This window comes from Pogona vitticeps, chromosome 5, assembly GCF_051106095.1.
Source record: "Pogona vitticeps strain Pit_001003342236 chromosome 5, PviZW2.1, whole genome shotgun sequence".
In the NCBI taxonomy this organism is placed as follows: Eukaryota; Metazoa; Chordata; class Lepidosauria; order Squamata; family Agamidae; genus Pogona; species Pogona vitticeps.
Window position 1 is genome coordinate 12,883,119 of NC_135787.1, and position 1,038,259 is coordinate 13,921,377.

The following is a 1,038,259-nucleotide window of genomic DNA, read 5'->3' on the forward strand; positions in this document are numbered from 1 at the left end:
CTAAAGTCAAGCTAGACCAAATCTCATACATGTAGAAACAGAATTAATATTGTTAAGCAGATCAACAACAGTAATTTTATTTATTTATTTTCCCCATTAGTGCAACACACTATTCTGGGCACTTTACAACAGCGATGAATAAAACAAATACTATTAAACTGCAAATACACAACTAGAACGTTAAAAACACTAAACGGATGCCATAGTAACGTATTATTTAATCGATTAATAAATTATGAAATAATTGAGCAGCGGCAAATTAAACATGCTAACAATATCAAACCATACAGGATTCGAACCCAAGCCTTATTCGAAATTCCCGCGCTCGCGCCCTGGGTTCGACTGCGCAACCGCAACGAAACAAGACTTCGATCTCTTGCTTGGGTCACCACTGCTTTCTCCACCCCCCACCCCCCCAAATCCTCCTCCGCGGGCTTCGGTTCCTACTAGGAAAGGAAGGCGGGGCCAAACGCATCACACCAGGGGGCGTGGCCCGAGCGCTGAGCAGAGTCGGGCGCGAGAGGTGGTTGCTCAGAGGAGAACAGAGGAGAGCAGAGGAGGGGAGGGGAGCCTGGCGGGGGACAGCCGGCGCCCGAACGAGCGAAGAAGGCAACGATTGCTTTCCGGAATCTCCCGAAGTACAGCGCGAGCCCCTTTTCGCAGGGGGAAGGGGGAGGGGGAAAGGGGCGTGGGCGCCGCGGCGGCGGCTCGCGCGGGGTTGAAAAAGGCGGCTCTTGACGGATCCGGCGGCTCACCTGAAGGCGTTGCTGAGGCTCCGCCCCCTTGAACGAGGAGGGAGGGGAAGGAGGGCGAAAGAGGAAGGGCGCTTGGATAAGGACTGAGGGGGTCCCGTCTGTCGCTGTGGGGCGGTTTCGCTCCACGAGGTGAGAGGACGAGGCCAGAATAGGTAGCCTCTCCCTCGGGGAGGCGTGAGAGACCAGCTCCGTGTGGGAAGGGGGAGTTTCCTTAGGGGGGAGCGAACCCTCTTCCTGAGGGGGTGTGTGTGTGGGAATTAAGGGCAGATTTGAGGGATCCTGTGTGGGGTGGGAGGAGCAGGAAACCGCCTCTGAGGGAACCGGCTTGGAAGGGGGGGTCTACATTTTGGGAGGACTTAAGGAGCTGCTTTGTTTTTTTGGGGGGGGAAGAGGAGGAAGAACCCCCACGTGAGTGAGTCTCAGCAGTAGAGAGACCAGCACTGTTGTGTGGGTTTTTTTGGGGGGGGGGGGAAATACCTGCCCTATTTGCCAGAAGGAGGTTAGGATAGAGCCTTGCTTTTTGAGGAGAGAAGAAGATCTGGCCTGAAGCCCTTACATTTGTAAAGAGGGACGGGGCAGAGGAGGGCCTCTTTGGCTAGGGGGGGTGTCTTTCTGCAGGAGGCCTCTGTTTTGGAGTCCTTTTTAGCTATTGTAGGGACTTTGTGGACCTCTTTTGAAGGGGCTGCCCCTGAAATCATATTTCTGCAGAACCATTTCAAAGCAGATTTTTAATCCAGTTGTCATTTCTTTTTTTCTGGATTTTTTGGGGTGGGGTGGGGTGGGTAGGCTGTTTTTATTTTTATTTTTTGTCCAGATTGTTTTCATAGCTGTTAAGTGTCTCTCCAGGCAGCAGCCGGGGTGCAGGAAAGGTACCAGAGATGTAATCATTGAGATCAAATTCTGTGATCAGCTATATTGAAAGGCAGGCTTGGCCCCCTCCTGCCTGCATATACCCTTCTTCCTGCTCCTGTTTTATTGACCTTCGCGCCAGGAAAATGTCGGGGCTGAGGAGGCGAGGTGCAGAGGGAGACCATGAAGCCGAAAGCATCCTTAACAAGGTAAGATCTGAATGGACCTCTCTTTCCTAATACTGTACCTGCCTCCAGGTGTTGGGGGGCATGGAAGGTGCAAGGGCTGCCTGTGTGTTTTCTAGCTATTTCCTGCGCAGAGTCACCACCCCTTCTGCTCTGCATGTGATGTGTTGCTTCCTTGTAAGCAGTTCTTGCCCTTCGTTCTCAGGTTGGGGAAGAGAGAAATCGATTTGAGCCTCTCCATGTCTTCTGTTTCGCTTGGTTATAATTTCACCTCTCAAGATAATGCGTTTCAGTAATGAATTTGGGGCAGGCAGGTATTTCCTTTCTTTGCCTCTCTTGTAGGAAGTTCTTCCTGCTCTCTCACCTTTAGATGTGACAGTTTTTGCCCAGAAGAGGATATGAGAGAAAAGGAAATTCACACCCTCCACTTCTTAATTTTTTCTCTTTGTTTTACACATACAGTGGGAATTGGTAGACTTGAAATTGTGGCATCTGTGGCCCTCTCTAGCTCTGCAGTAAAGGCCATTCCTTCTTTACCTGCAGTCTGCGCTCAGCTCTCCATAGAAGGCTGTTCCTTACATCACCCACTCCTCCCCTTATTCACCATATTCACATACTGTTGGAAGGAAGTAAAACATAAACTGCTGGTTTTAATCTGCTTAGCTTGTCTTGACACTGGGATAGTGCAGATGTGTCCTTGTCTGCATTTGGTTTTATAACTGATTTGTATTTGGTTATGGGCTGGAACACGAGTAGCAATACAGTATTTTCTGAAGAAAATCTGTTTTTAAAATCTTTGCATTGGAATATATGTCTATGGCCCTAAAGCACAGGAGAGGGAATGATGTGTTATTTTGGCTGAGTGCCTTACATAATTGAGTAAATGTGATTTAAAAAAAAAACCAACTTTAGAGTTTCAAAAATAGATGCAACTCTGAGGCCTAAATATCAAAGCTGGCACTGTACATTGCCCATAATGGTATTAAATAATGCTAAGGGCTAAATTTGGTTGTTTGTTTCTGCTAGAGTAGACCCACTGAATCCATTAGACTTTGGTAGGTCACTGTTTATGTAAATTACATTAATCAAACGAGGTCCAATTCTAATGATTGGATTTAGTCCCACAGTTTTAGACATGTTCAGCATCTACAGTATATGCAAGCCTTACCAAGATTGCACTGTTGTTCTAAGGCTAGGAAAGCAAAAATGGATGATATTTTTATTCTTCAGCATTTTGATTTGAGCAACAAAATGAAGTGGGAGATTGAACAATTTACAATTTTTAGCCTCCTTTTAGTGTGAGCTAGATGGAAAAGAATTGATCATGGCAGTAACTCTCCCCCCCCCCCAATGCTTGGTGGTGAGTTTTTGTTTTTTGTTTTGTATTGTCAATAAACTGAACACATCGCATCTTAAACTTTGTATCTTTTTTTCTCTGTGTCTGTCTCTGTATATATACATTTATGTATTCCTGTAAGTGTATAAATCCTGTTGTTATGTGCCATCAAGTGAAAACTGACTTACAGCCATCCTAATAGGGTTTTCAATGTAAGTGAGGTAATTTAAGGAATGGCTTTACCACTCCCACCTCCCACTGAGTTTCCATGACAGAGCCAAGGAATCGAACCTAAATCTCCAGACTCCACTACTCTATGCACTCCACTCCACTGGGTGCCTATATAAATCCTAGCACATACAGAATTATTAAGGAGAAGGTTGGAGCCCAATCTTCAGTATCTAATGTGTGAAGTTTCTGAGTGCATAGATTAACATTTTTAAAGGAAAACAGGTTTGGGGATGTGTATTGTGGCTGGTAATCTGAAGTGGTAACATCTGAATTCACATTTATCATCTCATCTGCTGTTTATGGAATATAAATCTCAGTGTATGCACTAGGTAGGATTTTTGGTTCTTACCACTGAGGATACTGGAGTGGAAAATTTTAGGACATCAGTTAAACTGTCTTTCATCAAAGTTTGCTGGTTTTTTTGTTAATCTTCTCATTAATGGTCTGCTCAAAAGCTTCCATAGGATCCCAAGTTTCCTATAGAATAAGGTTTGGAACCTCTGGTTTAGGTTTGGGGACACAAAAACTGTGAAGGATTGTGGTGTAGGACTATTGTCCTTGTAGTTGGTTCTATTTTTTTAAAGTAACTTCTAATGAAGGCCGGGTAGGTGGGGCTCGTCAGCCATGGAAGGCAGCCCATCTAGGAGAAGGAAAACTCCGATTTCAAACCTCCACTGCCTTGTGGCTATATCCATTCATGGAAAAGGCTTCAGGAGTTAACCTAGAGGCAAAATCCGGAGCTGGAGTCCCGAAGGCAGTTCTTGTCGTTCTGCCAACTCTTGCGACGTTGCTGGAACCAGTTGTATTGGCTCTTGCCTTTCCATTGGACCATTTCAGCAACGTGGAGAGGGGGGATCTGCTGCTTGGGTAACAGCCTATCCTCCATATTACTTTACCCAGGCTTCATGCTCTGGAGGGGACACTCCTCAATTCAGAGCATGTTACCACAGTCTTTCGAGACTGAATGATGCCTATGATGAATGAAGGCAGTTAGATTTAAGTCTTCCCCAGTCTTGTGTCTTGCAGAGGTATTGGACTATAGCTTCAGTAATGATGGGACCATGGCTTTTGAAAGACTGCGGGCTGGATAAGACTGTATTAGATACTGATCTTATTCTTAGAAAATGGGTGTTGCACTAGCCTTCTTGAAGAAGGCTAAGAGAATTAATGCTACAATAAACTGGCTTTTGCTTTAGGTCTTATTCTATTTTTGCCATCTCCTGTGAACCAGTGTGAGTGAAAATCAATGATGTTTTAAAAATCAAATTGGATTAAATCACAATTTAATTTGAAAAAAATGATTTTTTTTGTTTAAATTATTAAAAAACCCACGATTTTTAAAATTTAAAGTTTAAGTCATATCCACCCTGCAAGCTAGTATTTCAGGAGAGATCCTTCTATGCAGCTGAAGTACTTTGTACAGATGAAAGAGCTGCTAATTCCTTCTTCCAGCTGAAGCAACTTGAACTTTCTTTCTTTCTTTCTTTCTTTCTTTCTTTCTTTCTTTCTTTCTTTCTTTCTTTCTTTCTTTCTTTCTTTCTTTCTTTCACTATTAAGATAATTAGATGGTTTTTGACTAGAGGGATGTTACTTCAGTAGTCTTATCTCAGCCATTTGCTAGATATTCTTTTGTACATATATTGGGGCATACATTACATTCATAGAAAATCTCATCTGAATCCAATTAGCCCTATTTTACTTGATTTTTCTTTGATCTTCGTTACCACTTTGAGGTTTATTATGTGACTTCCAGATGGTCCAGCTAGAGGCTTGTCTTGGTGGAAGACACACTTTCAGTACCCATGTATTTGGCAAGGTGTGTTCTTTTTGTTCTCCATAGGTTTAACATAACCTCTTCTGGTTTTATACTGTACAGTGGTGCCTCGCATAACGTTTGCTTTGTTTAACGTTTTTTTCGCTTAACGTTTATTTTTTCAGAGTCAGATTGTGCTTCGTATAACGTTTTTCCCTATGGGCGATTTTCGCATAGCGTTTTTGGGACCATGCTTCGCTTAACGTTTTTTGTTTTAGGTCCCCTGCTTCACTTAACGATGTTCATTTTTTCAATTACAAAAGTGTCTTAACATGTTGAAAAACAGTTTTAAATGCTTGGAATCATTAGTGCACCTTCTAAAATGTGTGCATACTTAATTTGGCGTTGATCTAACTTTTCATTAATTTTTTGTGAATTTTTGTTTTTTGGCCCATAGGAACCAATGGACCTGTCAAAATCTGACAGCTCCATGCTTTCCTATGGGGGAGAAAACAATTTACAAAAAATTAACGAAAGTTCAGATCAACGCCAAATCAGGTTTGCACACAACTTAGGGGGTCCTCTAACGAACCCAAGAATTTAGAACAGTTGCTGAGTCTTCATTAATTTTTTGTGAATTTTTTCTTCCCCCATAGGAAATAATGGAGCTGTCAGATTTTGACAGCTGTCAAAAGTTGGGGGAAAAAAATTCACCATTAATTAACGAAAAGTCAGATCAAAGCCAAATTAACTTTTGCATCCATTTTAGAGGGTGCAGAAGCTAATCCAAGCATTTAAAACCATTTTTGACCCTTTTATGACACACTTAATTTTGCAAAAATTGACTTCGCAAAGCCATTGAAATGTATTGAGTCAGCTACAATACATTCCAATGGAGGATACATTGTATCGTTTAACGATGTTTCCTATGGGTTTTTTCGCTTAAGGACGGCAATCCGTGCCTATTGGAACGGATTAACCGGTTTCCAATGCATCTCTATGGGAAATGGTGTTTCGCATAACGATGTTTCACATAACGTTTTTTTTTTGGAACCAATTAAAAACGTTATGCGAGGCACCACTGTATTTAGATTTTCAGATGCGTACAGAAAACTTTCCTTTGATTTTAGCTGTAGTGTACAGAGTTGATGTCCATAAAGTGGATGGATTTGGTGCTGTATTACCTTATTTTGTTCATTATTTGCTAGCACCTCTTGACATACTTCTGAAGCGGCAATGCCAGCCAAATAATAGACTTTTTCAGTGCACCCCAATCTGACCAGTGATTATATTCCTGGCAGAAACTTAATTTTTAGTGTTCAGACAGACCTTGGAATTGCAGTCCAAGAACACCTGTATTACTTAAAGTTGGAAACCACTTGTCTAAAGTGACACCTGAATATTTTGGGGCTGGGCAGTGTTCCAAAATCTTGCTGTCTCAGCTAACTCTGAACTTTCTTTTCAGTTTTGACTAATTTTTAATGTTGTGTGCTATCAAGATGTTTCCAACTTACAGCAGACCAAGAAATTAATAACCTTCATTTGAACTTTGTGCTGTTACTTTAGACCTGTGGGGAACTTTCAGACATTCTAATTAGTCTACAGTATAATTGGCAGGTTGTAGTTTAGGTTGGAGGTCATCAAAAAGAAAATTTTATGCATTGGATGGCTTTTATTTCATAGGACACATTAATAAATTCAGTACTTCCAGTGTCAGTTTGTATTTATAAGCATACTTCTCATGAGACTGTAGTAGCAGGAAATGTTCAGCTGAACTCTCCTGAATAAAGGGCCAACCTGCTCAGCTTGAGTAGATAAACATGGTGGTTTCTGCTAGACAGGCTTCATGCTTGTTTTTGTCTTTGGACACTTTAAAACAGCATGACTCATGATTTTGTACAGAAATAGAATTGTATCTGTCACCTGTTGTTCAGGATAGCATGAGCACATGGTTTTACATGGGCACATGTTTTCTTTCTTTTATGACTGTATAATAATTACCTAGAAGTAGTGATTTTCTTGTTGTTAGAAAAGCAATATGTAGAGTGTGTGCAGAGGGTTGAACTTGAAGTAGGTTTTTGTTAGGAGTAAGGATACTAAGGAGACTGTAGTAGGATTGAGCATTGAAAAGTTTGAAAAGGTTTTTTATTCCTAATTTAATTTTATATTCATTTTCAATAGGGATAGGATTTTGGGATGGGGGCTGGGGGAGTAGACATGGGTAGGGGAAGGGTAAAATTCCAGAGTGTGAGGGTACATTTACATCCACTTATACAATTCTACTAGAATTTTTTAAAAAAGAACAACTTAACAGGTTTTACCAGAATTACTATAGTTACTAATGTCTCTAGTCCCTGATTGGACTTTCGCATTCTTCTTTTATCTATGCTTTCCAGTCCATATTGTGAGTCCAACTATAAAATCATTCCAAATTTTTGCGTCCTTTTTAAGATAGCTGTGTTTCTGTTTTCTTCCAATGTTTCCCATATTATAGCTACAGTATTATGTGTATTATCAAAAGTTTCATTTCTTTATCTACAATCTCAGACATAATAATCAATTAGCAGAATTAAAGTTTAAATTATAATCTCACAAAATACATTTTTTAAAACATTTCAGCATTTCATATACTAATCTCCAATAATTTTCTGCTCCCCTATCTGTCCACCCAATATGGTTGAAAACACCCTCCTGTATTTTACATTTCCAACACTTACTAAAAACATTTCATAAAGTGGTTCTTGATTTTCATACTATAAGTTTTGAAGACAGATAGTGTCCTCTTTTAATTTCTATATTTGTTCGTAAATTATTTTACAGCTGATGTTAATCTGTTCAGCGGACCATCCTTTTGCTCCCTACATTGGGGGCCTCGAAACCGAGGGGTCCCGGTCAGTTTCAGGAGCTCTCCTGAAACCTAACTGGTCTGGCCATGACAAAACCCTGCCTCCTTGAAAAGGATGAAAAGGTTTGATCAGTTGGCTCCATCAAATATTTTTAAAGCATTAAAAGCATTTATTAGGCCACCAAATAAAACTAATGAACAACATTTTTAATACAGAAGCTAGTGAAATAAACCAGTTAACGTTACAGTGACTAACCTTTTAAAAATGTAGTGAATTATTAGAATAGGTAGTTGTGTTAAATGAGCTTGTCTGTTAGTATGAGTAGCTATGAGTAGCAGTTTTTTCTTTAAGTGCAGCCTACAGAAGCATTTTCTTTAAAAAAAAGAAGTTAATTAATATGGAAATATTTAATATGTAAATAAAACAAAATAACATCACAAGCAGGCAGCTGGGCAGATCACTTTTCTGATTTCTGCGTCAAATGAGAAATCCTAGGAAGTCCAAGGCATAGGCTGCTGCCATTGTTTGGAAGTTCCTTCAGTTAAGTGGGTGGTCACATGAGAATATTTACTGTATCTAATTGCTGCAGATCTAGGGATCAAGTGGACTGTACTACTGCCCTTGCTAACAGGTGACAATATGATGGAACAAAAATGGTAAATGTGACCTATATGATGGTGTTTCTGGCTACATGGAACGTATTTCCCATCACTACAGAACAGTTCAGTATCTCACACAATTTAACCAATGTAGCATCCCAATCCACTGGCAACTGCTACTGATCTTTTTGTTTCCCAACTCTAAACATATTTGGGTTTGAAGAATGAAGGTGCAATGTGTCCTTTGATTGATATAGTATTCCATGACTAGATGAGGAGGTAATTTTGTTTCTGTAAATTATAATACAGTCTGTGCATTACCTTATTTTGCAGATGTAGGTCAGTTTAAGTACAGTATGTAAATTTTAGTAAAACTGGCAGTGTGCAATTCTTGAAATTCTAAAAGTTGCAATAATGACAATAAAATCTGTCACTTCAGAAATTAATTATTGTGTTTTAAAATAATACTTTAAATGCATTTTTAAGCCTGACTGTAATTCAGTGCTTGCCAGCTGTTTGCTTGAAATAGAGATGAAAGGATTTATATAGGCATTAGGTAGGGAGGAAACCATGTTTTCTCTTTTTCTAAGTTTCATAAGCAGTTTCTAAAATCTGCTACAGTTGCTTTGAAAAAACACCAAACAAACACCAAAGGGCCTTCATTCATTGAAGATGAAGATGCATTGGATCCAAAGATGGAGATGAACATAGACCCTAAGAGAAAATCTGTGTATGGAAGATACTTTCTTATGTGAATATTTTGTACATACTTTGCAATTAAATAGAATAACTTGTTATGATTCTGAAGTAAGAACACATTATTGGCCAGGAGTTTTCCAGTGCTTTGTTTTATGTTAGATATTTCTTCAAAGTGAGTACTGCAAGTGAAGTGAACTGGTTTAAGTACTTATGTGGCCACATGGTTTTGGCATAGGGTTTGAATCCTTTCATGTTTAAGTAGTTTTGTGTTCAAGTAATTTAAAAGTATAATCTTTCCCCCTTGTTTCTCAATCTGGATTCAGTAACCACTTAATGGTTTTTAACAGTACTTTACTTGCTTTTGAGGTGGCACCTGTACTTTTGATCCTTTCAGTTTTCTGAAGCAGTCTCATCATGGAGTAGTTCAGGTGGCAATCTCTTGCATTCTTTTCTGAAAAGTAAACTGATTCAAACTTGCTAAAACTTTCTTTGAATAAACATGTACAGGATTGCACTGGACAATCGGATAACTACACTTGGAAAGGACATAAGTTAGGGAGAGGAAACATAAATCTCAGGATTTTGCTGGTCTACAGTTCCATTCACTCTTAGCTTGTCTTGGCTAAGCTGAGGCCTGGTGGGAGTCAATGTCCAGTGATATCTGCAGGGTCACAGATTTCTCAACTCTGTCATAAGTAATTGCTCCTAATAAATGCATTAGGGCTTATTTTCAGGGGATGTTTAATTATTTTCATGTACAACAGTCTACATTTATTTATTTATTTATTTAATTTATATGCCGCCCACACTACCCAAAGGTCTCTGGGCGGCTTACAACATTTAAAATACAATAAAAATTCAAAACAATTAAAATACAACTAAAATATACATAAAATTTGCCATCGGATCCACAGCTAATATTATTTCAATTAAAAGCCTTCTGAAACAGGAAGGTTTTGACCTGGCGCCGAAATGTCATGGGTGTCGGCGCCAGACGAATCTCAGTCGGGAGGGTATTCCATAGTCATTTATTCAAATACCAGTCGCATCATCATCTGGTTGCTGCACAGTGGTGGAGGGTGGGGTTTTACTTAACTGGGGCTTATTTTTGGGGTAGGGCTTATATTATGAGCATCCTGCAAAATCATACTAGGGCTTGTTTTTAGGTTAGGTCTTATTTTCAGGGAAACAGGGTACACAGGAATTATTAAGAAGTTAGAGATGTAGTTTGTTAGGCTTGGGTCACCTTTTAAAAATTACAGCTCTATTGGTTACATAAGCATTAACAGACTACATTCCATTTCATCAGATGTATGAATATCTAATTTGAAAGCGTTTATGTCCTGAAAAATTTGCTAGGTTTTAAGGAACTAGCACAGCTACTCCTCTGGAATAAGAAATTGCTTGATACATTAAACTAGGCCAGCTGCATTCAGAATCCAAAGTTCCTGTCTCTAGCTTGATGTGGGCAAGGAAGCTGGGAAGTGTCTAGGCACCAGAAAAAAAATGACTGCAGACAACCAAAGCTAAAACTAAAAGTGCTCAGTCATTTTTATTACAGAACTTGTATCTGATTTGATTATGAAAAACAGCCCTTTCCTTTTCAAAATGCTGTGACAGAGGTAGGCTTAAGTTGAGCTTTCTCTACCATGGTGCCTTTCAGATGCTTCAGGTTACCACTTTCAGATTTTCTGACCTTTGGCCTGATGAGAATTAAAAATACCTGGAAGGAACCAGGTTTGGAAAGGTGATTTAGACAATACAACACTTCACAAGAACTTCATGGATTTTAAAACTTTCTTTTTAAGATGTCAAAACATAGAAATCTAAAAGTTGAGTTTATGTAGCCAGACATAATAGTAGCCAGACACAAAATATTTTGTGAAGGAAAGAGTGTAGAGGAGGTTTGCTGCAGAGTGGATTTTATTTAAATCATTTAAAAAATTTTAATCATGATTTAAATCAATTTGCTTTTAAAAATCATTGCTTCTTATCCACCATGCTGACTTGATATAATGTTATCATTGACACACTGAATTTCGTATCTATATGAGGAAAAGTAATCATTTATTCATATTTATTGGGACAATGCTTAGGTGACTTATTGAAAAGAAACAGGAGAGAGAAAAGAAGAAGGAAAAATTAGATCTCTTTCATAAGGCTCCAGAAATCAGATACAGCTTTTTAAATCAAGATTAGGAATATGTAAAGATTAATGGGAAAGTATTTTATCTGATAAGGATAAAATAAACTAAAATGGAAACATAGTGAAAAACTACAGTACTGTATAAAGAAGAGATGCATGGATGACAGATTTTTATCAAAGAAGAATACAGTATTTCAATGAGGAGTCTGCAGTTTTAGAAGGTGAAGTGAAATATACTTTTAAATCACATGGTGGAAATAAACCAGTAGAATAAATGGGATGCAGAGACTGAGGCCATCAGAATTGTGATGCCCAAGATTTTACAACAAAGGCTTTTATGATATATGGAGCAAGAAATGCCGGCTGATTCAAGTGTATGCCAAAACTTGAATCGGAAAGCAATAGGCACTAGAGACTGTATTGCAAATATATGTTGACTACTGGCATGTACCAAACAATTTCAGAACATCAATTTGTGCTTTTCAGATTACAGAGGCCAGAATCCTGTTAGTATTTGTTCCATTGTAAGTGTGATGTTATAACTTGCAGTGACAAATTGCTGCTACTTCATGAATTACCACTCGTATTCCTTGTGGTGGGTGAAGTTGTGACTGGTGTATGACAAGAAATACAAGTGGTGATTTGTTAGCCAGCAGCAATTCATTGCTGCAATTTATGCTGTTGCATTTACTCCATCAGAGATAACTATTTTGACTGCCAGAAATGGGTGTACCACAATATTTGATCTGGTGCATAACTTTGGACAAGAGGCTACTTTTAGGACAGAATATGGAGGTATGGAATGGTTTCCTTTAGGCAATGGTGTCATACAAATGTGCATTTTAATCTCCCCATCCAGTTTGTATTTAGTGTATGTTGTTCACAGTGAAGAAATCATTACTGTAAGATTTTCTATACATACTTTGGTTTAGCCACTAATCCAAATGGAAACTGCAGCTAAGAAATCAGACGAAGACTGAAGCTTGGAAAGGCGGCTGTGGAAAGATTCTTGGGTGTAAGGAAGTGTTGCTGGAGACAAGATCATTCATACTGTGATATTCCCAATTAGTGTTCAAGGATGTAAAAGACGGACAGTGAAGAAAGCTGGTGGATAAAAAAGAGACTAATTTAGAATGTGTTGGAATTTTACAAATACTGTTGATTTTCAGAAGGGTGAACAAATGATGTCTAGATTAAATTAAGCCTGAACTATCAATAGATTAAATTAAGCCTGAACTCTCAGTAGAAGCTAAATTGAATAAACTGAAACTACTGTGCTTTGGCCATATCTTGAGAAGACACACTGAAGAAACAGCAATGCAGGAAAAAGTTGAAGACAGTAAGAAAAAGCAAGAGTGGTCACAAAATGTGTCGACTCAATAAAGGACGTCATGACCGCTCAGAAGTCATGAGTAGTGCTGTTTGTGACTGAATCTTTTGAAAGGCAGTAGTTCATGTTGTTGTTTAGTCATTAAGTCATGTCCGACTCTTCATGACCCCATGGACCAGAGCATGCCAGGCCCTCCTGTCTTCCACTGCCTCCCGGAGTTTGGTCAAAGTCATGTTGGTCGCTTCGATGACACTGTCCAACCATCTTCTGTCATCCCCTTCTCCTTTTGCCTTCAGATTTTCCCAACATCAGGGTCTTTTCCAGGGAGTCTTCTCATGAGATGGCCAAAGTACTGGAGCCTCAGCTTCAGGATCTGTCCTTCCAGTGAGCACTCAGAGTTGATTTCCTTCAAGATGGATAGGTTTGTTCTCTTTGCAGTCCAGGGGACTCTCAAGATCCTCCTCCAGCACCACAATTCAAAAGCAATTCAAAAGCTATGAAAAGTAATTCATAGGGATATCATAATTTGGAAACAACTTGTCAGCACATAGGAGCAGCAAATATATCTACCATTCGGCCTAAGTCTGTTAAAACAATTGTTGGGTTCAGGATGTAGTACAGTATTTATGTTTTGGAAGTGTAGTCCACAAAACAGTGTTTAATTCAGGTGTGAATATCTGCAAAAGCCACTTCACCTTGGGGATTTCAGGAGCATAAAAACTTATTTTTTTGCCTGATTTTATTTTTCCTGGTATAGGAGGGATCATATAGATATTCCCTGGGCCACACTTTGGCCACCCTCTGTTGGTCCTACTCTATTTCCTGCTGGATGCCTCCATGTAAAGCACTGTTATTTAGAACTTTAGAGAAACTCCAGGACTTTCCTGTGTTTGTGTGTGTGTGAAACCTTGAATACATATTTGAACTTACACAACCCTGTGCAGTGAGGCAGCTATCCCAGATGTTAAGATTGTGTAGCTTTTTCTGTTTCTCAAGATTTTGCTTCTGTCAGTATCCACAGCACTTAAAAAGTCACAGGAGATGCATGTGTATGCACTGAGACCTGAAACCCTAATTCTGTGTATCTTGCTATATTGAGACTAGTGAGCAGAGAAGCTTTTGGGATTGGTCTGAAAGGAAACACATCATATTTTATTATTTGGAAAGCTGATATTTTGTTTTGGTCTTTTCTTATCTGAAACCCATTTCTCAAGCCTAATAACCCCTGTCCTCCATTCCTGCTGTGTCCCACATCTTGTAATCACTGAATGTCTAGGTTGCTGCCTGGTTGTAACCTTCCTTTCTGCTTTGAGCTAATGTCCTGGTATATTTGTACTTGCATATTTAAGCACTGTTTCTTCCTCTTTTATTTCAGGATGTAGATGGAGAAGAAAGATTTGGAGAACTAGATCTAAGAAATTATTTAGATGCTTCTGAGGTTGTTCCTCCAACAGACAGAACTCCAGAAATTTTTAAAAAGGCCCTCTCTGGCTTATCTTCCAGGTATTGAGGAATAATAAAGTTAATGTATCTAGGTATTGCTGTAAAGTTTGTTTTTGCAGAAATAGACTGTATGGAAACAGACTTTGTTTTGAGATTCAGTTGTTTGGATAATAAGCTGTTTGCAATAAGTATTTTTTTTTCTAAAGCTCGGCCATAATTAATTTCCTTATACTATATATTCCATATATTGATCCCTGATCAAACTAAAGGGCTGTTTATTTATGCAAAACATTTCTGTGCAATTATTTAATTCAAAATTTCCAGGGTGTATTTTTGCTGATCCCAAATGCATTTCATGAGGAAATCTCTAAGCCTTAAACATATGCATATTTATTTTGAAGTAGATGTATGTGGACCCAGTGGAATTTATTTATGAATGAACTGACATGGGATTAGATTTTAGTTTAAAAATTCTGTCTGGAAATTGATTTTATTTTTTATATTAATGAAAAATATGGAAAATGATGGCTGGAATCCAGTAGCACAACTTACACAATGGAAGGCTGGTGATTTCATCAGCTGCAGATTTGTTTTTGTAAGTTAAACAGTTCCTGAGGCTACCTTGCATCCCCTTTCATTATGGGAAAGCTGCTGGGGGCTGCAAGACAGGAGAAGTCTAATTTCCTAATTTTACCACTGCTGTAAATCATCCCACCTGGAATGATTCTCAGAAATTAAATATCTTTCCCCCCATCCCATGGTCTAAATAAGGCTTTCACAGGACAGAAATAACTGGAGATTTCTGATTTGTGGAAAATTGCTACAGCTGATGATGTCATTAGCCTTATGCAGCATCATTTCCACTACTGGATTTCAGCCACAATAATAAAATAAAAATATTACATCGCCATTGGTATTGTTGCTTATATAGTAATTTCTGTCATTGAGTCAGTGTGGGTTAAGCATTAATTCAGACATCAGTTTCTCATTTCATGGGGAGGCAGATAATTCTAACTTTTAATATATTTTTTCCCTTTCCAGATGGAAGAATTGGTGGATTCGTGGGATTTTATCATTAGTTATGATTTCACTTTTTTCCCTGATCATATACATGGGATCATTTATGCTAATGTTGCTTGTAAGTATGTGAAACCATCAAATGTATTCACTTTGTTGGTCTAATACAAGGATAGGCAGATCTACTGGTATATCTCTGGGATTGTTTCAGTAGGATGGCAAGAATTTTTGATTCCAGCTGTTAAACTATAACACTAAAATTGTTCTGTCATATATTGGAACTGAAAAAAGTTTGGATTGTTTTAAAAAAACTTGCTGATATAAGTTTTTTCATTTTCAACGACCCAATGAAGCTGAATCGTAAGAAATTTAGGACAGATAAAAAGAAATATTTTACACAATGTGTACTCGAACTGTGAAATTTACTACCAGAAGACAGTGATGGCCACCAAGCTGGAATCTGTCAAAAGAGATCAGAGACATCTATGGTGACTGGGGACTTTAATGGCTGCTAGTGATGACCAGTGTATATGTGTGTGTGTATGTGTGTATATATATGGTGGTATTTGGTTTGCTTATATATAATATAAAAATTTCATTGCCTCTCCCCTTTATTTTAGGTCTTGACCATACAAGTAAAGTGTTTCCATGAAATTATCACTATAGGTTACCGAGTCTATCGTTCTTACGACTTGCCATGGTTTAGAACATTAAGCTGGTAAGTAAGATATACAAATTCTAGCCTTCTTTTACAGCTATTTCCTGTTACATTTCATAACGTAGCTTTTTAGGAAGGACAGATGCTGGAGTTAATTATCCTGTTTCTGGCAAATTGACATTTATTTTGCATTAATTTTGTACTTAAACTGAATGTTAATAAGACATGTGAGTTTCATTGAATTGATCAACTACTAGGATGAAACTGAACAGTTCAAATCTATTTAAATCTTCTCCATCCACTCCACTCCTCCTTGCTACAAAATTACTTTTTTTGCTTAAACAAGATTCCATTTGATTATGGTTTAAGAATACAGAATACTGTACTGAGAACTGAATGGAATGAGCTGTCTGATTTTAATCTTTTCATCTGCAGAGGTATTGTAGGATCCTGTTTCCAAGAGTAATGTAGCTATTGTGTACATTGTAGGTATTTTTTACTGTGTGTGAACTACTTTTTCTATGGAGAGACTGTAGCAGATTACTTTGCCACATTTGTTCAGAGACGAGAACAACTTCAGTTCCTCATTCGCTATCACCGATTTATATCTTTTGCACTTTATCTGGCAGGTAAGCTACTGTATCTTCTTAGTACTCCTTGTATTTTGTTGGCTAATGTTATGTACATCAGATTCTAATGTTTCTTTCCGATGAAGTTATTTGAGGCTTGACTTCATCAAAGGATTTGTTATAGCATTAACACAAACATTTCTGATACTGTGTAGGAAATAATCTTGTGGCATTTTAAAGGCTAACATATTTTATTTGGTGTAAAGTTATCAGAGTTGCAGCTCATTTCATCAGAATTAATATATGTGCCATCCTTGGAAACTGTACGTACACACAGATCATAGGGTATGGTGAGAATCTGCTAATGGCATCTTGGAAGTCTTACTTTATGGCCTCATCATTATTCTATGTATACTATATGAGATAATGTTGAAGCATAGTACAGGATGTTTCTAGAAGTCAGTTTTAATAAATTAAATCTTCTTTTAATTGGATTTGGGAGGAATTCAATTCCCAGAGTAATAGACTGTTATAAGACAACTCCAAACTCTGTGTTTGAAAACTTAGAGTAGTGTGGCAGACATTGACTGAAGTCCTGTTGATACAGCTATGCCACATAATGTGGCCGTTTCTGAGAAAGAAAGAATTTCCAGTTCCTTCTCTGAAGGTCCAGCGGGTCCCACAGAATCTCCTGAATTGTGGAAAGCTGTCAGGGGCTGTAGGACAGGCTGGAGAGGGTGTTTAACCTCTGAAAATAGCTGCAGGAATGATTTTACTGGTGGTGTAGATTTTTGGAAATTCAAGACTTCTCCCCCGTCCTGCAGCCCCAATGGCTTTCCTGTAATGAATGTGATTCATGGAGAGCCTGAAGAACTTCAGCATGGGAGGAATCAGAAATGTCCTATTTCCTAAAAAATCACCACAGCCTTACACAATGTAACATTTGGAACAGGATTTCAGCCAGTGTGGTAAAATGGGGGTGGGCTCCTGGGCATTAGTAGATCACTGGCCAACATCTGGGGAGCGCCTATTGCTTGTTATTTATACCCTTATGAATAAAATGTACCCAGGTTGGACTTAGTTTCATTCTGCAAACAACTTATGTCATCAAGTGAGAGAAAATGTGTAGCATAAGTTAGAATTGCTAAGCTGTAATACTTGAGAAATCAGTGTTCTTGCTTTGTAAATATAGTGAACCTTGGTGGATCATAGAGATTTTTTTAAAATTAGCAGATGGGGATAGACTGATAGTGGGCAATACTTGGTATAGATCAGATATGTTTTTGCAACTCTTCCAGAAAATTCTCTGGATTTGGCTGTCTGGAAAAAGAAATTTGCACAACTATTAGACAGTTGCAGAATCTGCCTTTTTATGTGCCTTTGCTTTCCAAATCTGCATGTGGGTCAGATTAATGAAAGGAGTGATGTTGGTTTATCTGAGAAATCGTATTCAGATCTGAGAGTGGCTATATAGCGGAGACTTATGCAAACCTGGCTGTTTATTAAGGGCTAGCATTGGTTTCCATTTGTGTGTCACTTCACCTCTGGACTTCACCCAGATCTTGAAATATACGAGTTACCTGTCTTCTGTTTCACAAAGTTAATCATACAGAGTGACTGGAACACACTGAGTAATAATCTGTTTGCAGAGTATGCTGTGCTAGATGCAGAGTGCACTACATTTAAACCTTCTGAGATCTGAAGATGAGGTTGTGATAGGGAGTTGTGTTCCGTGGATGCAGAAAGCAAGAAATGCAGAACACATTCCCATTCAAAGGTATACTTTCAATTACTGGAAGATGCTCCTTGGCTTCCTCTGTATATTGCTTTAGGTTGTCTCTGAAAGGACTTCTGTTCCATTAGGTATTTGGCACCAGAAGTTTTCAGCTGCTGGACTGTAATAGTGCTGATTATACAGTATAGGTTTCTGTCTGTTGTTCATGTTGGACCTGTTGTGATGAGATTGAATGTTGATTATTAATTGCTTCAGTATTTGTGTTGAAGGGCAAAAATATATGAGCAAAAAAAGCCCAGTCAGTGCAGACATAAATAAATAGCTTGTTGGCAACATGACCTATGGTTTGTCTGGATATCAAAGACTGTGCCTCAGCCAATGTCTGAACTCTGTGCGTGTTGAATCAGGAGATATAATGGACAAATTCTTAATCCGTAAGGAAAAGTCTAGTCATCTGGACTATATTATGTGGAGTTAAGACTGATTCAGTTGAAAACCAAAGGGTATTTTAATATACGAGTCTAGATGCTGGAATAATGTTGTAAAACTTGTGCCTATCTTATGTTCTGTTTATAGGTTTCTGTATGTTTGTGTTGAGTCTGGTGAAGAGGCATTATCGACTGCAGTTTTACATGGTATGTATCAATCCCTTAGCTGCTAAATATATTCTCAAAATCATCAACAGTATTAATAATTTCCTCTATTGGCATGTTGAAATCTATTTTGAAACCCTTGTAGATCTGTGTCAGTTCTTTGCCCCACACCATTAATAAAAATGTTAATTTGTCCTGTGGTAGAAATAACTTTGCCAAAGTGTAATCCTCGGTTTTGCTAAATAATACTGGTTTAAGGCCATTTAAGATTAACTGTATGTTGAAAAAGATGATATTAACTTTTCTAGGTGAAAACAGAAAATTAGATTGGTATTTAAATGTGAGCCTATCTGTGTTCACATATTTCAGTGGGTGAAATTTAACACAACAGCTGTTTGGGGGTACCTTCATGCAACACAGCTTTCTCATTGGGTGTAAAATTTACTCATAACTATCTTAGATGAGCAAATAAGATGAAATCTCAAAAGGTGCATCAGTACCATAAAGTATGCAGTTGAAAACTGTATTCCTTATGGTACTGATTTAGCCCTGAATAATCTTTTCACTGAAAATTATTACAGTGCATTAAGAAGTGTTAAAAATATATTTTTCATGCTGATATGATCATATAAACTGAAAATGAGTATATTTACCTTTTATACATGATGCATTGTTTGTATGATCTGTGCAAATTTGGGAATAACCACTTTGGGGTGGCAAGGAAGGTCATATATGGGTCATACCCCAAAATTACACTACCAGATAGTGGCTGTGTTAAAAATGCTTATTTGTAAAAGCATCACTGTAGAAAATGTGTTAGTATTTATCAATGAAGAACTCTTCTTTAGTGCTTTGCAGTTGTGAAGTCTTAAATGTTAGTCAGTAACTTGTAGGAACTAACATGTATTTTGATAAAAAAATTCTTAATTTTATGGCATGATTTCACCTTTGCTGCTAACATCTCCATGTTATAATTTTAAATTATGTCTCACTTGGGCACACAGAATACCCCATTGCATCCCATCTTCTTTCTGTTTCATTCACATCGAGATACATTTAAAAAGTTTTTAAATTAATGCATTTTAAAGTTGTAGGCAATTTAATAGAAATCTCTTTCCCCAACTGTCTTGTCTTGAGAATTAACACAGATTGTGATATACTGTCTCTGCACATTTCTCATTTCTTACAACGTCTGTCTCTCTCTTTCTGCTAAACTACCATTTTTATTTAGATGTATTGGTTTGTCACTAACTGTTGTGTTATTGCACTGTTAACAGTTCGCATGGACTCATGTCACTTTGCTGATCACTGTAACTCAATCCCATCTTGTCATCCAAAATCTGTTTGAAGGCATGATCTGGTAAGGGGACAATAATTCTTAGAAGTCTATATAAATATGTGTCTCACTCTTATATGAATGTGTTTCTAAGGCTGATCATGATTTTTCCGTTTTTTCCTCCCAAATTTTATATAGAAAACTAATTAGGCCTTGTGTTGGCTTTAAAATATTTCAAATCAATAAGAAAATAAGCCAAATAATAATTCAAAATTAAAATCTTTAACCTCTGTTCAACATGACATTGGTTTTATAATACAGATAATTAGTTTATAACAGCAACAACAAGATGCCATCAAGTCAACTCTGATTTATAATTCTGACTGTATAAGTATTCAGAAGTAGTTTACTGTTCACTTCTTCTGGGGCACTCTGGGACTTTACCCAACTCCAGGAGGCAGTGGAAGATAGGAGGGCCTGGTGTGCTCTGGTCCATGGGGTCACGAAGAGTCGGACACGACTAAACAACAACACATATTGGATCTTCTCTTGGGAAGCATAGTGAGGAGTTGAAATTTCGACCTCTAGGTCTGCAGCCAGATACCTAACTTACTAAGCTATTCAACCAGTTAATTGATTTATAGTTTAATATAATTTTCAAGGAGAATAAATGCATGCTGAGCTGTGTTTAGAGAAAATGAACTCCATGTCAGTTCTAAATTTTTTTGGCAATCCATTTGGTTACAGTGGGATTTGCTTCCTCTTATAACTATGGTTTGAGACCAGTATTTGCTAGAAGAAACATGGGTGGGCATATCACATCCAATTACACATGTTCTAGATTAATCACACTACCCTCAGAGCACTTCTGTGTGAGTGCTGCCCCATCAATTTCATTAGCTTTTTAGTTATCTCCTGGCTTAACCTTATTTCTGTTCAGGACAATAAGATTCTCTTGTGTTTTGGAAAACTGGTTTGTTTCATTATCACTTCAAATCATAGCCATGATGCAAAGAACTATGACAATAAAGCTATAACGAAAGGGATTATCTTAAGTCCTTGTTTTTGTTGAAAAGTCCTTCCCCTTCATGACAAATTTCTTTTGGAACAGAGGGAAATTTAAAAGGCAATTTATGATGCAGAATAATATCCTCACAGAATGTGGTCAGTTGTTCAAGGAATGGCGGTTGACAGTTTCACTGTATCCTATATTAGCTTAAACAACTCTTTGATTCCCTCTTTATTTGTCCAGCTCCTGCTTATGAAACTGGGTCTCCTCTACAAGGGAGAAAGCAGAATAACAGGACACTTTTAGGCATGATTTTGAAGCAAGAAGGTAGAGAAGGGTTACTGTGGTGAGCCGCCTGAGCTCATGTATTTGAATTTTACATCTGTAAAGTCATTCTTCAAACTCTTAAGATCAGTATTAATGTTATTTGCATAAAAACTAGCATCTCGTAGATGCTGTACAAAGATTTAAAAAATACTTTTCCTTACCCACATGTTCACAATGTAATAAACACAACAGGAAAGCTAAAAAGACTACGGAGAAAAAGAAAACTATTGGTGAATATCCAGTTGTGTTGCTCCACTGGTGTAGTCAGAATGATATCACCAGGAGTATCAGATTACTGCTAATTAACTCTCCTTGCTATGCTTTGGGGTTGAGCACAATGAGATAAAGTTACAGCAACCCGACATTGAAGCAAGGACTTTAATTAGGTACCAGCCAGTGGTAATATCATTCCTCCTGCATCAGTAAAAGTACACAACAGGATTTGGGCTTTTTTTAAAAATCTGAAGTGTAAAGGAATATAAATAACAACATCCTTTCCAGTCACATACCTAAAATGTATCTATCAGTCCAGTATAACATGTTTATCTCTTAAATACACCACAATCTCTTCTTTTTAGGCATCATTTCCCTGTCCTGTTTCACAACTTCTAAAATGTACAGTACGGTATAAATTTAAAATGTACACAACTCAGTTGCTTAACAATGCCGTGTCACAGTGATCATTCTATAATTGTTTTAAAAGTTTGTATCTAACTTCCTTATAACCTGTATTTTAGGTAATAATGCTAGAAGGGTTAATTTGTGTGACTTCCAAGTTGGTCAGAGATCTTCTAAAAGCCAAATGTTAATAATATCTGCTGCTTGAATTTAAATTATTTAACTTTTGCTTTTTAATACTCAGGTTTCTTGTTCCAATTTCAAGTGTTATTTGTAATGACATTGCTGCTTATATCTTTGGATTCTTCTTTGGGAGAACTCCATTAATTAAGGTACATAATTTGAGCACTAATCAATGTTTAAATGTATTATATACACTTTTAAGCATATTTAGATGGTTAGCACATTGTTGACATCTATTTTTTCTGTAAAGATTTATTGTTTTGTGGAAATGTAGCCATAATTGTGTCGTAATTGAGCATCTCTGCCTCACATTATGGCCAGTGTGGATGGCCTACTGTTTCCTGTTCAAGCAACCTTTGTGTCCTTACATGAGCTATCCTTAACTTTGACCAGTCAAAGTCTAGAGTTTTTGATGTATGGTTTGCTAGTTTTGCTTGTGTGCCAACACACATTTTTTTCTTAGTAATATTTCTCACTATTTTCTGAATTTCATAGTTTGTTAACTCTTATGCACCAGGATTATTTAAAAACAACACTGAAAGTTATGAGATGTTTTCTGATCCCATTAGAATCCCATAGTGCTGAAGGTTATTATTAGTGTTAAGAGATAAGGGTTGGGTTTTGCATAATTGTTTCGTGTTTCTTGAACCCACAGAGAATTCCCTTCCGCATTAACTCCTCTCCCTCATGCTTCCAACCTACTAAAAACCAGAGTACGTCATTTCTGCTCTCCAGCATCAGGATGTGTTGAAAAACATTGTTGGACACATTTTGTCCCAATATGTTATATTGGCTAGGACAAAAAGTACCCTAATGGCAAAACTCTTTAGATTTGCTGGGACTATTTTTGTTCTAACCACCTTTGTCTGTGAAAGAGTAAGCTGTACATGGCAAGCAGCGGCAGCTTGACAACAGTGTTTTGAACTGATCAGGTGATAATCCTACAGAATGCCAATCTAATTATGTATGGATTCAGCAAAAAAGTGACACTCCAGAGGACAAAGTGTCTTCTTTAAGTGCATGAAGGTTGATTTATAAAGTATTAACAGTGCTGTCACAGAGATGTGTTATCTTGCCTAGTGAATCCCATTTGATTGGCTGAAATCTTGTGGCTTAGTGTAGTAAGTGACCACTGGAGTAGGCCCATTGAATCAATGGAATGTATGGAGGAGTTGACTCATCAACTGCCCAGTGATTCATTGGACCTACTCTAGTTTCAATTTCTTATGTTAAGCAAACAGGATTTCAGCCATATTGTGTTGATGTTCTTCTATCTGATACTATGCCATTTGCAAAAGTATACAGTGGTGCCCCGCATGACGACGACCTCACAGAACAACAAAATCGCATGACGACTTTTTTGCGATCGCTATAGCAATTGCAAAACAATGTTTCCTATGGGGGATTTTGTTTGATGACGATTAGGTCCTTGCTTCGCGAACTGTTTGTTTGCAAAACGACAATTTTTCCGGCTCCGCAAAATGGCTGCCCTGTGTTTTCTGGACCCATGCTTCGCAGAGCAGCCATTTTAACAGGTGATCGGCATTTGGAAAATGGCTTCCCCTATGGGCGATCTTCATTGGATGATGAGGAAATTTCCCCATTGGAACACATTAAATGGGTTTCAATGCATTCCAATGGGGAATTGTTTTTCGCTGGACAATGTTTCACTTAACAGCGATTTCAGGGGAACGGATTGTTGTCGTGGTGCGGGGCACCACTGTATTTCTTCTAATTTGAAAATGTAAGGGGTTAGTAGGATTATCTGATAAATTAAGGTAGTGTTGAACCTTAGAATACAGATTTCTGATAATTGTTTTTTTAAGGGCTGCTTAGAAAGACATTTGAGCAACAAAGTTAAACTTTCCAGAATAGTGGCTGCGTTAGTCTTCTGTAGCACAAACAGCAACAAATCATGAGAAACCTGAATGTCAGAGTTATAATATCATTCATTTTTCTTATTGATCAGTTGTCTCCCAAAAAGACCTGGGAAGGCTTCATTGGTGGCTTCTTTACCACAGTGGTGTTTGGATTCATTGTAAGTAGATGTGCCCTTCTCATACTAATGTTGTGTTATTTGGCATTGGATTTGAAACTGGAACAAAGAACCCTGGAAATGTTGCCAGTCCCCTGTAGCATTCAAGCATTCGGCCTTTGTCAAGTTGAGGCCTGGAATAGCCTCTTGTTTTTGGGGCAGTCTGGCTTGTGACTGTAATTATAATGACCGGCGGTTTGCTGCAGAGGAAATGAGCAAAGATTACTGTGATACAGGATGACACAATTTGATTTTGCCCCCATAAGATTCAAATCCAGAACTGAAGTAATAAAGAGAATGTGTCCTAAAATCTAAGAGGCCAGCTCACCAATACACAACTATCTACAGATGATCTTTTGTAACTGATATTACGTAAGGGCAAGATAATCATTTTACAATATAAATATACCGGCTTTTCACAATATAGAAAATCAGATTGGTGGGTGGATGGTCTTGCCTTTGCCCTGACAGATGGTGTTGGTGATCTCAAGCATTACAGTTAATCTCGATATCCTGGCAGCAGAGGAGGACACTGGAGGACCAATGACTTTCACAGCAATGTTTCCCACTCCATCAGGTGTTTTCACTGGTGCTCACCAATAAGGGAGGCAGGATTGATGTTAATATAAAATAAAGTTTTCTTCTACCTTTCTCTTTATTCATATCAAAGTGTTGCAGGACATAATGAAATATAGGCAAAATAAAATAATGACTAAAATGTCAAGACAATCAGACTGTTTTTGACCAGAAGTGGTTAAAGCTTTAGATGTGTGCAAAAACTTTTCCTTGATTTCAGCTGTCATCCAATGGGGGTCTGCATCCATGAAGCGGATGGGTTGAATGCTGTTCCAGTGCAACTCTTCTGGAGTGAAAGGTTCACCAGCTGCACATTGTTGCACAGGGAACACCCAAGTGTACTCACAACGCTTTTCTACTCTTTGTGTGTGTATTTGGGTTATCTTTCTGTGTCCCCCTAAGCCTTCCTGGAACATGTAGATTTGCCCCAAAACATGCCTTGGTGGCATGTTTTAGGGTGACTGTACACGATTGTCAGATCCAAAATAAATTGCTGGTGTTTTACTTAGCAGTAAAAAACGCTTATCCTTTGTCTCCATCATATTGGAATACTTCAGTGCATGGGTGGATCTTATTTACTTTTGCAGCTTCTGTGCCTGTTACTGGGGGGGGGACCCACCTGAGATAGCATCAGACAAGCTTCTCATCTGTGTATTCCATACACAGGAGCTACAACCTCCCTTTCTGGTCACTATCAGCCTGACTTCTAATTGTGGGAAGACTTAAAATAGATCTTCATAGGAGAAACACCAAAGTATATACACTTGGAGCAGTTTGGGAGTATTGGTGGCACCAGCAACCCAATTGTTTCCAGTAATATTAGATACACCATAGGAAGAGAGAATCCTTGGTTTGTGTGCATGTGTTTTCTTTTTAGTTGGAAATGACTAACATGAAGTTGAAGCCTTCGTCTTATCACAGTCTCTTGATGGATTACAGGTTGCTTACCTTTTGGCTCAGTATCAGTATTTTGTGTGTCCTGTGGAATACAACAGTGAAACTAATAGATTTGTCACAGAGTGTGAACCATCAGAACTGTTTCAGTTACAGAAGTACTCCATACCAGCATTGCTACAGGTTGTGCTGGGAAGGGTAAGTAAAACTGAACCTTTAAAGAAAAGGAGAATCTGGGTTCCAAATATGTGATGTAAAGCTTTCTCTTTTTTAGCTAGCCTTGAGTATTTAGCATTCTGCAAGTCACACTAAGCAAAACAACAACAAAGGTTTCACACAGTCTCCCACAGTTATAAAAACCTGTTGCTCCTCCTCTTGTTATGACACGTCTTTTTGCATTCATGGAAGGATTGTGCCTGACTGGATGCACTCAGATCAGTGGAAGAAATAAATGTAGATATGGAATATGTAGAAATGTGCACAGTATATTTTGGGCTAGTAGGTGAAGAGGGCATCCATTCTACACATTGGAGTACATTGCCATCAGGATCTGAACTTGTCCAACTGACTGTTCTTTGGACTTGTGAATAAATGTGCTATATATACTGCCCAGTAGTGTGGTTTCCATTGGGTTACTATTTCTAGTAGCCCACATTTATAGACTCCTACCATTAATTAGACAGAATGCATTCTGGCCTCTGTTACCTTATTAGCTTCCTTAGGAGTAGATTCTGAGAGTTCCCCAACCTTGCTTGATTATGTTAACCTTTGAGGCGATACCATTGTCAGGGGTGGGCAAATGTCAGATGTGCCAGAATTATTTATTGGTTTTGACTAAGATCCAGTGCAAAGTCAGATAACTTGTGTGATCAATTGCAGTTCCAATCTGCTGATGGTCTAAGATTTTGAACTTTGACTCATCAAATTCCTTGATACACCAGTTTTTGTAGGTGGACAGTCCAGCAGAAGAAGCTCCTATCTGTGATGAGAAAAACCTTTGAGAATTAGCTTATACATACTGCCCCACAGAACTTAAAGCATTCTCTGGGTGGTTTACATTTTTAATTATGCAAGCTACACATTTCCCACCTCCTCCCCATGAGCTGGGTACTCGATTTACCAACCTCAGAAGGATGGAAGGCTAGTCAACTTTGAGCCAGCTACCTGAGCCTGTCCAGTCTGAATTTAGATTGTGAGCAGTGTCTTGATTGCAGTACAGTACTGCAATTTAACACCTCCAGCCATTAACCGTGGTGACATTCTGGCTATAGTCTATAAATTCTTTTGGAATGTGGCTTTTGATACACTGTAAGCCATAGTTTTCAGTAGAGCAGCAGAGTCTACAGGAAATGCAGCAAGATACAGGATGCAGAATACCGAGATTCCTAACTGCTGAAGATTGTTTGCTGAGATCCTTAAATGATCACATTTTCACCATTTAATATTCACTCTACTGGGCAGAACATTCAGTTTTCTTAGAGTGGCTTGCAATGACTCCTAATTCAAACAATATTCTCATTCACTGGTTCTCAATTTGGGATCCCCAGATGTTTTTAGACTAAAAATCCCAGAAGCCTTTATCTTTACCTATTCTGGCTAGGATTTCTGGGATTTGTAGTTCCAAGAAGATCTGGAGACCCAAGGTCGGGGACTACTGTATCTTTCTTTGTTCATAATGAAGCCATACTCCTCCAGGCATTTGATGATGGTTTGTAGATTTGTGAATATTCTAGGAGCCAATCGCAACCTGAGTAAAAAGTAGGGATTAATTTTTTTTTATTTTCTAGACCACAAATATCAAATTTCCATTACCTACCTTGCAGGCACTTGCAAAACACCTCGTTGCAATACATCTGGGAGAAAGGTTTAAATATAAGGTTTTGAGCCCTAGCTCTGGCAAAGTATCCTGTTCCTGCCTTGGCGTTAGCTGGGAACTTGGCTTACTTAAGCTTCACTGTTGATCAGTGGAACTAACTTCAGTTGGGATCATGTGGAGGGGTGCAGGCTAACCCCCCACCCCTCAAGCCCAAGAAATCCTGCTATTGAACGTGTCTCAATCCTAAAGTCACAAACATATGTGTCTCTACTTCAGAAACTGTAATTGCCTTTATACTGAAGAAGGAACAGAACTGATATACTTGTTCCCTACTTTCAGAGTCTAGTCACTGAATGTTCTTATTTTTGAGGCTTTGTTCTTATTTGTTTTGTATTAGGGTGTGGGAAGGGAGAAACTACCTTACATTACTGAATGCAAAGAGAACTGTATGATTATACTTTTTTTTCTTTTTTAGGAAACGGTGCATATGTACCCATTCCAGTTGCACAGCATTGCTTTGTCAACGTTTGCATCCCTAATTGGGCCATTTGGAGGCTTTTTTGCTAGTGGATTTAAAAGGGCTTTTAAAATCAAGGTGTGTAGCCATATTGGCATCTGAAAGTTTCCATTCTGAGCCTTGCATGTGCTCCTTGTACAGCCGTGCATTTGAAAAGTAAGACCTGCTGTTCCAGTTCTCTGAGAATATCTCCATTTTTTTTTTAAAAAAGGTGTTGATTGAATATTACACTTTCAACTGAAATGTAATACTAAAATAAGGGCAGATGTTACTTTTATTGGACCACTTTAAAAAAGGCTAGCTTTTGACCTAGCTTGATTAACACTAGTGTAGGTTAAAAGCTAGCTTTTTGTTTGTTGATTTTTAAAAAATGCTCTGGTAAAGATATCACCAGGACAAAATGGCTGGACAGGGTCACCGAAGCTACCAACATGAGTTTGACCGAACTCCGGGAGGCAGTGGAAGACAGGAGAGCCTGGTGTGCTCTGGTCCATGGGGTCACGAAGAGTCGGACGCGACATAACGGCTAAACAACAGCAAAAAGATATCACCTGCCCTTGCTTTTGTATTGTATAAGGACCACCGGGGATGCCAGTGTGGTGTAGTGGATAGAGTGACGGACTAGGACTCTAGAGACAGGGGGCCCCACTCAGCCATGGAAACTCACTGGGGGTGTGCCACTGGTAAACTCACTCCTTAAATATCTCTTACCTTAAAAACCCAGTTAGGGCTGCCATAAGTTGGTTTCAACTTGACAGCACATAGCAAAAAGACGGCCCACATGACCATAGAGTTTAAATTTAACTAACTGATTAATAGGATAAAGAGCAGGTGATAAACTTCAGTTTGACAATCCTAATGCCTATTTGCAGAAGATATTATCTTTACCTGTGTTTAAAAAGCAATGTGTGCAACGTTGTGCTTTTCCCCTAAAGGATTTTGCAGACACTATTCCTGGACATGGTGGAATAATGGACCGTTTCGACTGTCAGTACTTGATGGCTACTTTTGTTCATGTCTATATCACCAGCTTCATAAGGTATGTTCCCATAGGTATCCATTTAAGAATTCATTATTGGAGGACTGGCATGAGTTCACTAGTCTTCACTTTCACATGCTGCCGAGAGACCTAGATGTGACTGATTGCATTCAAAGGCAGTGCCTCTGAAAGAACTGCCAACTGGATGTGACAAAGGATGAACAAATTGGCAATTGAAAAAAACAGCCAGTCACTAGGACTCTTCAGAATATCAGAGGTTACATTCTGGATCTTTTGGCTGAAAGAATAACATCAAAATCAGTCTTCTACTTGGATGGCAGGAATGTAGCCAATCTTAGTACTGTTTAAATAAAGAATTAAGGAAAGAACTAAGAAATTACACTTGCTTTCTATCCCAAATAATCTAGTGGAAACTGTTTTTCAAGTGAAGTTTGTCAACCGAGTAGAATCACAAGTCTTGTCAAGAAAAAAAATCATTATAGGTTCTGAAGAGGGTGCCTCACCAGGCAAGAACTTCTTCTTTCACATTATAAGCAAATGTGTACAGGGTTGTGTCCCATTAAAGACTGTATCTTTGAAGTTTTGAAAGGCTTTGGAAAAGCTATCCCATGTTTCCATTTTCCTTTGGCTCCTGACGCTGCTAAAAACAGAAGTGACTACTGTTCCTTTATTCCTTAGCAATTTGACCTTAATGCCTGTTAGGCATCAGGAGCTCATCATCCTTAGTTCCTCACAGAATTTGAGTAAGTTGTCTGTATCTTGCCTTCTGCTGTGGTAAAGGAAAGAGTCACAGCTGTTGCTTTCTTGTTAACAGAAATCACTGTCTCAGTGTTGCTGGATACACAGAGGCAAAGATATGGTTGAGTAAGAAGTAATAGAACCACAAAGCATTAGTGATACAGGAGGCAGCCTTTCCTATTTCTGTTCATGTAGAACCAATTCTAGTGATAGTTATGGCATGCAAGATAACTCAGTTCTTGGCCTGGCTGCTGATCTTTTCTTCTTCTTCCCTGTGGTAGTGAATATCTGCATAGATTTTAATGATAGGTGTGATGTGATAGGTGGCTCATGACCAGAGCAGGAGAGAGGCCCCTCTTGTCTTGAAATAGTGGGTGTGAACAGTCCCTCCATAGACTACGAGTCTCTATCATGGGAGGTACAGTGGTACCTTGACTTACGAACTTAATCCGTATTGGAACGGCATTCATACGTCAAAATGTTTGCAAGTCGAGGCAAAATTTCCCATAGGAATGCATTGAAAACCATTTTATCTGTTCCGGCTGTTTTTCGTTCTTATGTCGAGGTGCTGTTCGCAAGTAGAGGCATTAATTCCCATAGGAACTAATGCAAAGCGAGTTAATCCATACTCTACCACTAGGGGGAGAACGTTTTAATTTTTTTTTCTTCTTTTGACCTAAGATGAACTTAGGTCAAAAAAAGGGCAGGAAAGTTTTTTTTTTGTTCATAAGTCGAGGCTCCGTTCGCAAGTCAAAGCAAAATTTTGCGAATGCAGCTGTTCGTAACTCTAAATGTTCGTGAGTAGGGACATTCGTAAGTCAAGGTACCACTGTATCTGCAGTAGAATCTGTTACGCTTGTTGAATGTCTGTCACCTGTTTTGCTTATTTCCTAATTCAAGGGAACTTTTGCTCATTAAAGTACTTTAGTGGTGCATTCTTGTCAAAAGGTACAATTTTTAAAATCAGACACTCCATTTGTATCAATTCTTTATTAGTAAGCCCCCAACCATGTAGGAAAGGACCTAAGGAGGAACAGGCTTGCTAATTGAAATGTGTTCTTGTTCAATTTATTTGTCAGAGGCCCCAATCCCAGCAAGCTACTGAAGCAGCTGTTGGTACTCCAGCCAGAACAGCAACTGAACATTTATAAAACTTTGAAATCGCACCTCACCGAAAAGGGGATCCTTCAGCTGCCACTCAGAGGATAGGAGGACTGGACTGCAGACTGCAAAGGGAAGCACAACTGGAAATACAGTGGGGCTTATTGTTCAGAGCAGAGCAGTTTGGATGGAAGCCAGAACTGTGTACTGAAGATATGAATGTCTGTTTACTGAAATTACTGTGAACACCCAAAATGCCATGCAAGATTTAAGTTCTTTTTAAACAATTGCATGTTTTTTTCTTACCTAGTTCTCTTTCTTGGGTTGGTGGAAGGAGATTTCACTCTCAGTTCCCAGCTTCATTTTTAAAAAAAACAAAATAGTAACTATCCATTTTAAATGGGGATCTGCACACACACAAAATAAAGGAATACTTGGGATGTGCAGTTGTATTATAAAAAACTCATTTTTAGTGCAGTAATATTAATGACTCCAGCTTATTTAATGACACTCTACAGTAATGTGTTGGTATCTCAGTTTTAGCAGTATGACCAAATAATAATCAAATGACAACAGAGGCTATTCTCTTCTGTTCTTTTACTCCAAAAAATAGGAAAGGACCCTTTAGAGGAGATTGGTCTCATGTATTCTCCCCCATAGGTTCACAGAGATCAATTTAAAGCCCACAGTCACTTAAGCTGTTGCCCTCTTTTCCAGCAAACTTTGGTCAGGATGTTTGGACCCAAAAATTGATGGCTCTTTGCTTATGTGTGCCTCAGTGTTCAGATGTGTTAAATGAAAACACTTTGTTCTGCGTTAGGGTAAGTGCCATACAAGGGGTAACTCGGCTGTCTTTTGTCCATTTTCATGAAAACGGGGTTAGCTTGGCCCTATGTAGGCTATGAGATGAATGTAATTCTACCATCACCAGCTACATCTTGGCCAGCAGCTTAAAACTCTGAAAAGCCTTGTTGTGGCTTCATAGGAATCCATGTTTTTAGATGTGCTGAATGTTACCCAGCTTTCTTTAAAAGTCCTTTCTAAGAGCGGCATAAAATCTCACCTTTCTGATAGTCATAGCATATGTTGCTTTCTTTTATCATGTCATACTTCAAAGCTCTATTTTTAAAGCAAATAATATAATAAAGTACATAGAAGGCAAAGACTTAGTAACTCATATTATAGGATTTAAGGCATTAGGACCAGAATCCTTCCAGAAGCTTGTTCTTTTGCAGATCTCATTGAAATGAAGGGGAGTCCTACCATATCATATCTTCGCTCTTCTGCACAGTTGCTGTTGATTTCAGTGTGATTTGTGCAAGTCAGTTCTGCCAAATAATTGTGCCGTACGAATGTTACTTTGGCGGTGAGCTGTTTTGAAGGGGTTAAAGCAATAGTACAATCCCTGCTTCGAACCATTTGACTAAACCCTGTACTAACCTGCAGATAGCAAAAATCAATATATATACAAACATAAAGAATAAAATCTGAACATTCTGGTAGATCAGAGTCTACCATTTCAGGTATACAGTACGTATGTCTCTACTGTAGTAGAGTAGCATTGCATGAGACTGAAACCTTGTTTTGTTCCTTTCCCTGGCAAAGTAACAGAAGTCATTCTAGAATAGCTAGGTTGCACATCACTGACATCTAAATATTAAGGGCCCTGTTTGTTTGGTGGAGTGGGAGCAGTGGTAGTGTTTATCCGGCATATGCTTCTTGAGTAATGGCAGGAGTTAGAAGAAACACAAGATGTGCTGATGGCCTCACTCTTTCTCATGACTGAAAAATGTTACCCTCCTATGAAGTGGAGCACCACTGCTGTGGGAAAAACTGAATTTTGAATTCCTGGTCATCTAATCTGGTACTTCTGCCATCACTGGAAAGGCCTGTGAAGTGTTTTTGCAGTTTAAAGATTTGTTATTAACATCAGAAAAAGGACACTGATACAGGATGCAGATTTTGTTTTTGTAGCCGCAAAAGGTCTTCTGCATTAACCAATGCTCTTGGAACTGGATTCTCCGAAGTCTGTTGCACAATGTGCTTAGGTGTCACCCTCTTCTTAGCAAACTGCAAAAGCCTTTCTGTTTGGTAGCCTGGGTTTAGTTTCTTCAGATGGCACAGCTATGTAAGGATCTTCTTTCCCCAGTGAAGGGTAGCTAGGACCACCTGACAGCCATGTGTTCATCTGGATATGTCGTCATATAGATCACTGACTTGTGTACAGCTTTATTTGTGTGAGTTTTAGATACAGAACAAGGTCGGGGATCATGTGTGCCTTTCTCCCGCATTGTTTGCGTTCACTATGAAACTGACTCTACAGTCCTTTGCCAACACCTACCTTTCATTCAGCACTTTTCTGGGGATGGGCAGTACCCTTAGATCCTTGAAGTGTTGTCAGCTTTCAAGTAAACAGAAGAGTGGCCTCACAGGCTTGCCTAAAACGGATGAAGTTCTCTAGCTAAATGAAAGGTAGTGACATTGGGTTCCGCTTTCAAGAGATTGGTAGCAATATTTGCACTGAAGTTAAATAGTCACTTTGTATGCCTCTGAAACGTAATGCTTAAATAGTTTCTGTGAGAAAATATTTTGATTTCTCTATCCAGAAGGCAACTCATAGAAAAGATATACAGCTTAATTTTATGTAAAACTGTAACTTTTCAATTATTTTTGGTGTAATTTTTTATTTTGGTGTCTTGAAACAAGATTGTATTTAAGCCATGGAATTTAAGAGAAGAGCTGGATCTCCCAGCTCTGTTTGCACTGTAGGACACAGTAAAATGCTGCTACTCTTTAAAAATGAAATGTGTTTGGATGTGCTTTTACCACTTTAGAATTGTTTTATCTTTAGAATGCAATTCGAAAGGGGATCTCAGGGTGCTTTTCAGTGATCACATAAGAATATTACAAGTAACGAAATGGGAGTGTACAGTTGGCATGTGCAAAACACCACATAATGGTAAATGTATATATGAAATAGTGCCAATAGCAACCCATTCGTCAAGCATGGCTGTTGTCGTACAGTCAATCTTAAAACAAACCTTTGTGCAAGCTGTGCTTGCTGAATGGCTCCTGACTTAGTAATTCTTAATGTGCTGGACTTTTTAAATAGAGGGAAATAGATGACTTGCTCTGTTAGCTAAATTTTCTTCACTACAAGCAAAAAATATTCTTCAGTCCCAAATACTGAAGTGGTTTGACCTTCTATTAATTTAAATATTATGATGAAAAGGACTCCCAAATATTTTTCTTTAATTGGCACTTTTCTTGGGTAAGATACTTCTGCCTTGTTTAGTAAAAACTGTAGAAAACTGTGTGTATATACTGTAAATTTTAAACATTAAAAACATGTTTTAGTTGAATTTTGTAGAGTTGGGCTGGGAATAATAAAGATCTTATCAAAGTCTCACTTCTGGCTTTTTAAAAACACCTTTTCTTTTTGTGGGCTGAAGTTCAGAGATAATTTCCACCCCTTCCACTTCTGCTGCACCAGTTTATTTCCCATCCGCTCTCCAAGTTCATATAGTTCCTCCCCCCCACACGTGTTTCCTTACAAGAGCCTTATGAGCCAAGTTAAACTAAAAAGAGGATGAGCACCCAAGCTGATCAACTACATATTGTTCATAGCCCAGTGGGGATTTCAACATGGATCTCGCCAGTCTTTGTCTAACATTTGCCCATTTTGTGCTTATCTTTGTCTTGATCCCTTGCTCTAGAGCAGGGGCCTCAAACTCAATTTTCCTGGGGGCCGCTGAAGGCAGTGTCTGGGTGAGGCTGGGCCACATCAGATTTTCTGCCAAGCTGAGCAAGAGCCCGAGGAAGCTGCCCAGGAGTTTCCTTAGCTCGGCTGGGGCTCCGAGGAACTGTCATGGGAGAGAGTCAGCGAGTGAGGCATGGCTTTTTTCGATTCTTGACAGCAGAGGCCACATAGGCGCTTCAGGGGAGGCAAGCAAGGCGGGGGCGACAAACTATCATCCAGCAGGCCGCAAATGGCGGCCCTGTTCTATAGTCATTCTATTCCTGACAAATGGGAAATAAGCAAGAAAAGTGAAATGTTGGATGCAGTGGAAGCCAGTAGGTTAGCAGATCAACGTGTGTGTGTGTGTGAGAGAGAGAGAGAAGGTTTAGGAGGACTCTCCTCATTCTCAAAACCTTAAGATCTTTCCGCTCCTGAGTAGTGGTCTCAAACCTTCCTTGTCATCATTCATGGAGACCTCATGGACTGTTAAAAAGCATAAAGCTACAGCAGGAAGATCTTCTATGCCAGAAGTGTTTTCATGTGCCCTATAGTAGGGAAAGTGACCAAGACAGTTATGAGATATGTGTTCTGCATCCATTTCTCTCCTGCACTAGTGATTGGCATGCTGGGGACAGGCTGCTTGTGCAGGGAGACAATTCTAGCTAAATTCGGTCATTTGCCTGATTGCAAATGATCCCTACAACCGATCCACTACCCATTTCTAAGGGTCTAAGTTTCAGGGGAAAGGAAAGAAGAGTCTAGTCTTCAGAACAGCAGTTTGCCCTGCCCTAATGGTTCTATGGACAGACTGGCGAGGTGGCACCAAACCTCCGCCTAAGATGCAACTATCAGACCCTGTCTGCCAGTCTTAAGAAACAGTTCAATTTTGAGGTATAAGAGTGCCTTTAGGGAGGCCTTGTCTTCTGGAGGAAGACTCCACTTAAAATATGTATCTAGTCTTCAGGAGTGAAAAGTCTCAAAAGTCAGAGTGCAGTAGTGGGTTTCAGTAACTTGCAACAGCCTTTGGTCTTAGCCCCCAACATTTCTCTGGGACCTTGTTTCACTTGTTTATTCATACATTTTCTTTGTGTGCTCAAGTACACACAAATACAAGTGACACTGACTGAACAACAAAAACTACCAATTTAAAACAATTTTGCAAAGATCAAAACAAAAAATGTGGTGGTAAATAGCAATTATTTATTTGAAATGAAAACAAAAAAAAATATTACCTGAACTATTGCATTTAATTGTGTATTGTAATTGTGTTACTCTACCTTTTTGCATTGGAGACAAATATACAATAAAACATTCAGATATCACAGATTGCACACTAGATAGTAATTCTTCAGGCCTTTTACATAACCACCAAAAAACAGATACTGGATTCTGCAATATAGTACAAAATGCCACCCCTCCAGTCATAGCCAGTTATCTCCACTTTACTCCTGCTGCTGTACAAATAAATGGCCATTTACTCTTGGGTTTACAAATTAGTAACAGGACAAAAATATACATTGTACTGACACAAAAAGTCAGTTGTGTTAAGTCATGCAACAAGTAACCAAACTTGCTGAAATTAAAAATATTTTCTAAAAACAGTTCTTTAACTGCATAAATATTTTTTATACACAGCTCATTTACCAAAACAAAAAGAGTCTTTCAAATGATACAAAGCAAAAAATAAGTTTCTACTGATTTTTATACATAAGAAAGTGCAAAATAATGTGCCTAAAGTGTTTTTGCTATTGGACAGATGGATGAAGGCAGCCACTCTCACCTGCCTAAGCATGAACACTACAGTAACACATTACAAACAAAGGTAGAGCACATGGATGTGTTCAGGAAGAATTACATCAAAGAACAAGGCAGGAGGAAAGATGCAGGACAGTGCAATGGGCTAGTGTGCTGCTTCTGGTCATCAAAACGTTCTGATGCTAAAACAGAAATTGGTGAGAACTGCTATTGAGCTGCTTGGCCCAGAACATGGATGCAAGTCCATGAGATGGTTAGAAACATTGGTTTTTGGGTTACAGCAGCAGCTGCCAGGGGACTGTCCACGCTTAACGGCACTAAGAATTTGTGGAGGTTGCCATTCCTTCATTCCAGTGGAGCTCATGGGAACTTCAAGACAGCTGCCAGTGGAATAAATGGAGGCTGTAGAACACCTATTTTTGGTATAGGTGAGTCTTTCCTCTCTAATCAACAGGACGTAGCCCCCTGTATCCACCTGTTGGATACAGAAATAAGTTCTGGAAGAAACTGTCACCCATCAAACAGCTGAGAAATTCAGCATACTGAACTTTAGATACACCTGTACACAACAGTCAGTCACAAAGATAAAATACCTTCTGTCTTGAGAAGAGTGTCAAATGTAAAAAGTGTAGAATAACACTGGTACAACATGTCTAATGTAGTTAAACACACTATTTTTTTTAAAAAATTAACACAATAAACATCTCTACACATCCTGTTGTCTTCTAATGACCCAGCATTAGTTGTATCTGTGGTATTAGTGCCATTTAGTGCCTAGAATTCTGCTTGAAGGAATTTATTGTGATTTAAATTCATCCCAAACTCTTCTCAAGCTAAAGACACAGACTTCATGTTAAGGTCTTCCAGGTTAAATTACACAGACATACAAGAAGAAACTAAAATGCAATGGAGTAAAGGTGCCTTTTGGATAATTTCAAATTTATTGAAACTGTTTGTAAAAGAAATAATGTTTGCCCTTTTAAAACAAGTATTACTACAGTGAGTTCAATAAACTGCTTAAGTGTATCTGTGCTTAAGTCTATATAATGAAATTAAATTCCAGCAAATGCTGCAACTGATTTGGCTTGGCAATTCTGCTATCAGCTGAATGAAACAATATACTGAGTAGGTGAATATGGAAACTTGTTTTCTTTGCAAGGGCAAGGCAGAAGAACAGCTGCTGGACTAGAACTGCTAATTTTGGAATAGATGAAATCCCCTTAAAAGACCTGTGTAATGATCGCATGGAATTATTCCTTTGAGGGCCTGAACTACACATATCAAATTACAAATTGATCGAATTCTTATAGTCCATTATAACTTAAGAATGTACATCTTCAAAATACAAAGGTTTCTACTGATCAGTGCATACACCACTCTCAAGAGGTTTAAGTGGACAAAACTTGCTGATTTCTATTCCAAAGAGAGCACAAAATCTCTAGGAGCCTGGGGGTGTGTGTGAGTGTGTGTCCATTGGACCTGTGCAAGCAACTCAAACCCTAATATATGCTTATTTTTTCCTAAGTGAACCACTATACCTTAGAATGTGTGTACACTGCTCCAGTGTTCTGCCACATACCTTTTTCACTCTATAGTGTGCCAGTGAGACTTTTTAAATTTCTTGCTGACCTCCACCTTTCCCATGTGCAACTACAGTATCTGTGAACATACTCAACACTTCCAAGGTTGATGAAAGTCATCATGACTCATTTAGGGAAAAAATATGCTTGATGCCGGGGTTGTAAAAAGCGAAAGAAAAACTGGTATTTCTCCAAGGTTTCGTTCTAAGGAGTCTACTCATGGCATTGCATTTGATCTGTCTTTTGCCTCTTGTATCGTTAATACCAATGTATGAAGCAGATATTCCTGTAATGAAAATTTAACTAACATCCCCCAAAGATACCGCAGAATGGTCAAGGTGGCCTATAAGGTGGGTGCAGTTTTGAGGGCAACTCCTGATGGGAATGACAAACTCCACCACAGTAAATGGAATATAGGTAACTCCTATGTATTTCCAAGGCATCTGTGCAACAGAACAGTCCCCCATAATCCAACCCAGGTTTGGTATCAGAAATATCCAGTTTAAACAACAGTAGTTATGTGTAGACAATACCTAAGGGGGAAAACAATGGTCCATTTTCTTCTCTAGGAAAAAAAATATTAAAAGGGCCTGGATTTACTACTGTCATTTACTACTGTCCTGGAAATAAAATCTAGTCTGCCTGTTTTTTTGTAATACCTAGAGTGAACAATGCAGCAGGTCCATATGGTATTAAAAAAAAAATCCTTAAACTCAATGACAGATTCTACACAAGCTTCTGTATTTAAAAAATGTAACCAAAAGATGCTCCTTATCTTACAGTTTACAACAAAATATTCTGAATCCTACTGCCCCAAAGAAATGGGATTGCGTTTGTTTTTTCTTTCCCCTTTTCAGAATTCTAAATAGCTTGGTTTAAGTTAGGATTATGCAAATAACTGAAAGAACAAACATGCAGTCTGGGTTGTAAAGAAAAAAATACAGATAATGCCTCTTAATGCTTTAAAAAATATTCATCTTTTAGTAAATAAATGAGCTAAAGATGAGATGCAAAGTATAGTGGTTGGTCTGTAGTCCTCTGTAACAGGCAGTTCAGTTCATACTTCAATAAAAAGGCCATTATACCTATTTACAATATCCACAGTTTGCTTGCAAAGAAGGCAGATTTACAACTATCATCTAAAAAGCCTCCTGCTTCCTGCAACCCAAATAAGGTGACTAACTACAAAATGAAGACTGCACAAGAGATGGTTAATTATGGATTTTCCTCTTAGCCATGTTAGTGGGAAGGGCTGGGTCTTGAGGGTTCCTACCGCAGTTGTGGCAACCGCTCATCGCCCACCCGATACTCGCTGGTCACATGAATGTTGTTCAGCCCCATCTCTGCAAATGTACAGGCAAGATAATTAATGATCCCTTTTGTTTGCAGTGCTTTAATGCACAGTACAAAGAAGTGTTAAGGGGCTAGCACTGCAATCCCTTCGAAATGCACTGCATGTTCTTGGAATTCGTTAAGCCACTGCGTTCTTTGCGTCCTAGCAGTGCAAAGCTGGGCGTCCGCGTTTTTGTCTTTTAACGTGCTAATTCCAGGATCCGTCCTCAGGGCCTCGTTCATGCTGCAGGTTGTAGTAGCAGTTCTGGCAAACCCGTACTGGGGAGGAGATTTTCAAACGCTTGATTTCAGACTGAAAACGACTACACCTGAAGAGGAGAACACAAATCAAGAATCAATGCACTTCTGGAGAAGAGAACAAAAATAGAAGAAGAAGAAGAATATAGATGGCGTAAGAGGAGGATTATTTCAAGAGGTCCCGACTACGGTGGCGGGAAATACAGTTAATTTGTATTTTGGTTTATGTTATAGTTAAATAATTTTTTTAAAAAAGAACACAAAAGGGTAAATTCGTAAGGCACCCACCTATTTGCTCAATATTCAGTTGTTTTAAAGATCTTGAGTGACACTCTGGCAACTTGGGGTAGAGTGAGGTGAGGGGAAACAACATTTAACGCACAAATGGATTAAGGAGTGGGCTCCATAGCAGACTTGAGTAGACGAAATGAAATCTGAGGTAATTGGTATTGATCTCAAAATGTAACCTCAGTTCCAAGTCCTTAGAGACTAATGGCCGTTTAAGTGTGCACAACCAAAACTCCTCAGCTCTATTTTACAGCCCCATTCAGTCTCTCTGAAGGCGTACAAATGATGTGACCTTTTTAAGAACCACAGTTACAGGTGCCGATCTTGGAACCATCAACCTCTTTCTGTCTCTCAATCAGGCTAATGTGGCTCCTTTTCTCCGAAGGGAGGGACCTGCTTTCCTGCATGTATCATCACAGGTTTGTGAATTTATAATGGCTTTTTATGCCAACAAACAACATTTATGCCATCTATGACAAAATAATGTCCATCCAAGTTCTAAGATAATTTATTGCACAGTCTCCTTTCCCCTCCCTTTTTTTTTTTTTTTGTTCAGGAAAATGTGTTTGATTTGCTACTGAGATAAAGTAAACTGCCTCCTGTTTGTTATTGCTATTGGGAAACCCTTATGTTTACCACCTCCATTCACCATCCTTTAATACATTTATAGGAAAGATCATGATGGTCTTTCTTACTTCTGACAGAAGAGTTGCCCGCAGTTCCTGCAGTGGTGACGCCTTTCAGTCAGGGAGAACCGGACCGAGCAGCTGGAGCAACTGTCCCCGCCTTCGTCTTTCACCCAGTGGTCAGCTGCAGAGCGGCCTGGCTGGTCACTGACAGACCAGCTGAAGACTCTGCCTCGGCTGTCACCTACCAGGATCCTGCTGTGATCCCTAGGGGAGGAAAGAAACCCACTTACAAACGATCTCGCGGTTGAAGTATGTCCGCTTAACCTCACTGGAGAGAAGCACCCTAAGGCAGTGCTCCCCAACCTTGGGCCTCCAGATGTTCGTGAACTACAACTCCTAGAAGCCTTCACCACCACCTCTGCTGGCCAGGATTTCTGGGAGTTGAAGTCCAAGAACATCTGGAGGACAAAGTTGGGGACCACTGCCCTAAGGGATGCGGAGGCCAACTTGACTCTCTCCTCTCTTCCACACCACGTTCATGGAGCAAATGTGGACATTCAACATACTGGATGAACCAAGCTAAGGCTCACCCCTTCAGACATTCCTGTCTCCAAAATGGAAACAAAATGAGGGAAGGTTGGTGGGAGGGCAAAAGATAACACGGTCATTGCATTCTAGTGAAGGAATTCTTCAAGGGCATTATAAATAAACCATAATGCAGATGATGATTATGATTATTGTTATTGTTGTTAATAATAAGTCAAACCATTATGAGTTGAAGACGCACAGGCTGGTCAGTCGAATTTCTTCTTTATTTTTTCAAAAATGTATAGTTCACCATTCAGGGCAAAGTCCTCACACAGATGATGAATTTAAACAGTCTTAAGTATAATCTCGTATTTCAAAGAGAGAACAAGAAAAAGCAGCCCTCTAAACCAGTAACAAGGCCAGGATATACTACTATAGATGAGCCAAAACTTACATTAAAGCAACAACGAACAAGCTTCAGGACCAGAAGAAACATGAATCATTCAAGAAAACAGAAATCTTTTTTTTTTTCGCAGCTTGGCACCAAACTGAGATCCAATCAAGGAGGAGTCAATTTTGCCAATGTCCCCCGCCTCTGCTGGTGCCCGAGTAACTTTCCAGGGTGTTTGGATAAAAGCCCACATTGTTCTTCCTATACCCTGGAGGTAAGTCTCCGCTGTAACACACTGGGCAGATTGCCATTTTATTAACCTTTCCTGTTTTCTGTCAGTACTGTTTTGGGGCTGGGCCTCACACTAGCTAATCAGCTGCTGTTGCAAATGCAGAAGCTGGACACAACAGCCATCTTTTTTGTCCAGTGACTGGACTGCCTGTCCAGTCACTGGACTGGACAGTAGAAAATGTTTCCTTAGCTATCATGGCTTCACGCTCAACTAGGTGTGATGGAAGTCTTACTTAATTTAAAGCTATTTTTAGTCAGTGGTCCCTTCTCTAGACCCAAAAGGAACCAATTATCATAGAACAACAGAGTTGGAAGAGACTATAAGGCCATCAAATCCAACCCCCCGCTCAAGGCAGGAATCCAAGTTAAAGTATATCTGACTCATGGCTGTCTCACTTTCTCTTGAATGCCTCCCTCCAATGCTGGAGAGCTCACCACTTCTCAAAATAATTGGTTCCATTGTCATAATGCTCTAACAGTTATGACGTTTTTCTTGATATTCAGCCGAAATCTGGCTTCCCTGTAACTTGAGCTCATTATTATGTGTCCTGCACTCTGGAATGTAAGAACAGATCCTGCCTCTCCTGTGTGTGACAACCTTTCAGATATTTGAAGAGTGCTCTCATATCTCCCTGCAGTCTTTTCTGAGGGCCATCCTTCCATTTTTGTTTCCACTCCCCTGATCATCCTTGTTGCCCTCCTCTGAACCTGTTCCATTTTGTTTGCAACCTTCTTAAAGTGCCATGTCTGGAACTCCAAATGAACTCCTAACAAATGCTGAATAGAGTGAAATTAGTATTTTGTGTGATTTGGAGACTATACTTCTTTTCATGTAGCTTAAAAGAGTGTTTGCTATTTAAAAATAGCATTGTGCCTTTTGTTTCAGATGAGCTCAAATCTCACAATACTTTCAGAGGGAACATGAGCACACGAACAAACCCATTACTCACTTGGAGATGCCTAATGCTGTGATCTCTGCAGGATGCGTGTTGTCTTTGCGATCAAAGGCTGTGTGCATAGTTAGCTTGCTCCTGAATACTAGCTGCCGCTCCCATCTGTAACCTATGGGATGAAAAAAGAGAGGTTACCTACCTGGAACCATGGTTCCTCTAGTGGTCCTCTCTGAATCCACACATCTCGCCCATCTTCCCTTCTGTCCATCACATTGTATTTTGATATAGGTCTTTGACTCTTACAGAAACTAAGGGGACCTTTGGAGGGTGGAGCATGCACTCCATGGGGGAATGTCCTACTAATCACATGTCTTTAAGCTCTAGAAACTTCCGAGACGTCCTGCACAGGCACAGAACAACCCAACTCTGTGCATTCACAGAGGCCACAAAGAAGGAGGATATGATACTAAGCACACACAGAAGATGAACAAGTACAGTGGTGTCTCGCTTGACGACGTTAATCCGTTCCAGTGAAATCACTGTACAGTGAAATCATCGTCAAGCGGGGAAAAACCCATTGAAACACATTGAAAACTGCTCAATGCGTTCCAATGGGCTAAATACCTAATCATCCAGCAAAGATCCTCCATAGGGTGGCCATTTCCCGGTACCTGTCTTGCGAAAAATCTGTCCTAAAAACAGCGGGCAGCCATTTTGAGAGCCGCTGATCAGCTGTTTTTAAACCATCGTTAAGCAAAAAATTGGTTCCCGAAGCAGAAAAGCAATTTTCTCCCATTAAAACATCGTTTTGTGATCGCTATAGCGATTGCAAAAACCTCATCGTCAAGTGGATTCGTCATTTAATGAGGTAATCGTTAAGTGAGGCACCACTGTGCCTAACCTACAATCCATGACATTTCTAAGAAGGCCAGCACTTTGAATAGGGATGGGGATACTCGATCTGCAGGCTCTGGAGAAGCAACAGGGTTTCTTGTTCTTTTAAATCTTCCAATGTACAAAGGAAGATAACAAGAATGCCTAATTGCAGAGTTACCCAGCTGAGCTGTAACATGCATAGGGATGGATAAATGGTTCCTATGCTTTTCTGAATGTGAAAGAAGAGTACATCTAATTGACCTTCTTCTCTCTGGAACTACAGTGTTTGAACCTGCCTTCTGGTTTTCAGAAGGAACAATACTCTCTTCAGGTTATGTTATTTGCAGTTTTAAAAACTGAATGTGCATGCAGTTCTTTCATGCTTCTAATGAAAATGTTGCAGCTTTCAAAGTTTTTGAGATGACTGAAAGGACGCAACAAAGGAAGGCACATTCATCATATCGTCCTGCTGCATTATGCCAACTGACAATTGTACACAATGCAAGGGGAACAAGACTCAGGATCTCCACTGTCAACCCATTTAGAACACTGCAAACCAGCAACCAAAACCCTGCCTAGATTACAGGACAAGAACAACAAGTTTTCCCTTTGTAATAATAAAGAAGGATCTTCACACCTGGCTTCAGCTTGCTGTAGTGCCGCAATTCTCCTGGATTTGGGTAGGGGTGATTCACCGGAGCATGGGGATATGGCTTTGTCTGCCCATCTGAATAGTTGACAAAGATGAACCCGTCCTTCTCATCCAGACTGAGCTGGTCAGACCATCTCCTCGAATCATCAGAGCTGTTATCCGCTGACCACACGGCTGTTGCACGGCCGGAGGATGACCGAGGCCTGTGGCTGATGCTGTTGGGCTGGCTCTGGCTCTCCTGCAACTTTGCATCATGGTTGAAACCCTGATCGTCTGTTTCAGAATCGCTGCTTTCTTCGTCTGGAGCTTCCTCCCCTATTATGTGCAGTATGGACACAAACAAGCTTATTATTCATCCCCTATACCACAGCACCCTGCCAAAAAACTAATCTAGGTCCAAATAATACATTCAACTCATTTTGGAATGTTTTTTAAAAAATCTTTGTTGCCTTGTGTGTGTGTGTTTTTTTTTTAAGCCTTACAGTGTTGCTCCAATCGCTAGGTTGACAGCCTACATGGACAGGCAGCTATTCACAAAGAAGGCATGGATGGTCAGCATGATGAAATGGCAGAATCGTGTCAGTCAAAAATGAGTGGTGTTTTTTTCAGTTGAGTTGGCAAGCAAGCCACTAGAAACCAAATCCACACACAAGAACAGCACTCCCAGCCTTCTCTATACCACCGAGAACCAATGCTTTTTAGGTCTTCCCAAGGAGAGTGGAGCCCCTTGTCCACTGAGTGTCAGACTTTTACCTAAGACTTGCCAGTCTCTGCCATGAAAGCCCAACCTCCCCTACCAGAGAGCAGGAGAAAACTCTTCCAAGGGAATCTAAACTGAGTTTAATTGGCTCCTACAAATGCTAGGTGACAGTGGATGACTCCCCCTTTCTCTTCTCCACATGGGTGGTGGTGGGGGGGGAGAGGAATAATTTTGCTGTCTAACCTGGTGCTCCCAGAAAATACCAGGTAACAGTGGCATCTCCTTCTCTGAATCAGAAGAGGGGTTTGGGAGGGAAACAAGGCAGCCTCAGAAAGTGCTTCCAGGGACTGTAGAAAGGGTGGCCTGAGAGCCATTTACTCTTCCTGCCTGGGAAGGAGGATGGGGTGGTGGTGCTGAGCTTGTTCCCTGGCTGAAGTGTCAAACTGACCAGCTGATGATGTCAGTGGGCATGGCTACTGCCTATGGCATCATCCAGCCTAAATAAGTCAGAGGAGAAGGACCCAGCCTGCTACCATAAACCACAGAAACAATTCCTTCCTCCCGAAAGCACACTTCCAGCCTAGTGCTTGGGCTCCAGCGGGTCAGAGGTTTTGGAATCCTCTACCTTGCTCTCTCCTTCAAAAGCTCAGGCCACTCTTTGAACACATATGAATCAGTTTGCTTCTTCAGCTACCCTCTGAATGTGAATTATACAGACAGAGTTATGTTATTAGTAATTCACAGATGAAGAGAAGAAATACAAAGCCAAAAACAGTACCTATTTGTGGTTCTGGACACTCTTCTTGCATCTCAAGGGTCTCTACAGGTTCAGGAGCTGGAGTTTCAGGGACCTGCAAAAACTCCATCCGCCAGAACTAGACAAAACATATATACAGCATGCAAATTTATCCCTTTGATATATGTCCTTCCATTACTATCACAGCAAAATTCCAGGCAGGATACCAAATGTATTGCAAAGTTAACAATGCATTTTAAAAACCCAGACAAAATAGTCTGAAACATTTAATTTAAGACAAACCCAGTTTTCCTAAAACATGCCCGAAAATGGGTTGTGGGGTGTTTATTTTCTCTCTAGAATGTGACAAATGAGGTCGACATCAAAATAATTATTGCCTTAGGTAAAAGGGGAAATACGTAGGAGCTGCAGTTTGGAACAGCGTCAGCCCCAGAGATAAAATAGTTTCGTTTCTGTTCACATCATTTGTGCATGCAACTGTTGACTAAATGCATGGTCATCTTTAATGGAATGTTCTTAAATTATAAAATTACTGATATACTAAATGAAGTTCTGTAACAATTATCTACAGACATATGCCTCCCATCCCATAATTTATCTCCTGGGACTTACCCGGACCACTCCGTCTGAGTGCCCGGTCACAATGACATTCTGAGTGTCCCACTCGTTCATCTCTGACATGCAGCAACAAAGGATCTGCTGGCTGCGCCCAGTGAAGGTGTTCACACTCACAATGGGGTTCCCATTAATGCTCCACACATGGATATAAGTGCCAGCACAAGACACAATGTCACCCTGAAAAGGAGGAGATTAAAATAACAAGGCATGCATAATTGCTGGCAGAAGATTTTTTTAACATTTAGTGGCATTCATTCCTAGAGTTAAAATACACCCACCCGCCCATGTAGAGGAAGAAGGGCAAAGCCTTACAGCTGCAGATTTCAGCCAGCCCCATTAGTCTCAGGATGCAAATGCAACCTAATGTGAGAAAAACTGAAGATCCACCATGGGAGACACATCCTTCCCGACATGGAGCAAGGCTCCTATCCATGGTGTGCCTGAATCATAGAATAGTGAAGTTGGAAGGGGCCTATAAAGCCATCAAATCCAAACCCCTGCTTAATGCAGGAATACAAATCAAAAGACATCTGCCCGGTTGTTGTCTAAGTCTCTCTTGAATGCCTCCTGTGTTGGAGCACTCACCACCTTTCGAGGTCATTGGCTCCACTGTCATCCAGTTGTGCATGAAGCATAACTGCAGTTCCTTTACAGGTACTATACCCAATTAACACCTGGACTCCCAGCTCAGCCAAATCTCATTTTGAGAATGATAAATACAAGTGCCTCTGCCTATGTGACAACAGGCAGCAGTGTAGGATGGAATATATAGTAGTATGACGACATTAAGTCTCTCTCCTTGTTTTTAACATCAGTACCTCCCCTGCCAGCTTCCTCTAGACTTAAAGAGGGAGCCATGAGAGAAAACGTGAGCAGTGGTTTTGGTATCCATAAATGCCAAATACAAACAAGCAAACAAAAAAACCTACAACCCTATTAGAAAGACTCTTCCCTAAAATACTGTATACACATGTTGGATTCATACCGTCAGCTCATTGATGCAGAGTGCTGAAACTGGGGCCCTGTGACCTCGAAGTTGAGTTAAAAATGAGAGTTTATTCAAATCCCAGATGATGCAGGTACGGTCACGAGACCCACTCACAATGATGTGATAAGCCAGGGAGGCGGTTAAGCATGTGACTGCTTCTGTATGGCCTAGCAGTGCCTAAAAGCCAAAGACAACAGAAAATGTAAGATATGCTGAACTACAGATATCACAGGAACAGTTTTCGTCTAGAAAATATGGGATAAAAAAAGTTGAAATAGCTTGTTATAGAAAAAATAGGTAAAAACTGCTGAAACACAGAGTCACGAGGCAATATGCTGAATCTCCATTGAAGCTCAGCTCACTGCAAGCAAAGTAGGCCCACTGAATCGGTGGGATTTGGTAAGTCAACTTCTGATTCATTGGGCCTGCTCTAACTGCAAAGCAGTATGCTAAGCAAAAAGATTTCAGCTAATATGGGATTGTGCCAATTATGCAAATATCACCATTGGACAAGTGGGGGCTGGATTTTCTTCATGGAAAACACTGCTTATGCAAAGACAATGCTATGCACATGGTTCTGCATTACTATTCTAGCAAGACTTTCTCCTCAGTGGAAACTCGACAGCATATTGGCCAGAGATAGAAATATTTTAGTTAGGCGTTGCAAATACACCAAGGCACTGCTGCTGAACAGTCATTTAACCAGGTCTTAAGTATTTTCTGTGCAAACCTTGGTAAGACTCTGTAGCAGCACTGCTTGGTGAACTGGGCCCAAGGAATGGTACAGCCAAAGAATGAAACAAGGACTCAATGCAGGCACTTTTGAACATCTCTCTGAAATTCTCCCTATTCATTGCTAAGAAAGGAGACTGCCATTGCTAGAGTGGTAGCATACAAAAACTGAGTTGTGCTTAGTTGATTTTAGCAATTTTCCAACAAGACACAAGCACCAAACTACGTGCAGAGTAGAAAGTGGACCTTCCTGGACCTTTGGCAGAACCCAAACTCGTTCCGCTCCTCAGCAAAAAAAATCTGCAAAGCAGCAAATAGGATGGGAAGGCAAAGCACTTCCTTGCCACACAATTGGCTGAATGTTCCATTTCATTACAGGAGCTACATTACAAACTTATTTTGTTATGCACCCATACCTGCTTAAGAGTAAGTGTTTTGGCTTTTTCCTTGGAAGTGCCCATCTCCCATACGCAGACAACTGTGCTGGTGCCTCCAGCGATGACTAACTTGGGATTCGGACAAATTGCACAGAGTACTTGTCCCCATTCTGATAAGCATTCATAAACAACCACGGCCTACAAAGTGTAGAAATCTGAATAGTAAGTCAGATCAACTTTACAGGCATATTTACTATCATTTAACTGTGCAATCCAAACACTGGCTTTCTCCTGTTACAAAGGTGGCTCTCAGATGCAGTTGATTTTCAGTACTCAGTCAGCAACCAAGCAGCTGATTTTGGGCTCGGATTCAGGGACCAGCTCCTTGTATGAGGTTAAAAGGCAAAGCAAATAAGAGGGAAGGAGTGGGCACAAGATAATAGGACAAGAAATGGCCAACATTCTCTCTTGTGGACATCTGTTCTCTGGGGGTGAAATTAAAAGAGGAGCCTTGAAATTCAGGAGGCAGACCACCATCAATGCTCGGTAGATACCTATTTTCCACACATGAGAACTATATTTTTGCCATTCTCAGCACCATTGTAACATTCTAGAAAGTTGCGTACAGCGATTCTACAGAAGTAGATCTGGCATATGAAGTTTCATAAGAACCATTCAAGAGAAATATCCCACTGATTTTGTGGTCAACAGAAATATTCTAGATGTTAAGCTGTTCTTGCTTTCTTTTTAGAGCCTTCTGAAATGTCATACTAGCAGTTCAAATTGTCTTTTAAAAAATTCAAGCATGCAGTTAAAAACCAAAATAAATGTGATATACAGACCTTGTCTGATTCATAGGCTCCTAGCCTGCAGCTGAGGTCTGCGTAACCCCAAGCAAATGTTTTATTCCAAGTTGGTGGAATTAACACTTTGTTCTGCTCCACTGCCAAGATCCCTTTGTCTGTGCACACTATCTGCCCTACAAGCTCCTTAAGCTCTGCTCCAAAAAAGAAGGAAAGAAAGGAAGGAAAAGGTAAGTAGCACTTGACTTGCTATTACAAATATGTTCTATGCTTGAGATTAGGTGAAAAGTCATCCCTAACTGCAATACAAACATCAGTACATTTCATAAGCACATTGGTATCTTCCTGAGAAAAAATTCCTCGCATTTCTGACAGCTCTGAAGAATTTTAACAGAGGTAAGTTGTGTTGTACTCTTCTCCACTTTCAGGACCCAGAACAACCAGAAACTGGATATGAAACTTTCAGGGGCATTTGACTATTGAGAAACCAACAGAAATTAGTTAATCCTTAATGAGATCTGTGATTGTAACACAACATGTGTTGAGAAGGACTTGGATCTTGGGAGCATGAATAAACCCATAATCACCCAATCACCTGAAAAGGACAAAAGGCTGATCCCACAGCTACAAAAACTCAACTACACTACACCAGAACACAGACAGAGCTCTAACTCCTGTCCTCTGAAGATGCCAGCCATAGAGACTGGCGAAAGATTAGGAAGAAAAACCTTCAGAACATGGCCAAACAGTCCAAAAACCTACAATAACCATCGGATCCCGGCTGTGAAAGCCTTTGAGAATACGAACCCTCTATTATGGAATTCATTGTGAGGAAAGGACTTTCAGACCTCCAGTTGCCACTGATAACATACATTTCGCTAACCAAAACAGATTAAAAAAGGCCAACAAGGAACTGCAGTGTAACAGAAGGTTGGTTTCTAATCCTGAAAGCATTTGCACAATCCCAGAATAAGTCATCAGATATGGAAGTAAATCAGAGTTTGTAGGTTAGATGTTTTGTCTGAGTATCAGTGGCACACAAAAAGCCCAGTTGCTGGCTTCTTACAGATGTATCCTTAAAGCTACAGTTAGATAGATACAGATGTAACTGTAAAGAGGTTGTGTATAAGGGGGAAATCAATTTCACTGCTGAGTTTTCCATTGGATGTAATCATAGAATCACAGAATCATGAAGTTGGAAGGGGCCTAGAAGGCTATCAAGTCCAACCCCCTGCTCAACGCAGGAATCCGTATCAAAGGATATCCCATACAGCGCTCCAGGGAAGTACAACCCAATGCAGGGGTTGGGCTTTACTTGCATTGGTTTGTATCACACAAATGGAAAAATGGATTATCCACACTCCATAATTTTGTAGGAGTATAACAACCTGTCTGAATGCAACATACAGAGCATAGCCACTGGCAGGGGAAAACTGTTTGAAAGTTCAAGGTGTATTTACATAGGATTCTAATCTATTAATTCTAATATACTGTCTAACCAAAGGAAGTTAGATTGTTTCACTTTCCTTTGGTTTCAATTCACTTTGTTTTGTTATAAAGAGATTTTGAAGGCCCTTTCTGGAGCTGGCTGGCATATACATTTTTCATAATACAAAGCAAAAAGCTCAGACTACAAACACAGTTGAAAGAACCTAGAGTAAGCAAAATAGTTTCATTTACCCTTCACAGGAGCAAGAGAAGGCCTGAGGTTGTCTAAATGATGAAAAAAGATCTTGTCGCTTGAAGCACCAGGTGGAACAGAAACTCCACTAATTTCTCCATTAATTCGGCTTCTCACTCGCTTTGGTGGATGAGGTTTCTTAAACAACTGCAGTATGAGAGAAGATAACAGGCTCAGAGGCAAGAGAGCCTGGGTAATTTTTAGCAACACTTTTCAATGTATGACAACACCATCCTCGAGACTCGGAAAGGCTTTATTATGCCATTTTTGCCACTGTTGTCAGATTATTGACAAGACAAATGGTGGTAAGGACTGCCCTGCATTTTGTAGCTCTGTTGCTTGCCAGAGATCAGCTTGTAGCAGATCAAGCACTTGAAGATTGCTTCCATTTGTTATCCTTTTTGCAGCTCACTCAATAGCATTGAAGGTAAGGATACCATAATACTACAGTCCTGAAAAGCCATTTTGTTAAATTAATTCTAATTTCCATAACCAATGGTGTCTATAAGAATATAAGAAAGGAAGCTGCACTTCCTATGGATTTTATGAAGAGAATTCAAGAAGTTATTTTGGTCAACTGGTAAAGATTGGATTCATTAAAACTTACTGCATCAACTTTATTTTAATCACAGCATCTGATTGTCCAAGGTTTCCTAAGAATAGCATTAACAGTCTGAGTAGGTGGGGAACTGGACTTCACCATCACATGGAACACACAAGCTGTTTTCAATCACTTCAGCTCACCATGTGACAATGAATCATCAAAATTCCAATGTTTACCACTTCCAGTGTCACTACATACACCCAAAGTCACATAAAGCAATTACAGGGGCCCCTTAAATGGCTCAGAGACTGGATGAAATTGGATGCTTCTCAAAACAGATGACAGCATTGAGAAGTCTGGGAAAAGGTACTCTCTCCATAATGACAAAAGCTTGGCAGATCAGATATATTTTAGCTTCTAGAAGGTGGGTAAAACATATCAGGGAGGGTTTGTGGAAGAAGGCTAACTGGTGTTCCTATGTTTTTGGTGGTTTTTTTTTTCTAATTTTGAGAAACTTCTTTTTAAAAATCTGTTAATCTTGATTCTGAGAACCCTCCTGAGAGTTCTGCAGAGCCACCTGGAATCCTATCAACAACAACATTTTGGCTATGTAGCATGCTAGCTTGAGTTTGTGTTTCTTTTTTTAAATCTTCAATTTACAGCCTCAGAACTCCTGTTGTTTTTCACTCCTGTAAAACATTATGGGCAAAATACATTAAAAAGATTATCCTAGGCTCTTGGAGTTATTTCCCGTTCATTTCCATGGGGAATCCATAGGAGGCATTTCAGTCCTATATATAACATGTAAAAACAAAGGGAAAGATGAGAATCTCTTTTTGATCTCTGAAGTAAGATCAGAAGAGTCAGTGGCCAGAATCTTATTGTGGATTTATGCCAGCATTGGGTGAAATTGTGTAAACTCTAGCAGTGAACTCCCACTGATTAACGAGTTGCTGTTCACACACCTAGCCATGCACCAAGCTGTGAAACTTGCATGTAAACAGAAATGCACGTGCCACTTGGTTAATTAGGAGAAATCTGCCACCACTATTGCACTTATGTTGGCATAAATCCTCAGTTAGTATACTAGCCATTTTTCTTTTTTTGGACTACAACTCTCAGCCACCATTCGGGTTGGGAAATTCTGCAAACTGTAGTCCAACTAAGTAATTTCTCCAAATTCTGCCTCTGATTCACACAGTTACCATTCAGTTATTCCTATTACAGTTATACTTTATAGAATCTAATATGCAATATCCCAAAGGCAAGCTCATATTAATGTGAATTAAAAGATTTTCCAGCTCCAGCCTTTTCCCCTCTCCTGCCATTTGGGGTGTTCCCATTCCAAAACATTTATCACACTGTTCATCTGAAGAATAATCTCCTAATTATCTAACTATAAAAATATACTAGGTCTAAGTATCAATGATTTGGATGGAAAACAAGAAGATCAAAAACCCTGGAAATTATATTCAAACTCCTGGCTTCTCTTTCCTCCCTTTACAATGATAGCGTCTAGAAATTGAGTCCTCTGGCACTGAAGAGCAGGAATTAAGAGATACAAAAGTACTAAGCAAAAAGATGGGTAAATGAACACGTCAGTATTGTAATTCTGGCAAATCCAAACCGAAACTTTTCTTGCACACATTACCTGTTTGGGAATCTGCCCGAAATTATTAATGAATCCTATGGTAGCTGTTTCTTTTAATGGATCATTTATGTTGTATATGTCCACTTGTCCCTCATAGAAGAGATGATGGAAGACATTTACAGCTTCCACTGCAGCAGGCCCTTGCTGTTTATAGCCAAAGATTAAATCAATCCACTCATGAAGGTGTGCACTCACAAAGTCACATTCCAAAGCCTGTATAATGCAAAATGTGCACATTAAATAAAGAATATGTTACCTGACTAAAGTGGGTGAAAACAGACTATCTATCCCATTGGGTGAAACAGGAGACATGCCACAGTCAGCTTTTTCTACCAACATGGTTACCAGAGAAAAATGCACAATTAATTTGTGGTCTATCTATCAAATATGTGCCAAGGAAACAAAGAACGAAGTATTAAAACAGGAAAAATGTTATTCCTCCCAAATAAAGATGCAAAAACTGAACAAAAGATTACAGTTTAGTTTTTTATTTTACAGCAATAGTATACTACCTCTCGATGTACTCTGATGAATTCGCGAGGATCCCCTTTGGCCCATGGAGGGAGTATTACATCCCCAAGTTTAGTGCCGTTCTGTTTGCAACCTATGAGACAACAGCAAATTTTTTTTTAGTAAAACAACTATTCAAGTACACTAGGACCAAAGCATCCAAGCCCCCCCCCCCGAAAAGCCCTGTAATAGAAACATAATATACAGGTTAGTCTCTGGTTCCCTCTAATGCCAGGTTCTGGTAATACACCTTGGAAATATGTATTTCTGAAGGGTTTTATTTAATACTTTCAGGCAAGTACTGATCCACCTGATATAGTGGTCCTACTGTAATTAAATGTTACAGCTTAATTTGCTTACCTAAAAAATACTCTTTATTTAAATATACTCCTTACTATTCACAGGCAGTTTAAATCACAATTCCATCTCTCAGTTTAGTATCAGAAGACAGACTTCAGGTTTGCTAGATGTACAATGTTTTTACTTTGTTTTATGGCTAGTCAACATCCACTCATCAGAGTTGGATGAGAAAAATAGACACACAATTAGAATTAAAGAATAGTACCTCTCAGTATCCACTGAATTTAGCCATCTGTTTTTAATATGAGAAATGTGTTAAGAGCACACCTCCTTCTGGTCACACCCCGGCTTTTGTCGTTAAAGCAGTATAGTTTAGGGCAGAGAGAGGATTTTAAAAAATAATAATAATTTTACTCCATCTTTCTTCTAAAAAAGGACCAAGGTGGCTTACGTCATTAAAAACACATTAAAAGCTAAAAACAGTAAATTATTCAAATATTAAGGAGGAATTAGTAACATTGTACTAAACATGTTATGTAAAAGCACTGCAAAAAACAAGTTTAGAAGCAAAAAAAGAAATAAATTTAAACCATCCCATTGATTGTCTCCTAGACAGTCAGCCACTAAAGAAAAGCCTGCCCAAAGAGAAAGATCTTTGCCTGTTTGCAGAAGGACAGCAAAGATGGGGCCAGCCTGGCCTCCTGTGGGAGGGAGTTCCAGAGTGTGGGAGCAGCAACAGCGAACGCCCTGCCCTCTGTCCCCACCAAGCAACAGCTACGAAGGAGGCTGGACTGAAAGAAAGGCCTCCCCCAATGATCTTAACACCCTGCCAGGCTCATAAAGAGTTGTTTTGGTGCTGCAAGTCAGAAAGGCTTGCCAAATGAATGCACACAAACCAGTGACCTACAGCAGATCTGCTTTGTGCTCAGCCCTGATATCAATCATATACCAGTTCTCTTACGCTTTCAGGCAAGGTCTTTATTTAGAACACGCCAGCCAGCCTGTCTTATGTTTATCTTTGAGCAGTGCCTACAAAAGGAAGGGGAATGTTATCAAAAGTTATTTATTTTCACCTAGATCAAAGTTGTTGGAATTGAGCAAAAACTCTGGGAGGTAGAAAAATTCGGGGATCAGCTCTTTGACGTCTGCCATGTTGTGCTTGGATGCAGAGTACCAGGCTTCTCTCACACTGTGGAACATTCTGTCAGCCAAGTCAAAGTGGCCGCCCTGTGGAAGGAAAGGGGGAATTTCATCATTCTAAGCTGCTATCACATTCTCTGCACTGGTCTTTTCAGCCCTGGAACAAAGAACGGAATACCCATACATTTTTAGTGGTTAGGGTTGACATGCGGATCAGAAAAGAAAGAGCTGATCATCTGCAGGTTAAGAAAATAATTTTGAATACATTACTGTGATGACTGTTACCATCCAGTCACAAATTAGTCAGAAAAATTGGGATGAACATTGTGATCCTATACAAGTCTACTCAGAGGTTCCCACAGAGTTCAGTGAGGTTTACTCCCAAGGTAGTGTGAACACTAGAGCAACATAGAATTGCTTTTAGAGAGCTAAAACTAGTTAATTCTATACAATAAATATGTCATATCAGAGCTTAGAATGGCAATTTTGGACTGCAGCTCCCATCATCCCCTACTTATGATGCCTGGGGGTTTCTGGGAGCAGTAGTCCAAGAAAGTTAACTTTTCCAAGCTCTACTGAATGTGATAATTAAAAAAACAAATAGATCCACAAATCTGGAAGTCTGCATACTAGATGTCAGATAATTCAGATATAGAACTAGATTCCATGAGTCTAAATGTATTTCCTCTTTTCTTTCCTTCATAAAAACTAATATGTGGTAGAAGAACTAGAGCGTGTGGGTATCCCCCCCCAAAAAATGCCAGTGGAGTAGCCATGATAGTCCCCTAGAATAAAAAAAAACATACACGCATCTGATGAAAAATCCCAAAAATGTATGCAAATAAAACTGTTATTCTTCAAAGTAACACTAGGCTTTGGTGTTTTGCCTAAAATTTTTACATTTTACCATGTTTTTTACTTAATTGGTATTATTCGGCCAAAACAAATTTGGAGTGATTTGCATGACACAGCAAATGCATCCACCAAGTAGTGCAAGTTTTTCATCCCACTTATTATCAAGAAATTGGTACTTTTAGGAACCTTGGTACTTTTTGGTATGCAAGAAAAGTTTTATCACGTCACTCACTCACTGAGAGGCGGCAAATGTAAGGCCATCCTTGAACATCTCACATATCCTGAAATGCCTATTACATACATACAGATCATGCCTGTCAGGTGGCAGAACAAAGCTATGAAGAATCCTAGAACTCTAGAGGGAGCCCAAGTGTCACTGAATCAACCGTCTTCCAAAGGAGAAAATCCATAGCGAGAGCATTTTTGGCTGGGGGCCATGTAATCTCTCTTTGGAAACCTCAAATGAACGAGTCCACCACCCTTTGAAGCAGCCGTACATAATACTGTATTTCTCAAATGAAAACAATAGGTTCTGACTCCTGTCCTCTGAAAATGCCGGCCACAGAGACTGGCAAAAGGTTAGGAAGAAAAACCTTAAGAACATGGCCAAATAGCCTGGAAAACCCTCAACAACCATCAGATCCTAGCCGTGAAAGCCTTCGAGAATACATTGATATATATATACCTGAAGCCTTAAGAAGATCTGTGTGAAGGGCTCCATTCGCACTAGGTATGAAGCTACTATCATTGCAGATGAATAGTGGGTACCATAATGATAAGCTGGAGTTTCTCCTGGAAAATATAAAATAAAAATAAGAAGTAAACAAAAGGAAATAAGAACAAAATGCCTATGAAAATGTGTCTGCACTAAACAAACAGGTTTCAAGTTACCGTGCTGTAATGACACCAGCCTCATTTGAAATGTGTATTTACCAAATTAAAACAGGAACATAATTCCGTATTTTGACAGTGATCTACTGAGGAAAACCTGCACGGCAACATTTTGCACTTAGCCATTTAAAAATGTTTTCATTTTTCATCTCTTTAATGTCTTCATCAAGTGATGTGATGGTGAAACACTTCTAAAAATTGATGAAACAGGCAGGATTTAACAGCTTGGATCAATATCAAGAGATGTTCCTCGAACCTACCATAGGAATTTTCCTAAACAAGGATGTCCTCAGTGCCCCAAACAGTAAAACAAAAAACACATGGCTGGATTTCTAGTTTTCAGAAAATCAGACCAAAGCATAAGCTATCCTAGGATAATAAATACTGAGCAGAACCTTGTTGGTGATTTATGCATGTGCCACTAATGAGGTAATGGTTGCATTACGAGACATACCCATGTTGTACAATCAGGTATGTGCCTCATTAGTGAGTCACGATTTGACACAAGAAATGACACAATTTAGCAGATGCATGCATAAATCACACATAGGAGTCTGACCACCAGTACTTCTCTCAGACATATGTGGAACAAACTAACAACCAGTATCACAGGTAGCATGAGAGAATAATATTTGAGGGAAAGCCTTTCATGGTTTGGAACCACACTACCTGGAATGTCTCTCCCCATGTCATCTGCCTAACCCACCAGATCCTCCCAGGCTTTGCTCCTCCGAGTGGCCACTTCAAAGGAAGCCCAGGAGTCGGGGTTTCTTTGCGATGGCATCAACTTTATGGAACTAGTTAGCTACACTTGCCCCCTCCCCTATTAATGTTTAGAAGGCAACTGTCTGATCTGTCAAGGAACAACCCCATTGAAGAAAATAGCAGTGGTTACCCAAACCTTGTTGCTGGCTGAGAAACGCCCTCCCCCCCATGACAGTTCAAGCTTCAGGGCCCCAAAAAATGTAGGTCCACCAATGATTAAAACAGCTCTCTTTTTGAAAAGTTTGCACAGAAAGCACGTACCATTAGGATCTTCCCAGTCTTTGTAACGTTTCTTATATTGAGCTAACCTCTCATCAGTCTGAGCCCCCATGGGTTTCGCCAAGTTTCTAAATGTCTTTGGGTTGGTTAAATCTAATTCCTTTAAAATTAAATGAGAAACTAGTATTATTTCAAATAAATGTATTTCGTCAACTAATGATGCAATTACATACAAAACGATCCTTAATTCCTCTAATAGATTTAGATCCTGGCTTTTAAATATATTGCCAATTATTCTGTCAATCAAAATGGTCCAAGAGGACAAAATTAAGAGATCCCCCCTTTTTTACACAGAGCAAATATTTCTTATCTTATTGCCAATATATAACTTGCAGCCTACTAAGTATCTCCTCTGAAACATTTATTCATGAATTATACACAGATGAACTTTAAAAATGTAATACTGTATTTGAGCAAGTACAGTAGGACCTCCTTATCTGCTAATTCACTTATCCATGGTCCGACAATATTAAAACTATTAAAACAATAATCCCAATATATATTTATTTTTAATAATAAAGTTACCAGAACTGGTTTCTCACTATTTTTTTCCAGTGACTAGAGGCATATTACGCAAACACAATGAAAAACACTTTGGAAAATCCACTAAAAGATTTTTTTTAAAAGACCTTTTTGGCGTGCGCCATGATCTCTGACTGTGAAGATTCTCAGTCATCCAGGTGAGGTTATCTGGAAGTTGAGTCATGGCAACTGGATTTCTTTCTTCAGGTTGAAGGATTTTTGGTAAACACCACAAACCCTTGCACTTCAAACCCACAAACGCACTAAGGCAGAGCCTCGTCCACCCAAAAGACAGGAAGAATATAGTATATGCGGTCCAATGCAAAGAGGAGTGTTCGGAGCTCTATGCTGGAGAAACCAAACAGTCACTATAAACAGGAGGGGCAATGGCTCAGGATCATAATCAGCGGTGTTCCTTCATAAAAATAAATAAATAAATACATTTGAAGGGCAAAGGACACTCATTTAATGACCAAGATGTATGCATGTTGGACCAAGAAGATCAGTGGTTTGAAACAGGGGTCAGGGAGACCATACACATGCATATAGAAAATCCCTCACTCAATTTAGATACAATCTGTCTCCTATTTCTTATGCTGCTCTTTCATCCATCCCTAGAAAGATCAGGACAATGCCCACCAGAAAGATCACTGTTAATGACCGTTAACGATCCATAACAATGAGTGGAGCATAGCAGAAGTGGGATTTTAACTCACTCCTAGTCCATCTAAGGAGACTATTCAGATCAGGGGGAAGTGAAACCAACATGGAGGATATATCAGGGATCTCCTCAGATTGAAGAAGCTTCTTGGATGAGTAGCGAAATGTTTCAACCTAATAAGAAAGAAGTCCAGTTGCCATGACTCAACTTCCACATGATCTCTGACATTCCCTGTGATGAGGCTCTCAGACCAAAAACAGTTCAGAAGGGACTCACAGGAAGACCCATACCTTGTTGAATTAAAAACACAAGTCACCTTGTATTTCAAGATAATTAATCAACAATCCCAGAAATTCCTGGTCACAAAATTCAGGACAGAATTGAACTACTGTTATAAATTCCTAAGTATCAGGTGAAATAGTAAGTTGGCAGATGGTGTCATGCTGTGATCTGGGATCTCTTTAAATGCAGGCTTCCAAAAACAGAACCCTGTCTTGTAAGATACAAAACTTTTTGATCTGGTCAAGTATCACATCGGAATATTTTGTTATTACCTCTGAATCATAGTCTGCAAGGATCCATGGGAAAACAGGATACTGCATGAGGTCATTATAGGAACGGCCAGCCAAAGTGTTCAAATGCATCAGGTACTGGAAATTGCTGATTTCACCTCTCTTTGAGAGAGAAAACACAAAATGCAATGTATTTGAACTCATTTCTCTATAACAAATATATAATTTTTCTACTCTTTCATAAAATACTGAAGTAAATTTTATAGAATAGATTTCAGAATGATATGCTCAAATATTTTGTATCAACCTACTATGAAGGAGAAAGTAAATAATGATTCATTCTTACCTCCCACCTTTGTGTCACAGATTTTTCTCCTACTAGGGTGCTTAGCAAGCCAGACCTAATGGAATCAGGAAAAAGCAATATTCTTGCATTCAGAAGCATGTTCTAAGAACAATATCAATGATTTCATATAACTAAAGTGCAATACAGTTGACTAACCTGATCTAATATCATTAAAGCATGAAGAATTCCCCAAAGCTGTGTCATATAGCTGTGGACTAGCAACCACATACTCATATCAATAGCCATCTAACAGAGAGTAATCTAACACATATCTGTTAAACTATCCACTTGATAGTTGGGCACATACAGAAGATCTGTACAAGATGAAATTTCCTCATTAACTTTAGTTAGAGCCAGTGTAATGTGGAAAACAGAATGCTCATATCCCTACTCTCACTGGAAGATTACAGTAGTTGAACCTGTTTTCAGAGTTGGTGGGAAGATCCAATGGGATAACTCTGCATAACCCCCTCTTGAGCTCATAGGGAAAAAAAGAGCAGGATACACATGTAGGAAATATACCATCAGCTTTGTGTTTCATTCAGTAGATGGTTTGTTTGTTTGTTTTAGTTTAGTAAAAGTTTTCAGTTTAGTTTTAGTTTATTGCAACCAATGTATAGAAAGAAACAAAATACAATATGACGAGAATAATCCTTCATATGTGAATGGCCCCTACCTCTTAGGAACACTGAACCCATCAAGAAGCTTTGAAAGAGAAACTGATTTCTTACGGGAAATGGGTTTTCCCCCAATACTACTTCAAAAAAATGAGTATCTATACCATTTTAGAAGGATTTCATTTTTCTTATTTTCTAAATTATATTTGCTAGCATACAGAGAAATGAAAACCAGATATAAGGACAGTAAAATGTGCTGAGTTCAACAATTTGAAATACTGGAACCAGAAGACACCTGCATCAGAATAAACACTGATTACATCCCAAAAATCACATTTTGGCTTAACAGCTTAATTACTGTTTTCTTTTTCTGAATTGCAATACTGTCACTAATGGTTTTAGAACAAGAAAGGCTACTGAGCCAACTTCAAACCACAGCTTCATAGCCTTGCTTGTTCTGAAGAGGACAAAAACAGTTTTCAGGTTCAGATGAACCAGGATACTAAAGTTAACTGCAAACTGCCCAGTTTACTTGCCATATTATGAAAAGAGGCTGCTGGCATTTCCATAAGACTCATTCAAACTTCAGCTCATCCAAATCTACTGCACAGAATTTTAAAAAATGCAAATTCTCACCCCTGCTCTACACTGGTGTTGGGTCGCTGTCCAGACACAGACTCCGAACTATCAGTTAAAGAAGGAACTACAGCCAGAAACCTTTTAAAAATTAAAAGGAGAAGACAATCAGCCAAGTACATAAACTCCAGTCAGCTCCATATGGTGGCTACTGACAGACTGTTATAGAATTCATAAGAGCAGTTTCTATTTACACACACACACACACACACACACACACACACACCCTAATAAAAAAGAAGCTACTAAAAACATACACCATATATTTCTGCAGAGAGATGGCAGAGACAAAAGGACAGCATAGTTAGTATTGGAATTCGGAAAGGAATTACTGTGTGCTTTTCAATGCAAATCAGAAACAATACAATTTAATTCCCAATTCAGTACTTCCAACTAACCTGAAACCTCTTAATTTCAATGGGTCTGCTCTAAACATTAGATTCCATCTCCTATCACGTCTTCATCTCATCTATGAAAAACTTTTGGAATACTTCCCAATCTGGCAAACCTTCATATGTGTCACAATAAAATTCTGATCATTGATATCAAACACGGCAGGCTGGAAATCATGGTAAGTATAGTTCAACAGAAACTTGGTATGCAGAAAAGCCTGCAAAGCTCTCAATAACTATAGATGTGCCAGGAAGACACATCTAGCAATGAGATGAATATAAGGCTCACACTAAGGTGAAATTTCCTTTACAAATCCTTCGTCAGCCTGGGACTTTATTTACTGCAGTATCTAAAGATTGTTCACTCTTTCTTTCCTTCTTTCTTTTTACTTATATCTCACCTACCTTCACAACAGCCTGCATACCTCATGGCCTTCAGAAAAATACATACTGAAAATTGCAAATTACAGGTTTCTAACGTCTAAAACTGCAAATATTTGTTAAAAGATGAAAAACAGTCCATAAAGAGAACAACAAAACAAAACAAAACAAAATGAAAAAAGAGAATACACTTGTTCTGTGAACTGGTAAATTAAGGATCAATTTGCAATACCTCTGGTAGACTTTATTTCTCACTCCTTTCTGGAAGGCAAGCAGGTAGTTGCGTCCGTCTCCTGAGAATACTTCAACAGCAATTGGCTGCAATGAAACAGCTGAGATTGAAAAACCTGCCAAGATGAAGGAAACTGCTGTGGGCCTTCGCAAGGCCTGACCCTGACCTGGCTTTGTTTTGTTTTTTACCCAGATGACAAAAGAAAGTGTGACCTTTTCTTTGCTTGTTTGTTCTTACATGCTGTCGGAACTGACTTATATCAACTCCTAACAGGGCTTTCAAGGTGAGATATTTAAGGACTGGTGTTATCAGCTCCAGTCCTCCAGTGAGTTCCCATGACACATCAGGAATTTGAACCCAGGCCTTCTGAGTCCTAGTCTGTCACTCTATCCACTACATCACACTGGGTATTGCTTGTTTAAGGGACTTACAATTATTCCTATTACTTCTTGCAATGTATACAATGTACTGAAGGTTTATTAAAATTTTTTGTCCTATCTGTAGGATCCTACGTACCAAATAAAGGAGATTCCACTACTTAATGAACTCTGTTTTCCCACAGTATAAGCAAAATGTACATCACCTGCAACAGGTATCTTCTTTTATGCACCTCCTTGATATCTTCATATGCAAAAATACTGCATGTCCTTTTGAGCTGACTTGGACCCTGCCGTGCTCCCCTGGGTATAATTGGTTCATGCATACTGTGAGAATTGAAAGGTGAGAATGATGAGTGAAACAGTAGGGATATATTGTGTCAGTAACTCTTACCTTTTCCACTCATTTTCTACTACCACATTTCATTACATTGCCTTTATGAGAACTATCAAAGATGTGATTGCACAACTAAGAGGACAAAAGGGTTTTACATTTCTGTTCAGGCACAACTGTGTTTTCCAAGTTGCACTTAACAATAGCAGTTGATTTTCCTAGTTACAGCCTTACACTTAAGATTTCTCACAAATCAAGTCAACATTTTTTTCTCTAAGATAAAAAAATATCCGGGTTAACTCACTTGGGAGGTAGTGTCTCGATATCTCGTATTTCTCTGGTAGCAGTCATAGTAAACCCATCAATCACATAGAAGTGCTCTTTACCAAAGAGGAGAAGACCCTCACTGGTGTCTAGACCTTGAACTCGAGCACAACGGTACATGTGTTGGATCTGTTAAAAAAGCCACATATTTAATTAAAACCAGATGAAAATAATGTTATGTGAGCATGCTCTATTTATATGTTTTATGTACCTCTGGGTAGTTTGGGCGGCATATAAATTGAATGAATAAATTTATATGTTTTATGTGCAGGAGAAACAGAACTACATCAATACTGACAAACGTAATCTGCTGTTTTAAAACTGCAGAATATTATGTATAAATACTTCAGTGCTATAATGCAGCATTTGACACTGAAGGAAGGAACGAAGGAAGGAAGGGAATTATAAAAGATCCCGGGAAGGATGTTGTTTTAAAGCAACAAAACAAAACAAGAAGTTTGAGGCATTGCTTTCAGTACAAAGAACTCTTTCTCAGTTGTGATTCTCCTTTGTCAGTAGTGCAAGGGAGCTCTGCTTTTTACACTCCCTGGGATGAATGGAAAGGCAACAAGTTACATTTTATTTATTTATTTATTTATTTATTTATTTATTTATTTATTTATTTATTTATTTATTTATTTATTTATTTATTTATTTATTTATTTATTTGTTTGTTTGTTTGTTTGTTTGTTTGTTTGTTTGTTTGTTTGATTTATACCCCTAGGCGGCCCATATAATAATCATGTAATAATCATATTACATGATTAATCTAACTTTCAGTAGGGAGTTTTTCAGCCAGTGTCATGCTGATTCCATGGAGTCTACAAGCAAAGCCTCACTAGGTCTTCATCTTCTATTAAAAGGAATTAGGAATAGATATTCATTATCTTTGATTAACTAACCTTCTACACTCTTGTCTTGCATGCTTCTTTAATGCTCAAGCATACAAGCAAATCGTATACAAAAGCATCACTTAACAATGATTTATAAACATTGGACAACGGATTGTGACAGTAAACCAATGAGCAATTCAGATGTTCCTGAAAATGGGAAAGATGCATGTTTTTTTCCATTAATGCAAGGGCTTCTATTAGTGAATCAGCAAAGTGAGTGGGGTGCTTCTCCTTTCTCCCTACCCCTCAAAAAAAATCCAAAAAACAAAACAACAGTGAATGGAACCCAATGGATTACAGAAAAATAAGTTCTAAAACATGAAAGCTAAACACCAGCTCAAACTATACCTACAACAGAGTCCAGTGTAAATATTTTGACCTACAGTGGTGCCTCGCAAGCCAATTGCCTTGCGGGACGATTAATCTGCAAGACGATTTGTTTCTGCGATCGCTCTGGCGCTTCGCAAGACAATGTTTTCTATGGACAATTTTCGCAAGACGCTGATTTTTCCCCATTGGAACGCTTTAAATAGATTTCAATGCATTCCAATGGGGAACTGCGTTTCGCAAGACGATGTTTTCTATGGACAATTTTCACAAGATGATTTTTTCTCTATTGGAACACATTAATTAGATTTCAATGCATTCCAATAGGGAACTGCATTTCGCAAGACAATGTTTTCACAAGACGACATTTTTCACGGAATGAATTAATATTGTCTTGCGAGGCACCACTGTATTACTAAAAGCAATGTCCAGGTCCTGCCTTCATGGACGTATGCATTCTGAATGTTCCCATCAGCACTTCAGTACCATAGTCATTATTTTTATACAACTGTCACTGAGTCTTAACTAAATATACAGCTAGCCGTTTATGGCGAAAAGATAGCCTTAAGGATCAATGAATTTGTGAACTCGTGACTTAACACAATTTGCTACAGGAAAGTATGATTATTAGATAGCTATAGAAAGATGTTAGCTTTCAAATATTAAATCTACTACTTTTCATAGATACTGTATATGAGTTTCCTGTTAGAAACAGTGTCCTAATGTAATGAACACTGTGGCATTTTTCCTGGGGATGATCCCCTTTTGTTAGGTACCTTGTTTCTTTTTGCTACATTAATTTGCTACTGGATGAATAAGCTTTTGGAATAAATGGAAAATGGCCTGAAAGAACGTTACCGTTAAGAAGCTGTAACATAGAAATCTCCTGTTTCAGAAAAACATTTCGAAGACAATCTGGGAATTCAGAGTTTGAGACGGCACCCTATGGTTACAAGTTTTATACCTTTTCCCCTTCCTCGAGCAGTCGAAGCAAAGTTGTGTTATCAGTTTTCTCCTCTTCATCTATAGAGCTATTCTCAGCTATCTGATCCTGCAGCTGCTCCTGATTCTCTTCATCTCCACCATCAGGTGCTGAACGCGATCTCTTCAAGGGTGGTTTAACAAGACCTGTATCAAGGAATCAGAATCGGTCAACACCAGGTTTATGAAAGTCAGTGAGGCATAAAGACAGGGCAGTCAATGCAGAGCTCAACTTCAATCATCATCATCATTCAAAACCAATTGCCTCTAGCTGAGCAATACCAAGGGAATTACAAATGCAAATACTAAGAAGTAGCCAAGAGTAGTAGTAGTCCATATGTGTGCCTGGAGCACCTTTGTGATAGGGTCCAGAATCCTGTTGAAGATTTATTCCAGCGTAGGTACAACTGCATACACTGTGGCAGAGATTTGCTCCAATAAATAATTTGCCTCTTGCATTCCACATCAAGTCAAGGAACCAGAACATAATCAGAAATGCAAGTGGCAGCAATTCATCACCATGATGTATACAATTACATGTCTACCAGCAGGACTACAGAAACAGAAGCACATTTCCCACTACAGTGGTGCCTCGCAAGACAAAAATACAGTGGTGCCTCGCTAGTGTTAATTCGTTCCATTGAAATAGCTGTCTTGTGAAAACATCATCTAGCGAAAAGCGTTTCCCCATTGGAATGCACTGAAACCCATTTAATGTGTTCCAATGGGGGGGAAATAGTCATTGTCCAGCAAAAATTACCCATAGGGAAGCCATTTTGCGAAGCGCTGATCAGCTGTTTAAATTGCTGTCTTGCGAAGCATCAGTCCCGAAAACATCCATTTTGCGAAGATCACCCATAGGGAAGCCATTTTGTGAAGACGCCAATCAGCTGTAAAAATCGTCGTCTTGTAAAAAACGGTCTGTGAAGCACAGACCAAATCATTGTCCAGCAAAATCCCCCATAGGAAAAACCTTTTTGCGAATTGCTATAGCGATCGCAAAAAGTCAACGTCTAGTGAAAAAACCATTTTGCGGGGTAATCGTCTTGCGAGGTACCACTGTAATTCGTTCCGCGAGTCCTGTCGTCTTGCGAAATTTTTATCTTGCGAGGCGTGTTTTCCCATAGGAATGCAGTGAATTTTAATTAATGTGTTCCTATGGGCCAAAAAAACTCTGAAAAAGACACTTACCAGGTAGGGAGCTGGGGAAGCACCATTGGAGGACTGGCAGGGGTCCCCCGCAACCACGATCGCCACTTTCAGAGGTCTCCCGGCAGTCCTCCAATGATGCAGGGGAAGCCTCTGAAGACTTCCCCAGCACCATTTTTGAATTTTCCACCCTTTTCCCCTGACTTTTTCCATTCGGAGGCTTGCTGAGCACCATCAGAGGCAAGCCTCCGAACGAAAAAAAGCAGGGGAAAAGGGTGGGAAATTAAAAAATGGTGCTGGGGAAGTCTTCAGAGGCTTCCAAAGTCAGCGATCATGGTTGTGGGCAACCCCCGCCAGTCCTCCGATGGTGCAGGGGAAGCCTTTGGAAGCTTGCCCAGCACCATCGGAGGACTGGTGGGGTTCCCCCACAACTGCGATTGCCAGCTTCAGAAGCTTCTGAAGATTTCCCCAGCACCATCGGAGGACTGCCAGGGGACCTCTGAAAGCGGTGACTGCAGTTGCGGGGGACCCTCGCCAGTCCTCCGATGGGGCTTCCCCAGCTCCCTACCTGGTAAGTGACTTTTTCAGAGTTTTTTGGCCCATAGGAAGGCATTAATTAAATTCAATGCATTCCTATGGGAAAACGCGCCTCGCAAAATGAAAAAATCTTCGTCTTGTGAGGCACCTACAAATTCAAAATTTATTTCAACTAGAACTAACTTAATCCATTCTTATCGAACATATATACCAGCCAGAATTTAACTTTAAACATCTTTACAGCATTGAAACAGTTTCGAACAGTTTCAAAGGCATCAAAATATAAAATTTGAAGATTAACCAAAATATGTTAAAATGTCAAGATACAGTGATGCCTTGCATAACGGGCACCCCATTTAACGACGAATCCTCATAGCGATGATGTTTTTGCAATTGCTTTTGCGATCGCATAACGATGTTTTCTATGGGGGAAAATCACTTTGCGATGATCAGTAAGCTGTTTCGCTTATTGATTTTCACATAACGATATTTTCCCCCAGCTGATTGGCAGTTCTAAAATGGCCACCGGGTAAAACAGGGACGGATTCCTCGCTTACCGGGCGCCCAAAATGGCTGCCGTATAGAGGCTTTTCGCTTAAAAGGTAAGTTTTAAGCCCATAGGAATGCATTGAAGGGGTTTCAATGCATTCCTATGGGCTTTTTAAATCTGCATAGCGACAAATCCGTATAGCAATGATTTTTGCTGCACGGATTATCGTCACTATGAGGGGAACCACTGTACATTAAATTTTTTAGGTAACTAAAGCACAGATTTTATATTTCCATGTATAGTTTTTTTTCCTGTAGATAAATGTACAAACAGGACAGAATAGACATGAATGAATTTATGTAATAATGACATGAACTGTAAGTACAATGATTTATCCATCCTTACTAACTAGAAAGGGGCATGAAACACAGAAGAGGAAGATGGTATAGCTGAGAAAGGACTCTTTCCTTAGGGTAACGGTTTTGGCCTCCTTAGGGAAACTCACACTTTTAAAGAATCAGATCCCCAAATACTAATACAGTGGTGCCTCGCTAGATGATGATAATCCGTTCCACTGAAATCGCTATTTAGCGAAATCATTATCTAGCGAAAAGCATTTCCCCATTGGAATGCATTGAAACCTGTTTAATTCATTCCAATGGGGAAGAATCATTGTTGTCTAGTGAAGATTGGCCATAGGAAAGCCGCTTTGCGAACTGCCGATCAGCTGTTTAAATAGCTGTCTTGCGAAGCATAGGTCCTGAAAACACCCGTTTTGCGAGTGCGGAGGGAGCTGTCAAAATCGTCGTCTAGCTAAAATCGATTTGTGACTCAGGGACCAAACATTGTCCAGCGGAATTCCCCCATAGGAATCAGTTTTGCGAATCATTTGATTGCAAAAAGTCAATGTCTAGCGAAAAAACTGTCATGCGGGGTGACTGTCTAGCGAGGCACCACTGTAGCTATACTCTCTCTCTCTCTCTCTCTCTCTCACACACACACACACACACACACACACACACACACACACACACAAGAAAAGCAGCCATTTATTTTTGCTTTGTCCTACATGGTCATGGAGGAATACAGATGGAATAAAGATCCCACCTTTAACTCTTGCAATAGTATCTTCACCGTGTTCTGGCTCCTGCTGAGCTGCTTCTCCTTCTGAACTCTCTTCAATAGCATCTTGAAACACAGCAGGGTTTCCAGAAGCCAGTCGCATATAATATTCTTTGCTATCATAGCTTATAGCTCTTCGGTAGCGTGCAGGTTTCTTAAAACAATAATTGAATTAAAATGTTCAGTAAAACCAAGTCATTCTTTAAGCTAATGTATCCTAGATTTAGCTCTATGCCTACAACCTCCCTATTGTCTAGTGTTACAGCTGGAGGCAGACCATTTCAAACTAATTACAGTTTTTATAGACAATCACATTTGGAATGAACTTATCATCACCAAAACAATGATCAAAATTAAATGCTGTTTGATGACTAGCATACAACGAAGAGGTGATCAAAAAGTGTTTAGCGCATATTGTGAATTGTCTGAAAAGGTCCAAAAATATTGTATCTATCTACTTCAAATGGCTTTTATATTCCATCATTTCCAACAATGCATCCAGCTCATTCATTAGTACTCCCTGAAACATTGGTTTATATTTAATTGTTTCCAGAACGTAAGGTTGTAAAGAAACCAATCAGATTCATTTTTGTTGTTGTTATGCACTGTCAAGTCGCTTCTGACTCATGGCGACCCTATGAATAAATGATTTCCAACATGCCCTGTTCTCAGTTGTCCTGCTCAGCTCTTGCAAACTCAAGGATGTGGCTTTCTTTAGTGATTCAGTTCATCTTTTATTTGGTCTTCCTCTTTTTCTGCTGCCTTCCACTTTTCCCCAGCATTATTGTCTTCTCCAGGGAATTCTGCTTTCTCATGATGTGCCCAAAGTATGACAGCCTCAGCTTCATCATTTTTGCCTCCTGAGATATTTCAGGCTTGATACTTCAGCAGCACACTTTTGATTTGATTTGGGACTATGTAACTTGCCCAAGGCCATACAGGTTGGCTTTACTCAAAGGAGGCACAGTGGGGAATTGAACCGCCAGCCAGATACCTAAGGTATGCAGCCAGCTTAGGTAAGTTTAGAACTATAACTCACACTACCTGGTATATTAAGAAATAAGTTCTAAATACAATCATTAAGCAGACTGGATGAGGCAAGTAGCCAAAATAATTTGTTCATAGGATATGGTATCCAAGACAGCGTTGTTTAGTGCTAAGTCACCCACGCTATATATACTGTCCAATATCCTGCAGTGATTTGAATCTCCAGCCACACAGCAGAAATGACATCATTATCAGTTGCCGACTGCTCGTAAATAATCTCTTTTTAGATTTCAGGGTGCACACAACTTTGTCTCACTGGACGTGGGTCATGTACACACTGAAATAAAAAAGGAACTCTTTCAGCAGCGGTAGTCCACTGCTGAGAATGACAACATTTCTGTGGCAGGATGCTGGCCAGGATATTTCTCTCCTAACATAATTTGGATATAATCCTAATCACAGCAGCAAGTGAACTAAGGATCAAGACCTTGTAATTAAAGCATCTTGTTGTCGTTGATTTAGGCATCCTTTTTGGCAGAAAGATGGTTTTTAAAGCTACCACATACCAAATGTCCAATTATACTTCAAATCTTGAAATCTAACTGTTAACGTTAGATGGTGAGTTTTTATGCCAGTGCTATAGATATAACAGAGCAATCTCCTAGAGTAAGTAAAAGTTGGTGAATAACTGAAGAGAAAAATACACCAGGAAAGGTAACAAAATGTCTTCATAATGCAATGCTTTCCAAAGATTAGTTGGACAAGAAGATCAAGATGAGTAAAGGCATATTGTACTTAGTGATGAGCAAACATTTATAAAACTGTTTGATATGGACATACTGACATTGTCTGACCCTAATAGGACAATTAGCTGAACTTGCAATTTAAAAAACACTGATCTTTCTCTTCTCAAACATCCCATATAACAGTAGAAAACATTTAACATATTTATTCATAAATGGCAATAAAAATTAAAATTGCTTCTTTAAAAGAGGAAATGAATAGAGAAAAAAAGAACCAAATAAATGGAAAAGAGCAGAACCAAAATGGCTTATACCAGCTCTTCCAATATCATTTTTTTCTGCAATGATCCCTTCCCATCTTTTTGCTTGGGATGTACAACAGGACTAGAAGGGGTCCAATGGGGTATTTTTACAGCTGTCAGCAGCCTGAGGGTCACATATCCAAAGGAGGGGTTCTGTTGCCAAAGAGGCAATTATTGAATTTTGTTTTAACATTGCAGCTATATATTTCAAAATTTACTACAATGGATTTTTGTTAACCCAAAAAATAGAATTAAATTTTAAAATCAGGTTTTCTTTTCAGTGAAAAGGCCCCATTATGCCCGCCAATTAACACTTTTTCCAAAGAAGAGGGGGCATTTGGGGCCTCACAGGATAGAAAAATTGCTCCTATACCTTACAGAGAGCACAAAGGGATTTTTTTTTAAAGTCAAGTTGTATGGAAGACACAGGGCAAGGACAGAGGATGTAAAGACACTCCAGAAGGGACGCGTGTGGCCCACAGACCACATGCACCCCACTTTTGATTTAAAGAGATGCACCTGAGGATGCATACCCCATTTTCCTGACAAAAAGCACGCTCCAAATGTGCACAAGAACAAGATCATTGACAACAATGATTACTGATCTCATCCAATTATTTGACTATGGTCTCAAATTAGCATTTGACACAACTGTACACTAAAAAGGTAACTTTATCAAATACATAAGAACACTCTATAAAGTTATCCAGATAGTTTCCTGACTGCATTTTAAACATTTGCCTCTCAAAAGTCTGTTCTCCTAAGGAAATCTTTAATATCTGTGTGGATGGAGTGCAGCCGCAGAAGGTGCCGTGATGATCTTGTAAGATGTCAGTTGTGTTTCCCAACACCACCACGAGACCAGCACCTTGTCAAGCCACCCCTGTGGCTTCTGCAGTTGGACCTTTGCACATGCATACATTTAGGACAGGATGTTGGCCATTATTATAGGGTTTTTCTATGTTTTATACCCAATTGATGCTTAATTGAAACTTAACCGAAAGCTTCCAAGTGTAGCTTCAGAGCATCTTTTTCTCTTCTAATTCACTGCTTCTCTACTAAGATGATGTTGAAATATACAAAGCAGACAACAATTTACTATTGGAACTTCTTTTCGGACTTTTTTGGTTTTGTGCCGAACTGAATAACTGAACTCTTCAGATGACCAGGAAACAATTATCTTGGAAATAACCTGGACTTTAGTGCTAAACTCGTCCCCTTGGAACAAAATGAGATAAGAAAAATCCATTCCAGTTGGGACAAACTGCGATGAGAAGTCTCAGATTTTGGTTGCTTCTTGTCACTGAAAATATTGAGACAAGCTTATGCTATGCAGATGATGGAAAGAAATACCAATATCAACCATGCGCAATTAGGAACTTTCCGGGAGGTGTGGAAATGCTCTATCCAGATGAACCCACATTGAAGGAAATGATTAGTCTAAGTATGTGAATGTTTGAAAAGCCCATCACTGAATACATCTTGATTTATTAGTTTTGATTCCAAGCCAGTACATGTTTTTACAGTGAGAACAGTGAAAGCGGAGCCCCGTTGCAGCCTGTTAGTGTGCAGCACAGACAGAAAGAGCTAGAGAGAGATGTCATAGTAGGTGAAGACTTGAAGAGAACACAGCCACATCCGCTGCAGTGTATTTACCGTGAATCATTAATCCTACAACAGAGTTACTGAAGAAGCACGTGAAAGCCAACCCTAGAAGCCTTTGTTAAGGTTGCCCAACATGCACAAAGAAGTTTGCATCCACTTTGCCAGCCGTGGATGGTTTTCTTTCTTTACCTTTTGAGGAATGGTATCATCAGATGTCTCAGGAGGCTTACTTGAGAATTCAGACTGAAAATAGGGTATTAAGTATAAAAGCATGAGGGGAACAAAATCACATGGAGGAAGAATGCATGATGATAGTACATTCACGCCACCAATTGTAAGAACATTAGCAGACAAAATACAATGAGTGATAAAGTAAAAGCTACATCTTTTGGCTAAGCCTTCAGAGTACAAGACTGAACTTTGATTTTTCTGCATCAAGGATGGCAAAGCAGTAATAGCAACAACATAACAGAGTGACATTTAAAATCTGTTAGAATTAGCATAACAATGTGCACCATTTAACTATAAACATTAGGCATATTCTGAAACAGTATCAACAGCAGTGAACACAATATTTTAGCAATTCTATCTTGCTGATTTTCAGTTTATCAAAATAACAGCTCACAACTTATTCATTCTGTAACTGCCTACATATACAATTTGCAAATGTGATGAACTTTTAAGAGCTGCCTTTGGGTTCCTCCCAGACAACATTGTGTTTGTCTCCTGTCCAAGTTAGCTTGTAGTTTTCTCATTGCTCAGATGTCTTTGATTAGACTAGCTCATCTTCCATAAGCTTACCTTATGCTGAGCTTGGTATCCACCAAGCTAAAAGCAACTCATCAGTCATGTCTGGCAACTCGCCATGAGCTCAATAAACTTCAAATATAGGAGGCACTTGTTAGAAATAAGCTGTAGCTCACTCTGTTTTGGCTACCTTCCAGTTGAGCGAACAGAGGTGGTGGTTAGAATACGGGAGCTGGGTTCAAACTGTCAACTTGGCATAAAACTCTCTGGGTGATCCTGACCTAATAGCATTCTCTAAGTGAATCTCACAGGGCTGGTGTGAGGAAAAAATGGGAAGAAAGGGAGCCATCTATGCCAAATTGAGCTAAAAGGTAGAAATCCAGTGTGTAGGTGTAACAAATAAATGCATAAATAGATGAAGTATTGAATCAACAGGGTGATGGACGAAGAAACTAAAAAAATACAAAGTAGCCATTCCATGTACTTGCTGGTAACACTTGATGTTGAACTATCTGTAAACTCATGGCTGAGAAGCGCAGAACTAATTTTAGATTTGTTACTGCTCAGTTGATATCTGTTGTAATGTATGCACAGGCATTCTCTTCAGTGATGCAAGGAATTAAGGCACTACGTTTATAACTGGTGAGACAACAAATAAACATGTATATAACTGCACTTACCAGCAGATTGGTCTCATGTTCAGTATCTGGCATGTAAGGATACTGAATATAAAACATGTCATTTCGCACCATCTTCTTCCTCATTCGACAGGGACCTTCTGTCATTTCCAGCATCCATTTGTCCAAGTGAGAGCCAATGGGAGGGCCCCAGAGGCCTCTCTCCCGTAGCAACTCATATTCAATTTGAGACCACTCTTCTGTTACGTATTTCAATGCATTCTGCTGACGCTGGAAAGCATACAATAGGTTGACTGCCACAGTGTGCTAAATAACATGTCATAAATAGTTGTGAAAGCCAATTAGCCATCCTGCACAGCAACTGTATTGACAACCTCGCGTGAGCCATGGCAGCAAAGCAAAAGGGGATGTCAGAAGCTCTTTCATTCAAAGTGCAAAGGTGCATCTTCCAGCTCCCCTCTTCATTCTTGAAGTTAACAGCCAGATTGCAAGCCTTCCCTGCAGCAGTCTTTATTATAATTATATATTTATGAAACATACCAGCCACAAAACTGGGTTATAGGAGCTGGCGTATTTACATCTGATGCACCTGTCTACAGACAACTCTCCGGCTAGGAACTGATGAAGGTGCTGTCCCCAAATATTTCCTATTCTAAGTAGCAGCAGCTGTCCAGGGCCTCAGTCATGTTCAGGTATATCAACTGCATACAGCTGAACATGCCAGAAATAATATCTGGGATCTTCTCTGTACATGAAACACACACCACAGAGTAGCAGGCTTTCCCCCTTCACTCTTGCCAGGGGTTTATATCTGGATGAAGTGCATCAACAAGAATGACCTTAGGGAAAGGAGAAAGACTTGTTTGCTTCCTACTCAAATAAGGCAATTCACCCTTCATTTATGATACTAACAAAGCAGCAAACTTTGTGAGGATTCACAAATCACATTTTACCGCCTGATCAACACATGAAAATATTATAAAAAGGAAGCAGCAGTTTCCAGCCTACTCTAGTTTCCACAGAAACGTGGAAAATCTAAAATACAGGTGGGCACTAACCACCAGTTCGGTGGCTCATGTTGGTTTGTACTTTGGGCGAACAAGTGTTTAGCTTTTCCCAGCCCCCTCTTCCTCCAGTGGGTGCTCAGTTAGAGGCAGTGGCTGGCGGAGGTGGGGCAAGAAAGTCAGGGCGCTCGTCAGAGGAGGAGGAGGTGCTGGCAAGCACCAAACACCTGTTTGCCCAAAGGACAAACCAGCACAAACCACCAAATAGGCAGTTTGTGCCCATCTCTAATCTAAAAAGATTGATGTTTTCAATAGGTCCGGTGATCAATTAGAAGCATTATTTAAAGGGAAATCTCTGTATAGTATCTCTGCTTGCAATGAACAACTAGCAGCCAATTTAAATACAATTTAACATCAACAAGGTATCATAAGAGTATTAGGTGGGATTACTTTTACCTCTTGATGTTCTTTATACTGCATATCTACCAGGTCTCGAACCACTGCTATGTGAGTAAACATCCACTGAGAGATCTCCTAGTAGCAAAAATATGAATATATTAAGACACACAAAAGAATTCTTCAATACACATGCATATAAAACATTTTTTTAAAAAATAGGAGTATTCATTATATGTAGAATTTCAGCAGACATATTTATACTGCAGTTTTAGAATATATAACTACTAATCTTAATCACGTAAGTGCAATCCAATGTATATCTAAAATGATGTTTTGAGAAGTAAACCTTACTGAATTTGATGGGGTTTACACCACAATTAGAGAATATAGGATTAGTCTTAGTCTTCTAATGATTTCTACTAGCTGAAAACAAAAGCACTGCTATGGTAAATTAAGATTGCTGTACTTTCAGAAAAGGAGAGGAAAATAATCAGCCCTCCAGATTTTGTTAACATTCCCCTCCCATAAGGATCGGCCAATATGGCTAATGGTCAGCAGTGATGGAGTTGCAATCCAAGCATGTGAGGTGTGCCACAGACTTTGAACCTGCTGTGAACAACCTGGCTGTTATCAAATATAGCAAAGGGGCCAGGATGTTAAATCATAGACTAGCTTGTTTTATGTATCAGAAATTATAAGGGGTTTCCCCCATAATATTTTCTTTTCCCTATGATCTACAAGATACCTGTGTGGATGGATTATGTTTGTTAAGCCCGCTTTCTTTTCGGTTTCTTCTTGATCCAGTTAGTTTGGAAAGGCCAAAGCCGCTGCTGACCCGTGAAAGCTTTGACTGGGTTGTTGGCACCAATGCTTCTCCTCTACTGATGCATTTCTTTTCATGGGCTAGAATACAAGCAGAGTTGTTGTTCTCTTTTTTAAAACACACTTACAAGACTCTTTTAATTCCTCTACCAACACAAGGTGGCGCCCAGCAAAGAAGTTTAAGCTACACTGTAGTGTTTTTCCTAATGCATTCCGGAAACCTTCTCTATTCTACATGCTTTCACAAACAGGTAGATGCTGTGTTCTTCAATCAGTCAGCTGAGATACAGAACATGCCACATCTGTGATCCACAGCCTATAGACAAGAGTTAACAATGAGGATTCAAGCCACCTTCTCTCTGATGGTTGTTGTGGATTTTTCGGGCTCTTTTGCTGTGTTCTGAAGGTTGTTCTTCCTAATGTTTCTCCAGTTTCTGTGGCCAGCATCTTCAGAGGACACAGAGACTGGCAAAACGTTAGGAATAACAACCTTCAGAACAGGGCAAAAGAGCCCAAAAAAACCCACAACAACCATCAGATCCCGGCCATGAAAGCCTTTGAGAATCACATTCTTTCTCTTGACATTCACAGTTCTCTCCTACCAATTGCCTGTACCTTTCACCGTTTATGCAATTCTCCCCTTTGTGTCTTTTCCCCTACCATGAGATTTCAGGTCAGTATTTCATGACCATCTTCTTTCAAATTCTGAAGATGAGATGGTAACACCTAAATCTTCATTGATCAAATTCTTCATTGATCAAATTCCTCTTTAAAATATGCAACATATTTTAGTGGTGCCTTGACTTACAAATGTCTTGACTTGCGACCAATTCAAGTTAACAACCAGCTCCGGTCACAACATTTTGCTTTGACTTGCAACCAGCACTTTGAGATACAACCGGAAAAAGGCCTCTTTTCCCCATTGTTTCCTCCCTCCCTCCTTTCCTGCCCTTTTTTTAACCTTAGAGGTCATCTTAGGTTTTTTTGTTTTTGTTTTTTAAAAAGTCTCCCCCACTGTACAGATTAACCGCTTTTGCATTAGTTCCTATGGGATACAACCTTTGTATATCTTTTGAAATACAACCACCGCCTTGAGATACAACCAAAAAACGGCCGGAATGGATTAATCGCTTTTCAAAGTATTCCTATGGGAAATGATGCTTTGAGTTACAACCAACTTGAGTTACAACCATCATCTGGAACGAATTAAGTTTGCAACTCAAGGCACCACTTATAGTTTGATGCTGCACTAAGATAAATTTATAACTATTCACATTTCCCCCTCCCATTATATTTTAATGTCCTCATTAAAAAGCCAGCACAAGCTATAAATAATACTTGTCTATTTTCAGGGTATAGACTAAATACTGTCACAGCCTCCAGGTGACACATTCAGGCTTTTAGAGGAAACAGACTGTTCTTCATAACTACACAGCTATCCTTGCATCAGCATCTGCTTCTAGAGTTGCACAGTGCTGCTGCCAGTGAGTCTACCTTTCCGTGGCATGGGCCCCAAAGCCCAATTAACTTCCTTGTTAGGTACAACAGTGATAACGTTACTGCCAGTACATACTATGGAATAAAGTGTTGTGTTAAAGGAAAAAGTATGGCTTTTAGGAAACATCCTTGTCAGATATAATTCTTACCACTAATGACAAATATGCCAATGTTAAGCATTCTGTTCCAATAATTAGGGATGTTTAAGGGTCCTATCACACACTCTCAGAACAGCTGATACAACAATTTTGCTAAGCTAAGCTCAGCAGCCGTGTGGGATACCAGTGTAGGACTTCTTTGTAAAGTGCCCTGAATTGCATGGTATCAGACAGGTGAGGTAGACAGATTTACTTACCCAAGTGATTCTGCCAACATTTTAAACTAGCCTCTTCAATAAGGGGCTTTGCAACTGCAATATCCACATGGCCTCTCTCATTGACAGGAAGGGATACTTTGAACACCTCTTCTAAAACCTGCTTTTTGCTGTAGATCAGTTCTGTCCATACACGATTTACAGCTTTCAAAAGGAGCTGGCGACCTAAATTTTGACAAGATATTATAACTATGAACAACCACTGAGCACATGACAGCTGCAAAATGGGTAAGAGAGATACATATATACCTTAACATATCTTTAGAATAAAGTATCACTGTGTATGTAGAAGAAGTTATGATCAAGTTTGGTCAGATCAGGGTTTGGTAATTAAGGCAACTCAACTCAGAAAAACTACTCATTCTTAATGGGTTTTTGTACCACAGAACTACATAAAATTAAAGGGCACATAACACAATGGCAGTGACTAACTGAAATGGCCCCTTTCCCCTGCACAGTTATTAATCATGATACAAATGGAAAAGAGGAGATAACAGAAATAATATTTCTACAGACGTATGACAATTAATGGTTTCTACTGAATACAATATGGAAATACTTGAAATATCTGCCAACCCTTCAGGGACAATTCTGGAAACGCCTGCTTTCTCATCTGGAAACTTCTTTTATTCTTCTTTTTTGCTCTCTTAGCTATATTTTAACTATTGATCCCAATGCTTTTCATAATAGATTTTTAAAAAACCTTGTTTATTCCTGGTATAGGATTGCAAGCCATTTCCCATGAGTACTGAAATTTACCAATTTCAATGATAGAAATTTTGTTTAAATCTAAATACAGTGGTGCCTCGCTTAGCGATGTTAATTCGTTCAGAAAAATCGCTGCTAAGCGATTTCATCGCTAAACGAAACGCGGTTTCCCATCGAAATGCATTGAAAACCAGATAATCCGTTCCAATAGGAACAAATTGCCGTCCTTAAGCGAAAATCGCCATAGGAAACATTGCTAAGCAAAACGTGGTTCCCCAATTGAAATGTTGAAACCTATTCAATGCATCTCAAGGGGGGGGGGGAAATACAACAACAAATTAAAAAAGAGTCAGAACAAAGTCACATTTGGTTAACAAAGGGTTTATTAAGTGCACTTTATGATTTCAAACATTTTAAACTGTAAACTTTAACTTTATAAATAACAGAAAAACATTTAAAAAACAGCAAACATGAGGCTGTTTAAACCATTGTTAAGCGAAACAGGGGACCCAAAATTTAATCGCTATGCGGAGCATGGTCCCAACCATCGCTAAGCGAAAATCGCGCATAGTGACCATCACTAAACAAAGCACAAAAATGCTCTGAAAAAGTCGTCGCTAAGCGATTTCATCGCTAAACGGAGCGCTTGTTAAGCGAGGCACCACTGTATTCCAGACTGCCGCTCAGTAAAATTTGCTTGCAATACACAAGTAGCCTGTAATCACTACAATTACTCATCTTATAACATTGTTCTCTGCTGTCAGTCAATCCTATCCTGGCCTATATTTTGCAAAAGAACCAATAGTCTTTAAATCAGCGGTCCCCAACCGTTTTCAGACTGCAGACCACTGGGGGGTGTGGGCTCCGTGCGCGGGGCGGGGCAGGGGCACCCCTGCGCTTGTGCGTGGGCGTGTCACACTCATGGGTGGGTGTGTCGTGCTTGCAGAGGGGCGTGTTGCTCGTGTGCGCATGCCTGCAAGCATGACATGCCCACCGAGCGCGACACACCCACCCCGTAAGCGTGACACGCCCCTCAACAAGCATGACATACCCATCGTGCAAGCGTGCGGGGGGCCGGAGATCCGTGTCCATGGCCCAGTTCAAGAAAGCCCAAGGGCTGGCATCGGGCTATGGACCGGGGGTTGGGGACCCCTGCTTTAGATGATTTGTTATGTTATTACCTTCACTAACATCTTGATTGTAGACTCCATCTGGCTCCATATCTGAAGGAATGGAAATGTGCCATGTGGTCATTCTGGCTTCTGCTTCCAGGCCAAACCCATCGACACTGCTGCAAATATTACCCAGCAACATTAGATATAAGCAAAGGAGAAATATTTGCTTTTGGAAAAAGGTGAAGTGGGAGGGGAGAAGAAAGAAAGAGTGGGGCCAGGGAAAACAGAAGACTTTAGGCATATTTTGATGACACTGCACACTTTCTAGGATTTTATGAAGCTTTCAGCCTCCAATATTGTAAACATTTATAACAAAGAGCTACCTAAAACTAGGGCAGGGCAAATATTCTTCAAGACACACCTAGTATTGGTATGCTACATATTACAAAACATAGCATGAATGATGGTGCATGGACACTTAGTAGGACATTTCATCATCACCAAACATCAAATTAAAAAAAAACTGGATACAATTTTTTTGTAACAATGAGGCAAGTAAGATCATCCTAAACCATCTGATGTAATTTTCAAAATACAGCACTGAATGTCTGAATGCCTCCACATATTTTTTTTTAAAATGTCCCTAGCTGGCTGGGTACCTCAATGAGTTTAATCCCAGCTGTGGAGTCAGGGGTTTATTTATTTATTTAGAACTGATTTATTTATTTAAAATATTTTACCCCACCTTTCTCTTTAAAAAGGACCCAAGGCAGTTTACATTACTTGAAAGACAGTATTTAAAGCTGAAAACAATGAGTATACACAATGGTAGTTTACATCATTAAAAGACAATATTTAAAGCTAAGAATAATGAGTATAGAGAGGTTGGGAGTTCAGTTCCTCCACTGTGCTTCCAGGGAGAAGAGTTAGCCTGCATAGTCCCAGGATGCCTCCAGAAGAAGAGAATAGTAAACCACTTCTGATTACTCTCTACCTAGAAAACCCTGAAAAGGGTTGTCATAAGTCAGAATTGACTTGATTGCACATAATTATTATTAGCATGTCAAAAGGAAAACAAGAGTAGATAATCTCCTGACATTTTTTATTAAATAGCACATTTTTATCCTAGCTTGGGTGTGGGACAGGAGCACTGGAGCAATCAATCGCCATCCACACTGAGGAGGCATGACAGTGTAGGAATCCAGACAAAAGAAAAGGGGCGGAGAAATATTGTAGCATTTTAAAAATTTTTAGTTTTTAACCATTTTTAATAGAGTGTCTGAAGAAGTAGACTTTGATTTACAAAAGTTCACACTGAAATAAATTCATCTTAAAAATTCAGGATGACTGAAATCCTGCAGCACAGTTCTGCGTGCACAATGGCAATGGTGTCACCCAACAGCAAATGGTTGCTGAATAAAGGCTTCCTTTGGTGATTTTGGGTTGCATGCAACTCACACACAGTGTAATCAGCAGCAATTTGCCACTGCTGATGACATCGTTTCTGTTGTGCACAGGAAGCTGCACAATGGGACATTAGCCACTGTTTTCTCTCTTCCTTTTGCCAGCATGCTGAGACAGACTAATACAGCTACATCTTTAGAAAGTACAGGAATACTAGCATGTGAAGACCAGTTTCACCAGACCTGCCTTCTTAAAAAGTATTTGCATATTTGTTTCTCAAGACAAGTCATTACAGTCATTCTTCTTGACATTAACCTGTCTGTACATGTGCCAGAGGGAAAGTGAGGAATATGCAATACGGCTCCTTCATGTATTTCTTGTCAGATTTTTTTTTTATCATACAGATACATTCAGTATTCACTGGCACGATTACAATGCTATTTCACTCAAGCCTGCTCATTTGCAAATGTGTAAGAAAGAGGTTAGACTGATGGCTAGTCCACTATTCAGACTGCGGATGTACCCCTGACATGTAAGATATGAAGATCAGTTCAGTTGGTATTTCTTTTCTTTACATCTTGCTTGCGTCTTTGTTCAAGTGGAGTTTTATTGCTACAAGGAACCAGTTTCCTCATCTTTGCTCTTTTGTTGATAAAGATAATGAAAATGTGAAGTTTTTTACATTTACAGCTCTGTAGCTATAAAACTAGAGGCAACATAACAATTTTAAAAAGAATATAATTACTAAATGAACTAGTGAAAGAAGACAGATCGTGAGAGACTTACCTCCCTGAATGCAGATTAATCAAGCAGTGAGCCAGGCAGCTGATAAACTCTTGATCGTGATTCCCAGGTCCCAGGATCAGATTTCGACTGACAGTGAGCATCCTTAGAGAATCAAGGAGGGCCACTTGCTGGGGAACTGTTTTGTGAGGCCTTGAGAACTGGTATAAGATGGTCCTGTTCAGACAATGGTAAATGGCATCCAATGATAATCCCTGAGATCTTCGTTTTCCCTTAAAAAAAAAAAAAAAAAAAAAAGCACATTTAACACGGAACTTCTACACCACCACAAGCATATCACTATATAAAAATACACAATTAGCATCAGCATAATTCATTCAAATCAGAATAATGTTCAAAAGCTACAGGATTTTTGATTAATGTATGCAGTAGGTATTTACATAGCAGAGATGTAAAATTGTTGGAAATGTTGAAGTCATGGCAAGACTTCTCATCCCTGGGGGAGAGGGAAACCGAAAATGGGAGGCAGGGATGAAAATAAGGAATATTTTTCCCCCAAGTGCTCTTGGGAATGCAAAGTCATTTCCAAAACAAAGTCCAGTTTCTTTCAAAAGATAAGAGCAATCTGAAGGAGAGGAGAAGCAAGAGGGGTGAAAGACTACATCATATAGGGGCCTTGCCACCATGTTGCAGAAAGGATGTGATTAGTAAATCTTGAGACTCTGGATAAAGTAATCAGAATATGTTTTGTGTTCTGCAAGATTCTGAAAAACTCCTTCCCACCATCAGGTCCTAAATGTACTGAAAAATCACCTGGGAAAACGAATGGCCAGGTAGCAATATATGATTACTTTTGTCTGGGGGGAAAAGGTATTAATCCTTCTAAAACATGAAGATTCATAAACCAAAGTACTTCTGGTCAAAGAGGAGTTATTTAAGGAAAAGAACACCAAGATTCCTAGTTTACTTTTCATTTTTTTCAGGCCTTCACATCTCTACTTGATAATGCATTAAAAGGAAAAAAAATTGGATATTGAATGGACTCTTAAAGCTGTTGAGTAAACAGATCGATATAATTAAAAGAAGACGTGGTGTGCATACCTGTGCAATTAACTGGATTATAAACTCTATAAGCAGCCTGGGTTCCTTGTTGAACATGCCTTGCCAAAGTTTATCCACCACACGCTGAGTGAAATAGAACACATTATTTACAAGCACCTGGTAGCTTCCTCCACTAGTAATAGGCAGAGATGCATCTTCACCTACAGAAGTAAAGAGATTTATTGTAAAAAGCACTTCCAGTTCACCTTTCAGTCCAGCGGATGCCACCCAAAAGAAAAGTAACAATAACACCTCACACAAATGAGTTCCTAACAGGTAGAAAAAACTCTATACTTCAGGAGCCAATTACAAAATTGACCAGAAGTGTTGGAGAAAACACCAAGTCTTTGAGAAGCAATGACAGGCAGGCAGTGAGTGAAGGCATTCCAAAATGTAGGCACCATGACCAAAAAGGCCCTCTGCCATTTGCACATCTATCACATCCTTGACAGTGGGAGACACAGCACTTCCTTATGCATTTTCCTTAATGCACGAAAAGCTGATCTCTGAAAGTACAATGAGAATGAACTTGTATAATTTCCTCTTTGTTTCTCTCCAGCTGCAGGTACATACTCTTAGTCCTAAACTGGAGATTTAGGTGGAGTTATAGAAACTGCATTCTATGTTTCCAGGAACTCAGTATATATGTCATTTTAAGGATACCTAAAAGGGGGCAGGGCATAAAAACCAAAGCAATTGATTATTACCCAATAAAACATCAGCAGCAAGGAGATGGTCCATCACACTGTCTAAAATATAAGTCTGGAATTCTTTTTGTTGTGCCCTTGTTGCTCTCTCTGGAACAGCCTGGAAAATGAAGTACAATGATAATAAAAAACAAAAGCTAACTTTAGATATGATGATCTGGCAACGTATCACAGGTATTTGAGACATCCACCTTTTATTCCTAACCACCTGTCTGGTTCACAAACTAGCTGGGGGAAACAGAGACAAAGGGGCAACCAAATCAGAAAACTCCACTGTACATTCCCCCTTGCCCTTTTCCATCTTTTAGAGCTGCTTCATGGTTTAAAAAAGACAAGAAGAAAGGCAGACCAAGCGATGAATGTGGAATAAAATTCTCTAAACCTCCTTCACTACTTTTCCTGAAGTTGGCTAGGAAATACAAAAGGTAAGACATGCTGAAGTTTGTTCTGTCCTCAGAAAGCGATCTTTCTGAGAACAAGGAGTGACCAGAAAGAGTGTGTGGCAAGTTAACGAGGAACAGTATATTGTCCAAGGACTATCTATTGCCAGCACCTACAATCAGAAATTCATATAAGCAACACTCATCAACAGCACAATGCCAGCAATTCGTTACAACAGCTCCTTCTGGTTTATGGGAAAAATAGCAATAGGCCAACTCTACCTCCAGGAGAAGGTCTATTAACGGAGTTTGCTTGCTAGCAGGTGTAAGGCAGAGATTATCAATTATCAGCACACGCATGAAGTCAAACACAAACTTCTTAGCAGGATGGCTGGTCAAATAGGTCTTGGATCCAACATTGCAATATTCAGACTGGCTCCGGTTCATTCCTGTGTCAGAGGCAAATGCTTTGAACTCTTCTGCTGGAGATCCAGCTTCATCATCCAAATCAGTAACCTATTTTTAAGGGGGGAAATTCAAGTTCAATAGCTTCTCTCAACTCAGCCTACCTTTGGCACTTGGAGTTAAGTATTTATTTGATTGTTATTTTTCTGTAAGCTAAACTCAGTCCTTAGTCCCAATTAAAGGAGGACCATTTCCTGAATCTAATTGGTAGTCCCAACTAGAACAGACCCTCTAAATCAATGGGATTAAATAACTGTTGACTAACAAATCCAGTTCATTTAATTGCCACCCTACATGGAATTCAGCAAGACTTTTGTATGTTTTACATAAAGGTCTGTAAAGGAATTTGCAAGGGCATTCTGTCTGTGATTGGGAAACCTGATAAAGCAGTGTTATCAAGTTGATTATAAACTTTCCCTACCAACCAATTAGCCTTAAATTGGTTAGATTTTGGTGGAAAGCTTGAAAAGAGCTATGGGGATGTAATTCACATTTCTATCCTACCCTTTCTTTCTATTTCTATTTCTGTTCCCTCGAGGCCTTCATCCTGTTTTAGTTTGCTTCAGAAGATTGATAACTAAATTGCTCAAACAATTAACTGTGAGCAGAAATTTCAACCCATATTTTCCTACATAAATATCATATTTTAAACAAAATCCAAATGGACTTGACTGATGCACTGTTAATAGAAATTGCAACCAAAATTAGCAGGTGTTACCATATAGTTATAAAACACTAGGGAGTTTCACAATCAGCACTGCATATAAAATATCATTAATAGGAAGATTTTAAAAAAATATGAACTGGAGATTAATAGCATGGATGACAAAATTATTCCATTTGGAGTCATTAGTAAGAAGGCAGTTTCTTGTGAAACTTTTACAAGTAAATCAACTAACTAAAATCCAAAACACACCAATGTCATTACCACAACAGCTGAGCTTCCAAGTTGCTGCTCATGAACTGTATACCTGAAATTTTTCAACAATCCACTCAGCATGATTTCTGTTACAATGATCAAAATCCAATTGCTTAGCACAGTAAATTGCACTAGAATAGGCCCACTGAATCAATGGGGATTTAGTAAGTCAACTTCTTTGTAAGTTCCATCAATTCAAGCCGGCCTATTCTAACTGTGGCTTACTTAAGCTCCACTTAAAGTAGCTCTATTTGAATCAACAGAACTTATGGAGGAGTTGATTCACTAAATCCCCATTGATTCAAGTTGGCCTACTCTACTGTAGTTTACTGTGCTAAGCAACTGGATTTTTGCCAATAAAAGCATAAGGGTGAGTAAACATGTTCTGCATGTGGTGGCACAGAGAACAGGGAGTGTGGCAGACACAGCCCTATCCTCCAACCCCTCACTGGATCCCCCTGCAGCTCAGCACCCGAAGTGGCTGCCACTATTCCCTTAGGACATGGTCTAGAGGGGCGGGGTAAAAATCAAATAAATAAATAAATAAAATAAATATCAGAAAATATGGCAGGATCCTTGTGTTTATTTTTCTCCATCAGCTTTGAGGAAAGTTACATTAGGTCCAATGGATATTTATTATCCTGGTCCTTTGGAGTGCTATGAAAGCAACTTTAAAACCATGGCTCATAACGAACTCTTAGTAGTCAGAAGACTACAGCAGAACTGGACATAGCTATGGGGAAAAAAACCTTGCCGGAGTAGCTGGAGTAGGAGGTGATGCTGAGCTAGCTTAGACTGGCCAGCTATAGTCCCCAAGAAAGCAATGGAACAGGAAATAGTGGTTGCAATATGCCTGATTTCAGGTTTGGAGCAATGTCTCATTCTCCAACACAGGTTACATTTTGGATTGTCTCACCCTAGGGTTTCTGAAATACAAATATTCAGAAGTGGTTTACCTGTGCCACTTTCTGCACCACACTAACAAGAATCGGCCTGGATGTCACTGTTACTGCCTATGAAAAATCCTCTGCCAGTGTCACCTCCTACTTCTGCCCTTCAAGAGTTTCTCTCCTCCCATCACCTGTGCTATCAGCTCTCTTCTGCTGGTAAAAACAAGCATTTCTGATGAGGAATTGATGCACCTTAGTTCACATTTGATTATCTACTTTGGGTGACCCTTTTAATAGTTTAGACTCATAATTAAGTCTAGCCTTCCAAGGTTATCGCTTTCAGCTTTCCTGACACATTCAAGCCACCTCATCACATTAAGGTGGGCATTTGACAGAGCATTTAAACTAGTTACTAGACTTTGAATTATCTGGAATTTCCCTTACACCAAGACTTATTATTTTCAGTAGCAGTGGCTCTCAGTAGTAAATCCCTACTTAGATATTTGAACTTCTACTACATCCTACTTATTTGTGCTACCTAAACAATTTACACAGAATCCAATATAAGGGGCATGATTGCAGTGAGAATCGAAAAGATGATGTGAACACCACTTTGTGTTTAGTCTTTTGTTTCTTTTGTTTTTGTCTCCTACCATTTCTGAGTATGGTCGGATGTTGAAAGGAAACACAGTGGCTGCCAATGCACAAAGAAATTCTGGGCTCATCCACATGGAAGCCAAATCAGGAACATTGTGATACAAATAACGAAAGAACTGCATCAAAGTGACTGGATATTCCCGAAGCCAAGAACCTTCTTCCTCTGACTGCCAAGGCTGCAATGAAATCCAAAGATAAAAGGTTAAGCTAACAATGATGCATTTGAAACTATCCCCCACCCTCCCGTTAAGACACTGTTTATAACCAGCACTTGAACTCGCCTCTCAGAAGCAGTCCTGGCACAGACATCTCCTATGAATTGTTGGGACTCTTATTTATAGCTGTTCTGCACTATTCATAAAATATTGGTGCAAAGCCTGAGGAAGTGGATTCTACTGACAAAAGCTCACTGTTCAGTGTTTTAGTGGCTTAATAAATGTTTCATCTACTCTTGCATTTGTGTAATCCGAAGGACACAGTTTTTTTTCCCTTGTTTGTTTTCTGAATTATGTGCTACTTTTTCTACTTTTAAAAAACACACATCTCTGTACTAACAAAATGAATTAAGGAATCAATTCTATTTTATTACTATGTTTATGCACTTTGAAAGAAAGTAAACAGGTTTACTATTTTACTGGTTGCCTTAATTGTTGTGGGATAAGTTTAGAGGGACAATAATGGATGAGTGGAAGGTTTCATGATCGACTAAGTTCTCCCATCTACATAGCCCAGCTCTTTAAATATTGCCATCACAGTTTTTTCTACTACTGTACTGTAGTGTAACTATAATAAATCATTTCTCTTTTCATATAAGAAACAAAGGAAGACTTTTCCCCCAAAAGAGATATTTGATTTGTTAATGTTCATTGCACACATAGAAGCAATGCTTATTTTAGTTTCTGCATTAAAACTACTTCAACATCTAGCAAAGCCTTTATTAATGCTGGCAATAATTCAGTCTAAGAAATACACCAGGGTGTCATATGGTTACAGTGTGTTGAGAAAGCTGTTCAATAAAAATTGCAAAATTGTTAATATTAAACTCAGCATGATGAAATAAAGGGAAGAACACAGGGTGGAGAGAAGGCAAAAAGGCATATATTAAAATCGGATGAAGCTATCTGTTATTTTTAGAAGTTTAAAGGTAAGCTACTTTGAGGACAGAACTGTATTTTAGCAGTTAACTAATGACATCTTAGAAGCAAAAACTAACTATAAGAATTAACATAACGTAACTAAGCAGCCTCCAGTATCTGGAAGAGACAGGTGTTCAGAGTCTCAAACACCCTTCTCTGAGGTTTTAAAAGCAAAGCATAATATTTAATAAAAAGGTAATCTCCCTATTTCCTTTTCAGAACCCAGGAGGATTTCAAACTTACTGAATTCAACATGGTCCTAAGCATTCCCAGTAATAAAAATGCAGCTTCTGTGCAAACATTGTGAATAGAAGCAACCACAGTGCCACTGGATGCAGGAACACCAAATATAAATGTCCAAATTGAATCCAGGTCGAACTATTGAACAAAGGAAAAAGTTGAAATCAGAAATTGGTGAGGGAGGTATAAGAGGCAAGAACTAACAAAGACACACCACTCCATTTTAAAGCAACCCTTTGCTATCTGTAGGTTCACTTCATAAGCATTCCGTATATAAATAAAGCTTGACATTCAGCTCCTCAGCATTTTGGCAGCATTATGTAATCTACAATGATCACCTGAAACCTAGGTTCACTCTCTGAGTCTGTCAGATCCTTGCAAGGCAGCAACACTCAGCTCATACTAATTATTATTTATTAAGTCCAAAAGCATATACTACACACTGTGCAACCACAGGTGCCCCCCCCCACTAAATAGGATCATTGGTTGAAAAACCAAACATTATATTCAAAACACAAGATTGAGAAAGTATAATATATCAGGGTTTCACTGAAGGTTACACAGAAAAGCAACATGAGCAAGAGCAAATGCTTGGTGTAATTGTGCTTTGTTCTTCAGTAGAGGGGAAGGTTTCCATTCAGTGCTGAAATATTCATAATGTTCCTGTTTAGTGCTCATATGCCATCCAACAGATGGACAGGTTGCTTATATGTAACTGTAATTCTTCGAGTGGTCATCTATGAATTCACACATTTGAGTTTGTTCTGCGCAAACATCCTCAGAATCTAAGAGACACACCACATTCACCATGCATGCACCTTGAGGACTGTCCTCAGTTCCCTCAGTCTGCAGTTGACACCGAAGGAATAGGAGTTATGTAACAGACTGAGGAGATGATGGATGGATGGGTTGAACTCACAGATGGCCACTTGAACTACAGTTACAAGTAAGCAATCTGTCCTTCATAGTCTCCATGAAATCACACATGTGGGTGACAGAAGAAGCTCATTTACTCTCTGGTGGGATGTCGCACCAATGCAGAGGAGATCACCACTCTACCAAACAGTGCCCAGCCTAGCCCAGTCATCCCATCTGCATTGTCTGATGAACATCAAGAACTGTGACCAGGTTGCTGCTTTGTAAATGTCTCTTCCTATGCAAGCGAATGGCACCTGAACCTCAAGGAAGATGGCAAAGTAGGTCGATCTGGTGGATGCTTCGTTTCAGGGTCGTATCAGTTTAGCCATCTCAGCATTCATGGCGAACAGGGTGTCTTAACACTTTATTTACAGTCTCTGGAAGATTCTGAGGATTTTCACGAGGCTGTAGAACAAACTCCTGCGACATCGCTGGAACCAGTTGTATTGGCTCTTGCTTTTCCATTGGACCATTTCAGCGACGTGAAGAGAGGGGATTTGTTGCTTGGATAACAGCCTATCCTCCACATTATTTTACCCAGGCTTCGTGCTCTGGAGAAGACAGTCCAGCTTTGCATACAGTGTCGAAGCAAAATCTGGGAGCTGGACAGGGGACCGATTGTATTTGTCTTCAGTGTGGAAGGGATTGTCACTCTCGAATTGGCCTTCTCAGCCACACTAGACGCTGTTCAACGTCCTCCATACAAAGCACGTTACCATAGTCTCTCGAGACTGAAGGATGCCTACACAACAAACTCAGATGTGTGCATTCACAGATACCACAAAGAAGAATGAACACCTTCTTTGTATGTTCACATGAACAATGTAGGCATTCCATGTGACTTGGAATGTATTGATACTTCAGTTTCAAAAATAGCATCAGTGGTAATGAACATTATGTTATGTGCTGTCACCGTATGATCAGAAGCACTGTATTTTTGAAAAACATGACAATTATTCTGTATGGCGGGCAACTGCTGCCATTTTCTTTTGGACCCACAAACACTGTTGTTATCCTTCAGAAATGTAGAAATGAAGTATTTTTGCCATGAAGCTAGCTTCCCCCGTTACCCTCCCCACCCACCTCCATCCAGTATCACACTTAATGAAGTTGACATCTTACTAGATATTCCTACCTGGCCACCCTGATTACATCGGCTGGTGATGACAGGTGCACTGACCTGCAGGTTTTCAGGCAGTTCAGTGACTGGCTGCTGCAGGAAAAGCGCCATGAGAAGAAAATAGAGTGCAGGCACATTTGTGTGCTTAGGAAGAAAAGACTGAAGAACCGGAAAGCCCAGGAAATGACAAGCATCCCGGTTAATTTCCCTGACAGTTGATCTGCCACCAGCGCTTCTGCCAACATTAAATCCTAAAGAGATATAAAAAGCCAAAGCAAAACCCTCAGTTGAGTTCTATTTATACTGTCATCATATATACTGTCACCAGAAAGCAAGCTTCTTAAATAATGTTTTGTTTTAGTACCTATGAAAATTCATGGGGTAAGGTCTCATATTAAAGCCACCAGTTATTAAAACAAACAATAAAACATTAATTATATTGGAAAATGCAGAAACTATTGAACCTTTTTCTGCTATGGTATTTTACTGGGCTGCTACCTATTGTGTTTTGATGCAACAAAGATCACTAAGGAAAGGAATTCTTTATTTCTTTTAAAACATACTGTTTTCTACATTCCACAAAGTCCTGGCACTCTATACTCCAACTGATTTCACCCAAGGTTGAATCCTATACTCTTCCCTTTCTATCATCATAAAAAATGACTGGACCCTTTTTCCTAGGAAGCTGGGCTGAGGGTGAAGGCCAGGTATGTTTGCTGAGGGTTTTTTTTCTGGGCTTCCTCCTCACCACATGGCCTGGGGGTGGGGCCTAGGGGGTGGGACTTTCTGCTTTAAAAGAGTGTGTCCCAGGACCCAGGACCCTAACGGCACGCGAAATTCTCAAATTCTATGTCTGGCCTTAATATGGTAAATAGGAAAGCCAATTAGATTTGCATAAGCCTAGGAGGCAGGAAAGTTTAAAGGGTCTGATCATACTTTCGCACTATTAAAGAGCAGGCCGGGTAGGTGGGGCTCGTCAGCCATGGAAGGCAGCCCATCTAGGAGAAGGGAAACTCCGATTTCAAACCTCCACTGCCTTGTGGCTATATCCACTCATGGAAAAGGCTTTAGGAGTAAACCTCGAGGCAAAATCCGGAGCTGGAGTCCCGAAGGCAGCATGTGTCGTTCTGCCAACTCCTGCGACGTTGCTGGAACCAGTTGTATTGGCTCTTGCCTTTCCATTGGACCATTTCAGCAACGTGGAGAGGGGGGATCTGCTGCTTGGGTAACAGCTTATCCTCCATATTACTTTACCCAGGCTTCATGCTCTGGAGAGGACACTCCTCAATTCAGAGCATGTTACCATAGTCTCTTGAGACTGAAGGATGCCCCTATATATACACATACAACATTCTGCTATATACTTGGGATCTAATGTTTTGGAGTGAGAGTTCTCGCTCAAAGAAGTTACAAGGGTACAGCAGCTTCTCCACCACCATTCACACAGTCTTGATTCTGTGATTAAAGAGATGGCAGAGGGGTGAGGTTTATATCCCCCCCCCCATATTTGTGTGGCTCCACATAGTTAAAACCATGACTAAATAGGGCTTTTATTATGCAAATGTATGCATATTTTGTGTATATTTTATAAACATTACATTATTCATCTGTATTTGTACTAGTTGCAGTTGATTTTTTTTGCTTATTAGAATGTGTTTTACTATGTTTGTGTTTTATACATTCTTATCTTCTATAGTTTATTGTTCCTACATTGTACAGACATTTATTGGCAAATCCGTTTTCAAAGATAAAAATAGTAATACTGAACTAAAGACACTGCTGATATAGATCATTTTCATATGAGCCACACAACATTCAAACAATGTATTTTTTTAAAGGTACAAACACAAGGGTAGTGCTTTTAAAGATTCATACCAAGCACTGTCCCAATCTTATTAGTCAACACGGAATCGGTCTGCTCTAGCCAGCCCCCACCAGTGAGGCCTTCCTTGAATTTGATGAGAATAGTTAGATTGCTTAGCAAGACCACCAGAATTCTCATGGCTGCTGTCACCGTCGTAGGGTGCAGATGTTCCTCCATAAACAGCATAATCCAGTCAAAACCCAGGGTCCGGACAAGTTCTTCACAAGCCCTGTATAACGATAGGGGAAAAGCTATAGAAGCACTAGTGTTCAAGACAAACAAAATGGATCTTAAAGTGTAACATTTTTTACATGTTTTGTAAGATAATGGCTTTCTAGTTTTGATATGTATGTTGGCTCAATGAATGACACTATGCAAGGTTGGACATCTGATGGATCCTCTGCCAGATCCCATTCAGAGTAACTGAAGAATCTTCCAAAGAAAAAGATGGCAGATTTATAGAGCAATCCAATATACCTCTACCTAGATGAAAGCCAGTGAATTCAACTGGGCTTACTCCCAAGTATATATATATAGGATTTCTGCCATAATCGGAAATATGTGTCACATACTCTATTCACATATTTAGGATGCATAAATGTAAAAGCCCATGATGGATAGGTGTCCATTCATTTTTCTGTATAATGTACACAATCTCTGCCCTCCCCATCATATCAGTCCTGAACAGCTGTAAAGGGGTAGATCCTCCCAGAAATGTACAGTATTTGCCAATTTTTTGTGAAGCCTACTTTTCTGTTTTAATGCACACACCCTCCTTGAGCATTCTTGTTTGCTAAGATCAAACATCTTCTCACTCCTGCCATATTGGCCTGGGAGTTCATTGTAATTCCACTGGTACTAAATATAACCATCACCATGATTGTGCCTGCAACACCCCCATGCTGAGAAAAAATTGTGTCATGTAATGTACATGAGTTTATTAGAGAAAGCTAAAGACAATTATGAGACTTACAGGCAGACATTGTCTTTTCATGCATTCATGCAGCCTTCCTCAATTGGGTGTGTTCCAGACATGTTGAATGATAACTCCTACTTGGCCACAATCAGTAAAGCCAAGGATTAGGGACGGTGAGAATTATTGTACAGAACAGCTAAAATGCACTCAGTTTCAGTAATCTAGGTTCATGCCATAAGCTTATCTTCTACCAAAACCTAGGATTCTTATACTCACGGCAAGTTAACACTTGTTTTTTCTTTCGATGTATACATAAGCTTAAGCAGGATGTCCAGCAGCCTATTCCTCAGAAGAATCAGATTTGCAGAAACGAGACCTCCAAAGTCCTCCTCTGTCCCTAAACACAAAATACATAGCTAATTCATTTAGAAGCACACAAATACTATACTTTCTAAAATAATCACAGCTGCAGTTATTCTTTATATAGTGCATACATTGGGGTGGGAAACCTCACCTAGCAGGGGCAGTAACGGGTGTGAGGGGATATACTACGCAACCCAAGGGTTGTACAGAGAGGCAGAATGCTAAAAGATGAGAGAACATGAGCCCGTTTGATTTCTAAAAACCTTTTTGCTCTTTTCCTTTTCCCAGAGGAGTACATCTTCCCACTTATTTATTATTATATTTAAAGCTTAATAGAAAAATAAGCCTTGCTGCATTTAAAGTATATGTAGAAAACTATTTACACCTGACTTTATTGCAATTTGTAGTTCAAAACAATCAGAGAGCCCTGTTCCCTGCAGGCCACCTGCAACCTCATTACTTTTCTTGGTAGGCTACATATTTCAAAGGTGCCAAGGTAAATATTGCTTCCACTTCATTTCCATTCAAATGACCTGAATTTCCAATTAAATTTATCCTCTTTACATGAAAAGCAAAGCAAAATCAAAAGAGACTTTCAACTGTATGTGGTCAATTGCCCTGACAGGATTTCAACATCCAGACATAGGGAATACATAGTTAATGAAAAAAAGCAACTTGGAGGAGATTAAAAATTACAGCAACATGCAATCAGATTCTTCCTCACACTTCTTTTTTAATAAATGAAACTTGTTTTGCATAGGCCTACATTTTTATGATACAAGCCAAAGTCAGGGGCTGTGAACAGGAATTTCTTGGGACCACTGTATCATTTTAGAAAATAAATTCAAAATGGTTTCCTTACTTTAAAAAAAAATTCAAAAAGGAAAAATGAATGGAGTCAACTTTTTCTTACTATTCTAGTATACAAAACAGCTAAAGAAATTTTGAGAAAGTTACATGTAAAAGGACTCAGTGGAGTTCAATTGGATGTGTCCTCTTTGACCACAATTACCTGGACACTTTTGTTGATGTTACTTACAGTATTTATAAATTGTCTTTCTGCTCTACCTGGGCCCTTAGAGCGTGAGCTACCTTTGAATTTACTGTTGCAACATCCCAGATTCCCAACATTGAAAAATATTAAAATTCTAATAGAGCCAGAAACATTTTTATTGCTGCTAGAAAATAAGCAGGGGTACAACCAAGTAACCTCATTAGGGAGGCAGTTCCAAAACTGGAGTGTGCTGCAGCAAATGCTGTGCTTCAGGTTCTCACCAAACTAATCTCTCTTTGACAGATCCCCAAAGAAGATCTTAAATTATAGTCACGTTCTTATGGGTAGAAATGGCTTCACACCACATACAGCTGTGTAGGTAAAAACATGTATTTGTACTGGACTCTGGACAAATTAAAACATAGTGCAATTCATTAAAGTGTACAGCAGAAAGCAATCTGTCTGCAGCATTTTTCACGAGCTGTAACTGCCAAGCAAAGCAAGTTGCAATAATCTAAACAAATGCTTAAGGCAAGGATCACTGTGGCTGAATTAATCTGTTCCAGGAAGAGACACAAAACTAGGCATTGTAAATCTCCTCTCATCTTCAAGCGCAAGATTGAGCAATTGCATAAGTTTTCTTGCAAAATGGCGAAATATTGTATGAACTCATACAAGGAGCAAACTGCACAAATTACTCAAAACTACAATTCCTGCTGCTTTGTTGTGTGGACTTCCAAGATTCAAAAGCATTGGTTGGGCTGTTCATATCTTTTTTTAAAACAGTGAGCCCGTCCTTCTGTGCATGTGCTTTGCTTGTTGATGGGAAAAGACAATAATTTATGCAGGAGGTTGCAGAGACACTGGCTGGAATCCTGTTCACACAGCTCCTCATGGCTGATGACATCATCAGCTATAGACTTTGTTAATTAAAAAAATCCTATACTCCTCTCTCAGGTGATGAGGCTCCCTAGGCATGTACTGTATTTGAACTTCAGATGCCTTTGCGAGCCTTGAGATGGATGGGAGCCTTTCGTATCCGAAAATTTCCATAGCTGACCATGATTTTCAGACATGAATGGCTCTCTCGCACACACAGAAACATTTAACTGTCCAAGGTTCCCAAAGGCTTCCCCAGGTCAAAAGGGAGCCTCATAATCTGGGAATTGGGGTAGAAGGTTTTTAATTAAAGTTTAAAGTCCTTACTCCTGATGACATCATCAGCCTTACTCTGCAGAACTGCGGAAACACGATTCCAGCCACTGTGTGCGAACTGCAGAAATCTTGACATCATAAATACACACTCCTTCTTTCACCCCTGCCTCACACCTGGAGGCAAAGAAATATGTGGAGCTTGGGCACAGTGGTGTATCCTATGGTATGAAGATAGCCTAAATAAACATGATTTCTGCACCATTCATGAAGGGGATATGCTTAGAGCCTGAGAAAGTGAATTTCATCCATAAAAGCTTGCTATTTGTTTTATTTTTTTAGTGGTTGAATAAAAGATATCACCTACTCTTAAATTTGTGTAATCTTTGGGACCACACCTACCCTTTCCATTTTTGTTCTGGGAATTTAGTAAGTATTCTTCATATCAGTGAAAAAAGTTAAGCTAAAGCACTGCTATTCACAGCTGTCAACGGGGTCATCGAGGAGCAGTGCTAGACCCCAAAATATCCAAGGCTGCTAACATATGTAACAGAACTACCTCCACAGGGCTGTGTCCTTAAGATCTCCTTACAAAAGGTGCAGCCCATCTAAAATCATGCCGGCTTTGACTTTCATTCAGTGGGACACAAAAGCCAGGCTGTTCAAATCAAGTAGGAGAGGAAAGGTGGGAGGACTGTCTGTCAGGTTGAATGGAAGTGAAAGGACTATTTGTGCACTTTTTATCAATCACAATTCAAGTTGTAAATGCACATTTATTTTTTAAATAATAAATTCAAACTTAGGCATCACAAGACTACAGCAAAGGATATTTTCCATGCGAATGAGAGAACATGTCTCAGCTGAGTTCTTCCACCGTTTCCCCGATAACCTGGAACTACTTACCCGTATCAAGCTTTTCTTCATTGTTCATCTCCATGACTACAAATTTCTCACAGACTGCAAATGTAGGCAAAGTAGAAGAGACGAACTGTCCAAACCTTGATGGATAGAGGGGGAAATACCATGCACTTGTGTGACAGATGGAGTTTAATTTGTCGTTAATTAGCATTAGCTGCAGAGTTAAAAATACTACTAAAATACTATTGAAAAAAAATCAGATTCTGATATTTACAAAGCAGCTTCAGATTTGCATATTTTGAAATGGGCATACATATGTAAAACTGGCTATGCTGGCTAACAAAAATGTTTATAGATACTATAAAACATATATAAATATAATAATTATGACACTTTAAGTAAGAGGGAGGAACTGATAGTGTACATCCTAACTGAAATTAATTCTAGCAAGTTAGAAGTTATAGTCACTGTAACTGACAATTACAGCATCCAGAAATAAAAATTAAACTGGCAATGTTTGTCTTTTCCTGGCTAGTAGATTCTAAAAATTGCTTTTTATGGCAAACTTCTTTCATACAAAAACTATATCACAATGCAAGGGAAATAATAAAACACCAGGAAAGAAAATTTGCCCTTACACAGAGACATGCAAGTACTCTCTCTCATTTATGCAGGAAGAAAAGCTCGGAGTAGATCTCCATGGTACCTGAGTAGGTCATTGCTGCTTGGAAATCCCTGAAGCAAATAGCTCAATACATTGCTAATAGCAGCAATTGTTGGTTGAGACAAAGACATATCTCTAAGAGTCAGCAAGAGCTTGGGGATTAACTGGAACTCTCTCATCAATTTTGCATTCTTTGCTGCTTCACTGGAAAAAAAAAGACATAATAAAAAAAAGCCTAAGAAATTCTCACTGATTTTAGCTATCCTTAGTACTACAGCTTTTGTTGACAAATATTTGGGCTGCAATTCTTTTGTTTAATGTAGTAAGTCACATTAGAATAGGTCCACTGAACCAGTGGGGATTTAGTGAATCATCTTCTCCGTAAGTTCCATTAATTCAAAAGATCTTAATTTAGTCCTGACTTGCTTTAGTAAATCATCATTAGAGTAGCCCATTTGAATCTGTGCAAATTACACCGAAGTGGACTTAACAAATTCCAATTGATGCTATGGACCTAGTCTAGTGTGACTTAGTATGCTGAGCAAAAAGATTTCAGCCCCTGAATCAGTTTTAAAGAGCATATCAACCTCAAAATTCACTGCATAGTACAGTACACAGACAGATATAAGAAATCTCGTTGTTTAAGATCATACCATGTAACAAGAATACAGTATCAAAAGTGAAATCATATTTGTTTGAATTAATTCCCTCCCTACTGGGCCTTTTCTGTGGACAATACTGAAAGACCGCTTACAAAGATGCAAGGCAATACAGATTATAATACGGCCTTCTAACCTTTTGTTTACAATATCAACTTTATCATGTATTACCTGGATTCAGTAAGAAGTTCAATGAAATGTTCAAACAATGAAAGATGAAGTTCATAGGGCGCGTGCAGCCAAACCTGTAATGTGAAATATACAACTGAAGTATATTTGTCATAAACCATTTGCTTTAGCCAAATTGCTGCAGACTAGAAGTATCAGGGGCATTAGCTAGAATCCAACTGGCAATTTACACTTGTATAAGTGAAATGGTTTAAGTTACAGAAGCAAATTATTACTAATTAACAGTGTACTGGTAGCTAAGTGACATTATCATAATATTTGAGTCATTACCAGATCACAGTTGTCAGATCACTAATCAAGCAATGAAAACCCCAGAGAACTAACATTAAAGAACGATCTTCCAGCTCAATACCAGCTAGAAGTCAACAAGATTTACTTTTCATTATCCAGTTATATAAAAAAAATTACTGTGACTGTCCACGTGAAGATTAATGCTACAGCCTCAGCCAACGCTGTTATCTGCAAGTTGTCAATATTACTCAAATTTTGCTTAATTATGAGATAAATCTGTAGTGTTATTAAGACAGAAGCAACAAAAGAATAGACAAAAAAGTAAATCCTATGTAAAGCCGATACAAATTCAATTCACAGGATGAATCTCTCCTGCCAAAGCAAGCCCTACATCTAATACGGCATGCACTCCAAAACCTTTATGCAGATTGCAATGGGGCCTTAGATAGAAAATTTAAAAGAAATCAAGCAAAGATTATCTGATCTAGTGCTGGCTAAAGGAGAGTTGCAGGGAGACCAGCTATGTGGGTAGAGTTGTCTTCACAGGTAGCTCAGGACCAAAGCAGGGGAGATCCCACATCCCAAAATGGTGAAGTAACATATCCTCTCCACTAAGGCCAGAAGTCACTGGTAGTAGTTCTGCACAGAAGCAGGCTTGAGCAGGTTAGGTGACACTCCTTGACCCTATGAAATTTCCAGACCAGGGTGGCTTTCTGAAATGAGTAAATCAGTTGTTTACCACTGCCACCTCCCACACATTTCCATGGTCAAGCAAGGATTTGAAGCCAAGCCTCCTGAGTTGTAGCAGAGAATTCTGTCTTCTACAACATACTGGTCATCACAAACAAGTTGTTCCTGTTCTTTGCAGGTGAACATATGCCTTGTTCTCTTTTTGGGCTTTTGCCTCATCTTGGCCTTAATAGAAGTCAAATCTGACACTCAATCTTCCATTTAAAAAATGTCAGTTTTTAAGCGCAGGATAAAGCTTTTCACATTGTACTTCCATAAAAGAATAGCAACAATGTGTTTTGCTGTAGGAAAGCTTTTATTCTGTGGTTCATCTTGTGTTATTTCAAAGAAGATTTTTCTGTCAGATTCTTGAGCTAAGCTCACAACCAACCAACCCCTAAACAACCTCCTTCACACACACAAAAAATAATGCAATGTTTTTTTTAGCAGCTCACATTATAATCAATCACTATGGCTGGTACATTAGTGTCTCTCTGTAAGACAGGTGCACAAAATACTCTGCACTGCACATGAAATATTAGATGCCTCAAGGCAATCTTTTTGTGTAGTGTACTTTGTCTCTCAAGAAACCCAGCTGTCCACAGTTTGCTATCAATCCAAATAACTTCGAACATTTAGCGATGCCCTACATACCTCGAAGTCGCAAAGCAGATCCTGGAAAGCAGTTGAATTTGGGATAATGGATGTTTCATGCCCACTGTCAACAGTCCCCACCAAGGAAAAGGTCAAATGCAGAATGTGACTATTCAGAAGGGAACGCTTCTTCTTTAACAACATTGCCAATAACTGAAATAATACGTGGCAACACATGATTACTTAGTGACAAGGTTTTCATCTTTCACAATCCTCAAAGTATTTTCCAGACAAAGGAAATATCAACTTCATCCAAGCATAATAAAACATTATCATATAGCATGGCAGAACTATTCATATAGCCAGGCTTCCTTGAGTTCAAAGACCAAGTATATATATTCTTTTGTGATAAATTTAATACAAGCATTACAATGAAAAAGGAGAATGAGATGAAATTGACAGTAACTCCAAGTAGCAGGCAGTCTGAAGGTAAAAAAGAATGTTCTCTGATTTTTGCTAGTGATTAGTTCTGCACAGAAGCCATACTTCTCAAAAGGAAAAAAAAACACCTCAGTGGTTGAAAAAGAAATTCAGCCGTGAGAGTCTTAATGTTTGGTCATTCACGAGGATGTAATAGGGAGCTGAAGAAGGAGCAGGCAGCTGCATTTTGAAATACACATTTACCAGAATTTCTAAATCCATTACATTAAGGTTTTAAAATGTTTACTTGGCTTTTTAAAAAAAAAAAAAAAAATTGTTACAGGATGGAAGAAATAATAGTTTGCAAAGCCTGTACTCGTGCCCTGAGAGTTTTAATGCACTTCTACATATGTAAATGAAAGATTTGCCTTACAGACCTTGCCAAATCCTATTTTAAAAGTTTTCAGCCAGCAATAATTTTTGGTACTTATTGAATGCCAGGGCGAGCAATGAAGTGGACTCACAGCACGATCCAAGTCTCTGCTCTACTGCTGATTACAATTCATAATGGCAATCTCTTATTTTTTTAGTCCATTTGCGACACATAAAAATGGGCCAACTGCGCAAAAAATCCTCTTTCTACATTATATGTTACAGACAATAGCATCACTATAGCACAACTGATCTTGGTTTTGTTTCAAATTAGCGACTCCTCTCCCAAGACGGAAAGTCATTCCCATCCAGTAGGAAGAGACTCTTTTATTTGGCCAATACAATTAGTATGTTTTTAAATAACAGGCAAATTAACTCCACCCCTGTGTTGGCTACAAATGTCCTTCAGCAGGGACAGATGGTGCTGCGCCCTTGATTACGCCAACAACAATAGAAGTTCCTTTTCATTTATTTCTCTTCAGGCTCCTGTGTGTTTTTTCCTTTGATTTGACAGCTGATAAGAGTCTCTGCTGAGCTAGCAGATGTCACAGATTTGACCCTCACCGAGCTTCACTTTAACCACAAAGCTGTCACTATCCGAAAATCTTACAGTACACACACATCTACACCGCGCAACTGATTTTAAATAATGCATTATGGATATTTTTAAGTATCAATGCCTGCAGAACAAAGTAATTTACAAATTCAATCCGTAGGAGCTGCTCTGTTTCACTTCACACGCACCTGGTAACCTTTGATCCTTTCCATTTCTTTGCTAGCCAGAGGATTGCTTTTCACCACACACACGAGGGCCTTCACAGCAGCATAAAGTCCTTCTACATCTGATGCCATGGCTACCAGGCCAAGAATGGCGGCTGCTCCACCAATATACTGTAGAGTAGTGGCAACTGGCTTAGGGACAAATGTTCTTACTCCTGAGCATAAGGGATGAAATCCATAAAAGAAATTTAATACATAAAATTACATTACAAAAATCATTTTGAAAAAGAAAGACTACTAACATCTCAGTTTCTCTCAGTTTTCATCTCTGCTTCTCCAAAGAAAAACCCTTAATGAGCAATTAGTAAATATGTTCAATACTTATGGAAAAATACTATATTTCTATTATACCTTAAAGGAAGAATCACAATATTTCTCTTTTCAGTACCACTGGCAAACAAGAAATGAAAAAAAAATCAGTTCAGAAGTGAGAAACCCATGGCCCTACAGATACTGTTGAACTGTAATTCCTGTCAGTCCAAGGCAGCACAGTAAGTGGTGAGGGATTTGGGAGATATAGCAAAGCAATGTCTGTGGGATCAACATATTCCCCATCTCTGCTTTAACAAAAAGCAGGAAGAGGTGATCATTCGACTCAGCAGCCATGTGGGGAGACTCATCCTCCCACCCCTGCCTGGAGCGGCCAGCTGAGTAGGAAGAGAGTAGAGCTCCTGGTGCCATTTGTGGGAAGAGCAGGACCTTTGTGGTCCTGGGACACATGAGTGGACAGGCGGGTCCTGGAGGCGGGACCCTCATTAGGTCCAGCTGGAACGGAATATTCATATTAGTTTACGAATACAAATATTCCCATCTCTACTTTTATTCTGTAGAAGAAGCCAACATCATAGGGGCAAGCTAAAAGGTATGATGATTCAATGCCCCAAGTGTTCATGGTATCTGAGAACATATACAGACAAGAGTTCACCTACTCAAATAAAAAAAGAAATGTATACGGATCTGAGAACTTGGAAGCCTGCAAACCAGCCTCTGGATCACAGTTGAAATGTATTTAAAATTGTACTAAACCATTAAATGAAACATGTGGAAAAGATGCACCTCATCTTACCTAAGTATCCTATCAGAGCTGCACCAATTGTACGTGCAGGTCCGTTCAAATGTCCTGCTGAATTGTGGAGCAGTTTCACTGGAGTGGCATTCTCATGAGATGAAACAACCAACTAATCAAAATTGAGAAAACATGTGTTACTCAATTTAATGAAATGGCAGAACATTACTCAGCACTAACGGAGAGTAAACCAGCCAGATCAAATTTTGAATACATTCATAATATTACCCTGAATTTCCTATATTGAATGATTTCTGGAAGCTAAATAGGATCATCTGGTTAATATTTGGATGGGAGATTATCAGCAAATACCAAGGCTAAGGCTGAGAGTCACATTACTATTGGTCATATTTGACAATTCTGGACTTAATAGACCAATAGTGTGACCCAAGAAGAGAACTTCAAGAATTAATGTAGTCAAAGTTCTGAGCTAACAGAACTATGAAAAGACAAACAACATTTTCTCTGGAACCTTTCAATAAATGATTAGCGAACATGGTTCAATTTGTCTCCATTTACAGAGTTAAGGTACCTCTTTAAATGCATTTCATGGCTGCTCAGAATAAGCTTTGTCTAACCTATAATTATATCTTCAAAAAGAAACAATAGCATTTGTAGAAACAAGAACTAATCCAAGTCTAGAGCAACTCCCAAATTCTAGTATGCTCAGATCAGTCATCATTCTGCAATATGCAAGAGGTTATGAGAACATGTTTAGGCATTAACTACTAATGGACAATCTGTAGTTTATTTACAGCCAAGTTACTAAACAACTAAATACATCAGAACCCGAAGCACGTCGGTACCAAACTAGCAGTACCAGAATACATGTGTGGGTTCCATGTATACACAAATAGACCAGCATAACTGTGCTTGCCCACACATTCCTGAGCATTCACTCATAATGAAAAGCAGTGTCTGCTGATGTGTCGTGTTCAGTTCTGCCCACAGCTATATATCACACCAGTTCTTCAATTAATAAAAACCAGCCATTCCACATCTTGGATGTTTTCAAACTTACCTGCTTGGCTATAGCCTTACTATCCAATTTGTTATAAACTTTTCTAATCTTTGCCACTGTCAGTGAGGAAACAGAGAGTGCATAAAGCCCCAAAGAAACTTTCTCCTCTGGTACCAAGGATACTGGAGAAGGAGCTGCTCCTTCTGGCTTTGAATCTTTACCTTCAGAGAAAGAGAAATACATTTTCTTGTGAGCTGCTGTAGGGTAGGGGGTGAGAAGGAAAGTTGTGATCTGAGCAGTTTTCAACTCAAATCTAGCCTTTAGGTGGCTCGTCTGAAACCTTCATCTTTCAGCATTTCTCTTTTATGTACACACATAGGAAGAGCAAAAACAATAGATGACATATATTGGCCAGAATCCAACTGAATAATTAAACTGGCAAATAACCACTAATTGAAGAGTCTGTGAATGAATGCCTAGTTGTGCACCAGTTACATGACTCAGCTCACGACTAAAAATTCAGTCAAAAGACTTTTTAATAAGCAGCTCTTCACTATTACAAGTTACACTACTGCATTTAGGCTAACACAAATATTCATTTGGATTCTGGGCATTTATGTGCATGTGCATGTGGAGATATGGTGTGCTTGAAAATATATACCCCAGACTTTTAATCAAAACATCTGAAGGCAGTTGCAACAAGAAGCATTTCAGAGCAATTTAGACCACTTAAAATCAGATACTAATAAATGAACTCATTAATCAATTCAAGTCATATCCTTAAACTCATGAAGAACCATATTTTAGCTTGGCACTGAAATAATGCCACTGTTGGCAATGATCAAGCCTTCAAGATGACATAGTAATTCTTAATTCTTATATTTTTTGCCTCAAAACAGAAATCTGATCTAATGATTACTTTCAAAAAGTTAACTTTTCCAGCCAGTACACAGAGAAGAAAAAGTGTGTGTAATTTATTACTTATTTTATATTTATTATAAAATTATAATAAATATAAATTTATTACAAACTACCCCTTTATTATATTTATTATAATAAATATAAATTTAATTTAAATATAAATTATTATAAGTTAATAATTAATTATTAATTTTTATGTATATTACACACACACACACAAAATTTCTATTTTTGTCTGTTATTTTTTAATCTATACAGAACCAAGCCTGCTCATATTTAATGAAAATTATGTTCATAATTTCACACACTAATAGATCCACCATTAAGAACTTTTCAAAATAACGTTGGATATACATATCGCTTTTTAAAGTTTACCACATCACGAAACTGGGGAGGGGGGAAAAACAGAACAAAATTTTGCTTACATGGCATATACACAGCTTGAAAGCTTCCAACATAATTTGGTCCCAGTTCATAGATGGTGCTAATGCTTGATTGAGGCAAGACTTCTTCTAAGAAATAAGTAGGTCCCAATCTCCAAACAAGAGTAGAGAGCTGGCGCTGGGCAGGTGGTGTGCCGATATAGGCGTAAACGGTGCTAACTACTGGTGGATTAGCACAACTTGAACCTCCAGGGCTGCTGTGAATATAGTGAAGCTGTAAAATAGAGACCACTTCTGTGAGAAATATTATCATTTATATTGTATCCTTTATCGCATTAACACAAGAATACTATCACACCAATTGTCCAGAAGTAGTAGTTGCACATCCTGCCCCTGTTTCAACTGGATTAGCTGATGACAAAGTATTTCAACATTTCATGCAGAGTACAATTCTCTACTTAAACTGGCATATATACCAGTCAAAATGCACCAGTCAAAATAGATACAATATGCTAATTTTTCTTAATGCTACATAAAATTACTTTTAATGACTGTGATTTGTTATTAGTGCTGCAGCCCCAAAATAAAACCTTAATCAATTACAAACAGCTTTTCAATCTGATTAAATCAGCATATAATTTACATGTAGGTTACGAACAAAAATATCAGCATACAATTTCCTTGTATTTTTAGGTATGTTTGAAAGGAGGAAATACTGGTTTTAAACACAGCAACAAAGAGAAAGAGAGGGAGAGGGGGGATTTAAAATTTTCAGCTTCATTTTGCAATCACCCTTAATAATTTAAGGCTGCAATCCAGTGCACACTTATCTAAGAGAAAGCTTGCAGAAAAATAAATTCTGAATACATAGGAATGTATTGCACTTCTGAATCTCGGGTGAGAAGCCATTCATTTATAAGTGTATAATTCCTTTGTTCAAATATGCAGTAAATGAATAAATCAGTGTCTTGGCAAGAAATTCCACACTATTAAGTACTGTTACTGTATTTTACATTGGGGGAAAATGCAACAAAGATTTCTGTTTTCTGAACTAGAAGCTACTGTTAGGACAAAGTATGGAGAACAGAACAGTCTCTCTTGGACAAAAGTATCAGACAAGGGTCCACTTTATCTTCCTATTTGTTCAACCATATGCAAAATAAGTACCATTTAAAAATCTGGATTAGAGTCAGATGCTGGAGGAGTGAATTATCAGTGGGCAAAACATTAACAATTGAAGATATTACTAGCAGAATTACACCATATTAGTGCAGGAAAAAGAAATCACTTGCAACAACTCCCTGATGAAGGTTAAAGAAGAAACTTCAAAAGCAGGATTACAGTTGAACATTAAGAAAAACCATGGCTACAAAAGAATTATGTAACTTGACAATGAAAAAACTGAACTTCTTAAACATTTTCTACACTTCGGTTTAATAATCAATTCAGAAGGAGACTGCAGCCAAGAAATCAGAAGAAGATAGACTTGGAAAAGTAGTTTTGAAAGAACTAGTAAAGTTATTTAAATGTAAGGATGAGTTGCTGGAAACAGAGGCCAGGACCATCCATATCATGATGTTTCCAGCTGCAATGTATGGATATGAAAGCCAGACAGCTGATGGGAAAAACCTGATTCAATGGAAATGTGGCACTGGGGACAGTTGTATCAATATCACAAGCAGCCAGAAAGAGAAATAAGTGGGTTCTAGATCAAATGAAGGTTAAATTCTCGCTAGTCACTAACATTGCTAAAGGACATGTGATGAGAAGACAAGACTCAGTGGAAAAGACAATAATGCTAGGAAAAGCGAAAGCAGTAGGAAAAGAGCAAGATGTACCCTGAGATGAACTGACTGAACAAAATAATCCACAGTCTTGAGTTGAAAGACCTGAGCAGGGATGCTAATGACAGGACTTTTTGGAGGTCATTAATTGATGACCTCCAAAACCAAAAATGGAAGTATTAATCTGAAAGAAAGGCATCGACACAATTTCTTATTGTCTGCACAAGCAAAGACTCGTGTGGGTCATCTTTCAATTCAGGGGTGCTGCATTCCCCCCACATCCAGCCAGCTTCTTGCAAGAATGAAAAAGAAATGCTGCCGTTGTATCCCACAAAAGACTGTACATAAAGCAGTTACAGTTTAAGGAGCAGTTGGTAACGAAACGACAGAAGCCTCTGAAGACATAAAGCATTCAACATAGGAGAAAGGCTTTTTGGGAGGAGGTTTTCAAGACTTCTCTCACAATACGCAATAAATCCTGAAGCAACTTTGCCATCTGTTAAAAATATAGCTGTGAAACAGAATTTGTGGTTTATTTTAGCAGCACCTTTGACAAGCAATATCTGCTTCTCCTTCCAGCAGTAAAAGCAGATTTAACCCTCCATCTGTTAGTCTGTGTGGGTATGCATTTTCCCCTTTTAATGTAGTGAATGACTGCCATTCTTGTTTAAGGGGAAAAAATTACACCTAGGAACACCACCTGCCTCTTACTTGGAGGAAGGCTTCTACTTGGAGGAAGGTCACTGCATACAATCCTCTCGTGCTTTTTTCCTCTCTTGCTTAAGATAACTGCAGTCATTTTGCTAGTTCAAAAATAATATTCTCTAAAATTTAAAGCTACTTATAAATTTGTGGCACATGATTAACTGCTTGAAAGGGGTTTGTTGTGTATTCCATCTTTTTAAGGGTGACTTAAAGATAGCTAAAACATGCCCATTTAATAACATACAAGTTATTACAGATATGTCAAATTCAGAAACTAAAGAAGCGCTTGCACTGTTCTTAAAGGTGGCACAAAAAGTTACGACACAATGAAATCAGGAACAATAGAGAAGAGGGGAACAAGCAAAAATTCACAGGCGACTGACTGCTCAGTTCAATAAATCAAACTCCCGGCAACACTGAAATGGCAACAGGCTCATCTTCTGTAAGACCCTCACACACTGCCTGTACACATTTCAGCAAAATATTCTTTTGTTTTACTTTTTTGCTTGTTGGGTGGTATTGAAGAGTGACAGCATCACAAAATAAGCTGTCATGTATATTAGAAAGGCTCTGCTACAAGAAAGAAGGTTTGTGTACTAAAATAAATGAAAAGGAAATCAAGCAAAACTACCAGAGTGCTGATTTACCTATATAATCTATACACTACCTAGGATATATAAGTAGTTGAGAATAAGAAGGCTGCTAAACATCAATTCTCTGTTGCCACTACTAGAAACCAATGTACTTGGAAATATTATGGTAAGGTCTCAGCTGAGAAAGTGCAAACATGCTTCACTATCAGCAGCTGAAAGGGACACGAGAAATTTTTCTTGTTACTTCAGCCAACCAAACCAAAGTCTGTAATGTTTAGCACACTTCAGAAAGAACCCCCCCCCCCTCAATTTTAGTATAAAAATGATGAATGCTTAAGTAGCCCATGACTTGGCCAAAAACACACATTTCTTCCGGGGGGAAAATACAAGCACAGGCCAATAGCACTGAGTGGTCATGTTGCTGCTCTGACAGCTCTTAATAAAGTGGGGAATATTTTATTTAAAACAGAAGAGATGCTGCATACACAAAAACCAACCTGAAGTTTGCTACTGCAGATTTAAATAATGTGGATTATATACTGCTGGGAAATGAACATTCTTTTTCTTATGTTTTCCTGGGTTTTCTTACAGCTTCGCAACCCAGGTACAGAACTGGGTCTTTGGTTCTCGATGACTCATTGTTTGTATGATTGAGGATGACAGCTTCTCTTCCTGCTAACCAGCTATTCTGTATGCCATACAATGTTAGAAGAGATTCCCTGAGGAGAAATTAATATATCCACAGGCCTTTAAGAAGATAGAAGCTAATATGGTCAACTCTGTGTTTCAAGAACACCTGGGTAGGTAAAAATAGTTCTAGTAGTGGCAGCAGTCAACCTGTTTTGACCTCCATTCAGGGATCCTGTGGGGAGACTCAAAACAGGCATGCCAGTCATAGCGGAAGTTAATTGTAAACTGACCTTTATTCTATTCATTTTATTCTAAGCATTAAATTGCAAGTACAGTATGTGCAACATTCTAGGCAATAACAACGAAGGAGGAATTCTGTCATTTCATATGTTAATCTCAGGTTTTAATCCTACATATCAGACCTGGCTTTTTGACAGCTAATTTCCTTTGACTCTATAGCTTGTACAGACTTTGAAGCACGAAGAACTGAACAGTGACTTAACTGCTTAACACATACCTTCAATGTCAAGCCAGTTCTGCTTCTGATACTGTAGTTGGGATTGTACGAATGGGAATAAAGGGCTATGTGTGCTGCAAAGGTTGCATCGGGAATGGGAAGCACATGGCCCTCTAGAAATCTGTGGACTGTAATTTCTATTATATGTCACCACTGACTATGGGTGATTGGAATAGCAGTCCAACAATATCTCAAGGCCTACAACCAGTCTAACTGTGGCATAGCTGATTCCATGCAACCAAAAAAAGCATTAGATTTTTTTGGCATGCATCTAGAACACTGCTGCCACATTGCAAACCACCCCTGAACCAGAAAAGAAAACACAATTTCAAAAGCAGTTTCTGCACTGTCCTGTACCACTGACTATATTATTATTATTATTTATTTTATTTATATCCCACCTATCTGGTCGGGTCAGGACCACTCTAGGAGGCTCTATATTGGCTAGAATGATGGGAGTTGTAGTCCAAGAGCATCTGGAGGGCAACATTCTCCCCATCTGTGGGTTTGACTGAAGAGAAGGAGGCATGGTCAACTATTTCCGATATGGTCAAGTCACACCACTTACCCATAATAGCAAGTCTCCATGTCATAAGAATAGTATTCATAATCTCCAAGTCCCTATTGTAAAACAAATTTAAGGCAACTACCAGTGAACCTGGATTGCATTCTGGCTAAAAACACAAAGTAACTCATGCAGGTCACACTGTGCTTCAAAGGTCATAGCATGTAAGAGAGTTTGCAGTACCTCACACACATTATTTCCAAAAGGATAAGAACGCTGCGGCACTTTACTTACTTTCACAGTGTTTATCAGCTGTCCATCAATGTAAAGTGCAGCAGTGCTGTTTTTTAGCATGCCTTTGCTCATCACAAGAACAATATGATGCCACTGGCCTTCCACTATGTGATCACCACAACGAAAACGAGCACAGCAAGGGAGAATCTCGTAGCAGGAGGACTCTTCACTGAAGTCATCAACTGAAGAGAAACAACTTTTGTTCTTTTTCAATGGCATAAAAAAGGTGTGTCTGCCCCCCACCCAATGATTATATTTAACACATCAAAATACTGTAGCTGTATATCAGGCTAACTCTAATTTGTGTATATTAAGGTTACAATTAGTGAAACTTTAAACTGACTCATTAGTGCACATTAGACTGACTCATGGGTGTACACTAAGGTTATAATTTAGCAGCATATACTGTATGCATCATACTCTGGACACACTGTAAGAAGGCGGGACTTACTGGAAAAGACAAGAATGCTAGAAAAAGTGAAAGGAGGGAAGACTTAACATGAGATGCATTGGCTCAATAAAAGAAGCCACAGCATTTAGTTTGCAAGACTTGATCAGGGCTGCTAATGGAGGTCATTAATGCACAGCATCACCACAAAGTCTAACATGCCCTGAGAGCACACATAACAACATGCATGAACCAACTTTAAGATTCTCTGCATAATTAGGATTGCAATTTTGCAATCTTACTTTGTAGACAGCCCATAAATCAGAGTTGCTCAAACTCATCACCTTTTTCTCACTGCAACAAACCACCGTTTATCAGTTACATTAATACACACAGGTAGGCAAGAGTCAGGATGTTTCTCACCATAGTTCTGAAGAAGCTCTTCTTTAGTAGATACAATCAATGAACGGTCTTTTACAGAGAGGACAATAGCAAGGCATATGTAATGCTGCTCAGAACTGTTTGCTCGCCTTACAACCGTAAGCAGTCTAACTGGATGATGATTTGGGGTTGTGCTAAAATGTTCTACACAAAACCAACATGAATAGCTCAGACCAGACGGTGGTGGGAATAGCCTTTCTCCTGTAGACAAAAAAAAAAAAGTATTTAATTAGAACTGATGGGGAATAGCACAAAAATATTATATCCATTGTCCCTTCACAGTTCTGAACAAGCTTTCCCACATTTAATATTCATGAAGATGCTTAAGATGGAACTCTTTAAGGAGTTTCTTCCCCCAAGATAGTTGTGGGAGTTGGTTTCATACTATGCTGCCATCATTTGGTATTTAGTTTGGATTTTAATTTAATTTTGATACTTATTATTGTGTATTCTGGGGCTTTGTTTGGCATTGGGGGTGGTTTGGGTGCAATTTATATATTGTTTACTGCCCTGAGTAATATGTGTCATTAAGTCAGGCAGTATAAAAATGACTAAAATAAATACACAGTTGTTCACATACAAGTATGCCATAAGCGACAACTAAATAAATTTATACTATTTACCATTGCAATATGTATAATTTAACTTAAAATTCTATTTCTATAACAATAGGGTTTTTTTTAAAAAGATGGTACAATGCTTTCTATTTTCAGTACATGCAAAAAGATTTACTTTAAACTTCTGAAAATAAATGTTAACATTAGTGGAAGTAAACTGTATATCAAAAAGCTGGAGAAAGCACCAAAACCACCCAACACGATCACAGCCAAGGATGTACCTGTTCCAATTCCACTGACTACGGTGCCATCAATAAGACCTGTTGTTACCACATTGTTGGTTGGTGCATTGTGAGGTGCCAAACTTGGCAGGAATAGACAACTGTTAAATAAAAAAACAACGAGTTAGGACTATCACAAGATCCTGAACATAAATGTTCAGGGTAAATGAGAACGGTCTTGTGTCACTATCATTTACATAAGGGCATGAAATAAAATAAGCCACAGGCATTCACTACATTTCACAATAAGCTGCACATGACCTAAGCTTTTGGCTTCCAAGTAAAGTAATACAATAGTCCTTAGAAGTTGGAATGGTCCTGTACAGGTACTACCTGTCTTTTACCTATTTTTCAACTGACACATTACTTTCTTTGCATTACAAACAAACATACATGCACATGCTTCCTTGATCTCAAAAGTTACGTTTTGAGCTTCTCCATAAGTTATGTAAACCATAGTTAATATACATTAAATGTTATCACTGCATTCATGGTAAATGCATGGTAAATATGACGTCTAGAAAACTGATACAAAACAGTAGGTAAGAGGGAGAGAAGACTCAAATTCCACAGCACAGCCTCAGTCTTGTAATGACTGAGCTACCACTACATCTTAGCAGAATTGCTCATTTCCTCCAGGCAGGAATAAGAATTAATTTTAAGGAGATAATTCTTCACATAATCATTTCAAATAAGAGCATTAAGACTGTCATAATGTGACATTATGACAATTAACTTTTAGAAATTAAACCTCTTTATAGATCAAAACAACACAAAATCTAAGTAACTTAGACCAGGATTTCAAAAACAGCTAAGCTGTATATTCAAGTCTACATATCTGATTAAGGTAATCAAATATGCTGTTTCATGATCACTAAACTGACTTTCTAAAGCAACTGTTTGAGAAAAGAATTCTCCACATCTGCTTCTTTTTATCAAGTGGAAACCAGTGCCACCTCTTAATAAGAAGTGTGGTGGATGAGATGTAAAAGAGGCCAAAGGCTTTTGCATGGGGGGCTTCAAAAAGGTGAAAACATGCCAGCTGCTAAGCACCAATCTGGCAGGCATAAAAATTTATCCTCCTTGGCCTCCAAAGGCAATCAACATATGCTAGGCGCATCGATGCAATAAAAGGGTGGGTGGCTCATGCTGCCTGCTCAGTGGAGAGAGTCCAAGCAAAGGAGGAAGAGAATCTCTCAAGATGCCAGGATCTCATGAGATTCTGACTCAACTATTTCACCACAGAAGTGTAGCAACATGTGGGCTCTTCTCAAGAAGCTTTGAGGCAACAATTGCCTCGTCACAGGACTGCCATCTCCCCAGCTCTCTGCAACCCACCCCCAGGAAGCCACCTGGGGAGGGGTGTTTTTAACCATGCATTAAATATATATTAAATCTACACATGTTTATTTTGGGGGATGATTTTTATTCCAAATTCAATAGGTACAGAAGATGCATTAAATGGGAGTTAGCCTTCCATAGCATAAATCATAGGTTCAAATACGAACACCTTTTAAAACAAACATATCATTTTTAAAGAGAAAAGAATGAAACACAAGCTTTCATAAAATCTTACCCAAATCCTTCAAGAGATGTGTCAAATTCAACAAATGCAGGAGTAACTGATGATCCATGAAGTCTAATATCATGTGGAGTTGTCATGGAAACCAAACATTTCACCCTCGTCAGGGGTACTGTGCTTCCTTCTGCTGGTTTTAGAAGACTTTTACTTATCCTGTAGTGGTTATCTTCATGTAAACTGAACACACAGTCAGTACCCAGACCTTCCATTGAGGTAACCATACTATCTACAGTAGAAGTTGAAAAACAAAACATTTTTTTCCTTCATTATGAGAATTCATTTCAGTTCCCTTGGCCAAACTGACAACAAATGACAAAAATAAAATTAAATAAATAAGGGAGGGAAGGGAAGTGAGACAAATGGGAGGGGTGAAAAATACGTTTTATATCTTGCTATAAAGTCAGCTCAGTAGTTGTCATACAACATTCAACATGGCGAAGCCACTTTGGCTGGCTGTACATAAAGCTGAACCCATATTTATAAGCAGATGCCTGCAAAACGAGGACTCAGAACGGTAATGAAAATTTCATTTAAAGAAATACAAGGTTACAAACACAGACTAATATATCTCAATGCAACCTATGCAAGTGAAAGTATTAAAATGCAATTAATTGAGCATAATGCAAGCATTATAGAGTAAAACAAAAGGAAAAGGAAAAGTTAAAAAGAAAAAAGACCAAAAGATATATCCTTCTCTTATATCTAATAAAAGGGACTTTTCCACAAAAGCTCATATTAAAAACAAACATAAGTTGGTCTTCAATCTGCCACCACATTTTTTTCACTTTTTATTTTTATTTTTTTACCTATTATGAATTCCAAGAAAGTCAATGAATAAAGTGAAAAAAAGACTCAAACTGAATTGTAAATTGCACTGAAGGTTTGTTGTTTTACTCCTTCCAGTTATACACAGTGACATGTGATTTATTGCTAATCTATGAAAGAGAGCAGACCTGCTGGATCAATCACTGAATGTAAGTCAGCACCTGTTTAATACTTACTGAGTCAATGGGTCTACTCGATTTGGGACAACCAAGAGGATATTGAAAGAGAAAACAGTGAAAGGGCTTTTTTTAAAAACTGGATTAATGAAATTTCAACAGTTCAAGACTGTGAGCTAGAACAGATCTATACCATCTGTCATGGTTAAGAGATCAGGGACATCAGCAGGACTGGATGCTCCTATTTTAACCCCAGCCTATATTCAGTACTATTTACTCCATAATTAACCATAATTACAGGGGATCTCAGAACAATGCATTATTAAAGGATAATGTAATCAAACATTCCTAGAGTATCTAAGATTTGTAACCAGGATCTGAAGGTTGTTTCAGATCCTCTGTCCTAGAGAACCCTAGTTAGCTTGTGACTACAATACATCTTGCTGGAAAAAGTTAGTCACAGTGAGCTCTGGTTGAGAAAATGCTTGTTCCAGAAGAAGATCTGAAAGGGAGAAAGCATGCAGTCCTGTGGTTAAGCCCATATTAGATCTGAACCAGCCTTTGCTGTTACTTTAATAGACTTTTCAAAAGACACACTAACTTCAATGAATTTTCACTTGCCTATGCTCTGAAACACTGCTAAAACATGACTGGATAATAGAACTACTGTACCCCAAATATATTTCAAATGTTTGCACACTTACTTCGCATTTCTGGCTCATAACTGAGTGAGCTTGGCTTATGTACACGATATCGCTTCAACAATTTTTTGTCCCAGGCTCCACAATTCAGTGGATTTCCCAAACGTAAAAATTCCCTAAGGAAAAATGAAGAGGGAAGAGGATCAGTTTAAGACATTAAAGTTTGCTTCTATTTGACAGATGTAAAGGCTTCTTTTCTATACTGTATTTTACCTTCCAAGTATTACAGAATTGCACCATAAACACAAAATAGTGTTTTAACAGTGCAAATAGCCTATAGACCTCTAGCTATCATATTTCTGAAGAAAGTCACTAGTATATACAACAGTTGCTGAAACACCGGGCAAGCTGAAGGGGTTTTCCTATAAAGGTACCGTGTGTATAGATTTTAAAATCTTGTTGTTGGGAGCATGACAATGTGCATCATCTCAAAGCCTAGGAAAATTTGGACTTTACATTTACACTTCTAGGTATCTGTTGGAACATCTGGGAACCAACAAAAGATAGCAGATGCAATATTATAAACTGGCTAGACTAGGTTTTCTTTATTTCTATGTTTCTTTACATGCTTTATATTGTGCATTTCTTCCAAGACAAGAATTCAAGAAGGCACACAAGATGATTAAAAAAGCAGATAAAACTGAACCATAGATAAAACTGAACCAGTATATTGAAATACTGAAACGCAGGTAAACAGAATATTGTATTAGAGCAACACGAATAAAAGAACAATTTTAAAACAGGACAGTAAAAAAAATACACGTACACCAGTTCAAACTATTTTCTAAGCAGCCAGACAGCTTCCAAAAACCTGCTTTAAAAAATCCATGCTGAACAAAAGATAAGAAGGAAGGAGCCCTATTATGTCCAGCCAACTGCAGGAAATACAGCAAGCTTACATTTTTTTTCCCTTCTAAAACAAATGAGAAGTGAAAGAGAGGCTACAAGCATATCTCCATTCTACAGAACCTATATGTGAAATGGGAAAACATGTGCAGAACCTTCACATGAAATTCCTCCCATCCAGATGGGGTTAAGCATGCATGTGGCACGCTCTTCCCTTACCAGCACCAATTGGCAATTCACAAGGCCACATCTACTAAAAGATGGGTTTCTGCTCATAGTAGTTCAGTCACTCCAAGAAATCTACAAAGCTTGTTCTTAGACAACAGCTAGACTCCTAGTGCTGTTAGCAGAATGGCCACTTGCCATGCCTAACTAAGGAGGTGCTAGGGTGCTATGTGCCTGGCCATGCAACTGAGACACACCCCACCACTTCAACAATTAGCTACAACTGACTGGTCACAGCAAATTACACAGTCTTTTTGTGAGTACCCATAAGATTCTGGTCAGTACTTTTCTAGCTTATTCTTCCTTCCCATACTAAAGGATAAACAATAAAACACAGATCTGAGAGTGACTGTAAGACATTACACTGTTTCACAGATCACCAACTTTGCTATTTACAGCATAACAAGCAGCTCTAAAGTATGGAGATTATCCCACTGAAGATAGAAAATGTTATGTGTAACCAGTCTTCAGCACTGAGCTATCTTAAAACATTCTGGCTTGTGAGACAGAACCATCTCATTCCTTCATCACCATGAAAATCAAGGAAAAAGTCACATTATTCTTGTTCACATGTTTTATGCCAAGCAATTTTACTATTTTATTTCTATGAGAGTTCATAATTCCCAAACTCTTAAAATCTCGTCATTATGTGAATAATGAAGGTCTGAATTAAAGTAATCCTTCCCATTTACCTCAGCACCATCGGCTCCAATGCCTGTGAGGCCAGCCTTTCAAACATCCTCTGGAGTGGAGGATGTAAAGGGTGGTCTTCATCAGCAAGAGCAGCACTACATCTCTGCAGAAGTCGTGCATGGAGTCCAGCCTCACACATGACTTGCTGATTTCTTTCCATATGCACTAGAGATTGCAAGATGTTGACAACGGCAAGCTGAAGATCAAGGGTGTGCTATAAATTGTACATGTACATAAATAATATGAAAAAAAATATGTTAGAAAATTCTGAAGTAAAAAAAATGAATTAAGACAATTGCAACCTTTTCTGAACACTTAAAACAGGCATTGGAACTCTGGCTGTTACATTCAGATCAGCTTAATTTTACAACTAATTCTATATACAGAATATTTATGACATTATATCTGCTTTGTAAATTGAAAGAAAGAACCATGAACTGGAAGTCTGCAAGGACCGACGGGTTACTCACCTGTAATTGTAGTTCTTCGAGTGGACCTCTGTGATTCACACCCTGGGTGATCCACGCCTGCGCAGAGCCTCATCGGAAAGTTCTAGAGCTTCTGCGGTAGCAAAAAACACATTAGAATAAGGCCCCTCCCCCTCGTATAAGTACCTTGGTGCCAAGCATCTGCTTTCAGTTTTGTCAACTGCCGCTTAATAGTAAGCAAACAATGGCGTGATGGGGGGGGGGAGGACGGGTGGGATGTGTGAATCACAGAGGTCTACTCGAAGAACTACAATTACAGGTGGGTAACCTGTTGTTCTTCTTTGTGGCCTCTGTAAATCACACCTTGGGTGACTAAAAAGCTGTCTGATATGGAGGCAGGGTGTCACGCCAAGGTAGAGGCTAGAACAGCACGTCCAAAGCCCTCATCAGACTTCTGCCGGAGATCAAGTCTATAATGACAGATGAAAGTGGATGGCTGTGCCCAGGTGACAGGGGCGCAGATGTCTGGAAGAGGTACGCCATGTAGGAATGCTGTAGAGGTCGCCACTGCTCTGGTGGAATGAGGGCGAATCACCTTCAGGACTGGTTTGTGTGCCAGCTGATATGCGAGGTGAATGGTTGAAGTGACCCATATAGTTTGATATATCACCTGGCAACCTTTAGTAGGTGGTTGGTGACTTATGAAAAGTTGAGGTGAACGCCTGAAAGGTTGGGTGCATTGGACGTAAAAGGCAAGGGCTCGCCCAACGTCTAACGTATGGAGGATTCTTTCTTGAGTTGTGGATGGTGATGGGAAGAAAGAAGGATAAACGACTGAGAGAGGAAGGCTTATTTGATTGATGGAGGATATTCATTAGTGAGGCGGAATCCTCCAGCTGCCAAGTGCAGAACAGGTAAGTCTGGGTGGAGTACTTGGGCGTTGTTCTGCATGAGGAGGTGGGGCAGGTGAGGGAGGTGGTGAATGTCTGATGAGAGATTGTGAAGGACTGTAAACCAGGGTTGTCTCGGCCACCAAGGGGCTATAACAATGGCATTGGGTTCGTCTTGTTGTAGGCGAACCACAACGTTGTGGAGAAACGGGAACGGGGGAAAAAAGGTAAGTGAGGGCCTTAGGCCATCTGCCGATAGGTTGAGTGTCACAGTATTGATGTTTGTGGCTCGGTGTTGAGGAGCTGGCATGTCCATGGGCATTTGTTGGTGTTGAGGATTTTTGATACAGAGATATGTCATCTGAGTGTCCATGGACGTTGTTTGATATGGTTGCATATTGGTGTCGAACTCGGGGTCATAGAGATGTCGAGTTCAATAGCTTGGTTCTATCGGGTAACGGAAATTGCGTGTCAACAGAAGGACAGAACAAGTGTCCATAGACCAGGATGGATATCGAAGATCATCGATATCAGAGCCTGTCTCGGTGATGTTGAAACGGAGGTTGCTGACGAGCTGACGAGTAAAGCAGTGGAGTATATAGACAGTGGAGATGCCGAGCGAGAGGAATGATTTCCCTCGTCTGGATTAGTGGAAAAATATTGGGAGGCTGAAGCTGTAAAAGCCTCGCGTGTAGAAGAAAATTGCTCGACCGTCCTGGATCTTTTAGGTGCCAGGTAGGAAGAAGGTTGGAGACCATGTGGGTCATGGTGATATGGCCTTTTCGACACTGATGGCTGTCGAGATCGAGGCCCGCCATGAGAAAGTACGGCCGAGCTGGATAGAGCAGCTGGCCAATTGGCGGTCACAGTTTGTCCGGTTGAGCACTGGTCAGGGCAAATGGCAACCCGATGAGAGTGCTAAACGCAGGTCTGAGCCACATGTGATGAAATAGACGGCTCCTGGGACTGTTGGAGCTGATGTCTCTGAGGTGGTCATGGTGGACGATCAGATGTTACCGAATAAGGTAAGGTCTCTAATTGTTGTTCGGAGTCGACCCTGTTAGGTGAAGCAACGACAGAAGAGTTGCTCGAAAGAACAGAGTGTTGAGGACTAGGAGGAGAAGATGTTAATAGACTCTGTCATTCCATTCTGGTGATTGGGAGCAGGATTGATGAGAGGGGGTTCCGTCATCATCAGAAGATGAACCAATAGAAATTGATTCGGCCGTTTGTTGAGGTTGCTGAGAGATGACTGCAGCTTTAGATTTATGCTGTTTAGGTCTTTTAGGCGGAGAAGGCTCCGGGACTGAAGAGGCTTCGGTGGACATTTGACATTTAGTGGAGGGCTTCAATATCAAGGATTTCAGTATCAAGCGCTTCGATTTATGGGTTTGGGAAGTTTTGGAAGAATTGGATGGAGCATTGGACTGGGATGGTGTGGTCGATGGACATTGTTTTGAGGCCTCAGAAAAAGCCTTTTCCATTGCTTTGGTTTGTGAGGTGGCCTTACAAGGAGGTTGCACCATTTTGATTGGTTGAAGGGATTGTTCCCAAAGACAGAGTTTTAATCTGGATAAGTGAGAATGGAGGACTCCGCCCTTGAAGTTCTTACAATGTTGGCAGGATGATGTCTGGTGTGCCTCTCCCAAGCAAAAAAGACACTTCACATGGCCGTCGGAGAGTGGTATTTTGTTACTTTTGTTAAACATACCACACAGTGTTTAAACGGGCCCAAAGGGGCCATGAATAGGAGAAAAATAATTTGAGGAGAAAAAGCAATGATTGGAAGGGGGGTTTGCTGTGGCCGGAGGCAGAGTGAAGCAGAAAGGAAAAAAAATCTCTGATTGATAATGAATTTGATCTAAAAGTTTAAAGGAAAAAAGATTGATAACAGGAAGGAATCAAAAATAAACTCTCTCTTTTACTCACAGAAGCAGAACTATGAGGGTCTCAAAATGGCAGCTGAAAGAAACTGAAAGGGGAGCCTTGGCGCCAAGGTACTTATACGAGGGGGGAGGGGCCTTATTCTAATGTGTTTTTGCCACCACAGAAGCTCTAGAAGTTTCCGATGAGGCTCCGCACAAGCGCAGATCACCCAGGGTGTGATTCACAGAGGCCACGAAGAAAAACGTCTAGTCGAATCCTCTAGCAATCTAGGAATCTACAGCTGAAGCCATTATGAACAGGAAGTCGGAATCTCCTTTCTCATAATTTCACATCCTTGTTCACATCCTACTATTTGCAGCCACAAAAACCAAGCATGCCTCATTTTTTGTGTGGCAGCCTTTGAGATACTGGAAGAAGGCTATCATATCATCTCTTAGTCTTCTTCTGCCCCAGTTAAATACGCTCATCTTCCTCAACTGTTTCTTATAGGACTTGGTTTCCAAAGCCTCCAACATTTTAGTTGCCTTACTCTGGATACACTCCAGGTTGCTGATATCTGTAATGAAACTGGAATTCCCAAAATTCAAGACAATATTCCAGATAAAATCTAAATAAGCAGAATAGAATAGTACAATTTTGGCCCTTATCTGGAAACGAAAACTCTGTTGTTACAACCTACAATTGCACCACTCTTTTGCTGCTATATGACACAATAGACTTACATTTAGTTCATACTTTGACAAACTAAATACTTTCAACACTGCTCTCAATCTGGTATCATCTATCCTAACTCTACATTTATTCCTATTGAAATTCATTTTGGTGTTGTTAAGGTTTGGGGTTTTTTTTGTAAACACTCTAATCTGTAAAGGTCATCTTTAATACTGATGGAACATTCTGTGTTAACAGTTATCTTTCTCACTTCAGTGTATATATTCATAGAAATCATAGAAAAGTGAAGTTGGAAGGGGCTAACAAGGCCATCAAGTCCAACCCCCTGCTCAGTGCAGAAATACAATCAAAGCATATCTGCCAGCTGATTATCTAAGTTTTTGTCAAATGCCTCCAGTGTTGGAGCGCTCACCAAGTCCCGAGGAAACTGGTTCCACTGTACTGCTCTAACAGTTAGGAAGCTTTTCCTGATATTCAACCAAAATCTGGCTTCTTTTAACTTGAGCCCGTTGTTGCATGCCCTGCACTCTGTATGACAGCCTTTCAAATATTTGAAAAGTGCTATCATATCACACCTCAGTCTTCTTTTCTCAAGGCTAATCATGCACAATTATTTCAGCCTTTCCTCATAAGGCTTGGTTTCCAGCCCCCTGATCATCCCTGTCACCCTCCTCTGAACTTGTTCCAATATGTCAGCAACCTTCTTGAAGTGTGGTGTCCAGATCTGGACACAATTCTCAAGGTGAGGCCTAACTGGTGCTGAATAGAGGGGGACTAGCACCTCCCGGGATTTGGAAACTATCCTTCTATTAAATAAAATAGCATTTGCTTTTTCTGTAGCCACATCTACGACAATTCCAAGATCCTTCTTACTCGTACTTTTGCTGAGCCAGGTAGCCCCCATCTTGTAACTGTGCAACTTTGAACTCATTCAAGGTGGTAAGGTATTTCTTGACTATTTGTTTATCTATCTCCAGCTGCAATCCTGTTCCCCCGCCCCTACTTGCACTTCCAATTTGTTTGGAAGTTCATAATCTGTTTCATGGGAAAAGACTGAACTAAAATAGGAATTGAGCACCTCTGCCTTTTCTCTGTCTTCTGCTATGATTTTACCATCTCCATTCCAGAGTTGTGCCACTATGACTTTTGTTTGTCTTTTGCTACTCACATACCTGAAGAATGCTTTTTTATTGCTTTTAGTGTCTCTAGCTAACCTCAGCTTATCCTCAGCTTTTGCCCTCCTGCATTTTCTTGCGACTTGTCTGTACTCATCCTTGGTGCCCTGGTCTTCTTTCCATTTCCTGTACATGTCTTTTTTGGGTTTTTTTTAATTTGGTTCTAAGCTATTAGCTACCTCTTCAGCTTTGGTGTTTATTCTATTTGTTCATGCATTTCTAACAGTGTTGAACATCATCAGATTGACAACAATATTCCGTGGCACCCCACTTGTTACTTCTCCACAGGATGACAACGAAGGGTGGGTGAGAATTTTTTAGCAAACAGTATACCAACCAATTACAAATCCACCCAAGATCCAACTCACTTATTTTTATACCAAATGGTAAACTACTGCTACTGTTACCTCTTCTAACCTGGGTACAAGCAAATCTTAAATCATGGGCATATCTACAGTAAACAAACAGGTTCTATGTCTCCACTAACTTTGTGTCTATATCTGAATCTATGTCAATATCTATAAAATATTTGGAATCCAATAATATCTATATAATAATTGGAATTCAATTCAATTCCATGTTAGGAATGTGCAACACCTACTACAATTATTGATGCTTTCTTCAAGCAGTAGGCCTATTCTGTCACATAGTAAACTGTATTGGAAACTCCTACCATTTTTAAACTGGGAACCTCCATATTAAAAACTGACCAAAACGTTCAAAGCAACTTTTCCTTCATCTCTTGTTTACTTAATTATGTAGTTATGCCAGAGATGTGCACCTCATGGCCTTACCAATATTGCTGGATTGCAATTTGCACAAGGAAAAAACAGCACAGCAATTAGCGAAGAGTGATAAGTGTTATCATCTGGATGGCCACATATTTCCTAGCCAAACTGAGGAAGTGGCCAATCACTTTACATACCCCAACATTCCATTTCAGCTTAGGTTTAAAAGCTGATTATCTCTTTCATTTCTTTTCCTGTAAAACTTAGTCCTACAGTCCCAGGAGACATATTAGATGGTGGTCTTACTTCTGGCTGTGTAGTCGATTCAACAGAGACTAAGAGGTCCAACATGGAAAGCATAGCGCCAGGATGGATGATGACAGCATCCGAGCTTTGCAGAGGCACTGTTCCTTTGTGTGGCTTCAAATCACTAGTGTTTTTAGGAGGGAATACTGGAGGCGTTGAAGTAGAATGATATGCATGCCTAAAGGCAAGGAGAAATATAGCAATTAGCTCACACACAACATTAAGCTTGACTTTTAATAGTGTAACTCAGCGTAAGTATGTTTTGACTAAGCATCTAAGTATATACCATGTTTCCCCAAAAATGAACCCTAACTTGAAAATAAGTCCTAGTATGATTTTTCAAGATGATTGTAATATAAGCCCTAGTTAAGTGAAACCCCGCCCTCCACCAGGGACTCACCAGGATCCTCCAAGCCTGAGAGAGAGAGAGAGAGAGAGAGGGAGAGGGAGAGGGAGAGGGAGAGACTTAAAACTTCTTCCCGTCCTCTCCCCCTTCCGCCGCTCGCGGAGGGGCTGGACGGAAGGAGCTGCGTGCCACCAGGAACTTGCTCCTTGGCGTCTTAGTTCCCAACAGCTCACGCCTCTGCAGTGTGTGCACTTCCCCCTTCTCCTGTGTGCTCCCAGGCAAAGCTAACAAAGCACAAGGTTGGAGGGGGGAGGCGATTTTGGAGCTCCGGCCCCCGCCAGCCAGCCAGGCCCATGCCCCGCCTTTATTTCCTCCTTCCCCTCTTTCCCCTACCATAAGCCTTTTAACCCTCCTCTCATTCTTCCGTGCTGCCAGCAGGGCCACGTCATGTTGAAGCAGCCACTGCCTCCGCCCTCTCCTCAACTGGGCTTGCCGTCTTCGGGCCACCACCACCCTCTAGACCCTAGGAGCTTTGCCTCCACACCAATGGGGCCCCCCTCCTCCACCACCACCACCACTGCTGCCAACACTGCCGCCGTTTCCCGCAACCCAGCCCAAGCACCGCCACCAGAAGAACCTGAGCATGGCACCGCTGGCAGCGGAGCCGGTGGCATCCCTGGAGGAAGTGTCACCAGGTACATTGAAAGAAGGGGAAGGAGAATGGGAATAAATTAATAATAAATAAATAAAATAAATGATTGTATTTGAATAAATGTAGATTGTTGTACTTGGAAAAAAAATAAAACATTCCCTGAAAATAAGCCCTAATGCGTTTTTCTGAGCAAAAATTAATATAAGATTTCGTCTTATTTTCAGGGAAACACGGTAGTTCTGTTTTTATCTACAATCAAACCAGTTAGATCTTCTGACTTGACACCAGTGTTAGTTTTCTATAATATATTCTTGGAATCATAGCAATATTCTGGCCCTGGACAGAAAGATGATTCCTAGTAGTTTATCATGGACTAGTAGCCATAAATCCCTGGAATGTACATTTACAGAGATGACACTGAAGTCATTTTGATAAGTTTTCTGCAGAAACCAAGCACAAAACGTATTCTAAAGCAAATGATCTAGAGGTGCTGCTTAGGCCAGCTCAATTGTACGCTCCATTTGCAATACATAGTGCATTGTCTTACATACTTGTCTTTTATCTAATTGTGGACCTAACAAATGTAAAATACTTGACCATGCACAGGATCTGGACTGAAATGAAATCTGACATAAAGGGGCTGCTGTGGCTTTCTCGTTTCATTTGCCAACCTATTCACCGAATGAAATGTTCATTTTCCACATGACCTTTCTTTCAGCACATTTTATTTACCCTTGTCAATGGAAAATCTGTGGGCACTCTGGGATTGTCTGATTTTACTATGGATACATTGGGCAAACATGGAATGCCTTCACAAAGAGAACTGCCAGTCAAATCACCAATTCAAATGATTGATCGCTGCAATGGAAAACCAACTGCAACCTGTAAAAAATGCAATAAAGCACTGCATGCCACCTGCACCTTACATTATGTGTTCTATGCCTAACAGAACTTTTTATTTGAAAATCAGAATACCAGAACTATTTAGGGAGGGCAAAGATAACTGACTCCTTCCCTGTTTTGCAATTAACATATTAGATTATTCTTTAAGTCTTAAATCTACTTAAAACCATTGTAAGGTGCAAGAAAAGAGGACACCAGTATTTTTAAAGGAACTTTTGCAGTTTTTATCTTGAACACATTAGGTCTTTGAACTCTTTTACCTCTTTCTCTGAAGTTACTTTGCCTTTTCGCATTGAAACCTTGAATGGTAGGCTTGTGACAGATTACTGACTGAATCAGCACAAAGAACTGTGCCTTGTGCTGTTACAGAAGCAACATTATGTCCATTAGATCAGTTTTAGCCTAGTATCTAGGAGTTTAAAATAATTGAAATTAAGAAAATGCAAGTGACATTTCACCGGTGCAAGATACAAGCTAGGCTACATTATTTGTCCATCTAGCTCACATTTGTCTTATCTGACCGATGTGAGTTTTCCAGGTGGGTCTCAGGCAGGCAGCTGTTTCTCCGTCACTTCTTATCTACTCTTTTTAGCTGGACATGCCACAGGTGACACCTAGGATGTTCTACATGCAAATCATATTCTTTACGAATAAGGTTTTACCTCCCTTTAAAGAGTCACCTTATGACTTTTAAATTACAGGAAAATTTGAATGTGCACCTTTCGGCAGCACTCACTAGGTCAATTCTATCTGTAATAGTAATAAGAACAGCTCAGTACATCGTACTTCAGAATTATCAACATTTGTTCTTTTAAATAAACGTAGCACAATTCATATTCAAGTATATCCCTCCCAATATCACAATCTGTTTCTCAATCCTGTATTTGGACATTTTCTCTGTCACTAGGATGATTAGGCACAGCTCATTCCTGGGGATAAAACCACACAAAGCTTTGGAGAAAAAGATGGATCATGATGCCTTGGTTCTAACACAAGAATCCTGTTGATTAAAACCACCCATACAAGTGCTAAACAGAGGTGGACGTGCACGGTTGTAAATAAAAACTGCTCTGTACTTTTTCTATGGTCTCAAATTGCTCTAACAAGCAAGAAAGGGCCTACAAAATAAAAGTGTCTTTTTCCACACCCATCCCACCCCACTTCACCTCACTCTTCTCCCAGTGTGTTTCCATGCTTCACCAAAAGTTAAGAAATGTTGGGGTAAGAAAAGAAATTTTAGGACACAGGGAACAGGTTTGCAAAGGAAGTCTCTTGCTCTAGAAAATAAATTCTGACATATCTGGGGCAGATCCCATCGCCATCGCAAGAACAATTGACAACCATAAATGGGATAGTTACAGACCTTGAAAGAAGTGTTTCTAACACTTTTCAAGGTTTTCTCAGCTGTTGTTTTCTATCTATTTCCCCAAATCTTAATTAACATCTCCAAACAATTATTTTGTTGCCTCAGCTCCCGCAGGAATTCTGTCTCCACCTTTCAATAATGCTGGCAATGCTTTAGAATTCATTAAAAATGTACTACTGTACTGGTTTTTGCACACAGAGCAGCTACAAGGATACAAAGAAACTTTTTCATGAACAAGACATGAAATGTGCTTCCAAACACAGAGCAGCAGTTTCATAGGATGGTTTTCGAATAATCTGTCATTCCATTCTGGTCTGGATTTAACCCAGTATGATTTATGTACCAAAGCTGTTTGTATTTAGGTAAGTACAATCCCTCCCACACACACCATAAATCTTTGCTTCCTTACATACATACTTAGGCAGATGAGGTATAAAAACATGATAGTGTTAGCAGATTATGCAATGATCTTCATGAAGTAGATTCCCACAATACAGAAAGTTAGCAGGATTTAAAACCAATGTTTTTCTCCTTTGCTTAACAAATTCCACATCTACTAACTGATTTTATAGGTTTCTACTTATTTTACTGTTTTAAAAATTAGTATCCTGCCCTTACGTTTTCCTGTTTTTGCTTTTAAAATACCAATTGAGACTTTTTACATTTAATGCAAAAATCACTCAGAAGAAATGTCATTTTAAAGCTTCACCAGGTAAGTAGGTACTGTATTATGTAAGTGAAACAAACAAACAAAAGCATATCACAGAAGTTCAAATCCAGTTTGTTATTATAAGGATTAGAAGAAAAGATTCAACACTTGATCTCTCTAGTCCAAATTGGCACAGTCTATTCTACCTACAATGGGTTCTAACACATCCTCTGACACATTTAGAGTCTCTACCTTAAAGATGTCTCAAAAGCAGTATTTCAACATTTGGCCATGAGAGCAACATAGCTGTGCATCAATACAATTTGTTCACAATTCAGAAGTAGACCTTTCGTCTTTCTCATTTCTGGGCCAAAATCTAACACCACAAAGGAAATAATTTGTAGTATGTATTTGTCCAGATATTTCAAAATGGTGTTCAAGTAGGTATAAATTTGTTAATTGTCCAGCAAGTTAACAATTCTTGAAGCACAAAGAAAGAAAGGTTACTTACCTGTAACGATGGTTCTTCAAGTGGTCATTCTGTGAATTCACACAAAGGGTTAATACCAGCGCCAGCGTTGGGCCTCTCGGAACGTTTTCTAGCTGCAAGAGAAAAGTAACAATGTTTAGGACTACCCCTACTGCGCACGCCCAGCCTAACCGTCCCTCAGTTCCATTTGTCCGCCATAGGCCCTCGAGTCAGAGAGATGCCAGTGACAGACAGACAGAGGGGAGGCCGGGCGGGATTGTGTGAATTCACAGAATGACCACTTGAAGAACCATCGTTACAGGTAAGTAACCTTTCTTTCTTCATCGTGGTCTTCTGTGAATGCACACAAAGGGTGATTAGCACGCTTACTAACCGGATGGTGGGCTGTCACTGAAGAGCCGATGCTAGCACTGCCCTCCCGAATTTGGTCTCCTCTTTTGCCCTCACGTCCAATCTGTAGTGGGTTATGAAGGTAGAGGCATTAGACCACGTAGCGGACCGGCAGATGTCGGGCAGGTCGACGCCACGAAGTAAGGCAGTGGAGGAGGCAACAGCCCGGGTGGAATGGGCTTTAAGTCCCTGTGGAGGATCTCTGTGGTTGAGCTCGTAGGCAAGGGCGATGGTAGACACGAGCCACCGAGAGAGCGTGGACGGCGAGGCCGGGCAACCCTTCTTAGGGCCAAAGTGGCAAAGGAAGAGTCTGTTGGCCAGGCGAAAGTCTTTGGTCCTGGATACGTAAAAAGCTAAGGACCGTCGAACATCGAGCATGTGGAGCATGCGTTCAACATCAGTCGTCGGAGACGGAAACAAAGTCGGCAGAATAAGTGGCTGGTTGACGTGGAAGTCGGAGACCACCTTAGGAAGAAAGGAGACGTCCAGGTAAAGCATAACCTTGTCCTTAAAGAACTGAAGAAAAGGTTGGTCATGGCGGAGAGCTGCCAACTCGCTAGCTCGACGAGCAGAGGTGATAGCCACTAGGAATAGCGTTTTTAAAGAGAGCATTTTGAGGTCACAGGTAGCCATAGGTTCAAATGGGGGTCTGGATAGGGCATGCAGAACCAAATGGAGGGACCACTGAGGGAGTGGAGGACGAACGGGAGGTCGGAGGTTAGAGAGACCCCTCAAAAACATCCTGACGGTAGGATGGGAGAAAAAGCGGGATGAGGGAGAAGCTCTGGGCTGAAAGAAGACAACCGCAGCCAGGTACACCTTGATAGTAGAGATAGACAGGTGGAAATCAAACAGGTAACGGAGATACTGCAGAAGTGTGGAAAGAGACACAGGTGAGGAGGTGAGATCCCTCTGCTGGGTAAATCTCAGAAAGCTGTTCCATTTGTAGGCATACAAGCGAGACGTGGAGGGTTTGATGGCATTGGTCAAGACCTCCTGAATTTCTGGACGATCCTCCACGCCGTCAGATGGAGCGTGTCGAGGTCGGGGTGAAGGACTTTGCCTGCTTCCTGGGTCAGTAGGTCTGGCCACATCGGAAGGGTTACTGAGTCCACAGCCATGCTGACTAGAGTGGGAAACCACACTTGGCGAGGCCAAAAGGGTGCGATGAAGATGGCCGGAGTCATCGAGCGTCGGAGTTTGATCAAGGATCTCTGTATTAACGGGATCGGTGGAAACATGTACAAGAGACCCTGGTTCCATGGAATCATGAATGCGTCGCCGAGCGAGTGGTGACCGAGACCTGCCCGGGAGGCATAGCGGGAGCATTTTGCGTTGTGAGGGGATGCGAACACGTCCAGCACTGGGGTCCCCCACTGGTTGCAAAGGTCCTGGAAGACCAGAGGGTTCAACTCCCATTCGTGAGTCTGATAGTGAAGCCTGCTCAGAGTGTCGGCAAGTGTGTTGTCCTCCGTGGCTACATGGATGGCCACCGGGTAGATATGATGACGGTAACACCATTCCCAAAGGAGGATGGAGAGATACAGGAGTGAATGAGAGCGGGTTCCTCCCTGCTTGTTGACATAGTGCATTGTGGTAGTGTTGTCCGTCACTAGCTGAACTCCGCGGCCGCGGAGGAGAGGGAGGAAGGACTTGAAGGCCTTGATAACCGCCAGCAGTTCCAGGTAATTGATGTGGAACATGGCTTCTTGAGGCGTCCAGAGGGCGTGAATGGTGCGGCGCCCGCAGTGCGCCCCCCAGCCGGACGGACTGGCGTCCGTTGTAACTTGAACGGTGAGACGGAGTGGACGAAAGGGCCGGCCAACCGTGAGATGGGGTGTGTACATCCACCACTGGAGTTGTCTGGTGAGCTCCGGGGTGACACGAAGGCGTTTCCTTTGACTGTCGATCATGGGGTCGAAAAGGGTGAGAAACCAAGATTGGAGCGACCGGAGTTTGAGGCGAGCGTGCGCTAGCGCCGGCGTCGTAGAAGACATCAGGCCGAGGAGGTGCTGGGCATGGTGGGCTGTCACCCGAGCACCGGGGAAAAATTTCCTGATGGCTCGTCGAATCTTGTGTATTCTTTCCGGGGGAAGAAAGACTCGACCCTTTACAGCGTCCAAGCAGACCCCTATGTATTGAACTGTCTTGGAGGGAATGAGCCGGGATTTCTGATTGTTGACAGTGAGACCGAGATTGGAAAGAAGATACAGAATGAATCTTGTGTCTTTCAGGGATTGCCTTCTCGAGGTGGAGACTACGAGCCAATCGTCCAGGTAAGGGTAAACGTGAATGCCCCTGAGACGAAGGTAAGCCGCCACCGGAGCCATAACCTTGGTGAAGGTCCGGGGAGCTGTGGACAGACCGAATGGCAGGGCCTGGAATTCGTAGACCGTGTCCTGAAAGATGAACCGAAGGAACCTGCGGTGGTCGGGGTGAATAGTGACGTGAAAGTATGCGTCCTTTAGATCTATAAGGACGAACCAGTTGCTCTTTTTCAGCAAGTGCATGATGGACTCTAAGGTAAGCATCCGAAACCGTCTGGGTCGCAGGTAAGTATTGAGGAGTCTTAGATCGAGGATGGGTCTTATGCCTCCTCCGCTTTTTGAGACGGCGAAGTAGCGGGAGTAAAACCCGCATTGTACGTCGTGAGGTGGTACTGTAGAGATGGCTTCTTTTTCTAAGAGAGATGATATTTCTTCCTCTAGCGAGGAGTCGAAGGGAGAATGAGTAATGAAACCCAGCGGAGGAGATCTTATAAACTCCAGCTGGTAACCGTGCTGAATAATTTTTAGAGCCCAAGTGTCGTTTGTGATGACAGACCAGTTGTGAAGAAACGGTTGAAGGCGGGTGGTAGGTGGTGAGTGGGTGAAAACGGGGGGCCGAAAGTCAAAGATACTGTTTTTGTTTTCTGCCAGGTGGCTTAAAAGGTTGGCGGCGATGGGGCGGACGAGGGCGGTATCCCTGATAGCCCTGGACAGAAGAAGAGGACTGGCCAGAGCGCTGCTGAGGAAGGTGTTTGTAAGGACGGTATTGTTGGGAAGATTGATACTGTCCATAAGATTTACGCCATTGAGGGCGTCGCTGTCTAGATTGAGTCTGAACAGAATAAGACTTAGCAGTTCTCTTAGCCTTATGAAGGTCCTCCAAATGGGAGTCGGTCTTTTCGTTGAACAGCCCGGTAGCGTCGAAGGCGAGGCTTTCAACTTTTGATTTGACGTCCTCCATTATGTCCGCAGAACGGAGCCAAGCATGGCGCCGGATAGAGATGGCAGACATGAGGACTCTGGCAGAGATTTCTGCTGCATGTCTGATGGAAAGACGTTCATACTTGGATACCGTCTGAGCTTCCTCATATGAGTTAAGAAAAGCTTGCCTGGTGTCTTCAGGTATCATTTTCAACCCAGGCAAAAGTTTGAGCCACAATTGTTTGTGATAAGCTCCCAAAACAGTTTGATAATTTATGACTCGAAGTAGCAAGGTGACAAGGGAGTAGATTTTCCTGCCGATGAGTTCCAGCTTTTTACCCTCCTTGTCGACTGGAGTAACATGAGCTTTGGCCGAAGGCCTTGAACAGCTTGTTTCAACAATGAGTGAGTTTGGAATGGGATGCTTGAGCAGAAAATGAGTATCGGCCCCATGAATCTTGTAGAAGTGTTCTGTGCGACGAGGGACATTAGGTGTAGCCGCAGGCTGAGCCCAGAATTCCTTGATGGCCTCCATAACTACAGGCACAAAGGCTATACTGGGGGGAGCGGTACTGTCTCGTTTTATGTCTCCAAAGAACAAGTCCTCTCCCGGAGGGGAAGGGAGATTCAAGTCCAATTTAAGCGTCTTGGCAAGCCTGGACATCATCTGAGAGTAAGAAGAAAAATCCTCAGATGGAGAAGGAGCGTGAGTATCGCCAGTATCGGAAAGCACCAGATCACCCGGAGGTAAATCATGCGGTGGTAAGGGTGGGGGTGGCTCCTGATCGGAGTCAGAAGACCGCTCCGTGGACACCTCATCTGGATCAGAGGAGAAGACGTCCCTCTTCTTCCTTGGAGGGGGCTTCTCGACGTCGACCTGCGTTGTCGGGGGTCGAACGGGGACCACGGTCGGTGCCGAGGTGGGAGGGGCCGGTTGCGGTGGAGGGGCAACCGGTACCGGAAGAGGGTGGTCTTTGGCTCGAATGGCCCGGCGTCGGCGTCGAGGTCGGGTCGACTCCGAAGAAGAAGAGACATATATGTACCGGATCTTTTTGCGGTACCGGTCTCGAGAGGCGGATGTCGACGACGAAGGAGGAGACCGCGAACGGCCGCGTCGACGTCGATGGTGCTTACGACGCTTAGGGCGGTCGGAATCCGCCGAACGGGAAGAAGAGGACCGACGTCGGTGCTTGGTACGACGTCGATGAGAATGGTGCTTCTTCTTAGAGCGTTTACGCTTAGAGGATTTCGAGTCCGAGCGATCGCTAGAGTCGGACTGAGTGGAAGCTCGATGCCTCTTCTTCGATCGTTTCTGTCGAGGAGACTTCGACCTCGAGCGGCCGGAGGACGGGGACCGACTCGGGGAGCCATGCTTCTCCGTGCGAGAACGTTTGCCTCGAGGAGATTTAGACCTCGAGCGCACAGGTGATCGAGGTATCTTCTCTCGAGGAGATCTCGAGTCCGAGTGTACGGACGAGATCGACACGGGAGGCGACCCCTGGCCCGCAGGAAAAGGGCTATGTGGGGCAGAAGCGAGGCCAGTAGTGACGGCGACTAACTGGCTCGGCGTCGGGGAAGACCTTCCCGAAGGCGGTATCACTTCAGTACGTCGAGCAGGAGGAGGTGCGGGTGCCTCGGCCGAGGCCCCGAAGCGCCTCGACAACTCCTCAAGAATTGGCGATGGGATGGAACCCGAGCTCGGAGAAAGTGGAATAGATGTCATTTTAAGCTGGGCGGCCGCCTTAGCTTTGGACGATTTCGACGGCTTAGCTTTCGGAGCCGGAGGCTCGGGTGAAGCAGGAGCGGCCGATTTCGACGACGCGGATTTCTTCGACATTTTGGAAACTTTGGAGACGACTGAGTGAACAGGAGCTGCTCGAGAAGTGGAAGCCATTTCCCCCTCAGAGGGCGCCGTGGAAGACAACGTTGACTCCCACAGATGAAGTTTAAGGCGCTGTTGGCGAGCCTTGAGAGCGGCCTTAGTGAAGGCTTTGCAGTGTGGGCAAGCTTTGGGATTGTGCGACTCGCCCAAACAATACAGGCAAGTATCGTGGCCGTCTTGATGGGGGATTTTGCGGTCGCACACCACACACCTGCTGAACGGCCCTGAAGGGGACATAGGGTAGTAAGGAAACCGAAACGACAAGTCCAAGGATAAGGCAGAGCAGTCCAAACACAGTCCGAGTAAGCCAGAATATACACCGGGTCGTCAAGTTGAAGGGAAAAAGCGCTAGGGTAGTCCGTGAGCGAAGCAAAGGTCAAAGCCAAAAATCAGATAGATCGCAATAACGCAGCAATAAACGCAGCTAAGACGAGAGGCTCCAAACCGCTAGGCGGAAAAATGGAACTGAGGGACGGTTAGGCTGGGCGTGCGCAGTAGGGGTAGTCCTAAACATTGTTACTTTTCTCTTGCAGCTAGAAAACGTTCCGAGAGGCCCAACGCTGGCGCTGGTATTAACCCTTTGTGTGCATTCACAGAAGACCACGATGAAGAAAGGCCAGAATTCTGCTGCCTTCATCCACTTACACAAGGCTGCCACTGCAAGAACAGTGCGGCTTCTTTGGAGCTTACACAAGGAAGTATTTAGTACCGCTCTGCACAAACATAAACTCTATTGAAAGCAACAGGGAGTTCTCTACCTGGTGCAATGGCAAGCTGGAGATCGCAGGAAGTGACAGAAAAGTGTTACGCTCTGCACACAGTGCAAGAGGATTCTAGCCAAGGACTACAACAGATTTCACTTTGAAGAAGATAACAAAATAAAGCAGTAGAAAGCACGTCTCTTCAAAAGGTTCAGTACCTTTTCCTGGACAAGGCTGGTGTGCCCCAAGGAGAGGGGAGAGAAGACTCACTTGTCAGGCAAGGAGGGATCTGCTCAGCACGACTACAGACAAAACAGACATAGAGGGGATAGAGAGGTTAAGCAAGAAAATAAGAGGTTGGAAGCTTTGTTAGTTTTACTAACAGAAACACATTTTGTAGAATTAGCCAGAAAAGGACATAAAAGAGAACACATGAAGTAAGAACAAATACATGCAAAGCAGGCCATGTTTAAGGTTCTTTTATTTTTGATTTTTATAAAATACCCTTGCCGTGGGGTGGGGGAGTCCTTAAGTTTCCATTATACAACATTGTTTCTATACAGCCTGACATCTTGACATGAACCTTGGATGCATAAGCAGATCTGGGGTTGAGAAATGGGGCCAGTTTTGAGTACCTACAATATAGTGAGTATGGATAACATTTTCAGCAGAACTAAGACAATATTCTTAGCAAGCCAGAGGTTTAAAGTAAAGAAAGGAGGATGGGGAGACAAGGAAATATGGGAAGAAAAAAAAAAGATTAGAAATATTTAAGGAAGAAAGTAAATCCCAATCCCTTAAATTCTAGTATTAGTATCAGAGAGTAGGGTACTAGCCAATTCAATCAGCTAGAAATTTGAAAATATTAGTGATCTGAGGAGGGAGAGATCACACTAAAATGTGTCTTCTGAAGCAATGCAAAAATTTGCAAGAAATAATTAAACAAATACACACACAACTAGGAACATCAAAAGGCTGAGTTTCAAAATGTGTGAAATTTGAATGAAAACTCAAGGTATGTTTGCAAATTCTACTTAATACAAGGTATAATGCTCCTTGTTGTGTTATTCTTCCCAAAATGACAGAACTGCAGAACAGCCTAACCAAACAGCCTCAATATTCAATGACTTGTTATCTTCTAGGAACGAAACAGCAATAAATAAATAAATAAATAAATAAATTGATAGACAGACAGACAGACAGACAGACAGATAATTGCAAAAAAGGTTGGTTGTAGCAGAGTATGTATTTGGTTTCCGATCCTAATATTAACATTAAAAAGGAAAAAAAAGTCTTGTACTGACTTTAAGGCAAATAGTTTTATTTTAGCATGACTTTTTGTGGATTTCTTCAGATGCATGAGTACAGTATTCAAGAATCAGGTACCCATACACTGTAGTTATGACTCTGGGGATGGAATTAGAATGAAATAGGATACAGAAAATGACAGCTGCATGTTAACACTGATCATATACTTTCAAAGGGATGACTAACAAAAACATTGTGGCAGTTAACTAATATAGTAAGGTAGTTAATTAATGAAGTTCTGTCAATTAATAACACAAATTCACTTGGTTGGAAGGCTGTTAATTACCTCTGAACTGCTAAAGCAATGGGCTCTGTCAGAGTGCCTTGCTGCATCTCACTGCCCTTTCTGAAGAAAAAAAGTTGTTGAACATAAAACCTTTGTAAAAATCCAGTCCATTAATATTTGAAGTAAGGAGCCACTGATCATTGGACTGTGCATTTATTTTTGAGGCATATTATACCCATTCATTAGACAAAGCATATTTTAGTCCACAAAGTGCATGCCAAAATAAAGCTATTAGTCTGACAGCTACAACAAGATTCTTTTTCTCTATCTTTTTCTATGCTGAAAAAAAATAATATAGGTATAAGTTTAAAAATCCTAACATTAATAGTCATTAAACTTATAGCACCAGAAGTCAGCTACTCCTGAATATTTCAGAACATAAATGTTCTTCAAACTTTATTATTTATTGTTTAAATCATAACATTTAGAATATGGATTGAAAAAGAAATATTTTAGAATGGGTTAAAAGAATCAGATGTTGATTTGTGCTACACAAATCCTAAAATTAATAGTCTAGGAAAACTCTCTTCTAAATTAAGAACCCTAAAGTTAATATATGTCCCATTCCATGAATTCCTAAATGGCATGAATAACAGGCAGTATCGTATGTCAATGTAGAAGGAGTAGGGCTCTCATGTCTTTAAGAACTGTTTGAAGGTAGAAATTAGTAGACGTGATTTCTGTTCAACTTGACAAAATTCCCCTTTCTATTGAAAATACTGAAACCTGTTGTTTATTCACAAAGAACAGGTAAGGCTGTTTACTTGAAATTAGATCTTCTTCTCCAATATCATCTTTTCTCTCCATTGTGTTTTGCACATACATTGTTCTAAATGTGGGAGGAAAAAGCCACTGGCTCTGAACTACTTGGGAGTTTTTTTAAAATAAAGATTGGCTATTATCAATCTCAGGAGAAAATAAGAATTAATAACATAGTACAGAAATACTAGAGTGCACAAAAGTTATATCCAAATACCTGTATACTCAGGAATCTGCCCAAAACCTCACAAATCCTACCTGTCGAAGGAATCTGTAGCTACTTTGTAGAGGTATATAAAGAGTTTGCTGCAATGCCTTAAAGTAGGTGACACAGAATCCATGTAGATGAGGTCATCTTCCAAAAGTCTTTGAAATGGTTGGGTATTGGAGGGAAAGATGTTCAAAGGACTTAATTTCTTGGAGTCTGAGAAGCAGCCAAGTAACCTCACAGCATCAGCCAGCTTTTCATACTGGATTTCTGTTCTGAAGAAGTGCGAGTTGGCTGGCTCATAACGCATTGCTGCAGTCAAGGTGCAGAGAACCGTGTGGAGCAGCTCAAACACCTGGTTTTGGTTCACTTTCTCCCAGCCATTCTTAGGTGGCGAACACAAGGATTTTTCCATGGCAACAAGTAACGATGTGACATATACAAATCCACCAACTTTTCGGAAAACGGTTCTTGTGCGATGACTCTCTTTCAGCACAGACAGCAGGGCCTACATGGATATTTAAACAAAGCAAAATGAACAGGACACCACATGGACTAACTAGGCACACGTTGCAACACTGGGGGATTTCTAAGCTTTACCTGAAGCATCTGGACCCAGACATTAGAAACATTACCCCCAAAAAAGTCATGTGATTAAAAGTCACTCCTCCTTTATTGATATAAAGACCATTTTAGTTACCAACTTATCCTATTAATTCTATGAATTCTGCTCTATGATTTACCAGACATGCAAAATGTGAATTTCTCTCATACATAACTGTGTATCTCTGCTTAGGGGAAACTATTCAAAATCAAATGCTACAAGGAACCATTTATGTCACATAAATCTCTACATAAACATAAAATCCAAGTTTATTTATTTATTTAACTTATATGCCACCCACACTACTCAAAGGTCTCTGGGCGGCTTACAACAATTAAAGTTTAAGGATTTATGTAGAGCTCCATGACATACCCTTTAAAATGGAAAACAAGATAGAATGTAAGACGTGTGTTAGATCAGAGCAACAGTCAATGCAGGAAGCATAATGTTCCCCGAGTGCCCAATCATATGCCCGAAGGAAACCCAAAAGCAGGACAAGAGGGCAGGCTCCTTTTTGTGTTTCCCAGTAACAGGAACTGAGAGTCATACTGCCTCTGATGTAGGAGGGTCATATAAATGCATTATGACTAGTACTCCCTGACAGCCATGGATTTGACTTATGCTCTTTTAAAGCCAACCATGCTATCTAGTATTCTGTAGTAGTACATGGCATAATTTAATTATATGCTGTGTGAAGAAATGGTTTGCTTCCCCCCCCCCAATTACGAATCTTCTACTACTCAGCTCCATTCCATGTCCCCAAATTCTATTTTTATCCACAACTTGCATAACTGGACATACCTTTACCTCTCTTTTATCTAAGCTCCAGACTAGATAACATTGTAACCCTTTCGTGCAGGAGAGTTGCTTCAGCCCCTTGATCATTGGTCTTGCATTTTTCTGCACTTTCCCCAACTCTTTTGGATGTGCTAATCAATTTTCCAAATGTGGCCACACCACAATTTTCTGTTGAATTTTTATACATCATAAAATTGGTGGTTTAATTTATCCTGTTACCCCTAAAAATAAGCCCTAGTATGATTTTTCAGGATACTCATAAGATAAGCCTGACCCAAAAATAAGCCCCAGTTAAGTGAAACCCCAGCCTCCGCTATTGTGCAGCAGCCAGATGACATGACTGCATTTGGATAAATGTAGATGGTTTACATGAAAAGAATAAACATCCCCTGAAAATAAGCCCTAATGCATTTTTGAGCAAAAATTAATGTAAGACTCTGCATTCGCGAAGGCTTTCACAGCCGGGATCTGAAGGTTGTGTCAGGAAGAACAACCTTCAGAACACGGCCAAATAGCCCGAAAAACCCACAACAACCAATATAAGACTCTTTGTTACTTTCAGGGAAATACAGCATAATTTATTTCCTAATTATCCCCCAAGGAGAAACTGTGCTTTTCACAATTGTTGGACACTGAAATCAGCATTTTCAACTCCATGTCAATGTCCAGTGGAGATCCTAACCTACTTGCCTGGCAACAGTCTCAGATAGCTCTTTTAAAGGTTAGCACAGGGTGTGTTTCTCTGCAGAAGTCATGATTTCCATTAATCTACCCAATGTTCAGCTAGCCAGTAAACCTATAAATTTTCTGGATCTCTTTTTCACACCTGTTTGTTCCAATGGCCACTTTACTCTCCTCTAGTACAGAAGACCATAAACTGGTTGAGCAGAGGTCCTATGGTGCTTTTTAAAGGTATCATCTCCCTTCCCCCTGGCAAATTTCAGCAATAGGACCACTTCCACCATGTCAGGTCCAGTGTGTGTTAGGCAGAAGAAAAATACAGTGGTGCCTCACTAAACAATGATAATCCGTTCCACTGAAATCGCTGTTTAGCAAAATCATCGTCTAGCGAAAAGCATTTCCCCATTGGAACGCATTGAAACCTGTTTAATGTGTTCCAATGGGGAAGAATCGTCGTTGTCTAGCGAAGATCGGCCATAGGAAAGCCGCTTTGCGAACCACCGATCAGCTGTTTAAATCGCTGTCTTGCGAAGCTTAGGTCCCAAAAACACCCGTTTTGCGAGCGCGGAGGGAGCTGTAAAAATCGTTGTCTAGCTAAAATTGGTTTGCGAAGCAGGGACCCAACATTGTCCAGCAAAATTCCCCCATATGAATCAGTTTTGCGAATCGCTATAGCGATCGCAAAAAGTCAATGTCTAGCAAAAAAACCTGTCATGCGGAGTGACTGTTTAGCGAGGCACCACTGTAATCTTTAATTTATGCTATGTGCTGAATAGTGGGTATAAGTATTAAAAATGAGTGCTAATGTCCTATCCCTTCCCCTGCAGACAAATCCTCTCCCTGCTTTAAACAGCTAGGAATTTAAATTTATAGTCCGCTATATAACAGTCACATTGAACAAATACTGAACAATGATTGCAGGTAACTTTCAGGATTTGAGTCAAAAAGCACAATACAATGCAATGCAAATCTACAATGGTGAAATTCCCTTGTCGTGTAAATTCTAGTTTAAAAAGGTAGGAACAAATCTCTGTGAAATGATAACCAGGAAGTAAGTTTTTCATATTTTGTCTTTCACAATGTCTACCTTGTATCTAAATTTCTCTATATTCTTTCATTAAAATAAAATTAAAAATAGTATCAGTTCTGAAAAATTTAAGTTGTAGAATCAAAAAAGATGCAGTATAGAAAATATCCAGAATAATAATAATAATAAATAGTTGCAGGCCATTTCTGATGTATGTTAGAAAATACATCGTAAACAGGAAATCATTCAGGCAAAAAACAGGTTTTCTATGCATACTGTAGAAACTTCAATCTGAATTATAGTTTCCAGAGAAGTCTTAAGATTTCAATTTCCTGTCTCAAGAATTTATTTCAGTTCACAAGAGGCACATGTCAATTTCAGATTAAGATATTAATTTTATTTATGTAAATTTTCTAGCCTGCTTTTAAGCGTAAAACCCCACAAGCAGAAAAGACATGAATTAATATATAATAACTGTGACTGAAACAGAGACATCATTAGAAGTTTTAATGCAGCTATAAATTCTGCAATACTGAACTTACCCTTAATATGTCTGTTTTCAGCTGCAATTCTGTAGGTGGAGCAGAGTGCATCAATCCTAAGAGAGTCCCCATGTCATCATCACCACTTGATGATAACACCAACTGTTGGATTATCATCAGTGCCTGCTGTCTGCATTGTGGGTATTTGACTATGTTATGTACACATCTTGCTCCACCAAACTCTCTGAAGATACCTGCAAAGAAAACAAATTCAAAAGCACTAACTACACTACCCTCATGTCAACCTAGACACATTACCAGCTGGAGCACAGTTATGCAAATGCCTGTCCTAGCTGTCAACTCAGACATAATAGTTAATCTTTAGAATCAAGCTCTAGAATACAAATTAAACTAAACAAGCAGTTACACCAAACAAGTAAAATCATGTAAATAATTGACACCACAAGTCATTACAGAAGGTAAGAGGACTAAGAGATCAGGAAGTTCACAGATGTCTCACTGTCCTGTCTCTCCTCTGGCTTGCCCAAGCCCCTCTGCCTGTCACAACTACAATGGGAACATTTGCCCTTCCTGATCAAATCTTCATAATTCAGTTCACTAACAATACTAAAACCAGAATGTTCTATTTGTATGATACATAAAGAGCTGGTTTTGAGCCAGAGCTTTTTAATTATTCTTGGATTTGTCTTCCAGTGCTCAATGCTAGCTATGAGTATTGCAATAATTGACAGTGTTGCTGTAAATTATGTGTCTCCAAACTACGGCCTACCTTGCCATTTTATCTGTCCCATTCCCTTAACCCTGTGAGCGCATGCGGGGGTGTGTGTGTGCATGCATGTGTACGTTCCTGTTCCTTCAGCCCTCTAAGACCTTGAAAGTATCCGGTATGGCCCTCGGGGTAAAAAGTTTGGGGACCCCTGCTATAAATCAACAAATAAATACAAGACAACTTTACTTGCTGCTCTTTAAAAGTATTTGAAACTTGTAGGAAAACACTTAACATGTGTAATTTTAAATATTATGGAGGCAAAGTACAGCTTCTCAAAATGCACTTTTCTTTTTCAATTAACTCATTCTTAAACTATACATTTAAATATTTTAATGGGATTGTGCTATAAATAAGTTCACCTCCTGCAATAGGCTGCAATCAATATGTCACAAAAGAAAATGATTATTTTGACAAAGGAAAATAAAGAAATCTAATATTCTGCTCTTATTACATCCTTCCCCTTCAAGGTTAAAAAAAATTCACAATGAATTCCCATATTTCTGAAGATCAGATAAAACCAAGTCTATAGAACTAAAAGCATTCAAGGGTGAGGATGATCAATGTAAGAGGGAAAACTCTGCTCATTTTATCAGTCCTATGTCAAATACCTGCATTTGTATTTGATCCTTGGAGCAATACTGTCAAGGTCTCCATAACCAACAAGGCGAGTTGCTTTTGGTCTTCAAATGTACTGTTGTTTCTTGAGTCCCCTAGAAAAATTTGAAATGCTACAATGATATATCACACAGTCATGATTACATGTCTTCTGCTCTTATCTTTCCTCTCATTAATGTTGTATCTCTCTCCAATATTATATATGAAGCCTCAAGTACAACCATTCTAAAAATGAATGCCTAATAGCAGGTGGTGTATTCTGCTTTTGAGGGCTAAACTGTTTCAAATCTGAAGACAGTGTGCCTTGTGATATTCTGAAATAAACTGCTCATCTAAGGAGAAGCTCAAAAGTGGCTTTGTAAGTAGGTCTGAAATTATATGTATTTGTGAAAAGAACCATCTGATTTTAGGGAGTAATGGAATACATATGTACCGTGTTTTCCCAAAAATAAGACAGGGTCTTATATTAATTTTTTGCTTCAAAAATGTATTAGAGCTTATTTTCAGGGGTTTTTTTAAAATGTACAACAATCTACATTTATTCAAATACAGTCTTCTTCCGGTTCCCTCACAATGGTGGAGGGCAGGGTTTCACTTAACTGGGCTTATTTTGGGGGTATTACGAGTATCGTGAAAAATCATACTAGGACATATTTTCAGGTTAGGTCTTATTTTTGGGGAAACAGGGGTACTTCCTCTACAAGAAAAAAGAAGTAGTGGAGACTGGAAAAGAGCTATGCAAAGCAGAATTCAAAATAAAGGAGAAAACTATATACCTTGATCATTCAGAGCCTGTGTTGGATCTTTCAAAAGAGCTGCATACTTATGTAAAAGATTCACCATCACCTCCAGAAGTCCAACCTCCCTGAATACATCTTTAAAGATGTAGTCATGCCGTGTGAACTTAAGCAAAGTCTTCATTGCAAGGATGCTACACTGGTAAGAGCTGCTGGATTTTAAGAGAATGCTGACACTAATAAGTTCTTTGCAAGGTATGTAATTCAAACTAAAGACAACAAATTCAAGCATCTCAAAGTATTTGGCCTGTACTTCTGGAAGCCTAGAAATTTTCTCTGCAAATTGGGACAAAGTGTGCTGGGATTCCAGGATGAAATAGTTGGCATTGTCAGCAATGTATATATTTAAGATGGCATCAAGGATAATTTGTGCAAGGAAGCTGGTTTTTGCTTTCAGAAAAGCATTCTGTAGAACAGAGAAGGCCTGGATATTTCTCACATTGTGACCTATAACAGAAAAACATAAAAATCAGGAACTTTTGCAGGCAGATCACTATTTACGCATACCAGGGAAGGCATATAATTCATGGAAGCTGAATTAAAGTCCTTGGGTACAAATATATGCCTATGAATTGAGCCTACAAAGCAAGGGTAGGGAACTTGTGTAAGTTCACATCTCTTACAAAAACAAAAAGGAGCGGATTTAGATAGGCATACTTTGGATTAGAATGTCTAAAAATTCTACATAATAATTCAAAATCTGAAGCAACCTAAATTTCAGTTACAGATTCCCTTACAACACAAATGTAAGAATGTAGTAAAAAAATCCAAGATGTTCAAACAACTTTAAAAGAATGAGATTTAGAAATGTTTATGAAGATACCCAGGTGTATACACCTGAGAGTGAGAGTACTGGGAATATTTCAATTTTCAAACCAAACCAAGGACACATACAACTAATTTCACATATCATTTTGCATAAATGAGTTTTTTTTAAATGATGTTTCACCTTTGCCAGCAGGTTGAGGGACAGCAAATCCAGGCAACAGAAAGGGTGCTCCTGTTGTAACACCAGCCGGTTTTAATTCATTGACACCATATGTTGTTAGTGAGGTTATCAGATTAACCAAGTCCTTCAAAGCATCTTTAGATTCTGCTTCTTTTGCTTGTTCTAACCTGCAAGGGGAATGTGGGGACAGAAAAATGGCATTCATTTGAACAACTATTTAGACTATTTTTAAAAGAAAATAATCACAGCTGATTTTTTTAAAGGACAGTTCTTGTTACTTAGTGTTCCAAATTATGGTCAGGGTTGATTATAGCCCATACATTCAGACAAGTGGTAAAAATAATTGCCTTCTGGGTACCACAAATCCTTTTCAATGGCCTTGACTGGCTCTGATTACAACTGCCTAGCTGCAGGATGAAAACCGCCACACCAACTAGACTAGCACCCAGGAAGCACTCTCAAGAGAGCCATAACTAGGTGTATCATCCTTGTAACACTTGTCCCTAAAAGAAGTCAAAAACACCCATCCGCTTGCAAACATGCAACTGAAAAAAACAGAATTCAGTACATCTGCTATTCGAGTCTGTCAGAACAGTTGGAATTAATCTTCAACAATTAAATCACAAAATTAAATGTGATATCAATTTAATAAACACCCACTCTTGCAATAATGGGCATTTTTAATGCAAGAAATTTGAATACGGGATTTTCTTCCTAGGCAAGATGCAGGATGGAGAAACCAGTATTGTTTGATTCAGCTGGTAGATTAAGAGTAGCAGTGTAAAAGTGAATGTATTCGCGAAGGCTTTCACGGCCGGGATCTATAGGTTGTTGTGGGTTTTTTGGGCTCTTGGGTTGTGTTTTGAAGGTTGTTCTTCCTGATGTTTCACCAGTCTCTGTGGCCAGCATCTTCAGAGGACTAGAGGAGCATGGACGGAGTTCCTACTCCAGTCCTCTGAAGATGCCACAGAGACTGGCGAAACGTCAGGAAGAACAACTTTCAGAACACAGCCAAAGAGCCCAAAAAACTCACAACAACCAGTGTAAAAGTGAATTTAAAAAACGTGACAGTTGAAACTGCCATATCATACAGATTTTTTCTAGTTATTAACGTATGTAAATATCCTCAAAGAAGAAATATCACCCAGAAATTCTCTAGGTTTTTTAACCGCTAATTATCATCCTCCCATTCCACCTCTATTAATACAGTAATAGGTAAAGGTAAAGGTTCCCCTTGACAATTTGTCCAGTCGTGTCCGACTCTGGGGGCAGTGCTCATCCCGTTTCGAACCCATAGAGCTAGCATTTGTCCGAAGACAATCTTCCGTGGTCACGTGGCCAACACGACTACACACGGAACACCGTTACCTTCCCACCGTGGTGGTACCTATTTATCTACTTGCATTTTGCATGCTTTCAAACCGCTAGGTTGGTGGGAATTGGGACAAATGACAGGGGCTCACTCCGTCATGTGGAGTCGATCTTACGACTGCAGGTTTTCTGAACTTGCAGCACAGAGGCTTCTGCAGTTTAATCCACAGCACCACCATGTCCCTTACAGTCCCAGCTATTTAAATTCAAAACTAACTAAAGGGCTATTATGCTTCATAGGGAAGGAAAATATAATGTTCACCAATCATCTTGCCAGTTCTTCCACTCTCCATCCTTCTTTACAGATGATAAGGGAGGCTACAATTTCCAGTTTTACCACAATTGTGCAAAAAGAAAATGGTAATAAATCATGTAACCTCTCTGAACGGAAACCAACAACAAAATCACATCACTGAAACAGCTGATTTTTCATGAGCCCAAAACCCAAGACAGTTTTCTAATACAACACCAAATCAACAACATTAATAACTCCACATATCCCTTTGTTTTAGCCAACATCCAGCTACAGAAAAGATTTGCTCTGTACAAGCACTTATATTTACAAAATCTGATATAAAACTAGCTAACAAACCAAAGGAAATCAAATGTTATTTGCTAATGCTATACAAACTGTCCAGCATCCTGTTGTATAGTGGCATCACTAGCACCAGCAGATTGCCCCTAAGACTTCTTTCTGCAATTTCAGGGTACAAGCACCTTTTATGCAATTATAGGAAATTATGCACTCTCTGAAATCCAGAAAGGAACTCTTTAATCAACAGCAACCTGCCTCTTCCAGCGACATCACTCCTGTTGTGAAGACAGCAATCCACAAGAGGACACTGGTAATTACATTTTAGGAACACTGCAGATTTAATTGTTTCAAAAACCAAGGCTGGAATTAGAATTTTTAAAAAATAGATCAAGCCACCTGCAGAAAGTAGTTAAACCAGTTAGCTCCCTATATGACTTGTCCTTCAAAATTATCCAAGCATCCGTCAGCCATGACACCCAAGTTTGCATTTTGACATGGACTTTTTAAATCATGCCCCTATATCACACTGCTGTGGAACAAAATTAAACGGCAGCTCTGCTATGAGATGGTCTAATTTCTTTATAGATCCAGCTAGAACCGTATTCATTTTAAGAAGTGGAAAATTTTCAATAATTTAACCAAATCTATGGTTTCATAAGCTGAGAGAAAGAAAAACATTTAAAGAAGAAAATAAAAACTGCCTTGCATACCTGAGTAAGAGATCAAAGAGGAAGTTGTATCCTTGCCATATCCTAAAATCATCTAATAATGTTTGAGAGACATCACTGGAATCTTTGAGGAAGCAAGAAAGGCCAGCAAACATCTCTACTATTTCTAAGGGAGAAAGGTCATCTGATTGCTGCATGTTCTGAATACATGTTGACAGGCATTCTTTTTCTGCAAATATATTAAATAAGAATTTATTTATTTATTTGATTTATATCCCGCCCATCTGGTATATTCTACCACTCTGGGAGGTAGGATTTCACCCCAAAATCTTACATACAATTAGAACAAAATAACAGTCATTCTCAACATTATGATGAATGTTTTGGTAAATTCAGATGAATATGCACAGACTTGGTATCATGAAACTTTCAAGCATCATCTAAGTTTCAAAAATAAATGTTTTGTCATCAATTAATAAAATAACTACATTGACTTTTAGCATCAATTTACACAGTATGAAACAGAAGAGAGAGAAAAAGAAAAGCGCCGTATTTTTCTGTGTATAAAAAGACACTTTTTCCTAAAATAATTAGAGGGGAAATTGAGAGTCATTTTATACATGGTACAGTGGGGTCTTGACTTGAGAACTTAATCCGTATTGGAAGGCGGTTCTCAAGTCAAAACGTTCTTAGGTCAAATCTGCATTTCCCATAGGAATGCCTTGAAAACCATTTGATCCGTATCTGCTCTTTTCCGTCCATAGAAACTAATGGGAAGCTGCTATTCCGCCTTCGACCACTAGAGGGGGATATTTTGTTTCTTTTTTTCATAGGTCAAGAAAGGTCCAGGGAAGGCAGGGAAAATACAGTCCAGGCAGTACAGTACCAGGCAGTCCGAAGACTGTCTCCCAATCCACTCTCTAAACGCTGGGAGGAGTGAGGAAGCAGACAGGCACCCTTTTCACTGGCCAACAGTTAACTGAAAGTTCACATTTTGCACTTTCCCTGCCTCCCACGTGGTTTTTTTCAGTTCTTAACTCAAATCTAAGTACTTAAGTCAAGTCAATATTTTCCTATGAGAGCGGTTCTTAAGTCAAAATGTTCTTAACTCAAGCCGTTCTTAAGTCAAGACCCCACTGTAGTAAGGAGGGGGGAGGGATCAAAGTGCTTTGATCCCTGCCTTCCCGCTCCACTTTTTGCAAAGAAAGTGGAGGGGGAAAGCAGCTTTTTGCAAAGAAAGTAGAAGGGGAAAGCACTTTCCTCGCAAGAGGGTGGAGGAGGAAAGCAATTCCTTCTTTCCCTCTCCACTTTCTTTTCAGAAAGCTGCTTTCTCCCTCCACTTTTTGTGAGGGGGAAAGCAGCTTTCTGCAAAGAAAGTGGAAGGGAAAAACACTTTTTTCCCAAGAAAGTGGAGGGGGAAAGCAGTAATCAAAGCACTTTGATCCCTGCCTTCCGCCTCCACTTTCTTGCGAAGAAATAAATTCTGGGTTAGAAAAGTTATACATGGGTTATATATGGAAAAATATGGTAGATGCCTAAAACAGCCAGATTTCTGTTTATCGATTCCTGGTGTGTACAAAAAGGGGAAATTGGAAATATATTCTGATTTCGCACACATCTGTAACATCCGCCATTTACAAGCGACATAAATACTGTTGACCTCTTCATGTGTTACCTGGAAGCATAAATCACCAAGACATTCACTTCTTTCAGCACTTACAATGTGCAAAACAGATTTCAAACAAAAATCCCACTCCCTTTCAATAAGGTTCCTTCTTCTCTTTTCCATTGTGAAATTCCTATGAGCCTGCTCAAATGTGTATATTAACAATTCTGCATAAAACATGTGCTATGTTTGTGCACAGAAGTCCTACATTCTGTTCTCCATTAAGCCATGCACCTCAGCAAGTCACTTTCTCTCTCAATGGAGCCTACCTCAAAGATACCCTATCCATGTAATACGAAAATGTTCAGTTATCATAAAACTGGCTGACAAAACAGACAAAATGTTCTAAGTACTCTGTTCAGCCTTTTGAAGCAACACACAAAACCTAGATATAAACATGTTTTTGTTTTAAGTATGGACAATGGAAGCTCAAACTGCTAACAGAAAAATAAGAAAGTAAGCTTGCAAACTACACAAAAGTGCAACCAAGTCATATACAGTGGTGCCTCGCATTATAACGTTAATTCGTTCCAGCGAAATCGCTGTAGAATGAAAACGTCGTAAAGCGAAAATAAAAAAGCCATTGAAATGCATTAAAACCTGGTTAATGTGTTCCAATCGGCTAAGAACTCACCGTCCAGTGAAGATCCTCCATGGGGCGGCCATTTTCGGGTGCCTGTGCAGCAAAAAATGGCTCCTAAACACAATGGGGAGCCATTTTGAGCACCCGGTGGCCATTTTGAAACCCCAACAATCAGCTGTTTTGATCGTCGGGAAGCGAAAGTCGGTTCCCGAAACAGGGAACCGATCATTGCACAGCGAAATTCCCCCATCCAAAACGTCATTTTGCGATTGCTTTTGCGATCGCAAAAACCTTGTCGTAATGCGGATTTGTCATTAAACGGAGTGCCCGTCTTACGAGGCACCACTGTACATAATGTTTACTTTGGGCTTTACTAATAAAAGCAATTCTGATCAAAGAGCAGATCAGTATTTGAACTTCCGCACAGTAATCCTATTGCATACATTCCACCTGTGCAAGTGTGATGGCATAACCTGCAGGGGAAGATTTTCAGTAATTAAAGAGTTCATCCTTCTGCCCCACAGTTTGTGTGACTTAGCATAATCAGTTTCACTGCATGTAAACCACGGGAACCTGAGAACAGGAAGAGGAACTCTTCAAATATTGAAAAATTCCCATACTGCTACTGGCAGGAAGAGATGTTCAGTTAACAAAGACATGTTCCATATCAGGGCTTCCACAGCTTGCATACAATGAAACTGAATACACATGTGTCAACCAAACACTGGGACAGAAGGAGGAGTTTAATTACCAAAACTCTCCTGCTGCCAGTAAAATCTGAAGAAGTAATTTATGCAGCAGGATTTTGGCTATGATTTCAGATTATACTGTTTATTAGAAGACAGCTGCATAAAGCACAAGCAGCTTCGAACACATTTATTTTCAAGAAACAGATCCTTACTCAACACATGAAAATAAACAGGTGTTTCTATGTTACAGAAGACTTACATTGTTGGAGCTTACTTCAAAGACAATAAGAGGAGATGTACTTGAACAGGACCAGAATATTTATCCTTAATAATTATTTGACCTGTACTACTAACTTACAAGCAAATTTTCTCAGGCACTATGTGTGGCATGCTCAGAAATTGGAATGGCAAATAGCATTGATTTAATTTATTTCCATCTCCCAAAATTTTTTAAAAAATAGTTGCGAAGGAGTGGAACAGAAGCAACAAATAAGGACCTAATGCTTTATCAAGCATAAACAAGAAACAGGAACCATACTTGGGTGATTTCAACATCATTTGGAGTTACAAAACCACAAACATTCATGTGAGAAACTACTGTGCAGAGTGTTCTGGAACTTTAGGAATTTGGGAGCCCTGCTGAGATACACAAATTACACCCCCATTGTCTCTGTTATGGCATCATTATTACTAATTCAGAACAGGCCTGTCAAATTGATTGTTCCCTGGCTGAACATACTTGAGTAGCCAGTTTAAAAACATAACTATACTGTGACATGCCAGATTCCTCGCACTGCACCATCAATTTTTGTCACCCTAGTCAGAAAACAGATATAGGAGAGTTTATGAAGTATATGGCACACCATAAAGTGATATGTAGCATGTTTGACTATCACGACTCAAAGTTATAACTCATCCTTTCTTCACTGGACCCAGGAACTGAAATATTCTCCCTCTCCAATATCCACATCAATATTACTGTTTCACAAAGGAGAAACAGAACCTTTGCATCATGATTGGCCCACAGCCACTCATATGAACTCTAATCCTGCAATGAAATTTCAGAAATTGAGGTCATCATTCAAACATCTCTAAAATATAAATGCTTTAGAACAGGGGTGATTGATGTCACCAAGATTGGGGACCCGAATTCTTATCCCCAGAATCCACAGCAGGCTTTACTGGGTCCAGAAATTCCAGAAATGTATTGTTTTAAAAAGTCAGAAGTGTCCAAAGAGACATGTACAGTTTCTACCTGCATTTTGTTTAGAGGTGGGCAGTCTTAGGGAATTCCCCCTGACCTCTAAACTAAAAACCATAATCACTTAATGCTTCCAGGAGCTGAAATGGCTTTTTCTGGCCAAACATGGGATTTACTGGGGGCCACAAAAATGTTCCTGGGAGCACTTTGTTTTTGGCTGTTTGGTGTCTGAGAAGTTCCAACTAAGAAATGCTGAAAAGGATTAATCATAAAAATTATAAAATACTAGCTGAGATCCTGTTTGTCTTCATGTAACATGAAGTTACACTTATATAAACCTACTGAACATTATATCCAAGCAGTCAAGATTGCACAGTAAGATTGAACTACCAACCCCAAGATTCTTCCATTTAGCCTTTTGCATGGCATGCATATAGAAGTGCTTTGTGAATAGCTTTGGCCTTGCCATGATTTTTGGGACCAGCGCCACAGCTTTGCACATGCGAACACCATATGCTGAAATCAGAGAATACTAGATGCTGAACAGCAGTAACAAATATTGGATATTCTTCAAGTACAGTATTCTATGATTTGTTGAATAATCATCAGAATTATGGTAAGTGGAAGGAAAACTCTGCTTCCTGTCTTTAGTCCAGCAAGCCAGCAACCTCATTTCAATGTTACATACCCATATAATATTCTTTCAATCTCTTCCCATCTCACCCACCCCCTTCATTAGAAAAGTATGCAAGTACTCCTTATTTATGTATTGCACAACAAGATAAGCAGGCAGTTTGACAGAAATACATTTTACAACATAAGAATATTCTACTAAGTTTACAAAAAATATACCAACCGTGAATGTATTTCACTACATTGACACTAAGGCCATGACGTGATATGGTCATAAGTACTTCCCCTGCACTCTTCCTCCAAGGCAGATTATAAGGAGGGCACCATGAGGTTATTGCACTGAATAAAAGCTGAAGATCATCCTTCTGGGCAAGCTCTTCTGCTGGGGACACAAAGCTGCACAGTTTCACTAAGATCTGAAACAAAGGGAAACAGAACCATATTAAAAGAAAAAGAAAACAACTCAAACAAACCAGTACCATACATAATTCTGTTTACTGGAGTTGTTATTTAAACTGAAGACAAAACAAATCCTTGGAATACCTACAGTTCCGCTAGAAAATTCCATATGCCACCATGCAATTGTGGAAGATTCTGCTATTAGTGTCTAGCTAGTTTGGAGGACTAAGTGGGCCTTGGAAAGCATGGCTAACAACAAGGCCAGTGAAGGTGATGGCATTCCACTTGAACTATTTAAAATCTTAAAAGATGGCGCTGTTAAGGTGCTACATTCAATATGCCAGCAAGTCTGGAAAACTCAGCAGTGGCCAGAGGACTGGAAAAGATCGGTTTACATCCCAATCCCAAAGAAGGGCAGCTCCAAAGAATGCTCCAACTACCATACAATTGCACTCATTTCACACACTACCAAGGTTATGCTCAAAATCCTACAAGGTAGGTTGGCTTCAGCAGTATGTGGACTGAGAACTTCCAGAAGTACAAGCTGGATTTCGAAGGGGCAGAGGAACTAGAGACCAAATTGCTAACATGCGCTGGATTATAGAGAAAGCCAGAAAGTTCCAGAAAAACATCTACTTCTGCTTCATTGACTATGCAAAAGCCTTTGACTGTGTGGACCACAACAAACTATGGCAAGTTCTTAGAGAAATGGGAGCCCCTGACCACCTTATCTATCTCCTGAGAAATCTGTAGGTGAGACACGAAGCAGCAGTTGGAACTGGATATGGAACAACTGACTGGTTCAAAATTGGGAAAGGAGTACGACAAGGCTGTATACTGTCCCCCAGCTTATTTAACTTATATGCAGAATACATCATGCGAAAGGCTGGACTGGAGGAATCCCAAACTGGAATTAAGATTGCCGGAAGAAATATCAACAACCTCAGATATGCAGGTGATACCACTCTGATGGCAGAAAGTGAGGAGGAATTAAAGAACCTCTTAATGAGGGTGACAGAGGAGAGTGCAAAAAATGGTCTGAAGCTCAACATAAAAAAAATTAAGATCATGGCCACTGACCCCGTCACCTCCTGGAAAATAGAAGGGGAAGATATGGACACAGTGACAGATTTTAACTTTTTGGGCTCCATGATCACTGCAGATGGTGACAGCAGCCATGAAATTAAAAGACACCTGCTTCTTGGGAGGAAAGCGATGACAAACCTAGATAGCATCTTAAAAAGCAGAGACATCACCTTGCAGACAAAAGTCTGCATAGTCAAAGCTATGGTTTTTCCAGTAGTGATGTATGGAAGTGAGAGCTAGACCATAAAAAAGGCTGCTGACCGCCGAAGAATTGATGCTTTTAAATTGTGGTGCTGGAGGAGACTCTTGAGAGTCCCCTGGACTGCAAGAAGATCAAACTATAAATTCTGAAGGAAATCAACCCTGAGCACTCACTGGAAGGACAGATCCTGAAGCTGAGGCTCCACTACTCTAGCCATCTCATGAGAAGAGAAGACGACCATGATCTGGTCCATGGGGTCACGAAAAGTCGGACATGACTTAACGACTAAACAACAAGTTTGGAGGAAGAATATGTACCACAGGAAATCTATTTTAGTGGATCTTAAAACACTCTTCAAATTCCTTCCTTTTCAACCTAGCCTTACAAAGGGAACTGCACTTGAAATGTATTACTTGTGGTCACAATTCATTTACCTGCACAAACACTTTTTGCAATAGCGCTCTACGCTCTGCTAGAGGCAACTCATTCTGGGCTCCTCCAGCTGCCTCAGGCACATGTGGAAGGTCAAAGAACAGATAGAGACATTTCACAAGCGTGGAAGGCACTGACATAGTTGTCATGCAGTCCACTGTTTTCTGTAGAAGAAACAAACAATAATGAAAAAACGTTCATGTATTCTCGAAGGCTTTCACAGCCGCTGGTTGCTGATGGTTGCTGTCGGTTTTCTGGGCTAAACAGCCCATAAAACCCACAACAACAACAAAACTTTAACTTTAACCCCAGAACATAGCCAAACAGCCCAAAAAAATCTACAACAAGAAAACTTTAATGTTGCTCTTCATTAGCTGAAATCCTACTGGTGTTCTTGTTTGGTTTTCATAACCTATCACAGCTAACTGTGGCTAACTGACAAGGTGCTGTGGTGCATCTTCATTGATCACTCAGGCATGTGACCAAGAACACATCTAAGACACACACCAACACCTTGCTATTAGCTAAAATCAGCTGCTACAAGTTATGCAATCGTTATGTGAATACCCACAGGATTCAAGCCATTACATTTTTTTCTGAACTCAATGTATTCTGTCAGTAAGGATTCAATGACATAACTCCTAACATATTTCTGTGGGCATCAGAGGTACTATGTGTGAAACCAGCAACTTCAAAAGGCTCTGCCAAGCTTTCTTATTTCATGTCTGAACATCCACAGAATAGGCTACGCTTACACATATTTCACTGCCACATACACTTCAGCAAAAAAAAAAAAAAACTACCTAAGAGTACTTCACAAAAATCAACAGTTTCCATTTAAACCTTTGTTCCTAGACACATGGCAAAAAATATAATTGCTGTATCTTTTGTTTTTACAATTCCATATATTTTAAACAACAACACATTTGAAAAGCTAACAACATACTTTTAAAAAGATTTTACAGGAAACAGATGCTGCAAATTCTAAGACTCTGCTCATAAAGAACTAACCTGTCCAGATGATGCTAGCAGGTTAATTGTAGTAAGCAACATCCAACCTCTACTGGCTTCTTCACTCTGATTGATCTCCAGGAACTGGACTATGGCACGACTTGCAGCCTCTATGAGTTTTTTTTTAAGTAAAAAGCAAAAATACAAAATAAAAATAGCTAGGTTCACGTTAGACAGAGTGAAATATTTATTCTATGACACCTTTGTACCTCACTAATTCATTACAGAATAAGCTTCCATGCACAAAGAACACCTTCATCAGGTGCACAAAATGTCATATCAAACAAGCAGATTTACACACACATACTTAGACTGCATGGGCGGCACACAATGAGCTCAGACGGAACTGGCATACAATGCACATCTCTCTATATACCCTTCCTGTTCTGGAACAGAAAGGCCTGCAGGGAAAGGACTGCCACTTTGGACTTGCAGGACCTGTGTATTTCCCCAGTCTTTCACTCAGTTCTAAAGCTGGGAAGGGGACAGATACTTAAGGTACAACAGTTGCAAATTTAAACCTAGAGGCAAACATGCTAAAAGGTAGATATAGTTTTGTTTCTGCATTCTTCAAAATCAGGAACTGATGTCCTTCAATAAGCCTTCTAGTATTTGTTGAACCCAGGTAAGAACAATTCACTAACTTCAGTGGGTCAATATCACAAATATATTCTCGAAGGCTTTCATGGCTGGGATCCGATGGTTGTTGTAGGTTTTTCAGGTTGTTCTAACTCTTGTTCTCTGAAGATGCCAGCCACAAAGACTGGGGAAATGTTAGGAAGACCTCCAGGACATGACCGAACAGCCCGAAAAACTACAACCACCAAATATCACAAATATTTAGCTGCCGTTTGAATTAATCCCCTGAGGATGCTGATCAAATTGACATGCATTTTTGCTTGCCCTAGCATTAATTGCCAGAACTGTATTAATTGCATAGCTGAAGGAAAGCACATTCTGATCCCATCAACCGGCCAGGGAAATGGGGCTGCTGGTACATACAGATGTATATGCATGATTTTAACCACTGGAAGCCACATGGAAGATTATTATTACAGTTAAAAAGCAGGATATAACCCTTTAAAAACATACATACAGTAAACTGTTGATCCATGACTTACCTGTAGATTTATTGGAGGCCCTCCGACGAATTTCAGTCACCATTAATCGTGACACCTGTGTTGTAAACTGAAGAAGATCTGAAAACTTTTCCATCATTGTACTTGGAGGAGCATTTCCAAATACCTGTAAATAAACAACCAAGCAAACTTGTTACTCATGCTAAGAAAACAGCAGCTAGAAAATGTGTACATGGAGACATACAGTTCCTGTCATATATTTATGCAGGCATATCAGACTTTCTGGGTGCAAATGCATTTGACATAAATATCAGTGTTCAATAAAATTAAGTTTTGCCATTATTACTCAAACAGCTCAGTTAGCAAATGTAGCTGGTTCTACCACGTTCTTTTGTAAACCCATGGTTGATGTTCTAAAAACTCAGCTGGTCTACTTGTAGTCTCTCAAATGGCTTGAATCCTGGTGCTTGTTCTTTTTGTGGTGGACTGTGGTTAAAGGAGCAAAAGTATAGCACAAGATTGGTTTGCCACCACTATTCATTCCACTAGCATTTCTAGTGTTGTTGCTGTTTTCTCTGTATTGGGTTCAGGTGACCTCAATGCACATAGTAGGTATTTAAAAGCCTACCACATGGCAATTCAAGGGTATAAATTCTGCTGCTTCTCTTCTCTCCCAGCAGGAGAAGAGGAAAAATCTATTCTTCTCATTCTGACCTTTCCCTGCTGAAAGATCACTCAGAAATCTCATCCAGCACAGTACCGTATATGCCGGCGTACAGGACGAGTTTTGGGCCCCCCAAAACATGCCTCCAATTGGGGGGCGCATCTTGTACGCTGGGTGCCAGGAGGGAGCCGCCGCTGCTGCCGCCGTCGCCGCCAGAGTGGTGCTGGCCGGGGAGGAAGGGATGGAGGAAGGGAAGCGGCGCACGTTCGCTGGCCCGCCACCCACGTTTCCCCTTTTCCTCCTCTTCCTCCTCCTCTTCCTCCTGCCGCCGGGAGGGAGGGAGCCGCCGCCGCGAGAGTGATGCGGGGCCGCGCTGGCCGGGGAGGAAGGGATGGAGGAAGGGAAGTGGCGCGCGTTCACTCGCCAGCCTGCCACCCGCGTTTCCCCTCTTCCTCCTCTTCTTCCTCCTGCCGCCGGGAGGGAGGGAGCCGCCGCCGCCGCCGCGAGAGTGATGCGAGGCCGCACTGGCCGGGGAGGAAGGGATGGAGGAAGGGAAGCGGCGCGTGTTTGCTCGCCCGCCCGCCACCCGCGTTTCCCCTCTTCCTCCTCCTCCTCCTGCCGCCGACCCCCCCCAAGCCTCTTCCCGGTGCCGAATTTTGGGGGGGGTGTCGTCTAATATGGCCCGTCGCCCAATACGGCGGCATATACGGTATATTACTATACAGTGGTGCCTCGCACAGCGAGGTTAATCCGTTCCGGATTAACCCTCGCTGTGTGAAACATCGCACTACGGAAAGTAAAAAGCCATTGGAACGCATTAAACATGGTTTAATGCATTCCAATTTGGCCGAATACTCACCGTTGTGCGATGTTCCGGTATAGCCGGCAGCCATTAGCTGCGATCAGCTGTCCGGCGGGTCCAAAATGGTCGCCGGAACAGCCGAAATGGCGGGGCGCAGCGTTTTCGCGCCCTTGGTAAGCAAGGGGAGTGCGCGAAAACGCTGCCGGAAGCCCCAAAATGGTTGCGTGCAGCCATTTCGGGGCTTCCGCAGCGTTTTCGCGCGCTCCCCTTGCTTACCAAGGGCGCGAAAACGCTGCACCCCGGCCCCTTTCGGCTGTTCCGGCGGCCATTTTGAAGCCGTGGAACAGCGGATCGGCGGGTCGCAAAGCGAAGGTCGGTAAGCGAACCGCTTACCGACCTTCGCTCTGTGAATTTTCCCCTATGTAGGTGCCGTTTTGCGATCGCATTTGCGATCGCAAAAACGGCATCGTTGCGCGGATTCGTCGCTCTACGGAGTGACCGTTGTGCGAGGCACCACTGTATAAGTATGTATGGATGCATGAGAGTATGTGCATGTCTGCATGCAAATCCACTCCCAAATTCTACAATCCAAGGTTTGTAGACCTCTACCCAGCCACAAGGACCGGGGATCACTACACACGGAAGACCAGCTAATGACACCCATCAATCACAGTGACAGATAATCTCTCCTCATCATCACAACAATACACCCACAACAAGACACACTAATCACCCATCTACTGAATAGGACAAAAGCCTATCTCACAGCCATAAATACTCCACTACCAAGCAAACTACACCAGAGCACAGAGTGCTGTCCTCTGAAGATGCCTGCCACAGAGACTGGCAAAATGTTAGGAAGAACAACCTTCAGAAAATGGCCAAAGAGCCCGAAAAACCCACAGCAACCATCAAATCTGGAGGCAGCTGACTGCATCCCACTAAGAAATCCCAGAGGAAAGATAAAACAAAAATTGATGGGAATGAAGGGGGGGGGGGGAATCAGGTACTCATCACTTCCTTAGCAGCTACTGTTGTGTGGAGGGGGCACTGGTGTTGCCTGCATCTGTGAACCACAGAGAGCCACACTATGTGCAGTATCAAGGGGGAAACAACAACCTCTATAACCCAAACTCTCCTTGTTGAGACTTCTGAAAGTTCTCCTGGAGAAAGACAACAAATGCTGCAGGGAACGGAAAACAAATGAAGGAAAGGAAAAACTGCTGACTGACCTTCTCCTTCCTGTGGTTACCTTTGTTCCAAAGCTACATTCTCTTTGTACTCCTTTTGTTAAATTTCTGGCCAAAAGCTGAACTCAGCTACATGTGGCCACTTCTACTGTGATAAGGGTAACATGCAGGCAGGTGTCACAACTCACTTTTCCAGTTTTCCATGTATCTAAGAAAAGGCAGTAGCGCTGATACTGACAGCACACCCAGAAATAGCTAGAAGAATTACCTATTTACCCTGCTCTCTTAAAATTATTGATCTCGTTCCACCAAGGCACATTTACTACCCCTGTCTTAAAATCAAATTAAATATATAAACTGCAGAAGCCTAGTGCTTAGGCACACTCAGTGTTTGTGGCTATAGGACACATTTTAGAGATGTGTGAACAGAGTATGAGCAACACTTTCTACAGAAATAAAAAATTAAGTCATTGACCAACACACTGTTTCAAGTACCATGCATGGCATGGAAGTATCCACAGTAATTTGAAGAGGCGCCTGTCACATGTATGGTCATACAAGAAGTACATCTTCAAATAGCCAGAGCAGCAGCCACTTTGACAACTCTAATTCTACAGATTAGTCCAAATAGGGTACCAGCCCTTATGTTGTAAGCTCTGACCTTTGATCATGCTCCTAATGTCCACTGAAACACATAGACTAGCTGCAAATTTTTTAAAAAAAAATTATTTCAACTCTACAGTGTAAACATTTTGGGGGGAAATTAGCAAAGTCAGTCACTTAGACTGATGTAAAAGATGAACATTAGTGGGGCTGTGAAAGGCTCTTCCCCCACCCCTTTTGCACAGCTTGAAAGATACTCTGGTGGAAAGGCATACTTATTTTGCATATTACTTCATACTGATCTTCTCTGACATTACATCAACAGCACTTTGTTCTTTTACCGTAGGAGCTACGACAAATCGGTAACATATATTCCAAGCTAATCAGTTAGGAAATGTTGAGGCTTTTATTTTTCTTTTACAAAACACAAGACTATCATTTAGGACCCATGTATTCAGTCATATCACTCTAGGAATGCTAAAATGCATCATTAAGTAGTGTATGTAATCAAGCAAGGGCAAGAAAGCACAATGTGATATGAAAGATGCCTTGTTTACTGGCTAAGACCTTTTCAGAACAATGTCCACATTTTATGCATTTTTAAAAATCCTTCTGTTTTAGTTCATTGCTATTCAATGAAAAAGGGAGAATCAACCCACACAGCACCAGAATATATGGTCGGTTTATGGAGAGGATCACATGCACACACAATTTAATCACAGACTGCGAAACTATCAAATTTTGTCCACTTCTCAAAAAGTATGATTTCGAAGGGGCTGGTTCAGTGAGAGTATAAAACAGGACTACTTTGCAAAAGATATATCAATAGGAATATTTCACAAAAAGTCTCTTGAGATACAGTGGTGCCTCGATTTACGACCATAATCTGTTCCAGAAGATGGATGTAACTCAAATGCCCATAAGTCGAAGCACCATTTCCCATTGAAAGGCACTGCAATTAATCCATTTTGGCCAAAGAAAAAAATCACACATATACACACAAAATCACTGCAAGATTCATTGGAAATGCAATTAATCCCTTCTAGCCGAGGGGGGGGGGCAAAGAAAAGCAATCAAATGTGCAAGACCCATTGGAAATGCACAGAAAACAAACGGAGCAGATCGGAAATGCACAGAGAACAATGGGGGCAGTCGGAAATGCAAAGAAAACAAAGGAAAAAGCAAGGGAAGCATGCAGGACCCATTGGAAATGGGGGGAAACCCAAAAGCAACCAACCCCCCAAAACCCATCGGAAATGGGGGCAGCCAAAAAAACTAACACCCCAAGACCCATTGGAAATGGGGAGGAACCCCACAAAAGCAACCAACTCCCCCAAGACCCATTGGAAATGGGGGGAAACAACCAACAAACAAAAACCCCCAAGACCCATCGGAAATGGGAAAAAACACTCCAAAAAGCAACTACCCCCCCAAGAACCATCAGAAATGGGGGGGAACAAAAAAAACCCTAAGACCCATCACAGCACAGAAACATAACCCCCCAAGCCCAAAACCACGCTGCAAAAACACCCAGAACAGTTTTTTAAAAAGCAGAAAAGCACCTTACCTTACCAGGCAGCCTGAAGCCTCCCTGCAAACACACACACACACATACACACACACACACACACACACACACACACACAGAAGCAAAAGTGAGGCAGTCCAAAGCCTCCTCCGAATGCACACTCTCTAACTGCTGGGGCAAAAGAGCTACAAAAAAGCAGCCTCGTCGCCACATACAGTTAGAAATTTGAATTTCCCACCTTTTTCCCCTGCCTTTTTCTGTTTGTAACTGGAAGCTCCGGTCACAAGTAGAAACAAAATTTTGCAGCCGGAGCTGGTCATAACTTGAAAAGTAGGAGCATTTGTAAGTCGAGGCACCACTGTATTTCAAAACATTATGCACCACCAAACTCTAGAGTAACATTTGGCAAGCACACCACAAGCAGTGGCTGCCATTCCCAGATACTGCTAAGGGTCTCTCGTCAAAATATACAAGTTTTCAAAGAAGTATTAACCATCTGACATTAACTTGCACCCCACTGTACATTATTTTACTTGAATTATCTTGCAACCTCCAACACATTAACTATACAAAACTGTTAAAGCTGTTTTATCACCGATTTGAGAACCTCTGGTCCAAGCTATTTGGGGCGATACAAAAAGATCTAAGTGCCAATTACAGCTGTTTTTTTTGAAACGGATCACTGAAAACTAAGGATCTATTAGCCACATCAGAACTCTGAAAAAGGTAAGTGGGATGTTATACTGCACAGTAATGAAAGGGATGGGATACAGCTTGTACATTTCACCCCATAATCCTTGGTTCAGTATGCATAGTTTTACTTATCCACAGTCTGAAAATATTATAAATATTAAAGGTAAAAAATTCAGAAAAAAACTATTTTCACATGTATTGCCAGAACCAATATTTCACATGTATTTCAAGTTCACCTTATTCAGGAGAAAAACTCATTTCTTTTTTTAAAAATATTTTGTTTATAAACTAAACATTATAAAATAGTACAACAATAAATAGAAAGGGGAAAAAGGAAAAAATATACTAACCAAATTAAAATCAACACAAAACAACATATCTTATATCCAGTGCACCCCTCCACCCTTGGGAATTATCCATTTTTAAAATTTAATTAATTAATTAGTTTGTTTGTTTATTTTAATTTCTTTCTAATTAACATATCCCATTTCTCTCCAAAAACATAACAACTCTTGTCCTGGAGTATAATCTTTACATTTTCCAAACACATATTTTAAAAATAAACTTCATATATCCATAAAATAATGCATTTTCTCATTTTCAGTTTACACATTAATGTATCATTAATAGCAATGTTCCGCATTTCTTTATACCATTCCTCCATATTAAACAAATAATTACTCTTCCAATTTCTGGCTAATATCAGTTTTGACACAATTACAATAATAATAATTAATTCCTCCCCCCATTCTATTTGGATATTTCTACACATATTTAACAAGGTATCATTGGCCACTTTTGTATATTTATACCCATAATATCTTTATCTCATTAAATATCATTGTCCAATCTTTCTGCATCATTTCATATGCCCACCATATATAAAAATGTGTACTCAATCCTTTCTTATATCTCCACAAGATAGTTAGTACTTCATTATTCAATAAATTCAATTTCACCAGAGTTAAATACCATCTCCAGATTACTTTATAAAAATTCTCCTTAACCCTTATAGACACACTCTTCAATATTCTTTTATCCCACATCTTCTTCCAATCTTCAGCACTAATTTCTTCATGTAAATTTCCCTGCCCAGGGAGATTTAATTTATTTTCTGCTTGAAAAACTCATTTCCAAAAGATAATTGTATCTATTACTGATCTCAAATCCATCGCTGATGTCATATTTATCTCATAGCTCTATTATTTTGTATGATTTTTATTCCTCAAAAAAGCATTAAAAGATTAGTCAAGAGACAAGCCTTTGAAGATATCAAGTATGTACAAAAGCATGATCAGCCGGTAAAAATTTAGGCTTGCTTCCCAGATTATTTTCACATTCACTGCTTAATGCCATTCTCATGCCCAAAACTGGAATAAGAATGGTTTATACACATGTCCACTTATTAAAAAATAAACCACACAAGTGATGACTGTATAAGCACTTCAGAATAAATAACCATATATAACACAGACAAACATGGAACTAAATCACAAAATATTATTTTTGCCCTGGAACTTACTTCTATCAAGATCAAACTGGGAAGCGGCCAGTGAGGAATGCAGTTCAAGGCACTGTCATAAAACCTTATTTTGATCATGGAAGCAGGCAACATTCCCACTGTGACAATCTTAAACTGCACTGACCATTAAAAAAAACATGAAAACTAGTATAAAGATATTCAGCTTTTAAATCCAATCTCTCTACCTCCAAGCCAGTCACAACATTCCACCTAAAAAGAAGAAAACACTAGGCTTACCCTATTAAAAACTGGCAGCATCATATAAAGTTTCTCTTCCTGTTCTTTTTGGGTCATGTGCCGAGGAGGATGACACAATTCTGTAAAAAGCCGACGCAGGTGCATCAATCCTAAAGCATTATCTTGAGGGCTACACTCCTCTTGACGGGGTCGACCCATTATCCTTTTCACCATATTCATCTTTGCTGGTTTCCGAAAGACTCCTTTGATCCTGTTCAGGAAGAAGTAAAACAACATTGAAAAAAACACAAGCACACACCCCAGACCTCAGCTATAGACAGTTTATACATGAACAAAGAAGCCATTTATTTTCATCAGTACTAAAGCACCCCTTCTACATGCTCACATAGACATAATAATGCAAAGTTCTCCAAACCGTGTACGGTATAATTCTGAGCCATAATTGCAATTGTCTAGTTTCAAAACAAATAGTAAAATGAAATACAGCATACAGCACATTCTTTATTCATTAGCTAACATTTCTCATCATCACAGCTTTAAATCATTAAGCTGAATCACGGGGCAATGTGGATCTCATTGTGAACTTTCCAAACACATATCTCAGTCCATGAGGATCTACCCGGATCACCCATGCGAGCCAGGAGGTGAGGCTGAGGAGCCTGACACCGAGGGAGGCCCGGAAGGAAAAGACACAAAACCGGGCTTTCTCGGCGGTGGCTCCTCGCCTCTGGAACCATCTCCCTCCTGAGATTCGCGCGGCCCCCACTCTGGCACTTTTAAAAGTCAATTAAAAACATGGCTATACATTCAGGCCTTCCCTCCAGCTAACGCCTGATTTTTCTGTTTATTCTCCCTTTATTAATTTTTTTTACTCTATTTTTGTATTGTGTGTGTTATAATATGATTTACTGCTAAGTGGGGTGAGGAGACATCAACATATTTTCCCCACCCTGTCCGCCCTGCACTGGCTACCTGTTCATTTCCATGCCAGCTTCAAGGTAATGGTGTTAAAATACAAAGCCCTAAATGGTTTGGGACCTCATTATTTGGCAGAACACCTCCTTCTGACCAGATCTGCCTGTCTAGTAAGATCTTCCCAGGCTGGGCAGTTGAGGGTTCTGACCCCAAGAGAGGCTCAGAAATCAATGACTAGAAACCGGGCCTTCTCACTGGTAGCCCCGCGATTGTGGCATACTCTCCCGCTTGAAACTTGTCTCGCATCCTCACTGGGAATCTTCAAGAGATTATTAAAAACATTATCCTTTAGACAGGCCTTCCAGGACTCTACTTTATTTTGATTTAACAGTTATTGTTCAACCTCACCATCTTTTTTCCTCTTCCTCTTTCACGTTGATGTTCATTGATATTGTTTTTATTTGTTTAATTTTGTATTAATTTATACTTTGCCCTGTTATTGTATTGTCCTTTTATATTCTGTTTTATTATACCATGTAAACCATCCAGAGTGGCTTGGGTTGCCAAATGGGCAGTACATAAATCTAATAAATAAATAAATACCAGGGCGGTAAACACTCTATGCCAGTTGGACATAGCTGTCATAGGAGTGCTACAAATTATTTCTGGGACAAAGGTCAGAGTCTGTCAACTTTTTTACCCATATTGCAGAAAGCTAGTTTATTAATATATGTAGTGTGGTTAAAAACCTTGATATTTATTTAGACCCACAGAGATCTAGTGGAACTTGTTATAGCCAAATTCTTCTGTCTCCCACTCAAGTCATATTTTAATTCCATTTTTAACAGCTACATTGAGATGCAAAGCTGAGTGTCCTGGAAGGTTGACATTTCTGAAACTGATTCCTTCTGATATCACAATTCTGACACCAAGTATGGCTAGGCATCCTTCAGTCTACAGAGACTATGGTAACGTGCTCTGAATGGAACAGCATCTAGTGTGGCTGAGAAGGCCAATTCAAGAGTGACAATCTCTTCCACACTGAAGACAAATATAATCTGTCCCCTGTCCAGCTCCCTGATTTGGCTGGTTTCAGGATTGCCTCTTTGCCTTGGCCTGCTGATCAAGGGTCTCTTCAAATTGGGAGGGGCCGTGATGCACCGCCTGCCTCCAGGCTGAACGCTCAGAGGTCAAGGTTTCCTATCTGTTAAGGCCCATTCCTAAGGCCTTCAGATCCCACTTGCAGATATCCTTTTATCGCAGACGTGGTCTCCCTTCTGGGGCGCTTTCCCTGCACTAATTCTCCATACAGGAGATCTTTTTTAATCTGACCATCAACGATTCTCACGACATGCCCAAGCCAACGTAGATGTCGCTGTTTCAGTAACATATACATGCTAAAATTCCAACTCATTCTAGGACTACTCTATTTGGAACTTTGTCCTGCCAGGTGATACCAAAAACCCGTCAGAGGCAACGCATAATGTAAGGTATTCAGCTTCCTCTCCGCCATGGACAAAGGGTCCAGGACTCACTGCAGTACAGGAGTGTACTCAGGACACAGACTCTATAGACCTGAATCTTGTTATATGCCGTCAGCTTCTTATTAAGCCATCAAGAATGACAAGACAGAGAAATACAAGTGGCTATAGCAAACTGCAGATCGTTTGCCATAAGTTGGGACTGACTCAAAGGTACATAATTATTATATAAAAAATAAGAAAAACTGTAACAACTATACAGGAAAAAGGATACTACTTGCAACCAGGGAGAACATTTGTTCTGCTTCTGCTCAAGGGCCAGATACTAAGAAGCCACAGAGGAGTGACCTGACATACACATTACAGGATATAAGCTACATTCCTGTCAAGTCTGCTCAGCTCTAGAATGTTCTGACAGTAAACAAAGATTACATAAAAATCCAGATAACTAAAGCTGAGTACAACCAGAGCATCTTTTATTCCATATTGTCTTTTTTTTTCTTTCTGATATCCTGATCTGAAGTTCAATAAATGCAGATTGGAACTTCGTCCCTCAGAAAAGATCTCAAATACCTACCTGTCTAGAACTCTAAATGTAGACCAGTTGTCATTTATACTATAAAACGAAAAGGTTCAACAGATTTGCCCAGCAGTTCATTTTGATAAATTATCCCCAGCCTATATTAGATACAAATGTGCAATACAGATACAAACAAGACTGTGATAGATTCATATCCATTCATTGTGAATCAGTAAAATTATGATAATTTAGGGATTAAATAATATCATAGATTTCAAAACATTAGTGAAAAACAAAAATGACTGGGCAGTTACGAAGCAATACACATTGTATTTAGTTTAACAATAGCTATTATCGGGCTATACAAAGTATTTGTTGCTTCCAAAGGGTGTTATTTTACTAAAGAAATTGATATTTATCTAAACATTCATCAGGAGACCTTCCTGAGCTATTTAAGCAGGCATACTAAAAAGCAAACAAAACACACACCTATTTAACAAGACATAAGAAATATGCTGAAATGTATTTCTTTTGCCTTTATGATAACATGGACGGGAGTGAACAATCATTTCTACTACTGCTCTAATATTAATAATTATGTGCTGTCAAATCAGTTCTGACTTATAGCAAGATATAAAGGACTCCACACTAGCTTACAAATCCTATATTCTAGTGGCACTCTGCGATCATGCAGCTTACTCACAAGGGCACCTAACCCTACAAGCAACACATGATCTTGGCTGGCCCTTCATCCAGGAGGCATAGTGGAGAGTCATGCTCCTAGGCCCAGGCTCCACAACCCAGGTGTTCCTCCAACCCACTGACTTCATACTGGCAACGAAAAACTGCCCTCTTAACAGAAATTCAAACTTCAACTGAGAAAACAGTTCCTGTATTAGGCATCATGTCAGACCTCCGTTGGTCTACATTACTGCTGAAATCCTATTGCCCAGTATAGCAAGTCACAACTAGAATAGGCCAATTGAATCAACGGAATTTACAGATACAGTGGGGTCTTGACTTGAGAACTTAATCCGTATTGGAAGGCGGTTCTCAAGTCAAAAAGTTCTCAGGTCAAATCTGCATTTCCCATAGGAATGCATTGAAAACCACTTGATCCATATCTGCTCTTTTCCGTCCATAGAAACTAATGGGAAGCTGCTATTCCGCCTTCGACCACTAGAGGGGGATATTTTGTTTCTTTTTTTCTTAGGTCAAGAAAGGTTCAGGGAAGGCAGGGAAAATACAGTCCAGGCAGGACAGTACCAGGCAGTCTGAAGACTGTCTCCCAATCCACTCTCTAAACGCTGGGAGGAGTGAGGAAGCAGACAGGCACCCTTTTCACTGGCCAACAGTTAACTGAAAGTTCAAATTTTGCACTTTCCCTGCCTCCCACGTGGTTTTTTTCAGTTCTCAACTCAAATCTAAGTATGTAAGTCAAGTCAATATTTTCCTATGAGAGTGGTTCTTAAGTCAAAATGTTCTTAACTCAAGCCGTTCTTAAGTCAAGACCCCACTGTATTGTGGTTAGAGCAGCTTGACTCTTTAACCTAGTGTCAAATAGTCCAAGAGGAATGAGAGAGACAAGACTTTAAGCAAGAAAGAAAGGCCAGCTGTTGGGTTCCATCTTTCATCTTCAAAGTCTGAACTGTAGCCCATAATCATTTAAAGTAAATAAAAAAACACAGATACAAAGCAAAACATACTACTTATATACCAATGCATAGTGCTTAAAACATTGTCTGGGCAGTTTACAAATTAATTATGCAGGCTACACATTTCCCCCACCTCAGCAAGCTGGGTACTCAATTTACCAACCTCAGAAAGAGGGAAGGCTGACTGAACCCAGCTCGTGAGCAGAGTTTGACCACTGCATCATGAGGCTCCTGTATTACACATTCCCTGCTATTGCTTTAAAATACCCTTAGGTCTCTGTTAGGCAATAATATTCCAGAAACAAAAAATTAGAAATCTACCAAGATCATCTACTATATCACTTTGCTTTAAAACACCTTAAATACTGCAAAAGAAAACTAAGCTTACTAAGTCTGCTTCTCTTTCAATGTTTTAAAGATGTGTTCCCTAACATTTTTTTCAATAAGAAGATCAATATAAATCTATGATAACATTACAGTACCACCAGAACCAAGATGGCTTCCACAGTAAATACCAAACCCATGCTTTTCCAGCTGTTTCTATTACAATGCTTATATTCACAGAAAAATGTGAGACTTACAAATGGATAAACACAAAACACTAAATCAAAAAAAAAATCCCACCTATGATTAAAAAGAGGAATATCAAACAAATATAGAAAGCTACTTGTTCTGTATAATTGCTTCAACTGTTTTAAACCTATTTTCACCATAACAAAGCAAGAACATATTAATAATATTGTTAGTTGAAATATCCAAAGTCATTCACATTATCGCTTGCCTCGGTGTAATTTTTTGAGGACAAGACAACCATCATTTGTAAGCACTGCAATGAATCACTGGTTCAAGTATAAAACATTTAGCTGAAAGATACTAGGTAAAATAGAATTTTATCTACCAAATTTTATTTTAGTCATTTATTAGCATATGCTCGATATACGTATTAAATCGCAGTTAAAAACACAGCAGTGCTAAGCTTCTCAGTGACCCAATTTTCATCTTCTATACTAAAACAGGAGAGAGAGAAACCTTGACAACACATTAATCCCATTTCCATAGCAATGAAAATAAACACTAACCATGTTATTCAGCACAAGATCAACAGAAAGAACAAAAGTATCTTAGAGTATAAAATGACTGCTTCAACAAAACAAAAATAACTGTTCACAAATTTTTCTCCACATAAAATGTTTGTCAGGCTATACACACTGTATCTGTTCTACTGTGTCAAATTGATGGAAAAATCCTACATTGATTTAAATTTTTTTAGCATAGTGAACATTTGACATTCAAGTTCCATAAAGCTTCCACACCAAAGAGAAACAAAACAGTTATCCTACCTGCTACTTTTTGAGTTCCCTGCTGGCATCTTAAAACCTAAATCTTCTCTTTCCACAGAACAGGAACTTCTTATGCCTTCTGACTACCTATTATTGCCAATGCACTTAAGTTTGGGTGTTTTTTTAAACATCCTTTTAGACAATCCAGGAAGAATTCAGAACTGCGAACAGGAATCTCCAGGAGCCTGCTGTACCAAGCTTGTACCAGTGTACAAGCTGGCTTGACAATAGAAGCACAGGACTGCTGTTCTAACAACTACTGTTGCTGGACTCATTCATCATATGACTAGAAATAAGGGATGAATCCATTTCACTACAAGCAAGCCGTCCCCCCTCCCCCCTCGCTTGTGTCAACTAAAATGTGCTGATTAATGAAGCCTTTAGAAAGAACAGGAAAAACAAAGGAGTAGGATGTGAAAATCCACTCAAACTGATTTTAAACAGAAGTCTGGTTTTATCCATTCATTGCTTAGCATTTCAACCCATTCTTGCACATTGCCAAAATATTGTAAACAAATTCTCAGAAGTTACTAATAGTCTGCCAAAAAAAAAAAGACAAAAAAACCAAAAAACTAGCTTTCTGGGAGCCAGTAGAAAAAAAAGGCAGAAAGCTGCATTCCTGTGTCTGGAGATGGACAAAGAGGCTTCCCACCAGAGTAGCTTGCATGGTTTCTACACTGAACACAGAGGAAGGACAAGAATATACAACTGCTGTATTTTTATGATTCTAAACGGCACCTTCAGTTTTTACATAGATGAAGATACTAAGTGCTATGGTAAAATTAAAGTATCAGAGGTACTTGCATGAGACCAAATGCATTGTTCATTCTACCTCCAGCAGACCCAATGAAATCAATGGGAATTATGTTTCCCACCACAAACAAATCCTATTAATTTCCATGAGTCCAGCAGTAAGAATAAAACTAAGACTAGACTTAGCCAATATTCTTTGATTTTATTATTTAAGGATAGTTCTCTTGAAGGCTGAGGTTGCTTACCTTATATCATTCTGCGAACTGCAGTTTCCAGCTTCATGAAGGTGAGGCCCATTCCTCTCCTAAGGGTTTCTTCATGAGAATACTTCCTCTGGTTATACACTACAAAAAAGCAGTGATGGGCATATTAGTAATCACAGAACCTTATCACCTGGACAAATTAGCGTGCAGATGACAGTTTACACCATCAGAAAAGATAGGCTATACAAAGGGTCCTATGTGATCAAGATATATCAAACAAGCTTGAGAAGGTCATGGCAATGGAACTATTTAATTACTAAATAAAGAGAGAAGCCACATTTCATGACTTCTAGGCTCCTCCGGGCAGAAACAGAGGTGGCAGGGGCTTAAAAAATAGAGCATTTATTAGTGTTTTTCAGAAATAATTCTCAAACTAAACAAAAAGTTATGGTTGCATGAAAAGTCATGTCAGGGGGTGAAGTGTGATAATAAGTACTAGTTTTCATATGGTAGGGATGAAGAGTGAGGGATGAAAAAAGAATCTGCATAAAGACACTGTGATATCATCCACTGCTCTATTGCTACATAATTTTTAAAATGTTATTTTTTTCCATATTAATTCTACCTTGAATTTTGTTTTCGTGTTCTCTACCAATCCAGTCTCCCAGCTCTGAGCGACTTCCCCATTTATACCACAACATTCTGTCAAGATTATTGTAACTTTAAGGACTGAAGTACAGTGGACCCTCGACTTACAGACGGCTCGACTTACAGACTTTTCGAGTTACAGACTTCTCTGGCTGCAAAATTTAGATTCAACTTGCTGCCGGAGAATCGACTTACAGACCAGAAAAAAACCAAAATGGAACAAAAATAGAATAAAAACCGCTGGTTATGGGATTAATCGGTTTTCAATGCATTCTGGGTCAATGGAGATTCGACCTACAGACTTTTCGACTTGCAGCCACCATTCCAATACGGATTAATTCCTTAAATAGAGGGTCCACTGTATAGCAAAACACCCATTGTAACATCAGGGCTCAAATTACAAAGAAAACAGCTAGAGAAATCTCAGATACAAACAACTGGCTCAAAGGACACACAGTTCTTTGAAGTAATGAAAAGTTGTAACATTTCAGGTTTGTTCTTTTCTCTCAATGAAATTGTAACAGAATGGAAGCTCAGTTAAGCACATCTAAAACCAGTGTTTTAGTGAGAAAATCACTCTTGCAATAACAAATGCAGGGAAAGCCATGTGACCATATGATCATTTTCAGAATCTATGTTTCAATTATACCTTTTTTGGGCCAACTAAAAAGACACATGGATGTTATCACAATACAGCTCCTTTAGTCAAAAGATTTAGCTTGCAAAATGAAAGGAACAAATTTTTCATTAGCAGAGCAAGGATAAAAATGAAGAGGTTATTTCCCAAAACCATTGTGACTATGATTAATGAGGGGTCTTAGACATTCAATGAAACAACTCCCTTTTTATGTAGTTTTTTTTTAAAAAAATATATGTACAACAGCTGCTACAAACATCACTCAGCGTTACGTTTGTAAGTATTAGTGTGCATGGGTGACTGGCACTTGAGGGCAGCAACAGGCACATCCTGCACCATGAGTATCACAGTATTATGCAGCAGGAAGCTTCCTCCTCTTACTCCATCAATTCCTTCTTTTAGTGGTGAAGATACTATTCCCTCAGTGGGATAACACTTTCGGTACAACTGTGTTTCCTGGACTCTCAGCTATCTTCATACACTCTCACACAGAGCACAAGCGAATTAGCACCAGGATGGACTTGAATGTTTCCTTCCTTTCCCTCCCCTACACCTTTTGCTATTTCAAAGCATTCTTAGATCTGAAAACCTCCTTCTCTTCTCTATATAAAATTTTCTTATCCCATTCTTTTCTTTCCCACTTCTCATTTCCATTTTCCTACAACTCTTTCTTCTTTGTATTCATATCCCCATCATCCACATCTCAAATCTGAAAGGAAAGTAGGATTTAATTGAAATCGGAAATCCCCAGAGCATTGTAATAGAATTCAATACCGGAACTGAGATGAGGAAGACATAAAGTAGTTGTATTAACAATAACTGAGGGTGTGCTCCTATGTGGCATTTTCCTTTGCACACCGAATAGCCACAATAACCAACGAGAACTCTGAAATCCCTATTAAATATTTCTTACAGATCTGCTCAGACATGTGATCTTCACATTCACCCACAGTCTTTGTTTGTTTTTACTGGCATCACCCTGGCATCTTGACTAACGTTTCCATTTTGTTCCCAAAAAAGTGTGAAAAGAAGGAGCCGTGAACGCAGCCAGGAACTCTAGGGGAGTTATTACCTCACTGACCTATAAGAGTTCTATACTAATGAGATTTCTGAAAAGATTTGTTCCCATATAAATGAAGGATAAATACATTCTTCTTTCCCAGTGCAGGCAATGGTGTGGGGTACTAGGGGACATGGCCCAACTACCTCTGGAACATGAGGCTGTGAATTCCTGGGCATCCCTATCCATTTTCCACCAGCATTCTCAGTTAGAGAGGGAGAGGAAGGAAGGAAGAGGAGTGAGTAAAAAATGATATGGTGCAGAAAAAGCAGCAACATGACCATGAGGTCCCTATAAATTACTGTAAGCTCGCTGCAGAAAAAAAAAATGGTTTCCCAACACTGGTTAAAACAATAGTCATCCAATTTACAGAATATGTAAGCAGCACATCATATTGGTTACTCATGTTTGTGTATCAAATAAAACTGAACATTTTCTCAAATTAAAAATTAAAATTATTCAACTGTCATCAATTGATAAGGCAAAAATGCATTAACTTAGCAAGGCAAGAAGGTTCACTTTCATTTATGGGAGCTGAAACAGCAACAGTGTGATTCAGAATGTCCCCAATTCAAATTAAATTCAAACGCAAGCATGTAGGTTTCATTAGGCAGGGTTTTATCTCAAGCCTCAGTCCCAAAACCCGCTATATGGGTATAAAAAATAAATAATAAAACAGCAACATGGTAGTTATATGGGGCTGCTCTCTGGATTATAAAGTGTTTTGAAGAAACGGAAAATACAGTGCTAAATGCTTACTGACATATAGTGACAACTTGTAGATTGAGATTTAATACCATACCAAAATAACTAGCAAACAGAACAAACATATCTCTGAAGCACAATACATGCTGGTACTGCTAGGTAAATTATTAATAATGGCTCTTCAGTTCTCCACATGCTGTGAGGTTGATAACACTGTCATCATAAAAGCTGCCAATATGAAACAAAAAGTACTACTAACCCTTTATTAGATTTAGCAAGCCACAGTAGGTAAAACATTTTCATCTACCAAAGCCATTTATAAATTTGACAAGGACACTGCTTCATTTGAAGGCATCTGGCTGTTCTTGAAAACCAAAACTGCAAGGTAAATGCTGGGTGCGTGTTTTTTTTTTTTTTTTTAATTTAGGGCTATAGTACTTCCATTCCCATGAAAATAAATAAAGGTTGGTCCAAAATTTCTATATATTCTGGTTATCAGTGTTGTAAAGATCAATTTCAAGAGCCTGAGGCAACAAGAAGTTTTCCGTTTAAAGAAAAGTGGCAATGGAATCCATATTGTTTATTATAATAATTCCATGTGGGTGATGCAAATCCATTTTAATTCCTTAACACTAATCACAATTAAGAGATTGCCAAATACATCTTAAGGAACACTCACTGACTTGCAACTTTTCCCCCACTAGGATACTGCACAGTTATTAAGCCTCCAAGAAAGCTCACAAGGAACAAGGAAACACATGTGCAACAGGGAGGAACTTCAGAAGTGAAGAATTCCTCTATAGGGAACTCCTGTTTGTCCACCTCTTACTGAATATCCTTAATCACATGTACACATGAAATCACAAGCACACAGACATTTCCTGAGCAAGTCCAGAAATACAGGGACCCTTTTAAAAAGCAGTACACCCATGATAAATATCATGCTGAACACCATACTTCATCATCTGAGAAAGTCACCCCACTGACACAGTCCAAGAGTAAACAACAACATTATCAAAGATAACTGATAATTACTCAAAGAAGAAAACTTCATTGGTGGGCTGACACTCTGGCACTGGTCCAGCTAACCAGTTTTAATAATAGTGGCAGAAGAAGACGACAACGATGACAATGAAGAATAGAGACACCAAAGAATAAGATGAAGAACAATGGGCAAAGACAAAGAGCAAGCTTATCAAATAGAGAGTGGGAAAGGGACCAGAGAAATGGCAATGGAGAACTTTCCCCCTAACAACTTGTAGCAAGACATACATTATGCAGCACCTCCACCATCAACTTGCACATTCACCAATAGGATGGCAAGAGGTGCTACTGATGGCATTTTTAAACACCCCTTGGAGAAAAGAATACCCTCCAACTCTGAATATCTTGCCAGCTGATGCTAAGCATGTGCCAGTGCTGTTCTGTTCTTATCTTCCCCCCAAAATGCTTTAACTTCAACTTTTCCTGACTGATATTTTGATATTTTAACCCTTTAACATTTCCCTATTTCTAGTGTTCACTACTCAGGAATTTCTTAGATATAGAGTGGTTTACAAACAATAAAAACAAACAATCCAACATTAGATAAACAGGCAGCTGTACATCTGCACCAAGCCAGGAAATGGAAAGGAAGAACATGAATTTCCACATCTGGTTCCCAAATTTGCATTGAACAGAGTTACAGGCATATCAGGGTGTGAAGGAGAAAAGAGGAGTGCGCCGTCCTCCATGGGCACCCGTACAGTAGAAGAGGCTGAATGCGCGGTGGGAGTGCTGATTGATATTGAACAAACGGAAGTAGTGCCAGAAAGGGCCACGGAGGTGTGCTTGGTGGAGGAAGGAGGGGAGGAGCTAGACTTGATAGTGTGGGAAGAGATAAAAGGGGAGGACAACGCGCGGGCTTTTAGAATTTGTACGGACACGAATGTAGAACGGAGCAAGAGCCGAGGGGTTCAGACGGAGCCCATGCTGGGATTCGAGACTCCCGTGGGTGTAGCAGCCGGCTTCCCTAATCTGGCAACCGGAGGAGGTCTGCTGCCGGACCCGAACTTTCCTAGAGGGCCTGAGAAGCTGTACGAACCCCTAGAATGGCTGGTAACGGTCCTTCATCGCAATTACCCTGGTGGGAGGAGAGTAATACGCCCTGGGCCAGAGTATCAGAAGAAGCCCCTGGAGGGGGACTGGGCGAGGCACCCTTGTTGCGGAACGGTTTGTGCCGTTCGGAGTGCCCCCCTCCGCCAGATGACCGATCGAGAGAAGTTCGGGCCGGCCCCCTATTAGGTGTTCCGGGTAAACCCTCTGATGTGCGCGCGAAGAGGTACCACTTGTTAGACGACTGTTTATTACTGGATCCGTTTGATCCCAAGGAATTGAGTTTTGTGAACAATAAACTTTCCCATGTTGGATTGTATGATGAGCCTCCGACTCTTTTTCCCGCCTATAACACCAGTGCCCCCCCGGCCAGAGAAGAACTTCCTTACACTGGCGCCCAACGTGGGGCCGGGGCGGCGGAAAAGGCGGGAAATGAAGAGTGGCGTAGATTGCAGGAAACCATGGACAGACAGGCGAAGCTTATAGAGAATCTAACAGAACAACAAACCCTGATGGCCAGACAATTAAGGACGCACGGACGAGAGGAAGACAGCAACCCCAGGGGGGCTGCGAGTGTCCGGGGAAGCTTGGTGGCCGGGCCGGCACCTATCCGGATGCAAAAGATGTCCAATACTGATGATCCGGAGGCATATCTGCATACTTTCGAGAGAGTGGCACTGGCGGCGGGGTGGCCGAGGGATCAGTGGACTCTAATTTTGATCCCTTGTCTTACGGGACTATTGCAGGAGGTAGTGGATACCCTCAGCACACAGGAGGCCGCCCAGTACGAAACAGTGAAGAACGCGATTCTGCGCACGCTAAACCTGACCGAAGAAACGTATAGGAAGAGGTTAAGGGACCTAAAATGGAGACCAGGCTCCCATCCTCGCACAGTGGCCCAGCGGATGCGAGCCAACGCTCTTAGATGGTTGAAGCCTGGAGAAAGAAGTGGCGAGCAGGTCGTGGACATGATTGTGTTGGAACAACTGGTGCAATCCCTGGGAGCAGGCGCGAAGACGTGGATCCAACGTAATAACCCGAAGACGCTGGAGAAAGCCATCTCCCTATTGGAAGACTACAGCCTCACCGAGGAAGCAACGAAAGAGGGGCACGCCTCCTGGGCGGAGAAGACCAAACCGCGTGGCGGAGATGCTCCGCTTTCGGTTTCCAATTCGGCTGCGCGATCAGGTGCGGAGATGAGCGGACCTTCCAAGCCAAAGGGGAAACCTTTTGAACCGTTTGGCCCCAAACCAGTGAGGCCCATCACAGTTGACCAGCGCATCTACGCACCCGGGACTGGTTGGCGTGAGGGCAAAGACGGACGGCCCATCTACAACCCGGGAACAGGGGTACGCGAAGGTAGAGAGGGGCGCCCCATTTGCTTCGGATGTGGGGTCCCCGGCCACGTAAAAAGGAATTGCCCAGGGGCTGATTGCTCCTGGGTGGGACAGGGAGAGAAGTCTGTACCCACGACCACAGTATCGTCCGAACGGTGGGAGGTGGACGCGTGGGTTAATGGAGACAGAAAGAGAGCGTTAATCGATACCGGTTGTGCTAAGACTCTTGTGAGAGACTTGCAGGGCGAAAAGAAGGATGAGGGACTAACTGTGCGTTGCATTCACGGAGATTTGAAGAACTACCAAACGATCTGGGCAGATGTTAGAGTGGGAAAGGAAGAAAGAAGGATGAATGTGGGTGTGGTTCCGGGACTTTCGCGAGAAATGTTGTTGGGGAGGGATTGGGTTGGCACGCGAGACGTTAGTAAGATTAAAGAAGGGTTGCAAGGGGAAAACGCCCAGGCTGAAGATCAGTCCGATTTCTTTCAGCGAACCACGCGCGAGCAAGTAAGGACAATGCAGCAGGACGACGCGTCTCTGAGGGAACCGCTACTGGCAGCTCAACCGGTGGGCCATGTTGTAAAGGGACAAAAGGGTTGGGAGCTGGATCGTGGGCTATTGTATTGGGTAGATAAGGAGGGAGATCGGAAGCTTGTGGTACCCCAGAAATGGAGAAATAAGGTGATGGAGCTGGCACATGATATTCCTTTGGCAGGTCATTTGGCTGAAGAAAAAATGAGGGCCCGCGTCCAGCAAAGATTTTGGTGGCCAGAGATAGACAAAGAAATCAAGGAGTACTGTGCTTCTTGCCCACAATGTCAAAAAACACAAAGGAAGCCACCCAAAGGGGCTGAGATGATACCTATGCCGTTGATGGACCATCCCTTCCAGAGGATTGGTCTAGATATTGTGGGACCATTGATTAAGTCTGCAGGTGGCCATACACATATACTGGTCCTGATAGATTATGCCACCAGGTACCCCGAGGCCATACCCTTAAGGTCCACCACAGCTAAGGTGATTGCTAGGGAGCTGATGCAAGTGTTTGCTCGGCTGGGATTCCCAAAGGAGATCCTCACTGATCAGGGATCTAATTTTATGAGTCTCACCCTCAAGGAAATGTGGCGTCTGCTAGAAATTCAACCAATCCACACCGCGGTCTATCATCCACAAACCAATGGATTGGTGGAGCGTTTTAATAAAACACTGAAGGGGATGTTGAGGAAGCTGGTAATGGAAAAACCTAAGAGATGGCATTTATTAGTGGCCCCTCTAATGTTCGCCATTCGGGAAGTACCACAGGCTTCTACGGGTTTCTCACCATTTGAGCTAATGTATGGTTGGAACCCTAGGGGCATCCTGGATTTGGTAAAAGATAAGTGGGAGGAGGGACCAGATGAAGCTCAACTTACGGTGCAACACGTAATTGAAATGCGGGAACACTTACGAACAGTGTTGGGTATTGCTAAAGACAACCTAGGGGGTGTTCAGGCCGGGCAAAAGAGAAGATATGATAAACAGGTTAGAGCCAGGGAGTTTCTGCCGGGACAAAAGGTGTTACTGTTGTTGCACTCAGAGCATGCCAAGCTCTTCGCTACTTGGCAAGGACCCTATGAAGTGGTAAGGAAGGTAGGCCCGGTAGACTATGAAATATACATGCATGACAAGTCAAAGAAAAGGGGCATTTTCCACGTAAATTTACTCAAAGAATGGAAAGAACGAGAGGCACTGTGGGGGGAAGTGGAAGATGAATTCGGCCCAGATGTCCGCGTATGCTTAAGAGATGACCTGAGATTAGATATTGATGAGTCCCTCGACTGCCACCAACAACGGGACCTCAGGGCCTTAGAACACGAGTTCGCTCATGTATTCTCGGGGAGGCCAGGGGAGACTAGCTTGGTTCAGCATGAAATACACACCACCCCAGGCGCCGTGGCCCGGATGGGAGATAGAACTTGGCCATACCACCTGAAGGAGTCGATTAATAAGGAGGTAGAGGAAATGTTAAAGTTGGGGGTGATTGAGCCCTCGCGTAGCCCTTGGAGGAGCTACCCAGTTTTAGTGCCCAAGCCAGACGGTCAGGTGAGGGTGTGCATTGACTTTAGGAAATTAAATGATATTTCGAAGTTCGATGCCTATCCCATGCCTAGGGTTGATGATTTGTTGGAAAAGCTGGGCGGGTCAGTCTATCTGACCTCACTAGACCTCACTAAAGGTTACTGGCAGATTCCCTTAAGGGCAGAAGACAAAGAAAAAACTGCATTCGTCACACCCAAGGGGCTGTTCCAGTTTAAAAAAATGCCATTCGGGCTGCATGGGGCAGCTGCCACTTTCCAGAGGTTAATGGACCAAGTATTGGAACCATTGACAGACTTCGCGGGGGCTTACATAGACGACATCTTGATTTATAGCAAGACCTGGGAAGAGCATGTCTACCACTTGCGAAGAGTCTTAACGGAAATAGGAAAAGCAGGGTTGAAGATTAACCCCTCTAAGTGCAAAGTGGCGCGGAAGGGAGTGAAATTCTTGGGTTTTCGGGTAGAAGAAGGAAAAATCCAACCAGTGACGGATAAGGTAGACAAAGTGGTTTCTTGGACCACTCCTAGGAGTAAAAAGGAGATACAGCAGTTCTTGGGCCTGGCAGGTTACTACCGGCAGTTCGTGCCGCATTTTTCAGAAGTAGCAGCCCCTCTCACTGATTTGACCAGGAAGAGGAAAACCAATCGCCTGAGTTGGGGTCCCGAAGAACAAAAATCTTTTGATACATTGAAGGAAATATTGTCAGCCTTACCCAGTAGATATGTCCCTGACTTCAGTGTCCCATTCATCCTCCAGACGGATGCGTCAGACCGAGGGATAGGCGCGGTTTTGTCCCAAAAGAAAGGAGAGCTAGAATACCCGATAATGTATCTTAGCAAAAAGTTAAGTGAGAGGGAGAGAAAATACGCTACAATAGAAAAAGAAGCCTTGGCAGTTAAGTGGGCCATGCAGACGCTGAGGTACTATTTGCTAGGGGCTCCTTTTACTCTCGTTACTGACCATGCCCCACTGCAATGGCTGAACCAAATGAAAGATACCAATCCGCGGTTGACTCGATGGTATCTTAGTCTACAGCCCTATTCTTTTCAGGTACAATACAAGAAGGGCATAGCCCATTCTAACGCAGACTATTTCTCTCGGCAGGAAAGAGAGGAGACTGAGATGGAAGAGAGGACGGCCCACTTGGAAAGGGGGGCGTGTGAAGGAGAAAAGAGGAGTGCGCCGTCCTCCATGGGCACCCGTACAGTAGAAGAGGCTGAATGCGCGGTGGGAGTGCTGATTGATATTGAACAAACGGAAGTAGTGCCAGAAAGGGCCACGGAGGTGTGCTTGGTGGAGGAAGGAGGGGAGGAGCTAGACTTGATAGTGTGGGAAGAGATAAAAGGGGAGGACAACGCGCGGGCTTTTAGAATTTGTACGGACACGAATGTAGAACGGAGCAAGAGCCGAGGGGTTCAGACGGAGCCCATGCTGGGATTCGAGACTCCCGTGGGTGTAGCAGCCGGCTTCCCTAATCTGGCAACCGGAGGAGGTCTGCTGCCGGACCCGAACTTTCCTAGAGGGCCTGAGAAGCTGTACGAACCCCTAGAATGGCTGGTAACGGTCCTTCATCGCAATTACCCTGGTGGGAGGAGAGTAATACGCCCTGGGCCAGAGTATCAGAAGAAGCCCCTGGAGGGGGACTGGGCGAGGCACCCTTGTTGCGGAACGGTTTGTGCCGTTCGGAGTGCCCCCCTCCGCCAGATGACCGATCGAGAGAAGTTCGGGCCGGCCCCCTATTAGGTGTTCCGGGTAAACCCTCTGATGTGCGCGCGAAGAGGTACCACTTGTTAGACGACTGTTTATTACTGGATCCGTTTGATCCCAAGGAATTGAGTTTTGTGAACAATAAACTTTCCCATGTTGGATTGTATGATGAGCCTCCGACTCTTTTTCCCGCCTATAACACCAGTGCCCCCCCGGCCAGAGAAGAACTTCCTTACACAGGGCTATACCATGTATCTTTTTATATTCAGTTTTTCCATTTATTTCTACAATGAAATCTCAACACAATATGTATCTATATGCTGGGATAAAGACTGCTGAACATACTATATACTGTGTAGTTGTGCATAAGCAGCAAAATGAATACATGGTAACCAAATAGTCTCAAATCATCCCAGTTTTTCTTTATCTCCTCTCTACTCTTCTACTATAAGGCAAATAGCTGCCTAGAGTAATCTAAATTGATTAGATAGGCGGGATAGAAATCAAATAAATAAATAAATAAATAAATACCTAGATATGGCAGTGAAAGGCCGGCTCTTGGCCTTTTAAAATCCATGTAAAATTGAGAAATGTAAGCTGATAAGAACGGTACTACATTAGACAGGAAATGGAAAACAGAAGAGACTGCTGATTTTTTAATTGCATGTTTTGAATGACACTGTCCACTACACCAATAATGTGCCACATCCTTCTGATATTGCGAACATACACTGTATAACAGCTGGATATATGACCATCACTGCATATATTCACATTTACCTTCTAATTACTAAAAGATAATAGTAAATAGTAGTATGTCTGTTTCATTGCAACATTTCAGTGTTAGTGAAGATAAATATGCTTTTTAACCTTTGAAATCAGACTGGGACTAGAACACTGCACAACAGCAGGGTCCTGTGTGAACCCCCCCAGTCTCTAAAACCTTATTTGGAAGTCAGGATCCAAGTACAATGGCCCAGGTGTTCTCGGTTGCTCATATGTTAGATGCCACTAATCACTGTCAAAGAACCATTGCCCTACAATTTCTTCTGAGAAGGACATGTACACATTTACAGAGATTTTTATTACATTTATCTTTTCTGGTAAAAATAAAAATAAACAAGAGTAAATATAAACAAAGCTGGAGTAAAAATAAACAAGACTGATGTTTCTATTAGTAATAAAAATAATAATGTTACTGAGTGTAAGTTTTAATGTTGTGACAATTGCAACAGAACCTTACTGGCTATTTACTCACAAAAGTGTGATGGTGTAATTCTCACTAATTAACAAATCATTGCTTGTATCCCTTATCATGCACTAGTTGTGTGAATCCATGAACAAGAGATGCAAGTGGCAGCTTACTGTTGTTGTTTTGTCGTTAAGTCGTGTCCGACTCTTCATGAGCCCATGGACCAGAGCACGCCAGGCCGTCCTGTCTTCCACTGCCTCCCAGAGTTGGGTCAAATTCATGTTGATGGCTTCGAAGACACCGTCCAAACATCTCGTCCTCTGTTGTCCCCCTTCTCCTCTTACCTTCACATTTTCCCAACATCAGTATCTTTTCCAGGGAGTCTTCTCATGAGATGGGCAAAGTATTGGAGCCTCAGCTTCACGGTCTTTCCTTCCAGTGAGCACTCAGGGTTGATTTCCTTCAGAATTGATAGGTTTGTTCTCCTTGCAATCCAGGGGACTCTCAAGAACCTCCTCCAGCACAAGAATTCAAAAGCGTCAATTCTTCAGCAGTCAGCCTTCTTTATGGTCCAGCTCTCACTTCCATACACCCTTTCCCACTCTTTTGTTGACTATGAGGGCTACTCCATTTCTTCTACAGGATTCTTGCTTATTAACTAGTAGCAATTCACCACTGCAATTCATATCACTGCATTATTGTAATCTACATCTCTGCACACGGAGAGTCAGCTACAGGGGATGGAATTAAACTGCATCTGTATTTGTTTTTATGAGCCATCAAGTCACTTCTGACTTAAGGCAACTCTAATAAATGACCGCCAGAATCTCATGTCATGAACAGTTCTTTTTAGTCTGAAGCAAACTAAATGTCTACTCTACTGAGACAGTCCATCTCAGGTTACGTCTTCCTACTGTCTCTACTCTTCTTAGCATTATTGTCTTTTCCAGTAAGTCTCATCTTCTCATGATATGTCCAAAATATGGTAATTTTAGTTTAGTCGTTTTAATTTCTCATGAGAATTCAGTTTTGATTTGACCAAGAACTCATTTATTTGTCTTTCTCGTTGCCCATGGTAGCTGCACAGTTGTCCTTCAGTACCAGATTTCAAATTTATAAATTTTCTTTCAGCCAGCTTTCTTCATTTCCCAGCTGTCATGTCCGTATGATGTCCTCAGAAATACCACAGTATGAATTATGTTGGCTTTGGTATCCAGTGACATAGTCTTACAATGAGGATCTTTTTCTTCAAAGCTATTCTTCCAGCTTTTATCTCTTCTTTTCAGATCTTGGTTATAGTATTCATTTTGAATAACTGTTGAACCAAGATACAGAAAACTTTTAACCATTTTCATTTGAATCACCGTCATAACTGAAGTTACGTAGGTTTTTGGCAGTCATGATTTTTTCCTTTTTAATGTTCAATTGTAACTCTCCTTTTAAATTTCTTCTTTCATTTAATCAGCAGTTTTTCCTCTCACTGCTAGTTTTCCCAAGACTATGGTATCATCTGCATATCTTAAATTACTGACATTTCTTGCATCAATTCTCACTCCTCCTTCATCCTTCCTCTCAGTATCATCCTGTTATTCATTGAATATGTTCTACATATAGATTAAAAAAATAAAAAGATAAAATACACCCTAGTCTAACACCTTTGTCAACTGGAAACTGTTTTATTTCTCTATATTGTCCTAATAACAGCCTCTTATCCATCTGCCCTTCTGTATCCAGCTTGAATATCTAACATTTTTCAGCTCCACATACGATAAAAGTCTTTACTATAGAATCGTATGTTGCATTATTGCAATGGTATTATTAGGAGTACATGGCAATGCTATAACTAAATCAAAGACAAACAATAATACCAAAATTTCATTTTATGAAGACTCTTCACACTTCTGTATTCTATTCGTGGTTTGAACTTTTCAGTAGGAATTATTGCTCCAGGCAACTCTAGGTAATTCAGCACTAAATGCGGCTACGGCCTTTTCTGTTATAGAGCTTTATTTTGGAATTCATTCTACAAAATGTATTTAAACAACATCAACACTGCTATTCTTCAAGTTGAATGTATTTTACATTTTTATTTTCTGAGGCAACAGTAGGTTGTTCTGTTCCTGTGAACTGATTTTAACCACTTGTAATTACTTATTTTCCTCCAATGAAATTTTAATTAAAATGGTCTTCCACCTAATTTGTTCTTCCTACAAGTGAATTCTAAATAGGAAAGTAGGATATAATGACCAAAACGCTTATACATGCATGTAGGGTGACATCATCATCCCACAAAGGATGACATCATCATCTGACAAATATTTAATTTAAATTCATTGAAAGCTTTTTATATTCCCCTTTTCATGGACCAAGGTCCCCCAGGGCTTCCTTTTGCTCTGTGGATCCTTAGGGAGCCTTGGGATGGGAAGGAAAAGCCTTTAATAGTTTAAAAAAATTGCAGCTGGATCATTGTTGATTGTGATCCCAATCCCTCAAAATACATTTTGCTTCAGTTTTGCTGCAGACACAAAGAATATGGGCCAAATCTTAATACTACTACATATAATCATTATATATTATCATTTCTGAATTTCTGACTTACATGCTGCATCAATGAAGATAATTATAGTATAACTGCTGAAAAAGAGAAGAGCATAGCATGGGCTGACAAGAGAAGGGGGAAAAATCAGGTTTATGATTCTCAAACATTCCGCCAGTTTATACAAATATCCATTCTCTTGTTTTCTGCTAGTTATGACTTAGACAACAACCTTTATTTCTAGACCATAAGGTTATGCACCAATCTATATGATTTGGGCATGTAACCCATTGCCGACTTTGCCAAACATGGAGAAACTTGCAGTACTTCATGACGTGCATGACAAAATAGCTTCTTTTATAAACCAGCCCATAAACCCAAATAAAATTCCCCAGTAAAATCAGTGTAACATTAATGTTACTTTGTAGGACTGAGAAAAAATGTGTTGCATTTACCAGATGGCACATTACCTGTTACAAATACATTGTGCAGATTTTCAGCCAAACTGTCCCTACATTGTTCTATTTTAGTTGTTGTGCTCTCCATTTAATTATAAGGTTTTATCACATTTTTATGTTGCATTTTAGTGTCCTTACCTTACAGCATTTAAAAAAAGACTTTGTGAATTGTTGCAAGTCTGGAGGATGGTATTAATGTTCTTAGACTGAGATCTTAGCTGTGGAAGCTGGGGTTGTACTTTGCCTGATCTGTTACTCTTATTATGCAGTGCCTTCCTTTCATCCCACACCATGCTTTTGGTCATATCTCAACAAGCCAGCCGGAGTCTCAGGAAACTGCTATGCTTTTTCAGGTCTCCAGGCAGGGAGACAAATCCTAGGATGAGGAGCACTAGAAGAGGAAAAAAGCTGATGTTTGTGTGAAGTGTCTTCAGAGCCTTGGTACCTATGTCTACCTATCTCCAGCAGGCACCAGGCTTCACAAGCCCAAAGCAAAGTTGGTTTCATGGGTGTCGTGCCTGCATACCAATGTCAGCATACCAAAAAGCAAAGGACTGAGAGGAAAAGAAAGCTTTTGGGTCCATGCAATACCAACCATGGCATTTAGAGGAAAGAATTGTGTGCCTTTAATGCAACTGATGAGCTCTCTTGTTACAAAGAACCTGTCAGCAGCAGAAGAGAGCCTGGGAAAAGATCTCCTTGAACTGGAAGTAGACCTTTTTACAATCCAAGGAGAAAAGAGTATGTTAAGACATCAAACTTTCCTGGCAAGCCTCATCAGCAATTCACAGCCTTGGAAAAACTCTACATGTATCTGTGTGCTGTAGATAAGTGGGCACAACATACAAGTCCTAGTGGGACTAGCAGCAACCACTGCAACTTTGGGACAATTTTCCCACCAAGCCAAAAATAATGTCATTTTTCCCCTTCCTCTGGGTTGCCATATTACCTGGTTAACTAGATTCAGACCTGTTTCCAACATCCCCCATGTCGCTACCTGACCAAGTTCTCCTTAGAGAAAGCAAGGGTGATCTGCTCAATTGGAGGAAACCAGAGCCAAAGAAGAACTTGAAGCCCTACCTGGCATCCTCAAGTGATTGAGCATTGCCTGGCCCTGTCAAAAAACAGCCCATTCCCTCAGAGAGATGACAACAGCTTGATGGATGAAGGACCTCTCAGCTCTAGAAAACAACCACAACTTAGGGAAAAAAGAAAACAAGGAAGGCAGCAGGCGGTGTGGTTGTTCTCAAGCCCAGTTTGTGCAGTAAATAACTAAATGAGGATAAATGAAGAACCAAAGGTACAAGGGCAAAAATATAACCAAGCTTAGCCAAAAGCAGACCTGGTTGCATTATGTTACTTTCCAGTTCTGTTTATTGATTTGAACTGTAGATGACATTATCTCATTTGCTCCCTCTTGGCCCTGTCCAGCTGACTATGTACTGCCTTTAAGTTCTGGCTCTGCTCTTACACACTCCTTGAAACTCACTTCTGTTTACTCACTGTTTGAATTAGCTGTGGACTTGCTCTCATCCCCATTATAGTCACCTAGAGCATCTTAGTGTGCCGAACTGGCCCCAAAGCAATACTGCTCCTCTTCATACCCTACTTCTGTAAGATAACAAAGACTGTCCCATGACACCAAAGGCCTTTCCCTCAGGCCATGGCCCAAAAATCTTAAAGAACAAGATACTACTGACCTGGCAAGCCCATTTTGTCCATTTATCTGCTCTGCTTATGTTTCATTACTGCAAGATTTTTTAAAAGTAGCTCTAAGGCTCATTCATCATCCATGCTATATTTGAACCTCCTCACATTGTGTTTGCTCAGCCACACCTACTTTATAGCCATCACCTTGACTCAACACAGTGCCTGCCTCTGATTTCCCACCCATCTCTCTGAGTCACAAATGATAAACATATGTAGGATTCTTCTAGCTCATTTTATTCATTATCTTCAGAACACCAGTGGTATGCTGGCATAAGATTCTTGGGCAATATATTGCCTCCAGCAGCCAAAATTCAGTGAGATTTCTTCCTAACTAGCATTTCTAAACTCTCCAATACAGTTAGAGCTCATTCTTCAAAGCATGTGAATACGATTCTTTTCAGTCTTCACAGGCTTCCAACATGTTTCCAAAATCATTCATTAAATACCCTAAATTTTCTAGACTTAAAAGAGAGTGTTTTTTTCATCAATGTCCTGCTGCTCATTAAGGATATAAATGCAGGTACTACTGTGTCCCCCAGCTGGCAGAAGCACTGTCTCAGATTAATTAAAAAGAGCTGATTGTGTTTGATTGGAACTGCCATTAAAGCTTCTTAGAAGTTGTTTAACTCACTTCTCTTAGAGCAGTATAATGTATCCTGTTGTACAATTTAACTGATAATATTTGATGCCAATTAACAAATGTAAACTTTAAACGAGTAGAAAAAGTGATCATCATATTACTCGAAAGGCAAACAAAGATGTTAGCTTTTTAAAGAATTCTGATTAACTTATTAAAATATATTGGGCGAATGGGATAGTTGATATGCAAAGAGAGAATACAGAATTAAAGTCAACATTTTTCAAGGCCAAGGAGTAAGTTGAGAACTCTAAGAGTTAACTGCCAAGGGTAAAGTGGTCTGAACAGTGGTAGAATGCAAAGCTAAAGCAAATGTGTAATTCTTTACCCAACTTTAGAATCCAAGAAGAAAATGTGAAAACACCCAACTTTTTTGTTAAAAGGCCATTATATAGCGCTAGAGTGCCTAGAAAGATCTGTGTAAGAAGTGTCCTCTCTGAGTGAGGAGTTACTTTTTCAAATTAATGTAACTTGGAATACTATGTTTTATTTCTGTTTTAATCTCAGCAAAATTGTTTAGAAGTCTGTAACCTCAAAGATGTACAGGTAGTTGATACTAATGCTGAAGTACTTTATTATTTAACTGTATAAATATGATCTTTCTTTGGAATAAAGACACTTCTATCTTCTCGTCTTCTTATGTATGTGAATTCAAAATGCTGTTTTTTAAATTAAAGCCCTAAATTGCCTGGATCCAAGCTATCTCAAAGAGTGTATCAATAAAACTACCCCCACAATGAAAGAATTAAGGATCATATCCAATGTTGTTCAAGGAAGGAAGGTGACACAGTAGATCCTTCCCTCCTCCTGCATCTCCCAAAAGACCTAACACACACACCATAGGCCATGTCTTTTGAGACTGCAACAGGAGAGTCCTGAAAGCAAGCAGAAGAATCTTGCACTGTTCATGTAAGGTTCCCTGTTTCACCAATACTCCCGTTCAACTGCAACAACACTGTAAGGCACAGTTCACAATGTTCTATAGCAGTGGTTCTTAACCTTGGGCTACTTTGGTGTTTTTGAACTGCAACTCCCAGAAACCCCAGCCAGCACAGCTGGTGGTGAAGGCTTCTGGGAGTTGCAGTCCAAAAACACCTGAGTAACCCAAGGTTAAGAACCACTGTACAGGTCTCCCAAACTTCTGAAGATGCCTTTCATGCACAGATATGGGAGAAGGTCCACTATATGGTTCACCCACCACTAACAGTGGGTATCCTCCTTGGCCTTCAGCTAACAATTTCACAGGAGTAGATGAATGCAAAAAGGCATGTCAGTGTTAAAGTGAATATGCTGCATGAATCCAAAAACATAATGATTAATTCTTATAGCAACCAGTGAACAGAATACATTTAATGTATACAAATTATTCTAATGAGAATATGCTACACTGCTGTGGACTTTGAAACAGTTTAATTGGCAAAGGTCACAGGTATTGTAAAGACAGGGTGTAATATAGATAAGGGAATCCTGGAGAGGCAAGAAAAGAGCCATACTTTTAAACATGATTATTAATTTTATATATTCAAAATCTAAATGACTAAAGAAGTACACAAGGAGATCAGTATGTACAATAAAATGATAAAAAGCATCATTCAACGCTATACATATTTAGGCCTACCCAATCAATCTATGCATTTTGAAAAAGCTGTGGTCCCAAGCACACACAGATATCTGAAGCTAAATCACAGGTATAACAAAATATTGGAATTTCTTACTTAAAAAGGAGAAAATATACAATGCAAGTGGGAAATGTTTTCATCTGTGTATATGATGCAAAAAACATTACTATTCCAAGATGTACAAGTAGCAAAATCATGGGGCGTAGCTCCTGATTTTACTTAGAATCTTGCACACAAGACAGCTGCAAAGCTGAAAGAAAGTGCTACTAAAAACCCGCCTCCCTATATTATCCCTTTCCAGAAGCATAAGTTTCATTTTATTTATTTATTTATTTATTCGATTTTGACTAATACAGGGCTAGCAAATATTTAATTTTTCCCAGAGTTTGACATCAATCATTCAGTAGAAACTGCATCTTATAATTTTCCTATTACGGTGGTGCCTCGCAAGACGATATTAATTCGTTCCGTGAAAAACACTGTCTTGCGAAAACATCGTCTTGCGAAATGCGGTTCCCCATTGGAATGCACTGAAATCTACTTAATGCGTTCCAATGGGGAAAAATCGTCGTCTTGCAAAAATCGTCCATAGGAAACCATCGTCTTGCGAAGTGCAACAGCGATCCCAAAAACTAATTGTTTTGCGGATTAATCATCCCGCGCGGCAACCGTCTTGCGAGGCACCACTGTATTCTGTTCAGATCTAAAATTGGTCCTGATATATCCAGCAGGAGGAAAAAGAAACAACCATCCCACAAACATTTCTAAAACTTCATTTATTTACTTAAAATATTTATACCCAACCATCCTTCCTAACATTTGTTTCTGATGCTAGCAATATAAAGTAGCAAGATACAGTGGTGCCTCACTAGATGATGATATTCCGTTCCACTGAAATTGCTGTTTAGTGAAATCACTGTCTAGCGAAAAGCATTTCCCCATTGGAATACATCGAAACCTGTTTAATGCGTTGCAATGGGGAAGAATTGTCGTTGTCTAGCGAAGATGGGACATAGGAAAGCCACTTTGCGAACCGCCGATCAGCTGTTTAAGTCACTATCTTGCAAAGCTTAGGTCCCGAAAACACCTGTTTTGCAAGCGCGGAGGAAGCTGTCAAAATTGTTGTCTAGCGAAAATTGGTTTGCGAAGCAGGGACCAAACATTGTCCAGTGAAATTCCCCCATAGGGAATCACTGTTTTGCGAATCGCTATAGCGATCACAAAAAGTCGATGTCTAGCAAAAAAAACTGTCATGCAGGGTAACTGTCTAGTGAGGCACCACTGTACAGTGAACCACATAAAAAAAAAGATTAAAAACAGAACAGTCAGGAAAAAATTTAAGGAGTAGAAATATTTTTAAAGATTTGGAATGTAATAGTTTCACCTGGTAACTGAATGGAACTCTGTTGGTGCTGAGTAAGCCTTCTTGTGAAGGTCACTCCATAGAGAGGTTATCAAGTCCAAGTTATGTGGTTGTGAGACAGCTGGTATTTGAGACATTTTCTGTTCTGATGAATAATATTCAGGCTTGTAGAATCTCCCAAATGCACTTGAAAGAAAAGTAAAGCCCATAACAAACATAAGATGCACTATTATTTGGACAAGGGTGCAAGGCCCAGAATAAGGAAAAGTCATGTTTACGTACTTATAGACCTTCCCAATTCACATGAAAATCACTTCCTAAACCCGAAGCCCATTCCTCATTGCTTCTGCTTATAAAAAATGAAGGGGTTTACATCTAATTGGGCACAATGTTGATATGAACCAGTTACATAAGGTAATCTGTAGGATCAATACAAAGGCACTGCTGATGTATTACTTATATTACTTATTTACAAATATTTATAAATCACTCCTACTGAAACTTTCAAAACCATGTACAAGGCTAATCAAAGCATGAAACAAAAGACAGAATCAAGAAAAATCTTTATTCATAAAAACAGATGGATTATACATTGCAAGGGCTTAGAAAAAAAATAGGTAAGCCTTCAGTTAACACTTAAAAATAAAAATACATCATTTCCTTATTACCATTTTTCTGTGATTTAAGAAGCCCAGCAATATTTCTACTCTTTATTATTAATAGTTCAACTGAACTATTATCCTTTCACCTCAGACACAGCTCTCCCCATAGAATAAAGTAGAGGTGATCAATAAAGAAACTTGCCATATTTTAACATTTCATTCTTCCAGAAAAGACATGATACATGTCAGGACAAACCCAAAGCTTTTTATTCTCTTGTCAAAAAGAACGGTGCATTCACAAGATGAACTGAAAACCAAAACATGATCACTCCCTTTAGTGATCATGATATCCTGGAGACATATTTAATGAATCACTCTGTCACTGAAATATAGAAGCATGAGGAGTTTTCCAATGGACAGTTAGTAAATGCATACATCTTTCAATAAATTAGGAATGTTCTTTTAATCCCAACTTGGCTCACAAAATTAACAGAGTAGCCCAGGGGTTTGAGACAAACCTCCTACCATATAACTCCCACGCTAACAAGTGGTGGAGAAAACATTCTAAGTAATGTATACTGCACCATTCTGAATTTTCCCATCCATTTAAAAAGTCACTTATTTGGACACAACAGATTGACTGTACTTTTCCTCCCAATTTATATTCTTCTAAAACATAACTTCATACTCTGTTCCCTCTACAAACTCATCCACGAGATGTCTACACTTACTTCTTAATCATGGCTTTTACCAGTCAATCAAGATGTAACAATATAGTAATAAAATGATTTAAATGTTTTAATGAAATGAAGATGCACCTTTCCTTTTGATCATAACTGCAAATATTATTTTGGACTTAGAACAGGCAGTACATTTTAAACAATTACTAATACATGGAGCAAACAACAATTCTTAACCTTAAAGGCCAAAGCAATCCAGATACAGCCATCCTTCTCCTTTGGAACAACTATGTGTCATTCATAAAAATCAATTACACAGAAAGAAAGGCATTCATCATATTAGCACAGCACCTTTTAAAAGAAGCTAGAATAGCAGATGATAGATTACTGCTATTACCATTTAAGTGAACTGGCCCTAAAGGAGAATGACAGAAATTTTAAACAACAGTAAATATTTTATACACACACTACTAGAGGAGGCATATTACAAACTAATCATTTTTACACTGTTTAAAAATCACTATAGTATTTCACATTGAAATTACTTCCCCTCTCCTTTTAGTAGCGCTGAAGAAGTTAGCAATGAACAGTTAACACATTTTGTTCATAACACACTTGTATTTCTTGACCAAGTTGACAGTTTATCCAATATTTGCTTAAATAAATCCAGTTTATCAATGTTTGTCAAGAGTTCCTGCCACAGAGACACTAAAACAGTAGTGGGCAATCTTTTTTCTGTCAACATCACATTGTAAACAGGGCTAAAGAGCCAACAACCACCTAGAGTGGTGGTATTGACCAGATAGGCGGGGTACAAATAGAATAAACAAACAAACAAACAAACAAACAACAGGTGAGCCAACCCCTTTTGGTCTTCTGATTCTGTCACAGTCTTGTTTAAAATCTCTACAACCCTCTTGGTGGGGACGTGGTGGCACTGTGGGCTAAACCGCAGAAGCCTTTGTATGCTGCAGGGTCAGAAGACCAGCAGTCGTAAGATCGAATCCACTCGACAGAGTGAGCTCCCGTTGCTTGTCCCAGCCCCTGCCAACCTAGCAGTTCGAAAGCATGTAAATGCGAGTAGATAAATAGGTACCATCTCGGTGGGAAGGTAAACAGCGTTCCGAATCTAAGTCGCACTGGCCATGTGACAACGGAAACTGTCTTCGGACAAGTGCTGGCTCTATGGCTTGGAAACGGGGATGAGCACCGCCCCCTAGAGTGGAACACGACTGACTAAATGTCAAGGGGAACCTTTATCTTTTTACCTTACAACCCTCTTGTGCACCATCTCCTTCCTACCTACCAAGTGCCAGGGGAAAAGGCTCCAGACTCCATGCAAAAGCCTGAATTTATACATTTAAAAGAGCTTCTGATATCAGTATGAGAGCCAGCCACAGGTCATCTAGACCTACTCTAAAAGCATCTCATGTTGTTTCTATCCCTCACATTAAGCTCTATTAAGTTCAACAGACTTACTCAGAGTTACATGATTATTGCTTTGCACTCTGTTGTTCCTGTCATGTGCTATCAAGTCACCTCCAACTTATGGCAACGCTATGATTGAGAGATCTCCAAACTGTCCTGTTCAGACACTTCACTTTCGCCTAAATAGCTATTCTCCTTAGGTAGCTGTCCAAACAGCAAATCTCTTGCTATTACCAAGAGGACAGATGAAATGTAACATCCTGCTGACATTCAGTTTAAATGTAAATCCGAAGCAGAGTATAATAAACATATATCAAAATTACCTTAACTCATGGCTGAAATCTTGCTGCTTAGTGTAGTAAATAACAACTACAGTAGGCCTAGTATATCAATGAAACTTGAGGAGCTGACAACAAATCACCACTGATTCAATGGTCTAAATCTAGATTTACTACACTAAGCAACAGGATTTCAGCTGACATGTCCTTCTGTAATAGGAATATAAAATATTTCCTAACATGCTGTTCTAGTAACACTTAAACAGGGCACTAAACATTCTCATGTCCCTCCCACCCTTATGTTTCCACCACAAAATAAGCCTGTTTTTCTTAAATTTGTGCCTTTACCAGCTTGATGTGTAACAATTATCCAATTAAGGTTCTGAAGGCATAAGGATAAACTGTACTGCCAGCGAATAGCTGCTGCTCAAGCCCTTATTAATGGCATGGCTACAGATTTTGGTTGAACAACTGGCAACTGCAATCTTAATCCTGCCCCATTTATATTATTCCAGCACTGAGCAAATAATCTACGAAAGCAAGTAATTTGCTAGCCACTGTTTTCCTAACTGAATATAAATACAAAAATACAGCATATTTATCTACCTTACTTGCCTTATAGCTTTTTAGATATATCCAAAAATAGGATCTCTCCTTATTCGCCTAATGACACCTTTCTGACTCACTTCCCCGCCACCACCATATTCGCTTCCTTCCTTCACTCTAACCAGTAACAAATCAAGCACTACTGTATTATTATTTCTGAAAATCTTTTGTCAACTTCAGAATCCAACATTTCCATCTTACTACCATCAAGAATTATTCTGGATTTTTAATTCATTTGCCAACACAGAAAGTCTTTTTTTATATTTTGGAAGCAATACATCTGGATCAAGATTTTAAAGTATCAAAAAACATTTTATTCAGAAGGAAATACAAATTTTATTAATACAGAAGAAAGGCATCGAGGTGAATTAAAGATAAAGATTATTTTTCTCCAAGCCGAATGAAATATTTCAGCTGATCTGACACAACCCTTATTTATCTGGAATCTCTAACAATGAGTGAGGTAAGCATTCTAGAGAAATTACAAAGAAAGAGATTTCTGCATATTCCATAGTCTTACACCTCAATACAAGGAGGCATACTATTTTTGTTCTGATTGTATCAGTCAGATATATTCTTCTCTCAAAAAGTTATCTCATAATAGGAACAGATTTTCTAAAAGAAATAACACAAACAAGCTGTTCACCAAGACCACCCTTTACACTATTTTACTCTCGGGTTTTTAAAAGTAGCACACAAAGCTATTTAAGTGCTGACTCACTTACATGCTAAATTTGGGACATAAGTAACTTTCAGCAAATTGCTGGAAGTTTCGTAATTAAATAATGGCTGCTTAACACACAGTTAGATCACTGTAGTTCCTCCTCTCTGTGCTACTTAAAGACAAAACAAAAGTTAATATTTTAAACTGGTGATTAATTGAACTGGGGGAATTTAATAACTAACCAATGCTATCCAAATTCAGATATGCTGAGCATAGCGGATTTAAAATGGGTAGAAGCCAGTTGTGCCACCACTATTGCCCCTGTGCTAACTAGTATCAGATTTCTTAGTCCAAATGGTCTAGTGACAAAACTGCTATGCTGTCGGACAGCAGCTGGTGTTGAGACTAAAAAATGTCTAAGGCAAGGAAGAACTAAGCTCCAGACTCTAGATTCTTAGCCACCATGCTGACACAAAGGTAGGTCAGGATACTCCTAAACAGGGTAGATGTGATTTAAATCAAGTCGGTTTAAATCACAATTTAAATCATGATTTAAATCACTAGTCAGTAAGACTCAATTTAAATCATGGTTTTTAAATGTACTGTAAAAAACTCAATCTTGCTGGTAGTCATGAGGGGGTGCTGATAAGTATTGAGCCTTTCCTAGAAAAAAATTGAGCTAGGAAGCTATACATTGCAGGGTGTATGGGCCAATCTGTCTGTATTCAATGGTGCAAAAATCAATTACCTATGATTTTAACTTATCTTTCATGGTCAGATCCAAAGTGAACATGGCAGCAGCTCCAGAAAAGCTCAATGTGGAACAGCATAGGACCATAATCAAATTCCTGTTTCTCCAAGGGAAAGGTGCAAAGCAGATCTATGATGAAATGTCACAAACTATGGGTGACAGTAGCCCTTCATATGCAATAGTTAAACGTTGGGTTGTCAATTTTCAAACTAGCCTCGACTTCAAAGTGTTGATGCTTATGTACAAAGCCCTAAACGGTTTAGGGCCTCGATACTTGGCGGAACGTCTACTCCCACCATGATCTACCCGTGTCACTCGTGCGAGCCAGGAGGTGAGGCTGAGGAGCCTAACGCCAAGGGAAGCCCTGAAGGAAAAGACAAGAAATCGGGCCTTCTTGGCGGTGGCTTCCTTGCCTCTGGAACAACATACAGTGGGGTCTTGACTTGCTAACTTTTTGAGTTGCATACATCTCTGTCCGCAAAAATCCATTTTGACTTGCGGATGGAGACTTGAGGTACGTACCAAAAAGTTTAGGGGAAAAAACCCGGGAAATTCGCAAGTCAAGACCCCACTGGTTGGCAGGCAGCCCGGACGCTCCTCGGCAGCCCCAGCCGGGCTCCTGCCTCCTTGCTCCCGTGCCGGAACAGAGCTCAGCTGCGCTTGCCGCCGCCACTCCTGCTCCCCGCCGCCGCCTTCCGAGGGCCACCCTGCTGGACGGCCGGCCGGTCGCTGGGGAGAAGCCGGGAGTGAGGCAGGAGGTCGCCGCTCGGCCCACGCGAGGAAGGGCGGCGATCCTGCTTGGCAAAGGGTGCCCGGAGGAGCTGGCCCTTGCCCTCCCAGGAGCGGCGAGGAAGGATCCCCGCAGTATCCGCCCAGGCCCCGGGGGCTCCCGGCTTCCGGTGCCTCTGCCGGCCGAGCTCTGTTCTGGCGCGGGAGCAAGGAGGCGGGAGCCCCAGCTGCGGCTGCCGAGGAGTGTCCGGGGCGCAGGGCCCGGGAGAGCACTGGCAGGCTCCACGCCATGCACGACCTGCCCTTGCGCCGAGGTCCGGGCTGCCCGCCAACCCGCCCCCTGCCCGCTTTCCTTCGGGGCTGCTGAGGGCCACGGGAGTGGGAGCAGCTCAGCTTCCCCGTGCGAGGGCGGATGCTCTCCAGTGCCTCCCCTTCTCCTCCCGCCAAGGGAGGAGAAGGTCCTCCCCACCGCCGGGACCTGTGGGCTGCCGCCGGGACCTGAGGTAATGAATGCCCTGACTGACGGCACCCCTTCCCTTCCCTTCCTCAGGGTCCCGCGCCGCCCTATGGAGAGCGGATACGTATCAAATGGTTTTCAATGCATTCCTATGGGAATGCAGATTTTGACCTGCAAACTTTTTGACTTGCGAACTGCCTTCCAATACAGATTAAGTTCGCAAGTCAAGACCCCACTGTACCTCCTGAGATTTGTGCGGCTCCCTCGCTGGGTATCTTTAAAAATCAATTAAAAACATGGATGTTTCGGCAGGCCTTCCCTCCAGTCAATTCCTGATGTCCTCTTCTCTCTTTTTTCTACCATTAGCTCCCTTCTTGTTTAAATGTTTTTATTATGTAAAAATTGAATTATCTATATTTTATTGTGTTATTTTATGCTGTTAGCAGCCTAGAGTGGTCTTAACCGACCAGATAGGCAGGATATTAAATAAATAAATAAATAAATAAATAGACAGACAGACAGACAGACAGACAGACAGACAGACAGACAGACAGACAGACAGACAGACAGATAGATAGACAGACAGACAGACAGACAGATAGACAGATAGATAGATAGATAGATAGATAGACAGATAGACAGATAGACAGATAGATAGATAGATAGATAGATAGATAGATAGATAGATAGATAGATAGATAGATAGATAGATAGATAGATAGATAGATAGATAGATAGATAGATAGATAGATAGATAGATAGATAGATAGATAGATAGATAGATAGATAGATAGCCATTCCGGTGTTGAAAGTGAGAAACCTAGTGCAAGGCCTGTGTATGTCTACGTGCCTGCAAATGTGAAAGCCATTCATGACATGATCATGGAGGACCACCGAGTATCAGCCAAAAGTATTGCTATATGTCTGAGAATATCACATGAGAAAGTTGGTGCCATTGTCCACAATGACTTAGAAATGAGAAAGCTGGCAGGAAAGTGGATCCCCAAACTTCTGACAACCAAACAAAAGAGGAAATGTGTGGAGTCATCGGTGGCTGTTTTGGAACATTTTGCAAGAAAAGAATCAGATTTCCTGGGCAAACTGGTAACTGGTGATGAGACGTGGATCTACTGTTATGATCCTAAGACAAAGGAACAGTCTAAGGAATGGAGGCACAGTGGTTCCCCCAGGCCAAAGAAGTTCCAAGTGCAAAGGTCAGTGCAGAAGCAAATTGCAACAGTTTTTTTGGAATAAGAAGGGAGTTCTGCTGATGGACTACCACCAACAGGGTTCAACCATCAATGCAAAAAATTACTATGCTTTATTGATGAAGTGGAGGCAAAACATCAAGGGAAAACGTTGAGGAAAGCTCTCCAAAGGTGTCATCCTGTTGCATGACAACACCTCGTCACACACTGCAGGTGAAACAATGGCAAAACTGACATCCTTCGGCTTTCAAGTGATGCCCATCCACCCTATTCTCCTGACCTGGCTCCTTCTGACTATTATCTGTTCCCCAAACTCAAAAAAACACCTAAAGGGGCAATGATTTGGGAGTGTTCTGGAGGCAACTAATGCTGAAAATGAGTGGCTACACCAGCAGTTGGAAGAATTTTATTTGCAGGGATTTAAGAAGATGTCGCAAGTGCACTGATTTCCTGGGAGAATATGTAGAATAGTGTGGCAGTTACAGCTTCCTAGCTCAATTTTTTTCTGGGAAAGGCTCAATACTTATCAGCACCCCCTCGTATATATTTGCAACCAGATGAAGATTTCATATTTACAATAACAACTTGTCAGATTAGTAAAACAGCTAAATCAGAAGAGATTTTCATTTAATAGGTTAATCAGTAGAGCAGACCTGGGCAAAGCGCGGCCCGAGGGCCACATATGGCCCGCGAGCCGCCCCTGTCCAGCCCACCAGTCATCACTCCAGTTCGGTGTTCAAGCACTTGTTCAAGCCCAAGACAGACTGGATTTCTCTCACTGAACAAGTTGAACATCAAAACCATGTATAGCTTTTTGTCTAAAGTTGATCAGTTGCTTATCGTTAACATACCACAAAAAAAACTCTTTAGTATTTGTGAAGATTAACAAGTTTAAAATAAAAACAATCATAACATCACTGTTCCATTTTATTTTTAAGTAAAGTTGGTTCGGCCCCCGAACACAGTTCAGATTTTTCATGTGGCCCCCTTATTGAAATTAATTGCTCACCCCTGCAGTAGAAATTAGGGTATTCGTTTCCAAATATTAATACCCCCACACAGCTGGACTTAACAAGTATCCGGCCACTGAGGCTGGACCATCCACTCATGTGTACGGCAGTGGCAGCATCCTCAGTCAGCCTTCCAATCGTTCCCGAAGCACAGCTCTCTTTCTGCTCATCTAGCCATTCAGTAGCTGTGCAGGGAGACTCTTCCTCCCCCACCCCACTGTCTGGAATTGGCTAGATGAGCAGAAAGAGAGCGGCACTCTGGAAGCGATTGGAAGGCTGACCGAGGCTGCTGCCACCGCCAAACACATGAGTGGATGGTCCAGCCCAGGGGCAGGACCCTTGTTAAGTCCAGCGGGGGTATTTGTATTCATATACCGAATACCCCTAACTCTACTAATCACTCATATTTGGAGAACTACTTAAACTGTTTTATTTAACTAAAGCACTATCTTCAAACTATTTTCCAAACAATCTTCAAACCTATCATTTTAGGTACAATAGGAACTCTCCTATCCACAGGTTCAGAATCTGATGATTCATTTATCTGCTGCCTGAAAATACTAAATTCCCTTCCATCCCCCACCCCATGTATTTATATGCATTTCCAGAGTGTATTTACCAGAACTGGCCACTAGGGGGATCAAGAGTCCATGCAATGTATAGTGTTTGCTACATCCAATTTTTTTTCAACCCACAGGGAGGCTTGGAACTGAAAAAAAAATTCCTCCAAAAGCCTTTCATTAAAATAAATCTAATTTAAAATTTTAAAATCCAATTTAAATTTTTAAAATCCAATTTTTGATCTTTAAAAACCCATATATTTTAATCCACTCTGCAATTTAAGCAATCTTAAGCAATTTCCAACCTCTTCAATGCTGGGAGCACAAGCTTGTTCAGCACAGCTTAGCTGGCTTTGTATCAATTCACGCAATCCTCAGTCACCTCAGCTAATTATGATTGTGCCCTTACCCTTAAAAAAAAAATCAAAATCTCATTAAAATTATTTTTAAATCTTGTTTATTTATTTTATTTTATTTATTTTATTTATATCCCGCCTATCTAGTCAATTAAGACCACTCTAGGCGGCTTACAACAGAGTATAACAATATACATAGTTAAAAGCAATTCTATGTAAAAAAGGGAAATTTTAGACAAGGTGGGAGAAACATTAGGAAGAGGGGAGAGAGGGGAGATCGGAAGTTAGTGATTGTTTGCTTTATTTTTAGCACTCTGATTAGGATAACAAGAACAGGCTGAACAAATTAATATATTAAATAACGGTGTGCTCTTTCAACTTTACATTTTGGTATTTTTCCTCATTAGCTTACTTACAACGGCCAGCCTCCATTGTTCTTCTGAGAATATTTCTCATTTATTTTATTCTACTTTATTAATATTACTGGTGACTTAGAAAATCATAATAAACTACATGTGTAATATTAAAATAGAAGATATACAGAACTCTCATTATTGAATAGGAAGGCAATACAGTGGGGTCTTGACTTGAGAACTTAATCCGTATTGGAAGGCGGTTCTCAAGTCAAAAAGTCTGTAAGTCAAGTCTCCATTGACCTACAGTGCACTGAAAACCGATTAATCCCGTAACAGGCCGTTTTTGTTCCATTTTGGTTTTTTTCTGCTCTGTAAGTCAAATCTCAGTCTGCAAATCAAACCTAAATTTTGCAGCCAGAGAAGTCTGTAACTCAAAAAGTCTGTAAGTCAAGCCGTCTGTAAGTCAAGGGTCCACTGTACTGTAACATGATAAAACAGCTTGATTATAACATATACTAACCAAGAGCACTCCAGAGAGTGTTAAACCAGACATATGTTTAGGGAATGCAGACTTTGATAAGGTTGATTTTCTACCACAAAAATAGGAAGAATAATAATCATAACCCAATATATTGCAATACAGCTCAATTTACTAGATAATTTACTTTAATCCACATTTCTAGTTCCACGTGAGGGGCTAGTTTAAGAAAATTGCAAAAAAGAGCTTGACAATGTTCCAATTACAGTAGCTGTCTTTTTCTCTCTTCACAGAACTAAGACAGACAAGAATAAGACAGTCATGTATATGTGTATACATGCAAATAGGTCCTGCTAGAGCAGTGGTTCCCAATCTTGGGTCTCCAGATGTTCTTGGATTTCATTTCCCAGAAATCCTGGCCAGCATAACTAGTGGTGAAGGCTTCTGAGAGTTTTAGTCCAAGAACATCCAGTGACCCAAGATTGCAAATCATTGTACTATAGCAATCCAACAAAGCGAAAAACATTAACTCAGTAATCCTCAAATTTGGGAGCTCAGGCATTCTTAGATTAGAATTCTAAAAAAAAACATTGACCATTAGCTGTGCTGGATAGTGCTTTTGAGGCTTGTAGTACAACAATTTCTATGACCCCAAGTTTGGCAACCATCATGCCTACCTATGTTGAACTTGTATAACTTGTTTTTTATAAAAGGTTATATACTCATCAAGATAGGAATAAGAGGCCAAAACCCATTGCTACAAGCTATATGATCAGCTATACATGACCCCATTTCATCCCCTCAGATAGATGCAGCTTGTGAAAGCTTGTATTTTAGAATGTGATTCCTAATCTATCTTTTTTAAAAAATGATACCCACAATTCAAATGGCCCTTTAGAAATGCTATGTTCCCATTTTTACAATGGGACTTCTTAAATAGCAATGATAGTGATTAAGCCACACTGGAAATACTTCCAAAATTTCTACATAACCCTGGAGAGAAACACTGCTTACAGCTACTAAGCTCCAAGCAGACGGTGCTTGTCTTTTTCTCTTTGGTCATATAATACATCATTTCTATGTTTATATGAACAAACAAAAAATAGAAAAACAGCCAGGGGAGGAGATGAATTTATTATGGCACAAGTGCCACCAGATTAATCCTGCTTATATTTATCTTCTGCTACAAATGCCTTCACTTAACAGCTTTTAAACAGGGGTTGGATGGCAATACACACATATATACACATACTGTACACATATACATACACATAAGTATGTATGTATGTATGCATGCATGCATGTATGCATGTATGTATGTATATATGTATGTAAACAATCTGATATGAAATACTAATATGTTACAGGAACTAAAATTAGGAGATGTGTATCTCTCTTCTTCCTGCACATTTATTTTTTTCCACACAATACAATGAAATCTGCTCACAGATTTCAAAATATGGATCTCAAATTACCCACAGCTCCTACCAGATTTATCAGCAGCAAGTTTTTATCAAAGCACAGTTCCTAAAATGCCAGTCTCTATTGAGGAAAAGTCTGAGTATCTGACATAGAGTAACTAGTAACAAAGACATTTCATAAACATTTCTAATTTAATTGGTATTTGAATTATGTACTATGTCAATTGTGTTTTTTCTTATTTTAAAATTATTATTCAAATTTTTTATTTTTACATTACACAGTAAACCATCCTGGAATATTACGAATAGCAGTGTTAAAAAAAACCCTAAAACAAAAGAAACTCTGATGATGGCTTCCACAGTCTGTTCCCATGGAATTTAGAATTTCATCATGTGAATAAAGCCATAAGCATCATACATGTCTGTAAACTATGCCAAGACATCTCAAAGGAACAGGACCCGAAAAACGCACAACAACCAAAATACCCTTTATTACTAAAAATGGCAACTACTGGAACCAACAGGTTAATCTAAATAGCACTGCCAAAGCATAAATATCTCCCATGCTATCTTTAATGCTACATTTTTTCTTCTACAGACAAGAGTTGTCAATGTTACCATTCTTATCTAAAGAATTAACCAGGGGAGAGGCAGGCAGTAGGCAGGTGCTAAATTATAAGAATGAAGAAAACACTGAAAGCCTTGTGACAATCCATTCATCTTCCTATATACATGTTAATCTGTATCAAGTTGTATCTTTACATTTACAGGAATGCAAACCACTATTTCACACACCACAATGCAGTGTCATGGATTAGAAACAGAGCAGGGAACAGACATTCAAAAAGTCAAAGGCAATAGTCTTCAAGAGACTCAAAGGAATTTTGTTGAAAACAAAGAAATTGACAAGTTTTCAGCATATACTGAAGCTCTGCAAGAACTAAACCAAAGTTATTTACAAAGTAAATCCCACTGAATTCCATAAAATCTACCTATGTACATTAATATCTTAAAATTGGCTGTGAAGGAAACAATTCTACTGAATTGAGCAGACTGACCCTTTAAGTAGACATGCTTAAGACTAAGGTTTAAACTTGTACTCCTGGAAAGAGATGATGAAAAGAGATGATGCACAAGGATGCACCTGAATGCAATACCGATTTAGACATATCCAAGAAAAACTAGCATTCTCAGAACTAATTTACAAAGACAGAAATTAATGGATGTAGGTTGATACCTACATGAACCCATTCATAATCAACAGTAGCAGCCTTAGGAGATATTTAAATTAATATTACCAATATGCCCACAACATATATTCGTTGATAAATATTTGTGCTATCTACTAAGCCATATTTACTTATATCAGTAATGTGTTTCTCAAAGAAATAAGAAGGAGAAAAAAATGCTTTTTACAGTATAGCTTTTGTGCCAGGTCAAGTAACCGAAGGATATTCTCACTCAACCCAGGTGATCATATGAGTGGTTATTTACCATAACATCAGTCTAGTCATTAGCATGTGAAAAACCACTCCTGATATTTCAGAAAACAGGTCACAAAGAAGTACCCTTATTTCATAAATATTCAGCTGATCAAAACACTGAATATTGTACTGAAACAACTGTCCCAAAATTAAAAGATATGAGTTGCAGTTTCCAGGTTTCATCAGCAACGGGGCTAATGACAAGCACATGCACATTAACTCTACTCTTGCAACTACTCGCAAATCTCAAGGGAAGCATCTGCAATTGCCCCTCCAAAAAGCCAATATAGTATAAGAGGTGGAAGGAAAGCATTGCAATTGCCCCTCCAAAAAGTTGCTGCAATTGTTTCTCACTCATGTATTCTTTTAACACATCAAATAAAAAGCATCTGCACTCTAAACAGACTGCTGACAGTACTGTTTTTCAATTAGGTGCAAGGGCCATATCTCAATGGTAAAAAAGTGTTTTGCATGCAAAAGGTTCAAGCATTGACTACTGGCATCTTCAAAGCTTTCAGATTAAAATGTCCAAGGCTTGAAAAAGATATTTTAGGAATATATAGAAGATTAGACAGATAGATGAGTTAGATGAACCAGTAATCTGATTTATAGTGTAGATAAAATCACAATCAATTTCTTCCAAACAAAATTAAGAAAATGAGTTTTAATCTAAATTTCATTTCTCTCTCTGCAACTTTGTGTACACATAACCAAGTCTTTACCTCTCTGGTCCTTAAAATACTGAAATGTCAATGAATGAAGGACTGCTAGAGATAAAATCTCTCTACCCAAGGAAATTATGAAAAATATGTATTGTACACATGGGTGCATGTTTTCATGTGAAAAAAGTCACATGATTAATCTATATGAGTAATTATTTAAACTGTGATTTAAATCAAATTTACTCTGCTGAGTGTATAATACAGCTCATGGCCAATCTGAATCTCAAGTTTGGTACTTCATTTCCAAACTTTTTTACATTTACAGCATGGAAATTACTTTCTGGATTACAATTCTAAGAATCCCCTAGCTAGAATAGCACAATCCATAATGGATTGTCAAAGTCTAAAATTAAATCATGATATTTCAAAGAACTAGAAAAACTGTTAAAATATTCCACACATAAGGGAAACATTAGCTTTACCTTCCATTTCATCTTAAGAGTGCTTAACACACATAAGGGTTCTGAAGGCATCACTTCAGATGACATTCATCCATCTGCAAACTTTCTCCATTCAACATAAGCAACTGCACTAATTTTACTACCATTTATTTTATTTATTTATTTATTTGATTTTTACCCCGCCCCTCTAGACCATGTCTACTCGGGGCGGCTGAGTACCATGTGACTGCATCTATTTATCACATTTATTGATTGATTGATTGATTGATTGGACTTATATACCGCCCCATAGCGCTACAAGCACTCTCCGGGCGGTTTACAATTTTTAATTATACAGGCTACACATTGCCCCCCCCCCAGCAAGCTGGGTACTCATTTTACCGACCTCGGAAGGATGGAAGGCTGAGTCAACCTTGAGCCGGCTACCTGGGATTTGAACCCCAGGTCGTGAGCACAGTTTAGCTGCAGTACAGCGTTTTAACCACTGTGCCACGAGGCTCTTATTGCTCTGAGCAACACAACAAAGCAGGCTTTGGGTTCTCAAGACACGTTCTTGCTGAAACAGGTATTAGTATTCATATAATAGTAAACTGCATGGCACAAGTGCTTCCTTCTAAAGGTAAAGGTAAAGGTTCCCCTTGACAATTTTTGTCCAGTCGTGTCCGACTCTAGGGGGCGGCGCTCATCCCGCTCTTCAAGCCATAGAGCCAGCGTTTGTCCGAAGAAAATCTTTCCGTGGTCACATGGCCAGTGTGATTTAGACACGGAACACTGTTTACCTTCCCACCGAGATGGTACCTATTTATCTACTCGCATTTGCATGCTTTCGAACCGCTAGGTTGGCGGGAGCTGGGACAAGCAACGGGCGCTCACTCCGTCGCGTGGATTCGATCTTACGACTGCTTGGTCTTCTGACCCTGCAGCACAGGCTTCTGCAGTTTAGCCCACAGCGCCACCACGTCCCTTGCTTCCTTCTACCTACACTGAAAAGCTTATCAACAATGGTCAATTACTATATGTGAAACAGTCTTAATCCTAAACATACTACAACTACAAAACATGAAAATTACAGAAGTTCACTGTCAGCTATTTCAAAACATCCGTTGGTAATTTGTTTCTTCCTTAAATATACATCATGCACACTTCCTGACATTTCACCAAAACTTTCCTTCTTAACATAACCAAGCATGTTCAGTAGTAGCTGTAAGGAAAGTGGGGGTTCCCGTGCTTTGATTTTTAAAAAATCACCAATACACCTGTGATGGTAGATTACTATTATAACTAAACTGTCTCTCTCTTTTTTTTGTCAATGAGTTTTAAAAAAATTCTGAGTGATGAAGGATTCAGAATTATATTAATATTATTGTGGAGATAGCTGATGTTCAATGGCATAGAGAGGGACAGGGATCTTGAAGTCATCTCCAAACAAACTGAATTCTGATCACTAGAAGAAAATACTTACTTGGATTTTTCACACATTAAACTGAGAACCTACTAAACTGTACACATCTTCCTTGTGGGTAATATCCATGGCATAATTTCCATTGGGTTGACTAGCTATATAAATTTAAAAATTAATCAAATCATGTTTAAAAGCTGGGAAGAAGGCACAGCGGGACATTTTTTCAACAATGAACACAACTCCCAAAGTTCAGGAAACCTATCTCCAAATAATTGGCAGTTGGTTGCATTGCACAAGTCCTAAAAGGCCATCATGGAAGATCTCTCAAGAAATCGCCTTACACTTCCTTTAACACTATGATTCCGAAAGCCTCCAACTAACTAGTCACCCAATTTTGGAAACCACTGACTTTCTTATCACAGTCCCCAGTTCTAACAGTTTAGTGTAGCCAATACATTTGTTATCTCCACATGAGCAACTCATGTTCTGAAATATTTATTTCTATAAAAGAATGCCACTGCCTCAAAGAGATGGGGAATATTATAAACTATGTAAAACTGTTTCCTTTCACCTTTAGGAATATTTTTAATGGAAAAGCAGGAGGGACTTATACAACAGGTCAGAAAGTAAAAATGGAATTCAGCCACAATTTTTATACAGAATCTTGCATCTTGGTCACTGCAATATACAAGAGAATTAAGATAGTTTGACTAATTTATGGTGTATATACTGCAGAACAAACATGCAGAAGAAGTGGCAGTAAGGATGCATTTACCATATTTAATCAATAGCCACAGAGAATGTAATGCAAGACATGGATCTTTTAAAACTGAAAGAGGAACCCTTGAAATCAATAGAACAGAGCTCTGTTTACAAGAATGGTTACAAGATTAGCAGCTAAAAATGTACAAGGTTCTCTAGCACCACCTCTCTCAACATGCTGTCCTCCAGATATTCTGGAGTACAGTTTCCATAATCTCTGGCATTCATGGCAGGTACAGTGCAATGTATCTAGCAGTCACTATGTTTGGGAATGCTTGCTCTAAAAGCACAGAGTATTATAGCTCAACCCTGTACTAAAAAAAAAAAAAAGAAGCCATCTCAGACCTAATGACTAGTCACTTTTCTTGCACCTCAGACACAGGCAGAAGAATATTCAATACTCTTCTGCACCACTTTCCACAGCCTTTCAAACCAACACATTTTCATCCATCCGCTACAGACCTGTAATATCTTTACACAAACCAAATTATCTTCACACCATCCCTAGTCCACAGGGATTGGACACCTTTTTTATTTTTCCTTTTCTCCTACTGCAGGCTTGGATGGAAAGGGCAGGAATTGGTTTATTTTAGTTATTTATTTTAAAGCTTCTATTTCTGCTTCTTTCTCCTTCTCTCTGGCCACTGACCCACCGACCCACCTTCCTTCTGTCTGGAAAAGAACAAAACCCTCAGTTTCTCAAAAGGGAAAGCCAGCAGGTCTGAGCAGGGAGTTGAAAAGGCCAACAAGGCTGCAGGGCCAGGAAGAAGAGAGAGAGAGAGAGGGTCAGGCTTTCTTGTCTTCTCTCTTCCAGCAAGGAGAGGAAGTTTCCACAAAACCAGGAACACTGTAACCTGCAGGGAGAACTAAAACACAAAAAAACCCGGCTTGCTTCGTTTCCTTTCTCTTTCTTTCCTCTTAAGTCGTTTTGCTGGCAAATCCGGGTCCACAAAGCCAACGTAGGGTATAAAAGTCAAGAGGCTAAAGCAAATGCACGATATATCATACATAATAATAATAATAATAATTCCCAAAGCTGGTTCTGGGTGTCCTTTTTTCTCTCCCCCCCCCCATCCCTTTTCCAGAACCTCCTCATGCTTACAATCTACAAGCAATGCGGGTAAAGGGGAAAAGAGATGCAGCCCAGCTCCAGGAATGGAGGGGAGGGGGGAGAGCGCGAGCAGGAAACGGCTCCTGCCGCAGCATCCCCGGGAAGAAAGCGAAGGAAAGCCCGGCGTCGCCGTCGCGGCCTAGGAAAGGGTGGGAAGGGGACCGGGGTGAGGCGGGGGGGGGAGGCGCCGTCCCCTAACCCCCTACCCCACCCCCGGCCACCCCAGCCGACCGACCCCGGGTCGAGGGAAAGAAAAGCGAGATTTCCACGACCACCACCAACCCCCCTCCGGAAGAAACCGGGCGCGGGACCCGAGGCAAAGGAGGCAGCCCTTCTTGTACTCACCGAGGGGCGCCCCCCAAGAGACGGACGAAGGCGGCGGGCTCCACCGTCGCGTCCTCCCCCCTTCCAGCTGAGGGGGGAGAAAAAAAGGGGGCCGTGAGGATGGCCCCCCCTAAGATCCGCCCCCGCCCCCTGAGAGGGCTTATGTGTCCCTTTGGGTATCAATAATAAATTTATTATTTTTAAAAAATGAGAGAAAAGGGTTTCAGTTTTTTTGAAATTCTGAAAAAAAGCTGAGGCGATGATAATAATAATAATAATAATGATGATGAGAGAAGAGCGCCGGTTGTCCAGAAGGGCCTGGGAGGGGCGGCTCTCCGCCTCCCTTTCTCTCTCTCTCTCTCTCTCTCCCCTTCCTTTCCTTTCCTACGGCGAGGCTGCAGCCCCGAGGAAGGTGGCTTTCCAGCGGCCGCCCGCAGTCGGACTCCCCTCAGCTGGCGGGTCCCGGCGTCGCCTCTTCCCCATCAATCAAGGCCCGGCCTGGCGGAGCGGACCCTCCCGGGAGGCGAGAAGGCGGCGCTTTCGCTCCTCTCCCAGCTCCACTTCCAGCCGCTCCTGCCCTCAACGCCGCCGCCGCCGCCGTGGCTCCCGCCGCAGCTGCTGGTGGCCATTTTAACTCGCCTGCTCCGTCCTCCTCCTCCTTCCTCTGGGGGCTGCTGGCGGCCGCCGCCACCACCACCACCACTCCCACCGCCGCGGCTCCCTTTTCCCCGGCGCTTCTCTCCTCTCTGCCTGCCTCCCTCCTTCGTTTCCCGTCCTTCCTTCCTTCCCCGGTTGCCAGAGTCGGCCTCCCTTCGGCCCGCCTCTCCAGTTCCCTCCCAGAGCCGCCCCTGACGGAGTGAGCGGTGGCGGACGGGCTCCCTCTCAGCTATTGCTGGCTGGACAAGACTGAAGCTGAGGGCTCTCCTTCTTCATCATCCCCCTCGTTCAGCTTGGGCTTGGTTGCCTCTCGTCTGCCTTTTCTCCCCCTCCGCCACCCTACAACATGACGTCTCCCCCAAATACCAGCCTTCTAAACTTTTAACTTAGCTCGAGGATTTGGGGACTTGACCCCCCAGATTACATATTGGGGTTCGATATGGGTCTTTCATCGACCTCCTTTAAAATGAGATCTAACTCGTCCCTCTTCATATCTAGTGGATCCTAAAAGAGCCTAATGGCTATCACCTAAATAATAATAATAATAATAATAATAATAATAATAATAATAATAATAATAATAATAATAATAATAATAATAATAATAATAATAATAATAATAATAATAATAATAATAATAATAATAATAATAATAAAGAACAGGGAAACCTATAGAAATTTTTTAAAAAAACCAAAAATAAGCATGCATTCATGCACCAAAATCAAGAGCAAATCTAATGTTCAGTGGCAGATCATTTTGTGTACAGTCACCAATATGAGGCAGGCAAAAGAAAATACATGTTTATATAGTCTGTAATTGTGGGATGCACTTTGACAAGGTAATAATACTGGCCGCCAACCTGGATATCTTTCAGGAAAAGGTGTATTTATGGTAGTTAACTCTGTCAATGACTACTCATCATGATGACTGTATTGCCTCCAATATTGGTGATACTTCATAGCAGTTGTGTGCAGAGTTGAGATAGGATGCAACTGTACTCAGGAGCTAGCAATTAGAAGTATATTTTACATTTATACCCCACTTTTCCTCTAGTGAAGTTAGGGCAACATACAACACACATCTCTTCCTCCCTTTATCTTCTCAACAACCCCACTAGGTAGGTCAGACTGGAAGACTTCTGGTTCATAATGGAGAAGCTGCCAGCATACAGGACTCCTCCCTTCTCCAGACTTTCTTACATGTTGAAAGTAATGACAGATGAGGTGTGTGGTAGTGTGCTGCTCTCAATATGTGTGGGGCCTTACAAGATAACAACTAAATTGGGCTATTATCATACATGGCTGTAGGGCAGTGCTCCTTCCATCTCAACATTATTTATTATTTTAAAGTACACATACATTGTGTGTTGTAATGCATCATACACTATGCATACAAATGATTTATTGCTAACATCACAATGCAGTCACACACATACACAAAATGTTTCTGTGGAAGCTGTTGGAAAGTCTGATTAGTAGAGGTGTTTCTGGGGGGAGGGAAATAGAAAGAGGAACCCTCAGACTAGTTATTGTCCAGTCAGCCATGTGATTTCCATGGCTTACGGGATTTCCATGGGCAAATTTAGCTACCCTTTTTAGGGAAAAATACAGGATTAGATAATTCTTCAGCATAGCAATCATAAAGATTTCACAAAGAAAATAACTGCTATATTCAATTGTAGTGTAACGCCTTGGTTCAATGAGTTTGGCCCCCTCAGGAAATCTCAGTCAAGGAAGAGCTGAACCTTCCTTTCTAATTCTTCATTTGTGAAGGGATTTCTGAAGTCAGTTTTTAATTTTCCTAAATATATGGCCATTTACTTATACAGGCAAAAAATTGCACCCAACCATAGCCATGCAGAGCTCACGTTCATGGTAGCAATTATGTAGCCACCTTTGTACACTATGCAGTTCCTTTTCCCCTCTGTGTCCCCTTTGCCTTTGATGTTGTGTCTTCTGAGCTTGTAAACCCAAAAGCAGAGGCTGCTTTTTAAAAAGCAATGTGTAAACCACTCTGAGAGACTTTCCAATTGTACAGTGGAGCATAAATGTAATAAATCAATAACTTTGTCCTTATACAAACTCTTCTTGTTTAGTCGAGTTTTACTTTGCTGTTAACAATTACAAGATTACATGTTTTCTCTGTATTTATTTGTTTATTCATTCATTACATTTATATTCCACCCATCTAGTATGATCTATTTATGATACTTCTTAGGTTTACATTGTTTGAAGCACAGTGATATACAGTAACCCTTTTAAAAAAAATAAAGTTGTTGAATCAAAGCAGGCAGGTACACTATTATCTATATTGAGAGGGTCATTCAGGGCAACCCATTCTGGTCCTTAGAATCCAAAAGAATACAACTGTGCATAGTTATTACAATAATTTCTCAATTCACTTTTTTCATGTGGTATATTTTATGTTTTCATCCATGCCTCTCAGAATCTTACAATAGATTATGTATGATTAATATGTTTCAGGTTAGAGTTTTTCCCCTGCTTCTTTCAAAAAAAATTTGGGCAGAGCTACTGCAGAGGGGAAAGAAATGTCAATAATGTCATCTTTTCATTCCTATACACACACTGTGCTTTATGAGAATTCCTGCATCATATAGTGCTACAAATTTCACCTAAGTCACTGAAAATGACTGCTTTATGCAAGTGACTGTAGGGCCTTAGTTCAGTATTTCTTCTTTGCAAGGTTTCTATACAATGCCACATTACCCATGTCCCACTGTGCTCATTGGAGTTCCTCCCATTTAAAAACAGTGCTTGGTGGGTGGCAAAAAATGATATCCTATTTGTTGTTTAGTCGTTAAGTCGCGTCCGACTCTTCGTGACCTCATGGACCAGAGCATACCAGGCCCTCCTGTCTTCCACTGACTCCCAGAGTTTGGTCAGATTCATGTTGGTAGTTTTGATGACACTGTCCAACCATCTCGTCCTCTGTTGTCCCCTTCTCCTCCTGCCTTCACACTTTCCCAACATCAGGGTCTTTTCCAGGGAGTCTTCTCTTCTCATGAGATGGCCAAAGTATTGAAGCCTCAGCTTCAGGATCTGTCCTTCCAGTGAGCACCCAGGGTTGATTTCCTTTAGAATGGATAGGTTTGTTCTCCTTGCAGTCCAGGGAACTCTTAAGAGTCTCCTCCAGCACCGCAATTCAAGAGCATCAATTCTTCAGTGGTCAAACTTCTTTATGGTTTGGCTCTCACTTCCATACATCACTACTGGAAAAATTGTAGCTTCGGCTATGCGGACTTTTGTCGGCAAGGTGATGTCTCTGCTTTTTAAGATGCTGTCTAGGTTTGTCATCACTTTCCTCCCCAGAAGCAGGCGTCTTTTAATTTCGTGGCTGCTGTCTCCATCTGCAGTGATCATGGAGCCCAAGAAAGTAAAGTCTGTCACTGCCTCCATATCTTCCCCTTTATTTGCCAGGAGGTGATGGGACCAGTTTTTTTTTTTTTTTTTTTTTTTTTGGATGCTGAGCTTCAGACCATTTTTTGCACTCTCCTCTTTCATCCTCATTAATAGGCTCTTTAATTCCTCCTCACTTTCTGCCATCAGAGTGGTATCATCTGATATCCTATAGGCTTCCCCATTGCTGTCAACTGGGTGGGGAGAGGAATCCTCGCTCAGTGAGGTTATGTTATAACATCCCTTCCTTACCATTAATCAACTTGCTTGCTTAGCCTTCATCAAATGGACGTCCAATTGAGAAATTTAATGTCAATTTGCCCCTCCTTGAAAGAGATCAGTCAGCATAAAGCATCCATGATAAGACGTGAGATAAACATTTAAAAAATTGTTCCCAAGCTGTTATAATTTGTTGAACTGTGTTTGTGTAGGTTGATTTAAAATAACAGAATCATAACACTGGAGTGGCAGAAAAGACCCAAGGGTCATCAGCCCTGCCAAAACAGGAAACTGAGAGCAAAAGCAGTCCTGGCAGATAACAATCCACTCACAGTTTTAAAATCTCCCATGAAAGAGAAAGTCACCTTCCAAGGTAGACCATTCAGAGAAACTCATATTTTATTGTCTAGACATTTATATGGTTTTCTCTTGTTATAAGAGGTTAAAGGCAGAGGCCTCAGGATATGACAGCTAGGTACAGTGGACTCATCCTTCAAAACAGCAAGGCAGGAAAGCATCTCTCAGGATTCTACCCTTGCTGCAGAGAAACCCGCCTTTGCTGGGCCTTGCCCACCTCACTTTGTTGGTACTCCTTTGCCCTCCCTATGCAAGCACTTCTTATGAGTCATTATTCTTAGATAGAAATGTCAAAGGTCATAGGTCTCTAATGGGAAAAGCAACTTGCCCACCTTTAGGTTTCCTGGTGTTTGGCTGGACACCTTTGAAACAAAATGTTTATTTGCATTGGGCAGTCAAATTGACTAACACCTCACCTACACATCCGGCCATGTATTTTGGAATCTTTATGTTTTTTTTCTACACCAATCCAAGTTCTGTAATGCCCAGTCTGAAAAAGACTCATTCGGAGTTGAAAGCTAGCTTCTGTTTTTGATATTTTCACAGTCTAATAAAAGTATGACCCAGCCTTGTCCTTAGATTGTGTACAAGGATTAGGTGGCTTTTCCTCCTTTTTTTGTTTTGTTTGTTTGTTCAGATAACACTGGGTGACAAACCTGTAGCACTCCATATTGGGCATATTTAAAGCTTGCTTTTCAAAAAAAGGGAAAGAAAAAGGGTAAAGCAGTTTGTGGTCTGGACAAGAATTGGTCTGTACATTCACTCCCCAGCAGAATCCAGCCATTCCACTTTGACATGAACCTCATAGAATTTGGTCCAAATCAGGCCAAGTTGGCTAACTGTCGAAAATTCAGCTGAATTTGGAACATAGACCTAGTTATAACCATTTCATACCATTTTAGCTATCATGGCTCCATCCTAAAGAAGCCTGGGATCTGGTATTTTCTGCTGTAGTTGAGAATTCTATCTAGCAAATAATTCTAACCAAACTACAAAATGCCAGGATTTTGTAGGGTGGCGTTTAAAGTGGTATTAAACTGATATAACAGTGCAGTGTAGATACCCCATGACTGATGCTGAATTTCACGGCTGTACCAATTCTATTAGAGAAGAGTAAAGAGGGGAACAAAGGGAAAGGGGTAGCACTGTGGATCTCTTATTTTGTACTGTAACAATTGTTCCTCAGGTGAAAACCAATTCCTTCTCATGTTTATAAACCTTTCTCACTGAACCCACTTTTCTCTGCAGGTAGATGGACTTCCCAGTATCAATTGCCCCCCGTTGTTGCAAGCAAACTTCCTTTGAAGCTTGCAGTTGCCCAAATGAGTAAGCTACCTTAAATAGTTGTTTAGGTAAGTCTGTGATGTTACAATGATCCAGTGGCACAAACTACCAAGGTAGCATAAACCTCATGAATGAACTGAGCTCTAGTGCTCTCAACAATCCTTAGAAAGGATCTTCAACTTTCCTTAGCCTTCTGTAGGACTTCGCTCTACATATGCGATGACACATGGACAACACATGGACCAAAACAAGGAAGAAGTAACAAGCAAAACTAAGCAGGTTGTGAAAGCAAATTCCAACATGTATACTATGTATTAGTGAAGGCAGTAAACTGCCCCTAAAGGCACTGTCTTGGCTTTTGTTTTTCTCTGCTTGTTTCTCTTTATCTCCAGGTATTGGCATTGAGATAAGGGGATGCCAGCAGTCTGCCAAGGTTTAGATCACCCAGTGTAATGCAGAAAACATATTTGATCACCTCCATATGCATCAGGGAGGTGGTGGCACTGCGAGTTAAACCGCAGAAGCCTTTGTGTGCTGCAGGGTCAGAAGACCAGCAGTCATAAGATCGAATCCACGCAACGGAGTGAGCTCCCATTGCTTGTCCCAGCTCCTGCCAACCTAGCAGTTCAAGAAATAATTACAAGAAATAATTTGTAGCAGAATTACAAAGATTCCTCATCTTACTGTATATTTTCTATTTTTAAAAATACTCCTATTTATTATGTCACACATCACTTCCATGGATCTAAATGAATGTCTGTTATAGGTATCTGGCTGTGGAGCCAGAGATTGGGTGTTAGATTCCCCACTTTGCCTCCTTGACAGAGGCCAGATGCGATGATCCATAGGGTCCCTTCCAGCTCTGCAGATAAACAGGGAATCCATGCATGAGTGGTTCAGTTACACTTGTTTAAAGTTACTGATAGTTCACATTGAGATGGGCAGTCTTGATGGATTTAGGGGACCCATTTTGTTTCCTTCTGCCTTGGTCTAAGTTAGGCTGACTCAGTTAAGGTGCAGTCTTTTTTTCTCAGCGATACTGCCTGGGAGGAAGGAAGCAGATGAGAAAGCTGCCAGCCAAGATAGTTAATAACCAGAGCTTGGAAATGTTACCATTAAAACTACAAGTCCCAGATCTCCCCCACAACTAACCCGTTCTAGCACCCATACTGGCTAGAGGTTCTAGAAATCTAGGTTCTAATCACCCTGCTCAACCAAACAGTTGTTTCACTCTAATGGAAGATGTCACGTACCTCTTCCACGTTGTACAATTTTTGCTTTTTTTAAAAAAAATGCTATATGCTTGTTAGTGTATAATCGTCCATGCATATTTTTAAAAGAGTACAAAATAGTACAAAAAATAAGGTCAAATGTGACATCAGTGGATTTAAACCAACTTATATCTCCATCTAAACTGGTTTGTTGATTGGAGAGGAAATCAGAATAGACAACTCCTTAGAGATAGGCCCCCCTGAAGCACTGCCAAAAATAAATTGCATGTATCTTTCAAAGAGATCCTTCTTTTAAATAGCTGCATATGGTTTGCTTTGAAGGTCTTGTTAGCTTTCAGTTCAGAAGAGCCTAAAGCAGTGAAAACCATAAGCCTACTACAGACCACCCTTGGGAGCATACTGCAGATTCCTACCCTTGTAAGTAGGAACCTTCTCACTAAGAATGCCTGCCAGCATCCTTACTTTCATTCTATTGAGCTGGCAGGAAGAGAAATTGGCCCTCATTCAGCAGAATAGGCAAGCCAATGGCTTAGTCTCTCATACAGAATCTAACTCGGTCACCAAGGATTTAACAATACAGTACTTGCCTCTGTTCAAAAAGCAAAGGCATAAAAAAGCCACTTACAATTAAGTTGTTTACAATTATGCTTTCTTATTTTCAGATAGCTGCTCTGCACGACACATGCATGAACCTGTGTATGTAATTTGTCTTACCGTAATTTAGGTTGAAGATCAATAGAAGATGCCTAGCCATCAAAAGAATGGCCTTCTGTAACACCCTCCCTCCTGTCTAGGAAAAAAAATCCTCTAATTAACACTGCTATCAGATATAAGTAGCACTGGATTTTGTTGAATATATTCCTTGTACACAGACACAACTCTCTGTGCCTCAGTACGGATTAATTCCACACTCTCCTCCCTTTTGGGAGGACATCAGGGATGCCTGCAAGTAGACAAAGTGAGAAACTGGTGATGATGTCAAGGAAGAGGAAGGACAGGGAAGAATTTAGCACCATCAGTGGGCATGACATTTGAGGGCAAGCAGATAGGTCCCTGCCCCAAGGAATTTACAAACTGCCCCAGTTCAATACAGCAGACACAGAGGAGAGTGGGAGCGAAGTGATCATGGTGAACATAAAAAGCATATAGTGTTGATTCAGTGGCATGTGTTTAGGTCCAGAGACAGTTGTAGCTATGGTACAGTGTTAATAAATTTTCATTTTAGACGACCTAAGAGAGGAAGAGTGCTAATCAGAGAGCATTTGTTCTTGAGCCCTTAAGACTTGACTTTATCCAGCTTTATTCCAGGTCACTGCTGAGCAGAAGATGATTTATCCAGCAGCTGGCCCATTGAATCAACTCTGGAAACATATGGGAAATAATACAAAGCATATTCAGAAGAGCTAACAGACAGCTTCTTATTTGGGAACCAGATTCCACCCCACTGGATATGGTGTAAGGTGAGGAAGAAAGGATGCTGGAATGGGAGCATTCTGGGATGTGTAGTTCCTTGCTTGGACTACACATCCCAAAATGGCCCAATTAGCATAATCAGTGAGAGTTCTGGAATGAAAACGAAACCTTCCCAAGCTCTGATTTTGCTTTGGAAGAGCTGACCACTAAGTAAGCAGGAAGATCTTGGTTAAAGACCTGCAGATGTAACTGAATGGACAGGAGAGGACATTTCTGTTGCAGATTTGTGATTAAATTCCTACAGCTGTGCTGAAGAAGTGCAGGACTTCACAGAACAGAATGTTGCCAAGATGAGCCCATCTTTTTCCTCATTAACTGGCACTTACAGTCTCAGCAACTCATTCTGAAACAGTAGAAAGATTTTAATTTTTTTTTCTTTACTTACATTTTTGAACACATCAGCAAACTGACAAACATGACTGCTTTCAACAACGGACAAAAGAGAGGGAAACACTCTGGGCAGAAAGGTGGAGCTCTCTTTGAATTCAGAGGCAGGGAAGAAACAATTGATTAACGCTGGACAGACTGCAGTCATCCTGACCCAGAAAAGTCCCTGCCCAGCCAAACAAGGCAGCACTCAAGGTTGCAAAAACTCCAACAATTTCTTCTTTAATCCTTCTCACTGAATCAGTGTCTGTTGTTGGCCAGATTGTGACTTTACATTCACATAGCCAGTGGCCAGGGATGTTGACAAATCTTAGGGTCTAAGTCCCAAGTCCAAGTCTGGCACCAAGTCCTGAGTCCCAAGTCCCAAGTCCCTATTTGTAAGCAAGCTTTTTAACCCAGAAGAAAAAGGGAGATGTGGGTGGGTTCTGAGTCAAGTCCAAGTCATGGAGGGGGATGGAGAGAAACTTGTGTCAAGTCACAGGTGTGACTTAAATCCAACTTGACAGCGAATCCCACAACTTGAGCCCCATCCTTGCTAGTGGCTATACTGGCCGGGGGATTCTGGAAAATATAGACCCAAAACGTAACTCCCCAAGTTCTGATTTATTTTATAAGTATATGATTAGAATCCAGTTTTCACCCTACAAACCACGTTGTTGTTGTTGTTGGTGGTGGTGGTGGTGCTGCTGCTGCTGCTGTGCTGCTACTGTTGCTATTATCCTTTCGTTTCCACAATGGAGCCACCAGATGGCTCGCAGTACCTGTAAGAGAAATTACTAAAACTAAATATAGTTCATCCACAGAAGAGCAGGAACATTAAAAGAAGCAAAGAGAGAAAGGGAGCGGACTCTGACATTGTGAGTTCAGAATTGTATCAAAGTAATTACTCAAAGATACACTTAAACCAAGAGAGAGGGAGGGAGAGGGAGAGAGAGGTATAACTAACAAATTGCAAGATTTCTGAGTAGTCTGTTAAGAATATTCTTAATGGTCTATTAAAGGTATAGACTGCTCCTGTATTTGTATTGTTTCCACGTTCATGCAGCCTATTTCTGATTTTTCCTGAGCTGGAAGATACCATAGAATGGCCGATCAGGACATCAACTGAAGGTCAACGTGAGTTCTTGAACTCTTGAAACCAAACAAAGAAATCATGCTAAAGAAATCATCCACCAGGTAAAACTGTTTATTTGGCTTTCTACTTGACCTAACTTTGGTTTCTGGTGATTTAACTGAAGTCCTTATCCCAGTTCTATTAGAGGCAGATCATGTTCCTAGGTGTTCTTTCATCCCCTAGCCAAAAATAAATTAATTTGAGTTTTAAAAAGGCAGGGAAGGGGGAGTGGGGCAGTCTGCCTGGTTGTCCTCTGTTTTAAGAGATGGGCCACAAATTCCTAACTGCTAGTTTGTAAGCAACTTGCATACTACACTATCTCCACCTAGGAAGTGAACCTGGCTTCAGCATCATCAGCCATGTTACATCAATAGCAGCATATAAGTTGGAACTACTCATAAGACCTTGATGCACAGCCTTGAAGATGTTTTATCGTCAAAAGCTTGCTATTCTTTTTGTTTGTTTTCTGGGTGGTTTTTTGCTTTGTTTTATATTCTTAATTAAAGGTTTGACCTGTTCCTGTATTTGTAATGACTTAGAGTAAAACAGAAGTGACAAACCTTTGGCCCTCCATTGTTGTTGAACTACAGTTCCCATCAGCGCTAGCCAGTGTAGCTAGTGGTGACATATGGTGGGAGAAGCACTCCAGGATCATCTGGAAGACTGCCTTTTGCCCACCTCTGGTGCAGAGAGCAGAATTGTGGGAGTTGCAGTCCAGAACATGCAGAAGGTCAAAGGTTCCTCGTCCCTCCAGTAAAGCAATTCATGACCTGAGCACCAGTGACACCTCTGAACTCTGTGGGATGTGAAGCAGACTTGTCTCCCTTGAAGATCAAAATGTGCTGTCAGGTTCATATAAAGAGAAGTGTTATTTTAGATGGAAATCTTGAAAGAAATCAACCCTGAGTGCTCACTGAAAGGACAGATCCTGAAGCTGAGGCTCCAATACTTTGGCCATCTCATGAGAAGAGAAGACTCCCTAGAAAAGACCCTGATGTGTGAAGGCAAGAGGAGAAGGGGATGACAGAGGATGAGGTGGTTGGACAGTGTCACCAAAGCTCCCAACATGAATTTGACCAAACTCTGGGAGGCAGAGGAAGACAGGAGGGCCTGGCATGCTCTGGTCCATGGGGTCATGAAGAGTTGGACACAACTTAACAATTCGACAACAACAATTCATAGCTCTTTGCCTTCCTGGGGTAAGTTAAGCAGGAGAGTTCTCAGATACGTATCTAATCTCTTGCCTCCACTTTCTTTCTCCATGAGGAATAGCTTTTCTCTCCGTAACAGCAAAGACATAATCTTGGGCCCAGACTTTTTTGTAATAGGCCATATGTTCAGAGGTTTATATTTGCATATTCAACTTGTAAATCACAACAGCCCCAAGAGTATACCCCCCCAACTCCACTCTGTTGTATTTCACAAATGTAACCTATCATGCAGATTAGGCACTCCAGCAGACAATGCACAATCCTTTACCAGGGATTGACCCAAACAAAAGGTGATGTAATGCATGTGTGGTTTCATCAGTCTAAATGTCAATTTCAAACATGGAATGTTAGCAGAGAATAGTTCAGGTTAACTGTGAGGCTCCTGGAAGCCAGAAGTGAACATATTATTTATGCTGTAGCACGCAGGTGTGTCATTGCTTTTCCTATCTGTCCCCTGAGCATATGCATATTAGACATTAGTACAGCTGTGAATGATAGGACCTTTTGGAGATAATTAATCCATAGGACCCCCGGAATTTGTAAGTGATAGCCAGGGATGTTGGGACGTCTTTGGGTCAGAGTCAGAGTCTTTGATACCAAGTCCTGAGTCCCAATCCCCAAATCTAAGTCCCTATTAAAAACAAGATTTTTCCCCCAGAAAAAAAGGAGGGAGGGGTGGATTTCAAGACACAAATTGAGTTCAAGACATTAAAAAAAACACCAAGTTGAGTCCATGTTGAGTCACTGTTCAACTGAAGTCCAACGTGACAGCCAGTCCTACGACTTGAATTCCGATTTCTGCTGACAGCATATAACAACAACAACTTGACCAAAAATTGAAGTACTTTTTAAAAAAGTTTTTAAAAAAGAGTCAGAGGTGTCATTTTAAGAAGATGAACTTCCTCTGCATGTTAATTGTATGAAGGGCTCTCCATAAAATATCTGGGAAGGAGGAGGATGCTCCCAATGGCGCAGACATCTGCGCTGAGGATCTGTTGATCTCTCGGTTGTATTTTGATTGTATTTCTCAGAACTCCAAAGCATCCTTAGCCTGACCACATTCTGTATAGATTTATAATGCTGTTTTCAATTCTGCATGTAAGAAAATTCACATTTTGCTACACACATATGCTAATACTGTATAGGCATTTTTCTTCAGCGACGCTTTTGTGTTAATTGATGGTTTTGGACCAGCTGGAACCCCCAAAAGCTTCTCCTCTTTGAATCCTGATGAAGATAGGAAACCACTGGTGTCTTAGATCAGTGGTTCTCAACCTTGGGTAACCCAGGTGTTCTTGGACTACAACTCCCAGAAGCTTTTGCCACTAACTGTGCTGGCTGGGATTTCTGGGAGTTGCAGTCCAAGAACACCTGGGTTATCCAAGGTTAAGAATCTTAGATGGTTTATTGTTTGGAGGGATGGCATGGATGCAGCATGGCACAAGAAAGCAATATACCAACCACATAGATGCCCTCATAAGCCAGGATCTCCTCCCTTCCCAGTCCTGCTGGGCATGTTTCCTACTGAGGGATGGAGCTGTAGGCATGAGCATTCCCATTCTCTTATGACAGAAGTCCTACTATGAACTGGGCATTCCAAAACGTTTTTGTTTCCTAGAATAAAAGTGACAGCGAGGAATGGTTCTGCTTCTTCCCACACCTCTGAGGGAGGCAGAACTGTTATGTGCTGGATGGCACAAACTCATGCTCTGTCTCCATCAACAGGAAATCACCTTGATACAATAAGCCACTCTTAGTAAGTTTGTAAGTACAGGGTGCAACCCGCAGCTTCTACTTTTTAGATAGTGGATGGACTGAGAAGACATCTAAGCACACTTCCTGTATGTATAGATGTGTACAGAGTTTCAACTGACTTTAAAAACTTAAATGGCCTGCAAGTGGGTGTGATAGGCAGCAGTGGCATTTACTCTCTCTTGAGCTGTACCTGGCACGGCCCTCAAAATGGTATGAGAAGAGGTTAAAGAATGGAGATATCATAATTAGAAGAAAAGACACGGGGGTCGTTGTAGCTTGGGGTTGAGACACACACATACAGAGAGAGGATGGGAAGTTGACCATGTATCTTCTTATGGACACAAAATTCTACAGGACTGCATTTCTTGGACCGTCAGTTGGAAGGCAACACTTCCAAGGAACAATCTGGGTGACAGGCCATCCTTAGAGCATTTCCACATGGAAGTCTCCTCATGCTAGCAATTGTTTTGGACAATCTAGGGAGGAGAGCAAAGACAGAAGAGCTGCAACTTTTCTGCTTGTCTAATCTTTCACAGAGTTTCTGCAGAAAAGATGAAATAAGAAGTGGAAGAACAAGGAAGACGGATGAGTCAAGGATTGTGTCCTCTTAAAGCAGGTTTCCAAAATAAGTAGTCCCTCAGAGGTCTGTTTGTCACAACACATGATTTTCTTTGCCTGTGTCTCTTGTATTTAGCGTGTTCTGATTTGTGATTGGCCAATAGTAAATAAATATGGGTTTAATTTGCAAGGCTGGTTGCAAAGCCTTGAGGAAATCCCATTGTTGCAGAGAATATACATTCTCCTTGACACCAGTGACTCAGAAGTAGTTTGGATGAAGATTCACCATGAGCAGGATAAGCAGTATTATACGAACTGTAATCTTTTACCCACAGTCATGCATTGTCAGTCTTAAAGGTGAAAGACAATTGCATTCAGATAGAATGTCTGCTTATTTTGGGAGTTGGCAGTGTGTGACAGCATCTCTCATCAGTCCTAGCCAACAGAGCCAATGGTGGAGAAAGCCTGGAGATGCAGTTCGGTGGTATTTTCCTCCCCCAACCCAATCCCAGTTTATTTATTCAGGTCACTGTTAAAGACAATCTGTCCCTCCTTTGACATGGCATCTGGAAGGCTACTCATTCTCAGTCCCTGGGTTAGATCATCTCTATACTTCAAACTCTTACTTCACAATAAAGTTTTAGGGAAGGTACACCAATGTAACTGTTTTGACTTGTGGACATCAAGAATTGTATGTTTCCTTTAAATGAAGACATAACTTCCAGCAGAGAAGGCAAATATAATTACATTTGACAGCACCTTGCCTACAAGCGAATTACCCAACTGCAAGCTTTTACTGCTATTCTTAGCTTTGTCATAAGAATCATATTTTAAAAGAGCAAAAGCTTGTGGATGCCTTTGGCAGCCCTCTGAACTGAAAATTACTTTTGAGGAGCATCCCCTTTGGGGGATGGATGCTCCTGAAAGGCCATTTTGATTCCTCCTGAATATTAAGACTTCATGCTTTTTCCTTATTCTCTGCACAAACACACACACACACACACATACACACCTCTTCCCATTCCACTTTCTGGCAGGCATCTAACACAAGAAAGGCAGGGAGAAGTTTAACAGGTGATGCATTTATCTTCACTGAATCTGTCTGGGAAAACAATACGTAGCTGCTGGATGTCCAACTGTAGGAGACTCATTAGAAAACTGAAGGAGCAGCTCAATGCAAACTCAGGACATTCTTGTTGATTTAAAGCACATCCTCCCCAGACCTCAGAAAGATCTATTTACAGACAGAGATGGGCGCAAACGACGGGTTCAAAGGTTCGGTGTGGTTTCTTTTCCCAGCCAAACAGTTGATCTGCCGTTCAGCACCACCGCCCCCCCCCAGTGGGCACCCACTCGGTGGCAGCACCCCACCCTGCCTCCTCTGGGTGCTGCCTCTGAATGGGCGTCCATTGAAGGGGACAGGGTGCTGAACTGCGGTTCAGCCGTTCGGTCAGGAAACGAACCACGTCGAACCAGCAGTTCGTGCCCATCTCTAGTTACAGATAAGAAACCACTTGTAGTCAGACCCTTGTCCCAATAATGGAGCGATAACTATGAGCATAACACAAATAATGGCTTTACCCCTTTGCAGTGTCCTGTCAGTTCTTTAAACAATTAGTGTTTCTATGCTTTTAATTGTATTTAATTGCATTAGAATTTTATCCTCACTGCACTTTATGATTTTCGATTTCCCCCCTATGAATTAATGTTACTATTTTGTTACTTTGTTGTTTTGGTTATTTGTGGTAAACCGTCCAGCATGGCCTTGGCTGCAAGATCGATCAATCAATCAATCAATCGATCAATCGATCGATCGATCGATCGATCAATCAATCAATCAATCAATCAATCAATCAATCAACTAAATAAATTATTTAATTTGATCATGCAGAATAAAAAATTATTAAAGCAAACAATAAAGAAAACGGTGGCTAAAGCACTACATGAGGTCAGTTGCAAGCAGCATCTTGCGTCAATGTATATATGAGTTTCAACATAGAACAGAAAGAGCCAGTCATGTTGACAGTTTTCCAATTCTGTTCTTGTTTTTCCTCCTTTTCAGCTGAGTTTCATTTCTCTCTTCAAGCTATTTGCTGTTGTTAGAAGTCCTGCAGCCAGAATTTTCTCTTTTGTATCAATGGGGTGCACTGTGAAGTTTCATTGTTGGAGAACATAATGATGTGAGTCCCTGTGTCTGTAAAGTTGTAAATATTTTAAACAGAACAGTAAGTAAATACTTTAGCCATCTTTGAGAAATAGAAAAATTAAGTGTTCCTTTAAAAAAAACTAACTTTATTATGGTAATTAATTTTCTCTGTGTGGCCTTGGAATTATAACTTTAACTAATTGCAAAACAACTTTTTAGGCTCCAATGTTCTCTTTACCTTATACTGGTATTAAATAAGCAAGAACAGTTTATTTTATCATAAATGTCAACTAGGGATTGCAGGACATGGAGGATAACAATTTCTCGGTAGGGTTTTAGGGTTCCAGTAACTACAGACAGGGCCTGATAGCTCTTCTGGAATACTGGAAAGAGCATCCTTCCTTTCAAATGTAGAGTCTGTTGTCTTCTGCTGTCATCCAAATCAAAACCAAACCAAACCAAACCAGCCTAGGTGACCCATTCACAGAACTGCTTTGCAGTAGCTTTTATGCTCATAAGAGGGACATGGTGGCACTGCGGGTTAAACCGCAGAAGCCTCTGTGCTGCAAGGTCAGAAGACCAACAGTCATAAGATCGAATCCACGTGATGGAGTGAGTGCCCGTCGCTTGTCCCAGCTCCTGCCAACCTAGCAATCCGAAAGCATATAAAAATGTGAATAGATAAATAGGCACCACCTTGGTGGAAGGTAGTGGCGTTCTATGTCTAGTCGCGCTGGCCACGTGACCACATAAACTGTCTTCGGACAAATGCTGGCTCTATGGCTTGGAAACGGGGATGAGCACCACCCCCTAGAGTCGAACATGACTGGACAAATTGTCAAGGGGAACCTTTACCGTATGCTCATAAATTAGAGTTAACTAGGCAGCCTTCACACCATTATTTCAGGAGCTAAGCTTTGAAAAAATTCTTTTTGGACTATGGTTCATCTTGCTGAGTATTGTCTCCACTTTTGGGGAGCAGCTTGCCAGGCATTTCCCTCAGTCTTATTCTAGGGTCTAGCGGTGAATTTTGAAGTGTGGGCACTTATCCTGACAGACTGCATAACCGTGCCCTTAAGGAGAACTTCAAAATGCAGGCAGCTGGGTTATTCCATATCAATAAACCAATTTGAGCAATTTTCAGTTCCGCCAGAAGCAGAGCCTTTTGAAAATAGAAATGATTTTAATTGTCCAGTCAAGACCAACCCATCTCCAAATGTTTTACATCACAACAGGGATAACATATTCTCTCCCTTCTTTGTTGTTTTTGTTTAGTCATTAAGTTGTGTCCAACTCTTTGTGACCCCATGGACCAGATCATGCCAGGCCCTCCTTTCACTGCCTCCCGGAGTTGGGTCAAGTTCATATTGGTAGCTTTGGTGACATCTCCCTTCTTTACCATTTACCAAGACAACAGCAGCTACCTGGGGTGGGCAAATGATGTAATCCTCTGGGCTAAACAAACAAACAAATGCAAAACAACCATGGCACTTGCCAACCCTATGAATCCTGACTTCACAACACCTCTGATCATGCTTAGCAGTGATGGGGGGGGGGGAATGACCATGGGAACTTTGGCATGCAAAAGATGTGCTCCGCCTGTCATGTCCCACCTGGCAGAACTTTCGTCAGAGGATGACGACCAGGAGAGAGCAATAGAAGCAAAAGAAGAACTTGGGGTCTTAGCTGGCTGTTCCCCTCCCAGAGGAAAAGGGGGTCAGCGCCTAACTGGTCCAGAGAGGACCCATTCCTTCCAGATGATGGGATAGACTCTGAAGAGGAAAGTCTCCCCCTACCCAAATCCTAGAGCAGTGGTTTCCAACCTTGGGTTCCCAGGTATTCTTGGACTAAAACTCCCAGAAACCTTCATCACCAGCTGTTCTGGCCAGGATTTCTGGCAGTTGTAGTCCAAGAACGTCTGGGGGTCCAAGGCTGGGGAACAACTGTCCCAGAGAATGCTGATACAGTGGTGCCTCGCTAGACAATAACCCCACATGACAGTTTTTTCACTAGACATTGACTTTTTGCAATTGCTATAGCGATTCCCAAAACAGTGATTCCTATGGGGGAATTTCGCTGGACAATGTTTGGTCCCTGCTTTGCAAACCGATTTTCGCTAGACAACGATTTTGACAGCTCCTTCCGCGCTCGCAAAACAGGTGTTTTTGGGACCTAAGCTTCACAAGACAGCAATTTAAACAGCTGATCAGCGGTTCGCAAAGCGGCTTTCCTATGCCGGATCTTTGCTAGACAACTACAATTCTTCCCCATTGGAACGCATTAAATAGGTTTCAATGCATTCCAATGGGGAAATGCTTTTCGCTAGATAATGATTTAGCTAAACAGTGATTTCAGTGGAATGGATTATCATCATCAAGCAAGGCACCACTGTATCTCAAAGTACAGGAGAGCAGAGCAGAGTTGAAAGGAGGTGCTTGTCTCCATCAAGGACAACCCAGCTGTGGAAAACAACTGAGTAGGTGTAGCCGGAGCTGCACACATCACATCCAGATTAATACGGAGCACAAACCCCAACCAGGTTGCTGAGACCAATGTTCTTATCTCATCTACCTCTTGTCCTTGCCAAACCACTTCTCGCTTTGCCTGGTTCTCCCATTGACCCGATCTGGATTGCTCATTGACTCTGTTCGTGGCTACTCCCAATCTGGATTCTCAGCCTAGTATGTTATGGATTGACTCTGGCTTTGGACTGTGGTTATTTTGTCCTTCTTCCCTTATGGTGTCTCTTCTGTTCAGTGACGCAAACTACACCTCAGTCTTCCCTCAATGAGCTTATCAGTTTGCCAGCTCCTGGACCATGATTTGTCTCCTGTCAAATTAATGTTGACACATGTGTTGACTTGCTCTTCAGTAGCTCATCTAAAGGTTCTGCTCTAGGTGGACCATAAAGGTGGAGTTAAACTAAAATCTCTGGAGTCCCCTGGCAAAACCAGAATTTGGAAGGAAAAGCTGAGCTTTTTAAAAGAGCACAACTCAAAAAAAAAAACCCGTGGTCATGCTGACTGGAGAATTATGGGAGTTTTTTATTTTATTTTTATCTTTATGAGAACTTTTCCTAAGTTCAGGTAAAACCACTTCCCACTTTCTAGGACTCTGGAGACAAGGACTTGTCATTCCCCATTAATCCCCTTGAAGACTGTAGTGTAATCTATTTCTAAATTTTCACTTTGGAAGCTAATCAGGAATGTCGTAAACACAACCTTTATTAATGACAATAAGTTTCTGCTGAGGTCATGTGTAATTAAAAATGGTTCCAAGTCAGGCAGTGCTATTGTCTCCCTGGTAAACACCAAATTGGAAAATAATTTGTATTAATAACATATGGTACAGGAGGTGGGGTGAGCAGAGGGAGAATGCAAGGTACTCACGGTTTATGTGGCAGCCTGTTTAATAAACAGTGAGAGTTAATTACATTCTAAATTACACCCTGTGGTTAAGCAGTACAGAGGAACATATATTCTGGCATTTTTAAATAATGAAGAAATTATTTCCGTTTCTAAAATGCGTGGCTTTGGGAAGAAATCTGCGTGGAGAGCTGCTGATATGAGCCGAGGACAAAAATAAGAGCTGTTCTGATGGCTGGGAAGGGTACCAGGTTGGGGAATGATAACCTTGCATAGCGAGGTTAATCCGTTCCAGATTAACCGTCGCTATGGGGAAACATCACTATACGGAACCGAAAATGCCATAGAAATGCATTAAACCTAGTTTAATGCGTTCCTATGGCTCCTAAACTCACCGTTGTGCGAAGTTTCCCCATAGCGCCGCCATTTTCACGCCCTCAGTAAGCGAGGGCAGGGCACGAAAACAGTGCGCACGGCCATTTTGGGCGTTCGGTGGCCATTTTGGAATCGCCAATCAGCTGTTTTTTAAAAATCGCTATGCGAAAATTGGTAAGCGAAACGCTTACCGATCGTCGCAAAGCGATTTTTTCCCTATCTAAACATCGCAATGCGATCGCTTTTGCGATTGCAATTGCGACGTCGCTATGCAGATTCATCGTTAAACGGCGCGCTCGTTAAGCGAGGCACCACTGTAATCCTATGGGAAGATACATTGTGATGCCAATGTCACCGGAGTCGGCCGATTGCCAGTACAACTGCATGGATATTCCAAGTCTATTGTGTGCGATGCATTTCTGCAGGAGCAGTCACTGCAACAGAGGACACTTTCCTAAACAGAACCCACTTCCCGATCAACATTCCCTCTAATTTCCACCCCCCCCCCCATGTGTGAATCTCTCCCTTCCCCATGTGGAATTGCTATGTGACTGGAATGAAAGGAGCTGGAAACAATCACTGTGGCTGCTCAGGGAAGGATGAAAGCTGTCCAGAGATGGGGCCAAGTCAAGCATGCTTGCACAGCAACACATCTTGTTTAGACAGGCAGGCAGGCAGGCAAGCAGACAGACAGACAGACTGACAGACACCTTCTGTTGCAGTTCCAAAGGTGTGCTTCAGCATGACAGCAAAAAAGATCCCAAACAGGGTTGGCGCAAGGACACAGACTTTTCCGCTCTGCTTCGGATGTCAAAGGGATCTGATGTTGAGCCAACAAAAACTACAGTGCCCTTCATTTCCTCATGAAAGGACCTGATGATGTTAAGGAGTCAAGGTAGACATCCAATCTTGGGAAGTATTTTTTAAAAGGCTGTCCCTGCCAAACAAATCAAAGGCCATTGTGAGATCTATGAAGGCCACAAAGAGTGGCTGTCATTGTTCCCTACATTTCTCCTGCAACTGTCTAAGGGAAAATACCATGTCAATGGTGGATCTATTAGCTTGAGATCCACACTATGATTCTGGATAGACTCTGTCTGCAAGCACCTGGAGCCTCTTCAGCACAATATGGGCAAGCAGCTTCCCTACAATGCTGAGAAGAGAGATGCCATGGTAGTTATTGCAGTTGCCCCTGTCTCCTTTGTTCCTGTTAGCGCAAATCGCGGTTTAGCAGAGTAATTCACAGTCCAGGCAGTCCAGAAATAACTCACCCACACTCCAGCAGCGTTTCCTCCACCAACATGTATTTACAAAGTATTTACAGCTTTCTGGCCTCATAACGTGTAGCAATCATCACCAAGCAGGAAGAAGATGCATGGACTGTTCAACTTATACATATATACACTTACAGGTCCAATCAGATTAAAGGCTGCATCATCCCTGAGTTGCATCATCAATGACTCAGCATTGCTGAGTCATCATGACTCAGTTTTAACACATCTGTTCAATATGGCTTCTCATTAATACACTCCATTCTGCTCAGGCCTGTAATTTTCCTTGACAGTTCCTTTGTTCTTCTACAACGTGATGATGTTTGCATCCTTCATATCCTGTGGTACTCCACCTTCTTTCCAGCAAAGACAAAAGATTTCATACAGCTCAGTGATGTATGAGTTGAAATAAAGCACTTCAGCAGGGATGTTATCCTTCCCAGGTGCCTTGCCAGAGGCAAGGGAATCCAAGGCCGCTTTTATTTCTGCTAAAGCTGGTTTGCTGTCCAACTCTTCCAAGACAGGCAGGCACTTGATGTTATTTAGTGCCTCTTCAGTTACTACATTCTCTCTGGAATATAGCTCAGAGTGGTGCTGCACCCAGCGTTCCATCTGCTGTGCTCAGTCCTGGATGATCACACCTGCAGCAGACTTCAAGGGAGCATATTTCTTCTGTATTGGACCTAAAGCCTGCTTGATACCGTTATACATTCCCTTGATGTTACCTGTGTCCACTGCTATCTGTATCTGAGAGCAGAGCTGAAGCCAATAATCGATGGAACATCTCCTGGCAGTCTGTTGGACTTGACTACGAGCAGCTCGAAGAGCCTGCAAGTTGTACTCACTAGGACAGGTTTTGTCTGCTGCTAGAGCAGTCCTCTTATCCTCGATGGCTAGCATCAGCTCCTCCGAATGGGCTTCAAACCAGTCTGCCGTCTTTTTGGTCTTCTTGCCAAATGTGGACAGAGAGGTGTTATAAACAGCGTTCTTGAAATGTTCCCATCGTTCAGGTGTATTTGCACCAGCCGGACCTGGAAGGGTTTCCTCAAGCGCTTGGGCATATTCCTCCACTTCTCTTTGATCGCGAGTCTTGCTGATGTCAATAGGTGGTCTTACTTCCTTTTTCGTGTGACACAATCTCTTTGTTCACAGAATGTAGGCCAAAGTGCTGAATGACTCTCAAACCAGTTTAAACGTGCTATCTTGTGCATGTCGATCTGTTTGAGCATAGGCCACATTGAATGCCACAGAACATACTCCTGAGTAAGCACACACAAGCTTGGATGTACTTCTGGTGTAAACATGCTTGAGTACTGGAGTACCGCAGGCAGCTCCTCAGATAGCGTCAGGAGAAGCCAGAGTGCATTTTGTCCTTTCCTCTCCGAGACAACAGAGCCAGACCAACTATGGCGCATGGCCATGCCCCTCCCATAACACTTTCGTTCTGGAAGGGAGACCAACCCTATGAAGATTTCAGCTTGGCTATTCTCTCCCCGGCAGCTGGCAAGGCGCCAAGCGCTGAATTGTGCACAATGGCTCCTCTTCGGGCACGCACTTATTCCCGTTATAACGGCGCGCATGGTTTCTTAGGAATATTTAACAAGTAATCGAGGATCAAAGACTCGAGATTTATACTCTCTGATCTTTCAGCTGTGCTATTCCAGCTGAGTTTTCAAAATCCATATTGAAGCACCTGGGGCAAGAGAAGCGAAGGAACGCCACCAGAAAACTCTCCCACCCCCTTCCTGTAACTATGAAGGTTTGCATTTTAATAACATTTTTTTTGGCTGCAAAGCTTCTGGCGTCTGGGTACCAGAATTTCCGTGAAGAATGCGCACAGCTTGGGGCACGAAGCTGAATGAAAAGAATGAAAAGGAAATTAGCATAAAAATGAAAACATATGGAGATGGGGGGGAGGCAAGAGGTAGCTGAAAAGCTAAACCTAATCCTTTCTGTGCTATATTCTTTCTTTCTTTGGGATAAAAATAAGATGTCAAGTATTCTTAGTCCTGCCCCCTCCTTTCCTCTTTTCCTCTGCCTGCAATAAATCCCCATGAAGTTCACCATTACTGAGATTAAACGCAGCTATTTATCACTTTTAAGCAACTTTCTTCATGCAATCTGCTTGGTGTAACCTTCTCCTAATTAGTCTTCATAACACGTTTCGTAGGTAGACCATTTGTCATACTCAGTGCTCGAGATATTTTCCTTCTGGACTACAACCTCCAGAATCCTCTAGAGGACTAGGGAGAATGGTAGCCTAAAGTACTTTTCTGTGCTCTGGTCATCAATGACATTGGGAAAGGTCCAGAAAGTGATGACCAATGATCCATTTTCATGGGGCAGATGCATTTGCTGCAATTTCACTGGTGCTTCATGCATGCATGCATGCATGCATGCATGTGGTGTGTGTGTGTATGTGTGTTCCAATATTTACTCTGTCAAAGAAATACTTTATTGAAGAAATCCACCATGATGGAAATACATCCCACCTTATTCAGGAAGACAATACAGTGGTGCCTCGCAAGACAAATGCCTCGCAGGACAAAAACCTCGCAAGACAAATGGTTTTGGCAATGGGGTTGATGACTCGCAAGACGAATGTTCCTATGGCCGTGCTTCGCAAGACAAATGTTTTCTGTTTTTTATTCCTGCCTCATGTTCGTTGATTTTAAAATGTTTTTCTATGATCTTTAAAAGGTTAAAGTTTTTAATTGACATTTTTGAAATTATCTGCACAATATGTATGGCTTTAAAGAGCACTTAATAAACCCTTTGTAAACCAAATGTTCTGCCTTTTTTGCCCATAGGAATGCATTAATTAGATTTCAGTGCATTCCTATGGGAAAATGCGTTTAGCAAGACGAATTTTTTGCAAGACATTAACCGCAGAATGAATTAAATTCATCTTGTGAGGCATCACTGTATGTTGTTATTCTTATCATTTATGGTATTGTCTATAGACATTAACAATTGCAGTACAGTACAGTCGTAGTACAATCAGTTCCAAGCCCCCACAGTGGATACTGAAAACTGCAGAAGTACTGAACACTATACATTGCATGGTCTCTGGCTTTCTCTCGTGGTAAATACACTCTGGAAATACATATAAATGCATATTTCTGGGGTGTGTGTGTCTTATTTAGTATTTTCAGGCAGCAGTTACATGAATCAGCTGATCCTGATCCTGTGGATAGGAGGGCCCTACTGTAATATTATTAGAAATAAACATAAACAAGGAAAAACAATAGTGTCAGTCACAGTCAAAAATTATAGTGATATCATGCTAGGGGGTTAGCAATGGTGCCTTAAAGCAAAGATGGAGAACCTTGGGCCCCTTTGGATGTTTTGGGCTTTAAATCCCAGAAGCTCCAACCAGCATGAGGAATGGAAATGGAATCTTGGAGTTGTAGTTCCAAGCATTTGGAAGTTCGTCTGTGCCTCAGAAAAGGTTCTTCCAGGCCAAGCATTTGTTCAACCCCTGCTTTCTATTGCTTGGTGCCAAAAGAGCACGGGACTTACTGGGATTCACATCCACACTTTGCTTTAAAGCTTATTTCTCTTATCTTTAAGAAATCTACCTCATTTTAAGAATCTTTAAGAAACTGACTTCTCTGCTGGTTTTTTTTTTTTTTTTTTTTTTTTTGTGGTGGGAGAATCACTAATCGGCTGGATTCCTGTCGACTCAACTCCATGCAGGGAAGGCTGATGATGTCATCAGCCATGGACTTGACTCTAATTAAAAGTTTCCGATTCATCCTTCCTGTCTCTGGTTCAGGGGCTCCCTAGGAATTCATTTTGACCTGAAGAAACCTTTTGGAGCCTTGGGTTGGGGCCAGGGGGAACAATGGCAGAAAATGGATTCTGCTGGTCCCACTCTTGGGACGGATAGTGGATATTTTCAGGCATTAAAGACTTCATCCCCATTCAGAGCCCCTCAAAGGCTTTTCCAGGTTAAATGGGATTCCCTAGGTCAGTGGTGTCGAACTGTGGCCCTCCAGATGTTCTTGGCCTTCAACTCCCAGAAATCCTGGCCAGCAGAGGTGGTGGTGAAGGCTTCTGGGAGTTGAAGTCCAAGAACATCTGGAGGGCCACAGTTCGACACCACTGCCCTAGGTAATCTCAGAAGCTAAGGAGGGGAGGAAGACAGAATTTTTATTTAAATATTCATGCCCATGACTGATTACATCTTCAGCCTTACATATGTGGAGCCAGGATTCCAGACAGTGACTGGTAGTTGAAAGCTTCTGATTAGAAGCTTTTGTCACAAACATCAACTGCCAAATGCTAAATGTCACCCTATGTATGAAGCCATACTATAAATAAATGGTGCTTTCAGGATGAAATCATGGGTTGAATGCACTATACACTTGGCAAGAAAAATACCAGTGCAGCATCCATTAGATTCAAGAGAGGGGGAGAACTCAGTGTGGAAACGCTCGGTGTGATGATAGGGCATGCAGATGGCCTCAGTAATTTACAGGACCCTCTTATCCACGGGATCAGTATCTGCTGATTCACTTATGCGTGGTCTGAAAATATTAAAAGAAAAATCCTAGAAATACATAACTCTAAAGAGGAAGTTACCGGAAGTGGCCACTAGAGGGAGCCAGAGACCAAGCTGTGTATAACTTTCACGAGAGAAATAAATTTCCACAATGTCCTTACCGGAACTGGACGCTAGCCAAAGACCTTGCTATGTTTAGTGTCCACTATTAAGATAGCATTTGCTATAAACTGCACTTTTCAGCATCCGCGAGGATAGGTTTGGAACTGATCCCTCACAGTGTAGTGAGGAACTGGTTCTACCCTCAAATGTCTCAAATGGTGCTCAGCGTAACGCACCCAGCATTCTCTCAAGCTCTAGACCATTCTCTTTGTCCTTTCCAATCACTCTTTCAGTCCAGTTGCTTTTGTTTCTGAGCACGATGACGCTGCTCTAAATGCTGTCCAAGTTAAACCGAGACCTATAGTGACAGTTTCTGGTTCTGGCTCTTACTCATTTTTGGAATCCTATTTTCTGCTTCCCTCACTGAGGCTTTGCCTGATCAAGGCACGAGGTGACACAATTTACAGAATTACATCTTACTTTACCTCAGGTTAACGTCTCTGCTCACGGCAATGGACTACAGTGCGAAAATAGGATTTGATTTCCGTTTTTGAAAGGTAGACGTAGGTGGGTGGGGGACTCTCTTTAGATTCTGATACCTCCTAGCTTCAAAAAAGTTTAGTAAAATACATTAATTTAATAGAAATAAGGTACAAAAGATTTCTTCATGTTTTGTTTATTTCGCGACTGTATGGCTTGCTTCCCTCCCTTTATAGTCACATTACTGCTTTTTTTTACCTGCTGTTTCTCTCCCCCACCCCAATCATATTGTTTCCCCTCTAATCCTTTTTGGGGATGATGAAACCAGGGCTTAAAGAATTGTTAGTAGTAAGGGATGCATGTGGATCTCCTTGGGGTTATTTCCAGATAAGTGCCTGCTTCTTGTAATGGACAAAGGACCTACAGAGACCTTCACACTGCTAATTGGAACACCCTTTGTACATTCGCCTATTATCTTGGACAGAAGATGAACTAAACAAATAAACCAAGATGTAATCTGTTAAAATGGCCAAGGTCTGCATGTGTGCGTTGGCGTGCGTGTGGCGTTCACACAATGTAGTTCGGAATTACTTACCAAGAATAAATAGGAGGCGCTCCTAAGGAGATTCTCCACAAAGACCTAATTAACGGTCTCCTGGATACTATACTTAAGAGGACTGCAGTGTTGGAAGGTTCCTGATTAGTGTCCCCTGCATATATTTTAGCCAGCTGCCCTATTATTTACAATATATTACCCAGTAGACACTGTAGCACTCACTCGCCGAAGCTCTCTGGGTAGTTCACAAAATAGAATGCTAGAGAAATTGAGCCATCTGGCTCCGCTCCCTAGAGGCTTGATTAAAATCGGTACCTCCTATGATATCCCTTTATAGCAATCCCTTTATATCCATCCCTTTATATTAATCATGCCCTCCATCTCATCCTAAGCTTTCCTTAACCCATCAATCTTTTCGTAAAGATCCATTTGGCTAAATGCATGCCGATCTGCTAATGTGACCATTTGACTTAACAGGCAACCTAGGTTTTGTTTTCCCATACGATAAATTTGGTCTCAAAATGGAACTGTGATCTCTTTGTTAATTGATGTCAATCCATTTATTTTTCTTCTGGCACCACTTTACCTTTTTGTCTTGTTAAAATGGAGAGAGAGAGAGAGAGAGAGGGAGAGGGAGAGAGAGAGAGAGAGAGAGAGAGAGAGAGAGAGAGAGAGAGAGAGAGAGAGAGAGAGAGAGAGAAATTTCAGTTTGTTGGGAAAAAAAACAGCCTTTAAATCTGTCTAATTGAAGACTAGCAGAGGAAAATACATTACTGAAAGAACCGAAGTAGAAATGACTGGTCCACATGTACAATAGAACACTTACAGGAGGGGGGATAGCTGGCTCAGAAATACTGTGAGCAAGAAGGATCTTGGAATCATTGTAGATCTCAAGCTGGACATGAGCCAACAGTGTGACACAGCTACAAAAAAGGCAAATGCTATTTTAGACTGCGTTAATAGAAATATAGTCTCCAAATCCTGCAAGGTACTTCTTCCCCTCTATTCGGCACTGGTTAGGCCTCATGGACAGAGGATGAGATGGTTGGACAGTGTCATCAAAGCTACCAACATGAATTTGATCCAACTCCGGGAGGCAGTGGAAGACAGGAGGGCCTGGCATGCTCTGGTCCATGGGGTCACGAAGAGTCAGACAAGACTTTACGACTAAACAACAACAACAACAACAACAACAACAACAACAACAACAACAACAACAACAACAACAACAACAACAACAACAGAGTACTATGCCCAGTTCTGGATACCACACTTCAAGAAGCATGCTGACAAATTGGAATAAGTTCAGAGGAGGGCAACAAGGATGATCAGGGAGCTGGAAACCAGACTAAAAGAACTGGGTATGTTTAGCCTTGAGAAAAGAAGAATAAGGGGAGATTGAAAGGCTGTCAGACAGAGGAGGGGCAGGATCTGTTTTAAATCGGCCCAGAGTGCGGGACATGCAACAAATTACAGGAAGCCAGATATCAGGAAAAACTTCCTAATTGTTAGAGCAGTATGGCAATGGAACCAATCACTTTGAGAGGTGGTGAGTGATCCCAAACCGGAGTCATTCAAGAGAAATTTAGACAGCTACCTGGCAGATATCCTCTGATTTGTACTCCTGCTGGGGATTGGACTTGATGGCCTTACAGGCCCCTTCCAACTTCATGATTCTATGGTTCTATGATTTTATTAAGTTTTAAAGGTAAAAGGAGGACCCATGGCTCCTGATATCTCCAGCTTAGCTAGAACAATTTTCTGTAAGTGTAATAAACACAAGCTTTCCTATTTTTTTTTTTAAAAGCACAATCATGCTCTGAGTTTCAAATTGCTGAACCCATAAGTTAATGTTGTTCCCATGCTTGCTTGTTCTCCAGTATGGATGCTGGTACTGGAGCAGCTGCCTCAGAGTGATGCATGCTGATCCTGAGGCACTGTAGAGGCCTCAGTATTCAACTGTTTGCACACTTCATGCAGGACTCCCGGTAGGACATTCCTCTCATTCAACAGAAGCCAACCTCTTCACTTTAGAACAGCCATGCAGTGCTAAAATTTCCGAGTGTGGATACTAAGATGAATTGGTTAGCAGTGGGAGAAAACAATGTGATCTGAAAAGTGTGCTCAAATTCAAGAGTATGAGGAAGAAGATGCACAGCAACCTTTGTGCATTGCATTTAGGAAAGCCTGGAAAAAATAAGGGGGAAATCATATTTGTATACCATTTTCTCAGAATGCTTCACATGTGTACCTTCTTCACACACACACACACACACACACACACACACACACACACACACACACACACACACACACACACACACAACCTCTCTCTCTCACACACACACACAGAGATTCTGTCACTTAGGAAAAACAGTGGGAAGCCGAATTTAGCACCATAAAGAGGTTGAATGGGGACAGTTTTAAAACTGTTTTGAAATAGTTTTGAAACAAAACATTTAATGTCTAAGCATTCTGATTCTGAAATTCTCTGTGGTGCCAAATCAGAGTCCCAGCTGCTTCATGTTGAACAGCAGGTATGCCATGGACCCCTCTGTGCCAGGAATAGCAGTTAACATGATGGGTAACATGTCTGAAGATTTTGTTTCTGACAAAACCTTTCTGATAAAAACCAAACAAAGTTTACAGATTTATTTGTATACAGCATGGAAAGAACTTGAGGGTATTTTTAAAAAACTGAATATGGGAGAAAGCTGAACTGATCCTAGACCCTGGAATAATTCCCTTTTTGAAGTAGAGCTCATGGAATTCCCCTGCCAGCACGGCCCTTCACAATGCTGGATGGCTGATTCTGGGAGTTGTACTCCAAATGGGTAAGCCTTCAAAACTCTGATCCATTTCTGTGACACAATATTGAAGCATATTCTCCCCCATGACCAAATTACTCCTGTTCAGAGTTCAAGTCAGCTATTCACTCAAAAGAAGGAATTCCACTTCTACCTCCTTGGTTTCACTTTATCAGTTTACAGCTGTGGTTTCTGGCAATTCTCAGTCACCACTCATCTGTCAAAGTCTGTTTGCCAAACTCTGGATCAAATATCTCCCCATTCAGATATCATCTTCCTATTTTCCTCCAGTTCTTTAGACCTTCGTTACCTCAGGGCCACATCATCATCAGAAGGAATTCCCAAAGTTCTGGACACATCTGATTGTCACAGCCAGGGCTTTCCACACCTCCTGTACTTTGCTGAGGAACTTGCTTTGTTTTGTGATTGGTCTTCTGGAGGTGAGGGTGGGATTTGTGTACAAGCATGTGCTCAGTCAAGAAGGCCCATCTGCCTAAGTCACATTTCTGAAAAATAAGCAGATTTCAACTTTTAACAATGGGTGGTATGTAATATTTAGTCTGGCTCTCCGTCTGCTGTTAAAGGAAGTTTGCGATTAATAGAGCCCTGTCAGATCAGACCGTCTAGTCCACTGCCCTCCTGTCTCAAACAGATGCCTGTGAGGTGCCCTTAAACTGTTGAGCATATGCTTGTACATTTAATTTTGACAAAACCAGCTGGGTTCCACTCTTTCCAAAAGCCATAGTGGTTTCCGATGTCAGTGAAATGGATATATGGTGGCTGTTTTTAAAAGAAATATCAATACTCACCAAAAGCTGAAATCAAATGCATCGGCATTGCAGACCCCTTCTTTAATGGATCCAGTCTGCTAATTTTGACAGCTCCAGACTTCCTACCTATGTAGTTTTTTTTATTCAAAGAAACAGTTTTCTGCACTTCGAAGAAAAGACCTGTCTCTAGTAACTGATGTTTAGCAATTCTGATCCTTTAGTGCCTCTGGTGGCCATTGCACGACATGATGGCCAAGGCAATAGTTTCTTTTCCTCAGATGATTTTTTTTTCTGTGCCATTTCTACCTTAAGATAACACAAGTCAGTTAGTTATCCCCAACCTTTCTTTTGATTAGAAATACTCAGCTACTGGGTTTAGGTGGAAAGTGAGAACAATTTCCTATGTAAAACATGGGTTCATAGATTGACTTTTGAAAATGACTCTGGGGAGAGGGAAATATAACTTGGAGATGGGCGGGACATACCAGACCTTCCCACCTGGATCTGCGAATATCACATACTCACTGTCACATACATATCTGCATGTATATAACTGTGAAAATGCAGACATTCATACAATCATTGTACAAGGATGGGCAAAGTTGGGTGGTAGAAGACTGGGAATGCTTTGGTTCCTTCTTAACTCTTTGCGATTAGAGGATTGGCGGGGGGTTGCTTGGTTGTTAACTTTTTTCTTTAAAACAGTTTTGTAATTTTCCTTCCTTCCTTCCTTCCTTCCTTCCTTCCTTCCTTCCTTCCTTCCTTCCTTCCTTCCTTCCTTCCTTCCTTCCTTCCTTCCCTCCTATTTGTAATGCCTCCCACGAAACAGTGCCACTAAAAGAAATCTAGATGGGAAAGAGAAGATGTCTGTTTCATGGCAAAAATCTGTGTCTATTTAGGAGAGATGCTTTTGGTTGTGTTTCATGAGTAAAGGTAAAACTAGACAAGACACTGATCCTGTTGTAGAGAAGCAGTGCTCCCTCAAGTGGCAAAAGGCATCTGATTGCAAAAGCACAATTGGAAGGAGGTTCAATTGCTGAGATATATATAGCAAAGGAAATTGCCTTGCTGGACAGATAACACCTCAAGAGCAGGAAATACACATTTTTGTGAATATTTATTTTAATTCTAACAATGTAATTCTATACATGGGTACCCAGACAGGACCAAATAACTGGATATAGAAATATAGACGTTGATTGGTGTCCAAAACTTAATGATCACTTATTGAGATGTTGTACCATATAGTAGAGGGGACGTGGTGGCGCAGCGGGTTAAACTGCAGAAGCCTCTGTGCTGCAAAGTCGGAAGACCAGCAGTCGTAAGATCGAATCCACACGATGGAGGGAGCTCCCGTCGCTTGTCCCAGCTCCTGCCAACCTAGCAGTTCAAAAGCATGCAAATGGGAGTAGATAAATAGGTACCACCATGGTGGAAGGTAACAGCGCTCTGTGTCTAGTTGCGCTGGCCACGTGACCATGGAAACTGTCTTCAAACGTTGGCTCTACGGCTTGGAAACGGGGATGAGCACCGCGCCCTAGAGTCGGACATGACTGGACTAAATGTCAAGGGGAACCTTTACCTTTACCATATAGTAACTCAGTGGGAATTGTTTCACTTCATCATTTCTTCATCATTTCTCTTCAGTTGTTGATATCCTTCTTCTTTGGTGCCTCATTATTGCACTACTATTTTAATTCAAATACTACTGGAGGAAATGTACATAATCTGTTGTAGTGGCCAGACTAACTCAGAGGTGATGTCTTGCTCCACTCTGTCATTGGTCAAAAAAAGGTACAGATACTCTCATTTGGTCCTTTTTGCAATCTTTATCCAGAGACAGTGCCCATCATGAGTATATTCCCTATGACCAATACATTTCACTTTGAACAGCAATATTTCTTCAGAGATACATGCCTCGGTTATTAGACTTGCATCTTAAACTCTTGAGCAGGCTGGATAACTCAGTGCACTGGGTACCTGTCTGTGGAGCCAGAGGTGAGTCCAATTCTCCACTGGGCTTGCTGGCAGAAAGAGCTAGCCTGCGTGGGTCTTAAGCAAGCTGCACAACCTCAGAGTGTCACTATACACCCTAAATACTTAATATGTAGATGAGGTAAACAAACAGACATATATTTTGTCAATCAGAGAAGCACACACGTTTTGCCTTATACCTCATAATATGTTTTTGGTGGGCAATTCTATCTTAATCCCACTTACTGTGAACAGTGCAGATTAGCTCAGAAGGAAAAGATACCTCTGTGCGTAGAATCATAGAAGTTGGAAGGAGCCTACAAGGCCATCAAGTCCAACCCCCTGCTCAATGCAGGAATACAATCAAAGCATATCTGCCAGGTGATTATCTAAATTTCTCTTGAATGCTTCCAGTGTTGGAGCACTCACCAAGGCCCAAGATAACTGGTTCCACTGTCGGTTGGTGTTGGTGGCAGATAACTCCATCGTACCTGCTAACAGCATCATGCCAGCACAATTGGTTGAACTGCAACTCTAGAACAGGGTGGACACTCTGTTTCCCTCTGGATGTGGATGGATTGCAACTCCCCTCAGCCCTAGTCAGCATAGCCAATGGCAAGGAATGCTGGGAGTTGCAGTCCAACAATGTAACAAATTAATTTAATGTAGTCTGATTGTTTTTATGCTTATCAATTGCTAGTGAATCACCCAGAGCGGCCATTGGTCGATGGGTGGTGTAAATAAACGAACGAACGAACGAACGAACGAACGAACGAACGAACAAACAAACAAACAAACAAACAAACAAACAAACAAACAAACGAACGAACGAACGAACGAACGAACGAACGAACGAACGAACGAACGAACGAACGAACGAACGAATGAACGAATGAATGAATAACAACCCTTGAAGGGCATACAGTGGTACCTCAACTTACGAATTTAATCCGTATCGGAACGGTGTTCGTACGTTGAAAAGTTTGTAAGTTGAGGCAAAATTTCCCATAGGAATGCATTGAAAACCATTTAATCCATACCGGCTGTTTTTCATTCTTATGTCGAGATGCAGTTTGTAAGTAGAGGCATTAGTTCCCATAGGAACTAATGCAAAGCCGGTTAATCCGTACTCTACCTATAGGGGGAGAATTTTTTATTATTTTTTCTTCTTTTGACCTAAGATGAACTTATGTCAAAAAAAGGGCAGGGAAGGTTTTTTTCCCATTCATAAGTCGAAGCTCCATTCACAAGTCAAAGCAACATTTTGCAAATGGAGCCATTCGTAACTTGAAATATTTGTAAGTGGAAACGTTCGTAAATTGAAGTACCACTGTACTTTGCTTTTTGCCCTAATACATCAAAGCTGCTACATGGACACAGACATATGGACACAACACAGACAAATCGTGGCACAGTGGTTAAATTGCTGTACTGCAGCCCAAACTGTGCTCACGACCTGGGGTTCAATCCCAGGTAGCCGGCTCAAGGTTGACTCAGCCTTCTATCCTTCCGAGGTTGGTGAAATGAATACCCAGCTTGCGGGGTGTGTGTGTGCAATGTGTAGCCTGCATAATTAACTTATAAACTGCCCAGAGAGTGCTCAAAGGGCTATGGGGTGGTATATGAGCAGCATGCTTTGCTTTTTGCTTTTCCTTCTCTACTGAAACCTGGTCTCCCCTGGCCTGCCAGTCACAGCTTGGTCTAGCTAGGAATATGGGTAATGATGATCTCTATTATTCGTGGTCCAGCACAGCACACATGGCTACCAGGGATGAACATTTCTCAGGTCCTGTTCTCTTTTTAAAAAAAATGTTTTTAAAAATACTACACTGTTGTTTTCTAGTATACTTTTGATTTCCTCAGTCTGTAAGAAAACATTACTAACTTGTTTTTAAAAAATATACCTGAATACATTCACACATCCAGTGGAAGATACAAATTTAGAATTTAGTTTTAAAATGTTTTAAATGAGATAGTTTTAAAAAAATCTCAGCCCAATTGTACTCCATGAAAGACCAACTTTCTCTGCATTGATGTAATGACCGAAATAACGTCCAGTGAAGCTTATTTCCATGGCAACCTGCAAAACAAAGTTGAGTGGAGAACAACGAAGGCTTCTTTTTGAAATAAAAAGCAATGGAGCTTGCTAGCAATTCCAAGCTGCTTCAAATTTATTTGAGAAAGGAGATTTATTTCAGAAAAGAGATTTCATAGTGCTAAGGGAGCAGACTCCCGGGTTTTGCTCACACTTCAGATATTAAGAGATTACTAAATGGACCAAGATTGAGCAGTGTTCTTGTGGCCACTTCTGAACTCTCACTGTTTATCTGTTATTGGAGTTTCAGTAAAATAAATTAGGAATTCAATTCCCCAGCACCTACTGTGACTCAGGCTTTGGGTTTGTCCTTTTCTTTAATTTCCATCCCAGACAGATTTCCCAGGTGGTCCAACCAGAACAGATCTGTAAGTAGCCTAGTCTGTTCCCCGTGAGATGCAAAATCCTCTAAAAGCACTCATCACTGCAAACATAACAAGAAATAGGGCATTTTTTTCAGGGCTTCTTCCTACCTCAAGATTAATTTGCTATTTTCTTGTTGCTATTTTTGTTGTTGTTGTTGTTGTTGCTGTTGTTGTTCATCCTTAAGGAGATTGTAATGGAATATAAAACCTAAACTGGCCAGAATCCTAATAGACGTTGTGAATCCATTTTCTGCACCATCAAGGTAGAACCAACATATAGAACCTAATAAAGCTTTCAAAGTGAGATATTTTCGGGAATGGTTTTGCCAGTTCCACACCTGCAGTCAGTTTCCATGGCTGACGACGAGGGATTCAGACCTTGTTCACCAGAGTCCTAGTCCATCATTCTGTCCAGTACACTACACTGGGAATCGATAGTACACATTACAAGCATTAAAATAAGTACAGTAATGCTGTGTTTAAAGCACCCAATGGGCGTGGGGGTGGGATAGACCTATAGGTTGCAAGAAATGCTTATCTTTACAGTATCTACTAACTGATTACTTTCGCCTTAGTTCACTCTCATCATCATCATTTATTAAAAAGCTTGTTCTTTTCTCTCTCTCTCTCTTTGGCTGCAATGAGTGGGTTCTTCCATGCTAACTTTCAGCATTCCTTTGCACGTGGAAGCCAGCTCGAGTGGCTTCTGTACTCAATCCTAGGTCTTCTTTTATCATGAATAGATTTCTTGGATTAATTAAGGTTTTCATTCTGCCTTACATGAGCATCCCAAGTCATTACTGCTAATTTATAGCTGCATGTTCACCTTATTAGCATTCAAGGAACATAATTGCCACTAATTCCTACAACAGGCCTCCTTCTGTAGTTCATGTTAAGAACCATGCTTCACAGAAGGACTTAGAGTTTGAAGGAGATTTAAAAATCACATTTGAAAGAGAAACTTGATGCCTATTCCACCCTGTGCATATTTAGCTGAAAACTGCCTTTATTAATACAACAGAATTAACTTTACAGAGGTATACATAGCTTAAGCAAGGGGTGGAATGCATCCCATTCTCTCTTTCTCCTTCATTTGAAGTTTTTCCCCCCTGTTATCAAGTCTTTTCTATCCCTAATATGAAGAAACCAGGGTATTTTGTTAAAGTTTTTAAAAAATGAACCGAAAGTAAATCCCATCTCCCTATCCGCGCCAACCAAATCAAACAGGTAAAGCTACTTTTGACATGGAGAGGATGACATACCGCCCTACCATAAAGGTGTTAAAAGATGGTGAGCCTCTTAGAATTAAAGAGGTGGCAATTTTAATTCATCCCCCATATGTCTGAATCCATAGGGGCTGAACAACACATGTTTAAGAAGCAAACCCACAGTGGTATAAGAAACAATGTAAGACTCTAGATACTACCCTAGCTCTGCTCAGAATATTTTTTTTATCACAATGAAGTATTCTCAGGTACAAGAATGACCCCTTCCACGTTGGCTAGTCACTGGCTTCCTGGACAGGAAGAACGATAAAAGACTTCCATTTTGGCATACGTTTTATTTTATTTTTTAATAAAGGACACACTCAATTCTTCAGACATGCTGCCCCAAGAGGAAGTTCGTATCCTGAATATAGAAAACCCTGCTTTTGTGTGGCTCTTAGATCCATGGCTTTTATGTATATGTAATGCCATGATACTCCATGAGAGTTGTAACAGAAGCAGTAGCTCTGTGGAGGACGTACATACATCATCAGCTCTTTACAAGCCCGTGGAACACTTTATCTAGCATCAGAGATATTCCAGTTTTGTATCTTTCTGTGGCTTCTTAGAAGAGGTGTGATGATTCCAGTTTCCCTCTCTAGGCGCTGATCCTTTTTTCTCTCTCCTACTTCTTCATCATGGAGGAGTCGATATGAAAAATCTCATGGTCTCTGAGATGCCCAAATGTGGCCCCTATTAAGCAGAAAAACAAAATTATGCTTGAAGCTTTTATCTTCTGGGGTGGTGGGTCTTCCCTTGGTTCTAACCTTAGCAAATTGATTTAAAGGACTTAAACGACTGCTCCAGACCCAGCCATTGAAACAGACCCATTGAAAGAGTTGCTAAGTGGTACATAAACGTGTACATATAAATCCCCTTGATTCAATGAGTCAAAGTTAGCTGAAATGACAAATGGGATTCACGCCAAGGTCTAGTGCAATGTTACAACAAATATCTAGAAGAAGATTGCTTGTAATGTGGAAAGTGGTATTACTTAATGTCCCATGCATAATTAAAGTCCAATTTACTTGTAAATACGTAAACAAATAGTTCAAGCAAGCGAGCCAAGCTATATATGTCTGGGGAAAAATTAAAACTGATCACAGTGTTTAGAGTGTCCCTTCAGAGTTTATAAATATGTTATCGTAAACCTATTATAAAGAAAGTTATATTAGCCTGAAAATTCACTTTCAACAAGGTCACCATACTTATTTGTCCCTGAACAATAATAAAAATCTAAAGTGTACATTAAATTTGCTCTGCCACTAGCCCTGTGGGTTGGATAAAACCTTTCATGCAACCCAGTAGCAAACTAAAATAGATAAATATTGTGGGAAAGCAGAAAATTCACCCGGAACCGTTTCAGCTCTGAAGAATGAATGTTTTCACATATTGATGTTACCCATGGAAGATGTTTCAGAGAAAGCCCATTGCAAGCTGTCGCCTTCTTTTAAAGAAGAAAAGGACTCATTTTTGAACTTGTAAGTCAAAATTCTGAAGGGCATCTGGGAAGGAAGAACTGAATGAATATAAAGCAAGATACACAATCTTCAGTGACCACAATTAAATTCCTTTCCAGATGTGTATAAAATGCAGATCTATAAGTCTCTCATTGTTGTTTAGTCATTAAGTTGTGTCCACTTCTTTGTGACCCCATGGTCCAGAGCATGCCAGGCCCTCCTGTCTTCCACTGCCTCCCAGAGTTTGGTCAAATTCATGTTGATAGCTTCGATGACACTGTCCAACCATCTCATCTATCTGTCATCCCTTCTCCTCTTGCCTTCACACTTTCCTAACATCAGGGTCTTTTCCAGGGAGCCTTCTCTTCTCATGAGATGGCCAAAGTCTTGGAGCCCCAGCTTCAGGATCTGTCCTTCCAGTGAGCACTCAGGGTTCATTTCCTTCAGAATGGACAGGTTTTTTTCTCCTTGCAGTCCAGGGGACTCTCAAGAGTCTCCTCCAGCACCACAATTCAAAAGTCTCTCATAGGGATTCAGTAAAACAGGGGGCCTGTGAAGGCACTCAGATAGTCCCCCGTGGAATCTGACAATGTGTGGAACTGAAATGCCACTGTCTTACTTTTATTTACACATATGTCTATATAGCCTGGAAATAAGAAATGTGTTCTCATGGTTCTTTAGCATTAAACTGGCTTCAAACTCTATAATCTCTATTGGAGTTTTATTTGCAACTCTGCATGCTGTCTGTGGTTTGTGTGACTAGGAGGGGCTTTCCTAGGCTGGGGTGATTGCCTATCCAGCAGTAACCAATTGTTTCTTCCAGCCTTTGAATTCAAAGAGAGCCCCACCCCTCTGTTGAGTGTTCTCTTCCCTTTCTTTTCCCTCTCTTTTGGGGTAAATCCTGAAAAGGGTCTCCATACATCAGAATTGATTTAATGGCACATGACTTTCCTGAGCTTCCTATGGAGCTCAACCCCACTGAGGCTGTATCTACTAGGGGAATGCATGAAACAAATATAATTAATATAGCATTTTGCACTATAAGAATGAATGACTTGGAATTCCTTCTCTAGCAGCTGACCCCTTTCTCTTTGTATAGCATGTAAAACTGATAGGGCTCAGTGGTTTCGGATGCTTGCAGAGCCAGGGGGTCAGAAATTTGAATTCCCTCTCTGCCTCCTGAAAAAGGGTCCAGATGAGATCACCCTGCATGTGTATGGTATTCTGTGCCCTGCCACTTGTGTGGACTTATGCAAGCTGCGAGTTCCCAACGTTCCGCTGGAAGAAGGCGGAGAGTGGTAATATTTTTTCAGAATATTTTTGATCTAGAGAAATCTGGGAAGAATCACAGATGACTTTATGGTGCATAATTAATTATGAAATTTGTCCCTTCAGGCAACTGATAAAATTGGTCCTCCCTCCCAACGAGAGGCAGCGTGATTAGTGAGTTGTGTTGTCATTTGGGAGATTCAGGTGCTAATCCCTGTTGAACCCTAAGACTTTCCTGGGTGACTTTAGGGTGGTTTGTCTCTCTCAGACTGGCTCACCTCACAGGCTGGTTGTGAGCAAGAAGTAGAGATAAAGAGAACACTGAATGCCTGCTACTTTCCTCAGCGAAGGAAAGGCAGATATAAATGGAACCAACTAACCAAATATTTCACAGTCTACACGACAGAATAATAACCCTCAAAGGCATTGGCCACACTGACATTTGCCAAATGTGGCTACTCTCTTGCTTATTACACCCTATTGTTTCCTATTTTCTATCTGCCTCACAAGGATAACAGAAGACATGTGAGCCACAACAACCTTTTGAGGTGACCTTTGTGTTTTTGAGAGTGATTAGCTCTCTTGAAGCTGTAGTCACAGTCATCAATTTCACATCACATAACTTGTGTTCTGGTTGAAGCATTTCCTATTACCAAGCCAAATTAATCATTGGTGCTTATAGCAAGAGAGGCCTCCATTAATTACCATAAATGGAGAACGTGTTTTGGGGTCATGACCTCCAGGTTCCCATCCCAGCTTGCTTAGCAAGTATAAACACAGAGCAGCCAGTACAGGTACAAAACCAGCCCTGTCAGATATCAGGAAATATAATATATTATTTCCCTTCCATTCCAGAGTAATACGAATCCAGTTTCTGAACATCAGTAATAGAACTACAGTCCTGTTATTAAGTCTGCTACCAAAAGCAGTGGCGTAGTTGCGGGAGTCACATCCCATAAAGCTGATGAGCGAGTCATCAGCCCCAGTCCTCCCCACACCATGGTTTCCTCTATTGCCTCCTCCACTGCCCACACATTGGTGGAATGATTGACATGGGGGTCACCTAGACTTGTCACTCATAGGGAGAGCCTGCGCATAGCGAATAGATTTCATCTCTTCAGGCTGCATAGCATCTAGATGGCAAATCGGCAAGACCAACAGGACTCTTTTTTACCACGCGCTCTCCAATCGCTTCTGACGGAACATTGACTATGAATTAATGAACTCTAAAAGGTCTTACCCTTGCTTAAGGATTGCAAACTAAAGACTATGGTTTCTTTTATTGAGTCAGACTACCTCATGTGCAGTCTTCCTCGTTTCCTATTGTCTTCCTCTTTTTCTAGAAGCATTATTTTTTCCAATGAATTTTGTCAACCCCTGATATGTCCAAAATACCACAGATGCTGTTTAGTCATTTTAGATCCAAATGAGAATTCAGGCTTTATTTGATCTAGAAAATACTTACTTGCTTCTCTGGTGTTTCTTTGGTAACCAAAAAGCCCATTCCAAATGAGTCAGTGTTTTTTTTTTGCCCCCTACCAGCTTTCTCCACTGTCTACAATTCACATACAGAGTAATCATGAAAACTTGCCTTTACATAAAAATGGAAAGCCTACCCTGTTTCCCTGAAAACAAGGCTTAACCTGAAAATAAGCCCTAACATGATTTTTCAGGATGCTCGTAATATAAGCCCTACCCCAAAAATAAGCCCGTTAAGTGAAACTTTCCCTCCACCCTCGTGCAGCAACCAGAAGAAGATGACATGACTGTACTGTATTTGAATAAATGTAGATTGTTGTATATGAAAATAAATAAATAAAACATCCCCTGAAAATAAGCCCTAGTGGGTTTTTTGGAGCAAAAATTAATATAAGACCCTGTCTTATTTTTGGGGAAACACGATATATGTATTGATGCAGTAAATCAATTCATAGATTCTGCAGGAATAAAATCCATAGAGCAGAGGGCACTGAGAAGTGACTTCCATGGCTGGAGATATGCTGGTACCTAGAGATGGGCATGAACTTGAAAAATTGTGGTTCGTGATGGTTCATGAACCCCCCATGAACCAATTGTAAAACCAAACTGGTTTGCAATTTGGTTTTTGATTTGTACCCACTAGGGGGCCGCCTACCTGCTCCTGTCACAATGCCACTGTTGCACCATCTCTTCCTCTTCCACCTCCCCAGATGCCAGGCTCTGAATCATTGACCTCCTGGTCAGCTAGGAGGCAGGAGCAGGCTCACAGCAGCCACTGGCTTCCATGCAAGAAGTTTGGTCATTGCCTTGGAGCATGGCACACAAGGAGGAGCTGGCAGCGACAGTGCATCAGTGGCATGGTGGCAGGAGCAGGTAGGCCAACGCAGTGGGGGGCTGTGGGAAGGGGGTGGGCGGGCAATCCTCGTTTACTGAAGCAAACGAGAAGCCAAGGAGAAAAAAGTTTGCCCTTTCCCCAAACCAGCCTTGTTTGTCTGTTTTTCTGGCTTGCAATTCCATTTGTGCCCATCTCTATATGTACCGTAGGTAACCATGATGGAAGAGAGTCTACTTATGGATACATCAGTCTCATAAAGAGGAAGAGGAGCAACAGCGCACCAGCTTGTAAGAAGAGGGGAAAAATAAACAATTTACCCATCACTAAACGGTTGCTCACAAAAGATAAGGGAGAATAAGATGGCCAACTCATCTTAACTATCTGTTTATCCCCCTCTTCCCCCATTTTAATTACCCTGTTTCCCTGAAAATAAGACATAACCTGAGAATAAGCCCTAGCAGGATTTTTCAGGATGCTCGTAATATTAGCCCTACACCGAAAATAAGCCCTAGTTAAGTGAAACTCCACCCTCCACCCTTGTGCAGCAACCAGAATATGACATGACTGTATTTAAATAGATGTAGATTGTTGTACATGGAAAAAATCCCCTGAAAATAAGCCCTACTGCATTTTTTTGAGCAAAAATTAATATGACTCTGTCTTATTTTCAGGGAAACATGGTACTAGCTACATGAATGGATGCTTCCTTACTCCTGACAACAACACCATTATTATTGCTTTATGTTCAACTAGTGAGAAATGTTTTGGGCCCGGTTCCACTTTCTCATTCCTCTTTTCTCAAAAAGAGAAGCCTTCCTCAGAAATGCGCACATTCTGCCGGGGTCCTCTGCTGCTGTTCTTTTGGACAAAAGATGTTTTTGGACAGATGAAATTTCAATTTAAGCTTGGTCTGGCTTCTTTTTAGCACTAAACGCCAGAGCCAAAGGCTTGTAACATGTTAGTTTGAATTCTGCCCAAGTCAGCAATCACTTTCCCACCATCCGGCTCAGTTTTACGGCACCTCGAAATCCAAATGGCAGTTGGATGATGTCTATATAACAAGCACGAAAGCTGGAAGTCTGTATTGGCAGAAAGGTCAAAATGCTCAATAGCCAAAACGCAACATGACACGGGGGATTGGAGAAAGCGGATGCTTTTTGCTATGTATATTTGCAGAAAAGCAGTAAAATGCACTGTTTTCGGACATCCTGAACTTTAGAACTCCACATGGAAATGGTCTCTGAAGATGGAATGTAACTGGTGGCTTAGATTATCTTTCAAACACTCTACCTTGAAGAAATATTTTTCTGTCGACACACTGAAGAAATGCAGAAAGCAGCTTGTAAATGAGCTCAACTGCTACCACCTGATTTGGGCAGAAGTTTTAAAAGTTACATTTTTTGTTCACAGCTCCCACAAACCTCCATCTAGTGTGGCCTTGCTGGTTAAGGAATTCTGGGATAGGTGGTACATTATTATTCCCCCCCCCAAAAAAAAACCCTCATTTTGCCTTCCTTGCCTTCTGCATTTGTGCTTTTGTTTGGTAAATAATGGGATCCTTCGCTGCACAACCAGCAGAGCTTGGAGAAGAGATTTTGTTGGAGTGCGTGTATGCGTGCGCTGGGTGGAATGTGGGAGAGAGAGAGAGAGAGAGAGAGAGAGAGCTGCCCGGGTAAACAGAATTGCTAGTCCCATCTCTGTGTGGTGAAGCCAATGATCAGCTTGAATTGGTGGGATGTCTTCAGCTTTTATCTTGCTCAACACATTACCTAAGATCAGAGCTGCAATTGGTCCTTCAGCCCAGAGAGCTGAAGACTCTCATTTTTAGTGTTGGTGGCTCATGAGTCATGACAGATGGTAGCATATGTCAAGCACAATAAGGCCTCCTCTGAGTGCTGCTCAGGATGGGAGCCATGTCTAGAACTATATACTGGATCAGGGCTGCATTCATACCCCAGGAACAGGCATGGCAGCAAAAATCAAATTTACAGCGAGTCACTGGCTACCTGGCTACCTGGCAACATAATATAAGAACATAAGAAGGGCCCTGCTGGATCAGGCAAATGGCCCATCTAGTCCAGCTTCCTGTATCTCACAGTGGCCCCACCAGATGCCTCTGGGAGCACACAAGACAAGATACCTGTCTCCTGACACCCCTCCCCTGCATCTGGCGTTTTGAAGTACCTTCCTTTTAAGCCTGAACATTATACATCCCCATCCTGGCTTGTAACCTGCAATGGACCTTTCCTCCAGGAATCTCCTAAAGACTCTCATTACTACTTTAATCAGGCTTTCCAAAATTCCCTTTTAAAGGCATCTAGGCCAGATGCCATCACCACATCCTGTGGCAAGGAGTTCCACAGACTAACAACATGGTGGGTAAAGAAATATTTTCTCACTCTCCCAACACTCAATTTGAGTGGATGTCCTCTGGATCTTAGTCAGCCCAGCTCTTAGGGTCTGATGTATTGGCTGCTTCAACACCCTTAACATGGACCTCTCCCTTGCTCCACTAGACAGCACCTTATTTTTTTGCCAGTATATGAGCTAATTTTTGCTTGGAGGTACAAAAGAGAATGAGGAAAACTGGTCACAAATCGAACATGGAAAATCAGAGCCAGTGAAATTTCTTCCCTAGGTTTAGCTGCCTTTCCACCTTCTCCAGTTTTTCCTGTCTGTTTCTTGGAAAAATAATGAGAATTTTGAACAGCTATAACCCGGCTCTTGCTTTAGATAAACAACGTTTTAGAGAGTGACATTTTCCCCAACTCCTTAATAAAAACTCAGTCTTCGAAAGCCATTGTGTGCTCTAATTGGGAATGTCATGGTGATGATCATAAAGCCGATTAAAACCTTGATTTCAGCAAGCAAAACGTGCCATGTTTATTGACAAAATATTAAAGCTGTGGAGAGGGATACATATTAAATATTTTTTCTACCCTCCACAGCTGGGCTTCCAGCAGCTAATTTAGATTATTGTTTGAATTACAAAGCTAATTTTAGAGTTGACAGAGTCTGATGTGGTAGGTGGGGAGCATTTTGAAAGAAGCCACCGCTGCTGCAGGGGAATTTTTTTTGCCTGATTAATTGAAAGAGTACTTTCATATATTATCAGATCTTTGTTTTATTGGTCTAACCTTGGAAGCTTGAGGGCTGCTGTTAGGATGATTTATACAGAATCTTTTTGGGCATCACAGCGTTGCACAGAAATGAGTCAAGGGAACAATGGCCATTAGACCAAAACATTTTCCCCCCTAGCAATCTGTCCTTAGAGTAGAAAAGGCCTGGGAACATGAGATTCATGCTAACCTCAACAATCTGTCCATCTAGTCCTTACCAACAGTAACAGTGTTCCCCCACCCCACCCCACCTGGAGGTGCTAGATGTTCATCCTGGATCCTCTTGCTTGCAAAAGCTGTCATCTTCCACTGAGCTCCAGCACATCATCCCAGACCATTGGTCATCTGGGCAGATGCCGATGGGAATCTCTGTACAATAACGTTTGAAGCAGAGATAGGAAAACCTGTTACTCTCCTAAGAAATGGGAATATTTTATTTATTTATTTATTTATTTATTTATTTGACTTATATACCGCCCCATAGCGCTACAAGCACTCTCCGGGCAGTTTACAATTTAATTATACAGGCTACACATTGCCCCCCCCCAGCAAGCTGGGTACTCATTTTACCGACCTCGGAAGGATGGAAGGCTGAGTCAACCTTGAGCCGGCTACCTGGGATTTGAACCCCAGGTTGTGAGCACAGTTTTAGCTGCAGTACAGCGTTTTAACCACTGCGCCACGAGACTCTTACAGAGAGAAAGAATGTGTGAGAGATTGTGTTTCTGGAATACTGCATTACAAGTATTCCATTACATTCAACGGACACTATTCATGGAATGGATTTCCACAGTGGCATGCTCCCTAAATCTGCTCCGAAGCTACAGCGATCGAAGGGGAAGTCTTGTTGCATGAACAAAAGTCTTCTCCCAGTATTTGACATACAACCCAACGGGATTGCTAGCAAAGGCCAACATGAACCAAACCAAACACATAAAATTATTACAGTGTGGGAGGGATGACCATCAGAAGACCCGGCTTCTAACCATACCATGAGGCAATACTTGGAAGCAGCAAACGTCCTGTTATTTAAATTTTTATTCAAATTTGTAGCATCGTTCAGCTTGCCATTCACCTTCCACAATTCTCAAAATTCCATTCTGTGTGGGTAGGAGAGAAATGCAGTTGTTGTTGTTTAGTTGTTTAGTCATGTCCAACTCTTTGTGACCCCATGGACCAGAGCACGCCAGGCCCTCCTGTCTTCCACGGCCTCCCGGAGTTGGGTCAAATTCATGTTGGTAGCTTCGGTGGCACTTTCCAATGCAGTACCAGCTGCTAATTTGGCAGTAATCCCTGTACTCTGCACAGAGAGAGCTGCTGGTGGTTGTTCTTTGTAATGGGGGTGGTAAAGGTAAAAGGTAAAGGTAAAGTGTGGGAGGTGCCCACACTTCAAAATTCACCGCTAGACTCTAGAATAAGACTGAGGGAAGCGCCTGGCAAGCTGCTCCCCAAAAGTGGAGACAATACTCAGCAAGATGAACCATAGTCCAAAAAGAATTTTTTCAAAGCTTAGCTCCTGAAATAATGGTGTGAAGGCTGCCTAGTTAACTCTAATTTATGAGCATATGGTAAAGGTTCCCCTTGACAATTTTTGTCCAGTCGTGTTCGACTCTAGGGGGCGGTGCTCATTCCCGTTTCCAAACCATAGAGCCAGCGTTTGTCCGAAGACAATCTTCCATGGTCACATGGCCAGTGCAACTTAAGACACGGAACGCTGTTACCTTCCCACCGAGGTGGTCCCTATTTATCTACTTGCATTTGCATGCTTTCAAACCGCTAGGATGGCGGGAGCTGGGACAAGCGACGGGCGCTCACTTCGTTGCGTGGATTCGATCTTACGACTGCTGGTCTTCTGACCCTGCAGCACAGGCTTCTGCGGTTTAGCCTGCAGCGCCACCACATCCCTTTTAATGGGGGTGGTAACGTAGTGAATTAAGCAGCATCACTTCCCCCAGGTGGATCAGGTGTAATGTCCTACAGGGAGAAAACCTGGGACTTCTTAATGGAAAGCACCTGATCGACTACTGAACCGGGTAGGACATGAGCCCTTATTTGTACCATCCTTGCACATGAGGACAAGGAGAATAACAAGGGATTGTACCATTCTCTCCTTGCTGGTGAGGAATTTCCTGGTGCGTTGGAGCATGTTCTCACATTAACAAGAAAGAGTTTTTGTGCAAAGCGTGTTTGTTTTATGTGCAAAAGCTGCCAGATTTGGGTATCACATTGCACTGTTCTGGCAACTTTGCAGATGGCATGAATGGCTCCCAAGCACAATGACTTTAATAATGTTGAAACCCTGGGTAGATGCTTTGCTTATGTCTTTGTGATCAGCCGTCCCATCGGTGCTTGCAGTGAGTGGGTGTTCTTTCATTCACAAAGGAAAGAAATGCTGGAACCATTTTGTACGCTGGAGACCATGAGGAAATGAAATAAGTTTTTGTTAGGATCTTGACAGATTCAGTGTCTGTGGCTTGAAAGTCCGATCTGTATCCCGTCGTCCCCTGGTGATTTATTTCTTCCAAGTGCTTTCAGAGCAGCTTTTACTTTACTTTCCAAAACTGCAAGTTCCTCATCATAGGATTCCTCTTCAAAGGAGTCTGTCACCCTTTTATCTCTTCTGTATAGGTCTTCAATAAACTGTTTACGCTTTTTCTTTATTTTCTCAGATAGTGTGTTTCACTGTTAATCATCCACCATTCCTAGTCCAGGGTTAAATTTCCCTTCGATTTCTCTGATTGTCTGGAAGAGGTCTTTGTTTTTCCCTTTCTATTGTTCTCTTTTTCTTTATATGGGTTGTTGTCATCGTTGTTTTACGTGACAGTCACTGAAAAATTACATTCAGGGTTCTGATTCTGTTGCTGTCACCTTTGCTTCTCATGTCTCCTTTGCAATTTTAAATGTTTCTTCTGTCATCCATCTAGGTTCTTTTCATTTCCCTATAGGAATGATCTTTTTGCATTTTTTTCATAATAATATCTCTAATTTCAATCCATAGTTCTTCTGCTTCGTGGTTAATTGAGTTTAGTAATGCAAGTCTATTTCTTATGTTGACTTTAAAGTAATCAGGGATGTTGTTTGAATTATATTTACAATTCTTTTATTGCTCTTATTCAGCTTTACTCTTGGATATTCATGATCAGTTCCACAACCTGTTCCTGATCTTGTTTTGGCGGAGGGAATACAGCTTCTCTTTCTCTTGCTTCCTATTACATAGCCTATTTGGTTTCTATATTGGCCATCTGGTGATGTCCATGTGTACAGCTGCCTGTTTGATTGTTTGAAGCACATATTTGCAATATATAGATTGTTGGCTTTGCAGAACTTTATGACTTATTCTCCTCCTTCATTTCTTTTCCCCTACGCCAAATTTTCCAGTAACATTTGGTTTTCCTGCTTTTGTGTTCCGATCCCCTGTGATCAGCATGCCTTGTTGAGGTGTGTGAGCAATTTCTTCTTGGATGCTTGTGTAAAAGCTTTCAGTTCCATCTTTTTCAGCATTGGTAGTGCATAGACTAGATCATGGTTATTTTGATAGTTTTCCAATGGAGTCTGATTGATATTATTTGGTCAGATTTACATTATAGGCCCTAACTGCCTGTGCTACATCTTGCCTCAGTATTAGAGCTACTCCATTGCTTCTGAGTGTGTGGTTTCCAAAGTAAAACACTTGGTAGCTCTCTGACTGAAAATACTGTTACATTCAGAGATTTAAGGTAAAATCTCTTTTTTTGTTCTGCAACTGCATTTTGCAACAGAGCCACGAGAGGGCACTGTTCTATTAGCCAAAGTAGCAATGTCCCGGAATTGAAATACCTGTATTTTACTGTTGTAGTGAAACTATACAATAACAATCGCTTACGGTGGCAGAAACCTGAACCTAGAAATGAAAAGAAGGTGGGTCCCATAGATCACAGGCAACCTTTCCAGGGAGACAGCTTATACTTCTCTATTATTGGGAAAGGTGTTTCTTGGGTGGTGGTGGTGGTTGTTGTTGTTTGACTGCAAGTTACTTGATTTGACTTCTGAGTGCAAGGTGCAAGAAAAGACTCTGCCATGCCCTGTTCAGAACATGGAAAAGTTAGGTATTTTGGGACCACAGGTCCCAGAATCCCCCCAGGTAGCTACAGTAACTCACATGTGTTCTATCAAATAAGCAGCTGGGTCATGACCAGGCAGGTAGGGAACCCCTTAAATTTGGGAGGTACCCCCTCATCCCAGTCACAAGTCATCCTTGCTTCCACAGCGACCTACAATCTGATAAGAATAAATGCTAGATGATGATGATGATGATGAAATACACCAACAACCATTATGGTTCTTTCCCTCAGCAGCTCTCCGCACCACCTCCTTTTCCTCCCTATAATTATTATTTTTCACTGCACAGAGTCTACTGTGATGAGGCAAAACCAACGAAGAAGCTTTTGGCTTCTTAAAAACTAACAACCTTTATGTCCTATATGTTTTTGTGGGGTGGTGCCCACTTCTCAAGAATGCCTTTGAAGAGAGGTGGGTTGCCATTGGCTTCAACCCTTGGTTTGATTGCTTCAAATTGTACATTGACACATCTCTCTTTCCCAGGAATTGCTCTAAGGACACCGGCCTGACACTTTCGGTGTTTGCTTTTAGAGCACGGAAAACTGGCGGGCTCCTAAAATGCCACACTCAACGTCTTTCCTTCTTTCTCAGTATTGTTTTGCCTGAACATCCAATCTAAAGAAGAACTCTGGAGAAGTCAAAAGTTTGCTCACTAGTCTGTGATGTTTTGGTTAGCCCCATTTATGCAGTGGTGGGATTCAGCAGGCCAACAAACGGTTCTGCAGAACCAATAATACATTAGCTACTGGTTCTGTAGAACTGGTGCGAACCTGCTGAATCCCACCACTGGTCAGGATCAGTGGTGGGATTCAGCAGGCCAACAAACGGTTCTGCAGAACCAATAATACATTAGCTACCGGTTCTGTAGAACTGGTGCGAACCTGCTGAATCCCACCACTGCATTTATGGTATTAATCTGCTTTGGCTTTCCTATTTCACCCTTTCTCCCCTGAGGAAAATAAACAGTGTATAATCCACAAGCACCAGCAGAACTTCAACAAAAAAGAGGAAAGTGTGAAGCTCAACAAAACTTGGCTCCCAGCTCTCAAAAATAGAGCGTGCAAAAGGTCAATGAACTCAACCCAGCCACAAGGACAGGGGATCGCTACACACAAAAGACCAGCTCATGACACCCATCAACCACAGGGACAGATAATCTCTTCTCCTTAGCACACCAATACACCCACAACAAGACACACTAATCACCCTTCTACAGGAAAAGACAAAAGCCTATCTCACAGCCATAAATACTGCACTCCTAAGCCAACTACACCAGGACACAGAGTGCTGTCCTCTGAAGATGCCGGCCACAGAGACTGGTGAAATGTTAGGAAGAACAACTTTCAGAACATGGCCAAAGAGCCCGAAAAACCCACAACAACCATTAGATCCCGGCCGTGAAAGCCTTCGTGAATACAATGAACAGTATACTTAATACTTGAGGTGGACAGATTTGTGTTATTTAGAGTACAGTTCCCAGAATTCCTCAGGCAGCTATTCAGTTTCAGGAATTCTGGGAATTGTAGTCTAACACCCCCCACATCTGCAAATCCAGATTAAACTAGATTAATACTATTAACCTAACCAAACCCAGTTTAAACTCCCAAACCAGACAAGAATCAGGGTAGAACAAACCATTTTAAAAGGGTTTATGTCAAATCAGACTTACACCCTTGAAATATTTTTTTTTTGGGGGGGGGATTCAATGCATGTGTTATCTTCCCTTATAACTCTGTGTGGTATATCAGCTCCCACCATGCCTATACCTGTTGATTTCAAAATGCATGCATACATTTGCCATTTCCAGTTTGTGCTGGTGGCTCCATATAATAACAGTTAATAACTGAGATTAATTCTAATTTATATTGAATACATTGTAGGACTTAATTTAGAATACTATTAAAATGAAAAACACATTGAAAATTGTAGTGTTTTTGCAGAGAAAGGAAAAAGAGATTTCCAATAAAGAACTAAACATTTTCCATATGAAAGTCTGCCTGTTTTGATGCAGGTCTTTCTCTTCTTTCTCAAATCCATGCTGAGTTTCTCTGGAAATAATTAATTCCACTTCTGCTTTATGAAAGCAATATAAACTCACTTATATTTCGAGGAGTTTGTCCACAATGGAGGGGCCCATTATTTATTTACAAAATGCTGACAGCTCTGTTCAGCAGGGCTGTTTTTTGAGCAGCTTCCAATGAAGGAATAACAATACTAAGGTAAGTCTACAATCACAAATCATATTTAAACCGCCCCACACCCCCAATATTTAAAATCAGGCATTTGCAGAAACACCAAAGCATGGATAATCAGACTCAAGATGAGGCCTAACCAGTCCCACATAGAGGGAGCCTAGTTCTTCACGGGTTTTTGGAGACTATACTTTTTGTAATGCAGGCTGAAACAGCATTGGCCTTTTTTGCAGCCACATCACACTGTTGGCTTATATTCAACTTGTGATCTAAAACAATTCCAAGATCCTTCTTGCTTGTAGTATTACCGTGCATTTGGTTAGTTATCACTGCATTGTTTCCAAGGTGCTTGCAGAGTGTCCGTTTATTATCTGCTCCAGAATTTTCTCTGGGATTGATGTCAGGTTGACTGGTCTGTAATTCCCAGGTTTCTTCTTTTTTTTGTCCATTTTGAAGACAGGGACAACATTAGCCCTCCTCCAATCCTTGGGCACTTCTCCCATCCTCTAAGATTTCAAGAAAATAAAAGACATGGTTCTGAGTGTTCTTCAACCAGTTCCTTCACTACTCTTGGCTGTAGTTCATCTGGCCCTGCAAATTTGAACTCATTTAGATTAATACAGTATTCCTTGACTATTTATTTATCAATCTTGTGGAAATCCTGTCCCCTCCACTTCTACTTGACATTTGCTGGGAGGGTAACAGACTGTCTTGGGAAAAGACCAAGCTAAAGTAGGAACTGAACACTTTCGTCTTTTGTTTGTTTTCTGTTACTACATCCTCACTGAGTAGTTGAGCCACTGTTTCTTTTTTCTGTCTTTTACTATGCATGTAGCTGAAAAATGGGACGTGGTGGTGCTGTGGGTTAAACCACAGAAGCCTCTGTGCTGCAAGGTCAGAAGACCAGCAGTCGTAAGATCGAATCCATGCGACGGAGTGAGCTCCTGTCACTTGTCCCAGCTTCTGCTAACCTAGAGGTTCGAAAGCATGTAAAAATGCAAGTAGATAAATAGGTACCACCACAGTGTTCTGTGTCTAGTCGCACTGGCCATGTGACCATGGAAACTGTCTTCGGACAAACACTGGCTCTACGGCTTGGAAATGGGGATGAGCACCGCCCCCTAGAGTCGGACACGACTGGACATTTGTCAAGGGGAAGCTTTACCTTTCCCCTTACCTGAAAAATGCTTTTTTTGTTGTTGCTTTTAGCATCTCTTGATAACCTCAATCCATTCTCATCTTTTGCCTTTCTAACGCCATCCGTGCAATGCTCTGGTACATATCTGTACTCTTCCTTTTTGTCTTGACTTTCCTTCAACTTCCTACATGTGTCCTTTCTTGTTTTCCGGTCCTCTCTGACCTTTTGGGGAAGCCAGTTTGGTCTTTTTGGCTGCCTTCCACATTTTTTTTCCTTGTTGCTTGTTTATACACCTTTACTTGAAAAATTTGTGCAAAACCAGAGCTAGGAAAAAGTTACTTTTTTGCATTGCATGTCCATGAATCCCCCAGCTAGTTCAACCACAGGCCATGTTGGCCAGAAGATTCTGGGATTTGTACCATTTAAAACAGAATCCTTTCAATCTCTTCTAAAAAGCCAACACCATTCATCTGCATTTCATTAGCCTCTCTTTTCAAACATAACCTTACGTTTACACTTAAATCTTCCCCCCCCCCTCGAGTTATTAGAGATCAAATACATGGAAAATATAATCCAAAATTCACATTCATGGCTGTTCATGACTTAATGCTTTGCTTTAGAGCTTTCCAGAGATGTTTGATTGGCCACTGTAGGACACAGAATGTTGTCCAGATGGGCCTCTGATATGATCCAGTAGGATCTGTCTTATGTTGAATGCTCTAAAGACCACCTTCTGGAGGTTCAAGTTTCCTCACCTTTTTTGCATCTCTGATCAGTGTATCCTACATTGCTCACATTTAAAAGCATGTTTGCTATTGTCCTTCCTTATGGGGGCTTATTTATGAGACAGAACGACAAGGCCATATTCCATATTTCATTTTCCAGATTCGATTTGCATTTTAATATACCATTTGAGTTTAGCTCAAAAGACCAAAATAAAATAAAATAAATGGTGGGACACTGTTAGCTTTTTCCAGACTTTCCTAGAATATGCTACACATTTATATTGTGACAGTGTAGCAAATGTCTGTTTACAAAATCAAGGCAGTATGAGAGTGGGCTTTTTTGCTTCCCATGTCCCATCATGTTTCCCTTTTGAGAACACCCAGCCTGCTGTTGGTGCGAATAATGGCTGTAACTTAGTGGTAATTAACACACACTGCTTGCAAAGAAAGATTACAACAGATCATCAATTCCTGCAAATGTGGTGCTGTCTATTTCCAGGGAAGAAAAGAAAATGAGGCTCTGAGTTCACATAAAACTCATTAATCCCAGCTTCAGTTATGCTCCAGTAGGACTCTACAAATCAGTCCCACACTAATCCAGCCTGAGACTTGTCAATGAGATTTGCAGAAGGGCATCCACAGATTGGAATCAGAACACCGTTTCTTCCACCAAAATACCTAGAATGCACACACTGTTGGACAATTTTACCCACATTTGTTATGAAGGACAAATTTAAAGCCCTCATCTATAGTAGATGTTGCCAGGGTTCTCGTGAGGCAGAGACCCGTTATACCAATCTTTAGCATCAGGTTGATGGATCGCAATGACTCATAGCCCAATACTTGACCGTAAAGGAGTCTGTTCCATCACCATCATTATTGCTGTCATTGTCCTATTTATTGTCATTGTTATTAATATGTTACTTACCACGTAGCATTCTAAATAACTGGGGGCATGATCCATGACCAGGAAGAGGATTTATCTACCTTTGCCCCCTTCTCTCATCTAGACTTATTTAAAGGGGCCAGATTATAGGATGGAATCTTATTATGAGCATCAATGGCTACCACTTAGCAATTCCTCATGAACACCCCACTCCAGGCACTCCCAATTCGTGGTGCACAGACTGACATGGGCCACACAGTCTGTCCTGGGCTAGCTGGATGTCTTTAGAGGTAATGGAGGGTACTCTCCCTTTGCTAGTATTGATGCAAGGGTTGAATTTCCAGTCCACTGTACTTCTTCTTTATACAGAAGAGATGTCATCTTATCTATTGCCTTAGGTAGCAAAATGTTTTGGCACAGCCCTGACAGAGGAACCTTACTAGGTCCAGTGAACTTATAAGACAGACCCTGAAAGGATGGAAAGAAGATGAAGGATCTGGCCAGACTCCTCGAGTGTGATCCGTTTGAGTCCAAGGATTGCTGAAGCCTTACTTGTTACCAAAATCCTCCAAAAAGAGGATAAAAGAAATATTATCTTCATAAAATTGCATGTTCTTATTCGTATGTGCAGATGCAAATTAGAAACGATTGTTATAATTTAAGCAGAACTATAATACATGTTGTTCAACTGGCAAAAGCTGTGACAGCATGTCCGCAGAGTCTTGTGCCTAGGTGCTCACTTTGGGTGGGCAACTTCAAAGTGTTTGGTCACCTTCCATATGCTTCCTTATCATGGAAACAGATTTTGACTGGACAATCCTTCCCATAGAAGATAAGTATAAAAGGTCTGTCTTCTGAAAAGCCTTCCAAAAGAGGTCAGTCATCACCAAAAGAAGACATGTGGAAAGCTTGTCATGGCTTTGGTGACCCCAGAACACTCTCTGCATGAGTCCTTCTTGGCTTCTCAGCAGAATCAACTGCTGCAGACTTGTTCCAATCAAATAATCTGCCTCGTCCTACCCCATGCACTGGATATGCCAAGACTGGCTACAACTCAGATAGAAAATTGCCTTGCTTGGATTTGCATGCATTAGAAGGGCCTACATCGTGGCTCAATTAGTTTAGGAGAACAATGGTATGGCTACTTTTGGCATGGGCACAAGCCTAGAGGTTCAGAGATGGGCTGGATCCAAGTATGGATGATAAATGTGTTTGAGACCCAGGAGAAAAGAATAAAAAAGGATCATTCATAAAGGTCTCTCTAAAACCAACCTTCTATTTATCACCATGGCCAACTAGATGCCTTCAGGAAGTCCACAAGTAGGATATGGAATAACTTTATTGTGTATTTTCCGCATGATACTGCAAAATTTCCCATCAGGGAATGGATCAGGTCCTGTGTTTGTATGCCATAGAACAACAAAGCATTTTAAAATGATACTAACTTGATTAATAATCTTAGGATAAAATGATGCAGTGTTTTTCTGTAGCCAATATATATTTTTTAAAATAACCACCCATAGATTCTTTGAAATATTTTAGCTTGGTGAGTTGACTGTCATTTGCTATTTCCAGACCCTAAATAAACAAGCAATCAAAACCATTGCATGCGTACATTTAAATGTGCACCTGCTTTTTCTCTTGAGCTACTTCTGATTAATCCTTTCCCCTTCCCTTGCACTTGCAATTTTAAAATACCATGGAAACGTTTAGTTTTTGTTGCTGTTTAGTCATTAAGTCGTGTCCGACTCTTCGTGACCCCATGAACCAGAGCACGCCAGGCCCTCCTGTCTTCCACTGCCTCCCGGAGTTTGGTCAAATTCATGTTGGGAGCTTCGAGGGAACCTTTATTGCTTTTGCTATAGTAAATGTAGCACAGAACCCCTCCTTTGATATAGCTTTATATTTTCTCTTTACAGTTATATCAGAATGAGATGTAAACAAAAAATAGAGGAAGATACTAGAGGAGCAGCTCTCCTTGACTTGATTCTAACCAATAGAGATGACTTTATGGAAGGACTTAATACTCAGATGAATTATTGCTGCACAAGGGGGCAGCAATAGGTATTGTGCAGCACAGCAAATCAGCATTCATTAAGGCATTTGTAAAAATGGGGGCACCACAAACAAAATTTGTAATGTTGAAACTGAATCTGGTTTCAAATTCTTCAGGCTGCACACTTTGGCCTTTCCCCAGGCTTTGTCCCTCCATGCCCCCTTCCTCCTCTCACCAGGGCTGTTGATGTGTCTCACTCCCCCACAGGGCGACAAAAAAACAATCAGTTGCTCTCCTCTGCCAACAGCATTTTCTTTCTCTCTTCTCGCTAAAGCCACTGATCTGTTAGAAACAAAACCCCAGGCATGTTCTACCTCTCCCAATTCCAACTCAAGAGAAGCCAACTGGTTACCATGCATGCCTGCAGAAAGCCAACCCCCCCATTCCCACGACATGTTTGTTTTTTCTTTCTACTGTCCTCTCTTCCTCGAAATTTTGTCTTTTTTCAAAAAGTTCTGCTCAGATCTTCCAAATTAACAACTGTGGCCTTCTCTATTGAACCAGAGCTTGGGAATTTGATTTCCTACTGTGCCTCTCTGAAAGGGTCTGGACTGGATGATACGTAGGGGTTCTTCCAGCTCTGCAGTTCTAAAATGATTCGATTCAACAGCTATAAAGGCCCATGCCTGATTGCACTGGAAAGGGTGGCTTTAACAGTAGCAATCTCCCTGAAAGTGACCTTTCTGTCTGCTGAGGAATCACTCCTGTCCAACCTTCAAAAGGAGAAACCCTATAGATGGATCAAGAAGGTCCAGCTGGAACACAGATTGGGGACCTGCAGTGTACATCCCATGCCTGATGTGGATACCAGGAAATAGATGACATTGCACGGCTCCACAGGTGATCCAAATTGTCCTCTGTCTCCTCCATGTGATTGCACCCAAAGTTGCATGCTCTGAAATGTCATCCTTACAGACTCTGATTTCTCTGCTGTCTGAAAGAGCCTGTCCCGAACTCATTTATATTCTACATGGATCATGATTCATTACTTCTCCTTTAATGGCAACCCAGCCCTTTTCTTCCAGCCCCGTCACTTGCTGTTTAATATATAGGCATGCACCGACGATTGTATTTATTTCTAAGAGCAGCAGGACGATGAATAGCAATTGGCCGCAGTTGATGGCCAAAACGTATGAGAATCTGATTGCGTTCTACTCTCCCCTTTGCTTTCTTCGATGCAAATGTAGGAATGGCCATAAAACAGCCCAGTCTGCTTTACAAATCCAGTCACGGTCTTTGGCTCCTTGACACGAGCACCAGGAGCCTCTGGGAGCCGTGGATGATTATTAAGAGGCCACCAAGAAGAGAGATATTGCTTTGTAATTTGTGGTGCTTCATCCATTCGGGAGGGCCTGGAGTAATTGACAATTCTAAAAAACATAATTGACAATTCAATTACATGGCTCTCAATGCAGACAATATTAATTTTGTCATCCCCCAGTGCTCTTCCTTTCTCGGAGCACAGCGAGCCATCTCTGCTCCTCACCCAGCCTTCCCCCCCCTCGTTGGCTCAGGATAGCAATTAGTTGTTCCATGATGGGTGTTGCAAATAACAACAGGGAGATGTACTCATACTGTTTGATGCTGTAACCCTGGGATGTTTTGAACTCTTTCAATTAATATAAACACAACAGCCACTCTTTGAGTGGCCAGGTTGCTTTTGTTTATTGGGACTTTTATGCCTCCTACGTCATGTGACATCATAAAATGCAGCCAGCAAAAGGAGAAGAGGATCTACAGTGTATAGATATAGAGACAGAGATATCTCGTATGTAACAGTGTGTATCTGAAATATGATGAATGATATTTGTATGTGAATTGTTCTTGACATTTTGAGACAAACGCTGTGCATGTCTGAAACACTGTTGGGAAAAATCCATGCCTGTTTCTCATAAATATCATGCCGGTGTGCATAGGCAGAAAAGAATTTCATTGGGCTTAAGATTCCTAGTGCATCTGAAGAAGTGGGCGACAACCCAAGAAAGGTTAGCTCAAATAAAACTTGTCAATGTTTAAGTCGCTGCAAGATTCATTCTTGGTTTGGCCGCAACAAGCTAACATTGATACCCTCTCCCTTGGAAACAATCCGTTTTGCACTTCCTGAGATCAGCTGCAAGAAAAGGCACACCTTGTCTTCAGATCTGAATGTCTGCAGGGTTTGCAAGGCATTTCGGAGAAGTATAAACCAGGACCACTGTATCTGCTAATTCGCGTATCCATGGTCTGACAATATTAAAAATATTAAAAGAAAAATCTTGGAAAGACATATCTCGAAAAATGAAGCGATCAGAACCTGCCACTAGAGGGAGCCAGAGACCATGCAGCTATAGTATCTGCTAGAGATTGTGGGTGTATGTGTGTTTCCTATTGTACACAGAATCATGCATACAGTGGGGTCTTGACTTGAGAACTTAATCCGTATTGGAAGGCGGTTCTCAAGTGAAAAAGTCTGTAGGTCAAGTCTCCATTGACCTACAGTGCATTGAAAACCGATTAATCCCGTAACAGGCCGTTTTTGTTCCATTTTGGTTTTTTTCTGGTCTGTAAGTCAAATCTCAGTCTGCAAGTCAAACCTAAATTTTGCGGCCAGAGAAGTCTGTAACTCAAAAAGTCTGTAAGTCAAGCCGTCTGTAAGTCAAGGGTCCGCTGTACATTTTAAAAGCAGGAAGAGCTGCGTCTGTCTACACTTTTTTTTTAAAAAAAGTACAAGCACTCCTCACTTGTTTGGAAAAATGTGTTTAAAATTAAGCACCCCAAGAAAAATGCCAAAGTGTGAGTGGCACAGGGCATGTTTAGGCTGAGTATCATCTCATATCTGAGGAATTTTGCTTTAGACAAAACAGGCAAGAGAAGAGCAACAGTTCCAAGCTCGGAGAGATCCACAGTTTCAAGAGGACAATCTGTGGAAGACAAAGTCTTCATGGCGCACTCCATCTTAGGTGTAGAATCTTTAACCTCTAATTAACTTCTAAAAATTAGGATCGCTAATACTAAAAGCAACTCTAAGAAAAAAAAATAAATACAAAATATAATAATCATAGGTGACAGACAACAGCAAGTTCAGAGGAAGAAGAGAGAAAGAATGAATTAATTAAAAACCATGTTTTCCAGGCCTTCTACCTGCATGGGTAGATCTGTCCATGTCTCTCACATCCATGTTTTTGACATCTCTTTTTATTATTCCTGAATGTATAAAGGAAGTTGAAAAATTCAGAACATTCTCATTTTTAAAAATAAGCCACATGGAATTTTCAACCAAAATTCTTACCCTGATGCATAGATTTCTGTTGTGTTTTATGTGTTTAAAATCTGTGTAATCAGCTGCTACCTTTGAACTGATTAATTTCATATTAAAGTTCATACCTAGGGATGTGGTGGTGCTGTGGGTTAAACTGCAGAAGCCTCTGTGCTATAAGGTCAGAAGACCAGCAGTCGTAAGATCGAATCGACGTGGCGGAGTGAGCTCCCATCGCTTTGTCCCAGCTCCTGCCAACCTAGCAGTTCAAAAGCATGTAAAATGTGAGTAGATAAATAGGTACCACCTCAGCAGGAAGGTAACGGCGTTCTGTGTCTAGTCGCGCTGGCCACGTGACCATGGAAACTGTCTACGGACAAACACTGGCTCTGTGGCTTGGTGATGGGGATGAGCATTGTGCCCTAGAGTCGGACACGAGTGGACTAAATGTCAAGGGTAGGTAACCTTTACCTTAAGTTCACATCGCAGTTTGTAAGTATCTGTTTCAAATCAGCTAATTTCCCAAATATGATCACTGCATGTAGTTTGGATTCCTGTGTGATAAATAAATAAATAAATAAATAAATAAATAAATAAATAAATAAATAAATAAATAAATACCTACCTACCTACCTACCTACCTACCTACCTACCTACATACATACATACATACATACATACATACATACATACAGTGGTGCCTTGCTTAACGAGTGCCCCGTTTAATGACGAAACTGCTTAGCGACGAAGAATTTGCGATCGAAAAAGCAATTGCATTGCGATGTTTTAAATAGGAAAAAATCGCTTTGCGATCACCGGTAAGCTGTTTCGCTTACCGATTATTGCATAGCAATCTTTTTCCTACAGCTGATCGGTGGTTCCAAAATGGCAGCCAGAAAAAAACATGGCCACCTACTATGTTTTCGGATGGATTCCTCGCATACCAGGCAGCGAAAATGGCCGCTGTATGTTTTCGCTTAAAGGTGAGTTTTTTGCCCATAGGAACGCATTGAAGGGGTTTCAATGCATTCCTATGGGCTTTTAAAAATGGCTTAGCGATGTTTTCGGTTAGCAGCGATTTTTGCTGCACGGATTAACATCGCTAAGCGAGGCACCACTGTACCTACATACGTACATGCATGCATGCATGCATACATACATACATACATACATACATACATACATACATACATACATACATACATACATACATACATACATACATGTGCAAAAGTATTGGCATGAGTTACTGGGATAAAGATGATAACGCACACTATTGTCATGATCAAAAGATCCCATATATGTCAATGGGGGTTGATTCTAATTCCATAGAGACAAGGCTTCTGCCATGGGTTTTAGTCCAAACATGACAAGAGGTTTTTGAGGTGCTGAGGTTTAACCCGCAGCGCCACCATGCCCCTTTCCATGTAGTCACACTCTAAGCTTGTTTAGTGCCATGGGATGCTAGCTGGTTTGCAGGGAGGGACATGGAAAATTCGGGGAGGGCTGAGTGCAAATAGCTCCATTCCAAAACACATGTTTTGAAATTTTAGCTGGTTCTACTTATTTTAAGAAATTGATCCCGTGTTGTAGTTTCTTCTTCCTTCACTTGCATTTTTCTGGAGGTCTCTTTTTTTCAAACTTTTCCCCTACTAGAATGTTCACTTTTTTGTGTGTTCTTTCATACAAGGTTATTTCCGACAGAAATAATGTGGTTTGCATAGGCATATACAGGTGCATTGATTTTGCTTCCTAATGATGTATCTGTTCTACTTAAAACATTCATATGATCTCATCAGAATTCATCTTGTATGCAAGGTAATGAGCAGATAACCAGAAGATTATTGAAGGATTGCTTCATTTTCAAAAGTAGTTCAGAATCAAATATTAGCATGCTGGTTTCCTACTCGTTCCGCACACCTAAAATTCAAGGGGAGAGGAATGAAAGAGGACTGGGGGAGGGGAGAGTGTTGGAAAGGTATGTTTAATAAATGCAGGCAAAACCCATTTCTCTCCTGGGATTTTTCAACTCAAGGTAACTTTGATTTCCAATCAGATGCATGAAACGTGTTGCAAATATTTTTTTAAAGAAGTCAAGGAGTGTGAATTCCACAGCCTGGAGGGGATGCAATCAGAGTGGCAAGCTGTAGGTTAGAAAAACTGGAAGTTGCCATAAGCAGGGAGCTCACTAATCATAGCTTCTCTTACTAGCCAGGGTTTCTTTGATGTTGCCACCAAACCTCTGCCCCCAGCAGAAGAGGACTGGGGACTGAGGCAAAGTCTTCTTCCACTTGGCAAGACATGGAGGAGGCTGGACTGACCCAAGAAGATTAGCTGCTTGCAATGAAAGACGTGTTGCCCTCCCTTACCAATGCAGGATTCAGAATCCCCCCTTCCCCCATAGAAGGCAACTGGGTTTCAGTCAAGGTTAACTTCATTGTTGGTGCCATCAAGTTGATTTTAACTTGGGGTGACTCTTTCCAGGGTTTTCAAGGTATAATCAGACATCACTCACCATTCCTTTCTTCTGAGGGACTGTGCAGCTAGATCAAGGCTACACAGGCTGGCTCTTCTCCTGGAAGGCACAGTGGAGAATCAAATGGCCAACCTTTGGTTCGGCAGCCAGGTACCCAACTCCCTGAGCTATCTGGGGTAACACAGCATCTTCCATCATACTATTACAGTAGTAACATACGACTCTGGAACAATCTCCCTCCGGAGATTCGCGCGGCCCCTATGCTGGGCATATTTAAAACCCAATTAAAAACATGGTTGTTTATTCAGGCCTTCCCTCCAGCCAATTCTTGACTTTCTTTCTATTCTTTATTTCATTGTAGTAGTTGTTATATTATTATATAGTTGTTTGTGTTTTATAGTCTGATTTTATATTGGAAGCTGCCTAGAGTGGTCCGGTGGACCAGATAGGCGGGGTATAAATTAAATAAATAATAAATAAATAAATAAATAAATAAACACAGAAGGGAACATACAGCTTAGCATTGTCCTCCAATGGATGGAGTTGGTCAGGGGCTGCCATCTCTGTCCCCTACACCAATGGTCCCCAACCTTGGAGGACTACATCTCCCAGAAGCCTTCATTACCACCCCTGCTGGCCAGGATTTCTGGGAGTTGAAGTCCAAGAACATCTGGAGGCCAAAGATTGGGGAACACTGCCCTACGCAATGTTTCAAGGTAGGACCAATCCATGGAAGGAGGTAAGGACGGAATACTTAACCTTACTAGCCAGAAGAGATATCTGCTGTTTTCTACCTGCTCAAAATCTTGCCATAGGAACAAGACTTCATTGATAAGGGTTTCTGCCATACCACATGTGGGATGGAGGCAAAGATTCGGAATGTTACCTCATTTGGACTAGAACCCTCATGCTGGGTGTTTGTGTGATTCTGCACATTTTAGTCCAAAACAAGCAACTTATTCAAGCTCTGGGTAGAGGGTTGTAGCACTGCAGTGAACAGAGTTGTCCATATGTACTCCATTGGTCTACCTAGTCTAGTGTTGTCCAACATGATGGGTCATCACTCTTGCTCTCTAAGAACCTCCCTTCATGGCAAAGTCTAATATGGTTCATGTTAGTAGGGGTGTTCATGGGACCTTGAAGGGTACACACCCTATCCCATAAGCCCCAGTTTCCATAAACATTCTTAAAAACAAACAACAACAAAAACTTTAAAAGTGCTTTTTAAAGAGTCCAAGGAGGCCCAAATGTGGCAAAAATGCCCCCACACCCCAAGACAACATAAGAGAACATGTCCCCATATGTGTTGTATTGCCTACATCGGTATTATTGTGTTGCTCTTGTTTTGAAGTTCGGAGAATAAATTCTTAATGGAGTTAAATGGTTAATTTTCAGTCCCAGTGCTTTTATTTATTTTATTTTTTGCAACATTCCATCAATTTCTGTCTTTGGTGCACCAACCTGTCCCCATGCTGCTTTAATCCTAAATATGTGGACAGGAGATTAGTGCACTGGGCTGTCAAAAATGCGTGACAGACATTTGCGCAGCATTGATAAATGCATCATAATGAGTGGAATGTGGCAAAGGGGTTGTAAGTATGAGGGGGGTAAGGCACACCAGACGGGTATCAAATACTTCTCACCGTTTGATCCCTTGACGTGCAACCAGCCTTGACATCATAATCGGACGACAAAACATTAGTGCAGATCACGCCCTACACAGAGAGCAGGTCGGATCATTTCCTTTGACTGTAGCAGCCTGCACTGTCAACAAATGGGGAAAAAATGATACTGGCCCTATCCATAGGATGATTGGAAAAGTTAGCAATCATGGCTAGGAGAACAGTAGCAGTTGCCATAATGTGGTTTTGGGGTGTGCGCTGTTTGCTTGTTCTTCAAGATAGAGAAGCTACACCTTGGAACTCTATTTTCTAAAAGAATCATTTTGAGTTACACTTTACTTTGTGGCAGGTCCCTCATTGTTCTGTTTACTAAAGCAATTTGTTATGTCTCACACCCTGCCCCCCCTTTGTGGTCATTTCTCATAGTGCACATTGAAAATACTTGAAAAAATACAACAAAACAATACTTCCTTTGCCACTTAGGATGGCCATGAGAATAGCAAAAATTCTTGTCATCTGGCTTCTAAAAATGCCCTAAGTGCTCGTTAAAACATTGCTCTGAAAGTGACCAGGAAACATTTCTCATGCCACGGATTGGCAGCTTTGGTGGCTCTCCAGCCACCATATTTTGCCACCAGGATTCTCCACAGGCTGCCCTCATCCCCCCCCCAAAAGGAAAGGACTGTCACAGTCTTGAAATGGTGGTATTTGGATGTGTGTATTCTTTCAGGAATAGCGGGATCTGAAGACCTTAGGAATGGACTTCAACAGATTGGAAGCCTTGACATCTGAGCGTTCAGCCTGGAGCGTTCAGCATCATGGCCTCTCCCAATTTGAAGAGACCCTTGTCCAGCAGGCTGAGGCAAAGAGGCTATCCCCAAACCAGCAAAGTCAGGGAGCTGGACAGGGGTCAGATTGTATTTGTCTTTAGTGTGGAAGGGATTGTCACTCTCGAATTGGCCTCCTCAGCCACACTAGATGCTGTTCCAAGTCCTCCATACAGAGCACATTACCATAGTCCCTTGATGTTAGTGGATTGATGTTAGTGGTTGCTGCCCTGTATCTGCCATTTGAACTATTCATTTTCAGTTAAATGTCTTGTATTGATGGGATCTTATTGGCCATTGCTTTTAATGTTGTTAGCCAACCTGAAGTTTTTAAAAATTGGACAGGTGTACACCTTGAAATGTAAAACAACAACAATAATGGTTCTTTAAAACTGGGATGGGCAGAGGGCAGACATCCAGATGTTGTTGAGTTGTTGTTGCCAGTGTTCCTCACCATTGATTTTGCTAGTTAAGGCTCATTGTAGAGGTAGTCCAATGATACCTGGGAGGCTTTACTTTACCCTACCAGTCTGCTGTCTTTTTGGTCTTCTTGCCAAATGTGGACAGGGTGGCGTTACAAACAGCTTTCTTTAAATGTTCCCATCGTTCAGGTGCATTTGCATCAGCCAGGCCTAGAAGGGTTTCCTCAAGCACTTGGGCAAATTCCCCCACTTTTCTTTGATCGCGAGTCTTGCTGTGTTGAAGCTTCGTATTAAAGAATGTGTTGCTGACACAAAGACCATAATAACAGCAAAACTCCAACAAGCGTTGGCCATTTTCATTCATCTTCCCAGTGCCAAAACATCCTAGACAAGTGGGCCAAGAATTGTGATCAGCACCAACTCCAGCATTAAAGTTTTTGAGAATGAACAGTGGTTCTCTCTCAGGGATTTTTTTAATAGTAGCTGCCAGATCGTCATAGAATTTGTCTTTGACTTCTGTTGTGGATGACAGTTTTGGTGCATATGCACTAATGAGGGTGACTGGTCCCGCTGATGAATGGAGCTGCAGAGACAGGATTCTTTCACTCCCCGCAGTAGGTGGAACAATGGATCTCAGCAGAATATTTCTGACTGCAAAGCCAACACCATGTTCCCTGGTCTCATTCAATGGTTTTCCCTGCCACAAGAAGTTTTTTTCTTTGACAGATCCCATGTCTAGCAATCTCATCTCTTGCAGGGCAACAATGTCCATCTGCAGCCTACTCGGGTTCCATGTTGATGACAGCTGTTTGCACACATTGTCTGTTTCCTGCAGGTCGTCAGAAAAGCCAGGGCTCATTGTCCAAACATTCCAGGTGCCCAACTTTAGGGCAGAAGTTTTCTTATGATTGTTGCATAGTGCAGGGTTATCAATCTGCTTGTTGGCTTTCACCCTAAACCCCACGCACCCGGTGAGGTTAACAGACTGTGGCGAGGTAGCATCTTACTGGCTGAGGATTGCCCAGCTTAGGGTGGGTGGTAGCTACCTAGTGAGGTGCAATGACCTCTCCCACCATCAGAAGTAGCCCCTGGTGTCATGCTCTATGCCAGTTGAGCAAAGACTTATAACTGGTAACTTTTACTTCCCGTGTTGTTTCAACACTGTATGCAAAGCTGGAGTGTCCTCTCCAGAGCACGAAGCCTGGGTAAGATAATATGGAGGATAGGCTGTTATCCAAGTAGCAAATCCCCCCCCTCTCAACGTTGCTGAAATAGTCCAATGGAGAGGCAAGAGCCAATAGAACTGGTTCCAGCAATGTCGCAGGAGTTGCCAGAACAACACAAACTGCCTCTGGGACTCTGGCTCTTGCCTCAAGGTTAACTCCTTTTCCATGAGTGGATATAGCCACAAGGCAGTGGAGGTTTGAAATTGGAGTTCTCCTTCTCCTAGACGGGCTGCCTTCCAAGGCTGCCAAGCCCCACCTATCCGGCCTGTTCCCTAAGAGTGCGGAGATTAGAACACAGGCCTCCGGCTGCTGGGCCTTGTCTTCGAAGAGCACCAACAACTAACACATAGAATATTTCTACACAGGCACCTCATTGGCAAGAAAACAAACATGCCACAGGTGTTACAAGTGCAACAGATACTGCACTCTCCATCTTGACTAATTGGTCGGTGAATTAGAGGGAGGAAATCTGATCCTACCCCTAAAATTTTCCTGGCCCCAGGTGTATGCAATGCTATTTGGCTTTCCTATTTACCAGATTAGAGTCAAAAACAGAATCAGATAATTCTGTGTGCCATTAGGCACACACTTCTCCCAGCCCACATTTAAAGGGAAAACCCTGCCCCCTCAGACCATGCAGCCAGGGAGAACAAAGGTCAGCCTAGAAGAAAATACTTCACCAAATAAAATGTCCTCCCAAACACAGCTCACCTCCTGCCTCAGCTCCCCTTCAGGAAAAAAATGCTTCTCTACACCTTGTCATTTAGCAGCAATTAGTAATGGCAAGTTATGCAAAACTTATTTGAGCACCATTATCCTTTATGTTGTAAGCCGCCTAGAGTGGTCGAAATGACTAGATAGGCGGGGTATAAATACAATAAATAAATAAAATAAATAAATTTGGATTTTTGCCATTATCTTTCATTTAACCATATGACAATTATCCTTTGTTTCAAAATCTGCCAGCTCCACATGTCTGGCTGAACAATGTTGATCTGGAAACTCTTTACAGCTTTTGTACTTTCATCAATATGCACGAAGAAGTCTCTCGCTGTATATCCACTGCCTTTCTGAGTCAACCTATGAACGCATGAACTGTCTTTCCAAGTTAGTCTTCCTAAATCAGTGAATTAGTCCTCCATATTTGTTATAGAGACCAGGCTTTTAAAGTTGTTGAAGCTTTGACCTTGAGGTGTGTAAATTCCATCTGATGGAGATTAAGCTTGATTTTCTCCTGCTTCCTTCATTGCGCATCAGTGTGTTTTAGAGCCTTCAGTAACCGTGTTTGCACACATCTTAATGTTTCTGAGGGCATAACTGAGGAAGTACTGTGGAGTAACAGTAACACGCCTTTCCCCAGGGATCTTCAAAGCAAAGTTAATAGGGCATCTGTAATTTTTTGCAACTGAAGAGAAGAGCTCTTTGTTTGCCCATCCACTCCTGAAAGCATCTATCTATCTATCTATCTATCTATCTATCTATCTATCTATCTATCTATCTATCTATCTATCTATCTATCTATCTATCTATCTATCTATCTATCTATCTATCTATCTATCTATCTATCTATCTATCTATCTATCTATCTATCTATCCATCCATCCATCCATCCATCCATCCATCCATCCATCCATCCATCCATCCATCCATCCATCCATCCATCCATCCATCCATCCATCCATACCCCATGTTTTTCTTTAAAAAGGATCCAGGGGGGCTTATGTCATTAAAAGACAATATTTAAATCTAAGAACAGTCAGTATACATGTACTAAAAAGGATCAAACAAATACCACTCTGAAAAATGGTAAACAAAAGCAACATCAAAAACGCATTCAAAGCATTAAGGCATAAGAATCCATTTTAAAATCCCACCCAGGCAGCCAGTCACTGAGAGAAAGCTCATGTGAAGAGAAAGGTCTTTGCCTGCTTGCGGAAGGACAGCAAAGATGGGGCCAGTCTGGCCTCCTGTGGGAAGGGGTTCCAGAGTCTGGGAGCATCCACAGAGAAGGCCCTCTCCCGTGTCCCCACCAAATACACCTGTGAAGGTAGTGGGACTGAAAGAAAAGCCTCTCCCACTCAAGCAGCCTCATAATGGGAGATACGGTCTTCAAGATAGCTTGAACACTGGTCATTTAGGCTTTATAGGCTGAAAATCAGTACTTTGAATTGTGCCCAGAAATTGATCGGCAGCCAGTAGAACTGCTGTAATGGGGGGGGGGTATGTGACCCCTGTAACCAGCCCCAGTTAGCACAATATGCTGCAGTTTTGACCTGCTGAAACTTCCTGACACTTTCCAGAGGCAGCCCCATGTAGAGCATGGGAAAGTAATCCAGTTACACAAACATCCTGGTTCAAATGTCCATCAGCCTCACCATTCAAATGCATGGGATGTGTAGGAGTATTTCATAAAATGAATGCAAATTCTGGGCACATTTATAGAAGAACAGACAGTCCTTGAGACACGGTGCGCACATGGCATTTGAAGCCTTATGGGTACTAATCGACACATTGAACTGGGACACAAAGTGCAAACTGAAGCAGGTATTTTATCTCACATTCTTATACATCTGCAAAACATAAAATCATACGGCAGTTCACTTTTGCAAGAACAAGAGTCTTATGGGACTATAAAAGTTATTCGGGTTTTTTTTTTGCATAAATCTTCATGGATTGTATCCCACTTCATCAGATGCCACCTGGTTCCTGTATTTTGCACTAGTGGTGGATCTCAGGTTTTTCAAGAGAAGACCAACATAGAAATTCCAACCCAGCCTTGATATTCATTGGATCACCTTGGGCCAGTGGAAGACTTAATTCCAGAACTGCAGAGCTGGAAGGGATCCTATGGATCATCGACTCCAGCCCCCATCAAGGAGGCTTCGTGGGGAATCAAACTCCCAACCTTTGGTTCCGCAGCCAGATGCCTAAGCCACTGAACTATCCAGCAGTTCATCTATTTTACCCAAGAGCCACCTGGAGGGACCTATGAAGGAAGATCTGAAAGGGACTCAAGTATATTTGTAGCTGAACTAAACTATTCCCTGGCTCAGCCCTACGTCCCTGCACTTTCAACTTTACAAGAATTTTCCAGCTTATAAGGGACCTGATCTATCCCGTTTGTTCCCGTTACCCTTTGTGAGGACAGTCTTGTATAAAAAAGGGGCCAAGGTGTTGCAAGGAGTTCTGTTAAAAGTGATTCTCTTACCCTTTACAGCTGCTGTTACTTACACAGCTGTGGCTGTTATTCCCAAGACCTGTTCGGGCAGCCCCAAGCTGAGAAAAAGGAATGCTTGAAAGGGATGGAGAGCAATTAAAACAAAGGCACTCATATTTATGCATGGAGCTTTTGTGTGAACCTTCAGTCAATGGCCCAGGTGTTGGCCTGTTACCTTTGGCTGCCCTTCCAAGCTGTGCTTCTTCTTTCAAGTCTTGCCTGTTCCTTTTTCCGGGCTGGGAGGGGGGGGGAAATCTGTCATTCTCAGTGACTGGCAAAACCCCACTTCAGAGAACTATTGATCAGGATGGAGATTATTTCCTTCATAGCAATCTTACATTGTTCAGGGATCACGAATTTTTGTCTGCCAAATTCCACTCTTTTTCTCTGGCTCTTCTCTGAGATCAATACTAGAAGTGCTTTCCTGCTAAGAAAAGTATATGTAGGGTGTGATCAAACAGGTGTTTAGCCCAGTGTTTGGACTGCTGCAAGGATGGGTTGGTTTGCTCTTTTTGACAGCAGTCACATGACATAATAGCTGGCATGAACCAACCCATCTCAGATGGCCCCTACCAATACTAGTCTGTTCCCTGTCAGGAGACTTCTATTTTTCTGATGCATGCAGGATCACTCTGATTTGGTCCATTCCCACCATGTGAGATCACTGGGAATGAGCCAAAAGTGGCCTGTTTTCTTGAAGTCACTGTTTTATACCATTATACCTCTCACTCTCTCCAGTTCCCCAATTGCTTAACCTCAGCAATCAAACATACAATGCTTCTGATTATGGAAGCTTCTCTTGCCTTGATCCACACTACAGAGTTAACAGAATTTAATACTGCTTGAATTAAAGGTAAAGGTAAAGGTTCCCCCTGACAATTTTTTGTCCAGTCGTGTTCGACTCTAGGGGGCGGTGCTCATCCCTGTTTCCAAGCCATAGAGCCAGTGTTTTGTCCGAAGACAATCTTCCGTGGTCACATGGCCAGTGCGACTTAGACACGGACGCTGTTACCTTCCCACCGAGGTGGTCCCTATTTATCTACTTGCATTTGCATGCTTTCGAACCGCTAGGTTGGCGGGAGCTGGGACAAGTGATGGGCGCTCACTCCGTCACGTGGATTCGATCTTACGACTGCTTGGTCTTCTGACCCTGCAGCACAGGCTTCTGCGGTTTAGCCCGCAGTGCCACCACGTCCCTTCAACTGCTTGAATTACCACGGTTGTATTGTATGGAGTCCTTGGAAATGTCTTTTGGTGAAGTACTTAAGAATTGTCTGCCAGAGAGTGCAGCTGGCCTCTCTGAAGTACAGCAGAGAAAACAAACTACATTTGCTGAATTCTCAAAATGCTCCACGCTCAGTGGAGGATGGTCACAGGCTGCAGTCCCCCTTGCAGCAGCGTGTTTAGCAGCAGCACGATCACTGTCATGATGAGCAGAGAGGAAATATTGTCTGTTTTTGTATCTGGAAGTTTGGTCTCCTACTTCTTGCCCATGAAGCCTCTGCAAGAGGCATGAGAGCAGAAACCATCTGAAAAGTTGGCACCTGGCACACTCACTTCCCTGGGAGTAGATCCCATTGAAATAGGCAGGATTGACCTTGCATGAAGATGTCAGATTAATAGTTCATTTAGATCTACCTTTTTACCAGGTCTCTGTCAGACTGCCTTTAGTCCAATTAATTCAAGCAGCTGCATCATCAAAGAACAGGGGGGAAAAAACACCAAATTTGTTCTTTCTCTGTGTTTTTTTAAAAATGGAATCCAGTTTAAGCTCCATCAAAAAGAGTTCCTTTAATCTCGCTCTCCAACATAGCTGCTTAATTTTCTTTGGGGGGGGTTTGTAAACCTGATCCCCCAAGGTTGTTTCCAGCCCATGAAGACATAAACTCCACGAAGACATGGAATTTAATAGGGCGAAGGAACCTGTAGCCTCAGACCTCTTGCAGGTGAGGGGGCTTTCCAGTGTTGATGGTTTGATACGAACCTAGTGTCACAGTCAAACAGCTAAACCAGAGGAACGATGGGTGGAGTAAATCTGTTTATTAAATCCTTTGTGATGCAGACTTTGGAAATTGCTACACCGTCTTTGAAGAATTAAAATATATATGAGGCAGTGGCTTTAGTGTATTCCAGCCAGACCATCAGAGGGCATGACTACCAACTTTAGTGGTTCGAACTTCACTGTATTGGTTAAGCCTGGGTTATGTGCATTTCACATATACTTTGGCTTGCATTCCTGACAACCATATTCATTTTGTCCTGAGCCTTTCCCTATTGCTCTGGTTCCCAACCTTGAGTCCCCAGATGTTCTTGGACTAAAACTCCCAGAAGCCTTCACCATTAGTGCTGGTCAGGGTTTCTGGGGATTGCAGTTCAAGAACATCTGGGAACCCAAGATTGGGAACCAGTGCTCTCCCATGTTTCCTTCTTCCTGGGGAAGAACAATTGGAAAGGATATAAACAGAGTGGGCATGTTTGCACCCTTCTAGCAGCAAATACTAACAGGCAACCATTGCTCCCTTCTGATAGCAATTTTTTGTGCTCTAAATTCTTGGTAAACATGCTGGTTCCCCTAGCATAGTTACAGCTCTGAGAAGTTAGAAGTTATGTCGTTACTAGACATGAGATATTCGTCTTTGTCTCCTGAGGAATACGAATACAAATATCTCCTCCACAGGTGCCAATGGAAACTGAACCCTCCCCCCAGAACCTGCTGGTCCACTTACCACTCTCTGTGCAGTGCGCATGGCTGTCATCAGTAGCATAGCGCCAATCGCCAAAGTAGCCCAGCTGGAGCTGCCCTGCCTCTCCTCACGGCCGACCACTCAGCACCTGAGTGGGGAGACACATTTTCCCACCTCCTTGCCAGATGTCTAGTCATTACCTACAGCTATGGTGTGGAGTTTTTACATTCATGAAATAAAATGTTTTGTTGGCTGAGAAGAAGAATGAGAGTCCATTCTGTTTATTTCATGTGAAAATGTTATGGGGGGGGGACACACCCATGAATTGTTTCCAACACTGATAACAAGAAAGTGCCCCCAATCATATATTTGATGAGGGAGACAACAGGCTGCTTGGCATCAGCCTCCTCCAATAGCTTGGTGCTGCTCCCTGACCCTAACCCTAACCCTAAGGCTTCACTCTTCCTAATAGTAGGCCAATGGTAATGTTAATTTTGGGGATGGAACAGGGCTTGCATTGTGGTAAATGAATCTGGGAAAGTCAACTCAAAATGCTGTGCTTCTAAATTACGTTTGCACCATCCATTCATGCCTAGAGGTCAGTCAAAAAACGTTAATTTTGAGGATCAGAAAAGGGTGCTACAAAGGTCGTTGTTGATAGCCACCCATGAAGGATTGCACACTGCTGTAGAGACACCAATGCCAAACTTTGGAGCCCCCTGCTCTCCTTTTCCTCTTTATTCGTTATTCCCTCTTCCCCCCTATGCAAATGCACACGCACAGACAAACTTTCCTATATGCAATGATGGAAGATATAGTGCCTTCTCCACATCTCAGGCATAGAAGCCGACTGAATTGGTAGGTAATCTCAGAGTTTGGGTTGGCATGCTGATTTCTGAAACATGGGTTTGTGTGATGCTGCTCCTCCCCTCCCACTTTTCTGAAATAACATTGGTCCTTTAATGTCTGGTATCAGATTGGGCTGGGCCGGGGGGGTCAACTTTAATCATAACCAGCCACATCTGATTGAGGGGAAAATAATAATATTGTCTTCATGGGCAACTTTATGGGTGGCTTCAAACAGCTGCAGATTTTTGCATCAAAGTGATTAACCTCTGAAAAATAGAGGTTATCATAATAGAAGTGCTGACACACTTCATCATGAAGGTCATGAGCAGTTATCATTGTAAAAGCAATGCTCTCTACCTACGAATCCTGTCCAAAGGGTCCTTATGATGGTTTAGTTCATTTAAAAAAAGAGATTAAATAGAATTTAGCATTCATGGAAGTTTTTGATTAACTGCTCTGGAAGTCAATGTATTCCTGGCAAACCTGTGGGGATGTGGAGACTGAACACCATAAATGCCTCAGCATGACTTTTTCCCACTACCTGTGAATAGTGAAGAAGTACCTTACTCTTTAGCTGCTTTATAATTTTTTTTTTTAAAAATAAACCTTTGCAAAGAGCTGTTGGCTGAATATATAAGCAACATTCCCTTTGTCATGGGATGTTGATATGGCATGTCTCAAATCCATCTTCATGTTTTTTACTGAAGTAACAAGTGCCGGTTTTCTGACTGAATCATCCTGATTTGGATTGGCTTTTGCGAGGTCCAGATTGAAGCAGAATGGTCAGATCCAGTTCTGGAGTGAAACAAAGTGCAGTTAAACAATTGGATTGTGTCCACAGCATACATCAAATTGGAGGTGACTCTAACAGATTCAGGTTTCCCCCCCAAAAAACAAACTTTAAAAGTGTACCATGCACAAATTGCTGAAATTTGGAAAGTTGATGATATATGTTCAAATTTCACATACATCAATTCAACAACAAAAAATATACAACTGTTCTAGTTTTCCAGTGCAAGTCAATAGCAGCCTCAAAACTGATATGGATCCAGGGTGCAGATTGCTCTGGAGATGATAATGGGATATATTCAAAAGCCTGAAATGGGTTCCCAGATTAGATCAGAGGACCTGTATCTAGCCCTAACTGATGTATTCTGGCTTCCATGTTTTAAATAGTTTCATGGTGTTACCAGGAACTATGTTCTTTCAAATTGTGAGTGACGGAAACCTATATTTGAATGTTCTGCTCTTTGAAAAGGAAAGCAATGGCAATGATAGAGAAATAAATGACAAAGGAAGGGTAGCTACCCCCATATGCTGATCTTCTGTTTGAAAAGACTCCAAAGATCTGAAAATCTACTGTCTAGATAAAAAATTATGGTGTAACGCCCCTGTGTGTGTTCATTGGATTGCAGATTTGTACCTCCAGAAGTAATGAGTTACACGTAACACAGTTGCCTGTAACTACTTAAAATTCTGGAGTCCAATGCAACGTACCCTTCTAATTTTCAGCCCTGCGCTCCAGCTCTCTCTCTCTCATGCAACTTCAGCCCTGTGTGTGTGTTTGCCACCCACTGACATGCAGGATTCTGTCACGACTGGAACCAAAGGAGTTAAATGCGATCTATTGCTGCATGGATGAGGGAGAGAGCTGCGCATAGGGAGGTGGAGTTTTGTGCTCCTGCGCATGTGCCCAGCTTAGAGGGAACCTTGATCCAATGAAATTATATTTCAACAGTAACATACTGAGCAGGATCAGAGTTACTTACTGGTGTAATGAGTAGTGTTCTCCAATTTCGTTCAAAGGTTACTTTTCAAAATTCAAGATTTGTAGCAAATCTCATTATGATAAACAGACATCTTTTACCACTTTGTGGACCACCTTTGTAAAAAAAAACCCAACAACATCTCTCAGAGACACTGAAAATACTGGCTGAAATCCAGCAGTAAGTTGCAGCTAAAGCAGACCCACTGAATCAGTGGAGATTTGATGATTAGCTCCATTGGTAAGTTCCATGGATTCAATCGGCCTACTCTAGTTACAACTTATTACTCAATTTCAGCCATTGTCTAGTTTGACCCTGATGACTAAGTCCTAAAAAGATGTACAAGAATGTGGAAGCACCATTGATAAGTGTAAAGACATACCTTGCTGAAGTAAACTCACATACACTGGAAGGAACTATTGTTACCTTTTTAAGCAAATGCAGCAATTACCATCATTTTACTGAACAATAAGAAGAATGGATATCCTAAATGATGGCATGATCACTGGCAGTGGTACTTATATTTTTTTAAAAAAGCTATCAGGGAATAAATATGAGATAATTTCATCCAAAATAAAGGAATAGCATTTTTAAAAAATAACTATTTATGGTGTTTTTTTAAAAAAAGAATAGATGGCAGGTGTTGAAGGCATTCAGATGAAAGTGGTGATATCCCCTGAATATTTATGAAACATATTTTTTAGCTTCAGAAAATGTCAGACCACCAAGATTTATACAAAGATACACATCCTAGATGACACCCAAAGATCTCCCAGGGAGTTTGAATGGCAGGAGATAAATAAATCATTCATCCCAGAACTCTTTGATCTGCCTATGCTTAACCCTTCCCCTGTAAATATCTTATAATAACTGAATCAAATATCGAGTTTTTAATAGTGTCAAATTTCAGAAAACCCAGTTTTGTGGTGGCTGGCCAGCTATGGAAAGTAGAATTAACACCTCTTTTCATTTCTGAAAAAAGGAAGCCAATTTTTGTGCTGTTTGTTCATTCATTACATATGTATTCTATCTTGCTTGAACTGGAAGACAAGGTAGCATGGAAGCACTAACCAGATTCAGAGGTGCTTAGCTTTACCAAAATGGTGGCAACTTATACTGTGAGACTGTGTGCCTAGTTTCATAATGTATTGATTACACCACAGAACATTTTTATCTTGCTTTTGCTTCTAAGAGTTCAGATCAGCAGACACGATTCCTCTGCCCTTTTAAAATTACAACAGTCCTGTGAGGAAGTTTAGATGAAAAATTCATGCTTAGCAGCACACAGTAAATACCTATTTTTGAGGCACAGGAGAGACACACAAAAGTAAACAAAGAATAACACATGAGAAATAGAAATTAGTAAATAACAGCAAATACAAAAAAAATGTTCTGATCTTTTAAGATTCCATAAATATTCAGAACTGAGCTGTTTAAATGGCAGATTTTTAACTAGCAGCCAAAATGTTTTATACCCAACTCTAGATGTAGACAAATTACATCTATATAAAGGAAAAACTTAATAAGAATATATTACCTAAATCATAAAAATATGAATTCATCACCAACTTTTAAAAGTGTCTATTAAATATCTGAGGAAAAAAAATATCCCGTCTTATTATTTGAGAGATGAGGGATAGAACCAGAGACACTCCATAGATAAAGAATGAGCTGTACCACAGAGCGATAACTTCTTTCCAGTTTGTTTCATAATTGCCACCAGTGCTGGTGGACATTAATGTTGTGCTAAATCTGTTCTGCAAGGGTCATAATAATCTATCAAAGAGTGGCTTCCTCAAAGCTAATTTCTTATAGGGCCAACGTTGCTGAGGTTTTCCTGAGCACTTCCCTCCCTATATGCTTGGTATTATGTAGTAATGATGATCTTTTAAAATCTGAATTCTCACAGGCTGGTGAGAAAAGATCACCACAGCTCTTCCCAGGCATTCTCTCCTGTTCATTTTATCTGTCATCCTCCCTTAACGGGAGTTGAAATTGGGGTCCAGAGTTGGCCCAATGCACTAAGGGGAAGACGGGCAAACAATAAGCAAACTGGGAACAATTACTTTATCTTCTTCTTGATGAATCTAAAGCAAACTACTGTATTTATCCATCCTTACATGCCTCTTTGACACTAGCGTTCAGGTTAGGATGACCAGCTAAAAAGGCAGATGGGGATCCAACCTCCTTAACAGTTGCATAGAAGGGGCAATTTTATTTCTTACTGTTTTCCCATAGTTTAGTTTTGGGATTCATGCATTGGTCACAGAGAAGCCCTGCTTTAACCTCCCATCTCTTCTGTCAGAGCATGGAAAAAAATTGTCTCTAAAACCCTAGAGAGCCACTGCTAGCCACTGTAGAGACAATACTGATCTGGATACGCTAATTATGGGCAGATGGTTTAAAATATGATGGGTATCGCTTATAGGTCACTAGGCCAGATCACAAATGTGTGAGATCTATTGCTAGAGAAAATTCTGTCTTCCCACCCTGAGCATGGAAAAATGTTTATCAAGGGTCCAAATGAGACGTTTATCTTTCAAATTGTGACAATGTCTACCATACGTTGAAATGGAGGCTGTTCTATTTGAACACACATTGTGACAAGACAGATTATCTGGGAAAGGCAATAATACTGGTAAAGGCTGAGATGAGGAAGACTAAAAATGAGATGGATTGCTCATCAGGACAGTTGAATACAGGACATTTTGGTGATCCCTCATTGATAGGATCACCATAGGTCAGAGGCAACTTGACAGCACATAACAACAGCTACTGTACTATAGTAGTGCAGCCTCTTGATCATCAGCTGCAGAAACAACCCCCACAAAAGATGTGAAGTGCATTCAAGCTCAATAAGACATGTTGTGGTGATGGTGATGGGGGAGAGCCTTGTAGTGGCTGCAATGTTCTAATCAAGCAAGAGTTATGATGTTCTGGAGCAGCAGAAAGCCACCACCAGGTGACCTGAGTGGTCTAGGAGAAGAAAGCAGGCAAGACAGGATTCCCAAAGTAGGAAAAGGTATGGAGCTGAAACGGGACAAAGGTTGGCTAGGGCTAGAAAGTTGAAAGTTGAACTTCTCCAAAGTGAGGAGCTGAGAAGTGGCAAAGAGGGTTGGACACAAGAGAAATAAATACATGGGAAAGGAAATAAAAAAAATGAAGGTTTGGTTGTAAACCCCATTTGCTTCAGAAGGTTTCAGGAAATAACGGTACAGGATCGGTACCAGACAACGATGATGATGATGCAAGTAACGAAGCCAAACCTCTGTATGTGTTGGCAGGAAGAGTCCCAGCCAGCAAAAGAAATGAGTAAATGGCCAGGCTTGCACCCAATCCCAGCTGCATTAAGACTCTGGATTTTTCCACTGATGTCCAAGGATAGTTGTCTTTTTTTACTTTGGTGACACAAAAATTATTTCTCAACGTAATGAGGAAATGGACCCATCCATTCTTCTATCTAGACAATGAAGTTCCTTGTAGCTCGTTATCTCCTTTCTTTGACATCCTTTTCTACTACTACATTCCTTTCTCTTCGCAATTGGTTTCCAGGTTTTGCTGTAGTTTTAGTTGCAATCTCACATGCTACCTGCAGTTTGTGTGACTGGGAAAGACTTTTCTGGCCTGGGGAGATTACCAGCACTAAACAGTCGTCTCTTCCCTTCTTTGATTTCAAAGAGAGCCCCACCTCTCAGGTGAGTGTTTTTCCCCCTCTCTTTCATCTGTTGGAAGCAATTCTTGTCTGCTGTTGATCTCTTCAGTTGGTTGCTAAGTATGTGTGCAGTAAAGAAAGCAGCATACACAAGTTGGTAACTCTAAGCAACTGCAGGTTAAGAAATGTTTTTATTCTTTCTACTACAAATCTCTTCGAATGAGTTCTTGAGACTTTAAGTGCCAGTTAATGAGAAAGGGGAAGAATATATGGGGAACTTTTAGCTATTCTCCTCTGTGAATCTCTGCAATTCTACAGTGTAGCAAAAGGAATTTCACCAGAAATTAAAAACTCTGCAATAGTTCCACCTTTTCAACAGCTAGTTGGCATCGTGTAGAGACTGAACATTCACATTGACCCATTTCTCTCCTCTCCCCTGGGGCTTTCTCCTTTAACTTTATTTTTACACACATTTTATATCTCCTTTTTGTCTTCCATGGGCTTAAGGCACGTATCTCCTCATACTTTATCTCCACAACATCTCTGTTAGATAGATCAGTCGAAAGGAGTGTGACTGACCCAAGATCACCCAGTGATCTTCATGGTGAAGTAGAGGTTTGAACCCAGGACTAGTCCCTGGTGAAGGTTCTCCTTCTGTGAACTCTTGGGGTTACAGTGATTGCTCTGCTGGAAACCTCCCTCTCCTACACGGTTGTGCTGCTTACCCAATATAACTGATTCTAAGAACTAAACCAAAGTTAGGGTATAGGATTAATATGTTCCTCCCATTTGCAACTGTCCTGTGAGGTAGGTCTGGCTGAGATACTGTAAGAGAGAGACCACAAGAGAGAGTGATAGCCTAGTGGTGTCCAGTGAATTCGGTGGCTGAGTGGAAATTCAAAACAGGGTCCCTGCAAGGTCCCATCTGGCCTTATAATGCTTTAAGCACTATATATTAGGCTGCCATTTCTAATCTACAAGAAGTCACTTTCTACAAACAGTAAAACAATTCATACAGAAAGCATAGCAACCAGCTTGCATAGCTAGGGGCTGAAAAATACTGACATAAATGTATGTGGACTTTTTTTTTAAAGAAACCTTTTATTGATTTCTTGGGCTTGTGGTAACCTAAATCCAAGGAGCCCAATTGTTCTTTGTTCAGCAAAAGCAGAGAGAGAGAGAGAGAGAGAGAGAGAGAGAGAGAGAGAGAGACTGGCAGCGCTGGATGGTCATCTGAGAAAATAAAAGGAGGAGGGAAGGAAGCCTAAAAAAAATAAAGAAGTAATGTAGTCTCCATATTAAGGGAGGCAGAGAGAGAGAGAGAGAGAGAGAGAGAGAGAGAGAGTCTTCTTGAGAGCGGCTGCCAGGTGAAAGGAATTGGACTAAATTACAAGCTGTGGGGTTGTAATATGAAATCTATCTGAGAAATGGCAGGAGGGGTTAGAGGTCAACAGACTCATTTCATTGAGGGCATATTTATGCAGGCCCTTTGAATGACAGGGTCATGGTAAAGAAAGAAGTCAGCCAATTACACCTAGATCTTGATTTTAGAAGGTGGGGAGCTGCTTCCAGTGTTCTCTGTGGACTTGCCTGGTCATCATGTGGAAAATTAGGAAACCTTTGGACTTTGGTATCAGATATGCAGCTACAAAATGTCTGAGATGCTCTTTCTTGTGGAGGAGCCAGATCTCATGTTGCTGGCTGAAGCTTGAAGAGATTTCTATGCTTCCTTGAGTGTGGGTCATGGGTGGGAGGGAGACAAATCACCTACTGAGCGGTGCTGAAGGAGTAGAACATTTGATGTCATGCACAAGGTGGCTTAGAAGTTTGGATAACCGTCTCCATCCATTCCAAGTCATTCCATGTCCTGACTCACAGATGTCAGTCCAGATGTTGACATGTGTGTTCTGCATGTGCAGTGTCCATGCATTCAAAAGCCTGGAAGAAAGGGAGCCACATGCTCTTGGGCCAATCATATTTTCTGATGCAAGGCAGGGACTGGAGCACTTTGTACCTTTTTTCACAGTCAACTAACCTCGGAACAGGTAGAGCTGTTCACTCAACTCTTGGCTGCCAACAGGTGTTCCTGTGACATACCAAGACCTCTCCTTCTCTCTCTCTGGTTCTGAATTTTGGCACTCACAGGAAGGGATGCTGAGAACTTGGCCGCCCTGCTTCTAAATTGTTAGCCGAAAACATGAATTACCAAGGAGCTCTGCTTTTCCATCTACCCACATACAAGACTTTGTCTAAGAAGACAGAAAGCATATGGAGGCATTTATCATAATCCCACATTGTGGAAAATTCCACCGGTATCTCATCTCTGGAGACTACCACATATTTGTGGTTCCCATTAGATGTTGTTAAAGCCAGACATAGAACTTTCTTGCAAAAATGAGGGCTTGTCTCCGCACATAAAATGAATGTGTTCCATCCTCAGCCATTTGGACAGCCTTGCAATCTGGGCCATCCCCATCTTTAAATAGATCCTCCTTTTTTTAAAAAGAAAAAAAGAAAAAATTCAAATCATACGTAAATTTGAAGCATTTTTCATATATGCACCTTTTTAATCATGTGCAGTTTATTTGAAAAACCCTCACAAAAACCCACTTTGGTCCATAGGGGAAATGCATTAAACAGTGTACTTTAGGAAAAGCATGTTCATACGAGAGGCATGCCTTGGCATTTGGGGAGAGTCTTGCAATCCAATAAGGAGCTTGGAATGGATGTGAATGCTGACAGAGCTCTGAGAAATGTAACAGAAACGGAAGGGACAGGTTTTCACATGCTCTGCCATTATTTACCGTTGAGAGCTGGTTTATTTTGAAAAGGTTAAAACTAAAATAGTTCACAAACTGTGTAGGACAGGATGTTGCCACGGTGAATATTTTGTTTCCTTCTCAGTACAGCCAAGTTTTAATGTGACAAGGATAAAATATTCATTTCATAAAAGCCTCATTCATCGTGGAATCGTAAACAACTCATCAGGGAATCCAGGCCCCCCCAGAACTGATTTGATTTTGTTGTTGTCTCCTGTTGCCTTGAAAATAGAAAACCTCTTTTAAAACTTCAAGAGAAGATTATTTTTTTATCTCCCCAAGAGTGTTACAGTTGTATAAGAAGCTAAGGAGAAAAGTTAACATAGGGAAGGGAGCCAAAGACTTCTTTAGGTATACCCAAAGCTGTGAGCATGCCCAGTGGGATTTGCAGGGGAGGGGAACGGCTATTTTCAGTTGAAGAGCAGCTTCCAATAACATCTCTCTATTTACTGTTCCAAATTCTCCCATATTCAGGAAAAGTGGTTGACTACAGGAGCGCTGCTTGTGCAGGCTAGCTTGCCTGCTTGGGCATAGAATTAATTGTATGTTTTGAAAATATATCCAAGCATAGAGTAATTAATTCCAAAACAGGGGACTAATCCCAGACAAGATAACTTTAAAAACTATAAAAATTTTAATAAATTTCAGATTGATGGATATCAAATAGCAGCCTATAACTACAAGGAAGTTGCTAACTAAGGAGAATCTCTCATTTTACTGTGTGGTTTTAATGGCTGCTTTTATGGGCTTTAGATTTGCTGCTTTAGCCCTTTGTGATGCAGTTTGCAGGCCATTGTCCTTCCTTCCTTCCTTCCTTCCTTCCTTCCTTCCTTCCTTCCTTCCTTCCTTCCTTCCTTCCTTCCTTCCTTCCTTCCTTCCTTCCTTCCTTCCTTCCTTCCTTCCTTCCACTGCTTCATTAGCATAATGCACTATTCTGGGCTGTTTACAGCATGATAAAATAAACGACATTGAAATGCGATTAATCCGTTAACAAACAAACAGCAACAACAACAAAACATATAGCAAGCCCCATCAGAAGGTGCTGGGGCTTTAAAAAAAAATTAAAGCACACAGCAACACACACACACAAAATCACAGCACAGAAACATAACCCCCCAGCCCAAACCCACCCTGCAAAACCCTGTAAATGTACTTACTCAGAACCAGAAAGCAACACCAGGCAGTCCGAAGCCTCCTCCAATGCACACACTCTAACCGTTGGGGCGAAAGAGCTACAAAGAATCTCTTCACTGACCAATGGTTAGCCCTCTAATTTATTTATTTATTTATTTATTTATTTATTTATTTATTTATTTATTTATTTATTTATTTATTTATTTATTTATTTATTGCATTTATATGCCGCCCATCTAGACATAGTCTACTCTGGGCAGCTCACAACTTAGATATGAATTCTTCACTCTTTTCCCCCGCCTCTTTTGATCACAACTTGAAGCTCCAGCTGCAAGTCGAAACAAAATTTTGTAGCCAGAGCTGGTCGCAATACGAAATTGTCATGTCGGGACATCGTTAAGTCGAGGCACCACTGTATTATGTTCATGGATAGACTTGCTATGCTTCATGGTGAACATGAATAGGAACCTCTGCCAATGCGTTGTCTTCCATCTGTAGAAAGCAGCAATGAAGAAGAGGGAGCCATCATGCTCTCCTTGAACCATGCTGGGTCTACCCCGGAAGGTAACTCCTGACGAGGGATGATAGCCCTATTTGGGCATTCTCTTCTACACAAATGAATGTTAACCGCTAAAAGTCTGAGCATATGATGGTACTGTATATTCAACCACCTTAATACATAATAAGGATGAAAAGAACTTGAAATTTTTCAAAACACATTGTGGAAGTAAGAGAAACAGACAGATTTCCTCACCCCTAAGATATACTCTCCAAACTGAACCTGAAGCTACTTGAATTTGATTTATTTAAAAACAAAAACAAAAACAACTTATCCCTTCCCCCATTCCCCACCAGCCATTTAGAAAAAACTGTTGTCTTAATTATGCCGTGGCCTTTATGATATCATTAACATGTGTTGTAAGTGTCAAAATACGGCTGATTAGTGGTGGATGAATCATTTATAGTAGTTAATTTATGCCTTGAGAGTGAGCAGTTTGGGCCCTGTGCCACTAATAAATTGTCAGTAACAAGCATTTTCATGAATGTGTTAATCTGAAATAATTTCAATGTTGTGTTGTTTTATTATGTTGAAGTATCATTTGTAGGTTGATATATTAGCTGTGTGAATGGGACAGAGAAGCTTCATTAGGTTGGATGAATTTCTGCTCTTTCATTGTCCAAGCTATTAAATGTTTATTATAGCAAGATAATGAAGAAATACCTTCAGCAGGAGTAACAGAGCGTCCACAATTCAGTGAGTGTGCTCTTGAGTTACAGGACTTCCTCAGAGAGAAAGCAATGAACAAAGATGAGTGGATCTACATGACACAGATCATTTTAACTGTCATGGCTCCATCATGGCTCTGTCCAGTTTGGTGAGTGTGGTGTCTGCCCAGGTCATAAATATTAATATGATATCTGCATAGACCAATGGGAGTGATGGAGGGGAGGAGTCACGAGATATAAGAGACTCAGCACGAGGAGGGAGAGTTAGGGAGTTGAGGAGTCAAGGAGATTGAGAGTTTAGAGAGAGTTGAAGAGTTTTGGAAATTTGGGCAGGAGAGTGGTGGTGAAGAGTGGATGATGAAGGATTTTGTTTAAGACTTAACAACATTGCTTTATCTATCTGTAACAATAAACAATTTCTAGTTGGTTCTTTTAAAATGACACATGGCCTGGACCCCGATAATTAATAACAGATAATGTTGATATCACCTGGTGGCAGCTGAAAAACACATAGTGTGAGGTCTTAGTTTGGTGGAACAAACAGAGACCACATGGTGATTGTGACAGTGAGGTACTTAGAATTTTGTGCAAGAGAGCTCTGATACACTCCCCTGAACTAAAGGAGAGAATTCTAAATATGTCACCCAACCATGAATGCCATAGTTTTGAAGGATGACACCATAAAAGTTAAAAGGCTATTAAATTATTCTGATAATATACTGTAGATGGACAGGCCAGGGCTAGCCTGTAGCTGCTGTGATCTATAAGTCTCGCTGCTGACAGGTTCTCCGATTTCCCTTTATATTATGTCTTCTTCTCCAGGAGCTGCCATTTTAGTTTCTCATGTAGATAAACAACACTGCTGCTATATTGGAAGCATAAAATGGTGGCTCACAGAGCTAGACAGCAAGTGGACCCTGCTGTAGTTCCTCAGTGCTGCTTGTGCAAATAGCTAATTGTACTGTTATTCACTCAGTTACAAGAGGACCCACAAAAGCCGAGGAACTCTCAGAAAGTGAGTTAGCCCTGTTGAGGTCAGAGGAGCCTTCTCCAATATGGTGGCCAGAACTTCAAGGCGTTCCTTTTCTCAACTACAACATTGCCATTTTTAAGGCTAAGGAATATATTTCTGTGTGAAGTTTCATGGATTACAATTCACTTCTTCAGGCATATAGTTGGATTGCAGGATCAAGAATCCTGGCTGGGAGATTTTGAGAATTGTAGTCCAGAAGCAGAACTTTTCTGAGCTCAGATGGTGACTTCCAGATTTTTTATTTATTTATTTCAGGTCCCACATTCCTTGATGATTTGATATGTTTATTTGTTTGTTTGTTACATTAGTATCCCACCCATCTAGTGGCAAACCACTGCTCTGGCCGCTAACAAGAACATTAAATCATTCATTCACTCAATTTTTATACTGTCAGTCCAGCAAATTGTTATTCAGGGCAGTGTACAGAAAGTAATCCAAATATCATCAAACACATTCTGGAACAGAAAGAAACACATACCCACCCACCAAACAAAAAGCATACAAATAATAACAACAATTGGTGAAAAAGAGATAAAACTCCCAGAAGCAATGGCAAACAAAATTCAGATTCAAGCACATGGATTGTTGAGAGTGTCTTAGGTGGAGGATATTGACCGAGCTGATGGGAATTATGGTCCAGATAAGCAGGAGAAGGCCACATTGTGAAGTGGCTAGACCCAAGTTCAAATCCTGACCCAGCCATGAAGCTTATTAAATCACCCTTAACCAGACACTTTCTCAAACCCAGGGTTGTTATGAAGCCAAAAAACTCAGGAATAACTCTATAGTGCCTTGAACCTCCTTGCAATAAAGGGGGATAGGAAAGTAGAGAGGAGGCGAATAAACAAACAAACAAGTATATGTTGCTTGTTTCCAGATGGGTTCAATGTTAATAAGAATATTGTACAGACTAAAGCTGCACTAACATGATTATGTGACGTCAAATAGATTCTGGCTTATGGTGACCCTTCTCAGAATATTCTAGGTATTAAATACTCAGACAAAGATTACCATTTCCGTCTTCTGATGGTGATGTGGACCTGTGCAGCTTGCATAAACTGGTTCTTCTCTCAGGAGACACTGTGGAGAAACAACTCTTAACTTATGTCCCCCCCCCATATACTGTAACCCACTGAACTATCCAGCCAGCTATATCCATATTAAAGACAATAATCAATTCCTTTTTGGGTGGGGGGAGTGGGGTACTCTATGAAGCCAGTAATGGGGTACTCTATGAAGCCAGTAATCTCTTAGTACAGTGTATTTCACTATTTCAAACCTTTCACATATTTAGGGGGAAACCATAACAATTATATATTGTATGATACCAACTGTATAAGGTGTGTTCTGTTCAACAGCTGGAACTGTTTTCAAATCTGAAAATATTTCAAATTAGGAAAAAAAAATATTTTGGGGAGGATGGAGGCAGAAGAAAGAACCTTTTCAGTTCACATAACCGTTCACTTGCATTCAGAAAGACTGGATTCAGATTCAGATAGCTCATGTTGCTAGGCTGCAACTCAGAGATTCCTCATGCTACAGAAACAGAAGACAAGGCAACTGTAGAATCTCTGCTTCATTTACCCAGTCTTCTTTATCAGACTTCCATATCCTACTGTAATGAACAGAATTTTATGTCCAGGCAGGGTAAACAAGGAGTGTGAAATGACAGAATGTGGGGCCATGATCCCCAGTCAGGAATGCTTCAGGGTCATATCTGCTTTGTGTTTGAAGCAAATCAACATGATTTGCAGTTCTTGTCTTAGTAGGCCAAGAATCCAATTATCCTTCAGGTTTTGCACTTCTCCAAATGTTCTGATATAATCTGCAGCTCAAAACATACATGGAGAAACAAGTGTGGAAGTTAGGGACATCAGTGGCCATGGGTCATGACGGCTCTCGTGGTGCAGTGGTTAAATCACTGTACTGCAGCTAAAACTGTGCTCAAGACCTGGGGTTCAAATCCCAGGTAGCCGGCTCAAGGTTGACTCAGCCTTCTATCCTTCCGAGGTCGGTAAAATGAGTACCCAGCTCGCTGGGGGGGGGGGCAATGTGTAGCCTGCATAATTAAATTGTAAACCGCCCAGAGAGTGCTTGAAGCTTGCTTTGCTTTGCTCTGTATCATTTCCAGCTTCAGAGGCACTAATCCCTGATGTTTCAATTGCTAAGGGACATGAGATGAGGGTGGAGTTGTACCCATGTCCTGCTGGTGGGCACCCCAGGCTTTTGACCTGATCCAGCATAGGCTCATTTTAAGTTCTCAGTCTACATTTGACTGAACATCTGGACAGGATCTTTGGAGAGTTTGCTGGACCCTTGCCCTTCCTGGCTTATAAAGGTAACCAGAGGTGGGGGTGGCTGAGTGAGTTAGGGCAGTGGTAAATGGGTCCTTGCAATCTAACATATGTGGTGACATTACACCATGGATGTCTTGCCTTTTCCTGGTTCATCCCCACATACCTTCTTCTCAGCCCAGAGCCATGGCTCGCTGATTCAGGAGAGAAAATTCTCTAATCTCTGTTTCCCGGATTTGGTGAAAAGTAGGTGACTTAGTTTGATTAGTACGTAAAGTATCTGGGACAGCTGCCACTGACATACAGTTTCAGATAAACACTCAAGGCATGTGTTTAAAAATTCAGAATGCAGTCATAACTGCAACATTTCACCCTCTTCATTTCTGCAAGGGAAGTCTTAGTAAGAGTTGCTTATATTTTCAGTCTAAACCAACCGAGAGTTAACTATTTCCCCCTCATTCTCCTATTTTGCAAATTTATGATCCATGTTTATAAGAACATTCTCACAAACAGCTTGCAATAATATATATATAGCAATAAAATGATAAACAGTAGCACCAAAAGACAGAGAAGACAGCACAGCCTCAAGAACATTAAAATAGTTCAACATTTTAAAAAAAAGCTAATCATAAAAAGGCTTTTCTGAATAAACACAATCTGTATTTTATTTTTTAAACAAAAGATTATTCATCTCATTTTTAATTAGTCTCAAATAAAATTCTTTATCTTGTTTTAAAGAAAACAAAGGCAGGTTACAAAAAATTTGTAAAAATATAATATATTGTAATAGCTTTAGCAACTCATAGGCAGAAATTCTGCTGCACAGCTCTGCATGTGCAACGGCTATGATGTCATCAGTAGTGGCAAATTTCCTTTGGCAATTTTGGGGTGCTGATGACATCCTTCCTGTGGCACACACAGAGCTACAGAAGAGGATTCCAGCCATAAAATATGAATAAAAAACAAAAACACATCTTCATAGAGCTCAATAAATTTCTAGCATCACATATCAAAAGTTTATTTCTGAATGAAGGCAGAGAGTGTCAATGCAGTGTTTATGGGTATGGAATGGATCACAAAAACAATTAAATAATTATGGGGAGACACACTAAACAGTTATTTTTGACAGAAAAGAAATGTTTAAATATACTGCAAAATATGTTTTCAAACACATTGAGAAGTTGCTGTTCCTCAATTGCAGATTAATGTGGAAGTGAATGGAATAAACCTCTGGGTAAAATCGCATTGACATAGACTATACACAGACAAATTTATTCATCTCTACCTGAGACTCTGTAAGGGGTAACATGAGACATACTGTAATTATATAAATTGATGTCATGCACTGAACTATCCAGCGATATGCATTTTCTTGGATAAGATGAGAATTTTTTTTTCCATGTTGAGCTTTTTCACACCAGACGTATTCATATTGCCCTCTGGAAACTGTTAAGCACAGAGCATACATATTTTCCCTTTCTGATTATATATATTCTTTGTTCTAAATTAGAGGTGAACATTTTGTTGGGACTGCTGATCAAAGTTTTTACTCCAGAACACCCTACAAGCTGCACCAGGCCAGGAAATGGCAAGAAATGGCCAAAGGGGTCAGCAGCGGGCAGGCGTTAAAACAGGATGTAACTGCAAATCAATTTTTTATTTAATTTTTTTTTAAAAAATGGAGGATTGGGGGGTTGAAAGATCAAGAAGCTAACTTTCTACCTCTGGAATGCTCTGTGGCGCAGAGTTAGCCAAAAGACCCCCAAACCACCAAAATGAAACAGGAAGTGGCTAGACGTTTACACCTGTTTTGAAAAATTGGTAAATTTAGGTGTTAAATTGTGCAGGGGAAAGAGATAGAGACCTATCTAAAAGATAAATTGTTACACAGAAGATTCTAAAGCAATGCAAAGTATGCTGCTTCTATACTGTCCCAGAGCACTTAAAGCATCCCCTCTGGGCAGTTTACAATTTAATTATGCAGGATATATATCCCTGCCCTGCCCCCAAAGCTAGATACTCGGTTTACCAACTCTGGAAAGATGGAAGGGTGAATGAACATTGAGCCAGCAACCTGAGCCCTATAGGACTGCACTGAGGTCGTGAATGTAGTCTTGACTGCAAGACTGCGGTGTAACCACGGCACCACGAGACTCTAAACTTCTAAGAGTGGCAGTTCACTTTTTGCTGCATAAAAAGGACCAGGACAACACAAGCACTCTTGAGATCCATATGCAGTCCGAATGTCCTACTTTGCCCACCCCGCTCCCAGAAGAACCTCAATAATGCGGTCACCGTCCAAGATATCCCAGGCAGCCTCTCACCAGGGGCAAGGACACCAGGACCCAATCTACCACGCAGGGTGTAAAGTCCAAAGACACTCACTACATAAGTGGAGGTGGGAGCAAAGAGCTGGAACAAGGTGCCGAGACGCAGGAGGTCAGCAGAAGTGACGGAACCACTCTATACCACGCTAGCGAGGCCATACTTGGAGTGCTGTGTCCAGTTCTGGTCACCACAATACAAAAAAGTCACTGAGGCCCTGGAAGGGATGCAAAGAAGAGCAACAAAGATGATAAGGGGACTGGAGGCTAAATCCTATGAAGAACGAATAAAGGAACTAGGCATGTTTCGCTTAAAAGATGTGGTGGCGCTGCGGGTGAAACCGCAGAGGCCTCTGTGCTTCAAGGTCAGAAGACCAGCCGTCGTAAGATCGAAGCCACGTGACGGAGTGAGCTCCCATCGCTTGTCCCAGCTCCTGCCAACCTAGCAGTTCGAAAGCATGTAAATGCGAGTAGATAAATAGGTACCACCTCGGTGGGAAGGTAACAGCGTTCCGTGTCTAGTTGTGCTGGCCATGTGACCACAGAGGATTGTCTGTGGACAAACGCTAGCTCTATGGTTTGGAAACGGGGATGAGCACCGCCCCCTAGAGTCAGACACGACTGGACTAAATGTCAAGGGCAACCTTTACCTTTACTTATGTTTTGCATAATGGAGAGAAGACTGAGGGGAGACATGATAGCAGTCTTCCCGTATCTTAAGGGTTGTCACAGGGAAGAGGGCATCGATTTATTCACCATTGCGCCTGAAGGCAGGACAAGACCCATGGGTGGAAACTCATCATAGGGAGATCCAACCTGGAAATAAGGAGGAATTTCCTGACAGTGAGAACCATTAAACAGTGGAACAGCTTGCCTCCTGATGTTGTGGGTGGTGCTGGAGGTTTTCAAGAAAAGATTTGATACCCATCTGTCTGGCATGGTATGAGGTCTCCTGCCTTGGGCAGGGGGTTGGACTAGAAGACCTCTAAAGTCCCTTCCAACCCTACAACAATTCTATGAAGTAAGCAGGAAGCAAGGCAGGGGCTAAGTCTGGAACACAGGGACTCCAGAACTCAGGCACAAGAAAGCACTAGGAACAATAACTACAGCCAAAGACCTTTATTGCTGAGGCAGGTTCTGGGAGGGAGAACTACTCCTTAAATAGATCTTCCCTCCAGGTTTCCGGGTGAGCCTCATGAGTAGCCCAGCAGCTGCTACACAGGTCAGGGCCTGAGCCTGCAAAAACCAGGCCATTCCTGGTCAGGCTGGTCCTGATCCTGCAGCTGCCAGGGTAAAGGTAAAGGTTCCCCTTGACAATTTTTGTCCAGTCGTGTTCGACTCTAGGGGGCGGTGCTCATCCCCGTTTCCAAGCCATAGAGCCAGCGTTTGTCTGAAGACAATCTTCCGTGGTCACATGGCCAGTGCAACTTAGACACGGAACGCTGTTACCTTCCCACCAAAGTGGTCCCTATTTATCTACTTGCATTTGCATGCTTTTGAGCCGCTAGGTTGGCGGGAGGTGGGACAAGCGACCGGCGCTCACTCCATCGCGTCGATTCGCTCTTATGACTGCTTGGTCTTCTGACCCTGCAGCACAGGCTTCTGCGGTTTAGCCCGCAGCGCCACCACGTGGTGCAGGCCATATCCTGACAAATGCTATACCTGGGTATAGTGAGTAAGATGCTATTGCAATCAACCAATTAGTCAATTCCAGGTTTGGGAAAATGCAGGTAAGGTCAGAAGGTGTCAATCTGAAAAGGAACATTTTATGCCTCATGTTGAACTGAGCAGCAGTCCACAAAATGGATGGGGACATCTAAATTTTTGCCTTGAGTCTCTTGGCATGGTTTTTCCCCAGGAACATTTAAGAACAGGTAAATCAATGAAGGCAATTCCAGAGTAAAAGAGTAATGTGGGTCTTCTTCAAAACAGCTGTACCAGATAACAAATGAGAAATATAACTTTAATCCATGTATTTGTTTAATTGATTAAAAAGTTACAGAAGTTAATTAATCAAATAGATGAGTAACTAATTTAGTGGAAAATCAGGAAGCAACATCCATCTAAATCACATGAAAATGTGACCTGTTCTTTCCAATGTTAATGGCTTAATGGGTCATTAAAATCTAACATTGATGCCATGATAATTTTGCTCTTTCAAATGCAGGAGAAAGCATTCATTCATCCCACATCATAGTGAATGTTTCACAATTTGTCTTGCGATCACATGGATCAGGAAAAGAACTACAGTGGTGCCTCAACAATTGCCTCATTAAACGAAGAAACCGCTATACGATGACTGTTTTGTGATCGCTTTTGCGATCGCAAAACAATGTTTTAATAGGCAAAATTTGCTTCCCAACGATCAGTTCCCTGCTTCAGGAACCGATTCTTTGCTAGACGATGTTTTTAAAACAGCTGATCGGCAGCTTCAAAATGGCCACCCGCTGTGTAAAATGGCTCCCCGCTGTGTTTTTGGACGGATTCCTCACTTTACAGGCACCGAAAATGGCCGCCCCTACGGAGGATCTTCGCTGGACGATGAGTTATTCAGCCCATTGGAACACATTGAATGGGTTTTCAATGTGTTTCAATGGGATTTTTTATTTCGCTTAACGAGGATTTCACTCTACAGCGATTTTGCTGGAACGGATTATCCTTGTTAAGCGAGGCACCACTGTATTTGGGAATGTTTCCACTGTGAGAACTTAGTTTGCTTCATTTTTTTTTCCACACAAAGTTACTGAAATTCAAAGAGTCTTCATAAATGTGAGGGAAGAAACTTAAGAATTTTAAGAAAAAAATAATATAGGAGAAAGCAAATTCTATATATTGATCCATCACCTCACATGGGACAATATGTAAAACAGACAGGGCCAAAAATTCTTTGACTTTACATTTTGATAAATATTTACCAAAGTCAAAAATTTACAAATGTCTTCCTATTCAGGAGGAAAAGAACTTAAAGTGGGGGGGGAGATATAGTGTGAGAAACCAAATCTGAAAGCAGGGCTTTTAGTATTTGCACATTGGGATTGCTGTGGCTTAAATCCTGTTGCCTTTTTATGGAGGTGGAAGACATAAGCCATAGCACGCAGGCCTGCTGGTTTGGTGTATACTAGAGAATTGCAACAGAGACTCATCAACTGCCAGCTTGGGAAAAGTGTATGTTATGCCTTATGCCGTCCACCTGTGTAAAAAATCAGCAGGATTTTGGCCACTGTTTTCAACCAAGTCTGTTGTGCTGAACTGGGTGAAGGGGAAGAGAGACAGGCAGGCAGGTACACCATGACCTTAATATGGAGAACAGCTTTGTTACTGTTGGCCAATCTCAATTAGAGATGGGGTTTTTCATATATGAATATCCCCATGCAGCTGGAGTTAATGAGGGTCCAGCCCCTATGGCCAGACCACCCACTCACACATCTGACAGCGGCAGACCCACACATTCATCCAGTTGCTCCTGAGCACCATTCACTTCCTGGTTGGCTAGCCACTCCTGGCAGAGGGAGGGAGGATGCGTCTCCTTGCAAGGCTGCTGATTGGCTAGCTGAGTGGAGCTTCGGAGTGATTGGGCGGAAGAGAGGGGGCCACCCGCAGATGCGTCAGTGGACTGTCCGGCCCCAGGGGCCGGACCCTCATGAACTCCAGCTGCATGGGGGATATTTGTATTCATACACGAATATGAAAAACCCCATATCTAATCCCAATTATTAGTGACCTCTGAAAGTGTTCCGCTCAGGCTTTGCATTCTGAAGACTGTGGCTTCCTTTATCGTATCAATCCATCTCACAATTATTCTTCCTCTTTTCCGGCTGCCTTCAACTTTTCTTAGTATTGGGGAACTGCTTTTTACCTATTGAATTTGTATAGGTGGCTGAGGTGGGTTTTTTCCCCCACCTGCTTTGCTTTTTAATAAGCAAAATTTGATTTTTAACCAAATTTTGCAGACTTCCTCCTAAAGAGAGTGGAAAGGCCAAGAGATTTAAAACATTCTAACACAGAAGGAAGCCTGGCGGATGGATCCACCCCACAATGCTTGAAATCAATGGAGAAAATGAAGCATAAGTTGAAAGCTGTGGATAAAATGCATTTAGAAATGAAGAGCTTTCAAAACCTTTTGTATTGACCACGTAATAAATCATCATCATCATCTTAGAAACTGTAGAGCTGGAAGGGACCCTATGGATCTCAGGCCCTGTCAAGGAGGCACAGCAGGGAATTTGCAGAAAGTACAAATATCTTTAGGGGAAAAAAATTGAATGGGAACCTCAAAACAGCCTAATGATGAGTGAGCATGCTCAGAGACTGCTGAATATAAGGCTGGCAGAAAAACAGGAAGGTAGGGACTGGAATGAGCGTTTAAAATCTTAAACAGAGAGCCTGCCACATCGCAACCTTTAAAACTGTATGATTACTAGGATTTCTTTGTTTTTCAAAGAAACGTTCTATTTTCTTGCATAACTGAAACAACAGATTCCTCCCTTCTCTCTACAGAACAGAGAATCCCATTGTTTCAGAGAATGGATAGTGCAATGCATGTGCAATATAAAACAAGAAAGGACAAGTGAAGGGGGGGCAACCTAATCCAGAGCCAAGAAATGTATCTTATTAAACTCTAACTTTCCAGAGGTAAGGTTCACGCTTCAGAGTACAAAGAAGCAGGCAAATCCTGTTTACTAATAACTTTTTACAGTGGTGCCTGGCATTACGATGTTAATATGTTCCAGCGAAATCGCTATAGAATGAAAACATCGTAAAGCGATATTAAAAAGCCTATAGAAACGCATTAAAACCCGATTAATGCGTTCCTATGGGCTTGAAACTCACCATCCAGCGAAGATCCTCCATAGCGTGGCCATTTTTGCTGCCCGTGGAGCGAGGAATCCGTCCCAGAAAACAGCGGGCAGCCATTTTTTTTACCCGGCGGACATTTTGAAACCGCCGATCAGCTGTAGGAAAATCGTTGTTTTGCGAGAATTGGTTCCTGAAGCAGGGAACCAATAATCGCAAAGTGAAATTCCCCCATAGGAAACATCATTTTGCGATCGCTTTTGCAATCGCAAAAACTTCATCGTTATGCGATTTCATCGTAAAACGGAGCGCTCGACTTGCGAGGCACCACTGTTTATGTTTGAAAGCACTGGAACTATGTCTTAAGGACGCTTGCCCCTCTGAACCATTACAGCTGGATTTTGAAAGAAGAAAATACTGGTTATTTGAAAAACCAAATAAACTTTATCTTTCTATTGATCTGGATCAGGTTATATGGGAAGTCTGATGTTAATCACCCAATGTAAAATATCAGTGCATGAACATGGCCTTTCCTCCTGCTTGATGATGGGGCTTTTGGTAAAATGATCATGGTATTTCTTCATTGCACAACCAGTTTTTAGAGTGACCTTGTCAATACAATATTTGGGGCATTGAACTGGGCTTTCCTGCAAGCGTCAAGGCTCACAAGGCACTGCTGTGTCCACAGAGACTATTCTGGCGTCAGCTTGCTCAACTGTTTCCTATTGCACTTTCCTCCTTTGCTTGCGCACATCTGGGGTATACTGTGTTATCTATATTTCTAGACGCAGTGAGAAAGAACAGCATTTATAACTGGAGCACAATGAAGGTGACAAGAACATATGTCTTTGACTGTCTTTCAAGGTCATTTTCATTATCATATAAGGTTCTGACAAAGTTATCCTTTCCTACAGAAAGGATAACAGAAATAATAACAGTGAAAGATAAAAATTTTTAACAGCTTTTAAAGGTCAATTCTTAGACTGGACTAGAAAGGGAGTTCCTTTTGCATGGCAAGAAATGGGATAAAATTCATTGGTAATAGTTTCACCAATATGTGCTGTCAAAAAGGAATATTTAGCAGGCAAGTCAAACTACAGATTAGCATGTGGTCATTTATCTGGGATGGATGCTGCCCATTCCCCTGGGAATGACCCACAGTGTATCATTTTTTTTTGTCCAATAATGTCTCATGTTTCTCTTTCTAGCATATTGTCATTTAGTTTTTTATTTCCCTTGAGATATACACAGTCAGTAACTGTGACTCGTCAGGAAATATCCTGGTATCTTTCCTCCAGTGCGGTTGAAATTTTAAAAAAATGGTGAAAATTACAGTAATGTTACACTGTATGTCAATTATCCATAGAACCCTATTGCATTATGGCATCTCTTAAGACCAGTCACACAAGCAATAATTGTTATTCACACCTTCTCCTCCTCCACTGGTTACACAATTGAACACTAAACCAAGGATATGACTCGCAACCAGCAAACCAAGAAAAATGACAGCACAATTACCCTTGTGTACATGTTTTTTTTCTCTGTAAACCTTTGGCTGCAGTGACCATTCACAAAGCAGTGTTGACAATAAAAACATTCCAGCATTTATACTTTAATTAACATATGAAGCAGGACCAAAACCCATGATCTTGATCCAGGCAACAGGTAGAACAACTGAACGTCCTGCTAGATTGCTATCTATGTTTCTACTTATTCTTGGAAAACACTGGAATGGACTGAACACAGATTGCTCTCATTGGAACTTCCTTGATTCTATGCCTTTCCAGCTTTCAAAGGGTGACCAACTAGCCAGAAGAAGAAGGAAAAAAACTAGCTTTCTTCTATGTCCTTTAAGGGTGGCTCAATCTGCATCAATCAACAAGTGAATATTTTCACAATATGGCAGCATGCAATGCTATCACCCTCTATAGTTCAGTAAATAAAACTGCTGAGGAAGCTGCAGGAGAAAAAAGGCTTTAAGATAGCAAGTGATCCTGACCGTAGCTTGCTGAGGGCTGCACAATATCCCTCTTTGTGGGGTGCCAGCCAGCCAGAGAGGGTGTCACCTTTTGCGAAGCCATAACATAGATCTCCTGGGCTGTGTTCATCCATCTGTCATCCTGGCCGACTCTCATGCGACTGCACAGACTCTCTGCTTCTCAGACGCCATCCCTCACCCCTTCCCGCTCTGCCGGTCTTCTGCACTCTGGCGCAACTGACAACGTGAGTGGCTATGTCAGGAGCACAGGTGGCACAATGATCCATTAGTCCCCCCCCCATACGGAACACCTGCTGCAATTTCCTTTGTAGTTAAAACTCGGCGACAGCTGGTCTCCTAAACATTTCCCTCGGTGGAGGAGAGATGCCTGGAATGCCACTGAAATAAAAATGGATGTGTCTGTCAAGCCTTCGATTGAGTTGTCCTCTCTCTCCCCCCCTCCCTCAGGAGGCCCAGCATTCAAAGGCCTTTGCAAAAGTTGGTGCAAAGTTGCAGCCACTTAAGCCCCTTTTGAAGGTCGAGCTGAAGAGCCAAGGATTTTGTATACCCATAGCTCTGAGCCAGGGACGGATTAAAACATGCTGAGGCCCTAAGCAACGTCCAATTGAAGAGGCCCCATAGTGTTATTAAAAATGAGATTATTCTGATGGGCATGCCAATGGAGGAAGAAATCATAATGGTGTGTCTCTGTACCCATACCAGGGCAAGGCCTCATAAAGAATTAAACTCTTCTTCTTTCAGATGAACATGAAAAGAAGAAGCAACAAGCAGTTGGAGACTGATGAGGTAGAAGAGAAAAAAAAAAGGCTCTGAGAGAATTTGAAGATGATTAGCTTTCGGCAGAAGAAACAGAACTGAGGGAATGTTTCAGGGCCCTGAGGCATGCATGCTGCCTAGGGGCCAGGCCCAGACATCGATCTATTTACCCTCTAGAAGGTTCCGAAGTGTTTGCGCAGGCATGAAGTAACAACACCCTACATGTGATTTCACAGAAACCGCAAGGAAGAACTATCAATTCTTTAAGTAACAGATCATTGGGGTTACTGAATTTTTTTTTCTTTTAGAAAGGATGGTCATCCAATGAAAGGACTTACGATGCAGGACAGGCTATACATTTTAAAAAGAAATTGCAATTCTTAGCATTTACTGATTGACACGATTGGTGTTTTCTCTTTCTCTCTTTCCTCCCAATAAATTGAACAAAATCTTCTGCATTGGGGGTGTTTTTTGTTGCATTGTTTAAAACAGATTAAAATGTTGGTCTATAGCGACAATTCTGAATTATTGTTGTAATAAATAATTCAAAACTGCGCTGTGGAAAGGCAAATCATGAAACCCAGCTGTTGGGAGAAGTTAGTCTGGTGCTTGTTATTCAATTTTGTGTAGGAAAAAAACCCTCCTATTGCATTGTTATCAAGCAATACATTGTAGGAGCAGCATATGGAAACGTAAGAGGCTACCTCATGGAACAATTGTAACAGTGCTTGGGTTAAGAAGCATGCTTCAGTGCTGCAGGAATAGCTTCACATTTCAGAATGTGAAAAATCAAGCAAAATGAAACTATGGCTTTAAATCTGACAGAGCTTGGCAATTTCCTTTTTTACAATTAACAAGTTACAATTGTAAGCCAGTATCTTGTTCAAGTGGGACGTGGAGGCGCTGCGGGTTAAACCGCAGAAGCCTCTGGGCTGCAAGGTCAGAAGACCAGCCATCATAAGATCAAATCCACGCGACGGAGCGAGCTCCCATCGCTTGTCCCAGCTCCCGCCAACCTAGCAGTTCAAAAGCATGTACGTAAATGCCAGTAGATAAATAGGTATCACTCGGGGGAAGGTAACGGTGTTCCGTGTCTAATCATGCTGGCCGCATGACCACTGAAACTGTATACGGACAAACGCTGGCTCTACGGCTTGGAAACGGGGATGAGCACCGCGCCCTAGAGTTGGACACGACTGGACTAAATGTCAAGGGGAACCTTTACCTTTACCTATCTTGTCCAATATTTATGTACTCAAATCTCTAACTGTGGAAGCTGTCACAACAATCAGATGAAATTCTAGGTGCATCCTATGAGTAAAATAAAGATGGCAGTCCCCTTGCGTGATGGTGTGTTTTCTTCTTGAAGCCCCAACAAATCTCCGACCTCAACACCTTCTAGGGAATGGATGTGCCACATACTTTTTTAACCCCACAAATGGCCCCACCTCCATTTTTTTCACTAAATAAGGGAGAACACGACTTCCAAAAGCATTTGAGAACCGTGATCGCTCTCTAAAATGAAACACATGAACACTGGTGACCTGTTTTTGTCACAAATTAGGTTCTATGAAATTGGAATTGACTTCTGGCTATTTCCGGTTTAGTTTCTGGAGGGAAGAAGCTCCTGAGGAAGCAAAATGGGTCTCTGGACTTGCCATCCCACCCAGCTAGGCCACAGCTCCCAAACTGCAAAGTTAGGGTAGCACTAAGTCCCAAACAGGTGTGCACAGTGACCTTTACTACTTCAAATGACTGTCAGAGCAATAATGGCCTTTCTCTGTAGTTTCCCCCCCCCCCCACTGTAGTATGTTTGCTTCTGCTGGAGGGTGTTACTGTAGCGCTGAGGAGGAATGTGGACCCCCTCAAACAAAAAGCTCCTGGTGCTCTTTATTAGCTCTGATCCTTCCCAGAGGTTTGCTTTTCCATCCACTCATAAAGAGACCCAATATTTACATGTCTCTTTTCATCACTAGGAACATCAGCTGCTGCTCTGCCATCAAACGTAGACTGTTTCTACGGTAACTTTTGGACTGCACCATCACAAACCTCTGTCCTTTCATTAAGGTACATGTTCTATTGAAATCAAAAGCCGAGCTGTGCGGCATTCAAAAAGGATCTTTTAAATTCCCACTGAGCACCTTACTAATATACAGGGTTCTGCTAGTCTTGCTCCTCACTTCAAAATATTACTCACCGTTGAAAACCTCATCCATAAATTCATTAAACTGTAGTATCGGAAAGGATGCCTAGCGAGGTTTTAAGATTCTTCGGACAGGGGTTTCTCTTTGACCCGCTGTCCCTGGTGGAAGTGGCATTCCTCGTGGCTGTTTCTCAGCCCGTGGAGCCCTGTGCTTCAGGATGATGGTGAGAGCTTTCAGACATGGCTTTCCTGCCATGACAATTCTTCTTCAGACAGGCTTTGTGGTTTTAAGTTGAGTTAGTTTTTTTTTTAATTTGGTGTTTTATCCCTGTTTGGTTATTATCAGTCTCCTTCAGCAATATTTGCAGCAGAATGGTGGAATATACATGCAAGAAATAAATGAATCTTTCCTTCACAACATCCGAAGCCTTTGCTCAGGGCTTCATTGCTATCATTTTCCCTTCTGGTTTATCGTTAAGCTTGTGTTATCCTCACTTTGATATATATAAAATTCGCTCTTAAGTATGCATTGTTGCAGAAACATAGGGTACCAGTATTGCAATGATACTAACTTCCATAACAGCCTTCCAGCTTCCCCTCTTTCTGTTCCCATGATCTCGGATGCTGTCAGCCAGCCAGCCTGTCAATCATTCAGCAGAGGAAATAACATTCCACAAATAATAAAAGGAAGAAAATTCAGTTAAGCAAATGTTTTACTGAAATGTGTTCATATTTTATGCACATAATCTTACTATTTGTAACCCAAATCAGCTAGCAATGTAATGACATCCCAGAGATTTGATTTGGTAGGCGGAATGTCCGGGATTACGTTAGCGAGAAGCATGTTAGATCTTTCTATTAGTTAAGTGACAAGACCTGGAAAAAAGTGATAACTAGATTAGGAAGGAATTTTCTAATAAATTTCTTTTGATAATATCCTCTCAATGTCATTACTGCAAAGCATGAAGATCACCTACATTATTAAACAGCTTCTTCTCTTTTTTTCCCCATCAATGGAAAAAGATTTGCATATTACTGTGTGGCCTGGCAGAATTTGCCACACCACTTTCCTGTGGCCATGATTTTCATCTGCACCTCCTTGAGGAAAAGTAAAGGTTCCCCTTGACAATTTGTTTTTGTCCAATCGTGTTCGACTCTAGGGGGCGGTGCTCATCCCCGTTTCCAAGCCATAGAGCCAGCGTTTGTCCGAAGACAATCTTCCGTGGTCACATGGCCAATGCGACTTAGACACTGTTACCTTCCCACCGAGGTGGTCCCTATTTATCTACTTGCATTTGCATGCTTTTGAACCGCTAGGTTGGCGGGAGCTGGGACAAGCGCCGGGCGTTCACTCCGTCGCGTGGATTCGATCTTACGACTGCTTGGTCTTCTGACCCTGCAGCACAGGCTTCTGCGGTTTAGCCCACAGCGCCACCACGTCCCTTCCTTGAGGTGAGAGTTATAAGTTAAATCCCTTACATCAGTGGTTCCTAACCTTGGGTAACCCAGGTGTTTCTGGATTTCAATTCCAAGGTGAAGCTGACACCTCCAGATAGGTGACCTGGGCATTTTAGAAACTGTGGAGGGGGTCCTATCCAGCAACAAGAGTCACACAGGAGGACTACCAGCTGTGGAGACCAGGATCCTGCTGGAGGGCTGAGCAGTGCCAGTATTGATGGAGAGCAGGACAAAGCTCTATTTCAACTCCCCCCCCCCCCGTGTCATTCTTTTCTAGCACTATCCCAGATAGCAAGAATTAATTTTTTAAAAATTATTAAAAATACCATGACAGCAGCAAGTGGCTGTGTAAGGCAGCCAGCAGAAGGACTTGTTAGAAATCAGCACCAATGGAGGCATTCACGTATGGTGAATCAATTTAATTTAAATTGATTTGACAATAAACAATAAAATACCTCACTTGGTTTTAAAAACACAATTTCCTGACAAAACAGCCTGTGCTTCCACATGCTTTTGCATAGTCACCTTTTTAAACATCAATTTAAAACATCCGAAACCCATAGCAGTTCGAAAGCATGTAAATGCGAGTAGATAAATAGGTACCACCATGGTGGGAAGGTAACAGCGTTCCATGTTTAGTTGTGCTAGCCATGCGACCATGGAAACTTTCTTTGGAAAAACGCTGGCTCTATGGGTTGGAAACGGGGATGAGCACCGCACTCTAGAGTCGTACAGAACTGGACTAAATGTCAAGGAGAACCTTCACCTTTACCTAAACCCAATGCAAAACCAAAGTGTTCTTTTACTAATGTAACCGCACTCTTAGAAAAGTTAGCTTTTGTGATTAGAAGTGCCAGAATCTCCCAGTCAATGTTGGCACATGGATGTGTCCTTCTTTCTTTAAAGCAAATATCCTGGGTGTAAATGCTGATGCATCAAAGCCCTTGTTTCATTCCAATTGTTGCACTCCACTGATGATGTGCTATAGAGAGAGGGGAATGTTTAGTGGAACTGTGCTATAGTGTTTACTTTCAGTGAAAATGAAAGTACAAGAAAAGTGTATCAGTGTCCAATATTTTGAGCAGTATGTGTGTGTGTGTGTGTGTGTGTGTGTGTGTGTGTGTTTACAAGTGATCTCAATTCCTTTCTTCCAGAAGCACAGCTTCAATCATATCTTATTGCATTAAACCAAAGGTGATAGTTGTTGTGTGTATTTTCTCCTCTCTGGAGAATTACATAGAATTTCTTTCAGCTGCAGGTTTTAAAAAGCCATTGTTACATAACGCTGATGCATTCCAGTCTTTTTTTTTTAAATCAAAGATACTTGTTTTGCTCTCATATCATTCAACAGAGATGCGCTGAATGTTTTGAACGTTGGAATATAGATTTGATAGAATCATCATCTTCTAGATGTGGATGTAGAAAAACAATAGTTTTTTACAGACCCAGCTGAGATACCTGTGTTTATAATAAAGCACTCACTAACTTTTGATCTCACTAACCTTTTTCTGCAGTAATGTAAACTTTTAAAAATGAATGGCATGTCTGAATTTTAATTAAGTATGGTGATTCCTGCCAACCTAGCAGTTCGAAACCATGTAAAATGCAAGTAGATAAATAGGTACCACCACACTGGGAAGGTAACGGCATTCCGTGTCTAGTCGCGCTGGCCATGTGACCACAGAAACTGTCTTCGGACAAACGCTGGCTTTATGGCTTGGAGACAGGGATGAGCACCGTGCCCGAGAGTCGGACACGACTGGACTAAATGTCAAGGGGACCCTATACCTATGGTGATATATGGTCTATTTTAGAATGCTTGATCATTTCTTGGTAATGCTTCAAAACTGGTGCTAAAAGCCATTGTCCTGTTGTTTCTTCTGGATAATGGACCAACATGGCTACCTCTGTTTGTTTTTTTAAAGCTTTGGCATTGCTTCTGATATTCATAAGACGTGACACTGAAGCATCTGTTACTAGATCTTGCCCTGTTTTCTAAAAGTTTAATAGCTTTAGGGATGGGAATCTTTGGTTCCAGGGCTGCAAAACAGGGGGGAATGGAAGGAGAGGGGTTTATTTTTCCCCTGTTTCCCTCATTCCAGGTGAGATTACTCTCTTACTTGCTTTTTTTGGGTACAAATGCACAGAGTGCATAGTACGACTCTTCTATGTCCTTCTATGTCCAAGGTAAAAAAACAAAATATAATAAAATCGTCATTTTGAAAGACATCAATTATATGCACTTTTTAAAAAAATACACTATCCCATAAATGTATAGGCTAATTTAAACCAATCTGCCATGTTTCATGGATGTCTCATAAATTAATAGCTTTATGCTGAGAATATTAGGTTGTGGACAATACATAGCCTAGAAACTGCAGACGTCCTGCCATGCATTTTCAGAAGTGCCATCAGATGCAGTGCTGCTGAAATTTGATGGGAAACTGCAAAAATGTGAAGAACAAAATGCTAATAGTCATTAAAACAAGCAGTAAATGCTATCTTTGAGTGGCTTGTCACCATTTGCTGCTAAAGTTTGTTGGCAAATTGGGAACCTCCATCAAGCCAAGCTTTTCCTCTAGTTTCTAAAATGTGGCAGAGGATGGAGGGATACGGTTAAAAGATATTGAGACTCCGATTTGTATGTCAGAGGAAGAAAGCTCAAATGCTTTATACCAGTGTTCCCCAACCTTGGGCCTCCAGATGTTCTTAGACTACAACTCTCAGAAGCCTTCACCACCACCTCCACTGGCCAGGATTTCTGGGAGATGAAGTCCAAGAACATCTGTAGGCCCAAGGTTGGGGACCACTGCTTTATACAGTATCAGGCTGGGGTTTTCTACTTCTGATTTTCTGAAAACCTTTTCCTGGAACCCTGCAAGTGACATCATCAGTGGTTTTGCTGAGATTTGGAGACTTACTGGACTGTCTCTCACAATCACTGAGGTCAGGAATTTGGGTTTCTTTATAATCAGCCTTTGCACTGAGAGAGCAGATTGTTGGGTGATCCACCAAGAGCTACATAATGATTTGGGGTCAAAATTACCGAGAGCACATCATTAGAAGATGGAATCCCTTAAGTCAGTGGTTCCCAATCTTGGGTAACCCAAGTGTTCTCAGACTGCAACTCCCAGAAACCTTCACCACTAGCTGTGCCGGCTGGGGTTTCTGGGAGTTGCAGTCCAAGAACACCTGGGTGACTCAAGGTTGGGAAGTACTGTCTTAACCGCTGAAAATTTCCTATTGTCAACCCAGTAGCTTTTCATGCCTCTTGCATTTTTCAAATTATCTTACCTTGTTGTGTGATTGCACCTCTGCAAGTCTGATTTCACAGACACCAAGGCACCACATTGATAGGCTGCTGTGATGTGTAGCAAGCTATGCAAACCTTAAGCAAACACCAACAGGATTCTGGCCATAGATGATAATTCTTAAATCCGGGATGCATTTTAATATAAAGCTACATGGATTTAGTATGTCACAGGACATTCATGCCCCAGACACTGTTGGACGATACCTCCCATTTTTCCTCTTCTTTGGCTTCACCAGGTAGGTTGATAAGAACAGGACTCCGGGAGTGTCTAAATCCCCTTCCCTCTGTTGCCCACTCCAATTTAAACATTTAAGCTCATGCTGGCTTGGGTATAACTGTGTGTAGAGCTGAAGTTGCAAAGGGGCCACAGCTGTTTGCTGAGCTGCTGGTTGCACAGTCAAGACCTTTCCAAATAGCTGCAGCCACTAAGATGATTTTAGCTCCACTCACAGTAAAACCCAAGTGGGTCCTGGCAGTCACAGGCCATAGCCAAATGGTTAGCTGGAGTTAAGTCCTGCTGAAATTAACAGAAAACATGAGTGATCTATTTACTCCTCTTGACCTGAACAGAACTTTATATGGTGTCAAGCCCAGCATTGCTAAGATATATGTTGCAGAACAACTGATTTCATTTTGATAGGCAGAATGATTCTGTACGGACTGCAGTTAAAGAAGCCTAAGTTCTTTTTTTAAAAAATTACAACCCCCAGCTAACTACTGAGGATGATTTCAGCTGTGTTCTCATGAGAGCATCTCCTCTTAACCTTGGTTGTGCAATTGATGCCTCATACAGTGTGGGAATGCCACAGCTGTAATGGGCTAATTAAATCTGCCTCGGTTGCTCAGGATAATGGGCATTTGAAAAAAAACAATAACATAAATCCTTCTTGCTATCTCTTGTTTCTGAAGTTAGCTTTGGTATTTTATGTCTACTGCTTGTTGTTCTGTTATTTTGTTCCTGGTTCTCCTTCCGTAAGAGACTTTGCTACATATAGGATAGGACTTTAGCTGTACTTTGTTATTTTCTACTAATACCCCATTTCCCAGCTGTTCTCTGTTTACTTGCACTGTGGTAAACTTCCTTCCTTGTTTGTTTACTCAATTTAGCCTTAATACTAAATCTACTGTCGTGTTGGCCTCTGGGATCTTCACTTCCAGCAAAGATTTTTACCTTTGCTCAATAGTGTCACATACCTGCAACTTGGGAAACAGTAGCTGACAGTTCAGTGAGTTAGTCATCTTACTGTGGAGGAGTAAGGAGGTCGGGAGTTCAATCCTCCACTCTGCCTCCTGAGAGAAGAGCCAGCTTCTGTGCCCTTGGGCAAGCTGCACAGTCTCAGGGTGCTCAAGTGGAAAAGAATGGTAACCCATTTCTGAGTAATAGGTAAAGGTTTCCCTTGACAATTTTTGTCCAGTCGTGTTCGACTCTAGGGGGCGGTGCTCATCCCCGTTTCCAAGCCATAGAGCCAGCGTTTTGTCCCAAGACAATCTTCCGTGGTCACATGGCCAGTGTGACTTAGACACGGAACGCTGTTACCTTCCCACCGAAGTGGTCCCTATTTATCTACTTGCATTTGCATGCTTTCGAACCGCTAGGTTGGCGGGAGTTGGGACAAAGCAATGGGAGCTCACTCCGTTGCGTGGATTCGATCTTATGACTGCTTGGTCTTCTGACCCTGCAGCACAGGCTTCTGCGGTTTAGCCTGCAGCGCCACCACATCAGAGTACTATCTACCTATAAAATCCTGAAAAGGATTGTTGTTGGTGTTGTTTAGTCGTTTAGTCATGTCCGACTCTTTGTGACCCCATGGACCAGAGCACGCCCGGCCCTCCTGTCTTCCACTGCCTCCCGGAGTTGGGTCAAATTCATGTTGGTAGCTTCAATGACACTGTCCAACCATCTCATTCTGAAAAGAGTTACCATAAGTCAGAATTGACGATGATGCATGGAATGCAGTGAGATGAATTTGCAGCATTCTTTCCAATGAGTCTCAAGAACATCCTGTAGAGTCTGGGAGTTCTCTCAGCCTGATTGAGAACCCATCTGCACTGAACATTTGTTGAACTCTCCTTGCACTCATGATATTGTTATTGCACACTAGTATCCACACAGCACAGGGCTGAAATTAGTGTCAACAGAATCAAAATGGGTTTTTGTGGCAGTGCATTTTTGTTCTGCTTCGCTTCGAGTTGCTCCAGTGCAGGGTCTGCTCATCTGGACTTAAGCACTGCATTGTTCTGTGCTGCTGATCCATGCACTTTGTGGGTATGTGTCATTTGGTGATGCTTCCTTATGTCCCTTTTTCTGCTTGCTAGTCTCAACCTTTCCACACCCCATGGACCAGTGAAGCAAAGAAGGGCGGGAGGAGAGAGTCAAAAAGGTGGGAAGAGGACCAAGAAAATTGGCAAAGAGTGGGGAGGTGTTGGAAGTGAGAGGCCAGGGAGCAATTCCAGGTAGGCATGTGGACATTCAGTGCCACAAGGACTCCATTGATCCCAGTACATCCAGCAACAAATATCTTGCCCATGAATGGATACAAATGCAAGGATGATCTATTAAGATCTGCAACACACACACACACACACCATACCAGACTAACCTAGAATAAACTTGCAACAACTAGAGATAACACTATTGTGGGGACAGGCCTTGAGTTGTGTGGATGAGGTGGCGGCAGAGATTTAACCCTTGCAAGGTTGGTGTTTGATTCCAGAGCCCAGTTTTGTGATGGATGGGGTTGGTAACTGGAAGCAGTGATGATTGAGTGACTTGGTCTGATCTTTGAGTTTCCCCTTTCCCAGGATCTTTGACAGCTACGGTTTTACAGGTGAATTTTTCTTCCCATCACATTGTTCTGGAAAATTTCAGGGTAATCATTAAATCCTGCTGAGTTGTGAAATATCTACAGAGCAGTCACAAGCACACAGAGAAATGGGCTCACTGTCATTGGAGTATTATGAGGAAATGAACAAATAGCTACTATAATGTGAATAACAAATCAGAAAAGCAAGATCTGTTTATGTATATTAAGGAAATTAGTTGGAGATAAAAGGTAGCTGCAGAAGAGTCATATGTATTCATAGATGTCTTTTGTTTTATTAAGATTTATTTCATTGGTGTGCAAGAAAGGAAATAAATAGAATTTTTATCAGGTTGAAAAGTATATGCAGACTGAATTGCAGCAGCAGCAATAACAACATAAATTTTAGTGCTCAGTAACTGGATGATTGAGGGGTGTGGTGGCACTGTAGGTTAAACCGCAGAAGCCTCTGTACTACAAGGACAGAAGACCAGCAGTCATAAGATCAAATCCACGCGATGTAGTGAGCTCCCATCGCTTGTCCCAGCTCCTGCCAACCTAGAAGTTCAAAAGCATGCAAATGCAAATAGATAAATAGGTACCACCTCGGTGGGAAGGTAACGGTGTTCTGTGTCTAGTCGCGCTGGCCACATGACAACGGAAACTGTCTACAGACAAAAATGCTGGCTCTATGGCTTGGAAACGGGGATGAGTTCTGTGTCCTCAAGTCGGACACGACTGGACTAAATTTCAAGGGGAACCTTTACCTTTACCTGAATGATGAATATTCTTTCCTTGTACAACAAACATTTTTATACTCCAGTAAGGCCATTTTGTATTTTTCTCATCTCTAGATAAAGTCTGTCCTGCTGCACATTGGCAGACATTTGTCCCATCAGATGTTTTGGTCTTCAACTTACAGCAAAGCCAGTAGCAAGGGATTTTGAGATTTGTTGTCAAAAACATCTGCCAGGACAAAGGCTCCCTCATCCTGTCCTTAAGGTTCCAGAATTATTAGGGAGACACACTCTATTGTTCCATCCAGCTGGTGCAAGGCAGCTTTACCTAATCTTGGTAATTCAATGGTTAATGGAAGCATGCATACTGGCCATATAGGGAAGTTTTAGCCCAGAACATCTGGAGGGCAGTAGGTTGGGAAGGCTGGTCCAAAGGCATCTACTTAGTGGCTAGCAATGGCTATCAAACATTATTCAACTTGGTATCGTACAAAGCCAATGTTGATATCACAACAACATGCATATCACCCTATCTCCTGAAAAGGACAAAAGCTGTTCCCACAGCTATAAATACTCAACTATCCAACAAACAGCAAGAGCATGGACAGAGTTCCTACTCCAGTCCTCTGAAGATGCCGGCCACAGAGACTGGCAAAACATCAGAAAGAACAACCTTCAGAACACGACCAAAGACCCCGAAAAACCCACAACAACCAAAGTTGATACTTTTACCTCTTGTCCAACCACCTATTGTCTTTATTCCAGGAATAGAAATCTAAAGGCTAATGTTAAAATACTGTATCCTCATTCATTTTGGCACTCTTGACATGACCAGACACTTCTGTAAGGAATTCAACAGCAAAGCAAGATAAAGTTGTATTCACAAAGTCTTTCACGGCTGGGAGCAGATAGTTGATGTAGGTTTTTCAGGTTGTTTAGCCTTGTTCTTGGGGTTTTTCTTCCTAATGTTTCACCAGTCTCTGTGGCCAGCATCTTCTGAGGACAGGAGTTAGAACTCTGTCTGTGTTCTGGTATAGTGTGTGGGATAGTTGAATATTTGTAGCCATGGGATCAGCTTTTTGTCCTTTCCAGGAAAGTGGGTGATTATGGTGATCAGGGTGTTTTTTGTTATGGGTGCATTGTTGTGATAAGGGGGGGGGAATGATCTGTCACTGTGATTGAAGGGTGTCGTTAGCTAGTCTTTTGTGCGCAGTGATCACCGGTCCTTGTGGCTGGGTAGAGTTCGTTGATGTTTTTGCAGGCTGTATTTTTCAGTGCTGGGAACATGCCCTGAAACAAGCTAGATATGAAATCCTATTTCCATACACAGTACTGGACAACACCAGCAATCATTATGTTAGACTACACAGAGAAGCTATTGAAATCCACAAATATCAGCAAAGTTTCAACAAAAAAGAAGGAAGTCTAAAACTCAACACAGTCTGGCTCCCAGCCTGAAAAACCTATAACAACCAGAAGATAAAGTTCCTTACGTTTTGCTCAGAGCAAGACCAAGAGGTTTTGTTTTCCTCCTTGAAGCTCTTGACATTCCACTCTGAATCCTTTTAACTTGAAAAGCGAAGCAAGCACGGTGGACTATATAATAGATGTAAGCAACTCAGTTCAAGGGTCTTAACTCAGTATGATCATAAAATGAAAGTGTGTTTCCCTCAACTTTGCACAATTTTGACCCAAACTGCTAGGTTTGGAGTGATTGTGAGGACAATTGAAGAGAAGCAGGACATCTCAACTCACTCCCACAGATGAGGAGAAGAATATGGTGATTCATGGTCTCTTACTCTTGAGGGCAAGATCGCAGAGGAATCATTCTCCTGCCTTGGAACAAGGTTGTACCACAAGATGAATAGGCTTTTTTCCTATCTGAGCTGGCTTTGTTTCTACTCACATTCAATTAAACATTTCTCACAGGTAGACCATTCCATCACAGAGGCTCCTTATGCTCCATGTTTTTCCATACAAACTGTGCTAAGGGAGACTTCATAACTAATGTGTGATGTTTTTTAATGAAAGGAAGGAGAAAGGAGAAAAAAGGAGAAAAAAACCTTTTTGAATATGGTTAATGCTGTTAATATTTGTTGGAGAGTCTTTCCTTAATGTCATTTGCCCAACCCACAAGATCCTGAGGGAGGCTCATAAATCCTCTACCTTCTTCACAGTGGTTCCAAACCAGCTTTGTCTAGCCTCCCTCTCTGTTGACATTCAGGAAGCAATTAAAGACTTTGCTTTTCCGGGAGACTTTCCACACCAACCCTGGCTGACCACCTCCCCCCTTCCCCCCCTTGTCTTCTCCCTCCCTCTTTCCTCCGTCCACTCTGGGTTTATATGATTAGTCCGTGCCCTCTTTTCTTAGGGTTATTACTGGTGCTTTTAATGTTTTTACATTTATTTTTGCTTTATATTATATATGTTGTAACTGCTATTCCAGTAGTGCCTTGACACTAATGGGAGTGGGATACAAATTGAATAAATAAATAAATGAATAAATAAATGAATATAGAATAATGCAACATAAAATGCAAGAAATTGCCAATATTAATTTGAGCAATAGCCTCTGTTTAATTCAGATAATCTGCTGGCTGTTCTTCTGAACATAGGTGGGTTCTGTAAGGTGCCTTATCCCACACCCAGCTGTTGCTATTAATATGGAAATTTGGGCACTTAAGCTCTTCAATATCCCTCTGAAGATATTGCTTTGATCTTGTTGCAAACAGTTGAAGTGATGAGTACCAACAATTTGTTGCAAAGTTTTTGATTTCTGGTAAAAGTCCTTTTTGCTATAGATCAGAAGTATAGAAATCTACAGAGGAAAATAGTGACAGGCTCCCCAGAATTCACCCCTTTCTTATTAAGTGGCACTTAAAGTTTCAATAAATCCCTCTGAGGCATTTGTAGGAGAAAAAATAAACACAATTTTTTAACTTACGGTGGGTCGAAAATACAGACTCATACGGTATATGGTGCTTTCTTTACTGCACTCATATTAGCACTGAACTGAACAGATCAACAGCAAACAACCCTAACATCCTGAAGACCTCTCTTTCCATGTGATGGAGAACCTGAGTTTTGCATGGTTATGGAACCCATGGACAACCTCCCCACACTGTGGATGAGGTTAGTTTGCTTCCCTCTTCATGCGTTTATTCCCTCTCACACGCCCTTTGAATGCTTAATAGGCCTTGTATTGCATTGCTACAAGGACCTTGATGCCTAGTTCCATCTGCATTTCGTTTGTCACAGTCCTGTGGCTGTGTGGCTTAGTTATATCTTTGTGACAATAAAACGTGACCTATCAAAAATTATTCATCTCGGCGTCATACAGCTAAGTAACACTAATTCCCGCAACTGCAACAAAACAGGCACTGTGCTTCTCTCCCCCACCCCTTTTATTGAGGGATGAGTAGATAGCTGAATAGCGGCCCTCTGCACAGTATCTTCAGACAAATGAGCTAAAGGCTTGGGTATTCTCAAGGAGAGATTTGATGACTCTTCTAAAATATAACTTCATTATGCGGGCATCCTTTGAATTCTACATCTGTCAACACCACCATATTAAAAATCCATCAAACTGAAGCATTTATTCCCATAGTAAAAATTATTATGGAGATTTTTCTCTCTCTCTCTTTCCTTCTTCTTTTTCTACCTTTCAGTTTATTACTATTTTGTGAGGTGGATGTTCTTACTTTTCCATGCGTTACAGTAAGGGCTCGTCAGAGGATACTCTCAACAGTTTTCTAAAACATGAAATTTCAGTGATTTTCAGACTGTAGCCAGACTTGCTTCACAAAACTACAACAGGAGGGGGAAAAAACTCCTGAGTAAGGTGGCTTCAAAGCCTGAGTGCCCTCGTCTGTCCATTACCAGCTTGCACCAAGGCTCGCTGGTTCAGTGCAAAGCGGTTTGTATGTGTCTTGTGCCTCAGCAATGTTAACACCCTCAAGAAACAGGTGAGTGACAATGGGGGCATACCTTTGTGCCCATCATGTTTTTTAGAGCAAAGCCAGAAGTGGGAGACAAGCATCAGAACCTGTGAGCCTTCTTGCTTACACAAATCTTTTCAGAAGTGTTGTTTTCAGTGGCACTCTTTGCTGGTTGTGGGCCCTCAGCAGGTGCCCTGGTTGGCCCTTCTCAAGCATCATACCAGGCACCATCTTCCATGTTTTTTGGGGGGGGGCATGCTGGACTTGGTCAAGCGTTAGACACCAGTTTCCAGATTCTGAGGCAATCTAATAACACTGAAAACCAGTTTGTTGGGGAGCTACAGAAGGAACTGCCCTATTGTCTTCACACTGTGTTTGTGATTGGCCGCAATGATGGTGGAAATATATATTTTTTACTCCCTGTGACCTGAAAAGGGGAAGGGGAAGGCAGTAATGGGCCTCTGCCAGGACCACCACCAAGCTTGTCCACCATTGAGGAATGTAGCACGACACAACTGTTTCTTTAATAGACGGACTTAGATTCTAATAGCAACTCTCTCTCCTTTAGGAATGAGTGTCCTTTTCTTTAGAGATCCAGCTAGAGCTGGTTGGGAGATGTTAGTATGTTTGTATAGCACGTCCAAACTCTCATCCTTCTTTCCAGTAATGTTACGCTTTGTTATGCATTAGAGAAGGTTTCCAGTACTGTTTACTGTTCATCTCTGGCCTTATAGTGGGCTAGTCTGCAAGAGGCTACCATGTTTCCCTGAAAATAAGAAAGGGTCTTATATTAATTTTTGATGCAAAAAACCCCCCACTAGAGCTTATTTTCAGGTAATGTTTTAATTTTTTTTCATGTACAACAATCTACATTTATTCAAAGACAGCCATGTCATCTTCTTCCAGTTGCTGTACAATGGTGTAGGGCAGGGTTTCACTTCAATGGGGCTTATTTTTGGGATAAGGCTTATATTACGAGCAACCTGAAAAACCATACTACGGCTTATTTTCAGGTCTTATTTTCGGGGAAACAGGGTACATACAGTAAGTATTTTCTGCCATATCCAATGAAAGTAGAAAGTAAACAGTGCAAGAATGACCTTCACACTGGCAGCCTCCCCTTCCGGGCGGGGGGAGAGGCCTAGGTCGATTCTTGACCCTTTGTCCCACCTCAGAGGGGTGTAAAGGTAAAAGTAAAGGTTCCCCTTGACAATTTTTGTCCAGTCGTGTTCGACTCATCCCTGTTTCCAAGCCATAGAGCCAGTGTTTGTCCGAAGACAATCTTCCGTGGTCACATGGCCAGTGCGACTTAGACATGGAACGCTGTTACCTTCCCACCGTGGTGGTACCTATTTATTTACTCGTATTTGCATGCTTTCCAACCGCTAGGTTGGCGGGAGCTGGGACAAGCGATGGGCGCTCACTCAGTTACGTGGATTCGATCTTACGACTGCTGGTCTTCTGACCCTGCAGCACAGGCTTCTGCGGTTTAGCCCACAGCGCCACCACGTCCCTTCAGAGGGATGTGGCACATGTCAAAAATGAGTTTGATGAAAGCTAGCCCCCTCTACTACTAACAGCCTCATTTAGAAATGCACATTGCCCACTAACCTGTTGTGTAAATTCACAGAGATTGGTGCCTGCCCTGTGCCTATTTGAAGACACTGTGGACAAGTGTTTCCGGATCTCGGGGGGGGGGGATGAGTATTCTTGTGAATGGGGAAACACAAGCAATCGGGTAGAGTGCCATCAGAATTATTTCTGGAAGAATTACTCGCCCTTTTCCAGGATAGAGAACACAAGCAAAAGAGAAGCAGGAAACAGGCATTATGAACTTGGGCGGCATCGCTAACACACCAGCAAGAAAAGAGAAATCAAAGAGGAAGGGGAGGATAATCTGCAGTGAACCAAAATCCATATGGGAATGCATGCATACCTTGCCTTAGTACTGTAACAAAGTTTCTGGAAGGAAGGAAGGGCATTTTGAAGTGCAAAACCTGGCTATGCCTATGGAATTCTCATCACTGCAGCTACAAAAGAAAAAAGTGGGAATAATAGATACTATAGCCTCATGACCTCCCTCAGAGACCCTCAGTGACTGAAGTGCACAGGAGAAGCCTCTGGTTTCAATGGAGACCGAAGCTGTCAGTTGTCTTTGGTGTGGTCTCAGAGTCTTCCTTATAAGGCATTGATACTTCTGATTCCATTATTCCACCTCTTAATATCACTGTATCTTTATTACTCTAACATTTTTTACTCCACTTGGGCCAGACATACCATGAGGGAACTGCGGGGGGGTTCTGCTGTACCCGTTGGATGCTTATTTGCTCTACTCTGTGATTTCCATAGAATGCAAAACTCTGCTTGCAATATAGTCTTGGCTATATTGCAAGAAATACTGGCAGCCATTCTAAATAGAAGGAAGGGCCAAAGGTTAATGAGAAAACAGAACAAAACAAGAATGAACTCAGATTGTCCATCTGAGAACTCCAAGGGCTGTTAATCCCAGGGCTGTGTTTTAGTCATGCTAATAGTTTACAGCTTAGGGACAGAAAGGAAGTTTTAAAAGGTTTTAACTAACTACTTCCAATAACTGTTGTTTTTTTTAAAAAAAAATACTTCAAAAAAAAAATCACAGACACGCATGCATGCACACATTTATAACTGTCTAGTTTATACACCTCTGGCACCATATTCTAGCTGGAACAGAGTTACTGAGGTAAAATTTTGATGTGAAGGTCAAAGAACTCAAATGATCCAACTGAGGGCACTTCCATAATTGGAACACTAGAGCAGTTTGGTTTATTATAATATCTAGTTTACAACTCCTGGTAATTAGGTTGAATTTCCAGAAACAGCAGAGTATTTGAAGAGTTCAATAGAGGCTTTAATGTGGACTGCCTGTGACAGAGCCTTTCACCATTTTGCAGACATATGGGAAGAAAGTCACCCTGAGGAAAGCAATACATTCTTTGTTAATCAGACAAGAAAACCTGTGCTTTTCCGGCAGAGTTGTGTGCGAATGTAACAATGCAGTATTAAAATCAAGGCATACACAAAATCCGTAACTTCGTTTATTTTGAAATTATTTCTGAAATATATACACTCTGATTGTTAACCCTCTTATTCCTGAAGAGTGCTCTGGGAGAGAAAGACCTATAAGGATTTTAGAGTAGCCCAATGATTAAGATTTGATTTTGAGTCAGTTGCTATCTCTCAACCAAGCCTACTACCCACAGGATGATTCTGAGGCTTGAGCTGTATGGAAAAAGGGCCAGATTGAAGTGTAACGACAACGGCAAAGACTGTGGACGTATTACTGGACTCCCTGAATCAAATGTCACAAAGGTATGATAAATACATTAGCTGAAGTCACCATCTTTCAGCTGCTGCCTTCTGTCTATCCACCTTGCTAATATCAGAATTTTCTTTTCTTTCCCCAAGTGTCTGCTGTCAGACATAACAAATTTTGCTGCATTAGAATCTCAGCATAAGGGCTCAGCATGTATTTAAATTTAGGGGTTTCCAAGGTGTCACCGTGTAGTGCTGCTGGGTGGGGTGAAAATCAGCACCCACCAAAATTCTCCTGCTTGTGTGACCATTAGAAGGAAGTGTTGTACTTGTATTTTACAAAACAAAAATGCTCCTTGTTGAGAAAGGAATGCGGGAATAAATGCCATGGGTTGTGTATTTCCCCCACCCCCATGACTCACCATGCCAATGGAAGGAGCAGCACAAGAAATTCGAAAGAAAGCTGTGACTCTGGAAAAACACCAAGATGACATTCAGAGCAGGGTTGTTGCTTTCAATTCAGAGCTGATCTGGAAAATGAAGTAGCCGCAACTTCGCCCGCTCAGTTCATCCCAGTCCTCTGACAGTTGCCTTCACCCTGCCAAGAGTGTCATTTAGGAAGGGAAGACCCTCCCCATTTCAGACACTCCTCAAGAGCATCTATTTTTAAAAATTATTATTGCGCAGTCATAAAAAAAATATATCCCACTGCAACACTCTTAAAATAAACGGGTTCTTATTAACATTTTACTGAAGAGTTGGAAAGAGCATACTAATCATTCAAAATATCTGCCTTCCCTCTCCCCCATGTGTCCTGTTGTCTCCCTCCGAGGTATGCTGTCAAATGATAACATTTTTGCACTCAGATAATAAGACCAGATATAATCACATCAAATGGTAACATCATATAGATTACTAACAATGAACTATGGCCATGGTAAGAGGTAGCCAAGAACACTGTTGTCAAATTTTCCATCCTCACATTGAAATCAACGTGTCCCATGTGCCAGAAACATAAAAGGGCACCCCTGTTCTCTGTAATAGTGGCTGGAGTCTTTACCGTCTAGTAAGGTCCACATTTCCATGGTTGGAATCAGGGATGCCCAATGGCCTCGCACTGCAGTCCATGCCCAAACAAGAGTGGGCAGGTTGATTTCCAACCCACCCAGTGTCCTTTTGAAGAGATTCCTACTCAATTGTTCAGCATGTCGTGCCAGCATTTGTGCATTTAAGGGGTGCTGTGAATGGGGAAATGCAAATAGCAATGGTGTAACTATACAAAGTTGTAGCATTTCAGAGAGTCTGAGATGCAGGCAGCGCAGAAGGGTCTCTGGCTAGGGCAATGGCAATCTGTATACTTTGTGCTCCGTTTTCTTCGCCCATTCCCACCCACTCCCAGCTACAATAGGCAAAGTCAGATCTCTTAAATGAGCAGAGTAAGTTTCTAAGGCAGCCACAAGGATGGGAGTGAGAGGAACTTTAAAAAGGCAGTGGGCACAGTCCTCCTTAAAGGGATGTGGTGGTGCTGCGGGCTAAACCTCAGAAGCCTGTGCTGCAGGGTCAGAAGACCAGCAGTCATAAGATCGAATCCACGCGACAGAATGAGCTCGTATCGCTTGTCCCAGCTCCTGCCAACCTAGCAGTTCGAAAGCATGTAAAAATGCAAGTAGATAAGTAGGTACCACCTCGGTGGGAATGTAAAATGACGTTCCCTAGTCACGCTGGCCACGTGACCACAGAAACTGTCTTCGGACAAACGCTGGCTCTACAGCTTGAAAAACGGGATGAGCACCGCTGCCTAGAGTCAGACACGACTGGACCAAAAAAAAAAAAATGTCAAGGGCAACCTACGGTCCTCCTTCATTCTTAAAAAGGCAGTGTGGGAAGCCTGCTCTTTCTTCACACCAGCTAGATATTCACCTCACCTTCCTCTATTTCATAGCCCCCTCTTCTCTTATCCATCAGCCACAGATGAGTTGTGATGGGGTTGTGTGTCCCTATTTGAGCTTCCTCTCCACTGGCACAGCAAGTAGGTTTATTAATGAAAGAAAACAACAGGACATTTTTTTTTCCAGATGAGAAAGGTGAAAACATTCTTCCAGATCGACCTCTACACTTTCCATCCCCCTGCCCACTTTTCCTCTTTTTCCTTCCCTATTGAGATAGTTTTTTTCACATGATCCAGCCTCCTCCCCCACCAAAAAAAGGGGGGGAAGGATAACGTTAGTGCATCTCCATCAATATATTTCGGTTCTGCATGCTTTAAAATGCATCTTGTGTAGAAGTCTATCTATTAGGGATGGGATGTTTAGATTTTTTGGATTCCACTTCCAGAATTTACCTGGAATTCCCAAGGCAGAATACAGGGAAGGAGAAGCCTCAAAACAGAAGGCTTTCAAGCAGCTCTCTCTGCCTCCATAGTGTATCTGTCCATGTGCTTTGGGGCTCTTCTGAAAAGCAAGGAAACTATCTCAATGAACCTTGGGATTTGCAATCCTACCTGGAATTCACGAAGGTTCATGGGAGGGGGAGTACCATGGGAGGTGCTCTGTATACAGAGTAATAGGCATTGAGGCCACTCAACCCATGAACCCTTGGAAATCCCAAGTAGCATTGTAAATCCAAGGGTGATCTGGGGCAGTGGTTCTTAACCTTTGTTACTCAGGTGTTTTTGAACTGCAACTCCCAGAAACCCCAGCCAGCAGAGCTGATGGTGAAGGCTTCAGGGAGTTGCAGTCCAAAAACATCTGAGTAACAAAGGTTAAGAACCAGTGATCTGGGGCACTTTCCTTCTTTTTCAAGGGAACTCCAAAGCATTTGGATAGGAACGCTATGGAAGCTGCTTTGAAGCCTGCTGTTTGTGACCTCCCATTCCTAGAATTCTGCCTTATGGATTCTGGATAGGATTTTTTTTAAAAAAAAAAAAATCTGAAAGTCCTACTTCTGCTATGACCTTTTAAACTACAATGTGCTCATATCTCATTTAAAGGTAGGTAAAAGAATTCTGGGTTGTGATTTATCTAACTTAAATCCTAGGATAAAGCACATTAAACAAAAGCACTGGTGTAAGACCACATGTATTTCTTCGTACTAACTTCCCGTCCCTTTATCTGCCTTTGCATATTGTGCTATTCTCTTTGATTCTTTTTTTGTTCTTTTTTCTTTCTGCAGGTTATGAATATAGAATGCTGATTGTGGAAGAATGTAAGTCCCTGAAACCGCTACATCACATTGATGAGATTTCTGTGCTAGATAAAAAAGAAAGGCACAATATATTTTTTTAAAAGGCATGTAAGACAACAAATAGAAACAATGAAGATAGAAAAATAACAGCAAACATGAATTAAATGCTTCTTTGTTGAATCCATTAAATTACAGTCTTTCTCAAACACACACACAGAAACTCAGCACATCCAAATTACAATTTGCAAAGTCCAATTTTGCCTTGTGTTGGAGAAACCAGGGCAGTATGCAAACATTTTGGAGAACATCTCCTGCTCAGAATCGCTTGTAGAAATGGTCCAACTCAAAAGAAAGGATTGCCTTTGAGGCATAAAATGTGAACATGGGGTAAAGGTTGGTAGCCGACTTGCCTTTCTTTCTTGGACATGTTGTATAAAATTGAAGTACAGAAGAAAACAAACACAAAACAGAAAATGCATTCATCTGATGGGACACAAAGTTTGTGGCAGATGGGTGAACAGGGAGATGAAGGTCAACTAATCTAATACCCTAGTTCCTATTGGATCTGATTATTGTAACTAACACATCCTTAACTGGTAATTTCAGTGTCTGCATAAGAAGTACTTCCAATAAAGAAAAATCTACACCCTCTCATAGCAATTCAAAAAAGAATGTATCTGCCCTAAAAAGAAACATCTTAGAGCAGTGGTCCCCAACCTTGGGCCTCCAGATGTTCTTGGACTTCAACTCCCAGAAATCCTGGCCAGCAGAGATGGTGGTGAAGGCTTCTGGGAGCTGCAGTTCAAGAACATCTGGAGGCCCAAGATTGGGGACCACTGTCTTAGAGCATTCCTGTTTCATGCCTGCATAGAATTTAAAACCAAGGTTTAAGAGTTGCTTAACAACCCAGGTTAACATTTAATCACAATTAAATTTAGGGCAGTTGCATGAAAACAGTCCATAGGGCCCTTGTTTTTTTTAGCAGTTGTGTGGAAGAAGGCATTCCAGCAGCTAGGATGCCCTCTTCCTCATGCTTACTAAAGGGTGGGTATTACTGTCTCCTTCTTCCTCTGGCTCTCTTCCTGAAGGTTAGTGCCAAGATATTCTTTAAATGCAGGTATACAAAAGGGGACATTGATTCTGGAGGAAAGGCCGTATTCCTATAGCAACTTAAGTCTCTTCGTCACAGTGAAGAGTTGGAATTGGTTTATTTCTGTACAAAGGTTGTGCTGTCAAATTATACGGATGTATTTTTGTTGGGTTTTTTTGGTGTACAAATACAATCATTCTCCATTCTGGGAGTTTTAGCGACCTTGCAGGCACTTTACAAACCCCTCAATGGGATGCACCTGGAATGAAGGCCTAAATCAGAAGGTGTTGAGGCTTAGCCAGGCCACCAACCTCCCAGCTAGCATTGGTGCAGGAAGAGAAAGTTTGGCCCAGCTAAAAGCCTCAGAACCTTAGTCCTAAGTGCATCACATTGAGGCATTGTAAAGATGCCTGCAAGGTGGGTGTAATTCCAAGGACAAAGAATCATGGTATATGCAGTCCAGATAATCTGAAATGCCATCCTTATTAGATGGATCTATAGAAGTATGAAGCTATCTTATTTTGAGCCAGACTATGGGACTATCTAGAAGGGACGTGGTGGCGCTGTGGGCTAAACCGCAGAAGCCTGTGCTGCAGGATCAGAAGACCAGCAGTCGTAAGTTTGAATCCACGCAACGGAGTGAGCACCCGTCGCTTGTCCCAGCTCCCGCCAACCTAGCGGTTCGAAAGCATGCAAAGGTGAGTAGATAAATAGGGACCACTTCGGTGGGAAGGTAACAGCGTTCCGTGTCTAATTCGCACTGGCCATGTGACCACGGAAGATTGTCTTGGGACAAAACGCTGGCTCTATGGCTTGGAAACAGGGATGAGCGCCGCCCCCTAGAGTCGAACACGACTGGACAAAAATTGTCAAGGGGAACCTTTACCTTTACCTTATGGGACTATCTACAGTAGCTCCTCTTGTCTACTCTGCAGCTCTGCAAGGCTTTAGGGAGAGGCCCTTTACTTCCTCTGTGACCCTTGTTGGTTTAAAACATAAGATGCTGCAGAGTAGGTATGTAGATTTGTTTTTTGGACTACAACTTCCAGAAGGCTGCAGGTAGTGCAACTCTGAATACAGTTCTTTAGTAGAATTGAAATCACATTCATTTCCCAGAAGGCACGGTTCAAACTTTGTGTCTGAGAAATCAGACTTGCCAATACTTATATTCTGAAGATTATTTGCAAGCCTCACCACTCCCAAAAAACCCCGTCTAACAAATAGAAGGGGAAGATATGGAGGCAGTGACAGATTTTATTTTCTTGGGCTCCATGATCACTGCAGATGGTGACAGCAGCCACGAAATTAAAAGATGCGTGCTTCTTGTGAGGAAAGAGATGACAAATATAGACAGCATCTTAAAAAGCAGAGACATCACCTTGCCAACAAAAGTCTGCATAGTCAAAGCTATGGTTTTTCCTGTAGTGATGTATGGAAGTGAGAGCTGGACCATAAAGAAGGCTGACCACCGAAGAATTGATGCTTTTGAATTGTGCTGGAGGAGGCTCTTGAGAGTCCCCTGGACTGCAAGGAGGACAAACCTATCCATTCTGAAGGAAATCAACCCTGAGTGCTCACTGGAAGGACAGATCCTGAAGCTGAGACTCCAATACTTTGGCCAACTCATGAGAAGAGAAGACTCCCTGGAAAAGACCCTGATTTTAGGAAAGTGTGAAGGCAAGAGGAGAAGGGGATGACAGAGGACGAGATGGTGGGACAGTGTCATCAAAGTTACCAACATGAATTTGACCCAACTCCAGGAGGCAGTGGAAGACAGGAGGGCCTGGCATGCTCTGGTCCATGGGGTCACGAAGAGTCAGACATGACTAAATGACTAAACAACAACAACATACAAACTGCAGGTGATGAAGAAATCTGTTTGTTTCTCTCCCACCCTCCTTTCTAAGAGGACAATCGCTGCCACCTCCTCGCTCATGGTCGTCTCCAGCTGTAGCTTGTTCTCATTGCTGGACAACTGGATGAGCGAGCAACACCTGTTGATGACATGGATGCTTGGCACCTCCATGCTCAGTCCCTGTGACTGAGTCTTTGTTGGCAGGTGCCATGATCAACTTTCAGTGGCTCCCTACAACACATCTGCATCCAGTGCCTATTGCCCTACTACACTTCTTTTGTTCTCCCTCTCTATTGTCTTGACTGGCTTTGGTAAGAATGAGGAATCTCATTAAGCTGTGTTTCATATTTATGTTTAAAAGAGAAAAAAAACAGAACAGGTGAACTCAATCTTTTGGGTAGAGTTGGTTTCTTAAAATGAACATTGAGTTCTCAGTGGATTTCCAACTGGGGGAAACTACAGTGGTAATAAATAAATTCTGGCAGTGCAGACCAGACCACTCTCAAGGAAAGTATGTCAGCTGGAAGGGGGACAAGTTGGCAGGTGCAGAAATGAGCAAAGGGAGAGACAGAATCGCTGTTGCCGTACATAATATTTCAGTGGTCCAGAAGCTGTGTAAACAAATTGCATCTGATGCAAAATTTACTCTATGTTGCTTTTCTGTCTCCCCAGTTGGTCCCACTCTTCTATAGCTATAATGAAATATTTCTACCAGGTCTTTTTGTTTATAAACAGAGAAATCCCCTCAGTGTAATGCTTAGTCCCAGTTATTCCATTACTGTCACTATGTTGATGAACTGGTGAAACAACTAGAATTTTGTCAGCTTAATCAGTGGCTGATATAAATGGAAGAGAAGGGTGTATAATGGTCAGTAATGGGTTCTAGCTAGAATCAGCATGGATAGAATTTGCAACATGGGCAGGGTTTGAAGCTAGGCTGAAATTCGGTAAAGAGTTCACCACTTCTGCCTCAAGATTACCTTGTTTTAGACTCCTTTTTATGAACAGTCCCCCTAAAATTGACTGATGAATGGTTAATGTTGGATGCCCAGCATGGTCTAGTGCAGTGGTTCCCAACCTTTTCTGACCCATGGACTTGTTTGGGGTGCAGGATCCATGGGGGGGACCCCCTGCGCTCATGGGTGTGTGTGCTCATGCGCATGGCACGAGGTGCACTCGCAGGGCACGAGGCACACTCATGTGCATGCACAGATGGCACGGGACACGCTTGCGGGGGCAGGGTGCGCATGTGCAAATGGCATGGGGGCACTCACAGGGGCGGGGCACACTCGTGTGAATACGTGGGTGCTGCAGGGTGCACTCATGGGGTTGGGGCACTGTGCGTGCGTGCATGCGGACCGTGTGTGCATGGGGATGTGTGTGGGGTGTGTGTGTGGGAGATCTGTATCCTCGGCCCGGTCCTGAGAAGGCCACGGACCAGTCCCGGTCCGTGGACCAGGGGTTGGGGACCCCTGGTCTTGTGGATAGAGTGTCAGAGGAGACCTGGATTCAAATCCAGGAGGCCTGGATTCAAAACCTTGCTAAGCCATGGAAACTCACTGGAGGTGCAGAACTGGTAACATCACTCCTTAAATAACTCACTTACCCTGAAAGCCCTATCAGAGTTGCTATAAATTCATTCTGACTTAAGGGCACATCAGAACATGCTTAGTAGTGGCTGCTGCTGATTTGATAGCCACTTTAACAGTCCCGTACGAGTTAAGGATTAGAGGATATTTTAGGGTATAAATGCTGACATATGTAAATACGTTTACATCTTAACAGGTTATGGGCTTACCCAGAAGCTAGTGCCATGATAGATCTATTAGTTTTCAAAGTTCTACAAAAACTCCAAATGTAAGAGACCAATCAGTACAGCATAATGTCTGGATGCTCTGCTTTTTAATATATTTTTTGCTCTTCTTTGAAATATATTTATGACATCACACAAAATTTTCATATATGATTACGCCTGGCATAATGGTTTGCTTGCTTATTCACATCCCAACCTAACCTGTCCATTCCCACATTAACACCAGTGAGACACTGAACTCATCATCTTCACTCACCCCACCACCACGACCACCATCAACAGTCCCTACTTATGTCTGTAAACATGCCAGTAAAATTGGCCTGCTGAATAAGGGATGTTCCCTGTTTGCTCATTTCTCCCCTGGGGATGGAGGTTCTATTCTATGATCCCTCCACTTTCTTCCTCTTCTTCATCGTATTCTGTTTTTCTTATCTAGGAAGTTCATGCAGTTTCTCTCCCCACAACTCCTCTTTCCTGTCTATGTAATTGGAATACTCCCTGGGGCTGTATTCCATTTAAGCAGCAATTTCTGATCGTTTTGAAACAAGATGCTCGTGTATATTCATGGGGCTGTCTTGCTCATGCAGACTCAAGAGAATATCAGGGGAGGGAAGGACAAGAAAATGAGTTGTTTTCTGCATGCTGCCAATTGCCACCATCCATAAACTAAAGGTGTCCCTGAGTACTAGCACCTCATCAGAAAGCTGACTTGCTCCTTGTTGCTGGAGGTCTTCTCAACCCACCAAAATATGTTTTCTATTAGTTGTGTCGTTCTGGCATAGCCTCCCAGGGAGATGGCGTTTGGCAGGAAACCAAGCCTCAGGCAAGCAGAGGCATCCCGCTGTGATTTGCACAGGATCCCTCCCAATTAAACAAGTATACATGTTCTCTTTCTCTCTCTGTCTCGTCAAAACAGTCATATAATACCGTATTTCCCTGAAAATAAGACAGGGACTTATATTAATTTTTGCTCCAAAATGGGCTTATTTTCAGGGCATGCTTTATTTTACAGTCATATTATCTTCTTCTGGCTGCTACACAATGGTGGAGGGCGGGATTTCACTTAACTGGGGCTTATTTTGGGGGTAGGGCTTATATCACGAGCATCCTGAAAAATCATACTAGGACTTATTTTCAGGTTACATCTTATTTTCAGGGAAACAGGGCAATGTACTTCCTAGGTGATAACTATTCACTTTATGCTCTATTTCATTCATTTACTAGCTGGTAAGCATATCTTCATCAGCTTTTTTCTTTGGTGTTGTCTAAGCATCAAATGCTGGGAAAGGTTGACAGCAGCAGGAAAAGAGAAAGACCCAAATACAAGATGGATTGACTCTCTAAGGAATTCATAGGCTTGGGTTTGCAAGAGCTGAGCAGGGATGTTGAGGACAGGACATTTTGGAATTCATAGGGTAGCTGTACGTTGGAGGTGACTCAGCGGCACATAACAAGAATCATCAAACTGACCCTTAAGGAGAATCGAGTCACCCAGATAGGCGGGATATAAATCTGGCCATCCTAGCCAGATGGGCGGTAGACAAGCCAAATAAATAAATAAATAAATAAATAAATAAATAAATAAATAAATAGATGATGATGATGATGATGATGATGATGATGATGATGATGATGATGATGATGATGATGAACTGTGTCTGGGTCCCAGTTCTGGCAATAACAACAACAACAACAACAACAACAACAACAACAACAATAATCTACATTTCCTTCTGTTGTGATGTTTTTCCACCAGGGGTTCTGGTTCCTTCAAAACAAAATTTGATTTGTGCACGAAGCCTGGGTTTACTCCCAGACAACCAATGGCAAAACCAAACCACAGAAATGGACAAAATATACAGTGAAACTAATTCATCCTAGGACACTGAGGTGACTTCTAGCATTTCAGGAAGTTCTGCTTTGAACTGCGTCCTCATAATATCATGCTGTTTGGGCCTTGGGCGTAGATTCATGTGTTAAACTTGTGCCTGGCCTACTCCAGTCCAGAAAACAGTACAAGCTCAAAATATGAACCCAAAATTTCCAGGGGGTTCCCAATTTGTTCTTTTGGTCTCTTTCTTCTAGTGAAAGCAATTGGGAGAATAAATACCTGTGCAGATGTACATCCATTGAAAATGTAGGGGAAAGATGGATAATAAGCTTTGGAGGTAAGGCGGGAGAGGAGTTTAGAAATAATCAGGTATCTCCACAGATTTTTCCACTGCTCTGCGAGGTGTCATTAGAAGTCCTAAATACGGGGACAGAAAGGAGTATATCCTTCCCGCTCTATGATTTGCCAGAAAGTGCCAAGCGTGCTTTAAAAGAACACTGCTGTGATCAAGGTCTCTTTGATAAAAGAGAGGGAGAGTTGCAAATTTTTTTAAGGACCCAACAACGGATTACATCATCTTCCACCCGTGGAGTCAGGAGGCAGACTATAGCTTTGCCTTTACATTCTTTTGTTTTGATTTAAACAGTATAGCCAAAACCAAACCAAACCAACACACTCACACACAAAACACAAACTGAAATTGATCCTGAGAGGGGCTTTATAAACAAATGAGCTGCAAGCATATTTCCTGAGTATCTGAAGTAGCAAGCAAAATTCTAATCTTTTAGCCTTGCCTTTTTAATCAGCAGCTGGCTGGAAAGCTCACTGAGTTTGGAGCTAGATTCCTCATTGTGTCTTGTGGGACAAGATCCAGCCGGTGTAAACTTGAACACACTTTCCCAGAAGATGGGAATGGTAAACCTCCTTTGGCTTGTGGTCACACTGGCAATTTGAACAAATTTCTGTTCAGACTTTTAAAAACTCAGGTTCAATTCATGTGGCATTAAAACCGGTAACTGTTCCGGACCTGCTGAAATTTCCGGTTCGATCTCAAGGGCAACCCCACTTAGAGCACATTGCAGGAATCTATCCTTGAGATTACCAAAGCATGGACTAATGAGGCGAGACACCTGCAGTCAAGACAGGGATGCAGCTGTACAATCTGCCTGAGGTGGAAATAGGCTGACCAGATGACAGACATTATCTGGGATTCCATCAACATCACTGGGTCCAGAGGAAGGCCCAGACTGTGAACTTCATCCTTAGCAGAGAAAGTGCCACCCTAAAGGTAACGGAGTCACCCAATCCATGGACTGCACAAAGCTACCCACCCACCCAGAGAACATCCACCTTGTCTAGATTCAATTGCATCCGGTTCACCCCCCCCATCCACTCTAGTACTGTAGTTAAGCAGTGCTCAAACAGCAGAAGGATGGAAGGAGAATTAGAGCTGGTTATCATCAGCATACTGAGGACATGATCCTCCAAATCTCTGGATGACCTCCCTCAGCTGTCTCGTGTAGATCAGTAGTCCCCAACTAGTTTGGGACCACGGACTGGTTGGGGGTGTGTGGACTCCATGCATGGGGGGTGCACCCCTGCACTCATGGGTGGGCATGTAGTGCTTGCATAGGGACATGTCACACAAGCACGCAAGCATGACACACCCCTCTGCAAGTGCAACACACCCACTGTGTGTGCATGCATGCGGGGGGGGGGCAGAGATCCATCTCTGCGGCCCAGTTCCAGGAAGCCCACAGACCAGCACCAGGCCACGGACCGGGGTTGAGGACTCCTAATGTAGATGTTAAACAGCAGATGTTAAATTGAATTGTTTTAATCAGCAGCTTTAAAAGGAGGCCCATCTCTGTTTTATCCATTGGTTGGAGGGAACAGCACTCTGAATATGTTTAAGAAGACTTAAAAAAAAAACTCCAATGGTTATGGGAAGCTATTTCATATTGGTTGGACCGTGTCATCGAAGTGACCAACATGAATTTATTTGACCAAACTCCAGGAGGGAGTGGAAGACAGGAGGGCCTGGCGTGCTCTGGTCCATGGGGTCATGAGGAGTTGGACACGACTTAACAAGTAAACAACAAATTTTACGTTGTGTCAGAACATTGGTTCACCTAGACCAGTATTGTTGCTTATGGCTGGCAGCAGCTCTCCAAGGTTTGAGATATAATTCTTTCCTAGCCCTATCTGAAGAACCCTGAGTAGTCCGTGTCCATTCAAGTACTAACCAGGCTTGGACCTGCTTAATACCTAAAATCAGATGAAATCAGAGTGTATGGTGAAAATACAATTTAGCCCCCTTTAAAAAGCATGACTCTCTTTAAAAAACACGGAAATCAAGAACTCTATGGGTTTAAACATATTTAAGTGCTAAGCACTAGTGAGAGCTTGGAAAAATTACTTTTATAAATTACATTTTCCAGCCTCGATTCCTGACAGAACTCCTCCTCCTGAGGAGATCTGCCCGACCTACTTCATCTTCTCAGGCAGGGCAGTTGAGGTTATTGACACTGAGAGAGGCCCCAGAAAAAAGAACATTGAAAGCTGAGCCTTCTCTGTCGTTGCCCCTCATCTCTGGAACAATCTCCTGCCTGAAATCCGTCTGGCCTCTCCACTGGGAAATTCCAAAGGATCTTTGAAGACATGGCTCTTTAGGCAGGCTTTTCCGGAGTTTACCTCAGAACAACATAGTTGCACTTTCTAGTGTTTATTTCTGCTCCACCATCTTGCTTTTTTAAACAGTTATTTATGTTCACAGTATATTGATTTTATTTACTTTCTATGTTGTAATTTTGTTTCAGATTTTAGATGTGGTGTTTGTATAGAAATATGTTGATTTTGTATAGAATTACTGTATGTTCTATATCTATTCCTGAATGTTGGAATGGTTGATCAGATTTGTTGGATGATGTTTTATATTTTAGGTGTCCTTGCTCCCTTGAGTGTCAATTGCCCAGAGTGGCCTCCTAGCCAGATGGGCGGTAGAGAAGCCAAATAAATAAATAAATAAATAAATAAATAAATAAATAAATAAATAAATAAATAAATAAATAAATAAATAAATAAATAAATTCCATGTCTCTCTCCAGAATTTTTGTTTCTGATTTGTTTCTTGTTTTAGATGTTGTTTTTGTATAGAATTATGTTGATTTTGTATAGAATTATGTTCTATATCTATTCCTGAATGTCAGAATGGTTGATCTGACTTGTTGGACGATGTTTTATATTTTAGGTGTCCTTGCTCCCTTGAGTGTCAATTGCCCAGAGTGGCCTCCTAGCCAGATGGGAGGCAGAGAAGCCCAACTAACAAATAAATAGAAACTTTTTGGCTGGAGGTAATTAAATGGATAGAAACACTGACTAATCAAAAAATAGAGATTAATGAAACATTATTGTTATTTTCATTATTCACGGGGGGGGAAATGAGAAACTACAATATAAAGAATTAATTGCAAATCTCATAGGCACCGCAAGATCTGAAATAGCTAAAAATTGGAAAAAAGCCCAAGATCTCTCACTGCAAGCATTCACAAGTAAAATATGGCATACATTGTTGATGGAAAAAATGACGAATAAAGTTAGAGTACATAGAGGCGAAATAAGCCATAGTGAATTCACGGAAAACTGGAAGCCATTATTAAAATATGCCGATAAAATGGAGACATGTGGTTTGAAAAGAGACTTAGATTGTTGGTCAATTTTTTTAAAAAGGTGATGGGTAAAGGTATATATGTGTGATTTGGAGAAAAGTGGGGAATAGTTTCGTATTTAATATTTGTAAAAGGTTCGATTGTCTTTTCATTCTTTAGAAATGAATAAAGAAAAAAAAGGAAAAAAAAAGGATGATGTTTTATATTTTAGGTGTCATTGCTCTGTTGAGTGTCAGTTGCCCAGAGTGGCCTCCTAGCCAGATGGGCGGTAGAGAAGCCAAATAAATCAATAAATCAATAAATCAATAAATCAATAAATCAATAAATCAATAAATCAATAAATCAATAAATCAATCAATTCCATGTCTCTCTCCAGAATTTTTGTTTCTGATTTGTTTCTTGTTTTAGATGTTGTTTTTGTATAGAATTATGTTGATTTTGTATAGAATTATGTTCTATATCTATTCCTGAATGTCAGAATGGTTGATCTGACTTGTTGGACGATGTTTTATATTTTAGGTGTCCTTGCTCCCTTGAGTGTCAATTGCCCAGAGTGGCCTCCTAGCCAGATGGGAGGCAGAGAAGCCCAACTAACAAATAAATAAATAATAAATCGATCCCATCCGGAGCCTTCCTAGAGTTGTAGCCTCTCAAAGTCGCTCTTCCAGATCTCATCCATGAACCCTGCCTAGGTTTCACTACAGAGAGCATGGGTTCAAAAATTCCCCCAAATTCCTGTTCTTTTTCTCCTCACGGAATCCTGTCTGAGGAATGCCTGAGGTCTAGGAAATGAAGCCGTTCCTGAAGCAACGAAAGTAGGCCGTTGAGTGTTACATAACAGCACTGATGTTACCTGTCTGTCATGGGTTTGGAGGGAAAGTTCCATCCTATGGGGAGTGGAAGGCGGGACATCAGGAGGAGGGGCTGTACTGTATAAATATGTGAAGCGTGTGTGGAGATGCAAGAAGACGCTGAGAGACACTGGGATGTGACGAAGCAGCAGCTGGGAAGAAGAAGCTGTTGTGGGAGTCTGTGTGTCAGACAGGGTACTACTGTGTGTCAGAGTACCAACCTGATAGGTTCAGGTGTCTGTGGGTTAGCCAGAACTGATAGGTTCAGGGTCTGTGCTACAAGTTAAGGGTTCTGTGTGAACCAAACTGTATGTTTGTATGAGTGAGAATAAGCCACGTTACTTTATTTTATTCACCTGATTGTTTATTTTTCCCTGTGTGTATTTAAAATAAACCTTATTCTTTTTATTGTTTAAAAATCCATCCCTGGTCTGTGTGACTTCTTACAGGGAATGGTTGGTGGCAGCTTAGTGTAACTGTGTGACATATCCCAGTAGGTCTGGGTTTGTCACATTGATTGGTGTCCAGCGTGTGGGATACGACTGGTCCAGTTGTCCAGTGGTCCAGCAAAGCCTTGGCAAGTGTGCCCAGAGCAAGGGGGGTCTAGTCAGGGACAGTCTGAGGCGCGTAGGTAATCTTCTAGGTGTACCTCACGGGGAGGTGCGCTAGTAGAAGAACGTGCCAACTGGGGAGACTTAGATTAAGGTGCTCTGAGGCAGCCTAGTTTTGGCGGGAAAAAGCTGAGGCAAAACTGCGTAGTAACAGTGATCTAGCTTGCCAGCTGAGAGGCCCAGCAGAGGGGGGTAGGCTCTGACTCGATACTGTTGCAAGTTTAGTGCTGAAGAACAGCAGCAATCTCTGGGGAGAGCTGGTTCTGAGGCAAGAAGGAAAAAAGTGGTCGTTTTATTTTGAGGCTTGACTTTTAAAGCAGCCTGTTCTGAGGGGGGATTATGCCCTTGACTCGAAGCCAAGTAGCAGACATGAGTGAAGTGAAAGACCCCCAGATTGACCAAGGTTCTGAGGATGAATTTGGCTCAGTGCAGGGTGACAGCACAGGAGAGCAGAACCCAGAACTCAGAAAAATACTCCTAGCCCAACAGCATGAACTGAGGGTGAGGGAAATGGAGGAAAGATTAGAGAGAGAGAAAATGGCATTTGAATTAGAGAGAGAGAGAGAGAGAATGGAGAGAGAAGAAAGAATGGAGAGAGAGAAAATTGCTCTGGAAAAAGAAAGAATGGCGTTTGAATTAAGAAAACTGGAACTGATGAACCAGAACAATAATAATAGGGATTCTGAGGGAGGCCAACTGTCTAAAGCTGACCTGAAGAAATTCCCTGTGTACCACAAGGGAGATTGTCCTGAGGTGTTCTTTTCCTTAGTGGAAAGAGCGTTTGTGGACTTCTCAGTGAGGGAAACTGAGAAGATGACCATCATGCGTTCTTTAATCAGTGGTAGCCTGGCTGAGGTTTATGCCGAGATGCCTGAGGAACTGATGAAAGATTTTGCAGAGTTTAAAAAACTGGTGTTTGCAAGACATGGGATAAATGCAGAGCAGCTGAGACAAAGATTCAGGTCCCTCACCAAAAAACCAGAACAGACTTTTACCCAAGTGGGGGCCCAATTGGTGAGGCTGCTTGAGAAATGGCTATCGCAGGAAGGGACAGAGACCTATGAGCAGCTTAAAGACTTGATAGCACTGGAACAGTTCTATTCAGTCCTGCATGGGGAATTGAAGTTCCAGGTGAGGGAAAGGAAACCGAAATCTGTGGCAGCAGCCGCAGAGATCGCAGATTTTATTTCCCAAATAAGAAAGCCCTTGGGTGAGGGGAAATCTGTAGGTAAACCCAAAGAAACCTACAGCAAGTACTCTCAGGGACCAGGGAAAAGCCAGCAAGGGGGAGGGGCCCATGGTGAAGGGAAGCCCTCAGACATGAAACTAAGACCTCAGATTTTGGAGGGAAAACCAAAACAAGATGAGAGAGAATCAAAATACACCAGAAAATGTTATTTCTGTCAGGGAAAGGGTCATCTAATCTCAGAGTGTGAGAAATTAAAGCAGCTAAAAGGAATGGTGCCTCAGGAGTCTAGTGGGACCAAGCCAAAAGCTGTGTTCTGTGTCCAGAAAGAGCAAGGCTCAGTGTCACTGAGGGAGCCTGTTGCCATGGCTACTCAGTCTGGAACAGCTACCTCTGCTGATCAGGCTGAGGAAAATGGTCCTCTTATAGAGGTAAAGCGCTGCTTGCTGATAAAAACAGATTCTCAGTTGTTTGAGACAGCAGGGGTGGACGTAGGAATACTTGACCGTCAGTATAGGGGGCTGCGGGACACTTGTTCCCAGGTAACCCTGTGCCGTCCGGATATTATTCCTAGGGAGTTTATAATCCCAAATGAGAGCATAAAGGTGGCAGGGATTGAGGGGCAGGTAATCTCTCTGCCAGTAGCAGAGGTACCTGTCAACTTTCAAGGCTGGAGGGGAGATTGGCGGCTAGCGATTTCATCGACTCTGCCAGCAGCCGTGCTCGTGGGAAATGACCTGGCTGAACATGTGAAACGGGTGCTAGTGATTACACGCTCACAAGCCACCACAGGGACAGTTCAGGGGGGTAATGATGAGCCAGAGACGGAAGCAGAGGGGAGTTCAGAAGCTGTGGTGGAAACCTTAACCACAGACAGCAGATTTGGACAGGAGCAAAAGGCAAACGCCACTCTCCAAAAGTGTTTTGAACAGGTGACTGACGCCCAGCTAACACCCGAAACCCCAGTGAGATTTCTGGAGAAAAAGGGGATTTTATATAGAGAAACCCTGAGGAATATCTCAAAAGGGGGAGATGGGATCAGAAGTCAGCTAGTGGTACCTGAAACGTATCGCCCCATGATCTTACAAAGGGGTCACTCTGACATGTTTGCTGCACACTTAGGGGTGAAAGGGCCCCTTGATTTGATCAAGCAAGATTGGGAGCAGATCACCCAGGATGACCCACAAGACGTTGTGACATACATAGACACCTTGATGAATGACCTAAGGAGAAATCTAGAGCTGGCAGCAGAAAACCTGCAAGCTCAGAAGGTCAGACAGAAAACATGGTATGACCACAAAGCTAGAGAGAGGCACTTTGACCCAGGGGAGGAAGTGCTTTGGCTTAGGCCCTGCAGAGAGAACAAACTGCAGCTCAAATGGGCAGGACCATATAGGGTCATTTCCAAGATGTCAGACCTGAACTACCTAATAGAGCAGGAGGAGAACCAGGCAAGGAGGGTGGTTCATGTGAATGCCCTAAAACCCTACTACAGAGGGGAACAGAGGGTTTTATTCGCGATAAAAGCAGCTGAGAGTGAGGAAGCTGAATTACCCTTCTGGGAGGGTAGAGGGGAAGTAAAATACAACCCAGAGGAGGTAAAGATCAGTCCTGCACTCACCCAAGACCAGCAGCAAGAACTAAAAATGCTGCTTAGTAAATATCAACAGGTGTTTTCCAACAAGCCGGGGATAGTGAAGGGAGTGATGCATCGGATCCACACAGGGGATGCACCCCCGCAGGCAGTATCCCCATACCGAGTAACGGGACCCTATAGGGACAAGGTGCGGAAGGAGCTGGACGAGATGCTGAGGGAGAACATAATCGTCCCCTCTTCTAGTCCTTGGTCCTCTCCGATAGTCCTTGTGGACAAGCCTGATGGGAGCATTAGGTTTTGTGTTGATTACAGGAAATTAAACCGTGTAACCACTCCTGATGCCTACCCAATGCCCAGGCTAGACAACCTGATTGAAACCATAGGGGGTTGTCGGTTCATCTCATCATTGGACCTGGTAAAGGGATATTGGCAATTAAGAATTGATCCCAGGGATCAAGAAAAGACTGCCTTTTGCAGCCCTTTTGGTCTCTATGAGTTTCGAGTCCTGAGCTTTGGTCTCAGAAATGCACCAGCCACATTCCAAAGGCTGATGGACCAGACCTTGGCAGGGCTCAGTGACTTTACAGTGGCCTACATTGACGACATAGGGATCTTCAGTAATACCTGGGAAGATCACCTGATACACCTGGAGTTAGTGCTGCAGAGGTTAAGTGCAGCAGAGCTAACAGTAAAGGCCAGCAAGTGTCAGCTGGGTAGCCCAGAAATAAAATACTTGGGTCACATGGTAGGGGGAGGAGTGATAAAACCCCTGGAGGCCAAAATAGAAGCTGTTCGTGATTGGCCTAGACCCAACACCAAGAAAAAAGTCAAATCATTTCTTGGGTTGGTGGGCTACTACAGAAAGTTCATCCCGAGGTTTAGCGAGATTGCGGCTCCGCTGACCGATCTGACGAGGAAGACGGCTGATGACCGCATCCCGTGGACCAGCGACTGTGAGGCGGCGTTCCAGAGGTTGAAGGAGGCGTTAATCAACTATCCTGTCCTGCGTGCTCCAGACTTCGACCGGGAGTTCATCATCTACACCGATGCGTCTAACAGCGGGGTAGGAGCAGTTCTGTGCCAGGAGGATGAGAATGGTGACCAGCATCCAGTGTCCTACCTGAGTAGGAAACTTCAAAAAGGTGAGAGACATTTGGCAACCGTGGAGAAGGAGTGTTTGGCCATAGTCTACGCGATCCAGAAGGCCAAGCCTTACATCTGGGGAAGACATTTTGTTTTGTGCACTGACCATTCACCACTGCAATGGTTAAAGACAATGAAAACCCACAATAGCAAACTTATGAGGTGGGCTTTAAACCTACAGGACTATGACTTTGAAGTGAAGGTGGTCAGAGGGTCAGTGAACTGTGTTGCTGACGCCTTATCAAGAAGACCTGAAGAATGAAGACGGCGAAAGAACATGGACTATGTGTATATAATGATGACAAAAAGTAAAATGTACCTGGTTTTGATTTGGTTTGTATGAATAAAGGTAAATTGATGTAATGTATATGGTAAATGTTTAAATGCCTATTTGCTATGTTTAACTTAGAATGTAAGTATGAGTAAGTATAATATGGTATGTATAACTGTTGTTGTGTGTTTTATTCAGGTTGTTTTTTGGTGAAAAGCACGTTAGCTTTCCCCCTACAAAACAACTTATAAAGAGGGGAGGTGTTACATAACAGCACTGATGTTACCTGTCTGTCATGGGTTTGGAGGGAAAGTTCCATCCTATGGGGAGTGGAAGGCGGGACATCAGGAGGAGGGGCTGTACTGTATAAATATGTGAAGCGTGTGTGGAGATGCAAGAAGACGCTGAGAGACACTGGGATGTGACGAAGCAGCAGCTGGGAAGAAGAAGCTGTTGTGGGAGTCTGTGTGTCAGACAGGGTACTACTGTGTGTCAGAGTACCAACCTGATAGGTTCAGGTGTCTGTGGGTTAGCCAGAACTGATAGGTTCAGGGTCTGTGCTACAAGTTAAGGGTTCTGTGTGAACCAAACTGTATGTTTGTATGAGTGAGAATAAGCCACGTTACTTTATTTTATTCACCTGATTGTTTATTTTTCCCTGTGTGTATTTAAAATAAACCTTATTCTTTTTATTGTTTAAAAATCCATCCCTGGTCTGTGTGACTTCTTACAGGGAATGGTTGGTGGCAGCTTAGTGTAACTGTGTGACATATCCCAGTAGGTCTGGGTTTGTCACATTGAGCACCCAGAGACTTGGGAAGTTTTTTTCTTTAGCGTTTGAGGAATTCCCCAGAGAGAGGGGGGGGGGGAGAGAACAAATGGAGCAGAAACGAGCGAAGCGCAGCCCTGGAGACCTCAGCAAGCAGGACAAGCGTGGCACAGCTGAGGGTGCCCAGCCGCCCGGGGCTGCCAGAGATGTCTGAGGAGTGAGCTGTCGGACTAAGAAGGTCACCCTCTCTCTCTCTCCTCGGAGCCCCAGCCACACAGGCTGCGTGTTGCAAAGCGACCAGCTGCTGAGTGAAACCCGAAACCGGCTCGCGCTGCTGCTGATGGGCCGGCCTTGGGCGCTTCCCGCAGCCGCTGGGGCTTCTTTTATTTACTGCCTGCTCCAAATTCTACGTTTTCAGCGGCGGTGAAGGGCGATCCACCGGCGGTCCTGCCATAACGGTAGCCGTTCATCGCCCTTCGCGATTTCCCACCCTCCCGCGCGTCCGCGTTCCTGGCTTTGGAGCGAGCGGCAACTTTGCGCAGCAGCGGCGGCGGCTTAAGTTTGGGTCCCTCTTGGGTTTCGAAAACCGCAGCATCGGAGCGGCGGGGAACTTTGCAGCCGCCTGTTTTTATGATCTATCCCGGTGGAAGTCCTCTTGTCTTCTTGAACACTCTCTCTCTTATTAACGGACGTGCCAGTTGGAACCTATTGCCCGTATGGATCAGCACCCCAGCAGAGAACAGGGTAGGTGGCATTAAAATAGTCCCGCCGGCAGAACCATGGCTCCAGGGCATGAGTTTCTTGACAGGTCGATCTCTACAAAAATGGCAAATGCCCTTACCTCGTAAGGCAGGTTTCCCCCCCCTCCCCCGGGGAAAAGCAGATTAAAGGATTCTTCTTCTGTGAGGTGGGTTTTAATGAGGAACTTCGGAGCAACGCACCCCTTTGCCTTCTCCAGAGGTTAAAAATAGAATTCACATTTACACTTCTCCGACGGAGGAGGTAGAGAAAGATCGATACATTTTGTGTTAGTCCTGAAGTCCCCCATGTTAACTGTCTGTGTCGGATCGCTAATAGCTGCTTTAGCACATTTTTATTCAACGGTCTGAAGTAAGGTTTTCCGACATAAATAGAGATCTGTGCACTAGCTTTTCTAATAACCCCTTTGATTATAATCACAGAAGTCGTGAAGAATCTTAACTGGCTCTGTTTTTCGGCATGAGAATTACCACATTAATGACTTTTCCTCTTAAATCTCGAAAGTATCTGCCCTACAACACAGATCATAGATTCCTTATCCTTTTTTTTTTAAAGAAGGGATTTTCTTTATAAGGTGATTATTCTGAAATCGAGTCAGATAGTAAATATCTGATGCTATCCTGGCAGGGGATTCTTTTCAAATAAATGGGGGGAAAAGTCTCTTTGGAGAAATTTGCTCTTGGGTTTCATGATTCTACTTCAATCAACTTTAGGTGTCCTAACGGTGTAGTCTTATACCAGCCTACTCTGAAGGACGTCCTATTACATGTAATGGCTCTTACTCTCAAGTAATCATGAATAGGATTGCAGTCTTAATCTTTTTGTGTCATGTTGCAAATGTGGCTTTTAGCTGAATTTCTCCACTTTCAAGGAGAATTAGACAAACATACTAAATGAGGGTATGGGTGTTTATTGATGAAGGGGGTGCTTTTTATGAAATATATTATTTGGAATCCTGAGGTATGTGGAGGTAAGCAGGTTGCCTAAATGGAAAGGGAAATTTCAGTTTTCCATTCTTCTGAGGTTTCATGCTCCTGGTTGTTTGCTGCATACTTTCTATCAGGGATGTGTGAATCTGTCAAGCTCACACTTGTCAAAGTTCCTCAGTTTTCACCACCCAGCTCATTAGGATTAAGGAGCTGACAAACATATTGGCTTGTGAGCCTTTGCTGATATGAAATTTTGTATGTAATTCCACACATACAATAAACATTTTGGTGCATTCCCCCCCCCCCCCGATGCAATATTTCTCTCAGAACACGGTTCTTTCTGACTTTCCTTCAGAGTTTCCCTCTTCCTGTGGATGTTTCAGACAGCTTTGGGGAAGACAGGATCAGCCACAATTTTATTGGACTGATTCCCCAGCATCCCGAATCAGGGATGCTATAGTACAATGGTCCTCAACTTTGGGCCTCCAGATGTTATTGAACTACAACTCCCAGAAGCCTTTGCCACCACCTCTGCTGGCCAGGATTTCTGGGAGTTGAAGTCCAAGAACATCTGGAGGCCCAAGGTTGGGGACCACTGCTATAGTAGATCAGATTATGACTCAGGACGGAGACTTGGGTTCAGCTTGCTGCTGGGATATAGAAACATTTGCGTGGCAGAGGAGAGGGATCGTAAACTATTTGCTGAACATCTCACGTACTTCAGTAACTGTGCTGTGGTCAGAAACAACTTGATGGCACAAAGCAACAACACAAGTACTGTATGACGTAAGATGGGAAAAGTTTGTACTATGGAGTTTTGAGAGAGATAGTCTAAAAATGTAACCTTTCCCATTTTTGAGTATGAGACCATGTCACAGGGCATGCCAAAAAAGGCACTTTGTCTATAGGCCACTGAGATAGGTGTGAGCTTTAGCCAAACATGGCAAGAGTAAGGTAGAAATACTATATGACCCTGCTCACCAGTATGGGGGCAACATCCTGTTATGAGCCATGTGAAGGTTTTTAAAGTTGAGACTACAGCTTTAAGAAAGAGCTAAATTCCTCCTGTCTCAGACCATAATATCAGTCCTGACCAGCCATCACATCTGCAGGTGTTAAAAACTTAACGTGCCCTGCTAAGCATGTAATGGGTATTTTGGCCCTTATGGACAACCTCAAGATCCAATAGCATTTGGTAGCCCATCTTGGCACAGAATCCTAACCTGTTTTCTGAGTTATAGCTGTAAAATCTCCCATTGTCTAGCCTTTACATACTGGCTCATCATTGAGACAGTGCTCCACACCCAAGACATAGCTTCCATATATATTGCACAAAACTCCCAGTTATCACCAGAAACAAGGCTTCCCAGGATTTGGTGTCGGAAAAATCTGAGAGAAGATTGTTGCAAATTCTGATAGGGAAAACTTTCCTCCTCTTCCTCCTCCATAAGACTTTCAAGGATTGTAAGCAATTCATTTAAATGCAAATATAGATAAATAAAAATGCTCTCAGACTAAATAAGAGGTCTGAAATTTAAGAAATCAATCAAAGAGAATGAAAAAGTGGGGGGGAGAGGGAAGAAGGGCATTCTGTGGCTAAAGTAAACACAACTCTTTTATGACTGGGTGGGTATGAGATGAGAAGTAAAAAGCAGGTGGAGTCACATGCTCAGGATTCTAATAGTATTGGGTGTGGTGGTGGGGTAAGGAAAGATATAACTCTTCACACACACACACACACACACACACACACACACACACACACCCCAATCCAAACTAGACATTCCATCCTTACTATTCGTGTTGTAAGACATACAAACAAGAAAAAAATAAATACAAACAATATACAAATGCAAATCGTTAGACAAATTAGTCAATAAAACCCTAGTCTAGCTAACCTATCCTTTAAATAAATGAACAATTTAAGACAATATTGGACATCCCAAGTACGATAAAAGGCAGCTTTAAGCAGTTCAGTTTTTACTGCCTTCTAAAAGGCTGCGAGGGAAGGGGGCTGGCAAACCTCTGCTGGCAGTTTATTCCACAGCTGTGGGGCCACAACTTGTTTCTGTTGTTTGCTCTTTTGGCCTCCCTGTGTTATTGTTTTTAATATCCTGGACAGCAAAGAGCTGTTGGGATAGGGAGATATTTTCGAGGAGAGACATTCTGACATTTCTGCTGCTTGTGTGTGTGTGTTATGAGCTGTCAAGTCAGAACCAACTTATAGCATCCCTAACGGGACTTTCAAGGTAAGTGATAGCTAAGGAGTGGTTTGACCAGTTCCACTTCCCCAGTGAGTTTCCCCGGCTGAGCAGGGAATTGAACTGTGTTCTCCAGAGTGCTAGCCCACCACTCTATCCACTACACCACATTGGGAATCCTCTATTGCTCATATAGTGGATATAAAAGTGTCAATTTGGATTGAGATCACAACGAGAAAGGGAAGATCCACCATCGCACCGCCCTCTAATCTATATAAGTCCATCAGTGCATGACTAATTACTTACAAACCAGTTCCCCTCATTGTTACTGATTGCATCGATAAGGTGTTATCTACATTGGTTCTGAGGAGGAACAGCTGAGGAAAACTGTGGGAGAGGAATACTTCAACTTTTCTTTGAAGGAAAAAGAAAAAAAATGCCCTAAAACTGTAGCTGTAGATAGATGTAGAATATGAGCAAACTCTACGACATCTCTCTCTCTCTCTCTCTCTCTCTCTCTCTCTCTCTCTCTCTCTCTCTGTGTGTGTGTGTGTGTGTGTGTGTGTGTGTTCTGTTTAGTGCAATGCAGTGCTGTGATGCTAAACTGAAAGGGGGAAAGTTGAGAGAAAAAGGGGAAGTGATTCTAACAGGTGCCACGAGATGATTTGCATTCTGTGACTGCAGTGTTCTTTGGGTTAGTTTGTTTGGAACAGTTCATCATGAAGCCAACTTTTTCTCCCCGTTTAGACTGACATGTGGTCCTTTGAAGGACCTTTTCTCTCCAGAGCTAGCGATAACTTTTTATGGGCCATCCCCATCTCCAGGATATAAGTGAGAAAACACTGTAGGTCTTAACACATCTGGCATACATATACTAGCTTGTCACAGATCTTGAAAAAGTTGTTGTACTGGACTGTAAGCCCCAGAATCCTACCCAGGCCATGGTTGGGGGAATTCTGCAAGGTGCTTTCAACACAAAACATTTTTGAGGTCTGGCTTGACTTTCAAATGCCTGAAACTCCTTCTGACTCTCCATCCTGGTTGACCTTTAAATATTTTCCCAACTGTGTTGAGTCTTCTCATTGAAAGGTACCTCCTACGTAGGTGAGAGAACCTTTTAAGAGTAAACTTGTGTAACCTTCATTCTTAGATTAGAGAATTAAGTTTACCACCACCTTCTCTCCTCCCTGTACTTTCTGTTTCATTGATCTCTAGGTCAGGATCATTCTGTACATGGCACAGGATTTCTTCCTAGTAAAATATCATGTGCCCTGGTTAGAATAGGGTGACCAATGCTTTTCTCGGCCCTTAGAAACCATGGAGGCATTTTAGCAACATCTACGTTGATTACAGAGGTCTGTTCTTGAGAAAAGCAGGAAATGGAAAAGACAACAGTAGTATATCTGTCCAATGATATTTAACTAGCTGCCAAAGAATTACTGTATTTATCCTAGTCGATACTTTGGCATTCACTACATGGACTCTTCCAGTTATGTCGCTTGAATGATATTGGTATGTGAGTGGATGTTTAACTGAAGGAGATGCTACTTGTGCACTGGAATAAAGTAGCTTCAATATCTTTTTAGGAAAGTCTCAACAGGCAGCTCTCAGGATGTTAGTAAAGGTTAGAAAGGTACGAACAGAATCTGTTGGGAAGATCTGTAAAATGAACAGAAAGTTTCCCATATGAAACCATGTTACATTGGCTTAAACCATTGATCCATCTAGAACGGTGGTTCCCAACCTTGGGTAGCCCAGGTGCTCTTGGACTGCAACTACCAGAAACCCCAGCTAACACAGCTAGTGATGAAGATTTGTGGGAGTTGCAGTCCAAGAACACCTGGGTTACCAAGGGTTGGGATCCATTGATCTAGAACCAGGGAAGGGATGGCCCGGAGGTGAATTTACCCCTCTTGTAACTGCAGTTGGCCCTTGGATCTTGCCCCTTTTCGTACGTGTGCTCTCCCTCCCAGAGCCCTAAGGGCTGAGGAGTTCTCCGGCAAAAATTCCATGGGTTCCAGCCTGGTTTTGTCACTCATGGCAGCTTTTATTAACAGCACAGAATCAGCCCCAATTGCCCCTTCCACTGTGTTCAGGACTGGGGGAACATGCCTCCACATTTCTTTCTTCTTTCCCATCCCCCTCCAATAGATATTTTAAAATTTCTTACATATCTATGATTGCCCTGTCACCTTATTGCTCATTTTTATTTCCTGCATTTTTGCCCCATAAATGGAACAGTGGAGGTGGGAGCAGAGAAGGAAGGAAGGATCAGCAGAGGTGGGACCAGAGGTCCAAAGGAAGGAAGGAAAGAATGGGGTCTGTGGAATATGAATCACATCTCATCCAGTATGAATGGTAAACTAAATCCACAATTCCTGTGGGAGCACTGATTGCAATTTCAGATGTAATACAGGCTGGGGATCAAATCACAGCTAAACCAGATGATTCTGATTTGGTTTTCCAATGTCACACACAAATTTGCTTAGAGAGGTGTTCATACTTGCTGAGGGATTCTGGGTACTGTAGTCCAAAAAGAAACTTTCCTAGGCTCTGGGTCCCCCTTCTAAAAGTTGAAGCTTGAGAAATCTTTGTGTGTTGATTACACATATATCCTGTTTTCTGATGAAGCTCAAGGTCATATAATCATCACGTGCGGCAGAGTCAATTGTGATTTATGGCAATCTTTTTCAGGGTTTTCCAAGCACAGAGTACAGCCTATGCTATAATAGTGTCCCAGCTGGCATTGGTACCAGGAATTGGTGGTACTTCTATAAAGCCAGGTAGAGACAGCTGAGAGTGTTATTTCAGTTTGTTTTTCAGATACACCACCCATTAGGTTTGTTATTGTTGCTGTTTTAAATTCAGGATGGAAAGAATGTGAGATTTAAAAACCCTGAATTTCGGAGGTAACCAATCTGGCTCGTTTGTCCACTCAAAATCTGTTTGGTTTTGATAGATTTATTTCTAAATTACTTTCAATTGAATCACAGTACAGCATTATACTTAGTAAAATATCATTTCAATGTAGCCTTTTATATGCCACTATCTGCACATGTTTTTTTTTAAAACAAAATGTTATTATTGAAGTGTTTTTATTTGTATTTATTGTAAACCAGCTTTGAACTGTGTCTGGGTCCCAGTTCTGGCAATCATCATCATCATCATCATCATCATCATCATCATCATCATCATCATCATCATCATCATCATCATCATCATCATGTCTCATCAAGCCAATCTCCATCTTCAGGATATGTGTGTGAAAACACTGTAGGTCTTAACACATCTGGCATACATATACTAGCTTGTCACAGATCCTGAAAAAGGATTAGTGACTTATGGCAACCCTTTTCAGGGATTCCCAGGTAAAGAATACTTAGAAGTGGTTTACCATTTCCTTCTTCTGGGATGTATCATGTGACTGTGCGGCTTGCCCAAGGCCACACAGGATGGCTCCCCTCCCCCCCGAGGCACACTGGAGATTCAAACTCCCAACCTCTGGCTCTGCAGCCAGATACCTAAAGAGTGATCCAGCCAGCTAGCTGGTATAAAAAGGAGTCTGCAATTGGCTTCCTATCCACCTATTTAGTAGACCTGCAGGACGGCACCATACATATTGTCAGATGATGCCCTATGGCCCATATTTTTGTTTTCCAAGCAGCTGGAATCATTATTTGCTCTTGTAAAGGTTGCATTTACATGATGCATGCCTTGCCTTTCAAGCATACGTGAGTCTTTTTTTTAACATGTAAATTCCCAAGCAAATTGATGCAAATTCCAGGCAAATTGATTGTTTCAGTCAGAATTCAGGAGTCAGCTACCTTACATACCCATTCTGAAAAGTTCAAGTTGATTTTGTCAGTGAGCACATTTTGCCAACCAAAGGCCAACAGAACAGCTGCCTTTCGTCTTCTGATGATTGTAGACCAGGTGTGCATAAGAGAAGACCAAAGTCTTGTGTTGTTCTGGATTTTAAATAGTAATAGAACTTTCAGGAGCAAAGAAGTTCACCATGGAGTACACTTAGATATTTCAAGCTGTTATTCCTACTGTGAGTTGTGATGAATGATCCTGGTTATTGCAGCTTCTCTTAACCTCTTTTTTCCCCAGTCTTAAGCTCATTTCATTTTCAGTTCATTCCATCACAGATATTTCTGTTCTTCCAAACCTAAACACAATTCATCCCGCAAATAGTCTCAGACCTTTGGACGGCCTGCTACATGGTTAGTCAATATGTGCCAATCTCACCAATCTGATGGGTCTGCGCGAACTGGGACTAGCCATGGGAGTCAACCTGCATTGTCAAGATCCTGACAGATGGGAAACACACATGGTACAAAAGTTACTTTTCTGGCCCGAAGTCCCAGAATCCTTAAGCCGGTATGGCATGTATCTATCCTATCCTAGGAATTCTGGGCGTTGTAAGATCTGTGTTCTTAGGCTGCAACTACAATGGCAAACTGAATAGGAGCGATCTGGCTTTGCAGCATCTTGAGTCACAGCCCATTTTGTACTTCTATTGCCAAAGTTATTTGTAACAAACACAGACACACATCCGACAGAGACATAGTAGTATGCTGTAATTCATCAGAGTTCTTTCTATTTCATATCAATTTTTATCTTTGTTGTTGTTCATGCATAGGTGATCTAGAATTGAACTCAGTAGTTTGTTTAATTAAAAAAAATACCTTGGGTCAACTAGGGAGAAGGACTGCAGCTCGTGGGTGTTCCTACTATCCAAAACATCCCATCCAGCTTAGTATGCCACCAGAATACCACCCACAATCATGCCCTCCCCCGTCTTTTTGGAGAACAAAACAACTGATCACATGGGGAAAGCACCATTTGAATTCCTCCAGGTTAAAAAAATATAGAAGCTCCCAGCAGAAAGGAACAGAACTCTGGTTTGTAAGCCAAAAAAGGTTGGGCTGATTTGCATTAGCCTTTGCATCATGTGACCAGCTAAAAAAAAAATTGAATACATCTGTTTTACTTCTGCAGCAAATCCCATCCTATTTACCCATGTAATCTATCCATTAGAGAATTCCACCTTTAGACCTGAAATTCCCTGTACAAAGACAGAGGCTTTAAGGTGGGGCTTATATATGTAACCCTGCTTTCTCCCTCTCTCCTTCTCTTTCTCTCTCCCTTAAATATTAGAAGCCAGACAGCAAGGAAGTATTCTATTTAAAAGCCATAGATATTTTTTTCCGCCTTTCCAAAAATCTTGGCTGTAGGATGACCCATCTTTTGGGAAACAGCCTTCAGAACAGTTGATCGACAGTGTAGATAGTTAAGAGCCAAATGGCATGGATATACAACTGGTGGGAAAAAATGGATTAAGACAAACGTCTATTCTTGCCAGGGAGTTGTTCTCAGCCTTCCAAAAAGAGCAGACTAACCATGACGTGACATCAGTGTTGGACTGCAATATGTTGGCACCCCTTTCTGTGCTTGCTGTAAACAGCAACATGTGCCAAGGAGCTCCTTGTTGGTGGGAGGATGACTATGCCAGAGAAAAATATGCCATTATTTGAACTTGTTTGTTGGCTTCAGGTATGGAAGATCTGTGGACTGGTTTCAGAGAAGTTTTGCATGATTTTAAGCAGAACTTTGGAAGGTTTCAACTCCCAGAAATCTCTCAAACCATGTTAGGTGCAGGATATTGTGAATGATGGTCCAAAGACAGACACTTTCCCAAACTGTAACTTGTAAAAATGCTTCATCAAGATGGCCCACAGGTGCTTTGTCTAAACAGAAGCCTTTATGTTTGACTTGTGTTCTACTTTTGGTGAAAGTCAGTGACCACCACCATTTCTGGTGCAAACATCCTTTAAGGCAGTGGTCCCCAACCTTGGGCCTCCAGATGTTCTTGGACTTCAACTCCCAGAAATCCTAGCCAGCAGAGATGGTGGTGAAGGCTTCTGGGAGTTGTAGTCCAAGAACATCTGGAGGCCCAAGGTTGAGGACCACTGCTTTAAGGCACTTGATGTATGTATGGTATGCATTCAGAGGGATTTTTGCTAAAACCTGTGATAAATGTTCATATAAATGGGAAGCTTACATTGGCCAAGAAGGTCACTGGCAAAACAAATGAGCCTCTCGTTGTTGTTGTTTAGTCGTTAAGTCATTTCCGACTCTTCGTGACCCCATGGACCAGAACACTCCAGGCCCTCCTGTCTTCCACTGCCTCCCGGAGTTGGGTCAAATTCATATTGGTAGCTTCGATGACACTGTTCAACCATCTCGTCCTCTGTCATGCCCTTCTGTTCTTGCCTTCATAATTTCCCAACATCAGGGTCTTCTCCAGGGAGTCTTCTCATGAGATGGCCAAAGTCTTGGAGCCTCAGCTTCAGGATCTGTCCTTCCAGTGAGCATTCAGGGTTGATTTCCTTCAGAATGGATCAGTTTGTTCTCCTTGCAGTCCAGGGGATTCTCAAGAGTCTCCTCCAGCACCACAATTCAAAAGCATCAATTCTTCGACAGTCAGCCTTCTTTATGGTTCAGCTCTCACTTCCATACATCACTACTGGAAAAACCATAGCTTTGACTATGCAGACCTTTGTCGGCAAGGTGATGTCTCTGCTTTTTAAAGACGCTGTCTAGATTTGTCATCACTTTCCTCCCAAGAAGCAGGCATCCTCTTAATTTCGTGGCTGCTGTCACCCTCTGCAATGATCATGGAGCCCAAGAAAGTAAAATCTGTCACTTCCTCCATATCTTCCCCTTCTATTTCCCAGGAGGTGATAGGACCACTGGCCATGATCTTAGTTTTTTTTATGTTGAGCTTCAGACCATTTTTTTTGCACTCTCACCTTCATTAAGAGGTTCTTTAATTCCTCCTCGCTTTCTGCCATCAGAGTGGTATCATCTGCATATCAGAGGTTGTTTAGATTTCTTCCGGCAATCTTAATTCCAGTTTGGGATTCCTCCAATCGCATGATGTATACTACATATAAGTTAAATAAGCCGGGGGACAATATAAATCCTTGTCGTACTCCTTTCCCAGTTTTGAACCAATCAAGTTGTTCCATATCCAGTTCTAACTGTTGCTTCCTGTCCCACTTCCTGTCCCACTCAAATATAGATTGGGCCTCTTACATGCATTGAAGTTCTCCATGTGAAGAAAATGCATCCACTGACCTGCACTTAGGCTCACATAAAGGCTTTCTAATCAATGAAGTGCACATAATACTTCCCCACTTAATTAGTCTTAGCAACAAAATGCCTGTTTTATATCCAGAACAGACTGCACCAGTGATGTCAGCATGCTAGTGCAAGGCCCCTTTCACCAGTGATCATACATTTTCAGAGTTACTGCAAAGGTGGTAACCAGTGCTGGCATGCACCATAACAGGGGACACCAGTTGCTGTGCCACCTCTTGTACAACTGGATGCTCAGCCAGCCGCACAGTAGCATGTGTGTGGGGAGGAATTTTCAGACAACTATAATTTTCTTGGATTTTAGCCGAAGTTCCATATTCCATCCTTGGCATCTCCAGATAGAACCAGTTAAGCCTCCTATCCGGAAAGCTGCTGCTCATCAATGTAAAACCAACTTTCTCTAACGGACTCCTCTCCAAATCTCCACACACTGTTTGGACTTAAACTCCCGTCCTGTCTAGCTAGCACAGTTAATAGGCATGCTGGCTTGGGGTGATGGAGATTTGTAATCTAACACATGTGAAAGTCGCCCTTTTGGGGAAGGCTGGTGTGTAAGGTACAGAGGTAGCTGGACCACTCTTGCTGTGCTTGAGTCACTTCTGTGACATTTTCTGCAACAAATCACTACTGTTCTGTTTTTGTTCTCTCTTTCACAGAGATCTTTGGCACTGCTGGGAATGCAATTGCTTTATTAGACACTCATTATCCAGAGGGGCAAAGATAGAAAATTTCATTTCCAGGAAAGAGAATTGCAAATATGTGCTGCATCTCTAATAGCGACAAAATGGCCAAGACTTCATTTTTTTTTAAATAGTGTCCAGTACATTTGCAACAAAGGGAAATGAGACCATTATTATTTTTAATGGAAGGGCGACTTCCTCCTCCTTCTGCCTGTTTCTGTCTGATTACAGATAAATACACATATTGGCAGAACTCAGTCTGTTCCCATTTTCAGGAGCCGAGTGTTGGTCCTTATATTGCCATCGATGCACAAAATAATGGTAGCAGCAAGCTTAGCAAAATCCCCCCAGTGTGCACCAAACAAACTTTAGGGTACAAAATAATGGGGATGGAGGCAACACTCAGAAATTGGCTCAATGAGAGCTGAACATGGTTGGTAGGCATGGAAGCTTGACTGTTGGGAGAACTGGCTGAAAACCAGGAGTGGATTAGATTGGAGTGTCCAGGGGAAGGGACTTGCTGACCGAGGGCTTGGTTACACGTGGGGGAAATGATTTTAAATTGGGTTTAGTATGCTTGAAATCAGTTTTTAAAAGTCTGACACAACACACATGGGTTTTTTTTTTGCTCAGGAAACATACTTATTGGTTGCAAAGTATTCTACTTGGCCATGAGAGGATTGTTGATTTTAAACCACTTGTGAAATCAATTTATTCTGAATCGTTCTGGTGTATTTGAATGCCTCAGTCAGTGCAAATTGTGTCTGTGGGGGTTTGTGAAGTAATGGATGGGTTTGAGGCTGCAGGAAAACCAGGCAGTCCAAGCTGAAGAGAGCCAGCAGAGAGAAAGATTGGGTGGGAAATAGTGCTCCATCCTTGCAAAGCCTAGAAGCTGCCAATCTTGTCAATTTCGTCAGTTTCATTTTGCCATGCACTGGTGTGCCTACCCTCTTGCCAGTTCCGGCTGCTAGTTCCATGGCTCCCTATCCTTCCCCAACCTGTCTGTCTGTCTCCATGTGTGTGCATCAGGCTGCAAGGAAAGTTTGCAGTCCAATCCATTTTAATTTTCCCCCTTATCTGTCATACTGAAGTCGTACTATGCCAGATTGCAAGAAATAAAACAAAACATTAAAAAACTAATTAAAAATAATGCCACAGTAGTGGTGGCTTATGGCTTTGAGAAGCAGCCAGCTTGAGGGCAAGTGGGTGCAGTCCAAAGCCTCAAACGTTGTGATTCTAAAAGTCCTTGTATCCCTCTCGACCAATACACAATGCAATTTAAAAATGGATTAAAAGTTTTCCCCATAGGATGCACACACCAATCCAAAAACCATGTGACTACCTTGTGACTTTAAACCGACTTCAAAACCCCTAATCCATATCCCGATTCAATTCCACCCTGACTGAGAAAAAACAGAACAGTATTTTTATTGTGTAACTCCACCCCACCCCTTTGTGCCATCTACTCTGTTTCCCTGAAAATAAGACCTAACCTGAAAATAAGCCCTAGTATGATTTTTCAGAATCCTCGTAATATAAGCCATACCCCAAAAATAAACCCTAGTTAAGTGAAACTCCGCCCTTCACCACTGTGCAGCAACCAGAAGAAGATGAGATGACTGTAAAATAAAACATCCCCTGAAAATAAGCCCTAATACATTTTTGGAGCAAAAATTAATATAAGACCCTGTCTTATTTTTGGGGAAACACAGTAAAATGTACTTGGGGAAGCATCAGTTTCTGTGTTGTAAGTGTACAGTGATATCTTATTGTGCCGCATCTGGTAATTATAAGCTCCTCAACGGAACGTTTTTGTTGCTCCGCTGAAAAACAAACTGAGCAGCTCAAGAAGAAGTATATTTGCTCTGAGGAGAACTATATCCCAAAGGGTGGAATCCCAGATCCAACGAGGCAGGCTGCTACTTTCTTACTCCCTTTGTCTTTCTTTGAATGAATGTGATTTAAGGTTTCACCTCCTTTTCCGCGAACAAGATCAGAACTGTAACTTGCGTGCACCAACAACCGCCGGGTTATCCATTGAAAAGTGGATTTGATTGCTTCCCTCCCTCTGTTCCTTTTAAATTTTTGTTCACCCAGAAAGAACTGGACTCCGAAAAGACACTTCTCATTGGCAGCCGACAATATTTGTGCAGCTGTTGCCTTAGGTCTGCCTCTGCATATATTTTTTTTCACCCTCTTCAAAAGCCAAGAGTACCTTTGACAGCCATGTCTAGAGGAGGAGGTGTGTGCTTCCTTCCAGGGCTGGCAGGATCTGATGCAGAAGAAGGAGTAAGCCTCTGCTAAAGTTAGATAGCAACGAGCTGCATCCCATGTGTGCCGTATGCCTGTTTAGGCTTGCATCATTTCTGTTCTGATTCCCATTATTTTGAGTGGGACTGAGTGAGGAATGTGAAGAAAATAATAAAGTAAGTTATTCTTATTTCAAAGTGCAGAGAAAAGCAGGGTGGCTTTCCACCATACAATATTAAATACTTTTGCTTGTTAATCTCTAGCTGAATCTTTCTCTCTCGCTGTCTGTTGCAAATTATAGGCAGTATTTTAAGAAAGCCCTATGCAAAGTTTAGAGATAAGCTGTTGAGGATTTATTATGTTTTCCAAGAGCTGAATATGGGGCAGGGCAGTGGGGTGCCCCCAATACTGAGGGATGAGGTGTCCTCATCCAGGTCCACAGTCCATCCTGGGGACTTTTCTGCTCCATAATCATTGGAGCCAATTCACTTGTGCACATTAGTGACAATTAGGGCAAAGATGGAAGGTTCCATTTGATTCATCTTGACATGGTTCACAAGAAACATTTTCTCTCTGCTGCAAGATGGTAGGCTTTGCTGTTTTTATCTGTAGATAAAATGTATGCATTTATGGGTCATTTTTTGCACATTTGGTCAATTTGGCAGTGTTGTAGAATTCAGCGGTTCAAAGCCAGACTTTTAGGCACTCAAAGGATGAATCTACTACAACTCTATCTATTAGTTACACTTTCCTCCGTGTTCTGCTTTCTATCCTCAACAGGAAGAAAGGTGCACATTTGGGGAAATCTGTACCAACAGCAAAATGTTGCTGTTGGTACAGATTTCCCCAAATTTGTTCACACAGTCTGACCATGTTCACACAACCTGACCATGGAGCTGCCTGATCTTGCCACTCCTGCGCTTTACTCGTTCACCTTCCCTCTGAAAATGACCAACTGGTGGCAAGAGGCAGGAGACAGAAAGGCAGCTTTCCTCTTTCTCTGGATGATGGATCAGGCCCAGAGAGAGAGGACAGCAGTGGTGAAGAGGGAGGGAGGAGTCAAGGACACACTGAAATGTGTGCAGCCACATGTTGGAAGCAGGTACTGAGCGAAGGAAGGAAGGAAGGAAGGAAGGAAGGAAGGAAGGAAGGAAGGAAGGAAGGAAGGAAGGAAGGAAGGAAGGAAGGAAGGAAGGAAGGTAACTGTTGCATCTTTCGTGCGCATAAACGTGGAGCCTTCCTTGTTCATTTGTCCTAGAGATTCCCTTCTCCTACCTGCAGGGACTGTGGAATTGAGATTATAAACTAAGCTGCCTCGTCCTTAGAAAGTATGAAGCGAAACGCACTTTGCCTCGTGTTAAATTGTCTAGTTTTTCTACCAGTCAGCGTCCTCCTTCCTCTCTTCATGCCACTCCAATAGGCAAGAGTCGTGGGAATGCGCCTGGCATTCAGCAGAAGGAGCGGGGAGGTGCGCTGTTCCTTCCTGCCAGAGCGGGGGAAAGAATCCCAGATCCATGCCAAGGCCCTGGAAACGAAAGGGTGAGTCCGGAGGGAGCGTCCTTTCGTCGGCCACAAGGGGAACGCCTAGGAGGCAGAGGGGGCTCCGGAGCAGCAAAGCCTGGTTCGAATCCTGCTCCCTAATACTCGAGTTCTCCCCGGCGGTGACATTTGAGAGCCTCTTTTATTGGGCTGCTTTTTGAGAGTCTGCTTCTGCTCTCAAAGTTTTGGGCGAAGAGCCTGGCAGGGGAAGGGAGAGAAGTGCCGGCTACGAGCTCGACTTGAGACAGTCAAGCCAGCCCAAGAGTTGCTCCGGGGGCTGTGCCTTGTTGTTGTCGCATTGTTCGCCGCCGCCGGCCCTCTTTTGTTCTGCCTCGGTGCCGAATTCCCACGTGCAGGCGCTTGTCTCTCCTCTTGCTTGTCTCCCCGCGCGTGGAAAACCGGGCGCGCGCCCGCAGGTGCGTGTGCGCGCGTGTGTATACATGCATGCATGCATGTACGTATGAACTGCACGGCTCTTCGCAGACACCGGTGTAGGGTTGGGAGCAGCAGGCTGAAAGGGCGCCACCTGGCCACAGATGGCCCGAGGCGATTTGTCGTGTAATGAGATTAAGCCTTTGGCGCACCCGGTGCTTCTTGCGTGCAAGGCGGCAGTGGGTGGCCCCAGCCGGTTGATTAACAGCTAATTGGCCAAAGTAGATCGCGGCTGAGTTTGGTCCGAGCTGGTCGCTCCCGTGTGTGGGAAAAGCCGGGATCCTAAATGCTGCCGCTCCATGCCGACGTGGTGTTTGATGCTGCCGGTCGCGGGACCCCTCTTGTGAAAACCATCATCCTTGATTGACTGGAAAAAAAAGGGAAAAAAAGCTGCAGGCTGTGAGTTTTGTTTTCTCTTATTTATTTGGCGAGGGAGGAAAAAAAAAAGGGGAACGAAGGCCAAAAATACCGGGGAGAAGGACTCAATACTTCCCTAGCCTTCGCAGAGGGAAGATGCTTGCGGAGGCTGCTTCAGTTGTGGTTATTGTATGTCACCTACCTTCCTGCCTGGCAAGCTCATCCCCCTGCCACCCAGTGCCTGGGGGTGAGGTGAAATTATGGTGTAATACCTGTCAGGCGGCCCTAGTCAATGGCATTCATTTGCAACCGGTGCCCTCATTTTCCTCCCCTCCAGTGCCAGATGAATGAGGAGCCATGGGAAACAATAGAACGAAAGGTAACATCACAGGAGTGAGATGGATGTGTGATGATTGCGGCAGAGAGAAATTGTTCACACCGGGGCAGCTCTGTTGCGAGGAGGCTCACTTTTCTTGCTTCCTCAGCAATGAGACAGGACAGAGGGGGCTTAGTAAGGTGATGCTCTTGTCCGTCAATGACAAGAGAAGTAGCTTAGAGCATCGATGCTCCTGCCGGCGCTGCTGCGCTGTGTCGCCGGAGTTCTTCTCCAGATTGTAGGTACTGGGGGTCCGCCTGGAGCATTGCTGGAAGCTCGCTTTCGCTTTTTCTACTCAAAAGAGCAGGATGTATCTATATTCTGGACTGGCAGCCCGCTTGAAGGACACCCTACGTTTTCCATTCTTCCCTGCAACCTATTCTTGATGCATACCTGTCTACCAGCCTCAGTAGTGCTTTCTTCTCTCCCCTACACCTTTTTTCTTTTTCTAGATAAAACCACCCTTTGGAAAAAAACAACAACATCCCTGCCTGTCTTGTCTGCTGACAAGTTGAGCACTTGCTGCTTTTACCCCCTTCCTTTAAAACTTGTAACCATTTCCTCAATGCCAGGCTTTGATCTCTTCGGAAACTGGAGTGTCTCTGCATTTGAAAGTATTTTGAGCTATGTATTTCAGAGAGCACAGTTGCCTTTCCAGCTGGTCTGTAGAATTCCAGAGTGGGAGGGTTTTGCTCCTTAAAACGGATGCCCAGTCTTCAGCATCCAGTGCTCCTATCCAAAGGTGGGCACAACCCTAAAGGCTTAGGGACATGATCCAGATGGGCGCTGACTTGCAGATGTTGGCATAAGCAGCATTTAGCACTTCCGTAACAGGTTTCTGGTGCTAAAAACAATGTCCTGTCTCAGTAATCCTTATTTCCAGTTTTATAGGGGCTGCAAATACAAGTCTTCCAAGGGAAGGCCTTGAGTCTCCTAATTGTTGTCCTCCTAGTTTGGTGGCCTTCAATAGACTTAATTAGCGGTGATGGGCAGCAACTGTCTTGGGATCTTCTAAATGGTTTGGATCCACAATTTCAGCTGCTTGCAATGTATCGAATTGGGGAGGGGTGTTGCGAGAAGTTAATATGGTGGCTCCGAGATACCCAGAACTAGAGGTCCAGGGCAGCAGGATGGGATTCAGATTGTTATGCGCCAGCGCAATTGCAGACAGTTGTTTCAGGAATTTTGGTGCAGATGGCAGGGTGATTCCATTAGCTCCATCTCAAAGAAAGCCAGTGTACTGTAGTGAACAGAGTGTTAAATTAGGACTTAGGAGATCTGGGTTCAATTGCAAGCTTGGTTATGGAAACTCATTGGTGGGTGGAAATGTTAAGCCCCATCTTGAACATCTTATGGAAGTGACAAAACTAGAAGCGACCATTGGTTCTTGGACTGCAGCTTCCAGAAAGCCTGGCCAGCACAGCTGGTCCAAAAACATCTGTGGACCCAAGGTTGGGAATCACTGATCTAGATCACACACGACAACAGCTGCTTACAGATAGGAAGAGCTGAGGCTAAGAAAACAGGCTCATTGAAATTGGATGTTAATCTCCAAGAACCAGAGAGCTCTGAGCTTGTGCACCACATCACACTGCATGTTGGGTTTTTGACATGTAGCAAATGCTAAGCTGCATTTAGTGTGCATGCTACATGTCAGAGACATCTAGAGCCTTTTCCAGGTATTAACTGCTGGATGTTTCAGTGGTTTAGATATCCGGCTGCAGAGCCAGAGGTTGGGAGTTTGATTCCCCACTGTGTCTCCATGATAGAGGCTGGACTTGATGATCCATAGGGTCTCTTCTAGTCCTGCAGTTCTAAGACGATGATTACTTGCCAGCTGGATCAAACAGGCAAAGAGGGTAGAGCCTTCCTCTGCTGCTGGCACTGCTTTCTTTATGTGGACACTAGTGAGTCTGAGGAGAGGAAGTTAGGGTTCTTGCTGATGCAGAACAGAAATCTGTACCCTTCGGACTCATTGCTTTCCACCAGGAGAAAATTATGATGAAGGGGGTGAGGTTAGGAGCTTTCCTTTCTATCTACTGAATCCAGTTGGGTAAGTAATCAATAGGGCTCACAAGTCTTCTTTCTGCTCTGCAGGGTCAGAGGAAGTATCCCTAACCCTTCTTATCTTGCTTGACACCCCCATATTCACCATGAGAAGTATACAGTATAGCCAAATCATGTACAGCTATTTACTTGATCAGTGTGTTGGTCCACTAAAGGTTTTAAAAACATCTAAGGTCTGGAACTTGTTTCTCTGCAACTTCAGAAGCTCTCTCTCTCTCTCTCTCTCTCTCTCTCTCTCTCTCTCTCTCTCTCTCTCTCTCTCTCTGTGTGTGTGTGTGTGTGGCTAGAATATGAGAGATAAAAACATGTGAGTGTATGTAGGTACTGGTTGCATTGATATGGGTGGATCATGGGTCTTGCTGATATGTTTCAATTAAATGAATGTCTAGGAGGAGAATGACTGCCAACATTAAGAACCATACTGACTTCAAAGTTCTGACGCTTACGTTTAAAGCCCTAAATGGTTTAGGGCCTCACTACTTGGCGGAACGCTTACTCCCACCCAGTTCTACCTGTGTCACCCGAGCGAGTCAGGAGGTGAGGCTGAGGAGCCTGACGCCGAGGGAGGCCCGAAAGGAAAAAACAAGAAACCGGGCCTTCTTGGCGGTGGCTCCTCGCCTCTGGAACAACTTACCTCCTGACATTCGCGCAGCTCCCTCGCTGGGTATTTTTAAGAAACAACTGAAAACATGGATGTTCAGGCAGGCCTTCCCCCTTTCCACCTAATACCTAATTATTATTTTTTCTGTTATAATATATCCTGTTTCTCGCCATCTTTGGGGAAAAAAAATTATTCTATCTTTTAATTTATGTAAATTATTTTTTGTGATGAGGTTTGTTATATGTTTATTTTTTAAGTGTATGTTGTAAGCCACCTAGAGTGGTCACAATTGACTAGATAGGCGGGGTATAAATGAAATAAATAAAAATAAAAATAAAAATAAAATAATAAAAATGTCCATTATCCCAATTCTTCTGTATTAATCTATGGTAAAGTCATATCTAGAATACTGTGGACAGTTGTGGTGGCCTCATTTCAAAGTAAGATACGCCTGGATCCCAATTTGAAGAGACCCTTGTTTAGCAGGCTGAGGCAGAGAGGCAGTCCCGAAAGCAGCAAAATTAGGGAGCTGGATAGGGGACAGATTGTATTTGTCTTCTGTGTGGAAGGGACGGTCACTCTCGAATTGGCCTTCTCAACCACACTAGACTGTTCCAAGTCCTCCATACAGAGCACGTTACCAGAGACTGAAGGATGCCTAACAACACCTGGAAGAAAAGAGCAGCTAAAATTATTGAGGTGCTGTTCACTTTTCAGTATTGAAGACAACCTTTACCTTGTTATTCGGTTGTAAATGATAGTTATTTCTTCATTTTTTAAAAAAACCCTGTGACTCTTTGGTTCCCCGCATTTATGTTCTAACTTTGTTTCCTCTTTAACAGTTGCTGCCATCTGTTGTGGGGGTCTGTAATGGGTCCTCTATTGGCATATTGTGGCCTTGTGTGGCATCGTTTCCAGGGGTGGTCACAGATTAAAAACAAGGGAGAATTTCATCTTAGTTTGTTTTTTAAAGAACAATTTTTTTCAAATATTCACAAATGCCTTCCTACTCAAATTGAAATAACTAGAAATGTTAAAAATCTTAAATTAAAAAAACTTTCAAAACAGAAGAAACTGAAGCTCAAAGATTCTTAGGATCAGAGAAATGAGTGCTTAACTTCAGAAGGTCTGGTTTTGAATGATTTCAATAGGCTGGTGCTTAATTGGGATTGCCACCTGTCAATTTCCTCCTCTTTAACCCCTATATGGCAGTTGGGTGTAACATAGGCTTATCCAGCCTGGGAGAAGTAACGGCACCTTTAATTTGGCCTGTGTACACAGAAAGGGAATGGGTTTCCATTCATTCTTACCAATACTGGCACATCAGAGATTTTCAGTCAGAAATAACTTGATTTTTTTCTTTTAAGTCAAGTCAAGGGTGAAGTGAAAGTCACAGTCTTTTTACATCCTTTGTGCAGATGGAATGTAGTGTTACCTCGAAAATAACACAGGGTCTTATATTAATTTTTGCTCCAAAAAAACCCGTTAGCAAAGCTGCTTAATTAGGGCTTATTTTCAGGGTATGTTTTATTTTTTTCATGTACAGCAATCTACATTTATTCAAATATAGTCATGTCATCTTATTCTGGTTGCTGCACAAGGGTGGAGGGTGGGGTTTCACTTAACTAGAGCTTGTTTTTGGGGTAGGGCTTATATGACGAGCATCCAGAAAAAAAAATCATACTAGGGCTTATTGTCAGCTTAGGTCTTTTTTCGGGGAAACAGGGTAACAGTGCTACTGGTCTGTTGCTCATTGTATCTGGCCCAGAAAATAAGAATCCTGAATTGCACAGGTTCCATTCAGTTCAGCTTTTGATTTTTTCTAATGGAAGGAGACTGTTCACCCCATCCTGCAGCATCCTGCTCAAAGTCCCTGGAGGACTAGGCAGAGGCTCATTAAAACACAGCCAAAATAAACAACTTCCAGGTATGTTGCAAGCCCTTGGAATGCTGTTATTCTTACAGAATGCAGAACGGAGCAAGTCCCATCACCTTTTTGTAGCACAACCCAGGTAAACAACAAGCCCAACGGTTACATCTACTTTTGCATTCATTTTTCACCCAGGGTGCTGCTGACAACTGCGTGTTATTTGCATATTCAGATTGCACAGTTAGCAGTTAGGTCTCACTTAGTACTGAAAAATACTACTATTATTTTTTAAAGGAGACCAGTTCGGGATCAGAGAATACAAGAAACTGAAGTTATAAATCTTTCTCTTCATTTTTGCTTCAAAAATGAAGCAGGAATTTATCCTAACTAGAGTCATTACTGTATTTTATTAGCTCAAAATATTTCACCTTTATATCATCATCATCATCATCATCATTGATCAAATTGAGCATCAGCTCGATTTGATCCTCACTAGATGCTCTAGCCTTCATAGTATTGTATTACGATCACATGCAGTTACCAGAGTGCTGATTGCGATACTGATCACTCCCTGGTGTGTAGTAGAGTATCACACAAAGAGATTGTGTCACATGAAAAAGGAAGGAAGACCATGTATTGACATCAGCAAGACTTGCTGATGTCAATACGCAAGTTCAATCAAAGAAAAGTGGAGGAATTTGCCCAAGCGCTTGAGGAAACCCTTCCAGGCCCTACTGATGCAAATGCACCTGAACGATGGGATCATTTCAGGAGCACTGTTTATAACACCGCCATGTCCACATTTGGCAAGAAGACCAAAAGGATGGCAGACTAGTTTGAAACCCACTCTGAAAACCTTCAACAACTCATGAATTGCTTTAGCAAGGCCTGCCAAGACTTTAGATTAACAATCAGCCTGAAGAAAACACAAGTCATGGGCCAGGGCGTTGACGCACCTCCCTCTATTACCATCTCCACACAAGAATTGGAGGTTGTTCATGACTTTGTGTACCTTGGCTCAACAATCTCTGACACTCTCTCCCTAGATGTTGAGCTGGATAAACGCATCAGCAAAGCAGCTACTACGTTCTCTTGACTCACAAAGAGAGTATGGCTTAATAAGAAGCTGACGATATATACCAAGATCCAGGTCTACAGGTCCTGTGTCCTGAGTACACTCCTGTACTGCAGTGAGTCCTGGACCCTTTGTGCACGGCAGGAGAGGAAGCTGAACACCTTCCATATGCATTGTCTCTGACATATTTTTGGTATCACCTGGCAAGAAAAAGTTCCAAATAGAGCAGTCCTAAAACAAGCTGGAATTTTTAGCATATTTACATTACCGAAACAGCGACATCTACACTGGCTCGGGCATGTTGTGAGAATGGCTGAAGGTCAGATTCCAAAAGATTTCCTGTATGAAGAATTAGTGCAGGGAGATCGCCCCAGAGGGAGACCACAGCTGCAATACAAGGATATCAGCAAGCAGGATCTGAAGCCCTTTGGAATGGACCTCAACAGATGGGAAACCTTGACATCTGAACGTTTAGCCTGGAGGCAGGTGGTGCATCACGGCCTCTCCCAATTTGAAGAGAACCTTGTCCAGCAGGCGGAGGCAAAGAGGCAGTCCCGAAACCAGCAGAGAGCTGGACAGGGGACAGATTGTATTTGTCTTCAGTGTGGAGGATGCCTAATCTAATTTATTATTATTACTATAAAACACCAGGAACAGTCAAAATTGACTGGTATATAAAAACATTGACTGTTATTATATAACAGATAAAAGTTTTAACCAAAAAGTATCTGTTAAATATCAGTGTAGTATGTATGCTGTTCCTAATATTGCCAGGTTTTGTAGCTCTGATGTTGTTGTTAAAAATCCAGACACCAACAGTAAGTGCAGGTCATAAATCAAGCACATTTAGTCAACAGTGCAGAAGTGAGTAAATGTAGCGCTTCTTGGCTGCAACTCTCATGATCTCTCACCTTTGGCTGTGTGGTCTGGGGCTGAAGGGAGTTGTAGTCTAGACAACTAGAGGACCACATTAGTCCATGTACAACCTGTTCATTGAACCTAGACATCCATACAGTACATTTATTCCTTGCCTCTTTGGGTAAAGGGTTTGTTAGATAGCAGAACTGGGCAGGGCTTTCTCCTGGCACGCTTAGGTGCTTGGTACCAGTTATGGTAGATCATGCTAGATTAAACAGACCAAGGGACAGATTCTGTATAAGGGAGTTTCATAAGCTCATAATAAATCAATGCCATTCTCCTTTTTTCAGTCCGTTTTGCAAATACAGCTCAGATATACAAGAATGGCTAAAATCCTTCTTTGTAGCAGAGGGCGAAGTGTAACTTTCCAGCTGTTCTTCCCTGACAAACCAAGTGTCAATGACATGATTCTTGAGTGAAAACAAAATAAAAAAAAGACAGAAACAGAATGGCACCTTAAATACTAACTTATATATTTTTTTAATGTGAGATTTCATGGACTTGCACAGACTAACATGTCTACCCTTTCTAAAACTGTGATTCCTGGGGGGTCCAGATGTGCATGCGTCGAGCCAGAATGTGCACATCCCCTTAAGAATTGTGGCAGTGGTGCTTTGTTCACCAGGCAGGAAGAGACAGAAAATTGTGCTTGGGTGTGCGCTACGAACAGGATTTCAGCTATTGTCTATTTAACAAGCAGAAGCTAGTCTAAGCAAAATTTCAAAACAACAATAACAAAGCACTCTGAGTTGGTTACTGGGTACATTCTTTCCTATTCCAGATCTGTGATGTTTCCTTAGCTTGCTCTGTCCAGCCATTACAGTACATGAGCAGCCTGGCTTGCAAAAATGACAACCAGATCTGAACTGTGGACTTGAAATGTTGACCTGCCTTGGCTTAGAACAGTAGGCTAAACAAGGAGTAAGACATCTGCATGGTTCAGTCGTCTGAATGTTGCACTAGAATTGGAGCGATTCAGGTTCAAATTCCCACTAGGCTGCTTAGTTCACTGGGCCACTTTGCACCAGTTGTGGTCTCTCTCAGGCTAATCCATCTTTTATTGTTTTGAGAATAAAAACGGAGAGAGGGACCACAGATATCTTCATTTTTGCTTCTGGATGAAATATGAAAGATAAACAAGGTCCAATCTCAGGACACTAGGATGCCTGAGAAACATCAAGTGTTCATCCTTCCTAATCCTTACATCTAGAGAAAATGAGAAATATATAAAGTCTACATCTTCCTACACATTCGTCAAGCATTAATACACATAATTAAGATCATAATGAACCTCTAGCAAGATGAACACATTATTCAAACAAACGAATCAACTCAGCCTAGAAGAGAAAGCCAAAAATACTTCCATTTCTGAGCCTGTGGAAGACGATGGAAATTAAACTATCATTCATTTATACCCCAAGTTAGGAAGGAAACTGTAGTACAATTTATAGGGAGGTAATTTACCCAGCGTGTTTCATCTCAGCTCTCAAACGGTAGTTTCCTTTTGTTAAGATCAGCTTTCTTTTAAGTTGCATCCTTTGTTCCCCTCTGTGAGTTTTTAAAATTATTCTAACAAGTTAGTTTATGTCCCTGTGCTGACAGAAAGGGAGCCAAGAAAAATGGAAGCACAGAGAAATATGATCATGTTTGGACATGGCATCATCATGTCAGAGCTTAGAAAAAGTTGCCTTTTCAATCTTTTAATTCCCTGAATCCTGCACCCACAACAGCAATTGTAGCTCCGGGAGCTGCAGTTTAAAAGTATGTTTTCCTGTCAGGGTGTGCTTTTACAACCCATGGGGTGGGGGACAAGAAAAGTTCAGCCACTGTTCAGTAAAATGACACAGTGAGGAGAAAGCAGGCACAGTGCTTTCCAGAGAATATGCAATGCTGGGGGTGGGGGATGGATGAGGGAAAAAAATCAGTGAGCTTTGTGGTGCGTCTTAGGTAAAGGTAAAGGTAAAGGTTCCCCTTGACAATTTTTGTCCAGTCGTGTTCGACTCTAGGGGGCGGTGCTCATCCCCGTTTCCAGGCCATAGAGCCAGCGTTTGTCCGAAGACAATCTTCCATGGTCACATGGCCAGTGCGACTTAGACACGGAACGCTGTTACCTTCCCACCGAAGTGGTCCCTATTTATCTACTTGCATTTGCATGCTTTCGAACCGCTAGGTTGGCGGGAGCTGGGACAAGCGACGGGAGCTCACTCCGTTGCGTGGATTCAGTCTTATGACTGCTTGGTCTTCTGACCCTGCAGTACAGGCTTCTGCGGTTTAGCCCGCAGCACCACCACGTCTTACAGCTTGCCAAAAACAGACGGATGAAAACTTGAACAGAATCATTTCTGTCATTTGCTGTCACAAAATTTTCTTTCTGCTCCCAATTGCGTGGTGTCAAGTGGCACCTGACTTATAGCGATGCTGTAAGGTGTGTGATTCCCTAGAGAGTTTCCACTATGAAGCAGAGATCTGAATCCAGGTCTCGTGCCTCTTCCTCTGACACTCTGTCTTAATGCACCACATTCGCTTTCTTCCAGACAAAGCTAATATAATCATCCTGGCACCCGCACACAGATTCCTCATGACTGCACTGGCAGTTGTTACTCAGACCTGAAGCCCATCCTGCTGCCAAGGGTAGCTTGGAGCCATCATATTAACTTGTGACAGTACCCCACAGTGGCCGTCAACTAGGCTCTTGGGGCTCCCCCCACACTGCCAGAATTGCTCACTATTTGAACCAGGTTTTCTGCTCCTTGATTTAGGGTGTCCACATATGTTTTGACTTCAAGCGATCCATCCCACAGTGGTAGGGCTACAGCTTTGTGTGTCTGTGGGCAGGCTCCTGCATGAGTGTGTGAATTAGCCTGCTCTATAGCCCATGCAGATGTTTAGTCCACACCAAAATAGAGCTGTAGATAGTCTTATCTGAGGTGACAATCCTGTGACACATTTTGTGGGCTGTGGCATGGAAAGGGACAATGGAGAACCCTCATAAAAAGGTAAAGGTAAAGGTTCCCCTTGACAATTTTTGTCCAGTCGTGTTCGACTCTACGGGGCGGTGCTCATCCCGGTTTCCAAGCCATAGAGCCAGAACCCTCATACTTCGTTTTAATCTATTCTACCATTTTTACATTTTTAAAAATATATTTTCTCATTTGGACAGCATTATTCTAGATAAATGAGAGAAATTGGCTGTATTATGTATACCGTGCTAGGTGGATGCACTGCCGCTTTGCTGTGTCATACAAATAAAGCTGCCACGAACGCACATAAAAACACATTCCAGACAATGCCATCTGTTATGACTAAACATTTAAAACTTCAGGATACTATGTTTATCAAAAACCTTTCTACAGAAAAATGACATAGAAAGATGGTTGTTGTAGGTTTTTCTGGCTCTTTGGCCATGTTCTGGAAGTTTTTCTTCTTAAAGTTTTGCCAGTCTCTGTGGCTGGCATCTTCAGAGGACAGGAGTCAGAACTCTGTCTGTGTTCTGGTGTAGTGTGTGGGATAGTTTTTATAGCTGTGGGATCAGCGTTTTGTCCTTTTCAGGAGATTGGGTGATTATGGTGATCAGGGTTTTTTTTTTTTTGGTTATAAGTGTATTGTTGTGATAAGGGGGAGATGATCTGTCACTGTGATTGATGGGTGTTCTGAGCTAGTTAGCTACAATTGACTAGCTTACAACACCCATCAAGCAGCCATCATCACCAATTCATTCCCTTTCCCCCTTACTTTCAAGTAATAAATGGAGGAATCACCTCATCTCTGGTCACATATATGGTTTTAATCTATTGACATGCTAAATGTTTAGCTTAAGTCCAGTTCCAGATCTTTCAGTTAAGTAATTCCCAGCACTAAGTTCCTTCTTCACCACAAAGGGACCTTTCCACATTATTTGGAGCTTAGGGCCAATGCTTGCTCCCCCACATGGAAATAATGACGCCTTGCTTTTGCATCATGGTAAGGTTTTTGTTGCATTGCACATCTTCCAAGCTTTATCTAGCCACTTCTTGAACATATTTCAGCTTCTGGTGTAGTTGACAAAGTGATGGGACTTTTAGCTGTCTTTCTGTCTGTTTATTTAACAACAACAAAAGGAAATTCACTGAGGCCTCCTGAATGACAGCCATGGGAAAAGGCAGGGCAGGAAGGGGAGTGTCATTAATCAGAGGTGGACAGGTTGGGGCGATCCAAAGACCTCCTACCACCCTTCTCACAGGAGAAAAAAACTTTGTTCAGGGTGAACAGAAGAATCACTCAATTGAGAAATAAAATAGATCGCATTAAAGATGAGAACCTTTTAAGCACGAACCCGCTTGCTCCAACCCATCTGGTTGTGCCCTTTATTAAGACTGGCAAAAATCCGTACCTCCTTATCTATAGCTCTAGTTTTCCCTTTATTTCAATGAAATGCAAGTGTATCTCGTCTGAATTTTTAAAGAGAAAGTTCCGATTGAACCTGTTTCAAATTTTAAATCTCTAGGCCTGCGACACAGAATTGGACAGAGTGCCTTCTGAGTTCAGTGAAGTTTATTTCCAAATTGGGTTCAGCTGTAAATGGCAGTAGCACCTCCCAAAGGGTGGGTAGTTAATCACAAATAGAGAAATGACTGTGGGAGTTGAGGAAGAGAGTCCAGTGGAACTGCTAGCCCATTTTTTTTCATCTGTCATCCCACAATACTGGCCGAAGGTGTGTCTGCCTCCTGCTCCCCCCCTCCAAAAGGTAGATACTATTAAGTCCTTCAAATGTTAGTGGTAGGGTATATACCATTATTGTTTTAAGTATTTCTTTTCCCTGAACGTTTGCTATTCCTTCTCTTGGCACAATAGGCTTTTAAAGTCTTTAGTTCTTTAATGATCTGCGCAGCATGCTCTCCTTGGCACCCCGATTCTCATGCATAGAAGAAAGATACTCCTTTATCTTATTTTGATCCAATTCGGCCCTGAACGAAATCCTGAGATTAAAAGGTAGTTGAGGCACCTAAACTGTTTTATCTTTGAAGGCTGATGTTCTCACGACTGCTCATTATTTCTCGCTTTTATTAAAGCTCCTTCTAGCTTCCTATGATAGTGACAGGGGGAGGGGAGGAAATAAAGAAATAAGGGGTGGGAGGTGGGGAGGAAAAAAAACCCAAAATAGCGGAATTCTAGTATCTATCTGAATAAGGGCTTTGATTTGCACATTTGCAGTAATCTGGGTGTCTTTGGGGTCTGTGAAACTGATATGCCAAGCAGGGTACCAGGAATCTTAATAAAAATTTCTTTCTACCCATTTTTTTTAGTGCACTTCATATGTGACTCAAAGCTTTTTTCTGGATTAGCACAGAGACCGTTACCTTCTTGATGGTGGTTTTAAAGTTGCAACATGGGTCACTTTGATGTGTGTGTGTGTGTGTTTTTTCAACCTGCCACCAGCTTTCGTCTTTGCTTCCATTTCAAGTACTTCTCTTTCCAGTCAAATGAGCAAAGTCTGCTTCGGTTTTTTGAAGCTCACTGCTTGGTGCTGGAAAAGGTCTTCTTATCCCTAAACCTATTGAACTGGCAGTTCATGGCCCAAAGGAAGTTTTGCTACGTTCCTAGCAACCTAATCAGGTTTGCAATAAAATATCTAAAACAAATTTATGGCTCCTTCACTAGTGAGGGAAAATAAATATAATCCCAGTAGCTTTCAGTGGCATGGAAAGTGCTCTTATTTAGGATATGTTACCTCGAGATTGTAATTTCCCCATGGAAAGGGCAAATGATGAAATTCCCCACTGGTACTGATGAAATTTGGGAATCTGATAAATTGTAAAAGGGGAGGAAACCTGCAGAATTTCAGAAAACTGGTTTCAGGGCACCATTGAAATTTGCTCTTTTTTTCCTAAACAGAAATGAAAAGAATCAGGCTGAAGTGATCTGTGACCCATCCACTTTGATAGGCGTTCTTAACAGTGATTGACTGATCAACAGTGATTGATCGGTCCATTTGCTTCTTTTCTTGCTCGAACTGAGCTGACCATCTTGCATTCAACTGAACCTCATATACAAATTGTTCTGAATGAGGTTGATTCCATGCAAAATTTGGGATTTCCCTGAATCTGGTAAGGTAAAGATAAAGGTTTTCCTTGGCATTTAGTCCAGTCGTGTCCGACTCTAGGGTGTGGTGCTCATCCTCATTTCTAAGCCGTAGAGTCAACGTTTGTCCAAAGACAGTTTCCGTGGTCATGTGTACAGCACGACTAGACACAGAACGCCATTACCTTCCCACCATGGTGGTCCCTATTTATCTACTTGTATTTTTATATGCTTTCAAACTGCTAGGTTGGCAGGAGCTGGGACAAGCGAGGGGAGCTCACTCCGTCACATGGATTCGATCTTACGACTGCTGGTCTTCCGACTTTGCAGCACAGAGGTTTAACACGCAGTGCCACCACGTCCCTGAATCTGGTGCACAGCCTTAAATGTGTACTGGCCAATAAATTGGTCACATATGTTTCTGTAGTCTACTCAAAGTCTGCAACATTCTGCCAGAGTCTATTGCTTTTCACAGAATCAAAGAATAACTGAGTTGGAAGGAGCCTATATGGCCATCGAGTACATCTTCCTGCTCAGTACAGGAATCCAAATCAAAGCACATCTGACGGATCGTGACTCAATTTTTTCTAGATTCCCTCCAGCATCGGAGCACTCACCACCTCATGAGATCATTGCTTCCATTGCTGTGCTACTCTAACAGCTAAGGATTTTTTCTTTATATTCAGCCAAAATCTGGATTCCTTTAACTTGAACCCATTATTATGTGTCCTGAACTCTGGGATGATTGACAACAGATCATTATTATGTGCTTCTCCTCTGTATAACAACTTTGCAAGGATTTGAATAGTGCCATCATATATCCTCTCAGTCTTCTTTTCTCAAGGCTAAACATCCCCAGTTCTTTCAGCCTTTCCTCATAGGGCTTTCCCCATCCCCCCTGATCATCTTTATGGCCCTCCTTTGAACTTGCTCCTGTTTGTTGGCATCCTTAAAAAGTGCAGTATCCATAACTTTTATTCCTTTCAACTTGCCCGAATTCCACCATAGAATCAAGGCTTTGAATGGGACTATAGCTCCTTTTCTAAGCTTATGTTTGGAACAGAGTTGGAGGAATCCCAGGACTTAGCCTTGGACAACCTAGCAGGAGCGCATGGTCTGTACATGGATACAGAGGAGAGAACAGAAAGCCATGACTTGTGTTTCACTTGATGCATTATGTGGATCCACCGGAAGCTTTGTGTGTGTGTAATACGTACCTCATTATTTTTTTATTAGGCAGATTGGTTAAAAACTGTCATCCTTATCGTTGTGGGTATGGCTGGATTGACGAGTACTATTGCTTTGCTATGACATTGCAAAGTGTCAGAGAAGACACATGATATTCTAGCCTGGAGGTGTTGGACTGTCTGACAGGCATAAAAGGCTTTCGCTCAATTTACGGACAATGCGGAGCCTGTCTTTTCTTTGACATGAACTGTAGGGGGAAAAAAAATCCTGCAGATGAAGGGAAAGGTAGAATTTGTGCAATTATTAATCACTGCTACAGCACCTTTCACTGTACAAAGGGATGTTCGGGTCGTATCTCATTTAATCACAAAAATTCCAATGAGGTTGGTGAGAGTGAAAGATACTGACAACTCAAGGCTACCCATTGAGCTTCTTAGCCAAGCAAGAAATAGAATCTTGGGACTACGCATCCCAATGTTCTACTTTATCAACGGTGTTACAGTGGACCAGCAAGTTGCACAGTGAAAACCTAGCTGCAGCATTAATGCCCAATCTATGTTGTGAATGTGTAACAACTGACATTGGTACCAGGAATTTGTGGCACTCCTAGAGGGTGAGGTGGAGATGGTTGATAGTGTCATTTCAGTTTGTTCTTCAGATGCATCATCCATAAGGTTTTTTAAAAAATTATTCAGGATGGAAATAATGTAATCTTTTTTTAAAAAAACAACTGAATGTTGGAGGTAACCAAATTGGTGTCTATGTCCATCCAGGCCCCATTTTATTTTGATAGATTTATTTCTAAGTTATTTCTGATTGAATCATAATTCATATTATCCTTATTAAAATATCATTTCACTATACCATTTTATATACTATCTGCACCAGATTTTTTTTTTTTAAAAAAAAACACAAATGTTTATTTTTAAAGTGGTTTTATCTGTATGTATTGTAAAGTGGCTCTGAGCTGTGTTGGGTCCCAGTTCTGGGAGAAATAAAAATAATCATGTTCTGTCAAGTCAATTCTGACCTATGGCAACCATTTTCCAGCTTTCCAGGTACAGAATATTTAGAAGTGGTTTACCATTCCCTTCTGCTGGGGGTATCTTGGGACTGTTCAGCTTGCCCAAGGCCACACAGGCTGGCTCTTCTCTCTGAAGGCACAGCAGAGAATCAAACTCCAAATTATGGCTACTGAGACAGGCCATAAGGCTCTATCTCCACAGCCAGATACCTAAACCAATGAGTTATCCAGCCAGCTAGTTGGTATAAAAGAAGTCTACAAATGGCTAGAGAATACTCAGGAGTTATTTATCATTCCCTTCTTCTGGGGACATCCTGGGACTGTGTAGCTTGCCAAAGGTGAAGGAGTAGAGTCTGATTAATACAGGAGGACCTACAGATGTAGTCCACTGTTGTTGTCCTATTTGCTGGCATTTTTTTAAAAAAATAAAGTGGTGATTATGGAGGTTGTGAAATTGATTGTGGCAGTAATGCAACTAGTTAAAGGCGCAAGATTGTGAAAGGAGGCAGGAAGAAAACTGAGTGTTTCAGGCACAGATTATCTTAATTCCAGGTTGACCTAGTGATGGAAACCAGGTCCCACTGAAGAATAAATGGAAGGGTGAACCAATGTGGTGTAGTGGGTAGAGCATGGGACTAGGACTCAGGAGAAATAGGTTCCAAATCCCCCACAGCCATGGAAACTCACTGAAGGGTTGCAATGGTAAACCAACCCTTGAGCATCTCACAGACCTCAAAAAGCCTGTTTCAGTAGCCATAATTTGGAAATGACTTGGCAGCACATAACAACAGACCTAGTATAAAAAGATCTCAAGTGTCCAGATCTGCTCACGAGCTGAGCCCAGGTCTTCCTGATGCTCAGCAACAAGATGTACAAGGAATGACAAGTCTGTTCTCTGAAATCACGTCTGCATGTACTGCATATATCTATTCACTATGAAACAGTCCTGCAGGGATCTACATGTACATGTGCCTTTGAGTCCCCCCCTTTCCGACATATGCAAAAGAAAGTGCATTGGTAGGGAAAAAAAAAAGATCTTTAGAGACTACAGACTTTTAGGTTTATGTTTTGCATTTGAACAAGCCCTGTCTTGCCTTAAGGCAGCTAAGCTCGACCTGATTCCAGACCTGGAATGTTCATTTTTCAGGCCAGGATCCTTGCAGTAGATCTTTGGAGCTGCATATATGACTTTTGACTTGTAGCCAAAATAAGGAATAAGTGTTTTGGCTTCCCATGTAGTTAAAATATCTAATTAACACTGGAGAGACAGGTTTATGTTTCCACTAGGCCCTGTAGCTCACATCTATGACAAGTCATTGTCTCTACAGATGTCGTGGAAAAAAATTAAAAGGAAAAGGGGGAAATGACATTCATTTGATATCCAATAAGGGGCTGTTGAGCATATTCAAGCTAAAATCTAGTTTCCTTGTTCTTCAGGGCTGATCAGGCCAGAGGGTCCCATGGTGCCAGTCAACTATATTCCTCTGAAACATTCCCTGCTCTTTTATTTTGGAGTCATATTGTGGTGAACAGTGGTCACAGTAAAGCAAGACCACAGCTTGATGGCCATCTTCTCTTAACAGTTCATTGACAAGTAGGTATGGTGAAGCCAGAGGTGATGGTTAGTCAGGCAGGGTTCAGCTGGATTTGCAGGACCTTGGATAGCTCCAAAGAGACAATTTGCTGAGACAACATCTGGAGCCAGGTCCAGAGGTGAGGGGTTTAGGGATACAAAGATTGCTAGCTCCATTCCTTATCTCTTTGGATCACCTCAGCTTAATGAGATCCTTCGCATTCTGTGCCAAACTATTGTCTTTTCCCTTTGGGGAGCAAAGCACCCATGCAAATACAGCAAACATGGAAAGACAGAGCAATTATTCTTAAGGATGGAAACAGCTCAACGTGTGCTTCTAAAACATCCATGGAGGAAAACTGTAGCTGTTGTACTGTAGCTCTATGCAGTTCTGCTTTGTTGTTCAGTCATTAATTCATGTCCGACTCTTCGTGACCCCAGTTCTGCAGTTGCAGGCAAATTGCGCAAAAATATTTTTCTTGCTAATGTAAGAACTATCTAATGGCTAGCACCAGGACATACCTTTCTTGCTGGTGAGAAGCATGTTGGTTATCCTTGTTCTCATCAGACAACTGAGGATTTACATCCCTACTCAATTTGTACAAATTTACTCTGGCTCAATTTTGACCTGGATCTGAGTTCTAACATCTCCATGGCCTGTAGCACTGGTATTTCTCAGCCACATGGCTGCTCCTTCCCTATCACCTACTCCATGTCAGATGCCTGCCATTTTGCTTCTTAAAAGAATAATGAGTTGGCTTTTAGATTACTCTACCAAGACAGTATTGAACAAAACAGAAAACTCACATAATATTTTAAATATATATAATATAATAATTATATGCAATAAAAGGCATCAATAATTCACAGCTGAAACCAAATGGCATTGTGTATATTAAAATACTTAACAGGTAATTGTTAAAAGTTAAATCCAGTTGCACCAAATCCTAATTCAGTTATAAGCCAGAGTAAACCAAGGATCCTTTAGGACAGAAGTCCCCAACCCCTGGTCCGCAGCCCAGTGCTGTTCCATGGCCTGAGCCAGACCGGGCCGCGGCGACCTCCCCCCACCCCCGCATGAGCACTGCACCACCCTTTGCGCATGTGCACGAGCACACCTACCCACATGAGCGCTGCACCGCCCTTTGCATATGCGTGCACGTGAGAGAACACTCCTTCATGCATGCACAGAAGTGCAGGGGGGGGCACCACCTTCCCTATATTCCATGGGGCTAAAAAGATTGGGGACAGTTGCTTTAGGACACTCTTGAATGCCTGCAATGGGGTGTGGCTGGTAAAAATCAATTACAACAGAGTTCCATATGTGAAGGAGGGGGCTACTGAAAAAGTTCAGTCTCTCATGTTCTGCCACTTTAGGACTACTTAGAATCAGAGTCAAAATAGTGATACAGGTTCAGTTCTTGCGTCACCAGCTTTAAAAGGAATTGGATAGTAGGTAATGACAAATAGTTCTGCCAGAGTCCCCAGAGCACCATGGCTAGCCAGAGGAGACCATAAACTTGATTGACACTAGTAGAATGTCATCCTTGCACCCAGTTGCCAAAGTTTAGCAATGTTATTTTGGGGGCTACAATTTCCAAAATTCCCCAAATGTTTAACCTGGAAATTTAACTTGACCAAGATCAGCAAAAAGCACGAGAGCAGTCTGGGTGATGCTGTTTGCGTTACACAAGGAATGATTTTATGAGTCTCTTTCTTAAGTCCTTTGATTCGTTCTTCAGATTGTTCATTGTGTGATGCCCCTTTGAGTCATGGGATTTTTTTTGGCTCACATTTGGGGTGAAGAATTTCATCTCAGTTCTTTGTAAAGCACACTTTCTCCTGCAGAACTTTATTCTTCTGATACAGAGTGTATCTCGACTACACAGTTATAGCAGTTTGATACCACTTCAAGTGCCATGGGTCTGTCCTATAGAATCCTGGGATCTGTAGTTTGGTGAGATCCTTAAAATTCTCCGCAACAGCATTCTAGTGCTATACATTCGAACTGCAGGGACCCATGTTCATTTTGTGATGTGTTGGAGAGCCAGGAACTTAGCATGTTTGCCTTTCTGGACAGATCGACTTTTGCATTGACTCAGACACTCCAGTAATTGATTGAATGCCAAGATGTGTGGTGCGCAAAACAGAAAGACATGTATGAAACCTTTGATGAAAGCATCTCTTGTAATAGCTTCACAAAGCCCCCATCCAAACTAGACGTTGCTTTATTTTTCAATATGAAGGAAGCAGAATATTCCATGGTTGTTGTGGGTTTTTCAGGCTCTTTGGGGTGACACAGCATTCGGCAGTAGCTGAACATGCCCTAAAGCAAGCTGGACATGAAATTCTATTTCAAAACACTGAAATACTGGACAACACCAGCAATCATTATGTTAGACTGCATAGGGAAGTCATTGAAATCCACAAACACCAGCAGAGCTTCAATACAAAAGAAAAAAGTTTAAAATTCAACAAAGCCTTGCTCCCAGCACTGAAAAATACAGCCTGCAAAATGTCAACAAACTCTACCCAGCCACAAGGACTGGTGATCACCGCACACAAAAGACCAGCTAACGACACCCATCAACCACAGTGACAGATAATCTCTCCCCCATGCCACAATAATACACCACCACCACAACAAAAAAAACATGCTGATCACCATAATCACCCATCTCCTGAAAAGGACAAAAGCTGGTCCCACAGCTATAAATACTCAACTATCCAAACAAACTGCACTAGAGCACAGCCAGAGTTCTGACTCCTATCCTCTGAAGATGCCAGCCACAGACACTGGTGAAACATTAGGAAGAACATGGCCAAAGAGCCCCAAAAACCCGCAACAACCATCAGATCTGGCCGTGAAAGCCTTTGAGAATACAGAATATTCCATGTTTCAGGGAAAGTTGGATCATATTTTAAATAGATCACAAAGATGAAAACTGCAGTTGAGGACAAAAACATTTTACTCTGAGTTCTAGTCCGATATTTTCAGCCCAGTAAACCAGCAATATTTTAAAGTTCCTCACCCAAATAGCAAGAATAATGTAAATTAAGTGGGGAATTTCAGGATCTGTAAGGAACAACGTTCAGGGAACAAAACAGGAAGTCACAGGAGGTAGATGCTTCCTTACTGCTCGCATGCAGCCAGCCTGATAAAAAGCTACTTTGAGTCCCTAGGCTCAAACTGAGGTCTTCTAGAAGCAAAGAGGATATGAAATTTTTGATGTGCCCATGCTACTTGATGGATTCCGACAGAGGTAATCGTAAGAAGTAACTCCAGTTCAGATTTTGTGGATGAACCTTTGTGCCTTTTCTCCCTCCCTCTCTTATAACTCCACCTTTGTACAATTCAGTAACATTTATTCAAATGTGCCCGTTTCACTGCACGTACTATACATTGACATTTTGGAGTTGGTTTCCTTTCCTTTGTAAAGAAAATAGATTGTGGCAGGAAAATTGTGGAGCTGTGTGGGATGGTTCATAGTTTCCAGGCATTGAGGAGGAGCAGATAGTAGCATTTATTAAAGACACTGTGCATATGTTTCCAAAGGAGGGGAGGGGAAACCCCTGTCTGTTCTTTACATCTCTCAGAGATGGAAATGAAACTCTTAATTCTTATAAGAATAAAGATGGCAGGAATCCAAAATCTGAACCACATGCCAAATTCTGTATAGAAACGACAGAAGACGGCCAGCTGTGACAACCATTGCTGTTAGAGGTACTATCAGCTCTTCTGATGCGAGCTAGTTTATTTGCATTTCTGTTACCTGGAGAGAAGCATTTTGAGAAAGTCAGCTATTTCTTCACAGACTGAGATAGTTTTGCAAGTGATGTTCGGGCCACATTGAGTTTTATTCAGTTGCAAAAAAAGGGGATTGACAGCCACAGCTACATAACGAAGGAGCTGCGTAGATTATAGGACGTATATATTTGTATTGTATCATGGCCACATTAGAGTAATAGGTTTAGATGGATTTATAAAGACATGTAATGTGTATTAGGCTGGGATGTGGTGGTGCTGTGGGTTAAACCACAGAAGCCTCTGTGCTGCAAGGTCAAAACCAGCACTCGTAAGATCGAATCCATGCGACGGAATGAGCTCCCGTCACTTGTCCCAGCTCCTGCCAACCTAGCAGTTCAAAAGCATGTAAAATGCAGGTAGATAAGTAGGTACCACCATGGTGGGAAGATCATGGCATTCCAGGTCTAGTCGCGCTGGCTACGTGACCATGGAAACTATCTTCGGACAATTGCTGGCTCTACGGCTTGTAGACAGGGATGAGCACCGTGCCCTAGAGTTGGACATGACTGGACTAAATGTCAAGGGGAACCTTTACCTTTACCTAATGGGTATTCACAGGAAGCTTTTAGATAAAGGTTGTTAATCTAGAGATCATAAATGTTCCTTGTGCCTACAGCTTCCAGAATCCCACAGGAATATAGGAAGTTGCAGCCTGTCTACCCACCTCCTCAGCATTTTCCGTCTCTCAGGTGGTATGAGGATGATCCACTGTTTCCAGCAACAAACATCCTCCCTATGTGTGAACTGCAATGGTAGTCAAATCTACAACTAAAATACTTGAATGACCCACACTTCAGTCCTAATATGGTGCAGAAGGTGAAATTAAGTGATTCTTAGTAAAAAGCATACTGCTTATATACCGCCCCATAGTGCTTAAAACATCTCCGGGCCATTTACAATTTAATTATGCAGGCTATACAATCTCCCGCCCCAAGAAAACTGGGTGACCTTGGAAGGCCTCAGAAGGATGGCAGGCTGAGTCAACCTTGAGCCGGCTGCCACAATCTGCTGGGTTTGAATGCTGACTGCAAGCAGAGTTTAGACTGCAATACTGCAGTTTAACTATTGTGCCACGAGACTCCTCATATATTGCTGACGCTGACTGGCAGCTGCTCTTCAGAGATTCTGGTGGGAGTTTCTCTAGCATTGTCTGGAGATGCCAGGGACAGAATCTGGGGTGTACAGTGGGTATTCTGCCACTGTGTAGGTGTACGTGAATGATTTCGCCCCTCCCTTCCTGTGCTGGAAGGCTCTCTCTCTCTCTCTCTCTCCTTCCTGTTACATAAGGCACACTGCTTTCTTTCAGTGATTGCTCTCTTCCCCCTGAAAGGTGTTGAGATTCTGCACAGTATAACTATGGTGGAGGAGGAATCAGTGGTGTTTTGGGGAAAAGAGAAATGGCACCTGCTGTAGAGTTGGCCAGCCCAGTGCTAAATGCATGGAATACTTGTGTGTTGTGTGTTTGAGGTTTTTTTAAAAAATGGTATGAACCCAACTGAGCCCTAAGGAACCTAAGGTCAGAGAAACATTACTCTGCTCTCCTCTGACTTCCAGAATCCCTAAGCTGGTATGGCCAGTGGGATTCTGGGAATTTATTCTCTGAAAGCATCTTTTTCTAGCCTTCGGTGCTGAAAGCCAAGCTCTGCGTTGGAAAAATCCACAGTATTTTCTTGCTGTTGGAGGCAATGCAAAGATGAGTTTTAAATGCTGCTAGTGAAAGTGAAAAAAACAGGGGATTCATTGGGAAAGGCAGAATTAAATTAGGCAGTCATAATTCTGGACAGTTTTGAAGACAAATTGATTATGAGACAAGGGGCCAGCTGGAGTGAGACTCTTTATCTTAAATTTGAATGTCACGCCTTTCCTTCCCTTTTCTCCAGAATGATGAGCAAACACTTTGAGACTTGTTTACTGGAAATCATACAAAAGCTGGGCTTTCCTCCACTAATACTCCTGCTTTCTTGACTAGTGCAGCTTTTTCTAAAAGACATAAAGAGCAGCCTGTTATGAAAACCCACTTCTACAACACTTTGGTTTGTGAGACTGGCAGAGCACGTGGCTCCTTTTAAGCCACCAATGTACCACAAATGTCTCATAGAGATAGAAGTCTAGCAGACAGGGCAGTAAAATATTTTTGTGGTCTAGTAACTTTTTGGTGCTCATTGCTTCTGCAAGACCAGATTTAAGGCTGCACTATAAGTAGTGGGTGTTTTTTTTTTAGAAAAAACATATTATTTCTCTCCCCACAAGTGGATTGAGTACAGCAATATTTCCCTTCCTTTTATTTTGTTCTTATAAAATGTAATGGAGGCTGTTCAAAAAAGCCCCTCAGAAATCCCTTGTCTTCTTTCCATTGCATAATATAAATTATCCTGTGCATGTTTGCTTGGAAGTAAGTTCTATTGTTTCTAATGGGTCTTATTCCCATTTATTTAGGATTGCTTCCTTCATCTGTCATATGAAAGGAAGATGGGATCATTATGTTATCACAGTGCATGCTAATTCTTTCTACATGTCTTTTTTTTAAAGTTAACCACCGTCAAAAGTCCTATTATAATTTCATACAATAAACTGGTGCATTCAAGTTGAAGTAACAATCTGGTACTATCATCATCCCAGCTTCTTTTATATGGGATCTGGGTTGCTAAGTCAAAAAAAATATCCTTTTCCTGTGGCAAAGAATATGACGGCAGTGGTTCTCTTTTCAATTTTCTTTTGCTATAATTTATTTATGAAGGCATTGGAAGTCCTGGGAAAGAATGTACTGAATTCACTCTTTCATGTAGCTCTATTAACTTCCATGCCCTTATTAAATAAATGAATTCACATAATTTGTTACTTACTACACAGCAGAACATTTTATGACTACATCTCAGATTCATTGTATAATTTGTCTGCCTGAAAACCAGATGCAAAATCCTGGCTGATCCAGAGTGAGAAGCAAAGTTGCCTTAGAAATTATTTTGTGCAGCATGGCTGACTAAACTGTTATCAAAATATAGCTCTCGATTGATGATAGAACACTGTCACAATCTATGTTAATAACTGGACAGTCCCATGCTTGTGTTATCGAACCACTGTCACTTGGTCTATTATCTTCATTCTCGCTTGGCCATGACTTTCACCACTAAGGGGACATGTATAAATACAGAGGACAGATATTTGCACTCATTGTGTCTGAAGAATTGGATTTTGATCCAGGAAAGCTCACAATGACATAAATGTATCAGTCTTTAAAGTGCCGCAATATATTGCCTTATTCTCCCTCTCTTTTCTTTTTCCCCTTTCATTTTGCCAGCACCTGAATATAGACAGGTATACCTGTGTGTGAGAGTAACATAGTCTGAGGCATGAGGAGGTGTCTGTCAGAGGCAGCATATGCCTATCAGACCTTGAAGGTAGAACTCATCCCTGTGCTCCCAGCGTCCATTTTTCTTTCTTAAAAAAGGTCTCTCATCTCCCCTAGTGCCTAATGTTTTTAATTACAGAAATTATCTGAAGAGAACTTCTTCTCTGAAGAAATTCTCTGGAGGAGATGGCTCTCCCAAAACAGGACAATCCCCTCCCCCAGTTCACACAAGAATGATTATTATAGATTATTAGATACATTTCTAACTTACATTTTGGGGTGCAAGGGTGGCCTCTGAAACCTGCATTTGACTGGACCCGCTAACTAACAAACTTGAGGAGAGAAAGGTGCCTTTTCTGTGGCTCCCAGGCTATGGAATGCATTCTCTTTCAAGTTGAGATTGGTTTCTACTCTGACTGCTTTTGAGAAGGGAATAAACTCCCATCTTTTTAGACTGGCATTTAATGTTTCATCTTGACCTGTGCTGTTGTTTTTAAACGGTATCCCTTGTAATTGTACAGTGGTGCCTCGATTTACGAACTTAATCCATTTCAGAAGATGGTCATAACTTGAAATGGTCGTAAATTGAAGCACCATTTCCCATAGGAATGCATTGAAACGCAATTAATCCATTCCGGGCGGAAAAAAAATCACTAAAAATCCCCACAACACTGCAAGACCCATCGGAAACGTGATTAATCCATTCCGGCCGAAGGAAGAAAAAAAACAAACCAAAAAAGCAAACAAACCCTGCAAGACCCATTGGAAATACAAAAAAAGGCAAACAAACCGTGCAAGACCCATTGTAAATGGGCAAAAAAATCCCAAAAAGCAAACAAACCCTTCAAGACCCACCGGAAATGCAAAAAATAATTTAAAAACCCAAAAGCAAACAAACCTTGCAAGACCCATTGGAAATACCAAACAATAATAAAAAAATTAAAAAACCCAAAAAGCAAACAAACCCTGCAAGACCCATCAGAAATGGGGGGAAAACACCAAAAAGCAAACAAACCCTGCAAGACCCATCAGAAATGTGAAAAAAAAACCCAAAAATAAAGACTGGAAGACCCCTCACAGCGCAGAAACATAACCTCCCCAGCCCAAACCCACGCTGCAAAACCCACCCAAAACAGGCAGTTTTTAAAAAGTAGAAAGCAGCACCTTACCAGGCAGTCTGAAGCTTCCTCCGATCGCACACTCTCTAACCGCTGGGGTGAAAGAGCTACAAAGAAGAGCTACAAAGAAGCAGCCTCTTCGCCACCAACGGTTAGAAATTTGAATTCCCTACCCTTTTCCCTGCTTTTTTTTCCAATCGTAACTCGAAGCTCCAGTCGCAAGTCAAAACAAAATTTTGCTAAGGACATCCGTAAGTTGAGGCACCACTGTAATGGTTTCCACTGTAACGGTTTCTTAACAAACTTTGATTTTTATGATTTTTTTTAAAATAGAGTAGTGAGTTAATATGATTTTATTAAGGTTTGAGCTGGGGGTTTATTTGTTTTTCTTTTAAAACTTTGTAAGCTGCCTTGAGTGCTCTCTTTTAGTGGAAAGATGGAGTATACATTTAATAAAAAAAACTTAGGAAACTGTTCATTAACCCTCCTTGTAAGCCGTCACTGTATAGCTATTGACGGAGCTGGGAGCTACTGGCAACGCTTTTGGGAGAACAATCTATCATGTTGAGCTGGAGGATTCTGGAGAACTGAAGTCCAGGAAGTAATTTTTTAAAGCTCTGGGCCAGAGAGATGCTATTATAGCTTGCCAATGACCACGCCAGCGAATATTTGCAAGGCTAGGATAAAGATAATCCTTCTATATCTTCTCTGGCCGCACAGAAATAGTGGAGGGAGCTGCTGTGGTTATTCAACTTGCATCTAATCCTGGCTCTACATTTTGCGGCTGTTCCCAAGAGAAGTAGACCCTGGAAGAAAGGGGAAGTGACATCGTTTTCTCATGTACCTGTGTTGTAGCTGGAGGCGGCAAGTCATTTCACTGCCTCCCCCTGTTATTATTTTTGAATTAACGGGCAGGCAGTGTCTGAATTAAATGTCAGGATCTGTGAGACGGATCTCTCTCTGCTCATGAAAGGCAGGCACCCATGAATAATAATGGAACAGTCCAATAATGAAGTAATTGCCAGAATCCTATAGGACAGTAGTTCCCAGCCTTGGGTCCCCAGATGTTCTTGGACTAAAACTCCCAGAAGCCTTCATCACTAGCTGTGTTGGCCAGGATTTCTGGGAGTTGTAGCCCAAGAACCTCTCAGTTCTCAAGGTTAGGAACCACTGTTGTAAGGGATTTACACTGGCATAATTGTGGAAATCACAATTGTAAATTGCTACTCGTTAACACATTGTTTTCCACATATCTGTTCATGTGCCAGTTTGACATCTTGGCATGTGGCCAGGAATAGGAGTGCCGACTTCTTGATTAGTGGCAGTTTTGCCAGCACAGTGTACCCAACTGCCCTTATGCTGGTATGAATCCTCAGCAGGATTCTGGCCAATAGTAAAATGTCTGCCATTATAATTGAGAGAGTGACTGCTCACTACAAGGAAGTGTTAATGTGTCTCTTTTTTTTTTTGGCTTGCTAGGGATGGTAATTTTAGGTATACCTTGTAATCTAACTGCCGTGGCCGCTGGTCATAATGGTGATTTACCATCTTCAGGATTAAAGGCTGCATACCACAGAGTAATATCTGCTAGGGATTAACAGCCGTTGGGTGCTTTGCCTTCATATTCTGCATTGAACAAGGAGTAGCCTGGATATGAGACTCACCTTCCTGTTGCTGTCAATCCCTGGGTTTTGTTCACTGTACTTGGTTTCTTCTCTTCCTTCCCTCTTCCTTTTTGCGAGGCTGTGGGACAATGCAAGCCACTGCACTGCCTATTTTGCTGTGGGGCTTCCAGAGGCGACTGGATGTACACAGTGAGACACAGGATGTTAAACTAGAGAGCCCTCTGGCTGATCCAGCAGGTCTCTTCTTGTCTTCATAATTGCGCCAGCATTTAGATCTACATTCCAGAGCTTGGGGCACTGTTTTTTAAAAGAAATAATTTGTTACTGATTATGTGTTTAATTTTGAACCTCCCTCATAAATGTTGCCCATTAAACGTTGCTTTATAAGTAATGTGTTGGCAAGGGTTGTTTTGTTAGTATTTAAAAATAACAAGACTGCGAGGAAGTCAGCAGAGTTGCCTCCAGCGAGCTCTTGAGGGTCCCAGGAGAATGCTATGCCTGCCTTGCTGGAGACGTTTGTGCAAAGTGGGCCCCGCCTTAAGGATGCTGCAACACAAATTGAGGCAACTGAATAAGCCCCAGTGATTGCACATGACCAGAGAAGGGCACAAACCACTAGTTTGGAAGTTTATAATGGTTTGTACTTTGTCCAAACAGATGTTCAGCACTTCTTAGCTCCATCTCCTCCAGCAGGCACCCACTTCCACAGCAGCACCCTGGGTTTTCTGCCTCGCCTCTGAATGGCAGCAAAATTTGAACTGTCTCTACCTATGACCCCATCCTTTGGGTGGGAGCAGCCCTTGGACCTACATCAGTATTTCCTGGGCTGAATGCCCTCTAGAGGAGGAGAAGGGGAAGAGGGGTCTCTAGGGCTAGGTATAAGAGGAGGTGGACAGACTTAAAGGAGCTACAGCAGACTTAGTGGTGATGGAGGAAGAGGGGTCCTGGGGAGATGTCCAGGAGGAGTCAAGAGAGGACTTCCAGGCCAAGGAAGTTGAGAAAGAGCAAGCAAGTTACATCATAAAGGAGGATCCTTGGAGGCGGAAGCTGGATGAACTGAGAGTTCCCAAACTTGAAGGAGCCAAACATGTCCGTCTCCTTGTCCACACTACTAGGATGAGAATCTTCTCAGAAAGCTGGAGAAGGGGAGCCAGCTCCTACCTAGCTGTGATGCTGGAGGCGACAGGGCCAGATGGCCCATCTGAGTCATTGCCAGAAACAGCCAGAGGTGTTGCAATAACCTCAGTGAGGTCCCTGATACTTCACAAACCATGCCTTCATTGCAGCCATTTGGGCCCTTGCTTTTGTGGGCCTTGAGTTTCAGAGGAACATGGCGCTCACTGCTGAGGTAAACTTTGGACACCAACCGCTAGTGCAGCTAACTTGGGGGAACGGAGAGAAAGAGGCTGACCCAGTCTGGCTTTTAACAGTACAGATGGTGAAAATAGCTTGTCACCTCATCAAATCAGCTCAGTACTGCACTCTGGAGATATAAGTAAGGAGGACTCAGAATGTTTTTTGGGCCCAAGCACTGTTGATGTATGTATACAGGCATGCTATTTAGGTATGGTCCTTCCTCTCTCGTCCATCACTGCTTCCATATTTACTCCTTACAGGAAGAGGTGTTTTAAAACAGGCCTCTGAAATACGTGTCCCATCAAGCTAAAGACAATGGGGCAGCCTCTTTCTATGCATCTTCTCCAGAGGTCCCATAAATTACTGAGTTTTGCAGCCTCTTGGACAGGACAAAGAGGAGTATGTCAACCATTGTTATACACTTGATGGTTCATAATAGATACAGGAAGGTGTGTATGTCTTTGAGCAGTGGTTCCCAACCTTGGATCCCTGGATGTTCTTGGACTGCAATTCCAGAAGGTTGAGAACCACAGAAAATACCTTCCTGAGCTATGTTCATGTAGCTCCCTGAGAAAGGCTTTTACACTCTTGAAAATTAAAAAAAAAATGTATACAGAAATGCTACCCATAGAACTACATTTTAATACTCTGAATAGGAAGCCTCATTTTGTATACGTAGCACCTGCTTGAGTTCATAAATTTTTGGTCAAGGATAGACTTTTGCAGGAATGATTAATCTGTGGATCATTATTGGTTTCACAAAGCACAGAAAATATGTTTTGTGGTTATTTTTAATTGGAGGGCAGTAAAACAATAGCAACATTCCATAAACTGTATCTAAGGTTCTCAACCATTTTGAAGGCCATGCTTTTATGTATTGACAAAGCATAAAGATAATTTGCCTGCAAAGTTTTTAATATTTGATTTTCAAATGTTTATACGAACTATAATGTGACTGGTTGAGATAATAAAAATTTTATAACTCCAACTCATCTAATACAAGCAGAAGTGTTTTTTTCCCAGCATAGTATCCTAGAAACTGCAGACAGCTATTTGATGAAAGCATTGGTATCTAAGAAGAGGGGCCAAGTCAGGCAAGCAAGCCAGGTTCTAATGACCAGACAGGAATGAGTTATCAACCCATAGCTCTAGAGCACTGGTTCTTAACCTTGGGTTACTCAGGAGTTTTGGACTGCAACTCCCAGAAGCCTTCACCACCAGCTGTGCTGACTGGGGTTTTGGGAGTTGCAATTCAAAAGCATCTGAGTAACAAAGGTTAAGAACCACTGCTCTAGAGTCTGAAAAACCCAATCCAATTACTATCTAGATTTGCAAAATGTTTATTTGTTAAATTGGTGCTAAAGGCATCAAACAGCAATTATACAAATACAGTAGAATTCAAAGTATGAAACATAAAATAAAGCATGCAACACATTGTTGTTGTTGTTTAGTCATTGTTATATCTGACTCTTCATGACTCCATGGACCAGAGCACACCAGGCCCTCCTGTCTTCTACTGTGTCCTGGAGTTGGGTTAAATTCATGTTGGTAGCTTCGGTGACCCTGTCCAGCCATCTTGTCCTCTGACGTCCCCTTCTCCTCTTGCCTTCACACTTTCCCAACACATACATAAAATAAAATGAATTAAACCAACCAGTTAAAACCAGTTGCAACATAATTAGAAGTCCAGGTTAAAAACCTTTCTAAGGAAATAATGTTTTCCTCTGCCACCAAAAAGTCATTGGAGGAAGCAAAGCAAACTCTAGGCAGAGCCAGAATCAGCTTTACTACTGATGTAGGATCAAGCAATACAGCCCAATGGGAAACTTGATCCTTTACACCTTTAACCAATCAGAATGAAGATAGCAGGCAGACCACACGATGGGGTGGGCAGATATGAAGAAATGTGGTTGAATGTAGTTGTGCTTATTGGAAGTCATAGTCATATTGAAATCTCTAAGAGCATCTGATTTGCCTACTTCTAGTTTAATCTCAACAGACTGCAAAATTATCCATATGACCCTTGAAGACTGTTCAATAATCTGATGATATATGAAAGTTCCTTCCAGTGAGTGATTCGTGGAAAAGATGCTAAGAAACACAATAGCAGACAAATGTACAGTATATGTACAAAGGCAAATTGTACCTAGGTGAAGGATTAGAGGGGGGTTCCTGTCAGTTATCAAAGGTCGAATATCAATAAAACCCATGATCTAACTGACTGTATTTGAAAAATGGCTGCATTACTCTTTATTTCTAGAAGATTTTACAAATTTCTTTCTTACTGTATGCTCAGCATGTAAACTACTAGTTGTTTCAGATGTAGCAAACATTGTTTACCGGTGCCATTGTGCAACAGATCTTTATCCCTTCCCAATACGAAAACTCACACTGAAACTGCATCTATACAGTGCGGGGAATGTGAAGTTGCACCAAGGAATTCAGGTTTCCCTCCTCATATTAACAGGCAGCACTGAGAGAAAAGAGGGGAGCCTTGTTTTTAGCTCTGTTGTAAAAGGTTAAGGTTCCCCTTGACCTTTAGTCCAGTCATGTCCAACTCTAGGGGGCGGTGCTCATCCCCGTTTCCAAGCTGTAGAGCCAGCGTTTGTCCGTAGACAGTTTCTGTGGTCACATGGCCAGCGCGACTAGACACGGAACGCCGTGACCTTCCCACCATGGTGGTACCAATTTATCTACTTGCATTTTTACATGCTTTCAAACTGCTAGGTTGGCAGGAGCTGGGATGAGCGAAGGGAGCTCACTCCATCACATGGATTCGATCTTATAACAGCTGGTCTTCTGATCTTACAGCACAGAGGCTTCTGCGGTTTAACGTCATTCTGTGTCTAATCGCGCAGGCCACGTGACCATGGAAACTGTCTATGGACAAATGTTGGCTCTACGGCTTGGAGATGGGAATGAGCACCGCATCCTAGAGTCGGAGACGACTGGACTAAATGTCAAGGGGAACCTTTACTTTATATATAGCTCAATCAGGAAACACTGGTGCAGGAATTAGGCCTCAGACAGTGGAGGGAAGGAGGAGGCCCAGAGCAAGTAAGATAAGCGCTGAGGCCCATGAAGGGGGTTGTGGGGTGGGAACCTATGAAACTCAGCTTACACAGGGAGCCACCCTTCATTTAGAGATGGGTCCGAACCGAACAAACCATAAACTGATTTGTCTCTTAGCCATGGTTTGTGGACACTGACAAACCATGAACCACCCTTGTGCTGCTTTGTACCCATCTCGACTCCACTCTCATTCTTTTTTGCCTTGTGTGGTTAACTGGAAGAAAATCCAGGACCATTTCCAACTTCTTTTTACCACGGTTGGATACAAAGTTGACGATATAAGTCTCTTGAATTGAGTTAGTATGAATGTGATTACAGAAGTGGCCTCCAGCGATGGGTAGTGGAACTCAGGATATGTTAACAATCTGCCCAGAAATGAGGATCAATTATTTGGGAAGTCACCTAACGTTCTAACATTTACACTCCCAGGTGCCCACCCCACATTTTTGTTTTTGCATGTCAAATGCTTTGTTTCCATTTCAGATAGCAAGAATTTAGAAACGAGCACCAAACAAATAGTTTGGTTTTTGTGAATAATTCATTGAATTCTGCTGTATATTCCTGCTGAAGAAATGCCCGTGTACAAATTGCAATTTTAACACATCCATTATTCAGCTAGCTTGGATGAAATATTCATGACATTTGTAAGTAGTATGGGTAGCTAGTCTTTTTGGGGGCACTATAGAGATTCAGAGTACTTTGCTGTAAGGACTCTTATAGCTGAACTGATTTAGGACATCTGGTAAATCAAAAGGTTGCAGGTTCGGTGGATCTATGGGATACAGAAGATGTTCTAATTACGACTGTTCTGGTTCATGCGCTCGTCCCTGTGGTTGGGGAGTTGGTCCGAGCTTAGTGACAGAGCATATGGTCTATGTGGAAAAGGTCCCAGGTTAATAATCTCAGCCATCTCTCATTAAAAAAAAGGGAAAAAAAAGAAAGGAAGGAAGGAAGGAAGGAAAGAAAAGAAAAGAAACAACAAAAATCAAATTCGGAAGAAAGAGTAAGTGGGGCTTTGCTTCAGGGCACCAAAATTTAGATGGCGGTAGAATCTAGTAAGTACATATCAGTAAGTGTTGGGAAATCTGCTGTATCTACTAGTAAAGTATTAGAAAAATGAATGATAACACTTCGAAACCTCTTTTTCTGAAAGCATGATCTTTATTTTTCTCTGTGGGGGGGCAACCTCATAACTCTTCTTTTTTTCATGGGGGGGTGAACATGTCTCTAGACGCCTAGAGTGGTCTTGTAGTCCAGATGGGCAGGGTATGAATGAATGAATGAATGAATGAATGAATGAATGAATGAATAAATGAATAAATAAATGAATGAATGAATGAATGAATGAATGAATGAATGAATGAATGAATGAATGAATAAATAAATAAATAAATAAATAAATAAATAAATGAATGAATGAATGAATGAATGAATGAATGAATGAATGAATGAATAAATAAATAAATAAATAAATAAATAAATAAATAAATAAATAAATAAATAAAAGTTGGAGTGGGAAGGAAACCGTGCCATTTGCCCTCCTGGGCCAAACTGACTAGCAGCATCTCTGCAGATACCATGTGATGGCAAAGACGTCTTCCTGTAGTGCTGAACAGCTATGGATTTTCCCCCCCTTTTTTGCCGGTGTGGGGGGATAACTACACCTCCCAGATTGGCCCAGCCAGTGACAATGCTGGCTGGCAGATTTTAGGTGTTTTGGGGAAAAAAATAACATTTTCAAGTTCTGATCCTATAAACAGATAGCAAGGGTATGTGGATGAGCGATAGTAGGCGTGCGCACGCAAAGCTGCATAGTGATATGTGGGTACAGTTCATGGTCAGAGTGTGCACTCCTGCAACACAGTATTGTGTTTAAAACAATGAATAAATGTAAAATCGGGGGACTGCTAGAAAGGCAAAGAAGTGATTCCTAGAGCAAATCAATTTATTTATTTTATTTATATGTCACCCCATGAATGCAAGCACTCTTCTGAGTGGTTTACAGGTTGAACGGAAAACCCCACTTAATCAAACTTGAACTGTCAAGACTGAGGCTGTCTTACTTTGGCCACATCATGAGAAGGCAAGATTCGCTGGAAAAGAACAACATTGCTGGGAAAGGTTGGAGGCAGCAGGAAAAGAGGAAGACCAAATATGAGATGGATTGGCTCCCTAACGGAAGCCACAGGCTTGAGTTTTAAATTGCTGAGTAGGGTTGCTGAGGACAGGATATTTTGGGGGCCACAGGTCAGATGCAATGTGATGGCACCTAATAGCAAGAACAAAATTGGGGGACCCCTTTACTTTCCTTTATGGACGCCCAGTATTCTCAGCAAAGATAAGGCAGGGAATTCCTTATTCTTATTAAATTATTAAATCTGGGAACATTTTACATTTCATCCTACGTACAACATCATGTGGCATGCAGCTGTTTGATCCCTTAATTTCTCACCCTCAGAATGGGGCAGCTCCAATAAAATATTTTTTCCTCCAAAAGTTACTTAAAAGGTTTTTAGGCAGAAACCCAAAGCACACATTAATGTACTTTAAAGGTGTATCTAGCAGCTAGATCTTTTTCCTCTCCTTAGTCTAAAATTATTGAATGGGCCTGATCAGAACTGGGGTTGCTATGCATGAAGGGGGGGGATTTCAATTCCCCCCACAGGATCTGCCCCGTTTGTCTGCATCCAGATAGTGATATATCAACATTAATGGATTTTAAATAGCACCAGGACTGGGGAGATGCAAAATGCTGCCTTACACTGAGCCAGACTTTTGTACTACCTAGCCCAATATTGTTGCCAGTGTTTGGGAGGGGTTTACACAGGATTCAGGTACTGGCAGCTGATAAACTCCAACTTCAGTGGGTTCTAGGAGTCCACTCTTGTTTTTAAACTCCTGGACCCTATCATCAGATTAGGTGCATCAACTTCTATAGTTCTTGTATACCGTAATCTAAAACCTGGAGTGGATTTGCAACATCCCTAGAACTGGAGTCAACAGCCACCAGTGTTTCCAGGTTGGAGTTTTTCCACCCATACCTGGTGACTCCAGGCTTTGGAACTGAGATGCCCCATATTCACCACCTTTGCTCTCCCAGTAAGCTGTCACCTCAAGGAGCAACTTGGACAAAGGCTTTCCCCACCAGCCATATCTCAAATTCCTTCCCCAAAGTAATTTTTTCCTCAAGGCAGTAGGTGGGGTACTGGATGTCAGTAGATACTGGGGCACAAACATGATCAGGGTGGGCTACCCATTTATAAGTAAGGTAAGGGTTCCCCTTGACATTTAGTCCAGTCGTGTCCGACTCTATGGTGCGGTGCTCATCCCCGTCTCCAAGCCGTAGAGCCAGCGTTTTGTCCGTAGACCGTTTCTGTGGTCACATGGCCAGCATGACTAGACATGGAACACTGTGACCTTCCCACCATCTTGGTACCTAATTATCTACTCGTATTTACATGCTTTCAAACTGCTAGGTTGGCAGGAGCTGGGACAAGCGACAGGAGCTCACTCCGTCCCATGGATTCGATCTTACGACGGCTGATCTTCTGACCTTGCAGCACAGAGGCTTCTGCGGTTTAACCCGTAGCGCCACCACATCCCCTAATTTACAGGACAGTGTAACCCTATTCAGTTTTCCTCAGTATGTGAGGAGGTGAACACTTTGCCCCACCCTTCTTCTTCATGTGCCAACCGACAGGTTTGAAAAGAGAGGTTTCTGTTTGTATGGAGACCGTCTCAACCAGCAAGAACTCAAATTTTCCAAAGTTCTTGCTTGTGTGCAGCAGAATCTTCCCATGTGAAGAAGCTCTCTGCTTCAGACTTATAAAGAAAATGACAATGACATGGAGTGGAGGGACAGGGTTAAGTACTTCCCTTCTTGTATGTTTTGACACATTTCTCTGGGAAATAGACCCCGGCTCCTGAGTAATTCTGGCAGAGCCCTCTGTGAAAAGATCCCCTCATTTTTCTGTCAGAAAAAGCCCATTTCCACTTCTGGAGGCCTCCAAAAGCAGTAGGTTTGAACTTAACAGCTTGGAGGTGGTCACCAAAGCCTCCCACTCCCACACCCCAAAGGAAGTGCCCTTTCTAGGCATCTCATAGTTTTAATAGCTATTTCTGGCCTGGTATGGTCCATGCTGGGGTTTAGAGGCAGGAATGGGGGCACCCTAGTGCTCACACCTGAATAGGGCTTATACAGTGGTACCTCGACTTACGAACATCCCTACTTGCAAATGATTTGAGTTACAAACTGCTCTGTTCGCAAAAATTCGCTTCGACCTGCGAACGGAGCCTTGACTTACGAACCAAAAAACAGAGAAGAAAAATTCCCTGCCCTTTTTTTGACCTAAGTTCACCTTAGGTCAAAAGAAGAAGAAAAAAGGCGCCATAGTGATAGAGTACGGATTAACCGGCTTTGCATTAGTTCCTATGGGAACTAATGCATCCACCTACGAACAGTGCCTTGACATATGGACAGAAAACAGCAGATACGGATTAAATAGTTTTCAGTGCATTCCTATGGGAAATCTTGCCTCGACTTATGAACTTTTTGACGTACGAACTTAATTCCAATACGGATTAAGTTCGTAAGTCGAGGTACCACCGTATCCTGTTCAGTTCCGCTCACAAACATTTCAGCAGGCATACTCACTTCAGACATAACGACTGAAGTCTTGCCTGATTCTTAGCAAAGCTTCCAAAATCTCCGTCTGTTCCCTAGAAGGATCTGCAAGTATGTGGAGGAAGGACTCTACACATGGATAGCCCTTTTAGGCAAACAAGATCCAAAGCGGTCCAGCAGTCAGATACAACTTCTCCAGTTAATTAACTGTTGAGCAAGAAACACTCGTCCCACTGTATCCTTTTATGCCAGCTGGCTCTTCAAAATGCAGGAATAGGAGCAGTAAAATGCCTGGCAACCCTACAGCTGATTCCTGAAGCCAGAATTATTTAGAAGCAAACTGAGCCGGCCTCCTGAATTAATTTTAAAATATTGCAGAACGTTTCTCTGGAAGGTTCTAATTAAACATTATAATTTCCTAATTGTGGGAGTTTAGTGGATTATGAGTAAGCCAGACTGTAGTGGTATAGCTGCTCATTTGCTAGGATAATTCAGCACTACGGTAACTGGAGAAAATACTGGTATGAAGCTTCAAATACAGCCAGGGTTCTGCTAAGTAGCTGGCATTGCTTTGAAATAAAGAATTTGTGTGCATAGCAGGCTTGATACAAGTCTCCAGGGACCTATGTGGAATATTTGTAGTCCGTATTGTGTGGGTTTTTTTAAAAGCAATGTTTTTATTTATGCTGTGTCCCTAGTGGGAAAAGAGGTGGAAGGCTGACAGAGTGAAACACTGACACATGAAGAAGAGCAGTAAGAAATACGAACTTGAAGAAATGGAACTGGACTATGAAATAAAAAGCATAAAACTAGGTTGTCGTACACACGTTGAAGTGATGAGCAGGGACAAAAGTTCGAAACATTACTTTTTTGGACTACAATTCAAGAGCTCCTCAGGCAGCTGGACTAGAGATGGGCACGGAGCAGAAAAATAATGGTTTGTGGTGGTTTCTGGTTCATGGGGACTCAAACCATGGACTACAAACTTTCTGACCTTTTTAAAAACAAACAAACAAACAAACCACAAACCAGTTCATTAAAAAAAGTTTGTGCATCGGGGGAGGGGAAACGAATCCCCCAGCCCCCAATGCCACCCACTTGCCCCCTTCCAACTCCCCTCATCATCTCTCTACCTGGTCCTGCCATCTCCTCCTCCATAGTTGATCTGGCTGCAGCTGGAAGCAAATGGGCTGCAGGGATCAATAGCGCTGCACGGATCAACAGTGAAAGTTGATCTCCCTGATCAACTGGGATCCTCACGCATGCACAGAGGTAATAGGCCCGGCCCACAGAAGCCAGGCCACACCCGCACCTGTTAGCATGCGCAGAGGCAGTAGGTCCGGCTTGTGGAAGGGAAGCCAGGCCACTGTCTCTGAAGATGGTGGAGGAGGAGAAAGAGGACGACACATCAGCACAAGGCAGGGTGATGGTAGCAGTGATAAGGGTGGGGGGCACACTGGGGGGTGGAATGAAATGAACCAGGAAGTTTGTTAAATCGCTTTAAAAGTTTGTTGTTTTGATTTGTTCTGGTTTGTCAGTTTTGATGAACCCGAAGGAATGAACCAGAAATTTTAGATGAACTTCCTGGTTCTTTTTTTTTTTTTTTTTGCTTGTTTGTGTTCATCTCTAAACAGAACCAAAAATAATTCTCTGATTAGAATTGAACAATTTTTCCAAAATGTAGGGACGCTAAATATCGCACCTACCTTGCAGACTTCTTCCACCAACACAGCCTGGAGGGTCAGAGTTTAAAGGCAATTAAGAAGATGGCTAGAGAGCAGATGGAGAAAAGCTCCCTGAGAATAAAACTTGGCCGAAGCCAGGGAGATGCCTGGCAAATACTGTAATTTAAGGTGCCAAAAAGAGGCTGCAACAACAAACTAATTCATGAGGCCTCCAACCAATAGGTGGAGCTCTTTCTAGTTGTATGCAGCCTTACAAACACTGGACAGATGCAAACATTACAACCAAGTATAGAGAATGGCAACCGATGGCCGTTGATGAAGTTAGACTCCCCTTGAAGGATTGAGTCCACAGCTTGAGGGTACTCTTGGACACAACTCAAATTTCACATATGGTCAAGAGTGCCTCTTATCAACTCTGGCTGATTCCCCAGTTGTCCCTCTAGCTAGTTCCTGCATTGGAAATCTCAAAAACTCAAGACCTGGCTCTTTTGGCAAGCCTTCCCTCCTGTCAATATCTAAACTATTTTCAGTTGTATTTATGTTGTTGTTTTATTTTTATTTTTTAATTCTTGAGTGTTGTTAGCCACCCAGATTAGACTTCAGTTTAGATGGGTGAGATATAAATTAAATTGTGTGTGTGTTTAGTCGTTTAGTCGTGTCCGACTCTTCGTGACCCCATGGACCAGAGCACGCCAGGCCCTCCTGTCTTCTACTGCCTCCCGGAGTTGTGTCAGGTTCATGTTGGTTGCTTCGCAGACACTGTCCAGCCATCTCATCCTTGGTCGTCCCCTTCTCCTCTTGCCATCACACCTTCCTAACATCAAGGTTTTTTCCAAGGACTCTTTTCTTCTCATGAGATGGCCAAAGTACTGGAGCCTCAGCTTCAGGATCTGTCCTTCAAGTGAGCATTCAGGGTTGATTTCCTTTAGAACTGATAGGTTTGTTCTCCTTGCAGTCCAGGGGATTCTCAAGAGCCTCCTCCAGCACCACAATTCAAAGGCATCAATTCTTCGGCGGTCTGCTTTCTTTATGGTCCAGCTCTCACTTCCATACATCACGACAGGAAAAACCATAGCTTTGACTATTCGGACTTTTGTTGGCAAGGTGATGTCTCTGCTTTTCAAGATGCTGTCAAGATTTGTCATCGCTTTCCTCCCAAGAAGAAGGCGCCTTTTAATTTCAGGGCTGCTGTCTCCATCATGGAGCCCAGGAAGATAAAATTTGACACTGCCTCCATATCTTCCCCTTCTATTTCCCAGGAGGTGATGGGACCAGTGGCCATGATCTTAGTTTTTTTGATGTTGAGTTTCAGACCGTTTTTTGCACTCTCCTCTTTCACTCTCATTACAAGGTTCTTTAATTCCTCCTCACTTTCTGCCATCAGAGTGGTATCATCTGCATATCGGAGGTTGTTGATATTTCTTCCGGCAATCTTAATTCCGGCTTGGGTTTCTTCCAGTCCAGCCTTCCGCATGATGTATTCTGCATATAAGTTAAATAAGCTGGGGGACAATATACAGCCTTGCCGTACTCCTTTCCCAATTTTGAACCACTCAGTTGTTCCATGACCAGTTCTAACTGTTGCTTCCTGTCCCACATATAGGTTTCTCAGGAGACAGATAAAGTGGTCAGGCACTCCCATTTCTTTAAGAACTTGCCATAGTTTGCTGTGGTCCACACAGTCAAAGGCTTTCGCATAGTCAATGAAGCAGAAGTAGATATTTTTCTGGAACTCTCTGGCTTTCTCCATAATCCAGCGCAAGTTAGCAATTTGGTCTCGAGTTCCTCTGCCTCTTTAATACTAATAAATACTAATACTAATGATGATGATGATAACAACAACAACAGTTTAGAACCTTGATCCTTGTTGGAACTTCTCTCTCAAAAATCACCTACAGTACCTATTTCACACGTTCCTCTCAGGCTACATACAGATAGCATTTGGTCCCAGGGCCCTGATAGCAAGTAGCTACATCAGGTCTAGATCTTCGACTTCAGCCCACAACATCTGGGCAGAGTTTTCTGTGCCATTGCTCTGCTGTTCTGTTTCCTACCCCCCCCCCACACACACTTGTTTGGCTCCTAATGGTGGGAAGAGCTGGAGAAATCATATGTGTGGCAATCTGGGCTGTTTTGCAAGACAGGAGGTGGGGTAAAAGGCTCCATATAAGCCATACCTGGACAAAAAATCCCAGGTGTAGTTAAGTGTGGAGTCCTGTGGAAACAGGTTAACAGTACAGTTCTGTGCATGACTACTTTTGTAGCAGAAAGCACTTAGAGGATGATAGCTGGGGTGGGAGTAATGCTAGAGTAGATGCAAGTGATGTACAGTAGCGGTGAAGGCAGAGTCCCTTGAGAATCGTAGATTGCTTTCTATTAGAGCCTGGCATTTGTCTTGTTGGTGGCTATGTGGAATACCCTTAGTTCTCTTGTGGCTATCCTTGCAGTATTCATGAGGATTAAATGACCCTTTTATAATATAGGTACTGGTCTTATTTTCTGCACAGAAGTGATCTCAGTGCTGAAAAAAAAAAGAGAGAACGGGTAGCTTCATTAAATTCTAATTCTAAATGAGTTAATATGATTACTGCACAGAGAAGGAGCCCTTGTCTAGAACAGAAGCTGGCAGCTGGGACCTTCCTAACTACGTGGCTGCAGCAGAAATGGTCCAGTGTGTGGCCGGATGACTCAGACTGTATTTGAATCTCTGATCAGTCAGGACCTTGGAATATAGCCCTGGACCTACAGTATGTCTATCAGTCCTTTGCTTTTTGCTGAGGCCAGCGAAACCTCTACAGAAAATTTCCAGATCATCATCATCATCATCATCATCATCATCATCATCATCATCATCATCATCATCATCATCATCATCATCATCATCATCATCATGTGCTGTCAAATCACTTTTGACTTATGGCAACTTTTCCAAGGATTTTCTAGGTAGAGAATCCTCAGGCGCAGTTTATCCTTCCGTTCTTCTTTTAGGGGCGTTCGAGGCATGTGCAACTTGCCCAGGGCCACACAGGCTCACTCTACTCACAGGAGGCACAGTAAATACAGTGGTGCCTCGCTTAACGAGCGCACCGTAGAATGACGAATTCGCATAGCGATGAGGTATTTGTGATCGCAAATGCGATCGCATACCGATGGCCCCTATGGGCAAAATTCGCTTTGCGATGATCGGTAAGCGTTTCACTTACTGATCTTCGCAAAGCAATGCCTGCGGATCAGCTGTTTGGTGGCTCCAAAATGGCTGGCGGAAGCCCCAAAATGGCCGCGCGCAGCGTTTTTGCGCCCTGCCCTTGCTTACCGAGGGCGCGAAAATGGCTGCCGGACCCTGGAAGCATCGCTGAATGGTGAGTTTTTTGCCCATTTGGAACGCATTAAACGATGTTTAATGCATTCCAGTGGGCTTCCCCGTTCCGTACAGCGATGTTTTCACATAGCGAGGGTTAATCCGGAACGGATTAACCTCGCTATGCGAGGCACCACTTGTATTCTGCAAATACTCTGCAGTATTTGTCCTGGAAGAGCAAGAGCTTGGAAAGGTGAATGATTGTCCTTACTCCCTTTAAAAGTTGTGAAAGTAACTCGCTACATTACTTGTATCACTCATTTTTTTTTCCTATTACTTTTTAGAATAAACCCTTAGGATTAATGATATAATGACATAAAAATGGAAAAAAATCCCTGCCAAAAACGCTACAAATGTCTAAAAGTGCCCCTTACAATGCAACTTCAAACATAACTAGAAAGCATTATTCACTATTCCAGTCATTAACTTCATTCCCATTCATTCAGTTCCTTTTCAAAGTATCTGAAATATGCTCCTTTTTAGGGGGGTGGGAACCCCCACAACATTGTGCAGGTGACTCCATTATTTGTAGCACATTCTTTCCCATTGTAGTTGTAGAAGGGGTAGCCTTGTTAGTCTGTGCAAGCATTACAGTAAAAATAAAATAAAAATAAAAAGTCAAAAAGAGGACAAAAACGTAGTGGCATCTTAAAGACTCACTTCTATATTTTTTTAATGTGAGCTTTCATGGACAAGTCCACTTCATCAGACATAAAAGAAAGAGATTTTATGGCATGACAAATATTTATATATGGCATCAAACTACAGCATATATATATTTTAATATATTGATATCTCTGTTTTGATGCCATGTATACATATTTGCCATGTTAAATCTCTTTCTCTATGCCTGATGAAGTGGGCTTGTCCTCGAAAGCTCACATCAAAAAAATATAGATGTTAGCCTTTAAGGCGCCACTGTCTTCTTCTTTTTTTAAACATATTTTTATTTTGTTTTCACTTATATTTCTTTCCAATGTCAGTGTAAGTCATAAATCTTATAAATAATGAAGTAGTATATTGCTAGAGGTATTAATTATTAATTGGCTTCAAATAAGCAACAAAAAGGGAGAATATATTGATCTGTTAGCATTTAAACTTGAGAACAATGTGCACTTTGGTGTTTCAAGTGGAAATGAGAAGAGTGGAATAGATCAAATCAACTTGGCCTTCTTGTGACCAGCTGAATATAACATCTCAGGAGAGCATCTGGCTAAAGATTTGTATACACTTTCATCAATTCTGTCTGAACTTGGAGCCCTCTGAGCCCAAAGCATGGTTGATTAACTCAAGATCTAGAGGACCCCTTTGGCCTGTTGTTCTGAAAATAGCATTCGCCAGCCTGGTTGGCCTACAATAATCCCAGCCAAGATTGGCAGGGAAGGATTTAAATGCTGTAGGCTGATCTGTAGTTCCACTGAAATATGCATATGTGGCCCTGAGGTTCTTTTGCATTCCTGTCGCCTTTGCTCTTGGCGTTTCTTGATCCTTCCTTTTGGTCATGGAGGAGATCTTGGAAGTGTCAGACAGGAGACAGGAGCTATGACGGGGATGCCGGGAGGTTTGGCCTATGAAAATGCCAGAGACAGGAAGACTGTCATTGCTCAAGCAGAGAGTTCTAGTGTAAAGAGGAAGCCCATTTTAGCCCTTCCTGACTAGATTTGCCCAGTAACACGCCTTGGAGCCAGTCAAGAGACTAAGAATATACATCACTGCTAGGAAGATATTTCAAACCACAGTCCTGGTGACTCATTATTTGGGCAGCTGCAAATCAGGCAGTTTCGGAGGTAGACCAATCTTTTGCTCTTAGAACATGGCCCTGCAACATGGCCTTATGGCAATCTTCTGTAAGCTGGCACAGATATATGGTGCTGGCCATTTCCCCCAGGAAAATGATAATGAGCGACCACTGCTACTGTTCGTCAAGGCTGGCAAGGCAGATGCTTTGGGTTCCAAAGAGGCAGTTACCAGCACCATCCTCACCAAGGGAACCCAGCGAGGCAGGTGCTCAAGTTGCACTGACTGGCAGGAAGGCATGAGCTCATTGAAGTTGTGAAGAAGGGACTCGGGTGACACAAGAACGTTGAGCAGGTGATGAGACAGGTGGCTTATAACAGGGCCAGCTCAGATTTACCAGCCATTAATCTCTGGACATCTCAGGAGAGTGTGTCTGAATAGAGGGTGAGAAATGGAAAGAGAGAGAGAGAGAGACTAGAAAATATATCAACGTTCAGAACCAATTGCTGGTTATTTGTGCTTCAGTAAAGATGAGATACATGATTCCATTTTAGAATTCCAGACGTTGCCTCGGATTCAAGTGTGTGTATCTGATTTGTGTGTTTTGTTTCTCTTCTCTGAAGTGTAGCTTGGATTTCCATCGAAAGAAAAAAGTCAGATGGGTAAATTGCACAGAAAACCGATTTAATTTGGAAGAGCTTTGTTTTGAGGGGGGGAAACACACATTAATTCCTTATGTTTTGACATCTGTTTAATCATATTATGACATGGCATGAAATTGCAGTTGTTACCTTGGCAAAAAAATCTCTAAGATGAAGAAAGATTAATGCTGGTTAAGTGCGGAGACACTTCTTGGGGCTGTTGATATTGGTGCTTGCATCTCTTTTCTGGACACGCTGTCACACGTGCCTGTGATTTAGGGCCTCTTAAACTGCCTGAAAGAAAAACCCTCAAGAGGAATAAAATGATGGCGGGTGGAGAAAGCTGTAGGAGGAGAGCATTAACTCAACAACTATGTGAATTATGTGTGGGCTGGAATGTGTGGCCGGGAGTTGTATACATATAAATACGCAGAATAGCAGAGATGGCATCGATGAGTATGAAATGACTGCCAACTGGCTCTTTCTGCATCATTATAGACAGTTATTTTCTTGATTGGATCCTTTCCATTTGCCTCTGTCAGCAAAAAAAAAAAAAAAAAGCAAGAGGGGAACAAACATGTTTAGGACAGAAGAAATAATATGCTCTTCAGGAAAACTAGCCACTGAAACATCTGTTTGATCTGATAGGGTTTAAAAAGAATTAGGGAGGAATTGTACGCATTTTGAGTACAGTGGACCCTCGACTTACAGACGGCTCGACTTACAGACTTTTCGAGTTACAGACTTCTCTGGCTGCAAAATTTAGATTCGACTTGCAGCCAGAGAATCGACTTACAGACCAGAAAAAAACCAAAATGGAATAAAAATAGAATAAAAACCACTGGTTATGGGATTAATCGGTTTTCAGTGCATTGTAGGTCAATGGAGATTCGATTTACAGACTTTTCGACTTGCAGCCACCATTCCAATATGGATTAATTCCTTAAGTAGAGGGTCCACTGTACAGGAGGCAAAGCTACATTTTTCCAGCCCCCTTGCCTATTTCCCTTGCTACCAAGTCTTAACTTTCCTACTGAGGCCCCAACTGATTTGCCCTTGGCTTGTTTTGGCTGCTCCCCCTTACCCCTCCTCTAAAGAGAAAAAAAACCCCTCTGGGCCAAACTACACATTACAGAAAGCTCATAATTAGAAACTGACATCACCTTAGTATTCTAGAGTTGCTGTTTCAGCAGATCTATGTACCTGCGCCATCACACTTGCAAACCTTCTGTTTTTCTCCCAATGATCTATCACAAGACAAGGCAAGTTAGTGTGCAGTGGGAGGCATAAGAAGTTTGTGTTGCGAGAATCAGACGTCTTTAAGCACTTAAGGAATTCCATCTTTTAGTGATGTGTTATCTGTAACACATAGTTTGACCCCAAAGACTGGGGTCAAACTATGGGTTCAGAAATGAAAATTTAAACAAAGCATATGGACTCAGGGTTGCAGTCTTAAACTGTAGCTTTAGAGGGACCATCCTAGGATTCTTGTTCATTCACAGCTGCTGTGCGATAATAGGAGTGGTGTGTTAGAGAGCCTGAGAGTGATTCATGTGAAAAGGTTTTTTTGGGGAAAAAAAAACACCTGTTCAGGGTCTCATATTTGGTCCTGAGCAGGTCAGAGGTAAAGCAAGAGCCTTGAGAACATGGTGGAGAGATTACAACTAAGTGTGACGGGCTTCATATTTAATTCATTTAGTAGAGCAGGATCATAAAGAGGAAGAAATGTCAAACGTCATGATTGCTATAGCAACCATCAATTTGCTGCTGTGTGGATTTATTGTCCGTGTCTTACCTTTTACTCAGCCCCCCCCCCCCCCAGTCTTCAAAAATAATGTGTGAGGCCTTAGATCACTGTGATTTTTCATTTACCCTTCAGGCATTTCCCAGCTACAGTGAGAATTTTTCTATTTTCTAAATCACTTATCACAGAATCAGTAACTCAATTTCTTTATGATATGCATGGGCATGTAAATGTTTGCTGTTTGCCCACTGTTAAGATGGCCAGCCAGTTGCCAAAGGTCAAACCATATCCCACAGGTTTTCCTCATAACCAGAATGTTTAAATTGGCAGTAAAGTTGACCAAAATCTTACAGTTCTATTCATTCTCCCCTTCTTCTTCTTCTTCTTCTTCTTCTTCTTCTTCTTCTTCTTCTTCTTCTTCTTCTTCTTCTTCTTCTTCTTCTTCTTCTTCTTCTTCTTCTTCTTCTTCTTCTTCTTCTTCTTCTTCTTCTTCTTCTTCAGAATACTGCTATTACTACTTCATTGATCACTAAATATCACCTGCACGAAGCGTGTCCTGGATAACCTGTGGCTGACCTCCAAAAAGTATTCTGAATCACATTGTTCATGCTCCTAATCCTACATAGTATCCGTTCTCTCATGGCAAATATTTTTATAAAGAAAAGTCAGTCTCTTCCCACATGGGCTTGCTGGAAATACGTAGTCTTTACTCAATGTCTTTTACCAAGGGCCCCAAACCACAAACTGGTGGAAGAGCCTTTTCAGTAGCAGCCTGGACTGGCTCTTTCATGAGGTATAGTGAAGCAGAGTTCTTGAGTAGCAGGTTTTGGGTGTCCTGCAAAGGCTGTAAATTAGTTACTTAATTTGTTGTTGTTGTTGTTGTTGTTGTTGTTGTTTAACTATTAGAATTCAGAGCAGAAGCTTGTGGGACTTTAAGCCTCACGGGCTAAACCAGCCTGGCTATATTTGAGTTATATGCACCTTGACAGGGAGGGGGTGAAACACCATTTTCTGTTAACTTGAACTGGCTGAGGTGATAAATCTAAGATGAGTGCCCCAGACCTACTTGAGGTCTCAAACGATATTGGCAAGGTCTTTTCTAATTTTTTTTCAGGCCTTAAAATCTATTCTAGTGTTAATCCAATCTGATTTTAAACTGAGTTCATATTTTGCAGTTGTTTATTTGTCTGTTGCCTACCTTTATGTCCCACTTTTACTTCAGTTGGCCCATGGTTGTTTACGTGGCTCTTTTCCTGCCCCCATTTTATCCTCATAACAACCCTGTAAGGCAGGTCATGCTAAGAGAGGGGATAAATGATCCAAGATCACCCTACAAGGTTCATCTGTCACTAAGAACTTGAACATCGATGACTTCAATCCCAGTCCAATTTTTTGCCTTCACACTTTCAGGGTCTTTTCCAGGGAGTCTTCTCTTCTCATGAGATGGCCAAAGTATTGGAGCCTCAGCTTCAGGATCTGTCCTTCCGGTGAGCACTCAGGGTTGATTTCCTTTAGAATGGATAGATTTGTTCTCTTTGCAGTCCAGGGGACTCTCAAGAGTCCCCTCCAGCACCACAATTCAAAAGCATGTTGGATGCCTTCCGATCTGAGGGGCTCATCTTCCACCATCCTATCTTTTAGCCTTTTGTTTCTGTTCATGGAGTTTTCTTGGCAAAGATACTGGAGTGGCATTGCCAATTCCTGCTCCAGGTGGATCGCATTTAGTCGGAACTCTCCACCATGACCTGTCCATCTTGGGTGTCCCTGCACGGCATAGCCCAGAGCTTCTCTGAATTACGCAAGCCCCTTCGCCATGACAAGGCAGCAATCCGTGAAGGGGTTCTCTGTACAGCAACTCACATATATTTGTAAACATGTTTCTTTCTGTGAATCATTGAACCACCAGCTTGTTGCTGGCATGGAAGATTGTCTTCTGCTCATGGCAACACTGGCTGAAATCCTTTGCTTAGCCTGGTAAATTGCAGCTGCAGTGAGTGAGCCCTCTGACTTACTGGGGATTTGGTGATTTAACTCTTCCATGGGTTCTATTAAGAATGGCGAATTCTGGTTGCCACTTCCTATATTAAGCAACAAGATTTCAACGAGTGTTTCACACTATATGCTGCAGCATTGATGATGGTGCTGTTTTGGAAAACAGTTCTCTTTTTTTCCAGGTTGAGGAGGTTGTGCCAGAATGTTTTAGAAAATCCAGCGTCTTTCTTCTTTTCTTGCTAGAGCTTGCACTGAACCATCATCTGTCAACAAGAACATGTAAACACTTCTGTTAGCATGTGCATAAAAATACTGGTTGTTTTCATTCTAACAAAGAGACATATGTATTGCAATGACCCCATTCATTCTTTATAGTCATAATTTGCAAACCTATCAATACAGAAAAGACAACAGGAAGACATTCTACAATAATTGCACAATAGTTCAATTTAATTTGTGGCTGAAACATATTCTGCTTTTCTCTGTCTCATCCATTGGCATTTGTTCAGTATTCTAGCTTAAGTAAGAAATAAAGCTTTGGCTGGGTCTACATGGGGTATTCATAAATGTGAGTATACAGCAAGTTGATAAAGAGGAACTATAGAGAATATGCTTTTGATAGTGCTCTTTTTAAGATGGCTTAATTATATTGGGAAGGATGTTTGGTTACAGCATGACCATGTCCATTTCCACAGTTCTTTCTTTAGAAGTCTCCTTTCCAGATAAACATGCTTTGACTTACAGATGAGAGGGCAGATTTGCTTGTGTTATACCCAAATTAATCCCAGCCCCCCCCCCCGTCAGCTGGATGTGTTTAACTGTTCTCTTTCAGAGCAGATTAGTCATAGGAAATGAGCACTTTAAATTTCTCAGAAGAAACAGAATTAGACTAAAGGAAAGAGGGCTTGGGTTTGTCAAGAAAGAAGTATTGGTGTTTCAAGAAAGATTTGTCTCCATCCTGATGTTTTAAGCTCATAGGTTATTGTTTTCGGTTTGCCCACTTGAACTACCCCCTTTCCAAGCTAGCTCTAGCAAACTGGAAGAAGCCAGGCTTTTTCTCTTAATCAAAAGTGATATTTTGCTACACTTTCACATATAGATTGATATCTTTCCATGTGTTCTAAAGGGGACAAAGTTACGACATTTGTTGGTCTTCCATTGGTCTCAATATTCCAAGTACCGCTTCATAGTCTTATATCTTACATTTGAACAATCATGTCATTGAAGAATTGGCTTTGACTAAAAATGACATAAAAGCCCACATTTTCCAAAAAGGATGTTTCTGTATTGATCGATACTCTGATATCTAGATTTATCAGTTACAGTACATTTTATGGGTATTAAAAATAACTATAGTATTGCCATCACATGTAGTTGAAATAAACACAAACAAAGAGTAACTCCATTAGTAGAATGAATAATGGTTCCATTAGATAATTTGCAGATGCATGTAGTATTGAGGGACAGCAAATTCTTACAAAATCTTGCATCCCGTCTCCATATATTGTTTCAGCATCCTCCTAGTGGCATTCCCCCCTCCTGCCGCCTCCTCTGTGCTGTCCCTAAGCTGCTTAACAATGTTGAGAAAGGGGAAGCTTCCTTTTCCTTGAAAGAGAAATAAGATTGGTCTTGATCGTGCCAAACAGGGCCAGTTACGGTGTGATGTGGCTGATCTTTGCATGTGGATACAGGGATTGCCCCAGATGACATGCTGCACATCAAGGTGATCCCTTAGCACACTGGTTCTTAACCTTGGGTTACTCAGGAGTTTTGGACTGCAAATCCCAGAAGCCTTCACCACCAGCTGTGCTGACTGGGGTTTCTGGGAGTTGCAGTTCAAAAGCATCTGAGTAACAAAGGTTAAGAACCACTGCCTTAGCACAATCTGGATGCAGGCTGGAGTAATCCAGCCATCTAGTTACACCTAAAGACAACCAGATATCAAAGCCAACATTCTACATGAGAGGGCCCACTCACAACAGACCGTCCTGCCTCCAAACTGCAGCTCCATGATGGTACCCGAGATTGCTATTTTCGGTTATCTTTCTGCCTTCTGTTCTTCTCTCTAGGGGCTGAAGCTCCATTACTACCCGCTGCCTCCCTCCAGCCCCTCCCTCCCCTTTTCCTACTTAGACAAAGGGATGTTTGGGAACATCTGAACCTCATATAGATAAACATAAATATATGTTATACATAATGCAGCATGTAAGATACAGTAGGGGGGGAATGCTCCAGGGCTCAAAATATTAAAGTTTATACATCACATTGATATATAAACTTTCAATGAACTTTGCATGTAACAGCTCTGTATAAACAACGTGAGCTTTGTCTAAAAAACAAGGAGCTTCCGTCAATGCAATTGATGAAAGTTTTGTGAAAATTTCCGGTGTTAAAAAAAAAAAAGAAAGAAAAGTCGTATGCAGAAGAGACTGTGGAAGTGTAGGAAAGCATTGAATAGCTCAGACCACTAACTGTTGTGACCAAAGAATTGAGGCTCTCGGAGAATTGAAGCAATGACTGTCTACACCAGTGGTGTCGAACTGTGGCCCTCCAGATGTTCTTGGACTTCAACTCCCAGAAGCCTTCACCACCACCTCTGCTGGCCAGGATTTCTGGGAGTTGAAGGCCAAGAACATCTGGAGGGCCACAGTTCGACACCACTGGTCTACACTATCTGATATTCAGTCAGCCCATTTGTTCAGCTGCTGATGTACTAAGTCAAAATGGAATGTCCAATGCAGGGACATGGAGAGCTGCCTTCTGTGGAGTCAAACTATTTGTCCGTATAGCTCAGAGGTGTCATCTCTGACAGGCAGCATCCCTGTGGGTAGGATTCTTTCCTTGGTTTGTCTGGAGATAGGTTTGTTCTCCTTGCAGTCCAGGGGACTCTCAAGAGTCTTCTCCAGCACCACAATTCAAACAAACATATAGTTCTCACTATATGATAGAAATGTAAAAACTTGTTTCTCAGGTGTTTGTTATATCCTATTTTTTCTTTCATTCCTTTCAATTATAACCTGCCTTTCCTCCAAGTCGCTGAAAGATTAATCTTCCAGATGTCAACATTTCTATGCCCTCCAACTACATCGGATAAAGTTCCAAAAACAGTGGCTATACTGGCTTGGGTTAATAAGGGTTGAGGTCCAGCACATCTGGAGGATATCACGTTGGAAGGGATTGGCATGTTTCTTCTGCCCTCCCCTTTAAGAGACAAAGCAATGCATTAAGAGTACTCAGTTAACTTCGTGGCTGGACCACGGGATTTGAACCTGGGTCTCTTCAGTCCTACTCTGACCACCAAACCACAGTATCACACTGGCTAATGTTGTTATGGGCTGTCAAGTCACCTGCAACTTATGATGACCCTGTTATTGAGTGACCTCCAGAATGTCCCACCAACAGCCCTGTTTCATCATTGCAAACTCCAGCCTGTGACTTCCTTGATGAAAGAATCCATCTCATTCTTGGTCTTCATCATTTCCTGCTCCCTTCAACTTTTACTAGCCTTATTGTCTTTTCTAGCAGGTCTTGTCTTCTCATTCATGTTGTGCCTAAAGTATGACAGCCTCAGTTTCATCTTTTTTGTTTCTAGAGAGAGTTCAGACTTAAATTGACTCACTTGTTTAGCATTTTTGGCACCATATTTCATCACCCCACTTTAAAAAAAAATAGGCGTTTGGAAGGTGGCTCTCTTTCACATTCATTCTTGTTCTTTCTCTCTGCGAGAAGTGGCCTGTGCACAGTAGCTGGAACCTACCTGATTATTAGCCACAGCTCACCAGCTGTAACATTGTGAGCTAATCCAGAGATGGCCAACTATTTATTTATTTTATTTATTTTAATCATTTTTAACTTGGCTTTCTCCTTTAAAAAGACCCAAGGTGGCTTACAACAATTAAAATACAGTATTTAAATTATTTAGTAAGGTAAAAGGTAAAGGTTCCCTTTGACAATTTTTGTCCAGTCATGTTCGACTCTAGGGGGCGGTGCTCATCCCCGTTTCCAAGCCATAGAGCCAGCGTTTTTGTCCGAAGACAATATTCTGTGGTCACATGGCCAGTGCGACTTAGACACGGAACGCTGTTACCTTCCCACCGAGGTGGTCCCTATTTATCTACTTGCATTTGCATGCTTTCGAACCGCTAGGTTGGCGGGAGCTGGGACAAGCGACGGGAGCTCACTCCGTTACATGGATTCAATCTTACGACTGCTGGTCTTCTGACCCTGCAGCACAGGCTTCTGCGGTTTAGCCCGCAGCGCCACCATGTCCCATTATTTAGTATACAATACTAAAAAGATCAGTGAATACCATATTTAAAAAAACATGAACAATACCAAAACACGTTTAGGTAAGGTACAACAATCCATTTTTAAAACTCCGACTGGCAGCCGTTCACTCAGGGAAAGTTGCCTGGAGAGAAAGGCATTCGCTTGCTTGTGGAATGACAGCAAAGACAGGGCTAGTGTGGCCTCCTGTGGGAAAGAATTCCAGAGCAACAGAGAAAGGCCTCTCCTGATGATCTTAACAGTTGAGCAAGTTCATAAAGGGAGATGTGGTCCTTGAGATAAACTAGGTAAGTCTAGCAGCTAGACAGAGCCCCTACTATCTTCCACCATCAGCAATATTTAGGCACAGTCTAGCATTTACTGAGGACTTGGCAATCCAGGAATTCCAAAGGGGTCTGTGGCTGCCAAGTCAGAGCACTCTACCGCATCAAATAGTAACAGTGGGAACAAAAACGCTTTCTCATCGCGACACACACACTGATTCTCTTGGATTTCCAGGCAGGGACTCAAGCAACGCTGGGCTGAAATGAGCCCAAGAGAAACTGTAGTTACACTAATAAGACAGGCGAACGAAGATGACAAATTGCTTTGCCAAAGATGCTCACAGATTCTGCACTGTAAATTATTAGTTAAATAAAAAGTTGGCTCAGTAATACCGATGGGGTTACATTAGACATATTCTTCACACTGTTTTGTTCATTTAATTATTTTATGTCAGCGGCGAGGCCTCCAGCTGTCAAAGTGGGGAATTTGCATTCCGAGTATACATAGCCCACTGTGTGTCGCGCTCACTGTGGGTTGAACGAGCTGCATGGATTAAGGATGTAAGAAGTTTTTTTTTCACCCTAGGAAAAAAGAATCTGGCTTCCCAAGGATGACAAATGGAAGTCTTTCTGAGTTAAGGCCGAACCTGCTTTACATTAAGTTTCTTTGGCTTATATGACAAATTTTTCATCTAGCAGGCAGTAATGTGAGTCAGATTAGCCGTGCGGGTGAATTGAAAGGAAAGGCAGGCATGATCTGAAGACTAGTTGCTGGAGAAGAATGGCACGAAGGTAAATTTTCAAAAACTGGACCTTGGTGTTCATTCACACATTCACAACCTCACAGTCTTTGTATCCCACAGTGCAAAATCTGAAGTCATATGCAAAGTGTTTGAAATTTTCTGTTGTCTCAATTGCATAACAGGGCAATTAAGGATTTCTAAATGGTAATTTGAGAAGGTCACACAACAAATCCCAAGGGACATATTCACACTAGTGAAGTGATGATCTGTCTAGAGGGGGATACATCAGTCTGATTCCTGTGGGGAGAGTCAGTGTGATGTAGGACGGAAGAATGTTATATTTGGATTCAGGTGACCTGGGTTCAAATCCACACTTGGTCATTGAAATTGGCTGAGGGGTGGCACTGGTAAAAACGCTCCTTAAATATCTCAAATACTTTAGAAAACTCCCTAATGTCACCAATAAATTGGGATTGACTTGATGGCACATAACAATAACCACCTCATCTTTTGTTGTTGTTTCTTAGTCGTTTAGTCATGTCCGACTCTTCGTGACCCCATGGACCAAAGCACGCCAGGCCCTCCTGTCTTGCACCGCCTCCTGGAGTTGGGTCAAATTCATGTTGGTAGCTTCGATGACACTGTCCCACCATCTCATCCTCTGTCGTCTCCTTCTCCTCTTGCCTTCACACTTTCCCAACATCAGGGTCTTTTTCTCCTCATCTAATGGGACGAGCCTTATATCAGCAATAGAGCACATTTAGAAGATTTCTGATTCGATTCCTAGCATCTCCAGGCAGGACTGGAAAAACCTCTCCTAAAAGTCCAGTAGAGACACTACTGATCAGCATTAACAACACTGGGGTAGGTGGGCCAAAGGAATGGGTCAACCCATTTAAACTGGTCCTGCTCATTTGCTCCTCCAGTGTGTCTACAGTTTAATATACCAGCATTTGTAAGTTCATTTTGTGTCAAATGATAACTAAAAATGCTTGAGCAGCTACATTCTTTTTGAGTTATTTCTAAACGTTGACCTAAGGACTCCTCAAGCATACCAGGTTTTACCCTTAGTTCAATAGTAGTAGTTGTTTCTGCCTTTTAACCTAGTTAAGAAACCAGTGAGCCTGGTAATGTCTAACCAGAGGAGGCTGACGTGCACCAACACCACACAAGATCTTTTATTGCTGGGGAACTGAAGAGCAGGGAATTATTGTATTCTTAACCTGCTCATTTGCGTCTTGCAGGCACCAGATTACTGTAGGAACAGATGCCGGGGGACTAGATGCCACTTTAATCTGACCAAGGTTGGATCTTCTTATGTTCTTTAGAGCATACATTCACATTCTAAGTTGTTTTGTCCTTCTGCAGATGATCTTTTAAATTCCTTTCTCATTCTCCTTTTTGTCCAGAAATGATTTTGGCACAGCTCTGCACCCACTTGGAGTTAGTTTTCCAGCTGAAAATCAGCAGACCACAAGATCCGCTCTGTACCTGTCTAGCTTTGTGTGGGCATTCTGCCTGAGAAGGAAATCAGAATCTTTGCAGAGGGCATAGGCTGGTGACCCCAGTGTCTGAATGCAAGCTTCTGCCAAGTCCTCTCTTCTTGATAAAGCAGAAACCCCATTTGCTAGCCCCTTTCCTATTGATAATTCCCTGGAGCATGGCTATGAATAGAAAAATGGCTGGTCTCTAAGTGAGTTCAAATGTTCCAGACATGATATTGGAATATGGCTTCTATGGTTAGAGTTAACTACAAAAGTGTATCTTAGTTTTTAAAAAAGTGTTAGGATTCTTTCTCCCAGCGACTTGCAAAGTGCAGCAGCTTAATGCTGATCTTACGATTCTGAAGAAAACGAATAAATAAGGAAAAAAAGAAAAGGTACTGTTTATTGCATTCAAAGAAATCTGTTTCAGGGCAATTTAGAGCAAAAAGGATAACCAAAACATGGTTAGAAAAGCCCTTGAAGCTAACCTCTGTGTATGGGAGGCTGCTAGCCAATTCTCACTGGAGGAGCAACTAAAACAGGAAGTGACCTCAGAGAGATTTTAAAAAAAAAGACAAAGGGGGAAAATACAATTGTTGATTACCTCCTCACTAGTTTCAGATCAACTGCTACATGAATTGTTACTCTGTCCTGATGAAGAAAAGGGCAGATGTGAGAGGGTTTTTTGGACTCAGCACTACAGATATGCCAAAATCCATACTCAGACAACAGAAGTTGGGAACAGGATGGCTGGTATATAACACCAGGGCTCAGGGAATGGATAAAGCAGAGCTGAGAAGAAGATTGTGGGAAAAGTTGGCTGGAGAGATGGAAACAGCTCATACGCTAGTGTCTGAATTCATCAATTCTGATGGACATTTAGGGAGCCCCATGCTTATTTGTTTGGGTTTTTGTTGTTTGCTTGTTTGGTTTTTTGCTTTGCACAGATGTTCTTTGAAAGGTACGGCTTCACAACTGGACATGATTAAAGCCCTCTTGCTGCATTCGGTAAAATGTCTGTGATATTCAGTTCAAGGCTTTTCATGGGAGTCCAACTTTGAGTTGAACTGTTCTCTGGAGGGGAAGGAAGTGCATGCATGGAAAAAATCTGAGAGCTGCTCCTCCCGGACCACATTTATAGCAATTAGCTCTGGGGTGTTGTGCCTCATGCAGTGTTTTGGCTACTCCACTGCTGAAATGTTAAAGTTCAGGAAACACAATTGTTTCTTTCAGAATCCAAAGTACAGGCTAAAAGAAACAACTCTTTTGCCATATGTTATGGATGAAGCCTACAAAAATGTGCAATGGACTTGAAGCAAGGGTGTGTGTGCACGAAACAGAACTTTTTGCCCTCACAGGACACTCAAAGATTTTTTCCCTCCAGGAGAACACCAAAACACTCGCACAAGACCGAATGAGCTGGATAATTCTTGCTGCCTGATATGCTACATAGCGTGGAAGCAGATCATCATAAACTCTTATGTAGTTTAAGACAGCTCCTAACCAATTAGTATAGTGATTCCCAACCTTGGGTCCCCATATGTTCCTTGACCAAAACTCCCAGTTTTAAGCTGGGACACACGCACGACTCCACCTCCCTCTGCACCACTCTCTTCATCTTCCATGCAGAGATCGCGTTTGGTTCTGCTCATGATGGAACCCTGCACGTGCACGGGGTTGAGGCATGTGTGCATGTAGCGGTGAGGTCTTGTGTGTGAGAGAGAGACAGAGCCCTGCCCAGCAGGGCTGAAAATTAGAGGGTGCATTGCTCCCAGAAGCCTCCACCATTAGCTGTGCTGGCTGAGCTTTCTGGGTGTTGCATTTCAATAACATCTGAGGACCCAAGGTTGAGAACCACTCGTCTAGACTGTGTTGTGATTTGTGCAGCCTGTCATCATGAATAGACGATGTTCCTCTGCAAAAGGAATTTAGAAGCACAGCATTTGGGGTTGACTTTTGCCAGTTCCTAACTAATTAGTCCAGTGGTTCCTACCTTGGGCCCCCAAATGTTTATGGACTAAAACTCCCTGAAGCTTTCGCCTCTAGCTGTGCTGGCCAGGATTTCTGGGAGCCAAAGTCCAAGAACATCTGGGGACCCAAGGTTGGAAACCCTTTAATTAGTATAAAAACGTAACCTTCTACAGCCCTAGTGTTTCTCACCCACTCTCCCATACAAAAGGAATAGACTACTGATGCAATATGACGAAACGTCTTTAGCAAAGGTGGACTTGGATTATATTTCTTTATTGTCCCAGTGACATCACTGAAGTTGCCCATGTTTCTCTTTTCTTTCAGTCTTATGGTAAACCCAGAAAATGGTGCATTTAAAGATTGTCATATTTGGAGTGCGATACCAGATTATCTATTTGCTTGCTTGCATAATTACTTTATTTATTTATTCAGAGTAACTAAAGGGTTAGATGAGCACTAAGTGAGGACATTTTCACTCAGATAATTATAAAGCATTTTGCTCTGGAAATGGCACACTGAGAAGAAATATGGCTCTAATAATATAGCACAAGCAGTTGGGGTCTATGAAGAAAAATCTGATCAAATAATATCAGACTTCACAGAAAGCTTGTCAGCATAAACATATTCAAGTCTATGCTGTAGCTACAGATGTTGAAGAAGAAGACATTGAAATTTATATAGCTGCCCAACAGGAAACTGATTGCACTCCAAAACAGGATGTGCCAATAGCCACAGATGACTAGAGTACAAAAGTAGCAAATGAAGCAGAACCAAACATCAGCTAAAAGCCTCTTGTTTATAATAATAAGTAGCAATCAGGGTAGACCCTTTTGGAGGTCCTTAATTCATAGGGTCACCATATAAGGCAAAGCAACTTGATGATCACCATATAAGGTCACCATATAAGGCAAAGAACAACAGTGTGCTGTGGCTACAAAATACACAAATACTATTTTAGGCTGAATTAACAGAAGTATAGTATAATCCTGCAAGATGGAAGTCCCCCTCTATTTGTTGCTGGTTAGGCCTCACCTTAGATATCGTGTCCAGTTCTGGACACTGCACTTTGAGAAGGATGCTGACAAATTGGAATAAGTTCAGAGGAAGGCAACAAGGCTGATCAGGGGTCTGGAAACCAAACCCTATGAAGAAAGACTGAAAGAACTGGGTATGTTTAGCCTTGAGAAAAGAAGACTGAGGGGAAATATGTTAGCACTTTCAAATACTTGAAACTCTGTCATACAGAGAAAAGGCATGATCTGTTCTCAATCATCCCAGAGTACAGGACAAATAACAATAGGCCCAAGTTACAGGAAGCCAGACTTCTATTGAATATCAGTGAAAACCCCCTAGCTGTTAGAGCAGTAAGAGAGTGGAACCAGTTACCTTGGGAGTTGGTGAGTGCTGGAGGCATTCAAGAAAAACTTAGATAATCACCTGGCAGATATCCTTTGATTTGTATTCCTGCAGGGGTTGGACTTGATGGCCTTATGGATGCCCAGTTATATCAATGCTGTCATGCTGAAGCAGGCCTTTGGAACTGCAACAGAAGGTGTCTACCTCTGGACTAGATCAGATGGAAAGCTCTTTAATCTCTCTAGATTGAGAGCAAAGACCAAAGTCCAACTGAAATGCATGCGGGACTTCCTCTTCACTGATGATGCAGCCATTGTTGCCCACTCTGCTGAAGACCTCCAACAAATCATGAATCGTTTTAGCAAGGCCTGCCAAGACTTTGGACTAACAATCAGGCTGAAGAAAACACAAGTCATGGGCCAGGGTATGGACTCACCTCCCTCTATTACTATCTCCACGTAAGAATTGGAGGTTGTTCATGACTTTGTGTAACTTGGCTCAACGATCTCTGACAGTCTATCCCTAGATGTCGAGCTGGATAAATGCATTGGCAAGGCAGCTACCATGTTCTCTAGACTCACAAAGAGAGTATGGCTTCATAAGAAGCTGATGGCATATACAGTACCAAGATCCAGGTCTATAGAGCCTGTGTCCTGAGTACACTCCTGTACTGCAGTGAGTCCTGGACCCTTTGTGCACGGCAGGAGAGGAAGCTGAACACGTTCCATATGTGTTGTCTCCGACGTATTTTTGGTATCACCTGGCAGGACAAAGTCCCAAATAGAGTAGTCCCAGAATGAGCTGGAATTTTTAGCATGTATACATTACTGAAACAGCAATGTCTACATTGGCTTGGGCATGTTATGAAAATGGCTGATGGTCGAATTCCAAAAGATCTTCTGTATGGAGAATTAGTGCAGGGAAATCACCCCAGAGGGAGACCACAGCTGCGATACAAGGACATCTGCAAGCGGGATCTGAAGGCCTTAGGAATGGACCTCAATAGATGGGAAACCTTGACATCTGAGCGTTCAGCCTGGAGGCAGGCGGTGCATCAGGCCTCTCCCAATTTGAAGAGACACTTGCCCAGCAGGCTGAGGCAAAGAGGCAGTCAAGAAACCAGCAAAATCAGGGAGCTGGACAGGGGACAGATTATTTTTTCTTCCGTGTGGAAGGGATTGTCACTCTCGAATTGGCCTTCTCAGGCACACTAGATGCTGTTCCAAGACCTTCATACAGAGCACGATACCATAGTCTCTCGAGACTGAAGGATGCCTACATCTTGATATCAATCCATCAACTGTTTTTCAGAGCCCAGCCATGAAAGGAGATCCAAGAGGAAACTCCATGGGGTGAAATCTGATGATCTCTGTGATGAATAGGTACCTACAGGTTCCATCATCTCCAGCATATATTGTCAATGGGACTTGCATTCATTTAGGAAAAGCTGGTGAACACAATACAAAAACATGCCATAAGACTTAATGGCGCTGTAAGTTTATGAGTGAACTTTCAAGGAAATTTTGTTATTTTTAAGGGATTATGTGAGGTGACACAATAAATATTCACATTCCCTTCTTCTGAATGTAGAAGTGACAGTTTGTGTGGCTTGTGTTTCTTTGTTGTGTGTCATTGCCAGGAAACTCAGTGATCATGTCTTCATAGGAATTAGACTCAAATGTCAGCTACAAAGCAATTGCACTTACCAGCTGGGTTCCTCCAAGGAAAGACCCATATTTGCTTTTGAGGGCTTTGGGTTGACTCCCAAATGCTAGGGGAAAGAAAATTAATTATATATATGTGCCAATATGGTTTATGACTCTATTGAGTGCTGGCCGTAACAGTCTTCTGCAGCTTGTTTCTGAAGATAAAAAAGTTACAGATTTTTATTCAAAGATTAGCATATTTTATGGACCTTAAAAATGTGTCTCTTGGTAGGCTGCTGCTGACATTTTTAGCAGTCAAAGCTACCTGTGGGAGGATGGGACTAAGCTCTTAGTTACAGGTTATTTTTCAATTATTATTATTTTTTTCAAAGAGAGAAACTAGGGACCCAGCGGTGATATTAATCAGCAACCGAGTCTCCGTCTCTCTCAGTCACAACTCACTCCACATCCTAATCTCCCCTGATTTATTGTATTGCTGCTGAATTGCTTTGTGTAGAAAATATGCATTTTACACAAAAGTGCCTAAGGTGTTATTTTTTTCATAATTGAACAATCTGTGAACTGTGGGAATTGCCCCCAAATTAGGATGGTTGTTGTTTTAATGCACCTTTCTTAATATTCATTTGGTCCTTCTGTGTTCCCCCCCCCCATCTCTGTTTTTGTGCACGCTGCTCAAAAGAAAAGGACACTAGAAACATTTCCCATAAATTGCAGAGACTTAGACAGACACAAAAAGTTCTTTATCCAACTCCTCTCTGGAGGTGAGAAAGGTTGTGGGTCCTTAAATGTTTTGTCGAAGTATCTTGTGTCAATTTGAGGCAGCTGCAGTGGAAGAGACTAAGGAATTTAGTAAGAATTCCTTTAAGCTGCAGCAAGGCCAAAATCCTGCTGATCCTATGAGCGTAAGTATGCGGTCATGTAAGTGAGCCTAGCCAACTAGCCCTGCTTGCTAGCTGACACATTTCCTCAGTTGCCTCAGGACAGAAGTTGTTGCCGCAAATTCCCTATGATGAGTTCTGCATTGCAATGTGTTGGGTTGCCTTCATTTATCCTTTATAACAACAAGGACACAATCTGCCCTTCCCAGATGAAGACAGAGGTAGAGAATTTGGATTTTTTTTCCCTAGCCAATTTTGGAAGAAGCCAGGAGAAAGACTAGCCCTTTGGGCTGTTGCCCTGTCTTGAGCATCAGCTGTAGTCCTCTCCTAACTTTGACTCTGCAGTTGTTGAGATCATGCCCTAGAACCAATTAGTAGTCCCAATTAGAGAAGGTGCGTTGAATCAATGGGAACTTGCTGAATCAACAGGTAGGCAAATTCCATTAATTCATTGGATCTGTTTAAAGATGTTAATTAGACCTAATTAGATCTACTCTACCAATTGGACTTATTCTCTTCTCCAAAGTATGGTACAGGGCACATATACCAAAAGAAGCCAGTGTGGATGGGCTTCTTATGAGAAATGCATCGAACTGAAAAGATTGGCTGTCATTCTTGTATGTAAGCAAACTCTGTGCATTGATGTTTTAAAGAAGTGATGAACTGATAAAACTACAGGGACTGATTCTTGTGATGTGCACGCGCTTCATCCTACTTTGCCAGATTTCTTCTACAATTGATGCCATTATAGGTATGACCTCTGGAAAGTCTATTGCCCATGTTAGATAATTGAAGCTTTCCAGTATTCTCAGGAGTGTGATTTTGCCAAGAGTTGTGCTTATCATAAGGATGACACTAATTTGGCACTTAATGTAGAGAACAAGATCCATCCACTTCTGTTCATCACCAAACAGCCTTGCAGAATGAATTTTCACTTTGATTTTTTTAAACAGGCCTGTTGCTTCAAGAGTGCCATAATATATCATCCTCTCCCTCCTGCACTTAAAATAAGAAAATACTGGGAAATATTCTCTATTTGCTTTTGAAAGTGGTAGTTCTTATAGGGTAGCAAGGTGGTTGTTTTATGAACAGCAGTGGTGGAGAAGGATGACTTTTAGGGTGGAGGTCAAGTTCAAATTTCTTCTCTGTGCCATCGGTTGGATCACTCTGCCTCCCTATTCTTCTTTTTTTTTAAAGGCTACTATTGCATAAGAATGCAATTTTCACTTGTCTCATTCTTAGGTGTGACAATGATGCTACATTTTTTTCACCTTCTCTTGTGAGTTGGTGAGGTATTTTTTATCAGTGTCAGTGAGAGTTCCTGTACATTTAATAGGCATGCAGTTTGTTGCAGTTTTGAGCAATTCGCACAATTTTGAACAGTTTGCATAATTTTAAACAATTTGCACAATTTTGATCAATTTGCAACATTTGTGCAATATGACAATCATTGCATGGATTCCAACCCCACCCACCCCATTTATTAGTTTTGAATGGAATGTTTACATCATTTTGATAAATTAGCCAGCAAATTTCTCAACAAACAGTTTTAAATAGAGAATGAGTTTTATTTTACTGTACTGTCATGTATACAGGGAACTTGATAGCACCATGAAAAAAGCAAGATTGCTACCTAGAAGAATCTAGAAGCCAAAGGGCAGAGGGAAAGAAAATAATACTGAGAAGGGTATAATAGAGCTTGGAAAAGTTACATTTTTGAGCTAGAATAAGTAGCACCAGGAGGCCCTGATGTCACATATTCTGAAAAAGGAACATTTTTGAATCTCTGGAGAGCTGGAAGGGAAGTGATGAGAAAAAGATGAATAAAATCTTGTGCAGTCAGATGGACTAACCTTTTACGAATGTCTTAAGTGTAGCAATAAAAATATGTGGATAAGGTGTGGCATCAGATCAGTAGAAGTCTCCAAGCTTCATAGGTTAATTTTAGCTTGTGAAAATAACCTGCATATGTGTAAGTGAACCTAGGTAAAGGTAAAGGTAAAGGTTCCCCTTGACAATTTTTGTCCAGTCGTGTTCGACTCTAGGGGGCGGTGCTCATCCCCGTTTCCAAGCCATAGAGCCAGTGTTTGTCTGAAGACAATCTTCCGTGGTCACATGGGCAGTGCGACTTAGATACGGAACGCTGTTACCTTCCCACCGAAGTCGTCTCTATTTATTTACTCGTATTTGCATGCTTTCGAACTGCTAGGTTGGCGGGAGCTGGGACAAGTGATGGGCGCTCAGTCCATCACATGGATTCAATCTTACAGCTGAAGATCTACAGACCTTACAGCACAGAGGCTTCTGTGGTTTTAACCCACAGCACCACCACGTCCCTGTAAGTGAACCTAAATAGACTTAATTCAGCTATGGAAGCCAATGTACACAGCTGATGGCACTCACTCCCCGGCGGGGAGCGTCCTCCTGTGCCGCCGCCGCATGCCTCATCCACGAAGGAGCTTCTCCCACCCCCGCGCCGCAGCCCAACACTTTTGGCTGTCCTTACTCATAAGTAGACCCATGTATTTGGTCGTCCTTACTTGTGGGTAGACCCACGCTGCTGGGGGCCTTACTCATGAGTAGACCCGCACCAGGGATGGGCAGGGAGTGCACCGGCTTCCTGCACCCGGCAGTGATCTGGAGCTGCCCCGCCTCTTCTTCCTTCTCCTGCCCTGCAGGAGTAAAAAAGTTCCCTTACCCCCTGCTCTAACCATTGGGGCGAGAGAGCTACAAAGAAGCAGCCTCTTTGCCACCAACGGTTTGAATTTCCCACCCTTTCCCCCCTGCCTTTTTCTGTTCTTAAGTCAAAGCTCCGGCCGCAAGTTCAAGCAAACTTTTGCGGCCGGAGCTTTTCGTAACTCGAAATTTTCGTAGGTAGGGGCGTTCGTAAGTCGAGGCACCACTGTATGTAGAGTTTATGCCATGATCTACTGTTTATTTTCTGGCATTTATTGATCATCCATGGAAATCACATCTGAAAGAGGAACATATTTACTGTTCCTTATTTGTTCACTACGTATGTGGGAGTTTCTTAGGTGAATATATTTGTTAACACAGAATCTTTTAGATACATGTCACATACAATATTTACAAGCACGGAACTCCAACTACAGTAGCTGTCATAGTTATCTGAAGAAGTGCCAGTCATGTGCCTGTTTGTGTGTGACCAGAAGCAGCAGCTTCTGTAGTTGAACAGCTGATTGTACAAGACTCTTGTTCATCGTTCTTAAACAAGGGTCTTCTGTAGGTACAAGCAAATATGGCTACAGCAGATTGTGTTTTGAATTGTGGAACAACAGAAAAGCGCATACCAGTAAAAGAATCAGGGAGTCCATCCCCCAATGAGCTGCAGGCCGGGTAGCCATCAACATGAACGCGTAATAGTTAACTGCATTTTATGCTATCTTTCTATTTAGTTTAATTTGATTGATGTTTATTTGATTTCCTGTATTGTTATTATTTTGTTATTATCTTTGTGGTTATTATTTAATGTGTTGTTCTGTTCTGTTGTGAACTGCTCAGAGTGGCCTTGGTAGCCGAATGGCTGGTATATAAACAAAATAAAATAAATAGGATTCTGCTATTTGTATGACAGTATTCCCATGATATTTTGCACATTTACATTTGTTGTGGCAAGTGTTGTATCACTCTCTGGAAAGCAGAGAAATTTGGAAATTCTATATGGGAGCAACTGAGTGCATCCGAAGACTCCCAAACTGTGTAGTGATCTTCCCCACCCCACAACACCTGTCATTTTAAAGGTTGAAATCCTGCAAGTCGCAACGAGGGTAGGCCCATTGAATCCATGGAACCTATGGAGGAGTTGACTCCCCACCGATTCAATGGTCCTACCCTAATTGTTACTGGATATCAGCCAAGGAGTTCTGAGTAGTTCCTGAACTTTGTGCAGTTACACTGCATGACACTCAAGACAAGAGACCAATTTGAGTGTTGGGAGAGGAGAACAAACAAAAGAAAATATTTATTTACCCAGCATGTTGTTAGTCTGTGGAACTCCTTGCTACAGGATGTGGTGACGCCATCTGGCCTAGATGCCTTTAAAAGGGGATTGGACAGATTTCTGGAGGAAAAATCAATTGCAGGTTACAAGCCAGGATGGAGATGTATATTCTCCAGCTTAAAAGGAAGGTACTTCAAAATGCCAGATGCAGGGGAGGGGTATCAGGAGACAGAAATCTAGTTATCTCGTGTGCTCCCAGAGACATCTGATGGGGCCACTGTGAGATACAGGAAGCTGGACTAGATGGGCCCTTGACCTGATCCAGCACAGCTCTTCTTATGTTCCTTGTTAATTGCAATTTTGGCTTAATGATCAATGCTGGACAAAGGTTTGTGGAATCCAAGTTCTGCATTACACACCCAAAGAAGCAGGGAGAGAAAGTTGGGGTTTTTTTTGGGGGGGGGGTGTTGTTGAAAATTTCATCCCATAAACTGGCTAGCTGAGCATTGCTACAGCTTTGGCTAAAGCTGAATTTAAATTGCTCTGTTGGAGCAAGACTTTGATGTCTTGGAAACATCATTTTGATCCTACCCGTCGACTTTTCCCAACTCCAATAAAAATCACTAAATAGATGTCTTTCCATGGTGACATATTTTCCTCTTTATGAAAAAAGCCCCCAGAGTACTGCTACATAAAGAAGTCAGTATAAGTAACTTTGCATGTATTTTTAAACCCTTTCATTCGTGATGCAGAATAATGAAGAAAGAATTCCAAGATGAAAAGGCAGCTTTTGTTTGAAGCGGGCTACATAAACAAGTGGCTGCTATAAACAGAAAGGAAGTTGTGTATGGCAACTTTCTTTCTTACTGCTTTTAACAGAAAGAAATTGTGAAAATAGGGCTGGAACCAAAGAACCATGACAGGAGCCCTTCTAGGTAATACAGCTGCTCACACAGGCATGGGGAATCACAGTTTGGAAAAATTATTTTTTTTTTTAAGCCAAAAGACTCCAGCCAACGTGGCCAGTGGCTAGTGGATTTGGGGCATTGTATGACAAAAAGGGAATTGTTCCAGGCTTTGGTGGTGAAGCTGTACTCCATCAAAAATGTCAAGACGGTGACTCCCATCATGAGAACATACGATGCTGCCTTAATCTGAGTCAGAACATTGTGTAGCTGTTTCTGTTGGTGGTTCCTCTCCTACTTGAGGATCCCTGCTTGTATCCTTGAGGTCCTGTGGTCATCTTTCATCCACTTACTAGCCAGGCCTGACCCTGTTTATCTTCTGAAATCAGATCAGTTATGTTTGATAAAAAGGTAAAGGTTCCCCTTGACATTTAGTCCAGTCATGTCTGACTCTAGGGAGCGGTGCTCTTCCCCGTTTCCAAGCCGTAGAGCCAGCGTTTGTCCGAAGACAGTTTCCGTGGTCACGTGGCCAGTGCGACTAGACACAGAACGTCGTTACCTCCTCACCGTGGTGGTACCTATTTATCTACTTGCATTTACATGCTTTCGAACTGCTAGGTTGACAGGAGCTGGGACAAGCGACGGGAGCTCACTCCGTCGCGTGGATTCGATGTTACGATCTGCTGGTCTTCTGACCCTACAGCACAGAGGCTTCTGCGGTTTAACCCACAGCGCCACCACGTCCCTTGTTTGATACCACTATGTTTATTATAGATCCGATTACTAGCATCTTGGCTGGACCTGCTGAGTTAGAATTCAGCATGTTCTACACCCAGGTCAGTGGAAGGCACAAAGATCTGGATTCCTTAATCAAAGTTCAGATTTGACCTTGAGTGTAATTGTACTAGGCAAACCAGGCTAGTTTCAAGGTCTGACCCAAATCTTGTGGTCCTACTTTAGGACTTTCAGATTAACACAGGTTGGAAGGGGTCCAAGGAAATCCTGAGACAGGACTTCTTAATAGCTACCAAAAGGCTTATCTATCTGCTGAGTTTCATTGTGCCCCTTTCATGACCACCATTTCAGTATCAGGCAATGGGGATACCCTCTCTGAGCAAAAACAAACATTCTATTGATAGTCTAGGACTAGAGTTGAAGTACTGTATGTTAATGTTGGAGAGACATAACTGAGGCAGACTTTCATGTTTGAGAAATCAGACTTCAAAGGAACGCCATACTTAATTCCATACCTGAAATCTAATCTCAAAACTAAGCAAGCTAATTGCAATCGATATGAACGGACTTCAGTAGTAGGACTTTGATGTCCATCATATGCTGAGTTTAGCAGAACACAATTGATAGCAAGCCACCTTGTAGAGTCTTGGACTGAAAAGTAGAGCAAAAATCTTCTATTGAATGAATGTGAGTACATGCAGTCAAATATATGGAGGGCAAAATCTGTCATAGTTTTGCTTTTTCCTACTTCACATTTATTAAGATCGAAGCTCTTTCCAGAACAAATATGAAGAAATTTGCAAATGTTCATAAACTGTTACTGGAAGCTGAAGCAAATAAATTTCTCTTTCATCTGCACCAGTCAAATTCAATATGTACCCTAATTCCAAGACTGTGTTATACATGCCTGGTATATAGCTATTAAAGAAGAGGACCTTTTGATTGGGGGGGGGGGAAGGCGGCAACCCTAATTCAGCACTACCACGGTTGAGTGAATCCTAAGCCTGGATTTGGTTTCTGTTGCTGTTTTTACTTTTAACTTCCTATTCCCCGATTCTTTCTATCTCAGATATGAAGAATTGTTCAAATTCTGATAAATTGTTTTTTAAAAAAGTAGAAATCATTTTTCCATAGATAAACATGGTAGCATTTCTCATGCTTATGCTTGTGCATGGCATAGTGCAATCTCATGCACGGAAAGAAAGTCCCTCTTGAGATTTGTTTTTGCTGGTCTCATGGGAACATTCTAGCATGAAGTATGAAACAGCCCTTGCCATCCAATGGGTTTAAATCAGGGGCTTAACTTGCGTTAGAACATTATTTATTGTGAAAACTGATGCTAGCATACATATATAAATAGTTTCAAAGAATGCATTAGCATTTTTCTTATTGGGAAGATTATCTTGTGGTTTATCCTTTCAAAGATGCAATTAAAGTTCTTAGGAGAAAAAAAAAACCCTGGATCTTCGTTATGTTATTTGAGGAGCCAAACTTTCAATATTGCTTTGCGGTACATCAAAGAAGTACGACACAGTGTCATAGACCCAGCTCATACTAAAAACATGAGTTAGTGAGCATGTGGTGATAGGTTTTGCACACAGCTCAGGAGAGCTTTGTAAAAGGAATATTGCCGAGGAGGATCATTTGGAATAACCACAACACAATAATAGTAAAAATAATGAAACCAGATTAACTAGACCAGTGGGGAAAACAATGGAATGAGTTCTGCGAAGCAGACAATGTTAAATTAGATTAATGATACCATCAAGTTTTAAGTGTGTGTAAGTATGTATGTTGACCAAGAGTGTTCCCCGCAGGGCTTCCTTTCAGCATCAGGTTGCCAAAAGAAGTTTGTAACGTTCCAATTTCAGTGACAGCTTTGGAAAGCAGCTTTGGATCACAACTCACAGAAGCCTTTAATAGCAATCGTGTGCCGCCACGTCAGTTCTAACTTATGGCAATCCTTACCAGGATTTTTTAGATAGAGAATAAATCATTCCCAGGGATGTTGGCAAGCCTTGGAGTCCGAGTTCTGAGTCCAAGTCTTGGGGTCTGAGTCCCGAGTCCCAAGCCTCAAGTCCCTACCTGGGGCATTCTGGGAGATGTAGTCAATGTAGCCACCATCTTGGACTTGTGTGTCCTCCTGCACCTACCGTAGAGGCCTCCCGAACACATGCATCTGGGTGAAGGGCCCTTGCACAAGAGTTAGGAGGTGCTTCGGAGCAAGGAAAGAGACTGTGGGAGTGCATTCTTCTCTGTCCTTCCCACCACCTCCTCCACAAGTATTGCTTCTTGAGGGTGTGTAGGCTTAGGGGCTCAACAATATGACTTGGAAAAATGGGTCCGAGTCGCAAGTCAACTCTGAGTCATTTCAAAAAAGGCCCAAGTTGAGTCAACTTGCACATGTGACTTCAGACTTGACTGCAAGTCACGAGCTGCGAGTCACCATCTCTGACCCTTCTTCTGGGGGCATTCTGGGACTCTGCAGCTGGCCCAGGGCCACACAGCCTGGCTTTTCCCCCAGAAGGCACAGCAGGGAATTGAACTCCCAACCTCTGTCTCTGCAGCCAGATGCTCAAAACATTGAGCTAGAATTCTGGGGGCTATGATCGCCAAAAGGTAACTTTTTGAAGCGTTTGAACTGAAGAGGCATTTCCTCTGGCTCTTTTGCAGAGGGGTAGAATTGCTCATGGATGAGTCGGAGAAAAGGATTCTGTTGATGTATCTAAGGTAGCTAAGGGGCTGTTTTGGCTACTTATTGTTTAAAGCACCCTGTGTGCATTTTTAATCTCAAACCTCTTCATTCCAGCAGATCCAAGTGACGCCACTCCCTTTCTTCAGTCCCATGGGAAACCACTTTTGAGATTCTCTCCTCTCTACTACAAACAGATGAAAACAAGAAAATGGAAGTATTTGGTGTAGAACTAGATCACAGAGACACTTTTAGGGACACAGCAGGCAACTGAGACGAGAAGGTTTAGTGTGTTGTTAAAACTGTGTTCTGTGGTGTTAAAACAATGTTTTAAAATATTTGTATGTTACAGGTTTAAAATTTCAACTAGTGTCTTTTTAGCTATTTGTGATTTTTAAAATTCTTTTAATAAGCTAGCTTGGGTCCCTGCAAGGGAAAATGGTGGGATATAAATTTTATAAAATAATATTTTAAAAAATAATATTATTTATTTACTTATTTATTTATTCCTTAGATTTATGTACCACCCCATTAGTGTGATGTACTATTCTGGGCGGTTTACAACACAGACAATCAACTACAAATACCCGAATACACAGCTAAAAAGTTCAAACAGTAAATAGGACACAGTGCGCCAATGGTAGGTTCACAAGAAAACAGGACAGGAGATGCAAAGTTAGGTGGAGTCAGCGTGGAACTCTGAAAAGCAGAGTTTTAAGTTGCTTTCTAAAAGTTAATAGGGAAGGGTCCGGGCTTAGCTCCACAGTGAACTGGTTCCATAAAGTCGGTGCCACTGTGAAGAAGGTCCTACCATATGTGGGTGACCTATGGGCCTTCTTTGGAGGGGTTACTCAGAGGAGCATGGGTGGGTCAGGATGATGACATTGGAGAGATGTTCCGAAAGGTAACATGGTCCCAAACTATGAAGGGCTTTGTACACGAGCATGAAAAATTAATTAATTAAAAATAAATAACTAAATAAATGGACGGATGGTACTGCTGGAGACTAGGGATGGAGATGACTCACCATTTTGGCTAGTCGTCCTGCTTCGTGAGTCATCAAAAGTTGACAACTTATGAACCACAAAGTTGCCCCCATGAAGTGATGAATAATGAAGTTATTTGTCAATTCATGGGGGGTTATTTTAAAAAACCCACCCCCTTAGCCTGCCTTAAGGGAATCTAGGCTGCCATTTGCAATGATGGAACCTGCAGCTTCCTTACCCTAAATGAAGCAGCAGCTGCCATCTCTGCAAAGGGCAGCCCGTCTCCCTTTTTACATGCTGTGCCTGGGAGGTCAGGGTGGAGACCTTGGCAGCAGCAATTAAGGTAAGGGGTTGTCAGTATGAGCAGGTTGGGGACTAAGGTAGGGAGAGGAAGGGGTGGGTTGTGGGGATAGCTGGCTGTGGGGTGGGTGGCTGCTTATCAGCCCCCGATCAGCTAATCAGCGGCAGGTAGGCAGAATGGTGATGTGTGTGTGTGTGTGTGTTGCTTTTTTGTAATACGAAGGACGAATAAAAGCGAATAAACATTCATCCTTTCGTATTCGTGGGGGTCTCTGGAACCCACAAATATGAAGGGACAAATATTTAACAAATCAGCTATTTTTGTCAAAAAAGCTGATCCGTTTTTATATTCATCCCTATCTCTACTGGAGACCTGTATTTGATAACCCATTTTCATTAGATATTTTTCATATACATTACAGGAAAGCATTACATTTTATTTTTGTTTTGATGGGCATTATTGCATTTTTGTGTACATTTTGCCAACTGCACACGGTTAATCTACAATCACTACTACCTTGTTTTATGGACTTGTCAAAGTTAGAAGTCTTGGATGGGTTGGTTGCATCTTCTCATTCAATAAGTCAGTTCTTCTGTGCTGGCTCAATACCTGCCCCTCCCTGTCTCTGTGCTTTGCTTCACAAAGGGAGAGCACCCTGTTTTTGTGCAGAGATGTTTTGCTCAAATTGAAAAAAAGCACTTGTTTATCTTGGTCTTGTGCTGGAAGGCCAGAAATCTTGCCAAGTGCAACAGACTGTATCTCTGAAAGAACTGGTGATTTAGCTGGATTTTTTCCCCACATCTCTACTACTTTCCTTATGATTTTGTGATAGTAATAGCCTTGACTTTGGCAAAGAGGCTATCTGCCTATAGTTAGTTATGTACTGTTAAGTTGGAACTGGCTTATAGTGGCCCTAATAGGGCTTTCAAGTTAGTGAGATATTTAAGAAGTGGTTTTACCAGTTCCATTCCCCCAGTGAATTTCCCTGGCTGAGTAGGGAGTTGAACAGAGTAGGGATCAGACCTCCGGAGTCCTAGTCCATCACTCTATACACTACATTACACTGTTTACTTTCTGCTGATAACATACACTAAAATAGGGAGATGTCAGGGTTTAAATTTACATATAGCTCATCTTCTGTACTTTCTATGTGGAGAAAATCAGTCAGTGTCTGAAACCTATTGGTATACATCCTGGTCTGTCTGTCTATCTTTCTTTGCTTTGGGTTCAAGTAAATGAGGATTAAGTAATTTTATTAGTTCAGAACAAATACAATTTTAAGGGTCACGATCAGCACCAAGCCACTTTTTCTTGGTGAACATCTGGGTGACCATAGACCAGATACATAGTGGTCACAATGTAAAAGTAGCTGAGGTAATTTATATGTCTGGACACTTTGAATTCTGATGCAAGTCTTTTTCCGCAACCCAACTTATGTCTAGTTTCATTTCCACCTCCAGCCCCTTAATTTAGTTCATCTTGCAGTAAGACTTCCTATGCTCGAAAAAATAGAAAAGAGATGTACAAGCATTTGCTGTGTTCTCCCAATAGTTGCTCCTCTCCTCAGTGAAAGCCCTCCAAAAGTAACAGGAATCTCCTATGCATTGACCCACAACAGGTCGTCCCTTTCCTCAGGTATAGGCTTTTAGACTTATCCTTTCAAATCTCTTGAAAAATCTGATGGGAACAGTTATTATGGGCCCTTATTTTCCTATAGCAATGCTAAGCTTTGGAAAAGTAGCATCAGAATTCTGTAAAATGCAATTTGCTCCATAACCCTCCACTGCATTAGAGTTTTGAAAGGCAGTATATATATACCAGAGTGGTCTCAGTCATGACTTGCTTCATATTACTGGTGACTGATTTCTGAATAGGAATGTGTGAGAAATTCATTTCATTGTTTTTTAATGAATTGACCCAGTTCTGTATCTTTCAGACTCAGCCACAGTTTGCAGCTGGAAATCTGTATATTTCTGGTGTTGCAAGACATGTTGCGAAAGAAAAGGAAAAGTGTTCAACAACATGGACACTTTTGAAAAATGTGCAAAATATACTGTATGCAACGCACAATCCAGTTGTTAACCCCGGTTGTAGTAGACCCATTGAATCAGTGTTGGCTTAACAAGGCACATTCATTCAGAAGCCAAAATCTTATTTGATTAGGTCTGTGTGCACACCAGGAATGATGTTTAAAGGCTTCCGTTTGCGATTTGAGGTTTGTATGCTTTGTATGCTGTTCTGCTTCATGAATGCCTCTGGCTCTTTGCTCTACCCCACAGAAAAGGCACAAATCACCTCGAATTCAGTTTGTTCTTAACTCTTTGTCTGAAGAAAAAGCACATCCTTTTCTGCATGCATGGTCAGTGAGGCAGCCATATGTCTCTCTTTGAAGGGTTACCAGAAGAGATGGGCATGAACTGCCAATTCAGCACAGTTCATTTACTAGCCACACAGCTGATCTGTGGTTCTGCCCTCTCCAATGGGCACCCACTTGGAGGCAGCAACACAGCTTCTCTGCCTCCCCTGGGCACTGCCTCCAAGTGGGCAGGCATCAGAGGTGGCGGAGCACCAAACTGCAGATCAGCTATGGAGCCTGTAAACGAAACATGCCAAACTGCCAAACCAGTAGTTCATGCCCATCTGTAATCACCAGAGAGCAGTCTTCTCTTTGAAGGCATCCTCCATTGGAGGAACTGTCCAGTCCAACTCTGATAATCAGAGAGGCCTTTCTCTTGGCCCCACCACATTCACAGGTACCTTTGGTGGGTACACAGGAGAGGGCCTTCTTTTTCACTGCTGGACTCTGGAACTCTCTCCCACAGGAGGCCAGGCTGGCACCATCTTTGCTGTCCTTCTGCAAGCAGGCAATGACCTTTCTCTTTAGGCAGGCTTTCCTGTACAATTGGCTGACAGGGGATTTTTTAAAGGGAGTATTTTGTGTTTTACTTGTATTTTTAATATTGTTCTTATTATGAGTTTTAATGTGATATTAGTTTAATGCTTTTTAAAATATTGTAATAATTTATTATTTGGCTTTTAACTTTGTCTCTTTAATACTGTAAGCCACCTTGAATCCTTCAGGAGAAAGGTAAAGGTAAAGGTAAAGGTTCCCCTTGACAATTTTTGTCCAGTCGTGTTCGACTCTAGGGGGCGGTGCTCATCCCTGTTTCCAAGCCATAGATCCAGCGTTTTGTCCGAAGACAATCTTCCGTGGTCACATGGCCAGTGCGACTTAGACACAGAACGCTGTTACCTTCCCACCGAGGTGGTCCCTATTCATCTACTTGCATTTGCTTGCTTTCGAACCGCTAGGTTGGCGGGAGCTGGGACAAGTGACAGGTGCTCACTCCGTCACATGATTCGATCTTACGACTGCTTGGTCTTCTGACCCTGCAGCACAGGCTTCTGCAGTTTAGCCCGCAGCGCCACCATATATTTTGAATAAATACTGTACATGAAAATATATAAGATTAGCGATCTTGAACTTGGCCACCCAGAATTAACAGCACCTGGACAGCAGATTCCGCAGGTGTGTACCTCTTCCCTACCTGAATGAGATGTACAGCAATTCTGTTTAAATTACAGTGGTGCCTCGCAAGTGGAAAGTAATTCATTCCACGAGTAGTACTGTCTTGCAAAATTTTTGTCTTGCGAAAAGCAGTTTCCCATAGGAATGCATTGCAATACATTCCTATGAGAAATCTCGCAAGATGAATGAATTATTTTCATCTTGCGAGGCATCAGTCTTGCGAAAAAATTGTCTTGTAAAGCACGACCGTAGAAGCCATCTTGCGAGTCACCAACACGATCGCAAAACGCTTTCGTCTTGCGAGTTTTTTGTTCAGTGAGGTGTTCATCTTGCGAGGTACCACTGAACATAAATCAAGTTCTACTTTTGTCTGTGCAAAATTTATGCCAACCTGTTTCCTCGTCCTCTTCCAGAGGATCAATTTCTCTCCCCCCCGCCTTTTTTTAATAAGATATATATAGGTACCCTTGGCCAAGCACTGAAGCATCGAGTATATACAGCCAGCTAAAGCTTTATTGACTGCCCAGTCCTCCTGTTCTAATGATCTGCCATTAATTGGGTGGCATTGTTGCACAGTGAAGATCAAAGTAAGAGTTCACTCAGCCCAAGAGATGCCACAGATGGGAAAGAGAATACACCCCATTTGTCTGTGCTGCTAGAGTTCCCTATTCAAGTCCCTTCATGCCTTGTATTCAAACGGGGCACATCCTCAGATAGGTTCCCCCAGTTTGTGATTTGCTATACCTTGCTTAAATGACTTTTGGAAGAGTTCCCGGGAAGACATGGAAAAGTCACTCTTTTGAATTGCAGCTCCCATAATGCCTGAAGTCAACATGGTCCTTCTAGAAGTTCTAGTTCTAAAAGTAACTTTTCTAGCATGATTTCTAGGACATGGGAAAACAACACCTGGGTGTGTAAAAACTAGCCACGTGGGTATTTTCTATATACACAAGGTACACATCCGAGTAGTCCAGGTCATGCTTATTTTTGTGTTTCCCCTGAGAATGATGGGCTGCTATAATCTGCAAAAACATACTAAAAGGGCTTCTCTCCCACTCCCTTCCTTTGTAACCAGGAGAGTCTGCTGGCCTCATTATGGAAGAGCACAATGGCTCTGCAGAGAGTCCCCAGATGAGCCAAGGACGGCATGTTGCCATTAAGTGTGGGTGGCTAAGGAAGCAAGGAGGCTTTGTGAAGACTTGGCACACACGCTGGTTCGTTCTTAAGGGGGAGCAGCTCTATTATTTCAAGGACGAGGACGAGACCAAACCCTTGGTAAGTAACAAAAGAACAAGGTGCAAGGGAAAAAGGGGGCGAAGGGGAGGGAGAAGAATGCTGGGGGGGGGGGGGAAGCAAAGGTGGTCTCGCCAAACAGCTCAGCTGGAGTAAAGTCCCATCTTTTTGGCAAGCTTATATTTCTGGCAGAATCTGCTGTAATTCAAGCACAAGGATGGCTACTAACGTCATTGTGGTTTTCCAAATCTGAAAGAATTTAACTGTATAAGTGAGATAAAGTTGCCCCCTTGCTTTCTCTTTTGTTTAGAGGGAATTTATTGTGTCAAGTATATTTTATGACCACCCATGGAAGGAAATCTGAAGTTAAGTTTTGGACTACATTTCCAGAATTCAAAGTTAATTTTTGGATTACATTTCCAGAATTCTGCCTCCCCGCTCCCGATGAACACACTGGCCAGGACAGTTCTGGGAGTTGTAGTCCAAGAAAATATCTTTTTTTCAAATTCTGATCAGGGTTTTGTAAGAGAAGGACTATAGGAGGGTGTACAGCCCCAGTGGCACATGAAATATAGAGATGACAACAGAGCGCAAAACTTAAAACTAAATCTTGACATTTGCAAGAACTCAAAATTCCAATTTGTTGTGTTGTATTCTTTTTAAAGTTTAAGTTTCTTTTCCAATTAATTTTTTTTACATTCATTGATTTCTACAAATGTTGGATGAAAACTGACAACAATGAGGTACCATAAATGTGTAAAATGAAATTCTCAATTTATGCTTCTTTTTTTTTTTTTTGCTGATCACTACTTCTTCTTGCAGTTTTTATGAGTCTTTATGTCTCTGTAACACAGACTGACTTTGATTTGGAATACTTTTGGTATGTAATGTGCTTATTAGAACAGTGGACATTACAGTTACCTGCTTTAAAACAGCTTTCTCTTTCAAATCTTCATTAAAGAAAATGTAATACATGAGTTTCCAACTCAGTTGTCAATTTAAAAAAAAAACACACACATCTCTTTGCTCTCCATAAAACTGAGTCTGCTGTGGAATATTTTTTGCCCCAATATCTCATTCATGATTTGATTTTTTATAAGCATAAGAGTGGTAGGCAATCATGTGAAAACTCTACTTGCCAAAATCAATATTTGTGTACCTTTTGTATACAGTTCATTATCTTTTCTATCTTTGTAAGTCAGACAGGAGGGCCTGGCGCGCTCTGGTCCATAGGGTCACGAAGAGTCAGACACGACTTAACGACTAAACAACAAGAACAGATCTGTCCAATAATGCAGCCATTGTTTGAAATTTCCCAGTTACTGCTTTATTTTTGACCGAGATCAACTTTTTTTTCAGCATTTCCAGCCAGGGAGTCTTCTCCTGATTTTAAAGGCTGAAAGCTGGAGGATAGTATCGGCCAGAGCCATATGCAATGCATTATTGTGGAGAGGTCAGCTGTTACAACATCTGGAAGCTAGAAACTTAGACAGAGGTTGTAAGTTAATTGCATTTTGATATCACTTTGCTTCACAGCTCCAGCCTGTGGACTCTTTTGTAGTTTGCTTTGGTGCTACTTAGAATTCTCTGCAGCAGTTCAGGGGAAAGCCCTTGCATGCTCTAGAACAGTGGTCCCCAACCTTGGGCCTCCAGATGTTCTTGGACTACAACTCCCAGAAGCCTTCACCACCATCTCTGCTTGCCAGGATTTCTGGGAGTTGAAGTCCAAGAACATCTGGAGGCCCAAGGTTGGGGACCACTGCTCTAGAACAGCATTTTGAGTACTTCTTCAAGCTACAAACCTCAGGCTTCTGCTGGATGGGAGCACAACAATGAAAGCGGTATCCAGTCTTTAAAACTGTGCAGTGTAGATGGAGTTGAGAGAAGAATACTGCAAACAAACACTGCAAAACCATGGATAAATCTAAAGTAGAAAAGGCTCATGCATGTGTATTATTTCTCATCTGAACAAAGGGGTTCATGCAGTGAGCACAATGTGAGCACATTGTGAACTTTTCTTGACTATCACAATTGCAGAATTAAAGAAACGCAAAAGTAGGTGGTACCTTTTATTGAACCACTAAAAAAACAATCCTTCATGGATTGCTGCCTTGTCGTGGCGAAGGGGCTTGAGTAACTCAGAGAAGCTATGGGCTATGCCGTGCAGGGACACCCAAGACGGACAGGACATAGTGGAGAGTTCCGACTAAATGCAATCCACCTGGAGTAGGAAATGGCAAGCCACTCCAGTATCTTTGCCAAGAACGCCCCATGATCAGAAACAAAAGGCTAAAAGATATGACGCTGGAAGATGGGCCCCTCAGGTCGGAAGGCGTCCAACATGCTACTGAGGAAGAGTGGAGGACAAGTACAAGTAGCTCCAGAGCTAATGAAGTGGTTGGGCCAAAGCCGAAAGGACGCTCAGCTGTGGACGTGCCTGGAAGTGAAAGGAAAGTCCAATGCTGTAAAGAAAAATACTGCATAGGAACCTGGAATGTAAGATCTATGAACCTTGGGAAGCTGGAGGTGGTCAAACAGGAGATGGCAAGAATAAACATCGACATCCTGGGCATCAGTGAACTAAAATGGACAGGAATGGGCGAATTCAGCTCAGATGATTATCATATCTACTACTGTGGGCAAGAATCCCGTAGAAGGAATGGAGTAGCCCTCATAGTCAACAAAAGAGTGGGAAAAGCTGTAATGGGATACAATCTCAAAAATGATAGAATGATGTCAATACGAATCCAAGGCAGACCATTCAACATCACAATAATCCAAGTTTATGCACCAACCAGCATTGCTGAGGAGACTGAAATTGAACAATTCTATGAAGATTTACAACACCTTCTGGAACTGACACCAAAGAAAGATGTTCTTCTCATTCTAGGGGACTGGAATGCTAAAGTAGGGAGCCAAGAGACAAAAGGAACAACAGGGAAGTATGGCCTTGGAGTTCAGAACGAAGCAGGACAAAGGCTAATAGAGTTTTGTCAAGAGAATAAGCTGGTCATCACAAACACTCTTTTCCAACAACACAAGAGGCGACTCTATACATGGAAATCACCAGATGGGCAATATCGAAATCAGATTGATTATATTCTCTGCAGCCAAAGATGGAGAAGCTCTATACAGTCAGCAAAAACAAGACCTGGAGCTGACTGCGGTTCTGATCATCAGCTTCTCATAGCAAAATTCAAGCTTAGACTGAAGAGAGTAGGAAAAACCACTGGGCCACTCAGGTATAATCTAAACCAAATCCCTTATGAATACACAGTGGAAGTAAAGAACAGATTTAAGGAACTACATTTGGTGGACAGAGTGCCTGAAGAACTTTGGATAGAGGCTCGTAACATTGTCCAGGAGACAGCAACGAAAACCATCCCAAAGAAAAGGAAATGCAAGAAAGCAAAGTGGCTGTCCAACGAGGCCTTAGAAATAGCAGAGAGGAGAAGGGAAGCAAAATGCAAGGGAGATAGGGAAAGTTACAGAAAATTGAATGCAGACTTCCAAAGAATAGCAAGGAGAGACAAGAGGGCCTTCTTAAATGAACAATGCAAAGAAATAGAGGAAGATAACAGAAAGGGAAAGACCAGAGATCTGTTCAGGAAAATTGGAGATATTAAAGGAACATTTTGCACAAAGATGAACATAATAAAAGACAAAAATGGGAGGGACCTAACAGAAGCAGAAGACATCAAGAAGAGGTGGCAAGAATACACAGAGGAATTATATCAGAAAGATTTGGATATCCCAGACAACCCAGACAATGTAGTTGCTGACCTTGAGCCAGACATCCTGGAGAGCGAAGTCAAGTGGGCCTTAGAAAGCCTGGCTAACAACAAGGCCAGTGGAGGTGATGGCATTCCAGTTGAACTATTTAAAATCTTGAAAGATGATGCTGTTAAGGTGCTACATTCAATATGCCAGCAAATCTGGAAAACTCAACAGTGGCCAGAGGATTGGAAAAGATCAGTCTACATCCCAATCCCAAAGAAAGGCAGTGCGAAAGAATGCTCCAACTACCGTACAATTGCACTCATTTCACACGCTAGCAAGGTTATGCTCAAAATCCTGCAAGGTAGGCTTCAGCAGTATGTGGACCGAGAACTCCCAGAAGTACAAGCTGGATTCCGAAGAGGCAGAGGAACTCGAGACCAAATTGCTAACTTGCGCTGGATTATGGAGAAAGCCAGAGAGTTCCAGAAAAATATCTACTTCTGCTTCATCGACTATGCGAAAGCCTTTGACTGTGTGGACCACAGCAAACTATGGCAAGTTCTTAAAGAAATGGGAGTGCCTGACCACTTTATCTGTCTCCTGAGAAACCTATATGTGGGACAGGAGGCAACAGTTAGAACTGGTCATGGAACAACTGAGTGGTTCAAAATTGGGAAAGGAGTACGGCAAGGCTGTATATTGTCCCCCAGCTTATTTAACTTATATGCAGAATACATCATGCGGAAGGCTGGACTGGAAGAAACCCAAGCCGGAATTAAGATTGCCGGAAGAAATATCAACAACCTCCGATATGCAGATGATACCACTCTGATGGCAGAAAGTGAGGAGGAATTAAAGAACCTTGTAATGAGAGTGAAAGAGGAGAGTGCAAAAACGGTCTGAAACTCAACATCAAAAAAACTAAGATCATGGCTACTGGTCCCATCACCTCCTGGGAAATAGAAGGGGAAGATATGGAGGCAGTGTCAAATTTTATCTTCCTGGGCTCCATGATCACTGCAGATGGAGACAGCAGCCCTGAAATTAAAAGGCGCCTTCTTCTTGGGAGGAAAGCGATGACAAATCTTGACAGCATCTGAAAAGCAGAGACATCACCTTGCCAACAAAAGTCCGAATAGTCAAAGCTATGGTTTTTCCTGTCGTGATGTATGGAAGTGAGAGCTGGACCATAAAGAAAGCAGACCGCCGAAGAATTGATGCCTTTGAATTGTGGTGCTGGAGGAGGCTCTTGAGAATCCCCTGGACTGCAAGGAGAACAAACCTATCAGTTCTAAAGGAAATCAACCCTGAGTGCTCACTGGAAGGACAGATCCTGAAGCTGAGGCTCCAGTACTTTGGCCATCTCATGAGAAGAAAAGAGTCCTTGGAAAAAACCTTGATGTTAGGAAGGTGTGATGGCAAGAGGAGAAAGGGACGACCGAGGATGAGATGGCTGGACAGTGTCTGCGAAGCAACCAACATGAACCTCACACAACTCCGGGAGGCAGTAGAAGACAGGAGGGCCTGGCGTGCTCTGGTCCATGGGGTCACGAAGAGTCGGACACGACTAAACGACTAAACACACACACACACAAAAAAACAAAAAACAAATAGCAAGCTTTTGTAGAGGAAATCCGGAGGCTCTAAGCACAACTTTTTCATGGATGGTGCAGAAAAATGGTCCAGAAATTGATTTGCATACCTGGGAGAGATGATCGGTTCTTCTCTTACTGTCTCTGTAGCAAGGTTTCGAATTTCAAGACCCTGGTTGTAAAAATTACCCTGTTGGTTTCCGTAGCCATTCCAGACCCCAGGAGTCAGAGAATCAGGGCCTTGATACACATCATATTCACCTGGCAGTAGTTTTAAAAACTCTAGAGGCTTAAGCTCAGATGTGCAAGAAAATTCAGAGCAATCATGTTACAGGACATTCTGTTCCAAATAGCTGTGATCTTTATGGCACTTAAGTCATACACTGAAATCTTGCATGGATGGCTTGAGCTTACTGTTGATTAAAGCACATGGGCTGCTCCTGAAATTAATCTGCAGTTCACCAGATGTCCATATGTGAGAAGCTTGTTTTTTGGGTACAAAGCAGGTTTTACAAGCCCCTCATTTTGACCAAAGATATACTTTCCCTTCTAATCTAGTTGGCATAAAAAATTCATTAGCTGGCAAGTCCATTTAAGACATCTGTTTGGAGTTAATGGGGAATAGCCACCAGAGTTCACCTGAGTTTTAATTAAAATAATTGAAAACTTCTAATGGATCTGTTAAGTAGAAATTAATGTGATAATTACATAAATTACATGAGTGAAAATGGAGCAGGATACTTGGGGGAAGCCGTTGCAGTTATTATACAAGGGCAAAGAAAATATGATTCTCTGCAACCAGCCACGTTGTGAACATTGATTGAGAGAAGTAAGACCCACGGTGCAGAAGGGGATTACTGTCAGGTGAGTGTACTTAGGAGTGGAGCCGAAGGACTCAATTAGTCATGATGCAGGAGACTTTTAATTATAATGCTCGGCAGTCTGTGTTTAAAAAAAACACACACAAAAAACCTAGTAGCCCTAGGGAGGCAAATTGGTTGAGCTGTACATATTGGGGAGAAAACGTACTGTAATATCATTTTGCTCAATTAAAATTCCACACACACCCCAGGAAACTTGGGATGGGAAAGCATTTAACAACAACAACAACAACAACAACAACAACAACAACAACAACAACAACAACAACAACAACAACAACAACAACAACAGAACTGCAGAGCTGGAAGAGATCCTGGGGATCAAGTCCAGCCCCTGACAAGGAAGCATAGCAGGGAACCAAACTCCCAACCTCTAGCTTCACAGTCAGATACAGTGGGGTCTTGACTTGAGAACTTAATCCCTATTGGAAGGCGGTTCTCAAGTCAAAAAGTCTGTAGGTCAAGTCTCCATTGACCTACAGTGCATTGAAAACCGATTAATCCCGTAACAGGCCGTTTTTGTTCCATTTTGGGTTTTTTCTGGTCTGTAAGTCAATTCTCAGGCTGCAAGTTAAACCTAAATTTTGCGGCCAGAGAAGTCTGTAACTCAAAAAGTCTGTAAGTCAAGCCGTCTGTAAGTCAAGGGTCCACTGTACTTAAAACATTGAGCTATCCAGCAGTGGTTTCACTTCAATCAGCTCATTCATTCATTCATTCATTCATTCATTCATTCATTCATTCATTCATTCATTCATTCATTCATTCATTCATTCATTCAGCTCACCTTTCAACAGAACTTATCAAATATGTACCTCCCAACTTGAAACTGTGAACTAGAAGAGAGCTCTAGTTTTGTGTTCATGCTTCTTAGGATTTCGTAATGTAATTTTCCAGCAGTTCCCTAGCAGCCCATCTAAGAAAAGTATGTAACAAAGAAATGTGAATCTGAAAATGAAGGTCTTCACAAAACTTGTGACACAAGGAAAAACTGCTATGCCAAAAAGAAGAAAAAAAAGGAAGGAAAAATGTAGATATAGTAAGAAAATGTCATGGGAAAATGTGTCTAGTTGGAGAAATAAGAAGAGAAGGAAAGATTTTTTGCAGGTGTTTTAAAAAAGAAATGTCTTGGATGTTGAATTGGGATACATTTTCAGTTTTATGTGTATGTTAAAAACCTACCTGTTTATGCAGGGCTTCCCTATAAAGTGCAACAACATCTGTTATGTAGATTGCCTCATTATTGGGGCTAGGATCTTCCTTCTTTTTACTCATAAGGAAGTGAAGTCCCAAAAGCTTCCATGCCCAATTGAACAAGTACTAGTTGCAGAATGGTTGTGTGCCGGCTGTATGACTAGGTGCACAACTGGATACATCAGTGGTTCTTAACCTTGGGTTACTCAGGTGTTTTTGGACTGCAGCTCCCAGAAGTCTTCACCACCAGCAGTGCTGGCTGGGGTTTCTGGGAGTTGCAGTTCAAAAGCACCTGAGTAACCCAAGGTTAAGAACCACTGGGATACATCACCATCGTGATATTGGCACTTTACCAATTATCCATACTGGATTCCACCAGCTCCTCTTCCATACACGTGCAAATTCCAGCTAGTGTGCATCTGTGTCTTTTCTAACACCTGTGTATATTGTACATAGTCTAAGGTTTATTACTGTTGTGTACAGTTTTGAACTTTTGCATTTAGGCAGTTTAATGAGAATTAAAATAGCAATAACAATATCAGAGAATGAAGTAATAGTTTGGTAGAATAAATAGCAGAGGCTGCAAATGATCAGTTTGCTGCAAGTCACAAATGGAACTCATTGCCTGCAGTAGTAAATCCCCTGGTGCCGTTTTCTTATTCTAGTCACTTCTCCCCTTTGAATGTTTATCTTGTAATCCATCCCCCCCCTCCCCCAAGCCTTTTGACTCTGAGCATAAAAGTGGTTGAAGGGGGCTGCATTGCTCTCTAAAAGTGCAAGGTCAAGTTCAACATACAGCAGGCAAGCCAGAAGCCTGTTTCAGATTTAGATCATCTATCCCTTCTTGAAAGTTAGTTCCTATTTCTGGAACCATTCTGAATCAGAAGATCAGAGGGGAGGTGGGGAAGTCATTTTTTTCTACGTTGTATTGTTCCGCTTTGACATTTTTTTAAAGGAACACAATATGTTTCAAATAAGAGAGATTATTATTTTTACTCACACTCCATTCGTATTTGGAATGGAAACAGATGTGCTTGAAGGCCAATGAACTCACCAGGTGTATATGTTGAGCTATAGCAAAAGGTCCACATTCTATCTGGCCTCACAAAGAAACAGATGTGTGATTGTGCCCTCATCCAGGAGGCTCAGGGTTCAAGCTCTCTCCCTTCATGGTGTGATGTAGAAATTTTCCAAATGTATTGGGCTGGGAAAGGCATGATTATTCCTGGGCAGAATAAGTAGGAGAAGTGGCATGTGGCGCCAGCAATCATGACTTAGAGATATCTTGTGGATTTGCAGATACGACTCAGGATAGTAGTTGAAAAAAGATATTGACTGCTGTTCTATTGATGCCAATGTAAGGTACAGTCACTTTTTGCTAGTGGTGGTTATCTCCATCCCTTCCAAACTCATTTTCTTCCCCATTCCATCTCCACTCCTTCCAAACTCCTTTCCTTTCCACATTCCATATGCGTTGTCTCTGACACATTTTTGGTATCACCTGGCAGGACAAAGTTCCAAATAGAGTAGTCCTAAAATGAGCTGGGATTTTAGCATGTATACATTACTGAAACAGCAATGTCTACATTGGCTTTGGCATGTCGTGAAAATGGCTGATGGCCGGATTCCAAAAGATCTCCTATATGGAGAATTAGTGCAAGGAAATCGCCCCAGAGGGAGACCACAGCTGCGATACAAGGATATCTGCAAGCGGGATCAGAAGGCCTTAGGAATGGACCTCAACAGATGGGAAACGTTGACATCTGAGCGCTCAGCCTGGAGGCAGGCGGTGCATCATGATGCATGGCCATGGTCTCTCCCAGTTTGAAGAGACACTTGTTCAGCAAAGAGACAGTCCGTAAACTAGCCAAATCAGGGAGCTGGACAGGGGACCAATTGTATTTGTCTTCAGTGTGGAAGGGATTGTCAAAAACTCTCGAATTGGCCTTCTCAGCCACACTAGACACTGTCCCAAGTCCTCTATTCAGAGCATATTACCATAGTCTCTCAAGACTGAAGGATGCTTACTGGTTGTCCAAGATTTGAGGCAGGATTCCTTCCTGGCCCTATCAGGCACCCCCTGGTATTCTCTGGCAGTTTCTCATCTAAATACTAACCAGTCTCATCTAAATACTAACCAGGCCACATTCAAGATGATATGGTGGACAGGCTGTCACCTGCAAAGCACTACATAACCTTTGACCAGCATAAATCTAGTCTGAAGCTTGAAACCAGGTCTCAGGACTTTCCCTTCTTAGTTCTTAAAAAGCTCGGTTTAAATTGTTGGGAGGTTATTTGCTGAACCAGGGCTTCCACATTTCTCTTTACAGTAGCTCCCATTCTTGAACTTTTTTTCCCCTCATCTAAACAAGCCTACTGTAAAAGGAGGGCTTCCTAGACGAAACCTCTTCTTCTTTGTGTTCAGAAGCTGGACTCTGGGGACCTTCAGTGAAGTTAAGTGGGTCTCCAAGCTGGCTAGTGGTGGCCAAGGGTTTATAGACTATAATTCATCCCTATGAGACTGGAGAAAAAGGCAGGGGGAAAGGATGATGTACCACTAATAAAAGCTGTTCTGAACCAAGAAGCTGAGTTGGAGCCCAGGAAGTTATTGCTGGGGGATCCTACTTTTGCTGGAGGAGGTACTGCCTGGGGTGCACACCAAGGGCCACTGGAGAAGTGATAATCAACAATAATATTCTCAAGGTCTGTTCAAGGGAATGCAGTCTTCAGCAAAAAAATAAAATAAAAAAAGCCAGACCAGCATCTTCTCCACTTTTTGCTGTATAGGCTATAATGGCAAGCATGCGGTGATCAAGAGTCAAATGATGTCCTTCTCCTAAGCTGGTCAAAGAATTCTAGCTAGGATGGAGAATAGGTGTATTTGATGGATAGCTCTTAAAAGAGACTTTATGCGCAGAGCAAATGAGCTTTGCAATAAAAGAAATAACAGGGCAAGCCTTTTCATGCCTTTTGGTGTTCAGTCGTAGAAGAGATGTTGCATATTAATGTCACCTCCTTGAAGCAATCTTTTCATTCACAGAAGGTAAAGTCGAGGAAGTCATAATAATAAATCTTCTCTCCAGCGCTTTGTCAGGATTAGGTTATCACCTTCTTAATATCATAAGGAAGTAGTGCTTAAAGGGATTGCAGTGTGGGGGTGCGTTTATAAGGGACAGGAGGAGAGAGCCTGAGCTGGAAATGAACAATGGCCCAAGAGGTTTCCTAGAGAAGAAAATAACATTTTTTGAAGAAAGTGTGAAGACTGAGCAAGACTGTTTCTGGAACATAAAACAGGGCTCTTTGCGGTGAGTGTCAAATGTTAATCTGTGTACGGCAGGCCATGAATGAATTGCTCCAATCAACGTTCTCTCTAAGCTGTGCAGGCATGCAGCGCTGCATTGGGGCCGCACAGCCAAGCTGGTTTTGCTGCCCATTTGCTTCAGGTCATGGGCTGGGTTTCCTGCCCCATGCTAGCAGAAAATTAGAGGGAACATTGGCACCAATCATAGGCAGTCCTTATTGTTCAGTTTGTAATAGCAAGAATACACACATACACCCGTGTATCTATAGTGAAGCACAGGTTACTATGCTATGAATAAAGATTGCCACATCATGTTCTCTGGCTGAGTTTTCCTGTTCTTGCTGCTAGAGAGTGAAGCAAAGCACCTGCACTTTCTTCTGCTCTAATTAATCATAAATGAACCTATTTTCTTGTGCTAAGCAATAGGATTTTAGCCAGAGGAAGGCAATGCATAGATGAGTTACAAAATAGCATCGGCAGTCAGTGGAAGGTTAAGAATAGGTTCTGGGGATTTGGGATTCTGTGGCACACATATACATTACATCTCCTGTTTGCTGTTAACTATACTTATGCTTTCTGAGCAGTTGTAATTAGAGATGGGATATTTGTATTTGTATACGAATATGAATATCTTGGATGCATGTGGCTTAGATCCCCAGTACTGCCCCCCTAACCTGACGTGTCCACTTATGGGCTGCCACGGAGCATGCGTGGTTGGCACCCTGCTTATTGCACCAATGGGCATTGCTCTGCCTTCCTGCTCTTTTGGCCACTCCAGCCAGTGGGCAGGATGATAAGTCTTCCCACTCAGCTGCTGTCACCAGCTTTTTGTAACACCAGCTTGAGCCATGACCATGATCTCGTCCAAATGGAGCATCCTTGATTCTGAATCACCGATCCTCCGGCAAGGATTTATGGCAACATCATTCCCTCCTTCAGATTCTTCCTTCCGCTGTAGTTTGGGGGAAAGTAAACATTCCAAAAAACAGTAAATGATTTTATAATGTAGGGGTGCAAAGGGTACTTTTCTCCTGGTTTATTAATACCAGATGTTTTTGGGCCCCAAAATAAAGGGGTACCTTTGATGAGAAGCTCTACTAGGTCTGTCCCTGGGGTAGATGGGCTAGACTGTCATATGATGCAGCAAAACCATCAAAGAGTGTTGTCGCACGTTAAAGTCTAGCATGTTTTTCTGACCTGCAGCCCATCATCACATCTAAGAAGTGGGCTGCAATCGACTTAAACTTGTTGCCGATGAAGCTGGTTACTCTTTGAGGTTCTTTGTTCATTTGCTACACCAGATTTTGTCTCCAATGATTCATACAAGAGTTCAGCATAATTCATTCTGATACGAATCAGGAAGCGCAGAATGTCTTTTCTAAGGCTCAAGGGCCAAGCTCTCAACCACTGCTGTCTTGAAAAGTGATGGGCAAGTGCTGATAGAAATCTTCTTCTTGGAAAGACATAATTGATTCAGACCTGTTTATTGACTCTTTTTTAATCTGCAGGCAGCATCCACTCAGGCAGGGATATTTTTTTTCACCTAATAGAGCCATGTTAATTATTAGTACTGACAATGTAAATCTTTGCAAATTCCATTCTTCCAAATGAGAATGGAACATTTCAAAACATTTTTCCCTTCTGGGGGAGATCACAAGAGTTTTAGTACTTTTGTGTGTGTGTGTGTGTGTGTGTGTGTGTGTGTGCAAAAAACTTTGTATTTTAAGCAAAACACAGGAGTAAAACTTTTTCGTGTGTCAAATATTTTTTAAAAGCTTATTTCTTATTTCTCTTCTGGTGATGGTGGTGGTGAAAGAAAGAAGTCTTTTCAGATGGGGAAAAATGATGGGGAAAATATATATCAATGGCTGACAAGTTTTTTGACAAACTTTCTCAATGCATTGGGAAACCCCTTTTTTAAAAAAATCAAGGATGAGAAAAGCTGAAGTTATTCATTACATAGTAAGTCTTCAATGGATGCCATATACAGTGGTGCCTCGCTTAGGAATTGCCTCATTTAACGATGTATTCGCTTAGCGATGAGGTTTTTGGAGCGATTTTGCGCTCCGTTTAGCAATGTTCCCTATGGGGAAATTTCGCATAGCGATGTTCGGGACCTTGCCTCGCTTAGCGATGACAGTTTTAGGTCCCCTGTTTCGCTTAGCGATGTTCCGTTTTCACTATTTTTAAAGTTCCTTAAAAGGTTCAAAAACGGTTTTAAACGCTTGGGATCGTTAGTGCACCTTCTAAAACCTCTGCAAACTTAATTTGGGTTTGTTCTGACTCTTTGTTAATTTTTGGTGAATTTTTGGTGAATTTTTTCTCCCCCATTTGAAAGCATTTAAGGTACACTTAAAATTGCAAAAACGGACATCGCAAAACCATTGGAATGCATTGAATAGGGTTCAATGCGTTCCAATGGGGGAAACATTGTATCGCTTAGCGATGTTTCCTATGGGGATTTTCGCTTAAGGACAGTAATCCGTTCCCATTGGAGCGGATTACCGTTCCCATTGGAACGGATCCCATTGGAACGGATTAACCGGTTTTCAATGCATTCCTATGGGAAATAGTGTTTCGCTTAGCGATGTTTTCCCACAGTGATGTTTTTTTGGGAACCAATTAACATCATTAAGCGAGGCACCACTGTATCGGCTTATTCTGTGCCATTCTATAAGGATTACTAGAGGGTGGTAAAATGAGCAACAGTTGAAACTAATCTCTGAAATGTTATTTAAGAAAATTTGGTATTACATCTTTTCAGAAGGTCAACAACAACAACATATTAAGGGCTAAACTGAATTTTTGTTCCTGCTAGATCAGCCCTATGGAATTGATGGGGCTTACACAAATGGGTCTACTCTAGTTGGGATTAACAAATTGAGTTAGCCCACCACCACCACCCCCAATCTTTGCTTCATTGCCTTGGACAGAACTGGCTCAGTATTAGGTGTGTCCATCTCCATAAAGGTTGACAAATCAGAGTGACAAGCCATTAGTAGTGTTTTTCAGGGGAACTTAGTTTTCTGACTGATAGAAACCTGTGACATTTGATCAGCCTCTAAATTGCAGGACTCTTACTATTTTCTTTCCATCAGGAGTGGAGAATCAAGTGGCATGTACAAAGAGGTAAGGACAGAAGTATAACTAACTTGCAGCTAGCCAGCCAAACATAACTACTTGTAGAAGAACTATGGTTAAACTGTGGAATACATATGGATATACTTAATAGTCTTATAGAGAAAAAATAATTGTGTTTTAATCAAGGATGGAAGGAACAGTTGCTAAATTCCTCTTGCCTATCAATTTTGGGTATCTTGACACAAAGAGACATCTCAGTGCAGTATTTTAAAACCCTGTAGGAGCCTTCACTTCCAGCCAAATCTGAGACAAAGCACTTTCTCCTTCCCCTTAAAGTCTATGTAATTTGTATGAAATAATTTTAATGTCCTTTCCCTTTAAGAAACAGGATGGACTTGATGGAAGCTCTTGTTCCACAGATGTAAGTTCAGTAGCTTGTAAGTTTAAGACAATATTCTCCGTGCACTTTTTATGTTCATAAGTGCTGCACATTGAATTATCATAGAAGTCAAGTATTGGCATTATATAACAAACCATTAACAGTTATATAAGCTTCCAGTACAGGTACAGGAATTGATCAGCTTTTTTGCGGTCCACCTCTTGATGCTGAAAAGTTAATGGACAGTTTTTTGACTCGGTCTGCTGGGTGCAAGATCTACAGATTCTGATCTACAGAAAATGTTTGTGGTTCTTATTAATCACTGTACTGGTCCTTGTACTAATATTCTTCTGACATTTGCTTTGGAGACAAAGGGCTTTAAGTATACTCAAGAGTGCTGCATATATTCATTAGATCCATCCAAGATATGGAGTTGTACACAGTGATGGAACAATGTAGTGCCAGTTGGTGCAATGAGTACCATCCAGTTGCATTAGTTTACTCTGTAGTTTATGTTAAAAGCACACATGCATGTACAGACACAGATTTACACAGACGCAATAAGCGTAGTGACCAGTCTAGTGCCTTAAGTTGTTTAAATTCAGCAACAGTCATCTTCATTGTGGGCAATGCACACATTTTGTACAATTGAGAAATTTTGCACAAAAAGGCAATTTTCTCTAATTGGAGCAATTTTGCACAAAACTGGTAAAAAGTTTTGCTTCCCAATGAAAGAACTCTTGTAAGAATTCTGGAAAATGTATCATCGTCCAAACCATCAAGAAGAATAATGTGGTGATTCCTTACCCTTTTCTTCTAGGTTAGAATAAGCACATAGTGATATCTCTATTGTAGGGATACACTCAGGCAGCATGATGCAATAGTGGGTGGATGGGTGACCTGCAAAAGCCACCTATTTTTCCACCTGGCTCTCTCCCTCCGCCTTATGCAATGTAGTGGAGCACGGCCAACATGGTTTGGACTGAAGGTTCATTTCTTAAATATATATTGCAGACGAAGACCTATGGCGGGCATTAAAGACTTCTTGGTACAGTGGGGTCTTGACTTGAGAACTTAATCCGTATTGGAAGGCGGTTCTCAAGTCAAAAAGTTCTCAGGTCAAATCTGCATTTCCCATAGGAATGCATTGAAAACCATTTGATCAGTATCTGCTCTTTTCCGTCCATAGAAACTAATGGGAAGCTGCTATTCTGCCTTTGACCACTAGAGGGGGATATTTTGTTTCTTTTTTCTTAGGTCAAGAAAGGTTCAGGGAAGCCAGGGAAAATACAGTCCAGGCAGTCTGAAGACTGTCTCCCAATCCACTCTCTAAACGCTGGGAGGAGTGAGGAAGCAGACAGGCACCCTTTTCACTGGCCAACAGTTAACTGAGAGTTCAAATTTTGCACTTTCCCTGCCTCCCACGAGGGTTTTTTTCAGTTCTTAACTCAAATCTAAGTACTTAAGTCAAGTCAATATTTTCCTATGAGAGCGGTTCTTAAGTCAAAATGTTCTTAACTCAAGCCGTTCTTAAGTCAAGACCCCACTGTATACAGAAGAGACCGGGCAACCTTGTCAGCTCTGGGGGATAGTTTTCCAGTACCTGCCAGGGGCCCTATGATGCACATTAGCACCTTTCCACTGAAATTCATACTAATCATGGTGCAGAATTTGGATGGCAAAACGCTTACTTTAAATAAGATATTCCCAATTGACTGGCAGTGAACCACTACAAGCTATTTAAAGTAAGCAAAATGTTTACTATCAGGTTTCATAGTTTGCTGACAAAATTCAGTGACTTGCCTTGGTACTATATTTAGCAGTTCATTGGGGAGGGGTTTGCAGGTGGGGCTGGACTCTTGGCACTTCTCTTATAGATAAAGTAACACTGCTAGAGAAGGGATGGAGAGAACAATCTTATTTCCCTTCTTCTTTTCCACAGTCCAGAAACCACAACCGACCAGATAAACAAGGAGGCAAGATGGAAGCAGGCAGGCAGGAAAACACATTGGAGAGTTGCCAGAGGCAGAGGAGGAACCTGACACTGTCACACTCCTGGTGACACTGTTGGTGTGGGAAGATTTGTGTTAATTTATTTATTATTTATTTATTTATTTATTTATTTTATTTCTATCCCGCCTATCTGATCATATTAGACCACTCTAGGCGGCTTACAGTAAAAACAACAATGTAATTTTAAGACTTTACAGCAGAAACGTAAATAAAAAAAATAAAGAACAGAATAAGAAAAAAAAAAAGATCGTCAAGGGTTTTCTGTTGGGAAGGCCCACCTATACATCAATGTTTTTAGTTGTTTCTTAAAAATGCCCAGCGAGGGAGCCGCGCGAATCTCAGGGGGCAAGTTGTTCCAAAGGCGAGGAGCCACCGCCGAGAAGGCCCGGATTCTGGTCTTTTCCTTTCGGGCCTCTCTCGGCGTTAGGCTCCTCAACCTCACCTCCTGGCTCGCGTGAGTGACACGGGTAGTAAGCACGTTCCCAAGTTCTGGGAAACACTCATGAAAGAGTATTTTATATTGCACAGCTCTTAAGAATACAGTTGCCTAGAAAGAAGTCCTTGAAACCTGTTGAGTTCATTGATGCATGAATCTAGTCCTTGTTCAGAACATTAAGGTGAGGCCTCTTTTCTTAACTGCCTCTCTCCAAAAGTCTGAGGATTTATGACTTCTCTCCTTTCCGGAGGAAGTACAAGCGACAGTTGGAAGCTGCACCACAGCTCCTACCTCACAGCTTGCTGTGCTTTGGTTCTTCTGAAAGAGAAGTGAGTACCAGCCATTTGAGTGAGAGGGACTTGATTCTCCTCTTGCTAGAAACTTTCAGAGTGCGACAGTTAGGAACATGTTAACTGTCGATCCACCAGTGTTGGGCTTATGCACAATCTAAATAAACTACACGTTAGGACCTTTGATTATAAGTGGCATCTAAGTAGAACAACATGCATATTACAACCTTCCAGAATCCCCCAGCCAGCATTTTTAGCTTACCATAACATTGCAAAGTGGACAAAGGTCCTACCTTTGACTTTTCCACGCTTATTTTTATATATCTCTTCATCACTCTGCAGCTTCCCTGACTCCCCACACTTCCTGATCTGCAAATCCTTATGAGATGAGTGAGCTTATATTGTCTGCCCTGGACCTTAACTGTGGGTGGGGAGCTGGGGAGACTGCCAGCTGCCACAGAGGTTGGTGTACCACAAAAGACGGGACATTCAGTGGCACTACTGAGCAGCTTCATAAACAAGGAAAACCTCTGTCTTTTTTAGCATATAACCAAAATAACTTTCTATTATCTCTTTCACAAAAAACTTCCTTATTTTCCACCAGACATTTATTTACTTCACAATGATACCTTTCTTAATTCTTATTTTATATCCATATTAATAATCTGCTTTACTTTCTTTTTACTTCTGTTGAGAGCAGTTCTGTGTCTAATTTAAATCTAAGTCACTTGACACAGTTTTGGGATCTTTCTTCCATTTCTCTCACTTTTCTTTCCCCCATTGAGATTCGTGCTCCATTCTACTCTTTCCTTTCAATGAGTCTGTTAGTTTGTCCATTAATATTAGTTCCTGTAATTTTATTAAACAGTCCTCCACCAAAGGTTCCTCCTTGTCTTTCCATTGTTTTGCTACTTGAATTCTGGCTGCACCTAATATGTATGAACACTTTTTTGTCTCTTGTCTCAAGTTTATAAGCAACACACTGCTAGATGAATTGGACCTCTCTCCAACTCCAAAATCAGAACAGGAAGTAGGTATCAAAATTCTTATAGTTTTGATTAAAAAAAGAGAAAGAAAATAAAAATCTTTCAGGTCCTGATGCAGCCCCACAAGGGTGATGGCGCTGAAATAGCCCCCCCCCCCAAGCCCACCTACGTTGTCCCTGTTGGACTATAAAACAGCTGCCCATGTCCTTTAACAAAGCAAGCATCATGCTGGAAGTGGCATGCAAAGACATCTTCAGTGGCTGTCAGTGTGACTTCTGAAACACTGCTCTGTGTTATTCATCTGCAGATCCCTTCAAGAAACTGAAAGGATGTGACCTCCTCTTTCAGACTGCCAACCTTCACAGCCAGTCTTAAAACTATGAACTGAACAAAGAGCCATGTAAGGGTCTGACTTCAGCTGTCTACCTCCTCATTCAACCAGGGCATAAACTACACGTGATAGCAGCAAGGGGCTGCCTTGTGCTAAAATGGGGCTTGTGTGAGAGAGCTCCTCCCTCTCCTTGAACCAAGAGCTACTGGTGCATTTTGTAATAATACGTAATTTGAATTTTAGTGAACGGGATGACATTATTCAGCATTATTCAGATGACTGTTCAGCATTATTACTCAGAGAAAAGTCTTGTGGAGTTCAGTGTCCGGTGTGAGTCTACAGGACTGAAGCCTGACAGGACATAATCCTGTGCATACTTGTTTAAAAGGACAGCACATCGTTTAGTGGTGCTTCTCATGTAGTGTGCATAGAACTATGGCCAGATGGTATGGAGGAGTGGATGGCCTCTGACCACCCTGGACCCTCAGAGAGAGGTGCAGAATCCCTCCTGAAGAGACAGAGAATCCAAAGCTGGAGTCATAGGAATGGGGGGGGGGCTTGCTGTGAACCCAACAAATTGGCAGAAAATGAAGAGGAGAGCTAGGCTACAAGTGACTTAGTGAGGTGTCCCTTTGCAAGAGAGACTTTCTTGAGAGTAGGGGTACTCACAGTAGTACTGGTTTTCCTAGAAAGGAAAGACCCTCCTGGGACAGGGGACTTGGGGCCTCAGATTTTCCTGGACTATAGCTCCCAAAAACCCCGACCATTAGCTACAGTAACTAGAGCTTTGGGGAACTCTAGTCCAAGAACAGTAGGTACCCAATTTGTTGATTGCTTGCTCTTTCTTGGATTGGTAGACTGAGTTGTTTACTACACCAGTGGTCTTACTTGACTTGGAATATGGTTAAGCAGGAATCACTTCCTTCTCTCCTTTAACAGAAGCTTTCTCCCCAATGAAATGGCATCTTTGGATCCTGCCCAAATGTTCCAACCTAATGCCTGACTTACCGGCAGGCAAGCTGTGTGCCTGGTTTTGATGCTTACTATTTGTGGGATTGGCAAGGGCTCATTGGCCCAAGCCCATCCCACCCATGGGATGACACTGATCACGTGGAGCCAGCCCATTAATTGGGACCAAATTGTGTGGTTCACCTGTGAGAAGCATCTGGGGAACCTCAGGGGTGGCAAGGGTAGGGAGGTTGGATAAAGAGGGCCCAGCCAATGACAGTGGGGAGACTTGGGCCAACACTGTCAACTGGACCACCTGCCAGACAGAAGAAATGTCTCCAGCCCCCAACCCCCCAGCAAAGGCTGGGAAGCCGTGTGGAGACACGACTCCTGGAGAAGGGAGTGAGTGCCCTTGCATTTCCTCCCATAGGAGACTGCCCAACTTCAAAGGGATGGTGTGTGGTGACACAAAGCCCACTGGCTGAAGAACCAGAGACAGGCCAGTCACAGGGAGCAACAGGGCCAAGAGCTGACCGGTAGATTGGCTGGGCATTCGGAGGGGCTGCCTCCTGGGCCTACACATGCCCTGCCTCCTTCACACAACCATGCAGGAGTGAACTGCATGGACCTGGCCTTTATGGTGGAGGACATAATGGCCTTCCAAGCACATGAGGCTGTGAGCCCGCAGAATTACACTGGGCACAGGCATACTGGCTATGGAGATAGGTTACTGTTCCATTCTGCATCCCTACAGTGGAATCCCCTGCCTGCTACATCTGCACAGGATTCTGGACCTGGTGAAAGAAAAGGGTTTCTACTGTACCAACTTGCCTGCAACCAGCCGTAAGGATCATTAAGTACAGGCACTTGGAGGACTAAGTTTGGACAGAGTTGGGGCCAAGTTTGGGCAAAGTTGAAAAGAAGGAGCACCTGTTAGAGGTGGCTAAGGGCTAGCCCATTGGCCAAGTCCTTTTTTCAGTTCACGCTAAAATAAAACATTTCAGTTGATCAGCAGCTACCTGTGGTCTTGTCATGGAGGAGGTCACTCAAACTGTTGCTCAGAGAGAGAGGAACAGAAAACATCCCAGTGGTGGAGGTGGGTGGAAATTCCTTGTTAATGATCTGTGGTTCTGAATATTTCTATAAATATGGGTTCTGTGGCTATTGTTTTTAAAATTCTTTTTGGTACACATGCAGCCCAAATATCTATTGTGCATATTTAATACAAAATTCACATTTCACAATGCTGCTCTGCAATATGTTTACCTCTCTCTCTGTTTAGTTTGGCTGTTTCCATTACTAAGGCACATTTGGTTCTCTCCCCACCCAACCACAACATGTTCTGTAGTGCCACAAGGGTGCTGAATGGAGAATTATGAATGTTTTAGAACTACAGGAGTTAAAATGAAATTTTGCTTTCTCTTGCGAGACAACAGATGTTGTGGCAACTTTAATTACCCCAGGTACAGTTTCATTTGTTTAGCATACATTACATTCATTTTGAGGATACCTCTGTCTTCCTTGAATAGCAATCCATATTCTTCACCCTCCCATCCCTTTTATTTTTGGCCTCCTGTGCTTGAAAAACAACCAACAATGTATGAATTAGGACTGGAAGTGCCAGTGCCATTTATTGCTTAATATCACCACTGCAGATTAAAAATCAGAGTTCTTATTTATCAGCACCAGCCATCTGGACTTTCTTGATACCCTAATGAAAGCTGAACATCCCTCTTACTGCTGATATACCGAGTTACACTGAATATAGCTGCCCTGGGAATAAGAAGATGCAGACAACTGTCTTAGATCCAAAATGCTTGGCCATCTAGATCTGTTGCCTATTGTTTAAGACTGGGAGCAGCCTTTTAAAGACTTAGGTGGACCTGTTCCAGTATCCTGCTGGTCATTGCTATAAAGCCCTTATACAGCTTGAATCCAGGCTAGCTAAAGCAGTGGTCCCCAACTTTGGGCCTCCAGATGTTCTTAGACTACAGAAGTCTTCACCACCACCTCTGCTGGCCAGGATTTCTGGAAGTTGAAGCCCAGAGCATCTGGAGGTACAAGGTTGAGCTAAAGGACTGTATCTCCCCATATGAGCCTCCTCGGCATTTATGATGATCAGAGTCCTACACTTTTACCTGGCTTTCCCCCCCCCCTCTAATTTGAGCTGTCTTAATTTTTTCATTAAAAACCATCTTATTAAGTTTGGGCTCCACCAGGGTTTATGGCCTGCCACTTCTTAAGAAATGGCAGCATTGGCTAGGGGCGAAGAAATATGTCTACTCCACTTTCTGCAGAAATGAGAGCTCTCACATCCCAAATGTCTGACTTGCAATTTTTAGCAAAGTCTCCGAAAGCAAACTGAAATGAAGCTTTTCCCCCTGTTGCACCAGCCAACTATTCTTCAGATGGAAAGAAGCATGATATTCTCCTAAGTCCTTGTTTTGGGATGCAGTGCACAAAGCATTGAGCTAGGACTCAGAAGAACTTGTCTCAAATTTCCGTTCAACCATAGATACTCCCTGGGAGATGACGCTGATAAAAGCACTCCTTTTCAAACAATTTTTAAAAGATTTCTTTGAAAGGTAGTGCTGGAGGATGGCACTGCGGATATCTTGGACTGCCAGAGAGACAAACAGGTGGTTCCTAGAGCATGTCTCTAAAGGTAAACATGTTGAAACAGAGGATGTCCTCCATTGGGTACATCTTGAGAAGGCAGGATTCCCTGGAAAAGACAATAATGTGGGGAAAGGTTGAAGGCAGCAGGAAAAGAGGAAGACCACCCAGTGTGGTGCAGCAGATAGACTAGAACTCTGGAGAACAGGGTTCAAATCTCCACTCAGCCATAGAAATTCACTAGTAGGGTGGAACTGGCAAAACCTTAAATATCTCACATATCTTAAAAGCCCTGTTAGGGTTGCTATAATTTGGTTCTGACTTGACAGCACAGAGCACACACACACACAAATATGAGATGGATTGACGCCCTAAAGAAGTTACAACCTTGAGTTTACAAAGCTGTTGAGGAAGCACATTATGGAGATCAGTCATTCATAGGGTTAGAGATGGAAAATGTTTGTTTTCTGGATTCCATCTCCAAGAAACTAAAGCCTCCACAGCCTAGCTCACTGTTTGAATCTCGAAGGGGGTATCTGAAAAACAAACACTTCACACTCTGCCCTACATGCTAGTATTAAAAGTAAGCCATTCTCAGACTTACTAAAATACAGTATTTCATAGAACTACAACTGTGTATTAATTTATAGCACACAGATGTACTAAGAGTAATCACATTTTCAGCCATAAGAGAGATTTTTGTGTGTTCATGGAACTGTGACAGGGGGTGGGGGAAGATTCTGTTTTCTCTAGTTTACAGGTTTTTGTTGTGTTTCAAAACCTGCAACACCTATTTAGTCAGAGTGAAACCATTGCGGAAGAAAAGAATGGAATGTTTACTCCTTAGACAATAATGGCTGCAGCCTGTCACATTCAATTCTCTCAAGCTCTTATCTGTTTCCAGCCTCTAAGAATGTCTGTATTCCATAAAACTTATCCTGACAGTTCCTGCTTGCAGATAGAAGCATCTAAGAATTGATCGTTAATAGCTTTGTTTAGCCACTGTCTACAGAAAACACCCTCTGGAGACAGTACATGTAGTTTTCAGGACATAACATTCATTTTAAGCATCTTGACATAACACTTGGCTGTAATTATGTTATTGATGTGGTGTATACACTGGTTGGGAGCTGCTCTCCAGGAAACCAGGAAGTTGCTGATATATTTTGGGTTATTTTTATTCCAAGCACTTTGAATTCTATTTGTGTGAAGCAATGGGATGAAGAAGAAAAGGATACGGTTTTATTTTAGGTGTAAGGAACAAGAGTTGGCTCTTTGAATGTATATGTGCTTATTTGAATAAAATTGTTGTAGCGTGGAGTGTTCGTATTTTGGGTTCTAGCTGGCTAGCCTTGCTTTTTCCTAGGATAAGATTTCTATCAAAATGCCTCTAAAGTGTTTTAAAAATGTCTTTTTGAGAATCACTATGTATGATCCGTTATACATAAGCAATTGAAGTTATGGGTTACAACTAAAAACTACCTTTGTACCTATTAGTTGCGCTACTTGTCACACAAAAACTAAATAGTTATAAATACCTACTACTAATACAGTGGTGATAATCAGTTCCACTGAAATCACTGTTTAGCAAAATCATGGTCTAGCGAAAAGCATTTCCCCATTGGAATGTATTGAAACCTGTTTAATGCGTTCCAATGGAGAAGAATCATCGTTGTCTAGTGAAGATCAGCCATAGGAAAGCTGCTTTGCGAACCGCCAATCAGCTGTTTAAATTGCTGTCTTGCGAAGCTTAGGTCCCGAAAACACCTGTTTTGTGAGCGCGGAGGAAGCTGTCAAAATCGTCGTCTAGCGAAAATCGGTTTGCGAAGCAAGGACCAAACATTGTTCAGCGAAATTCCCCCATAGGAATCACTGTTTTGCGAATCGCTATAGCAATCGCGAAAAGTCAATGTCTAGCGAAAAAACTGTCATGCGGGGTAACTGTCTAGCGAGGCACCACTGTAATTGTGTACCATCAGGTTGATTCCAATTCATGGGGAAAATTTTTATACATATAGAATTCATAGAAATGGTTTACCAGTCTCTTCTTCTGGTGGCACCCTGGGACTGGTGAAAAGTATCATTCTTTTTGCCTCTCCTGTTGTGGGATGACTAACCATGGCAATTCGTATTGAAAAGAGAGGCAGTTAGCACAGCTAACAGTCTCAGCCTGGAAAGAGAAAGTGGGCTCAGATTTTTCAACAAAACTTAAATCCCCTTTCCTCAATTCAGAGCCAGTTGAGTCATTTCTTTTTCTTAATGATTTTATCAGTTAGTGTGGATCATAATGTAACTTAATCCCCAGTCTTCTAACCCCTCCCCAACACTCCTCCTCTTCCTTTTCTCTCTGCCCTCATCTTTGTTCAGGCCTGTTGTCTGTTTTCTGTCTCCTGCAGGATAGTTTACAACAGTACCCAGTAACGCCATGGGCCATGGGTTACTGCATGTCAATGTACCACACACCCAAGGGCTAATGAATGTTCTGCTTGTTAAACCGATATTTCATTCAATGTTTCATTCTTTTTCCATATATCTGATGAAGTAGACGTGTCCACGAAAGCTTACACTAAAATAAAAATAGTTAATCTTTAAGGTGCCACATGTTTTTGTCTTGTTTAGTCTCTTTGGATTTTGCCTAACGTTACCTGACAATCTGCTCAGCCTTTCCTGTTCCTGCCAAGTTTGTTTGCAATCCTCACATCAATTGTATGGGAGGAGATGGATTTTTTCCCCAGCAACAATACAGTGTTGTGAGCTACGTGAAGTATTTTGGTTCATTTCATCTTGAATGAGCAGTTGAGATATGTTAAGTTTTTTTAAACAACAACAACAGACCTGCTTCTGCTGAAGATGAAAATAGCTAGGCTTGATTTATGGCCATGAATCAATGCAGCCGCCTGGATTTTTGGATGCTCCATGTGGGCGGGGGCTCTCTGTGGTTAATATCATGATGAGTGCCTTTGCTTTAAAATTTAACACTACACCACAATGTGAGGCCGTGACATGTCAGAGGAATGAGCATGAGCTGCTGCTCCCATACATTCTATGGGCCTTCGTATAAGCTCACCAGCCGTGTCTGACTATCAGGGAGAAATTGGGAGCCAGTCTGTGACTTTAATGCCTAAGGAGGGGGCTACTGAATTCCATGGAAAATAATATTTACAGCTGGCTAGCATTGCCACTCAAGGCATTAGTAAGGCTAGAGAGACAAAAGACCTCATGGCTCATGATGATGAGCATCCATCGGTGCCTGCGGTGTGCTGCCATCTCAACCATGTCATTTTGCCCCAACTCCTATCTGTTGTGCAGGGTTGATCATCTGGAAATGTAGGTGATCCAGAAAAAAATCCACACATGAGCCTGTCATTCTGGGAGTTGCTCAGGTGCTGCCGGCGACAGCTGCTATTTCTTATTCGCCATCCCAGAAATAATTATCCCAACAGCTAATTTTCTTCTGCCGTCTGCCACCCATTCTGTAGCCTTTACCTGGTTGAGTAATAGGATAAAGCTATCACTATCTCTGATCTCAAGCTGGATCTCAGATCACCTAAATGACAGCATTCTGTGGGATGAATGGAGTACTTCTTGGATTCTTATGTTAAATTGTTTTATTTTATTTTTATTTTATTAATCATAGGTGCATTTGTTGCTCGTTTATTTGGTGAATTTTAATGGGATTTTTGCAGGTAATGAACTTTACACGAACAATGATTATGCATGTGTGATCATAGGTTCTCCAATACAGGAAGAGACAAGAAAACTGAAACATTTTTCTCTTATTATTTTGTGCCTAATCTTATCATTGTCCACCATTATTGCCATCTGATTTAATGAGTTCTGGGGAGGTGGGGACAATAGACAAGAGGAAAAGTTAAGAGATACAACAGCCACCTCACTTTTATATAAGCGGACAGGGAAGTTCCTGTTACCATTTGGTGACTTAACCTCTGCATATGAGCTAGCTTTCAGGGACTTTCTGAACAAAGCCACAGATCTCTAAATAACCACATGGCAACTTTATGCTAGAGATAGTAGCATTGTTAGTGGAGGAAAATGTCACAACGGAAGAGATTTTCCCATGAATCAGCTTGTCACAGAATCCCCTTCAGGGATTATCAAAAATTCACAAACTCAAGATGCCACATAATATTCTTTCCTTCTGTTTGTGGCTTTCACACATACATGCATAAAACTAGGGTAATTGTATTTGTGAAAAGGACGGGCTGATGGATGTCAAAGATGCCAGCAACACATCCAGTGCTACTCCTTTGTAGTTCATGCAGGTTGTCACATTTTCCATTTCTGAAAAATTCATTGAAAATGTTCCCGAAAATGTTCCTAGTTTCTCTGAGACCAACCGAAAAGAAATCTCACTGCTTTGTGCCAAGAACTTTTTTAGTAGTCTTGTTTACTGTAGAAAGCTTAATAGAGCTATAGCTTACAAGTCAAAGCTTCGGGACTTTGTGAGTATCAGGGGCTATGGTATTATCTGCCATTCCTCAGGTTTTCCTGATCTCTCCAAGCTTAGCTACAATTGTGATAGTAACTGGGGAAGAAATGGGTGTTTCCAGGAGCAGTACGTTATTGCAAGCTGAGAAGTATTTGAGGATGTTGAGAAGTCTTTGAGGATGTTTTGATCTTAAACAGGCAATTAAGAGCCACTAGCTTTACAAAAGGCCCACTCCTTGTTGGTAAGGACGGATTCAGCAACCCATGTTTTTAGACTCTCCTTGGAGTTAGGGCTGACATGAACACTTTCCAGTGTACTAAACACTACAGAGAATGACAAATAAAATCCAGATTGTGTCTACTCCTCAGAATTGGTAAATCAACCAAGCAGCTTTAATGGCTTCTCACAGCTACCTCTAAGTGAAGCCTGCTTTCTCTTTTGAGGAAACGCTTGGGGAGGACAGATACAGAATCCAGGTTTCCCCATCCCTATCATTCAAACATTTCAGCAACAGAGGGTGGCCACAATCTGAGTCTGATGAAGCAACCCCCTCAGTGTTGACTGACCTACTTGAGCACTCAACTTTCACAACTGGCAATTAATTGACCAGAAATGCTACAGGTTTTTATTCTTATTATTTAAATAAAGAAATCACTCAGTGCTTATTTCTTCATGTGTAAAATTCACCCACTAGCTTCAGAGGGGACAAATGAAATCTCATTAAAAGTCATAATTGTGAATTATACACCACTTTTAATAAATTCACTGCCCCCATTAACACTGTGGGCAAGAAATATATGCTAACCTGTTCTTTAATATGCAAACAAGGTGCAATGTGTTCTTTAACAAGCTAATACTCCCCTTTGTTAAGGGCCATTGATGCCTTCTGTTCAGCAATGGATCTTCACCTTCTATTAGCAGTTGGATTGTAAACTGAAATGAATAATGTTGGACTAACTCTTCATATGTGACTGCCCAAAAAAGCGTAACCTGAGAATGAAACTGAAAATTTATGATGCCTTCAAATATATTTCTGGGGTATTCTCATAAGTGTAAAGAGAGTGGCTGGATAGGGTATAGATTTTTCCCTACTTCTGCGTCAGTTAATCATCGTCATCATCATCGACGACGACGACGACAACGACAATAATAATAATAATAATAATAATAATAATAATAATAATAATAATAATAATAATAATAATAATAATAATAATAATAATAATAATAATAATAATAATAATAATAGCATATTCTTGGTACATATACATGTTAAAATTAGTCTGAATTTTCATACCCATTGTTCCTCCATATGTACATTTTTGCATTTCTGGCCCTAATCTTAGGCAGGGGGAGGCAGCTGCTTTAGGTGATATAAGTAACCACCGTAGCCACCTGATGGTTTTTCATGAACATGTTACATGCTCCACTTTCTTTGCAGGACAACTCTGTCTGCACCACATTGCCTGCACTCATGGTCTAAACTGTTCTGCTGTTCCCAGATTTGATGGAGAATTATGGACCCTGTCCACCCTGCCTGGGTTGATGGGTGTCCCCTCCTCCGTTTACTGATCCAAGTACTTATCAACAGAGTTTAAACAAAGAAAGGTTCATCAAAATTTGGAAGGGGAGTTTAACAAAGTCTCAAACAGGCATTGTACTGGAATCATTAACCAAGGGACTTGTGGGTGATGCTAGGCCCATCCCTTTCTTTGTCTGCTCCACATGCTAAGTTAACGGCACTGAGGTGGGGAAGTCTCTAACTTGTCCTCCTGTCAACCGCGCCACAAGGCACGGACTCTGGATGCCTTGAGGAGTGAAGGCCCGTATGCCCACATGGAGGGCAAGGGGCAGTGCTTACCTGCCTCCCTGTATGGGCACAGGTCTGGGAATGGGTTTGCTTGATGGTTGCTGTTGCTGTAGGCATCGCTAGCATTCTTTCTGCCACTTCCTCCTCCAGCGTCATAGGTGCATTGGGTTTCTTTCCCCGGTACCTGGCCCATGCTGGAGGCATTGGCATATGTTCTCCCCAATACTTCAGATGGTGAGGAACTGTGGCTTGTTGGGGCCATTTTCCTTCTCTCTTGGAGAAGGTTGCTCAAGACCCCAGTCCAAGGGTCCTCCTTGATTATGTAGTCCAACTCACCCTCAGTTGGCCTGAAGGCCCTTTTTTAGTACAGTATTGTTGTTGTTTAGTTGATAAGTCATGTTGATTGTTCATGACTCCATAGACCAGAGCACGTCAGGTCCTCTTGTCTTCCACTGCCTCCCGGAGTTTGGTCGAATTCATGTTGGTAGCTTAGTATTGTAGGTTTCCTCAAATTCCTCCTAGCCATCACCTCAGGCTCTTTCTTCCTCCCATTCTAAAGGTCCTTCTTTCACCTGCATGGTCTCCTATCCTGACTACTTCCTCCAGTGATCTTTTTACAGCCTCCATGTCTAAACTAACTTTCCCCCTACAGGTCCTTTTTTTCTCCCCACCTCCTTCAAGGTCTTCCATTTTGGGGCTGAGTATCCTGGCCTCTGCTCTTCTCAACCCCCTAGGCACCTGGGTTCTTGACTGTACCATGCACCTCTGTGGGTGGTTGGGGCAGATAGCCTGCTAAGAACACCTTCGCTGGTGACCCCCTCACAAGAAGGCTATCTCATTACTGAATAAATATTTAACTAGCAGTCAAGTCAACTTCTGTATGGAAAATTGGGGGAAAGTGTCATCTTTTCCTTCACTTCTTACAACAACATGTCTTGAGTTAGACTTAATTCTCACCTTCAGCCTCTGTATACGTTCTGCAGTTTTTTCAGTTTTGTGTACATTTTCACTTGTTCTGAAATATTGTTAATATTTAATGTTAGAAGAATATAAGAGGAAGACTCCAACTGTAGTGCTTAGGACTGATGGAAATCTTTTCCTTTCCTAAAATATATATACCAGTAATGGACTTCACCTTGTTATCAGCTCTGACTGCCAATCAAAACAGGACTTCTGTTTTCTTAGTAGGACTTGAAAGTATACTTAGCTTCGCTTTGATATCTCAGACAGCTAAGGAACATCAGGTGGAGTTGTAACTGAGTCAAGTAAAGCCTCCAGCTATTACTGGTAGTTATGTGAGCACTCTGGCAGAGTGTGAGGCTACTTCTGTGTCATCTTAATTAGCTGCAGTTACAAGCCACAGAAAGATTTGTTTATTTTATCCATTCGACTTGTATGCCACGACATCTCTGCAAGATGGAGTGAGATGTAGCTGACATCCTGGTTTTTCAAACTAAGCTGGGTTTAAAGGTATTATAACTAGCTATTCAAATAGTTTCCAATGATAATGGATCCTATGGCCACTAGGAATATAATATCAATGACAATTTGCTTTATTTTTTTCATTAACATCATTCTAAATTTTGCATGGATTTTTTTCATGCATGGAAGAAAAAGCAAAGTGTGCTGCTTATACATTGCCCCACAACACTTAAAAAACTCCCTGGGCAGTTTACAATTTAATTATGCAGGGTACACATTGCCCCCCAATCCCAGAAGGAGGGAAGACCGAGTAAGTAGACTGTCTACCTGGGATTGAACCTGGGCCAGAGCAGAGTTTTCACTCCAGTACTGCAGTTTAATCACTGCATCACGAGGCTCCATGAATAGAACTCGAGGCAATGATGATCAAAATGATAATGTCATTAATGATGATTATGTGAGAAAAAAAATGAATGATTAGATTTGCTCAACCAGAGACTTGACTTCTGAATGTTCTGTAGATCTGGATCTTGTGTTTGTGATGCTATGCCATGTCTGCCATGAATCGGACTTGGAGGGAGCGGCCTTCCAACCTGCTCCTGCTGCTGCCACCATCATCCTCAGAGGTAGCAGGTCCAACTTTCACGAGCCAGCTGCTGCCTCTGCCCACACATAATAGGCTGGTGCATGCACAGAGGTAGTGGCTGGCTCCAGGAATGGAATTCAGCCTGCTGTCTCTGCACATGCATTGGCCTATTAGCTGGGTGGCGCATGCGCAGTCTGAGTCTTTGGGTCCAAGACTTGCCAACATCCCCAGTTCATTGTGGGTCAACCCCGTTACAAAAGTACCTAGCCATTAGTCAACTTTTTTAAAAAAATATACCTGTTCTCTCCCAATTCCACCCATCTTATACTAACAAACATGAAGCATAAAAAGCTCATGTTCAAAAGTTTTTTTTTTTTCCCAAAGACTTTTGAATCCAGGTCAGTCAGGAATGGAAATGCAGGTTGAATTATTTATAGAACAGGAAAGCACAAGAATATCTCTACAGTAATTTTCTTCCGAAATTCATTTTGATCTGGAGAAAACGATGAAGAGCCCAAGAGTACAAATCCCTGGCATTTTCTTCAACCGAAGCCCTGTAGATTACTTTCTCCGCAGTGCCTCCTCTCGAGGCGAAAGGATTCAGCCACTGACTTTGCTTCCCCACTTCAGGCTTCCATGTCATTAATGCATGAGGAAGAAGTTCACATGCCAGCTGACTCTGTGAAAGAAGTTGGTAATAAACAGGTGTCCTATTTCCAAGCAAGCTTCTCTCAGGACTTGGCAGGGTGAAGCAGCCCTCCTTGCAGAGTCCTAAATTGGGGTCAAGAGTCAAAGTAGGGATCTAGCAAACGAAGTCTTACCGGAGGGTCAGGAAGCCAGATAACGAAGGTCCGAAGCTGAAATCCAAGAACAATCCATGGTCAAGCTATTGTAGTAGTCATGGCAAAGAAACAAGGGGAATTCAAGAAGCCTAGTCAATTGAGTCCAAAGCCATATGCGGCCATAGAATCAACAACAAACATCACCCCACACAGCAGGCACAGTGACACCCCAGAAGGGGTGTAGTTGCCTATAAACTCATAGCATCAGGCTGAAGTTTATAAACCTCAGCTGTAGAATTCCCACCCAGAGCTCAGCTGCATGCATTTAGCCCTCTGGGCTCTCTGGGAGGAAATGTTTTCCTTGGAAAATATCCCAACTACTTCACCTGAGGTGTTCCAGATGGGCTCACATTTTCCTTCTTTGCTTTTCTTCTGGGCTGGAGGGGGTCCAGCCACATCCTCTGGCTTAAGTACGGAGCTGTCTTTATCTGGGGAGCTTCTTGAACCCTCAAAGTCCAGCGACTCTGGGACTCATCTGTTTGTCGTGCTTGTCATTTGAGGGAATTCTCGCTCATCCTCAATAGGGATATTAGCATTTTCAACCACATTCATTGCATTTAGTGGAATCCCAGTAGAGTTCTTGTTCTAGTCTGGTTTTTGTATTGGCCTGCTTTTTCTTTTTCCTTATGGAAATCCATGCATGTTTTCCTGCATATTTTTTAAAAATAAATCTGCACAGTTCTGTCCACATTTTTCTGGACACATGTTTTCTAATATATGCTTTCTGCAAGTCCCTTTCTACTGACTAAATATTGTTTCTGCGCATTGTTCAAACACGCACATTCAAAGTTGCACACACTTTAAAAAACGTGGATAGTTTGCCATTTACGTCCATATAGATAGAATATGAATTTAACCAATTTATTTTCTTTCCCTATGAGTGCTGTTTTTTCTTAGCTCTCTGAGTGATTTTGTATATTTTAGTACTTGAGCAGCTTTAGTGAGCACATCAGTCACTCACTGAAAACATTCTAAGTATCAGAAAATATATATATATATTTTAAAATCTTGAGATAATTCTATCAAATCACTCAGCTCTTTGTAGTGTAATAGGTTTTAGCTGAGTGGCACGTTACTATAAATAAAAGAAATGATAATGACATTTTAAAAATTAACAAGAAATGAGGCTTTCAGGACTCCCTCCCCCGTCTGAGAATGAGGAAATTGTACATTTCCTCTAAAAGCAAGATTTCATTTTCTGTTATTCAGTTAAACATAGTGGTATCAGTAGGGATTCATCTTGGATCCCATGTAAGCCCTGCATTGCTGATTCATGTAGGAAAGCTGAAGGTCTCAGAAAGTTTTCAGTAATCTCAGACTGTAGAGAGAAAGAGAGAGATAGAAATCAAATTCTTTTGTCTATTACCTCTCAAGGGACTCCTCTGTCCATTACATCTGAGGGAAAAGCAGTATTTTCAGCTGAATAAGCAGGCAGAAGAACGGGCGCGACTTGTTGCTGTGGGCTGAGATTTTATTGGTTGTTTCCTGCCAAATACATTGGCTAGTGAGGAAAAAAAAATTGAATGAGCCTCAACCTGGACTGCTAAAAAATATCCTCCAGCATTTAATCCCCAAGCCTTAACACATTTCTCTATACTACTGCATTTGTAATATGATGAATCATATTTATTTCTATGTCCATCCCTACCTTTACAGACATGTATAAAGGGGTTTTATAGGAATAAAACCAGAAATTTATTTATAAAGGGACACCCCTTATCTGATTTTAGGGGAAAGTGTCATTTTATAAACGGAAAAATATGGTAACTGAGTTGGGAGGGGCCTGCTCAGTGCAGGAACACAAATCAAAGCAGATCCGATAAAAGGTGGTCCAATTTTATCTTGAATGCCTCCAGAGTTGGAGCGCTCATCACCTCTTATTCCTGTTCTGAAAAATAGTGTATGGTCTTCATGGCTGTAATTGTTGTCTTCATTAGACAACTCTTATAGTCTGTCATCCTCATCACTTTTTTTCTTTTCCGGGCTACATAAATTCCATTTTTTCATGGCTCATTCTCTGTACCTCATCATTTTTATTGCTGTAGAGTCTTATGAGTTATTACTTTCCAAAGAGAAAAATTAGAAACAAAGGCAAAGGTCAAGCCAGTAGATGGAAATATCTTCTCTGTCTTCTACAGATGATGTCTCTTTTGAATTGCATTATGCTGTAAATAATCAAATCATCAACTGCAATTAAATTATCTAAATAACTAATTGCCAGACAGAGATGTAGTATTTTAGTGGTTGATTTTCTTTTGTCCTTACTAAAAAAAAAAAGGACAAGAAAAATAAACAGGATACAATTTGGGAAGTCTGCAGTGACATGGGAGAGGTGGTCTTCTCTGTCAATGCATCTAAACTCTGGAACTCCCTCCCACAGGAGGCCAGTCTGGCCCCATCTTTGCTCTCCTTCTGCAATCAGGCGGAAATCTTTCTCTTCAGACTGGCTTTCCCTTAGTGACTGGCAATCTGAGAGGGGTTTTAAATTGAATGTTGTGCCTTGTTGCTTTGAATCTGTTTGATCTTATTCACCTTATTTAGTGAGGTATTTGTTTAATTGTTTTAAATATTTGCATGCTTACTGATTCTAAATTTTCAATATTGCCTTTTAATGATGTCAGCTGCCTTGGGTCCTCTTTAAAGAGAAAGGCAGGGTAAAAGTATTATGAATGAATGAATAAATGAATAAACACTGCTCCTGGTACAAAATGATACCAAAAATAAACCAAGGTTTCAAGAGGAACAAAAAGAAGCAGAAAATCAAGGCAGACTAAGGGAATCCAGGCTGCCCTTTGCAAAGATGGCAGCTGCAGCTTTCCTACCCTAAATGAAGCCGTAGCCACCATCTTTGCAAAGGGCAGCCAGTCTCACTTTTTACACGCCGTAGCTGCGGAGGCCTGATGGAGACCTCGGTAGCAGTGGCAATGATTACAGTAAGGGGGTGTCAGTGGAGTGGAGGTGTGGGGGGCCAAGGTAGGAAGAGAAAGGGGGTGGAGGTAGACTGTGGGGTTGGATGGCTGTGGGGGTATGTGGCTGCCTATTGGCCCACTGATCAGCTGATCGGCAGACTGGTAGGCAGAATTTAAAAGCCATTGAATAGCTTTTTTTTTCTTTGTATGGAGGACAAATAAAAATAAATAAAAATGGGGAAATATTCATCCCTTCATATTCATGGGGGTCTCTGGATCCCACGAATATGAAGGGATGAATATTTAATGAATCACCAAATATAGTCAAATATCTTGATTCGCCTTTTTAATTCATCCCCATGTCTAGTCATAATTATAGGTTAGGAACACTGAAGACACATAGAAAACAAGCTGAATGTCAAAGAGATAGAACCCACTAAGTCAAATCGAAAGGCAAGCTCCAGGGTGGTTTGACACATGCACACTAGTATTGATTCTCAAGTATAATTAATGTTTCTAGTTTTAGAAAGTCATCTGTTTCACCTTTGCATTTGTCTCATAAGGTAAAGCTTGTTGGAATAGCCATGAACATGAACTTTTATCTTTGAAACTTATGAGATAAGAGCAACACGTTGATTGATTTCTAGTTTTTTAAAAAGTAACATACACAAATGTCTGGAGATCTTCCTATAAAAAGAAGAAATAATTAGCTTTCTATCATCAATCAATGGCTGTTTATAGTTGTTGTGGTATCCAAATCGCAGGCCATTTAGTGCTTTACATTTAGGGATGGGGAACTCATTTAATTGTTTCCCACATTCAGGTTCTCTCAAGTCCCAAAATGTACAATCTGCAGATTTATTAAAAACCAATTAAAATTAAATTCTCACCCAACCTATTTACAATAAACAGACACAACTCCTTATCTTATTCCATAGTGTTTTACCTGATTAGTGTAATTCCACATGTTATATGGCTTTGTCATGCAGTATAAGCTTTGTTCTGAATATATAGTGAGTATGTTTATAAGCATGGCTGGATCACTGTGGTCCAGCTAAAAATTGCACAAGTGGTAGTGAAAATCGCACCACGGGAGAAGTCATATGCAAGAAGCAGTTCTGCAGGTATGTTGTACAACTAGTTGCACTGTGAATTGCACAGTCAGTTACATGGAGCAGACCTCCCCGGGCACAGTGGCCTACAAACTTCTACAAACTTTACAGTACTCCAAGGGCCGTAGGAATTTGGCCAGTGTCTGCAAATAACTACTCCAATTACTTCCTTTGCTTTATCGGTTCTCATTTCTCTGTCAGTATCAAAAGGCTAGGTTGGTTTGAAGACATCTAATAAGATGCCACCGTGGAAATAAAGAGTTCAATGTGTGCTTAATTGATAATAATTTTTAAATGGGTGATAGCATCTTTATGGTCTTCATTGATTAATGTGACAGTTTGCACGGCAGCCTTGACTCTGATGAGCTAGCTGTTTTGTCTCACTGTCTCAATCTCGGCATAAATATTTTAAAAATGAAAGACATAATAAATCTGTCTGCTGCATGTACACGGTTGGGCTGCCAAACACGCCACCTGTTTAGGATTTTAATGAACAGCTCTAGATTTGGGAGGCGGGTTGGGGAAAGGAGAAAGAACCCAGTCAAATTGATGTTGTCATTTTCCTTTCCTGCTTGCTCTTTCTTTCTTGGGACCTTCTGGGAAATAATTCCTCCCAAATCTGGTAAAAAAATAAGAGGCAACCTTATTTTAATTAGACTTGTGGGGTGGAGGGGCAGGCTGCTGCTCCTTTCTACTTATCTGGTTGGACCAGTTGGTCCATGAACAAGAACATTCCCTGTTAATACTCGAATGGCCTTGTATGAGCTTTATCAGGATGCTGATGAGGTCAGAAGCGACACTAAAAAAATGGCATGACTTTCTGGACCTCAGTTAATATAGTGAAAGATAACATCCAAAGCAAAAAGTAAAACAAAGTTATATACTGCCCCATAGTGCTTAAAGCACTCACTGGCCAGTTTACTATATGTATTTGAGTTACATATATAATATAATATGCTGGCTACACATTGCCCCCAAGTGAGCTGGCTACTCAATTTACTGACCCTTGAAAGGATGAAAGGCTGTGTCAATCTCAAGCCAACTATCTGCATCTGAGCAGAGTTTTGACTGCAGTAGTGCATTTTAACCATTGTGCCACATTGAATGGGTTTCTTTATTGTTTTTAATGGTTTGCAGAAGAATAGTCACATTCACTTGATGCAGTGGAACCAACAGAAAGATCTTGTGGTACTTTAAAGATTAAGCCCCCAAAACTTTTACTAGTTGCAGCTAGATTAAACTCATTCAATCAGTTGCTAGACAGCGAGTCTACATTTATGGAACTCCCATTGATTCAGTGGGTCTACCCTAGTTGCAAATACCAGTTGAGTTCAGTCCCAACAAATTGATTGGCTGAGATCCCGTTGATAAGCGCTGCATGTGCAGTGGGAATGATGTCATATTAGTAGCAACTCACTGCTGATTAAAGACTCCCTTGGCAATTCTGGGGTGCACTGACTTTGTTACATTGTGAATAAGTCACGTGAAATACCCATTAAGCAGCAGTGATTTGCTTTTAATCAGCAACAATTTGCCATTATTGAAAATATCATCTCTGCTGTGCATGAAGAACTGCGCAACAGGATTTCAGGTATGTATGTATGTATGTATGTATGTATGTATGTATGTATGTATGTATGTATGTATGTATGTATGTATGTATGTATGTATGTATGTATGTATGTATGTATGTATGTATGTATGTATGTGTGTATGTGTGTATGTGTGTGTGTGTGTATGTGTGTGTGTGTATGTATGTATGTGTGTGTGTGTGTATGTATGTATGTATGTATGTATGTATGTATGTATGTATGTATGTATGTATGTGTGTATGTGTGTATGTGTGTGTGTGTGTATGTATGTATGTATGTATGTATGTATGTATGTATGTATGTATGTATGTATGTATGTATGTATGTATGTATGTATGTATGTATGTATGTATGTATGTATGTTAGCTCTTGTAAACCAAGTCTGTAGTTCCTTTAGGGAGTCAATACATCTCATATTTTGTCTTCCTCTTTTCCTGCCGCCTTAAACCTTTCCCAGCATCATTGTCTTTTACAGTAAATTTTTGTCTTCTCATGATTTGCTCAAAGTAGGACATCCTCAGTTTCATCATTTTTGCCTCCAGAGATAGTTCAGCCTTGATTTGCTCTAGGACTCACTCATTTATTTTTCTGGCCATCCTGGGTATCTGCGAAGCACCATATTTTGAACAGATCCGAGTTTTTTTACTGTCAGTTTTTCTTCAGTATCCAGCTTTCATATCCATACATGGTGATTAGGAATACAATGATTATCTTGGCCTTGGTATCCAGTGAGAATGATAAATGTGGGGAAAGGGGTTGCCAGGCAAGACTGTTATTTTATTTTTAATTTTTACGGGCTATACAAAATTGTGTGTTATGGTGAATAGTGTGTTGATATTATGTACACAGACCTGGATTCAAATCCCTTCTAGTTCATTATGTCAATCCTTAGCAAATGTAGACCTCTGGTGGATCAGGTCACTCTCATCCAATTTGGTGCCTCTGAGCATGGAAATATTATTTTGGACCACAGCTCTAAGAATTCTCCAGTAAAGGCCAAGTATACGTTTATTCTGCTTGCCTACAAGTAGGGCATGTACATAAGTTTGCATTGCTGTTTCTCGTCCCAACTACTATCTACTAGCATACTGCCTCTGTGTTGGAATGTTCCATAACTCAGACCCATTGGTGGTCATCATGCCGCACAACACTGTTGTGAGGTATAGTTGTTGGGAACAAATCAAGTGTGCCAGGAGTTGTATATGTTCACAGGAAGTCAATTCTGTTTAGTTTTGTTTTTGCACAAGCGAAGACCCAAAATAATCTTGCAAAAAAAACAAAACCCAACAATAACCCAAAACTCATTATAGTCTTTCTAGGTCAAGGGAGAGATTGGCCACGGTGACAAGGGTCATTCTAGAGCCAAAGGACCATATACTGTGATGCTGAGGATCCATATTAGTATTCTAAGGTGGCGTCACCATCACTACTCTGCTGTCCTTTGTGAGCTGGGGGATATGAGGCATGGACACTGAAATATTTTCCATCCTCTGCAAGACCGGGGTTCCCTCCATTGCCACAATTTGCTATGCAAAGTAAATTACATTGTAATTTAAGTCACAGTGGCACATTACATAGGGAAGCTTATATCAGACCTGATTCTATTGCCAGCGCTACTAACATAGTCTAATCATAGATTTGAAGAGTTAAGAGAATAGCCAAGAATCATCAACATCAATCCTATCTGCTAATGAAAGAAGATACAGTGAAATCATCTCAGACAGATGACCACCTGATCTCTGTTTGAGAACTTGTTATAAAGGGGAGTCTACCTCCTTCCAAACTGCAGTCAGGCGATGGCATCCATGAGATCATTACCCATGGTTTCAGTTATCCACTACCTGAAAATATTACATAAAAAACCCCCCAAAATATGCCTTTCCAGGATACATTAGAGGGAACTAGAGACTAGGTGGTATGTTGGGTTTCTGATATTCATGTTTTTTGGCATTCATGGGGGTGGAACTCAGTTCCGTGATGATACTGCAGTCTGCACTCCCAGGCACCTACCAAATAGTTCATTGTAAGGTTTAGCTGGAATCTCCTTTCTTATAATTTGAGTCTATGGCTTTCTTGTTAAGTCACCGAGGGTAGTTTCAAAAGTTCTGGCTTGCTTTATTGTCATGGAGTCTGGAAGCAAACCAGCTGGGTGTTCTGGGACTTGTATCGCAATTCATTTTCTTTGCCTCCACTCTCTTTGTCTTTCAATTTTCTCATCTTTGTGTGTGTTCTAATAATCGCCAGAGTGTGTTATTATTGCTCAGAAAAACACACTTTGCTGGCATTCATCTTTCCATTCAATGGCTTAATCTGGAACACTGTATAAATTACATGGGCTATCACGGAGCAGCCTCTGCCGATCTGCTCAGCTGATGTTTTTCATTCCAAAGAAGGCGCATCATTGCATTTTAATTGTGTGTAGAATTGAAACATTCATCAGAATCTCAGGCAGGTGCAAAATAATTTCCACACCCTTCCCACTTCTCAACATGTTGTTTGTTCTAACTTCCAAATTATTCTTCTTTCTTTGTGAATCTGCTCTGCATAGTAGTACTTAACGGTTATCTTTGTTTCACTTGCCATGAAGGATTTTAGAGAGAAGTAGGAAAAGATGCAACTTCCCAGCCACCAAAGTTCAAACCATAGGGAGATGTAGCTTGTCATCCTAAGCATACCTGGCTATGTCTAATTTTGGAAGCTAAGCAGGTATAGGCTTGGTTAATATTTGAATGGGACACTAGACTGGAAACAACAGGTGATCTATTGTTCATAGCTTAGTGCTGGGCTGAATGCTGTATGTCCCATGTTAAATGTTTAGCATATCCAGATAAACCTAGGAAAGAAACCTGTTTGAAGCAGTGGAGAGCAATCATCCTTCAAAGTCATCTGTGCTAGGCCAGATGGACCAGCAGTCTGGTTCAGTGTAGTAGAGCAACACTCTTATCTACAGCAGCTTCTATGCATATTTTTTCTTTGAAGTCCACCAAAACTTACATTGACATCTCCCAAATATGATACAATATGTTCCTGTTGAACACATCTGGATTGGAAAGCAAGGAATCTGTGGTGCCATTTCAGAATGCCAGCAGTGTATTGCATGTTCAGTTATTCTAACACATTACAACTTTTGGCAATCAGGAATCTTGGTAAGTATGTAGAGGGACTGGACTTTCCACCCTCGGTGCTCCCCAGTGTGCTTGTTTTATATATGCCAGATCACTTTTTAATGTGGAAGAGCATTCAAATATGTGATAGCTCTGCTTGAATTCTGAAGTAGTTTAGTTCCAAAAACAGCTGGCTGGATAGATCAGTTTATGCATCTGGCTGCAGAACCAGAGGCTGAGAGTTCAATTTCCCACTATGCCTCCTGTGAATAGAGCCAGCCTATGTAGCCTTGAGGAAGCTGCACAATCCCAGGGCTCTCCTCAGAGGAAGGGAATGGTAAACCACTTCTGAGTCCTCTTAGGTTTTGAAAGCCCTGAAAAGAGTCGCCATGAATCAGAATGGAGTTGATGGCACATGATTATTATTTATTTTTATTTCCAAAAGGACAATGCCACATGTTTTTTTCTTGACTTGTAGGTGGCAAGTCAACTCTAGATCTTTGTTCCATTGATGATAACGGAACAAGGGTCTAGAGGAGCAGAACATGTTTTACACAATCCCTTTAATCTTTAATTGGTTTAATTTCTCCCATTTGAAGGTCTGGGGGATTGGTCTAGTTATAAATCCAGGTAAATTATAGATAATCTGCACATGGAATAACCCAATATCTGCTGAGTTGTGCCAAGTCTTTTCTTTCAAAATGGCTTTTCAAGTGTTCGCCTCTATAGTTGACACAGGCTGTCTTTAATAAGTAACTTAATTTACCCTGCAATTGTTTATTGTCTCTACCTCCTCTGCCAAAAGCCAAGTACTTAACTTTTCTCCCCAGAATATTTCGTAATAATCTTTCCCACGAAGATAGACTATTTCAGATGCTAACTATGCGTGAAATACATCAATAGCATTATCTTAGAAATGAAGGGAATGAAGTGGGAGAGGCTTTATGGAGAGGCAAAAAGGTTTAATACAGCAGCTGTCCTTTTATTTTTCTTGCAGCACAATCTTAAGCATGTCGATTTAGAAATGTCCCATTGAGTTTTATGACATTTACCCTCCAGTAAACAGATTAAGGATTACAGATTTAGGAACTCTCCTCTTAAGCTGTATTTTTCCTGAGGCGGTATCTTCATGCCTGTTTTGTACCATTTCAGACTGAAGGTGGCACCTAGGTGGTAAGATACTTCCTCATAAAAGAAATATCACCTGCTGTTGACAAGTATTTGTATATACCAGGCATGAATGACCTGCAGCCTGAAGACCGTATGTGTGCCTCCATCGGGCTCCTGCAAGATTGGTTGGTCCAGTTCCTTGAAGCTCTCTAGACAGTAAGATGGCAGAGAGAGGAGAGAAGGGAGAAGGAAAGGAAATCACAGAATCATAGAATAATTTCATTGGAAGGGGGCTATAAGGCCATCGAGTCCAACCACCTGCTTGATGCAGGAATCCATATAAAAGCTGAGCTGACAGATGATTGTCCAGTTGTCTTTTGAATGCCTCCAGCGTTGGAGTGCTCACCAGCTCCTGAGGTAAATAGTTCCATTGCTGTACTGCTCTAACAGTTAAGAAGTTTTTCCTGATATTCAGCCTAAATCTGTCATCCTGTACTTGAACCTGTAATTACATGTCTTGCACTCGGGGATGGTAGAGATCAGATTCTGTCCCTCATCTATATGAGGACCTTTCAAGTATTTGAAAAATGCTCTCATATCTCCCCTCAGTCTTCTTTTCACCAGGCTAAACCTGCCCAGGTCTTCCAGTCTTTCTTCACAGGTTTCCAGTTCCCTGATCATCCTCCTTGCCCTCCTCTGAACTTGCTCCAGTTTGTTGGCATCCTTCTTAAAGTGTAGTGTCCAGAACTGGATATGGTACTCTAGATGAGGCCTAGCCAGTGCTGAATAGGGGAGAGCTAGGACCTCCCATGAAGGGAAGGGAAGTGTGGGGTGTTTTTGCTGTGACCCAATTTGTCACCAATTTCAGACTTGCTCACCATTGGCATAGTGAGAAAACGTGCCACTTGAAAGAAAAGAGGTGCCTTCTCCTAGTTGACCATGAGTACAACAATTCAAGGTTGCCCAATGCAGCATGAAGACGTTCCAAGTGTGACCAGAAGACCTGAGAGGAAAGATAGAATGGTGAAGGAGGCAAGAAGATAAACCAGAACTCGGTTTTATAACTATCTGTTGTCTCTCTGAAAAAGTGGAAGTGGCCCATCCTCACCCCAGTAATGATAGCAGTAGGTGAAGGACTTCCTTATCTTCCTCTCTCCTTCCCCCTTTGTTTTGTCTCCTTGGCTGAAAAGAGGAGGAAGTGCTTGAGAAATGTGCAGAGCATTGGAAGTTGCTTTTCAAAAAGTAATTCATGTCCATGATTAAATGCAGTAGAATGTTAAAAAACAGTGTTTGGAAGTAGACTGTGATTTCTGGGAATTCTGGGAGTTGTAGTCCAGAAAAAATAACATTTCCAACCTCATTCAAAAATGACACTTGCTAAATTTCCTGTTGCACTGATTTTCTGTTGCTTTCCATTACTTCAGGGGTGGAACTGAGGATTGATATACCTTTATTACTATTACCGTTCCAAGTAACTGTAGCAGTTACATGTAATTGCAGAGCTGCCCACATGTTACTTCCAAGCTAGGAGAACATGGCAACTTGGCTGTTTCCAGGCACTTTCCTGAGGCAAAGTGGCTTATATGGTGACTTGTTTATTTTGTTTCATTGGGGACTTTTCTTGAGGAAATGTTGCAACATCTCCAGTCAAAAGTGGGCTTTCCATCAACATGGAAGTTTCGGCAGATTCCCAACTGTGTAATATACTGACCTGAAGCCTGTTAATCTTAGCATTCAAAGTGCAGCACTTTCAGGAATGGTTCCCTCTACTTTAGCAACAAATAACTTATCTGCCATTTATTTTAGTTAAATATCTCCCTTGTCAAGTTAAGAGGGTGTTAGTCTTGTCTCAATTTATTCAGTGCCTTTTCCCTTGACTTTCCTGAACTTTTTGTCCCTAGTCGGAGGAGGTTTACTTTTTTTGCTTTGTCCCTGAGCAAAATAGTTGGATACTATTGTTTGATGTTGGTCTAGTGAGAGCCTCTTGGTAAGAAGCATTCAACAAAACAGAAAAGAAAACAGGGGGTGCGGGAGAGACACCATCCAGAAGAGAAACTCCACCAGAAAAGTGAATGTGTTCAAATGTCTAAGGAGAAGTGTCTCCTTTAAGAGAAGACAAGTGCTTTTTAAACAGAAACCCAAAGAAATGGATCTGGATTATTTGCTTCGTATGGAAGAGTCCAACACTGGGTTTTTTGTTTGTTTGTAGGAAGAAGACGAAATATGGCCATGCAACCCATGTGCAAAACCCAAAATCAAAATTGGGCAATATTTTAATTGGACCACTGAAACTTTATATGGTGACCTTTAAAACCCTGCAGGACGTTTCACCAGGGTGGGCATTGTAGAGCTTGGGGTGGAGACTGGAAAGAGTAATGAAGAAGTCCAAGCATCATCCTGGCTAGACGCTGAAGTTGTGGGATCTGTAATTAAAGTTCCCAGATGGTGACTGCAAACTTGAAGAGCTAGCTTGAGCATGTGCTAAAAGGCTTTACCTCAGGTGAGGTAGAATCAGTTGTCTTTTCCCCATTTCAATAGGTAACCGTAAAGGATTACTAGGTGCTCAGAGAATTCTCCATTGCTTTTAATGGAGCTCTTTTCAGCCGGGAGGAGAACCACCCCAAACTGGGCAACATCCATATCAGAAAATCTGGAAATTAAATATAGCTGAAATTTGATACCATGCCTCCATTTTGGATGTTGCAGCTTCAGCAGCTACCCAGGATTATTTTTTGTGTCTATGTTTTGTATCTCTGTTTCTTCTCTCCCCCGAGCAAGCTTTACAATGCCTCAGGAAGAGCCCTGCAGGACTCAAAGGCTCATGTTTTTTATGATGCTTTAGTGTTCCAACAAAGGTATGACCCACCTTGAGCTCAGCTTTTATATATTGAATATTCTTCCTCAGCCTTGGTTTTCTATTTGTTGTTTACAAGTTGTACTAGGAATACTGCATTCTGTTTTTCTGGTGGCAGTCCAATATTTTTAATTATTTTTGTGCCCACGCACAAAATGCTTGGTGGGCGATGGAAGCTGCCAAGGTGAGGAGGAATAAAAATATTTCCTGTTGAAAGAAAGGCTTTTGTAGATGCCAAGAGAAAGTTGTTACTGGAAGGACTTTTCTCCCGTATTCCCCAGTTGCCAAGAGCGACTGTGATACAACTGAACAAAGGGAGCAGAAGAACCAGTGGGGGTTCATTGGGGATCGATGATACAAAGCAGAAGTCAAAACAATGCATGCAGAATATTTTAAAAATTTTGAACATTGACATATAAATGTTAAGTAATGAGAGTAATGATGATAACATAGCTGTAATCACTAATACTTCACTCAATGCCCTAATAAATGTCATGGGTTTATCAAGCGAAAGGTCTGCTCTCATCAACCTATATTTTGTTTCTGGGGAACAGGGAAAGAGACTCGTGAGAGATGGAAACAATGCTGCAGTTCTCTTCTTGCTGCCTGGGCAACAGTGGTTGGTTTGGTATCACAGAGTTGCTGGTTCTGGTCCAGTGAAACCCAAAGTGAATGGCTCTCTCTCTCTCTCTCTCTCACTCACTCACTCACTCACTCACTCACTCACTCACTCACTCACTCACACACACACACACACACACACACACACACACACACACCCCTCCACTTTTTAGATCTGGGGAGAAGGCTTAGAGCATTCCTCCCTAATGCAGCATCTTGCCTGTTTGTATAGAGCAGTGGTCCCCAACCTTGGGCTCCAGATGTTCTTGGACTTCAACTCCCGGAAATCCTGGCCAGCCAAAGTGGTGGTGAAGGCTTCTGGGAGTGGTAGTCCAAGAACATCTGGAGGCCCAAGGTTGAGGACCACTACTATAGAGTCTACCTAGTGACTGTGTAACAATCGCCTATGGAGGAGCTGGGAGCACCAAACAGTACAGAGGCAGGCTTGAATTCACAGCCTGATTTTATGCCTACAACAATGGATGTGAAACACTTTTCTTGCCATTTTGTTTGTCAAAAAACAAAGGAGTTACCTCTTTCCCCACTCTTACGACAAGCAGGTTACCTGCTAAGAATCGCAACTGAATACCTAGTGATTTTTCTCCTAGGTGGTCTGTTTCAGCCATGAGTTGGCTGGAATTACATAGAGGCTTCCCCAAAGGCCACACCTCATACAGTAAGTCCTCTTTCAATTTTAGACACTCCTGTAACCATTTGTGATTGAAAGAATAACAAACAGATCTTCCACACCTGCCTTGAAGATTGTTCATGAGAAAGGAATGGCTGCTTGTCTGCCAGCAGGGGGAGATACACAGCCCATTCCCTAGTGGGTTGAGCATGGTGGGTTGAACATGGTGACAACAGAGGTATTGGTAGGCTATGTCAAAGGGTGAGAAGGTTCCAATCCTTCCAGGGTGTAAGAGTATAAAAAGGAAAATCCCAGCCTGGGGAGAATGAAGTTGTAGTAGAGGAAGAAGTTGAACAAGAGGCAGAAGTGTGGAGCAATGTCTTGGATGGGGCCATCAACCTGTGGCATGCTCAGATCCTCTCCTTCTTCAGCCACATGGTATTCACCCTCCATTGCTCCACCTCAGAACCCAAGCCCTAGAGATGAGGCCTGGGTCATTGGCTGTTGGGCCTGCCTGAAGAGGAACCTGCACTCAGTCCCCCTAAGCTACCACTGCTAATGCTCTTTCTGACACCACCCCAGCTACACTGTCAGCAGAGGCAGTGTCAGTTTCAGTGGCTCCACCAGCTGGGGGAAAAACAACAACCCTGCATGCTCAAGAGATTCAGAAAAAAGAACAATTAAGATGGCGACGCTGATTTGGCATCTGCTCATGGACTGTCCCTGCTCAACAGACCAGAGGGTGAAGGAAACCACCCTGTCCAGACAAGAGGTCCTGCAGGAGTTCAATGTCCCAGCAACATACTATAGCCTACAGATTTCTTATGATGACGCCCTCTGGCCCCTTTGGTGTCCCCCTACCCATGGAGAGCCTGAGGCTCCACACACCATTGTAGAAGGTTTCCTTCCCTCTTGTAATGAAGATGATAAGGGGGATAATACTGCAGGATACGGTTGTTGTTGAGTGCTGTGAAATCATTTCTGATCTATGACAGCTTTGGCATTAATGGCTTCCAAAAGGCCCTGTCATTAACAATCCTGCTTAGCTTTTGTGGCCTAAAGGCTGTGGTTTCCTTTACTGGAGCAATCTATTTTGTGTTAGCTCTTCCACTTTCTTATCATTTGTAACTTCTCGTACCATTAATTCCCCCCCCCTTAGTCTTGCATTATCCAGTGACTCTTTTAATTTATTCATTTGAAGGCAGTTTTTGATGGCCGGGGAAGATAAAGTTCGGTGGATCCCCATGCCTGCAAATAAATATGAAATATTAGAATATTAAGAGCTATGTAAATAGGGATAAAATAAAAATGTTATTGGTTGATATAGAATTGGTACCTAACTTGAGCAAAAGGTAATCAACTAGATGATAATTGTTCTAAGATGTGGTGGAGAGAGTGATAGAAAACAGGCACTTATTCTCATATGCGGGAATATGAGTACACATACACACATACAGAATATATACAGTATATAAATGTAGCTAGGTAAAGGTAAAGGTAAAGGTTGCCCTTGACAATTTTTGTCCAGTCGTGTTCGACTCTATGGGGCAGTGCTCATCCCCGTTTCCAAGCCATAGAGCCAGCATTTGTCCGAAGACAATCTTCCGTGGTCACATGGCCAGTGCGACTTAGACACGGAACGCTGTTAACTTCCCACTGAAGTGGTCCCTATTTATCTACTTGCATTTGCATGCTTTCGAACCGCTAGGTTGGCGGGAGCTGGGACAAGCGACGGGAGCTCACTCCGTGGCGTGGATTCGATCATACGACTGCTTGGTCTTCTGACCCTGCAGCACAGGCTTCTGCGGTTTAGCCCGCAGCGCCACCACGTCCCATATAAATGTAGCTATATGTCCTAAAATAGCACTTTCATCATTATTTGGAAGGAAGACAGATACATGGATGAGGAAAAAACTAGTTTCTAATTTATTAACAGCAGCATGACTGATTTGCTAGGAAATCAACTCATGATATATTGTTACATGAATGGTACAGAGAAGTTTGGGATATAGCAATTCATGATAAATCTGTATGTGATATTAAAGTTAAGAAGAGGATAATTAGGAAATATGAGTTTGCAGATATATGGGGAGAGTGTATTGATTTTTGTACTGATAAAAGGGAAAGGACAAAGTGGTACATATGAGTCTATCCCGTTTTGGAAGGGTAAATTGTTCAAGCAATTGGTCCTAGCTGTGAGGTGTGCTATGTATAGGTTTGTCTCTATTTAAAGTTTGTTTATTAAAAAATATAACTGAATCAGTTCCTTGATGTCCTCTCTTCTCCTTCCCATTTCATCTCTCTAGCTTGATTGCTAAGTCCTGCCCTTCAACTTCTGCATTTCCATCACACCTCCATTTTCTTTTTTTGCTAGCTAGACACTTCTCTGTTCTCTGCTGTCTTCTCTCTTCTCCCTTCCACATCTGCTCTCTTGCACTTGATGATGTAAATGTGCTGGTTTATGGCACCAGCTGGGGCCAACTCCCCATTTCTGCTTGTCATAAATGTGGTTTTTGGACACGGGAAGTGGAAAGATATCAGCCGGTATTGGCATGGTTGTTAAACTGGGAGGTTGTGAATTCAGCCATCATAAGTTGAGTGTGACAAGATGGGATCAAATGTTTTATGTAGAAAAGATAGCAGAAAGATTCATTTAAGGTACTACTAAAAAAATCGGAATGTATTTACAACACAGCTATGGGCCAAAGAAAGCTGTTTTTAGTAAGCTGGAGGCTAAATGTCAGGTCTGTTCTGTTAGCTGCAATTACTGCCTCAAAGCACTTGGATATGAGTAAGTACTTCCAATATTTGCCACTCTGAGACTGAACTGGAAGACAATTGAGGGGAGCAAGGCGTGCGCACGGGTGGAAGGTTGTGTATTAGCGATGGGTATGAACTAAACTACGAACTGGAAAAAGCCACAAACCGGACTGGTTCATGGTTTGGTTTTGTGCAACCCGCTTTGGCGAAAAAAAAATGTAGCACTGAGCTTTTCTTTTTTCCCACTCGGTGCTTTGTTTTGCTTTGGCAAAATAGATGACCATCCACCTCCTTCTAGCTGCCCTTATTGCATCCGTACCTGGTCCCGCCGCTGCCGCCACCTCCTCCTCCACGGCCACTGCCATCTTCAGAGACAGCAGCTTGTCTTCCCTTCCTGGAGCTGGGCCTGCTCTCTCTGTCCATGCATCCGCCTATCAGCTGATCGGGGCAACCAGCTGGGGTTGGCTGCATGTGCACAGGCAGTGCCCGGGTCCTGGAAAGCTGCATGGCTGTACCACTGCCACGTTCGCCGCAGCATCAGTGCAACAGGAGACAGTAGCCATCCCACCAGGCATGAACGAAAAAACAAGCAGGGAACCAGTTCATTTTTGTGGTTCGTGGCTAACCATAAACCATCACGAACCACCATTTTTCAGGTTCATGTCCATCTTTAGTGTGTATATATACTATAAAAGAGATCCTGGGAGACTGAAAGAGCTTGAGTTGGGATACTGAGAATGGAAAAATATTTCATCGAGGCATCTTTAAATGCATCTTCTGAAGGCAGGGTTCCCATGGGTTTCCAGTGGAAGGAGGCGATTAATGATGCCAAAATGAGATTTTACATTCCGTAAGCCCCAGGGCTGTAGGTGGCGGCAAAACTAGAAGTCTCAGATCGATTTGCAAAGAACAAGATGGATAGCCATTTTCAGTTTCAGCTGTATTTAGGGAGCAGCATAATGACTGCAGAGCTGTAGTTTGTGTTGACCTATAAAGGTCTCAACTTCAGCTAGACCCATTTCTTTGAAAAGCCTGTTGCACAGAGTTGTTCTGTAACATCTGAAACACTGGGCAAATTAAATAACCTTTTTTAAAAAATTAATTTTTAATTTATTTAATATTAAAACTAAAATACACATTTTGGATGAGTAGTAAAATACACAATAATAACTAAATAACTAAAATACACAATAATGGCTACTTTCAATGCACATTGGACTTTCCCCACCTGTGCTACCTTCACCGTTGGGACTAGGTGACCAGTAATATCAATTTATGTCCCTTTTCACCCCATACCTCTCCAAAAAATACATCAATTCTTTTGCTGGCATATAGCCTTTCCCCTTTGAAAAGACATGCCCCAAATATGAATTCCGTACATCTTTGAAATCAATTGGACTTTATCATTCCTCTTCTTATTTTCATTTCACATGTTAACATTCCATTAATTGCTAAGCTCCACATTTCTTTATACCAGTCTTCAAGATTAATCTGTTTGTCACTTTTCTAATTCTTTGCACATATTATTAGTCTTGCTACTGTAACCGTTATATCAACTAACTCTTTCTGATCTTTTTTTAAGATGGTCATTCTTAATTATATTTAGGAAGGCAATAATTGGTGATATCTGAATATTGTATCCAATAATTTCTCTAATTTCCTTAAAAACCAATTCCCATTCTTTCTTTCTTATTTCACAGTGTCCACCACATATGTATATAGGTCCCCTTTTTCCTTTTTTAAATACAATAATCATTAACTGTGTTCCTTATCCAGGTCTATGTTTTAGGACTGTTTTGAGTAACAAAATCCTGGTTCAGTGTTCGCCACATCCCAGGATATACAACCATGCATTGAAGTAGATTTTAAAACCATGGATTGCCCTAATCTTATTTAAGTATTATATCCACTGAGCAAACCATGGTTAATACAGTTTTTGCACCTCTGTTTCTTTGGCCCAAAGCAGGACTTACTTGCTTTGTACAGGAATTAGATCAGGGCAGGCAACATGTGGCTTTCCAGCTGTTAGTGGCCTACAGCTTTCATTAGCCTGAGCCAACACAATAAAGGGCAACGGGTTTTGGGAGTTGTAGTCCCTAAACAGTTGGAGGGGCACAGTTGTCCATTCCTGATTGTAAGATCAGAAAGTCAGGAATTTCCCATGCTGGTGTGTTGCAGCAAAAGCAACAGAGCATAGATAGAGTTTTATCTGGCACTGTATTTTATGGACTACAACAATAAAAGTTTATGCAGCTGATGAGGTGGGCTGCAATCCAAAAAACGTACTCCAGATAAAACATATTACTCTTTAAGCTTATCCATAGTTTCAGTATATACTTGGCGGAGAGCTTTTATAATCAAGGCCAAAGCAGCAAAAAACTACCAATGCATAATTATTTATCCAAACAAACTGCACGAGAGCACAGACAGAGTTCTGACTCCTGTCCTCTGAAAATGCCGGTCACGGAGACTGGTGAAACATTAGGAAGAACACCCTTCAGAACACGGCCAAAGAGCCCGAAAAGCCCACAACAACCACCATAATTATAGTGCTTATAGTGTTGTACCTGCAGCTGACCTATTAGTGGCTATGAATGCCCTCCTAATTGTGTCAAGAATATTTGAGGTGTGAGAGGTGGATTCTTGATAGCTGGAGGGTTACCAAAGTCAGAGCTTAAGTTACTTCCGTCAGAAATATAATATAAATGAGCCTCGTGGCGCAGTGGTTAAAACGCTGTACTGCAGCTAAAACTGTGCTCACGACCTGGGGTTCAAATCCCAGGTAGCCGGCTCAAGGTTGACTCAGCCTTCTATCCTTCCGAGGTCGGTAAAATGAGTACCCAGCTTGCGGGGGGGGGCAATGTGTAGCCTGTATAATTAAACTGGAAACCGCCCGGAGAGTGCTTGTAGCACTATGGGCAGTATATAAGTCCAATAAATAAATAAATAAATAAATAAATAAACATATGCTAGGATGTGATCGCCAGGACTGATAATGGCATTGAGCAGGTTTTATGTGAAATATACAATTTAAATTTTAAGCTGCCCATTGTTTTTATCTGAAAGTTTCATATTTGCCTTCTTTTTATTTAAGGGCACCATATTCTTGCCAGGTAACCGTGTGATTGAACATCCTTGTAATGATGAAAGTCCAGGGAAGTTCCTCTTCGAAATTGTTCCAGGTAGGTTGTTTTCTTGTCTATAAATACGTTGTGACGTCGCAGTGACTGGCTAATGGCCAATTTTACTCAGTTATAACAGATGCTGGAGGTGATTAATGATTCAATTTAGGAGGAGGAAGAAGAAACTGTTATTTTTTATATAAAGCTTATTTACAGATGTCCTCCTTACCCTCCACCTCTGTGCACTCATTTGGGGTCTTCCAAAGAAAATGGCAGGGTATTGTTTTGGATTTGCTTGAAATGTGGCATAGCCACATTATACATAGGTTGGGTTTAAGTCTTGAAGCACTTGGTTTTGAAAGAAACAGAACGCTTGAAGGAGTTGATATGACAACATTAGACACTAACAAGGGAAGCGCACAGCTGGAAACAGTGCCAAGCTTTAGCATTAAGGAGGTTATACTCTGAGGCAAATGAGAAAGAGTAGGATCAAGAGGCTAGAAGTCAACAGACTGTAGGGCCTGGCATTTTGGAGGCAAGCGGTGAGAAATTTTGTCAGGGAAGGGGGTGAGCAGTCAAGTTGGTGAGCAAAAATAGGGAAAGACTGAGAACAGCTCCATCTGCAAACCTCATGAGAAAACCCACTGATTCCGTGTCTAGAAGACTTCTCTCTTAAGAGGAAAACAATGTCTGATTGTTCTAACAGAAGCTTACCTCCACCCTCACTTGGCCAATTAGCCTGCTTTTGATTTGCACTCGAGGAACTGGTTGAGAGCACAACATTATTTGTATGACCAATGCCTCAGGGAGGCAACACTGAAAATTTTTCATTGTCTTGATGATAAAGTCAGAGGAGAAAATAAGCTTTTCCTTTATCTTGTGATTTGACCTTGTACCTCAGTGAGAAATATCTGATCTGCGCTGTGCTAATAGTCACAATGATGCCTCTTGACATGGAAAATCTCACTCTTGATTTTGTGGCATTTCTCTGAATCCTTCCCATCTTGTTTTGTATTGCAAGCTTTTGTTTTTACTTTCCTTGTTGAAATCCTTTCATTTTTGGGTGTGGGTGTACATTTCCCCTAACGTGCACATTTCTGTACACATCTTACCGAACATGCACATTTCTTTATGCATCTCAAATCTCCGTTCTTCGCAAGAAGGAGAGAGATCAAACTTCTTTGGTACTAGAACACTGACACCCACGCTTTCTGGCTGTTGATTTGGTTGCTGTGTAAAATAGCTGCTGCACGCAGATGGTGGAGGAGGGAAAATGAGAATTGAAGAGGCTTTCCCCTCCCTAGTTTGAAACTTTTGACATTCCACACTTGAAAATGCTTTCTGCAGAACAATAAGGGCAGATGTGGGCTGGTCCACAGGCAGAATCCATAGCTAAATGTTAATTGATGCAGCTGAAGGACACTAAAGTTAGTCAGATGCATTTAATTATCATTTCCCTCAAGAACATTTGTGGGAAAGATTCAAATAGTACCCCCCTTTTTTTAAAAAAAAATACTGTATCTTCCTCTAACCTCAGCCATGTTGGCATACGAAGACAGAATTTCAGTGGGAACCATATTCCAGATTAATCTGTGAAGATTCTCAGTCATCCAAGTGTGGTTATCCGGAAATGGAATCATGGCAACTGGAGTTATATCTTGTTAGGTTGAAATGTTTCACTACTCATCCAAGAAGCTTCACTTCGATGAGTAGCGAAAACATTTTAATGTAACAAGAAAGAAGTCATGTTGCCATGACACATATTCCAGATTAAGCTGCTTTGTATCAGTGACAGAGGCAAAACAAATGCTAACGGTTGGCATGATTTAGGCTGGTATTTTTTGACGTTGATTTTGGGGAACATGATTTACTATTGCAGACAGTGAGTTAGTTCAAAAGGTACAGTATGTAGTGACTATGTTACTCATTTTCAGCTGTGGATTTGTTTGGTAATCTCGGGACATAATTCAGCGTGACTACCTTATTGTGTTGACTAGAGATGGGCACAAAATGAACCATGAAGCAACCCTCCCCCCTCAAATCAAGCCATTTTGTGGTTCATTTTGGAGTGCTTTGGGAAAACATGGCTGCCCAGAATAAAACGAAATGCCAAACTATTATCAGCGTTGGCAATTTGTACGTGGACTATAACTTGGACATCCCAAATCCACTCTTCTCCAGACTTGGAGGGGATGAGAAGGAGAGTCAGCTGAAGACACTCTGCAAGTTTGACATCTATAAATCATGTTCTTCCACTCCCAGAAGTCCCAAATCACAATACCACAAAATGGTCCATTTCATTGGAAAGTTTATAAAAGTTTGTGGTTCATGAACAGCAACAAACCACAGGCCATCATGAACTGCCGTTTTCCCAGTTTGTGCACATCTCTAGTGTTGATGTCTTCCTCTTCTGTACCATGGAATAATAGTCATATATGAGAAGATACCATGACTTTGTGGGCTTCCCCATCCCCACGGCATGCCACTGGCTGCTGTTTTGCCGGACTGAGACAAATATAGGATATAACAATCTCAAAAGCTGGCTCTACAGCTTGGAGACGGGGATGAGCACTGTGCCCTAGAGTCAGACACGGCTGGCCTAAATGTCAAGGGGAACTTTTACCTTTACCTTACTGATAAGAGTATGCAATTTCTGCTTCACAACAATATGATTCAATGGGGAAAAAACAGTTATTTTATTTTATTTTGGTCCAAATCCATTATTACAGTAACTCAAGCCAAAAATTAACCCTGTGGCAAAATGCAGTCAATTTTCTGGGCATGGTTTTTTACTATTTTATAGTCAATTTTTGACTATTTTATAAACTATTTTGGGGTGTTTAAATCAAAAGCAAAATACAAAATATCTGTAAGTGACAGAGATGTGGCCTTCAACTCATCAGGTCACGAGTGTATCAAGACTACACCGTTATAGTAGCTGGGTAATATTTTAACTACTATGTCTTCACCCTAGGGAATCGTGGGATTTGTAGTTTGGTGAGGTACTTCCTGTTCATTGGAGTGCCTTTGTCAGGTCAGGGATTCTGGTGCCAAAACATCTCCTTAAGAGTCCTAGAGAACTTTATAGATCTCTAGGGAAGCCATTCTCAACCTTTTTTCTGCCATGGCCTTTTTAGGATCTCTTCTCAGGTTCTAAGGCCACCTGTCAAACAAGGATACAGCTAAGCAGATGAACAGAAAAACAGAATATATATTTTTCTACCTGTGGCCCCCTTTAAATAATAGAATCATAGAATAACTGAGTTGGAAGGGGCCTAGAAGGCCATCAGATCCAACCCCCTGCTCAATGAAGGAATCTGAATCAAAGCAGATCTGAAAGATGGAGGTCCAGTTTTCTCTTGAATGCCTCCGGTGTTAGAGCACTCACTAAATATTCCAGGGCCTCTCAGGGTACCATATGGTTACTGTTGAGAATGGCCCATGGGGTGTGTGTCAGATATCTATTTGTCACAGCTGGCATTTATCCCAGTTAAGAGTTAATTCCAGAATGAAATCACACACCCCTTTTTTCCAGTCATATCAAAATTGATCTGTTTATCAAGGTATCATGGTCTTTTCATTCATTCATTCATTCATTCATTCATTCATTCATTCATTCATTCATTCATTCATTGATTGATTGATTGATTGATTGATTGATTGATTGATTGATTGATTGATTGATACCCCGCCTATCTGGACTACTAGACCACTCTTCATTGTTGCATGATTCCAGGCAACATCAGCTTGTCTAATTCTATAAGCTTTATTTCTACATTGCTTCTGTATTCCATATCTTCCTAAAGATTGCAAGGCTAACTGTAACATTCTTACAGCTGTGGGGAAAAAACTGTAGCTACAAATGTTTAAACAATATGAAAACTAAGCTCAAGTTGCAGGCAAATACTTGGTTCAGAATCCATATATACTTCAAGAGTGAAAAAGAGCAATGAGAATGTTTCATCTATAGTCTTACAATGCAGGAGTTTATAGCATAAAAGACGCAATGAAAAAGGAAAAGGCAGAGAATGCAACTATAAAGTTGTTAACATTAAAAAGAAATGAAAGTAAAATGTACTGCTTAACCTTTTAACATATCTAGAATCACATGAAAATTATTTTCAGTGTTCACCCAGCCAGGCCAATTAGATCTATGGAGGAAAATCCATGCTGTCTTTTTTAGCTGCTGTTGTTTCTGTTGCACGATTGTTGTTGTTACCTGTGGTGTGTGGTGTGGTGTGTTGCCTTGCTGTGTTGATGAGTTAAATGTTGATGTGTGTGTCTCCTGTCTCTCCATAATTATAATTCTTTCAGATGTTTATTCTTCCCTTCCAATAGTAAACAATTTCTTTTTTTAGGTCTTGCAAATTATGGGGGGTCTGATGCACTGAGGACAAAAATTAATAGGAACCACTATTATCATTTCATCCACTGTAACTCCAAGGGCATATAACTCAGAAACTGGCAAGTTGTCACTATGATGAGAAACATCATTTTTTGTGACTAAAATTTCCAAAGCTTGGAGGAATAAAGGTCTGTAACATAAAGATCTGGTACACCAAGATACTATAAAATCAGAGTATAATAATTGCAAAGAGGACCTGCAAATGCAACCACTGGTGATTTTAACACATGGCAACATTCTATTTATTTCAATTCTTTCAGCTCTCTATGGGTGTGAGTACTACTGGTAATTAAAATAACTCCTTTTGCAAAGCAGTGTTTATGAATGGTGACCTTGCTCAGTTGGAGAGCTGACTAATTGCTTTGAAATGACTTTCGTAAAGTGTTGTTCACGCTTCATTTTAAAAAGTACTTTCATTTTTAAGGCTGTTGTTTTCTGCAACACCTTTTAAATTTTTTAACACTGTCCTTAGAAAATTACCCATCTTGAGACCTGAAGAGTTTTCTAGCAGATAATTCAAAGTATCTCATGAAACTGCAGATCACTTCCCACCCTTTAATCTAGTGGAGAAATGTTCAGAGTCACAGAAAGCCGACATTGTAAGTACAGTGGTGCCTCGCCTGACGAGGATAATCCGTTCCAGCAAAATCGCTGTAGAACAAAATCGTCATCAAGTGAAAGTAAAAAACCCATTAGAATGCATTAAAAACCAGTTAATGCATTCTAATGGGTGAAATACCTCACCATCCAGCGAAGATCCTCCATAGGGCGGCTATTTTCTGGTGCCTGTAATGTGAGGAATCCGTCCTTAACACAGCGGGGAGCCATTTTGAAACCCAACGATCAGCTGTTTTCTTATCGTCATTAAGTGAAAAATCGGTTCCCAAAGCAGGTAACCGATTATCATAAAGTGCAAAACCAATCACAAAAACTTCATCGTTAAGCAATTTCCTCATCTAACGAGGTAATCGTCAAGCAGGTCACCAAAGCAAGTTTATTTGTGTATACGTAGCTGTAGCCATTACAAACCTTGTAGATCTAGAACCGTGTGGATCTTTGAACAAAATGTGACTCTGGGGACAAAAATGACATCTGTTAGTGCATGAGGGTTAATCTCCCTACTGAAAACAATGATTTCTATAGCTGCTTTCCTAAATGAGAACAAGCAATAAAATGCTTAGCTTCCATCTCATAGCAGCTTGATTCCTTTTAACCAGAATTGAAATTACATTTGCAGCCACTGCGCCATTTCTCATGCACTTTTCATCATAGTTTGTAATGCCGGGCTACTGCATCAATCAACATCAACCCATTTCTGTGCATGCAGAACCTCTTAGGTATACAGACCAGAAATGTTTTCTGCTTTGTGTAGCTACAGTGATTTCTGGTAATGTTGACAAATATAAAAGGCTTTCACAACAAACTCGGATGCTTGAATATAGCATAGCAGTAATGGTTCATGTATGCATAAACAACATTGATTATCAAGAGAGGGTTAGCAGCATCTGAAAGCACAAAATGCTACCATAAAAACAACACAAAATATTATTAGTCATGCAACTTCACAAACCAGTATTGGATTCCCCTTTCCCAGCAGTGCCAAATTGTTAAGATAGCTACTGGTCTATTCTTCCTAAATCTGTTTGCCTTTGAAAGCAACACATAACACCTTGATTATTCCTAGCTTTAATAGATTTCTCTTAGCTTAAGAAGATTAAGTGTGCTTTTAGGGGTTTAATATTAGACAGATATGGAGAATATATCATAATCTGATTTAGAAATAACCTGTTGCAGGCTGCAATTCTGTGTACATTTACTTGGAAGTAAGTCCCCTTGGTCTGCATAGGACTTATTTATTTATAGTGATATATATAGGGTTTTCGTGCATGCCCTACCAAGAGATGCACACTCCTCATGAACAAAAATGACAGCCTTCACCATCTATCCCTGAAAGGGAAAAGGTGGGTGGACCTGTTTCAGGTCAGAAAGAGCCTCCACCAGAAACATGGAATACACATGGATGGTCACACTGAGCACCTTCCATTTGCAGTTGTTTGGGCCACCTTTTGCTTACCCTAGCCTGAGATATGTCAAGTCTGATACACCCAACAACAATTATCTGTCATCAGGTCAACCCTTTCCAGGATTTTCTTGGTATACTCAGTAGTGGTTTAGCATTCCCTTCCTCTGGGAACACTTTGCACAACTTTCCCAAGGCCATAGAGTTAGGTTCTCTCTGCTTCCACCATCAGATACCCAACTCACTAAGCTATCCAGCCAGCCAGAGGCCCCATAGCGTTACCTCAAAAGTGTATTATTTCTAACTGTTATGTAAACTCAGCTTCTGGGGTAGGGCCTTCCAAGAGGCTGGCTTATTTCTTCAACTTTTTATTCTTTCCATTGTTTATTTACAAGTTAACTGTTATATGTTTGTTTATTTTTATTATGCTATAAACTGCCCAGAATAGTGCATCACACTAATATGGTGGCATATAAATAAATAAATAAATAAATAAACAAACAAACAAACAAACAAACAAACAAACGTTGAAATTTAGATTTTAAAAAATTATACCTGGATGCCTTTCCTAATTTGGGACTCTGAGCTGTTGCATACTTACTCTGTATCTAAATTTGGCACTAGCTGAAACCCTGTTCCACGACTTGATGAGGTCTTCAGCAAAGATGATTTTTAGACATTTCCTACTTCTGCCTTAAGCCTCCCACAGCTCCTGTGTAAACCCTTTCATTGTCGGGAAGCCTTGGGAACCATGGAATGGGAGGAGGAAGTCTTTAATTACCAAAAATCACCACCACCAACAAGACTTTCCTGGTGCTGCTAAAGGAATAAGTGATCTTCATGAAACTTTAGGAATGCCATAATTTTCCTGTGCTCCTGATTTGCTGCTACTATGGCCTCAAATGGTGGCAGAGAGAGAGGTCTTTCTCCCTTTGTGAAATTGAAGAAGTGAGGAATGGAAAAAGGCATAGTTCAAGAGGAAAGGAAATCCCAAAATCTCACTGAGGGTTTGGAAGTCCTCAAACATAGCTGAATTTGAACTAGAAATTGTTTGCATGTGCTTTTTAAAGAACAGAATGAGCATTATAATGTAATATATTATAAGTGCTGAGTCCTGAAAACTGTTCCCTTCTTTTCCTAGCCTGATATTCCTTAGTATGCATGCAATTAAGAATGTGATTGTCGTAATCATTTCAACTGCAACTAGGAACAACCTTCTGTCTGTTATGTCAGATCTGTGGGCAGCTTCATAATGGTTCCCTCTACTTATTATTTCTTTGTTGGCAACACATGTAAATTATTCTAAGAATGCAAGTGGGTGTTTGTTGTTAGATAGTATTTGAATTCTGTATCGGAGGGTGAAAAAGAGAAAACAATAGACTGGTGACAATGAATATATTCATTCTGTTGCATTGAAATAAATGCATAACATGGAAATGAGTTTGCATTTTTAAATGCCTTTTTAATTTATGTTTTATTCCTTCCTATGTTTAAGGATTCTGTTCTTGGCACCATTTAATAAAAACATGTTAACATTACAGTGCTACTCATAAGTAACTCCCATCAGGTTCAAAACGGACTTACTCCCCTATACAGAGTTGCCAGCTACATGTATCTGCCATGTCCATAATAAATTTTGTATGTTTTTATTGATTTTTCAAATGTTATTTTTTGCATGTTATTGACCTTCAAAGCATTCATGATTTTAAAACTATTTGGCATGGCGGTTCTGGGAGCTGCAGACCGAAAAAACGGACATTCTTGAGCTCTAGCTATGATATTCCTCCACATGCTCTTTTCCTTTGATTATGGCGCAGCTTCTGGTGCAGTATGGATTCTTTGCTAAATTAATTCTTCAGTGTAGTTACATATCTAATGCTAGCTAGATCTTGTGCTTGGAACCTCTCTCCTGGTCAATAAGATCACAAAGCTTACTTACCTTGCTGCTGTTGGTGTGTGTCATCAGGTCATTTACCTACTGTAAAATCATCTCTTGCAGTACAAATCAGTTAATGTAAGAATTCTGAAATCCATCAAAACGGATAAAGCATCCCTGCCATTCACCCACTGTTAAAAACATTTGACACTACTGCCATGTAAGAATCCTCAGGAATAATGACCAAATGGGCTTTGACTGGCATTTTTCTTCCTAATCTTTTAACCCCTTCAGTCACAGTCTGGTAATAAATTGTGATCTTTCCACTGTGCAGTGTCTTTCTATGTCTTCAGACTAGTAGCGCCTTTCTTCCTAGATGCTCTATCTCCTTTCGAAATTTCAATTTCACTGGAAAGGTTCAACTAGTTTTCTCATCTCCAAGAAAACAAATAACCCTTTTTTTTTGTTTGTTTGTATTGTAAGCACTCTGCAAAATGGTGAACAGCCAGGACCAGATCTGTATGTGGCGTGGTTACGTTATACTGAAACAGAAGGGGTTTGCTATTGATGCCATTATGGTTTAGAGCTTCTTCATGTAAATAAGAAACTTTCTGGAAACGTTTAGCTGAGAAAACTGAATTGATGATGATGGACCTTGATTATTTAGATGTATAAATAAGGAGGTTTATTACTTAATTTTCCATTCTGGATTTTTAAAATGGCAGTCATATAGACAACTGGTAGGTAGTTCATGGCCCTTCAGATGGTGTTGAACTGCAACTCCCCTCCTTCTTAACCAGCATGACCAGTGATGAGAAATGCTGGGAGCTCAGCTAGTAAGGAGGGCTGCACTTAGCTCTTCCCTGGTACACTATTCATTTCCGTCTAAGATGTGTTAAAATCAAATGGCTTGCACGTAATGGCCATGACCTTACTTATTTGGTCTTTGCGTGCCCTCTTTCCCACGTTGTTGTTGTTTAGTCATTTAGCCGTGTCCAACTCTTCGTGACCCCATGGACCAGAGCACGCCAGGCCCTCCTGTCTTCCACTGCCTCCCGAATTTGGGTCAAATTCATGTTGGTTGCTTCGCAGACACTGTCCAACCATCTCATCCTCTGTCGTCCCCTTCTCCTCTTGCCTTCACACTTTCCCAACATTAAGGTCTTTTCTAAGGAGTCTTCTCTTCTCATGAGATGGCCAAAGTATTGGAGCCTCAGCCTCAGGATCTGTCCTTCCAGTGAGCACTCAGGGTTGATTCCCACCTTAGGCTCTTGTTTATGATTCTGGTAGTGAAATCAGACACCTGACTGTTCATCCTGAACCAGCTCACGGACCAGGACAGGGGATCTCCTCCAAAATTTCAGGAGAAGGGGCCCCTCCTGTCACGTCACCCTCTGTTCATTCAAAGGGGAGCCCATAGGAGGGACAAAACTGCTACATGGTCGTGTTTTCACGCACACAGTTTTGGTCCTGCTGCGTATTTCCCATTGATCTCAACTCAGTAAGTGAGTGAGTTATGTGCCATCAAATTGAAACCAACAGAGACCCTAATAGGGCTTTCAAGGTAAGTAAAGTATTTAAGGAGTGGTTTTACCCATTATACCTCCCCCAGTGAGTTCCATAACTGAGTGAGATTTTGAACCCTGGTCTCCAGAGTCCTAGTCTGTCACGCTATCCACTTTTATTAATACTCCAGAATAATGTTGAGTCTTTATCTACTAGGAAGTAAATCTCGCTGAATTTGTTGGAGTTTTGTCTGAGAATACATACATCGGATTTGATTGCAAGTTCTATCCATTTCTGAGAGATTGAAAGAAACCTGACTTTTTCTGGACTGAATCCAGTGTCTGCTTAGGAGTGACATGCCAAGGTAGAATCAGAGCAGAAGGTTGTGTGATTGACAAAACATATGGTTCCAGAATGACAGCTAATTGCAGGATATGCAAAACACAGCAATCTGTCCTGCGGAATAGGGATATGATGTGTCAGAATATTTTGGAGAAGCTTTCCAGGCACAGAGTCTTTTCATTTCTGCTGAGCTCAAAAAGTAAGAAAGGAAAAGACGGGCCATTTTTGGCACAAAAGGTTTAATGAGTAATTACCAGATGTGATGGTCTGTTAGTTTTTAAAATAAAATCCTCCTTAGAGTGCTTCAATATGGCCAGCAACACAGGATGATTTTCACGAGGCTTATGCTTGAGATCTTGTTTCTTGGGGAATGGATTCTTGCTCTGCCTGAACAATGTGCCTGTAATGCACCACAGGAATAAGAAAACTCCAGATGTTTGGAGACCGCAGTGCCTGTAAGTTGAAACCACAGTGATCAGGCACTATGAGAGCTGCATTCCAAAGCATCTAAAGGATACCAGCTTATCAAGTGCCTTAATGTAATAATATGATATATAACTTTTGCTTGTCACTTCCTTACATGTGGGAAAAATAAGCCTAAAAGGTCAAGATTGTCCTTGTGGGATATATTCTGTTCTCACATCCCATGTGAGGAGAGGTAATCAGAAAGCTATTAAAAATTGTCTGTCTTTGTTTAGGCACTCTATGGTGCATAAGATTATTGGGGGGGCCCTTTCCATGTTTTGGAGGGGCTCCTGCAAGGTGCTTCACGTGTGCGCAGAAAGTTGTTCTGCAGAAATGCTTCATGAGAAGGATTTATTTTATTTATTTTATTTATTAAATTTATATCCCACCCCTCTAGACCATGTCTACTCGGGGCGGCTTACAACATAAGGATATGTGAACTTCTGCATTGAACCTCCATACATTTCAACAAACTACAGTAGGACCCCCATATCTGAGGGATCTGTATCCACAGTTTCACTTATCCACAGTCTGAAAATATTAACAATATTTTTTTAAAAAAACACCCAGAAATACATATTTGCATGATGTAGTTACCAGAACTGGCCACTAGAGGAAACCAGAGACTATGCTATATAGCAGCAGTCCCCAACCTTTTTAGCCCCATGGACTGGCTGAGGAAGGCAGGACACCCCCTGTGCTTGTGCACATGCACGAAGGAACACACTCTCTCGCATTTGTGCTCTCTCTCATATGCATGTGCAAAGGGCGGCACAGTTCTCATGTGGGCACACATGCACACATGCAAAGAGCGGCACAGTGCTTGTGTGGGCGTGCTTGCACTCATGCGCATGTGTAAAGGGCGGTGCAATGCTCATGCGGGGCACATATGCGCTCATGCACAGGTGCAAACAGTCTGTGCTGGGGGAGTCCGTGCAGGGGAGGAGGTCTCTTTCTGTGGCCTGGTCTGGCTCTGGTCACAGAGTGGCACCGGGCTGCAGACTGGGGGTTGGGGACTCCTGTAATATAGAGAGTTTGCTATTACTGTATTTGTGGTTTTCAGCATCCACAAGGGCCAGGTTTGGAACTGCTATCCCTTGGATACTGTAAACCTACCATAAACCTAAATTAGGTCTAAATTAACTAGATAGAATGATTCTGTGAACATTATTTTGTAATCTACATATTTAGTTGAAGTGTCCAATGGCTCTCCAACGCTGCCTGGGTTGGGGAGCCAGAGCACATGGATTGGGGCCTGATCCACTTTGTGTCCTTTTAGACACACTCTGACCTGATCCTTGTCTGTGTTTTTGCTGTTATTTGTTCATTTCTCTAGATCTTTGTGAAAAAAACAACATTCCCCCAAAATGGGGAAACACAAACATCTCTGACATGGAGGGGAGGTTATATGCCACCCAGAGACCTTTGGGTAGAGTGGGCGGCATATGTTAAATAAATAAATAAATAAATAAATAAATAAATAAATAAATAAATAAATAAATAAATAAATAAATAAATAAATACAGTGTCCTCAGAATTATTTGGAGCTGAGCCTTCCAGTGAAATAGTAGCCTTTGGTTTGAGACTTTATTGGAAGATAAAGGAACAGCGATAACCTGGGAGAGATCAAAATTGATAATTTTGAAATTGTACTTATTTTTCCTATGCTCTGTCTTCTGTTGTTTTTTCACTGTGGATCCAACATCCACAGTTTGCAGAACACATTCTTTTCCAGCCCCAGCAAGGAGTATCTGCAGAAAGGGGTATAATCTGAATATATTATACATGTGTAGTGGTCTAGCCCCTCAATACAGATTGGAGCCCAGCTCACCCTGTCTGTTTCTATGTGGAATCCATGTCCATGTCTGTGTGCCTTTCTGGCTTTCTTTGAATAAACCTGAGTCTCACAGATGAAGAAACACATGTGGGACCAGCATCCATAGCCTACTGTAAAACCATCTCTTGCAGTCTCAGCTGGAATGCTGAGCAAGAACATCCCATTCTGCCAACTTCTGCCTGCTCTCCTTATTCAACAAAAACAGTAGTGTGGGAGGGCCATCCCCAAGGTTGCTAAGCCGTTGTCTGCTCTTCAGTGTAGAGCAAACTCTCCTGGATATGATGCAGCTGTTTCTGAGGGGAAAAGGCGTGGCTAGCCATTCTTCCTCTTTCTCATAGAGATAGAGAGGTAACTTCAACGCCTTTCTTTGGGCCAATCCTAATTGGCATGATGTAACCATTGTCCTATAAGGGACGTGGTGGCGCTGCGGGCTAAACCGCAGAAGCCTGTGCTGCAGGGTCAGAAGACCAAGCAGTTGTAAGATCGAATCCGTGCGACGGAGTGAGTGCCCATCGTTTGTCCCAGCTCCTGCCAACCTAGCGGTTCGAAAGCATGCAAATGCGAGTAGATAAATAGGGACCACCTCGGTGGGAAGGTAACAGCGTTCTGTGTCTAAGTCGCACTGGCCATGTGACCACGGAAGATTGTCTTCTGACAAACGCTGGCTCTATGGCTTGGAAACGGGGTTGAGCACCGCCCCCTAGAGTCGAACACGACTGGACAAAAATTGTCAAGGGGAACCTTTACCTTAACCTTTACCTTTACCTTTAACCATTGTCCTATCTGAACTCTGTCAATTTTCTGAATACTGTCAACTATCTGTATACTATCAACGATCTGTAAAGTTAATAAAAGGGAGTCCACCTGGCGCCGTTGCCCAGAATAGTAGGCATTGAGGACTCTGCTGGCAGACATCTCTCTGTGTGACTGACTTCTTTAACTTCTCTAATTGCTGTCTTAATTACTTGTGATCACTTAAACTATCAGCCTTCTCATTTGTGAGCACAACACAGTAGTACTTCGATGGCTTTTAGCTGGGGTACAGGGGTAATACAAAGTCTGTTGGGCTCTGGAGCATGATGTCTCGTAAGAACCTCCCTGACCCAAAATGAACCTTCAGAGGTGCTAAAGTGTTTGGAGGATTCTTTGCTCTGTTTGAGGCTGAGGGACAGATGAGTAGTCTCCAGGTCCTTTGTGCCAACTTCATACCTAGGGGGATCCAACACAGAGGTTGTGGCACAGGCCAGATCTTTTGTGATCTTTCCAGGGCTTGCCAAAGTTATTTCATTGCATAAGGAACAGATAAAATAAATTTTGCTGCTGCTGGGTTGGTAATGAAACCGTCCTGACTTTACCGCTGTTAACATTGATTAATCAATGGACTGGGTTTTATTATTGTGTCAGAAGCTCTTTTTTCTGCCTCTTTCTCTGGGTTATATATGGGCCAACCCTTTTCCCTCCAGGAGCCTGTGTGTTTATCTGTTTAGGAAATGTATTAGCTACCCTTCAGTATAACCTCCAGAGCAGCATAAAGCCGAAAGAACAATACAATCAAATACAATAATCAGACCAATAAAAGCTCTGAGAAACTGCAGCAAGAGTCAATAAAATCCAGCTGTAGCACAAAACGCTGATTAAAATCAGCTTGCAAGAGGCTAGAATACTTTGGCGGATAAAGTCTTCACCTGTCAAAGCTGGCTCTCAGCAAGTTTCTATGGAGAGGATATTCCAATCTCATGCTGGAAGAAGTCATTCTGGTCACGATATGTTTAATATCAACAGTGGTGGAATGAATGCAAAGGAGGGTGCCTTATGAAGAATATAAAGTTAAGGATGATTCATTTGTCAATTCGTCTGGTAGCAAAGTCTCATTTTCCTTAGAGATTTCTTATTCATAGGCTGAAATCCTGTTGCTTAGCATGGTAAGTCACAATAGAGTAGTACCATTGACTCCATGGGGACTTGGTGGGCCAACGCCTTCTCAAGTTCCATTAACCAAGTGGGCCTTCTCTAACTGTGACTTGCTTTAGCATAGCAACGTGGTGGCGCTGTGGGCTAAACCGCAGAAGCCTGTGCTGCAGGGTCAGAAGACCAGCAGTCGTAAGATCGAATCCATGCGACGGAGTGAGCTCCCGTCGCTTGTCCCAGCTCCCGCCAACCTAGCAGTTCGAAAGCATGCAAATGCAAATAGATCAATAGGGACCACCTCGGTGGGAAGGTAACAGCGTTCCGTGTCTAAGTCGCACTGGCCATGTGACCACGGAAGATTGTCTTCGGACAAAACGCTGGCTCTATGGCTTGGAAACGGGAATGAGCACCGCCCCCTAGAGTCGAACACGACTGGACAAAAATTGTCAAGGGGAACCTTTACCTTTACCTTAGCATAGCAAACCACATGATAGTAGTTCCACTTGAATCACTGGAACATATGGAGGAGTTAACTCACCAAATCCCCACTGATTTAATGGGATTACTTCAGTAGGACTTGCTATGCTAAGCAACAGGATTTTAGCCAGTGTCTAGAAATTGGATTGTTGTGCTAATTGTTTCAGAAGGGTGAATTCTTGTCACCACAAGGGACAAAATCCGATTTATTTTTACTGCCTGTGCCTGTTGCACATGTGGTTCTCTTTCCCCCCACCCCTTGGGACTTGTACATGGTACTATTCACTACACCACACATGTAGAAGCCCTGTTGCAGAAAGGCTGATGATCTCCAGCTTGTGTAATTGCAAGCTGGAGAGCAAGGGCTGAATGCATGCCAACTCCCCCCACCCTGAGCTGTCACGCTCCCCTTTTGCTAACTGGATTCTGCCCAAGACATTCAAGGTTAGCATAGCCAGCCATTACAGCCTACAGATGGAAAGAAAGTTTGTCAGATGCAGAGTTTCAGTGAAAATTGAATTTTCTGTACCACCTACCAAGACTTATGACAGTAACAAGATTTACAGGGTGTTTCGGAGGGGAAAATGGACATATAATGATATGCACATCTTGAAATGTGCATAATTGAAAAATATATATGAGCACATGTCAATTGATAGAGAAATATTGGGTAAATTAGATAAAATGTACAAATAAATGCACACATTAGAATAAATGTGTGATAAAGAGTGCATAAATTTCAGTGCAAGAAGAAAATGTTGGTTGAAATCCCATTGAACTTGACATTGTGCTTGCGGTAGCTATAATTGCACCAAGGCAAAAGTGCTATTCAAAAAGCACTTCCACTGGCACTGGTGGTCAGTGGAAGAATGCAGCCATCCTGCACACTCCTTTTTTGCTGGGGCATAATGCAGGGAACAACAACAGCCACTCTTAGTGGCCTTCATAGACCTTACAAAAGCATTTGACTTGGTTAGCAGGGATGGCCTTTTCAAAATACTTCCCAAGATTGGATGTCCACCTCGTCTCCTTAACATCATCAGGTCCTTCCACGATGGAATGAAAGGCACTGTAGTTTTTGACGGCTCAACATCAGATCCCTTTGACATCCGAAGCGGAGTGAAACAGGGCTGTGTCCTCGCACCAACACTTTTTGGGATCTTTTTTGCTGTCATGCTGAAGCATGCCTTTGGAACTGCAACCGAGGGTGTCTATCTCCGGACTAGATCAGATGGAAAGCTCTTTAATCTCTCTAGATTGAGAGCAAAGACCAAAGTCCAGCTGAAATGCATGAGGGACTTCCTCTTTGCAGACGATGCAGCCATTGTTGCCCACTCTGCTGAAGACCTCCAACAACTCATGAACCGTTTCAGCAAGGCCTGCCAAGACTTTGGACTAACAATCAGCCTGAAGAAAACACAAGTCATGGGCCAGGGTGTGGACTCACCTCCCTCTATTACCATCTCCACACAAGAATTGGAGGTTGTTCATGACTTTGTGTACCTTGGCTCAACCATCTCTGACACCCTCTCTCTAGATGTCGAGCTGGATAAACGCATTGGGAAAGCAGCCACCATGTTCTCTAGACTCACAAAGAGAGTATGGCTCAATAAGAAACTGACAACACATACCAAGATCCAGGTCTATAGAGCCTGTGTCCTGAGCACACTCCTGTACTGCAGCGAGTCCTGGACCCTTTGTGCACGGCAGGAGAGGAAGCTGAACACCTTCCATATGCGTTGCCTACGACGGATTTTTGGTATCACCTGGCAGGACAGAGTTCCAAATAGAGTAGTCCTAGAACGAGCTGGAATTTTCAGCATGCATACATTACTGAAACAGCGACGTCTACGCTGGCTTGGGCACGTTGTGAGAATGGCTGATGGTCGGATTCCAAAGGATCTCCTATATGGAGAATTAGTGCAGGGAAATCGCCCCAGAGGGAGACCACAGCTGCGATACAAGGATATCTGCAAGCGGGATCTGAAGGCCTTAGGAATAGACCTCAACAGATGGGAAACTCTGACATCTGATCGTTCAGCCTGGAGGCAGGCAGTGCATCACGGCCTCTCCCAATTTGAAGAGACCCTTGTCCAGCAGGCTGAGGCAAAGACGAAGTCACAAAGGAAGCAAAACCAGGGAGCTGGACAGGGGACAGATTGGATTTGTCTCCAGTGTGGAAGGGATTGTCACTCTCGAATTGGCCTCCTCAGCCACACTAGACGCTGTTCCAAGTCCTCCATACAGAGCACGATACCATAGTCTTTCGAGACTGAAGGATGCCTACTAAAAAAATGCCCAGCACTTTATGCCAGTGTAACATTGCAGCCAAAGTCATCCATGTGATTGTATTCCCAGTGCAGTTTTTGTACACTATGTATGGGTAAGGAAGCTGGACAGTGAAGAAAGCTGACGGGGGAAAAATGATTCATTTGAAATATGGTGCTAGAGGAGCGTTTTGAGGACGCTCTGGAGCAAATCAAGTCTGAACCATCTCTGGAGGCAAAATTGAGGAAACTGAGGCTGTCCTCCTTAGGACACATCATGAGAAGGCAAGATTTGCTGGAGAAGACAATAAGGCTGGAAAAGGTTTAAGGCAGCAGGAAAAGAGGAAGTCCAAATACAAGGTGGGTCAACTCCCTAAGGGAATGCACAGGCTCAAATTTACAAGAGTTGTCCAGGACATGATGGAGATTGCTCATTCACAGGGTCACCATAAGTTGGAGGTGACTTAACGACACGTAACAATGACAATGTTAGGGTATACCTTGCCAAACTGGATTCCAGATGTAGTCTGGTAATCTGGGGTAAAATAAGGATGGAATGAAAATGCAGGTTGGAATCAAAGGAACATAGTGAAATCAAAACTGAGAAGTTTTCGTGTATTCTTATCCCATTCACAGACGCATTCACATGCTCTTTAACTGGATATACTCTGTACATGTAGAGGGGAATACTCTTAGCCCCTCTGTTTTTTCTTTCATAATGCTTCTCTATTTGGGGGTGGATGAGTTTAAAGTTGAAACCCTCTGCTATCTATGGGGAGCTCCCTCTGTAAGTCAGGACTCTGAAAAAATAGGGTCCTGAATCACATGGAGAGACCCTATGGTAATAGACCAACTCAGGCTCATCATTCTTCATGTGTAGGAGACCAATGAAGCCAGAAATGGAGAGGAGGCAGAGCTAGAGCACTTCTGTCTGCATCGAATGAGTCTATGGCCTTGCAGAACATCTGAATAGGAGCCTTGTGGTGCAGTAGGTAAACTGCAGTACAGCATCCCAAACTCTGCTCACACCCCAGGTAGATGGCCCAAGGTTCACTCAGCCTTCCATCCTTCAAGGTCAGTAAATATATACCCAGTTTGTGGGGGCAGGGGGACAGACAATGTGTAGCCAGCATAATTAAATTGTAATCCACCCAGAGAGTGCTTTAGGTGCTGTGGGGCAGTTTATAAGCAGCCTACTTTGCTTTGAATAGACCCAACATGCTGAACAAACATCTAGCAGTAGTGTTTGAACAGTCAAGTTATGACCAGCAGTGCTCACTGGGTATTGGCTATTCATTATACAAATGTATCGGATTCTCTTGCTTCACTTGTTCTAGGAGCTATAAAGGTGTACAAAAGCTTATTGCGATATCATAGATGTTTATCCTCCGGTGTCGCCAACCCTGAAAGGAAAACAAAGGCGGGGGCTTTAACTCCTTCCAAGCGCATCATGCTCAGAGAGCCGAATGGATTTAATTGCTTCTGCCACAAAGATGAATGCCTCCTACCCCACTGCCTGACAGTCAGCAGTGCCTCTTCATTAGTCGTCAGGAGCACAAAACCTCAAGGGCATTGGTGATACTTCAGTTGAACTAATTTTGCCTGTGATGTCTGCATACAGTGAGCACAGGGTTATTTATTGCCCAGCAATGGGAAGTTTCATTGTATTATGGCCTCAAGCACTCTTAAACTTTTGTAGAGAAAATGCTGTGATTCTATCATCGGTTCCTCATTTTATTATTTGTATCACTGCCGCCTGAATACCAAAACGTAAGGAAAGGTGTTATTCTTCTTAGTATACCCTATATCTACAAAAGTGTCCTTTGGCTATTCTTTCAAGCTACATATGTTAAAAATCATTGGGGGAGAGCATGTGACCACAAGAGGTATAGAAGATCCCCCCCTTCAAGAAAATCACCCTCCACATGTAATAAGAATATTAATAATAGTGTGCTGTCAAATTGGTTCCGACTTAGGGTGACTCCTTCAAGAGCTTCCACACAGAACTATGTGAATCTGTAAGTCTTGTTTTTATTATATATTTCAGAATCTCATGAGCATTTTCATGTTGTCCCTATTATTGTATCAGCTTACAAGATGTTTTCCCCTTTCTGCATGGAAATTCATGCATATTTTTCTACATATACGTTCTTTCTCAAATGTACACTTCTTTTACAGTAGTTTTTCCTATTGACTAAAGATTGGTTATGTCCATTTTTTCTAACACAACTCATGAACATTTTCCCAATGTGTGTAAGGTTTTGTACACATATACAGAAAAGAGCAAGCTAGCTCTGCCCACCTAGTTCTGTCTCTGAAACAAGAGCTCTATGTTTCTGTGCAACACCCTTATGGGTACATGAAATCTGATTTTTCAGCGTTTATGAATGTGTAGAGCGTCTGCATGGGTTGAGACAACTCTCTTGTTCATATTTACCTCACCACACACCAAGGGTTAAGTGTAAAGGTTTATCCTACCCTTTCCTCTACTCATGTGTTTAGATTAGAAGTGCGCAGAGTTGTGGTTTTGGACTACAACTCTTAGAATTCCACCCAGGGAATTCTAGGAGGTTTAGTCCAAAAGCAGAAATCTGTACATTACTAGTACAAATTAATACTTTTCTCAGTGCCTGAATAGGGCTGTTACATTCACTATTTTTCCCTGGCAAGTTAATCACATAGTGCTAACATCTCTGGTGATCAGCTTCTCCATATGGCTTTCCTCTTCAGATTTAGTCCTCTTCCTTGTGGAGAAATGAGGCAGGAGGGGACTAAGGCTGGCATGTTCCTTCCCACATCATTTTATTTAAACCTCTTCACAGAATGTCTGGAAGAGACCCATTGCTGCGATGGCACCGTTTGGTATTCTCCACATTGCCCTGAGCATTGTGTAATTCTGGAATGGGATAAAAGAGAAGAAAATACTGAGAGACAATTTGGTCAAGTGGCCTTCTTTTTCTGAGGTGGGGCAGAAATTTCTCAGAAATTTTCTCAGAAAAATGTCTTTCTCAGAAAAATGTCTTCCAAAGACATTCTGCTCAACATGAGTTGCTTTTCCCTGCTAATGATGCAGGGAGGGTGTCTTGACTGCAAATCCACATGTAGAAGTAAGTTGGTGATGCCCTCTACCTTCACCTGTGGGGAAAAAAGGCATGAATACTTTCAGCATGTGTTCATATGAGTATTGATTGAATTAAAAAAAAAACCATTACAAGGCAAAAGGAAAGGCAGCATGTACTGGAGTTTTATTAAGGACTGTGAAAGCGTAACCAACTAAACGTTCTTTATTTTGTGAGGAAGGTCAAAGTGAATTAAGATGTACCTTCTTTATTATCCATCCCTATCATTTCTGGGGAGGCAGCAACAGAAATGCCAACCTTTATGGTGTGAGATTATTTCGGAGGAGATAATTTGCCTACTAGGATTCCTCTGGAGTTTCAATCTGGTTTTAGAAGGATTGGCCCTGACAGGTGCTGTGCCCTCCCGTTCATTAGCAGGCAAATGCCTTATTTTCTTTCCTTCAGTCCCTTTCTCATCTCTATATGCTATTTTTGGGGAGGGGAGGAGGAACGGATCTTGGATATATTACCTCAATCTCCTTGTTGTGTGGAGCAAGTTGTAACGAATGCTAGGCAACCTACTGAGCAAATGCACACAGATCAATTAGTGTTGTCTTACACAAAAGCTTGAAGGGCTAAACTGGAATTTTTCAACATTCGTTAACTAAAATTAATGTCACATGTCAATATTGTTTAAACTTGTAGGGTTGCTCACCTATGCAGAGAACTCTCTCAGACACAGACAGACAGACACACAAACACACAGAGAGACTATTCTCAGTGGTGCCTGGAAATGGCAAGGGTTCATGGGAGTCTTGAAAATTCAATTTGCTCCTCTTTCACACTAACATAGAATCTACTTCCTGAGGTAGCTATCTCTGCTCACTCTCACAGGTCGGAGCTCAACATACTAGCTTATTTTAGATCCAGTTCTGATGGAACTCTCCCAGAGTTCCAGATTCTCGATGGATTTGTTTCCCTGTGGAAACGGATTTGGGTTTGCATTGTAATGAAAATGGAGGATTGGTAGGGTGAACCCCTCTCCCCCCCCCCCCAATAATTTCTAAAAGTAAGAAAACTTTAATAGTTTTCAAAGGCTGGAAAAACATGATTGGCAGTGGCTCCACATTCTTATTAAACCATAGATTTACCATGAAGACCCATGATTTTTCAACAGTGCAGGCGGTCCCTCCAGTGCATCTATTATTGACTACAGTATTATTATGTTCACAGTTATAAAACTAATTGATCGCCCGGTGGCTAATCTTGTCACGAGCCTCTTAGCTAAGTTGGTCCTCAAATAGCAATCTGTAACCAAGGTGGTACTTGACAATTTACAAAGTTCTTGCGCTCCAGCAGCATAACCTTCAGTAGCACAGGTTTGACTCCACACTGTGAGGAGGTGGCAGAGTACAACTCTACGTAGGAAACATAGGTTTGCAGCAGTTTGAAAATAACAGCCCCGCAGCCATCTCTCCCCCCCCCACCCCATGATATTCTGTCATGTTGTGGTGGCATTATTTTAAGGGGTACACTAGGGGACTGCAGATACCCAGGCAATCGAGCTGCTGATGTGATACTGGAACTATGTTTAGGAAAGAAAAAAAGGGGAAAGCTGTTGCCTCTTTTCCATAAAACTCCTGTATCAAAAAATTATAATTTCTAATAATAATAATTAGCATTTATCGCAAGGCCACGATTAAAAGCCTTAATCTTTTCCTTCTTATTACATGCTGTAGTAAACGAATTGGGTGTATTTAATCAAATCTACATTTGAGTTAAAGACAATAGTTCTGAAGGGTCGGAAACCCTCCTTCTTGGTATTCAGATGGCGATGTATTCAGATCACAACAGACATGATTAGAAGCAGCATTCTCTCTTGTGTAAGAGAGAATTGCTTTTTTAAAAAGAATATATTTGTCATTTGTAATTTTTATAAGTACTTGTGTTTGAAATCATTTTTCCCACATTAATATATCACTATATCAATCAGGAAAATGCCTTTTTAGACTGTTAGGTTTAGACTGTTAGATAACGTTTGTTATCTCAGTAATTTCCCAATATGCATTTGGAAGGATCTTAGGCAGTGTTTTTTTGTTAAGACTAGAAGGGAAAAAATGAATGAAATTAGTTATTGTATCCCCCTAGTGTCATTGTACTGATCAATCTGGAAAGTAGTTAGAAATGCAGAATTTCAGAACCCAGCACAAATATTCATAATCCAATACAGTCATCCGTGTGTGCCAAAGTCTGCTCCAATCAACCTTGCACTAGTGTGGCCCTTCTCTAGTTTTAATGACTTAGTTGAGCCTGCCGCCTCTGAAAATGAAAGAGGGCAACTTTTTAAAACTAAAAGCATAGAATGGAAGACATTTCTGGGAACCTTTTAGGAGTAATTGGAGCCCTCCTGGCTTTGGAGGGCCTGCAAAACTGGCAACTTTTAGTTTAAAAAGGAACACTTTACTCCCTACGAGTGGGAGCTATTGATTTTAGACAGATGTCTGCTGCTCCCGTGATCTGTAATTGTAAGAGCTTCATAGTTACTGAAGCAGCTCCCCCCCCCGGTTCGTCCTTCGTTTGTGGCCAAAAGGAGAGCCTGATCCTTAAAAACTCCTCTCTAGGGGTAATTATGAAAAATGCCACAGACTCTTCAGCCCAGGTGCGGGCGGCTGCCTAAATTAGAGAGCAGAGAAAGCAAATCACCCAGGGAGGCTGATCTTTGTAGCTTGCCAACTGCAGTGCAATGACTACAGGATTGTGTGTTGCCATCTGCTGCTATCTGGCATAACTTCTCCACAGGAGAACAGAGCTTGCTATTGTCCTCGACCTTGGCTGAGGACGTTGGCTCTCAGCCCTCAAGTCTGCTGTCATCGAAGAGAGATAGGAGAAAGAGGAAGAGGCGAGGCGGTGTCAAAATGACAGGAACGCCTCCCCCCCGTAGCCTTTCCACCTGCAGAAATTCAATAATGGGAGGAAACAATGTATTGCCTCAGAAGTACCGAGAGCCAACGTGGTGTAGCAGTTAGAATGTTGGACTAGGAGGACTCAGGAAACATGGGTTCAAATCCCTGCTGGGCCATGAAAACTCATGAGGGAATGATGCCAACGGTAACCTCCCTCAATGTTTATTTATTTATTTATTTATTTATTGGACTTATATACCGCCCCATAGCGCTACAAGCACTCTCCGGGCGGTTTACAATTTTTAATTATACAGGCTACACATTGCCCCCCCCCCCAGCAAGCTGGGTACTCATTTTACCGACCTCGGAAGGATGGAAGGCTGAGTCAGCCTTGAGCCAGCTACCTGGGATTTGAACCCCAGGTCGTGTTTCACATTCCTTGGAAAGTCCATAAATTGAGAATGACTTGATGATGCATCTCAACAACAGTAGTTATATCTGGTGCTGTCAAGAAATAGTAGACACCCGGATATTTCTGGTATGAAGAAATACTAGAGTGAACCAACTGAGGAGCAGGTGTGTTTTGAGGAACCCATTTTCTTTCTCTGAGATCATCTGCAGATGCCAGCAGAGCCCTAAAAGCAAAGCTCCAGAATGTTGTGGAATATATACCGTGGAGTGAGTAAAAATGATTCTTTTGATGCAATTGGAGTTTCATTCCTATGATCTCTAGGTCAACTAGTTCTGTAGGGAGCTGCAGTCCAAAGTCATTGGGAGACCCACAGTTGCCATCTTGCCATATACTAAAGAATGAAATAATTCCTCTGGAAAAATCACTGTGATGGAGACTAAAAGCAGACCCCCCTCTAAGAAAGGCTATTTATACCTTCTGTTTTTCTTTTATTATTGTTTCCCAATAGAAGTTCCACGGGATTTACTGGGACTCACATCCTGACCGTTGACCACCACACTGCTTCTTTGTTTCAGCATTGTGCTTGCTCTGTACATGCCAGCATCTGGCAAGCATCCACTATTGTTTGTTAAAGTTCATTTGTCCTCTGTCTTGAGATTTTGATTGAAAATGCTGAATTTCTGAAAAGACGAGTGTTGAAATTCTTGAGAAGTGCTACAATGCTGAACTTCTCACTCACACGCATTCATTCACAGACACACATCCATAGAAAAGCTGAACAAACAACACACCAAGGATTTCAGGTCTCTGGGTTCTTACACTGGTAGTTTGAGGAACAGTTATCTTTTGTCATCCACCCTGAAGATAAAGGCATGACAAAGGGTTGCTGAATAGTCACCAGCAAATAATCATGAAAATTGCAATCCAGTCGCATCTGTAGGGCTACAGTTACTCTCCTTGTCGGTGTGTGCACACACGCATGTGTATGTTGTACAGTGTGGCAAATACTTATGAAGACTCTGTTGGTGTTAATGCAGAAGGGGGACAGCAAATTGACACTTAGTAAGTACTTAAGGAGACAATCCTATGAAAAGAACCCTGGCGAAAAGTCCCACTGAACTTTCTGAGACTTACTTTTCAGCAGCATTGCCTTGGATTATATTGTAAATGCCCATATGATCGCTGTACTCTTTCCTGGTCTGTATAGATAACATACACAACAACACTGCCCTCTGCAGCTTCCATCCAGCACCAGCCTATAGAGAGCTTTGCTTTCCCAGGTGGTGATTCTCTTTCTAAACATTTTAGATATGCCATTCCTTAACTGATGGCTCTCCATTAACATATCTTTCTTCCAGCAGCCTCTCATTCATGAGAATACATTCCAAGAAAAATTGACTGCATTTCGAAAATGGGTATTACATGTTCTAAGCTTTTAAAATGGCTTGAATGTCATGTAACCAAATAAGCTTTCACTTGTATTAATGATGCTTGAAGTAAGAGCCAGCCCTACCGTTGGGCAGCTTGGAGCATCTGCCTCAGCCACCACATCATGAGGGGCACAAAGTAGACAGACCTGTGTATGCCATGTAACTTTCTCATGGCTCCCAAAGCTAGGAAATTTTGACAAATGGATTTGACATTGTTGTTTAATTGTTAAGTCATTTCCGACTCTTCGTGACTCCACGGACCAGAGCACGCCAGGCCCTCCTGTCTTCCACTGCCTCCCGGAGTTGGGTCAAAGTCATGTTGGTAACTTCAGTGACACTGTCCAACCACCTCATCCTCTGTCGTCCCCTTCTCCTCTTGCCTTCACACTTTCCCAACATCAGGGTCTTTTCCAGGGAGTCTTCTCTTCTCATGAGATGGCCAAAGTATTGGAGCCTCAGCTTCAGGATCTGTCCTTCCAGTGAGCACTCAGGGTTGATTTCCTACAAAATGGATAGGTTTGATTTCCTTGCAGTCCAGGGGACTCTCAAGAGTCTCCTCCAGCACCACCATTCAAAAACATCAATTCTTTGGCGGTCAGCCTTCTTTATGGTCCAGCTCTCACTGGACCATTTGATATACCCAACCTGAATTCATTCTATAAACCCTATTTTGTTTCATCCCTTTTAAAAAGAGTAAGAACATAAAAATTGCTCTCTTGGTCTGGATCAGGCCAAAGGCTTATCTCTTCCAGTGTCCTCTTCCCCACAGCAGCAAACAGAGGTACAAATCGAAAGCAGGTCATGAGGATGGTAGACTTTTCTTGCTGTTGTTCCCCATGTTGTTTTTGTATGTAACTTAGAACTGCAGAGCTGGGAGGGATTTTATGGATTATCAAGCCCATCCCCTGTGAAGGAGGCATAGTGGGGAATCGAACTCCCAACCTCCAGCTCCACAGCCAGATTGTTAAATGATTCAGCTATCCAGCAGTTCCAACTAACTGCTATTGCTAATAGTGGTCGCTGATAGCTTTTTCCTCCATGAATCTGCATGATCCTCCCTAAAAGTCCTGTGATATGGTACCTTTCACTCTTCTTGTTATAGCAAGTTCCATATTTCATGCACTGCATGAAGAATTACTTCCTTTTCTCTTATTGTTCAGTTTCGCTGGACGACCTTGATTTACACTATTGTGGGGGAAAAGGAAATACATCTGTTTATCCTCTTCTCCAAACACTGCATAATTTTGTTTATAAACCTTGGTTTTACCTCTCGGGATCTTAACTTACCTTGTTTTTTCTGACATAAAATGGGTCAAAGGTTGTAACCTTTCCTTCTAAGGCTGTTAGTTTGCACCCTGTGGTCATTTTGTTTACCATTCCTGACCCTTTTTTTAGCTTTATGTGGCAACAAGGCTTTGCACAGTATTGCAACTATTGTTATACTTCAAGTTACTTTATTAGACTACAACTCTCAGAACCCCCAACAAAATGACTGGATAGTTCAGTAGTTTAGGTGTCCACCTGCAGAGCCAGTGGTTGGAAATTTAATTCCCTACTTTATGTCCTCGACAAGGGCTGGACTTGCTGATTCCAGCTCTGCATTTCCAATATGATGATGATAATTAGTAGATATGACGGCTGGAGGATTCTGGGAACTTTCTTAGGTTCTTGATCATAAACCTATAAAAGCATCAGAATATCAACAGTCTTTTTTTCTAAAATGACTTCTTTTCTAATAATGAACTTTGCTTAGAATCCACTTTTTTCACTGCTACATGTTGCTATCACTGATTTTACTTTGCTATGCACCTTGATCCCATGGTTCCTTTGTTACTCAGACACTGCTGGATTGCACCCCATCTGTATGTATGTGAGGTTAGGTTTATTTGCACCAATATGTATTAATCTATAGAATTCCACTCACGTGGAACTTTGCCTGCAATTTGCTTGCTCTTAGATATTAGGTGATCATATAGCTAGCAAAACAGGGTGCAATAGGCTCTAGCAAATAGTATTATTAGACTAAATTTTTGTGCTCTGCTCTGGGAATGCTGGCTTTTTCTGTCCATGCAGTTAATCTATGCAAATCCAGTATAAAAGTGACCAGTGACACAAGTTGTGTCTGGATCTCCCCGGCTTAAATCCTCCTGCTTGATGCAGTAAGTCACAACTGGAGTAGGCCCCACTGAATCAATGGAGGAGCTGACTCAAGAAATCTCTGCTAATTCAATAGGCCTACTCTACTAATTATGCTTAACAATGAGATGACAGCCATTGGCATAGAGCAAGCATGGTAACAGACTAAATTCAGATTAATTACTAGAAGGATAAATCAGGCATTTTTGTGACACAGTCAAATTTGTGTTTTTATTACAATTAAATGTGGGTGGGTTGTTGTTTTTTTTGATAGTGTCAGTTTTTACTACCATTATCTGTAAAGCATTTTTTGCATTTATTTATGCATATATTGTATTTGTTAAACGTCTCCTAAATTTCCCTGTGTATTGCAGAGTTCAGTTTAAAATACCTTACCAAATGCTGCTAGATGTTTTTGATGGGAGAGGCCAGGAATTGAATTTGGGACTTTTTAGAGCTTGGAATGATATTTTCTCATTGGTTGCTCGTTTTCCTTTCAGCAGCCATATCGTTTTTGCCACTGCCACTATCTGCAATGAATTCATTGCTCTATGTGTTATCAAGGTGCTTCACTTGGGAAGATGGACGGCCCAGGAATGTACAGACAAATGTTCTTTGGTTCCCTCTACCAGTTGATTCTGATATTGCAAATTGCTGCAAAAAGACAAAACCAAAGAATAATTTCCCCTGCCATTCAGTGTAAAGAGGAAAATAGCTTTAAAAGCATTTTTTGAAAGCAAATACAAAATATTATTCATTATACCTCCAAGTTACTTATTGTCTGGAATCCACTTACTTCAGTATGTGAAATGTGCAAGTTCTTGAGGTGTGCAAAAGTTGATGTCTACAGACATTTGTTAACTTAAGGTAATTCACTTCAAAAGCTATGCCTTTTCCATAACTAAGCAAGCAGATTTAATTCTGTTACTTTTATTGTAACTTTGTATCTATTTGGTAACTAGCCAAAATTAACTTCATGTTGTTGTTTCAACTTATACACCACCCCTTACTGCTAAAGTTCTCTGACCAGTTTACAACATAATTGTGCAAACAACAGCTAGCCCTCCAGCAAACTGGAAACTCAATTCCAGAAGGATGGAAGGCTGAGTCAACTTTGAGCTGGCTACTTGACTCCACTTGAGATCAAACACAGGATGTGAGCAGAGGCTTGACTGCAGTACTGCAGTTTAACCAGTATGCCATGGGGCTACTACTTTCTCCCGTGTTCTGTCTTCTTTTGAGCTATTTTTTGATTTTATTGTGCTGGGGCCTGTATTATATGTCTTTTCAAGATATAGTTCATCTGAAAATGTTACTCTTTGAGACCAGAGAAAAAGAAATCCCTGTGGGTCAGGGAAGTAAATAGTCACTGCCATTTGCATTTAGATGAGAAGCTCTGTTGTGAAATCAGGAGTTGCTGATCTGTGCAGACACCCGGGTGTTATAAAAATGTCAAAGCTTGAAATTAGGTCTCATTATGGCGATGACTTTTCCCAATCTAAATTATTTATAAAAATATTTCCTATTAATTTGGAGGTATCCATTAACAGCCACTTATTTGTAACATTTTGCCATGGGTCTTTGCTGAAAATCAGAAAGAGTGGTTAAGTGTGCGGCGATGATATTTCAGGCCCATTAGAGCCGCGGAGGGAGCCTCTTTACTCAAAAGCATTGGACAGGGTGCTGTAATCAGCTCTTCGGAAAAACAAGTCAAGCAAAGCTCTGGAGCAATTACATAATTTAAGTGGTCAGCAAGCACTCAGAGGGGAACTGCATTATAAAGAAACATTTTGGCAACCTTCAGAACAGCCTTTGTGTGAGGCAAAACATTACTTCTGTTTTTTTATCCCCCTTCTGTTGGTCCCACACAATGACGGATGGCTAATTTTATAAAATCGCAGTCTGGATCTATGTTGTAAAGACAGCTGTACAATATGCCACACTGCCTGCAGCGGTAGAAAAAGCCATCTCCTGCTCCACACTATCTTTTTGAGCGTTACAGGTGGGGTGACAGCACAAACAGTGTGGCCTCTTTCTGTTTTGGACTCATAGGGGGATTCAGAACTGTGGGTCTTCAGATATTTTAGCAACACCTCCCACAATGTTTAATCATCGGCCATACTGGTAGGCCTGATGGAAGAGAGTCAAAACTTATGGAGGGCCCAGTGGCCCTCTCTGTGAAAGGTTCCTTCTTCAGAAGAAGACACTGTGGGTGCGGTGGCTACTGAGACTGTGCTCCCCACACAAAGCCACGTAGGTAGAGTCAAAATAGACTACACAGCTTAACACATTTTTAGAAGAGCTCCCGTCAGTCGGCGAAAGAGCTCCGTTTATTGCAGCTTGTGATTTTCCCTAACTGCATTTTATGTTCTGCGTGCCTTGTTTTGTGGTTGGAAGATAGATATGTGCTGAATCTTCAAGTCACATTTTCAAAGCCCATATTATAAAACCATAGAATCATATAATAATGAAGTTGGAAGGGGCTTATAGGGCTATCAAGTCCAACCCCCTGCAGGAATATTGTACAAATCAAAGGATATCTGCCAGGTGGTTGTCTAAATTTTTCTTATGTATGTATGTATGTATGTATGTATGTATGTATGTATGTATGTATGTATGTATGTATGTATGTATGTATGTATGTATGTATGTATGTATGTATGTATGTATGTATGTATGTATGTATGTATTCTTTATTTATTTATTTATTTATTTATTTATTTATTTATTTATTTATTTATTTATTTATTTATTTATTTATTTATACCCCGCCTATCTGGCCCACCGGACCACTCTAGGCGGCTTCCAAATATAAAATCAAATAATAAAACATAGACAAATACATAATAATCAAACAAGAACAGCAGTAAAGATAAAAAGGAAAAGTAAGAAAAAATCAAGAGTTGGCTGGAGGGAAGGCCTGAATAAACAGCCATGTTTTTAATTGGGTTTTATCTAGATTTCTACCCCACCCATCTAGACCAAAGTTCTACTCTGGTTGGCACTCTTGAATGCCTCCAATGTCGGAGCATTCACCACCTCTTGAGGTAGTTGGTTCTGTTGTCATACTGCTCTAACAGGCATTTTTTTCTGATATTCAACCAAAATATGATTTCCTGTGACTTGAGCCCATTGTTGTGTGTCGTGCACTCTGGGATGATCGAGAAAAGATCCTGCTCCTCCTCTATATGGCAGCCTTTCAAGTATTTGAAAAGTGTTGTCATAACTCTCCTCAGCCTTCTTTTCTCATGGCTATCCATGCCCAATTCTTTCAGCCTTTCCTCATAGAGCATGGTTTCCAGTCCCCTGATCATTATTGTTGTCCTCCTCTGAACTGTGGAAATCCCATTGCAGGAGGGTTAATGAGTCAATCTGTTTACCCATTTGCTTTAATATCTTGTTTGACCCTTAGTCCTCATGGCCCCCTCACCCACAACACTTTGCTGTGAGGAAAGACTCATCATAACAAAGAATTGGGCAAGTGGGGATTTTAGAGAAGTAATTCAAAGTTTTTCCAAGGGTTCAGTGTGCACACAGAAATATATTTCACCTCGCTGAAAGATACTTCTCATTCAGGATTTGGCCACTGGGAGGAGGAACTAGCATCGGCGTTAACTGCAACTATGCCTCCAGACTCAGTACATCACATCACTGTAGCAGTGAATGGCAGTCTTTCGCTCACATCGGAGCATGTTAGGATATTTACAGTTCCTGTGATTGTCCTGTTGGCTTTCCTTGGTGTCCTTTTGCTAGTTTCCATTTTTCTTTACAAGTTATTCTTATTCTTAGAACTCCAGAGATAAAAGGGACCCCATGGATTGTTGAGTCCAGACCTTGTCAACAAGGCACAGTGGAGAATCAAACTCCGAACCTTTGTCTCTGCAGCCAGATGCCTAAATAACTGAGCTATCCAGCAGTGCTTGACCTAAGCACTATGCTAAATTTTTGTCCTCCAGTTTCCCCAAAGTTTTATTCTCCCATGAAAAGGCTTCCCATTTCTTTGCCTTTATAACCTTTTTAATAAATTCTTTTGATGGAGTCTTCCAGCTTACCGTAACATCGCTGTATTGTAGAGTCCATGAATTTCTGTTATTAAGTCTATCTCTCTCTATTGCTCTTCAACTTCTCTAGCTGATCATTTCCCCCGATCTGAAAAAAGGCCCAACAGGCGGTATTAACCTCATGAAATTTTCCCCTGGGTTTGAAGTGAAGAGTGGGAAGCTGGAGATTGCTAGAAAGATTATTTAGAATGAAGGAATTCACACATACCCATCAGCTTCCTCGCACTAAGATAAGCAACAAGAAATTCACATGCTACCCATGAGAATTTTATGAAATTTCACTCCTCCTTTGAAAAATGAATTCAAAAGCAATTTCTTTTCCTTCAGGTAATATAAAAATGGTTTACAAAGTGGAATTATGTTTCAGCATGTTCTTTTAAAGCACTTGCAAGAGATTACAAAAAGTGGATGCATTAATTTATCAGTGTCCAGGTAGGCGATTGGACCAGCTAGTGGTTAAAGTCTAGTCTAAGTTGAGACACATTGATAGCAATATTAAATATGATCATAATGGTGACAGTTATAGCAACGCCTGGAGTGATTAAAAGACCATCTGTATGCACCTATTCAAATTCTAAGATCCATGATGTATTCGTGTGCATACTATCAATAAACTAGCAAATTGATAATCAATACAAGCAAAAATTTTAGAACAAATAATTAAAAACACATATAAAAATAGATCAGCAAAAAAAGTGAATGTTAGAGCAACACATCTTAATTTCTGAATGGGCCGAATTCTTTTTGCTTTGTAGAGTGCCAACATGCCAGTTCAGAATATTTTGTATATAATGTTGTGAAGTGGCCTGATTCAGTCCTTATGGCTGTTGAAGAGAAAAGTAATCATTCAGGAAGGTGGTGTTCAGTGAAAAGAAAAAACAAATGTATTGTTTACTGTATTCAAAACACATCCACTTATGAATAGCATGGGGAGATTTTTAAACTTTGTTACAGAAGCCCCTAGAGCTTCTAAGTCCTCTTCTTAGCAAGAAGTAATAGAAAATGTCCACAAAAAGAGAAGAAAGAAAGAAAAGAAGACTAAGAGTAGTTATCTACATATAGATATAGAAAAGATAAGGGGTGGATGCATCTGACTGTCTATGTACCTTTCCTACTGATGTAAATCATTTGTTGCACACGTTGGTGTTCTATCACAAGAGCTGGACTATTTAAGCCAACCTGTGTCATCTTCAGGAGTCATCTCAGGGGGTTATTCTTCTTTAAAATGAAGAAAGTAAAGGAGCATAACTCTTGGACAGAGTTCTGTCTTTGATGCAATCTCATCTGGGATTATTGACCTTCTTGGCAGTTGGTACCAATGAAAGGCACAGTTGTGAATTCTGTATAGGATGTGAAAATGTTTGTGAGGCTGATGGATTTTTGTATTGCCATGATGGTTGTGATTCTGTAAGCATGTCTTCATTTACAGGCAAATGAGAGCCATATTTAAGTAGTACTCCTCTCTAACGAGAGCTTCAGGGAAAAGGACTGATTAGAAATGTGCCCACAAAAATGCATATTTAAATGTTCTCCATCTTCAGCATTGGGTCATATGCTAGAATTTCCACAAGCATTTCCTGAGATATACGCTCCTCCGTAGATATTTCGGCTCATTTTAATTAAAAATATGTTAGCCTCCTTGCAGGGACGGGCAGCTTGGTGGGTAATAAGAGGTATGTTAGAAAGAGGTGGCTCACATTAAATTAAGGTTAGATGGCTAACATTAAATTTCCATATGTCATTTATCATGCATATATGTTATTTGCATAAACAAGGCTGATACCAGATGCACCACACTATAATCTTTTTCTGAACTGGGTACAATCAAGTGTAGAAAAACTTTAGCAAGTCTTTGGGGAAGAAAGGGATAGGCGCATGGAGAAAGCATTGATACATGACTTGGCTACTAATGAGCATGGGGGAAAACAATTAATTAGGGCTTCTCCTGCTACCTTGTTTATCAGCTTTTGTACTTGCAGCACCATATTTTAAAACCTATCACTCTGTCAAGAAATATATGCTCATTTTAGCATCTGAAAACTTGACTGCTCTTGGAATATTAAGATATATTAACCAGAAGTCTATTGAGAATTTGCGCCAGAATAAATGTCATTGCATAAGCTGTGGTGGCAAATTGCTGATAATTGATGAACTGCCACTCTCACTCCTAGTTGCATGCCAGCCACATGCCTTGTTATTCCACCAGAAATGCAAGTAAAGGTAAAGGTTCCCCTTGACATTTAGTCCAGTCGTGTCCGACTCTAGGGCGTGGTGCTCATCCCTGTCTCCAAGCTGTAGAGCCAGCGTTTGTCTGTAGACAGTTTCTGTGGTCACGTGGCCAGCGCAACCAGACACACAACGCCGTGACCTTCCCACCGTGGTGGTACCTATTTATCTACTCACATTTTTACATGCTTTCAAACTGCTAGGTTGGCAGGAGCTGGGACAAGCGATGGGAGCTCACTCTGTCACGTGGATTCGATCTTATGACTGCTGGTCTTCTGACCCTGCAGCACAGAGGCTTCTGCGGTTTAACCCACAGTGCCACCATGTCCCTTGAAATGCAAATAGTGACTCATTAATTGGCAACAACTCACTGCCATGATTTATGCAATCCTACACTTACTCTGTATGATACTGGCCATCCAGATGAATCCACGGCCATGCATCTGTTTCCAATGAACTGCAAAAAACTCTGTGTATGGTTCACGAGCTGCACAGTGGCAGAGAAAAAGGCAATTCAAAGGGTGATTAAGATGGCCCAAAACATCATTGGCTGTTCACTCCCCTCTTTGGAAGAATTGTATAAGAACAGATGTAAGAGGAAGATATCTAACATACTGAAATACTCCTCTCATCCGGGACATCAGCTCTTTAAATTATTACCATCAGGAAGGAGATTCAGGGTATTGAAAGCAAGGACAAGCAGATTCAAGAACAGTTTTTACCCAAGTGCAGTATTGAGTTTAAATGCGGGGCCATAGGTTTTTGGTGGAATTTTAATTGCTGAGAGAAAACGGGGTATCTATATTTGGATGGTGAAAGTTGTGTATATTTTAACTTTTTTTTGTAGTGTTGTCCAGTTTTACCTTGGGGAAGAGCACCTCATTTCGTTGCACCCACTTGTGAGCGCAATGACAAATAAATTTCTTATGTCTTATGTCTTATGTCTTAAAAACACTTTCCTTATGTAACTACCTCCCCAAGTGGGTGTTTCTGTGCATGCCAGGCCCTAGGGTCAATCACAGATGAGAGTATAGTTCATGAAATTTGAGTTAAGACAAAGAAGCATGGAGACACGCTGAACAGAGCATTGGCAGGATGATGCTCTGGTCCCCATACAGAAATGCCATCACTGCTATGTTAAAGGTTGCTTCAGCATGTAATGACATTCATTCTTCTTAAATGTTATGATCCATGCCGTATGGAACAACAGTTAACAAACAGATGCCAAGGTAAGTGGTGGAGGGTTCCTAGTGTGGTAGCAGAGACCATAGATCGCAGTGACATGAACAGAATTGTGTGGAATAAATTTAACAGATTGCCACCAGATGCATGGTTGTGAGAAAGCACTCTTGTCACCTCAGACACTGGGACTATCAGAGACATGTTTGATCCCCTTCCAAATAGTATTCTCAAGCACACTGTTATATAAGCGAATGGCTTTTGTATAAGCCGATGGCTGCTAGTCATCCCTAAGTGCAAAAGTAAAGGACCTCATCTAGTCATTTTGGATTTATTTGTTTTTTATGTGTTGCCTTGTATTAAATATTCAAGACATACAGTATGTATTAAATATTCAGGACCTATGCAAGCATGGATAGCTCCAGTCAAATATTAGCTATTTAGAATAACAAGAGGAAAAACCACATACATGATATACATTGAATGCAGCACTCCATTCTAATAATAATAATAAAATTCAAGGCCTCTCACTTGCTTTCACTGAGTTCCAGTAACACCAAACAGGATGCCAACCAAGAGTCATGTCATGGGAAGTGTGACTCTTTAAGAAATCCAATTGATAATCCCTACTACATGAGCCCTATTGAATGAATGGCAGTCATGAAGCCAACACCAAAGTATTTATTTATTTATTTATTTATTTATTTATTTATTTATTTATTTATTTATTTATTTATTTCCCGCCTATCTGGTCGAAACGAAGTACGTAAATCTCACTGATTCAGGGCTATGCTAGCTATACTAGCAACTGGATTTAGCCCTCTTTGTTGAGACTGTTCAGAGATAAAAGTCCACAGATATATAGACAGCAATCCTTGAAATGCACCCACTCCACTCCTCTGTGTTGTAATTTACCAGCTATAGTGAAAAGAGTAGAATTAAGTGAAGCTCATTAAACCAATTGAGCTAAATAAATAAACAAAGATAGCTTTTAAAAAAAGAATTCAGTTTAAGACCCAATACAATATAAGCTAATGGTGGTCAGAATCCTTTTGAGGAAATGTGGAGAGAAGAGCTATGGCGGTCCTTTTCTATACCAAATGATGTAGGGTGTGTAAGGGACAGCCTTTGGGGAAAGGGAATCGCCTGCAGAATTGCTGTTGTGTATGCAGAAATGCTCAGTTTCTCTGGCCTAGACATAGGCAAGCAGAGAAGCTTTAAATTCATCTGCTTGACTGAGAGAGAGCGATGCATTAAAACAGTGAGACATTGCAAACATTAAACCCTTGGAAATCACCTATCATGGTGGTTTGCCAGGAAACATAAAACAAGCTATCCACACCTTGAGCTTTCGTAAGTAAGGATGGATCTCATTGTGTAGTGTCGAGAGTGGACCATTTCTACAAACTGATGTCTTCAACAGATCAACATATGTTTATCCTGCACAGTTTCATATTTCACTTCTGAACTGAAAAAAAAAAGTAAAATATTAATAAAACATGTTCTTTGCTCCTCCAGAAGGGGAACACCAATCGATTTCTACCCATCTCAGAAGGCCATGTATTTCCTAGAACTTTGTGTCTGCTGCAGTGGCTCACCCTCTGCTATGCTCATCCACTGATATAATTAGAACATTCTCCTAATAACAGGAAGCTGACTCAAAGCAAGCAAGCATTTCTGTATACCACATTTCCCCCTCCTCAAGTTCACACCTTCTACTGTTTTTTAGCAAAATGATTAAGTAGTAGCTGTTTAATGACCTCAAATACCACTAAAATAAACAGCTGTTCCATTGCCTGCTAGACGATAAAGCCTATTAGCTCAACGAGTCATGGCAAAGTGATTAGATTCACTTGAGCACTAATGGAATAACTGGGAAAGCAGTCAGACACAGTTGTGAAGTGACCCAGGCATGCGTAAATATATAGGTGGGAATTACTTTTCCATTGCAGTAGGCTCAGATCAACACCTGCAAGGAGGTATGTCATATTACAGAAGCCTTGATGAGCTGAAAATGTGTGTGCATGACCTCTCACTCCTGAAGGAGGTCTGTGGAGCTCAACAATTGCACACTTTCTGAGATAAAATCTGGTTTGATTTTACAGAAGTGTTTGGGGAGTGCTTGGGCTAGAGATCTTGTTCTTTGTTCATGTCAGAAACAATCCAAGAGCCCTTCTTGAGTTGAAGGATCAACCAAAAGTGGGGGAGACTGTGAAGGGTAACCTGCGGGCTTTATCCTTCTTGCACTGTTCTTCCTTAGCAAGATATGCAGCCTATGATCTTAGTTGTCCTTGACTAGTAGCCCTGGGTGGCTTAATTCTTCATATCTTGTTCAAATCTCTTTTCAGTGCTTCAACGTTTTCAAAGCAGGTGGCCTCATGACTTAATTTCTGGCAAGCTTCCTGGTTTAACTGTGTGGTATATGGAAAATACTTCCTGTTTTCTGATCCCAATCTTCCATCAATTGGCTTTATTTCTAGTATTGCACAAAACCTCAATGTAATGGTTGAAATCCAGCAGTAAGTCACAACTAGAGTAGGCCTGTTGAATTGGTGGAAAGTGGGTGAGTCAAGTCCTCAGTAGGTTCCATTTATCCAATGGACCTTTTCTAGTAGCTCACTACTGGATTTCAACCAATGTGTACAAATAACATATTTACCTCCACCAAGTTACCCTTTAAGGGAGAAATGCAAGTACATTTCAAAAGTGGTGCATTGTGTACAAATTAATTTTCTTTAGTGATCTTAGTGAATAATGTTTTCTGGTTAGTTCCCCACCCAGGGCATTCTGACAGCAATTTTTCACAGTTTATGTCATTTCCATCCATCCTAATGATGAGTAATGAAACAAGTCATGCAACAAATTACTTTTCAAATAGCGTAACACATATTCATAACAAATTATTGGTCAAATATTATGAGTAACAACAACATCTTGCTTTTTAAAAGTAGCCTTTCAAGCACTGGTATTATGAGAGACGCAGAGAAATGCACCTCTGTGTCTACTTTCTCCAAACCTTGCATACTTTTATAAATTATTGTAATATCTTCTCCATGTATTAAACATTTCTGTACATGAAAGAGGTTTTCTTCTCTCTCTTTTCACTCTGTCACATGTACAACATCAATGTCTGTGTGATCAAAATACTGTGATGTTGGCTTCTTCTGCATGTTTTGTTTACCTACATTGTGGCCAAGGAAGGCTTCTGTTGTTGTTGCTTTACATGATGTGTGTGCAGCATTGAAAGATACACAGGAACTCATAAAAGGAGAATGTACACAATCAATAGAATGCTTTCCCAGGCAATGGTGTTGTGATTGATCTGAAGTAATTTGATGCTGACCTTTTTCATCTTACACTGAGCTCACCCTTACTGGTACCATTTACCAGAAGTAGCAGTCATTTGAAGCTATGCTTTTAACAGCTGACATAGTGTTGAGAGAGAAGAGCTGTTAGCATCAAACTGTTTATGCCATCAAAACTGTTTTCTTTTCTTGTTTTAGTAATGATCTTTAGTCACTGATAAAACTACTAATCCTATTATTGTGAAGTTACATATGCAAAGGTTGATGACATCATCAGCTGGTGCTGATTAAATTACATTGAAATCAACTAAAACAGGGGTCCCAAACCCCCGGTCCATGGCTCAGTACTGGGCCGTGGCCTTGGCATGACCAGGCCGCCGAGACAGATCTCCCGCCTCCCCCGCTAACCCATAGTTTGAAAAAGGTTTGGACCACTGAACTAGAAACTTCTTATCCCTCTGTTTTCTGATTCTGAGGTTCCCTAGGTCTCTCTTTTGCCTTGGAGAAACCTTTGAGAGACATGAGATTGAAGAGGGGGGCATTTTAATAGACATAAATTGCCAGCGGATGGCCAGCAGTGGTCCTGATCTCAGCAGCAGGAACTTTTGCTTTCAGTATTTCATGAAGCATTGTAAGGGATGTTGAGTCTGATTTTCTTGTTTCTCGCCGTCTCCTCTCCAATGCGGTCTCTCTTTCTCTTTTTCACACATGGAGGGAGCTCAGAGCCATCGAAGGGAGCAGCAGTCATTAAGACCAACACAAAATGACAAATTGATGTTGTATGTGCCAAGTCACTTGAGTTGTGACAAGCCAGATAAACATGAGGAAGCTTTCCAAAAATTGGGGTGAAAGAAGCCAACAGATTTCTTTCTTTCTTTCTTTCTTTCTTTCTTTCTTTCTTTCTTTCTTTCTTTCTTTCTTTCTTTCTTTCTTTCTTTCTTTCTTTCTTTCTTTCTTTCTTTCTTTCTTTCTTTCTTTCTTCCTTTTTTCCTTCCTTCCTTCCTTCCTTCCTTCCTTCCTTCCTTCCTACCTACCTACCTACCTACCTACCTACCTACCTACCTACCTACCTACCTACCTACCTACCTACCTATATATATAGTGAAATCATGCACAGGGAGTATTTGCGACAGGTTGGTTTTGTTAAGAGCAAGGCAATGAGGGTAACATTTAATTTTGATTTGGTTTCCTGGGCAAATCTTGCAAGAAAAACATGAAAAGTTTCTATTTAAGTTAATTAACTCTGGCAGCTGTGATTGTGGATACTCAAACAATATTTTTCCCAGCAGTTGCTGACAAAAATAATTTGGGACTTGATGGTATTAGCCGCTAGCTAAAATATTGCTGCCTACCCCATCTTATGCCTTTGTAACAAGAAGACGATCAAGATTCTCATCATCTCAACTTAAAGATTGATTACCCAACAAATAAACAGTGCAGTCCGTGGGAACATGTGCAGCTCTTTTCCGTTTCTGTCTGATCAGCATCCCAATTGGATAAAGAAGCTTATTGTTTGAATCCCCAAGAATTAGGGAATTAGAGAACTGTAATGTACTCCACATGAGGTTTTGAAAAGGATCCATAAACTTGCCTTGGTGCAAAATGCAGCAGGTGGGCTGAAGCTTAACCATTCCTAAGTGGCAAATCCGAATGCTAAGAACATAAGAGCCATGATGGATGAGACCAAAGGCCTTTCTAGACCAGCATTCTGTTCACGCAGGAGCTAACCAGTTGATTAAAAATTGTGCTTTGCTAGATTTGTGCACCTTTCTGAGTAACCATGTGCTCCTTGGATGCCAGTGCCCCCTGAATCTGATGCACTTGCAAGCACTTTTTCTTTACTTTGTGCATTTATATACCACTTTCCAATAAATTGGCTAGCCTACTAGTGGTTCTAGACTACAGTATAAAGATAGAATTCAGTCTTAGAAGAATTGTTTCTACCAATCAGTGCTAACACAGTAACTGGCTGCTGCTGTTGTGGAAAAATCCTGAATAAATGGGGATGGCAGTAGAATACATGCAATGTATGTGAGTTTAATGCTGACTATAATGTTGACATATAGTGATGGTGGTAGTAGAACATTCTGGAAATCTGTTCTTAGTGGTGTGTCAACTGCAAAATCACTCCTGTGTTTGTTTTACAATTTAGCTAGCACAGTGTGAATTCTGATGTGAAGTTGGAAGTCAGGCCAAGTTCCACGTTCTGAGCTAAGGCTTCCACTACTTCCCTCCAGAGAATGTAGATCCCTCCTTTCTTTTCCAAACTTATGCAGATGTTGAGCAGCTCTGTGAGAGCAGGTGTGTGCATGCAGTTGCATGTTGAGATTCTTCATATAGAGTTCTTGGCTTTGCATTCCTCCCCAGAGTGCCCTTTTTATCTGAGAGGTAGGCTCTTGTTATCCATGTGTAGCAGATGTTTGGATTGGGATTCCTCTACGAGAATGTGTAGGAAGCCTTGAATTGCTTTTATGCTTGAAAATTTGGATATGCTCACTGTTCTGTTTGGCTCATATCTGGAAAAGCATTTTCTTCCAGTAAATGAAGGGAAAGTGTTGTTTTTGCTGCTGGGTTGGGAAACTATATCTGGAAGTCATTTTTGCAAAATTGTGCGTGTACCAGATCAGATATGATTATCAGTAATCACTCAAATGCACAATTCAATGATGAATTTTTCAAACCTGTGTCACTGTGAAAAGAATTAAGAGCCAGATATACAGCCGGGTAAACTGAACTATGAAGACCTGGATTGGATTATACTTTTTCCTTGGTCTTCTCCCTATACACAATGGTGAAGTGGCATCAATCTTCCAACAGACATACGAACTTGGTCAATTTCAGTGCATCTTCATTCCCTCTCCCTCGCCCCTCTCTTATAAGACCTTAGCCTGGGACTTTATATGCATTATTGTGCTTATTTCTCTTGAAATGAACACTCTGTTGCAAATTTCCCTTGATGCACATGTTTGTGCAAGCACCATCCCCTTATATGGTGCCCTCTGTGCATTGAGTTCACTAAAATGCATGAACACATGCATTCATACAAATGTATTTGCATGCCTCTTTGGTCACCAAATTTCTGTAAACAATCTTTTTGGTGTTTCCATCAAGTTTGCACAGCTTGATGAAGCTAAATGACAGGGTTGTTGGGCAAATCATTTTTCTGCAATTGGACACGTGAGCATGCATCAATTGGATACATGATCTTATCACTTATTTCCATTTACTCATGTAAAAATACACGAATCGTACATGAACACCAGTGATTCTGATGCTGAAGGAAAACTGTGGCAAAAGCATGCATATTAAAAGAAAATTACTCAATCAATGTTACACCAACGGCTGTATAGCCTCACCAGTGTTAGAGGTGCTATGCTCTATATAAGTTCCTGAGGAGTCCAAGAAAGAGGATAAAATCTGAGTCATATCTTATTGAGTGGTTTCCCACTGGCAATGGATTGGTATCTCTGTGAACAGGACAACAGACTTAGATAAGCTCCTGGTCTAATCCAGTGTTGCTTTTATGTTATTACAGTGCCCAGAAGACAAGGAGATAGGTCTTTTGTCTGCCTTCATACTGAAGCCATATATGATCATGCCGTACTTGGTTCTCTCTGACATGCTTAGAGGGGAGCTCCTAGCTCTTATCCATTCCAGTCATCACTTTGTCCATGATGAGAGTAATGTATCTGCACAAGGGAGGCTCCTGCTCATATGCAGGTTTCCCATGAAAGCAAAAACCTTGGAACGACAGAGCACTAGCTCAGGTGGAGAGTCTACACATGAGCAGAAACCTCTCCCTATAGACCCATGTCTCTCCATGTAAAAAGCAACGATAGAGAGGCGAAGTGCCAAGTAACCTCTATAAAAGTCTACAGACAGGAAACAATCCTAGTCATAGATGTACAAATGGATTTGCTATGCTAAACTTCAAGAAAGGTAAAACAATGTGTTTTCCAGAGTAGAGGCCAAGAAACTATTTGAAATCCTACCAGCTAGGATGTCGGAGTAATTATGGAATATGAGAAGTGATATAATTTACAGCTCACATGAGATCTGTGAATCTCTGAAAACCGTGGGCAGGTTGAATAATATAATTATCTGCAGTGTTGGCTGTGCCAGGAAAAAAAAAGGGGGGGGAGGGAGGAAAAGCTCACCCAAAGAGAAAAGCCATTGCTTGGTTTCGCCTCCCCCACCCATTTTATTTGGAAAACACATGTTCCAGTCTCAGCAAAAGGGCAATCATTTCTGACAAACTGGCAGTTAAAATCAACCTTTGAAGAACCCAGCAGATCATACTAAATAAACATCATCACTTCTGCAATGGAAAGAAGTGTAACCTGTGTGGTTCAAAAGACTAGGAAAAGCCAAGAACCTTGGGTGAGTGCAACACAGCTAAGCTTCATTTTAGCTTTCTTAGAAGTCATTAACTTTCATGAAAATTATGCCCCCCAAAAATGCTCCCACTGTTCCTTTCTGAATGTGATCAGATTGTAAAGCAATCTCATTAGAAAATTCTAACGGTTAGTTAAAATATAACCCAGACCTGCTCCTCTACTGTGTAGCTGTAGCTGATCCATCATTAGCAGAACATGATGTCCAACGTAACATTCACGGCATTTGCCACGTTCGTTAGAATCTCAGCTTGTTGGCTTTTTTTTTTTTAAAAGATGTGTTCCTAATTTTTACGGCCTCAGGGCAGCCGAAAAATGCAACATCAAATTTCAGTCCCTTTCCCACAGCAATTGTGTTTAGGTACTGTATTAAGCCTTTAAAAAAAAAATCCATTCATTTAAATTCTACAAATGAACGTTGAAGATGATTGGGATTGACATGTGCTCCATTAAATGTTACTAGCAAGATGGCCATCAAATGATTGGAATGTGTGTGGAAACTAGTGATGAGCAAATGCCCTGTGGGGAAATAGAAGCTGGAGAGCCAATTACAAACACCCCTGTCAGAAAATTATGGGGTGGGGGAGGGGAGGAGAGGAGACTTTTTTAAAAAATAGAGTTCTGCAGTGGCTCATAATTTTCCCCCTGCATATATGTTTTTGCACGGCTGCTTGGGTGGGAATTGTTGCCTGGCCTACTGAGGGACACTCCCTGCCTTTCCCTCAAAGTTGTGAGCCACAATGCCCTGCCCTGTGTAACTTATCTTCCAATTTACAAGACATTTAACTCCACTGCAGCAATTGGAACAGCTTCACTGAGTCCAGTAAGGTGGTAATTAACTTCTTAGCATGTGCCAAAATTGGTTAGGCCCTGAGCCACCGCCTATGCTGAGCGTGAACTGTGTAGGAACAAATGCAGCACCAGAGGAAGAAATAAATCTTATTTCTCGTTGCAACTAAAAGTAAACAATTCAGAATGAAATGACTTGCCACACAATTGAATGAGGATTGTGAAAAGGGGAATATTTTTACCAAATGCACGGTGGTTGCTAGATCACAGTTGGGCAACTCTGAAGGGCCTATGAGATCCCTCCCACAAAATCTCCAGCTCTGTCATATACCCAGCTTTAAAAAAAAAACAAAAAACACTCTTTTCTGTCCACAGTATATGCGTGTGTGGACTGAAAATAGCATTTAAAGGGAGTGTGGCTGCTGGTGACCAGATTTGCCAATTATAGGGCCAGTTCCTGTAGTGGTGGTGGGCTCTGGGGGCCACGTTAAGTTCTTGTCAGGCCACAAGTGCCACAGGCCACACAATTCCCAGCTCAGAACTAAAATGTCAGACTCGTGTCAGAGAGAATCCTACTTCAGAATCTCCATTCAGTTACAACAAGCTGTGTAAGTTGTGTGCTCTTTCTCTTTCTCAGGGTGGGACTACACATCGAGAAAAACACAAGTTCACCCACTGTGAAGTTGCACCTTGGAAGTCAGGTTTTCCTGGGTCCATTCACGTTAACTGGCCACACAGGAAGAGAGGAGGAAATGGACAAAACACCTTGTTTTCGGCTTGTTAACATTGCTCTTCGGTAGCCCTTGTGATCTGAAGGTGGCATGGCTACAAAAGAATTATCTTTATACGCTGGAAACAAGGACTGGGTGGAAATTTCCTTCCCTCTCTCTCCCTCTCTCTCTCTCTCTCCCTCCCTTCTTTCTTTCTTTCTTTCTTTCTTTCTTTCTTTCTTTCTTTCTTTCTTTCTTTCTTTCTTTCTTTCTTTCTTTCTTTCTTTCTTTCTTTCTTTCTTTCTCCCTCCCTCCCTCCCTCCCTCCCTCCCTCCCTTCCTTCCTTCCTTCCTTCCTTCCTTCCTTCCTTCCTTCCTTCCTTCCTTCCTTCCTTCCTTCCTTCCTTCCTTCCTTCCTTCCTTCCTTCCTTCCTTCCTTCCTTCCTTCCATGCTTTGGTGTCTAAGTGCCCTAGCTCAATAGCCTTTCCAAAAAAGAGAAAAGAAGTGGCATTATTTGCAAAGATTCTGCCCTCATTATGTTATAACACATCCCCCTGCCACATTTCCATTGCACCAATCACTAGTACCCTTGCATGCACTTTTCTGCGTCAGTTCAAGTGATTACACCACCTGAACTGATGCAAATGGATTTGTTGTCAAAAAAAAGTAGAAACCAGTGGTGGAGGAAAATACTGTGGATAGGAGGGGTTGGAGCTGATTCTCCCTCCCCCCCCTCTCTCTCTCTCACACACACACTTATTGGATGCTTGCTTCATCTGCTTTCTAGTTGCTAACTCTTGATGTGCAACTTCAAGCCATATCCTCTCTCTTTTCACAATTCTTTGTCTGTAAGTCCAGCTAGAATTGGGTAGCCTTCAGGTAAAGGACTGCCCTCTGACCACCCTTCAAGCAGACATCTGTCTGTTGTAAAGCAGGACACATGGCTACCCTGTGCTCAGAGTTCACACCATACATGTTGCTAGATGTTACATAGGGAGTTGAATTAGGCTGCCTGTTTCAGTGGTTATTCCATAGCAGGGGCTGCTAACAAGATTCGTAACTGTAAAAGATATGCATCCTGCAAGCAAGAGGTGGCAGCTGTGAAACCATGCCTTAGTCCATTCCCCGCACAGTCGTACCCACTTTTGCCTGGAACTGATGCTCTTGTAAAAGCCCAATAAAGTGCATATCCAAATTAGCAATATTTGCAACTGTCTTGCATTCCTCTAATTTATTTATAGCAAAAAAAAAAAAATCCTTTTAGTTCTTTTCCCCTTAAAGTCATGGGAGAATGTATGTTGGCTGAGCCCTAGGAGGAAGAAGAAATGGGTTATTTCCCCAATGGCTCCTCAGTGTTTAAAATAAATAGTAACTACAGTGGCTTAGCTCCAACTGCTTTTTTAAAAAAGGAAAGAAGAAAGGATTCCTATGCTCAAGCTCCTCAGTTGAGCACATCTAGCAATTTCATTTGAGCTAAATGGGGATGTTTAGGTAAGCAAGACTCGACACTGAGGAAATATCTGTGAAGAGGCTGTCAGAACCATTAATGTCAAGGTACCTTTATTTTATTTCTTTATTAACTGTTAATAACTCTGTGGCTGGGTTGCGTTCTACTGCTGTTTTCCACATCTCTTCCCCTCTTTCAGGAAAAACTGCTCTAAACAAAGGGAATGTATTTTAGCTTCACAGTAAGAAAGAGACCTTCCTGTAAAGGCATTAATTTTGTTGTTGTGTTAAAAGAATATGTATTAATGTTGGTTTTTAGCAACAGAGAAGGAAATAAGAAAATGAGTCAAACTCCTGGTGAAGGAAATTTATTCTAGAGTTTACTAGAGAAAGGGGAGAACAGAGCTGTATGAATTAAGTGCTGTGAGAACATCTTGTACTGTCTTGACACCGTGATGCACCATATTGAAGATTCTCGAGTCTCCATGAGAGTTCTTGTCTCTAGTGCAAAAACAAGAAAACAACCACATTTTTGTGTCATGTTTTCTGGACTTTGTGCTGTAAACCCGTGCTTCTCCTTGTGAAACCAAGACCATGTGGAGAAGGACAAATTGATGGATCAGAGAGAAACAAACAACCCATCCAGTGTGATTACACTTTCTAGCTAATTCACGAAGGCAACACCTATCACATTTTTTATCATTTGGTTTTCACATAAATGTACAAATTACATCCAAGACTGTAAAAAAAAAGTCTCACATAATTTTTTTTTAAAAAGGTGTGTGTTTTCAGGGTGGACAAAAATCAATAATTTCCCCCAGAAAATAATTAAATTTTGATTTGAATAAAAAGAATCATTTTTTAAAAATTTAAATTGTCAAAAATCTCATTTTTAAAAAATAAATAAATGGAGATTTAAATCAAATCCACCCTGTATGTGTTTATGAATGTTTGCCTGTCTATGTATGTGCAACATTTTCTTTGTTGCACAACTATGAAATCAAAGTTCATAGTTGTTAAACCTGGACCTGTGAATGAAAAACGATGGCTGCCAAATGTTTCCATAGGTATATGAACTGCTTGCTATGTTAAGTCCTTAACAGTATGCATTACAGCTGCCCTTTATGTCATGCATAGCCTGAGTCTCTGTTAAGGAGATGTGCTTGAGAGATGATGATACAGGAATGCTAATTTGGAAAGCTGCTTCTGGCCCTCACTGCAGTTTTTCAGCATCTTGGAGTAGGGTTGCTTTGCTCCTGTTCCTTCTGTTCAGCCGGTTGTTAAGATTTCTTTTTTGAAAAAAAACTGATTTTCATAAAGTAAAGGAGGATCCTCAGAACTGGCAACCTTGCTTCAGAATAGGTCTGGCTGCAACTCTGAAATAATTTATAATCCAAATTTGTATACAGTTTTTCTTGCATTCCCTGGGTCTATTTTTGTACCCCCTACTCCAAAGCTGACCACTGAAGAATTGATGCTTTTGAATTGTGATGCTGGAGGAGGCTCTTAATAGTCCCCTGGACTGCAAGGAGAACAAACCTATCCATTCTAAAGGAAATCAACCCTGAGTGCTCACTGGAAGGACAGATCATGAGGCTAAGGCTCCAATACTTTGGCCATCTCATGAGAAGACTCCCTGGAAAAGACCTGGATGTTGGGAAAGTGTGAAGAAAAGAGGAGAAGGGGATGACAGAGGACGAGATGGATGGACAGTGTCATTGAAGCTACCAACATGACTTTGACCCAACTGCAGGAGGCAGTGGAAGACAGGAGGGCCTGGCATGCTCTGGTCCATGGTGTCACGAAGAGTCGGACATGACTAAACAACAACAACTCCTCCAGAGTGCCGTGTCCCCACTCATTAAAAAAAATCTTCAGCAAATGTTGGTCTGTGTGACCTTCATTGGGTCCCGGCAGAAGAAAACTGACCCTTGGAAATGTGAAAGCTGCTTACATCTGCTTTAATCTAATAACACTAATAAATGACACTAATGAGTGTCATTCAGCATCATGAGATATGTACTACATAAGCTTGCAGGACTGCCATGTAAACTTCCAAGCATCAGGTTGTTAATTTGGCTGGGTGAATTTGGCCAGCAGGATGTTTCCTACCTGTAACTCAATAGCATGCCATTGTGCCTCCTCTTTCTGGCAGTTCACCTTCCTGTGTATTGCAATCCATTTGTCCAAATAACCAATTCCCACTGGATTGCACATGCCCAATATTTTCTTATTCAAAATCAGGGAGAAGAACGGGATAGTGTTGGTGAGAAGTTGTCATTTGTTTCAGAGGTGCACATAAAGTGCTCGGTCACCCAAGGGAATGTGTGGTCCAGGCAGTGTGCGACTTAACATTACCAGATGTGGCTCGTTAAACCCTCACTCTTATTCCAAGACATCCATTGTCGGTATCATTCCATGAACAAATCTACTTGATACATTTGGAACGAACCATATGTAAGCATGGGTAACAACCCACAGAAGCATGTTTAGGAAAACAGATACTGTATTCTCGAAGGTTTTCAAGGACCGATGATCACTGCCCACAAAAGACTAGCTAACAACACCCATCAATCACAGAGACAGGTCATCTCTCCCCTTATCATAACAATACACCCATAATAAAAAACACCCTGATAATCTTAATCACCCAATCTCCTGAAAAAGACAAAAAGTTGATCCCACAGCTACAAATATTCAACTATCCCACGCACTACACCAGAACACTGACAGAGTTCTAACTCCTGTCCTCTGAAGATGCTGGCCACAGAGACTGGCAAAACGTTAAGAAGAAAAATCTCCTCCAAAACGTGGCCAAACAGCCCGAAAAACCTATAACAACCAAAATAGATACTGCTGGTCATCCAGGAATATGAAAGCTAAACAGGGCATCTGTTAAGCTCTATAGTGTGAAATAGTGGCTGTTTTAAAATTCTGTAACACAGAATTATTCTCTGTAGGACAACATTGCAAAACTATTTCATTGAATTTCCTGTTTTTCTTGGATTTGGGTGGCAGTCCTTTAAAAAAGGTGTGGCGAATCTTTTATGCTCCAGAGGTTGATGGACTGCTTCTTCCATTATCCCTCACAACTAGCCGGGTCAGATAGAGATGATGGAATTTGGTGTTCAACAAAATTTGGAAGGCTGTGGGTTCACCAGCTGTGTTTTAAGGGGCATTTGTGCACATAAAGTATCACAACAGCCTTATGCCCTGGACAGTATAAATTGCATACATGCGTTTAGTCAGAAGGAGAGGGCCTCTCTGTTGCTGCTCCTAGACTCTGGAACTCCTTCCCACAGTAGGAAGTCAACCCCATCTTTGCTGTTCTTCTGCAAACAGTCAAAGATCTTTCTCTTCAGGTGGGCTTTTCCTTAGTGACTGGCCGTCTGAGAGGGGGTTTTGAGTGCATTGTTATGTTCTGTTGCTTTTATATGTTTTTTAGTATTGATTTTAATTACCATTTTTAATATAATATTTATTTATTTTATTTATATCCTGCCTATCTAGTCGGTTAAGACCACTCTAGGCAGCTACTTGTTTAATTCTTTTTAAATATTTGTATACTTACTGTTTTTAGCTTTTAAATAGTGTCTTTTAAATGATGTAAGTCGCCTTGGATCTTGAAGGCTTTCACAGCCGGGATCTGATGGTTGTTGTGGGTTTTTTGGGCTCTTTGGCCGTGTTCTGAAGGTTGTTCTTCCTGACGTTTCACCAGTCTCTGTGGCTGGCATCTTCAGAGGACTGGAGTAGGAACTCTGTGCATGTTCTGTTGCAGTTTGTTGGATAGTTGAGTATTTATAGCTGTGGGAACAGCTTTTGTCCTATTCAGGAGATAGGGTAGTGATGGTGATCAGCGTGTTTTTGTTGTGGATGTATTGTTGTGATAAGCAGGAGAGATGCCAGCCACAGAGACTGGCGAAATGTCAGGAAAAATAACCTTCAGAACACAGCCAAAGAGCCCAAAAAAACCCACAACAACCACAGCCTTGGATCCTTTTAAAGAGAAAGGCAGGATAAAAATATTTTAAATAAATAATAAGTTAAATAATAAGTTTAAAGCTACATGTGGCAATTACTTAAACACAGATGTATTCCCAGGGTGCACTCAGCAGTTATACGGTAGATAGCTGTAATGTGGTTTGTTAAGGAGCACATTTCTGTTTTTGCCATATCCTTTCTCAGCTTCATGGAACTATCAGTAAAGCTCTGCTTACCTTATTATGAATAATCTTTAGCACCTCAGTTCATGTCTGGGGAGGGGGAAGTAGCCCTTGGCTGCCCATTTCTTCCTGGTTTATCTTTTAACATTGTTAGAGCTGAAAATGAGGGAAGCGGGTGCCTTTAGAGCAAGTAGAGAGCAATGGCACATGCACTTATGGAATCCATGCCTCAATGAGCCACCGGCAAAGCAGTCATTAACAATACTGTTTTCTCCTGGACTCCTGTTCTATCAGGCAAGCAAAATGTTGAAGGTGAGGATTTACTTGTCAGGATTTTGGTAGCATCCCTTCTGTTTTCTTGAAAATAGTCTAATGGTATCCTGGCATATATCTTTTTGCACAAAATGAAGTGTGATCTACCCTTTCAGAAAAGACAGGGGCCTGAAAGGAGCCAGCGGCAGAGTCATGTCCTTGTCAGACTGTGAGCACAGAGGAGACATTTCAGAGGTAGATAAAAGTACCAGCAGACTTTCTTATCAGACAGAAAGCCCACCTAGACAGTAATTGTATAAATGGCAATCAATGTGCAGGTTTTTTTTAAAAAAATGTACATAGCCATTGTACAGGAGCTTAAGCAGCATTACCTGTGTATGTGATGGAAAGGGAAAGATTTAACCTTTCACCTCTCCTTTTCATCATTTGCAGCCATCTGTGTCTTCAGCAGTAGAGCAACGAAAAGGGCCCCTCCTTGCACCAATACAGGCTGTGTTAAATTCCACAGTGGTTGGTATCCAGAAGCATGCTGCTTCCGATACTGGTGGTCATATATTGCCATCCCTATGACCTCCTGATCATTATACAACTGGAAAAAACACAAGGTTCCCATTTGGAGTTGCTCGTTTTCCTCCTCCCTTCCTGTAGACACTCCCACACACACAGGACATTGCTGTTGTTGTTGTTGTTTAGTCGTTAAGTCATGTCTGACTCTTCGTGACCCCATGGACCAGAGCACGCCCGGCCCTCCTGTCTTCCACTGCCTCACGGAGTTTGGTCAAAGTCATGTTGGTAGCTTCAATGGCACTGTCCAACCATCTCGTCCTCTGTCGTCCCCTTCTCCTCTTGCCACTTGAAGAAATGCTAAGTCCAAGGTTGGCTTTTGCTGTGCTGCCCCACGATGGATTGTCTTGTAGACAGATGCTTGTCTACAAGTCAATTCCAATCTGTTTGCTTATGGATTTGGCTGAAATGGTGGGCAGTTGGGGGGGAATCCCTTTAGGAATGTGCCTTTTACATGGGAATATATCCAGTGGCATGAATGGAAATTACTTCCATGCAATGTGTCAGTAATGCTCTTAGAATGCATCTAGGATCAGGTTGTGGAGAATTACATTTCCACCTGGAACAGCAACTTGTGTCCATCTGGAGCTTGGCTCCGATTCCTCCATGTTGGCCATTTTTCCTCCTCTGAAATTCATTTACTGTCTTTTCTTTTCTTTCTCAGCCTATTATAGAGTCCATTTGCACACAGAAAGACAGCTGTGCCCTTTCAGTAATAGTTAAAGGGGAATGTTTCTATGAATGCTACTCACTGTGTCTCAGTTTGTGGGCTGGCGAGCAACCGGCACCCCATATGGGAAGAATTGAAATGGTCTGAGAGCACCGAGCAATGAAACTACTGTAAAATGGAATTTTCACACACTGCAGTAATTCCCACACTTTTCACGGCTGCAAGCTGTTGCTTGTGATAGAAAATAAAGAAAATGACATGGGAGCTACAGAACTTTATGCTGCCTCTCTGAACATGCAATTCAGACACGAGAGCTGCTTGCTAACTAACTGATTCAGGTGAAAAGTGGCACGGGAGGAGAGGTTTGCTGATACCCTGGATTGCCAGAAAGACGAACAAGGGGGTCCTAGATCAAATAAAGCCTGAACTATCTCTGGAGGATTAAATGTTGAAACTGAGGCTGTCCTACTTTGGGCACAGCATGAGAAGGCAAAAATCTCTGGAAAAGACAATAACACTGGGTAAAGTCAAAGGCAGCATTAAAAAAAAAGGAAGATCAAATATGAAAGGGCTGACTTCCTATAGGAAGCCACAGGCTTGAGTCTGCAGGAACTGAGCAGGGCATTTGAGTAGAGCTGTGGTCCCCAACCTTGGGCATCTAGATGTTCTTTGACTACAACTCCCAGAAGCCTTCACCACCACCTCTGCTGGCCAGGATTTCTGGGAGTTGAAGTCCAATAATATCTGGAGGCCCAAGGTTGGAGACCACTGGAGTACAGGACATTTTGGAGACTGTTCGTTCATAAGGTCACAATAAGTCAGAGGCAACCCTTACAGCACATAACAACAAATAACTAACAGATATGCTTCTGTTTCCTTGGTTGAAATGGGCTCGTATATTAAGTCATTATTTTGCACCCACCAAGCCTATCTGTCTGTCTGTGTCTCTTTGTCTGTCTGTCTTTTTTAGTTCTATACTGCCCATCTGGCTTCCAAGGCTACTCTAGGTCACTGGTTCTTAACCTTGGGTTACTCAGGAGTTTTGGACTGCAACTCCCAGAAGCCTTCACCACCAGCTGTCCTGACTGGGGTTTCTGGGAGTTGCAGTTCAAAAGCATCCGAGTAACAAAGGTTAAGAACCACTGCTCTAGGTGACTCACAACTGAAAACAGAACAATGAACAACAACAATAAATTAAAATAAAATAATGTCAAATAATATGGAAGAATAGACATACAGTAAGCATTACAAATCAATTACAAGAATTATGAACTTAAAAATACAACACAAAAAAACCCAACAATTAATTTGTTTATGTCCTTCTGGTTTTTTTAATTAATGTTTGTCCAAAAGCAGCAAAGAGTTGGTTAAAACAAGGGCCATAGATCAACCATCAATGAAAAACAACAGAATGATGCAGTCAGGGAAATAGGTACAAAAGAGGGCTTTCTCAAGCTGAAAACAAGCTTCAAATGGACAGATGTCAATCCAATAAGAAACAATGAAAAAGACATGTGTAGGTGAGTTGGACAAAAGACAGTACAAAAAAAAGACTTCAGTTCAAATAAGAGTGGTCCTTTAGAAAACAAATATGATGTATTCTCAGATGTAGTCCAAAATATGTCTTCTGCATCAGGTATTTTTTGATACGCACTCAGCACAGGACATCAGTTGATTCGGGTTGTCGTAGATAGTTGTAGAGAAAGCCTTCTCATCATGAAAAGATAAATTAAGATCTGAGAAAAATCAAGCTTGAATTTCATGCTAAACATGAAGACAAGGCCATTAAAAACACACCGAATATAAACTACAAATCTGTTTTTGGCTTTGAATTCCACAGGGAATTTATAACTTGTTCTTGCACTATTAGTCTCATGTCTTAATTAGTAATCTCTCATATTTTCCTTTTCTCATCTCTGAGCCCTCATAATCTTTCTTCTACTGACTTTCAAAAAATCATTTCAAAACAGTCTGTTTAGTGTTCACGCAGTGGGTGTATCTGATTTGTAAAAGCAAAAATAAAGGCCATGGAAGCAAAAAAAAAAAAAAAATCCACCCTTCAGTCTCTAACATGCCTCCCTTGTAGTTTTTACAACATGATTCAGTGAATACCGATAGCTGATTTGGGGGCTGATTTTCTGTCAAAAGGAAGGGCAATGGGAAACAGCCTTTTAAAACAGTATGCAAGACAATGTTTGGCCAGTGCCCCATGGAAGAAAAGCGCTCTTAATCTACCTAGTCTGAGGAGGTTTCTCTGCTTTCTTCCTCTGACTCTGAAGAGCCTGTGTGCAAATCCTAGGCCAAGTAGAAGACTCTACCTCTTGCCAGAGGTAATACCTGAAGAATCAAACATGACTCCTTTAAATAGTGGCAACTTGTCCAGAGGGAACAAAGCTAGAAACACTGACATTTTATAGCCTCTTTGAGACTTTAGTTGTACTTCAGACTTTTCTGCAATAATATGTGAGGGTCAAGTTCAATGATGCACTTAGCAAATATTTAGAAGTAGTGCTCCTTTAAGTGGAGAAATACATCTGTTTGTCATGGCCTGTATTTTCCCTTACCTTCATACTTGCACTTAGCTGTGCTTTGTTTTGTATTGGTCATTAAAAAGTGCCCACGAACTATTTCTCAAGAAATTTGGGTCACACATTGCTCAAGAAATCTCACTGCAGGAGGATAAAAGGGGTAACCACAGGGAACATGCTTTTCCCTGAACCTCTAATTTGACCATGTTTGTTAAGGTTCAGACTGAATTCTCCTATCCATAGGAGCTGTCCATGGTCCTGCCTTTTTGCCTGAAATTTTACCAGGTTTTTCTGTTTCTGCCTGTGGACCTCTCTTGATACTGGGTAATTAAAAACCCAATGTGTGTGTATTTGTGACCTGGGGAATTCTATGGGTTGTTGTCCGAAAACACAAATAAGTAGATCTCTAATAAAAATGTAATTCCTTTGGTCCTTACAGCGCAGGATGGGCAGAATTGACTCTGGGGTTGCAAGGTAATCTGCAAGAAGGAAAAATCTATTCTACGGCCAGATCATTCGATATAGATGCCTAAAAACTGCACCTATTGCAGTTGTTCCCCTGAAAAAAATCACCAAGGGGGAAAGTGCCTTTTAAATTGTGCAATTGTACATTTCCATAATAGGGATTATAACTTTTGAATACAAGGGACCCTATAACATATGGCTCACACGATAAGCCCCACTCTTACAGCTACATATTCCGATATGATGCCATGCCCCCTCCTAGCCTCCAGATGATTCTTGCATCCACTGTAACCAGCACTGTTAACTGCTACATTTATATCATGGAGTAAATCCACAATGCAAAAGAGGTTGGAAGGCGAAAGGACAATGCATCGCAGGTTGGAGGGGGCATGAATTGCCCAGCAAGCAATAAAGAAATGAGAGGAGTCTGAAGGAGAAGAGAGAAGAGGATGGAGGGGGTACCCAGCAAGCAAACTTGAGAATGGATGAATGAGAAAGAAGCAATGAGACAGAGGAGGTCAAAGAGGAGCATGTGCCAGGCAAATAAGAGCAAGAAATTAGAAGACAAGCAAGTTTTCATTTATAAAATACTATGAAAATTCTCCCAAGAACCAAGCTCTTATTTTAGCGCTGAGGCCAATGGGAAAATGGACCTCAAATTTCTTAGTTAATTAGATCCATTTACACCCAACTTTCCTGTAATCTTTTTATTTCCTGTTGGAAGTTATTCAATGGTGTTTATAGAATGGAAGGATCAACCAAGAATCATTGCCCAAGAGAATGCCTGAAAGATCCACAGTCCTCACATTTTATGGGAAGGCTCCTTCTGTGTCCCCCTTTCCTGCAAGTAACCAGATTTTCCTCCTACCTCTTTTATACTCAAAACAACCCTGTGAAGTAGGTCAGGCTAGGAGAGTATCGTGAGATTAACCAATGAGTTTCATGCCTCACTGGGGGTACGAACTTGCAGCACGCTTTGCTTTTTTTTTTTTTTTTTTTTTGCATTGCTGAAAGCCCAGCCTAACTACTATATGACACTTGCTCTCAAAGTTCTCTCCCACTCATCATCATCATCATCATCAAACTACAGAGCTGGAAGGCACCCTGTTTGAAATCATTTTGTCTCGGTACACAAGAGTGGGTGCTGTGGCACTTATGTCTTGATGGTAGGCTTCTGAGAGGCAACTGATTGGCCACCAACTGAACAGAATGCTAGACTAGATCAGGATTTGGTGTAATCCAGCGCGGCTCTTCTGATCTTATGTCTGCATCCTGATCTGAAAGGTAGTTTGGGAGGGTTCCATTTTTACTGTGGGAAGAGGAAGCGTTTTCCTTCTAACTTGTCTCTGTGCTGCATATTAACTTAATCTCATTTTCTGGTTGACCGGATTCATTGTCTGCAAACAACAACTATGGAAATCCAGACCTCTGTGTTTTTCTCAGTCTCTTCCCCCCACCCATACTTCATGGGTGTTTTGTTGGTCTTTGTATTTGTTTGCCATCTGCCTGAATTGCATGTCAAATTCCAGCTTAAAGTCAAGTTGCTGTTGCCCTCATGGCTAATTGGACATTCATAGGTAGATAAAAGATGCAACTTATTTGCATCCAACTTTATTAGCATCCTACTGTTCAGTTCTCTCTTCTCAGGAGGCAAAAGCTATTTGTCAATGCCTGTTTTCTTATATTTGGACATTCTCCAATTGCTGTTTCTTTACAAGAATTTGAATTGGATAGTTCTGCTGCTATGGTTTTTGCTGGCTTTTACATAGCTAAAATTTATGTCCAGGAGAAAAGCCAAAGACCTTTCCCCTTAAGGCTACAGTGATGTAAATTTTAATTAGTCAGAAGGCCCATCAGAAAGCAGCCAGCCAAAGGACAACTCTCTCTCTCTCTTTTCCTTTCCAGTCTTTATGTCTTTGCTGGTCTTAAGAGAAGTAGCATTCAGTATTTGCCTGGTTGCTTAGGATGGAAACAACAATTTTTCCTCCTTGGTGATTTTTTTCAAATTGTCAAATAAAGGGAAGATAAGGACCTTGGGCATGGATGGTCTTGCCTGGTGACAGAAGAATGGAGAGGAGGTGTCAAGGTTCCAGTGCAGAAGCAGAACAAATTGTAGTGCCATGGACTAGGAATCAAAATAAAGAAATAAATAATAGAGCATTTGAAATCCATCCATCCATCCATCCATCCATCCATCCATCTATCCATCCATTCATTTGAATATTTATTTGGCCAGAATCTTATTGCATAAAAGGAATAAGTTTTATGGTGAATTATTGCAGGTTAAGAGGTCAGGGCAGACATTTCTGATCACATATTGACTCATATGTTCAATGTACAGCTTCAGTTTACAGCTGACAGTTACACTACTGATGTTGCACCAGTGGACATAACCAACGGGATTTCAACCAAAATATTTCTGACTGTAGACAGGTATGCTAACAATTGATCCACGATCAAACATGAAGAAAGCCAGGCATTGCAGAGGCAGTTTCTATCACTGCTGATAAGAAATATCAAAGTAGCTGCTTATACGCCACCCCATAGTCCTTAAAGCACTCTTTGGGAGATTTACAGTTTAATTATGCAGTCTACACATGGCTCCCTCAGTGAGCTGGGTACTCAATTTCCTGACCTTTGAAGGATGGAAAACCAAGTCAACCTTGAACCAGCTATCTGAGCATGTTGGAACTAAACTCAAGTTGGAAGCAAAGTCTTTGCTTCAGTACTGCAGTTTAACCATGATTCCAAAGGGCTCTATCATCCAAGTTCCAGCTTTGTACTCCCATCTGCACTTCTTAAATTCCAGTTGATATTCTATTAGTATACATGTTCCACCCCCACCCACCTCCACCATTTAGGCAGAGTGGTGGTTTGAGATGGGGTAAAAAGCAGTGATGTGGTATTGGAGAAGGTAAAGAGGTTTTCCATGTTGCCTCCATATTGACACAACATGCAGTGAAAAATGCTGTCCAGTTGGGTAAGATGTAACTATTAAGGGTCATTATTTAAATTATCTTCTTTCATATAGAAATTGGAAGATATGCCTTTTTTTATTTTGACTTGTGCAGCAAAATGTCTCTAGCCATCTGTGCCAAATGCTTCACCAAATGCCTTTCATTTGTCTGTCCAGCATAATTGTTTCAACTTTAGTATGTTTAGATTTGAGGGATTTAGATTTCAGAATGGGGTAGATGGGATTCCTAACGGTAGGGCTGAACCTAGAAAGTTTTGCATGTAGAAGTCCAAGACAAAAGCCCAATGACAAATGGCTACCTAGGTAGTATTATCGTTATTTCTTAGAAAGTTGTATGAGCAATTAGAAACAATAATAATTTAGGATTACATGAAAGCAGAGTGAATGTGTTAAGCAAAAGATGGTCATAGAATATCTGCTGATATTCTCAGATATGGAAAAAGTTCCGGTCTTATCTCAAGAACTGTAAAATTATGCTTCAGGCATTTGTGAGGTTGAGATATATTCTATCATTGTTAAGAATTCAGAACCTTTTTTGTGCAAATTGAGCAACTGCTCAAAGGTATGGCTGCAGTTGAATTGTTGCAAAGACTTTTTAAAAATCAGCATACGGGTTGTTTCCATCTTCTCTAACATATTGACCATATGTTCTATGGCTACTTCTCCAAGGGAAAGACATTTATTTTGCAGAGAGATACTTTCCACAACTGCAGGTGGAGTATGCATCAACACCCACAAAGGTATGGCTCCACTGTGTGAAATACTGGTATGTGTGGTTTAATGCAATACTTAGAGTACTTTGTTGTAGTTCAAGAGAGTGCACAAATATTCTCCACTAGAATATTATAAGTACCTTGCCAAATTACAAACTCCATGATTCCATGGCTTGTTGGAAGGTGTTTTGAGTGGCCATTTGATGGGAAAGTTCTATAACCACCTAAAATGCAAAAACAAACATGGAAATAGCTGCATGAATACAATAGGATTTTTAAGTCTCACATCTACAAAAGGGACTCCATCTTTTGTCTACTGGGAAGTATATAGTATAAGCAGCAAGAACAAACTCTACAGTGCATCATTTTAAGAAACTGGTAGCTCCTGCTTATTTCCTCTCCTTCCCTTAAACCAACTTCTTTTTTTTTTGCCTGATCTCAACAGCAGTTTTTGCATTTAAGAAAATTTTTGCAAACAAACTGCCCAAGTTGTTTAAATCGTGCAACACTTAATGAGTATTGAACATCTCATTATGTCAAAGTGGCCTGTTTCAATGAGAATGAGAGAGTTAATTATTTTGTGTATTTTCCACTGCGCCACGGGGCCCAGGGAGTACTATCATTATAGGGAAGTTTATAGGATCATGGAAATGGCCGAGGGGAGCCGGTTACAGATTTGAAGAGCTTATACTGACCAATCTGTTGCTAAGGCTAAATAGAACAAACTGTTGCTAACAGCACTTTGGCTGTTTTAAAATGGTCGCCGTGTCTTTTGAGGATATAGTTAACATATGTGCCATTTCAACACCTCCTCTACCCTCATTAGAATTGCTCTGCACATGATTATTTTGTTTTTAGAAATCTTTTGTGGTGTATGAATCAAAACCTCTCCTATATAGACCATTCCCTAGTGGGTGAAAGTTGCCCTTTTTCATACAGAAGTGATAGTTTGCCAGAAGCTGTGTAAAAAAAAATCACATTTTCATGCCCATCTCTGTAATAAATTTCTAGGATTTATTTAACTGTCTTGTGTTTATCAACATGACATATCATCTTGCAAAGTTGTAGCCTGAAAAAAATAATGCCTTAACACATATTAATAGAATGCAAATCTGCATCATCCATCTGAAGACACTTCCCAGCATTCACACACACACACACGCTTCAGAATAGTGCTGTGCCTATGACCAGGATAGATAGATAGATAGATAGATAGATAGATAGATAGATAGATAGATAGATAGATAGATAGATAGATAGATAGATAGATAGATAGATAGATAGCCATTTTATGTTTTTAAAAGACCTTTCTAATTGTGTTAGTTAAAGCAGGAACAAGGACCATGTGGATCATGAGACACTAACTTCAATCAGCCCCAGTTAGCACAATCAATACCTAAGCAATATGGGACTTGTAGTCCAAAAGCATCTGGGACATCTTGGTCTAATATTAAAATAATGAATTTCCATGTGCAACAGGGACAAGATCTCAGAAAAGAGGTTATGGTTTGGATTAACTCCACAATGGACACGCAACATCTGATTGAAACAGATATAGAAAAGGCATATTTCCTGGGAAATCCAAGCAGTCTCAGAATCAGACCAGTGGTTGTGAAGTTTTTGAATTATGCAAAGAAAGAACAATTTTTGAAAGTAATTAAACAAAAAACAAGACCAGCTGGTTTATCGGGACAGAAAAATTCAGAAAGAAAAAATTGCCAGCTGAAATTTTCTCACAATATCGGTCTGTGTGATCTCAGTGGCTTTGGTAATTATAACAACCCAAGGTTCATGAGGTCATTGGACACAAAATTAAAATGAATGGAAGACAAAATCCCAACAGAAATACTAATTGTGTACTACGAATATGCATTGTTTCCAAATGTTACCTCACTTTAGAATGTTGTATTATTAAAGATTAGCTTCCTTTCCTTTTTAATCCAGCTTTTTTAGTTATTTGCACACATTTGAATAAAGCACAACACACTGGATCCAGATAAGCTAGCTGTATTTGGGTTCTGTTGAAACCAGTGGGGCAAATCAGTGGTTAGTCAAATTAAGTCCCAAGAGGAACTAAGTGTATATCCATGGTATCTGTATATTCATTGTATATTCATGGCATCAACAAAATATTGTCGTTAATCTTCACCTCGTGTTCAGTGAACCAGGCAGCCCTATGGTGTCATTCTGCATCAGAGTATAAGCTATAAGAGACTTGAGCATAATGTTCTTATACTTCTTCCAGTGTTCTAGTTTTGACTTCAAACTAACAACAAACCCGCCATGCCCACTGGGTAGGCCAAGTCTTTGCTGGGCAAATGTTTGGTGGGCGGTTGGGAAAATTTCCTCACCGGAGTGTTTATTTAAAAGAAATCCTTTCACAAAGCTCAGAGTCTCTCCGAGCATGTTGTTACCTACTGTGGCCTAAGAGAAAAGTTTTACTCTTTCACCTTGGGATAAGGAGCCCTCCCTGCTGAGAGATCACCCATCTCCCACTTACATCACCTCTTATTTCCCAAGAAGAGGGGCATTTTGGCTAAAGTCCTATCCTATATTTGTTGCCTACATTTCCCATTAGAGGAAATAAATTGTCACAGAGGCCATGCATATACAGTGGCAAACACATATTTGAGAGAAAGAGGCCTTGGCTATAACTTGATGAGCAGCTTCTTCCAAATTCGTTTTCCAACTTTTCTCTTAAAAGTTTATTTCATGAAACAAGATAAAATGGATGAGGTGATTATCACAGCAGGGTGGAGAAAATGGGCTTTAGTCAAGGCACACACAGAAACATATGGTTCCCTTAATTCACATCAGCTTTAATTACTTTTTGATTATATTGCATATGTTAACCAAAAAAACAACAACTGTACAGTAGGGCCCAGTGAGTACGATTTTTCCACAAAAGGAACCATGACCTCCACATCAAAAATGGAATAGCTGAGCAACTTGATATTCTGACCCTGAGTCTCTTCACTTTGATGATTAAATTAAAATCAGCAGTACTAGACTGTTCCCATATTAAATGCTACATGTTTGAGACGGAGCCAAAATATTTGAAATTGTTTTCCCTATCAGCCAGAAGCTTACACCATTTATCCCATTAATAAAATACTAACAAAATGGAAGATAGGATGTGTGTTCTTTATGGACATACATTCTCTTTATTAATCCATTTTCCTTATTAAAGCAGTTCCTTCCATGTTGTTTCGTTTCATACACCAGTATAAAACTACCAGTGTGCTAGTGTGAAAGAGAATCTGCAGAATTAAGGCAGCGATAGGGGATTTTTGCTCTTACAGATGTTGTTTGACTAAAACTATCAGTATCTCTGGTCACTGATGATGTTGGCTGGAGCTCATATGGGCTGGAAAGTACCAAACCAGGCAGATCATATGTTCTGCCATAAGGCATGCTTTCAGATATGATTGTACTGTTATGGTGTTCATCAGTTTACTTTTTTTTTCTTTTACATAGATCCTTTGGCAACATTTTATAAGATATTTTCTTGGTGAGCATTTTCGAGGCAACGCTTTAAAGACTTTTTCTTCTAGGCCAGTCTGTCACTCATGGCTTGTTAACTGGAAAATGCCCTGTCATTTGGAAAGTCAGTTAACTGGCATTTTATAGGCATGGAAGCAAATTGTGTAGCTGTAAAGGTGGAAAACAGGTAGGTAGACAATATGTGGGGCTTCAAGCACTTTTGGGGCACTCTACCCAAAACATTTTGCTATGTTTTGAAGGCCTCCCAGTAGAGATGGGGATGAATACAAAAATTGATCGGCTATTTTGAAGAAAATGGCCAATTCATTAAATATCCATACCTTCATATTTGTGGGTTCCAGAGACCCCCCCCAAATACAAAGGGATGAATACTTACCCATTTTTATTTATCCGTCATATTACCCCCCCCCCAAAAAAATTCTGTCAACCGACCGCCAATCAGTTGATTGGCAGCCAATAGGCAGCCAGCCACCCCCACAGCCAGCCACCTCCACTGCCTACCCCACCCCTTCCTCTCCCTACCTTAGCCCCCACACCAGCCCCACCAACATCCCCCTTACCTTAATCACTGCTGCTGAGGTTTCCATTTGGCCTCCCAGGCACAGCATGTAAAAAGGGAGACTGGCTGCCCTTTCCAAAGATGGCAGCTGCAGCTTCATTTAGGGTAGAGAAGCTGCAGCTGACATCTGTGTGAAGGGCAGCCTGGGTGCAGCGCAGCAATGGGTGCTGGTGGCAGCGGGGGGCAGGGGCAGTGGGGGTGGGGTGGGGGTGTTTTTTTAAATACCTCCCCATGAATTGATGAATAACTTCGTTATTCATTGCTTCATGGGGCAACTTTGTGCTTCGTGAGTCATCAGCTTTTAACAACTCACGAAGTGGGAAGTCAAAATGGTGAGTCGTCCCCATCTCTATCTCCCAGTAATATATTGGCCACTAGGGGGTGAAATGGGTCTCTCCAGTTTTAACAAATATTTTGCAGGAAGATTTTTGGGGGATGGGCCATGGGAATGGATGTGGCCCTCCATGGTTTGTGGGCCCTGAGGTTGCCCACCTCTGCTGTAAAGAAGCCTAAGAGAGTATCATTCTAAATAATGAATGAAACAAGATAAAGAACTCAACAGAGTCTCCAAGGCACAAACTTCCTCATAGCTTTTGTCTAAGGATTGTTTCTGCTCGGTGAATGGCTTATCTCAACATGATTTGCAGACAATTAGAATGACAAGCCAGAAGATATCCATAATGGCATGTAACCTTTTAAAATCCGTGGTCATCAAACTGTGGCCTAGGAGAAAAGGACAGTCAAGGACTGCTGTTTTGATATGGTGTGTTTTTTTCCCCTTCAAATTCCCAGCTAATAAAGTCCATGCCAAAGTTACTAAAAATACCAAATATTTCTTCTCCATGTTAACATTTATTCTAGTTGCCACAGCAATTGTAAATTGTCCCAGACAAAAAATGAATGGGTCCAGCTACACATGACTATGTGGAAAATTATGTATCTTAGATTGTGCATTTATTACAAATCTATCCCTTATAGAAATCTGAAGATAACAGGCCCCAGAGTCTTAGCAGCTGGGCTGGTCCTACCATTAGGCAAATTAAAGCATCCACCTCAGGCCGGAAAGAATGGAACGTTACTGTGGTAACACAACTTTGTTGGCCTTGTTGTCTCCTTTACATCCCTAAGCCAGACAGCTCCCGTCTTATGTGCTGGAGGATATTTTCTGGTCTTGCTAGAAAAGGTCACCATAAGTCAGAATTGACTTGACAGCATAAATTTATTGTTTATATTATTATTCAGAACGGAAATAAGAGTTAATTGCCAGACTAATTGCCCTTCAATACATGGAAAATAGGGAGCATTGCTACACGGTCCTTCACCTCAGGCTGCAAAATGAGGTACTTCCAAAAACTAACGTAGCTGTTAAAAGGGATTTTTAAAAATCTTTGTTTTTGTGGAATGAAGTTATTGTTAATGCTACACCTTAACAAGCAAGGAAATTACGGTTTAAGATGGATGTAACAATGTACTAGTGTTTGGGGTAAAGAGGATCTATAGTCTGAACTGTCTTGCTTTTTTAGAGTATGACTTCAATTATAACTGGTTGTTGCAGGTTTTTCGGGCTGTTTGGCCATGTTCTGAAGGTTTTCCCACCTAACGTTTTGGCAGTATCTGTGGCCAGGTATCCCACAAAGTGCACCAGAGCACAGAGTTCTGACTCCTGTTCTCTGAAGATGCCGGCCACAGAGACTGGCAAAACGTTAGGAAGAAAAACCTTCAGAACACGGCCAAACAGCCTGAAAAACCTGCAAATACTAAGGCTGTGAAAACCTTAGAGAATCAATTATAACTCTTTACTTTAAATAAAAAAGTTTTCTTTTCCTCTTTCAAGTTTTATTTGCCTTCTGCAACATTAAATACATATAGGCATCCATTTTTACTGAACAAGCTAAGAGGAGAAAAATGTGACTGTATAAATAAATAAACCGAACAGCCAACAGCAACATGTGCTGTTAAAAAAAAAAGCAGACCAGTTTCTCCTAACATGGGAACTGGATCCATTCACAAAGGACATGTAGTTGTAGTCTTGTGTACTGTAAGGTGTTACTCATAAATGTGCCCTTCATGGACTGTTAGTGTGCTGCTCAAAGATTGCCCCCCGGGAAGCTCAATGCAGGATCAGATGTGTTCCACCAAAAACTAATCCTCTCCTGAGGGGAAGGATAGAAAGCCAAAATTTTCAAATGATAATTGGCACTTTATATTGACCACTCCCCTTTCAACTGTCACCATATGGCTAATTTTTTCTTTTTCTTTTGGTCTGTCTTTGATATGATTTTCTTTTTTGTCAACATTGATTCTTTTGCTGTGAGCAGGGTTTGCTTGTTTTATTATGTACACTGCCTGGAGTGGTGTTTGTCACTTATTGGGTGGTATAGAAATCCAATCAATCAATCAATTAAAAAAAATAAAATAAAAGCAGATCCTGAAACATCTTAATGACTATTGGGCAGATTATCACCACACACACACACACACACGATTGCAGGTGGGGATTATTGATAATGAGTTCAGACAGAAATCAAAGTCAGAAAGTAAAGACTGTAACAATTACGTTATTAACACTGAATGCTCACAAAACTTTTGCTGATAACACAAACATGCTGGCACTGGGTAAGCCAATTAACACATTCATTATGATAAGAAACCTTCATCCCAGCTCAGATATCAGATGACAGACTGGAACTTTCTGATGTATAAGAACAGAACAGTCTTTTACACTAATCTCCCTTTAAAGTTTCTTTGCTGGACGGTGGAGACTTCAAGGTTAGTGACGGAAAGTTATTGCCAGTACTTTTTGAGAAAGAAAGAAAAACAGCTCCTGGAATCATATTTTTCAGTTTAGGAAAAGCATCTATTCTCCACCTCTGCAAAAGGTCTAGAATTGCATGTCCCTATATCATCCATTTTATATATGCCCTTGTAAAAAGATGAATGTTCAGAGGTCATATACTGTAGTTTCTATGGACGGAAAAGAGCAGATACGGATTAAATGGTTTTCAATGCATTCCTATGGGAAATGCAGATTCAACATAAGAACTTTTCAACTTGAGAACCACCTTCCAATACGGATTAAGTTCTTAAGTAGAGACCCCACTGTACCCTTTTAGTCATTTTTTTTTAAAAAAAGACACACAAAACACTTTATTTTATTTGTTAATGACAGCATGTAGTAGTCTGTTCATGACCAGGTAAAATCCACAGACAGGGCCTTTTCATTCATGACACCCTGTGTTTAAATTCCCCACTGAGGATTTTTTTTTCTGTTCTACTGATATACTGTATAGTATGATCCCCATATCCGTAGGATTAATATCTTTGGTTTCACTTTTCAGCTGTCTGAAAATATTAAAAATATTAAAAGAAAAAAAAACCCAGATATAGGTACAGTATTTCCATGATGTAATTACTGGAACTGGCCACTAGAGGGGATCAGGGACAATGCTAAAGATAAGGTTTGCTATTATCCACAGGTTTTCAGCATTCACATGGAGGTTTGGAAGTGATCCCCTGCAGATACGAGGGCCCTACCGTATATGCAAAATGGCTAAATCCAATAACCTGGTTTTAATACCAAAATGTCTAAGGAAGTAATCATCAGAATCCTGTTGGAGATTTATGTTTACACAGGGAAGATTGCATTAATCAAGGACAAAAAATGCAACTCATTAATGAGGTGGTGGTTGAGTTCCTGGCTGTGGGTGCTCAGGAATACAACCAGCACCTGTTTTCTTGATAAGTAGCAATTTGTCATCAAGGCTTACACAGTTTCCTGTCTACAAGTGTAAATTGCAAACAGGATTCTTGCCAACAATTTCTTAATTTTTTAGCCTGAGGATTAAAGCCATGATCTTTATTATTGTCTCTTCTTAAATTAGTTCCAGTTTTCTCGCTCTGATCTGGAAGAATGGATTGATCACTTTAATTTCTATTTTGAAGGTGATTTTTTTTCTCCTCCTCCTAAAACTGCAGTTTTTAAAAATAATAATTAAAAAGAACCCTCACACATTGATCTTATAAACATGGCATGTTACAAAGTGCTTGATTAATTCTTTGCTGGGTTAAACCTGGTTGTTTATGACTGAGTTAGAGGTCTGTAAATAAAAACCCCTAACAGATTCAGAGGAAATCTTTACACACTTTAATTGCATGGACAGGTTCAATCTGCTGGAAGGCCAAGAGGGAAATGAACTGGTAATTTTAATGCAAAATCAATTAGGATTATCGTTACCAAATGTGCTGAAGCAGCTCCTTTTTTGGGTAAATGTGATAGGCAAGTATCCTAATGAATTATATTCCTACTGGGTTTTTCCTTTCCTCAATATTCAATATTTCCAAAGAGAATATAAGCATACTAGGTGTTTTAGTGACTTATCCTGTCATTTATTAAAATGAACTTTTAAATGAACATTTATTTCAGAACAAGTTTGTGAGCTGCTGAAACTAGACATCTGGGTAGGTTTATTTATTCTATTGTGCTGTATCAGGGGGAAAAAGTTCCATTTGTGCTTAGTCCTGCCCATGGCAGGCAGGGAGTAGACCATGATTTCCCCTTGCTCTGTGTTGTTCAAAATGGCAGCCATTTTGCAGAAGCATTCTGCAAGAGCCAAAATAAAGAGCTGGAAAACATAATATATGAAATGAAGTGGCTTTTTTTTTACTAGGCACATGCATGCAAGCTCATTGAAGTCCAGAATGGGAAGCAGATTATATAAAAGGCATAGCTTTGATTTCAGGGGGAGGGAAAGGGACTGTTTTACTAGTGTTGATAATATTGCTATAGTTACTATGAAGAGAGGTACAAGATTGACCACAGAAATGCTCTTAAAACACAGAACTATTTGACTTCAGTCTTGAATATATCAAAAAAATAAGCATTTGAGCCTTTCTAGGATTGCTCAAATGGAAACACGAGCACAAAAACTTCCCTGACCCCACGGAGATCTCAAGCAGTGCTTCAGATATATTCAAATTTGTCTTGTTCAATGACCCCAGAAAGTTAGCAAATGCAGGGAAAAAATACTATAGGTGTTATGGATGACTGACTTCAAGATTTGACCAAAGAAGCCTCAGACTTTCCATCTGAATTAGAATTTGTTATATAAATCAATAAAAGCTGCCCAGCATTATCAGAAACCATGTGCTGTGAAGGTGTGTGGTCTGATCCAGATAAGTGTGCAAAGAACACTTATTAAATTCTTTGTTCTTGGCTATGTATGTTTGCTGTCTTGACTTGACAAGACCTTCTGATGAGGATTTTTCATACCCTATGTGAAAATTGCTGGCTCTTGGCAGGAATAATAGAAGCAGCACTTTAAAAAAAAACACACACACACAATAATGGTGTTTTGGACAAATCTTCTCTGCACAGAACCCATGTTCTTTCCTGTTGGGTTCAGGCAATGAGCAGGCTGATGAGCTTTGTGGTGATCACCAGATAATAGAATAGTGAAGAGTCTCTTAGCAATAGATTAAGGAAGTCAGCCACACATACAAATGGATGTCTGCCAGCAGTACTCTTCGTGGGTGACTCATTAAGGAAGCAGAATGACGAGTCTTCTTCTGGCACCTGCCCCCAGGAGACTGTCCTTTTATTAACATTACAAGGTCCCAGGTAGTGACAGCATTACAGATAGTAGACAGGGTTCAGATAGGACAATGGTTACATCATGTTATTAGGGTTGGTCTGGAGAAAGGCAAATAATCAAGCCCTCTGATTGGCCTAAGGAAAGGCCTCTATGCCAAGCTCTCTATGATAATGAGAAAGAGGAGGAATGGTGGCAGCCCCTCCTATCAGAAGCAGCCACAGGATGCTAGGAGAGTTTTCCCTACACTACAACACCCATGTGGCTTAGCAACCTTGGGAATGGTACCCCCACACTTTCCCGTTTGAAGGAAAGCACACATAAACAGCAAGTGGAGAATGACCTGGTTGTTTAAAAAGATGCGAAAAGTACTTCTGTTTCTGGTTCTTTAAAGGCTACGGAACAAAAATGTTCTCATTTTCTTGTTAAGAGCACCACAAAATGCCCCACCTTTTCATGGGACAAGGAGAATAATTTTGTGGTCTATATCAGGATGGGAACAAGCAATACATTTTATATTTTTCCCACCCATCTCCATCCTCTGATCCTGCTCACCTACATTTCAGTCAGTGTATACCTGGAGCCTGGACTTACATGTTGGGAGCACAATAACATCATCCGCCACAGCCCTCAGGTTTCCTTGTTGTTTTTAATCTGAGCTGCAGTTCTTACAGCAGTGGGAGGTAAGATGGATTTCCTCACCAGCAATACACTGCTGTGAGATATATACAATATATTGCTGCCGCAATGCAAAATATCTAGGGAGAATTTGGAACCAAACACGCAGTTATGGCCAGCTGGCTTTACAGTCAACCGAGAGGTGCAGAAAACAGCCAGAACCACAAACAGCTATCTAAGTTTTTTGGGATTTTCCTTGGCAGCAGCTCTGGGAAGACTATCACGATGAGCTCCTGCATTTCAGAATTTGGCAGCTGACCTTAATACAATACTTTCTAGTTTGATCAACTAGTTACCTGTGCCGTCTAAATTTGGCATCTGTATCAAAGCCAGCCTCATAAACCATGCTATTCAGCATGATTGTTCCTGATTTGATAACCTGTTTCATAGAGATTGTTTTGTTTATTTATTTAAATTGTCCAATAAAGTAACTTCTCTGGGCAACATACAAAATATTTAAAAATATAAACAATAAAACAACAACTATTGGCTGCAGCTAACAGAACTAAAATAGAAGCATCAACAAAGAAAAAAATACAGTAGAAAAAAAAACAGAGCTTGCAAATAACTTCAGTAGGTACTTTTGGAATAATGAGGGTAAAACTAAATTTCATTTCAAATGTAATATAAAGATTACTTAATAAAGTTACTTTTGCTATAATGAGCAAAATTTTAGTTGCTTTTCAAATTTCTCTAGTTATTTTTAGTCATTCAAAGGCATTTTCAGAGATATGCTGACAAGAATTTCCAAATTATATACCACTGTGTTATCAAAATGAAGTGGCTTTTGAATTTTTGCATTTTCAAGGCACATTATCAGAACTGGCCACAAAAGTGAAACAGAACATATTTCCTTCTATTTTTCTTGCTTGCCGATAAGGGCAACACAATGCATAAAAAAGAAGGGATGCGATAAAATTATGTTCTGAAAAACAACAATAGCAGCAATCATTTGACCACATTAAGTAACAAACGATGCAACAAGTCCCTTTTTTAAAAAGACAATATTCCAGGCTCTGGATAAAATAAGAGGACAAGCAGAATCGGCAACAAAGTAAAAAAAGGGGTGCCATGCAAAATCAAAATAGAAGAATTCTTTAAGAAGAAAGTTGCCTGATGCCAAAAAGAGCATAATGTAGGTGTCAGGTAAGCCTTTCTGGAGAAGGAAATTAATTTCCAGCTTTGGAATCTGTGATTTATTAAACTAGGGATTAAAAGATGGCTGGACAGCTCAGTGTGTTGGACAATGAGAATTTGATTGTCCATCGTGTCTCCCAAGAGAAGACCCAGCACGTGTAGCTATATACTGCAGCACCCCTTGAAGAATGGAATGGTAAGCCACTTCTGACAAAGCTTTACCTAGGTAACCCTGGCAAGGATTGCCGCAGGGCAGGATCAATTTGATGGCACATCGTTATTATCACTACTGAATAAAGATGTAGGAAAAATGGAAGGGCAATGAAGGAGTATTTGGACATAGATCTAATTTCTAGGTACCTAAAAAGTTGTTTAAAAGGGATGCGGTGGCACTGCGAATTAAACCGCAGGAGCCTCTGTGCTGCAAGGTCGGAGGACCAGCAGTCGTAAGATCGAATCCACATGACGGAGTGAGCTCCTGTCGCTTGTCCCAGCTCCTCGCGATCCTAGCAGTTCGAAAGCATATAAAAATGTGAGTAGATAAATAGGTATCACCTAAGTGGGAAGGTAAGAGCGTTTCGTGTTTAGTCGCACTGGCCACATGACCACGGAAACCGTACAAATGCTGGCTCTATGGCTTGGAAACAGGGATGAGCACTACACCCTAGAGTCGGACACGACTGGACTAAATATCAAGGGGAACCTTTACCTTTACCTTAAAAAGTTGTTTATTAGGCCAAGATTCTCAGGTCCTAACTTTGTTTTTCAGGACTTCATGAGTCTTCTGATAACATAATTTGCAACAGCAAATGCAAGGTATATTAATAATTCTATAAAGAGAGAGGACCTAAACTGGAAAGGGCAGATTAAAAGGGGGGAACTACATTTTTCACAGTTGTAAATTTGTCTGTAACATTGAAAAGGCCACTCTCAACTCTTTGCACAAATTACTTCTGGATAATGCCGTTGAATGCCACCCTCTTTTAAAATGAAAAATAAATGTTGCTTTCTCCGCATCCACAGTGGCTTTCTGTATGGCAAAGGCCACTCCCACATGTTTTCTCTGAATTTATATGAAATTGAGTTTGTTTATTTTCCATTCCCAAAAGGAGAAAGTGGAGCTATATGTCAAGTGCTCCCATTCAGGTGTGGAAGAGCTTGGAGATTTCATGCAGCCAATGACATTTAAGTGGTATGTCACATATTGTACCAAATAGTCCTGTCAAAATTGGGAGCCTACAAATCTCATGGAGACAATGTATCTTTCACCTTTGGTTTCTTGCAATACATAATCTCATTTTCTATCCAATAGAAAAGCCAAGGGAGTTTAGGAAAAAGCCTAGGGAAAATTTGCATACTGCAAATGATGATGGATTGGATCCAGAGTTCCCATAAGTGAACCCAGCTTGTGGGACACTCCTGCATAAGTAATTTTCATCAGCTCCTCTTTCCTCTTGCAACCTCCCCTAATCCTCACATAGCTGTCACAGCCACTATTTTGCAGTCTGCACCTCTTGTTGAGTCCTTAGTTTCTAGTAAAAGTAACAAAACAAGGTGACCCTGAATAAATTGAGGTCTGGCCGTATCTGATCAGGAATCAAGTATGCTGATGGTTTTTCCACCAGCCGTTATAGCCAATTTCCTAAATGCAGTTGCTGTTTACATCTGGAATACACCCAGTGAAAAATGTGTAAGTCAAAGCTTACAGAAGCTCCCCTGATTCAGCAGGTCAACTCTAGCTGGGACTAACAATTGGATTCAGCCCAATAGTTACTGATAGATAGATAAAATGTTATTATGGTCAAAAGACCAGCCACAAATAAAACATTTAAAATATATAAATGTACTGAAATATACAAAAATATTGGGATCAAATACAATGCAATAGTTAGTTCTAAGGTAAACAACAGTGTCAATATAGTTACTGATAACTCTGTTTTACACCTGCTCTGCTCTAGATCAGAAACTTCTAGTCGGACTTGAATCTAAACTTTCTCTAGACCAAATTCATATTGCTAGAGTAGAGCTGTGGAACTTCAAGATTCTTCTTCTTGCTGATTAAGTCAGTGGGGAATTTTTGGGTGTTTTTCGCAGAGTTCTCACTCTGGCAAGAAAAAATGTTTTGTACAGAATTGCCCATTTCGTGCAAAGTTATCCAGTTATGTAAATTGTGCATGTTGCCCAAATGTAGGATGACTGCTGTGTTTAACAATCTGAAGCAATGGATGGTTTGTTTGTGTCTTTTTTTAACACCTAGCCTGCCCTTCTGTGTTTTGCTTTGCTTTGCTCTGCTTCTCAAAGGGAGAGGGCACTAGAAACATTTTGTGCAAATTACAGATGCCATGGGCTTTTTTTTAAATCACTGATGGTTGGAGGTGAGAATTCTCACAGGACTTGCAAATTTCTTGTCTTAGTGTCTTCTCAAGTCAAGAGAGTCTACAGTGATGAAAAGTAGGAATTTAGTGAGTAGTCTTTTTATCTATATCCTAGGCTAACACTATTGGCTGAGTAAGAGTTTTATCAAACTGTTATATCTCAATGGGCTGAGTACCTCATGTTGATAAGCAACATTTGGCAACATTCCCTCTAAAGTGCGTGCATGCACGCATGCAGAGCTCCATCATTGCTGCGCAGTAGCAGCTGGTTTTGATGCCTGTTTACTTCCAGGTTTCGGATGAAACCCCATGCATAGATGTGCAAGGCTCCCTCACAGCAAGGAGGAAAATTAGAGAGAATATTGATCCTCAGTGTTACTCCTTAAGCTGGTGTGACTTTCCCATTCCACAATATGTTGAGTGCAAAAAGGCCATTTATTTGATTCATCTCCCCAACTCCTAAATAAATTGTTCACTGCTGTGTTTTTTTCACCTGTGTTAATAAAGAGAAAAGTGGCTAGTAGATGATTTGTGTTCTGAAGGGCATATTACTATTTGCACAATAGGTTGGAAAATGTATAGGGAATGTCTAGGAAATGTATTTCCTAAAGTTGGTGGTTGTATCCTGCGCACACACCCCTCCACTGTGACCTTTGTCTACTGCAGTACAATGCTTGTTTTGTTAGATTTTGAAGAGGGGTTATCATGGTTAAGCCCTGAAGGACCACAACACAAATGGTTTATTGATTACGATCCAATGCCGCTTTTATGAACCAGAGCATCCATCCGAGTGCTTTGATAAAGCAGGAAATGGCAGGAGGTTATCTAAGGAAAGGGTTGAATGACTACCTCCAGCTATCTGTTGAAGATCAACAAATGGAATGCTGTGAGCATCATAGAGTATATAGTCCACTTATTCTTCACTTCAGTTACAGAATGCTTTTCTATATCTATCTGCCTATTTATTTTGAGGAACTCGCTGAATTAATTTGAGATTAGGCAGGAGATGGATAAAGTTGATAGAGGGGCACTCTTTTCCCTCTCATGAAGTACCAGAACCAGAGGACATCCACTCAAATTGAGTGTTGAGAGGGTGAGAACAGACAAAAGAAAATATTTCTTTACCTGGCATGTTGTTAGTCTGCGGAACTCCTTGCCACAGGATGTGGTGATGGCATCTGGCCTAGATGCCTTTAAAAGAGGACTGGACAGATTTCTAGAGGAAAAGTCCATCACAGGTTACAAGCCATGATGGGGATGTACAATCTTCAGGCTTAAAAGGAAGGCACCTCAAAATGCCAGATACGGGGGGGGGGGGTATCAGGAGACAGGTCTCTAGTTGTCTCGTGTGCTCCCAGAGGCATCTGGTGGGGCCACTGTGAGATACAGGAAGCTGTGACTAGTTGGGCCCTTGGCCTCATCCAGCAGGGCTCTTCTTATGTTCTTATGGGATTATGTTACCACGTGAATGCCAATATTCACTAATTTTGGGGCATTTTGTCTCCCAAATAGACAAGCTGTAGTGGTCCAACTTTTGGGGGAAAATCTCCTAATAATCCATTGGGGATCTTCTTTTCCATCTAAGGCAGATTTTATATATTTGGTATAGTAATTGTTTCAAATGTGCTCAGTGTTTACATTCACCTATCAATGTTGACAATCCTAAAAGAAATACATGAACAGTCAAATGCAGGCAGAGGGACATAAACAAAAGTGCACTATTTTCAGACTGGAGTATGTGAATACTGACAATCATTTAACTGATCATGGGTGCCTCTGTTGAGTTTTTTGTTGTTCCTATCTTGGATTATCACCATTAAGATATAGAAGCAGCAGTGCCCGTTCCAAATAGTTCACATCTCTTGCCTTTTTGTCCTCTGGATGATTCATCCTGTCTGCTGGGTCTGCTAGAGGCAACAGTCCTGAGATTGTATTGCCTTTGACTTGTCTGATGGGGGTCACCAAGAATACCCATCAGGAACATTCAATTGACCTGCTGCAGGAGCAACAGCAAAAGTCTATTCCTGTGCTTGAAATCACATGTACTCTCTTCTCATGCCCTAGGAAGGCTGAGGCGTGATAACCTTGCACCAGCAAATTGTAAATCAGGCGATCAGGCTGCTGACACATGTAAAACAAGTTCATCCATTGCTGTTTCAAGCATGACAGTCAGATGGGATAGGGGAATGTTTTTGAGAGCATAGAAGTTTAGGAGTGTGTATATGGGCCTCACCGAATTTCAAGGAGGTGTGTGTATGCATATGTGTTTAGAAACTGCAACACTGTGTAATCAGTCCTAGATCTGTGTGAATTCTGTTCACTTGATTTTTTTTTTCATAAAATGTAAAGAACTTCCTTTCTCATGACACTAACTACAATACTGGTCCTTTTGACTGTTTGCGTCAGGCTGGTGAGCCTTCTTGTACCGCAGAGACTCCTGCTTCAAAGGAAGAAAGCACATCATTACCCTAAAGCCAAGTTTGTTCTTAAATGTGGTACTACAGATGTCCTGGCTTTAAAAGCTCTCTCGAACAAAGTCAGACATCATAAGCTCGGGAAGACCTTTTGAAACAAATAAGTATTCACCTTTCCTCTGCAGGAACGGTGCCAGGAGCTTCTGCAGGAAAAGTGTTTCATAATGTACCCATGGCCCCCACTGAGAAAGACCTTCTCAACATCCCCATCAGTTTCATCAATGCAGATAAGGAAAGCAGGACCTTCATATTATAGGAGCACGTTTCAAGTTCTCTGCTTTGCTAACAAATTTAATCGACTTTGCAGACAAACTTCTAGCCCTTCTTTTTGAAAGAGTGCTTCAAAAATATACACAGAGAGAGATTTCTCAGGAGAGCAGCATCTTGGTCTCTGTGGAACACAAACTATGGTTGCTTCTTTTGATTAGATCTTGGTTCCTTCCAGCAACTAAAAGCCATTCAGTCCTTCTCACGTGGTTCATTTATCTTGTTAGAGGGCTTGAGAGGGTCTGCAGCTGTAGGTCTTCTTGAGCGATGTATATGTAGCTCATTGTCTTGCTTGAAAATCACTCTACAAACATTAAGTTCAGACTAGAGATAAGGGTATTTGTATACAAATACGAATATCCCCACACCGATGGCGTTAACGAGGGTCCAGCCCCATGGGGCCAGATGGTTCACTCACCGATCTGCCATGGATGGGGACGGTGCGATTCTACCAATGGCTCCGCAGTGCGCAATCCGCTCACCACTCCTGGCAGGAGGTGAGAAGACAAGCCTTGTTGCAAAGTCGGAGAGTGGATCGCACACAGCGGATTGCACGCTGCACAGCCATTGGCAGAATCATGCTGTTCATGTCCACGGTGGGTCGTTGAGTGGACCATCCAGCCCCATGGGACTAGACACTTGTTAATGCCATCTGTGTGGGGAAGAATCTGAGAGGGATGACTAAAAAAGAGACGTGTGTGTGTGTGTGTGTGTGTGTGTGTGTGTGTGTGTGTGTGTGTGTGTGTGTGTGTGTGTGTGTGTGTGTGTGTGTGTGTGTGTGTGTGAGAGAGAGAGAGAGAGAGAGAGAGAGAGAGAGAGAGAGAGAGAGAGAGAGAGAGGATGACTGAATATTGCAATTAGTTGTTAACATCTTTCCTGATGAGAAGATGTGAAAAACTTGAACGTTTGTTTGTTATTCCTTGTTCTGTTGAGCTAGTATGGGTATTATTTAAAATACTAGTACGGTATATGTTTGCACTGAGGAAGCTAATCTGGCATGCAGAATAAATTCAGCACTGCATGAATTCAGCACTCCATTGTTGCATCCTATGACAACACAGGAACATATTAAAGGCTAGTCCGGATCAGATCCAAAGCCCATGAATTCTACCATTCTATTTACACCAAAGCCAACCAGTGGCCTCACAGATGCTGTGAAGCAGGACATGAATGCAACAGCACCATATCACTTATATTCTCCAAATAATGGTATAAAAAGGCATGCTGAAATGTTGATAAAAGGCATGCTAATGTATTTTGCTACAGCTAAAATTAATGTGCATTCATCCTTACTATTCTTGCTTACATTTATTTCAGCACTAACAGGAGTTTGTGAAGCATGGAGATGGGACTTCTTGTCTTACAGCTTGCAGAATCCACTAGGGAATTCTGGGGCTTGTAGGCTGAAACACAAATTTTTCCAGGCTTGTGAGGCCTTGGGCAAGCAGCAAGGCATGACCCAGAAGAAGGGAATGGTAGCCTTTAGTGAGGAACCGTGCCAAACACCTTCTGAAAATCCAGATAGACAATATCCACTGGTTCGCCCCATCCACATGCCTGTTGACCTTTTCAAAGAATTCTAAAAGGTTTGTGAGGCAAGAATCAGCCTTAAAGAAGCCATGCTTCTTGGGAGAGGGAATGGCTGTCTAGAACATTGCATTCCATGGCATTTTGTTGCAAGTAATGAAATGCCCATCATTGGACTCAGTGTACGTACGCATATGCTCGTGTCTGTGTTTCTGTGTGTAAGAGCAGGCCTTCTCCACAAAGTGTGTTTTCTAGAGAGGCTTACGGTGTAATTCTAACCAAGAAATGGTCAAGGTGGCTGAGGATCAGGTTTACTGAGACTGTACAATGGAAGCTGTGATGAAATCAAACCATTCTCTGCCCAAGAAGGTTGAAAATTACTTAGGAGTGCCCTCACCTTGGCCTAAGTTTGGCCTGGGATACTGACCATCTGTCTTCCTGGATTGGAAAAGATGGAAGTCTAGTGTAACCCAGTATTGCCCTCGCTCCTCCTCCTCCTCCTCTGTGTCTTTCTTGGCTCTCTGATGGCCGGTCTTTAGCTAGAACAGCAGTTGTGCTGGCAAAGCTCTTTGCTGACAAATTTCCAAAATCAGCTGGAACCGTGGTTTGTGAACCGACCAGGAAACCAGAATGGTTTTTGGTTCGGTTTTTGGTTTGTGTCTGGGGTATATGGCTACCTTCTCCTGTTGCACTGACACCATTGTTGTGACATTATCACCATGGTGCCACGACTGGCACCAACATTGTTGTGCCACTGCTGTTGCAGCAGTGATGACAACAACATGCAGGCACATGTGCAGGGACAGCAGGCCCAGCTCTTGGAAGGGAAGCTAGGCTGCTGTCTCCTGAAGAGGGCAGTGGCTGTGATGGAAGAGGAGGAGGAAGAGGAGGAGGCAGGACCAGGTAGAGAGGCAACTGGAAAGGGGTGGGCAGTCCTGAGTGGAAAAAAAAGTTTGGCACTTTATTTCATTTTGACAAAATGGGTTGCACAACTCAAACCACAAACCAGCTCGGTTCAGGTTTTTTCCCCCTCGTTCACAGTTTAGTTTCTGCTCATCTCTAGTTCCCAACCTAGGTTAATGCAGGTGTTCTTGGAGTGCAGTTGTCAGAAGCCTTCACCACCAATTCTGCTGGTTGGAATTTCAGGGAGATGCAGTTCGAGAACACCTGAGTTACTCAAAGTGAGGATCCACTGATCTGGAAGATATGGGTTCCATCAGCACAGGGACTGGTTTGGCCGTGCAAGAGATTTCTGCCCATTCCACACCCACTACAGTCAGTGAATCTTTGTGTTAGGGAGTGCGTTTCAATCAATCAATTAATTAATTATCCCACATTTTCATTATAGATCTGGCTCAAGGCAGCTAATAGGATCAAATTCAGAATTATGATTTAAGCTAAGAATCAGGTCCATTACGATTGCTTTGCTTATCTGATATATTCAACTAGGTGTCCTGATTCAGCCCGCTTGCGAGTTGGTGGCACTGTTTCAGCTGTAAGAGTTACTACTCAGAAAATTAATGTACTGTTAGGATAGGGAGTTTTCAGCATGAATCCACTGGGCTTTCCCAGCCAAAACAGTTAAAGGATTTGGCCACAAATGATGGTGTCCTGTTGCTGAAGAACAGTTGATTGCAATCAAGCCAGTTTCAAAAGAATGAAGAGGGAAACTTTAGGGGGGGGGGGGAACAGAAGGTACCGCTAGTTCCTAAAATGCATTCTAAACACTCTCTCATTAATAGCAACTAGTGGTCCCCGCACACAGGATGGTGATAACAGATGGCTTCACAAAGCGAAACAGGGGCTCGGCTGTAGTCCTAATAAATTATGCAGACAGAAATTGGCGTGCTGTTCATACCCCATCTCAGGCAAGAGAGGAACAACAGCAAGACTGTACTGTCTCTCAGACATCCTTAAGTGTCAATGAGAACATGTCGCCTTTCATGGTCAGTGGAGACTGGACAGGTCAAGCAACGGCTTGAGACTCCAGTGCCAAGGAAGGGCTGTGTTTGCAAAAGCTTTGACAATTATTAACCACACACACACGCACAAGACTGAGAATACTGGAGAGAACCGATCCTACATTTAGCAGCCCAAATGAATAAATAATGACTTCCTACATTGCTTGGCTCTCTGAGGTAAAAGTAAACACAACTGTTATTTAAAAAGGGGTATTTCTTCCCTTCCTTTGTTGCCAGAAATATGGAACTATTTTTAAAACTGCCTGGTTGAGGTTTTCATGACAACCTCTAGCCTGATTCGCAACCCAAACTTGGATGTTTTTCAAACTAGTCAAAGGGAAACATTTCAGAGCCTGGAAAAATTAGTGTTTCCGCCTACAAGGCCCAGAATTCCCTCGTGGGTTGTGCAAGCTGTTAAGACAAGAAGTCACATTTCCATGCTTCACAAACTCCTGTTAGTGCTGAAATAAATGTATTATTTCCTCTCCAACCTGCATCACCATCAAATTCCACTTGAGATTTTGCTGCGCAGTATAGGGCTTTTGATATTTTTGCATACTGGTGTTTACTGGGAGTGCTATTCACCGTCATGTGGGAACCAACTTTGGCAAGTGAGATATTTGATATCTCACTTAGCTGTGGGCTAAACCGCAGAAGCCTGTGTGCTGCAGGGTCTGAAGACCAGCAGTTGTAAGATCGAATCCACGCAACGGAGTGAGCTCCCGCCGCTTTGTCCCAGCTCCTCGCCAACCTAGCAGTTCGAAAGCATGCAAATGCAAGTAGATAAATAGCTACCACCTTGCTGGGAAGGTAAAACGGCGTTCCCTAGTCATGCTGGCCACGTGACCACGGAAACTGTCTTTGGACAAGCGCTGGCTCTGCGGCTTGAAAACGGGATGAGCACCACCCCCTAAAGTCGGACACGACTGGACTGAAAATGTCAAGGGGAACCTTTACCTTTACCAGTTTCATTCCCACCCCCTTGTGTGTTTCCATGGCCAAGTGAGGTTTCAGACTCAGGTCTCCTGAGTCTTAGTCGATCACTTCATCCACTATACCACATTGGGTATCTATTCGTATTTGCTAATGAGTGTGTATGACATTTGCTTTCAGTTTCTGTTTGGTTTCACCAATGCATGGTTGGAAGTTGTTCTCTTCTACCATTTGGTCCTTCAGATAACCAAACGTAATTTGTATTTGACTGCCCTCCTTGAGTCTCTGGTTTATTTTATTTTGAGTACCAGATGAGGAGGCATTGGGGAAATCCACATAAATCTTATTTAGGTATGGAATGACTGCTACAATCTTCTTGGGAAGAATTTTGGAGGAAAAATCCAATCGTGGGGCTTGGAAGGGCTATTTAGCTGCTGAAGCATGACAAGAACAAGCATTCATGTCACCTGAAGGGACAGGTAGGTGGCAGGCAATGGTGACAGAACTCATTCTGGGTTGGTGTTGAAAGGATAGCATTAAATGCTAGGTCTGCTATTGATAGTGTTATTCAAGCCAAGCTGTGTTATTTGGAGAAAAAGAGATTTTTGTGTTTGCTTTCCATGTCATTTGTCAGAGTATAAATCTTTCTCTGATATACCTACTCTTTTTCCTTCCCCAGTATAAAAGTGCCAGCTTCTTGAACCATGAATGAGCATTGCTTCATTCCTCTTATTGTATGTATTGTTTTTCTCTGCTCTACTGCATCTTTTCTGAGATAGGCTAACCCAATCTGAATGTCTTAGCCATAGTCCACACAGAAAATAACTTGTATACTTGGGTCCTGGGGTCCTTTAAGGAGAAAGGCAGATGTAAAAATATTTTAAATAAATAAAATAATATAAATATATACTTCCATTGGCTCGGGTGCACCACAGATCTGTGTGTAATGACATTTTGACACTTATTTGTAGCCCTTTGCTTAATTATTCCCCTTAATTTTGCATTTCCCATTCTCTTCCCCCCACCCCAAAATCGAGTGAATAACCATTAAGATCAATTGGACTAAGACTAAGCCTAGCTGAAGCAGTGTATCGACTTCTAAGTCAGCATATAGGCAACTGGGATAACTTCATCATCATCTTATAACTGCAGAGTTTGAAGGGACCCTATGGATCATCGAAGCCAGGCCTTATCATGGAGGCACAGTGGGGAATCAAACACTCAAACTCTAGCTCCTCTAGCCAGATACATTCAAATACAACTGTTCGGCCTTTCTGGATTTCAGATCTCACTTCATTCTTGCTCCCTTGCTCCCTTACCCATGTTTATCAATTAGTTTGCTGCCCACTAGACCGCAGTATTTATTGCTATACAATAAAATAATTAAAAATAACTTTAAAATGGAATAAAAGGAAGCCACTTTTAAAAACCAAACAGCAGAAAGCATAATAAAGTATTGAATGTTTGCTGGAAGCTCCTCTTCAGTCGAGATGTTATTATAACTCTGTATCATTTCACTTCGGAATCCTAGCTGTGTCTTTGTGCACAACCTGGAATGGAATCTGGCTCTCTTTCCCAATTGTTGGCTTTGAAGTCCTAACAGGTGTTAAAACTAATAAAAACTTTGTGACTCAGCTGAGCACATATGTCACACAAAGCAAACAGCTATCCATCCAGTGTGGCAAACGGATGGCTTGCCACCAAGATGAAGCAAAAGAGAAAAATGCAAGATAATGCTGCCTCTTTTTTTTTTTTTTTTTTTTGCTTGCTTTAAAAGTGAACAGGGTCTAGCAGTTTTCTCCCCCACAAGCCCTGAAGGAGAAGATCAGAATGCATCCATGCACCGTGTCTACACCGTCCGTTTTATTCACAAAATCCATTTTGCAAACAAAACCCTGAGATGCATCCAGAGCGTCCACAAGAATTTTTCCTGAATGGAAATAAAATTGCACAGTGGTGTTTTAATGTACTTTATCAGCATAGCATGCATGACCACAACACAGAGCAACTATCTTTAAGCATTAAAATGTTAAATTTAGGATCCTGGGATGGGGACAAGCACCTGCACGTCCCATAGTAGACGATGTCCATGATGTTGTTTGTATTAACGGCCCGATTAAAATTCCTTTAGCTTTGCCAGTGTAAACTTCAGTGAAAACAAGCCTTTGATTTTCATACATGGGAAACCTTAAACCCTGAATCATAATCCCTTTTGCTGAGAAAGCCCCAATATTACATACACTGCTAGGAAAACTATATCGGGATTGAACTCATATCTATTAGCTAATGAGCAGTAGTTATAAAGTGGAAACCGACCAGTGTTTTGGTGTAGTAGAGAAAGGTGCTTAGCTAGTGAGGACCCCTTTCCACTGGGTTTATTCTTGGTGCACCATGCTAAGTACAAATACAGGAAGAGGTCATACCTTTATCGGACCATTAAGAAAATTAAATATATAATTTTGGAGCTACCCATGAGAACTTGGTGCACAACCTGAGGAAGACGCATTATCACTGAAAGCTCACTTTATTTTTTTCCCTTTATTTTCTTAATGGCCCCATAAAAATATCAACTGTTCCTGCATTTCTATTGTATTGAGAACCATGAGACCCTGTCCATATTTTTTTCTGAACTAAAGTCTCTTTCCCTGCTACCTCTCCATCAAAGCACTGGTCAATGTCCATGTTGTAACCATTGCAAGCATTGGTGGAACGTCAGCATGGCCATACTGCACAGTTCTCCTAATGAACTGTCACTGCTTTCGACAGAGGAACATTGCAACTCATGATGTAAGGGAAAAGCCAGCAACTCAGTGGCAGAGCACAGGCATTGCATATACAAAGTTCAGTTTTGGATATATTTTTTCCAGCTCAAAGGAGATTAGGCAGCAGACAATAGGAACATGCATTCTCTGCTGCCAGCCAGAGTAGGCAATATTGGGCTGGATGGACAAACAGTTTGATTAGACATAAGACACTTTTATGTTCCTATTGTTCTATGGGACCAAATGGGCTCATAGGAATTTTTCAAGAAGCTGCATAGGGCCCTTTGGCATAGACCGTGCACATAGTAAACACCACCAAAACACATGTTGGTGGTTCTAATTAGTGGTTCTAATGGAGGCAGGGCATCCAGTCAAAGCCCTGGGATCTTCTGTGTAGCAGGACTATGACATCATCTGACACTCCATTCCCCAGGCCTCTCTGTTCCCTTTGAGGTTAGCTGCAATCTTCACAGTAGCTGGAGAGAAATTGATTTCCCCAGAAACAGTATGTTATTGCAAGCTGTCTCTGCTGCAATGCAAAGTGGTTGACACTGGTTTAGTTTTGAAAGGCACTTAAGAGCCATAAACGTTTTAAAGGACCCCTTCCTCATTTATTGATAAGGACCAATTTGCTAATCTGTATTTCCTAGTGGAGGGTGCTGGCTGTGGTGACTGTCATCCTGGGGGTCTCCACTTCCATGTTTATACAACTACACTACTGGGTACATTAAATAAATATGTTTAGGATTCTTAGGAGGAAAATGCTCCCCCCCCCCACAAACTCCTAATGTGTATGCCTGTGTGTGGAACCAGAGTCTGGAAAAATTATTTTTCTGGGCTACAAAAATTTTCTGCCATAATGGCCACTGGCAATGTTGGCTGGAGGATTTGGGGGAAGTTGCAGTCAAAAAAGGTGATGTTTCCACATTTTTCTAGGGACCCTAATAAATCGTGGTCATGATCTTCTAGACAAGCGGAATTCTCAAACTAGTTTGATTGGGGATGAGGTGGAAGCCAGGGTGCATCATGAGAATAAATGAGCCATAGGTAGTTTGCAGCTCTGTAGATGTTGCCGGATAACAGCTCCCATAATCCTCTGACACTGCCAATACTTCCTAAGGCTGATGGGAGCTGCAGTACATGACACCTGGAAGGGCATTAATTAGCCATCTGGATTAGTCACGGGCACTTCGAATCCGTATCCCCAGAGTACGAATATGAAGTGCCTATGTCTAATCTGGTTCTTCAGCATGAAAAGGAGCTGAGTGTTAATTGCCGTTTTCTGCTTTCCTGGGTGACCCTCAGTTCATCTGTTTTTGCTTTAATCTCGGGTCCCTTCTTCCCTTCCCTGCTTCCACGGAACACAGTAGGAGTGTTCAGGATTCTTTTTTTTCAACCAAGTCCTGGATAGCAGCACTTCAGTCTCGCTCATTGCTTGCTGATAGTTAGCTAGCAAGCTTGGTCACATGGCGTTGAGCCCAGCAGTGACTTAGCCAAGTGCTCAAATAAAAAAAAAGCCCAAGACTATTTTTAGTTCCTACACAATAAACTGCTTGATTTTCAAGCTGGGGAGGGGAGCTGAGGCTTCTCCTGTATTGAAAGGACCCCTAAGGCTTTTCAAAAAGACCACTAAGCTAAAGGCAAAAAAATATACAAACACAAACCATCTTGACCACGCAGAAATAATGCAGCATTCCCCCCCACCTTGCAATTGTGCTTTTCCTCATACTTTAAGTGTGTCAGGCAGGTAAGGACCTATATCTAATTGCTAGATCCAAGTGGAGTAAACCCATTGAATCAATGGCATTTACACAAGTGTTGACTTCCCATTCAGCAATTGATTCAATGAGCAGCAAAATCCAGTTGCTGCTAGGAGTTAGGTTGACTCTAGCTCATAGCAGCAACCGGATTTAATCCTAAATCCTCTTCTATTAAGCCTTACTCATAGCTATATTTATGATATATTTGTACTCTGACTCACAGGAGGCAAAATCCGCTGGGTTCAGTTTCCCGTCCATGCCTCCCCAAAATGAACCGACCCTGTATCCTGTGTCTCAGAAAGAATTATGAGTAAGTTTAGTACACAGCCGCTGCTCCTATCTGATTAAGACTTTGAGGGTTTCATTCCACAGATTCCTTTCACAAGTATGAGCTTTTTTTCCCCTCTTCCTTCCAGCTTCCTTGGTTAGGATCCCTTCTTTTGCATGGACTGAGTCAAGACCCCAAACAAGTATAAAGAGAGAGAGAGAGAGAGGGAGAAATCCAAAATATTTTTTTATTTGGGGGGGGAGAGCTATGTGAGATCTGTGGATGAGTCTGCTGGGGGTACGAAGGATTAGAGCCATTTGGAATAATTGCTTCTAAATAGTGGGTTGGGGCTCTTCTATTATATCTTCTATTTAACAGTGTTAAAAAAAAAATGAAGTGGTCTCTACTCTGTCTCCCCATCACTTTTTCCCTCCCCTCTCCCTGCTCAAAATTGAATGGATCCATGCCAGGACTGTCCCGCGGGTGAGATAACAAATCCCCTAGCCTGAAATATACTTCTTTTTTTCAGGGGTTTGTTTACGACTGGGACGCAGAGGGGGGGGGTGTCTTATGTCTGGCTCAGAATCAGTCCCTCCCTGCTGTCCTCTCCCCCCCCCCCCCCGCTTTCAGATGCTCTGATTCACTCCTGACCTCCGCTTTGTCTCCTGCTGTGATTTATATACCGCTCAGCGCGTCTCTCCCAAGGAGTGAAAGGAGGAGGGGAAGGAAGCCGCTTGCTGACTTCTCGTGGGGGGGGGGGGGTGCCGGCGGTTCACCTTGCGCTGCCCTTGTGTTACCTCCCTACCTGGCTTCCACAGCACTCCGACTGCGTCTTTGTGAGTGTGTGTGTGTGTGCGCGCCAGCCAGCCAGCCAGCGCACCGGCGTTAGACGGGGAGAAGAAGTTGCTGCCATTCTTGCGCGATGGAGTCATGGGAGAAACTGCCGGGAGCGCACAGATAGCGGGGAGCGCAAGCAAGCAAGCAAGCAAAGCAAAGCAAAGCAAAGCAAAGCAAAGCAAAGCAAAGCAAAGCAAAGCATCCAGGCTGGCTGAGCTCAGTAGCCACCGCGGGAGGAGGAGGCGGCACGCTTTGGGCTGGCAGAGCTGGAGGTGTCCCTGCCCAGTGGTAGCTGGTTCTTCTACCCCTGGAGGAAGGTGAGAGGGAGAGGAGAGCGCTCAGACGTGATTTGGGTTCCTTGCATCTTTCCAGCTACAGGGCAGGAGAGAAGGGCTTTTCCCTTTCCTCTTGGTCTTCTACATCCCTCCATCTGTTCCTAAGCCTGGTGGGAACCCAAGCCTTGGCTATGGGAATTTCCTGACAAAATGTTTGTGCGTCCTAATCCTCTTTAGGATATGATGTGCAGGATAGGATGCTTGTGTTTGAAACTCCAGGATCCTCAGGTGATAGGTCTGGGTTTCTTGTTTTGTTGAAGGGGCTGTTTCAAGTGAAAATTGACTCACCATGGCTGGAAATAATTCTTTGTACCTAGTTTATCTTTACAAAACCTAGCTGATAGGCGAGTGAACTTTGCAATAACTTTACTTTGGGGGTGTATTGTCATTAGGATCACCCGCAATGTTTATTCTTGTTTCAGCATTCAAAGGAGAGGTCACACACTTGTGGTATTCTCACTTTATCTTATTCAGAGTTTGTTGTAATAATTAACCTGGTCTCTAGTAAAATCAGGTCCTGTAAACAGATGAACTGGGTTATAGTAGGCATTTAGTAATCCAATAGCCGTTTCTTATTGCTTGAGGTTATGGGCTTATGTAAACCTATCCTACAATCTGGAAAGATGTATTTTTTTAATTACAACTCTCAGAATCCCTGGGTGATTTTTTTAAGAAAAACATTCCAGTCCATTTTAATATATTTGGTGTGGTTTTATTTGTACATTGACAAGAAAATTAGCTGAAAAAACTCCAGTTCCATATGTCATATTTTTACTGCAATTATTAAAATATACATCTGGTGTGATATACTCAATATCTTTTTTAAAAAAATAATGGTAATATTACATAATAAACAAACACTAGTGAATTGTATGTATTACAGTGGCAGCATGGCCTAGAACTCTGTGTGTGCACCACAGAGCTATTTAATTTTGTCAATGGAAAATGAATGAACTTTGTAAATGTGCAAAACTTACATGCAATTTCATTACCGGCCCACTGAAATAAAAAGTGGTGGATCAGATTCGTCACACCCCCTCTAGGAGTTGTTTCACATATTCTCCTATCTTGCAATCAGCGAGGCTGATGTACTGAGGAATGTATCCAACAGGCATATGAAGTTGTAGGAGAGAGCAGGAGAAATTGGAGAGTGGTGGAAAACTTTTCCTGATAAAGAAGGGCCATGTTCTCCAACTGGCACAAAAATCCATACTCATAGCATCAATTTTCTCCACCCTCCCTCCCTCCCTGTCTCTCTCTTGAGTGTGACCCCCTTCCCCCATTTCTACTTATACTAGAAAAATGCTTGTTAAGAATGGTGGGAGAGGAATGTGTGAAGGGAAGGTCTGCATAATGTAAAGAGTGTTGTTGTGCAGTACATAAATGTATGCTCAATACATTCAAACAGGCATAACATCCTTTTGGCATTGCCATGAATGGTAAATGTTGACTCATACAAGAGACCATAAAAAGTGTATTTGAGAATATCAGTGAGGCATGAGCTGCTAAACTTACTAATGTTTCCTGCTTTTGGGAAACTAGGTGGATCACCATGTTTGGGGTTCAGAAGTAATAGTTTAGGAGATTGGGAGCTCAATGGTTTAGGAGGTTAGAAGTTCAATTCTCTACTGTGCCTTCTTGACAGGGATTGGACTTGATGATCCATAGGGTCCCTTCCATCGTGCAGTTCTGAGATGGTTATGATGATGATTCAAAAATAGCAGACTCGGTTAATCAAAATGTTTAAATCATTGACTGGTACTATATAACAGATATGTTACAGTGAATTAGAGTGAAGCTGCTTTAAGAAGTTGTATTCATTTATTTATCTTGGCATGAGACTTTTCAGGTCCACAATTTGCAAACTGGCTTTCTTTTCATTCTGGGGTTGATCATCTGGAGAAAAGCACAGTCCAATAGTGTAAGACATGGCAGCTTTGAAGAATTGTGTGTTTGAAGACAGAAAGTTTATTTACTTCCTAATTGTGAAGCTATTTCACCTAATGAGAACAGATTTCTAATATGCTGCTAGACCAGTTATTCTTTTGTCATTTGCCTATGTCTCACATGGTGTCAGACCTTGTTGATAAGCCATCTCTCTCTGGATGATTTCAGGAAGGATCTGGGTGAATATTTTATTTCTAGATTTTATCAAAAGAGTGGATTGGATTAGATGTGAACATGGCCTGTGATCTGATCAGAGAACATGGAGAGGGAGTCTCCCTTACTTGGATCATGAGCCGTCCAATCTCTCTGATTCCATGTTTCCTTTCAGGACTAGATCCACTTTAAAGCATCTGAAAAGAAGCTGTGAAAAAGCAGAGTTTGGAAATTTTCTCCTTTCTTGGATGACAGTTCCCAGAATCATCCAGCCAGATGTACAGCTGGGGGAATGTGGGCATTATAAACATTTTTTAATATATCCAAGGTCTTGGTCTCTGTTGGCCAAGTCAACTGGGGTGGACAGAAATTGTAGTCCAAGCTAACTGGAGAGCACTAGGTTGGGGGGGGGGAGAATGAGATAGGACATGTTGTCTCCATCCTGAGTGGGGGGTTGTCGTTGTGGGAAGAGTAGACTTCGGTCTAAATGGGCGGGATATAAATTAAATAAATAATTAATTGTTTCCCCACTCAGAAACCATAATTGTATAACTTTAGGAGACTGATACACTATGAGAATTCTGCCTGAGCTCAACTCCATGTTGCTTCTGATTTTCCCTCTTAATGTCCAGTAGTAGTAGCAGCAGCAGCAGCAGCAACAACAACAACAACAAGAACAAGAACAGCAACAACAACAACAACAACAAACTTTGAACTGCAGAGTTGGAAGGGACCCCATGGATCATTGAGTCCAGTTCTTCTCCAAGAGGCATAGTGGGGAATTGAACTCCCAGCCTCAGGCTCCTCAGCCAGACACCTAAACCACTGAACTACTATCCAGAAGTTCTGTGATCTATTCTCCGTTTGACCTGCCTGTGCTAGGCTTGATCATGCCAAGCCTCTTGTCTAGACCATTTTCTGAAACAAGTCTGGACTGGCTCCCATTAAGTCTACCCATAACTTGGGCCAGCTGGCTTCACCCTTAAAAGAAGATTCCAGAATAATGAGGCTTGGCTGTGTGAAGCTCTGTGGGATTTCATTCCCTGTGCCGCTAAAGCAATATATTATACCCACCTCTTTGACAAATCTCATGAATGCTTGAAAGAGATTACCGTTATATACCCTACACTACACAAACACAACTGAAACAATTCAGGAAAATAAAACCCAGTAAGAAGTTGAGAAGGTTAATTAGAATTGCCAAGGCCCAAATGCCCCATCCCATTATGCACTGCCTAGTTACTGTAAATGTTTTCAGCCTTATTTATGTGCATGAATGATGCTTGGTGCTTCGTTTAAGAAGTATTAATCTCAAAGGGCATGTTTGCCCATTTCCCACTAATAAAAGCTGCAGTAGTTCCACTGCTTGTATCTTTGTTTGGAAAGCAAGAAAGGGTCTCCTGCCGTTTGTCACAGTTCTGATCACGCTTTTGTGTTGGTCTTGCTACAGCGAATGAATTTAGAGCATCCACTGAGGGTGACTTTGGACAGCTAACCCTTTCACTCTTTGGAAAGTCAGCTCCAAAGGGAAATAAAAGTGAATCCCTCAAGCGATGGGCAACTGCTAAGCTTTCATTTTAAGGGCTTGGTCACTGACTGGTCTTGCCTGGAAGGCAGGCAAAAGCAGTCCTTTCTATAAAAGGCTCAAGGGTGTAAAAGCATCATTAAATGCTTGTACCTTATTTGTTTCTGGTGCTGCTCCTTCATAATGTGAGGCCACAGGGGCTGAGGAAATATGTTCTCCTTAAGTAGGCAGCATCATGGAGAAATCCCACATATCCCTTCTTATGTGCAGTCTTTGCTAACTCCTGTTGCACACTTTGGAAGGAAACAACATTTGACAGCTTACCTCCGAGTCAGACCTATCTGAAATGTGATTTCCAGAATGTTCTGAAATTAAACACTGCCTTGAAAATGTGAGGAATCATCTTTTATACCTGTGGATGTCCAGAAATGTTATCGGATTACATATAATGAACAATGAATCTGCTTATAGAAAGGAAGTACAAAGGTTGATACTTTGGTGTAAAGAAAATCATCTCACACTTAACATCAAAAAAACTAAAGAACTCATAATTGATTTGAGGAGGAAGAGAAATGTACATTTACCACAGTACATAAACGGTGAGGAAGTGGAGAGAGTTGGTAGTTTTAAATTTCTGGGTACTTACATCTCAGAGGACCTCTCATGGACTATAAATGCCAACATGCTAATGAAGAAGGCACAGAAGAGGCTGTATTTCCTGAGAATGCTTGGCAAGTTAAATTTATCTCAGCATTTACTTCTGTCATACTATCGTAGCACCATTGAGAGTGTCCTAACCTATGGCATTCTGGCATGGTTTGGGAGTAGCTCTGTAGCGAACAAAAAAGCTCTACAGAGAACCATTAAAATTGCCCAGAATATCATCGGGCTCCAGCTACCAACCCTGGATGACATCTTCACATCCCGCTGTCTAAGGAAATCACATAGCATCCTGAGAGACTCTTCCCATCCTGCTTATAACTTTTTTGAACTGTTACCATCTGGCAGAAGATATAGAACAATTAAGACTCGGACCACACGTTTTCTCAATAGTTTTTATCCCAGAGCTATAATTGCAATTAATAATGAGCTTAAAGACCACCAGTAGTGAATAATTAGTTGGACTGTGTTACTTGGCCTGCGGTGCAGATGTTTGTATTTTTAGTGGAGGACTTTTAGTGGGTGGGGAGTGTTTGGGGAATTTTATGTGTGTGCATGTGTCTGGTCTCTGGGTGTCTGTGAATTTCGTTGTATGTGTATATACTTACAATGACAATAAATTATTATTATTATTATTAGTAGTAGTAGTAGTAGTAGTAGTAGTAGTATTAGTATTAGTATTAGTATTTATTATTATTATTATGTTTATGTTTATGTTTATGTTTATGTTTATGTTTATGTTTATGTTTATGATGTTTATTATGTTTATTATGTTTATTATTATTATGTTTATGTTTATGTTTATGTTTATGTTTGTTTGTTTGTTTATTTATTTATTTATTTATTTATTTATTTAACATTCAAGGGTTCCAAAACGGAGGTGTGTTTTTTTTAAAGGCAGATATGAGAAAAGAGATAGTTTTGAAAAGAACCTGATGGCTTAGGAAAAAAGATTTAGGGCATCCAGAGTGAGATAGCCCTTTGAAATATTTATTGTTAAAAGCTGGGAGGTATATTTATATACCTATATGTACTTTTGGCTGGCTGCCTATCTCAGTTAGGTATCTGGCTGAGGAAGCAGAGGGTGGGAGTTCAAATCCCCACAGGGCATCTCAGGAGAACCTGTCTCTGTAGCCTTGGGCAAGCTGCGCAGTCCTTGATTGTCACTAGAAGAAGGGAGTGATGAACCGATACTCTGAGTACTCTCTACCTAGAAAAACCTGGAAAGGGTTGCCATAAGTCAGAATTGACTTGACAGCATTCAACAACAACAAATATTTGCTCTCTTTTTTTAAAGTCCTATGCCAATTTGAGGAGGAAATCATAGCAGTGAACACATTTTTCAGAATCGCACAATGTACAGTACATAAAAATAAACAGCCCAATGAGAATGGTGATATAACCACAATAGAAACATAATAAACAGTGATAACATTTTCTGATGACAGTCAATACTAAGTGACAGAGGTGCTGCGTTACCAGACTACGCCAGGGGGCGTGATGGTGAAGTGGACTGCCCAGAGATTAAACCAAACAGACACTGTTGTAGTGTTGAAAGTATTATTTACAATAAAGTCCATATATACAGGGTAAATACAGCTTCTCTTGGTCTTTATACAGTCCTGGTCATTCACAGTAGTTCTTCAGTTAGCAATGGTAAATTACAGTTTCAGTAACCAAATATTGTTACCAATGTAAATAGTCCAGCATCCACGAAGTCTTCTCCTCTCACCACAGAGATAGTCTTCCTCCAGGATCTTCTCCTTGCAATATGGCAAGTCTTCATCCAACGATGCAGTAAATACAGCTCTCAGCAACACGATCACCAGCAACACAACAACCAAACACTACCCAAACTATCCAACAGCCCAACTACCCAAACTACCCAACAGTTTGTCTCTGCAAGCTTGGCTAGTTTTATTCTTGGATGTACCAATCAAATTGGTTGTCACACAGCTGTCTCCATTAACTCAGCTGTGCTCCTTTGTTACATGTTGCTTGACTAAATCTGATCCTGTAACAACTTATACACTGAATTGCGATGAACAATTCCCTAGGTTGACTTTGAGACCTGTCAATCTCCTCCAATTGTTTATAGCAATTCTGTAACATACATTGTACATTGCTTTGAACATATACAGAGTTCTTTTTACATTCACATACATTATATCATTCCCAACATTTCACATGCTTTTGTTATGTTTAGTTGGCCCCAATACTTTTGTTAAACAATCAGCTTTATTATTTTCTGTTCCACAGTATACCAATTCAATTAACCCATTCTCTATACTTTGCTTTACATTTTGGTACCTGATATCTGTGTGTTTAGATCTGCTTCTTACATTTGGTGAGTTTGCCATCTGTATGACAGCTTGATTATCTTTAAAAACCTTTATTTGTGTTTTTATATTCATTCCCAGATCTTGTGCCAATTGTTTATAAAATACTAGATCTGTACACAATTCAGATAATGCTGCATACTCAGATTCGGCAGAAGACAACGATATAAATTTCTGTCTAGCTGTCTTCCAGCTTATCAAACTTTCTCCCAAATGTACAGTCATGCCTGATGTTGATCTTCTGGTTGTCAAATCACTACCATAATTTGCATCGGCATAAGCAGTAATATACAGTTCTCCCACTGGTTCTAAATTTAGCTTTTTATTTTGTGCCTCCTTTAAATACCTAAGTACTCTTTTTGCTGATTGCCAGTGCCTTTCATTCGGCTTGCTCACATTCCTTGATAGCAAGTTTACAGCTATAGAGATGTCTGGCCTTGACCATCTGCTCAAATATAGTAAGCTGCCTACCAGTGATCTATATACTTCAATATCACATTCCGGGCCATTCATATCTTCTTTCTCAAACTCTATATTCATAGGAGTTGCTGCACCTTTACAATCCTCCATTTTATATTGTTTTAGGAGTTTTAATATTTTGTTCTTCTGGGCTATTTTAAATCCTTTCTTACTTTTTTCTATCTCTACTCCCAAGTAGTTACTTATTTCTCCTAAATCTCTCAACTTGTAGTGTCTCTTTAACATTTGGATTGTTACTTCAGCCTCTTTCTTATCTTTGGTAAATATGGCTAAATCATCCACAAATACTAACACTATAGCTTGTGTTCTCTCATTTATAAATAAACAAGGGTCAGCCTTTCCTTGCACAAAACCATTATCTTTTAAAGTTTTGGTTAAATGTTGGTTCCATTCATGGCCACTTTGTCTGAGACCATATAGACTTTTTTTCAATATCCAGCATTTACCTTCACTTTCAATACCTGGTGGAATTTCCATATAAATTGTGTGTTTCAGGTCAGCATATAAATAGGCTGTTTCTATATCAACATGCCTGGTCATGAGATTATGCTTGGCTGCATAGGTTAAAGCAAATCTCAATGTTTCTGGTCTTAGAGCCGGTGCAAAAACTTGATCATAGTCGTTTGAAGTTTGTGCATATCCTTTTGCCACTAGCCTTGCTCTATACCTCACATTACCATCGGCATCCACCTTCCTTTTAAATACCCATCTGGAACCAATTACTTTTGATTTTTCAGGCAGTTTCACCTCCTCATAAACCTTCAGTTGTTTTAATGAATTTAACTCCTTATCCATTGCCTCTTTCCATTTTATTTGTTCCTTCTCAGGCATATTACATATGTCATTATATGTCTCTGGTTCAGCCACATTGAGACAGTAATAGGTCTCAGGCTTGTACCTGTCTGGAGTTTTTCTCTCTCTGCTAGACCTCCTAGGTAATTCCCTGTCCTCCTCGTGAGTTTCCCTCCTTTCTGAGTTGGATGGAATTTCTTTATCAGTTTGCATTTCCTCAGGTTCTAACTCTCTTTTAATTTCTTGCTCTGTTTGAGAGTCACTTTCATCTTCACTATCCTCACTACTTTCATTCCTTTCAGACAATTTAATTATTGTTTCTGGGGGTTTACATATTTTGTCCCAGTTACTGTGTTCGTTAAATGAAGCACTGCTACTTATTACAAGTTTGTTGGTATTTGGCAACCCAAACCTAAATGCTCTCCTATTTTGTTGGTATCCAAGGAAATACATCAACCTGGCTTTCTTCTCTCCTTTTCTCCTTATTTCTTTTGGGATGTGAACCCATGCAGGAGATCCAAATACGTGTAAAAATTTTAAATTTGGTTTTCTCCCAGTCCAAACTGTGTAGGGTATGTTGTTTATTCCACTGTGCCAAAGGATATTAATATAAAAATTCGCACAAAGTGTAGCTTCACCCCAATATTTTTCTGATAGATTACTCCCCCTAATCATTGCCTCAGCCATGTTCTGCAGAGTTTGGCCCCTTCTTTCAATAAAGGCATTCTGAGTAGGTGTATAGGGAGCGGCTCTCCTGTGAGTAATACCATTTTTCGTTAATATTGCTTGAAATTTGGCATTGGTAAACTCTGTTCCATTGTCAGTTTGCACCACCTTAACCTTTTTCCCTGTTTTGCGCTCTACAAATTTGAGCCATTTTTCAAACTCTACATGCACTGTACTTTTATCTTTCATGAGATAGCAATATCCAAACCTGGACTTTTGGTCTTGGATAGAGAGAATGTATCTGGCTCCTCCTAATGATGCACTTTTGGGTCCAATTACATCAACTGACACCAAATCTAATATATTTTTCACTTGTACATCACTATGTTTCATTATAGGAGCTTTCTTACTCTTGGCTAATTGGCAAGCTTGACAATTCACATATTCATTGCATTGCTTTAAATTAACTCCTACTGAGTTTTCAATTGTTTTTCTCAATGTTTTGTAGTTTGCATGTCCTAGCCTTTGATGCCATAAATGAATACAATCTTTGTGTATACATTTGTTTTCATAGACATTGTTAGCCTTAGTACAGTTTAGTCTATATAAATTGTTTCTAGCATAGCAATTCAATTTTTCATTGTTCTTGCTAGTTATTACACATTTCTCATCATAGAAAGTGCTAACAAACCCATTCTTTGCCAATGAACTCACAGAAAGTAAATTATGCTTCAAATTTGGAATATGTAAAACATCTATTGGTCTAGCAATATAAGGCAATTTCACTTTACCTTTTCCCAGTACCTTAGCACTAACACCATTTGCTAAGCATACTTGTTGGTTGGATACAGGTTGGTAGTTAAATATTAGCTGTTTGTTCTTACACATGCTGGCAGTTGCTCCAGAGTCGACAATCCACTCTTCTCCCTGTTCAGAGTTATAAATTTCCTCAGTCAGGCTTAGTGTTTCTCTCTTGCGTCTGGTTTGTTTTTCTTTTCCTTTCTTAAATTTACAGTCTTTCATCAGATGTTTTCTTGAGCCACAGGAAAAACAGCGTTTTCCAGAATGAATGCTTGCAGCTGTGTCCCCCTCCTCCTCACTTTCTTTCAGCTTATCACGGTGATTAGTGAGTTTGGAGTCTCGGAGCTGTTTGTTATCTTTTCTCTTTTGTTCTTCTTCCAACAGTTTGCTCGTTATATTAATTACTGTTAGCTCTGCTTGAGGAAGAATTTCTAAATTGGTCACCAGCTGATCATATGACTCATCTAATGAAGACAGGATAATAAATGCTTCTTGTATTTCTGTAAATGTGATGTTCTTTTCTCTTAAGTCCATCAACATTGACTTTATTGCCTCTAAATGTTGAAGCATACACCCTCCAGCTTGCAGTCTAGTTCGAAAAAGTTTTCTGGCAATTTGAATCTGGCTTCCAACGTTATCTCTTACGAAGAGTCTCCTTAAATCCTCCCATGCCTTCTTTGCTGAGTTTTGGCCTCTCAGGTGGATAAGAAGACGGTCTTCTAGAGTTAACCCAATAATAGCCAGAGCTTTTGCATTTAGTTTCTTTTTCCTCTCATTTAGGACTGCTGGGGGATTTTCTACAATGTCCCATAATGCTTCCTTTTGTAATAGCAACTGTACCTTCTGCTGCCAAGTTGCATAATTCTCCCCATTCAACTTTTTTATGCACAGTCCAGCCATAGACATTTCGTTGGCCATCTTTACCACAGACTGTAGCCACACTACTTGGCTCTCTCTGTTCAGCAGTTTCTTCAATAACTTCTTAAATTTATACCTGGATGCAGTCTGGTGCGCTGTCTGGGCCCATAACCAATTGACAGAGGTGCTGCGTTACCAGACTACGCCAGGGGGCGTGATGGTGAAGTGAACTGCCCAGAGATTAAACCAAACAGACACTGTTGTAGTGTTGAAAGTATTATTTACAATAAAGTCCATATATACAGGGTAAATACAGCTTCTCTTGGTCTTTATACAGTCCTGGTCATTCACAGTAGTTCTTCAGTTAGCAATGGTAAATTACAGTTTCAGTAACCAAATATTGTTACCAATGTAAATAGTCCAGCATCCACGAAGTCTTCTCCTCTCACCACAGAGATAGTCTTCCTCCAGGATCTTCTCCTTGCAATATGGCAAGTCTTCATCCAACGATGCAGTAAATACAGCTCTCAGCAACACGATCACCAGCAACACAACAACCAAACACTACCCAAACTATCCAACAGCCCAACTACCCAAACTACCCAACAGTTTGTCTCTGCAAGCTTGGCTAGTTTTATTCTTGGATGTACCAATCAAATTGGTTGTCACACAGCTGTCTCCATTAACTCAGCTGTGCTCCTTTGTTACATGTTGCTTGACTAAATCTGATCCTGTAACAACTTATACACTGAATTGCGATGAACAATTCCCTAGGTTGACTTTGAGACCTGTCAATAAGCGTTAAAAATAAACCAGGAGAATATTACGCCAAAGGATATTTTTAAAAACTGTCTTTATTCCAGCCACCTAAAAATAACTTTCGACAGAAACAGACAAGATGGCGTCTTTGCAAATAGCATGTAAGAAAACATTATTAGCCCAGAGATGCATTTTTTACTGGTGCCATGTTTCCAAATTGACATGCAAGCGGAGCTTGGTGTTTGCTTCCAAGATGACCACTCTGTGAAGAAAAAGCAAGCTAATTTGCAACTTGCAAAGTTTCAAAACAACATTGGGAAGTAACCAGATGTCCTTTAGTTCTTAAGCCAGCCTCACTTAAATTACTAAACTGCTCTCTCATCTGTTTCTGCCTGTAACTAGCTGGCAGGGCATTCCACAGGTTAAGTGCCACTTCATTCAAGAAAGTGAATACAAGGCTCTAGTTTGGAAATTTATCATGTAGACAAATTGGAACAACTGATACTAACTACATTTTCTTAACTGTTCAGGGAATTATCATTTTCCCCAGCCCTTTCTAGTTATTACTTGTGTGGAAGAATAAACAAATGACGAGGAAGAAACACACTAGTTCTCTTGGCTCGTCACTGTTTCTATGGCCTTCTACAAGCAGAAAGTTACTTTTTAAAGAGGAGAGCCTCTCATATATCTAGAGCTGTGATTCTCAACCCTGGTTCCCCAGGTGGTCTTGGACTAAAACTCCCAGAAGCCTTCAGCATAGCTGGGCTGGCCAGGATTTCTGGCAGTTATAGTCCAAAAAGATCTGGGGGCCCAAAGTTGTGAACCACTGGCCTAGAGATTTTGAACATGATTTGTAAACTTGATTTTCCAGGATTCCAAAATATATGAAGAGCTTCGACAGATAGAGAGGCCCCCTCAGTTTCAGAAAATTGGCTTCCACATTGGGAGGGGTTACATCATCCCACTGTGAATGCTTTTATTCTGTGCCTAAAAGAAATGTGTAAAAGGAATGTCTGTGATGGGGTGTATTCCTCCATTTTTATATCCTCAGCATCCATTCCTGTGTTGTCTCACCACCATTAAGTCAGTTTTCTAATTTCAGCCCCAGTGGGAGGGGGCAGTGGAGGTGGTACTTTACGTGAGTGCATATCTATTAGAATTTTAAATTTTAAATGAAGGCCATGTTGTTCGGCAGTAAAGTGGGATGATAATGTGCACAGTCTTCAAAATTCAATCCCCCACTTCTCTGTTAGTAAATACTAGGAAAGATGTCCGGCCAGATTCAGTGGACGGAGAGGACAACACAGAGCTAAGCAGACCAGTTGCTGGACTAAAATAGCTTTCTGAAGACGAATTGTTTCAGTATTTAGAACATTTCTTATGTTTGCTTTGTTTCTTATCTCTGTGACTTTGGAATGTTTTGCGCACTTCTGTTCTACCTTCCCTTGAAAGTCCGTGCAATGCATGTTTACAAACCGTGAGAAATCTTAATAACACAAGAAGGGAGGTGCTGTGGCACGCTATATGCCTTATCACCTCTTCACCCCTTTATTCAATTCACAGATTTCATGCATGGCTGCAGGACCTTTTAACAAACGTGCAACAAATCTGGCCCTTCAAGGGAGTAATTTTAGTCATGTAAAAGTAAACCTTGAGTTAACTTTGCTCAGAACTAGGAAACCTTACTTCTTTACTGCAAGCCCCTGAAACTCACAGGCACAGAATGTGGGGACTCTGGGAATTACAGTCTAGAGAAGTAATTTTCCCATGTTCTGCACTAGCTGTTTCTCAATTATTCTTGCTCTCAAGTACCGTAATTACAGGTTATCTTGTGTGTGGTTTTTTTTTATTGTGTGTTACAAATGCTATTTCAATCTTCGGGTATGCTGAATGATTTCAGTATCTGGATTTTCTCAAAGAACTTTTAGGTAACAATTAATTGAACTACTCAGTCCCTCAATCAGCTTCTATGGATACTGGCCTCTTGATCCATGTTGAATGGCACTGGATCAAGCCTGTACTGGATATATGAAGCTGAGGTTAGTGCTTCAGAATCACAGTTGATGAACTTCAGAAAAACAGGACTGGGGAGGAGATTCTGTCTGAACCTCAAATAACTAGAAACAATGCCCCGTGCTAGCCAAGTTGGACAATGATGGGTAATATGAGGAAAAAGTTGTTTAGATGTTCAGAACAGAGAGAGTTATATGCACTGTTTATATAAATAATAACAACCTGCATTATGAAGCTGCTATGAGGAAGAAGACGAGAATGGTGTTCATTTATATTTTTATACCACTTTTCCAGGTTTTTTTTTAAGTGCTCAAGGTTTAAAAGGATTTTTGGATACATTTAATTTGGACATAAAAACACAATGCACTTCTGTTTCATAGGTAAGGTGTTGAGTAGAGATGGGAATGAATTTAAAAATGAATCACCAAATTCATTCAAAAATTACTAATTTGTTGATTCGTATTGGTGCAAATCAGTGCCCCGAGAAATACAAATCAGTGAAGGTTTACCTGGTTTTGATTCATTGATTTGTTTGGCTATAAAATGCCCCCCCTGCACCTAGAGAGACAATCACTGCAGGGAAGCTTCCTCTCACCCCCCCCACAACCCACCAAGTTTGGGTTTCCGACATCCAAGTTATACCCCCACAAACAGCCTCCAAGAAAATTCCCCCAGGCACCCAGATAAAACATATTTGCAAAGAAACTTCCCCTGGTTCTTCTCTACACTCTCTCCAAATTTGGTAAAGATTGGGTTTCAGATGTCCGAGTTACACACCCACAAAGAGGTCCCCCTGGCACCTAGAGATACCAAAGTTACAGAGAAGCTTCCCTGATTCTCGTCTACACTCCCTTCAAATTTGATCAAGATTGGATTTCCCCAAGCCAGCTGCTAAATGGCACTTTTCTAGGGAACCCACAAAGTGTATAGCTTTGATGTATGAAACCCAGTCTTCACCAAACCTGGAAGTATTGTAGAAGAGAGTCATGGGAAGCTTATTTGTCATTTTTTGTCTCTAGGTGCCTGGGGGAAACTTTCCTGTAGGGATCAACTTGTGGGTATATAACTCAAACATTCAAAACCCAAACTTGTAGAGCTTGTACAGAAGAGTCAGGGGAAGCTTCCCTGTGAATTGGTGTCTTTCGGTGCTTTGCAGGGCTATTTTATAGGTTTTAAAGTAAAAAATGAATTCATGAATTGATCATCAATTTCTCAGAAAAAAATCATAAATTTATAATTTGTGATTTGTCTACCTTGATGAGTCACGAATCAAAACAAATCACAATTTTTTCTGATTTGTGCCCATCTCTAGTGTTGAATTTAAAGGATCTGCTACCTGATCACTATGTGGCAGGATGGGTGTAAGGTGTTATTTTGCTTCCTACAACTTTCAGATAAATAATCTAGGTTTAAACATAGATGGCATCAAAGAGGAGGAGGATGCTTAGAACTCTGAGTATAAATGACTCTATTTCTGAATCTTTCTGGGTGAAGACTTTTCTTTTTCGTATAGCTTATTTCTCTCTGTACTTTATTTGTAATGGTAGCATCTTCACCAGTATGTCTTGTAAAGGATTTGAAGAGGGTTGCATGCAGATCTTGGAAAAATAACTTTTTGTACTAGAAATATCCAACTCTCCAATACCTGAGGGATTCTGGGAACTGAAGTCAAAAAGGTGTTTTTGACTACAGTTGTGTGTGATTGTGGCCTGTGATATGGTATTTTATTTGGCACTTATTTCATCCATCAGAATGTGCGGTTTCACAGCCTCTAATAATGGGGTTATGGGCAGTTCATGGTATGAACAAACAGGAGAACAGTTTATGACATACTGCCTTAAATGAATGCAGACCATGTTACCTGGCTTTGAAAGCTAAAGAGGAATGGACTTGGTATAGCTCAGTAAGTTGGAGCACATGGCTACAGACCCAGGGGCTAGGATTTTAAATCCCCTCTGTGCCTCCTGGGAAAGATGCTAGCTGAAATCACCTGGAGCATGTGTGGATGACATGTCTTGGAACCTGTAAAGCTTTGGACAAGCTGCACAGTCAGAGAGCACCTGCAGAAGGAGGAATGGATAAATGATTTCTGAGACTTTTATACCTAGCAAACGTATGAGGTTTGCCCTAAATCAGATATGGATTGATGGCATATAATTATTGCTATGAAGCAGAGTTGGGCCTCATTAGCATTTGGATGGAAGACCACCAGCTATTACATCTGGGGCTTATCAGGGTTGTGGTCTCAAACAATCTGGAAGGAAAGTAGACTAAGGTGGGCCAATGGCTTGATTCAATAGGAGGCAACTCCCTTATATCCTCATTGATTTCTATGAGGCTTCCTCAGGGCTTGTTAACTGTGTCCTTTAGTATTGGCACTTCAAGTGGCTGGATAGAACTCAGTGAATTCAGGAGTTCAATTCCCCATTGCATCTCTTTGGAGAAAAGTCAGCTTGCATAGCCTTGGGCAAGCAGCTCACTTCCAGAGGGCAACCAGAAGAATTGAATGGTACAGCACTTTTTATTACTTTATATGCAGAAAACCCTCAAGAACAGTTATCGTTAGAGATGGGGACGAATATAAAAACAGATTGGCTTTTTTGACTAAAATAGCTGATTCGTTAAATATTCATCGATCCGTATTTGTCAGATTTTAAGTCCCGATAAATACAGATCGATGAATTATTTTCCCGTTTTTATTCATTCTTCATAATAATAAAAAAACCCATTCTGCCTACTGGCCACAAATCAGCTGATCAGCAGGCCAATAGGCAGCCACCCACCCCCACAAACACCCACCCCACAGCCTACCCACAGCCCCTTCCTCTCCCTATGTTAGCCCCCCCCCACCGACACCCCCTTACAATAATTGTTGCTGCCGCTGCCAAGGTCTCCTTCAGGCCTCTGCAGCCACAGCCTTTAAAAAGTGAAACTGGCTGCCCTTTGCAAAGATGATGCTGCGGCTTCATTTAAACTTTAAAGTAATAAAATCCCACAAATCGATGAATAACTTTGTTGTTTATCACTTTGTGGGGACAACTATCTCTAGTTATCATAAATAAAACTTCATGGTATGTAGATGTTGTTGTTTTTGTTGTTGATAATAGTAATATTAGTAGTAGAGTTGTGGATATTAGTGCATCAGAATGAAAAAAGATACAATTCATTTGGCTTTCACTGGTTGTACCCTTTCTATCTCCTGTCACTTTAATCTCTGTACCAGTGTGAAATAAAACAAAAAGATGGTTGTTTGTGCTTAGATGTCCTGTCAGTCTTTAGAGATAAAAGTACAGATCAGAAGACAGGAATTCTGCCACACACACCCCCCAAAAAGACTCCAAGATGAAAAGATACCTAAAAGGTAACTGTAGCCTTACATGGTTGTTAGTAGTAATACTTATTAAATAACAGGGATATGTAAAACTGCTATTTTCTCTACTAAGCCTCATGAGAAGCAAAAGTACCAATGCTTTCACGAGATATAGCTGTGCCCAAAAGTCATGAGTGATATTAACTGGGCTGTAAGTTTGATTTCTCTCTCTGCTCTGCCCTTGCTTGCCCCGCAAACATCTCCTCTTCTTGTTGGTTTGTAAAATTTAAGGCGCCGTGAACCAGTGTGTAGATTGGCGATGAAACTTATATTGCTCCTGACAGTTACTGTCATTGAATCTGTGCTCTTGAGGCCACTGTGATGTTACGGCTTTGGGAAATGAGCAAGTAATCTACTTTAACAGTTCTTCTCAGCTGTGGCAGCTAGTGGGCAAACTCAGAGCAAAAACTTCACTGTCCCACATAATTCACGTACAGCAGCAAAGCAGAACTGGGCACAGTTGATATGCCAAGGACAACCTCTATCCCTAAGTCCACATTTTAAAAGGTAACTAAAATGGCAGCCGACTTGTTTCACCTCTAGAGAATCTAGATGGCAGCATAAGTGAGGCTGCAGGATAGCATGATGCAACCTTAGGGGCCATTAGCATTTGCTGTTCAGTGCAGGTGCTTCATGCCACCGGGAGGTCTTGGGGTGAATAAATTCTAGATCCACATCCCATACTCATAGTAATCGTAGAACTGCAGAACTGGAAGGGACACTATGGTTCATCAAGTCCAGCATGTCAAGGAGACACCATGGGGAACTAACTTCCCAGAGACCAAAACCATTGACCTGTCCAGCAGTTCAACATGGCATAAAGAAAAGAAAAGTTGTAGCTGTGTGCATTTGTTAGTGAAGAAATAATGTTTCTGTCGAGGGAGCTAGGAAATTCTCAAGAATGGGGGGGCCTCCATATATGGGATGCATGGTGACATTGCGCTGTGGTAACCAGGAGCAAGGTGTGTGTCAGATATCTACTAAGAGTATACAGATGAGCCACGTTCAAGCTTGTCAAGATTTGATTTCCACCTTAAAGTCTGTCCTGATTTGGATGTGCATTGGATTGTACAAGGTGGTGTGTGTTTTTTTTTAACTTTGCATGGGAATTTGGACATATTTCCATGCACATTTTTCTTGATATATGCATTTTTGGTGCACAGTTGTGAAATGTACACTCCCACACACACACACACATTATTTTGTTTGTGTGCTCTCCTTGTGTGTGTATTTTATTTGAGAATATTTACAAAATAGCTATTTTGGCACAGAAATCTGACGACAAATTCATAAAAATGCATGAGTCCACATTTGGTTGTACTAAATCTCCCAACAGAAACACACAACTCTTGTTCAAGACCCAAAGGAAACACACACACACACACACACACACACACAGAGAGAGAGAGAGAGAGAGAGAGAGAGAGAGAGAGCATGTGGCACCAAATACTATTCTATTTTAATGTGAGCTTTCATGGATTTTGTTCTTTTTTCCTTTGGATTTTGCCCAATATGCTTACATATCTGACAAAGTTACCTCTTCTAAAACTAAAACATTTGTGGTGCAAGTTCCCACCGTTCGAACTGGGTAGGGATAGGTTGCTAAGGAGATGGTAAATAAATATATTTTTATATTGTTTTGTTTTATTTTGTAAGCCGCCCCGAGTAGACATGGTCTAGAGGGGCGGGGTAAAAATCAAATAAATAAATAAATAAATAAATAAATAAATGCTTACAGAGACTAACATTTCTTCTTCTCCTCCTCCTTCATGCGTGAGTGCAAGCTTGTGCCCCTAAGAGGCTAATCAGTAGCCGTGCCTGTTAGGGTCTTTTCCAGCTCACAACATGTCCACGTAGTCGACTATGTGGCTGTGAGCCACACAATGGAGTAGAGGGCATGGTTGCCCTGTCCTTGTCTGCCCACCACAGGGCATACACAGTCTGTCTGGTTAGCTGTCCCCATTTTATAGATGGTTGTGGATAAAATCCTGTTGCTCAGTTATACTCAGCATTACACTAAAAGTATAATATTTGGAGTCAAATCGCCTCCAGGTCGATCACCATAGACATTGTCTGCTGTGCACTGTCTCATCAGGATCTTTGAATAGAGCTATTCCATCTGATTGCAGGAAGAAGAGCTTCGGGGGGGGGGGGGGTTGAAATACTCCAGAAAGAATGTAAGCTGTTCAGGACTCTGTAAGATAAGAACCACAGGAACTTTGGACTATCCTTTTGGAAACATGTCTTCTTTTCCCTGAATTACCTGCTTCCCTGGCATTCCTGCCATTATCCTGAATATGCTCTCAGTCTAACTCAAGATTTTATTAACTATATTTTCAGTCTTGTTAGTGAAGCCTGCCTTGGCTCCTTAAATCTCACATCTGGGTCTTGATAGCATCAAGAAGAAGGGATTACTCAGAGAGCATCAATACAGAGAATCATGTGCTCTCTCTCTTGCTCTCTCTCTCTCTCTCACTCACTCATTCACACACACACACACACACACACACATCCCACACTAAACCTAACAATACAGAGGAGACGGGGCCCTTCACCAAGAATGTAATGCATGTTGCGATATATATCAAGAAACCAATTTATTGCCATAAAGATAAATGAAAGCTTTATAAAATATGAGGCGAAGCCATTGGGTATCTTGCTAGATAAGCACTAAATATATTACAAGGCATGGTTTGGTCGATATGTAAGAGATTAATTTTCAGCCTCCTAAATTACAGCTATTACAACAAGACATATATTAACTGTGCTGTCTTTTGCCCAACAGGCTAGAGATTTTTGTGTGTCTGCATGTTGTGCTAAACAGCAGTCTGCCTCAAGGCATGCCGTCATCATAATTTAGAAAAGGAACACAAGAAGGAAGCTATTTTTTGATTGAGTCACTGTTAGGCTGCTCTTGTTTGAATCGCTTTTTAACTTTCTGTCAGACTAAACATTTGTTGGGTATTTCAGAAATGTGAACATGAGGTTAAACCCTTTCACACACTGTTTCCAAAAGGACTTTAACTAATGGACGGGGAATCTGAGTTTTTCTTACACTTTTTCTCAGCTCTAATTTATGTTCCTGCCACTGAGGGCCAGTCCTCTTGACGTTTCTGCACTGGGAACATCTAAGCCCGGGGTGGGAAATCTTTGACCCTCTAGATTCTGGGGAGTACAGCTCTATCTGTATGAATTAGAGGTCAATGGAACCAATATCCTAAATATCTGAAGATGCCAAGGTTCATTGTCCTTGATTCAACCCAAAGCTTAAAAACATTGATCTTCTTTTTGGACTGAAACTTCCATGATACTACAGCTCACACTGAGAACCTCATCTCTGTTCCATTCCATGTTGGTTGCACTAATGTAGCCATCAGCAACAACGTATGATGAGAAATATGGTTTCAACATACATACAACATTGGAGGCGCCATTTCATCTCTGCGATCACAAACACTCTTTTTAAAAAGGGGTACTCGTAAATGTGGTTTCATCTACATTTTTAAGCAAAATGAGGACCTGGATTGTATAAATAGATGAATAGGAATGCAGATTTTATCCCATTTTTGCCCTTGTTTAGATTTTGCAAAATAGCTTGTGACTCAAAAAGTCATGCCATCAGCTCTTGAGTTGATACATGACACTGTGATATTGTCCTGCGAGTTATGTGATCTCTAATTGGCTGGAATCCTATAGCCAGTAAGAGGCTGGGTGCTGTCAAGATGAGCAGTGAACCATTCTAAACAAAGAAAGCTTGGATGGATTTTGCAGTTTGACATTTTTGATGCATAGGTTTTGTGTAGGAGGCAGCATAGAATTCCCTCCTGCCTTCAAACTTTATTGGCTCAATATTTGTTTCCTACCAATCTTGTCAGCTTGTCAGCTTCATACATCGCTGTATGAACCCAAACTGGGCTGATAGTTTGCTGGTTACTCCATCTCTGTCCAAAAAGACTTCATTAATTCCTTAACCACATTAAGACAAGCTTTGCATCTTATCTTTGACCTTGTGTCTTTCTTTTGCTTCCTCTGGGAATTCGAGCATTGCGAATTAGATGCTTTTTTTTTTTTTTTGCTCGCTGCTTCCTGTTGCTTTAAAAAGGCACAAGTACCACGTTACCAAGCAGGGCTGCTTGGAGGCAGTAATTTATACTAACCATACAAGCAGCAGCCTATTTATGAAATCTATGCATTTACAATTTTGAACCAAGGAATTGTTTTTCCCATAAAGCTGGTAATTTTTCAGATCCCAGGAGAGACACAAATGCTGACTAAACCATTAATAAAATAAATGGGTTTCTGTGAATCTGCGTGTGGAAGAGAACTGCTTGTGGACAAGTTAGCTTGTGTAAAAACGTGCACCTGGAAACCTGAAGCAGCAATTTAGGGTGGAAAAACGGGTGGTCAAAAGACAACGAATTATCCTGCAGCATTTTTTTCTTGGGGACACTCTTGCTATCTCATCTTTAACCTGGATATGATTGGCTGGTACAACATGGCCTTCTTTGCTAACAATCACAGGAATGACAGGACAGTACTGCGATCTAAAAAACTGTATTTTGCACAATGTCCAATGGCTTGTGTCATTCTGATGATGAAAATAAACCAGAAGAATCTGAAGAAAGCATAGTGAATTACTTTTTTAAATAAAAACTAACTACTTTGGAATTTCTTTATATGTAATCACTATAGCTAATTAGTTTTAAAGTATCTTTCTAAAAATTTATTTAATTTTTTTTTAAAAACCCAGCTTTTTGTTTGTGATATCTAAAGCAGCCAGGTATTTAGTAAGAAAGACCAGGTAATAATATTTTTAAGCTTCAGTACCTATATTATAAAGCACCTTTCAAAGATCATTATGTCTGAGGGGACAAAATGAAGCTGATCTGTGAGATGAGAAGCTACAGATTGGTTTTAATTTTTAATGCTAGATCGTGTGATGAGATACATGTTGTGCCAGATGGAAAAAAGAAAAATTGCAGAAATGTGCAGTTCTATATCAAATGGGAACACTGATTTTTTTTTTGCCCCTCAAAAAATTCAAAGGCAAGAGCTAGCCTTAAAACTTCTTCAGATTTTAAGTGAACAAGTTGCAAAAAATAAATTACAGGACAAGGTAATATTTATGGGAAATGGAAGTGAATGTTAAGGGCAAGCTGAAATATAGTCAACCACAGAGGCATTATGAAATATAGGCTAGAAGGGGCCAGGGAACGAAGGAACAATATATTACAATAAAAAACCCTGGGATTTACAATTACTGTCTCTCCTAAGAACAACTAATAACATCCTAGAAGTTTTCCTACTTGAGGCATCTCTGTGTCCCATCATAAAGCATGACCTGTCTAAAGCATGACTTTTGTGTCTAAGAACACTTTATTAACTTTTTGCTAAATTAAAAGAAATCTAGAAGATAATCTGGAAATTTTGTTTACATTTACGCCATAGAAAGGGACATGGTGGCGCTGAGAGTTAAACCGCAGAAGCCTTTGTGTGCTGCAAGGTCAGAAGACCAGCAGTCGTAAGATCGAATCCACACAACGGAGTGAGCTCCCATTGCTTGTCCCAGGTCCTGCCAACCTAGCAGTTCGAAAGCATGTAAATGCAAGTAGATAAATAGGTACCACCATGGTGGGAAGGTCACGGCATTCCATGTCTAGTCACGCTGGCCACGTGACCACAGAAACTGTCTTCGGACAAATGCTGACTCTACGGCTTGGAAACAGTGATGAGCACCACGCCCTATAGTCGGACACGACTGGACTAAATGTCAAGGGGAACCTTTACCTTTTATGCCATAGAAACATGTCGGTCATCATCAAAAGTTTGCACCGCGGTAATTTTGCAGCTTGTCAATCACCACCAATTTTGATGGATACTGAGCCCCAACTCCTGTGGTCATGAGATACATGTGGTTTGGAGTTATCCCACATGTCATTGCACTGCTAAAGGCATGCCAAATCTTAACTGTACACTTGAGCTGTGTGAGATTTTTGAGAAATAAAATAACTTTGCAACCTAGTTAACCCAATGTACTTGGTTTTGAGCCATTGGGACTTCAACTGGCTTAAATCTTTAGCTTAACTTTGTGGATCAAACTTTCTGCCAACAAGCTCTGAGAAATATACGTCAAAGGAAGAACAAAAGAACCAGTTTAAAGCAGCTGGGGTAGAAGCAGTTTGACTTTTCTCCTGGAGGGATAACATTATACAGTAAATGATTATTTTTCAAAAATTTGCTGTTATGATGCTCAGAGGCTGCACATAGGAGGAATATTTTAGAACCGAGAGCTTTATTTTCTGAATGCATCTTTCCGTTACATCTGGAGCTGCCCAAGAAATTTCACAGAACCATGGCATGGCTATGTAGGAAGTGCTCATTCTGTAGAATTGCAGAAAGCCAGAATGTGCTACTGGCAGCAGAAAAACAACAACACAAAAGTAGACCAATCAAGCCTGTTTACTTAGGGGTCACACAGAATTAAATGAGGGGCCTTTGCTCATTGATAGAGCCTGATATGTACTTCCTCACTTGTTTTGTCCTTAAAGGCAAAGACAAAAAAGTAAAACATTTCTTCACCAAAATAGTTGACAAGGAATTCCCTTACACTCTAGACTTGTATTGGTGAAGATAGTGCCATGCACAAGAAACCCCAAATTTTCTTTATTATTGCCCTCTTTTTGTCCAAAATTCAAAGAACTGAAAGCTACTGTATGTTGTCTACTGCTTTTTTTAAAACAACCTGAAGCACTGCTCTTTCTTAACAATTTCTCAATCTTTCTCAGCTTGCTTATGTTTGTGAAAGGACAATAGATACATTTTCTGCAAACTGCAGAGACGTTGAAGGGGAAAAATATCTATTTGTGTCACACTCAGCAGAACGTGAAGAATCTTGTAGGGCTTTAACATCCCTCAGTGAGATATTCCTATTCTATCAAGACAGTCTAAATGGATGGGAACAAGAAATGTAATGTGTAGTCTTTATATTCCTAGGTATAGCACATATTTTACATACAAAAAGGCCCTGTTTCAATCTCTGGTATCATCCTACTTAAAAAGTTGAGGTAGCAGATGACAGAAAAGACCTGGCCTGGGTGTCAAACTAGAAAATATGCTTAGCCATTTCCTTAGGTGACGTAAAACATCTGTGATTTTCCTCAGTTACGTATCTTGTGTTTAATATGCTATCTCTTGCATTCAGCACAGATTTAATTTGGAAGTCTGAATGTCAAGACATGTATCCCTAAGGAAATCCCACTATGGAAGGGATCCCACTGTAGAAGTTAGATGAAGTACACCTTTTCCTTAATATTGAGTTTGCCTGTTTCTGGTGAATGGCAGTCAATTGTAATAGTTAATACTTGACTATTTGGACTGGTGATCTGGTGATCTGTCATACACCAAGATCTAGGTCTATAGAGCCTGTGTCCTGAGCACACTCCTGTACTGCAGTGAGTCCTGGACCCTTTGTGCACGGCAGGGGAGGAAGCTGAATACCTTCCATATGCGTTGCCTCCGACGGATTTTTTGTATCACCTGGCAGGACAAAGTTCCAAACAGAGTAGTTCTAGAACAAGCTGGAATTTTCAGCATGAATACATTACTGAAACAGCGACGTCTACGTTGGCTTGGGCACGTCGTGAGAATGGCTGATGGTGGGATTCCAAAGGATCTCCTGTATGGAGAATTAGTGCAGGGAAATCGCCCCAGAGGAAGACCACAACTGCAATACAAGGATATCTGCAAGCGGGATCTGAAGGCCTTAGGAATGGACCTCAACAGATGGGAAACTTTGGCATCTGAAGAGACACTTGTTCAGCAGGCCGATGCAAAGAGGCAGTCCCAAAACCAGCAAAACCAGGGAGTTGGACAGGGGACAGTTTGTATTTGTCTTCAATGTGGAAGGGATTTTCACTCTCAAATTGGCCTTCTCAGCCACACTAGACACTGTTCCAAGACCTCTATTCAGAGCACATTACCATAGTCTCTCGAGACTGAACCCTATCAGAAGCCTTCACCACTATCTGTATTGGCCAATATTTCTGATAGTTGTAGTCCAAGAACACCTGGGTTACTCAAGGTTGGGAATCACTGCTCTAGTTAGAGGCTATTGCTGGCAGTCACATAGCCATTCCCCTCTTCTCTTTCTTCTCCATCCTGACATTTTCTTTATGTGGAGTGACTGAAGAGAAATATATCAGTTTTTTAGAGATTACACTGCCTTAGTCTTTGTGTTCTCGGGAAACCAGATTGATAATAGGTCTTCAGGAGTGTTCAGAGAAGTTTGGACTGTTATGGAGAAGTCTTGCTTCAGTACAGTCATTTCCCATTCTCAAGTATTTTGCATAGACTTGCTGCCGAAAACTCTCAGCCTTTTCTTTTTAATTTTTGCAAACATGTGCTACAAAATGTCTGAGCATTGCCTGGTCAAATCTCATAAACCAGAAAGGTTGCAGGGTAAGATTTATAGTGCCAGGGAAGTTCAGAGGTAAGGTCTACATGTCTCTGCACAGTAATTTGTCCCCACTATGACCAGGGGAAGCAGAATATATTGTGGGAAACATCAGAGGTGCAGAATAAATTATGCAAAATAAATGAGAAGGAGAGAAAATATAGCTATGTTTGCAAAAATTATACTGGCTACAGATTCCAGTTTTGTTTTTATTTTGTAGTTCGTAGGTTATCTGAGGGCAAAGTTTTGATTTTATTATTTTGCATCAAGGACGTCCTACAGTGCCTATGTATATTACTGTAATCTTGTGACAAATTGGTCCAATTCCCTGAATATTCCACCAGAATAAGGTTTACTTGTGAACAATGAATGTTATCCTACAATCTATACCTATTTGATGCCTAAAATAGATTTAATGTATAGAATCAAATTTAATGTATAGCATCAAGGGGTGCTCATACATGTGGATGAGGAATTCGCTACAAGTTTGAAAACACTTGTCAAGGAGGCAGTTGATTGTTAGGCTGATGTGAGATGGTTTTGATTATACATTAGTACACTTAATGATGTGCAAATTGCCCTGACATTGCTGCATGCAAACAATATAAAGAAAGAAGATTACTATCTCTCTTCTTTTGTTAAAAGCTTGATGGCTGATAGATCTTGATGGAAACTTGATGAATTTGATAGATAAGTTGATAATTCCCAAAATCTGGAATGCAGATCACATGTGTTTGCAGGTTAGGTGCAAAAGCTATGTCCTCTTTTAGTACAGGAAGCAAGAGAAGATGTTTGAAGGTGGATGCCAAAGGAGAAATAGTCAAAATGACTTACAGTAGCTACCTAATTAGAAGTAGCTTTAGCAGTCTCTGCATCCTGTTGTCTTTGTTAATACATTAGGAATTGCAAGTGGGACCTGGAGTTCAAGGTATTGTCTTCCTTAATAGAAGTACTCCTATTCAGAGCTTCATCCAACCATGGCCTACTACAGAATCTGATGAGCTAAGAACCTCTCAGTCAAGGCATTCCAGAGGGTCACCATAATAATCACAACACATAGAAGGTGAGAAATATAGCAACTGAGAAATTGTTCCTCATAAAAAGTGTGGTTGGAGCTAGAGATGGGCACAAATCAGAAAAATTGTGATTTATTTTGAATCATGATTTGTCACGGTCGATGAATTACAAATTCATACAATTACAAATTTATGATTTTTTCTGATGAATCAATAAATCAATTAGTCAATTCATTTTTTAATTTAAAAAACTAATAAATGTCCCCCACAAGCACCTAGAGACTCCAAATTCACAGGAAAGCTTCCCTTAAGTCTTCTTTACAAGCCCTGCAAGATTGGTGAAGATTGGGCTTCTGACTTTTATTATACAACCACAAAGTGCCCCCCAGGAAAGTGCCCTTTAGCAGCTGGCTAGGGGAAACTCAAAAGGGATGTGGCGGTGCTGCAGTTTAAACCGCAGAAGCCTCTGTGCTGTGAGGTCAGAAGACCAGCAGTCATAAGATCGAATCCACATGACAGAGTGAGCTTCCGTCACTTGTCCCAGCTCCTGTCAACCTTGCAGTTTGAAAGCATGCAAATGCGAGTAGATAAATAGGGACCACCTCGGTGGGAAGATAACTGTGTTCCGTGTCTAGTCGCGCTGGTCACATGACCATGGAAACTGTCTACAAACACATGCCGGTTCTACGGCTTGGAAACAGGGATGAGCACCGTGCCCTAGAGTTGGACACGACTGGACTAAATCTCAAGGGGAACCTTTACCTTTACAGGGCAATCCAATCTTCACCAAACCTGGGGGGATTGTAGAGTCATGGGAAGCTTTTCTGTGATTTTGGTGTCTCTAGGTGTTGGGGGGCTTTCCTTTGGGGGTTCCTCTTTGTGGGTGTATAACTCATCTGAAATCCAATATTCACAAACCTGATTGTAGAGGATAGTCAGAAGAATCTTCCCTGCAATGTTGGTGTCTCTAGGTGCCTTGGAGGGCATTTAATAGCCAAACAAATCAGCAAATCAAATATCACTATAATTCATTGATTTGTATTTGTCAGGGGCATTGATTCAAACAAATACAAATTGATGAATTAGCAATTTTGAATGAATTTGGTGATTTGTCTTTAATTCGTGCCCATCTCCAGTTGGAATTACATTTTTTACTTTACCATTCTAACCTTTAGCACCTATTGACTGAAATCCAGTAGTTAGACACAACTAGAGTAGGCTCATTAATTAGTGACCATTGATTTAATTGGCCTCCTCTACTTGAAACTTACTACTGGATTTGAGCCAAGGTATAATAATAAAGGAGACAGGGAATGTGTCTAAGAGATATACATACGAAGGGGGGGGGGAGACTTAGGGATATGCCTCTTGGGTTATTTGTGTTTTTTAAAAATGCATTGCATTTAATTTATATCTGTCTGTAGCCTGCAGTGCCAAATGGATACTAAATTCCATAAAGGGATGGGATAGAATAGAATTCCGTGTTATTAGCTTTCATGGTAAATTCTGCTTTAGCTTTATATTGTTTCCTCACTGTTTCTGGTCTGCCTGTTTTTCAGTGTCTTGTGTAGAGATGAGCATGAACCTGAAAAACCACTATGAACCAACCAGAAACCCGAAATGATTTGTGGTTTGTTTGTTTGCTTTATTCATGCCTGGTAAAGGGAGGGCTACCTGCTCCTGTTGTGCCACTGCTGCCACCGCATAACTGCTGGCTTTTCACCACTACTGCTTCACTACTGCACATGATCAGCTGGGAGGTGGGCGAATGTGCAGAAGGCAGCAACTGGCTTCTCTTCCAGGAGCCTGGGCACTCTGCACATGCCCAGAGCCAGCAGGCTTGGCTCCTGGAAGGGATGCCGGCCCACTGTCTCTGATGATGGCAGAAGTGGGAGCGGAAGTGGCAGGATCAAGTAGGGAAGGAAGGGGGGCAGTGGGAGGGGCACAAGCGGGCATCCATTTGGCAAAAGCAAAACAAAGCATTGAAGGGGGGGGAAGTTCAGTGCTTCATTTTGTTTCAGCAACACAGGATCCCCAAACTGGTTTGTGAACTGAGCCATGAATCAGCCTATTTCCTCAGTTTTTCTGGTTTGTAGTTCAGTCCATGCCCATCTCTAGCCTTATGTAGAGATGGGAGCTTCATATTCGTATCCCACAGATGCCACAGAGGTCCATTCCCTCCCCCCAGAACCAGCCCGGTCCACTCACCAGGCTCCACCCAGCTTATACATCCATTGACGGCAACATCTCCCCAATTGTGGAAGGAGCCCAACCAGCTCTGCCCTGCCTTCCAGAACAGCCGACTGCTGAACAGCTGGGCAGGGAGACTTGTCATCCCTTTTTCTCACTGGAGTGGTTGGCTGCTTGGAGAGGCAGGTCAGAGCCGGTCTGGCTTTAGATCCAGAGACTGGGAGCTCGGTTCCCTACTGTGTCTCTTTGACAGGGCTAAACTCTATGATCCTTAGGGCAGCGGTCTCCAACCTTGGGCCTCCAGATGTTCTTGGACTTCAACTCCCAGAAATCCTGGCCAGCAGAGGTGGTGGTGAAGGCTTCTGGGAGTTGTAGTCCAAGAACATCTGGAGGCCCAGGGTTGGGGACCACTGCCTTAGGGTCTCTTCCAGCTTTGCAGTTCTAAGATCTCAGAAAGGGCAACTATGAGAGAAGATTCAAGCTCTAGACACTCTTGTAGCAAACATGTCTTTTTCTAGGCTGGAAAACACACCACCCCTCAACAAATGCTACTCTCCTGTTCTTCTGACTTCTAAAAGTCTGATACATCAATCACAAAGACACTTGAATGGCCTTGAATGCAGGTGTTAATGTTTAGACTGCCATTTACAGAAGTAGTGACAGTAAAAATACTGCAGTTCAAAGTCAACCTTTTCATCACTTTAATCTGCTCATTGTAGGGAATGCTTTGTTATCGAAGGACTGACTCCTATGATTTTTTTTTTAAAGCAAAAAGTTGTCCTGCAATAAAGTTTCTGTCCCTTCTCTAGTCAAGCTATATATGCTAAAAAGAAGGATTTTATTCTATTATGTCATCTTAGATCCTAGAATCTTAAACACCAAAAAGGGGTGTGTGAATTTGTAGTAAAGGCATCCCTGCATTTTGTTCACCTTTTCCCACCTCACTTTTATGAATATGCTACTTTATTGTGGTGTGGAATGTTAGAAGCTCCTCTTGCAGGCTTTTCATCAGGTTAAAGGTGGCCTACAAATGAGAGGGAATACATTTATTTGGGTCATTATTTCTAAATCCACACATGTACATCTAGATTAGCAAATGCACATTTAGTGCAAATCTGTGTCCTCTTTTATTCAGGTTTTTTTTTATAGTGCAGTAGCCACCCGAAATAGTAACCCCAAAATACTGAAATGATGTGCTAGGTTCGTAGTCAATAATGTAAGGGGTCCGATACGTCCCCCACAAATGAATAGCTCTGCCAACAAAGCCATTAGAAATATGAAATATATATAACATGTTGGTTACACCAACAGAATGATGGCATCAAGATAAAGCCAACACAGAGCAAAATTAACTTCTTTGGGTAACTTTTATATTGGGGTCCAGTGGATCCTTGTAGTGTCCTGTAATGTTTTTGTTCTGTTTTTCCTGGCTCACAGAGGAAAGTATGTACAGTGGTGCCTCACTTAATGGGCGTCCTGTTTAACGATGAATCCGCATATTGATTAAGTTTTTGCAATCGCAAAAGCAATTGCATTGCGATGATTTAGATAGTAAAAAATTGCTTTGCGATGATCGGTAAGCTGTTTCGCTTACCAATTTTCGCATAGCGATGTTTTTCTAACAGCTGATCGGCAGTTCTAAAATGGCCGCTGGGTAAAAAAATGGCCGCCCGCTGTGTTTTTGCACTGATTCCTCGCTTACCGGGCAGCGAAAATGGCGGCGTTATGGAGGATTTTCGCATAACGGTGAGTTTTTTGCCCATAGGAACGCATTAAATGGGTTTTAATGCATTCCTATGGGCTTTTTTAATTTCGCATAGCGACGAATCCACATAGCGATGATTTTTCTGGTGCACCACTGTATACATATTTTTTCAGAAAAACAATGCAAAAAATATGCTGTACTGGAGCCATAGTGGCATAAGCATTATGTAAGATAATTATTGTGTGGTATCAAGCCAAGTTTGACTCATGGCAATCCATTGCCATTTGACTGCCCAGAGTAGACCTTTGGTCTAGATGGGTGGGATAGAAATCAATCAATCAATCAATCAATCAAATAAATAAATAAATAAATAAATAAATCCAAGTATAAAATACTCAAAAATAGTTTATCAGTCTCTCCTTTGGACGTGGATGTGGGTGTGTGACTGAGCACTTTGCCCAGGACTGTACAAGCTGGGTGGTACAGTGCAGAATTGAGTTCCTGACTCCTCAGGTATCCAGCTCACCGAGCTATCCAGTCAGTTGGCATGCACCTAGCTAGAAGGAGGGGATGGGAACCATGATACAGGAAAAGTCTATCTTATTGCCCCAAACCTATTTTGAGAATGTGGGCATAGAATAGTACGCTTGGCAATACACATAGAATCATGGGACTGTGGAGCTGGAAGGGCCTATTAAGACTCATCCCCACCCATTCCAGTAGGGCTAAATAAGACACCACCACCACCTCTGAATAGCTTGCTGCATTAAATACAACATGAAGGTTGCAGTATTAACCAAAGGAATCTTTCCTAAAATAATGAGCCAATTGTCCAGTTGTCCAGTACACTTTGTCAGGTAGGATTGGGAGGAGGGGAGGAAAACTGGACAGGGAGGCTGTGTTTTAAAAAGAAAAGTGGGAGGAGGCTGTAGAACAGATATACAAATTGGGCTACACCAAGTAATGAGATGGTTTCAGGTTTTAGCTGAGATTCTCCGAAGAGCTGCTGAGAAGAAATAGACAGTGGTTGATTTTCCCATTTTTAAAAATATAAAGTTGAACTGTTACTCAGAACTTCCTCTATCCCTCTACACACATGACCCTTCATTGAAGGAAACAGTAGCAAAAAATAATCATTTTTTTAGATTAACAATGCTGGATACAATTCTGCTAGATAAAAAGAAACCAGTACGTGAAATAGAGTAGTTTGCCTAATAGCTGGAGAATACAGACCTAATCTTAAGGCGGGATAAAATTTTGGAAATTTGATGTTGAATGAATAGTGTCCAAGAAAGAATAGAGTATGAAACACCTCAGCTCACTTACCCCATAGCTGCTGAGAAATATATAGTATATGAAATGACTGAGATTTGCTTAACCACAAAACTTGGGTTAATATTTTAAATGGCGTTTTGCAGTTTTATTATTGTAAAGAATAAATGTGAAATTGTTCACTGTCATCAATTTAGCTCTCTCTGCTTGATAAGATGTCACAACAAAGGATTTTCAGAACTCATGACACTTCTTGTCTCTAGGTGAGAACAATGCATTGCCGTCTAGATAATTTATGCAAACTGTTTCTGTGCAAATTTGGTGACTTTTAACATTGGGAAGTGAAGTGCACATGTAGCAGGCACACAAGTATGGCTGATCATTGCAAAAAGGTACAGATACTCTCTCAGGTGTTTCTAGTCTTTAGGAGTCCATGGAACACTGCAGCTGCCATCTCTCTGCACAAATCCTTATATGTGCAATTTTGATGAATTTGCACAAAAATTGATGTGCAAAAAGAAAATAAGTGACATTTTACACCTCTAGCTCAGGAGCATTAAAAATGGTTTTGAAAAGTATGTGCTTATTGTAATTGCCCGATGAAAGCTTACTATTCACTTTTAACATCCTTTTTCTACTCACCAGTACAAGAGTAGAATAGAATAGAATTTGTGTATTACAGTCGGGTGACCAGCTCATAAAACATATTTATGGCTAAAATATACAAAATGCAGTTTAAAATGCAGTACAAGAATATTTTTTCCTACTTCCTTGTGATTTTACTTTTAAAAAAAGGTTCAGGAACAGCCCTGTCATTAAGCAGAATGGGGTGACTGCCTCTGGCAACCTATATGGGATGTCATGAAATGGCAAGAATTAGTTGGATATTTTACCTTGCTATTACTATGATTTCACTGCCAGGGATTATAGTAGATGCCTATAGGAGTTCCTGTTCCTCGTAATGAAATAACCTGGCTGGCTTTGGATATTGTATGCTGTGACTTGCAAGTGAATGGCTGCGCCATTTGCTGTCCTGCCTATGGAAGCAATAAGTTGCGAGGTCAAACTACACAAAGTGGACAGCTCTACATTTAGAAGCAGTGCTCCCTGAAATGATAAAAGACATTTGATTGCCCTGGCACAATCCTTTCTTGTACTGCCATTTTGCAAATTACCTTGTTTTGTTTTATGTTTGGTCATTGAAAAATAAACATGCATTTCAGTTTCAAACCTGATGACTCAGACATGAATCACTGTCCTGCACAGAAAACTGGGCTATTAGATTCTAATTAGGAGCTCACTGTCTGGGCTTGTCTAGTCTGTACAGATTGATAAGGTAGCCCATGAGATAAAAGCTAAAAGAGTCCACATGCCTATACCCTGTGATCTTGTTTTTCGGTTTTGCTGTTGAATAAATTGCTTTCTTTTTATCAGCTACAAAATTTGGCAAACTCCATGTCTATAAAATTACGCACATCTATTTATGTAAATTTGTCTATATCAAATCCAGACATTAAGTATTCAAAAATAAGTTGATCAGTGCGTGTGTATGTGACACTACTTCAACACAAAATAATTTGGACTGATCTAAATTTTGAGCTTCATGACTCTGCTTTCTTCATTACAATGTTAATTTACAGTGAACATATTTGCATTCTTTTAGCATTTAATTCAATTCATGATGTAAATTTATCTTCACAGTCTCCATTAGCCTTTTTTCACCAAGCCAATTCTGCTGAATTATAGATCTCATGTGTGCATCAGGAGTTACATTATCTTCAATAAATGCAGTCATCATCGTTTATTAATAATTTGCTTGTCCTCGTAATGGTCAGAAATGCAGAGAGATATTTAGGGGAAATTAATTTGAAGACAACATGACAGTCATTCTGTTTTATGACACTGTGGCACTTCTATTAGTATCCAGATTTGGTAGTTATTAACTAATTTCCCATTCAAAAGACACTTTGGGGGCCCATGTTAGAAACTGAACAGATAGACCAGGAAAACTAGTGAATGAATTCAATTAATAATAGCTTACTGATTTTATATAAAAAGTTGCATTAATGCTTTAGAATTGTTTAGTTAACTTCAGTCACATAAATTCTGGGTGTGGTCAACTTCTCTTGTGAATAATATTGTGTATCATAGTCTACCATTTTCAACATGTTTTTTTAGGATTAGATGAGTGAGCCATTACCTAAACATGCATCAGAGTATCATTCAGACCATTCGCCTTATAAAAATCACTGCCCACAATGCTATTGGATAGTTATATCAGTTGTGTATCAGTCATAACTGATGCATAAAAAGGGATACAGCTGGCAACTTGTTGGTTAACAGTTACGAGCAGTTTATGCCACTACACTTACCTTGGTGTAACTAACCATTAGGATTCTGCACATTAAAAAAATAATCTTACAAAGAAGGCAGACCAGCTATGTTTGTGGGTCATTCTGCTTTGTAATTCAGAGAATGTTAAAGTGCTTTACTAGAGTAATGCTCAATGGAGATTTCTTCTCCATTAGATAAATAATCAAAGGCTGAAGACTTAGTCTTGCTTGTTCAAAGTCAGTAAGTTCAATTTCTGCTCACTTTCAATCTGCTTTATTTAAAAACTGTAGCTGTGTGAACATAAGAAGAGCCATGTCGCATCAGACCAAAGGCCTGTCTATTCCACCATCTTGTTTTCTAATTCCTACAGTTAGATGGAGAGCTATGGGAAGCCTGTAGGCCAAATTTGCCAGGCATAAAGCCGTTCATGATCCCTAGAAACCCTCTTATTAATGCTTGAGCATAGAACTGTTATGACCAGTAGTCCTAATATCTCATATGAGTGTAATCGTCTGCATGGTTGTTCTTGGCATATTCAGATGTCTGTGTAACTATACCTGTGTAGTTACCTCTACGGTGATACTCCATGCCTTTGAGAAAATGAAATTTAATCCATGAAAGCTTCTGATCTCATGAATCTGTTAGTCCGTTAATCTGTTAGTCTTCAAAGCACTTTATTGCTTTGCTGCAACAGATTAACATAGAACAGATATCCCTCTCAAAACAGGATTGCATTTTCTCATAACTGTGCCGTTGAGTGTCTTGAACATTGGGTGGAGTACTATGTAGAATCGGATGAAATATTTGAAATCGAATCTACTACGTGTTGGGGTTAGGGAGCTCTCTAATTTATCTCAATGCTTAAATGAAATCTGCCCTCTCCTAATTAAAAAAATCTTGTGACTCCTTCTTTAGAGTACTTTGAAAGAGGCCAAAGATTGTTATAGGTACACAGTGTCTTTTTTGCAAGCCCCTGAATAGATATATCTCCCATCAAATCATTTCCAATGCTGTGATCCGTCACTTCTAAAGACTTAATATTATGCCATTCGTAGAAATAAATTTCTATCCGCCGGAGTATTATTACTTTCACTGAGAAAAGCAGTAAAACATGATCTTTGTGAGTGTTTTAGGGAAGGGGGAATGTGTGTGTGTGTGTGTGTGTGTGTGTGTGTGTCTGTCTGTGTGTGTCTGTGTGTGTCTGTGTCTGTCTGTCTGTCTGTGTGTGTGTGTGTGTGTGTGTGTGTGTGTGTGTGTGTGTGTGTGTGTGAAATCCAACATTAGAATAGAATTATCAAAACGAATGTGATTTGTTAGTTCATTTCAAGGGCTCTGCTATAGGTGTGACTAAGGCTGAAGTGTCCTTTGTTATCTACTTCAACTGCTGCTACAGATTTCTTATGGATTTCCTCTCCCCTCACACACACACTTTTTAAGGAATTACTTGGGTCTAATCAAGGACATGTGGGAAATGTCCTTCTGTATAAAAGTGGTTGTCCAATGTGCAACTTGTTTATATTGTGTTTTTAAAAAACCCTTAATATCAACCAAAACTCTCCTGAATATCTGAACCAGTTAAAGTATGCAGAAGATGACTTCACAGGTGGGGGATGGGACACCTATTTGTCTCATTTTCCTTTTGTGATGGCTTAGTATTGCCCTTATAAGATACTGATCATTCCTCTTTCCTTGCTATTTACCACTCTTTGTCTTTTTTTTATTTTAACATTCTTAACTACACAAATGCTAGATTGAACATGAGGGATCTGTACACGCAGAGCTACTTGTTCTAGCCCATGGTTGCCTCAGGAAAGCACAGATTGCTCTGTTCTAATCTGCATTTGTACATTTGTCTAAAGATGGTGCACATCTCTGGAATATAATAGGGATCAAATCTCTCTCTCTCTCTCTCTATTTATTTTCCCCTTCCTTTCTCCAAAGAAAGGGTCCCTAGGAGCGCACATAATTGAAACACAATATTAAAGCTAAAAATAGTAAATTATTCCACTATGAAATTAATAAATAACATTTTATTAAGAATGTTAGGTAAAGTATTACTAAAACAGATTTAAAAGCAATTATATGCAAACTATCTCATTTTAAAAACCTCTCCTAGGCAGCGTGTTGCTAAGGAGAAACTTGACTGAGAAAGGTATTTACCTGCTGTTACGTGTTCTGTGTGTTTTTATGTGTGTGAGAGAGAACACACACACATTTAATTTACTTTTATTGGATCATTTCCAATAAAAGTGTATGACAAAACCGATGAGCTGAGAATGTAAGACAGGTGAAGGTATTCCGAATTTGGTGGAGTGAATAGGCAGTGGCTTTGCAAGCTTATTGAAAACAGAACTCAAACCAAATTTGGGAGTTCCTCCCTAGCAAGACCTATACGTTCTTTCAAAGGAAATAATAGACTTAATTCCGGTACTGTACTAAACAGTGGCTAAGGAAGCTTGTAATTGCCATTTGGCATGATGTTTGAACAGATGGACCGTGGTTTGCACTCAGGAAGAAACGTCATCAGAAACCATTATCTGTGCTATGATTTATTATGATGCCCTAATTAATATACCAAAATTAAGGATTCACTTGCACCTTCAGAGGTTTCAACACCATAGAGATAGCATGAACCAATAAACTTGGGTGCTGAAAGTGAGAGCAGACAATCATGGTTTCCCTGTAGTGGATTTAGAATCTCTGTACCAAGACTGAGATTCCTAATCATGGTCATTGTAAATCATAGTTTAGTTAAATATCTGAAGAAAACTGAAATGTAGTGGTGCCTTGCTAGACGATTGCCTCGGGGACAATTAATATGCTAGACGATCAGTTTTTGCGATTGCTGTTGTGCTTCGCAAGACAATTATTTCCTATGGGCGATTTTCGCTAGATGACGATTTTTTCCCCATTGGAACACTTTGAATAGATTTCAGTGCATTCCAGTGGGGGACAGCATTTCGCAAAATGATGTTTTCGCAAGACAGCGATTTTCACAGAACGGATTAACATCGTCTAGTGAAGCACCACTGTAATGGTGAATATTCTCACACATTTCTTCTATCCCAATGTAGTTATCAGATGTTATCTAAAGTGAAATTCAGGTTTGTTCTTCAGGTGAAACCATAAAAGAAATTTAATGGAAGCAGATAAGTGTTTCAGTTAACAGTCCAAACATTTTGAGGGACAGTGTGTAATTGTATTGTTGCTAAGCCATTCTGGGGAGTTTTGTATGGGCTGGTAATCTTGACCTAAATTACAAGCTAGACTTTCAAGTCTACAGAATTACTATGGATTTGGCACAGATCTGTTCCACCCTCTCTTCAAGGCTCCCATTTGGCAGAGGTGAAAACCCGGCATTACAAAAGCAAGACGTCAAAAACAAATTATTTAATCACAAAAGAGTTACTTATGTTTCACCTTGTGTTTGAGCAACTGAACAGGCCTGTTGGACAGAGTACTCTACACATTTAACAGCCGTGAATTTACTGCTAGCAGCTTTGCTTTTCTGACTTAGGAGATAACTCCTTTATCAACAAAGGCATTCCTATTTTAAAATAAGTTAAATGACCTTCTGGCTAATCAGGTAGCCATCCTGGGAATTAGAACTGGCGCTGTTTTGCTTTGACTCCTACCAAGGTCAAACTTGTTTTTATATTGCATTGGCTCAAAGAGGCAGAGTTTGAGGCTGATATGCTTGTTGTATAATTGATTCTGTGCAACTCCTTCCTAAACACCCACAGAGTTATTCACTTGCATCTTGACAAACCCTTAAGCAGCAAAAGAAGATAATTGGGAATCAGACTATAATGTTACAAAAATCCAACTTTCGAGGGAGAAGTTATAATCAAAATACTCTGAAAATGCATTATACCCAAATGCTTGTTTTCTGCACCCGCCCCCCAAGAGCAGATACCTTGAACATAACAAACCAGACATAGTAGTCTAGAGTGGTCTTATAGACCAGATGGGCGGGGTATAAATCAAATAAATAAATAGTAATAGAATGAAGAAATATCTGGATCACTGACATTGCAATTCCAGGGGATGTCAGAGTTGAAAATAAAGAACTGGAAAAACAAACAAAGTGCAGAGACCTGGCAATCGAAACATCTCACCTCTGGAAGAAATACACTTCAGTGGTCCCGTAGTCATTGGGGCTTTGGGAACAATATCAAGAAATTCTCAGAAACTACACCATCAGAGCTACAAAAAATGACAATACATACAGCATACATACAGGGTCAATATTTAACAGGTACTGAGGTTTTTGGTTAAAACTTGTATCTGTTATATAATACTAGTCACTGTTTTTATAATTTGGACTGTGCCTGGAGTTTAATAATAATAATAATAATAATAATAATAATAATAATAATAATAATAATAATAATAATAATAATAATAATAATAATAATAATAATAATAATAATAATCGTCGTCGTCGTCGTCGTCGTCATCATCATCAAGTCAATTCCAACTTATGATGGCCCTTTTCAGAAGTGGTCTAGCATTCCATTCTGGAGGTACCCAGGGGCTGTGCAATTTGCCCAAGGCTACACAGGTTGTCTCTACTCAGAGAAGGCACAGTAGGAAATTGAGCTTCTAGCCTTTGGCTCAGCAGCTAGATACCGAAACCTGTCCAACTAGGAAATAATCAGCCTATGAAAAAATGTGCTGCCTCAGTTTTATAGTGTTTCTCCGCATTGCACCTGTGTTCCTGTCCCATCTTTTGTTCTGAAGAAGCTGTAGGAATCTGCTTTCCCTTCTGTCACGGAAATGTATACACTTGTTGGCATGCATGTACAGTTTAAAAATGCATGCTTGTTTGTATGTATGAAATAAGCTACAAGAGTCGCAGAAGTGGGCACTTACAAGCCACGCTGCATTTTATCTGTTACTGTAATGGGCCTTGTGCAGTGTAAAACAGATCATTATGGTGAGACTCTGGAGGCCACTTGAGACCGTAGCTGCATATCAGTCTGTCACTTTCCTGCCCTTTGGCTTTCCGTATGCAGCAAGATGTCTCAAGAAAACCTCAAAGTGGGGCATTCAAGTAGACACCCTGCAGTTGAAGGCCCTCAGGGTCACAAATTCCTCAAACTCTTTTGCTCCAAATTATACACCCTCTGAGTGTGGATCTTCTGTAATGGTTAATAGCTAAGTGATTTAGCTCTCTTTTGTCCACTGATGCAATTATTTTAAAAAAAATCTTGTGGCATTGAATTCCACTGTGGGGAAAAAAATCTTTTTCTTCTTGCTTCTCCTGATGCTATTATGGATCTATTTCTGTGGCTACTCCCACATCCCAGTGTAAAGAGAGCCAGTTGTCCTAACCAAAGTCTCTTAGCAAAGCTAGGAAAAAGTTATTTTGGGGGCTACGCTCCCAGAATCCCAGTGGTTCCCAGTGGCCATAGCTGGGAATTTCGGAAAAGTGATCTTCCTGACTTTTCTCTTGTGATATTGGCTAAACAAATGCCAGATATTCCCCAACGTAATAATACAAGATGGTCAAACCACACCAAATGTGAAGAGAATGCAAATAAGCTTTTTGTCATGTGTGTGGAGGTCTTTTTTTTTGCCACATCGGATTAATTTCAAATACCTCAGCCTTTAAAGCTTCTTTACGTTGTTCTCTACAGACATACCTGAATGCGGCAATTCTTGTCAGATATGATTTGTCAGGTGAATCACTCCGATATCAGTTTGGTTGCTTTCTTGCAAACAGAGAGTGCTGAAATCATGGCCTCATGACCATGCATCTAAGTAATATATTTAGTCTATATGCTGAATTTTTAAGCACCATCTGTTTCATTTATTACCCGCTCACAGTTTTGCTGACATAAGACTGGGATTTGGTAAGCTGACGCAGCTGTTCATTGAGAGTCTGCTTCCTCCAGACGAAGCAAGATAAATTCTCCTCAGAAATTTGTAATGGTGGAGCCACAAGGATTTGACAAGAGAAAGAATTTTGCGGACAAAGAAGTAGGTCAGGAGGGAGTAAGGTGGCCACTTACGCATCGCCACAAGAGACATTGTGCATTACCGGAAAGGGAAGACAGAAGAAGACATCATTTTTTCACAAAGCTTTTTTTTTTTGTGTGCTATTAATGTGTCTACATGCGTTCTTGGAGGTAATGACTAGAATTTATTTATTTATTTACTTATTCATTCATTTCACTTCTATAGCACCCCATTTATACAAACACTAGTTCACAACACATCAAGTCATAATTACAATCAAAATCACAATAAATACAATAAAAACCTGTCAGTAGCGAAATAAGCCTGTATTTAAATAGAACTAAAAATGTAAACATATTTGACTATCTTAGGACAATGGTTAGAGACTAATAAAATGTAGCTTTATATAATTCCATTTTTATTAATTTCCTAAAAAATAATAATATACATAGATATGAGTAGAAATGAAGTATATATCACCAGGACATGGTGACGCTGTGGGTTAAACCACAGAAGCCTCTGTGCTGCAAGGTCAGAAGACCAGCTGTCGTAAGATCGAATTCATGCAATGGAGTGAGCTCCTGTCGCTTGTCCCAGCTCCTGCCAACCCAGCGGTTCGAAAGCATACAAATGTGAGTAGATAAATAGGTACCACCATGGGAAGGAAATGGTGTTCCATGTCTAGTCCCACTGGCCATGTGACCACGGAAATTATATACGGACAAATGCTGGCTCTATGGCTTGGAGATGGGGATGAGCACCATGCCCAAGAGTCGGACACAAGTGGACTAAATGTCAAGGGGAACCTTTAACCTTTACCTATATATCACCATAGTAGAGAAGATTGTAGCCAGGTAACCTGTGTAACTAACTTATTCAGACTTTTCTCCTGATAATACGAACAAACAACATCAAAGTCCTTGCTCTATGTTAGGGATATAACAAGCACTTGAATTATAACAATTCTGCACAACTTGGCATTACTTCAAAAAGAAAAGGGTCAGAAAACCTCTTAAGAAATCTTGTGGAATTCCGTCCTAGATTTCCTGGGGGGTAAAGTCTCATGCAGGGAAATGTTACTCGTTGCAAGGAGAAAACAGAAATTTTTGCTTAGTTTCACTATCAGACTGAGAGGCCACAAAAGTCACATCCTTACATCTCTCTGGCTGAAATCTTATTGCTAAACATAGTAAGGTACACTAGAGGAGACCCACTGAATCAATGAAGATTTGGTGATTCAACTCCTTTGAAAGTTCCATTAATTCAAAGGACCTACAGTAGTTGGGGCTTGCTATGCTAAAGGATAAACTATTTGCCCAGCCTCCATCTTCTGTAAACCAACCATGTAGTTGAGCACATTTATCTAGGAAATATGTATCTTGTGAGTTTGCTTTAAAACTCATTTCTGACATACAGTATTTAAAGTGCTGGTCATGACTTTTCAAGCCCTTTCCTTGTACAGAAAGGTCTTTCAGATAATCTGGACTTATGCTGCCCAGACTATCTGGAAGACCTTCCTGTACAAGTCCCTACATTAACCATCATCCTTATCTTAGAACTGCAGAGCTTGAAGGAATCTTATAGATGATCAAGTTCCATCCTATGTCAAGGAGGCACAATGGGGAATCAAACTCCTAACCTCTGGCTTCGGAGCTAGATGCTTAAACCACTGAGCTATTCAGCAGAGGAGTACCTTTACTTGATTACAACATTTTCACATGCATGTCTGGTATACCTGAGAAACATCACTTTTTCCCCCTGTAGCTGCTTCCAGATTATGGAACTCCCTCCCTTGAGTGGTGTGGATTTAGCCCCTTATATTTTTTTCCCTTCTGATGGCAGCAGAAAATATTCCTATTTAGAGAGGCATTTGGAGAGTCAGCAGGCAATTGAGATGGGGGGGTATTTTAAAATGTGTACAAATAATGTTTCAAAATAGGTATAGCATAGTTTTACATTTTAATTAGTTTGTTTTAATTAATTGTTGATTCTAATTGTTTTGTACTCCACCTTGGATCCCCCACCAGAGGAGAAAAGTGGAATTAAAATAAAATAAAATAAAACATGTAAGTGAAAAAACGAAGGACCAGACCCTTCAATATCCTGTTATGTTTAGAAACTCTAGGTAGTAAAAATCTGGATTCATAATAAGCATTGAAAATGCAACTTTCATTGTTCTGTAGTTCCTGCAGTCTCTTAAGACAATAGTCTAACTATCCTAGGAAAAGTCAGAAAACTTCTGCTAATTGATGGTGTCTTGGCTCTAACCTCTTTCTGTATCATGGAGGAAGATAAGCAGTTCCTAAATACTGATTAGGCACGTTCAAAGCAAAGATTTTTGGTAAGGAGAGTGTTAGAAAGGGCTCATGGTCAGATGCGATTAAAATTAGGCTGCAGTCCTATGTACACTAGCTTTATCAGCCACAGCTGGCAAATTCAGTGTGACTGAAAAGTAAACATTTTTGGGATTAAGTGGCAAATTTTTGTGTTTGCTGAGCTGGTTTAAAACAACTTCCTATGTTCCTACAGAGCCTTAAACAATGAACAAAATGTTCAGTTGGCAACATGTTGTGCCACAGTTCAGAAAGTTCAAGGTAAAAACCAAGCTTTTGGAGAGCTTAATTAGAGAGACACAAAACTCTGCCCAAAGAAATTAATGATACCTCAGGAGCAGTTACTGCTTCTAACCTGCTGTAACGTTTTTGTTTGGCTTTGCAAGGTTTTCTGTGTCTTCATACATTCTTTGTACACAATGGAACATCTGCCTTCCATGTTCCCATTTCCTGCCTTTTTGTGAGACTTGGGAGTAGAGCAGAAAGCCTCAGAGATTCATCCTGAGTAGACATAAAAGAACTTCCTAACTGAAAGTGTGCCACCAGCTTCTTATGTCTAGACATTGGATAAGGAATATTCTGTCCATTCTTGGACAGAAGTGATATAAGCTGAGTCGGAGTTGTGCACAGAATAAGCGCAAAACATCTCGCTTCAAGGAAAGCATGATTTCAACTCTTGCTCTCTGTGGCGAGCTTCTTTGAAGAGATGAAGAAATCCATAATTTCAGAAGAGCTTGGCTGGTCCTTCTTAACTTCCAAGAGAGAGACAAAGGATGGATACAGATTATGAGTGGGTGGAGGTTGTTTGCATTCTTTTGGTTAGCCTTCAGGGACCAGCCTGCAACCACACCATCAGGGTTCATCAGAAAGCCCACCATTCAAAATAAGACCTTTCAGTGATGGTAGCCTATCTCAAGGTTGCCAGATCTCAGAGCTGCACTCTGAGAGACATGCCATACTTATCTAGATCTCCGGAGAGAGAGACAGATCTCAGGGCATGGCTCTTGACCATTTCCCAGATGTCACACCAGCTCTCAGGCTCGAAGCAAAGCTATTTTGTGCTTATGCAATGATGGCACACACAAAAACTTTTTGGACCTTTTTGTTGTGCAAACCTTGGCAGCAGCAGGGGGGAAAAAACCTCCTTGTGGACTGATGGTGAGATCCCCACAAGTCCCACCAGCACTACCGAAAAACTCTACTTGTGCCATGCATGTTCTAGAAACAGTAGTGTGAGCTGTGTACCTTGTGAAGATGGGAATAGCCTTTGCAACTATTTCATGCATCTTGCAGCTGACTGGGCTCAGCTTTTCCCATTGGTCCTAGGTTGCCATTTTGTTTGGTTGGCTGGGTTTTACCCAGATTACTCTTGTGACTAGAGATGGGGGTATTCATATTCATGAATATGAATACCCCCACATAGGTGGACATAATGAGGGTCCAGCCCCATGGGGCTGAACTGTCCACTCACCTTCTGCTGTTTCCATGGGCTCTGGGATACCTTCCTATTACTCCGCAGCCTGCAGTCTGTGAGCCACTCTTCGACTTTGCAGCAAGACTCATCCTCCCACTTCCTGCCAGGAGTGGCTTGCAGACTGTGAGCTCCGGAGCAATAGGAAGGGAGCATGGAGCCCCTGGCAACAGCAGAAGGTGAGTGGACGGTCCAGCTAATGATTGCATCAGCTGACGAAAGAGAGGTGAATCACTTAGCTATTAACCATTACAGGAGATCATTATGTCCACCTGTGTATGGGTATTAGTATACGAATACAAATACCCTCATATCTACTTGTAACATTTCCATAATCAAGTGGCCCAGAGCAAATTCTGCTCCCTCCTAGCTCTTGATTGCTCCATCTGTATGACATAAAAATGCCACATCCTGTGCCCCTTCGTGTTAGCCTTTGGCCCTAAAATCTGAAAGCATTGGATGCTGATGACCCGACAATACTACCTTTGGAAGTCTTTGGTCCATCTTTGAACCCAAGATGGTTTCAAAAGCTTTCAAAACAAAACCTTATTGGTTCCAGTCTGTGTTTTACTAAAAGTATGGTGGACTACTTATAGTTTGTAATTTGATTGTTTTTCCTAATATATAATTTTGTTTAAAACACTGTTTCAAGGGCAATACCATATTGATCTGTTTTCAGCAAATCAGCAAAGATTCTCATAGGACTTTAATCAATTTTTTTTTGATTAACTACATTTTTTGTCATAAACTTTTATTGAATGCAGTCCACTTCATCAAAGACTCTGCATCGAATCAAGTCAGCTGCTGTACATGAAAACACATGCCAATTAAAACTTGTTCGTAAGGTACAAAAGCTGTAAGTCTTTAAGGAGTCTGTTTTTGTTTTACTTAAGTTTATAAGTTGCCTTACGAAGGCTTGGCCCTAAAAGGCAGAACATCAATTTTGAAAATAAATAAAGTGCCAGCATTGATCAGCCAAAGCCATTACAGTTGCAAAAACAGCAACATCCAATTCTATCATTTTTATGTTATGTCTTTATCAAGATTATGTTTCAAAACTGTGTTTCAATATTGTTAGCTGCTACAGGCATCTTTTCTGGAGGAGGCCATGGTAGAAGTTAATAAAATAGATGAAGAAAACTAGAAGGCTGCTCCTCAGTGCAATCAATATGACAACAGCAAGGTAGCTGCCCTTATTTTGTGTGATGCTCCTAAAAACCACAATGGTGCCTCCTCCCAACAGTATTCTTCTGTGGCAGATTTGCAAACAGTGAATTCCCATCTTGTGATTCTGTTTGTTATGCTGCCATCATGATCCACTAGGACAGAGGCCCCCAACTGTTTTGGGGCCACGGACTGGCTGGGTGGAGCAAGCTCCATGCGCGGGGGGGGCACCTCTGCACAAGCATGACATGCCTTCCCATGGGCATATGGGGGTGGCGATCCATATCTGCGGCCCAGTTCCGGCAAGCCCACAGACCGGCACTGGGCCACGGACCAGGGGTTGACGACCCCTGCACTAGAGTATGACTAAAAACCAGTGGGTACATGGAAGTTTGGTATTTGTTGAAAATGTACACAGATGTACATGGCAGATACTCTGAACTGTGGAGAGCGGGGGGGGGAGGCCAATAGTTAATTCAGGTGTATTTTCCCCATGGTCTTTTCTAGAACTATATGCGGCTTGGTACTCTTAGGTTTTCCCTCTCATGCTTTCTCTGAGATCATTTCCAGTAATGGAGTGCTAGATAGCTCAGTGGTTTGGGTATGGAAGTTTGATTGCCTTCTATGCCTCCTTCATAGGGGCTGTGCTAAATAATCCACAGGGTCCCTTCTAGCTTTACAGTTCTAAGATGATGACGATGACGAAAACAACAATTATGACTTCTTGCTCCTCCACCATTGGTACAGCAATTATTACCAGACTTGTACAACTAGAAGCTGGGTCTAGCGGTTTCTGTAGCCAAGTTTAGAAATCTTTTTCCTCCTGTCATACTGTTAAATGGTGGTATAAAACACAATGTAAGTTCATAGTGCATAGAACTTTATTACAGCAAGTTGCAAAAGCCGTGTAAGCAGACAGACCTCAAGAGGGCACTTCCAGTGCAGTGTAGCACACCAGCCATACCTGCAGTATTCCTTAACTGGAGTTACTGAGTTAATAAGAGTGTGTTTTCTTTTTTCCTTCCCTAACCAGTCTTCACAGTTATTACTTGTATCTAGTAATTATAAGCTCAGGACTAGGCCCCTGCCGTCTGCTGGTATAAATGTTGAATAATCCTAAGATTATTTACCTGGACTCTCTTTTTAGGGACTCCTGGTAGCCATTCCAGTTTTTTCTCTAGCTTTGAGAGGGTTGATGGCTATATATAGGGCAGATGGGGTAACTCCACCTTGGTGGAATATTTGCTGAATGCGATTTTGGCAAGTTAATGCACTTCCAGCGTTGGCCTGAAACACTGATTAACTGTGTCACTGAATGATCGCTTTTCACATCATCTGCCTCCTTAAAAAAGAAACACAGCTCAGAGGAATCACAACTACCAAGGGCATCACGTAACTTTTCTCTCATCCAGTTTGAGTTAAACTCTAGTGGTGGGACTAGATTTCTTCCCCTCAGGTTGCTCTGTGGTGGGAAGAGGATATGGGAAGCAGCTTGGGAACCTAGAGGGTTCACAAAAGCCATTTGTGATAGACATCAGAGCCAAACGGGTTTTGTGAAAAATCAGACTAGATATGGATAAGTGCTTGAGAATGCCGAAAGTGCTTACTTGGCTCAAGTCATGGATTTTAAGACGTCAATTGTTCCTGATTGTTGACTGTTAACCTGCAATCTGATATTCTCCTGGACATTGAAAGAGCGTGGATACAAACCCTGTGATGGTTGTTAGGCTTTGCAGGTACTGTTCTAGTGCAGTGGGGTATCCATCTCTTGTTATGGTTTACTGCTCCTGTGATCCCCAACCACTGACTATGCGGCCTGGGGCTAATGGGAGTTGATGTTCAAAACATTTGGAGGGCACCAGAATGAGGAGTGCTGTTACTATTTCCTCAAGAAGCTGATTTTAGTGTTGTGAATGGTTGCTGTTTCACTTTCATGTCTACTGTGGATTATTCATCTCCTGATGTGGCCAACTTCTGATGATAAGCCTTTCCAAATTTAGATGGGTGATTCTTGGATGATAGAGATATGGCCTTCCACCAAGACCATACCTGAAGCTTTACTGGTCCTGGTAGAACCTTCCAGAAATTATGTCCTTCTGTCTTTTTACCTCCAAGAGCCAAAGGCCACCTCCATGTAGCAATGAGACAGTGAACTAAGATGTGATGGACAGTATCTATATGTTATAAAAAGGGAATCATAAGAAAATCCTTGGTTCCATACTCATTTTCCATCTAGTCTAGTTTCCTAGTCTCACTTTATTTACCACATAATGGCCAGACAGACACTAGCAGAAGCCCACAAGTAGGCCATGGATGTAACAACCCTTGTCTATGGTTTAAGGTTGCTTCCCCATTTGATGTACTAGCACGATGTTGCCTTACAACAATTTTATCAATTGATTTTAAATACAAAACTGACTTAATTGTCATGGCTGAGTACTAACATTGTAAGAAATTACTGAAGCCAGGAGGAACTTTTGATCTTGCAGTTAAGGAAAAAAAAATAAGTCTTCTGGGAATCGCAAGGGATTGACCTTGATCCTGCTGACTTTCCACATATGACTGTGTATTCAGGTGAAAACTTTCATGGGGAATGGTTATTACAGTTGTTTGTTTCCATTTATATCTGACTCTTCATTAAACAATATCATAGGACTGGCAATTAAAGAGAAGAAGAGACTTTCGGCAGGGCTGGGGGGACTGAAACATTCAAGAAGAATGGCAGGAAACTGTGAGGAGTCCCCAGGTTTTTCTACTACTGTTCTTTCCCTGACCTTCATATCTCTTGATAAATGAGAATATTAAAACATCCAAGAGAAGGGATAAACAAACCCATCAGTTAATTAATCAGTAGGAAGTTGCCCTGTCTTAAATGCCATCTTTCTTTACAAGGCTCAAAGGTTTAAAAACTTTATATTCCCTGTACTAACATACATCTGCTATCCTCTTTTATTTTTATTTCTATATTTCCTCCCCGTATTCCCCTCCTTGGGTTTTTGACAGATATCACCAACCTCTTCTCCTCCCTGTTTTGCTCTTGCCTGGTTATCTGCTTTCTCTCTCCTGAGGGAATGTTTACAGTAGAACCTAACTCCAAACATAGGGCATAAATTACTGCATGTGAGAGGTAACCACACAAACCCAACCTTCTTAAAACCAATGAATGTTTTGAATATTTCAGTTGTGACTTCTGTACAATTTCATTCTGCATCTCATTCCCCCCCCCCATATGTCTAAAGAAGTGGACATGATCCATGAAAGCTCACATTAAAGAATAATTGTTAGTTTTTAAGGCACCATGTTTTTGCCTCTTGTGTTTTTTTTCGTTTCTTTGGATTTTTCCTGATATGCTTGCACAGGCTAACAGAGCTGTGCAAGCATATCTTTTAAAACCTGAACATCTCAGGTACCATAAAAACCCTATTAGGATGTCCATGTTGCAAACAACTGTCATAACGATATTAAACAACTCCATTAAGTCAGAAACACACAACAGTAACAAATAGTCGTAGTCTGGTACCAAGATAATGCTGAGACCAGGTGAACCTCTGAGCAGTGGGCATTTGAAACAGGGTTACACCACAAACTCCTGCCAACTTAGCAGTTCGAAAGCATGTAAAAATGTGAGTAGATAAATAGGTATCACCTCGGTGGGAAGGTAATGGCATTCTGTGTCGAGTCGCACTGGCCATGTGACCACAGAAACTGTCTTCGGACAAACGCTGGCTCTATGGCTTGGAGACGGGGATGAGCACCATGCTCTAGAGTCGCACACGACTGGACTAAATGTCAAGGGGAACCTTTACCCTTTACCTTACACCACAAAGAAGGCCTTACTTTGCATCACCACTCAAATGTCCTTTCCCAAACAATGGGACACAGGGATTGGCCTCCTCAACAAACACCTGTGTGCAGGCAGGGTGATTCAGGGAGATTCCAGACTCTATGAATGCGAATTGTATGAGCTGGCCTTAACAATGTATACTCAAAATACAAAGCCACAGTTCTCTGATGACCATAATTTTTTTATTCTGATGGCACATCTAGTTTATCACTCACCTTCTTCTGTAAGGTGTGGTAGAACTTACCTGAGTACCAATGTGATGGTGTGTTGTATGCAGAGTGAACCAAAGTGTGCATATACCTTTTGCAATCATGGATACTGGAAAAAGTGGAGAATACATGTCACCATAAAATAAGATGTAAATGACTGAGGGCAAAGCAACTTGAGTGTCTGTTCAGTTTGCTGTCCTGGTGACATTCAGGAAGAACATCAAGACCTCCCACTATCCCTCCTTGCAAGACCTCCCGCTATCCCTCATATTCATTCATTCATTCATTCATTCATTCATTCATTCATTCATTCATTCATTCATTCATTGCATTTATACCCCGCCCATTTAGTCAATCGACTACTCAAGTAGCACTTGTACTAGACTCTTTAGAAAGTGCTCTGAAGAAAGAGGACTATCCTCAAAGTATGACTTATGCCCATCCTACAAAATAAAGCAAATCAAACAAAATCCATCTTAATGTATTCTTGAAGGCTTGCTTGAAGGAGTTCTAACTCCTGTCCTCTGAAGATGCCAGGCACAGAGACTGGTGAAACGTTAGGAAGAAGAAAAACCTTCAGAACACTGCCAAACCGCCCAAAAAACCTACAACACCCATAAAATCTAACTTCGTGCGAAAGGATCAGGATTATTGTTATTTTCCAAGATAAATTTGGAGTTTCAAGATGGTTGTATAAATCTGTAAAATCTACAGTGTTGGAAAATGTACTAAGTAATATGGAGAAGGCAAGTAGATCTTAAGATAGCCTATATGTGCCTTTCTTCTTGTAGTCACATACTCATAATTGCAATTACAAGTTTAAAAGTGTGAGCCAGTTCTGTATATTCTAAAGACCAAACCACAGTTCTGAATGGCCAGGCTAAATGTGTCTCTAACCAGAAGTCTAATTTACATTTCCTCTTCTGTAACATATGGTAGAACTTACCTGGGCACTGATATGATGGCATTCTGTATCTTTGGACCCCATGCCACACCATTATCTTCCCATGGCAAAAGTTAAGGAGATGCAACTCGACGATTAAGTTCTACTTTAAAGGGTGAGAGTGTGAAACTAGATATTGCACCATTTGCAAAATATGGCTGGTATTTCACACCTATTATTCTAAAAGGTTTGCTGGCTGGATAGCCGAGTGGTTTATGTAACTGGCTATGGAGCCATAGGTTGGCAGCTAGATTCCCTACTGTGCCTCCTGTGAGAAGAGCCAACCTGTGCCGCCTTGGGCAAGCTGCACAGTCCCAGGGCACCCTGAGAAAACGGGCAAGGGAAACCACTCCTTCAGAGTCCTCTCTACCTAGAAAACCCTGGAAAGGGTTACTATAAATCAGAATTGATGTGACGGCACAGAATAATTTTATCCTAAAAAGTGTTGCATCTAAACAATAATGTGCAATAGAAACTTAGACAGAACCTTTTAAAAAAAAATCTCAGAAATGCAAAAAGGAGAGATGTAAGATCAAGTGCATACTCAGCCTTGAGTAGCCTTGAAATTGGTTTGGAAAGAATTTATCTCTGTTCTGGGCCCTCTTACAAGCGCTCCTGTTCATACTTGACATTCCTGCAAACTTCCCAAGCGGTTCACAGACACTTGCTTTTACATCAGCTAGGCTTGGTGACTATGAATCTGGCTACAAATATTTCTTTCAGCTCTTTTTGGTGAGTGTAACTGATACAAATTTGCTATGCATGGCTTTGCATTCACTGGCATTGGGGGAAAAAAAGCAGATCCTGTTTTCTTAAAGAGAGTGTTTACCTTTTAACATCAAATAGATATCAGCTGGCATAACACAAGCTTAACTAAGAGAGGCAGGCCTGTTGGTGCATGAACTCCAGTTGTCTAAAGTGATGTGCATTATTTTCCAAGATTAAAAATAGAGACATTCTCAAAGTAAGCGATTTGCATACCAGAAAAGCTGAACTGAGGCATGAGGGCAGTAAAAAACAGAGGCTGCTAGAACAGAAAAGCATAAAATTATTCAGTCATAGTATTATTATTCAAAAATACCAGGCACAGTCAATTAAAATTGTGAAAACATTGATGATGATGATGATGATGATGATGATGATGATGATGATGATGATGATGATGATGATGATGATGATGATGATGATGATGATGATAAAACACAAGGCACAGTCAATCAAAATTATAAAAACATTGACTGGTGTTATATAACAGATATAAGTTTTAACCAAAAATCAACGTATTTGTTAAACATTGGCGTAGTATTATGCTGTTCCTAATATTGCTGTTTTTGTAGCTCGGATGGTGTGATCTCTGAGATCTGCAACTGCTTATAGTACTGTGTGAAATTTCTTGATATTGTTCCCAAAGCCCCAGTGACTATGGGGACCACTGAAGTGTGTTTCTTGCAGAGGCAAGACGTTTCGATTGCCATGTCTCTGTATTTTGTTAATTTTTCCAATTCTTTGTTTTCAAGTTTGGCATCCCTGGGAATTGCAATGTCAATGATTCAGACATTTCTTCGTTCTATTACTACTGTGTCTGGTGTGTTATGTTCAAGGTGTCTGTCCATTTGGATCTGGAAACACCACAAATTCTTGATTTCCTCATTTTCTGACACCTTCTCTACCTGATGTTCCCATGGATTTTTGGAGGCTGGCAAGTTACATTTTTTGCATAATGACTAATGCACTAACTTTGCCACTCTATAATGTCTGATTTTGTAATCTCTTTATGCAGTCTTTGGACATTCACAGATAAGGTGTGACACAGTTTCATTTTTTTCTTGGCAGAGTCAACATTTTTTGTTTGCACTAATTTGTTGGATCTTAGATTTCATGATGATGATGATGATGCTTTGCTCTCCTTGTGAGTAGAGAAAAAGCAGAAATTGATTTGGGTCACATTTTAATTCAGAGGCATAATGCATAAACCTGGGAAATGTGTTTTAATTTTTGTGTAGATCACCATGCAAACACAAATTGTTATGTACACTCTAAAAATCCAAAGTGGTGTGAAAATGAGACAGAGCAAACCTTTAAAAAATTTGCAGAAAGCAAAACAGACAGATTCATCCACTTTATTTATTTGGAGAGCCTGAAGTTCTTTGGGAATACGGAGGGTGGGTTAAGGAAGAAATATGGATCCATTTATTTATTTAAAATATTTCCATTTAACTTTTCAAGGCAAAGTATCTCCAGTGCAATTCATGGGGTAAAAGATTAAACAATATAATATACAATACAATTAATCCTAACAGCATTATACGTTTAAAACAGTAATAATCACAGGATAAAAGATGGCCTTTCATGCAGTTAAAAGCAGCATGGAACAACCAAGGTCTTTAAGTACTGTTAAAAATACTCAGCCTTTCATGGAAGAGCCGTAGAACTCAAAAAAAAAAAATCCATCTGTGAATAGGGCTATGGCTGCAAATCACCTTCACACACAGCAAAGGAATGCTAATCTGGAATAGTTAGATGAGATATCTCCACATGATCTGACTGTTAAGCAATTAATCTTGCTAACCTGGACTTTCTTAAGTATTCTGAATGGGGCCCACAAATAACTTCACAGCACCACTTCCAAGTAAGGATGAGGCAACACAGGGGTCTGTGTATGAAGACAAACAATTAAAACTACTGTGCGTATTGAGAAGAGAGAACATGCTAGCAGAGAAACTTGAAGGGGAGCAGACACTAACAGGATTTGGAGGTGCTGCCTGCGTCTTTGAAAGTCTAATGTGGCACAGTGGATTCCACTCTCTGTTGCTGTCTTAAACTGTGCCTTTCCTAATGCTGAGCACCATAATCCTATGGCCAATGACTTCCAAAGGAAATTAAAGTGCTGTGTCCCTGGAATTTCTCAACCCCTCTGAGAAATGGGATACAAAATATTCTTAGGATGTAATATAATTGTGCTAAAAGGCCACTTGGATGTGAGGTTTTGATCCATCTAGCCCCGTGGTTGCCAACTCTGAGTCCAAAGATATTCTTGGACTGAAACTCCCAGAAGCTTTCACCACTAGCCAGGATTTCCAGGTGTTGTCGTTCAAGCACATATTGGGACCTAAGTTTAGGGGCTTGCTGATCAAGACCAAATTACCTGTTGGTAGCAAACATTAAACTGCATGTTTTCTATGCCATGCGCTGGAGAAGGAGTTGGGGAAATCTGCCATAAGAATCTGCCAATATTTATATTTGGTTACCTATGGCAGCTTCAGCATTATGGTTTCCTTTAGGATGTTGACATGTAAGAGATGATTAACTAGAAGAGGAAAGAAAAAAATATTTTAGATCATAGCTTCCATGATCCCTCAGCCAGCATACTGGGGGTTAACAGTCTAAAATGTCCAAGTTCTGCTAACTGGCACAAGTGGAGAAAGCCGTAGATGTTCATCTGGGTTATGACCTTTGTGGAATTGGATGTGAGACAAAGTTAAAGAACAAAGGTTCACCTCTTGGTCAGAAGAATTATTTCAGAACTCAAGGAAACTGTCATGTAAGTCGCCATTTCAATTTGTATCCTCCTCTCCTTTGAGTCAAAGCTGCCTGAACTAAATCAAGTACAAGCTGCTAAGACATCCCATCATTGCAACCTTGGTCACTGAAGATCCCATGTCAGCTTTTTGCAGGATGGAGAGCAACTGTTGATTCTACGGGCAAATTCTGTCTTGGGTAATTGGATTCTACCTATCTAAATTTGTCAGCCCCTTTTGGCTGAGTGAATTGGCCTTCCGTCAATCTCTGTTGTAAGCAGTTGTATTTAATTGACAGTTCAAGTGTCTGAGGATCTTACATTGTAACTGTATTCAGATATCTGTCTATCTATGGCGTAGCTCAGTGGTTTGGAACACCTGTCTGCGGAACTGGTGGCAAGAGTTCAGCTTACAATTGTGTGTCCCAAGGAGGTGGCCAGCCAAGATCACCTTGAGCCTATGTGTGACTAGTGAGGTTACCTAGAACAGTGGTCCCCAACCTTGGGCCACCAGATGTTTGTGGACTTCAGCTCCCAGAAATCCTGGCCAGCAGAGGTGGTGCTGAAGACTTCTGGGAGTTGTAGTCCAAGAACATCTGGAGGCCCAAGATTGGGGATCATTGCCCTAGAAAACCCTCAGGAGGTTGCCATAAGCCTCAAGAGCTGTTTAAAAAAGTGGGATACCTATTGTGTACATATTAGCAGTTGATTTTGCTTGGAAATGAGTTGCACCTTTAGCAGTTCAAAAGCATGCAAATATGAGTAGATGAATAGGTACCACATTGGTGAGAAGGTAGTCGCTCTCCATATCTAGTCATGCCAGCCACTTGACCACGGAAAGTGTCTACAGACACACCCTGGCTCTTTGGCTTACACACGGGGGTGTCCATAGAGTCAGACACGACTAGACTTAAATTGTCACAGGAAACCTTTACTGTACCTTATTTAAGATCCAGGAATTAAATTGTCAGTTTAACAAACAGGAACAACAACAAATCCCCACTTGTCATGCGGAGATAATAACAAAAAAACACGAGAGCAAGCAAGCGGAAACAATTAATAGAGCTCCATCAGATTATAGCTGGCACTGGTTTGTTGCTTGCTAAATGGAAGGAAGTAAACCCACAATCTTGCTGTCATTTGCATTTTGCTCCTTCAGCAGACAGCTTTCACTAGAATATGGCTGTTAGCTTTTTAAAAAACTTGCGTAGCTACCTATCTCTTTTTTTAAACTTCTTTTAGGCAATATATGGCTGAACTGGTGAGGTACAGAAATTCAGCTGCATGTAGAGTGTTTCATATTAATGAACCACCGATAACTTAATGAGAATTTGTTGATAATGGAGATTATAGGCAGCCCCTAACTGCCTGCCGTCTTAGACGTGGCATTTATTGTAGGTCACCCAGGGGCAAAAGAAAAGTCTTTCTCTTCAAGAGGCTTAGCTTGCTGGTCAGGCTAATGAGACGGCTGAAGTTCGTTTAACAGTGGGTAGTAGGGAATAAAATGATTTTGGTCTCCTTGACAAAGTTCAGCCATTTGAAAAGATTACTGTATTGTACTTTGGAAAGAAAGAGCATTTACTTACCTTTTGTCTTTAGCGATTCTCTCCACCATGTGACATACAATGCAAATATGAGCTGGATAGATGACATTTTAAGCTAATCCATTTAAATTAGATCCTGCACTGAAGTGCAAGGCAAAGTACATTTGCTATGGTAATAAGAACATGATGGTTGTTTTGGGAAAATTGGGTAGAGTTTTCAAATTTCCGTTCTCCAGAAAAGATGGTTCCATCACGATGGGAGTAGCGTAATTACAGAAATAGCTACTAGGAGATAGCCTATATGTTGTGATATAGCAATGTTCAGTTTCCTGTTGCCGATCAGCTATCCAGCAAAACTAATTATGTCCAATGTGTGTCAGTTAAGAATAACACAATTGTTCTTAAATTCCTGCATTTCTCAGTGAAAGTCAGGTGAGAATGAGTCCTAATTAGGGAACAGGAGAAATTTTCAACATTGATAAAAACTTACCTCATATTTGAGGTAGAAGGGACTTAAGAAACCAAACGTGACAGCTGTATCCACCCAGCCTACAGATTAATTCTTAAAACTCCATCACCAAATGCTTCTGTATTTAACTATTTTACGGCTGGATTACGGTTGCCACTTCTTTTTTCCGAAAGTCCATATCTTTATGACAGGAGATATGGGCATCTCCAGTCTGGAAATAGCTGCACCTGTTGAATTAGATGGTGCAACCAGTGGAGAAATGTACTTCAGTACTTTCATAAAGAATTTACAGAAGCCTATGCATTTTGTCATATTTGAGAGGGAAAGTGTTTAAGGCTGTAAAATATAACGTAAGAGAAAGCAAAACTAACAGATATGTCCATTCTTCTTCCTAATCACATCTGCAAAGATTTGAATGTACTTGCATAGTTCTTTGTTTACATATGTTTTGTGCACCAGAATTTATGCCAAATATAAAGCAGTATTGGCTCATGAGAATGTCTCTCTGGAAGTCCTTGGTGTCCATAGCTGAGTTAGCTGAGAAGATAGATTTGGTTGACCTTAAAACCAGCTCTGTATCTTTATCTCCTTCTGTCAGGGGTTTTGAATCTTCAACAACGAAGGGATTGCCATAACTAGAGTTCCAGGGATGCAGAGGTTGTGGGGGGGGGGTCCACTCTCTTAGTGCAGTGGCCAACGGACCAAGCAACAGGGGCACAGCCTCTTCTCAGAGAAGGTCATCCCAGAGGGTATTCCCCGGCTGATCCACTGTTTCCCAGACCTTCTCAACTCCTCTATCTTCATCGCCAGAACTCTCCATTCACTTCTCTTCTGGCTCTCCTTCTCAACACTTTCCCTCTCCTCTCTGAGCTTCTTCCTCCACTCCTTTGCCTCAGTTTCCCCCCAGTAAGAAGGTTGAATGGGAATAGCAGACCTCCTCTGATAGTCAGCCTCCTCCCAGGATACTTTGATCCTTTCCCATTTATCAGTCCAGGGATCCTTGGTCTATATCCTCTCCCGACCCGGAGGCAAGGGATCATCCCTCCTTACAACTTCCACTTGCCCCGCCCCCTCTCTCTGCCCTTTTCCTTATTGGTTCCCACCTTTTTTTGTTTCTCCCTCATTTATCCTCATCCCCCAGGTCAATGTCTCTGGTTCTTTCCCCTTAGGGTGTTTATTCTGTGCCCTGTCTGGACAATTTGAGATTCGCCTTTCTCCTCAGGCCTATTTTCTGGGTGGAGGATGGACGGCGCTCCAGCGAGTGATGTCTCTGACTCGCCTCCTATCTCACAAATGGCCCTCATGTGTCTCCCTGTAAGGGTTGCCATGTTGCTGTTCTCCAAATGTGTGCAGCTTAATTTGCATATTATACAAACAGGCAGCCTTATTGGCATGCTGTGCAAATTTGCATGGTACACACATCGAAACTGATTTTCCATATTATGCAAATTAAACACATTAGTTGCTGCATTGTTTTTCTGCTAGCATATTTCAGCCTTGGCATTATTTATATAATAACCGCTGATCAGAGAGAGCAGATGTGGTGTGATGGTGAAATGTCAAGTCCTGGAACAGTGAGACGTATGTTCAAATCACTGCTGAAACAGTGGTATCCTAGGCTGATCGGTACGTCTCAATCAACCTGACTTTATAGAACAAAATGGAGAGAGAAGAACCATGTGAGGGAACCATGAACATTCAGGGTTTTTAAAAATTTGTTTTTTATTGGTGAATAAATCCTCTGCTCTGAAACTTTTAGGTCCATGACATGTAGGCATCCTTCAGTCTCAAGAGACTATGGAAACATGCTCTGAACAGAGGTCTTGGAACAGCATCTAGTGTGGCTGAGAAGGCCAATTCGAGGGTGACCATCCCTTCCACACAAGACAAATACAATCTTCATGATCCATGACAATTGCTCAGGAATCCACCATGCCTTACACATCGACATCTGATTTGCAGGAGGGAAATACAGAGGACACTGAGAGCAACCTGGGAGGGGGAAATAAGGTGTAATTTCCTTCAAAGATACTTGATCCCATATTTTATTGTACCTGTAAAGTATCCTGGCTTAACTTCTCTGTTTTTTGGTCCAGTTTGACATTTGTATAATGTGTATAATGTTAAATGCTTGCACGCATGTGCACGCATGCGCATGCGCGCACGCACACACACTCAAATGCCCATCCAGTGTTGCACCAGTCCTAAATCTCCACCCCATTAGCTGCTTATTTTTTCACTACTGTGTGTTATATAGTAACAGGGTGTGGGATTCATAGCAGAGCTTGAAATTTTGCTTTTTGGACCACTCCATGTAGAATCCTTCAGCCATAGCAGCTCCTGACCATATTGGCTGAGTGATTCTTTGAGCTGTATTTTTAGAAAATAATTTCTCCTTCTCTGCTTCCTGATAAGTACAGACTTATCTATTCACTCTGCACATTTAATGAGGTACTTATTTTTGCCAACTCTTCCACAGGGCAGAAACTATCGAAAGTCCTGGGTAAGCTCCTAAAGATCAGACAAAGGTAAAATGGCACTTGATGAGTCTGGAAAGCCAAAGAATCACAAACTCGTGGAATCATAAAATTGTAGAGTTAGACAGGATCACCGCTGTCATGAAATCCGAAGGTTGAAGAAATGCAGCACTGTACTGTCAGAGCTCAGCAAGGTTTTCTTTTCTTTTGAACTACAGTTCCCATCACACAATGAGCAACACTCATTGCTATGGGTTAACTTCTTTCTGTGGACTGTAGCTGCTTTGTTGTTGTTGTTTAGTCATGAAGTCATGTCCGACTCTTCGTAACCCCATGGACCAGAGCACGGCAGGCCCTCCTGTCTTCCTCCTGTAGGTGCTTTAGCAAGGGCCAACATCCCTACAATCACAACATCTACTTAGAATTGTTTGTTTACTCATCCATGAGTTCTTAAATGGTGGGTTGGTCACGCCTTGTGCCTTATATCTGTCATTTTATAAGGTCTGTCTCTAGAGACATACTTCTGCTTTTTTTAAAAAATCAAACCTTTGACTCCAAGCCAGCTGATGGTCTCTAATTGGGCACCAGCTGGCACATCTAAAATCCAAGTAAAGATCAGCCAACCAGGTAATATTGCAGCCCTATGCCAACTTCTCCAGCAAAATGTGTTTGTTATTTCAGCTTTTCATAAAATGCTCTGTTGTACATATAGTTTGATTGCTGAATCCGTTCCTAATATTTTATTTTTTCACATTGTGCAAATGAAGGGCCATTTTGTCATCTGCACAGCAACAAAACTAGATCTGCTGCAGAGAGTATATTTAACATGGAACCGCAGCTAATTTTGGTTCCATATAGTATGCACTGGTATGATAACACAATGATTTTAAACATCTATTTATCACATTCCCCATTAACATTTTAGGTCCGACTTTATTTAATTTTCTCTGTTGATTGGCAGATCTAAACCCCCCTCCTTTTATGAAAAGCACACAAAGCAGCTTGCATAAAACCTGCCAAGATAAATAAAAACACAACACAGGATAGAGAGACAGACTAAACAAGCAAAGTCAAACAGTTGAAAAGAACCCTAACCAGCATTATTAGTGTCTACTGTGTCTTTCATGTGGTTTTTAAATAAAATATGATTCCACCCACCGATGCAGTCCAAAATGCCTCTTTTGTATCAGAATGGTATTGATTTTATTTTGATGTTCTCCTCAGCAATGCTAAAGCCTGCTTAGGAATTTCTCATTTTTTATTTATACATCTCAATGGCTGCTGCTTTCCTTTGTTGCTGTTCTCTTTTTCGTGATGAACTATGATGTAATGCGATGCCCTCTAGGGACTGAACCGAAATTACCTGCATCCCCCCCCTCCTGTCCTGGTCCATTAAGGCACTTAGGCAAGGCTGCAGCCTTCTGGTTTTCAAAGCTGGCCGTTCCATCAAATGAACGCATTTCTAAGCCTTCCTATTTGGAAGGAGCGGCACAAAAGACACAGGTTAGATGCCTGGAATCTAAGCTGCAAAAGCTAGCATCATGGCAAACAAAGAAAACAAAATCTTTTTTTCTGAGTATTAGTACTGGCAGTGTCAGCTAATCTCGCTTTGTCCTGCATCTTTCAGACAGTTCGTCTTTTGGGTCATTTCCCCATTGCTGGCACATCAGCCGGTGATGCGTTTGCAGGGGGGGAAAAAAAACGTAAACTCAGGCTCTTTCTTTTCTCCTTTTGATAAACAGCCACTTTGAGATCAAAATAAATACTTGCATAATTGGTATATGTAGTTATGCAACTGATTCCGCAATCATGTGCTGTGTTAGCAAGCCAAACATCACAGAAACGCTGCAGGTGACCTATTACCCTCCACCCCATGCTAACAAGATACTCGCTCTTTTGTCTTAATGAGCTACCAATGGGTGACTACATCACTGAACTGTAGTATAGATGCCTTGCTAGAGTCATAGACGTTTAGGTCAGACTTCTTTTCTTCTGCTTTCTGCTGTCAAGAATTGTCAAGATCAAGTGCGAGTGAAAATATGTATAGCTCACTTTTCAATGAAGCCTTTCCGAAAAGTACAAAATTCTTCATAAATGATATGGAAGGAACTTCAGTTTGTTTGTTTTAAACTGAATGAAGGAGAAAGCAGAACTAATTTGCTCCTCTAGGAATCTGATGGCTTTGAATGCTTAGTTCTTTAAAAATCTGGCTTTAAATTCCTATGTGTTCAGATATGTTTGTGGTGCTCAATTAAGTTGCCGGTTCTTTTTCCCCTTACAAGCTGTTCATTTTTAATAGCTATGTGGGTGACAATTAAACCACAATCTTTCCACGATGAGCATATCTTTATCTATTGGATTTCACCAGCGCAAGTGGCGGAAAATTTATTTTCATCTCCACAATTCACACATCTCTTTGTAAATTTGAAGGAATCAGTGTGAACGTTTAAAAAAATGAATTGGAAAAGTGAAATTGACAGAAAGTGACACTGATGGATTTAACCCTTTCAGATTCAGCAGAGCTAGAATTCTCTTCCCCTCCCAGTAGCTTGATGGATACTTCCGACTTCACGGCGAGTAATTGCACACTGAATGTTACAAAGCTATTTTGTGGCATTCTCTGTTGTCTTGTGTGTGGCAGCACTCTGTTGTAAAACCTTAACAGTTGCCTGAGAAGTAACACAATGATTCAGATTGTTATAACCACCATGGCAAACTGTGTACCTGTCTCAGCTCAATACATTTATCTGTCATCAGGGGATTTGGATACGGTTCACTGTAATGGATCTCAAAATAACTAGCTCGCTTTGAAACCCATTTTGTAAATAATACCAGCCACACAAGTGAAAGTGGTGTTGTGACAGCTTGCTGATTCTGCACCAGTCTCTCAACACTGTTCTCTCAACTGACCAACAAGAGGGCATTTCATTTACTACCCCATGTTATTTCATAGGTATATATTGTTATTTCTTTATATTTAAAAAAACCACTTTTTAAAATAAAGGCATGGTTATACAGTACTATAAAGTGGAAATAAAGGCATCTTTACACATGAATTCAACTTGTGCTCCCACAGCATCAGTTTATTCTAAGCTGTCAAATAAGAATCTAGATATTTGTTAAAGGTATTTGAAACACCGAGGTGCACTGATTCTGTTGTTTTTAGCTTGTCCTGCAAAACAGTTCAGTCTCACAGCCTTTATTGCACAGAAGGATCCCATTCAAAACACACACACACACACACACACACACACACACACACACACACACACACGGGGGGGGGAACACCCATGAGTGTGGATAGTTCTTGTTGACCCATGGAAAGAAAGCATTCAGTGAAAACAGCTTTGAACAGTTGACAGTAGCCAGTCTGATCTATGGCTTGAATGCGGAAGTGATGAAAGAACTAGTCTGGCGTAATGAACGATAGATTAGACGAGACAAGGGAGGGATGAGAAATGTGTTTAGTTTGCATTTTAATACAAATAGACCGAATTCACATTTCATGAACGAATATAGAAAATGACACACAATTATCTTTCCATTTCTGCATTTCTCTGAATTGTCGAATACCACCGTCTGATCAAAAACTGCATACAAAAATCCATACTTTCATGATAGTTGTGTTTTAAAAGGCGTATGAGGAAAAATGGTTGTGCAAAATGTATTGGGGAAAAATACCTATGAAAACATATATGAAATGTAAGCATTCCCTTAAAATTGAAAATGCACATAATAAGGTAGACGAAACCTGTGCTTCCTCAAAAATGGGAGGACTTTAGGAAGCAAAGCAGATGTTAATAAGATTCTGTGTGCTCTTGCTGAAAGGAGAAGCTTTTCCCATTCTGAGTTTCACATTAATAGTTGCAATCGCAAAAACATTGTTGTGAAGTGGATTTGTCATTATATGGGGTAATCGTTAAGTGGGGCACGACTGTATTTTTTACTAATAATAATAATAATAATGTGCCATCAAATCAGTTTTGACTTAAGGTGGCCCTTTTCAGTTCCAGGTAGAGAATACTCAGAATTGGTTTGTCATTCCTTTCTTCTGGGGATGTCATGTAATCCCACCAAAAAAACGGTCCTGCAATTAACTATTTCCACCAAAGTTACAAACAGTTTACTGCAAGTAACACCTTTGGTGGCAAAACATTAACTTTTTATTGAGCAATTCATTGGTTGTCTCCATATACAGTGGGGTCTTGACTTGAGAACTTAATCCGTATTGGAAGGCGGTTCTCAAGTCAAAAAGTCTGTAGGTCAAGTCTCCATTGACCTACAGTGCATTGAAAACTGATTAATCCCGTAACAGGCCGTTTTTGTTCCATTTTGGTTTTTTTCTGGTCTGTAAGTCAATTCTCAGGCTGCAAGTCAAACCTAAATTTTGCGGCCAGAGAAGTCTGTAACTCAAAAAGTCTGTAAGTCAAGCCGTCTGTAAGTCAAGGGTCCACTGTATCTGCTGTGAAATAAGTACTGTGCCTTTGCTTCAGTGCTCCATTAAGCCTTTGGGGGGGGAAACTTCTGTTTCCCTTTTAGAACCTACTTCAGTTTATATTTATATACCCAGGTCAGGATAAGTGGTTTAAAGGAACCCTGTAAAGATTTCCTGTCATAAATTTGTAGATTAATACTCTTTGCAAAACACAGGGGACATGTACAGTTTTGACTCATCCCAGTAATGTTGCCTAAATCTTATTCTATGTTAGGGAACATCGGACCCTCCACACCTCATGCACTGTGATTTCCATCTGGAGCAAGGCCTGAACAGCTGTTTCTGAAAAAAAAAGACTGTGTCCCCATGGTTAAGCATGTTTTGAAGAAGACAAACTTAATTTGGTATCTAGCATGCCCCTGCAAGAAGGGGGAAGGAAGGAAGAGCAAAGCAGTGATGAGCTCACATCTGTCACATTTTGGAGAGTAGGAGCTTAGTTATAGAGCATGTGCTTTATGTAGACAACATCCCATATTTAATCTCTAGGGGGCAAAGTTTGGAACTTCCTGATGAGCAGGAAGTACCATATTTTCCATGTATAAGACTATACTTTTGTCTAAAATCTTTAGACTAAAAATTGAGGGTCGTCTTATACACAGAAGTAAGCTGATGAAAGAAAAAAACAAGTGGAGGAGAAAGCAGGGATCAAAGTGATCCTGCAGTGCTTTGATCCTTTTCCCCCTACACTTGCTAAGCCCCACTTAGATTTCTTAATTTTCGGTTAGAAAAGTGGGGGGCATTGTATACATGGGGGTGTCTTATACATGGAAAAATACAGTATATAATCATCCACCATCCACCTCAGGTTTCCTTGTTTCTCTCACAGACACTGGAAGAGAAATGGATTTCAGTAAGCTTTCCCTGCTACAATGTATTTATGGGTGGTTTCGTCATGAATGATCAATTAAAAGCCATTTAATTTTACAAAAGACTGCTCTTCACTGGTTAATATGGAGTGATCTAGTGTCTGCACTTATAGGAATTTCCTTGTGTAGCTTTACATGATAAGCACTTGCCATTCAAAATTTATCATGACCTCAGTTTTCCATGATCTGCTTTTTGTGTCCAGCAGCTCACCGAATGCAATTTGTCCACCATGTAGTTTAGCACTGGGACACTTTGTTGTTAAGATACAAGTCCAGGTAAATCCATTACCAAACAACAACAAAAAAGATGTGAAAGTTACTAGATAATGTATCATCTGAAAGACCTCTCTGTGTCTTTAGAAGAGAACAACTGTTCAAACACTTAAAATATCAAAGAGATTTGAGCTATCACAGAATTAGCCACAAGTCAAAAGTGATTAGTGGAGACTTTTAGCTAATTAGCAGGTATATTAGTGAAATCTACATTATCTTAGCAAACAACAAAAAGAAGAGGATTAACTGCATTATGAATTATCTTACCAGCTTGGCTTCCCTGGGGACCCACAAATGTGTGTGCATGAACACACAGCCACAGCTGGTATTCTTATGACCCTGTGTGTTTTACAGAATTAAGCTCCGGAAAAAAAAGATCAAAAGGAAATAGAAAGCTAACCTGGGCAAAATGTGATCTGAATTTAGAATAATTTAAATATGGGGAAATTTCGTAGTCTTCAACTTCTAATACTCTTCCAGTTCTGAAGTCCTTAGTTTGTTTTATATTTCTTAGGACATAATAGCTCATTTTGTTACCATAATCCTGTTTTATTTGTTTGATAGTTTGTTATTTGCTATTAGGAGCATGTCAATAATCAAAATACATTTCAGCCAGACTTAGAATAATAGTAAAAATCAGTAAAATTTTAAAATACGGTACCATCATAGGGGTTTTGGCCATGATACAGTGGGGTCTTGACTTGAGAACTTAATCCGTATTGGAAGGCGGTTCTCAAGTCAAAAAGTTCTCAGGTCAAATCTGCATTTCCCATAGGAATCCATTGAAAACCATTTGATCCGTATCTGCTCTTTTCCGTCCATAGAAACTAATGGGAAGCTGCTATTCCTCCTTCGACCACTAGAGAGGGATATTTTGTTTCTTTTTTTCTTAGGTCAAGAAAGGTTCAGGGAAGGCAGGGAAAATACAGTCCAGGCAGTACCAGGCAGTCCGAAGACTGTCTCCCAATCCACTCTCTAAACGCTGGGAGGAGTGAGGAAGCAGACAGGCACCCTTTTCACTGGCCAACAGTTAACTGAAAGTTCACATTTTGCACTTTCCCTGCCTCCCACGTGGGTTTTTTTCAGTTCTTAACTCAAATCTAAGTATGTAAGTCAAGTCAATATTTTCCTATGAGAGTGGTTCTTAAGTCAAAATGTTCTTAACTCAAGCCATTCTTAAGTCAAGACCCCACTGTATGTTCTCACACATATTTTGTTATAAGCCGATAATATTACAGTGGAAGATATTTTTTTTGTGGAGGTGGAATGTGCACAAATCAAGACATACAACAGAAGGTTTCTGAGTTCCTCTGACTCTGCAGATTTCAGATTTCTCCTTCTATGAAATACTATTATTTTTCATCAAGCTTCCAAAACAGCCCCAGCTATTCATGGATACAGTACTTGTTATTGTTTCCACTGCCTTTTGTAATGGCCATGTTATTGGAATTTGAGTTCATGTTGAGTCTGTGGGATTTTTCTGAAATATATTTTGCATCCTTCATTTCCATAACATTTCAGTGCTCTTTTGAGAATTGATATATGTAGTATGGATCACTGTCTTAGCTCCCTGTTCAGGAAGTAGCTTGTTTTCTTCTTCCTGGTGGCAGGAATCCTACCATCAGGAAGACAAATATCTAACATCCAAATATTTGCATGATGGTCAATGCTTGTGAATCCAGACATTTGGAGTCTTGATTCTGTTATCAGGGAGGAGAAGGTTTACTAGATTAATAGGAAGTACATGTTCTTGGGATATGGGCAAGAGAAGGGTCAGGGTAAACAATATTTCCAACACATACACACCCACAAACTCTTAAATTTTGTGGGATTGTTCATTCCTTCTAAAAGAGGATGCAAAATCTGGGAACTCGTACAAGTCCATTGGGGGGAGCTATTTTTAAATACAAGATGGCAATGGAGTTTTGTTTCTTTGAATTATATTTAAAAAGGAGCCGGAAAGCAGTTTCAAGCCATTACTCAACTGCTCAAGACAGCCCTCAACCTCAACTTCCCATGTCTGCACCATCAACCTGGGGAGACGGTAGCTCTCAGAAAGCTTCAGCAGACATCAGGTGATCCCAGCCAGGAAGAACCTGCACTGCCAGCCAATCCAATGCTAGAAAGGTCAGGGCAGAGCATCTGGAGACAGTGGCACCTGGTGGATAAAGAGCAGCAAAAGCAAAAGCGGTGCAGAATCGGGTTGTTTCAAACACAGAGGAAACACACATACACAAAGGAAAGGAAAATGAGAGCAGGATCTTGTTCTAATAAGAAGCAAGAAAATCTTGGTTACTATAAGGGGATATCTTGACAGGGACAGGTAATCTCAGCATGGTGAGACTCATCTCTGCAAAATCAGGATTTTTGTATTTCTCATATTCCTAATATAGTTGAAAAGTCACATTGCAGCCTAAAGTTCATGGTCTCCCTATCCCCCTTCTCTATCTTCTCCTGTTGGAAGGTGGTTCTCAGATAGACTTTGGGCACAACCGTGTTTTGTTGTGTTTTGCTTTCTCATTAAGTGACTACAGTATTCTAGATTTTTGTATTTTATGTAGGGTTGGATTCAATGGCCTTATAGGCCCCTTCCAACTGCATTATTCTATGATTCTATTAGTTTCAAGGTTTCTTTTTGCTCTTTAGTCTTTCATCTTAACATTTCTTTGTTGGTCACCCTTGCAATCCAAGAAATTTTTCGCATCTAGTGATACTAATCTCCTGAGCAATTTAATATCCCCATGGTGTTAGATCATAGACTTATAGAATAATTGAGTTGAAAGGGGCCTATAAGGCCATCAAATCCAACCTTTCAATGCAGGAATCCAAGTCAAAGCAGATTTGATAGACGGATTTCCAATTTTCTCTTAAAAGTTGTTCTCACTGCAACCCGTGCTGTTGCTAATGTTTTGTTGCTTGTAGTGACCAGTGATTCTTAACAAATGAATCTGATTCACAGAATGTTATTCTCTTAAAACCACTTAAAGAGGTGGTTTCGGCATACACAAAGCAAAGATTAAATTAAATACCTCAGCACTGTTGTTATTTTGTAGCATAAACAGACAAGATAGTTGGGTAAAAAGAGGATTTTAAAGAATGTATCCTGAAAATACTGAATTAGTATTGCAGGTGGAATCAAAGACAGAACGAGTAATAAATTAATTGTGTTTACTTTTTCTTATGAGATCACCCAATTCCTACCTTCTAGAAATGAATGCAGACCTGAATGAAATGTTGCGATAATAGGCTGTATATTTCTAAGCTTCTAATTTGCCCAACAAAAACTGTGTGTGAAAAAAGTGTATATTTTAAAACATGCACATAAACAAAAAGTATCCAGTAGGACTGTGGTATCCCTGGGGGAATCAGGTCCAAGATGCAGAGCTTTTTAAATGTTGTGTAAAGATGCAGAGTTTTAAACTACAATTCCCAGAATCCCACAGTGGCCGTGCTATCTGGAAGATTTTGAGAACTATGGTCCAAAAATCATCCAGAATAAAATGTGTGTGTGCTCATGTGCAAAATGCATATACACATTTATCCACTCTCTTACAATTTGTCATAAATCAAGATTTTTTCCCTGTGTATATCTCTCAGATCCATAAGTCAAAACCATGAAATGTGGCATGCAAGCAGTCCCCTTAGCATGAATTACTTTGTTCCCCTAACATGTTCATGAGAGCTGGACCATAAAGAAGGCTGACTGCCAAAGAATTGATGCTTTTGAATTGTGGTGCTGGAGGAGGCTCTTGAGAGTCCCCTGGACTGCAAAGAGAACAAACCTGTCCATTTTGAAAGAAATCAACCCCGAGTACTCACTGGAAGGACAGATCCTGAAGCTGAGGCTCCAGTACTTTGGCCATCTGATGAGAAGAGAAGACCTGATGTTGGGAAAATGTGAAGGCAAGAGGAGAAGGGGACGACAGAGGACGAAATGGTTGGATAGTGTCATTGACCCTGGAGTTGGGACAACATGAATTTGTCCCAACTCCTGGAGGCAGTGGAAGACAGGAGGGCCTGGCGTGCTCTGGTCCATGGAGTCACGAAGAGTCAGACACAACTTAAGGACTAAACAACAACAAGCATGCTAATTAGTTTGAATTAATTAGAATGTATCTGTGCTTGAAGCCTGCAGTATCCATTTCAGGCAATAAGTGGCAGACTTTCCTAATTAATGCATAGTTCTTGTGGTTGATATTGTTGGAAGTCAGGGAAAGTAATCTAATGCAAGACACAGAATTCAATAGCTGCTCCCTTTCACATAAATCGGATGGAAACTTCCCTCAGGGGCTACTGGGGTGTATCATTGCAAGCGCTATGCTGGGAAGTTCCAGCACCTAGCTGTGAATTTCCTCAGACAGACTGGTTGAAATGTGTCCAACGCCAATAGCTATATAGCTATGTTGATCTGATTGGAATCTTTATTGAATGAAATTAATAGTTAGTGCAAATGATGAAAAACTGAGAGTATGTGGCTGACCCTGTTTGTCTGTTTATCTGTATGTCTGTCCTGTGTTTTTAATTTCATCTCTGTCACTTTGTTGGTGGTTTTCTCTCCCTCGCACCCTACTTTCTGTATAGACAACCTAATTACATTTCTCTCAGACAGAAAAGAATCAAAGCTGTAACATTCTGTGTCTGGAAAAAAAAAGGAGGTGACCAGATATATTTCTTTGGAAGGTCTTGTTCATCGCAGGTTATGGCTTGAGGGTCAGAACAGGAAAAGGCTTGAAAAATGAACTATGAATTCTTGCTGCAACTGTCGCTGATGTGATTTCAAGAAAAATTAATTGTAGGCTCACACTGCAGTGTTAGAGCCTTGTTATTCTATTGGGAAAATAACATTCCTGGAAAGCAGAAGGGCATATAGAATGAAGAAGTATTACATGTTTCCCTTGAATTGTACAGATCTGAGCAGCACAGTTTTGGCTATACATGGTTTTCCCCAATAAATGGAATATTTCAATAAATAAAAAAATGTTACACAACACTGTGCTAGTATTCATTTCCAGCAAGTGGGCTGAGAAAGGTGGGTGTTGGGCTTACCTAGGGCTCTGTTGTCAGCAGTGTGGTGTAATGGTGGCAGCCTACCCCTCTTGTTATGGCAGCTCCATGTGGCAGCCATGTGCTGGGTCATGCCAGAAAGCTAACATGGGTCAGAGGAAGTGTGTGTGTGTGTATTAGTTAATCAACTGGTTATGCTTTATAGTTACATTTGTGGGGGGTGGGAATAAGAATTATACATAGATTTTGAACTACAAAATCCAGCGCCTGTAACCCAACATTGTTGAAGGGAGAAGTGTATATATCCTGTATAGGGACTATTTCTGCGGGATTGTGCAACAAAGGACGTGGACATATCGGCATAAGAGACTTTCCCCTCCTTAATCCATGGCGTACTGTTTGTTTTATTTTGTGGCTTCCAGATCAACCCTTTCATCTAGGAATGCCCAAGGTGGCCAACATCAAATCAAAAACCATGTCTGTGTCAAATCCAACTGATCAAAAGACAACATTAAAATGTGTCATCCATGAAGTGATGAGAAGCGGTGAGAACAGGGGGGACCAAATGCCATCTCTGATTAACCAGACCTGCTGGAACAAATGTGTGCTCAACAGAAGTGAAAGATCTTTAAGGAACTCTCTATATTGAAACTCAATCTTTTGTAAAATGGGCAAATTGTAGCTGAGGGCCACATAGCAGCCTCCCGGCATCAATCAACTTCCTGTACCACCCACCACCACCCAGATTTCAAACTGCGTCCAAAAGCCTGTCATTTAGCAAAGTAAATTGCAGTGGAATAGACCTGTTGAATCAGCAGGGATTTGGTGAGTAAACTCCTCCAGTAAGGTTGATTGATTTAAATGGGCCAAAGTGGTGTAGTGGATTGAGCCCTAGGTTCGAATTCCAATTTGGCCATAGAAACTCACTGGGGATGTGGAACTAGTAAAGCCACTCCTTAAACATAGGGCTTGTATTAGGAGCATCCTGAAAATCACACTAGGGCTTATTCTCAGGTTAGGTCTTATTTTCAGGGAAACAGGGTATGACTTACCTTGAAAGCTCTGTTAGGGTGGCTATAATTTGGTTATGATTCGACAGCACCAACAAAACCAAACTACTATGTGCAATTTATTTTAGTATCGTAAATCACAGTTAGGGTAGGGCCATTTGAATCAATCGAAGCAAAGTGTGCTGCATATAAAGTGTGTTGCTTACAGAGGAGTTGACTCACTATATCCCCACTAATTCAATGAACCTACTCTTGTGTGATTTGCTATGCAAAGCAATGGGATTTTGGTAATTAGGCTTAAAAGCCCTGCACATTCTCCAGGGAGTTAGAAGTAGACAATTTAAAACTGTTTAACATTTGAACATTTTTGCCCAAACCAAAAGAGAACAAAGCATTCTGTGAAAAGTAGAGACCTTGGGTTTCAAATGACTTGCGGACATGATATATGTAAATGGTTGCAACACCTTGGTTTTGACACCGTGCTTCTTTTCTACAAAGGGGATTACATGGAACTGGGATAGCTGGCAAGAATTTAAAAAGCGTGCTGCTTACATATGCCTTATAGCACTTAAAGCAGTCACTAGGCAGTTTAAATTATGCATACTACATATTGCCGCTGCGCCCGCCCCCCCCCAGTAAGCTGAGTACTCATTTTACTGACCTTCAGACGATGGAAGGCTGGATGAACCTTGAATCAGCTCCCTGGGATTGAACTCCTGGTAATGAGCACAGTTTTGGCAGCGGTACAGCAGTTTAATCCTTCTCCTTCTGACAGCACTGTCCCAAAAATCTCCTCCAAAGATTTTTGTACTAGTTCCAGCCACATTATTATTATTATTATTATTATTATTATTATTATTATTATTATTATTATTATTATTATTATTATTATTATTATTATTATTATTATTATTATTATTATTATTATTATTATTATTATTATTATTATTATTATTATTATTATTATTTTGCCACTCAAGCTTTTTAACAGTTGTGTTGTGGAGGGTGTTTCAGAAATTGTAGCTTGCATTAAAAGCGACACCTTCTGCAATTTTGTTATCTAGTAAAGGGATTTGCTGGACTCCAAATACCAACATTTTCCATTTTGGAGTTCTGTCGATGTTGCAGGCATCTTTCAAACAGCTCAGTGTGGAACACCTGGGAGATGTTGGAGTTTTAACAACTTCCCATGCTGTCTGGAGGTGGCCGGGAGGGACCTGCCTGGGCTGGGGTGACTATCAATCCATCCAACACTAACCAATAGTTCCCTCCTGCCTCTCAATTCAAAGAGAGCTCCACCTCTTTACTTTGAGTTTGTTCCCTCTCTCATTGAATCTGTTACAGTCTGTTGCTAAAAACAGACAAGAGAAAGGGCTGAATTAGAAGCCTTGGAGGCTTAACTAGCTTTGGCCAAGCTTCTTTCCCAGAAAGAAAGCTCCCAGCTGGTCCATTGCTGGTTTACATATGTGAAGTGATCCTTTGACCTTCTTGCAATATTGAACTTAGAGCTGTGCCCTTAGTCTAAGGATGGCCTGTCCAAAACCTTTGCTGGGAAGGTGCTTTCCTGCTTTGGTCACAGGCCACATGTGGCTTAGAACAGTGGTCCCCAACCTTGGGCCTCCAGATGCTCTTGAACTACAACTCCCAGAAGCCTTCACCACCACCTCTGCTGGCCAGGATTTCTGGGAGTGGAAGTCCAAGAGCATCTGGAGGCCCAAGGTTGGGGACCACTGGCTTAGAATGTCGAGTTCATGGTAAAAGTGGCCTCCCTGTGTCAAGAACTCAGATTTTTTTTAAAGAGTTATTGTTGGGCTTGCAAACAAAGAGGAGTAATTCCTCTTCAGAGTTCGTGCAGCCATGGGGTAACATTCAGCAACAAGAGGGGGTGAGTTTAGGCATTCCCCTCTGAATATATTGGGAGCTCCAGTTTGAGTAAAGCCCAAATAGGAGGAGCGCCATTACTACTCCTGCGGCTTAAGTCCATTGCTATTCTATACTTTTGAGCTTTATATGTTCTATAATGCTGCATAATATTTACATTCTGATGAGCCGTGTTCTTGTGGGTGCGTACATATTTGTAGAGAATATCATTTAATGCAGGTGACAAAGTGGGTTCTATGCCGTAATCAGGTGAGAATTCAATACACACTTATCTGGGGATAAGTCTATTGAACTTAATAGGATGTGTTTCTGGATGAATAGATATGTGTAGGATTACATTACCAAAAGCCCTGTGTGTGTGTGTGTGTGTGTGTGTGTGTGAGTGAGAGAGAGAGAGAGAGAGAGAGAGAGAGAGAGAGCGATATCAAAACATATGCAAACTTGTTTCCTTCCGGGCAGATAAAATCCCATTTTGTTCTTTAGATAACAGTTTACTTACCCCCCCCCCCCCAATGCTGAAACAGCAGGGCTGAAATGCAAGGAAGCCATTGAGGCCTGACCATTCTGGAAGCCCGCCCCATCTCATCTCAACAAGCACCTCTTGTTCTAAACAAGACTCAGTCGGTGTATTAGGGCACAATGTTGTGAAATCAGGCAAAACCCTGTCCAATTCTCTGCAGCAGCTCACCTATGAAATCACATCTCCCTAATCTCAATCGCTGTGTTTTTCCATGTGCTGGGCACGGTTCCTATTTTTTTTATTTTTTATTTTTTGCTCACATCTTAGCAGTGCCAGTTGGATGCACAAAACTGCGCCCAGCATGAGGTGGAGTGGCCGGAGGCGGCCTTCATCAAGAAGTATACAGACTCTCCATTTACTGTTTGCTAAACTACTGAAGTGCATCTGAGTTGGCAAGAGAAGGGACAAGCAAGTGGAATGAGTTACTTATAAACCATTTTGTACACTCTACAGCTGGGGCAGAAAGAGAGTGGGAATCTGGCCTTTCTCAAGCAGTAGAGAATTAGAAAGCAGGGCATTTACACCCTTTTACAGTTATAAGGTGCTATAACTCTCTGGACAGTATACAAAATGTGGCTTAAAGTTAAATGCAAATAGTAATGTCCCCTGTTTTCTATTGGACCTGTTTGCTCTGGACAGTAAAGATAGGCAAGGCTTTAAATTCAACAGAAGTCTGAGCAGGGAACTTTAAGGATAAGCTGCTAATAATGCCAAACTAGCATTCAGATGAACACATTGCAGAAAAAGCCTCCTTTGATATGCATAGTACTGAAGGACCAAAACTTGGATATGTTATTTTTGGACTATGAATCCCACAATCTCCAACTAGATGGAGGATTTGGGGATTTGTACTCCCCCCTCCAAACTCTGGGAATTTTCTCCCTGCCACTCAAGCTCTGCAAAGTACGTACACGGTGTTACCAAAATTCTTCCCATGTGTCTTGTACAACTGCACACACAGAACTATAACCACACCTCCTATGCTGTTCCATCTGCAGTAAATCCATGAATTGAGTTGGCTTGTAGTGGGTGGAAGGGGAAAACTTTAAAGTGTCCTGATAGAGATTCAGAAACACTGCATTTTCTGTCTAGATTAAAGATCTGTATGGTATTATGTCTACCATACAGCATTCAACCAAATGAACATCAAAGAATTGGACGCTTGCTCTATTCAGGAAGCTAAAGTGCCGACTAAAAGGAGTCATTTACTGGCCAGTAGTACTTATTGGCTGTTTTCACCTCTGTCAGGAATACATTGAAGCAGTGACCATTTGGAGTCAGTGCTGGCTGAAGTTACTGGCAGGGCTGTACGATGATGGTGCAGGATGTTGCTGTATAATCTGTAAATCATGCTCCAACCTTTAACATTTCATTCATCCCTGGGAATGGCATTTGTTTACTCATCTTGTGCAGTGCTTCATAGCAAGTCTGAAGATGAACCTGAAAACTCATTTCCTATGTAGTAAGTATTAGGCTGAGACTTCGGTTGAGACAACAGATCATAGAATCATAGAATCGTCATAGGGTTGGAAGGAACCTTAGAGGTCTTCTAGTTCAACCCCCTGCTCAAGGCAGGAGGTCTCATGCCATCCTGGACAGATGGCTGTCCAATCTTTTCTTGAAATCCTCCAGTGATGGGGCACTACCCACAACATCAGGAGGCAAGCTGTTCTACTGCTTGATGGTTCTCATCATCAGGAAATTCCTCCTTATTTCCAGTTTGGATCTCCCTGTGATGTGTTTCCCCCTATTGGTTCTTGTCCTGCCCTCAGGCGCAATGGAGAATAAATCTATGCCCTCTTCCCTGTGGCAACCCTTCAGATATTGAAAGACTGCTATCATGTCTCCCCCTCAGTCTTCTCTTCATTAAGCAAAACATACTTAGTTCCTTTAGCCGTTCTTCACAGGATTTAGCCTCCAGTCCCCTTATCATCTTTGTTGCTCTTCTCTGCACCCCTTCCAGGACCTCAGCGTCTTCTTTGTATTGTGGTGACCAGAACTGGACATAGCATTCCAAGCACACCTCACCAGCATGGTATAGAGTGGTACTTTGAACAGCTGGAAGATCTTCCACTTTGAGAGAGAGAGCTTTGTTCTTAAAGTTGTGACCTTTTCCTCTTGCAGGAGGAGACAGAGAGCGAATGACAGCAAACCATGAGACATACCTCCTTATGGCCAGCACTCAGAATGACATGGAGGACTGGGTGAAGTCTATCCGCAGGGTTATATGGGCACCTTTTGGAGGAGGTGAGTACGTCTCAAAAGGTTGGAAGAAGAGAGTCGAGACTTATCTTATGTGTGGCTTACTCTGTTTTGACTTAAAACCTTAGTTTACTTGTTAATTAAATGAATCAATGTGCATTGCATATTTTTATGTTTAACAGAGGAAACTGGATGTATTTTGTTTGATTTTTTTGTGCACAAAAAGTTCATTGAAGTAACATTAGGAAGCCACTTTACTTGAGATTTTATTAGTGTACTAGATGTTCCTTGAAAGAACTTCAAATCTGGTTGTTGCTGTTGTTGTTTGTTTATTTGTTTGTTTGTTTGTTTTGCAACCTGGAAAACCAACCATGTCTTTCTTGATGACTGCATTCATGGGAGATCTGTTGCCATAACAGCAGTACCTTTTTAATTCTAAAGCAAGAATGGAATCCAATGTTGGTTATGCTTGCACAGTTGGTTGTGCAAACTGTTGTACAATTGTTAGTGTGACAGTGAAGTCTGGTGCGACTATGCTGGTGGGATTTTCATTTCTCTAACATTACATTGGACACATGTGGTAGGCCTAGTGGGTCCTCGTGTGAATGTTATGTACTTGCCATGTTATTTTCAGTGTTGGCAACGGAGAAAGGTGATGTTCTCTATCCTAAAAATTAAAATAAAAGTGTCACATTTAAGCAGCATACTCTTGAACTAATTCCATTGAAGTCAGGACAAGCTTCAGAAGAAAGAAGTTTAATAAGAGAAAATGCAAGTGAAGTCATTTAAAGTGGTTCTCTGATTAACTAGCTTGTTTTCCAGTATCAAGATTCATCTCATTTCTCCATATTTCTGTTCAGGAGAGAATGATTCCCACTTGCATGCTGGGCTTCCACTAGACTACAAAGAATACAGAATTTCTGGCTTACTCCCAGTAATGTTTGACTGTGAAAATAAATGTCTGACAGTTCAGTAGCAATGCTTGTGTTCTTTTTAGTAACAAGGGAGAACAGCGTTGCAGCTGAAGAACTATGTTTACTTTTGCAAAATCACCCTCTCCACTGATAGGGGAGCTGAAGAAAGTTATCATGGTTAACGGATCCTCCAGAGAGGGATACACAACATGCATGCTCCCTGTCTAGTATTTAAGACTGGGAGGTTTTGTTTAAAAAGAGAATTTCACTCCATGACTGGTGGTCCTATCCTATGCCACTGTTTCAACTAGAATCTTGCCCCGACTACCTTTGGGTGTATCTGCAGCTGTGTATTGGATGTTCTTGGTAGAGGGAGGGGGTATACCAGCTGAAGGAAGTCCAAGACACATCTGAAATTTATTCTATGTCAACTAAGAATCTGGTGTCTGTGCAAAATAAAATCCCAAGGCAGCCCACCTCCCCTGAGTTTTTAAATGTGGCTATGATGACCTACAGCTGAGAGTTTAATCATTTCATTTCTCTCCAGAAGGTCAGATTCTTGCAGTCCTTCTCGTTGGTTCTCTGTAATACAGTACTCATTTTCTGTTTTAGTATGTGACACGTCTCACGGGTTGATGTGTATCCTATTAACAGCTCATTTATTGCAGTTTGTTGGCTCAGGAAAACCCTGCATTGGTTTTCCAGCCCAAAGAGAGTAGAAGAAATTTCACTTCAAACCTTGTCTTCCATTTTTATCCCTTGATTTCACCAAGTAGCTTCAGGCAGGGAATTGATGACCCTGGGCTAGTTTACTCAATACCACGGGGTGCCAAATCTCAAAGTGCTGGCTGAAATCTCAGGGGATTGCTGTACTTCTTCAAGCAGAGAGACAAACCTCAGGAGGAAGAGCAAGAAAGTCTGTATACTTGCTTGTGAAGGGTCCCTAACAAGACATCCTTCTCTATCCATTGCCAGCTGTTGCCAAGGCTCACTGGCTCAGTGCAAAGTTGTTTGCACATCTGTTGTGCTTGTTTAAGGGACGTGGTGGCGCTGCGGGTTAAACCACAGAAACCTCTGTGCTGCAAGGTCAGAAGACCAGCAGTCGTAAGATCGAATCCATGCAATGGAGTGAGCTCCCGTCACTTGTCCCAGCTCCTGCCAACCTAGCCATTTGAAAGCATGCAAATGTGAGTAGATAAATAGGTACCATCTCGGTGGGAAGGTAATGGAGTTCCGTGTCTAGTTGTGCTGGCCATGTGACCATGGAAACTGTCTTCGGAAAAACACTGGCTCTATGCATTGGAAACAGGGATGAGCATCGACCCCTAGAGTCAGACACGACTGGACTAAATGTCAAGGATAACCTTTACCTTACAATCTTGTAGATAGGTGAAGTTAACAATATGGCACCTTTAGGCTTCATAACCAAGCAGCAGTGGCATTACCAAGTTACAGCCGCAAGGCAATGTAGTCGTGTCATTGTTTTGTTAATGCCCTAAACAGCTCCTTTGCATTTTTGTACAGATTTACCAAAACTTGCAAATTTTGTTAAATGGAAGAATTTGAGATTTTTTTTAAAAAAAACTGAAAATAACTGCTCCCTCCATCTGGGCTCAGAGATTCAAATGCATCACTCTTAGAATCTTGGTTTGAATCCCTGCGTATTCAACCATATTGCTGATAGATTAAGATTTTCACTTTAGGCTCCTCGTTTTCAGCACCTATATAGCAAGTCACAACATAATCCTCCCTTGGATGAGAATAGATGCATCTATTGAATGTGGTCAGTGCAAACGAAAGGGAATTTTGCTTCACTCTGTTTTTGAAGAATTCATCAAAATTCACAGATTTCTTCATATTTGAAACAGAAAGAGCTTAAGATGTTTTATTTTAAAAAAACTTAAACATGGGAGAAAGTGAAATCTAACAGATTTTTTTTCTTATGTTCCACGGATGAGTATTTGTTGAGCTCTAGAATAATAACTTAAAAAGATATATATGTTGTTTGAATTATGCCAGACACTTGTAAATGCAGTTTTAATGCCCAGATCTATTTCAGCAAGTCACTGTGAGTCACCATCCTGGAGATACAGGGAAAGAAGCCACTGACTGACATCAGTACAAATGCTGGTACTGAATAAGAAGGCTCTTAGTGGTTTTAGATTTGTATTATAATGGATATACAGTATTTTGGCAGAAGGCCTAACGTTCATCAGGAATATTAAAATGTATCCTGGTGCAGACAAGAAGGAAATGTGATTAAAGTGTTTGTGGGGGGGGTGATCAGAAGAGGTCACATGATGCACATGCTCGTCTCTGGACCATGGAAGGCCCATTTGCTCCTGTGCTGCTCTATTTCTTTTCCTCACAAAAATATATTGTTTTGTTTTTACTAAAGAAAGCCCCTTTGTGCCCTCTAGTGGCCAATAAAAATTATTTTATTATTTGTTTCATTCAAAAATAAGTTGAGGAGTGTTGAATGCCCCTCACAGCAATTGCTTCTTCTGCCCCCTAGCAGACACAATGAGACTCTTTGACGCATTTCCCCCCACAAAAAGTTTTAAATTTTGAGGAGGGATTGTGGGGATATTGAGGGGTCTTGGAAGTGTGGGAGGGCACATTTGGCCCCTAAGGCTAAATTAGGCTCTTGAAAACGATATGTTAGCCACACGTGGATTAAAGTATTTGTTTATATTATATCGTGTAGCTTCCCCCCCCCCCCGTTGAACATGGACATGTTTACAGCTGAGCTGAAGTAAAATTTCATGTGGTTATCACATGTCAAACATCATTCTCCAATTCAGTTGATTTCAGTGCTTGTGGTTTCTATTGGTACAACTTTTCTTCTTCATCTTTTACCCTGCCACTCTTTGGTCTCATCTGCCTGTTCTTATGTTTAATATTATTGGCTGTAGTGAGCTTTGTGGTTTCATCAGTGATGTCACAGCCTGTTCTGATGCTGTCGTACATAAAATCACACTCTTTTTTTTTTTTTTTTTTTTGGTGCTAGTGCCATATTAAATGATAATGTGATCCAGTGCTGTTTCTGTCGAGCAGAGGTCAGACAAGTAGAAAACGGTCATTTCTAAACAGCAGTTACCACATTGGTTCTTAACCTTTCAACCTATGATTCTCCGTTTACAGAAGTCATAGACTGCATGCTCAGTGGTGAGGGATTCTGGGAGCTGAAGGTAAAAATGTCTGAATGGCCAAAGGTGGAGAATGATTGAATTTGGGGAAGGAAAAGGAAATACATATAGGGATGGGACTTTCCGATATCAAGGACTTCCTGTCCCATGATTCACCTGGAGTCCTTCAGGCAGAAATCTGGGACTAGGAGAGGAGAAACCAGAAGATAAGAAGATAGATCCTTCTATCTCCATTTTCTGCTTATCTCTCCTGAACTTGGAAGAAGGAAGGGATACTCCTCAGTCTCACTGCTTCCTGGAAGGTACCCAGTGGTCTATGGAGAAGGTACTTCAGTGAGAGACTCCCCCTATAGAGTCTAGTGGGTAGTGAGAATACCCTCTCTAATGAGTACCGGAGCAATTCCTAGAAAGCTGTGAGATTGAGGAGGTCTTGCCTTTTTTTTCATAGTTGATACATATGGAGAAAAGCAAGAAAAGGTGGAAAGGCATCTCTTTTTTTGCCTTCTGGTTTCTCCTCTTACAGTTCCAGAATCCAGCTTGTGGAAGTCTAGGCAAAATTCTGGAAATGGATGTACTTCACCTCCAAATGACTCAAGCTTGGCAAACAACAGTAACATGGATGTTCACGTCGTTTGGAAGGGAGAGCTTGATAGCTTGTTCCAGTGCATCAAATGGGCTTGTTTTGAAGCAAGTGCTGAAGGTAGAGAACAATCCATAACTAATTTCTGATACAAAATTTCTGATTAGTAAAATTTGGAAACTATTATTATTACTCTGGAGAGGTTATTGCCAATGTAACAATGGGCTAAATCTGTTTTAGTCTCATTGGGATTTGGTAAGGCAACACTAGGATAAATCCAAATAATTTAAAGTCTACTCTGTTTTGGACTCACAACTGCATTTAGCTCCATGCAGTTGCTATTTTAAGAACCATGTGGCTACCGCTACCACAAATGGGGACATCTTAAAACAGCATCTTTCTGGCAAATGTACAATGTGGCATCGGTAATAGAGTCCTGTAGGGTAGAGTGAAGCCTTCTTGTTCACTTTCTTTGCCTATATGTGGCTTATCTGCATTTGATCTTCGGGCATTCCTGATAGCAGCACCATGAAAACTGACCATGTAGTGAGGGTAAGATTCTCTCTGTTATTGGATGAGCAAGGATTTATTCCGAATCTCAGTCTTCTAAGTTCATCGCCTCATTATCCATTGTACAAGGATATTTTGCAGTTCTGTCTTGGCTCTATTGTTACTATATTTTGATTGCATGACCATGAGTCAACAATATAGTGGAGCCAGCTTGGCATATGAACCAGGACTGATCAGACCCTGCTCGCTCAACCAGTCACCTTGGTCAAATATCCAAAGCTGCTTCTTACATTGTAGCCCTTTTATGCCAAATGTGCATTAGAGCAGAAAAGGAAATCTTGTTCCAGATCTCATAAAATAAAAATTCAGAGTCCTTGAATTCCGCTGACTAAGTTGCAGCTAAAAGAATAGTAGTAGTTCTTCATGCAACACATGTTAAATATGTGGAGATAGCTACTAGTAGATCATGCATTTCAGGCAGTATTTTAGACAGCTTTTTTAAAAGGATGGAAAAGATTTTGGACTATACATGTAGCCCTTTTCTGACCTTGTAACCTGTAAGTATGGAAGGTTCTAATTATGGTGGGCTTGGGGCATCTTGAGACCTTCTTCAATAGGGCTTTCATTACTCACGCAAGCTATATGGAACCTGCATTTACAAATGCAGTATGCTTTTGAACACCATGTTTTGAATACAAGCAATGTTTAAGGTCATTGGTGCTGTGCCTTCTTTATGAATGCCTAGAAGCATCTGTCTGCTTCTGTTAGAAAGTTAGGGCCAGTCTTAAGTTCCTGTATGCACCAAGATTTTTGGAGACTGACTGCAATAGCAAAAGGCATGCGGTTAGAGCTGTAATGAATCTCCAGTGTTGTCACCATTGGGAAAACACTAATAGGGGAGTCTTTCACACATCAAGATACTCTATCAAAAGTAGTCAACCATGCTGAGACTTTTGGCTCCTGCACAAAAGCCAAAAGACAGCACCTGTAATAATACATTTAGTACTGCAGAGGTGGAAGAGTCCAGACCTTGTCAAGGAGGCACAGTTGGGAATCGAACTCTCAGCCTCTGCTGATACTTAAACCACTGAGCTACCCAGCATTAGTAGCAGCATTAGTTAACTCCCCTCCCCCCAGTTTTGTTTTGTGTGCGCACCTGTGCACAATACCTCGCATTTGTATTCTATGTCAAAATATAAGCTTTTTGCAAAAACACCCTCTTCAGAACTTGCAAAAAAAAAAGTACTGCAATGAAAACGAGGTTCAAAAATTCCTTTTTCCAACAGTGGGGACAAAATTTTTGAATTTTTTTAATTCCTCACCTGAGAGAATAAAAGAAAGGAAGATTATATCCCTGCATGAAACCCATGCTGAGGTTTCAAACCACAGTAGCTCCAGTGGAAATATCTGATGTAATAGGAAAGCGCTGCCTGAGTCTGAATCTCTGGAGAACAGCTGCCAGTCCTTATAGACTAGATGGATTAATGGTCTGACCCAGTGTTGTCCTAGTTTAAGGCAGCTTCTTGTTCAAGAAGAAGAGTAATTTTAGAAATGTTGTGGCACTCGTAACCTAGGCCTGTGGCTAGGTCTCCCAGTTCCTTTCAGAGGGCAATTCAGAATTTTGCAAAGGAACTTAATTTGGGCTGGAATGATTTCGGCCCAATTTAATTCAGTTTGCGCCTTGGATTCGAATCCATTTGTAAATTTGTTGGGCTGTGCTCAGGAATTGAAGCTGGCTGCTCTGCTTCAATGCAGACGTCACCTAAACTGATCCACATCAGGCTGATTTTGTTCATAATTCAGGCTTTGGCTGGTTTGCAGCCCTATTTTGAGCTATTTGTTGTAGGAAGAACTACCTGAATAGGATTTGCTTTTCTTTTTTTTTAAAAAAAAGGTTCCACCTCCGTACATTTAAAGTGGTGCTCTGAATTTGACCTATTAAGCCTCCTTCTTGCATTTTTGCAGTCCTAGGTAAGCCTAAAAATAAGATTTTTTTTCTGAAGCCTTAGATGGACTCCCATCCATAAGCCACCTAGAGTGGTCTATCGACTAGATAGGCGGGATATAAATAAAATAAATAAATAAATAAATAACCAGTTGGTGGACAGTGGTTTGATGAGCCGTGAATTTTGCAAGCCTGTTACAAAATTCGCTTTACAGTGGAAGTGTTGGAAGGACAGCTGGAAGAAAATCTACCAATGCAGACACAGTTACTAACCAGCCTTTGTTTATGCATCTACCCCATCTTCTTGGAATGGAGAATATGTTTATGTTTCCAAAGGATTAGATCTGAGAGCAAAGGTGTGTGACCTTCTGTGAACTTCTAATAATGGAGGTTGACCTTCTGGAGAGACTAGTGGCACGGCAGAGATCACAGAGCAGGCAGCTCTGCAAATTATTAACCGGTTTATTAAACTGTGCTGTTAACATGTACCAGCAAGAAAGGGAGGGGAGGAGAAAAACCAGCTGGGAACCTATTGCTTGTGAGCAGGGAAAATAGGAAAAGCAGCGTGAACAGCCTTAACAAAACAAAAAGGCAAATCCAATATCCTCAATATTTGTCTGTGCGTTAAATTCTTTCCCTGATTAGATTTATAAGGTGACATATTTCTGTTGGTACTCGTGATAAGAGGGAAGCAAGCTTTGATTACACAGCGTGAAAGGAAAAATAACATGAAACTAGAAGGAGCAAGAAAGATTAATGGGAGCCGGACACTCATGTGAGAGGCAAAGGGGCTCTTAAGCTGCCACACGTGATGGTTGTTTGAAGTCAACTCAAAGTCAACATTAAAAAAAAGAAAGAATCAACATTGTAGAAGCTGTACCAGCTTGCTTTGCCTCTTTTGCTTTGTTTTGCCTGCACCTGCCGCATGCATGAGCTGGACTTGAGCAGAAGGAAAGAGCAGTAGTATAGTAGAAGCAGAAGAAGCCGCCGCCACTGCCTTTGAAACCTTGCCACTGAGACTAGTTGGGCAGGGAGAATAGTGGCACCGGTGTCGTCGTGCGTGAGATGTGTATTCTTCAGGCGATTTTCAAGGAACTTTGTGGCGATGCTGAGCAGCTGATCCCATTGGGACCGACGTCTTTGCTACACGAGTCAGGGACAGCAGGAAGACAGCAAATCATCCAGACTATCTAAAGAAGGAGGCGTTTGCTTGCATAATAATTAAGGGGGAAGAGAACAAGCCTTTCGAAAAGCATCCATCATGGACACATGGTAGCCTTTTGGGAGATGCTGTCATGATTTTTGTCCCCCGTTCGCGGAGATAAAAAGGGAGTTAGCAAGAAGCGTCCAAGGCAAACCTTTGGGGGGGGGTCATTGTTCCGTTTTTCTGTTCATCCTTGCTATTTCTCTGATGGAATTTGTGCTCCCCTCCCTCCCCACTGGCTCCACCCGGTATAGTTTCAGCTGAGAAGAAACACACGTCCTCACAAATCTTGCCACAGAGACGCCCCCCACAAGCAACCTTTGATGGAAGATGTACCTTTCCATTGACATTCTTTTGTCATGACGAAAGAATGCCATTGTCGCCACGCAACAGGAACAGAAATCAAGGAGGACGAACAAGACGTATGCATTAGCAAAGGAAGGATGATAGCAATTTTATTCCCTGTAAAGAGCCAAGTTCTGCTGAGGTTGAGAAGATCCGCAGCTTGAGAAGCTCAAGGGAGGAAACACTACTAAAATAGTCGAAAATAAGAATGGTGGATTACCGCGTGCAGTCTAGAAAGGGGCTGTAACACATGCTTGGGGGTTGCAACTATTCTTCACACCTGCATGATGCCTGAGGACAGGAATACAGGGGTCCGTGCCTCAGGTGCCCTGGCATCATCCCCCTTCGTCCCCAAAACTACCTACAGGAGAATTAAACGATGTTTTAGCTTCCGCAAAGGTAGGTGCTGTTTAACACTGACATTGTGCTGTCTTCTGTTACTTTCGGAGCCCTTTCTTCTATAAGATTGGGGGAGGAGGCGTGAGCGTGAAGAGCTGTTGGGTTTTGAATAGAAATGGTGAAACAATGGGCAAAGAAGAATAAAAAGCGCGCAAGCTTGCTAGGCTGATTTTATTTGTCCTTGATTTATTGGCACAAAGGTGACCATTATTGTGAAAAAAAATTGCTATGCAACTGAGACTTGAACATAAAAGAAGTGCCGAAAGTGGTTCCCCCCCCCCTAAAAAATAAATTGATGTGAATCATAGCTGGCTGAATGTCAGACATCAAGGACGATAAACCAAGAACTTTAAGTGTAGATGGTAGTCATCAGACATGGATCTCTGAGTAAGGGAGCAGAGCTAGCAGTGCATCCTTTTGGATTGAAATATTCCTGGTGAGCTCACCAAAGCTTCCCATACACACCACATCCTCCTTTCCTTGCTAATATTTTTTTTCCTTGCCGTGTGCTTTTCTTTGCCAGCTTTTCATCTGCAGCTCATATATTTGTTTCACTTGCTGCAGAAAAGGTTTTTCCAACTTGTTCTGCTCCCTCATCTCTGGTAGAATCCAGTGCCTCTACTTAACATGGAGGAGCTCACCCTGGACAAGGGTGTCCTGCTCAGTTGGAGATGATGGAAGCTGGAAATGTTGAAAGGAATAGATGCTGGCTGCCAAGGATAAGAAAAAGAAGGCAGGTCCTACTGCATCAGACCAGCATGTGAAGCTCACAGAAAGGGGTGTAAAGGCAATAGCCTTCCTACACTTATTGTCGGCAGCACCTGGTATTTAAGCAGCATGCCTTTACATATGAGGGTCCATTTTGTCACCATGCTAAGGAAACTTCATGTTTAGAGGCAATATAGTGCACAGAACTGTGGAATATTTATATGCATGAATTCCAATAAAGACGTATTTTCTCTAAGGATGAGGTGAACTATATAATAGATACTGCCTTGAGTGAAAAGTGGCTTAGTAACCTCTTTACCTCTCTGTAAAGAGATATATATCTCTGTTATTTAGTTTATTGCCATTGGGGATCTTTAAATAAAGGAGAGTGTAAATCAGTGATTGCAAACCAGTTTGATGTGCCTATCCCACATTTGACAGAAGTGCCTTTGTGGTTGGGGGAAAACAGGTTGTACTATATGTTGCACCATGTATGGCAGTCGTTTGTTAGAAAGAAACAAATCTGATGTTTTCCATTGCTATAAAATTTCTGGGTGTTACTGTCGAGTATTGCAGTTGTAGGTTTCCTAAAGACTATTCAAGCAGGCCTCTTTGTGGCAAGCAGAGCTTGGAAAAGTTACTGTTGTAAACTATAAACTCTCAGAATCTCCCAGAAAACCCACCTGGCTGGAGGATTCTGGGAGTTGTAATCCAAAAAAGGAACTTTTCTAAGCCCTAATCGTAGGAGAAATTAATCAAACATATGTAAGAGACCAGAGAGATGGAATGAGTCTTCTCCAAATTCCTTGATTTCCTTTGATATCCCTTCTTTTCCTTTCACATTTGCTTCAAATTTTGAAATCCGACCCCCCCCCCCTCAGAAATGTTGGACAAAAATTGTCAAGGGGAACCTTTACCTTTACCTTCATCTACAAAAATAAAATAAACTCACTTTCCTTGAACTTGTGTTAGAGGTTTTTCTGAGCCAATACTCTCCACATTCATCACAAATGCTCTTTCATGTGGTGTTTTGTGTGTGTCACGTAAACAGAGGGGTTCAGAGCATCTGCTTGTCATGTTTCTGTGGATAATTTTTATTTGATGTTAGCTGGGCACATGTACACTATTTTTGGAAATAAGCGGCCAAGCTCATGGTTTTTCGGTCCGTCCCAAAGTAAGGGCCCAAAGTCACCCTTTAGGTTGCTGAGCACAAGCTATACAGTCCTTAGAGATGAGGCATCATGCCAAGATTTATACCATAGGAGGATGTGATCTCAGGTTTATCTGGGACGAAGTTGCTGCCGGCACCATGAGCTGGACTAAGCCCAGCAATGGAACCAAGATGCTCAAATGGAGCCTGAGAGACCGCCCCAAACGTTACAGAGCCTAAGGTGGCCTTGAAGGCCACAGGCATGCTCTGGGAGAGTCAAGTCACATGCACCATGCCTTGTCCACCCCTTGCTCCACTGGAAGGCCAGTCAATCCATCTGACCTGTGTAATCAAGAAGCGGGTGACTGCTGGAATTTTGCTATGGTTGCTCCCGAAGCCTGGAGCTGGCCCTGGCAAGCAGCACTGATGCTCAACTGAAGCAGAAGTGTGAAGTGACACAGCAGCATGGGAAATGTGGGATCCCATTTCTCATATAAATACATGGGAACAGGAAGAACGGTGATGACATTGTTAGAGGAAAGTCAATCTCTATAGAGAAGGTGTATGTGAAAAATGTCAAGCGGATACATTGCAAATATCAAAGGGGAGGCTTGTTTACTACACATCCAGTAGTTGAAAACATGTGACAAGGTCTTTGCCAGCATTGATTTTTCACCTCCTTCCACATTTGTCTCTGACACACATTTTGGCAGAAGCTGCTTTCCCTCAGGTATCTACTTCCTCCCCCCCCCCCCGGGTATCTAGCTCCAAGAAATTTCATAGTTGTGAGAAGAGGCTGACCTCTCATTCTGCAGAAATCGCTAGACAGTGGTCAGTTTAAGAACAGTGGTTGTAGAATGAAGCCATAAACTAGGGTTCTGCACATTTTCTTCTCTTAAACCACAAACCCTTTCTAACAATTCAGTGAATACATGAAGGAGGCTTTTAAATTCCCCTGTACATTCAAAGATCTTAGTGATGAATTACGGTTGGCAGCTTTATTCCCCAAGAAGCTCCTTGTCTTTACCATCTATGTGGTTGTGAGGGGGTCACTTCAGGCACCCCTGGCAGGCCATCTGCCCTCACCCCGTGCCCCCTGGAGGACCTATTAGAGTCATCAAATGCTGGGCCTCAGGCAGGCGTAGAAGTGGGTTGGCCAAGCTGGACTGGGGAGGAGATGGCTTTGGATGGGAGCCACCTGTGTAAGATGGTGGGGCTGGGTCTGAACCACTAGCTAGGGGCAGGAACAGAGGGAGGCATGGGAGAGAACCGCCAAGGAGAAGAAGGAATTGCTAGACACAGACAGGAAAATGGAGGCCAACAAATGAGAGTTCACTGCTTCTGAGGGGGAAGCAGGCTGAGGAGATGTGCTTGATGAACCTGAGGAATCCCTGAGCACCAAGGAGGTGGTAGTTTCTCCTCATGCTGTTCAGCTTCCACATGGGAGGAATCAAAGAGTGGGCTGCTAGTTTCCTGCCAACCAGACCCATCTGCTCCTGTCTGGCAGTGGGGGGGAGGAACCAGCCCCCACACCTACCCAGAGGTGGAACTGGAGGTGCAAGAGGCAGAAGGCATGCCAGCAGTGCCTCCAGCACTAGGAGCTGCCACCACAAGCCATGACTGTGGCCAAGCTCCAAAAGCTCTCCCTGCATAGAGTCCCCTGGCTAGGCTGGTACTTTAAGCCAGCAGTTCCCCAACCTTTTTAACACTGGAGACCGGTTGGGAAAAGCGTGGCATCCCCCTTGCGCACATGTGTGAAGGGGTGTGTGTGTGCTTGTGCACATGTGTGAAGGATGGGGCACTTGCACGGGCACACTCATGTGCATGCACCAAGGGTGGGGGTGCTTGCGCACATGTGTGAAGGAGTGGGGGTCCTTGCATGGGTGTGTACACATTCACATGCATGCACAGAGGGGCTGTGCAGGGGGGAGTGCATGTGGGGGGGTGGGAGGTCTATCTCCATGGCCCGGTCCGGCCCAGGCCACGGACTGACAACGGGTCACGGAACCAGGGGTTGGGGATCCCTGGTTTAAACCATGCAAATACAGATTTTAGACTCATCGATCGCAGTGATGCCAACTTGGCAATTGGAGTGGATTGAACTCCCAGGGATGGGGGAATTGTATCAGGAACTCAGGTCCCTGATGGACAGACAAGTGGGGAGTGGATTCTTTTTCTTACCTTTATTGTACAGCATTTCCTCAGCTCAATAAACACCAGTTTGGACTATTCTTGACCTTGAGCTTATGGAGACTGGGATATAAGATGTTTGGGCTGTCACCTCCACTCTAAGTAAATAGTAGGAACATTGTCGTAACCTATTGAGGAACAGCAGTGCATGTTAAAAGTAGTGGGGCAAAAGTGGGAGAATTTCATTTCATTTTGGAAGAATTTATTAAAATAATTGGGTTTTTTGCTTCTTCTTCCTCTTTGTCCACTCACACTGAAGGCCAGATGACATTGTGGCTCTTCTAGTTTCTAAATGATGTTGCTGTGTTGCATTTTTTTAAACACGCCTACACTTCGTCTCCCCATTTAAGTTCACAAATCACAAATTTGGGCCATGAGGAACTTGGGATTTTCAAAATTTAACTGAGGGAGCAAGCAGAATTGATGGACATTCCTACCCACTCTCTGGCAAGGCACATTTGTTTACCTCGGAAACAAGACTAGAACAGTTGTTTTGAAATATGCAACATCTTCTTATTCCTACCGAGTTCCCAGGGAGATGTAGGAAGGAACGCCCCACCTGTCTGCTAGCTTGAGAGACTTGTGTATTAGGATGACAGCTGCTCAAATCCACAATGGGCAAGGCCATGTCTTGTGCTTGCTGGGAGATTCTGGACATTGTAGTCCAAAGAAAGCATTTTCCCCAAGCTGTGCTACCACACATGTGTAATGAAACAAAAGAACTCTGTTGCACGGTCGCCACTGACCAGATGATGATAGGGTAGTGGTTTGAACTGCTAGATAGCTCAGTGGTTTAGGTATCTGTGGAGCCGGAGGTTGGGAGTTTGATTCCCCACTGTGCCTCCTTGACAGAGGTTAGAATCGATCATCCAGAGGGTCCCTTCCAGCTCTGCAGTTCTACGATGATGATGATGATGATGATGATGATGATGATGATGATGATGATGATGATGATGATGATGATGATGATTCAAAAATGTCAGGCACAGGCAATCCAAATTATAAAAACATTGACTGCCATTATATAGCAGATACAAGTTTTAACCAAAAACCTAAGTATCTATTGTTATTCTTGTTGACAACAACTCTGTTGCACATCTGGGCAGAATGCCCACTGGCACAGTTATGGTTTCACTCCACCTGGCAGGAGATGAGGACACCCACTGGGTGTCCATAACCACAGAGAGCTGCAGGGTTTTTTTTCTGGATCATGTGTGATGCCGTTGAGTGTTTTTGTTTTATTTCATTCCAGCTGAACGGAAGTCATAACAGTGTCGGTGAGCTCTCTGCCCAGCTGTTGGACAGTTACCTACCATCACCTGGCCACTAGTATGAGAGCCACTGTGAACGTACCCATGTCAAGAACAGCTTGTGCTGTGGTCTCACATCTGGCCTGCTCTCGGCTTCTGTTACGCTCCAGTCGTAACTATTCCTGGAATGTTCAGAACCTGGGAAAAAGATTAACTGATTAATTTGCAGACCAAGGCCTCTGCGCTTGCCCCTGCTTTTTAATATCACTGCTCCAGACTTTTCATAAGGAAATGAGACAGTCAGCTGTTTTCTCCACCCCTGCATAGTTTGACATGCAATGACTTTCTGTTCTGGAAGCTGTTGGTAGGGAATGAGAGCAGCAGAAGAACCCTTGGGGGTTTCTTCCATGTCTTTGTACAAGTGGAAGGTCAAGAGCAGAATCGATGCATCCATCCCCTTCAGTACTCAACTGCTCCTGAGATCACCTCCATCAAAGAGGACCAAACCATAATTAATTCCACTTAATGGTAAAATTGATTTAATAAACTAAATGTGGACACCCTATCAGACTCAGAATGCTCAATGTAAGTTGAAAACTATGAAGAGAAGAAAATGCCTTGACTTTAAGGTTGGCCATTTGTTTCAGAGCCTAAAACGTTGATTACCATGCTACTTTTATGGCTTCGTCTGTGAGTCTGTATTACAGAGATTTGGCTGGATGAATCTGAAATGGGGGATAATGGTCTTTCTGCTCTGCCCCCTGGATTCTCTGTACAGCAGCAGTTGAGACCTGGAGGGTGGAGATATGGAGTTGCAGTGGTCTACTGTGATTCTGTCTACCTCATAGGTATCACATCCCATAGTTCAATGCATTTGAGCATGGGTCTGCCTGGGAAGGAACTGGGATTCTGTTGGTATATCACCCACCCTACTGCACAACAATCTCCTTCCGTGAGCTGATTGAGTTGGCTTTTTTACTCTGCTGGGGACTTCGACACCCATGTTAGGACAGCCTTGTCAAGAGTGTTATGTCTTCAATGACAACCATAGGTTAAGTGGTATCTTGCTCCATTTATCTTGCAGGGCACACTGTGGATCTAGGCTTCTGTGCTCAGCAAGGTGTAGAACAATTCTATGTAGTTCTGTTGTCATGGTCGAATCATTACGTGGTGGGTTTTAGATTCACTGGAACTCAGAGTCCCTCCAGGGGTGGGAATCAGAATGAAATGCTCCATCCCAGGAAGATGATGGATCTGAATGGTTATTTGATGCCCCATGGGTAAATTGCCTAGCATGTTGTCAGGTGATCCTGTTGAAGTCTTAGTTGACCTCTAGAATGAGGAAGTAGCTATTGGACTGAACACAAATGCTGCTAATCATTGCATCCCAAATCATTGAGTCACATTTGCCCCCAGGGAACAAGTGGCAGAAAAAGCAAATGGGAAGGAGAACAGAGAGAAAATAATGAAGAATTTGGAGCAGGTTGACCTGACCATGGGCTAGAAGCCTATTCTGTGCCAGTGAAGAAGCAATTCTTTTCAGCTAGCATTGCATCTGAACAGTTGTTTTGAGAAATTTAGGGCTTATTAAACTGAAGACCAGCAAGAAGTGAACATGGACCACTTGACAGACAGCTCTGTAGAATTGACTTGTATCCACTCCGACATGGATTCTGTAGTTGGCACTGCAGTTCCTGTGGATGTAACTGTGTCTCCTGCTTTTCCTTATGAATGGATATGTTTCGTTTTGAGTATGCTGCACTGCTGCCCTTCCTGGTTCCTAAAAGCAGCTCAGTTGGGGACTGGCTGAGTGGGTAAGAGGAGTGGAGATTGTCCTTCTAAGGACAAGACAGGCCTCCAGCCTGCTCAAAAGAGATAATAAGAAGATCATTGTTGGGAAAGTATTCCCTGAACCCCAATGTACGTTACGGGTTAGTCTTAAATATTCCATTCTTGAGTAAGGTTCTGGAGTGAATGGTAGTTTTTCAGCTCTAGAAATTCCTGGCTGAGACAGATTATTTAGATCCGTTTTATTCTGGTTTCAGTTGTGGTCATGGGAGAGAGTTTTAGATGCCTTGGTGAACAATCTGTTTTAGGGACTGAAGAGGAGAGTGTGTCCCCATCAGTTCTACTGGATCTTCCAGTGGTTTTTAATTCCATCAACAATGGTATTCTTCTGGGTCTCTTTGGAATGGGACTTGGAAACTCAGTTTTGCAAGTCTCTCCCTTTTCTGGTCTCTCCTAGAGAGGAAAGATCAGAAGGTAGAGTCTTAACACCCTCTTGCCCTGTGAAGTGCTTCAGGGTTCTGTTTGTGCTATTTAACATATATATGAGGCAACAGGCATTCTGTGCTAACATGAAACAGATGACAACCTTCTTTCCTTCTGCTTCCATCCAATCCCACAGCAGTAGTTTAGTGTCTAAACCAGTGTCAGTAACGGGGTGGGTGAAGGTGAGAAAACTATCCAGAGAAGATGGAGGTGCTTCTGATCACTTGAAAGGAAGATCAGGGAATAGGGATTCAACCTGTTCTGGTTGGGGCTACACAAGCCCTGAAAACTCAGGTTGACAGCTTAGGTGTATTCCTGAATTCATCCCTGAACCTGGATACATGTTTTGCAGCAGTGGTTAGCGGTGCATTTCCAAAGAAGCCCCCCCACACACACACACACAAATCAGCAAGACAGTTGCTGTTGTTTGTTTTAGAGAAAACATGCATGCATATGCGACTAAATTTTGCACAGTTGCATGAAACTGAAAACTGTCATAACTGCTGTCTCACCTTTATACAGGCTTTTTAGAAAAAAACAGAAACATTAAATGAGTTTGTGAGCCACCGGCTTGTCCTTTTGGGCTTGCAGTGTGCATGTATATGCTGAACTTTGGAAATGGGTGGGGAAAGCTGGAGGCATTTGCACAAATTGCCAGGACCACGGCGAAAGAGAGAGGAAAGTATCTGGTGTCTTGTTCTCATGCTGCAAGGAAGATTTTTTTTGTGAGGGCTTCAAAATCTTCAACAAGCTTTTTCAGCCATGTTGAATCAGTGTCTCTTTATCAGAAATCAGATATTGGCAAGATTTCTTCTCATTCCTAGGCCCCTATCCTACAGCAGCGTCTAACAGCAGCTGTGCACATCCCTCAGGTCATCAGGCCATCTTCTCACTCCCATCTTCTCACTCTTCCCACTTTGGGACTACATAGAAAAACTGCTATCCTAGATCGATGTTCCGCACTTAGAGATGAGCATGGTTCATTTCCCAGTCGAACAGCTGATCCATGGGGTTCAAGTGTGCCCAACTCCTTCCAGCCAACACCCGCTCAGCAGCAGCACCTGGAGGAGGTGGGGCAGGGTGCTGTTGCCAAGTGGATGCCCGCTGGAGGGGGCAGAGGGCCGGACTGCAGACCAGCTGTTCAGCCAGGAAACGAACTGCACCAAACTGCTGAGCCAGCAGTTTCTGCCCTTTATCTGTTCCATACAAGTCGTTACCCTCTTCCGACAATGACCAAAGACCTGGGGTGCCCCTTCCTGTTATTTGATAATTACAAGTGCTTTGCCTCTGGAAAAAAAATGGGGATTCAGTTTTGCTAGCATGACTAGTATTCACCAGTACAGCGATCTTCTGTGTATCTGCCACTTCTTTTTGAAAAGTCATTTATGCTGGTGGCCATAGCAACGACCTTGGAAAATCAGTTCTGCTGATCGATTGTGCTTTCCGTGAAAAAGCACTTCCTTTTGTTTGTGTCCCACATGCTTCCTATCAGTTCAGGTGAATCATGTTATGACTTGTTTTGCATCCGTATTTTTATTCAGAGTTTATTTGTTCTCAAAGTGTTGATAATCTTCCTTTGTCTTCTGAGATAAAAAAATATATATATCCCCTCAATTCATGTTCTGAATGTTGTTACCTGGCTTGTTTCTGACTCAGAGGACAGCTACTGTATATGTTGTTCAGTATCCATATGGAAAGGACCTAGAAAGATACTGTGTTCCTGTTCCTCCCTAGGACAGGCTGCAGAAGATGATGGAAATCCATAGTGTCCATCAGAAATCACTCTAAAAGCAGGGATCTCTAAAAATGGAAAGCAAAATTGAAAATTGAACCACAGTAGATTCTTTGGGACACACATTCCTACAAATGTTGCTAGAGAATAATATTTTGTCCTCTTTTTGGAAGTATCATTATCTTTTCAGCCATATAAGCCTGCCTGCACTGTGCGAGTAGCCTGAGAAGTCCTTCTCATAGGTCCACCAGTGGATCAGAGTGGATGCAGGCATAACTGTGGGTCAGCAATGGACCCACAGTTCAGGAATTCTTTCCCAGATGGGGTACAATTGACCCGTTCTTTGCAAGCTTACATGTAGTAGGGTGGTCATGTGTCCTCTTATGGAAGATTGTATTAGGTTTGAAGGACTGCCAGAGAACAATCCCCTTTTGGAAGAACTGTCGAAACCAGGAACTTGAAGCTGTGAAATCACAGTAGGCAACCTTACTTACCAAGTCACTTCCATGCGAAGGAGGCACCCTGCAAGTCTGTTTAAAACCTTTTATAATTCTGCATCTATAAATTCGCATGTACAATTTTATACAGAATTGTGTCTTCATTTGTCCTCTTTTTAAATAATGCGTATCTTCTGTTTTGATGAAGTACGCTTTCCACCATTTAAGCAAGTAGTGAAAACTAACCAGTGTCATTTGGCTTTTTCTAAACAAAACCTGTGATCCTATTGATTTTTTAAAAACAAATCTAATGGCTATTTTTCATGCTGGTTAGCACTGTTATACTGATAGATCTGTTTAATTTGTATAGTTATATATTATTATATATATTTGAGTCAATTATAGTTTTTCTTGTTCTTGGCAATTCTTACATTTAAAAAGAAAAGAAAAGAACTTGATGCATAGTTATGTTCTAATTTTTGGAATATGAAAACAAACAGCTATAACTGTTTTCAGTCAATAAACAGTAACATGTTTATCCAGAGCCTGAGAAGTCTAATTCAGTTTAACTAATCACTGGCTCAAATCCTAAAATTAAGAACATGCATAGTTGGTTGTTGTATGTTCTCTGTTATGAAAAGACTATGGTCTTACGGAAGTTGTTCAGACCTCTGTTTTTCATGTGATAACACTGAATATGTTCAGGAAGGAGGTACAGACTAAAGAAAATATATTCTCTTCTACTGTACAGAAACAGTGCTAACACTAATATTTCTTCCAGTTTTCCTTTCTTCTGTTGGTCTTGTAGAAAGAAAGTTACACAGTGGTATCATTTATTGGATGAACGGGAATGTCATATATCTTTGGAAAACCCAGAGGGTTTTACATTTCCTACGGAAGAAGATATAAAAACTCATACCGAAGTTTTACTTGATTAACTCATAGATCTCTAATGTTCTTCTAACCATTTCCTCTAAAGAACTGTAAAACCTTTTCAAGAGACATATTATAGGGTAATGTTTTATGATGGTGCTGACAGGGTATAAACTACATAATATATTGGTTATTCTTGCTCTCTCTGTCTCTGTCTCTGTCTCTCTCTCTCTCTCTCTCACTCACACACACACACACATTCACATGCGGTAAATTCAAGTGAGAAATTGTAAATTGACCAAAGATCATCCATATCAGGCAAAATCAAAAGAAACAAAACAAAACAAGACAAAAACATGTGGCACCATTATATTTTAATTTTAATATAATTTTTGTGCAATTGAGATGGGGAGGTGTGGGGGGATTTTAAAATCTGTTTCATAGTTCTGTGGGGTGTGTATGTGTGTTGCATGTCCAAGTTTCAAAGTTTAATTAGTGTATTTTTAATTATTTATGGATTTTAAAGCATATTTTTGTAAGTCATGTTGAGTCCGCACAAAGAAAGAAAGAAAGAAAGAAAGAAAGAAAGAAAGAAAGAAAGAAAGAAAGAAAGAAAGAAAGAAAGAAAGAAAGAAAAGCACAATTAGTTGGGCTTCCCTACTGTTGACTTTTGTGCCTGTTTTATGCTACCAGTCCTAATGGGACAAATTGCTACTGTAGTCATAATGTAGTCACTGTTACTATCTAGGTAAGATCCAATATATTTTTCAATACTAATTGTGGGAGAACTTCAGTGGGTTGGTGTTATAGGCATCACATCCTGTTTGTGGGCTTCTCATATCTCCACTGTAGGAGATAAGCCCTGGGATAGATAAGCCTTTTGGTCTGCTTCAGAAGAGTGCGGAACTGAATAGGCCTTTGGTCTGACTCCTTTATGTTCACCTGGCACTTTCCTCTCACGTGCACACATGGTAAGGCGGAGTTACCGAACGCAACTCCACAATGAACAATAGACAAGGTTTCTGCGGTGTAAAAGATTTATCCTGCAGGAAGGAGCTGTGACCTAGGCAAGCCTTCATGCGTCCTTTCTGAGGGATGAATGGTGCGTTCACCTTTAGAGATAAGTTTCTCTCTGAAACGGTCAGTCTGCCACTGTGGTTTCCTTGGGGAATTGGGAGAACAATGCCATGCTTTGTAGCCGACAGTCTTTCATCTTGCTTAGGTAAGCAAAGAATCCAATCTCCTAAGCTCGTAGCAGTCACAGTTAGTTGCAAGCCATTGTCTTGCCCTTATAGGTTCTTCCTGGGAATTTTGAAAGTCTCCTCCTAAAGAAGAGGAGAGGCTGGGCTTTATTCCTTTTTATACCTATATAATGGGAGTTCTAAGTTTAGATATTGCCATGGGAGCTGTGCTCCGAAGTATCATCATGTGAGAGAGCCATTAGATACACCCTGAAGAGGTGAGGCTTCCTGTGGGAACCAAGCCATCGCTAAAAGTAACCATGGCTTCTGTCCTGAGGGAAAAGTATGAGAAGGAGCAGACAGAGAATTAGAGTTGTTAAAATAAAGCTAAAAAATTATTTGGAAAATAGTCTGTTTCTTTAAGGTGCAATTGTGAAACAAAAAGGTCACATGCAGAAGGATGACCAGTCAGTAACAACTACAAAATAGTGGCTTTGAAGTGAGACTGAAGGAGCCCAAGGCAAAATTTTGGTGTAAGGAGTGGTACTAATTATGGACTGCTCCGCATGAGCCACACACTAGGATAGGCTTCATGTTCAGAAACGCATCCACAGTGGAAAGGAAAACATTTTTCTTGCTGCTGTTGTGAAGTGGGTAGAAATCAAGACAGCAATCTACTGCAAATTACACAATGATTTACCAGGAAATTTGTTATACGACCTTCTGTCCAGCCTCATAGAGGCTAGACCCATCATCCTGTAGTTGTGTACTTCAGAGGAAGACTGCAAGAAGCTAGAGAAACTTCGAACATATTTTCTGTCTTTCTCACTGAGAATCCTTATCTTGAAAATAATCACATCCTTATAGAAAACTGGTGCTCTAGATCAATCATTTGGGAAAAACAGCTAAATCAGAATTGGTACTGCCCACTTACTACATATTAACCATTTTGGTTCTAGGTACAAAACATTGATTAAAGTATAGCAAGTCATTGACTAATTTGCATCGACTGCTCTTGAATTTATGCCTGCACAGTATAGAAATGACTGGGTGGTTAAGTTTTTTTTCTTTCTCCATAGACCCCCATAGTTTCCAGAATTACTTGACTGGTAGTACTGAATGAGGGTACACTTTTAGAAAACTGTTCCATGGATTGCCAGGAAAATGTAGTATGACACTTTTAAGTTGTTAGCCAGACATAATGGCTAAATACATGAAATTTCCCCTAATTTGTAAGAAGATTAATCACAATTAAATCAGAATCTCTCCAGAACGAGAGATGTAAAGAAACATTCCTACCTTTATAGTAAGAAAAGTTTTCGGTTAATAAGTCAGTATTCAGTATTTTTTCTTAATCATGTGGCTGTACCAGTCTGGTCTTCTAAGAGGCATTAGGTTAATTAATAGACTTGATGAGAGATGGAATTTCCAGAAGATAAGGGAATAGCAACTTCTGATGAATAAATCATATCATTCACTTGATAACTTCTGTCCATTAAACATGCACAGAAAATGAACATACTGTACTTAATATTTATTTATTTATTAGATTTTTACCCCGCCCCTCTAGACTATGTCTAAGGAACATTTGAATATAGGGAAATACCTTGTCTTTGTTCCTTCTATGTGGTGTATTTAAGAACAGGTTATTTCCCCCTTAGGTTAAAATTCTAACACAGTTTGGTTACATGAAGGGATCTATTGTATGTTCCTTGGTTTGTTAGATAACCAAATTCTATAAGGATATTATAGTAACTGCAAATTCCCAGCATAGGAAGGGAAAAACATAATCTCGTAAATTCATATCCTGCTTGATTTTATTTCCATTTTTATTCATGATGATATGATTTCTGGAATAGCTATTCAGCAGGCATTCCCTTTCTGACAGAAAGGTAAAGTGAAATGATTTTAGTAGATAGACTAAGCTTTATATTTTATATTGTTATTGTTTTGTACATTTTGCTTAGAAGTTGCTTGGATTTGGTTTTTGTTTAAGGAAAGGTGTGCTTAAAACATCAATGTCGTCATTGTCATCATCATCTCCATCTTTATACCAGTGGTACTACTTTGTAAATAATAATAATTGTGTGCTGTTGGATCAACTGTGACTTATGGCAACCCTTTTATGGGTTTTCTAAGTATACTCAGAAGTGGTTTATTCTTGCCTTCTACTGGGACAATACAACTTGCCCAAGGTCACACAAGTTGACTCTTCTGCGATGCACAGTGTGGAACTGAACTCATAACCTCTGGCTTTCACTGAGCTATCCAGTTTTTAAAAATCAGTGAGGCTATTGAAGTCACAGGGTGGAAACTGCTGAAGATATTCCTGACGGATCACAGCGGAGGGTGTTTCTATGGTAGAGTGCTTAACCAAGCAAAAGTGTTTTGTTTTAACAAGTTCTTTGGATTTGTTTTGTTGTGGTGAATGACATTATGAGAAAGGGAGTAAAAGAAAGAAAGAAACAGGTGTATTTTTTTTAAAAAAATGGAGTGGATTGTCCTTGAGTCCTTGCCAAAGAGATGAAAGGGGAAAAAATGGTTACAATACAACACAGTCAAAGCGGTTGTTAATATCAACCTACCGGGGAGAAAGGAAGGGTACCTTTCACTAAGGAATTAGCAAACTGTGCACAAATGAATGCTCAGCAGAATGTAAGGTAGGTGACAAGCCTGCAGCTCTTAACTCTGTGCTCTTGTGTCTTAGATTCTCTAAGCAAAAAAAGATATTGAAAGAGAAGCAGAAAGAAAGAAAGCAAAGGGCTGCAAAAATGAAATTCAGTGAGACATACTCTCAGAAAGAACCCAACTTCACTTATGTGTCATTTTATTTTTGCATTTAAATCCGATGCATTTTTTTAAAAGCTTTTAATTAACTAACTGGAATAACTGCTGGATAGCCCAGTAGTTTAGATCTCTCACTGTGGAGCCAGAGGTTGGGATTTCCCTACTGTGCCTCCTTGACAAGGGTTGGACTTGAGGATCCATTGGGTCCCCCTCAGCTTTGCCGTTCTAAGAAAGAGGAAGGTCTGCTAAACTCTGTGGACCCAGGAAAGGTAAAGGTAAAGGTAGGTAAAGGTACCCCTTGACAATTTTTGTCCAGTCGTGTTCAACTCTAGGGGGCGGTGCTTATCCCCGTTTCCAAGCCATAGAGCCAGCGTTTTTGTCCGAAGACAATCTTCCATGGTCACATGGCGAGTGCGACTTAGACACGGAATGCTGTTACCTTCCCACCAAGGTGGTCCCTATTTATCAACTTGCATTTGCATGCTTTCGAACCACTAGGTTGGCGGGAGCTGGGACAAGTGATGGGAGCTCACTCCGTCACATGGATTCAATCTTACAACTGCTGGTCTTCTGACCCTGCAGCACAGGCTTCTGCAGTTTACCCCACAGTGCCACCACGTCCCTGTGGACCCAGGAAGGTTATTCATATTTTGCTCAGGATTGAACGTTGAAATCTTAAAATTAAGAAAACCATAGTCCTAAAGTATCTCTGAAAAGCTTATTTTAATTTTCATTCTCACCCCTGCATTCAAGAATAAAACATTATATGCTATAAAAAAAATTAATGCCAAACAAAATTCCCAGGAAAATTAAATGTGGCCCTTGAAATGTCATCTATGCATTTGTGATAGTCCTGCCTCTGTATCAGAACTGGAAATCTTGAATAAGTAATTGATTGATTGATTGGTAATGAAAAGTATGTGTCACTTTTTAAAGACAGGCTTTTAAATAGATTAACAAATTATAAAATTACAGCAAGACACTAAAAAGATAATTGCTTCACCTTCTTCATGCATATTTTGATTGCGTCTGATGCTTTCAAATGAACAAACTGCAGGTTCATGGTTTATGATCCTATAATTTATTGAAACACCTGAACATTATGGGTAACAAAATGAGTTCAGCCAAATGAAAAAACATCATGTTCTTTAATTCCTCCTCACTTTCTGCCACCAAAGTGGTATCATCTGCATGTCTGAGGTTGCTGATATTTCTTCTGCCAATCTTAATTCTGGTTTGGGATTCCTCCAGTCCGGCCTATTTTCATGATGTTTTCTGCATATAAGTTAAATAAGCAGGGGGACAATATACAGCCTTGCCGTACTCCTTTCCCAATTTTGAACCAATCAGTTGTTCCATATCCAGTTCTAACTGTTGCTTCCTGTCCCACATATAGATTTCTCAGGAGATAGATAAGGTGGTCAGGCACTCCCATTTCTTTAAGAACTTTCCATAATTTGCTGTGGTCCACACAGTGAAAGGCTTTTGCATAGTCAATGAAGCAGAAGTAGATGTTTTTCTGGAACTCTCTGGCTTTCTCCATAATCCAGCGCAAGTTAGCAATTTGGTCTCTACTTCCTCTGCCCCTTCGAAATCCAGCTTGTACTTCTGGGAGTTCTCGGTCCACAAAGTGCTGAAACCTACCTTGTAGGATTTTGAGCATAACCTCGCTGGCGTGTGAAATGAGTGCAATTGTACAGTAGTTGGAGCATTCTTTAGCACTGCCCTTCTTTGGGATTGGGATGTAGACTGATCAACCTTAATTTTCCTTAAACTATTGGATCCATATTTAGCTGCAGCCTTTAATATCCTTGCCTGGGAATGTGCCCTTTTTGTTTCAAAGGTTTTTGAGTCTGATAAATATGTACAAAATGTCACTCGGGTGGGACAAACTTACCAGCTGCAGGCGGAAGACTGAAGGACAGAGGAATGGACTTATCTAGGTGGAGGGGGGGAATGGGGATGAATTAAATGTTCACTCTCTATTTGCCTTTTCTGTTTTTTTAAAAAATTAATTGCTGCCCATTAGCTTCAAAGGAAGAAATTAATCTACAAACTCTAGGCAAGAAAGCTGATACTGCCTATACATTAGGAAGAACTTTTGTATACCATGAACAAGCTACATAGTCTCAGAGTGCATCCAGAAGAAGGGAATGCTAACCTCTTCTGAGCATTCTGCAACTGTGGAAAAAGCTGCCATGAATCAGAATTGACAGCACACAATTACCATTGTTCTTGATAGTAAGAGCTGTTTCACTATCACACAAACTCCCTCAGAAGGTTAGATGGCCACCTGCCAGGGATGCTTAGCTGTAAATTTCCTACTTCAGCAAGTAGGGTGGACACCTTCATCCTTGTGGTCCCTTCCACCTTTTCAGTTTTATGAGTCTATACATTGCTGGTTTGGGAACACTCTGAGAAGTTGCTTACACCAGAGGAGCATCGGCCATGGAGGTTTCTGTGATGGCCCTGAAGTGTGTTCTCAGGTTAGGTCTCCCCCTCTGAGAGTAGGTCTCTCCCATCATCCTTGGAACAGGAGAGCTGACATATTTTTGAGGTGCCTGGTTGTGTGTCCTGGCACCTATGAGAACACAGTCTTAGTTTAGTAGACTTGTTGTTACATGCTGTCAAGTTGGACCCAACTTCTAGGACCCCCTACAGGACTTTCAAGGAGTGGTTTTACTAGTCCCACTCCCCCAGTGAGAACCCTGTCCTCCAGAGTCATACTCCTTCACTCTAGCCACCAAACCACACTGTTAGTAGCCTTAGTTCCTATTTAAATCTAAGAGATAGGTCATACTAAACCCGCTCCATTAATGTAAATGGAACCATACGTTCAACTAATGTAGGCTGGATCTCAACCACCACATTAAATAAGTTTCCTTCATAATTTCAGAGCCCAGAATTCTCTTGCAAATACTGTTTTCATAAGTGCAGTTGTGCACATGGGTTCCATGTGTTGACAGCTGCTTCAGGCAAGTAACCAAGTGCACAACCCAGGCATATTCATTCATTCATTCATCCATCCATCCATTCATTCATTCATTCATTCATTCATTCATTCATTCATTCATTCATTCATTCATTCATTCATTCATTCATTTAACTTATATGCCACCCACTTCATTTAACTTATATGCCACCCACTTTACCCAAAGGTCTCTGAGCAGCTTACAACAATTAAAATTCAATTAAAATAAAAGATAAAATAATTAAAATACAATTAAAATTGCCATCAGGACTTTTAATTGTTATTTCAATTAAAAGCCTTCTGAGAGTATTGCTGGATAGCTGGCTGGATTGTACTCAGCACTGACATGATTGCAGATTTATTATGCTCTGTGATTCCTGCAGGATTCTGGCCAGGACCTTTCGGCGTTCTTACTGTTGAACTATCCTGGTCCTGTAAAATGAAGTGATAGTAGGTCATAGTTTGAAACATGTCTACGTAATTCTGCTTTTGCCCATAGTCATGCCATGTGCAGCTTGAGTGAGAAACAAATGGGGGGAAAAATGAAAACCCAGGAGAACTCATTTGAGTTCAAAATGTTCTACTGAACGTGTATAAGATAACTAAATATATTAGTCTCTCAATACTTAAAATGTTGGCATAACATTGCACTGATATACTATAATCATCATCATCATTATCATAATCTTAGAACTGCAGAGCTGGAAGAGACTATATGAACCATCAAATCCAGCCCCCATCAACGAGACACAGTGGGAAATGGAACTTCCAATGTCTGGCTGGGCAGCCAAATACTGTACCTAAACCCGAGAGCTATCCAGCAGTTAATTCTCTTGGTCCTCCAGATTCACTTCCCAGAAGCCCCAGCCAGTGTCATTAGTGGTCAGGGATTCAGGGAGTTGAAATCTATAATATCTGGAGAAGCAAAGGTTTAGAAACACAGGTGTAGTACAAAGAGTGGTGATCTCAGTCCAGGAAGTTATAAAGGTCACTGGATGCTCTTCAGTCAGCCATCCTTTCTCCCTCTGATTTATCTCACAGGGTTATTGGAAGTTTAAAACTAAATGCTCCCATATATACACCTCCAAGTTCCTTGAACACAATGCTGCATATAAACTAAGATAGTTAAATTTTCAGTGAAAGACGGAGCGATTTGAAGAAGTGATCGGATTTTTGCTCAGTGCCAATTATTAAATATCCAGAAAACTTCTGGAAATACATCCGCTCCCTCTGCATAAATTTATCTGTTATTTAAAACAGCTGCATGGCCAAGGAACATGGGAATGAAGAGAGGAAGTATGTTTTCAATATTAAAAGGAACTATCAGGAATGTCCAAATGTTTCTAGCTGGGGATACAGCACTTCCCTTGAATTCACCCGCCACTTCTGTTGTTACAAACAGGGATTTTTGGGCAAAAGCTGGAAGACACCATCCGCTACGAGAAAAGATATGGAAACCATCTGGCTCCCATGTTGGTCGAACAATGCGTGGATTTTATTCGGCTGCGCGGACTGAAGGAGGAAGGGCTTTTCCGACTCCCCGGCCAGGCGAACCTCGTCAAAGAATTACAGGATGCCTTCGATTGTGGGGAGAAGCCATTGTTCGACAGGTAAGGTAGCAAACATTTCTCCTTCATGGCGGGATGTCGAGCTTTCCAGAAACATTTGGATGGGGATTTCTAAAAGGTGACCCTGGACTCAACAGACCCTTGGTCTGGTCGAGCAGGCGGGTAGTAACGTATGTTCACAGTTCAATAATTGGTAGTATAGACCACCAGCTGAAGTGACTTGTGACTATTTTCCTGTCAAATATGAGAGGCATACAAATAATGCCAGTCCCTTGCTCTTCCATGGACTGTTGTGAGTTTTCATTTATTATATACACACAAAAGGTGTGTGTGTGTGTGTGTGTGTGTGTGTGTGTGAGAGAGAGAGAGAGAGAGAGAGAGAGAGAGAGAGAGAGAGAGAGAGAGGGAGAGGGAGAGAGAGAGAGATTTTCTTTAATAAATGGCCTTGCCCTCCCACCTCTGCTGCAGTGCTTTTGTGTTGTAATCACATTTAGCCACTGCAATTTATTCAGTGGAGCCTGTGAGGTGTGGGGAAATTGCCACTGTTGAGCTTCTGGCGGCCTATTTTCTGCTGGCCTCAGCAGCTGCATTTCCTGCCTTGCAGTGAAGGCAGTTCAGCAAGATGAGACCACACAGGATAGATAATAGTGTGCTGTAATGGCCTTTGTAGGTCCAGCCTTCTTCCCCATTTACAGGCCTGAGGGCATAATGCACTTACTCAGCAACGTTTTCTGTGCATTTTCATAGTGAGACATTTCTTAGGCAAATAGCAAGGGCATTTGACTTGATAACTTTGTGTTTTCCCGATAATATAGCAGCCAAGCAAAACCTCTCACAAATGTTTATGAATACGCCAGATAGTTTGCTCCCTTTTTTTGTGATTTCTCAGGACCATATGCAACATCTTTGTGTAGTTGTGAACTGCTGGATAGCTCAGTGGCGAACCCAGAGTTTGGGAGTCAAATCCCCACTGTGCTTCCTTGACAGGGGCTGGACATGATCATCCAGACGGTCGATTTGTTGATTCATCAAAGAATATTTGTATTCATTGATCCATTAACCTTGACGAATAACAGATCAAAACAAATCGCCATTTTTTTTATTTGTCCTCATCTGGAATTATGATGCTATAGCTGTTTATGTTGTAATACTTGATTAGTTGGGGTCACTTATTAAGAAGGAGAAAAAGCAAACTAGAAAAATCTGGAGCCTGCACTCTAAAAAGGCAGATATTTGCACATGCCATGTCTGGTGTGATTTGCATGCTAAGAGAGCTGTGTTACAAAATCTAAACAATATGGGAACAAACCACAAGAGGGCACCAGTTGCAGCAAAAAGACAGTAAGAACATTGGGCTTTTGGTGAGTTTCTAGAAGAAAGCAGTATATTACTATTGTACGAGAGACAGACACAAACATTTCCTTGGTTTGGATGGAAAGAAGCCCCTGAAATACCAAAGAAGCGGAACTAGAATATTGGGAAATCAAACAAACTGGAAGGGTTGAGTGGCAAGGGCAATAAGTGGAACTTGACTTTGTTATCTGCTCAGTGAAGAACTCTTTGTATGATGAGAATTTATTACAAGAAGAAAATGTGAGTTGTTTGCTGTCAAATTTCCCTCCAGCCACAACTGTGCATTAAGAAAGCAGAGCACTGGATTGCATTAATTGTACCACGAAGGGAGAAGAATGTTGAAACATTATAAGATGCCTCTGCTCATCAATGAAATTACTTTTAAGCACTTTATTATTTTATTGTCCTTCTATGGGTTCCTTTCATTTTCACTTGAGTGGGTTAAAGGTGGTTTAATTGTGGCTTCTTAATGGGAGTTGAACAAGATATGGGATTACTTTCACACAGATCTGGATCATGTTGGAATGTCCTGCTTTTCAACTAAACTGCTGTGATGTTTATATGGCCAAGATATAAGGTTTTCAACATGTGAAGAAAGGATTCTTCAGGAAGCAGTGATAGCACTAATCCTCCAACCAATTTATCTAAAGTTGTCCCCCTGATAATAATCAATCAGTGTTGGAAATATGCTTTTACGATGGTCTCAGAAGGGTCTTTAGAAGTGCATATAAACATTAGTCCCTCCTCTTCCTCTTCCTCTTCTCTTCTTCCTGGTAGTATCACTTAGAATCGGAGATGGCAACCCCAGATTTCAAAAATGGGTTGTCAGTCAATGGGCAAGAGGGAGTGAAAGAGTTAGTAGAATCTTCACAGATGAATTTATGGGAGTGGTGGAACAATAGAGCTTTATTTACACGTTGAGCAGGGGGTTGGACTCTATGGCCACCTAGGCCCCTTCCAACTTCATGATTCTATGATTCTGTGGAGGACAAAATGGGTGGTAGGCGAGTGGGCACACATGCAAATCCTATGTCCCCAACTTTTCCCGCATGCTTGGAAGTCACTTAGACTTCACTCTCCATACCTATTGAGGATCGTGTAAGCAAGTTCATGATCTGTGGTGAAGTTGGACTCCCAGCCTAGAAGGCCTGCAGTCCCATTCAGATGAATACACTTCAGATTCCTTTGCAGTGACTGGCAGCTCTGCGGAGATACATTGAGGACAATGAGTCTACATGGATGTTCCTATCAAGACCATCTATTTAGCCCTCATTGAATGCAGGGAAATGCCTGCACGGGGTTTAGCTCTATTCAGATGTTCAGAAAGGGGGTTGACCTGAACAGAGGGACAATGTTGATCCCACAGCTTACTGTTATCTGAAGAGGAAAGCCTCTATCTTGTATAGAGACTCTCCGTGTAGTTAGGAAGACTTGGATAGAATAAAAGCTGCCACTGCTATTGCTGCTGCTGCTTCTACTTAACCTTCCCTTACCCCAAGGATACTTTTAAAAAGTTCAGAGAAGCCGAGGTTCCAATAATTCTGTTGCTCCTTGTAAATCCGATTTTGGATTTACCCTGGTATCAAAGTAATTGTGTAAAGTTCACCCAATGAATTGTCACTAATTAACAAGTTGCGACTCACAGACAGGCACAAGACTGGGAATGAGAGCAATGACTTATTAACTAGTAACAAAATACCACCATAGGTTATGCCATTATTCATACCCTGGCATAAATCCACAATAGGATTCTGGCCACTAGCAAGTAATTTTCCAGTGCCCAGCATAATCAGATTGCAGTTTTTGTGAAAAGCTAACTGCATAAATCACTTATTCATAAGCTACATATTGTCACTAAGATGTCCTCTGACTGCTTACCCCACCTGACCAACTTGATTGTTTATTGGTTCTAATGTGGAGCAATAAGCCTGGAGTATAGCTGCTGTCCAGGGTCCTGAGAGATGTTATGACCTTTCTTTTGCTCCTTGTACGTGATTTTGGCAGGAGAATTGAGCAAATGAATTGTGCCACTTTGCATGCTAAATCAGAAGCAACCTGGAAAATCTGACATACCAGGCGAGCTGCAGGCTTAAGGTACTCCCATTCTCAGCTCAGTTGATGGTGTGCTTCTCAGCTATGACTGTTAATTATAATGTTGCCTGCACTTGCTTTGCAGCCAAATCTATCACAATGTCTCAAAGCAATTTGCAGGCATTAATAAATAAAACCTCCCCATTGTCATATGAGGCAGTATTATAATCTCTCATTTTATGAAAGGAACACTCAGCCATAAATAGGTAGGAATCTATGCTCTTGTCTGAAGTGACAAGTCTGATAAGGGACTAGCTCCACTTTATTCTGCCTTAGGCCTCATCTGGAATATTTTGGGCACTAAGAAGGATATTGGACAGAGAGTACAAAGGAGGACAATGCAGGAGGTCGGTAATATGGGCTACAAATTCCATGACAAAAGACGGAATAAACTGTTTCAGCCTTGATATAGGAAACCCACATGGGATCACAACAGCACTCCTCAAATATCTGAAGCTTAGTCTCTGATAGAATAGAGGAACACTTTGTTCTCCGATGCATCAGAAAGCAGGGCTAATTATCTGAATTGTTTTAGTTATAGACATGTAGATTTCCACTGCACATTGGGAGAAAGTGTTTAACAAAAGCAGTTTCAGAATAGAACCAATTATCTAGGGGTGTGTGTGATAAGTTCTCCTTCACTATAGGTCTTCAGGCACACTGTAGAGAGCCATCTATGGGGAATGTTCTCAGTCTTAATTGTTTGTCTCAATTAGAGCAGTGCCTCCCAACCGTGGGTCCCCAGATGTTCTTGGACTACAATGTCCAGAAATCCTGGCACTAGCACAGCTAGTGGCGAAAGCTTTTGGGAGTTCTAGTCCATGAACATCTGGGGACCGAAGGTTGGGACCCACTGAGTAAAAGGATTAGGATTTTTCCAAAAAGTTATAACAATTCACTCATCCCCAAGCCTCACGTTCTCCTACAGCTGTGACATGCCATCTGTTGCTTACCCTACATTGCATGGATCATCCACCTTTAGGATACATGTAAAAACTTTGCGGAAAGATTCATTTTTTCTACTACTCCCCTGTTCTCCCAGTCCATCAACTTAGCATTGGTGGTCAATATACATGCATAATGCCTTTAAACATATAGATAACCACCCAGAGTAGACCCTTGGTCTAGATGGGCAAGATAAAAATTGAATAAATAAATAAATAACTAAAATAGATGTCCTTTTTGAGAAAAATGGTTTTTTGTATCATGGTATGATTTGGGATTTTTTCTTGTGCCTATTTGGACTCCAGGAGTGGAACATGGAGAGCTACTGGGATGGATGACCTGCACATTTCCTTCCTGTGACATAATTTATGCAAACTGACTTGATTCGTGATAAGAATCACCCAACTTGGAAAGAGAGAAAGAGACAGAAATAGAGACTAAGGCTGTCCAAGAGCTTCACAGGCAATTATATAGTAATCCTGCAAACATATTTGTAATATTATTGTCTCCGGATGGCTTGATGGCTCAGTGAGTTGGGTACTGGGCTGCAGAGGTGCGGAGTTTGAATGCCCACTTTGTCGACTGTGCGTAAAGTCAGCCTGTGAAGCCTTGGGCAAGATGCACAGCAACAGAGTGTCCCCAGAAGAAGGAAATGGTAAACCACTTCTGAGTACTCTATTCTAAGAGAACCTTGGAAGGGGCTGTCATAAGTCAGAATCTACTTGACTGCACACTATTGGTATTATCATCTCCATATTACAGATGGTTAGGGCCTGGAGATGACAGACAGAGGCTTGTCCCCTCTTCAATTTATTTTAAGATTTGACTGGGCACTTCCTTCCTTCTTTCTCACTTTTTGTCAATACACAAACATTACAATGCAAGAACTACTGAAATAAAAAGAACATTTGGCCCCCTAGAGACCACGTCCATCAGGAAGTGTGGCATTTCTACCAATTTCTTTATCAACACAAACCTCCTTGATTCATATTGACTGCGCACTTCAGCCAAGGATTTCCTAAGAAACTAATGAGGGAGTCTGAGAAACTGACTAGATTAAGATCACACCATGTGCCACCATCTGCAGATTTGAACCTAAGTTTCTTAAGTGCATACATCTGATATTGTCAGAACTACATCACACCGGGACAGTGCCTTTCCCAAGAACAGACCTGCAATATATGATTAATAACTTCCATATTCATGAAAGCCATTCAAAACTTAGGAGTTCAGAACTGTATTTATTCAAAGAACAAGCCCACTGTGGGTTTTCTCCGCATGATAGATTGGATGGCTGCTTCCCAAACATTTCACTCGCTATGATTTTGTTTGAATAGTCATTGAAATTATATATTCAGCTTTGATTACACTTTAGGAACACATGATCTTTTTAACCCCGATTACACAGATAAACAAAAAAAATTAAATGAAAACTGGAGATCTTTTGAAATAATGTTTAAATGAGCAAAACCAAATTGGATTTCTTTCCCATTTTTTTGCAAAGTAAATTATTGTTTGCTTACCACCATTACTGGAAGATCAGGGAGATATGATAGACTAGGAAGATATTTTATCTGTCACAGATAGATATTAATATTTATCTGTGAACATTTTTCTGGTCAATTTCCAAAGATAAACAAAGTCTAGCATTTTAAAAGCAGGCCAGCTCTAGTGACCTGCCCAATTTAGAGGGTACAGTATTATTACTGTGCATATATCACGTGAATTAATACCTAGCATGATCTTGTGTATTATTGTCTAAACTGGTGCAACCCAACCTCCAGATCTTCTTGGGCTACACCCAAAAATCCTGCCCAGCACAGCTGGTGGTTAAGGCTTCTGAGTTTTAGTCCAAGAACATCTGGGGATCTGAGGCTGAGAACCATTGGTTTAAACACTCAAAAACTGTGAGCTTTTCCTGCACTAAGATAGTATTTTAAACAATTGTGTGTAAGGTAAATGTAAAGGTTCCCCTTGACAATTTGTCCAGTCATGTCTAACTTTAGGGGGCAGTGCTCATCCCCGTCTCCAAGCCGTAGAGCCAGCATTTGTCCGAAGACAATCTTCCATGGTCATGTGGCCAGTGCGACTAGACATGGAACACTGTTACCTTCCCACCATGGTGGTACCTATTTATCTACTCGCATTTTTCATTTTGCATGCTTTCGAACCGCTAGGTTGGCGAGAGCTGGGACAAGCGACCGGGGGGGGGGTCACTCCATCGTGTGGATTCGATCTTACGACTGCAAGTCTTCTGACCTCGCAGCACAGAGGCTTCTGCGGTTTAACCTGCAGTGCCACCACATTATTTGATTTCCAAGAGCTGTTTGTGGACTGTGGAATTATTTTTAATATTTAACCCCACTGATCACCCAGATGCAAATGCAAAGATTGCTTCAACTTTCTGTGATTTCAGTGCAACAAAACTAATGGAATCTAAGGAATAGGAGCTGGAAAATGTTCCTCTGTGATTTCACTGTGGAGTTGCCAATTGTGTTAAAAGATGCAGGGCATCATAAAGCCCAATGTGTAAGAAAGCTGGACACTTTTAAAAATTGGAAAAGAAATGCCACTCATGCTTGATACACAGTAATGTAGAAAAAAAAACCAACAACCTAAAAACATATAAACCATATTATATCCCAGTTTTCCTCCAAGCTTCTCATAGTACAGTGGTGCCTCGCAAGACGAGCACTGTTTTGCGACGAAATCGCATTACGACGAAGTTTTTGCGATCGCAAAAGCGATCGCAAAACGATGTTTCCTGTGGGGGAATTTCACTTTGCGATGATCGGTTCCCTGCTTCGGGAACCCATTCTCACAAAATGACGATTTTCCTACAGCTGATTGGTGGTTTCAAAATGGCTGCCGGGTTTAAAAAATGGCTCCCCGCTCTTTTCTGGGATGGATTCCTCGCTGCATGGGCAGCGAAAACAGCCGCGCTATGGAGGATCTTCACTGGACTGTGAGTTTCAAGCCCATAGGAACGCATTAATCGGGTTTTAATGTGTTTCTATGGGCTTTTTTATTTCGCTTTACGATGTTTTCATTATACAGCAATTTTGCTGGAACAAATTAATATTGTTATGCGAGGCACCACTGTATAACAGTAACTTGTTGTATTTTCACAACAGCACTAGGAGATAGGTATTATGCTGAGAGATAATTTGCAGGAAACAAAATAATAGGCTCAAGCTACAGGAAGCCAGATTTAGGCTGAATTTCAGGAAATACTTCTTAACTGTTAAAACACTACAACAATGGAACCTATTATCTCAGGAGGTAGCAAGCACTCCAACACTAGAGGCATTCGAGAGAAAATTGGATAACCATTTGCCAAATCTGCTTTGATTTGGATTCCTGCATTGAGCAGACGGTTGGATTTGATGGCCTTATAGGTCCCTTCCGTCTCCATTATTCTATGATACTTTGATTGCCCAGTGAGCTTCCTGGCTGAATAAAAATTTTAAACCAAGCCTACATAGTTCAAATACAACACTCTATGGTCTAAATTCAGTTGCTAGTCTCAGTTAGAACTGGCCCACTAAATCAATGGGATTTACATAAATGTTGACTTACATGTGATTCAATGCATCTATTGTAGTTGAGAGTAGCAATTGGACCTAGGTCTGTATTTGCTACATTGTGTCATCCCCTCAAAGTTTTGGAAGCAAGAACACACTGCTGATATGAATCAGACAGTTTTTCAGGTCATTAGTGATTATATACAATGGCAGCCACATCAGATCATAAAGACTGGTGAGAGCAGGCAGCTACATAAGATGTAACAGTGAAGGATTTTTATTGTTTGCTTTTCTCTGAAAGAAACTGATTGAAAAAGCACAATAAACATTATTCTAGATGGTTTTCTGATGGTTGGGCGCACAGTTAGACTGAATTCCAGAATGTGCTGGTATGGAGCAGGGGTGTACATGCATCCTGTACATTGTTGCTTCCATGTTTAACAGTAGTCTGGAAATATATAAAGTGAAATAAATAAGTCTAATTATATTATGTACTGCTGATGGGCCACAAGAGCGCAAGTGGAAATGGTGGTCTTGAAATAATGTGTGTGTTTGATGCCAGTGCCATCGATACAACATCAAAGGGGTTGGATCTGCCCTTCAAACGGTATTGATGTATCTACAAAGGGGAAAAAATCCTTCATTATTGAGAAAGGCATCTTCCCCACCAACCAGCTGGCACAGCACCCAGCTAATACTGTTTGGACAAGATCAGTAACAGTTACATCCTGCCGAAGGGGGTGTAACAGGGGAAAAACTTTGAAATCTAGCAGGGGAAAAACATTAAAATCAAACAGGGAAAAAACATTGCTTTTTTTTCAGTGTGCCGTGGGGGTTGGATGGCAATCTGTTTCTCTTGAGTTATAGGCTACAGTCCCTTTATGTGAATTACAGTGTCATCCTTCCCAGTGCCCAGGTGTGTGTTTAATATGCATTCCATGTATGTGTCACCACAGTCCATCCATCTCTTAGGATAGTTTGTAGAAAAGCAAGAGAAAATGATTTTTTTAAAAAAAAGTTGTATGCTTAAGCCAGCCATATTTTGCATCCTCTTTCGAATCAAACTGGAAGTCAAACAGCCATGTTGCAGATGAGGGAGGTAATCATTCATTCACTGCTTTTTGAATTTGTCAGCCTATTCCTGTATTTCTCTTTTCTCTTTTTGCTCCAAATGCTGCAACAGAACCTTCAAGAGGAAGCTGGCCACAATTTTTTTTTTCAAGCTCTGCAATGCTCCAAACCAGTAGCACACATTTCAGGCCATTTTTGGACAGAAAATGGTGGAGAATATTGCAGAGAAAACAGCATCTTCTCCAAACTTGATGGCGAAGAACCCATTCGATTTGGCCATAGCAGATGGTTGGCAGTGCCGGCATTGCTTTTCAATTGAATTCTGGCCAGGAAAATGTTCTGAAGGGTTTGAGGGGTGCCACAGGCATGCCACAGGCCACATGTGGACCACCTTGGCTTTAGAGGAGGAAGTCAAAATGGCCAATTGTTGCATGATTCCCACCCTTGCAATTGCAAGCCTCAGCAGCCCTTTCAACTTTCTGAAATAACAATGTGGGAGATCCCTATTATTCATTTACTTTTGGAATGGCCTTGTTCATCATCATCTTAGAATTGCAGAGCTGGAAGGGATGAGTTAATTGGAGTTAATAACCCTATGGATTATTGACTCCATCCCCTCTCGAGGAGGCTCAGTGGGGGAATCAAACTCCCAACCTCTGGCTCTGCAGCCAGAAACCTAAATCATTGAGCTATCCAACAGCTTATGTCTGCTGCCTGAAGTTTATTACCACTTTCTGCCTGAGCTTGGATCACTCACTTTCCTAAAATGCTGATGATCTCACGGGCATGCATTTCTTTGCCTGTGAATGTTACGTATTTACTTACGTTGGCCTGTAGTCCTTCCGTGTTTACTGTTTGCAGGGGAGGCAGGATGAACATCCCCCAGACCATGTAATTGCGCTGTGACAGTCATTTCCACAATGTGTGCAGTACCACAAAGGGAAAAAAATGTTGTTGATGTAGCAACTGCTGGGAAGGAAGTCAATGACAACGGGGGCCGAGATTAGAAAGAAAGAAAAGCTTGGAATCCACGCCGCCCTAATTGCAAAGAAAAGGATTTCTGATTGTTTGCACATGCCTAAAGCCTGTATATTATATTCCTAGGGCCAGCTTATAAACCAGTGTTGGTGGATATTCTGCTGGATAATCAAATGAACAATTAACTCATCCCTCTTTTCCGCTCTCTCCAGCTCCCTGTCTCTGTCCAAGTGTATCTATTTAAAGAAGAGGGAATAGGGAGGTACGGGCAAAAAGTACATACTGAGAAGCCAAGAATTTAGAAAATCCTCGGGGAATGCACTGTTTAATTAAATTCTGCGCTAATCAGCCCCTGTGCCTGGCTTGCCACTTCCCATAGTTACAGCAGGGAAAGGATTTAGTCATGTCTGAGCCAGGGACCAGCGCTATGACACCAAGATCCGAAAGGGTCCCCCCCCCCACAGCCATACTCTCCTCTCCTACATCAGTTAATAAGAGGCACAATCGTGCTGAACGATGGCTACGCATTCGTGGGTTCTTCCCCGCTCGAGCTGCGGTGTTTATTGACCTGGGGTAATGGGCGGCTGCTGTTAAAGAGAGACAAAATATAAAATATTTCAGAAAATAGAATGGAAATCAATCCCACTTTAGGAGTTAGGAGGGTTGTAATTACACCTGTGAGACAGCTGTTTACCAATGTTGGCTAAGGAGGATTTCTTTCCATCCGCCGGATGACAGCTAAGGGTGTAACAAATGTTTGCCAATATTCTTATTCCCAAAGAGAAACTACATCTCAACCTATCAAGAAACCCCATTAAAAAAAAATGTCACCCACTGTGAGATTTTTCACTCATGCACGGAGAGGGGAAATTCCAGTGGGGCTTGCTTTGTCAACAGAAGCATTAATGACACTTTTTTCTTCAAAAAAAAAAAAAACCTTTGTATTTTGCACAAAATACACTTTTATCTGTTTGCTGCTTTGCTTTTACAGTATTTTTATTTTATTTATTTTTCTGCAAAATATAATTTTAAAAAAAACTTCCACAAATTTTATGGAGGGAAAATCCCAGAATACAAGACAGACAGACCCCCTCTATTTTGGCCAGCAGAGAATAAAGATTGAAAATGTTTGCTTTCACCTGTAAAAATGAAGTGAGTAAAGGTTTACATCTGTTGCAGCTGAAAAACATAGCACGGCTGGCCTAAGACATTTACGCCAGCCCTGCTATGGGCTGAGGCAAAGAAGAAGGTGGGTGACATTCTACACACCCGCTATTTCACATCCAAAAGCCAGCCAGATGCATAGTTGAACCTTTTTTTTCACATCGATGGTGGATTGTATCCTCCACTGAAATCAACAGTCGGGGCACACAGCAAGTTGTGTGGCATGCTAATTTGTCCTCTTAATAATGCTACTTCCCAGCATCTACTCCTTTGAGGCAAAGAGTTCGCCCTTCCTCAAGAGTAGGACTGGCCCTACAGCTTAATAAACAGGTGGCCAGTAATTTATTTCAATCCACTGGTTTCATTTTTTGGTGATGAATCAAATCTATCTTGTCAATTCTAGGCATGGGAGAAGTGGAATTTGGCGAAGGCATCTTTAATCCACCGTAGACTACAAATTATTTTCTGTCATGTTAAAGGAGAAGGAAGTACATTCAGACATGGTTGCACCAAACGTAATTGCCATCCTCACCATCATCTTAGAGCTGCAGAGCTGAAAGGGACCCTATGGATCATCAAATCCAGCCCCTGTCCAGGAGGCACAGTTAGGAATTGGTTGAGGACACTGATTTTTCCAGTTAGTGCTTTCTCCTTTCTAGAAGGGCCAAATGGGTGACCCTACCTAATCAAGTACTACAACATAAATGTGTAAAGCATCGCCATGCATGTACCGTTTCCCCCCGAAAATAAGACAGGGTCTTATATTAATTTTTGCTCAAAACAAAAACACGCATTAGAGTTTATTTTCAGGGGATGTTTTATTTTACACTCATTTTCTGGTTGCTGGACAATGTGGCACAAGGGTGGAGGGTGGGGTTTCATTTAACTAGGGCTTATTTGGGGGGTAGGTCTTATATGACGAGAATCCTGAAAAATAGTACTAGGGGTTATTTTCAGGTTAGGTCTTATTTTCTGGGAAACAGGGTGGCTGTTGGTAACATTGGAATAAGAAAAGAAGTGTGGTGAGTAGAAATGACCTAAGAAAAAGAATGAATGTGCCAAACTCAGTGAAGACTGATTCAGCCTTATCACTGGCTTTTTTCAGCAGTTAATGATCTTGCTTCTCCTGTTGCATCCTACCCTTCCTTTAAAGAACATCAGACAAGTGATGTGAGGTAATTTGATTCGAATCCTCTCAACACCATTGTAGAATAGATTAGGGCAGTGGTTCCCAGCCAGGTGTTCTTGGACTACATCTCCCAAAAATCCAGCCAGCGCAGGTGGTGGTGAAGGCTTCTGGGAATTGCAGTTCAAGAAGACCTGGGTTGCCCAAGGTTGGAAACCACTGGATTAGGATACCTCTCGTCATGGGGCATTTCAAAAGTAAGGCAGCCGGTTGAATCCATCGACCCTGACTCACGAGTTCAGTTTTTTTTTTTGCTTAACATATCATTCTGGCTTCAGAAGCAAACTGATTTGATGCTCCCTTTAAAAAGTTCCGAGCACTTAATCCACACCTGAGCTGTGCCTCCGTCCTGCCTGCTATGGGAGGAAAAACTATTGCTGACTCTCCATTTCGTGCAGAAAGCTGAGTCGTTTGTTTTTGATGGAGCAGCTGGTGGAGGTGGGGAATTGAAAAACTTGATTTGCTGGCTTCTTTGGAGTTTATTAAAAAGGGGGGAGGAAAATAGCACACTTTTGATGGGAAGACAATTCTGGACATGGGGGAGGTGGAATTTGGCCAAGGCATTTTTAATCCATCGTACACTAAAAAAATTTTTTTGTGCAATGTTAAAGGAGAAGGAAGTACATTCAGACAGGGTTGCACTGGATGTAATCATCATCCTCACCATCATCTTAGATCTGCAGAGCTGAAAGGGACCCTATGGATCACCAAGTCCAGCCCCTGTCAAGGAGACACAGTGAGGAATTGGTTGAGGACACTGATTTTTCCAGTTAGTGCTTTCTCCTTCCTAGAAGGGCCAAATGGGTGACCCCACCTAATCCAGCACTACAACATAAATGTGTATAGCATCACAATATACTGTATGTAGCTGATCACACTGAAGGGAATGAAAAGCAACTGAGAATGTGGATGATGCTGATAATGCTGATGATGCTGATGCTGATGCTGATGCTGATGCTAATCATCATCATCATCATCATCATCATCATCATCATCATCTTAGAGCTGCAGAACTGGAAGGGACCCTCTGGATCATCGAGTCCAGCCCATCTCAAGGAGGCACAGTGGGGAATCGAACTCCCAACTTCTGCCTCTGTAGCCAAATGTGTAAACCACTGAGCTATCCAACAGTTCTTTCATGATTTAGTTTAACCATAAAGGGTGCCCGTTTCAATGACCACACTGCTTTCTCCAAAGGAGCAATACTGTCTTAGAGCAGAGTCAAATTTTGTTGCAAACATGAAGATCCATTCCCCAGTTTTTGCCAAAGCAGATACTAAGAGAGATGTCACAACACTGGAGATGAGGAAACATTGGTTCTTCAAAAGTTTTGAAGGTCAGCTCCCAGACGTTCCACCCAGTATGGCCAATAGTATGAGGTGCAGTCTAGAACATCTGGTAGATCAGCAGACCTTGAACCCTACACCCACCAGCCGCACCTTGAATTGCTTTGTTTCCTAGGGCTGCAACAACTGCTCAGAGCTGTGCAATATTTCCCTTATGTTGGCAAAACATTTTCCTTGTTGTGCATGGATCCTACAATGAGGATATAACAAATGTTAAGAGGCTTTATTGTCCCTGGTTAAAAAAGAGGTTTCTGTTAAAAACAATAACTGTGAACTGTTATGGGAGTGGTTGGTTGGTTGCTTGCTTGCTTTCTGGGCATGAATAAAAAGAGCAGAACTTATTTTGTCAGTGATTTTTAAATGTATTTTGCACACATAAAAGTGTATCCTCCACAAAAATGTGTTTTGGCTGTTGCACAAAATCCGAGCCTTTGGCACAAAAAACACTGTGTGATTCCCCCCCCCCCCATCCCATCAAAAAAAGTCTTGAAATACAAAAATACAAATCCCACCAAGAGCGAATCTTTTGTAATTTTGGGTTTTACCCAGAAGAATAAAGTAAATGAAGATTAGGTCCCTAACAAACAGTGTTTCTCCTGAGCATTGTGCTGTAGGTCACCTTCTTTAAAGTGCTTGTTGTCACATTTTTGCCAGGAGAGGTGAGCCGTTTGGTGCAAGGATAAAGGTTGAGAGACAGCCAATCATCCAGACCAGTCCCCATAGCCAGCCCAAAAAATGCAAGTCTCTAGGTTGATCTACATCATCATACTCAAGTTATCACCTCCTACAAGAAGACTATTTTTGCAAAGCTAGAGGGCCCTAACTGCTTGATTGAGGCATGTATGGAACAGTAGCTCACAACAATATAGTGTTGCTGGGAAAAAATCCATTATCCTCTGCAACTAGGTTCAGGATCTAAAAAGAAAGCTGGTGAAGAGAGGCGAATGATGTGATTGTTCTTGCTAATGAAGAAATACCAGTTTTCTGATCATATGAACACGACTGCAATGAAGCAATGAACTGCTGGATAGCTCAGTCATTTTGGTATCTGGCTGTGGAACCAGCGGTTGGGAGATTGATTCCCCAGTTCGTCGCTTGACAGGGACGGTACTTGATGATCCATAGGGATCCCCCCCAGCTCTGCAGTTCTAAGATTATTACTGTATATTATAATAAAAGTGAGGCTCATGCTGCGTGCATTGTGTGTTTCATGTGGAGGAAGCTGGCACATCAAAAGGTCAAGGTTTTTTGCTCCTGCGCACTCAAACCCTTGAAAGTATTCTCAAACAAGGCCCTTTTTTCCTGAGCATTCTTCCATTCCACATTTCAGTTCTTCCTTATGAGTCACAACAGTTGCTGATCGTATCTGGATCTCATATAAGGCAATTATTTATCCTTGCATCAAAGGGCAGTCTTTTGATTGAAAATGTCTTCCGTTGTTTGAAAGCACCTTCCGTTTGAAGAGCTGTTCCAATCAAGCCCTCTTGCTATGCATTTCATTGTTTTCTTTTAAAACATTGGGTCTTATAATGTTCTTGTTTGTGGCTCTTTTGTTGTTTCAAATGACTGGGAGCCACCTAGCCTCCTCTATGGGGAGAAAATTGGCATCTAAATGAAGGCAAGCAAGCAAGCAAGCACCAAAAGAAGACAACGCAGTGGCCCGTCAGTAATAGTAGCACAGGAAGAGTAGGCTGTGTGTGGAGGTATACTGAGGTCACGTGATCACAATCCTCTCCATAATGGGGTCTTTATTTTTGTTTCATCTTATTTCTTCATGTGCATCTCTCCGTGCAAATCAACATAGTCACATTTATGCATATCTGTGCCCACTCCTGTTTCCTCTTTTTGGTGATTAATTTCCTCTTTGCAGTCATGTAAATGTGGCCACTTTAGACCCATGCAGCTAAAATGAGGGGCCGGATCTCCGGTTCAGATTTGCCAACCTGTGTCCTTTCTTTTAAAAAATTAAGCCTTGCTTTTGGAAAAGCTCATGTCTCACAAGGTGGGCTCACAGTTCACCTTGAGAGCTCTCAGGAAGGCCAGCAGTAACCAACCTGAGACCAAATGGAAAATGCCAGCTTGAAGAAAAAAAAAATTCTCTTCATAATCTTATTTTGCAATACCACCATCTAGTGGCAATATATGGATACAGCATAGTTCCTGAGGCTTCTTCAGCACCTTACGGGCCTCATAAGAAAGATTATAACATGTACACTCTAGCCGCCTAGATACGTGGGGTATAAATACAAGAAATACAATAAATAAATAAAAAATACAATAAAATGGACTGGCGTGCAATTGTTTGCCAAGATGTCTTTAGTTCTTTGTATGGTTTTGAAATAGTGGGTTTTTGCTTCTTGCCTAGTAATGCCAAAACGTCTACAGTAAGATTTGCATTCCTCATACCAATTATAACTCAGCCTAATTTCAAAAACGTTGAACACCGTTGGACTAGGAATATTTTTAAAAAGTGATTATGATAGAACTGCAGAGCTAGCAGGGATCGTAGGGATCACTAAGTCTAGCCTTTATCGAAGAGGTATAGTAGGGAATTGAACTCCCAACCTTTGGGCTCTGTAGCCAGAGACCTAAACTACTGAGCTATCCAGCAGTATTCTATTATATTCCATTGTATCGTATTATATCATATTGCTTCCATTATTATAGGAGCTCTGTGATAGTTAACATGTTGTTAACATGTTTGCTCTATACTGGCCGGGATCCTCTTGGTGTTTACATAACTTGAAGTGATTAATTGTGGCTAACTGATGAGGTACAGGGGCTATCCCAGGGTGCGATCAGATGGGGAAATAGCTTGCATTTTGGATCTCTTGTGTTGCGGTCCAGTGCAAGCAATTTCCTGGCTTTTGTGTGATGTGTGGGCCATAGCACTTCAGACCAACCCCGATCTTTTTGTTCCAGTGGCAGGGTTATTCTTTTTGGGGGGGTTGACTGGAGTGATAAGATGCCATTCTTTCTCACAGGCTGATCAGACCTTTAGTCCTACATGTCTGTTGCTTGATTGTGCAACCAGGATGCACCCCAGAGAAGCATAGCTTTTTCCAGATGCACATTTTGCATCCAACTGCAGGCTTTTAAAACAAACAAACAAACAAAACACCTGGCACCTGGGCCCAAGTTGCAACATTTTACAAGGGCAATGGTTCCCAAGCTTGGCCCCCCCGATGTTCTTGGACTAAAGTTCCCAGAAGCCTTCACCACGGGCTGTGCTGGCCAGGATTTTTGGGAGCTGAAGTCCAAGTACATCTGGGCACACAAGCTGGGGAACCCTAGGGAGATGGGATGGTCCTCCTCACTCCATTCATCACTCAGTTGTATGGAAAATGCAAACAGGTAGTCAGGAAAATATGGGATGAGCACAAGGAGGCTGGAAGGTTTGCCACTTGTGGACGCTACTGGGATGTGGGCATTACCAGTTGGTCCAAGATAGCAATGCCCTCAGCCCTGTTGGCTGAAGAATGGTGAGCATTGTGGCACACAACAACAACAACAACACCTCAACTTTTTAAAGTTCTGCCTATTCCTGACATTACCCTGAAGGTGGCTCAATTGTTGGGGCTTTAGGCAAACATCAGAGGAAGGGGAAACTCCTGCCTTCCTGCCCAGCATATAGAGAAGTGCTTCTGAGCGTTGGGTCCCCAGATGTTATTGGACTACAGTTCCCAGAAATCCTGGCCAACACAGCTAATGGTGAAGGTTTCAGGGAATTCTAGTCCAAGAACATCTGGGGACCGAAGGATGGGAACCATTGATGAAGACACTTTCTGGGAACATGTGGCTGGTCACTTCGGGCATCAGGATTTTGGACTACGCTGTTGTTTTGGTCTGATCCCAACTGTTCTTCTGAGCCCACTCTAAAGCAAAATCAGAAATTTTAATAAATAAGCTTGTTAAAGTTGTTCAGGATTTTTCTACCTAGTGCTCTCCAGACATGTTGATCTAAACCCCCATGGTTGCAAACAACCATAGCCAATAGCAACACTGACAAGGAAAGGTGGGATTGGTGGCCCAAGAAATATGGCGGTCACCAGATTAGAGTGACGCTGGTGGAATTTGTGTGTACGCAATGTACTGAACTTTGGGACTCCACTGTGAACCAGTTACCATTCTTATTCAGTTGAACAGAGCCATCGTTTTTAAATAATGCACGATTTCTGATATGCCAACATTTTTCCAAAGTGTTGATTTGACTTTCCTCAATGAGGTAGGAAGAGGTCACAATGACTTTCCAGGAATATTGTATTTCTAGTGGTAATCTTGTCCCTTCCATCTGCACAGAAATACAGACGTACACACAGTGGCCTCTCTTTTGAAATTATTCCTGAGGGAGCTCCCGGAACCGGTCATCCCATACTCCAAATATGAGGATTTTCTTGCCTGTGCCAAGCTGCTGAGCAAAGAAGAGGAAACGGTGAGTTTGCTTTCTTGATTCTGGAAACCCAAATGACCAGCTGCTTTGTAGAATCTTATCTGGGGTTTTTGATCCCATTAAGATCATACTTCACTGTTTCTGGACTGGATGTTTTTGTACTATATGTTAGAAAGAGAGATGAACATTTTGGGAATTTTTTTTTTTTTTACTATATACCTTCCAGAATTCCCCAACTGCAGGATTTGTGTTTTGTCCCAAAACCAACCAACCAACCCTTCACCAAACTCTATACAGGATTGTGTCTTTGACAATGTTGACTGCTATTAATGGTGACAACCTTTGTAGCTTTAAAACTGATGCTTTAAACAAGATCCCTTTAGGTAGTAATAGCCGGAACTGAACCCGGGGTCTTCTGAATGCAGTGTATGCATTGTATCACTCAGCTGTGACTTTCCCCTGTATGTATGTGGCATGTATCTGCCTTTTATGAAGATGCTGCCATTCTTACTAGGCATGGAATTTTCGGACTTCATGGACTACACCCCCCAGAAGTCTGCAGGAATTCCCCCACCCAGATATCCGGGAGCTCTAATCTTAAATTGCAGGGGATTGTGAATGTTCTTGGGAGGGGTATTGTGGGTAATTAAAATGGCACCCCACACCTCCTGCAAATTGCAGGAATGTCGCTGCCAACTAGCTCCAATTCAGGGCCCCAAAAGAAGTGTACCAGGAGATGCAGGGCTAAGGAGCCCCTCAAATGTGCAGTCTGCTCTGGTCTGTGGCCATAGGATTCTTGGCAGAACTTGGAAATATTAATTTTGGGGGACATGCTTTCAGAGTACACCCAAGGACTGAACACAGTTAGCATTGTTCTACTACCAACCTGAAAACCTAGCAGCTGTAATTTGTTTTCTTATGCTATAAAGCAGTTAACAGTCATTGATCGCAATCTTTACACAGAGAATTTTAAAGGGTTTTTTAGTATGGATCTTTGTGTTTTGGTCCCTTTTTCTCATTTTTCTAATAATGCTGTCAAACTGTGGGTTTTGCTTTACGATTTGTTTATTTTTGCCATTTTCACACAGGGGCTGAATGAATTAGTGAAACAAGTGAAGAGTTTGCCACTTGTCAATTTCAACCTGTTGAAGTACATTTGCAGGTAAATTACCCCAGGAAGGATCAAAGGATCATTTCTGCATTCCCAAAGAAATCATTTGGGGGTTGTGGTGAGCAGGGAGAGGTTAGCTGTATAGATCTGATCCAAAAGCCTTGTGCCACCTTAAATTCAAAGAGATTTTCTTTGGCATGTAGCCCTAATCAGGATCAGTCCCCCTTCATCTGCTTTGCCTGTCAGAGTGTCTCTCCCCAATGTTATCTACCCAGCCCACCAGATCCTCCGGGGCTATGCTCCTCTGCGTATCCCCCCTCCCAGGGGAGGTCCATAAGTCATCTACAAGAGATCAGGCCTTCCTTGTGGTGGCACCAACTTTGTGGCGCCAGCTCCCAGTGGGGCTACACCTGGCCCCCTCCCTGTTAACGTTTAGAAAGCAACTTAAAATACTGCTTTTCAGGAATGCCTTCCATACTGACCCTGCTTGGTTTTACACCTCTTGTTCTGCTATCTCATCGAGAACCTGCATTTGGTGCCAGGTGTTTTATCTTCAAAATGTTTTTAACTTCTCAGTATGTATTAGTAGTCTAATATCTATGTGTTTTATTCATTATTGTTATAAATTGCCCAGAATAGTGCACTACACTAATGAGGCAGTATATAAATGGAAGGAAGGGAGGGAGGGAGGGAGAAAGGAAGGAGGGAGGGAGGGAGGGAGGGAAGGAGGGAGAGGGAGGGAGGGAGGGCAAGAAAGAAAGGGAGGGAGGGAGGGCAAGAAAGAAAGAAAGGGAGGATGAGGAAGGAAGGAAGGGAGGATGAGGAAGGGAGGGAGGGAGGGAGGGGAAGGAAGGAAGGAAGGAAGGAAGGAAGGAAGGAAGGAAGGAAGGAAGGAAGGAAGGAAGGAAGGAAGGAAGGAAGGAAGGAAGGAAGGAAGGAAGGAAGGAATTTGCTTAGAAAGAAGTATTTTTATGGGAATATATCTTCCTACCCAAATATGAAATGGGAACAATGCTAGAAAGGAAGAGTAAAAACTTAGGTGGCATTCTCAAGTTGGGAACCATACAGGAAGCCAGATTTTGGTTGATTATCAGGAAAAGTTTCCTGACTATTAGAGCAGTACAGCGATGGAACCAATTGCCTTGGGAGGTGGTGAGTGCCTCCAACACTGGAGGCATTCAAGGGAATTTTAGACAGCCACCTTGCAGATACTCTTTGATTTGTACCCCTGCATTGAGCAGGGGGTTGGACTCAATGGCCTTACAGGCTCCTTCCAACTTCATGATTCTATGAATAATGTCTCATGTCACCTCGCCCTCTTGACTGAGTCTTGATCCTGGATTCCCCTTTTCTCATCCTCCTGCTGTGGGATATCTGAACAGATTCTTGGATGAAGTCCAGTCCTATTCCGGAGTAAACAAGATGAGTGTACAAAATCTGGCCACTGTGTTTGGCCCCAACATCCTGCGTCCCAAAGTGGAAGACCCTCTGACCATTATGGAAGGTGAGTTTTTTGGGGGCAAGGGGCACCAACCCAATTGATCTAAGGACCATGGCAGCACATGAATGCCAAAGCTCAGCAGGAGATTGCTATAGCTGATATCTATTTAATTCAGTGTTTAAGATCCTCTGAGACTTAAAATAACACATGCAGTACATTAAAAATGGCATTCTATACAGCACTAATCCAGGCCTGGTTACACTAAATGGTATGTGACCTCCAGCTGGAGATAAGTATGTGGCACTTAGTAAGTACAAGAAGACCGGATGAGTATCTCAAACTGTGTCCACTTCCAGATACCATTGCATGTCTGGTTCATACATGGTTCTTTCTTGTTGGCATAGCACAACATGTTAAGAGAAGAGAAAAATCCAACCATCCATCTCAGGATTCCACTTTCTGCACTATTCTAATATTGCATTCCTTAAGTTACTCATCCAGCTTCTAGGAACCAGAGTATAAAACATAAAATTAAATTTATACCATGTTTCTCAAGCTTGGTTGGGAACTAGATTTATCACCATATGATGAGCTCCTGAGTGGTGTCTGGATTTCCTCCTACATCCTAGTGGAACTCAATATGAGTAATAGCTATATTATCCAGATACCGCAATCTGAAATCACTTCATGTTTCCATCTGATGGAAACTTGGGTGTTGTAGTTTAACAAAGTATGTACAATTCTCTGCTAGGGGCCTCCTGAACTACAGCACTAGAACTCCCTAGCAGAAAATGCTAGGTACCTTGTGAAACTATGAATCCTAGAATTCCAGAGGGTGGAGCCAAAGCAATGTCAAACTGTGATGATAAGAAACATTCTGAGATATTTTAAATTAAGATTCTATGTCTGCAGGATGAGCTCCCTTGCAAATCTTCCTAGTTTCTCACTAGTGCCAACATTTGAGTGAGTTCCTAGGAACATTTTGCTCTTCTCATCTATTTAGCTGTACCACCTGTTCTTTCCATTTGATCAGATGAATTTAAAGGATTGATTTTTGTCTTGGGAAAGGGATACATTTTTCAATCTCTCCCCATGGGGATTGATTTCTTCCATTTAGTTAGATCTGTTTAGTCGTTTAGTCGTGTCCGACTCTTCGTGACCCCATGGACTAGAGCACGCCAGGCCCTCCTGTCTTCTACTGCCTCCCGGAGTTGTGTCAGGTTCATGTTGGTTGCTTCGCAGACACTGTCCAGCCATCTCATCCTCGGTCGTCCCCTTCTCCTCTTGCCATCACACTTTCCCAACATCAGGGTCTTTTCCAGGGAGTCTTTTCTTCTCATTAGATGGCCAAAGTACTGGAGCCTCAGCTTCAGGATCTGTCCTTCCAGTGAGCACTCAGGATTGATTTCCTTCAAAATGGATAGGTTTGTTCTCCTTGCAGTCCAGGGGATTCTCAAGAGCCTCCTCCAGCACCACAATTCAAAGGCATCAATTCTTCGGCGGTCTGCTTTCTTTATGGTCCAGCTCTCACTTCCATACATCACGACAGGAAAAACCATAGCTTTGACTATTCGGACTTTTGTTGGCAAGGTGATGTCTCTGCTTTTCAAGATGCTGTCCAGATTTGTCATCGCTTTCCTCCCAAGAAGAAGGCGCCTTTTAATTTCAGGGCTGCTGTCTCCATCTGCAGTGATCATGGAGCCCAGGAAGATAAAATTTGACACTGCCTCCATATCTTCCCCTTCTATTTCCCAGGAGGTGATGGGACCAGTGGCCATGATCTTAGTTTTTTTGATGTTGAGTTTCAGACCGTTTTTTGCACTCTCCTCTTTCACTCTCATTACAAGGTTCTTTAATTCCTCCTCACTTTCTGCCATCAGAGTGGTATCATCTGCATATCGGAGGTTGTTGATATTTCTTCCGGCAATCTTAATTCCGGCTTGGGTTTCTTCCAGTCCAGCCTTCCGCATGATGTATTCTGCATATAAGTTAAATAAGCTGGGGGACAATATACAGCCTTGCCGTACTCCTTTCCCAATTTTGAACCACTCAGTTGTTCCATGACCAGTTCTAACTGTTGCTTCCTGTCCCACATATAGATTTCTCAGGAGACAGATAAAGTGGTCAGGCACTCCCATTTCTTTAAGAACTTGCCATAGTTTGCTGTGGTCCACACAGTCAAAGGCTTTCGCATAGTCAATGAAGCAGAAGTAGATATTTTTCTGGAACTCTCTGGCTTTCTCCATAATCCAGCGCAAGTTAGCAATTTGGTCTCGAGTTCCTCTGCCTCTTCGGAATCCAGCTTGTACTTCTGGGAGTTCTCGGTCCACATACTGCTGAAGCCTACCTTGTAGGATTTTGAGCATAACCTTGCTAGCGTGCGAAATGAGTGCAATTGTACGGTAGTTGGAGCATTCTTTGGCACTGCCTTTCTTTGGGATTGGGATGTAGACTGATCTTTTCCAATCCTCTGGCCACTGTTGAGTTTTCCAAACTTGCTGGCATATTGAATGTAGCACCTTAACAGCATCATCTTTCAAGATTTTAAATAGTTCAACTGGAATGCCATCACCTCCACTGGCCTTGTTGTTAGCCAGGCTTTCTAAGGCCCACTTGACTTCGCTCTCCAGGATGTCTGGCTCAAGGTCAGCAACTACATTGTCTGGGTTGTCCGGGATATCCACATCTTTCTGATATAATTCCTCTGTGTATTCTTGCCACCTCTTCTTGACGTCTTCTGCTTCTGTTAGGTCCCTCCCATTTTTGTCTTTTACCATGTTCATCTTTGCACAAAATGTTCCTCTAATATGTCCAATTTTCCTGAACAGATCTCTGGTCTTTCCTTTTCTGTTATCTTCCTCTATTTCTTTGCATTGTTCATTTAAGAAGGCCCTCTTGTCTCTCCTTGCTATTCTTTGGAAGTCTGCATTCAGGTTTCTGTAACTTTCCCTATCTCCCTTGCATTTTGCTTCCCTTCTCCTCTCTGCTATTTCTATGGCCTCGTTGGACAGCCACTTTGCTTTCTTGCATTTCCTTTTCGTTGGGATGGTTTTCGTTGCTGCCTCCTGAACAATGTTACGAGCCTCTATCCAAAGTTCTTCAGGCGCTCTGTCCACCAAATCTAGTTCCTTAAATCTGTTCTTTACTTCCACTGTGTATTCATAAGGGATTTGGTTTAGATTATACCTGAGTGGCCCAGTGGTTTTTCCTAATCTCTTCAGTCTAAGCTTGAATTTTGCTATGAGAAGCTGATGATCAGAACCGCAGTCAGCTCCAGGTCTTGTTTTTGCTGACTGTATAGAGCTTCTCCATCTTTGGCTGCAGAGAATATAATCAATCTGATTTCGATATTGCCCATCTGGTGATTTCCATGTATAGAGTCGCCTCTTGTGTTGTTGGAAAAGAGTGTTTGTGATGACCAGCTTATTCTCTTGACAAAACTCTATTAGCCTTTGTCCTGCTTCGTTCTGAACTCCAAGGCCAAACTTCCCTGTTGTTCCTTTTATCTCTTGGCTCCCTACTTTAGCATTCCAGTCCCCTAGAATGAGAAGAACATCTTTCTTTGGTGTCAGTTCTAGAAGGTGTTGTAAATCTTCATAGAATTGTTCAATTTCAGTCTCCTCAGCAATGCTGGTTGGTGCATAAACTTGGATTATTGTGATGTTGAATGGTCTGCCTTGGATTCGTATTGACATCATTCTATCATTTTTGAGATTGTATCCCATTACAGCTTTTCCCACTCTTTTGTTGACTATGAGAGCTACTCCATTCCTTCTACGGGATTCTTGTCCACAATAGTAGATATGATAATCATCTGAGCTGAATTCGCCCATTCCTGTCCATTTTAGTTCACTGATGCCCAGGATGTCGATGTTTATTCTTGCCATCTCCTGTTTGACCACCTCCAGCTTCCCAATGTTCATAGATCTTACATTCCAGGTTCCTATGCAGTATTTTTCTTTGCAGCATTGGATTTTCCTTTCACTTCCAGGCACGTCCACAGCTGAGCGTCCTTTCGGCTTTGGCCCAACCACTTCATTAGCTCTGGAGCTACTTGTACTTGTCCTCCGCTCTTCCTCAGTAGCATGTTGGACGCCTTCCGACCTGAGGGGCCCATCTTCCAGCGTCATATCTTTTAGCCTTTTGTTTCTGATCATGGGGCGTTCTTGGCAAAGATACTGGAGTGGCTTGCCATTTCCTACTCCAGGTGGATTGCGTTTAGTCGGAACTCTCCACTATGTCCTGTCCGTCTTGGGTGTCCCTGCACGGCATAGCCCATAGTTTCTCTGAGTTACTCAAGCCCCTTCGCCACGACAAGGCAGCAATCCATGAAGAAGTAGTTAGATCTAGCAGGACATTATGAGAATGTTATGTTGGGGTGTGTCTTGAAGGCAGCTTTATAGAAAAATTTGTTTCTGATTGTGATTTACTCAGTTCACACCTCCCAGAACAAAACATGGAGCCAAACACCATTTATGGTCTGATGTCAGTATTTTGCCAGTCTTAAAAATAGGATTTGGACAGAACTGTGTATGCTTTAAGAATGTGTGCAAACACAACACAATCCGTGGGTGCAAAATTTGCACAGTTGTATGATACACAGAAAAGTAGCATGTATTTTGGGAAACACACCCACATTTCTGTGAAGTGACAAAAGCAACTGTCTGGCACAGACCTGAGCTGAAATATGCTTTGAGATGAAAATGAGAGAACTGCAGTTAGCTTAGGTTTTAATGTTTCATGCACCTCTAGGAACTGGCCAAAGCAATGTGGTATCTGTCGTAATTAGAGATAGGCATGAGAATTGTGCATTCTGGTCTGGCCCAGTTCATTACTGGGCTCACACAGGTGTTCTTCTCGGCTCCCCTGCACACTCACCCATTCCTTGGGCAACATGCGCTTGCCTCCCTGCCTCCCCAGGGGAGAAGGGAGAGCACCGTGCCTACACAACATCTGTGCAAGCACAGCAACAGATTGGGCCGGACCTCCAAATCAAAGTTGATGCCCATCTCTAGTGGTGATGCTGCTGCTTGCTGGATAATTGCTATGCATCTTCAGTATCTTTATGGCATTCAAGTACTACATAGTCCTTTCCGTGTTGGGGACAGCTGTACCTAGGGAAGTTGAGCAGCGCAGGTGGGGTAATGATTGATTTCAGTTCATTTTGGAAGAATCGGTAAAAACTGGCAAATTACATATTTGGGATAGAGAGAACTCGTAAAAGTATCTGCATTTTAAAAATGCATACCCATGTAATTTAAGGTGCAATACTAACTGGCCAATGGCCAGCTGAGCTAACACTGAACTGCAGGATAGCTCAGTGGTTTAGGCATCTGTCTGTAGAGGCTGGGAGTTCAGTTCCCCTCTGTGCGTCCTTGGCAGTGGCTGGACTCAATGATCCATAGGGTCCCTTTCAGCTCTGCAGTTCTAAGATTATATTATTATTAAACCAGGAGAGGCTGTGCTGCCTCTAAAACACTCCCAGTATAGGGGTGTTGGAAGGACTATCCCAACCCTGCTATAGCTGGCATAGTGACTGTTTCCCTAGCTTGAAGGAAGTTCGAATATGGAGCAACTCAGCTCCTCCACTCCCCTTTCTCTTCTCTACTCCTTGTAGTTTCTTCTGCCAGATGTTCCCAGCTAGAATAGCAGTAGGGCTGGCAGATCTCGTTGTGTTTGCAAATCTGAGACCAACCAGCACAAGAGACTTGTATCAGCACACGAGGCTCCTGCCTGCTCCTAAACCACTGCAGGTGGTGTATGTTTGAATTTGGATCCTGCTGGTAGTCAACTGGAGAAAATTGTGTATAACTCTTTAAAAATTCACTGAGAGATATTTGGCAATTTGCATGGGGATACCCCAAATTTTCCTAGTGAGGAAAAGTGCCAACAATTACTGCAAGTTATAATTTTCACCAAATGTTTTGATGTTTTCACCAAGGAGGAACCCATTAGATTTCCTTCATATCAGTGTTGATCTGTAAAAGGGCAGAAGCAGGTCAGATAAACTCTTAGTCATCTTCTTTCAAGGCTTTATAGGGTGGAAAGGGTCTACGCTGGCAATTCTTTGCTGACCATTTGTTCAGCCTTGGATGGACTTTTTTTACTCTCATCTGGAGTTGAGAATACTTAGGTTAACTTAACGAAGAATTAGTCTCCAGGTGCCGAGATTAACGATTCATTGTGTACGTAGACAGATACAACTGACTGGCACCCAGTCAATTTAAAACCCAAAAGATCAAGATCAACAGCTTTTCAGTTTCTCCTCCTCCTATGGATCTGTCCTCAGAAAATAATTAATTTTGCTAATCGAAGGAAGGACAGTATGCAAATCAAACGATCCTTTCATGCTCGTAGATGTTCATATTTTGGCTGCACTCTTACGCTCACATATTTCCAAAGCCATTAAATCTGGGAATTCAGTTAACTGCTTGTGTAACTCATGTAGAGGGAAGGGTGTATCTGGCAAAGTTTCAGGACTTGTGTTATCACCCAAAATTACCAAAGTTCTGAAGCAACTCCTATATAAAGAAGAGTTACAACCTTACAGTCTCTGTAGTCCAGTAGCATGGGCAATAAGTCTCTGTAGATCAATATCTGCATGAGGATGCTGCTATAGTTCTGTTCTGCTTGAAGGCAACTACACACAGTGGATTGGCTAGTGTCTGAACAGTATACTGCACCAGGCAGGCCTGGGGTCTAATCTATCATGTCTCTTCTTATAGCCTTAATCTAAGCATTGTAAAAATGACACAGATCCAGTGGGAAATGGTGGCGCAAACTTGTCCATGCACAGCATGGAAATACACTGTAAAACAGCACTTCAGTTATGATCCACCACCCATCCGCTCCACTTACAGAGGGATCTAAGGGGAAAGATGTCACATATTTACATCATCTTCTAAAAATTTGATTTGTATATTAAAAGGGATGGCTTGCTGCTTGTGTACCCCAGCATTCATTAGAAAAGCATAGAGCCATTATTCTTATGATACTGCCTTTCCAGTTCCATCATCTCCTAACTTCAGGGAATTTGCTTTGATTTATAACCACAGAAACATATTCTGCACTGTGTGATGCACTCCAGTGACTTTGCCTGGCCTTATTTTTGGAGAGCTTAACAATATTTATAATATGAAATTAATTTAACAGCCCTTCTCATGGTGATACGCTTCCAGTTAGCAAAAACAAAATATAGAAATGGATGAATCCTTTCCTGCACTGGGTGTCTGAGATTGACCAAGTGCCATTTGTGCCTTGAGAAATATTAAAGTAAACCTCCTATATTGTAATTGGGTTATTCATCATCTTGCTTTTTATTTCTTTTAACTTCCCATGTTCTCTCTGCATTTGTGAGGCCTAGAAACATGATTTGTAGGTTTTAGCTTCTTCTCGCATGATGGCTCAACCACCTGAACATTGGGCCATCTGCAAAGCTTAACCAAATAATTGCGACAGTGGTGGGGAGGTGGAGACTGGAAAGTTTGATGGGTTCATGGTATGATTGTTTTACTACAGCTTCTGGTGAGCTTGCAGTCTGGAGCCAATCCAGCAGAGGTAGTTGCTCTGCATATGACGACTTGGTGAATGGAGCTTTCCTGGGCTATTTAAGAGCAGATCTTGGGAGGTAGCTTTTGAAATGTAATCTGTTGCTTGTTATTATTTTTGAAAGTGACTTGCTAGCATTGCTTATTACCCAATACAGGGTTGTGATGTATTCTGTAACACTAATTACTATTTGGTTAATTTTGCCTGACCTTTCAAGATGTTGTTTCTAAAAATTGATTAAATGGCCCCAATCACCCAAATCAGATGAAAAGGCCAGGCCAGGAATAACATTTCAAGGTGACAAGTAAATCTTGCAACAAAAAACAAAACAAAACAACCCATAAAATAAAAAAAACACTATAAATTGTTATGCAGCTTTTTAAGAATATCATTCTAAGTTGCCTTATACAAAAAAAAAATACATTACTAATAATGTTGTCATTTGTGATGTGTTACTTCCAAGCTGTGATTAATAAGAAGGGATAGAAGTTAATGAATGAAATAGCATATAAAACCAGAAGGTCTCCTTTGGCTTTGTTTCATCAGATCCAGTAAAAGATGCTGGGTCACACAAAGTAGACAGGTGCTCATGCAAACTATGTGCAAGTTGTATTTGTCAGCAGTTACTACTGCATATTTAACGCGTCTGTGTTTATATAACTTCCTTCTAGGAACTGTTGTTGTCCAGCAATTGATGTCCATGATGATAAGTGAACACGAACTACTATTTCCAAAGGATGGAGACCTCCAAGGTGGGCAAGAGGTTTGCAATAATAACAATGAGATCCAAAAGAAAGTGATAATAGGTCAGCTCCAGAACAAAGAGAACAACAATACCAAGGAGTTATCACCAGTGCGGCGCTGCTCTTGGGAGAAACCTGAATCTCCTCAAAGAACCATCGTGGACAATGGGTCTCCTACTGCCCAACCTGGAAGCAAGTCAAACAGCCCGAGAAACAGCATTCATAAACTGGACATCACCAGAAGCCCGCCCCTCTTGGTGAAAAAGAACCCCGCATTTAATAAAGGCAGTGGCATAGTCACCAATGGGTCCTTCAGCAGTTCTGTAGAAGGTCAGGAGAAAACATCGCCAGCTTTGCCGAATGGTACCTTGCAAACTAGAAGAACGTCTTCCCTGAAAGGGCCTGTAACTAAAATGGGCACACATAGCGTGCAGAATGGCGGTGTACGAATGGGTATTTCCAGTGCTGATGCTCATAGCAACTCTCTGAACAGCCGTACCCAGAGTTGGATGCCCAACGGGTATGTGACATTGAGGGACAACAAGCCGAAGGAGTCCATGAGTGACTCAGGGCAACACAACAGACTCTCCACCTACGACAATGTTCACCAACAGTTCTCCATGGTGAACGCTGAAGATAAGCAGAGTGTTGATAGTGCAACTTGGTCCACCTCCTCCTGTGAAATCTCTCTCCCTGAGCACTCCAACTCCTGCCGTTCTTCTACTACTACCTGCCCTGAGCAAGACTTTTATGGGGCCACTTTTGAAGACCCTGTGCTAGATGAGCCCCAACACGAAGACCTCTCCAACCCAGGAGATTATGAGAACAAAGGCGACCGACGAAGTGTGGGGGGCCGCAGCAGCCGAGCTACCAGCAGCAGCGACAACAGTGAGACGTTTGTTGTCAACAACACAAGCAACCACAGTGCTTTGCACAGCCTCGTGTCAAGCTTAAAGCAGGAAATGGCGAAACAAAAGCTAGAGTACGAAACGAGGATAAAAAGGTAAGCTGCCGGGCTAGGCACTCAACTCCCAAGATTTTGCATGGTGGAAAAACACATTAATGATGTGGGTCTGGATGGGAGAGAGATTTGCTCAAATTCATGAAGAGCAGAAGTGCAGGACTACCTATTACCTTAAGGCCCATATAACCCAATTCAAGAAGTTTATCGATTGTGCCGTTTCCATTTTTTTCCCAGATAGAAGAAAAAACACACACAATGTGCTAGTCCAGTGGACAAGAATCATTACATTCAAGTCTTTCACTCCAATCCCAAGGGAGGAAAAATCATTTAAATTATATATGCCCTGACATGAAGTGTTGCATTGACAATGAGGCATGGAAAAAAGGTCAGGACACATCTTAGCACTTGGCTTAATTTATCTCTGAGGGGATTATATATTGCTCACATCTTCCCTTCTGCTACCAAGTGATCTAAAAACCTGGCTGTAAATGCTAACGGCTATCACAAAATTTATTTCACCTTCTCTCTAGGGACAGACGTGGAGGCAGTCAAAAAGAGGAAATGTATTTCTCAGTGGGCTGGAGTTGCGGACGTCCCTCTGCCATGGCTGCTGTTTCAGATTCATAGCCGGGTTTTAATGAGCTCAGAAGGCTTTGATTCCATTATACAAAATTGCAAATGAGCCTTAGAAATGGATTCAGTCTTCCAGAGGCCTGACCTGGTTCATTAAAAGACCGGGGCGAGTAGAGATTTGTTATGTTTACTGTGGTGCTTAAAAGGCTGGAAGAGTTGCAATGTTGACATTGTGACTTGTTGTGAGTTGGGAAGCAGGGAGCTGTCATTTCTGCGGATCGTATGCAATGATACAAATAACAGCCATAGAGAAGAGTTGGTTTCCTGATGTCTAGCAGTTATGGGCACTGGATTTCCATTGCCACGAATATTAGATGCAAGGACATTGTTGTTGTTGTTGTTGTTTAGTTGTTAAGTCATGTCTGACTCTTTGTGACCCCATGGACCAGAGCATGGCAGGCCCTCCTGTTTTCCACTGCCTCCCGGAGTTTGGTCAAATTCATGTTGGTCGCTTCGGTGACACTGTCCAACCATCTCGTCCCCTTCTCCTCTTGCCTTCACACTTTCCAGGACATGGAGCTAGCCTAGGTCTTGTGCTGTGATTCCTTGGGTCTCAAGGTGAGAATGCAGAGCTACCTCTTGCTCTGGAAGGAGAGAAAGTCCATTTTCTGGGTGAAGTTGCTCCAATGCTGGGACACTCATCTCCACCCATCCCTGGGAGGCGTCAGGGCTCACTGGCTCAGTGGACAAGAGTGGCTTTGTGCCTTGCACTTGCTCAGTGGTAACACACGAAAAAGCCAGATGTGAAGGGAAGAGAGTAAGGAGAGAGATGGTAGCGACATGCATCCCACTCTTTTGACTGTGTGAGGCTCTCTTCTTTTTGAGGGACACCATTAACTTTGCAAAGATTTGAAACTTTGAATTCGGCAATGAAAATAATAATATATACACAGCCTGAGCTAGATGCCAAATAAATATAGGCCTCCCGATTTCCATGCACCATGAAGATGACAGAGCAGGAGTTGGTTCCAGAAAACCCCAGCAAGAAGCAAGACATGTTCACTCTTTCTGCTTTTATGATCTAGGTGCATATAGAGAGAGAGAGTATATAGCTCTGGGAGGAAGAGGAGACCCTTAAAATTCTAAATTAAGTGCAAAGCTAGGTGCAAATACACAGTACCAACACAAGGAATATTCTCTTCTATAATCCCTTCTTCACACATTTATTGGCATTCTGTTATCTAATCCAGGTGATAAGGCTTAATTCCTGCTCCCAATTGAATAGAAACTCATTTCTTCTCTATTTTTATTTCTTTCTCTCTCTCAAAATGAAATCTGAGCACAGTCCCCGTCCACAGGGTTAAATCAAATAGTCTATAGCATCTGCACTAAGACTCACTCCACATTTTGGACCAAGGCAGGGAGTGGAGCACCTGCATTGCGGCTTGTGAGCCTTCTTGTTACATAGGCCATAGCAGCAGTGGCACAAGATGTTTTGTTTCATTTCCTTTCATTTTGTCTGTTATTTGTGATGTGGTCCTGGGCTGCCATATCATCTGATCAGCCAGGCTTTATTAATGTTTGAGGCCCATTTCCCTGCATTTTCCTTGTCGTCGTTTCCGCAATCAGCTGGGCCAGAAGTGGTACAAATCCTCTTTCCATTCCCAATGAAGCATCACTCCATATGTGCTGAGGTGAGCTTTCCAAAACCCAGAACTGCAGAACAGAGCTGAATCTTCTCTGGGCCTCTTCACAGCTAGGAAACCAACTCATATACTGCTAGAGAATTAAAGTCCCTATTGTAGAGAATAATGACACCTTGTTGTGTTAACAATCCTGCCTGATCCCCCAAATCCCACCATCCATGGGCTGTTTGTCCATACACAAGATGCTTGCTTTTTGTGGGGTTTTTTTGCTGTTTTTTTTCAACTTCTAGCTAAGAATGTATGACAGCCTATAACTATGATATAATGTAACTACAGTGGTGCCTTGCTTAATGATTACCTCATTAACTGATGAAACCGCTTTATGATGAAGTTTTTGCGATCGCAAAACGATGTTCCTATGGGGAAAATCACTTAATGATGATCGCTAGACGATTTTTCACTAGATGATGATTTTTTGCTAGACAGTGATTTTAAAATGGCCATCCGCTGTGCAAAAAGGCTCCCCGCTGTGCTTTAGGACAGATTCCTCGCTTTACAGTCACCAGAAAATGGCCACCCTATGGAGGATCTTCGCAAAACGAGCAGGTATTTTGCCCATTGGAATGCATTGAACCGGTTTTCAATGCATTTCAATGGATTTTTAATTTCAGTGATTTGAACGGAACAAATTATCCTCGTCAAGCGAGGCACCACTGTATAGCAAATTAAGACTGTTATTTGGGGATTTTCTCTTTTGGTTCTTTCCTTCAAACAACTCCCCTTCCCACCTCCATCACAAGAGATTTTTGATATAATACTTCCATTTGAACTAGAATGATCCTATTCAATAAAGCTGCACAAGTTCATTTCAGAGCAGTTGTTGTACGGCTGAGTGTGATTATACATTAATGGGTATGCAGTGGCCATGTTTTCATTTTGGTAACAAGAAACCCAATTACAATGATAGCCTTCAGTTCTCGTTTGTCAGTAAACTGTTAGGTTCAGCAAAAGTCAGCAGTGCGTATTTTCTGTGAAAGCATCAGCTGCGGAATAGATAAAATCCTAAAAGGGACTAAATGACCGGCTTCTTTTAGAAATCTACTTGGAGTTTAATTTCTCTATTGATGAATGAGGAAGCCAGTCATATGGTTAAGCTAACAAGGCCAGTATTGAAGAATATCAGCAAGGGGGTTTCTTTAATGATTCAAGGAAGCAGGGCCTGCCCACCATTAGGAGCTGCCTGAGGAGCCCCATATTGAGAGGCAGCTGTAAGGTGCTGATGAAGAGTATTGTGGCCCACACAGTATGCCCTCTGCTCCCTTAAATGAACCTGCTGACTTCGGTGCTGCCTTTATTGCAGAAATACTCATCTCACTGGCTTCTGTCTGTGGAATGGGAGGCAACACCATCATGTTATGTGTCTCAGGCAGCAACATTTCTTGGGTCAGCCCTTCAAAGAATTGGCAGGTACTCCCAACAGAGCATTTTTAAATCCTATTGAGCAACTGAAATTACAGCTGCATAGTGCAGATCCATAATTCATGCAAAAAAAAGGCCCTCCGACTGAATTTTCTATTATGGCATATATCTTGGCAATGATGAACCGAAAATCCATAGCCATGCAATATATTTCGATGCTTGAGATCTCAGTCAGTCAGTCAGTCAGTCAGTCAGTCAGTCAGTCTGTCTGTCTGTCTGTCTGTCTGTCTCTCTCCCTCCCTCTCCCTCTCCCTCTCTCTCTCTCTCCCTCTCCCTCCCTCTCTCTCTCTCTCTCTCTCTCTCTCTCTCTCTCTCTCTCTCTCTCTCTCACACACACACACACACACACACACACACACACACACACATGTATTTCATGGTGTCCAGTACTTTCGGGCAGTGACATTATTGTGGCACTTGAGGCAGAAAGTGATAAATTAGCTTAAACGTCCTGCCGCTTCACACCAGCCTGAACTTGTTAACCTGAGGTAACAACCTCACTCTGCCTAACAGTAGGGGTGGCATCTACTGAAAATGGCTGTGCTCTGGATTTTTCATTGATTAGAGTGTTGAGTTGTTCCAAAGTACACCAAGCTTATTTTTTTCCCCTCCTGTTTCTACTCCTCCAGTCTTGAGCAGAGAAATATTTCCCTGGAGACAGAAATGATGAGCCTGCATGATGAACTGGAACAAGAGAAGAAGAAGTTTACGATGGTAGAAATCAAAATGCGCAACGCAGAGCGGGCCAAAGAGGATGCTGAGAAGAGAAATGACATGCTCCAGAAAGAGATGGAGCAGTTCTTCTCGACTTTTGGGGAACTGACAGTGGAGCCACGTCGGCCGGACAGAGGGAACACCATATGGATCCAATGAGTGCCGTGGCTTGACCAAGACTCTGGGGTTCTGGGAAAGGGGGTTGTCGGGATATTATATTGGAACAGGTGACTGGTCACCTGGCTGAGGCTAGCACTCACAATCGTCCACCCTCAAAAGAAGACCACACTTTCTGTCTCAATCCATAGTATCTGCTGTGTGTATTTTTTAACTGAGAAATCATACTCCATGAATGCTACATAAGGCTACTGTTAAGTGTTATCCAACTGGTTTTATGTATATAGATTTTAAATATGTCATCCTAGGATGGAATAGAAAAAGACAGAAAAAAATTATTTTAATGCAAGTCTTATTATATTTAAACTCGCAAACTGATACTTCATTGCAATCAAGCTTTATATTGAGGCTTTTCTCCCTTGCACTTACTTAACATAATAAGCTATTTTTGGCATTGTGTTACCATCAGCTTATTTTGTATATTAATTTTTCCTCAGTTGCCCCTTGCTGGGGAATTAAAATAAACATATATATATATATATACATATACGTATATATAAATTAACATATATATGTTAATTTATATATAGCAAAACAAAAATATATTGTGTGACTGTGCTGTTTGTGCCAATTGATTCGCCCATGACCAAAAAATCTTGTAAATAATTTTATAAAAATATAATATGAATATCTAAGAAGTTTGTACTCTTTTTTTACCCTATTTATTTATTACTGGGTTTTTAAAAAAACTATTACCTCTGAGCCAGGGGGAAATGCAATAATAGGATCTGGTAGTAAGCCAAATTGCCCTTTTGCTTAGGAACCATCATCATGATTGTTTCTTCTATTAATAGTTACAAATGCTTAGTTACTTGTAGTAAAATTTTTTTTCCATAATCTTGGCCAGATGTTGAGGTCCTATTCTTCTAAGTTATAGTACCAAAATGGAGGTTGCAGCAACTTATTGATTGATTGATTGATTGATTTGATTTGATTTGATTTATACCCCACCTATCTGGACTACCAGACCACTCTAGGCGGCTTAAGGTATCCCAACTTGAGGTATCCCATTTCTCCTCGGAGTTCAGAGTTTTCATTGCCTTTATCCATTTCCTTAAGACAAAGGGCTGCTAGTCACTCAGCATATTTCCCGTTGGCTCATATCAAGTTTGGCCAAATATGTAGCAACTCTTATTCAGAAAAAAAATGTGATTAAATTTAGTTTACATGCTAGACAAAGATACAGTTAATTGGAGCGAATGGAGGTTATTCCCTAGTAGTTGAAGGAAGGCATGTTTCTCAGCGCGGTGCAAGCTTTCTTCAGTGATGGTAGAGTTCTCTGCTCTGGTTGTAGGCACAGTGGTGCCTCACTAGCCGATGATAATCTGTTCCACTGAAATCGCTGTTTAGCGAAATCATTGTCTAGCAAGAAGCATTTCCCCACTGGAATGCCTTGAAACCTGTTTAGTGCATTTCAATGGGGAAGAATTGTCGTTGTCTAGCGAAGATCGGCCATAGGAAAGCCGCTTTGCAAACCGCTGATCAGCTGTTTAAATAGCTGTCTTGCGAAGCGTAGGTCCTGAAAACACCCGTTTTGCGAGTGCGGAGGGAGCTGTCAAAATCGTCGTCTAGCGAAAATTGGTTTGCGAAGCAGGGACCAAACATTGTCGAGTGAAATCCCCCCCATAGGAATCACTGTTTTGCGAATCACTATAGCGATTGCAAAAAGTCAATGTCTAGCAAAAAACTGTCATGCGGGGTAACGGTCTAGCGAGGCACCACTGTACTGCCCAGCTCTTCTGGGAATTAATCAAGGATCATTGTGGCAAGGATCAATGTTTGAAAAATAATTTTATTACAGCATTTTAAGGTTGCTTTAATTTTGCTTAGAATCAGCTGGTTTTGATGTAAACATAGAATGTTTTGGTGTTCTGTCCTTCAAGTCATTTGGACAAGAAATCTACGGCCAATTGTTGGATGCCAGAATTTGTTCATCAATGGCATGCCACCAAAGGTATAAATCAGCCTTCCCCATCCTGTTGTATCCAGATGTGTTGGCCTGCAAATCCATTCTCCCATGCCCTCAAACTCCTTTACAGAAGTGCGACAACCATCTACTACTGAAAATGCTCCTGCTCTGTATTTCCTGCGGGCTTTCCTCCAATTCTGTGCTTCTGGCTGCTTAAACCAGTGCTGCCACTAACATCCAATTTAAGGAAGAGGGATTTCTATCTAGTCAGGAGGAAATTTTGGCAGCACTCAGAGCTAATGGGCCCCAATCTAACAGGGAGCACCCTCCCACTACTTTTCTAAACATGTAATTTTGGAAGAACATATGGTGGCTCTCTAACTTACGGTGAGCTCTAGATTTGGGGATGGGCACATAGTCATATGAACTGGCTCCTGCATCGGTGCTCCCGATTAGAGATGGGCATGAAACACTTTGTTCCGCTTTGTATGAAGACTGCCACATGGCATCACAGGTGCCACACAGGCCCATCTCCCGCCCACCCCTACCGGTAGGCGGGGCCACTCACTGTTCTTTGCACATCACTGGGGACCTCCTTCTCTGGCGGCGTGCCAGCCTGGATAGGAGCTCAGGCTGTCTTTCCCCGCTGCCCCAGGCAGTCACCCACACATTGACTGTGCAGGGAGGCTATCCATCCCGCCTCCTCAGAGTGGTCAGCTGTCTGAGGGGGCAGGGAAAGGCAGCTCAAGCTCCTGTCCAGACTGGTGCCCTGCCAAAGAAGGAGGCCCCCAGCAGTGCACAAAGAGCAGTAAGTGGGCTAGTTGACCCAGGTGGGTGGGGGATAGGCCTGTGCACCACCTGTGGTGCTGCATGGCACACTTTGTACGAAGCACAACGAAGTGCTTTGTGCCCATCTCTACTCCCGATCCAACCAGCGGCTTCTCTATGGCAGTGGCTAGACTCTGCTCAGCACCAAGGGATTTGCTGGTGTAATGCTTAGCATGTTTGCCTGGCAACTTGGGAGACCCAGACTGAGGGCCACACTGAGTCAGCCTGTGTGTCTCTTGCGGTTCTCAACATACCTTAAGTCATAGATTCATGTGGAAATAAATTGGAGGAACAACCTTGAAATAATAAACAAACAAGGAGAATCATTCTAGAGAACTGTATATCCTATGTCTAGAAACACTGACACTGTGCTAAATGCTTCAACAAAGACAGGGCACAGCATGTAGTTGAAATGCAATGTGTAGACAGATTGGGATGAATCCCATATGGAGCTGATGTGTTACATGAGTGCATCAGATGCAGTAACCAACTTATAAGCACTGTACCAGCCTTGCATTGTCACTCAGTACAGGTTTGCACACCCATGTTGGTTTGCAGTTGATCGGAGCTCAAGCCCATTCATCCTCCAGCTAATGTTCATTCATCAACTCATTACAAGAAGCCTGGGTTCTGTTCAGTTATTACAATATGCCAAAAAAAAATGGTTGCTGTATGTCATGAAAAATGTCCTGTTTCTGATTCTACTCAGACCAGCTCCTGATCTGGTTCAGGCCTCTGAAAAAGATGTCGCCTAGTGCTTGCAAGACATGTCTAGGAAAGGGAGGAGATGGTCAGAATCTGTATTTGAATTGGTTCTTTGGATCAGTGGTAAAGTTAACCAGGGAGGCTTGTTTGAACAGAGTTTGCATTAGCCCTGACTAATCATGCCCATACCTTGGGAGTGCTCCAGTATTTGATTTTGCTCCTAGAGGATCGTACAGCACTTCTGACAAAGGGCATGTTAGCAGAGTGCCAGACAATGAACCACCTTGGTGAATATTGAGCTATTGGAATGTCTGCTACATAATGCTACCAATAGGCCCATAGCATGGCATGGCATAAGAGTATGGCCGCACACTATTATTTATCAGTACTGGCTGCCGGTTCATTCCCTTTCTGAATACAGTTGAAATGCTCTTGAAGATTATGTATGTTTCATATAAGCATCCCCTGCTGCGGCAGGCTCCTTGCAACATATTCATTAGTTATACAATTCACTAGTTATACAATTGGTTGAACTGCAGTACTGCAGTAAATGGTCTGCTCACAATCTGTGTTCGATACCAATGGATTCAGGTAGGCAGCTCAGGCTTCCAAGGTCAGTAACATGAGTATCCAGCTCACTGGGGGGCAAAGTGTTGTTTTCATAATTGTGTTGTAAACCGCCCAGAGTGCTCTAGCAAGTTGAAAAATACTGAGAATACTGGCAGAAGTTAGCTTTCAAATCACAGCTTTCTGCACACAGAAAAGAAACATCTCAATAAACTACAGTGGTGCCCCGCATAGCGAGGTTAATCTGTTCTGGATTAACCTTCACTATGGGGAAACAATGCTAAACGGAACGGAAAAGCCCGTTTGGGGCCCATTTGGAAAAGTTCCAAATGGGCCCAAAACTCACCGTTCTGCGATGTTTCCCCATGTTCCGGCGGCCATTTTGGGTGTTCTGGCGGCCATTTAGGGTGTTCTGGCAGCCATTTTGGGTGTTCCGGCGGCCATTTTAGAACCGCCGAACAGCTGTTCCCCCATCGCAATGCGACAAAACATCGGTATGCGATCGCAAAATCCGCATCGCTATGCGAATTCATCGTTAAACTGTGTGCTCATTATGCGAGGCACCACGTTACATTTATTGTTTTTTAAAAGCCCACCACATTGAAGGCTGGCAGAAAGGCCATCAAGGGGATTAACATCTGCAGACCTTTTGCCTGGGAATCTCTACTGCTTAGTCACTAGTTAGTTGGTTTCTCAAAACCAAAGCAAAACAAAACAAAAAGACAACTTTCTGCAGACTTTCTTTTTTTTAAGAAAAATCCCCCTAATACTGACAGGCTGGAATGTGTAGTGGTTTCAAAAGACAATAAATTTCATTCTAGTTTTAATTTTTGTCATTTTTCAAGAACCACCAGGAAGAATTTTGTTTGGCGCCAACACAAACTGGGCCTTTTTCAGTGGCATCCTCTTATGCAACTCCTTTCCGAGGAGACCCATGTGGCCTCCTCACACAAGAAGTGTTGAACTCTTTGAAAACTGTTTTCCTCTCTCTTTGGTTCAGAGTGATGATTTATTTCCCCTAGCTGCTCTCTCATTTTCCTTTGCAGTTGAAATTGTGTTGATGGGAGTGTATTGAATACTCACAATTTTTCCTCACCATTGGTGATAAAAGGGTGTCTTGAAGCACTGTTGGGAAAAAAAAATGGGCAACAGCTGTGGAATTTTACACTCCTTCATGAGAGTGAAACCCCAAGTTCTCTTTTCCTCAGCAACAGCAGTCAGAAAAGCTGTAGGTGTCTGCATGAAACATATATGTGTCTGTTTGAAAACTTTGTGTTTTTAGAATACAAAATTTTCTCCATAAAATACGGGAGGTGTTAATAAAAGAATTCCTGCAGGCAAAACATGCCAAATATTTTAAAAAATGCACATCATATCTGGTTCTTGCCAACCAATTGCAAAAGCATTCACTCCGGCCTGCCCAAACAAAATAAAGATTGATATCCTTACTGTGCTAATGATTCTGGGTTTGTTTGTTTTTGTTTGACTGTTCTTATATTGACTGCTTGACACTTGACATTTGTACTGTGTTTTACTTTAACATTTTTTTAATCAAGTAAACCACTCATGAAGAATTTGGATGGAAAAGTTGATTAAATCAACTTTTCCATCCAAATGGTTGCTGTCCTCTGAAGATGCTGGCCACAGAGACTGGCGAAACGTTAGGGAGAACAACCTTCAGAACACGGCCAAGAAGCCCGAAAAACCCAGAACAACCATTAGATCCCGGCCGTGAAAGCCTTCGCGAATATACAGTATAAAATCCCGTAGTCTTACTCCGCCACTTCATTGAGGCACAGATGTGATGCTGGATTTTGGTAAACTACATTCGCAGCGTGTATACCATGGTGGGTTCTGGCAAGCCTGATAAGGCTTCAGGCACTGATTTGGAGGCATGGTGTGTGTCTGTCAACCAAAGAGCAGCCAAGCTAAGTACAAAAAGGTTCATTCATTAAACAACAGCCATGAGGAGTTGAGTGAAGTGCAGCAATTATTCATGCAACAACTCGTAATTTACATCAGTGAAGGGACTTTCTATATCAATGAAAATGCTGACCTTCAAGGCCTCTCTCTCTCTCTGTAGCCCTATTTAGGTGTTCAACACAAGAGTTAATCCTAACCTGGGAGCAGGTTAGCCTCACCTTCCCATCCTAGTGCTCATTTCTGAAGTGTTCAGCCTGAAAGAGTTGTCTTTACCGGTAGGGGATCTCCATGACACTCCATGAATCTCTACAGATTCCACCATTAAATATCACCTTCCTTTTCAGATTTGGTTCTCAGCACAGGAGAGCTAGCATAGAGGAATGGGGCTCACCTACTCCCTTCACATGTTAGGATTAATCTTTTATTGAATTCTTGAACAGTGAGAGTATATGTACGTGTGTGGGAGAAGTAAATTCCTGCCTACAACACAACGCGGATGAATCAAGACACCAATGCAAAACACTTAGACAAGAACTCCAAAAGGATTTTTTTTCTATCTTTTTTTTTTTTTTGGCACAAAGGGGAAAATAGACTCCCTTCTGCTTTTAATAACTCAAAACAAACAGAAGTTAGAATGCATCGACTCAACATTGATCCACAAAAAGGTTGATGAACAAAGCCGAGATCCCTCCATTCCCCCTCGTACCACCCACAGGAAACAATGAAAGGTATAAAGTAAAATGGCTGAAGAAGTAAACAAAATGTAACAATGTTCATTTCCTTATTAAATGTCACATTTGTCCGTTCATCCCTACTCAACGGGTTGTGACGTATCATGTTCAAAACTAAGACCCTGCAATCAAGTTGGACACTTTTTTTTCATCTTCTCGTCTTGATGCTGAACAGTAGCTCCTGTTTGGTGTGTGTTTGCTTATTTTTTTTCTCTCTGTATATATATGTAGAGATATAAAAAACTACTTTTATCAACACTGAGAGGTTACACTCCTGGTCATTGTGAATTATACTTGGAAGTCCAATCATGCAGAACTACAAGCAGGTGCAACTTAGGTCTTATTACAGGATGGACATGGCAAGGTGAACAGTTTGGTTTTGCTAGTTGGGTTTGCAGCTCCTGGTACCATTGTTGCAAAATGTATTACTGGCCGTAAGTCCCACTTACTCGGTTTACTAAATATACATAATTCTTTATATACACATTGAACCCTCTGAGCCTTTTTCCACACTGGCTGATCACCAGCAAAGGCAATGACCCGAAGGACCACATAGGGGCGTATGGTGGCCCTTGAAAAATACAGAACGTGTGATGGATTCTTATTGATAAGTTACAGAGACAGAATCAGTACAGATATTTACATACTGTAGAACTTGCTAAACAGAACAAATGTGCAGCCCTGATCAAGAGAAAGCAACCAACCCATTGAAGGTAGTGAGTCTGGTTTGCTTAGGATTACAATTGTTCAGTCTTCAGACTGGACCAGTTCCACAGGAGCATATATTTGGGAGGTGTCCTGCAGGGCATTAGATGGCATCTGTCTCCTTCAGGAAGACCTCTTCAGAAACCACCCCACCCCCTACCCCCATCTGAGTCTAGAATCTCAGCCTGGGGTCATTGCCACTTCAGCTTTACAGGGAATTTGTTGTATCTTTTGCTTCAAAGATGCACAAATGTGCTCTTCCTTTTGGCTATAAGATGCTAACCCTAACAATGAATGACACTTCCTCAGGCTAGTAAGAATTGTGAGCCCACACAATAGATCACTATCCAAGACATTTGCACTAGCCTATTTGCCTACATTGCTGGACCAATTCCCCAGCTAGACTGGTGCTTAGCTTAGTGGTGAATACAGTGATGCCTCGCAAGACGAATGCGTCATGCAACGAAAAACTCACAAGATGAAACCATTTTGCGATTTTTGTTTGTGACTTACAAGACAAATTTTTCTATGGCCGTGCTTCGCAAGATGAATTTCCCCCCTTTTTTGGTTTGTTTTAAATTACTCAACAGTTAGTACCATGCTTCACAAGATGAAATTTTCGCAATACGACACGACTCGCAGAACAAATTAATTTAGTCTTCCGAGGCATCACTGTAGATGCTCTCTAAAACACTTCCTTGCTGCTGCTTTCCAGTTTTCTCACAGAAGGACTGGGAGAGGGTTTTCTGAAGCTGCATTTGCACAGTCCGACTCAGACTGAGCAAACGTTCTTTGTACAGCATGGAGAAGTTACTTTGCTCCTCGTGGAGTCCAGAGGTGATATTTGGTTGGGACGACAGCTCTAAGAATCTCCCAGCCAGCAGATCTGTAGTCCAGAAAGTAACATTTCTAACTTCTGAATATTCCCTTCAAGAAGTATCGTCAGGAAAGAAAAACGTGATTTCTATCAAACCGCCCTGGCCCACCCCATCCAACAAGAAAAATAGCAAGAACATTGAAGGCACACGTGTTCAAAAAAAGGCTGCTGCATTTAACCAATAGGCAGCCATACTGGAATACACATCCCTGCTCTTGCATTGCAGGAGATAATTGTGGATGGTAGGAAAGGTAGAAAGGGAAGGTAGAAAGGAAACATTGGCGCCATCATAGAATCATGAATTTGGAAGGGGCCTATTGAGGCATTCAAGTCTGGTTACGGATTGCTTAGGGAGGGAGGGAAGGAATAAACCACCACCCCAAGTAACAAGGCAATTATCGTATGCTCAATAAAAAAAGCTGACATTTTTCATTTCCCATCTATGAAATTGTAATTGGAACTTATGTCAGCCCCCGAGCAATGCTGCAGTCATATTTGGCTGTTCTTAGGAACAAAGTAAGGTTGCTGCTAATTGTAGTTCCACTACTCCAAGCAACAGGAAAGCCTTCAATAGTTCAAAAGAAAGGAAAGATCCAAAAAAAAATTTCTGGGGGATCTATTTGTAGTACAGTATTTTGGTAAGTCCTCCCCACATGGACATAGACAGCTTGATTTCCTGTCTGTGGAACATCTCCAAGCAGTCTTTTTTTAAAAAAAAAAAGTTATTATGGTAAATTATGCAGTCGTGAGTGCAACCGCATAAATAGAACCCAAGTGTCTCTAAGGCAAATAGCAGCTGTGGTCTGGGTAGTTTTCCTCTGAACTGCTCTATAGACAGAAGGTGTTAACACACACTTTTCTGTGCAACACGACACCAATCCAAATTTCCTTCCTTGGCCTGCTCCTAAAATGGCTGATATTCAGTTTTTTGAAAACTATGTCAATTATAATCGAGTCATATCTCCTTCGGCCCTAGACATGACCTTGTTACAATTCTTTAAAGTAAGAATATTAACTGCAAGATTTCCCAAGGATAGTGGAAAGTCTCAATTGCTTTTTAAAAGCACTTACTTTATTTAGAAAAATGGATTTAAGAGGAGAAGGAGGGAGGGAAGGAGGGCCCTTATAAACATTTATTGTTTGGGCTACAACTCCTAGTAACAATGTGTGTTACAGTTGTGTATTCATTGTTAGAAACTACTTGAATGATTGTCTGTCTCTCCCTCTCTCTCTTATACACGCACAGTGTCAAAATAACTTGGCTGGTTTCTATTTCCTATTCGGCCTGTCTTGGACTAGCCCAGTGCTGGCCGAGGGATTCTGGGAGTCGTCGTCCAAAAAAGTAACTTTTCCAAGCCCTGGAAAGAGAACGACTGCTTGCAAATCCATCTGTGTGAAGCACAGAGACAAAGAAGGAGGAGGTCTGGTTGTTCTTCTTCGAGTAGTCGTCTGTGGATTCACACAAATGAGTGTGTGCGTTTGTGTGATTCACTGACACCACGAAGAAGAACATAGGCAGATCTAAGCTGTTCCAAATCAGCATCCTCCATTTTAAGCAGTTTGGGGAGCTCTTTGAAACTCTTTGCTGCCAATGATTTCTCAAAAACTGTTCTGTAATTGACTTGCAGGTTTTCATTTTTCACCGGCCGGAACAGAAAATAAATTGGAATAACAACCCATGAACCAAGTACACTTTTTATAGGAAACAGAGATCTAATATATCCTATGAACAGGTCTGTTTCTCCAACTCATCAGTTTAAAAGGAAAAAAATATATGTAGAATTTTCTTCCTATCCCGTCTCAACCAAAAGGTTTCGCTTGTTAACATTCTCCCATTAAAGCACAAATGGGGAACCAGTTGCCCTCCAGCTGCCACTGATGCCCAGCTCCCGAAAGATCCAGCTCACATAGCTCAGTCGATGGGGTGATGAGATCTGCAATCCAGGAACATCTGGAAGACCTCAGAATTCTCCTCCCAGGGTTTGACTCGCCCTTTGAAATTCAAACCAGCTCAACTGTCAGACTCTTGAAAGTGCAGGGTTCTAACTTCAGGATTGTACAGAAAATTTCCCGTTAAAAAGAGAAATTCAGATTAGGTTTAGCAGAGCACCAAGATCTCAGACATTCTCACCAATCTAGCAGTATCAAAACAAAGCAAAAGAAAAACAGACAAAAAAAAGAAGCCCGCATAGATACAAACAAGCAATAGCATGCCAGTACGTTTCTCCCAAACTACTCATATCAAAATCCCATTCTTTCTTCTAAGAGAGACTCCCTTGGTTTGCATCTTTCTTTACATGATACACAGCCATCAGACTCAGATACCATTGACAGCAGAGAGTCTGTACCATTTTACTAAAGCAGGAAACAAAGCCGTGTAGCTGCAGACATGTAGCTGTGTTGAACAGGAGAGAAGTTTCAAGGTTATTGTGTGCAATGGAGCTAAGCATGGGGCACTCGCTTTCAAGCCTGGACTCCGTTGGGCTGGATCAAGGTTTTTGGGTACAGTCTTATGTAAATCCTACTGAAGTCATCTTACTTCTGAGTAGGCATGCCTAAGCTGGCAGTGTTCAACACACGGTGCTTATGTTGGCAAGACTAATTGAAAAGCAACAGGGTTTATGTTGGAATGACTAAACTGGGATCCGGTTTAACCCCCAGAATCCTATTGGTGTTTATATAGAGATCTGTATAACTTACAGTGGATAATTGGGGTTAATGGATGAGATCATAGGATGCATCTCAATCATATGGCTCGTCATGTACAACCAAAATGTGCCATGGCACCTCTTAAATTAGCAACAGTTAGTTACACTAATCTTACACATACACCAATAGAATTCCAGCCAATAACTAGGGCTTTTTTCACACAACTGAATGGAAACTGGAAGCTTCTCTGAACATAGAAACCAAGTATTTCAGGAATAATTCTTATTTCATTACATTCGTGCCCCACTTTCTTCTAAGGACCACAGCATGTATCTGATTGTTCTTATCCATTATGTAATCACAACAATCCTATGAGGTAGGCTGAAAGATTGTGATTTGCCCAAAGCACCACATGAACTTCCTGGCTGAGTGAGCAATTTGGCTCTCCCTGATCCTACTCTGAGACCTTAACCCTTCCAGCAGGGCAGTAAGTTTTTTTACACGCAAATAATTGTTTGCACATTGGAACACTCATGTATGTGAACCCTGCCTGGATCTGAAGTGACAACGGCATAGCCACAAGCAGCATTCAAGTATTCCAGAAATGGTTTATTTGATGCCATCAGGAAAGAGAGGGTACCAGCCTCTTCTAGCCCATTTAGAAACCAACTGTCTGAAAAGGGCAGGATCCTGCACAGGTGGAGCCTCGCCATGCAGTTGGGAACCAGGATTATTCAGTGTCCTCAACTGCATGGAGAGCTATTGGTTTCCAGATGAAGAGAACCAGCTCTCTGCTCCTCCACAGACTTTCAGATTCTTTTCTGAATCACAGAATCATGAAGTTGGAAGGGGCTTATAAGGCCATCATGTTCTACCTAGAATAGGGATGCCGGAATAGAGACTTTCCCATCTGATCTTGGTGAAAAGTCCCAAATGTAATTTTTAGACCTACCTTCTATTATCGAGCAGCATTACTAACTACCCCCAATCCACACCCCCTCAAGGAGGGGCTTTATGCCTTCATCAGTTGCACAAGAGAGTGGCATTCAGCAGCTAGTATTTGTACAGAGATGCAGTAAAGGGAAAGGTGCTTTCAAACAGCATTGGGCAAGTCCTTCATTTTTTGACCATTCCTAGGGTGAGATACAAAGCAAGGGGAATGAGAATTCTCTCGGTATTTACTTGCTATGATCTCCCACCAAGGAATTCAGGTCTGTCCGATTTATGTGCCACACTTACAATTTAATTGCTTCCAGTTCTTCTTACAGCCCTGCAGATGGAGCTGTTCAAAGAATGGCATTAATAGGCAGTGAGACAGGCTTTTTCTTGTCTCGTCATCACCCACTCATGGCACTTTGCCAGCTAAGCTGTTTAAAATAATAGAATAAATAAAATAAACTGGAGTGTTGCCCACGAGGAGAAGTTTTTTAAAAAAAAATAAGAAGAATTCTAGGGAGAAGCTTTCCTGGTGTGAGCATGTGCTAATGAGATAAGAGGCAAGAGGGGGAATGTGCTTTATAAATGTGCGTGCATACACCTCGTCCTCCCTTTCTGCATCAGTTCAAGCGATCACATGCTTGAACCGAAGTGAAAGGATTCAACTTTTTTAAAAGTAGAAGGGTCTCTCACGGAAAGAAAAGCTATAGATTGGGGAGGGTGGACTCCGGGTAGATTTGCATTTCCCGTTGTTTCATCTGATAAGCCCATCCCAAACCTGTAGCATTTCCTGTGTTTTTTGTTAATATGGTCTTCCCCTAAGTTCTCTTTTTTATATAATGGGTGTATTAAGCTGTCTCTTGGGGATCAAGCCTGTGCCCTTGAGGGTTAGCACCCCAAAGGGACTTTTTTAACAGCCGGCGTGTGATTTTGTCATAACGACTATAGAAATAATATGGAACATACTTTACTTTTTATCATGGTGTGCATGTTCTGTGCTGTCAAGTCAGAACTGACTTATAGGGACCCTAAAGAAAAGGGAGATATTTAAGGAGTGGTTTTAACAGTTCGACACCCCCAGTGAATTCCCATGGCCAGGTGGGGATTTGAACCCTGTTCTCCAGAGTACTTATCCATCACTCTATCCACTACACTACACTGGGTCTAGGTATTTTTAAATGGAACTATTGTTCACCTATCTGCTGAGCAATAGCTAAAAAACCCTGATAGAGCTGTAAATAATGAAAACCACTGTTTATTAGAAGTACCTTCCATTTAATTCACTAACCTTCACAACATTTTAAAATATATCATCATCCTTACCAGTATTAATATTAGTATTAATGTCAGTATAAGTATTAATATTACTTCCAGTGAATATTTTAGAACGTACTGACAGACATAGCAGACTGGGCTCATTTTCCTAAGAACAGAAGGATAACATAAATAGACAAGCAAATATCAGAAATCAGTCTAGGGCAACCTTGGGTCTCCAGATGTTCTTGGACTACAATTCCAAGAAATGCTGGCCAGCACAGCTAATGGTGAAGGCTTCCGGGAGTTGTAGTCCAAGAACATCTGGGGACCCAAAATTGTGAACCACTGATCTAGGGTGACTGTAATCTGGACTACAATTACTGAGAGCTGGCCAATGGAAAGAGATGCTGGGCAAACAGGTAGAACAGCATTCCCTCCTTTGGATCTAGATCTTGTTAAAGGAGGAAATGGAAAGATCCATTTTTGCCAGGACAGTTATATGCACCCAGATCTGTCTCCAATCCCTGGAGTTCACATGATGTTAATAGAACCAACTGATGTCTTTGGATGGGGAAGAAGAAGGGGAGATGGGGGTTTCCATAGCTTTAGGTAAAGGTAAAGATTCCCCTTGACATTTAGTCCAGTCGTGTCCGACTCTAGGGGGCGGTGCTCATCCCCGTTTCCAAGCCGTAGAGCCAGCATTTTGTCCCAAGACAGTTTCCGTGGTCACGTGGCCAGCGCGACTAGACACAGAACACCATTACCTTCCCACCATGGTGGTACCTATTTATCTACTTGCATTTGCATGCTTTCGAACTGCTAACTTGGCAGGAGCCGGGACAGGCAACAGGAGCTCACTCTGTCATGTGGATTTGATCTTACGACTGCTGGTCTTCTGACCTTGCAGCACAGAGGCTTCCGCGATTTAACCCACAGCGCCACCACGTCCCACTTTCCATAGCCTTAAGTAGCCTCCAAATTCCATCTGAAGCAAAACTTAACTTGAATTTGGAGTTATCTGCAGATATAAAAGTTAAAGCCACTAAGAAATATGAGGGAAGTAATCAGTGAAAAATACTAAGTAATAATTAATTCATTTATTTGTAGTTAGATGGGTTGCAGGCATCTAGAAGTTTCTGTATGGTTGTGGTGAGCCATGTCTCACCTGCCAACTTTGCTCTGTGTTCTGTGAGCAGCCTTAATTTTGATGTAAGAATGCAGCAATCAAGCAGTAATTTTTTAGAGCTGTCATCTCCTACAGGGACAGATTTAAGGTTACAACATGAAAATGGAAAGGAGAAAATGGAGGTCTCCATGTATCCTTAGTATTTCTACTGGTGGCCTGGGTCCCTTAGTCAAAGCCATCAAAGACAACACCTGCTGCTAAATCACACTGCTGATTTGTGGTCTGTGTTGGTGTCAAGCCAGATGCCATCCCTCCCCCAATCAGGACAACACAAAGAAGCTCTTCAACTGTAATGTCCTACAGAGATACAAATCATATTGTTTATATTGATTGACTACGAAGCTAGGAAATAAGGTCAAAATGCCCGTTGCTCTTTTTATACTCATATTTAACCCACACCTTCATTTCAGTTTTCAGACTGGGTACAACCGAACAGCAACTACTTTTCTATCATACATGTACTTTCTATGCACAAGTGCCTTACCATATGATTGGCTGATCACTAACCTGAGTTATCTGACTATCTGGACTTTCCAGCTTTTCTTATGGTTGTGGCCCCTACGTTTAACTGACAAGCACATCTTCTAATGATGTTCAGTTCTGGCAGCTTCCAGTTTCCTAGTAGTATTAGCACCAGAAGGATGAACAGCTGAATATGGTTTTCAATTGCCCTTCATACCAGGCAAGAAAATACACAGCTAATAGATGCCATTATTGCTTAGAACATCATTCCTGTGTTACTGCCTCAGTGGCATCCCCAGCGTTAAGCACTCCCATTTCTTGTGCACGGGGACCTCATTGCATTGAGCCTAGGGTTACAGTGAGACATGCAGGTAATATAATTCCATGGCTTTTAGGAAGAATACAGGGCAATAAATCAAGCACTGTTGCTTTGTAACTTCATTTCAGTGGAAGATGTGTCTACTCCCTCTTCACCTAATACTCAGGACATACTGGGAGTACTTGGCATATTGCCCCCTATATTGCTGATTATTATTATCATTATCATTATCATTATTATTATTATTATTGCAGTAGTAACCTATTGCTTATTGCTGCTATACATACTGTACTAACTCGCTCACTAACCAAACCTTTCCGATCCTTTAACATAAAATAAAACAGCTTACCCACTTCTTTATTTAGGAAGTCAAACGAAAGTTGTATGGATAGAAATATTTCAGGGATTAATTGATTAATGGCTAGATTAATAGCTATCGTTCACTAGACAATTATCTGAAGTCTAGATCAGTGTGATGCTGGTCGGTTTAAGCATACTTAACAATACTGGGTGCCACTGTATTTCTTTTTAGATATCTATATATTTTGTGGTCTTCATGGGAACATTTACTTATCTACATACAGTATTTCATTGTCTTCATGGGAACATCATTTGTGCTTATGTAGTTTTTTTTATTTTAAATTCAGTTTAGCTTCACATGATTCAACCATGTCAGAAATAAGCAAGGCAACTAGATTAGTCTTCAGAGGCAGCATCCCATGAGTTTATTCCACTCATGCAACAACTCATCTTGTGAGGAGTATGACATTTATGTAGCATGTAGAAGGAGGTATGCAGTGCTTCCTAGAGCATGTTTAAGCCCATCGGTATCAATGGTCAACCTCCGGACTTTTGAACTTTGCAAGGGAGATTGGATGGGGATCTGTTGCAGCTACACTGATAGTATTTTATGCTCCACTGATAAGTCAACTAGATTCTGCCAACAATGATTTATAAGATATATGAATCATGTCTAATTACAAAAATATATTAGTAAGAATCGTTATGATTTTTCCTGCCATTTCAGAGTGGCAGAAAACCCTCGTCTAGTCTCCTAAACAAATTTCCGTTTAGGGAAGTATATGAAATCTAGATCAGGACAAACACCCATTCGGTTCACAATCTTTCTGTGCACTAAGGTGTCTATAGAATCTGTGCACTAGGGCTGAAGAAAACACCTGACATATTTGCTGTCTCAGCAATGGATGGGTTTAGTGAAGTGCACACAGCATACTGTTGACCTGCTAAGGGTCAGCGGAATTGCAGCAGGAAAAGGGACAGAACCCAGTGACAGACATGAATTACATCCTTACTCCAAACCACTCTCACTTCTCTACTGCCATAGCCCTCAGCTAGGGTAAACTGAATGGAGACTGACGTCTATCAATCTACGGATGTCAGTCACATTCCTTTGTTGGTGTTGCACACAATTTATGTCACACAACACTGTCTTTTAAACATACCAGTAGCACTCAAGGGCCTGTTGGACTATATTAAGAGACTGCATGCAGAATCTCGCATTGTGTTGAACTGGGGGGTGTTTCAAGACTATTTGTTCGAACAAAGAGGTGTGAGGTTAGCAGTGAAGGAGAAGGTAAACATGAAACAAGCTAAGCATTTTACTACTCTCCATTCAATGTTCTCACAAAGGAAACAGCTCAAACAAGTTTCTTAGAAGCCATTCATTGCCTTACAGGCCTCAACTGGTAGTGCTCCAGACCTTCATTTCTCTAATGCATTAAACAGCTAACTATGAAAGAAATAAATTTACATAACAGATAACACCATTTTTAAAGAACTGGATTTTCCTCACCTGGAACAGGCGCATTCTACATGCACAGAAATACAGCTACAATGAGTTTATTTGCAAGAGATGACCTTCATGGTTTCAGGAAATGTCCATCTATCTTTTATCAAAGACTTTCCAGAAAATCGTATCTGGAATTTGACAAGACCAGGGAAATTATGGGGCTTTAAAAAGGGCGAATTGTTGAGTCCTATTTACCCATTATTTGCTTCTCAGGACTGATACAGCAGCTTGGTCGCTCTTCACCTCCAAACCCCAGACACAATTTCTGCCAGGAAGGAAGACATCCGCTAGTACTTATCTTCTCAGGGCCACATAAGGAAAAGAAAGGTGCCTGAGGTTTGGTCCTCATCTGAGCTACCAAAATTTTCTCAACATCCTCTGCATGGAGAGTAGACTACTGTCTAGGAAATCAAAGTGTTAACACACATTTATTTTTATGGCCTAATTATGATGGCTCTTATGATGGAAACTAAATGGGACAACTTTAAGAATCTGAAGATAGGGCCTGTATCAGATGATTCCTGCTGGTTCAGACGAAAAAACAGTACCTTCCTTCCGACAGTGGAAACATTTACATACGCTAGGAAAGCCACAAATAAGCTATGACAGCAGTAGGGTTCTCTCCTCAGACCTTCACATTTCATAATGTGAAACCAAAAATTATAGGCTTCTTCTGATTAATCTCTTTTCTCTCCCACAGCGTGGTTTACTTACAGATACGCGCCTGAACAATCAGATCTGCAAGTTAAGCCCACATTTACTTTCTAATAACCAAGCACAAAGCAAGCAGATTAAATGCAAAAGATGATTGAGAGGAAAGTTATATATTACGAGTCAAACCAGCTAGTCTTTTACTAGCTGGAAAAATACCTCTGGGGAAAAAAATGTAATAATCACACCGTTTTGTTCAACTCAGCACGGAAGTACACATACATACATACACACACTCATTCTAAAAATCAACTCTTAATGCATCAGCATTAATAACTACCCAGCAGAGATGCCTTCTATATTCTTCCTTCCAATAGGTTGCTGCTTTTTAAAAATGACATTTAGAACTCTGCATCCTTCAAAATTCTGAAAGAGCTACGGTTTGACCTTATTTCTATATGACTTACAGCACAATCCTGCACCCGTCTTCTTAGAGATTGAATCTGGCTAAGTTCAAGTAAGGCTTATTTCCAGTTAAATGGGTATAGGATTGCAGCCTTTAACTAATTCAAATCAACCCATGGACCAGCTAAAAGGACTGTACATTTGAAATTATATTACAGGTGAAATTTGCATTTTAAAAAAACACACAGGAGGTGCTGTTGTTCCCTGCAGGCTTTTGTGTACACATAAAGATTCCTACTTGGTATATATATATGTACACACTTAGCTGCATTTATGTCCTTAAATGCATATTTGCATGTATGTACACCAAGAGACATGTGCATTTCTCTGTTTATCTGCCCAACACAGAAACAGAGAGGGGTTAGATAGGCACACATGTATACATATAAAGAGAAGGGACTGCCCACCTTGTCATGCCAACGTGAAAACGGACAGTTGCAGGTTGCTGGTTTTGCAGCCACTAAATTTTGCAATTGTATGGGGAAAAAAGGCTTCTTTTATATATTTTTTCCTCTTTTTTGCAGTAAGCATCATCGGAAGGAGATCAAAGCAGAGCAACTATACGTTAAATATACACTTGAGCTTAGCTGCATTTACATAACTCTTTTAGGAGAAGCAGGATGAAAAAGGTTTTCTTTTGTTTAATCCTTACGTGTGTGTGTGTGTGTGTGTGTGTGTGTTTGTGTACGAGTATTTAAATTTTCTCTTTTTGTTTTATATTTTTCTCTTCTTTGCCATCATCAGATTCTTTGCTATAACCACAATGATTTCCCTCCCACTAAATTACATCATCTTCTGAAGAACGTTGGGTTTCGCAGGCAGGCGGCTAGTCACCTGCAACAACCGAGGGGTCCTGCAGAAGCTTCCAAACTGCTGTCAGTGTCCGACGCCAGGGTCTGGTCTGTGGACATGGAGGAAATGTCATTGACGGATGAGGATGGAGGGAGACTTTCGCTGCTGTTCACTGCTGCACCTGTGCTAAGAAAATGAACACCGACGTGATTCAACCTGAAAGCCAGAGTCAAGAAGTTATAAACTTATGCATCTCTCCTATGGGGCGTTCTTCTCACTGTGCATAAAGTGGACAACATTCTCTCCAGCATCAGAGAGCATAATAATGGCACAGGTGTCATGTCCAGCATCCTCTTGCGCCTTGCAATGGCATGACCACCCTGTGGAAAGCAAGGGGCTTCTGCTTGGGGCAAGGGGGTGATGAATGACAACTTCCTTGTGGAAATTTCAGGGAAGGAAGAAGAACCATGACGTGCACAGTGAAAACAAACTGGATTTGGGCCAACGTCTCCGTGCCAAACAAATAAAGCTAAGCACAGACGTTCACAGCAAGCACAGAAAACAAGTGAAAACAAGCAAACCCCATCCACGCACCTCCACTACAATATAATATAACAAAAAGGGAAAAAGTCATAACAAAGATAGGGGAAAAAATTAGCCATATGGCAATAAGCAAGAAAGGAGGTCAACAAGTGTCATGGGTACTCTACGTATGGAAGTATATCCTTGAAGGCAATTTTAAAGAATTCTGTCTTTGCTGGTTTTCTAAATACTTGGAGGGAGAGGGCCTGTCACACCTCTAAGGGACGTTTATGCTTCTTATGCCAGTTCTAGCAAGGTTCTCCCCATGATGGAATGAAAAGCATGGAGAAGATCAGCAGAAATGCAATGTATGATTCAACAGTATCCAAAATCCTATCATGGATTTACACTAGACATTGTCTAAGCACTTCACTGTATTGCCGCTACTTAACAAATCACTACTCACATTTACAGTCACACACCAGTTGTGTGACTTGATGTGCCACCTGGCATGTGCCTGGGAATGTAAGTGGCAACTCATTAATTAGCAGCAATTTGCCTCTGGGATAAATCCACAACAAGATTCTAGCTAATGTCAGAGAAAGGGTAGGGCCAATGCTCTGATTAGGGCTAATGGTGTGGTCGCTTCAGACAGCAGAAGTTACGGGCCCTCTGGCATGGGGAGGGGGGTGCTGGATGGATACATGAATATTAACCTATATGTTCACATAAGTACACATGGGGCAGTAATTCTCAGGGGGAAGGTATATGGTTTTCATTTCAAGCAGCAGGCAAATCCTAAGTAGTGGTGGTGAATAACTCTTTAAAACATCGTTAAGGGTCATGGAAACCAATTACTTTTCCGAAATACATGTTCTCTAAGTATATATAAGGGACGTGGTGGCTCTGCGGGTTAAACCGCAGAAGCCTCTGTGCTGCATGGTCAGAAGACCAGCAGTCGTAAGATCGAATCCACACAACGGAGTGAGCTTCCATTGCTTGTCCCAGCTCCTGCCAACCTAGCAGTTTGAAAGCATGTAAATGCGAGTAGATAAATAGGTACCACCTCGTAAGGTGGTAATGGCGTTCCGTGTCTAGTTGAGCTGGCTACGTGACCATTCCTATTTGGCTACAAGATTAGGTTCAAAAGCTACACCTGTATTCCTACACTTATGTCTGAGGAAGGGGACTTCTCCACGAAAGCTCACATTAAAATATGGCTGTTAGTCTTTAAGGTGCGACAACGTTTTTATCTCTTCGTTTTTTATTGTTCTTTTGTTTTGGTCTGATCTACTAGCACAGACTACCTCTCTAAAACAACTATCTACATTTCTGTTATCACCTCTTCTCACCCCACCTCCCTTTTACTTTTTACTCTTAATTGGTTACACGGAGTGACCTTGCACTTTCATCTGATAACCGTTTTTCCCCCTAAGACACAAAGTAGTCTTGAAAAAAAGATTGCTTCATAAAAAGGCTTGCTTTTCCATCTTTCTCTCTTTTTTAAAAGGAATAACAAAAAAAGGCAACCCAGTTTTACGAAAGAGCATATGAACATCTAATTGAAAGATAAACAGATGGCTATACGCAAGGGAAACTATGAATCGTAATCTATAAAATATTCTTCAACAATAAGGATATGGATGACACATTTACTAAAAGAAAATTATTTTTAAAAAAACACACCAGTAAATATTTTACAGGTTTCATGGTTTTCGTATTATTTACTACTCATTTTGTTTTAAACGGTGATATTTTTGTTTTAATACATTTGTCGTCCTTTTGCATATCTAAACTTGCTATCTTTTTGACTGAAAAGAAAAGACCACACAAACATACACAACTGTATTTTGATGGATATGTATATATCAAGCTACTGTATGGGACAATCAGTCTGTCTAGCAATGGCTGAAATCCAATAGAAGGAACTAAACAGGTGTAAACAGCAATGGTGCCATCAGCCTGCATTGTTACCCTTTAATTTAATTTAAATGAAAGGTTCATAACTACTCTCATCTCAGGCCCCAAGGTTCTCTAGGATTGCTTTTTGACCTGGAAAAAACTTTGGGAGCCTCTGGATGGGGGGTGGGGTAGGGGAGCCATTAATATCATAAAATTGCTTCTGGATTTCCACTGGGATCCAGTAATGATTGTTTGATATTAAAGTCTCCCTGCCCCTCACCTAAGGCTCCCAAAACCTTTCCCAGGTCAAAAAGGGGGCCTCGGGTTCTGAGGTGGGAAAGGTTATTAAGCTTTCATTGAGATTAAATGAAGCAGTAACATTGTAGGCTGATGACATCCTCGCCATTTATGCCACTGTAATTTCTCCAAGTGGATTTCAACCCACATCAATGCCCAAGGAATTATGTATATATCAAATTTTACCTGGAGAATTCTGGCAGTTATAAACCCCAAAAAAACCATATCTACAAACCTCTAGTAAATACTACGCTGGCTTGCAGAAGCATAAGTACTGTATCAATAGGAAAGATGCCCCATGTTAGGAAAAAAATCTAGTCCTTAATTAACCCCTGCAAATTACACCTTCTTACAAGCAGACTGTGGTATTGTTATGCATAAATCACCTAATTCAAGGGCTGCTCTATATGACAAATCTGCTCACGAACAAAGATTTATTCTGATATACATTACATTACCCACAAGACAGGAGTTGGGCAAGGGCATCGAAGGCTCTTAAATCAAACCTGTACATTCTGTCTTTCATTTTTGACTCTACAAGAACTTGCTGAATGGCACTTAGAAATTCTTGACATCTCCCATGGTAATCTGGCAACGGACTGGGAGATTTCTGTTGGCTTTTCATTGCTAACTGCCTGGAAGGTGTTTTGCATGTGTGAATCTACTTGAGGGCAGACACAGGAAGAGAAACTGAAAAGGGCTTTTGACTCCCATGCTCCTTTCTCTAATCTTCAGGGTGGCAAGAACTAAATGAACATTCTGGAGAGGTCCACCTTTTCTCCCTCTTCTCCACCAGCAGGTCCTTCGCCTGCCAGACAGACAACGTCTTGCTCTTTCTCCACCAAGTTCTAGCCAGGAGGAGTGGAAGAAACAGCAACAGGCAATTTTGGTGGGTGAAAAGACCCCACCAGTAGATGGAACTAACATACTACCCTGGCTTGTACCTCTCAAATCCATCAAAACCTACTCTCAAACCAAGTAGGAAAATGTGGGGAGCGGATCAAAATTATGGAGATCAATAATTAAATAGTTGCACTTCAGGCAGAGCTTGGAAAAGTTACTTTTCCTGGCTGCAACTCCCAAAACTGTAATTTTTCAGACTTCAACAGCAAATCTACACATGTCTACTCAAAACTACTCAACTTCAGAGGGACTTACTGCCAGAAATGTGCAGTGGTACCTCGGTTTACAAATTTAATGTGTTCTCCAGGATGTTTCGTATTACAAAAAATTCACAAACCAAAACATGGTTTCCCATAGGAATGCATGCATGGAGGGCAGGGCGCTATAAATCTCCCAGGCGCAATGCATCCTGAGGAAACTTGCTTTGTATTGCGGGGAAAAAATTGTAAACCGAGGCATTATTTTCAATGGTTTTTCATTCATAAAGCGAAAATTATGTTAACCGAAGCGTTCGTAAACCGAAGTACCACTGTACATGCAGGATTATAGTCCGAGATTTAGACATGCTTTTTAAAAATACAGTTCAAGTAGGGCAATACATGTACTGGCCCACTAAAAAGTTACAAATAAAATGAACGTTGGAGTTAAATGGGATCAAATTGGCATAAAACTAAACCTGGAAAGTAAACAGTTCATTTTGCCCACGACACATGAAGCCAAACCACAAACAAGATAAAATTGAGTAACGTTCACTGATATGGAGCTGATACTGATTTCTCCATTGATTGACTATTGTATATTAATGAGCAAGTGAAAATCCATCTCTGTAAAATGGTCCCTGCAGCGAACATAATGTTATTCACTGGGACTGAGTACCTGAGGGAGAAGGTTGTCCTTTTACTACACCATTCTTGGTCTTTTCTTCAGAGTTCATTACTTCCTTGTAGATTAATTCTGCAAGAGACAAATGAACCAGCTATTTAAAAAATGCATCAGTGGTTCTTTTTTCCTACTTTGGAACCAGATCTGGCCATTGCACTTCAATCCGGACTTAAGAACGTAAGAAGAGCTCCAAAACAGACAAATAAGGCGAAATTCCAGAATCAGGGGGTTGAGAATAAAAGGAGAAGAATATAAATTACAAACTTATGCTGATGATTTGGTACTATTACTAGAAAACCCGGAGGAACCGATTAAAGAATTAATATCCACAATTGAAAACTTTGGTGCAGTATCAGGACTTAAACTGAATTATGAAAAAAAAACACAAATTCTTGACAAAAATATGACACAAGAAGCAGCAAAAAAAATAGAATTAGAAAGAGGCTGTGAACACACGTCAAAAATTAAATATTTGGGAGTATATTAAAAAAACAAGCACCCTGATACTTCCAATACTTAAAGAAACACAGGAAAATTTGGAAACTTGGGGTAAACTGGAACTTTCATTGTTGGGTAAAATTGCTACTACAAAGATGAGCATTTTACCAAAGCTTTTGTTCCTGTCTCAAAATTTGCCAATCCTGTTGAAGTATAAATATTTTACAGAGGTAGACGCTGTATTCTCTAAGTTTATACAGCAAGGTAAAAAACTGAGAATAGAACTCAAAGCTTTACAGGACTTAAAAGAAAGAGCAGGAATGGGCTTACCAAATTGCCTACTACAGTATATTATAAAGCTTGTGCCTTGAACTGGATAAAGGAATGGATTATTTTGGAGGACCAAAGACTTTTAAAATTGGAAGGACATGATTTGAGATTAGGATGGCATGCATACCCATGTTATGGCACGGGCAAAGATCAAACACCTTTTTCCTGATCATATTGTAAGGAACGCACTATACCAGATTTGGCAAAAATTTCAGGGACAAGCATATAAAAAAATTCTGATATGGGTAGCACCTTTGGAAGCTTTTACTCAACCTTCTTTAATTTTGAAAGAATGGAGATACACATATAAAAGACCTCTTAACTAAAGAGCAACAATTTAAAAATATACAGGAGCTGATGGATATGGGTCTACAGACGGACCGGTGGGCAATGTTAAAATTAGAATCAAGGTTTACAAAAGACAAAATAATGGGTTTTTATGAGGGGAACATGCAGGTGGATGTATTATGGATTTATGCTAGTGAATCGATTGTACAAAAAATGTATACTTTTTTGTTAGAATATAATTTAGAGGATGAAAGGGTGAAAGCAATGATGATTAAATGGGCACAAAAATTTGGTTATAATATAGATATAGATAATTGGTAAACTTGAGAGAAAATGTTTTTAAAATGTTTTATAGATGGCATTTTACATCTGTAAAACTGGCAAAAACGGCACCAGGGGTTAGCAACTTGTGTTGGAAGTATTCTCAGCAATGTGGAACTTTCTTTAATATGTGGTGGACATGTGATCAAGTAAAAAGATTTTGGAGACAGATAAAAGGTATGACACAAGAAATTATACAACAAAAAATAGCTTTTACACCAGAAATGTTTTTGCTGAATATAATGCCAGAAATTGTTGATCAAAACAACGATTTCAGTGGAACGAATTATCATCGTCTAGCGAGGCACCACTGTACACATGTTGACACTGGCCAGCCTACTTCTTCAGGTTTCTTGGCATTGCTAGAAAGCACAATAATCTTGGGTTAATGCTTATGACCTACCCTGCTGAAGACAGAGTGCCAGAAGGAATATACACCACACGGACATGTCATAAGCAATATATATCATGATCACAGTATCATAAGCAAGCAGCATGAGCACTCTGGAAAGAAGGCGGAGAAAGACAGTGTTGTGGGAGAGGCAGAAAGTTAGAGTCTTAAGACAGCCCACATTATGTCCTTTGAGGAATCAGGTCAACATCCTTCAAAAACAAGATTACCTTTCCACTCTTCGATTGTGTGTTCTCTTTCGTCCAGCTGCTTATCATATATCTGCGGAGGTGGCTGTTGGGGAAAAGCACAGAGTGGTAAGCAAGATACTGTAGGTTATAATCAGAAGTATAAAATGAAACTAATTCCAGGCAAAGGGCTAGGAGAATTTAAACACATACCAAAATAATAATAATAATAATAATAATAATAATAATAATAATAATAATAATAATAATAATAATAATAATAATAATAATAATAATAATAATAATAATAATAATAATAATAATAAAAGCCCAAAAAGGAAATGAAACAGCATACAGTTTCTGTCACAGCAGCCTTCTCCTCTCTGTAACGTAAAATGGATGAAGGGGGCTGAAGACATTACAGGTAGGCTCATAAACCACTCATTAACTTGATGCTGCCTTTAAGGTTTGTAAATATAAACAAAGATTGTGGCTTGAAAGAATTTATTTCTGTCAAAAATGTGCACTGCCACCAATTTTAACAAAATTTAACATCTACATTTTATGTTGGCATTTTAAAGGGGCATATCCCAATGTCATATTCAGGTTGAATAATAAAAAGCACTCTTTTGCTGAAGTTCACCACATGCTCTTAGCATAAGTTGCCAAGCTGTGGATAATTCATTAGGCCCTGGGGTACATCTCAGCTGTGCAGCAACTGGGCCTCTGATGAGGCATACGCCTGAGGGGTGCCCAGGTACCTCATGAATTAGCTGCAATTAGCTACGAGTTAAGCAACCCATATTGGAATACCAGGAGAGTTTGGGCCACTGCATGTCTTCCTAATTATTTACACTAATTCAGCTCATGATCCAGAGTGGTTTAAACCCATGTATCCTGTATTATAAAGACAGGAAGTACTGAAATATTCAAAAGACCCACAGCACATATATAAAATCAGACTACATAATGATTTGACTCTAGTCCAAAACTAACAAGGAATACAGTGTTTAGTTTGTTACTTAGGCTGTTCAGCTTATTCATCAGTTTTGGGACTTTTTTTTTTTTGGTTTGTTTTTCCTCTTGCCAAGCTTTTCATTTCCTAGCGTAGCCTAAGGAAGACTCGTGCAGAACTCAAGCGTTCTCCCAATTTTGATAGTTTAATGGTCCAATGTAAGAATTGCCTGTCCTTGCTTATGGATTACATGTAATAACATATAACTTCCCACCCACCCCTTCTTTTTCTTGGAGGAAAATATTTTGAAGAATGGATCAATCAACCATCCTTAACCTGGTGCTGTCTAGATATAGCGGACTACAAGTCCCATTATTCCTCAACCAGCCCAGCCATGCTATATTATAATGATGAGAGCTGCAGTTCAAATTATCTGGACGGGACTAGTGCAGAAGGCTAGAATAGAAAGATAGGGAGAAAAGCAGACAAAAGTAAATCTCTGTAAAGAAAGGAAACTATTGTGAATTGATATCACTGTGAGGGCCTCTGTTTTGATGCCACATGTAAAAATTAGGGATCTGGTGGACACTGGGCACCTTCTGAGAGCCTTGTTTTTAAGCAAATATAAAGGAACAAAGCAAATGGTAGGGGTTTCAGATGAATACACCCCTCCCCGAGTAATTCCAATGCCACCTGCTTTCCAGGTATTCACCGATCTGGTTTTGGGCCAGCATGAAGGCACAACTGCTTGTGGAGATGACTGAAAGTACTCCGGAGCAATAAAAGGATACAACGGAGGAAAATAAAGACCCAGATAGGACAAAAGCACTTTTTAAAAAAATCTCTGCTGGACACATTTTGAAACGGCTTGTGCTAGGAAAAGGATGCCACGTCTTTAAATGTACTTTTTTTTTTTACAAGATATGGATATGCTTTTGCGATCTACAGGAAAATGTACGCCCATTCTCTACTCCCACAAGAGAGAAAGAAATGCTAGGATCCCTTTATAGGGCTGATTTTCTTATGAATACAGAAGAGGCAGTATATCTAAACATCTTATGACTGAATCTTGCGGGTGGGGAATAGGATTTATTCTCAACTGAGATGGGGAAATGATTTTCTTGAACCACAGCTCACAGAATCCATCCGCTGGCAGGGCCACTGGAAGATGTACTTCAAAAAAGTAATGTTTACGAGCCTCTGACTTCTCTCAGTCCTTTGTTGCAAACCTACAGTATATGCTTCTTTAGCAGCTAATCATCCTAAGACATTTGTCCAGTCCAGTCTCTGCAGTCTGAGTCAGGGTCTTCTATTTTCTTCCCTTTTGTTTTTTAAACAAATTGGGTCCCATGAAGCTCTCTTTTTTGGCTGAAGAACTGGAGCATTGAACCTGGGTCATCCAGATTAGTGAATCTGACATCCTGTCAGTCAACAGCTCAACCAGGCCTAGAACTTGCATTTGCTAATGAGAGGGAAAGCAGAGCGTGCAGACAATGAGGAGTAGGTGGGGGAGGGGAGGAAAGACAGACAAGAAGGAAACCCAAAGCGGAGGAGGGCTGTGAATTCACACGAAATCTGATGCAGTTGTCTGGTTCATTAAGCAGCCCACCCCCAGGGTTCAGAGAGAATGAGTCTCCGGGAGGGCATGATCTTGGCTGAGCTGTGGTTTAAACTCAGATCAGCTGAAACCCTGAGGTCTCCAGCAGAAACACAAAAGGTAAAGCCAAGTATTAGCACCCAAAGCTCGACAATCACCATCGTACGACCCACCCCCACCTCCCAGAAGGCCTTATCCAGGCTGGCAGCTTAAAACAAAACAATACAAGGTTTAGTTAGGCTCCAGTTGTAGTTCTGAAATGATTTTAGCAGTTTGCAACCTGTGGTCTTAAAAAAATCAGTGCTTTTAAACAAACAAGAGTAAATGCATAGAAGTGTAAGGACGTTTTTCTAGGGATGTGAATTTTGCTCTTGCGAAACAGAGAGACATCTTTTCTCCTCAAAGTAAAACTACTAGTTTCCCCTTCCCTTTTGTCCAATGGGCAAATGGATTTTCTCCTTGGGAAACCTCACATGAATCTCAGATATTCCATAGCCTTTTTTTTTCTACACCAGGAGAAACGACAATCTGCACAAATTGATTACAATTCCTGAGCAAAATGGCATCTTTCCTTCACACACACACACACACACACACACAGAGAGAGAGAGAGAGAGAGAGAGAGAGAGAGAGAGAGAGAGAGAGAGAGAGACCGGAAAGGAAATCTGGTTTCCTTTGCAAAAGACGGGTCAAACATCAGCAGTAAAAATAAATGAGGAAAATAATATCAGGGTCTAGTTTTCATGGGAAGTCAAGTTATCTTACTGGTGATGCGGTAAATCTTGGCAAGGAATATTAACATGTTAAGACCTTGAAGGCAGCTGAGGATCAGATTTATTTCATTTTATTTTTTAATACTCTCTACATCTCTATTGTGTTATTCCATTTTCCAAAATCTGGGTTTGAGTTATCAGAATTAAAGTCATGCCTGGTGACCATACGACTAAATGAGGAGAAATTCCTTTGTCCCGGTTCTTTTTATTTCAAAAATACTTCTCTTTTCAAACTACACTTGACTAGAAACAGAAAAGTATTTTTGTGGAGTTGAGACACTTGCTGAAATTATATATTTCACCCCTCCTGACTCAGCGTGAGACAAAGTATACCTTGCTCCAGAAACATGTAATCTGCAAAGTTTACAATATAATTCAGAGAAATAGAATGCATACAAAATTATGCATATATTTTAAAAATATGAACAGCGAAAAATATGCGCAACTAAATATACACAAATATATTTCAGCTTAAAAAAGCCATGTGTGTAGAAATAGATGGATCTTCAAAAAAGTGTGCAACTGAATCTGCACATTACAAAACAATATGTGCAGAAAATGCATCTCTAATTTGCATGATGAAAATAAAAACAACATCTGATATGAATGAAGGATGAAATGGCAATACGAATGAATAAAATGAAGACTGAGTTCTTCACATCCTCACTAAATACTCTTCCTTGTCGCCACCCCCACCCTGAAGCCCACAAATTCAAATAAATGTGTTCTAGCTAGGAAGGAAAATGTGCAGGAAATGACTATGGAATTATTCCTCGTAAGCATATGCTCGGGTGCTGCGGCGGAACCTGCTTGCCCCTTAAAGCTCCAAACAGATGCTGGTAGCCATGGTTATAGTTGCTAAGGAAACAGAAGTCCTAAGACAGTGTTGACTCCCATCTTGACCAGCTCATCTCACCTGCAAACCTACAGAGATTTTGGCAATAAAGCAAACCTTAATTGAATCTAGAAACAAATTGTCATGCCATAATTCATCATAAAATGTTGCACACTTTTAGTCTGGCAGTGGCCATCTAAGATACTCTCTGTATGTAAATGCCATAGCTTAGACACATTACTTGTCAAAAAGGAAAAAAAAAGGAAAAGAATATTTCAGAGCTCTGGCAAATACAGTGCATCTTGAGGCTGATGTGATTCCCCCGAAGAAACAACTATGAGCCTAGCCAGATAATTCACACAGATAACCCAGGTCACAAGCAAATCATATGTTCCTTAAATTAGCAGGGAAGTACAGTACAATATTCGTAGAGAAAGGACCTTCGGCTTTCTCAAGAGCTAGTCAATGCCATATCCAATGGACGACATCTACAGTATGTCTATCTGAATCAATGGAACTTATGGAGGACTTGATTCAAATCCCTACGGATTCCATGGGCCTACCCTAGTGCAATTTGCTACACTAAATAACAGGATTTTGACCAGTATACATTGGGGTCCCCAGATGTTCTTGGACTGCAATTCCCAGTAGCCTTCACTACTTGTGCTGGCCAGGATTTCAGGGAGTTGTAGTCCAAGAACATCTGGGGACCCCAGTTTGAGAACCACTGCTTTATCCCAACCGCAGTATTCTCTGGTATTTATTCACAGGTAAGTCCTGCTCTACAGGAGTTCCCCAGAACTTTAATTAGTAGCTTCCTTCATGCAGCTTCTGCCCTTTTAGTGTTTGCTGTTGAGCATACAGCAGCCTTTCTGAAGAACTGCGCCACAAGTCAGATCTGATTTCCCTGAAAGTGGGCTAGGTCTTGAATTATAGCTTTGCCTTCACTAATTGATTGATTCCTTTATTTTTATTTTGATAGTGAAATGGTATTGTGTTGTAATAAAACAAAAAATGAGAAGAAAACAGTAATGAAACACACACACACATTCCATACACAAATATATGATTTTAGGGAGCTGGCTTATAGAGGAGAAATTGTGAGGCAGGTTTTCAGTAATGCCAAGTTCAATGAGCAGAGCGCAATTAGCAACAGACGCGATGAAGAGGAAGCTTGTAATTAGGAGCACCCATCTATGCAGATTAGTACCATGGTCATCTGAGAAACTTGGAGGGAGGTTAGGAAAGGACCTACCTACAATAGAAAATAGCTCAATAAAAGATTTGCTGAGAAAATCAAAAATGCAGAAGTTTATTTCAAATGCCTTCTCGGAATGTTGGAAACAAAGGCTACCATAGAAAATGGAAACTGAAAAATGGAATACAGATATTTGCAGGACAAGAGACGCAAGGATTTTGCACATTGGGATGAAAGAGTCTATTTTCAATAATTTCCTTCATATGTCTAAGTGACGGAAATGCAAAGTGGCAGTCTGATCAACCTCTTGACTTATGAAAGATGCATATCTTGAGACCAAGCAAAATGATTTGATGACAAAGTGATCAATCAACAATACAGGTTGGGGCAGCACTTCAGATGCCCAACAACCACTCATATGTTTTTGTTTGTACAATTCCCAATGTTCATCACCATTGGTTCTGTTGGCTAGGGCTGATGGGAGTTGCATGTTACATACAGCACTGATGTTACCTGTCTGTCATGGGTTTGGAGGGAAAGTTCCATCCTATGGGGAGTGGAAGGCGGGACATCAGGAGGAGGGGCTGTACTGTATATATATGGGAAGCGTGTGTGGTGAGAGAGAGACGCTGGGATGTGACGAAGCAGCAGCTGGGAAGAAGGAGCTGTTGTGGGAGTCTGTGTGTCAGACAGGGTATTTCTGTGTGTCAGAGTACCAACCTGATAGGTTCAGGTGTCTGTTGGGTAGCCAGAACTGATAGGTTCAGGGTCTGTGCTTCAAGTTAAGGGTTCTGTGTGAACCAAACTGTGTGTATGTATGAGTGAAACTAAGCCACGTTACTATAACTTATTCACCTGATTGTTTTATTTTCCTGTGTGTTGTTTTAAATAAACCTTATTCTTTTTATTGTTTAAAAATCCATCCCTGGTCTGTGTGACTTCTTACAGGGAATGGTTGGTGGCAGCTTAGTGAAAGTGTGGCAGATCCCAGTAGGTCTGGGTTTGTCACATTGATTGGTGTCCAGCGTGTGGGATACGACTGGTCCAGTTGTCCAGCGGTCCAGCAAAGCCTTGGCAAGTGTGCCCAGAGCAAGGGGGGTCTAGTCAGGGACAGTCTGAGGCGCGTAGGTAATCTTCTAGGTGTACCTCACGGGGAGGTGCGCTAGTAGAAGAACGTGCCAACTGGGGAGACTTAGATTAAGGTGCTCTGAGGCAGCCTAGTTTTGGCGGGAAAAAAGCTGAGGCAAAACTGCGTAGTAACAGTGAGCTAGCTTGCCAGCTGAGAGGCCCAGCAGAGGGGGGTAGGCTCTGACTCGCTACTGTTGCAAGTTAGTGCTGAAAGAACAGCAGCCTAGAGAAGGCTGGTTCTGAGGCAAGAAGGAAAAAAGTGGTCGTTTTATTTTGAGGCTTGACTTTTTAAAGCTGCCTGTTCTGAGGGGGGATTATGCCCTTGACTCGAAGCCAGATGGCAGAAATGAGTGAAGTGAAAGACCCCCAGATTGACCAAGGTTCTGAGGATGAATTTGGCTCAGTGCAAGGTGACAGCACAGGAGAGCAGAACCCAGAACTCAGAAAATTGCTCATAGCCCAACAGCATGAACTGAGGATGAGGCAATTTGAAGTGGAGGAAAGATTAGAGAGAGAAAGAAGGGAGGAAAGGGAAAGGCAAATTGAAATGGAGGAAAGGGAAAGAGAGAAACAAAGGCAATTTGAATTAGAGAGAGAGAGAATGGAGAGGGAAGAAAGAATGGAGAGAGAGAAAATTGCTCTGGAAAAAGAAAGAATGGCGTTTGAGTTAAGAAAATTGGAAATGATGAACCAGAACAATAATAATAATAGGGATTCTGAGGGAGGCCAATTGTCTAAAGCTGACCTGAAGAAATTCCCTGTGTACCACAAGGGAGATTGTCCCGAGGTGTTCTTTTCCTTAGTGGAAAGAGCGTTTGTGGACTTCTCAGTGAGGGAAACTGAGAAGATGACCATCATGCGATCTTTAATCAGTGGTAGCCTGGCTGAGGTTTATGCCGAGATGCCTGAGGAACTGATGAAAGATTTTGCAGAGTTTAAGAAACTGGTGTTTGCCACACATGGGATAAATGCGGAGCAGCTGAGACAAAGATTCAGGTCCCTCACCAAGAAACCAGAACAGACTTTTACCCAAGTGGGGGCCCAATTGGTGAGGCTGCTTGAGAAATGGCTATCTCAGGAGGGGACAGAGACCTATGAGCAGCTTAAAGATTTGATAGCACTGGAACAGTTCTATTCAGTCCTGCATGGGGAATTGAAATTCCAGGTGAGGGAAAGGAAACCGAAATCTGTGGCAGCAGCCGCAGAGATCGCAGATTTTATCTCCCAAATAAGAAAGCCCTTGGGTGAGGGGAAATCTGTAGGTAAACCCAAAGAAACCTACAGCAAGTACTCTCAGGGACCAGGGAAAAGCCAGCAAGGGGGAGGGGCCCATGGTGAAGGGAAGCCCTCAGACATGAAACTAAGACCTCAGATTTTGGAGGGAAAACCAAAACAAGATGAGAGAGAATCAAAATACACCAGAAAATGTTATTTTTGTCAGGGAAAGGGTCACCTAATCTCAGAGTGTGAGAAATTAAAGCAGCTAAAAGGAATGGTGCCTCAGGAGTCTAGTGGAACCAAGCCAAAAGCTGTGTTCTGTGTCCAGAAAGAGCAAGGCTCAGTGTCACTGAGGGAGCCTGTTGCCATGGCTACTCAGTCTGGAACAGCTACCTCTGCTGATCAGGCTGAGGAAAATGGTCCTCTTGTGGAAGTAAAGCGCTGCTTGCTGGTGAAAACAGATTCTCAGTTGTTTGAGACAGCAGGGGTGGACGTAGGAATACTTGACCGTCAGTATAGGGGGCTGCGGGACACTTGTTCCCAGGTAACCCTGTGCCATCCAGATATTATTCCTAGGGAGTTTATAATCCCAAATGAGAGCATAAAGGTGGCAGGGATTGAGGGGCAGGTAATCTCTCTGCCAGTAGCAGAGGTACCTGTCCACTTTCAAGGCTGGAGGGGAGTTTGGAGGCTAGCGATTTCATCGACTCTGCCAGCAGCCGTGCTCGTGGGAAATGACCTGGCTGAACATGTGAAACGGGTGCTAGTGATTACACGCTCACAAGCCACCACAGGGACAGTTCAGGGGGGTAATGATGAGCCAGAGACGGAAGCAGAGGGGAGTTCAGAAGCTGTGGTGGAAACCTTAACCACAGACAGCAGATTTGGACAGGAGCAAAAGGCAGACGCCACTCTCCAAAAGTGTTTTGAACAGGTGACTGACGCCCAGCTAACACCTGAAACCCCAGTGAGATTTCTGGAGAAAAAGGGGATTTTATATAGAGAGACCCTGAGGAATATCTCAAAAGGGGGAGATGGGATCAGAAGTCAGCTGGTGGTACCTGAAAAGTATCGCCCCATGATCTTACAAAGGGGTCACTCTGACATGTTTGCTGCACACTTAGGGGTGAACAAAACACAGCAGAGAATCACACAGAATTTTTACTGGCCTGACATAGGGAAGCAGATCAGGGAGTTCTGTAAACAATGTGATGTGTGTCAAAGGCAGGGGAATAACCGTGACAGGACCAAAGCAAAGTTGTGCCCTTTGCCTGTGATTGACACTCCGTTCAAATGCATAGGGGTGGATATTGTGGGACCTTTGCCCAAGGCCACAAAGAGGGGGAACAGGTTCATTCTAACAATTGTGGACCATGCCACAAGGTATCCTGAAGCCATACCCTTGACTAACATTGAAACTAACACAGTGGCAGATGCTTTGGTGGGGTATATGTCCAGGATGGGATTTGCCTCAGAGATAATCACAGATTTGGGCGCATCGTTCACATCAAAGCTCATGAAACGCTTATGGCAAATCTGTGGAATTAAGCACAAGGAAACCACTGCTTATCATCCTGAAAGTAATGGGTTAACTGAGAAGTTCAATGGGACTCTAATGCGCATGATTAGGGCTTACTTGGCAGAAAATCCAAACAATTGGGACCAGAAGCTGCAATCCCTTTTGTTTGCTTATCGATCAGTGCCACAAGCCAGTACCGGGTTCAGTCCGTTTGAACTTTTATTTGGGAGAAGGGTGAAAGGGCCCCTTGATTTGATCAAACAAAATTGGGAGCAGATCACCCAGGATGACCCACAAGACGTTGTGACATACATAGACACCTTGATGAATGACCTAAGGAGAAATCTAGAGCTGGCAGCAGAAAACCTGCAAGCTCAGAAGGTCAGACAGAAAACATGGTATGACCACAAAGCTAGAGAGAGGCACTTTGACCCAGGGGAGGAAGTGCTTTGGCTTAGGCCCTGCAGAGAGAATAAACTGCAGCTCAAATGGGCAGGACCATATAGGGTCATTTCCAAGATGTCAGACCTGAACTACCTAATAGAGCAGGAGGAGAACCAAGCAAGGAGGGTGGTTCATGTGAATGCCCTAAAACCCTACTACAGAGGGGAACAGAGGGTTTTATTCGCGATAAAAGCAGCTGAGAGTGAGGAAGCTGAATTACCCTTCTGGGAGGGTAGAGGGGAAGTAAAATACAACCCCGAGGAGGTAAAGATCAGTCCTGCACTCACCCAAGACCAGCAGCAAGAACTAAAAATGCTGCTTAGTAAATATCAACAGGTGTTTTCCAACAAGCCGGGGATAGTGAAGGGAGTGATGCATCGGATCCACACAGGGGATGCACCCCCGCAGGCAGTATCCCCATACCGAGTAACGGGACCCTATAGGGACAAGGTGCGGAAGGAGCTGGACGAGATGCTGAGGGAGAACATAATCGTCCCCTCTTCTAGTCCTTGGTCCTCTCCGATAGTCCTTGTGGACAAGCCTGATGGGAGCATTAGGTTTTGTGTTGATTACAGGAAATTAAACCGTGTAACCACTCCTGATGCCTACCCAATGCCCAGGCTAGACAACCTGATTGAAACCATAGGGGGTTGTCGGTTCATCTCATCATTGGACCTGGTAAAGGGATATTGGCAATTAAGAATTGATCCCAGGGATCAAGAAAAGACTGCCTTTTGCAGCCCTTTTGGTCTCTATGAGTTTCGAGTCCTGAGCTTTGGTCTCAGAAATGCACCAGCCACATTCCAAAGGCTGATGGACCAGACCTTGGCAGGGCTCAGTGACTTTACAGTGGCCTACATTGACGACATAGGGATCTTCAGTAATACCTGGGAAGATCACCTGATACACCTGGAGTTAGTGCTGCAGAGGTTAAGTGCAGCAGGGCTAACAGTAAAGGCCAGCAAGTGTCAGCTGGGTAGCCCAGAAATAAAATACTTGGGTCACATGGTAGGGGGAGGAATGATAAAACCCCTGGAGGCCAAAATAGAAGCTGTTCGTGAATGGCCTCGACCCAACACCAAGAAAAAAGTCAAATCATTTCTTGGGTTGGTGGGCTACTACAGAAAGTTCATCCCGAGGTTTAGCGAGATTGCGGCTCCGCTGACCGATCTGACGAGGAAGAAGGCTGATGACCGCATCCCGTGGACCAGCGACTGTGAGGCGGCGTTCCAGAGGTTGAAGGAGGCGTTAATCAACTATCCTGTGCTGCGTGCTCCAGACTTCGACCGGGAGTTCATCATCTACACCGATGCGTCTAACAGCGGGGTAGGAGCAGTTCTGTGCCAGGAGGATGAGAATGGTGACCAGCATCCGGTGTCCTACCTGAGTAGGAAACTTCAAAAAGGTGAGAGACATTTGGCAACCGTGGAGAAGGAGTGTTTGGCCATAGTCTACGCGATCCAGAAGGCCAAGCCTTACATCTGGGGAAGACATTTTGTTCTGTGCACTGACCATTCACCACTGCAATGGTTAAAGACAATGAAAACCCACAATAGCAAACTTATGAGGTGGGCTTTAAACCTACAGGACTATGACTTTGAGGTGAAGGTGGTCAGAGGGTCAGTGAACTGTGTTGCTGACGCCTTATCAAGAAGACCTGAAGAATGAAGACGGCGAAAGAAACATGGACTATGTGTATATAATGATGACAAAAGTTAAATGTACCTGTTTTTTTGAACTTGGTTTGTATGAATAAAGGTAAATTGATGTAATGTATATGGTAAATGTTTAAATGCCTATTTGCTATGGTTAACTTAGAATGTAAGTATAAGTAAGTATGATATGGTATGTATAACTGGTTTTGTATGTTTTATTCAATGTTTGTCACCAATCAATGTGACAAACCCAGACCTACTGGGATCTGCCACACTTTAACTAAGCTGCCACCAACCATTCCCTGTAAGAAGTCACACAGACCAGGGATGGATTTTTAAACAATAAAAAGAATAAGGTTTATTTAAATACACACACAGGCAAAATAAAATGATCAGATGTATAAAATATAGTAACGTGGCTTAGTTTCACTCATACATACACACAGTTTGGTTCACACAGAACCCTTAACTTGAAGCACAGACCCTGAACCTATCAGTTCTGGCTAACCAACAGACACCTGAACCTATCAGGTTGGTACTCTGACACACAGTAGTACCCTGTCTGACACACAGACTCCCACAACAGCTTCTTCTTCCCAGCTGCTGCTTCGTCACATCCCAGCGTCTCTCTCTCACCACACAGGCATCACATATATATACAGTACAGCCCCTCCTCCTGATGTCCCGCCTTCCACTCCCCATAGGATGGAACTTTCCCTCCAAACCCATGACAGACAGGTAACATCAGTGCTGTATGTAACATTGCAGTCTAACACATTTTGTTAGTGGGCCTCACTTAAACCACCTATGTGGTAAGAGAATGCTAGCCAGACACAAAATCTATTTGCAGATCTTTAGAAGAGTCTCTGTGTGTGCGTTTTGAAGCTAGTAGGCTAGAGAAGGCCCTCTAAATACACTTAGACATATGAAGGAAATTTGTATCTGTCTATATGCACAAAGTTAATTAAATATGAGTAATGAAGCCATGCAATGTAGCCTTAAGATCTCCCTTTTTCTAATCCACCTTGAATATTGGGCATTTTTCACTCCACGTATGGTAAAATCCTCTGATTCAACACCTTGAACATCACCACCTTTTTTAAAACATGCATACCTCTATACGTGGTGGAAACTGTCAATACAAAACTTTTATCCTGCTCTTTTAAGAAATACACACACACACACACACACACACACACACACACACACACACACACACACACACACACAACACACACACACACACACACACACACACACACACACACACACACACAAGCAAGCAAGCACAAAACAAGTGTCATTTTGCTTGCTTTGCCCAAAATCCTTTTCATCTTCATTCTCTTCTCTTGTTGACATTAAAGATGTAAGTCTTCACTTAGTTCATTCTTACAGGTGAGAACATTAAAAAGTCTTCTCCCTCCACCCAGGTAAAATTACAAACGGTTTGGCCATTTAAATATATATTTAAATTGTGTTTTACAAAAACATTTTTGTGCAGAAAAATGCATGTCACACAGAGAAGCTTGTATTTTGCACAAAACATAATTGTTGGCACAAAACTCCCAAGTCGACTGTGAATGCTGTTGACGATGCAAAAAAATTCTAGTCTTTCTGCTGCCTTGTGAGACTAAAAATTCCTACAGCAGTTACCCAGTTTTGACAGGTTTGCCAATATATCATTATACCCTTTTTTTTCATCAAGGGTAAGAAAAATTGTGAGTATATGTTACATTGTAAGTCAAGAGTGCCATAAATGTCACAAGGCAAGAAAAATAATTTGCAGCTCCTCATTTATACATTTTAGGATTCACATCCTTACAACTGCATACAACATGCACATACACACATACACAAACCTGCACACCGTCAGCAGGAGCCAGAAGACAATCTATTCATAAGGTGCTGCAATTGTTTACTCACACTTTGAGGTCAAAAAGCCAGGTTGTCATTTGACCGTATTTCCTTGGAAAGCACTTTGAAAGGCAACCTCCACACCCCCATCTGTTCCTTCATTCATTGTGAATGAACAGCACATCCCCTGAGTAATAACATACATTTCCTTCTAGTTAGCAGCAGGTCACAGCCTGGCATTTAAAGAAAGACCAGCAGAGTATACACTTTTTAAATGTGTCAGAAGAAGAGAAGGCTCCTATTATACTCCCTGCCATTTTCACGAGACATCATAATTTTACTGCTCCTCTGTTGCCTGTGAAAAGCTCATAAACTTTTAATAGACTTATAAAATGAGATTTTAACGGGCTTTGGGTTCTGCATTCTTGGCTGTGATGCCACCTAGCTTCCCTCTTCTTTCACTTGCATGGCCAGTGTTGTAAATTTCAGGAAAACATGCAGGGTCATTACCTCTAGGTTAACCTCTTGATACAAGTTCACTGACATTCTCTACAAATGTGTTTTTCTAATACTCCCAGCTATCCGTTGTAGGTCTCATGTAGCTTATTTTGACATTTCCATGTTTAAATCTGATGCTTGGTCTTTCACCTTTCGAAAAAGCAAGTTTATTACATCTGATGGATGGCCCTACAATATTTTTGGGGAGATGGGAGTGTGTTGCGTTCTCCTCTAGCATTTCCGTTTCCTTTTTGTTCCCTTGGGAGGAAGTAAACGGTGCAGAAAATTGGGAAAATAATGAAAGAGTAACAGTTAAAAACTGTACATGTCGACTCAGAAGTAAGCAGCATGATGTTGGTGGGCTTAATCCCAGGTATGTGTGTATGCAAACTCCAACTAAGGGTGTTTATTCAAAAACTGATACAGTGGTGCCGCACATAGCGACGATAATCCGTTCTGGATAAATTGTTGCTATCTGGAAACGTCACTGTACGGAATAAAAAAACCCGTTCCTATGGGGCAAAAACTCACTGCTATGCGGAAATCCTCCATCCAGCCGCCATTTTCGCCGCCTTGGTAAGCGAGGAATTGGTGCGAAAACGCTGCAGGTGGCCATTTTACTGACCCGGCGGCAATTTTGGAACCGCCGATCAGCTGTTTTAAAACATTGCAATGTGACGATCGGTAAGCAAAACGCTTACTGATCATCGCAATGCAATGTTTTCCCTATTTAAACATCGCAAAGTGATCGCTTCTGCGATCGCAAAATCCGCATCGCTATGCGGATTCATTGTTAAACGGGGCGCTCGTTATGTGAGGCACCACTGTATCTGCATGTGAATAACAAAAAGTCTGGGTACATGCTTTATGCATTTCTAGATACAGGCTCTAGGGAGGACAATGACCAGAAGCCAACTGCCGTCTCCGAAGCAAAACACATAAGCCTTGGTGGCAAATTGTTGTTCATTAATGTCAATCATGAGTCCAATCACACAGTCAGGCATATTTTCAGGAACACAACCAGCATCTGGTTAATGAGTGACAACTTGCAGCCAAGACTTACACAATTTCTCCTAATGCAAGTACAAATCAGGAATAGAATTCTGGCCAACATCTATAAGCTGGAGAGAGCAAAAGAGAGAATAAGAGAGAGAGAGAGAGAGAGAAGCCCAATATCTTCTGGGTAAACAAAATTTAGTGATGTTCTCTCACTAGGGCACCATTATTTCTAAGTAATAGCTGGACTCTGACTCCACTCCATGCCAGGGTGGTGTAGTGATTACATAGTTAGACTGGGAATTGCAAGATCCAGGTTCAAGTCCCTAGCGAGGCGTGAAATTGAGCCATCAGACAAGGTCACTGGGTGAATTGGCTCATTGTCTTGAGTCAGTCTCTATCTCTTAGCTTGACTCACCTCTCCGGGTATCTGTGAGAACAGTCATTTTTAAAAATCTGCCCACAGTATTCCTATAAATACCACAATCTTCTGATCCATAAAGAGAAGACACATCACATGACCTCGGATGATGAACCCAGCCAGTAGGAGGAAGATATAAAGAATAATGAATTTGAAAATGCTCCAGAAGTCATCCATAGGCTGATTATTCATACATTTGCACAACCCATTCATCTCAAGATAAATACAATTTAAAGCAACTGTGAAACATGCATGCAGAAAAGGAAGTTACCGCACTGGAATAAATAGTTGTGTGCAGCAGTTTCTTTCATCATACATCTGCCATGCACTGATTTTAAGGAGAGGAGGAGGAGAATGTTGGCTCTTTGCAACGTTTAGAGGTATAGGCATGTAATCAAAAGCTTAATGGAAGCTCTGTTTACAAACTACAAAACGGAGAGGAAACAGCATGTGTCAACATCTTCCATGAAATGTGTATGACTCATTTGTAATTATATTTGCAAAAGGCTGTTTAGCTTTATATACTGTCACTGAAGTACAGTGGTGCCTCGCATAACGAGCGCACCGTTTAACGACGAATCCGCATAGCGATCTATTTTTTAGATCGCTAATGCGATCGCATTGCAATGCTTTAATGGGCAAAACATTGCATTGCGATGATCGGTAAGCGTTTCGCTTACCGATCTTCGCATTGCGATGTTCCTAAAACAGCTGATCGGCGATTCCAAAATGGCCACCGCAACCATTTTTGCGCGGTTTCCTCGCTTACCGAGGGCGTAAAAATGGTGGCGCTATGGAGGAACTTCGCTGAACGGTGAATTTGGGCCCCATAGGAACGCAATTTGGGCCCCATAGGAACGTTCCTATGGGTTTTTCCGTTCCGTTTAGCGATGTTTCCACATAGCGACGATTAATCCGGAACGGATTAACGTCACTATGCGGGGCACCACTGTAGTTTCCAACAATGGCACAGTGGTCTTTGATGGAGATGGGGACTCAAGTCACAGAACTTCCTCTCAAGTTGGACTTAAGTTGCATCGGCGACTTGACATGGACTTGCCTTGGGTTCCCTCCCCCATGACTTGGACTCAACTTGCAACTTGGAACCCACCCATCCTCTCCCTCTCTTTTTTTCTGGGGAAAGGAGCTTGGTTTTAACAGGGACTCTGATTTGCGGCTTGGGATTCAGGATTCAGTACCAAACACTCCAACCCCAACTTTGGACTCGAAACCAAAGACTTGCCAACCCCCCCTAGTCTTTACTCTTTTTATTAAGGAGCCATATGTAGTTTGCAACTGGACATGTGGAGGTGGGGGTGCCCAAATGTGTGGGTGTCCACCCCCCCCACTTAGACCACAAAGCCACTGCTCTTAAGAACTTTCTGACCAAGGAGTCTGGCTTAGTTCAGGTTTGAGAATAAGACTGTACCATATTTTGCCTTCTTTATGTATCAGCAAGTTCCTAAAAAGTATGAGAGAATTTCATTTGGCTTGCATGTTTCAGTTTTTCAATCTCATTTGCATTTCCTTGACTAATCACACTGATCGGAACCCAATTACCCTTCAGAGTTCTTGGAATTTGATGATTCAGTCCTCAACTAAAATACAGCATGCAAAACTGCATGCATTAGGGAATACTGTGTGCAAAGATGCTTCTATTAGGAAATTACAATGAAATGCCATATATTAAGGAAAACTATCTATTAAAATAAATGCAGAATATATGTGTGTGTGTTTTAATTGCAGATAGAAGCAGAAATTGGACAGAATGGACCTAACAGACACAGTCTAGGAATGGAGTGTTCATCCTTAATGTCAATATTTCTTGGAAGGAAAAGTTGTGAAATCACTGAAGGAGGTGGGGAAAATAGGCATAAAATTACTAAGCACAGTAAAACTCTAGCACTTGAAAGACAGGAAAGCAACATGAAATATAGAGCAATTCTCAAAAGCCTCCTGACCCCACAGCTAGAGGTTCTGAAGCTTCAGAAGGCCTGAGTTTCTCTCTCATACACACATATACACACATACACCCCACTAGACAAGGCACTGATTCCACATCCAGAAGTAGCATGCTCTTAAGAGGTAGAAGATTGCCTAGTTGCTCTAAGAAAAGCTTGCCTTAATGCTTTATTATACAATTGATCAGCTAGGTGACCATATGCCTCTGCATTTCCGTTGACTATGGGAATGTGGCACTGAAAGATATACATGCATGGAAGGATAACACTGTAAGAGGAGGCAAATATGCATTTGTTTTAATATGTAATCAGTCAACACAAGTGCATGTAGATGTGCCACCCATGCCAGTTTTAGGCATCTCACTGTTTCTTGGTCCCAGCTGCCTGGTGTTTAAAATGGCGATATCAGGAATGTGTCTTAGAGAATACCAAGAAAACAAAAATCCTATTTTGCAGGGGTTAATTGTAAGCTACTTTTTCAGCTGGCGGAATGGCCAAGCGTCAGTCTGGGAGACAGAAGAATTGGGGACATCATTGAACTTAATAGTATCCATTGGCAAATGAGAAAGTGTTCAAACGTTTATTCTATATTTAAAAAAACTCTAACAGTGTCCTTCGTAGCAGACTAACAGCAATTTCCATAACAAGCAGAGCAATTTTGGAGTGGCTGCAGCTATAAAGGCGCCTGTTTACTGCTGGTTTGCATGGTACGTTTCTCCAAGTAATTGCATCCCAGGGGATGGTCTGCCTTCAGAGGGGAGAAAAAAGCTGCAAATTACTATATAAACTAGCCTATAGTCTGTGGACTCGGAAGACTTTTCTAGCTCAGCCTGTTGGCAAGCTGGAGGGAAAATGTCTGGGAAGCAGGAGACCTCTACAATCTGAAGCAGGGTTTTTTTTTGGGGGGGGAGTGGTTCTGGCAACTTCTCTAGCCTGCTACCAGGATTTCTTGGGGACCTATATGCTGTTTGTCTGCAGGTCACCCCTCCTTATGGATAGGCATAAAACTTGGATAATGTACTTTTGAGGCTAGTTTTTGAACTAAAACTCCCAGAATCCTCAAATCAGAACAGCGCTGAATAAGTGCAGAGCGTGGAAATGTCCCTTGTGGACTACAGTTCCCACAATCCCCCTATCAATGCATCCACTGGCCAAGCTAGCAGGGGGAGTCTGAGGACTGCAATAATAATGATAGGTTTCCCAGCTCTGTACAAAAAAACCCCCACAGAACCATGGGAATTATATTATATTAAATAGGTCTAATAACTATAACTAATAGAAACACCAAGTTGCGAAAAACCCAGCAACAGAAGTGGGAGTTTCTAGGCATAGACTTCAGCCTCCAGAATTTGCCAGGAATCTCCCCAGCCCAAATTCTGAGAACTGCTGCCAAAGAAATATTAAACCCTCACAAGAACTTTCATTTGCTCGCAGGTGGGCAATGAATCCTCCGTCAACCATCTTGTCCCTGTGAGGAAGAAGAAGGAAATAGGTGGGAGTGGCTAAGCTCTTATTAGTCATGGTCTTGTCCGCAATCCCAACATCTTCCTACGCATAATCCAAAAAGCCTGGAACCAGCAGAAGAAAAGGCTAGGAGGTCTTGTGTCTTCTCCCTGTGTTACAGTCTGTGCATCAGGGGAAGGAGAAGGTGAAAGGGATGAGGGGACTGGTAGTCTTTCTGCCCATTAAGCAGGGTACCCTAATCTTTGTAGCTCCCATACAGATTAACCACTTCCACCTATTTCCTTTCTTCTTACAGGGACAAAATGGCTAACAGAAGCTTCATTCCCAACCCGTGAGTAACTGAAAACTCTTTTAAGAACGCTGCATTTTCATAAATTTTAATTTAATTTAATGGCAGCTGCTCCCAGAATTTTGGCCAGATGAACACCTGGTCAAAAAATCCAAAAGTTCTACGAATGCCTGATTGTTTCTGCATCAATTTGCTAGTAAGAAAGTGTATTTATTCTCTTATCAGACATTCTTCTTCCTGATGCACATATTGTAACAAAGGGAAGAGATACAAGACCTTCTAGCCTTTTCTTCTGCTAGTGCCAGGATTGTTGGGTTATGCGTAGGAAGCTGCCAGAGAGAACAAGGATGTTGTGGTAGCAGATAAGACCATGACTAATAAGACCTCCCTCTGATTTAAATGCTTTGGGATGACTTTGTATTAGGAACACATGGTCCATCAATATGCTTCTTCTAATCAGCTGGCAAGACACTGTAGTGTCTTATACTCTTCAAAAGGAAAAGATAGACTGAACAGCTTCAACCATCCTGGGCAGTTACAGTAAATGAAATTAACATTGAAGCCATTTATTGCTTTCATCTGTGGGGGGAACTATGGAATAGAGCAATCCCCCATGCATATCACGAAGCACTTGTGCAGGATTCTAAAAGGGGTACCCCTGAAGACAACTTGGAAGCTTCAATTAGTTCAGGATCTGGCTACTAAAGTTCAGGTGGGTTCAGCTAGATGGAGTCATAATTCACCAAGTCTTAATGAATTAACATTAGATGCTTATTTATTTCCAAGCACTATTCAAGATACTGGTGCTCAGATTAAAGCTCTCAACAGTTAAGGACTGAAACATCAGAAGAAGCACCTTCTTCTAAATTATTCTACCTGTATATTTAGACCATCAGCTAAGGCATTTCCCTAGTACAATTAGCTGGTGCCATCTCTTCAGCCTATAAAAGTGAGATAACCCAGACCATGGTACCCTCTCTGGAAGGATGTTTTAACTGGTGAAAATGACACAACCTGTTATCAGATTTACCCAAGCATTTGGACCCGGTTTTATTGTTACTAGAGGGACATGGTGGCAGTGCAGGTTAAACTACAGAAGCCCCTGTGCTGTAGGGTCAGAAGACCAGCAGTCGTAAGATCGAATCCAAGCGACAGAGTGAACTCCCATTGCTTGTCCCAGCTCCTGCCAACCTAGCAGTTCGAAAGCATGTAAATGCGAGTAGATAAATAGGGACCACCTCAGTGAGAAGGTAACAGCGTTCTGTGTCTAGTCACACTGGCCACGTGCCACAGAAATTGTCTTCGGACAAACGCTGGCTCTACGGGTTGGAGATGGGGATGAGCACCGTGCCCTAGAGTTGGACACAACTTGACCTTTACCTTTACCTTATTGTCACTGACCGCAGTTCTATGCTTTTGCTGCCTCCAGATTCCGTGTTATATAAAGGAGGTTGGCATGTTGATTTCAGAGTATTATACTTTTTAATCATTGATTACTACTCTGGAATCATTTAGGATAAACGGTGATCGAAAAAGGACTAAAATCCGATAAAGATAAGAGGCATTCCCCATCGCTGCCTCATGGAAAAAGCTTCAAGAACATAGGCCGAGAAAGCTTAAGGACAGAAGGATCAGTTTTGACTGCTGAGTCGTCCCAGAAGAAAATTTTAGCAATCCATTCATAACAGATTCTGTACTGGAAAAGGAAGAATTGGAGTGGATCTCCTGAAAATTCCTCATGCTGCTTCTAGTGACTTATTAGCCTTTTATGTGCACACAGCAGTTATGTATGTGCACAGCTAGTTCTCAGGTCTCATCGTCAAAGCAAAAGAGAGAGAGAGAGAGAGAGAGAGAGAGAGAGAAAACACAAATCTGCAGATTTCAGCCCTTCTCTCCATACGGTACCTCATCACCATGGTAACTGAGCACCTCATAAACGCTAATGAATTTACTCCCACTGCAACACGGACATAGGAAAGGATTATGATACATTCTCTCGGGCATCTTAGGTGGCTTGCAAGGATTGATTGCACCTCCTGTAGCTGCAAACAAATACCTGGCCTTTCCCCCCCCCCCCAAGAGGATAAGTGGAAGGTTAATGATGCTTATGGCACTCTTCCACAGAAGAAGGGCTGTGCCACTGCTAGACACAGATATCAAAACAGGAGAAGCCTTTTAGGATTATGGTGCTCCATCTAACTGGGAGGAGATAACTTTGGGCAGATGCTGAAATGGGAAGAAGGGACAGGGCAAATGGCACTGTGCCATTTTTGAAAGAGTCATCCAGGCCTTAAAGAGAAATAATGTGATTCTAAAGCACAGCAACAGTGGGTGGAGTGTCTACCTCTCTGGAGTACCCCTTTCTCTACTAGTGTCTGGGAAGAAAGATGAAAGTGGGTTTTACAAGGAAACAAAGACTGAAAGCTCAGTTCATCTACTAGCATTTAAATCTGCCTTACTTCCCCAAAGCTGGCTATCCACCAGATACCAATGGATTTCCCTCTTAGCACCCTTCCCTCTTTTTGCTTCCATCCACTCATCTAGTAGCCTTCTTAACTTTGAACCCTAACTCTTCATTCATTCATATTCCATGTACTGACTTTGCTATGTAATAGGAGTGAACTCAGAACTTTATTTATTTATTTATTTATTTTATTAAACTTCTATCGCTCCCATCTAGACTGTGTCTACTCTGGGCGGCTCACAACAAAATAGAATAAAGAACAATTTAAAAATATCAACAACAATTTCACAGCAATAAGCATATCATTGGAATAGTTTGACTTTTTTGGATCCTAACTCCCAGAATCCCCTGGCCACCATGGCCACTGGGGATTCTGGATGATCTAATCCATAAAGACCGTTTTTCCAGGCTCTAATCCTGTGAAGGAAAGCAAGCCGTCAAAAATGAACTACAGATGAACTCTCCCCTTTCTCCATCATGCTTTTGCCTAGGATGCAGGAAAGGAAAGGGAATTATTCTTTACCATGGGTTAAAATTTCAGCTGTATAGAGGAGAGCTAATGAAACGTAACTTTTCTGGACTACAAATCTGAGATTCTGCCAGCTGGCATGGCTACTATGCAGGCTCATGGAAGAATTTTGTGAACCGCATGTCAAAAGCTCTTTAAAAGAGTTCTAGGGTTGTAACGTTTGCCATGTATTCCAAACTCAGAAATATATTGCTTGGCGATATTATTGATATGGTATAACCTACAGAAGTGGGATGCAGGCAGTTACAGTGGTGCCTCGCTTGACGAGGATAATCCGTTCCAGCAAAATCCTCGTCAAGCAAAATAAAAAAGCCCTTTGAAGTGCATTGGAAACCAGTTCAGTGCGTTCCAATGGGCGAAATACCTCAGCGTCCAGCGAAGATCCTCCACAGCCATTTTCTGGTGCCTGTGCAGCAAAAAATCCATTCTAAAGCACAGCGAGGAGCCATTTTACACAGTGGGAGCCGTTTTGAAACACGACAGCTGTTATGATCGTCATAATGCGAAGAATCGGTTCCCGAAGCAGGGAACCGATTGTCGGGAACCGAAAATTGCTCTTTGAAACATCGTTTTGCAATCGCAAAAGTGATCGCAAAAACCTCATCATCAAGCGGATTTATCATTTAACGAGGTAATTGTTAAGCGAGGCACCACTGTATACAGACAGGCAGAAATAGGGATGTCAATTTTGTAGCCATGGATGTTCCTGTAGTTCTTGGAAGTAAAAGCGAGGAATGAAATTATTCTTTTATCCTTGCAGTAAGATTCCTCTATGCAAGATATATTTTTCCCTTGGAAAAAAATCTCATAGACAATTATGCAGGATTTCTCAGAATTTTTGTGGTCTTCCCCCGGCCCCCAGGAGAGAGAATGCCAAGGAAAGGAAAGCAAGCTGTCAAAATGGTACCACGGAGAGCAGTCCTAAGTGTGCGGTGGTAGGGGTACCAAATTCCACAGGTTTGTTATAGTTCCTGTGCAGGATCTCATCTGTCCTGCACGGGATCCCCCTGGTAAGGGTAGCAGAAACAGCCAAGGAGCACAGGAATCATAAACAGAGAATGGCATCTTTCCAGCAAGCGCAGAATTCACCCAAAAAGAGCAGAAGCACTAAGAAAGACAATTGCAATGCTAGCAGAATGAATACCATCTTTCCTGCACAGGATTCTATGAAAGCACTCAAGAATCAAAGCACTGTGCATGAGTATTATAATTCCCACATGGTCTCTTTTCTGCACAGGATTCACTGAAAAAGACATTAAACTATGCAGAATACGGCAATTTCCTGAACAGAAAAATGAATTTTTAAAAGGGGTCAGAGTCATGCTAGGATCTCTCCCTTTTTTGCAGGAAGCTGAGAAATCTCAATAATGCATGGAAAATTAAGTCTTGAAAAATCAGTGAGAACAAGAAATTTTGCAAGTACTCATCGCTTTCCAAAATAAGATGATATGCCTGACTCTTCTGCACAGCAAAGCTCAACAGATAACCTTGCTTCTTGTCCAGGAATGGCACAGGCTGGCCGCACACATTTGTTGAAGGCAATACATGCATGGTTTATAATAGAGATGTCCAATTGTTTTTGAACTGCGACTCCCCTGAATTCTCATTGTTTGCTACGACTGTTGGTAGTTGTAGGTCAAGAAATATCTGGAGGGTTGGCCCAGTTCTGGTTTTTAACATAAACATGGTAGTATGTAGCAATGACTGCAAATTACTCACCAACTTGAGAAGGCTGGCTTCTGTTTGAAACAGCTATGACTGCCCATCAGTGCAATGCTAACCAGCATCTAAATGGAGTTAGCAGAAGTCCTAAAAGCTTTAGCTTAAAAGCCAATACTTTACTTACCGCCTCCACTTCTGCCGGGTCATACCAGACATTAATGTATGGATGCTGTAAGGCTTCATCCACGGATATCCTCTTGGCTGGATCAATCACTAGCATCTTTGACAAAAGGTCCCTGGCTTGGCTAGCTGGAGCAATGAAATCAAAACAGAAATTGTGTCAGAATGGAACTGAATGGTCACACAGGGAAAGAATGACACCATAAGGCACTGATTATAATGCCAGCCTCAAAGTACTCAAGGCAAAGCTCTGCTGTCTGTTTCTGAAAAATCTGAGTCGCCATATACTTTTAAAAATATATTTTCAACTCAGCTGAACTCAAAAATTGGTATTTGGTTCTGCTAGACTTCCCAGTCTCAGACAGCAGTTTTAAAGCTGGAGCTTTGAAAACTGTTTAAATATACAGAATCTCCGTTCTTTTTCCAATTACTCATTTTTAAAGGAATCAATACAGTATATATCAACAGTGGAAAATGTTGGGTTCAAATTTTACTCAGGAGAGAGTGCTAGTTACTGGAAAATTTGCTTTCTGATGTGGAAGAGCAAATGGCAGGCCACTTCACCCGAATGCAGAAAATTCCACAAAAGCCTCTCTTGACACCTGGCAATTATATTAAAATCATTTCTCCAACACACAGATCTGCCAGGTACCCCCCCCCCCAAATATTGGCCACAACAGCATTTGGACAGGGGTGGCAGGAGATGGGATAGCACTCTAGCCCCCAGTAGGTTCTAGAGAAAGGGGCTCCGAAATCAGAAGGTTGCTCACGCCTTTTCAAAACTGGCAGCGCCCACAACAAGTTTTCATACTATTGCATACAACTATAAAAGATGCAAAAGTACAGAACACTTATCTAAAGGGAACACACCTCTCTCCTCTACCAAAAAGTCCTTGTCTACTGCTTGTTTCCAAGGAATAAGGAGCAGGAGTTCGGCACCAAGCTAGCCGCAATACTGATAAGGCTGATGGGGTTGTAATTGGCTGTGAACGGGCAGATGTGAACATCTTGGAATCACGAGAGCAACATTAATACAAATGAACAATTTATAAAAAATTGGAAACCAATGTTCAAGATAAAATTTAATCACTTTCCCTAGGGACTACAGTCTCATCAGAAGTATTTTTTTATTAGGCCTAGACAGGCAATCGATAGACCCCCATCATATTTGAGTTTCAAACAGGTATACATAATTCAGAATCGCAAAAATAGCCTGCAGGTCTTCGAAAAGCCAAGTCAGAAAGGGGGGGGGGAGCTCTGTAACTACACTGGAGATAAAATGAGACTCCTATTTTACCATTTGCTGGCAAACATACAAGAGCAGCTGACACTTCCACCCTTTTGAAAAATCAGTTCACATTCAAAAATAGCACTGAAAACGGATGAACAGAGGTAGGTAAAATGTGAACGGGGGCCTTTATCCGCCACTCCATAGTTATTTCTACTGTTCACAAATGAGCTGAGTCAGGAGAGAAATTCTGCCAAAAATGCCACTCGTGGAAATTTCCAGAAGCATTGGTTTTCTAAGAAAATGGGGTGCAGAACCCACAACACTCTGAATTATTCACACACCCTCAAAACTGAAACTGAACGCACCCTTCCATCAATGTTCAGTATTAGTTTTCTAAGGTTTTGTTCATTTTCAGGGCTGTTCCCTAGATGTGACAAAGCTGCCCTGCCCCCAGACTACAGAATGTCTCACATAACAAGTACAAATATAGTCCAATAATTTTAATGGTCAAATTGGGATGTATCCCTCTAGAAGGTTGGTCATCAAGCTACAAGACAAAAAAAAAATCTTTTCAATTCACAATTAGCGCCATTCAAGTGTCAGCTCCTTTCAGGAGATAACAGCCAAATGAGGGACAAATGTGATCGCTTCATCCCTTCCATCATAATTTTTTTTTGCCCTCCATGACCTGGAAGAGTTTCTACACCAGAGGGATTGCTTTTATAGGGATTTAGGACCCGATAAAACTGGAGTTGTACATCATACTGTAAGTCTAGGAGGGTGACTGGATCTTAAAGAGAGCTTAAAGAGACCCACATTTTTAATATACAAGCAGAAGCAAGAATTTCTCTGGGCATCACTCATCTGCCTGAATTCCCACTTTTGTGTAACCATCAAAAGCCCTGCAAAACAAGCCCTGTCTTGTTTTGCAGCTGCTTGCCTGAGAACTTACACAAGTAGAATAAATTCCCTGGTGGCAGACAGTATCCTGGCTCCCAGCTGCTGGAGGGAGGCAAAGCTAGTGTACTGATTCCTTGTTTCCATTGTTTGATGGGTTCGGGGCACTTGTGGATTATGGAAAAGTAATTTTTGAGGACTACATTTCCAGAATACAGTGGTGCCTCACAAGACGGCGCTCCGTTTAATGACGAATCTGCATTACGACGAGGTTTTTGCGATCGCAAAACCGATTGCAAAACAACGTTTTAAACGGGGGAATTTCGCTGCACAATGATAGGTTTCCTCTTTCGGGAACCGATTTTTGCTTCCCGACGATCAAAACAGCTGATCGGTGGGTTTCAAAATGGCCACCAAGTGCTCAAAATGGCTCCCCGCTGTGTTTAGGAGCCATTTTTGCTGCACAGGCACCCGAAAATGGCCGTCCCTATGGAGGATCTTCGCTGGATTGTGAGTTCTTAGCCAATTGGAATGCATTAATCAGGTTTTAATGCATTTCAATGGCTTTTTTCGCTTTACGGCATTTTCGTTCTACAGCGATTTCGCTGGAACGAATTAACGTTGTTAAGTGAGGCACCACTGTACCAAAGTCAGGAATGGCCAGCAGTATCCTACTGTGTGTGTGAGCATGGGGGGGGGGGAGGGGGGAACAGCTCATATGCCGCTTTTTGCCCTGCCTCCAGGTTCACAGGACATCCTCAAGATTCCTTACCCCCCTCCTGAAAATTGTCCCCCAAATGCAAATCATGTCCCCAAAGGCCTGGGAGAGTGTGCACCCCCTCCAATGTCCAGGGAAGGGCAGAAATGCTCCCCCAGGAAAATATCTTAATATCAAATGCTGCTACTCAGGATGTTACCCTGTGCAACCCATTCTTCTTTCTTTTCTCCTTCCCTAAGCAACAATCTATCTGTTACCATGTTGTAGCCACTGAGTATCCTGAGACCCTACCTGGCTATTTATTTATTTATTTGATTTTTATCCCGCCTATCTCGACCAACGGTGCAGATGATGTGACTATCCTCTTAAGAGTTACACACACAAGCACAAATGCATTTTGTTGAACTTATTCAAATTTAGGCATTCTCCCAAACCACATGACACATTCCTTCTCTGTGTGTGAATCACCTCTATGTTTACAGCTACTTAAGCAGCTACATTCACAATCGGATATATGGGGAAAGTTTATGGCTCTGCTTAAAGCCACACAGGTCCCATCACCCTCCCAGTCTATACAGCCCACTCCATGCAAGGATTTCAAATTTCAGTTACAGATCCTGCCTGACATAGCTATTCCACTGATCTTCATCCAACCAACTTTACATTGTCTAGGTGGATAACAAAAATATAGTGATCCACCATGATCTCTCTTTTGACGGGAGTAACTGCATCCCCAACAGGAAGGAGAATATCTGCGCCAGCAATTGAAGCTTTCTGATTGCTGTGGCAATGGGAGCCTAAATCTGTTCCATTTACAGCAGGGGGAAAACAGATTCAGCAATGGCGATGTGTTTTACTATTCATATCCCTTGGGATGCAGGGGGCCTGTGGGAAGAGCAAGTAAAATAGGGAACTGGGCCAACACAGACCAGCCTTTCAGCCATTCTGACAGACTGAGCTTGATTAATCCCCTGATGAAAGCTCATTTCGGTGACTGACATTGAGGAGGGAAGCCAGCTTTTGTCTGAATCTGAATCAGCTCTCCTGCATCTGTCAGTCAAAACACACAGATGTCACAAGTGTGGGTGTGAATCCAGTCTTTTCTTTCTTACCAACTACAACCTCTACCACACAAATAAAAATAAAATTTAAAAGCTATCCATAAGCTAAATACTTCATGCCCAGCATTTTTCCTCTCTTGCTCCTGTCTTGTCTTTGTTAACAATCATCTGTAATTCTTCATATGACATTCAATATCCTCCACCCATTCTCATTTGCTGCATGTTTTTTAAAGGATCAGCTGAACAGAAACACTAGTGGCAGAAAAGATTCCCCACCAACATCCACATCAGCACTCACCTTGACCCACATAAAGGTGAATAAGTATACCTGTGGAGGGTGCGTTCACCTTATTTCATAAGACATACTGTATGTGTCTCTATTTCTCAACCCACCCACTTCAGTACTAGGCATCAAAGACTTAATAAATTCTGCAAACTCCACATAAAAAGGATTCCCAGGCCCTTCTCATCTAGAGACTGACTACTGGGCCACTGCAATAATTAATGGGTCTCTCAATCAATGAGTGTCTCTCTCTCAAGGAGACACTCATTAGGCCGACAGAAACCGAGTTAGGCGGCAGACAACATTGGCAACTATAGGCCTGTCGCCAATGTTTCCTTCCTTAGCAAAGTGGTATAGAGGGTGGTGGCTGACCAGCTCCAGGTACTTTTGGATGAAACTAATGCCCTGGATCCGTTCCAGTTGGGTTTCAGGCTGCACCACGGCACGGAAACGGCATTGGTCACCTTGTTTGATGACCTGTTGAGGGAGGCTGACAGGGGCATAATGTCTTTGTTGGTCCTCCTTGATATCTCAGTCGCCTTTGATATCGTCAACCACAGTATCCTCCTAGGGAGGCTCTCCCAATTGGGAATCGGTGGTCTGGCACTTGCCTGGCTCTGATCATTCTTGGGGCACCGTTCTCAGAGAGTACAGCTTGGAGAGAGCGTATCGGCCCGGTGGAGTCTCAATTGTGGGGTTCCGCAGGGCTTGATTATCTCCCCAATGCTGTTTAACATCTATATGAGGCCACTGGGTGGGGTCATCAGGGGGTGTGGGGCTTCGTGTCATCAGTATGCTGATGTGCCATCAGTAACCAGCTCTACATCTACGTTTTTCCAACAACAATGGATGCCGTTCTGTCCCTTCAACGCTGCATAGAGGCTGTACTACAATGGATGCAGGAGAATAGACTGAGGCTGAACCCAGACAAGATGGAGGACCTGAGGGTGGGTGGCCCCACCATCAGTAGTTTGGGAAATTCTCTCTCTTTTGGGGGAGTGACTTTATTTTATTTTTATTTGATTTATTTGATTTATACCCCGCCTATCTGGACCGATGGACCACTCTAGGCGACTTTCAATGCAAAGGGTGAGGTTCGCAGCTTGGGGGTCCATCTGGATCTGGCTCTCACCATGGAAACCCAGGTAGCGTCAGTGGTCTGCTCCGCCTATTTCCATCTGTGGCGGATTGCCCAGCTGCGTCCCTATCTTGATATTGGGGTGCTCACCACTCTGGTCCATGCACTTGTAATCTCGAGATTAGACTACTGTAATGCGCTCTACATGGGGCTACTTTTGAGATTGACGCAGAAGCTTCAAATGATGCGAATGCGGTGGCCAGACTTCTCACCCAGGTGAGAAAATATCAGCGTATTTCCCCCACTCTGGCTGCCTTGCATTGGCTGCCCGTTTGTTTCTGTATTGATTTCAAGGTGTTAATGATGACATACAAAACCCTAAACAATTTAGGACCTCGATATCTAGTGGAACGCCTCCTCCCATCTAGATTTACCCAAATCACTCGTTCTAGCCAAGACTAGAAGATTAGGAAGATTAGGCTGAGGGGCTTAATGCCTAGGGTGGCCAGGAGAGAAAGAACAAGAAACCAGGCCTTCTTGGCAGTGGCCCCTTGCCTCTGGAACAGTCTGCCGGCTGAGATTTGTCTGGCTCCCTTGTTGGGTGTTTTTAAAAGCAAACTTAAGACCTGGCTCTTTAGGCAGGCTTTCCCTCCTATCATCACCAAATTACTTTTGCCATCTTGAATTATAGTATTACTGTTGTCTTTATTTTATTATATATTATATATATTATATTATATATATATATATATATGAACACATACAGGGCATGCTTTAGATGAGAAGACAGTTCATGGAGATGACTCTTCCAGTGAGTCTTTCTTCTCATCTAAATCATGCTCTTGGCATCCTACCAAAGGAGTGTTATTGTGCTAGTGAAGAGCGTGGACTACGACAGCCATCTCCACTTTCTGCCTTTCATTCTTAAATGGTACTTTCACAATTTATTGGTGAGCAGAGTGCAGTTGCGCTGGAGAAAACAATGCACTGAGATGATTCATCTCAGTGTTGTCTTCACCAACCACATTCCAGCGGCACCATGCATGGAGGAGATTAGGTGACGGTGTGGCAGCACTCTGGAGACCCACAGGAGATTGTGTATAACAGTGGTCCCCAACCTCGGGCCTCCAGATGTTCTTGGACTTCAACTCCCATAAATCCTGGCCAGCAGAGGTGGTGGTGAAGGCTTCTGGGAGTCGTAGTCCAAGAACATCTGGAGGCCCAAGGTTGAGGACCACTGGTGTATAAGACCTCCAAGGACTACAATCTGCAGAATGCCAGTCCCATAGGCACAAATGATGTTCCCAGAAGGGTGAAATGAAGGTTCAGCTCACCAGAAGCAGAACCAACTGCATCTAATTTGTGTCTTTTCTTACATGGTTTAACTATACCCTGTACTGTATATTCCTGCAAAACAGGCAGAGCATGGGGTGGGTATTAGCCCAGTGGTTCCCATCTAATAAAGCTGTCCCTGCTTGCCCAAATGTGAACGAAGGGGAAAAAAATCATGTGAGTAGTTTTACTTTAGCCCTAATAGTTATACTGAATTGCATCAACTCAACTATACTAGTGTAAGTAAAACAATTCTGCCCGTTTAGACTAAAATGCCATGCGATGGTTCATTTGACATCGCACACAAACAAAGCATTCATTACATTAGCAGGAGTACTTTTGCTGTTATAATTGTTTTCATTGCTATTAAATTCACAGTTTAAACTGTGGGGAACAGAAAATGAAAGTTGTGAGTAAGTGTACTTCAGAAAATGATGGGTTAGACCACTGGTTCTTAACCTTGGGTTACTCAGGAGTTTTGGACTGCAACTCCCAGAAGCCTTCACCACCAACTGTGCTGGCTGGAGTTTCTGGGAGTTGCAGTTCAAAAACATCCGAGTAACAAAGGTTAAGAACCACTGGGTTAGACAAATGTGAGTTCTCTCTGGGGGGAAAAAGAGCATAAGGAATTTCAGGGACATAAAGATTGCTTGTAAATATTTTTCATGGGTGACAGCCAAATGTCAAAAAGTACCACTTCGTGCTATAAAAGGATGCAATACACATTCTTTAATGGAAAAGAATTTAGGGCCTTGTTATCAAGAAAGATGAGGTGTTTTTAGGAACTAGAGAAGTGTAGGAACACAGAAACAGCCATATCGGTTTGCGTACAGAATGTGTTTATAGCCTTTGTCCAGGGAACCAGTGAGTGAAAGAATGTCTTAATTATCATTCTCTCTGCATCTGGCTTTAAATGCCATGTAAGTCCATTATTCTATTTCATCATTGGAGTGGGTTGGCATCAGATGGCTGGATTATAGGAAGAGCTCAAAGCTTCTGTAAGACATTTGGGCAAGCCTACAATCACCCCACACACACACCAGGGAGCAGACAAACAGGCTTGCTGTATGGTGAGAAAAAGCATTGTGGGTAATGGCATGCAAATTGCAGCAGATTAAAAAAACATTATGCATCACCACAACAAGCAACCTTGAGAATCCATGTGTGCAAAGCAGATACACGCTTCAAGTTTGCAGAAGGCTCCGGAACGGTAATCGGAAGCCTTTTTTCTATTTTAAACACACATCAATCATTGTTTGCCCGAAAAGCTTGTCATTCTGTGGCAGACAATCATGGTTTCCATTTGTGTGAAATCATCTATGTTCTTGTCACTGCAGACAATGGCAACCCCTCATCTGGCACCATTGTAATCCAGACGGCATTTGGTTGCCAGGAGCAGACTTTGGCTGCTAATGCTTAACATGGCACTGCCTGCTATCCCACTAACACAGACTGAAATTCAAAGCATCCCGATCAGGAGCCTTCACAATTTAATTCCTTCTAGTAAGATTTCATGAGGCTTTTATTCTCAGCCTGGTTGAAATCAAGAAATGTTCTCTGAAACAAACAGGGAAGCACCGGGGCCCAATCTATTTCCTCACCCCTATGCTATGGGGGGGGGGAAACACCTCCCCCATGTGTTTCATGGGAGCGGAAGACTGCAAAGAATAAGGACTGGAGCGACATTTCAAAGCAGGTGAGGGTTGTGACAAAAGAGGCAAAAATAAACATCACCGAGTTTTTTTCAGATTTCTTTAAAATGTTAATTAATGTGGAAACAGGACAGAGAAGACTTAGGAATAAATATGAACATAACTGACACAAGGTGGAAACAGAACGGATCCATCCATCTCTTAACTATACCTATACAGTAGTGTCTTCTTATGCAGCTGCTTTGGTTAGAGGTCTAAAACCCAAGATCTTGAGCAAAGTTTTCGAACTCTATAGAAAGGGACATATACACCTGCTCACGTCTGTGTATATGTGCACACAAACACTCATATACAGTGGTGCCTTGCTAGACAGTTACCCCGCATGACAGTTTTTCGCTAGACATTGACTTTTTGCAATCGCTATAGCGATTTGCAAAACAGTGATTCCTATGGAGGAATTTCGCTGGACAGTGTTTGCTCCCTGCTTCTCAAACCAATTTTCGCTAGACAACGATTTTGACAGCTCCCTCCGTGCTCGCAAAACGGGTGTTTTCGGGACCTAAGCTTCACAAGACAGCTATTTAAACACCTGATTGGCGGTTTGCAAAGTGGCTTTCCTATGGCTGATCTTCGCTAGACAACGACGATTCTTCCCCATTGGAACGCATTAAACAGATGATGATTTCACTAAACAGCGATTTCAGTGGAATGGATTATCATTGTCTAGCGAGGCACCACTGTACTCTGTAACCACATCTTCTAGTACTATTCGGTACAATTCCCCTCCATATTTTCATCAACAAATTGTCAGGTATCATTTCCTATGTAGCCCTGATTACATAATGACGTCTAAAGCCAAATCAAAAGTTGGCATAGTAGTTGGGAGATTCTGAGAGATGTCGCTCAAAATAATACTTCCAATTCTCCATCCAGAATGGATCACTCAAAAGCCCTATGAAGACTGATTAATGACAAGTTTAAAACACACACACTGCATAACATTTTCTGTATGTGATCCTTAAACAACAATGACATCACTCGAGCCACTGGTTTGACTGAGTAATACTAAAAGAGGATAAAAAATAGAGACCATCTTTCCAGAGATTTCCCAAGGCCACTGTTCCAACATTTCCCAGGACATCACCAAAGGCTACATGATTCAGAAAGGTTGATGTAGGTCAGATCTGGCCAGCCCAAGGATGAGGAGAATTCCTGGCTGATCCTATGGATCCTGCTTCGAGTTCCACTCGATGAAAGAAAAGTGGGATAAAACTCTACTAAATACATTTCCACTGCAAGGCATCGCTGTTCTCATCAAACATGTTCAGGCAGGATTGGTACCCCTTCTTTGTTCTTACCTTTGAGTTTGTTGTGTTCGGAATCAGCTGGAAAAAGAGAGTCTGGGAAAAGCTTGGGGAAAGTGAGGCCAGCATACTTAGGTCGGTTTTCCACATAGTTCCGCACTGTTGGCTGCAGTTTCTTCATGAATTCAGGGCAGGGGGTTCCCAACTGTTCAATTACTTTATTCCACTGATCAATATCTGAGTGAGAAATAATTAAGGAAAGGAGCAGCAAAGAATTCCAAGACCTTTTGCACTTATCTCTAAATCCAAAACGATTAAAGAAGACCAAGAGGATTCAATTCACAAAAGTTTACAGTTTACTAGGGAGTAAGATTGTATTAAGGCAGTTTCATACACAGCCCAAAGAAGCCAAAAGACTTGAAGTATAGCAGATGCTAGCTTCACTGATTTGTAGAAGACTGCAGTCCAAATCATATGTTAACCTCATGGATTTGTGACCACAATTCCTATTCCTGCCTCCTGACTGATTTATGGGTGCTTTAAGCACATGGTAGCCAAAGCAGAAAAAGTCCCGATAATGATAAGTCTTCACAACCATTAAGGAGATGAAATAATGGCACCAGAAATACTCCCCTGATGACTAGTAACATAATGAGCAAAACATCCATACTTCATCAAGATTATGCAGGAGTCAGCGAAGTGGCAGTAGCTTTGCACTGCAAGGGCAAACTAAACATTCTTAAAAGTGATTCACAGGGAGAGCTGGGCACCTTGAAGGACAAACAGAATTCTCAAAATGCAGCACTCTGACAAAGTGCTTTGCTACACACAGATAATCCAACAGAAGAAACGAAGCCACACTACCCAAAGAAGGTCAGAAAAAGAGTTCCTAATGGCTTTTCCTATTCATCAGAAAGTAGCTTGGTGTCTACCAAAAGGGGGGGGGGGGTTGGCCTACGATGGCAAAATCCAGTCTGACTTCTTTGTAAGACTTCTCTGCAGAAATCCATTCCTCTTTTTGCACTTCATTGAACATCCTTTGTTATTTAGAAATGTGTGTTCTTCTAAGGAAGTGGTTCCCAATCTTGGGTCCCCACGTGCTCTTGGACTAAAACTCTCAGAAGCCTTCACCACGAGCTGTGCTGGCCAGGATTTCTGGGAGTTGTAGTCCATGTACATCTGGGGACTCAAGGTTGGAAACCACTGTTCTAGGGAATAAGATACTGCACACTGGAAGATACTGTTACAGAATCAGTCCCTGCGGGGGCAAACACCAATTTATTTGTACACATGTATGCAAATGTTCGTGTTGTTTCTCTCAATTGTACTAGCAATGACCAAGGAGGGTGGGTGGGTGGAAACTCATTCACTTTTTTCACAATGTGCAAGCTAAGCCCAAATATTCTGGCTCTGTAATTTTTATTCAAATACATAGAGATATTCTTCAGACATACAAAGATATAGTTATGTGTGTACAATATATGTGTGTACACAAATGCACATGCATGCACACAAGCATGCATACACACACATGCACATGCATGTGCATACACATAGATGCAACTTTTTAAAAATAGCTACAGATATGACTTTTTCAATAAAAGGTAACCCCAAATCCTCCCATGCTGAATTATCAGAGGCTACTAGCCATGATGACTATAGTGAGAAACAGCATACAGAGAATCTAGGATTATGGTTTAGCATGCCAAACAAGCCAGGATTATAAAGCAGCTTTAAAAATAGACTTTGTTGTAGGCTTTCAGGCACATTGAATCATTAATGGGGTCTGGATGTCATGCAAAGCCCTGCTCTGCTTGTTTTCTCAGGATACTCTGTCACTGATCTCAAAGTGACTATTGTGGGGCGAAAAAACTTCAAAGGAAGATTAGAGAGTGAAACAACTGAATTCAGATACATTCAGAAGCCCCAATCTATGAACAAAGGATGGAACCAGGATAATGACTACATGTATTTAGGCTACCCAGTGCTTTGCACAATGGTTTTACATATTGTCTGGGACTACAGTGGTTTTGTACATTGTCTGAGATTACAAAAAAAAAAAAAATTAAAATCTTCAGGGCTTTCCAGTTGTGAGGTACCTTCAAAGCAGAAAAGAGGATAAAAACTGCTCAGTTCTAAAAACTGCATTCTATGCCTATAACTATGTGGGCTGTGAAAAAAAGTTTTTAACGGGAGAAATGCTGTTTTTGTTTTGTTTTGTTTTTTGGTTCCCAAAATTCACAGATTTTGTCCTGTGAATTTATGTTGTCTAAAGAAGAAGGGCCAAATGTTTGTGACTTCTTCACTTCTGCCATGCCTGTGGTGAAATCTGGCCCCAGCACATAATCAGCTGAGCTCCATTCGGTTGCTGGCATCCTGCCTTCTCCATTATATCTCACAAAAACATGATGACTTAAAGGGCCACCTCAACCCCTTGCTTTTGCTTTTCTGCTTGCTTTTGCAAATCCTGTCTATTGAAGACATGGCAATCTCAAAGGCTTCCATTCTTTTCTGTTTGCCCCCCTCTTTTTTGGAGGGAGGTGCATCTAGTAAAGGTATCAGCCTAGTATGGGCTTTGGAATTTAGTTTTTACCACCATGCTGATCACTGTTTAAATATCTCCATGAACAGGATGGAAATAATATGAAATTTGAGGAAGACGGGGAAGACAGGCAAAAGCAAAACTGACAGATTTATTTATTGAAGCAGAAGGCTTTGAGTGCCTCCTTAACTTGAGTTTGAATTCCTGTGCTTTCAACCATGTTTGTGGTAATGAGTTCCTTAGCGCTCTCTCATACACACCCTGTTGTGTATGTGTGTGAGTGGCTTCTCACTTCTAACATTTACAAGGTACGAAGGCACACCATGGTTCTCTCTGCATATGGAGAGAGCTGTAATTATTAAATATGGCCAGTGCAGGTGCTCTAGAATTTTGTTTTGTTCAATGTATTCTTGTCATAATATGTCATTGTTCTATAGCTTTATTGTTATACCAAAATTTACCAGGCTCTTCATAAGTGTGACGGAAAGAATTAAAGATTTTTAAATAGCCAAGTGTGGAAGAAAGCATAACTGACATTCATCCACCCTTAGCTATGCATGTAGAATACAGAGAAGTAATGACAGAAATTGGTTTTGCAAAAATAAAGCTTAAAAAAACCACAACCCTACACACATTTAAGATTGAGAGATTTCTCCCCACACTGTGGAAAGTTACTCAGTAAATGAGGAAAAAAAAAGAGAAAAAGAAAATGTTACACAGCCTTACAGGAAATGAAGCCTTCATAGCACTTTTCCCCCATATTTGTTTAAGAATACCAACACAATTAAGAACAAATTTCAAACAAATCACCAGCCATTCGTAGCTGGTTTCTAGGGAGTTATTTCTATAGCAAAACGCTTTTAATGGTTTAATTATAGAGACTCTGAACAAATTTTAATAAGTATGCAGCTGTTTGAAGGAAGCCGGGCTTTTAAAATGCATTATATGAGATATCTTTATCTTCTCTTTCAGTTCTGGTAATACATTTAAAGGAGACATAAAAGTCATAGAATAATGGAGTTGGATGGGTCCTATAGGACCATGAAGTCCAGCCTTCTGTTCAACAGGAGTACTTCTCTATTTTTTTTAAAAAAAAATAAAGATATATAAAATATATATACAGTTAGGTGAGGAATCTTTGTAATTATACTTGTAATCCATGAGCCAGTGGTGAAAAAACAACAACATAAAAACAACTATGGGAAGGCACCATTAAATTTCAGGAAAAGAGACGGCATACGGCTGCATACCTGTACTACTGACTGACACATCCTGTAGTCCAATGAGCCAAACTCAGGCCACCGAATATACCTTGTAGCCCTGCATGTACTTGAGATCTTTCTGTCTACCATATTTCCAAACAGTGATAGGCTAAACCCCAGGAGCCCTGTATTCAAATCCCAACTGAGCCATGGCAAATCACTGGTAAAACCATGTCTAAAAAATCTTACTTACCTTGAAAACCCTACCAGGGTCGCTATTAGTTGGATCAGATTTCATGGCTCATAACACATATCAGCACAATTTTTCTAGTCTGGAAGGATGTGGATGAACATGCAGGGACATGTAGGCTTTGTTAAACCTTTGTGGGTTGAACCACCTTATATGGCTCGTGGATACAGCTTCGTACATTGCACATTCAAACAATAAGAATCTGCTCCTCTATTGAAAGAATGGCTTCCAGTAGAAAAACAAATATTACTGAGTAGAATCCAAGGTCCCAGTCTAAACAAGTGTGAGTGTGCCATATGGTTGTTGTGGTTTTTTTTGATGCCGGCCACAGAGACTGGCGAAACGTTAGGAAGAACAACCTTCAGAACACGGCCAGAGAGCCCGAAAAAAACCACAACAACTATTAGATCCCGGCCATGAAAGCCTTCACGAATACAGTGTGCCATATGTTTGCATGCAAGACGGGTAACAGCCGATAGCATCTGTGTGTAAGTACTAAACAGCCCCTGCCAAGGTTGACTTTTTAAAAATCTTATCACTATCTCATCTCTTTAAGCCTGATCTTACTGATCAGCAGCACTAGGGTGGCTTGGAGCCTGTCATTTTAAATTAATACGATTCAATTCCACAGGGCAGCTCTTGGACACATTACATTTTCAGACTTACAAAATGCCCCCAGCCAGCATGGTCACTAACCATGGTGGTTGGTGGATTCTTACACATGTACACCCAAAAGTAATGCCTCCAAATTCTATCATGGATCCATGGTGTGCTGGATAATAGCAGATTGTAGGACTGCAATAAGCTCACCCAGAATGTGGAAAAATTGCTTTTTTGGAATAGAAAAAGAAAAGTCATACTGTCCTTGTACTCAATCTGAAGATAGAGGATACATTTATTAGTTCACTAAAATGAATCACAAACAGATGCTACCTTTTAACTCTTAGAGGTCTTCACCAGGCTTGGCACCACTGTCTCGTGGACCGAGCAGAAAAGCATATGAAAGTTCCAGAAATGATGGTGTGACAGACCCACACAAGCTACCAAGGGGTGTTATAAATGTTATAGCAATATAGATAAATAATGACAGGTTATGTTGTCGATGTAGATGTCTAGAGAAGACTTATTTCACCATGACTGAACATTGATGGGATTGGAAAAGTTATCTGATTTCACACTGGAATCAACCCTTTTAGAGATAAATGTCAGCTGTGAGGGAACTCACAGACTCAGATTTCTAAGGGGTGTTATAAATCTTACAACGCTCTTAGGACTTTGATCAAGTCTCATACATTTGACCTTGAAAATGGCAAATATCCATGTCAGGCATGTTTTGTAAAAGTGAGTTTCAAAATGCAGAGTAAATTGGAGTAGAGCTCCCAGACACCCACAGCAAGCATGGAGGGGGGTGTAGCCCCAAAAAAAGGAAGTTTCTTTCCTTGAAATAACCAAAATATTTGATATAGGAGAGGGATATTAAAATGGCTGCAGGAGGCTCAAGTCTGGGCATAGCTGTATTCTTGTGCAAAGTATGTGCAGGACAAGCTTCAATAGTGACTTTCATCTGGGCATAAGATCTCAAATGCATTCAGACTTTTCTTATTTCCTCTCCCCTCCAGCATGTTTTTCTGAAGATGCTACCTGGTAATCAAAGACCAAACTTTTCCTCAACATTTTCTAATTATTCCTCTGCTGCTATCATTTATGCGCAACTACTCTGGTCATTAAACCTACAAAACCCATTGTGTTTGGAAGACGTTCAGAATGCTGACGACCAATTAGTGGATGTGATGCAATGCGATGAATTAAGATAAAGGTAGAGCCACACATGCGAATGTATACATTAAAAAAAACATGAATGAAATATACTATAATATGAAGGATTGCTTCCTCCTTTTTTGTCATATGCTTTTGCTTTCAGAACATGGACAGATTTTCATGGGGGATTGCTTAAAAATACACAGCATGCACGCTGGTGACAATATCATTAACCTCCTGGAGAAACAAACTATACCACAGATAAGGTGGGCTGGGATGAAAAGATGTTTGTATATATGAACTGAGATACGCACACAATGAAGTCATCAATCAAGATTGCCAGTGAGTGACAAACATGGAAACTAGTCCGTTCCAAGGAAGACGAAGGGAGGCAAGTTAGGCAGTGGAGGGAAATCTTCTTCCCATGGATAGTATTTATTGAACCAAACTCTACTCGGATTTTACACCTGTGCAACAAAAATGGTGTGACGAAATGGAATTACCCCACATTAAAGAACCATTGCAGATCTTATCTGTTGGCCAATGACCCTCAAGACTCAGCATATAACACATAATGTGTGTGGTGCTTTCTTAACATGACACCATTTGCCTTTAAATCAGTGGTTCCCGGACGACATCTCCGAGAAATCCCTGCCAGCACAGCTCGTGGTGAAGGCTTCTGGGAGTGTTAGTCCAAGAACATTGGGGACTCAAGGTTCGGAACCACTGCTCCAAATGGTACTGTGTTTATGTTATGCTTTCGAGAGTAACAAAAACCATCGTGACTTTTACATTTTTTAAACGAGGACAGTTCTTATTCTGTGCTGGTTTTAATGGTGATAAAATTATTAGTTTCAAGATCCTCTTAGAATTTTAAAAGATAACTTTATAGGATGACAATTCCCCCAATTCCCTCATCACTATGGCCACTGGTGCTGATTGAAGAATCTTGGGAATTTCACTCCATAAAAAGTAACATTGCCAACAAATGGAACATTTTTTAAAAATCTGCTTAATTGCCCAGACCTGTGCTTGTATCTTTAGGTGTCCCACTAAACTCGATAGGATGTGCATAGATTTGGAACTTTAGAATGGTAGGTGTTACTTTGATTAATCCATGTTTCCAACCTAGGGTATTCTAGAAACAGGGCAATAACCCAATTTAATAGGAAGCTGCAAAACATCTAGGTAGGCTTCATTAATCAGTGCATTTCGGACAGCCCCAGTCTTACCTGGCAGTGACTGGATCTGAAAATCTGCCCAATGTTTAAATTTCCCACGGTTCCCCGAGAGCAATGCACTGAAAGGTATTGTGGGCAATGATGAAAGAGCAAGGACTTGCCAGAGCCAGTCTTCAATGCCACGTAAACTTTCATCAAAAGAAATTAGTAGACAGAACAAACTATCATCATTGCTGGTTGGGTCAAGGTAGGTACCAGCACCTCTAAGCCCTGTCTGCGTATCTGTGCCTTGGCAATTGTCAATGGGTGCTGGTTGTTGGTGCCAGTCCTAGCATACAGGAGCATTCATCAGAGCTGGTGTTGGCTGTGGCACTTGTTGAACCTCTAAGCCAGTGGTCCTCAACCTTGGGCCTCCAGATGTTCGTGGACTTCAACTCCCAGAAATCCTGGCCAGCAGAGATGGTGGTGAAGGCTTCTGGGAGTTGTAGTCCAAGAACATCTGGAGGCCCAAGGTTGGGGACCACTGCTCTAAGCAACATTTCCAAACTCTGCTCTGCAGAGAATTTAGCTTTGTTGCTGCGCAGTGTATGAAACAGCCATGATTAAACTCAGCTTTTTGAAGATTTGTCTCACTTCATGAGGTAATATACAAAAATCATGCCTTGACAATAGCTTTGGAAGCACTGGTCCCTGATCCCAACTGCTTCCTTATGAGATATAACTGAGTCACCATTGTTTGACTCATTCAGTGGAGAAGATGTGCTGGTAAGAATTATTAATGTCTTTGATGGCAGGATTGAGGCATCATCAATGAAATTCTCAGAAGACAGGGAAGCTGGCTGCAGTATTTATTTACCACCTGCAGTTCCCAGCCTCATCTATTCTAAGGAATCAGGGCTGAAATCAGAGCTCAAAAAGTTACTTTTTTTTAAACTATAGCTTTGAGAAACTTTCAGAGGGTTCTGGAAGTTGTCATCCTAAAAAGCAATTGTTCCAAGATCTGAAATGAATATGGTCAATACCACCATAAAAAAAATTCTAGTCATAAGAATACAATAGAATTCCATTTATCCAAACAGCAACTAACATAATGCCTTCTGTCATTCCAATGCATTTATATTTTCAGTTCTATTAAGGTACAATCTTATGTGCAGTTACAATCCATTGAAATTAGGAATGTTTAAATCCATGTGAACATGATTAGGATTTTACTGCTAGTCTCACAGGCAGGGTAGAGGGGGGAAACCCCCAGTAAATCAGTTTTAAATAAATAAACAACTAAATGAAATAAATAGTATTCTGTACTAACTTGATCCTTCAACACTTTGTCATTTTCTCTCTAAGAAAATATTCTGGGCATCTTTGGGGTTTTTTGCTACAAAATGTTTCCAGACAATACAAAAATTACCGTATTTTCCATGTATAAGACGTCCCCCACTTTTCTAATCCAAAATTAAGAAATGTAAGTGGGACTTAGCAAGTGTAGGGGGAAAGGGATAAAAGCGCTGCAGAATCGCTTTGATCCCTGCTTTCCCCTCCACTTGTTTTTGTTCTCTCCTCAACTTACATCTCTGTATAAGACGACCCTCAATTTTTAGTCTCAAGATTTTAGACAATAGTATAGTCTTATACATAGAAAATATGGTACTTTTTTGAATACAATTCCCAGAATCTCTCTGCCAGCAAGGCTGCCAACCATGTTGGTCAGGTGATTCTGGAAGTTGTCATCCCAAAAGGTAATTTTTCCAAATTCTTTAGGTTCCAGTGTAACACAGAAACACTGCCAAGTAGCGTCTAATAAACCAGGAGGCAGCCTACGTAATTCTAGATGTATGGCAGACATTCAGCTGGTTGGCACATGACTTTTCAATAAACATATTGTAAGGACGGACCTTCAACTGATATTTATTCCACTAAGTGAAGTACCAACAGAGGTCTGTAGGTGGGCAACAACGCCAAATGGGCAAGAAGATAAAGGGGAATGAAAAAATGGTACCTAGAAAGGCCCGCGGGATAGGAAGGATACGATCAGTGCCAGGAAACAACACAGCACCTTTAATCATTTCTCCCATGATGCACCCTACTGACCACATGTCAACTGAAAACAAAAATGAAATGAAGGTAAACAAGAACACAGCAATAAAACAACAAATAAATGAGAAGACTTATCTGGTTGGGTCAACAAAACAAACATTATTTGCTGGCTTAGGGCTTTGGGAAAGAGTTAAATCCAGCTGACCTGTGCTTCAGGAATCAGATCCGAAGCTCAGAAGCTCACCACCCCAGAAAGCAGAATTAGACTCCAACTACGATATGCCTGCCTATCATTGCATCTAGCTTTTTCTGATCTTTCCTGCATTCTTGCATTGCTTTCCTATTGATAAGCAGCAGAAATGAATTGCTGGATTCAGAGGCTACAGATGGGAATACACCTCAGGGAGCAATAGGAAGTAGAGGTGTGCAGATTTTTGGCTTGGGATCAGAAATACAAGTCTGCTCATTTCTAGGAGGAAATAGAGGTGTCTCTGATCCCCATCTCTTGTCCCTCCACAGGCAATCTCTTCCTGTGAACATAATTCTAATACTTACATATCACACTCCTGCGCAATGTTTCCCTGACATTTCAAAACCTGCAAAAGGCAGCATACTATGAACATCCTTTTAAAGAGCATTCCTATGTTTCTCTCCAATAAATTATAAGACTGCACTTTGTGGGTCGAGTGGAGTGATGATTTCCCCTCATGATAGAGGCCTGATTACTTAATAATATATTAAGGGAGAGATTTCATCCCCAAGCAAACATCCTTCTGAGGGTTAAACTGGACAAAACACCAGGTTTGCAATTTGAAATGGGGAGTTTCCTTCCAGTGGCATAGTTCTTTCAAAGCTACATGCCATATTTGCAAGTGAAGCCCATGTTTCCCACCAGTGACCAGGCACAGATTGAAAGCAAGGTATGTTTGTAACATGCAGAGATGCAGAGTTTTCGTGCTAGAACAAACAAGGCCTTTCTCACTTAAGCCAGCTGTGCTTTTAATGGCATGCTAATGATTTGATCTATTTTGATGGCAAAGAGCGAGGTCTTCCTTTTTTTGAAAGAGAATGTCCCTGTCATTTGGGCAATGAAAAATTATTTGTGTTTAAAATATGACTTGCATTGTTGCAAACTTGGAGAAGTTGTGAATGGAACAGAGGCTGACCTATGGAATGTTAAATTTGATTGTTAAATGTGCCTATACTTGTCTACATGTACAATGGTAGGAAGGAAGGAAGGAAGGAAGGAAGGAAGGAAGGAAGGAAGGAAGGAAGGAAGGAAGGAAGGAAGGAAGGAAGGAAGGAAGGAAGGAAGGAAGGAAGGAAGGAAGATTTAATGAACTGAATAAAACCTAAGGCTAGCTTGCTGTATGTCATGATGGCTTTGCATTTATAATGAAATAACTAATTTAAAAATACAGGTCTCATCTGCATACATATAAGCGTATCAATTTCTATTCTAAGGAATCCTTCTTTTTTGAAAGAATGTACAAATCAGCTTCCTTCTTAGTAACACCTAACTTTAAAAAGGAAATAGAGGGGATTCATCAAATTACAAGCTTACTTTCAGTTGTGGGCAAGTTGTATGCTATTTATTTAAACCAAAGACTAGCCTATTAGACAGAGGATAAAAATATGTGGGGAAATGAACAGGCAGGCTTCAGAAAGGGCAGATCAGTGATAGATCACTGTCTTGTCTCAAATATCTTGCCAAGAGATACATGAGATCTTACAGTAAGGGTCTTCTCACTGCATTAAAAAAATGTCCTTTATCAAGAGACTAACTATGGCTAAAGTTGTCCCATACGTCTCTAGATAAGTGATTCCTGTACCTTTTTAAAAGCCTCTACTAGGGCACCACGCTCGGTGTAAGATGTAGCCGCCTAGAGTGGTCCTCACCGACCAGATAGGCGGGGTATAATTTTAATAAATAATAATAATAATAGAAGGTAATCTGGCACAATCTATTCCTGCCACTAGAGGGTTCATCAAGGCTGTATATTAGTCTTCAAACCATTCAGTCTGATCTGATCAATCGTTGCCTAGCATCAGGCTTTTGTTCACCTAGTTTGGCAGAGACCAAATGCCTCCTGCTGTTGTATGCAGATGATGCAGACCTTCTGTCATGATCAAAAATAGGCCTTAAACACCGACTCTAACGTGTGTATTCATGACTTATTGAAAGAACAATCAGTTGACCATAAATTTTAGTAAAACAAAAATATGGTCTCTGATTGACACATAATATTTAAAAAGTGGACAACCAAATGGTCAAGACAAATAGTTTAAATATCTGGGCATAATATCACCACAATCTCTCTTGAGTACCTCAGAGACAGATGCTCCATTCAAGTGGCTCATAAAACCACCAAGAACATTTCTTGTCTTTTCTTCATGGGGGGGAGGGCAATTTATACTTGCTGCCATCCAGGTATTTAAATCTAGGATATTGCCTCAACTGCTATACAGAATCCCAATCTGGATTATAGGATTTCACCCAAATACTGAGAGTGTTCTCACAATTTTTAAAAGATTTATTCTTGGAATGTGTCTGTCTCTGCAACAGATTTATGACTTGAGACAGGTGTTTCATCACTAGAATGCTCTGCCTGGCTACACACTTTCAGATATTGGATTAAAGTGTCATATGCTGACACTTCTGTAATATATTCACACAGAAAGACATCTACACTAGTTCCTGGTTTTAAAAAGTTTCTACTCAACATCACTTATTAGGTCTGTCTATGGATTTTCTTTACGCTCATAAGCTCAAGGCATTTAAATCTATTTTAGAAAACTAGATATGGGGTACTGACTTTCAATATTCCATATCAAATGCCTGCAAAACCTGCTCACCTCTGTATTTTGGTCTGAACTTTGAATGTCCCCAAAGTGCCAGATATATATGGAAAATCTGAATATCCCAAACTATTGGCAAATCTTTTCAAGAGCCAGATTTACCAGTAACTGCCTTCCATGTGCAATCTTAGATGGTGCCATTATGGTTTGCCATATGAAAATTGACTATAGTTCTGTAATGACAAAGAAATTGAAACTTTGACGCCTGTCCTTTTTATGTGTGAACTTTTTACAGAAATGAGCATATCAGACTCCTTAACTCTGCAATGAATGATCTCCCAGGTAGGACCCTGGATGGCTACTTAAAATATTTCCCAACTAATCCAAATGAATCTAAAACAGAACTAGTGGCCAGATTTCTTCTTTTGGCTCAAAGAATACACAAGATGATCCTTGCCCATTTTATAATACTTATTTGTTTTTAAATCATGCCCAGTTCGTTTTTTAATTGTTTTTATTAGTTTTGTTGGGTCTGTGAGCACCCAATGAAGACCGATTGATTGAGTCCTTGTTTTCTGCAGGGATGTACAATTTTGCTTCCATTTTTAGCCCACAGCACAGAAACTACTGTTTTCCCTTACAAGCTGAAACTCCAGCAGCTAAATCAGCAAGGCTGCAAATAAAGCACAGCCATCCATTTAGAAATGCAAATCAAATGGGCTAGAAATCCATTCATCAGTTTAAGAGCTCACAGTCTTTGGATTTTAAGGAAGTCAAATTTAGAATGCGGATTAAGGGACTATATGAACAATTTTGCTCAGCATTTTAGCTAACTTCGGCTTCAGGCAGGGAATATTCAGCTCTGCACAGATAGTAAGCATCCAATCCACATTGACACCCAAAGCTTCTGAAGGTTATTGTTTTCGATTACAACTTTCAGAATTCCATATCTACCAAGGCCACTGGGAGTTACAGACCAAAAGAGTAACATTTATAAGCTAAACAGAAGTACTACTTTTGTTTTTCCATACTGGAAAATACAGCAAACAAGACTCATGCAGTTATTAATAAGGAATCTGAACTGTACATTGGTCTTATTTCACAGCCACTAGCTAGGAAAAAGATCCAGCGGGTGTGATAGATAGCTCGATGGAAACATCAGTTCAAAAGGCAATTATGAAGAAAATGCAAATTCCCCACAAAGAATTCCTAGAAAAAAAGAAAAATAATGGAAGTAGCACTGTGATATTTCTGTGATATAACATGAGAAACAAAAACTACGGTATGGCTACATTTGGATGGCCTGTACTGTTTTAATCATCTTCGCTCAAAACTAGATGGTAAAACTGGGAAAGATGATTCAAAGCGTTGGAGCACCTTCTGCATGTAGAAAAGGTTAAAACAGGTCTGAAGTGCTTCTACCATGCCTCCACAGTAGGTTTGGGAGATGCTCCCCCCCCCCCCCCCAATGTTCCTTCCCTCCCAAAGTCTCATAGATTTCTCTCCTTATTCCTTGCCTTTCAACTGAGTTGAAGGTTCCAGGATGAAACAGGTTGTCTTAGATTCTTGCTTTAAGTATTGTTGCTACATGTTATTCATATTCATCTTCCAGGTGAGCCCTTTGGACCCACCCCCTGGAATCTGCTGGTCTACTTACCGCTTGCAGCGCAGCACATTATCAAAAAAAAAAAAAAAAAAAGAGGAAGTATTTCCCACCTCTGTCAATACTTAAGAGACCTGATTCCACGTTCATTCAGGAAGTTTCTTTCATATCCCTTCTGTGCTTCCAATTCTATGGTATTCTGATACTCTTCATTTCTAAAGGTTCAATCATATTCATTCCAGAAGGGCAGAAAGAATTAAGAAGATGGACACTTTCTCCTTAATATCTGAGTTTATTTATATTTAAAGCTGTATGCACTCCAAATCTGGAAATAGCATTTTGTTTGAAACTGGTCTACAAATCCCTTTCTTTGTTGACTATGTTGCCCACTGCTGTGTCTACAAACATTATTCACTCTGTATTCTGAGAACTGTAATCTTAAAAAGAAACATTTCCTATCTGATTAGACTTCATTTTGTTTATTCATTCATTAATTCATTCATCTGTTGTTTAAAGGCACTTCAGGTTCCAAACTCAAGTGTATATCAACTCTGAGCATCTTTACCTGTCTGCATTTAAATGTCCCTGCTGTTACTTAGAACTTAATGCAATCATTATTTACTCATTTATTTATTTATATCCCACCTTTCTTCCAAAAGGACCCAAGGCAGCTTAGATCACAAGGGTGTGGTTACTTGACCGAAAAAGAGGGATGGTGAGGAGCAAAAGGGCAACCACTTTTCATTAAGAGAAACAATGCTGTCTTCATGGTTAGAAGTCCATCTCCAGTTTTAAATGGAGGTTGTTGGGGATATCAAATGGTGCAGAGGCAGCCTGAACTTATTTATTTAAAAAGTGAACTGCCATTTCTGCTAATTCATTTCGTGTCTAGTTTTTCAAAAAGAAGAATGCTGAGTGAGGGCTTCGGCTACAACCATATGTTGATCTGTTTTCCTATCTTACTAATATGTCTTTTTTTTTGGAGAGAGGTGCATCACTTTCATAGCACACATACAACCACATTGTTATTTAGAAAAATGCAATATTCACCCCTTTGGGAGAGTGAGTGGTGGACAAAATTATGGCTATACAAGTCTCGCAGGCCCACATTGGCTAGCACCTGTACCTGCACAGTTGATAAGGGACACAGTTCCAGTTGTGTGAAATTTTGTGATACTGAACAGCATTTGTGTTCTTTTTAAATTGCTTTGCAAATCACTGACTCCTCATCCCACCTACCCACCATGCTCTACATTTGTCCAAGACATCTTTCAAGAGCAGGTGGTTAGTATGGTAATTTTTGCATTGCATTTCAGCAAGGACCAACACATGAGAAAGTCTAAAAGAATGTGCATTTTCTTCCTTAGAAACCCGGTGCTCTAAATCCAGAGCTTTGCTTCAACTCACGCACAGAGCAGCATATAAGCAGGCTCTCTCTTTTGCTGAAAATAAAACAATAAAATAAAAGGGGAACCAGTTACATGGCTAGAAAAAGACATGTGTACACAGTTTCCCTTGTTATAGAGGTGATGACAGAAAACTTGGTAGATGAGCACGTTCTACTTGTGCACTCCTTTCACAGGTGGCTAAGAGAGCAAACACAGTAATATACTTAATTTTACAATTCAGAGTAATGTTTTAGTCAGGGCACTCTATTCACATAAATTATAACACAGATTTTTTTTTCATACAGGCACCACCCTCCCCCATCCCTTTGTGTTGACCATTCCTTTGTTAATCTCTACATTTGATTTTCAAATGAAGACTGTGGACATGAGGAGATGCTACCCTTCTATCTTTCCATTAAACCCTACGTTCTGCATTTTGGGGCAAGGTTAGAATGACCTTTGCATGTCGGCAAAAGGCAGCAAACACTAATTAGAGTTTATGACCTTGTGTCTATCATACCAGCTGTCAACAGTCTCTAAAGACAACTTATGAGTGTCTCCAAACAGCTAGTGGAAACTACTTTTCTTTCTTTTGGAACAAACAAGATGTAATATAATTGTGTGCTTTCGGGTTTTTTTTTCCTGAGTATAAAAGCATTTCTTCTGATTTTCCTACAATACCTAAGTAGGAACCTTTCTTTAATTCTTCCTTGCTTTGCCTTGCCTTGTTTTTTAAGACAGCAGTTGTTTTCATTTTCTAATATTGCTTTTACCACAGTGAAATATGGTAAAAGGAATATCACCAAAGCTCAAATGAACAGGACAGAGCAGGGTTTAGGGTGTGAGTGAAGGTTTGTTAATGATACAGGCTTCATGCACAAAAAACGGGAAGTTCCATTCCTGGAAATCTGACTAGAAGTTCCATTTCGAGGAAGCTGCAAAGGACCACTGTATGTCTGCTAGTCAACAAATGGGTAAGTTGAGACATTCAGAGTAAAATGTTGTATCGACCCATCTCTGGAGTCTATACAGCATCAAGGCAAACCCAGACTAATGATGCATTAGCAAGCAAAAGATTATGATGTCACCACAAACATAAAAGAAAAAGAGTACAATTTTCAAAAACACTTAGCCAAAAAAAGGGGGACAAGGATATCGGAAAGGAACAAACGGGCGATTTTCATAAAAGTGCAATTGAAAAGTGTATGAAAAGCTTACAGGTCTAGGAATAGTGGTTTATTATTCTATACAAAAAATAATAATAATTAGCATTAACAAATGTAAGAGTTATGTACAAAGATCCGTTCAATATAATTTTTATATTGTTTGTTTGTTTGTTTAAATCATTTGCTGTTGTTGCCCAGATTATATTTACCCACACCTCTAAAATTCTGTGGTTTTTTTGCTTCTTTGTATTCTTCTCACATATTGTTTGCTTAATAGGAAATTAAAAAGTCAGGAATTAGCCTGCAAGGGGATGGGAGAGAAATAATTCGGCGAAGGTTGCAGCAAATGGCATAAGGATACAGTCCCTTCCTGGAAAGAGGATTTTGTGGCGCACCATTTCTCCCATAATGCATCCTACTGACCATATATCCACTAGAAACAGCAGAGACAGGGAGATGAAGAGAGAAAGGGGAAGGAAAGGAGAAGTTAACTAAGACACTTTGGCTCCTAAAGGAGGGGGAAAAGAGCAGGTTGATAAGAGAAAGCACAGTTTTATGCACCTTCCACCAAATCCACCAAACTTTTTTTAAAAAAATACACACAAACAAAGATGTCATACACAGAAGTCGCTCTGAGGTCCAACAATTCAGGAAACATAAATTTCATCCACTCTTTCAAAAGTTTTTAAAAACATTACAAAATTATATAACTTTTTTTAAAATGTCCCATTGTAAATGTGAAGTGAGCTACAAATAGAGCATCTAAATCCAGTACAGACTTGCTTTGGAATTGCTTTAACTCTGGTGTACACACATAATCAGACAGGGGCTCAGCCTCCATTGAAAACCTATTTGTTTAACCAAGCATCAGCTGATTTTAATATGTGAGTATCTCCCCCCCTTACTATTGATTATTGTATTTGGCCAGGATCCTATGGCTAGTTTCAAACAGAGCAGACCTGCTGATTCAATGAGGTTTGCATAAGCATTGACTTTACTACGCAGCAGTTGATTCAAAGAATGAACTCTATTTGGGGCTAGCAGCAGGATGCTGGCCTTTGTAGCTTGTTTTGAAGAAATTGTGTTAATCTTAATGAATTCAGTAATAATACTAATGATAATGGTATTTGTAAGCAATTTCAACTTGGTTCAGAACCTTAGGAGATCAGGGTTCAAATTCACATGAAGAGCCTCTACAGATGGCAGAAAGTGTCCCATTTAGATTTTCCCCCCTCTATGTATAGTGGGTAATGGAACCAAAGGTGGAGGAGGGTGTGATCAGCATAGACCCCTCTCCCGGTGTTTCCTCTACACAGTTCTGAATAACAAAACAAGCCTTTGGTGTTCATCAACTACATGTTTCAATGAAGCCATTTCTGCCTAACAATACAGTGGACCCTCTACTTACGGAATTAATCCGTATTGGAACAGTGGCTGTAGGTCGAAAAGTCTGTAGGTCGAGTCTCCATTGACCTACAATGCATTGAAAACCAATTAATCCTGTAACCGGCCATTTTTATTCCATTTTTGTTCCATTTTGGCTTTTTTTCTGGTCTGTAGGTCAATTCTCTGGCTGCAAGTTGAACCTAAATTTTGTGGCCAGAGAAGTCTGTAACTCAAAAAGTCTGTAAGTCGAGCTGTCTGTAAGTTCAGGGTCCACTGTACTTTAAAAAAATGGGATCTCTTCCATGCACATTTTTTATTTTCTTCTTACAGGACAAAATATATTCTAGGATAAAATGTGCACTTTTTGGGGTGGTAAGAAGGAGGAGAAGTACATTAACTATTCTAAGCAGGGCGTTTTAATTCACTCTAAGGGTGGTCAAGTCATCAAAGGTTATGATTGCCATTTGTGTGAGCATATGAAAAATGAGTCCAGTGCTTTGTAAATGCACCATTTGTGTGAGCATATGAAAAATGAGTCCAGTGCTTTGTAAATGCACCACTTCCAACTTTCCCTGACCCTCAAGTTCTAATAGTGTTTTCACATATTACTTTCCCTTGCAAGAGACACCCAAGCATAGTCTGCTTGTGACAATTTCTAATGCAGATTGCTATTTCTTGATTTGCAAATAGCAATTCAAGAATGCATCTTTTCTTCTTCTCCCTTGGCATCTGCAGTGACCTTGGCCTCATGATATGTTACCTTCCAGTTGAGTATACACATGTGTGATGCAGCCAATAATTGGCATGATGATTATATAAGTCTTTTCCACCAGGTAATGTTTCCTCTGTCTCGGGGAGATGACTAAATAGGAAAGAGGCATATGATTGGAATCAACTCACATAGGGGATCTTAAGGGATTCTATAGCTACCACCATGGGACTCTAGGTATGAGGAAAGGATTCCACCTACAGCACGTTGCTCCTTCTTCAAAGGAGTTATGCATGGTGTTTACTGTACTTGATTACATAAAGTCATCTTTGGAAATGCGCCTAAATTAATAAGACTCGGCTGGGGAAGGGAAGCCATCCAAGTGTTACAGCTTAGATAATGTTCTTCCCTCAAAAAAATAAAACAAAATTAAAAAGTATATGGTTGTTGCAGTTGTTGTGAGTTTTTCGGGCTCTTTAGCCATGTTCTAAAGGTTGTTCTTCCTAACATTTCACCAGTCTCTGTGGCCGGCATCTTTAGAGGACAGCACTCTGTGCTCTGGTGCAGTTTGTTTGGGAGTTGAGTATTTATGGCTGTGAGATCAGCTTTTGTCCTTTTCAGGAGATGGTTGTTCTTTAAATCTAAGCAAAATCTATAGCTAAGGCTCTTTTCAGTTGTATTTTAAAGTGTGTGGAGCCCATACATGTTGACATATATGGGCTCCACACACTAGCTCTCTCCACACACTAGCCCTCTCCCTGCCTCAATAGAATGGCTGTTCCACTCAGGAAGCCTCTTCAGATGAGCGAGAACACAAAATAATTTAAGTAACCCAGGTGTTCTTGGACTGCACTTCCTAAAAGCCTTCACCACCCAAGTTTAGGAACCATTGCTCTAAGCAATGACAGAGGGTGGGGCTAGTATACTCTCATCAACACATGAAGGTCCCAAACATTTTACAATACAGACAGTGCTTGTTAGAGAAAAAAAACTAGAAAAATTGAGATATATTAAATCAATGAATAAAGTTAGCTTTCAATTAAACTCTCTCTCTTACACACACACACATCAGTTCAGACATCCCTTGTCTAGGGCTTGTCCGGAGTTTAAACCTTAGGAGGCCTGAAATTCAGAAAGCAGCTGCTAAATGTTTTGGTCCCATAAGAACAATGGGCAATTGTCAACAACACTGCACAGTCCTCATGAGCAAAAGCAAATGTAGGTGTCTGGCCTAAGCAGGGAAAAAGGGAAAAAGCCATTGTCTTCACCCTTCTGTGCCACTGAGACACAAAAAACCATACAATTAAATACATGTTTCGATTCTGGATGGAAAGCTGCATATAAAAATACAGTGTTCAAGAACAGACCTATAATATTTCTATGAATTTCAGACATGCCTTGATCTCAGGTGAAACCACAAACAAAAATACAGAGGCTCTAAAAACCATTTATTTAAAAATGTTAATGTATGGGACAGAATTCTCAGGAGGAAATTGGTGAGAGAGGTGGAGAAGTGTTTTAAACTTTTCTCCATTCACTTATACTCCTTTGCAAACCTTCCTCCTATGGAGTTTCTCCCGACCTCTTTCCCAAGCATTGGGGAGGGTTAAGACAGAGGATGGCAGCTGTCCATGATGCTCCTACCCACAATTTAATTTTATGGAACCAAGGATCAAATCAGATATGAGGAGACCATTCTTCATGTGTCTCTGCCCTAGTCACAGTTAAAGCAAACTGTTGTGAGAACACAATGGAGCCGAGTGGTGTAGAATACTTCACCACCATCACTTCAGAGAAAAGTAACCAGTGCTCAGTGGAAGCTGGTGACTGTTTGCAGAGGTAGTGGAACTGCTTGAGGCTTTAGTCTAAATTTTAAATGACCTCTCCAAGGTGCTGAAACTGTTTCGAGGATAGGGTCCAGTACTTTGGACAGCTCCAGCAAATTCCAGTCAACGATTTGCCCCCTTCATTCTTGCTTGGTGGCGAGGCATCTCATGGCTTGGAATTGTTCAACAAAGTATCTTGAATTGAGTCAAGTCTATCTAAATCAACAAGAGCCAAGGATGTGGTGAGCATTCTTCACAGCTCTGGCACAGGGTTGATGTGCACACTAGTCCTGTCTGCATGTTAAAGGGGAAGGTTTGAAGAGGACTTCTGCCTGCTTGCAGGTGAAGGAGATTACAGTCCTCAGTGGGAATGGGAACTCTATACAATTCATAGTGAAGAGGTCAAGTCTGCTCTCATTCCTTATGGTTATTGAACACTTGAAAATGTGTTAACGTGTGTTTATAACTGGTCAAGGTCAAAGGTAGCTGCATCCAAAGGGGTGTTTACTAATAATAGTGTGAGACGTCAAACAAGAGAACTACAAAATGTGTACACTACCCTCTATCCAATCAAAACATCTGGCTGTACTTTGAGTAAAAACTGGTCTGAAATGCGGTTCAGACACTCTTTGGCACGCAGACTGCTGCCATTATTCCCATCTCTCCCAGTTTTACCCAGTTTTATTTCAGGGGATGGAGAGGGTTGTGAAGCATGGCCACACAAATAGAAGATTCCCTGGCTAAAAATAATATTTTTGGTGTTAATTCTGGCCAAGAAGTTAGTATTTTATGTGTGATCAAAGATATGGGTGGCGACACCAGATTACAACTGCAAAATCAACAAATTGCCCAAGAGAGGTGAGGTACTCATGGAACCTCCTGTCCATTCCAACCCTCTTTCTCAGTGTTTGTAGATGGCCACGTTTCCATGCAAACAGTGCTGTAGAAGACATAGTTTGGGATCAGGGCTGGAAAAACCAGGAAAACGTATAGTTATCACCCATTAAGCTAGGAAGTGGAAAGATACAGGTGAGATTATACAGTCCAGGTGGCAATCCAGCACCTTTAACAATTCAGGAGCACATTACAGAAAAGGGGGGACATAGACCCCATATAACATACACATCATCCTTCTGAATGTTTAGTTTGTAAGAATTTTTTACTACATCAAACACATTTCTTCTCTTTTTTTCTTCCCCCTCTTTTTCATCCTTTAAATATAAACATAAACAAACACTAACCAAGCAAAATTATTTGGTTAAACACAACAAATGTGAAATGTTTCATCGGGAGAGGGAGGAACAGAGTGGGTGAACAGGACAGCAAAAGCAAGCCTGACATAGTTGGAATTGCTCTCCAGTTTAAGAGGGGGGCGGCTATAGAGCAATTTTGGCTCCCACGGAACAAGATGCAGCAAAGGGGTCTTTATAAACACAGGTGCCAAGAGAAAATGAAAGCACGGAACTGGCCTTAGACAGGCAGGATGCACTGGCGAGAAGAGCTTAACTTGAATTATGCTAAAAGAATATTTTTCCAAGATTTAAGTTGATTTAAGGACTAGTTAAACAAAAACAGATCTTGAGCAAACAAGATCTCTCTCATTCTTGCTCTCTCTCTTTTCTTGTATGCAAACTGAATTCCACCATATCTTTCTGTAAATTCAAAACAATGTAAGTCAAGATAGAGCCCAGTCAAACAGTCCAGTCATAACAAGGCATATCAACTCACTACTCACAAGGGACTCTCCACTTACTAGGAGAGACTGGGTGCGTAAATTATCTCACCAATGTAGTTGTACAAGGGGTAGCCGTGTTAGTCTGTGCAAACATTATAGGTGAAAACAAAACTTTAAAAAAAAGTTTTAAAAAAGACAGAAATGTGGTGGCACTTTAAAGACTAACTTTTTTAAAAAGTGTGAGCTTTCATGGACAAGTCCACTTCATCAGACAATTTAGAAGGTGAGGTGACAATTTCTTGCCCCCAGAACCCTATTTTGTGGACAACTGGTGAAGTGGACTTGTCCACGAAAGCTCATATTAAAAAATATAGAAGTTAGTCTTCAAAGTGCAACCGTGTTTTCATCTTTTTTTGATTTTGACCTATAATATCTCACCTACTGCACCCTGCTCATTCTGGGTTTCCTTGAGCTCACTGGAACACCTGCAGGAGCCCTGGATCAAAGGCAATATCTCACTCTTAGTTTCTCTGTCAGATGCTATAAAATTAATGATTTGGGAGAGTTCAAAAGCATCTTCCATTTAATTATAACCTACAATAAGAAAACTTTTACCTTAAGCTCTACATCAGCCTTTGGTTTTAAATGGAGGAACACAAGGTGTGCTGCTAATGTGCCAGTGTTATGACTAAATTTAAATAACAAAGAAAATCAAGCTAAAATAGCTGTCTAATTGCCAGCTCACAGATTGCAGTCAGATGTCAGTTAAAGAGCTGCATCACGTTAATTGGATTCTCCAAATTAAAAGAAAAGTGTTTGGAAGATTCACAATTTCCTGGTGACATTTAGCAGCGAAAAGGTATATTTATCTCCGAATGACTTGGAAAAAGGTTACATGGGCCGCAGTTGGAACTACTGCATTTCTGCCTTTTCTTTTTGCCATGTGGGTTGTGTAAGACTGACTCTTTACTATAATACCTCTTAAAAATACAATGGCCTTATCTACCTGGTTAAAAGTACCTAACTTGTTCCATTTATATACCAGTTGTTGATAAGCCCCATCTACAGAAATAACATTCTGGGTTGAGCAGTGCCTTTATTACTAAGAAATTACCAATCACTAAGAAATTGCAAATCGCTGAGAAATTACAAACAGGGTGAGTTTTTAAATTCTTCAGACTTGCCATCAGGTAAAGCTAACATCCCCATATATCACTTTTGCCTGATGAAAAGCCTGGAAGAATTTAAAAGCTCGCCTTGTCTGTTTTTAGTCATCTAGTAAAAGTGTTAGTCAACCCAGAATTGTGTTTCTGAGGAAAAAGATTTCTCGGACCTGGTATAAGGCTGTAAAAGGCAGGGCATACAGCAGAGGGGTGACAGGAAAACCTCTGAACTCTGTCACAGACACAGTAACATAACCCTGCACTACAGCTTAATTCAATTTTAGTCCTAATTAGGGCAAACATATTGAAATCAGTGTCGCTTATGCTAGCAGCATTTTTTTACCAGTATTCACAGCATTTAGGAGACATCCTGCAAATTAAACGAATTTAAATTGCCCTGTTCTGAATGAAAATAATGCCATTCACCAACTGCTAGACGTAATAACAGATTGGATGTGTATGTGTGTGTGTGTGTACATGAAGCGTACATGAAGTAGGTTTCTCATGCAGAATTTCTGGAAATATAATCTCACTGGCTTATTCATTTATTCTAGAATGTCAGAACGTTTTAAAAAATATTTGTTCTCCTATCTGATTATTATAAATATATCATTTACAAAACTTCTCTACTTTCAGCAGAAGTACATAAAATACATGGTATCTGCAAGCTAGTACAGTTTCTTACACTGCAGCAAATTAAATTTCAGTGCTTCTGCAACTGTAATTCTGTTTATTGTTCTCTGCTTGCTTAGATTTTATAATACATCATACTTGCCAAAGGGGTGGATGTTTTTGTTAATTTGATTAGTTTTACAGGAACCCATGGTTTCAAGCACAGAAGTAAATTTAAATGAATACAGGTCAAGGTCAAGAAAAGGTGGACAATTGTGGTGGACCCAAAATTTTTAACCTAGAGGAGGACAGACAAACACACACACACACACACACACACACACACACACACATACACACAGAGGAAAGGAAAGGGAAAAGGAAAAGAAAGGGAAAAAGAAAAAGAAAGAAAAGAAAAGAAAAGAAGATGGCTTGAAGTCCATGCTTGGTTTTGAAAAAATAGGTAGTTTTTGGTGCTAAATAATGTGGGGTAGGGCCTCTGATCTATTTACACAGCAAATTTTTGATCTATGACATATCCAGGAGCAGTGATTCACTCTTTTTTTGCTGGAAAAGGGGGCGGGGAGTCTCAAGACCCATACAAATAGCCCTGGATCCACATATGTTTCCCAGGGCACACCTACAAAATGTTTGTGCAATACTACTTTAAAGGATATACAGCCCTAACATAACATAATACGATCAGGAGCCATATTTTGAACTGAGAAAAGAACGCAAGGCTAGCCAAAATAATTTTTGGGACGACGTGTCCACAAACTCCCAGCCAGCATGGCTATGTTAGGTAAGTTTAGAGAGTTGTAGAATATTAATTTCTCCAAACCAGGCTCCCTTGTACAGCCTCCTTAAAAGAGATACACAAAGCATTGTGTCCATTTGGTCTCCATATTTTTTCCTAATTTTTGTAATATCTATGCCACCATCTGTGTTTTGGCAACCCTAACTGCACTAACCTCTTGAAATATTTTCTACTATCTCAGTGAAGCACACGCTGCCCAATTATTTTTATCTAGCTCAAAATCTGTATACTTTTTAAATCCTTTCTACAGCGTGTCCCACTTAATGTTGTCAATGTTCCAGCCATTTGCTGTAGCAGGTGAGAAACTAATTTATTCCGTGCCGGCAGAAAAAGCATAACTGGGTAGGATCCATCCCATAAGGTCATATTAAAAGCACAAGAGCTGCCTCAATCATGTGTCGTCCTGGTCAGTTGGCAATCCTGGCTATATTCCATCCCAGAAGCTTAAGTGATGTTTGTGTGTTTATATATCCTACCGTTCTCCTTGTAGCCCATTCCCAATATGACTTCTGGTGCTCTGTAATACCGTGTAACCACATAGGGAGTCATCATGAAGCTCGTGCCTGCAGTCCTGGCCAGTCCAAAATCCAAGATCTTTAATGTGCAGTCAGATTTTACCACAATATTACTTGGTTTTAGATCCTGAAAGAAAAAACAGAGGTGAGGGCAAGGAACAAGGATGAGCCTTGCTTCAAAAATCTACCAGGTTTCAGATCGGCTTCAGATCTGCCACAGTGAAACTGAACGAGATGAAAAATCAAATAGAGGGCTTGAGGTTGGATGATGCCACCAGCAGAAGCTTAAGCTTAATCATTAAGAGAGACAAACAGAGCCATCTCTATCATCAGGTAGAAAGAAATAGCCACCCGAAGCAGCGAATGTTAGGTGTCATGAAAAGGTAGCAAGCACTTCTGTTTTTTTAACATTTGTCATATTTTCTTGCTAAAAACAGGGCGAGGTGTTTAAAAGACTGTCTGTGTCCTATGACAAAGTAATTTGCTTCATCCTGGATACCACACACCTCAAACTGGCAGCCATACACCTCAACAAACAAAATGTCTTGGGCTGGCCCTGGAGACAACCAAAGCAATTTTTGCTCCAAAAAAGGCCATCCCTGTATGCCTGACTATAGGTGAAAGAGAAGTCACAGATGGTCACGCACCTAAAGAATGGAACATGATGGCTTACCCTGTGAATGATTCCTGCAGAATGAAGGTGTTTGATGCCACAGAGCATTTGGTAGAGCAGGTAAGACATTCGCTCGTGGTCTAGTTCCATCTGAATTACCTGGCACAAGTTGGCATCCATCAACTCCATTACTAAATAACTAGATGGGAGAATGAAACCACATAATTAATAGAAAACCCAGATAGGATATGTCCTGTAGTGTATAACATTCCTTTTTTTAGTGGGCACACTCATCAGAATCCATTTTGCCAGACAGGAGGATTATAAAAGACAAAACGGAGGCAGAGAGCTAATTCTATAGTCAAGATTAAATCATATGCTATTTGAGGAACCAGTAAGTAACACATGCATCATTTTTGTTTACTGGGAAAAACATATCCTTCAGTAATTGGAGGCAGTAAGAGGGAAATAGTGTGTGCACATGTCTAAGAGTTCATAAAAACTGCACAGACTCGCCCTACTGAATAGTTCAGAAGTTTAGGTATCTGGTTTTGGACCCACAGGTTGGGAGTTCAATTCCAAACTGTGCCTCCTGTGGACTCAATGGTTCATTGGATCCCTTCTAGCTCTCCAGTTCTAAGATGATGATGATGATCAGCCATCATTATTTAAGTTGTATTATTTGCATTAATTTTTCAGTTGGTCTCAAGTTTAACTGATTAGCAGCCAGTGGAGGGGGGGATACATACAGTTAGCAGATGAGCACAGCATTCTCTTCAGAGATAATTAGGCCAAACTACATAACATTTCTCCTCATTTTTATACCCAAGATTCTGGTTTCCAGGATATCTGCCAATCAGGCATCAAATTGTCCTGAACTTTCCAGAAGAAAAGGGTAACTTCTTACCCCTTCACCCAGCTTTAACCATTCTGCTAATTATATTTCTGGGCTTTTATATTTTATGCTTCTGATTGTAATTTATTGTGTTGTATTTGTTTTTAATTGCACTTTATGATATTTGATTTATGTCCCAATTGTATTATTATGATTTTATATACGTATTATTTTGTTTTTCTGTTGTTTGTTTATCTGTTGTAAACCGCCCAGAGTGGCCCTGGCTGCCAGATGGGTGGTATATAAATCAAATTAATAATAATAAGTTACAGAATAAATCATTCTCATTTCTATTCTATTCTCTGCTCTTGATTGGACAATCACTGGCTGATTGTCCATCCAGCATCTTTTTCTGTTCACTGGACAGCCAGGGAGTCTGGGGAAATGAGAAAAGGCAGCAGGATGACGAACTAGAAATATCTGAGGGCTACTTAAAATTTCATTCAGCTCAGGTTTTCATTCCATGCTAAGCAATAGCAAACAATAGTCATCGGAGATACCACCAGTCCTCTTTCTTGTCTCAGGCAGATAATTTTTATAAAACCATAGCTTACCAGAAAATTAATTTGACACAATGAAAGATCTTTCATGCAGACTATTTTTTTAAAAAAAATGTGATTAGTTCAGAGTGCATTACCCGCCTGTAAAGGGCCTGGATACCTCAGGGAGTTCTGAAGAACCAACCACTTTGTGAGCGAGCCATCAACACAAATAAATTAAACTGAGCTCCCCAGAGCCAGCCAGAGTTGTCTGCTTGTGTGCACTTGTCCAAGGCCGCCTACTCCCCATCCCATACACTTACACCTTGTTCCTGCATTTTCTCAGGCGCCGCCATTAAGATGCGTTGCACACAACTTTCCATTTCTGCTCTTCAACACCAAGGTGAAAAGGGATTTCCAAATATGGAAAGCCAGTGGAGAGACAGTCTGGAGAGTTTTGCCCATTCTGTCTTGAGCTTCCGCACCAGACAATTTCTAAGACGGAGCAGTGCTTTCTATTACCTATTACTGCCAGATTTTTAATTTTCACTGCAGTGTATAATGCCCTCTTTCTCCTCTCTGCAACACCTCTCCCCCTCAGCCACCCTAGATTTAGGTTTTACTCTTGTCTGCATTACTTACACATCCTGGAACTCCTCCAGAGATTTCTGTGGTGTGAAGACATTTAATAAACTGATAATCTGGAAAACAGTGAGAGAAGGGAGGGGGAGGGAAGAATGATAATAAAACATTAGCACTTGATCAGATTATGACAGCTTGCTCTACTAAAATAGCTGTGGCTGTTTATAATTGTTGACTTTGTGCCAGCCTATCCTGCTACAAGAATTAAAGGGGGGGGGGAATCTCAGAAACATCAGATTACAGATTGCAGAGAAAAGTAGGATTTTCCTCCTGTTTTCGTCTTCTTTTTGGAAGCCACATTTGAATACATGTATTGCTCATTCGCACTGGCAAGAACAGGGCAGAATTTCCATTTAAACTGGGTGTTCTACCTTTGAAAATACAACCTCACTGGAAAAAATAAATATATAAGTTGTGAAACAATGAGACAGCATGGCAATGATGAATTCCAAAGGAAGATGGGGGTAGGGGCATGAAGAGTGATTGTGAGGAAAGCAGACAAGCTTCTGAAGAACAACCACTGCCAGCCTCTAATACCTGGGGCCAGCCCTACCATTAAGTAGTGTATGTCTCCTGCCTCAGACAGAAGGGGAAGGTGTGTTGTTGATAGACCCAGCTCTGCCTGGCTCTCAGCCCACATAGCAGCTCCAAAGGATGTCTGCTGCCCTGAGGCAAGATTGAAGTGTAATTCAACTGCTTCTATATGCAGTGGGAAGGGGAAAGAGAGGAAACAAGCATTGTTTTCCCCATTTGCCTCAGACACCAAAATGTCCAAAGTCTGGCTGGCTAACAGTGCTGTTGCTATATCTCAAACTGCAATTAAAAGCTATTAATATCCCCTGTAATGTAGGTATTTTAATGATTACTATGACCTACTGGATGGTGGAGGGATGTCCCCAGCTCAACTGAATGTGTCCTGCAATAAATGGTTGGGTTATTCTGAGACCTACAGTCCATGAAGTAGCTTTTCCCATCTTTACAAAGCTCTCAGAGTAACATTACAGCATTTATTTCTCAGCCTCCACCTTGGCAAACAGAGAGCATTAAGATAAAGGCTTAAACTGGAAACCACAGGTGTGACACAGATACTGCTATGTAATTTATTGTAAATATTACACACTGCAGAATTGTTAGCAAGTATAGCAAAGGGAAATTAGGCTTTTACTAGCTGAAATCAGAAGTTGGAAATAATTCGTTACAAATGACAAATTACTTTCAAGTTCTGGTCTCAGTCAAGTTGCTTGTATTATGAGTTACTTCTCATTAATGAGAAACTTGTTCTTAATTCTTTCTTCCAAACATGGGAATGTGTTAACTTCCTTAAAACTCCAACTACAACAGTAGCTAACTACCTGGGAACAGAGGGACAGAATTATAACAGTCCTTAATTATTTCTTACAAGTTACCGTATTTTTCCGTTTCTAAGACACGACACCCCCACTTTTCTAACCCCCAAATTAAGAAAACCTAGCTTTGAGTATTCAGCCTCTGGGCTCAGAATGCTGACATTAGGATTCCCTGTTGAATCTGAGCCTACAGGCTCCACCTACAACGAGCTGTGTTCCAATTGGTTTGTTCAGCATCAGCTGATGTCAGTTCCATAAGGCTCATGATTGGCGAAAGCTACGTCTTCTGATTGGAGGCAGCTAAACCTCGTGATTGAAGAAAGCCTGTTTGCAGAGGCAAGGTATGTGCCATTTTGTTCTCTCCATGTTCTCAACTTACTTCTGTGTATAAGACGCCCCTCAATTTTTAGTGTAATGATTTTAGGGAAAAGTAGTCTTATACACGGAAAAGTATGGTAACTTTCTGAGCTCTGGCTGATATATATTAAATATGGGTTTGTTTTATTCAATTATTAATTAAAAGAACAACTTACTAGCTGCCTGGCCTTAAATATGAAGGCTGTATGTGGCTGTAAACTGTCCATAATATACTACCTCATGACCTGATCATTACCGGATAAGGAAGCTTAGGAAAATAAAAAGATTGCAAACAATGGAATCAAAGAAGGCTGCTAGACCATGAAGGCAAAGTTCACTTCTCAGCTGTGAACTTTGTGAGATACGTCAAAGTCCTTGTTCATAAAATTAGTGAAAACAGTATTATTCAAAGCTGCTTTCAACAACTGATTCTCCTGGATGGGTTTTAGACCTAAGCCACATTGTTGAATAGGTTTTGTTATGTGAGGTTTCATGAGGCGTACGTTTTAACCTATAAACCACTCAGAGTAATGCTTCAACTAAAGGGGTGGTATATAAATCAAATAAATAAATACCCTCATGAATAAATTCTAACCTTGACCTCACTCTTGAGTCTAGTCTTATAAATATCATTATCCAGTGTTTAGCATGTGCCAGTTATGTTGTTGTGGACTAGATAATCAGAACACAATTGATGTATTGTCACACAAGAGAAGAGAAGCAGAATTGGTTTTCCACTCTTCTCTACAGGACTTTCATGAGATTTAAATAGGCGAAATCCCCATAGCGACAGCACAATCAAATATGCTGAATCCAGAGCTCAGTGGCTGTATGCAACTCATTTTCTTCTAGCTGGCAAATAGAGAGCACAGAAAAACGTTTGTCCTGTCCTTGTCAGCCACTTTTGACAAGAGACTATTTTAGCTCCAATCACATCCACACCTCCTAAATCCGAACAAAACGATCAGTGGAGGATATTTTATTCTCGTTTGCTGGAAAACATAGAATCTTGCCTTCAAAATAACTGCATATCAAGTGACATTTTCATGAAGATGTAACATTCTGTGTCCCTCTTTCAGTCAGCAATGCTGAATGTTCAGGCTTCTCAATCCCGGCACCAAAAAGAAACTTACATTTTTGTGATTCACACATTTCATGAGGACTAGCTCCCTATAAGCTCGCTTAGCGTGTGTCTGATTTTGAAACGGTCTGCTGAGCTTCTTGATGGCCACATTTCTGTCGAGAATAGCATCATATGCAGCACTGCAAAAATAATTAGTAAAAAAAAAAAAGACAAGAGAAAAATTATTGCACTGGGTGACTCCCATTGAAAGGTTATCCTCAATAATCCTTCCAAATATTTTCCTTCTCCCAGTATACATATGATTTCGTGAATGGCTCCAACTGCTTTATACCAATGCTTGTCAGTCTTTACCCTTCCAGATATATTGGACTTCAACTCCCCGAATCCTCACTTGATGTGGGAGATGATCAAGAACTCCGGAAAATGAAGTTCAAGGGACGCGTAGTTCTTTGGAGGAGCCCTCCAATATAGCCGAACAGGCAAAGAGACTACAGCTCCCATGAGACTAACTCCCTAAGCCTCCCAAGATGCATTAGGGCAGTTTGCTTTCTGTACATTAGCAAAAGTAGGCACCGTACTGTACAAATAAGCTAAATAGAGCCGAGGAACCTAAAATGACTTTTTCCAGGTGAGTGAAATGTAGCATACGTCTTGAGGCTGGAACTCACCGACTTTTGCCTGGTAAATTCTTGGATAATTCTGGGAGTTTGAGTACAAAGAAACTCAATGACACACCCTTAGTTTTATCCATGCATATGTTCCTTATATACTTTACCTCTCCTTGTATGAGCTCAGAGCTGCAAATTTTTTTTTACATAAAAACCCACAATGAAAATCTCAAGTTGCAAATGCCTGAAATCAGAAATGCAAAATCACAAACAACATATAATTGCAGGCATCCAAAACCACAAATTAGTTAACTGGATGGCTCAGTGGTTTAGATAGTATCTGGCTGCAGATTGAAAGTTCGATTCCCCATTGTGTCTCCTGCCAGCTTGTGTGGCTTTGCTCAACCTGCATAGTCAGAGGGTGCCCTCAGAAGAAGGGACTAGCAAACCACTTCTGAGTACAGTGGTGCCTCACTAGACAGTTACCCCACATGACAGTTTTTTTCGCTAGACATTGGCTTTTTGCAATCGCTATAGCAATTCGCAAAACAGTGATTCCTAGGGGGGAATTTCGCTGGACAATGTTTGGTCCCTGCTTCGCAAACCGATTTTCGCTAGATGATGATTTTGACAGCTCCCTCCGCACTCGCAAACAGGTGTTTTCGGGACCTAAGCTTCGCAAGGCAGCGATTTAAACAGCTGATCGGCGGTTCGCAAAGCGGCTTTCCTATGGACGATTTTCGCTAGACAATGACGATTCTTCCCCATTGGAATGCATTAAACAGGTTTCAATGCATTCCAAAGGGGAAATGCTTTTCGCTAGACAATGATTTCGCTAAACAGCGATTTCAGTGGAACAGATTATCATCGCCTAGCGAGGCACCACTGTAGCCTTTACCTAGAAAACCCTGAAAAGGGTTGCCATAACTCAGAATTGACTTGATGGCACGTGATTATTATTAAAATTTCAAATGTCTGCTAACATGGTATAAAAAGAGTACAAACAAGCCATAAAGACAGATTTTACATTTGCGCAGTTCCCAAAAGCTTATCAGAAATGGATAAACTAATTGCCACCTGAAAGACAAGAGCATGAGGACAACCAAATCTTTAATGGACAGGAATTCTACAACTGCATTGCCATTATTCATAGAATCATAGAATAATGAAGTTGGAAGGGGCCTATAAGGCCATCAAGTCCAACCCCCTGCTCAATGCAGGGGAGTTGAGAAAACCACGGCATGAGTAACAACATTGCCATGAGGAGCAGAGCTTGTTTTTAAATCCTGGGTTTATTGTTGATATTATTAATCTGAGTTTCTTGTTTTGAACTGTGCTACATGCTGTTTCAGGAGCTTTAAGTCACAAAGGAGCTTATAAAAGGAACTAAGTAATAAATAAACCTTTAGAAGAATTTGCTTGGTAAAGAAGTAATTTAAATGTTTCCTCCTAGAAATTCTTTCTCGGCCTCAAATCCCACTACTCCTAATTTCTCTGCTCCCAATTTCAATTTCACCAGAAGGCTTATCTGTGTTCACACACAGTGACTGGAACTCTGTGTGTGTGTGTGTGTGTGTGTGTGTGTGTGTGTGTGTGTGTGTGTGTGTGTGTGTGTGTGTGTGTGTGTGTGTGTGTGTGTGTGTGTGTGCGCGCATGAGCGCAATCTGCTGCTTAGTGTTTAAAAATTGGAAAGCAGCCTTTGCCTGCTACATGCCACAAGCCCTTCATGTCTTTGATTTTCTGCAAAACAATATAATGGGGTAATAATAGAAGCTTTTACCTCTTCTGCAGAAGCACAACCGGGCTTAATTGAATAATGTACTGTGTGTGTGTTTTTCCCTTCCACTGAAGATCCCGTCATGATGAAAAGAGTATGCCAGCTATGTTTAATAATTAATTTGAGCCAAAGGGGGGGAAAGAAGGGGGAGGAATAAGGTACAGTACTTACTTTCTATATTTAATAATAGCTCTATTTGCTAAAAATGAAGCACATTTCAGGGCTACAGCAGAGTTCCGTTTTGACCCCATGGTATCTTTATTCAGAGATGCAAAGGTCAGAATCCTACTGGTGTTTGCATCAGATTTTTGTACCATGACAAGGTACCAGGGCCCGGCTCACTCACATGGCCAGTCCTACCACCTTTTCCACAAGCTAGGTAAATCCTGGCACTTCATCAACTAGCTGTGGCAATTACACAGACCTTATGCAAACATCAATAAAATTACAGCTAATACAGTGGGACCTCGACTTACAAACGTCCCTACATACGAACTTTTCAATTTACGAATGGCCCCGTTCGCAAAAAAATGGCATCAACTTGCGAACAGAGCCTTGACCTATGAACGAGGTCAAGGCTCCATTCGCAAGTCAATGTAATTTTTTGCGAACAGAACGATCAGTGCCTTCGGAGGTCTCAAAGGGCTTTCCCCCCCCCCCCGACATCGAAGGAAGCTGTTTGAGACCTCTGAAGGCAAAAAGGCAGGGAGAAAGAGTGGGAAATTCAAATTTCCCGCTCTTTCCCCATGCCTTTTTGCCTTTTGAAATGCTGGAATGGATTAATTCCATTTCCATGCCTTTCAATGGGAAATGGTACTTCGCCTTATGAACTTTTCGATGTACAGACGCCATTCCAAAACGGATTCAGTTCGTGAACTGAATCCAAGTAATAGGACGCAAGATTCATGTTTTTTTTTCTGGCAAGGAGGTTCCAGATCACAGCAACAGAGGGGTGTTCATTATCCAGAAAGATCCTTTCCTGCACTCCTTCTAATATTCTATTCATAGGCATCCTTCAGTCTTGAGAGACTATGGTAACATGCTCTGTATGGAGGACTTGGAACAGCGTCTAGTGTTTTGACGCTGTACGGAAAGCTGGAGTGTCCTCTCCAGGGCACGAAGCCTGGGTAAAATAATATGGAGGATAAGCTGTTACCCAAGCAGCAAATCCTCCCTCTCCATGTCACTGAAATAGTCCAATGGAAAGGCAAAAGCCACTAAAACTGGTTTTAGCGATGTCGCAAGAGTTGACAGAATGACATAAACTGCCTCTGGACTCCGGCTCCGGATTTTGCCTTGAGGTTAACTCCTGAAGCCTTTTACATTGGTGGATTTAGCCATTCTAACATTCTATTATATTGTTGGTATTTATGGAACTGCTGGTTAAAAGCATTCCAAAAGCATGTTCTCTCCCCAGACTATACCCCAACTCACACAGAAATGGTAGACCAGTCCTGGAATTATATACTCTCAGACCTTTGAAAGTCCTTTTTAAAAAGTGATTAGCTACTGTCCCCTAGTCAATTGACATTACACTGAAATTTTTAAAAAGTAAATTTTAACCACTTCTCAAAAAAGCTCATTGAGTAATGGAAGCTTCATCTCTGAAGTCCTATTCCAGTACTGTGATCACTACACCGACTCTCCCAAAACATACTATGTGTCAAGAGACTGGGGGAAAAGAGGGTCATAGCTTCTGTTGGCCTTCTAGAAAACAGGCCTTGTAGTTTGTGTCTAGGATGAGGTGGGGAGAAGTGGGGGGAATTCCAATTGCTAATTGGAAGACAGCAACCACCTGTGCCTTTGCTTTGTCTCAGTGAAAATGAAAATTTCAAAGCCAGAGTGCACTCCTTAGCATTGAGTAGTAGTAGTAGTAGTAGTAGTAGTAGTAGTAGTAGTAGTATATAAATCAAATTAATAACAACAATTTGATTTATATACCACCCGTCTGGCAGCCAGGACAACTCTGGGCAGTTTACAACTGATAAACAAACAACAGAATAACAAAATAACATGTGTACAAAAACATAATAATACAATTGGGACATAAATCAAATATAAAATGCAATAAAAACAAATACAACACAATAAATTACAATCAACAGCATAAAATATAAAAGACAAGAAATATAATGAGTAGAATGGTTAAAGCTGGGTGAAGGGATAAGAAGTTATTCTTTTCTCCTGGAAAGTTCAAGGCAATTTGATGCCTGATTGGCAGATATCCTGGAAACCAGAATCTTAGGTATAAAAATGAGGAGAAATGTTACGTAGTTTGGCTTAGTTATCTCTGAAGAGAATGCTATGCTCATCTGCTAACTATATGTACCCCTCCCCCCTTTCCACTGGCTGCTAATCAGTTTCCAGACCCAGAGTGCGGTTTCTAACCTAGAAAGCCCTAAACAGCAGCATGCATTATGTTGTTTTAATATTATTACAAACTATGTCATATTATTATACTTCGTTTTTGACATAATGGCCCATACTCTTTTGCATAGCAATTCAAATGGCACAATTTTTGAAGCAAATTGCCCCAAGCTAAGAACTCAACATAGTTCTTACATCATGGCCACTGGTCACCTCCTGGCAAATAGAAGGGGAAGATACGGAGGTAGTGACAGATTTTACTTTCTTGAGCTCCATGATCACTGCAAATGGTGAGAGCAGCCATGAAATTAAAAGACACCTGGTTCTTGGGAGGAAAGTGATGACAAACCTAGACAGCATCTTAAAAAGCAGAGACATCACCTTGCCGATAAAGGTCCGCATAGTCAAAGCTATGGTTTTTCCAGTAGCAATGTATGGAAGTGAGAGCTGGACCATAAAGAAGACTGAATTGCCAAAGAATTGACGGTTTTGAATTGTGTTGCTGGAGGAGACTCTTGAGAGTCCCCTGGACTGCAAAGAGAACAAACCTATCCATTTTGAAATAAATCAACCCTAAGTGCTCACTGGGACGTGGTGGTGCTGTGGGCTAAACTGCAGAAGCCTGTGCTGCAGGTCAGAAGACCAAGCAGTCGTAAGATCGAATCCATGCGACGGAGTGAGTGCCCGTCGCTTGTCCCAGCTTCCGCCAACATAGCAGTTCGAAAGCATGCAAATGCAAGTAGATAAATAGGGACCACCTTGGTGGGAAGGTAACAGCGTTCCGTGTCTAAGTCGCACTGGCCATGTGACCACGGAAGATTGTCTTTGGACAAAACGCTGGCTCTATGGCTTGGAAACGGAGATGAGCACCACCCCCTAGAGTCGAACACGACTGGACAAAAATTGTCAAGGGGAACCTTTACCTTTACCTTTAAGTGCTCACTGGAAGGACAGATCCTGAAGCTGAGGCTCCAGTACTTGGCCATCTCATGATAAGAGAAGACTCCTTGGAAAAGACCCTGATGTTGGGAAAGTGTGAAGGCAAGAGAAGAGGACGACAGAGGATGAGATGGCTGGATAGTGTCACTGAAGCTACCAGCATGAATTTGACCCAACTCCAGGAGGCAGTGGAAGACAGGTGGGCCTGCCATCCTCTGGTCCATGGGGTCATGAAGAGTCAGACACGAATTAATGACTAAACAACAACAAGAACTCAATATAGATATTATGAGTTGCATGTGGAGTCAACACAACTCGGTATGCGGCAGATAATGTTTACAGCAATGTCTTAGGACAACTTGTCTCCATTTGTGTTAGGTCAGCTTAATAAGGTAAGCGAATTTGGGCCAATCATTGCGTTTTTAGCTCGCTTGATTTTTAATAATTTGAGAGCTGGGAGAAAGATGGCATAAAAGAAATGAAGTCAAATAAATATATAAAAAATAAACATGGTCTTTATGGTGAGAATCGCTATGCATATTAAATTAGACTGGTGCAAAATTGAGAAGCATTTGATCCACTCATTTTTTAGGTGCGGGAAGAGCACATTTGGTAGTTTGTCCTTGTGCAAACTGGATCAATTTCTTACATGTACATATTAAATTTTGCAGAACAAACACTATTGTTTTGGAGAATTAGGACATTCAGCTACCCCAGCCTGACTCCTGTTGCTTTTGCTGCAGTTTGCCTGTAGGCTGCTAGGGAAATAATCTTTCCCAGGCTTCAAAGATTACTACTGTGTGAATACACAGCTCAAGACAAATAAAAGTAAGAAAACAAATGAAAAACTGGTGGAAATGAAAACTGGCATCTCCCTCTGGCAATTGGCATTGTAGATTTTAATCCCCCTGCTTACATATTGGTTTTCATCCCCAGCACTTATCACAAAACACCTTGTCAATATTGCATTAAAATGCCTAATTAATAATGTAACTGTTGTAGATTCTCTCTCTTTCTCTTTCATACACACACATTTCCATTTCAAAGTACATTATTTTGTTGAGCATTACCATTATTACTACTACTATAATGATTATGAAACCAGACAGTCTTTAAGATCCTTTTAAAAGATAGAGGGGAGGAGGCCTGGTTTACTTCTGCTGACAGTACATTCCATACACAACATTAAAACCTTTAAAATAAATTAAGTGGACAAACAGTTCAAATAATCGCAATAAATTAAACCATACACTAAGCTTTTAGAGATATGTGATACCTTTGCATGTAGGAAAAGAGGACAATGGTCTAATAATTTTTTCTTTCATTATAATTATGATGTTCTCAATGGAGACTGGCCATATTGCTATGCCACTTCCTTCTTCAAAACTCACTTTTTTCAGTGACACACTTCACACATCCTATCATTACCAGCACTTCACTATAACACAGTGGTTCCCAAACTTGGGAACTAAAGACATAGCAGAACTGGAAAAGGTGCAGAAGGGAGCAACTCAAATGATGGCTGGACTGGGGCACCTCCCTTATGAGGAAAGGCTACAGCGTTTGGGGCTCTTTAGTCTAGAGAAAAGGGGCCGGAGGGGGAGACATGATTACATCTAATATCATTCAGGGGATGAAGAAAGTGGATATAGGGAAGCTTTTTTCCCCTCTCATGCAATATCAGAACCAGGGGACATCCACTCCAATTGAATGTTAAGAAAGTGAGAACAGACAAAAGAAAATATTTCTTGACCCAGTGTGTTGTTAGTCTGTGGAACCCCTTGCCACAGGATGTGGTGATGGCATCTGGCCTAGATGTCTTTAAAAGGGATTGGACAGATTTCTGGAGGAAAAATCCATCACAGGTTACAAACCATGATGGGGATGTATAATCTCCAGGCTTAAAAGGAAGATCCCTCAAAATGCCAGATGCAGGGGAGGGGTGTCAGGAGGCAGGGGTCTAGTTTGTCTCGTGTGCTGCCAGAGGCAACTGGTGGGGCCATTGTAAGTTACAAGAAGCTGGACTAGATGGGCCCTTGGCCTGATCCAGCAGGGCTCTTCTTATGTTCTTACGTTCCTATGATGTATAAATAAATGTATTTTTTTGGTAGAAATCATTACTAAATGTTCACCTTAGAAAGAATGGCCCAAAAATGTTTATGAATTTCAGTGCATCACGAAAGCAAAGTCTCTGAACTCAATACAAAACAAGGATGAAATGAAATTAAGACTTAGAAAGATTCACATTCCTATATCTGTTACATGCCTTGTAAAGCTCAACCCATGTCAGAAGTAATGTGTAAAAATGTCTCATCGCTGAAAGAAATGTACATGTATCCCGTTTATTCTTGCCTCCACCTCTCTCATCTTGGTTCAGTTTGTTCCATGTGCCAAATTTTAGATTTTTTTTAAAGTTGCTTGAGAGAGAACTGACCACTTTTTTGCACATTGATGGAAAGAAAGAAAGAATCCCTTCTGTTATTCTAACTGAATCACTAACACGATCTTAGGAGTCACAGTATTTGCTGATGAGTCTTTGTGAAAATAAACCTGCCTAATAAATAGGCTACATTTTAAAATTAGCTACGCAGATCAATAGCAGTTGTAATCTTAGTTTTGGGATTGCCAAGATTTTCATTTTCATAGCCAGCATGTCAGGGATATGTGATTACTATCAAGTCAATATCTGTTCACACAGGTTACCACCAGAGCCTAGAACTAACAAGTTATAACTAAAAGACCTGCCTTTAATTAGTTACTATTAAAGTAATGAGTAGAGATGGGCACAAATCACTGACTGGTTCAGTAGTTTTTTTATAGGCCAGACAGGCGGCTGCCACATTAAAGCCTCACCTCCTCTGCTGGGCACCCATTCAGAGGCAGCGTCTGGAGGAGGCGGGGCAGGAAAGCCAAGCTACTGCCTCCAAAGGGGCACTGCTGGAGGAGGCAGGGCTTTGAAGCACGGAAAATCTGTTTTGCCCACAATCTTTCACGAACTGCTGATTCATGCCCGTCTCTAGTAATGAGGATACAATTCCAAAAGCAAAGTCATTAAAGTTACTTTATGACATAACGAGTCGAGGTATTTGTAAAGCTAGAGAATGTTCAGAAGCATTTTGATAGGCATTTTTGAATATTATGCAGGGGAAAGTAGCAACAACAACAAAGGAAACAGCACAAGAAATCTTTTAACTACAGTGGTGCCTCGCTTAACGAGTGTACCGTATAACGACGAAATTGCATAGCGATCTCTTTTTTGAGATTGCTAATGCGATCGCTTACCGATGGCCTCTATGACCAAAACTCGCATTGCGAAGATCGGTAAGCGTTTCGCTTACCGATCTTCGCATTGCGACGCTGGGAAATCAGCTGTTCGGCGGCTCCAAAATGGCCGCCAGATGACCCAAAATGGCCACCGCAACCATTTTTGCGCCCTTCCCTTGCTTACTGAGGGCGCGAAAATGGTGGTGCTATGAGGAAACTTCGCTTAACAGTGAGTATAGAAGCCATTGGAACAATGCATTCCTATGGGCTTTTCGGTTCCGCATAGCGACGAATCTGGATAGCGATGATTTTTCCGGAACGGATTAACAATGGCATTTTGCATCCCGTTTAGTGATGTTTCCTCATAGCGAGGGTTAATCCGGAATGGATTAACCTCGCTAAAGGGGGGCACCACTGTAGTTAACTTCTGAAACATTGCAACAAATAATACAAATGAGATTTAGAAGTGTACCATTAAAAATTGATGGACTCCAGCTCCCAGTATTCTCTAAGAATTCCCCAGGTGGAAAATCATGTTAAATAAGAAATTTAATTTGGGATATTCTGCGCGTAACACTATTTTTGCCATTGAGTTACAGCCTTCTTGCTGTGGTTTGCTATTTGTAAGCTGAAATCCTATTGCTTAGTGTAGTAAGTAGTGCTAGAGTAAGCCCATTGAATCAATGGAGATTTGGTGAGTCTCTCCTTCTATAAGTTCCACTGATTCAAATGCGCCTACTCTAGTTACAAGCTACTTTAGTTTAGCAAGTAGCAGCTAGAATAGGCCCAGTCAATATATGCATACATTTTCCTGTGCCAACCCTGTGCTGAAATTAGTGATAATTTTGCATGGATTCCTGAAACCCATATACACATATATATTCTCCCAGAAGTGCAATGGAAAAGGTTCAACAATATCTTTCAAGTGACTCCATATTCCCTTCCATAACCTTAAAACAACAACACCTATCCAACTTTTCAACAACATGGCACTAGATTAGTATCTATAAGCTTGTTCAAAAAGATTTTGAATGTTTGAAAATACCCCCAGAAAAATACAGCTTTCAGATTAAAATACAGTGGTGCCCCGCATAGCAATGATAATTGGTTCCGGAAAAATCGTCGCTATCCGGATTCGTCGCTATGCGGAACCGAAAAGCCCATAGGAATGCATTAAACCCCATTTAATGCATTCCTATGGGCTTAAAACTCACCGTTAAGCGAAAATCCTCCATACGGCCACCATTTTCGCTGCCCGGTAAGCGAGGAAAGGGCATGAAAACACTGTGGGCGGCCATTTTTTCTGGCGGCCATTTTGGAACTGCCGATCAGCTGTTTTTAAAACATCGCTATGTGAAAATCAGTAAGCGAAACAGCTTACTGATCATCGCAAAGCGATTTTTGCCATTAAAAAGATCGCAATGCGATTGCTTTTGCGATCGAAAAAAACTAAATCGCTATGTGGATTCTTCGTTAAACGGGGCGCTCGTTGAGCGAGGCACCAGTGTATACATTTCTCTGAAAGGGTTACCATGGATATACTTGATAAACTATGACTTTACTCTTGTATCTATATAGCTGTTGTATTATTAAGGATTTTTTTTAAAAAAAACAAGAGTTATAAGTGAGCTATGATTTTATTATAAAAGCGATAGCTTTACTGTGATATGCACAATAAAGAAAATCCTTTAGGTTTACAATCAAACATGAGCAGCTGGGGGAGGCTGAAAATTTTGTAAATAAATTGGTACTCAATAAATTATGTTTACGGTTGGTTTGGTGAAATTAAATGTTACTTTCCCGGTTGGTCTTTTTTTAAAAAAGTAAATAACTGTTGAAATGGTTCGGTTTAATGGGGACAAAGATTGCTTTCAACTAAAGACCCACCTTGCCAAGCTCACAGCAAATGAAGTGTGTATACATACACATTATCGCTCTTTAACGAGGTGCAAGAAGCTAATTTCGCTTGCAGGAGAGAAATTACTTGAGCTATGCATGTTTTAAGAAACAAATACCGCAGGAATCAAACTAGTTTAGCTGGAGGGCAAACAGGGAGAGTGGCAGAAAGCATTTACACACTATACTGTCTGACTCTGAATGCACACATTTTGTGGGATTTTGCAAGATAAGCAGGGTCGGTTCTGGAGAGCAGGTATTTTGGAAACCATTAGAAAATACCAGAGCTTTCTAGGAATTGATAGGAAAGAATCTTGCCTGAACTCCACTGCCTGCCAGTTGATTATACAAGACTAGGGGGATCAGTGGTAAGGCGGGTTCCTATGTATCCTAGCGAAGGGTTTACGAATTTCTCAGACTTGACGAATGAACCTGAGGAAGGAAACTTGTACAAAAAGAAAAGTGCCCTAACTCTTTCACTGCTCAGACATTCAGTATTAGCCCATGTCTCAGACAAACTACCATGGCCTTTGTTAAAATATGCAGCTTTGATTAGGCAATAGAGATGGGGGTATTCATATATGAATACCCCCGCACAGATGGCAATAACCGGGGTCCAGCTCCATGGTGCCAGAGGGTCCAATCACAGTTCCGCCACTGCTGTGAATTCCACACTCCTGTCCTATCACTCCTGAGATCGCAATCTGTGGGCCACTCTTCGACCTGGCAGAGAAGTTTGTTGTCCCGCCTCTTCCCAGGACTGGCGAGCCGATCGCAATCTCCAGAGTCCTTGGAAGGCTCCGCAGAGGTCGTGGCAGTGGCAGAATTGTGAGTGGACCCTCCAGCCCCATGGGGCTGGACCCCTCGTTATTACCACCTATGTGGGGGTATTCGTATACGAATGCCCCCATCTCTATTAGGCAGTCCTGTAGTAGCTCAATCACAGACCAAAAGCTTCATAGATACAGAAAGGGAGAGATTCGTTCCCTCATTTCTCCACTTTGCTCTGAGTCAGTATATAGTAATTCTATGTTCATTTTTGGTGTGTGATGAACTTCATCTGGAAAGACTTCAAAGTTCACCAAGCCCCAGTCTCCTAACTCACCCTTTTCTCATGAGATCTAAAGAAGGCCCATTGTGGTAGGGTGCATAGATTGTGATCTCCAGATTCATATCCTCTCTAAGACTTGATAACTCATTTAGTGACTTTGGGTCACTTACTCTCTGTCTCATCCTGAACTAACTCACAGAGTTCTGGGATGTAGATGGTGACAACTAAATGTAATAAATAAATAGATAATACCTTATAGCAGTGGTCTCCAACCTTTCTGAGTTGTGGACCAGTTGGGGGGTGGCATCTGTTCATGGGGGGAACCTCCTATGCTCGTTGAGGGGCAGAGCACGCTTGCGCGCATGTGTGAAGAGGTGGAGCGTGCTCACAGAGGTGCGGGGTTCTCTCAGCGCAAGGGTGGGAGTGCACTCGCATGAAGGGGTGGGGTGCGCTCACGAGTGGGCAGGGCACCTGTGTGCAGGTGGCAAGCCGTGCGTGCGGATGGGGAGGAGTGCAACTATATTCAGCAATGGAAGATTCCTTTGATAAGATATAGGTTGGTATATAAATGTAGGAAATTAAGAAGTAAATTTTCTCTGTAGTGATCTCATCGTGGTCACAGGCTCCGTGTGTTTTGCTAAGAAAGGAACACATTTAAACATACAGGATATGCACCATTCACAATAGATGTATGCATTTGATTAAGAATGCATATTGTCTTAAAAATACGTAAATACAGACAGGATCAGTGAAATTTGAACATTTCTGGACAACTATGGGGCAGAGCATAGAGGCACTCATGGTATGGAGCATCAACTCCACAGGCTGAATCTAGTATGTATGGGCGAAAGAGACTATAAGAGGGAAAAGAGAAACTAAGGAAAACTAAGTGTGCTGCATATATCACTAAGCCAGCTTTTTGTACTGTATCTTTTAGGTATAAAATAATGCTCTTCTTTGATTGACTCCAACCTCTGTCATCTACGTCCGTAGTAGTACTAATGGGAGAACAGGTTTGATCTTTTGTACAACTCATTGTGGGGGATATCTTCGTTGCTGTTTTCTTTATTTTGTATGCTACCTTGGTTTTCTCTAAGGCGGAATACAAGCTTTAAAAATTAAAGAAAGAAGCAATAAAATGTGCACCCTATCTCATTGACTTAGACTTGTTTCTTCTATGTCTGCATATTGTTTATTTCAGAAATATTGTCCAATACTGTCCACTGGAATTTTCAGTGCCACACAAATGGCAAAAAGTGCGGAAGGGTGGGCAATGATTTCATCACCTTTTGAGATTTGACGGCTTTTCCGGAGGCCAATGCATCATCTTGTAAGGAGCTCCTGCTACAGCTCAGAGGTTCAGGTGTTCATCTGCACTTCAATCAGCGGACAGATCCCTGCAATCCTCTGGAAACAGCTGCATCAGGATTTGCAATCAAGCCACCCTGCTGTCTGTAACACAGTCATCCTGTACTTTTTCTCCCCCCTAACTGCCTATGCAGCTGCTCTTAGGATTAAATAAATCCATCTCTGGACCGTTCCCCCCCCCACACACACACACACACACTGCAAAGATTACAGGGTCAGACTGTGGCCTAGCTTGCAGTTTACAAATGGATGAAGCAAGATCACTCTACAATGATGGGATAAGAATACTGGACTGACACTGTTTCACTATTGCTATTTATTCATTTTTTAAAATATTACTGATACTATTTCTCATTACTCTTCATGACCTGTTGATTGCTGCCAGTAATGATTACTGTTGTCTTTATTATCAACAATTGGTCCCTATTTTTTTTAAACAGAACCAAGAGTTATTGGTATGACTGGAAAGACCCAAAGAATTGGAGAAGCAGAAAAATATGGAGGGGAAGGGAAAGAAAGGGACAAAGAAAAAAACACACACCCTAAAATATTGCTAGGAAGACTAAGTGTTGTCTGTGGCCAGCTGCATCACCAAAGCGTAGAAGCATAGATCAGGAAGGGACCTAAAGGTCATCAAGGCCAACTTCCTCCCAAAGCAAGGAATTCACACCTAAGGATTTACTGACAAATGGCCATTTACCCACATATTAACAGCCTCCAATGAAGGGGCATCTAATATCCTTCAAAGCAGTCCACTCCACTGTCAAACAGTTCTTGCTATCAAGGAGTTCCTTCAAATCTTTAGGAGAAACCTCCCTTATAATTTGAATGCCTTCAAAATGCAGGGGTACGTGTGCAGTGGAATATTGTGAAAGAAGACGTGACTGGCTGGCATTCTGAACCCGAGCATCCCATACTGGATGTAAATTACATGTATGACCTTTGTTGAAGGTCCTATATATAATTTACTCCTTCTGTTAGCATAACTACAAATGTAATAATAAATGGTGCCTGGCAGCCATGCCTTCATCCGGATTACTAGAAAGCATAAGGAGCTCAAGCTGGCTAATTCACTCATCTTCTCCTTTCCTTCCTTCTCCATTCCCCCCCCCCCCAAAAAAATAATGATCGCATGACTCTTGGAAGTTACTGATCATGCTTGAGTTTTGCGCTGGAAAGGGACTGCAAATCTCTTGGGAGAAAATACACCCATACACCCCTGAGGAAAGTACCTCTTTTCCTTTCATCACATTGTATTATACGCCATCTCCAGTACAGCTGCCTACGATTGATAGAAATGGCCCTTTTCCCTTCCTGCCTCACAACAGTAGAAGTCACTGTAAGTCAGTGGATTGAAAGAAGGGCATACAGAAAAAAGCATTTCTGACAATGCACAATTAATTTGCAGAATTTTGTTGCCAGATGGCGAGGTGATGGACACAAGTTAGTTACCTTTAAAAGGAGATTAGACAAATACAGTACATGGAACTAAGTGATAACTATATACAGCCATGAATGCTAATTGTGGAAGCTCCTCAGAGGCACATGGCTGTTCAAGATACCAGACCAGATTAGTTCTTGACCTGATCCAAGCAGGGATTTTTTTTTCTATGATGTTAATTTAATCTGACACCATTACATCTCAGCTATACTTGTATTTCCTCTGTTTCTAGAGATCTGTACTTTCACTACTTGGAGGAAAGAAAATGAACAGCCTGAAATATTGGAAACCAGGAAGGCGAGGTTGTAATTGCTTGATTTAATCATTGTTCCCCTGATTGGGACCAGAACTATTATGCAAATCTCTTAATTCATTTTAAAAATCAATATAAATCACATGAAGAATAAAAAAAGAGAGAAAGCGGGTTTTCTGTTTGTTGGATTACACACATTTTTCAGGTTGTCTTTTTGCACATTTTTGCAAAAAATATATGATATAAAATGTATTAACTATTGCCTTGTTGCGTGAACTAGGAAAATAACACTATAGGATGAATTATTTCTGTTTTTCTTAGAGATGGGCACCAACTTCCAATTTGGTATGGTTCGTTTACCAGCCCCCAACAGCTGATCAGTACCCCAACCCCTCCAGCTGGTGCGCATTCAGAGGCAGCCCCTGGAAGAGGCAGGAGAGGGAAGCCAAGGCACTGCCTCCAAGTGGGTATCCACTAGAGAGGGGGAACCAAACACAGAAATTTTTCCAATTGCAAATTGCGGTTTTAACCTATAAAGCCCTAAAGGACATTTTAAAAAAACGGATGGGTTTATACTGCTTTTTAATTGAACTTGTAATATTACTCTTATTTATAGGTTTTAATAATCCTGAATGAGGGTTTGGCTGATATCTGCTTAATGCTTTTTAAATATTGTGATTATTTATTATTTTAGCTTTTAACTTTCTTTCTTTTAATACTGTAAACTGCCTAGGATTCCTTAAGAGAAAGGCAGCAGACAGACAGACAGACAGACAGACAGACAGACAGACAGAGAACAAAGCAAAATGAGGAAAAATGTCTAGTGTTTTGGTCTCTCTCATATGAACCGATCTTGGAGGGATTAGAGATTACTTGAGAGGTTGGTTTCTTACCATGCCAAAACAGTCTGATTGAACAAAAACCTGAGCAATGACTGATAAAACACACACCCTTGTAGGGATTGCATGGATCTCAGTTCTATTAATAAATGTCTGAGCAGTGAACTAGCACTCAGGACACTTGGTTTCAAATCCTCACATAACCATGGAAGCTCACTAGGTGATGGCAAAACTACTACTTAAATACCTTACATATTGCAGGCCAAATGCAAACCTGATGGCATATAACAGCAACACGCCTGCTTTGGACAGCTTTTGAAAGTGTCCTCCATTTGAAGGCTTTTCTGTCCAGTCCAATCTTATTTAAAGATAAAAAAAAAATAAAGAGATCAGGGACCTTAGAAGGATCCACCTGCTGGCATACAGATCACACGGTCACAGAGGTCCTCACTCAAGTGAGATATATTGAATTTCTAAGCCATAAAAGTTATTTCTTCTTTTGCCTTTGTACATACACATTTTGAATATTTAACTTTATGCAAGCTGACATCTTTTTCCTTTTGATGATGCATGTCCTCCCTTTTGCTGATATGTGAGTGATCACACCATGGAAGCATAAATGTATACACTTGGTGAACTCATGTGATCTCCAATGGATTGCAAGCTAGTGACACTACAGTCCTCCAGCACTTCTGTGGGAGCAGCTTTCTGTCTGAACTTGGTCAACAGATGGATGAAGAATCAAGAGAGCATTGATCTCTAGTTTTCACAAACACACTACTCTCAAATCTCTGCTTATGGAAGGGCACCTTTGGATCCAGGTCATTAACTTCAAATTATGTGGTTAAGACATATCTATGAATTCCCATGATGGATAATTTAATCAAGACCCCAAGCTATGATGAGATTTGAATGAATGTTACTTTTTTGGCCCTGTCCTTATGCAGCACCCCAACTGTTACATATCAGTTCTGGGGAAATGGCATGGCATTACGAAGATTTGTCGTGTGGATTTGATTAAACATTTGACGCTGGCATCTGTTCTCTATTTGGTAAGAGGCCATCCACAACCAAGTTTTGACAGATGTATCCTCTGTTATATATTCAAATCGATAACAGGCCAGGCCAGATTCAAGCGCATTGGAGAAAGGTCTTGAGCGTCAAAGGCATTCCTGCCAGGAAAATGTCACTTCCAAAATTTCAGAGACAATTTATTGCTCCAAATACATGGGAAACGAGAAACCGAAACAGGAATAGAAATAGGCAGGGCTAGGTTGGCAGAGAGTTCCATTCTTGCTGCCCCCAGCTTTACCAGTAGAAAATATTTCTATACAACTAGAGCTGCAACAAAATATTGTAATGTGGTTCCTGTTAGCCAAACCCTCATTCAGGATTATTTGTTCCATTTCTATGTCCCCCAACAGGCTTTTCCCTGTGATTCTTGAGGATTTATTTCAAAGTATTTTGGGGTGGAGCGTTAAAGGGTTCCAAATGCCTGCTGAGGGTATGTTATGTACTGTCAAGTTGGAACTGACTTATAGGGACCTTAATAGAGCTTTCAAGCTGCGATGTTTAAAGAGTGGCTTACCAACGGCACCTCTTGCCCTAGCATGTTTTCATGACTAAGCAGAGATTCAAACTCAGGGCACACACTGCGGATACTGTGTCTTAAATATAATCCTAAACTATTCTGAATTCAGTACATTTAGTTATGTGTTCTGAGCTTATTTTAAGTTTTTACCCCAAACCTCCTATTAATAACACTAATTTGAATTTTTGGAAAGACAGAATCTTGAGAATAATGGCATATAAATTCAGACAAATGCTCAGTAGTAAACACAGATGCTCATTTAAGGTTTTCTTATGTGCATTCATTAAGGTCTGATTCAACAGTATCATTGTTTCTTCTACCACTGTCCCCTGTTCCCTATGAATTGGATAGCAAGGCAGAATACTTGTTCTTTAATAGAACTGCAACAGCAGGAAAAAAAATTGCAGGGGAAAGATCTAACGTTCAGATGAACAACAGCAGGATTACCATAGATTAGCTGCTTCCTCTTTTTGTTCCACCTTTCCTCTTTCCTTAACTACAGAACTACAAAATGGCAGGAGGGGAATCAGGTATATCCCACATAACCAAATTAGCATTATTAATTCTAACACTGTCTCTTTTTAAAGATGATTTTAAAGATGATTTTTTAAAAGATGATTTGCTGGAGAACCTGAAGAAATCAAAGCCAATATTTATTATTCCCAGGGAAAATTCTAGAACAGATTATAAAGCAAGCACCTAGAAAACAATACAGTAATAACTAGAAGCAAACACGGATTTGTCAAGAACAAATCCTGCCAGACTAATTTGATTTCATTTTTTGATCGGACAACCTACCTAAAAGATAGAGGGAATGCAGTAGACATCATATATCTTGACTTCAGCACAGCTTTTGACAAAGCACCCCATGATATTCTGATTAGCAAGCTAACTAGGTGTGGCCTGGAGAGATCAAGTGTCAGGTGGATACAGAACTGGCTACAGAATCATACTCAGAGGGTGATGGTAAATGAGTCCTTCTCTAACTGGGAGGAGGTAACAAGTGGGGTACCACAGGGCTCAGTCCTGGGCCCTATGCTCTTCAACATTTTTTTTAATGACCTGGATCAGGGGTGTAGGGAATGCTAATGAAATTCAGAGACGACACAAAATTGGGTGAAATAGCTAATACCTTGGAACACAGAAACAAAACTCAAAATTATCTGGATATGCCTAAGCACTGGGCTGAAAGTAACAGAATAAAATTCGACAGGGATAAGTGCAAAGCACTGCACCTAGGAAAAAGAAACCAAGCACAAAGTTACAAGATGGGTGATACCTGGCTCAGCAATAAAACAAGTAAGAAGGACCTTGGAATTAACATAATAGATCACAAGTTGAGCCAACAGTGAGCCAACTGTGGTGTGGCCACAAAAAAAATGCAAATATTGTTTTAGGCTGCATTAACAGAAGTATAGTCTTCAAATCCCATGAGTTACTAGTTCTTCTCTATTAGACCTCATCTTGAGTTCTGTATTCAGTTCTGGACACTGCACTTCAAGAAGGATACTGACACATTGGAACAAGTTCAGAGAAGGGCAACAAGGATGATCGGGGGGGCTGGAAACCAAGTCCTCTGAGGAAAGACTGAAAGAACAGGGCATGTTTAGACTTGAGAAAAGAAGACTGAGGGGTGATATTTTCAAATACTTGAACGGTTGTCATACAAAGGAGGGGCAGGACCTCAATCATCTCAGAGTGCAGGATATGTAACAATGGTCTCAAGTTACAGGAAGCCAGATTTCGGTTGAATATCAGGAAAAACTTAATAACCGTTAGAGCAGTACGGCAGTGGAACCAGTTACCTCGGGAGTTGGTGAGTGCTCAAACACTGGAGGCATTCAAGAGAAATTTAGACAACTACCTGGCAGATATCCATTGATTTGGATCCCTACATTGAGCAGGGGGTTGGACTCAGTAGCCTTATAGGCTTCTTCTAACTTCATTATTCTATGATTCTATGATTCTATTTGCTTAGTTGTTATGAACAGCAGGATTATAGTGAAGAGAAAAGAGTTTGCCAAATGAACATGGTAGCATTAGCAATTTACTGGTGGCTGGTAATATAGAGACAAACAAGGCCATCCAGCTTGACATTCTGGAAAGCTAAACTAACTCCATGGGAGTAGTCTGTTCCCAAGCTGTTCACATGGACATAAGTCCATTGGTTTACCTCAGTGTTGCCAGGTCTCAGGTCTCTGTGCTTCCCTAGGTTTTGGGAGACTAGGGGAAAAAACTTTCTGGATAAACCAAAGAAAGTGATGGTTTCATTTCATTGCATACAGTGGGTTTAACAACAGGGTGCCACCACCCAGCTGGGTGTGAATGTGTTTGTATGTGTGCCGCACATATAATATTGCTTTAGAAGGAATTGCAAAAGATTGGTGTTCTCAGTTGCACATATGCTTTTGCAACTGTTACACAAGGTCCTCCTTCGTTCATATCACAAGGGCTTACCTCTGGTACTGGACCTCAAAGATCAGAACCAGCAAACAAGTGAAACTGCTGACATGGCAAGTTTAATTAACTTGTGCTGTAATGCAGAAGGAAGGGTGCTTGCCTGAGAACAGCACGATGCAGATGAGAAAAGGAACACAATGCCAAGCCTCTTCCTGAAATCCTTCAAACATTTTGTGTTCAGTTTACACAATCACCAACCTTTTTCAAGCAACATAGACTTTGGTTTCAAATTTAACAATTGTTCATATATCACTACATGTTTCTGTTTAAAAACAGAATGCTTCTGCTTTAACATATTACTAGTTCACATGAGAGCAAAGATAGACACATACTGCTGTTCTAAGATGTTGCCTCTTACCTAGTCATGGGAAAAATCACTTTTTAAACTTTGTTGTTGTTGTTTAGTCATTAGGTTGTGTCCGAATCTTCGTGACTCCATGGACCAGAGCATGCCAGGCCCATCTTGAGTTTCTCTTTGCTACAGCAACTTAAGATGCTAGAGGTTTCACTTTTTTTAAATGCTATTTGTAGAAACTGTGATTGGGTTCAGGGTCAGAAGGCACAGCAGACATTAACTTTGCTGTTGTTGTTTAGTCGTGAAGTCATGTCCGACTCTTCGTGACTCCATGGACCAGAGCATGCCAGGCCCTCCTGTCTTCCACTGCCTCCCGGAGTTGGGTCAAATTCATGTTGATAGCTTTGATGACACTGTCCAACCATCTCATCCTCTGTCATCCCCTTCTCCTCTTGCCTTCATACTTTCCCAACATCAGGGTCTTTTCCAGGGAGTCCTCTCTTCTCATGAGATGGCTAAAGTATTGGAGCCTCAGATTCAGGATTTGTTCTTCCAGTGAGCACTCAGGCTTGATTTCCTTTAGAATCGATAGGTTTGTTCTCCTTGCAGTCCAGGGGACTCTCAAGAGCCCCCTCCAGCACCACAATTCAAAAGCATCAATTCTTCGGCGGTCCACGTTCTTTTTAAACTAACAGTCCCCAAACTGCAAATGTGTCTATTTGTTCTATTTTTAAAAAGTAGTTATTCTAACCTCTGTTGCTACTAACAAACGTAAGTGCATCATCTAAAATTAAAGAGTTAAAAGTAAACTTGGCCCATATTTAAAATAAACTCACTGGCATCCATGAGATTAAAGATAAGTATAGCTTTATAAAAGGATCAGCAAAATTTTGATCTCAGGAGCAGCAAGGTAAGAGTAATGTAATTGTGTAGATGTGTATAGAAAAGACTAAACTCAGCACATGAAAACTGCACACAACATGTAACTCAGTTAAATTGGTTTTGAGAGGTGTTTCTTCCCTAGAAGCTGTATTTCACAGAACTGCATCCTGATCCTCAAATTTTTCTGCATCCCCTCTACCACAAAAAAAGCCTATGAAGCATAACAACATAAATGTGAAATATGGGCCCACTTCCTCTAATCCTCCATAGCATCAATAACAATGGAGCAAGGGATTTCATCAGATAGAAGGAAGGATTTGTCAAGTGATTACGTATATGCCAGCCTTCCCCCCCCTTTCATTGCTCTACAAGTCAATGCCTGGAGAAGAGGCAATCATAATTCTTGCCTCAATGGTTATATTTCTCAGCTGTCTTTCATGTAAAGGTGATGCTTTCTCCCATCTTGAGTTTCTCTTTGCTACAACAACTTAAGATGCTAGAGGTTTCACTTTTTTAAAATGCTATTTGTAGAAACTGTGATTGGGTTCAGGGTCAGAAGGCACAGCAGACATTAACTTTGCTGTTGTTGTTTAGTCGTGAAGTCATGTCCGACTCTTCGTGACTCCATGGACCAGAGCATGCCAGGCCCTCCTGTCTTCCACTGCCTCCCGGAGTTGGGTCAAATTCATGTTGATAGCTTCGATGATACTGTGCAACCATCTCATCCTCTGTCATCCCCTTCTCCTCTTGCCTTCCTCCTCCAGCACCACAATTCAAAAGCATCAATTCTTCGGCAGTCAGCTTTCTTTATGGTCCAGCTCTCACTTCCGTACATCACTACCACCTAGAGTGGTCCATCAGTCCAGATAGGTGGGGTATAAATCAAATAAATCAAATAAATAAATAAATAAATAAATAAATAAATAAATAAATAAATAAATAAATAAATAAATAAATAAATAAATAAATAAATAAACAAACAAACAAACAAACAAACAAACTACAGGAAAAATCATAGCTTTGAGTATTCGGACTTTTGTCGGCCAGGTGATGTCTCTGCTTTTTAAGATGCTGTCGAGGTTTGTCATCGCTTTCCTCCCAAGAAGCAGGTGTCTTTTAATTTCGGAGCTGCTGTCACCATCTGCAGTGATCATGGAGCCCCAAAAACGTAGGTTAAGGTTGCTGTCCCCAACTAAGTGCCCACCCAGAGGTATTGGAACCATCCAGCATGGACACTTGTAATTGGAAATACAACACTTTATTAAGTACCATGGAGAGACAAAGTGGTAATTCTGCTTCCAGCCCGTTGCCAAATGGCTAAAGAGCAGTAGTAGTGGCATGACTTGTCCCATCATTTACACCAGCGGAGAAGCATTAGTTATCACCACAGTCCCTGCTGTCACCCCATCTTTCTTCCTTCCTCCACCCCATGGTGGTGTACTAACCAAGGACTAACGTGGTGGAAAATGCCCATACTTTATTACTAGAAAAAAAAATAAGTCAGGAGATGGACCCCACTTCAGGACTACAAGAAAAACTACCTTCCCCAAAAAAAAGATGAAAAATCTGCACATAATCATTATGTGCTAATTTATTTGTAAAACTGCAAACACAGAAATAGTGGCTATTATTGCAATGGAAATAGAAGGCATCTCATCACAGTGAGAAACAATAAGACCTGGGGACCAGCATGTGGCTCAGTCTTCTACTAACTCATAGTGGACATGTTCAAGGCCCCTGTTCTCTCTCCCTGTTAACCTTCATCTTTAAACTGGATTTAAACTAGGTAGGTCTTCAAATAGAGGACCTGAATCAGAGGACTGGCCATTGACGGCCACCCTGCAACTATAGAACTGTTCCCCTGTAAGGTAAGATATGTAGCTACTCTAACGGGAGGACAATAGAATAGTTCAAATCCTAACATTGTGCACAGCAAAAAAAATGTTGCTGGTCTCACTTGCATCATTTACAAGTCTCTGCATGTATGGAATTAAAAAGGAACACTTGACAACAGCATCCAATATATGAATGTGCAGCCACCACTTTTAATGTTGCTCTCAGCTAGAAATAAGATAAAGTTGGCATGTGACCTCTTTTTTTCCTTCTATCAGAAGCAGATGTCACAGTGAACACTTGATGCCCAGTGCCATTCAGACAACACTGTATTTGATAATCTTCCAAAAAAGATGGTGGGGATGGAATAAGTGGGTGGAGAGAGAAGTTGCTGATCGCTATCACTTGGCATTCAAACTGCATTGATGTTACTAAACTGTGAGAAAATCAAGAAAAGCTATCCCATTCGAGAGGAGGATGCTTTTTCAGTATGCTTGGTCAATGCAAGCAAATGACAATCCTGCTGATTCCATTTTCTTGATCAACAACTCATTTTCACAGGGCTTATATTTTGAACCAGCCAAGGCTGAAACATCGACATGAGCTCTGTACATTTTATTTCTTCACTATATTATAGTAAACGTTTAAGATGAATTTTATTGGAGTCTCACAGTTTGGGTAAATCAGGGTTTTCGGAATAAACAGAGCTCCGATGTCATTCATTCTTTGTAGCTCGTTACTCATAACTAACTTCTTTTTCTCAGTAAATACGATATAATTGTTATAGGCACACATGAGCACACACACACGCACACGAGCACACACACACACACACACACACACACACACACACTTACTTCACATTCAGCTCCATTCATCATGATGCCACAAAGGTGTCTCTCTGTCCATTCAACCTGAGGATAATTATTTTTCTCAGGCTTAAGTTCAGGTGACCATCCCCTAGGGATAAGCAGTTAGAGGCACACCTGCAACAAAAAGTTGTTCACTAAGACCTCTTGTTGTCTCACAGGAACCTGTAATCTTGATCTCAATTGGCTGATTCAATGACCATAGCTTCTCAAATTTTCTGCTCCCAGTTTATTCTCTCCTCCTCATGGTTTGGATTGAGGAATTAGCTTTTATGGCTGAACACAGGCAAGCAGGGTACGACTCTACAGGATTGCCACCCAGGTGCATCAAGTCTCTCTATATGGTGGTAGAAAAATATCATCACATGGTTTAAGTGCTAGCTTGTGTTTGTGTCTCATGCTGCTACATTCAGATGTGTTGCAGTTTTCAATTAAAAGTAACTAGTTACTTTCAGCAAGCAGGATATTAAGAGTTTCTTTCAAAAATTGCTTATTACTTGAGGGGGCTTAGAAAAAGACTGTAACTATTTTTGAAGAGCAAGTTTCTGAATTCTGGTATCATTTGCAAAATACCAGTATTTGCAAAATACTACATTTAGTATGGGATTAAATGTAGAGTCATCAGCCCCTCGTCTTCCAGGATTTGTAGGAAGGAGGGGAAAAGCACATGGCATTTGACAGAGATCCTGCCAAAAAAAAGAGAACAGGCTCCCATTCCAATGGAAAATTGGGCATCTTGCTAAATATATTTTATTTTTCTGGTTAGGCTTGAAGCTGTAATGGCTGGTCACAGCCTCAGCCCAAACCGTTGTTCACAGCCAAGGACAGAAGGAACAGATGGCCTGCTCACTGGTTATTTTACCATATTTGTACACCCTCCTCTTCCATACTGCTCAGTTCTCCACAGTGGTGCCTTCTGGCACAGAACATCATTTATAAAGTATCCAGCTATCAGGATGTCTCTCTATAAATTTATAGAGTTCAGAAAAGGCCAGTTCTATATATTTAAGAAGAATGGAACACCGAATGAATTCTTAAGATAAATAGCTTTCACTTTGATACAAACTACTGTATAACGACAGCTTCCAGAGAATACGGGAGCAAGAACAAAGGCTTAGAAGGTCAGCCTGATTTATCCATGTCTTCTCAGTCCAAGACTCTGAATTAAGTAAGCACTGAAGACCAACCCTGCCTCCCCTCAGTCACCAGATATAAACTTGGAGTGTGTTTTCAGTTTGTTAAAAACATAAAGTGAAGTCAATGTACTGTGAACCTCCACTTAATGCAACATATCTGAGACCTGAGTACATGTATATGCATTATTCCCTCCTGCCTGGCTGGCTTCCCTGTCACTGCCATCTGCTCACTATTTTCCTGCAACCAGTCACCTCAGAAGTCTGGAGTGGCTCTAGTTCTAGCACTTGACTGCTAAGCGTTTCCTTTCCCCACAACATTAGAAGTAGCAAAAAGGACATTATATGTAGAAATTGTAAAAAAAAAAAAAATCCTGCTCAACTTGGCATTTCTTCCAGGAAAAAAAATTCAAACTTCAAATAAATAAATAAATTAATAAATTCAGGATCACCAACATGGAGCACATAACATATAGAGAAGGAGTTTGGAATCACACCTTGTTTATCATATGTGGTGGACTTGTAGAGTAGCAAAACAATATTGGATAGGAGTGCATACCGTATTTTTCGCTCCATAAGACACACCTGGCTATAAGATGCACATAATTTTTAGACGAGGAAAACAGGAAAAGAAATTCCTCTCTATCAGGGCTGGGCAATTAAATAAATAAACAGTGCATGCCCCAAGCTGGGACTGCAAAAAAAAAACTCACCAAAAAATAAAGCAACAGAGAAACATCCCCCCTTTTTTCCCCCCACTTACATTTCCCTTTACCTTCTGTATCCCATACCCTAAGCCCAAGTTATTAAATAAATAAATAAATAAATAAAAAGGAATTGCACCTCGTAGCAGGCACTTGACCTCTGCATGCACATTCTGAAGGATCTGCAGAAGTCAAGGCTATGAAACTCATCCCCTCTCTCTCTTTCTTCTCAGTTCAGATGCTGAACATGTGGGCTAAGAGGAAATATGTGAGAAAGGGAACAGCACACATGTGTGTGTTGGTCCGCACACCATTGTCTTTTTGCTTGAAAAGTGACCGTTCTAAAGAGGAAAGACTCTTCCATTTGTGGTGGGCCTCATAGCAAACAAAAGCACATTTTCTCCAAGGTCCTGGCCAACACACAGACCCTCCATACATACAAGAATCTCCCCTGTTCAGAACCAGTATACTTCACATGAGAAAATCAAGTGGCAGGAAACAGGCTTAGCACACTCACTGTTGTGTATTTGCTCAGCATCAGTGCTGAAGGCTTCAACGTGGTTCTTTTTCTTTCAATAGCATAGCATTCTCTTAACTTAATGGTAATGTGGAGATTGAAATAAACATTTAAAAGAAATTGTAGGAGAAAAACATAAACACCAAGACCCACCCAAATGTGTGGGGGGGCTTTGTTGTTGCTCTTTAGCTGAGGAATCCTGGACAATAGAGAAGATATCAAAGAAGACTCTATGGGCTGGCAAAAGGGCAAGGCAGATTATACAGTGACAAACAATAAATCAGGGAAACACTTGCATGAATCACAAAACATCTGATTATTTACTCTGCAAGATTTATTAGATCTCCATGTTTTACAACGCAACTCTTACGACAGTCATATGTTTCCCTGAAATGTCAGAGTTTTCCCGGTTCTTTTCCTTTTAACCGAGGAAAGATTAATGGTCACATCAACTTGAAAACCTTGCATTTATGACAACTTCGAAATGATACAGGGGTGAGACTTATTGCTCGGCACATCTGGGATTGTCTTCAGAACACAAGAAAAGGAATTACTAGGTCAGCTGGAAATGTCCTTTGTCTTGCTGTTCAAAGAAAATGCCAAAGAGTGCAAATTACCACACGCAGTCCTTTTTCCAACTACTAGCTGCTGCAAGTTAAGAGAAATCTAATACTAAACTTTTACTAAAAGCTAGATAGATGCCCATTGGGAACGTCCATCAAGACATGAACGGGGCTGGGTGTGCCTGCTCTACTAGCCTTGTCTTTCTTCTTTTCATTCTTGCCCTTATGATACTAGGAAGTTATAGCAGTTTGACACCCGTTTAAGTGCTACGGAGCCATCCTGGCACTTAGCATTATCTACTATTTATGCTGAGATACTTAGCATTCTCTGTTTGAGAGGTTTGGTGCACTCCCATAAACTAGAGCAGAAAACAATAAAGCACCTCGCCAAACAACAAATTACACAATTCTGTAAGATGGAGCTAAGGCAGGTGAAGTGATATAAAACCGTTCTAATTGTCTAGTGGCTATATATCCCCTGTTTCCCCTTCTCTACATTTTATGTCCCTTCTGTCCAGTGGCTCCCCTCCATGGTAATCAGAGGCATGATAGGTACACCAGCCATGTGCCACTGTTAATCTACAAATACCAAAATGGCTTGGGTCCCCAACAACACTAGGACCACCGTGTGAAACTCTCTGGTACCTGAGCTCAGTATCAGAAACCCTTCCTTCTTTGTACTGCTTCCAAAAGAAGCTCAGGGAGGGGCGTCTGCATATAGCATTTTTGAAACAGGCCCCAAGGAAGTTTGAGGTTATACTTTTTGGACTAATACAAAATCACACTTATCTGTACTTTTGGAATAACACAAAGTTACGCTTATTTTCCCAAGCTTAGGATATTAGTTATGGGTCAGATGATCTTCAGGAGAGGCCTTTCTCTCAGTCCCACCACCTTCACAGGTGGATTTGGAAGGGACATGGAAGAAAGCCTTCACTGTTGCTGCTCCCAGGCTCTGGAACTCCCTCCCACAGTAGGCCAGGCCAGCCTCATCTTTGCTGTCTTTCCTCAAGCAAGCAAAGACCTTTTTCTTCAGGCAAGCTTTCCTCCAGTGACTGGCTGCATGAGTGCGATTTTTAGATGGATTGTTTCACCTCACCACTTTGAATGTGTTTTTGGCGTTGCTGTTGCTTACCTTCTTTAGTATGGTATTTGCTTGATGCTTTTTAGTATTTGTTTACTTACTTATTTTAGCTTTTATATTGTCTTTTAATGGAGTTAGCTACCTTAAGTCCTTTTCAAGGAGAAAGGTGAGGTAAAATACTTTTAAAAAAATAAATAAATTGGTTGTTGTGGGTTTTTCGGGCTCTTTGGCCATGTTCTGAAGGTTGTTCTTCCTAACGTTTCGCCAGTCTCTGTGGCCGGCATCTTCAGAGGACAGCACAGTGCTGTCCTCTGAAGATGTCAGCCACAGAGACTGGAGAAATGTTAGGAAGAACAACCTTCAGAACACGGTCAAAGAGCCCGAAAAACCCACAATAACCATTAGATCCCGGCCGTGAAAGCCTTTGCGAATAAATAAATTGCTGAGTGGTCTTTCTGTGGCATACATGCACTAGCATAGCCAGGGACATGGAGACCCATGTCCCCCAACCCTGCCTCACCCTCAAACATCACCATGGCCTGCCATAACCTAAAACCTCAGAAATTAGTAGGCTGCTGACCTGGCAACCTTAGGCTCAAGTGCTCTGCCATTTGCTCAGCCATGCTGAGTGTTGACTCTTGGCTTAGCCCCATAGCTCCTGGATCTAAGATTATCTAAAAGTGGTGAAAAACATGAGTCATTATACCAGCTCCACCTTCATTTTAGAATTCTTCACTTCTCCATTGAATTGATAGCTAGACATGAAAATAGGTTTCACGTAAAAGAATGTTACAAAAGGGTCTGGTCTCACAACAAATGTCATATTTCTGCAGGTCCTAAAGGGGGCTAGGGAGGGCTTGGTCTCAGATGGAAGGCTGAAGGTTTCAAAAATGTTATCTGTTTGCTTCTCGGCATGTAGATAATATCACTCCTACCAGGAAACGGGATAGGACAGAGCTAGACACCCAGACTCAGAGATATGTGAATTTTTGCACACCTCATCTCCTTTCTCCCTTCTCTATCCTTATTGGCTCCCCCCTGCGATTTACTGCAGTCTTGGGCAGAACCTGGAAAGTTTTTGTAATAGCACAAGATTGCAGCCACTACAAAATTAATTTGTGTTATTAATTGTGACATGATAATGACACAATTAATTAAAAAAAATTAAAATAGTCAAACTTCCCAAATTACTTCTCAGGTAACAAAGTAAAAGAACATGAAACACTGATACTCAGATTGTCAACACTGTGGCACTGTGACCCTTAAAATAATTAAAATAATGTATATATTGTTTTAAGGTCCACATATATAACCGATTACAGTCAAACATTAATTTTTAACAAATTAGTTTCAAGCGCTGGTCTTTGATACACTTCATGGCAAGCAAACTTTGAAAGACTACAGGTGGTATACCTCCTTTACAACCAGAGAAAAAGAAATCTACACACATTCATATAGATGGACAACATACTTGAAGTAACTTACCAAACTATTCCCTGAGCCCCAGAGCCGATTGGTTTTAAGTTCTGGTAGCGTTTGAGAACTGTGAAGGTCGAGTCACCCACTTCCACGCTGTAGAACTGGTTGTCAACTTTGCTTTTACTCATGTTGTAATATTTGGCAATATATGACACATCCACTTGTTTCCCGAATCCCTGTCACAGAGATGAGGCAGGGGGCAAGGAGGGAAAGAAAACAGAATGCCAGTAAACTATTGGCATAGTAATGAAACAAAACAGAATCTTAGGAACTCAGAGGTGACCCAGCCTGTCATTTCAAGCTTGTCAGAGAATTTCATGTTGACAGCTAGCTCTTTTAATGACTTTCATATGATCTTTGTAGAAACCATGTGTAACCCAAGTTCAGACAAGAAATTGTCCTTCAGATCATTCAGGCTTCTACAAAATGGAAAGTTTTGGAGAATTGAAGTATTTAACCATAGAACCCCATAGGAGGTCCCCCCCCCCCCCCGCACACACACCTTTTTACATTTAAGCATTGTAAACATTGATGCTTCAAATTTCCCCACAGACCTTAATGGACAATATGTTTGGGTTTTGAAGTTGGGGCATAGGTGTGTTGATTTGGTAAATTAATATCTCACTCTTCAACTAACAGGGGTTTTCAGAACACCTGAAACAATAACAACAGCATCAGTAGCAGCAGTATAAAAATTAACACCAAAATACGACAAAGATAAACAAGGCATGGGAGGTGGGAGAATATGAGTCAAGACCGCAACTGGTAAAAAAAACCTTATCTATCATTTAAAAGGCCCATGGAAATAAAAAAATGCCCTTATTTGGTACTGAAATGACAGCATGGAAGGTGTGACAAACCCAGACCTACTGGGATCTGCCACACTTTTACTAAGCTGCCACCAACCATTCCCTATAATAAGTCACACAGACCAGGGATGGATTTTTAAACAAATAAACAACAAGGTTTATTTAAAACAACACACAGGGAAAATAAAATGATCAGGTGCATAAGATAAAGTAACGTGGCTTAGTTCCATTCATACATGCACACAGTTTGGTTCACACAGAACCCTTAACTTGAAGCACAGACCCTGAACCTATCAGTTCTGGCTAACCAACAGACACCTGAACCTATCAGGTTGGTACTCTGACACACAGTAGTACCCTGTCTGACACACAGACTCCCACACCAGCTTCTTCTCTCAGCTGCTGCTTTGTCTCCTCCCCGCGTCTCCACACACTCTCCACATATATATACAGTACAGCCCCTCCTCCTGATGTCCCGCCTTCCACCCCCCATAGGATGGAACTTTCCCTCCAAACCCATGACAGACAGGTAACATCAGTGCTGTATGTAACACCTCCCCTCTTTATAAGTTGTTTTGTAGGGGGAAAGCTAAGGTGCTTTTCCCAAAAAAAACAACCTGGATAAAACACACAACAACAGTTATACATACCATATCATACTTACTTATACTTACATTCTAAGTTAACCATAGCAATTAGGCATTTAAACATTTACCATATACATTACATCAATTTACCTTTATTCATACAAACCAAGTTCAAAAAACAGGTACATTTAACTTTTTGTCATCAATATATATATATATAGTCCATGTTTCTTTCGCCGTCTTCATTCTTCAGGTCTTCTTGACAAGGCGTCAGCAACACAGTTCACTGACCCTCTGACCACCTTCACTTCAAAGTCATAGTCCTGTAGGTTTAAAGCCCACCTCATAAGTTTGCTATTGTGGGTTTTCATTGTCTTTAACCATTGCAGTGGTGAATGGTCAGTGCACAGAACAAAATGTCTTCCCCAGATGTAAGGCTTGGCCTTCTGGATCGCGTAGACTATTGCCAAACACTCCTTCTCCACGGTTGCCAAATGTCTCTCACCTTTTTGAAGTTTCCTACTCAGGTAGGACACTGGATGCTGGTCACCATTCTCATCCTCCTGGCACAGAACTGCTCCTACCCCGCTGTTAGACGCATCGGTGTAGATGATGAACTCCCGGTCGAAGTCTGGAGCACGCAGCACTGGATACTGGACGAGCGCCTCCTTCAACCTCTGGAACGCCTCCTCACAGTTGCTGGTCCACGGGATGCGGTCATCAGCCTTCTTCCTCGTCAGATCGGTCAGCGGAGCCGCAATCTCGCTAAACCTCGGGATGAACTTTCTGTAGTAGCCCACCAGCCCAAGAAATGATTTGACTTTTTTCTTGGTGTTGGGTCTGGGCCAATCACGAACAGCTTCCATTTTGGCCTCCAGGGGTTTTATCACTCCTCCCCCTACCATGTGACCCAAGTCTTTTATTTCTGGGCTACCCAGCTGCAGTTTGTTCTCTTTACAGAGCCCAGGCCAAAGCACTCCCTCCCCTGGGTTAAAGTGCCTCTCCCTGCCTTCCTGGTCATCCCAAGCTTTCTTTCTGACCTTTTGAGCTTGCAGGGTCTCTGCTGCTAGCTCTAGGTTTCTCTTTAGGTCAATCCTTAAAGAGTCTATATATGTCACAACGTCTTGTGGGTCATCCTGGGTGATCTGCTCCCAATTTTGTTTGATCAAATCAAGGGGCCCTTTCACCCTTCTCCCAAATAAAAGTTCAAATGGACTGAACCCGGTACTGGCTTGTGGCACTGATCAATAAGCAAACAAAAGGGATTGCAGCTTCTGGTCCCAATTGTTCGGATTCTCTGCCAAGTAAGCCCTAATCATGCGCATCAGAGTCCCATTGAACTTCTCAGTTAACCCCTTACTTTCAGGGTGATAAGCAGTGGTTTCCTTGAGCTTAATTCCACAGATTTGCCATAAGCGTTTCATGAGCTTCGATGTGAATGATGCTCCCAAATCTGTGATTATTTCTGAGGCAAATCCCATCCTGGACATATACCCCACCAAGGCATCTGCCACTGTGTTAGGTTCAATGTTAGTCAAGGGTATGGCTTCAGGGTACCTTGTGGCATGGTCCACAATTGTGAGAATGAACCTGTTCCCCCTCTTTGTGGCCTTGGGCAAAGGTCCCACAATATCCACCCCTATGCATTTGAACGGAGTGTCAATCACAGGCAAAGGGCACAACTTTGCTTTGGTCCTATCGCGGCTATTCCCCTGCCTTTGACACACATCACATTGTTTACAGAACTCCCTGATCTGCTTCCCTATGTCAGGCCAGTAAAAATTCTGTGTGATTCTCTGCTGTGTTTTGTTCACCCCTAAGTGTGCAGCAAACATGTCAGAGTGCCCCCTTTGTAAGATCATGGGGCGATACTTTTCAGGTACCACCAGCTGACTTCTGATCCCATCTCCCCCTTTTGAGGTATTCCTCAGGGTCTCTCTATATAAAATCCCCTTTTTCTCCAGAAATCTCACTGGGGTTTCAGGTGTTAGCTGGGCGTCAGTCACCTGTTCAAAACACTTTTGGAGAGTGGCGTCTGCCTTTTGCTCTTGTCCAAATCTGCTGTCTGTGGTTAAGGTTTCCACCACAGCTTCTGAACTCCCCTCTGCTTCCGTCTCTGGCTCATCATTACCCTCTTGAACTGTCCCCGTGGTGGCTTGTGAGCGTGTAATCACTAGCACCCTTTTCACATGTTCAGCCAGGTCATTTCCCACGAGCACGGCTGCTGGCAGAGTCGATGAAATCGCTAGCCGCCAAACTCCCCTCCAGCCTTGAAAGTTGACAGGTACCTCCGCGACTGGGAGTGAGATTATCTGCCCCTCAATCCCTGCTACCTTTATGCTCTCATTCGGGATTATATATTCCCTAGGAATAATATCTGGATGGCACAGGGTCACCTGAGAACAAGTGTCCCGCAGCCCCCGATACTGACGGCCAAGTATTCCTACGTCCACCCCTGCTGTCTCAAACAACTGAGAATCTGTTCTCACGAGCAAGCATCGCTTGACCTCCACAAGAGGACCACCTTCCTCAGCCTGATCAGCAGATGCAGCCGTTCCAGACTGAGCAGCCATGGCAACAGGCTCCCTCAGTGACAATGAGCCTTGCTCTCTCTGGACACAGAACACAGCTTTTGGCTTGGTTCCACTAGAATCCTGAGGCACCATTCCTTTTAGCTGCCTTAATTTCTCACACTCTGAGATTAGATGGCCCTTTCCCTGACAGAAATAACATTTTCTGGTGTATTTTGATTCTCTCTCATCTTGTTTTGGTTTTCCCTCCAAAATCTGAGGTCTTGGTTTCATGTCTGAGGGCTTCCCTTCACCATGGGCCCCTCCCCCTTGCTGGCTTTTCCCTGGTCCCTGAGAGTACTTAGGGTCCCATGTTTCCCTCATGTTTCCTTCAGAATAATTCAGGTTTTGTTGTGCCTTAACCTGTGTGCCTTCTTTTGGTTTCAGAATAGTTTGTGGCTTTATCTTTCTTTCACACTCATAAACCATATCCACTGCCACTTTGGATTGTAAATCTTTTCCCTCAGAAAACTCATCTATGCCGTATGCATCCTTAAAAACTTGCCTTAATAGAGTAAACCCAGACCTCTGTTTCTCTTTCAGTTGTTCAATATGTCTATTTTCCATTTGCTTAAATATATTGTCAATATTTTTCATCTCTTCCATATACCTATCCCAGTCATCATCCCTCTTGGATTTTTCCTCACTATTTATTTTCATTTGGCAAGTGGTGCAGCTTTGACAAAATTCTTTTATTTCTTTTCCCATTTTTGGCCAGTAGTACTTCTGGGATATTTTCTGCTTAGTCTTTGCCATCCCTAAATGTCCCGATAGGGTGTCTGTGTGACATTTTTCCATTACTTTCTTTCTATATTTAGAAGGAACTACAAGCAATTTTTCCTTCGTGGAGTTTATTAAGATCTCCCTACATAAAAGGCCTTCTTCACAATAATATCTCTCACGGTTCTCAGGGGTTACTGGACAATTGCTAACCATCTTAAAGCACTGCTGCAAGGTTGGATCTAGTTGTTGATCCCATTTGCTAAACTCAATAGAGTCCTCCCCCTTTGAGTTCTCCATTTCTATTTCTAACTGCCTCATTTGAACTTCATGCTGTTGGGCTATGAGCATTTTCCTGAGTTCTGGGTTCTGCTCTCCTGTGCTGTCACCCTGCACTGAGCCAAATTCATCCTCAGAACCTTGGTCAACCTGGGGGTCTTTCACTTCACCCATTTCTGCCATTTGGCTTCGAGTCAAGGGCATAATCCCCCCCAGAACAGGCTGCTTTAAAAAGTCAAGCCTCAAAATAAAACGACCACTTTTTTTTTCTTCTTTTGCCTCAGAACCAGCCCTCTATAGATTGCGGCTGTTCTTTCAGCACTAACTTGCAACAGTTGCGAGCCAGAGTCTACTCCCCCTCTGCTGGGCCTCTCAGCTGGCAAGCTAGCTCACTTCTATTTCACAGTTTTGCCTCAGCTTTTTTCCCGCCAAAACAGGCTGCCTCAGAGCACCCTAATCTAGTCTTCCCAGTTGGCACGTTCTTCCACTAGCGCACCTCCCCCTGAGGTACACCTAGAAGATTACCTACGCGCCTCAGATTGTCCCTGACTAGACCCCCCTTGCTCTGGGCACACTAGCCACGGCTTTGCTGGACCGCTGGACAACTGGACCAGTCGTATCCCACACGCTGGACACCAATCAATGTGACAAACCCAGACCTACTGGGATCTGCCACACTTTTACTAAGCTGCCACCAACCATTCCCTATAATAAGTCACACAGACCAGGGATGGATTTTTAAACAAATAAACAACAAGGTTTATTTAAAACAACACACAGGGAAAATAAAATGATCAGGTGCATAAGATAAAGTAACGTGGCTTAGTTCCATTCATACATGCACACAGTTTGGTTCACACAGAACCCTTAACTTGAAGCACAGACCCTGAACCTATCAGTTCTGGCTAACCAACAGACACCTGAACCTATCAGGTTGGTACTCTGACACACAGTAGTACCCTGTCTGACACACAGACTCCCACACCAGCTTCTTCTCTCAGCTGCTGCTTTGTCTCCTCCCCGCGTCTCCACACACTCTCCACATATATATACAGTACAGCCCCTCCTCCTGATGTCCCGCCTTCCACTCCCCATAGGATGGAACTTTCCCTCCAAACCCATGACAGACAGGTAACATCAGTGCTGTATGTAACAGAAGGTACCTAGGGAAAGCATTCCGTATAAAAAGGAGAATTCCAGCCAAGACAGTACACAAAAGAGAGAATTCAACAAAGAACTTTGTATTCAGGCAACCAGATCTAGGAATAGATCAAAACCCCTCCACCGCTGAGGTCCCAAATCATTTTATCTATCTATCTATCTATCTATCTATCTATCTATCTATCTATCTATCTATCTATCTATCTATCTATCTATCTATCTATCTATCTATCTATCTATCTATCTATCTATCTATCTATCTATCTATCTATCTCTGTCTGTCTGTCTGCCTGCCTGCCTGCCTGCCTGCCTGCCTGCCTGCCTGCCTGCCTGCCTGCTTGCTTGCTTGCTTGCTTGCTTGCTTACTTACTTACTTACTTACTTATTTCGAATTGTATGCTGCCCGCACACTGAAAGGGTCTCCGGGCAGCTTCCAAGATCCATTAAAACAGTTCAGTTAAAAACAGACACTAAAAACCAATAGGTTACATCTATACTCTACAAAAGCAAAAATAAAAAACAAAAACAATCAAGATCCATGACTCTATTAATTAAAATTAAAACCTTCAATTAAAAACTTCTGGAACACGAGGTTTCATGTAGAGGATGGAAGGCAAAACACTGTGAAAACACTATGTGCAGATATAATCTCCTTCCCCTGAAAGGAAATGCATGCCTCCCCCCCAAAAAAAAAAACAGAACCAAAGAGGTCACAGATTTGCATAAACTTTGCATTTCTTAATATGCATGCCTAGGTGCATATTTCAGAAATAAGGACTAACATTTAAATAGAAATGTGAATCTTGACTATGACCAAATAATATTGTATGTCTGGATAATGATCTGAGACTAATGATTTATGGGCAACTTGCGGGCTCCTCGTCATTTTTCCTCTTCATATAAATCGGATGTGAATTGTACAGTCTTTTAAATAAGAAAAGAAAAAATAGGACTCTTTAAGGAAGTATATTTAGTGTAGTGTAGTGGGTAAAATGAGATCCTAGTTCTCAGGAGAACTGGGTTCAAATCCCCACTCAGCCATAAAAACTCACTAGGAGGTGGAATGGGTAAAACTATTCCTTAAATATCTCACTTAACTTGAAAGCCCTAATGGTGCTATAAGTTTCGACATGACAGCACATGACACACACGTAACATTTTTAAAAAATTGTCCTTGGACAGCGTATAGAACAGAGGACTGTCAAGCAGAACACATGATCACTTTACTGCCATTTTAGAGTGACCATGAGCTGGTTGCTGTAGGTTTTTCGGGCTGTTTGGCCGCGTTCCAGAATACGGCCAAACAGCTTGAAAAACCTACAACTACCATCGGATCCTGGACGTGAAAACCTTCGAGAATACATTTGAGTTTCCCACAGTTCCTGTGACCCAGCATTACTCTGTGGTATTTCAACAAATCTGAAGTGTAGTTTGGAGTGTTCCTACTATGGCTTAACAATAAGCCCAACACAACAGAGAGGAGAGGGCTGTGGTATAATCAAGGCAGGTCCAGCCCAACAACCAGGTTGAAGTAGCTTTAGCCCTCCACAGCATGATAGAAGGCCAGCAAATTGCTCTTTCTTTAATTTCTTATCACATCTTTACTATCATGGAAGGGGAAAGGTCCCTTACAGGTCTTTGGCCATAAATATTTGCCTGCCATTGTGTACTATACACCTTGAAGGTAGAGGTGTCACTTGTTTTTCTATCTCAAGTGGCAACCAAATCTTTTTGGTCAGCCTTGGTTGCAGTTGGAATAAAAAATACTGTTCTGTTCGACCACTAATGCATTTACCTCATAATCTCTGAGGCAGACTTCTGCCAGCTGCACTGCCTGACCATTGATATCCCTGAACTGATATCTAAGTAAGGCTACAACAATAAACGTGTTTCATGTTGTACCCTTGGCATGTATTTCTATATGCAATACACATTCTAGACAAACTGTTTTTCTAACAGGTGGTGATTCTGAGCTGTTCAGACATGGTTCGCAGGCACCAGAGAACATGGAAATGGCCACGGAGGATACTGTGGATGGGAGTTTTTGGTGCCGTTATTCAAAGAAGGACAAGATGTGTGATAATAGTGGGAGGTACTCTATTGAGGTGGATGGAGACAGCAATCTGTGGATCTGACAGTATGTCTCAGAAGGGGTGCTGCCTCCTTGGAGCAAAGATCCAGGACATGACAGAGGGCTTGCTAAAAATCATCAAGCTCACCGACCATCATCCTTTCCTTGTGATCCACGTGGGAACAAATGATACTTCCAGGTAAACCCTTCAGCATCTTCCAAAGAAATAAAAGGCTGTGAATCAGAAGCTGAAGAACCTTGGGTCCCTGTTCAATATTTTTATAAATATATTGGGTGAATGTGTGGAGTGGATGTTCATCAAATGTCCAATGATACCAGACCTCAAGGAGTAGTTAATACTTCAGAGGACAAAATCATGATTCAAGAGGGCCTTGATAGGTTGTAAAACTGGGCCAAAAGAAAGAAAATGATTTTTTTTTAAAAAATGTAAAGTCCTGCACTTAGATGGGGAAAAATGAGCTGTAAATATATAGAATGGGAGACAGCTGGCCTGGTGCTTGTGGAAAGGACCTGTGTGTCTTAGTGGACAAGCTGAACAGTGTGACACAGAGAAAAAAATAATGCCATATTAGGCTGCAACAATAGAAGTATAGAGTCCAGATCAAAGGATGTAATTACAGTGGTGCCTCGCTTAACGACGATAATCCACTCCAGGAAAATCACCGTTAAGTGAAAACATCGTAAAACGAAATTAAAAACCCCATTGAAATGCAATGAAACCCATTCAGTGTGTTCCAGTGGGGTAAAAACTCACCGTCCAGCGAAGATCCTCCATACAGCAGCCATTTTTGCTGCCTGTATAGCGAGGAATCCATCCCTAAATACAGCGGGGAGCCATTTTAAGCACCCGGCGGCCATTTTGAAAACCCGACAATCAGCTGTTTTTGATAGTCGTAAAGTGAAAATCGGTTCCCGAAGCAGGGAACCGATCATCGCTAAGTGAAATTCCCCCTTTTAGACCATCATTTTATGATCACAATGGTGATCGCAAAAAGATCGTCATGAAGCGGATTCATCGTAATGCAGGGCAATAGTTAAGTGAGGCACCACTGTATGCTACTATTGTGGTCTGGTCTGGAAAACCTCAAAGGTTCCTTGACCCAGTGGAAGGTAAGGTGTTTTCCAGACTACAACAAGCAATCTGCTTTGATCTGGAATACTGTATCCAGTTCTGGGCACCACAGTTTAAGCAGGGTCTTGAGAAGCTGGAATGTATACAGAAGAGGGTGACCGGCAAGCCAATATTTATAAAGAACTGCTGATGGAATTAAGCATATTTAGCCTGGAGGTAATGTGAAAGCCATCTCAGATATTTGAAAGGCTTTCCTGTGGAGGACAGGGATGGCGCAAGCTTTCTTTGTCTCGCTCTACAGGGTAGGACTTGAAGTAATGGATCCAAATTACAAGAGAGTTGACTTCAAGCAAACATTGGGAAGGACGTCCTGACCGTAAGAGCTGTTCTCACAGCGGAACAGATTTTGGCCCAGTGTTCTTGAGGATGAAAACTATGCTGAGTAATAACAAGAAAACACAGAACAAAGCACATAGAGACTGCTGTCACAGAGCCAGGGAGGGGAAGGAAGACAAACGGCTTCTGTGCTTTCTGCAACAGTGCTTCACTGGGCAAGTGGAGAGGGAGGATAAGACTGAGAACAGAACATGTTAATGTGTTCCTGGCTAATTGCCAAAGTAAGCTTCCTCTTAATTATGTTAATGTTTTGATTTTTTAAAAAAATAAGTCACCCCAAAGGAATGTGTATTTACAAGTCAAAGAATTTGGGGAGGGGGCATTCAGAAACGTGGAAGGACTTATTGACTGAAATTCTCTGACATGCAATGGAAACAAAATGATGCTATCTGATGCTCTGTGGGGTCTCTTGTATTGTTTTTATGCAAAGCATCCACACCATCCCTATTAGTATTATCAATACTTTTGGAAGTAGTTAATACTGATTGCTGCACAGCCAGAGACTTCCTCAGAGATTATAGCTGTTCCAGGTGGCAGGAGCAAGGTGGCCATCTGTTTATTATGGGCTGTTCATGCATTGGAAGCTTTGATCAGGAGAATGAAAATGCTTCTTACAGACAGGATATGCCCATAATATCTCCTAACGCATGAAAATAAAAAGGACCTCAGTGCTTTCATGTGGACTCCACATGAAAGTGGAATCATACGCTTTGGCAAATTGAATTAAATGAGGTGTCTTCTGTCAGTACTGCACAATCCCCATCACCATTGAGTCAAATGATCTGTTGTCTTCTCCCAAAGGACTGAAACTATGGAAGAAAGTGGTATCTCACTTCTCTGTGAGTACTGTGTAGGCTAAATCCCATTGTTGGACTCAACTAGAAAAGACCCATTCAATCAATGGAATTTAGGTAACTATTATCAAGTACTATTTATTCAATAGAGGTACACTAGTTAGGATTAAAAACTGAAGTTCACCAAAATTCTTTAGCCTAAGCAGCCTCGCAGTGCCACATTATGGTGAATCACGTGACAAGTAATTATTGTTTGGTGAACTACATACAGTAGTTTTAGAGGTTCTAGAATGCATGAATAAATCAACTGTCACCATCTAGTCTGAAATCCTACAGTAAAACCAAGACTTATACCATGAATCTGTTAAGTCAATTTAAAAAGAAGCATGAGCAACAAAACAAAACAAAAGACTGAAGCTGAGTCCAGGAAAGATAAGGTACACTTTGATTTGAATCAAGAAGGTGAACCAAGTCATAAGCTTCAGTGTAAGTGAAATAATTACCTTCCTTTATCTCCCAAAGAACAGGCTAATGGTTTACTACAATGGCAAGTCATGTGACCAGCTAGAAGATGAAAATTCTTTGAAAAAGTTCTTTTTTACAGGATTTTTAAGAGTCATTTGGAGTCTGTCTCTGATGAAGAAAGGCATGATAAGGATAAGAAATTCTTAAGGTTGGCACATCAGCAGTTTCTCATTCACTGAGATTTCAGGGCCAAAATCTTAGATGTGAGGACAAAGGAGATGCCTTTGTATAGCAATTACAAAAGTGTGTGTGTGTGTGTGTGTGTGTGTGTGTGTGTGCACGCACGTGCATGTGCACATTTTTGTATACATGCATATGTGACCAATGGAGACAGACAGTGAATTTCCCACATTACTTCCTTAACAAATATTATGTGCCCCAAACACATAGAAACGTATTTAGTTTGAACCTGGAATGGGTGCCAGTTGCAAGTGGAGACGATAGATGGAAAACCATTCATTAAACCCACCACACATAAGAGATCAATGACCCTTGTCCTAATATTTCTCTCCTCATCTGGAGACTCACAAAGAAACACAGTAATTTCCTGAAACTTAAGCCAAGATTAATTCTAACATACTTGCATATACGAGACTGCAGTAGCTGGCATTGGCTACTTACAACATATCAATCATACTCATCCCTTACATAGACCTTTTCTTGCACTCTATCATGTCCCATTTTTCAAAATGAAGAGTTCTGAGAGACCCATTCTGTCTACTTAGTAGGGTAACTATGTGAACAAGAGAACTAATCTGCTGACCCAAGGAAATGGATTGTTTTATCAACAGTAATGAATGAGATAACAGACTGCAAAGTATATCACACTAACCAGGCTATAGAAATGATTAATAATGATAATTATTCAGAGGCAACAGCAGCCCGTAATAATTAAAACTAGATAGCTATGGTAATCTCAAAAAATCTGTCTCCACGGAGTCTTCCTTGTCAGCTCAGAGCCTAAACGAAAACTACTAAATATTAGTGAAGTTTAGATCAATGTAAGCCCAACCTGTTTGGAAAAATATGCCACCAGGCTAATCATCATTTGCTTTCTTTCATCAGTGTGCATAGTGCTATTTTCCAAGTAATGACCAGGCCCACAGACAAAAATGTGGTGGCAATGGTTATACCTGTCACATCCCGTCATCTTTTTGTTAGTATCTGTTCAGAATCACAATTTGTATAGCTGTGAAAAATGAAAACTGCCTAGAGTGGTTGCAAGACCAGATAGGCGGGATATAAATAATAAATAAATAAATAAATAAATAAATAAATAAATAAATAAATAAATAAATAAATAAATAAATAAATAAATAAATAAACAAACAAACAAACAAACAAACAAATAAAAGTGTGAGCAGGGAGAGAGGTCTAGCCCCATCCTCTGCCTATTACTATCTCCAAGTAAAGAAGGAGAATTTGAAGAAGAGACAGTCTGATATATTTTGGGCCTCTCCACATCTTTGGAAATCTTGATTTTTTTTTCACAACATCCCACTTCACAGAAAGACTCAATGTACAGGAGAAGTGTTCTTCTTCTGTCTCTCTCCTCTGAATTAAGAATGTGACTGAAAAAGTATCACAGAACTACTCCTTTCCTTTGAAGGTGTCGTCCACAGAGACTGTCAAAACGTCAGGAAGAACAACCTTCAGAACACGGCCAAAGAGCCCAAAAAACCCACAACTATCACAGAACTTCTCAAAGATCCTATGACATTTCCCACAATATCTCAGAGGTATTTTGTTTTTTGTTGTTGTTGTTTTGTTTTTTAAGAGAATCTTACTGGTAGGAAGGGAAAAAGAGGGGATTCCCCCCCCCCCTCAGATTCTTGCCAAGAGTGAGAAACTGGGAGATTTACAACCCTAGCCTGAACAGGGTTTATATCTTTGTGGATAATCAGGCAGAATGTTGTCTCCTTGTTTTTGTCTAAATCTTCCAATGTAAAGGGGACAGATGTATACCTTTAAAGAATATGAATGTAAAGATCTAGGAAAGGTTCTGGCACTCCCTAATAGACAATGTGTCAGATGTGAAGAATGGTGCTACCAAAACTTTGGATGAAAGGTACTGTATGTGCCTATTGGTTGGCAGAGGTAATGGAGAAAGAGTGTTATGGTGGTGTGTGCGTTTCGCTTCTTTTTATCCGTCTTAGCCTCTCTTTGATGCAGGCTGATACTGTCAGATGTGCCTTTACTTCCATCCACAGGCATCTATTCCAGCTTTCTCCATAGCTGGAACATGTAGAAAGGCAGCGCAGCTCCCTAAGTAGCTATACTATTCTAAATAGAGCTTTTCCTACAATTAAACACAGCCTTGTTTTATTTGCTGAAAAGTTTCGTTGCATTATCAGCCTATGTAATCATTTATAGAAAAGGAATATGGTGGCGCTGCAGGTTAAATTGCAGAAGACTCTGTGCTGCAAGGTCAGAAAACCTGCAGTTGTAAGATCGAATCCATGCAATGGCGTGAGCCCTCGTCACTTGTCCCAGCTCCCGCCAACCTAGCCATTCGAAAGCATGCAAAATGCAAAAATGCAAGTAGATAAATAGGTACCACCACGGTGGGAAGGTAACGGCATTCCGTGTTTAGTCGCGCTGGCCACGTGACCACGGAAGATTGTCTTCAGACAAACGTTGGCTCTGTGGGTTGGAAACTGAGATGAGCTCTGCCCCCTAGAGTCGGACATGACTGGACAAATTGTCACAGGGAACCTTTACCTTTACTAATCGTTTATAGACTGATATGGATGGGTTACTTAAAAGCCTTCAAGATCTGCCCCCTCAAGAGGGTAATTAAGGGTCATCAGATCTCCCAGGACCACCCCAAATGCTGAACAACACAGAGTACAATCTGCTGACTTAGATTAGTTAGGGCAGTACTTAGTACTTAGATTAGTTAGGGTGCCTCCATCAACGGCAGGCCCCACCACCACAATATTCCAGGGCATTGGTAAGTACACCACCTTTTGGGCTCCAACTGCTTGAAAGACTATATCATGATTGTAAAAAGACAGGGCATTGGAAAAATGAATGTAGAGCTCGTCAACATGTATGCAAGGCTGGAAAGCCACATCAGTTGTCTCCTCTTTCCCAAGACGTTATAGTTCCACCCAATCTGTTTCGACCTGTTCCCCAGCACCATCACAGTAAGTAATTCCGCAGCAAGAAATTTCCTCAGTCTAATCCATGGCAAAAAGTAACTCCCCAAATGGTTGTAACTGAAGCAGTGGCAGAAATTCCTTAAGAATATGGCAAATACTGACTAGGCCAGGAGTTAACACTATTACTCTGCATTTCTGAGGTTTTTCCGTTCAGTTCCTGACCCTATGATTTCAATTGAAATTAACTGACAACCAGTAAAACCTCTGGTGGATATGGATGCACAGAGATCTGCTTTAAAATCCCAAAATTGTACTTTACTCCCCCGTAAAGCCAATCTGTTCTTTCTGTTGAGGTTGAAGGAAACCCTATGTCTCATGCACTTTTGCACCCTACAAGTATTACCACTGGGGCTTTAACAGAAAAGTGTGCTTTCATTTTGTCCCCACAATTGCCTGTGAATCTGTACACCTCTCATATTCAGAATTCTCAGACTCTGGATCCTGATAAAGCCCAGGAGGGCCTCCTGCCCAAAGCTTGCACAGCTTTCTTCCTCTCTTTGGGCCACACATTCTAATAATGTTGGGCGCCTTAAAAACTGCAAGACTATTCATATTTCTTGATGAAGCCTCCCCCGTTCCTTCAGGTATCCCAACATCCTTTCTCAAAAGAGGCAGAAGAGAGAATGTCTCCAGTCATAGAGTCATTCCTCACTCAAGTTATAATTGCACAACTTATTAGTCTTTGCAATTCACCTGTTCTACCAGTTAAGAAAGCTGGAAAACTTGATGAACAAAGATGTCAAATGGTTGTTGTGGGTTTTTCAGGTTCTTTGGCCATGTTATGAAAGTTGTTCTTCCTGACGTTTCGCCAGTCTCTGTGGCTGGCATCTTCAGAAGACTGGAGTAGGAACTCTGTCCATCCTCTGTTGCTGTTTGTTGGATAGTAGAGTATTTATAGCTGTGGGAACAGCGTTTGTCTTTTTTCAGGAGATAGGGTGATCAACGTGTTTTTGTTGTGACAGATAATCTCTCCCCCCCTTATCACAACAAAAACACGCTGATCACCCTATCTCCTGAAAAGAACCAAAGAATCCAAAGAACCCACAACAACCATCAGATCCCGGCCATGAAAGCCTTTGAGAATACAAAGATGTCAAATCCAGTGATTTGTTCAGGATCTCCGTCCAATTAACAAGCTTGCTTGCTTTCCTTCTGTTAAATATTTGGGGCATGTTTTCCCATGAAAGGTTGATCTGTTACTGCCAACAGGGATCCATGCAGTATTTGATATCTACTGCCAACCACAAAGCGCCAGCTCCATAAATATATTGAAATGGCAAACTCTTCTTGCCAATGGAATCCTACCCGTGCAGAAATTGCTAAACCTTTCAATGTCCTTCTTTATGATGAAATTCCTTCCTCATATTCCTGAGACTCTGGATATGTCTACTTCCTAAAACACTGTTTCCTACCTTTTCTTGCTCTCCCAGAGTACTCTCTCTCTCTTGTTAATCTGGGCATTTTTTGGTATTCCAAGTATTTCATCCTGCAATTTCTTTACTCTCTAAACATCTGCCAATCTCAATTAAGCCTAAAACTGAGTTTGAAAATACTCCCCTTTCCAACCTTACATTCAGTGTTGTTCTCCTCTTAAATCCTTCTACTTTACTGCCCCTTCTCTCTGGCGGTACTCCCTTCCTCCACAGGAGTGTATTGCATTACTCTCTGAATTTTTTCACCCTCCACTTTGATCTCCAAGATAAGCCACCTGATAACCCTGACCTAATTTTGTTTACAGTTGGCTTCTGTTCCTGAGATAACTCTGTTTTTCTCCATGCTGATTATGCTATTGTCTCTTCTCTTCATGATATCCTTGAGGCTCATTCTCTCCCTTCCGTTAGATATACTCAAGACGTTGAACTTACTCCTGCCTGCCCATTAGCCTCTTAATTAATCTGTTGCTATTTACACAGCAAGGACTATCATTCCATGGCCCATGCTACAGGCATGATTAGGAAGGAACGTGGATTTCTGACATCCGCTGGAAAAAGGCTCTCACAAGCTCCTTTAGTTGCCACAAGCAACCCTTCTTCCTTCTGCTATCTCTGTAACTCACTGCACTGCTCACACTTCTGAAGTGGATTATACAGTATTTCAGAAGGGAATCCTTTTGCTGTTTCTGTTACAAAAAAAAGGCTGCCTTTTCAGGCACACCAGCTCTATTTCAGTGCTTAATATATGTCTTCCTGCCCTTTAACCTTTGAAACTTTCTGAACTACATTTGTCTGTCAGAGAAGGATATCTAACTTTCTTCTAGTTGTTTTCTTACTTCATCTCTGGTTCCTTTCTATTCTTCCCCTGATGGCAGACTGGAGGCTCCCTTCTCTCCCTCATCCTATGACTTGCTTGTGCAAGTCATGCAAGCAAAAAGTGGGAGGGGGATAGGAGATGAAATTTTAAAGCAGTGGTATACAGCTAGCATCCACCGGATGGCAGCCCAATTTGTTATCATTCAATGTGTAAGCCACAGCCATGGAGTCCAACTGACCTTGACAGTTGGATTTCATTGATTTGCCAAAGGAACCATTCATTTCCCAATGTCTTGTGGTTGCGTGTCTCTTTTCAGGGTGGATTGAGGCTAAGAGGCTATTAACAGATCTCTGTCCTAAGTTTGGATTGGCCTTCCAATTATCTTCAGACAGAGGTTTGCACTTCATTGCAGATGTCATCAAAGCAGTTTCTAAAGCCTTAAACATGACATGTAAGCTACATACTCCACATCATCCCCAGTCAAATGGACCTGTAATACTGCAAAGACGTGTTGCTGACGTCAAAGGTGACTCGGAATGTTTCGCCAAGATACAGGATTCTATTTGGGTTGAAGTGCTTCCTTTTATACCCATGGGACTGAGGAGCACACCCAATAGGAAACATGGACTGACACCACATGAAATAGTATTTGGGAGGCCTGTGAGAACACCTATAGCTCCTCCAAAATTTGTAGGATCTTGAATCGAGTGCCTATGGCTATTTTCTTTCTCTTTTTGGGCTACTAAAGAAACCTATCATTGGGTGCAGGATCCTCTGCTCATACCAACTGATGTTCCATGTTATAACATCATGCTTGGAGACCAAGTCCTAATTAAAGAACTGCTTACCACCAAGGTGGGCTGGTCCAGGTACTCTTGACGACTAATACCACTATTCTATTGCAGGAATGACCAAGCTGAAGCCATGCACCCGATGTGAAGAAAGTAGACTTGTTACAACCAGAGTGGATTACTAATGCATTATCAGACCTCAAGATGGAAATCAGTTGTGGGCATAATAATCACACCAACTAGGAAGCAAACCAAGTTCTTCCTGCCCTTCCCTGCAGGTGTAAAAGCGTTCACACGTGTCCACCGGTTGACAGTGCAGGGTAGGTATCCTGAGTGCAGGCGAGCAAAATAATTTGGGCTTTTGCTTTTCCTGTTTGCTGGATTTTCTGGACATCATTACCCAAGCTGGGGAAGTGTTTGTTGACAACTTGCATCGAAAGCCCTTTAATTCATCTCCATCAGGCTTGGGCACAAACTTTTAATTTGTCAAACTATTGGATATATCAACATCTGCATGCTACTTTGAACCAAGCTAAGGACTAGTGGCTAGTTCCTATATGATTCACTGAGGATACGTACTTGGATGAGTCCAAGATTGTTGTGGACCATACATTGTAATTCCCTGATTGACCTCTATTTTCTATTCCAGACTTGGACAGCCAGTGCAAAAACATCCAAATGCAACTTTTCCAATATGCCTAAGTTTTAAAAGGGTTTTTAACAAGGTGGGTCATGCATATATCACAGTTTCAATTTGTACTTGGACTCAATTTAACTGATGGTTTGTTCAACTTTACTGGAAATTATTAAAAATTGATAAAATTACTAGAGAGGTACACAAATGCAATAGTGTAAACATAACATTTTGGACATGGAAGGTTTCCCTTGGGAATATCTGTATAAAATCTAAAGTTAATGGAGATACATTTAATCCTCAGTATGGCAGGACTTTCTTGTGCAATGGAAGTGAATGCATTATTTAAAATTCAGGTTTTTAAGTGCCTTTCACCTTTCATGGCAGTGTTCACATTGTGAAGAATTTGGTTTAGAAACCAGAAAAGTGATGCCATAGTAGATTGTGATAAGTTTACTGCTAAATTCTCTGATTGAACTCAATGGGAAAATTATTTGTTAAGGTATACTATCACATCAGTGGGCTCGAGGTTTACGCTATTGGTCGCCTTCGTTAAGAATACTTGGATGATATTTTAACTACAACATGTAAGTATCTTCCATTAAATATTATTCATACTTGCCCACTAGGTTGCAGTGGAGTTAGAGCTACTAATCTATGAGACATTAATTGGCATTGGTTCTTGAGGAAAAAAAGTATTTAGCACATACTTGCTGGAACAGAAGCTTCAGAATTACAAACAGCTTTGAGGAATAGGTCTGCATTTCTCTTGAAAATGCAGCTGCCCAGGTCTTATTAGCATTGCAGACTGAGACTGATTCTGCAGCTTGGATAGCAAGCAATACAGGACCATCAACTTCTACATATAATTTTAGTTCAGTCTGTATTTTTATAATAATAATATGTCTGAATTTCCTCCAGTTGTCAGTGTGTATTTTTATTGCAACACACTTGCCAAAAAAAAAATTCTTTTCATACGTCTTTTCCAGAAATGATAGGTCTAGGTAAGCGAACATGAATGTATGGTGGCAAATGAAGTTTCACTGAAAAAAAAAGCTGAGATGTCTTTTTAAAAGGGAAGGAGATGAGGGAAAAGAGAATGTGGAAGGGGGAAGTGAGAGAATATGGAAATGTCCATATTTTGGCATGACAGCAGATCCAGAAAGTTTTAATTCATTGGATCAGGTCAAACAGAGACATTACAACAGATAAAACCTTTCCTGATAATGTTATTTAAAGAACCTAACATACAAAGCTGCCTTTGTTCCCACTGCTTTTCTGTAATTGTTTATTCATTCCTGCACATGCTTAGTTGCTACGTTGGAACTTTCCACTTGGGGCTATAAAAGAGTAACCTCTTTTGTTATTTGCACATATACTGTGTGTGTGTCGGTGATTCTCCTGCTTTCAAAAACAACACAGTTTTATTGTTATATTACCAAGATTCACTTTGTGTTCTGTTTTGTGACACACACACCCCAGCCAGTGAACTGGAGCAAATCTTCCCCAACAAGAGCAGTCTCTCACTCTTCATATTTTTGTTTAAGTATGCAAATGCAAGTAGATAAATAGGTACCACCTCGGTGGGAAGGTAAACAGCATTCCGTGTCTAAATCACACTGACCATGTGACCACGGAAAGATTGTCTTCGGACAAACGCTGGCTCTATGGCTTGAAGAGCGGGATGAGCGCCGCCCCCTAGAGTCGGACACGACTGGACAAAAATTGTCAAGGGGAACCTTTACCTTTACCTTAAGAAAAGTGGAGAGAGGGGGAGAGATTCACATTTCTACTTCACTATGTGTTTTTTAATTTGCCATAATAATGGTAATAATTTCCTTGAAATTACATTTCCTGTATGAATAGACACATTTATTTGCACGTTTCAATAGCCTCTCAATGAGTCACATATAATTAAGCACAAATATTCTTAAGAATAGGGGATGTGGTGGTGCTGCGGGTGGAATAAGGCATCTAGTTTTATGTCTAATTTGGCCTTACTATTCCATCCACGAGGGACATGGTGGCGCTGCAGGTTAAACCGCTGAAGCCTCTGTGCTGCAAGGTCAGAAGACCTGCAGTCGTAAGATCAAATTCACGTGATGGAGTGAGCCCCAGTTGCTTGTCCCAGCTCCCGCCAACCTAGCAGTTTGAAAGCATGGAAAAATACAAGTAGATAAATAGGTACCACCTTGGTGGGAAGGGAACGGCATTCCTTGTCTAGTCGCACTGGCCACATGACCACGGAAACTGTCTATGAACAAACACTGGCTCTACAGCTTGGAGAAGGGAATGAGCACCATGCCCTAGAGTTGGACATGACTGGACTAAATGTCAAGAGGAACCTTTACTTTCACCTATTCTTAAGAATGGTCATTTTCATGAGATAATGGACAGACAGCTTTCAAGCAGTGGTTAAATCGCTGTACTGCAGCTAAAACTGTGCTTACGACCTGGGGTTCAAATCCCAGGTAGCCGGCTCAAGGCTGACTCAGCCTTCTATCCTTCCGAGGTCGGTAAAATGAGTACCCAGCTTGCTGGGGGGGGGGCAATGTGTAGCCTGCATAATTAAACTGTAAACCACCCAGAGAGTGCTTGAAGGGCTATGGGGCGGTATATAAGCAGCACGCTTTGCTTTGACAAGGTCAGCTAAACTATTTTCATGTACCTTCACGGATGATTGACAGTAAACTATTTTTTAAAAACTTCATTGGCTTCAAAGATTTGTATGATGTTCTTTGAAATATTTCCCTTTGTGGCATCAAAGAGTTGGTGTTTGCATGTGAACCTTTACTCAGCATCACCAAATGAGACTGTCTGGCAATTTAATGAGTCAGAGGCCTTTCAAAAGCCCCCAAGGACATTCTGGGGACATCATTGGCCATCTCAAATGGACCTGTTGCCTCGTCTTTCACTACATCCCTTTGATGTGGGTTAGAATCTCTCCAACCCTATGAATGACGAAAGGTGTGCCCAAAAACCATTTATACCAGAGGCACCAATATCTGCCAAGCCACTTAAGTTCTGCTGTACACCCAGTAACATTTGAGGGCCAGACAACTTTCTAAGGGCTGGACTACTTCAGCAATCTGGATGCATCTAAGCCATTTAGGCTATCCTCTTGAATTACTAAAACATATAATATACAGTATATGTATATATAAAATCCCTTCATTTGGAGTCGTGCAGGAATTCTGCTTTTCGAACACCCTATGTTATTTAATCAAAAGGAAAAATAAAGTGCTTAAGATAATACACTGAATTTTTTTCCTTTTCCTGTATCAGTTTCCATAGTCATCGTTTATGCATTACCCAAAGAGAGGACCAAACAGAACAGAGATTAGTATAAAATATGTTCATTTACACATCTATCTGAATATGCAGAAATAATAGCTAGTACTTAAATAGAAAGACAATCCTGTCAATATGAGGGAGACGTGAGTTCAGTTGAACTGTATACTTGCTCAATCTGCTGTTCAAATGCTAGCTATTGATGACGGACCACGTCTAAACATCTGCTCTTTCTTAACATAGTTCTTTCCATTTAAGCAGAATTTAGGCAGCCTTTCAAGAAGAGATTATGTTGTTCTACTTAAAACCAATTAAAACAGAGCACTGTCCTTTGTAAGGTAACCTAAGTAGCAAGTTAAATAGCTTCCAGATCAAAAATACCCATCTATACAGTATGTTTCAGAGGCCAATGGCTCGTAGTGTTGACCACTTGTATGACTTTGTGCTGTATCGAATATCAAAATATCAACTATTAGAATTCACTGGACATGCACTTCACCACCTCCACCAGATTTGCTGCGATGGAAAAACTGGTGTTTTTCACAAAAACAAGATGTGTGGAGCCTCATTTCAACATAACAACACTTCTGGAAGCTTCTCAGAGGGCATTGTTAATCTTGTAAACAAAGTGCATGTACTCTAGATGACTTGTCTTCAGTGGAAAGAGGGTTTCCACGGGTGTTTGTTTTGTTTTCTTTTGGTTTTGCCTATTGCTGACTTACAAAAAGATTCTGAGAGAACTGGCAAAGTTTGTCAGCATGCGGAGTAATCCACAAGTGGGAGAAACTACAGTAGATTAGATTGAGCCAGGTCTGAGTAAGAAAGAATGGTGTTTACTTGTGTGAGGAACATTTTACAGCCAATCAGGTAGCTTTGGGAATTCAATCAGCTTCTTTATGACTGCATAAAATCCTTCCGAGCGGGTACAGGAAGTGTGTGGAAGACATAATGGAGCACAGAGACCAATAAACACTCTTTCCATCAAAATACTACTGGTTTATGGAAACTCAAGTGCTTTTCACTTACAGCAAATAACACATACATCCTGGGAATTTTGACACTTCATCCTTTCTCATTTGCTAAAATAAATGGCAATCGCAGGGAAAGAGTTAAAGAAAAATCTGATGAAAGGTTTATGGACTTTTCTTTCTGCCATTTTATCAGAATATAGGGCATATAACCTCTGAGAAAGCCATACTTCAATGGTAGAGCACCTGCTTCGTGCGTGGAAGGCCTGGGATTCAGTGCCTCTGTTTGGACATCGGCTGTTCATCGAAGACGACAATAGTGGTCTGGATAAACAAACAGCCAGGTTCCACATAAGCAGAAATGGTCCATTTGTGAGGTGGCAGAACACCACAATCAACAAATCTCACTATCCTGCCCTTTGGAGTGTCCCCACCAATCCTGCTTTCCTACCTCACTTTGTCATCGTGGCAGCGCAAGAAGCCCACTTGTTCATTCATCCTATGTATAAAACAGCAGTTGCCCCCAATTGTGTCTGCTGCTGCTACATGTAGAGCCAGCTAGACTCCAAATGCTTGACTAGGCTGCAGTTACCACCATTGGGTTTACACAGTGGATAGGCATGTGGTGGGGTGGCAGTGGTGCTGTGGTCACTACAGCACAACATAAGACAAAGCATATGAGGGAAGATGCCTGTAATGAAGGGATGGGATCGTAGTGGCAACAACAGTGGATCCTGCCCTCATATTTCAGGCAATGGAACAATGTAGGTCACCTCTGGTGGTGGTGCTGTGGTGCTGGACGAGACTCTTGAGAGTGCCCTGGACTGCAAGGAGAACAAACCTATCCATTCTGAAGGAAATCAACCCTGAGTGCTCACTGGAAAGACGGATCCTGAAGCTGAGGCTCCTGTACTTTGGCCATCTCATGAGAAGAGAAGACTCCCTGGAAAAGACCCTGATGACCGGAAAATGTGAAGGCAAGAGGAGAAGGGGACGACAGAGGACGAGATGGCTGGACAGCATCATCAAAGCTACCAATGTGAATTTGACCCAACTCCAGGAGGCAGTGGAGGACAGGAGGGCCTGGCATGCTCTGGTCCATGGGGTCACGAAGAGTCGGGCATGACTTAACAACTAAACAACAACAAGGGTCGCCTCTGAGTGGAGAGGAGTTTTAGGTGAACTTTCCACATCCTTTTTTGACTCTCAGTGTATCAGAGAGAAAATCGTGCCAACCATTATGGGAATATTGGTTAAAGTACGTTCAGTGGTGACCCTATGAAACCTCCAAAACCATAACAAAACTACAACAGTGGATACATTCTAGTCAGATCTGTGCCATGAAGGGCACAGTAGGGACAAAATAAATTTGAGAACAGGCTGTGCAGTTACATAAGCACCAATAGCATGTAATTCGTGATGGAAATTAGAATTTCCTCACTCTGTTCTTCTAAAGCAATAGCCGTATTTATTTTTTGCATAATGTACACTACCTGGGAATCTCATTTCCTACTGGGTCTTTTTTTTAGTGGCTTCTTCTACTGTTAGACAGAGTGAGGTAGCTGCCTCAGGCAGCAAATGCTGAGAGCCTGGTAGAATTTTTGCATCAGATAGCCCATCCTAGAGCCCTCAAACCTAGTCTGCTGCCCTCATAAATAGTGAAGCATGCTTCCATGTCTCTGATGGTGAAGTAAAAAATCTATGACCAGTCAGTATTATATCTGTTTGGTTTTTTTTTTTTTTGTTTACCTGCCTGCCTGCCTGCCTGCCTGCCTGCCTGCCTGCCTGCCTGCCTGCCTGCCTGCCTGCCTGCCTACCTACCTACCTAGTATACCATTCCATAGTGTGTAGAACTCTCTGGGCAGTCTGCAACAGAAAATCAATCAAATAAAACTGAACACACACAAAAAAAAAGTTATGTTTTCTGCAGTTTCTTAAAGAATTGGAGGAAAGGAGCCTGTTGAACCTCTACTAGAAGTTTACTCAAAGAGATGGGGACACCACCGAGAATGATTTATCGTGCTCTCTCTTTTAGCCTTCTTTGGTGTCACTATTCTTAACATAATGACAAAGATGGGATGGATAGCTGCTTTGCAGGAGAGATGTTCGAACAAGTATCAAGAGCCTAAACTGTTAAGGGCTTTATAGGCAATAATCAGCACCTTGAATTGAGCATAGAAACTAATTTTGTATTTTATTAGATATATTTATATCCCACCTTTCCTCCAGTAAGACAGACTTACCTGTCTCTCCTCCTTGCTCCTCCAAAATTCTACTAGATAAGTGTGGCTGAGATAGAGTAAGTGGATCAAGATCACTCTAGAGATGGCCACAAACAAATATGAAACATGGCTGGCCCGGGTGCCCTTGATGGACAATCTCAGGGAGAGATGTATGGAAAAGCTAAATAAATCAGTCTAGGTAGAGAGTCACCAGGCGAGTACTTTTTCTATAACAAATTCTGTTTCAATACACAGAAGTGCATTCAATGCACTCAATGTAAGCCTGATATTGTGGCTAAAGCATCGCTGGTGCTAAACAAGCATTCACAGAGGGAATAAATAGTAGGTGCACATTAAAGTGCTCACTGGAAGGACAGATTCTGAGATGGTTGGAGAGTGTCATCGAAGCAACCAATATGAATTTGACCCAACTCTGGGAGGCAGTGGAAGTCAGGAGGGCCTGGCGTGCTCTGGCCCATGGGGTCACGAAGAGTCGGACACGACTTAACGACTAAACAACAGCAACACACATTAAAGTGAATGACGAGATAGCCAGATGGTAAAGTGTGCATGACTTTTTTTTTTTTTTGGACAATATCACTAATTCACTAGAAAAAGCCCATCTCTGGGTCAAAACATTTTATATGACTCCTGATGGTGCTATTGGAATTTCAAGGCATAATAAAAAAAATTGGTCTGTTTGAGTAAAATCAGAGCTACAGTAGACAAATACTTTTATTGGGATCACCAAAAAGTTTCAAACAGCCATTATGCCTTGTGAAATGAAAACAGCGATGTGAAATGAAAACAGCAAAAAAAGAGGATGTTTGGCCTCTTGGTAGAAAAGTTTAAGTAGGGACCAGGGTGCAATTTCAGGATTAAATGTGGAAAAGGCCATTTCAAATTTGAAATGTAAACTTTTTCCCCCCTACAAGACTCATAGGATTGCATTTAAGGCAAGGAATTACTGTATAGTATATGTGTAAGACAGGGGTCTTGGTTGTTTGAGAAGAAACCCTACTGAACTCAGTGTGACACTCAATTTGCTCGTGAAGTATTGGATGGTGCTAAAAGGTAACTTAAGATATGTTTTAAAATAGTTAAGTCCAATTTGCAATATAGATCCATCTTTTCTAAATACAGCAGACCAGTATTGCAGTCAAGACTCTACTGTTGACCTAAGTTCAATGCTGATTGAACTCAAGATTGACTCAGCCTTCTATCCTTCCAAGGTCAGTAAATCAAGTCCCCAGCATGTTGGGGGGGGGATGGGCAATGTGTAACCTGCATAATTAAAAATGCAAACCCCCAAGAGAGTGTTTTAAGTGCTACGGGGTGATATAAAAGCAGCACATTTTCTCTGAGACACACCGTGGACAGAACGCCACAGAGAAGCTATGTTTTGGGGATGATACTGATTTGCATCCCGAATACATCAATGTCTATCATTCTTGCAACCAAACAAGATTTTTGAAATGAACGTCTAACCTTAGAACGCTTTCAATTGGTAGACTGAGATTTATATTTGATTGTACACCAGACAGCTGGTTATTTTTAATTAGTGGAGACTGAAATCAATGATATGAACTTAGAGAATGAAACCAGCCCACATAACCGCAGTCCTCTGGACAGCTAATGTGCCCAATCGCCTTAGTCATTTCAGGAGCCATTAAGGTGATGTTGATGGAATGGACGTGGTGGGTGAAAGATGAAAGATCTGCTCCTGATACGGAAGGTTCCTGCTAAAGTTAATGCACTTTATTTGAATAATGTGCAACATTATGCCAGATACTTCCGCCTTAATGGAGGAGGGCTATCAGGTCTTTTTCTAGTATGTTAGTGGTTAAAGAAATACTCAGGGGGATTAAGACACATACTCTCGTGTCTGAACAGAGCAGACTGAAAGAAAAAAATATGGCTGGATCTATGGGATAATAACTTGCCCAAGGCCCACAATGTAATCTTCAGAAATTGAGATGGGAATCGCATGTGCATCTCATAATTTTGACCTACTATATTACCATACCAAAAACCACTCAAGAATAGAATCATGTGACTAACAGTCATCCAAAATAGAAAAGAATTAAAAGTATGTTGTGAAATTTAATACTTTCTAAAACATGCTATTTATAAAGATATAGGAACACACCTCACTTGCCCCATATTAAGAATATATTTAGGAGCACTGCTTACTTCCATTTTGATTTTTCCAGTTTTCCATTGTTTCTTTGGTGTGCAGTAATAGGCTTCTTTTAAAATGGCACGTATCCGTTTAGTATCAAGATCCAACACTGCTTTCAGGTTATCCCTGTGAAAGCTACATTTACTGGCTCTGCATCAAACTACAAAACTTGGTAAGACTGAAAAGTCCTACAGTGTTCACTACATATAAAAACAAATAGCAAATGCCATTTTCACTTTGATAATGGAAAAGCCTCTTCAGAGAGAAGTTGTCATTGTGCTAGACACGTGTGCAGACTAACAAGCAACCGCTGCAACTAACCAGAAAAATCAAGATCTAAACAACTTCATGCTTTTTCCTTAACTGTTTAGCTGATTGAATTGCACTCTTAAGTCTCCAGAGTTTAACTTATCAGGATTTCAAGGGCAAATTAATTCCAGAAGACTAGCTTCAAGGGAACTGCTTCACATTAAAGATCAGACAAAAGATTTAAGTCAGCAAAAACACTGTTTGCACGTTGCACCATTCAGTGCTGGAGGCCAACAGGATGATAACTGTTTGCATCTAAAATCTTAGAGCGCTAAAATGGGAAATACTCTATGTATTTTATACATACTGAAAAGCACAGGCCAATATTCCACTTAAAAGTCTTTTACAGTAGCATATAGCAATTGTAAAGTATTGTAACCAAACCAAAATCAGTAATCAAATAAAACAGAAAATGCATACAGAGAAAAAAAATCCAGAATTCTGATCTCACACTAGAATTAATTTCCATTTTATTAGAGATGTTCTGCTGGAATTCATTGCTACTACTAGGTACTACCATAATATGGATCACAAAATATGGAAGTTCAAGTATATACTGTACCTTGTTTTACCTGTAAGGAACACACACCTGACAAAAGGCAATCTTCACATCCAGGGTAGGTTCACTGCAGTAGTATAAGAAATGGCGGCTCATAAATACCTGCAATTGAAGGAACATCAATATGAATATCTACCTTCTGTTTTTGATCTGGAATTACAATAATATTAACATTATGATATAAAAACACCTGTTACAGTTGGTTATTGTGTATATATATAAAAGATATATATATATATAAAAGATATATAAAAGATTCCTTAAAATTGCTTCTTACTTCAATAGTGTTTTAAACCTATAGTTTATGCAATTGCATTTTTAACACAATAAAATTATGGAGTTGTTTTCCCTGTACCAATTTCCATCTGCATTGGTTTTACTTTTGTCCTGAGTCGCCCTATATCTCAATAATAATGTGCTGCCAAGTCAGTTGCAACCAGGGCTTGAAAAAAATTACAATGTCTCACCAATCAGTCAGAAATTTCACCAGCCAGCATGACTGGACTATAGCCTTGCAATTTATTGGGATTGGGAATCACTGATTTATACTCTCAGACTTGGGTTGGTGGGGTCATGAAGCTTGTATTTTGAATGCCTTTCATTTGAATGCCTCCAGCAAAAATAAAACTGAAAGCAAAAGCACCCAGCCTCTAAGGAGCCATGGTTCCCTCCCATCCCAGGATGTGTCCTCGTTCGGTTGAAATTGGGAGCAGGGAATCTCCATATTCTCCAGCATGGGATTACTCTACATTCTCCTGCAGAGATATATCTCTATGTGCCGCTCAAACTCTCTTATCGCGAGAAGAGAGCAGTTTGCCTTTTGCAATGGGAGGGGGGAGGTGAATACTGCAGGATTAAAGAGAGAGAGAGAGAGAGAGAGAGACAGGCGGAGGGGAAGGAGGCAGGCAGGAAGGGAGCTGTGACTTGTCCAGCAGCATTTTTCACTCGTCACAGACAAGTGGACGAGTGCATTTTTCAAGCCCTGGTTCCAACTGATAATGCCCCTTGTAGTGGGAGAAAGACAAATCAAAATAGGACTCAAAGGGACAGAAAACTTCCTCTTATGGCAGCAGCAATGAAGATGATGAGCCCTGCTGTAGGGATTTAGACTAGTCCCATATTCTGGAACCTTGCATTATCCACACTGATGCTAGCAATGTCACAGTAGGAATAGAAACAACCAAGAGTCATGCAAGACTGTTGCTTTAACCAAAACAAACCCTTGATATCTTAGCATGCAAAAACTAAGATTACTATTATTGCCGAAGTTGTAGGAGTAGAGGCAGCAATGCCCATCACCACCTCAGAATGAAATTCTATCCTGATCCCTGTCTCAAAATCTGATATTTGATTTTTTGCACACAACTACTGTTCCCTCCCTGGTAGACATAGCGGTTGCCTGACTAAAGGGGTGGGGGAGCAAAACATCCTACAGAGATCTCAGTCTAAAATGCATCACATGTTAAATTTTTAATGAATGAATTATGATCCCCTTCCAAAAAAGCAAGCAGGTGACCTTTCCAACGTTGTGTTGCAGGAATTCAGACTGCTGTCTCATTGCTCGGTGACTCACTACAGAAACCTCCTACTCCACAGATGGTTTGATTATTTTTTCCCTATCTTTTTTTTAAAAAAAAGCTTTTAATATTAATCGGAACCTCGATGGATCCTGGAAACCTAGCAGATAATTATGCCCTCTCACTGCAGGGAGACTGAGCATCTAAGTCCCATTAAGCAGACCTAGAATAATGTTACTGAAGCATTTTTGTCATACCAAAAGGTTGGGATTTAGATCGTTTCTTTCAAATATGCTGGGTTTGAGACACAGTAGAACAGGGAAAGGGGGAGGAAGTCTCCTTCTCAGTGGGTTTCTTACAGCATACATCATTCAGAAGGAGCACTCTGAAGTAGATACTCGATAGGCTGTACATGCATTAATAATCATATACAGTTCCTGAGGACACTATGAATGAGTGACTTGGTCTTCCTTAAGAGAAGTATAAGCTGATTTCCTTCTTCAACCAGAACACATGCAGATGTTGCCTTTGCATGTGATTGTTCCTTAATAACTCTTAACTCCTTTTATATACCAGTAGCAAACTGAGAACAGATCCTAACGTAGCCCAAAGAACACCATCCATATACAAAAGTGAAGTATCAATGATGAAGCTGATTCAAAGGGAAGCCAATGGTTTCCACCTTCACTCTGAACATATAACAATTCTAATCATACGAAGCTCTTTAAAAACTGCCGCAATGGATAGGAAAATATGATCTCACATACATCCCTTTTCAGTTCTGCCCCAAGACAAAAAAAAAAGAGCCAGGTGTGTGTCATAATTCATTCAAGAGCACCCCATAGTGCTTAAAGCTCCCTCTGGGTGGTTTAAAAATTAATTAAGCAAGCTACACATCCCGCCCCCAGCAAACTGGGTACTCAATGTATTGGCCTAAGAAGGATGGAAGGCTGAGTGAACCTTGAGCCAGCTACCTGACACTGAACCCAGGTCTTGAGCAGTGTTTTTAGCTGGAGTACTGCAGTTTAACTACTGTGCCACAAAGCTCCTTAATACAACTGTCACATTTCCTTGTTCCAAGGAGACCGTAGCAGCATACATGGAATGGGGACCTCACATTTTATCTCATTAAACACACACAACTATGAGTTATGGTATATATATTTGCCATAAATTTCATGGCCAAGCAAGTTGAACATGATTTCCCACATCCAAGCACAAGGGACTAAGTATTACACCATCCCTTGCTTCCCCTATCTTCCTTCTACGTACTTGCACATCCTATCTGGAAGACGTAAGCTCCTCAAATACATCAGAAAAGCTTCTCATTCTGTCCTTGAAGGCAAAGTCAAGAGAACCTTTGAGACTTATTTCCATACCCATATCTCAGACCTTCTTCTTGTCTTTGCTCTGTATATGTACATAAAATGTTACATTACAACATATCTAACATCCTTAGAATCCTGCAATCACTAGCAGTGAAAGCTCTATGTGTTAAATTTTGAATTGAGCACTTTAAAGAAGCCTGGATTTTAATATATTTATTTCCTGACTGGGGCTATCTGTGTCTTCTGTTCATGGCCATTATATATCATCACCAACATCACAGATAGCATGCCTCTGAATTTCAGCTGTAGAGGGGGAAGAGCTCCTGCACGCTAGACCTGTCCTGTGTGTTTCATCTGGCTTATCGCTACTTGGAACAAGCCAGTTTCATAAAACATGGTTTTAATCAACCAGAGGGTTGCTAGGTTTGGTTGCCATGAATTTTTTTTTCATTCAAAATGGAAGCTTCCAAACATCTCCAACATAGCCATGCTATACAACCACCCAGAGTGTCTTTGGTAGCCATTATGGGTGGTATACAAATTAAACACACAAACAAATACAGAGACACTGCATTCTTTAATCCTGAGGTCCACTGAGGCTCATTCTCATAAAGCATTGCAGCCAAACCAGTAAAGAGGTAAGAAAATCAGTTTTAACTGTTCACCAACACGTGAGTTAAAATGAGCTCAAGCTGAAGTTTAAAACAAATTGTATCAGTTTCCCACAATTCCACATTCCAGACAGATCTCAACTTTGAAAATGGTATACATGTGATATTTTTAGTGTCACTCATTAGTGCCAAATAAGGCCATGGCCCAAATCATGTTGTTTAGTGCAGTAAATTTCACTATAAGTACACCTAAATCAATGAGGATTTGGTGAGTCAACTCCTCCACAAAGTTCCGCAGATTCAAATGGGTTTATTCTACCTGCAGTCTACTGTGAGCTGCAATTACAGTAGATTCATTTGAATCAATGGAACTTATGAAGCAGTTTGCTTAACAGTTTCTCACTGATTTAATGGGCCTTTTCTAATGAGATTTACAAGCAACAGGATTTCAGCCACCTTCATCACATGCTCTGCATCACGTGGCCTGGTGCAAAACAAATAATGGCTGAAATCCAGTAGTAAGATCAAGCTAAGTTCACTTAACTAGAGGCAATTTGCTGCTAAAAGTTGCACCTTTTGTATAACTACACAAGAGGATTTCAGCCATAATATGTTGATATTGCCAACATATATATCAGGGCTTCAGCTGCTCAAAATCTAAGGCAGATGGTGGCTTTTGATCAAGGGCAGGTAGATTCAGGGCTGCTGAAGTTTTGCTGATTCACTATCAACCATCCAAAGATCTACCAATAGCTCCTAGTATACCTTCTATCATACAGTATATATAAATATATGGTTTAATGGTCACATGATTAGTAATTACTACCAGGGTTTGTTTTTTCTTTCATAACATACATTTGGTTCCAGAAAGCAGTAGTTAATTATTATGATGAAAGGTTAAGATAATTATCTGCATTTGGTTTTTCCTCCCTTACTTAACAGCATTTAAAAATTAGTACACATTTTTCAATTGGCTCTAATGCAGCCCTTTAAATCATTCATGGAATAAGTGGGCAAAGTGAAAGTGAACATAAGGTAATAATTTAAGTAGGTAAAACACCAATTTGAATCTCAGCAGAAAAGGTTTATCTTCCTTCTAGAAGCATTGTATTACAAGAAAGAGAAATGAGGGCTGTAAATTAAAGCTGTTAAAAATGCACATTGCCATTTTTCTAACTCTTAAACTGATCTACCGGAGTAGGCAGAAAAAGTTGTTAAAGTCATGAAAAGGGGTGGCGGGAAAGATGTTTAACATGCAGGGGTGTTACAAAAATCGAAAGGGAATTGTAGGGTTTGCTGGGTAATTGTCGAACAAACTTAGCAGACTACAGTTTGGGAGTTCTGATCTTAAACCTCGAGAGACCTAAATAATTAAACCAGAGTTGCCCCAGAAAATTCATCGAAAGCTAAGTTACAAGCAAATTTGGTCCTTACGTGAAATCTAAGGAATTTTGAACAAAGCCAAACATTTCAATAAGTCTACTTTGACTTCACTGGACAATTCCACATATCTCTTGGATACAGCTAGTATTTGTATCCTGCCTGCCTATCTTTTTATACTCCATTTTTCCTCCAGTAGGGTCCTCCTCCCCACTTCATCCTTACAGCAACAACCCTGTGAGGTAGGCCAGCTTAAGTGTGTGTGACTGGCCCAAGATCGCTCGGTGAGTTTCACAGCTGAGTGAAAATGACAAATAAGATCTCCTAGGTTTGACTCTAGTGCTCTAGCCACTCCACTGCTCTGTCCATCTCAAAAGCTTGATAGAGATTATCCTTTGCAGACTGACTGCCAGTGACACTGCCTTTATTTCCGTGTCAAGTTAATAACTGGGTGTTCACCCAAACATTTGGTACCTAGGGAGATCATGGCTTGGTTTTTAATCCTTTAGTTTGTCGGATTTGGCTAAATCTGGGCAGCAAAGATATCTAGGGCTGTAACTTTAATAACTGTTGACATTAATGGCCATTTTAAAAATTCACTCAGGGAGAGAGAAAAAGATGCAAAGAGAAAGAGAGAGAATAAGAGGGAGACAGATTACCTTCCCAGATCACAGCAGTTTCTTCAATCATTCCAACTATTTTAGAATAGACTGTCCTCTTTTATGTTTGATTGCCCTATTAGGCATTAACTCAGATCTTCCTTTGGCTTCTTATTGAACAAGATTTTCTTTCATTCAGTAGGACTAATAATGTCCAAATACCTGCCAGCAATAGGCCATCAGAGTTGATCCAGAGTGTAACCCCTCCAGCACACTCTGAAGCAGGTAGGCAAAGGGTAGCATCAAACACTGTTTTTACATCTTCCAACCTTACAATGACCATAAATTTTTCTAGAGGGAAAAAAAACACCTCTTGGAAACCTTCTGAAGCAGTGATTCCTATTTAAATAAATCCCAGTACCCCCATGCTGTTCAACAACCTATAATACCCTTACTGTATTTCAAAACCTGAAGTGCAATTTTAGTCAAATCTCTCTCTTTTTTAATTCTTTCCCTATATTTTTGGTAGCTCATGGAGGGTCCTGGGGGGCAAGAAACTGTTGCCTCACCTTCTAAACTGTCTGATGAAGTGGACTTGTCCAAGAAAGTTCACATTCAATATATATATTCAATACATATATATGTATTGAATATATATATTGAATGTGAATATACATACATACATGCATACATGCATACATGCATACATGCATACATGCATACATGCATACATGCATACATATATGTTAGTCTTTAAAGTACCGCCACAGGTTTTTTATTAATTCTTATTTTGTTTTCACCTATAATGCTTGCACAAACGAACATGGTTACCCCTTCCACAATCACCTTCTAAATTTACTTGCCCCTGTTCTAAAAAGAGTACATAGACGAACGCCCCTCATTATGTTGTAGCTCCACCCCCAACCTCAGTTTTAGCACATTGGGAAGTGATGATGTGTTATTGCAGGGAAATATCACTTCCAAGAAGCCTTTGTGTGACAGGCATTGTAAACTACAGTCTAAAAGAAACCCCACACATTTGTCATAAATCACCCAGGCCTTCTCCTCCCTTTGCTCACTGCAAAAGACCTTTACGATTAAAAAGAGCAAGTTGCAGCTAGAGCATTCATAATTTCATATGCATCCCCGCTGAGTCAACGTGTGACATCCTGGGGGGAAAAATCAATAAAAAAACACTGCTCCTTAGATAAATGTCAGTAGCAAACCTGCCTAGAGGTGTATAATAAGCCACAGTGAGAATTTGTGTTTAATATACTTCCAGCAAACTACAATACCCTTCAAACGAATACATCTTTAGCCTCATATGCTTCCAAAATACTGTATCTCTGCTGCTTTAGAATAGGTAAAATCAGATGTCAAACTACCTATGTGGCCATAATTAGGTGAAATGGGCTCTCAATACAGGTACGCTTATTTCAAACTCATTCAGTTAGTGATCTAGTATTTTATTGATATGAATTCTTTTCTACCCAAATGAACTTAAATTACTTATGCTGGAACAAACCAACATTTTGAAATACTGCTAAGCCAGCACAGATTTTACAGTCCAATTATGATTTCATCTATGATTAGGATTGTTCATTTATTTGATTTATATTCTGTCCTTTCTCATGAGATAAGTGGCCAACGATGCATATCAAAACAAGTACATCCCAAACCATACATATCTAAAAGCTCACATCTAAAATCACAGATTACATACATGCGATTTTAAATGCCTGCCCGAAAACTCTACCTTGTAGATACTCAGATTGTAACATGAAAGAGTAATTAGAGTATACTAATGACTGACTAATATTACTGTGTCCTTAAAACATCTGTGTTTATTTTGCTTTATTTGACTGGACGGAAACTGACAAGATGGGAATCCAGCACATGATAGGTCAGACTTCATATTTATCTACTTTTATATCCGTTTCTTAAGTTATATGTAGATATGGGCATGGATGTGAATACGATGCAATGTAATGTTGTGGAATTGCATGATGGAAGTTTCTCACCTGAAGATAAACCTTCACAATTAAAAAGAGCAAAGAAATTACAAAGAAATAAGGTCAACATGAGCACTTATCCTGGTACCTCTTGGGATGCTACTTTAGGAAAGTTCTTTCTCCACTAAAGGATAGACTGGTCATCAACTGCTGTAACTCTTCCCTTTTATCTACAGCTAGGGCTACTTCTTCTAGCACATTGCCAGATGCTAACAATTGCCAGATGCTAAGATGCTCCTCATCTTTGGACTCTCCCTTAGTTTGTAGACACATAGCATGTGAAATGGTGTCCTTTCATGAGACCCCAGAAATAGCATGTGAAATGGTGTCCTTTCATGAGACCCCAGAAAGACCCCAACCAATGGACCAAAGTGGCTCAAAGTGTGACTCCTTTAACTAACAGCTGGTTTTCTATATTTAAATTCCACATACAAAAGCCAGGAGAACTGCTAGCTTATGCTGAAATAGTATGCCTTGCTGCTGACCTTGGTGCTGAACTTAGCTATCAGCAGTCAATTTTCTGTCACCAGTTCCCTGCTCCTGCCTCACAACTGCCTACCAGGGACAAGCCACCTGATACCTTCCAGATGTTTTGGAATACCATTCCCTTGATTCCTTACAACCACCCATGCTGGCTAGGCCACATGGGAGTTGTAGTCTAAAACATCTGGAGAACACCTAGTTCCCAACTCCTGGTTTACACAGGTATTATCTCTAATGAAATAGCAAATGCCCACCCTTGTGGGTTCCCAATTGCATTCATAATACAGTTAATTCCCCAGCACTTTCACATTTGCCCTGGAACCTATAGCTGGAATGGAGAGAAGAGCTAGTAATGATTTATCCTCACTCACACAGGTCAGTAAAATATGCAGCAAGAGGGCCTATGAGTTCAATCCACATAGAGTTATACTGAGAGCAGACCCATTGGAATCAATAGGTTCCAAATCAGTCATGAATAGCTTAAGTCTCATGCATCTCAGTGAGTTTATTGTAATTATAACCAGCTCTGGATCCATTCTTAAAAATGCATTGGTTGGTTCTTTTATCCTGACATTCATGTGGATTTCACTCTTCCGCATAGGTGCACATTTCACACATGCACATCTCCTTTCTGTCAGCAATATGGTGTTTCATATATATTTATGTATAGAGTTGCTATGAGTTAAAACTGATCTAGTTTAAACTCATAATGTGTCCACTGTACTTTTGCAGTAATTCAGACCACACTGTGTAATAAAAACAGTAATGGATGATTGGATTCATACTCTAGAGCTGGACTCACACCATATAGCTGAACATAAGTAAAGGTCACTCTTTAGCTCAACATGCAGTCTATCTTCCCATCCCTGCTACCAGAGATCTTTTTTAAAGTCTTTAAAACCACAAGCCATCAGCATGCAAACCATGTGCACTGCCATTGAGCTATGGTAAGAACCATGAAGAACTGTGTAGTTTTCTTTAACATATACATGAAACATATGTACGGTGCTGTAAGATACTTGGGATAAGAAGCATCATATACCATAGTCTTTGAAGGTAGCTCATATATAAACCACAACCAGAAGAGATCTTCAGCATGATTCAGTTTCAATCTACATGGTCTTGATGTCCCCAGCTGTATAACTTAGGGTGGTCACTTACAAATGGCCAAAACAAGGGGCCACCCGGTCAACAAAGAGGGAAAAAGGCTACTTGCATGCAGTTTGCACATGCTAATTTATATGCACAGATAAGAATTCAGAAACAATTGCTGAGCTTAAAGAAAAATACACTACATGACCCTATATGGGAAATATATGAACCAAACAAAAATATACAAAGACACTTCATTTGCAGGGTTGCTTACATGGAACTCAGCTTGTTCTTAGTGCATTCTTCGAACTTTTATTGTTACAAAATATACACACAGATTTGACTATTGTTTCATGTATGTGAGACTTGTCCAGACAAAGTGTTTTCTCCTGTTAAAGCACCAGGTACGTTACAGGTGGTTTTGATATTTTTCTCACTATCCAGTTAACATAAGGCTAGCTCCATGATGGTTGGTGCCTTTTCCCATGTCTTTTCGCACTTTTTTTCTTGATGATATGATGGTTTTGTTCCAGACATTGTACTATGGGAACGTGGTGGCACTGCGGGCTAAACCGCAGAAGCCTGTGCTGCAGGGTCAGAAGACCAAGCAGTCGTAAGATCGAATCCACGCGACGGAGTGAGCGCCCGTCGCTTGTCCCAGCTCCTGCCAACCTAGTGGTTCGAAAGCATGCAAATGCGAGTAGATAAATAGGGACCACCTCGGTGGGAAGGTAACAGCATTCCGTGTCTAAGTCGCACTGGCCATGTGACCACGGAAGATTTTCTTTGGACAAAAACTCTGGCTCTATGGCTTGGAAACGGGGATGAGCACCGCCCCCTAGAGTCGAACACGACTGGACAAAAGTTGTCAAGGGGAACCTTTACCTTTACCTTACCTTGTACTATGCAGGCAGCATTTACAGCCATAAACTTCTCAAAGTGATATTCATTTCCCTGGTAGTAGCTCGATTTTATTAGGGTCAAAAATATACAAAACAAAACATGCCCAAGAAACAAAGCTCTAGAGCAGAAGCGACTTTCTAATTATTTTTGCAATTGTTTTCAAGGATTCAATCTGGGGCAAGGCCTAAGTAACTTCAAACCAACTTGTGCACTGGCATCTTTGTTTTATATTTCACGTGTCAAACTAACAGCACCAAAGTTACTTTGGTTTCTCATATACTTTGCAATGAGAAAAACTGACAATGTATTTAGACTAGCCAGTTTTGTCCAAGTTTCATTTCACCTTGAGCTGGTATTCGGTCTGCAGACAGACCTGAACATTTCTTACACCATTAAAGCATCATCTCTTCCTTGAGGCACATTGTGATATTTTGTGCATATCCAGGAAAAAAGGATATTTAGAATAATCATCTGCAACATACTCTCAAGTAGCTTAGTAACTCAAAGGGGTTTCCAGTACATTGGCAATATAATGCAGTGGAACAAAGAGATTAAGGGGTGGAATGCAGAGCCATTAAAATTAATGGTTGTTTTGCAACACTGAGTTCACTGGCATGCAGACTGCACCCTAAGTATCCTTTAATAAAGAATACAACTGGATTCTTATGCAATAAATGGGTAGATATCTGCCTTTTCCAAGGTCAAACACTATTACCACCCACAACATGTTGTATCTTTTATTTGCTATGAAATATGCCAAAGACAGAAGATTAACAAATCCCTTTGTCTTTTCCTAGTCCAGAGAAGATGCAAACAGGGTAAGTGATGCACAAAAGTGCATTGCTCAGCATTGACAAGTTGGCCAAATACTGTAGACCTTTGCACAAACATCACCAAACAATTCAGCTTCCCAATTCTATGCTGTCTACAATAGAGATGGAAATCCTTGCCTGCCTCACTCTTGTAGGTAAGAATGAGGAAAGACACATTCTTTTCCTCGCCTTCGTGGAACAGCCAAGACTTTCTTGCAGTTCCAAGTTGTCTTTTCAGTTGGGCAGACTCCTATTGGGCAAAACCATCATGATTTCTTCCTTTAGGGACATTTGACAACTTAAAACCTGGGATCAGTTGCTTCCATCTTTCTTATGATATGCCATGCTTGTTGGGGGTGAGTGTTTTGTTTCTCAAAGGTAAAGGATTATGCTCAATTTTATGAGTACCTTTCACATCTGTAGCCTACAAGACAGATGGAATAATGTTAAGAATCTATTTCCAGATTGAGAATAACAGCTTGTTTGTCTATTTGTGTGTGATTTGAGAAAGAGAGAGAGAGAGAGAATATTACATTTTTATCATATCCTCAGAGGTACTGAGGAGTCTGAAGCCACTTAAACGTTAATGAGTTTTATAACCATGTGTGCACGGTGATCACTGCTTCAGATGAAAGTCCACTAAAGCTTCTCCCAAGTAAATCTTGTAACACCCTCTGTTAGGGATAAGCTTTAGTGGGGTTTAGCCTCCTTGCACTTGGAAGGGATGCAAGAAATGGAATGCAGTGATTTGCATCATTGCAAGTCTAATGTGACCTGTGGTGTTGTTTTCAGTGTGTTGACACTTGGATTTGTGCATTTCGATTTGGAAATATCCAAATGGACTTGGAAATATTCAGAATTCACCAAATGAGACCATATTTGGATAGTTCCAAATATATCCAAATCAAAATTTAATTGTTCTGAATATCTGTAATTACTGGTGCCCGAGTGGACACCAATATATTGTGTAGATCGCAGGATTCAGCATTCCGTAAGCCAAGTCAAAAAAACCTACATGCCCCCCCCACAAAAAGTTATAACTATGAAACTGGGCTTTGGATGAGCTCCAAATTTGGCACAGATATAGCAGAATGCCTGCTCTTGCTCTGTGCTGAATTTGGGGATATTTGGGCAAAGGGTTTTTGTGTTGTCTTGTTGGTTTTAATTGCACTGTGTTACTCCATGCAGAAGCAAGGAACCGGGAGCTCCCACCATTTATAAATCAAATAATAAGGAAGGTTGGGCCAAGGTGGCAGTGGTACTGCTGTCTTGCCCACCAACTAGTGTGCCCAGTGAAAGAGTGTTCTCTCAGGCAGGGGACATTGTCAGTCAACACCACTCATGGCTGGAACATGGATCCATAGAAAAATATATTTCCCCTTAAGGTCAATTTACCATTGCTGAGCTTCCCTGATGTCCTTTTTAAGTAAGAGAGAATGGCACACTCTGTTCACAGTACTAGGTATGCCATGTTTCAGTCTGTTGCTCCCTCCTTCTTCCGCTTTTATTGTTCCAACTGCTACTCCAAGATTTTCTTCACTAACTCAACTGTACCCCATTCTGCTGGCACAGTTCCCACCCACCACAGAATATCTGCTGGTCTAATCTGCCTGCCTCTGCTGCCTAGGATATTTGCCCATTGCCAAGTGCAACCTGTCCTCTGCTTCTCCAGTGTTGCTGGCATTTCCTGCTAGCATTCCCCACTAGAGTTCAACCAGTATACCCAATACAGTGATTAACTAATACCTAGGCATTGCTGGATCTTTTTGTTTAGCTGAATCACTGGAGAGGTGTTAGAGGACACAGGAGTATCCTTGAAAAATCATTAAAATTTTAAAAAGTTGGAATACAACTTCCAGAAATCCTGGCCAGCACAGCTAATAGCGAAAGCTTCTGGGAGTTTTAGCCCAAGAATATTTGGGGACCCAAGACTGAGAATCATTGGTTTAGAACCACCACATTCAAAGTCAGTATAGCCAGGATGACATCCAGCGTCTGATGGGAGAAAAGAAGGAATATACTCTGAAAGAGCTCTGAAAGAAGAGATAGGGATATAGAGGAAAGCTTGATCTTAAATCATTGAGGCAGACGTTGGAAAGGGAAAGAGTCTGCCTTCCTCCTCTGTTAGGCATTTCAGTGCCTCCTCTTTGCAATTCACTTCTATGCAGGGAAAAATGGGGGTTCATAGCACATCTTGACCCAAAATGTGACATGCAGTAGACCATGCTATGTACCAAGGAATGAAACCAAAACCTCATCAATGAGTGGCAATTTGCCCTTGAAAAGTTCATTATTTCCTTCATGCAAGTGTAAATTGCCAGTAGGATTCTGGCCACAATGAATCTTCCTCAGATATTCAGCATCCTCACATTACTATCCCACTGAAATCTCAGCCATTTAATGGATGCTATAACGATATGTATAATTAGTATATGAATAGTTTCATATTAATATATGCTGCCCAGAAATCATAATCATTCTATATTGCTGTATTTTAGCAGTGTAGCCATTCATTTTCATAAAATTGCCTACAATGCTGCAAGGCTGTTTTACTACATAATAAATACTTTATGTTTAATTGCTGAGTATCTTCTATATAGCCCGCGCATTGAGAAATAAAACTTCTGTTGTTGCTGCTATAAAATCAGCAATTGTTCACCGGGTAACCCTGTTAACATAAATTGAGTAAACACATAAAAATGCATTTTATTAACACATACGCACATTTGTATGCATTAATATATAATGTGCACATCTATATAGCCCAAATACGTATTCAAATTGCTATTTTCCATTTATTTCCTTGAGAGAAAGCCCCACTGAGTCTCAGTCTCTTATGTATGGACTGAAACTTCTAGCTTAAAATAATACCAAGAATATTATATCTATAGCTGCAGATTTGCACTATGCTATCTACCTCTCTGGTTGCATATTTACATACAGAGAGAACATTGATGGTCCATAATCTACAGCTCTGCAGATACTTTTAAAATATTTTAATATTTATAATATCCATTAGATCAGCATCTGCTACTTTAATCTACCACTGGGCCCTTGTTTTCTGAGTGTTTTTAAATTCAAAACTAAAGTTTCCTCACAATTGAGTTCCACTTTATTAAAGAACCTGTTAGCAGCTCTCCACCTATCTCCAGGCTGATTCATCCATTCAGATGCGTACCGGAAATCTTTAGGTTTCTGGGAAATCATTTGCGGGTTGGGAGGAACAAGATATTTTACAAGTCACATGAACGGTTGGTTAATAACATTTGAAATCAGTAGTTTTCAATGGTGCAATGAATCACAAAAGTGATTCTAATAGTCAGTTTTCCCTGTAGCTAATCTAGAAACAACTAATAGGAAAGAAGCCGATTCTTGCTTCCCCATTTTATTGGAAGGAAAACCAACAACTCTTTAAAACATACTGTCAGGAACTCCATTGAATGTATTATGTTGTTATGTGCAGTCACGTTGGAGCTAACTTATACAAACTCTAATAGGGCTTTCAAGGTAAGTGAGACATTTAAGGAGGCACTTCACCAATTTCACACCTCAAAAGGGTTTCTATGGCTGAGTGGAGATTCAAACCCAGACCTCCTAAATCTTAGTCCATTATGCTTTTGTCTTTGCCCCCTGCACCACATGGTCCCAGAGGGGGCTGGGCCTGACCCCTGAATTTGGGTTTTTTACTGGACCGCGCGCCTAACGGCGTGCGAAATTCTCAAATACCCTAACTCTTAACCCCAATTCTAATATGGTAAATATGAATTACCTGAGGAAGGGCAGAGTTTTAGCATTAAAGGAGGATGAGCCAGAGAGCATGTTTAATGGTGCATGAAACTCTCTAATCCTATTTCTTACCCTAATTTGGGAAATAAGAAAGCCACTCAACATTGCATACTCCCACATTATTAGAGAGCAGGCCGGGTAGGTGGGGCTCGTCAGCCCTGAAAGGCAGCCCATCTAGGAGAAGGAAAACTCCGAATTTAAACCTCCACTGCCTTGTGGCTATATCCACTCATGGAAAGGGCTTCAGGAGATAACCTCGAGGCAAAATCCGGAGCTGGAGTCCCGGAGGCACTTTGTGTCACTCTGCCAACTCCTGCGACGTTGCTGGAACCAGTTGTATTGGCTCTTGCCTTTCCATTGGACCATTTCAGCGACGTGGAGAGGGGGGATTTGCTGCTTGGGTAACAGCCTATCCTCCATATTATTTTACCCAGGCTTCGTGCTCTGGAGAGGACACTCCAGCTTCGCATACAGCGTCGAAACAACACGGGAAGTAGCAGTTACCGGTTATAAGTCTTTGCTCAATTGGCGTAGAGCAGGACGCCAGGGGCTACTTCTGACGGTGGGAGAGGTCATTGCACCTCACTAGGTAGATACCGCCCGCCTTAAGCTGGGCAGCCCCCAGCCAGTAAGGTGCTACCTCGCCACGGTCTGTTAACTCCACGGGGTGCGTGGGGTTTAGGGTCAAACCCGACAAGCAGATCGATAACCGTGCACCATGCAACAATCGTAAGAAAACTTCTGCCCTAAAGCTGGGCACCTGGAATGTACGGACAATGACCCCTGGCTTTCCTGACTACGGCTTTCCTAACGACCTGCAAGAAATAGATGATGTGCGCAAGACAGCTGTCATTGACATGGAACTGAGTAGACTGCAGATGGACATCGTTGCCTTACAAGAGACAAGACTGCCAGACTCTGGATCTGTCAAAGAAAAAAACTTCTCATTCTTCTGGCAGGGAAAACCATCGAATGAGACCAGGGAATATGGTGTTGGCTTTGCAGTCAAAAATACTCTTCTGAGATGCATTGTTCCACCTACTGTGGGGAGTGAAAGAATCCTGTCTCTGCAGCTCCACTCATCAGCAGGACCAGTAACCCTCATTAGCGCATATGCACCAACACTGTCATCCACTCCAGAAGTGAAAGACAAATTCTACGACGATCTGGCAGCTACTATCAAAAAAGTCCCTGAAAGAGAGGCACTGTTCATTCTTGGAGACTTTAACGCTAGAGTTGGTGCTGATCATAATTCTTGGCCCACTTGTCTAGGCCGTTTTGGCATTGGAAAGATGAATGAAAATGGCCAACGCTTGCTGGAGTTTTGCTGCTATTATGGTCTTTGTGTCAGCAACACATTCTTTAACACGAAGCTGCAACACAGAGTTTCCTGGAGGCATCCAAGATCCAAGCATTGGCATCAGCTTGATCTAATCCTCACTAGACGTTCCAGCCTTCCTAATATTACGATCACACGCAGTTACCAGAGTGCTGATTGTGATACTGATCACTCCCTGGTGTGTAGTAGAGTAAAACTACGAACAAAGAGAGTATATCACACGAAAAAGGAAGGAAGACCACGTATTGACATCAGCAAGACTTGCGATGAAAGAAAAGTGAAGGAATTTACCCAAGCACTTGAGGAAGCCCTTCCAGGTCCGGCTGATGCAAATGCATCTGAACGATGGGAACACTTCAAGAACACTGTCTATAACACCGCCTTGTCCACCTTTGGCAAGAAGACCAAAAAGAGGGCTGACTGGTTTGAAGCCCATTCAGAGGAGTTAATGCCAGCCATCGAGGATAAGAGAAGAGCTCTAGCAGCATACAAAGCCTGTCCTACCGAGTACAACTTGCAAGCTCTTCGAGCTGCTCGCAGTCAAGCCCAACAGGCTGCCAGGAGATGCTCCAATGATTATTGGCTCCAGCTCTGCTCTCAGATACAGTTAGCAGCGGACACAGGTAACATCAAAGGAATGTATGACGGTATCAAGCAGGCCTTAGGTCCAATACAGAAGAAATCTGCTCCCCTGAAGTCTGCTACAGGTGTGCTCATCCAGGACCGAGCACAGCAGATGGAACGCTGGGTACAGCACTACTCTGAGCTATATTCCAGAGAGAATGTAGTAACCGAAGAAGCATTAAATAACATTGAGTGCCTGCCTGTCTTGGAAGAGCTGGACAACGAACCAACCCTAGCAGAAATAAAAGCGGCCTTGGACTCCCTCGCCTCCGGCAAGGCACCTGGAAAGGATAACATCCCTGCTGAAGTGCTGAAATGCGGTAAGGAGATCATCACCACCGAACTGTATGAAGTCTCTTGTCTCTGCTGGAGGGAAGGTGGAGTACCACAGGACATGAAGGATGCAAACATCGTCACATTGTACAAGAACAAAGGTGACAGGGGTGACTGCAATAACTACCGTGGCATCTCTCTTCTTAGTGTGGTAGGGAAGCTGCTTGCCCGTGTTGTGCTGAAGAGGCTCCAGGTGCTTGCAGATAGAGTCTATCCAGAATCACAGTGCGGATTTCGAGCAAATAGATCCACCGCTGACATGGTATTCTCCCTCCGACAGCTGCAGGAGAAATGTAGGGAACAACAACAGCCACTCTTAGTGGCCTTCATAGACCTTACAAAAGCATTCGATCTGGTTAGCAGGGATGGCCTTTTTAAAATACTTCCCAAGATTGGATGTCCACCGCGTCTCCTTAACATCATCAGATCTTTCCATGAGGGAATGAAAGGCACTGTAGTTTTTGACGGCTCAACATCAGACCCCTTTGACATCCAAAGCGGAGTGAAACAGGGCTGTGTCCTCGCACCAACACTTTTTGGGATCTTTTTTGCTGTCATGCTGAAGCATGCCTTTGGAGCTGCAACCGAGGGCGTCTATCTCCGGACTAGATCAGATGGAAAGCTCTTTAATCTCTCTAGATTGAGAGCGAAGACCAAAGTCCAACTGAAATGCATGCGGGACTTCCTCTTCGCAGATGATGCAGCCATTGTTGCCCACTCTGCTGAAGACCTCCAACAACTCATGAATCATTTCAGCAAGGCCTGCCAAGACTTTGGACTAACAATCAGCCTGAAGAAAACACAAGTCATGGGCCAGGGCGTGGACTCACCTCCCTCTATTACCATCTCCACACAAGAATTGGAGGTTGTTCATGACTTTGTGTACCTCGGCTCAACCATCTCTGACACCCTCTCTCTAGATGTCGAGCTGGATAAACGCATTGGCAAAGCAGCCACCATGTTCTCTAGACTCACAAAGAGAGTATGGCTCAATAAGAAGCTGACGACACATACGAAGATTCAGGTTTATAGAGCCTGTGTTCTAAGCACACTCTTGTACTGCAGTGAGTCCTGGACCCTTTGTGCAAGGCAGGAGAGGAAGCTGAACACCTTCCATATGCGTTGCCTCCGACGGATTTTTGGCATCACCTGGCAGGACAAAGTTCCAAACAGAGCAGTCCTAGAACAAGCTGGAATTTTCAGCATGAATACATTACTGAAACAGCGACGCCTACGTTGGCTTGGGCACATCGTGAGAATGGCTGATGGTCGGATTCCAAAGGATCTCCTCTATGGAGAATTAGTGCAGGGAAAGCGCCCCAGAGGGAGACCACAACTGCGATACAAGGACATCTGCAAGCGAGATCTGAAGGCCTTAGGAATAGACCTCAACAGATGGGAAACCCTGACATCTGACCGTTCAGCCTGGAGGCAGGCAGTGCATCACGGCCTCTCCCAATTTGAAGAGACTCTTGCCCAGCAGGCCGAGGCAAAGAGGAAGTCACATAAGCAGCAAAACCAGGGAGCCGGACAGGGGACAGACTGGGTTTGTCTTCAGTGTGGAAGGGTCTGTCACTCTCGAATTGGCCTTCTCAGCCACACTAGGCGCTGTTCCAAGCCCTCCATACAGAGCACGCTACCATAGTCTTTCGAGACTGAAGGATGCCTAACTATTTGATCCACTACACCACACTAGGTATAGAATTATATGGTGGGTATTCAAAACACAATCAGAAACTCCATAGTATATACAGTGGTGCCTCGCATTATGACGTTAATTCGTTCCAGCGAAATCACTGTAGAACGAAAACGTCGTAAAGCGAAAATAAAAAAGCCATTGAAACACATTAAAACCTGGTTAATGCGTTCCAATCGGCTAAGAACTCACCGTCCAGCGAAGATCCTCCATAGGGGTGACCATTTTCGGGTGCCTGTGCAGCGAAAAATGGCTCCTAAACACAGCGGGGAGCCATTTTGAGCACCCAGCGGCCATTTTGAAAACCCGACGGTCAGCTGTTTTGATCATCGGGAAGCGAAAACCAGTTCCTGAAAAAGGGAACTGATCATTGTGCAGCAAAATTCCCCAGTTCAAAACGTCATTTTGCGATCGCTTTTGTGATCAAAAAAACCTTGTCGTAATGCGGATTCGTCATTAAACGGAGCGCCCATCTTGCGAGGCACCACTGTATAGATCAGCAACATTCCGTCTCCTCACATTTCAGGGCCCAAACCCATGTAACACTGGGTAAAGCATGGAGAATTCACACAGTGGAAAGAAGGCACAGGGAAGCTGTGAAGCCACAGCATAGTCCTGTTCCCAGGGACATTACATTTGCACCAGGCCACAGCCTGGCTCTCTCTAGGATCTGATCAGCGCTTCGGCTGGCTTGCACAAAGCTAGCTGTAATCAATTCCTGGAAGGCAGGATGACTTACCAGTGCCGCAAAACTGCAAAGGTTATCCATCACTTCTATTCACCTTGAAAGAACCAGCAATACACAGCAAAGCTTACACCGCGAGAATACAAGCAAACCCATGCAGCTCCACTGGATGTGGGATTTTTATGCTAAGCAGGGAAGCTGTATTGGGATGCTATTTTATGTGTTACAAGTGTGTTTGAAGGCTATTTACCAAATACGAACAAAACCCTGGGAGCCTGATACAGTTGTCCCTTAACATTTACAGATATCATATCAAACTGTTATGAGTACCGCATGTAAGACAAATCAATTTACATCCAATTTCTTTGGTCCCACTTGCTAGGGTTTTCCCTGCTCAGGGAATGTGTATTTGTGCCTTCTCTTGCCATAGACAGGGCATTATGATTTATTACCGTATCCAATGAATATCACATCAACTGCATCAGACAGGCAACCTGGCAAAGATTCTTCTACTCAAGCTGGCGGATGCTCAAAGATTTCATTCAATCTATAGTTTTAAGGGGACTAACTTAATTTGTACCTACCAGAATAACAGGAAGAACAGAATACAGTTTTTGTTTGTTTTCAAACTTCTCCAGGTATATGACACCATTGGCTGAGAGGTTTTATTTAAATCACCAAAAGGCATTTTAAAATGCTTGTTTTAATCTAAATTGCATAAGAGTGTTACATATTTTAGAATAAGATGGGTGAAATCCTGTTGTGCAGCTCAGCCTACACAATGCTAATGACATCAGAAGTGGCATCAAATTCCTGCTCGTTGAAGACTGTTTGTGATTTTTGGGTACTCTTGGCTTGCACGCAAGGAGATGAAGTCACTTCCACCCCAAAAATAGCAAAAGGAAACCTTTAATCAGTGGCAATTTGACACTACCGATGATGTTATTCCCACTGTGCGGGCAGACCCTGCCCAAATGGAATTTGGTTGAGGTGTGCCAAATGTATTTTTATGACCAGAAGTTGGCAGTGTCAGGGCACTTGGGGGCCAAATGTTTGCCCTTGTAGCCCGACCTCTTGTGCTCCTATCAGCTGTCAAAGTAGAAGCAACAAATAAGGAGGAGGAGGAAAAAAAGAGAAGGTGGGAAGGGGGGAAATGGGGAAGAACAAAGGTTCAGGACAGAAAAAAGCAAGATGGGGAGAGCAAAGAGGATGCTGTGTGGATAGGAATGGAAAAGGAAATGGACGGACAGATGGGAGGGAAAATAAGAAAGATAGGAATTGGGAAAGAAAGAAGGGAAAAGAAAAGAGAGGAAGAGAAAAGGGGAAGGGAATAGAAAGGCAGAGCATGGGGACAGATACTGTGGAACGTACATGAGACGGGCAGAGGGGGCAGTCCCTTGCCACTGCCACTGCTGGGCCTGCTGGCACTTGCTCAGTTCTCTCACCTACTTGCAGCACGTTACCATGGTGCCTGTCTGCAGTGGGTGGATGCTTCTGCACAAGGGGAGCCCCTTGGTGACAGTGGTGCTGGCAGTTGCATGCAAAAAAGAATGCATGTTGTACCACTGGGTCAGAAAGGAGCAACACGGCTCTTTAAAGGGAAAGGATGGCTCAATCCAAGTAGCCGCACAAGTGGGTGCCGTCTTTTCTTTCAATCTAAACCATGCCCTCAGCGAGCTCTATATCATATTTATATGCCAGTGTGGGCAAGCCCAAACATGCATCCGTCCTTCTCATGGATAACAGCTACATCAGCAAGAGAGAATGAATAATTCCAGTGGTGATTGGAGTGGGAGCTGTCATGCTAGCAGAGGAGGCAAAGGGTAGTGAATTATTATTACCAAATTTAGAGACTAAGCCAAATAATTCCAAAGGAATACAGAGAAGGTGTGTGACTAACCAGTCCTATACAGGATTGCCTTCTTCGTCACCTTGCTTGCTCTTGAGCCACAGTGTTGGAATTTGCACACATTAGTCTTTAAATTCTTCATAGTGTCTCTATGCAAGCTTTCTCTCTCTCTCATTCATGCACATACATAGACATACACACAAACACAACATTTTGCAACAGTTGCATAAGGGTCTGTCACTTGTGGCATTTTCATGTTCTGCCCCAATAACATCTGGGAATAGGATGCTACTCCCCTGCTAAGTCTACATACAGTGGCCAGAATCTTCTTGCAAACAAGTAAGACTCAAGGACAGTCTTGCGAGCTGTTTTGCCAGAATACTGTCCTTCATTCACCCAATCACCCGCTTGTTGTGAAATCAAGTACACCTGGCCAGCTGCAGGAAAGACAGCTTGCTGGAGCAGGATATACCTCTGTATATTTGCCCTTGTGAATACATGGTTTTGGTTTTGTTTTGTCTTTCTTTTTTTTTTTTTTTTTTTTTTTTGCTTTTGGGTTTTATTTGTTTGTTTTATTTTATTTGTACCCCGTTTTTTGGGAATAGAATTTTGATCAGAAAGTTTGAATAGCAGCCCATATCCAAAGTGGCCAGACATCCATGGGAAGTCCATAGGTAGGACAGGATGGCAAATGCCTCTTAGGTCATTGCTACACAGCAACTAGCATTCACTAACATACTATCACTACACCTACCAGCTAGTGTCTGTTGTCATAAACAATAATATAAGCTGTTTGAGGATGCCATGGAACAACCTGCAGTGTTAGAGTGGATGCTTTTGCACAGATAATGTGCACATATCTACATACAATTTGTACATTTAAAATGCCAGCACAATGGTGCACGTGTTCTTTTGATACGCACATCTTTGTCACCCAAACACACGTCATATTCTTTCAGGATGAGGGGAGAGAATGGTTATTCAGAAACGAAGCGCTATCCACACAAACACAACATTCTGCAGGGCATCTAAGCAGAGCTGAAGAAAGAGGGAGAAGAAGTCGAACATTCCATAGAAAACAGACTGCAAAATGGAAAATTCAGGTTGAAATGTGACTGTCTACAAACTTGCAAAATTTAACCTCTAAAAAAATAAAGGTTTTTTTTAAAAAAAAAAAAAGTCTTTGCTTTCTCCATTTGGCAAGATGGATTCCCCTCATGTCGTTGTCATCCTGCAAGCATATATATTGTTTTCTTATCTGTACTGCAGCAATATAAAAGTGCCAGAGTTAATTCATGGCCATCTGTCTTTGTTTTTTGCTCACCCACTGTTCCAAACACCATACAACTGTGTAATTTGCATACATGAAGTGGACTTTTCAAAACACAAAACAGGGACCAACTGCACCATAGCCATGATGGATCTGGTTATCTGTCTGACTTACTACAAGTAAGAGTCACTGGAATTCTGAATTCCCGTCTCCACTCTTGGCAAGTATAGGCTTATACTAAAGAACTGGAATTTTTGCAGTCCAAAAGGGTCACTCTTCCAAGCTCTAGACAGCAAATAAATCAAAGGCCACATTCATGCTGGACAGATCAGTCAAACACACTTTGATGCTCTCCAAAAAGACACTTCATAGTTTTTCTTCCTGCATCAATCATGAAACTGGAACCTTGATTTTTTATATGAAAACTATAAAATGTCATACTTAAACAGCAGTTTAATCAATAGAGTATCTGCTGCTCTAATGCCACTCTGCCCACTCCTTAGTTCTTCTCCATGGTAAAGTGCATATCCTGAATAACTTTTCTTTCAAGATTTTTTCAAAACGTCTCCAAATAATCTGTTAAGAAATGTTGATTCCCCTTGACTGATGTAGGGGGAGTGAACCTATTATTTTTTAAAAAAATAAATGTACTTACAGACAACCTATTCTTGCCCTGACAGTGAAGTATTATCTCATTCATAAGAACCTACTCTTTGGCAGATATTAAAGAGTGACAGGTCAATGAGAGAATTGCGTTTTCTCTCTTCTAACAGCTTAACAACATCAAATACAAGCAAAAAAAGAGAGGAATCAATAAGGAAAAAATGTGCACTAGACATCACTGTGATGACAAATGTTCAGCAAGACTGCCATATATGCAAAAAAACATCAAATTGCTATATGCAAATGCCCAGTGTGGTTCTCCATCAATGTAATTCAGTATCAGATATCACACCAAACAGTGACAACGAGCAAAGTTAGTAGTGAAAGGCTGGGGCAGGATCAGTGAGACTGACCTTGTGATAAGGGGAGGAGCTGTGGCTTAGTGACAGAGAAGATGCTTTGCTGTATGCACGAGGTTGTTGGTTCAATCCTGGCACCTTCAAAAACCCCTACCTAAGCAAGGTGGTAAAGTTGAATTTAAAAAGCACAATGGAAACATAAATATTACTATTAAAATATAGTCATGGATTTTTTAAAAAAAACTTAAAGTTCACCATCCAAAATAATAGCCCCCAACAAGTCTTGTTCAGTTATAATTTATCTTAAACATCCAAAGGCTATCAGAATATAAAGGCCTTCTAAGGAAGACAAAGGAGAGGGACAAGCAAAAAAAAACCTCTGTATTTGTGAAGGCTTTCACAGCCAGGATCTAATAGTTGTGGGTTTTTTGGGCTCTTTGGCCATGTTCTGAAGGTTGTTCTTCCTGACGTTTTGCCATTCTCTGTGGCCGGCATCTTCAGAGGACAGCACTGTGCTGTCCTCTGAAGATGCCGGCCACAGAGACTGGCAAAATGTTAGGGAGAACAACCTTCAGAACACGGCCAAAGAACCTGAAAAACCCACAACAACCAAAAAAGCTCTGTTTCTCTGTCATAACACCAGAGGAAGCTGCCCTCTCCACAGTAAAAGCACTGGTTTACCTATATCAGTATTGTCAACACAGGCTGGCAGCCGCTCTCCAGAGTGTCAGTGGGAGATCATTCTCATCCCGACGAATAAATTGAAACTGGAGGCCCAGGTTTATGCAAGCCAAAGGCACTGCTATTTAACAATGACCATTCGTTTTAAATATATATATTTTACCCCGCCTTTCTCCTTAAAAGGACCCATCATTTAAAAGGCAGTATTTAACATTTCTTGATATACAGTATTCTCTCTCTTTAATACAAGGACACAGGATGGACATGGATATGGGGGAGGCGCTTTGGGTTCTTGGCCTGTGCTGTGGCTGAACAAGGATGAAGTGGCGCTTACAGACACTCAGGCCTGATCTTTTCCTGACTCTGTGAACACATTCCTGCAAATGGGGGAAACCAACGAACAACGCCAGGTCATAGCAAATGGTGTAACATCACTAGGCACCAGAGGTTTATAGGTGTAGGCAGGACAGAGCGGTTCTGGCTAGGATAGTAGCAGTCATTGTTTATGTATGTTCCTCAACCATTTCATTTATTTCTCTCTCTCTTCGGACTGCTACGAGGAAGCTGAAAACTACAAATCGACAATAGGATTCTGACTGTACACACATGTATACAGAAAGACATGAGCCCAATACAGGAGCTCGATAAACATGTGGAGACCACACATATTGAGGGGAACACATTAGCCCACCCCATTCTGTTGCCTCTTTCAACACTCTTGAGCAGAGGAAGCCCCCTGTCTCCATGAAACCTCCCCGTGTGAGCTAAAAGTGGAGAGGAGGGGACGGGAAGATTTTTGCCTCATGTGTAGAGGCTACATGGGCATAGCAGCCTTTTCAGCCTATCACTGTTGAATGGTGCAATGTTGGGATCAGGGCTAGTGCACCCCTTTCAATATATCTAGTCTCCACACACCTACCAAACAACTGAATAGATATACAAGCTGGCTGGACAGCTCAGTGGTTTAGGTATCTGGCTGTGGAGTGAGAGGTTGGGTGTTTGATCCCCCACGGTGCCTCCTGTGAGTAAAGTCAGCCTATGTAGCCTTGGGCAATCTGCACAGTCCCAGGACTCCCCTGAGAGGAAGGGAATCATTTCTTAGTAATATCGACCTAGAAAACCCTGAACTGGGTTGCCATAAGTCAGAATTTACTTGACAGCATGCTATTATTTTTTTATAGATACCCCGTTTCCCCAAAAATAAGACCTAACCTGAAAGTAAGCCATAGTAGGATTTTTCGGGATGCTCATAATATAAACCCTACCCCAAAAATAAGCCCTAGTTAAGTGAAACCCTGCCCTCCACTATTGTGCAGAACTGTGCAGCAATCGAAACATGACATGACTGCAAAATAAAACATCCCCTGAAAATAAGCCCTAATGTGTTTTTGGAGCAAAAATTAATATACAACCCTGTCTTATTTTCAGGGAAACACGGTATACAGGCAGAGAGGAAGAGAGTGTGTAGTGGCAATAATTCTGCATAATATTTCAGGGTTCCTAGCTCCTGCCCAAGTTGTAAATTTCTTCTGTGATAAGGGTGGTAGCATTGTTTCTTTCTTTAGCAGTCCAAATCAAAGCCAGAGTCAAAAAGAACAAGCCTCCGACATCACATCAATTCATGAAGATATTAATCTCTGTAGTCTACATTTTGTGTTTACAAGGGAATGAAATTGTATTTTACCTGTTTTATAAATACTGATGACACACATTATATGCATTCTGTATCTGTAGAGCATTGAACGACAGTCAATGTAATAAAATAGGTAAAATTCACAGCCCTTATGAAGACAGATATAGTCATCTAGAGAAAAATGAGCTCTTTGGATATTAATTCATGTAAATATGCACACTTAAAATGATTGTGTGCAATAAGTATCAGGCTGTTGGGAAATTTACAACAAGTATTAAATTCACGTCTTGTTTTTTATCTGTTGTTGTTGTTTAGTCGTTAAGTCATGTCCGACTCTTCGTGACCCCATGGACCAGAGCATGCCAGGCCCTCCTGTCTTCCACTGCGTCCCAGAGTTGGATCAAAGTCATGTTGGTAGCTTTTTATGACACTGTCCAGCCATCTCGTCCTCTGTCCTCCCCTTCTCCTCTTGCCTTCAGACTTTCCCAACCTCAGGGTCTTTTCCAGGGAGTCTTCTCTTCTCATCAGATGGCCAAAGTATTGGAGCCTCAGCTTCAGGATCTGCCCTTCCAGTGAGCACTTAGAATTGATTTCTTTCAAAATGGACAGGTTTGTTCTCTTTGCAGTCCAGGGGACTCTCAAGAGTCTCCTCCAGCACCACAATTCAAAAGCGTCAATTCTTCAGCAGTCAGCCTTCTCTCCAGCTCTCACTTCCATAATGGAAAAACCATAGCTTTGACTATGCGAACCTTTGTCGGCAAGGTGATGTCTCTGCTTTTTAAGATGCTGTCTAGGTTTCTCATTGCTTTCCTCCCAAGAAGCAGGCGTATTTCATGGCTGCTGCCACCATCTGCAGTGATCATGGAGCCCAAGAAAGTAAAATCTGTCATTGCCTCCATATCTTCCCCTTCTATTTGCCAAGACGTGATGGGACCAGTGGCCATGATCTTAGGGTTTTCTTTTTATGTTGAGTTTTAGACCATTTTTTGCATTCTCCTCTTTCACCCAAGTTATTACTACTGGTAACGTGTAAACAGCAAAAATTCAAAAGGCAGGTTTAGCACAAGAATCTGGGGGACAACTTTACACATTTCTTCAAGAAACACTAATTTCACAGCTTTCTTTAAAATCTACAACAAAGGGGAAATATGCAAACCAGGAGAGAGTTCCATAATTAAGAGGCCACTACAAAGAAAGCCGTGCAGTGTATAAATGGTACACCACATCTGCAGAGAGAAGCAGTAGCCTTAAGGTCCAATTTAATCTGGTTAGGATCTGTTCATGACAATGGAATCATTACTAGCTGTCTTACTGATGAATCATCATTTTTCTGCTCCAAAGACAACAATGCATACAAAATGTATCTTGCTATGTGTGTTGGGCCCAATAGTAACTCAAGTTCTTGATGAGAAGCAAAGTGACAATATACAAACAATTTCAGTCCTATCGTGAGAACCAAACATCAGAAAAAGACACTAAAATTCTACAGTACAATCATCATCATCCTCTTAGAACTGCAGAGCTAGAAGGGACAAATAACTTTAAAATCAATAAAGTTTTGGAAGTTATTAATGACAAGTAACATGGATGCCTCTAACTCAGGGTTTATGGATCATTCAGAGCATTTGGGTAGTGGTCTGATGCCTAGCGTGATGGAGTGGAGTGGATAGAGTAACAGACTAGGACTCTGGAGAACAATGATTCAATCACCACCCAGCAATGGAAACTCACTGTGAGAACAGAACTAGTAAAACCACTCCTTAAACATCTCTTATCTTAAAAGCCCTATTAGGGTGGCTATAGGACAGTTTCAGCTTGACGGCACATAACAACAGCAGAGTATGGCATAAGATGCAATTTTGCGTCCACATGACATACACACTTTGGTCCACCTCCCTTTAGAATGTTTTTTTAAACACCCACCCACCGCTCGCCCTCTGCTTCTGGGAGGAAGCTTTCAAATTTCTTATTTGTTCTAAAAAGTACAGCACATCAGCACTGCCCTAATTGTTTTTTTAAAAAACCCTTTGCTTTCTCCCTTTGCTCCATAGAGAAACAGAGGAAGGTTTTGATTTCTCAGTTTCCCAATATCATTAAGTGGCTAAGCTGCCTGTTTAAACCAACAATGATACTTGGAAACTGAACCCAGCTGGGAAATTAAATCAGGAAGATTCAAAACAGAATGACCCTACTCGTACCTTTAAAAGAGTAGCTCCTTGCAAGGACCCAGAAAGGGGTCGGTAGGGACACGATGGGGATGGGCTGGTTTGTTCTTAGTAATTATGTCATCTGTTCATCAGCAAAAGGAGCAAATGAACCCATCCCCATTGCAAGCTAAATGCCCCTGCAGCCATTCATTCAGTAACATAACAAGTAGCAACAGAGCTATAGTAAAAGAAATGCAACAAGTTGAATGGAAGTTACCTTCTAGGTACAAGTAATATTTTATTTTATTTTATTGATTGATTGATATATTGATTGATTGATTGATTTGATTTGATTTGTATGCCGCTCACACTCTGCAAGTGTCTCCAGGTGGCTTCCAACATCAATTAAAACGGTTCAGTTAAAAACAGACACTAAAAACTAATACAGCCACATCCACTCTACAAAAGTAAAAATAAAAACAAAAACAATCTATAAAAACAATCTAGATCCATGACTCTATTAATTAAAATTAAAACCTTCAATTAAAAACTTCAATTCAAAACTTCCAAAACAGGAAGGTTTTAACCTGACACCAAAATGTCAGTAACGTCGGTGCCCGTCGGATGTCATTTGGGAGGGCATTCCAAAGACCGAGGGCAGCTGCTGAAAAAGCCCTCGACCTACAGGCCATTACCTCACTGAGGGACAGCTCTTTCAGGAGGGCCTTTTGGCTAGATCTCAGTGGCCGGGTAGGTTCGTATGGAAGGAGGCGGTGTCTTTTCTACTTACTTGCAAATTTTATTTTTAAAGGGTGGCTTAGGAGGCAAATTTTTCAAGGTTTATACTTGGCTGTATAGATTCTACAAGAGAAGGTGAACAGATCCTGGTTTTGTCTTTGGCAAATATCTGCAAGGTGCAACATCAGAAACAGCAACTAAAGAAAAGCAGAGAGTATTTCCTTGTGGTTGTTGTGGGTTTTTCAGGCTCTTTGGCCGTGTTCTGAAGGTTGTTCTTCCTAACATTTCGCCAGTCTCTGTGGCTGGCATCTTCAGAGGACAGCACTCTGTGCTCTGGTGTAGTTGGCTTGGGAGTGGAGCATTTATGGCTGTGAGATAGGCTTTTGTCTTTTTCCTGTAGATGGGTGATTAGTGTGTCTTGTTGTGGGTGTATTGTTGTGATAAGGAGGAGAGATTATCTGTCACTGTGGTTGATGGGTGTCATTATTTCCTTGCATTTTTCTGGCCTGTTGATCTTCAACAAATAATCTCCAAGTTCTGATTTGCGATGGTGGAGACTTGTGCAAGAGACAAGGTCACAAGGCTTCTCCCTCCGCCTGCTGCTGTGGAGCAGCCAGTTCTTAGTGGCACCGGGAGACACTCCCTTCAGAGAAATGGACCTCAAGATGTATTCTCTTAGGTAACGGCAAAGCAGCAAATTTGAGTGGCAACTTGAGTGTGTCCTCCCCACCACACACAGAGAAATTCATGTGGCACTAGCAGGTGGGCTCTGCATCACCAGAAATCTTGTTCGTACAACTGACTGCACAGTTAGCATTATGCAGAGTCATCCCACGTACTTCCCGAGGATTACTTCAGCTCTCTTACTCCAAGTCACTCTATTTTCTGCCACTATTATGCATAGCTATAAGGACAGAGCTTATGTCATTAATTTGTGATCCATCTTGGAGAGGCCTGGGGTGGCGAGATAGGTCTCTACTGAAACATTAGCAAAACACAAGCTGCAACTTCCATAGGCAGAAGCAGATGCCGTATAAATGAATTTCCTGTCATTAGATGTAATGAATGGGATGATGAAGGCCCAGCCGACTTCTCCAGTTCTCAATCAGCCCTTTGCATTAAAACTGCCACAGAGGCACATTTCCACACTCTGTGGTTTCATGACTCGCCTTGGCTGCACTTCAATGGAGATAAAAATAAAACAACTTGCACACTACGCCAGATCAATGGGGAGGGCCGTTTCCCATTGTGAAGAGCAGTGCGATTTCTGAAGCTACACTCTGCTCTTCGAAAGCATGCAGCGTCAGCAGAGCATAAAGCAGCTGTTGTTGCTGATGGGGAGAAAGCAGAGATGGTAGAAAGCTGGACAGAAGGCTATTAAAATGGCAAAGAATGAAAGCAAGGTGGACCCAAACAAACTGTTTTTACGGAACTGCTAGCCTTGAATCTTTCACAGGTCACAAATCTAAGAAAAGATCCCATGCACACATTTCTGCAAAATTAAGCCACTTTTCTGTACTTCTAAGTTCACAGGCTTCATAAAGTGTGCTACTTATATACTGTCCCATGGTGCTTAAGCTCTCTCTGGGTGGTTTACAGTTTAATTATGCAGGCTAGACATTGCGTTCCCCCCCCCAATGAATTCAATTTACTGGCTTTGGAAGGCTGGAAGACTGAGTCAATCTCAAGCCAGCTGGTCATCGGGATTGAACTTAGGTGATGAGCAGTCTTCATAGTAGTGGAGCTGATGAAGTGCAACCATCCTCATGTTCTGTGTCAAAATAGTAGTACACCAGTTTAGTATTCTCCTACAGACAGCAGACAGGTGAATGAAATAAATCTGCCACTAGCCCTCATGAAGGGCTAGATAGTAAGTCAGGTAATGGATGTAAATTACACTTTCTGCTTAATAATCTTGGATGCAGAAATGTGATGAATCTTCCCTGTGTCTGTGGCAGCAGAATGTTCCCTAGGTAAAGGTAAAGGTTCCCCTTGACAATTTGTCCAGTTGTGTCTGACTCTAGAGGGTGGTGCTCATCTCTGTTTCCAACCCATAGAGCTAGCGTTTTTGTCTGAAGACAATCTTCCATGGTCACATGGCCAGTGCAACTAGACACTGAATGCCATTACCTTTCCACAGTGGTGGTACCTATTTATCGACTCACATTTTTGCATTTTGCATGCTTTCGGACCGCTAGGTTTGGCAGGAGCTGGGACAAGCGATGGGGTCTCACTCCATCGCATGGATTCGATCTTACGACTGCAGGTCTTCTGGCCTTGCACCACAGAGGCTTCTGCAGCTTAACCCGCAAAGACTAAATGATCAGCAGCCCAGGGAGAGTATGTAGGAAACAAAAAACGTGTTTGTGATTAACTGGTCTGCCTCACTGAGAAAAATTTTAGAGGAGAGTCTTGTTTCCCTCAAAGTTGGTTCTAAGGTACATGTTAAACACACAGCAGAACGAGACAAAGGGAATATTGGCAGAATGATGGCAAATTCACGAACCCTCCAAACATAGGGTTGGGAAACTCCATCTCCCAGCCACAAGGGAAAGGCTATAAGTGTGTGAGAACTGCCAAAAAAGAACGGGCATCCTCCTGCTGCTGTTGCTTCTTCCTTCCTGCAAATATTCTTAATTTTATTCTGAATTAAACAAAATGTCAGATATTGTCAAAGAAGAGCATCAAAGAAAATGTCCTTAAGGTGGCTTAAAGGAATTGGCCATGCCTGTCAAAGCGGGAAATGGGGAGAGGGAAGAAGGTTGTATACAATGACAGGTCATCTTGTGAAAAAAAATGGTCATAGCTTTATACCTTAAGACAGCATTAATGGTTGAGCTGCCTTAAGTCCTTTGGACAGAATAAGCATTTACAGATGCCTCGACTCATTAAGCTGTCACAATCCTTTAAACCACTTTAGAGCCCAAACCTATATCAAAACCTGTAGTTTAGAGGAATGGTGTAAATTTGGAATGTTTTTTTTTAAGCGTTACATTCTCCCCAGTGTATTACAAGTAAATTCTTTGTGCAACCCATGGCTAAAATATGGAACTCACAGTCTTATGATCTGGTGGCAAGCTCTAGTTTAGAAGGTTTTCAAAGGACATCAAGAGAAGTTTCTGGAAGGAGAGGGATCTAGTCGAGGTGCTTCACCCTCACAAGTAAGGGAAGCACCAAAGATAGGGATGGAGGACCTCTGGATCAGAGCTTCAAAATGGTATTTATTTGGCTGACTGGAGGACTGTGGGAATTTCCGCCCCAAAATTAGCATTTCCATGCTCTACTCTGCATGTCAAATGTGAAAGAAATGCTGAAACCAAGCACTTCACATGGTGACAAGACTTTGTGTGAGAAAGAAAGAGATGATTCTTGGTCATTGCCTGCCTAAATAGAAGACCAACTGTACAAATGCTCTTAGGAAACCCCTAGACACTAAAGATTAATCCAGCTGGGTAGTGTTTATCTCTACTTCCTGAAACATGCAAACATTCCTGGACCAAATCTTTCATCCACCACTAGGCTAGGCCAGCTGCCCAGCTATGCTTGGACGCTACAAACTAGAGATAGAATATTTACAAATTACAGTTCGTGCTGATTTGTTTATTGGCCAAACAGGTGTTCAGCACTTCAAAGTCCCACCTCCTCCAACAGGTGGCCTGGCTTCCCTGCCCCACCTTCTCCAGGTATTGCCTCTGAGTGAGCAACCCGGTACAGGAAACAAGGCACCGAGGCACCAAACACATGCTTGGCTGATAAACAAACTGGCAAAAACCCACAAACCACCAGTTCATGCCGATCTCTACTGCAGACAGGATAGTCCACCATGGTCTAAGAAGAGAGAAGGGGACCCATCATAGGTTCTCCTTTTGCCCTCAATTTCCCTCAAACATGGTGCTGGCCCTGAATATGAACCAGCGGAAACTTGTGAGCTTAGGCCATGTTTGAGACAGACATTTGGTCTGAACTACACCCAGAAAATTACCACTTTAGAACAATGAGAAAACCCATTTCAAGCAGACAGAAAAGTTCATCAATTTGCCACTGAATGTCATCAGCAAATTTGCCACAAGCCATTTAAGGCAGGTATCATTTCAAATGGGATATCTCCTAGTTGCCACCTGAATTTGCCACCACAATTTGACTTGGGAATTTGGGTGGCAGTCTTTTTAAAGACCACACATGGCGCAAGATATTAGGCCAGAAAGCTCCCATCTCGCTCTTGTAATGAGAGGGAATTTAAAGCTAGATAAAAGCATCATCACATAGGTGCCAATTCTGGAAAGGATTTCTGGGCAGAAGGAAATGCAAAGGTAACAATGAGCAGTCATTTAACAGTAGGAGTCTTCTAGGCGCCTGATGGCAGTAAAGTTGAAGGAAAAAAAGGTCAGGAACAAGGACAGTTAATTATACTGTCATTTGATTTTGTGCAACAGAATGTCTGAAAGAATTAGCGGAAATACTGAGATATGTGACATCAGCTGAGGAGGCCTGAGGATGAGCTATATGTAGCTACATCTTTCTGGCACCTATCTACACACACAGGGCTAGGCACATGCACCGCAGATGCATCCCCTAAACCTGTGTCCAGGATAAAAAATATCATGCATTAAGCAGTGATTGAAGAGTGGATTGCCCATGGTGACCAAGGTTTCCTCACTGTGACGCTCTCCTGCTAGCAACAGAAACTGACTTAGCAATATAAGAAGATACTTTATACCAAGTCCTTCTTTAATGGACAACTTTGGCAAATCAGAGGTCTCATGTGTCACCCCCAGAACTCATGTTATGGTGCACCAGACCCCAAAATAGCAAATGGACATAGCAAATGAAAATAGCAAATAAACTCTCACCCCCAAATCCACTGGGTTGACATGATTTCCAGATTTGATTTTTGTTTTGTTTTGTTTGTTGTAACAGAGCAGAAAAGCAACTTTTATTGAAGGAAGGAAGGAAGGAAGGAAGGAAGGAAGGAAGGAAGGAAGGAAGGAAGGAAGGAAGGAAGGAAGGAAGGAAGGAAGGAAGGAAGGAAGGAAGGAAGGAAGGAAGGAAGTGCACTCTGTTATGGGCTGGCAGTGGTTTCCTGGGTTTAAAAAAGGACTTTTCACTCCTTGATGGCATTTGTTTGATCCTTTTTCAAACAAATATCATCAAGGACTGAATGTGGGCTTGATAGACCCTCACAAGTAGTGGAAGCATGAGATAAAGTGATGGAGAACTTCTCAATCAAAACTTCAAAAACCTATATATGCTTGTTTTTCCCCCAGTAAAAAGTATTCTACATGGAACTGCCATGGAACAGACCTGAAGTTAAGAAAATGACGGAGTCCATGGAAACCAACGTAATACATCTGTCTGTTCTTAATGCCTGAACTGAAGATGGACTGAGGCCCATACATGTTGCGTTGTGTTCCTCCATTGCACTCCACCTCCCAAAATGAAGGAGGTGAATATAGAATCCCTTTGCATGGCATTCTCCAGTTGTTTTGGACTACAAGTCCCCAAAAGCATAGCAAGTGATCAAAGCAATGGGAGTTGCAGTCCAAATATCTGGGTAATGTTACATTGGGGAAGGTTGATACGCTTTTTTTAAATAAAAAGACAATGCCTTTGAGTTTGAACAAGCAAACTCTTACGACAAGGCTCCATCAGTCACACCCACCCAAACCAGACAATCAGTTCTGTTTGCTGGTTTTTGAGGAAGAGTACATCCGCCCACCTCTGGGTATGAACTAAATGGTGCTGATGCAGAGCAAGACCATTGCACCACTATGACATCTATCTTCAGGAGTCCATTAAGATCTACAGCATCAGTTCACCCCATTGCACCGTGCTTCTTTCAGCACAGATATATTCCTGTGCCTCTTTTCACTTGAGCTCCCTCGGCCTCCCATCTCTCTTAGATTTTTCAAAGAACTTGTCAAACCTGTCAAATGCAGTCAGTGTATTTATCTCTCACAATTACTGGGATGGTGGAGATACCTTGGGCAATTTTCATTCCAAGAAGAGCAAAGAATTGGTTTTGGGAGACAGACATTCTGCTCTGAGGGTAAAATCTGTTGGAAAGAGCCAGTGCAAGAATAGATGTAAAAAAAAATATGTATGTGTCCATGTAAAACAGCAATGGGCAGATTTTGGAGTTTTACTGTACATACCTGGAACACACTGGAGCCTGCCCTCCATCATGATTGAATCCATTGCTATTTTTACTCTTTTTTTAAAAAAAAAAGTGTGGGGTTTATCACTACTACCCTGGAATGTGCTGCATCAACAGCAAAATTGTTTTCTCAAGGTCCGTATGTGTTTCTTTTTTCTTTTCAAAATAAACCCACAGCACTCAGCCTCCATATGCCTCATTTATCCACTAAAAAGCAGCACCTTTTCTCCCCTTATGGCGCATTAGGCAGCAACGACGGTGGAGACCTTGTAGACTGGCTAAAACCTGTTAGGCATGTGACCTCCGGATGAGCCAGTAGGCCACCTAAGACTTGCTTGACATGAATGCCATTGAACATCAGAGATGGGTACGAACCACAGTTTGGTGGTTCAGCCCAGTTTGGTGCCACACAGAGGTTCTTTGGGCACAGAGCACTACCCTCTCCTGCCTCCCTTGCATGCTCACTTTATGGTCCCACATAGGGTTTGCCAGTTTGCAGTGGCAGTAATGGCCATTTCAATTTTCCTCAATGCTCCCCAAAAACAGCACCTTCTCTGACCCAGATGTTGGGTGCTAAGAGAACCTCAGGTCAAATGGCCACCATTAAGCCTTGCTAGACCTCTGGAATGGTATCAAATGTCTAAATTTGTGGTGCCTTCACTCCTAGGGCTTTTACTCGCAGAACTTGCTGTTTCTAGTTTAGAAGACGTTCTAAAAATCATTAGTTACTCAAGAGATTTCTGTCTTAGTAATTCCAGCCAGCCTCTTCATCGGGGCAACATAACCTGACAGCTTTCACAATGCATTGTTTTCGTTAAACATTAACATCCTATCTTTCTGCTGAGCTGCCAAGATATCTGGCACTGTTTCCAGACTGGATTACGAAGGGCTGGACCTCTAAAACAAAAGGCTGGTCCAGAGCAAAGTCCTCTCTCCGGCCAAAACTGGGTTCTCTTCTTGCCAAAACAAGGATTTGGGGCAGGCATAGAGGTAGCATAACTGACAAACAGTTGATAAGAGTTTTGGTTGTAGGGTGACGGTGACATTTGCTTTTCGTACTGACAGAGTCATACTCTGTTTCCCCGAAAATAAGACCTACCCCTAAAATAAGCCCCATTTAAGTGTCCCCACCCTTGTGCAGCAACCAGAAGATGACATGACTGTATTTGAATAAATGTAGTTTGTTGTAGTTGGGGGAAAAAAAACATCCCCTGAAAATAAGCTGTAATGTGTTTTTGGAGCCAAAATTAATATAAGGCCCAGTCTTATTTTCAGGAAAACACCGTATTAAATATTTTGATTTTAAATATTTCCGTCAGTCACTGTTATAACTGGATGGAATAATACTGTTTACACACACAGTATAATACCTAAATTGAGGCTATCATATTTTGAATATATCATGCAATGCCTACTGACAAAGATAATAATGCTTGCAAAAGTGGAACTCAACAGAAACAGAGGAACAACAAATATGAGACAGATTGACTCAATCAAGGAAGTCAATCCAAAGGAGCCTCACAGCTAAGGAAAGTCTCAACCTAGGGACAGACAAATCTGTCTATTTCTGGTCTAAGTCATTTTTGTGTATATTCACAACTTGGAAATGTCACTTTTTGGGGCTAACAAATCATCCAGGTTTGGTTTGGCTTGGTACACAATATTTCCTATCACAAGCATTACTGTGAGCAATTTCCCCCGTAAGTCACATTTTTGCATGGAATTTTTGATCAGAAACCTATATTACAAAGTTTAGAGTAGTGCAGAATCTGAAGGGCATCTGTGTCCAGATGCAAATATTAGTCCTGGAACTGCAAATTAGTTTAGTTCTGTTAAAGTACAGGCCAAACAAATTTTATCCCATAACCTATTTGAACCCTGGTTATTACAGTCCATTCTAAGTCTGCCTCCACATATAACATTGAGCTTTGGCCACTTGCATTTGTCTTGGAAAAAACCACAATATATTTACCCTCTGTCAGTCCACACATTCTCTCCTTGACACACAAGGTCATTTGTCTCATCTTCCCATGTCACATATATAATAGGCCTGACATGTAATAAGAAAATGCTCAAAGGGATGTATCTATTTTGGCTACACTGATGTATCAGCAAACTTAAAGCTGGGGGGGGGGGGTAGATACAAAGCAGTCTCCATTCTTCCTTGAAAATAAAATAAACATACTCTTCCTCTACAGGCACAATGCTCTGGACTTTCTAAACCAGTGCAGTAGTGGAGCCAGGATTTGCAAGAATGAAGAGCTGATCATCTGCTATTACTTCTCAAATCTCCTTGTTCCCTCTGACCACAGCGGAAATCCTTAGTCAGAGGTGGAAGTAGATATTTTTCCCCCAGCAAGATTGTGTTACCTGTTATCCCAGTTCTTATGCAAAGTATTTTGCAGTGGCTTGGCCTTGATGGGCAATTAAGACTCATTAGCTTTACAAAATACCAACTCCCCATGGAAATGAAAACAGTGAGAACTGGTTATTGATATGGATCAAGACAGATGCCTACATTTTGGAGCTTTCCTTAAGAGAAATGATTACAGTGGTGCCTCGCTAGACGATGATAATCTGTTCCACTGAAATCGGTGTCTAGCAAAATTATTGTCTAGCGAAAAGCAAATTGTCATCTAGCGAAAATCAATTTGCAAAGCAGGGACCAAACATTGTCCAGCGAAATTCCCCCATAGGAATCACTGTTTTGCAAATCACTATAGCGATCGCAAAAAGTCAATGTCTAGCAAAAAAACTGTCATGCGGGGTAACTGTCTAGCGAGGCACCACTGTATGTCCTTGTGAGCACTTGCAATTTAAAAAATCACTGGCTGAAATTCTGTCCACCTTGGCATCATGTAAAGTTACACCTGTGGAACTTTGCTGGCATTACACCCAGCAACCAGCACTGCACAAGCTGATTGTGTAATCAGTCAGGCAGTTCACATTGCAACTATTGCAGAACATGCCTACAGAATTACTTGGTGGATGGTACTTCCACTCCTCCAAACTTTTCTTTTACTGCTTCTTGCAGTTTTGTGTTACACACACATAGATGAGGAATAGGATTTCATCCATAACATGCCCATTCAGAAGCATTTAGTGTTGCCTGACATTGTTGTTGTTGCTGTTGTTGTTCTTGCTGCTGCTGCTGTTATGTGCTACCAAATCACCTCTGACTTGTGGTGACCCATGAATGAGTCCTGCCCTCAACAGTCCTGCTCAGCTGTCTGGCATTAGCCAGAATTACTCATTAAAACACTTGGTAAAGTAGTGAGTCTCTGTACTACAGACGCTATAAAGTAATTCCTTTTTAACTCAGTTAAATGTAATATGATTAGTACCTCTGGTATTCCCTGGTTCCTTTACATTGCTTTATACTTCTTTATAGGCAATTCATGTTTCATATAAACACTGTCACACAATGCAATGGCATGTTATTTCTGCATTAATACCTCTGTCTTTCAGACATCATGCATACATTTGTCACTGCAATTGAATGCTAAATACCACTACGGTGGGAAGGTAACGGCATTCCATGTCTAGTCACACCGGCCACGTGACCACGGAAACTGTCTATGGACCAACACTGGGTCTATGGCTTGGAAATGGGGATGAGCACCACCCCCTAGAGTCGGACACAAATGGACAATTGTCAAGGGGGAACCTTTACCTGAATGCTAAACCTTATGAAATTTTCACATGGGTCTCCAAACTAAATCATGACAGTCCAGTCTCGGGATGGCAGTCTGATGTAGGCAAGAAATAACTACTATAGTATATTGTCTAAGAAACTGTGAAACAAGAACATGTCCCATTCAAGACAAAATATGGGTCCTAGCCACTTTCTCATTGTCACAGACCCACCTCGGGGACAAAGGAATAATAATACTGTTCTAACCCAAGCAGATTTGACCAAACTCCAGGAGGCAGTGGAAGACAGGAGGGCCTGGTGTGCTCTGGTCCATGGGGTCATGAAGAGTTGGACACAACTTAACGACTAAACAACAAAAAACCAAGTAGAAAAATGGAATGCATGGCCTTCCAGAACCCTCCTTAGTTGTTACGTACCTGATTAGATTCAACCTGAGAAAAGAGAGTCGCATCTAGATCCATTCTCTCCTTTGTCAATTCCCTCACATGGAAAGTGGCACTTCTAAAAAGAGTCTTGTTCATCTGGAGGCTCTCCACATGAGCAAAAACTCTGATTCTCTTGCAGTGTAAGATCACAGTTGTTGGAATTGAGGAAGAGCAAGAGGGCCAAACACTCCTCTCCTTGGTTTTAAGGATGACACACCTATGAATTGCATTTTTAACACACTAAAGTGTATAGTACTATTAGTAATTAACCATCATCATGCTATTCTATTGCCATTTGGTGTGTGTGTGTGTGTGTGTGTGTGTGTGTGTGTGTGTGTGTGTGTGTGTGTGTGTGTGTGTGTGTGCACGCGCGCGTGTGTGTGTGCGCGTGTGTGCGTGTGCGTGTGCTCATTTGTCCTGGGGAGGAAATGTTGTGAGCCGCAAGATTCACATCCTTAAACATTACAATTTCAGAGAAATCCCCATGTATTGAATCCAATTACTAGTCACCACTAGAGCAAACCTGTTTAATTAATGGATTTAAATAAGCCTTGATTCCCCATTCAGCAGTTGATCCAATGGGTAAACTCTGGGTGGGATTAGTATTTGGATTCAGCCCCATGTGCAACAAGATAAAGGTGCTAAAATTGTGCTATTTTCCACATGTTTTACATAAAGACTTTAGGTTTGGTTCCCCCCCCCCCTTATTTGCCATTCCTGTTTGGCTTTATTTTTCCTCATATTCATTATCTCTTTCTTGTTTATTTTCAGTCCAGCACTAAGTATGTTTTGAGGCCAAAAAGTCTACTGTGAGAAATAAAACCTTAGACGTGGAGTAGTCTGTTTTGCAACATTAATGCCATTGGCTATGAGATTTAATTCTATTTACTGAAGTGTTTCTGCTAGCATCCGATGGGGCGACGTGACTTGTGGAAATAGCTTTCCTTTTGCTCTGTGAAACGAATTGTGGAACATACCCTCACACTTCCATAAACAAAAAACTGATTGTCTTTATGAACTATATCCCCAAGCATGCCACAGGAATAGATCTGAAGAGGAGGAAAATATGTTGAAAGTGTACATCAGGGAATGAAAAGTGTAGGTGAAATAAGAAGTGCTTCCCTGAGCTATTGCTAAGGCAACCATCTTCATCAAAATGTTGCAGAGCTTTCTAACCATAAATGCCACGAGCACTATATGCTGGGCCATCATGCATTCTTTGAGATTCAGAATGACCTTGGGCTACAGCAGCGGAAACCTTACCTTTGTTAGAACCAATATTATATCTCCACCAAAAAAAAAAAATCAGTCAGTCAAAAGCCATGTTCCAAAATTCATCTCTTTAAACACCAATAACTATTTATTTTTCTTTTCACATTTTAATATTTATCTTCATTGCCGTCAAGTCACTGGTGTTTTCGCCTGTTGTGTTTATAGCTGCCAAGTGGTCTGTGCAGTTGTCACAGAGTTGGTATTCCTCCATCTGTAAGATTCCACGTGTGTAACCACCAGCATGTGGAATGGATGGAGTATACACTGTAATCTATCAATCAGTGACGGTAGCTATATTGGCAATTCTGTCAAGCTCATCTGTTTAATCTTATTCCAAATTTCTACTACCAGAAAAAAAAATGAAGAGAATAAAACTTTAATGTAAAAGTGATGTTGCCCGTTATTAAGGATGGGATTTTTAGATTTTCTGAAGTACAAACACCATAATTCTCCAAGCTCAGAATGGAAGCTCCCAACTAGCTTGGCAGAGTTAGGCCTCAAAGTCTTCTAATTTAGGCCTTCCTCCCAGATGCATGGCATTCAGGTATTTTACAAGGTCTCTGTTAGGTAGGTAGAACACCAAGAATGAGGAGTTATGGAATTTGTAGTTCAGAATTTTTTTAAAAAACATCCCTAGTAGTTATACCCCGCAAAGCAAAGAAATCAGGCCACAAATCAACCCCTCTTGCCCATGACACAGGTACATGTATGCATTCTTCTTATACCTTAACTTCTATCCACGCTAAACACTGTACAACATAATTCAGAACCACCAATGCTTTTTAAAATCTAGGAACACAGATACATCACTGCTGGGAAAAGGCATCTTTATCTGTACAACTCAAGGTAATAGATTTTTCTTTAAAGCCACTTTGTATGTAACAAAGCAAGAGACAACAAGAACAGTAAACCTTGAGTTTGGCTCACTAGAGAAAGCAGATCAATATTTCCAAGCCTGCTCTGTGTGGAGCCCTAAGGAAACCATATACAGTATCAAAGGGAAGGGAGTTTCTATAATCCCTTTGTCTTAAAGGCACAGGTCCTACACAATGTTGGTGGTATGCTGCTCAGAGTTTTCCCCTGGGAAATACATTGCAGATGTTTTCCACCAAAAGCTAGTCCCACACAGGGATGGTGAATGTTAGAAAGCCACAATTTTAATTCCACAACTGTCCATTGACCTTGTGAGTAAATGGAACAAATAAAATCATCAAACTTTCAGAAAGAGGATGAACCAAAGAGCAGAAGGGCAGCATCAGTGAAATACTGCCAAATGTTTGCAGGGGGGAAACAGCAGCAATTTCCAACACTTTGGGGGGGGGGGGGAAGAGAACATGAAAACTGATAATCAACCATTACTAAGTGGCTAAAGCCACTGTAAAAAAAAAACAGATTTATCCCTTGCTGTCATTTACTTTCCACCATTTGGGAATATCCTTAAAAATGATAACTTTTTGTGATCTGCATAGTTACCTGAGGAGGAAGACACAGCCTTCTATTATCAAACAGCTTTGCCTCTTATTCTACTCAGCCATCCTAGCACCATGAAGTGGATGGAAACTTTCTACAGGATGTATGGTTTTCTAAAGAACTCTAGTCGATGTCATAAAGCCTTCACTGGCAGAAGAAAAGGCCTAAAGGCCACTAACAAAAGTAACATTTCAATATAGCAGCTGAGATAAACCAAGGATGCATTAAGTCCACAGAAATGATTATCATTCATTAACTTATCTGTGCTATTCCCCATGGGGTATGGGTAGACTGTTTTCAGCCACATGGAAAAATCCTGATTTCCTCACCCTCGTCATACTATGGACTAGATTTTACACATCAGTTATAACGGCTGGCAGACAACAATTGTAAACTGGAGCCAGTCTGATTCCGGAAAAATGTAGGATGGACATAAAACACAGTGGTGTCATGGTCTGTGAACAAAGGGCAATTACTTAGACTTCCTGAGGTATACTGCTATAAACCCCATTAAGCAGCATTCTAATGGCAGCATATGACACATTTACAGGCTCTATTGGTTATTTATCTGTTCAAACATATCCAGCCAGGTGGTTCAAAGTTTGTAAATAAATGTGGTTTGTACCTCAAATCTTCCAAAACAGCACCGGCAGGAATGTGGAGGTGGAGCAGATGAACAGGATGAAGGTTTATACAACCAGCAAAGAGTCAAAGTTAACAAATTGTCATCAGAATGCTCCCATAAACAGAAACTAAAAAATGAAAGTGAGTAAGCCATTGCTTTACCAAGGTTTCATTTCCTCACAACATGATTGTATGACAAAAATGATGGGGGGGGGCTCACATGAAGAAATCATCCTTACAAAGAGTGGGCTGATTCTATTTTGTGTATGGTTCCTGCCAGTTAGGTACCCAGTTTAGGTGCAATTCTGGACCGTGGAACAAGATTCGTTCTACCTCTTTTTCAGCTTTGGCAAATTGCCCAACTGTTTCTCTATACACCAATAGTCTCAAAAATTGACTACTGTGCTGCACTCTACATGGGGCTTCCCTTAAAGATGCTACGGAAGCTTCAGGAGGTCCAAAATGTGGCAGTCATGAAGATTGCTGGGGTGAGAAAGTTTGATCCTATCACTTCTTGTGTGGTGTAGTGGATTAAGTGGTGAATCAGGACTCTGCCCTTGGCCATGAGAACTCACTAGGGGAGTGGAACTGGTAAACCACTCCTCAAATATCTAACTTATCTTGAAAGCCCTATTAGGGTCACTGTGAGTCAGTTCCAACTTGACGGCACATTAACTAACTAACTAACTAACTAACTAACTAACTAACTAACTAACTAACTAACTAACTAACTAACTAACTAACTAACTAACTAACTAACTAGTGCCATTCCTACCATTAAGCAAAGATCCAGCTGCCTCAAGTACTGTAATGGATACTGAGTGATGAGGAACAAGTTAGGGGAGACAGAAGGAGTCTCTCTAAAGAATGTAAGGACTGTGAACACATTTGAGCTTCCCCTTGGGCAATCACAGGAGTCTGTTGGCTGATCCTTCCACTCCAGGTTGGGTTGCTTTTGAAACGAATGAAGTTGAAGGAGCAAACTAAGTTAGCCATTGTGCTGGGATGTTATTTATTTATTTATTTATTTATTTATTTATTTATTTATTTATTTATTTATTTATTTATTTTATTAGATTTATGCCCTGCCCGTCTAAACCAAAGGTCTAGATGTTCCAAGAATTATGGTCTTTAAAAATAACATTTCCAGACTCGGGTTTTAATATTACCATTTGTTTTAATTGCATTTAAATGTTTCACGTTTTGGTGTTTTCATTTGTATTCTTTTCTACTTATGCCTTGAGTCCCAGTTTTGAAAGAATGGTAGCATATAAATCAAATGACTTAAATATTGGTGAATCTGATCCTTCCTTCCTTTCTTCGTTCTGTCTCGTAACATAAGTCTTTTTGGTGTTCACTATTAGCTGAACTTACAGGAATGAGTTTTTATTATGGTCTGCTAACGGCAATGGACTACATACCGGTCAATAATTTTAATATAAAAATATCAAAATCCCAATCAGCCAGACAAAAGTCTCTTGAGCTCTTTTAATAATAGAGACAACATATTTAACTATGGATTTTTATGAGACAACAGGGCTTATTTATTACTTGAGCCTAGAGAGTTATGAGGCCGTAAATATATATTAAATAATTTTAAAAGGACAAGTTAATTACATTAAAATATCACTAGAGAATCTTTTGTGTGAGTCACAACTGGATGTGACATAGTACATGTATATTTTTGCTTATCAGGATAATTTTGGTTGAGGTGGGTGGACCATGCCTTATCCCAACATCTAACAGACTCTTGCATAGTAGCAACCTGAAGCAATCTGTTACCACTCTATCCTGTCCCCATTGTTATGGGCCTAAACCCAGTTGGGAGATGCAGCTATGTGTATTAAAAAGTGGCTTCTGATTAGAGATGGGCACAAACCGGGAAAACAGCAGTTCATGATGGTTCGTCGCTATTCATGAACCATGAACTTTCATGAACTTTCCGATTAAATGAACCATTTTGTGGTTTGTGCGATTCAGGACTTCCAGAAGCAGTAGCTAAAGAACACTTTCTGGGGGGGGGGGCTGTTTGGGGATTTATAGCTTAGACTTCCCAAATCCAGTATTCACCAAAATTAGAGGGGGTGGGAGGAGGGTCAACTGAAGACTAGCTGTGCGTTTGGTGTCTCAAACTCACCAGGGGGCTCTTCTGCCATTCCTGGAAGCCCTGAATTGCATGAACCATGAAATGTATGAATCACCAAATGCCAATGATAATTTAGTGTTAGATTTTGTTCTAAGTACATCTGTATCCCTGAAGCACTCCAAAACAAATCACGAAGTGGCCTGATTCATGGATTTTTTTTGTTTTGTTTTGTGGTTCACTTTGTGCCCATCTCTACTTATGACTTATGGCAACCCTATGAATCCGCGACTACCTAATTGTCTTGTCATAAACAATCCCACTACAGTATGCTATTGTAGTAGTATTGTAGTTAGAGCAAGACAGGGATAATCTTAAATCATTTCCAGCAGTCCTAGGCCAGGAGAAGTATTGATTCAGCACAGTTTCAGTTGGCGTAGTGTCACACAACTAGTCACTGACCAGCTAGGATTTGATTATTAAGTCTTCAACATGCCAGAGAACTATCTCATTTTAATCTCACTGTAGAAGGGGAAAGTATAACAGGTGATGTATTTGCCTGCTTATTCTTCAAACCCAGTTATTAGCTGTTCTCAGACAACTTCAAGGTCTCAGTTCTTCCTTCTTAAGAGTCCTTTATTTTTAATAAGAAATGGATTGGGCAGACTTCAAAGAGGGCACTCAATCAAGCAATCCTCTTTGTTAATATACATGGGCATGTACATAACACACACATAAGCTGTTTTCAGCTCCTTAATAAGAGACCAGGTTAAGCGTAAGAGATAAGGGAATATAGCTGAAACGCTTAATTATTTTATTTCTTCCACTTAATAACCTACTCTTGCCTTAATGAACTAAATATATTTTATTTATTTTATTTATAATATTCTACCCTGCCTTTCTCCTTGAAAAAGGGCCCAAGGCAGCTTACAAACAATGAAAGACAATATTTAAAGTTGCAAACATTGAATATACAAACAGTGGCTCACCTGAGTAAAAGACAATATTCAAAAGAATAAGAAGGCATCTTACAACATTAACAGGCAATATTAAGGCAAAAAATCAATAAACATTTTAAAAAATCACTCTGAGAAATGGAAAACAAACAAAAACATAGGAAAAAAACAAGTAATACTAAAAATTCCAGTCAAAGCAACAATATCTAATAATCTATCCAAAAATCACACACAGATAGCTGGTTTATTGAGGGAAGGCTTGCCTGAAGAGAAAGGTCTTTGCCTGCTTGCGGAAGGACAGCATAGATGGGGCAGCCTTGCCTCCAGTGGGAGGGAGTTCCAAAGTCTGGGAGCAGAAACAAAAAAGGCTCTCTCTCCTCTCTCCCCTTCAGACACACCTGTGAAGGTGGTGGGAGCAAGAGAAAGGCCTCTCCTGATGATCTGAACACCTGACCTGGCTCATAATGGGAGATATGGTCTTTGAGATAGCTTGGACCGAGGGTGTTTAGGGCTAAAACCAGGACTTTAAATTGTGCCCAGTAACTGATTGGTAACTGATCAGCAGCCAGTGGAGCTGCAGTAATGGGGGTGGTGGTGATTTATGTGATCCCTGTGACCAGTTCCAGTCAGCAATCTGGCTGCTGCATTTTGGACCTGTTGAAGTTTCCTGACACTTTCCGTTGGCAGCCCCACATAAAGCACATTACAGTAATCCAGCTGGGAAGTAACTGGGTTGTGTGGCCAGATCAAATCTCTCAAGAAGCAGACGTAGCTGGCACACTAGTTTTAATTGTTCAAATGCACTCCTGGCCACCACTGAGAACCTGGGCATCCAGGTTCGGGAATGAATCCAGGAGCACCCCCAAGCATATAGCTAGAATGTCTGATTGCATAGCTTAGTGAGTTGGCATTTCTGGGTGGAAAGATCGCGACCCTTCTCCTAGAAGTGCTCGCTAGGGAAGCTTTTGAGGAAGCTTCACAGCCCCAGAAGAAAGGACTGGTAGACCACTTCTGAGACGGGTACTCTGACGTTTTCTGTGCCTAGAAAACCCTGGAAAGGGTTGACATAGATCAGAATAGATTTGAGATGATGATGATGATGATGATGATGATGATGATGATGATGATGATGATGATGATGATGATGATGATAACAACCACAACTATGACCACTGTTACTGGAAATGGGTACCATGCAACATGTGAACTATTTGCCCTTCTAGATGAAAAAGGTGCTGCAGAAACACACAAGCCTTGATGTTGTTTGTTTTTGGTTGAAATTACAGCATTATTGCAACCATTTTGTGTTCAAGACTTGCTCATTTAATTCCTATTTAATAGTTTGGTGGCTTTTCTAACAAAATGGTCCTGACATCTCCTTCAGAAGGGCCACCGGCAACCCTGTTGTTCAGCTGCCCCGCAAAATCTTGTCAACTGTTTCAGTTAAACGAGTAACGTTTCTATGTAGCAGAACTCTGTTGACTCAAAAGTTATCCTAAGGAAACATCATCCCACGACTATTTGTTTTTTTAAATGTTACCAGTTAATTAACATATTTTGAAATAATGGAGCCTAGGGCTTGCCTGTATTTCCATCAATGTAATTAACAAAGCTCTATAGTCTCTGACAATTCCTGCAAGCCAAAGGAGCTGTCTATTTTCCAAGTAATATGCAAATACATATAATTACATACACACAGCAAAAGCAAAGAAGCAACAGATAATTATGAAATATATTAATCTGTACATTGTTGTCAGGACTTTCTCTGATCGCCAGTTATTGAAAAATAGCTGCTGGTGTTAAATTCCAATGTCTCTAAACAAAAGGCAAACATAACTGCCCCAGGATCTCTCTTCTTCACCTCCTTTTCCTACATTTCTAGTAGGTTTCTCTTAAAGGAGCAGTAATATATTAACAATGAGAATAAGCAAAGGTGCCAGATTAAGTGAGTCATAAAACAAATGACACTATTTTTTTAAATTGGCAGTTTTGTGATATATTCACTTTGCAAGAATGGCACCAAGGAGTGGAATTTATTTCCATCGTGGTATCTGTGCTGATTGGTTGTTACTTTAAAGTACTAATACAAACCAGAGCGCAGACAGAATTCTGACTCTTGTCCTCTGTAGATGCTGGCCCCAGAGACTGGTGAAACATCAGGAATAAAAACCTTCAGAACACAGCCAGACAGACCGGAAAACCCACAACAACCATCATATCCCGGCCGTGAAAGCCTTCTAGAATACACTAATACAAACCTTGAAATCCCTACACAATTTAGGACCTGCTTCTCTGGAACCTACCACGCCAAGGTGACTGAGAACTAAAACTTGCAGCGGAGGCCAAATATATATATATATATTTATGTATATATAATTTGTAGTGATAAAATTCATGCATAGTAGAAACACAATCTTCTCAAAGCCGGGTACCCTGACATTCTTTTCATTCTGTGAGGCTTGTAAGGGCTCTTTATCTATTCATTTGTTAAGATTGCATCCTGCCTTCTTCTCCGAAATCAAAGAAGCATAGATGACATGGCTGTTAAGAGATTAAATATCCCAGTTATCAGAAATTCAAATCATTTTAGCAGTTTCACTTCCCTAAAAATATAAGTTAGTGGGAAAGAATGAAACCGTTCATACTTTGGGTGCCCCTTAGAAATATTAATATTTATTTATTATTTAAAATATTTCTATGCCCCCTTTCTTCTAGAGGATCCAAGGTGGCTTCATAGAGTTACTTCGGACAGAAGCATCAGTACAAAAATTTGAAACTGGTGTGGTTCACCGGAAGAAATCTTGGGAAATTGCTAGAAGTCCAAGGAGGTGATAGAGAAGGAGCAACCTCTGCTGCTCATTCCCAAAACCACTCAGACCCTTTTCAAGTGTTCTGAGACAAGGCTGACCCAAAATGTGTTGCTGCCTGAGACAGCACAGCAAATGGCATTTTTCCCCTCCTAATCTGTGATATGTAGTCCCCGAAGCCAACCAAGTTATTGTGGTCCCAGAAACTGTAATTCCTTAAAAAAAAAACCCTCTGCTGATATGTCTATAACTAAATGTTTGCTACCCTTTTACATTGCTCAACAGCTTCTGCCTGACATAACCACTTCATTTTGCCTAATGGTAGGGCTGGTCCTGTTGTAAACAAAGTGTGGCTTCCATCTTCAAGAGGGCACATGCCGAGGTACCATCCCCGTCTTTCAAAACCCTCCATCCCACCCTGGTTCCCAAGGGGGATAAGAAGCGTGCAAAGACATTACATTTTGAAACTCTTATAATCAGAAGATACAAAGCTACTTTACTGATGTAATAAGTACATTTTCTAGTTATTTCAAACATGGCCTCTAAATGCTATTTTAAGAGGCATTTTGACAGGAATTTCTCAAGTTTTATGCTATTATCAATCCTATGCTTCTCTTTAAAAAAGAAAAGTAATGGAATGCAACGGAAAAGTAAGGTACAATAAGTAATATAATGAGTTGCCTTTTTAACATTATAATGAGTAATGACAAGAAGTTATTCTTCAAATACCGTAACAAATAATTGCAACAAATTACTACTAAATTTCCCAAGCTTTAAATATACCTAATTTCTTACAGTGCTCCTTCATATAATATTAGCTGTATTATAATTTGTCCCAATATCCTCACATGTACTATTTATACCTTCACTGGGCAATTACTATGAGCAACTTTCAGTCTGTTGATGGGGAAAAAGGGAGTACAGAAAAGTAATAATAAACAGATGATTCCTAAAAGCATGATTGGCAATTGTTATTGCTTTTACAGCCATTTTGAAGAACCAACGGCCATGAATCTACACCAGAAGATATATATTCAACCTGAATATGGGATAGAAATTGGAGCTTGACACATACATGGGGGACTCTACTCATATCAGGGGTCTATTTAATAATAATCTTAGAACTGCAGACCTGGAAAGGACCGTATGAATCATCGATTCCAGCCCCTGTCAAGGAGGGATAGTGGGGAATCAAACTCCCAACTTCTGGCTCTGTAGCCAGATGCCTAAACTACTAGCTCTATACTGTCCAAAGCAGGTATTGCCACAGCACTGGGGTATAAAACCGCCTAGAGATATTTTGGTCTGCAACACCCAAAAGCCCAAGATAAGATGGTCAAAGTTGTGGGAATTGGGCTCCCAAGCACCTGAAATGCATCACTTTTTCTGTTCCTAGGCCGACAAGGGCCTATTCTAGGCCCACCAGGAGGTATCAGGAACAAAACCTGTTATCTGGATGTAGAGCATGTACTCTGCTCCTCAACTAGGTAAAGGTTCCCCTTGACATTTCTAGTTCAGTCGTGTCCGACTCTAGGGGGCAGTGCTCATCCCGTTTTTCAAGCCGTAGAGCCAGTGCTTGTCCGAAGACAGTTTCCGTTGTCACGTGGCCAGTGTGACTAGGGAACACTGTTTTACCTTCCCACCAAGGTGATACCTATTTATCTACTCGTATTTGCATGCTTTCGAACTGCTAGGTTGTCGAGGAGCTGGGACAAAGCGACAGGAGCTCACTCCGTTGCGTGGATTCGATCTTACAACTGCTGGTCTTCTGACCCTGCAGCACAGGCTTCTGCGGCTTAGCCCACATCGCCACCAAGTCCTCAACTACTGCTCTTCAAAATGCTACAGCAGTATCTATGTTAGAATTTTAAAAGGGGCTAACAAAATCTGAAACAAGTATACTGTATAATGCAAAAGTATAACAGGAAGCATTCAGCTCCAGAGTCAACCACTCTTGATGACCTTGGCAGTTTCCATGGAAAGGGAACACACAATGCTCCAATTTATCTAAAACTGAGATCCTAGGGTAACCCGTCAAGTGAGTAATCAGAATTCCACTGTACATGCACTCATTCTGGCAGGGCAGATGAGTTTACACAAGATAATTGAACTGCAACGTCCAGTTCAAGCATTCGCAATGAAGTTTGATGGTGTACTTCCGAGCAAACTAATAGCAAAACAGGCAGAATCCGTACTGCAACATCTCCCTTCTTGCAGGAAATGCAAGGATGACAAAAAAACATATTTCTAGCACACTCATCAGAGTTCTTACTTTGACAAGAGCAATGTTTGTTCAAAGCCACCCATTTTGGGCACAAGTTTTTGCTTTGTTTGTTTTGCACAAATTGCCCAAAACTAGGACAAGTGCAAGGGGTGAGTTACTTCCATAGATGTTGCATGAATTGCAAGGACATTAGTGCAGAGAAGAACTTTTTTTGTCCCACTCTCAGTTGGCTGAGAACTTTCACAAACATTCAGTATTCTTTGTGAGGCATCCCATTGTGCTGAGAGAGGTCAAATCAAATATAGCTAGTATTCTTTTTACTCCTACCTCGGACCATCCGTCAAAGGACTGAACAATTTGTGGTCTATAATATCAAAATATTTACCCTGCTTGTTCTATCATTATACCGTTTCAAGAGCTTTTACGGTGGGGAGGGGGGACAGGACCTCTTAAAGCTTTAAACAGAAATCTTGTCTGCACCCACAAGAACTTCCACATGCAGTAACTTTCCTGTGCCTGTGTACCATTATTCCCTTGCTCACATATGGCTCAGTTCCTTGCACTGGTGTTTCGCATCCATGTTCAAGCTGTTCATCCGCATCCCCTGACAGTCCTCTGGGTACCAGCCATGCATCTCCCTCCCCTCTTTTAGCCTACACATTGACTACAGGAAAAGCAGTCTTACTAATGAGGCCAGCATCTGTTGATGCAGAAATAGGCAGCATTTCAAGTGACACACAGTTCTTCAGTCAAGCAGTAATATAAAACTAGGCTGTTCCGTTTCAAAGTGATGCACAAGCAAGCCTCTCTTACCTTGCCTCTAGCTTGTCGCAGATCCACAATGGAGGGGGGGGGGGGGAACCCAGGAAACTATTTTTAGCAGACAATAGCATGCCATTACAATTTGCCTAGTACACTTCTGATTACAAATGATTTCTGAAGTAACTGTCTCTGAGCACATGGGGTTTCACAGCTGCTAATAATACACTTTCAAAAATCTATGCATGATCTTATAAGCAATGCTTCTCCAGATGCTAAAAAGGTAAAACAATGGTTGCCATATGCTGAACTCAAGGTGGTGGTATGATAGTATTACATCAGTAGTACATATTTGCAGAGGAAAACTCAATTCATAGGTTGCTAATTAGAGATGGGCATGAACGGCCCAGAGTTTTGTAAGCCGCCCACAGTAGGGGCATGCTCACTAAATGGACGGGTGAGTGTGTGTATAAATTTAAATAAATAAACCACCGGTTCGCAGTTTGTGCTGATTCGTTTAGTGGCCAAACCGGTGTTCAGCGCTTCCTAGCCCCACCTCCTCCAAAGGGTGTCCAATCAGAAGCAGTGCCCAGAGGGAGCAGGGCGGGGAAGCCAAGGTGCTTCCTCTGAGTGGACACCGGTCAGAGGGGACACTGGGATAGGAAGTGTCAGACACCTGTTCAGCCACTAGCTGAACCGGGGGTTCTTGTCCATCTCTATCGCTAATCTAAATGGCCCTTTGAAGTCTCCTCTCTTTCTACATCCTCCATTGAGAAGTGGTCTTATCATCATGTTATCAAAATACTGAAACGGACTACCCCTTCCGACTCTGTCATTTCATTTTAATAATTAAGGAGGGGAGCTTTAGCACATTGAAAGTCAAGAGACTTCTTGGATGTTGTGCATTCTTAGAGATTCTCTTTTATGATTACAGGTCTATATTGCCTGATACAGGACCCAATGAGGACTTCAAGTGCTGCTTAACCCTGAATACTGACCCCCCCCCCAAGTTGGGAACCAAGGCATTATAAGAGTGTACGTGAACAATAATATACATTCACAGGTTACCAGGGCAGTTCGGAAACTGCCTCTCCCCCATGGAGATACAATTGCATGCTGACCTCCTGGCACCCATAGGGAAGCAACACATAGGTTAGTCAAATATTTCTGACCCTGACGATGGCACCCTCTCCTGGAGGGAACAGAAAAGCTGGCAGGGGAAGGAAATTTAGCAGAGCTTGGAGGGAATTCACCTCTTGCAATTTGTTGTTTCAGTCATTAACGACCATGAAAGAACTTTGCTTTTTTGACTGAAGAAACATTATTTTTCCTTGCAACATGAATGTTTTCTTCCTCTTTCTTTTATTTAATCCCAAATTCCACTTTCTTCCCTAGTTCTTTTCTCTCTCCCTTCTTTTAAATCCAAATCCAAGTCACATAGTTCCTCTTGTTAATGATTCAGTTTTCAGTGTGCAAAAGTTACTGTAGTAGAATATCCTAGCACTATAACCTTAGGGCATTCATGCAAATTACATCGTTAATGCATCTGGAAGCTGTTTTTGTTTATTGATTTATTTCATCTCCATCTCCATTTCTTACTAGAAAAATAGCTTTTTCTCACTTCCGACGTGGCTCCCTTTGCTTTCAGGGAAAAGGGGGGATTCCACTGGAAACATGAATTGAGATGGAAAACAACCTCAGTCAGGAAGAGAATAGATCTTCCACCTGGAGGTGGAGGTGAATGGAGTCTCAGGTTATGATGACCACCCAACTACCCAACTATAAACCAGCTTCCTTCTTGTTACTTTACTTGTGAAGCAAGATGGGCACTGGCATGTAAAATGATGATTTTGGCTTCTGGTACAAAGAAACAACGGACCCAAGAAGGAAATGCTGTGGCCCAGCTATGATAATTCTCTGGATGTTCCTTCTGAACCCCCTGAACATTTCCCCCACCCTGTTTCAGGACAGGACAGGACAGTAATGAAGAGGGGTGGGATTTTCAGATTTTGTGGACTATACCACAAATACCACAGTTCTCCATTCTGGAGTCCCACCTGCTTTGCGAACACAAACACATAAATGTGATGCACTTGGGAGAAAGGCCAAATTAGAAGGCTTGGAGGAGCAGTGGACCCAATCTCTGCCCAAGTTTCTTTCTCAGACAGAAAGCTCCCAGCTAGCACAGGGGCAAGAACAGGACACCTAAGCAAACCTCTCTAAGCCTCAAAGCCTTTTAATTTTGGTCATTTCCAGGTACGTACATCACATTTATGTGTTTGTAAAGTGTCTGCAATGTGGACAGAACTCCTAGAATGGAGAATTCTGGCTATTTATAGTCTAGAAAATCTCAAAATCTCATCCTTAGTAGAGAACATTTCCCAGTTACAAGTAGTGAAGTAAAATGTAACTGGCAGTCAAATCAACTTCTGCCTGTGGCATGGAGAAGTGAGTGCCATCTTTTTTTTTAATTTTTTTTTTATGTTTTTATTTTTTATTTTTTGCCTCCAGAAGCAAAATAACTTGGGTCAACCAGACCTTCATTCCACACAGATTGGTTTCTCTTTATCCCTTTGAACCATGGATTTCACATAATGCAGAAACAAATATTAGATGCTTAAGATACAAAAACAATATGGAAAACCTAATTCTCTAGCTTTTAGACATCCAACAACCTTCATTCTTCTTTCGAGTATGCCAGTTTGCTAAGCAATCTGGAATGCTGTAGTTTAATATACAATTTGATTGATGGGGTAGCCTGCAATAAATCAAGCCAATCTGGATTTCTAGTTAAGATCACAGAAGGGACTGGGGAATGTAAACTGCTTTGTTTGCAAGTCAACTCCCTTGCAATCTGAATTTGTTGTGAGTGCTGCCTTTATCTAGGTAAAGTCCCTAGTCACTCCCTGAATTATTAACACTGTTGTTGTGGAAGCACACAGTTCAAGCTCTAGAAGTAGCTATATTCATAGGAATGCAGGAAGGTGTCTTATAGTGAGTTAGTTCACACTGCTCCACCTAGGTCAGCACTTTCTACCATATAAGTAAAAGGTAAAGGTTCCCCTTGACATTTTCAGTCCAGTCGTGTCCTACTTTAGGGGCCGGTGCTCATCCCGTTTTCAAGCCGTAGAGCCAGCGCTTGTCCGAAGACAGTTTCTGTTGTCATGTGGCCAGCATGACTAGGGAACACCGTTTTACCTTCCCACCAAGGTGGTACCTATTTATCTACTCTCATTTGCATGCTTTTGAACTGCTAGGTTGGCGAGGAGCTGGGACAAAGCAACGGGAGCTCACTCCGTTGCAGGGATTCGATCTTACGACTGCTGGTCTTCTGACCCTGCAGCACACAAAGGCTTCTGCGGTTTAGCCCACAGCGCCACCACGTCCCATTTCTACCATATGGACTCACCAATAATGGAAAGTAGCTTCTAGTGTTTTGAGGATTACACCCGGCATCATTTGCATGCACATATTGGTGAGATAACGTACCGTCTACTCATCACTTTCTTTCTCAAAAAAAAAATACTAATCCTGTTGTTAGGGCACGGATAAGCATGACTACTTCAGCCAAAATGAGCAGATGGCATGTTAAGAAGAGCATCGTTGCAGTGGCCAGACTTTGAGACAGCTTGTTCAAGGAACTCAAATGGAGGCAGGTCACACAATCAATGGAGCTTCTCCTCTCATTGTGTCTGTTTGATGTTTTGTCCTGAAATGGCTAGAGCTATAAACTGGAGAGCAGCCTGAAATCACTGGTTATATCAAAAGAAGTCGGAACACACCGAAAAGGCCACAGCACTAGTGGCTCGTCCGGGGTGGTGAAAAAGAAAGTGGTACAAAGAAAGCCTGCAGGAGGAAAGATTACAAGGAATATAGAAGTGCAGAGGATTAAGTACCGGATGGAATACAGGTGTACAAGCAATGCATAGATCATATAGGCAAAAGTCACCTCTATCCCTATGGCAAAAAGAAGCATACCTTTGTGTCTAAAGGCAGGAAAAGGAGATCGACCTTTAAAATGATGGTGCTTGGCCACCTATGGATGGGAAGACTTGAAGCTCTGTGGCTAAATGCCAACTCCTCCTGCTGCTCTCCCTCCTTAGGTTCTCTTGTCTGCAAAGTCTCCGCTTCATCTGGAGCTCAGAGAACAGGCAGTGCAGGGAGTGTTTTGATCCCCAGTTTCACACCTGCCAAACATTTGAGAAAGCAAGAGAAGTTGATTTAAGCTCCTCTGCCTGCCCATCCTACAATGTTAAAAAAAAAATAAGAGTACAATCATTACATAGCACCATAAATATACATTTCATATTTTCTCTCCCACATTTCTGCTATCTTTCCCCAAAGTGGCATATATTCTGGGTAGATATCAGGATTGCATAACGTATGTTGGTTTCTACCATGACCTCAAGCTCCACAAGCCAGTGCCAAATTCAAAATTTTCAGGTGAGGTAGTTGAACCAACTTCATCTCCAGATACAAGTACAAAACCTCTTAGAGATGGGCACAAATCATGGTTTAGCATTACGGCCCAGTTCATCACAGCACCCACACAGGTGTTTAGCAAATACCACACACTTATCTCCCCCACCTTCTCAGGCAACTGCCCACTCATCGGCAAGAGAGCACATCCCTTTAGCAACCCGTTGGGCAAATACTTACGCACTGGTAGCAGCTTCCCTGTCCAATGTCCTCGTCTGAGTGGGCTATATCCTGAGGAGAAGGGGGATGGAAGCGTGTGGTACCTGTGGAACACCTGTGCAGGCGCAGAACTGGACTGAACTGCTGAAGTGTGGTTTGTGCCCATCTCTAAGAAAGACTGAAGCTTCTTATAGGTTACCTTCAGAGGAGAGCGCCATTGTGATTATTAGACAACTGAAAAAAATCAGAAACCCATCTTTGACAAATTCTTCAACTATTTCCCAGTAGGTTCCGATCTGCCTTCTGCCTAGCCTTGGTAGTATAATTCAATAATTAATCCAATCTATATTAATGATATTGATTTTTGTACCTTATTTATGTGGATTATATTAATCAATTTTGCTACATCTACAAACCACTTAGATAAAAAAAAATTCCTTAGCAATGTACAAACAATGCTGAATCATTTCTAATAAAACACCGTATAAATCTTAATACAATAAAGAGGAAAAGAAAGGTGGGGGAAAATGCCATTCTTACCATCTCCAAGAATAATTCTGGGCTTTACTTTCATTTCATTCTAGGGTTTAAGCCAAAAAACCTCTATTCATATAGAAATACTCTCTCACACAGCCAAATTTATTTATTTACTATTTATTTATTTATTTTAAATATTTTTACCTTGCCTTTCTCCTAAAAAAGATGCAAAGCAGCTTACAGTATTTAAAAAATATTATAAAAGCTAAAAACAATAGATTATTACAGTATTTTAAAAGAATTACCCAAATATATTTAAAACTCACAGATAATAGTATTAAAAACTCATTAAAACAACAAAAAAATAAAATATACCCGTTTAAATAAACAAACAAAACCTTAGTCAGCCAATCCCTAAAGGATATCCAGTTTGAAAGGAAAGGTTTTTGCCTGCTTCTAGAAGGACAGCTTGGCCTCTTGTGGGAAGGAGTTCCACAGTCTGGGAGCAGCAACAGAGAAGGCCCTCTCCCACGTTCCCACCAAATGCATCTGTGACAGTGGTGGGACCAAGCAAAAGATGGATGATACTAAAACCCAGACAGGCTTATATAGGGAGATGCAGTTTTTGAGCTAGCCTGAACTCAAGCCATTTACGACTTTAGAAGTCAAGACCACCTCTCGGAATTGTGCCTGGAAATGGACTGGCAGCCAGTGGAGGTGGGTTAGGTGATCCTTGTAACCAGCCCTAGTTAACAATCTGGCTGCAGCATTTTGAACCTGCTTAAATTTCCATACACTTTCCAAATACTTTAAACATGTTATTCCCCACCCACTTACCCAAATCCCCCTTTTAATCTTTCCTACATCCTTCCTTTCTTTAAATAAGTCCTAAATGTGGGCCACAAGTCCCCCGGAAAGACTCCTGGAAGTTTTAATCATGTTAATTCTCTTCTATAGCATGCACAAGAGTTCCAGGTAGGGACAGCTCACTTTTCCACCATCCAGACTATTGTCATATAGAATGCCCTAGGCTGAGGACAGGACATGGTTCAAGGTTCTGGGGGGCTTTACAGAGTTTTTGCAACCAAACTAACTGGAGTTTGTTTCACTGAAAGAAGAGGTTCAAGAAACACTAAAAGAAAGGTAAATTTCCAGAAGCCTTTAGGGATGTCCCAAACTTTATTTCAAACACACACACACACAAAGACTGACATTGAGTGTTTTGTTGTTGCTGTTGTTTAGTCATTAAGTCTTGTCTGACCCCATGGACCAGAGCACGCCAGGCCCTCCTGTCTTCCACTGCCTCCCGGAGTTGGGTCAAATTCATGTTGGTAGCTTTAATGACACGGTCCCACCATCCCGTCCTCTGTCGTCCCCTTCTCCTCTTGCCTTCACACTTTCCCAACATCAGGGTCTTTTCCAGGGAGTCTTCTCTTCTCATGAGATGGCCAAAGTATTGGAGCCTCAGCTTCAGGATCTGTCCTTCCAGTGAGCACTCCGGGTTGATTTATTGAGTGTAGCACTCAGTAAAGCGACTAGATGAAATAGAGGACTGTATTCCTCCTCCTCTAATAATCTCAGAACTGCAGAGCTGGAAGGGACCCTACGGATCACTGCGTCCAGCCCCTGTCAAGCAGGCCCACTGGGGAATCAAAAAGACCCAACGGCTCGGTCTTCAGCCAGATGCCTAAATCATGCTAGTAGTTATGTGGAGGAGGAAATTTCAGCAGGTGTAGATTGTATTAAAAGCAGATATCTCTTCTTAGCAACTACGAAAGGTAGAGAGAGTCTTTCCTTGTTTTTCTCCATGGCCACCCTAATGCTAATAGGCAATATGCAAATCATTTTGAGTATCCAAAGCATAAGAAAAGAGGAATGGTATTAATAGTGATTTAGAGGCTCCAGAAAACAAGTAATAGAGTGAATCAATTTGTGTAAAAGAAATTACCAAACTCTAAGACTTAAAATGTCTAAAGAAATATACTGAATCTAAATAAACAGGAAGTATCTGCTCTCTGACCACTTCTTTCTGCTTTTGTTGTTGCTGTTGCTACTTACTGGAAGGACGTTACCAAGCTGGAGAGATAAACAAATCCAGGGAGCATTTCTCTGAAGCAAACACTGGCCTTGAAAAGAGAATTTCCCCAACATTACAGGAAGGGAGGAAGGAATGGGTTAAATTCTCTCTCCCCACCTGTCCAGGTTCCATTCATGAACAGAGAGACAGAGAGCACTCCCCCACTGAGACAATCTGCATGATTCAAACACCTCCTGATCAGGTTTGAAGATGCATTGAATGTCACATTGATGTATGCTTCTTTTGGAGGAAAAGGAAATACCTGTTCACAGATCACCTACCCATCATCTCTTCTAAAGCTTGTCTGTGTAATAGCTTTACAAATCCTTCACAATAGGACTGGACAGCCTTCCTGATTTTGCATTAGGCAGACTTCCTCTTGGCTAGGGCAAACCGAATTAAATTCATTCTATATAGTGCAGATAACTGAGCTGGGCAGAAGTAGAAAATGGGCTGTACTAAGCAGAAAGGAAATGTTTTAAAATGCGCCAAATGGTGATGGCTTTCTGAAATAACCCAGTGATCATCCAAAAGATGTTTATGTGGAAGGCCAGGGGAGGATCCCGATGTTACCGGCTCACTTCCAAGTACAAATAGGCATGCCGGACATGACTGCATCTTGAAATCGGCCAATGTAACCCAATGGCATACACTGGACCTTCTGCCTATATGAAAGTAGAACTCAATTGACCTTTTTGGCATTCAAATTTTTCCAAAGCTTTTCTACAGAGTTGCTTGCACTAAATACTGCATATCTCCAGATCCACACATTTAACTAAATAATTACTGTGACATATCCCAGTAGAAATCAATGTGACAAACCCAGACCTACTGGGATCTATCACACAGTTACTAAGCTGCCACCAACCATTCCCTATAATAAGTCACACAGACCAGGGATGGATTTTTAAACAACAAAAGAATAAGGTTTATTTTAAATACAAACAGGGTAAATAAAACAATCAGGTGAATAAAATAAAGTAACGTGGCTTATTCTCACACACACAAGCATACAGTTTGGTTCACCTAGAACCTTTAACTTAAAGCACAGACCCTGAACCCATCAGTTCTGGCTAACCCACAGACCCCTGAACCTTTCAGGCTGGTACTCTGACACACAGTAGTACCCTGTCAGACACCCAGACTCCCACAACAGCTTCTTCTTCCCCAGCTGCTGCTTCGTCCCAACCCAGTGTCTCACAGTCTGTCTCAGCATCTCCCTTCACCACACAGGCATCACATATTTATACAGTACAGCCCCTCCTCCTGATGTCCCGCCTTCCACTCCCCATAGGATGGAACTTTCCCTCCAAACCCATGACAGACAGGTAACATCAGTGCTGTTATGTAACACCTCCCCTCTTTAAAAGTTGTTTTGTAGGGGGAAAGCTAAGGTGCTTTTCACCAAAAAAAACAACCTGTATAAAACATACAACAACAGTTATACATACCCTATAATACTTACATATACTTACACTCCAAGTTAAACATAGCAAATAGGCATTTCAAACATTTACCATATGCATTACATCAATTTTACCTTTATTAATACAAACCAATTTAAAACCAGGTACATTTTAACTTTTTGTTTTCATTATATACATATAGTCCATGTTCTTTCGCCGTCTTCAGTCTTCAGGTCTTCTTGATAAGGCGTCAGCAACACAGTTCACTGACCCTCTGACCACCTTCACTTCAAAGTCATAGTCCTGTAAGTTCAAAGCCCACCTCATAAGTTTGCTATTGTGGGTTTTCATCGTCTTTAACCATTGCAATGGTGAATGGTCAGTACACAGAATAAAATGTCTTCCCCAGATGTAAGGCTTGGCCTTCTGGATCGCGTAGACTATGGCCAGACACTCCTTCTCCACGGTTGCCAAATGTCTCTCACCTTTTTGAAGTTTCCTACTCAGGTAGGACACTGGATGCTGGTCACCATTCTCATCCTCTTGGCACAGAACTGCTCCTACCCCGCTGTTAGACGCATCGGTGTAGATGATGAACTCCCGGTCGAAGTCTGGAGCACGCAGGACAGGATAGTTGATTAACGCCTCCTTCAATCTCTGGAACGCCGCCTCACAGTCGCTGGTCCACGGGATGCGGTCATCAGCCTTCTTCCTCGTCAGATCGGTCAGCGGAGCCGCAATCTCGCTAAACCTCGGGATGAACTTTCTGTAGTAGCCCACCAACCCAAGAAATGATTTGACTTTTTTCTTGGTGTTGGGTCTAGGCCAATCACGAACAGCTTCTATTTTGGCCTCCAGGGGTATTATCATTCCTCCCCCTACCATGTGACCTAAGTATTTTATTTCTGGGCTACCCAGCTGACACTTGCTGGCCTTTACTGTTAGCCCTGCTGCACTTAACCTCTGCAGCACTAACTCCAGGTGTACCAGGTGATCTTCCCAGGTATTACTGAAGATCCCTATGTCGTCAATGTAGGCCACTGTAAAGTCACTGAGCCCTGCCAAGGTCTGGTCCATCAGCCTTTGGAATGTGGCTGGTGCATTTCTGAGACCAAAGCTCAGGACTCGAAACTCATAGAGACCAAAAGGGCTGCAAAAGGCAGTCTTTTCTTGATCCCTGGGATCAATTCTTAATTGCCAATATCCCTTTACCAGGTCCAATGATGAGATGAACCGACAACCCCCTATGGTTTCAATCAGGTTGTCTAGCCTGGGCATTGGGTAGGCATCAGGAGTGGTTACACGGTTTAATTTCCTGTAATCGACACAAAACCTAATGCTCCCATCAGGCTTGTCCACAAGGACTATCGGAGAGGACCAAGGACTAGAAGAGGGGACGATTATGTTCTCCCTAAGCATTTCGTCCAACTCCTTCCGCACCTTGTCCTTATAGGGTCCCGTTACTCGGTATGGGGATACTGCCTGCGGGGGTGCATCCCCTGTGTGGATCCGATGCATCACTCCCTTCACTATCCCCGGCTTGTTGGAAAACACCTGTTGATATTTACTAAGCAGCATTTTTAGTTCTTGCTGCTGGTCTTGGGTGAGTGCAGGACTGATCTTTACCTCCTCTGGGTTGTATTTTACTTCCCCTCTACCCTCCCAGAAGGGCAATTCCGCTTCCTCACTCTCAGCTGCTTTTATAGCAAATAGAACCCTCTGTTCCCCTCTGTAGTAGGGTTTTAGGGCATTCACATGAACCACCCTCCTTGCTTGGTTCTCCTCCTGCTCTATTAGGTAGTTCAGGTCTGACATCTTAGAAATGACCCTATATGGTCCTGCCCATTTGAGCTGCAGTTTATTCTCTCTGCAGGGCCTAAGCCAAAGCACTTCCTCCCCTGGGTCAAAGTGCCTCTCTCTAGCTTTGTGGTCATACCATGTTTTCTGTCTGACCTTCTGAGCTTGCAGGTTTTCTGCTGCCAGCTCTAGATTTCTCCTTAGGTCATTCATCAAGGTGTCTATGTATGTTACACCGTCTTGTGGGTCATCCTGGGTGATCTGCTCCCAATTTTGTTTGATCAAATCAAGGGGCCCTTTCACTCCTAAGTGTGCAGCCAACATGTCAGAGTGACCCCTCTGTAAGATCATGGGGCGATACTTTTCAGGTACCACCAGCTGACTTCTGTCCCCATCTCCCCCTTTTGAGATATTCCTCAGGGTTTCTCTATATAAAATCCCCTTTTTCTCCAGAAATCTCACTGGGGTTTGAGGTGTTAGCTGGGCGTCAGTCACCTGTTCAAAACACTTTTGGAGAGTGGCGTCTGCCTTTTGCTCCTGTCCAAATCTGCTGTCTGTGGTTAAGGTTTCCACCACAGCTTCTGAACTCCCCTCTGCTTCAGTCTCTGGCTCATCATTACCCCCCTGAACTGTCCCTGTGGTGGCTTGTGAACGTGTAATCACTAGCACCCGTTTCACATGTTCAGCCAGGTCATTTCCCACGAGCACGGCTGCTGGCAGAGTCGATGAAATCGCTATCCGCCAATCTCCCCTCCAGCCTTGAAAGTTGACAGGTACCTCTGCTACTGGCAGAGAGATTATCTGCCCCTCAATCCCTGCCACCTTCATGCTCTCATTTGGGATTATAAACTCCCTAGGGATGATATCTGGATGGCACAGGGTTACCTGGGAACAAGTGTCCCGCAGTCCCCTATACTGACGGTCAAGTATTCCTACGTCCACCCCTGCTGTCTCAAACAACTGAGAATCTGTTTTTATCAGCAAGCAGCGCTTCACCTCCATAAGAGGACCATTTTCCTCAGCCTGATCAGCAGAGGTAGCTGTTCCAGACTGAGTAGTCATGGCAACAGGCTCCCTCTGTGACAATGAGCTTTGCTCCTTCTGGACACAGAACACAGCTTTTGGCTTGGTCCCACTAGCATTCTGAGGCACCATTCCTTTTAGCTGCTTTAATTTCTCACACTCTGAGATCAGATGACCCTTTCCCTGACAGAAATAGCATTTTCTGGTGTATTTTGATTCTCTCTCCTCTTGTTTGGGTTTTCCCTCCAAATTCTGAGGGCTTGGTTTCATGTCTGAGGGCTTCCCTTCACCATGGGCCCCTCCCCCTTGCTGGCTTTTCCCTGGTCCCTGAGAGTACTTGCTGTAGGCTTCTTTGGGTTTACCCACAGATTTCCCCTCACCCAAGGGCTTTCTTATTTGGGAGATAAAATCCGCGATTTCTGCGGCTGCTGCCACAGATTTCGGTTTCCTTTCCCTCACCTGGAATTTCAATTCCCCATGCAGAACTGAATAGAACTGTTCCAGGGCTATCAAGTCTTTAAGCTGTTCATAGGTCTCTGTCCCCTCCTGCGATAGCCATTTCTCAAGCAGCCTCACCAATTGGGCCCCCACTTGGGTAAAAGTCTGTTCTGGCTTCTTGGTAAGGGACCTGAATCTTTGTCTCAGCTGCTCTGCATTTATCCCATGTCTTGCGAACACCAGTTTTTTAAACTCTGCAAAATCTTTCATCCGTTCCTCAGGCATCTCGGCATAAACCTCAGCCAGGCTACCACTGATTAAAGAACGCATGATGGTCATCTTCTCAGTTTCCCTCACTGAGAAGTCCACAAACGCTCTTTCCACTAAGGAAAAGAACACCTCAGGACAATCTCCCTTGTGGTACACAGGGAATTTCTTCAGGTCAGCCTTAGACAGTTGGCCTCCCTCAGAATCCCTATTATTATTATTGTTCTGGTTCATCATTTCCAGTTTTCTTAACTCATACGCCATCCTTTCTTTTTCCAGAGCAATTTTCTCTCTCTCCATTCTTTCTTCCCTCTCCATTCTCTCTCTCTCTCTCTCTAATTCAAATTGCCTTTGTTTCTCCCTTTCCTCTCTTCTTTCTCTCTCTAATCTTTCCTCCATTTCCCTCACCCTCAGTTCATGCTGTTGGGCTAGGAGTATTTTTCTGAGTTCTGGGTCCTGCTCTCCTGTGCTGTCACCTTGCACTGAGCCAAATTCATCCTCAGAACCTTGGTCAATCTGGGGGTCTTTCACCTCACTCATGTCTGCTACTTGGCTTCGAGTCAAGGGCATACCCCCCCTCAGAACAGGCTGCTTTAAAAAGTCAAGCCTCAAAATAAAACGACCACTTTTTTCCTTTTACCTCAGAACCAGCTCTCCCTAGAGATTGCTGCTGTTCTTCAGCACTAAAGTTGCAACAGTATCGAGTCAGAGCCTACCCCCCTCTGCTGGGCCTCTCAGCTGGCAAGCTAGCTCACTGTTGCTACGCAGATTTGCCTCAGCTTTTCCCGCCAAAACTAGGCTGCCTCAGAGCACCTAAATCTAAGTCTCCCCAGTTGGCACGTTCTTCTACTAGTGCACCTCCCCGTGAGGTACACCTAGAAGATTACCTACGCGCCTCAGACTGTCCCTGACTAGACCCCCCTTGCTCTGGGCACACTTGCCAAGGCTTTGCTGGACCGCTGGACAACTGGACCAGTCGTATCCCACACGCTGGACACCAATCAATGTGACAAACCCAGACCTACTGGGATCTATCACACAGTTACTAAGCTGCCACCAACCATTCCCTATAATAAGTCACACAGACCAGGGATGGATTTTTAAACAACAAAAGAATAAGGTTTATTTTAAATACAAACAGGGTAAATAAAACAATCAGGTGAATAAAATAAAGTAACGTGGCTTATTCTCACACACACAAGCATACAGTTTGGTTCACCTAGAACCTTTAACTTAAAGCACAGACCCTGAACCCATCAGTTCTGGCTAACCCACAGACCCCTGAACCTTTCAGGCTGGTACTCTGACACACAGTAGTACCCTGTCAGACACCCAGACTCCCACAACAGCTTCTTCTTCCCCAGCTGCTGCTTCGTCCCAACCCAGTGTCTCACAGTCTGTCTCAGCATCTCCCTTCACCACACAGGCATCACATATTTATACAGTACAGCCCCTCCTCCTGATGTCCCGCCTTCCACTCCCCATAGGATGGAACTTTCCCTCCAAACCCATGACAGACAGGTAACATCAGTGCTGTTATGTAACAATTACTATATTATAGTATAGTATAATTACTATATTATATTACTGTATTAAATTATTTTACAAAACAGGAAGACATACCAAATGGCCTTGGAAAACATATATTTTTAAGACTACAACTCCCAGAATCCCTCAGTGAGCATATGAAAAACAGTAACATTTCCAAGATCACCAGCTGTTGTTTTTTTCATTGCAGAAAAACAAGATGGAAGGAAAAAATACTTAAAAGATGACTAAATAAATGCCTCATATGTGTGCAAGTGCAAATGCAGTACGCATACACAGACAGAGATGCATAAATTTCTCAGCCATTTCTACCAGAGAGAACGGTTAGGAAATTTATCTCAAAGACATACATCGAATGTCAAGTCCCAATTAGTTTGAATCAATAGAACTTATGAAGTCAAATTTTGAGAAAAAAATATTTATTAAATGGGTCTCCCCTGATTGGGATTTAGGCTAACTAGCTCCGAATCTTAAAACAAAAGGAAACCATTCACTCACACTCCACTTCTACAATATCACACTATTTCTCTCTCCCAGAGTTCTAGATATGGCTACCAAGTCTCAATGTTGCAGGTGACATCCCAGGAAATTGCTATGCATCATCACATCTCCAGGCGGGGAGTGGGGAATTTCAGGGTGGATCGTGGTGTACCAGGAAAGCATCTGCTTTTATTGTGTGGGGTGGCCTTGACTGTGTAGTTTCTCACTTGTTAGGAAACTAGCCAGATTTGTACAACCTTGTCCCCCTCTTGCACAAACTTGTAGGTGTAGATGTATGTGTAGCCTACAGAACTGCTAGTTAAAACAGAAACTTCTTGAAACAAGAGGCGTCGATGTCTAACCTTCATTGTACCAGAACAGAAAGGAATAGCTAGTAACAAGGAAAAACAAAGTCTTCTTGGTCAGATGATTAAATGAACTGCCATGATATAGGAATGTGACAGGAAATGTAACTCCAGATATTTCTGTTCAGGGAGGACTGTGCTCAGGATAAAGAGAATGTGATTTGTGAGACATAAGCCAAGATGAACCTTCTGGACTAACGTGTAGAATTAAAAGGCATCACCAGCAACTCTGGGCCACCCAAGAGGGCCCAGAGCATCCCAGTACAATATCTCCCAACCCATTGCACCTCCACCGCCATACTGGGGCCATGCAGTTCACATCCCACTCTGCTTTCTCACAGCATATTCATGTCTTACCAGAGTGATTCCTCCATCTGATTCAAGATCAGAGGAGTCCCAAAGTAATTCATGTCTTGCCTTCATTGCCCGGAGGGACTGTCATTCAGACAGCCGAATAGTTCTGAAGGCACAGCACAAAAGCAGGAGGAAGAAAAACGACGAAACCCTGGAGGCTGAGAAACTCCGAAGGATTGCAGGGAATGGAAAGAGAACAGAAAGTGTGCTTGTTGAGCCTGGGGGCTGGGGTGGTGGTGGAGAAAGCTTCCTCAAAATAGAAAACTCAGAAATTTGTGCTTTTTAAAAAAACATTTGAGAATTCCCTCCAGAAAGAATCGAAGTGGAGGGAAAGTAATTCCTCTGACCTGCTTTTCTAGCAAACAATCACATATTGGAGGGGCTTCGCATCATCCAGTTGGTAGCACAACCTTGCAGAGATGGTGACATAACCCACCAGTTGTGTTTGGCTCTCCATGGACAATTTAAGCGCACGACCATGGTATCAGACCAAAGAATGAAGCAGTTATACCAAGTAGTGGGTTTGGGGAGCCATTAAGGGCAGTGCCCCAAATGTGTGGGTTGTTATTTAAATCAGTGGAATGGATGCTACTGATTTTTTACTTTAGCAAATGGGGGTGTGCAGGGTTTGGAAATATGGCCCAGGGGCACATGGAGCCCATTGGCCTCAGGTCACCCATCCCTTCACTAATCGGAGGCTTTGGTGATTCATAGGACAGAGTGATTGGGGCTACTGTCTAACTGTCTACTTCTAACTCTAACGCTACTGATAGATTGACCTAAACAGAATAAAAATGGTGGAGGGGGTAATGAGACTTTGGTCTTGGTCACACCAGTAAAATGTCTCCCTGTGGTTATCTGACCTTTTAATCACGTTCCTGCTGTACTTAGAGGTCGGGTGGCATTTATTCCAAGATATGTATCCCAAGGTGTTTTTTGGTTACCAAGTCATTTCCTTCCAATTCAACAAGCGCCTAGAGCTTCTGATGGCCGTTAACTAAACATATCAACACAAACACCGTGGAAAAATAATTTTAAATGTTTTTTAAAAATTAAAGGAGACGCACAGTGACGACAGTTCAAAAAAGTTGCAATAAGATCATTCACACGCACAGCAACATAATTTTTTAAAAAAGATCTGGAAAAAAAAAGGAGAAGCCTCTGGCCGAGAGGGAAACGGTCCGCAGTTAGCAGCTTGCTGGGTAAATGATTTGCTATTGGCCATCTGTCATGTGACTGCAAATTTAAATTGTGAAATCAAAGGAGGAGAACTGGGAAACATTTTGTTGGTGTGCCCACCGCTTATGCCTAAAGGACAGCAGTGGGCTGTTTAGCTCTGAGTCTCTGAGTCTGAACCTCCAGGAGCTGCACAGAGCAACAAAAATTAATTAGTGGCTTAATTAATTAAAGAAAAAGGCAACAAAGTGGGAGTTATTACAAATTCACTTTGATAAATGGGTAATTTGAGGGTAGTTAAAAGGTGCAGGAGGGCCTATGTTATCTAATTTAACTGTGAATTCTTTCCAGGAAAGGAATTCTTTCCGTTCACCCTCTTTTTTTTTGGTTGGAAGGCCAAAGACAGACAAAAACAGCCATTGGGGGCCATACATAGCCCTAGGATCACATTTTGTCCACCTTTTCTCAGGGAACACTTGATGATAAGAACACTTCTCTGTGTTCATTGTTCAAGTTTTCAAACCAGGAGCGTTAGTTATCCTATGTTTAAGGCTAGGTTTTCAAGCAATACATTCAAGCCATTTGAAGCCCTTTGGGACCACATGAAGGTCAAAGCACTGGTAAATTCAGTATGAAGGAATTGCCGTTTCCCTCCACTAACCTCAGATATTTCAATACTTGAATGAGAACAAAACCTCCTGAGCTTTGTCTGCAATAAAAAATCCATTCATTGTTTGTTAGAAGACTTCTTTCAAGTTAGGAACATCATTAACAACAAGAAATTGGATTTAGAGAAGTAAACAAAGAAGCTGTCCATTTTTATTTTTGTTTTTACTTCCTCCTAGGAAGGATAAATAAAAGATTTTGTCCCCCAGCCCTCCAAAAAGTTCACAAAAAAATGGCCCAAGGCAACAAGGGTGGGGGATGAGGGAATGTATGACTAGAAATAGATTCAATAGTACAATAAGTGGGTAATAAAAGCAGAACAACAATGCACTCAAGATAAGATTTGCTTTCGCTTCTGTTATGCCACGGCACCATCATATCTTACAATGGCTCCCAAACTACTTGCCGTTATTGCTCATTAAAGATAGAAAATGGAAGGAGGGGAAACAGGTATTATGAGGAAACTAAACAAAAGCCTGAGTTAGATTAGGTATCTAAGGGGCTTCATTTTCATATCTCACAGAGACATACTAGAGCAAATCGAATTCAGCAGAAGTCAATACAATTGTCGTGACATAATACTGCAGGAATAAAGAAGCAATACAGGTCACTGGGTTGCAAAGCAGACAATATGTGTGCAGTTTTTAAATTCCCTAACGTGTGCTGGCACGGAGGCAGCTGCAGCTTTTCTCTCTACAGTGGGGTCTTGATTTGAGAACTTAATCCGTATTGGAAGGTGGTTCTCAAGTCAAAAAGTTCTCAGGTCAAATCTGCATTTCCCATAGGAATGCATTGAAAACCATTTGATCCGTATCTGCTCTTTTCCGTCCATAGAAACTAATGGGAAGCTGCTATTCTGCCTTCGACCACTAGAGGGGGATATTTTGTTTCTTTTTTTTCTTAGGTCAAGAAAGGTTCAGGGAAGGCAGGGAAAATACAGTCCAGGCAGTACAGTACCAGGCAGCCTGAAGACTGTCTCCCAATCCACTCTCTAAACGCTGGGAGGAGTGAGGAAGCAGACAGGCACCCTTTTCACTGGCCAACAGTTAACTGAAAATTCAAATTTTGCACTTTCCCTGCCTCCCACGTGGTTTTTTTTTCAGTTCTTAGCTCAAATCTAAGTATGTAAGTCAAGTCAATATTTTCCTATGAGAGCAGTTCTCAAGTCAAAATGTTCTTAACTCGAGCCGTTCTTAAGTCAAGACCCCACTGTAGTTTTAGTTCCAGCCCTGTCACCTTTCCCACTGTGCTTCACCACCACCATGCCTTCTCTGAGAACAGATATAGACCCGAAGACAGAAGAAACTGAGAAACAAAGGTAGGAACAGGTAGGAATGGCCACAGCTGAGACCCCTTGGAGACGTTCAACAAAATGGGCAGACACTCAAAAGAGTTGCCAGATTGCAGGGTGCCTGCTGGTGTCTGGGGGAGCTACTATGCTTCTCCAGATCTCTAGACGGAGAGATAAATCTAAGACTAGTAATGTTTGGGGGAAAACTGATCTGAATGTATTCTGTGCAGTTGGCTTTATCACCTTAGCATCCATCTATTTAGCACTCAATGAACAACAACAAAAAGGTTCACTTGAAGATGATGATAATGGTGATGATTTAAAAACTATGGAGCCTCTTAAACCTGACACAGTTTAAGGCCTAATCTGGTGCCTCCAGAAGGAACCTGTTGTGGTGGTACAATATCTTAACAATATTACTGCTTCTCAGGGTAGGAACAAACAAAATAGCAGCTTTGCAATCAGTTGAAGAACTGCCTTAAGAAGTAAAGGGAATCTGAGTACCCTCCCATATTGTTTTGCAGCTTTGCAGGTTACAAAGTAGCTTGCTTTTGTCTAGTGATTTGTCATTAAGAGGTAAACACCAGGCTTGGTTTGCATGTAGTTTGTGCAACATGGCAGCCATGAAGTCAGTGCCTCTAGATTGATGACACTTTATCTCCTTCTGCTTCCAAAGATGTCCTCTTGTCCCTAGCCCTCTCTAGGCACAATGCAAACAAATGCCAAGTGCCCAAGCTCTAAGTGACAGCAAGCTCCACCTCCTCTCTCTTGCCATCACTTGTGTGATAAGAAAGGTCAGAGAGCAGCAGTTGTATCTGGAGGCTCTGGAGATGAGCTGAAGTCTTCTTCCTGAGATGCAGGCCTTGATGTGTTCCAAACGATTGTAACCCATCACATGAGCCACATGAGAAAATCTTGGGTCATGCATGCTATCCCCAGGGAGGAGGTCTTGAGTCATAGGACATGTCGTTAAGTGGCACTGGAGACTCAAGTCAGACTTAACTAAGGGTCCCGTCCCCCCGAATGACTCAGACTCAACTCAGAACCCACCCACCCCTCCCTTTTATCTGGGAGGAAAACCTTGTTTTCAATAGGGACTCCGGCTTGGGACTTTGGCCCAAAGACTTGCCCAGACCCCTGTCTACCCCTTTGCCGAGTAATAGGATGTCCTGGGAGTGACATGTCCCCTGCAGCCACCATCCAAAGTACTAGAGCCTTCTGGGAAAGGTTGAGAGCATTTAATTTTGAATTATCTGGGAGAAGACTGTAGCCAAACCATTTTCTCAAAGCATTTTTTTAAATGGAATTGCTATTTCATTTGTGAAATATTTCTGCTGGGGAAAAGAATATATCCCAGCTGGGTAGAGCAGTATATTCAGGAGGAGTTGAAAAGAAGGAAAGGAAACACCGGAGAACATAGTTAGTTGTATTACAGCTGAATTTAAGAGTCAGCAGTTATTGTTGGGGATAGCGATGCGGATCAGAAACAGTAAAAATATCCAGGCAATATTGTTCTACTATTCTAAGTGCTGTTCTATATTTCTAGGAATGGACTGGAGTGAGATGACATTATCATGGCTTTATCTATATTTGTGATGGAGAGTATAGACACAATAACTGGTTTTAAAAATTATTAGCATTTGGAGTATGTGCTTTTTTCCTTTTCAGTCTCTCTCGCTGTTTTAACACAACAAATTGGAACAGAGAATTTCCATTCATTTACTCAAGATGCATAACAGAAATATTCCCACGTGGCCACCACTTACATGAACCAGGGACTGAGTCTGCACCAGCTGGTGATTTGTGATTCGCTCTTTTTCTATTCATTAGAAGGGGGGCAAAACCCATATATAGTGGAAAACGCAACCTAAATGAATTTTCTTTCTTTTCTCACATGTATTTAAGTAAAACAAGAATCGGCCTGTTCATATCCTTCCATGGACTCTACACAGTGGAACAGGGCTACAGATTGGGGCACTGCATCACAAGTTCTGTAGGATTGCAGGAAATGGAAAACCAAGTCTTCTGCGCACTTAAATTAGTAAGACACAATTGCTGATTTGTGAAGGCTCCCTTGATTTAGGAGAATTACTGCAACAGATGATGGAAAGCAAAAATTAAGATGCCTTTCCTTCAAACACTGAAGAGTACCCCAAAAACTTTCATACTTTAGCTTTGAAATCTCAAAAGAGCACCTGTTTATTTACTCTACACATCAATACTGGCATATATAGCTCGGTATGCAAATATGTTTATCTAAAATTGATTGGTTGGTTTAAAAGGAGATGATCACTCATCTGAAATTCTTTAAACAAGATGACAATATGTTCTTACAATTATCCCAATAACCACAGAGGATTAGAATCCTTTGTTTGTTTTTAATGAAAATGTTATTTCAGAATTTATATGGCAAAGATTGTGATTATTTAATCTCCTTGTGGCTGCACAGGATACTTATAATTTACTTTTTTTCTCACATTGAGAAAACATAAGCTTCCTTGTCTGTATATGATATATGTGCACCATTTTTCTGTATGTGGTATATGTGCATCGTTTTCAAAATACAGGTAGGAAACTCCCATTTTAAAGGCAACCCTACCTCTAAAGTGATTTCTAAAATCAACACCACATTACCCAGAATTTGATTTGGGCTTTTTTTTTTTAAAAGCTCGTTGAATTCTTGAGATAGATTGTGCAGACTGGGGAACATGTCAAGTGCAGCTCAATAGCTGTATAAATGGGGTGGCCTCAGACTGCAAAAACCACAGGCTTGTCAAGCAGCTGACATTACAGGAGTGGTGAGCTACAACTGTGTAAGAGGTGATTACAGTTGGCCAAATGAGATTTTCACCTTTGCCTTACATTGTTTGAAGATTAAAAATTCTGCTCCATGTGGAGCCTCACCCTTTCAGCTTTGTATCCTGAAAACCAAGGATTTCCTATAGTATGGAGAAGCTCCACATATGTAAGATGGTCTCCGCTCCAGACTATTCTTCTTCAGACAGTAACAGTGATCGGAAAGAGTGGGGCCAGAATTCTCTCTTTGTTCGCACTGTCAAAATCAACACTTTTCTTTGGATACTCAATTAGCACTATAGATAATACAGAAAACAGATAAAGGAGAGATTTTTCTGAGTGGTTGCTGCCATGCTTTGGAGTTCTGTGGGAAAAGAAACTATTATGCCTCCACTCTACTGTCCTTCAACCAGCAGGTAAAGATCTTTTTATTCAGGTAGTCATTCAGCAAGCTAGCTTCATTTGTTGGGGCATATAACTGAATAGATGCTTTTAAAAAATTGTTTGTTTATTTATTTATTTTTCTCTCTATCTTTCCTTTCTCCCTAGGTGGCTTACAAAAAGTCTTTAAAATCTGTAGGCCATTGAAAGCATACTAAATAAACATTGAAACTACAATATACAAATATTTTTTTGCAGGACGTAAAGACTATGAAACAGACTTTAAAAGTTCTCCTGTTAGGGGGATGCTCCGGGTGTGACACAGAAGGTGAGAATGAGATCTCAGGAAAAAGTGAGGATGCAGGTGATCCGCCCCTGGAGGGTGGAGCAGAAGTTGGGATGGGTTGGTGGGACCTGGATCCTAAAGAAGGAGGAAGAGGAAGATGGAGAGGAATGGTCGCCCTCAACAGGATCAGAGGGAGACCACTGGGCAAAGGCCTTAGTGGAGTCTCCTCCCACCTTCTGTGTCTTTGAGGAGAACCAGCCACTGCTGTTACTGGGGGACCCCTAGAAAGGCAAGTGGATCCACTTCTCCAAGGGTAGAGGACCCTGCAGCAAAGGCACCATTGCCTGGCCAAGCCCCAAACCACCAGCCCTGCTGTGCCCCATAAGCTGCACTGGTCAGGAAAGCACTACAACTGCCTGTAGCACATCCTCCAGAGACAGGATTTGGACTTCAGGCCCTTCCCTAAAGGGTGCTAGATCAGTGTTGTAAATTAGACCCTACCCCAGACTAAAAATGCCAGGGGCCCTGCGAACATAACTCATGCCTGGCTGAAGATGGAGTTTGACGGGGACCTGGTGGGATTAACTTGAGCCACCTTGTCAACCATCAGGACAGATGCATGACCAACTTTTGTAGCGCCTTACTTTAATAAAAGCCAGAGACCCGCCACACAGACACCCTCATACTCTAGGTGCAGGTAGTGGCAATCACACCTCCCCATCTCAATTGATTCCCCAGAAAGCCTCTGTGAAGAGAGGTTTCCAATTGTTGGTGGAAGGACAAGGGCCAACTGTATCTCCTGAGGAGAGGAGTTCCATAATCTGGGTACAGTGATAGGAGGAAAAAAAAGCATGGCACAAACTTCGCGATAGATGCATGCAAAACTGGCAAGACCAAGAAAAGTCACTTCCTTGTGGATCTTAATGCTCATGGGGGGTTGTGTTTTAAATTATGTCAACCTTAATGCTTTCATTTAGTTTATGTATTTGTATTATGAAACAGGAACTTCCTGTTAGAGCAGTACAGCAATAGAACCAATTACCTTGAAGAGTAGTTAGTGCTCCAACACCGGAGGCATTCAAGAGAAATTTAGACAACCACCTGGCAGATATCCTTTGTTTGTATTCCTGCATTGAGCAGGGGGTTGGACCCAATAGCCTTATAGGCCCCTTCCAACTTCAGTATTCTACAATTCTATGTTTCTGGGAATAAGCCACCACAAGCCCCATTCATAAATCCGTCAGTCAAAGAATCTAGTTTCCTATCACTTTGCTGCATGGATGGGCAAAATTGGTGGACTACTGTCTAATGCTAGGATCTTTCTATTGCCCACCATCCTACAAAATGCATCAACTAATCCACTAGAGGTCAAATCTATGTGCAAACTCAATGCTACCTGAACTGTCGGTTGCCTCTTGAGAAAACATTCTGAAAAGCATAAAACTGAAAAACAAAAATCAATCGTGCATTTAATTAATTCTACAGGATTTTGATTACTCCATTATTTCCCATTAACTACAAATTAACAGGCATTCTCATCAATATTTAGATTTTTTTTAAAAAAAATCAGACAGGAGCTGTCATTATTGATGAAATAGAAAACATGCAAAAAGACACACAGCTGTTACTAGTTCTTTCGCTGTACAATACTGACCAGCTTTATCAACGCAAAATGAATGTTTAATGTTTCTTCTCTGAGTTTGATAATGCATGCATATAGGTCCAGGAATATTTGTACAGTATCGTGTATGATCAGGTTTGGCTAATGCAGTACCAAAGAAAGACAAGACTGTTTGTTTGCTATAGATTAGAAATAGGCAGTTTTTGCCCCTCCAGATGTTGTTGGACTGGAGTTCCCATTAGGTCTGGCACACATCGAAAATGGTAAGCTGTGATCAAAGTGGCAGTTCATTAACATCTGGAGGCCACGAATTGGTTCCTGCTGTTGTAGAATCATGTACAGTATGGGTGTGTTCTGTGCCGACAAGTCAGAACCGACTTATAGCAACCCTAATAGGTTTTTTTCAAGGTAAGTGAGATTTAAGAAGTGGTTTTATCATTTCCACTCCACCAGTGAATTTCCATGGCTGAGCGGGTATTCGAACATAGATAGATAGATAGATAGATAGATAGACAGACAGACAGACAGACAGACAGACAGACAGACAGACAGACTAGATAGATAGATAGATAGATAGATAGATAGATAGATAGATAGATAGATAGATAGATAGATAGATAGATAGATAGATAGATAGATAGATAGATAGATAGATAGATAGATAGATAGATAGATAGATAGATAGATAGATACTTGTTCACCAGAGACCTTGTATTCCATCACTTTATCCAATACAACACAATGGAAATCACTGTAGAATTATGGAACTACAATAATGAAGGAAATCATTGTAAAATTATGGAACTATAAAAATGAGGGATCCAAAGGGTCATTTACTCAACCCCTTATCAACTGAGGAAATCTACGGCTAAAGCATTCCTGGCAGATGGCTGCCTAACCTATGTTTAAAAACTGCCAAATGCAAGAGAGTCCACCACCTTCCAAAGCCAGCATTCCATTTTCAAACAGTTCTTACCATCACAAACATCTTGTTAATATATAGTAAAAATTCCCTTCCTTGTAATTTGATGATTTTGGCATGGGCTCTACTTTCCTTCGACATGGTGGTGCTGCGGGTTAAACCGCAGAAGCCTCTGTGCTGCAAAGTCAGAAGACCAGCAGTCGTAAGATCAGATCCATGTGACGGAGTGAACTCCCATCGCTTGTCCTAGCTCCTGCCAACCTAGCAGTTTGAAAGCATGTAAAAATGCAAGTATATAAATAGGTACCACCACGTTGGAAAGGTAACAGCATTCCATGTCTAGTCACACTGGCCACGTGACCACAGAAACTGTCTACAGACAAACACTGGCTCTACGGCTTGGAGACCTAGCCGCACCCTAGAGTTGGACACGACTGGACTAAATGTCAAGGGGAACCCTTACCTGCTTTCTTCAGCAGCAGAAAACGAGCTTTCATCTTCTATGCAACACCTCTTCACATATTGCAAGACAGTTATCACACCATCAGGTCAGGACATTTTGGAGATCAGTCATTCATAGGATTGCCAGAAGTCGGCGGTGACTTAATGGCACAAAACAACCATCATCCTACCTTTCAATCTTCTGTTCTCCAGGCTAAATATGCCAATTCCCATCAATCATTCGTTATAATGCTTGTTTTCCAGAGCTTGGCCACCTTTGCTCACCTTCCTCTGCACATGATCCTGCCTGTCAATATTCGTTTTGAAATTGTGGCACCAAGAACTGGACATGGCATTCAAATCAGGTCTGAACAAAGCAAAAACAAAGTAGTACTGATGCTTGTTTTGACAATTCGTTCCGGCAAGCTACTCAGATCTTAAACACTCAAATGCCACTCCCTGACTTGTATTAGACTGGGCTGACAAGGAAAAAAGTGCTTAAAGCTGGTTGCCCTGTATGTTGGGACCATCTGCCATGCCTGTTCTACATTCCTACTCTCGTTTCAGAGATCCTCAAGCTCTCAGTCTGCTTCAGCACACATTCCAGTAAATTCAGAGACGGAAACTGGAGAAGACACTAAGGGTTAACTCGCACAGAGCGGTTCGTTGTTTAATCATTGCTTTATTAACTGGTGGCTTTTATGTAGGAACGAACATCTCAGACAGAACAGCTGATCCATGTTAATGTCAATGTTGTTGTGTTGTTGCTGTTTTTCAAGCATTGGTTCAGACACTCCAGCTACAGTTCAGCAAGTAAAATAGGTTATGTCCACATGCACTTGGGGAGGGTTTACAAAGATCTATATGTTGCGGCTTTTCCCTCCTCTCCCTGATATTGGGTAAATTTTCATGGCCATGGTTCTGAGTAGCAATGTAGATATTTGCACTTTTATCTGTCTCTCTCTCTCTCACATACACAAATCAAACATTTTCTTTGCTCTGGGTAAAATGAGAGGTTTTGATTATTATTATTTTTGCATCCTACAATTGTTTTCTGTGAAAATTTTGCATTAGTGGGATTTGCACAAAGAAGTCTTTGCACAAAAACCCTGTATTTTTGCACAAAATACATATTTTGCACAAAAAATCAACAATTTATTGTGCAAAAAAAAACCCATTGTTGTTTCCTTACTGCTTCTGCTGACAAAACAATGCATGCTCTCTTTGCCGTGATACACATGCACAAAATCTCACAATGGTACATAGTGTTTTTTTAAAAAAAATGAGGTATCTTGATGTTTTGAGACACCTCTTTTTGTCAAAGACAAATATATGAAAGTATGTCACATTTTTACATCTGGAAATCCCAGTGAAGCCATTTCAATGCAGAATGGAGACATCTAGTGGTAAGAAGCACAAATACATGATCTGGAAATTAGCAAATGGCATGTATCTTTTCTTCAGTGCCTTGTGATTATTAATAAACTGACATTCTGCAAAGGAAGTAGAAAAGGCACACTATTAGTAGATAACATCAATATAATTTGGAATCCATTTGTTAATTACTAGAATAACGTTAAATGTAATTATACCCTTTAATATCATATCTTTTCTGTGCTAAGATTTTAAAAACTGAGATAAAAATAAATGTTTAAAGAAAGACAAAGGCTAAGCCCTCTGCTTGGTGAAAGTTATTTAGATAGCTGTAGAAAAGAGAAAACTTGGGATTCATTACTGCAACTCCTAATTTCAAGAATGTGTGTTTCTGGAAACCTATATGTTGGGGAGCACCCCATAAGCTTGAGATTTTGAAAATACAAAATTGAGGACAAAAGAGACTGAATTATTAGGCCAACCTTAGCCTGGACAAAACAGGGGAGGAGATAATCAAATCCATACCTTCAAATAAATTCTGCTTGTACAGACAGTTTCTCAGGAAGGTACGGAGAAGTAAAACCATACTCCGGGTAAAAAGCAGTATGTAGGAAAGTTAACTCTTGGAGTACAATACCCAGAACCCCCCAACCAGTACAGAGAATACTATGGGAGTTTTAGTCCAAAAATAAACTTTTCAATGTTCTAGTAAAAAGTAGAATTATTTGATACTTTGGGATTGCCTCGTGTTAAACTTGTCAAAAGTTTCCTAGTGAGTTTTCTGGATTGCTAAAATGTACCTACGTTATATAGTTACAGCAGTTTGATACCATTTTAACTATCATAGCACCATGCTACAGAATTATGGGGTTCGTAGTTTCCTGCTATAGTCATATTTCCACACTCAAGCTAAAATGGAGCATTCTAAATATACCAGCAACCTCAAATTCCAGGATTTTGTCCGTTGGATTCATAACTAGGAATGTGTCATTTGAGATTTTTTTTTAAAAAAAACAACAACATAGTTCTCCATTTTGGGAATTCCACCTGAGAAGCTCATACCTAGAGAAACCTAACTTTAGCTCACCTGGAAACAAAGCCTAGCTAGGAAGACTCTATGGCCTAGCATAGGCCTAGCTCCACCTCAGCATCCTGTTCATAAAGGACACTTCTAGGTAGCCGTAAGCCGTAAACTTCCTTTTCAAACAGGAAGCCAGGGCAGGCCACAAAACCTTTCCACCTAGGTCCTTTTTCTTGGTTGGATGTCTTCAAATTGGAAACAATCTATATCAGCCTTAACAGGGCTTTCATGGCGAGACGTTTATGGAGTGTTTTTGCTAGTTTCACACTCCCTGTGAGTTTCCATAACTGAACAGAAATTCAGACCCAAGCCTCCTGAGTTCTAGTCTGTGACTCAATCCACTACTACACCATACTGGCTATCTCAGCCTTTTCTCTAGGTGATCTATATTAAGGTCTCTGTTGGTGTCGGTCAGCTGGAGCTCCCAGAATGGAGAATTATGGGATTTGTAGTCCAAGAAATCCAAATGACACAATCCAAATTTCACATGAGTTCAACTCATGACAGTTACATTCATACGAAAGTGATATAAGATTAAAATGTAGTCTCAATCCTTTATTTCATCAGTAGCTACTATAAAGTCAATATATGTTAGTTCCAATTGATTGCTTCACAATATGTCTGGATGGTAGAAAACACCTTAGGGATGTTCCCTCCCCTGTGGCATTGAATGTATGGTCCAACTTTGGAATTTGGGTTGTAAATCAAATTTGCATTAGTCAGTTGTCATCTTCCAGGGATATAATCCCTGTCTTTTAGGATGAAGCCCACCTACCCAATGACAGCAAAGCATCCCTTCTGATGGCACTCCTGAAAGCCGTTGCCTAACGCATAAACCAATTAAATTTTATGTTTTTAAAAAATGCACCACATCACCATCATTGCTCTTCCATATATGATTTATCACCTACAAGTCTTCAAGTGGTATTGAACTGCAGCATTTGTAATGCCGTAATTAATATTCAAGGAAAGAAAGGGCAGCTTGCATGGATCAGGAAATGTAGAAGACAGATGTTTGGCAACTTTGCATAGAGTTCATTGCCGATGTCAGCCGGCTCCAAGAAAGCAGACAACAGATCCTTTCTTGCTAGCTGCAAAAGCGGGATGGTGAACCATGAAAGGATGCTTTTGGTTATTTCCTGCATGTTGAAAGAAATCTTTTGTCTTTCTCCAAAACCTTGACAGGCAGCAAAAGCTTAAACCATGAACTATGCCCATACCATTGGCAGGAGCAAATGTTCAGGGGATGATGGGGGAAGGTACAGAATCACAAAGCTTGATGGAGCCTTCAATGGAAGATCAAAAAGGCCCATAAATAGGTCATATGCCACATCGATGGAACACACCAGTTGCACTAATATCATATCCTGTATTTAATGATAGCCTTAGGGCTGAGCAGAAACTGGTAGTAACCAGTTATAACTTATGTAATTTTAGATAAATCATTTCTTTGAGGCAATGAACAATGTAACTAGAAGTTACACAGCTACTTTTAGAGGTTACAAGTAACATCTAAGTTCATTAGTTGACACAAGTAAAACTCGTGTTTTACTTGTGTCAATGAGTTTGGTTTTCCAGTACTATAAAGATAGGCTTCCCCAAACTGGGGACTTCCAGATGTATTAAACTACAGTATCCAGAATTCTCAGCATCAGAGCTAGCTGAGGATTATAGATGTTGTAGTGCACCACATATGGAGGACCACAGGTTAGAGAAAAGCAAAGTCAGACAAAGGAACTTGCTTTATATCTGGTCAGGTTATTTATCCAACCAATCAAGCATTGTCTCTTCTGACTGACAACAGGTCCCCATAGTCTCAAGAAGCATCCTCAACATTACTTGTTACATGATTATTTTTTTAACTATTTTTTTTACTGTCTGTGTATTGCACTTTTACTGTACTATTGAGATACAGTGCTTTATCACCGCACAACCCTTGTTCTACTATAAAAGTGCCATTGTTCTTCCACAGAGCTTCCAGTAGAGTTCCACCATAAAGTTCTTTCTTTTTATCTGCACTCTTTCATGAGGATAAGAGGATGAGGTCAACATTGTGTGTCTTCTTGTGTGAATTATTGCCTAAGTCCCATGAAACAGATGTCTTTGATGGCATGGGGACCAAGTTCACCGGCCTAACAGTTCCTTTATCTATTCAGCGATATGAGGGGAAAGTTGTGGAATTGGTTCAAACAGTGTTGAGCTAGCAGGACTAACCCATGGTATTTTGCCACCTATGGAGAGCTAAATAGTGTATCTTCTTCATTCTGTGTATGGAATCTGGCCTGACCGGCAGTTCAATCTTTTTCTAGTGGGCAATGCCATACAATGCACTGGAGGTATTTGATAATTCAGAGATGCACCAGCTATTTTGTGTGGTGGTAGGAACCACTGTGGAGTCCAAGAAAACACAACTGGGGGGCTGCCACAGTTTTCTATATTACAATGGTGCCCAACCTCAAGTCCCAGATGTTCTTGGACTGCAACTCCCAGAATCTCTGGCCAGCACAGCTAGTGGTGAAGGCTTCTGGGAGTTGCAATTAAAGATTCGGAACCACTGACCTATCATATGATGTCTGCCAGCACTTGCTATACAATGGTGCCTCGCAAGATGAATTTAATTCATTCTGCGATTAATGTTGTCTTGCAAAAAATTCATCTTGCAAAATGCGTTTTCCCATAGGAATGCATTGAAATCTAATTAATGCATTCCTATGGGCAAAAAAAAGTCAAAACAAAGTCGAATTTGGTTTACAAAGGGTTTATTAAGTGCTCTTTAAAGCCATACATATTGTGCAGATGATTTTAAAAAAATTCAGTCAAAAAGCTAATTTTTTAAACATCATAGAAAAACATTTAAAAATCAGCAAACATGAGGCAGGAACAAAAAACGGAAAACATTTGTCTTGTGAAGCACGGCCATAGGAACATTTGTCTTGCAATTCATCAACCCCCATTGCCAAGACCATTTGCCTTGCGAGTTTGCTTTTTTTCCCCTGTGAGGCAGTTGTCTTGCGAGGCACCACTGTATTCTCTCTAATGGCAGGGCCAGCCTTGTGTCACAACATATTAATTCAACTTCTTCAAGAACGTGAATACCATGTACCTGTGAGCCCCATTAAAATTAAAGGTACTTGATGCCTGGTTACAGTTACAATTTCTTTTCCATTTATTGAATTTTCTTCTGCAAAATGTGCTAAGGTATGATAGCTTCGCTTCCCAGATTTCCAAAATCCTGTGCTGCACTGCGAGTGAGGAGGACCAGAGAGTCTGTTTTTCATTAGAAGCAGAGCCAGGCATATTTTATTGGTAAATGAAGCACTCCTTTTATAGTTTATAAAACATGCCAGGCTCATTAGGCATGAAAAGTTCCTTTATGAAAATGTAAGATATTAATTACAGTCATTTGCCTTCAAATCTCAGGCACTTCTCACTGGAGCTTAGCTTCAATTCCCATCCCCCCCCCCCCGCCAAAATGAGGCTGAACATAAATTATATCCATCCTTCTAATTCAGCATTTATCCAAAATATATACCACAGCACCCAAACTTCTTTTGTTTTTCTTTTCTTACTGGAGTTCAGCATCATCATGGCGTCCATATCTTGAACTACCAGTTATAGAATGTCTGTTGTAATCTAAATAATTTAAGGTTAGCTTGGTCCTGAGTCATCAGCTGAGATCCATTATTTTTCCAGACGACCTGCTTCTAGTGGAGATGAATATTACTGGAGCTGGTTTGTTGGCATGCATCAACACAAGTACCTGCATTTGTGAACTTTCCTTTGGGTCACTGGCTATAGAAATGGTTATGAGGAGCACCTCTGCTTCAGCATTTACCATTGGCAAGTAGTTGCACACAACTACACTCAAGTAAGGTCAACAATATCATAAGAACGTTCTTATGACATTCTGCACTTTCCATCTCCTGTTGACGACAGCTTGTAGATACAATACTGGAAAATCAAACAGATTGTGCAGTATCCTACAGAGCTTTTACTGAGTGGCAATTCCTGCCAACACAGTATAGTAAGAGGGGAATCGCACCATTTACAAGGTATTATTGTGCAAGCAATGGTAGCCATGAAGAAAATCTGCCCTTCACTTGTCAGCAGCTACAACTGCAAAAGCACCATCGTTCCATGGCGCTAGTCTTTCCATAGAGCACAAGCTTATCAGGATGCTAACCCTTTGGCTTTATCAAAGTTGTCTCATCTGACCTCTGAGTCTGTACCTGTATTCATCCTTGTGGAACACAAATGAATACCTCATTAAACATGAAGAAGAAACAAAGGTTCCATTTCCAGCTATATTTTATTGGCCATGTTCTAAATGAAACAGATAATGAACCATTTAACAGAGCTGGATTTCCTGTGGTAAATGCAGGCCTAAAACACTAGTAAACCATATATGGGCTCCATTTTTAGTATCTAGTAAAATAAAGAAATGTATTTGTAGTATTTCAGCATTCCTGCTTGACATTTATAATGCCATTCAACAAGCCAGTTTTATTAGATGTAGGACAAACGTGCATTTCGTGCTCTTCTGTACATGATCGGAAATGCCTTTTATGCCCTAAAGTATTTTTGGATGGAGGACAGATGATTTGGCTTGTGAGTTGTCATAAAAAAGGCAGAATTTGCTCTTAAAAGTTGGGCAATAATAGCTGAGTTTCATGTTCAGAAATGTGCAGGGGTTTCTGGGTTTTTCTGATCTCCATTCCTGGATTCTTTCATTGTGACATCAAAATTAAAAAATACTAACAAAAAACAACCCCACCCCAAAGCTTGTTTTGTGCATGGAGAGGTAGAATCTTGGCTCTCAGAGGATATACACACATCCCGCAATCTAACATACAAGCCCCTATACACCTTGGGATCAGGAAACCAAGTAGACTGTTTTACCCAATCTCTCTCTCTCCCTCTCTCTGCGTTCAACAGTTACCTAATGAAAACAGCGTTCTCATTAGGCAATATCACGAAGGTGCCGATGGCAACCTTCCCCTTATGATTCAAGATACAAAAATGGTGTGTGGCCTCAGACACCTGCAGAAAATTTACCTGTTTGGGTAGGCATTCCTTTGCTTGTTACAGCTTTCTTTCTTTTTTTCACTACTCATTTGAATGTTTTAATTGCTCACTACTCATATAAACTGTCATTATAAACTGTCTGGTAATTGCTTTTGCAAAACAAAGCATCTACATCAAATGCACACCCACTCTTTAATCTGGGAGGGGCTACCATCCTGCCCTTCCCAGATTAAAAGCAAAGGAAAGTTTTTTTCAGAACATCTCTGGATCCTGATGGAACATCAAAGAATGCCAGGGCTATAAGGTGGGAAGAAAGAACCACCCACCTTTTAATATGGATGCAACTCCAGGGAGGACTAGCCCCCAATCACATGGAGAACTGTGTTACTTGCATGCCACTTACTAGGCTACAGATTAGACTTGGCTGAACCAACATTATGCTAAGAAAATGAAATTTTGCACTGACACCGTTCTTTGTGAGTGTGGAGGACAACAGTCAACTTCACACCTACCTCAGTGTACTCTATGCCCTGCAACATATACCATGGAGGATTTCATGTTAGATGCTCTAGACCAGTGGTCCCCAACCTTGGATTTCAATTCCCAGAAATCCTAGCCACCAGAAGTGCTGGTGAAGACTTCTGGGAGTTGTAGTCCAGGAACATCTGGAGGCCCAAGGTTGGGGACCTCTGCTCTAGATGACCTTGTGGTTGCCTGTTATTGGGTGAAAATTATCTAATATATTTATTAATTATACTGTGGTACTTTTGACACAACTAAAGGAGAGTTCTTTTCATAATGCATTATTGGTATTTTGAAGTGAATGGCTTGGAGATGCTGCTGTAATATAAGCAATATACAAGTACTAGAAACAAATGAATTAAATTTAATAAACCTAAGGATTCTGCATGCTGGCTGGATAACTCAGTGAGTTAGGCATCTGGCTGTAGAGCTAAAGGTTGGGAGTTTGATTCCCCACTATGTCTTCTGTGATAAGTATCAGCCTGTGTAAGTCATGGACAAGGTGAACAGTCCCAGCACGCCCCCAGAAGAAGGGAATGGTAAACTACTTCTGTGTATTCTCCACCTAAAAAACCCTGGAAAGGCTTGTGTTGTCAAGAGTTGACTTGATGACACATCATCATCATCATCATCATCATCATCATCATCATCATCATTTATTGTCATTGTAAGTATATACACAGTATACCCATACAACGAAATTCACAGACACCCAGAGACCGGACACATGCACACACATGGGCTTTGTTGGACTGCATATGTAATTTCCACCCCTGCTTTTGAGGAATTTACACTTTGGATGCGCCGGTACAGATACAGAAGGCCTTGTGTGTAGTCTCCACTCTAGGACATGTTGCACACACACTGGAGTGGCAGCTAGGGGCTACGGCAGTGTGGTGAGAAACAGGAAAGCTGTATTATTCTCCGGCTAAGCCCCTCTGAAACAGAATGAACAGGGCTGTCTTCTGTCTTTATTACTGGTGCTTGGGACGGGCCCTAATATATTGTGCTGAAAACAAGATATACCATTCACACAATTTGAAAAACAGCGCTGACATTGCTTTGTGCTTGGGTGAGAAGTGGTTAACTGATTTTAAAAAAAGAGTCAGCTCTGAGGATCTTCCCTTGTGTGGTGTCACTTTATGAATGGTAATGAGCAGAAGAGGGGATCCTGTAGACCATCTTGACTGCTGCCATTGGCCTCGTCAACATTCCAGCTGCCCTTGGCTATGTAAAGCTTGGCATCCTTTTTTTCCTACTGGCAATGTGGGCCCAATATTGTGCATTTCCTGGTTTGTTTGGTTTTTTGAATCGTAGGTACAGAAACACAATATCCCACATTCATAAACAGGAGTTTTTTAAAAAAACTAAATTGCTATGTGTGCTGTCTTTGCCTTTAGCTGGTGCAACTCAAATGTTGGAACCTTGAGAGCTGTCGTTTATACAGTGAGAGAGAGAGGGAGAAGGAGAGAAGGCCATAACCATAAACGATGAAAGTTGCTGATGAATGAGTGTGGTATATTTGTCTTTTGCACTAGTGACTTTTATGCCTGTTATATGAATTGTGTGCCAGCATTTCTTTTTTCTATAAACCAAGCAGTACCAAGGGAAGCGCCTGGGAATGTCAATGGTTGCAACCACATACAAATGCTTGCTTCCTTCCTTCTCTGATCTCACCCTCCCTCCTTCCTTGAGACTTCAGCTCTTAATTTTACATGCAACCTTCACTTTCCCAAGTAGCTATTTATGATGACTTGCTTTCCCCCCCACACTTTTTTTTTAACCCCTAATTCCTCACTGTGTGACTTAATGGATTTTCTCTCTGAGGAAGATTCTTTATTCCCTCCCTGCTGCGGAGTGTTTTTCATGGAGGCAGGTTTAATTATTTACTCTGCAGTTCACGCTGCAGTACAGGGCTCGGTCATATTTCTTAAAGTGGTTGATGAAACATCCTTTCATGCCAACAAAGGAAGACAGGAGGGGTGGAGAGTTTATGTACTTGTTTAACAGCAGAATTGGATTAGGGTTTTGTTTTTAATGGGAAAATAATTTACTAAAATGGCAGTCAGATGTGCTATTTTGAATACATCCCCGTGGCCTATGTTTAAGACTTGCCAAGTCAGGAGCATTGGCCCTTGACACTTCAGGGCCAAACTTCAGACTACTGGGGAAGCCCCTGTGATGTGACAGGAAGAGTCCTTGTAATCTCACAATGGTGGAGCAGCTCAGGCTCGGGTGGAGGGCTAGAATTGCTTCTGGGCCAGCTGTTTGTGGAAATGGACTCTCCTCTCCTTGGCTTACTCTAAATATCATGCTGGGTCCAACTACAGTGGTGCCCCACATAGCGAAAATAATCCATGCAGCAAAAATCGTCGCTATACGGATTCCTCGCTATGCGGGGGGGAAAGCCCATAGGAATGCATTAAAACCCGTTTAATACGTTCCTATAGGCAAAAAACTCACCTTAATGCGAAAATCCTCCATACGGCCGCCATTTTCACTGCCCGGTAAGTGAGGAATCCAGGCAAAAACACAGCGGGCGGCGATTTTATTTACCCGGCAGCCATTTTGGAACTGCCGATCAGCTGTTCTAAAAACATCGCTATGCGAAAATCGGTAAGTGAAACAGCTTACCGATCATCGCAAAGCGATATTTTACCATTTAAAACATTGCAATGCAGTCGCAAAAACGATCGCAAAAAATCATCGCTATGCGGATTCGTCGTTAACCGAAGCGCTCGTTAAGCGAGGCACCACTGTATATGCACTCACCCACTGTCTACAAAGCCCCCTTCTCCACAACTTTGGTGTTGTTGTGCCAATACTGAATAAGCACCTACGCAAACAGACACCTTTGCTATCATCCACTGAGCTCAGTCTTTAAAGTTTACCTTCCAGGCTAAATTGAAATGATCTGCTCCTCCACCAACACTTTACCGTATGTCCCCACCCAGAGACCTTGCGGTGCCAGTCGGTTCTTGGTGGCCTAGCAACTACTCTGTTCTTTTTCTACAGCAAGATGCAAGGACTAACATTGGGGATTCTTCAGAAGAAGAAGTAAGAGTGAATCCCTGGTGATGTGCCACATGCTTGTCTTCTGAACAGTTATCTCCATAACCTCAACACATGTGTATCTTATAATATTTATTTGTACCTATTTCTTCATTGTATTATTGCTATATCTGCAACTTGTTATAGATGCTTATGATTAATCATGTAGTTAATACTATAGACAGTCTCAGATACAGTAATGATTCATGAGCAGCATCATTCCAATATGACCCAGGCGATGTCATTCACCCCCATGTAATACCTAATTTAATATATGCTATTAATGGTCATCCAAAATGTCTTTAGACCACTTCTATGTATTTATTCATGAATTTTATTTATTCTTAAATAAATAACTTAGCCTTTTTCACGACTAATGGTTCAATGGCTGAAATTCTACTGCTTAGTGTAGCAAGGCACACGTGAATAAGCCTATTGAATCGGTGAGGGTTTGGTGAGTTAATTCCTTTGTAAGTTCCATTAATTCAAATGAGCCTATTCTGCTTGCAACTATAGCAAAACTATAGTAAGTTGCAACTAGAATAGGCCTGTTTGAATTTATGGAACTTATGGAGAAGATGACTCAAAAATTCCTCACTGATGAATTAATGGGTGTACTCTACTGCAATTTACTATGCTAAGCAACAGGATATCAACCAATGTGTTTTTGATTCCAAATATGCTCACAATATCTCTCTGCAACAATGTTGTTTCTGCACATCATGTACTTGTTCAAAGTGAAAATCTTGTCAGAAAAAAAAAGATGGCTAGCAGTGCTAATTCAGCATCCCTAAGGATTAAATAGATTTCTCCTGAGAAAATCTATATGTGGGACAGGAAGAAAAAGTTAGAACTGGATATAGATCAACTGATGGGTTCAAAATTGGGAAAGGAGTACGACAAGGCTATATATTGTCTCTCTGCTTATTTAACTTATATGCAGAATACATCGTGCGAAAGGCTGGACTGGAGGAATCTCAAGCTGGAATTGCCGGAAGAAATATCTATAACCTCAGATATGCAGATGATACCACTCTGATGGCAGAAAGTAAGGAGGAATTAAAGAACCTCCTAACGAGGGTGAAAGAGGAGAGCACAAAAATGGTCTGAAGCTCAACATAAAAAAAAAACTAAGATCATGGCCACGGATCCCATCACCTCCTGGGAAATAGATGAGGAAGATATGGAGTCAGTGGCAGATTTTACTTTCTTGGGCTCCATGATCACTGCAGATGGTGAGAGCAGCCACGAAATTAAAAGACGCCTGCTTCTTGGGAGGAAAGCAATGACAAACCTAGACAGCATCTTAAAAAGCAGAAACATCACCTTGCCGACTAAGGTCTGCATAGTCAAAGATATGGTTTTTCCAGTAGCAATGTATGGAAGTGAGAGTTGGACCATAAAGAAGGCTGACAGCCAAAGAATTGATGCTTTTGAATTGTGGTGCTGGAGGAGACTCTTGAGAGTCTCCTCGACTGCAATGAGATCAAACCTATCCATTCTGAAGGAAATCAACCCTGAGTACTCACTGGAAGGGCAGATTCTGAAGCTGAGGCTCCAGTACTTTGGCCATCTCATGAGAAGAGAAGACTCCCTGGAAAAGACCCTGATGTTGGGAAAGTGTGAAGGCAAGAGGAAAAGGGGACGACAGAGGATGAGATGGTTGGAGAGTGTCACTGAAGTGACCAACATGAATTTGACTCAACTCCGGGAGGCAGTGGAACACAGAAGGACCTGGTGTGCTCTGGTCCATGGGGTCAGGAAGAGTCGGACACGACTTAATGACTGAACAACAACAAAGGATTAAACCCATTTTTATATGACCAAAGCACTAAAATCCTTTGTCAGTATGAATGAATCCACCAGTTTCTCTTCAGAAACAAAGAAAATTCTCAGTTATGCCTATTTCGGCATGGAGTAAGAAATTTATTTCCAAATCATACAAATCCTGTTGTATAATTAGACTACACCCGAAAGGTACCTATCCCAGAACCTTGTGCAAGGGAAAAGTGAACATAATAATCAACTACTAAAACAAGCTTGAAGTGAATTATAAGGGCCTTCTGTTATATACAACCTTTTCTAAAAAGCTAGATGGTCCTTTAAAATATACATGGAAAACTGAGGACAGTTATGAAGCGTTTCTACTTTGGACCTAAGCACAGAAACCCTGCTCTTTCTCTTCCCAATCTATATTCATATCCTTAAAATCTATAAGTGCAACCACGCTGGAGCACTAGCTATTTGTTATCGAATCATCGAAGATGCAGCGTAGTTTTATCATTGTGCTGCACCACGATGGTCGCAGGAAATGCCCCTCATATCTGGATGCAGTGTCTGCTGAAGCAGATGGCAAGATAAGCATGCTCATCTGTGGAATAATTGTAATATCTGGTGGGTGTGTTTTGTTCTGAAAGGTGCTGCGTGTAGGTATGTCTGCCATATAAGCAGATAAAAAGAGCATCTGGCCAAGAGGAACACGTTGCCCTTGGGAGGCCAAAGGATTGAAGCCTTGGCATCCAACTGTTAACACAGACATGGTTGGAAGATGAAGTGTCACGGGTGAGCCATTTATTCTTCAGAGGCAGCGTAGGTTCTGAAAACATATGTTCCTCACATTCCCATTTTTATGTTTCCTGAACATCAGCCCCCAGTCCCTTCTGTCACTTTTATTTTTAGATACTTTTTTTAAAAAAGCCAATTGTCCCCTGACTTAAAAGGCAGGGATGACTCAAATGCAATGTTTATAGTGCGGGGGGGGGGGGGGGGGTAAGGCTGCGGCTGCCATCTGGTCCCGTTCTAGAACAGAGCCAGCCCTACCATCCAGCAGAGTTAGTCACTTCAGGCAACAGTACCTCAAGGCAGTACATTTGCTGCTCTCTCCTACCCCTTAGGAGGACCTTTAAAGCTCCAGAGAAAAACTACTACCGGTATGAGTAGCTCTCCAGAACCGTCTATTTCCTCAGCTTTTAGCAAAGGGGTGTGTGTCTCAAGCTGAGCTCCTTGTAAAGGTACCTTTGGAAGGGTTACTTCAAAAATTGCCTGTGAAATGGCACACTGTCCTGGTCACCCATCCCATAATGATTTAGCTCTAAGGACTCTGTGTATCAGGCACTGAGGAAACAGCCAGCTTTCAAGTGGGGTGTCGCATCAGCTACAAGCATCTTTTTGGGTTATCAGTGCTAATTTTTCTATTATTCAGGTGTCATCTTCTCTTCCTCCTCCTCTTTTTTCTTTCTCCTTAAAGTGAGGGTTTTTAGAACTACTGCCCCAGCCGCCTCATCTTCCTTGTGTGTGGCTTCTATTCTTGCCTCTGGCAGGTATGTTATAAAACTGCACATATTCAAGGAAGGGTCAGTCACGTCCTGCCTCAAGCAGTAGAAAAGGTTGGACCACCCATGTCCAGTAACAATTGTAAAGAGGCAACATGTGTTGGGGAGAGATGATGCAGTTCTTTCTTATGTCACTGCTGTCAACACAAGTACAGGTAGCAATGGCACATGGTTCTTCACTTATCTAGAAGATTTTAAATACTGCCTTTCATGGAGGTTCCACAGGCGTTCTCCAGAAAAAGGATAAAACACATAAATAAAAATGACAAAAACATGTAAAAAGTTGAAATCCCAAGTATGAAGAGCCATAATAGATCACAGCCTCTCACTCATGTTTCCTCCAAGCAGACTTTGAGGGGTCATACTTTTTCCAGCTTAAAGCACTCTTTGGGCAGTTTACAAGTTAATTATGCAGGCTATACATTGCTAATAATAATTACTAATAACAATTACTACTTAGCTACAATTACTAATAACACTTGATTAACTTACATAAAATAATAATAACTGTGGGCCGTCAATTCAGTTCAGTTCTTCCTTACAGTGACCTTTCCCAGGTTTTTTTAGGTAGAGAGTAGAGATGGGGAAAAATTTTTAAAAAGGCAATTTGTTTTGATCCGTTATTCATCAAGGTTAACGGAGCAATGAATACGAATATACGAATATTCTTCATGGAATCAACAAATTGATCTGTCGATTTGTCTGCACTTTAAATGGCTATAAAACTGGCCCCCAACCACATAGAGACACCAAATTTGCAGAGAAGCTTCCTCAGATGCTTTTCTATAATGCCTGAAAGTCTGGTGAACCCTGGATAATGGACCCCCAAGGTATTTAGTGACAAAGAGGACCCCCAGGAAATCTCCCCCCAGATACTTAGAGACTCCGGAATCACAACAGAGCTTCCTATGTCTTTCTCCAACATGTCTGCCAACTTTGGTGAAGATTGGATTTGGAACATCCGAGTTATTCACCCACAAATTATCCCCCCAGGAGAGTTTACCACATGGCACAGAAGCCCTTTCTGCCTACCAGCCACCAATCAGCTTATCAGAAGCCAATAGGCAGCCACCCACACACACACTGCCAGCCACCCCAACAGCCTACCCTCACACCCCCTTCCTTTCCCTACCTTAGCCCCCACCCCACTCCCACTGACACCCCTTTATCTTAATAGCTGCTGCCGAGGTCTCCATCTGGCCTTCGCAGCCACGGCATGTAAAAAGAAATATTGGCTGCCCTTTGCAAAGATGTCGGCTGTGGCTTCATTTAGGTTAGGGAAGCTGCAGCTGCCATCTTTACAAAGGGCAGCCTGGATTCCCTTAAGGCAGGCTAATGGAATCCAAGCTGCCCTTTACAAAGATGGCAGCTGCAACTTCCCTACCCTAAATGAAGCCACAGCCGACATCTTTGCAAAGCCAGTCTCCATTTTTACATGCATGGCTCCAAGGCCAGAAGACGTCGGCAGCAGCGATTAAGGTAAGAGGGTGTCGGTGGGGATGGGGTGGCATAGGGCCTAAGGTACGGAAAGGAAGGGGGTGGGCTGGGCTGTGGTATTGGGTGGCTGTGTGAGGTGGTGGCTGCCTTTCTGCTGCTGATCAGCTGATTGGCTGATCGGCAGCCAGTAGGCAGAATAGTGTTTTTTGTTTGTTTTTTCATATGAAGGATGAATAAAAACGGGTAAATATTTATCCCTTCGTATTTGTGGGGGTCTCTGTAACCCACAAATATGGATCAACAAATAGGCTATATTCGTCGGAAAAAGCGATCCGTTTTTATATTTGTCCCCCTCTCTAGTAGAGAGTACTGAGAAGTGGTTTCTCCTTTCCTTCTCATCTAGAACTGGGCAGCTTGCCCAATGCTGCACAGGCTGGTTCGTCCTCTTGGAGGCACAGTGGGGAACCAAACTCCCAAACTCTAATTTACAGAGCTATCCAGCTGGCTATTGATTAGCTTGTTCTGTTTCAATTGTTGTTGTTGTTTAGCCGTTAAGTCGTGTCCGACTCTTTGTGACCCCATGGACCAGAGCACAACAGGCCCTCCTGTCCTCCACTGCCTCCCGGAGTTGGGTCAAATTCATATTGGTCGCTTCGATGACACTGTCCAGCCATCTCGTCCTCTGTCGCCCCCTTCTCCTCTTGCCCTCACACTTTCCCAACATCAGGGTCAATTAGCAACCCTCTTTTAAAGATGCCCTTATGGATGACCAGCCCTCTTGTGGTAGCAGTGTGAAGAAATTAACTACATATGTTATGTAAGACCTCTTTCTGTCTGTGCTGAATCTCTTATCATTCAGCTTCACTGGATGACCTTGAAATGTAGCCATATAGCTATGTAATTTAAATATCAGTATACTTTGCACTGGATTTTGGAACAAAATGATTAAAATATGCAGCTTCCCTTAAGACAGGCATTAAGTAGTTCCTGCATAAGCCTGGACAACGGTCTATATACTACTTCATATGACATTAATCCAAACAGGAACTAAACATGCTATGTATAGTGAAGTACTTCTTTCCTCATAAAAGATACAGCTGATGTACCAGGAGTAAGAGGAAACATGTCTGCCATTATCTGGGAATTATGTAGCTGCTACAGATCAGGTACAGTATACACAAACAACTGCAATCTTGCACACATTTTCTCCCAAGCTGTGAACATCAGGTTTCAAAAATGGCATTTATTTTAAAGGACATCATCCTCCAGAATCCGCTAGCAATTATGTGGCCATACTGTGTCTGGCCTCATAACAAATAAGTATAATGCCATCAAGAGCAAATTGATCATCCACTGACAAACTGGACCCACCCATCTTTTAAAAGAGGAATATTTAAGTGACACTGCACACCATGTTTACATGAAGAGGGCTTTAATTTGTGTTGCATTGGGCTGGAGTAAGGGGAAAGGACGGGGTGTTTTTGATCTGACTGGTGAGTTACATGGAATAGTGCCCATTACGTGGATAGCAAGAGGTGTAAGAAAAGGTGCTCAAATAAATTAATTATGGTTTGTTCTCAAAAGAATTGGACTGTGACTCTTCCAGAGATAGTTTGATTCATTGTGTCATCATGACTCTTTGTAAGCCATTGACTTAGATCAAGCTATAAAAGAGAGTAAATAAAATATATTCAGAAAGAGGAAATCTATAATATATTTCAAAGGAAAAGAAAGGTAAGAAAAATAACGAGGTAACAAGGAAGCCCCCTAGCCCATGTGCTTTATATTGACCTGAAAGAATACATACGTTGCAGTCCTATGCATGCTTGCATTAGAGTAATCAGCCTTGATCTCATTGGATTTATGCCTGAGGAGTATTCATAACATTGTTCAATCAGCATTCTACACTTAAACGTATAAGAAATATAAAAATGACAAATTCAATCTCTCTTCCTCTTCCTTCCTTCCTGCATTTCAAAGTCATATCTATTAAGATTGCTCCTCCCTTTTCCAACACAATCCCTATCCTAAAGTTAATGTTTTTGACTAAGGATCTGGAATCTCCCTTACCAGCATCATTTATAGGTATTGTCCCCCAAAAAAGTTACTTTCCAAGATCTGGCCTAATCCCACAAAATCAACAGTGTCTATTCCTTAAGCTTCCAACAGAAGTTCAGGATTGTCTTTTTGCAGGTACATAACCAGAGGGTATTTCTAAACTGGAGGAATCCACATTTGATATAAATGCTGAAAGAAATGGATGCACAACACTTAAAAGAGTTGCCCTGGATTTTCTCTGACATTCTAATGAGAAAAGCAACCCCACACATACCATGAGATATGTTGGGCCTAATCTTTAACTTTTATTTATAAATAGTCAGTGCTCTTTCTGCACAAATAAAAATATTGGCACAGCTCCTTCCAAAAAAATCATTTAAAAGAAACAACAGAATCTTTTTAAAGAAAATATTTAGCAAAAGTATTTACTTCAGAGGGTAGTTTACATTCCATAATGAAAGAATTAAGAGAGAAGAAAGCATCCAGAGGATAACAAATTTGCCAAAAGGCATATCTCTTCAAATGCTGATATTCTCCTAAATCTATTTCAAATAGGCTTACTAAACATAAGTTCTTCCACTTATAAAATATATACAAATGCACATAAAACATCAGGCTCATCTTTAGACAATAAAAATATTCCCCCATTTCAGCCTATTTATCTTTCCAAAGCTTCCACGAAGACATAAATCACCATAAAATCTGCTTAAATGTGGCCTGCTTATAAATCCTTCTAAAATAGGATAAATATCTGGGACTGAATCAGTTTTTCTTTAGAGAGAGTGAGAAAGGGGGAGAGAGATAAAGCGTTTGATTCTGTTCAAATGTTCTCCCTCTCTCTTCCAGATTTGCTTTTGCCCTGAGAAGTCAACTGTTGACTTGAGATGGCAGAGCAAGTCACATCAGAGAAAGCACGGTACAGTTGAAGATAGAGATGGGCAAAGAGTCCCCCCAAATGGCCCTCTCCTGAGCTGCATAAACATGACAGATGCATAACTGGATGATCCACAAAGTGAACCAAAAATAAATATCAACATCTTTAAATAGGATTCCCTAAGAAACTGAGGAAGATTCACATTTCACTCTACGCTTCAACTGTGGTTTTCCCAGAGCAAGAATGGTCTGGCCTAGTAGCCTAACCCGGACTATGATGCGACTGTAATTATAGCCCTACCAAAGAAAAATGGCTTAGAGCTTAACTTTAGGTATGGAAGGACAGATGGATGGTTTCCAACTCCAGAATCCCCCAACCAGTACGCACACTTACGGTCACTTCTGCATGTTCTGCATGGTGGGAAAAGCTCTTCAAGAAGGCTCATGCTTGCTTCCTCTGGATGTGGAGGGGGTGTCCAACTAGGGTTATATTTTCTGTGTATTTAGGGGGGGGTGTCCTTCCTCATCGAATATACCTCAAAAGCCCAACACAGAGTACAAAAAAGCTATTATTTATTCATTTATTTATTTAGTATTGTATTAACTAGGCAGCAATCTTGCACACACTTAGTGTCTGGAAATAAGCCCACTGAACTCATTGAGCTTACAACTGGGTAGCCATGCAGAGGTCTGCAGTCTTAAACTGTGATCCTATGTGTTTAACTGTGACTGAGCCTTCCTAAAGGTAAAGGTAAAGGTTCCCCTTGACAATTTTTGTCCAGTCGTGTTCGACTCTAGGGGGCGGTGCTCATCCCCGTTTCCAAGCCACAGAGCCAGCGTTTTGTCCAAAGACAATCTTCCGTGGTCACATGGCCAGTGCGACTTAGACACAGAACGCTGTTACCTTCCCACCGAGGTGGTATCTATTTATCTACTCGCATTTACATGCTTTCGAACCGCTAGGTTGGCGGGAGCTGGGACAAGCGACGGGCGCTCACTCCGTTGCGTGGATTCGATCTTACGACTGCTTGGTCTTCTGACCCTGCAGCACAGGCTTCTGCGGTTTAGCCCACAGTGCCACCACGTCCCTGTTGAGCCTTCCTAAACCCTACGAAATCACTGGGTATAATGGTAGCTCATCAGGTTGATGAGCTAAGAAAGATCCTGTTTGAAAAGCACTTGGCTATTTGGTGGCCTTAAGCCACAAATGATGAGAGGGAAGTCTGTATGACGCTGTGGGGTTCTAGGCTAGAGGAAGAAAAAGTTGAAATTGTCATTTAACAAAAGCAAAGGTTAACTTTCAAGTAAACAAGTGTAAGATCAGACAGCAGGTTCTTTTAATCCAAAAAGTCAGGACATAAATCTCAAGACATCTTTGCCTCTCAGGAGTCATCGTTTGTACAGTGACCCAAGGAACAAAGACAAGGGGCTCCAAAGTTAAGATCTTAAAGCCGTAAAATAAAAGACAAAAATAGGGATGAAGACAGTAACACTGCACAAGGAATTCCCATCCTGTTACTCAAATCAAGGTGCTAAAGCTTAATTCCTGCTCCCATGAAAACAGAAGCTCCCTTCATTTCTTTCTTTCTAAACATAGCCCCTTTCTATGGATTTCCCAACCTCTGGACTAAATGGAATCGCCAGTGTGGGCTACACTGAAATTTGTGTTCATTTTCAGTATCTTAGCATATGAAACTGTTAATTTTGTAATAAATGCCATAAGATGTTTTGTCTCCTGAACTTCAGAAGGGACATCTAGGGTTGGAAATGGTGCCAAAAAGCTGACCAAGGCACCAGATTATTAATGATATTCTTATAGTTATGTGTTAACTATACTCCCTTTGCACTGTTGTCAGATTAGACAACAGAAATATTTATTCACACACTGTGTTGTTAAGTTGTGGGATTTGCTTCCATAAGATGTAGTGATGAGGCTCCTCAAAATGCAAAAGTCTATACAAATCAATATTTCCCTTGCCATTTAGGATTCTAAAAGAAAATAATAAAAATATGAGAAATTTATATTAAAATTCATTCATTCATTCATTCATTTTATTTATCAAAAGCCTTTCTCCCGATATGGGGCCCCAAGGCAGCTCATGATATTAAAAGAACAGAATTTAAAACATAATTATTAAACATTTCAACCGTACACTAATTAAAATGCAATTGAATAATTAAAAACAGGTAAACATTAAAAACCATCTTAACTGAAAAATGGGGTTCAGGGACTCAGTCTTCTCAGCCTCTGGTCCAGTCTATGGGTTTTGAATTTTATCTCCCAGATCCTTTACTATTGGCCCGAGTAAGTGGACTAAGTGGGGTTTCTGGAACTTGAAGTTCAAAATATCTGGAAGACCTAAAGGTGGAAACCCACTGTGCCACAATGATACAGAATCTGGTGTTCAACAACAATAACAATAACAAAACTGTTGTATCACAAAGCCAACCATTCTGTTCATGTTCCAACAGAAAACCTGTAAACATAGGCAGCGGATAATAATCAGCTGTTATGGGATAAGTGTGTGTAATTTTGCCAAGACTGTCATGTCTCTTTGACAATCAAATCTGGATGGTGTTGTGAGGCTCCCGAATCCTCATAAAGCAGAGCTTCACAGAACCTGCAGTGATAACGTAGCAGTGTTAAGGTTAATGATGGTATTCAGAAGTGCACAAGCTACAGATTCATATGCTTTATCCATTCTGCTCCTGTTTCATATACCAGAGAGTGGTTTGCTAAATCCCGCTCTCATTAACATGATACTGATCTGACCCCTGCAAGCGCTTTTCAAAATGTGTGCTACGCCATTTGGGAGAGCAGGCTTGAAAACTCACTCATATTTGGAAATGTTGGCTCTTGTGGAAAGGCATAAATGAATCCTTTTAGGTTGGAACAGATGGCTCATATCTAAGACACTTTTCATTGTCATTATTTTTTTGGGGGGGAAGGCACCCCTATTAAATATGCTAGAGTGAATACCCCAAATTTATTGAACAGGGCCTTGCACAAATAACAGCCCCAAAATCCTAGAGATACATGCACTTGGCCACCTAAACATGATTATCACATTCATTAGCATTGCATCTGGAAAGTAAGGAAATGCCTGTTTCTATGTATTCATAATATTTCTCAGAGATTGTTGGCATACACTTCTGAACATTAATGGTTCCAAATATTAGATAAAGTAAATATACTTTGATGTTTTTTTAAAAGTCCTCTTTAAACTTTACCACTTTATTATTTCTGTTTGGCTACCAAACAGTTCAAAGATTCTAGTGAAATTTGCTACTGACCTCAATTTTCAGATGCATCAGATGCTTGAGTGAACTGTAAGGAGGGAATGTCACATTATTAAGATGCACATTGTGCAGTATCAGAAGATAAAGTCAGGTCTTTCCTTTACATGGGACAGCTGAAAGGAAATCAGGAAGCCCCAGAATGTCATCAAGGAAGGATGACATAATGGCTTCAGTACCAGGATGTCCTCCTGACAGCACTTAAGCCAACATTCAGTCAGTTTTGGCTTCAGCATTGGAGAATATAGGATTTCAGTTGGGGGTCTTCTACCCATTATAGGTCTGTAAGCTAAGGATTACTGTGACGGGTAAAACTTCTACATTTTCCCCTCTCAAGAGTAGTGCTCCTCTATGAACCTGGAAGTTCTCCTGAAGATTTTTGTGAGGAGACTGGCGAAGGTAGAACCCATGCGCCATTGCTGATCTTTCCCTCTGCAAATATAAAACTGCAAGAAAAGTGTTGAAAATCTTCTATAAGCATGTACTCAGTTCGAACAGGATAACTGAAAAACTCCACCTAGTAATCTTTGGCCAGATCTTCGGCTCTTCTGTATGATCACATCCAAGTTCTGAAACTCCCTCCCCGGGGAAATTCACCCTAACCCTACTATGACTATGCAGTGTGGCAAGTCAAGCCTAGGCTTCTCACCTTAGCTTTTAACTAATAAACAGCCTATATCTGCTACAGTTGAGGGTATTGTTTTCAAGGACTGGCGGGGCAAATTTGCTATTTTTGTTTGGTGGCACTGTGGGCTAAACCGCAGAAGCCTGTGCTGCAGGGTCAGAAGACCAGCGGTTGTAAGATCTAATCCACGCAACGGAGTGAGTTCCCGTCGCTTGTCCCAGCTCCCACCAACCTAGCGGTTCGAAAGCATGCAAATGCAAGTAGATCAATAGGGACCATCTCGGTGGGAAGGTAACAGCGTTCCGTGTCTAAGTCGCACTGGCCATGTGACCACGGAAGATTGTCTTCGGACAAAACGCTGGCTCTATGGCTTGGAAACGGGGATGAGCACCGCCCCCTAGAGTCGAACATGACTGGACAAAAATTGTCAAGGGGAACCTTTACCTTTACCTTTTTATTGCGGCTTGTAATTTGCAATCTTGTTAGACATCAGGATTTAGAAGCCAAAAAGCAACATGTTTTAGATCACAGCATTACTTAATGGAAGAAATAGCAGTAATAATGAGTGAGGCACTCTATGCACCCAGGACTGTGCAAAGGTCAACTTGATTTTCTGAGAGAATAGTAAATGAATCCAGGCCCAGGTTTGTGTTGTTGTTGATGTTGTTGTTTGCATGCACAGGCCAGTCACTTATACATGGCAGTTTGAAGAACCCGCTACAATTACACTTCTCTTCCCTAAAAAGGTGATACAGTACAGCCGTTTAAAGATGGTCAGCTCATGTCAGCATCAGCTTCTCTCACATTCCTTGCTTTTAAAAATCTCACACTTTTGGCATCACATTTCTGAAGATGCATCAGAATTTTGGCAATTTCTTCCTTAAAAAAAGAAAAATAAATAAAAAGCCCGAATGAAATTCTTAAGCAAACTTTCAAATGAAAAGCCATCCAAATGACCTAAATGAAATGCCTCCAGCTGAACAGGTACTGCTGTTTCCCATATGTGGATGATCACATCAGCAGGATCCTGCCTGTCATGTTACTTCTGAAGACTGGGAGTCTCTCAGAAGAGAAAGGAGACAGCAAATAGAGATACTGTATGCAGATTTGTGCTTTTGGACCACAACTCCCTAAAATTCTACATGCAAACATAACCACACATCTCTAGTCATGAATAGAGCACAATGGTGGCTTATGATAGTTCATGGTTAATTGGTACCCTCAAGCCACAAACCATGTTTCCCCAAACCACCCGCAAAATGAATCACGAACTGGCCCAGTTCATGGGGATTTTTTGGTTCATGATTGGTTTCGTGCTCATCTCAAGTTGTGACACTCACTGAGTACCACAAAGCACTATTGACTACACAGAAATTCAAAGCTAGGCTTTAAAGAGCTATGCATGCCAGCTTCAATTTTTTTCCTGCATTTGCTTTTTTTTTTAAATCTAAAGTTTTATTCGTCAAATTTATGAATAAATTTGCAAATTCTTTGTAATTCTCATAAAAAAGAACCAAATAAAATTTATACCATCATCTATTAAAATCTGCCTGAAGAACTCTAAGAGAGGAAGATAAGCCTGTGTTCCATCCCTTCTTGTCTAAAACTTAGATAAAACTGTTAAGGTTGGTTTACCTATAAACATATTTTGTTTTCTAATGGTACCATCTCAGCCAGAGGGACTGTGAGATATTTAACTGTCAGGAATAGTTGCTTCCCAGGGTACAGCATCCAATAGAACCCCACTCCCCATGATAAAGTGTACCTAATGCCGGAACAGTAATTCCCAACCTTTTTTGAGTCACAACCCCCTTTTAAAATAGCCAAGTAACCTCTGACTCTCCCAGCCACATTTGCATAAAAGGGCATTTTTAATATGTAAAGTCATCCCTTCTCAGAAAGGAGCGGCTTCTTTCTCCCCAGAGGGCCTGTTTCTCATACTTGCACATACATGCTCGCTTTAATAGCCAGCTCCAAAAGGTCAATGAAGAAATTATTTAAGAAGGGCGGCAACTCATATAAGGCACGCTGAGAATTCCCAGAAAACACTTCATTAGTCCCTTGAGAGCCACAATCCTATGTCGGGAAACACTTTGGAAGAGCTTGAAAAAGTTCCACATTTGGAATACAATACCCAGAATTCCCTAGTCATCATTGCCAGAAAAATCCCCAAAACATTTATTCCCATCCCCGGCAACAACATATAATTATGAAGTTAGCCATTTGCTTTCTTTTCATGATTCCTGAAATCTGCTGTCAAGGGCAGCTGCCTCATTCTGTCCAATGGTGGGGCCGGACCTCTCCTTCATGTGTCAACAATCTGTTAGTGCTGCCACAGCTGGTGATGCAGACCATACATTGCAACACAGCCTGCTCCAAACAGGGTTTGCCCATAAATGCAGAATTCTGCACCCAAATTGCTAATTCTGTGAAGGCTGCTAAAAAAAAAGGAATTAAAAACAATTTCTGCAAGAAGAGAAGGCCTTGGACTCCTATGTGCACTTAATATTTTCTTGCCAGAGACAAGTACAAGGAAATCTGTGAAATGCAGGGCAGGCTTGCTAAATGAGGCTCAATTCATTGCCTGTTCATTGTTATTCTAATGAGCATCTTCTCTGGATTTATGAGTTATTGTCTTCAGTGTAGTGGTGCTGCATAGGCTCTTTGCCACATTTTTACGGCATGAATGATATCTAGAAGACATTTTTCATAATGCGACTTGGTAAAAGTGTAATCAAATTAATTTTAAAGACAACTGTAAATCAGGCATTCATAATGCCATAAAATATCCGGACATACACTGATGAGTAAAATCTCACCCCCAAATTAATGCAGACATTTTAAATAGCATTATGGTTTGCAATTAAGCCATGCCAATCTGTTTCAGGAATAACTCAGAAAGAAATTTGTTTACCAGTTCTTCAAGAGCTGTGCCACATCTTAATGAGCATGTAATTTTTCCTCCCTTTTTCTGAAGGGGGTTTAGCTTCTAATGTCTAAAGGATTAAATATATTTCCACGGATTTGGCAGCATCTAAGGTCTTAATCAAATTCTCTTGTTTGGAGAGACACATTAGGATCCAGAGCAGAGCCTGAGAAAACTACTTCTTTGGACTACATCTCCCAGAATTCCTTAGCCAACATGGCTTCTTTAGAATACAGGTCCAAGCATCCCAAAGCTAGCATGGCCAGCGGAAGGATCATCAGAGCTGTAATTAGTGGTGGCCGGTGTCTTCCATTTCAGAGGTTCTGTTAATCCACTCTGGGGTTTTATCTGCACTTTACAGGAGCTAACCACTTTGCTGAACCAACCCTTTGAATTAGGTTGACTACATTATATAAATCTTGCCAAGTGCAGAGTATAACCTGGGATCCCAGATATTGGACTCACCAGCCATCACTGGCTGGAATCCAAAACATTTACATTTCCAAACTCTGATCCAGGCTAGTACAACAGTGAAGGACAAGGGGACACATTTCATCTGTCCTCTCCCAAATTCTGTCCCTGATTCCCCAGGCAAACTACCATATTTTTTCGTGTATAAGACGCCCCCCACTTTTCTAATCCAAAATTAAGAAATCTAAGTGGGCATTAGCAAGTGTAGGGGGAAAGGGATCAAGTGCTGCAGGATCACTTTGATCCCTACTTTCTCCTCCACTTGTTTTTGTTCTCTCCTCAGCTTACTTCCATGTATAAGACGACCCTCAATTTTTACTCTAAAGATTTTAGACAAAAGCATAGTCTTATATGCAGAAAAATATGGTATTTTCTAGACTCTCACACAAATTAAATCTATTGGTTTCATCAAAGTTGGCCCTCAAATGCACATGACTGTTATGAGGGCCATTCTATTCTGTTAAGACAAGCAAATTTCTTTGTTTACCTAAGTAAGACTCTTGTGCATTCTTGTGTAATTTAGTATCTGAATAGGAGATGTTTCTTTAATGGACACAAATAGCGTGAATAGCATCCTACTTCATTTAATCCCAGGATGCCCAACCACATTTTAGTCAGGTAATGCAGCATACTTGCAGCCACCAGGTAAAGTTATTTTAGATTACAATATTCACAGAACACAAAGGCAAGCTTTTTGTGCCTGCACATATGCCATTTTCCCTCTGCATTGTACTGCTTAATATTCAGCTGTAATGTTGCATTCCAGGATATTGTATTTCCCCCTGAACGTCTTGTTTCTTAAAAGGAAAAGAAGTTGTGACAGATTGGCACATTCTAACTTTCTTGCAAGGTATAAGATTTTGAATGAATCTATTTGTTCTTGGGTGTTGTGAATTGAGATTTCCAATAGTAATAAACAGCATCAATCCATCAATTCTGGAACCATTTCATGAACATAAAAATATATCAGTAACCAAACTCTAAGGTGCAGAAATGCATCATACTGCCATGCTTCCATATGGATAAAGACTCTGGAGCTTGGAAAATTGCTTTTTGGGTTATAATTCTCAGAATCCTCCAGAACTTTGTACTAGGCAGTTCAAAAACTTTCCCCGGCTATGGAAGAAGTATCCAGAGTATGGACCTGATGCCTCCATAAAGTGCCCACCATTCTTATTTTATTTTATTTATTTATTTATTTAATTTATATGCCGCCCACACTACCCAAAGGTGTCTGGGCGGCTTGACTCCATACACCCCAAGTTCTTCCCGTTGTCAGATTACAAGTCACATTAGCCACGTGTAACCCTGCCCTATCAGACATACTTACTAAAGAGACCATAAACTGCATGTCTGAATACCAGACAGCCACCCCAGCTCAGACAGGTCACTTCAGATTTTGTTGTCTTTCCTGAAAGAGGCTAGCTGTGGCATCAAAAAACAAAAATAATCTCTCTGAAATAGCAACCTGGATACATGGAAAGCAACAAGAGTTCAAGGGGGTATTTCTGCTCCCAGATAGGAGCAGGAACGATATAGAAAACAAGGATGGAGAGGACCTGCTGCTCCCCTTTAAGTTGCTGAAGTTATCCTGGAAGGAGCAAGTGAACTGAGCTATAGACAGCATACCTGGGATAGGTACGTAGTTTATTTGTTTTTATTATGTTCCTCCATTTTACCATTTTATTATGCTCCTCCAACTGCCTTGCCTTTATTACAGCTCTGTTCCTTGTAAGTTACTCTGGCCTAACGCCTCAGTTGCTCTTCCATTTACAGTCGTAGGAAGTAGTACTGGTAGTTCTTCAAAGAGAGGATTATCCTTCTTAAATGTCCACCCTAATCTGCCTCCCATATCCTACACTCTTCCCAAAGGTCCTTCATCCTCCAAATGTAGTTTAGGAGGGGGCCAAAGCAGCTGCAAAAAGAAGGGATGATCGGACTGTTGTCCACTAAGCTGCCTTCATTGCATAACCATGCAGAGTGATGAAAACCCTCCCAATCGGCTTCTGGAGTTCAGGGACCCTTAGGAACGGTGTAGGATATGAGGGGCAGATTAGGATGGTCCCATGTCTTCGTAATCACCATCTTGAAAAGTGAATATTTCTTACTTGATGACAGTCCTCTTTTTGAAGGCGCCTTCTATCTGAAAAGCTGTCTGGCCCAATTCCTGTTTAAAAATAAATAACCATAAAAAGAGAGAGTCGATCGCAAGTTATGAGTTGCCCATCAGATATTAGCACCTAGATAGCAAACAGGGGAGGCACACGAGTCTATCTGACTGCTTATACAATGCCCAAAAAGGGGGGAGGGGCATACATCCTTTAAGAAGAAGGCAAAATGCATAAAATATGTGCATAAAAGCTAAATGCTGATAGTCATTCCTAGACCCCTGATCTCTCTTCTAATGTTTCCTTACTTTTAAGCCACTCTTGGATTGGACAGAGGAAACCTTTAGAGGACTATTTAACACACATAGCTATCCTACGTACTGTATTTGAAAGATTTAGTGAAGAAGAGCGTTAAAGGTCACATTTCGTTGCACCCACTTGTGAGCGCAATGACAAATAAATTTCTTATGTCTTATGTCTTATGTCTTATGTCTTATTATGGCAACACCAATCAGTCTATTTAAATAATTTGCTTCCTATTAAACATAAGTGCCCCTTTCATGAATCACTGCATTGTGGTGGCGAAGGGGCTTGAGTAACTCAGAGAAGCTATGGGCTATGCTGTGCAGGGCCACCCAGGATGGACAGGTCATAGTGGAGAGTTCTGACTAAACGTGGTCCTGGAGTCGGATATGACTTAACAACTAAACAACAACAAAAATATAAGTGCACTCATATTAACATGGATCCCGCTTTTAGATTTAACACACACATCTTACAAAGCAAGCCTACCTAGCTTTAGTTGTGGCTCACTACTAGATCTCAGCAATTGATTTGTCTATGTTCTTTTAAAATGTTCCTTGGAAATTCCATTCACCATTGGCCGAGGACAGCAGGTGGTTGTGCAGTACAGTGGTGCCTCGCTTAGCGATGTTAATCCGTGCAGCGAAAATCGCTGCTAAGCGATTTCATCGCTAAGCAATTTTAAAAAGCCGATAGAAACACATTAAAACGCGTTTAATGCGTTCCTATGGGCTTAAAAACTAACCTTAAGCGAAAATCCTCCATAGCGCCGCCATTTTTGCTGCCTCTTAAGCGAGGCAAAACAGCGGGTGGCCATTTTGTTTTTCTGGCAGCCATTTTGAAACCGCCGATCAGCTGGCCGAAAATGGGGGCTTTGTGATGATCGCTTCCCTGCGATCATTGCAAAGCGAAATTTCCCCATAGGGGCCATCGCAAAGCGATCGCTCTTGCGATGGCAAAAAGTCCATCGCAAAGCGATTTCATCGCTATACCGAGCAATCGCTATGCAAGGCACCACTGTATTCAGTTGTGTGTCTATGTCGTCGTTTAGTCATGTCCGACTCTTCATGACCCCATGGACCAGAGCACGCCAGGCCCTCCAGTTGTGTGTCTTTGTACATACTTACAAATTCTATACTGTATTTTCATAAAAGTTTTTGAAACCTGAACTGTTATCTGTGTTTAGTCATATTATTGCTTTGGCTTTCACACCATCACCAGGAGACAAAAAGCATGGGGGGGGGGGACAGCAGCATTTTGCATGCAAATAGTCTTTTCCAAAATCTAAGCAGGCTGTTACATATGCAGATAATTCCCTGATCTGCAGGGATAAATGCCAGGCTGAAGAGGAAAATGAGGGATTAGCAAATGAATTATTTACATGTCTTGCTGAGGGGTTTAAATGTAAATTTAAGTACAAACATGGCAGCAAAACGTAGACACCCAGCAAAATGTGGGCAAAACAGGAAAGCACAAAATATTGACCATCCATGTTGCATTTTAACACTGTTCTCTACATGAGTGCCCGTATCTGATCAGGACACAAATCTGGAGGTTTAGAATTTATCAGAGTTCTGTGTGTAGTGATTTGTATCTTATTCAATTCAGTCTGTGCGCTTCTATTCAAACCAAAATGGCCATTATTTGTTTGTTTGCTTTTGCATTGACATACATGAAATCTGGAGATATAACATACCCTAAGAAGGGAAGAAACCCGCCTACTTGGCACCTAAAGTCTGCTTTAAAACTGAGGCACTGTATTGCCCATCCAAAGCAGGTTATGTTCCAGACAAAAATCGAATGGTAAATTCTTGTTGTTTTGCCCCATCACTAAATCTGACGTTTCCATTTTGATCTAGGCTTCACACAAACTGGTCTGAATTAGGCTGATGTAGTCAAGAAATTTGTGGTTGGTTCCAATCTGATGCACAGACATTTAAAGCAAACATGACTTGACCTATAGGTTCCTGGGTTTTTGTTTTAGGAACTCTGTACAATTTAACAAGAGTTGGGGGTTCTCAATTTAACAATTTCAGCTACCAGATACATCAATATACAAAAGAAAAGCTGCAGAGGAAGGGAGAATTACTATGATATTTTACTAGCTCTAGCCAACACAGCAGCTTCATAATGTCCACCAACTGCATTGTTGTTGTTTAGTCATTAAGTTGTGTCCGACTCTTTGTGACCCCATGGACCAGAGCATGCCAGGCCCTCCTGTCTTCCACTGCCTCCCGGAGTTGGGTCAAGTTCATATTGGTAGCTTCGGTGACACTGCCCAACCATCTTGTCCTCTGTCGTCCCCTTCTCCTCTTGTCTTCACACTTTCCCAACATCAGGGTCTTTTCCAGAGAGTCTTCTCTTCTCATCAGATGGCCAAAGTATTGGAGACTCAGCTTCAGGATCTGTCCTTCCAGTGAGCACTCGGGGTTGATTTCCTTCAGAATGGATAGGTTTGTTCTCCTTACAGTCCAGGGGACTCTCCAGAGTCTCCTCCAGCACCACAATTCGAAAGCATCAATTCTTTGGCGGTCAGCCTTCTTTATGGTCCAGCTCTCACTTCCATACATCGCTACTGGAAAAACCATAGCTTTGACTCTGCAGACCTTTGTCAGCAAGGTGATGCCTCTGCTTTTTAAGATGCTGTCTAGGCTTGTCATTGCTTTCCTCCCAAGAAGCAGGCTTCTTTTAATTTTGTGGCTGCTGTCACCATCTGCAGCGATCATGGAGCCCAAGAAGGCAAAATCTGTCATTGCCTCCATATCTTCCCCTTTTATTTGCCAGGAGGTGATGGGACCAGTGGCCATGATCTTAGTTTTTTTGATGTTGAGCTTTAGACCATTTTTGGCGCTCTCCTTTTTCACCCTCATTAAGAGGTTCTTTCATTCCTCCTCATTTTCTGCCATCAGAGTCGTATTCCCTCAGTAGCATGTTGGACACCTTCCGACCTGAGGGGCTCATCTTCCAGCATCATATCTTTTAGCCTTTTGTTTCTGTTCATGGGGTTTTCTTGGCAAAGGCACTGGCGTAGCTTGCCAGTTCCTGCTCCAGGTGGATTGCGTTTAGTCAGAACTTTCCACTATGACCTGTCCGTCTTGGGTGTCCCTTCACAGCACGGCCCTTAGCTTCTCTGAATTAAGCCTTTTTGCCATGACAAATCAGTAATCTATGAAGTAATACGAACTGCATAGGCTGGTATTACTTACAAGTCTCCTCTCTGAGGCTAGAATGTACATTATTCCAGGTAAGCCTAAACCGGCTAGAGTGATCGAAATGACTAGATAGGTAGGGTATAAATAAAATAAATAAATGAATGAATGAATGAATGAATGAATGAGTGAATGAGTGAATGAATAAATAAATAAATAAATAAATAAATAAATAAATAAATAAATAAATAAATAAATAAATAAATAAAATAAATAAAATAAATAAATAAATAAATAAATAAATAAATAAATAAATAAATAAATAAATAAAATTCAGCCCACAAGGACCTCTGGTCAAACTTAGATCATGCTGGGAAACAATTCCTGCACATGCCAGACTCTTTCCCTCGATAACTGATTGCATGGATACTGTTAATATTAATTTTTAATCTTTTTCTTTCCTTTCCTTTGGTATGAACTTAGTTCTATACCCATGAATTGCAATATTGTTGGCATATTTATTGCCATATAGGGTCTTGTGGGGTTTTATGTTTTAATCTGTCAACTCTCCAGGGTAGTGGTTGCACTAAAAGAGCAGTATATAAATCAGTCAAACAAACATATACCCATTTGGCTGAGGTAATACAAGTGCCATCTTGAACTTCACTCCTTGTAGTTAATTAAATGCAGCTGGTGGATTATGTCCAGGCAGAACCAAGGTGTACTAAATACATCTGTCTATGAGCCAGTGGTGCCCCAAGCCTTGTTCTGTTGTCATAGCTTGAAACTTGGTAAGAGTAGAAGTGTGGGAGAGATAAGGGTGCGCACATAAATCCTGCCCCCCCAATATCCCACTCCACCCAGAACATAAGCAGATCGTTGCCTGTCCACATTGATGACTTGCAGTGGCAACTCTCCATGCACTCGGGGGGAATGTGCTTACAGTGTTGCTGTCATTGACAATCCTGCTGATCAGAGCTTTTGATCACACACACAAAAAAATTAAGCATCATCAGCAGAATGTGCTCACAAGCCCTGCTGCAAACCTCCACTGTATGGCAGAGCAGATAGGGAGCGGCATGAGACTGCGTCACCACCTCATCACCCAAGCCCTACATGGCCACAGGCATAAGGCTAGCGGAACAGCACTTTTGACTCCTAAGCTCCTACAGAGGTCACCTTGCACCTCTATGGTTTCTGACAGCTACTGGCTGGTTGCAGATACCCTATTTACAGTATCTGATCATCTATCCCAGTGGATGCAAACCTTTTTCGGCTCAAGTGCCCAAAATGAGGGGGTGGGGAAGAAACCAGTGGCTGCCCTGCTGCCCGGAAGACCAGAACTGGAACATGAAGTTGCAGTTTCAGGGGGAATCATGGGGATGGACAGGAAGTTAAAGGGGGAATCATGGGGATGGACAGGAAGTTAAAGGGGGAATCATGGGGATGGACAGGAAGTTAAAGGACCCAGAACAGGAAGAGAAAGGGGGAATCCCAGCTGCAGCCACTTCAAAAGGTTTGTCGCGTGCCAGAAGAAATGGCTTTGCGTGCCACCAGTGGCATGCATGCCATAGGTTTGACATCACTGCATCCATTTCAGTCTGGGTTTAGGCATGGTTCTGGAACTGCCTCAAAGGAAAGGGACAGGGAAGTGGGATTCCTTTTTCTGCTCAGCGTCCCTGATGTTACTGATACCCACGACCACAGGATCCTTGCAGACTTTTTCTGTGCTATGTTGTGAACCTTGCTCTTCAGTTGATACATTCCTTCCTGCTGGATCATGTTTCTTGAGAGCAGCAGAAGCTAAAAGTCTTTGGACACAGTAGCACATATACGATGGAGCATCACAAAATAGTATTTTGTCTCCTGTGTTGCCTGATGTTGTTATGAAGATGTCAGAAGTGGTCATCGGGTTATTTGGCACCCAGACATCATGAATATGAATGAAGCCAGGTTACCTAAACCCTAGTCTGACACTCTAACCATTATACCATATTGGCTCTCAGAACTGAGCCAACAGCCTAACCTCAAGGCAGACATACTGAGGTCCCAAGGTCACGGCCTCCCACATTATGGTGAAATGCACTGTACATTTAGTTAAGTCGGTTGGTATAGCCTGCTTTTCACCTTTGGAAGAACCAAGGTGGGTTAGAAAACTCAAAAAAGTGGGGTTTCTTAATTGCAACATTTCTATGCATGCAAATTATTATGTACATATCTTATGCAAATTCTCTTTTGTCTTCTTTTTCAAGCTATTTTCTCATTTTAACTATACGTGATGTTGCAAAATCCTTTGTCTGTAAAACAGTGTTGCTTCTACCAAAGGATGAGTTTAATAAAAGGGAGGCTCATGAGCCACCAGCAGCCTTGAGGCTTCCATTCTTAGGCAGGCCTCCAGTGCTCCTGAAAATACTAAGTCAGTGGTGTAAGTTACCTATTATGTATGTAGAAATTATAAGTTATTAGAACATTAATGTCTTACTTTGGGGGCAGGACTTTGAATTATAGCAGTGTCAAATTGCCTTTTAAAAGTAACTTTCTAAGCTCTGGGTGAGATTAGATGGGGATCACCCTCTACCTCACAACGCAGGACTGCATATTTATGATGAGCCATGCCTTATCTGGCCACTGCAACCTGTACAGCTGCGCAAAGCCCTGATGAATTACAGACAAGCTTTGGGTTTCATTATAAAACCTGAAACTCAGCCATATGCCTCCGAAGTGGGCTCAGAGCAGTCAATCTACCAAAGGCATCTGGGTCATAGCTGTGTTCTCTCTCCTGAAGTCAACAGAGGCCATTGAGATTTGTAAATGTATCCTGCACCTCTGAAGGGCTGGGAAAAAACCATTCTCCAAATTTTTCATATCACGGACTGAAAGATCTTCTTGGTGAGGGAGAGAGGCTTTGCAGAGCGATGTGGCAGCAGGTTTGGATTCTCATAAAAGAGCAGCAAACCATTTGCTATTTAACTTGTTATCACTGTATTTTTGCTGCCAATAAACAGGAAAGGTATTTGTGGGTTTTTCTGCCTCATGTGCCAAAGAAACTTGGCTGGTTTGGGGAATCGTGCACCTTGACTTGACTGGTGGGATCAGACAGCATTTGCCTTCTATCCACACTGTGAAATTTGGTGTGACCCCTCCGGTGCTCAAAAAGGTCCCTATTATCTATTTTAACTCTTGGTGCCCTTCTGTGAAAGCAGAACAAAGAGCTATTTTGCACCTCAATGAATCGTCCCAAAAGGATTGTGTGCCCTAGCCCTGTGCCAGAAAGATACGGGCTGTAAGGAAATGGAAGGAAACTGGGAATTGTAGTCATACTAAATTGGAGTCTGTTAGGTTCTGTGTAAGATGAATTTAGAAGAGATGTTTTTTCAAGAGCATGTTATGCAGAGTTGTTTGTCTAAGTCACAAGGTCGAACAGTCAGAGAGAGGAGACGCAACAAAAATCACTAACTTGGAGAAGATAAGACACCTGTACTGTATCCTGGATCATGAGAATTTTGGGCTGCGATCGGAGTGTTCTGAATTACATCTACTTGGACTTCATTGGTTGACAGCTTGAAGGAGTAATTAGGAAGGTGGTCCTAAAGATATGTAAAATGTGCATGTGAAAAAAGGTTCGGTGAATGCTGTGGAAGGTGAGACACAGAGGCTTGTTTTTCTTTAGAAAGAAGAGGTGGGGGGGAATAGCCCAGCTTCTAGATGCCAACATGTAGGGACATAGAGCAAAGATGATTACCTAGCTGTTTTTATTTTAATTAGAAATAGTAAGTTTATTTAATCATTGTAACTGTCTGAAAATGCCTAATGCTTAAGCTTTAAATGCTACAACTGTAATCTAATGAATCTACTTTATTTTCTTAAATAAAACAAATATAAAACTTCAAAAGAGGACTAGTCTCTTGATACAGCAGGACTAAAACTAAATCCGGTGTGGAGGAAAGAAGGATAATAGTGGCTACTGTAAGTAGAGCTCCTACTGTCCTACTTTTCAAGGCTAGTGTGTATTCTAAGGAAACACATATTGATTGATTGATTGATTGATTGATTGATTGATTGATTGATTGATTGATTGATTGATTGATTGATTGATTGATTGATTGATTGATTGATTGATTGATTTCCCGCTCATCTGGTAAATCTATACCACTCTGAGAGGCTAGTCTGTTTTATTGCTTTGGAAGCAATCAAAGTTACTTTTAAGGTTCAGGCTTGTCTATGACACTATACACTTCTGGGGCCTAAAAGACATATCTCAGGAAATAAAGGTGGTAGTTTTGCACCCAGAGAGACTCCCTGACCACGATCATTGTCTCTCTAGGGAGACAAGATCGTTACATGAGCGAGCACTTAAAGGGGAAAGATGGATGGTTTTAAGTAGAAACACAAGTGGATGAGGGTTTTTTTTTTCCATACTAAACAATACTACAGTGTTAGGGAACCATCTACTATACCTACAGTATATGCCAATGTAGACAGGCTCATAAGTAACAAACATCTTGTGCTGGCTCTAAGGTCTTTTTCAGAGGTTTCTCCAACTCCTTCCATAATGAGAGATTTTAACCAATGATCAACCTATACTTTTCTGTCACATTCAAAACTTGTCAACACATGAAGTGTCTGTATTCTCGAAGGCTTCCACGGCCAGGATCCGATGGTTGTTGTAGGTTTTTCAGGCTATTTCACTGTGTTCCGAAGGTTTTTCTTCCTAACGTTTTGCCAGTCTCTGGGGCTGGCATCTTCAGAGGACAGGAGTTAGAACTCTGTCTGTGTTCTGGTGTAGGATAGTTGAGTATTTATAGCTGTGGGATGAGATTTTTGTCCTTTTCAGAAGATTGGGTGATTATGGTGATCAGGGTGGGGGTTTTTTTTTGTTATAGGTGTATTGTTGTGATAAGGGGGGGAGATGTTCTGTCACTGCGATTGATGGGTGTCATTCGCTAGTCTTTTGTGTGCAGTGATCACCGGTCCTTGTGGCTGGGTAGAGTTTGTTGACCTTTTGCAGGCTGTATTTTTCAGTGCTGGGAGCCAGGCTTTGTTGAATTTTAAACTTTCTTCTTTTTTGTTGAAGCTCTACTGGTGTTTGTGGATTTCAATGGGCATGTTCAGCTACTGCCAATTTTTCTGGTTGTTTTAGTCTGCAGTGTCTTTCATGTTATTTGATTCTGGTGTGGAAGCTGCGTTTTGTGGTCCCAAGATATACCTGGCCACAACTACAAGGTATCCGATGTACTCCTGCAGTGGTGAGGGGGTTTCTTCTGTCCTTTGCTGACCATAACATTTGTTGTATTTTTGTGGTGGGCTTGAATACTGTTTGTAGGTTGTGTTTTTTCAAAAGTTTCCCCATGTGGTCCGTGACCCCCTTGATGTATGGCAGAAATACTTTATTTGTGGGTGGCTGTTTTTCTTCTTTGGTTCAGTGTTGTTTTTTCGGTTTGATGGCTCTTGTGATTTCATTCTTGGAGTAGCCATTTGCCTGTAGGGCCAAGTTCAGATGGTTGAGTTTGGTGCTGAGAAATTAAGCTTCACCGTTCCAATTCACACAATCTACCAATGTTTTAATTATGCCTCTTTTTTGTTGTGGGTGGAGGTTGGAGTTTTTGTGTAGGTACCAATCTGTGTGGGTGGGTTTTCTGTAGACCTTGTGTCCCAATAGGAGGTCAGGTTTGTGTGTGACCATGACATCTAAGAAGGGGAGTTGTCCCTCTATTTCTTTTAAAAATATCCTGATCACTATAATCACTCAATCTCCTGAAAAGGACAAAAATCTCATCCCAGAGCTACAAATATTCAACTATACCACACCAGAACACAGACAGAGTTCTAATCCCTGTCCTCTGAAGATGCCAGCCACAGAAACTGGTGAAACATTAGGAAGAAAAACCTTCGGAACACAGTAAAACAGCCCGAAAAACCTACAACCGCATAAAGTGCCTGCTTGATCCCTCAGAACTTTGCCAATTTTTTGAATTTATGAAAATGATGTCAGTGCTTTAGCTTCTAGGCAAAGCCATTGTTAAATGAAACAGATGCAACCTACAGCACATAATAGACAAGTCTACTTTAAGACTTGGAATAATCCAAGTTTTGTAGAGTCAATCCTTTACAGTAGGGGTTAGCAACTATGGCCCTCCACCTATTTCAGGACTGCAACTCCCACAATTTTTCACAATTGCCTATGAAGGGTCAATAGGAGTTGTAGGTCAAAGACATCTGGGTGGCACAGTTCCCCACCCTCACTATATGTAATAGCACAACAACCCTCAGATTTAGGGCCAACCTGCATGTGACAGGGATTGTGCAAATGTTGAACATGTACATATGTTATTAAGTACAAAACAACTGTGGGATGGTGTGTAACAGAGTTGGGGAAGTTGAATTCTCCTAATCACAGTCACAAAACAAACACCCAACAAACATCCTCCCTGAAGTTGGTCTTTGCACTGTGCAGGAAGCTTCCATTGGGTACCAGACAAAGATGAGTTTTGCATCAAGACTGACGCCAAAAGCTTTTGGCCGCTGGAGGCAAGAAAAAGCATAAAAACAAGATGGCATGCCCTCTCTTATTCCGTGTACAAACTACAACTGGACTGGCAGTTGTAGTCTTCCTGTAGTCTTCCCCAACAAGGAAAATGTCCTCTACTATATCTGATAGCCACTGGCTAGCCTAGTGGGCTTTTCTTTCCTACACTTTGCTGCCATCTCCCAGGGTCTAACACACGAAGCAGCTCCCTCTCTGTGCTCAGTGGTACACCCAAAGAGATGTGGTTTTTGTGGGAAGAGTGCTATTTGAATTATTTTTTAAATATATGTTAACTAGGGACATGTTGGCACTGCAGGTTAAACTGCAGAAGCCTCTGTCCTACAAGGCTGGAAGACCAGCTGTCATAAAATTGAATCTACGCGACAGAGTGAGCTCCCATCACTCGTCCCAGCTCCTGCCAACCTAGCAGTTCTAAATGATGTAAAAATACAAGTAGATAAATAGGTACCACTTTGGTGGGAAGTTAACGGCATTCTGTGTGTAGTCACAGAACTGAACGACCACAGAAACTGTCTTCGGACAAACGCTGGCTCTACGGCTTGGAGATGGGGATGAGCACTGCACCCTAGAGTTGGACATGACTAGACTCAATGTCAAGGGGAACCTTTACCTATACCTATGTTAACCTATCTCATATAACATCACTTTTAATGCAGCCATTATATGAATCTTTACAATGTCCAGGGTATTTCACCTCCATGCCCTCAATCATCCTTACCCTGTGAGCCATGTCAGTGTCATTATCGTCTTCATGAAGATATGGGGAATAAAGCCGAATAAGTTTCCCCCACCCCACATATATTATTTACTGAATTTCTGTAGGGGGAATATTTGACCCAGCAGTTTTCTAGCTTTTAGCTGATACTGTGATAAGGATAATGATGATGGATTAATTATTTCATCTTAGTTTTCACATTAATTTTTTTGCATCTAGTTCAAAGCTGGGCTGCCTGTCGGATAGCATGTTTGTGTCAGATCATCTGCCCACCCATTAATGAACAACTGATGTCTGTATTCCAATTTTATTTCTTCCCTCCCCCTGTCACATACATTTTGCCCCACATCTTTTCCTTACAAATCAGGGCATTCCCATCAGCATTTGATGATGATGGTGATGATGATGATGTTGTTGTTGCATTTTCAAATACTGCCCCCATATAGACTACCGAAGTCCATTGAGCAAACGCCTAGGGTCATAACACTGTGGGGAAAACTACATATATACATCAGGGGTCTCAAACATGCGGCACGGGGGCCATTTGCAGCCCCCCAGATGATAGTTTGTGGCCCTCGCCTTGCCTGGCCCCCCAAAGCGCCCACACATCCTCTGCTGTCAAGAATTTTAAAAAAGCCTTGCCTCGCTCACCGGCTCTCTCCCAAGACAGCACCTCTTGCATCCTCCATCCAGAACTGCAGCCTGCCAGCCAGCCCACCTGTCTGTCGGCTAAGGAAACTCCTGGGTGGCTTCCTCGGGCTCTTGCTCCACTTGGTGAGAAATCTGATGCAGCCCAGCCTCACCCAGACTCTGTCTCTAGCGGCCCCCACGTAAATTGAGTTTAAAACCCCTGATATACATAAACTGACACACACACACACACACACACACACACACACACACCCATCTAAACCTTACTTTCTTAGAAAAAGGGCACCCAGGGGACTTCAGCTCAGGAACAAAACACATATTTCACATGCAAAAGCTTTTAAATTGAGACTCTGGCACCTCTACTTTTTGAAGGCTTGGTGGAAAATATCTCCACCAAGACCTCTGGAGAGATGCTGCCAGTGAAAAGAGATAATACCAGGCTAGATGGATATGGCAGCTTATGCTGCTAGAATGATATGAGGCTAAGCACAGGCAGGGAAGAGAGACAAAACAAGTTGGACACAAACACAATATATTCAACCCAAAAACAACAGAGAAATGCTTGTTTTGCAAGATTGCTGGCTATGTTGCTTTTGGCAGTAACTTGAATTTTAAAAGCTCCCAAAATAACAACAACAATCAATGGCAGCAAGTAAGGGCCCCAGGGGATAAAAATCAACTTATGATCACCCTAGCATTAGAATGAATAGCATAATTTGAATACTGATCTAATTTTGTTTGATACTATTGTCGTATATAAAACAAAGCTAAACAAAATGGAACTGTTGCAAACAGAGCAATATCACAGGTAACAAGTGATCTGAACCAAATGAACCAGAGAGAAAAAGATGAATCTCTGTGTTTTAACCATTCTGTCCTAACTCTGCAAGTTGATTGCTACGGTTAGATTTCCTTCTTTCTTTTTCCTCTGAGATTATTTTCTGTTTGCTGCTTGCCTTTGCAACAGACTAGCAGAGTCATACAGAATCTCCATCATGGGTGCCTGAGGAAACCTGCACGCAGGGAAGCCAGTTCTTAGGGTTTCTGCAAGCAACCTTAGAGATCTTGTCCTCCTGCACTATCTCTAAAAATTGATTCCTTGAAGATAGTGAAAGGCAACTACGGTACTCATCTTCAGAGGGATTATGTCTCTTCAGCAGTCACAAGCTGAACAGAGGGCTGCTGTACTTTGCCAATATAATGACTAGATTCGTCTTTAAAAGATCTCCTACCCAAAACCAGATAAAAAGTCTATCTAATCCAGCAGCAGTGACCAATCACATCTCCATATAAAGGCCACAAAAGCCAAGAAGAAGACAGCAAGCCATTCCCTGACTCCTTCCTTCCAGCTATTTGTAGCTCGGATCACCTGTTTTGCATGCAGAAGATGCCCAGATTCAGTACCTGACATCTCCTGGTAAAGCTGATCAAGAAAACCCTTTCTCATAGAGGTAAAGGTAAAGGTAAAGGTTCCCCTTGACAATTTTTGTCCAGTCGTGTTCGACTCTAGGGGGCGGTGCTCATCCCCGTTTCCAAGCCATAGAGCCAGCATTTTGTCCAAAGACAATCTTCTGTGGTCACATGGCCAGTGCGACTTAGGCACGGAACGCTATTACCTTCCCATCGAGGTGGTCCCTATTGATCTACTTGCATTTGCATGCTTTCGAACCGCTAGGTTGGCGGGAGCTGGGACAAGCGACGGGCGCTCACTCCGTCGCGTGGATTCGATCTTATGACTGCTTGGTCTTCTGACCCTGCAGCACAGGCTTCTGCAGTTTAGCCCGCAGCACCACCACGTCCCACACTTCTCATAGAGAGCCACTCACAATACAGAGTTAGGTCACCAGCTGCCACTGCTGGTTTCACGTCCTCTAGATTTCACCGAGCATTGTTTCGGCCACTAAGCAGAAGAAGACTAGTGTCTTTCCTACCCTTTCTTCCAATTTCTCTTCTCCTTTTTGTCTGCTGTCTCATATTGTACATTATAAGGCCTGAAGGAAGCTGCTATTATTATCTATATCATAAGCTACTCTGGGAGACTTTTGTGGCTGAATGGTGGGATATAAGCACAATAAACAAAGAAATAAAAAAGAGATGAATCTCCTTGGTACAAAGCAACTTTGTTATCTGAAGCATCTGAATATGTTAGGTTGCATTTTGTTTTCTGGGCAAATAGTCACTGATAAATCTGTCCTCCATGTGCCTAGTTTCTGTTTAATTGTGAACTTATTATATTCTGTGTATCTACACTTATGAAGCTCAAACATCACCATCCATGCATAAGAGGGAAATATCAGCAAGCCTGCCACAATTCAGAGATGTGAAGGAGTACTTCTTTTTAAAAAGTCTTTAGTATGGCAACCTAAGGAACAAGAATGTTCCCATTCTCTTCATACCCTGTTTTTCCACATTTCCTATATCATGGCAAAACAATATGTTTTCCATCCTATCAGACCCTTCAAGCTCTTGCTCCCATTTGTCCTCCAAACCAGAAGAAGAAAACATGATTGAAACGTCATTTAAACCCAGTTTGGATGATAATACAAATCAAAGTGTTCTAACTGTGGATTATTGTCGGAAGAGGATAAGTAGAACATGCAGAAGAAACAGGAAACAGGTTGAAAGCTTAGATACATAATACCCAGACCTTCAAAATATCCCCCCTTTTTTCAAACTACACTTCCCAGAATCCCAAGCAAGCATAGTGTTGACCAGTTTTACTAACTAATCAGTTGCATTAAATAATTTTGCAATTCATGGCTGGCCCTATCATTCTGCAGAGTGTGGCAGCCAGCTCCAGAAGCAGAACTGCCATGTCATGAAACAGCTGCCAGTGGATCCTTTTTAAATGTTGTCACTGTTGTATTTGTAATGCTGGGACTGGAGAAAGGTACTGTACTTAGGAGATTTTTTTTTCCTATGATGAAAAAGCTTTGGGTACTGCGCACCTTGAATTAAATGGTGGACACCATTTGCTATTCTGCCTTAGGAGGCCAGATCTTTTAGCCTAGCCCTGCTACACTTCTATATTTTTGAATGAGAAAGAAAAATCCCTTTTATATTGTTAATGTTTTACCTCTTCATGACTCTACTTAGTCTGTTCCCTCTCTCTCTCTCTCTCTCTCTCTCTCTCTCTCTCTCATGGGAAACACAGCTCTTGAGCCTTTTCCTGGCAGAGGAAATGTTACAACCTCTTTTTCATCTTATAGTGAAATGACAAAAGAGATACTAAAGGACAGGCTTAAAATAACATAGTAGTCATGATAGAGTTACAAAGGAAGAGGGGCTTTTGAACGAATAGTTTGAATATTATCCACCTATGGGGTGGCACTGGTTTCACTGGAACACATCACAGCTTGTGATATTCCTTCATCTACGGGAAGAGGTTCAAAAAGATCTGTTTTATGGCTGTATTCAGAGAGGCGACACAGGCCTGCTAGTGGTAATCAAATCCCTCAAGTTAGTGCTAAATCACAAGGAAAATGCCGCAGTTTTATCCGCTAAAATCCATTTTTATTCACCTAGCTAAATCAGGATGTGTCATTTATCAAGCAGATAATTGAGGAAGAAAACACGGGTGAACAGAAGACCCATCATTGCTGGAATGTTGCCATACTAGAGCGGGACAGTTCTAAAAAGAGCTACAGAAGTGCATTAAAGATCCTTAAAATGCAGGGAGTGCATTAAAATACAGTCTATGTTTCTGAAAGATGTCACAGGCATTTCCTTATCTTGATAGGTCCTCTTTGCAAAATGCTCTACAAATGTCGATCTCAGAAGCCAAGGAAGGAAGGAGAAGATAAGAGGCATATAACATTACGTATTTTGGGGGGGAAATTGGATAGAAGCAAGTGTCCCTTCCCCATCTCATAATACTAGAAATCAAGACCATCCAACCAAGCTGAGTGGTGGGAAATTCAAAACAGATAAAAAAATTAGATACATTTCTTCTCATAAGTGGATAAATGAGAAATTTTTCTACAGTAATACATGTTGTAGTGATGGTTAGCAATATGAATGGTTTCAATGGCTTTCATGGAAGATGAGACTGTTAATAGATAATATAATGGCTATACGTCATCTCTTCAGTATCTGAAGGTGTAATTCCTCTCAACTATGGTTTCCAGAACTCACTGGCTGGTCTCAAGGAATTGTAGTACTTCCCTTTTTCTCCACGGGGGGGAGACAAATCTCAGTGTGAGTAATGCTAGAGAATGATAAATTGCACCCATCTACACTTCTTCCCAGTTAGCACCAGGACCCATCTGTTCAGCATGAAAATGCTTGTATTTAGGAAGGGACTGAGAAGAAAGGTGGCAGGTGCCTGAACTTGGAGCAAAGCAGGGAATGGAGCACCAGCATTGTGACTTGTGAAACTTCTTGTTGCACAAACCCTGAAGCCCTATCAAATCCTTGTCTTCCACGCCTCTGTGACTTCAAGTGGGCTTTCCCTCTGGTCTTTGATTTTGGCTCAGAGATTTCCAGGAATGGGATGCTGTTGCTCTGACAACCCTACTCATAACAGCAATTGTTGGGGTACCATGAGTCGGAGGATGCTTTTGCAACAAAGAGATCTGAACTTAAACACTGGGCCAACTCAAAACATTTTGCTGCCTGAGGCAAAAGAAATGAGATGGTACACACATTCTGTATACCCAAGCCAATCTGACTGCAAGTTAAACATTTCAACACTGGGAAGGAGACAGGGTCCTGCACCATACTTGAGAACAGCAGGTTAGTTTCAGGCTTACAGGACATGCTGTGGTACATACAATGTTGTACAAGAGAGATGAATTCCAAAGGAACAGCTGAGCAGGTCACCACTGCTGACCTCAAGTAATTGCCCCATTCAAACTAAGGGCAAGGCTAGCCCTGTTGCATTTTGTATACAGAACTCTACACATTATTCCAAAAGGCTTCATACAGTGTTGATAACACTCTCTGTTACTACAACAGAAGAAGCAAGTCCCCGTTCCCATTCTAATTTTGCCTCTTTGGGATTGGGCTCCTTTCTAGTTCGGAAGGGTATGGTATGGTGCAGCTCACTCTGTATCTGCTAAACAAAGCATAGGAGATCTTAGGAGTATCACTCAGGTATCAAAGAATCTCCTGTACTGTGACATTCTCTTGAGTTCTCTTAACTTTGCCAGTTTTGGCCAACTACATAGCGGGTTTTGGGGATTGCAAAATTCATCAGCTGATTTTGTATTTTTTAAAAAACAACTCAGCTACACAATCTTTAACTGTACCTGAAAATCAAGGTTAATATTCTATAGATCAATGTTGATTAGAAGCTGGGAGAAAGAGCAACACAATCAGCTAGGAGACCCCTAGTGTTAATATGATTTCAGCTGCAAGTAGTGCAGATAATAGAAGTCTGATATAAATCACTTTCCAGATGTCATAAAACAGCTGTCTCCTAGGCCACATCTCTCCAGAGAGCAGGGCTAGCAAAACTGACCTATTATATATGCCCTTGTAAGGATTGTTATTATAATGGAAATCATGGTAAAGAATGGGAAGTTCTGCAGATGTTGTCAGGTTGCCACACCCATCAGCTGGAGACCTCCAGTTGATTTAGCCATTGAAGAATATAAGACTTGCAGTCCCAGACCATCTGGAGCAGTGGTCCCCAACCTTGGGCCTCCAAATGTTCTTGGACTTCAACTCCCAGAAATCCTGGCCAGCAGAGGTGATTGTGAAGGCTTCTGGAAATTGTAGTCCAAGAACATCTGGAGGCCCAAGGTTGGGGACCACTGATCTGAAGAGCCCTGGATTCCCCATCCCAAGGAATGTGAATCAAGATACTGTATATAATCCCTGCTGTTCCTAATGAAACTGCTATAGATATGTAAAGCTGGCTGAAAAGCTCAGAGATTTAGGTATCTGGTTGAGGAGCTGGAGGTTGGGAGTTCAATTCCCCACTGTGCAACCCACAAGAGTCAGCCTGTGTGGCCTTGGGCAAGCTGTATAGTGCTAAGGCACTCCCAGAAGAAGGGAATGGTAAACCACTTCTGACTATTCCCTACCTGGAAATGGTCACCACCACATCACAAGTCAGAATTGATTCAATGGCACACAATTGTTATTATATAGATATATAAAACAAAAGTGGCTGTTTTATTCTGCAGAAATCTTTGTTCTCCAAAGATCATCAGTAGCTTTGATGTGAGACCTCCACAGTTTTACAGACACAAAGCAAAATCACAGGATCTGGCATCTTTCTAAATCAGTTGTCTTCTACTACTTCTTTGTTTTCCCTCTACGTTTGAATACTCTACAAGAAAACAAAACAAAACATTGAATACTCCAGGTTAATGCAGAATCTTATGCTTGGGGTGTTTCTGGCTTCTGCTAAGCACTGTTTCTTCATTACAGCAGAGTTTATATGCCTCTAAAATAATATTTTCCCCCAAAGTCTCCATTTCTGTAGATGGTGCTGTAGTGAGCAAAAAAAGAAAGAAAGCCAAGGATTTGCAGCAAAGGCAATCTTGTTTTTGATTAGGGATGAAATCGCAGCCACTTTGCAAAGCTTTTTAAGTGAACATGCCAGTATGAATGCTGAACAGAGGACAGAGAGAGAAACTTCATGGCAATTATGTGTTAAGAGGATGCCAAGAGAACAGTATGATAAGGTCTAAGCTGCTGTTTCATTATTTGAACTAAGCAGGCCTCAGCCTGGATCAGTACCAGAGAGAAGATGGAAAATGTATTGAAAACAATTTGCAGTTGTTTGATAATCTGGTTCAGTGAAGTACCTCTTCTTTCCTTCCCACCTGTTAGTTCCAATGATCCAAGAAAGCAGCAAGAACACCATCAAAACATCTCTTTAGATTGATGTCACATGCATCAGGCCCTCTACAAAGTCAAAAAAATGTAATATTCAGTATTTTTTTAACAGCTCCCTAATTTCCCAAGATTCCATGCAGTTAAGTATAGTTTAGGAAATAAGTGAGGATAGATGCATGAATATGTTTGTAGACAGACAGATATCCTGCATCTATTTAACCTATTTAAAACAGGTGGCAAGAGACTATTTTTAAACCCATTCTTTATTGTTGTTCTGGGTTTTTCGGGCTCTTATGCCATGTTCTGAAGGTTGTTCTTCCTGATGTTTCGCCAGTCTCTGTGGCCGGCATCTTCAGAGGACAGCAACCTGTGCAACCATTCTTTATTGGTTACAGCTATATCCGATAGCTCCTAGGACCACCGTTACTAACCTGATTTGAGAAGCTAAAGGAGGACCAGGCCTGGTGAATATTAGGATGAGAAGCAGGTAGAGATAACCAGGAAATCCTACCTGTCATCAGAGCTGACTATGCTGGGCTAAGTGGCCCTTTCTCTCCATTTTTATCTTCACAACAGACGTGGGCAGTAGGTTTGGATGAGAGATAGTCCAAGGTTTTCCCCTAGCTGGACTTTGCAGTCATCCCTTTGTTGTTGTTTAGTCATTAAGTCATGTCCGACTCTTTGTGACCCCATGGACCAGAGCACGCCAGGCCCTCTTGTCTTCCACTGCCTGCCAGAGTTGGGTCAAATTCATGTTGGTAGCTTCAATGACACTGTCTATCCCTTAGGGATTACTTATTTGCTTCTTCCTGGAAGCAGCACAATCCTATTTGCATTTGTGAAGTCCCACTTTGTTCACATGAGGTTTATTCCCATCAAAGTATATTTAGAATAGCAGACTTAATATAGAAGGCTGTGCACACTTTTCTGGCACTAAGCTCGTTGAACAGAGAAAGACTTAGTTCTGAGTCAATATGCATAGGATTGTACTGCAAGCATCTTTCCCTGGAGTGAGCTCCACAGAATATAGTCAGACTTAGTTCCACTGGAGACTGCATACGATGTTGCTGTACAATTAAGGTGAGAGAATCGGGGCTTTGACCTGGGGCACCCATGTTTAAAAGAAGTTGGCAATTGCTGCTGAAAGGGCATGAACCTCATGCACCCCAAGCACATATCCCACTTCCATCCACTCTACCCCAGGCAAAACGAAATGCAAAACAGGAAGGAAGGAACACTTAGAAGCAGGCATTCTTGCCCATTTCTCTACCCTTTTTCCAAATATGCCAGTAACCCAAGCTTAACCAATGGGGAAGCAAAGCCACCACCACCACCCCGAAGCATGATGTAAATATAGAGAAAGAAGCTGTTTTAAATTGAGCTCAGCCATCGGTCCACCTAACTCCACTTTTTTCTGCTCCACGTAGCAGCTGATCTCTAAAGTAGTACTTCTCAACTTTTGGTATCTTGCATCCCACCAATCTCTCTGCCAAAGGATTTGGATCCCATCATAATAGAAACCTTACTTTTCCCAAGAAATACATGTTTATGTTTGCAGACCTTCTACTACAGTTATTGTCTACTACATGTTTTAAAGTACATTTTAGATGCTATATGAACCGAACAACACGATTGCCGTGAACAGCTGAAAAGTGTAATGATACTGTTATTATTCATATTTGTTGTGCAAACCCTGTACACTAAGTCTGTGTTGTCCGAAATGTAAATGTACCATCAGTTGAAAAGCTCTGCTCTAAGGCCTTCTCAGCCTTGTGACCTTAGAGATGGTGGGTCATGATTAGCAGTCAAGAAATCATTATGCATATGACCCCATGTCCCTGGGATCTCCAAAGGGGGGGGGGGTGAGAGAAATCCTTCCAACAAAGAAGACTTGGTGGTTTTCCTTAAACCAATGTGGCTTCTTTATATCCACCTTGTTTTGCTTCCATCACCATCTCAAAGAAGTTTAGGAAACTGGAAGAGGGTTTTCAGCCACTGTACTTCTGACTTTATTTTAGACAGTGATATGATCTGAGAGAGGGTATAAAACTTGTTACTTAACCTCTGCAGCTTGTCCACCTCTACCCTAAGTCCTTATGGATGGGTTCAGCATTTTGTCCAGCATTCACTAGCACATAGACTCATCAGCGGAAGTCCAAGGTATTTTGCTGTCTGAGGCAAAGGTCAAGATGGTGGCTCTTCTACTGCACATGAAAAGGTGACTAGACTAACAATTCACCATTACTTCAGCACTGGCAACAAAGACTCTCTGTCAACTATACATCATACATATTTAGGGAGCCCAAGGTGAATTATATAGGAGAAAGGAACACACATGAAGTCCATAAGTATGCAGGAGATTGAGGTGGAGGATGTCCTCAGAGCTCTCTTCCAGCACCATGATTCTTTCAAGGGGATAAGGATTTGTTTTGAGCAAGGTAGCCAGGCCAGCAAGCAAAACCCACAATTGTCAAGTCCCATTAATGTTCCTCAGAATGTCCCCAACTCTGAAAATAGGTTTACAGTAGCTTGAGCAATAATTTTGCCTTCCAGTGATTGACTCATGTTCTAAGAAGTCATTCGATGATGGCTACAAAGTGCCAGCGACACAGAACACACACATGGATGTGCCTTTTGGGAGACACTTACAAACAGCATTGTCTAATAAGTACCCTTATATGTTGTGTGTGTTTGTACACACAGACATACGCTTCTCAAACAGTAAGAGAAGACTCTGTTGTGGTTTTTTTCCCCTGGTAAGCACACAAGCAGAGAACGCCAAGGGCAGCCAGTATTTCTATACTAAGATTTTTTCCTCTTACTCTCTCCGAAATAATTTCACTATCACAAAGCCACCCTGCCATAGAACACAACAACAAACTGTATGCTTACAAAATATTATACTGTATCCTGCAAAATGCTCAACTAGAAGAAGAGTCTGCCTGGCTAAGGGGAGGGAAAAGGGAGCAGGTTTCTGACTGAATAGCTCACATCACACCATATCTGTCATTCATTCAATAAATGGGGGGGGGGGTAGGGTTGGGTAGGGGCAGAGAACAATCAGTCGCTCTAAACCAGAAAATGGATAAGTATAATTGAGGGTTGTCAGATGTCCCTTCTTCTATCAGCACATCTTATCCTAAGGGGCGGCCTCTTGTTTCCCATCATCCGGTCGCCGGAACATTCCTTTGTTTTCAAATTTTGATCCAGCCGTCCGATGAATGCTACCTTGAGAGGGCAGACATGAAAATACCACAAGGGGAAGGAGATGCTGAGGGGAACAGCTGCCCCACTCAAGCAGGCATTTGCATTTCCCACCTCCTTCACAGTTTACTGCTTCCAAGGTACCGAGAAAGATTCTTTGATTCCTCATTCTCATGATGTTGGAAACAAGCCTCTTTGCATGTCGTTGAGTTCAACACAATCACTGTCTATCTTCCCTGTCAGCAGTTCTCTCTCTCTCTCCCACACGCACACACACACACACCCATCTTTATTGGCCTTGCGCGGGAATATCAGCAACCCAGAGGCAGCTAGCACAGTCAACACGGCAAAAATATCAAGTGGTACATCATTCAATCCACTAACACCACTATCTTCTATCCTTTCTTTCTTTGGCCCTCTGCGTTCCCTCCCTCTTCAAAACAAAAAAGAAAGCTGTCTCTGTCTCTAGAGCCAAACCATTTTTTTTAAATTTTATTTTCTATTTTTGCAAAGCTCTAGGAAAGAAAAGTAATCCATAGCCGGATGAGAAGATGGGAAACCTGCATTGAAGGAACAGAGAGGCTATGCAGCAAAAGGCACCCATGTAAACAAGCCGATGGTCACTGAGGATACCAAAACACACAAATACTGTACACGCACATGCACAAAGCAAAGAGCAAATCTCTTATGGGGCTGATCTGCAGGATTTTGACCTCCAAGAGAGGTGCATGCAAACACTTTCTATCTTTATTCGGGCCCGCATTGCAGAATGAAGAAAAAAATGCTATCCAAACATTTTGTCCTTTTGTAATAGCCGGGCTGGCTGTCAAAGGCTACTCCGGTTAGGGGTACATTGATTTCACTGCAGTCTTTATAAGAATGTATATAGGATATCCTTTCACAACACACAACACTTCCCCCTCTACCATAACACCGCACTGCCCTAAATCGTGGGTGTATTAAAAAAAAAAAGATGGATTCCCCCCCCCTTCGGTTACAAGTCACTGTTATGCAAGAGAGTGATGTTTATGTTAAGAAATGACTTCCTACCGGCAAAACACTTAATTTCCCGCTCGCATCTTCACCTCTGGACCGTCATCCCTCATACCCACACATACCCATATCCCACCAAGATAGTTTTCAAGAGAGAGGCGCACTTCGGGTTCATTTCCAGATGCATCAACCATTGGCAATGGGGGCGCGCGGGGGGGGGGGAGAGGCGGAAGCTAAGCTGTGACCATTAAGGCGAAGAGTGGATTTCGAAAAATGCCATAAACGGAGTCATTTACATTTTTTAAAAAAAAGGAATAGTGGAAGTGACACAGCCAGGCACGGTGTAAGGAGACCACATCTACATGACCGTGTCTTTTTTCGGAGGTGGGTGGAGGGAGGGGAAGGAGATGAAAGGATGCTCCAGAGGACAAGGGAATGGAGGGCGCAGCACCACTGTTTACATCCCCCCCCCAGCTTGCTCAAAGAAACTCAGGTCCGCCCGAGGGCTGGGACCGTGTGGATACACAGACCCTCGCCTGCCACCGACACCGGAGAGACCCGCGGAATTACTGACCCCCCCGACGCAGCAAGCCCGAAGATGCGCCTCCGGCTTCCAGCGGTGCAGCAGCTGCCTTCTTGCTTCGGCTAGCACTTTACTTCATTAACCTGCCTCTTCCTCCCTCTCTGCCTCCCCTTTCTCTCTCCCCCCCCACCGTCGACCTACACACACCGCCCCCTCCCCCTCCTCTTTATTATTTTTAACAGCAATCAATATTCATCCGCCCGCCTCCTCTCACAAAGACGGCGGAGGTGGGGGGGGGGGGAGAGAGAGAGAGAGAAGGAAGGGAAGGAGGAGGGGGGGGTCGCCTTCCCAGCGGCCATCACTTACCATTCCTCGCCTTGCGGACTAGCCTCCTGACTGGGCTGAAGCAGGACCAGGACGAGCAGCGGCGGCGGCAGCAGCGACCTTACGTGGTCTTTCGCAACCGCCCCATTGTCAATAGTGGAGAGGAGCGGAGGCGGTGGCGGGGGGGGGGGGCGTTGAAAACACCAGGGGGGAAGAGACGCGGGGAGTTCAGTGGGGAGGGGGGGAAGGTGGAGAGACCGATGGGCAGGTGGCCGCGAGGAGGCCGGCTGGTTGGAGGCGGTGGGCGAGGGGCGGGCGGAGGGAGGGAAGGAAGGATGGGGAGGCGCGGACAAAATGGAAGGTCTTGCGCGCTCAGCAGCAAGGCAATCCCGCCCCGCGCCCCCCAAACAGCGGGGAGGACGAGTCCCAAAGAGCGGGCGGGGGGGGGGGGGTCCGGAGTGGCCGTCAGCAAGCGAGGGACCCAAGCGGGGCTGAGGAAGGGGGGGAGGCGCGGAGCTGAAGGGGGAGGAGCAAGGTGGCGGGTTGCTGAATCACCCTCTTTTACTGTCGGGAGACCGGGGTGGAGGGTGAGGATGATGCCGCCGCTGCCGGCTGTACCATTGTGGAAGGCGCAGCTACCCGAGGAGATGGGCAGAGGAGGGCTTGGGGACCGGGGCTGCCATGGCAACGGGAAGGAGCACACATGACGTCAAAGCCCGGGGATGGTCTGGTGGGGTGGGGAGGGGAGGGGAGGAGGAGCGGGGCGGGGACCGCGGAGGGAGGGAGGGAGGGAGAAGGGGGGGGAACACGGCGGAAGGCCCCTCCTCTGCCGCTATTGTATCGCCGGGTGGAAATCGGGAAGGAGGGAGGCCAGCTGGACCCGCTCCGGTGATGGCTTGGCAGCCGCCGCGGGAGCATCTGTAAGACCAGCCTGAGTTGACTTGGGGGGGGGGGGCTCCCTTCCTCCCCGCCCCTCCTTCCCGCCAGATAATTGGGGCATCATCACCTGCACGGGAGGGGGGGAGCGAAAGACGCCATCGGGCCGAGATCTCCCTGTCTTTGACAATGGGGCGGTTGCGAAAGCCACGGGGAACACCCCGAGGAGTAAACCCACCTTGGGCGATCGTCTGTAAGGACCACTTGCTCTCTCCCTCCGGCCTTTCCAAATGGCCTCCTTTCTTCTACCAAACACCCCAGGCTTTGTCGCCATTGGCTTTTGGGCCTGTGGGTTTGAGAAAGAGGTGGCTCAGGGTGCCACTCTGGCACCTGAGCCAACAAGGGGGGGGGGGGCATGGGCATTGCATGAAAACGCATGACCTAAATGTACAGATGCAAAGGTAGGAATGCTTTTAAAAACAATTGCAAGAGACCTACAAGACGGGGAAGGTCCTGGCCATATAGCTTAAGTGACTTCCAAGTCTGCTCTCCAGGGTACTAATTGTGAATGGGCAATTTCAGGGTCCCAGATCTCTTTCCATATAGTTCTTTAAAGCAGAGTTGCATCCTACAGCTCTTAACAGAGGACACTATCAACATGGAGGTTGCGACAGCCCTCAAAGAGAACACAGAGACATCTATTCAGCAATGCACATAAGACTTACAGAACATCTACAAATGGGCATGAATGGGTGCTTAACCTGATCTCCCACCCCACTCATTATATCAGTACCAAGCCACGACAGACTTGAACATTTCTTGTTACTCTAACTGCACGCCTTCCACCCTCTACGTTAGACTTCCTCTACTGGCTGCCTTCTGGATGTCTTCAGAGTGCAACACCCATCATCCTTTATGCTCAAAGAAACTCTCATTCCCCTCCTGGGAGGGGCTAGAGGAGATAGTACAACCTGTAAGGAAGGTGCCAGGTTTGTGAGAGGTTGATTTGCATTTCGATCCTCTGCATCTCCTTGATGTTGCCCTCTTAAATTTGAGAATTCTAGGCCTCAGAACCTCCCCCCCCCCGTGGAGGTGGGACACTGGAAATGTCACCCTTTTAAAATGTGTAAACATAAATGTGCAGTTTTATCGAGTGATATAAATCATGTCCCCCCTTTCATGTTCAGCTATCGATGCAAGATATGCTGTAAACATCACTTTTTCCCTAGCAAAATGTAAACAAGAATTGCATTAGCCACACTGATATAATGCCCCCTCACACACACTATAAGGGACGTGGTGGCGCTGTGGGCTAAACTGCAGAAGCCTGTGCTGCAGGGTCAGAAGACCAGCAGTTGTAAGATCGAATCCACGCAATGGAGTGAGTGCCTGTCGCTTGTCCCAGCTCCTACCAACCTAGCGGTTCGAAAGCATGCAGATGCAAGTAGATAAATAGGGACCACCTCGGTGGGAAGGTAACAATGTTCTGTGTCTAAGTCGCACTGGCCATGTCACCACGGAAGATTGTCTTCAGACAAAAACACTGGCTCTATGGCTTGGAAATGGGGATGAGCACCGCCCCCTAGAGTCGAACACGACTGGACAAAAATTGTCAAGGGGAACCTTTACACTATGATACACATTATCATACACACACTATGATACACACTATCATTCTTCCAAGTTCCTTTCCCCAAAAGCACTCTGCATTCTATGGTATCAAATATGCCCAATCTTCATTTGGCTAGGGGTGCGGGTGGTGAAAGCTGCCCTTCAGGGTTACTGAACTCCTGCAAACTTTGGGGTTCATCTGGGCATGATAATACTTCCTGCCAGCTCTTTTTCAGTGACCCTGTTTTGCTTCTTGTCCTGTTGGCACACATCAGCTGAGTTCACTGTTAGAATCAGTGATGATCAATTGATGTCTTAGAGATGGGAAGCCCATGTGTGGTGTTTCTGCCTTGATGGAATATATGTTTACCTTTTCAATTTCTCCATTTAATTAGTTTCCACCTCTAGATTTGTGGTAGCGATCCTCTTTTTGGCTGAGGTCATATTTCCTTATGGGTGGGAATTTGAGTTAAAATGTGGGAGCCTCTCCTCCTCTATCATGCCTCCTCTGAAATCTGAGCCAGCCCTATTATTGGGTAGAGTGAGGAAATCTCCTCATGCTTCAGATCCTGGGAAGCAGCAGAGCCAAAAGCTCTGTGTCTCTCAACTCCATTCCTTCCTTATAGTATAGGAAACTGTTGCCCTGCATTTGAAATAATACTTTGGAGAATGTTTTAAATCTGTTACTTAGTGCCTTGATATTTTAGTCTGTTGTGTTTTTTTTAATGTTCCTAATCTGGTTTGATTGCTTCAATGTTATTGTGAATCATTTTGGCAACCCTGGTAGACCAAAAAAAAAGTGATGAGCAAATGCTTTAAATAAATGAATGAATAGCTAGGGCAAAATCCAACTGAAATTTTAAGTCAGCATAACACAAGTGGCATAAAACTCATTGACAAATTATCAAAAGATTTCGAGTTAGCACAAAAATTTGCTTTCACATGCTGAGTTGTGTGAGTTGACGCACAACACTAAATGCCTACGCTGACTGTTTCACTTTGAGCAATTTGCTTCTTCTGAGATCTTCCAGCTCATGTACAGTGTTGTGTTTTCCACATGATATTGAGAAAAACACAACTTGTCTTGGTGTGTAGTATATGGTGGACAACTATTTACTGTTCTGCCTTAAAAAAAAAATCTCAGGCCCAACATTGGACAGACCTTATACAGTATTTTATTTTTCCTTCTTTTTTCTTAGGCCACTGGTCTTGGACAAAATTAATAAATAAATAAATTCTGTAGCAATAGATTCTATAAGCCTGGAGTTTTTCCTTATCAAATACACCCAGATATGTCCTTTTTCTTTGTCCTGGATGTATCATCAATCAATTTCATTGGATAACATCCCATTCAAGTGCTTTAGGAGTTGGTAGGAGAGAACATTTCTCTTTGTTTTTCCCTTTCCTTTGGAGGACATTTAATATTAGAAACCTCTGTGATGTCCCTGTTCAGTCTGTACTATCTGTGCCTCATCAAAATTCCTTTTGTGTAGGGCAAGAGAAGCGTAAACATCAAGTGATAAAATTTTTGTAATGGCATTATGATACTTTATATTACCCTGGCCATTACAGGGATGTGGCTTAACTAAATATTAGAGGAATAACACTGGATGGTTCATAAACAGCTAAGGTGGACAGGAGGAGAGCATGTCTTCTAGCACTGCTATTAAATTTTCTAACTAAAAGGTAACTAGTTACTTTTGAGAAATAGAAAATTGAAGTTTAACTACAGTGGTAGCCACTGTATTGGGAACTTGCAACTATAGCCATAAACTACAGTATAAATTACAGTGATGCCTTGCTAGACAGTTACCCCGCATGACAGTTTTTTCGCTAGACATTGACTTTTTGCGATCGCTATAGTGATTCGCAAAACAGTGATTCCTATGGGGGAAATTTGTTGGACAGTGTTTGGTCGCTTCGCAAACCAATTTTTGCTAGACAACGATTTTGACAGCTTCCTCTGCGCTCGCAAAACAGGTGTTTTCAGGACCTAAGCTTCGCAAGACAGCGATTTAAACAGCTGATCGGCGGTTCACAAAGCGGCTTTCCTATGGCCGATCTTCGCTAGACAACGACGATTCTTCCCCATTGGAATGCATTAAACAGGTTTCAATGCATTCCAGTGGGGAAATGTTTTTCGCTAGACAATGATTTCACTAAACAGCGATTTCAGTGGAACGGATTATCATAGTCTAGCGAGGCACCACTGTAATTACTTAGGAATAACTTTGCAACCTCTTCTCCAACACATAATTTCTTCTTTCCTGACTGTAGTTCACTGAGTGGATACTATCACTTTAATCCCAAGATTTCTTCTGAACTCCCAATGGATATGGGAAATTAGGATTCCACCTCCCATTGTACATCACACAGGAAGTATAGCTCAATTCTATGCACGATAACTCTGGGAAAAATTGTTTAGGATTGTAGGCTTTGGTTGTTTGCTTATTAAATTTATGGGCAGACTTTTCGCCAAAAACTGGCACTTAATGTAATTAACAGTAATAACATTGGCCAGCATCCTGTTGGTGATTTCATAAGTTTTGCCAGACTTGCCATGGCTAATTGCAGAATGTTTCAGGTTGGTTGCGCAATCAGGTGCATGATCAGGCAGGCATCATCCACCTGATAGGCAGGCTGTCAATTAGCAATTAGTTGCAACAAGTTATGCAGCCATTAGACAAACACCAATAGTATTCAGGACACTGAAGTAAAAACAAAGACACTGAAAGTGGGGGGGAACTATTTTAAATGCCAGTAAAAGCATCCAGCCAAATAAAACTCCTTCAGCCATAACACAGCTGTCTGACAGAAACACCTGTGCTCGCCAACTGAAGGACAACGGAGAAGAGGACAATCCAACCTGCCTCGTAGGGAGGTCCAGATGTGCAAGGCACACCCCGGGAAAGGTCTCCATCATCTCCAAGTATCCCTCTGGTGCAATGGGATCCAGAGAAAGGCTTCCCCTGAAGATCTGAGGACTTTTGGTAGATTCTTAGGGGAGGACACAATCTTTCAGATAAATTGATCCCAAATCATATAGGACTTTGTAGATCATAACCTTCACTTTGAATTGTGATTGGAAACAGACAGGTGGCCAGGGAAGCCGTCATGACTTAGGAGTTGAGTGTTCCCTGTATCCAGCCTTAGTCAACAGTCTGGCCATACCATCTGACAGAGTGGAAGTTTCAAAATACTGTTCAGAAGCAGCCCAAGATAAAGCAAACATGATAGCAGCCCAAATATCATATGCGGTGACACATTATTATACTTGATTATCTCTAATTCCTTCATAGCTTCCAAGTCTCAGTCTTTTTCTGATTCTTTAACTGGAGTTTGCAACTGGTCTGAGTTTAAGGTAGTTTGGAGTATATTAGCATTCCAAATTTCATGGTTTACCCAAATAGAAATTTCAGTAGGTTTTTTTTCATACTCTGTCAGTGCTTCATAGAACAAAATAAGAGGCCCTACATTGCAAGCCTTAAGACATGGTATCTAAAACTTTGCCCTTAGCTTTAAGATTTGGAGCATTGGCCTGGAATTGCTTAGAAACAGTCATCTAAAATGCATTTGTAAAGCATCTCAGAATGAACGCTCTTTTCGAGCTGCAATTCAGAACTAACCTTTCCCTTCCCTCTTTCTGCCCCATCCATCTCCGGCAGCTGCAAGTAAAACAGCACTAAGCGAGTTGATAAGTTGCCCAGAAAATGGCAGGAGACAGCTCCGCCTCTGGTATCAAACACAGATGAAACAGCGACCTAAAAAAATATCTTTTAGCTTTCCTGTGACTCCTTTCAGTTTTCACAATGTTTGAAATGATACAGAATAACAATGATTGGATATCCAGGCATTGTCAATGCAAAGAAAAGCTGCGAGCTTATAGAAAAGGTATAGAACTTATACATAAATTGTTTTTCCTGCCTTCCAGGTTCGCTGTTTGTAGGACAAGATTTACAGACAGCTTGAGGGCAGAGTTTGATTGACAGCTGCAATGAGTGAAGCGGGTGGCACCCACATACACTGATGCCTGCCTGGGATATTACCCCCTGCCATGTGGTAGCAACACAGAAACCTTTGCACTGCATGTTAAATGTTAGAAGCCTAGGAATATCCCACTCACTAAGTTGCCTGGGGCAAGGAGGAATGACCTCCAGACTGGGAATGCATAAAATGTTAGGAAATGCTCAGCTCTTGTTGTTTACGCTACCATTGTGCACAAGTGATTGGTGTGGATAGATGGGCTAACACATTGTTTTGATTTATTTACATATGGATCTCTTGCTTTGCAAAATTCACTTTCACACAGGAGCTTGTAACACCATAACGAGCACCAGCATCTTGTAAAACAATAACCCTCATGAAACAACAAGCTCATAAAAGCAGTCTTAACTGTGAGGATACAAAAACTGGCTAAAATTAAAAATGCAGGATAGTACTTTAATTAATAACAAACAAACAGAGACTCCAACCAGCAGTAAAACAGTTTTTTTTAAAAAAAAGCACAACCCTTTAATTTAAAGTCCAACAGAATGAAAAGATTTTCAAAAGCAATCCCTTTGGGGAAAGCTCTGTGTCTATAGAATATGAAAGATATGGACAGCAATATATGTGATCTGCATGGCTAATTATAATATATAAAATATCAAGGTACTGAAATATGTGTTGAATCCGATTGAGTCTTAATTAGCATACATACATCCATTGAAATCATTGAGTCTTAAGTTAGTAACATAGTTAATAAAAACCCCATCAGTTTCAGAGTGAAAGGTAAAGGTAAAGGTTCCTCTTGACATTTAGTCCAGTTGTGTCTGACTCTAGTGCATGGTGCTCATCCCCCTTTCCAAGCCATAGAGCCAGCGTTTGTCCGAAGACAGTTTCCGTGGTCACGTGGCCAGCGCGACTAGACACTGAATGATGCTACCTTCCCACTGAGGTGGTACCTATTTATCTACTTGCGTTTATATGCTTTGAACTGCTAGGTTGGCAAACAGCTGGGACAAGCGACGGGAGCTCACTCCATTGCGTGGTTTCAAACTGTTGGTCTTTCAACCTTGCAGCCCAGAGGCTTTGCGGTTTAATCTGTAGCGCCACCACGTCCCTTCAGAGGATAGCTGATCAGTATTCAGTCTGGACCCAGACTATGGCATGCAGCAGGGGTTAGCAACCAACCTTCCTGACTTCTAAATCCGTCTCTCTGCATTTCCTGCAATCAGGTTATCTTGTTTCCCCATGATGCCACCATGTTGTACTTACCCAGCTTTTCTTTGGGTTTGCCTTGTTCTAAAATGTTGAAGTACCCCTCCTAGCACTTAGTTACTGGCAGTCAGTGCTTTAAACTGGCCTGAGAGCTTCTCTGAAATTGAAACCAGCACCCAGCCCAGAAAGGGGTTCCTTTTTATACAAACACATAAAGAACTGTTCTGCTGGAAAAACCGGAAGGCCTTGCGTACAAGATATGAGAGCTGGAACAAGTTCTGTGCTTGCAAGCTTTAGCAACTGGTATTGCTAAAGGTGGGATATAGCCATCATGACTAGTAACCATTGGTATGTTGATACTCTGTGGATTTCCTTAATTCCTTTTCCAAATTGCCCAGCATCATGTTCATTGGCAGACCGTAACTTGTCCAGAAGAGCAATTGAAAGTGCAGGACCAAGGACAGCGTCTGGTGAGCTCCTTGACCTGGCAAGGATTTGAGCTGGGCTGCCAACTTTGATACTGCAGATTCAGCACTATTTCCTCCCTCAGGATTCCAGCAAGTAGGAAGTCTGGAACGGAGGTATTACATCCTTGATCTGGAAGGGGGCCACTTCATCACCTCCTCAGGAGCTGTTGCTAAGTAGACTGATGGTGTTGGACTACTAGCTCCTAGAGGAAGATGGCCCATCCCATTACTGGAAACATGCCCAGGAGGTGTCGAGGTTGTTGTATGTGCAGAGCGCTCAAATTCAAGTGTATTTGGTCCGGTCAATTCCAGAGTATTAGACCTGACCAGACATCAGGCCATGTTGTCCCTCTGGGAATGAAAGACCCACCTAACTCTGGGGTAGAAGCCAAATTGAATCTGAGTTCAACTCTGAACGAAATCTGAGTACTAAGCTTTTGAGACATGGCATCTAAGCAGTTGCTAGCCGCAAGCATATCTAGTGGCAGGGAATTTCACTCCTTTGGGCTGTGGGAAGAAAGGTATCATTTTTGCCTTTTCTGAAAATTTCATGTTTTAGCTTCCTTTGCTGAAGACTTTGCTTCCTTAATTTCTGCAAAATATACCTGCATAGAGCAATGATGCACAACCATCTGCCTGCACCCACCCCAGATGCTGGACAATTAACTTTGACTTCTAGAATCCTTTAACTTAGCAGATATGTACGTGCTTTGCATTTTTACCTGCTTTAGGCCAAAGAAGCTGGTATTTTAGATTACCATTACTCTTGTACATAGGCTGTTGTTTATATATGTTCTGTTTCTTATACCTGTGTGGTTTGATAGATGTGGCCTGTGTTGTAATTCAACTCCTTTCAAATAGGTGAATTGTAAATTTGCAGTCCAGTGCACAGGTTTGCAATTCTCTGCCCATACATGGCAGAATACTGCCTTGTAGGGCTGTTATTGATAAACAGGTGCTTTTATCATTCTTTCTAGGAAAACTGGGGCATCGTTACAGGCTATCAGAGGTGGACTGGTGGGATTTTTAAAAAGTCTCCAAAAATATATTTTATAGTCCCATATATGCTTGCCTGGGAAATAGGAAATATTTCTGTATTTTCACATCTTCTCTAGGACCTCTGTTCCATTTCTCTAGGGGATTCTGGGACCTACAGTCCAAATAACAGAATTCCCCAACCTCTGTGCTACAAAATACAGTGTTTTCCAACAACTGCTCACTTTTGGACAGCTTCAGGATATCAGTCAATACAATATCAGCCAATACAAAAAGTGTTGGTGTACAGAATTATTTATATACAGAAGGTAGATTCTGCCTACATAAAAGCAGGCCCCTGCTTTTTTTAACAATCAAACCTAAAATTGATTGTTCTTGGTGTATGACCCTTCATGTATTGAAGACTCTTGAACGATCAATAGAAAGCAGTTGTCTGGCTGTTGGTTAGTAGGATTAACCACCTATGCAGTTGTACAGCAGAACTGATGGTATATGCAAGCCAACGCATAGTTGAAAGAAATAGCTGGGAGACAAGAAAGCCTTAGTTCTTTCAGAGGTAGCAAAAGGTCCCCAAAGTAATTACAGTATTTGTCTTCCGAATAACCAGCCTAATAGAAAATTGCATCTTCCTGCTAGCTGTCTTTTGCGATAAAGGAATTGGACTTCCCAAAGTCCAGCCGTATCACCTTTGCAGTACATGCACATCTAACAGCTGGCTTGTACTTTGCTTCTCTCTGTGAGATGAACTGGCAAGCTGAAAGAAGACTTAAAGGCAAGCTTGCTTATTGCATGAAAAACAGAGCAGTGGTGGCAAGTTTTGAAAAGCAAGAGTGCAACTTCCTCGTAATCATTTCTCCCAGAAAAAAATATCCACATGCATCAGAGAGAAAGATGTGAGTGCTTTCATTCATAGATAGACAAAGATATAAACCTTAAAAATGTGTGCCTTCAAATCAGTTCTGACTTACAGTAACCCTTTTTAGGGTTTTCCAGGTAGAGAATACTCAGAAGTCGGTTACCATTCCTTTCTTCTGGGGGTGCCCTGGGACTGTGCAACTTGCCCAAGGCCACACAGGCTGGCTCTTCTCTCAGGAGGCACAGTGGGGAATTGAACTCTCAACCTCTGGCTCCACAACCAGAGCCCTAACTTACTGACTTATCCAGCCAGCTATAAATCTTAAAGCATCATAATATAGTGGTGCCTCACAAGACAATTTTAATTCGTTCTGCGAAAATCGTCATCTTGTGAAAAAATCGGCTTGTGAAGTTCCCTATGGGAACCTCGCAAGACGAATGAAATTTATTAATCTTGCGAAGCATTGGTCTAAAAAAAAAAAAAGTCTTGCGAAGCACAGTCATAGAAAAAAACATCTTGTGAGGCACCATAGCAATCACAAAAACCAATAGTCTTGTAGGTTTTTCGCCCCGCAAGGTAATCATCTAGCGCAGTGGTTCTTAACCTTTGTTACTCAGGTGTTTTTGAACTGCAACTCCCAGAAACCCCAGCCAGCAGAGCTGATGGTGAAGGCTTCTGGGAGTTGCAGTCCAAAAACATCTAAGTAACATAGGTTAAGAACCAGTGGTCTAGCGAGGCACCACTGTATAAAACTCCAAACAGATGTGTCCTGAATCTTAGAGGGATATTATTCATCACTTTGAATACAGAAATAAAAAAACTATGGGGAGGAGGAGTTTTCCAATTATTAATAGCTTAAAAACCTCCACAGTATACTACTCTGTTTTGTCTTTGTGGTGTGGAGGTCACCTTGGCTCTTAAAGGCAAGGTCCTGTAATACAAACTCTGGCCAGTTCTGTCAAGCTGTAAGTCTTCAAGTACAACCCCAATGGGAGATAGTATCTTTGCTGCCTCTAAGGGATGCTAGCAAAGTGTGGAGAGGCTCATTCCCAGAACAGCAGTCAGCAGTGGATGAACAGGCCACAACAGCTATGAACCAAACAGCAGTATGAAATAGCTGTGATCTGGATCAGTAGAGGGGCCACTCCGCACCAATGGAACCACGGATCCTCAAGGCATCCGAAATACAGTCCAAGAGGCAAGCACTCTGATGAGGTACTCCATCATCCAACATAGACATCCATAGCAAACTAACTGAAAAAGCTAATAAAATTTCACAGCTATGTTCACGGGGCCTTACAACAGTCCTATGCGTAATTACTTGGACATATCCTCCATTGGACTAAGTGGTGCTTACTTTTGGCTGCAGAGGTGTAGTTTGTAAAACACACTGGATATAATCCTCTTTGTTCTCACAGAACATAACGGGTGAAGTAGTTTAGTTACACAAGTTGGACTACATCCCATTGCTTCAGATTGCGCATTCTGTTTCTGGAAACAGAGTTGGTGGGTTCTCCCTTGTGCAAGCCGTGGCTGAAGAACGGTGTAGGTTGTATGAAACATTCCCTGCATGGTTTGGAAGGCTGGGAGGAACAAGCTAGGCAATGAGGTTTAACTGAATATCTCCCAACGGTTGAGACACCACTTTTAGCTTCTAGTTGAAATGGAGGAAATTATGTGAAGAAGTAGCATGAAAGACACTCCATCAATAGATATAGCCACACCCTTCTTGATTGTTTCCTTCATCCACTGACCTTTTTTGTGTTCCAAACAAAAGCAGAACCCAAAAATCTTATTTAGTGTTGCATTACATTACTACTGTGATCCAAAAAAGCCCTGGAGCAACACTCCTTTCCCTCACTCAGCTACGCCACTAGTGGGTGAAAATACACAGAACTGTTCTGCACCATGATTCCTGCACACATTAACCAAAAGACAAACCCTCAACATACAGCTTGTGAAATGCTGCCATCTAGCTTACCTGCCATCTAACTTACCTTGTGGGATGTGGTGGTGCTGCAGGTTAAACCACAGAAGCCTCTGTGCTGCAAGGTCGGAAGACCAGCAGTCATAAGATCGAATCCATGCAATGGAGTGAGCTGCCGTCGCTTGTCCCAGCTCCTGCCAACCTAGCAGTTCGAAAGCATGTAAATGCGAGTAGATAAATAGGTACCACCTCAGTGGGAAGATAACAGCGTTCTGTATCTAGTTGCGCTGGCCACGTGACCACAGAAGATTGTCTTCAGAAAAGCGCTGGCTCTATGGCTTGGAAACGGGGATGAGCACCACCCCCTAGAGTCGGACACGACTGGACTAAATGTCAAGGGAAACCTTTACCTTTACCTAGCCTACCTGAGCATCTGCAATAGGGCAGATAGACAAGCCATTATGGTGTGTTTATTTGTCTAATCGTCATAGCCCATGCCTTTTTAATGCAAATACACAAAGTCCTCAGGAAATAACAGAAGGCTGGGAGGAGTCATTCATTTCCAGTTTCATTTCAATGTTATTCATACATATAATTAAACATTAATGAAGTAGATGGAAAATTTATCTTGTCAGATAACTGAATGCTGTGTAATACTAGAAGAAAATAAATAAATAAATAAATAAATAAATAAATAAATAAATAAATAAATAAATAAATAAATAAATAAATATTCTATGTTGATGCCCTCATTCCCATCATTAGCTGTCACAAGGATTTAAGAAAACTTGCATTGAGCAAATGCCAGGATAATTTCTGATTCCATTTGTAATTCTAATACACTGAGGGCTAGAAGCATGGTTGAAATTAGAGGTTAGGTTAGAATTTAATGGAAATATGTATTTCCCTCCTCCTCCTTTTTCGGTTTGGACACTTCCACTGAATTACAATACTCCTACCACAAATGGGAACAACCTTACTGACAATCAGAGTATATAACTTCTGCTTTTTCATATCATGATTTGCTGAAATAACATCATAGGTTATGTGTAAGTCCTAATATGTAGCATCATTTGGGAACAAAAAAAGCTATTCAATTGTTTTATTAAAACAAACAAGCAAAACCATTCACGGCCATTGGCTGAAACTCATGGATGTTGTTTACAGCTCAACAGGTGACAAGAAGTATCAAGAAGTGCCTGTCTTTTAAGCAGCACTCTTGAGATCTCCACCTGGATTCCAGTGGAAGTGCTGTTCCTTATCTTCCCGACATTTGTGAACCAGAACCATAGCCTCATAAAGTTGGAAAGACCCCAGCTAATGGCCTAGTCTGACCCTGCTCCTCAATTAATGGGGCATGCCTGTTAGATTGTCCCTGACATTTATATATTTCATTGCATTCAAGCAGGGGTCCCCAACCTTGGGCCTCCAGATGTTATTGGACTTCAGCTCCCAGAAATCCTGGCCAGCAGAGGTGGTGGTGAAGGCTTCTGGGAGTTGTAGTCCAAGAACATCTGGAGGCCCAAGGTTGAGGATCACTAGCATAGAGTACCTTGGAAAGGGGTGGGTTCTTCTTCATTCAGTGCTTTTTAAACACCTCAGGTTCCTCCATATATATTAAACAAAGAAGTAAATTTGCCCTCTCTTCCAGTGAGCTGAGTCTGTTTTCTTCATATATTATATATATGGGCAAATTTACTTCTTTGTTTTCCCTGTCATGTGAAGGTAAACAGCACAGCTACCTTAGGACTAGCTTTTGGGAATTCATGTACTCAGGAATAGAAAAGGGGGAAAAAGTGTTTTGATTGCTGAGCAGAGGAGAGATATTGTCTACATCATATTTGTCTGATAAGATTAAAACTGGCTTTGTTCTCATTCTTGAGTAAACATAAGGGAAGGGAGGTCAGCCATCGTAAATCATGCAATCATTTCAAATCTCAGACACAGGTGACAATTCTCATGAATTGGGAAAGTTACATTTTATACAGTGTTAGGTACGGAATTTGTAAATTTTTAGTCGAAAATATACCTTCCTCAAGCGCTGAGGATTCTCCTAGCCATCGTATTTCGTTCTTCTTACCATTGCCAGAGTTTATTAAGATTATACTCAATACCCAAATAAGCTGTTGTGTAGTTGATCCTATACAGATGTACTGTATATCCCATAAATTTTGGGCTGGATCTTACTCAGAGGTAATTGCACATAGGATTGCAGCCTATTGGTGGATTATATGAGCATTAATTCAGTTTGTTTATTTATTTGTTTGTTTGTTTGTTTGTTTATGTGTTTATGTGTTTGTTTGTTTATGTGTTTATGTGTTTGTTTGTTTGTTTGTTTGTTTATGTATTTATGTATTTATGTATGTATTTATTTATTTATTTATTTATCTATCTATCTATCTAGCTATTTATTTATTTATTTATTTATTTATTTATTTATTTATTTATTTATTTGATTTATATCCTGCCCATCTGGTCTGGTCGACCACTCTGGGCAGCTTCCAATAAGGTGTATACGATAAAACATAAGAATTTTACAAACAGTCCATAACACATACAATAATAAAACAAATAATAAATGAAAGAAAAAATAAAGAAAGAATTGAATATTGACAGGAGGGAAGGCCTGAACATACAACCATGTTTTAGTTGACTCCTAAAAGTGCCCAGCGTATGGGCCGCACAAATAACCGGAGGAAGGTTATTCCAGAGGCGAGGAGCCACCGCAGAGAAGGCCCGGTTTCATGTCCTTTCCTTCCGAGCCTCCCTCAGTGTTAGGCTCCTCAGCCTCACCTCCTGGCTTGTGCGGGTGATCCGAGTAGGTCTAAGTGGGAGCAGACGTTCCATCAAGTATCGGGGTCCTAAACCATTTAGGGCCTTATATGTAAGGACGAATATATATGGGTGATCACATAAACATTGAGCACTTCCCAAAAAGCTTGTGACAAAGTCCCTCATCAAAGTAAGGTTCCAAAGTTCCTTCACACCTCAAAAATCAAAAACTGTTTGTGGAACATGAAAGAACTAATAAGAGACAATGAATATTTCCTGAATCTGTGCAGTCACACTGAGGATCTACTTCATGATCAGCGCTATTAACTCATTCATAGGTGACATGCAGATGATGATCAGATCATCAGGATTGCATCACTCCAGTTCTGGTTTGCCTCCACCAGCTACCCGTGGAGTCCTGGATCAAGTGCAAGGTTTTGACTGTCACATACAAAGTCTTCCATGGTGTGGACCCACATTACTTATCGGAGCATCTGGACCCCATTTAAACTGCCCAACCCACCAGATCATTGTAGACAAGGCTCCTCCAGGTAGGCACCCTAAGGGAGGCCCATACATCTTCTATGAGTGGTAGAGCCTTGTTCGTGATGGCTCCCATCTTTGTTGAATCAGCTCCCGGAGAAGCTTTACCTGGCCCCCTTCCTGGCAAAATTTAAGAGGCAACTAAAGACATGGCTCTTCAGGGAGGCTTTCCACTCTGACCCTAGTTGATTGAGGCAATCTTGCATCTCCATCCAGCCATTTGTTAATTGTATTTTTGTTCTCATTTTCTGTTTCACGTACTTTTACTAATGTGCTGGCACCTTCTGTTTTTATGTGATAAAATTGTTTATGGTTTTATTATATTATTTGATTGTGTATTTATTGTGAACCGCCCAGAGTGGGAGCCATATATTAAATCGAAATAATATATAAATAAAATAAATAAGGGGACAGACATTTGGGGATCCAGCTCATTTAGTTAACGTAAAAGAAAGCTCTGATCAAACGCATAGGTTGTTCAGACCACAACTGTCTTTCTACTTTCCCCACAACTCCCACTCCTGAGTGCATAGCAGAGTTAAGTAATTTGAACATTTTGGTATCACTGTATCTTGCCTAGAACTGGATTTCCTGCAACAGATGATGGCTGCTCTCAGCAGCTGTACAGAAGGAAACTCTCAAACCTATTAGTTCTGCATCACACCTGTTTACTTGTGTCAGCAAGCATTACGGGTACCTTGCAAAGAGTGACATTTCCCAGCTCCATATCAGATTAGCGTCGAACCATATGTTCCTATTGATTCTGGCATGAAGCAGTATTCAGATGATGACTCTATGCAAAAAAAACACACACACAACCTTAGCTCAAGAGGAGCGTAAATTCTCACAACATTGCAATATTGAGATTTGACAGACCTGAGCAATCTAAAGCAGAAGATTATGGCTGGTCACACAATACCCCAAAGATTCACACTCCAGGAAACTGGAGTCCACTTGTAGCTCTCAAATTATATGTCAAGCCTCTCAGCATCTGGGAAGACAATGGATGAACAATGTCTGGCTGCAGGTATCTACATTACAATTCTATGCACAAATTCTATAGAATCTAAACCATCTATAGAAGGCATTCAGAACCATCTTGAAAAGCACCTTAATATTTTTATTCCTTGTTATAATGTTTTAAGAAAACAACATCACCTAAAAGCACATGAACTAGTGTAGCCTCATCTCTCAGCTGGGAAGCAACCTGCACTGAATCAACAGGACTTAATTATGAGTAAACATGCTGATGTTTGGTTTGCAAAGCTTTAGTTGATGAAAAAATTGATGAACACTAGCAGGCCCAGTGTGAACGCTCCAACCCACAATTCATGTTGTAAATGGGAACAAAGCAGTGAGAGTGGAGAGAGAAAGGTTTACCAACACATGTTTGAACAGGGAGGGACTGTTGTATTTTAGGGGCTAAAGCTAACAAACAGGTGTTGATAGAGAGATGGAGGTAAAACTGAGCATTCCATAATTAGATGGGGGGATTTCAAATATATTTAACCCACAATCCAAAAGGTCAGAAAACTGACATCAATCAGAAGAATTTCTTAATTTCCAAGGCTTTGGAAAGTGATTTGTGGTCTACAAGTTGCAGAATCCCACAGCCAGCATGCTGGGAGGTACATATGCAAAAAAAAGTAAGAGACTGGAAGTAGTCCAAGGATGGAACCATAATGAAAATTTCAGTGTCAGACTATGAGTCTTTTGAAGCAATCAGTGCATTTCCTACAGGAAGTTCAACTGTTTCAGGTTATTTGTGTGTTCATGTCAATGAGATCTTTTGTACTTTGTGCCTGAAGGCTGTGAAGCTTTATGTAGTGATCTGTTTGGCTTTGATCATTCAAAGCTGCTCTTTTTGATCATGCAACTCTTCTAATATGGGTGTGATGGTTTGTTCCGCTGTACTTCCCTCTGGGAATTCCAATGAAATGGAAACTGGGATGTACACAGGTCTAATTCTGAGTTAGGTTTCACTAATTCTCAGCCCAAGAACATATTTTCTCCACCAAGTCTCATTCCTGAAGGATATTAAACAAATATAAAGTGAATAGGACAAAATGGTGGGCAGTGACTTAATTTTTAGTGGGATCCTTGAATGCATCTATTATTTCATTAAGGAATGTTATGTAATTGTTTAGGAAAGAACTGAACCCCATGAGATAAGGTGTAGGTCGCAATGTTATATCATCCCTTTACTGATTGCTTAGGACGTTCATCCAGAATTGATCCTATGGAAATTCTTCAAGCCAACACTAGGGAATTGGGGAACATTCCTAGGTTCCTATAAAACTTCGCATGGAGAACAAACAAGTAGTTTCCTGTGGCAGACTAGAGGACATAGGAGTGGGCTTATGTATTCTAAGATTGGTCCTGAACATCCATGTTTTCAGCCAAATGCTGGATGTTTCATGCTTGTCATATGTTCACACTGCATAAGGAATGAAAACAGACTATTGGCCTCTGATAGATCTTTCAGGCAAAAGAGAAGCAGTGAAGCAGATATATTGTCAGACCAAGTTTGGGCAAGTTAGATCTCTCAGGGTAACCAGGAATCAGAACCCTGGACAGTTCCTAGTGGGACCTGCTGGGTAAGTTTGAGCAAGATCTTGTGTCAGCAGAGAACTGAGGCCATCCAAAGTACAGTGGTGGCTCACTTAGCGACGTTAATCCGTTCCGGAAAAAACGTCGCTAAGCGATTTTTAAAAGCCCATAGAAACGCATTAAAACTTGTTTAATGCGTTCCTATGGGCTTTAAAACTAACCTTATGCAAAGATCCTCCATTGTGGCAGCCATTTTCGGTGCCTCTAGAGCGAGGCAACACAGCGGGTGGCCATTTTGAAACCACCGATCAGCTGGCCGAAAATTGGGGTTTTGCGGTGATCGCTTCCCCGCGATCATCGCAAAGTGATTTTTTCCCATAGGGGCCATCGCTAAGCAATCGCTCTGGCAATGGCCAAAGCCCCATCGCTAAGCAATATCATTGCTCAACGGAGTGATCGCTAAGCGAGGCACCACTGTAGTCTGTAGACTAGCTATGCTTATACTATGACTGATAAAAAGAAAAACCAAATAATCAGAAAGCTAAATGAAAAAATGCAAATAGAGAACCATGTTCTCAAGAGTGCTAATTACAAACATTTCTTACTGATCATTGTGTTTCAGGATACTGGCCTCCTCCTTCAGGAGAGACCCACAAATAACTACAAACCTGAAGTTAGCTATAGATATATTACAAAATCATACATAAGGTTATTTATAATACTGAAAACACTTGAAATGGAACTATTATGAAAAAGAATTGAAACATAATGATCATTCATAAACATTATGTTAAATGCCATGATCGTTATGTTTCAAATGGGATGCAAAGCATTGACGTACATTTATTAATGCTTGGACATTTCAGAATTAAATGGAGCAAGTGTCTTTATCTTTGAAAACAGCTGAAGCAGTTGCCACAAATAATGGTGACCTGACACTGTGAAAAGAACGGCATGTGAAAAAGCATTCTTCTTTATATAGATGCAACTAAACCTCAGATTGACCAAAGGCCTCCTAAAAAAGAAAGAGGATAATTTCCCATGCTGGCATATTTTCTCATGAGTAAATTGTTACTCGTGAGTAAATACATGGAAGGATAGCAAATAAAGACAGACATAGAATGAGATCTCCTGCTTTACAAATCAAGGAAAAAGATTACTCATTGCAAATTTGAGGTTCTGGTTACAGCAAAAGTGAATAACTCAAGTGATGACCATTGATTTATTGTGTCTCAATCATTTCTCTGAAGTGAAAACTTGTCACTGGACATGCTCAGCTCTTCCATAACCCAGATAAAAATCATCCTTGGATGTACATTATTATATTGCTTCAGATAATACCAAGATTTTCATTTATGCATTCATGTGTTTTTTTCCAGCTCAGAGTTTCTTGCAGAACTACAAAAGGATGAGAATTAGGGGTATGGATGGGGCATCAGTGACCAACTCTTTTCTCTACAGAGTTGGAAGATTATTCCTCTATGCAAGCAAGTTTGCATACAAACAGGCAATGGCAGTGTGAATCTTTTGGTATACTTGTACTACTTAGAGATAGGAACTAGCCTTGCTGTGATCAAGCCATCCTTTAAGGTTTGGAGATCATATGCTGAAAGCTAAATAAATACTTAACGTGCATGAATCACCAATCGCCAATACTGTGTAAACTTTTAAGAATATGATGAGAGATGGGCACAAATTAGCTCAAAGGCTGTGGCTGTAGGAATTTCTGCCCCCCTTCCTCATCTGAGTGGGTGGCTTCTGGAAGAAGGAAGCAGACGTTCCTGCCGGGACTGAACAAATGCCAAAAGAGGACGGAAGAGCAGTGTGCGCTTGCTGGTGAATGGAGAAGCTGACCTGGGGGGGGAGGGAACACATGGCACGTATGGTGATATGCTGATGACACGCGACAACCCAATACAAAGGGATTCATGCCCATCTTTAGTGCTGGCCTCTGGCAGCGTTTAGACTATACTTTCATCAAGCCATTGTCATCACTTAGAGGGAGGTACCAAGTACCTTCCCTGGAAAAGACCCAGGGAAAAGTTGGGAAAGTGTGAAGGCAAGAGGAGAAGGGGACGACAGAGGACGAGATGGTTGGACAGGGTCATCAAAGCGACCAACATGAATTTGACTCAACTCCGGGAGGCAGTGGAAGACAGGAGGGCCTGGCATGCTCTGGTCTGACTCTTCGTGACCCCTTGATTATGTTTGGGAGTTGGGGGGTAGTCATAATGGTTATTTTTGTTATTAACTACCCTAAGTAATGCTTTGCATTAAGTCGGGCGGTCTAGAAATAAAATGCAGTAAATTAATTAATTAATCAATTTCCGGAGATTGAGGAGGTGACTTGTCAGCTTGGGGCCTCAAGTTCTTTCTTGGCTCTGATCACTTCCTGCTGAGAAAAGTCATCCTTGCCTTTGTCCTCCGAGGAGGACTTGGCCAGGTATGGCTGTACCAATGTCAACACACCACACACACATGGACGTGCACTGCCAGAAAGCAGCTGTTGTATCACAAAGCATTGGTCCCATCAGGCTTCAAGTGTCTAGCTCCAAAGGACCCTTTCTTTCAGTGAGGCCCAATGGGAAGGGTACCGTGGATGAACAACCAGCCACCCTTTATAGTCCCATCGGGCCTGCCTGGCCGGTTCCAGACAGTTCTGTTAGAGTGACAGGAGGGCACTCTTCATGGAGAGCAACAGTGGCCAGTTATTTGGACAGCCCAGCAGACACAGAGGGTGGGTGCTGGTGGCAGCAGAAAAGGTGGTAATACCAATGTGGCAAATATAGGAGCCAGTAATGGGGGTGGTGGCATGTCTCTTCTTGCCTTGAAGAGTAAGACAGCTTAGGTCACTGCTGTCCATTACATATTTTTAAAAGGAACATATAAGATAAATTGAAAAAAATGAAATAAAAATAATAATAAAAGTGAAAGTCCTTGCATACTTAATTTGAAGATTTCTAGAAAGGGAAAGCAGTCTTTGAGCAGTACACTCAATTCATAATAGATTCCTTCTTCAGAACATTGAAGTACTACAATAAAACATTAAACCAAGCACAAGGTAAAAGAACCATCTGTTTGAACAGGGTAGTTTAAAAATGCTTCTGCAGTGAAAAACACATGCATTCAATGTTCAAATTTTACAACAAGGTCTCCCTTGGAGAAGGCGCCTTCCCAGCTATGAAGAACCAATATTTGTAACTCATTTAGTACAACTTCCTCAAACCAACCTCCACGCAAAAGTGAAACGATTTCTACCGACTGGCTTGCTTTAGGGGGAGAAATGCATAAATATGATGATTTTCGTGAGTATTATTTGCTGACTCCTTCAATTCAGAATACTAGCCAACCTGTCAATTTAAAAATGGTGCAGAATGGATAATTTATAAAACCTCACCTGTCTATTACACAGAGCCAGCTGGCACTGAATGATAAGTGAAATCATGACCAAGGGTTTTTTAAAAGCTCACATTTAAAATAGCAGCTATTAAGAAATATGGAATGTAGTAGAATTCTGTTACAACTAATCCCATTTAAAAAATGTCAGTGCCTTGAACATTTCTTTACTACCATTTATTAACATATGCATGTACTGTATTTGTTGTGAACGAGACATAACCAGCCTCTGTATTATCATACAATCAAACTGTAAAACAGTTTAGCATGATACCATAGTCACTGGAATCAAAACCTACCAAATGGTCAAGGAGGGTTGTTGTTCTCCCACCTTCCTCCAGAGGGAGGCCGTTATCTGAGGGACCAATACAATGTCAGTGTCAAAATCAGGCTTGAACCTAGATCAAAATGGATCTGGAGAAGCCACTTCATCCACAGTCTGCCATGGTTCAATCCAAGGCCTTCCCCCAAAAGAGGATTTTTGTAAGTGGGTAATACCGTATTTTTCGCTCTATAAGACACACCTTTCCATAAGACGCACCAGTTTTTTAGGAGAAGAAAACAGGAAAATATAATCTGTTTTCTTTGCTCCATAAGACGCACAGACTTTCCACCCCCCCTGTTTTGTGGGGGAAAAGTGTGTCTTATGGTGCGCAAAAATACGGTAGTTATTTAAGATACCCAGTGTGGCATAGTGGACAGAGTAATAGATAAGGACTCTGGAGGCCTGGGTTCAAATCCCTGCTGAGTCAGGGAAACTCACTGTGGAATTGATACTGGTAAAACCACTCCTTAAATATCTCACTTCAAAAGCCCTCTTAGGGCCACTCTCACTCAGTTCCAATTTGACAGTTGTTATTTAGTCATTTAGTTGTGTCCGACTCTTTGTGACCCCATGGACCAGAGAACACCAGGCCCTCCTGTCTTCCACTGCCTCCTGGAGTTGCATTTGCATGCTTTCGAACTGCTAGGTTGGCAGGTGTTCGTCTTTAAGGCATTGAAATTCTTCCATGTTTATATATATATATTTAATACATAAGCTAGTGAAGATTTTCTGCTCTACTTCCTAAACAAATATTGGGCAGAATCCTGTTTCTTAGCATAGTAAATAGCACTAGAATAGCTCCATTGAGTCAATGGAGATTTAGAGAGACAGCTCCTCTATAAGGTCTATTGATTCAAACGGACTTACTCTAACTATGACTTACTTTCCATTGTAAGCTGCAGTTAGAGTAGGCCCATGTGAGAGTGGGATATTCAGAGGAAATACAGGTAACTTGAACATGGCCTTCCTCCCAGATTTTGGAAGAGTTAATCTTTTTGGACTACAACACCACAAATCTCTAATTCAACGTAGGAAGGGTGGATGATTACAAGAGCTGCAGTCCAAAATCATAACCTTTCGAAGCTCTGTTCCTACAGCTCAGTAGTATGTGGCACACACAAGTCCTGACATACAGCAACTCCTTTTTATTCTCTTTGTGTACAAGAATCTACATCACAAATAGTCTCCACTTAAAAATAGGAAAGTTGTGTTGATCACTAAAGAATTGTAAGGCCAAAACTGCAGACCTGCAGATCATATTCTCAAGGAAGTTCTACTGAACTTTTAAAAAGTGAAATCTGAGTAAACTTGCAGAAGGTGAAGCTGTTTGTGGCGTGAGTTGTGGGCAAGGGCTGTCCTATTAACTTTCATTTTATTCAGTCCTTATTAAGTTGTTAGGTTATTTCATTGCAATACTAAGTCCCCCTGTGTTTATTGTGTTGTTTGATATAGGTGTAGGGGGGGAGGGCAACCAGTTTGGCCTGCCTTATTGCATGTGCAAAGTCTGCAGGGGAGGTTTATCAGGAGCTGCCAGATTGTAGTGTTTGATCTGCGAGTTTGACTTCCAACTCGAAATCTCAGAGGGATGGAGTTAAATCTCAGCGAACCTCAGAGCCAACGTGCACACTTGACACAGAATGAGATGGCTGAATGAAGTGGAGGGATTCTGGACTATGCCACTGCAGACTGGTGGTAGGAAGCATCTCTTAGTTTTTCATTAAGTATGAAAATACAAGAAATGTTTTAGGTGAACTAATTGACCTTGAAGACATTTCCGACCTAGGAAGAATGAATCCTAGTGAAACGGTAACTGTGTCTACCCTATCATTCTGCGTAGTATATATATTGGCTTACAGCTTTGCTCCTTACAACAAATTCCAGCATGCTGTTCCCCTTCAGTGGCTTTCTTGAATGGGAGAGAGTCTTTGGGTTTGAACCTCTAGATCAACAATGCAGACCCTGAGTTCAAACACCACAGTTAGACATGCAGTTCATGCCTGGCCTTCAGTCAAACTAAGGCGGTAACTATTTTGGAGAGCTGAATCAGAACAATTCGGCTTTGCTGCAATTTGATTCATACCCTGCATTACATCTGAAACCGCAGTCATTGCTCACACAAAGGCTGCAGGCTGATTTGAGAACCCCGTTGCTCAAGGGTGAGGGTGAAGCAGCCAAAGCCCCGACTGAAGTGTCTCAAAAATCCCCCAGAAGGGGTAGGATTCCTATATAGGCAACCAGCATAGAGCTGCTGGAAGGGGGGGGGAACGGATGTGCTGGCTGGATGCCAGGATGCTAGAGTCAGGGAGAACAATTGGAAGTGTCCCCTGGTCTGGTTCAGAGGAACCAAGAGAGAGGGAGTATGTGCCAGTTCAAATGTACCAGGCATTATTTGCAGCCAAGCCAGGTAAAACTTCTCTGGCTCGGAGACGTTTCCTCTCCAGGGACCTTCCCCACTCAAGTTTCAGACCACTACATTTATGGAAAGAAATTTCTGTAGAAAAATAATATGGAAAAGGGACCTCATAGTCTCAGAATACAGAAGATCAAAAGTTTGAACAGCAGTTTTGCAAAACACACCATGATGATTCACAACGCAGAATGATTCCATTCAGGATCACCCCCTTTCTATCACCTATCTGTTATATACTTTGAATCTCCCTGTTTGCATTGTATTAGGTGTGAACACTGAACTCCCAAGTCAGTCCGCAGGTCCTGTGCAATCACTGACGGCAATGGAACCGAAATACAGGCTGTGAATCAAATTTCAACATATTTGCAGCCTCAGGTTAGGCAGAGAGAGGGAAAGAGAGAGAGATTAAGATTCAAATGAGCCCTCCCCCGTCACATACATTCTCTAGAAAGCATGGAGAGAGTTTGGTTGTGCTTTTGGCCCCCTCTTGACCCCCAAGAGGGCCTGTTTTCAAAACCAGAACAGCTCAGAAATCAATTCTAGATTTCAAAGAAGGCTCACAAGTTCTACAACAGTGCAGGGTGTCCAAAATGTATCAGAACTTCCCCGTGCTCCCTAGAGAATGTAAAGAGTTTTTTGTACGGAAATATTGTGGGGGGCTTGAGGGTGTGAAAGAGCCCTCAGGGATAGCATGCGGCCCTCTGCTGATGTCATTAGTCTGACAGTCTCGGACCCTTTGTGTAAAGTTTCACTGGATCCCCTAGGCCATGACAGGGCTCTGAGATGGTGGAGAGTGGATAGCAGGCTAGTAATGACTAAAACCTATAAATATATCAGCACATGAAGGAAAATTTATCTGAGCCTCTTTCTATCTCTTTCAGTCTCTTCATCTCCTACACAGCCAACCCCACCTCAGAGTTCTGAGAATAAAAAGGGGTGGAGTGGGGATAATAGTGCTTGTTCTCGGGAAAAGAGGTGGATAGGTGGATGGCTGGGGGGTTAAATGAACAGACGGATAGATGATCACAAACATCTTCGGAAAAAGACAGGAACTCAACGTGTGGAAGGAAAAAGGGGGGAATGCTGATCCCAAATACTGATTCGCATTTCCCCTTCTCTCTTTTGTTTCCATTCCTAGCCTTACATTTTACTGAAGCCAGCATATCTGCCAATTAGAAAGGACATTCAACATTGAAACCGCCAGGGCAGAAAAGAAGAGCAGTTGGTTAATGGTTTCAGGGCCCTCTCTTTAAGCTTGGAATGAGGAGCATTGGCAAGATGAGAGAAATGAGCTGTCAGGCTGTCAATAGCTCGCGCATCACTTGAGTCATTCCAAGTTGCCAGCATTGGTTCCCCTGAGACTTTAGGGCAGAACTGTTGGTCGGTCCAGATATAACATGGTGGTAGCAGAAGTATTCTCCCTGGGCTAGCGCTAAACTGCCTTGACAGCAAACTGTTCCAGAGGAAAACAGGCATTATTGCAGGCAAAACACCAGGCAGCAGTGGTTATGAGGAGGGGAAAACCGCCAGTTTCTAAAATCAGTCAGGGGGGCATGGATAGGGAATTTGCCTTCTCCAAAGAGAGCATCAGAGACTCCAAAAAAACCTGATATACTTTTATGTTCAGTAAAGGGGAAGAAAGGGATATCCAGTGTGGTGTAATGGATAGAGTAACAGACCTGGACTCAGGAGGCCTGGGTTCAAATCTTCACTCAGCCATGGAAACTCACTGAGGGTGTGGAACTCATAAAGCCACTCCTTAAATATCTTACTTACTTTGAAAGCCCTGTTAGGGTGGCTATAAGTTGGTTCTGACTTGGCAACATAGAACAACAAGGGGGAAAGAAAAAGACAAAAACAAAATAATCTTGAGGGGAACACATCCTGAATTGTCGAACGGTTATGATTTTTAACCACAAATCAACACAGTTGTCAATATTTTAGTACCAACAGTTGAGTAACCATTACTCTTATTATTTGCTCTGCATACTTAGTTCCAGTGGTTTACATCTCTGGCTGTGACTTCTTGACAGGGGCTGGACCCGATGATCCATAGCGTCCCTTCCAGCTCTGCCATTCTAAGATGATGAGGATGATGATGGATCCTGATCGATCCTGATAGCTCAGGGATTTAGGTCTCCAGCTACAGAGCCAGAGGTTGGGGATTTGAATGGCCCACTGTGCTTCTTTGACAGGGGCTGTACTTGAAGATCCAGAGGGCCCCTCCCAGCTCTGCAGTTCTAAGACGATAAGATCATTATTATTATTTCCCCTTCCATTTCTCCCAACAAGCACTTGCCAATCTAATGCAATGCTCTGAGCATGCTCTGTTCTCATTGGGCTATTCTGGGAGGCAGGACTATCCCTCAGGGTGGTTTCCCTCCTGTAAGATTTTATTTTCTTTTAATTTCTGCATCCCTTCCGCTTCCTGTGAGCATGCCAGTAGCTTCCATTTGACGACAGTCCTGTTGGCACTCAGCAGTTCCATTCTTTGCTGGAAGAAATGGCGTCTGTGCTAGCCAGGGGAGGCAGCTTGTAGCCCCACGAATAGCGTTGGGACTGGAACGCCAACCCACTATCACCTTTGGCTATAGAGGTCTCTTGGGAACTGTAGTCCAACATCTGCAGGCCTGCAAATTACAGTACAGAATCAGGCCACACTTTCACTTGGTTTATTCTTGCACTGAAATAAATATTCACTGGTACCCAAAATTCATTGACTTCATCATTCAGATTCTGCATGGAAAACTTCCAGTCTCAGATTTAAACCTAAGTTTTGAATTTTTTTTAAAAAAATCTTTAAATTCAAACTGAAAACACTTCCATCTTTAGCCTACACATGTTTCCTCAGGCCTAATTATAATGGGGGTTTAACTTCAAGTAATTTGATAGAATGGCAGGTGCAGAACACCCCTTGAGTTGCACTGGCTTGCTTATTTATTGAACTGATTTTTCAGATTTTTCAGATTGGAGAGGTGTTGGATTGTCAGAAGGAGAGGGCTGCAGACAGGCCAAATTTAAAAACCATAAAACCCTCACGGATTCAGGGATCCTAATGTACTTTCATTCATTATGGGCCATTTTCTATCATTTTAAATGTCATTATAGTATCCACTTATTACTTTAACACATTATTCAGTGGTTTTAGCAAATTTATTTTGCAGTATTTTTCTTAAGATTTTAATATGAAATTGTTTCCTGTAGTGATTTAGTGTTAATGCACTAGCACTTACATTTCCAAAGGCTGCAGTTGAGTTGGATAAGGGCACCAAAAAGCGCAGAAACATAGGACGTTTCTTTACACTGAGTGGAGTCTTTCTTTCTCTAGCCCATTACTTATTGACCCTGATTGGCAAAAACTCTCCAATGCTTTAGGCAGGATTCTTTCCGAGCCAAGATGATGATCTCAGGGACTGAATCCCAGCTCTTCTACGTGAAAAATAGGCCCTATACCCTTAAGGCACAGGCTCTGCCTCTGAGAATGTTTATGTCTATTAAAGCAATTATCTATTTTAAACATTTCTTCAATTTTGATAAGCCTCTGACTTAATCTTGAGATGTTCTGAGATATGGATATTTCCAGATGCAAAATCATTTGTGTGTGGTTATTTCTGCCTTTAAATATTTGTTCAAGGTATGTTTGTGTATGTGTGTGTCTATGCATGCACATAAACAACTATATCCTCACCCATTTTGTAGGTAAAGGTAAAGGTTCCAGTGCGACTAGACATGGAATGGCGTTACCTTCTCACCGTGGTGGTACCTATTTAACTACTCACATTTGCACGCTTTCAAACTGCTAGGTTGGCAGGAGCTGGGACAAGCGACAGGAGCTCACTCCGCTGCATGGATTCGATCTTCTGACCTTGCAGCACAGAGGCTTCTGCAATTTAACCCACAGCGCCACCACATCCCACCCATCTTGTAGATATCACTAAATGTCCTTTATGAGCTAGTAGTAAACAAGATTAATCTGCATTTATATGGAGATGACTAGCTCTTAGAAGAACTGGGAATATTTTTAAATCCAGTGTTCACATGAAATGCACTGCCAGAGAATTCATTTCCTTCAAAGATTTACTCAGCAAACAGCATCTTCCCACTGCCTTTTTAAAATGGTGAACTAGATGTATTTTCAGAGCACAGCACTCCGGAGCTGAAATGCCTTCTTTTTCCACATTCTTGCTTTCCCCTCCAAGAATTTAGCGTTTTTAAGAAGCTTGTGAACACCGCTATCTGATTCACCCCTGTTGACACTCATCGTGTTCTGTTTTCCTCATGTTTTAAAGATGGTGGGAGGAAATTAGAGGACTCGCCTTAATTTCCTCCGAGGCAGACAGCTTAACGAACAGCACAGGCAGCGCCATAGTTCCAGATTATGGCAGACAAAAGCACCTTTTAAATTTCCAATTAAAAGTCTTCAGGGGTTTATAGCACCATGATTCCTACTAGGAAAGGCTCGGACTTGCTCAGTATATGACTTATAAAATTGCATTGGTTCCTATTGAGTGCTTGGAAACTTCTTGGCTTTGTTGCGTGGACAACTACAAAGACTTCAAAAAGAGTATATTCTTTTATAAAAATTGTGAGGTTCCATGCAGCTGTTAGCAAAGTATACAAGCCTAGCTTACTGTCAAAAATCAAAGAAGTGTGTGACTTTTCTTTATCAGTTGTTGGGCTCTTTATCGATCTGAGACAATGAGACCAATAGTCAAGAGACTGTGGGAATTATAGCGCAGCAGCACCTGGAACTCTATAGGTCCATCATGCTGCATTACACTGATGGGCACAGATCCACAGAGTTGTCACACACATTTACCTATGTGAAATTAGCCTTTGATATTACAGAATAGGAGGATCAAGTTTATTTTTCAAAGATTGAGAGAATTTTCAGCACCCTCAGCTAACTACAATTCTGAGAATTCCTTGCAGAAGCTGTAAACCCATGAGATTCCCTCTGATCTTGAGAGATTTCTCTCAATATCACTTGATTTATCAGGAAACTGCATAATTTGTGCTGTATTTTCCAAGACAGTTGCAGGAGGCAGTGAATGATATACCTCGTATTCAAGTACTGTAGTTAGTATCCAGACAAGAGAGCAGAAGATACTGCTTTATGCCAAGTAAAGCGATTGATTGTTCTTGCTGAGTATTATCTACTAGGACTGGAAATGGTTCATTTTTTCAGAGATAAGTCTTTCCCACTGAAACTGAAACATTCTGCGTGTAAAGTATGTGCTCTGTCCCTGAGCTATAGCAGAGACCATACAGTAGCAAAAGCAGATGATCTCAGCCAACACAACTGTTATGCCAACTGATACATTTCAGCAAGGAGATCTGAGATCAGTCAGTAGACAGGGGTTGTGCAATTGTGCCAACACGACAGGCTTCTGCTCATTCCAAAATAACTACAGCTGAGGTATCTTAATGTTTTGGATCACATTGTGTGATCCTCTCTGGGTCCTCTGAGATCAGAAGAGATTCTTTTCTCCTTTCTGGACTCCATAAAAGATACAAGTGGACTTATTCCTGAAAAAAGGGTTTATCAAACTTGGATGAAGAGCATTAATATTAACAACTTTACTTGCATTATCAACCAGATGATTTCTAGTCAATCCACTGAATTTAGGCCTAGCTGCCTCTTTACTCTCTGCTACATTATTCACTCCCCCTGTTATAGACACTAGTCCAGATCTTAAGGGTGGGGTTACTTTCAAGGGTTGACACAAGGGGTGTCATAGCAAAAATCGCTTGCAACCACTTGTTTACCAATCAGGCATTAATCTGCATGTTCGGCTTTCAAAGGCCACTGTTGATGGCTCCTCTGAAGGATGTTCAGTGCACAGACAGGGTTCCACCTCAAGTCAACCAATGCGTTGCACAGCTGAGAGGAGTGGATTGTATATACTGTGGGAATGACCCACAGATTTACCCCTGTCAAATCTGTCATCTTATCCAGCTCTATCACACTGTCTCTGAATACAGACTGAACTATAATAAAAGCCTACTCTGATAAACAAAGGGAAATAATTTGTAGAAGAGATTTAAAAAGATGAAATCAAATTACAGGTTTTCGTTGACTAGCTCCTTGTTCTGTTTCCACCCTTTCCCCTTTACTAGGAATAGTTTTCACTATATTTTCGGTTAATCAATCTTCTATGTTAGATCCATACCATTGGAATTTGCTCTTTTTCATTTTACAAGCATTGGTTTTTTAAAAAAAATCCACTGTGCTTCTCACGGAGCTGAAAATAAATACACTGAGGTGTTGCTGCTGCCTTTTGTGAGTCATCCTCGCTCCCAGCGTGTGACAGCTGTTGCACACCCAGGACATGAACCTGTTTGGCTTCTCGGTCCAGATCTCACTGAATGCATGTTGCAGCAGCGGCATGTTTGATGACTAGGCTCGCAAGAAGGTGGATGTTCACGAGTCCTTCCCCTGAACCACTTTGAAAGGCAACACAAGTTATGTATGCTATCCTTCTACAGAGGGTGCATCACATCCTCTGCAGCCACTGTTATCTAGGGCAGAAGTCTTGATTGTCTGCATGTTCAGATAGCTTGAGAAAGAACATTCCACAGTTATTGATCAACAGGTATAGAGTTCCTCTGTGTTGCTCGAATCAACTGGGGGCATAGTTATCTTGCCTGTTGGAGGTAGGGCTAATCCCTAGAGCCTTCTCCTCCCCTCCCCTTGCATCCTTTCATGAGTTGGGAGTGTCGTGCAAACCTCCGCTAGGACTATAATGTTTCATTGTCCCTACTTCATTCTGTGATTATAATTTCCCGGGGTTGGAATATTGTCTTTTTTGACTGATGGGACCCAGTGATCCCTGATCCCCAGCTGGTGGAAACACCAAAGGCATGGGCTGGTGATGGCAGGACAGAAGCTGTCTGTGGTGTGTACTCAGCAGGGAAAATAAGCGTGCCAGCTCAGAAATGGAAAGTAGTAAATTACAGTAATGCAGTTACCTGCAACAATTCAGAATGGTTATTTTGTAAAGTTATTTTAAAGAAATATTTAGCACATGTGTGCGTGCACACAACCATCAGTAGTTTCACCCCAGGTAGCAGGAACTGCAAAACATACAGGCTCTGAAGTTGTGCAGGTTTGTGCTTTGTGCATTGATTAACATCTTTGCAATTAGAAATGTGGAGATTTGTGTTTATGGATTGCAATGCCTAAAAATCCCAGTAAATTCGTGTATCTCTAATTTAAACTTTATGTGTTCATTTTTTCCCCAGCACCCAATATTAACACAAACATATTATATTTCCAAACTTAATGATGATTAATAAAATGAATGCATTTTTCCAAATGTTCAAATAGCTCTGCCAGTTCCAGGGTGGGCATATTTCCTGCCTTTTCCGAGTGCGGGTCAGGGAATCAAGGGGCAGCTTGGGATCCCCCACCCACCCCCCATCATCTCCCCTTTTCGTCAGTACTGTTGTCCACCCCACGACCACCTCCAAAGGCAAAGCAGCAAAGGCAACAGTCCCTGCAATTGGCATGGAAAGGTCTGTAAAGACCAGTGCTTTTCTTTTCAAGCAAAGATAGCCCAGTGGTTTAAGGATCTGGCTTCAGAGCCAGAGTTAGGAATTCAAATCCCTATTGCGCCTCCTTGACAGGAGCTAAACTCCGTAATCCACAGGGCCCCTTCCAGCTCTACAGTTCTAAGAAAGATGAAGGTCTGCTAAACTCTGTGGACCTGGGGACAGCCTTCCAGGGGCCATAGGATTGGGACTAAAAGGATTTTTCTATTTTCTCTGATAGTATATCTATGTGATAAGGCATTTTATCATTGTCACATGCAGAGCTTCTTAATACAGTTACTGTATACTGATAGTTAGCCACCTTGGGAGTTTTTTGTGTAAAGAAAAATATGATGCCATTTGATGTTATGAACAAATGAAAATACCTTAAACTCGTTGGAGGAAAGACATACATAGTGCAGGAACTATGGAGAATCACGGACAAACAATTTATTTTACATAGCACTTGATTGAAGCTAATGAGGAACTAGTCAAGTTTTCAAAGGCAGTAAACCGGCTGCAATATTCTGAAATGCTGCCATCCGCTGGTGGGTAGAGAGAAATTCACTGCTTTTTGGATGGATTTCTCTATTTCTTGAAAAGAAGAGGCAGAGAATTGCAAGGGAGAGGGGGGGGTAGAATTTCCTTCTGCAAATAATGTGGGAGAGTATACGGACAGCCTAGAAATGTGAAAAGGGCAAAATTACTTTTGCTTATCTTATTAAGGGTTTGTATTAGTTTCAGAGGGAAGAAGATCAGGTCTAATTTGTATTCTACACGGTAGGTGACAAATTACTCTGGATGCACAAATACAGTACTAGAGGGAACGGAGGAATAGTTAGTGGAGAAACTAGTTGTGGTCTTTAATCTTAACTAACAATTTGAAACTCACTGAGTGTGAATGTCCCTTGGGATAGCTGCATTATCCTGTACATCTACAGATATGTTGATATCTTGAATATGACTGGATGTTCTGCATTCTCATGCTGTTTCTTTCTATCTTCGGCATCCAGCAGAAAGGACAAAGGAGATGTTCAGCCAAGTGTGACACATTCCTAGGAGTCCTCTCCAAGCTGCCCACAACATTCAGAAAGAGAGAGAGTCAGTCTTCTGAGTCCTAGAGGTTGGTTTTTGTTTTGTTTTGTTTTTTTCCTCTCTGCCACTTTTTAAAAGGTTCAACTAGAAAATATCAGAAACCAGTGCTGTTAATCAGAGATAGGCAACCCAGTGCCCTCCAGATCTTTGGGACAACCACCATAATAACCCTCAAGAATTAGACATGCTGTCTGAGACTGATGCAAATTGTAGTCTATACTATAGACAATATTTCAGTTAGTACCAATGAGTATACAATATCAAAAGGATCAATTAATACAATACCAATGGATATGTTGTTGTTGTTTAGTCGTTAAGTCATGTCCCACTCTTTGTGACCCCAAGGACCAGAGCATGCCAGGCCCTCCTGTCTTCCACTGCCTCCCAGAGTTGGGTCAAATTCATGTTGGTAGCTTTGATGACACTATCCAACCATCTCATCCTCTGTCGTCCCCTTCTCCTCTTGCCTTCACATTTTCCCAACATTAGGGTCTTTTCCAGGGAGTCTTCTCTTCTCAACCAATGGACATAAACAACACCAAAACACATTCAATGCAGTACAAAGAATTTTCAGAGGTAAGAGCTATTCGACAGTGAGCAGGATTAGCTCAGAAGATGGTGGCCTTTCCTTCATGGGGGAGTTTGTTATGTGAGGTTTGTGAGGCATGTTTTAACCTATGAACTGCCTAGAGCAGAGCTAATGGGGCAGTATATAAATAAATTGGAGTTTTTTAAGCAGTGATTTTCTGAACTGGTCATGGGCTAGACTAGATGACACGTATGTTCCCTTTGAATTATGCCACTGATTCCAAACTGCCCATACCTGCTCAAAATAAAAAAAAATGATGGCTTTGGTCCAGTTAAAGCACATTTTAATAATTGTTCTCACTTTTCCAGTAAGTAGTTTTGTCACATGTTGGTTATGTTTATAGAGATGCTTCCATAAGATTCAATGAATTTATTAATGTTTTTTTTCTTCCCAAGCTTTGTAGAGGAAATAATTTTTCCTAAAACTCTATAGCTACAGTTTTCATCATTTTAATGATTTAATGTTTAGGGTTTTTTTAAACATTCTTCTCTCTACTTCTCCCCTTTTGTTCCCAACTAGGTTATGTCAGTTATAATCTTGGTCCCAGGTGTGTCTAGGATAAATAAATACTTAATTAAAAATTAGGTTTTGAATGCTCCCAATGATCGATCTAAACTAGCAAATAATCACAGCATCTTCACATTCCAATTTCCTTTTAAAGAGCCTTGGCGATGTAATAGCACTACCAAGGGTTGAAGGCTGCTGTTAGACCTGTGATAAGCTGTGCGCATTAAGGCATGGCAGTTCACATTCGGAAGATAAATTCCCTCACACTTATGCCAGAATAACAGACCTTGGGAGAGGACAGAAGGAGAGGGAGAATATCGCAATTTTATCATCACCATTACCATTCCTATCTTTCTCCTTTTAAGAGATGGGATAAGTTCCTTTTTTGGAACACAGCTTCCAGAATATCCCAGGCAGCACCTTATTTCTGTAAGATGCATATTCCATGATTGAATTACAGGGCCATACTAACCATGAGGCACAATGAAGTAGCTGCCACAGGTGGCAGATAATTGGGAAAGCAGAAGGCGGTCACTTTACCCCCTTTCTCTTCAATCACCTGGCCATTTGTCTCTCGGTGCACCTTGGCCTGTCCTGTACCCCCTAATCTACTTAGGGATGATGGAGGATAGTACTCCATTGCCAGTGTTGTAGTAAGATCCAGCCGCTAGTTTGCTCAGTTTCTGTTTACAGAATGGGGTCGTCTATTGTCCTTTGGCTCCAACAACGCAGTATATTGAGTGGGCCCTGTTGTGGCACTTGAAAATCTAAACTGTGCTGAATTCTAACCTGTGCGTAATTGGTAGCTCAGAGCAATTTTAAAAACAAAGGGTTGTTTTTAAACCTGAATCTTATTGGCAGTTTATATTTGTTTAACATGTTTAGGCTGCATTAAGAGTAGTATAGTCTCCAAATCCCGTAAAGCACTAATTTCACTCTATTAAGCACTGGTTAGGCCTCACCTTGAGAATTTTGTCCATTTTTGGATACCACAGTTCAAGAAGGATGTCAGCAAACTGGAATAAGTTCAGAGGAGGGCAAGGAAGATGATCAGGGAACTGGAAACCAAGCTCTACGAAGAAAGACTGAAAGAACTGGTCATGTTTAACCTTGAGAAAAGACGACTGGGGGGGGGGGGAGATATGAAAGCACTTTTCAAGTACATAAAAGGTGGTCATACAGAGGAGGGATCTGTTCTCAATCATCTCAAGACATGTAATAATGGGCTCAAGTTACAGGAAGCCAGATTTCAGCTGCATACAGTGGTGCCTCGACTTACGAACATCCCAACATATGACCATTTCGAGTTACGACCAGCTTTGGCCGCAAAATTTTGCTTCTACGTGCAACCGGAGCTTTGAGTTACAACCAGAAAAAAGGCAGGGGGAAAAGGTGGGGAATTCAAATTGCTAACCGTTGGTGGTGAAGAGGCTGTTTCTTTCACCCCAGTAGTTAAGAGAGTGTGCAATCGGAGGAGGCTTTGGACTGCCTGGTAAGGTCTCTCTCTCTCCCTCTCTCTCTCTCTCTCTCTCTTTCTGACTTGGTTGATACTGTATGTTATTTCTGCCCTGTTAATGAGCACCCCCCTACCACATTCCCTCTCCTGGCTGTATCATCCATTAAAACTCACTTTCAAAACATTGGCCAGCACGTATTGACTTTGGGCCATCTCTGCACCTGTCATTTGTGTAGAAGGTTTGTAGAAAAACACAGTAAGATGGCACTGATTCAAGTGAATTCTAATGAATGATACTGGAAGTACGTAGGACAGCGGTATCTGCGGGATATTGGTCCCTCCCGCCCACCAGTGCTGAAAACCACAGATGTATTGAACAATCTTCTATTTAAAATTATAGTTATCATAACAAAATGAGAGAATAATAACTATCGGCTTACCCCATGGGTGGATAATTGCTTTGCCTTGCTTTGCAGGTTCATATAGTTACATGCCCACTTTCTCCCCCAGTGTTCTCAGGTGTACTTCAGTGGATTTATCCACCCTGAATACTAATTGCTGGGCTTACTGTACAGGAAATATATACTTAAACAGGTTTCATTTAAATTTATGCTGTGTTTTAAAGGGGCTGAAGTGGCTGTCCTTTCAAGCCAAGTCAGGTTTAAAGATAAAATAACCAAAGGAAGGGAAAGCAAGGAGTGAGAAGTTGCCCACCAGCAGATGCTGGACAACAGACTAAGCCACATTTACACAGGTCCCCTGATCCCCTGCATTATGCTGGGATGGATGCATCTATTCATATTGACACAATGAAGTCTAAATTTTCATCTACCATGTGTACTACTCTATGAAAATTTTCTGCAAACGAGTGGGGTCTTTGTGGTGCATTTCCTCATTTTTGGGGACCCAATCGGGACACCGAGAGATGGCCACTCTATCTACTATAGATGACAATAGAAACAGGTGAGAATCAGGCGACAGTGTTCTAATCTGAGATGGTAAATTCACCTGTGCCAAAAGAGACTGCAGGAAGGGATGACACTACCATGCAATCTTTTTGAAAAACAATCCCACCAATTGCTTTGAGTTTCGGTGAGAAGTGTTTAACTAGTGAAAAAAGGAGTCCGTTTCGGAGATTTTCCCTAGTGTGGTGTCACTTTGTGAATGGTCGTTACACAAGAGGCAACCTGTAAATCATCTTGACTGCTGCCACTGATGTTGTTAACGTTCAGGCTGCCTTTTGCCACGTGTGTAAAGCTTGGCATCGATTTTTTTCTGCTGCCAATGCAAGGCATGATCTTGTGCAGCAATACTGGGTCATTTCTTGACATTTTGAATCATGGGCATAAAAGCACAATATCCCACAGTCATAAATGAACTGAATTCATCTAAGGCTCTTCCACATATCACACTGAGTCTAATAGGAATTCCCCTGATATCCAGACAATGTTTGCCTTATCTCATTTTATAGCACGGTTCTATGGGTTCTTCTACTGCTATGGCCTCCCTAACCCTTAGTTTGTTTTTTGTATTGCTTTTCCAGAGGTGGGGTTTAGTGATAAAGCATTTCCCATTTGCAGCTAGTTGAAAGCATTTGCTTCCATATGTGGAAGCATTCAGATCTCTACTACAGTCAATATAGCAATCTGACTGATCTTGGCGTTGGACCAGTGAATGTAGGTCAGTGTTCCAAGCCAGCAAAACCCCCCCCCCCGGAAAAACCCTAGTTGGTCTGCAAATTAGCACTATGTCATCTCCAGCCTGATCCAGAAGAGTTTGGATGCAAACCCAATAAACCTCATGATTTTTAAACACCAACAGATGAAAAATGGAGGAGTGGAATAAGGCAGTACAAATGCCTCATTTGGAAAAGCTCTAATATTAGTAATTAAAACCTCCAAGAAAAACAGATCAGCATTTTAAAAAGGCAACTGGATGGGCTCAGGAGTAGCTTCTGCAGAGGTGACAGGGTAGCCCCTGTCACCTCTGGCCCAAACTTTTCTTAGCTTCTGGCCCAAACTGAAAGCATTCCTTTTTGTTTTTCCAGAAGGCCGGCTAGCAGTAAGGTTTTTTGGGTTTGTCTTTTACACAGGCAGAACGTAACTGCTTCCGTATGTAAAAATTAAACTTTTAGAGGTCAGAAACCAAGCTAGAACTTTTCTCATAGGTATGCTATTCTTTTTAATTTTTTCTTTTTTCCTTTTGCTTCAGGGAAGATTTTTCTACATGGAGAATCCACAATTCACAAATGACCTTTTTCCTGTCTGCAGTGAATTAGTAGAATCCACAGAGGATTTTGTGAACCCCGTTCTGCTACATGTATAGACCAGGCCTAACATTTCAAAAAGGTTTTCACACCACGTTGAGGGAGACAATGTGGAGGAGCACGTGATACCGAGATTTGTTCCATTGTTAATTTCTGCCTGTCTCATAATGTCTGACGGATAATGGGAATGTAAACAAATATGTCACCTTGACATAAATCTACTCTTAATTACAGCTCTATCACATTATATGTGTGATGGCAATCTAGAGTGATGATTATGTTGAATCTGACATTGGAAACTCCATCCGTTTCACTTTAAACCAGTCCGAGGGGAGTGCTACAAACGAAGGCCCATTATAATGAGGATAAGCACGTCAGAGTGTCATCTGGCAAAACGAGGAGCTCCACAAATCGACAACCCTCCTCTGTATAAAGGTGTAACTTCTTATAAATCTTGCTTAGGGACACCATTTTAATGAGGTCCATAAATCTGCGCTGCGGCATCCAGCATGCAAAATCCCAGCCAGGGGAACGGATGTGCTCAACGACAATGCTAGCATTTGTCTTTTCAGGTTCCATGGCCATGGCCCAGCAATTGCCTTGCCAGATGGTAATCACTACTAGAACAGGAAACAGGATCGTAGTTTTGCTGATTCCATGCTGCTCCTAAATTTTTTGCTCTAGGACTAGGAATCATGGCATCCAACTACTAGATAGGCTACACAAATCCTGATTGTACCTGCCAATACAGCATGGATGGATGTGATGCTTTTATTAAGGACTAGAAACGTTCTTCACTCTGTTTTAATTAGAGTTTGCAGGCAACCTGCCTCATAATTCCCTTCGGACCTAATCTAATGAAGAATTATTGGAAGGGGAGATGTTTGCCTATTATATGGGCAGATTCATTGTATTAGATTCTCCATGGAGATTCAAAGGAAGTTGACATCTTAGTTAACTCATGAATTTACATTAAGACGTCATTGAAATTGCTGGCAATATTCCTTGGCCATCCAGTTGAAGTCTGATTACTAGATGCAAGATGTCCTACGCTGAAGAAGATTTGTGTTTTTGCATGGGGAGAAGTAGATAGAGAAGGACATTCTCCAGTTTCTTAGACTACCTTCTACCCTCTCCAACCTACGCCACTCTTCCTTCAGCCTAGACTGATAGTCTTCAAGTTGGCAATGCTGTTTCTTTCCTTTTCACATTTCCTTCCTGATCTCTCTCTCTCTCTCTCTCTCTCTCTCTCTCTCTCTCTCTCTCTCTCTCTCTCTCTCTCTCTCACACACACACACACACACACACACACACACACACACACACACACACACACACACACACACACACACACACACACACACGCCCAAAGGGCACATCTTGCCTTTGTTCCTGAGAGCTGAGAGGGCAGTCATGGCTCTCTGCATTTCCCCTTTATTAAGCTAGAACTAGTATACCTATAATGAGGGTGAAAGAAGAGAGTGCAAAAAATGGCCTGAAGCTCAACATCAAAAAAACTAAGATCATGGCTACTGGTCCCGTTATCTCCTGGCAAATAGAAGGGGAAGATATGGAGGCAGTGACAGATTTTATTTTCTTGGGTTCCATGATCACTGCAGAGGGTGACAGCAGCCACGAAATTAAGAGGACGCCTGCTTCTTGGGAGGAAAGTGATGACAAACCTAGACAGCGTCTTAAAAAGCAGAGACATCACCTTGCCGACAAAGGTCTGCATAGTCAAAGCTATGGTTTTTCCAGTAGCAATGTATGGATGTGAGAGCTGGACCAAAGAAGTGATGCTTTTAAATTGTGGTGCTGGAGGAGACTCTTGAGAGTCCCCTGGATTGGAAGGAGATCAAACCTATCCATTCTGAAGGAAATCAACCCTGAGTGCTCACTGGAAGGACAGATCCTGAAGCTGAGGCTCCAATACTTTGGCCATCTGATGAGAAGAGAAGACTCCCTGGAAAAGACCCTGATGTTAGGAAAGTGTGAAGGCAAGAGGAGAAGGGGACAACAGAAGACGAGATGGTTGGACAGTGTCACCGAAGCGACCAACATGACTTTGACCCAACTCTGGGAGGCAGTGGAAGACAGGAAGGCCTGGCGTACTCTGGTCCAAAGGATCACAAAGAGTCAGACATGACTTAACGACTAAACAACAACAACAGAATACCTATTATCCTTCCTATCACAACATATTTTTGTAATAAAGCCTCACTTTCTTGTTTTCTTAGAAGAACAAGCGTGAATATGAGTTATTTCCATGGAGGAAGTGTGCTCTGCTGATATTCAGAGGTTGATTCCACAAATTAAGCTGCAGTTTGTATTGCTCCCATGATTTAACGATAAAGAACCCTAACAAGCGAGTCCAAATACCTTGTAGTTTGTCCATTCACAGTGAGCACCTGGACTACAGATTTAGCAGGTACACGAGTGATCTGGTTGCTGTCTTCCCCGATATGGAAAGGGGGAAAATACATTATAATTTGGTTCGAATCATAAAAGCCCCTCCTTATGTTGAAACTGTACATAGGAATGAGAACCTACAGTTTTATGCAGTTTGGTGTCATCCCTTGTCCTCCCTTTTTGGGGATCTGTTGGTGGCCAATTTACTATGGTGGCAAATTTGAAGCTTTCCTTTTGCCCTAGTATATTTTGACTGCCCAAAAGCTTTGCCCTTTGAGTAGCAGGAGCTGCTGAGAGTAGAGCAAGAAACTGCTTGCTCCAAAGACACCGACTATCCATGCCCATGACATTGAACCAGGCCCAGATATTAGGCTTTATGCTGAAACATAGTGAGGGTAATTAAACTATCATTGAAGAACATGGGCTGCCCGAAGCATGAACTAGTCTATAGTCACATAAACACTGTGGAGCATCTGCATTCTACATTTTACACAGAACATCTGGAGGCATATCTGTCACTTTCAAACTTAAAACTGCCCCAGCGGGGCAGATGAGTCAGCTGGAGATACCTGATTCAGGTGAAACACTAAACAATCACATTTATATTTCTTAACATTTGCTTAGCATACCGAACAAGAGGCATTATTCTCATGTCATTGTCACGTGTTCCCATTGAGATGCCTAGAGAGTAGCTCTAATTCACAACGGAAAAATGTCAGAAAAATAACTGATGTTCTTCCTAAATATGTCAACCGAAAGGATTTCCGCCCTTTATATCATTCTGGCTTAAAATTGAGAAATATTTTAATAATGATTCTCAAAATTCGAAGTTGTTATCACTGGGATTGTTCCAAAGAGGTTACACAGTGAGAGGCCTACAAAGGTTCTGAACTACCTGCAACTTCTCAGCAGAAAGCTCTTAAGGTCATCTTGAAAAGCTCTTTGGAAGCATCAACCCTGCATGCTACGGCAGTGAAAAAACTATGCTTTTTCAAAGGACTGGGAATAAAGCTGTGGCATTCAAATACACAGCCAGCCCTATTGTGAGGCAAGATAAAGCAATTTGCTTCAGCTGGTACTTTGAGAGGGGATAGGAAAAGAAGAAGGGGGAGATAGCATTAGAATAGGGGCATCATTTGGGCTGCACGACTTACAGCAAAATGCCTTTTGCTAGTGTTGTTCAAAAAAGTCTACAGAAGTTACTAGTCCACAGCACCCCTGGAACAGAGCACTAAGAAGAGAGATACAGTACAAGAGAAATCTGATTCAATCCTTAGCTTGGTCCATTCCCACCATCCTAGACAGCTCATGAGATCAACCCAATTTGCACTATGGAAGCCTCATGCTGGCAGATGACACATGGATCTCTCTGAACAAAACAGGCACATTTGGAAAGTGTACATGGGGAAAATCTGCATGTTCCAAATGCAGACAAAATGCTGTTGAAACCTGCTCTGGACAATAGGGAGAAAGCATCCAAGGAAATATACACAAATATGTGCCCAGGAAGGTACAGCACAAAAGAGGAGAGGAAGGGCTTTGTTTGTTTGGAAAATAAAAATAACCTGGCCGACCGAGGGTAGGGCTGCAACAGGAAGGTGCAAAGATGTCTGCAAATCTTTATAGGCGCACATATAAATATTTACCTGAGAGAAGTGGCCTCTTGCTCAGATTCAGCATGGCCATTCTGAACAGGACTGTCGGTTAGAGGTAAAATAATTGGCACAAATTCCTTCTACTGTCAGAGTTCAGATTTCCCAAAGTTAGATTCCAATGGCTAGTTGGAATGATGACACTCAGCTCTACATCTCTTTTCCATCACATAACTCATGACCTCTTTCTTTCCTTCTTTACTGTTCTATGTTTTGTGTTTTGGCATCGTAATGTAGTGTTTTTATGATTTAGAACTGTTTATTTACATTGTTTACTGTATTATTTTTAAGGTTGTTAGCCACCTAGAGTGGTCCTCGCTTGACCAGATAGGTGGGATATAAATAAATAAATAAATAAATAAATAAATAAATAAATAAATAAATAAATAAATAAATAAATAAATAGTTGTGCAATAAGCTAGCCAGGTAAACAATTAGGTTTGTAATGGAGAGGAAATGGCTATCTCCACCATGGAATGAATGAACCTCTGGTGGGTGACCATGTCATATGTCTTATGCCTTATGTTTGTTGCATGGGACCAGGTTTAGAACACATATTGGTGCAACTACGCCGTGTGAGGCAGATGATGCCATCAGCTGCAGAGATTATTTTTTAATTTAAAAAATTGTGATTCCATCCCCCAGAGGCCTTGAGCTCCCTTTCATTGTGGCAAAAACTGTTGGGGACCATGGGATGAGGGGAGTGCTTAATTAATAAAAAATGATGCCCATGGAATGACTTTGCCATGTGCAATTTGCATAAATTAAAGTCCTCCCCCCCCCACTGAAGGTCCTGTGGCTCTCAAAGGTCTCCCATGATTAAAGAGATCCCATGGTAGCCTCTGGATCTTTGGGGATGGGAGAATTTTTTATTCCTGGGGGGGCGAAATCCACTGTGGCTGATGACATCATCAATCTTATGTGGTGTAGCTTATGACAACAGGATTGGTATTTTCATTCCTTACGTCACCATTCCATTTGCTGTGCAAGATCATCAGTTTTTACACTCACCCTCCCTCTTCCTCATTCATTCTCTCTCTCTCACTCTCTCTCTCTCTCTCTCTCTCTCTCACACACACACACACACACACACACACACACACACACACACACACACACACACACACACACACACACACACACACAACACAAACACACACACACACACCTCCCTGTGTCACTCCTCTCATTAGAATCCTAGATCCATGTCTACTGTTGGTACTTTGGTGGTCAATTTTGGTAGTCCTCACCCCCCTCTGAAAGGAAGATGTTTAAAAATAAAATTAGAGGGGGTAGTAAGGATATCCCTGTTCGAGGAGTTTCCATGTAAATATTATAATTGCATGCAAATGAAACTAGTATACATAAAATGTGACATGTTGGTATGGGCTTCAGCAACCTTGTTCTGACCTCACTCAAAGGCAGTCTTTGATTTTGACTATGCCAGGTTACAAGTGAACTAGTATAATCTGGAAAGAGTAATGAGGATGCATCAGGCAGATGCTTTTCTGAAGGACTTCATACTGGAATTCTATTGGACATAAAAACTCGCTGTTCTCAAACTCATAAGGGAGAAAGAGGATAAATTTACATAAGGTTAATCCTCTTCTCTTCTCTCTCATCTTCACATACAGTTCAGAGTGTGTCTCGATTTTAAATTAGCTGCTTATCCTAACAATGAAGAAGCCAATTTGTTTTACAAGTTTCAGCACAGACCCTCTTTTGCGATAGCTAACAGACTTGTTACGGACGCCCACCAGAGCCTTTTCCTCCTCAGAGAAAGGGGCGGGGAATCTACTCAGACTGCAGAGGGCTGGTCAGTCCACTCCAGGACTGGTCTACTCTAATGGGATTCTCCATAATTGTGACACTTTAAAATTGGACTGCTTGATGATCAAAACTATGGGGACTAAGTGCCCGTTTTTTCAATCTCGTGCACAGATGTTTAGGTTCTAATGGTTCAGTAGGGTTAGAAATCCTTACATCGGAAAGAAATACTTGAATAAGGAGTCAACTTATACCAATGGTAGGAGGGAAACCAAATCATCCCTAGTAGTCATTGGAGAAGGAGCAATGAAGATAAGACTGATACTTGATCCAACTAATTGCACACACCATCTAGCTTTCCCTTTTCATGGCAGCCAACCCATTACATATGGGAAGTCCACAAGGAGAACATGAACCCGACACCCCCTCACCCTTGTGCTGCCCAGCAACTTGACGTACGACGGCACATCGCCAGTGGCATGAACCACACTGAACCTGTATTTGGGAAGGGGCTTTTCTAAATTAATAAAATAAAACTAAAATAATACATGGGCTTGAAAATTATAGAACTTGTATGGATTCAGAGTAGAGATGAGCACCCACCAGAAAACAAACCACGAATCACCCTGAACCCCTGGAGAAATGAACAGGTTCAGGTTCATCCTTGGGTGGGAGAAAAACATACTACGTCCACCCCCTCTGCCCCCTGCCTGCCCCCTTCCCACTGCCCTGGTCCTGCTGCCGCCACCACCTCCTCTGCCACTGCTGCCATCTTCAGAGACGGCAGGCCTGAATTCCCTTCCCAGAGCTCGGCCTGCTGCCTCTGCACATACACTCACCTATCAGCTCCTGGAAGGGAAGCCAGGCAGCCGTCTCTGAAGATGCCAGTGGCAGTGAAGGAAGCAGTGGCAGGACCAGGTAGGGAGGTGACAGCAGCAATAGGAAGAGGGCAGGTGAGCATCCGTTCCACTAAAGCAAAATGAAGCACCAAGCAGAAAGACGTTAGGACAGTACGACACACATCTGTGAGATCAGTATCTGTAGTTTCACTTTTCCGCTGCCTGAAAATATCAAATTAAAAAACCCAGGAATACATACTGTATTTATATTAGTTTCCAATATGTATTACCAGAACTGGCCACTAGAAGGAACCAGAGACTATGCTATATATAGGGTTCACCATTATCCCATGGAGGGATCCTGGAACCAATCCTCCTCCAGTATTGCAATCCCACTGTAATTGCACTTTCACTAGGTAGCACTAGCATGGCTTGTGAGTCTACCTATCTGTCTTAGTTTCACATTATCTCCGCCCTAGCATTTGGTTGACTCTATCGTGTCATGTAAGAGAAATCTATTAGAATAACTGGAGCAACTACTAGATTAGTAGGAGAAGAGGACATACGCAGACTATTAGTGGCAAGAGCTGTAATGCGATCTCCTCTGTCTCCTCCATTTCCAGTCACAAAGCTGTGTCCCACTCTGTGTTGTTGAGCAAAGAGCGGGACACAGCTTGTGATCAATATGTCAATGCAAGCTCCTCAAGACACGAAAACCTCTCTGCCATGTTTTCACTGGATTTTTCCAGCCCTTATTTGCATTTTCCCTCATCCTCGTTTTGAGCTGAGACTTTGTGGGAAAGATTTCTTGCATAGAAATGCACTCATACTGGTTTGCACCTTTCCTAACGTATGCATTTTTATGCATTTAATAGGCTCAGATCCTGTTGAAGTTAACGTACTGTAATGTAAAGCTATGCCTGAGGATGTGCACAGGGGGTTATACCCAGCCAGTGCACACTGCACTGTTGGATGGTGCAATTGATCATGCTTTTCACAGCATGACTGTCGTAAAACATGCCTGTGGAACTACTTCATGAAGATCACTTCCACCTCAGTGAGATATTTCCTATTGCTGGTGTAACACTGATTTATGCCTACAGAGCTGCGCCACAGGAGTTCAGCCGATGTATGTATTGCTATACATTTCCCCCTGGGTTCAATCTTGAGTGTGCAAATATTTCAAAGGCAAACAGTTTTAGTTGTGCCTGATCATTGCGTATAATTTTTAAAGGGGAAGAAAAAGAGATAGTGAAAGATATAAACCAATACTTCTGGAGATGACTAGGTAAACCTGGTTTAAAAGGTTTTCTATCAAATCTACCGTGTATGAATCTGCTCCATCTCATCTACATGACAAAGATTTTAAAATATTTAGAGGGGAGCGGGGCAGGTAGAATGATCAAACAGTTTATACAAAAAGAGTTTCTGTACTCTAGAACCCTAATCAGAAGTATATTCAGACCTTTTAAAAGCACATGCAGCCCCACCAGTAATTGAATTCAGCTGCAATCATTTGGAAAATGTGTTCATTTGCCCTCAGTAGGTATTGCAGAGCGCTTTTCATTTTTTTCCCCTCGTCTAGTGAGAAAAGTAAGGAAACCAAAAGAAAAGCATTTCCTAGAAGGCATGCAGACTGCTTGTCACAGGCTGAAGTGGCTCACAGTCCGCATAACCAAAGCTTTTTCCCTGAAACTCATCAACATGAAAACTGTTCCTTTGCATTGGTATATTTATTATATTTATCACAGCACAAAAAAACTCTCCCACTCCTTTTTTTTTTTTAAATTCTAACTGTGAGCTCATGAACAAAATGCCAACCCAGTCAAGAGTGTCCCCAGACCAGTGATGGCGAACCTATGGCACGTATGCCACATCTGGCACGCCAAGCCCTTTCTTCTGGCATGCGAGTGAGCGGTCCCCCACCGACCCTTCTGGAAACAAACCCTTTGAGGTGGCTGCAGCTGGGATTCCCCCTTTCTCTTCCTGTTCTGGGTCCTTAAACTTCCCGTCCATCCCCATGATTCCCCCTTTAACTTCCTGTCCATCCCCATGATTCCCCCTGAAACTACCACTTCCTGATCTGGTTCTGGTCTTCCAGGTGGCACAGAAGCCATTGGTTTCTTCCCCACCCCCTCATTTTGGGCACTTGAGCCGAAAAAGGTTTGCCTCCACTGCCCCAGACCTATAGGAAAGAATGCTGGATGAGACAATCCAGACTTGGGAGACTCAGCTCAGGAGACATCAATGAATCTGCTGATTGTCATCTGTTCTGCATTGCTTCAGAATGCCAATTGTTTAAAAGACCCTTTCCTCTCAGTTCCAACTGTAGTATATTTTGGTTTGGCTAGGTGTGCCTTCAATGTAGCTGAGAGCCAAAAGAGCATTGGCATCTGGCCTGCCTACTGCCCTAGCTACCAGGCATATGGGCAGAAAAGTCGATGTTCCGGCCATGTGGAGCAGCACAAAGACCTGATATTGCTGGCTGTAGCATGCAGAGAAGCTTGATAAAAGAACACCCAGCAGGCACTAACCTCTTGGGATCATTCAAAGTGCCTGGTCATGTAGCCAATCGCTTCATGTAGAAGTAATTTTTTAGACAGCAACTCCTGCAATCTGAGTATTGTAGCAAAATAAAGAGGAGGGAGCTTTGGGAAGGAAACTCAAGGACCCAGAGAGTCTTCTCATACATCCTACTAATGTTCAGAGGAGGAATAGAAAAGGAAAGGACAATACTCCAGGGGAATGACCGGTTGGTTATAAAGGCAGTGCCAATGTGAGGGATTTGGGTTTTGGGACTATGGGCTACATTTTATGGAAGATGGACTGCTGTCAAGAGATGGGTTGCACCTCAAAAGGACTGAAAACAATGTGTTTAGTCACTGCATAAAGAGTAGACCAAGCAGCTCTAATATGCCCTGATAGTAATCTTCATTAAAATCTATGAAGGGAAGTAGGCTACAGGTCACACAATCTCCGCTGTCTATATACAAATACCAGGAGTACAGGAAACTAACAAGAAGAACTGGAACTCTTAGTTTAGGAAGGTAAATATGACTTCCTAGGGATAACTGAAACTTTACACATACTTGAAAGATTGTCATACAGAGGAAGGGCAGGATCTGTTCTCAGACATCTCAGAATGCAGGACAAAGCACCCAAGTTACATGAAACAAAATTTTCATTGACTATCAGGAAAAAAATTCCTGTTACAGCAGTACGACAATGGAACCAATTATCTCATGAGTTGGTGAGCACTGGAGCCGTTCAAGAGAAAATTGAGGCAAACATCTGTTAGATATACTTTGATTTGGATTCCTGCCTTGAGCAGGGGTTGGTCTTAATGGTCTTATCGACCCCTTCCAACTCCATTATTCTATCATTCTAAGCTTTCTGAACTCTTGTCAGATATGCAACGTAGATAAGACTTAGTGATGTAATTTCAGTTGAAAATATTGGAAATTAATATTTCTGGAATGAAGAGCATCAATTCGGAATGAAACTGTGAATGTACTATGTGCACCAGGCAGAGAACTGCATGCTCTCAAGGCGTTACAGAAGCATATTTAGAGGAAAGAGTTTTTGCAGACCTTGCAGAAGATCATTTTATGATTTGGTTGTGCAGCCAAGAAATCTGCCTTGACAAGGTTTCTTTCTGCCCTCATTTATGTTCCTGGTTATCGGACAGGTTATATTGCCATCTCATAACTTGGAACCAAACCTGTACCTCTTCCTGAGAAAACCAGTGTGACTTGTACAGCCAAGACTTGTTCAGGTTGCAGAAAGCCTGCCTCGACTGGATGTCACACAGCGTTATAATCACTGTGAACTGGAAAGTGAGGAATAGAATCAGAAAGTTCATTAAAATGAGGAGAGAGTCCAGTCAGCTCATGGATGAGCACAAGCCCCATTCATAATGATCAAATGATATATTGCTTGTGATGTCCACACTGGGTTTGTGTGTCTATCTTGCTCTCACTCTCTTCTGGCGGCTCTTCTCCCATTAAAATGTAAACAATCGCAGTTATGTTTCCCCTAAGATGACCTCTTTCAGGATAGGTCATGTGAACTCCTTTGGGATTCTCAACTCACTATCTAAAGAATACTAATATAATAATTACTATTCTGTCTGAACCAACCAAGTTAGAAGTATAGCTGTGGGTGATATGAGGTAATGAGTTTGGCCCAGTAGGTGGAGAATCTTCAGGAAAGGGCCTGGACCTCTTGGTTTTGGTTTAGAAAAAGAGTTTGATGTGTAGATCCTAATCACCTTGATTATGTAATATATTTCAGTTCATATCCACTCAGGGAAATGGAAGAATAAATTCTTCCTTGTGGGCATTAGGCATTACTTCTGTTTTCCATAGTTCCCACGGTTGGTTTCCCTGCGTACTGGACTGATGATGATCACGTTTTGGAGACAAGCATTGATTTTATTGTACCTTCACATCATTCCCACTTTGTCCTGACTCTTGTAGGGTTTTTGGAAGTATGTGAGATGTCCAAGGAGTGCTTTAATGTGGCCACCACCACCACCCTGTCAGTGAATTTCCATGGCTGAACAGGAATTGAACTCAGCTCTCCAGAATCCCAGTCTATCCCTACACCACACCAGCTCTTACTGTTGGAGACAATTCTGTTCTTTGCACATAAAAAAAGACTTTATGGAATATTTCTCCTGCCAACATCTGCAACTGTGCCTTTCTGTGTCGTGGGATTTAACAAATTCAAGCATTAACCAATCCAACTACAGATATGCTGTTTGAATTGGTATTGCTAATTTGTTACCTTTTTTAAAAAAAAATCACAAACCTGGAACCTTTACAATTGGATTTGAAGTATTCATGAAAAAGTTATCTCCCAAAACATCCAGAGACTGCTACACTAGCAGCTTCTCATCAGTCAGCTGTCATTGAGGGACTAGCACATTGCCATCCCTTGCAAGTTGATTCAATAGACTTCAATAATAACTGAATAAAGCAACCGTTGAAGTCGTGCTGGTGGAGGGAGACAGAGAGAGAGAGAGAGACAGAGTAAATTAACTTGCTGAATAGATGAACATGAAGCAGTCACCTAACTGGCTAGGGTTTTTTTAAGCCTATTTCAGCCAATTTGACCAAACTCCGGGAGGCAGTGGAAGGGCCTGGCGTGCTCTGGTCCATGGGGTCACGAAGAGTTGGACCGAACGACTAAACAACAACAACATTCCAGCCAAAGAGAGATTACAATCAGCAGTTGAGTTGATCAAAATGGGATTATCAATACAGATTTATCAGAGGCATTCAACAGGTCTTGGACAGAAATATTTATATCATTACATTGGTTTGCAATGTATTGTTACATCAAAAAAGCAAAATGCGTGTCAGAATACTCTGTCTACATGGTTGGGTTACCTGTACACGATCAGGGTCCTAGACCAAAATTATGCTTGTACACCACCACCCATTGTGATAGAAACATCATAACATCACATGTATATGTGAATTTCGTTGTATGGGTATACTGTGTATATACTTACAATGACAATAAATTATATTATTATATGTCAAATATAAAATCTAAACAGCAAATGGCAAATTAGTCTTGGTACAGGATGGTTTAATAAAGTACATTTTTGTAACCATGATTGAAAGTAAGCAATTGTCTCTTTTGTTCACTGTGACTGTCCTGCTGGGGTTTTTCACCATGTTCTAAAATCAAATATGTTGGAGGTCTTTATTCTGCATGGCCACTAGAGGGAAGCATGGTGCCACATTTCAGAATTCGAACACAACCAGCCAATTCTTCACTCCAGTTTTATACAATGGTGCCTCGCTTAACGGCGATAATCCGTTCCAGGAAAATCGCTGTTAAGCGAAAACATCGTAAAGCGAAAATAAAAAGCCCACTGAAATGCATTGAAAACCGTTCAATGTGTTCCAGTGGGCTAAAAACTCACTGTCCAGTGAAGATCCTCCATACGGCGGCCATTTTCGGTGCCTGTATAGCGAAGAATCCATCACTAAACACAGCGGGGAGCCATTTTAATTACCTGACGGCCATTTTGAAGCCGCCAATCAGCTGTTAAAAATATCGTTTTGTGAAGAATCGGTTCCCGAAGCAGGGAACCGATCATCGCAAAGTGAAAAAACCCTATTTAGACCATTGTTTTGCGATCGCAAAAGCAATCGCAAAAATGCCATCATGAAGCGGATTCGTCGTAATGCGGGGTAATCGTAAAGCATTGTGACTGTATTAGATCATGTGTTATCATTCCGTGCCTTTGCTTGGAGGTTTATTTTCAGTCTCAGAAACATTATTAATGAATCTGTGGCGGTTGTGCTTGCATATGCCTTCCTTTATTTATTGTCATTCTGTCAAATCACTTCAAATTTAATGGTAATCCCATGAATTAGTGACCTCTAAAAGGTCCCACCAGTAGCAGCCCCACTCTTCTCTTGCATATTCAAGATTATGGCTTCCTTTACTGAGTCAATCCATCTCTTATTTCATCTTCCTCTTGCCTTCAACTTTTCCCAACATTACAATATTTTCTTCCTCTTGCCTTCAACTTTTTCCAGCATTATTGTCTTTTTCAGTGAAGCTTGCCTTCCCACGATGTGCCCAAAGCAGGATAGTTTCAGTTTATTTATTTTTTTGGATTTTAAGGATGAGTTTCAACTTGACTTGTTTTACAACCCACTTATTTATTTATTTATTTATTTATTTATTTATTTATTTATTTATTTATTTATTTATTTATTTATTTATTTATTTATTTATTTATTTATTTAATTTATACCCCGCCTATCTGGTCGGTGAGGACCACTCTAGGCGGCTATTTGACTTACTGGTAATCCATGGATGCTGCAAAGCTCTCCTGTGGTTGTATTTATATCCTGCCTTTCCTTCAAGGAGTTCGAGACAGCATACTTAACTTTCCTCATCCCACCTTGCATCACAAAACCCTCTGAGTCTGTCTGGAAAAGACTGCCTGCTCCAAAATTACCTTGTGGGTTTGATGGCCCATGTACCTTGATCTCTCAAGCTGCAGCCCAGCATTCCAGCCACTACATTATGCCGGCTCTTGGCCTCTTCTGTTCCCTCTCTGATTCTGGCTGGTTTTGGCACAGAGACCCTGGCTTGTTGTCAGCCATTGTTACATTGGAACTGAGAGCCTCTGTCCAGGATCTCCCTGGAGAAGCTGGCACGCAATGAGAAGAGAGGAGGACCGCGTGTTCGGATGATTGTCCGCAATTTCATTTTTAAAAAAAGACCAGGAAGCTGCGGGTAAACGTCTGAACACAACCATTATCTTGCCAAGGGTTTTGGAAAGGTCTGTCATTCACATATACTCCACTAGAGGGAAGTAAAAGTTTATATCTCTGAAAATATTGCTGTGGAAAGACATGGTTGCACAACAGTCACCCTTTCAGCCTTCAAGGATGAGGATTCCTGTGAGAATCTACATCCAATGCAGATTTCTGTGGGGTGCAGAAGCCCTGCACCAATATTCCTCACTGAAACCTCCCCTCACACCTGATTTTCATGGGCGGTTTACTAGAGGCTGGATGCCAAAATGCCTTGCAAAACCTGGAGCCAATTGGAATGTTTGAGGCCAGCGTGAGAAGAAAGGGAGGGAAGAACCTGATCATGCCGGTACAGTATCACCCGGTACTTGCTGTTGAGTTCTAGTTTCACTTCCATCTCCAGTTTCTCCAGTATCTTTCACGCAGGGCTTCTCCGACAGCTCTTGGTAGAGAGGTCTTTCAGGGCTCAAGCCTAGCTGGAACTGCTCCGGTGCCTGCAGAGGGGCAGTTATGAGCATCACCACCAAGAAGGCAATGTGTAGCTCTGGTGTCTTTTCATCCTTCTGCGTGGTTGTGGAGGACAACTGAAAAAAAGCAATGAGGGGAAATAGGAACAATTACAAGGAGAAAACAAGACCATCTGGACTCCCCATAGAATTCCATATTTGGGTCAGGATATAATGAAAGTTTCATCAGGGAGAAGCTCCCATAATCCCTTGACACTTTCAGGCAGGAGGTAAAGGTAAAGGTTCCCCTTGACAATTTTTGTCCAGTCGTGTTCGACTCTAGGGGGCGGTGCTCATCCCCGTTTCCAAGCCATAGAGCCAGCGTTTTGTCTGAAGACAATCTTCCGTGGTCACATGGCCAGTGCGACTTAGACACAGAACGCTGTTACCTTCCCACCGAGGTGGTACCTATTTATCTACTCACATTTGCATGCTTTCGAACTGCTAGGTTGGCAGGAGCCGGGACAAGCAACGGGAGCTCACTCCGTTGCGTGGATTCAATCTTACGACTGCTGGTCTTCTGACCCTGCAGCACAGGCTTCTGCGGTTTAGCCCACAGCGCCAGCTGAATATACCTCCTAACCCTGCCTAACAGGAACTCTCCTGCTAATGGAGACAAGCAGAACTGCAGTTGATAGTCACACCATTTGGGATATCTGATCCTTTTAAATTATTTCTTCCAACCCGAGTTCCAGCCATGTTAGTGGAAATGACACGACTTTGGGGTGAATAGAGTACAATTTCCATGAATAGCAATTTTTAATAATTAACAAAATTCTATTGGCAGAGGAGCACTTAATTACTGAAGTAAGGTTGCCCTGTTTTCATCATCACTTGTACATAATGGTAAAAAAAATCAATGTGTTTTCAGTAAAGGAAGGTCTGATAAAAGGTGCATTTTTTAAAAAAAGAGAAAAGCCAAATACTACTAAAATGGAGATAAATACCAAGGAAATGGCCGAAATCCTGTAGCTTAGCATAGTGAATTTCATTGGAGGAGACTTGTTGAATCAGTGAGGATTTGGTGAATCAACTCTTCCATAAGTTCTATTGATTCAAATGGGCCTATTCTAGTTACTTTAACATGGTAAGTTGCAAGTAAGAGTAGATCTACTTGAATCAATTGCATTTATAGAGGATTTGACTCACCAACTTCTCATTGATTCAGTGGGTCTCCTTTAGCACAATTTGTTACACTAAGCAACAGGATTTCAGCCAATGTTGTTTTAAAATAATTCTCAGAGCTGTAACTTTCTTTCATTGAAGTGCTACTGTTAAAATACTCAATTTTTTTTTTAAAAAACCCTCTTCAAAAGCTTTTAGAATATGGATAATGACAAAATTAAATGTTGATGTTAGTTTTGAAAGAAGAAAGAGTAAAATTAAAATCATAGCATTGTATTTTTCTATTGATTTTATATTGAATTATTAATTCATATAGAAATAATATGATTTATCCACATATGCAATAATGCATTGCAATAACCTAAACCAGGCAAATAATTTAGTTTAGATAGTGGGGAAGAAAATATAAGTCGATTTGTAGCTTGATATTTATTACTACTTTTCCATCATGTTCTTTTTCTGTAAAATATGTTAGGATTTCCATAAAGTATTGATATAAAATTTGGTCTCCTCCGCAACACAGTTTCCCTTTTCCCTCTTTATCCATCACATGTGACATTTCTGTATGAGCATCTGAATAAGTTTTGTGACTCAATAAAGCTAACATATTTTTCTGTTCAGTAATTTGTTTTAATAAAACGTGGAATACCAGCAAACAGAATAACCAAGCTAAGAATGTTTGTCGTACAAAACATTCACAATGTATACATCCAAAATGCTGTAGAATATCTTGTGGAAATGTTAAATAACCATTTTTAGAAACATAACATCAAATCAAGGTGTACACTAAAACGATTTTTCCTAAAGTAAAAATGACCAAAGTACCATATTTTTCCGTGTATAAGACTATACTTTTGTCTAAAATCTTTAGACTAAAAATTGAGGGTTGTCTTATACACGGACGTAAGCTGACGAGAGAACAAAAACAAGTGGAGGGGAAAGCAGGGATCAAAGCGATCCTGCAGCGCATTGATCCCTTTCCCCCTAAACTTGCTAAGCCCCACTTAGATTTCTTAATTTTGGGTTAGAAATGTGGGGGGCATCTTATACATGGGGGAATCTTATACACGGAAAAATACGGTAACAAAAAGTAAAATAGGTTGACAAAATGACCCTCCCTGAAAAAACTAATAGGGAAATTATGTCTCAGGAAAGGATATACTGAGGCCATATGGGTCCTTGTGGGGGATGGGGGGCAATTTAAAGGGCCTTCAAGAGGAAATTCTTTTGAAGATTTCCTGAAATGGCAGCAGTTCTCTGCTTTACCAAAAGAGACGAAGGAGGAGAAAGATAGATGTTTGATCATTTTCAGGAAGGATGGCCACCCAAACACATGTGGTGACATGAAAGTGTAGGTAACCTACAGCTCAAGAGGGATAACCCTAGGTTGACCTCTTCTAGGGCCTCCCCACCTTCAGCACTTTTACCGCCTTAGGCAGATGCCTCCTTGAGCCTAATGGTAGGGCCAGCCCTATAGCTGGTTTCTTCATAGTAAAATAAAAGATGTTAGGAAATCTCATATGACCTTTTTCACTTCATACCAAGCTTGGGCCCTAAAACCTACATTTTAATATGGCTTGTTCACTCATCATTCCCAGAGAGTGAATGTTGAAAATGTCAATGATCCTTATTAATTCTGATGGGGAATTTCTTCTCTTGTTCACCTTTAGCTGTTAATAGTGGCTATGTAGCCAGGATTGAGACCCAACGGGCCCACTGTACAAGGAAGGCAAATGCGAAACTGTAGTTGGTATTTTGAATACAATCTTGTCTCAGCTGCGAGACCAAACTGTGTTCATTACACAAGAAGGATTGTATTTGCAAGAACATCTGTTCTGCTGTAAAAAATAAACAAAGGAAACCCTTTTCACCCTTGGCCATCTTCCTTTTAAACGTTAAACCCAAGAAGAATGAACAAAGTCCTACAGCTGAAAAAATTGAAATTGCTCACGTACAAAGTCTTTCTGCGTCCCTTTAGCAATTTTGAGCCTTTTGCCAGATGTGCAGTTAGAAGGCTAAGCCAAAAACATGTTGGAGAGGGAACTATATGCTTTGTAAAAACATTTAGGTTGTGAGGGGATGGAAAAGGGGGGGGGAATCTCTGGACTCAAGATGCCTAGTTCACTTAGAGCAGGCCACTGACCTTTCAAAGACTCCCTGGAAATGTTGGGAAAGTGTGAAGGCAAGAGAAGGGGACGACAGAGGACAAGATGGTTGGATAGTGTCATCGAAGCGACCAACATGAATTTGACCCAACTCCGGGAGGCAGTGGAAGACAGGAGGGCCTGGCATGCTCTGGTCCATGGGGTCACGAAGAGTTGGGCATGACTTAAGGACTAAACAACAACTGACCTTTCACCAGAAAGGATTCAAAAGAGGGTCCTGGTTTGCATGAGACTATATATGATAATTTATACAAACCGATGCCAAATTATACATGTTCATAGAGAGAGTTATAAGACTCTATAAGACCCCCCCCTCATCTTTCTCCTCCCTTCTAATCCTGTTTTTCCCAACCTTGGGCGTCCAGATGTTCTTGAACTACAACTCCCAGAAATCTTGGCCAGCACAGCTAGTGGTGAAGTCTTGTGAGTCTTCCGGAGTTTTAGTCTAAGAATATCTAGGGACCCAAGGTTGGGAACCACTGCTCTAAACCTCCGGCAAAAGGGGGAGAGCAAGGAGGTGTAACAGCTACTGCTGTCTCCATTGAGAATGAAGGGCACAGCATGACATGGTTGTTGTTATGTCCATGTGTACTGCTAAGTGTTTCATCAAAGAGGTCAGGGTGCAATGCAGATTCTGTGGGGCAAGGTAGCAGTGGCCTTGGTGTGGGTGTGCTTGGCACTTTACTTTCTGCGTGGCCTGAGACAGCCTGGGCTGTCCCAGCCAGGTGGCAGCTGTGATTAAAAAATAAAGAAAAGGGGGGTTCACTCAGATGTGGATAGAAAACTAGGCTGAATCATGATGGGAAGGCTTGCTTTGCTGGGTGCCATCTTATTTTAAATGACCTTTCTGTACACACGCCAGCCAGCCTTGTTTGTTTCAGCCCAGTCCCCTGAAAACAGGAGCCCTGCCACTGGACCAAAAAAGGTCCAGATGGGGACATGGAGCTGGGTCTGGCAGATTTGTATCTTCTTGTATGTTGTATAGTCACCAGAAAATAGCATAAACCATACTGTGCCACAGGGGATTCAAAATGTGAGCTAAATCGCTGTCTGATTGCAGCTTAACTTTCCCAATCTTGGGTCATAATAGCAGTTTAAGGAAAACAGGTGAAGGGCTAAATAACCTTTCTCCCAATATAGTGAATTTGACCATAGACTCACCTCCTACAGCTGCTTTATGTTCAGAGTAAAATGACAGGTCATGGATTTCCCGTATATAATACAGTTTGGGCCCCAGATTGGTTATTCTCTTAAAGCCAGCATGGTATTTTAAGGATGTAAATTAAATCTCCTCTTGACCAAAACGTTATTATATCTTTTAGACTACAGTCCTATGGAGTAGAATCATGGAACCATAAAATGATTGAGCTGGAAGGGGCCTGTAAGGCCATTGAGTCCAAATCCAAATCAAAGCAGATCGGGTTGTACAATTTTCTCTTGAGGGCCTTCAGCACTGGAGTACTCATTACATCCTGAGGTAATTGTCATACTTCTCTAACAGTTAATAAGTTTTTCCTCATATATAGCCTAAATCTGGCTGCCTGTAGCTTGAGACCAATGTTATGTGAGATGACTGAGAACAGATCCTGCCTCTCCTCTGTATAACTACCTTTCAAGTATCTGAAGAGTGATATCATCTCTTCCCTCAGTCTTCTTTTCTCAAGGCTAAACATGCCCAGTTCTTTCAGTCTTTCCTCGTAGGGTTTGGTAAACATCATTGAACACTGTGGGATTTATCTCCCAGTAAATATAAATACAATTACGCCAAAATTAGTTACTCATAGAATAAACATACAGCAAATGTTTCAAAAAAAATATCCTGGGGGCTTTATTAAAAAACAAATCTTTATAACTTCATATGGAAGGACCGCCATATGAACCTACCCAGCAATAAAGATCTAGCCAGGGGGCCCTTTTGAAAGAGCCACCCCTCAAGGAGGTAAGAGGGACGGCTTGTAGACAAAAGGCCTTTTTGGCAGCTGCCCCCAGACTATGGAACACGCTCCCGAGGGAGATTTGTCTGGCGCCAATGTTGATGATGTTTTGGCGCCAGGTCAAAACCTTCCTGTTCCAGAAGATTTTTTAATGATATCAACTGTGGGTCCTGATGGCAATTTTTAGAGTACTATATTTTTAATTTTATTCTAATTGTTTTATCTTTATATCTTTTACTGTATTTAAATTGTTGTAAGCTGCCCAGAGACCTTTTAAATAAATAAAATAAAACTTCTGCACAAAAATTTATTTTGAAAAGGAAGCAAGCACAGCTGCCACATCAAGCACAGAGTTTGTTTGATTATTCCCACGCCAGGCACACTGCTTTGTCCGTATTCCATCTATATGATACCAATCCTGGCACCATATAAAATATGTACCAGAGGAAAAAGGACTGGTAAAGTTTTGAAAATTATGTGTAGGAGAGTGTAAGCAGAAATCAAGTGGAGGTGGGCCAGAGTGGATGAAAGCAAGCCCCAGCTGGGCTGAAAGGAAACAAAAATCAGACAAGCAGACTGAGTGGGTGGGATGTACAAAATGGTATGCATGCAGGGTGGATCTCTCCCATGTCTATTTGTGTGTGGGGGTGGGGGGAGGAAACAGAACAACTCAAAAACCTAAACAAGAATCTGACAAATTGTCAGCCAAGGTAGAATGACACAACCTCCTTCAGTTCTTTGAACAAAGCAATGACCTCTAGATGCCTTTATGAAATAGATTTAGGATGTTTTTACTGGGGTAGGTATAAGAAAGGTAAAGTTCACATCATATATATCTATTATAAAGAAAAGCAGGTATATTGCAACTGTGGAAGCACGATTAAGGCACTTGAGGGTGAAAGAGGAGAGCCCAAAAAATGGTCTGAAGCTCAACATCAAAAAAACAAAGATCATGGCCATGGGTCCTATCACCTCCTGGCAAACAGAAGAGGAAGATATGGAGGTGGTGACAGATTTTACTTTATTGGGTTCCATGATCACTGCAGATGGTGACAGCAGCCAGGAATTAAAAGACGCCTGCTTCTTGGGAGGAAAGCAATGACAAACCTAGACAGCATCTTAAAAAGCAGAGACATCACTGTTACATAACAGCACTGATGTTACCTGTCTGTCATGGGTTTGGAGGGAAAGTTCCATCCTATGGGGAGTGGAAGGCGGGACATCAGGAGGAGGGGCTGTACTGTATAAATATGTGATGCCTGTGTGGTGAAGGGAGATGCTGAGACAGACTGTGAGACACTGGGTTGGGACGAAGCAGCAGCTGGGGAAGAAGAAGCTGTTGTGGGAGTCTGTGTGTCTGACAGGGTACTACTGTGGGTCAGAGTACCACCCTGATAGGTTCAGGGGTCTGTTGGTTAGCCAGAACTGATGGGTTCAGGGTCTGTGCTTTAAGTTAAAGGTTCTAGGTGAACCAAACTGTATGCTTGTGTGTGTGAGAATAAGCCACGTTACTTTATTTTATTCACCTGATTGTTTTATTTACCCTGTTTGTATTTAAAATAAACCGTATTCTTTTATTGTTTAAAAATCCATCCCTGGTCTGTGTGACTTATTATAGGGAATGGTTGGTGGCAGCTTAGTGAAACTGTGTGACATATCCCAGTAGGTCTGGGTTTGTCACATTGATTGGTGTCCAGCGTGTGGGATACGACTGGTCCAGTTGTCCAGCAGTCCAGCAAAGCCTTGGCAAGTGTGCCCAGAGCAAGGGGGGTCTAGTCAGGGACAGTCTGAGGCGCGTAGGTAATCTTCTAGGTGTACCTCACGGGGAGGTGCGCTAGTAGAAGAACGTGCCAACTGGGGAGACTTAGATTAAGGTGCTCTGAGGCAGCCTAGTTTTGGCGGGAAAACGCTGAGGCAAAACTGCGTAGCAACAGCGAGCTAGCTTGCCAGCTGAGAGGCCCAGCAGAGGGGGGTAGGCTCTGACTCGATACTGTTGCAACTTTAGTGCTGAAGAACAGCAGCAATCTCTGGGGAGAGCTGGTTCTGAGGCAAAAAGGAAAAAAGTGGTCGTTTTATTTTGAGGCTTGACTTTTTAAAGCAGCCTGTTCTGGGGGGGGGATTATGCCCTTGACTCGAAGCCAAGTGGCAGACATGAGTGAAGTGAAAGACCCCCAGATTGACCAAGGTTCTGAGGATGAATTTGGCTCAGTGCAAGGTGACAGCACAGGAGAGCAAGACCCAGAACTCAGAAAATTGATCCTAGCCCAACAGCATGAACTGAGGGTGAGGGAAATGGAGGAAAGGTTAGAGAGAGCGAGAATGGAGAGGGAAGAAAGAATGGAGAGAGAGAAAATGGCGTTTGAATTAAGAAAACTGGAACTGATGAACCAGAACAATAATAACAATAGGGATTCTGAGGGAGGCCAATTGTCTAAGGCTGACCTGAAGAAATTCCCTGTGTACCACAAGGGAGATTGTCCTGAGGTGTTCTTTTCCTTAGTGGAAAGAGCGTTTGTGGACTTCTCAGTGAGGGAAACTGAGAAGATGACCATTATGCGGTCTTTAATCAGTGGTAGCCTGGCTGAGGTTTATGCCGAGATGCCTGAGGAACTGATGAAGGATTTTGTAGAGTTTAAAAAACTGGTGTTTGCCAGACATGGGATAAATGCAGAGCAGCTGAGACAAAGATTCAGGTCCCTCACTAAAAAACCAGAACAGACTTTTACCCAAGTGGGGGCCCAATTGGTGAGGCTGCTTGAGAAATGGCTATCGCAGGAGGGAATAGAGACCTATGAGCAGCTTAAAGACTTGATAGCCCTGGAACAGTTCTATTCAGTCCTGCAGGGGGAATTGAAATTCCAGGTGAGGGAAAGGAAACCGAAATCTGTGGCAGCAGCCGCAGAGATCGCAGATTTTATTTCCCAAATAAGAAAGCCCTTGGGTGAGGGGAAATCTGTAGGTAAACCCAAAGAAACCTACAGCAAGTACTCTCAGGGACCAGGGAAAAGCCAGCAAGGGGGAGGGGCCCATGGTGAAGGGAAGCCCTCAGACATGAAACAAAGACCTCAGATTTTGGAGGGAAAACCAAAACAAGATGAGAGAGAAACAAAATACACCAGAAAATGCTATTTCTGTCAGGGAAAGGGTCATCTAATCTCAGATTGTGAGAAATTAAAGCAGCTAAAAGGAATGGTGCCTCAGAATTCTAGTGGGACCAAGCCAAAAGCTGTGTTCTGTGTCCAGAAAGAGCAAAGCTCATTGTCACAGAGGGAGCCTGTTGCCATGACTACTCAGTCTGGAACAGCTACCTATGCTGATCAGGCTGAGGAAAATGGTCCTCTTCTGGAGGTAAAGCGCTGCTTGCTGATAAAAACAGATTCTCAGTTGTTTGAGACAGCAGGGGTGGACGTAGGAATACTTGACCGTCAGTATAGGGGGCTGCGGGACACTTGTTCCCAGGTAACCCTGTGCCATCCAGATATTATTCCTAGGGAGTTTATAATCCCAAATGAGAGCATGAAGGTGGCAGGGATTGAGGGGCAGATAATCTCTCTGCCAGTAGCAGAGGTACCTGTCAACTTTCAAGGCTGGAGGGGAGATTGGCGGATAGCGATTTCATCGACTCTGCCAGCAGCCGTGCTCGTGGGAAATGACCTGGCTGAACATGTGAAACGGGTGCTAGTGATTACACGTTCACAAGCCACCACAGGGACAGTTCAGGGGGGTAATGATGAGCCAGAGACTGAAGCAGAGGGGAGTTCAGAAGCTGTGGTGGAAACCTTAACCACAGACAGCAGATTTGGACAGGAGCAAAAGGCAGACGCCACTCTCCAAAAGTGTTTTGAACAGGTGACTGACGCCCAGCTAACACCTGAAACCCCAGTGAGATTTCTGGAGAAAAAGGGGATTTTATATAGAGAAACCCTGAGGAATATCTCAAAAGGGGGAGATGGGATCAGAAGTCAGCTGGTGGTACCTGAAAAGTATCGCCCTATGATCTTACAAAGGGGTCACTCTGACATGTTTGCTGCGCACTTAGGAGTGAACAAGACACAGCAGAGAATCACACAGAATTTCTACTGGCCTGACATAGGGAAGCAGATCAGGGAGTTCTGTAAACAATGCGATGTGTGTCAAAGGCAGGGGAATAACCGCGACAGGACCAAAGCAAAGTTGTGCCCTTTGCCTGTGATTGACACTCCGTTCAAATGCATAGGGGTGGATATAGTGGGACCTTTGCCCAAGGCCACAAAGAGGGGGAACAGGTTCATCCTAACAATTGTGGACCATGCCACAAGGTATCCTGAAGCCATACCCTTGACTAACATTGAGACTAACACAGTGGCCGATGCTTTGGTGGGGTATATGTCCAGGATGGGATTTGCCTCAGAGATAATCACAGATTTGGGAGCATCGTTCACATCAAAGCTCATGAAACGCTTATGGCAGATCTGTGGAATTAAGCACAAGGAAACCACTGCCTATCATCCTGAAAGTAATGGGTTAACTGAGAAGTTCAATGGGACTCTAATGCGCATGATTAGGGCTTACTTGGCAGAGAATCCAAACAATTGGGACCAGAAGCTGCAATCCCTTTTGTTTGCTCATCGATCAGTGCCACAAGCCAGTACCGGGTTTAGTCCATTTGAACTTCTATTTGGGAGACGGGTGAAAGGGCCCCTTGATTTGATCAAACAAAATTGGGAGCAGATCACCCAGGATGACCCACAAGACGTTGTGACTTACATAGACACCTTGATGAATGACCTAAGGAGAAACCTAGAGCTAGCAGCAGAGACCCTGCCAGCTCAAAAGGTCAGAAAGAAAGCTTGGGATGACCAGGAAGGCAGGGAGAGGCGCTTTAACCCAGGGGAGGAAGTGCTTTGGCCTAGGCTCTGCAGAGAGAGCAAACTGCAGCTGGGTATCCCAGAAAGAAAATACTTGGGTCACAAGGTAGGGGGAGGAATGATAAAACCCCTGGAGGCCAAAATAGAAGCTGTTCGAGATTGGCCTAGACCCACCACCAAGAGAAAAGTCAAATCATTTCTTGGGTTGGTGGGCTACTACAGAAAGTTCATCCCGAGGTTTAGCGAGATTGCGGCTCCGCTGACCGATCTGACGAGGAAGAAGGCTGATGACCGCATCCCGTGGACCAGCGACTGTGAGGCGGCGTTCCAGAGGTTGAAGGAGGCGTTAATCAACTATCCTGTCCTGCGTGCTCCAGACTTCGACCGGGAGTTTATCATCTACACCGACGCGTCTAACAGCGGGGTAGGAGCAGTTCTGTGCCAGGAGGATGAGAATGGTGACCAGCATCCAGTGTCCTACCTGAGTAGGAAACTTCAAAAAGGTGAGAGACATTTGGCAACCGTGGAGAAGGAGTGTTTGGCCATAGTCTACGCGATCCAGAAGGCCAAGCCTTACATCTGGGGAAGACATTTTATTCTGTGTACTGACCATTCACCATTGCAATGGTTAAAGACAATGAAAACCCACAATAGTAAACTTATGAGGTGGGCTTTAAATCTACAGGACTATGACTTTGAAGTGAAGGTGGTCAGAGGGTCAGTGAACTGTGTTGCTGACGCCTTATCAAGAAGACCTGAAGACTGATGACGGCGAAAGAACATGGACTATATGTATATAATGAAGACAAAAAGTTAAAATGTACCTGGTTTTAAATTGGTTGGTATTAATAAAGGTAAATTGATGTACTGTATATGGTAAAATGTTTAAATGCATATTTGCTATGGTTAACTTGGAGTGTAAGTATATGTAAGTATTATATGGTATGTATAAATGTTGTTGTGTATTTTATGCAGGTTGTTTTTTTTGGTGAAAAGCACTTTTAGCTTTCCCCCTACAAAACAACTTTTAAAGAGGGGAGGTGTTACATAACAGCACTGATGTTACCTGTCTGTCATGGGTTTGGAGGGAAAGTTCCATCCTATGGGGAGTGGAAGGCGGGACATCAGGAGGAGGGGCTGTACTGTATAAATATGTGATGCCTGTGTGGTGAAGGGAGATGCTGAGACAGACTGTGAGACACTGGGTTGGGACGAAGCAGCAGCTGGGGAAGAAGAAGCTGTTGTGGGAGTCTGTGTGTCTGACAGGGTACTACTGTGGGTCAGAGTACCACCCTGATAGGTTCAGGGGTCTGTTGGTTAGCCAGAACTGATGGGTTCAGGGTCTGTGCTTTAAGTTAAAGGTTCTAGGTGAACCAAACTGTATGCTTGTGTGTGTGAGAATAAGCCACGTTACTTTATTTTATTCACCTGATTGTTTTATTTACCCTGTTTGTATTTAAAATAAACCGTATTCTTTTATTGTTTAAAAATCCATCCCTGGTCTGTGTGACTTATTATAGGGAATGGTTGGTGGCAGCTTAGTGAAACTGTGTGACATATCCCAGTAGGTCTGCCGACAAAGGTCCACATAGTCAAAGCTATGGTTTTTCCAGTAGCGATGTATGGAAGTGAGAGCTGGACCATAAAGAAGGCTGACCGCCGAAGAATTTATGCTTTTGAATTGCGGTGCTGGAGGAGACTCTTGAGAGTCCCCTGGACTGCAAGGAGAACAAACCTATCCATTCTGAAGGAAATCAAACAGATCCTGAATACTTTGGCCATCTGATGAGAAGAGAAGACTCCCTGGAAAAGACCTTGATGTTGGGAAGTGTGAAGGCAAGAGGAGAAGGGGACGACAGAGGATGAGATGGTTGGACAGTGTCATCAAAGCCACCAACATGAATTTGACCCAACTCCGGGAGGAAGTGGAAGAAAGGAGGGCCTGGCGTGCTCTGGTCCATGGGGTCACGAAGTTGGACATGACTTAACGGCTAAACAACAACAAATCTCAATTGGACAGGAGTTTACAGTTCTGTATAAATTATAAGAAATACATCATAATAATTACATTTGTATGATTACAAATACTGTATAGTTATACCAGACTAAACAAACTAGTTTTTACTTTATAAAATGGTAGAGGTGCTCCCCCCATATCCTGGCTGTCATGATTGTCTTCACATACTTATCTTGCATTTAACATGCTTTTTTGTTTGTTTGTTTGTTTGTTTGTTTGTTTGTTTGTTTGTTTGTTTGTTTGGTTGTTTGTTTGTTTGTTTGTTTGTTTGTTTGTTTGTGTGGCCATAACTTAAACATGTTCTTGATCTGCTGAAGCACATATCTGTGAAAAAAATAGTACAGTACAGAAAACACCTTAATAACAGGGATTGCATACTCCTATTAAAAGCAAATTTGATATATGTCTCATGTCTGTACTTCAGGTACATAATTAAATGGATAAACTCAAATAAGTCTTGAGTTTGCAGGACTTGAGAAGGGGGTGTTAATGACCTTTCAAATATCATTAGTTCATAGGGTCTCCAGTAGTTACGAATACTGTGACAACACATAACAACATATATATATGTATATGTGTTATACTGTATATATATGTATTTTCATAGACACATTCTAATGGGTAGTATATAAATCTAATAAATAAATAAATATTGTGTGTGCCTGTATATGTGTATTAAATCTTCCCTCATTGTACTCTTTGGAAGTATAAACTGTTCTACAAACTGCTTCACTGCAGTGTGACGCTGCATAGCCCCTTTTCACCAACTGGAGATTTTAGCACTCCAGATCATGCTGATTCTAGATTTTGGAGAGACGCTCTTTCATCCCATCATCCCCAACAGGGCCACTGGAAAATATTCAGAATATTTTCAGGCATGATGAATACCAGCTTTTAGTGTGTACTGATTCACGGAGAAGAAAAACAAAACTGAAACACAAAGTCTGCTCATACGGGCATGTTGTTTTGGTAACTTGCAACCAGTAAACCAGAAGGGTTTAAAAAAACAAAAAGAATTATGGAACAAATTGTACTTTTGGCTTCAAAAAGATTGACCTTTTCCCCCAGTTCTTCTGATAGGGCATTGAGACATTAGCTGGATTTCACAGCTGAAAGGAAGTTGTTGAGACTATATTGTTTCCTCTAGCTAAGAAATTTCAAACACGCTGTGCCCTACCATTTTAAAAGATGCTGTGAAAATTGGGAGCCTCAGGAAATATTACTTGTTTCATTTTTCTTTTCACCTGTCAAAGAGTCTCCTAAGGCAGAATAAACAAACAAAACACAAGAGGCTGCTTTTTAAAAAAAATTCCAAGCCCACAATGAATGTAATGGGGCAAGCCTGGCTGGACCATGCCCCCTGAACCCACAACATAATGATAATCAGTCATTTCACAGAAAGTATGCCAGTTTTCAGGTTCACTAGATCTCTCTTGGTTAAGCAAGATGTTACAAAAGCAGGAAGGGGTGGCATGAATTGGAGAGGGCTTGTTTTTAAAGCCATATACTCTTTACAGTATCCTGAGTTGAAAGGGAGGAGGACAGACATTTGAAATGGGTCTTATCAGTTGACGTGATCATGCTAGATTTCACCCAGGGTGTCCCACAAACTTGCTGGGAGACGAAAGGCAAAAAGGTTTGATCTTTTATCTTAAAAAATTATATATATATAAACACACAATTCCTCAGGATAGAAATAGGCATTCTAGATAGCTTGTCTTTAGAAGACAAAAATGGTTAAGGTTGGTTTGTATGTGAGTGTCACAGCAGAAGCTTTTCTCACCCAAGTTTTGCAAACTGAATTTTGTGATTGATCTTCAGGACCAGAAGCATGGGATTACTTCTGAAGTCTGATATGTTAAAGGTGAAAAAGTACCTCAGTCACTCCCGAGCACTATCAGAAGGACAGTTTGTCTACAATGATTGGTTCTGCCCTTTCTTAGATAGACATCTTCATGAGCTGTAAACCACTTCTAGAGCTGCATGTGAAGAAGTGGGCTAGATCAGACTACAGCCAAACGAAAATGTTCAATCTTCCATGTACCTCAAGACACTGTTGTTTTTCCTGCATCAGATTAATGAATAAAATGGCTATTCCTTTGGAACTCTCCATATTTTAAGTGATACACTGAAGAAGGTATACCTCAAAACTGAGTGATTAATGGGCGCAATTTTGCAAATGCATTTATCATACTTGTTGTTTAGTCATTTCGTTTTGTCCGACTCTTCGTGGAAATATGAAAATTTTTGGTTGTCATGCTTGGGTTCATATATCCAAAACAGGAAAAAAGCCCTAAGGCAAGGAAGTTGATTTTCTTAGGCTACCAAATAGGCGGCAAAAGTTATAGATTTTGTGATCAGTATGGAAATGTGATAATTAGCAGGCCAGCTAATTTTGTAAAAAACAGAATTGGTCACAAATTCATGCAAATAGTGAAATACTTTTGCCATTGTCTAAAGATAGACAATGCTCACTGGAAGGACAGATCCTGAAGCTGAGGCTCCAATACTTGGTACAAGTGTACGATGACCCTGTCCAACCATCTCGTCCTCTGTCGTCGCCTTCTCCTCTTGCCTTCACATTTTCCCAACATCAAGGTCTTTTCCAGGGAGTCTTCTCTTCTCATCAGATGGCCAAAGTATTGGAGACTCAGCTTCAGGATCTGTCCTTCCAGTGAGCACTCAGGGTTGACTTCCTTCAGAACAGATAGGTTTGTTCTCCTTGCAGTCCAGGGGACTCTCAAGAGTTTCCCCCAGCACTACAATTCAAAAACATCAATTCTTCGACAGTCACCCTTCTTTATGGTCCAGCTCTCACTTCCATACATCACTACTGGAAAAATCATAGCTTTGACTATGCGGACCTTTGTCGGCAAGGTGATGTCTCTGCTTTTTAAGATGTCTAGGTTTGTCATCGCTTTCCTCCCAAGAAGCAGGCATCATTTAATTTTGTGGCTGCTGTCACCATCTACAGTGATCATGGAGCCCATGAAAGTAAAATCTCTCACTGCCTCCATATCTTCCCCTTCTATTTGCCAGGAGGTGATGGGACCAGTGGCCATGATCTTAGTTTTTTTGATTTTTTA

At 41.4% G+C, this 1,038,259-nt stretch overlaps 4 protein-coding genes and 2 long non-coding RNA genes across 44 annotated transcripts; 2 read left to right on the forward strand and 4 right to left on the reverse strand.

Annotated features, from left to right (window-relative positions):
* The first annotated feature begins 761 nt into the window (after positions 1-761).
* On the forward strand, positions 762-34,243 carry CDS1 (CDP-diacylglycerol synthase 1). Its single transcript, XM_073002012.2, has 14 exons — positions 762-884; positions 1,602-1,813; positions 14,105-14,232; positions 15,214-15,310; positions 15,810-15,907; positions 16,337-16,476; positions 18,728-18,786; positions 20,022-20,104; positions 22,219-22,306; positions 24,127-24,195; positions 25,708-25,860; positions 27,954-28,073; positions 28,931-29,034; positions 30,813-34,243. The coding sequence occupies exons 2-14, from the start codon at positions 1,751-1,753 to the stop codon at positions 30,940-30,942; spliced, it is 1,332 nt and encodes a 443-aa protein (XP_072858113.1). The 5' UTR covers positions 762-884; positions 1,602-1,750; the 3' UTR covers positions 30,943-34,243.
* A 1,508-nt stretch (positions 34,244-35,751) lies between these two features.
* WDFY3 (WD repeat and FYVE domain containing 3) lies at positions 35,752-205,513 on the reverse strand. 6 transcript variants are annotated; one of them, XM_020801740.3, is made up of 67 exons: positions 205,123-205,513; positions 167,572-167,670; positions 160,702-160,912; positions 153,505-153,628; positions 152,384-152,493; positions 151,375-151,536; positions 149,477-149,669; positions 144,524-144,710; positions 141,908-142,074; positions 140,938-141,405; positions 140,155-140,256; positions 138,817-139,010; positions 135,215-135,672; positions 132,822-132,905; positions 122,037-122,214; positions 115,950-116,164; positions 114,190-114,302; positions 112,539-112,770; positions 110,963-111,063; positions 110,107-110,325; positions 109,296-109,477; positions 104,310-104,541; positions 103,024-103,184; positions 102,003-102,114; positions 100,901-101,091; positions 99,365-99,517; positions 97,733-97,806; positions 96,945-97,106; positions 96,284-96,378; positions 93,148-93,268; positions 91,967-92,184; positions 90,107-90,342; positions 88,057-88,191; positions 86,674-86,853; positions 84,029-84,262; positions 83,367-83,466; positions 82,660-82,820; positions 81,601-81,830; positions 79,477-79,586; positions 77,570-77,752; positions 75,641-75,798; positions 74,953-75,030; positions 73,535-73,762; positions 72,297-72,350; positions 68,456-68,624; positions 65,156-65,319; positions 62,952-63,100; positions 62,520-62,640; positions 61,937-62,022; positions 60,932-61,012; positions 59,679-59,733; positions 59,375-59,494; positions 57,620-57,737; positions 56,388-56,494; positions 54,781-54,934; positions 53,410-53,501; positions 52,898-53,110; positions 50,702-50,849; positions 49,061-49,215; positions 48,258-48,416; positions 47,107-47,286; positions 46,116-46,298; positions 45,525-45,621; positions 44,032-44,361; positions 42,576-42,687; positions 40,482-40,679; positions 35,752-39,569 (listed from the first exon to the last, which is right to left on the reverse strand). In XM_020801740.3, the coding sequence occupies exons 3-67, from the start codon at positions 160,879-160,881 to the stop codon at positions 39,449-39,451; spliced, it is 10,587 nt and encodes a 3,528-aa protein (XP_020657399.3). In that variant the 5' UTR covers positions 160,882-160,912; positions 167,572-167,670; positions 205,123-205,513; the 3' UTR covers positions 35,752-39,448. The 6 variants fall into 6 exon arrangements, with proteins under 6 accessions (XP_020657399.3, XP_072858112.2, XP_020657397.3 ...); XM_073002011.2 differs by lacking the exons at positions 167,572-167,670; positions 205,123-205,513 and adding an exon at positions 166,574-166,929 and having other exon boundaries at positions 90,152-90,342; XM_020801738.3 differs by lacking the exons at positions 167,572-167,670; positions 205,123-205,513 and adding an exon at positions 166,574-166,929.
* A 28,215-nt stretch (positions 205,514-233,728) lies between these two features.
* Positions 233,729-236,552, reverse strand: LOC144589581 (uncharacterized). Its single transcript, XR_013545769.1, has 2 exons — positions 235,184-236,552; positions 233,729-234,880 (listed from the first exon to the last, which is right to left on the reverse strand). It is a non-coding gene; the product is annotated as an uncharacterized LOC144589581 (long non-coding RNA).
* A 102,041-nt stretch (positions 236,553-338,593) lies between these two features.
* Positions 338,594-700,090, forward strand: ARHGAP24 (Rho GTPase activating protein 24). Of its 10 annotated transcripts, none has more exons than XM_073002003.2 (11): positions 338,594-338,749; positions 428,011-428,210; positions 478,828-478,915; positions 631,654-631,776; positions 636,767-636,889; positions 664,843-665,050; positions 682,966-683,098; positions 684,145-684,218; positions 685,550-685,671; positions 693,828-694,902; positions 699,191-700,090. In XM_073002003.2, exons 1-11 carry the CDS (start codon positions 338,722-338,724, stop codon positions 699,432-699,434), a joined length of 2,418 nt encoding a protein of 805 aa, XP_072858104.2. In that variant the 5' UTR covers positions 338,594-338,721; the 3' UTR covers positions 699,435-700,090. The 10 variants fall into 10 exon arrangements, with proteins under 10 accessions (XP_072858104.2, XP_072858107.2, XP_072858105.2 ...); XM_073002004.2 differs by lacking the exon at positions 338,594-338,749 and adding an exon at positions 353,059-353,530; XM_073002005.2 differs by lacking the exon at positions 338,594-338,749 and adding an exon at positions 354,205-354,361.
* Positions 700,091-716,824: 16,734 nt separating this feature from the next.
* On the reverse strand, positions 716,825-971,407 carry MAPK10 (mitogen-activated protein kinase 10). Of its 25 annotated transcripts, none has more exons than XM_078394527.1 (14): positions 971,292-971,407; positions 899,400-899,608; positions 844,543-844,614; positions 817,144-817,313; positions 787,974-788,103; positions 785,138-785,196; positions 783,182-783,320; positions 782,470-782,635; positions 766,842-766,913; positions 757,937-758,119; positions 748,331-748,455; positions 724,729-724,792; positions 722,725-722,802; positions 716,825-718,405 (listed from the first exon to the last, which is right to left on the reverse strand). In XM_078394527.1, the coding sequence occupies exons 3-14, from the start codon at positions 844,606-844,608 to the stop codon at positions 718,263-718,265; spliced, it is 1,395 nt and encodes a 464-aa protein (XP_078250653.1). In that variant the 5' UTR covers positions 844,609-844,614; positions 899,400-899,608; positions 971,292-971,407; the 3' UTR covers positions 716,825-718,262. The 25 variants fall into 25 exon arrangements, with proteins under 25 accessions (XP_078250653.1, XP_078250666.1, XP_020661047.1 ...); XM_078394540.1 differs by having other exon boundaries at positions 716,825-718,410; XM_020805388.3 differs by lacking the exon at positions 766,842-766,913 and adding an exon at positions 774,167-774,238.
* Positions 939,194-940,882, reverse strand: LOC144589582 (uncharacterized). The gene is made up of 2 exons (XR_013545774.1): positions 939,722-940,882; positions 939,194-939,359 (listed from the first exon to the last, which is right to left on the reverse strand). It is a non-coding gene; the product is annotated as an uncharacterized LOC144589582 (long non-coding RNA).
* Positions 971,408-1,038,259: the final 66,852 nt, after the last annotated feature.

Coding starts and splice junctions, on each gene's coding strand:
- CDS1 (XM_073002012.2), top strand. CDS start 1,751: ATGTCGGGGCTGAGGAGGCGAGGTGCAGAGGGAGACCATGAAGCCGAA. Junction 15,311..15,809: donor CATTTATGCTAATGTTGCTT/GTAAGTATGTGA, acceptor CCTTTATTTTAG/GTCTTGACCATACAAGTAAA. Junction 29,035..30,812: donor TATATCACCAGCTTCATAAG/GTATGTTCCCAT, acceptor TTTATTTGTCAG/AGGCCCCAATCCCAGCAAGC.
- ARHGAP24 (XM_073002003.2), top strand. CDS start 338,722: ATGGATCAGCACCCCAGCAGAGAACAGG. Junction 338,750..428,010: donor GCACCCCAGCAGAGAACAGG/GTAGGTGGCATT, acceptor CTTTGTAACCAG/GAGAGTCTGCTGGCCTCATT. Junction 684,219..685,549: donor CTGTTGAAGTACATTTGCAG/GTAAATTACCCC, acceptor ATATCTGAACAG/ATTCTTGGATGAAGTCCAGT.
- WDFY3 (XM_020801738.3), bottom strand. CDS start 166,602: ATGCCAGCAGGGAACTCAAAAAGTAGCAG. Junction 77,753..79,476: donor CAATCAAGATGTTAGTGAAG/GTAATAACATAA, acceptor GTCAAAATTTAG/GTCGCCAGCTCCTTTTGAAA. Junction 61,013..61,936: donor AGAAATAAAGTCTACCAGAG/GTATTGCAAATT, acceptor AATTTTTAAAAG/GTTTCTGGCTGTAGTTCCTT.
- MAPK10 (XM_073002000.2), bottom strand. Junction 782,636..783,181: donor CTGCAGGAATCATTCACAGG/GTAAGCCATCAT, acceptor TTTTTCTTTCAG/GATCTAAAACCAAGTAATAT. Junction 766,914..782,469: donor AATGGGCTACAAGGAGAACG/GTAGGATATATA, acceptor TTTTGTTTTCAG/TTGACATGTGGTCAGTAGGG.